A 1,153,433-nucleotide genomic window follows, 5' to 3' on the forward strand; every position below is an offset into this window, starting at 1 on the left:
GTCTGCAAAAGATTGCACAGGCTGCTGCAAAAGGAACATGCCAAGGCAATATCCCTTAGTGAGAAGAAAGAGCTGCATTAATTTTTTCAACAGAGAAGGAATTTGTTAAATGTACCAAGGGCAGAGTTCATGACCATTAAAGCAGATTATGCATGACATTCCTGAATAGGAATGAGAAAAGATAAAACTCAGAATAATCTCAAAGAAAAAACCATACTTTTGTGGGCTAAGAACATGGCAGTCCTTGGTCCACTACAATTTGCAAGGTGCGATAAAGCCACTGGAGAAATAATCTAACAGGCACAGAAAATATCTCAACAAATTATTAAAGGGATGTGAAGAACTAGGTGCTAAAGTCAATGGTCAAGTTCTCCTTGTTTTTGAAGCTTCAAGAAACAGAAAGCAAAGACAAAGATCAAAAGTCTCAGTGCCCTCCATAACCAGTAAAATGTGGGGAGTTTAATAAAATAAAATATATACATATATAAAAAACTTTTTTGTTATATACAATGATAACTGGCCAAGGGCAGACAACTGAAATTGATTTTTCTCCTGACACCTCCAGTGTCAGGAATGACCTCGGTAGCACAAAGTATGAAACCATGAGATATGAAATGAATTCTCCTGAAAAGGATAAGTCAGATGATTGCAATGCATTGGAAATAAAGATGTCTAAAAGGAAATCTGAAGTCTATTAGGGACTGAAACAAAAGAAAACAATAAAAAGAAGATTACAGAGTTCTATGTTCATCTCAAAAGTGCAGAAGATATCTTACAGCAAAAACTGAATCATGAATGGAGCTCTTTTGTTAGCAGAAAATTAGCAGGTCGTAGTTGACATTTTTATATTGGTTGTAAGAAAGTACATCCTTGTTCTAGGCTACTTAGACTCACTTCCTTCAGGCAGACCTACTAGACAATACTTCAGTTCAACAGTTATTTTTGCTACCCACTATCTCTGAAATAGTGGGTATGACTATGTAATTTTTAGAAAATTACATGTTTTCACATAAGCTGCTGAAAATCTAAATATGATACATGGAAAACCACTCTAAAGCCAGACTTTTCTCCATATTTAGCAGTGCTAGATTACAGTTTGGGACTAGTGTAATATAGATTGCAAGTTGATAACCTCTGGTTTGACAGAAATCATAAAATAAGAATTTCTGCACTTATGTGAGAAGCACTAGAGACTTCCAGATGTACAAGATCAAACTCTCACTGTGATTTGGAGGTGAGGAAACTTCCATTCATTCCCAAAAAAGACAGTTAGTAGTCATAAGGTCACGGACAGCGGTAGCATCTGGGAATTAGCACCGGAGGCCTGGTCTCACAAGATGCACTTGGAAAAAGCAAATATCCCTTTCCACAGTGGGAGATAATAGGGAAGACCAGAGCTGGTGTTCCCGCCATTCTGTTAGACACAACAGGCTGACAACTGCTTGGGCTTGGGGCTTGGAGAGACCAGAAAAATAGCACTGCTGGAGTCCATGGAGAAACACAGATGTCTCTGGAGCAACACGTGGCACTTCAGAGGCTACAGGGACGTTACTGCTTTGTAGGGGGGAACATGTCTGTGTAACCTCACCATCCTTTTTGCTGTCACTAGTTAACATCACTGTTTGGCTGTAGAAAGCAGGAATGGGAAGCTGTACCTGTAGGAAGTCGGTGCTGGCTGGGGATCTGAACTGCTGGGGCTGTTGTGCTGTTTGGAGTGTTAGATTACACAGCAGTGAGCAGCCAGGCTCTGCACAAAGCAAAAAACAACCCACCCCCTGATTCGGAGGGACTATTGTCCAGATGTGCCATTAGCAAAGGGGAGACAGCTCTGGGGACAATTTAGCTCATGAACAGCATATTGCTCCCATGAGGGGAAAGGGTCCATCCTGCTCCCGCTATTCCCCTTCCCCAGAGACCCATCCAGGTTTTTGTGGGGATTGCTCACTATCCTGTAGCCCCTTTAGAAAGATAGATGGGGGGTGGGGGTCTGAAGAAACCACGAGGTTAATTCCCAAGACAAGTTAAAGAGCAAGAGCCCAGGGCCATGATTACTAGGGGGAATAGGAAAGGTGGGAATGAGACCCCCACTCCCTTTCAGTAGCAACGAGCTATTAATTTGCCTCAGCCATGTCTTGTGGAACAACAGCCCACAATCAATCTCTGCTCAGCATTAACTGCAGCAGCAGAGCGTTTCTGACAGACTAAATGCACACAATAAATAGCAAGGAGAGATAGCAGGCGGTTTTGCTGTTCAGTTCTCCAGCCTTCAAGTTCTGGAAACGATAAAAACAAAAGTGTTGCCCCACCCTACTTCTGGAAAAAGGCCTCACATTCCTCTGACCAATGTAAATATACAAAATACTGAAATTTTTCACTGGAATGGAAGCAGAAGATACTAATTATTAAGCAGTTAGTATGATTGCCAGCTGAATCACATACACACAGCAGAGGACTTGCTGCATTTGTATGGGGTGAGGCAGACATTGCTCTGTAACAGGACTGAGCCTTGTGTCAAGTAATGCAGGATCCTTGTTACAGCTTCCAAACAGATGTCATTTTGTCATAGCTGCTGACATAATTTTGAAGATAAGAAGATTTGGAGATTTAGACTATGATGTTTTAAAGCTAAACACAGACAGGATTAAAGCTTTAAATTTAAACATAAGCTAGATACAGCCTTGCAACACAGGGTCATATCAAACACATCCCAAAAAACATTTCGAAAAAAAACCACCGTAAAATTTTTAACTTACTGCAGTTGTGGTACTAATGTTGCTTCAATTATTATTTTACCATCTCATACATTATTAACTACTCTTTTCGCAGAACAATGTAGCAAGAAAACCTGACCCAAGATTGCTGTTCTAGAAAGAAAAAAAAAAATAGAACTAATGAGGCTTGGTTTCCTTGGATTAAGTTTTGTTGACTTTCACGTCTAGGATGATGTAAACTCCAATGCAAGCTTTTCTCTATGAGTGGAACTGCTTAAATGAACATCTCCTGTGCGGATTCTCTGGTGTCTGGTAGGTATGAGCTCATGCTGTAGTATTTTTTTTTCAATCAAGGATATTACAGAGCTTCTCTTCTCCACCCAGCCTCGTATTTCCAAACAGCTCTGCAGCATTTATAACTTTCAAAATTATGTGCTGTGTTCAGTTTTGACTGAGTAATCCCAACGGGTTTGAGTCTGGTGTGAGAAAAGAGGCACAGGCTCATGTCTGAAGACACAATGATCACTTAACACTTCTTTGAATGGACGACTTTTAGTGGGTTTATATTTAAAAAGAGAAACACTACGTAATAGATGAAGATGCAGTAGGAATTTTTTCACAATCTCCAAGTTACTTTTAAGCTAACCAGCTTGGGTATGGGTACAGGTAGAGGTAAAATGTGGAGTTAAGTGCACAGACCAGGGAAACTAAAGGAAGGGTGGCCCACCTTGCTCTCTGGCCTGCTACAGCTGATGTACTGACACTCAGACCCTTTAGGCCAGTTCAAAGGTTAGATATATGTTCATTTCCAGGTAAGCTGAGCTTACACTTTGGAACACAACACAGTTTGTGTACACAAAGCTATATCCCGTTGTAGTCCTGATGTATATCACTATAAATGTAATCAAATAATTTCAGTGGAAGGAAACGGTACTTGCTTTGGGGAAATGAATCCAACTCAGGCATGAGAACATAAAGTCTTATTTTGAAAAGAATCTATTCTGTGATTCTGGGTCCAGGGAAAAGGAAGTACTAAATGCAGTTGTAAAAAGTTTTTAAATACAGTGTGAGGATTTTCTTTTACTGATTACATAATCTTAGTAATGAACTCTCATTCTGTCTAGTCATCTAGACTCTACATCAAACCAGCATTTGCTTTCTATTGAGGTTTGGTCATGCCCACATATACTATAGCAGATTTTAAATACATCAAACCATGCCCCAGACAAATAGTTTGGAACCAAATCGAAGTTTCACGTTTGAAAGAGTAAAAGAAGGACTCCCAGTGCGTGTGACAGTGACCGAGCCAGGTATTATGGGAACTTTCAAATAATTTACTAATATCTACTCAAACCTGTTCTGCTAGACACAGAATCACTATTGAAAAAAAATACTGCAAATGCTTGTCAGTGTTCATCACTTTTGATTCTTTAACAAGGCTTTCAAATGAAGACCTCACACAGTCATGCTAATGGCCTAAGCTGGTAAAAACAGTTTTATAAAATCCACAGTGAATAGGCTGAGCCCTCTGATTATCCTGCCTGTCATTAGACATTTCAGTAACTTGTCCATGATCTCTTGACCCCATAGATGTTCAATGTTCATGTATATTTCTAAGGTGGAAGGCTTAGCCTTAATGTTGCTTCGTACCTGCACCATTGCTGATGCAGTTCAAACAGTTCTGCAACTTAATGAAATATTAAGGGTAGATTTTTTAAAGTCTAAAAGGCATTTCCTTTTGGGGGCTTCTAGGGCCTGGGGTGAAGAGGACAATATACCATTCCCATGAAGTGTAAGGTGAAAGAAGCAGTTATGTTGTCCTGAAACATACTAGTTCCTACAAATTAACAAATTAATTCCTGCAGGTGACTATCGCCCTCCCTGAGTTCAATACACAAGTAAAGGCTTGTGTGCTGAATCTTAATTCATGTACTTGTTTCTCTCTATTGATTTCTTGTTATTGAATTTTCAGAAACACGTGAATTAAGAGAATCCTGTAGCTGTCATTTTATACTTAGGCAGATAAATGGTTAAAAATGAAACTGTGACAGAGCGAAAGCCTCATAATCTTCAGAAATGGTTGTAAACTAAAATGTTTTTGACCTTCATTTGATTTTCAGAGGTTTTTTTTATATCACTGTGGTCAGAGATGTTCTTTTCAGGAAAACAGATAAAGGTCTGAAAAACAAAGCTCTACGGTCTTGTTACTCTGCTTAGGATATGAAAACTGTTTACCAGTATAAAAAAGACGAACCAGTGTCTCCAAACCTCAAACAGATCAACATGTTTGCACTGGGGTCATCACTCTTGTGGGTAGCAACAGCAGGTATCCATCCAGAGCTCTAAAAAAACAACAAAGATCCTCCAGTTGAGGACCCAGATGTTAATATGGGGAGGTTTTCTGTACTGAAGGACTCTAGAAAACATTTCTGGACCGAGAGAAAAGATGGCCTTCTTTGTAAGGGTACAATGGGCGGGAGGTCTGACTTATCCTGCAGATCCTGCGTAAAATGCAGGTTCAAGGTTGTCCTCCAGAAAAGCTTTGGTTTTGAGGGTCAAAATTCCCATTACTGTAGATATTTTTTCCTAAAGAGGGACTGGAAGTCCTACCTTGCATTGCCTTTTAAATGTAGTCCATCCACAGAAGCAGCTGGGTCAAATGACTGGATTTTTGATTACAGTGTTTCTTCTTTCTGGATTGTTCCTCACTGATCTTTTTGTGTACTCTCTTTCTTTAAGAAAATAATATTTATTTAATATTAGTTTAGGACCAGACAAGAACCTTTTTTGGAATCATGACTGTTCACTTAGTATCACATCACACACACCATTGGACTCCAGTCCTTTTTAACAGACTAATGTGATGAAAAAATACCAAAGTTCACAGGGTCAAAATATTTCTTGACAGAAACTATCAGAGAAAGCAGAATGCTGTTCTCACAAACCTCTCATAGAGAAGAGACCCGGATAAGGGTGGGGACCAGTGTCAGTGGTCTGATTATTCCAAGCACTTCTGCTTCTTAGTTCAGTTGTGTCTACCAGAATTACTTAGCATGGAAAACATGCTGATGGCTGCAAGCTGCAGTGCATCTCTCTTAGCCTGTGAGACACCAAACAATTCCTTTTTTTTAAACACAATTATTAAATAAGTGCCCCACCCCAAACAGAACAGAGAAAGAATTCTTTTTCTCAGAAAATGACACTCCGGTTTAAAACTGGTTTATAAGAACCAAAAAATATGATCAAATGCTTCTTCAAATGTCAAAATTCAAAATTTTATGCTGTCCATGGGAAAAAACTACTATGCTTTTTCATCACATGCCTGTACACGTGTCGCTGTACACACACCATTTACATGTGTCTATGTACCTGGCTCTCTGTACACACACACACAGAGTGCAGACATTTGCAACACTCAGCACAACATACTCATACTTCCCATGACTCCCTATTGCCCAAGAGCAGACTGAATACAGGTGGCCTCATAATAGCAAGCATAAAAATGACAACCATTTTTTTTATTGTAGAATAATCCGCACTGTCAGATGCGCCACCATCTGTGTTATTCAGTGCTGCCTGCTGCCACCAGCACTGGTCCATTGTTGGAAAAATTACAGGAGGAGATGCCTGGCTTTGTGAGAGAGCTTGAAACCAGTCCCAGAGTCAAGTGTGACATAAACCCTAAAGCCGGACTTATGTGTGTATTCAAATGGTGTCCCCGCTGTTACAGAACCCCAGGCATATCTGAAGGGGATGATCTCTGCCATTTCCTTGTCAGAGACCAATGAGTTAAAATAATCAAGGCCAGAAAACGCTTCACATGATTGTGAGAGAGGAATTAGAGATCCCAGTGACTCAAGCTTACCTAAAACATTTGCCTGTGCAGCTGCCATCGCTGCGGTGCCGCAGAAACGCTCCCAGCACCAAGGTTGTGCACGAATCAGACACCAAACCCGCACCAGCTTCCACAGGACTGCCAGACTCCAGTTGTTATTGGGTGAATCCTACAAGAACAAAACCTTTGTCGCAGTTTGGGGAACGTTCTCTTTTAATTTTCTGTTGCCCATGTGCTTTACAATCATGACCTAATGAATGCTGGTCAACAGCAATGTTAAAATAAACGTGCTTTGTGCAGAATAATAACTAAGGGAACGTTAAGACCTTCTCTGCCTGTGTTCAGCTCTTTGTTTTCTTCCCTTTTTCCTCACAGCTCCAGTGCTAACAAAGAATACTTTCTGATATGACAAATACTGTTGCTGGCAGTTTCATTTATAGTAGATTAGTGCCTGTTTTTACGGTATTGCAGGAACTTCTATTTTGAGAATGAAAAGGTTATAAAACCCATTATAAAATTAAAACATTGCAAGACTGAGGGATATTTCCATAATCACAATGTTTTGAATACTTAGGAAAAAATCTAACCAAACAATTACATTTAGTAGAAAATGCTGTGTAGTCACAAAGATTTTGTAAGCCTTTGTTTGGCCTTTCTCTACATATGCACTCATAATTAAAACCACCTACTGTATAAAAAATAAAACCTGCCAGATGGACTAAAGATTCGAGGTAATAATTACAGATTACACATGGACTAGGTATGGTCCCAGTTGTCCCATTCTACCTATGAAGAGCCTGAAAAAATGTAGCAGTTTTTCCTACACTAACAGTGCTTACAGTGTCTTAAAAAGGTTGTTCACAACCATAATATTTTGACATGGCTTTATCAGTGAAACTATAGTGAGCAAATGCAAAAGTCTTCAGAATGACTTAGTAGTAAGGCTCCCTGCTCTCCACAGATTTGTATAATTTTCACGCTGCTTCCAAACAACTCTATGATTCCAGCCATTCCCATGTACTCCTCAGCTGTGACAAGTTGTATTCTTTTTCTTGTCATCCAGGTCTTGAACAATCTGAAGTCAATGGGTATATGTTAGTCATCCTCCAGCAGTTTATCTAATGTGACATTTTCTGCTATATTGTAATAATAAATTAATGCAATGATTTCATATGATAATGCAATTTAATACACTCTTTTTCTTTGCTCTGAAAGAATTTAAGGGTGAAGGCTGAAGTTTATCTGATTCCAAAGTTACATCTTTCAAAGTCGATGTCTCCCTTTACTGTTTCCATACAGCCCTGACACACCTCAGCTGAGTAAGCTCATGCAGAGAGGCCCTGTTACATTCTTTCTTACAAGGTGTAATAACCTTACAATCATGACATCTTTTTCACTGACCATTCTGCTATTCAGAACAAAGGAAGTTTTATTTTCTTCAGACCGCTGTTAAAAACTTCCATATATTTGCTAGAATAATTATAATATATGAACACCTCTTGGAATTAGAAAAATAAAAAAAGGAAAAAAAAAAGAAATAAAAATCTGAACATGCAGTAAACACTGTAAGTCATGTCTGAAAGGACAAAACTAAAACTGATGTAGATTGTAACCCCGGAAGAAGGATGCATCAAGAACATAATTAGGCATAAAAAATCATGACTGATCTGAAAATGTTTTCCATGGGTATAAAATTTCCACTATATTAATGAAACATAAATATTTGATTGCTTTGTCTTTTTCTTTCTTAGTTCCAGTGTTATGGATATAAAAGAAAGAGATTTAAAAAGAGAAATCAAGAAAGTATAAAGTAGAAGATTAAACTGTGCTTTTTTAGTTCAGCCTTACATAAAATCCATCGAATTAAAAAGGATTAAAAGCTTTGTGAAATTTTCTTGACAAAAAGCAAAGCAACATTTGTTTTAAAAAAAAGTTTGCTAGCTAAGTAAAGTGAATGTAAAATCTTGAACCTGGTGTTCCTCACTGGTATATTAAAAGGAGACATCAGAAGCTCCAAAAGAGAACTCCATTAGGTTATACATTGTTATGCTGTAGCTATTCTATTTCATTTTCTCTGTTTAAAACATGGTTCTTCATCTACATTCCTATTAGTAGAAAAGCATATGCAAACAATTCCACTCCCACATTCTTAAAAATAAATGTATTTATTAAAAATGAAATCCTGGTAAATCTGGAATATATTTAAATTAAATTTAGCTATAAGAAAGGAAAAATACTAAGAACTTCACAGAGCATGAAAATTAACTATGATATGTTAATTGAAGTTGAATTTCAAACAGAACAGGGACTCTTGTGGAGCTTCAATTACGAAAATGGTACATTCAGTTCAGCATAATAACAGTGTTCATTCTACCACACACTGAAGGAGGTTTTTTGAACTCAAAAGTCAAGAATTGTCAAGAAATGTGAGCACCACATCTCACACAGTGTCTGCTGAGTATGGGTGTTTTCCAAACACTGATAGGAGCAGTATACTGTGTCACTAGAAGAGAGATAGTGAGTATCTTGCCACAGAAACCCACCTATTGCAGATCGCAAATATTACCACATTTAAAACAAACGTTTGCCAAGGTTACTTGTACCAGCAGTTGTTTTTCATGACTGGATTGACAGTTTGACTAAGTCCATAATTTTCACAGCTGGAGCTTCATGATTTGTCATGTGACGGTGGCCAGCCTGGTGCAGTGGGAAAGCCCTCGATCCCGTAAATGCCCCAAATGACACGCCGGGATTTACCGTGAGAGTGCTGGGACAGGGCCCAAATCACAAATCATTCCTTGGCCTCACAGGCAGGAGAATACTCCTGATCAACAACGGTACAAGGATACCATTCTGATCTGGAGGCTTACTTGTTGTGCTTTTTTTCTGCTTCTACGCATTCATAGGTTCTTGTGTTGACAATACAGATAAAGACAAGAAAACATTCAGCTCTAGAGTGGAAATAGCTCCTTGCATGCTCTTTGGGCTACAATCTCAGTTATTATTAATTTTGTTAAGAACACCCATCTCTACCAGTATAACTAAGGGAAAAGGGTGGTTGACACTTGGCAGGTCTGGAATCTAAATGACTTATAAACCTCTGTAGCTGATTCTCTAATTCACAATAATTTGTATTGAGTATGATTTTATGTGTAAAAAAGGACATACTGGGCTCATTATAAAGACAAAACATTGGAATATAATGACGATTGGCAAGAAAAGTAAGGAGGAAGAGTACAGTATAAAGGAAAAGAAAATGGAAAAAGCGAAATATGTAAAGGAATAAAGAAGAATAATCCCAGTTTCCTTTCAAAATGTCTTCCAGCAGGGCATCCTTATGCCATCTACCACACACTCATACAGTGTCCCAAAAACCTTTCTCTTAGCAACCCCTATTGAAAGTTGTTGTTACTAATGTATTGATGACTGAAAATTCAACATGTTCTGGAGGCTGATTAGGTTTCCAGCCTTACAGCTACTATTTCATCTCTCATTTTTACTCTGCTCATTTATGTGGGCTTCTTTGTTTTTCTTCTGGCAACATATCTGCTCTACTTCAGGTTCATTTCAGTTCATGCACCAAAGAATCCTACATCATCTCCTAAAGTGGAACTCAGAGTAGCTGAGATTGGTAGCTGAGACTACCAATTTAATCTTTTGACACAGATACTTTCTCTGGCCCAGAAGCCAACAGTAGCAAACTGCAGTGCAAAGGGGAGAGAAAGCAGAGGGAGGACAAAAAGTCACTGAAATAAATAGCTTATAAACAAGTGCAACCCAAAGGTGAAATGAGACTGTGGGTAGCTGTTGCTCAATTAATGGAAGAAATAAGGTTAAAATACCAACTCTGAGACAGCTAGCTGTCACAGTGTCAGAGCTCAGGAAAGACTTTTTTTTTTCCCAGACAGAACATAAAATAACTTCTCCCTTTCATAAGAGGGACATCTTTGCAAGCTTTGTGTTACAAAGGAAGCCTGTTTCTTTAGGAGAAAAACAACATGCTTTCTTGACACAAAGACAACACTGGGAGCTCTGGGGTAGGTAAAAGGGATGGCAAGATCCAGCACTCCTTATTTTTTATATTCCTCAAACTGCATCCAAGCAACTACTCCCATCCTACTCTGCCTACTGGGGAGTGCTGCATTTTGGACTGAAAACTTGCTAAGAGCCAAGCATATAAGTAGCTACTGAAAACATTACTCTTTCTTTCATCTCTGCATTCCTTATTGAATATTTATGTGGCTCTGACTTTCTACCACCGTCAAAATTCCCCAGCCATATCCTGGCAACAAACCTCTGCTTTATCCTCTCTGAGGATTTTTAACTTCATTTCTGCTCTGACAATTTCCTGGTGCCTTTTTATTTAATACATCACTTAATCTTTTTTTTTTTTTTTTTTTGTGTGTGTGTGTGTGGGAACAGGTTAAGTGCCCTCCTGTTCCATTATACAGCTCTAGCATACTACTCCTCTTCCATAATTAAATATCTGCAAAAGAAGTGGACAGGCACGATGATGGATGCGATGGAGCACGGAGGAGCGATGGTGGGGTGGGCACATCAGGAGGAAGCCAGTACCACTGGGAGCATGCTCACATGGAAAAGCCAGAGCGAGGGGAGATGCAGAAGCACTGTGGTTTGGCAGAAACAGTTGTGCAGTCATTATTCAGATGAGATCTCTCCAGCCAAACAGAGAGCTAGAAACTACATATCTGTGAAATAAGTATACGGTTATGGGTCATTAAGCCAACAGTATCTCTGTTCTCTCTCTGATGGGGGCAATAACATTTGACTGCAATTTTTAAGAATGTCTGTGGTCACAGGAAGGTTAGTTTTTCTATTTTCCAGATCTATTGTTTGTTTGCTTCTTGGTTTTCTGCATGAAAAAAGAAGTATAAAACATTCCTGATCCAATGATAGATAGCTAAAGTAGAGCTCAGATGTTTTCTTCACTATCAAATGGTACTCTATGTGTATGCTTTTCTCAGGTTAATCTAAGAAAGGGTGGGACAACAGAGCTGACCCTTTTCCTGCAGGTTAATAATGTATTATTGACTGCATCTTTTGTTCAAGTACTACCTCTGCCAACAAAGTTGTCTCTTGAGCTAAGCAAAAAATACAGATGCTTATGGTTTTCCTTGACTTGAGAACTTCTAGAGATGGTGATCTTTTAGTGTAAAACAACTTTATTTCCTTTTTTTTTTTAATTGAGTATATCTAAGTGTGATAGAATCTTGTCCATCATAATCTCACTTCTAAGTACTATACACCTAAATTAATGATTTGGAGGGTTAAAATTTTAATCCAAAGCACTTGGAAAGAGATAGAGGTCTCTTTGGATGACTGTATCACTTTAGAACCACAGTGCATCTCTCATGCTGTACTAGTCTAATTTGTTGGGGTTTTTACCCTCACGATACTGTATCCTCATTACTTAATTCAAATATGGGAAAACCCCCCCAGCAAGAGCTCACTGGTTGGGATTCAAAGTATTTAGCTCATCTGTCTTGAAAAACCAAACAGCCAAATCTCCTTAAATTTTCCATGCTACAGAAATTTGCACTAAGCTTCTAGTTCTTATGGGGAAATTTTTAGCTTTACAAAACATTAATTTTTTTCTATTGGATAATGAGTCACATAAATATTTTCAGCTCCCTTATCTCGTCTGCCCCTTAGAGGAAGGAAACATCTTTCAGCACTAGACACAGGGCCATACCACTGAAGGGTTTCAATATGGTGATAGCTACCCAAAACCTACCCATCAGTGCAGCAATGAAACAAAAATCTTTGCATTATTATTAATTCAAAATAATAATCAGCATGGCCATTTTAATGGTTCCTAAAGCACTCAATTGGAACTTTGCTTGCCATCCATTCCTGTCAATCACCGTGGAAAAGCTCTGTCTGAAAGCAGAACTGATTCTGCTCAGCATGGAAGCTGAAAACACAGCCACAAGGCAGTTAGTGTTAATATGCTCCCAGAAATGACATTAAGGTGGTGAAAAGTTCGATAAATATGAGTAAACAAATTAAAAGCTGTGACAAAAACATGCTCATACCTATACTTACAGTGGCTTAATAGACTCAGTAATGTGTGACTTCCAGAAATACAGGGAAAACTGGTCTGCTTTTAAAGCCATACAGACCAATGTTCTAAAATAAAAAAAATGGGCCTTTCTGAAAGCCTTGTTTCATGGTTTGCAGTCAGTCCAGTCCTCATTTGTTCCATAAGATATATCTTAAAATGAAATTGCCTGAATGAAGGATTGGATCTTTAACTTAAACAAAGTCTTAAACAGATCTTCAGCCCTATTTTCTTGTTCCTGTGCCAAATGACCACTTGTTCATCTCAGACTGCAGTTAAACCCTGCATTAGTCTGCATATAAGAAGCTAAAGAAACTCTTCCCCTCAAGAAAAGGGGCGGAAACCTTTTTTTTTTTCCCCTTTGGAAATAGCAGGCATTGCTTCCCTCTTACCTCAGGAGAAGAAACAGTGGCAAACAGGTGCTACATCCCACCCTGTCCCTGCAATTCCCTGCAATTCGTACCAGGGTTGCCTCACTCTTCCTTCGTAGGTGACCCAGGGGAGCAGGGCTGGAGGGCAACAAGGCCATGGAGTTGCACGAGGCAGATTGACCCATTGGGACATTTTCTGTAATTGCCTCCTAAATGAAGAATCCAGAAGTGACAAGGTCTCTGCTAACTGGGTTAGATCTTGCCTCCTTCAGTACACTGCAGTGAGATCTTCAAACTAGAAAAGTTTCTCCTTTTCCCTTGCTCTTGCTCTTTGGCTCTCTTTTGCTGACTTTTCCCCTTTCCCTTCTGCCTTCCCTTCTCCCTTCCTCTTTCACATTCTTATTCTCTTTTTCTTCCTTTCTCTTCCCTTTTTAGCTTGGTGTGGGATATATTCAGGCCCCCCTTTCAACAGAGAAGAAACTGTTGCCATGAGTGCAAAAAGATTCTTTGATGTTGCTGCAAAGATGTTCAAGGGCACAGAAACATCTTGCTAGCTAAATCTGTAACAGCTCTTTCCCTAGGAGTTCAAAAAAGGAACTGGGCTACAAAATATTTTGGAGACCTCTGCAGTTCATTCAGCTTTCTGGAAATTAACTTGTAGTGGTTTAGCTCACATTTGTGCCCAAGTGGCAGTTAAGTTGGAAAAAGTGAGAAGATACACAAAACCCCTCTGACTTGATCACCACTTGCAAGATGAATGTATATCCACCTAAGGAAAATGCCCACCTCAACTTTTCTGCAGAACAAATAAAATTATTACTTGATCAGAATTTGTACAACACACCAAACCTACACCTGGAGCAAATTTTTACAGCTGGGCTATGAAATTTGAAAGGCAGAATCCATAACGAAAATTATGACAGTGCAATTGTTCTGCTAATACTATAGTAATTTCAGCCACTTAAAATAATACTGTGGCACAGAAAACAAGAGAACTGCACTACCAGGCAGCAAGAATGAGTGAGCACAAGTCAGTACAACCATATCATCAGACCCATTTGCTTACTGTAGGGTAAATATTTGAAATGATATAAAGGGGATTCAGCCATATGATGCTGACTTTAATGGGACCCCACACAGCTAAATCCCCCCATACAGCTACCCCCACATTTCTGATATGATAATTAAGCAGCAGGGTTTTGTGCCCTGCTGCCTTCATTGAGCCCTGCCCTGTTCACCTCAGAACAGAAGGCCAGTGCATCCAGTAAAACCAGGCTTAGGGCACCAGCACACAAGTCTTGTACTACTGCACCCTGTTGCTATCAGAAAATGTTAACCAGAAACATTTACAGAGCTAACTAAGCAGGGATGTTCTAGGCTGTAGCTGTGAGCATTAAATAGAATATTCATCGAAACCCCAATAAATAATGTTCTCACTTTCTTTATTTTATGCAGCTAACACTTTACCAACATTTCCACCTGGAACCTCCTATTCGATATTACCAGAGATTAATTTGGCTCAAATTCCACAGACTTTAAAAAATGCATTTTACTTTGATTTTTCTGATGTGTTATCCACTGTGTTCTATTGAGGGTATCACACTTTCACAGGACAGTTAGAAATAATTCTGTATTTTAAAATGCCCAAATCCATTTATTTTTAAACAAGCTATGTTAGTGTTATTAGACTCTATTTTAGCTTCAAAACAGTGTACAAGCTAAAAAATTCTGCCTATGTTAAATTCTGCCCCCTAAGAAGGGTCATAAGCCTAGCAAATAAAACAGACATAGAAATTCTTCAAGTATTCATTAAGAACGAAATAACTTTGTTCCTGTGATCACTAAATTAAAAAATAAAAACCACCAAAACAACCCCCCTCCCCAAACCCCCAAAACAACCATCAAAATGTCAAAATGTAACAATAAGAGCTATCACCAGTAATGAATGATAATCCACAGGAGCTCAAGTTCTGTGGAAACTAAGTAGACAATTGTCTTCTAAGGCTGCTTTGGTATTTATTCTAGGTGACTAATACAAGTGAGAAAGCACACAGGGTAACAGGTCTAATAGTTTAAAATAATTTGGGAGGGGAATATTTTTCCTGAACTATGTGATAATACTATTAGCTCCAGTAACTCGAGCCTCAGGGTGATCCCTCACCAAAGCCATCAGACAATATCTGAGCAGCAGTCTCTGACCCCAAAAGATTTGTAGACAGACAGACCTAGACAAAATCAAAAAAAATCTGAGATCAAAGAGTGGTAGAGAAGCTACAAGCTTGTACTGCTTGCATAACTTGAGGTTAATACACAATATTTATTCATCACTAGGTATAAATCTGAGTGACTCTGAGTAAGCTCAACAGCAAGAGATTACTTGTCATTTAGTTATGTGTCTGACTTAAAAGGATTATTTTAATACTGATATCAATATTACTTGGTTTGCACAGGCTGAGTGTTTGCCATGCTGTGACTGGAATTGGGGACTACAGAGTGTATCTTACTCTCCTAATGCCAGTTCTGTGGCTTGTTTCTGTCAAAGAGAAATCATCATCGTAAATCCCTGCTGTGATTGCAATGTGAGCTACTATTATGAAGGTGTGAGGAGAGAAGAGTACTTCTGTGTGCTGCTTGGAATCCAAATTGAGATCTGTTCTGTCAGAATTATTCTACGGGTAAACAGACTTTCCCATTAGTTTTTATGGCCTCAACGTAGGAAATTATTAAGATAAGATGTACACAACTAGGGACTGTCACCCAGTTATTGAACTTGGAGTTATGATACAAGGATCATGGGGGAGAGTGAGAGAGAGAAAATGTGAGCTTTCTACCCAGAACACAAAACACCAAAGCGACATTCACTGCACGCTGTAAAAAATAATAATCTCTGTTCCTGTTAGAAGATACAGAAACAATAAATTAAATAACCACAATGATGACTACTCACAACAGCAGCAAGAAAATAACCAACTTAGAAAAAAAGCCGGAAAAAAATCAAATAATTAAAAAACAGAAAAGTAGAATATTTGTGAAATAAAGGCATACGTATCCAGGTAGCAAAAGGAACTTATTAAGTGATGAATACTAGTTGTCATATGTACATATATATGAAGAAAGATTCAGGGAAGATTTTTTTTCAAGTCAACTGCTTTCTTGCTTGTGCAGCTTTCAGCTACAATATTACGTCAACACATTTAGCACACAGGTTCATGGCAGGAACGTAATAAAAATAAATAAATAAAATGTCCGTAAAAGTGCCTGATGAATATCATTAGGTCTGTAAATACTACTGAGTTAGTGTTTTTAAAAGAATCCACACACCACAGCCAACAAGAATTAAAATGAAATGCCTATGCACTATTGAAATATATTAACAAATGTTTTGCTTTCCTCTTGTCATGATGTTCAAAGTCATTTTGTGTTCAAGTGCTGTGACTATTTATCAAAGACCTCTACTGGCAATTTGTAGGGAAATCATCTATGTTTTAGTTTAGACAAAGCATTAATTTTTATATTCAAGTAAAGGTCAACTACCATAGCCAGATGCAGCTGTAATGGAAACGTGTTCTGCTGAACAATGACATAGTTCTTTCCATATTCTGTGTCAAATGCCTCTTTAAATTAGACAGTACAGTATTAAAACAGCACAGAAAAAAAGCAACCACTAATCCTTCGGTTTTCAGGCATGATAAGGAATCGGTGAGATGCAAATTGCAGGACTTGGGCAGGAAAACAGCATCAAGAAGAAAACATCTGAAAAGTCCGATTTATAACAAAGGTTTGGACTTCTTAAAAATAGCAAGCACTAAACTATTATGGATAGCATTTTATACGTTTATGTACCAGGTTTATATGTATTTATAGGTTTTATAGAATTTTAGCCAACGTTATTTAGAACAGAAGAGTAAAATATTATGAATGGTTTGGCCACACTGAGTGAAGAATTGGGAGAAATTTGTGCTTAAAATACCAGAGTATTTGCACTGTCCTAGAAGTAAGTAAAGAGTCTCCTCTAATTTTTATGTACCTTTGGTGACCTCTTCATGAACTCCTCTCACATAATCAGTTTGGTGCGAAGTAAGAACTGAGACAAAGTTATTTATGAACAAGATTCCAATTCAGTAACGTTAGGATCTCATTTTCCAGCTCCAAGTGAAAACATATTCAGAGTACTAAAAAATACATTAAAAATTACAGACTATATCACTGTTATGTATAATTGATAAACGTTTATCTTACAATGCCAAGTTCACAAGGACTTTTACAAAGCTGTACGTATTTCCATGAGAAAACAAAAATTATGTTAAAATTTGAACTCTAACTGAGGAGACTAAAAAAGGAATGTGCCACAGTGCTTTTCTTCAGAAATAAAACTACATTCTTGTGGATTTGCTGTCTCCCTGTTGTCCTTGATACATTGCTACAGATTATGATTCAGTTCAATCTGAAGGGTAGCCTGAAAGACAGAGATACAGATCCAAGCAGCCTTCACATCATTAGACTCTGGAAGCTATGCAGACCTAAATTTTGAATGAAAACTCTGCTTAAAGGCCGCCAACCAAGATCAAGATTTCAGTCGTATTTGCATTTGTATAAAGCCAGAAGGGTTTGGTTGAAATTGTAGACTTTCCTAAGCCAGCATTTTTAAGCTTCAGTGTCTAAAGAAATCCACAGCTAGACAGAAAACAGAATTCTTTTTGAGTTTGTTTTTATCCCCTACAAGAAGCAAAGGTTAGTGTTTCACAAATTTTCCACTGACAGGGTTTAAAAAACCCCTCTAATGACCCAGAGAGTGTTGAAATCTTTCAAACCAATAATGTTTCATTTCTACCATGCTAACATGCAGTGACAAAACAGAATTGATGCAAATGAGAAATTCAAAATAACTCAGTTCAGCATTTTCCAAGAAAAAAATTGCCTTAGAAGAAGAAACACAGATCCAACTTTCACCATTCAGTAAACTACTGCTTATGCTTCTGTTGCCTTTTTCTAGAACAGCAATTCTTATTATCCTAAGAAGAATGAAGGCAATATAACCAACCCCCAAAATTAAAATAAAATCAAGAGTTCTTTTGAAGGAACTACTTGAGGTGCTCAAACACAAGGGTCTCGCAGTGTAACGTAAATGGTTATCTCAGTGGTAAAAAGAACATTTGTAGCTTTTTTTAAAGTAAAGATGACAGAGATGGAATGAATCACACCCAAACTTAGGCATCAGCAGTGCCAATACCAAAATCTGAGCTGGCCCTCCTGGGCCATTGGCATAGACCATCAATCAAGGGAAAGAGGCAGTTACCTGGTTTACTTTAGATGTTTATCTTGGAATGAAATGAGCCACACCAGGAAGGTGCACTGCGGTCCCAGCTCAGGCACAGACCGCTGAGTCAGAAGACTCTCACCCATGGGGTGCAGATCACAACAAGAAAAAAGAGGCAGGTATGGCTGTCGTACCTGTAAAGCATGCATTTAACCCTGGCAAGTAAAAAAAGAGAAAGGTATGTGCCATCCACACACGTGCCGCCCTTTTCATGGGAAGTTGTTGCCTAAACACGGTGGCTGCAATGAAAAATCCTCACAGACAAGTTTGCCTTCTCGCTTCCTTTTTTCTTACTCCTGAAGGACAACATAAGATGCAGTCTGCAATTTAATTAAATGTGACATGTGTTGCTATAAGCCACATACTTGCAAGTATAGTATTTATGCCAAATATGAGCAATCCCAGAGTAATTATGGTTTATGTTTTACAGAGGGCATGTCACTCGGCAGACAAGTTTCATGAAAGGACTGAGAAAAAGAAATGCCAAAAAAAGAAAAGGGAATTACGGGCCAGAGGGTTTAAAGCTCCCAGCTGAATAAAGTGAAACTGGAAAGTCTTTTAATGACAGAGAAGCAGATATGACAATAATGATAATAAAAACTAGAGGTTAGAGTTTAAGGTCAGACTGCCAAACCAGACACTGCGCTCAGGCTGCTGAGAAGCAATTACTCCAAGACTTGCCAGGAGAAGTACTTTTTCCAAAGATCTGCCCCAGAGCCTTTGGGGTGTAATTCCCTTTCAATGCTACAAGCTGGATAAGAAAAGCAATTTCAGGAGGTGGATAAAGAGAAGTAATGTCTTCTGGGGGGGTGCCTGGATGCGTTTATAGGTAGATTCTGTCTGAAAAATCATGCTAGAGCTTTCATCACCGGAAAAAAGCCATATGAGAGATCGTGACAGTCAAGAAAATACACATGAATTTTTAAACCACAAATTTCACAGAATATTCTGAGTCGGAAGGGACTCACAAAGATCACTGACTCCCTGTGAATGGCCCACACCGGGACCAAACACAACCTTGGGGTTAGTAGCATTCTGCTCTAACCAAATGGGCAAATCTCAGGGATATATGTAAATATTTTGGTAGTGGATACAATTTTCAAAACCACTTAAATGCAAATTACACTTTTTTTTTTTTTGTCACAGAGTGGATATTCAGTTCAGACTGGTTGATATACTATAAATTACTGTGATTACAATTGTACTGGCATTTTTCATATCGTGACACTGTAAGATATTGCAGTATCAATAAAAACATTATAAACTTGTAAATCTCCTTTCCCTTTCTATCTGAGATTCAGTGTGGTGGCAGCAACATTGCTACACTGAAATACTGGGGGAGGATGTTATCTCTAATTACACTGAGACACTAAAAATTGCACAACCATCATGTTAAAGGGGACTAAAATGTTTGAACGTAGTAAAACAGGTTCAGGGTCTAAATCCTAGGCTTCTAAATAATTTATTTGAAAATTATTTCTTTTATTTTCACACTTGGCACCTTGTGGGAAAAAAGATACACTTTCAGGACACTGAATCACTTCTGCAGTCACACAGAAAGCAATTAAAGAAATGCGTAACACTGTATAAAAAAAAGCACCAGGCTAACAAAAATATCAGTTACTACAGCAATGAAGTTCATTATTTTCTGTCTATTAATTTAATTGTAAGAATAGTGAAACCAAGTTGACCACCATAGGCTTCTCAAGCTCTTGGTACTCCGCCATCTCTCCAAAACCAGTAAGATAACTGTTTGCTTTTCTCTTTCTATCTTTAGATTAAGGTTTAGATGGAAACTCCTGACTTAAGTATTAACCCTAATGCCTTGCTCTGAAAGTGAATGTGATACTCAATCACTTCACCCAGTTTCAGAAGCAGAGCCTCAGAAGTCAGAGGAAAAATTGCATCTTGTTCTTCCATGACTTTCCTGATGAGTCCAGCTGTCAACAGGTTGCTACTGAAGAGTTAGCTTTCACTGAAATTTCAGACCAACTACACTGAGACCAAAGAGATATTATTTTGGATTTTTCACACATAAATATGTCAAAGAACTGTTTTTCCGTGATAGCTCCTATCAAGAAGTTGCACTATGACACGAATGAAAATCTCTTCACTACAATCCTTCTGTTTACAAGGAACATATGTGATTACAGAGTGTAGATACTTCTAATTTTCTGTAAATCTCACCACAGTATCAGCTCCATGAACAACTAGATCTGGACAGAGCATTCCACTTGCGCTTTTATAAGTGCTGAGATAACGAAATCTACATTTCTCTCTCTTTCTACTGGAAATAAATTTTATTGGATACCTCAGGTTTGCATTTATTTTGCTTTGTTTTTATTGACATCACCTTGCGGTGAGCTACCAGAACTTTCAGTGGTCAATATACACAGTCAGGCCTTTTTCTTCCTCACTGCTGTTTACAACCGATGAATTTCCAGCATATAATGGACACTCATTTTAATTCCTAAAAGCATGACCTTGCATAGTGAACTGCTTAATTTCATGCTTTTCCTGATGCTCCAGTCCTCAAGGTGACCCACTGCTCCTCCATAGCGACAATTGCTCACAACTTTCGCGATCAGCACATTTCATTATCGGACTCCTACTTTTGTGCCAAGCACTTTAATGAAAATATTAAATAAGACTGTCCCAAAAATTGATCCTCAAGGGGCTCCACTAATAGTCTCAGAATATCATTAGGCCTTACATTTTAATACTAATTACATTGTAGTGTTTACATTAGGGCAGCGATGCCAGACTCAATGCTCTGCTCACACAGGGCCCTTGTCCAGAGGAGTCAACCACCTGAACTGAAAAGACAAATGGGGAGATGGCCTGGGAGCAGCATTCTGCTGTTTTGAGAGGGCCAAACTCTAGACATTGTTATGGCAGCTGTAATGAAGATTGTTTAATAATATAACATTGTTTAAAATTTAGATTTCCGCTACTTGCAGACTAAGAGGGGTGGAAAAATATCCTGCTATATCTTACTCAACTACAGGAATGATGATCTGAAGTTTGAAGAAAACTGAAGTTTCTAAGCAGCTGGTTTAGGAAAGGAAAAGTGATAAAGACACTTTGCTGCCCATTATAATGCCTGAAGAAATATTCATAATATTTTTTGGATGTTCTTCACAAATCTGTCAAATAAGGCTTCTGAATGAGATTCCTAACCATTTAATAGCAATATTTTTCAATATTTGTTTCAGTATTTACAGGAAAAAATTATGCCACCTTTCACCAACACAAAATTAGTTTGATGACAATAACCAGAATCTGTGAAGAACTGTTTGCTTCTGATTGTTGAAGTATTGCAACCAGAAAACACTTAAGGAAAATTCCACTTATATTTTTCGTCTTGGTTTTCCTTTGATCCTTTATATAAATTTACGGTAATATCTGAATTATTTAAAAAATTGATGAATTGAATCATATGCTTTGTTAAGAACTTTGTCAGTATATCACTGATAGCAACAAAATTTTACCATTATCAGCTGGACTAACATCCTTCATAGTTTACTATCAACAAGAAGTATAAAGCAACTGAAATTAGTACATATGTGTTTTCCTGGCACTTGGAATTTGCATTTTGCCAATGTGGGTATGATGTCAAAACATAGTGACAGTGTGCATGCATCCAAGAAAGCAAGCCTACAAGCAGTGAGCATGAAACAATAAAGAGTATCCACAAAAAAAATCAATTATTTTGTTTTCCTTTTCCTTTCTGTAGTATAGATTTATTGCACTTCAGTGGACTGGTTAAGTAACTAAATAGAAGCTCTCCAAAAGCTATTGAGAAAACATCCTGACTGATTGCAAGGCAAAACTGACAGAAGTGCTACTACTACTTATGGCTTATACAGAAACGTTCATATTCAGAGTGCTTGACAGACATTAAATTAATCCCACTGTATCTTAATTCTAATTGCCACAGGGATTCAGACTGTTCCGAGGCATATCTGCTGCAAAAGTTAAGTGTCTGTAGCACCCTTCTACTGCAGGAAATACAGTTAAGCTCTTGTTTGTTATTTCAGTGAGAATATTCCTTCAAGGTTCTTTTCCTACATCTTAAGATGGGGCTCAGACGAGCTCATTGGTATCTTGTTGGCACAGCCTTATTAATCTGTCAGTCGTGTAAAAAATGGATGTAGCTGAAATTTCTCATTTGAGAGTTTTATGATGGTTACTGTGGTAGTAAAAAATGGCAATCTCACCTGTTATTTTTTTATTTTACTCCTAAGTTTTCATATACAATAAAGTAGGAACATAACAGTCTTTACATGTTCTCCTGCAAAGGCAAAAAAATCCACCAAAACAAACCACAAAATACTTTTAAGCGCAGTTTCAAACCCTCTCTTCACCTCCCTTTTAAAACCTCAAATTTTAGATTCAGTACGTTCAGTACATCAGTTTCTGACCAACTCCTTTCCAAGCACTTACACACTCAATCAGCTCATCTTGGATCAGAGTGACAGGAAGACCAAATGTTTTTGGGCTTGACAAGCCGACTTCTTTCATGGTCCGAGACTAATATTCTGGAAAGAACGATTTCTTCAGCCCCTGTCACCTTACATCTAACTTCATTTGCACCCAACCTTCTCCCTGGAGCACAGTGGACAAATTCCTGTGAAAGCTGGAGGAGAAGTACATATGCACAAGTGGATGGAAGCAAGAACTGTACGAGGTGCTGCATTCCCAGCACATCAGAAGGCTGAGCTTGTATTTGTGACATTTATTAATGCGGAACAAAGGAAAACACTGCAAGACTTCAGAAACTGAACATCAGCACTCTGCTAGCCTTTCTTAGTGATTTTGATAAACTCTCAGAAGTGCTACATAGGCAGGATAGAGTGTTTGTAGCATGTGCCCTGGAATTACTGCCTGCCTTTATTATGGACAGCCAAAGTGAGCTCTCAAGGATTAGGCTCACAATGAAGACATGGTTTTGGTTTCATGCTACTATGCAGAATTTTAAAGGAAAAATTAAAAATTCTCCCTGAAGAGGAGCATTTGCAAAGTACTCACCAAAGGCACAGATGTGCTCAACAAACAGAAAGGGTTTTAGCATCCTGTACACTCTGTGACAGTTTTTGTAGAAAAGGGTAAAATTCAAGTGAAAAGAATGTCAAAATGCAAGCATAGAAGGGCAGAAAAGTTTAGGTTACTGAACAAATGTACATTCTTTTCCTTTACATCTTGTGCACATAAAGCTAATGATGGTTCTTATGAAGTCCTGCAGAGAATTCAACCTACAGTAGCAGAAGCATAATAATATACGTTTCTCTCCTAAATGGATCACATAAGAGTGAAGTTAGCTCCAGGAACAGATCAATAGATCGATTGATCTATCTAGCCATTTGGCACTCATGAATTGTTTCCACCTGCCTAAATGGATTTTGTTTCCTATAAGACTGGACTCCATTGGCACCTTGCATTGTTATGTTCTCTCTACAATTATTTCAGGGATTAGTATCCAAGAAATACAGACTTTGGGATTACAATTGCTTGTAAATTTTAACCTGTCTGTGCCATCAAATGCTGCCACTTTTGTAATACCATTAACAAAGGCTATGCAAATTAACATTTTGTTTCTATTTTAATTAGTATTACTACGGTGAGTGATCAGTGGGGCAAAGACTTAGCACACTGCTGATAAGATTGTGGCAGGACCTAGTTCTCAGCTTCACTTTTTTCAGTCTTTTATGAGACATGAGGAACTGCACTGCTCTTTACTTGCCTCAGTAGAGTGCAATTTCTTTTACAAACATCTTTTTCAGGAATATAACAAAACCTTTGATTCTGTGACAATTAACATAGCATAAATAAAGGTTCTTGGTCATTATTTTCATGCTATCCAAGTGCTTTTCAAATACCATTTGCTGAAAGAGGGGTGGAGGTTTTTTAAAAAAATTTATTTATTTTGCTTTGTTTTGCTTTTGTCCTTCTATGCATCAAAGCCCATAAGGGCTTCTTTACTGTTATCCCTTGCTGCTGACTTTGAACTATATCTGTGCTTTAAGACTGTGGGAAGCCACAGAATAAAAGTCAATACTAAGTAGTTTTATTCTATATTTCCTGATGTTGCCTTTGCTAAAAATATCTTAGGCCTAAAAAAAAAAAAATAATCAATAAACACTATTTTTATCATCATGGCTTTGATTGTCATGCTCCAAAAAAAAATTGTGAAGAGCAATTGGCTCCACTTTATGCCAGATAGAGAGACTAGAACTGAGTAGGTCCCATTCTCATCACATCATGTGACAAGCAGGCTGAATACCAAGGTGAATTAAACTTCCACTTTTCTCTTCTGGTAGCTTAAAATGAGGCCATTTGGTGTATATTTAGCAAGGACCCTGAACAAAACAAGCATGTAGCAAAGATTTCACTCTTCTTCCAGTGTTCTTTGCGCTGTGATGGCTATTGTTTGCCATTCCATAAGAAGGTAATTTACTTCCAGGACAGTTCACTTCAACAGTATTTTTGCCATTAGCTTCAGTGAGACTTAGGTTCCTCAGCTTCTCAATTTTTCTTTTCTCTTTATATCCCTTGATTCTCCCTCTCTAGTCTGTCTTCCTGCTTTATAGCTTTTCATAGAGACTGGATCCCAGTTTCACCAATTCTTTTTCCTCTTTCTGAATAGGATGGGATTTTTTCACATCCACAACATGGACATAAAATGTAAAAGGATCCTCGTTTGCATGGTGTCATCTCTAATTTTTGACTGTTTCTGTGATCCAAAATTCAGTGGCTTGATAAAAAGAAAGTGGCAGTTTAAGAAATAATGTTCCTAATCTTCAAGTGTTTCACTGTCACTGACAGCACAGTGACAGTGTGCTTTTATGAAGACCATATTTACAGGCAGCAGAGAAATCATCATACACAATGAAAAAAAAACCCTGAAGAAAGTCAGACCTGGGTAAGCAGTTCACACTGAGATCCACAGTTGTTATCAATTTTAAAGATTCATCATGTGACTTAAATTCTTCAATTTGCAGTTAGTTCAATACAAAATGATGTTGAAGGGCACGCCCAGGCAGGATGAAGTCCATAACAACACTGGAGTTACTTCTGTGAGTAGACCTCAAACATCCATGAACAAGTTCACCTTTCATCTGAGTGTTTGGAACTGAATCTTAGTTCCCAACCTTAATCTCAGACACATGAACACACACGAAAATCTGCATTTGCAGATACCAGTATCTTCCTGTGTACACACTAAACTTCTCCTATATGTAAGCAGTAGGACTTTCTTTGTAAAGAATTTTCATTTGTAATATAAGCAAAAACAATGTATAAAATAATTTTCTCCACTTGCAAATAGACTCTTTAATTAATTTGTAAGCTTCACTTAGGGGATATAGTACTTTTAATTTCTAATAGCTGGTTCTGTTGCTGACAGTTAAGAATTCTTATAGGAGCTCTGCACCCAGAGGTTGAAGGTTAGCTTTTGAAAAAGCATACTGCAGGACAGATGCTATGTTAGGCAGATCCTACAGTTTTCCCATGTAAGTTCTCTGTTCCTTAATTTTATTGAAAGAAGAAGATTATGGATAAGTACAGAAGAGAATGTCGAAAGCAAAACATTCTGTAAAATTACATTCTAACTAAAGCAGTAAGCTAACTAGGTGGGTACTGTAACAAATAGTTGGCTCTGGAACACAGGAAGTGAGCTGATAGACAGATTAAATATATTTGGAGTTAAAATATGGAGTTGAAGCTTATTATATTGCCTGGGTTCCATGATCAGTTACAGCTAACCTACTCCTGTACAATTTTTTGCAAATACAGATCTAGGGCATGTTTACATTACCCTAAAATAAAACCACTTTACTGTTAATGCTTCAGACTAATTACTCATTTGAAAATAGACTGATAAATAATGCTACAAATATAGGCAAGGCACTTTCTAAAATTTTATAAATATTATTTTTGACATCTTTCATAGTATATGAAAGACATATTACTTTGCATAAAGTCAAACTTAATAGGAAGTCATACAGGATTTCACAGGACACACAGCAAGAAAAAATAAAATGTCTACACCCACTGTATTAACACAGCACACAAAAGTTATGCATTTTCTAGTAAGGTACTTGTTTTCTTCAGGTATAGAGCATAAACAAAACTTCTGACTACTACTTCTTTTGTTGTGTTGGCTTTTCAATCACTTCATAATTCTTTAGGTAATGTAGCTATGCACAGATGACTTTGTTTTACTGTACCTGAATGCCAAAGACTAAGTAAAGTGTGTCTCAATACCGATGAACAAGAGTTATAATTTTAAAATCAAGCTTGTGCATACTTTAACTTAATTGCATTGGTTTTGGTATGACCACAGTGCACAGAGGACCCAGTGTGGGTCAAAGAATCCTTGACAACTCTGCCACACACCGTCTCAAGACTCTGCTAATAATAGGTGAATGCAATCACAAAACAATCTAAATAACTTCTTAGGGAACACCATCAACAAATTCATAACAACTTAATAAAAACCTCACAGGGTAACATTTCCCACTTACCGCTGTTTGAGGTCAGAGCTTCACCTGGAGTCTGACTTCCAGATATTGGCTGGGGATCCAGTGTGTGGTTTCCAGTTGGTCACCGTGCCAGTAAAGAATGGAGTGAGTGCCTTACCTGTTATTTCAGGCATGCAGCACCAGTGTTTATGTGCAGATACACCTTAGAGAGGTCTACACACCACAGCTGCAACCAGATCCCAGTTCTGTGATGCACCACAACACCTTTGGTAGTGGTTTAAGCTTCTGTGCCAAGGGTTGACTTGCTCAGAGACATTTCCTTGAGCTCTGCCTTTTTCCCCACACCCTGCTGTGGCAACAAGCTTGAACCCAAACCAAGAGGCTGTTTCCTGATGCCAGGAAAGACATTCAGCTGTGCCCATGAAACAACCTCTCCTCCCTTCTTCCTCCAAAGGAAAGGTGCAGGCCAGATGGGTATCTCCTGTGGCACATTCCAGGCTCCGGGCTCCTGTCTGGATAACACTGGCTTTAGCACAGGGGGGTCTGAATTCAGACACAAGGACTGAAGACATCACCAAAAAAAGCAACACAGAAAGGTTACACATGTAACTTATTCTACTTAATACCTGCTTCAAAGCTACAATTACAAATAAAAATTATACTTGAGGCTTATTAAGCTGTCAAGGCTCTAGCAGTGTTCTGTGGGAAGACAGGGGTGCTGTAGTACACTGCAGCACCTTAGGATCTAGCTACAGCCTCTTTAAAACTCTTGGGAAAGGCAGTCAAAAGAGGCAAAAATGTTTCTTTGAATAAAAGATACAGTGGGGTTTTTTTGTTTGTTTGTTTGTCTGTTGTTTTTTTTTTTAATGGAACATGCTGGTTATCTTTTTTCTCTTTTCCTCTCTCTCTCTCTCTCTTTTATTTTTTTTTAACTAGGGTGACAGGAATAGGATAAGGAAAAGCAAGAATGGGGTGATCAATAAGAGTACAGGCTTCTGAAAATACAAGAGCCAAAAAGGGACAATCACCTGCCTGGATGTGATCCACAGCAGGACTCTGCTAACCACAGGATGGCTACAGCCCAGCAGGACAGCAGGAAGGTAAGAAAACTTGCATTTGTGCAGGTCCCAACAAACATACGACTCATAATATTCACTCTCTCCAGTTATTTGGCCTTTGCAACAAATGTGTCTCACCCCTGAGGTAAATGATTTTGTTGGTACAGATTTTTGTCATCAGCTCTCTCTGGAAACTGGCAGGCTAAGGGAAGTTTTCATTATCACAGTTCATGAAGCGCCCAGAAATCAGATCTTTAAGGCAATCAATTGTAATTATGTAAAATCTTAGGCTGCATCCAGCTCTCCCACTTTGCTCATGCTACTGTAACTGCATGATTTCAGTGGAGCAGATTCTGACTCTTACCAATAGAAATAAGATGAGAGTTGCCCCTAAAATTATGTTTCAGGGAACACAAGAAACTATGCAAGAAAGATAATGTATTTGAGAACATTTTTAATAAATAATGTGACAAAAATTACTTTTCTGATTATTGGATCCTCAGTATGCAAAATTATGGCTAAAATATGAGGTTTCTTACATGAACATAATGAAAACATTAATCACATGGATTTTTCCTTTAGTACTGCACACCCTTTCTATGGAACCTTTCTTTAAAAATTAGCTAAATGAAAAATTTCAGTCCTCGGTAAACACCAAAACACTTTTTTTTTTCTTCTTTTTTTTTTTTTTTTTCCATTGGGGCTAGTCCTGATAGCTGTCAATAAACAAACACACATTTTTCCATTAGCACCAATGACAAAGAAATTTTATAATTACAAAAAAGATCATAAAATCTACAGACAGAGGACATCATTTGGCAAATTCAATGCAACTAATGCCTCTATTTCAGCTTTAATGATAATCCAATGTTGAGAGAGGCCACAGAAAAATTGGTAATTTTCTGTAAGTCCAGGAAAAGTGAGAAGTGTTTTGATTATGGCCCACATTTACATTTGCTACTTTACTGTCTGTCATCATTCAAATATTCCAAATACAAACATAGAGCATTAACAAAAAGATGAAAATATCCCAAACAAATGCTTAACATTTTCAATAAGACAAAAAAAAAAGGTTAATAGTTACAATGGTTTACAAACAAAGTCTAGTGATTGTGCTTTTAAAACCAAAAAAAAAAAAAAAGATAAGCAGTGCATTACAAAAAAATTCATCGCCAAGATCAAACAAAACTTCTTTAAGTGGCACTTCTTCTTTAAGGTGAATTGACACAAGTAGAGGTCTGAGATTTGGGCCAGTAACAGTTGATGATATTACCTAATCATTATTAAAAATGTCCATTGATTTTCTTTTCATAAGCATTGTTGAAACTGAAAATTAGAAAAAGTTTCAGATAACCTTGCTCATGCTATGATTAGGCAAATAGCAATCACATTGGCTTACCTCCTGCCTATCCCAAAGGACATTTTTAATAAGAATGTACTTAATGATGAAAATGGAAAGACAAATCAAAGTACCACAGGGGATTTAAAATGAGTACATATTTACAATAAGAGCCACATCATCCCAAATTAATTTTACTTGCATTCGTCAAACTGTATCATCTGCAGAAGGTTAGCAAGAGACTGGCAGAAAACAAGACACACAGTCTGTATTGGAATGGCAAGGTACCATTTGCCCTGACTGCAGATGAAACCCCAACAACCAAAGGATGCTCTGCAGGATGCTCACTTTGGGGATCTTTTTAATCACCGGCTCACTGGTGTGCCGGCAGTGCACTGAGCACCGCCTCGCTGGGGAGAAACCTCGGGATCCCAGGCTCTGGAATTCCCTTCTGTTCTACTCCAGAAGCAGCAGCTGGCCCAAGTACCACGAAGAGCAGCTGACCTGCCTTCTCGGGCAGCGAAGGGGATGCGCTTTAGCGTTACGGAACAGGCAGGGGCCGTTCCTAGTAAGGAGGGCTTAGAAAGAAAGAGTAAAATAAAAAAAACTAGCAATCTGATGGCATGAAGGAAAAAAAAGGAAAAATTGTACACTCTGATTGCACTGAACATTATTTCTGGCGTCAAACATCATCAGACTTGAGGCATCTTAAGTGATTTTTTTTTTTCTGATCAGATTTTAAAAGCCTGTTACAGTACATGTCGCTGTCTTCAGCTTTCTGTTTCCTGTATTTAAAAAAAAAAGAGGACATAAATTACTACATGTTAAATTTTATTTTTTAAAATTTGTTTTACGTACCTCTTAGAGATTTGCTACCTTTACATGATAATTACTACTTTTAATTACGCACAGCAGCGTGACTGTATGTTGGCCACCCTTTCTACAATCAGGATTTAAATTGAATTAATATCATTAGGCAGGAAAAAAAAAAAGAAAAAAGTTCATTTATCAATATCTGAAAAAATACAGAATGATAAACTATTAAAAACTGTGAAAGGTGATGTCAGGGTGTTCTTAGATGCTCTAGTTCTTTATTTTCACTTTCAAAAGAATCTGGATAAGGTAAAGTGCACTTTAAAATAATGTATTTCTGCAAGTTCTATTCCATAAGTTTTAGTGTGTTGACAAATATATTGTGCTATATATATTATTTGGTTTTTATGGTTTTGACACATTCTTAAAGTTTATTTTCTTGAGTTGGGCATAACTTTAATAGACAGATAAATTTTTCTGAACAGAAATATTTCTGGTTCAAAAGTGTTTTTTCTTGGCATCTGTCTAAACACAGAAAATAGCCTTTTTCTGTCATCTTCAGCATTACAACCGCAGTTACCTCCATCTCTTCTTCTTCTTCCTCTTCTCCTTGTTCATACGCTCCCAGTACTTGCATTTCCGCAACATTCCTTCGGGCTAGATTTACTTGATCTGCCCTCTGTCTGCCTCCTGATCCTCTTGACGACATAGAGCTGGAGGAGCTGGGATCTCTAGGATTATTTGATGTTGGAAACGTTGGTCTAGAATATGGCAGGATGTCCTCTGTATAATTAAATGCATACATTGTTATGGTTACAAGCCCAGCGATACCGTGAACCTAAAATTTCTGCATGCAGTTGATCTATTTTATTTTTTATGATTCCCAGGAGGTTTAAAGTGATGCCTGAAAGGAATATGAAATACACTGTTTCCATAACAGCATTATAGAAGCTTTCTTGAGGAAATTTATAGTATTTACACGGTAACATTCTCCACAGAAAAATTAATTCATGATTACTGTCCACTTCATTTCAATTTAGGATCCTTGCTCTATGTTCTACAGGAAAATGAAAAAAAACACTCCTTGTAGTATATTTTCCATATGACTGAGTAGGAGGAAATGACAATATATGTATGATACAAGGAACTCATTCCATATAAATACTGGAACCTGCATTTTCTGGACTGAATTTGAACCACAGTTAGTGGTCATATTTCAAAATTTCAGCATCATCCTCTATGGTAACCTTCTAATAACTTTTCTCTATAGCAATTCACCGTAACCAAACTCTTACTCATGTGTCCATTGAACCAACTTACTACCCAATCACCCCTGATATTACCCATGGATACCTGCAGGTAGCAAGGACCAGGCATTTGTATCAATCTGTGTTGAAAGTCTTAGTGAACACTTGGCAAGTCCCATTAATCATGTTCCATTAATTAGTAATCTTGCCAAATTCCATATACAAGAGATTACTTTGACTACATCTAACTCATACAATGCCATGTCAGTTATAAATTCTAAAATTAATGCTTGACTATTAGGGTTTTCTTATGCTTTAAGCAGGACCAGGTATTATTCTGGCCCTTTTCTCCTTTGCAAATAGGCAAAACGGGCCAAGGATTCTTCAGTAGAAAAGTTAAGTATCTGCCTTACAGATCTCTATCTGACTTTATGCAGTTCCCTTATAAATCAGATAATAATCAGACAGATTAAATATAACTAGACTATAAATGTATAGGTAGGAGCAAGGACACTGATCCTTACAACTCTCAAGGAATATTTCTGTTTGGGCTTCCTAAGCATTAGCTTTAATACATGATGGGTCTAAGGACAGTAAGATAGAAAATCTGCTTTTCCTAAGCTTGTATTTCCATCTTACCCTAACAAGAACCTGCGGTGTGACCTAAATTAACACTGTGTAATCACAATAAAATGGTGGCAATTCAGCAGACCTAACTTCACTTCAGCAGCCTGAGAAGAGCTGGCCTGTTCCCTGTGATCAGCACCTAATACTTCAGCAAACCCAGGGCAGGCAAAACAACCTTGAAGAAGATGAGTTTTTGCTGGTGTGCCGTCTCGTTTTGGTGCTTTGTTTCCTCGCAGTTTCCCGTCGCTCTGCTGTTCCTGGGGTTCCCTCCGCTCCCCCGAGTTCGTCCGCACGTCCGAGTGCTGCCTCCCGTCCATCCCGTCCCTCCCCTTGTAGCTGGCTCCTTTCCTTTCCGCAGACCTGTCTGTCCTCGCCTCTATGGAAGCAAGTTTTGGCAGCATGACCGGCCGCACCTCCAGCTGGGATTTGGACTGGGCCGTCGGTGATTTTATAGCCGGAGGTGGCACAGGAGGAGGTGGCAAGTCTGCAGAGTGGAAAGAGAATAATGATTATGATGACATCGTACACCAGCAAAATTAAGACATAATATTTAACTTGAACTGAAGAAACAGATGCCCTGTTTACTTTCAGCCCTCCCTCTGCCCTCCTCTCTCCACTCTAAAAAATGTTATGTTACTGTTCAAACTGCTCTTCTGAAGCTTAACCTCTGAAAACACAAAGTAAGACCTCTCACTGCCTTTTCAAATCACGATATTTTCTTAAAAATCACTTACCAAAAACTGCAATAAACTTTAAGCACATGAATATTAACATGTTAGTTATGAATATCAACACAGAATTAAGGATACTAACATGATATCGCTGATATTTATCATTTTTGCTAAGTCTATTAAAGAGCACAGCAGCTTGTGCTATAATTGCTCAAGATCTTCGGTGTAGTGAGCATTAAAGCAAGCTAGCTGGGGTCTAAGAATGTATATCAGATCCACTACTGACATACATAAGGATATTTATATATAATTATATATTAATTATTGAATTTTTCTTTCAAAATAATAGGTTAAACTAACATATATGTCCTTGATGCCTGTGGGTATGTCATGAGATGTTAAAAAAAAAATAATACAGTCAGCCAATGAAGTAATAAGCTCTCAGGAAGAACAAAAAAAAAAAAAAAGAAAAGACACACAGGACTTTAGAATTTAGTTTCTTAAATTAGCACACCTTAAGGGGTTCTAAAATTCTGAATATTTTAAAATACTATTTATAAAGCATGCATATATTTTACTTTGTTGTATTTCTCTATTCCTGCATTAAGACATAAAACTAGAATGTGCAATTGTTTATCAGGATTCAACAGTGCTCTGTGGAATATAAAATGCGAAGAAAAAATATAGAAGTCAAGCAAGGAAGCTACAACACAAAAGCAGTTCACAACAAAGCTGTAGGAACAATTCACATGGATATAAGAGAACTGGTTAAAAAAGGTGAGATGACATAGACATTTCTGAGGTTAATATTCTCAAGTGAGATTGTTAAAAAAGACAATAATGGCACTATTAAAAAACGTAACTTCAGCATTTTATAATACCATGCATTCATTCTTTCTACTTCCAGAAAAATCTTGGAGCAGCTGTGTTTTTCAGACACCATCACTATATATACAGCTAATTCTCAGTCTATTCAAGAGAATTTTTCAACCGAAATTTAACTAAATTGGGCCAAAAATAAAGGTAGTACTCCTGAACAAGAAAAAATAGGTATCTAACATATACATATCAATTCAGATGATCCTTGTGGGTCCCTTCCAACTCAGGGTATTTTATGATTCTATGAAAATAATTTCATTTATGGAATGGGAAATATATAGATTATAGACTGCAATATAAAAAGGCAGATCTCTGGGCAATGGGCTGGACTTGTTTATCTGAGGAAACTAAAACTGAAATGGAGACCCAACTTCTGACTCAGTAAGATATGAAATACAATATATTTTGGCAGGAAAGCACAGAATTGGTTATGTTGCATTCTTTTGTTATCCATAACTGCTTAGACATGGTTTACAGAGGTAACCTCTGCTCAGTACACAACCTTAGCAACGTAACTTTGTAATTCCAGCCATTGGAGTAGCACTCAGACTACCTCTCCTAAAAGAGCCCTGTGAGGTCCTGCCACCAAAGAGCAAACCAAACCACTTTCACTGGGCTGCCCAGTCCCGCAGATGCAAATTTGGATTTCTGGATCCCAAGGGTGCATGGAGAGGTCCATGAGATCTTAAGTATCAATACCTGCCGCAAAAAGTGTTGGTCCGGAGAAGTACATAACCCTCTACAATTCAACAACTATGCTAAAATTTGTGTGAAGCCTGACTGAGACCTCAGAATAGTGTGTAATATGTTCCTTGAAAGCCCAGTGCATAAGGCCATGTCAGCTCCAGACTTGTAGCAATTACAGAATTTGGACAAGATTTAAAAAATAAGATAAAGTCTGTATCAGGCTGTGGAGATTCAAACAATGTTTTCCTTTCTGAGGAAAACTTTGCTCTCACAATACTCCTTGTCTCAGAAGAGGATACACTGATTCAGAAGTGGATGAAGACACTCAAACCCAGAAGTGTAGGCTTCTGGAACCACAGCTGTTCACGCAATGTCCTGGGTCTCACATGCCCCATTCACTGTCTCTGTTATAAAGTTACCAGTGCACTGAAGAGCCATTCTGCTGAGCCTGCTGATGTAAAGGGAGTGTAGGTACTTAACATCAGCCTTTTCAGCCACCCCTGGAGTCAGTGTCCAACAAGTGTGGCACGGCAGGGCACTGGCTGAATACCAAAGAGAAGGAACAGCATCTTTCCTGTAGCCTATAAAACACAACTTGGAACAAACTACTTTATTCAAGAATTCTATCCAGCTGCACAGGGCAATGAACAAAGTGGTGTTAAATCTTGACTATGGAAAGGAAAGATGCATCGATATAAAAAGTTTCATAAACCGGCAGCAGCTCTATGGTACAGCAATAACTAAAGAAAAGTGATATTCTCTTTTGAGAACGTTTTTGCAACCTGCAGGGAAACTATAAAAATCTTCATTATAACACAGTACTTCTCGCTGAGAAGAATCCTTTACAGAGGAAAAAAAAAACCCTTTTCAGAGGTCAACACCATTACACCCCTGTGGTATTTATTTTAACAGCTCAGATCACAGAGAAAATCCAGATTCAATCTGCCTCCTCGAGTACAAACTGGCACACTCCTTATTAAAAGCAAAATGGAAGCTTCCATTGTAAGGAATAAAAAGTAAATCACAAAGCAACATCAAACCAATATCAAGAACTCAGAAGTATTTGTTAAAGGTCAGCTGTGCTCACATGTTTAATTCATGTCATGTATTACTTGTACTGCTTCCCATGTAACTCAAACAATTAATGGATGCCATTTCATAGCAGAGTCTACAGGAGAAACCTTCCAGATATGTCTTTTGAAAGGAGTGATGATAATTTTCTAAATGAGAACATATACAGGAACCATGGGATAAGCAGAGGAAAAATAATCTGCTAAATTAGTTTGACACTAAAGTGGAAAAACCACAAAGAAGCACAAAAAGACGAATTGTAAGTAGTGACAAATGAAGCCTTATTAGGCAACTCTCTCTTTTAAACTCTTATCAGGCTGCAGATCTCCACAGTCATACCCTGAAGAAAAGAGCAGAGTTACAGATTTGATGCAATATTGGAGAAAATCCATGGATGTGCTCAAGGTCAGGCTGGATGGGGCTCTGAGCAACCTGACCTAGTGGAAGGTGTCCCTGCCCACAGCAGAGGGGTTAGAACTGGATGATCTTTAAGGTCCCTTCCAACCTAGGACATTCTATGATTCTATAAGGTACAAAGTGAATTTTTTCTAATGCGTGTTTGTGCAGGCATGCAAAACTGAATATTGCTCCTGACTTACAAAAAGCTTTAAGACCATTTAAGATGCCTAGACACATCTTAATCTGAGCTACTATTATTCATGTACTGAAGCTATTTTCATGCTTTGTCTTTCAAGAAGCATGGCTCAGATTGTACACAATAATCAGATGAACAAATAGATACAGCAAAACCCAATATGATGCATAAAAGCAATGGGTTATTGCCTTTTTTTTTTAATCTACATTTACGTAATTAGCAAAATGGTTTTCATTCCAGAAAACCTCCCTCAGTATCAAAATCAGTATTTACAAGATATCAAATATTTCACAATGGACCCAGAAGTAAGGACTGAGAAAAGGGCAAGTATCTGAAAATTATTATCATTCAATAACAAGCTGATTTTTAGCAGAGGTAAGAAATGCATTCCTACTTATTTTCTACCTTGCTGAATTGTTTTTTGTACAGGTTTTTTTGTACTGCATAGGCAGAGGGAGACAAAAGTACAAATGGTGTTGGCACGGATAATGGCTTAACATTTCCAAATGAAAATTCGAGGAATATCTGGCAGATGTTCAATTGCCTTTTGTGAGAAATTCAGCTGCCCTCACGTCATGTCATTGGTAACACAGCTAAATAACTCAGTCATAGTCTCGACCAGTCAGTTGTGAAAATGTTTAGTATTTTTTGTCACTTAGAGATTTAAAAAAAAAAATAAATCAAGATTTAAAATCTCATGTGAACTGTCAATGGCATAATTTCTATTGAAAGACCCAATGAACTGAAACAATGGCAAAGTACTTTTATCCTTTTTATCTAAATGCTTACAATTCTGAAGGCTTGTAACTACTGATAAATCAATTCAAGACACTTCAGAAGAGACTTTTATATATATATATTTAGAAAAGACAAATGTATTCTTTTAAAGTTTGGTTTCTTAAATTAAATATGTAAGTAGGTCAGACAAGGTTGAGAAGGAGGATCCGTCTGCTAGTTGGTTCATGCAATGCTCTCTTAGTAAGCTCTCTTAAAAGGCCAGAGGAAGAACAATTAAAAATTCATACATTTTAATCCTCACCACCTACTGAGCAAAGATGTTTTGCAACAAATATGAAGAACATTTCAGTGTCTGGATGACTGTCAAGGAACAAAACAGCTGAGCTGAAATCCTGTTTCACATAAAGTAGTTAACTTTCTGTGATTTGAACTAATGCTCACAGAAAATACAAAACTGTTACTACTTGTACAATGCAGAATAGATCAGAGACCACTGTCCTCTACTATAGTAGACCTTTTACTGGTACATTAGTAACAAACACACCTTCAGAAATACCAATCTCTTTCACAAATCTTGCTGTACAAAGAAAAAAAAAACCAAAGAATTTTTTAAGACTTACATATATTGCTGCTGATAATACTCTTGGCATTTTCAATCATTCATACAAACATTTATTTATATACCCTTTCTGTCAACTAATCATTTAAATTCTTCATGACACTGGTATTTCATGAAACTTCTGGCAAATACTAATTCAGGTAATTTGGGAACAGCAGAAGATTCTTTATGTGTGAAAGTAAATTCCATCTTAAAGGCTGAGAAAGTAATGAAACAATGTATTTTTCTCCTTTTAGTAGTTATGGAATGCTTCTAGCAACCAACAAATTCTTGAATTCAGAATATCTGCTTTTTTTGCCTCTACTAAAAACACATGTATGTTCACCCACTATGAGGAAATAAAAAATCGTTCTATCAGGCACTCCTTTATAAAGATGATAAATAATATTGTGACAATAAGCCAATGGAAAAACCTAAGTATATCTGGGAAAGGTCAATGGTGCTTAAATGTTTCATTCATGCATCCATCATGGTTTTCTCCACTTAAGGAAAACAATTAGTAAATGTTATTTTGTAGCTAATTCTAACATGACACAATAATACTAGATGTGGCTATTAAAATGAATGGTTAGAATCTACAGTAAGGTTCCAAATAGGCCTATGTAAATAGACTGAGGGGGAAAAAATAATTAAAAAAAAATCAAATCCAAACAAGCCCTTCAACCTTTGAACTGGGTTTTATTGGATCTGCAGAAATTAAAGCCATAATTTGCTATTCCCTGAATGACCACACTGTATTGCACTCTAAAGAGGTTAGTGGAAATTCTTTCCTAATTAGAAAATATGCTGAAGTAAGCAGGTGCTACATAACACAAAACAAATATTGATCATGATTGTCAAATCTATTGCAACATCTAATGATGATGCTCTATGACTTAGCTCTGTATAACTACTTTTACAAAAACCCATCATCAAATAAGACCCACCTCTTATTTATCCCTGTGTTAGAAGCAAATGGCCACATAAAACTCCTGTCCAGATTTTATTTCTGATGTCCTAGCTGTTGTGTTAGTATTGAGGTTTGATGCTCTGCCAATTATTTAGCTAAGAGCATTCTCTTCAAAAGGATAAAAGCTGATAAAACATCAATAAAATCTTGTGAAACGCCATTACAAGAGTCTCATAAACATAACGTTTCTGGTACAGTTTTGGGATTTACACCTTGTGCTGTCCTTTCACAGAAGCAAACACGCACAAAACCACTGTAACAACCTCTCGAAATCAGATAATATTCCAACAGCTCAGTTTCACTGACAGAAGGGGCCTGGGCAGAAGCCAAGAGGCCCAGGTGCACTGTGTCATGCCAGTATTTAATGCAGCCTAATACCAGATAGATGCTACTGAGAGAAAATACTCAGAATAAAGTACAGATAATAGCATGGACAACCACTCATTGCTAAATTACTTCTGCTCATTGTGCTTTGAGCTTTGTATTAAATTTTTTCATCAAGTGGCAGGAATCACAGGGAGAAGTGGTTCAAAACTCCCTTCTTGTAACCCTGGATAAGGATCTATAATATTAGGCTTTCATATGATAATGGCAAATGATGCCCCTCTTTGAAAAATTTCAGACTGGTAATGAAAGTCCTAATCAGATTGTTGTTGCAGAGGAGGTGGGGGAGCGATGCCTTTCTTTTCCCTACCCCCCCACCCTCCCCTCTTAGCAAATTCAGCAAACTTGACAAGATGAGTTAAGTCTTGGAGAATTTATCTTAACGTGAATTTCCAACAAAGCCCGCGGGTTGTTTTATAAAACTGGAAGGTAGTGCTTTAATAAAAGCTGCACCACCTGAGGCATTTTCATTAAAGGCTCTCTCTAGAAAACATCACAATGTTTGCATTATCCTCCTACACCCCCAAGAGAATACAAGCACTACCTTTTCAGCAAGAGCTGATATTGTGTGTGAAGGCACGAGAGAAGATGATTAGATTTGCTTTTACTCACAAAGTAACCGCTTGCAACAACGCCGTGGTCAGGATTAGAATTCATTGATTTGTGTTGTCCACCACTGGGATGGTGAACTGTTTTTTCAGGAAAAGACAAATTCTGAAGGTTTTAATAGTCGGTCACGTGAATGAAGATTTTAATCCTAACCACACATTATTCTCAATGACTGTACTATTTATGCTATCTGGGCTCTTAAATAATGACGGTAATTAGCCGATTAGGACACTATAGAAAACAGGTGCAAGGCTCTGGAGTGGAAGCATCAATGTTCGGTATTAAGGAACTCTGGCATTTAAAATGATTAATCTGCTCAGCGTGTTTAGCAACAGGAAACACAAATCACTGGATTCTGAAACATAATGCTATCTCTGCGGAAAAATTTCACACACACGGGCTGAATGGATATTTAGAAAGGTTCACTGACGTTTTCAACCGTTTCAGTGGACTCACCATCTGTGTAGACTTCTCTGCGCAGATGTCCTGGCTGGTGTTTTTGCTTTTTGGCAGGTCGGACCTTCTGTATTACAACAGCACTCATGTTGCTGTCGGTAGATACAGGGCTGGTGGGTCTAGGACAGTGTGATGCATGGAAATGTCTACGGCCTGGAAATTGTTACAGAACAGTATTATTTTCCTTATCTAAGACCATTCACTTTTTTTAACAGCAGAATGACTAAGTTATACAAAACCTAAAAAGACACTGCTGGAACAATAGTAAAATTCATCCAGTTTTAGAGTGATCTGTAACTAAATCAGAACATTTGCTATTAGTAGGCAGGCTGGCTTAGTTGCACAGAAATTATCCAGCTGCTTAGTAGCTGGTAGCTCCTGCCCCAGGAGCATGAACTCCATTGGCAGGCAAGCACAAGCAGCATTCCCACCCTGCAACTTTCTGAAAACAGCAAAATGTTTCCCTTTCCAGACAGGTTTCACCTCCCCTAGCTTGGGCCACATGAGTTCACAGGTGCCATAAAGCAGAGCAAGTCACCAGCAGGTCTCAGGTACAGAAGCCCCCTCTGCCACCTTGAGTGAATTATCAGGAACTGTAGGACTGGATTTCATCACAGCTTATTTGCAGATAAGGAGTGTCACATCTTTAGGATGTGTAGTGAGGCAGAGGTAATATCAGTATATAGAAATCATTATATAACATGAACTCAACTGTTGCAAAATTATTAGAAACTGGGTATAAAAAGACCTTTAGTAAATACATAAACCTACACACATGTAAACACACATATTTATATGAACTTATGTGTACAGAATGGATAAAATCCTGGCCATGTGGCTATGAATGGGAGTTTTGCTACCTACTTCAATCGGCCAGGATTTCGTCTAGAATTACTAAATTACCTCCCCTCTCACTCTTCATGATGAACAGCTGTGTTGAAATGGAACAAAGGACTGTTAACTGGTAGAGGATATCAGAAATGGGAGGAAGGCTGAAAATCTGTGGAGTCAAGAGTGGACACCCTTGTGACAGAGTACGTCTTCTCCAGGTCTGGCAGTTTAATAGGACTGGTTGTCAAAATATGAAACTTGTATCCCAGCCTGCTGTATTCTCATTTCTTAGCTGAACTATAACAATATCCATTTGGTCTAGTCAGGTTACTGATTACCTGTATATATCCAGTGCTACCAGTACCCAGTATATTGTATTTCAAATATCGTATTTCATATGTTCAATGGTGATTCAGGAGAAAGGAAAAAACATATGCATAAGGCCTTGCTGCACATGCATGATCTATAATCCAAACTGCAACTCATAACATCTGTCAAATTATGAAACCAACAGAAAGCCAGCTTGTCCCAATAACACAGCAGTAAGAGGCTGAACAGGATTCCTCAAAAGAAAAACATTATTTTTTTTTCAAATCCAGGGGATTTGAAAAAATAGGTTTACTCTTTATTGGACATTTCAGTACAGAGGGATTAAATCTCATGAAGAGTGACTGAAAACACTGGGAGCCTTGTACTAGGACATGATAGAATTCTGTGAGCCTTTTTCTGTTGTTTTTTTTTTTCCCCTCATTCAGTCCTGGGTGCAAATCCACCAGCAGGGTTGAGGTTTGTCAGTAATCAATGAGACCAAAAGATTAGGAGCTACTTATGAAAAACAATGTAGGACAGCAATTTATTTGAACTGTTTCACAAGTGTTAAGGCACAGCCTCCACACCTGAATTTCTGAACATTCTAAGAACAGGAATGCAGAAAGCGTCCGTGGGTAGATTCAACTCACAATGGCCACTTTTTTCCCTCCTCCCATCAAACTCACCTCCTGCTGCATCCTGCATTTGACGCCTGGCTACTTTCAGACCAGCGTATTCCGCAGCTGCTGCCACAGCCTGTGCAAAATCTGCATCGGTAAAAAACGATCCGTCGGAGGAGCTGACGCTGGACCGCCCGCTCGAGATGTTGTCTTCTTCAGAGGCTGAACCCCAGCCATTGATCATGGACCCTGTCACAGAGCTCTCCAAATCCCCAACGCTGGAGGCAGGGGTCTGCTCGAGGCCGCGCAAAAGGAGCCTCCTGTTCTGCATCTTGGCAACCTCTATATCGGCCTCATCCTCCTCCTCCTCCGGTGCGTCGGTATCCATGTCAGAGACCAAGGGCCCTGAGATGTATCCATAGGTATGTGGTGGGGAGATGGGCCTTGGAGGGGGTGGAGGACTCACAGGTTGACGTCTGCACAAAAATACAAGGGAAGAATTGAAGCCACTTAACACAGTCAGAGGAAATAGGAGGCTGATGAAAACACTTCTTTTATTTCCCAGCAAGCTTGACCTGCCTTTTTAAATCACCAGAATTTATATCTGGAAGGTTCAGTACTGTTTGCTTTTTAGTTCTTATTTTTGCTGTAAATCAGAATTGACAGTTATGTCACAAAGACATCTGAATATGGCTCCTTTATCACTAACTTTAATGAAAATGAGCTTATTTTGCATTAAGCTGTTCAATTTCCCTAAGGTAGTACAACTAGGCAAAGAGGTGGTTACAGATCATGTGACCATTAAAAAAATTACTTGTGCACCCTTGAGAGTATGAGCAAAAGAAATGTCTGTATATCTCTATAAGCTAAAACAATTGACATCAAGAAATGCATCTATCCAAACAAATTGCTCTGTAAAAGTTGTCTTCCCTCCACCCACCCCAGTGATTCAGAAGGATATGAAAAGAGAGATTGCTATTTCATTATTTTTTCAGTTGGTCTAGGTGATAAAATAAAAAAAAGAATTCTCTACTGTAATGTTAGTTCTTGATGTTAGGGATACCAAAATGCATGCAGAGGTATAGGTTAATTTATTTTGATCTTAATTTGTCAGTAATGGTGTGTCCAGCTTAAAGAGGCAAAGTATTAGATATCATTAGATCTATGTTCAAGTTTAGTTAATACTTCACTCAGAAGTCCCAGATAGCAACATGGTCATTAGTTCTTCACTGGGCCACAGACATGATCTTTAACTGCCATTTCTCTGACAGGAAAACATACTTTCTGCAATAATGGTTGTCCTGTTAGCTTTGCTCACCAGGAATTTTTACTGCAGCCTGCAGTAAAATTTGAAAATTTCCACAGTAACTTTCCTTTGTCAGTCTTATTATCTCATTGAGAAATGATGACTCTCATAAAATAATATTTTTTTGCATGTGTGACATGTAATTTAAAAAAAAATTAATAAGTAGGAATACATATTAATTTTGGAAGGCAAGAGCAAGTTGGAACCTCCCTGGACTACATCATCTAGCCACTGTTTTTCACTTGCTGTATTAAGTACTGGACAGAATAAAGAACAGGTCACTTACAGATATATATCCAATAATCATTTAATAACACCACTTCCCCACTCCCAAATCCCAGAAGCTGTTGATGCCTGGGAATCTCTACCTACTTTGACTAGAGACCTTGCCCAACAAAGTTTTACTGCCTTAATTTAAAGCTCTTGTGGCAATTGTCCCTGTGATATATTTGCAAGGTTTCCGATTCTCCAGGTTTTAGTACTAGAGGACAGGCACCTGTTTACAAAATACATTAGGGTTCTTGAAAATATAGCTTGGCTGCCAATCTTTGAGGACAGGCCAATTGAGAGCAGCTGCTTCATGGGCATATGGAATTAACAATACTTATTCCACTTTGATGCAGTGGTTCTCACTTTCACAGGAACACTGTCCTATCTCAGCTCTCTCTTTAACATTGATAGCATCTGCTATACCACTAAATCTTTAGAGTTTTTTCTCTCCTTGTTGACTCTTCTAGAGCATGGATTTCTGTTTCAGTTTGCTATATTTCTACCAAGCTGACCAGACAGAGAAATATTACAGTACACCATCACTACCAGAATCCTGTTCTAGGTGCTTGGTTCTGATCAGGAATTGAGAAAATATTCAGCAGAACTACAAGTAAAGCTCATGAAAGGTATGACAAACAGTATGTTAGACATTATTTTCAGTACAAAACCACCATTTACAAAACTCCTGAAATTAATACAGAGAGACACCACTTGTAACCTATTCTTAATTCCAAAGTACTGTCACACCATGTTCAAAATGGAACTGCCCCTTCCAGAATGGGCTACAGCCGTTGAGCACAGTACACCCAACTCCTACACAGAAGCCATGGGTCATATCAATGCCATTAGATGGAACAGGCAGTCAGCCAAGCCTTACAAATCAAATAAATAGAATAATATGAATATTTTAAAACTGATGAGATGGATGCAGCAAGAAGAAAAGAAATGATGTTTGAAAAAAGACAGAAAAGGCAAATTTAACGCTTCTGTGGACCAACATATCAAGGCCAATGGAAATTACAGGAAAATATTATTAGTGATCTAATAAAAGAGTGATTTTAAAGACTCAGGAAGATAGAGGAAAAATACACAGTACAAGGAGTGCTAACACAAAGAGTAAAGAAAACAAACCAAGGCAGATCAAGTAGAAGTGGAGAGCAAAAGTAAAAGCAGATATAGGCCCTTTCAAAAAAGGGCCTATAACTACTGCTTACTTAAAAAATGGGAAACATAGATGTGAACTAACATTCTGGAACATAGACATTCTGGAAAATACATCCATAAATGTCCAGTAAGCTGTATTAATAAAACCAAAGTTCTACAGTCTACTCTGTAAGATCAAAATTAATTTCATCATAATAGGCCTGGATTTCACTAAAAATAGAAATTATAGCTAGAATATTGCAGGTAAGTTTATATATTTGTCATAACAAACAATGTGTGCAAACCACTGGAGGAAAAAAATAATAAAAGAGACATAATTTGGGACAGAAATGCTATGCCTTCTTTAAATAAAGCAAGACAAGTAAGCATCGTACATAAAAAGCCTCATTCAAAATTCACTGTTTTATAGAAGAGAAGCTGTGAGAGTGTATATGCAAAATAGTTTGTACTAAAAGCAACTCAGAGAAGAAACAAAATTTCCCCGCAACAAATATCTATCTTTATTAATGTCGGTCACTCCTTTAAATAAGGGTAGATGGAAATGTTAAGAAAATTTTGCAAGCCGTAATTTCCTGTATTAGGATTTATGAGAGGAGGAAAATCTATAGGTTATATAAATTATATATTTATATATATTCATACATATTGGTGACAAGTTAATTGCACAGTTACTGTGAAATAATGCATGCTATTTTATGGTAATAATGCAGTAAATCTATTGGAAACAATGGAACTGTAATTATATGGTAAGCTGTGTTAACGATACCACTTTAATATCCTGATGACTGTGAATTTAACTTATGTCAGCACCGTACGCACCCTAAAGTGATATACGGCATTTCTTTCCCTGGTATGATAATAAAGCAACTTAATTACCTATTTCTTAGTTTAAAATAGTTCTAGCATCCTGGATTAGAAGTTAAATATCCACAGAATAAATATCTAGGGGAAAATCTTGGCCTCACTGAATTCAACAGGAATTTTCAGCGGGGCTAGGATGGCTCTCATCACATCCCTCTTGCTACATTTGCGTTCACACACCTCCGGTCAGGTTGGTGTTGTGTGTGTCCCAGCTCCTCCTGACAGTCCTGCAACATGGGCTGGAGTTCTTCCTGGGGAGAGGGGGTGAGAGTGGCAGTTGACTGGTGGCTATAGGAGACAGCGGCTGGAGAGGAGGCTGCTCCTCGGACAGGTGGAGTAGGACCTCGCTCATCTTCTTCCTCTTCCTCTAGCTCATCCTGCTGCAGGTACATCCTTGCGGGTGGGACAGGACAAGGAATTTCTTGGTCATAGCTAAAATTAATTTTTTAAGAAAATAAGGACTTAAATTTGTACTGTGGAATTAGCATATCTTGTTACATGTATAAATAGCCCAGAAACAAATCATTGTTCTGCGTGCTCTTGAAAATAGCTTAGTAAGGATGCATTGAGTGGATGTACACCACTGTCAGTAAGTGCTCTCTAAATAGCCACACTACAGCTACATGAGCAGCACCAGAATGGTGCTGGAGGAAGGTCTCACTGCCAGCTTGTAGGGCAAATTACAGTTCAATTAACCAGTGATTAAAGTTGAGAAACGGTTGATGTCTTCATCTTTCTTACCTTTCATCCACTGAAAGGCTGTAATCTTCACTATTGCTATGGGGGGGTGGATGTGCTGGAGGGGGTGGAAGAAGGTCTGCCCAGTTCATCCCGGCCTGCTTGGGGGCCTTTGGGGTCCGAGCACCCTTCTTGTGCCCTTGACTCCCTGCGAATAAAAAGCAGCACACACTTGTAATGCTTTTAACTCTCTCCTCAGCACTGCCTATGAGAAACAAAATAACTCTAGCCCCTCCCAGATGCTCTTGTATTCTCTGGGAATTTACTCTTGTGCTGAGTTTGGAGCAAATTTCCACTCCTGCTTTTTACACCAATTTCTACTTGTTGCTTTTTTGCAGAACTAGTCTACATTTTAAATGGTTGAATTTAACCAGAAACTTCTTACATAGTATGGAAAAAACCACATAGGATACAAAACTTTAATTGTCAATAAATAGTCAAAATGCGATAAAACTGTAAATTAATTTTACAAGCAATGTCATTAAGAGTGAGTTTCCTACTTTTATTAATTACATTATAGATTATCATCTAAAACAAATGAGCTGTAGACATATTTTCTAAAGTGCCTTTATACTATTTAATTGCCAGAATCTAATATATAATATTATACAGATATGATTATTAAAGTTCCACTGTTGCATTAAGTCACTGAATATATGTAATTTGTACTTGTCCACTGAAACATTTTAGGCACAATGAAATTACTACTTTTAGTCTAAATGGCAGGTGCAGTTGAAAATAATTGCTGGAAGAACTAAAATAACAGAAGAAAAACCAAAAGAAAGATTGATTAAGTATTTCACAAATGTTTTCAACTACTATTACTGGAAAATTACAGCTCATAATAAAACAACACAGTTTTAACAGTTCAAATAACTTTGAATAGACCAATTATTCAGGTGGTCTCGAATTTTAAGTTTGGACACGGTTGTGATGAGAACTGACTCAACCACTGTTCCTTAGTACATATTTTAATTCTCCTTTGTTAATGTTACTCCTTTATTGTAGATAAAGAGACTATTTTTGAGCACGTTTTAGAATCCTTCACATTTCTCTCCTAAACTGAAGCATGATTTTATATTCCCACAGTTAAGCCTTATGCACATGATTAAATATGTTGCAGTGAGATTTAGGAAGCCTGTTTTTCTCACTTCTGCTGTCTCACATTTTCCACTCTTACAGACAGTAAGAGACATGTTTTGGGTATGTACAATTATTTTTCTGGTATCTCAGTACATTAAGCAAGACCCTAACTATCCCAAGGCGACCATCATCTGCATTCTCTACCCTAAGCACCATGATATATATTGGGTTCAGCACAACTGATTTATTACTCTGGTCACCTTGCTTCATTTCTGCTGGAGTCCTTGGTACGGGACTATAAATTGTCAGACTTCTAAATAACCCTAATAGGCATCAGCATGGAGAATACCACCTTCTCATTTTTAATTTGCATGGGTTCATACCCTTGAGATGCTCCACGCTGAATTTCAGGTCTTAACGTCACTGAGCACTGGCTCAGCATGACATCCAGATGTTGCAGACCTGGGAACAGGCAAAAGGCTGTCTCCCAGAACAACACCCCTGAGCAGCTGGAAGAACTGGGAGCAGTGCTTATCTCACCCCAGCCACTGGGAATTCAGGTCATCCAGAGGCACAGCAGGCTCATCAGCGTATTTATGTCTCTGCTGTTCCTCAGTCAGAATCGGTCAAGACAGAGCACAGGTTAGGACTGAGGGAACTGGACTATCAAAGGCAACAGCAGAACAGAATGTGAAAAGTCCCTGTCTTGATTAGCAGATGTAGAATCCAGGGCAGAAGTGACTGTGACCATAACTCACCCTATAATTGGTTTGATGTAAATAAACACAGTCTCAGACTTACAGTAAAGCCCCAAACCAAGCCCATGCATAGTTTCTGGTTTAGCTCTGAATATTTCATATAGCTCTACTAGAAATCAAACCTGAAAGTGAACAGTGATAAAGAGTAACTTTTGAATTAAACCATAATCTGTGGTTCCAAAGCACAGAGTACAATTTCAGTGCCCAGGTCAGCATTCTCCAGCACAAAAAGCTGTTTTGTTTCAACATTTTCACAAAGGATTTTTAGATAGTTTGTACAGGAGGTAACAATAAGAAACAAAATTTAACTTTCATTATCTACTGCCTACATCTGAATGATGTACAAGAATAATTCTGACATAGAGTGACTGAAATATATAGAATTTTTTTTGCTCAAAAAAATGCATGGGTTTAATTTATAAAATTAAGAATTTCTTAAAGCAGTTCTGTTAGGTATCACTGAAATGCTCTGGTATCTTGAGTCTGTTCATGAATAAGGTTGTCTTGAGTGAGTAGACCCCAAACAGTCTTTTTTTTTTTTTGTGGCATTTGAAAAGAAATTTCTATGACTTGCCCACCTGGAGACCATAACATTAACAAGTAGGGTATTAACATTAGGAAATCCAACCTCTATTTGATTTCATGACTTTCACAATTCTGGACCATCAATTACTTAACTGACATTTAGATGACACTAAGCAATCATGAGGATGCAACAGAAATACAAGAACCTTTTGGGCCAGTTTTTGTGCTGTTCTCCTGTCAGTGGGTTCCTCCTCATCATTCCTTCTCTAATCTAGCAGACAGTGCTAACCAAGGCTACAGTGACCAAATACCACAAAGCCTAAGGTTTGGAAAACACTGTAGATACTCACCAGATGTACTACTGCCTCTGTCTGAGCTGTTGTAGGATCCACCTGTATTCTGGTCGTATGACTGGTTGTAGGGAATAGTTGGAGCAATGTTGTCATTTACTCGATAATCTGCAAGTTTAATAGTATAATTAATGCTACCCTTCAGAAACACATCTATGTACCTGCTTTAGAACACAAGATCTCCTGAAAATAGTAAGAAATAAATTCATTTTTTTTAGTAAGCAAAATCATCCTACGATCGTGTTTTATTTTTAATTTGTCTCTAATTGTAAGCTTAAGGAAAATCATGGGAACTTAGTAGCTCCATGGCTAAAATGGAGTAAAATGAAATCCTATGCACAGTTTTCACAAAGCCTCTGCAACAATTAAGTTTCAATGGATATACATATATATACACACACATGACCTGTGTGAACATTTTGTATACAAGTACACTGTCACCTTGATTGATTTTCCATGGTCTCTGCCTAATTTATGCATGCAGGGCAACCAATGGACTGTGGTATCTACTTTTCGTATTTCAAAGGTGACAAACCCACACAGGAGCCAGCTCTGTATGACAAGGCTGAACGATCTGCTGGAGCAACAATGCAGCTCCACTGAATTTGGTTTGCAACAGAAGAGATCTTTGTTTCAGGCCTGTTGACTCCAAGAAGATTTCTATTTACACTGGATCATGCAGGTTCTACAGGCAGGGCCTTTTTCTGCTAATGGCTATAACTGTAACTTTCTTCTCCAGTTCCAAAGCACTTGATACATATATAGTACTTTAAAAATCTAGATTTGGCAACCAGATCTGCAAAAATTTATCATAAGTAAAATACTCATCTGGCACAACAATACTCTCACGCTAAAAAGGAACTGTAATTTACAGAGAACAGAAAGGAGCTGAGTTACTCTTCATACAGCAAATAAAACTGTGTCACAAACAGAACCACTGGACACAAAATAGTGACAATGAAGCACCGCATGTAACTCATCAAAACAGTTATTTCCCATCACAAAAGCTATAGGTATAATCAGCAGCAAGATGGCTTTGACTTAGGAAATGAGAAAACCAAGATCAGAATATTGACACATAAAAAAGCAAATCAAAACAAAAATAAACAAAACTAAGAATTCTGTCCCCATCTGCTGCAGAAATGTTTGTGACAATGCAAGCATGGGAAAAAGAGCAAAATGATAAATTCCACACCAGAGTGTATTCTGTAATAGTTTCTCAGCCTAGTTGCATTCCACAGACCATGCTGAAGCCCTACATACCACATATGTTTACACAGAGGATAAACAGTAAATCAGCACTCTGAAACATGTATATAGGACTGTCAGCAGACAATGCTTTAAGGGGGCCTTTCCACACTACAATATGCTAGAGAATATGCAGCTGTAATATACACAGTTTGAAAGATGCAGTGTCTCCCAGCGCATAAAAACCAAACGTGTTTTAATTCCCAAGCAGATACGTAATACACAGTTCACGAAAGAAAACAATTACAAAAAATACAGCTTTCACCCTCTAGCAAGGAGCCAAAACCCCTGAATTTTCTTTTGGCACATTTATGTCAAGGGAAGGTGTCATGTTTTATATTGCCCATTGGACTCCTCTGTGAGTAGATGGGTCCGGTAGAGAAACCAACATTCCTGTAAGGAAAGTTTTCTTTTTACTGGATCACTTATCACTATGCCATCACTTGAGCTACAACAATCCATGTAAAAAGTTCCAAGTTAGAATGGGTCCAGTTCCTAGGGATACTGTTTTGCAAATCAGGTTATTAGAAAAGGTTGCATGGTAGCCTGGAGAGCTAGCAAGAAATCACATACCTATTTCGTCCAACTCCCACACAGTGTATTAAAGAAACATGCCCTCGAGGACACAAAAGCCCATTCTGATGTTTCCCGTTAACACTGAAATCAATTTATTTTTAGCTTCTGGATCCACAGACTTCAGTCAGGGTAACATAGGAATTTAGTTTCCAAACCTGTGTGCGGTAGCATTGCCTCTCAATACAGGAATTGAAGGCTTGCTAGGAACACGTCTAAAACGAATTGGATCACTCCATTTGTGTCCCCAGTGTACAACATAATACAATTTTGCAGAGTTTGATATGCAAAATTTCATTCGTTTACATGAACATGTAGATTTAATTAGTCTCCATCCACGACTGGGAAGAGTGGGTTGACCTATTTAAAATTTAAGGTAGAATATAATGTGACTACCATGCATCTGGCTTATGAATAAAATATCTGGCCTCTGTCCTAACCAATCCCTTAACTACTATTAAATTTAAATTAATCTCATATCCATAGGAAATGTATTTTATTTAACTCTTCTCTAAAGATACAGCTTGTTATTTTTTTCAATAAATTCAATATCTGAAGGTTATTGTGGTGCTAATTAACTTTCTGACACTGCTAGCTGCGGATTTCTAAATCTAAAGAGGCAGAAGTCTAAAAGCACCACAGAAGCCTGTAATTGCTGAACCTGAAAGCTTCAGACTCCCAGCACCAGAAGGTCAAAGCTCCTCTGATGCCTAAAGAGGAGAAACAAGCTAAAAGCTCTTCACCTTTGTTTAATTTGTTTTGCTCCATAATGTTGTACTGTATGGGTGGAACCTCTTGCTTTTGCTGAACAGAGGGTTTCCAGTGTTTCTCATTCGTGTCCCCGCTGCCATTGTTAACATTATTGCTGATATTTGACTGGATGAGTTGAGTGGTGGCATAAGGAGTGGGCTGCCCAGGCTGGCTGACAAATCTTCCGTCCTTTAGATTTGGACTATTGAAGGTTTTCATCTCATTCATTTTGTTGCTGAGGTCCACGTCCCCATACACAGTTGACTCAGGCAACATCAGGTTTGTCTGCTTGTTGTCCAGCTGATTGTTGTAATTTGCTATACAATCGGCTAACCACAGAGGAGAGAAAAGAGAAAAGGTCATTCTGTTCGCTTACACTGTACTTCCAATGAAACCCCCTTTAAAATTTCTTTTTTTAGTGCATAACTATATATGGCTTGCATCCATGAAGCAGAGATACTCAAGCAGAGATACTGTCATTTACTAAATAATTTATAGAATATTATTTACCTTATAAAGTACTGCTCCAAAAGTAGGGTTCACTGTTTTGTTTCACTGTAAATTAGGACCTTCTGAATTGCATCTACAATGACTTACCTTGCTGGGCTTTTCTACAGGGCCCATATAAACATGCATATTTTTAGACATTATTCTCAAAGCAGCATAGATATTCAATTAATAATTGTGATTAAAATAATATGCACTGCAGGGAAAAATTATCCAAAATTTAATAGTGGGAATAACTAAACAGTGACAATCACCTCGTGACACCTCAACAGCATTTAGATGTTCTTATATTTGTGATAAGAAATAAAGATACACAGATTTTTATAAAACAGAGTGAAAAATGATTACACATAGTAGAATTAAAGAAAAACAGTACAATGTAAAAGGTAACTCGGTACCCAGTAGCAAGCCTTTATTTGATCATTGTTTCCTTGTACAGTCTTATATTTGATTTGAAACAAAAAAAAAACAAAACCAGGAAAGCAATCTGGAATTTTTTCTAATTTTCAGTTGCTTTGGATATTGCAAAATACGTAGTACCATAGTAATACCAGTGTCCTGTATGCTAAAGATATATCAAAAAGACAGCATGAATTCATTCTTCTCAGAGTTTACTGCATCATGAAATGCACTTATTGCAGAGAGTAAATCAGACATGTGCTGATGCTCTGGACAATCCTGCATGAAACAGTGTCCCTGTCTTTCCACGTTCTCTTGCCTCTGTGTGACAGCAGATCCACATATTTTTTTCCTCTCCACATCCAGTCCACTGGGAGAATACTGAATGGAGTAAAATAGTCTGTGGGTCAGCGGTCAGAAGGCTTAGTGAAACTAGCATTCAATGATCCTTAAGCAGAAATTCTCATTTTCCACTTGATTAATTCATCAATAATTACATAACACTCACCAGGAATATACTTTTGCTCTTTTAAAAGATGTGGTATTTATGTTAATGAATTTGATTCAAAGCCTGAAGTCCATTACCTGTGGCCACAATGAATTTACTGGAGAGGATGCCAAGTAAAACTACGCACAGAATTCAAGATTTTACCATTACTCTAAATGAAATAATCAGTAAACACAGAGGATGTTCAGTTTCAAAAATATTCCCTAATACATATATATCTTTGAGGAATATTTCCTGAGAAAGAGATATAAAATACTACTTGAGAATAAAAACCACTGATCCATATTTTCAGCAACTAAAGAACAATATCAGAACATGCCACAGAGAGCTTATCACTGTACACTTCATGCCCTCCAGCCTGTGTTTCCTTGAAGGTTTTTCTGGTTTGATATATTTTTCTTTATTTTGATATATTTTTCTTTCTTATGTGAGATGTTATTTATTGCTTCTGTTATTTATTGCTTCACAGTCTTCAACTTCTTGACTTCTACTGTTTAAATGTTTTCATTTCTGCTTTTTCTTTCACTTGCTGAATTATATTCTATAATATAACTTATAACACACATTTTACCTCCTTCCATTTGCAGCTACCTCTGATTTGTGTGTAAGGCAATATAATCAATACAGTATGTGCAGTAGGTACATTTTTTTACATAGACACATTAGAATTCCTCAAACAAAGTACTTAAAATTGATTTACCTATATAACAGAAAATTTATTCTGTTAGATTTTTTTTATAACATTAACTTTTGGAGCAATCTGTTCCCATTCTGTAGACTTGGAAGACAGTGTTATACTTAAAAGCAATTAAAAATGCAGCTACTTAGCATATTCACAGCTATAGAGGGGATATCCATCGCTGCTGCTTCAGAGCATAAACCAAGCCCAAGCTGACAGAATTAAAAACACTTGTCAGATTTTCCAGGACAGGAGACCATTATGAACACATTTTCTGACCCCCAAGTTCAAAAGTTCTACTTGAGAGGAAGAATTCCCTTTGCAACACAACCAAGCTTAACATGAAAGCCAAAATGAGGAAGAATCCACTGCAGCTCATTACAAGACGTCATAATAGTTTGCAACCCTCAAAAATGTGCGTTCTCTTCCTTTCCTGAACGTGTTAAATTTCAATGACTAGAATTTGCTATGTCTGTCCTTGCCACAGTGCAGCATCCCTGTATCAGAAATCTTTTTACACAGGTAGCTGTGGATGTGATATCCTCAGGCAGAGTGAGATCTAAGTCTCTAATGTCAAAATCTCTCATCTGAAGAACCTGGCACTGGTCACTGCCAGACAGCATAATTGCAGGAGATGAATCACCATTACCACCATCCATGAATTACCAACCATTAGAGCTGGTTTCACGTTAATTATAGGAGGTAATGCTGCTTTGCACTTATGCAACTTCACTACAGGTAATCACACTCCCTGTCTGAAATGCTGGGAGATGCTGTGAGCCAAAACCAGCTAGAGATGGTGGTAGCGAAAAGACTCGTTTCATTCCTCACCAGTAACACAAACTGGGTTAAAACAAAAGGAATCTAAGGTCTGTTTAAAGAAAAATGTGCAACAATTAGCACTTCAAGATATATTTCCCCAACAGTGTTCCCATGGAACTCGTGAGATTTTCTTTAAGTGCACCCAGTCTGTCCAACCTCCCAGGAACTACCATTTAACCTAACATTTTGTAATTGCTTTTAGGGTGTGAAGTTAACTTTTTTATGCACACACCCTAATCAGAACACCAGCTATCCACTTTTGTACAGAATGGTTCTCCAAGGGAAGTTCTGAATGTGCCAAAGTAGACTGACTTTGCTGCAAGTACTGTAGCAATGTTTTATTTCTTGCTTCCCATCACACCCAAACCAGAAGGAAAATCCTGTGTCATTTCAGTACTTCTCCTTCTCCATTAAGTCAACAAGGAAGTAGAGAACAACCTAAAAATCTTAACAACCTTATCTGCCCTTTTCAGAGGCTGAAACATGTCAGTTCAATGTGACTTCTGGTAGCATTGAACTTCGCAGGGACTCCTTCAGCCTACAGCTTGCTACAATTATCCAAAGGGGACCAAAAAAGGATGCAAAAAGGGACCAAAAGCATAATCATGACACAGAGGAGAAACTCTATTAAGTCTAAATGCACTGGAAATAAAAAGCAAACAAACCTGTACACTTTCTCAGGTATTAGAAGCATAGTCTGTAAAGAAGATTCCTTAGCAAGGTAGAAACATATCTAACCTGGTCGACTGTACGTTGTGAGGTTGCTATCACTGTTTCCATTGCCAGAGGTGCAGCAGTTGATGGAGCAGTCATTGTGATTGTTCCCTGTGTTAGGCCAAGTATCTGCTAGCCATGGCTGAGTGGCTGGTTCACTGATGTTTAGGAGTCCTGGCCTTTAAAAACAAAGCTTGGTCATTTCAAAAATTAAACAAAAGCATTTCCACATTGCAGTTACACTCTTCTCAAAAGGTGAGATATTATGAAATAATATCACGTGTCTAAAGGCTTGAGCATTGGAAAATGCAGCTTGAATCAATTATTTAACAGTTTCTAGTCTCTTATATAACCTAGTCCTTGCTAAAACACTAAAGTGAACAGCCAAGGACAACATCTGTTCATTTTGCTGAACTACACATGTATATTGGTGTGTAACCTTTAACTGTCACTTTGGTCTTAAATTTTTTTAAAATCCTTTTTCTTAGAAGATTGTATTTTTGTTTTTCTGCCCCTTCACCCTTTCTTTAAGAAAGCCAGGAAATTGGCAAGTCAAACAAACAAAAAATTCACACATGGAAGCAAGATGGATATGGATAAATAAGAGTCAAATTTGGCTGTGAGTAGTCCCAATTCTTGATGACTTATGGAGCCAAGTTCTCTTCACCATTAAACAGTATTACTGTACTGGATCAAAGGGAACAGGAGATAACAGAAACCTCTGTGTTTGGGAGCATTTGGATCTCACTAACCAGACCGAGTGGGTGATACATCCATGCTAATGAGGAAGCCACTCTCTCAATCTTTATGTGAGTAGAACAGCAGCAGCTCCTAAGAAAGTTTAAAGTAACTGGAAATACTTAACAGCTTAAAAAAATCCAGATATGAATGCTGCTTACTGCCTGCATTTGGAATAAAGCATATTCCTGCCATCAGCGGAAAGAAACAGCATTTCTTGTTTTCCAAGTTGCTGAATTTTTCTAGTGAGTGTTGAAAATTTCTGATGAATGTTCTGTAGAATGTTTCGTGCCTCTGAAGTTTTCACACTAGAAATGCAGTGGATGTTATAGTCCCACACAAATAGCATCTTATGTCTTATATATATATCTATATAGATATATATATATAAATAACACAGTCTCTTTCTCACAGGATTTAATGGGCAACTTTTCACTTAAAATAGTGCAGAAACTAGCTTCCATAATATTAAATGCAATGATCTTCAAAAATAAAATATGCTAATCCTCTTAAACAGCAAGTCGAGAACGTAAACTGCATGCAGTTAAGTTGTGGGGTATAGAGTCTGTCAGTGCTGCAGGCTTAAGTCATAGTCTTAGAATGACATTTAAAAGTTCTACACATATATGTGTATATATATATTTCTGTACTGCATATGTCATTTGACAATTTAATATAGGAGGCGATGAGGCTTGACTTGCTGTCAGGCTTACAAAGCAGTCAATGCACATACAGTAAAGAAGTATTTTTTTAAAAATCTGAAATAAACATAGGGCTCTGTAGGCCTGTGAGCAGGCCAGCTGATTTGAAATATCCTGCTTTTTTCCCTGCCATTCTGCTCTTACAATGAAACCACACCTCAAGGCTTTCAGAGGAGACAAAGCATTCCAGAATGTTTCAGCGCTTTAAAAGACCCACGTACTGGATTTTTGGATAGAGATCCTTTGTTTCTAAAATTTACTTTGCATTCACACCCACTGTCATGTAAGAAATTTGGGGTGAGGTGTATAAGTAGATGAGGATTCTACCAAGCAGAGCCATTTCAGTGGGACTGTAGGCAAGAGATGCTCGCGTTACAGCTCCATAGACTGGTGATGATCTGAGAGTAAAATTGCCAAAGATCTTTAACCTTGGCAACAAATTCCTGGAATCCCTGAATTGCTGTACTGGGTCTGAGTAACAGTGGACCAAGCAAGTGGCTGTGTGGATGCCTAGATGGTGGCTGGAGTCAATCCACCACAATTACCATTACTCAAATCCTGTCTAGAAAAGGCATTGCTACAGAAACGGGTATTTTTTCAGCATCACAGAAGTGGGGATTATGTTGAAATATATCACTGTGACATTTTGAATTCTGAAAAAAAAGCTTTAACGTGCTCATGTAACCGCACTTGGCAAAAATGCTAAACCTTTCCAAAACACTGCATATATAAAGTAAGGAAGTCAAAACCTTAGGTTTGGAAATCAGGGGAAGGTTTCACGTGCAAAAAATAACTTTTAATTTTTTTTTTTTTACATTGCAGAAGTATGTTTCATATTCTACAAAATAAGATACATCTTACATGCTGTAAATGCTATATATGCAAATGTACAAACCCAGAGTAGATGTCAGCACCTTGAATCAACTACACTGCTAGATTATGGCACTGCTGTTGAAAACTAGGACAGTAAAATTGATGCTGCTTCTCTAGCCCTACCAAAATGACTGTATATGATGTAGACACTTCTGGGTTCATTTCTGTCCTCTGAGTCTATATGAGTGTGCTTTGTCTAGCTTGTGCTATAGGAAGAGCAAGAAAGCCCAGTGGCACAAAGAACACAAAGGCTGTTAACTGTGTATCTTTTTGAACAACCTTTTCAGGGAAAGAGAGGGTTCATCTCTGTTCTCTCTTATTTTCTCACTATCCTGGAGTGAAGGCAGCAGCCCAGTGACTTATAGATTTGTCCATTAAAAAATCACAGGGTAACTGTTCTAGAGGCTTCCCTCCATGCATTTATGGCCACGACAAAGCAGCAGCACCCAGTGCTGGACAAGAGATATCTGCAATTGCCCTTACCATGTGAGGTTCAGCTGCAGCAGGAGCTGAGTAGCCTCACCTCTGCACAGTAATCATTTAGACTGGAAATGTTTTATTTTATGACTAATCTTCACAATTACCAATTTTTTTGCACGATCTTGCAAATTAGGAACCACAAGATGCCACTTGTGAAACAGGAACTGATACAGGAATTTGTTGCCCAGCTGGTCTCCAAGAGTTTAGTGTTTATTTCAGCATCCTGCCAAATCTTTAACTGAGATGCTTATAAAAAGGCATGTTTGAATGTGACCTAGAAAAAAAATGGTGTGCTACTAAAGCACCACTGCTTTGACCTGCCTTTTTCTAAAACCTTTATTTTTTTTTTCCTGGAGAAAACTTCACCTCTACGCAGGAATATAAATTACTGTTTTGTTCATTGCCATTCATTAAGTAATAACGTAAAACCAGCAAACGTATTTTAGTTAAATCTTCAGTCTGGAATGGGCCAGGTTCTCAAAGTGAGGGGTTGTAAATTTAAAACCTACCTGTTTCCCTCTCCTTCAGTGCCCCGTCTCTTGTGAAGCTTTAACTATTTTGCATTCACAGAAAGATTTTCTCTTAAAATGTCACCTTATAAGCCGTTTATGTCTTCAGCAATTTTTTCCAATAAATGTTTTCTTTCTTTGCAGTATTTGTGAACCAGCTATATTTCTTAATCTTCATAAATGCCATGACTTAATTACTTTTACTCCCTTAATCAGGTGGTAAGCCAGGTCTTCATTTCAAAGTTAAAGCGCTCCCTCTGCTGCTCATTTTTTGAGATGCAGTTTTTACAGGTTAACAAAGCTTAAAGTATTTCAACTAATTTTTTGGAAGTCGACCTAAAAATTCAAACCATCTACCCTCCTTCTAAACAGAAAAATAGATGGCCACAATGCATAAATTAATACAATGAACTAAAACATATCTTTGCAAGAGATTATTCTGCTATCACTTACAAGGCCATTGTACTTCTGGCATCTTTAAATTTAGATGCACATGATTTACACCTTTAAGAATAAAGGACATAATTACCTGCCTCCACTGCTTACGGCCTCTCCTCCTCTTTGATACGTTACTGAAATAATTAAAGATAAAAAAAAGGAAATAATTTTAAAATCATAAGACTCCTGAAATAGCAGTATTACATTTGCCTTTGTTTCATTTTACCTAAGACAATAAATGTGCATTGTTTATACATTAGTTCTGAGTCTCATTTTGCAAGCTATTGCTTCAAACCAAAGTTTATAAATAATATTCGTGATCCTTGCTAACTGCTAGTTTTAGCCCCAACAGGGTTTTATATTTCAGTTCTGTTCTGAAAAACACACATACACACACACACACACAATGTATTGCTTAAGAAAGCAGGAAGCCATACATCAGGTTGAACTTATCCTTAACATAACTCTGCTGACTTCAGTGGAGTTACTCTGTGGAAGAATTTAGGTCATATATTTATTTCATGAATGGCTAGATGTTAAAGCTTTGCCCTACCTTATTATTCTGGCATGATTAAAGAGGTATCATGATTCCATAACAGACCTTACTTCCAGTGTAAACAATGGCTCATTACAGCCGAAGCTACTGCAAAAATACATTCACTTTCTGAATGTTACTGCACTGCACTCAGGGAACAAGCACACTCTAAAAGTCCACAGAACCTCTGCATTTTATAACATTTTACAGATGGATTTATAAACAAAACTTTCTAATCTAAAAATTTAAATGTGTGAATCTTGCTAAAAGAAAAAAACATCTGGCAGAAAGAATATTTTGTAAATCAGAAGGAATGATTTTGCTGGCATTTCAGAAACATTCTGCATCAACAAAGTGGATGTCCACATGCAGTTGTTTGCTGGCAGGGATTGCATATCCTTCATAGGAAGCATGGTGTTTGAAAAGTTCATTTTTAGGATGCAAACATCCAAGAAGAAACAGTGCTATAAATTCTGCAGGTTTGCACTGGGTTTGGCAAAAGGTTAAGGAGATTTCCTCCTGCAAATGCTGATGGATTCTACACTTTCCAACTAGGAATGTGTTGAAAACAAGCAGCCAAATTCTGCTGTTTAGTAGAACTCCAAACTGGGAGTCTGCAAGAGAGAGATAAATGCTGGCAGCGATCACAGTAACAGGATTAAAATGTAGGATGCATTCCTATAGGTAAGTATTTTACAACAGTTAATGCTAAAGAGGAGGGTCTGGTTCCATTTCAAGTCAAAGGAACAAATGACTGAGATTGTGGATTGAAAAAAACAATTTTTTTTCTTTTTAATGTTGTACGTGTTTTATGTTTATCCCAATCTCTTCTTTACAAATCTCAGGGCTATTTATTTTGGAGCTCTGACATATCTTAAGGAGCCCAGATATTTTTTTTAATGTTAAGGATTCAACTCAGAAAATACATGTTAGCTAACCTGCCAACCACAGTAGTGTGCTGCAACTGAGACTGCAATATAAGCTCTCTGTTAAGCCAATTAAGTAACAGCAAAATAATAACAGTTTGAATTAGTCTGGACCACAGATCTCAAAGGCCTTCAGAAATATTATGGGCCACTCTGACTCATGCTGAACAGGAAGTAACTCCACTGAAAATAAGAGTACAACTTTTGAAACAAGGTACTATCCAGACTGATTAAAAGCCCATGGATAAGAATCTAACCCAGAACAATTTGCTCCGTGGGGATGAGCACAGACAGACATGAGTTTGCTTCGTCTGCAGTCCAACTTGAAGGATGTAACTCAGCTGCTTCACAGAGGTCAAATTAGTCCAGTGCTGATTATGAGCTAATATGCCCTACCAACCTGAGTGTGCAGAGGAGGGGGTGGGAGGTTTTTACCCTGCCTGGATATCCATATCCTACAAATCTCACAGACCTCTTGTGAAAATAAAGGATTTAGAGCACCGGAGGAAGAAACAACCTGTTTGTTCACTCAGGCTGTAGCTACAAGGAATGCAGTATACCAGTGGGTACTGAATGTGTTGAACTGTATCTACTGCAGAGGATGAGCTGCTCAGCTTCCAGACTGTGGGACCCACTGAAGGTCAGCTCTACAGAACAGAAAGGCTCTCATGGACTTTGGTGGGCTGTGGCTTGAACTGGACCATATTTGCACACTTCCAAACAAAAGGAAATAGAAGATGATTTTAAACGTGCATCGAATTTTAAATGCACCTCTGTTTAAGCAGAACAGGATAACTATTTTAAAATTTCATAGCACAAATATGGTTTAAGGCAGCAGGCAAAAAATCTAACAGCTGTAACACTTTGATTTTCTGTATCTTCTAAAGTAGACAACTCCTAGGTCACTGGATTAACGCAGATTCAGAGGAAAGAAAAGGAGCAAATGTGTCACCAACTATAATCCCACTGAATCCCTTTCAAGTCAGCATCTGGGTTCTGCTAAGTCATTCCTCCTCCATCAGAACCACCTTTTCATCCCTAGATGCAGAAGGCCACACTACTCCACTGTAATACACACGAAGAGAGCCCAGGCTGTACAAGCTGACAAGATCATGCTACAAAATGGCATGCTGGCAGGAAATGGTAATGCTACAAAATGGTACACACAAACAGAAAAAACTGTCAGCCACGAAGCAAATACACGCTACTTAGAGAACAAATAATGATAGCTGTCATTAATGGAATTGTTTAAAGAAACCCTTCAGAACAGCTGGGCTGGTTGGTTATGTCAGAAAAAGAGAAACAGTACCACAAACACATGCTTAAGTAACAAAGAAGGGGGGAAAAGTGCAAATATATACCTGTTGGTGTGAAGGTAAAAGACGGGACTGAAAAATCAAAACAAAATACAAACTGGTTATTAAGCTGAAGAGAGAAAGGGAAACATACCACATTAGTATAAACCTAGCAGACAGCTGAACATAAAACAAATGTATATAACTAACCCAGTAGTTCAGTCACATTGATATAAAAATAAAATTAAAATTGCAATTCAGAAAGAAGCTTGTCTCTGCAGGTACTATTCTGAAAAGAAAAAAAAAAAAAAAAGCTTGATATTCTATTGTGCTCCTGAGGAGACCTGATTGTGGTTTAGCCTTTCAAATCCCTCTCAGTTTGGTATTTTAAGGTTTTTTTTCTGAAAATCCTAGCACAAACAAAACCCCCACACTGTTAATCATTTCAGAATGCAGAATGACAAATTCCTTAACAAAGCCTTATCAAGGTCCTATTGAATCTTATCTGCAGTTCACTAAGTAAATGCTCATTACGCTGAACTAATAGGCACACTTAAGTATTCAGTAAGGAAATAATAATCATAAAAAGGAACAAAGAGAACTGCTGTTTTACTGTCTCTGAATCAAGAATGGCACCAACTCTCCCTGTAATAAAAGCACTAAAATCTATTGAAGCAATTAATTTTTGTTTTCATAGATGAGACCCTTACACAGAGTTTTTCTTTCTTTCATAAATAATCACAAAACAAAAAAAAAAGAGTAGAATATCTCCCTAGATGTAACACCTTTCTACCTTTCAACCCTTGGCTTTAAGAGGGAAAGGTTAACGATGGAACAATGACATTGCTTGACAATCTTCTCTCTCACAGCTACTATAAATCCTCTTTGGATCAATAGGGTCTCTAATCCAAATACAGAGCACCAGCATCTGCTCTTCCTATTAGCACATGCTCCCCCTCCTGTTGACAAGACAGTATAGTTTCCCTACCACTGATGGGCAGAACAAGGCTAACATTGCCCTTTTCGATCTAATGACAGCAATGAGAAAGGTAAGAAAAACAATAAAATATTCACTAAAATAGCCTTGAGACAGAATTTGATCGGCAAACCTGGTATAGAAAGAAAAGGTTCTGGCTAAGTGAATGACTTCTGTAACAACTCAGATGTTTGGGGGGAGTGCAGAGCATCTTGTTGTTATAATCTAGGATATGCTGTAGATTTCCCCCTTTTACCAAGTCAATTTATTTCCAGGGATATGACACTAAGCAAAGAAAGGAAAACCTTGGAGCATTTGCCCATTTCAGGCTGCATTTATAGCAAAGCTCTTTATCTTGGGAATTTCATTGTATTTTCTTTGGGCTAGGCATTTTCACACGGTCAAGTTTAATTTAGCTATATTCAAAAATAAAGAACCATCGTAACAAGCTTTCATTAAAATAGAAGGTGTGTTTAAACCCCAGCTATTCAAAAGAGAATCAAAAATATCAAAATTAATTTTCAATCACAAGGACATGAAAAAAAAATCTCAAACTACTACCTTGTTACTCTTCTGTGAGCTAAGTACTAAAACTAGTTTAGTTTCTTAAGGAACTGGAGAACAGATGAGTAGAGGTTAAACTATAAGAAATTTTTATCGTTACCACATGAAAGAACAACTTCTTTCTTAGAGCTTCTATTAATAAACTCTTCTGAGTGTGTAAGACTGCTAGTACAATATGTATGTGTGGGAGTAGTGAAGTATTTTAACAGCTGTCAGGCCTGAAGCTAAATATAAAAATAAATAAAGAAATGCAAGACTGAAGAAAGTTTGGGCTTGCAGTTGTGATTTGATGCCCTGCAGAGTGGCAAACTACTTTACAATCTATATTACACTAAAGACTGCTTTTTTTCTTGAAGAATACTTGATACCGGAGATGTAGACCCTACTTTTCTGTACAGTTTCATTTAAATCCCCACCAAATTACACAAAAGACATTTATACAGCTATTGGGGGGGGGAAAAAAAAGCTGTTTTGAACAATAGCTGATGTCACTGAAGCAACCATTTTTAAGAACAAATTGTATGCCTTTTGCTTAATCATAGGTACTGCTGAAAGCACAGTGATGTTAGTTTGATAGAACTGTAGAAAGGCAGTATGGCAGCATGCTATTAGTAAAACAAAACAGCACAGGCCAATGCAGCAGAATGTGGGAGTCTGTCCTAGCTAAGAAATCCCAGCAGAACAGAGTCAAAGGTGGAACTCCTTCCCGATTCCAGTGGTTACAGCTCCACTACAGCCACTGTGCCTGAAGTCTACGGTGAGCATTGACACTTAATTAGCAGGGAGGACATCTCAACTCTGCAACACTCCAGAATTATTTCCATCTTTCCACTCACTCATGTGCTATTTTTAGCACTGCTTCTTTTATATAGCAACACACTGTTACTGTTTAAAAACATTCGTGTTAGATTTGCCTATTTTTCTTGCCCGTCAAGCATTCACTCTTGAAGGGACTAAAGAATGGAATCTCATGACACCTTTCATACATTAAGATGTGTCCACCTTTTAAGCCTAGGCCTATCTTTTCATTGCTAAGTATCAAATATTTTCCTGCTATTCCATCAAAAGCAGGATCTCCCATTTTCTGATTCATTCCAAATTTTATAGCTCTCGCTCTAGGAGTGACTACGAGGTAATGAACTGCAGCCCATTGAATTCAACTTCAACTTTGGGGCTTAATCAAAAGATTACTGAATCAGGAGGAATCCAGTTTTTATTCCAGAAGATCTCACAGCTAGAAATTCTAGCTTTGTTTGTCAGAGAGTATACTGGAAAGCACTGCAAGTCCACTGACAATGTGATATAAAAGGTGTCAATAACATGAAATAACACGAAAATGGAGAATGCTTCAAGCTGGCCCCACTGCTGCCATTCTAACCAAATGCAGATGCAGGATGTGACAGCCCCAGAATTCAGTCCCGGCGAAGGGTCTCACAACAGCATTTATGAAAAGAGCCTTGGAAAGCAGACTTGACTGCTGTGCCTCTGCAAACAGCCACTTCACCACATTGCCCCAGAGCAGAAGGAAATCCAAGTACCCACACCAAAAGCGTTGCTGTGATGTACACCACTGTTAGAGTTCTCAGCAGCAAGCAAAGGGCTGAGCAGGAGGGTCAAGGAACTACCATCCACCCAGCTCCTTTTCAGATGGTACTGTGTCAGACAGCAAGGGCATATTGGAAGCTCCCAGCCTTAAATCCATCTTTACATTTCCCCTTTGTGGGAGCATCTTTATGAAAAGCTAGTCTAGGTATTTTGCTAAAGGCTTATGCTTTAAAGCCAGATTTCACACGTTATGTAAATATCGCTGCTTTCTGCATTGGCTCCTCATCCACACCTCCTGGAAGCATTGAAGCAATCTGATAATTCCTGATTCGGGTCCTAGAAGAACAAGGGACTGATGACCAAGTAAATAGGCAGCAAACAGGCATTCAGCAGCCAGCAGACTGAAACACATAATACGGCACCTTTTCTGATACCAGCGTAAGTACTGGTGAGTCCATTCCGCTTCTTCCTGTGGCGATACAACCAGATGCTGAAGACCATAAGGATAATCCAACAGGCTGCACCAATTCCAGCAATAAAGGCAGGCTGCTTTACAACGTCAGAAATCTGCTGGGCTAAGCTGACTTGATCTTCTGAAGACACAGGGTTTCCATGAGAATCTGAAAGAGAGACACCCAAAATAGCCAATTAATTTGAATGAACAGCTGTAAAAGGCACCGTGAAAAGTTCAGTAACAAAACTGTTTTTCCATTTGGGTTGCCAGTCAGATAACTAACATAACTGTAGCCCAGTTTTTCAAGGTAAAATCCTTAAGATTGCTCTTTAAAATCTGTTTTTACAGGTCTAGATAGAAATGCTGTGTTTTCCATACAAGACAGCTACCTCCAACATCACTGACTTTTGTTTGTTTATGAAATCTGCTAAAATCAGGCTACCAGGCATACAAATAGAAAGTTAGGCTCATAAATTACAAACTTTTGGACTGCTACGTATTAATTTTTTTTTTATTTTAGCAAAGAAACATCAGCTTCAGAAAATTATTCAGAAAATCAGCAAAGAACACAGCAAGTAAAGGAAAGCTCAAGCTTGAATCATGAGTAGTAGGCTCTGTCCATAGGTAGAAATCAGCTCCTCAGACACCCACTGAAAATCACAGAATAACAAATTCAAACTACATTCATATGAGGTTGGTATTGATACATCTTAATCTAGCAGTTCCTGACAGATTACTTAAATCTTGTATTAGCACTTTAATGTACTCTTTGCAGTCTCGCAGTCTCTCACTTTGACCTCAATTAAAAAAAGGCTGAATATTTAAAAGGATGTAAAAAAGCAAAAGTATAAAATAACCAATCCTGCCCTCTTAGACATGGATATAAAAGCTAAAGGATAACTAAAAAGTGAATTGGCAAAAGTAGCCAAGCAGCCTCATTAGTACTGAACAGGCAGTGTTTTTCAAAATCAGTTTATCCTTAAATACCCCATGTCAAAATAAAGAACATGTATTTTTACACACACTATAATTTTTTTTTAAATAGAGACCACACCTGCAAGATTTGGTCTTTTCTGCTCTTGCTGTACAGAATTTTTGCAGGAACCTTCTAGGAACAGCAGTAAGAAGATCCAGTTAGTGACTAACACTTTCTAACCAAACTGAAGCAACTAAAAGACAAAATACTGCTTTCCTGATGTGCTTTACCACTACAGTGAGTGTTTACTGGAAATTTCATTACTGCACAGGGTGAGGGCAAGAATTTGAAACCTTTACTCAGAGCGGATATTGCTTTACACATTCCACAGCTTAGTCTTTGAAATGCCCATTTTTACTCCTGTGTAAATCCAACAGATAGTTGTTTTTTACTATTGGTAGTGACATGAAATTCAGAATGAGAGATAAGCGTTTTAAGGAGAAAGGTGCTGTTATTAATTCTATTAATGTGAACTATGTAAGAAATGAAAACCTATTTACTTAAAACCAAGACCTTTTCCCTAGAAACTAAGCAGTGAATAGAATTTTTTTTACAATGACATCTTGTGTTACTTCAAAATAAGCTGAAACAATATATAAGAAATTGAAATACAAACAAGAGACTGAATCACAGCAAATTATACAAATGACAAACCTCCTCTGGAAAACGACACCTTTTTGAATGGGAAATGGTTAAATTGATAAGCTTCTTCCAATGAAGAATTCCAAATTCCAGTCTTTGCAACAATAAAGTCATATATCTATTTTGCTGAGAAATCACCCCTGTCTCTGACTGCCACCTTACTGGAAATTTTATTTCATATTTCAGGTCCCTTTATCTTCTGTGATCCTAAGTGCACTGCCTAGCCTCAAAGTTCACCAGGCAGACTCATTCTTTTCTTACTAATACACCCTTTGTGTCTGCTGGGTTTATGGATTTCATGCCTATTTGTGCAAGGTTAAGATGGGTTGCTTCAGATTTTATGGAGACAGCCAAGTGAAGTTCCACACAAGTGGCCAGATGGGCTTAAATGTATAAAGTATACTGTGACCAATGAATTAAAGCTGTCACTCTCTATCTCATCTTTTGTCTCCCTGCAGCTGAGGCCATATTAAGATATGAAAACTTGCATCATCAGTCTCTTTTCAAAATGCATAATTTCTGCATTTTTAAACAGCTACACTACTTTCTACAATGAAATGCAATAGAGCAAAAGATTTATGGAGAATCTATGGTCCTGAATAAATTCGGAAGACTAATAAATATTTTTCTCTAATCCTTAAAATATATATATTTAAAAGAATAAATCCAGGAGAAAAAAATAATCACTAACTCAAAAAACAAATAAGAATGCTTTTTAAACATGTCAACCATTCAGCCATATAGAAAGACAGTACTTTCACATACAGAAACATTTTGCATTGCTCAGTCAATGCCTGTCTGAAGACTATAAAATCCTGCAGAATCTCTTTGAACGTTTATTATTCTAATTTTTAATTAACATTAATTTCATGCTATTATTTGACTTGTCATTGCAAGCAAAATAATATACTTTCTTTTAAGAAATTACGCTTATGGCACATTGTATATGGGTGGACTGTTAGAGCTATTCCATTAGCTGGTATTTATTTACACACATAGTGAAGAGAAAAATGTGTCTATATTCACACTCAGCATCAGACAAAAGGAGATGGAAGGGATTTCAAGAGGTCCCATTTGACCCATGTCCTACTTCTCTTATAATTCAAAAATAGAAAGTAAGCTAAATATAAAGCAAAGGGAATGAAATCTAGTGAACTCCTTATCCCCAAAAATTTCCAGGAACTTTATCTCAGAAGCCTTTCTTTGAGAAGGACATCTTCCCTCTCCACAACAGCCCTCAATCTTCAATGATCAGTCATGAAAAAAGCTCCTGAACAAAAAAAAAACCAACGTACTTTTTCTTCATCCCAGGAAATTTCTAGAAGCTTTGATTGAAATATAAATGGTTCATAATGAACATTCCTGTTGCTGCTTGCACTCCTTGGGGAGATGTGCCAAAATAATAAGTGAATATAAACATTCTACAGCAAAGTGCATCCTATTGCCAGAGCAGCAGCCGCAGCATTTAATGTACTTGAAAATGCCTCAGAGTTGTTGGAGCAGGCTGATCCCACAACTCCCTAAAACCAGCATATTATCACAGTGACTCATGCCTTCTTCTACCCCAAGATAAGAGCATTCTTTTTAATCACAGATAATGTTGCTATGGCTATTGCTCATAAGCTACTCGATTTGACTGTCTTGAAGCTCCAAGTTTCAAACTTCAATGAAAACTAATTAGAATTTACACAGAGAAGAACCTCTAATTCCCTGATGTTAAATATTCATATAAATAATAATAACATAAAAACTATCACTAAGTTGCTAAAGCATAAATTAGAGATTAGTATACAATTAAGATTGGAATGCCAAAGATTCAAAAAAGACTGGAAATTCCAGGTTCACAGGTGTGCAAAGAACCTTAACTTGGCCTTGCACATGTACAACCTATGGAATGGTACTTTTCCACATGCATGTCTCATTCAGTACTCAAAATGTACAAACAGTAAGGAGAAATATCTAAGTGCTGTTAACACTGTTAATTCTCACAATTAAAAACTTGCAAAACACCTGGAACCTGTAACATATTGTCCAAGTGTCTTCTCAAATATATGTCCGTGATGCAATATGAAAATTATTTGGTAAAATATTACCAACATAAGAATATGCTATTTTGTCTCCTTTCTAGTTATGTATGCTTCCAAAACTGGTAAAATATCATTATTGCACTTCTATCTTATAACATACAGTTGGAGGAGACAGCACCAAACTGGTTTGCTGAGATGGAAAAAAAAAAAGATTATTTTCTTCAAGTCGTTTTCAGGCCACAAACAAAAATATCAACAAAAAAAGGGGTTGACAGAATGCCCTGAAGACATGTTAGCTAGTTCCCAAATCACATCTCCTAAATGAAGCAATTAGAATAATAAAGATTCAATGAGACTTTCTTGTGTTTTGTACACTTGAGACATCCAATGGTTGAATATTACGCTCAACCTTTAATTGTGCAGTAATTGTGCAGACATCTAATAACAAATAGCTGCATACCATATATTCATACAAACTGTGTGTTTGAGAGTAACATTAACCACAGTTGTAGGGCTTCTCAGAGCTGGCACTGGAAACAAAGTGTGCTGCAATATGTTCCAATGTCACTACTTATTTGTCAACAAGCATAGGTAATACTGCCAAGCTCCCATAGGTGGTAACCTATTACTTTGCAAAAGTTAGGCTAGAGATCAGCAAAAAAATGTTGTGCCAATTCTCATCTTTTTATATAAAGCAGTTTTTGTAAACGATGCCTTCAAGTTACGTGTTGTGACAAGACAAAAAAGGTCGATTGAAATTCTATGATTTTGTTTCTCCACAGCACAGTATTATAAGCAGAATACAGCAAGTTATGTCTAGGTCTCAAAAAATAATTTTTTTTCCCTAACAACAAAGCTCTTGCAGTCTTTCCTTATGTAAAATAGTACATTTCCTTTTAAAATAAACAAATTGTTTTCCGGTCCTTGGAATTCCACAGAAAGCTTTAAAAGGTCATTCAAAAGCCTAGAGGAAAATTCATAAGCCTCATGGGGGGGTGTGCTTTAAGAAGACATATGATTTTTCAGTTGATCTTATGATTTTAAACACTGGAAGGTGATTTTATGAATAACAAGCAAGTCATATTGTTGTCTTGTCCCTGGTGGCACGGGAAGTCTGGGGTACCACAGCTCAGTGAGCTGCTTCATGTCAGCTGAGACGTGGAAAATGAAAAAGCTTCGAGCTTACAATTTGTACCTGTCTTTGTAACAGGTTAAGTGTGTGCACAAGGTCATTTATCACAGCTCAGTTGATGCATGGGACTGTGATTGCACGCCTCAGCTCCCAGGGAATCCAATGTCTCCTGTCCTCCCCTCTTGCTCTCATTCTGGAAGGTGGCCTCCAAAAGGTGAAGCTTCCTCCTGTCACACATCTGGTTGAGACTCTGCCCAAGCATGTCTCATCTGTGGGGAGCACCCCACACATCACATAGGCTCAAACTGAGGTCACTGTACAAGACAGTAGACTACACTGAGGAAAAAACCCTCTTATTTGGATGCTCCAGAGCCAGCCACAACCTAGTCTCACATTTTTGTAAGAAAAACACATTATGCGGAGAGAGATGTCAGATTTTAATGGAAAGTTCCTTAAAAAAAGTGAACCTCTAAATCACATAGTATATTCTGTTTTCACACAAGGAATTATTATTTTACTTTTTTTTTTTTTCAAAAAAGGAAAGGTTGTACTAATTCAGATATCAGGAAAAGACTTCCTAAAGAAATAGTTGGGGTCAGTGCCAGAAATGCAGAAACCTGAAGCTGTTGGTGGCAAGCATGTAGTTCCTAGAGCATGTAGGTACAGGGAGTGAGGGCAGCTTCAAACCTTCTAAAAGCAGCATCCCTAGTCCTCTTCCCTCCCCCTCCTTGGCCTCCCTTCCCTCTCTCTGGAACCATGTAATTTATCGCTGGTGAGAAGTGCCAATTGATGACATCAACAAATTAATTTCCTTTCTTCAGAAAGCTACCAGAAAACTCTAATGTTCCACCCCCACGCTGGGAGCACTTCTAAAAACTAAGAATGCAATTCCTTGAGGGAGCTTGTTCCTTGGAGGAACTTGTATCACAGGGTAGAGTTGGATAAACTGCAGCCATTCTTCTACCTGGATGATTTTAGGTTGATCCCTGCTACCAAAGAATATTACTTCTTAAATTTAAGTACAAATTTTCAGCAGCCTTCTGCAGTACTGTCTAGGTATTTATTTGTGATGCTTCCTGTGGCATGGATGTCCACAAGACTCCTGTCTTCAGATCTTTGCCATGAAACAACCAAATTATGGGATCTACTACAGCATATCTAGAACTGGCCATGTCAATTACAAGCAAGCAGTGAACACTACGAAAGCAAACTCCATCCACAAGGAAATACGTGTATTCTACTAGACTTGCACATCTAAACACCTTTTGAGGTGTGTGATTGCTTCTTGTTTTCTAACATAGTGCCAATAAAAGCCAGGAATCCAGGAGTAGGCAAAAATCTTACCCTGACAGTCTCACTTGTTTCTTTTTCCACATACCAAAACCTCGAAGTGATTAAGTTCCATTACAAAATTCACCTTCATTTAGTATTTGCTTATCATCAGAGAAATGGGGGAAAAAAAAAGCGGTTATGAAATCTTTGGCTTTGAACATTTGAGGTTATCCTCATAAGCCTCACTAATGTAGAATTTTCAGAACTTAAACCCAGAAAGTTGACTGGAAAGCTGACTGTAGGAAGCTGTGAATGGTAGCTGGCCGTAGGAAAGAGCAATCCAACAAATAACCATGGGGTTTTCCTGTACTAATTCCACATTAATGGAATATCATAGAAGCAGTGTGTAATTTTGTTGTAAAATCTCTATCAATGTAATTGGGAGTCATATGCCTGCATAATTTAACTAAGTTAAAGAGGGACTTCACTTTAATAGCCAAGGAAATGTACATATAATATTCCATATTAGTTGCTCTGTCTTGTTTTCACATGCTGTTAATTATAGATTTTTAAATACAACAAGTGAAATAAGAAGGAAGATCTACTAATGATACAGAGACAGACGGGACATAAAGCCCAAAGCAACGTGCTGAGTTTGCTTTCACAACTATATACTCTAAGGATAAGGTATTTTGCTACAGGCATACTAGTAAAGCAGCATATGACTACACTTAAAGCTACTTTAAGTAATCTTCAGGTAACCAACAGCAAAGATGCATTTCTCCCAAAAAGCTCCAGGAGCAACGCCCCTGATGTGCATTTCTGACAGAGATGTTTGGTGTTAATGAAATTAGAAGGTCAAGATTATTGTAAATCATCTGGGTACCTCCTTTTCCTGTACTCAGGTTATTTACTAGCTCTCACACAGAGTTGATATTTATTGTGCCTAATTTTAGCATGCTTGGTTGTTGTTTTTTTTTCAATAAAGATAAAATCTGATCAAGACAAATTACATCCCTAAACTAAAGTGATTCAAGACTTAGTGATTCACGCTCCCCTACATGTTTTATTACACCAGTCTTAAGGCTGAAAATTCACTTTGAAAAGTCAACAACCAAACTCCTGAACTGGGAGACTAAAAAAAATGTGTTGTTATAACCCCATCTTTACAATGCAGTTTTAAGGGAAGTTTTAAACCAGAAATGCCAAATCCTGCTATTCCAAGGATCAAGTAACGCTATCTATTTCACTTGTCTTGAAAGTATTTCCGGTGCCATAAAAGACAAAAGTAAACAAACAGAAATCATGGAAACCAAGAGGTAGGATTACCAGCAAGCTTACCTAACTGGATAAACTGGGGATCGCTTTTCACTCCAGGTCCTGCCCCAGTACTCGCTGCCACTTCCACGCTGTATCGAATACCAGGAACTAGGGAGGGGATGACTACGGAAAAGGTGGTGCCATCCACTGTCTTGTTTATATGGTATCGACTTTCATTGCCAAGACACCAAACCTGAGGGGAAGTAAGTGCATGGTATGTACAAATGTTCAACATTCAGCACCGAAGGATAAGTAGAAGGAAAGATGACACATTCTCTTCTTCTGGATAAAGGAATTTACACTTTGTCACTACATCTGCAGTCATGGATTGCTGTCCTAGGCACTCTACGAATAATGAAAAGGTACTTTTTGTTCCAAAGAGCAGATCCAACTACTACAATTATTTGATGCGTTTGTCATAAATCATTCACAGTTCAACTGGTGTTAATAAAACTAAAAGCACAGAACAAGGAAGGGAAGCCCTGTAGCCAAGAACTGTTCACATAAACAGCTAAGTAAGAGCATTCGGTTAAATGAATTTGCCATTCTCTTGCTCAGGAATTATTTGTCAAGCAAGGCTTTCATCACTCAAGTGCATGAGCAAGTCTTTCATCACATGACATCACAAGAGAACTGATGCCATGCTGGGATCCAAATGGTCTCTTTTTTTTTTTTTTTTTTTTTAAAGATGGCAGCAAGAGGCAAAGACTGAGTGATTTTCTGTCTTCTAATTGAGAGACAACAGCATGACATCAGATCTCATTTTTTGAGATCTAGACCAGGATACAGGTCTAGCAACTTCAAATCATCACTTTGCAAATTATATCAGTGACATTAAATGATATGGGAGAAACAAGATGATGAGATATTTTTATCCTTGTAGGCCTGAACCACTGATGTGGCAAATGCTTTTTAAGATTATGGTTGAACAATTCAAGGTGAAGTAGCAGCCAATCTAGATCTGCTAAAAAAAAAGATGAAGTTGTGTTGATTTCGGTTCTGTCCCCTTTCCACAAATGTATTGCTCTACAAAGAACATCTATCCAGAAAGTTAAATTAGTTAAATTCAGTACTTTATCTGTAAAGAAGCAAACCTGGTTGAGAACAGCAGTACATCTGAGCCTGGGTTGATTGTACATAGGAGGGAAGATTTTGCTTTTGACATATGGAGCTCCTAAAAGATTTAGTACCCAGATAGCTGCTTTAAATCCCTCGTGCAATTCTGCTGCTGTGCAGATTGCCAGGTGAGTGAGCTACAGTTTCACATGTAGAACAATTGCCACGGCCCTTTCTTCCTGGACACTGGAAATTTTATCTCACCTTCAGGATGCTGTAAGACCCTTTTTCCTTCTCTGAATGCCAAGGATTGAAACAAGGCTAGTGGGACACTGTGAGGATGTGAAATGTACTTTAAGTCCCTTTGAAATCGAATCCCAACACAGGATATACATGAGTGCTGCTGCAGAGCAGGTCAGAGTACACAAAGAGAATCTCCTGTTTGTATTCTGATACTATATAGAGACTTTTTCAGTCAGTACTTCTAGTAAAATTATAACTAATACTGTTCTTAGATCCTAGAGGATGGTCATGAAAATGCTCTTATGTAAATAGGAACTCGATTAAGTGTCGAAGAAAACATTTAAATCTACATTTTGACTGCAGTAATTTTCACAGAAATTGTTACTGCCACCCTGTAAAATGGTGCCAACAATGGAAACAATTTATTATGTGCTTGTGACTACGAACTACTAATTCAGGAAAAAAAGTTCTGTTCTTAGGCACTCAAGTACATGAAGAAATGCATGATAAAAGAAACAACAATGTTATGTTAAACATCAGGTTGTTCAGTACAATACTGTATTGATTGTATAGCTCAATAGGCAAGTGAAAATGAACTTTTAGAGTGCTACAAAACAAGGGTGAATTCACATTATAACAGATGCATAAGTGAAGAAAGAATTAGTATAACAAGAGAATTTCTAACTTCATGGTAAGAAAGGAAAAAATGATTTCTGCTGTGAATTTGAATTTCTGGTTTTTTGTTTGTGATACTGACACTTCTTCAATTAAGATGGTTTATTTCTTCCTATTTAGTTTATCCTTTAATTAAAGTAGGTATACTCTTGCCTTTGATTTGAGTTGCTGAGAAAACAATGAATTCCCACACGTATGCATATCTTTTTTTTTTTTCTGGGAGAAAACATAAAAGATAGAAAAACAAAAAAGGAAACAAAAAAGAGAAAATTTCACGTGACTTCGTTTTTTTCCTTGTTATTAGTTTTTAATCTTAAATAACTAGTTCTGCATTTATTTAGTTTTTAGACAAAACCAGTAGTTACACGTAGCAACTTAAAGAGCAATGACATATATATTCATTGCGTCTGTTTTCTGTCCGTGGTGAAAAGCACAAAGGAAAATAATAGCATCAACACAAGAAACGTAGATGTGAAACGTGCCAGTGTGCCATCTACTGCCACACAAGCACTGCAGGATGCTTGCTCCTCCATCTGATAGCCTATTCCCTCAGAATGCTAGCAGGTGGGGTAGGTATTATATCTACTCGGAAATGGGAATTTCCTGACTTTTATTGTGGTGTCCTTGCAACCTTAACATTCCTCTCATGTAGTTTCTTGTTGGAAATAATTCCATCTCTCCAGCTCAAGGTCTGTCTTTAAATGAAATAACTTCACAAGTATTTTTTTCCAATTACATTATATATCTGAAACTAAGCCATAAACGGATTTTTTTTACCAGTTGACCGGGTTCTTAAAAGGGTTTTATTATTCTAAATTGACCATGAAGCTTAGCAATCTCTTCTCTTTTCCATTTCTACTCAGGGAAAAGAAACATCAGAATGAGTTTTGATGGCTAGGAATATATGTTTATAGCACTGTGTTTAAACCTGAGAAGTAGCCAAGACATTCTCATTTGAAAGATTTTCTCAATCATACGCATTTGCAGAAGACTGAAACCAAAGCTCCTGCCTCTCCATGGCTACAAAGTTTACTTGATATCCACAACTAGACATTCAAAACATCCGTAGCTTGCTTAGGAAAAATAAGCTTAATTGACTTTGCTATGTAAATTATCACAAAAAAATTTGAACTGTTTGTAAATGAACATCAAATAATAAATATTTATGATGTACTTTCAAATAGTTAAAAGTTAAATAGCATAATGAGAACTGTGTTTGGAAGAAAAGAAAAATTTCCGTACACTAAATAGATTTATTATTATACAAGCACATTCTTCTCTTGAAAGTTTTCCGTTTGTTTCAACTACCCAGTTACGCATAATTTACTCAGATCTTAACACTGTTAATTATTATCCCTAAGCTTTTCAACTCATTAAGCCTGTTTATATTTACTACCTTGGCCAATGCCTTAGAGTCACAAAATGGTTCTCATACAGGTATGGTTCCCCCTCTACTTGAGTGTGCATTTCTCAAGTTTTAATGAAGGCAAAGGATGTATCTGTTTTCATTAAGAGTGTTGACCCCTTGCTTTGACTTATGGAGGCTGTTTTAATTGCCTTTCCACCATCTAGGCAGAACTATTAAATATGGAGTTTGAGTCACAGCAGTGATTTTCTATCCCATTTTCTCTGAGTAACCAGAAGATGGAGCCAAGCACCCACGAACAGCCCATCCCTCACTACCTGGCCACAGTCACTCTGCCAGGGGATCAAGGCATGCCAGCAGTACCTTATATTCCTGAACCATCCCGTTCTGGTTGTCCTCAGGGGGTGGCTGCCAGGTGACCACGATTGCTGTCCCGTTCCCATCGTTCTTAGTTACTGAAACACTCTGAGGTGGAGCACTAGGAGCTGTTTGTTTGGAAAGAAGGATTGAACAGTTATGTTTGTCACACTCAGAAGCAGGGTTTTTAAAGAGGAAGATGGTTTCTGGGCTATACAAATGCCATCTTCTGTGCCCCATCCTTCAATGAAGGCAGCCCTGACTACAGGGTAAAATGATATGGTAGAGGAAAGTGTGTCAAACTGCAAACCAGGTTCCTGGATTCTGTGGTAGTCTTGCTGTGTAGGACAGGAAAAGTCACACTCATCAATAGACTCTTCAAGCTCAGATACCCTTTACCTGAATGTCACAGTCTTGAGCATTGAATTCATCAATGGTCTCAAATCATCTCACCCAGCACCAACAGTTTTGAAAAATAAAAACTCTAAACTGACCCCAATCTAAACTTCATTTTCCTCTAGTGTGTAAATAATAATGAGTAATATGAAACTTATTAAAATCAGGACAGCATGTGTTTACACAAATATTAACACATTTATAACAATAATTTATGGTTTGCATTTGAAATAGTCCTCCTAAAAACTGGATGCTTAGCTGATGCTTGGGATGAATGCAGCCATGCACACCTCTTGAACCACTTGCAGCAATAAACTGGAGCTACAGGGCATTTATAATGGGGAAGGAGGACAGAAAGGGAAAGGTTGTACACCTTAGCAGAGGCACTGAAGGCACTGGCCACCTTGCACACTCATGCCTGTGCAGCAACAAAAGGAAGAGCTTTATGAACCTTCTCTTTTTAACACATGTATGAGATGGAAATGCATAATTTAGTCCACTATATCTGTTGCCTTCATTCATCTTTTCACTTTGTCTCACTGATTGATCCAGATATAAAAGCCTTCTAAAAAGCATGGTTTCCATTCCCTCAGCTGAAGCACTTTGATGATTTCTGTGGTGTCTGCTATCTACTCGAGATAGTGATTAGCAAGTGCTTGAATCTGACAGAAGTCACTTGTGACCAGCCCATGAACTCAGCAGGGAGGAGTGCACACCGCAGGGAAGATAAAGAAGCGCATTTCCCATTGTGTGTTGGAGGGGATTTTTGCACATCCCTCTCTCTCTGTCTCTCCTGCCTGGCTCTGAATATTTACTTCTGTGTCACCAAACAATTCACATAATGATCAGTCCGACAGCCTACTCTGCCACAGATTGCTGCTCTCAAACGGCACGCACTTCAAACAAAATCAAATAATGAACATATCAGAGGAAAGCTGGCCAGACTGCTACTTCAAAAAGGAAAGATGAAGACAGTCTGGCTCCTACTTGCCTTCTTCCAGGGTCTTTGCAAATTTCACTTCACTGTCTGCTCCCTGAAACTCATTAAAAAAAGGGCGGGCCTTGATTTCGTAGTTCACGCCTTTCTTCAGCTCAGGGATGATAACGCTGTTTTTGGTTGGAGTCCTCACTTCAAAGATTAACCACTCTGACTCTCCGTAGGATGCTGGTGTAGGCCGGTACAGAATTTTATATCCTTGAATGTACTGGGATTGCTGGTCCACCTGGCAAGACAGCAGAACACAGAACACGTCCATAAACAGACAGGAACCAGGGACGATGCCCGTGACACTGTGCCCGGTCCCTGGGCCACCCCGCTCGTGTTACTCAAAGTAAACATCACTGCCACAGCAGACAAAGGCTTCTTGCATTACACTAAATTACAGGCCTGACTCGCAAGTGCATTAATCTGCTTGATGCTGGTAGAACTGTGCTGGTTTCCCTGGATTTAGGAAGGCATTAAAGGCGGATAACGGACTTGTATAATATGTCTCGGTTCCATGAAATGAACAGTCTTTGCATCCACAGGGTGACATAGCTCGGCACAGGCCAGACTTCTGCCCACCTGAATTTGCACAGCAGCGCAGGGGGCACACAGGGAAAGAGGGATCTGCAGTGCCACAGCTCAGGGTGATGAATACAGAGATCAAAGAGAGAGCCTGCCAACCGTCCTGAGATGTCAAAGCTTCCCAAAACCCAAGCAATGAGCACTGCTTCCTGCCTGCTTCACTTTGGAGAAAGTGAATTGGAAGGACAGCCAGCTGGCACCTTCTCCATGGTTGTGGCTGGGCTCTGTCAGATCTGTCCAAGCGCTTCCCCCATGTCCACCCCCTCATCAGGAGGATGTTCTGATGGAAGGAAAGGGCTGTTTCAAGAGGGCTCTGGGGAGGCTCATAAAACTCAGTATGGCAACATGGATGAGATTTGGAAACATAGATCAAGCTGATGCTTAGTGCTCCTGAGCGCTTTTTAGACCAAAGTAATTTTATATCAACTGTATGGAGAAAAAGATCTTAATGTAAATAAGGGTGCATTCAATATGTTTGGCTATAACTGAAACAGAAAGCTATCATATACATGTGCTCTGTCATGAAGCATACACTATCTTTTAACTACCAATTTCAATTTCTAGTGGATAAGAAAGTCCAATTACAACCACAATAAAAAATTTTAAAGTGCATCAGACTTTCCCTGTTTTCAAAAAATCTCATACAGTGATATTAAAAAACTGTGTGCTTGCAATTTTACTCTGAAAAGCAACATATTTCATTTTTAATAATCACATAAAGAATCTGTGTGTTAGCTGAAAGTGAGGTAATGCTTATTTTTGAAATTGTAGAGAAGCCACAGGCTACCCCAGAGACTGACAAAAAAAAGCCTTTCTGGAAAAGGTTGTTCTACAAGGAAAGGTTAAGCAAAATCGTGCTAGGAACCTTGAAGATGTTTTAATGTTATTAGCTAAAACAGGAGATTGCCTGCTGCAGGTGGCCATGTTGCAGGTGAGAGTGTAATTACTGTACAACAGTATTACTGTATTATGGTGCAGCACATATTATTGGTATTCTTGCAGCACTGAGAAGCCCTGGCCATGGACCAGGACTCCTTTGGGCTACAGTTCCTCTACAAAGTCAAAAATCCCTTTGTTCCTGTTCAAAAAATCCTGCCATGACATGGCAGGGGCTGCAGCCTGTGCTCACCCACACTATCCCCATCAATGTATTGACATGTTCTGGTGGAAGTCCTAAAAAGACCTCAAAGTTCACTCCCTATGTTTTTACCCCTGTACCTGGTATAATTACATCCCCAATTTTTTCTTCATTCCGCATTTCATTTTAAAACTGCTCTTCTTTGAATTACATTTTCTTACCTCCTTGTTCACTATTTGCAGTTTTCCACATTACCCTCTGTCTTTATTTCTAGCTCAGGTTTGCCAAAAGTCTCTCACAGTGAGCCATTTTTAATCCTTTCTCACACTGACACCTCAGCCTTGCAAGTCTACCTGAATCTTTTTTTATGTATATTCCCATCCTCCTTGCTTCAGGACTCCTAGAGTATTGTTTCCCCACTCCCTCATTTCCTCTGTGATATCCTCCACGTGGCCAACTTCCTGCTGCCTCCCACCACACGCCAATGTGACACTGCCCTTTTCATCTCCTCTCCCTGTACCATATGTACTCCCAGGACAGCAGGGAAGCATAGGTTCAGATGAGGCTATATGGATTTGGGTGTGTTTGTCAGTATGTCTGTAGGATGGAGGTAACACTTTCAAACAGAATTATGCAGTATTTCTCTGCACTGGTGACTGACAGACAGGGAAGTGCCCGTGCTATCTCATTAGGGGACTGATACACTCCCTCCTGAAAGCAGTGCAACGGCTTCAAATGACATGACTTAGGAGGCCTTTGATCAGTCCTTTAGCTTCCAGAGGAGGACTCTGAAACTCTCACCATGTTGTAAACAGCACTCTCTATGGGGACATAGACGAGGAAAATGGGACAAAATTTAATGAAGTGGGAAAGCAAAGCCCAAGTCTCTTCATTCCAGAGAAAAAAGGTCTGCAAGCATACAAACCACACAGCTTCCTGAAGTGTGACTCCACTGCAGTCAAAGCAGGACAATTCAGCAGTACCTGTAACCACCACCATAACACAGATTTATACTCACAGTCCAATGAACTTCAATTGAGGAGGAAGAAAGGATAGTAGGGTTGTGCAGATGTAATACCACGTCACCCAGCTCTCTCTGGACCTGCTTGTGATCCACACCTTGGCTTGTTGGTGGAACATCTGTAATAATTTAAGATTCCATTCTCACAAGTACATATGATTGTTAAAATAAGTACACATAAATACAAATGAATGTATCAGAAAGTATATGATGCTATCACCTACAAAGTTTACCCTAAGTACTTCCCAATTATGTAAGAAAAAACAACGTCAAATATTTTCCTGAGCAAATCACCAGTGCTGAGGTGGTACCAAATCAACACACTGCATTTCCTCAGAGAGAAACACGAGGGAAATGCTGCAGAAAAAGACACACCACACTAAAGGATGGCTTTGGTAAATGGCTAAAGCAGCATTTCTTTATTCTTTCCTGTTGGGAAGAAAAAATGTTCTGCAAATTCCAAGAGATCAGGAAACCTGTAAAGAATGGCAGAACCAAAAGCTGTATCTTCAGATAAATTCCTGGCAAACTTAGTGTTTTTAACTACAAAATCATGTAACAACCAAAGAAAAAGAAAAATTAGTCACATGGTTGCAGCTTCTCTGATGGTAAGTGGCTTCTGTAAACAGGAGGCAGAGCCTGGGTGAGTCCTTTCTGCATCGTTTGATACTTGGTCCATCTTATAGCTAGAAGAGTTATTCGTATCAACGAAGGGACAAATTCCTCTCAAAATACTCAATGGTACAATGGAAACATATTTTTTTGTATGCTGAGCCCTTGAAAAGCATATTTAACTGAAACTGATGACTGTCAGATGCACAAAATTTATAGGGCAGAACTAACAGTGTACCTAAAATAGACACATACTATGGACAGCAGAGTGACAGAGTTTCTTTATTGATTTCATACCTCTCTCCTTGATCACTTAATTTTAAAGAAATACCATGCTGAGTATCATTAAAAATCACAGGCTGAGAAATTCATGAAAAGTACTTGAAATTCTTACTTTTTTTTTTAATTAATCTAATTCCAGATATAGAGTAATGCATTACATAAACTTTGCTCCAGCCCTACTACTTCCCTGCCTGACCTCCTCTAGTGAGAAAGCAACATCAGGAAATCTTCAAGGGTTCTGTTCTCTGAAGATTGGAATTTCCTGGGAATTTCCATAGCTGTCTGCTTTCAAGAAGTGCTAAAGTATACAGAATTTCTGTATATATATATATGTACAACTACTGTAATAAGTCACTGCAGGTGTGCAGACTATCTTGAAAGATGAGATGATGCATTTATTAAGTGTCTTCTACCTCAGTGAGTGCAACAGTTGTAAAACATGCTTTTTGCATGGTGGTCATATTCTCCATTTACCAGCTTTCAATCCTGACTAAATATTAGTAAAACCATTGTAAGGTTGCATCAGGACAAGCCATGAGGCCTGCTTTCCTTCCAGAAATATAGTTCCCATTCACACAAAGCCTATGTCACTCTCGACTTTTATCATACGGTTTCCTCAACATAGGAAACCTCTTCTTCCTTTACAAGAAGTTGGTATTTCTTCAAAGTTTAAGAAGTAAACTGAGGTTTGCGTGCAGTCTGTGAGTGACAAATCTGGATTCTTAGCAAGCAACACAACAACGAAACAACAAAACAAAAAAACTCTCCGATGAGTCACTGCTATTTCCACATGTAGTATGTTCTGCCAAACAGTTCATTTATCAGAGTATCTCCCTCCTCCCAAAGTTTGAAAGCATTAAAGATAGAAGCTTCTGTTTGGAGTGTTGCCTAAACATCACCCTGCTTAGAATATAAGAGGAAAGTCAGTGGAATAATTAGTTCTATCTTCGCTAGTCATAAAAGATGAGTCATCAGCAATATGAATCAATCTATTCAAAGGCTCAGCCATTTGCACATCTGTGCTATACAATGATGTGTGTGTTTCCTTGTTTCAGCTCCAAGCTTCCAAGGCAGGGACTGTCAGTGATAACACCCAAGCATGTGGTTGGTAATGTTGGTAAAGTGCAAAGATGAAGGTAAGTTAGGTTCCTGGACTGGACATGCATTATAGCAAGACAATACCACCCTCTAGACAAAAGTGAACTGGGAAAGTTTTGAACTTTTTTAGCTAGACCACAACTTAAACAAAACTGAAATGATATTGGAAGAAGAGCAGAACCTCTTTGAAGAACTTGACACTTGACTGTATTTCTTACTGTTGAAGAAGATTTCATGTATTGGTTGTTATTTTCACTGAGGTTTTGCGTGGCTCTCCGGTTTTCAGTTCTACTAGGTGCCCAGAGAACAGCAAAGCTTTTCCACATTACTATAAACCATTCAGTTGAGTGAACAGAACATTTGCTGTTTCTCAGAATCAGGTCAGTGATCAGTTGATTTGGGACAGACACAATACCTTCTCTTCAGGAATGACACTGCACTACACTCCATGAAGAACAGACTCCCGTAGAACACTGTAGCCTGCCCACATAATAACATGTGTTGCTCTATTTCCAGGAATCAGGAATCAGTAAAAGGTTACTAAATCTTTCCTTAGTAACAGACTTAGGAACCCGTGCAACCCCTCTGCTGTCTGCATATATCCACTGAAATTGTCATCCATCAGGAGAAACGCATAATACCAAAAGACAGCAATGTGAAACTGGTCACTCCCCAGGGGAGATCAGCAAGACTTGCTTTCAGACCAATTACAGAAAAAATGAGAAGTCACCAAAAGAAAACGCTTTGTTTCCTCTACAGAACTTCCTTTCAAAAACAAACATGTACTTACTTGTGCAAACAAAGAAACAAATATATAACACAGACACTCTTAATAAGCCAATGGGTCAGTTTCTGCAGTGAGTAGGAAGAGCAGAAAAGTAAACAAACAAAAAACTTATGATCTGTATCACTTTTCCTTTGAAAAAGAGTATTTCTAGTTTTCCCTTCTCAAGAATCTAAGTATTTCTACTGGGAAAATACAGGTTTCAAAGTTGCAATGTATGATTCCCTGTACATCATCCAAAGTGTCATTTATTTGCTACAGTGAACACAGCTATTTTTAATTTTACATTACAGCTGGATTCAGTCCATAGCTGGACTTCAGTCACAGCTGAAGTTTGTGGATGACTCCTTCATCCACTTCTATCCAGCCTTTTCTTTCACTTGGCTATCTGTAAGCATTGTCTCTCTTCCCTACTATTTTACTTCCAACAGTTGTATTATTGAAATACTTTTAACATACTGCCAAAACCTCTTCTTTACTGGCTCATGATGCCAAATTCCTTCAAATTTTAAACTTTTCTCTTTCCTAATGCAGTAGAAATCAACTTAGATTACATAATTTTTCTCTCTCTGTCTCAGTCCTAAGCTTCATTTGATTCACTGAACATAGTAATAACGTTTCCATGGAATTTGAGGATTTGTGTGGTAACTCAGAAAAACAGAGATTACTTTTGTTACTAACAGGAGCTGCTATTCTGCAAGATGTAACTATCTTTGGATAAGAGATACCAGGGTTCCCTTAGGCAACACAACATGCTGTCAGAGTCTATGTTATAGAGAAATGCAATTTTAAACACAGTATTTTACCATAGTATACATTATAGCCAGGACAGGCAGACGGTCAAAAGCTACCAGAATTCCTGCATCTGGTATCACTTAGTCCACTTGTGACAGCTGCTGTGGACACCCAAAATGTTCAGTATCAAAAGCTTACCTTGAGTTTTCACTGGATCAGATATTTGGCTTGGGTCGCTTAGTCCATATGCATTAGCTGCTCTCACAAGGAACAGATAAATTGCATTAGGTTTTAGCCCTTTAACTGCAAAACTCTCCATTTTCACATTTTCAGCTACAGTTTGCCAGCTGCTCCCAGATGCATGGCTGAGGATAAAACACACACACCAGCAGGTTAGCACGTGCTTCTTTAATAACATATTAAAAACAAACGTACGTACAGCAAGATCACGAGACTCGTATACCTGAAGGCCTCAATTATGTAAGAGGTTGGTGTTGCACCTGAATTCAAATTAGGTTGCCATGACAATGTCACTGTATTTCTGCTGACATCTGTAACCTCGGGTTTTGACGGAGCACTAGGAATCAAGTTTGGGTCAGTGGGTCTTGGTGGCTGCACTGGGACTCCAAACTCTGACAAAGGAGAGAGAGAAATGCTGAATATGGACAGGACGCAGCTGTAAGCTAAGTGCTGTTCACATCTGCACTGGCAATTTATGACAGAGTCAGATAACTTCTGCATTTCAATTGCTGATTTTCCTTTATGCATTCTCTCCTTGCAGAGGAACCCTAATTGATTTACCTTGGACCTCAATGTATGCACTCCATGTAGCTTCGCCACTCGGGGTTGAAGCGATGCAGGTGTACCGACCGGTGTCACCCAGCTGAATGGGGAAAGAGCAGAATAAATATTTGAAACAATCAGGCACTCAGTGGGCTAGAAAAGTAATTACAGCTCTCTATGTACCCCCATGAATATGGATGAATGTATTAGAGGCTGCAAAAACTTCGAACTACAAACTTCTTCCATTAGAAGTTATGATTTTGTGTGCTGTAGAAGGAAAATGGGTATTTTATTTCTGAGCAGTCACAATAGAATTGGAAAAGCTGCACATTCTAATTTAGTGTTGACTATTCTGTAATGAACAAAGTGAAAGCAAATTTTGTAGCATTTATTCCTTACTCTGCAGAGGTCCTAACAAATAAAATGAGAAGGAACTCAGATGACAAGACCCCATGCAACTGTCAACCCTCTACATAAGTAATGCCGGGGGATTTATCAGGACTGAGCACTGGAGAACATGTCATCCTTAAATCAAAGCTTAAATATTCCACAGGGTACACATGAGGTTCCCTGTGTTAGTATAAATTTCAATCTACAGCAGACCCAAAAAGGAATCTCCATATGCTATTCTCATTCAGTCCTGAATGTTGGATTATTTGTCCATATGTGACTTAATCACATTTCATAAGAGTTTCTTTTCTTCCCCCCCAAAGAAATGCTATCCTCCTAAGATCCCAGCCTCACCAGATGAGCTGGACAGAAGTGATCAAAAATCAGAGGTTCAAGTTCTAAGCCAGTTTAACTTGTAAATGGCAACAGGGCAACTCTAGGGAATATGGTAAAGTGATGTATTCAGCCTAATTTCAAAAAATCACTACATTTCAAAACACAGAAAAGATGGCAGAGAATAAGCAGTATGACAAAATTGAACATTTTTAAAACATTTTACAGTGTGCAAGACATGACCAGCAGCAGTACTGACCAGGTACTAGAACTCCCTGAGGAGTATTTGACAAGTGGTTAACCATTTTAAACTACAGTACACTAAGGAGTGAATATGTTTAAGCACTAAAAACTCTTTTAAAAAAGCTGTGTACATGGCTCTATTACTGCTGTATGCTGAACAAAGGTTTTCTTTATAAACATTTGAATTAACTAGATAATTTTAATCCGTTAGTGCTAAAGCCCAAATAATTTAATGATTTGTCTTTCTGAAATACAAGTTTTGCTTTCCCTTTCATGTTTCAAGTACCAAATAATTCCCTTAATTAATACCTTTTAAAAAACCTTTTTCCTTATGAAATCTGAAATAACGTGCCCTAGGCAGGTGTTAAGCAAAAAGAATGAACTATCTGAAAACACAAAGTATCAGATATTTTCATACATTTATGCAACATTTCATTAATTCCAAATGTAGGATTTACTACATCTAAAGTGCCTGGAGGTGAAAAAAACCAAAGTGAAAAAAACCACACTGGTCATTTCAAGCTACCTTGGCATATCGGATCTGCAACGCTCCCGTCTCCAACTGCTTGATGCGAGAGTCCTGGGTGGAAACGAGGATTCCATCCTTTTTCCAGAGGATAGTGGGCATTAAAGTGCCTGTGGCCACACAGTTCAGTACTAAAGTACCATCTACAGCTACGGTCTGATTCACAGGACCCTGTCGAATGACAGGGGGAGGTCGGTCTGCGATCACTGCCAGGAGAAACAACAGGAAAGAGATTTCTGCAACTGGAAGCAATTTTCTAATCATCTAAGCAACAGCAGTTGCTTGAGGCTTTGAAACAAACTAAAGATAATTAAACAAGTAATTAAAGTTGGAGGCATGCATTATTCAGGGCAGGGTGCATTATAATGATGCACAACTATGGAAGTTTAAAATGATTCCCAACACAGGATTTTCAGAACGTGGAGAGTATTATTGCACATTTCACTGTGGTATCCTCTAGGCACTCTCTATTCCAATCTCTTTATAAAGTGATAATGGAAAACGAAAGGACTTCCCAAATTCTTCCATCTTCTACCATGTGGCAGGCCTGCATAACAGAACTCATACTTCCAGTATTTAAAGACAAGAGAAAAAGGATGTGGGCTGTCAGGGGATAACCTTACAAATGTGTACTACTCAAAAAAAACATTCATTACGTTCCAGCAACGCATCTTGGTGCTGCTTCCTAATCAGGAGATGCCCAGCAGTGGGGTAAAGTAAACACAAAGCTAATGGATAGAACTACCATATTAAAGAAATTTCAACTCAGAAATATTTTTCCAGTAGTTTCTGACTTTTAGTTCTGTGATGACTTAATCTGTCAACATGACTTCAAAGCCACAAAGAAAATCCCACAGTGTGTTTACATCAATTTTAATGCATCTTTCATGGGTTATTTAATAACTGTACAGAGAAAGGTATAAAGCAGTCTCAGTATTCACAGAAAAGAATGACTGTCTACATGGCTGTCTACCAAAAAAAGAGGTAAAAGTTATCTTATTGTGTTTCAGTGATCTGCTGTACCTGTACCATCCACGATGACATGGACTGATGATCTGAAAATAGCCATAACTTTAAATGACATAAATCTGTTCAGCAGTGTCACGGGGCTCACGTAACTCAAAAACTGGTTTGGTAGCTGAAATACAAACCTGAAGTTCTGATAATTTGTGAACATCAGATATTTCTAAATTACTTTTCATAACAACAGACAGGGTGTTAGTACTGCTTTTTTTGGCTGAATTCCAACACCCATAATTTCATTTGCATGTTCAAATGACACTCTGTTTTCAACTGCTTCATTTATCCTTTAGTTCTTGTCCCAACCTGTTGCATTGCACTGTGAGGCCATTAGTATCTTTCTCTGCAGAGACAGTCAAAAATAAGCCCACCTAAAATTTGTATTTGACTCTGACAAGCTTGTAATCAGCTTTGCAGTTGCCAATGGTAAGAGTCTGACCCATCTGTGCTCTAGAGGAGAAATCCAATGCCACTGAAATTCACAGTTAATTTAAGTGCCACTGAAGTTGATGGCAACTTCTATTAAGAACACCTAGGTATCATTCAGTATATCCTGCCTTCGCTTTCATGAAAGTACCAAAAAAATTACTGTCCCAAGACATTATAGAAAACAACTACCCATCAGATATCCATATATCAGATATATCAGATATCCATATACCTTAAAATCATATCTCTCTATATATCTATCATATATTTACCTACCATATATATCAGACATCCATATATCCAGACATATAATCCAGTGCATAGAGTAAAGAAAATATATTTAAAGTGTTTTTTTTCCAAGTTCAGATGACATAGGCCACTAGCTGAAAAACTCTTTCATTTTCTTAATTTTCTATTTTAAGTTTATCTCTCACTTTGCCACAGTCTTCTCCCCAGTGAAAAAATTAGATAAAAGAGGATCACAAATTGTGGCTTATCACTTGTGAGAAACCAGAAAGGATGTAGTCCTATTCCTCTAATCTCAGTTCAGGGGGTGTAAATAAAAAATATTATTCTCCAGGTTCGCTGCATGTTTCTAGTACTGCATTATTTCTATGTTTTCTGTAGTGCAAAGGGCTATTTTATATAAACTATTCTCAGACAACAGCTTCCCTCCTCTTATCCTGTTTCTCCATAAGTGCTAAGATTAATATTTTCCCTGAGTATCTTTGCTGTTAAAAATATGGAGTATATCTCATAATTAGAAACTGGCCTCACATTAGCATGTAGTACTGCTTGTAGTCATGCTCCCTGTAGCTTTTTCATCCTAATTTTTTTCCCAACTACTCCTAAAAAGAGATGTATAATAATTTTAATTTGTATGTTATCCTGCTGATCTCTACATAGGTTGAGATTTTTTTCATTGCTAAAATGGAATATTAAAAAACAGGGGAGATGCTAAGCAAATGGACAATAATAGGGATAAAGAGTGAGTCAGCAAATAATCTGAAAGTAAACTCAGTGTAGTGGGGGAAGGTAAAAAAGAGTGAGATAAACATTAACAGATTTGACAAAAATCCATAAACTGAATGTACTTACCAAATACAAAATGGAAATAGAGTGTAACACAATATCCAGAATTTTAAACCCCTGACAGAGACGGTCAAAACAGGATTTTTATGTTCAAAGACACATGCAATCCACATTTATGCAAAGCAGATTTCAAAGCAGTGTCACATCACTCCACTGCTGTCTTCAAAACAAAAACAAAAACTTGGAAATGATAAACTGAATCCATGATTACCGTCTGTAACTTCCAAGTAGGCTTTTGTTATGATACTTCCTGCAACATTTAAAGTCTGGCAGATATAGTACCCAACATCAGATCTCTGGACATTGGTGATGGTGAGGTCTCCTGTCTGGGAAACTGAAAATCGGCTGGATGACTGAGGGGGCTGGTATGAGAAAAGCAGATTCTGCAAGATGTACAGGAAAGAAAAGGGCAGGGGGGGGGAAAGGGTTAAACAAATTCAAACATCAGTAATCTTAACTTTAATATATCTAAACAAATCAATCTTTTTACATTACACAGAAAACTTGCGGCTCTTCCTGTCTTAAGCATGTCTATACCACAATGTGGTATTCTATAGGATCTTTTGTGATAAAATAGGTGCAGATACGCACACATAATTGTGTAAGATTTTTGGGAATGTTCTAACATCCTCTATGGTTAATGTCAGATGTTGCACAAAGTTAAACAGATGCCAGTGAAGATGTGATATGTACAGATACCACAATGGTGCAAACAACTGTGGTGAACCTCAGTAATTTGCTTTTATGTTCTTTTTTAGAACTTGCTCCAGGGCATTCGATTTCTTTCATTTAAATGCAGATGTTGGTTTACTTATCTGTATTTTAACATCTGCCTTCCTAAGAATGGAGAAGTTTTTTAAAAAAAAAAGAGATACTGAGCTTAGTTCACAGAATTTTTGGAGCTGGAAGGGACCTACAAAATCATTGAGTCCAACTCTTAAGTGAATGGTCTGTATGGGGACTGAACCCACAACCTTGGCATTATAAGCACCATGATGCTCTTTAGCTCTTGCTAATCATAGTGTTTGTGTTTTATGAAAAGTCTTATGATACAGAAGTAAATCCTATGCCTTTTTAGATAGTTTTGGCATGAAGTACATAGTATTTACCAACACTGGTCAAAAATCAGAATGGCAATCAAAATAATATAAGTCCTTTACATCAAATACTGACCCCAAATTTCTACTACTGTCTGAAAAATTTGTGAATGGAAATACTTAGAGGTTACAGAGGCTATTTTTTAACTCTCTTTCTTGTTTAATTACATTTTGCATTTCCAAAAATCATCCAAAGGAATGGGACACAACATTCTCTACTTCAGTTTTAGCAAACCCTGGTTGTTGACCTCTTTCAGTTCCTTCAGTCATCACAACTAGTCATCACTCAGCAGAGCCAAAAATGAGTCAAAAAAAATGATGTTCTAGACAACACTTGGTAAAATAAGAAAATAAATAAACAAGATCCAGCTAACACAAAAATATAAGAATAATATTCTGGTATACTTATACTATTGAAGATTATCATCTGAATCTGGTTTGTAGTCTAGTTGTACTTAGGTATTCAGACAGAAATGTTGCAAATGGAGTAAAGAAGCCAATCTCTAAGTGTTCTCAATTTCTCTGACCTATTGTTTTGTAACACAAAGAACCCTGTCATATGCTATTGCACCATTCATTCCTTCATTCACAGGAAAACCAGAATCCCATATTCCTTCTTTCCTTCCCATAAAGAATACTTTGTGTCACATCCCTCCTTCAAAAGATGACTCTGAAAGAAAACTGTGATTCTCTTGCTGTGCTATATTGTGTTTCACCCACTGGCTTTCAAGATCCCTTACAAAGAGGCTGGAAATAATTTTCCCTCCCATTCAAGTAAGGAACCTGGGAGAAAAAGTGACCTATTCAGGTATGGTCCGTCAATCAACTGATGGAGTGGGAAAGTAGATTTCCTCAGCCCATAACTAGAGTCCTACCCATGCAGTGATGCAGATCAATACAGCAAATGGGTTAGTTTGCCAGACACTAAAAAACACATGGTAAACTAACTGCTGTACCACAAACCCAGAAAGAAACTTTCTGAAAACCTGGGAGTATTTGGGGGTTTCCAACAAACTTTAGCAGAAGTCATCTCCACCTCCATGTCTTAAAAGTTCTCCCTGTTGGATGAAGTAGATTATCACAGCAGTGAAACATGGAACGTTTCTAGCTGATTTACAGATTTATTTTTTTACACTCATGGAGAAAATGGAAGACAGCAAAACATAGACATCCCTCTTAGTTGGGTTATCATTGCACAGAAGGCACATGACTTAGAAGAAAGGAATAAATACCCAGCAACTCCAAGTTCTAAACCTGTTTTCCACACCTTTAAAAGAATAAATAAAATATTTTTCTCTCATGTGAAATCATCTCTGGAAGAAGGCAGAGAAAGGTTGTTTTACCTGACTTCCCTCTCTCCGCCAAAAGATGGCTGGCTGAGGGTTCCCCGTTGCTTCACACTGGAAAGTCACCGTTCTCCCCAGTGCAGCTACCTGATCTCGAGGCTTTACAACAAACTGTGGAGGCTCTGAAAGGAAAGCACCAAAAAAACCAAAAAATAAATCACACTGCTATTAACCAATTCAAAAGAATAATTAGCCTACTGACTTTAAGTGGTGTAAACCAGAAAAGTTTCTTTAATAAGGAGAGGCAGCACAAAGACACATCAGTCTCTAATGGCCTTGGCATCGCTCAGATGATTTTTTTAGTGTCTGGACCTCCCAATTAAAACTGAGCAACATGTGGTTTTACTGCTGACCGTGTGTACAAGGAAATAAATCCCACCAACTTGATGAGACAACTTGCAGAGCAACAGTCACCAACACAAACAAATCTGTTACAATTTGGTTTTTAAAGGACGAATAGGGCTGCAAGTCAGAATGGAGAAACCTTCGAGGGACGACTGGCCCAGAGGACACACTTTGTTAAGGACTGCAAGAAAGACTGCTGAGTAACCACAAAGTCAGGCTTACATGTACAAAACTCATCATCTTTGATTTAGGAAAACTGAGGAGAGAAAAAGCCCTTAAGTGCTTATATAAGAGACTTTTGATGTAGCCGTGGACTCAAAAAAACTTAAAAGCCCAAGAAATACCATTCGACAAATTATAACCACTTAAAATCTTCAGTTCAAACACTGAAAAGGAATGAATTTAAAGGAACAGCAGAGCTAAATGTCTTCCTCATTTACATAGGCAAGAGCATGTTCAAACAAAATATATATGCAAATGAAGGCAAATTTGAAACATCTGCTCAGCCTAACGTTATAAATACTGCCAGCACTGCCCAAACTGTTTGACTTGTACAGACTTCAACAACCCCTTCATCCAGTGGTAAACAGAATGTCAAAAAATCATGTCAGTCACATTAAAAAAAAAAATATCAGCATAGATGACAGCATTAGATATCTTGGTGGTGCTAGCACAGAAAAAAAAATCTAGTGTGTTTTATACGCTGTTAACTCTTATTTCTTAAAAAATGTGCATTCAATGAAAGCCCATTTACTTATTCATTTCCAATTTCTTCTGATCATCTGTCCAAAACTAATTATGCTCTCCTGCTTCTTTGGACTGAGAATAAAGGGGATGTTTTGTATCTGACTTCAATAACTTGAACACTTTTTGGTGTTTGTTTTTTTTTTTTTTCCTTCCTAAGATTTATGTATTTACAAGATTTTTCATTAGAAACGGTGTAATATATAGAATTCAAAGACATGCTTTATAATAATGAGTTTTACAAATATCAAGCTATTGTGGCTTTATCTAGAATAAATTCAATAACACTCAAGTCCTTTCTAAAAAAAAAAAATCACTTTCAGTGTTCCTGTGGGCCAAGATTTGCATTTATCTGTTCCCCATGCCTTGTGTTTCTGCTCCCTAGTGAGTTCACATCAGAATACACTCTTCCTATCACCCTCCATCTTTCAGAGGAATTTTTAAAGCATAACATACTATTATGCACATTTGGATGCAAATGCTACCTTCCCTAGCATTTCCTTAGATAAGAAACTATGCAAAGTGAAGGTAAGATTGACCTACAGTAATTAGCAGACTTCAAAACATTTAGCTCTGAAATGCTGAACCAGTACCTTGGAAGAAGATGTGGGAACACTTTGAGATGACAGCAGGTTTCATTTAGAACAGAAGGTGAACTGGTTGGGGGTTTGCCACAGGGTTGTAAGGTATGATGGGGAAAATGGAGATGAGGGTGAAGCACCTTTGTTATTCTCTTACATTCTAATAACGAGAATAAATTTAGCACCGAGTTGAATAGGGCTTGGTTGGTTCTATACTAGACTGTGACACAATGTCACACAAAAATGGGACTGAGGTTCCAAAATCCTGTGGTAGTGCAGAGGATTTATAAGGTTTTAGATTTTGTTGTACTTGAGGATGGATACAGCTATAAAGAGATATTTTTTCTGACCATTGGAGAAACAGTTGAATGCTTGTGTTTGTAGATGACCGTTCAGGGACTACTGAACACAAAAAAGAAGGGGGAATTTAGTCTTACAGGCAAGCATGGTAGAATTTATAAAATGTAAATAGGCACATGTTTCTCTAGATATTATTCTAAGTATGCATTTGTATGGATATTATTCTAAATATATATGCATATATATGCATTTTACCCAGATATGTATTATTCTAAATCTATTCCCATTAAGGTAAATTAATAAAAGTTTTATTAGCTTCAATGTCAGAAGAAATGAAGCAGGGTTAAGTGAAACTGTTATTAAATTCCATTCAACGTTAACTGTACTGGAAGCATTTTCACTGTCTCTTTTCTTTAATGCCAGTTTGATTTCACACCTTGGGTCACACACATGTGGCATGTAATGATAAGACTGTAAAAGATGCCAAAATAATAATCCATGTAAAGAGAGAACAACTTTTATCCTTGAGACCTCTAAACCAAACATTATTTTTTATAGCACACTTTGAAGTTCAACTAATGCAGTCACCGAAGAAAGAAGACATTAGGATTTGACTCATTTACATCACATAAAAACAGACAGAAAGTTTGCAACCCATTACCTTTCTCTTTGCCATTAAGTTACCCATACTTCATGCAGAATTTATTCTGTTCGATGTGTCTTGTCAATAACAAGTAAAAGATGGGAGCTGACTGGTTGAAGGACATGGAAGGGGATGGATGGGAAGGGGAGGAGAAGTTCCCGTCACAGTGATACGATGACTAGAAGATGGCCAATAAAATTTCAACTTACCAGACACAACTAAAAACAGAAACAAAACAAAAAGAAAACATGGAATAAATAAAATTGAATAGACATGAAACAAAGCAAAGAATAAAGCAAAACTAAAAAGAAAAAAAAAAAGGAAAACAAAAAGATCCATGGTAAGGACCTTAGAAAACACATATATACATTCTGATATACGAAAAATAAGTTTAAAATGTTAATCCACATATTTTTAATTTCTTTTTAAGCAGCAGTCTTTCAAATTCTGAAAGCAGGTAGTAGAGGAAAATGGGTAACAGACTGAAATAATGATCAGGCAGTCTGGGTTCTGCTCCAAGCCTTTCTAATAAACTGTTGTGTAACCCGGAGTGTTTTTTTTTTTTTACATTATCATTATTCCTCTGCATCAAGAGCTTTCCATGGCAAAATAACTTAAAATCTCTAGTAAATATTGCTCTGAAATGTTGCTGAAATGGAACAGTGACATTTACACCCTTTCTAAAGCATCCAAATATTTACAAACGGAATATTTCTTTCTGAAGCTACTAAAAAGTACAAAAGAAAGTTTATTAAAAAATTAATAATATGCTAAGGCATTTAGCCCACACACAAACCTCTTTAGTACAGGACTGCTGTGTCAAGGTCATAATGCTTGCTATTAAATGTAAATTAAAAGTAAACCACAATTAAAATTAATTTGAAAAGATTCTTAACTCTTTTCTTTGCCCCCCAAACCTCAATTTCATTAAAATATTCAAAACCAGACATTTATTGCAAAATATTAGATTTTCCAATGGAAATGGTCAGCAGTTAATTATCAAACATTAAATTATCCTTCAACCATAGATGAAAATTTTCATAAACTTCGAAATGGTACAGATCCTGGCAGGCTAACTTTACTTGTAAAAGAAAAGGCATGTTAGAGAGCATTCCAACCACATATCACTGATGGAAAGAACAGATTGAAAATAAAAACCTAAAAATAATGCATTTTGAAAATATACACAGACACTGACCAAAAAAAAAAACAGTTACTCAAAAAAGCATAGTTCGTGTAAGATATTTACAGTAGAAGTCCAAAAATACATAATTTTTTAAATGCATGTTAAAAATAGTGAGCCCTTCTGCACTTCGGTGCTCTTTATGTTGAAAGTAAACCAACTGTTGTTCAGCAAGGGTAAAGGTACACTGTTGTATCAAGTAGCTAAGCACCCTCAATACAGCATCCTCTGATAAACACATGGAGGAAACCAACAATAATCAAATTTGCCAACATTCACTAGGCATGAGGAACAGTGGCTTCCTGTTGAATGAATAGAGGGGACTCCAGGTGTACTATGAAAATGAAGTAGAAACAGAATATGATATAATATTGGAATTTGGAACATGTTGAAGCCAAGAAGCTGCAACTCAATGTGCCAAAACCAGATCAAAGAGATTTGAGTTTTATGATATTAGAGATTCTTTTTTTTTTTTTTTTAAGGAAATGATCCCAAACAGAGGAAGTTGAAATTACCATTTTTCAAACATTTGAGTTTCAATTTTAAGGCACTATTCCGGATGTGCACTAGGCTTCTCTAGGTGTCTGGGTTCAGTATTTCTCAAAAGGAACATCAGTGTGCATTACTCTGCTCAGATTATCTGCAAGTCTGTGATTCGTAAGAGAAGTGGCCAAAAAATGATACACATGAATTCCTGAGAGAAACATGCTCTTCCCAAAGATTCAGCTCCTAGCTGCTCTTGTTTGTGCGTAAGCAGATTACCCAGTAACAGTTCCTTTTTAACTGAAAAGCTCTTTACTAAACTTGCAGTTACAGTCTGACCTGGAATTATAAATGCTTCTCCACAAAACACAACTCATATTCTACATGAAGCAGCCTGATAAGAGACTTAATGGGATGCAATTCTTGCATGGAGGAAGTAACTCTAAATTATCAATTTTCCATTAGTTGAGTAGTGCCAAGAAGAGAAAAGTTCAGCCTTCTTGGTAGCAGTGCAGAGCTGCTCAAGTCCTCTACTGAAAACTCACCTGAAAACCTCTAACAGACAGAAATCTGTCTTGGTTGCTTAATTACATTTCCACAAATTAAATTAGCTTCTAAGTACTGAATTTCCACTTCTCTTTTCACTAGACATTTCTTACTGTAGGTCAAAAGTAACCCTGTCAAACGAACATATTTTTTTGCCCACCTGTAAAAACAGAGGGGATACTGATACGTGAAAATAAATCCCTGTAGAAACAGGGCATCACACTGGTTGCAAATCTGTGGAAAGGGCAAAGGGTGAAGTTTCATAGAAAAATTTAAACAATTCTGTCACAGGGATATCATGTGGTTTAAAAGAACAACAATAATAGCAACATCTACAACAAAGACCACATTCTTAGTCTGATTTGCAGTCTATTGATATCTAAGGTTACTAAAACAGAGAAGAGGTTTTCCTCTATTACGGCATATTTTATTTGACAGCACTTTCAATTATAAAGTAAATTAATTTTCCCTGTGTTAATCATGGCTTTTCACATGGCAATTAGGAGGAATAACCTGTTTGTAAAGACAGGAAGTTAGCATGTAAAACCACAACTACCAAAGGAATAATATTTTTGCCTTTTGTATAACTTCCTTGACATGTGGGCTTTTCAGGGAAGATGTGTCCATTCACTGAACAAAAAACCAAAAGAAAAGCAGTTTCCAGACTAGTGATGTGATCTTTTAATGCCTTATTCTTACCAGCAATCCTATCAACCTCACTGGGACTATCGATATCATTAAATGCACTCACAGGAGTAGGAATTTACAGTTTTAGGACTTAAACTACAGACCAGTATAGTTGCCAGATGTTAATGGAGCAACTATTGTATTTGACAGATGTAGTATTATAGGTTCACATGAGAATCAGGTGGGAAGCAACCTCAGAGCTCTCTAGTCCACCTCCTGCTCAAGCAGGGTCAGCTACAAGGTCAGCCAAGGCTTGATCCAGTCAGGTCTTGAAAAACTTCAAGGAATAAGAATGCACAGACTCTCTGGCAACCAGCTCCACCACTTGGCTGTCCACCCAGTGAGGAAATTTCTCATCACATCCAGCCTTGATCTCCCTTGTTTCAACTTAAATCCATTGTCTCTTGTCCTCCCACCATGCACTGCTGCGATTAGCTTAGGTTTGTAAATGCCTGTAACTCATTGGTTTTCTCATATTTAGAATAAAATATTACAGTGTTGTGTCTATTTCTTGGTCTGATATTTGGGCAAGTTATAAACTGCAAGTATCCCGTTCTTGAAAGCAGTGGTAGTAACTATTTATTCCAAAGAGAGCAGAATTATAGAAATTTTCATTCATTTAGACTAAGAAGGTGCTTTTGAGATCTTGAGATCCAAGGTGGTACTTAATTACTGACCAGTATTTTGTTCTGCATATTAAATACTCATTAATTATTGGTCTGACTAGTACTATTTAGGAATACCTTCCAGTTGCTCAGAAGATATCTTGTTATTTAACTGACACAAATTGCATATTTTCAATTTAAGCTCAGTGTGTTTCATTTTTGAATTTTAAAAAAAAATCTTCATGTCTTCAAGGAGTGCTTGACACTTCTAGAGACAATTATAAAAGAAGCAAGAAAGTACAACTCTACACCAGAGAAATGAAACAATCCCAATCTTCAGGCCAATAATAACATACAACACTTAAGCTCATAAACAATCTTTAGCTTCTGTACAAATCTTTGGCCATTATGACTCATGTAGGAAACTGCAGTCACAATCAAATTTAGATTCCTTTCAAATAATTCTGTGATCTGTTAATCCCAGTTGAAGTGAAAACTCTGAGAGATTGAATGTGCCTATAGAAACAAACTGGTAGGAGAAGGGACACAAGTTAGAGTGGGAAGCAGGCATTTCCGAGGGGATTGGGCAGATACAGACTGGACAGTGACAGAGGAGAAACTCCAGAGCAGGGATAGTACAGAGATAGCTGCATTATCTGTCATGGAGCATTGCAGTTCTACACAGGGGCTGAAACTCAGCTGTTTATCATCTTGGGATGAAAGGAATGGGTGAGAAACCCACTGTTTATACTCTGTCTGAAATGAGTGGGCACAGTAAATTTGGGTACTAGAGTTACACGCAGAGGAAATGTGAGAGTCTCAGTATGTTTAGCAAAGAGGTCAAGCTCAGATTGTTCATGCCTTAAAAAAAAAATAATTCTGAACAATTTCGCTTTCCAAATCTTTCCCTAATTCCAAACAAAAAGTGAGCAAAAAGCTGCCAACATCTTCTGTTCAAAAATATGTTTAACTGTTAATCCTGTTAAATTCTGAGATCTAATTAACTACTTTTTACCTTAAAGTATCTGAATGAGGACCACTGAATGCCTCTCGGCAACATGACTACCAGGTATTTATGTTGCTGTTTTGCAAAAACTATTATTAAGGGAGATAGTTTAAGACAATGTGCCATGTTCCATTTCCTATCCAGTGATTTGTAGGCTATTTGTTCTTATCAAAGCAATCTGAAACACTCAGTGTCCCCGATATGCACATCTCTCTGCAGTCATTTGTGGGAAGTATCACTTTCTACAGAGAAATAAACAAAGGCCTGAATCTCTTTTTCTGAAAAAAATATAAATGCTGCCATTCAGCTGCCTCCAGGCTTCAGCCAGTGAAAAACACGGGAAAATAACACCAGGTACATCACAAAAGAATCAGAGTGTATCATTTTTCATCCTCACCGGTCTCTCTGTTTTCAGCTGTCACTTCCTGAGGTCTAAATGCATATATAAATAATTCATATTTTCCCCGATTTTCGGATAAAATTCACACTGATGTAGGACCAGGCTGGGACACCCTCACTCACCATGAATGCTTTCACAGTGCATGGTCCCAGAGCACCAAGTGTGACACAGTGCAGCGCAAACTTCTGAGGAAAGGTCCAGGAGTCTGGCGCCAAACATGTCACAGCCATGCGAGTTGAGGTAAAATGTTTACATGAGATTTTTGATGTTTCAAATCAAAAGTGATGACTTGTAATTCCAAACCCCCACCAAGGGAGCGATTGTGGTTTATTATATTTACGATGACTGGAAAAATTCTGTTTTAGATTGCTGTTGATGTGTCAGATAAGCAGTTCTTAGGTTTAAAGGAACAAGTGACTATAATAACTTCAAATTTACCAAACCTGAGAAGATAAAAATCTAAGTGATTGGAAAAGAAAGAGAGTAATTGTTTTCTATAATGGTACTGTAAGAGAATGAAATTAAGACAGAAAGCAGTTGACTTATTAGTTGGAAAAATAGTTTTGATGGTAAGATCACCTTTAGAAAACCCAGAAACCCATTACAACATTTCAGGCTCATGCACAAAAAAGTTAATAACAGAAAAATCTCAGTATCAATGAGATGCTGTTTTCCTCAATAGACTTCCCAATGACTTTTTTTAAAAAATTGTATTTATTTATTTTTGTTTACAATTGATTCACACTCCCTCTTCTGTCTGAACACTGAAAACTTGTCAGGTTGTCCTGGTTTCGGCTGTGATAGTGTTAATTTTCTTCTTAGTAGCTAGTGTAGTACTGAGTTTTGGATTCAGTATGAGAATAATGTTGATAACACACTGATGTTTTGGCTGTTGCTAAGCAGGGTTTACCCTAAGTCAAGGACTTCTCAGTGTCTCATGCTCTGCCAGTAAGGAGGTTTGTGAAAATCTGGGAGGGAACATAACCTGAACTGGCCATCACATCCAATATATAAACTGGAAGGAGTTGGTTGGGAACTGCTGACTGCTGACAGGTTGGCCATCAGTCAGTAAACAATTGTAGTGTGCATCACTTATTATTTCTCTTTCTCTCTTTCATAAAAGTTATTATTATTATTATTAGTAGTAGTAGTATTAGTAGGAACATATTTTACTTTGTTTCAATTTATAAAGTGTTCTTCTCTCAATCCACAAATTTTGGTGGGTTTTTTTGGTGGTGGGTTGTTTTGATTGTTATTTTGTGAAGGGGTATTTTTTCCTGATTCTTCTGCCTGTCCCACTTGGGGGGGAAGGTGTGGAGGGGGCAAGTGAGGGGCTGTGTGATACTTAGTGTCTGGCTGGGGTTAAACTACGACACATGTGCTGGGCAGTAACTTAGAAACAGGCTGGCTGAGGACTACGCCCTACACAAACAGTGCCACTCTTGGGGACCAGCAGGCTGCCAGCTGCACTCCTCCCTGTGCACTTATCCATCTGCACTGCAATCAGCAGGAACAAGACAGCTGCAGTCTGGAAACCTGGTAGTCACATCACCATGACGCTGACTCTGACCATGACTCATTCTCAGCACATGGCACATGCCTGCCTGGCTGGATTTAGCTTATGCCTCTTGACTTGAAACCCAGGGAAAAAGGGCAGGCGCCTGTGTGTACTCAGGAGGGCTCGTGTACTCCAGAAGAAAGTGGCCTGAGAGAGGAAAAAAGGCAAGTATCGCTCCTTGGTGCTGACAGCACAAATAAAACCTTGAAAATACAAGTGCATCTGGAGCTGCTACACATACCAGGGAGAGATACAGGTGAGGACACGGCTTTAGAACACCTACTTAAACACGCACAGCATGGCAGCTCAACATCACCAACTCCAGAAACGATTTTAGAGATGAGCCTGAAGTGCCATGGATTCAAAATCAAGGATTCTCCCTCCTGCAGCAAGCAGGAAGGCTTCTGTTCCCAGCTCTGCAGCCGGAGCAACAAGCAATTTGTTTCAACAGCTTGATGGTTTTGTTACTGGCATTAAAATGTTACTAAGCTTCTTTTCTCTCTTCCGTGGCTTAAACTCCAGCCTCTGCTGCTAAACAGCACAAGATTTGTGCATTAACAAAATGCCCTGCTTGGGTGCTATTCTTGTTTCAAGAGCAATCAAACGGTATCAACTCCTATTGGATTTCCGGCCATTTTGAGATTTAGTTTAAGCTGAGATGTGTTTCCCTCCTAAACTCTGATGGGGCTGAGCAGTAAAATCTGGGTCCATCTCAGCTGTGTAACAGCCATGCAACTATATTATTTTAAAGTCTGATTCACAGCAGGATAACGAATCTTCCCTTTGGAACGCTTAAAAAGTCAAGGTGAAAAGGGCTACACAAGTGTGTGTGTGTTTGCCTATGCGCGTGTGGGAGGAACCTACTGCAAAAATTTGTGGGAAGAGAACAGTGTGTGAAATGTACTCACATGAGGTATTTTTGATTTGCAACTGATTTTGCTGATACTAGCTACAAAACAAGTAGTTTGTAATCTCTCCTCCTGCAGGAGTCAAAGAAGATTTCTAAGATAAAAATGTGGAAATAGACTTTGCGACGTGATTTTAAAAGGTAGCACTTTTCAGGTTAATACATGTAGTTTGCAGTTTAAAATGCGTATAAATCCTGTAGTCATTGCCTTGAGGTGACAAGAGATATCTGAAATATGGAGGGTTGAAGACAGAGAGAGGGAGAGGGGGATTTAAGATCTTCCAAAAGTTCCTCTCCTAGTCTCCCTGCCCCCTTCCTTGCTCTGAATCTCCTAAACCACGCTATAAACCAAACATAATTTAGAAAGCATACTTCTGACAAGTCTAATTCCATCTATTTAAAAACCAGAGTAATGCAGTAAACTGTGAAGTTGTTTCCCAGGATTCTCTTTCCAGAAAAGAGTTGTCTTCCCCTGTGTTTTACTGATGTAATTTTAGGCACTGCTGCAATCTAAGTAGTCGTGGCTACAAATGTTTATACTAAAGCCTTTTAAAAGAGTGAAAAAAAGCTGAATTTTAAATAAGCTGTGCAGAAGTACAAAAAGATTATGAGAGCTGGATACTATTTGAAGAAATCTTAGGAGCTTCCTACTAAATTTTTTGACTTCCAGTTAAAGATAGTATAGCTGAAAGGGAAACGGAGTGGGATTTTTTTCCCAGCTGTTTATGATAGCACAGATTACTTTTTGGAAAGAAGAACTTGAAATCCATAGCAACCTTCTTATAACAAGTTAAAGCTACTTGTGAAAAGTGGCCAAAGCCTCATGATCAATGGAAACCAAGCACACACTAAAAATGGAAGGACAATAAATCTCTACAGTGCAGTAAGTTGTGATCATTAAAAAATGTTATTTTGGGCATGCAATACTCAGGGAGGAATACTCTCGACTGAAATAGATACTATTTCAAAAGAAATCTGGATTTCTTCTCACAGGGATGTCATACCCCCCACATAGACAACTTAAGTCTACACTAATACCTGAATTTACTCTTTCATAAAGTCAACAGGAAGGTAACTGTGATATATTAACAAATTTTAATTTCAGGTAGCAAAAAAAAGCAACACATTAAAACTTGTGCATGACAGACTAGTAAAGATGTTTTGCAGTTTAGTGTTTAGTTAGGTTATAGTCTTTGAGGAAAAAATCTAGAAAGTTCTGAGCACTGAGGAACTCTGAAGGAAGATTTTCAGAAAAGACCATCAGACCTTGCTGGACCACAGCAGAACTCTCAAGTGATTTCTTCCTCTGCACTGAGACCCAAGCATCAATGTGCTACCTTAATTGTGCCAAAAGAAACAGCTGCTGCCTAATTTGTGGAGGTGCAAGTCCTAAGTGGGCTCTCATAGGCCACTGAAAGATGAAGAGAACAGAATCCCCTTCACTGCTGGGTTTAGAGAGCACAGAGCATTTATGAGAACAAAACAAGCAACCTTCCAGACAGCTTTGTCTTTCTGTTTCAGTTCTGTCGTTCTAGTCCGTACAGAAATGGGAAAAAAACATCACCCCAAACTTTGGGAATTAACGTGTGGTCATAGGGACAAGAGGAGCACGCAGACACCTTGTGAAGAAAACACTGTGAGCATATTTGATATTTTAGCAGTTTAACCTGAAGAAGCCATTTTTTTCTTGCACTGAAAGATGCTGATACTGAGCCTACGAGGTGATTTAGTTCACATACAAAGACTGCAAGATACTTTATTACCAGTTCTTAAGTGTTATTCAGCACCTAACAATAAAGCATTTTAGTGTTCAAACAAAACACAATTCATGGTAACAAATGGTACTCAAAACAGCTTATCAAAACAATGTTTGAATGCACTGTTATTGTAAGTCAGCATTTTTAAATTTGTTTTCTTAAGACCAATTCAGAGATGGCTGATTTTACTGATGCATGTAAACTAATAAAAGTAAGAGAATGTACTACAATCACTGTAGTCTTTATTAAAATTACTTCCAGGCTATAAACAAGGCAAAAATAAAGTGTGTATTGCCTTTTTATGGATGTTAAGCATATTTAATAAAGCCTATGTTTATTTCAGAATGAATGTATAGCAGAAGTATTGTTCATTGAACAACCAATTAAAATTACTACTCCTTGCACTCTATTTATTCATAAAACCAAAAATCTGCAAACTCAGCAACTTGTAGTAAAATTCCATTTTGTCTGTTCCAAAGACAGAATTATTGAAATGTTATCTTTATAACAACAGTCACACAGTAAAGTCTGCAGCAGTGAAACCTGATACAAAACCAATTGTTTTTTCCCTAGCCACGGGATTTAGGAAATTTCAGGCATTAGGAAAAAGACTTCAGATTTTGTTTGCTGCTTTTTAATTGAGTGCTGAAGTATGCTACACAAATCTACTTGCTTCAGTTCTCTTCAGCAAGTGATTATAATGTAGAATTTTTAAGAACTTTACAGTAAACAAACCCCTTTCAGCAGGAGAAAGCCTCTAACTTCAACTTATTTTTGTAGAAACATTTCTCCAAATTATTTGGACTCCTTCTGTTCTACTTGCTCAGAAACATCTGTCTCAAATTCTTGTTTCAAAGTATCAAATTGAAGGAAGGAATCTCAACATTTTTTATGTATTATTTTCCTGTAAGCTATTGCTGTCACTGTCGTGAGACTCTATGTAAAAAGAAAAGCAACCTCCATTTCAAAACATTGAAACCATGGAGGCAGTTATTTATTAAAATATTTTACATCAATTCGAAGCAACTATAATTTTTTAAAAAAAATATTTCACTGAAATATTTACTTATTTTTCTTTTATCTCTGTTTTAGAAATGCTCCAGGAATCTTAGTGTTCATCCCTTGCATCAGTAGGACAAAAACCTGCAGGGTACTAATCTCTGAAGAAGAGTTTTCCCAGTTCCTTCTGACTAACATCTAAGATTTCTATTCTTTCAGCAGAAATAGGTGGCAGTCAAACTCCTCAGCTCCTTGATAGAAATCTGAAGCACTGTCACAGTTTACAGCAGTCATTAAAGGGGGAAATGGGCTCTTCAAGCTACACAAATCACAAGTGATGGTCTCCTGCGTTCATCCTGCCAAAAGTTTATAAATTAAAAAAATCCTCAAGTTCATTGGACAGTCACTATTCTTCCTTCCTCTTTGATGGCACTGAAGACACAATGTGGCTTAAAATTAGTTCTTCCAAAAGGAGAAGTACTGACTTAAAGAGTGACCATGTATAGACAAGTTCAGATTTTAATCCAAATCCTAGTTTTAAAATTCCAGTGGTTAAATTCCCATATGATGCTGTGAGGTGTTCTCTGCAAGGCATAGTAACCACCCTATACCTCAACAGCATTTCTGTAATCCCATCAAATTCTGAATTTTGTCTTGGTTGTTTTAACATAGATAGTTCAGACGCCTATAAAGCAATTACATTTACAGCCAGCTTCTAATGTGTACCAGCAGCCTGACACAGTGGAAACATTTCTATGGTATCAGAGAGATGAAAGAACAAATCCTATTCCTTTTCATTCTGGGTGGTATTCTCAGTCCTTCCCAGAAGCCTTATCAACTAGATGTCTTTTACTGCATGCCTTGAAGCTACTTTACACAAAGAGGAGGTGAAAGGAGGAGGAAATTCCAGACCTGAAGCATGTGCCACCTTTTCAGATTAAAATTCCTTGTCAGTTGACTAGTACAGCAAAATCACAGCCAGAAGTCACTTATCAAAAGTCCTGCTCGCTATCTACCTTGCAGACAAGCTCTCTTAATCCTAGAATTAAAGACACCATAATCTATAAAGGCTTGGTATTCAAGATCACCACTGTAAAATATGGATTGGCCAGCGTAATTTCCACAGGAATTCTTCTTCTTTCCTGCCAAACTGATAACACTGAATGCGTTTAGTGCCTTTGAATGGTAAAAATTTACATTTTAGAGTTCAGTCACTGCTGCTGCAGGTTTAGATGTATATTAGGCAGGGCACCGTAATAAGTACTGCACACTCCTCCAGAGTCATTACTTGAATAAGGAGAGTGAAGAAAAACTCAAAGATTGTTGTTCACTGCCAACCTGCTGGTGGTTGACCCACAGTCATCAACAGACACAGTGTTGGTGATTCTTGGGAAGTCCTCAAGTCAACTGAGGACCTGTCAAGTCAACTTGACCTGTTTCTCTTAACTCCTTGCTGACAAGTATCTACCCTGTCACTGCTACAATGGTTCCTGGCCAACTGCATAGAAGGACTTCCACTGGAGCCATAACTTACACTTGTTGCAGAGAGTACAGCTCGTTTCACCATAAATTATAAACTTATTATAAAACTAGCTGTTAAAAAAAGCCTAATTAAGTACTGCAAATCAGAGCAAAGCAAATGGAAGCAGGTGAAAATATATAAAACCTTTGGTTCTTAGATTTGCTTAAACGTGGAATTTGCACCCTTGAAGAAGCCCTGCTTCTATTTGCACTAATAGTAAAAGTAATTTTCTTTTAGAACTGAAGTTCTGAGGTATGCATTTTTGGTAATTTTATGTGTCTTAGGAACATTGTCTTCAATTATATATGTAATAATGAAATATATAATATCATTATTTCTACAGTGCTGTTTCAAGGCATAAAACTAAGCAAATCATGTAACAGAAACCTCCACAAAACAAGAAAAGCATTTTGCATATATATAAAATACAATATAAAAAAATAACTAGATGCAACTTGCTTAGTGATAGAGCAAGAGAGAAATCCACTGGCTCCAGAGAAGGACTTTGGGCCATTGTTTCCCTTTTCTGGAGCACATCAGCTACCTGGTAAAATACAATGTATTGGCAAAGTAAAATGTACTCTGGGCTGCTTCCTGGTATTTTTTTATTGACTGAGGTATTTATTTAATAATTAATCATCTCCTGAATGAAATGCTTCCACATGTATTTAGCAACATCTCTGGATGCCTTATAGATGCAGTACACATTGTTGCAAAATGAAAACAGGAGACTGAGCCTCTCTAATTTTAGGAAAATGCAAACAACATCAGGATGACATTTTCTTAACCATTTATTTTCCAAGGAGAAAATAAGGTAACTTCACAGTTTCAGGGATGAAAATGCTTCTAAGCAGTAACAGTAAAAGACTTAAGAGAAAGGTTCAAAGTTCTGTGTTAATACAGAACTCCAAATTTACTTTAAGAACATGGCTGAAGTTGCAATAAGAATGCAACATCTGTACTTCATGTAGGAAACACAATCCCCAAAGTTAGGAGCCTGTATAGAGGAAAACAGTGATTCCAACAATGAGCATCTGTGATGCTACTGATGAGCACATGGAATTTATATTCCCTCCCCTCTTTTGTATTTTCTACAGTTAAGAGTTTATTTCATACAGAGAGAGGGAGAGTTGAACTATCCAAATTGACAGTTCCTAGTCCAGGGGGACAGTTTGGGTCCACTCACCAGCTCTGAGGCAGAGTTGTGCAGCATTCCCCAGACAGGGAGCCCTGCAGGGCATGCACAATGCACTCCAGTGTCTGCTCCATCCAGAGCTGAGCTGGAGGAAAGGACCCTGCCAGGCCCAGAGCAGCTCTGCAGAGACATCAGGTTGGTTATTGGCCGTGTTACATCAACACCTCCCTGACACCCGGGTATCTCAATTAGCTCTGGTGCTGCACACTCGGCCTTTTAACACCCTAGATAACCCTGCACCTGACAGAGCATACACAGGTCAACCACAGTGATTGAGGCCCAAAAAATGATGAGTAGAGAAGGAGATATGTCCTCTTCTTAGCAGCGCTTACAAGCCCTGAGCCCGAGCAGTGTCCCCAGGAGCCCTGTCTGCTGTGTGCCACGTTCCATTGCAGTGCAGCACTTCCAGTGTGCAGACACTTGACAGGTGACAACTGCCCCTTTCCTAACATGGACACACATCTGGGGTCACCACTAACAACTCTCATATTCTTTCTCGGGCATGTGGTCTGGCATGAAAACACCACAGCCTGTTGCCGAGTTACTGAATGGGAAATAAAGCCCAAAACAAAGACCCAAGACAAAAAACCCTAACCCACACGACCCCAAAACCAAGGCCAACCCTCTCATTGCCATTTTATGAATTTAACCGGACTGCACAGTGGCAGCTATAACTTCTGGGGCTGTGATTTGCAGCAGAGTCCTCTGTTTACAAATAGGTAACAATAATAACAGGAAGAACACACATCTACTAAACTCCACAGTCAACAGATCACGTGACAACTACCAAAAGTGCAAAAAAGACTTGTCATTTGCATTCCTTCAATCACCAGGGAAAAAAAATCATAAGATCTTTCAAAAAAACTCACAAAACCCAAAACCTCAAAGAGTTGCGTGTCCGCAAGCGATCAGAACAATTAGCACTGAAACAAGATCAAAACTACCTCTCTAGATGGAATAAAGTCAAGAAGATGACCCTTTAGGAAAAAAAATAAGCATTTTAAACGGGGGAAGAGAAGGGAAGAGGAGGGAAGAAAAGGAGAAGTTAGAAAAAGAAGGAAAAAGTCTGAATGGAAAATACATTTTCTGGAGGAGTACTTTTTTTCTTCCCATAAAACTCAGTCTCTCGGATACGCTAATAAATGGATTTTTATCATAATTTACTACATTACCAACTACAAATTGGCCTTACACATTGCAGTTTCTCACATCAATCCCTTCTACAAAGACATTAGTGCAGACAAATGGCTCAGGAGGTAATCCATTCACACTGGGAAACAAATTATCCCATAACAATATCCTCAGAGCAAAGCTGTTATAATATAAATATCTACTGTGTAATACAACTACTTAAAAAATTAGAATCTTGCTGAATCAGGACTTAAGCTATGATCATGTTCCTTAAAAATACCAGTTTATTATCAAAAAAGATCTCACTTGACTCTAACATCTACATACTTAAGTCATTTTATATCTAATAGCACCATTAACATAAATGGGATTACAAGAACGTGTTTGCTTCTTATTTTGAATAGGACTATGAAGGATTAGTGTTACCAATAGCTTATTTCCAGAAAAATAACTGCTCAACCAGTCATAAAGCAAATTTTCTTAATACCAACATTTTACAGGTTTAACAGCTGATACAAGACGTGATCTTCAGAACAAATCAGCATTTAAAAAAATAATTCAGCCTTTTTCTTTTAAATAAACTGTGTTCAGTGCTCACATGTTCATCTTTTATTCTGCAACACTGATCATAAGAACTGGTTATTTTACAAACATAAGGTATCAGTTTTGATGTATAAACATCACGGTGACTAACAAAACAGAACATCTAAAAATTCTTGGTTTTATGAGAACTTCAGCAAAAGAATTCCTATTTTCCTAACAGAGGGACACCAAATGTTTCTGTTGGAAAAAGGAAAGCAGGTTAAGGACAAGACCTTTCCTGTTACAGTAAATGTGTCAAAATAGAGGCCTGTTACCAAATAAAATACTTTTAAGCCTATCCTTCTCCAGAACTCCATAATGACTAATTCCCACTGAACAGGGAAAAGGACAGAAGAACCATCAGTGCCTAGAAAAAAAGCATTAGGATTACATCATTGCCTGTCTGCTAGCCAGGAAAGGAAGAGAGGGATTATCTGAATAGTGAACATCTGGATTGTGTATATAAAGGCAATGAAGGATTTTTATACATATTAGTTCACTGAGTTCCACTGAATTTTTATCTTACAAAGAGCCAGTAGTGCCATGATACGCTTTTATAATGAAAAAACCAACAGGAATTCCAGTGGTCTGGGTTACTGCATTAAAAAATACACAAACAGATTTATCATTCGCTGCTTCTTTACTATATATAATTGAAAAAATTGACTTTCTTCTTTCTGTTAGGGTTTCAGATACAAAGATTGCAAGTGACATGATTCTGAACTTGAAGAACTGAAATTCAAAACATCCCCATCCCAATACCGTAAAGACTGCTCACAAAAAAATCCTACATGTGAAGTGTTTCCATTTCCTCAGAACACAACTCAAGCCAAATTTGTATTTCCACTTTTTTTTTTTTTTTTTACAATACAGCAGAGAGTCCCTGCATAAGCTGCAACTCTAATAGTTGTGCATGGTCTCAAGTAGTTTGTTTACAGCAACTCTATAAAGCTGTTGTGCAAAAAAATCAGCTTTATTCCAGTATTTTGCAAAGAAACATTCTTACCTTGAACTGTTAAAGTCGCTGATGCTTCAGCTTTTCCAACCATATTTTCTGCAACACAAGTATAGGATCCCATGTCTCCTGCCATAACTTTCCGGATTTTCAAGGTATGATCATCACGGATTTCGTATCTTTAAATACACACAGTAATAAACAATGGATGGGAATAATGGAACTTTGTACAATTTCTGCAAAGGGTAAAGGTATGGTGGGTTTGCTTCAAATATTCTTATTGCTGTATTTCCCATAAGGGAGAAAGGTATAAGCACGTAAATTGATAATGCAAAATAAAGTTTTAAGAACAAAATATATCTAAATATTTGAAAACTTTATTCTGATATTACTTGCAACATGAGTTAACTGACAGCAGAATTTCATAAGCATAATACAATTGCAAAGCCCTAACACAGAACATTTTTATTGCTAAAATACTTTTAACAAGTAAATACAATAGTAGTTATTATTCTCCCTACAATTTTTCCATCTGAATGATTTTTTTAATATGGTTGAAAAGAAAATATTGTACTCAAGAAGATCAGAATTGCTTGAAAGTCAAGATAAATCACAATTCATTTTTTTTTTTTAAGAACAATGTGGCCTTTTACCACTTTCTCTCCTTTCATCACCTTTTTCGCTTTTTGTATAATGCAGTCAATGTGTTTCTCTTTATGGTAAATAGATTTTTCTCTTAAAAATTATGTAGTTTTTATTAAAGCTATAGACTAGGCTAATAGGAAGCTGGATTTGGATGGCTGAAGCCAACTGTTAAAGGGTTTCTTTTTTCAGTCCACTCCCCCAATAGTTTTTAAAACTGATAATCAGAATTTCAAAGTAAGTAAATAAGTAATTAATCCATCTATGTCTGTCTGTCTGTCTGTCTGTATGTATGTATCTATCCATCCATCTATTTATCTATCAGAGAATGTATTTATTTTTAATAAGGCATCTTACTTTTTGTCCTGAATTAAAGCAATGTCAGAAAAACTAGTTAATTGGAAACTTGGCAACAAAAACATGTACAACCAAGGCAGCTTTCTACACTACCAGACTACATTTTATACCAATTGCAATTCTAATATAGACTTCTTGATGTTGTAATCTATTCTACTATTTGTTATACGATCTCCAAAACTTTTAGTAATCACAAAAGTCTCTTCAGGTGAAGAATTAATGTGTATCTGATATTACTGACTGAACTGGGTTATTTTTTGTCATGTGTTATTGCAACAACTTGAGAAGAGGTTGTTCTTAACTTTCAACACAAATTGTAACTTTAAGTAGAGCACAATGGTAATTAGAAATGTCTTCTTAGATCAAGACAGGCCTTCTCTATTCATGAAAAAGAAATTTTGGCTGTCAAATGTTGAATGGCCACATCATACACCAAGCTGGATGTCATAAAAAGGTAACTCCACGTATTGTACCTTGCTTTTGGTAACTCCCCATCATCTTTCCTCCACCTTACTGTAGGGACTGGGTCCCCTCTTGCCTCGCACTTAAACTCCGCGCTGTCATCCACAGTTACTGCCAAATTACTCGGTCTCTTCACAAAAGATGGTCTCTCTAAAGGGAAAGAGAAGAAAAAAAAAAGGATTAATCCAGCAGTTCTGTGTCTGAATCACAGCTGTCACTGAACTGTCAGAGTAAGGGGAGCAGAGTGACAAATCTGATGGAGGTGCCTCTGCCGCCGCTTTTCTCGCTCACAGCCCCAAGCAGAAGATCTGTAGCCCTGCAGATGGCCAGCACTGTGGACCTCAGCACGAGGCAGACACTCTCAGCAGTGGCTCAGGATCCAAGCAGGGACTTCCTTACTTCTTACACATCCCTGTCACAGCTAAAGGAAAACACAGTCTAAACACAAAATCTAAATACACATCCATCCTCTGATAGAAAGCTGCAATGACTCAAATGACCACTCATCAAATGACCACTGCTGCACTGCTTCAAAGAGACAGAAGGCACAACCCAAACAGTCTCACTGGAGGTTTTGTCTCAGTGGAGCCTCTAAATTTGAAGGCTAAGTAAGGCCCAGCACAGTATCTCTAGGAAGTTGTTTGCAGGTGCCAGCAGTAGCAAGTGTTCGATGCAAGAACTTCCAATGCTACATTAGAAAGGCCACATTTTCTTTCACTAGCACATATAAAGTAAAGCAAGCCAAAAAAAACCCTCAGAATGTCTTCTCTGTAGTTTTTGTTCATAAAAATTACTGTTATCCCAACTTATATTGGAAGACATAGATGATCCAAGTCCTGGCTCACCAGAGTCAGATTAATTGCTGCATATTTGTCCTCAGAATTTCTGAAACAAAATGGGATCTCAGTACAGGCTGTGCTATTCTGGCATCCCAGATATTAGCTGCAAATTTCAGGAAAGGTATTGACACACTCTTCTACCCACAACAGGGTTCAAAGTTTTATGGTGCTGAGCTATTCATATTTTCATAGTTCCACACCAGGCTGGAGTGTAATGAGGTCTGCACACTCACAAGGAAAAAAAACTGTTTTAAACAATTTCTGGGATACTCCAGGAATGATTACCCATCTAAAAAAGCAGCACCAGATGACAACAGTATGTCCATAAAAGAACTGGGGAGGTTTAACTGCAGAGTGCAGGGAAGGTTTAACAGGAGAGCACTTGGCAGGTTCCTTTGCCTGAGGCAGATGACCATTTTGCCTATAAACCTGTGAAAGCTCTGAGGGAGTTGAGAAGGCAGTTGCATGTTTTGACTTGCATTTATTAAAGATATAAATATCATCTCCTTGAAACTGGAAGAGTCTGAAGCCATTGGCACCATCAGGAAGTGTGAATACCCAAAAATACGTCACAAATTTCTCACAGAAGTACAAAAGCACCCGACAGAAGGATAAAAAGACAAGCCCATACTCTTCATGTCTCACATTTGTGTTTGAAAATGGCAGTTCTAAATATTACTCTGACTTTGCAGATAAAGATACAGAGATTCAGTATTATAAAAACTTAGTGAATGGTTCAAAAAGTACTGAAGTGGAAATGTGAACTGAACAAAGCCCTATTAAAAAAAGCTTCCTTTACTCTCGAGGATGTCTAGACCAGCTGGACACTTATGCTGTAGAAAACTTAACTTTGTTGGCAATATTAGGAAATAACGTTAAATTAAATAGCAAGTTGATCTTTAAGCTGTCAGTTCTAGACTGGGTTCATATACAAGATGTGAGAAATAAAACAGAGATCTACAGAATGTAGCTGTGAATTTAAAACGACACAAATACAGACAACCCCCCCTGCCCTGGCCCCTTCCTTGTAGGTGCTGAAAAAACCTGAAACCTGAATGCAAGAAAAGAACATTTAGGATTAAACCTCAGCACAAGAATAGTTTGGGGAAAAATATTCAACTTAATTATGCAAGAGAAAAAAGACTGATCTGGTAAGTCCAGGACTGCTGCCTGACTGCAAAACCCACAAGAGGCACATTGTTCTCTAGATCAGTCTCCTAAAAGAAGACTAATGGACTTCCACGAGTTTTTGTCTGCCCATTCATAACACTCTTATTCAAATGCAGAAACGGATAAGGGAAATCAGCACTGATTTCAGTATCTATCTTTGTCACACGACTATTTGGTACATACAAGGAAAGCTTAGCAAGGATCACTTTGAAACTGTCTAATATTACAGTTTCTGGCATTCTCCCTCTGATCTAAAGCAGAGACCTAAAAGCAAAAGTTCAACTTCTAAATAACCAAAACCCATAAATGGAAGATTTATGTAGAAATATTTTAATAGATGAAGTCAGCATATTTCTCGTGCTTTTTCAACTCAAGTCTGAGTTGAAAGAATAAGGTGTATTAAGGATTTCTAGACACACACTGGTAAGACATTCAAAGCTTTACTGTCCTGTTTGAAAACAAAACCTCACTAGTTTCCCCAGGCTGAAAATCAGAAATATGTTTGAAGGAAACACGAGATGAAGAAAGAACCAGGCAGACCTCTGACTGCAATGCCTCCCTCTTATGGGTGTTTAGCAAGAGTACTATTTTTTCAGCCTAGGTTACCAAATATCCCACGCCATGATCCCCTGGTTGGTAGTAGACTAGTGATGAGCTATTAATTGGTACAGTTAAATAGGAACCTGGTGCCAGGGTTTCACCCATGTAACTACAACTTACTTTCAATTTCAGATTTTGTTTGGAAGTTCTATAAGTCTATTTGACAACAAACTTCCTCCAAAAGTGCTTCAGAAGTCTTTGTAAAACAAAACCAAAACAGTGCAGTGGATCACAGAAAGTCTTCCTTAGCTTCTAAGGGGTTACACACCACTGTCTTGCTTGGATATTCAGTTTGAACAACTTCAAGATGGCACACAAACTCCTTTTTATTATGGAAACCCCTGCTTCACATAGGACTCTGAACACATCTTCAAGTTGCCTGAGTCCTAACTCCTACAAAGTAGTGAGGACAAATAAAAGTGCCAAAGACTGACAGGACAGCTATCAAACATGAATTTAAAAAAAATCCCCAAATCAAAAACCAAACAACAAAAAGAGTCACAGAATCACAGAATATGCTGAATTGGAAGAGACCCACAAGGATCATCGAGTCCAACTCTTAGCCCTGCACAGGATATTCCCAAGAGTCACACCAAGTGCCTAGGAGTATCATCCAAACACTTCTTGAACTCTGTTAGGCTTGGTACTGTGACTACCTTCCTGAGGAGCATGTTCCAACCACACTCTGGGTGAAGAACCTTTTTCTAATATCCAACCTAAACCTCTCCTGACAAAACTTCAGGTCATTGCCTCGCATCCTGCAAAACAACAACAACAAAAGAGCTGCAGCAGTACTGTGATGGAAACCACTGTGCTATGAACTATGCCTTGGATGGTGATAAAACATATATTTATTTTCCAGAAACAATTAAGCTACTTCAAGCCTCCCCTATTTTAAAGTAAAATGGGAGATATTTTGAATGAAAACTACGAAAGATGCGTCTGCAGTGAACATGAGGGAGTTTTTCCATGCTGAAGAATTCTGAGATTGCATTTGGAGTAAAGGCTTTGTTTCTGCAATAGCAGCAAAAAATGTAGTTTTCAGCTAAGCTCAGTTATCTTAAATGAAAACATATTTTTTGATGCTGAGAGGAACTATCATTAGGATCACTTGAATAAGCAGACCTGTTGTACTTAGTACACACAACTGCAAATGAAAGAATAAGTATTTCAAGTAGAAACTTAGAATAATTCTAATTTTCTTCAGCAAGATGGAAAAGTCAAGCCTCTGCTTCTTAACATTTTTGCTTTGCTATTATTACACAATACTGATCCAATCAGTGGACGCTGGAATTATTTTCAGTTTGAGAACTAAGTATGAAAGTGTCTTCTGATAGAAAAAATAGTTCCAGGTGGACTGAAGAGCCATTAACTGCCTCCTATTTGCTGGAACACACTCGTGACTAACAACATTTTCTACATTTTCAATAGATGAGAATGACCCTTAATAAAAAGCTTACTAGGAAAAATGAAAGTTGGACATTTTCATCAACAAAGTCTTAAAGGAGGAATTCTTACCCAAAACAGTGAGCTCCGCAACTTCACTTTCACGTTCTCCAACCATATTTGTTCCAACACAAACATATTTTCCAGCATCATTCTTTCTTGTGTATGTGATCATAAGCTTTCCTCCTCTGATCTAGGACAAATCAAAGACGACAAAAATACCTTAATATGAATTAGCAACTTAATAACATCGACTTGAAAAATGTTTTGTTACAGATAATGAAACAAAAGGAACCAACAGTGATTTTCCAAACCATATAAAAAAAGTGAAAAAAAAAGTACTATTAGCCCAACTTCTTTCTCTTATACAAAAAATATGCCTCTGAGTTTTATATCAGTATTTTAAAACCTCTCAGATTTGGACCCCTATTACTCTTTTTTTTTTCATTCTGCATAACGTAATACTGGCTGTTCAACGGCCTGTTAAATGCTTGTCGGCCAGAAAACCTACAATCCCTTCCCATGTACTGATACAATCAGGTGGAGAGTAAAAATTAGTACTAGACATAAATCTCATTTTCACATCAAGTGCTGCAATTACTTTTTCTTGACAAGAAATATGTGTACGCTATCCTACTGCTGGTTGTGCTCATTATTATTTATGAATTTTGTGTTTGTTTTGGTTTTCATTTCTTAAGGAAGTGAAGGAAATTCTTTATTCTTTAGTTCTTTCACCTTTAAATTAGTAATTTTAAAGGCTGATAAGCAGATGGGCAGAAGCAATTAAATTCTTACTGGGAAATGAATAACGTTCTGCTCTTAATTTTGGATTCAGCTTTTGGAAGATAACGGAATACAAATAACCCCCAAATCAGAAAACATACTTACCCTCTCTGATTCCAAATCTTATTATGTTATATAAAAATTCCTATTAAACGCCTATGAAAATATCTGACCTTCCTTTAAAACTATTTATTCTCCCACTCTGTTGACCGAAGGGTTGAACAAGTTTCAAAGTTCACCAAAACGCAGCAAAATTTGTATAGGCAGCTGAATACATTACTTCAACACACAAAAATGTTACTTAATTGCATTAACTACGTTTTGAAGCGAACATGTGCTTAAGAGTCAAATCACTTGTGAAAACCACCGCAGTTCAAGGCAGGGGTGGAAGTCCACAACAAATAAAAGCCACATATGCAGCTACATGAAAGGGTCTGATGCGGTCAGTGACAAGGAGGAGAGTGTTCTCAATATGAGGCATTTAGCCGGGGTTGCCTGCAGCTAGAAATCCATCCCTGAAAATTCGACATCTTGAGCAGCGTTGGGCTCTTATTATCATTGTAAGATGTGGGTGCGCGGAGATGACAGTCAGTTATTGAGATAAATGGACGTGCACGTGTAACGTAGGTAGTCTTGCATACAAATCTCTGCCCGTTGCCTTTGGCACTCGCTGCTTGAGAACAGAAGAGAAATGTCCTCTGTCATCCAGGAAGCCAGTAACACCGAAATTTCAGTGGGGATTTGAGGCATGAAGAATGAAAAAAATAAAGGTGGCCTGCAAATACACATTTTTCAAGAATCTACGCGAAGTTTTAGACTGCTGACTGCCTGAACTGGTAAGCAGGAGCAGGGAATGTAAAATATAACTAGAAGTCTATCTATAATTATTACTGGTTTACAGCTCCCTAAATCACAGAAAGTGATTTATTTTCCGATTAATCTATGCAAGGAATTTTAAAAAAACAGTTTTAGAAAGATTTCCACTTGTGGTTTTTGTATATCCAAATACACATGCAGAAATATATACTTTTTATGTATATCAATAATGAATGCACTGGATTTAACAAAGAAATGTATTTACATATCACAGGAATTTACCAACTCATCTGATGATTTCAAACTCATGTAAACTGAAAGCAGTGATTTTCATACGTCCTCTATGTCCCACTGACATTCAGTACCATTCGTGCTTCTCTGTTATTTTACCACTTAATAAAATCCCATTACAATCCATTACAATACGACACAACTGCATTTCTTGCAGAAATTGTAACCTCCAGCAAGAGTTTTCCTAGGAATTTCTTGTAGGAATCACCACAAGACTCTTCAAAGCATAGATGGAGAGAAGCAGCATTAAAGCAGAAACATATGAACAACTAAAAAATCATTGAAAGCTGCTTTTCTTCCAAGTTATTTGAGATTTAGATAAGGAAGAAGAGGCAGAGGAAACATTCCCTCATGGATGTTGAGGCAGACTTCCTAAGATGTGACATGCCTACTGGAGGAAGTCGTGCTTCCAAGATGGAATTCTGAATGCATTTGCGCAAAGGGTTTTCCTTCGCTGATCTTCTGTTTGTTTGGTTGTTTTTCTGAAAATGTAAGAAATGTTTAGAACTTTAGCTACAGTGATGGTTATGACACATGGAATTGTGATGAATTACACAGCTACAATAAAATGTACCACAAGTGGATGTGGAATTATACATCTGTAACTGGAACAGCCACAGATGGCTAGAAAAAAAGCAAACTTCCGCTAGTGGGTGGTTGGTAACTACTAAAGTCTTTCATTAAATTGTAACAATTAAGTACCCACCATCTTGGTAAAATTGATCAAGCCCTTCTGTTTATTAATGAGACAATGCAAATGAAAACTGCAGCTGTGACAAACTTACGTTGTCTGTGTGCAATGTTTGCCACTTTTCCTCACAACAGGAAACCTCAGAAATACCTATGGACTGTAGACCAATGGCTTTAAGCACGAAAGGACATGATGAAACACATTCATGTGAAATTTGGTAGGAACACATGAAGAATCACTGCTACTTTTCTTTGTCTTACTAAGTTCATGTTCAGTAAGTCCAGTTCATATCCGGCATTTAGAGCAGTAAAGACTCAAATCACTTTTGGTGACAGTATCTGAAATCCTGCAAATTCAAATTATAGTCTGTGGATATTAACAGTTAATGAAGGCATTTTAATCTGAGTGCTTTGGCTCTTCTCATATTTTTGCCCCTGCCCCAGACTACACCAGCTGGACTTTATAGCAGCAAATGGTATAAAGGCTCAAAAAGGGGACAGGCAGTGTGCCATTACACCCCAAAACTCCAGAAGAGTTGTTGCCATATTGAATACAAAGGTAAGTCCTCTCTTCCCTGTAAACAAGATACAGCAAAAAGTTTTATTGCACTACTCTGGTAGATACTGTGTGTTATGGGAAAAGGATCACTCTGCCAAACTGCCAAAGCTTTCAGTCCAGTTCTGAAAGTGCCTGCCGTGTTTCATTTATACCGAAATGAAGCCAAGCCACTTTTTGACTTTTCACACCTCTTCAGGGTTTTGTTCTGTCCTGTCCCTACCAGCAGGTCTATCAGGGCTTTGCAAGTAGAGGTAATACAAGAATAGCACTGAATTCTAATAAGAGAAAAAGACTGTGATCACAGATGATCTTCAGTTGCCTGTAACATGTATGGATTATCATCTGCACTCTGAGAGAACATATGATAGTATGCTGACTTACAAAGACTTATTGAAAGCTATTATCTATGACCTGCCTGCCTGACCACATTTTGCTCCTCATGAGTAAATTGCTCATTCAAGCAAGTCCACTTCATTTATCTCTTTAAACAATAGTCAGAGATGTTCATACAGAAATCTCGAGGCACCCACAGAGTTAACCAGGTCCAGAATTGTAAATTATGGCCACCCAGCAGCAAAAAATCATATACAAATAATGAATCAACTCAGTCAGCCAATAAATCAAATCCATAAAAACTTACCCAAGGGTTCTACAACATACCACCAAGTATTCAGTATAGCTGTACACACATTTATTCTTATTCTAAGACCATATTTTATATACCTATGTGTGTTGTGTATATGAGTGTAAATTTCTGTATGTATAAATCCATATCCATCTGTCTGTGTTAAGAAATATTTTTATATATGTGGGTGATTCATTTACTTTTCACAGAAATGTGCTATGAAATATGAGACAGAACGAAGCAATGAGAGAAATGCTTGGGAAGTCCAAATATAAAGGTGACAGACTTTTTTTTTTAAGCTTTCCTTTAGTTCCTAGTTTAGTTCTATTTAAAAAATGAAATCTGCTCTATTGCAAAATAATTCTAAAGCAAACTTTAATCCAAAGGAAAATGAAATTTAGACTACAGAATAAAATACTGGCCTCTCTTTATATAGCCATGGTTTTTGCATATGTGATACCACAAATTTCATCTATTTCAGTCTTTTACAATACAGCATACATGACAACACATTTTATTTAAATGGAGAGTGATGGGCATGTGATATTAACCTATCAGACACAGTCTTTGCTCTAAAAGCGTACCAGCTAATTATAAATGACAATAAAACAGTTAAAGAACAAGGTGAGTACAGGCAATTGTAATTAATAGCGTCACCAAGTAAAATGTAGGTTTTAATTCTTAGTTAAGAAACAAGGAGTTTTCTCATCTTCCTTTATGTGGTCTAGCATCCCAAAATATCCATAAAATGACTTGCAGCATGGAGTGTAAAGCATGGAATGTCAGCAATAGAAGACAACTTTGCAGTTTCAACAAAGTTGAACAAAAAAGAGTATAAATGACTATCTATCTTAAATTTTTATTTAAAAATTTGTATTTTGTTCCAAGCTTTGTGAATCCCATGCAGTCTTCCCTATCTATTATAGCACGCTTAAATATCAGACGCTAGACATCAAAACATGTTTGGAACAGGTCTCCACCAATGATTAAAGTTTGTTCTTGTTTAACTTCAAAGTTCAGACAGAGGAGTCTGTCCTGCTTTCCGTTCCATTCTCTGGGACCCCAGGAAGGTACATGCTGCCTCCTCCAGATCAAACACACAAAAAATTCTATTTGAAAGTAGTCTGAAACATTCTTTCAAGTGGTCTTCCTGTGCTGTAAATCTGTCATGACAAAGTGCAAGTCAATTGTTCCCCTCTACCTTCAGGCCTATCAGTATTGCAAGACTGTTTTGTTGGTCTGTATGGTAGAGTCTAAAGGACGGTACAAAATGCATAGTAAGATTGCTTTACGTAAAAAGAAAGAGCTTTTAAGGTAGATAAAATGACAATAGACTCAAGCTGCTGTTTCTGGCACCCCTGCCAATCCAGATAGGATACATCAGAGTCAGAATCAGATTCAAGTCCGCTCCTAAGACTCCCTTTCTCACTTTTATGGCCTCATTATTAACGGTTGTAACCACAAGATGATGGATATCTACAAAGGCTTAAGGTTTATCTGTGTCCTGAATTGCTTGGTGACTTCAGAGGCAGCTGAGAGTTATTCAGCCCTTGCCATTATCACAAGGCATCAAATATCAGAATTACCACATGTGTTTGATACTTCACCCAACAAGACCATGGAAACAGCCAAGATATATGCAAAATGTCATAAATCAAATTCAGAAAAGAAAAACCCATACTTTAGCATACACAATTTTCAAAAGTTTTAAAATTGTAATGATCCCAAACTTACTTTCTACAAACATTTGGTTTTTGTTAATCACAAAGGAAGATTTAATTCAAAATAATCCGTATTGGCTCACATTAGTCAGAGCTAATTTCTGAACAGACAGTTATGTTTATATGACAATATATGAACCAGGAAAATATTTCCCGGGAATGCTTTCACAGTTACAATACAAAACATTTACTATGTAATACTTCCTTTCTTATTACAAACCAAGATTAAAATCCCATAACTGAACCATGTGACAACTATCTTCATAGCCCTAAATCTGCTCTACAAAGATCTCAAAAGAAAAAAAAAAAGGACACATAACACCTCAGAAACTGTTTTTCACAGTGTTATTTACTGAGTACAAAAAATGCACTAAACTCAACTCATGGGCAATACATGAGTCACATTCCATGGGTTACTAAAAAATATATGGAACTAGCAATCTTTGTGCAACACCCAAAGTGTCTGTAATGACAACTACAGCATGTCTGTAAAACTGTAAATTTAACCTCACATATGAGTCTGCCCTGGATGCACTGGTGCATAGGTAGCTTTCACTGCAATCAGTGATTGAAATCAGAAATAAAAGTGAACTTGAACTGAACTCAACGTCTGGTATGTCTTCTTTTCTCTCCCCTTTAGCAAGTCAGATGATTTGAGGTATCAGTTACATAGCAATTTTCTTGTAAGCATCACCACTACTGTGTTATTTACACACCTCCAAGGACAAAATTTCAGACCAGCCAGGGTTAATTTGCCACACAAAATCTCTCAGTTTTTAATTACGTTACCTAAAGAATCACAAATGTAATATGGAAAAATAACACTAACAAACCACACATTTTAAAACACATAAAAAAATCCTACCTGGTACCCATAAAAGAAACTACATAACCCAAATCTCCAGAGGAATTTAGCAGCCCGTTTCCCACTGAGAGTGCCCACACTGCAAAAGACAAGCCAAGGTCACTCTGAGGGGTTGTGTTAAAAAGTCACCATGGATAAAGCCAAGGGTGGTTTTGTATCAGCTCTCCAGGGAGCCCAAGGGCCAGACCCAACTCTGCAGTAACTCTGCACAGTGTAGAGCACTCCTAAACCCTGCAGACAGCACCAGGGGTGGAGGGAGGAGTACAACTACCATGCCATTTCAAGGGGGTACAGGCTCTGATGGTGATTTTGAGGGGATTCCAGTTCCTAACAGTCATTGTCGGCATTAACCAATGTTGTCTTACTCTTCTAAGCCTGGGGTTAATGTTATCAGAACAACAACAGGGATTTAAGACAACTGTAAATCATGGGGTGCATTTCATCAAGAGGAAATTTCCTACTTTCCACTAAGGAGAGAGGAGCTGTGCAGAGCCAAAGTCTTCAACAGCAGAGTCCTAACTTTCAACTTCAAAGCTTAGAAGCATGGATAGATAAAAATTCACCAAAACTTGTAATCTGAAGAAAGATATTTTTCAGAGTGCAGATCTCTCACAGCAACCGCTCTAAAATACGAGGCTTTTCAAGGTCCTTATATAAGGTCTTCTATAGGAAGAACAGCCAGGAGCCTGTTCTGACAGGACTTGAGTTACCAAGAGATTTGAAGTAGAAGTTCATAGGTCTTATTATACCATGAGCTCCCACAAGAAAACGAAAGGCTTTCAACATGCAAACCCAAGGTTCTTCTGGAGTTAAAAGTACAATTGTGAAACAACAACAAAATGGTCACAGTTTGAGAACAGAGGACAGAAAAAGAAATGAATTATTCAAAACTTTTCTCTTGGCATGGTCTGTGCAGCAGGTCATTATTTTCAGCTGTGGCTTCAGTCATTCAGTGACCTTCTGAGATGCAGCAGTTTTGGCTCAGACTCCCACTTGTCTCAAGGAGAAGGCACATCCCCTCTGAGACTGGCTGCCCACTGCTGGCTCCTTGCTGAAGGGGATGCAAATCACAGGCTCCCGGATCCTTCCCGTGACTGCTGCACTTCCTGCACTAAATTGCCTGTGAAAGCTTTCCTCCCTGGAGCTGGCACAGCAGCTTCCCAAGGGAGGAATGAGTTTCCGTGTTCCTCTGGGGGTAAACCTGAGCTCTTTATGGCAGAGAACACAAACAGAAAACCAAACTAAGCAAATAAAATTAGTCACAGGTGACAAAAACGCAGTGGATTCTTTCATACATTTCCAAGTTTGTGTTTTGACAGTTTTAAATTTTGAGACATATTTGACTTCTCGTTCAAAACATTTTCTTTCAAAACTTTATAATCAAATTTAATTCCAAAGGAGTGTTGGCCCTGTCAAGTAAACACTATGAATAAACAAATATTCTGCAAAGCTAACCTTGAAAAAATATAAAATGTTTTCTAACATAACTAAAACCCTACTGATTCTCTGACTTTTGACCAAGATGACATGCCATGGAAATGAGACCATGCTGCAAAAGGAGCATATAAATCTGTGTTAAGTTTCTATTGCATTTATCTCTGACTGAGCCTAAGCTTAGTAAAACTCTAACTTTTATAGAAGGACTATACTGGTCAGACAAAGTTGTGAAAACATTAAACCTTTCAGAGCATTTGTGTAACACCGTCAAAAAAAAAGAAAACATGCACCATGATGATCATATTTCATGAACAGTTAAACACAAAAGTCATATATTAATCTGCCACATTTCACCCTTCCGTCAACAATCACTGCAGCTCTCGTGACTGCAGCACATGCAAATCATAAATCACAGATTTCCTTGTATTTTCTCTGGTCTTCACACAAGCCTTGTGTTACAGAACTGAGGCAAAAGCCTGCAGTCACAGGCAGCCGCAAGCAAATCTGAGCGTAACCTTCATTTTTGTTGAAGGAACACCGAAAAATCAACTGGGTTAGACATTACAGCTACAGAAAGGCTCCTGCTTGGAAGATGCTACAATTTAAACTTACAAAGAATAAGGAGAACGTATGCACAGAGAGGTAAAGATCAAATCCCCCAATTGCCCCGGCTCACACAGCAGCCCAGCATCATTACTTTTGTGCTCAACTTTGGATCCTCCAGAGAGACTCAACAGGCAATGAATGACCTGCAGATCTCGGGTCCGTTCACAAACGTTCAGCCCTCTGATGCCACGGGGGATTACACAATACAAGTTGATTTTTAGCAGCAGACAGTGAAGCCATGAGTTCCTTGGAGTTTCTTTTCCTCATAAAATAAGCCAGCACAGGTTGCAGTCAAGCAGAACAAAGCACACACTGTTCCCATTCTCTACACATAGTGGGATCGCTGCTGCCTGATGCTCACATGTTTCCCACTGCCATCCTTTAACCATGATACCCTCACACAGTTGTTGTTTGTGGGCTACTGCAAGGTTGGACAGTGGGAAACACGGCTCCAGTGGCAGCAGGAACAGGTTGCCTACCAGTTGGGCTCTTCCCACTGGGCCCTTGCCTTTGGAGCAGCGACCCGCCCATCGCTCAGTGTGTAACTGGAGGCGATTGCCCTGTGAAAAGCCAGAAGGAATGAAGAGATTGAAGCCTGGAGAGTGGTGCCTCTGGCCTTGCCTTGTCTGCTCACGGCTGGGGGCTGCCCGAGCCATTCAGGGGGGCTCTGGAGCCCTGCTGGGATAATTGCTTCCTTTGCAGTAGTTTCTTGCCATTCTTCTCAGATGCCACAGTGGCGTTTAAACTCCTGGCACAATTTTTGTTGTTTCTAAAAGGGTATGGTAAAGTGCACCAATGGAAAAGGTGGAGAGAGAAGTGTGGCTGGAAGAGGGGAAAAACTGTTCTGGACACTGGTAATACTAGCTGCTTGACTTTCCCCATTTGTATTTACAAAGCAAAGCAAACGACAGCCTAGCTGGCCAGGTTCTGTGGAAATCAGTGTCTCCTGTTTTCTGATGTTTGTTATTGGTGGAACTGGCTTGCAAAAGTGGCAGAAAAATTGAAATTACTCCACACTTTTTCTGTTCCATCTTGTGTCTGTGTGCATGCTGTTTTTTTAAATTAGTTCTATCCTAACATAAATAAGAAGCTCTGACATCTCTGTGTGAGCAGCGTAAAAAACACATAATGAATAAGAAGCAATCTTTACAAAAAACTTAAAGTGTTACCTGATCAGATTTCCGTTTGCTTGGTATGAATTAGCTTTTTTATGACAGTGACAGGAAGTTAAAACCTGCATATGCATTCCCACAGTAAACTTTCTTCCCTAAGAACACAGAAAGAGCCTAAACTATGCTTCCAAAACAGATACAAATCCAAATATTGAGTCTGAAGCAAACACTTAACTTTTAAAGACATTACTGTTTCTTTGCCAGCTACTTAGCATGACAAACAGAAAAAAAGGTTATACTTTTGCATCTAAAAGGCTCATCTATGTAACATTCCGGCCAAATTTTTCAAAAGCAGATGGCAAAATTTAGGAGTCCTTTGCTGCTGGGGAAGGCATGTGGTAGTCAACACTTCTGCCTATCAGATGGACATACTGACACGTGTAGGTAGTTGAGTTTGCAATTCCAACTTCCAAACCTGGTCCCCAGTGCTGACCAAAGGTGCTGCCTGTAGCCCATGGATACACCAAGTGCCATCCTGACCCATCAGGGACCATTTACAAATGGGACATGTAAGAGCTTCCACCTGCTGAAGCCTCACCAAGGTCTGAACTCACCACTCCTGAGACACTCTGCCCCAAATATGTACAAATATTTATAGGAAAAGTATTTTAGACTCTGTATTGTAAGGAAAAGGAGGCAAAAAACACACTAACGAATGCCAGGGAAAATTGGACAGGCATTGAAGACAGTATTTAAAGGACTATGTTGATAGCATTTATGCAAACAAAAGACCTTATCAATAAGCTTCCTGAGTCTTCTTGCCTCCTTTTCCAACACAAACATTAACAGGATCAACCACTACTGCAATATGTAAACAAATTACAGTAGGTCAAGTCACTACCCTGATGTCTTCACCAAGGTATAACTTGACAGAAAATGTTGTTACCAGTAAAGATCACCCTCGTTCATCTTAGAGGACATAGATCCCCTGTTTTCACTCATTTATGTCCAGAAAAGCTAAATAATTGATACTTGCTACCCTTGAAAATTCATTTTTAGTGGAAGACACTCAATGCGTTTTTCAAATTCTGAAAATAAAGGGGAAAAGTTCTAAAGCTCCTTCAGTATGATAAATTAAAAAAGAAATATTCAGCTAACCTAAGACTTCATGAGGTGTGCATTGTACTTTGCACTGGACTATTAGGGACTGTAGTCCCTAATAGTGTTTCATACAGAGTTTTCCTAAGACAGCCATATTGTTGACTTCTGAAAAAAAAAGAAAGCCAAATTCTACTGAAAAGGAAAGTCAATCATGACCAGAAAAGTAATAATTTCAGTGAATATTTGACAAAAAGGGGGTGAAAAAGTGTTCTGATGATTCTCTTTGCCTTTCGAATAGTTCCAGATTTGACCAAAGTACCATAAAATCTTAACTAGTTTTGTCCTTTGATGAGATTCACTTTCAGTGGATTGCAGTGAAATACTACATGTTTTTCCAGATCTAAGATTTGGCAAGAAATGTTTGGTAGAATATAACATGAATATTTCTACTATATTTCAGAAAAATGCTTTAATATTCTTAAATATCTGAATATGAAGTTCTGGAAGATCCTATTAGATTCAAAATTTTGTTCAAGACCTGTAAGAACTGAAGCATATATGCTGTATTATTGATATGACTAATAATGGTTTCAAACATGCCTGCAAAGAACAAGCTGACATGCAAGCCTTTTGATGCATTGAATATTAAAATATCATCTTTGCTGTATTTAAAGTTGCCTTTAATAATGTGTTAGATTTTGATCTAGGCTCATTCTGCTCACACAGCAAATTGATTCCATAGCAGAATTGCCTGGAAATTTACCACAAAGGTATTAGTTTATGATCTTAATGGTAACTATTCAACATACTTGTAGCCCAAACAGCAACTCTGTTCCTGAGACGTAAGAGGAGGCAAAAACCAAAGCAGGAAGAGGGATTTAATGAGACACACACTTCCTTGAGGAGCAAAAGACCAGAAGCTCATTAAGTGGGGATTTGGAAGAAAGAAGGTATACATATGGAATTCCATTGGAAAGAAATTTCATATGCTAAATGAGTCAGATAGGCACATAGATATTAGAGTGGCTTGAAGTGTTTCTCCTTCTGTATAATGATGTGGTTAAATAAACAATATTTTTCCTTTTCAGAAACTTCTTTTGTGGCACTGTCAACTACTCCTCAAACAGTTACACAGGGAAAAACCACTGGATCACACCTAACCGGAGTTAGTCTAATTGTTATGCTATTAAAAGTTTCCAGACAAGCCTAAGAGAAGGAAAATGACGTAAATATAATTGAAAGGAGTGATTTAAGACTTGTTACCTAAAAGATAAATCTAAGTGAAAGGAATGATTTAAGGCTTGCTACCTAAAAGACTATTCAAAGTGTTTATAGAGGGGACAAAAAGAATACAATCCTGTCCCAGTATCATCTCATCTCTCTCAGTTGAACGTGGACACAATAAATTTGCATATCATTTGAATCCTGCAGATAGGTACCTAGGTGTAATGTGTGTAGACTTATTTTAAAGACTGCATTTTGTAACAGGTAAGAAGGAGTGAATATAAAAGTAAAAACTACTAGTCTGTGTGCTGCTTGGGATTAAAAGTAACCTCCATCAGCAGAAACAAAAATTCCACTGGCATTCTCCACTGTACCAGAATAAATAGGTCATCTTTACTTTATAAGACTTTTCAACATTAGTGGTGTCAATTCAACAATGTGGAAGTCCTTTGAAACAATACAGGAGCTAGAATTAACGGATTTTGATGTCTGTTGGTTTCATTATTTCATGAACACAAAACTGATGGCCATTAACAGCACCCAGAAGCAGGTCTGGCCAACCAAACGGCCTACATGTTTTACCAGAGGACAATCTTGGAAAAAAATAAAGAACTCTACTAAGAGTACATTTAGAATCATAGAATTGTTAAGACCACTGAGTCCAACCTTTAATATTGTAATAAATATGTGGAAAATCTGTGTCAACGGGCTTCTCTTATAGAAGAATTTCCTTGGCTACATATCAGTGCCACAGACAAGAAAAGTATTTTCAAATACTATTTTCCAGGTTAGCAAACCAAACTCCATTTTAATTATAACCAGTTAATTATCCAACCTTGGTAAGAAAATTCCAAATTAACAAAGGGACCTTAACCTCTCAGTAGCCAGAACATATCCCACAAAACCAATACTTAATGTTGTCCTTTTGTCTCTCACCATAATTTTTTTTTGCACTGTTTAGCAACGTAGTACTGCAAGCAACAGTTCAGGTATGAATATGTCAATTTTCAAATTTTAATAGAAAATGCTTCCTCATCTTTTGTCTATAGTCAATAGCTGCTGTTTTAGCTATTTAGGAAAAACAGAGTTAAATCTGTAAGTTTTAAAATTTCACATCCATTTTAACGCAAAATTAGGAAGAAATACAACTCATTCTCAAAAATCAATAACCATTTTCCTATGAAAAACCAACGAGAGACAGACTTCTGTTTAAGTTGTGTGAAACAGTGTAGGTTGGTAAAGGCTCCAAAAGCACAGGTATTCCAGACATCCCAAGCTGTAATGATGTGTTAACCTTGGTGACGGTCAGAACAGAAGGGTCAAAGGTTCAGCTGGCATCCCTGGGGGTGATCCTTCGAGGTGAATTTGAGACTCATTGACAGGGCAGCACAGTAAAACTGACACTGCAGTCTAAGAAATGTATATGTTACAAAGACGAAGAACTGCCTTTTTCTTGAACTGTTTATTCATAGCAGTGGAAGAAGTGGCCTTTGTTAAGATGGTTAAAGTAGGGAGAACACGCTTCGCTACAGTTGAAATCCTAAAAGTGAACATTTTCAAATACCACCTTCTCTTTTTGGATTGGAAATAACTAGCAAAGCAGGCTGACAGGTTGATTTATTCTGGTTGCTCCAGCTGCTCTTGATTTTGCAAATTTTAAAAGTTATCTGCCCATGTCCTACTTAAAATGTTCGGATTGCTAAAGTTAAGGTTTCTCCTCCTACTGAAAAACCTGTTACAACCACCTACATTTATTAACCTCAAGAATAACAGATACAACAGACCACCTCTTACACCACCAAAGTGTTCAATTTTAGATGACAAAAGCAGAGCAACAGCTGTCACCTCCAGTTGCATTAATTTCTAATATTTGAGAATGACAATGCAAAAGATACTGGCAAGACAGATAACACGTGAATTTTCTTAGCAGAAAGTCGCCTTAATGACAAATAAGCCAATAAAAACAAGAAGTGAAGCAGTAACAACACTAGCAACAAAAAGCACATCAAAAAGAGGTTTCTCTCCTGCTATAAATTACACTATATACTTTCTTGGAGAGGGTGAAACATTAGTCTCAGGAAAGACAGTGATAATACTCACAGTGATTTCAGTAATGCCAGAACTTCACATTGAGAATTCAGGATGTGTGCAAAGTGTACTTTAGTGAAACACATTAACCATAGTCATTGTGAATGAAAACTTCCCAGGATCATAGCCATGCAAAGTACCTACTATATAAACATTCCTAGTTTATTAAAAACCTTTGAGATCCTTGAATACAAGAGACAATAATCTTAAAACCACTTTAACGCTTCAGCATATAACTTGAATGATAAATAGAGGTTTTCTGTAAAATCACAGAAAATCTCTGAGTATTTGTAGTTGGGCTAGATCCCGCAGGTATCATACCATCATAAGCACCTAGACTGGAACATGGCCTGAATATGAAAGTAGAGATATGACTCTACTGTTTTGTCTACCAAAATAAAGAGCCTTTTTATGATTTAGGATGTAATAACACTTTGCACTTTGGCTAAGTGGCATAACACAGCTTTGTTGCAATAGTGTCAGGCTGCTTTACATGTATGAATTCAGTCCCACAACTCGTGAAATGCTGAATAAGAAGAACTGAACAACTTCAAGGCTTGCCCAAAATGGCACAGGAAGATTGCAGCAGCCCAGCAATCTGCTTTGCTTAGCTTGCAGACTTTCTACCTCAAGGTGATCCTTCCTTTACTGCACAATAATTTTCTCTGTAGGAAAATGTTCTTGCAGCACACTGCTAGAAGTCATGTTGCAATGACTGTATAGCCTTATGGTAAAAACAGATCTTTAATTCTATGCAGTGTACAGGTCTGCCAGAGAGCAGAACCGCTCATTTCTGGAATACCTACTAGGCACCAAGAAATTGCTTCAATCAGGTACCTGCAGCTCCTGTGGTAACACTTTACCCTGAACAAGCAATTTTTTTCCTATCTGATTTGCATCAGGTCTTACTCCAAGACAAACGCTCAAACTGGGCACCAGAGTTCAAAGAAGTCCTAAGAGACAAAGTATTTCATATATTCAGATCTTGAGAGTAAGATCTGCCGAGTTTGAAACGTGCGGCACGGCAGAGAGAAGCCCAAGTCATCATGTCAACATCTTTCAACAACTCGACATTCTGAATGGCATAGACACTTGGAAAAACAATGATGCAAAACCCCCATAAACTTACAGATCCATCATCATTTTCTTCAAGGAACCAAACTTCACATTTTGTGAGGGAAGGCAAAGTTACTTAAGCATACGCATCTCCATGGCTAGTTTCAAAATTCAATATATTCCATGTGGCACTAGAAACATTCCAAGACATACACCAGGAAAGTGTATGTCTTTACTTTTTTTAACAGCACTATTTTCCCTGCAAAATTAGTGGGTTTTATTCACTCTCAAAGTGATTCACTTTTCCCCCTCTATCTCTGTGTAATTTACTCTTCCCCATGCAGCCAGAACCAGGAGGCCTCACAGGGGCAAGCAGACAACTGACAACAGCAGCAGACAGAGGCAAAAGCAAAGCTGCTGAGTTAGAAAAAATAATATGAGTATAAATAGATCCAAGTATAACTAACCACCCACACTTCCATGTTAAATAAAAGAACGATCTTTATGTGACCACTTGCCAAATAGATTCTTGTTAGACAATAATTTTTCAGGAGGAAAAAAAAAATCAATTAATTGCTCAGTGTAGCATGAGTATTAGCAAGAATTATTTTACAGCTAGATAAAGAAAGAAAGTAGCTTTCCTTTTTTTCTTTCCTTTTTAAAGAGGACAACCATAAGAAGGCAGACTTGGTCCTGCATAATATTACACAGGAGTCTGGAATAACACCCTGCAATGTGTGTGCTAGTCCCACACTACTGCACGTGGTGAATATCTAAACTTGGCAGCAAGTAATTGTGAGTATATTATTACCTGGAGAGAGAGAAGTACTCTGTTGGGTTGAAGAAACCCAAGAACTGAAAAATTATTATTTTTGAAGTGCTGTGATTTGGACTAGACTTTTCATATATCCAGAAGCATCACAGGAAACTCAGTAAGGCAAAACTATCCAAACAAAGTGAAATAAGCAAAAGTGAAGTTGACAGAACTTCCAAAAAGTAGACCAAAAAATCAAAGCAAATCAAACAAGAAGCTCTAATCACTTACATCTGTCCAAGGCTCCAAAAACGGGCACTGTTCTTCTCTACTATTTTTATTCTACATTTTTCTTTTGATTATGAGAACATAATATGTGCAAACTCAGCACACAGATTGTTGAGGTTTTATTAAACATGCTTTTAGAGTTAGTGTCATTTTTACTTTACAAAAGTAATTCCTAAAATAAGCATGATACACAATAAAGTCTCAGTTAGTAGTTATCTGATATTTAGATTTTAAGTGACAACATGTGGCTGCTGTGGTGTGCAAGCGACTAGGAATATCAAAAATGCCAAGTACAATCAAATTTATAAGGTCCACTAGAGACTTTCAAGAACAAAAATGTACTTCCACACCCCAGCCCCTCTCCCATCCCCCCAAATGGAGAGTGTTTCAGTGCTTGGAAAACTGAACACAGTGAGGAGCTGGGTTGCTCTGCTTCACTGTACAGACCTGCCACAAATAACACTTTGAATTCTGTAGGATATCTGTGTATTAAAAGGCCTTTCACGCTTTACTAATGGAAACATCTCTCTGTATGACTATAAAGTAAACACAAATACAGTAAAAATAAAGTTAACTGCTCGCAGGTCCAGGAGTCTGCATGAAAGAACCTTGGAACACAGAGGATTCGTGCTGCTTTTTTGCACATTTGACCTGTAGGGATCCTAAGTCCCATGCCTGAACTCTACTCTAAACCTGTTTTCTGCCTGTACACAGGTTGCACACTTCCCTGTGTGAGTCCTAATGTCCAGTGTGACAGATTCATAAAAGCCTCTGAAAGCCTGATGTTTCCAATATTGCTTTGCTTGTCATTGTTTTTGGTCATGCTGAGGAATCAGAGAAGGCATACAGCACAGCAGTCCCTAAGGGAGTGGGGAGAACAGTATTTCCAGAAATGGATTTTAACTTAGAGGAGGATGTCCATACTCTATATGTAAGATTTCCCTGCAGCTGACGAAGGGAGGGGAAGAGAAGAATTAATTTTCCAAACCCAATCTTCATCTTTATTGTCTGTAATATAAGCAAAGGCTCCTTTCCTGACTGCTTAAAAAACTAACCAAACAAAAATGTTTCTTTTTCATTAGGAGAATAAAATGAATGAAGAAATAATTTCCCTCCCACATCCTTTTTTCATCTCTCTTCCCCATCCAAAAAAACCCCAACAACGAGACTGTCAGCCAAACAAAACAAAGAATTTACTTTCTCAGCATAATAAATCACCTTTGCTCCTAACCATCCAAATCATAAAAGTCCTACATGCCCTGGATAGCTCAAGTAACCTAGTCTGAGATACCAACCACCTGGCTTTTTATTATTTTTTAAGGAAAAGCTTCCCAGATACCATTTCTATAATTTCAGATGGTCCCAGAGGTTCAAAACTCTCAATAAGCTCTTTTAACAAGAAAATCCTGATAGTCTAATGTCTAGGTCTGTGGATGTCTCAAAACTCAGATATCTAACACATACTCTATTTGCTGCAGGCATTTATTTTCTTTTACTATCTAGGTCATCAGTTCATGACTAGGGACAAAAGAAATCCATGGTGAATTTTGACTCAATGAGGAGTTTTCAAATTCCAGTAAGTCCACAGAGTATCTGCGAAAGAACTCTATTCTTCTTCACTTTACTTTTATAACTGAAAGTAGAAATAGGTGTAAAATAAAGCTGACTGTAGAAAAATACATACTTATTTCACATCAAAGTACTTTTCACTACTGCTGGGTGAAACAATAGTGAGAAACCATAGTTATGCATGTCTAATGCCGAACTTTTTAAGTGGTGAGAAGACAAAAACAGCTGAAGCAAAGTGCATCACTGATGCAAAAGAACATTTTTGAAAGTTGTGAGAGAAACTAGAAGGAACAGATACAGTTGTCTGTAGGGTCAAATATGATCAGCAATAACCTGGTTTAAAAATCCAGCAGTTTAATGACTATAGGGAGCCTTTTAATCTAATTCAACCTAACGCTGAATTATGAAGAGTTTTAATTCCAGCACTTTCAGTTACTGTGAAAAAAGTCAATAAATCTGATAACCTCATACAGTAGATTACAGTACTACCAGGCATGTTCTTGGGAACACAGGAGGTCAGCTTGGTCCTAAATGCAAAATCTAGTCTCTGTGATAGCCAGCACAAGCCCACAGACCCTGGTGTTCTCCTCAGTCCACAGATGTTTGACATTGGGCCACCCTTTTACCCTGTGTTACAATGCTCCTTCCCTTTCCCCTAATTCCACAGACCAACGTTATCCTTTGGAGATGATTGTTGAGAAGACATATCACAACAAGTATGAACCAATGCACATTTTACCCTACCCAGCAACCGTGCACAGAAGGTTCAGGGTTAATAACAAGCCATTTAAACCAACTAGAACAATGTTGGGCATTGAGTATGACCCAAATACTTCAGACTAACAGGCTTTTTCCTTGCCATGTTCTTGCAGCAAACATCACACTGACGGAGAAAGCATCTTGCCCACCAAGCACTCGGGACAGCTGAGCTATGGAGAAGGGTCCTCTACTTTGGTCACAACAACCCCCTGCAGTGCTACAGGCTGGGGACAGAGTGGCTGGAGAACAACCAGGCAGAGAGGGACCTGGGAGTTTGGATTGACAGGAAGCTGAACATGAGCCAGCAGTGTGCCCAGGTGGCCAAGAAGGTCAATGGCATCCTGGCCTGGATCAGGAACAGTGTGGCAGCAGGACCAGGGAAGTGATTCTTTCCCTGTACTCAGCACTGGTGAGGCCACACCTGGAGTGCTGTGTCCAGTTCTGGGCCCCTCAGTTCAGGAAGGACATTGAGGTGCTGGAACAGGTCCAGAGAAGAGCAACAAGGTTGGGAAAGGAACTGGAGCACAAGTCCTATAAGGAGAGGCTGAGGGAGCTGGGGCTGTTCAGCCTGGAGAACAGGAGGCTCAGGGGAGACCTCATCACTCTCTACAACTCCCTGACAGGAGGTTGTAGCCAGGTGGGGGTTGGTCTCTTCTCCCAGGCAACCAGAAGTAGGACAAGAGGACATGGTCTTAAGCTGTGCCAGGGGAGGTTTGGGTTGGATATTAGGAAGAAATTCTTTACAGAGAGGTTAATGAGGCATTGGAATGGGCTGCCCAGGGAAGTGGTGGATTCTCCATCCCTGGAGGTTTTTAAGATGAGACTGGACGTGGCACTTTGTGCCACGGTCTGGTAACCACAGAGGTGTTGGATCAAGGGTTGGACTTGATGATCTCGAAGGTCCCTTCCAACCCAGCTGATTCTAAGGGAATGTCCACACAGGCATTTTCAGGCCATTTGGTTTGCCACATGGAGCCTCCAAGCCAAGGCAAGGCTCATTTTGCCCTCACCCTCAGTGCAGCAGAAGCTGTGTGGCCACATTAGCCCCGTGCCGTGCTGGAGCGACCGAGCCTGTCTCTCAGCAGGGCTTATTAGCTCAGGCTCGGCGCCACATTAACCGCTGCCATATGGCTTCTGGTCGGCTCAAAGAGCGAGCTGAACGAGCTCACATCTGCCTGACAAAGTCTGCAGAGCTGTGCTCTTTAGAATGGCAAACCCGAAATAAAAGTTGCGAGGGGAGAATCTCGTAATAGGTCAGGATTTTCAACCCACATTTACTTTGGTGCCTGCTCGTAGAAATACAAGCTCTCGCTATTAAACGGCTGTGGTCAGGGTTGGAAGCTGCTCGTGGATGTGCTGGAGATGAGAAGTTTTGTTTCAAAGAGCTAAGCCTGAAAAATGAAGTGAGCATGGTAAGGCTCCAAGCAGGATGGAAGAAGCGAAAGAGGAAAATGAATACAAAAATAAAAGTCTGGCTGATATTTTCTCCTCTTTATGTTAGCCCAGACTATTAGATTTTTTACAGCCTTCCAAGATGAGCATGGTCCTCTGTAGGAGAAGGTAATGTTTTTCACGGCTCAGCCAAAAACCCCACAAACAATGTACAAAATGATGCAACAAATGCCAATGAAAGATTAATGTACCAATGAAAAGAGCGTGGACAAGCCTATGATAATTAAAAAAAATGACATGGGAAGGAGCAGTGTAGCAGAAGATACCCTGAGAGCTCTTTGTCTGAACAGAGTGGTTGTGCAGATGTGGAAACTTGACTGGTTTAGACATGGCAGGGTGTCATGGTTTGAGAGCCTCAAAAATTCAAATCCCTAGTCCAAACCCTTGGACACAGGGCGAGAGGCAGGCATGCAATCAGAACTGAGGAGAGAGATGGGAAAGGTGTTCTGATGATAAGGCAGAGGACAGTACAAGTACATGCCAAGATCAGAACAGAAAACAAGGGAGAAACGATCCAGAAGACACAAAGATTTGTGGAATGTGGAGAGCAGAGAGATTTCAGCAGGAGTAACAGGGACCCTGAAACAGAGCTTTAAGTGTGAACACAGAAAAACAATGTCACGGTTTGGAAAAACTAAGGGGGAGAAACAGCAAGATTTAGAGCCATTCTCACTATCCTCTGGGACAGCTGTGTGGCTCCAAATTATTTTTCACAATCTTTTGCATTCTTTCCCCCTTGGGGTGCCAAGTTAACTCACAGCAGCTCCAGCTGTGTCACCAGGGGAAACAATATTAATAACAGAAGAAATATAAAACATTAACAAAAACTGCTCTTGATCCTCAAGGAAGCCAGCATTGTAGGGATCAGGAGATGAAGGGAAAAGAGAGGTGAAGTGGGAAGCCAACCCTCCCAGGGAGTGAGAAAAAGAGAGAATAAAGAAAAAGGACTCAGAAGAAAGGAAATTGCTGGGGAGGCAGCAAATACATATTGAGAATCAGAAATAAAAATATACTTCTCCTTCTAACCCTCCAGGGGCATATAGGAAATTGCTGCTTGCCCTTTAATCTGCCCCAAAAAAGAAAAACAATTAAAATGAAATAAAACCCTGAACTGTAAGTCCTTGCTCCCCACCTTCCCCTCACCCCCTTGTTTTGTGTGCTGTGCACTCAGGCCATGATCCTTCATGCAGCTCTCCATAGGACAGACAATGTTACCATTAGAATTACATCTTCAGGAATATACATTCTTTTGCTGTGTATCTAAAATACATAACTTTGGGAAATTAAGAATTTTAGAGATTAATGACTGACAAATAAATGAAAAAGAGAGGAGGCCAGAAAAGAGAAATGGAGAAGAAAGAAATATGGATAAACATCTTGAATTAATTTGGAGTGGCACCATAACAGTATGGTTTCTGTCAGGAGCATTGCTGCTGTAATGGGTTAAGACTGTCACTCCACATAGCACACGCCAACAAATTCCATCAGTTTTTGTTTTCCTTCTCTTGATTCACCTCCCCATTGAAATTTTTCCCACTGTAATTTAACTGTGGAAAGAAAGACCCGTATCCTAAACAGGCAATTAGTTTCTGCTTTTTCCACTGTTCCCTTCAGTAGAAACAACCCTTTCTCTTCCTTTCTAACTAGTAGCATAGCAATCTCTTCCATTTCTTTTTTCTTTCTTCTCATGATCGAGGTCACATTGGGATCATCTATGTAGTGTGAAACTTGCCAAAGCACAATGAAGCTATGATTGGTCTCTACCAAGAAGAATGAATGTAGTTCTCTTTGACAATTCATTAACAAAAAAATTGGGGCAAATAAATAAAACATCTTCCTTGGGATGGTACCATTCAGGAGGTTTTTCTGTCACAGCAGAAGATCAGAGGCTTTTTTTTTTTTCCCCACATTTTGTAAAAAACATTTTCATCACTCACACATGTAAAAATAGCATTGTGTAAGATGTAATAAATGCTTTGCACTTGTGATACTATTTAAGGGCTGGGAAACAAAATGGGAATTGAGAATTTAAGTTACAACCTATCTAAAATAAGAGTGTAAGTCATTCAAAACTGTTGATGTCACATGACAGCCACACAAAAAAGGAATGAAAACCTGTATGCATTATTCATCCTGTAACTTTGATCTTTAAAGCTAAGAAACTTGAACAAGGAAAGATAAATGGCTTCTCAAGCTTTTTCTTTTAAAAATCAAATGAGGATGATTCAGGATAAATGAGAGATAAGAGTTAATACGAAAGAGGGGGAAATTGCAATCACAGTGCTGCACTGGAGTTTCAATGAAAAGGGGTTGCTTTTTGTATTCAATTACAAAGGATTTTTTTCTTTAGGTACCAGCATCCTTTTTCATGTATATGTAAAAGATTTTACCTATTAAAATTTCATGTTCATGTCTAGCTTTTTTCTTCTACTACCTACACCATGACTTGATGTGAAAAATTAGGCAGCTTTCTGAAGCATGGGCTACTAGTGGTCGTGGGGCAGGAACAGATGCAGCTGTGAAACTCTGACCTACAAACCTGACTCAAACATCAGTTTGCTCTGGAGCTTATGCAGAATGTGTATACATTCTCCCCTGGGAAAGTATTGATAATTACAGGCACTCTGACTGCATCCTGATTTTATTGAGGCTTAGTCAATTATGCAGGCATTGCAGCTAAAATACAAGACAAATTGAGAGACAGATCCAAAAGCACATGGAGGTTGCCCTGTCTAGATGGGAGATCTGCAAAATCCTCTTTGAACACTCCGTGCTCCTGAGAGTCTGTAATTACTGCCAGTTTTTGCCTAAAGATATGCTCAAAGGCCCCACCATCTTGGTTAGATTACTGATGTCAGCATCTTATACACAGGCAATTGCATTTGGGATTAACAAAGAAGACAGAGCAGAAAGGCAGCTCCTTGAGGGAGGCTCTGAGCAAGCCTAACGCAGACAGACCCCGCCACGGCCGTCACAAATCACGGCACACCAGCCATTTGCATCCACAGTAGAGCCAGATGAAGAATGCCTTTACATCCCAGCATCCTGCAGGAGAGTTTGCTTATCCAAGCTTCCAAATTGGTACCTCCACACGAGCAGATACCACTAATCAGATGACAGAGCCAGACAGGCTGGATGGACGCAAGCACACGTGGTGAGATGGAGGAAACGGATGGGGAATGGGGTCAAAACTTAATGGCAGTGGTGTGTGGGAGGAAGGCAGTGGGAACACCATTTGGAAAGTACTGGGAGGTTTCTGGAGTACAACAGGAAGATGGGTGAGAAGTGAATGAAGACACACTGGATTCACAGGCTTACAAGCAACCAATATTCACTGTGATTACTGTGAGTGCCTGAGAAGTCATTGCTAATGGTACTCACAGCCACTGCCGCTCCTGCCGACTGTATCCAGACATGATACATTTGGACAGACCAAACCTAGTGATTACAGCAGTCAGCAGAAACTACACTGATTGCACCTCCTCCTCAGCCTGAGGGAATGCAAACTCACAGCTTTTGGCACCAAGGTGACATGTGGCTACATCCTAATGACACTGTGCTGCCATGCAAAAAAGATGGCTAGACCGATGGGGCTGGGAGCAGAGCTGCTCCTGGTGAGGATACCTGGAAGCCTGGAGTCCTGGCCTAGATCCTCACTCCGAGCAGTGAGTGGGCCTATGAACTTCACAGATGCCAAATGTGTAAACATCATGAGGGGCTGGAAACAGAACCAGGAACTTCCCTACCCCGGTGAGCTCCCTTCTCTCTCACTCACAGACATGATCTTGCATCGCCTTTCTCCACCATGTCTCAGCTCCAAGAGGAGCATCACACAGCCTCTCCTAGTGCAGACAGATCACTTCAGAAATTGAAAAAATACATCTGAGCTTTACCTTGCCACAGTGAGAAATTAGAGCTATTCACTGGACTGCAATAAGGAACTCTTTTTCAGCTATATATATTACAGGAGGGATTCTTGATTCCACAGTAATCCCAGGAGAAAAATTAACTAGATGAGCACAAAATCACACTAGTTCTGCTCTGTCCTCATGATAACTGTTTTTCAATTCAATAAATTAAGTGAAAGGTAAGCATCTGCTTCACAGGCAAGACCATCATTCCCGCTTCATTTGTAATATATGGAGAGGGATTAGCCACATCAAGCATGTGCTTTCGTACTGTGGTGTAAAGAACACACATGAGAAAAACCATGTTTAGCTCCAATGCACTGAGAAAACTGTTTACAGACAATACATTCAAGAGCTGAAGAAAAACCTTTTTGATGATAATTCTTCATCAGATGCAGTGAGCAGATGTGTGCACTGAAGAGCCTACACTGAGTCTCACTTGTGCTAACACTGAGCATTACTGGGAGAGCTGTGCTTAAATAAAAGGCCTGTTTCTATAATCCCCATCACAGATAGCTGTGCCCATACCCTAACTCTCACTTCTTATTTGTTCCATTCACTCGTTTATAACCTGAAAGACATGCACATTTATTTCTCCTCAAAGCACATTTATTTGCCCTACAAATGGACCAAAACCATGCAAAGACTACTTTGATTTTTATTATCTCACCTATATAAACATATTGATTTCCTTAACCCTACCCAGGAGAAAATAATATTTTCTTTTTATTGCATTCCCGAGGAAGTCGTGCCTTAACTTTTATCTTATTTATCTGCTATTTATCCACATATTTTGCTTTAAACCCTTTGCCAGGAACCAAGCTTCCACCTCTGTTTCTTTAGCCCCCTTAATACTCAGTCTGCGAAGTCCAGTTCCACTGACTGACAGATCAAGTGTCACTGCAGATGAGAAAAAAGCTTCCATATATTAAAAATGCTTCATAGACATATCTTTTTGAAGAAAGTACATATACGAAACAAAAAAAGAGATGTCAAGTATCATTCCTTATTCAAAAAAGTACAACCTTAATGTTTATTTTAAATCTCTTGTTAGAAAGGAAAGCATTAATATGAAATGCTTCAAACAGCCTTTGACAGAAAACTCTTAAAATTGCAGTGAGTCAAAGATCAACAGGCCTTTAAGAATTAAAAGAACTGGAAATGCTTTAGAAGTGAAGCCATCCAAGTTTTTTCATTGATTAAAGGCCCACTGATATTACACACGTATTGAACACCAACACGTATAGTTTCACATTTCCTGATCTGGTAAATTCATGGCTTAAAATTGTAAATTGTATTACAGAAATTTACTGCCACTCAGTCAATTAAAATTTTACCATCAAATGAATGTAGGTGTTTGTTTTAAATACAGACACGTAAATGAGGAAAAAATAATAAAAGGTTGATTTAACGAAAAAATTAAATCTGTCACTTAAACCCCAGCAATTCATCCTTATTTCAGCTTTTGTACCCTTTTAATCTTTTATGTTTCTATTGCTAAACTGAAATAGAAATGCCTTAAAGGAGATAAGTGAACAGAAATGGAATAATTCTAAGTCAGGTTTCAAAATTAATATTTTTTTTTCCCCATCTGCCTTTAGCAAGTCATCCATTCCAGCTCCCAATCTCCTGTACCCTCCCAGCCACTAGCAAGATAATATAGAAGGTTACTGCAAAGCTGTAAAGAGGTACATCTGAATGTATATTTATCCAGTTGGTAAGATCCTGCTCCAGCTGTAAGAGGATGCAAATCTGCATTACAATGTAGCTTCAGTCTCTCACCTGTGTGAGAAGGCACCCGTGATATTAATAGTGCTGCTTAAGACAATGCCAGGTAAATATGAAATAAATGGATGCAGTTGAGCTGAGCTACGGCAGCACTGCTAATTTACACCTCTGAAAACATTTGGGTACATGAAACAAGTGTATATCTACACCTGCATCAAAACTCTTTTCATTTCTTTTTTTTATAGGAGGAGAAACTAGTAACACAGCATAACTCTACCAGATGTCAGGGTAAAAGAACATTATGTAGGTGAGTATTTGATACAATCATCAGAAAAGAAAACCAAACTGAGGGGCTTTATTTCATCCTAAGAACAGTTTTAAGAGTACAGGTGGCACTGCCAGTCAGTGATAGCTACTTTTGTTGTGGGTATGTCTTTGTTCCAGCAGCTGGAAGAGCAGTTTTCATGTATAACAAAAGAAATGTACTTAATAGGAAACACCTGAAAATCCTTCAAGAGAATAAATGATAGCAATAGAAAATGCAAGTTTAGAAAGCACTTCCTGGGGGAAAAAAAAAGAAGAAGGTAGTACTGGAATCTTCTCTTTATCTCAGGTCAATTGACTTGTCACGGTGGGAAGGAGATTTGAAAAGGAAATTGCGAGTTCTTAGCAAGTATGATTGGAAGAATTGAGTTAATAGCCAGCAATCAGTATAGGTTTGGTAGGGTACTTAAAAATTTAAATGTATGCATATGCCACAACTGCAGAACGCCTGAGCTTTGTCTTGTTTGCAAAAAACAAATGGAATAACAGGAAATTTAAATCTCAAACAAAAATGGTAATTTTTTACTCAGGTTGCTGGGTTTTAAGTGTATTTCCATTACACATTTCCCTCCTTTCAGTATAAAATTGAGATATAAAAATGGTATATGCCTCTGATCTTGTTTTACACTTGTAAACCTTCCAGTACCAACAGGATCCTACATGTGTGTGCTTTCAGAGGATACAGTTTCTCACCATATGGGAAGATGTTTTGATTCACCACGTTGGCAGCATACAAATGGTTTTTGAACTCCATTTTTTGCTGCCATTTCTGCAAGACATTTAGGTTCATTAGCTTATTGTTTCACATGTCAAACACTAAAAAATGGATAGTTTTCTGATTTGAGATGCTGCTTTATCTCGAATAAACGTGGACCGCATTCAGCAAGTACACATACAAATGAGTATGGCAACAGCACTAATTAGAAAACAGCTTAATTGGAGATGGTAGGATAAGCCATCACCTCTCTAAAGAAATGTGTCTATATCCCCCAACCCCTTTTCAGCCTTTCTCATACAACACCCAACTTTTCTGTATGTATTATTTTCAAAGGAATTGCAAAAGAAGGTTTCACTGAGACTACTACTTGTTTCTCCTTCCAACCGAAGAAGGCAGATATTATAGGTTGCAGAAACTTGTAGGTGGATAAAAGGTAAGAAAATTATAGGACAGTGACGAACATAATGAATTTCATTCCCACAAGCTTCTAATTCCTCTGAGGAAGAGAAGAACATAGGTTTTGCATGGGCCTCTTTAACAAATGAATGCATACCCTGCAATGAAGTAGTATGAGATGAGAGGATACATTCCAAGCTAAATGCAAACTAGCCCTTGCCTGTGAGGCACGGAAAGAACACATCCTCTAAAGTACAGCACAGCGGGATGCCCACATGCTCAAGAGCCTAGTAATTTTAGATCACTTGATTTTTGTGTTGTTTGCAGAACTTTTTATACTTACTGTAATTCTCTCATCTTTGTCATCTAGAGGGGTCCCATCTTTCTTCCATGATATAGTCGGTTCTGGGTGACCTCTTGGGGGCTGACATTCCATCACTGCAGGTTCACCCACAGCTACCATTACATCCGATGGATTTTGTCTGAAGTCATCCCGTAGAACTGAAAGAATAAAGAAAACGAAGCAAAAAATTACCCAACAATATACCAACAGTACAGAAAAGTGTTTTGTTTTGGTCTTTAATGCTGCCTGTTGTCAGTGAACTTTATATGAACGAACGCATCAGTTAAGGAACATCATTTGGCATCTACAGATGGTCTCTGGTACTTCCACACAGTAACACAGAAAACCCATATGCAACTCTTATTTAACTTCCAACTTACAAGCCAAGTGATAAGAAAGCTAGAGAGGGACTTTTTACAAGAGCATGTAGTGATAGAAAAAGGGGCAATAGCTTTGAACTGAAAGAGCGCAGGTTGGGATTCAGTACTGGGAAGAAATTCATTACTGGGAAGGTGGTGAGGTGCTGGAACAAGTTGCCCAGAGAGGTTGTGGATGCCCCATCTGTGGCAGCGTTCAAAGCCAGGTTGGATGGGGCTCTGAACAACCTGGACTAGTGGAAGGTGTCCCTGCCCATGGTAGGGAAGTTGGAACTGGATGATCTTTAAGGTCCCTTCAAACCCAAACCATTCTATGAGTCCTCTCACAGTTAAGATGGCACAATTTCTTCTGCTCAGGTGACTTGGGGATAAGCATTGCAGAGATTGCTTTGTGTCCATTTTTTTTCTGAGATACAAGGTCGGCCTGCCAATAACTCAAAGGTTTGTGGTTAAAGAGTGGCCGTTGGCCTTATGAATTGCACCCATCCCTGAATTTTTGGCAAAAATTAATACATTAACCAAAACTCCCAGTTCTCTGATGACACTACAAGACACTAAACACTTGTCCAGCCTTAGGCAAACTCATCTTTGCAATTTGGCTTGTGTCTTTTTCAAGGAGAAATATTAACAATCTTTACTGATCTCTGGGAGCCATCACTTAGCCTAAGCCAGGACCACATCCTTTAATCGGAAGAAGTCAGGTTTGCTACCTTTACATAGGTTTTTATTTTTGCTACATTACTAGAATTTGTTCTTTCTCATCATTTCGCCAAGCCCAGGCCTAGGAAACTCTAGTTTCCTCCAATCATTCACTATGAATTTTATCAATAGCTGTGTGGTTATTTTTCTTTTCGGGGGAGGAGACATACCGTGCTCAGCAGACCACACAAGGACACAGTTTAACAGAATAATGGCATTCCTAAGTCTTGCCAAGTAAGTGGCATTAGGTTTAATATAAAAATAACTCAAATGACAACAAATCTAACATGCTAGTTCTCTCCGCTGCTGTTACTCCATACACGCTGAAAAAGGATAACTTAATGGGAAAGCACATTACAACCAAAGGACTCTTAGGGTTTTTAGAAAGCTGTTTGTCATTCTTGCTACCTGCAATGGTCTTGTGTCAACAGCAAATAGTGCCAAGAATCTGCAGCAAAAAAATACATCCCTCAAGCCATGGATCACAGATATATGGACATTCACCACTGAATAGAGGTTTGGTTGTTAATGCTGCTTCAAAGGGAGGTGTGATTTACTGTCAGCTGTTAAGGAATGTGGTTGTGCTTGGGGATTGGCAGGTACAGCACTACCACCAAAACATTCCTCTCTGTAAGGTCTTTCATGCTGTTAAGACCTTTGAAAATGGTCCGAAGGCAAATGGGGCATCTACTTTGGGCCAAAGGTACACATTTTCCTCACACCTGATTTCTGCAATGTTATCTCATCCAAAACAAAGGAGGGGAGAAAAAAATTATTTGTAGTTATTTGTTTTGGAGGATTACTGTCAAATAGCCCTGTCAATAATCAGTAGGACTGTCTTTGATTTTTTCTTCTCAAGTACACATTCTTTACATTCTATCCCCTACCATTCACAGTAGCTACAGTCACTGACCTGTGTCTCCAGCTTGGTTCACTGGAATGTAATACACAACAGGGAAAGTTCCACGTTGACAAAGAAGTGTAGACAGGAATCAAAAGCAATAAATAAAAAATATCTTGCCACTATTATAGGAAAAAGATACAATTTCTGGAAGTAATGAAGAACATCTCTGTACCAACAAGACTTAAATATAGTAGAGATCTCACCAGACATCATCAGAATTTACTAACCCCTTCCCATACTAAAGCACTGACATTTAAAATATTTCAGTTCAATGACTGAAATTTCTGGATGCCCTGGAATCAGGAGATATTAATGCACTAAAAAAGGATAATCAAGGGTGAAACGTCGGTATCACTTTAATAATACAAACTAATAAAACAGAATGATAGGACTTAGTGAAGAAATTATAGGATATTTTCAGTGGAAAGGGACTTCTGGAGGTCATTTAGTCTACAACAATGAGATGCTATTGGATGAACATGTTCTCTTGGACAGACAAGGTCTCTTAAACAGATCTAGGGTACACAGTTCATTAAAAACAAAACCAACCCAAGAAACAACACAACAAATAAAACATGCACCTACTGCTTCCCATACAAAAGCCTCAGAAAGCATGCTACATCTAAGGACAAAGAATTTGTCTCTCTTAAAAGCAAAACTCAAGGATATTTTCCTAATATGAACTTGGGGAAAATTCAAAATATTTTCAGCTATAACATCAATTTATGTTACATCTAGAAGAAAGAATACGTTTTCAAAGAGGAGAATGATGTCACTTTTAGTTATTCAGAAAGGTAAGCCAAAAGACCAATCCTTTAGCTCCCCTTCTGCTTTCAAGAAGGTTTTATTAACTTTAACCCACATTCTCTTACAGCTTCCTTACTATATTCCTCCATATACTGATGCATCAAAATTGGATGCTTCAAGTTATTTTCAGTTATGGAAGCATTAAAATACTACTCACAGACACTGAAAACTTTATATATCCTTCTTCCATTTATACTGAATATGGCATTAATAACCAGATGTAATTTCTGGTGTTCCCAAGCAACCTTCAAGCCACCCAGGCACAGTAAATCACACAGTATAAGTGGCTAAGTTGACACTGCTTCTACTGAAGTCAAAGATTTTTTTCTATTTACTTTAATACTTTAGAGACTCGATGTGGTTTCGAACCTCTGGTCATAATATTACTACTTTTTTTTCCCCTTCCACTTCTCCAAACTAAAGAATATTAAAGAAGAAGGAACAGAAGTTGCCCTAAGTTATGAAAAAAAAGCCCATATATCCAGTTCCCTTTGCCAACAGCACATGAAAGTGCAGAAGAGTTTATTTGCTATGTCACAGTTCTATTGCAACACAATAAAAGGGGTGTTTTGACCATGAGTAAGAAGCCTCTTATTACTGCTGAAGCTTGTATCACTTGGATAAATCTAAGAGACATACAAAAAAAGCACCCTTAAGTTTTAAAAAAATGAAATCAAGTGATCTTAGTAAACCATAATGCTTTTCAAGTCTGAGAGACACCATAAATCTAAGAGGAAAGCACCTCAGATGACTTTAGCACCTCTGAAGCAACAAAGTCCAGTGCTTGCATAATAAAAACAAATTACTTCTGTAATTTCTTCACTCCTTAGTCTTATAATAGCTTTACAAGCACTGTACCTTGTCTGCAAACCAAGATCTTTCACAAATTAACCAGTTCTTAATAGAATGCCTTAGGAGGACATCAAAGGTCCAGACCACAGATACATCAAAACAAGGGTTTTTTTCTCATTTACTATGAATTATTTTGGCTCTAACATTATATAATGAAATGGTAACAAAATGTAATCCATTAGAGATTACTCCACAGATAGTCATCATGTAATTATTTTTGCAGCTGTAAAGTAGATACATGCTCTGGTTTTTTGTTGGGGTTTTTTGTTGTTTTTTTTTTTTTTTTTCCTCAGGCCCTGGTAATCTTGCATGAAGTTATAAATCTACAATTTTCATCCCTTACTGAAAAAAACTTATTTTTTCCTTTCTGTCCTTCATAGTCAAGGTTCACTGTAAATTGAGAATGCATTTCCTTTTGAAGATATATTGGAAGTATACTTTGCAATCCAGTACAGCAAATGCTTTCTGTCACCAAACGGTCAAATTTCACCACAGGCACCTCTTTCTACACATGTGCAGCAGGAATGAAAACAGATACATTAAGAGGCTGTTTGCTTTTTTCTTTTTTAATAGAATTTCTGTGTAGAATCTTCATAGATATACCATCCCTCCTCTGCCCACCCCACCCTCCCTATTTCTGACAGACCATGGTTAAAGGTTGACATTTCACCTCATATTTTCTAAAATACAATGAATAATGGTTGTTATCATTGTCATTGCACAGCTAGGACAACTCTATGATCTTGCTGTGTGAACATGCTGAACTGATCAGATTCAACAGTAACTTTTGTAACTCCACTTAAAAGTCAACTGCTCACACAACTACTTCATATCATGTACTATTCAATCACCTAAACAGTTTTACTTTGCCTGGAGAACCTTTCTCAGAGAAGAAGGGAACTGGCAATCACTTGAGGATAAATTTTTATTGACAAGCCATGTAAGTAGAGACAGCACTTTTCTTTTGTGTAAACCCTAAGCAAGGCTTTGCCAAATGCAGCACCCACTGTTTTTTTACCTTAAGTTCTTTGTTGGCTACTATAAAAAAAGAGTATGAAGTCATTACTGGGTGAAATAGGAGGAAGGTAGGCAGGAGTTTTTTGCCTATATACAGCATAGATAATTAAGAAAGATTATTGTTCCAGTTTATCTTTAAATAACTGTGATTAAAAGAGGTAAAGAAAACACAAGGAAAAATAAACCAACCAGAAAGTTCTAGTCAATACCTGAAAAGAATGAATATTTAAGGAACACACCATTTACCATCACACATTTTGGATATCATGCCTTAACAGGTGGTATCATGCAAGATCTGGAAACAAGAAAACCTCCTGAAAATTTTGATTACAGGTCTATTCTAGTACAGACGGTTCATGCTAGATCAGTTCAAAGCAGTGCACCAGAATACATCCGGGATCCCTAATGAGCCAAGATCTTACAGCCATGGTCACCCAGTGAACAGAGGAAGAGAGGGAAATGAAGGTGTTTGGGGTGCAGTTTCTTAGTCAGACCAAGGCAACCTTAACACACTTCAAATCTTATAAAAGACATCACTCAGACTTGCTTCCCACTGACTCTCCTGCACCCTCCCACACTGTTTTGCAAGTCTGCTTGCTAGAGACTGGGGAGACAAAGTATCTCACAACTGGGTAACAGGAGCAATCCCAACAATTTCCACTCTTTGATCATGAAGATCACTGTAATCTTTCTTTGAATAGCAGCATGTGCCTCAAAAACGGGGGAAAAAGGGAAAAAAGTGAAATAAATTCCTCACATTCCTTTAGAAAACAACCAGACCTCAGCTAATGAGCAAGTTTTCACCAGCAAACAAAACTATCCTAACATCAAACGAGCTAAAGCTGAGTAATGCAGCCTTAATGGCTCACTGTCCTGTCTTTTGGCTAATTTTGTTAAAACTCCTATGTAACAGATCTTAAATTCTTTTAATACCCATCAATTCTATTATTTTAATTCCTGCAAATATATAAAAAGTATTTCCATGCTCCCCTTTTCCTCCCCAACAAAACAGCAGTATTTACAAACAAAGTTTCCACCTAATACTTAATCTAACAAAATATGACGAATGAACAACAAAAACGAGAACTTGCTTTAAAATGCTGTAAGATTAGAAAAACAGAAATAGGATTCAGGTGGTTATATAAATCCTCTAATCCCATGAAGCTGTAATCAAAGAGAAACTAATTATTTCTTAGTCAGGACTGAACTGTTATTCAAAAGCAGAGCCGTTCCTGAAATTTAGGACCAGCAATGATCCCACTACCCACTGAACTTGTAATTCCAATTTAGTGAGACACACCAGACATTTTTGGCATTCAAATATATTATAAGATGGTTGTCAGTTGGAAAACGGCTTCAGACCAGGTGCTTAATTTTAATTACAACTAACTTAAGCATCAGCCAGAATTATGGTACCTTGTTTAAAGACTTTCCTGGCATGAAATTTATACAGATGTCAGGATATAGTTTTTAATACATTCATGCCACTAACAGGAAAGTGTTGGAGCACCTAATTAAGTTAAAAAGAAACAAAAAAAATTGCATGCATTATCAGATTTAACTCAACATATGTGTTAGCATGGTACAGTTTACACCTTATTAAGCTGTTAACTGGTTTGACCAAAAAACTTGATCATTTACAAATGAGAAATATTCTTTTCAGAATATACCTCCCTAAAAGTCTCCATGTAGTCATATAAAGTTAAAGGAAAAACTTGTTCCCTAAAAAAGATCCTTTCCTTTCCTTTCTGAACGTGTTAAAATCAGGTTAACACCGGTGTTAACTACAATACATAGTCATTAAAATGGAACAGGAGGAGTAGGGCTATAAATAGTCAGAAATTACATTTAACAAGATCACTCATGTAATACAGGCAATAATTTTATGCAGTGACTGGGTCCAGCAACTGGACTGCAATTGTATTGAATGTTTCAAAGATGTCACACTTCCACAAGGCCTCCAAGAGGCAGGAAGACACAGCCGGCATGCCCAGGGCTCCTCACTTCCATGCTTTCCATTTCTCTTATGTTTCCTACCTTGGAGCACTTTGACCTCTTTCTACCCTTCCTCAGCTGGACAAAAAGCCTTCTACAGGCAAGCAGATGCCAATCAGTTCACCATCTCCATCTCTAATACACTTCCAGCCTTCTCTGAGCTTCAATACTTTAGAACCACTAGACACATGGCCAGCTCCCTGACAGCACAGGACATCCCTGACTGCACAGTCTGAGAATTCACACTGAACAGGCTTCCAGACAGAAGAGACTGCTCATTGTGAAGAGACTGATCATAAAGCAATGACCATGACCTGACATCATCACAGCAGAGATCAAGTTTGAATCTTCGGCTAATCATTTGTGACAACACATTCGATGTAATGTATTCACAGAGTGCTGTCCTCCTCTACTTCAAACTCTGCCCTTTAGCAAAACTTACTACCTCAAAGCCTGAAGAAACAAAAGTACTTTAAAGTCTAATGTTATTTTTTTGTTTAGTATTCATATGCATTAGCATGAATTAGTTCAGCACCTGACCTGAGTCTATGTAACTGAACTCACAGTATCATACATATACTTCTATTTAAGATCTCCTTTAGTTAAAGGAAACAACCATCAAAAACCCGCAGAAAAACAACTGTATTTTTTGTACTCTACTACCACTGAGACCAATTAATTTAGTTTAAACAGGTGGTTCATAAACACTTCCTCTATGATGAAGGGTTAATGAATGCAAGAAAAGATTTGAAAAAGTCCTTTCTCTCAGACACTTCAAAAATTTAAGATCTGCCTTTTATTTTTAAGCTCTTTCTTGTGCTAATATGTCATATTGTCAAAAATTTATTTTTAAGCACTTTTAAGATTTTGGTAGACATTGCAAGAGACATACAGAAATTTTAACAGTAATTTAAATTTGGAAGAATAAAGAGCGCTAAAGAATAGCATTATTTAACTTGGATGAATAAAAAAAAATTAATGAGATAATTAGAGACTGAATTGTATACATAGAATGCTTTACCCAATTTTGGGAAGAGTTGGTCAGAAAACCTGTATTGCTACTACCCACCACAGTAACGCAGAATTTCCAGCAGTGGGAAATTGCCTATTTCTCATCAAACATGCAGATCTAATAAAGATTTTACTGAATCTCACACCATATTCTGCTATAAGAATGCTAACAGATTGAAAGTGTCAGGAAGCAGTATTAAGTTCATTTAGATACCTATGTAATTTAATATTGACATTATTAGTACGGCCTCGCTGATGACACCAGCAAAGAGCACTGATAGTCAAAGCAACAAAGAAACATAGTTTTGTTTTAACACTGATAAACAGAGCCAAGACACAATCCAAAACTAGCTGAAATAGAGCTAAATACAGGTAATACAAACAGCAGCAGTGAAATTAGATCACACTTCTAAAGCACTAACAAAATATAGTGTCTCCATTACTGTATCCTTTAAGTTGTTTGAAAACAGATGCTCTCCAAAGAATTACGTTTTTCATTGATTGCTTTTCCTCTGCCTGGCAGAAAAGGACCTCAAGGTGTTGGTTGACAGCAGCTGAACATGAGCCATCCAGTGTGCCCAGGTGGCCAAGAAGGCCAATGGTATCCTGGCCTGTACCAGCAATAGTGTGGCCAGCAGGACCAGGGCAGTGACTGTCCCCCTGTACTGGGTACTGGTGAGGCCACACCTCGAATCCTGTGTCCAGTTTTGGGCCCCTCACTACAAGGAGGACATTGAGGTGCTGGAGCATGTTCAGAGAAGGGCAGCAGAGCTGGGGAAGGGTCTGGAACACAAGTCCTGTGAGGAGAGGCTGAGGGAGCTGGGGGTGCTTACCCTGGAGGAAAGAAAGCTCGGGGGACCTTATCACTCTCTACAACTATATGAAAGGAGGTTGTAGCCAGGTAAGGGTTGGTCTCTTCTCCCAGGTAACAAGTGACAAGGACAAGAGGAAACAGCCTCAAGTTGCACCAGGGGAAGTTTAGATTGGATATCAGGAAAAAAAATTCTTCGCTGAAAAGATGATCAGGCATTGGAACAGGCTGCCCAAGGAAGTGGTAAAGTCACCATCCCTGGAGATATTTAGAAGGCATGCACATGTGGCCCTTGGGGACATGGTTTAGTGGTGGACTTGGCAGTGCTTGGTTAATGGTTGGACTCGGTGATCTTAAAGGTCTTTTTCAACCTAAACCATTCCATGATTCCATACAGCATGATCAAATTAGGGGATCTTCATATCTACTAAGCTCAGTAGTTACCACCTCTGGAAAGGGTCATTCCCTAATACATTCAGCAATACATGTTAGCAAACAGAAGACCAGCACACTTCTAATCCATTAAGGTAGAAGGAAATCAAAGAGTGCTGCACCTGCTAGATTACATCTTTTAAAAGGTGTTGATGACAAATACAAGTCATATGCTTGAATCAAGCAATATACTACACTGAAAAAGCAGTTAAGTATTTAGGCATTTGGCAATAAACATATGACTGCACATAGACTCTAAAATAAACATATTTATTGTCATTCGTTATTGTCATTAAGAAACTTACAACTGTCAATAGAAAGAAATTCATGTTTAAGGAGCAGGTTGCAAGAAAAAAAGACTTCCAAGTAAAAACCATTGGTTGCAAGTTACTGATGATCATTATAAAAATTTATGGAAACCATTCACAATGTCGATTTTATTTCACTAGTTTAAGATTTGGGCTTTAAGTATTGCCAGGAATCTTACTGGGCGACACAGCTGTCAACCCACAACAATATTTCCATGCGTGGGAAGGAAATTGTAAATGGATTAGATGATGAATTGGGAATCAATTAAATGACCAAATCTGATAAGTCATATAAAGAGTAATTTTAACTCCTGTGAGAAGGGTAACTGACAGGCCTAAGAGAGCATGTTGCAGCACTGGGAAACCTAATTAAACCCTGAAGGATCTGTGATGCCTCAGGCACGCAGCTCTGAGAGTATCCCTTAGGTTGATTGAAAACTGAAAACAGATAAGGAGAAGAGACCTAATTATTAATTTGACTGACTGTGTAGAAAACGCGATCCCTCTCAACGCCTTCCATGTATTACACTCTAGGACAAGGAATTTACTACCTGTAAATAAGAATTTATCTCCTGGAAGGATAGAGCCCATGGTACAGATTGAAGAGACAATTTCCCTTCGCTTACCCTAAATGTTTACCGGCATTTGCTTTGGGTTTTTTTCATCATCATCATTAATATTAGTAGTAGTAGTAATAGTAGTAGTATTCATTTCATTTTGAGTTTTGGGGTTATTCGAATCATGCTGGATTACAGACAATATTTTCAGCATGACTAACACAGTTTATTTCTAAATTTATGGACACAAACCAAGGGGTTTTAGACACAACACAGTTCACCCAAGAACTACGTCTTTCAGACATCATACATTAATTTTCCCTAGGCAAAGAAGGGTTTGCGTCTTTAAATCCAAGGATTTGGCTGCAGTCTGTAAATAAAGATTTTTCTCTGTACACTCTGAATCAAGGCTCTGGTGTTCAGTTTGCAATGAACTGTTGGCTGCAATGGCCTTCCTAGAAAGCAGATTATAATGGAGATAAAGAAGCAGATTAAGAGGCTGCAGCGAGATCTTGTCTTGGCCCTCCAAATTAAAGCATAAAGAGATAACTGAAATGAAAGAGACAGATGGACCAAAAAAAGAAAGAAAAAACGTGAAAAGACACTTCACCAAAACTCCAGTGTTTTCCTTAACTACTTACCAAACCTTATCTCATGAGCAGAATCGGGTTCCCTTTCATGAAAGAAGACAAGGACCAACCCAGAAATGCCACTGTCCTGTAACTCAGGATTCCAGGTGAAAAAAATAAAGGAAGAAATACAGGTAGCAAGGACATAAAGCAAACATTTAGCCAATTTTCAACTAGAGGTTAAAGCTGGGATGTTATGGTACTGGCAAATGGAGCCAGATTGCAACTGATTTAAAAGGTGTTGCTCTTAAATAGCAAGCTATGCTGGCTTGAGTTGTGTAAAACTGACTCTCTTCCTCTAGTTTTTAAGCGAAAAATCCCTCAGTAGGTCAGATCTAAAGAAACCTCATTTATCTTTACCTGTATTAAAAGAAGAGAAGTGACTACTCCAGAGACTTGTCAACGAAATTGTGGCAGCACTGTTCCTGTAGTGCAGGGAAGACTTAAATGGCTGATGCTTGTACATTTGCTAATAATCCTTTCACTCTCAAGAAAAAAGCTTTTCAGAGACGTTTTCAAAGAAATAGATTCATGATAAGGTTTCTGCAGTGTGCATAGCCCTAAATCTGCATAGGTACGATGTTAGTGTTTCGTTCAAGGTCCTGTCTCAACACAGTAATTTTATCTATGTCCTTCTGCTTAGCATTCAAATCCTAGGGTGTTATAACTGCACTATTACCATCAATGCTTTTTGAAAGGACTCTATTTCCATGAAAAAATCACCATTATGCTGTTGAAGTGGTTGAAAAATATGACATTTTAATATCAGAGAATATACGGTATCATTATCGCACTTCAAGAGCTAAGTTGCTTCTTTAATATTCTGGAAAATTGTATTCCCCCATTACACGTGAGGTCAAGCCTGAACCATCAGTCAGAAGGGGTAAGATGCAGAAACTTTATATGGTTGAGTGGCTAATTCTAAATAACAGCAGAGCTAACAACAGCATTTGTTGGCACCACACACTACAGCAAGGCCACCCTGCTCAAAAACGTTGCTGAACTATTGCATAAATTTTTACTGTGTTCTGTCATTCTCTTATTGTACACAATTTTATTCTCTTGACAGGATCTGCAGACCACAGAGTTCCACTCCCTTTTTTCCTCTCTCCAGACATACCTGAGTTAGATAGTAGATGTTTTGTTAATTATACTCTGCATGTCCAAATACATGAATACATAATCCTTAGAATAATGTTATATTGGTTTTTCCCTCCTAAAAGACTTAAGATGTAAATTGATAAGAGATTGCCATTGTAGACATGGATAAACCTTTTCAAAATTACATTTATACCAAATATCATATACTTTCCAAATTACTTCTGCCGGTTTTGGAAAACAATGCAAGAAATCTCCTCAGGGGAAAATGGCAGACAGACTTACACAGAGGTCATATAGAAATACAGTCTTCATCTAATTAAATTAACTGCTTTCAGTTAGATCCCAAATGGCACAAGGCAAACCTTTGTTCTATTTCAGGCATATTCTAAGAAATGAGTCATTCTGCTTTCTCACTATAAAGAAGCATGGCAAAATACCATACACTCAATTTTTTTACTGTTCAGAATTTGAGAAATCACAAGACAGACATCTTCATGATTTACAACAATAGCTCATCATTGAGAAAACATCTGAAGGCTTCAAATACTGTAAAATTCCACAAAGAGCATTACAAAAAGTAGCAAAGTTAAAAGCTATAACAATGAAAAACGGTTTTGTAAGCAAAGGGACACACCAAGTTCACCAAGTTGGAACTGTGAATTGCAGCTCTTGGAGATTTATATGTTACTGTAAATGGCAAGACAGTAAAATCATACAGAAAAGTACTTCTGCATTTGGACTCTTATTCTGGCTTCAATCCCAATGAGATAGTCAAAGGCAACGTGCCAACTGATCGGTATGTTAGTATTTAATGTGCAATAAGTGCTACTGAGTAAAAATCAGAGAAACATTGCCTGTTAGCAGAGTCTGCTGTATTGCTGGCAGGAAGGAGTGCATGAAGTTCTGGATCACCCCATGTGGTAAGACAGCAGCCAGAAGTCTGATTCAGAATTAACAAAAGGAAACAGAGGGCGATGCTCAGCATGAACACAAATGCACATAAAGCCAGGCAGATTTCATTACTGGAGATTTTAATTTTGATTAAACGTTTCCTTTTATATCAGGTCGCATTCATTGTTTTCTACCCTGTGTTTTCATTAATGCTTTAATACACACAGAACATTAAGCTGCATAACTTCAGTCTTGCAGCTAAAGATAGCATCTTTAATAACAGCTACAGAAGAGATGCTGGCATCCATCGCTGCCCAACTCAGCAAAGCTCTGAGGCACCCTGGGGTGGCGGGGGCTTTGTGGCACGCAAGGCAACGCATCTGCACTCCCCACCAAAGGAAAAGGAAAGTGGGTGACTGTAATGTTAACTTGGACTGTTTGGAATAGGAACTTTTAAATGCACCTGGGACAAAACAAGCCAACGTAACAGAAGTGGCTGTGAAGGTCAAAATGGATCGAGGCAGTGAGTGCATTTTGGGGAAATGCTGGTTTTGCCTCTGTTTTAAAGCCTGTGAGGCCACAGTACAGTGTAACTTCTTCATAACTCCCCAGGAAATTACTGGGGTAAAGAAACTGTAACATGGTCTTCCAGCAATTTGACTGTTGTCTTTTTTTGCCCCTCCTTTTTGGTATTTCTACTTACTAATGACGAAAGTTTGGACAAAATTCAACAGACCAAGATTTTTTTTAATTCCATACAAGCTGGCGTAGTATTAGGAGAAATACCTACGCTTGATGTCCCTTGCCCTTACAAACCTCAGCTGTGGAGTGCCATGAGACACTCTACAAAGACCTACCAATTGTGTTAATTCCATTTCTACCCATCCTGAGCAGCCCACACAGGTTAATGTCCTGGTAAACCACAAGACTCTTTAGATTTCCATTAAGAATTATTATAGAGAGAAAAAGCAAAGGTGGTATTGAGACCAAGATTCTTCTGTTTCTTCACAAACTCTGAATAAATTTTCAAGTCAGTTCAGTGGTCTCATTCTTTTCTGTATGTTTAAGCACAAAAAGTAAGCTTGAAAACATTATAAGACTCGATCAAGACTATCAGTAGATGCAGAAAAAAATATATTTTCAGGACAATTTAAAAAAGTAAATACATTGCTATTAATTTTGCCAAACAGGGTATTTAGAAGCCATTGAACTTGTGTGATAAAAGCTACCGGTATCTTCTAATAATTCATTCAGAAACAACTGAGTTAAGGGGGAAAATACCAATATCAAAACAGTAGCTGGATTGCCAAAATCCTTACACTTGTTTTTCTAATATACTGTGACAATATGTTTTTGGTGTTACAGGACTTTCCAGTGGGATGCTGATTACTTTCATTGTTAGACACTTTAAAACTTACTGGTGAATGGCACTGCTGGGATTATTTATTGCAACTCATTATTCTTGGTGTCTTTAGTGCAAAAGAACATAGGCTTCAGCACTCTACTTCTGGTTTTCCATCCTAGTTAGTTAGTTAGCACAGGAAGCTGTACCAGGCACATCAGATTTTCAACTAATTTGTTAGGTTTCTGGTATGCATATTTATATAGGCTTCAAGCAAACACACAAAAGAAATGAAAAATTAAATTCAGCTTCTCTTCACTGTCCTTCCAAACAGAGCAAAAAACAAACTCAAAAGCAAAATGAAGTTTCCCTGTGGATATGTCTGCGATGTCAGTACTTGGGTTTGGATCAGCCCAGCACTGTGAATGAGATCTCCAAATCTTCTCCACCAAACAGGCTTTGATTCATATCTTGTGATGGGGGCTAATTATTTGAAGGGTTATGGATGGAACTAGACCAGAAGATGAACATAGACCAGAAGATGAACACCAGGTTCCAATGGATGTTCAGGCAACAGACCAAACTGGAGCCTTCATGAAATGTGCAGAGTGTGGACAACACTTCTCAGGCCAACTGCTTCCCTCTAAAAATACCCTTCTATTGGCTTGCACTATTTGCAACTACTTGCTGTACACATAGTGAACATGCAGCAGGACTGAGAACAACATATATCACAAAAAATCCTCATTAATATCAACTACAGCAATCTTAGAAGTGTCAGATAAGTTTTAAGTTCACATAACAGGGGTTTTTTTCAGTGTATGTGAATTTATTAGACTTTGGGTAGTGATTACAAAACTAACCAGGAGGAAGAGGGTTAACAGAAATAATATTACATATATACAAACACATTGAATCAATGTACTTGGCCTAAAAAAGGGAACCCTTAAGAGTATGAGTAACCAGCAAAAATAAAGAAAGTGCTTTTACCAGTTATCAGAAGCAAGAAATGCCACTAGCATTTATTCCCATTATGGTGTCAAACTTCTGTTATCACTGTAAATCTCCATACATGGCCTTTGCTATTCTAACATGTAAAACTGTATGACAGACAAAACTATCTAATCTCTCAGAGGAAAAATTTTTAAAGAGGGAAGGGGTAACTCTATATGTATTCAACTAAAAAAAAGCACCAGTAACAAATACCTCACTAAACCCTGCCAAGTTCATGCAGACACCTGGGATTTGTATATACATCATTTGGATATAGCCCATTATCAAACTATCTAGAGAGTTAATCAACAGAGGACACTCTCAGCAAAACAAGACCGATGCTACATAATCAGAAACACCACAGCTGTAAACAATGGGAATGCACATTATTCCCAAACAGTATAAATAATTTAAGACTTCCAGAACTGAAATTAATCTACATACCATTTGAAGCACACAGAACCACCAATTCAGACAGAATAATGAAAGGTAAGGGGAAAACAGATGGATAATTAAAAAGATACTTTTCAAGTGGGAATACACTTAGCTTAGCCCTGCTGGTAACAAGTAAAAAAATAAATATCTATTACATGCATGTCTATTTAATATGATTTCTTTTTTGCCAGAACGGATTGGGGTTTCTTTCCTAAAGTCTTATTGGACACTGACCCTGCTATATCCATCAACATCTATCTGATTAACTCTTCAGCTCTTTGAAGAATCAGTGTTTTATAGGGCACTATTTGCAGAGAATAGAAACAATCTCATTTGCCCATATTTGAGATGGGCATTCTTCTTTTAGCCCCCACTGCCCTATAAGTCAGCACCCTTTCATCCCCAGATGAAATCTCAACAGCATACTTCAAAGGAAAAAGATACTCATGGTGTCTTAACCTTTCCTTTGAAACTAAATCTGTAGATCCAATATCATCTAGCAAGGCTAATTGCATAGTATGCAAGGGAATTACTATTATTTCAATATAACCCACCACAGAGAAATGATGAAAGCTGAGGCACTGTTGTAACAAGCTTTACATAAAGAAAGCTCCGCAAACGCACTATCAAAGGCAAATATCTTGCCCAGGTAAAACAGGAAAATTTCACAAATTATCTGTATAACCTGAACAATTAACATTCAAATTTCAGCCAGCTTACCCTGCAAAGAAAACCTCGGGAGGGGACAAGAAATAGGGGGGAAAAAAAAAAGAAAAGGAGATAGAGAGAAGGTATGTGATTGCATGGTTAGATGTTACCATACATCTTTCATCTCATTAACTCCCTGTGCTCTATATTTTACATTCTAATCGACTTACCCTCTGCAACTTTTACATTTTCCTATAACACACATCCAAATTACTCTAAAAGCTGATTTAAGATCAAGTAGAAAAATATGGAAATGCAACAGATAAACTAGTATCAAAATTTCATCATCAAAAAACATTTATTTCTCATGCAGGAAGGAACAGTGTTAAAAAAACAGATTGGCATGTACACAAGTAGAACTATGACCTCAACAGCAATTTGGAAAGGCTCTTACTGCATTAAACAGCTTCTACTGTAAAAATGTAAAGAACAGGTAACTAATTTGGAGACAACTCTAAGTTTTAAATTAAAAAAGAGGAATCTCCTACTCCTCACCATGAAAATTCACGCCTTCCATGAGTTACATTAATGAAAAAATAAAAGAGAAATATTGAAACACAAATTAGAAAAGTGCTTAAGTGTGTCCCAGTGTTTCTGGAGCAACAATAAATTTAAGATATGCTTAAAAGTTTTCTTTGATCAGGGAGAGATCTGTCAGTTCTCCCTCTAAATGCCAAAAGTAGGGGAAAAGGTCTTCAATCTGATTCAAGTACAAGTACAGTGTTCAGGTAAAACCAAAACAAAACCCATCAAAAAATATTTTTTTGCTGTGTTTACCATATGGGGTTGGAAATTAGCACATGAACACTTTTGTACGTATATATATGCATATATATATTATCATACTGTCCATGTAATCCAAATCTCTTTTGTTTGTCATGTTCCCAAATAACTGTAATGTACTAACATGTGCATGTATTGTTCATCATAAAATAAAATGTATCTAGAATTTATACCTGCTTACTTTAGGCAACATGATCGATCAATAACAATCATGTTTTATGGGAAGCCAAATTCTTTAGAAATGGGCTAGATGTTATTTACTAACTTCAATTATTTTTCCATGTGAATCAATAGTAGTTGCACCTCCATTCAGCAAACATGGAAACAATCATCCAGTACTTTTAAAGACATTTTTACAGAGGAAACAGCTATGAAAAAGAGCAGAGAAAATAAGGTTACTTTTAATTAAACACAGAAATTAATATCTAGCACAGAATAACACATTATTGATGCGGTAATTAACATATTGTATTCTGAAAGATAAATATATTAGCAAGCCAGAAGGGCCTGGCCTTATTTTATTATACTTTAATAGAGAGGAAACAGAGTTAAACAGATGGCACTCAGTATTTCTCAATGAATTCAGCATCTGTGAGTACACGTTGCATAAATGCCAATTAAAACGTGTCCGAGTAAATTTAAATCCCTTGCTGATAGAATGTAATCCAACCTAGCTGGCTTAAGATCAAGGTTAACCTTAATCATCTGCTCAACTTGTAGCAAGTTGCTCTCAAATTGTACAGAAATTCCCAGTGAAATAATAAAACAGTGTTCCTATTGATTTGTATTTATTTACATTCATAATTCTCTTCTCAAGTGTAGGGCCAAAGCACAAAGGGGAAAAAAACCCAGTAACTATATGAATCGTTTGACAAGTCCAAACTGAAGAAATACTCCTTTGATTTTAAAAGCTTCTGCAGAAACGTTTTGCAGAACTTTCCCTATGGGTACTTTTATGAAGTAATTATTTTAGAAGTATCTTGATAATTTTTATTAACCACGCAAACCACTTTTTTAATTTCCTCTACTCTGTTACTGACAAATTACCAATATTTTACACTAGGTTGTCACCTAAAATTTTCATACAGTGCAAAGTGAATTTTGAATATTATGGATATTCAATGAAATAGATACAGAAAGACTATATTGAAAAGTTAAAGTAGTATTGTTATATAATCCTATAGCAGTTGTAATTTAATTTGGCATTTTACCATCTTGTACTAAGGCAGAGAGGAACAGAAAAAATACCTTTAGTATTAAAAAAAAAACAACCCACCAAGAATCATCCAAAGTCAAAACTTTGAAAACTTTGAGATTTTGCCATGTATTTCAAGAATTACAAAGTGCAATCCAGTAGCTCTGTGCTCAGGATAGCTGAGCATCCACCCTCATGAGAAAAGAGAAGGCATTTTTGTGACGTGCTGAGCCACCCATAGAAATTTGGTATCATTGACTGAACTGGGGCAAACGTACACCAGGCAAAGATTGGATCTTTTGCAAAGCTAATCAATTAAGTCCCTTTATACATAATCCATGTGTGCAGCCTTTTCCCATACCAATTATTTCATGCTGGCAACGTTTTGTTGAGGGAAAAGCCAGTCAGAAACTATAAAACATACAACCCAACAGCAAATGAAATTAAATGCCAGAAGTGCAAATTACTATCTAGGAAGTGAAATCTGAACTATTCATGCATGTATACATACTAGCAATAAATTAAATTATGGCAGTCAGGGAAAAGACCTAAATGTCATCAGAAAGAGTGCAATGGAAACACTGGTGCCACACTCAGAAACTATAAAATGAAAGCTTTCTTTGAAAGAGGGAAAACAAAAGGTTTACCACTGTTATCTACAACAGCAGGAATAAAGTGACCCCACAAGACGCACATGCATTTTTAGATTATTAGAAATTTTAAACAGTTCACTAAGTCAGCAAAATCCTTTTTGGGGGCAGTTCTGCAAGACTGGCTGGGGAAGACATCATTATGTCTTTTATGGGAGGTCAATGCTCAACAGAATGCACACTAGGAGCCTGATTTTCAGACCTATTAATCAGTGAACTATTGAAGATCTGGCTGAGGAGCATCTTGGAAAATCAGGTCCCTAAGCATTTCAATAACCCTACACAATGGTACTGGAGAAGAATGGAATTTAAAAAAATAAATTTCAAAAGCCAGAGCCCACAACAGACATGCTCCCTAGATCAGATTATGAATTGGGTAATGTCAGCAGAATTTTCAGATACAAATTTAACTAAGCATGGTGCACTCTCTTGATTGACTTGTCACTTGTAGTTTTTTATTGCAATAGAGAGACCACAGAAGAAACAGTAAAATACTAAAATGCTGAGGTAGTCAAAGGTTCTACAGTACAACATGGCTATATAATGCACTGGGGAAAGACTCACATGGTCCAAGAAAGCTTGTAATTCAAAACACAACTACCTGGAAAGATAAATTCTGAGCGCAGGCAGCATTCAGCACAGAGGGAGACTGGTGGAAAGACAGATGGACGGGGTAAGTTGAGGATGAGCAAAGAACCTCCAAGCCCTTTCTGGTCTCTACCTTCTGGCAGAAGCATTTTTGCTTGACTTATCTGAAAAGAGGAGTTCTTGGGGAGAACAAATTCCAATGGACAAATGGAACAGACCTCAAAAGTCAGATTTTCCTTAGTCCCCTGCAGGAGAGCACCAGCAAAGAGGAAGAAGAGGTCTGCATGCTGTCTCTTCTAATTTCACTCTCCAGTTATCAATCTTGATTGCACCTATTCCTGATTTCTGCACCTGGCTAAATTTCCAACCCTCTTCAGAGGCACTTGCACTTGAAAGTTTCACCAAAGGCAGGACAGGTCCATTCCCCCAATCAGTTGATAACAGCTGAATGTCACACACATCACAGCAAACTACAAAATTTTTGAGAGCAGATTCAGCGCTTTTGATGGCAGAAGCATCTCCAGCTTCACAAACAAGTTTTGCTACTGATGATTCAGATTTATTTGTCTCAAAGGTCCCGGAAAACAAAAGGCAGAGCACCTAAAAGGATGGATCAGGCCCTACCAAGCACTAAATCTCACAATGGTTGCAACAATATTTGGATTAGACTCTTTAGCCTGAAATGCTCAAAATAATAGAATTCAACAATTGCTGTAATTCTTTGCAGTTGCACAAAGAATAAGCACTTAAGGATTCAATTGAGCAGCTTTCATTGTTTTCTACTGTAACTACTGCTCTATTTATTCAGAAGAGGTGACCTTCTAGTAACCTTGTACTGTGGCTATGAATGAATGGAAATTTGACCTCACTTTAAGACCTCTATGAAAAGAATTATACTATAATGATTTTTGCATCTTTATGTCAGCATGCCAGATAAATATTTCATTCAGTTGCTAGCTGGATAATGCATTTCAAAAACAACTCACAATGCTGAATGCATTTTTAAAATATATTGCTAAATGAAGCAAAAATTCAACTATTTTTTTAAATATTTAAATATATTTGACATTTAAGAAATATTAGACATATTTTCCTTAGTGCAAATGCATTATGCATTTAAAAAGTTTTAACTTCCATTAGGAAGCAGTAGCTATGAATAATACATCTTTTTCTAATGTCTTTTTAGGTACACAAAAACATCAATTTGTAACTAGTTTAAAAGAAATCTAAATTACAGGTAAGCCACCTAATGTGTCCCTTACTACCCATTGGCAAGATTAGTCTAATCAGAGTTTTTCCACTGAATTACCCATATCAACAGAAACCTTGTACAATCATATCCTGCTCTCTAAAACAGCACATGATCTTTGCTCGTGTGGGTAATTGCCAGGGTGGAAAATCGCAGTGAGGATGATGGTACAGATGTTCTTTTTCAGTTGACCAAACAAAATGAAAGAAAACAAAGAATTACCGTTTCATAATGAATCCTATTTAAGATGCACTGGTTTATAAACAGTTGCGCACACGTAAACAAATGTAACGGGAATTTTCAACAGATTTTTCTAACGGAAGATTACAGTCTTCTGCTGACAGCACAGGAAAAGATTAGGTTTTAAGGAAGGGAAAGTCTTAAGAAAGCATCAACATGTGAAAAACAAATGTTCCACGTTTGCAAACTATAAGAACGCACACTATGATACTTATTAAGTTAAAAGTTCTTGAAGAGGTTTTCAAATCAGGATGGATCACTGGAGACAATCTTTTTTCACTTGTATGCAAGGACAAAAGACAAGCAATCTCACCACTGACAGGGTAAAAAGAGATTTGCCTGCAACCATTATTACTGCTGCATTTACTGATCCTCATCACTGAAACCAGAAACTGCACTTTAAGGTGATGAAGGCAGGTGAGTGTATTCACCAGGGACCGCTGCAGAAACATTCCCACAGAAGGGACAATTCATGAAATCTGTTTTCCAGATCTCACAACCCTTTGCTGCCCTCCTGGTCTTGTTCTTCTTGCCCCACAGGTACTCCTTGCTCTGTATACCTCTGGGAGTTGTTCTCCACTGTGTGTTTGTTCAGGGAGATTTTACCAGATTGTGGGCTTTTTTTGCTTCTTACCACTAATTATTTTACATTGTACCCAAAACCCATCAGTGAGCATCATTGCTGTTACAGCTGAGGGTTTTTAACATTTAGGTTATTTCCAAAACTGCCCTACTTATTCTCAAATACGAAGCAAAACAAACTGTGAAGGCCTAGCAATTCCTTGGCAATGTAATACAGCAGCACCAGTCTTCGGCTGTGGCAATACAGAGTGAATGATATTTTTCTATGTTACAGGGACACACAACAAGAAAAGGAGACATGGAACCAGGTAAAGGTGGTGGAGAGCTTAAACAGCACCCGTTTGAAGCTAGACCACCACAGAATTTCTTTATATGAGCGACAGAAGTAATTTCTGTCAAAATGAGTAGCATAAGGTACATCGGAAAAGGAGGGGTGGTTGCTGACCTACCTCTGGGCAGCAGGGAAAACCAAACTGCCTTCCTTTACCAACAGAAACATCTGGGATGAAGATCTTCCACTAGTGTATCCAGAAGCTGGGTGGAACAGATCTGCACCGAGTTGTTTCTTATCTTTCAGTGCCTCATCAGCAGAAGTCTTTGTACTTGTGAATGAGGACAAAAGTTAAAGGCTTATATGCATAAAATTTTCCTTTTCTGAGGGATGAAAGAACCTGCATCTCATAGACAGCTTCATAACTGATTCTGGTGAGGTAAGCACAGGCCAGAGAAAAGCACTGCCCACCTTCCATAGTCTAAGCAACAGTGCTTTATTACTGTATATCTTAAAGCAGATTTCCATCCTAGTTTGAGTTATCTGGGACAAAAATAAAACATATTCGACATGGATATAAAAAAGACCAAAAGGCATCACTGTCACACTTGGATGGCATGCTGCTACCATCTATCTCAAGGGCTCCATTACTATTAGGGAAGGAAGGATGACTCAAAGTAATCAAGAGATTGGGGGCTAAGTATGGATTAATTACCCTCAGCCTCCTTTCTTACAAAATCCAGATGCTCATGCATCTGGATTAAGAGGAACAACTGGAAATAACCAATAATCAGCTCTTTTAAAGTATCCATTCCATGGTTCTCAGCTGACTATCTTGCAAGGTGTGTAGTTGCTGCAGGAAATCTTGTTGGCACTCTTTACAAGTCCTTTCATTACTGATTTCTAACAGCATTACTGATCACAGAATCCCAGAATATTCTGAGTTGGAAGGGACCCACAAGGATCGAGTCATTTCCTTCTGATGATTCCATAACTGCTGCAACTGCTTTGCTATTCACTGTAAATATCATGTGTCAGGAAGGGAATAAACATCCATGTATGGGTACAAACTGCGACCGAAAATCAGCCATATTTTTTTGTGTGTCTTTTTACAAATCATGCCACAAGCCATCTGCTCAGTGTTAGTCTAGACAGAAGAAGCACTGCAGAAACTGCCTTTCTCTAAGGTTCCTGAATACTGACAGAGAACAGAATATGCAATTATATTGCAATAATATATGCACTGTTATGTATGCATATTCCTGTATGATCTCTAACCAGGAACAGGGATGGAACTGTTCCTCCTATCAGCCTCAAGAATGTGTTTTATTTATCCTCATTTAGAATAAAGCAATCGAAAACATGTGACAACTGTTTAACAGTAACAAACAGATAATTACTGAGAATTGCAGATGGAAAGAGCAAATCCACTATTTTTGAGCACTTCACAGTGTTACCTAAGTGGAGGAGAATCAGTCCTATTTGTTTCCTCTGCAGAGTGTGTAGCCATAACTACAGGCTGGGCTCACCCCCACCTTGTAATTCAGCTTTACAGGCAACTAAGACAAAAATACAGCATCCTCTGTAGCTTCTCTCTAAACCAGTCTGTCAAGCATCCATCACACATGGTAGGTTCCTGAGATGCTGACCACCTCTGGAATAAGCAAGCGACAAAGAGTCAGAATTCTGAATCATTTCATTTCTGTGTAAAAGCCTAACACCCACAGACTTAGGTGATGACTACAAGATCTACCCTCCTCTTACACTTCCAAATATTTGCTCCAAGAGAATGGAAGAGAGGAGGACAACGTAGAGAGCAACTTTTTCACTTCCACATAATGAAAGAAAGTCTGTGGCATTGTCTTACCCCCTTCCCCAATCCAAACCCCAGTTTGTGGTGCAGGAGCTTAGCTACTTATGTTAGGTTAAGCTAAACACTGGACAGTGTGTTTCTCTTCATTTTGCCCTGGCTACAGCTCTGGGAACAGCTGAAACCAAATTTTTTCTGCAAAAAGTATCCACTTCAGAGTATTTGTGAACTATCTTTTGATTTGACTTGAATTACTGAATAACTTCAACAAATATATGTTTAAATTGCAGGAATGTCATAATAACAATACTTAAATATTTGCCTCCCAAACAAAACTGAGAAGAAAAGGGTATTAGCACTGACACCCCCAGTATATATGCTGGTGGTGGCACACACAGGTTACCTCTCACACCTGACAGGTCAGCAATTAGGTTCGTATCTCCTTCTTGTTGATTCATGGAGAAAAGTTTAATTTTTTCTTTCTCAACGATATCTCAAACACTTAGCCTTTGTTTTACATAAGCAATAAAACCCTAGTATTGCCAGCTCCATCCTGTGCTTGTTTGTGTTCTCCACAAAAACTTAGGCATGCTACCGGATTAATTTAGCTTGCAGTAGATTTAGGCTTCAAGCTACTGTAAGTATTTGGTGTTAAAAATCATAGCTTTTTACAGTGATATTGTCAAAATTCTTTCCTTTAGCAAACATGTCAGCATTTAATTTACTAAGTAGTACATGTAGCTTATAACAAAACTATGACATGGCCTGTATTTTTGATGCCATGTTCACAGAAACAGCTGGGTGTGCACGCTGGAATTCAACAGTATTCACATCATGCTTCCTGACACAACGGTGGACCAAACTTTCAGTTCTTCCAAGAAATAGAAAGTTTAATTGAGAAGTATATCTTTATCTGTACCAAAATGAGAGTACCATGACTTGGGTTAATTTATTGTTTCATGACTTTGTCTAAAACCTTGCAAAAGTTAGCAATGTCAGAAACGGATCATTCAGGATTATTATCCACTGAGTACACCAGACTGCTAGGACATCACCTAAATGCCATTCCTGTTCCACTGCAAACATCCTGCACACCTTGCATGGGCCACTCAGGGTATACCTGTCTCCTCAGACTGTGGAGTAGCTACAATCAAGTTACTACATTCCCACCAGGGGGGTACTAATGATGCAGGGATTCCGCTCCAGGTCTGGAACTGGTGCAGACACATAACCCAGCCACCTAAAGTAACAAACTTCATCAGTGCTCACAAACCTGGGAACAGAACCACATAGATTGCCTTTGCTTTCTTTAGTCCCAGATTCCTGTCTGAAAAAAATGCAGCTAAAGATCATAAAACATGAGAAACATGAAGGTTGTATGAAAACCTCAAATAGATGTAGAGCGTGACCTAGATCTAGACGTAAATACTGAAACGTAGATAAATACTGAGAGGATTTAGATCACTGAGCCCTTCAGAAACTAAAATGGGTTTATGTTAATGAAAATCCTTCCATCCCCTGCATATTGCCACAAGTCCATTCACATATGTCAAGAAATTCAACTTATTCATAGCTTTCTGTTCTTAATGTCCTGTTTGCCACAGACATTTTCCCTGACCACATTATCAATATGTTAACCTGAGAAAATATTAACAAGCTGTTTCACTGTATATTTATAACCACATTAAATTCTGAAATGAAAGTCTGCAAACCAGTCATTAAATAGATTTAAATCACACTGAAACTGTACAAGTGAGATTTCCTATCATCTGTTTATAACATAAAAACCATTTATGTGATATAGATCTGATAATTTCCATTCACCTGTTCTAATGGGTGCATGAGGTTAATAAAAGATGCAGATTTAAATAAGAAGTACCATAATTGGAATCTCATCTTTACATCTGCTCTCGTACTATCAAATGTTGCAGAGAAAATGGCTGTCAGACTCCTGGAGCAAAATATATGACGACTTCACATCACTGATTTTTATTGGATAATGAGGCTGCTGCCATACCTGGGTCCATTTATGTGTGCTGAAATTAAATTTACATTTGTTAACAAGTTCCTTGAAGCCCTGTTGACATTATGTGTACTCTAACTATTGCTGTATTTTAAAATTATAAGTAATTGTGTTAACTCAAATTCAAGTTAGATCATTACAGTTTAGGAATAGTTATGAGAGATGACACAAAGAAAGAGGACAGCAGTTCAAAATATTCACAGAGCTGGACTACACACATTATACTATTCCACAGGTTTCTATGTTTTCAAATTGCCTCACTACTGATAATTTTCAGTGACAAGATGAAAGTTCAGAATCTTCTCAGAATCCGCACCAGCGATTCAGTTCAGACCACGAGCTGAAGAAATGGTTCTTATTGCCTTCCATCTCTTTTACACACACAGAATCTCCAAACTAAGAATCAACAGTTCCACGTCCTTAAAAATCACATCACATGCTTGTATACACATACTCACTATCTGTCTGTCAGCAGCCCTGAGAAACAGGAGATCCACTTGGTACCTCCCAAGATCCCGACAGTGGCTTTGTGTCCTTCTGATTTCAGAAGGGGCCTCGGGGTTGTAACAACTACACCAGCACTAAGGCAAGAACCTGATTCCAAGCAAACCTGCTTGCAAGCATACTGTGGGATTTTTTCCTTTGGTGATTTGCTGTTGGTTTTATAAAAATAATTCTAAAAGCCTCAGGCACAGGCCATCTCCTATGTAATTTACCTGAGAACATTTCTCAGCGAACTATCATGACTGATCCTGTGGCTGTGGCTCTGATCCTGTAACACTGCTACAAACTGACTGATTGCAAGACACCGGAATGTTGGATGCTTGTTTTAAAGAAAAGTACGGAGAAGAGAAAAACTGTTAAAGTTATGCCAATCACCAAACTTTGCTTCCTTTAGTCTGTTATAATTTTGAAGTGGTTATAAGCTGCATCCTTACAAAAACTCGTAGCCCAAGTACAAATGCATTCTTATGTCTGGCAAGTGTAATGTGCTTCTAACAATGCAATGTTTTCTATAATAGTATCTAACAGTGCAATGGTTTCCATCAATAAACCTTATGTTGAAGTGCTTTATCATCACTAACAGATCATGTATATATCAGGAATTAATTCATTTTACTAATTCTAGTAGAGTCTTAAGGATTTTTAAAAACTCAGACTTCAGTCTACATTTAGGTTTGCATTAGCCAGGTGTAATCGAGCGATCAAATAATTTTCTGAATTAAAATTAAGCTTACATCTAGATAAAATGATCGAATCTTGGGTTTGTAGTAGCAAAATCTCCATAGAAGGAGAGCCAAACCAGTAATTTATAAAACTCAACTCCATTTCAGTGACACTGAAATAACAGAAGGATTTATGAGTAGTTTCTCTCCTTGTTACACCCAGATTACTGTGTCATCTGGGTAAGGCTGAAGACTTAAGAGTATTTCACCTAAACTAATAAAGCTATTTACTGAATCTCAACTAAGTGCTGAAGTTTACTTCTAATGAGTGTTGACTGATCTTGGCAAAGAAAGTGAATTAGAATACACATAGCTGAGCCAGACAAATCATCACTAGTCAGCATGTCCCCAGGGGACAGAACGAAGAAAAATTGTTTCTCAGCTTATTTTTTTTTTTCTGAAGGATCACCACAAATGCTCAATGTTGATAGTAGCACTATCTTGACATCCTTTCAGAGCTGTTCTTAGCTGTGGTAATATCTTGTCTCGCTGAGCCTTTTTTTTTTTTTTACCAGTTAAAAAATGGAGCCATTTTAGCAGTTCATTTTGGTTTTATCTATCCAAACACTTACAACACACTCATCACCCCTGTGTTTGTAAGCCTGAGATTTGAGTGTTGTCACACAAAGGCTTAGTGTGCAAATCCCCCAGGGCCTGGAGTGCCCCACGTCAAACAAAGGGTTGCATCCCTGGTTTCCAGTGCAGCAGCTCTGGGGCAGCCATGGGCTCTGCTCCATGGGGTGCTGGACTGGTGGTCTGAGGATCCAGCTGGTTTGAATTGGCTTTTCCTGACTCCCTGAACAACTCAAGTCACGTCTCTCTGTCTCGCTTTCCAAACAGAACAGAAGCAGTGATATCTCTCAAAACCTGTATCTAGAAAGCCTAAATAAAAACCCTGTGTCTGTGAGCATTCTCAATCAGAATGCACTAAATATCACTAGAAGGTTCAGGGTGTTACCACATCTAACTGCTTGTACCACAAGCAATGCTATAATGGTTTTATGAATGTCACCAGCACTATCACTCTCATGAAATGAAAACAGGAAAAACAACCCCAACCTAACAAAACCATAAACCTAAAATACTGTGCAGCTGAAAGCTTTCCTGCTTTTGCTCAGTTAAAGTTCATGAAGTTCACGAAGAATATGAAAGGTGTTTTCACTTCCCCTGGTTTCACAGAAAGTCACTCGAGGCTCAGCTCAGCAACCAAACCTAACGCGTGCCCTACGCATCTGGGGTGGCCTCTTGACCTGAGAACGACGGGAAGAAGGGAAAATCCAATCTTTTCAGATGTACCTTTCATCTGAAAAAAATAACTTGGCAGAATTACAAACTAATTGCTCTCTGGATATTTTTTTTCCTAGATGTTCTGACTCTGCTGGGTTCCGAGCATGAAGGTACGGCAAGGCAGAAGGCCAACACTTTGAGAGAGAAGAGCAACAAAGGGTGCCTACATGCACTTGTGCCTAGAAAGTCTTGGGAGAAACACACACACAATCTCTCTGCATCCATAAATGCAGAACCACATTGCCAAGACTCAGTTACTGTACCTAGTTGTGACCAGATTTACTGTTTCATGGGTCCTTACGTTTGTGCTGCTTTAATCTGACTTTGGTAAATTTTACAGCCCCTGATCCCCCCGTAATTTTCTCCACAGTTTAGTTGTCTTTAAAATAAAGAAAGTTCAGAAGTGTTGTTACAGCCAGATAAACCAGGCCTTTGAGGTGTGAAATAAGAATTAAAGCAAGATAAGCTCTTCCAAAACAATACGTAAAGGTTCAGTGCCTTATTTTTTCATTTGCATAAATTGTAAGCTCCAGTGACATTAGGTTTAAAAAACAACACCAAAAAAACCCCCCAAAAACCCACAAACAAACAAAAAACCCCAAAACAAACAAAAAAACCCAAACAAACCAATAAAAAAAGAAACCAGAGTAAAAAAAACCCAACCCAAACCACTTTTTTTTATCAATGACAGATATTAGAGGCACATAATTTGGAACATGGCACTGCTTAGACCACATTATTCTACTGACCGTATCACCACAGAGGAAGCTGGAACTCCTCAAAGGCTATTTTAGAAACATCAAAAACATCATAATAACAACAATCTCTCCCTAAAAATAACAGTTCATCTACTAAACCTCTCTGTGCAAAGGACACGGCCCCTCTGCTCCCTGGAGGTTTTCAGTGGTGCCATATATTACCTTGAGTGATCATAAAAGCAAGTATCACCTGCCATGATTTTTTTTTTTTTAATATTGTGAGATGTTCCTGGTTCTTTCTAACTACATTTTTTGTCACCTCTGTGTTTCCCAGATTAGGATCCAAGGCCAAAAAATGCTGTTTAAAATTAAAAAAACCCCACCATTAAATGTTAGTGTAGTATTGAAGGAGGAAATTAGCATGTCCTTTGCATACAAGCTTCAGAAAACCTGGAAAAAGCAGAAGGAATTGGGGTTTCCTCTAATTGAATCCTATATCCAGATAAACTCGCATACATCTAACCTTTGTTCTCTTACTACAAAGCTGCTCAATTACACATGGAAAATGAGGCACAATAAAAGCTATGGCATCTATTCACACCACGGGAATCCAGTTTAATTATTCCCACTAGGAGATATGAAGTATTTCCTAATGCAAATACTGGACTCTCAGAACACTGACATCAAGGAACTGCACCGTATTTTCCCCCACAGGGATGAGGCATTAGAAGTGATGCATTTTACACTCAGTTTAAGCACAGTATTTTCTGATGGTTCCGATATGGAATTAAAAAGGCAAACCTGTGAGTTTTCAGTAAAGTCCTTGCAGATTTTCTAACATGAAATACGAATCTGCATAACAGATTGAGATACAGTTAAATTTCTGCAGGCACCAAGCATTTTTGTGCTGTGTTTCACCACTAGCTATGCATTAGAAATCAGCACGAGGTACAACCCAAATGGGTGATAAATCTGAAAACAGATCACAGATCAAATCCTCATTTCTAAAGAAATGTCTGAGGAGTGGCATTAAAGAGTGTTTTAAAGAGAGTAGATTGATCTGCTAATGGTTTCATCAACAAGTAAAAAGATTTTCAAGGCACAAAATTCAGAACTGAAGCTTCAACCTAAATCAAATTCATATCTTTAACCATTCTACACAAAAACCATTCGATAACTCTGTGATTTACTGCCAAACACTAAATCCAACCTCTAAGCAGAGGAGTTTCATCTCTGCTCTCTGCCACTGTTTGACATCTGAGCTTGCCCATGGGCACCTCTGTGTCCTCTTCCATCAGTTGCTCTCACAGGTCTCTTTTTCCACTCTCAAATTATTTCCAGTGTCTTCCCTGCTCCGTAAACAGAGGCAGTCTCCAAGCAGTGACTTCAGAAACCTGGGCTCCACCACACTGTACTCAAGTACTACAGGAATTAAAATTGACTATTTCCTATATTTTAAAATAAATAATTAAGTATAAGCTCCTCAATCTACAGATAGTTGTTAATTATTCCCACTAGGAGATATGAAGTATTTCCTAATGCAAATACTGGACTCTCAGAACATTGACATCAAGGACCTGTACTCTATTTTCCCTCAAAGGGATGAAGTATTAAAAGTGACGCATTTTACACTCAGTTTAAGCACAGTATTTTCTGATGAATCTTGAATCTTCTCAGAGTCACTGGATTTTATGTGAAGTCCCCTGAAGCAGTGACTGAATCCAAAAGCACACATCCCCTCATAAGCAAAAGCTTTCATTCCAGCGACAAACACGAAGTAGACTTTAAGAAAGTATATGTGTATTTTCAATAAAAGCATCTGTCATATGATCCTGGGATTACGATCAGGTTATATTAAAATAAAATGTCACAAAGTTTAATTTTGGAAGAAAATTGGGACTTACATTGTCATCCATTCTGTGCTAGCAAACCAAACATTCTCACACCAGAAATGGTTTCGTTGCAGATCACACTTATAAAAGTAAATTGATTCTCAGTGTCTATGGTGAACGCAACATATGTGTATGTGAATTACATGTATGCATATATATGTCTTCATCCAAAATAGTAGAGCTAATGTAGGGTCTTTGTTCAGCATTATGTTCAAAAGTACACTTAAGCACAAAAAAAAAATCTTCTAAATATTACGTTTTCAACTCGATACATAATTTTTAAAAATGCTGAATAAATGACATGTTTCAGACAAATGTAGTTTAACTTCTGTACAGAGACATAAACACATCTTTGCCATACACATAGCTCAAAATTACTACCATGTGCCAAATAAACTTTTACAGATGTTCAGCAGCAGAGTTCAAAGAAACTGCATTGTGTCGTCCTTGACATATACCAGCCAAATATATAAAAACAAAGAAATGTCAAGATATCAAATGAAGTGTCCATTTGCTGATGTTGAGATAAATGAGAGATGCAGGGCTGCTCATATTCTTTCTTTCCCATTACTTGAACTACATTCAAAGGATGCTCTGCTTCCATCGTGAAGCATCCCAGCTAAGATATCACATGTTTTAAACTGACTTCTCCCCATGGCTTTCAAAAGGATATTTCCACATGACAGTACATGTGTGAGCCCCTCCTCTGAGGAAGTTTTGTGTGGACACAAAGAAATTGTCTCTCTTTCAGCATTATACATAGTACTGTTGGGGTTGGGTTATTTTTGTTAACGTAATCACAAAAAACATTTATGCATTTTGCTTGGTAGAATCAATAATATCCTAGATAAGGTATGTCTAAATAATATTTTTATTGCTATAAAGGTAATTATATTGCAAATTCATGTATTACACCTAAAAATCTTGTAATTAATCCTGTAACTGTGCGTTAAGTTTAATTCATCATGCCCCATTGACCACTCACCTGTTCCATACTTCTGTTCCCACTAATCCATTTTCCCTAAGGCCATTTCTATCATTCCTAGCTTTTGAACATTTGCACATCTCCAATTTTTAAAAAAAAAAATAAAACCCCCTTTCCCCTCCACCAGGAAATTTTTCCTTTTTTCTTTCCATTGTAGATTTCCCATTTACCTCTCCATTCCTGAAACATCCCCACGCACACACTCCCAAGTTACATTTCCCTAAGGCACAGGACAAGAAAGATTCAGTCCTGGAACAGTGATAGGTTTAAAGTATAATATTTCACAGCCCATTAGGCCTGGAAAGAAAGGCTTTTTAGCATTTAGTGAGCTACAAACTCCCTTTCCAAGAAGAAATATCCTTCTCCTGGTCTATGTTATTCACTCCCTCACTACATATGCATGTACACATATATATATATGCATAGGTATGCAGCCAGTCTAAAGCATATCGTTTTGTATACTTTATTCACATCTATATTAGGCAACTTTTAAAGATTTTGACAATTCATTGTTTATAATTGTCTAGTATCACACAGGTAAATTTGTTCTATAGGAGGGAGGAGATGAGAAATAGCATTAACACAACATTCACAGGAGTTTTTTGAAGCTGGACTTTTCTGCCACGCAAGTTTTGTGGTTCATAGCAAATCCATGGTGTTTTGATGTAACATAACAATTTTATTCATCTTTCCATGGGATGAACTGCAGAAGTAACTTATGGCTTTCACACCCAATACCAGCAGAAGTTCTTGCCAATAAAACCTACCACCAACACTTCATGCTTTCTTCCTCTCCTAAATCTAAAATTTCCTCTCCTATAGAATAGCTTAGTTATTACTACTGAAAAAAATGATCAGGTTTTTTTGTTTGTTTGCTTGTGTTGTTTGTTTTTTTTTAAATAAACTGACAATTCATTAGAAAACACAGTTTTGTGAACAGTGAAATTAATGAAGCCTGATTCCTTGCAGGTTTGTATATCATAACCAGTTACTCCAGGACCTAACAAGGCACCCTTTTACTAATTAGTTAATTTAACAACAGCTCTGTTCTCTGCTGCCTTACAACTGCTGAACTCATGCACAGTCCTTCCTCCAAGGTCCCTCACTCTCTTGCTGTCCCCTACCTTGGCACCCACAGTTCAGAAAACTTGTAGGAATGGGATGTCTGAGAAATTGGGCCCTGTCTCACCCCTTCAGATGAGGTTGAAATTGGCCATGGAGTTAAAAAATCTGTGATTGTGGGAAACCCTCACACACATGTGGATGCACGTGTGCACACACACACGATGTAATCACATAAAACTCATTTCCTTGGGAAACCAGGCTAGAAACGACTTCGCAACAGCAGATGTGAACACGGTTATGGAAAGCAGCTGCATGAGTTCGCCACGAAACAAACAAACATAAGGTCAACACACGTGCAGGTTCCTGTAACAAAGCTCAACTGGCAATTCGTTGAAATATTTACATAAATATTTTAAATATCCTCTTTCTGTGGGGCAGAGGGCATTCATCTTGACATCAGTTCGTGTAAGGCGTGTTTCTTATTTTCTCTGGGTCGAATTCTTACCAATTGAAGTCAACAGAAGCTTTATCTCTGACTTCTAAATCTACAGCCAGGATTTCTGTCTCTGAGTATATTGATATAATTTATCTGGGTGTGCTCATACTTCCCCTTTCTCTGACTGCATTCATATAAATTATGTTTTTATATCTTCTCATGCAATGACTGTTCTTGAACTATTCCAAAATCTATCAATGACAAAATATATATGAAAATCTTTGTAACAAAATTACTTAGAACCCAGAGACATTTGGAAACAAGTATCACCACAAACCCCTGAGGTTTTAACTAGAGAGATGAGGTTTCATTGCTTCTGACAATGGAACGTAGTTTGAGTTCTCTTATGGGAGCCACTTAGCAAACACTTTGTTACATCCATCTTCAAAAGCCATCTGGAATTTATACTGTGGCATGTGCCATCCTGGTAACACATAACTGTGATGAATTTTAAGGGGCAACAGAATCCAACCCCATCGTCCTCTCTTCCACTACATGAGAGACATTTAATCCAGAGAAGTCCACAGCATACCCACCTTCTACACCCCACAGTTCTGTCACCTGCTTCAGAAAGCTCAAGAAGAAACCAAAGCCAGTGCTCTAATTAACCACCCCCCTCAAGACATCTTATGTTCAAGAATTTATGCCAAATATTATATATTGGTTTCCAGTACATCGCAGGAGCTGCATTTCCTTTTCAAGTATTCCTCAAGGAAAGCTTCCTGTACTGAACTTCTGTAGTTTGAATGTTTCAGCTAAAGACAGTATCAGTGGCTGGATTTATACCACTTCCAGAAATAAAAAAGGGTTCTCTTAATCTATGATAAAAGCAGCAAAAGAAAAAAAAAAGTGCAACTATATTTTGCAATACTCTACCAAGGGTTTTGCAGTGCACTGACCAGTTTCACAGGAGACGAGAGAGTTCAGGCTGCTACTTTTACCTGTGTGGCTGATCTCCTGCTGACTAAAATAACCCAATCCCCCCTTTCCCAACTGAAATAGTGGATCTAGAAATAATAACAATTTTTTTTTTTTTAATCAACAATCAAAATTTTAACAGCTTATGGGTTTCCTTTCTAAAACCTAGCGGTTAGTCTCCTTTATGCATGGAGTGAGACTCAAACAAAACTCAAATCATCACTGCAAGGGTGATCTGGGTAAAAGTTAAAGGAGATGAAGAGTGAAATGCATCTACTACTGAGTGTACTGGCCTATAACCTGAAAATAAAGACCATTAGGATTTACAGTAAAGCACAGATACCCTTAAATACCACAATTTCTCAATGTTCAGAAAACAAATTGTTTAAGTCTAGTACAACCTTGGTGATCGCTGGCCTAGATGGCTATGACTGGGATTAGTTATCTACACTGAAATATATTCAGCTCACTCTGAAGTTTCCAAGCACAGCTTTGCTCTTTTCAAAAGAAAAATGGGCCACGTGCTTTTACTGGTATAATTTCTCTTTGGTAGAACAGGTAGTATTTTTCACATTTGAATGAATAAACCAGTCATTTGAGACAAGGCCTCTTAAACTGAGTCTAAACTCAGTGCAACTCTGTAAACACAGCCCTGCTTGAAACACCGTTCTCAGTTTTACTCCTCCTTCCCATGAAAAAGGAGTCACGCTTGTACTTTCTCAAATGCTCGGGGCACAACTGGATTATCGTTAAGAATTTGAACAGCAAACATTTCTTACAATATTTGAGATTTTAAGTACTTCAGTGGAGCTGACTGCAGTAAGAGCTTTGCCTGGCCAAAATACATGCGATCTCCAAGGTGTGGACTCACCGTTCCCTTTACTTAGGAAGGGGAGGTAGAGGCAAGCTGAAGTCAGAAAATGCAGGTATGAAATACAGACATCAAAATTAGCTCCATCTAGGATGACTCTACTAACATTTCAATTGCATTTTCAACAACAGACAGAACTCATAATTAGTGATGCAACCAAATTTGCAGAGACACAAGTAGAGTGCCCAGACTAATTCTGAAGGCTTGTTTGCTGCCAGTGTTTATCTGATACATCAGGAATATAATTAGAAGCCGGTAATCATGGAAGGAGGTTGATCTGTGAAGTTGGTCTTCAGTGTGTGTGCTTGAGAGATGTTATCAGTGCTCCCCGTTGAGAAAGATTACTAGTACCCAACCCTCTTTAGTGTTTGGGATTAAAACTGTGCTCTAATTACATCTTCCTGCTGGTTTTTTTTTCAATATAGATTCTAATTCTGTAAGCACATGCCTATTTTTTTACTTTGCCATACCTCCTCGCGTCTATAATCTTGCTGTGAAATAAGATTACCATGATCAGATAGTCATAAACATTATTTCTTAGAAAGATATCCCCCTCACCTTGAAACGTGTAAATATGAGCTGGTGGCTTTTGTCCTCCCAGATGTGTTCTGGGTGTGGTTTTTGGTTTAAGATTGCTGTCAGAGCAATGAAACTCTGTCTCCACTGCAGCACACAAACTGATCTACCACTCCATGGAACGGAGAACACAAAGCCAGATTGCAGTGCCAGGACCACCACGTTTACCTTGCAAGACAGCTGTCTACCCGTCTGAAAAGTTTAGCAATACTTGCTACAATTTCTCTGAAAGAAGAGGAAAAAAGCTGCCTCCAATTGTTTTGGTTGGTTTCATTCTCGTATACTGATGCATAAAAAATATTAGGAATTGTCATACTAGGCATTTCTCTACAGTAGAACACACACAAATGTTTTTTGGCATCAAAATGTTACTTCAGCCCCTACCTGAAGAAGAAACAATGACTGCACCTTGTTTCCAGTTTAAAAAAGCAAAACTAACCCAAAACCTAAAAAAGGTCTGTTTCCTCAGCGAAACCTCAAAGTAAAGTGAATACAACTGATTTTATTTTTTTTTTTTTAAATCTGCCTCAGGACCTGGCACACTCTGGAACAGCTTGCCAGTGCTTGGCTGCTTATTTCACTATAAAGAAAAAGAGAGAATAAGAAAAAATTAAAAAAAAAAAAATCAAATCTTTCTGGCTTCTGGCAAAATTCTTTTCCCTCCTAGAAGCCTTCCCAATACATGCGATTCCTGATGCCTTTTCCTATGGACAGCCCAGACATTTCTGGACTAACCTGCCTTCTGCAGTCCTCCCAATTTCTTTGCTGTGCTTCTTGGACCAAGTCCCCAAACCCCTACACTCATAAGCATTCTCACAACTCCTGCCTTTCACATGGTCCTCTGGTTTCCGAGCTGATTTCTGGCACCATTTTTCTGTAGTTCCTTTCCAGCAATGAGTCAATCTGTAGTGCAAGTCTCAGCACAGCAGCTGCCTTCATCTTCCTCATATTTTAACGAGCAGCACTCTGCTTAGCATCTTGCACAAGGCCAAGCTTTAAAATGAGTTGTAGAGGTCAGCAGCAGCTTTGTTGCCTTTTTTCTGGAGCTCAGGATCCCTCCGAGGCTTGTTCCTTCTCTCAAGTAGTGTTCCAACATGGATAGATTTTCTTCACCTTTCCAGCAAGTCTGCAGATGTAGGTGCCTCCTTAAATGGCAAAGCCAACAGCTGAGAAAATGGTTGTGGCTCAATAAAAAATATGGCACAGCATACTGGAAAGATGGGAGCTTGCTTTAGATTTCATCTATCAAGAAGAATTATTCACCTGCACACGCACACTTTCTCTTTTTTTAAACCCCAAAAGTCAATGTGGCTATGGAATACTGACATGGATCTGACTTTGGATCCTAATGGGTCTAATGTTTCATTCTTCTGATTTGCATCTGCTCAACCTTCATGAATGTAAGCCTATGCTGATGACCAGCCTATGCTGGTAATGAGGATACAGAACCTAGAAGAAAAATACCTTAATGGGAGCCAGAAAATAAAAGACAAGATACCTGACTTATAAATCCAGCAATATTTATATGGCATAATTTTTCTTGCTGCTGTTACAGAAAGACCTCTAAAGCAGAACCAGATTCTTAAAGGCAGCTCTTCCATACAATTTAGATCAAAAAGCATGCATCCTATCATTTTCCTGTGCCATCGAAGGTCTGTTAGCTTTGGAATTTAGCACCAGTCACAAAGCCACTGAAATAACAAGCAATGTGGCACGCACCAGACTTCCAGAATGTAAGGAGCCCGTTCTTCTTAATGTGGAGCATAGGTGGCACTGGCACATGTTATCAGTTCAACTTGCCATTTCATGTTTTCAAACACTGAAAATACTAGTTCCATCATGAAGATCCAAACAAGTCTTCCCTTACAGTTCCTCACACAGCTTTTTCCTTTTTTGAGCGTTACAATGCAACAGTTCATATCCTATCAGTCTTACCTTCATGTCTAATTAAAATGCTGCACCTTTTACCGAATAAAATATTTTTTAAATTAGTCAATCTTTTCTGTAACCCTGAATTGTCATATCACAGGAAGATGTGTATGAGATTAGGAGGAGAAGTGGAATCTAAAATGGGATTCTGGCATTTGAAGGTTATTTGTCATATGGCGATTCATGCCATATCAGCCATTTTATACATGGCTACAAGGGAAACATCTGCAAGGTCCAACAGCTGATAAAGAATAACCTGCCCTGCTACTAAAAAAAAGGAAGACTGCATTCTATTCAAAGGCTGCAGATAAGACTTAATGAACTGAGATTTCATAATGGAGAAGTGATGGGCAATGGAGACTTAATATATTCCACATACACAAAGCATTAAGAAAATATGTCAAAAAGAGAATCTTAAGCTGGGTTTTGCTTTTTTCTTTCTTCTCCCCCCCCCCAGAGGTATTTGCAGCCCTGCATAAAATACGGATTTAACGATTTTAAACAACTCTCAATATCAACTTTTCCAGAGATTCTATTTCCAAATTAAGACCTTGCGATTCCACCCCCCCTCCTACCTATGTTTTGGCAAGCATTATTAAAACACACTATTTTACCCAGGATAGAGCATGCAGAAAGGGTCTCAGGATATTAGTTTTGCTGGCCATTTTCACAGAGAAGAGGTTAAGCCACATAAATTTTAGCAGTACTCTTGCTGGTCATTTCAGAGGGAAACAAAGCTAGTAGATGGCATGGAAAAGAAGGATGTTATTAGAAGTTAAAGGAGGGGAAAAAAAAGAAAACCTTTTCACTGACAATAAACAACAAGCTTGACCTTTTGGAGGAGGGTACTGTATGTCAAACGAGCTGAAAATGATTTATAAATAATTTTATGATCACTTAATGATTTATAAAATGGTGAATCCTACAGCGGAAGAGAAGAGGGAGCCTAAATGGCAACAGACAAAGGAATTAATCCCCATGACTGTGGGCATCCTGACTGGATTCCTTTGCAGTTTTGTTCAGTAAAGGCCTAGTTTTGCATCCCCACTGAAATGAGACGAAACCCATATATTCCTAAGTCCCTGACTCTTCACCTGGCCACAGCTGGTACCACAGGCTGGTTTTAGTTTCAGAGGCATGAAGAGCTGTGAATTTCAAAGCTAACAGAAATCTCAGAGACAAACAGAACTTCCATTCCACATCAAGCCTGTCGCACCACAGCCCCTCACAGTACTTGCAGCCTTGTCAACAGTCTTCCTTTCAAAATATATTGCTGAATCCAAAAGTTAATCTAAAACATTTCAGTTGGCCAGGAACTGCTACTTCTCAACCCAACGCTAATTGTGCCAACATTTTTTTCTTGTCCCAGTAACTTCGAGTTGTATTCTTGAAAAGATTGTTAAAATATGTTACAAGACTTGTCCTTCACAGCAGTGATATCAGAGTGGTAAGTAAAGAGGCTTTCATCATATAACAACTCTTAGCTGCCAGCTTGCTTTACTGCATATTAGTGAATGAAATGGGATAACCATGTGTTGTACAAATATAATGGGCTGAAGCAATCAATATGATTGGCTTCCACTCATGTGGTTTCTGTAGCCACACAAATCAGTTTGCATTTGCCTAATCGCCCAGTAGGTGTTAAATAACCAAACCTGTATTTTAGATTGGCATTTAAAAAAAAAAACATGAAAACCTATTAAGGTCAATAACTGCTCCTAGCAATGCCAAAGGAGAAGCATGGTACCAACATTTCTGAATTGTTGAAACACACCCACAAAAAAAAAGTAAATAAAAAAGGCAAGGAAAAAGCTCTATGTAAGCAAATGCATCTGCTGAAAAAATTATTCTGCAAAATGCATTGGAAAAGTTACTTTATTTTGTAACTACTTTAATAGTTCAGCTCTTATGTTACCCGTAATGCTCCCAGGTCTGTGTGGGACAAAGGGAAGTTTGCGTCCAAAAAAAGTGATACATATGGTTTTAATTGCTTTTTGCAGGGAAGTCAGGGTCCAACGTAAAGAAAAGTTATTCCAAACTCCAGCTTGCAAACCAGGTTTTCATGTGAAAATTTCCAATAAAAAAGCAGCAACAGATGTGGCTGAGGCTATAAACTGGCTTGGGACAATTTTTTTCAGTCTGTCCACTTCCAATCAACTGCCATCTACTTCTTCCTAATCAACACTGTTTTCACTTAGTGCAGTCAAGGCTTCCCTCACAAAACCTCTTCCTGCAAAGAATCAGCTGCACATGCAACAATGTCCGAGACCTTCCTTCTCCTTCAGTTCTCTTTGGGTTTTTTCTGCCTCATTTTTTCCCTTTCATTCCTGAAATCACAGATTTGATGTAGAGTATCATTTTAAAATGAGATAATGAAATATGGTATCAAGCTACTGCACAGCAATGAAGCTACTGTACAGCTCTTCTAACACTCACCAGAGCAAAAGAACTCAACTTTGAACATCTATAAAATACAACCAGCGATTTCCTAATTTGATTCCTTGGTCTTGGCTGCAGTAACTCAGGGCATTAGGCACAGTAAACCGTCACTTACAGAAGTTTTATGCAATGAGACAGCACAATTTTATTGCCCCCAGAATAAATGCCTTTTTTTTAAAATAAATTATTCTAGGAATCTCCACAACTGCGGAGTATCTGCTGTTATGTACTCTACTTTTCCAACTGCCTGTCAATTTGTTTAATTCTGCAAGGGGAGCATTCTTCTGTGGGTGGAAAGCTGAGAAATATAGACTGTGCAAAGCTAAATGTTGAGGCCAACGTAAAGGTTAGGAGAAGATATGGGAATAAACATTTCAAACTTCAAGAAAGAAGAAGGACGATGTGAGAGAGAATGAAGATTATCCTACCAATAAAAGAAGGTAAAATAATATCACGTTATGAGTGAAAGACAGGTTTTCTTAGCTCTGAGTAAATAAGCACACCAGAATGAAACAAAAATAACAAACAAACCAGCTTAGCTAATTTTATAGAAGACAGTTACTACTGGGTCAAAATTTCCTGTCAATCTATACATACAAATGTTTTGTTTTGTTTAGTCATGATTCACAGGAGATCTGAACTGTTAGTGTCTATGATGGATACAGAATAAGCAACTAAAGAAAAAGAATTCAGTTAAAATGCTAATACATTTTGTGGTTGCAAGCAACAACTACAAAGTGCCACCTGAATGAAGTCCCCCAAGAACAAATCTTTGCTTGTATTTTCAATGAAAGTGTGGATGTAATGGTTGAAGTATGGAGTGAAAGAAAAATTCTCTATAAAGCTGAACTTATTCAGGCTTTTGTTTTCTTGTCATTGCATTCTTTAACTGTTACATACATGGGGTAGAGATTATACACCTTTCATGCCCTTTATATCTATTTTTCTGACATAATATTAAATAAGTTCAACATTTAGGCTTTCAAAACAACATTCTGTTTATAACCAAGGCATTAAAAAAAACCAACAAAAGAAAACCCAAACAAATGAAAATCAAATAGAAATAAAAACACTGCAAATGTTGACTTAATTTAATCTATAGTCAAATTAATGTATTTTCAGTCTCTTGCATAAATAGCATTTACTGGTAAGTATCAAGTGAACAGGAGGATATGCAATACTCTGAAAAGCAACGAGGCTTTCTTTCCCTGTGTAGTCTTACCACGACATGCCACTATGTAGATCCTTGACTCAGCAAGAGCTTTTCAGATGAGAACACCTGACTATATTGAACAGACCCTCTAGTTCAAAGACGTTTTTGCTGAGATGAAAATTTTTGCCAGTCATTCCAACAACAAAAATACAATGTTTGTCAGGTTGAACACTGAGACTATTTTATGTGAAAAGATAGCCCAGAACTGATCTGACTGTTGGGCAGTCTAGCAAGCTGAATCAATGGCAATATTATATTTAAAGGCAATATGAGAACTGGTTTTTGCTGTTCTTCTTAAGTGAGTTTGCACTCTATTCTCTTAAGTCTTAGAATAAGAAGGAAGAAAAGAAAGGCACAGACAAAATTCCCAGGGTTTTCAGATACTTTTCATGTCAATATGTCTAGCCCTTTGATGGTCATTTATAAATACATTTATAATGTATTTATAATTCTTCTATAATTTAGTAACTTAAAATCATGAATCCTACCTATGATGACATCTTCAATCTGAGAGAAAAAAGTCTGTGTGTTGCTAATACTTACCCTGTTAACTACGTGTTTTCAGTTGGTTTGAAAGTTCAGGCATTCAAATTAATACATGTTGGCATAAAAAAACCCAACTCAGTCCAACACAGCCTTATTTAAGGTTGTTCAAGAAACACTCCTAGTAAATTTAACAGACTTTTAAAAGGGAATTCCTGGATGTAACTGGAGATATCTAGCTCTTTGTAGACTGCAGAAACACGTATCCTCTTGAGCGTTAGTTGGGCTGGGAGGTTGGAAATATCAACAGTTTATGGACTAAAGTACAAGAAGAAAAAAAAAAGTCTTGTTTATAAGAACACGCCAGCCATCAGACATTTGTTAATGTTCTATAAAGGGCTCCCAAAGTTCATCAAAAATTACAGAAGCCTTTCTGTTCCCTACTTGAGAAAAGGCATATTGCCTCTTTACATAATGACAAGGATGTACAGGGAAGGTTTTTTTGGTATCCACAAATTATTCCACGAAGAACAGCAGCATTGCCTCCACTGTGCCCTCAGAGCAAGGCTGCTAATCATGCAAGTAATGGAATTTACTTGACAAACGATAACATTTTTAAAAAAACTTCTGCAATACAGTGCTGCTGTTACTTTAATTTTCTGTGCCTTTGTTTCTCCCCTCTGTCTCTCTCTGCAGCAACCTTTAAATCTCCATTCTCCTAAACAGTAGTAGGAAAGTGTCACACGGGAATGCACTTCAGATCTGAAAATAAAACAAGTGCATGGGCAAGCAGTTTATCCTTGTGCTTTACAACCTCCAAGGCCAACCATATAAAACTAACAATGTAATAAGGTTACGTCATGTAAGTTACACGAGAGCACCACGTCATCTGCAAGGATGGTGGGTTAGTATTTACAATGCTTATCCACAGGATTTCTTGGAGCAAACAGCAGCAGAAGCCACAGAAGATAATTTTAGAGCAAGAAGCTTTGCAGGTTCTAACTTCAGGGAAGAGAACCAGGCTCTCCTCTGCCCATGGCAGTCTCTCTAGTGACTGCCAGGGAAAATAGGAAAACAAGAATTCTTGCTCCAATACCTACACATATTTATTTTAAGGCAATTCCTCAACTCTATGCTTCTTATTTTATCTGAATACAGGCATTTTCTTTAATCAGAGATGAAAATAAGAAGCTGAAAAGAGAAAACTTATGTTGTATGGTCTAGAGAAAAGTCAAAGCAATCAAGACCTGTGTGAAAGGATTAAGTTAAAGAACATCTATGCAACAAGTCAAGTATATAAATATATTAACTTTCCAACTCTTCCCCTTCTTATACAAATCCGATTTCTAGACATCTAAAACGTGTGCAACTTCAGGATGTGAAACCTCCTGCTGATGTGAATGTTCCTACAGTCAGCATCAGGCTTGAGAAATTCTCTGAAACACACTGTTAATAAAAGCCATGAACAGAAGTATCCCAATAAAGTGTTTAATTTCTGTCATAAATTACTGAAAACACTGCACAAAACAAAGCAGTTCAATAACCACAAAAAAGAACAGAAGTAGTTCAGATAATTACCATCAAAATAATTATGAAACATTAGTGTTACTGTGTCGCAGTGACAGAGCGGCTGAAATGATGACAAATTTGCATTTGTTCTACTGAAATACAGAATTCGAAATCCTGATGCTGCTACTGTGAACACTTGGTTGTAGGATGTGGCTACTTTCTGTAATTTTCAGGACATCTGTTCAGTGACCACTTCCCAACTTTTGCTTTCTGCTAAAATGGAATTAATTCCTTTCTTTTTTTCTTTTAGTATAAGTTTTTCTGTGCACGCTTCTTTACAATTATTTTATATTCAAATTATTTACTTGCAGAGCTTATTTCAATTATTAAAGCATGATTTTGTTCCTTCTTACTTTTGCAACCCATAGTCTCCATTACTCTGTGTACATCAACATTAAGAATGTGCTTTGTTCTTTTGTTGCAAAAAAAAAATAAATCTACAATTCTATCTTTGTTGGGTTCGGTTTTTTATCTTTTTAGTTAACACCCAAGATACCAATAATATCTTTTTTCTTTCCGTAACGGTCTTTTTTATCTGAAAACTTAATACTATAGCATTTCTCTATTTTTCTTGTGGTTGTAACAAAATACAGTGGGAAATATTTAATTTTATAGCTTCATAATTAAGATAAGTGAAGCTGAATAAAGAATTGGTCCTATAAAACTAAAGCAAACCAAAGGAAGATCTGTAATTAGTATGGGCTCATAAAAGTTCTACAGAGAAAAAGTACACTTTTGTATATTATAAAATATTCTTCTAAGGCCAGTGCAAATTAATATTTACAAATTGTTCTGAATCTTTTTCTCTACATATACAATAGTTCACTTGTTCACACTGACATATTTATCTGGCCTTTCCCAGTTGTAGGAAAAAATTATGTCAATTTTCCCTCAGACTGCCTTCCTATTCTGTCACACACATTATTTCATGAAACATGAATCCAAATGTTCTGTTTCTTTTCAATTTCCTTTCACCACAAATTCCAGAGTCCCCCTCTCCATGGCTTTTAGTAACAATTCAGCCTTTCTAGTCTAATGGCAAAACCTCAATACTGCTGTCTTTAATCAGGCTACTTTTCACTTCGATGTCTTCAATACCAAAGATTCAACCCTTTGTTAGAACTTTTTTTTTCCAGGTCAGATGTTATGTCTCTGATTCCACATTAAGCATCAATTCTCATAAGAAACAGCAAGCCTTGACAAGATGTCTGAAAAACACAGACACAAAAGGAAAAAAAGAAAAGGCAATGGATTTTAATAAAGAACTTCTTTTGAAAGCTGTAATAATCAAGTACTCAAGCACTTCTTAAAGACTTGGGTGATTTTGTACCTGGATATGGACCATTACAATTATAGTTAATGCAAAGGTAACTCATATTCATGGAAGAAAAAATAATTATGTTTATTAGAGGGACTGTATTTGTCTCCTTCCTTTCCAAATTAAAGATCCATTTGTTAATTGGTTTAAACCATCTTCAACTACAAGTCTGTGTCAGCCTTCTGACAGCTGAATAGATGCAGGTCCAAAGAAGCTGTGTCATGATCCTGACACTTTCTATCCTGATGAGCTCACTAACAGAAGATGTGACAGACTGTACAAATAAGGGGACACCATTTACTCATGCACTGAGGAGAAAAACAAGTAAGTGGATTTTCTTTTTTTCACTGTCTGTGGCTTTTGAATGGTTTGTTCTGTGGACAACACACTGCCAACTGTAACCTCGGTGTGACAACGAGAGTCACAGGTACACAGGCAAAAAGTATAGAACAGAAAAAGTAAACTATAAAACTATAAAAAGTAAAGAACAGAAAATCATTTGATGAGAAGAAATAGCTGTATTTCACATGCTGCAGAAAGCAAATCCCCAGTCTGTGACAGAGTTCGACACAGGTTGAACAGGCAAGTCTTACACACTGCCTGTTTAACTCATCTAAGAGCACCCTTGACTATGAAGAACAACCTCCCTTGATCAGCCATGTCTCTTGATCCCAACGAGTGAAACACTCCAAAGACACATCATGCACCTCTAGAAACTACACATATAAACAGAACAAAGTAGCAACCACTACGTAAGACACATAAGAAAACCAAAACCTCCTCTGGACCCGTGGTCCAGCCAGTGCTACGAAGAGAAATGTTCTAAATCTCTTTTATGATTTTCTTTTGTTATGGAGCAACAGTACATACAATGACCCAACTGAGTCATATAAGCTGCGAGACACAGGGGGATAATCTGAAATCTGTGCTCATATGAATGGTTCAGGGCTCCATTCCCAATGAGAGCTGGGACAAATATCTGCATGAAGGTCACTTCTGTGGACTTCACAGATATCCACAGAGACTTGCTGCCAGCTGCAGATTCTGGTCAGTCAATAATATAAATTTTAAGTTCTTTAGACCTACCTTACACAACAGGTAGGGGACACTACAAAGTGAAAGTAGCATAACCAGTAGGATAATGAAACATAAAAAAACAGCCAAGTTGTCTGTACCACTGGATCGTGTACATTTTAGGATTCTGCTCCAAAAGAACCAGATGTTTGGTATTAAAATACATACATTAAGCTCAAAATTGGTTACTGAAACGGACAGCAGTTCTGATTCAGATGTGTTTATAAACAGAGAGATTATGCTGAAAGATACACAGGCATTTAAAAATGCTATATATATTTGTGTATGACTCTCTGTATAAACTGGGTTCAAGTGTTATGCTTTGAATAGTCTCTAAAAGGCAAACTTTTAAAAGTAAGGACAATTTACAGTAACAACCAGAGAAATTATATGGGGAAGAAAAAAGGTTTACCTATGCAAAATAGATATTCATTTAAAACTGGGAGTTTAGCTCAGACATCCTTCCTTCTGCAATACCACACCTTTCTAAGGACACAGATGATAGGAACAGATTTGCTTCAGCAGTGTCAATACTGACAGAATATGTAAGTAAGTCAGAGATTAGGAAAATCATGATAAATATGGCTCTTCAGCCTTGAAAATATGTGGCACCTCACTGAGTCACTAGCAAGAAAACTCCACAGTTTGCATCTTAAATGGGTAGAACTACATACTGGTCAGAAATCAGCTAAATTCTTCTGGGTTTCACCTAACCAGGTGATATGGAAATCCATTCAAATCAAAGAATTCCTCCATGGGATGTCAGTAAACGGTTTCAAAATTACAGCACATTATGTAACAAAAAGATTCAGCCTTGCTCATTCTGCCCCAAGGGGATATCAAGTAAAACAAGAATACAGCTGAAAACATTTAAAGATAACTCATCATTGAGAACTATGTACCACAGTTTCCTAACAGGATACACAAATTAATCACTGGTGTGCATACAGACTGGATTTTCAGTGGCTCAAAATTTCAGTTCTCTGTGATGGTAATTTGTTGCTTTACCACTGAATTGTAAAATCAGGTATATGACCCTAATGTATAACCAAAGCTCCTTTTCATGTATTGGTAACTATTTGCCCAGTTAACTTTTTTATATAGTTGTAGTTTGGGAACAGCAAAAATGAATGGTTCCTCTTTCCTCTGAGCTGGAGGTAGCGAAAGGTTCACATTAAGAGAGAACTGTTGGAACACTGAATGATAACTTAAGAACAGAAGGGAGTCACCAAAGAAAGAAACAGAAGTTTTCCCAGCGTTGAACTTCATATTGAGAAAGACTAGAAAGAAAACTACATTCTCCAATGCCAAAAATATTTTCATATGTTTAAAAAGAAAGAAAAAAAAATAAATATGGCACTCTGGAAGCTGTCTTGGACTGAAAAGTAGTCCTGAGGTCAGTGCTATCTCAGAAATACAACTCTAATGAGAGAAAGAATTAAGACAATGAATGTGACATACTGCAACCAGGTTAGTGTCTTTAAATCTGATCCTAAGGATGAGGAAGAAAGAAACTTTTGAAATGCTAGTATCAAAAACCTTGAAGACGGTTATTAAAAGGTACAGAATTCGTACAAAATTCTATTAGAAGGCTGTAATGGAATATACCACAATTCTCTATTTCCTATTAAAAAAGTAAAGGGATATTTGAAAAGACCAAGCACCTTTTGTTGCAATGTTTAATCAGATACTCACATTTCCAATCCCCTTGTAGAAATTAAAGTGCCAAAGTTCCAGGTAAACCTTAGTAAGTCTATGCAATTGAATTAATCTCATGGTGAACAAATGGGAAGAAAATACTCACCTCATAGTGTCCAAAAGGGAACAAAAAGGAAAGGACATACTATTCTAGGAGTGTTATTCAGTCCTTAGAGAAAGAGCTTCCCAGAAGACTGATGCTTGTTGAGTATGTAGTTAGAGCCAACAAGGATTTTCACAATATTCATCCAAGGGATGCAAATCTCACCATGTGTGATAGAACAATTGTAGTGCTCTGATCTTGCTTATTACAGTACTTGGAGGCTTCAAAAGAATATTATGGCTAGAAAAACACTTTTATATGTTTTCTACAGACATTTGGAGCACAGGTGAGCTGTGATTCAACTGAGCACTCTATTTGGGATAAGACTGAACAGAGTTTTTTCAGGGGGTTGACCATACAAAGCCAAACCCAACTAAAATTTCATCCAGAGTTTTTAGCATATTCAGCCATGACAAATTGAGGCAGATTTGTTTAACAGATCCTGTTTTGTCTCTCTAGTTACCTGGCATCTTTGTGCATTGTGATCTGCTTATGATCTAAGAGACTCAAAAATGTCTTTGTCTAATAGGTATGGACAGAGGCAATGACTTCCTATTTAACTTGACCTAGAAAGCTGTAACTTCACCTTATGTAAATATGGACAGCTTAACTGAAATCAGTAAAGCTCCCTCTGTTTGCTTAGGCTAAGAATATAGCCTAAGACTTACAATACAATAAGCCTGCAAGTACCTCACCTCAGCTGTGCCAAAACCACTTTTACTAGATACACTGATCATTGATTCCTTTTTAAAGTATTAGACTTTGCCTACAAAAATTATCTCATCCTGTTGTCTTGCTTTTTACTTAATTGCTGCTAGCAACCCAAAACTTCTTCCTACATCTCTTATTCGTGTTTCTGGTACCAGGAATCCCAGAGCCACTCTGTAAAGTTTGACACATGCCAAAAAGCTATCCTGAGTGTTTTGACTTGGCTTTAGGCCAATAAGATTATTTTGCAGGAAACGGACAAAACTGGAACATATTTTCTATTTACCTTGATAAAGTCAGTCAGCTGGAAATTATTAAAGAATTTGCTGCTGCTAAATTAAATTTTCTAGGAACTGCATCACCTGAATGGAAGCAGCAGAACTTCTCAGTTAAAATGGGTTTATTTGAAGACCTGTTTCTTTCAGATTTTATGAGCAAAATGATGAAATAACTTCTACTTTGCTTGATGCTGTACAGCTCGAGATCAAGCTTATACTCTTTTGTGGCTTGGAGTGAAATTGCACTCAATTTCAAATTGTCTCTAATAAGCAGCATTTTCTGGTATACTTATCCAAACTGCTCTGTTTACAGCAATAGTGGAAGTAAGTGGTTTTTTGCAGTAATTAATTCATATTTACAGATACTGAGTTTTAATTTAAATATATATTGGTAATCAGAAAAAATGTAGAATGCATACAGAAGATTTGATTTTCTGAGAAGTAAATGATAGTCCTTAAGATGGAGACCGCTGAGAAAAAAATGTAGTGATTCTTTGTTAGTCATTTTAGACATGCTACTGCACAAAGATTTTTAAGTTTTACAGCTTAATTTCTAATTTTTTAATCTATCTGTATATCTAAAAGTAATTTAAAATATTGGAAGACATTTACTATAAAAGACATCCCCCAAAAAACAGGAAAAAGAAAAGCCAAGGAAATACTATTACACAGTAAAACATGAAACACTCAAACCTTGGAAACTATAAACAAGTAAAGTAAATTCACTGTTCTAACAATAAGTAGTTAGGGCCTACAAATATCAATAATGTCAACCAGCAGGACTAGCAAACCAATATGTTATATTTTTGTGATGGTGTTAGTGGTCTCTGTTGTGTTGATATCCTAAGTTTTAATTTCCAATTTAATAGCTGAACTTGATTTTATTAAATACTTGCATTATATTTTTTCCTCTTTTATGACTTTTTGGCTCACAAAGAATAAGCAGAAGTGCTTTAAGGTCCCCAGGGACCTATTCTTAGTACACTGCTATTACCAACTGTTTCACGTTGTGGGTTTGATTTGTTGGGTTTCTTGTTGATTTTTTTTTTTTTGGAAACAATGATCTAAACATAAAATCTCTATTGCAAGCAAGCAGATGACAGAGATTAGTAAGGACATAAATAATTAAAGAGTTAAAGAAACTTGGCTACTGCTACAGTATAACCCACCAGGTTAAACAACTGCAACTCAGCAAAAAGTATTTTATACTGACGAGTAGAAAATAACACCTTGGAGATTAAAACATAACTTGCGTAATAAGAGAATAAAAACTAAAGTTTGGAAGCACAACTAAAACAATATAGATTGCAAACCCCCAAATAAACTACTGTTGGCTGGGGAAGAAGCACAGCCACAGCAGCCTTGGCTCCAGGCCAGAGCCCGACTAATCTTGGCACAGAACTGCTCTGAGAGACAATCTGGTCACAAGCAAGTGAGACTAATCTAACATTACACCACCACTGTAAAAAGGGTTACAAATTTCTCTGCTTCTGCCCAGAAGGCAGCTGCAGTGCTCCTCACGGGGACTTGGATCAGCTCGTCGATTCAAACCGAGACAAGCGCGGTTTTTATTTTTTCCACGGTGGGTTTGGGTCAGACGAGCGAACTTGATTCACCGTGCTACAACTCGAGTGCAAGAGCCAACACAGGGGGAGAAATGGGAATGTCTGGTTGTGGTTGAAGTAAGAACAGCCCGTTCCCTTCAGCAGCAGCGCAGGCTTTGACCAACTTCTAAGCCAATAAATAGCTACACTGCTTCCAGAACCACATCAAGGAAAACAGGCCATATAGCAACACTCGCAGACAACTGCCATAAACATGTGTCTCTAATGTAGTGCAGTGACCAAAAAAGAAGGGAAAAAACAAAACAAAACAAAGCAGCCGCAATACAACAATGGCTGGTTGTACACAAAGAATAACTGCAAACATAAGGGAGAGCTGGCTACACCTTTGCAGAGCAGCAGAAGGAAACCCAGCCAGTTTTGGTTCCCCAAGGTCAAAACAAAGAGGCAGTCCTCAGTCTTCAGAGGGAATCCATTTTTCCAGGCTGAACTTAGGATTGCAGGGAAATCCCATTCGATTCTCAGCAAGTCTAGGTCACTATGAAAAAGTGATCATACACGTTCTGGTCTAACTGATAAAATTTTTCTTATTTTATTATTATTTTTCTATTTCTGAGGGGTGGAAAGAAGGAATGAAAGGAAAACACTTAATTCATTTAAAATTTTACATATTGGTCACCAACTACCAAAGAATTACTGTTCCTAGATGCTAGCCTGAGTGCACCACTTGCCCACAGGGAGTCATGGTGATCCCCCCACGTATAATCAGATGGGATGCATTCCATAGGTCTGACTGACAGGAAGGGAGGGAGGAAGCAAATCATGTCCCTTTTCAGTATGCATGATGGAACACCTGGTGAGATCATCTTAGCAAACTAATCATTTTGCACAGACCGCCAAAATTGCTAATGCTCCACTCTCTGCTGTTTTCGGCTGTTCTAAAAAAAAATAATTTTATTTATATAAAGTTGCCAGTCTTAGCATGCAGATAACTCGGTGAAATTTAACAGATGTGACATGCAAGGTCCCAATGAGACTAAATGGTTTATTGATCCTTCCCAGTCTTAAACATTATGAAAGCCAGACCTTGTGTGCACAGCAGACAGATCTGAATTATGATGAATCCCCAGGTGAAAACAACAATTGTGGCTAATGACAACTGGGGGGGTGGAGGTGGCTAAAAAAATAAAAAACCAATGTAATATAAAATAATTTCCACTTTAAGTAATTTCATTTGACTGAGCATGCAGCCACATGCATCCCATAGTTTGAGAAGCTCTTTACTGCCTATATACTAACATGAGTACATGCAGAAATGTGTACCATCAGGGGGAATTCATAAACCATTGAGTGTCCTATGCTTCCTCTAATGACACTCATCAAATTAAAATATCTGAGTCACAGCCAGAAAGCACAGGGGACAGCAAAAGACCTTGCATTTTTCTGAATATATGACAGTTGGTTTTAGTTCAACATGTGCAGATGAAGAAAAAAAAATTGAAACAAAAAAGGATAATTTAAATGAATGTTTTCCTTGCTCCTATTTTAAGATCACTCAGGCCATGGATTGCTCTTGCTGCATTTGTGCAGTATGAAGCATAACAATGTCCTGGTCACAGCAGGAATCCCTAAGGTCTAGTGTAATATATGTAATGAGTAATAATGCAGTCTCCTGCTGTTTCCTGTGTCTCTTGCTGCTAGGCTGACCTTCTTCTCTTGATACTGCACATGTCAGCTGGCTCCATTTGCTTCTGGAATTAGCATTAAAATGGCAATCCTTAGAGATTGTGCTACAGCCAGAGCAATGATAATGGAGATTTTTAAATAATTTCGGGGGGGGGGGGTTAATCGTATATTTAAAAAATACAACATTCTTCCTATGAACATAGGAAGCAAAGCTAAAACTTATTGTTTTCTTTAAAAATCATAAAATAGAAGATTACTTCTAGAAATCTGTGTCAGGAGACATACTACTCCATCTTCACCTCTTGTTGCTAGAACAGCCTGTGGATGTATTTCTCAGAGCAATGCCATTAACGGGATTTTATTGTGAGTTTATCTTAATTAAAAGAATAAATGTTTTTCCTTTCTAAAATAACTGCAACAGATATGAAAATTCCTGCAATCTTTCATCAGATTTTAAAATAAAAGACAGGCTAGATGAGTTTAAAAATCTGATCAGTACTTCTAAGATAGGTGGAAGGAACATAATACTTGACAAAAAATAATTTTCAGGTACTGAAGTGATTGGCTAATGAAATTTTGCATGGGCACTGCATCTTGGAGGATTCCAGTCATGCTATATGTCAAAGCTGTTATAAATTAAATCCAATTCCTTCTATTGAACTAAACTGTGTTTCCTACATTTGTATTGCCTGCCCTTTACCTGCAACTCAGTAGGAAATATTGTCATGACAGATTTGTAAGACCATATGAAAGTTCAGGAAGAAATAAGATTAAGAAATAGCACACAACAAAGCCTGTAAAATAAAAGCTTTTTTTGTTCTAAGATGAACATTTTTGTTTAAAACAGAAATCAAGCTTACACTGTATGTTTATAGTGTTTTTTTCCTGGTGAACATATATATATAGGAACCATATATTTTGATTCTTTTTATATATTTATGAAGTTCTGAAAATGAAAGGAAATATACTGAAACTGCACTACAAGCTATTAACAATTTAAAGGAATTAAGTTATGTACTACCCTGCCTGCATTTCTTAAACATCATCCTAATTATGTTTGGAGTGTGACAAACCTAACCACTATTGCCTAGTTAAGTACTGAAAAAGATTAATATTTCTAGGAAAAAAAAAACCAACTATGATCTGGCAAACAGAAAGATAAAGTTCAGCTGGTGAAAGCTGTAATTGGACATATTCAGTCCAGAAAATAGAGAACACTCCACAGTGAAGGAATGTAGCAGATTCTCCCTCACTTTAAAGCTTTTAATTAAGACTGGATGTCTGTCTTAAAGATATGCCCTAACTAAACCACAAATTGCAAGTTGGATGTTGAAATGACCGAGTGAAATTCTGAGGCCTGTGTTATTCAGGAGATCCATTTCTGGTCTACATGTGTAGTGAGATGAAAGGCACTTTAAACCTAAGTAGCACTTAATTTGATTTCTGTGAATTTTGAAGCCAATGTATGCTTTCAGGGGTCAGAAGAACAGAAAGCATGCAGGCACACAGACTTCAGTCTCTTTCTTCTAAATGAACAGGGTAATTTACCTTCCTCGAATGACAACACCCTTCTGACTCTAGTAGTACCAGTAATAGTATGCTCTAGAAAATATACCAGTTCATCAGAAAAACTTTACAGTATATTTAAAATAGGAATACATGTTACTTATCTGATTTGTCAGTGTGTCATTCAGACAGCATCTCAGCTTACTAGTCTACCATTCTGTGGAACAGCTAAGAGTGATATTGCTACCACTAAAGAACAAGGGATTTTTACCTCTTTAAATACTTAGTTGTAGGTACGGATTTTCTTTTCCATCAGCACAAAACATAATTAAACTAGATTTCTAATAAATGCATGCAAAACATTTTCTGTGACATGATACAAAGATTATAACCTCTTTATATATAGGGCTGAGTGTGTTACAGAGAGAACATTCCACACAACAACTGAAAAGTATCTCAACAAACTGGCAGGAATTTAAGGGCAGCAATAAACATGCATTTTAAAAGAGTGTATTTAATGAGTTATTAAAATGTCCCAAAGTATCGGTAGTATGATGATGGAAAAAAACAGGACTACACAAGTAGAGGAAATGTTAGGCACAAGTATGCAGATATACTATCTTTGTCCTTCACCAAGACAACAAGAAATGGAACTACCGTGAAAACTGTCTCTGGGTATTAAGGGTAGAAAAGAGAGGGTTTGCTTAGACTGCACAAGTCCAGTAGCCTTATTTACATCAATAGACACTGTGAGCTTTGAACTTGAAGCTGCAGCTCAGGACTTGCACACATTACTACACACTGGTCATGGAGCCCCCCGGATGCTGCGAGGCCGGAGACGAGCCGGGCTGGGCTGACTCAGCGCTACGTGCTGGGCACACGGCTGCCCTGAGGTCCATGGGGTTACAACACCCTTCCCTCCTGCTCCACTCCAGCTCCTGTTATTAGTGGGCTGGCAACAGGCTGGCAGCTGCAGGCAGGCAGCTCATCCCTATTCAGTTGTCAGAAGGATGTGGAGCCAGGATAAGCAACACCAGTCTTGCAGGGAAAGGCAGGTTCCTTCAGAGGAGACTTTGCCCATGCAAACAGCAGCACTCAGAAACAAACAGCTCAGGATAACCTGTTCTCCCAGATTAACTTCCCATGCCCCTTGCCAGCCTCTGTAGTGCTGACAGGTGCTCATCTCTGGCTGAGACACAGCAGCCCAAATGCCCTCCTTTTCATCCTATCCATCCAGCAGCTTTTTTCCTGTTGCTTCCCATCTCTGGCCTCCAATTCTTACCGTATCAACTTCTGAAATATACACTGGAGCACAGAGAAAGGGAATCCGCTGTCTGAACAAAAGAATCATAAAGGGAGAGAACAAGGATTAGGGTTTGACTATGTGCCCAAGTCCTGAGCCCTGGCCCAGTCTGTGTGGACATGCCACCAGTAAAAGCCTGGCTGCACTTGGCAGCTTATCAACAACTCACATGGCCAGCACTGTCCTCAGCACTGGCAGCCCCAACCAAACTGTCCTCAGCACTGGCAGCCCCTGTCAAACATGGTTTTGGACCCATGTCAGGGGCTGCAGGCCATGCACAGCATCTCACTCTTGCAGACACACTGACTTCTTGCAGCTCAAAAGTTGTATGTCGGACTATGGTCATTCTCCAAATGGGCTCATTTAAATAAAAACAAGAGAATCAAATAAACCAACTTCTTTGGGAAGTAACTGCATTGGTGATGGGATGATCTAAATATTTTCTCTACTCTGCGAGCCTTTGGAAAGAAAAGCACTTTATTTTAAAATTCTTACTTCCCAGTGCTATGACATTATCACCTCTGATCATTCTTATGTTACCAGTGCCATTTCCCTATTCCTACTCAACTTTTAACTAAGATGTCAAAACTGTAATTTCCATCGATGAATAAAAACCCAGTGCATTTTTAAATGGCAGAATTACTCATTAACTTCACAGACTCCCTTATCTCCTACTGAACGGCCATCCCTGAGCTGTCTAACTGAGATTGCCTTAGGGAGTTGCTCCACTATCAGCTGAAGTCACAAAGTCTTTGAAGTTGTAACATCAAGTTAAAAAGAAAACATTGCCTCCAAGGAATTCTAATTACAGTATTTCATTTCCAGGAACATAGTTTTATACTGACCCAACGGTTCAAGGTACACATATCTTTTTCCTGTTGCTATGATAAATTAATAAAGCAAAATATATGTTTTAAATGTTCTCCAGATCAGAAGGCTTTAAATATATGGTCAAAAAAAAAAAAAAATCAAGGTCAGAAATCATCTCCAATAAAAGAAATTAAATTGTAATGAGGATTAAAAACGAGGTCATTCATCCGCTTTGCAGTTCTATTTACAGTGTGTCTAGGTAGACTACTTACTAAATTGTGTATATGAACAGATTAATGGGAGTGGAAAAAAGGATATAATAAAATCAATAAAAAGGAGATAGTCAAAAGTTTGGTTTACAGTTTTTCTTACTATAGTTAAATACAAAACAGCCAAACAGGTTGTATAAAGTTGTATGTCTTTATGAAAGGCTACTCTACCCTTATTTTTAACTGCAGTCAGATAATGGAAATATGTCTCTCACTAAAATCTACATACTTTGATTCGGTACCTTGGAAAACATTGTTAGCATTTTGTCTTTCTGAAGAAATCAAGGAAAATCTTTTCACTAAATCTCCAGCAATGTCTTTGTGTGGACAGGTTCTAGTGAACAGAAATAGAAGTTCCCTGAGGGAAAAAAAAAATTACTGTTTGGAAAATTTTGTCCACCAACTTTAAAAAAAGTGATTCAGTGTCATATGCTTCACACTCCATTTTATGAATATGGCAGAAATACAAAGAAGACTGAACTAAGCCTATACAACAGTAATCTACATTGTTTACCTTACAAGACAGCACTCTAATTTTTCTACAGGGAGCACTTAGTGTTAAATTATAAAGCAATAATTTTTTAACATAAAAATCCTACTGGGAAATGATATAACCTGAGTATTACAGAGGCAGTATGTCTAACTGATTAATTGTACCAACTTAAGAATTCCAAGTTGCCTGTATTTAACCGACTGGGAAATGCACATTTCATTGTATTTTTAATGCTGTATTAATCTCCAGTATTTCAATTTACCCAGACAGTCAAATTAAACATTTTGGAACAGTGCAGTGATATATCTTAAAATTGTGTTAAAGACATTCCCTGCTATGAAAGATTAAGTGTTCATTAGGAATTCAGGTGCAATAGAAAGGAATGATTAATTAACAGACAAGAGGTATTTGATTTTACTACTTTTTGGAAAGAAAAAGAAAAAAGAAAGCAACAGGAGACAATGGGATGTGCTTTCATTAGCTGACATCTTATTTAAATGACATGTTCTGCTAGCAAACCTAGCTCCCCCAAAATTCCATCTCACTTCCACTGTTCTTCTGGTCTTGAAACTTGCATCAACCTGGGTTTAACAAGAAGTCATTGGATTACGTTTCAATAGGTTCAGGAAAAAAGCTTACTCTTTACTGTCCCACTGCTTAAAATGGGCTTGGATATCAGCAGGTGTCCTTTTCTAACCATGTCACACGTAGGACAGCTATGGGACAGCCCTGCAGAACCCATATCACAGAATGAGCAACGTTAGGAGCAGACAGTGGAGGAAATGAAGAAGAAAATGGGAAATGCTTAGGAATATCTGTTTCTAAAGACATTTTACTACATAGGTGCTCATGGACCCAGGTGTACCTGGCCCACTAATCATAAATTCTCCACAAATTCTGACTTGAGCAGGTGGCAATATTTAACAGCTGTATTATCCATATTGTTTAGATATGCTCATGTGTACTTAGGAACGTAGTATTCAACAAAATACATCTGAAGAGTAATATTTCATAAAAGAATAGCAGAAAGAAGACCAACATGAACATGAAATTTCCATCAGCTTTATAAAAGCAATAGTCCCTTTCATCTCTCCCCCATACTGTTCTCTAAACTAAAGAATTCATTAAATATAGCAATGTTTAATCCAACTTTGCAATTAATTAAAAAAACTACAGTTGTCTCCTGAAACCCCTTTAACACTTTAATCAATTAGTCTGGTAGGGTTCTAGCTGGAGATTGAGCTTTGCCATCACACTCCAGAAACAATGTCAGCCACAGAGTTAAAAAGAAACCAGAAAAGGATAACCTGAAACTCTAAATGTGTCTTCAGAGGAAAAGGAACAACAGTGCTCTATAAAGAACGGATAAGACTGAAAGGGAGACATGATAACAGTCCTTGTTTATGTAAAAATTCCATTCCTGTAACTTGGTAATATATCAGAGATGTTTCAGTTTGTTAAACACTGCTGAGAAGCTTTACTTGAACACAGATATCTGTTGTAAGATTTGGGAGCAGACCTGATGGGAATGGTTGAAGAAAGGTTATCACATCCTGCATCCTATTATAAAGCATGCCTCATCTGACTCGCATGCAAAATATGAAGAGTAAAATTACTGTACAGCCAAAAGTATGTTGGATGACATCCTCAAGTGTCAAAACCTCTGCTTTTGATTTGCTTAATTTTAATTCTTCAAGTTCAAACTTTCTGTCAGCATGACAACAGAATGATCCCTTGAGGCTTGTTCCTTTCGGAGGTATGGATTAGAAGAATGATCCAAAAATGCTGTCTAGAATGGATTAAACATTGGAACTGTGCAATGCAGAAAATGCAACTTCTGTGATATTTAATTGGTTTTCATATCTTTGAATCACAAACTGAAGAAACAAAAAAGTTATCTAAACCCATATTTTCTTTCATAAACAAGTTGTTGATAGAAGTTGTCCCAACTTCCATGAACTGCATCCCACAATTCTTTGCAATGACTCCAAGTAAACTTTGTTTCGTCTGTCATGATAGCATCTGGAGACAGAAGACTGTTTTTTTTTTTTTTTTTTTTTTTAGTTTTCACTTATTTTTTAATTTATTCTGGATGAACCTGAATATATGTCAGCAAGTTAACAGATGTTAAATGCTAATTTCAGAGGTTTCACAATAGTTTGCAAAATCACTATATTGAAAGGTTTAACAAGCTTTATGCAGAGAGATATGTATGCAGCAGACTGACAGGAATGAGAATTCCAAAGACTGTCTTCATATGACCAGTCATTATCACAGTGAATAAATCTTTCCATTTCAGATTTGCGTGTGCATGTGAACCTGTGTGCGTGTGAGTGATTAAAAGGTCCTAAAATATCAGAGGTATAATGAGAGCAAGACTAATATGACTAAAGAAACAATATTTATATGAACAGCGCAGTCAAGGCTACCTGAAGAAACAAACTTTTGCCAAACATAGTGCCCTACTCAGATTCAGAGGGTTATTCCCATGAAGTTCCTTTGCATCCGAACACAACGGGCTTCCACTGGGCATTTTTTTCTTTATTGCTAATACATGATAATTCGTAAGACTATGATATATGATATTCATAAGAATGACCAAGTCAAGTTTGATACTTGCTACACCATCCTTTGTGTAAGAGGGCTAAGGGAAATGCTCCTTGTATTTTGCCTTATGCATAACTCTAAAACGCTTCGATGGTAAAGGCACTACAAAAACTTACACAAGGCAGAACTTTCAATAATGAAGACTTAAAATATTGCCACTGCTGCAGGGGATACTTCCACCCTACAGGATGCTGTCTGTAAGAACAAGTTCCTACACAGTTCCTACCTATTATACCTGCAGGACATAATGAGATTTCAAAGACTCAGTGTTGTGTGAGTGATGCTTTTAAACAGAAGCAGCTTCCCCAGAGCAGCAAGGTTTATATGGATAGATTGCCTACCTGTCTGCTTACCTGTCTCGTTCTAATAACTTTGTGGAATACAGTCACTTTCAACCAATTTTAACATCAGCTATGGCCTCCCAGATAATTACACTCCTGCAAGTTCTGTGCAAATGAACAGCAAGAGCCAGAAGAGCCTAAATCGCTGTTTCCAGCAAGGAAAGAGCAATCAAAGCTTTCAGGCAGTAGTTGGCTCACTGATCAGCACAGACATACATGAATCACAACAGCCCCATGGTTTCTGTGAGCCTCACAGAACACAGAGAATTTAAGTGGGGTTACATGTGCACCTACCTGTATGTTGAAAAAGAATCAGGAAACAACCACCAGAATCTGGTTTTACCTTTTGAACCATATTTTTGCATTGACTGCCTGTAGATTTGGGGTTTTAACAGAAGAACTCCAAATACCAGGACAGAGCACACCTGAGTGCAACTCTAATGCCAGGAAAGCCACCAGAAAGAGGTAGAAAATACCTCTAACCCACTCATCTTCCCACCCCCTTTCTCTGTTGTTCTAAGAAGCTCAGGTCCATTCTGAGTGACAGAGTCTACAGCAAATGCAAGGTAAAATTAAATAAACATAAGGTATTATTGACATCTCAAAAACATCAAACCAATAAAATAGTAGAAACATTCAGGGTTTAATGGACTAACTGCTTTGTGTTATTCATAGTTTCAATGAGCACATGAAATGAGAAAAGGATTGGACAAGGAAAATTTGTGTCCTTTTTGATGCAATTATACATACAACAGCCCACATCTACCTAGCCTAGTTTTCCATTTCTCTTAATTAATGCAGTAAGTCAGGACAGTCAATTGCTATGTTTTTGTTGTGTTGGGTTTTTTTCTAAACAAGAATGTTTAGACTTATCAGTCTGACATCTTTAGCATCAATTAACAATTGGACCTCAAAAGGGCATCTTCTGCTACAAAGTTCAATGGGAGATCCATTCCAAAGCCCATTAACAGAAGACTGTGGACTGAAACCTTGCTTACATTCAAAATGTAAGGCAACAGGACACGTAGAGATGGCTACATTTTATCATAAAAGGACTGGAAAATAATGAAATATCAGATTTGAGTAAAAGTATTATTTGGTCAAAAGACCAAGTAAGAGATAAACTATCCCTGAATCAAATAGTCCTGTCAGATCCACGGCATAAAACACCAGAGAGGCCACTTTAGGTTTGGAAAGCAAGAGCATATCTCATTTCTGCAGTAGTATGCCCACAAGAATAGTTCTGTCACCTCTATGAGAACACAGATTATTTTAAGGCCCTACAATATAATCATTGCTGCACTGAGCCCCATCCTGTAGATGCTATTCATGGGTGGTTTTTTTCCTAATCTAGATTTCCTTTTTAACCATAATTAATCAATTTACATTAATAGTAGAACATAAGAATAGGAGAAAACTATTTCAGTCAAGTTTAATACTTGTAATATTAATATTCCCTTAAGATCACAGATATAGTTTGATTCTTCTGTTGAACTAAAACACTCCTTTACAGCCCATGAAAAACTATCAGTTTAAAAATATCTCTGGAGTAGCACTGATTGCTTTCTTTCTTTTTTATCTGCACATGAAAAATTGTATCAGCATCTCATGTTATATTATAGTTAACTTTTAAATTACTTTTAAATATGCAGTATCTCTACCATGGCCATGACTTGGAAATTTGTATTATTAAAAAATACAATGAAGTTAGATTAAAGCAGTAAAATTACTTTATATTTTAGTGGCATAGCATCTGAAAAAAGCCTGTTTCAAGAAGTTTCAATTTTACCATGCTTGATACTCTTTTGCTGAAAAAAAAAAAAAATCAAGATTAAAGAAGAATACAGTAAGTAACCAAAAGAACTGAATTTGCTCAAGGTGCAAAAAGATGTTCATTACTCATCTGAGCAAACGCAGAGCTCATTTTCCAAGTCCCTTAATGAATAAATGTTCAAGGAGCTGAAACTAGTTTTAGTTATTTGACTCTGGTTACAGTCAAGCAGAGTCTTGTTGCTAAAACCTCAATTACCACTCTGAGAATTGAAGTGTTGATGGAGGGTTTGTTTATGCTGCCTGCTTTCCGAAGGCTCCCTGCAGCAAGACACTTCCTCCTCTGTGGAGCAAGCAACACGGGTCCCAACAACAGCAGAACAATGACCATGATATTTTTCATGAACCTGTGGGTGACAGCTTTTTAACTGCTCTGGTCAATGCTAAACACCTCAAGAGGAATTCTAATCCTGGACGCGGAAATGCATCAGCCACACTGACTCGATGAAAAGTTGAAATGCTCTTTTTGCTCGTGGTCTGTCTCGAACTGAAAGCTTTAGTAGTGGCAGTGGTCAACTCCAAACACGTGGGAAACCCTCCCTGCTGAATTTAATACAGAATATTTGCGAGTTAAAAAGTAACCCAAAATATGTACTTTACACCACCCCAAACACAAAATATTTGAGTACAAAGGGTGAAATAGACAGTAACTACATTACTTGACTGCTTATCAATTTAGCAAATATTTCTACAACAGCATAACAAAACTAAGCATTTGGCTTTTTATCTTAGTTCTCAGGTGAGCAAATTAGGATAATTCCAAAAAGTAAAATTACTTTCATGAAATTTCTTATGTCATACCACCGATCATTCATGTACTGCTATAACGTGCATTCTCTTATTCAGACTTTGTTGATGATAAAGATAAATAGACATGGATAATATCTGAAAATAGCTGAGCTATGTCCAACAGATATATAAAGATATATACACATACACACAGAAAAATATGCAGACATATGTATAGACAAAGAAAGGAAGACAGGTTTATGTGGTTCTGTGATACAACCTACTGCTGAAATAAAAATAAAGCAATCAAACATTATACTTGTTTTGTCAGAGAGAAATTTTGCTGTACCAACATACACCACAAAGCCCAAATATCTATTTGTGTGTCTGGCTACACACAGAAATACCATTTGTAAACCTCTGATTTGAGATTGTCAGTGACTGGATATAGTAAAACAACAGTAGTAAGGAAATAAAAAATCTACAGGTCATCATGCACATGATATATTAGAACTCTAAGACAGAAAAGAAGATATAATTAAAAGGTCAGGGGGAACCTAGACTGATGCTTTGTTATTTTTAACTCCTCTTTGACATCTACCCTTTATACAGTCAGAGTATTTACCACCAAATTAGGATGGGGTTTTCAAAAGCTCTCAATGTTGGTTAAATCTGCTACCACTGAAGTTAATGGGGGCCAGATTCACAGATGGTGTAAATCGGCTTAATCTTATAAAATCCAGCTTTGAGTATTTTATCACTGACTTCACTGAGTACAGATGAGGCCACTGCTGAGTCTTTTGAAAATCCCACTCCTTAATTCTTCTGCACACAGTAAATTTAAAGCCCAGTAATTAAAAAAAAAAAAAAAAGGGAGAGAAAATAAAATTCTAGGCTAAATGGGGCTACTAGCTCCAGAGGACGTCACTTGTCCTCTCAACGAACATCTCAGCTGAGGCCTGTAATCCCAGTTTTCAAAGACACACACTTATATATAGTATTACTAAATAGAATCGTGGCTCTTTCTAAGGGAAGTAGCAATATTCTGACTAATTCACAATCAGCTACACCCTTGTGAATGCAATACTCTCAAAGCCATCTGATAAAATCAAGGGAAGCCAACAACAGGTACAATAGCTAGTTTTTATGTTATCTTCATCTGAATCAAATTAATTTGTGTAATTATAATGTATTCATTCCACGATTCAACTGTACAATTGAAAATATTGGTTCACTTCATTTGCCATCAACCCTAAGAAGTTGTAAATCCCTTTGTAAATAATAAATTGAAAGCAAAGAAAGGGTCTGTTTGTCATAAGAGCAAGAGGGATGATATCCTCTGTGAGGGTATCAACTTTTAGGGGAATAAATTTCACAGTGCAGAAGGAGAAGTGAACATTGCATGTGTACTGTTAATTTTAACTTCTACAGTGGAATAACAAATTCACCAGCTTCAGCTATGCCAAAACACTCCTGTTTCTCAGAAACTGTTTTGTACCACAAGGAACTGGAGAGACCAGACTGCTGAAGCACTGAAATGTCCAGAGAACTGATTAGGTAACATGACCAGGACTCTATCAGGCATCTTATATTTCACACTGTTTGGAAAAGCATAACCTTTTTGCAGTCTCTTCCCACTTTATTTGGAAACTCTCACTCTATATGTGGCAAATATTTTCAGCCTAAACATTAGACTAGAGGCTTCCAACCACATTTGTAGGTTTACTGCTCAGTGCCTCTCTCTGAACATATTCTGATACTGCAGAGCCAAAGAGAACATTAATAAACAAAGAAAATTAAATGCATTTGATCAGATGCGTATCAGGGAATAGTCTAAAATCCTGGCTGACTACACAGGTGACCAGAGAGAACAGTCATTGACTGAAGGGTCAGGCTTATGAGAAGGCTGAAGGCAACACCAGAAGCTCTGCTCTCCCCAGGCACCCTGATGGAATTGCAAAGAACTCCCAGTGCTGCCTCCCCTGGGAAAAGCACAGTGTCAAAACTGTCAGCATAGCAAACCAATGTGTTTTCTTGCAGTTAGAAGGACACTGTTCCTGTTCTACACACACACACACACCTTTCTTACGCTTCTGTGACATTTTCTCCATGTCAAATGTCTCTAAAACAAAGTGAAAAAGTTATACAGGTGACTTGGAAGTTTTCATGTTACAAAGACACAGAGCATGATAGGAAAATTGATTCTGTGGTTTTTACACTAATTTAGTTATATACTGTCAGATGGCATATCATTATCATGTGTCAATGGTATATCATCATATCTCTGGCATAGAAAAACAAACTACTTCTTAACTGACACTGAAGATATGAAATAAAAATTTCAACCTCATTATTGAGACTGGAAACTGTCCCACAACCTGTTTCACAATTGAAGTCAGACAATTTAGAAAGCTTCTCTCTCTTTATTGCCTCTTGAGTTTAGTCACACAAATGAAGGGTGCGCGAGTAGACCATTTTTGCATTTTTATTATGAAAACAGCTCAAGTGCTGTTCTCTATGATAACCTTAGCTTTTGAGGCCCCTTAACATCTCACCCCTGTTTACTCAATAGTTCTTTTAGTTCATTTTTTCCCCACAATTAACTCCGTGATTTCTAAGTAGCATCCTTGTAACAGTAATGCTTCCCACAATAGCCTCAGTCACAAAGGGGTTTTATTGAAGTTGTCCTGTTGTAATACTTACACAGAACTCAAAAATTGCTAGGCTGCTGATGTGCTGTCATTGTCATGTACTTCTTTCATTATTAGCTTATACTTCTTCTGATTTTTTTTCTTTACCCATCTACTATCTCATATCACAGACCTACCTGTATTGTGCCTGGCCTCATATACAGCACACACTGTGTAAAGTTTCTTCTCCTGTTTTCCTTCTCCATTTAGCAACTAAAGTGATTAAACTACAGCAAATGTTTATTGCACTATTAATAAATGATAGCAGGGCAAGTGCCCCTCCCAAAACCAGGAACCATCTTTAATACCCACATTCAAAATGCATTGTCAAATCTTTTAGCAAGTTAAAACTTCTAAAATTTATCACACGAAGAGGTCACACAAAACTGGAGCAGAAAGAGGTGTTTGGGGTTTATTTTAAAGTGTACCTTTGCACTTAATTCCAGTGAGTGACAGACTCCATGAAACAGTGCTTTCAGATCTCACGTTCCATAGCAATGGAACATACTAATGAACACTCAACTGCTTTCTTCTTTTCCTTCCAGGGAAATAACGAAGAGCGACAAATCCAGTTGCAAAGGAATCAAACAAGACCTCTTCCATGATGAACCCCTTTGATAACTACACGTGTTCCAAAGCTGCTTACAAAAGGTGGGATTTCAGAAGAACATTGTTGAAGGTGTTGAAGCACAATAAACTCCACTACAGCGTTCATAGGGATTTACACACAAAATCCAGAAGAGAAATTAGAAAAAAGAAAAGGAAAAAAAAAAAGATCCCTCTCAGGCGCTAAATCTTTAATCCTTGATTATTTGCCCATCAAGGTGACAGATGGCAAATCTACTGCTATTATTAAAGCTCTTCCTCTGCATTGGCATCTGTTTTCCCTGGGGTAAGTAGAACAAGGGAGTTTGCCTGCCTAACCAAATCAGCCAAGGCTAGATATGACTCCTTTCAGTATATTAATACTGAACAGAGCTACATATCCTCACATTGTCTTCTAGCATCATGCCTGCTAGTTATATATTGGGTTGTCATGATATCCTGTTCCAGTCTTTGCATAAAGGAGAACCTAAACTGATATTAATTTACACCTATCTACATATTTCTAGTACATGAATTGCTGACATAAATAGGCATCAAATATTAGCAATCTCAGAGAACTGCAATTGTAGTCATGGAAACAAGATCCAAGCATCAATTTGAATCTGGAATTCAAAATGAATGATCATTAAAAGAAGGTTAGTATTGACAAACTCTTTGATACAGCTGTGTGTTCCTGCAAGCATATCTAATCCCCTATCATACAGACCTAGACTGAGTCCTAAGTAAAAATGAAGCTGCAAGGATTTATAGGTTGTGTCTATGGATGAGCAATCTGAGTTGGGGTGATAGTGTTGCCCAGATTTCAGAACACTGCATTAAGAGTAATTTTTAATAAAAAGAATATTCCTGAAGGTACTAGCAGTTACCTGTGACACATAACAAGAGTTTGCCATAAAACTTAAGGGAAACTAGAGAACACTGTGGTTTTTTTCATGTAAACTATGCAAAAAAATCCAGTGAAACAAAGTGAACTTGCTGAGCTTTTCCTCATAGTCAATCCTTTTACTTCTATTGAAGCATATGTAAACTCTAAGTGGTGTCTGGCAGGGATATGGGATAGTTCTGTCATCTATGGTTTCAGAAGGAGAAACTATGATCTAGTTCAGAACTCTACCAGTTAAGACTTTTGTCTTCTCTAAAACCCAATTACATTCTTTCCTTCAAAACATTAAAGTTAAATTATGCTCTAAATGATGTACAGCAATGATGGAAATTTTATCCACATTTTAATGAAAGTATTTTTTCATTTTTAAATGTGGAATGTTTTAGAATAAAATCATAAACTAAAAGATACTCAGCTTTGAGACTGTGATGATTATTACATGCATAATGCTACATTTCCATACAACTCCAATTATTATACTGTAATCTACTTTCCAGAAATAAACAACTGGTATTCAATGTACAAAACTACTCTTTTTTAATTTTCCTCTTTTTGAGGGAGGGCAGGGGAGAGCAGGGAGAGGAGGGTGAGGACTATAATTCATTCCCATTAGTTCCATTAACAGCCTTTTACAAACAATTTCAAACAAACCAAATACAGACAAAGCAAAGCAAAGCAAAGAAGCCATCTGCACAATTAAATGGTCAGTCAGCACATTTAACTTATAGAAGCCGTATTACTGAACAATGTAAACACTATCTCCCTGAGCTGACATCCTGGCTAAAAAAAAAATATGCATCTTTCATGTGTTTGAGGTTAAAGCTGCTGTGAAGTGGTATACCTTGCTCCAAAGAAGAGGGCAAACATTACTTTATCTGTGAAGGAGAAATGGGAAGGAAACAGAACCTCTCAGTGGTGTTTGTGAGCAAGATTAAAAGGGGGGAAGCTTAAAACATGAAAAATGCAGCAATCAGGATCTTGTCTACATTTTTTTTCCCCCCACTTAGAACAGATGTGACTTAAAAGACAAGCAAGAAAGAGAAAAAAAAAATGCATGTGATAAGAGAAGGCAGCTACCCATTGTGAAACAGGCGCATTTATTGTCTCCAGAAAAAACTTTAATTCTGAGAAATACTTTTGGCAGTCAGGTTTTCTGAACTATTTAATTATGGACAATTTGCTTTCTCCTGCCACCTAGATTATTAAACTGGTTGATTTATTTAGAATGAGCCTTTTGGCCTTTTGCATATAGAAAAAACCCTATTAAACACTATGACTCAGGCATGTACCATAATTTTTCCAGCAACAAAACAAAAGGTCAAAGGCTGAGCTTAGAACTGACAGGTTAGCTGTGCTGTAAATCAATACTAGCCTTTGTTGACCACAGTGATCACTTTATGGATAAAGGTCAAATCATTTAGAAGGTTCAAAGAATAGTAATGAAACCTTGTGCTTAAATCCATCCGTTTTTCTACATTCCCAAAATATACTTCTCCTGTATTGGTCCTTCACTGAACAGAAAGATGACATGATAAACTATAAATCATTCTGTTACCAGTCATAAATGTGAGAGAGACAGAAATCATCATCCATAAACTTCAAAAGTTCCCCTGACACCAGAAATTAAGAGGATGATGCCTTTCCCTGCTGGTCTAAGAAAGCGATTACTAGCACTGTGCTAGTGCTGTAAAATACCACTTAATTTGGAATTCACCATGAGACTACTAATTGGGTCAATAGCCAGAAAGTGAAAGTCAGCAGTGACAGTCTGTCACTCAAGCATGCTTTTGCTATCTGCTTAGAGAAATTTTATGCATCTGAAAGCTGGCACTAGCAATGAGATGTAGCTGCAATTACAGGACGAGAGGCGAGGACTGCAGCAATACTGGCCGAACCTGTGTGGAGGATGTGGGGTCTTTACACTGCAAACCCTCCTGGTACCCAGCTCCTGTTTCCTATGGCACTGCCTCCCTCATCATCCCATCACAAAACAGTGCTCTGAGCCCAACAGGGGAAAGTTCAGGGCTAGGCTGGAACTTTTCAATTTATTTTGAAAGTAGAAGTGTCTCGGTGAATCCAGACTAGCTCCGACTGTCCTTTTGTGAGACAGAAACATGTTCATTGTCTACACTGAAAGCAGAGAGCTAATTCACACAGATCTTTTCAAACAGACTCATCTTATCTTAAGCTAAATTGTTGCAAATAATTAGGTAAAATTAAACCATAAAACATTTAATTACATAACATTCAGAGTCATCACTGGTTCTTCCATTGGAAAAAATTCTGTAACGGGGGTTTCCAGTGTTTACTTTGAGAATGCATTCAGAAGGGCAGTGCCTTGGTTGATCATTTCTTTTGATCTACTGAAGTTTTATTAGTTTCAACACTTTTTTGCTACTGACTTGGCATCCTGATTAGTTCCCACTCAGCCACTTCCCCACTGACAGATTCCTATTAGCAAGACTGTAAGGCACTTTGTCACCACACTGCAGGGGAGGGAGAGCCTTTCTCCTGTATTTCGCCAGCTTGGCAATCACAGATTTAGGATTCAGAAGGAAAGACAGATGCTCTTCTCTGTTTTGATGAAGGTCAGCAGCAGGAATTTGTCCCTTCCTGGAAAGTCCAGCACTATTACTATTTTACACTTCACTGGAGTCAGTCAAGAAAGGTTAAAAAGTCTGAGGTTCTCTCTGAGGTCAGAAACATCAAGAAGCGAGTAAAGCACATGGTCTTACCATGAGGTCTCAAAAGCTCTCCTCCCACTGCTTTGCTTTTGTTTAATGCATTTCTGCCCATCCTGTCAATGTAACTCACAAGTGTTTGTATGTCTTTCAGGAAGGTTTTCTTCTCTTTACAGCACAACCGTGTCCAAAATACAATTCTGTGTGCAACCTGATTCAAAGGTCATACCCTTACATGCAACTATTAAAAAGATTTAAACAAAACTCTTAAGCTCAGTCTTTACATGCCATCTGCCCTGCTGGAGGCACTGCCTTTTTTTTCCCCTCCTTTAAAAAAAACAGCAACAAGACTCTTAACCTGGCTGTAGGATGGGACTCTCAGTTCACAACAGACATCATGCACAGATTACCTTAAAATGGAAACATTCATTTAAAATGGACAGCGCTATTTAGAAAATAATAATAATAAAAAAACAATTTTCCTGCGGTTTTCCAAAAGCATTCCAGCGAGGTTACTTACATTGCTTTGAAATTGGTTTGAGTTATGGGAAGGCCACAGCCCGAGACCAGCAGCTGAGACAGCAACAGAGATGAAAGTTTTTTAGCTTCCAGATTCAAGGGGGAACACAGCTGCTCCAGCTGGTCCCCTCAGATCTCAACACTTACTATGGCGATCGAGAGAGCGATAATGTTTTATGTCTCAGTTTGAAGAATGCATTAATAAAACCAGCCCTTAAAGAGAATGAAAAAACTCCAAAATAATTAATCAAACGCTAAGCTTTCAGCTCTGGAAATTGAAGCAGGCTGATTTTAGGGAAGCTGGGTTCTGTTACATGCTGAATTACCACCTCTGCATCAAACTCCCACTGGTGCGAGTCAGCACTAACTTTTTTTTTTAATGACAGTCATCTGTTTATGTTAACCCCACAAATGAATTTAATTGAAATACAGCAGCATATATGTGATATAATTATACAAGATTCTTGCAAAATCCTAGTGGGCAAAAAGAAAAATTGATACCGTTAGACATGGACCAAGGCAGATATCACAGGAAAGTGTGATATGTAGCACATTTCCAAAGAAAATCAGCAGTAATAACCTTGGTGGAAAGGACTGGAGATTTTTAGGATCACAGTTTGACAGTGATTGTGTGATACTTATAAAATCCCCTCTGGGACCTTCATGAGAAAGCTGGAGGATGAGGAAGACAAAACAGACAAACAGGGATTTTCAACAACTTTGGTAATTTTGTAATTTTGTAATTTACCTACAAACTAGTACTGGTTTTAAAACAAAACAGTATAATGGCTGCAGTTGTTGTTAAAGTATTTAAATTTATTTTAACTAAATTTATCCAGATCCCGGAACAGAAAATAACTTTTTTAGAGCACAGAGGAAAGCAGATAACCAGAAAATGAAAATCAAATTCTCAGGCTTGGTTCATAAAAAGGTTTCAGTTCCCCAACTGAGAGCAATGCAAACCACTGAACATGTACTAATAGCGACGACGATGATGACACTAGTTCAATTAAGGTGTTTAAAAACGAACAGAGCAACTTTGGGAATCTGCTCTCTGTAGTGCTGTATCCATGGTCAGTGGTTTTGGCTGGGACAGAGTTCACTTTCTTCACAGAAGCTGATAATGGGGCTGAGTTTTGGATTTGTGACCAAAGGAGCGTTGATAACACAGGGACCTTTCAGCCACTGCTGAGAGGCGCTTACACAGCACCAAAGTGTTTCCTGCTGCTCAGCCTGACCCTCCAGCGAGTGGGCTGGGAATGTACAAGGAGCTGGGAGGGGACACATCCAGGACAGCTGACCCCAGCTGACCCCAGGGATATCCCACACCATATGGTGGTGTGCTCAGCACACAAAACCAGGGGAAGGAGGAGGAAGGTGAGGTGAGGGACACGACAAGAGTGATGGCGTTTGTCTTCCCAAGTCACTGTCAGGCATGATGGAGCCCTGCTCCCCTGGGAATGGCTGAACACCTGCCTGCCCAGGGGAAGTGGTGAATGAATTCCTTATTTTGCTTAGCTTGCCCCTGCAGCTTTTGCTTTATTTATTGAATTGCCTTTATCTCAACCCACAAGTTTTCTCCCTTTTACCCTTCTGAATCTCTCCCCCTTTCCTCTGAGGGGAATGAGCAAGTGGCTGGGTGCCTGCTGGGATTAACACACAGCAGTCAGAAACCAAGTGTCTGTCCAAAAAATAAACACCCTCTTCAAAAAAAAAAAAACCCAAAACTAGCAGAAATATTTTGTACTGAATGTTTTTCAAATGTGGCGTGCTTTTTTAATACAAAAATACACATATGTTCTTCTAAAGGAGATTAGAAATTATTTTTGTATGGAAGTTTTTCCAGAAGAATACTACATAGCTAAAATTTCAGGAAAACTTGAAGATTGAAATTAAACAGCTGTACTTGAAGGATGGTATGATGATACTGCATCAGATCTAACAGAAAACTACTTTTTCTTTCTTCAGTCATCTAATATACAGCTTATGATGCTGATGATTCCTCTGCCATCAGCCAAACTAACAACATTTTATTGTATCTTAAATTACCCCTAATTAGTTTTAAATGCCTTTCTTTTTTTAATAAACTCATCAGTGGCTATGATAAAAGATATCCTTCAAGACTTTACTCATAAATTCTCTCTTTCCCAACAGTGAAAAAGCTGAGAGCATATGATCAAAGCAGTTATAGTCCTATTAAGTTAGCTAAAACACACAGGCAATTGGAAATCAATATGGACTAAGAGTTGCAAGTCAGTATGCATGAAAGTACACATTTAGCCAGCCAAAAATCCCAAACTATTTACTGACAATTTGCTTGTTAACTGTAATGTGATCAGTGTTGGTTTATGTCACAGGATGGATAATGGAATCGTACAAAATCATCAGTCTTGGTTCATGATGATTAATTAAAACAGTAAACAAATGAAAAGTCCCTCTCCACAGTAAACCTCATTTAAGCACCACTGAGCAACAGGTATGGCATAAACTACTGCTATAACACAAACAAAGCTCATATGTTTAATTATGTACCATACACATAAATCTTAAGCAACGCTTTGTTCAGATATCCTGTAATCTGTCTTGTCTGAAACAAATCCAATCATGGGTTTTTTCTCCATAAAGCAAGCTTTAAAATAAACAGAAATTAGCCTTTTTTCCCTTTTCTCTTACTAAATTATGTACTTTTTGGAAAAAAAAAAAGGTAGATTCTTTGTGCGTACAAAATGATTTTGTACATTTTATTGCAGATGCTCAAGGAATTAAGTTCACGAAGAAATTAGTGATAATTATTATATGCTTCCAAGTGCAGGTGCAAATTCTTGAAGCTTTTGTTTGAGCAGTGTGGGAAGTGATTCATTTTCGTGTTACTGGTTTTAATTAGTCTATATTTGGAAAATGGATTTCAGCTTTCAGACAAAACCTCCAATTTTAAGGAACAGGAAAAAAACCTCACCAGTTTCCCGAGTAAAGTGGACATGGGAGGTAAATATTAATTCATTTACAGTAGTATTCTGGATGTAATTAAGTCAGTTATTGGTGGCCTAGAATTTCTTTCTAATCTTCAAAAGTATATTTCTTTCCAAGCTAGCAACTGGGCCCCATATTTGAACTCTCTCTCTTCAGACTTTAGAAACTTCCTGTATCAATATGAGCAGGTCTGCTGGTACTTCACAAAAAAACCCCAACTGTTTTTCAATCTCATACATCGGCCCGAACATCCAGACACAGCTTCAAATCTCAGATGAGGAATAAATATCAGAAAAGGTATTTTAATCTGAAAGGCTAGAATATTAACATGTTATAACCTTAATAATTCCTCTGAACACCTGTCATTAAAATGCTATCCCTTAAATTTACAGCAGTTGAACAGGTTTGAAAAAATGATCACTGACATTTTTCTGCCTTACCAGAAATAACTGTTACCTGGGTTTTATATCCCTTCTGTAGATCAAGGGTAGCAGCAGCAGCTAATTCCATTTGGCTACTGAACATTAGATGTGGTATTTTCAGTCGGGAGTGCTTCAAGACAATTACATTACCTCCTTCAGAAGTGACATTTGGGATACATCCAACAGTTCACATCCAACATCCACAACTATACCACGTACTAAGAATTTAGAGTCAAGACAAAATCCTCATGACTTCAGTGGAAGCACTGCTAAATAAAATAGTGAGAAATACCCTTTTATACTCTCAATCCTTACTTATATCTATTTATATTAATATAATACACTACTATGATTAGATTACTTATTTTCAACAACAGGTTAAGTTTCAAAAATAAAGTACCTAATCTTCCTAAGCTTAAAATAACTGAAAAAAATGAGATTATTATATATGAAAGTGCAATTCATGCGTTGGAGTGTCAAACATGCTAGAAAAACTATAACTTTAGAAAATTTGGTAAAACTACCCGCGAAACTTAGATGAAACAATGGAAAAAACTAGTCTTAAATTATGCTACTTAATTTATTCCATTATTAGTTAGAATTCAGGAATTATTATCAGCTAATTTTCAGAAAATGATCCTATTAATTATGAATGTACTGGAATTTTAGGTCAGAAGTACATATTACATGAGGGACTTCCAGCAAAAAGACAAGAATTCATACCATTTATGTTAAGAAAAAAAGCACAGCTCTACTTATGAGTTCATGAACTAGAACATTCAGGGCACTTTTTAAATGTTTTTTATAATTTTCCACTTCAAATATAAAACTATTTCTGACTTTCTTAGATCAGGTCTTTGCAATTTGAGCACTTGCTCAAGAAGTGTTAAGACTTTCAATATTCCTTTGGGATTCATAAGAGACTCGAACTCATCTCTCCTACATCTTGCAATGTTGCTTCCTGAGCAAGCAGTCTAATAGACTACCAATGAAAATTGGCTTTTACAGTTATTATCTTTCTGAAATGATGGTCATTATTGATAATGCTGCCATGCTTTAGAGCCCATCCCGCATAAAGGAGATAACCCTGCACATCAAACTTTTCAGACAGCACAGCACCCTTTAGTTTGCATTTCCCAAGCAGTTGTAGACATGAACTCAAAACAAGATGCTCAGCTTAGCTGGGACACTGACAACTGCAAGCCCCCACAATAATAAAAAAGCAGGCAGCTAATAAAAGCATGGCCTACCAGCAACTCACCAGAGCTTTTTTGAAATCTTTATTTGGGTTAAGAACAAAAATTCTGCTGAAATTTTGCAGATCTGGTTCCTAGATATCACCTGTACAATTTAAGTAATTGTTTTAAAATATTCATACTACTTTCCTGTTTGGTGGATACAAGCAGGATAATAACTGAAAGTGCATCATCAGCATCAGCTACAGCACTTAGTTTGCAAGCATTCTTTCTATGCAGTTAAGAAACATCTTGAAGTTTTGCTGTCACTTTTACAGAATCTTGTGGGCAGCAGCAACACTGTCCACAATTAAGCTAATGCCACACTACTGCTGAGTCAAATGCCTGAAAATGAATCCGAGCATTAAGAAAGTCAGGAAATCCCATTATTTGTGGAGAAACATGACCTAAAATCTGGTGTTATTCTAGGTAACCACGACTAAAAAGTTGAAACAGGGGAGGAAAAAAGTCATGTACTGGGAGATAGAGATGAACAGCAGACACAAAGCTTTGTCTCCCTTTAGTTCTCATGAGCCTTTGCCATGGGAAAGCAGTTGAAAGCTCCCTCTCATCTCACCTTAACCCCCAAAGTTAAATACTGGCTAAACCCAAATCTGTGAAGTGCTGAAGAAGGATCTGATCAATGCTAGATTCCAAACCTAACAATTGGTATAACAAGGATTCTGGGCTTTGCATGAGGTTACAGCCTCCATCTGTCAGGTACCACGTTTTGAAGATCTTCCTATGAAGTTATACCCTTTTTAGTCAGACCAAGCAGACTGCTCTCCAAGTGGATGATCCCAATGTTGGTTCTCTAAGGTAATTCATTAAAATAAGTCTCTCTAATAAACTGATATAAACTGAAGTTTAACAATCTAATGGAGAAGATACTTGAATTAAAATCAGTGCTGAAGGTGTGACTTTATCAGATTTTTGCTTGTGTTCATACAAAATCCGCTAACCCTAAACAGGTTACAATAGCAAGTGAATGGGATAAGTCAATCTTTCCTACACCTTATCCCCACACTCCAAATGTGTGCATTAAGGGCAGAAAAATAAAAAGTTTCAAATCAGACACTAGGACAAAGGTACAATTGTAGTCACACGGATTTTTTCATTAAGTACCTCAATTTATTTTTCTCCTCCTCTGAAAAGTCTACAATATTAAGTATGGGGAGACCCTGTTCCATTTCCAAGTAGCACAGAATCCAGATGAAATACCATATCTGAAATACCATACATTTTAAAAAGTCATCTCTAAAAGAAAGCCACATGAAGAACTAAATACAAGACAATCTTACTGGCTAACCTCTGTAACTGATTTTTTTCCAAAGTTCTCCACCAAAAGCTAGAACATTAAACAGGTCTATTGCTTTCACAACTAAGTATTTCTTATAAATATTACAACTAACTCGCAAATGTTCTGAATTATATATAACATGAGCCTAAAGCCTATTGCTACGGTTCAAATGGTCTTTCTGCAAATCAGTGAAGGATTTTAATCTGGTGCAAGAAGCTGGCAGAGGAGACACCTCTGGTAGGCAGTCCAACTTTTTAATGCTTACTACCAATTTGCAGCCACCTTTGAAGTCGTTTCAGATTCTCATTTAGACCTGTGCCACATTTCTATTTAAGATAAGTGGTTTATTATGTTTTGAGGAAGGCTGAAAAGATCATTTATCAACACACTCTTTTCCACTCAAAATATATTTAGCTGACTCAGTCATTTCCAATTAAATTACATTAATTACCACCCTGAATGTTCCCCTCTCTTTTTAATGTGATTTTCACGTTTTTTTTTTTGTGTGAAGAATATTTTTAAAATAACGTTAAGTTTGTAAATTATAGAGTAAATATTTTCAGCGCACTAATAACAGAACAACCTGCATATGTTTTCAGGGGAAACAAATTCTGAGCAAAGAATATAACTGCGAGCGATCAAAAAGTCAACAAAATGAATGGCAATACTATGGCTCAGGCCCCCGACTTCAAATCTGGAAAATACAACTATTAAAAGTCTTGTGTGTCATTTTATTTGCCCTCTTTTCAACACTCCTCTGACAATGATTGCAGCTATTTGATGAAAGCCTGGAAATTAGCATTTTCTAGTCACTCATTTACATCCAAAAGTTTATCATCGTCTAAATAAATAAACTGCATGCTTTCACTGGAGATAATAAAACTATCATTAATTTCAATCAGCAATGAATTTAATCATGTAGACCTGCACTTGTTTCATAACTTGCCTGCAATTTCAAAAGCATTTATCACTGTCATCATTTGTATATAATTTTTAGACCTCAGTCCCGTACAGATTTATGCACTAGAAACATGTCCCAGTGCTGCTTTTTAATTCCCTTAGAAAGAAGCCACAATCTGTATTTTCAGTTTGTAATACACACTTAAAACTCTGAAATAGAATTACATTATAATGGAATGTATTCCGTTTTTTTAAAGTAAATAGAAGTAAAATCAGTAAGCTATTTTTAGTGGAGCTTTTTGTTTAAAATATTTAAAAGGTCTATTACCCGTTTTCTAGGTTTCAGATGGCATGAACGTAGACATGGACACCATGTCTGCTTTTGGCCGTGTACAGAATTGATGACCAATGGTTCTTTGCAGCTCTGACATTTACAGAATGGGCACACATCTTCTGAGTGCAAACAAGAAAACCAGGTAAAGAATAGACATGTGTTTCCATTTCTCAGCCTGAAAAAGTGAGTTGCTGATAAGAGGACAGAGCAGTGTCAGCAGCTGGCCCAGAAGGCTGAGGTAGACAACCCTTCCTTGAAAAATAGTCTCTTTTTCCATTCAGGTGGTTTCTAGTGATAGCCAAGAACCCTGGATCCACATGTTAAGTGATTACATTGCCCTTAACAAAGTAAACATGGTAATTTATAATGCATAACTAATATAAACTTTATATAAAATATAATATAAGCTACTATAAAATTAGGACCTGTGCAAAATCCATTAAAACATTCATAAGACATCAGTGATATTGTGTTGTCAAACTAGTCATTCTATTTAAATTAACAAAAAATTAGCGTTCATATAGAACCATCACTGGTATTTAAATATATAATAGTTAAAGTCTGACCAAACTCCTCTGAAGTACATGAGTACTGTTTTGCTAATCAGTACAAAGAAAAAGCAGAAAGAAAAGTGAATTTGGACGTGATGTTTCTTCTAAACTGTTTTATACATCATCTGAAATTTGGCCCTGTGAAGCACTGTGCTGCAGACAGGTGAACGTAACCACACTGGAATAACCCCTTAAAGCAAACACTGAAAGGCAAGAGAAACACTACAGGAATATTTCAGCAAAACAAGTCTGACCATCTCTCATAATTATCTGCACAACTCAATCAGATAAGATAGAGCCTGCATTGTTTAGCAAAGGTTATTATAGCCTTTGCTTCAGACTTCTGAAATAACCCAACCCATCAATTTTAATTTAATAAAATTATGTATGTAGCATTACATTAAGGTATTTAAGGGATTTTATATATTAAAGACTATTTTGTATAGTATTAAAAATATAATTTTAAATAATATTTAATTTATAAATACTCATCTAGCAGAAATTCTCTTCAGAAGAAGTATCAATCAAAGTCCTTAGGATATCATGAACACAGCAAGGGAAGTGTTTTTTATTATTTTTTACCTTTTTTAAAATAAAGAGTTTGTAGGCTGCGGGGCAAAGATTTAAAAATGGAGAGGAAGGAAGATGTGGCAAAATGGAGAGTGGTTCACTGGAACACAAGGTGAGAGGGAAAGTAAATCTTGTCACAGAAATGGGATGGCCACTAAAAAGATGCAGAGAAAATGCCAGGACGTGTTAAGAAATGAGGAAACAGTCGTGGAAAAAAACCATGGGACTACATCATCTGCTTCCTCCAGCAGACAGGGGACAGAAGAGGGGGTGAAGAAAGCAGAAGAGATATCTCTTCTTGATAATCAAGACTGAACACTAAATTTATCTTTGGCTGTGAGACAATCACAGATAAAACATAAGTAATGTCTCTTCCCTCCTAAAAAGCACACTGAAGTGATTAATCTGTCAAATTTTAAAACCAATCCAAATTAAACCAAATATAGTCAAAAATAACTCAGATATTTGAGCACTCTCCGACATAAGAGTAATAAATTTTCATTTTTTCAGAATTTGCAGTTCGGAGTAACAGCAACTGAGCTGTCTTACATTTTTCATATGTAGAAGAGCAAGTGCTTGTAGTGATTTGAGGAGGCTGCTAAGTGAAAGTTGTAGCACTTTCATTAAAGTGTGTCATGGCTATTGTCCAAAAGGACTTGATCACTGCTCTCATCTCTAATTAAACTGTAAGAATTTATTCACTGTATCTGTCAGTTTAGAGAGGACAGGACTTCTGAAGCATCAAAGGATAGCCAGACTAGAAAATGCATTAGAGTTCAGAACAAGCAACGACTGCCAAGGAGCCGTCCTGCAGTTCATCATCTCAGAGTTAATATGCTGTCATTCCAGTAGCAGCATACAGTGACCTAACTTGCAAAAAATAAACCAGGCAAAAAATATTTCAGTAAACACATGACAGTTGACAAGATATTTTCTTTTATATGCATATATGAGAGAGAGTAGGAGAGACAGAAGACACAACAAGAGAGTTAACATCCTAAGAAGAACAGGAGTTGAGAATATTTTGTTTAACATTCGTGATAATGTTTCCTAGAAGGCTGTCTCAGTCGTACAACTGATTGGTGGAACTTTGCCAAGGTCTAATGAGGCAAAACTTTCACCCACTGGGATACCATTCTCTTTGGGCTAAAAAGAAATAAAAGACTGAAAAGTGGTCAAAAACCCCTGCTCCTCCAGCCAGTCTTCCGCAACATCTCCACTGCGGGACACATCAGGCTGGACTTTACAATAACATGTAACAATTATGTGTGCAAAGCACCACATGTGCCTGCAAAGTATCAGGTTGTGTTTTTAATTACTGGTAATTATTTTCTGTAAAAACATATTTCATAAGATTATAGTGTTGCACAAGGACCTTTTACAATGGTGCACATTTCTGAACCAGAACGTGCCTTTATATTGCACAAAAGCACAATGGAATTGCTACAAAAGCCCGCTGTGGGAAGGGGGCCTCTCTGTCCAGGCAAGACCTACCAAACTGTAAGGTTCAAAATGGGTAAAAACTATTTATCCCACTATTAAAAGTTTTCATTTACAGATCAGTGATTTTACACAAAATATCAAAAGTCAAATCGTGGATGTGTACAGAAATTTCAAGACTTACTCCATGAGTGCCTGGAGGACTCCTCCTCCATCCAGGAACCGGTTAGAAAGAAGTGCTGCACTATTTACATTTGCTGAGATGATGAAAGAGCAGTGAGGGATGGAGTGTATGACTTTGGAATTTAGACTGTGATTTAGTGGATTTTGCATGAACAAAGCATTCTGAAATCAGCGCCTGCCACATGGATCACTGATGATTCAGAAAATATTTCAGAGGAAAAGATACACACACACAGGCCCTTGTTAGCATTTTGGCAACAGCTCACTGCCATTCTTCTGCCAGACATGCAGAAGCTGAACTGGCACAACATCAGGCTACACCCTGTACATCCTGCACGGATCTTTCAGCTGTGATTGCTCTGGTATAACAAATGGCATCTGAGAACCCATAAATATCAGTAAACAGTTCCAGCCTATTAATAGCTTGAGTCTCTCCTTAATCTGGCATTTTGTACAAATAACATCAGGCTGTTCTGAATGGAAAGTATTTGCTTTGGGGAAAGACAGACAGAAAGAAACGTAAAAAAAAAAAAAAAGACACCAATCAAAGAGAGAAACATGCACGGGTTGTTTTTCTATAACCACTGAATATATGCAGAATTTAACTCCTGTGCAACAGCTTTACATATGTAACTGAGTGACTGAGTGCAATTAGGATAAAACAGATGCCAGAATTTTTTGCCACTACTTCCAGACAGGAAACACTAAAGCCACACGCGCTTCATAGGCTGGAAGGAAATCTGGTCAAGACCTGTGGCAAACCCTCCACTTCTTTATCACATACTTCCATTTTTGTCTGCACTGCTGTTACAAGCCCAGCAGCATGTGTACAAGAAGTCTAAATCGTCTTCTGTCCAGTGCTCAAGCTCATTAAATGTCACAAAATGTTTCCAAATGGAGAAAGCGGAAAGGGCAAGGTTCATAACAGGATTTACAGAACAAAACATCCCTTTCATTCACCGTAACTCGGGAGAACGCTCATACCAAAAAAAGAAACAAGCCCACCACCAAACGAGCCCCTGAACAATCAGTGGAAGAAGTTCAGTCATCTAACTGCCCTAAACGCTGTTAAACAAAACCCATAAAGCAAACCTATTAATCCTCCAGCAGGGCTGCTGGAGAAATTTTAATTTATGCAAGCCCCCTGGTTGCTCTGATGTCTTTATCTGTGGAAGTGCAGTGACCCCTAAACGTCTTTGACCTACTAAGTGGTAACAGATCAAACACTCAACAGCTTCTAATATATTTTCAGACTTGGTCCTTCTAATCAGATGCTGACTCTTGAGTTCTCCAGCAGCGAATATTTCATAATATTCAGCCAAATAGTGTTAGAGACCAACTCCTGTGGATTATATGCAATCTATTCACTGCATACAATTATAATAACTTTGTTTCCTAAATTCTTATCATTCAGCAATATCAAGTGATTGAAGAGAATGAGACCAGGCATGGTAATAATACTTAAATAAGTGACTATGAAAAATATATGAAAATTTTCAGTCTACAGCATTACATACACTTGCTTCTTAAGCAATATTTCTTTATACCTGAAAGGTGCACTTGATCTATTGCATTCAGAAGTTTATACTGACAGGAAGCATGAAGTGAAAATAATAAACTTTTTTCCACTGAAATTCCATGGTCATACATTTATCATACTGGCAAGGAAATACACTACTCCTAGGACAACTCCAGATGTGGCATCATTTTCCAAAAATAAAGACATTTAAATTGACCAACTCTACTTTATCAAAATGAAAGAAAAAAAAAAAAAAGATTTAGTAGTGCAATCAAACAAAAGCAGAGGGGAAATTAATGGTAAAGATTATCCAACACAAAAAACTAATGACTGTAAAAGAGATTATTTTCTTAGGTTGTAGTCTTCAATTGAGAAAGCCAAAGTAATTGATCTAACTAAGGGTAATAATTATAAGTTTTATAAAATACTTATTCAGTTCTACTGGTTTCCCTTATATGGTCACCAAGGGTTTGTAAGGGCTTCATAAGGAAGAATATAGAAAAGATCAGGACAAAAGTTCATGAGAAGCTACTGTAATGTGAAAAGCAAGACTGCCATTCACCACAGCAAACTATTCCAAACATAACCCAGCAGATCATCCTTCCTTTGGTTCACTTTTGCTGTTGTGGGAAGCACAACATTACTTCTTAGTCTCTACCTAGCAGAAATTAAATGTTAATAATGTTTAATGACTCATTTTCCAGTTAATCTACTACTTGAATGCAAAAATACTACGCCAAGTAAAATCCTTCCAAACATGCATACTTAATAAATCCACAGTATTCAAAATAAGGATTGAGAAGGCAAACATCATTTGCCATGTGTGCCAGTAAGTAGCTTACCTTCTCATGAACTCAGATGTGATGATTGTTTTGTTGGTTTTTCAATCCAAAAATGGCTTGTACTTTAGCAGTTTGCCAGAGGGAAAACAAACTTCAGTATCTTACCAAGTGCAACAACTGAAGAACAAGTAAGTGCTAATTTGAACAAAGTCACTAAACTGAATAAATAAATAATCAATCCTCTTTAAAAGATGCTTTATTGCTCTCTCATTTTTATTACAGAAAGCACATTATCCTTTGAACACCCTTTCATTGTATCGCTTTTGTCCAATCAAGTTTTAATAATACAACTTAAAACAGAAAAAAATGAGCTTGAACTCTGGGGTTTGTTCCCCCTCCACAGCGAATTAAGAAAAATTCTCAACCTGACTTATCCTCATCGTCTTGTCCAGCTGAAATGTAACCAACTGCCCACATTCACTCACAACATCTGTCTATAAAAGGAAAGTTGTTACAGGAGACAGCCTTCAACACACCATTTGCCACTACACACCTCACATTGTGACTTGGATTGAAGAGGCTTGCAGGCTCCACCGAGCCTCTTTCATCCTAAGTGCAGAAATAGGGTCCCAGAGGAAAAAAAATCCAGATAGCAGTAGCCATCCCCTCTCTTTCTAATGCACAGAATAAGCATTGCTTAGAAGCCAGAAGGGGAACTCAAGTTTTGATCTCTTCCTGAAGAATCCTCTCTTTGAGATGCAGACTTGTAACTATTTTCAAACCATTAAATCTGTCCCAGTTTGCACTATAGGAAGCACTTCCTATGATGGCAGTATCTCCTGCATTTCTGGAATTTATATGGAGTGAGAAAACAGCAGGAAGCACAAATAAGCAAGTCCTTTGAGATCTATATCATTCTTTGAGATCTATATCTGAACAACAGTTACACATTCACAGCAATTAAATAATATTCACAGTTAGTGTAATAAAACTGGCAATGTGAAAGCAGCCCATAAAGATGACTGTGAGTTCCACAGTTAACAACACATTGCCTAAGTTCAAAATCTAATTGTTAGTCTAATTAAAATAGAGATTTTCCAACTAAACCTGACCAGTTACACATGAAGATTTTCTAGCACAAAAGAGGAACTTCTACTGAAACCAGCAGGCAGAAAAGTGCAGCCTCCACTTGTGCATTTGAAAGTATCCCTTCTCTAAAGCCCTGAGAAAAAACAAATATGAAATACTTCTGAACATAGTTGTTCCCCACTGGGAAGAAGGGAAAATACATATTTCACCAATGCTGCAAATGCAACAATTCTCATCCTAAACTAAAGGAAGTCTGCTGGAGTAGAGTTGACACAGGAAAAGTATATTGGCTACTAAGTTCAGGTGCTGTAATTCAGGTTCTCCTCCAGGGCTGCAGGGCTTGCTTGAAGAGTGGAGTGTCACACTTTATTCAGGAAAACTTCTCTGCCTGGTGAGTGGGAAGGAAAGGATTCCTACAGGCAGCAGTGATGCCTCTCATTCATGAGAGTTGCCATCCCTGTCTGAAGACTTTCAAGACATTTTGGATTTGTATAAATAGAGGTGGAGGAATAAAAACAAAGAAGGAAAACAGGACATGAGGAAGTCTTATTAAACAGCAAATTTTCTATTCTGTCATTTTATCAGGTATGTCCTTAGTTAGAGACAAAAAAAGAACAAATTTCACACTATTTTTGGTTTGAAAGCAGCAATACATCACATATAGCTTTATTCTAATTATTACAGGTATTGAATCAGTTTTAGATTTAGTGGATGGGTGCAGCAAGAAACTCTCTTTTAGACTGCCTTCTCAGGAGGTCTGTACATCAAGAGCTATGAACAAAGAAAGGAAAAGCATACCAATGGAGGAGAAACCAAGATGCTTTCAGCAAGCCAAGGACAAATGGCATGGTGTCAAGCAAGATAAAAGCTAAAATATATTTGTGCAAAAACTCTCTCTTGGCATATTAAGTAATGATGTCTTCTTGGCAATGTTCACATGCAGAAATGAGACTGTTTATAGCAAAAAACCAAACAAACAAAAAAAAACAAAACAAAACAACACTGTCCAGTTCAAAACCAAGGCAAACTTGTAAAGTTCTGGCTAAAAGGAAGCAGTTTTGTTCTGGCTCATTCCAGATGAGCCTGCAGAAGTCTGTTGCAGCTGGCAGGAGACTAAACTGATGCCTCTTCAAATATTTTAATTCAGAAAATATTCTTTTGGACTTGAAAGAATGTACTTTCCAAACCCTGGAAAAAAAATTGCTTTTCCTCTAGATGAAAGGAGCAAAGCTTAGAATAGAGCAATAGACTTGAAATATTTGCCTTTTCTGTCTAACAAGCAGATGTTTTCTAAAGTACTGCTAGGGTGTAAGAGACAGTCTGGTGAGTGCCAGCATTGCAAGCAAGTGGTTGAACCTGTGATCTTGGCCAAACATCTTATACAAACTTCCAGAGGGCAGGATGACAGAATTCCAGAGCACAACACATAAACCCCTCCAGGTTTTTCCATGTATTAAATCTCGTCCCATGTCCAAACTGGTTTTATTTCCCATTTAAAAATCGACAAAACAAAGAATGCCTATCATTTATACCACCTCTGCTCAGCAAAGACTTCTGACGACCTTTTTGCTACCCTAACATGAAGAATGATACTGAAATAAGATGCATCCAAAAAATTGTTGGCACTGTATGTGAAACAACGTCTTTTGCTCAAAAGTATAAAATATCTAACACTGTAACTACAAAGCAATCGCATTTATTTTGTGCTGGTTTTGATTACTCCTCATGGTGTAGATATAACAACACACATTCTCAGCACTCCTGTGCTAACACCATTTTCTTCCAAAAGTACAGTCAGATATTATTGACACAAACATTTAAGATTTAAGTAACAAACTTGGATCTTTATCTGTAGTAGAAGGTATTGGTTCACTGATAAACAAATTTGCGTGAACTGGATCTCTGAAATGAGTAAGAGAGAAGGTAAATTGTGCCAAAACTGCTTGTACTGGTGTTCGAGTAGAAACATCTTTGAAAAAGGATTTAAAATAATTTATATACCCCAGAAAACAATTAGAAAAAGAAAAAAGTAATCTACGACACTAACCAAGATTTATCTTTAGTAAAAGAAAATCATTTAACTGTATTAAATGAAATTGCAAACATCTGATTCAACATTTTAGAGATATCTTTCATGAAAGGCCCATGGCACAGATTTTGACAGGTTCAGTGTTCTCTTAGTCATCCTAATGTTGCAGCAAACACAGTAGAATTATTCTGTCTTCTTTAAGTAAGAAACAAAAATCATATATATTTCAGAATAATCATTAGAATCTGGAAAAGTGATCCAAACTATTATGTGCTTCATCTTTCTTATAGTTTTTCAATTTTCATAGAATCATAGAACAGAACATCAAGTTGGAAGGCAACTCAAGGATCATCTCACCCAACCCTTCTTGGCAACCATACCATACCATCAACAACACCATACCATCAACCTTTTATTATTATAATATTGCTATCACAATTCAAAACACAACACAGAGGTTCTTCAGACACAAACTCTTAACATAAACTTACCCCGCTTTGTGGTAACCGGTGTATTTGTATAACAAACATAAGCACTAAAAACCATAGTAAAATCTTGAGGTAACTTCTTTATCCTTCAAAAGACAAAGATGTTTCCCCCTTGGATGAGGCCAACAAAACCAGAAAGACTGAGAAGCTTAAAGGGCAAGTTTAGCAGGAGTGAAGAAAGCTTATTTTGAATTTGAGAGTATATGCACAGGTGCATGAGCATACACATACTCACACAAAAGATATTCTCTGTAATAGGCTCATCCTTCATCCCCCAGCCTCAAACAAGGTGCTTCGTTAACCAACAGAGTGACAACCCATCACATCAACATACAGTGCCTCCAGCCTGCCCAACCAGACACTGCACACACTCTGAATTGCCAGAAAATGGGTTCTGCAGGGCTAAAGTCTTTCTGAAATTGCCAGTTGAAAATTCCATCTCACGCTCGGTGAGCACGCAAAAAGTACCGAACGTGCTGGAAAATGAGCACATTCAGCTGCATCTTCCCTGCGTTATTTTACATAAATATTGGATTTGGGGGTTTGACAGTGCTTCTCTGTGGGGTTTTTCACCCCCAAAAAAAAAAAAAAGTCATTAAGCTGAGGGAAGCATGGGAGACAGGGACATGGACCAAAACATACATGTGCTTGATCCACTATTTGAATGTGATGCATTAGCCAGGAAGAGGAGACATCGGATTCTCATGGAATTACTTCATACCAAAGCAGTTTCCAAACTTTATCCAACTCCTTGCTAGGCAAGTCTTTACAGTTGAATAATGAGAAACAGCCTATCTACTTCATCCAAGATGAATGCCAGTCAGGTGCTGGCCAAGAGCCCTATGAACAGTGACAAGAACCTAGATGTTTCTACAGGCAGTAATGCTGGTTAGTTGGCAACACACTTTCACAACTGTTTTTGTCCAGTTTAGATAATTGCCCACTCATCTAAATGCCCACTAAGGTGTTTTTGAAGGCACACTGGACATCTATCCATGTACAGCAGGAGGTCCCCTGTCTTTAAATACCCCAAAGTTCACCCTTGCAAAGCATTTGTGAAATTCCGTGGTTACTCTCTCAGAAATGTAATGACCAAAAATGCTTCATTTACAGGGATAAATACAAATGATTCAAACAACATAATTACTGGAGCTACAAAATCAAACCAGAATCTAAAATCCAAGCTCTAGATTCACCACCTTGCATACACTAATATAAATTTTACAGTTTTATCCCCCCCCAGTGATAACTGTATATAACTCTACTGTCCACCAAAGCTTGCCCTTGTGATGCTGGGAATAGCATCCTTGTTATCACAGAAGTTAACAATGTTAATCTTGCCAACACACCTCTGATGCACCGGCTCCTTAATCTGCAAAGTAGATTTGGAAAGACAAGTCTATTTTTCTAAGAGAATGGATCTACACACTCACTTTGAGTGATGTACTCAGACTCAAAACTCAGAGAAGTTCATAAAAGCAATATATGGCCAAAGAGACTTAGTAAAAAAAAAAAAAAAAACAACACAGGCTGTAACATTTCAATTTAGGAAAACTTCAGAACACAAACAAATAGGTCTGTCTAACAGAACAATGGCACCTTACTATCTATGGAAGTACTATGTAAATTAAAATGATTAGCAGTTTAAAATTAGTTATTCATTTCTTGAAAGATATAAGAGTAAAATCTGTAAATGTAACCTGCATGCATTAAATTATATAAATAATCACTATGATGCTTACACAAGCTCTATCTGTAATTTTAATGATCTTATTGTGCAAGTTCTTACTTCTCTTAATAAACAATCATGTATTCTGAAAAGAATATAGAAAAACTTTTTACAAAAAGTCTGGAATGCAACAGTGAAAATAAGATTTATATATATGTATAAACACACATACACAAAAGCTTCTTTTTATCTTTTTGACCCTAAAACTTTTATCCTCTTTAGGCTGAACATCTATGTTACTCCCATCCCTTAAGGGGTAGGGGGAAGAACACAAAGTGGGAGGGAAGAAGGGACTGAGGGAGCGAGAAACCAACAGCTAAGCAAAAATTCCAGAGTCCACAGCCTTTTCACCTGGATGGGTAGGAGAAGGAAAGTTTTGGCTTTGTTTTTCCCCTTTTCCTTCTATTACAAATGACTGAGCTACAAAGAAAATAAGTACACATGCCTTTAGATATTTCATGCTTTATATATCAACAGGATGCTCAGGGACACATTCAACGTTCCCAGGTGTTTTCTATTACAGTTACTGCTCACAAACAATCCTACTGATTTTAGGATCCATATCAGTAACTGTAACAAAAGGCCTGGATCTCAGGAAGATTTCTTTTCTTAATTCTCACAGCATAATCCTCCCGGCAACGAGCTATTCAACAAAACAATTCCCTCTCCCTTAAAAAAGATACCAGGCAGGAAGTTAGATAATGCAGCAGGCAGCCCCTAAACCAGACCACCCTCTTCGCCACTACATTAGATACTGGGCCTTTGGAAGCCACTACTAAAATGCTAAAAGCCAAATCTGCCAAAAATTGGTTCCAGCAGACAGGAATGGAAACATCTGACTTAGTCTTGCTGTGGTACACAGAACTGAGATTTCCCCTGTCATCTCAGCAGAGTCCATGCTGTGCTGGCAGACAATGGGACTATTCTGAGAATGCCCCTATTAAGCTGTGCAATTATAGCAAACTGCCAACTGAAAACCAGATTTGTTTATGTGTAAGCCTAAATGTTATTTATCAATCAGATGGGAAGTATCCTGCAGTTAAGTTCCCTCTCTTAACTCTGTGTACTAGGTTTGCTCTTTCCAGAAGTCCTTCCAAAAGCTCCAGTTACCATGATCAAAACACAGCACTTCTTTTCTTCTGTCCCTGAACTGTGTCGTGCTTTGTAAGGCAGCTGACAAAGTCAGCTTACAGCACTACCTTCAGCTCTGGCTTTTTGTTCTTCACAAGTGCAAGACAAAACCCAAATATGCTGTTTTTTCAGCTGGCATTAAACACATCACTGTGCTACTGATGTAAAAGGCATCAGCCCTGAGATGATGTTTTATACAACCTCAGTAATAGTTAATTCTCCCTGGTATCACCCATAAGCTGTCCTCTCCATCTCTGTGTGTTTCCTAGGCACAAACTCCACCTTTGTAGAGAAAAAATCAGGTATTTGAAAACTTACTTCATTTAAGTCAAATCGAAGTTAATTCTTTTTTATATCTCCCTATAAGATTTGTCTAATTTAGACTTTCATCTCTACATGGCAAAGGTATGGTAGTAGCTGGGTGCCAGCCAGGCACACCACCAGGCACTGTGAACTGTCATTAAATAATCAACAATCTAAGCTGTTCCTCTTCAGAAACGAAGTTATGACACCGCCTGGCTGGTTTCATACAAGGTAGTCTACAACCTAAAGACACACAGCATTAGGATACAGGCAGAAGAAACTCAGGTCATCCCACATCAACAGCCAAAGGAGTCATAGAATCAGAGATAAGAAAAGAGATTTAATATTTTAACTAAACAATTGCATTAAAAAATTCCTATTATACCTTGGAAAATACTCAGTGGAACAGGATTAGTAATAAAAAGACAGACATTTGAAGAAAGTTCTCTGCTCAGGTGCATTCCCTGTCACTCGTCTCTGCTTCTGAAGCTCACTTGTGACATATAATTAACCAAGCAAAGGCCCACAGTAAATATAAAATATGAGTGAATGGCACTTGTCAGATGAAAAGAGTAAATATAAATACAAAGGGACAGTCTCAACATAAAGTGAAGCTGTTTATCATTGCCACTGCTTCACACTGAACTATCCTGATATGCAGATAAAGTAACAGCTTCCCTATATTGAACCCAAAGCTTTAGCTGAATTTGTGAAACAGAGCTCTTAAAAAGAAAGAACACCAAAAAACTCCAAACAAAAAACCTGATGCACACAAGTCTTTCTGAGAAGGAAAGTTTTTTCCAATGAAACCAGCTAAACAAACCACAGGTACCAAAACTTTTCCTGTCTAAAACTTGACTCATATTTATATCTTTATCATTAATTACAACTGAACTAGATTTGGTGACATGAACAACTGAGTACAATTCTGAATTCAGCAGTGGGTTTCTGTCACTTTGGAGAAAACAGGTTAGGAATAGCTGAGTACTTCTTCCATTTTAGTCCTTGTGCATGAACTGAAACCTTCAGAAGACTCCGAATTACTTGCTTAAGAGTAACATCCACAACTAGAAAATGCTGTATGTAGGAAGGCAGTCTGCACACACCTAACTGTAGATGCATTTCAAGAGATGAAATATGCAGGGGCCATATTTTGTCTCAGATGAAGTCATTAAACTCTCAATAGAGAGTTTTAAACTAAACTTTATAAAATGGTGATTACAAAGAAACGAGGCAACTGTACTAAACTAATTATACTTAATATTCAGAGACTATTAGGAACAATCAGCTCAAATTTTACCTGTATATAACAATTTTCTTTGAGGTTTTAATGTCTAGAATATGTGTATGTTGGATTGTATCCATTTTAGTAAACCTTCTCTTACCAGAGAAACTATTAATTTATCCTATTAACTTAGTTAATTGATTAACTAAGACTCATGTGCATCTGTAATATAGTCAGCTATAACCATCCATGGTAATTTACAGTTTAGTAAGACAGAATAAATAAATAAATATTTTGATTAATGGATCATTATCATTTTGCCAATGCAGAGAAAATTAAAAGCACCTGGAATCTGCAGGATGGCTCTGTATACAAGGCATTATTACTACAAGCTCCATCAATGCAGAAAGAATTTATCTTGCGCTTTATTTGACAGAGGTGACTAAACTTTCTGACTGAGGTGACCAGGTTACTCAAACAGTTATCCAGACTTCCATTAGCGTGAAACAAAGGAAATGCTTGGCCCCTGAAATCTTGTTTTTTTTCAAAAGATGGACATAGAAGATTGACTGGACAGACACAGTAGATAAGTACATGTAAAGCAGAAATAAATGTTTCAACTGTTATCTTGAGTATATACAGAAAAAACAATGCTTGATTTATTTACTTGACAACATGCATCATAAATATCAGAGTTACTCAACAAAATAAGGCACAGAAGGACTATGACAGTGCCAAAGAAATTACTCTTTTTTTCAAGATGAAACGTTTATATTAAAAAAGAATAACTGTAAAATAACCTATGTATTTGGGGTCTCAATGCATACTACTCTAAACATTAAAAGGGTCTTATTATAAGACAAAGAAAAAAATAGCAACCTTGTTAAAAGCAGTAGAAGAAATATCAGGCTTAAACTCCAAGGAAGAAATCCACAAGGAAATAAAAGCAGAGATTTGCAATGAAATTTGACCTGTGACTTAAACCACAGTTTTTACAGTCAGAGACAATCATTGACACAACCCATTCACACAAAAAAAGTTTGGTACATCACTGTTGTCTTCCACTACCTGTAATTATCCAGGAAGGAGAAATACACAAGGAACAATAGTTAACTGCATGTTATAAGGCAACAGTGCTACTCCTTCCAGTACAGGATGTCCACTTCCCATGAAAATCACCAAGTATCTTTTATTAAGGATACTTTGTTTTGCTTATTTTGCTTATTTGCTTATTTTGCTTATTTGTATCCTTATTTGAAGGATACAAGGTTTTGCTTTCCATTGTGGATGCTTTAATAAAATTCAACTTAAATAAATAATTTTAAAAGGTTTCTTATTTTTTAGACATGTTCCTTGTTAAATTTTATTCAAAGGTGTATCCTTACAATCATGTACTTCATAACAACAATCAATTAGCACAGATGTTCTGAATTGATGAGCCTAGTCCTTAGTTTCAATACAAACTATACAAACTTCATAATATATTTATTAATATCTGTCTTAGAAAGTAACCCTTCTGCCCTCAGAACTCTAATGAAAAATCTGCTTCAAAATGTTCACATCTGTTATAATTAAACACCTTGAAAACTTCTACTCAGGTTTTATTTAAGATCATTTTCTACCCATTTGTTCTTAGGTAAAATGTGGTCTTTTAACTGTAAGGAAACACTTTCCTTTTCTACACTGTTCATACAGTATAGATTTTTAAGCTCTCGATTGCACTAAGCCAAGCAAAGCTGCTCTCACAGTCTCTTCTTACAACCCTAATTCATCACTCTCCCAGTCATTCTTGTAGCTCTCCTCAGCATCACTTCAAGTCTTAATTCACATCTCTGGAACACATGAGAAAAAAGCTGTATACAGCATATCAGATGGGGTCTCACCTAGTCTTTCTACAACGGCACTTAAGTGTCCTTATCTACTTGACAACAACATTTTAAGCTGAATCTCACCAGATGATCAGTCATCTTCTAGTGCCCTCACAGACCTTCCAATTTTCAGTCACTTTTACCTCGTGAGATCATTGATTGTATATGACAATTCTGTTATTCACCCCAAAAGAAGGCACTTCTGTTCATCATTTAGCACAGGGCTATAAGCTTTGGCCAATACTGAATTTAATTTTGTTTTACCCTCTTTGCTGGGTGAAGTCTGTAGACTCACTTATGCTATCCCATAAAAGCAAAGTCCAAAACGTTTTCAAGTTAAAATCAGGAAAAAAAATGTCATTTAATGACCTGTCTTTCCCTTAAACAGGGAGAGGGAATATAGTATGAGAAAACATTGACCTGTTAAATTTTAAAAACTTTACCATACCAAAAAATTTCCGTAACTGAAAACATATGACCTTATACACCTACTTTCCCTCCCACTCCTATACTGTTTGATACAGCCACTACCATATTCACTACTGAAACAAAACCCCAAAGACAAGGATTATGGCAAGTGAGACATTTTCAATGCTGGGTTAATCTCTTCCCCTAACACTGAAATGCAGCTGTTTTCATCACACACCACTGGCAGGGTAAAAACATATTCAGAGTAGGATGCTGAAAAGCCATCACGCTGAATAAAGTTTTAAGTCAGCGTGTTCAGCAGAGAAAGCACCCTGGCATTAAGTAACGCTGAGGGAAACAATCTTAAACCCCACCACTACAACAGGCACCTTGGATTTGCCTTTTCTAAGGGAGATCCTGGCCAGCAGCTTACAGAGACACAAATTCGTAATAGTGGCTCATTACCACCAACCACAGACTAATTTAAACCCAGACTGGTCTTCTGGGGTTTGCTTCACTCTTGAGAACATAAAACTCACATCTTCCACGCTATCGCTGCTGTGGAGCAGAGGAGGGTTTGGATGCAACGTCGCCTCTCGACAAGATACGATCGCAACACATGTTGTACTTTCCATAAAATTCTGACATACTTAGTGGTTTCAAACTTGGCCTTTCTACTTGTTGAATTACGTCCCAACTTCTGCTGTTGCAAATCAAACATTTTCAGTGTCCAGAATACTGAGAGAATTACTGAAATTGTGTGCAGGAAAACTATTCCTTCTCACATTTCAAGTAAATTTTTAAAGTTTTTCCACCAGAAACTACCTCTGCTGATGCTGTACACTTTTCAAACTGCTTTTAAAACCACCTTCTTTGTAGCTTTCCTAGCTATTGCACAGGGCTGAAAATACTTTTCTCCTCTTGCTCATTTATACAGTATTGAGCAAGAGTTGATATGGTTTCTTTTTCTGTAGATGATTTTATCATTTCACCATCTAATTTGACTTTGAACTTTCAATTTTCCTGTAAATCATTCAGTATTGGAGGAAAAAGGACACCGAACTAAAATATTTAGCTGCAGTCCCTCTCTCATTTCATCTTTCTTCAAAAATTATTTAAACATTAAATTACTCATAAAATCATTGCATTAAACTATCAGACTCAATTACAAAATATCTTCCCTCGTCTCATTTTCGTCTATCCGAATGTTCTCCTTCCTTTACAAAAGAAAAGCTGCTTGACAAGGAGTGTTATTCTTACATGTCTGATTTATTTTATTCACCTTTCAAGAGAACTGAGGTAAATGTGACTTTCAGAAGGATTTATTGTCTCCTTTGCACTATTATCTCCCTCTGGGGAGATCAAATTTTGCTGTCTCTCTTCCGCCAAAAGAGAAATAGATGGGTTAGCTAAACTGTTAGATCTTATTTCTGGGTTGTCCGTATTCCTTTGTCCATCGACTGAAGCTCTGTCTGCAGTAGCATGCCTGCACCAGGGCTCCTTTTCCCAGGCTGCTCTATAAACATTTCAATACCACTGGGATCACTGAACAATGGTTTGAAAAGTTCACAAGTTTCAAGGTTCCTTTCATGCTTGTACCCAGCCCTGATAGTTCTTTATTTAGGTTAAAAATCAGACACCTCAATAGCAGAAGCGTCAACAGGCTTCTGAAGCAGCAACACCTGATCTCTAAAACAGTGAAGAGACCTTCCTCTTGTCCAGTGTGGCTACATTCAAATGTGTTAAAATACCTTTGTGCAATGTGCTTGTTACACAAGTGTTTGTCCCCTCAACGATGCAACAATTGTGGCATAGTCTGGTTTTTCCTGTGCCAGAAAGGCACAAAGTTTTTCACTTACCTGATTGAAAACACTTACCTATCTCCTAAAAGAGAGCTAAGAACATCTTAGCACTTCCACTCATCAACTCGTTATACTGTGAACAAAACAGTTCCCACTGGAATGTTTTTAGCAGTGGTATGTTACACAAGCAGAATATTTTGGAAGGATATTGAATGGTCCTACTACGAAAGACAGTTACAGTCCATACCTGGTTCAGTGGTACTCAGTATCAGCATGCACTGCATTCAGTATCAGCCTAAGGAGGACACTTGTTTTAATACTTTCTGCCCCAAATCTCTCTTTGTAACTCCATCTTTTCATTCTTTTTGGCAGCTGAAACGAAGGGAGAGCAGGATACCTCCCGTTTCCCATTCCAGCACCTCCCTGCCATGGCACAAATACAGTGTTACCACTGAGGGCATGCTTCCTACGCAGCAGAAACAGAATGTGAAAGGGCACTGCTTTCTCAGGGTGAAGGACTGAGATGATAACACAGCTGGACCAGTGGGCAGGCCAAATAGCAAAGGCCCAGCTGCCACCAGAGCTGCAGGGCCATTTTTGCCTCACCAAAAGTTCATTGTTTCCTCACATCTTCCCATATGATCACAATTCCAAACCAGAGCTGTGCTTTCAAAAGCTTACTTATTCACATGAAAACGCGTTCTTGCTTTTGCTATCGTAATCACTGCACAGGCCTTGTGAAAATAAGATTTATGCAAACGATACTAATCTTTCAAAATCTCTCTTTAGTTGGGAGAAAAGTGATGTAGGGCCACGATAGCAGTTTTCAATTATGCAAAGGTTGCTGCAAAGAGAAAGAGGACAATTTTCAGTGCCCCTAGTGGACTGGACAAGGAGTAAAACATTTAAATAACAGCAAGGATAATTCAGATGAGATGTCAGGGAATGAAATAATGAAGCAGTAGAATGTATTACACCCGGGAAACAGTGGAGTCTCCAGCACTGCCAATCTCTCAAGAAGAGAGAACAACTTCTGTCAGTGCTTTCTGCCAGGCTTACTTTTCAACTAGGTGAAAAATATGGCATCCAACCTAAATGATTCTACAATTCTAAAATATATTCCTATGATTATAAAGGATTTAATGGTACCCACAAACACTCTATCTGTGAATCAGTATTTAAACTGCAGTTTACTTATTTTTAATATATTCTCATTGCAGTTCTACACACAGTTTAAAAAGTTTAGAACATCATTGTATTACACATGTTCATGAGATCCCTTTATAGCCTTCAACTTTCTGCTATTTTTACCATATTATCTAAATCTGTATGGGAGGAGGAAAAATGGAAAAGATAGACTGATGTCCACATTTCTTTTCTTCCTGACCCCTACACTATGACTCTTCTTTCTGTGAGATAATACTCATCTTTCTTACGTAGAACAGGAAATTTGTTACTCTTACTCTTCTTCTCCACCTGCATCATTACTGTGCTCATCTAGAATCTCCACTCTCTTCTGTTAAAAAATACCAGAACTTACAACATTCTCTCAAGTTATGTTAGCACTGGATTCATTATTTTGCTATAAACATTATTTCTTGAATTTTCTTTACCTCTCCTTATCTTCTGCTTCTGCCCTCTGGATGTTCCTTGCACTTCTTTTTCCCCTTTTATTTGTTCCTTTGAAGTTCTTATGAGAATCTCTTTGACACTTCCAGTATGTTCACCAACAGTAACAAAACATGGTAAATCAGTGTTTTATCAAAACAATGTGGAAAAATCCCATTTCATTTACTGAAAGTCCACCTTGGAAAATTTAAAAGCTGCAATTTGATTCCAATTGCACCATATAAATGCCAGACAAGAAACTGTCACTAAAATTGGCAAGTTTAATATAACATTTAACCCAGCGAGTCTCTGCTTTTATGATGCCTCATTTCTTTGTTATTCCTTGGTTCTGTGGGTGATGCAAAAGAAAATGAAAAACACTGCCATCAGTGGAGTAATTTTTAAGGCAAGTATGCAATTTCTTTTATATTTATATATATAGTACTGAGGCTATTTATGTGATAAGATAAAATAATTGTCTTCAAATGACTTCCCAATGCAAGTGCTTTACAATAATGCATCTCCCTCTGACATCTACATTATATAATATATTATATAATGTTGTCCAAAATGCTTAAATCACTCTGCAGGAAATTAACCTGCTATATAGAGTTGAAAACTCAGTATGTCTTTATCAGAATTTACTGTTCTAAACAAAAGTAAAACATACCTGCCTTGTAATATACTCTTGAATGTAACACTGGGATGAGTGTAACAGTGCAAAATTTACTGAATTTTACTTCTCGGGGTCAACAACCAAGACAATGAAAAACTTGTTGCCTTTTCAGAAATACCACTAGAGTGGTGCAATGCATTTATTATTTCTTGCATGCTGTAAAATGATTTGGTTAAGAATTTCATTGTGTATTTAGGTTCGATTTCACATTTGTTTCCAACCTGTGGTCTGGCCCAAACACAAGGTTAAGAAATATGCAAGCAAAACCTACACAGCATGTTTGATCTTCGAAAAATTCATGAATATTGTTACCACATGCTTTCTCCACACGGAAAAAGGAACCTAAATACCATCTGTGCAAGATAGTCTAATTAGGGGATTAGGACCACAGAAGTTCTGCCTGCTCACGTGTTCTAGCGCCTTCTCCCTTGGCCACTTAGGAAAAAATGTAAGGTAAGAGAAAAGGGACAGCAGCACCCTTCTGGATCTAGTGCAGACAGGAGTTAACTATGCTCACAGAATTTAGTTGTCCAGCTCTACCCACGGGAGTTTGCATTTTTTTCCCTTGATGTATAATGCCTGGCCCAGCACAAGGCTTGAGAATAAACTTGGCACCAGATGAATCACATTTTAATAAGTTCAAATGATATTCTGCAACCAACTGGTATTTAATGGCTGCAGCATACCACTGGGACCAATTTTTCAGGATTTGGCAGCAACAATAGAAAACTAAGTGATAAAAGCACATAAGTACTTCTTAAACAAAATAAATGAGGTATAAACATAAGTAAAGGCTGTACGGAATATATAAAAAGTCTGACTACACACAAAACCAAAGATCCATTTGGAACCACACAATTTTAGAAACAGAAGAGATAAATGTACATAGCAATACTCTATTACAATAGCCACTAATGTGCTTCACCATCAGTTTAAAAGTGTTTCTGTTTCCCACGTCGCTTTTCTTAATCATGGGATAATTTATGAATGCTAGTAACAACACGCAAGCAAAACCCTTAAAGGAAAATCAGATCCTTTTATTTTGAACACTAATTCTGACAAGTTTCAACAGCTTATATCATATTCAACAATTTGACAGAAATTTGTAGACCTAAGCAATGAACTCGCTCAGAAATATGTATTCAAAACATTTTTTTTCCTCTTTGGCTCACCAAACGCTCACAAACAGAAGGGTTCTATTTGTTTAAAATATTTAATACTTTTATTTTCTAGCTGATTTTTTTTCTTACTGTTTCTGTAGTGACTGCTGATAGTTCCCTTTGACTAAAGAAATATCAAAATGTGAAATTGGTCATTAACCACAATTATGCAACTAGTCTGCTTCTTGACTGAATACACATTTATCTCTTACCTACAACCAACTAAAATTTGTACTCTGAAAACATCTTCCAATTTGAAGCTAGATCTGAACATCTTTGTGGAGTAGTATATTTTTTTTTCAGACTATGGAAATATTCAATGTAATGCCCACTGCTACCCTAATCTTAGAGCTAAGAGAATGCCATATGAAAATTCAAAGTGCTACATCAACATTGTGCAAGATAATCAAGGACCAGTAGGTCTCCAGGATCTTGCAGTGGCATTGCCAAGACTGGATCAGGCCTTTAGCAGTGCTCAGATAAAATGCAAGTACCTTTTAAAGGCACTGCTTAATAATAAAGAGGATCGGTGTTGTGCAATAATTAAGCTGGAGAAGGAAATTACTCAAGTCAGTAAGGGTTGAAGTATTCAACAGGATTACATCATGGAAACTAATTCTGATTTTCAATGCTCTGCCTTGTTTAGTCTAGCACTGCTGTGGAGGACCAAAGACTGATTACAAGGAATAATGTTTTAAAGTGATTTGGTAAGATCCAGCTGGCCATCCAGAAGAAAAACAAATCCCCAAACATAATTTATTCAATTACTTAAGCCAGGTTTTAAAGCAGCTCTGAAAAATCAGGGCTTTACTAACTTCCCTGAAAAGACTTGCTTTGATTAGAATTTCAGCAAATTTACTTTAATCAATGTGAATATTCTGCAAGGGGCCAAGTCAGACTGGACAGGCTTCTCCCAGCATAACCATCCTCGGTTTTCCAGCTGAGCTATGTGAGTACTGGAGAAACCAAAGGCAACAAATCCCATATCCATATTCCACCATGTGAATAGTTGACTTGAAGTGTTAAGATTCAGAGCTCTCACTTGTTAGTGACTTAATATTCCCCCTCCCATTCCGGACAGTCTCATGTCTTCCCAGAGACTTCCGCAGTGAACTCCCACTGTCAACAGATGTGAGGGTGCTGCTCACTCAGCCCGGGAGTTCTTGCCAGAACTGCTTTGCTGCTTCAGGCTGCAGTAAATTAATCCCAGTAAAGGCAAGGTTTATTTGCTTCTCCAACAGTTTCAACAAAACACTGATGCCACAGTTCTGAGCAAGGCTAAGGGTAACTGAGCACTGGAGACAGCCTTGGAAAAGCCAGAGCTCTGCTGGAATGCTCTTTCAAGTCCACATTACCTATAGGGTATTCACCTCAGAAAATCCACTTACCCTTTACAAGATACTGCTGTTTGCTCTTCAAATGTTTACACAGAGAAAACTGTGAGGAACAGTGCATATATACATTTAAGTCAAGGACACAAAAGCAGCCAGTGAGGACAATAAAATCAAATAAAGGGCAAGCTACAGAACCTTTTCCCCAAAGCTCTAAACTAGAAGGAACACAACTTTTTTTTCAGCAAATTCTTTCAGGATGACTGCGATTCTTACAAATTCAACTTTGTGCATGGTTGATTTTGTTTTACAATTTTATGATCATAAAATAAAATCTAAACTAGCAAAGGCAGAGACCGACTTTGCTTCCATTTTCAATACCTCAGCTAGAAGAAATGCCTTGCTCTGTATCGGGAAAGTGAAGTTTTCCTGGCTGTTCTGAAAGCCAGACCCAAGGTGTTACTGAACTGGTGAGTCAAAGAACTGCTACAAACTGGGCACTGGACTCTGCTTCACTGCTTTTTGCCTACCATATTGCACATGTTAAAATACCTCACACTTACCTACACCACCCCAAAATTCTAACAACGTACCCGAAAAAGCCAGCGCAGCAATAACTTTGGGTTGGGTTTTTTTTTCTACCTAAGACAACTTAATTATTTTAAACATTATTTTAGTTGGACAGCCAGAGTCAGCAACACAGGAAAGAAATATCAAGGGCCTATGGCAAATCCTACATATCTAATTGCAAATGCTCAGAAATAACACACATATTAAGAAAGCTGCAATCTGATCTTTCAAGGAACTTCTCTCCAGCAAACATTCATTTGACATATGCTGATTACCGCCAGTGGGAGTATTCAAGTGCTAAACTGTAGTCTGGGCAACATATGAAAGTTTGTCTGCTCTGAGTGCAGCAAAGAAAGAAAGAAACATAGGAAGTTCTATACTCAACTCTTATTTTCTTTATGTGCACATGGATTTTCTACACCCAAGCTACACAGTTCCTACACAACATATGTATTTGTACAATATCTAATAGTGCAACATAGAATTTGTACAAAATTTTGGGTTCCAGGAAGCCTGCATTTGTTGCTTTTCCATGGCCACATATAAAAATTAACATCATGGAGTAAAAATTTATGAAGGACACTGAGAGCTTATATGTGGGATAAAATGTAACTTAAGTTCTGCCAGCAACATAACTGAAAGGCAAATCTTTTCAATCTTTTACGTAATAATCTTCAGTTATGCAGATTCAAAAATAATGTGATGTTTATTGGTAAATGAAGAATCTTTCGTCAGTAGTTTCTGGATTTTATATTAAAAAAACCCAAACATCTTAACTGGCCTTGAAATATCCACTAATTCAAATCAGCAGATTATTCAGAAACCTGTTCAAAGTCATTATTTTAAATTCAAAAGTTTTTACAGAAAGAAATAATCCAAAGGTGAGCTGGAACCTAATGATTTCTCCTGACTCTGCCAAGCATGTTTTTCAACTGATACTTTCAGCCCTGCACTCATCCTCACTGCACTGCTCATTCTAATCTTTGCCAGCTTGAGTTTCCTGATATTTATGACTTCATATAACTATTTTCTCAGAAATACAGCAATAAAAAAGTTTTGAAGCTAGATAAATGAACCATTTACAGCTGGAACAAATCTGACAGATTCTACTTCCTCCACCAACAGCTTTGCTGCCTCTTTAACTGCTACAAGCACACCCAGAAGATGCAGACACAAGATGGTGGTTGCAGAATGGCAAATTTTCGAGATGGGTTATTTACCACAGCCGTGGATTTGAGTGAAGGACAAAGCAGCAAAACAGCACTGCCTTATTTTCCCTTCTCCCAAAGGCAAACTGGTGCAAGGAAGAAGAGTTAGGCTTCATTTATCAAGCATTTGCAGAAAAAGCCAGAGGAAATGAAATTCATGAGCAACAACAGAAGCATGGGAGAGTTTCAGCATTTCTCCCTGTAGATTGCCCCTAGTAAAGTCTCCAGTCCCTCAGTTTTAATAATGTACCCCACCTCTTTTCAATCATGAGTCTAAAATACTACTTTTGAACTTCCTTTAAGAAGAGCTACCGTGTTTCCTGCAGCAGCTGACAATGCTGTATTGAGACTCCTGAGATTCTGCACCCTTGGGAAAAAATGGCACATGCAAAGGACCCAGCAGGCTCACTAAGTAATGAAACAGAGCCCAAGGCAACAGCGGGCCTGAAACCTCAAAGACTATGTAAAGCCACTTCACTTTGACTCCAGGCTTTATTCTTTATGCCCCTTTTTGAACTCGAATATTTAAAAAATGACACATACTATAATTTTCTTTGTTGTTTCTCCATTAACCTCTACAGAAAAATGCCCCGACCAACAAAACATCAGAACATAAAATATTTCCTTGCAGGACCAGGCTCAAGTTCTGCTTTGCCCCACTATTATGTCTCCATTAGTGGTATGTGGCAGATGCTTAACAGATTTTTTTTTTTTTCCCTAATACATGGAGTTTAGCTTCTGGCAGTCAGAAACTGTGGTTTGAAAGAATTTGCATCTGGACTTACATATTTAGTAGCCATTCTTCATAGTTATTTCTTTTCTTTAGGAAACAGTTTGTACCAGTATATTGCAACAACGAAGCCAGTTGATTGAGCCAGAAGGAAAAAAAAAAAAAAAAACAGGTTGAGATTTTCCAGTTCAGTAAGTTGGCAATTTTTTTTTCAGAGTTTCTCCAGAAAAATGCCTCAGTTAAGCAAAACAATAAATCCTTCCCCATTTAATGAGAGTGAGAGAATAGACAAAAAATCACTTTCTGACAGTCATCTCAGAAATCTCACAATCTTTAAACGTCATATTCTAATTTGAAAGGATAAAAGAAGAGATGGAGGTTTTCTTCATTTTCACATGCTGATTGTCAAAACACAAGAAAAGCTTAGAAAATGTATTTTCCACGGCCATGCTGGACCCCTAAGCCTTTTGCTCCTGACCACTCCTTAATCTGGCAGTTGTCTGAACAAAATCTTCTTTTCCAAAGTATTTCCAAAAGGGGAATTACACAAGCTCCTCCTTGAACAGAGCTTCTTAAAAAAATGTTATCACGCTTGTTATTCCAATGAAAAAGAATCTTATCAATTTACCCAGAAGTAGCCAGTTAATAAATCATTGATTGCATTGCTTTACAACAGCCATTTCATGTATTAAAATTTTAGGTTTTATGAGGCAATTCCCACCACAGGGGAGGATGACCAGGCAATGAAGACAAGAGAAATGTTCTTCGTCATAGTTCTGCAGCCAATCTCTCCCACTTCCTTTAAAACCAAACCTACAAAGAACAGAGAAACACCCACAGACAAAAAAACCCCAAATAAACAAATAAAACCAGCTCAGCTATGAAGCACAAAGACTTTTTATGCATCAGAATCATTCAAAACATTCCTGGTGGTCTTCCAGACAACAGAAAGGAAACATTTTATCAAAAGTTACTGTGCAGCACAGAAAAGCAATGACACATACTCAATAAAAGTTTCCATTTCTCTCAATTAAATAATTGTTAGAAATGTGAACTGTTATTGAAGACATGTCATTCAAATTTTATACGATTATTTGCTGGTTTAACTGCTACAAGGGTTGACTGAGACCAAGAAAAACTTCAACATCTCACAGTAGCCTAGTATTTTGACTACTAGACCCGACAATTACTGCAACTAAAACCCCTCCATAAAATCCCCTTAGCTTAAGAGTTGATTCTGAATAGTAATTGTGTCTATTTTTCGATGCTAAGACCTTTTTCCCTGTTCCCTTCTAGTGAATCCTATTAATTTTCTTACTACTTTTCCATCAACAACACAACTCTTTCTGTCCTTAGCTTCTGTGTGATGTAGATGGGTAGCAGGCTCAAAAACAGTGAGACAGATTCACAGATAACCCTTTAAAACAGGTGTAATTAACTTTCAAAAAATCTGGATGAATCTGGACAAATCCTGAAGTGAGTTCCCTAGAAGATAATAGCTAATTTAAAAGAAAGAAACAAAACCCTTCCCAGGCCTTCTCATGGTTTAACCTTCCTAGAACCTTGTTTTTTCTTTTGAAATCTACTATGAGCAACAAAGAAAGGAGGACAGACCATCAGCTGCCTTCCTGGACACACATAAAGAGTTATTTAAATGCTTTATCAACATTTTGGAAAAGACCTCTCTTTCAAAACCAAGTTCCCACCACTTCCTTTGTGGTTCCACTCAAACAGTGGGCAACAGCTTTAATTAAAACCAGTCAGTCAGATTTAGAGTATGCACTCTGTTTGTTGTTTTAAATTGTTGAATATCAATTACCTTATTATTTTGTGATTAGCATGAAACATATGCATCTATGTCTTGTGGCTTTTGGCAGTGATTTAAAAAAAAATCCAGCAACTTTGCATACGGCTGTAAACCAGCATGTTTCCAGGCTTTTTTAGCACTGACTAGAGCCATTCTCAATCTGCTCACCAGCATGAAGTTAATTAGGAGAGGCATGAAGCTTATGTCTGGGTGCAGAAATCAGCAATGGAGCAAAATTATCCTTTTTTTGGCATGAGTCAGTAACTGCCACTGCGTCTACATGATTTTTTTTTTAAAACGCTTTCACTTGTAAGTATCGGTTTAAGCTTTAACTTTGTATCTTATCCAATTTTCTAAATCCTTCAATGAATGTAAATTGATGAACATATGAAAACGTGGAGAGCTAATTATGTAGAGCTCAGGGAGGCACTATAATGTACTAATTTCCAGAAAATCCAGTTTCAGACACAGCCTTGGGATTCCTTTAGCAACAGTTCATTTTTGACCACAGTGCAACTTGGCCACTTTATTCACAGAATGCCAAACCAAGCTTGTGCTGCAACACAAATACCTTATCAGAATATCCATGTAAAAGGGAATCTCCCTGAATGTTTCACAAGCGTACTGCATCACTGCAGTCCACACAGGGGAAAAAATATCACTACAACCTTGGATAAATGGATTTCATTAAGGTCTTTTCCATTTTTCTTGTTACAAGAGCACAGTGAAAGCAGAGGAATACGATGACAGAGAAGTAGACAGGAAAATCTTCCTACCAGTCTCCCTAGTAATAGATTTCATTCCTTACATAATATTAGATCAGGGATCTATTAAGAAAGAGAATGCATTAAACAAACAAACAAAAATATAATCTAGGACTAGATGAAATTCAAACTCCTTTGTTTTTCTTGATTTTGCCAATTAGGGATGGATTTCCTTGTCTAGGTCACCTTCTGCAGTAAAAGGACTGCTCAGCTACTTAATAAGGCATTTGTCACCCTGCGATGTCTCAGTGTGCATACATTAGTTTTTCAATTTAGATAGTCTGCTTTTGAAATTACTCCCAAACATCCCCCTCCTCATGGTATTTTAGTTTGCACTACATGGCAGTCCTGCAGTGTGTAAACTGGATTCCCTTTAGCTGAAGCTAAGACAGAAGACAAGTTCCTGGGGAGGAGATTAGGTCATTCAGGCCAAGCACCTGGACCAGACCTAGGCTAAAGCAGAGGCCCTAAAAACCACAGACAGCTGATGCTGGGGCCTTACCCCAAACCTTTTCACTCCTGTTGCACTGGGTATTTGTCAACATCACTATAAGCACTGTCTTGTTAGGTGTCCTTTAGTTTATGGTGGCAGAGTTTAACCAGAGAAAACTGAATCCCATATCCAATGGAGTTCTTATACATCAAGCAAACAACATGAGGTAGGTGCAAGAGGGCACATGAGAGGATGGAGTAACAGGGGTTCAGATGGTAATGACAAGAGGAGGCTTGGGATATTCTAAGTCAGCCCCTTCGTTCTCTTAAGTGAAAGTGAAGAAATATTAAAATGGGTCTGATTTTGGAAACTGCTGTCGTCTCTCCCACACTGGCATATGTTTCTATTTGAAGCATTTCTTTAGGAAGTGCCATGAGCTTATCACACTCAAAAAAACCCCATTTTGTTTAGTGAACAAAATTGTTTTGCCCTCAAAACAGTTCTCTAGAAGAGCATCCACATTCTTTGGAAGATTGATTCCAAATTACACAGGCTCCCAAATACCAAAAGCCAGGGGATTTAAGGCGGAGTCCCAGCCTCCCAAACCAAGATGTATTCAGCACATTGCCATCTCTTGCATCAAAAACCACCACTGCACTTCAAAGCACAAAACAGGACTTCAGACTTTGAAACGAGATACAAGTTCAGGCAGAACCACCAGGTTATTTCAAAACTTCATAATTACAGCATTCCATCATGTCAAATTCACATTAAAACATAATTAGAACATTAACATTTTGCTAGATAAATACAAAAGATGAATTTTTATAATGGGCACATCAATCAAATATTGGTATGTCTGACCTTAACTTTTCTTTGTCTCCACTTTGAAGATTTAAAGACGCGGTCAAGACATCACAAGCAAAAAAAAAAAAAAAAAAAACAAACCCCAAAATGCTACCCAGAAGTGGAAATTAAGACAGTTCTACAAAAAATGTATGTTTCCAGAAGGCAAAAAAAAAAGGTCACAAATAAAGCAGATGAATACTGAAGACAAGAGAAGGCAAAAGGAATCATACATTAAAACCCATTATTTTTACTGCCTTGCATGTGACAAAAAATACTTATCTCTGAGAAACTTTTGGAAAGATATACAAATAATTTTCCTTAGTTTACTGCATATTTAAACTAGATATCATTGAAGACTCCTAGATTCAGGGACAAGACAGACAGAGGAAGCTGCTGCATTTTTCTGTATTCGAAATTAACATTAGAAGCAGAAATTAGAGAGTGAAAGCACATCCCTGAAATGAAAACTCTGGGATCCAGCAAAACTTTGGGTTCTAGATAAAAGAAAACACCTTGATATTGCTAATTCTTCTGGAAATAAAGACAAAAAAATATTGATGTACATTCAAGACAATAATATAAATATATGACTCAAGAGTGACTAAATTGAAAGGAAACATACAATATTCACATATACAGTTACAGTTACCAATTCCAGAAGTAATATTTTTGCTTACAAATATGATAGAAATGCAAAAATAAAGAAAAATTGAGTACTGTACAAATACTGTATGAAGGACACTATAAGTACACCCACAACAGAAATAAGCATGCACTTTACCGATCATAGAAAAATTACATTAGACTGCAGCTATTTCTAAGCATATGGTGTTTTTTTAAAGATACTTTTCCCTTATTTAGCCTTCTGTCATATGGAACAATTATTTGAGAGTAGACTAGCAAAAGGATGGATTTAAGCTGTTCATTGGTAAGGCAAAAAGTTTTTGTACTACATACTCAGCCTTCTGAAGAACAGAAGGCTCTCTATCCTGACTATATTGTCAGAAAGTTGGAGAGAGCAGCTGATTTTACTAGATAGTCACTACTTTATAGCAATCATTTTACATTCAGGAAGGAGCTGTCATTTTATAGCTATTTTTACATATATTTAAATTCTACATGAAGACAATTACAAATAAGGTAGTGGAAAGCACGGAAGAGTTTTAAAAAAGAGTTCCAATACTCTCCTGTTCTGTGTTGGCTTTGCTCCATTTATTGGCTGAATTGTGCAGGATTGCTCAGAAGATTAATTGAGGCTAATGAACTGAGGTGCCTGCAAAGAGCTGGAAAGGCCCAACTCTCCAAGGCTTGTCACAGAGACTGCTTTCAAAGAAGCAAGAATATACAAATAACTGCAAGTTAGGAACAGGAATTTGTCACAAGAGAACAACTGAATTCACATTAGCTCCATTCCTTACCCCTACACGCTTTCCAAGCCTAAAATAAAAACTGGCACCAAAAAAAAAAAAAAATCCAACCAAAACAAAACAACTTGCTCTACATTTAGTTTTGGGCTTTTATTTATCTACCAACTGAAGCTGTTCATCCATTTACACATACGAGATGTCCTCAGAGCATGTATGAAACACTGCTTGGGACCCCTGGCTGTAGGTGACCTGGTGGCTGTGAGGACCATGACTGGAACACGTGCTGACAGCTCTCCAGAGCAGAGAGCCAGACTTTTCAAAGGCTCTCATTTGTCCTTCAGGTTGAGGCCAAACAGCCTGCCTGAAGTTCTGGGAATCCATTAGCCGAGGTCCAGGCCAGCCCAGAAAGAGAATCATTTAAAGAGAAGGGTGGGGAGCAGGCAGGACAGAGCTATCTCTTGCACTAGAAGAGCTTTTCATGTGTGTATGTGCCTCGAGCATTGTTCTGCCACCGAAGAGCTACATCAATCAATGTTCAGGACCCCTTTAAATACAGAAGTACAGAGCTGGCTATTCACTGCTGATTTATCACCAGGCCCAACAGTGCAGTCCACATGGAACAAGTTGGTACTTTGGAAGCTGCCCCCAAGAGACAGGAGATGGGGGACATGGCAGTGGGAGGCTCAGTCCAACCACCTCCCCTGGGCTGCCCATGTGAGGGGAGCGCGGTGCTGGTTGTCACCTCAGCAGAGTGTCCACGAGCATCCCAAGGGAATGGATGCCTCCTTCTGATTAGCAGGCTTGTGTAATTGCTGAGAATCCAGAAAATTAAAGCTCAAGCAGTCATGAATGCTGCCCTTATATATACACACATAATGCCTTAAGTATCATTGAGAAGTGCCTGGAACTGAGGCTATAAATTAAGATATCTACACCTCCCTCAGAAGGCCATGGGAGTTTTAAAGCCGTGGGTCCTCATACAGAGAAAAATAAAACCAGTGTCTCGTGTTTCTATGGTTCTAGAAATCTTGTGTAAGCCCTCTTAATTTAAACCTGAGACAAAGTTTCAAAAGCATCTTTCATTGACTAGGGAATTTCTATTTAAAAAACTTTAACCAAAACTATCTCTGAAATCTCTGAAATTATCAGTTTTAATTAACCCTGAAACCTTTTCTCTGGTCATATGTTATATCCCAGTGGACATATGACAGCCTAGTACCTTCTCAACAAATCCAGTCCTTTTACATATTCCTCAAGGAGAGGGACAAAAAGCACTCTGACCAAAAAAAAAATGCACATATGTAAAATTCTTATTTCTTGTTTTTCCTCATTAACGTTAGAAATAACAAATAGACATTTCTGTTATTACAGGGCGGTCAATATTTAAATTTTATGTTGAGATATACAGATAATTCTTGAAGTAAAAATACTACCACAGCACTCTCACGTTTAGGTGTTTTTGCATAAGATACAAATTACTGTAACGTGAACAAAGAAAACAAAAATGACACAGCAGAATTCTTAACACACATTCACTGCACAAAGAAGAAACAATGAGAAATTGTTTCAGGAAGAAAAAGGAAATCACTGCAACTCAAAATACAAAGACCCTGATAATAGCCAAAGGTCACAAGTTTAAAAGTGTACCAAAAAGGCTCTGACACCAGCCCAAAACACGCATGTTGCAAAGTGCCATCTGTGCAATCCGTGTGAAATCTTCTTGTGATCTGTGTGAAAACTCAAACGAAATATAACCACAGCCTGTGGACAACTGCACTTGGCTATTTCTAGGAAATTTAGGTTTGTCATCTCCAATCAAGGAGTGAGTCTTCACGCTGGCTTGTATTTTGCTTTAAAGGAGACAACCCCTCTGATAATTCTGCTCTAAATACAACACACACACAGAGTCTTCAGTGCCTTTGCTGGCTGCTAAAAAAAAACAACCCACTGCAAAACCAGATGTAGCATTTGGCTGTACAGCATTAAAGCTATTAATATTACACTAACTGGATTTGCCTCAGTGTCTACTGAGTGTCTTTAAAATCACATAAAAAATTAAAAAAAAGTACTCTTCTTCCTAAATTCCACATCATCTGATCCAAGTTTTCATCCAAGTAAAGCGCTCTGCATTTCTTTGGTTAGAACTCACAATACCTTTATTTTCACAAAGCTTTATGGGAACACTTAGTTATATTTTGTACATAAATATGGTTTTTAAAAAAAATCTGAAAACTTTTCTTAAAGCAACAGCTTCAAATTTCAGAGCCTAAAGAAACATTTCCAATCCATAAATTTTCATCTAAAAACTCACTTTTAAGATATTTCACAAAAAAACCACAACCACAAAATGAACAAAAACAAAACCCCAAACCTTCTCTATGCTTTTTATTTCTAAGTTTCACTTGGAAAACACTGTTAGTGAACACAAATATATGTAAAGCACAATACACCGATTTTTTTTTTATTAATTGCACTGAAAGTCTACTAACTGACACTCCTGCAATTATAACATTAATCTGAGTACTAGGTTTCAGTGCAATGGTCAGTTAATGTAATATTGTTCTTCAACTGACCTGAAGGTTTAAAATATCCCCCAAAGAAGGGATGTCGCTCAGAACTAAAGAATAAAGCAATTTCAATTTCAGGGCATTTTCTAAAATTACCCAAATTAAACATGAGAAAGTGAAAAAGTACATCTAGAATTTGGCTATGAATAGTTACACTGCAATTTATCTGTAAATCTTAATATATACACACACATACATATATGTTTTTAAATATCTTAACCTGCTTGTCAGTGGAAGCATAAAACAAGGTACAGCAATTAAAACAATAATAATAAACATGAGTTACAGAAATCAGAAAAAGTTATCTCCCTGAGGAACAGCAAATTTAGGTCTTACAAAAGCCCTGGAAGAAAGCAGGACTGTAATCATTGTATTTGCAAATGATGTGGAATCGAGGAGAGTAAAAGCATTGAAGAATAAAAGCAGAAAAGCATCTACTCTGAAGAAATGTATGAACCAAATCAGGCATGTGGGTGGAATACATTCTGCATTGAGGTTAAAAAAACATGTTCACTTTAACTATGAACTAAAGGGGGAGAACTGGCATAAGCCTGGAAAATGTTCAACATATTCACAAGAAAAACCTGCACGAAGAAAAGAAGATTGGTGGTGATTCCAGGAGGATTCCAGGCTTCAGGTAGCCATTAGTAAAATCATAAAGTATTCTACATGAGAATTCATTAACTACAATAGTATTTACTTTGTTCAAAGACAAACTGAAAAGGACACAAGTGTAAAATACTCCAGTGTAACTGAATGTACAAATCAGAATTACAATGAGACAAAATGCAGAGAGTATTATTCGGGTCAATTTGCAGTTGATGCAAATCTGTATGGAGTTGTTCATTATGGTGTTTATTTAAATACTCTACTTTTTGAATGATGGAAAACACAAAGAAAAAGCAAAGAAAACCAGAGCAAGTCTCAGGCCTATCATGTATGAAGTACACAGACTTTGAAATCAACCATAAAGAACTTACATTATTTAGTCCAGTGACAGCACTCTCAGGGAAAAAGAAGGCAAGAATGAAGAGGATTATAAAGAGCCAAGAATCCAGTGTTTAGTTAGCTATGGAACAATTTGAAAACAAGTGTCCTTTTCAAAACCAGATTACAGGATGAAATATGACAACGAAGGATAAAATTTATTAAATCTCTTCTAATACTTAGAAATCAAAGCTCCAGCCACAGGAAATCAAGCTAATTCAATCTAAGTTCTTCAAATAAAAAGATGTTTGCCTCACTTATCTAGCTAAGTTAGTCTGCTATCCCTAGCTGGTTACAGAGCTCCCTGTTGGAGTTAAGGGTGCAGGACAGGAAGCTCAAGGTTGAAGCTCTGGATGGATGTGCTGTTTACTCATTAACTACAGGAAGAGTCTAGAAAAGTACTATCACTAGACACCATTCAAAGGGTCACAATTATAATACACAGCTCCTACTAACCCTACAGAGTGCAGTGTTTGCCTCACAGTTGCAGTGTGGTTTTGACAGTGATTAACAAACTCAGACAAGTTAATTTTTCAAACTAGTGTGCCATAACCCAGACCAAAACAGGCAAATCCTGTGTACCCATGGAATATGCCCTGTGTTTACCCACTGAAGGGAATCCTGGACTCGAGGGTCCACAATTACAAGTGCAGGGGCAGCACACTCCAGGGTGCTCCTTGATCTCCACTGAGTCTGCTGAGAAAAGCATTTGTTATAATGACCCTTTTTTTCGTAAAGCAGATGACAAAGTGTCCAAATCAAAGAACTCCTGTCACTCAAGCAACAGGAGGATTTCTGTGAAGCTGCTAAGTTTGAGTACCATCACTGTGACCCCAATGTGAAATGGTAACCTGGGGCCTAAAGGCCCAAGATCCTCCAAGCTGAAGTTCTAAAAAGACCTTCTCGTGAAAGACACAATTCAGGAAAAAGATCAACAAACCACATAGACTCAAACATTTGTATCTTGTTTTTTCAGAAAACAACAGGTAAGACATAATCTGTCACCCAGAGAGGTAAAGTATTCCAATACCTCCTACTTTTTTTCTCACTTACAGCTAGATGCATGTCAACATTTCAGAGATACCTGAAGGTGAAAAAACAATTTTTCAGTGTTCATAAGAAACTGAAATACCTTTCATTGGAGAGTTGCTAGAGAGGCAGTTTATATTTAAAAACTAAAATCTCAATATGCTATGAAACAAAAACTCCATGTTTATCCCCAAAGTATTACTACACGATTATGTGTCCCAAGAATATTTTTCTTGAAAAGCAAAAAAAAAAAAAAAGAACCTTCTCAGATGGTATTTTCTGAAGTAGTGCTAAAAAACCTCCCAACAACCCTGAAACTGAACTTTTTACCTGAGCACTTGAGTAAAAAGAATATATGCATTACAAACTTCAGCTTCAAAGAAAATTCTTAATATAAATTTGCTGTAATTCCTAAATGGGATTAAGTATATATTTGAATTTAAACCCCTTTAATTTAAATCCTGTGTCTCTTTATACTATAAATTCCACTCATCTGTGGAGTTGTCTGGTTAACAGGGTTGATGCCCTAGAGGAATCTTCGAAGACATAGAAACTACTGCTACTGAGTGATACATAAGATCTCTTCAACCACTATAAATCTTCCGAGTAAATTGTCCTTTAAAAGTCAAACTGAACCATCCATACACTTGGACAATGTTTGATAACATGTTTCATGGGTCAAGTGATGTTCTCACAACGTTTTGATTGAAGGAATTTGTGTTATCACAACACTGTGTTAAAATCAAATCCATGGTCATCTCACCCACCCAAATTTTATTTACAGTACAAGAACCGACATGCAGAATAACTCTATTCAAGTAAATGAGAAATGAAGTAGTTCAGGACTGTAGAAGTTCTAAAAAGGACCTGATGAAACACTTCTTAGTAAAAAGCGAATGAAGTATTCAAATGGGTATAAACTGATTTTTTCCTGTGCCTCAAGTGTTTGTCATGGAAAGGAGTTCTCTCAGAAGCACAGTGCACATATATACACATATACACATATTTATACAGACAAGCATGATTTTATCTCACTAATGGACAAAAAAAAAATTAAGTTCTATTTTTTTTTTTTTAAATGGGAGATTTTTACCATCCTCAAACTTTAAAGCACTGTGATTGCAGCCTCCCAATTTCAGAACTGTTATTAGTTCTTGAATCAACGTCAGTAATTCACAAAAGCTGCAACTTAAGTCTTTATTACCTGGGCTGTCATGGGAGAAACAGTACAAAAGCTCTCACTGCAGGCTTCAGTCACAAAACAATTCAGAGGATTTTACTGATACTACTCAGAGGAGTAAGAGGTACAGGAAGATTTCTAACCCTGCCTGTAAATCAACACTACCATAACGTTTCTACGTGTAAGAAACACAGAAATAAATTAAGTCATAAAAAAATAATCTTTCAAAAACAGAACAAGAGTAGCTACTGGCCTTGCCTCATATCCTGCCAGCACAAAGAATTCCTGCTCACAAGAAAAACAGTCTATGTTGGAAGCAAGCAGAGAAGCCTGTGGGAATTTGAAAAGTGTAAGGCTATTATTTCTAGGCTTTCATGGCCAGAAGTGTGATCAGAGTTCCAGAAGACATGGCGATTTCAAACCAGAAGACATGGCAATTTCACTTTTAAACCACAAGGACTCCAAAAGTGCAGTTTTGCATAGCTGTGGCTCTTGAAATTATATCAGTATTACCACATAAGCCTTCATAAAACAGTAAAATATTTAATTTTATTCCAAAAAAAGGTCTTTCTTGCGAGGTCCTCCTTGTGCAGGTTCTCCAACATGCACAGAATGAGTTCAGATATGTATCCTGAAAAAAAAATACTCATTCATCTGCCGGCTAATGAATGGATTACTTTTTTATTTTCCTCTCTGAACATTAGGACAAAAGTGTCTTGTCAGGTACATGTTTGAATTCATTATTTCATTCTCAGTTCTGGTACTATCAGCACAGATTTGAGGGGCAGGAGGGGAGAGAAGAGGCACAGGAGGGAGTTGTCCGAAGAGTATCCTTAAGGAAACAGCATTTTGGTCCACATACAGAGCTGGACTCTTTTAATAAATCAGTTCAAACTTCACATGTTGACACGTTTTAATGGCTCCACCACCGACTTGTATATTTTAACACGTGTCAGTAAATACACAGAAATAAGCCAAGCTGACATAAGCAGTTTGAAATCAGTACAAATATTCAGTCGGGGCACTAAACTTATTCAGTTAAGTCAGCTTCAAAACCTACTTTAAAAAGTAAACAAAGCTTAGCAAGTGCATATGCGTGACTGTGTAACACTTATAAACCCCCCAGGAGTCCAAGTCCTAAATGTGCAGAAGTCCAGTCAGGATGCAGCTTCTACAAAAGAAGTGAGAAGAGGTTTTTTGGTTTTATTTGAGTGTGTTTCAAACGTATTTAAATGGAAAGACAAAATATAGATATGTGGCTTTTCTTGCTTCTCTAACTGGCTGTTGGAAGGCTACAAAAATAATATCAATTTCAAGTTTATCTTCAAAATATCTGCTCTTAACAAGCCTTTGACAAAGTATCATTCCTAAAATACATGCAAAATAATTAAGCAAAGTGATACGAACCATAGGCCCCTGCACCTCCTGATCACTGTTCTACTTTATTGAATTACCCTCAGTCACCCATGGTATTTCTAAACATTTCTCATTTCTCCTGACTTTACATATAATCATCCTTTTTTTGTTGTTTGTTTTTAAATCTCAGAAGACAGACAACGTTTCCTTCTCCTCCTACCAGCTGGGTTTTTAAAGTAAAAAAAATATAATTTTAAAAAACATACACAAAACAAAAATAAAAACCCATTATGAGAGATGACAACACCAATTATTCAAATTTTCTTGGTTTATACAGATGGTTCCTGAATTTAAAGACATGACTTGCAAGACCAACCAAACCCAAAAAAGAATTCTATTCACCTGATGTAACGAAGAAAAAAAAACGACTTCATTATCATTTAGTTTTGACAATTGCAGAGAATATTTTTAAACTATGCAAGTCTACGGAAATTGCTTAATACATAACTATTTAAGGTAATGTCACAGATGTATCTCAGGTTTTTCTAGCACCAACGAACCTACATACAGTGTAAATATTGCAGCAAGATCTCCACGACCCAGAGGCACCAAGTCAGCAGGGAAAATTCAGAAGTTCCCTCTGACAACTGCTCAAACCCAGAGCTTCGTGGTGACTTGACGGCCACGAGCAGTGACAGTGATCTCTGCCCATCAGGGAGAGCTGATCAACCAGCTCCACTTCATTAAAGCCCAGCCTCGCAGTGGCACATCTTAGCAGAACACAAAGGAAGTCTGGCCTCACGTTAAACACAACACTTCGAAAAATAAGAAATCTGGAGGTCACGGTCAAGGCGAAAAATCTTTTGTTGAACGACTAAATTGTGAAAGGACATTTTTTGAAACGATGAAACAGCAGCATCTAGAAACTAATTAAAATTCAGCAGGGTAGCACAGCACCGTGGTTTTAGTACAGCAACACCCATTGCAAGCAAATTTGCCAGTTCAAATCAACTATTTTTTCTTCCCCCCCCCCCCTGAAGTGAGTGTGTGGGTAAAATACCACCAAACTGACAGTGAACAAAAATTCTTGTTGGAGGGTGGGGGGACACACGACAATCTCACACAGAAATTATTTAAACCAGTAAAATGTTTGCCTGACAGGCATGAATTGGCTCCTGCCTTCTGTTATGTAGAAGACATGTGAGCCACCATTTCTTCATACCCATATCTTTGGTAAATTAGGCCACATCAAGTGTCTCCCCTAATAACTTCTGTGATAGCCCAATTTCCCCTCTGTGATGGCCGTTTCCATGCTTGTTTTCTTTCTCTCATTATGCCAGTTTTTGCCTTGTCTGCATCTTCCTCCCCCAGTACGGGTTTAATAATAAATAAATAAATGCAATAGTAGACGGCCATGTCCAAGGGAAGGTGAATATACTGCTTGTTTATAAACATTTTAAAAACAGAACACAGAAAATATTAACTTTTTTCTAGTCAGCAGGCCAACTTTTATAGACTAAACACTTTTCTTATTAGTTCATCCTTCACTTGGAGATCTTCTCTAATATTTTTATCGAGCTGAAGAACAAAAAGTAAATCTACTTTTCAGAAAAAGTCCAAAACATCGAAGAAGAATCATTAAAAATTAAATACACCTATTAACCATACCGTGTTATATATATTAAATAGGTCTAAACAAGATATATTTAACGACAAGAATTTTTAGAGCTGATTTTTTTAAAAAACCTAGCTAAGAGTGCACATACTAGAACAGGATGTACTTAGTATTAAGCAACCCTATATCAGATCAAAGGATTTTAGAGCCATTTCTAGCCAGAGAATGACATTATTTATACTACTGTCTCCACAGAGGATAAATCCATTTCTTGTTTGAAAAGGTTAGGCAATAAAGAGAGATTTATAAAACTAGTACAAATAATTGGTTTCCTTTTCCTTATCCTCTGTTGGCTTCAGTACACGTTGGATAACCTCAAACCTCCACCCAGTCTGAAACAAAATATTTTTACTAAGATTTTAGAGTACTGTTTTTCTAAGAGATCTACATTATTATCACCAGGTCTGTACTCCCTATTTTAAAGTGAGATCCATCTACATATATTTTTTCACAGTATCCCAAAATGGACATTATAAAAAGCTGATTACTCACAAAATCAGTCATACTATTTCACTCCTCTTTGTGAAGTAACAATTACAATTATTCAGGAGACAAAAGATGGGAAGATATTTCTAGCTTAAAAACATTATATTAAAATATATTTATAAGAGAGTAAAGGCTGCAAAAAAAAAAAAAGAAGGTAAAGTGATCTTAATTACCTCTGAAATCTGTAGAGTGATACTAGGTTTTATTATGGTTTACTTTTTAATTCTTGCTTAATATCAGTGTTAAGTCAATTGAAAAAAAATTGAATTCATTAGCTAGAGGTGGCTCTTTTGGAAAAAAAAGAAAGGCAGTTTGATATGCTGTGGCTGTCACTGAGATAGTTTCCTAATAACATTTGTAAACCAAGAGTTCCAAGATTTTATTGCATTTCACACAATGTCATTGATATTACCATGAATAGCTACAACTTATTTATAAAAGCATGTCAGACTTGCTGATGTCTATCAGTGAGTACACTACACGAATAAAACCACTGAGAATTCCTTTTAAATAAATACGAAGGGATCAAACTCTGAATGAAATCTTATTTATCTTTTGTTCTATTTATCCATAATGGAAGGTAGAAGAATGCCAGGAAAGAACAAAATTTCTTTTTATGTGCAATTAAAAAATGAAATCAGTCTAAACCATAATTGTGAAGGAGGAATTTCTCAGCAAAATGGTTCAGTGCTAGTTTTCATGATCTCATTTGGCAATTTGATCCTGCTAAGCAAAAGACTTGGATACTTATTAGGAAGTTTCACATACTTAAAACTTTCTGATTTCCAAGCGACAGAAGAATGAGCTTCAACATTTTGCAAAATTATTGCTTAAGTATTTGGTGTTTCAATGATGACAGCTTGCCAATTAATGCAAATTACTACAGCACTCAGTGCACAACTTTAACACCTGGGCACCAGAAATTAGTGAATATTCACTTATTCATTTCACAGAGGCCTCGAAGCAATAAATCAGGCACAATGGCTAGAGTGCAACTTTTTACCTAAAATGGACAAATTGAACAGAACAAAAGAATATTTAACTTGCCTATAAATAAATGCAGCTTTTGAATCTTTATTAGTCACTATTGGAAATACACGATGAATATCCAGCCAAAAGGAATGATGTAAAATCACAGGTGTTAAGAGAGTGTCCCCTTAATTTACTCAGTTGCCTACTCACCACATTTTTATCACATACAAACCCAAATATCACCTGCAAAAAAAAAAATATTATCCAGAATTTATTTTTAAATATTCTATAGTTACTTCTCGTCCATTTTATCAGAGCTTCATATGATGCTCCAGCAAAAGTACAGATTTGTAACACTGAACACTGCAAAGCATTACTGACTGCTTGGGAAGTTTACACACTGTAAAAATTATAATGTAGGTCCTACAAAAACAAGCCAGATGATCACTCTGTAATAATGATATAGGTATGACTGGACAGGGCTTTGGGGTAATGAGGTAGGACTGGATGGTTTCTGGGTTTTACAGAAGCACAGAAAACAAGACAGACATTTTAAGTGTATCCATTTTAAGTTAGATATATAATACTTTGCAACAACTGTTTAGCCAAACGAAGCGAAATCTTTTGACAAAGAGTTGAGCAGAGAATCCTGAAAAAAAAAAAAAGTGGTATTCTTCAAAAAAAATGTGAAGAAACAACTATTGATATGGTCTCAAGCACAAAACCATCACTAATGGAGAGCTACTTAATACAGTGACCATAACACAATAAAATTAACATGCAAAAGGGGAAAGAACGAACTAGAATAAAAAGGTGTAATACAGAAATCAACAAGAAATGTATATTTGTAAAAAGAACATCAGAAGAGAACTTAAAAGATAATATGCTTGTACCTCACACAGAACTATTCAATGATCCCACGAGAGATTTATCACATTTTGTCACTTTTAACAGAATAACCAGTATGTCAAGAGAAATACCAGGCAGGAAAATAAGTTTTGTGGGGTTTATTTTTGTTTCTCCCCCTGTCACTAGGCACTACTGAGAAGAGTTTGGCTTCCTCTTACCCATTCCTTTCCAACAGGTATCTACAGACACAGTCAAGATTCTCCTGAGCCTCCACACCTAATCTCTTCTGAATAACACAGTTTTGCCACATTTTTAGTGAAAACATTCCAACCTGACCTTCACTTTCCAATTGTGTAGCAGTAGTAACTCCTACTGATCCTACTATTTGTGTGAGTTATCTAAGCCTCTTCTCAGTTATCTGTTCAACAGTGGAAAATATATATAGTGTTGTTTCAGTACTGTACAATTCTATTCCAATCAACCTTCTTCAAAGTAATATTAAGTCATCAAATCTGAACAAAACCTCTGAAACTGTAACCAGGGACAACATATTGGTATCTCCAGTATATTACACATGGGGACCCTTCTCTGATATTATGTTTCCCTTCAAGTACTCCACCGTTTAGAAAGAAGCATGCAGCACAGTTTCTAGCTGTATGTTTGCTTTTGCTCAAATATAAATTGATGAAATGGACCATTTAAGAATTTATAACCAAAACTATCAAACTTGACCGTAAAGGATATTTTCTGAGCAAGAATATTAAGCAGAAAAATCAACTTTATTTCTTTTTTCATCCCATTTTAATTATCTTTTTAATCTTCCAGCTAATGGAAGCCTACTCTAAATGCTATTCCATTGTGCTTCCTTTCAGTTGTACTGCAGTGCTCATCTTGACTAATAGATGTCTGCAAATCAACCAGGCTGTCTGCCTCTCCCAGTATTTACTGACCAGAAGGTATAGCCCAAAAGCTAATGAGCTGCTAAACATTGCTGCCACCGAAGAGAGATGTATTGTGAATTTGCAATTTTGCAAAACACCATGCACATAACTGATGATTCCTGTCAGTAGCTGTAGTGTGAGACCACGACTGACTCCGAGATAACAATTAAAATGGAATACATTAAGTAACTCGTTATGGGAAGGAGAAACATAAAGCTTGTCACTGACTGTGGCTTCATTTCTCTGATGCAGACACCTCATGAAAGCCTTAATGACTTGTCAGGTATCACAGATCACGAGTCCATGTATAAAACTTATTTGGAAGAGTCTACAGCTTCGTTCTACTGCAGGCAAATCACAAATTTTATTTATTTTGACCTCTTTCATGCCCAGACAGAATAATGGTTAAATGATTCAGAAGAGAAGTATTACCATACAGTCATTTCACTCATATCAAATTAAATCTATGATTTACAAAAGGACTTCTTATTTTTGAAGAGCCTGAATTCCACACTGGACTTTACTGCCATGTGCCTTAGTTCCCATTTTACTGCAGAAGAGAAAAAGAGAGCTCAGAACAGGATTCACAGCAAAACGTTTTGATAATTGCACTCCTGGCCTCTGGACATAAATTCTGAGTATAACTTCCTTTAAACATTGATGTCCTTTCATGAATCTAGACTACCCATTCACTAAAACTTTCATGGCACAGGAATGTTGCTGAAACTAGTAAATGCTGCACAGGGAGCACATGAAATATCATCCTTTTAGAGATTTAGGCACTTTTCTCATCACTGAATTCATAAACTATAACCCTCTGGATTTCAGTGCAAAAGATTCATCACGTACAAGAAAAAGGGAGCTTTCCAAACACAGCAATATTCAAAAGTGTACTTTCTCTACATTCAGTAATTCAGTGCTCAAAATCCTCACCATATATTGCCACATCCTCAGGGACCATCTCCTTATTCATCTGGACTGGTATAAAATAGGGTCAGTGATGTTTATTTTGTTTATTCATTTAAAAATAAACAAATAATAACGATTAAAAGAAAATCAGTTCACGCATGACTAACTCAAAATAAATTTCACCTTCACTTTGTTCCCTTTTCAGTGAGCCTGCCCAGAATGTCAGACTGCAGATTTCAATATGTTCTTCCAATTATAACTTTCTGTGCCACTTGAATTCTGAGGTGCAGTGAATTTTATGCAATGAAAATGAAGCTACAATGGCCCAAAGCTCCAGCTTCTAATGAAGGCTGCCAGTTTAAATGAAAAATGAAAACAAGACACCAACAAAATCAGACACATTTCAAATAAGAGGGAAAAAAAATTAAGCAATACATCAAGCCAACTTCTGAAATTTTCTATTTCTAATGTATTTTAACTCCTCACACTACAGCTGATAGATCTGGAGGCCTTAAAATTGTATATTTTTTTATTATTTTTACTCGTTTGCTGTGCTTCATTAGATAAATTTCAAGCTTGACTTTCTGCAAGTAACAAAGCATACAAGACTAAATCATGAACCACTGCTTTCATTACAGTCTCCCTTTTAAGGCCAAAACCCAGCTTTTAAGCAGCACTGAACATCATATAAGTGCATTGGCTCATGAAATATTGCACATTAAAATCAATCAGAGTTTATCCTGGGAGCCTAGACAGAAAAAAAAAACAACATGTTTCTCATGTAACTTTTAGAAATGAAAAAGGAGATTTTTCATCACTGTAGCTGATCATCACTGTATGAGTGAAAAACATATGGGTAGAACAGTACAGACATTTTTCTTATTAGGAAATACCAGCTAAATGTGGATCTGTGAGCAGTAATTAGGCAGGGGAGGGAAAAAAAGGCATTCTCTAAGGACACCTACAATTAACTACCTGGAACCAATTAAAGTCAAGTGAAATCCATTGAACAGGAGATCCTCAAAGTTCTGCTCATGCCTCCCTGCATGGCCACGTACTGCCTAAACATGCACATGCAACAAAACTAATGTTTCAAACAACTAGCAATCATAAAAATAATACTATAAACCAATTCTAAATAATACTCTATGCTGGAACTTTAATTTGAGCATGTTTGAAAGACAAAAATCTCTCTTCAGTGACATGAATTAAAAAGCCCCCTACAAAAATCTCTACTACTTCTTATTTAATCTAATATTTTTCATATGTATATATATATATATATATATATTCTTTTCATTCCAGGCTGAGTCATACTAAAGATACATATAAATAAAAATAAAAATCTGTCTTGGATAATATCTTTAAAAGGTTAACTTGAAAAATCAGAAATCCATACTTGAACTCGAAAGCAGTGTTGACATTTTCTAACTTAACTTGTTTAGGAGAAAACTATCTACAATGTTTTTTGTTTTTGTTTTTGTTTTTTTTTTTTACAATGAAGGTTAGTTTCAACAGTTCTTTCATTTAATGCTTCTTCTACCTTTAGTTTAAAAGAAAATAAAAAAGCTTACCAAATGACAATTGACCAGGCAAAATGTTGGCAAATTCTGTTGACTTTCTGAAGCAATTTCACTTCATCTCCTCTATTACAGACTCTCCAGGTAATCATTTCATTCCAGGAAAACCATCAAAACACCCTTTTCTTTTGCAAGGTACTACACTTGACTGCTAGTGAATACTTACAAAGTTGAGGCCACTTTCTTGAATAATATGAAAGTTTCCATTTCTAAACGTAATTCACTGGAATTTCTAAAGAATTTCTGTGTTTATCTGTCTAACCTTACATAGAAAATTCAAGTCTTGACAAGCACTCTGCTTGGACTCCCTAAGTTACACTGCACAAAGCTTATGTTCTGGACACGAACCCTTCTACTGTCTAGGTAGATCTAGGGTGGCTTTTTCCCCTCCAAGTTTATTACATTCATTTTGATTAAGAAGCAAAAAAATTAAAAGTAAAAAAAAATCAAGAATAAACATGGTTTCTAAAAGAACAAGCACCACCACTAGTGGTTCATTCAGATTAAGACATGAAATTCTTTGTTACTTCCAGCTAGAAACAAGATGTCAGAACACTGGCCTCCCTCAGGCTTTCCAATCCCTCTTATATCACCCTGTCTCAGCTTTTACTAACATGTTCCTCTTTCCCCTCCTTCCATCAGCACTGGTATTAGTTGATCTCACAGACATGGCTTTAAAGATCCCTTCTGTGATGACAATTCCTCCCCGCTCCCAACCCATCCATGTTGTGTCCCATAACACTGCTGTCCCTTGCAGCAGCTCAGCGTTCCCAGGGCTCATCTGGGACTCAAAGCACAACATCAGGTATGATGGAATAATCTAACTGCTGATTAATTTTATCAATTAACTGAACACAGCCACATGGGTGAATTTGGCTCCCACTTGCCAGGGCCCAAAAGCAGAGGCTGAGTCCCTCAGAAGTGGTGCCTGCTGCCCTTCATGGAGTGCCAGTACCTGGTTACCCCACAACCCAGACAATTACTAAATATTTAAGAGAAAAAAAACAACTGTGAGTAATCAGTATTTGTTCTCTACAGAAATAATAAAAAAAAAAAGGCATCATACTCAAGCTGGGAACCAAATTACTGTGTTCAGAAAGGAGAAGTTACACATACCTGAATATTAAGCAATCTGGCTGGAAGTAAATGCAAGTCAATTTACAAAACAATTTTATTTCTCTACTATATGACCTTTCAAATTCTCCTGAACTAAATGAAAGCAGGTTCATTCTCAAGCACTCCTTCAGTGTGACACTTCATCAGACATTTAAAACAAAAAAATCTATATAAATTATAAACTCTTGAGATTTTTATTTACTATCTCTTGATATACATCACCACAGTAATGCATGTGAAAAGGCCAGTAAGACAAGCAGCATGTTACTATATTACTAGAAAATTTTAGAAATTTTAAATCACCAAACTTATGCACAGGCAGTCTGATACCTCCCCCTTTGGACATCACATAGGAACAGATAAAAGGGTTAATACATACTTGGTATTGTTCTAACAAGCAAGATATCAGCTGGTAGGTGAGACCATACAGAAAAGCACCAGTGAAGCCCAAGGAAAATACCAGCTGTCTCTGCTCAGAAAAGACAGATTACCACCTGTCCCTGTTATCTTCCATACACAATACAAGGCACGTTGGTCATTTTAACAGGGATAACTGTACCCATATGCTGTTTAGTTTTGAACTGCACTCTGCCTACTTGTAAATATTAGTGATGGATCAGTCTAAATTGTAGATTAGCCCAGTGGTGATGTTTAGGTAGAGGCTGAACTTCACGCTTACTTTAGCTCCCTGAAGCCTTAATCTACAGCGTGCTGAGCTTGCATCACTGCTTTAGGCAAACAATGGAAAGCAAACCCGTGTGCTCACAGGCATACAGGCACAAAGAGAGGAAAAGAATTTCAAAAACATTCAAATTTTAAAAAAAAATTTAATGGAAGAATTGTTTTAAGTCACAGTCTGGCAAAAGAGCTTTGTTTTATATACTGTGAGAAGCCCTGCTTACCTTTTAAGCGATACACGAAATAGCAGTGTTACAAAATCATAAATACTGCTGTAGATTTCAAAACAAGAAAGAAAAAAGAAATAAAAGTCTTCACGAATTCTGTACAACTAAGGGGAAAAAAAAAATCTGTTCCACTAAGTTTTACAATGGCAGTAGAACATGCCATTTATGACACAAATACATAAACAGCACTTTTTTTTTTTTTTTAAGAGCAGATAACTAAAATCTCAGGAACAATTTTGATTTGGTCATATGATTCTTGCAAATTAACTGAGTGGTTTCATGTTTGACTTGTGACTGAACTCTTATGGCATTGCTTTTATAATACATTCTGAGTTTATAAAGAAATAAGAATAAAAAGAATCATCTACAGTGTAATGCCACCTTCACAACCACAGCACTGCCAAAAAAAGCAGACTCAACCCAAATCCTCAGATCCCATAGGAGCTGCAAATTTTATTAGAGTATTCTGGCTCTTCCTTTTATTCTCTTTCAGCCATTCTCTGTGTTGAAGACCACAAAAACAAACAAACAAACAAACAAACAAACAAACAAAAAAAAAAAAAAAAAAAAAAAAACGAAAAACCAAAACCCAAAACAAAACAAAAAAACAGCCAACCAACCAACCAAAAAAAAACCTCAAAGAAAAAAACCCACTTGAGAATCGCTGGCATGGAATACAGCTGACTGCTGTCTGTCAGCCAGATGTTAGTGGCTAAAAGCTGCATCATTTGCAAGGAACAGCAAGGATGTCTGACTGGGAGGCGGGAATACATCACCAAGGAGTGGGATGAAGGACCTCAACGTCTGAGAGCCTCTGAAACTTCAGAGATTTGTGGAGCTCTCCAGCCTTGCTCAATTCCCATGAATACTTCGCCCCAGCAGCTGTTCAGATGTTTGTTTGAACACATTTTTGTAAAAAATGTTGAAATAATTATTTAGTATAATGCTCTTGCATCATGGTCTAAGCTGCTGGTTACTGCAGGGCTCTGAGACAATGCCCTGTGGTTTTGACCCAGAATCAAGCATTCACTTATGCTGCTTTCAGTTTTTAAAAAAAAAAAATTAAAGGCCTAGAGACATGAAAGATTCACATTGAAAGCAGAGAATCATAAATTTCCTGGTCTGGTCACTGACTCCTACAACTCACTCTATTAGATCAGGTGTGAAATTTGTGATACTTCAGCAGAAATTTAACACTGCATCCATCCCCACGGTTTTTCCAAAAAACATGACATATGTCAAAAATCCACCACTAGCCCTTTCAGTATTTCAAAGTTCTCAATTATTCAAACAATAAAATTTCACCACATGTTTACTCATAATATATACTCTAATGCCTTCCCTGTCGGCACTTACTCTGCATTAAGTTGCTGAGTAAACACCAAAAAATCCCCCCAAAAATACTACTTCCCACCCAAAAATCACAAATCTACAGAACAACCTGATTTTCCACTGTGACATATGATTTCTTATTAGAAATTTGCAGGCTAGAAAACACAAAATTTTCATAAAATTAAACCAAGGGAATCTCTTATTTTAAAACATGATGCAAGAATTGCACAACTTAATGACAAATTGCCTTTAAATATCTAGTAATTTAATTAGCTTCCACTTTACTGAAGCTTATAGGATTTATTTTACCCTCAGATGAAGCAAGTCAAAGTTTTTATTGTGCTGATCCACAGAGCAACTGGGATTCACATGCTGCTTTCAATAAACCTTCAAATGCTCTGAAGATGTGTTTCTTTAAATATAAATGAATTCACCTTCTCAAATTTGGCCCTGTCTTGTAAGGGAAATACAAAACCCTAGATTAAATTTTAAAATAAAACTTGTGAATCTACTGAAATAGTTTTCATATCTGAACTTCAGATACATTATTCATTTTTATTCTATGTCCAGGTACATGCAGAATTATGTAACTTAATTACCCTATGTTTGCTCTGAGCCTATTCAACTGTGTGTAAAAAGGATCATATACAACTTAATCATGTAGCTATCAATTCTCTAAGCCTGACCAACTGTTAATTGAACTTCTCAACCACAGCAGACTGTCACCCCTGCCTGTGCTCCTGCCACCTGTGCCAGAGTTAATACTTGGGTGTCAAAGGTACAGCTCTGCTTCAACTTCAAACAGCAGCTTTTGTAACTCTAACCACAAAAGCCTGCAGGAAAATGGTTACAACACTTAATTGCACTCAGCAATCAGTCCTGGATTATTATAAATTGACAACAACAACAACAAAAAGATAAAAAATTAACGGTTGGTTCAAACAAGCTCTCTTTGAAGAGCATGGCCTTATGAACCGATAAATTCTTTTTAGTTTAAGCACTTTGAAAGAATGAATCTTTCATGCAGTCAAAATTTCATTGCTTCAGTTTGATTAGACTTTTGCTTCCAGTAACCAAACACAGTTGTGCAATTCCAGGCAAGAAACATCAGTTTCCTACCAGATGCCATTACTTGAGGTTAATATACCAGGTGAAAATAAGGAATAGCACTTTCTCTCACACCACTCTGTGCACAAAAAAACCACACTAAGAAAAGTCTGCGAGAGTGCAACTTTAAAATGACCTGTGCTGGATCAATACCACCTTTCCTCAGTGCATCTCTTGCTTCTCTCCCAAGAAACAAAGTAGTAAAGTAAGCTATAAGGAGCAGCTGAGAGAGCTGCTTTATTGCACCAGATTTATGACAACCTGAAATCTATTACTTTCCTTTATAACTCAAGCACAGTTTGGCATTGACATTATTTTGAATTCCTTCCATATGATTAAAAGGTGACAGCCTTGACAAGGAGGAGCTGGACTACACATTCTCCAGAGAAACCTTCCAGCCATAGTGATTCTAAGGCTGCTAAAGGTTCACCTTTAAATACTAATATTAGTAAAGTTCTTCTAGGTTTACTTTCTGCTAAAACTTTAATAATTCAACTACTATTCTTAACAAATGAACCTTGCTGCAAAAGACCTTCATGCACACTAGAAAACTGAATACTCAGCCATGTCCAAAAGCTTTGTTATAAACCTGCAAGGCCACTTTGCACAAACTCAAATAAATCACCTTCTCTAGTTTTCATACAGTCGATCTCCTTAAAACGCCTCAGTGAGAGCATTCGCTTATTTCAAATATAAAACAAACAAAACTGAAATGCTCTCTACGATGAATTTCATTTTTACTGCAGGTTCAATGTGTTTTAAAAGGGACCAGAACACTTCTGGATGTATACAAAAAACTGACATGACCTTGTGGAGTATCTTTGAATCAAAAGTCTGAAATGGTTTCATAAACTGCCACAAAAAACCAGTGCTTTCCTTCTGGAAACATTAGTTTGGTCTTGCTGGGCTTTTTTTCCTCTCTTTAAGTTCATCTTTAACTAAAATGAACTTGGAAATCAGTGACTGCAAATTAACAGAAAAGAGGAATATTACTTTCAAACACCAACAATATTTCTTCTGTTTCTTAACTTGAAATCCCTGCTCAAAGTCATAAGCCCTAAGATATCACTGCATCTTGAAGAAATTTATGTAAAACTCCACTGGATCTTTCAAGTTTAGGACCCTCATATGTAGTATCAACATAATTTCACTTACAAGAAATTTCGTATATTTTAATGTTATTCAGTGTCTACTGTGAGGAAATAAAGGCTACCAGCAGAGTGCTTATCTTTGTAGTCCAAGAGACCTATTCATTTACCTTTCCAATTGCGAGCGTCAAGATTACAAAAAGGAAAATAGTATTAAAATGTATGAGTTCTAGAAATGTGCTATGTCAACACTCCACTGGGCTACAGTTCAAACCTAAATTTTCCAGGGCTTTAATTTGAAGGACAATTAGAACACTTGCAAGTCGGGATTAATTTTCTTTTTTATCGTGAATGTGTGTAATCAAATCACATTCTGGCATTTTTTCCAAAGGAAATATCAAAAGGAAGTGTGAAAATTATCTAAAGGAAAATCATGCATTTCTCAATTTTTAACCCCCATACATAGGAATCATATCAATAGTTCTTATTCTTTAATTCTGAAACTTAGTTGCCATTCCCACAGATTTTTGAAAAGATTTTACTTAGAAAGGAAACTGAAAAGCCACTGAAAATATTTTAACTGATGGGTTGTTTTTTTTAAATCCTACAATAAGCAACATTATGATGTTAATTGCAAATCTCAGTAAAGCTGCACCAGCAGAATGGCCAACCTGTCTCAAATACTTGTCATTACAGACTCAGCTGGCACTTCTTTCTCAAAGTAGTCAGTGAAGTGCTGTCTTTGTTGTATAAAACTCCCACACAAAGGTATTTCTATATGACCATAGGTCTCTTTAGATACATTTTCTACTGAGACCAGGGTAGAAAATCTCTACTAGTTCACAGCCATAAAGCACAGTAATTCAAGTCTGGAATACAGCGTGGCTTCCTGGCCTAAGTAGTCTTTGACATAACTCCTTTAAAAACCTTTTTTATTTCTTTTAGGTCAGTTCCACCCTTGCAGTACCATCCATTATAAAACCTGACAACACGATACGGACAGTCATGAAAACTAAAACCAAGTTGTGTTACCTTTTAAATAGGTAGCAATACACTCCAATTTATATTTTATATTTTTTTCTGAATACACTAATGAATTCATCACCTCTCAAGACAGCAAGGACAACTGAAAATTATTGCATGGTATTGCTTGCTTTATAGTAAAATTTGAAGAGACATTCAAGGTTTTCGACAAAATAATTTCTGCTGTACGTTTGTAAGTGCAAATGTTTGTCATCCTGAATGTTAAGCTTGAAAATACACACGTAATTCTTCAAAGAGGGAAAAACAACACTTCAAAAATAGGTAGTGTAATTATTGGAGATACGAATTTATTTACAGGAATTGACCTTTGTACTGATGGTGCATAAATCAAAGACCGAGCCAGTGTTGATCACTCTGAAAACACAGACTGTAAAGTACCCAGGGTGCTTTTGCTAACCATCTAAAATGAAAAACATCTCCATTGCTGACTGATGCTATCAAAAATTACACTGAGCTTGACAAAGTCAAGTAAACAAGTTAAGTAACCGAGCAATGCACTTGCAGCAGGTCTATCTGCTGCTCCAGGAAACTGTCTGTCAACGTGACACATAATAGAGATGGTTACAGCCCACACAGGCTAACAAACAGCCCAGAGATCTGACACAATACTGCCTCTGTAATTAGTATTATCCTAGTGATATATGCTATGAATGTGCAGCAGTTTGATTGAACTTTGGTGTAGACACAGCCTTCTTTCTCAGCTCAATTATTTTTCTTTGGCGCATATTTCATATCAAACCAAGATGTAGTTTGTAGGCTTTCTAGCAGTCTATTCATATAGACTAATTTAATATAGAGCACTTCATGTAGAGATAAACCCCGGTTTGGGGAAGAAAAATATGTAAAGGAAGAAAAATATGTAAAGAAAGAAAAATACGTAAAGGAAGAAAAATATGTAAAGGAAGAAAAATATGTAAAGGAAGAAAAATAGCAAACGTAAGTGACTTTATTTAAGGACAGATGAGTTTCTCAAGATAACTAAGTCTTCAAAAGGAAATGAAAAATAGTAGTAGTGATAGAGATTAACAGCTCATTTACTGTAAGCATGCCCAAGGCTGAAGTAGAAGCTAGGTACAGGATTCCATGGATAAAAGGCAAATATTTTCCCCATCATTAAAATACATTAAAAGCTTTCACATTAGAGTTTCCCATTCTTAACTAAAGAGATTTAAAAAAACCAGGCTAGTTCTGTTTCCTGCCTACCAGAAAGTGAGCGAATAAATGAAAAGTTACTGGATTCAAAATGAACCTTCTCTTCACTCACTAACAGAATAACATTTCTGTGTCACCAACAGACTGCACACAAATCAGTTTTGTCCTCAACTACAGCCTTTTTCTACTCCATCTTCAACCAGAATCCAGGTATTTTGAACAGTAAGATTCCCTGCCTCCTTAAAGTTGTCGTAACTTCTAGAGTTAAATGGCAGCCAAAGGAGACTTCACATTACACTCCCTCCAAAATCTTCCTGTGCATTACAAACCCTCAACGTAGAACTGCAGAGATTTGGCCTCTGCTCCAGTAATGAACAAGTTCAGGTGCCCACAATCACACCATAAAGCCAACTTTCCCCAGGACATACGTAGTATGAAGTGCAGAGACTTTTATTAGCTGACAAGTCTTATTTCACACCACCACTAATCCTTACCCCAGAAAAAAGCTGCAAGAGAAACAGTAATGCTCTGCCTAGGAACCTCTGGTTATGAATTAGCTCAAAATTATTATGACTACTATTTTGCTAAACAAAATGGCAAAGCACGCCCAGAAAGCATTTGTGTAATTTGACCATCTTAACAATCACCACTGGAATTAATGAACAATATTTAGACAAAAGCTTACTAAATTACAAAAAAAAAAAAAAATAAATCATCCTACCTTATATTCTGTTGCTGTCACAAAGAAACAATTATCTTCCCATCATCAAAAAGCCTACTTCACCCCACTGTAACAAAGAACAACATCTGCCAGCACTAACTTTATTTCGACCCATAAAAAGTACTTTCCAATATATTTTGGATAAAATCCTCTTTCATAAACAGTGTTTTTTTACCCCCAATTAGCCCTAGTATAGCACTACTCCTTCCCAGTTCTTATTGGAGAAGCTCTCTCAATTCCAAGCACATCCTGAACTTCCTCAAGAAAGTGAAACCTGTACCATTCCCAATCAGGGCCTTAAAAAATACAGCTGCAAAGCCTGTCATAACTTTTTATAGTGGCCATATTACTTCTTTTATAGATTATATTGTAAATCTAAGATACAAAAATAAAATGCACAGGCTCATAAAAGATCTTTATTGCATGCAGCAATTGAAAATACATTTTGTAGTTTATTTTTTAAGGTCGAGTTTCTCTCTGCATAAAATAATAGCTTTGGAAAAAATGCCTAAATAATTTTGTGCAGAATTTTTATTTCAAGTCAGATGCACACAAAATTTATATAATGCACAAACATATGTTTAATTAAACAAACAAATTAGAAGCAAAATGCTAGTATGTATCTGATTTAGAAGATCAACACAAGAAACGTAGGGTATGTTAAACTACTTATTACTTCAAACAATTGAATATATATGAACACTGACATACTTTAATATTCCCTTGAATTGTTTCCCTTGTAATCAAAAAAACCAAGGCCACACGTTCCGAAGTCTGACACTCTGCTATCCTCACAGAAGGGTCTACCTGTGATTATTTATTACCACTGTGCACATGTATTTCAGACTCAATTTCCACTCATCAACCAGAAGAATCTCCAATACCTCTGTAGTGGGAACAATCAGATGCAAATAATCATCAGGCATTAGACACACTAAGCCATATATCTCAACAAGTCATCTTATCCTAAGTAATACCCTTCAAGGGAAGTAATTATTATTATCTCTCCCAATCATTTAAAGACAGAAACACAAATAATTAAGGTCAGGAATAAAGAGATCATTACTTTTAATGTACCTTTGTGTGCATCAGGTCTCAGCCCCAATATGACGACCGAAGTCAGGGCCAACACCACGTACCATCAGGAGCAACCCCCTGTCTGCTTTTGGAGAGCAAGAAGTTACTAAATTCAAAAAAACATAAATCCTTGGAAATAAAAGATGCAAAACCATTTTACCTAGCTTGGATAGATCTGTTAAAAAGATTTTTCTTGGCTTTTTTTGGGTAATGATCCTGTTTCCAGGCCAGGGGCAAGGCTGACCCCATGAGAGTCCTGGCCTTCCTCCCCTTCCCGAGCTCTCCCATGGCCGCACCTGCCCCAGGATCCCTCATCCTGGGTTAAAGCCCCTGTGGCTGCAGGGCTGCCAAGTACCAAAAGCCTGAGATCCAGAAGAGAAGACAAATGATGGCTCATTAAGGACTAAAAGCACAGGTACAAACAGCATTATCAGAAAACAGATATAAGTTTAAGAGCTCCTAGAAAAGGGGGAGGAGGGGAGGAACGGGAAGAGGAACGGAGCCATGAGGGCCTGGCACCTTCTGCCGCCGGGCAGGGTCCTTCATTTTCTTACACAATCCCAGCTGGCAGATCTGACACAGCTGAGTGCCCACAGACCGGGATAAAAAAAATTTATCTGCTCTGTGCACATCAAGACACTTTTAAACAAAATCTGCTGAGTAAGACTAGTGCATAACCAGCTACTTTGAACTGTTTCCTGCTCTTTTGGTGGTCTATGGGTTTACAAGATGCCACCAAGATGAATTACAGACAGAGACAATAACCAAAGTCTGGTGAATAGTTAATGTCTTCGGATGTAGACCACAGAACAAATCAAACTTTCTGCTCTCCACTTTAAAGATACCACACAGAGCCTCGTCCAGCCTTGCGTATCATCAATTCACTTCAACACAGTAACATTTCAAGTAAGTGTTTAAAACACAAAAGAAACACAAACCCAAAAACTTAAAAATGCACATTTCCTCATTTTAGTAAGATATGGCCCAAGGAATCCATATTTCCCATGAAAGAAAAGCATATTAAAAGCTACTACTCTTTTCTGACAAGCTATGCTTCGGAAGTTTCAACTGCAGTTCTGTTCTGTCCCTTCTCCTGCTTTGCTTGGATTCAGTAATTTCTGTACTGTGTGAATAACTACGTATTTCTTCAAGTCACAAATGTTACTTAGGAAGACAAAAGAGTGTGACCATTTATGCTGTGACTTCCCTTACCGTGTTCTTAATTGAAGAATAAATGACAATAACGAAACAAACTCCAGTGCTGATTTAAGTTCCCAGAGCAGTGTGAAAGCTAAATTACAACAGAATTAGCAATGTTTTTCCTACTGATTTACTTCATAGGTACAAAACTTCTTCAAGCTGCAACTGTGGACAGAGTAGCATGCATATATATATGTACATATATGACTTCTTAGAGACAGAATCCCTGCATCTGTGGTCATGGAATTACAGTACTAATTGGAACTTCTATATAGTATTAGTTGACTTGTAGCCTCAAGCTACCTTTTAATATTTGGTTTAATAGAACTATTAAGTCTCATGTATCCCAGGCTTTTCAAATTTGGAGCAGTTTGTGCAACTTTCTGAGCCCATTCCAAATCTCCAATATTCTCTTTTGCGTATGTGTGCGGACTCAGCATTCCAACAGTGGTCTCACTAGATTACTCACCTGTACTTTATCTCTACTTGTATTTCCCAGCATATCTTGGAATAATCTTGTTAGACTACCTAATTTACAGCCTTTGGTCCCATAATGCAAACCTTCTGAACATACAACTTTCAGGTTCAGATACATGATGAAGCCTTTCAGTAAAAGCATATACTTGTGAGGCAGTTCAGCTCAAATATGGAGAGTGGATTTAGCTTCACCACAACTTATCTGTTTTCTTATCTTGTTTATCTTATTTGTCTTATGTGCAAATCCTGCAAGTTGTGACTGATGATTATTGTGTAAATCCATTTTGAACTATGTACTTCTACTCTTTCCACCTCTCTCTATTAAACTAGTGGGTTTGCGTGTGTGTGTTTAGAGAAAAGGGTCACTGCTTGACTCTTTCTACAAAGCAGTCAGATAATTTGAAGAAAAGTAAATCAGTTTTTCACCATTAGTTTACAATGCTCTTCCATGGACCAGCTCTCCTCACACTCATCTAATCCTTTGTGAAGACTGGTTTAAATCAGGTTTCTTTTTTGTCCTAACTGAAGTCAGGAAAAGATTAAGCATACTTTCTCCTTTCGAGTAACAAAATGCTTAAATGATGACAGCATACTGAAGGAACAAAACCAGGGGCTGTAATTGCTAATTACTGCTCCCATTTTCCACCCTTTTTACTTTCAAGCTCTGCATCTATTCCCCGACACAGAGCAGAAATATGTGTGAGCTGCGATTCTCCCTCTAGAACAGGGAAAACTAATTGACAGCCTGAAGGCTAAATCCGGCTCCACAAGATGGTTTTACTTGGATCCCACCATGGCCTAGAGCAACACTACACATCAGGTACTGTGCTAAACAATTTGCTCAGCCCACAGGAGAGCTGGAAAGAAAGAAAAGGAGAGAGGACAAGTAGGGAGTGGGAGGAACAAAAGAGCCTGGGTGATGGCTGATAACAGGGGAATTTTAACCATTCTAGCATTTCCCCGCCTTCCCAAGATGCCCCCAAAGAGCATCTAACGTGGGGCAGGGTTGGAGCAGGCTGGGTCCTTCACAGGGTCTGCCCCCAAACTGGGCTAAGCCAGAGGGGGGACCACAACCACACCAGGCTCTTGAGTCCACATGCCCTTTGCAATATGGTTTTAAGAAGCAGCTTTGCTAAATGTACTAGATCATCAGGGCAGACTGTGGGTAAACTGCTGCCTCAAGAACCCCTACAAACTCAGGAGAGGAAGGCAGCACCATTCCTGCATGGGAGCTACAATCCTTCCAAAGGGAGGTCACACTGCTGGAGCAGAGATAGTCTGGATGTTCCTGGTCTAGGCACAGAATCCTCTTCTGTTTGCATCCTCTCTGTATTAAAACAAAAGGGCTGAGTTGGACTTTACAGGCTTTCCCTGAGCACAGGTGAAATGAAAATCAGTGACACTCATCTGTTCCTGCAGGAGCAGCCCTGAGTCCAGCAGGAACACAGTAAATTAAAGTCAGAAAAACAAGTCTCTCTGTTTCCAGCATCTTGTACAGCACCTACATATTATTAGCATTTATCCTTTTTGGCCTTCTCTCTGTGGACAACAGAGGGTTAAATACACAATCATCTTGATATATTCATCTGATCCATGAGCAGCTGGCAGGAAGAAAGAAAAAAAAAAATAAGGAGGCCCATAACCACAGGGAATCAACAATACAGGCTCTAGAGGAATAAACCCAGGGAAATGGAAAATTACAAGTTAGAGAACTCAATTTTTATCCCAGCACCACCCAAAAGGGCTAATTTTTGGAACATTTCAAAGGGTTTCCAAAGTTATTTGCAATTAGTGCTAAAAATAGCTACGAAACATTTCAAATAGTCCTTAAAAGAGAGTGATGAAGAGCAGTCTTGTGAGGAACAAATAGAACAACGAGAATTCCCAATCTCTCCAGAGCTGACAGACATTCTTGTGACCCTGAGAGCACAATTTAATTTCTTCCTGCCTCAGCTTTTCTGTCTAGAGAACAGCAACAGTAAGACCACCTTCCTTTCCAAATACAGACACATTAAACCATTTATAAAATGCTTTTAAGAACTTTATTTGAAATACCTCCTTATAAATAGAGGAGTGAGGACTTCTCAGAGTATTCTTGCAAAGGGAAATACTCCAAAACAATGCTAAGGTGCTGGAATTGAAGTATGCATTCGTTCTCTTTCCTCTGTACACAGGCAGTATTTAGTAAAATGAGCTGACCATTCAGACTTTTTTTTCATTTTTGGAAAATATTGTGACTATTTTGGGTATAAAAACCTAATTACTTCAGTTAGCATGTTAAAATGAAGTAATTCAGAGTGCTTCCCATTACACCTTTTATTAATACCAAAGGATTGCTTCAGCCCACTAAGAGTGAAAAAGCTATATATTAAGGAGATTTTGTATTATATTTTATTAGCTAACTTCATGATGGCAGTTTTGAATACTTCATTGTCTGCTCCTTCAATAATTATTAATATAAGTCTAGTAGATCTTACTTTATAAGGAAGCTTTGCCATCACATCAAGTATTTTGCCAAAAATTCTGCTTGATGCCTATTTATTAAAGGACAGACCTTTCCATTGTATTTAGTGTTTATTCAGAAAGTGGTACATAGGAAAGTTTTCATATATTTTGAGGAAAATCTGACCTGGTAATAAACCAAAACCATAGTTATTAGAAGGAGCAATTGAGAAGAAGACACCATTTAAAAAAATAACTCAGTTAAGTCACATTATCAGTGGAGACTTTCCTGTTTTAAAAGCTCACCACAGACTACACCAAAGAACCTATTCCACTAATAAAACTGGAGCCAAACAAATTATCTTCAGATAAAGATGTCTACAAGAGAGACTTGCTAGTGTCTGATGAAAAATTTAAGAACAGCATGGTATTCAAGGAATCTGCTTAATTATTGCCAACTTACTCTTGCAGAATTTTTAGTCTACATATTTTGTATACTTTAAGGTCAGGTTTGGTTCCTTTTTGACATCAGCAAAAAACCTGCAGGTTTTTACTAAATAGTCTATCAGTAGCATAATTGTTGAGTAAGGATAAGGCTTTAAGCTGAACACCAGACTTCTAACATTAACAGTTTCTGCCAAGAAAGCGTTTACTAAGAGGAATTAGGGAACAAAAGCAACCAAGAATGCCTTTGCATCTGGAAATGGTTACAGAAACCAAAATGGTAACTCACATAACCCTAAGACTCTTTTTTTTTCTTTTAAAAACAAGTGTTAGGAAAAAAATATGACACTTTTTCCTCTTTTTTCCCCTTAAACTGGAATACTTCTCAGCTGTAAATGAATAAAAAACCCTTTTTTGGTGTGTTTTTTCCTCACTTTATTATGAACTTCTGAAACTGAATTATAGCATGTATATAGGTAAAAAATTAAATGCCAGCCCAGTCAGCTCTAACCCACAGCTCCCCTCTCCAATCACTTTTGATAGCACGGAAGCACAAAGAAGCCCAGTTTAGACAGTCCACATGTGTTTAATCTTTGATTAATTGAACAAAAACTAAGAGCCTCCAGACATATTTCTTTTAATCACGGGCAAAGATACCTTTTCAGTTGCTTTGCTCATAGGAGAGTCAGCAGATGTCTGTCTGGTCTAAAGGGAATTTCTCTTTCTCTGGAGAAAACAGTTTTAAATAGAAGAGGAACAAATAGGAGAGACATATGCTGACTAGGCACTGCTTAACAGATGACGTAGAGAAGCATCTACTACCTCAGGGAGTGGAACTGGGCAGTTTTCAAATTAAATTTCTTTCAAATTCAAAGCAATCAGCTGAAATCAATTTACATACAGGACGCAAGTCAAGTCAGACAGTTCTCATCAAAACAGCTCACAGACACAAAGATGCAAATCTGTCTTTGTCAGCAGTATGATCTTAAAGGAAGGTTTTAATAGGGTGACAGTAAAAAGAAAAATAAAAACCGATTTCTTCACAATTTTCAGCACAGCTGATACTTTTGTTCTCTGGGGAATGACGATTCAAAATATTTCATCAATATGGAGTATCTGCCAAATATTCTAAATTCATACACAAAATGAATTGGCACAACGCAAATTTATCTCCGAATTTTAAGTCAGAATCGAGCCTCTCAGTACTTCAGATAAACATGTTTTAAAATGTAGTACTGGGGGAAGAAGCGTAAGAACCAATGCATGAGGATTACTAGCCAGCATTTTATTTGTCTGACTTTATTCTTCTGCCTACAGGCGTATGTCCTATATCATCATCTAGGAAATGTAAACACTTACAAAAAATAGGAATGATCTTCATCTAGTTCTACCAAGATGTCTTGGGGGATGGTGGAGGAGGAATGCCTGTGGGGGAAGAAAGATCAAGAGTCTAAAGTAGAAACGGGGGGGAAATAGAATAGATATCTATTGGTTGAAAACAGCATATATAGACTTCCTTGGACCAGAGGAAGCTCACCAAAGGAGAGTTTTTCCTCTCAGGAAGGAGACAGCCAATGGTCCCAATTCATGTAATAACTTCCACCAAGGTGGGATAACTTCCACCAAGGTGCTCCCTCTGAACTCTGTTTGAGGCTCTGTAGCATGGGAAGGGAAGAAGAATATACAGCAGGGACTGAAAACAGACTGCAGTATGAAAACCTCCTTTTCCTCCTTCATACAATTAGGATACCTGCCTTTATTCCTATTTATAGTTGATGTTATCAGCCTGAATTGTCTTCCACAGGCTTTTAAACAGCAACAGCAAAACTAAGGAGAACTTTGATATCAATTCACTATGTTGGTTGGATTCAGCAGCATGACTTAAACATCTGTCTCAGGCTCATGCTTGGAAAGGTAGGGTCCTGCAAACTGAACAATTTTAATTCTACTTTTTTCTCTGAAACTAATGACAGATAACCCTAAATCTGCAAGGAATATCTTTCACCTTATTTTAAGAACAGACTTCCCCAGCTTTGGTTTCAGATAACTTCTTACCCATCAGAGCTGCCATTCCACAAAAAGACTGCCACCACATTGCTTGATTTATGAATTTGCTGAGCTGCACAGCAATTTCTGGTAAGACTATAACATGTCTGATTTTGCTTAATCATCCATCCCAGCATGGCCACTGTAGCATACTAAATTACTCATCAGCTTAAGAATAAATCAGTATACTCACATTATCACAACCAATCAAGAACTCTATTCCTAAATTCCTCTGTTGTACATAGTTTCTGGGAAGACACAGATAAGTAAGAACAGCTTTCTTGGTCCAGACAAAGTGTTCATGTAGCCTATTATTTTGCCCTGACCTTGGCAGGATTAGATAACTGCGTTGAACAGGAATCTTTCATTTGCGTGCTCTGTTTTCACAGTAGTCCTGACTGTAGTGTATCAGCACTTAGAAAAAGCTTTCATTTGTTGTTTCAGTATCACTGTTATTCACTAACACTGACCTGTGAACTGCTCTGAGCACAGAATTAGCTTTAATGCTCAGATATGTTGACATATATCCTCAATAAAAGTCCTCTCAGCCTGCTTCCAAAATACAGCAAATCTTAGCACTTCAGATGCAGTCTGAAAGACGCCTCCAAGCATCTCCACAGAACCACCAAAATCCTGAAACACTAATCTTACAACTGCAGACTATACAATCTCCTGCTTTTTAAGAACTAATCCTATATATTTCCAAATTTGTACAAGTTGCATTTTAGATAACACACAAGAAAATTTCCTTTAATAACAGACTTAGAAATAACTGCAAAATGAAGTTCTGCCATACCAAAGTACCAAGTAGAATCATACTTAATTATGGCATTTCCAGTCAAGCCTCGGTGTTTTGGTTATCTGTAGGGATTTTTTTGTGTTTTAAATCTGTACACCATTGCATAAATGATGCATGAATGCATAAATTAACCTTGTAACCCCTTCTACAGTATGAACAGCCAGTAACTCTGATAAGGCACATTCCTTACTTTATTCATTTATTTCATGAGTGCAGGCAGAAGACTCAAAAAAGAAAGACCTTTTTGTGATACCTTAACACCAACCACATACTTGAAACAAAGCCCTCACTTTTGTGAGACTTTGCCAAATAAAATTGTAAGCAACATAAACAGCATATGTTTGCCATACACAGGGGTGCCTCAAACGATGGAAATTCTGATATGCATCCAAAATGTTTTATTCATTGTCATGCAACTGAAGAAGGGAGTAACTTGTTGTTTGCCTCATTCTCTTAACATGCCAATGATTGCACATAAGGTGTAATTTAAAACATAGAACATTTATACAAATCAAGTCATTTGAATTTCAACAGTATTGCATATCTTGCAGCTAATAATACAAACAGTAACTCAGAGAGACCATATCTTGCCTAAAATTAATGGAAAGTGAGAAGCAATTTTGCAAATAATTGAGCAGCTCATATTCTGCATAACACAGGAAAATGAAGTACAGGAAAGTCATCATTGATCTTCAGATTCTACAGCAGCCTTTTCTTCACCTGCCAGAGGAATTTCAGAACAACAGGGGATATTTCATTTTATCAACAATAAGTAACGAGGCTGATGAAACAACCCTCTCCATAGGATGGTTGAATCTATTCCTTGTAATTCAAAGGAACTGGAAGTGTTTTTAACCATAAGACACATACACTGACTGTATGTCACTTTTATACCTTTTAAATAATTTTAAAACTGCAAAAAAAGCATTTGTAGAGCTAGAACAGTCTCTAGTATGTACTGAAGATTCTGTTACAACAATGACAATGCTCCATGGGAAAGAATCATGCCAAATTCCCTGGTCACAAATATAACCCTTCTCTGTAAACTCATTATGACAAGGCAAAGGGTGAGGGAAAAGAAAAGGGAAGTGTCTAATTCAGTGAGGAACTTCAGATTTCATATCTTTGGTAACCAATACCACTATGCTTAAGAGGGAGAGCACCTGAGTGTGCACACACACACATATGTAGTAATACGAGAGTAAGTTTCAAAGAAATCAGTTTTTAGTTTCTCCACTTTTTCTCATTCACTCTGAAGTCTCATTAGGACAACCAGCTTTCCTAGCAGTAGCATTAAGTGGGATTTTCTAGCAGTAGTAACAAATTGCTTCAGTTCTCCAGTTAGCACGAACTTGGTCAGTAAGGCAAACAGAAAATCTAAAGAGTAAAATAAGACTCTATCCATCTTCAAAAATTAGGCAGGGGGGTATTCAAACTCAGTTTTCTTCAACTGACTGTAATGGCTGAGCAAGTAATATAACAAACTTGTGAAGCAGCTAAAACAGTTGTTTGTGTTTTCCTTAAGCAGAGATACCTACATTATAAAAAGGAGCACACCTGCGTGCAACTTTGACCTAACTGCAAAGAAATTTTTCCTAAATTATGCTACATTTTTGGTAAAATATGCTTCAGAGACAGTTTCTAGTAATCCAGACTCACTATGCAGCTGCAACAAGCATTGAAAGAGTCAGGTTCAAGGTAAACCTATCACTGATAAATGGTAGGCTTCCAGATGTATTAGCAACAGCACTCCTGTCACCCTAGAACTCCAGTTACCCTAGAACTTTGGTGGCAAAAGAGAATAAAGTTTGTCTCAGGGAAATATTATTTGAAATAGTCACTGACTAGCAAACACGACCAGCTTCATTTTCATTTGACTTTTTCTTAATGTCCTGAAAAAACTGTAGAGTAGAGAAAGGAAGATGAATATACCCCTGCAGCTTATTGTTGCCGCTCTTGACATGAACAGGCTCCTACAAACTGCTACATAACAGACACCCACAAGATCCAGAGATACAATTTTCCTCAAAAAGGAGTAACTGGAAGAAAAAAAAAAGAAAAAAAAAAAAAGAAAAAGCTCTTGAATCAAACTATCACACACCAGTAACTGAATTTGTTCTTAACTGGGTGTATCCATTCACCAGACAAGCCTGAGAGATTCAAACCTATGAAGCAGCTGCAGCCACCTTCCAGTCTGCTAATGCACTTTTTCAAAACTGCTTTTATTGCTCTACTCAGAAAAATGACTTTGTTTTCCAAATGTTTATGTGATAGCCAAAACAGTCTTCAGCCCTTACTCTGAGGATAAAAGCATGGTTCCACTTTCTTCTCCCACCTGTAAAAGCTGACATTTATGGGGAGAATTACCCAGCTTCGTTTTGACAAGGACATGCCCTTTTCACGTTCTTCAGGACCTTTCACCACTGGGGAACGTGTCACTGGTAGGCAGTAATCCAAAACCAGTTACATTCCTCAGAAACAAAACATGGAGCTGATTTAAGTAGGTCTCCAGTGATCAAAAGGCTGAGTTCAGGAAGTCAGGGAGAGGGAGGGAAATGGACTTGTAGCAGCCTCAGCCTGGAGGACACTACAGCCCCGTTATCTGATCATCCCATCACACACCCTTCTGGGCTGCACTTTGCAGACTTCATTCATCTGCAAACTAACTTTGAACACACACAGAAAGCCTCCACTTCAAAAATTTTGTGGGAATGGCATTTCAAGTATAGATGAAATCAGTCAAAATAAATAAATAAATAAATCCCCCAATTAAACATTGCACTCGTTTCACTGACTTGTAATTCACCTTTCTGCTGAGTTCCTGCTTATGCAAATTTATCTCCTTCCCATTTACAAAGATCCTACAGATCTATATTACAGAGAAAACGTCATGTAATTTTAAATTACAAAGCTTCTTTGCACAAGGCTGTGTAACAGAGAATAGTTTGACCAGTCTCTAAAGTGCCTGAAACATTTTAATTCCTGAAATATCAAGTGGCTAGTTATTTGATTAGGGAAAGTTACAGTCCCTGAAACATAATCAAACAGAATATGTTCATGGGGGTTCAAGTATATGTTTTGTTGATTTAATATACCACTCCTCACCAGCCAAAGGATCATCTTGTTTTTAAGGGTTTTTTTGGGGATGGGGCATGGTTTCAAAGAAATAATCCCAGAAACTTAAGGAAATGCAGCTGCACAAATATTTTTATATCAAATAAAATAACATTATGGAAAAGATGTAACAAATCCCCAATGCTATGAGCAGACACATGGCATCTTCAAACATTTTGGAAGGGATACAAAAGGCAGAGATGGAATAAGAGACTTACTTAATTCAATTTGCTGATAATAAATTGTATTTAGGTCGTGTTCAAAGGTATTAACTAAGGACTAACACTATCATTACTGAAATACATATCAGTAGGAGAAAAAGCAGCATCCTTTGGAGTAAATGACATGCAAATATCAGTCAAGTCACCAAAGAGAGGTCAAGGACTACAAGGTAACAAAGCAGAGGGAAAACTATCTGCAATTCTATGATTTATGATTTTAGCCTCTCACCCCTTGCGGCAATCAAATCTGTTTTAAAAGCCCTTTAAAATACACAGATATTAAAAAAAGATAAAACAGTTTCTAAACACAACACACTTTTGAAATCCCACTTCATTTTACTCCTTTGCAACTGTGGAATCTATGCACAGTGTATCTAAGGAAGATATCCACCTGATTACATAATTCTCTTTGTGGATTATCTCAAAGATGAGCACTCTTAAAAAAATATAAACATGAACTGCATGGAGGAGTAACAGACTTGAAAATTTACTTTTAGTATTAAACTGAATCTGAAGACAAGTCTACAACATCCATTGAACAGTGAAGGAATTTCATCTAACTGAAGGTGTTACTAAATGAGGTGATGGAAGAGAAGTGATAAATTCCCTATCATGTTATGAAACAAACTGGTGCAGACAAGAGCTGCCTCTTCCAGCGAGAGTTAACAGCTACAGTGCAAAACATGTTGCTGTTCCCTATGTTTCGCAAAAGGGTTTTGGTTAAAATTTCAGCATCAAAGCATATAAACAAGTACTCTGGATGATCTTCTGTACTTCATGGAAAGTAGAAACCAAACAAAGGCAATTTTCCCCTGTAAACACACAAAAATTAAACTATAACATAAGGATTTCTAAAACAGCCATTGTGGATGACTACATGTATACAAATGTAAATGCTGTGCTGCTCAGCCCAGGTGTACTGAGAAGTTAATCAAAACAGTTTGCTGATTTGCAGCAATCCGCTGTGAATGCAGCTACAGCTCATAATGACAAGAGCATTACAGCTACAGTGCAGAGCTTTTTAATTTAATGCAAATTTATTCCACCAGCCTTCAACTCTTTCCTTGTTCCTCACCTCTTCTGTGCTATTTAAAGTGGTTCGGTGCTTTTGCATTGTCACATCACTACCTTTTTTACCAAAATACTAACCTTTTCTGTCAAAATTCTTTGTCTATGATCTCCTGGTATACAATTAAAACTGTATGCCATTATAGCTACAAATCTTATTTCCAAATATAGAGTGTGTTTTTTTTCTTGCCCTTACAGCATTCTTGGTGGTTATTTTCTGACACTAGCTCTCGATACAAGGGTTCCTGCGATCCATTTTGAGATGGCTTAAGAATTTAATGATTTAATGCTACATTATTGTTAATTGGTGTATGTTTAAATGCTTTTAAAAAGAATTCTTTTTTTTTTTTTTTTGGTCTCGAATGTTGGCAGAAGCTCTTAAAAAAAATTGTGGTGATATCAATATTTTGCATTCAGGCCCTGTCAGACTCTCTGTTATAATCACATGAAGACGACTTGAGATAGGGGTGACAAACACCTTTAGCAACTGTTTACCAGTTCATTGATGCCACAGTGCACCAACCACTGAAGTCCACCTCAGGTTTCTGGGTTCTGATGAAAAGTTGTGGGAGACACAGAAACACTACAAGCATTTCAAACATTACTTCAAGGTACATCCCAAACCAAAAGACCATGGAATAAGCACAGAGCATTAAAACTCATTTTAAGAATCAACGAGAAGTGTGATAAATGAAACAACAGCATTAGATAAAAATCAAAATCTCATAAACATTAATGCCCACTTAAAATTACACCTCCGAGATACAAGATATAATGTTTGGAAGTAACCAATCAGCACCTGATTTAAACAGGTTATACATTTACTGGACACGCATACTTCCAGCTACCCAGACACTGATTACTTTTATCACTAAAAGTGGTTTACAAGGAAACAGCATGGTCATAGATCTTAATCTTAATATGTATCTACTCTACTACAGGTGAAGCTTGAGATCCTTGTGGTATAATTATGAAAGTCCTTGGGGTTTGTCTTGAATGTGAGAAACACTAGGAAAAGGGCTCACGTAAATTCACAAATTTATATTTTATTTCCTTTACCTCATGTGAGAATTATGAAAACCTAGCCCTTCTTCTGAAGTTAAACACAGACAGTGGTGCTTAACTTATCTAAAAGACAGGAGCCTCATCAGAGCTAGATAGCAACATGATTCATTTAGTCAGCAGAGATCAGTGTTTTCTGAGTGACTCACCCAGGTCTGTGCTAGCTCTTCAACATGTCACCAGATGAATTGCTACACATTACAAAGGAGGCCTATCAAAGCAACTTAAAAATAGATACCTAATTCTGAATTGTGAGGCTTCCTCTCATACTTTAGTACCCCAAAACTGATATTTTTTGACCTACACTTGGCCCTCCATATGAATGCCTAAAACACTTAAATGCACACTCTCTTCCTCTAAAGGAAAAGTAGAGTTTAAAGGGTATACAGGAAGAGATAAGCATTACAAGGTGATGTGAAGATACTTGACTGCACCTTCCGCTGGCCAAATACTTAAAACTAGAGAGATAATTTGTGGGTCAGCTCTTTTAGAGAAAAAAAAAATTCATTTTGTGTTTCTGAATCTGCCATCCTTCTTTCTAGTGTTTATTTGTGCAAGAAAAATTCCAAACGTACCAAAATCCTGGCTATCCTGCCTCCTATTACACATTACAGTTTGCATGGTTATCTGGAGAGGAAAAAACATCTATAAACTGAAATTAAGTATACAAAATCTAACAAACATTAAGCAATCATAACTGCATGGAAGCATAAAAGTAGTGAGAACGCACAAAACCATCTGAATTTCTACAGTGATATGATACATCTTCTGACTCTTTTTCCACTTCCCTACCTCTGTATAAATAATAATTAACCGTGTAATTCCTTCATTGCTTTTAAGTCGCTGCCTCAGAGGCAGCTCACACTTATTTTTATCTTCGAATAACATCAAAGCAAGCGGCTGGCTACCAAAGAGTGGTGAGGGGAAAAAAAAAAATCCAACAAAAAAAAAAGGACTTACTTGCCACCTCCAGCGATGCATTATGACTTACAGCTTCCCCGAGGTAATTCCTTGCCACACACACATAGACCCCTTCATCGGGCCGGCTCTTGCGCCCATGGACGATGCGCAGGAAGAACAAAGAGCCGCTGGGCAGCAGCATGCGGTGGGAGCGCGGGTCATCCTTGTCCGTCTCCACTCTCTCGCCCCCCTTGTACCACTCGATGGTGGGGGTCGGCCTGCCCTCCGCTTTGCAGTTTAAAGTGGCCGGTTCTCCTTTGGAAACGATGAGATCGGAAGGATGTTCGACGATTCGAGGCGGGAAATCCTCTTGTCGAAGACGGGAACCTGCAAAACAAACAAACACAAATAAGCAGAGTTTTCTCAGGAAATTGCTGCCAGCTACAGTCACGGTACTTTTGCAAAACAACTAAACCATCACCACGTAGAGCAGCATTTATTAAGACGAGCTATTAACATCCTGAAGTGAACAGAAGAAAACCTTGATGCACTTCATCACGCGCAAGGTTCTCCCAAGTGAATATGTCCAAAAGCATTTTTCAACGGGGGACCTATATTAGTGAGGTTGATGCCTCAGAGTCCTTTGATTTTTTTGATTTTTCTAATTGTTATAAGTTTTATAAGTAGTTATGTAGAAAATGTAGGTTTTATAAGCAGCTGCATTTATTCCCTTACCCTTAGCACAGCAGACACACATTCCCCGACCCTCTCACCCCAATTCCCCATATCAATTCTCCTAAATTCCATTAGAATGTTTAGTCTCTCTCCAAGGTAAGCCTTCTTCTGTCTGAGAACACCTAATCCACAGCCTGAACTGCAGGGTACAGTCAAGAATTGGGTGACCATGTGCCCTTTGTGCTCCAAGGAAGTTGAAGTGATGAAGAAAAGGGTCTCAAAAAGACCCCAGACCCAATTCCCAAGGTGTGGGGCAGGGGGTGGACTGGAGCAAAAGCCAGTGGGTGGAAAAACCTGGGATTGGACGGACAGTATTATAAATTGGAACACCTCAGACAGACAGTTTGTAACCCCTATGCCTTAGAGACACGATTAAATCCTTTTTTTACCTTACCCCCATACTAAGTTGCCTCGGGTTTTTTTTTTTCCTCCCTGAGTTTTCTTTAGGCAACAAAGTAAACTGCCATATTCCTAAATCATATCAATTTATTTATTTATCTATTCATGTATACAGATTTACACAGCCATGCATATGCATATCTAGAATTACGAAAAACTAGTCCTACAGATACTCTACAGACATCAGACCACCTCGACCAGCAAAACTGGTACTGCTCTAATCCATAACCCAAAGCCATAGTCAACCTCATTCGACCTTTTGGAAAGTCCATTAATTCATGCAATGTCTACAGAGTAACTCTACCATTTCCAGCACCCGCAAAGTTGCTTTATTTTGCTTGTACTATTGTCTCTTTTTAGTCCCTTGTTAAGCAGTACCATAAGAGGTACAAATGTACAGAGTGTCTGAGTGCTGCTTATGCCTCAGGGTAAATCAGAGAAACATTTTACATTATAAAAATGTTATTGTCTCCAATCTAGAAAACTGATCCAATGTGAGATGAGGGTATCCAGGATAAAAGAAAAGTTACAAGCAAACAAGATACTCTTCTAAAAAAGCATTCCATTTCAAACTAATTCAAAATGCTACCTGATAAAAACTGGTATGCAAAAAACCCTATAATTGTCTGGATAGATATATACCACAGAAGTATATGACAAGCAATTCGGTGCCCAAGAATTCCAAATTGGGAATAAAGAGGTATCAAAATTTTAGAGTTTTAAACTGCTAAACTCAAATTCAAATTACTGTTCCCCTTATTTCTCTCTTTCTTGAAGCACAACTTTGCTATGGATACAATTAAGTCTCTTGGGTCACTAAATCCTGATTATTAAAATCTTGGATGCCAAGATTCTTTATTAACATTAATAACATGAGGTTTGAACAGCTGTGAAGCACCAAAAAGAAACGCAAGATCTATTCTTTGCGGGCTAATAGACCATAAATTGATATGGAAACAGGGAAAAGGGAGTCCCAGGGACTTCTGTTTTCAACATATGCTAAATATGTGCATGTAATACACACACACACGTTTCTAGATATATAAAATAAAAATATCCTCAAATGTACAAATTTTATTTCCTATTTTCTTCATCTCAAGATAATCAATGCAAATTAAATGTTACACTAATCAGCTAGCACTAACCATCCATTCACAAATCTCTGGTAGCAGGGCTTGACTACACTAAAATATGTTAGCATTTTGCATGCAGTAAAAGAAGATAGTTTATATATAATGATCAATAATGCTCCTGTAAAGCTAACTCAAACAGCAATAAACCTAATCTTTAGGAAACGTATGTAGTACTGTATTGCAAGATTTTTTTGGTACCTAAAGCAAACAAGTAATTACATTTTACAATTACTTTTACCTCCAACATGCCTGAGACATGGAAACCAAGATATGGGTAGATGGAACAGAAGCCAGGAAGATCATGAACCCTTTTGCTGGCTACACAGCACTGCACAACACAACCCTGCACATCACTCTAAAGCCAGATTTTGAGCTGGACCTCCAGGAGGTCCAGGCACAGGCCAAACCCAGTGAAAGAAGAAAAGGAAATGATGTAAATCAGCACCGGTCTGTTGCAGTATCTAAAGAAACCTCTGATATACTTCCATGTGCCCTGAGAACACATCCAAGCCACTGCAAATTGCATTTGTGTCTACTCATCCTGAACTCTCACACAGCTTTTGTGAAAAGCCCTTCATTCAATATTTCTGCCCTCACAACTGGGCTGACCAATTTTAGATCTCTTTCCAAGGTAAAAATGCCTTGACAGGGATTAAAAAGCTTATTTTGTTTATATTTTTACTCACTTCCTATGTACCTCGCAAGGAAAGGCACAGAAAGAAAGGATTACAGAGCTAAAAATCAATCCCTCTAAGTCACTCTGCAAATATGAAAAGCCAATTTCAATGTAAGATGTTTAAAGGCAGTTAAGAACTGTTTTAAAAAAAACCAAAGTTTTCACATATGCTAGTATGTATGGTGTTTGCATTTTCACAGATAATGCTGGCCAACCAGCACACAGCATAGTACAAACCTCCTATTGTTTCTGTCAGCCTGGCCCAGACCACAAATAAATGAAATGCCATTTTCAGATGTATTGTATGCACGTTTTCCACACTGACATTTAAGTGGCTTTACACTAACTTCAAGTACTGTACAGACTGAAAGTATAAAGACTGACCTCTAATCTTTGTTGAAAACTGAGACTCAAAACCATAAAGGGGCGAGGGGGGTGGAGAAATTCCATCAGGATGGTCCAGGAATGCTCATATACATTTTATCTTTGCTGGCTAACATTGGAGGAGATAAATAACAGAAAGGTACATTACTTTTTTTTTTAATCCTAGCATTTTATAAAGTACCATTTCTCTAGCTAATTACATAAAACTGCTTAAAGCAGAAAGGGACAAAAGTTGTATGATTAGTTGACTGGCACCTAGATAGCATTAAACACAGATTTACTGACAACTGCCTGAAGGGTATAATGGCCTTGACAACCAAGTTATAATCTTTCTACACATCTACACTTTTTTCTTTTTTTTTTAACCTTTCTTTTCTTTTAGCTAGTTATTTAAGCTGCATTTTCATTTTATTGAGAAGAAGCAGCTTCAATTATCAACATAAATCTTAGAGTGGGCACCAATCCTGTAATTTTCCTGTCAAAAATCCTTCTCAAGAGGATATTTGATAAAAAAAAATAGAAGCAGAACACCTATTACATGCTGGATCTGCCATTAAATATACAACAGAGCTGCTTTTCTGTCCCCTAAAGATGACAGCACCAGGTCAGAGGAACTAACCAACTTGTGTTCTTTGCCTTTATTATAATTCAAGTCTTTCATAAAAAGTCAATAGGATGCCACCAATTAAAGCATGCCATACTAATTATTTCATGCTGCTACTTTAAAGAACAATTATATGAAGTCATGTTTCCAGTTTCTTGGACTGTGCCACAACAATTTTTACAAGAATTCAGACACTGACACAAACAGATGTGCAGGTTTAAAGAAAACTTACATTAGATGAATAACAAACTCATAGAGGCAAGATTTGCCCTTATTCCCTCCCCTAAAACTTCCTGTTGGTAGCACATACAAACACAACTTACTGAAAAACAGTAGGGAATGAGTTCATGCAAAAGCTACTGATATTAAGGGTTCAAGCACTGTGCACCCCTTGTGTACAAACACTTTCTCCTTTAGGGGGAAAAACAAAAAAGTTGTGTGCTATTGGAACAAACTGCCTCAAATTTGATCCATGCAGCCTAAGGCAGTCAAAAATCAAAACCATATCTACAGTCGATCTAAACCTGAGCTCAGATGGATATGGAAAACCTCATTTCTCAAGATCTATATATCTAAATTGTAATTTATCACAATGCTTATAAAATACTCCATGACAGACTGTGTTTTTAGCCAAATTCCAAAGAGCCAGTACACTCCTGGCTCCATTTCTTTTCCATTTCACAGATATAGCATTTAACACCGACTTTTTAACACAAGATCCCTCCTTTTTTTTTTTCCCTCTTAGTATTGAAAGGTTATGTAAGATCTGAGTAACTGGTTTAATTGCTACCAAAGTTATTAGTAAAAACATTAACAAACAAAACCACAGGTTTAGAAGCAGTGTTCGGTGATCCTTGCAAACAACAGTACATAAGAACTTTCCCAATTCCCCAGCGTTTCCACCATTAACTGGTTTCAGAAACTTTCCAGCAAGTGGGGGGAAATATTTTTGCGTTTGAGTATGTTGACTGGAAAGATGTCCTATAACTCTCTTCCCACAATGGTTAGAAATCTTCTTCTAATCCTCAGGTTAAATGTACCCTAAATCATAAACACCTCATTCTTTCTGGCTTCAATTGCCCTGCAGTTCAGATCTCTTCAAACACGTCTTGGAATTTTATCCTTTTGACATGCAGATTGCAACCTTTTCCTTTTTTACCATCCTCTTGGATTCTGTGTTCTTGCTGCTGTTAGAAGTCAACAAACCAATTTCATCTGGTTTTCTCCCCTGTAAGATTCGCTCACCTTTTCCTTGTTTTAAATTCTACTTTGAGTTTATCCTTTTTGAACATGGAAACCCAAGCAGACTTTCAATACTATTTCAAGCACACGCTACAAAATAATATCACATTATGCTGCAGGGGAAAAATAATTAAAGGAAAAATCAAAGTATTTTTCTGAAAGTGGCTTTTCTGCTTCAATACCTGCAGCTAACCTAACCTACTGGGTTTGCCTGGTTGCACTGACAACAAATAATCTGCAAGGAAAAACAATAGAACGAGGAAGATCCACAGAGATTTTGTCCCATTGATTTTCTTTCTCTCAATTTCTCCATGTTTTTAACAATATATCTTTGTATACTACCCTTGTGCAGCTTCAATAAACATCTCATTTCCTGAGTTTTGTAGCCTACAAGAATACTGCATATTAAGAAGCAACTATTTTGACATTTCCATTGCAGATGTTGCAGTCTTCCCTTCGTAACCAAAACATGAAGCAATTAATAAAGACAGTAATGCTCTGCCTATTTAGATTTCCTCAGAATAGTCGATTGTGTCAGAACAGAAATGTCATTGTTTAATTCTACTCTGACTTAAAACAAAAGAGTAAAAACTGCATTTAACTGATATTTCTGGAACACTGATTGGAGAATGACATGGATCACTGTGTCACTTTGCACTCAGGAAATAGGTGTTTGACAGAGTTTTATTTACAACAGCTGTTCCTCTCTAACAGCTGAGCATTGAACATATATTCTAGAAAAATATAAAGCTACACTTTTTACCTAAATCTTGACATTACTTTGCCCAGCCACAACTGTGAACATTTCTATAATTACTTTATAGGGATGTCACCTTTATGAACTCCACCATTCACCAGCAAGTGAGTGAGTATTTGTACACTAAGGAAAAAATGAATAGTTGGAACGTACCAGCATTGTCACATCAGTTGATTAATGCCCACGCGGGACTACAGGTTTATTGAAATGCATTTTGAGAGACATTTAATGGTTCCAAATACTGATCTGGGAACAGGTCCAGTTCTCTTCAATAGATACCATAAAATGTGACAAGCAAGGCTCTCACCTTGGATCAGGAGAAGGTGCAATTTCCCTACGTGTTTCCAAGGAAGAGTAAATGCCCCATATCTTTTTCTGAGCACACACAGGTGAGCAAGATGTAACTGAAAAGCCCTGAACACTAACTGATCAGTCCCATCATGAAACCACTGTGATGTTCCCTGAAAAAGTTGTTCTTATTTCAATTCACATCATCACATGAAGGAATTCTTTTGTTTCTCTCCTTTAATTGCTACTGTTCTGATCCTAATGAGAGATGAACTTAATAAATGTTCTTTTTAATTGTTTCTTCTACTAAGGGATATTTTTGGGTAAAGCAAGTCGCACTTTAAATACGAAGTCTTAAATAAAATGCAGACCACGGCTTTTAAAATAAATTTGTAGGCACTCAGAAAACATTTTTCCCACTTAAAAAGACAGCAACAAAAAACACTTCAAGGTTAAGACACCATGAATTACATTTCTGTCACAGCTACCACACTATCAGGAGACGTCAGAAACCAATAATTTACTGTTCACTTACGGCTGGAAAAACGCCTGGAGTTTTAAGCCACGTCTGTCTGTCTCTTTGAAATAAGAGATTAAATGGGAGCTGTACTAAAAATGCCTCAAATCCAGACTGATCTTTTGCCTGGCTCTTACACGGAGAGATTTACCCAAACACTGGAAGCTAAAGACATTCCATTTACACAATATTCATGACCTGGTCAACTGAACAGGAGTTAGCTGGAGTATTGGCAATAAGCTAAATAAACATGAGAGAAAAATAATTAAAAAAAAATCATATATCATATTGGTGTAAATGGTTTGTTTCTGTTCCTTATTATGCAGTAAGTCTGGACATACAGAAAAAAGCCATAAATTTCTAAGTAAAAAGTCTTCTGGAAAGATATATATTATCTTACAGTTATTTAAACACTCTGCCTGGTGGGAATGGGGAAAAAAAAAAAGTCAGATACTGCATTGCACAGATATTAACACTGAGTCTCTGTTTTAATACCTAAAGACATATTTCCCAGGAGATGCTAAGAGACTCTCACTCTCTGAAATAATCACTTTTAACAAAGAAGCCCGAAGTGGCAACAGTAAGAGTCATGCTTTAGTTTCTTAATCCAAAATTAAATACAACTCTTCTAAATTGCCCTTGAACGAACCATTTATTTTCAAGAGATGTAGCTTTACAGTCAACCTTTGCTCCATGAATGCATGCTACTGCTTTGTCCAGCACTTAGCATAAATAAGTCCTGACCTGGTTATTCATTAAATTAGCTAGAATATAAATTTAAAATAATAATATTTATATTGCACTCTGTAAGAGGCTGACATTTACATAAAACCTCAGGCAGTAGTTAATGTTCCCAGTGTAAGAAACTGGTCACTTTTATTTTTTCATTCCCTCAGTTCTGCTTTCTGGTAAGACATTTATCTCATCTGACTTTGGCAAGTACTGGAATAGTCTCAGATAGCAGTACCTAGAGCACTGACTTCTGAAACCAAAACTCACTCAATAAAAACAACAGTATCCCACACTAAACTGGGAACGGTGTGGGAATAAGTTGGGAATACTATTTTCCCTTAGGGAAAACATTAATGAAATTACAGAAGTACTTTCATTAATAATGCAAAATCAACTCTGACCCAGTGAGCAATTGCACTACACTCAAAACCAAAAACAAACACAGTGGTAATAAAGCCTACTTCATTACTCATTTTGTCTTTGAAATGGCTGCAGTAACACTGGGAGATATTTTCCACAGTGGGATGATACTGAGAAGAACTGCAAAACAAGAAGTCTGAGAATGGTTGAGATGTATCTGAAGGCCAGTTCATCTTTGGACATTTGGCATCCTGGCCTGGATCAGGAACAGTGTGGCCAACAGGTCCAGGGAAGTGATTCTTCCCCTGCACTCAGTGCTGGTGAGGCCACACCCTGAGTACTGTGTCCAGTTCTGGGCCCCTCAGTTCAGGAAGGATACTGAGGTCCTGGAGCAGGTCTAGAGAAGAGCAACGAGGCTGGGGAAGGGACTGGAGCACAAGTCCTATAAGGAGAGGCTGAGGGAGCTGGGGCTGTTCAGCCTGGAGAAGAGGAGGCTCTGGGGAGACCTCCCCACTCTCTACAACTCCCTGACAGGAGGTTGTAGTCAGGTGGGGGTTGGTCTCTTCTCTCAGGCAATGATCAGCAAGACAAGAGGGCATGGTCTTAAGCTGTGCCAGGGGAGGTTTAGGCTGGATATTAGGAAGAAATTCTTTACAGAGAGGTTAATCAGGCATTGGAATGGGCTGCCCAGGGAAGTGGTGGATTCTCCATCCTTGGAGGTTTTTAAGATGAGACTGGATGTGGCATCAGTGCCACGGTCTGGGAACCACGGTGGTGTTGGATCAAGAGTTGGACTTGATGATCTCGGAGGTCCCTTCCAACCCAGCTGATTCTATGATGTGACAAGCTGACAATGACCACACCAAACTGCAGGAGGAGTGAAGCAGTGGGGTCAGAAAAATACTGCAGGAACACGAAGACATTGTGAGAGCTGCACAGACCCTGGAATGGCTGTTAAGAACGTAGGGAAAAGAGGGAGAAAGGATTATGGAAGAGCTGCAAATATTAAGCAGAACTCAAGTAAAGAAGAACTGCAAGACCACTAAAGAAAGAGATACTTGAACTACATTAAAATGATAGGATTTGATGATAATTGGATAATTCTGTGGACACCAGAGTTGAAAAGATACCAAAAATAACCTCAGTTTAAACAGAGGAGATGGGACACAGTAGGAAGATCTGAGACAGCTTAGCACAATCATTGCTGCCCTATCCTTCTTCTTCCCTGGCAGACTGTATCCCCTACAAAGGCAGGCCTGACAGCTCTGATCTGTTGTCAGCAGCTTGAGAAGAAAAGACAGGGGAAATGGGAAAGTGTTGGGACAGGGGCTGGTGTGAGTCACGGAAGAATTGTTATTTCCAGGGCTTGGTTTTCTATTGAGCAGAGAGAGAGACGGAGGATTAGGAATCAAAGAAGAGACAGGCAGGTTCTATCTTTGATCTTTGTCCTTGATCACGTTTTATGCCAGACAGGAAGGGTACTTCATTGGCTGTGAAGCACTGCTTTGCCATTTGGGACAGGAAAACAGAACACGGAGAAAAACAGTGAAACCAATGGAAAACTCTTAATTGCACTGCAGAACCAAACGAACTTCCAGTTTAGTGACAATGCCCATGACTCAAAATTATGTAGACACATTACAGAAACTATTATTACATTAATATTTTTATGCTATATATATGCGATATATTTTATTTATACGTATTATGTGTTAATAAGTCAGATGTCAGACATACTTATGCAGAAGAATTTTACTTCATCTGTAGGTTTGTCTGTAATCAGTGTAAAAGCTTTCAACTATTTGTGGCGTGATCACAGCACACTAGGCTACTTTATTCCAAGGCTTATTCTATATGCACAAATAAATAAAACATAAAATATTCCTTTGGATGATCACATTCATAAAAATAGACCTAAAGATATACATGGGGTTTGGGTTATTTTTTTTTTTAAACCACATATTCACAAAAACAAATATAATGCATTCTCTTTATAGGATTTTAGACGGGTTGCTTCCACCTCCTACCATGCTTAGGAACAGCAACTTCTAACTAATTTCCAGTTCCAGATTCAGCGTGAGACCAAATCTGATGTTGATCAACTGCATGTTCAAATGTCTGAGATGCTGAGAGACGGGAAAGAGGATCCTCATTTCCACAGGGCTATTGGGAAACCAGAGAAACAGCAATTCTCAATAGGTTCAGGAGTTTTCTCTTCTCAGTTGTATCAGGAACACTCCTCAACTCTCCAGCTACACAAGCCCAGTATTAAAACAGTCAACAGCATACCCAGGCTGTGCTTGTACCAGTTTTGGTACATCTCATACAAATGATACTGTAAATTTTTTCTTGTTCCCAAAATTGATTTAAAGAGAAATACGAGAATTCAAAACACCTGTCCAAAATCCTGCTTTTTAAGATGACTGTAAATTTGTTTCAGATGCAACGGTGAATGAAATATGAAAACTACCCTCCTGAATCCGAATGTGAAGTATTTAGAGGAGAGGTATGTCAGCTCAGGAGTAAGTTTGATTTTAATTATTCAGTGCTCATTAGACATTTTGAACAATAAAATAAAAAGAATCACTATTAAGTAGTTGAGTTTCCTTGTTCTTCTTGTATTTTATTGTAAGAAAATTTGTGAAAAAATCTGGAGTAAAACAGCTTTCTTTCACTCCATTTAAATCCATCTGACTTTTTGTACAACATTAAGTTTGGACAATCACAAAAAGGCCAGGCATTTTCAATTACAAGTTGTTACTGCAGTAACACAACACTGGTATGCTTTACTTGCATAAGGAAGAATGGAAATTTAAATCCAAATTAACAAAAAAAAAGTCAATGAGTTGTTTACAGTTACATAAAATGTTCAGATCAGTATCAATCAAAAGATTTCATAACAGTTTAAAAACTTTAAATCAAGCAATCCCTTCATTAAAAGCTGTCTATCCCTAACCTTTTCTCCAAAGCATACTTTTTTCTAAATATAAAGCTAAGTAAATGAGTATGAAAAGCATAAAAGGTAACATGTTTTCAGGGGAAAGCAATAAATATCTCCTGCTGAGTTACTCTGAGTAACAATCAACATGATATTCACTGCATGATGACTGAAGGTATTTTCCTGTTGCTACTTTTCACCAATACAATGACAGGTCAAAACAGCAAACTTTCCCCTAAAATAAACTTCTACCTATCAATGCCATCAAAATAATCTGAGAAACACTCTACTGTTTTCCCTTTGACTGTGTTTGAATTTCTTGTCCCTCAACAGGTCAGGAAGTCACAGAATCATTTAGGTTGGAAAAGACCTCTGAGATCATCAAGTCCAACCTTTGACTGATCACCACCTTGTCAACTAGACCAGAGAGAGCACTAAGTGCCACACCCTGTCATTCTTGAACACCTCCTGGGATGGTGACTCCACCACCTCCCTGGGCAGCCCATTCCAGAGCTCGATAGTCCTTTCAATGAAGAAATTCCTCCTGATGTCCTGCCTGAACCTCCCCTGGCACAGCTTGAGGCCATGTCCTCTTATCCTGTCACTAGTACCCTGGAGAACCCTAATCTTGCTACAACCTCCTTTCAGGTAGCTGTAGAGAGCAATAAGGTCCCCCTCGAACCTCCTTTTCTCCAGGCTAAACACCCCCAGCTCCCTCAGCTGCTCCTCATAGGACTTACCCTCCAGACCCTTCCTCAGCTCCTCTGCCCTTCTCTGGACACACTCCAGCACCTCAATGTCTTTGTTGACTGAACACAGGATTTGAGGTGTGGCCTCACCAGTGCCCAGGGCAGGAGGATTTGGGTTTTGTTTCTTCAAAGCTTTCCTGGATTCCAAACTCAAACTGAAAATCAGAGATCTTACACATGCCCAATTTGTTTTACAACTGTTTCTACTTACGCCTTTGCATAAAGCATAACTTTACACTGCTAACATTGAATCCAACTGCAGGTGTGTGGCAACACACATGGAAAGGCACATCCCAGGACATCCTTAAATGTGCCCAGAAGACTACCATGCACTGAGTTTTCTTCTCTGATGGATAACCATTATCGTCTTGTGGTCTGATTTCCCAGAGCACAGCTGCTGAAAACCTTGCGAAAAATTATCGGAAACATCAACCAACATCTTTGCCACTCCTACACCTTCCCAACTGGATTTTAGTTGTGGTTGTAGTGAAAATGGTACCACAACCTGAATGCAATCACAATGAAACTTTCGTATTATACAGTGGCTAAAAACAGGGCCTAGAGAAGTTCCAGTTCCCAGGCTCGTGTATTTACTCCTACATAAACCTTAAGTCATCTTGATAACCTACACTTGTGCACCCAGAGTCCTCACACTTTGAGCACTGAATCCTGTTACAAGAAAAGCTCTCTGGGAGATGCCAAGAAACAAAGCCATGCAGGGAATTGCTCAGCTCTCCTAAACTCCTCCTCTACTAATGCACACTGCAAAAGTTCTCAGTTATCCCAAAACCAAAGTAAGACCCATAGAGAGCTACTTTGAAGTGACTGTAGTAGGAAACATCACCCTTTTACACGGTGGAGAAGTCCAAACAAGAAGCTCACTGAAGTTTCTCCATGATCTCACAGCTTCAGCCAACAAGCTGAATGTTATCCACAGGAAGAGCGAAAGGAAAGGCCACAGGACCTGCTGTGAGAGGCACTGCCCCAGCTCCCAGTTTGACACCCCCAAATGAAACATGTGGGTGTAAATGGAACTGAGAAAAGCTCAAAGGGCTTTCATTTTTACTTTACAGTCTCTAAAAGATTGCGGAACTACCCTCTCAATTTTCCCAACAGCATGGCTTCTTGATAGAAGATTCTACACTACATAGACAGTTACATGCATATATATATATATATATATATATAGAATACAGTCAGCAACATGTCTTTTAGTTGTTTCTGTCTCATTTTACACTGCAACACAATCTGCGAATAAAGAAAAAGCTCAAAGAATTAAAACTATATTTAACATCTCTCTACATAAAATTAACAGGAGAAAAAGCACACCTTATCAAGTTGTTCTGATAAAAGAAACAGTAAAAAGCAATGTTAACAGATTATTTTCCTAAATATTCATACTGAATTCTTCAGAAAAGTCTGTGGCTAATACCCTAAGCATCCAGCAGACTGAAATGTATTAAAACATGTAAAAGAAAGCTTTTGAGATGTCCTATATGATAGGCACACTCAAGGAAGATATTTAAACAGCACCATTTTTCAGCAAGTTTTTGACTGCTTTGAGACAAAGTACTGAACCACAATTTTAAGGATAATTGTCTAAAGTCATTTACACTTTAAAGAAAACAAAATATTTGAAATGGCCTTTTTAAGGATTAGTAACAAATCCCTAGAGGAATGCAGCCCACCTCAGTCAATTTTAAACCTTAAAAGCAAATTCTGACATATCCAGAACATTAATGAAGACAATGTTTATACCTCACATAGCATGCTAAGTGTGAGAACTTTACAGATAAACAAAAATGCTGTCAACTGCCTACTGAAGCTTATAATAGAAATAAAAGTTCAAAAATGGCAGTAGCTTACGTTTGTTGATAAGACTTAAGGAATGAAGAACATTATTAGCAGTACGAGAAAAAGTTAAATATTCAATTATTTGATCAAATGAAAAAAGTCAGTCATCTATTTTTCATTATTTTAATTAATTTATAATTATTTTTTAATAGCTAGCTTAACAACTAGCTTTTTAATTACTACTATAAAGGGTTTTGGTGAAAGGATCAGTGCCTAGAGAGAAAGAGAGATCAATATTCAGACGTCAAAAATGGAAAAAGGAAGGAGAAAGGAGACATAAGAGAAAGACACGGTGCTACACAACCCTGAGGCTGAGTCAAAAGCAGAGATGAATATCAAAACCAAGCAAGGGAAGAGACACAGACCTCAAGAGCTCTGCAGATCTGCCCAAGAAATATAAAAAACCCAGCAAGTGAAAATCAGAAGAGCAGAACTGTACAATTTGAGAAGATTATAATGCATAATACAACATCACCATGGGCAAAGCAGGCAGAAGTTTGTGTGGTTTACACATAAAAGTGCAAATGATGGTGAAGCCTCCAAAATTAAGGAGAATAGCTGTTCAAAAACAAGGGAAAGGAATCATTATTTTTATTATTACTTCTAGCAGTAATCACTGTGACAGGGGAGGGGGTTCAACCACCAAAGAAAAATAGGTTATTGCCAGGAATTAATAAACCTTAGAGGAAGTTGTGCACCTAGAAATATTCTCCATCTTAAAAAAAAAAACAACCAAAAAAACAAAAAAAAACAAAACAAAACAAAAAAAACCCAAAAACAACCAACCAAACAAAAAAAAAACCACACCAAAAAACCCAACAACAACAACAAACTTTAGCAGTAGTTCTAGTAGAAGAGATTATTTCTCTGCCCATGGCTTATTTCACAAGTTAAGATACCTCCGCACAGAGAAGCAATTGGAAAAATAGCAGCAGCTACCTATAAAAATAGGCAGCTAGATTCAGAGAATTCTATTAAGAATGCTCCATCAGCTGAGAAAAGCTACTATTCTCTAGCCTGTAAGATTCTAAGGTATGATTATATTCTAAGAGTTTCCCTTTCGAGAAATTAAACTGTATTTTACAAGGATGTAGAAATGTTGATTAAAAAAAAGCTACTTATATTTATATAGAAAAAGAAATTTCATCTCATGTACAAGTATCTCAACTTCTACTGCTCAGGATCATGGTAGTACTTCTACTATGCAGGGAAGCTACCTGTTCACTAAGCCGTAATAAACTGGAGAGGAAAATGCCAAGTGGACTACTTTTAATTCCCACCTCCATGTCCTGTCTCCCTCCTCCCATGGTTATTCCATGCAGAGCTTACTGAAACCGTCCTGCAAGGTGGAAGTTGGATGAGACCTTTACAGCCAACATGCAACATAAATCTCACTACAACTTACACTGCTCAAGTTGCTACATCCAGCTCTGGTACAGCTCAGGCACACCATCAAACATGATTTGAGAGGCAGGTAAAAGGAACTAAACGTTCTGTTTGTTTTCATCCTTGCAAAGGACTATCCACGGTTTTAAGCACCCTTTTTTTTTTTTTTGCAATAGGGTTTTCAAGGCTAAACTACTGGGTTTGTGTTATAAGCACAGTATAGTTTCTAAATGCTAAAAGGCAACCAGTATACAGACTTTTCCACTTTATGTAAAGAGCTGTTTGAAACAAAACCCTAAATTAAGGTTTCCTGAATAGGTTGAAAGCCTTCAGCGGGACTAATTAGACAGAACCACTAGGCCTTGAGGCTCACAGCTGCTCACCAGTACCCAATGCAAAGACTGAGAATTAAACGCATGGTTAGAGGTTTAAATTGATTAACGGGCATCAGTTGTTCCTCCTCTACAGGTAAAGCCCTAATATCAATCCTTTTATTTTTCTAATACACCATTATATGACTAATTAGTAGGCATTATGGCACATAGATCAGTTTAAATGAATTTTTGATGACAATTAATCTGCCCTTCTTTTAAATTCTTACTTTAAATAAACAGGAAATTCTCCCCCAGTGTTTTGATTAAGGAAAAAAGCTAAGCAGTGCTAAAAAATGGTCTATTAAAAATGAACGAGTCTTTTTGTAAGAGATTGTACTGCAAATTGTCAGTCCTCTCCACATTACACAGGATTTCTACTCTGAAATTATTCTATAATTTTGTGGTTGCTGCAAATATTTATAACCTGGCATATCTGCATTGAGAGCACCCCACTGGAATAGCTACGGGATTTTATAAACAGAATTAAATTATAAGTAGTCAAGATACACAGGACAGATTCAACTGTAGTTGATTTTTCACAAGTGCAGCTCAGTATCATGACTGTTAAGAAGGAAACATGGGGGAAAGGCTTGGAAGTCTTCATTTGCATCCATCTGCCAACACAGCACACCATCATCACGGAGAAACATTACCATCAAACCAGCAACTGAGTTAATTTATCAACTTTGAAAATTATAATCTAATTAAAAAAAAGAATAAACTATAGCATAAGACTTAAAAGAAGGCAAGAGAAAAGTCTCCAGAATACTTCAGCCCAAATCCCATCTTTTACCATTGGGCTTCAGGGAGAGCTCAGAGCTCTCAGAAAAGATTGTGTCCCATTGAATCAAATGTCCTTCTTTCAGCTCAAGAGTGATGTGATGAGAAGCCATGTCCTCTAATGATAACCCTGTTTATATATAAACACCAACTTCTTTCATTCAACAGTATTAAAAAAAGATACATTATATATATATATATAAATGAATAAAAATTGAGATTTTTCTATTAGGTACATATAATCCCTACAGAATGCAGAGGAAAGACAAAATGACTCAACATGAAATAATATTTTTAACATTCTAAGTAGAAAATTATGCAGAATTAGCCTACTTGGTGTGAAGCTGCCTAACCAAGCCAAAAATCAAATCTCCTGGATTTTTCATGCCTTGCCACTTTAGTAATGGTAAATTAGTCACTTCCTTCCACCTGGAACGAGTAGGTCACAGACTTCAGGTGTGTTCAGGATGTTTATGCCCTTTCTTTTAAAACCAGACAAGAAAACTTATTTCAGAGAAAAAAAATGAGAAAGGTGGTGGGAGGGCCATTTGTATCAGCAGTCACAGAAGTGCAGCAAATCGAGAAGTTTCTGCTCCAAGGGCTATTGATCAATTTTACATAAAGTACTTAAAAAAAACAATTTTAGAAGAAAACAATTATGACTTGTTTATGAAACCCAATCTGGTAGGTCTGAGACAGACAACAGGGAGAGTAGCAGGCACGGAGAAGTGAACAGAAAGCTGGGGAGTGGAGGGGGGAATTTATCTGGCATCATTCAGGCTTCCCTGGGACTGGGAAACAGATGATGGAGGTTTCAGAACAGCAGTTGTAGACAGTGTTTCACTTCAGTTATCCAAGTCCTTTCTGCATCCTACCTTTAACATGGGTGTTTATTTCAACTCCAGAAAAGAGACCGACAAGAAGACTCTCATGGGGAACTTCAACCACCCCCATATTCTCTTGGAGGGACAACACAGTAAAGCACAGGCAATCCTGGGGCTCCTGGAACGTGCTGATGACTAAAATCTGCATAGCACTGTTTAAATACTGTTACAAATAATGAAACTAAACCAAAAGCTGAAAACAGTCTGTTATCTAACCTAATCAAAGTGATCACAAGTTTTTTTCTTCTTCTCTTCTCTCCTCTTCTTCACTTCAGTGCCAGTTTTAGTGCCATTTAATCAATGCCATCACACTAAAAGGATCAAGAAGCACTTGTCAGAATATCCAGAAAGCAAAAACGGCCCCGCAGAAGCAGCTGACCTGACAGCACAGATTCACAAAGCCTAACTGTTGAACAGTAAACATGTTATGGGTTCTTTTTCTTTTAGTATTAGCATTCAATTGTCAGTAAAAATCAAACGATGTCACAAAAATCAGTGCAATCAAACTGTTCTTACAAGCCAACATTACGATTTCACAACAGCTTTGTTACATAGCTTTATTTTCCATGCAAAGATATTTGGCATATTAAACAGGCTTTCCAAAAATAACAAGGCACCATACCATTGTTAATTTTTTTTAAAATTAAAAATGCTGATGAATTCACCAACAGTGAAGCCCACTCAACACAGAATTCTGTTTAAAAAGACAGAAAACTTTGATCTGAGCCAAAGATGAAAACTTCTCAAATGTAAGTCAGGATATAAAGCTTTAAGAATGAAAATAAAACCTCTGAGTCTCTCTTGCATAAACAGGATCATTTTTCATCTAGTTGTTGTATTAGTTCTTAATTGACCATGCAGCATTATGAGAGAAAAAAAGTTCAATGTTTGTACTTGTAAATCTCCAGAAAGTCATCTGTTAACTGATGAAGAAAGGCACAGGGGATCAGGTTAAAGCCCAGCTCCCGGAGCTTTCACCTTGTATTATTTATATGAACAGAGACCGACTTCTACACAAATGCTGAACTACTAAAACCTTGTAAATGGAAGAACCTCTTAACTGGACATAAATTGATAGCATGGGATAAAATGTTGAGGCAAACAAGAATTCCTAAGTTACTTAGAAAAACACAGCAGAGAGAAGACGAGGTTTCAATCAGGTACAAAAAAATTATTTAAAAAAAAATCAAGGACTTTTTTTCGACATCACAGACTAAAGCACTCTGAAACTGAATAAAAGCCACAGCATTTATTCAACACTCTTTTCTTCTAATGACAATGATATACTAGATAATACCCATTCTATAAGCTGCCATTCTATACATATTTTATACACTGAATGTTTCATGTAGTACATGTAGAGCCTTCTCTAAAGGTCTCAGTGTGCACTTAGTATCAAAAATGCAACAGACCCTATACAAGCATGTTCCTAGCAATTAAAGTCATTGTCACCATTGTCTGTACCTTTGTCATTACATTAACAGAACTAGAAATAAAAATAAATACACTTGCAGGCCTATCCTGAGATCATCCATTTACAGATTTAGGCAATAAAAAGGCACTAACACCCAGAGCATTTCAATGGCATTTGAGTTCCTAAATCCATAAAGGGGATTTGAAAAATTGAAAATTTAATACATTGCTTAGAAAAGAGAGTCAAGAGGTTTTATTTGTTTGTTGTTTTTTTGTTTTTGTTTTTTTTTTTTTTAATCCCTTGACCATAGAACTCTACCTGTTAGGAGTATGCTCACATGCACACCAAATCAAATGGGTTACCTCAGTCAGCATCAACCAACATTCATACAAGTTTCCAGCTCTAAGAACACAAATACTGTGTGATGGTGACTGGAAGCAATCAAGTAAACAATTAAACAGGGTAGCTGTACCTTAAGAGTTTGCTTAAATACACATGCAGCATACTATGTCAAGCACCTCATCCCATCCTTCTTATAGCCTAATAGTTCCCATCTTTAGACTAGACTGGCTCGAGGAAACTGGGATATGAAATTCAGTTTTCTATTCCTCATTTCCTAAATGCAAGAGATCTTTCTTTGCTTGACCTTGATAAAATATCAGCTGATAATACTTTAAAATTCCACCTGTAACGAACAAAAAACCAAACAAAAAACCAAACCCGCAAAACCACAAAACACACACAAAAAAACCTAAAACAGAACTGCAGTTCTTCAGCCTCAATTAATTACACACCTTAACTAGATTATTTTCTTTCATGAGAAATCACAGAAATTTGGTGGGCCAATACAGACTATATATACTCTTCCTCTTTTATACTCACAAATCCAACTCCAAAGCAAAACACAAACTTGAAATCACTATTCTGAATCAAAACAACAGATCCAGAAAATATCTTCCATCCTAGTTTAAGTAAATATCTTTAATGCTTAAGAGAAAAGAGAACACTCATATAAGCATGTATCATCAAGCCATAGCAGAGATCACCCCCGACCTTGAAAAACGCCTTTTTTTGGCATACTTCAGGAGGAAGAAAGTCCCCATTTTCCTGCTAATGCTGTCACAAAGCCCAGAACGAATTACTAAAAATCGTTACTTTTATGTTAAAAGCTCTCACAATGACAAGAATGAATTAGCAGGGGACAAGAAGTAAAAAGACAAGTAATGCTGAAGAGGCCATCTCCACAAAACACTGCTGGAAATGCAAATGCCTAAAGCCTTGTATGCTCATTAGCATTGCTAATTATAGTCCCCTCTCTATGCAACAATTTACCTGCTCTCCTTCACTAATATACTACTCCCTCCCACCCCCTCTTAAGTATTTATTCCTTATAAATACCTATCACTCACCCTGCAGCATGCTGGCTTCTCCACTGAGACAGAACTCTATTAATAACTACTGGTGAAAAAAAGTCTTCAGGGTTAGACAGAACTGTAGTGGTAAGTGGTGCATTGCTAATAGTGCATTGCTTCCAACGTAGATAAGACAGTGCACTACTAAAGACAATAACCCAGAGGAATCAGAGTTTCACAGTCCTGGAAAAAGGAATCTACTCCTAAGTGTTATTTCATGCAAGGGGAAGAAGGAAAAGGCAAATTCCGGTGACTGAATATAGAAATTGTTAAAAATTTGAAGTAATTAGGATCCCTCTCCAACTAAGTGATAAGTAAAAATAATAATAAAAAAAAAAAACAACTTCCTTAAGAAATTTTGCAGACAATATGACTGCACATGTTCACCAGAAACTACTCCAAATTAAATACTAAGCTATACAACTTACAGATTTCTATAAATCATAAAAGGTACACATTACCAGAATAAAACATAACGTAGTTATAACAATAAAGCTGGCTGGCTCATTTCCTCCAAGTAAATACGTTTTTAAGTTGAGCTTTCAATCAAAATATGATAGGATGGCATTGTAAGTTAGGTATTGTTCTCAAGATGAAAGATTTCTTCACGCAGACACACTCACAACAGGGAATCCTTTAAAGAACTCCTATATGTTCCTTATACATGCTCCTTTTCTATTTCTAAGGTTTGCAAATTGCTGCATCCAGATGACAGGGGTTTTTTCTGTCTTGCATGTGAAGGTACGTTCAAGACACCATTTCATGAAGGAGAAAAAAAACTGAAGATAAAAAGTTTGAAAAGGGAATGTGGTTGAACTTGCCAAATTGTTATGCATCCTTCATAAAAACCTATATAGTACTGAAAGAATCCTAGAATGGGTCAGGTTGGAAGGGACCAGAGTGGGTCACCTGGACCAAGCTCCCTGCTTGACCAAGCAGGGTCATCCTAGCACATGACTGAACAACACAAAGCCATTTTGAAAAAGTAGGAGTATTCTTGAAACTACTTCTAAACAACTGAATATGAAACTAAAAACAAAAAAAATATTCTTCTATTAACCAAAATAAGATTTTTTTTCCCCAACAAAACAGCTCCTTCATGATACAGACTTGTAAGTTACCTGAGAAAAAGGTTTTTATTCGCTATACCAAATCTTTATATTTTCAAAACCCACCATTTTTCTTGTCCTTTCCACAGTGCTTCCAAAATAATTGTTATAGGACCGGTCCAGGTCTGCAGAACCAAATGCAGTGCCCAAGAGATGTGACCCATACATTTCTTTCATAAAAATGTCCAAAATAAAATGTCTGCTTAAACAAATAAGGGGAAAAGATGGAAGACTGAACTACAGAGACATCTGTTATGTCATTTTGCTCCCATCATCATGTCCAATAACAAATTTTAGTGCCATAAATGAGTAAATTTAGCTAAATTTAGAGTATAGTCGCTTTCCCCTGTCCTTCAAACCTAGCAAAATGAAGGAATCCCATGAACTCCTACAGAAAGCAAGTCAACCAATTCTCCAGAACCGGAGAACAAGAATTTCGGGATATGGTAGCATCATCATGAGGAAGACCAGTGCAGGAACCCTAAAAACCATTTATAGTTTGGTTCTTTCTCTGTGATTCTTGAACTCAATAGACTCAAACAACAGTTATTTTCAAATAATTTACTGCAAGTGCCTTTCATAGGGTTAGAACATACTTCTGGAATAGAGCTGAGCACAGTACTATTAAATTCTTTTTATACTTGGATTTTTATTAACAAAAAAAATCACAGTCTTGGAAAATTGGTCAGCAGATGAACTTAGATTACTCACTACCATTAAATTACATGGGTCAGGTGGCTCACTTCAATTGAGAAAGTACCTGCAGTATTGACTTCCTAACCTGAAGACTCAGATTGTCTAATATTAACCCAAGTTAAACATTATGAAAGTAAGAACCACACATCAACCAAACACAAGAAACTTGTTCACTACGAAACAATTAAACCTAAAGTCATTACCTGAGAGAAGTCAGTTCCCCTTCCCATAATCTCTAGTGCTCACAACGGCATCATTATCTCACTGCCATTGCCCACAGTTGGCCCAACTTTACCTAACTTGCTCCTTTTTCTTTTTTTTTTGCCTTTTTTGCACACCCCCTCACCTTTTTAATAAAACTCCTTAGATTAACTCATGACAGAACCACTCTCCTGTCTTGACTAGGTCCTCACTCACAAGCCATAAATTTTGCCTTGACCTGCTAGAACTTTCAGCAAGCACAAGTGATCACTGTTGCTCTGGAGACTGGCCCTATATTATTTTCACTTCACAGATATTGGTGAAGGGGCTCAGTGAGCCAGAGGCTAAAGCACCACCATGCTTCAGAACATCATCTTCACAGAAGTATACATTTGAATAAAAATGTGTGCACATGTCCCTCTAAATCACCACCATTAAGAACATCATTTGCTTCGAGCACCATGATGCTTCTGCCAACCATAAACTGGTAAGAGTGAGCAGTGGTGGATACGACTGGAACACTTCACATCAACCACGTGTGCTTTCCTTCCCTCCCACGTCCTTATACTACTCAACTAAAATAATTTTTAAAGAAATGGATATTCTAAGTTTTAAGTACAATTTAACTCCCCTTTGCAAAATTGGTTTCTCTGCCACGAAGCACAAGTATTTCAGAAGACACTCCATTAAATCTGGTTAACGTACCATCAGTTCAGTTGTAAAAACATTATCTATATACATCAAATAGTTTCCAAAAGAACAAAACAATTTAAAAGAATTATCTGCAAAATGAGCTATTCATGTTTTATTTCTGTCCAGATTGCCCTACAGCTTCTATACTGTGATAGAACTTGCCAACAAATCATACAATACTGGAGAATCAACAGAGAAATTTACTGGATGTGCAAAAGGAAAGAGAAATTGGGGGAAATTCCAGTATGAATCACCACTAAGGATCCTTGGGAGGGGAAGGAGAGCAAAAGAGAAAAGAGGAACACAGAAATAGTTCCTCCTGTAAAGAATGCTTTTCTATTGAAAACCAAACCAGACTTGGAAAGAGCGGCTGTGGATTCCTCAGACAGATGGTGTCAATAGATCTATTAGTCACTTTGGCAGCAGCAGCACAGTGATGGGGTTTACAAAAAGCCACTTAAAAACTCAATATAAACAAAAGAGAAGTACATTAAGAAGTCTATTTGGCTTTCCAAGACAAGACACTTTTTCACACACATCACATAAAAGCAGCTCCTGTAAACGGCAGAGTCTGCTCTGCCATTTGTGCTGCAGGTTTACAAGCTGTGGTAGACACGGACTCACAAAACCCCACCTGGGACAGCTGCCTTTCCCAGGTGAAAAGCTCAGACCTGATGGCTTTCCTGTGTCAAAGTCCTTGTGCAACTTTGCTCTTGTGTAGGAACTGACAACACACAGTGCTGTTTTCTCACCGACATAACATTTAAAATTGGAAGTCACAGCTGCTGACGCTCCTAACGCAATCACAGAATCATCTAGGTTGAAAAAGAGCTTTAAGAACATGAAGTCCAACTAGCGCTACCAAGTCCACCACTAAACCGTGTCCCCAAATGCCACACGTGCCCATCTTTCACACACCTCCAGCGATGGTGACTCTACCCTAAGCAGCCTGTTCCAATGCCTGACCACCCTTTCTGCAAAGAAACTTTTCCTAATACCCAGTCTAAACCTGCTCTGACCCAGCTTGAGGCTGTTTCTTCTCGTCCTGCCACTTCCTTCCTAAGAGAAGAGACCAATCTCCACCTGGCTACAGCCTCCTATCAGGTAGTTGTGAGTGATAAGATCCCTCCTGAGCCTCCCTTTCTTCAGACTAAACACCTCTAGCTGCCTCAGATGCTCCTCATCAGACTAGAATTTGACAGAATAGCTAAATGCATTAGGAACAAAGTCAATTTTGTATTTATGCAGAATTACACATTAGCTATTAAATGGCATCCATCTGTTTAAGTTCAACAAACAAACATTATTCTACTGTACGAGAAATTGCACGTACTTTAAAAATACATATTCCCAGGATTACTCTCTTCCTCACTGTTGGTTTACTGATTAAAAAAGGCTGTAGAAATAATCTCAAACAGTCCTTTTGGTGGCAAGGAGCTCAAAAATGCACTTTTAATTCTCAGAAATATTTAGAACATTCCGAAAAGTCCAAGTCTATCCCACTGTCATACTTTATCTCTCCAATAAGAAATTCAAGTGAAAGAGGCAGTAGTTGAATCCTGTTCTTTGAAGTGGAGGCAGATGTTTAACACAGAACACTCATCTTCAGAGAGGACAGACACTGATAATCTTAACTGTTAGTCATGTAAAAAGGAATGCATAAGCCAAACAAAGACAAGGTTGGTCTTATCACAGGTGATACACATGGTCGGAAAACTCCTTGGAAAACAGTCAAGAATTAAGAGCAGAAGAATTATAATTTAATTACCCACAACAAAGCATTCCACCTGCCTAGCACAAAATCTGAGTCACACAGTTGCTGCTTTAATTACACAAGATGCACTGGTTGTTACTATGCCCACACTGGCACAACAAATGTATCTTCAAGAGCATTTTCCCTCTCTTTGTTACTGCGTTAGAAGGCAAAGCTTTTCTCAAAGAATCCACAGGACACTTGACAGGCTCCTGGAGGTGAGTATGGAGTTATGCTCAGGTAAAAGAAGGCAGCAAGACCTTAGCCTGCTTATAAGATCTAAATCTGACCAAACATTACATATACATATAGAAAACACAATATGTAAAATAGCAATGACACAAAGCTCTAAAAAGTCCTTTCTGCTACTATCTGTCATTAGAAAATAAGTCCATCTTTGGTCTTCCCCTGAGGATGGATGCTGAACTGCAAACTGCAAGCCCCTGTCACCCCCCATGAAGCTATTCTTAGAGGACCAGTCTGATAGGATGGAACCAGCAGGGAATCATCCCCATATTTACATCTTAAAATTAATTAGAGTGGGTATACAGAGCCAGGTACAAGGATTTTTTTCTGCATCTACATAGGATCTTAATCCAAAAAATGTAGAAACCTCTTGCTATACTCTAAGACGAGCTATAAACAACTCGTAAAATACTACACTGTTACTTTCATCAATCACCTTATAAAACTAAATTCCAGACTGTGTGTGTGTGTGTGAAGTCAACTATCTTTACTTGAAAAATAATTTGCTTTCTATTGAACAACAACCTGAAAAGAGACACATGCACACACACACACACAAACAAAAAGGCAGCTCCTGGCATTTCCTGCTGATCATACAAAAGGCAAGAGCAATACTGCTCTGTAACCAGTATTCTATGCTAAATTTTAATTAATTCAGTTTTCTGCTGTTGGACATGCATTTCCTTTAGGAAAGAGAAGGAATCAGAGCAGTGTGGCCTTGTGCTCACACTGAGCAGAATCAAGCAAGGTAGGGCAATAAGAGAGGATGTGGATTCAGGGGAAAGAGTGGCATTTCCTAAGGAAACTGTACCATTACCATAGCAATGCTCCAGTTGGTGTCTCTAACAGATATAGAAGGAATGAAACAAAAATGCTCAAGAAATGTGGATGTGAGGGGTAATGAATTGCTTGTCATTATAGATTTTAAAAATGGTATTTTCTATTCTAATGGAGCAGAAAATACATTTTGTAAACAGAATTCCTGTATCCAAAGCTTCCCAAATTGTAAAAAGCTGTTTAAATGCACACATGAGAGTTACACCTCTTTTTTACTTCTAATTATATATAAGCTTTCTTATTTTAATGACACTTGAAGAAACTTCATTTTTTCTTTAAGGCTGAATGTTTTCTCAGAGAAAACATTCCCCTCTTCTATAGCATGCCTAAACTTGTATTTGTAATGAGGGAGACAGGCAGTAGTAGAGGATTAAAGGCCTGTCTAAAAGGAGTTGCTGAAAATTGTCAAAACTATTGGTTCTTCATGAGAAGGATGAATATGCTACAGAAAAAAAAAAAAACCAATTACCAAAACCCAATAGACTTATATTTGTACATTATGCAAGGATGAATCTATTTCAAACTACATAACTAGGTATTGTGAATATAAAATAAGGCAGTTGGTGATCTAGAAGAACAAGTACATCCTTTCAGCTATCTCAGAGAAGGAATGTGAGGCAAGATAAAGATTTTGGAAGGAAGAAAGAGATGTTTTTATCTTAGGACAATGAATTTGAGTTTGGGACTTAAGTATCCAATAATTAACCTAGCTCCACACTTAGAACACAAGTACACCCAAGAAGAAAGAAACCTTATCTTTAAGAAACATTCCTTACTATATAGTAAACTCTGACAATTTAAATTTATTAAGAGCAATATACTTTTATGTTCAGGATACACTAAAATAATCAAGTAAGATTTATTTCCTTCTTATAAAATTCAGAATTACTATAAAGCTTCAGTTGCCTACTCTGAACTATGTTGGACCTTAATACAAGACTAATCTAGTATGAGTTATCTATTCCCTAAATAATTTCTAAATTCTGACACACACTGAAATATGAGTGTATCAAAACAAACTGCCATATGGAGCCTCTAACTTGATTGTTCTTAACAAGTACTTCATGACTTTTACATGATTTTATTTATCAAATTTACAAACTTAACTTTGAAGTGTATTCCCATGAATAGACAAATACAACAGAGTTTTCATTTCATAGAAGGTAAGGAAGGAGAGAAAAAGCTTATCTTTAGAAACTAATATAATTTCTGCTTACCGGTTTTACTCCTTAAGACTCTTCAAAGCAAAAAAGATGAATAAATACAATCAAAATAGTTAGGATTTTATCACTGTGGTAAGGATGCCTTAATAAAGTAAGAGGAAACATATTACCAAATGTAATCTAGAGAATTCTTGTCTTCCTGTTGCTCCTAGAATTGAAAAATGCTTTCTTTTAAATTATTTTGAGAAAACGCTTAATTTTGTAGATTTCAATCACAAATACTATACTGAAAGTTATGGTTAATACCAACACATCCAAGCTGATGTGACATTTCCCACACAATTCCAAAATAATAAGGTAGTAAGAAATACTGAGACATAAGAGCAATAATTTTTGTTGTTTGTAGTAGTTCTGCCTTTTGTTAAAACTAATGTTATGTCAGCACTCCTATCACGGGCAAACAAATCCAACTTATATTCCCAACTATATCTTTAACTATCTGAACCTTATCATGGGAAGAGCACTTGTAACAAATGTCATGTTTCCTGCAATAGACATCAGCAGGGAAGATTAAGTGAAGTGAATATCCAATACTTCTCAATAATCCCTAATAAAAGATAAATGCAGTGAGGATAAATAGAGAATTCTGTTGGATTTTTATTTCTTTTTTTTTTTTAATATTAATGTGTTGCACATACACAGAAAAACAAACAGAACTGGTGCTTCATTGTTAAAGGACACATAAATATTTATCCCTAACACAACACTCCTTCAACTGTGAGACTGAAACCACTTCCTTATGATGGCAAGATAATATTGGCTAAACTCTGATTTTCCATTCATGTTGTTGAATGCAGTCTTGTTCCAAGGCTACTTCCAAAAAAGGTAAAATGATTTCAAATGTCACTATGAAGTTACTTTAATAAATCTTGTTCTTCAGACTCTCTATCAAGTTTCTTCATGCTAGAAGTATTTCTTTAAAACCCAAATACAACTAGAGTAGCACCTACTTTTTATTGAATGCATTAAGTTAGGGTGGCCAATGTAACAGAGAGGCCTAATACAGAGAAGAATTAATTAGCTCAACTGCTGAATGTTTCCCAGGTTGCTATTGCTTCTGATGGCTGGGTGCTGTGATCTTCTTCCATGGCTTTCATGGCACCCTAATTGGCGATTTCTTAATCCCATTAAAACAAAAACCCAAAGAAAACTCCCAAAACAACAACAATCACCAAACCACAACACAACAGCAACCACAAAAAACAACCCAAAACCAACCTGAACCTTAGGTTAGACAGGTGCCGTTTACACCAGGTAAAACCAAAAGAGCCCATAAAAACATCTTTATTCAGTCAATGCAAAACAAAAAGCGAAGAAAAATTCTGCTTGATTAATATTTTCAGATTCCGACTAATTAAAGCAAAGTCCTCCCATTACAGATCTGCTGATATCCCACACATAAACACAATGGCAAGAAGTGGTGAATACATTACGTCAATGTCTTTTTAAATGTACAGCTTCCAACAGAACCTATTTAAAGATTTTGATCTCCTAAATCAGATTCCAAGTCAGAAAAAAAACGAAACACCTCCAAATTGCTTTTCATCTTTCCTCCCAAAATGTCTGCTGATTTATGAGGAGAATGTTTTTAAGTTTCAAGTTTTTAAGTCTATATGCTTACAAGCCAGATATATTAATGTCTGAAATGGAGCCATACCTATGAAAACTGAAAATCTACATGCAATCTTTCAGGAGGGGGTGCACACTAGCACAACTTTTAATACTTTTCCCAACAGTGGTTTGGGTTGGAAGGGTCCTTCAAGATCATCTAGTTCCAAGCCCCCTGCCACGGGCAGCAACACCTTCCACTGGTACCAGCTTGCTCAGAGCCCCATCCAGCCTGGCCTTGAACGTGGTTTCCTATAGTTTAACTCAACCCAGAAACAAAGAGGCCTCTACTGCTCTGACCTGGTCTGTGATGACATAGAAAACAAAGTTTAGAAGGAAAAGAGTTTGGTCTTAACACCTTCCCTGAAACTGGGTATTAGACCTCAAGACTGCCACGTCATTTCACTGGGTATGAATGTTAGCAGGACTGCAGTATTAACACTGACAACATTTAACCCAACTTCTTAAATAGAGATGTCTTTTGATCTTACTTTATCCCCCAAGGGTATTACTTCATATTTAAAAAAAATAAAATAATTAACTTGGTACCTACCTAAAGACTAAAATAATAATTTCCTACACTACAACATACAGAAAGGCATAATTTTGCTTAAGAGTTGCCAGGGAACTATACATGTTCCAAAACATACCAAATACATTATATAATATCTGACTTTCAAAAAAAAAAAACAAAAAAACACATGTATTTTAGAGACATACCTTAACATGTTCAAAGAAAAGTTAACTCAAGCTGTAATTAAAATAAGTAGGGCAGGGCAAGCAAGACGTCTGGAATAGACTGCTTACAGAAGACAGAGAAAAAACTAAGCCAAGCATTAAGTGACAGAGCAATCACACAACCAACCAAGTCAAACCAAGAAATTCTCCGTTGCTACCACCCACAACATTATCCACGCTAAGGAACCTCAAATCAGGAAGGAAGGAAGGAACTGCTGAGGAAGTCCTGCATGCAGGGATTGGTTTTGATTAATTAGCGGAGATCACATGTCACTGAGGACCTCTGTGACTCCAACCCTCCATCACCCTTACTATCACACTTGCTGTGTTAAACACTGCTTCCCAATCTGCTGACATCTAAGTGCCTTCAAATCCCCACTGATCAGGACCTAGAAAACGACTTCCCACTCAGCAGGCACAGGGCTCAGGGCAGACCTTTGGACCACCACGACTGCTGCTGTCCAGCAGATGTACAGAAGGCAAGAGAATTCCCATGTTGTGAAGGAGATACCAAATAAAACAGGTACCTGTGCTGGAATATGTGTGCTCATTGCAGACAAGTGGGATGGAGACCTGACTTACCTCTGTTTGCAACCCTTGAGAATTTAAGACCATAAGTAGGGTAACCTAAACACAAAACCCCAAAAAATCCTCAGGGTTTTTTTAACATATAAAAAGCACCATTACAGAGCTGTTAAAAAAGAAATACTGAAGAATCTGTCTTTGTACTGGGCTATGCCTTTCCTTACATCCCCTGAATTCATAGAGCTGGAAGATTATATGTCTGATGATTCAAAGATTCTCTTACAAGTCCCAGCTACAAATATCAACTAGTCTTACACTGTCAACCAGAATGCAACCTGGGCCAAAAAAGAAAAGCAAAATCATTCACAAAAAGAAAAAAAAAAGAAAAACAAAAGCAAAACCAACATGATGAGGACATTTGACACCAAACATTCCAGGCTAAACATTTCATTTGAAGTGCCTGTGGAAGGCAGAAAGTAGCAAAGCTCCTTGTACTCTTGAAACGAAAGGCAGCATTTTGCATACATTCTCTTGCTTATTGCAAATCTTCCCTGATTACGTGTTTATGAATGTTTAAAAAGTAAAATGCTGCCTTATTCCTGGAGCTATCTGATCACAAAAATAGGAAATACACATTAAAGAGTAAACATTTTACACAGTTGCACCTAGGGTAAATACAGAGCAATTGCTATGCAAAGCACCTCACCTAAGGAGCTTCAATATTCAGCTTACAGGAGGAACCAAAGTACTGGGCAGTAAAAAGCTGCAATCCAAAGTGAACAAAATATAATTTTCCAGTCATGCAAACACTTAGAACAACATTAAAACTAGGTAACCAAATCATCTCATCAGTTGGAAGAGTTTAGAGTCCCTGAGGAGAGATGAATTGTTAAGGAAAACAACAACAGAACTGAGTCAGCTGGCATCTACATTCCTCCTTAAATGCACACTCTTCCAATAGATATGTATGCAGTATGCTCTGGAATTAAGGTTTTTTCCTCTTATCTGCATATTTGTACATAGTGCACAGTTCAGTACTAAAACCATCTGATCCCTCTCAGAGACAACGTTACTTGACAGCACTAGATTAGGAAACTCCAGTGGTGTGGTTTATTGACATGGCTTCAGCCACCAAATTTGTCATCTAGTTTGCTAAAATGGACACCATTTTCATTTGATCTTTTGGAACAACAGAAAATTTTAAGCATTACCAATCTTGAAATTCCCTGTAGTAGATTTGCAACAGGTTGACCCAAGACTGTCTTCAATTAAGTAGTTTTGAATGGACAGAGTTGCATCCTCACGAGCTTCACATCAAAGGTATTCCTAGTCTACATCTAGTTCCTTCTGGAACAACAGGTAAACACCAACTACAACACAGCAAAGTAAGCTTTGGGGGCAAAAACAGTGTTTATTTCATTTTCCCTAGACGTATCAAAACCCCTCGGATACACGATGCCTCCTTCTGTGAACAGGGCAGGGCAAATGTCAGCAGTGTCCACTAAAAGCAATCTTCAGTCTCATCTAGAAGCTGCTAATTACGTCGGTCATGCTGAACTCTGACTGACAGTTTTGCGCTCTGAAGTGATACCCACTCATTTTATTAGTGAAAGAGACAATCTGGAGTGAGAAACTGAAATAACTATTAATACTTTATTTCCAAAACAGCAACAGTTCCACAAACTTTCCTTTTGTGAGTAGAATTCCACTTGCAATAAACACTGCTGGGATGCAGGAATGTTAACTCCTTCCCCAGAAGAGAGGGAGAAGAAAACAAATACAAAACACCTAACTGGTTTTGCACTTCTCCTGCGGGATAAGCACTCGCCTTTGAGTTTGCCAGTTGCTCATCCACTTGGGCAGATTCTCAAGAGAAGTAAATTAACAGCGGCTCATTGACTTCACTAGAACTACACTCATTTACAGCAGTTAAAGCTGACCTACATTAAAGCAGCATTTCACACCGAGGAAGAGCTGCCTGGAGACACTTGGAGCCGGGAACTGAAGAGTTTTTCTTCCACGTACTTAATCATTATGTTTGAACACTCACCTTCCTCTTCTCCAAGAGCCTGCAGCCTCCCCTACGCTGCAGTGACAAAGTGACAGCTCATACAATCAGTCATTTGGAAGTGGGCAGCCCCAGCCAGCTCACAGCTGGTGGATGGCTAGACAAAGCCTCCAAGAGCCTGAGCAACTGCCCTGGAAGCTTCTGGGAGGGAGTGGTGCCTGTGCTTGCCAGGCTAAGTTACAGAGCTCCGTTTTCAATTCCAGTCTTATGGGTTTTGCCAGCCATCCTTCTTTTAACAGTCAGAGACACGTTCTGCCTGGAGCTGGTGGTTCGTTCTGACTGGTGATGGACTGTAATGAAAGGAGGCTCTACACAAACAGAGTCAGAGATGAGGCAGGGAGAAAAAAGACAAAATCCGGGTCATTCAGAAGGGAAAACTGCTAAGACACTCTTGAGTTTCTTCTCTACTATGCATAAATATAGGTCTGAATACATAATCCAAACCACTAACAAAGAAAACAACCAAACCCCACAATCACTGGAATTAAATAAAGATTTAAGATACTCAGAGATACACGGCAACATTCAAGGTCAGACTGGACAGGGCTCTGAGCAATCTCACATAGTTGAATATATCCCTGCTCACTGCCGGGGGAAGTTGGATGAGAGGACCTTTTAAAAGGTCCCTTTCAACCCAAACTATTCTATGACTCCATGGTTCAAGATAACAAGAAGAATAAGCACATGAACTCCACAGCAAAAGAAAATAATATTCAAAGGATGTAACTAGAACTAGAAATCTCTACGAATTGTCAATTTGAACCTACAGATTTCAAGGAATAGGCTTTGGCAAACCTACAGAGATGTTACTGTACAAAGTCAAACACCACAGAATCATTCAGGAGCAACAGGCAACCCAAAGCAAGCATAAATAGAAGCCTGTACTTCTCATTTTTCTCTTCACCCTTCCCCATCAAATGGTTAAAAGAGGATATAGAGGCTGCACTCAAATTTTGATATCAAATGAGTGCACCCTTGGTGTTTTTTTTTTCCTTTGGGTTTTTTTGTTTGTTTGTTGTTTTGGTTTGGGTTTTTTTTTCAGTTTTGTTTTTTTGGGTTTTTTTTTAAATTAGCTTAATCTAGTTAAATCAATTCTTATATTTACCAGGGCATAACATTGTTTACATAGGACTAAGTGTAAAACCCTGACCTCTGTATTTCCACCATGACCTCAGAGAATAGAGCCCACTCACCCCACCCCAGTTCTTACAACTTTAATTATGTTCAACAAGGCTGCCATGCTTTAAAGGTATCATTTACCGAGACCAAAAGCTGTTTATTTTTATTCCCGTTAATCACTTCCATTTTGTTTTATTCCACTTACGCACCCTGGATTTTGCACTCAGAACTGCTATCAGGCTGGATCACTTCAGATGCAGCTGAACAGTTTCTTGTGCTGCTATGCAGTCCTATAAAAATCCACACTATTTAGCTTTTATCCAATGTAAACAGAATCGATCACAAGTTCAAAAAAGCTTCCAAATTGCTTGGCTCTTAGAAATCTTTTAGAGTGAGAGAAGGCAATACATGGACAAAGGACAGAGACAGGTCTTACCTGTCTCATTATTTACAATTTTAACGTCATAAATCAGGCTGATGCCTTTAAAAGAAATTCCAGCCTTTTTGTATAACTTCCCTGTCATTCAAAATATGGCCATTCTCTTCCCACATACTGTTGAACTTACAGTTTCAGGAATATGGTTAAGACAGAGAATTGAGTGAAAAGCTAAGTTATCAATGCAACTTTAGAACTATCTAGAAGAAAAGCTGAAACACACTGGGGGAGTTTTAAGTGTTACCTCAACAGGTCCTCTGAATTATTTAATGGCATATGAGAAAATCTACAAAAATACATTAATGTTAAAAGTTAAGCTAAAATAGTTTAAAGCCATTATCATTTAGTTTATCATTATCACTTAGTTTAAAGCAATTATCCTTTCCCTTTACATTTAGATGATGAACAGCCTAAGTAAAAGTTGTACTAGATTCGGTCTATTTAATGGAACTTCTAAATTGAAATAAAAAGTATGTAGTTTTAACTTTATGGTAAACTGCACAATCTTCTCGTTTTCTTTTCTGCACCACATGAGCTACTTGCTCATTAGACACAAATGGGTAGAAAACAAGAGTTTCTTTGTTTGCATACATTAACTTAAAGCTGTAAAACTCATTCAGCCAAACTTTCACCTTTAAACCTTAACCTGACTTGTAACAACATTTGTAGCCTCTAAAATTACACTGCATGCACCCAGACAGAGTTAATCACCCTTCACTTTTGATGCACAGAATAATGATCTACCACTTAAACTTGAGCCCTTAAAAGCCTGAAGAAAAATATGTAGGTATCTCTGTCTTAAATCAGTAGCAAAATAACAAAACTCTACCTAGCATTGACCAGTTGAAAAGAAAAACAAAACTAGACTTGTAGCTCATGGAAGTTGAAAATAAGTGCATTTAAAGTCTCCTCAGATGAAATTCTTGCTTCCCAGCACATGCTATTGATCTGACACCTGGTACTTTTAGTCACTAAGGAAGGTCTGGCTTTATTTTTTGTGTAATTTAAAACTTCTTGGGGAAAAAAAAAAATAAATGAAGTAGAGATTTGGAAACAACATCTTCTAAAAGCTGATGCATTTGTTATCATTTTAAGTTCTTTCTTTAAACAAGTGATCTGTGCTTCACACTTTGTTTAGAATATATTATGGCTCCCTTCGAATATAGTGCTAGTAGGAACTAGATTTTATTAATTTTCAAAACTGAGCAACAGTAACAGTTTAGTATTTTTGCTATCTAAAAAAAATTAGAACTATGGAAAAAAACCTCTTGGATTTATGTATTATACTTCCCTAAATGCCACACAAAAATATACAACACAGGAAAATTCAAAGCCAGAAATGTTTTGGAAAAGCTATTAGACACACAAACAAACAAAAATCAAAACACAGCAGATAAAAATGAGAAGCTACAACAAAACCAGTTTGGGTATTCAGGGAAATGAGTGACTACCACATGAAAGACACCAACAGCACCAACACAACACACCATAAATTCAACCTTGCAATCAATGACAAAAAGGGATCCTAAATTGCAGAATCTGATTACTCTTGAATTTTTTCTAATTTTTTTAAGAAGTGGCATTCTTAATCATCTCCTTTTCCCCATTATTAAGCTTCCTAAGTAACAACACATAGAATAAAAGTGACACACGACTTGAGCTTCAGCAAGACAAGGTAAAAATTAAAATCAATAGCTAAACTTCCTTTGACTTTAAGGGGTTGAGAACTCATCCAAGTTTTCTTTTATTTCCTCAGGCCACAAAAGGAATGAGTTGTTGCGTCTCCTTCATTTATGCTAATAAAGAAGAGGGAGCTATTTTTATTTTCTCTTTATTACTGTTTTAAAAAAAAAAAAAAAGGAATCCTCATTTTAGAACAAGTTTTAACGGGTATGATACAGTCTGCACACATAATATGCTGGGTGGAGTAAAAACCCTCAGAAACACAGTGCACGGAGCCAATAATGGACTTGTCGCCAACACCCTGTGATTTCACGACTGCCAGAACAAAAACAAATGCCACGTTCAGTTCATTGCAAAGAAAGGGAGTCATTAACTTGATGTGGCTTTTTACTTGACCTGCGTAAGGTGAGCAAAATAAAATTTCCTTTTACGAGATTCAAAATGACCAGCTGCATGCCTACGGGAACTGTGATGAAATGACCGAGCTAAATTACTACCTCTGTTTAATTCTAATTATTACTAGACTGTAGGTCAATGTGAATTTTTAGCTGAGAGGTTGCTGCTTTCCTTCCTGCAATAAGGTAACAAAATGTAAATGCCTTTCTGGAAGTTGATGTAAAATAAAAATGCAAATTCCTGTCAAAGACAGAAATATCAGTCCTGAACACATGATAATCTCAGTGCAGACACTAACCCAATCTTTTTGGAATAATGATTGACTTCATAGACATGCAAACAGTAATTTCCCCACAAAAAATTCACAGTTATTAGTCACAATCAAACACAGTATCAATAAACCTTAATAGTCAGAGAATTAGAAAAACCCAAAAGTTGCCTGTGCAAGTGACATTCACTCCTTCTGGTCACAACATTAAAGCACCAGGTCAACCTCCCTAGCCTGGCTGTCCCAGCAAAGGTAGGGGAAAAATAATCCCCATCTGCTATGAAGTACTGGGGCGGGAACGGGGATTAAATGATTAAATAGCCTTCTTCCACATTATGGTCATGGGTACCACATAAGTGTATGGATGAGAAAGATGCAATCATTTAGCTTAAAAAAAAAAACAAAAAACAACCAAACAAAACAACTGACTTCCTTATTTTCTGCTGAACACATCACCATCTCCTCCCCAAAAGAGAAAATCAGAAACATTTTAAAAGAAAAGCAGGACAGACAATAAACAACTAAAAAAACCTGCCAATCTAGAAGCCAAAAGTGTTGTGAGCAGAGATTTTTCAGTAACACAGTTTAGGGAACTTAAGTCCCAAGCAGTGGAATTCTATTTTAGTATTTGCAGCGATAAGCTCCAGAGGAATAAATACCTTATTCTAGAAGGGCCTAGTTCCCTTTTATTTTCTATGCTCATGAACTTGCTGCAGAAAGGTCAACCATTTTAAGCAAAAGCATCATAAATGATGCCACTGTTTGTTTCTTTTTACAATTCTGAAAAAAAAAAAAAATATAAACCCTTAACACTTCAACACACACTTCACTGGTTTCTCTATTCGCTCCACTAAAAACTTGGAAGTAAACAGAAGTATGTTTATATCAGTACTGTAATCCTCCCACGGAATAACAGCCTTTGAACATTCTGAACATTATTCCTGGTATGATACCAAGCTACATTACCATTCAGCTCAGGAACTGCCAGAATCAAACTCAAGTAAAGTTAAAATGCTCTGTATGTCTCTAATCTTGTTTCACTTTATGTGTTTCAATATTTTGCTTCCCCTATAGGCAACGCAGATTAACACTCATGAGTGGGAGAGAAACAGAAATCATTATTTTATTTTCTAAGAAGCCAAGTATTCACCAGCAGCAAAATCCCATCCTGCACACTCCTTCCCATTTCAAAGCCCTGACTGATTTGAAATTTACATTTAAAAAAAAAAAAAAAATTTAAAAAAATCCCAAGATGTTCCTCAAAACAATTATTCAGAAGTTCATTTCTTAGTTTCTAATCTTAACAGCAGAACTTGACAGTTTTCTCCTTGTATCAAAAGGCAGCATTCACCTTCTGTATTCAAGAGGTAAATGGCAGCAATGGTTTCTTCTTTCTCTTTGCGTCTAGTTTTAAATTACTCTTTTTAATTTTTAAAGGCTGTACAACCTAAGCAGTGAGCCTCATTAATCACTACTGAATGATTTAACCCAGCCATTCAGTTCCAGATGCCACTCGGTGCTAGAGATATGCTAATTCCTTCCAAGCTTTACTTCCTTTTGCAGTTGAAACCATAATTTTCCACATTGGTGAAGACAGGATTTTACTCTGTGCACAGGGCCTCCTGCCAATCACTTTTATGTCTGAGCAGTGGCACCGTACAAATTCCATTCTGTGGTTACATCAGACACTTTTTTGTTAAACCTGTTCATTATACACCTTCTCTCTCCTACGCTCTGCTGTGACAGCATCACAGTCCCAAACTCTACCCTGACAACTCCTCGTTTGGTCAGCAAAAAGTAAAATAACCTGTTACTACCCTTACTTACCCTGTTTTCTTTTCTCCTTGTTTCCTCACACTACTTCTAATTTTTTTCCCCTTTATCACCTCCCACCACTAAACACTTGGATTACGAAGTATCTGTCAACTGCAGTACCTAGGGCACTAGCTCTATTCCGAAACCAGAAAGTTGCACTGACAGAGTTGTTTTATGAGTGGGAGGTGAGGGGAAAAAACATTTAGAATTTGAAATCCCGGTTCTGAAGCCGCCTAGCATCCAAGAGATCTCCTACGACAAAGCTAGGGCAAGTGACAACTTTAATACCAGGTGCCAAGAGGTTTTGAGAGAAGAAGCAGTTTAGAGACGTTGCTGAACAATTTCTGATCCAAAAATAGTATTTTATGACCTTGTATTATGCTTTCACCACAAATACAGGCACAACTTATTTTTGGACTTGGGAGCTGCTATCCTTATCTTGGGCTTACATGCTTGGGCTTGTTTGGCCAACAGGAGATGTCTGGGCTGAAAAGTTTGCTTTTGTCCAGTGTTAATAAAACGCACTACAAAAGTGAGAAGCCTAGAAGGTTCTAAAAGAATACACACACAAACACATTTTTGATTGGCTTCTCACCTACACAGAGCTAAAGAGGCACAGGTAAATTCAAAGTTATACAGTTTTTTTCTGTCAATTGGCTCTTAAGTCAATGTTCACTACAATCTCAACTTTCAGACAGGCTAAGAACTCCCAGTGATCCATAAACATTTGCAACTGAAGTCAAACACTTTAGCAATTTAATTTAAACACTAGAATCAAGAGTTTCAAAAGGTACTACTGATTTTAAGTTGCTCCAAACTCAGGCTGTAGGTTCCCAACTTCAACAATTCACAACGCCCTGGATTACAAAAATTTGAGGTTTAGTGTCTACTCAAAGTCAAGCCACTCTTTAAAACATGTCCATCTGGTCACTATCAAAACACCACTTCTTTCTCCATTTACTTCCAGAAGAAAGAGAAGTTGATCCCATACACATCTTTAGGCCTACATTAAATCCTTGGCCACGTATTATATCCTAATTTCTAAGACAGAAAACTCTTAATGCCTATTATGCTACTGTAGAAGCAAACAGTAAAATTAGAAGTCTTCTATATATGAATTTATAACCATCAACTGTTCTATATGCCTAATCTTCAACATAAAGTCAGTTAAGCAATTAGATAGGAGGCAATATAACTAACCTAGAATGTAAAATAAATATCTTGCCGGAGGATATGCAAATTTCAGAGCACACAAAAATGCCAGCCAAGCAAGTTTTAATGCAATACTGGCATGAAACAGTTTAACAGTACTAAAGAAATCACAAGTCTGATTTATGCACGTGACAGTTGAAGGAGCAGAGGACAAAGACTACAAAACTGAGTGACATCAAAATTACACAGACTACCCAGTTCTCTCAGGAGGCTGTCATGGATGACTCCAGACTTCACTGGTCGGAAACCCATCCTTGCCATACCCTGCACTGCACATCTGGAGAGACAGTTTGTTCCACAACCGAGCTTATTCAACTGCTAATTCACTATGCAAGCTGGAGAAAATAAAATATTAAGTTTTAAGATTTTTAAACCCAGAGCTCAGCACAGGCTTGTCAGATTTACAGGTCTTTAATCTACAGTAAGGGGTGTTCATATTATTTTAATCATTCACTATATTAGCATTAGACTTAAGGTAATGCAATACCATATTGAGCAAATACTTCCCAACAGAAAAGGGCAGCTTGAATAATTTTGCATATCTGACTATGCATTTCTACAAAGAAAGTATATGTACTTCAAGACTGCAGTAGTGCAGAAAACACTCTCATTTCCTGATTAAAGATATTCATACCATTTCAAAATTAATGTATTCAACTAGCCATTTTGTTCTAGAGTCAAATTTATAGTGAGTTGTATTAAAATTAAATGTCCTATTCATTTAATTTGCAGTTATTTACTTAAATGTAAATAAATATAAATATTTAACATATTCATGACCTTCCAGAGGCACAAAGTCTGGTGGCAGAAAATAAGAGGTAAACAGGAATACTTTCTGTGATTTAATTCTACCACCAGTGAGGAAACTCACTGAGGTACTGCCCTCTTGTTTGGATATGGAATCCAATCCTTTGCTTTGGAATTTCTTTGAAAGTCAAGTAAGGAAGAATTCTTCACCAACATATTCACTATTTTGTGAAAGTGTAGATGCTAGTACATTTATATATATATATATATCAGCCTTCTGACTGAGAAGAATACCTAAGATGCCTTTATAAAAAAATCTGATGGTTTTATACACTAGGAGTATAGATTTTATATATATATGCATATATATATGTAAAATTCCTTAAGATAAAACCCAAATGTGTTCAAAATGAGGTTGGAGATGACATACATGCTACTGCCTTTATCAAAATCCATGTATTGAACATGTACATCAGAAGATGAAGTGCATCCCCAAGTTACACCATGAGGATCTTCTCTCCTGCAGCACAGGTCGACATCATTTCACTAAAAGCTAGATGGAAAAGTGCTCAAGTTCTGTGTAGCTCTTTGGATAGTGGTGCTGAAAGAAACTATAAGAGAGCTTGAGGTCCTGAAAAGCAGTTTTCACGAAGACACAAAGATGCTTTATAAACTTTTAAAACATACTGATGCTTGATTTAAATCTACAAGTGCACTCTCTGCTGATTAATGGTAGATCCTCCTCTCTAATTTTCCAAGTTTCTACTTCTGGAAAGCACAATGAACTTCCCATCAAAATAAAAGTGAAGGTAAAAGAGTTTTTATTCCCCTTCCCAGCACAGAGTTTGCTTCCTTTTGGTAAGGCCACTTTAAGGCTGTATCATTCAATAAACCTTTCTGTCCTCAGCAAAGGAGAAATGACTTCTCTGTTCACGGGTGAGAGCAGAGCATTCTGCATCTTCCCCTTGGCTGCAGCTGCTCAGATGGCAAGCAAGTTCTAATTAAAAAGACTGGCCTGCTGCCACCCACAAATCACATTACTGTCAATTTATCTATTTCATTTTAATCAGTCATACACAGACACACACATACAAACACCAGTCTTAGTCGGAAACTTTGCTAAGCTTCAGAACAAGAGAGGCATGGAAAATATTTACAAGTCTCAGAGAGCCCTAGAATAGTTCTTAGCATTTGACAGTATTAAACCTCCTTAGTTGTTCATATAGTCCTTCCCTTTTCCACAAAAAATAGTTTCCTTACTTTGCTTTCAAAAGGCCCGAAAAAAATAGAATATACTTTCCTTAAGCTTCTATTCATTATTTGGTTGAAGTGTAGGACAACTCCCCTACTACTTATACCTGAAATGGATACTCCCATATAAATACCTCTCCCTCTGTCTCACTTGATGCTGTTAACACCAATTAAATCATATCCATTCCTAGTCTGAGAGGCCTTGTTCCAGAACAATATCTTATCATTTTTTGTGGATAAATCTGGGCAAATGCACCATTTTTTCTAATGAATAATCAACTAACAAAGAAATCCTGACACCCAGATTTAAATTCATCACCATCTTATTTCAATTAAGCTTATCATCATCTTCAGGGTAAGGTAACTTACAGCACCTGGCCTAAGTTAATGACCAGGATACTGAAAGATTTAGCTCTTTAGAAACCAGACCCCAACACTGTAACACAACAACAGAATAACAGAACTCTGCACATCTGACTGAAAACTGAACTCATTATCAGCTTCCCAGCTGTTTCTCTTTTTCCCCCGTTGAGATTTTCCATAGTCTCAATTGTGCAAATTCAATGTAGCTGGCTGCCATCTATGTCAGCAGTACAAAATATTTGTGCTCATAAGACATTTTCTTTCTTATCATAAAATGCCCTTCTGCCTCTACCACCGATGTAAGGCTGACACAATAAGCCAAGAGGCATCAGTATATTATTGAGACAAAAGGTGTGCACACATCTATATCTGTCTTTCTCCTAGAGAAGGTATAAACCAGGAAATTATCTGCCCTTAAAAGCAGCTCTAGCTTTCAAGATACTTAAGAATATTTCTTTGTTGCTCTACTCTCATCTCTTGGTCAAGATTCTCATCACTAACAGGAAAATACTCTTACTTCCCCTGTTTACACAATTTATTGGACTTAAAATACACCTCAGTTGCTACTTCAGTAACTTCACTATTTAACTTACAATTTTATGAAGAGGCACTCATGTGAAAAGCTAAGGAAGGTTATCACCATCGAGCCAGATTATATAGCAAAGCACACAAAATGTGTCAGGATCTCAGCATATAAAATTCTTAAGTGCCCTTTAGTTTGCTGGAAAGAGCAAGGTTCCTACTACTTTCCTGGCCGCAAAACAACCTCAAAATATTAACAACTACAGACAGCAAAACTACTCATTACTAACTATTCAAATACACAAAACCCCCCAACAAATTCACAACAATAACTTCTGAACTGACTACACTGATCTTCACTACAAAAGAGAAATTCTGAAGAAGAACCTCTAACAGCTACTGTGACACCAAGCCACGTGCCCGTTATTCACACAACGCATTTAACTACGACAGAAATAATAAATTGCACAAGTGGAGCAAGTGACTGGACCTGCCAGACCCAGCAAATTATTGCGCTCATTAGGCAAAGCTATCCCCTAATGAGACATAATATTACACTTCTTCAGCGTTGTGAAACAAAACTCTTCCCAGTTATTTAGGAAATATAAGTGCCAACCAAAACCAATGTTGTTTGAGAGCGAGGGAACAGGTTCTCAGATTCTTAAACATGGCTATAGATTTGTCTGTCTTGAATGCCTGAATATTTTCTCTTCTACTTCTCACAAAGCAAAACTAGGGTTGAACCACATTGGCCATCACTTCCAAAGCAATTTATATTAAAGCATCATTTGGCATAGATATCACATGTTGCAGTTTGACATTAAGTAACACTGCTACCTAAGTGTCACTAGTTTCTGATATTATTTGTAATGGCCCATCTACCTTTGAAGATCCAATCAGAACCTTTAGCTTGTAGACTCTGAAGTATCCTTCACATAAATTCATGTTTTCTAATAAAATCTTATGGACCTACACATGAATTCCCCAAACTTCAGGACCCTGAACATTACAGATGATCCCTGCTACTGAAAATACTGACTTCCTCCAGGACAATGCTTTTGGACTACATGACACAGAAGCAAGAAAACATTTGGTAACTGACACTGACTGAAGCAAGCAAAAATCAGCTTGAGTGTTCTTCTGTTTTAAACAGGTATCCAACTTAATTGCCAAGCTATATGAAAAAAAAGCATCTCTTACTGGGTGCAAGGTAACAAAACCCACATTAATGCACATTGGAAAAAAAAAAAAGAGTTTGATCTCCACAGATACTATCAGTACTCACAAGGATAAGTGGTTTTAATCAAACACCTGGATGCTTCAAGAGAGTTTTATCACAAGTAAGGAATGATCAATTTTATAGCATATGGTTATTTCTTTTCTAGTTTGAAGTCCTCAAGCACAATACAAGTGCTGCCAGCTTCTTCAGCTCTAAGCAGCTGGCTCAATCTTTCTTAAACATTCTTACAGTAAAATTACTTAGAACAGCACACAATGCATTAGGGGTAGGTGAAAAACACACAGTTTTTATGTTTTCTTGGGTGATTTACTTGCTTTTATAGATTATGCACTTAGACTTTCATAATCCTTTGAATCACTGTGTAATATTTTCATAGATCTCTCTTAGTTCATTACTATTAGACAGAGAATATGGAAAAGCAGTAGAAACATCCCCTGAAATGCTCTAGCACTTCACAAGGGAAGTTTATAAGTACAAACTTCTGAGACAAACAAACAAAACATATCAAAGATGTGGCTGATTTATTTACTCCAATAGGTAGCTTAGCCAACTAGAAAGGGCTTTGGGGACACTCCACTGACACCCTTAAAAGTATTAACCATCAGGAGGTAACTCTCCCATGAAGGAATACAAGAGACAATTTTGCCCTCCACTGGCTAGAACTATCACTAGAAAACACGCCTGCCTTGCTGCTGTCAGCACTGCCTGCTTCATACTGCATGAAAAGCCTCTTGAGCAAACGTACCAATCCCATTTGAAGCGCAGCAATTAGTAAGGGATAACACGGACAGGAAAGGGAGAAAGGGTGGGTGTTGAGCAGATGGGAATCAGCAATGCAATGAAATACCTCATCAAAATATAAAGATTTCCACGGAGGGAATCAGAAAAATCCAAAAAACCACATAGTAACATATTTAGCCTTGAGAATTGCTAGAGCAGCAAATACCCGTGTGGAAAACCAGAGCCTTGACGCTCATTCCCAGTGAAAGTGTTCTGCATGTTGCCCTTCAGATAACCGAAAGCTTTTCTTTTCCAAAGTATTAATTTGATGATGCTGCTTCTTGGGGGGGGTGGAGAGATGAAAACTCCACGGATTATGCAGCCAAGTCTGTCTCAGAATGAAGGAAAAAGGGCAAAGAGCAGGTAAACATTCAAGAAAACAAGTATACCAGAGAAGTATCCCTTAAAGCAATTTTTATTCTTTATGCAAAGAAGCATTGAAATTACACTGGGAGAACAAGGGAGGAAAGCTTCTATATTCCAATTTTCAACACCATTCAAATTTATATTTACTCAACATTTATTAACCACAGGCTTACATGAAAGAAGGTACTTCACAGGATTGCACAAAGACAACACTGGGGTAAAAATTAGGGGTTTTAAAATCTAAGTGGTTTACCAATTACTGTTTCAACAAACACTTAACTCACCTTTCTATTATTAAAAATTTTTCTCTTCCCCATCCCCCAATTACCTTCCCACTTCTCAGTAGAAGTTTCTAACATCTCATTTAGAGTGTGGCTACACAAACCATTGATTTAGTAGTGGGTGTAAGTCAAGGAAGTGAGAACCTTCAGTGGAAGAGGGAGGAAAGGATCAATCAATTTGCAAGATCAGCTGTCAGTAGAACTCAAAGGATTTCAGTGTGGAAACTGCTGTAGATGACTCCTGTCCTTCCTTCTGCACTGCAGCCATCTGCCCTCAAACTTCATCCTGCCAAAGGTTTCTGGCATCTCCATTGTTCCAGACACAAGACTAACTGTTTGATCACATTCTAGTTGAGGGGAAAAAGAAATTCCTCTGGTGAGGGAGTTGGAACAGAGTTATTATCTGGTGCTCGTCTCTTATCTTTGTTACAGAGCTTGCTTACATGGCAAAATTAAAAATCTCTATAAAAATTCATGGCTTTCTTCCTTTTGTTTTCTCTCCAACTCATCTGGAATCAACACTATTTAGAGAGAGCATCCCCATCCTGGGGGGAAAAGAAAAAAACCACTGAAAACGAACTTATACGCAACTTATTCTGTTGAGCATTTATATGAAAAATAGATGAGAGAATTAAAAAAATAAAAAAAATTGTTTCTTATCTAGGAGTTTAAGACAGCCCAATACAGAACTGAGTTACAGAATGCACTGCCTACGAAGACTTTTCCAAGGTGGGGATGATTGGCATAAAAGATTTAGAAAGGAAAAATTGGTGCAAAGGCTCTTCCCCATTCCAATTGTTTCTTCCATTAGGTGAAGGTAGCAATACAGAGAAAAATCAAATTAAAGACAGTACGACTGACAGGGTCAAAAGTGAACAGGGTCAAGAGTTACTCAGAGATGCAAAGCTTTCCATATTCAAAGCCACAAGAAGCAAACCTAATACCTAAGAGCAAAAGTGTAATAGTTAAACTTATGATATCATCTAGAAATAGACATAAGTTATTGCATTTGGTGACATAATTAAGACTTAAAGCTTCAGGCAGTGTACTTAAGTCTTTCAAAAAGTTCATTCATTCAGTCACTGACCAGATGTCTCATGCCACCATAACTTTAATGGCTCAAAGGGGTCCTCCGCAAACTTATAAAAATCAATTAAGGCAGAAGAGTTCGCGCCCAAACTAACCTTAACTATGGCACAAGGGTTTACTCAGCGTGTGACAAAAGGCGTTGATGAGAATGGGAAGGAATACCGCAGGCAGAGAAACACGGCCTCCTGAGAGCAACGCGAACCTCGAGCAGAAACAAACCCGAAAACCCCCGGAGCCCCCCACGCCCCCCCCCGGGCGCCCCGCACCGCTCTCGGACACCACGGGGGCTCACACAGAGCCAAACCTGCCATACGCGACACCCTATTAGTGCGACCCCGTATGTCATCTACAGGCACGATAAAATGCCCCAACACGCATAAGCCCCGCGCAAACAGCGCCTTAATGACCACTAATCCCCCCTATCTCCTCGGCCATCTCCCCTGCGCCCACTGGCGCTTCGCTTCACACACGTGGGTAAACTTTAACCGCCAAGGTGAAGCAAATCCCATCCCAGAGCACCCCCCACCCCTCCCCGGCCGCCGTGCCCCCCGCCCGCGGGATTAACCGGGGGCCGGGAGAGGGGATGCGCTCAGGGACCGCCCGGCGGAGGGAGCGCGGTACCCGGGGGGAGTCCCAGCCCACCGCCGCGGGAGGACCACGGGGCCGCTTCCCGCCGCCCCCTCACGGCCGGGGCTCAGCATCAGCCGCGGTTACATCCAGCGACCCCCGGGAGCCGCCGGCGGTGGGAGGAGACGGCTCCAGCGCCGCGCATCCCCGCACACCCGGTCCCCGGGCAGCCCCCGCGGCCGGCGGCAGCTCCCGGGGCAAAGGCGGTCCGGACACCCGCCGGGTTGGAAACAGAGCTTCGTTCCCGAGGAAAGGAGGGGGCCGGGAGACGCGAAGGGGCCAAACCGTGGAGGTTGGGTGGGATGGGGGGGGGGGGGGGGGGGGGGGGAGCGCGGCCACCGCCGCGCATCTGACCCGCCTGAGCGAGGTGGTTACCTGAGGTGAGACAGATGAATCCGAAGAGATAAAAGTGAGCAAACTCCGCGATCATTGTCCTCGGGTGGCGCCTGCAAGCAGTCTCATGCCAGAAGAGCGGGGGGAGAAACGAAGAGCCCCCAGTTGTAATTCCACAGAAGCTTAACGCAAAGCGAGGTTCCCTAATCCCGGCGGGCTCCCGGGGCGAGCCCCCTCCGGGCACGGCGCTGTCAGCTCCGCCGGGCTCCAGCCGCACGCCAACTCCGGCCGGCCTCCCCTCGTCTGGCCCGGGCTTTCCTCGGCGGCGCCTTGACACTTCCCAGGACTATCCAAAGCGACAGGAGAAAACAAAAGATCCTCGAGTTCCCGCAGCCGAGGTCCGCTGCCGCCTCCCGCCGCACAAGTTGCTGCTCCGGCCGCGGACTCCGCTCCGGGTCGCCGGGGACGAGGCGGTAGCGGAGCGAGCGCAGGCGGGACGGGCACGGAGCGGCCACGGCCGCGCTCGGCGGGGGGGAGAGGGGCGGGCAGGGCAGGGGAGCGCCCTCCGAGAGGTGCCCCCGCCGAGTCACTGCTTGCCCGGCGAGCGGCGGGCACGGCGCGGCGGCGGAGCGGCGGCAGCGCCCGCTCCCATGGCGGGGGAAGGAGGCGGGCGCGTCGGGGGCCGCGGCGGAGCCCGGCCGCGGTCAGGCGGGGCGGCGGGCAGGGGAGCCCCGGCGGCAGCCCCGAGCCCTGCCTAGCATCGCCGCCGCCCCCCTCCTCCTCCACGCGGGAATCCCACGCTCGCCCCCCTCCGCAGCGCCGGAGGAGGGCACAAGAGGGGCGATGGAAGGGAGGAAGAAAGAAAGGGGAGAGAAAGACAGAAAGAGGGCGAGCAAAACTTCCCCGGGCCAACGCCCCCAAAGCCACCCACCCCACCCGCCCGCCCTCGCTGCGGAGGCTGCGGGAGGAGGAGGAAGAGGAGGAGGAGCGGCTCCTCGCCTTGCCCCGCCGCCGGGGCAGGGGTGCACTAGTCAGGCGGGGCCGAGCCCGCTGCGCCTGAACTTTCTGGTGTCACGTCGAGCCGCTCGCCGCCTCCGCCGCGGGTTTCCCCTTCCCCCTCTCCCGGCCGCCTCCGCCTCCTCCCCGCGCTGCCGCCGCAGCAGGTCTGCTGCCGCCTCGGGACACCTTAAAGGAGCCGCACCTACACGGCCCCCGCACGCCCGGGGCGGCGCTGCCCGGCCCGGCACCGCGCCCCGCCCCGCCCCGCATCGCCCCGGCGCCGCCTCCCGCCCCTGCCCCCGCCGGAGGTACCGCGCGGGGCGGCTCCCGGTCCCCACCGTGCCCCGGGCACAGCACAGCCCCCGAGGGACGGGAGCGAGCGGGGGCAGCACCGGGCGCAGACAAAAGTTCAGGTTCCCCCACCCACCGCCGCCGAAAAGAAGCTAACACACAAAAAACCCCGCGCGGATCTCCGCCGGCATTCCCGGCGGAGCGAGGAGGCAGCGCTTCGCCGGATGATTCCTGCGGCCTGGCTATGCTCCAGGCGTGGACCAAATCTTTAGGAGAAGCATCCTCAAATCCCTGCTGCCGCGCCTGGGTGCACAGACAAATGGTACGAGAGCAGCTCTAACAGTCAACTCCACATGGTCGTGACAGCTTTATCCCGTGCCACAAAAGGTGGTGTTTGGGCAAGAAGATTTAACACTGTAAGGGAAAAGGGAAGGTGGGCTTGGAAGAAGCAGCACTACCTCCTCACAGCAAAGCTCCAGCTATTCCTAGGTTTGATTCATTAAGTTAGGAGGATTGAACGAGATGTAAGAAGAAATTTCATTTCCCAGCAGCGTGTTGAATATATTAACCCCATTGCAAGAGAGCCTTTTCTTGCAGTGGGATAATAAAACACCAGGGAAGGAACCTTCCTGTACTTTCTGTCACAGGATTTATATGCACCCCACACTGTTAGCAGCCAAACAGGTTTGGGTGCTCTCAGCTACCCCACTCACACTGGTGTTTGCCCCATTTTTGCTCCCTCAGGGTGGTGTAGGGCAAACTGTCCAAAAGTCCAGCAACAGAAACCTATGGATTGCACCAAATCTGTTTTAGTCCACTTTTATGTGAGGCCTGTAAAGTCAAATTTTCAATACTGTAAAGCAAAACTGGTTTACATTGGGAAAGGAAGCTCCTGTTGAGATAGATATATATATACAGATAGATAAATATATATATATATACAGTGTATCTATATCAGCAGCAGCCAATCTGGCAAGATTTTCCTCTAAAAGTGATGACAATACACCAAACATTAGAACACTCAAAAGTTAGATATCAATTTACACAGAGAAAAAGAAATAAGTGTCCTACTTCAAACACATTTAGAAGCAATCCTAACTGTGTAATCAATGGAATTGAATACTTTTGGACACAACCAGGTTTCTTCAAGTTGTACTTGGCCAAAAATTTATCTTCCTGTTCAGGGACCTCATGCATCGTTCTGTACTTCATGAAAGAAAAATGTACTAGCACCTCCAGAGTTAAAACAGTGAAGAGATCTGAGATAATCCTTGACTCCTAGTGAGAAGTTGGAGATTTCAATAAATTAGATTTGGAGTTGTTCTCTTTTAATTAATTAAATAAACAAGAGTCACGTGCAGGGCTGAAAATGAGCGTCGATAATTCATTTATTTCACCTCCCTGTTCTGAGATACGGTCAAATATAAGTAGACTCCCACTAGCAAGTATTTCGTAATCCCATTACTATCCATTTCTAATGACTGGGATTTCATACTCTCTTTAGGTAACCTGTTCCAGTTAGTATACAGCCAGATTACTTTTCTTTTAAGCCTAGACTGAATAGCCATCAGGAAGAGAACACACCACCACCACCGATAATACTTTGAAGGCTGTTTTTTTAATTCCTTCTGTAGTATCAATACTTTGACAGACTCACATTGTACCAAACTACATATTTTAAATGATTGCTTCTTTGCTTGTTAAAAAAGCAAACCCACAAAAGGGAATAAATAGGTTTACATATTCTCTGAATGTACATATTCTCTGAATGTACCTAAACACATATATTTTATATATATATGTATTTATTTACTCGTAAGGTGTCATTTTTATGTAGCCTTTTTTTATATGAAACTGTCAATATCCTCTGCAGTCTTTAATTATAAACCCATAATTTTTAATGCATTTCTATGACATATGTATTATCTAGCAACATGAATTAATCCATTTACTTTGTAACTGACAAGTATAAATGATGTGTACAGAAGGTAAATAAAGCATTTTCCTAATTCCCAGGGTGTTTCCTCTATTCAAGATAAATCTGTTTCCTGTTCATTAGTGCAACTGTAGGTTTCTAGATTCACACACTCCTTTGCTTAAGTAATTCAGAAGAAGGGGCCAGTAAAATTTTATGCTGTGTTGAAGTGTTGTGTATGTGAGATGCTAATTTCAAATTCAGGTGCAGAGAAATTCTAAATACAGCAGTGCATTAAAGACCTGAAGTTTGAGTGACCTTACCATATCATCATGAGATGAGCCTAAGTGAAACATTTAAAGCTTTTGTGCCACATTATCCCATCTTTAAGGAGCATCTACGACTGTTATAATCACTATAAGGAAATTTTTAACCTTTGAGAAGTACAGTCATCCTACTTTAGGTACCTATAGTGAACATACAGTAGAGCTTCAAAGACTTGTTCAATTTGTACTGTCTCAGATACTTCAGAACATAATGTTTTGCTGTCAGTGCTTTCTTACTTCAGAAAAATTGCTAGGAGTGAGTATATACTGCTCTAATTATCTTCCTTAAAATTCATTTAGATTGTAATAATATATAACAGCTGCACGGCTGAATGAATCTCTTCAAATTGTAAGCCTACAGAATTTCATCAGAATGTCTTGTAAGTAATTGACATCATCTTTAATTCTGCAGATGTTCTTACAAAATGTGTGCTATTCAAGCATCCTTATTGTCCTTGATACAGAGACATACATACATATATGTGAGACACACTCATATATGTATATCTGTCAAAAAAAGTTTCTAGGAAAAGAAATATTGCTTTAACCTCTTCAGATCTGGGGAACACTTCTTATATGAGTATTAAAAAGCAGAGGTACTTGCTGTGTTAATTCTGTAATAGGTAACACCATTTATAAGACTTACACAAACATGTAATTTCTGAGAGAACAGAACCAGTCCCATGCAGGAAATTACACACGCTGCCTGCGTTTGAGGCACAGGACTTGGTCATGAAACCAAGAAAAGAGCAAAGGTTCTACAGAAGTGATAGTTGTGATTCAGCAGATGGCACTCTTCCCTCGAACTGGCTGAAATCAGTGCTGTCTCTGACTCGAGGGACAATGAGCTTTGAGAGATTGTTCACTTTATGTTATCCAGAAGAACCTGAATTTCTGTAAGTACTAAAGATCCCCGGGTGCTTCTCTGTAAGGGCAGAGATACGCACACAGCGCCTTGGATGTGTTATGGAGGCAAATGCCCTCTCTCTCCACAAACCTTTTTGAACTTCAAATGACTCTTACTTTCCTGATCTTAAAACTGCTGTGTAGCCTTCTGGTGATCTCCGGGACTGGCTGCCAGGAATACCTGGGTGTGTGCGTGTACATTGTGTGATCCCACACGCTCCTGGCTGCATAAGCTCCCGCATTTTATCCTTCTGAGACTGGCAGAGAGGATGAGCAAATCACTAATGTTATTCTACATGTCACAATTAAGCTTCCATCGACATCACAGAGAATATATAGATATAACTAAGTTTCAAAAACTGTTTCTTTCGGATTGTTTAGGACACCAGGAAGCTGATCTGTTGGATTATTTAGTAAACTGTCTTAAAAAACTCTTAGAAGTATTTTTTCTAAGCATAAGCACTAATAAGCTAAAATTAAATGGAACAATACAAGGAATTATACATCTCTGTGTGTTTGTCTCTAAGCATGTTATGGGCCTAACCCATGGTAGGAATCCTAACTGAAGTCAATAAAAATACCTGACACCAGAACAGTGTATCATTTCAGTGGTATTTTCCAAGTTTCATTAGTTAAAAAATGGATTTTTCTATATTAGAGCTAAACAGGCAGTGAAGTTGTTAAAAGAAGGAGCACTGTAAAGTGTAGCTGAATATAAAAAAGTGCATGAATAGCAAAAGCTTGAAAACCTACAGTTGCCATATAATTAATTGGGATAATTATCATGAGCAAAAAAGAAATGTTATGATTTCCATGCCCATATAAGTCAACTTCTCTCTTTCTTGACCTGTCTGGTTACTGTTTAAATGTGCTATTCAAAGAAATTACTTTCCTGTGCTTGATTGCTAGGGCCTTACCATGATTTTGCTTTCATGTACATTAATTTTGGGATGTAACTCTTATGAGTTTGATGTTGCTCCTAATTACACCACTAGTGAGTTCAGAATTCCAGTGTCTTTCACTACATACGTAGAATAGTACCAGAGTCATCGTCAAGCAAGGAATACTAGCAATAAAATATAATAATTTATTTGCTATGATGAATTCATAGGTAGAGATCCTTACCAAGCTCAAGCCTCGTTATATTAGGTGTATAAAAAGAGCATGATAAGAGATGCTTTCTTCAAAGGATTTATAAAGCATCATTATCAACATAAAGAACTACGAGAAAAAATCACCACTGGCATAAACATGCAAAATTCCACTGAAGTTTACCCTTTAATGCTCCTTTTTATTGGGGGCATTATTAGGTGACTCTTTCTGTTCAAAGATGCCATAGCACATCTGCACTGGGGGGAAAAAAAAAATCACTGAAGCTATATTCCTTCTGTTCCCCCTGTAAAAAATGCTAAAGGCGGATTTTCTATTCAGTCTACTCAGCAGACGCTCAAATGCTTTTAAAAAATTATTCTAATTATAGGAAATATTGCGTACAACTTCTGCCTTGTGGTTTTGTTCCTGTTAATGACAAAAATGCTAATCTGCTTAATATGTAATTTATATACAAACAACACAGTATTTATTACAAAGCCAGTGTTATCTCTGATATTACTAAACAAAGAGAGACCTGTCCCTGAAATCTCAGTATTTGCTTTAAATGTTTAACAAATGAGCCATTCAGTACTCACTATCTCCTTGCCTCTACACAGAGCATAGGAAGAGTATGAGGGTGTCACCTAGTGGATTGTTCAGACTGCCTGGAAGAGAGCTAACAACACAAATCATCCAAATGGCATTGAATGAACTAACCGAATGAAAGAGAAAGGATTCCTTTTTCTTTATTTAATTACTCCAGGAATTGTGAAGGCTTCAACAGAGCGTTATTGTTCTGTAATATCTGCCTTTGGGTTCCCATTCATGTCACAGAATCTGTTGGCACTGAAAAGGGCTATAAGAATGATGCATCCAAAATTTTGAAGAGAAAATTACCTCTGTTCCTGGATCAGAGGAAAGGTTTAATATTACCACAGACAACCATTTTAAATGAGTTGCACAAAACTTTTGTTTAAGATTACAAATAATAAGTGGAAGAAATGATATACTGTGGCTGTAGGTTTCATCAATTATATTTTAAAAGAAGGAACTATTCCATGGTTTTCAACAGGCCATCAAAAATGAAGGGTTTTTTACATGTATTAATTTGAGATTGCTGTATGCATTTATAATTCTTGAATAGTTAAGGTTAACCTTAGCAATCTAGAGATGAAAAGGATTACATAAACTATCCATCTTATTTCTTTGATTGAATTACTGCACATATTTAAAGCAGACGCCACTTAAGAACCGAATACCTGCAGTGAATTAACTCAGTCAAATGCAAAGCAGATACCCAAGCCAGCTCACCCAGTACCATTTCAATTGCATGTTGAAATTTAAAATAACCAGCATACAATTTATAATTGCATGATGAAAGCCTATCAGATCCCATATATTTAACCTCTTTTAATTAAAAAAATGCTTACTAGAATTTTAATATTGCATTCTGCCCTTGAGTGGAGGAAGGGAAGAAAGTAAGGATGGAACTACAAATGATAAAGACATCCTGTTTTCATGCCTAGAGCATGCATTTTATTACACCCCCTGAAATTTCTGTGTGTGTGCTGTGTGACCAGCATGTGAAGAGGAGCAAGTCTTTGCCCTATGATGGTATGCTTATTTTTTGGTGTCAGAAGTACACTCTACCTGTCAGCAGACACAGTATGCTACTGGAAGCAGCAGCAAAAATCTTACATTAGCAATATGGTTTGCTGGCCCTGCTGTTGGTACCCTGCCATAATACGTCTGTTTTAATGAACAAGTGGATCTGCCTTCCTCTGTGTATAATGGCTGGCACATCCTTAGCCTTTTCTGCATATACAGAACACACACAGTGAATCTAAAATTCCCTGCAAAATACCCTCAGTGGAAAAGTATAAAGACCCCCACAATCCTTACCCATATTAAAAGCTCTCAAAACCACTCTTCAAGAGAACTGTGAAAATATGTATTACTTAGTTTAATTACAAAAAAAAAAGGAGAAAAGGAAAAGAGTATAAATGTATTTCAAGTGTTTGAGTAAAACCAAACTACCTCTACTTTTTGAGGCAGGAAGTGAAGGAAAAAAGATTAGTTAAATCCCTCAACCTCAACACAGAGAACAGAGCTCTGTTCATCAGAAGCATCTTATTCTGCTAGATATTAAATGCTTTCAGGCCCTCAGAAAAATTCCTTCCCTCTTTTGGAAATAGAGTTATTTGGGGATTTTCTTTTTAATTTATTTTGTTTTCTCGAAACAGTTGGTCTAGGTCCTAATAGATTCTGATAAGTGCCCAGGTGATGTATACAGTGAAGTTTGATAGCAGACACTGATAAAGAAGTACAAAACCTGCAGGGCAAGTAAGGATTGCTGCTGAGGGAGAGGATGCTGTCAATGAGTCTTGTATACCCAGGCTATTTTATTTTAAGGCAGTTCCTTCCAGCAGCAGTACCAGGCTGGTACTATATGTGGTACATACCACAAAAAGCTCCTTTTGCACAGAAGGTCAGGGTGCCTTCAGAATGGGGGTGGGAGGGAAAAAGGGAAAACAAACCAGAGGGAAAGCCTTGGGCCCCTGCTAAATATTTCATTAAAAAGAAAACTGGTCTTGCATGTGTTCTCCTTAAAACCTCCCAAAGGACAGATCTGTCAGGGTATGTCTACATAGTTAGGAGCATCCAGTAACACAACTATTCCTCCCACTCTCCGAGACGGCCTGACACGAGCCAGCTCCAATCCAGAAGCTGAGTAAATATTCCACCATGGTGCCAAGCCTGAGCTAACACGGGTTGTGTCTCAACAGGCCTTATTAGCTCAGGCTCATTACTGTAATAACACGGCTCTGTGGCTGCTCTGCCCTGTACAGGGAGCAGGCACTTCAGGATCTGCTCCTGGCTGTGTAGACATGCCGTCAGCGCCTTCCTCCTCTTCTTCCCGGAGATTCTGTCGTTTCATTTGAAGCCAGCTCCTCTCCAAAAACTGTCCTGGCATAAAAGACTATTTAAAAAACCAGTGGATTCGTGGAAGGTTGTGTGAAGTGCTGACTGCCTCTGGCAGGTCTGAGGAGCACCCCTGTTACGCTGTAATGGCATTTTCCCAAGTACAAAGCACAACCCTAAGCAAGCATCAAATAGGTGTACAACTTTCAATTTCCTCTTCTGTCACCTCTTAACACAGAAAATGCAAGAGTAAATTACACGCTGAGCACTGGAGGAGGCCTAAAAAAATGCAGCAATCTGCTCCAAATAAAAAGTTGAAAACTCACCCTTCTCTTTTATATAAATGGACAAGTTTTTGTATCTACTGAGTAAATACAATTTATCTGCTTTTCAACTGTACTGCTGGACAAACAACATACTTTTTAGCTGGACTGCACAGTCAGAGCTGCATGGGCTCATAGCCAGCCTCGAAGAATGCAATAAGAACAGAAAAGCTGGGTTTTAAATTTTAGTGCTGTAAGGGCACAGGACCAGCATGGTAGTTCAGACAGGAAGATGAGACTAAATAAATACTGAGACTGAAGAAAATCTCAGGCAAAGTTCTTACAGAGCACAATAGGAGAGGATCTACCCCCTGTGTATGATCCCTGTAGCTGTAATTCTTAGGTAGGTAAGTAAAATAAGAGCAATGAGACACAAACATTATGTGTCAAAAAAATAACTCGAAACCTACACCTAAACACAAATATGAAGAAGATTATTCCAAATAATTGTGCATTACCTATTAAATGACTTATTTTTGGTTTTAGCTTCAACTGACATTTTAAAATGTTGCTTCATAATGATGGAGCTGAGAAACTGTCACTTTTCTGTATTCAAGATTGATAGTCTCACTCAGAGGTAACCTTCAGCCAGGGAAGATTTCCTTGGCATTGAGAGAGTTTGCACTATTAAATTTTGCATATTGCCATGAAAATGTGGTACTAGACAAGGGAACTCTTTTTAACTGGTAGAGAAAACCTGAGTAGAAGTTGGAGAGATTTCATCCAAGCATATTCAGTTGGTTCTTGTTATGAACAACTTTATACTTAATTGTAAAATTTTAAAATTGTTTCATTACTTTTAAGAAAATATACACACTTACTTTTTGGGACCATTTTGGTATGCAATACTACTTGTGTTGCAAGATTTGTGTTTGGATTTAATGAAGCAAATGAGGTTTTAAAAACGTGATTTTTATCATTATAATGGGGAAATCCTCTCAATCAGTTCAATGTGATGAATAAAGAGTCTACATGTCTTTCAGTAAAGTACTTATCACACCTCCAATGTACTTTGTTCTTATTTGGATTGATTCCAAAATAGAACAGGTTTTAGTGAACTATGCTGTAATGCCCTCTGCTGGTATTGAGCTGGTAAAAGCACTTTAGATTTCCATTGCAGTTAATTTGAGGAGGTATAAAAATGGTGTAAAGACCGAGGGCTCAAATACCATAAACTTCTACCAGTGCCCTAGGCTGGTGATACTCTATCAGACACTTCTAAGTAAAAACAGCCAAGTTGATCTTAAGCAGTACCAAATTTGACATAAACTTTTTACAAAGTTGCCAAGACCTCTCAAGTCTTCTCAAGAAAAAAATACTTGTTAAATTCTCAAAATTCTGTGAAAAATTCCAGAGCTAAAGAAAGAAACTGTTAAGGGCATCAGCTGACATTCATTTAACCTCAAGAAGTTGATGCTGCATTAGCAAATCAAGACTGTGACAATCTTATCAGAATGCTCATGTTAGATTTCAGAGTTTCAAATCTAATTTCAAAGCTCTTGTCTTACAATTTCCCCCTCCAACACATGGCAATAACCACAGACTGAAGACACTGTTCAAGCAAGGAACTGAATACGTGCACTAGGACTTACACTGTACCTTTGGTTATTATTTTGAATAGCTTTTAAGAAAATGGGAATGACAATTTAGACAGTTAAGTACACATATACTGGAGGATCCTGCTTCAGTACATTTATGGCATAAATACATGAAAAGAAGGAAATACTGAAAAACGACTTTTTTCCTGCCCAACTTGCTACTGCCTTACAGAAATCTTAGTGAGATGCTACCCATTCCCAAGGAATTAATTAGTACCTTCTGTGAATAAGTATCAAACACACAAACATCTTCTATGCAGCAAGATTAAACAAGTAATGGCTTTTAAAGTGCCATTTCTCTTGAGGCATGCTTGGTTAAAATTGCCTTAATTAGATAGGATACAGATAAAAATAAGGTCTAGGATGTTCTTATCTTTATCTTTCTGTTCTCTCTGAGCAAAGAGTAAAAATTACAAACCTGGCCTAAATTTGGCATCTTGGAAACATGAGTGAGATTTTCAAAAGTGCTTTGCAGAGGGGGATGTTCAACTGCCACTGAAAGAATTCCCCTCGGTATTCTTGAAACTCCCACCCTTAACCCTTTATTAAGAATCCCTTGAAAGAGCTTTTTGCTTCAAGCCATAAATCTTCCCATCAGATATGCAGGGCGAATCACCAATTAACAGGGGACATGAAGGATTTTCTTGATTACAATTTGGACAAGCTTTTCTCTGGAGAGCTGGAGCTTTTGTTCAAAATCAGTCTGTCTCCTCCATGTTTGAGCACACAGTATGTTTCATAGTCAGAGCCCTGAGAATTTTAGTGCAACACAAACATGGGTTTGAATGGTCAAAAATGGTGTGGTCCTGTTTTTCACAGGACAAATTGTTATACAATAGGTGGCATCTTACTGTTGTGTCACAGCATCACTTCAGAGGGCAAAAAGCTGCCATCTGAAACGATGCTCTGCTGCTGTGGGACACAATGGCATTGGATCCAAATGATGAATACATGCAATGTGGTAATAAACATGTTAAAGGCAAACATTAGTACTCAGGACTATCGTGTAGATTTAGTTTAATCCTTTGAGGATTTTAGGTTCTTGGATCTGCCGGGCCCTGAGCTGGCAGTAGCTTGAAGTGACAACCCACTGCCTGAGAGCAAGTATGCCTGCCACTTTCCAGATATGTATGAAAAGCTGGACTCCATCTGTTTTCTTCCCCATCATTTTAATGATTTTCCATATCTCTGATTGTCCATTGCATTTAAACCACAGTGAAGACAAGAGCGAAGACTCATTTAAATGGCATAATGTAGTTATCTTTGAAATCTGCTTTATTCTGATGGGGACTGTAGTCATTTTTATTTTCATTTGTTTGTGTTTATGTTTGAAACTTAACATATTGACTACAGGACACGAATCAGTGATCAGAGTTCCCGTTACTGAAATAATGTGATGCCTAGCTAGCCTGTGTGAAATTTGTTTTATTACTTTTCTGGCAGACATTGCCCAACGTAGTCTAGCAAAGTAACATTCATGAGTCATTTCTTATCTCTACTCTTCTCTATTAAATACTGAATTAGTGTAATGTTAGTCCCAATTATGTGTAACCACTTCTGAAGAGGTTAGCATTCTGTCCAGTGGCTAAAACAAGACACGTTGAAGAAAGAGCCTATTCTTTTATTACCCACTGGATTCAGGATAACCTATTTATTTGACACTGATTTCTCACTTCAATAGCAGAGAAACTGAGATCCACAGTGAAGAACCCATCTTACAGAGAGGAGACAACTTATTTCTAGAATCTTGGTACCCAAACACAGGTTGTTGCAGAATTAAACAATGTAATTAAAGTATAGCAGTCATGTACCATCCTCCTCAAACCCTCCCGGGCTTGCCACGATGCTACATAGGACACAGGTCTCAGTTTTGAATAGCAATAAAAAAACCTGCCTTGGTAAAGAGCAAATTTCAGCTTTTCCAGGGATAGCACACCAGCCTTCCCTGCATCTCACAAACAAGCACATGACAAGAGCAACAGGCAGAAAGGAAAACAGAAAGACCTTTCAGTGCTCTATTGCTAAGCAGGTGAGAATCCCATGATTCTGACTTGGATTCCCTAGCCAAAAATTGGATCCAGAAAATCCAGAAGGTCCGAAATGCTTACGTTCTGTCCACTCATCCTTCAGACCTTTGCTGTTTGAAACACTGCCCTGTCCAAATAGGAACACAACAATTCTGTGAGGTCATGAATTCTGGAGTAATGTCAAAGTCTTATTTCTGTCATATCCTGGAAAACAATGCATTTGTACCCTCAGGGAAAAAAAATAACAACAGATAAATGGGAGGAATTTATGCCAAATAGTTGACATGTTTAGTAAGACATAGGAAATAGATTTCTACTTTTGAAATCAGCTTCTGGAACTGATTTTTACAAACAAATTATTATTATGAACAACCTCTTATAGTACTGAAGAGTCAAGGGAAGAAGGGAAATCTTCATTTTTTGGTCCCTGCAAATTATAATAAGGTGCTTTTCTGGAAGCCTTAAGCAAATGCAAGCGTGTCTTATCGAGCTCAGTACAGGGGTCAAATGGGTGAAATTTAAATGCCTTTTATAAGATTACACTCGTTATTTAAGTGGTCTCATTTTATTATAAATGTTACAAATCATGCAACTCATACTAGACAATAGATTATCTAGGAGATGAACATCAGTATTTTAAGATTTTATATACTACAGTGAATTTTAAAGGTTTTTTTGTCTCTGCAACTATAATCACACCACAGCTTGCAAAAATTCTTTTCTCTTCTATTGACAAGAATGAACATAGATCCAAAACATGATAGCCCATATACAAAAAATGGGAATGAATTAGTCCTTTGTCACCCCTTTAGTTTGTGGTTTACAGGCTACAACACAAGCTGATTATATTGATGTTCCTAATTATAAAAGTCAAGGGAATTTTCATCTTTCAGTGAAGTAATGTCTTCAGCTGATTACAAGTAAGATTAGAAAACAAATCCTTTAATGAAGTATGTAACACAGAGTTATACTAAATAGAATCACACATTACTCAGCAAAGCTGACAGCAGAGTGAAACAAATACAGCTCCTCAAATATTTCAATGAAATAAGTAATTAACAGTTTTCTAGTACGTACTCCCTATATTCATGGAGTACAAAGAATAAATCACATAAAATAAAGCAAGACACTAACTACCCAATTTCATGCACAATTCCAACTCCTGAAAAGGTCTGAAGCCTCAGGCACTTAGAATTTACTGTTCTCCTTCAGAGAAATGATTTGCAGACCTAAACGAATATTTCAGGGTTTTTTTATCTTTGAGTCAAATGATCCATCTGTTTACTAAAACAATTCACTGCAAAGCCAAAGAGGTCATTTCAGGGTAAAACCTCCATCTTAGCAAAGGGTAAACCAAACAGGGTGTCAAGTTGAACTATTTGAAGTATAAAGTAACATGAGATAACGTTTGATAATGGTCAGATTGTATGATCTTTCTGCTCCAGAATTTTTAAGACTGAGATACAAAGAATCGCTTTCTCGGAAGGTGTTAAATCAGCAGAGATTTATATTTCTATGTCATTGTCCCCGTTTTACACTGTTGAGTAGTATTGATAATGAATATTTTATATAAAAATGCATAGACTCTCCAACTTACTAAATAACTTAGAGTCACACCATCAGACAAGGAAGTCTTTGTCAGTAGCCTATGAATTTTCATGTTAAATCAAGGGAATAGGCATAAGATGGACGATATTTTTCATCTTCTCCCATGTGAAGGTGAATAAGAGAATGACATCAAGAGACACTACTTATTTCAAATTGTTATTTTGCAGTAAAATTGGAATGGGTTGCTGTGGGACTTAGTGGCAGGGGGAAAAGAATAAAACACGTTGAATAGGAAAATGTTTGTATGAAATGAAACTATACCATATCCCTAAATTTAGCATTACCAAAAATTTCAGTGGTATTAGATTTACCATACAGCTTCTACTGTAAAAGGGAGAACTCTCTTTAAATGGATATATTCTCAAAATTGGAATCTATTTTTGGTTTCTAAAAAAAAAAAATACACAGAAGTTGCCATGATTCTTCAAATACAATCACTATTCCCAAAAATTACCAGAATATATAGAGAATAAAAGTTGTTCTCAGTGAGGTGATTCCTCCCACTTTTGGTGTTTCTTTTTCCTATTCTGTGGCTTGGAAACAGGCAGGTGTAAATGGTGTATTAATGAAGTCTGCAGATAGTAGAGAGTCTAGTGAAGGAAACTGAATTAAGGAAAGAACCTGCATTTTGTACAGTATTGTCTATAATCTTCCAACTTACAACCTTATCTGATGGGTAAAAGTAAATCACTGGCTCCCAGTGAGAGTTTATTGGTGAGTTTGCAACATCTCACAGTGTACAGCCCGTTCTGGTGAACCCAGATTTCCTTTCCATGGACATAAATATCAGTGATTACCTCCATTAGTAAATTCCAATATATATTTTTTTTTACTCAATATGTTTTTCGAAAGTTTTTCTTAAAACCAAACTGGAAATTCATAGAGCATTCTTTTCTGCATCATAGAATTCCATGTACCTGATTTGGAATAGGCTTTCAGAGGTCAAATGTCTGAAAACGAGTCCTGATTCCATCTACAACCAATAAAAGAAATGGGCTAATCCAGAGGCTCTTTAATGGATGATCTTAACATCTATCTTAGAGCTGATGAATTATCTTCTTGGAAGTGCCTGTTTCTGCCCTCTTACTGCAAAATTGGTTTAGACTTGGCCAAATTACATTTCGCTTACCTGAAATTAGGCAAGAAAAATCCAGTCTTTGCATGTAATACCCGAGTGAAGGACTTTGATCTGCTTGGAAAAGGTTTTCACACAAAGGCATCTTCAATATCTAGTTCTAGATTTATTTAACACAGGACTTTGAGTTAGCAGTCTTTGCTGCAGACAAAGTCTGTGAAGAAGCATTGAAACTTTTAACTAAGAGCTCTGAACTTGAGTGGTTTGGCTGAATCATGGGTCATCTGGTTGAACCATCTGAATCAAGCAGTTCCTTGATTATTTTCACAGTAAATTCTAAACTAGTTGTTTGCACACACAAATTAATTAGAAACTGAAGTGTCTATTAGAAAGGCATAGACTAATTGCTTTGAAGTTTCCTGTAACACCATTAAAATTCTCCTACTATTAGGCAAGGACAAACATACAAACACAACTTTATTTTCCTGGCCATCAGTTTTGCAGCACAAGAGGAAATTGCTCAAGCCATAGGAAAGGACTTGTATGGAGTCTTACACAATGTTTATACTTCTCTCTTTGTCCCCTTTGTCTTTTGCCCATTCTTGTGTTTCAGAAGGAAACCATAATGAGCTCTATCTGCAATTAAGATGTTGTCCTAGTGTCTGTGTTAGAGGTCTCAATTCCCTCTTAATTTATCTTTGAAAAAAATGCTTAATTAAACTTGTTTTAAGGTGGCTGGGTCCTTGATGTTGATTATCATAACAGTCTGTTAACAGGAAAAATCTTTTCATGCTTTCCTATAAACCTGCATCACCTTTTGGCTTATAGAAAATGTATTGTCAATGAGCAAAATTTGGATGAACAGTCTAATAAAACAAACAGGGCACATGAGGGTACTACTCATTCTTCCAGGGAAAATATCTAGGATGACATTTTGTTTCCATGACCCTGGAATTGCAGGAGATCCTTAATCAGAGTCAATGTGTTCTTTTTCTCGTGCCCATTTGGAAGATGCATTTTCCTTTGAAATTTGTGAAGATGACAGAGAAATTGTTGTGAATATATGTAAAATATCAGCACCAAAATCGAGTCTTATCCTCCAAACATGCTACATGTTAGGCACTAAGCAGGTGAAAAAAAGAAAGGAAGGGAGAAAGGAAAGAAGAAAGGAAGGAGGAAAAGAGGAAAGGAAGATCAAAGAATAAATAAATCTGATTATTCTGGGCATGAAACCCAGTAGAGTTTCCTGTGTTCTGCCATGTTCTGTAGAGTACCTGTGAAGATGATGATGATGATGATAAGGAGTTGCTCTTGCTTTAATCTGTTTTCACATCTCTTTAGGGTATTAACACCCAAGCAAGTGTTTCATCATTACTGCTTGTTTTCAAAGCCACGGGTAAATTCTTCCAAAGCTCTTTAGATAAATGGTGAAAGTGCTGTTGTGAAAACAAACGTGTTGCTGTCTTTCTGTTTCTTCTTTCAAATTTTATCCTTTGTACTTTTTTTATTCTGGTTTTGAGATTATTAGACACACAGGCTAGAGATAATATACTGATATTACATAGATTTAATCTCATAAGAAAACAATTGCCATCTTTAAAATTATTTAAACAGCGCAGGTGCTTTATATTAATCAAATTCTTTTTTGCTGGGAGTATAACTATGTCAGCTGAGGTGCTTATCTGTTCATGTTCTGTTGAGATAAATTACTGCTAATCATGTTTGAGGGCATGTTTAGGAGGTTTTAGACTGGTAATAGATATTATACCTTTTCAAAACTATCATAAATATAATACTTTAACAGCTATAATGTGTCTGGATAACATTCATTAAATTGAATTGTTTCATAATCATTGCCACCTACTGTGCTGCAGTAACCAAGCATAAAAGCATGTTATTATTAGACTGTGCAGACTACACTTGAACTACACGGTAAATATTTTTGAGATGGGTATCACAGTCTCACCCGCTTGACTATCACTGTATATTCACATATTACAATTGTTAGGTATTTATTGCAAGATTGTAGCCTGTGCTATATATTTAAACTTATTGTAATTTCTTATGGGAGTGGGCTGTTAGCAGGAGAGGCAGAAGAACCACAGATAGGATTTTCATTTTTCGTTGGGAAAGACAGTTTTAAACTGGGAGAGAACAACAGGAATCAAATTGATTCAGATGACAAAATCAAACCTTTTTTGACTCAAAACACAGACGTTCACGTGAGGTATTCATTGAGCTGTAATCCTATTATTTTAAGTATCACCAACAAAATTAATGGCAGAATAGAAAGATAATCCAGTTGAGATACTAAAAAACTTTGCAAGTGGCAAAGTACACATGGGAAAAGGTATGGCCTGACTTGGCTAATGTTGCAAGGTGCAACAAAGTGCTTACTGAGAGAAGGGAGTAGGAGAGGGAAAAAGGAATCAGAAAAGTTGGCCATAAATTTCACATGATGATATTATGGTACCAAGAAGGAGATAAGGGGAAAAGTGAGGGAGGGGAAACGGGAGAAGTAATGCTGAAGACAGTTCAGGTGGAATACATTGAAGGAAACCAGGGAACAGGCAGATGCAGAAGCTGAGAAGAAGTGACAGCAGTGCTGTATAATGAGAAGTGGAAAGGATTAGAGTAGCTTCAGTAAGTCTAGTAGCATAGCATTAACCCTGAGAAACCTAATGACATTTGGGAACTTAAACAAGGCCTCATATCTGGATGCTATCAAGGTAAATGAAAATCTTTAGCAGCAGCACCACTTGAGTTCTTATTCCAGTGTTATGACAGTTACTTGCTGTTCATCAAAAGACTGCACTAGTGAGAGGAGGACTGGGTTATGCATTAAATATCTGAATAGGGAAAAAAAATCATCCTCTGAATGTACAGGAGTACCAATGCCTTTCTAAATAATCCTCCCCTCTTCATTCTCTTTGACAGGAGTCAAAATGTTCAGTGTTTGACAGGGACTGAGCCTTAAGAATCGTCTCCAATCATCACTATCTTTATACTTTCCTCTCTGCTGCCTGTCTTGTGAAAGATGATTTCCCAAACCCAGTGCCAGCCACCAGTCTTCTTCAATCAAACTCTTCGTAGAGACTCACAAGTGTCACATCAACCAATCCAGCACCTCATTATAAAACAGAGGGTGAAACATTGGGAAAAGAAAGCAAACAGAAAAGAAAAATGTAAATAGCATCACTTCTTGGTTACCAGGTGCATTTTATCTTATCTCTCACTGTCTCCCAGGCTGTAAATTCCTTAGGGATAAGGGCTGTTTTAACAAGTGCTTTCTCGAGTGTTTATCGCAGCATCATGCATGTGTTCTAGCCCAGTGACAACTCTGTCATGGAGCTACTTTTCAGTAGTTATCTTATGCAATACTACTTGGGGATTACTAATTATTATGTCACGCGATTTCTGTTTTACAGTAGCAAAACAGAAAAAAAAAAATCAAGAAATTTGGATTTCATTGTCACCTTTTGAGGGGAAAACCCCTGAGATCAGTGCCAAACCCAACTTCTAATCAGCCTGCAACATGAGGCGATGCATGAATAAAATGAGTATTTAATTTATTCACTCCCAGTTTCCTTATGCTGAGATTTGCTGCTGCTTTGTTGATTCTCAACATGCTGGTCATATATTACATGAGACTTGGCAAACTGAACTGTCTTTATACCAAATTGCAGAACATTTCTAAAAACTGCCCTGACTTGCCATAAAGCCCCAGATTGTGAGACACCTATTAGCCAACATCAGGCATTCAAAGCATGTGTAATTTTCTATATGTCCATCCAATTTCTGTTTGGTTGTATTCCTGCATCATTTCACTTTAAGGGTGCTGATTTCAGGTGATGTCAATGTAATTTAATTCCAAATTCATGGCATATTGGCCATTTTTAACCAAGCCCTTTCAAAGACTTATCCTTGAGGCAGAGCCCCGTGGGTGAGCACTTTCTTTGCAATGCCTGTAGCATAAATTTACATTTTACCCTCCACCTAACCAGAGGTGAAACTAAAGGAGGAATCTGCCATTTTTGCTTCTTCTGGTACACTGATCCTTTACACTTTCTATTCATATTCCAAAATTACAGTGGTATTACTTCTCAATTAATACTATTCTGTAGTTTCTTAATCTGCTTTTTAACAATCTCACTGAAGCAGGTAGGTTCTATAAATAGAAAGAATTTTGCCCAGTTGCTTAATACATTGTGTCGGATAGTAATAACAAGATTGTTTAAAGTCCGGGATTAGACCTAAGAGATTAACGTTCACCTTCTTAAATTCCAATCAAATTTTACATCATCACCTACACATACAAAGCTGAATTGCAATTTGCATACAAGCCTAGTAGTCCACTTACATAACTACACGTTTAATACATGTTTTATTCGTTCAGGTAAACCAATGCACGTTCATATTAGGACTGCATGACAACAGGTCATGTGGCTTATATTCCAACAGAGAACAAGAGCAATATTTCACATTTGAGCTAACAAGACACAGGAGAGCTGTTCAACAACTCTCAGCTTCTTATTTCTTGTGTATATGCACTGTGGTCTTCACAGAATTAATAGTGGCTGATATTAAGAACAGAGCTCAGCTCAAAGTTTCGGTTAGCTAACAAGCAATGTCGCTCTTGTCACTCTATTTCCTTGTAAAGGAAATGGGTGTGCTACTGCACAATTTCCCTCCACTTCCATGTGGAACAGAATTACACTCCCTCGTTTATTTGTACCACCATTTTGTGGTGAATCCTAGAAAGAAAATATATGGTCTTTTATTTGTGCCAGAACACGTCAATACACTTCAAAGTGATAAAAAGTGGCAGAAGATTTGGGGCTATGTGCATTTTGCTTCCTAAACCTCAGGTTTTAGAGCATTGGTTCTTCTAAAGCTACTTTAAATGATGAGTGCCACTGCTAAGCAGAACTTTTAAGTCCTACTCCTAGCCAAAACCAGGTCTGAAATTATTGATTACTTAAAAGAACTTCTTTGACACCAGCTGCAGACCGCTGAGAAACAGGGGAAATACAGCAAATGGCTTATTTTGTTAGAGTTTGGTCAGAGTTATTTTCTTAGATGCTGCACATGAAAGGTTTAGGCAGCTGTAAGGAGGGAGCTGAGATTTCCTCTCATCTGGCAAGGGGAAACCCAGCCAGGGAGTTGGTGTGGGATGAAACAGGCTCTCCAGTCAGGTTTTCTCCAGTAATTGCCACGAGGAAGTAAGGACTGACTAGAATGTACATTTTGCTGTACATCCCCAGTGCGGAAGGGGTAAAGCAAAGGTAATGCTTATTTAACAAGGATCCATGCCTATGAATAACATTTTCAACCCCTGAATTCCACGTCTCAACGTACGTGACAGAAATACATCCATTTCTTACAAGATGAAACTTTACACCTAACCTATAAGCACTGGAAGGCTCATTTTTAAAAAACCTCTCCCCTCAGTATTGAAATAAAGACTTTTTTCCCTTTAAAATGTAAGAAGACTGAAGACATCACGCTGAGGAAATTATGCAAATTAAACAGAGTCCATACAAACCAATTAGTCTCAAGATCAGAGGTGACATATTTTCTAACTAATACCAGTTTAAGCTTTTATTTATGAGTCTATAAATAAATATACCCCCACAGGAACATGTCCAAAAGAAGACAAAGTAACTACAGAATAGGACCAGGTTAATTTTCATACTGCTAATTTGTTAATACTAATAAACAATAACTTCTGAAGAGTAGTTTACTGGTAAATTACAGAGTTCTTATTATTGTCCTGCATCTATGGGTTTACACAGGACTTGCAGACTAAAAATTTGCTAAGATCATCGACATAATGGCTAGATCCCTGGAGAGCCCTATAACAGACCCTTTGATTCAGAATATACTACAGCAAGCATTCATTCAGTGGTTTTCCTTGTGTCCACAATAACACCACCTGCCTTAAAATGGCTGCTTTGAGTCAGCTCTCCCCCAGAGCAGACAGTCTGCTAGTGCTCTCCAGTGCATTGCCTGCTTTTAATAGCCATGTACTACTTTTTTTTTTCCCAAATACCACAGCATCCATTCATCTGGGAATCTGTGGCAAGCTGGACTGAGGCCAGAGAGTAGTCCCCCTACTCTGACTGCTTCTGGCAGAATGGCCATCCACAAACCTGCTGCTTCGAGCAGAATTGCTGGAGGTGCGTGGAAATTGTACTCATGGGCTCAGAAGGAACTTTGCAACTCTATATTTCATCCTGTTCAGGAACATAATTAAAAAAAAAAAATTTACAAATCCTGAAGTATTTGGTGGCTGAAGAGGACATTCTCTAATTTTGTCTTTACTACTAAAGTATGAAATAAGTCCTAAGAAAAGCATTTAAAAAAGGAAAATTTAAATGTCTCATTCAATTATACTCTTATTAAATCAGTTTATGTTTTATTTTCTCTTTTTAGCTGATCTTTTTTGCTCATCTGAAACGTTTTGATTTTAATAAGTCACAATTTCAGAGGAAAAATTGTTTTCCTAAACAGTTACTCACATTTCACACATTACTTTTCCTGCCAAAGAATTTGATTTTGCACCAGCTATCCCTGTAGGAAAAGCTGTGCCAGAATTTTACTCCTCTGATGCACAGATGCCTTTTTCAAATTTATTAGTGCACTTATAGCCACTTTATGCCTTCTTAGCATTGTGCCAACATCATCTTTATGTTTGATCATTACCTTCTCTTTCCCTGATGAATGCTTTTGGGAGCAAGACTTCCCCCTCCACTTTGTTTCTGCATCACTGTTTACCAGTTGTCATTTTGTGATTGATTTGTACACTCAGGTGTTTTTCCTTTATCATTTCACAGTTGTGAATTCTCAAATTTGTGATGGATAATTTAAAGTCCCCAAGTTTATGACCTTGTTCTTCACATGCTCGGTCACACCTCAGTTTTATAGTCCTTGTGGTCAGTACAGCTTTCCTTAAATGATGTTCTGATCTCCTTCTGTATTTATGACATCCCCAAATCTTACCATACATCACATTCTCACAAAAGGATGGTTAGGAAAACGAGTAATTTAGGACAGAGCAAAGACAAATATTTCTAAGATTCCAGTGTTACTCTACTTCAGCTTCAAAATTTCTATAGTTCTTTCAGCATCACCCTTTGAGTTCTTGCTCAATTTAATGAACTTATACTAGTTTCAATATTCTACAGTATATATTAGTTTTTGTTTACATAGAATAGAAAGAATATATACCCAGGTCCAGGTATATAGAATTCCTGCTTTTCTTTCATCTCAAAGAATCAGTTATCAAAGTAAAATATGAGATCTCATAATTTGTCTTCATAGTCATTGAGTATTTAAACTCTTATTGCACTTTCCTTTTTCCCCCTCCCTTTTTCAGTCATAAACATGAATCTCATTTAATGAGACTGTGATCACAGTGTTTTTCACAGTAAAAATCCATGTCCCTGTCAACACACAGTCTTTTTCTATCCACCATACTCTAAACACAAACCATGCAGAAACACTGATTATCTCCAGTTTGGACCTAATACTACCACTGCACAGATATGAATGTATGGGTATCTGAAGAGTAGGATATGTCACACCTGGGGCTTTTAACACTGACTTCCAGCTTCCTACCCTTCCACACTGTCTTCTACCACCATCTCCTTTCTACTTCAGTTTTCTACCTCCCTCAGAGAACCTTAAGCCAATGTCCATTCTCTCTTGCTCCATCAGAATTTCTTCTCTGCCTGGGAACCATGCTCTGCCCCTTCTTCATTTCACTACCTTGGCTCACGTTTCTGTACCCTCAGCTGCTGGTGGAGCTTCTCAGATTGGCTGGGGAGCAAAGAGGAAAGCAGTTGTGGGAAGGGTAAAACTCATGCCCCTCGCCAGAATTTACTCTGCTTCTAAACATGCTTTTACCCAGAACGAGCCTCTTTCATTTTCCAGACATCAGTGCTGACATTTGTGGAGTCTGGAAAAGAAAAATCCATTAAGTCTGTTTGTAATATAAAAGCTGAAAATGAAATACAAGATTCAGTTGAATCTTTCCAAATTTGGTTTTTCCGGGAACTTTGCTTCTCTCATAAGTCTTTAAGTCTTGGGTCAAAAAAAAAGTATCAAAAGAAATGATGCCTAAGCATCTGATGAAATTGCTTATTATTCTTTATTCAAAATAACTAAAAAGAAATTTAAAAAATTTCAGCATAGAAGCAAACAGAAATAAAAAGGGTAAATAATGAATCCTTCTCATGGCTGCTATAACTAACCCCCCTCCCCCAGTTTGTTTTTAGCATCTCCCCAAAACTCTAGAAGTATTCCATGGCACCCTGTGGCCTTTGCAGTGGTAGTTTCTGTAGCACAGTGCAACAGCTAAAACTTCTGAAAAGGCCTGATCCTTTAGGAAACAAATAATCCATGTTTGCTTTGCCTGCCCGAATTTATATTCTTGTGAAAGATGAGACTCCAAGAAAACTCCGAGTAGCCTCCCCCACCACACACACACACACACACACACACACATACACACTAAAACACTGCCACTGGCGTCTGCTTAAGGACCAGCAGAATAGGCCAATGATTTTGGGGGCATCACGTCCTTTAAAGCAGTTCCCACACTCGGGGGGCTGTCAATGGTGGTGCCAGTGAACCGTTACGCAAAGTCCCCCAAACACTTTGTAAACTCGGATCCGGGAGGACAATGGTAAAGTTCAGTACTGGAAAGAGATAGTGTGCTGAATGCACAATGCCAAGCTTTGTCTGCAGGGGCTTCTGTCTAGGGAGAGGGCTACTTAATCTCCCCACTTGCCCTGGGGATTCTAGCTGTTTTAATGTGTCCTTTTTGAGAGCCTGTGAACTGTAGAATATAGGCTGGTAACAACTTTCTTTAGGATTGCCTCAGCAGAACCAAAAGCTGCCAACACAGAATACCAGCACAGTGGTGCTAATGAGCACAAAGAAGACCTTTAACTGTTTTTACAGCTACCATGGCTAGAGTTTCATGTCATTCCTTGCTGAAGGAACTAATTCTTTGGCTTGTTTTATATGAGCCTAGCTTCTATCATGCTGCAGAGGATGGCCTCTTCACCCATTTTTCTTTTTCTTTCCCTCTTTTTTGAATGATAATAAAGCCTGATGCATCTTTAATGAACTGTGGGGCTTTCAGAGCTTTTTTTCCTCCTTCTTACTATGAGGTGTAGATACACAGTGCATATGTACTGACTCATACAAAAAAGAAAAAAAATTAAAATTATTATTGATTTGTCTAAGGATGAGTAGCATATGCAAATCAAAACCACTGACATATATTTTAACATTCAAGGATAAACTCCTGAAGTCAGTGAAATTCCTGAAATGAATGTAGAATAAAATGATAATCTTTACTTCAGACATATTCCAGTATTTGCATTTTTAGAAAATATTAATGTTTTATTGTATGTAATTTGGGCCTTTGGCTGTTTATTACCTATTACAGATGAAACTGTGCTATGACTGAGAAAAAATTTGTAAAAATTATGCCATATGTAAAACTGGATGCACAGTGCAAGGACAAAGACATAAACCCTAAAACAATAGAACAATATCAGAGACACCTTTTAGAGGAATGAATGAATTGAGGTAATTAAAGGCGTCCTACATATAGACATATCAACTCAATGGCTTTCCACTGTCCAGCCAAAAATGCTTCCTTTATTGGTTACATAGCATGTTACTTATATGTGGACATAAAAAGTATAAAACATTTTCACTTTAGGCTTTGTGAATGTTTCTCTCTGCATCAATCTATTGACTGCACTTGTCACTCCTCTCACAACAGGCTACGTGAACATTTGTGTTTGACTGTTATCTCCTTCCCTCTAGGTATCTAGACACCATATAAAATCTGCATGTGCATATATCCATATTGGTCTCTGCATATCCTTTTGTTTCCTTTTTATCCCTCTTCACTTTCCTTTACCTTTCTACTTTACTCTGAATTTTTGCATTAAAAATTAAATAGATACAGCGCAACTAAGGTTGAAGCGTTAATGAGATACTCAGGGCAAAGGACACGTTCAAAAGCTGTAGTTAGCTGCCTTTTGCAGCAGGAGCATAGGACAAAGAAGCACAGTTGTTCTTTGCATGTGTATTAGTACTTCATATCAAATAATAAATGCACCATAAGCAATGGATTCTTGCACATGCAAGCCCAAAATGCAGCTGCACGTTTCGAAGCTCACCGGCTTGCTGTCGTCTTTGTGAATGAACATACTTTAGGCTCTCTTGAGAAATCAGAGAAACTTGCTCATATAACCAAATCAAAAACAGGCTGATCAGATTGAGCCCACAAGAAATGCACGTGGTAGTTAATCTGGAAGCATTAAATTAACTTTACTTTTAGTACTTTGGGGCTTTCTGTATCTAGAAGCATTTATACACCACTAACTTTTTAATGTGGAAAGCTCTGCTGTGAAGCAAGCCTGCTTTAACAGATCCTGATGCCTCCTGAGATTAGCCAGCAAGGTGAGAACTCATGCTGAGACACCAGCTTTACACCTGTATGTCATGAGCCAAATTCATGACCTATTTTAGTAAATTGTTGCACACTTTACACTTAATGGCCCAAGATGGTCAATGAAGTCAATTAAATAATGTGGTTTAAGAAGAAAAAAAAATCATTAATAAAAAGGTGTAAAAACTTTCCTTCTAATTTATACTAGAATCATGGGATACATATTCAGGTATTTAGCAAAAGATAAACTATGCATGGGATTTTACAGGTAATGGAGTTTTGTTTGGCAACAAACATTTGCTGAGAACCAAAATTTCATACAAACCCAGTAACTCAGTCCCGGGTTTTTTTGCTCAAGAATTTCTAGGGAATTAAACCAAGTTCTACAGGGTCAATATTCAACGACTGCTTTATGCAGTTGGACTAACAAAACAGATTTTCCCTAGAAATTGTGGTCTTAAGTCAAGCACAAGCCAGTTGCTCTCATTAACTTTTTCCTAAAGGTATTTTGAACCAAGCCTGTTCTTACGGAATGTTCCTGACTTTCATGGATGACTCCAAAACACATAGCTAAGATAGCAGTAGTGTTAGTGATGCCAGCATTTAATTAGTCACAACCTCAAACAAAACAAAACAGAACAAAGCAAAACAGAGTATGTTGGGTTTTGAAGGCAAGAGGAAACATGCAAACATGATCTAATGCAATAAACTACTAATGAAAAACATGATATTAATTCCAAAACTTTACAGGCAAATGTAGGTTATCTAATCCATGCAAAAGCTGTAGGATGAACCTGCAGAAAGGTGGGAAATACCTACTGTTTGGCTTCCACGTGGCATAAAAAGAACTACAAACCTAGCTAAGTTTGCTTTGAAGTGCTCTTATGGCACTGGGTTGGCTTATCTCTATCTGGAGCAAATAAACACTAAAAGATGTGATAGGTACAGAAATCATCAGTGGCACCAGGCTTCTAAAGGCAGGTTTTATGTCACCTGCACTCACAGGCCTTGGGGTGGAGCAGAAGTGAATATTTCATGAAAGGAGGATGAATGTGGCTGGACTAGGGTCATGTTTATTGGCTGACAGAACATAAAGTTGGTAGATTGATATGTGTCATAATGTTTGACTACCTTGTGGAGGAGAGACCGCTTTGGGTAGCAAAGACTTCAAGCAAAATCTATTTTCCAGGCTTTGACAGTGAAAATTAATCTTTATATTAGCAGTTGAAGTTCTGACCTAAAAAGAAAAGTTAGTTGGCCACAAGAGATTGAGTCTGGATTCTCATGAAACAAGCAGAAAAGTGAAGAGGCAGAGAAAGGGAAATTAATTATATGAAAGCTACGTCCACATTTCCCTCTCTGAAGCTGAAGTCCAAATGGCAAAGCTTCCATGGCTTTGCTGAGCGTGGAGCCAATGCCTGTGGCTCTCTGTGGATACAAGGAGCCCCTAAGTGACTATAAATTGCAGATACCTGCATGAATGCAAATATAGCTACGTTCACACATCTGTGTTTTATTAGATCAATATTGGTTGCCAAAATAAGTATTATTATTTCCACTAATAAATAAATAACATTCTTAGGACTAGTCAAATACAAACTCAACCCTGCTTCTATAGAAAAAAAGCTAAGGTCTTGTACTTCAGGCATTATTTTTGTGCACAGAGAATGAGTTATTTGGTAATGGAGCAATACAGTTTCCAGAAATTATCTTGTATAGCTGCAGCAGAATCTTACTAATTTATCCTAATGAACAGCACTCCCATTTGTGAGCTGTATCTTGTCTATATGAGGAAATGAATGCATGTGAACTAGCATGTGAATGCTACTCAACACCAATTCCTTGTATGGATATGCTAAGATCTAGATTCATCCACCAAATTTTGGGCATGTAACTGAAGAATCCAAGTTAGGAGTGTAAGAGTCCTGCAGTTTTTTTTCTAATGCCAGTGCAGAACACATTTGAAATTATGCTCTAGAAGGACCTCTTTTTAGCTATTACCTGCATTGTAAATAGTTTGCTTCAGATTAAATACCAAAAGTTAGGTGAGATGTATCCTGGTATAAGGGTGATCTGAGATAGTGAGCCAAGTGTATGCAAAGGGGTTTGTTACTGTGACTGCTTATGTTGTGCTGACTCTCTATGTAAAAAATAGAGTTCTGTCTTCAGGGCTGTCAAATCAGTGCTTCTTTTACAAGCTTTAAACATTCACAGATTTCTATGGAAAGAGTATAAATAAAGAAAATATAATCATCAGGCCCTTTCCCTCTTTCACTCCCACCCCAAAGGACATTAGTATATTCTGTCTGGCCTCTTTCAGCTTTAACATTTCCTGCTACACTCAGTGAAATTTAAACAAAATCACTTTTACAAACATTTAAATGGAAAAGTATGGAGTTTTGTCATTTCCCTCCTTGTGTAGGACTAATTAACAAAGCTTTTTTGTGAAAGCAAAAAGCTTTCCTTTTTTAGAACTTGCTTGCTCCTCCATACTGATTCCCAACTGTGGTGGCACAATCCAGTATTTTCGAACAATGATGAGAACAGAAATAGATGGAATTCAATAAAAGCATGAATAATGGCAACCAGAAACGGAGTGGTGACATAATCTGTCTTCCAAACTGCCTTGAGATATAGTCAAGAAAACACCACATTGTAACTTGTATGTTGTGATCGTCTCTGATAGGTATCACCAAATAATCTGCAGGACAGATTTATCCACTCCAGTTACCATTTAAACATTTTTTAATGAAAGCTAGCTTACACACTTATGTCATATATGCCTTCAGTTCCCACTTCCTAATGATTATCAGCTGTTTATTTTCCCTCTTGTGCTCGAAAAAGTGGAGGTTCTACAGTGTTTTCCATGTGGTGGTTTCTGAAAACACACTCAGGAAGGATATGCCACGTGAAAAACATTCAACAAACATGTTTAAGGGAGCAAAAGAGATGTAATGCTCAGAAAGATGCATGAATATACAGCAAAATAAAAACGAACAAACAGAATGTGGTAGGAGGCTGGTAACATTCCAAAATTGAAGGAGGTGGATGAACTCATATTCAAGAGAACAAGCCCTATTTCCAGTTGATGTTATGTTTTGTTTTCAACAACAAGCTGTAAGAATGTTTTGTCAATGCTATATTAGGGTATCAGAAAGATAAATCTATTTTTTAAAGTGGTATCTATTTTTTAAAGTTGTATCTTTTTTTGCAGGTTTTTTTTTTTGTGTAATGAAAACCCCTATAATTCATTATGAATAAAACAATCTAACACAGTGAAGATGCAAAGTATTCAAAAACTGATTGAATTGACAGTTATCAGAGGGATTTGGCCCCTTACAATCTGCCTATTATTATAGCTTTAAGGGGAACAAGAGATACATGGCTGTTAAAGCTGTACCACGATTTATCACAGTCTTCTGTTTTCATTTGTTTGTGACTTTCTGAAAGAGTCTTTTTTTGGGCTGAGACCCCTGTAATTGGTCTCAGAACAATGGAATTCCTCCTCACTCATCCCTCCTCCCTTCCCATCCCCCTGCTTTCAGTCTGTTCAGCATTTTTGTGTTAGTGGTGAGTGGAAAAAATAGCACTTATTAGAGACTTTTTTTGGGGCTTCACCATGATTCAAAAGCTGTCTAAAAAGAAACCAAGAGAATTTTAGTTTGGCACAGAGAACCGTGCAAGCTGCCCAGTTTAAAGGTGCAGTCAAAATATTCTGGCAAACTGCCCTTGGAGTCATTTTAGTTATCTTTGCCACGGACAGGTAAAATCCTTCCAGTTCCTTCCTGCTCACTGACATAATGCCATGTCCACAACTCCCTAGAACATTTCCAATTGCAATTGCCAAAAAAACAACTACTGGGAGCACACAAAAATCAGTAAATCATCAAGATCAAATAGAGTATGGTGGAAGGAAAAGTGGATTTGGAGCTACTGCAATGGTTTGCAAGCTCTTTAAGTAAAGACCTCTCCCCCATCTTTCAAATAAATCTGTGCAGGATTTTCATCTCCATTTGCTTTACAAGCAGTAAGAAGTGCTGCAGTTGACCTGTCCTTCTCCATCTTTTTTTTCCTTCTTCCCATCATTTCTCCCTGATCTCCCTTTTCTTCTATCCCTGAGATTGTGCTACTAAAAAAGTCTAAACTTTTTCACTTGCAAAGCCATTCCATTTGGTTTTGTTCCACTGCTAAAGTCAGTTCATGAGGGTTTACATGTAGCTGGTAGTAACACACCCTTCAAGACCTGTCAGGCTCCATTGCATTGACAAAAAAGGAAATTGTGGAAGAGAGCTCAAACCCCTGCCAAAGCCAGAGCTACAGACCAGCCACACAGATCTAACATGGTATTGTGTACCAGGAGGCTATGTTTCAGAATCATGGAATTGTTTAGACTGGAAAAGACCTCTAAGATCCTTGAGTCCAACTGTTAAACCAACATCACCGTGTTCACCACAAAAACACGCCCTCAAGTATCACAACCAGATGTTTCTTTGAACACTTTCAGGCATGGCAGTTCCACTGCTTCCCTGGGCACCTTGTTCCAATGCCTGGTCATCTTTCAGTGAAGAAAATTTTCCTGGTATCCAATGTAAACCTCCCCTGGCACAGCTTGAGGCCATTTCCTCGTGTCCTGTCACTTGTTACCTGGGAGAAGAGACTGATCTCACCTCACTACAACCTCTTTTCAAGGAGTTGTAGAGTGATAAGATCACACCTGAACCTCCTTTTCTCCAGGCTAAACATCCCCAGCTCCCTCAGCCACTCCTCATCAGACTTCTTCTCCAGACCCTTTATCAGCTCCACTGCCCTTCTCTGGACAGGCTCCAGCACCTCAATGTCCTTCTTGCAGCGAGGAGCCCAAAACTGAACACAGGATTCGAGGTGTGACCTCACCAGTGCCAAGTACAGGGGGGCAATTTATGTTCAGATTGATCAAATAAAATGTTTTTTGCGCCTGAAAGCATTCTCTAACCTTTGCCTATAATAACTGGCAAGTCTTTGTAATGGCTCCTCAGTATATGCAAGTGCAAGGTTTAGGACAAGAAGACACTGCTTTTAGTTGTGATCCAGAGATATGATCTCCTTGTCTATACTTAATCACTGTAACATTTGATGTGGGTTCAAACTTCAGTCTTGCTCCTCTTTTTCCCTCTCGAGTTTTGAGAAGCCACCTGGGCAAAGATGGGCCTTGGAATCACCTTGCACCAGTGGAATGGCCCTGATATCATTCACATTCCTCCTCAGCTAGGTGAGGTCAAGGGGAGAAATAATCACAGCCAACCAGTGCTGTGTTGCTTGCACTTGATTAAATACACTGACACTATCATTAATCAAAGTTATGTTTTAATGGTAACTTCACAGTGAAATATATGATTAATGCTGTTGATATCAGAAGAATAACCTTCTGTTATCTTGCAACCACTTTGTCTTCTTTACAATGATTGGCAATTCGCATTTGAGGGTATACACGAGTGAATGAATGCACGTGTGTATTTATTACTGCCTTTTATCTACTTATCCACAGTATCTGCAATACAGGTTTGCTTCTCTAATGCTGTCCCATGTAATATGAGCAGAAGCAACTTCGTTATTTACATATGGAAATCACCAGTGCATGCTTTCAGAGCAGCTCAGCATCCCGTTCCCTGCCACCCAAGGAAAGTCTGGGGCAGCTGAGTAACAGCACCCTGCAGCAGGAGCTGGAAGATATCCTGCTGCAGAGAACTCCGCTTGTCTGAGGGCACAAAACATGGGTGTGAGGGAAAGAGCATATTTGGCATGATGTTGATTTATGGGGTGCAATGCACTCCTTGTGCATACCAAACACAGAGTGCAGGCTGGTGTGGAGATTAGGGGAGGTGAGGCCATACTTTACTTTCTGCCCCCATGAGAGTCTGCTCACCCAGTGGGGATGAGGGATAAAAAACTCTCTGTAAGCACCTGTTTCTCTGTTTTTCCCTTTTCCTTCTCCACTGTTGTCATATCCAGGAAGAATATAGCCTATATATTAATCCAATATCTTAAAAAAGAAAAAAAAAATTGCAATCCATAAGGAATGGATTTAGCAAGCAAACAAATTACATTCCGAGCTGTTCTCTAATGGGCCTGCTTCAAGGCTTTGTAATTCCAGTCTTTGTGTTTACTACATACACTTCTTTTCCCTAAAGGAACTGACAGAATTTGGCTTGATTACTGAAAACAGATGTTTGTAGCACATGCATCCTGTGTTAAAGCTGTGTTGTCTGAAAGACAGTGGAGAGAAAATTCAAGTTTCATCTCATGCAGACTTACAGGATTCCACTAGAGGGAGATCAGTAGAAAGCAGAAAAAAACCTTCTCTATCCAGAAAGGATGATAGAAGCATGATCCTATTTTCCCCTAAATTGGCATTTTTAGGTATGTTGCTATTTAGGCATTCTTAAGTAACCAGAATCCACCTATACATTTTTTTCAAGGTGTTTGCATTTTTGTGCCACAATCTATGGATTTCAATTGCTTCCAAATTTTCTTCCATATGACACTAATCTCTGCATTGGAAGACCTCATGAAATACCACTACTGGATCACAGTAATGTTTTGCTTTTGTCTGACTTCTCTACGTTTTATTGCCTATATTGTAATTTGAGATTTCAGGAAATAAACATGTAAAATACTCTGTTCTTATTGATTTCAGATTCATTCCCTTATGAAAAGAAGGGAATGAAGGAGAAGAAAGCAGTTCAACCGTTTTAGCATTTCGAATATGTAAACGGCAATAAGAGTCTTAATAACTTAGTGTCTTACAGTTGATAAACCAACACAAGACAGACATGGTGTAAGAAAACAGAGCATGCCATACAATGTCATGCCCTGAAATTTACAATTTTCACTCCTTGTTACCATTCAGTTATAACCATCTTGCTGCTAAGCTGCCTTTTCAGATCAGAATGTCACCCTAGACTCTGTATTTACATGTTTTTCTAATGCCTGTGCAAGAACAACCTCCACTCAAAAGTAGTGGTACAGGCCTCACTATAATGACTCTGTTGGTTCATGATGTTACAATAATTCTGGCTATTCTATGCCTAGAAACTGAGAGTGAAACACTGATGGTATAAAACTGAGAGATTTAGCCAACCTGGAGAAAATGGACTAGACAGTATATATATATATATATATATATATATATATATATATATAACACAGTATACAGGAATACAAAACCACACACATTTATTTTAGTACATATGATTCAAAAGGATTTCCTGATAATGTACATGTACTACAAAATATATTCTATCACTGTGGGGATGCTTCTTTTGCAAATGCCCCAAATGGGTCATCACAAAAGCATTGTACTCAGTGACAGTTCGTAAAGGACTGAGTTACTTCTATTTTGGAGATTTCACAATCTTTGCAGTCTTTAAAAGGATAATTTTCCATATTTCCATAATAATTTGCCTTTTACTTCTGAATACTTTAGGCAATAATCTGAACCTGGCCCAGGTTGCACCCAGAGCAGTATAATTTTTACAATAAAATAACTGGAAAAAGGAAGAATTCTTGGGGCATTTTCAAGCCAGGTCCTTTGCCCACCAACAGGAGATAATTTCTGATGTTTCAAAAATGTATTTTCTGTATTCTTGTTAGACACAGCCTCTCTAATCCAGGATCTGGCCTTTGGGACTGACGAGTAAGAGGGAACAAAAACTAAACTGTAACTGTCATGTCAGACAACTTTAAAAAAAAAATTAAATACACTATTTCCTTTTATTCAATGCTACAGATGCACCCCAGGACATGGTTTACCAAGCAGCACCACCAGATCCCTTTCAGCAGAGCTGCTCTCCAGTCACCCCTCTCCTAATTTATACTCATGTCTGATGTTACCCCACTATAGGTGAAGAATCCAGCCTTTGGACTTGTTAAATTTCATCCCATTAAGCATTGCCCCCATGCTCCAATCTATCTAGATCCCCTTGCAAGGCTTCTTGTCCCTCAAGAGAGTCCACTGCATCTCTTACTTGTTATAATCAGCAAACTATTTTGTTCCTCACATTTCTACAAGTCCCCACAGAGAACAGGGAGTCACTTCCCCACACTGTGACCAAACCTCTCCCAGCAAATCTCTCTCTCTCCAAATCCTTTTTACTGTCCTTCCAATATGCTTAATAGAGGTGCCATTATTTTTTTAGTGAGTCGTATAGTAAGGAGGAAAAAAAGTAGAGCTTGTTATGTGAGGGTGTAAAATTTACTCACTTGGCAGGCATGCTGCCTCAAAGTACGACCAGTCAGGTAATTAATGGCACCTTGTATCCATGGAGGTATCAGCTTCCCACTCAAAATGACTTGGGAAACCAGTGGCTGCCCTTCTGTCTCATAGGTACAAGAGTCCAATGTGGTCCTGTGCAGGTGGTGACTCCACCCTGTCCTAGCACCAAACACCAGTGCCACAAATCATAGAATCATAGAATCATGAAAGCAGCTGGGTTGGAAGGGACCTCCGAGATCATCAAGTCCAACTCTTGATCCAACCCTGCCGTGGTTCCCAGACCACGGCACTGATGCCACATCCAGTTTCATCTTAAAAACCTCCAAGGATGGAGAATCCACCACCTCCCTGGGCAGCCCATTCCAATGCCTGATTACCTCTCCGTAAAGAATTTCTTCCTAACATCTAACCTAAAACTCCTTTGGCACAGCTTAAGACCATGTCCTCTTGTCTTGCTGATAGCTGCCTGGGAGAAGAGACCAACCCCCATCTGGCTACAACCTCCTGTCAGGGAGTTGTAGAGAGTGATGAGGTCTCCCCTGAGCCTCCTGTTCTCCAGGCTGAACAGCCCCAGCTCCCTCAGCCTCTCCTCATAGCACTTGTGCTCCAGTCCCTTCACCAGCCTTGTTGCTCTTCTCTGGACCTGCTCCAGCCCCTCAATATCCTTCCTGAACTGAGGGGTCCAAAATAACACCAGGGCACTAATGACACCATTCAGAGGTTCCCCCCCTTCCTTCTGTGCCTCACAGCAGCTCTGGCCGAGGGACAGGCAAGGCACTTCTCAGTAAATTCTTCAGAAGGGAACAGCAACTGAGCTAGCTAGAGAAAATTCACAGTTTGTATTGAAGTGTACTGGAGTTTTATCACCAGGGTCAATGCACTCTGGAAGGCAGGTGGCTAAAGTTTTGTTAAACAAAGCTATGTGATATCAATTGGGTTCACTTACTGGCAAACAGATGTATTTTTCAAAAGTTGACATCTCTGCCTGGCTGTCTTTCCTTGTCTCACTCAAAGCAATAACACACATGTGGCCAGCAGTTGATTTTGCTAATATTTATGCTACTTAGATCTGGGAAAGCTGATACTCAAGTGGTATCCTAGATCTTGATTTCTGGAAATATAAGCTCTGGTTTCCTAATAGCTCTTCTTTAAAAAAAATCTATTCTGAAACTTTTTTTTTTTGCCTTTTCAGTTGCAAATTTTATTTGATATGTTTAGAACTAGAACTTTTAGAATTTCCTGAAAAGTCAGAAATACTAATCTGGCTGTAAGTTTAACAAAAAAAAAAATAAAATCTTAAAGACAATTTATTCTACCATAAGAAATACTCTTTGCAAGGGTATGAAAAGGTAAGCTCTAAAAAGAATGCCAAGGAGAGAAGTTAAATAATTTACCCATCTAAAAGGTGACAGCTGTAACCTGGAAAAATTAGCATGCATATATATAATGCAAATTCATTTTTACATCTATTTACATTCACATGCATTCAGAGAGATGAATCATCAAGCCTTTTCATTCTGGTAAGTACGTTAGGAAAGTTGAAGTGAAAATAACCTAAGTATAGGGAAAAAAGAAGTATAGCTTTTGTGCTACCTGAGAATACTGACAAATATTTTTTTCTGTCCCTTGGAAGCTACTGTCTTCAGAAGCACAAAACGTGTGTGTTCTCCACTCAGCTGATCCCTGAGCATATTTATTCATAAATAGGGGTGTTGACATTATTGTACACTCACAGAGGTGTCTCATTATTTATGGTACTATACTGCAGCTTACCTACCTGAGAGCACACAAAATGCCTACAACGGGTCACTGCAAGATATAGGAGGACAGAAGGAAAGTGTCATTAGTTTGCTTTAGGAGAGGCAGTAGCAAGTCAGTTTAACTTACACAGTGATTTTCATCCAGCTTACACCTGGTGCTTAGGCACAAATCTTCTTTCAGCCGAACCTGTGTCAGCTGAAGAAGATTTATCCACGAGTCACTGCCTGACACCTCCCAGCTGGAAGTCAGGTTCCTGCACAGTTGCTCCCTAACCTGTTCAGTGGAAATGAGTGATGGGAGCTGAAGCAGTGACTCGCACGTCTCCTCTGCTCATCGATTCGGGAGCGTTGGCAGGAGCAGCTGAGCCAGCAGCTCGCTGGGGGCTGTTCCCTCCATACCCTCCAGCAGGGTGAAGCAAGGGAAAGAGAGGGAAGACCAAAGGTGCAAGGTGAAGAAGATGTATGAGCAAGGCCAACCAGTTCAGGCAGATACAGTTGTTACCACCAGCAGACTGAGACTAGTGTAAAGGTTTAGGAAGAGGCATCCCAGTAAATGTCCCTGCCTTTTCAGCACTTCTGCAGGGCGTTCTGCAGAAAAGTACAAGCCAGGTGTAGGCTGCCCGTGGAACATCTTGGCACAGTCTAGGTCACTAAACTTAACATGAGCACAGCAACACTGACTGGATTTTAAGCCCAAAGACCATGAAACCATCAAAGTTGTGCAAAACAGAATCACAGAATCATTTATGTTGGAAGAAACCCTCCAATGTCATTGAGTCCAACCGCTGAGCAATCACCACCCTGTCAGCTAGAGCATGGCACTGAATGCCACGTCCAGTCATTTCTTGAACAGTTCCAGGGATGGTGACTCCACCACCTCCCTGGGCAGCCCATTCCAATGTTTAACAATCCTTTGCACGAAGAAATTCCTCCTGATGTCCAACCTGAACTTCAGCAGCTTGAGGCTATGTCATCTTGTCCTGTCACTAGTTGCCTGTGAGAAGAGGCCATCCCTCACCTAAATGAAACAGCCATTTAATTTTTTGCCTTTTTCTGTGCTTAAAAACCTACAACACAGAATGAACTGTGCTGCCATGGCTTCACGTTCTGAGCATTTGAATGCAATGGAAGGATGAGGAATTCAGTGCTTATTTAGTTATTATGTTAAAATGTGTTGCTTCTTTCACAATCAGATGTCTGTTTTTTAACCACCATTCACTGTTCTGCTCTATGCTGCCACGTTCCACATCAAGAGCTGCTTAGTGAGGATGGCAACACACTGTGATTAAATTTCTCCTTGATCTTACTTTAATAATAAGCTGAACAAACCAAGGTTATTATTAGTCTTCCCATAAGAAACACAGAACAGACTGTTTGACTCTCTCCTGCATCCATTTTTTTCAATATTGTCTGATGTAACACACATTAAAAAAGCAAAATATAGAACTCCTTCCGTCCTGTAGGTTTGCATCTAAAATCCCAAACTAGAGAAATTATATCACAGACAGAGTAAATGGCCACAAAAGGAAAGTTTATCAGGCTTTCTATCTTTTTAAGATTCTGAAATATGCTTTTAGACTGGAGTCATTTGTTTCACTCATCTACCTTTTAAAGCTATGAGTGGGAAAGTGTGTCATATATAAGCTATAATGATGGGCATTTTATAGATGTATAATTATATTGTTTGATATAAAATTATGGTAATCAAGCATACAGGGTGGATCATTCTGTTGTTTGAACACACAAGTGCTGTTTAGAATGAAGAACTGGGATCCCAGACTCATTAAAATCAGTGGAAAAATCCTGTTGACTTCAGCGGGATGAATAGTTAGCATTTCTAATTTCCCAGAGAAGGGTTAACAGCAAAATAATTAATTCTTTGCAGTGTTTTTCTTTGTGTTCTTACTGTGCTACATAAGAATGTTCACAGATCTGTCAAAAAAGGTAGACATTAAATACCTATGAAGGAAACTCACTGTACATACACAACCCCTTCTCATTTTGCCTGCAGACCTTTCCCAGACAATTTGAAATGTTGGGCATTGCTAATACAGAAAGCTCCTTTAGCCACAGAGGTGCTATGCAGGCTGCAACCCTGTGTGTTTTGTGTATTTTATCCTGTCATGACCTCTGCTTTTATTTAGGACAAAATTAATTCATAGCATTTCTCAGCTGTTTAAAATCTGGTCATTCCTACCAGATTTTCCCATGCAAATTGATTTGATAATACATACATTTCCAAAATAAATTAGCTGAGCCATAAAGGCTGTTTAAGTTTTTACCATTCAGTTCTGAACCAACCTCTGGAAATACATCAGATTTTTCTTCCAGTAAGTCAATTTTTATCCTATAAGCCAACTGACCCAAATATCTCCTTTGCCTTTAATAAAGGTGTAGTCCTCTTATAATCTCTTAACTACACACAACATTTCATATGAAGCTGTGAAAATTCAAGACCACTAATAATATGATGTGTCTCTTGTTCCCACAACAACAACAAGAAAAAAAGAACACCTGTATGACTTTTAAGCCACAACACTGAATCATTTGGCAAGAGATCAAACAGAGAATCATTGTTTCCAATTGCTACTCATTTATGTGCTGCCAAAACACATTATGCTGCTTTAAAAGTGTCGTGCTGATTACCACTTCCAAAGAAGATTGCATTTCTACTGGTGATGAGCTCTGCTTCGCTGCCTCTGTCAAAAATGAACCCTTGCATTGTTAATGCTCTCTCTCACAGGTTTCAAAACACATAAAAGGGCTTATGAAGTTTGTCAAAAATATGACTAGGATTATTTAAGTGGTAGTTTTGGTTGGTATAAGATCTAGTAAGCTTAACCTAAACAGCACCGATGCAGGTGTTGATGATGTAATTTTGCAGTTTTCTAAAAGATTGTGGTCTGAGACAACTGTGACTGACGTCAACAGATAATTTATCAGTGAATTTTCAGTCCAGCCCAGAAAACTCTTTCTGAATGAGCAAGATACTGAAGTGTATGAATGGATTTGTTTTATTTGCATGATTGAAGTTGTACATGGGAACTGGTCTTCTGGTGAACTGGGCCTTCAGCTGTCAAATTTTCAGAACTTCAGCACAAAATCCATTTACCTGTACGCAAATTAAGATTATTCAGACACTCACAGGTATGCACCTACATAACTTGCAATTACAGTGCCCATGGTTTTTGGACTTGTTAGGTTTGAATCTACCCTTGACCCTTTCAAATTACAGGGCATCTGCCTCTTAACTAGAGGCTTAATGCTAAGCAGAGTCAATGGAATAACATTAAAATGCAGCATTTCAACACTAATTTATACCTTGTATCTGTAAGTCATTTTCATGAGTAGCATTAAGTGAATTTTTTAAAGCAGGTGTAGCATTCATGGCTAGATTATGTCTTCTGGGTCAATTTGAAGGAAGAATTTGCCAGAGAACAAATGGCTATGACATACAGAGCATGAGGAAGGATTTGTGATGAAGCATAAAACAGGTCAGTAACAAGATAGACCTTTTTTTGCTTACTTTTAAATAAAATAAAAACCACAAACAAACAAAACCAACAAAAAAAAACCCACCCCAACTTACTTCCATGGACTTATGAAAGCTTTTTCAGAACACACATTTTATGGTATGGAAGAGAAGAGAAAAACTGCTTGGTTTCTCAGTACTCCATATCTGACCAAGGCTGTTATCAAGACTTCCAAAGTGAGAAGAAGACATTATAAAATGATGCCCTAAAAAGCTGTCTTAGGTGTTTTACAAAATGAACAGTTATGATTCTTTCTCTACAGAGTTTCTAATCTTTGAGACAACTAAATATGAATAGCAATGGGGGAAGAGAAAATTATTACAAACAGAATTACCATGAGGTCTCTTTGCCACAATATGTTTCTGGTTGCCTGAACCACATTGTTGTAATATGTGAAAATCTCTAGCAGTTATATTTTTCAACAGGGTTTCCATAAGAGGCAAAATTTGAATGCTCATCATACAAATATGGTAAAGCAAAGCAATGTCTTGACAAAGATGGATCAAAATGAAGTGATCTTATTTTCTTTTCTACTACAGTTAGGTGTCTCTGCAAACTTAGACCTGATTTGCTTTCATTTTCACATCAAATCAGGTAAAACCACATATACTAGAGCATCAATGAAAAATAGCTTAAACATAATCAAAATGCATTTTTTTGACTAAAATTTTCATGTTTTCATTAAGAAGCTAGAGAATTCTTTTAGAGACAGATAGTTTTCTTTAAAAATACATGAAAACACAAGCTCGTTTAAAATAACGTTGCAAGAAAATTTCAGCCTAATCAAAAATAGATATGCATAAATGTTCAGAAAATAATCTGGTTTTGGACATACCTAACAATCAAAGTTTAAAAAATTTCCAAGTTTCTAAGCCCTATATTTCCAAAATTTAGGGTTGTTATTAAATTCTATAGCCAGCTTACTAACACTGAAACACATCAGTACAATCAAGCCTATACGCACTTAATGAATGGTTTTGGGGAAACTACTTTTTATTAACTGTTCTAAGCCAAAAATGGTATCACAGTCATAGTAGGGAGGTTCAGATCTAATTTCCCTAGAACACAGCACCCATCTACATGGAATTATTGGAAATGTTAAATGTCAGAACCTGCCCTAAGGTTTTATCTTCTGGGACCTACTCAAATAGGGGCACAAACTCTTCTCCTGATCTGTTTTGGCCAGCTGTTTTCAGAGTTTCAGATTAAGATACAAGAAAACTCAAAGGAATAGATGACCTCATGAGATTTCTATTCCTTAGTGTAGAAGCCTACTAAGAGCAGTTTATATTTCCCAGCTGTCAGAGTCATAAGGAAAGCATTGCATTAACTAATTTAATATAAACAAGTACCTCTAGACTCCATTGACTTGGCTAACATCGAGTTTGCATATAAAGATCTTCCAAAAAACCAAAAAAACCTGAGTTCATTTTCCAAAAATATGTGTGCAATGATTCCACAAATTATAAGCTTTACAAAAAGCATTTAACATTTCTTTCCAGAATGTATCTGTTTTAATTAGCTGAATGTGATAATGGAACTTTGTCAGTTTTCAGGTTTCTAGCATTTAAACCAAATATTTTAGTTCACAAGGATGGGAGCTGCTCTGTGGGATAGTTCTGTGGCAGGTGGCAGCCTGCTTTCTTTCAACACACACCACGCATGCATTCATTAAAAAAAAAAAAAAGAAAAAAGAGAAAGCACTGAATAAATTCCAATTTGGCATGATTATGTGATGTGTGGCCTTGTGTGCATGGAAACTCTCACCTATTGGCACTTGCAATTTTAGTATCATGTAATTAAATTGATTTTTTTGTCAAGTCAGTTTTAAACTATGTCTTTGAGGTAAAAGGCCAGTGCATTAATCCACTGTGGTATTTATTATTTAAATACTAATCAAGAGGTCAATTAATGTTTTCATTGCTTTTGCAAATGAGTAATGGAGTACTGCTCAGAGCTCTTGGGAGAGTCTACTGTTAAATAGGAATCCAATTTCATTCCTTCTTTTCTAAGGGCCCTAAATGTATTTATTATGCAGCTCTTACCTTCTATGTAAGTGACTGGAGTGTTTCACTTGAGCTCTAATCCCTATACTGCTCATCCAAAACCCCAAGCTTCTCAAATATTCTAGGATTCTAGTTCCACTTTTCAAATCCATATCTATTTTGCTGTAAAAGGGTGTGATGAATATAAAGCCTATTTAATTATAAGAGTGAAAGTGTCTCTCTGTACCAGGCATGAACTAGGAAGTTCCTATTTGATTCATATTATCTACAATATTGAACAGAAGGGGAATTAAGTTGGCAAGGGATGATTAGCCCCTTTGTTAATAGAAAGCCCCTTTGCTAATGGAAAGCCCCGTTGCTAAAATTGATTCTTGTGTATGGAAAAAGAAGTTTTGATACATACATTCCTGAGTTTACTAAACACCTGTATAAGCTCTATTTCCCCTCCACATTAGGGATAACGTTATTTCATGAATTTTGTGTTCAAGCCAGTTCCTTTATCTTATGGGAGTCAGGCTAGAACAGCTACTTCATCATGTAGTGAAACTCCAGACTGCTATAGAGTGATCATGGTGCAATGTACTTCTCCTCATGGTTATCTGAAGGTTTTACAAATATAAATTGTAAAAGTCTTTCGGCCCCAAAGCATGTTGGCTATCTCAGGAGCAGAGAGCCCAGATGTCAGCACAGGAGAGGATGGGTTCAAGATCTTCATCCTAGGACAACCTCGCTCACTGTCTCTATGGCATCTGTTACTTTTCTCTCTCTTTCCTCTGTTCTCTTGTGCAAAGTGGAAAAATCAGATAGACAGGTAGACACTGATATCAGTTTCTGTGAAGAATATATAGAACTTTTTAAAAAGTGTTACTTAATTTCTTCCTGCTGCTGCATTTGGTAACAGCTAAAATCTGATTTCATTATTACGTCGGATGTTATATAAGTAAGGAAGAGCTGTAGACATGGCCTAGAACCTCTTAAATTCTTCAAATCCATTCTTCAAGTTAGGTCTCTAATATTATGTTGACTAATTAGGCAGTTAGACTAGATTTTTTTTATGTAAATGAGTAACAGTAAGCAATGGCAAGCAAAATTTGTTTCTCTAACATCTTAGTGATCAAAACTAGTTCTGAAAATCCCAGGGAATACAGTTTAGAAGCCACCACTACTATACTGACAAATAAATCAAAACCAGAAATAGATATGTACAGGTGAGAGTTTGGGAAGAACTTTTAAAAATGTCAGCCCCTCAGAATATAAGATTTACCCCAGCAGAGAGGAGAGTAGAATCCAATGTGACCATTAAAAAAGAAATGGGAAGAAGACGTGTACCCTTAAAAACTGGGAACATGACTGAGCTCTGCATTTATACTGAAAGAACACAGAAAATTCCCTTCGTGTACTTCGTGTAAAACAAGGTCTTCTACTTAAGTCAAGTTGCAGACTTTCTGCCTCTTTTTTGACCTTGCTCATCCAGTCCCCATCTGTGATGTATGAAGTGTGAAGCGAGGTGCTGAAATGCAAAGAGGACTGCAAACGAGGATCACGGATGTGCAAGTGCTGCTGCGACCTTCAAAGAGGCTCTAAAAAGAAAATCTACCAAGGAAATCCAGCATTACTGCTGCTGGTCAAGACAGGCATGTGCTCAAGGCAGTCAAGTAGGTTGTCTATTGCTTAGCAGAGGTAGTTAATGGGCAGTTCTCCACATCCACTTGAAGAAGAGTGCTTAATAACAGGATTTTCTGTCCTCCTATAAGGGATGCAGCTTCTTCACTGTGCAACTGACTTTTTTTTTTTTATCTGACTTGCATCTGGAACTGAAGCTTTGCAGTCTAGGGTCCTGCTGTCAGGGTTTATTTCCTTTTATTGGCTCTTGCTCCATTCTCAGACTACAGCAATGCAAAATAATTGAAACTCAGAATTTTTTTAATACTAACATATTTTTCACAGTTTTTCAACTTCATATTCAAAGTTTTCTTCTCACAGGAAAAGAAAATCATGTTTAGTTTATGTTACAGCAAGACCCAAAAGCTTACTTTGAGCCAAGTGCAATATGATGCTCTTAAAAAGGCAATTTTGACATTATTCCTAACAGTTCCATTTCTGAGTGTGCTGGATGCTTGGCCAAGATACAATCTCACAAATGAGGTTCAGAGTATGACTACTGCTAATTAGAAGCTGTTAACAACTGAAAAGAAGCATGTGGTACCAATGCTTCAATCGATATAGAGAGGAGGGCTTCCTACATGATGAGAGGTTACTCACAGGGTTGCACTGGTTCCCAAAGTAAGTCTATTGTTGTTGGCAGCCATGCTGTAGGGACAAAGATCTTATCAGCTGTGTGCAGGCACCGAGCCATCCTGACAGATGGCTTCTCTTGTGGGTAGAGTGTGTGTGTTGTATGCAATATGTTAGGGCAGTGATGCCCCCTTAGGACAAGAGAAGTGTCTGCCTTACCTTGATTTTCCCCACTGCCATTACTGACTCAGTTCTGAAGTCAATGCATTTTAAGAACCTGCTCACAGAGACATTTCTAGTATTACTGGACTTGGCAGAGAGCTTGAGAGGTAAAAAGGGTAACAATGACAATCCCATCACCACCTTTCATCCTTCAGCTAGAAGAATCCACTGGGATGAGCCAAAATTTTTTTGGTAGGCCTGCCAAGGTTTGTAAATATGTCAAGAAGAGGAGGAAACACTGTGATAGTCCCTGCAACTTGAATGAAAATCACATGTGGACAATTGACTCCCTGGTGCTTTAAAGTGAGAGACCTTTCCGTGTAAGTGCCACTGCACTGTGGCAAAGCAGTTCTGTATCCTGGAGTATTTCAGCTACATATATTTACTTCCCAGTAAGAAACAGGACTTTACTGAAAGCTTTACTGGGGTGCATCAGATACAGCATTGCCAGCTGGTTGAGGGAGGTGTCCTGCTCTGCTCCACACTGGTGTGGCCTCACTGTGAGTCCTGTGTGCAGTTTTGGGCACCGCAATACAAGGAAGATATAAAGATATAAAGCAACTGGAGAGTGTCCAAAGGAGGGCAACGAAGACGGTGAAGGGTCTGGAGGGGAAGCTGTATGAGGAGCAGCTGAGGTCACTTGGTCTGTTCAGCCTGGAGGAGACTGAGGGGAGACCTCTCTGCAGTTACAACTTCCTTGTGAGGGGAAGAGGAGTGTCAGGTACTGACTGATATCTCCTCTCTGGTGACCAGTGACAGGACCTGAAGGAATGGCCTGAAGCTGTGTCAGACGAGGTCTAGGTTGGATATTAGGAAAAGATTCTTCACCCAGAGGATGGTTGGGCACTGGAACAGGCTCCTCAAGGAAGTGGTCACATCACCAAGAAGTATTTGGACAACACTCTCTGGTACATGATGTGATTCCTGGGGCTGTATTGTGCAGGGCCAGAAGTTAGAATTTGATCATCTTAGTGGGCCCCTTCCAACTCAGGATATTCTATGATTCTATGATTACTCTTGACATTTTGTCTATTTACTTGCTTCACAGCAGAGAGTAACATAATGCTTCTGGAAAAAAAAAAAAATAAGTCCCTAAAACTGAGAATGGGAAAGTTATTTTCCTTAGAACGGTGATAATTTTAGCTTTTTTTTGCAAATTATGTAGTAATTGCCTGAGTATCATTGGCCATGAATAATACATGACAGCACATGGCATGAGAACAAATGGCTTCCTGAACAACCAGATCAGTGAAGTCTGGTTTCCTAAGGATTTTTTTCCTGCCTCCTCTCCCAGCATCCACACTGGCACAATTTGGTGCTCACTCTCCTTGTGATCTCTACGTTGGTCCACAGTGTAAGGCCCTGTCATCAGTTCTCCCACAGTCCTCCTTGCACATCATAATATCTTAGCTAACTCCTGTGTCTTCCATTTACCCTCTAGGAGATTTTGGCTGGCCAAGAGTCCACCCGTGCTTGTAGGCAGCCTTCACCTGCATATCTGTTCTTTTGTCAAGCAGTCCAAACTGAATGGAACCTGCCTTTTGGAGAAAAAACACGATTTCCTACTCTGTCAAATTTAGTTCACATTCGAATGTTAAAAACAGGACTGTGATCACAGACATTCTTTTAGTGTAAAAATGCAGACAAATAAAGACTGCTTTTCCCCTTAAATCTAAAATATTTGTATTATTTTTATGTATTACCCTACCTTTGAAGCAACCCTGCATTCACTTTTTGCTTTGCTACTTAACGTGTCTTCTTAAAGATTTTTTTGACTCCAAAATGTCTGATTATTATAGTTTATGCTCTATACAGAAGCAGCCCTGACCCTCTTCCTTTGTTTTTCCACAGAGATTTACTAGTAAAGGCTGAAGTGCATAACAGTGTTAGGGAGGTCTCATGATTTCCAGCATGTTATGCTTCTGAGCATTTATTCTGTTTTCATTACTTAACTGTGCTTTCTAAACAAACTGTCTGTCATTTAACAAAATGTAATGTACCTTTAATAAATATTAGCCTTTCATATTTACTCCAATATGCAACCTTTGCAACCATCATTTAAAAAAGCCATCTGAGGCTTTTCCTTCAGAAGTATGAATATAAGAGGCTCTTTCCTATTCAGTTGGAATGATACAGATCATAAATTCAAGAAAAAATGGAAACCACTGTAATCGAATTAAATCATGAAACACAACCTTTTTATGAACCTTTGTAATTCATTGCTTGTGGAGTTCATTCTTATTTAACCAGAACCCAAGGGAGTATTCCAGAGCCAGAATGTAAAGATCCTTACTGTATACCTTGCTGTGAATGTGATATTGTATAAAACAATCTCATTAGATTGCCAGTAGCTTGTTGAAGTCAATACGGACAGGAGACGATTCCTGAGGTTTGTTTCACTTGAGAAACTTATTCTTGATTTCTATTGATTCATTCTGATGTATGGTAGGAATATCAGGAAATGTTCTATTCTCTGAGTTCCAAAAACAAAGGTGATTTGGGAAACTTCATGTATTTGCCTTACTGTTTTGTGTGATTATCTATGAAAACATTGTCTAATATTTTTAATACAAATAGCCAGGCATTCTCCATCCACTGTTACACTTTCAATGCTCAACCCAAATATAAATCCATTCAGCCTGACATACAAAGAAAAAATATTAATTTCATCATTGATTTCTGTTTACATTTACAGATCATCAATGGAAATGTATTTCTATAATGCACTCATCTGTGAAAGTCTACATGTTTTAATACACAGCTTCATTTGTTTTGTGTTTTGGACCAATAGTGTCTGCACCTATCTTGTAGAAAAGAGAATATGTGAAAATGAACTACTCTAAAACCTTATTCATCTTACACAGAGGTTATTTACCTAAGTATTTATAATTTGTCTTTCATACTTTTATTCTTTTTCGGAACAAAAGCCTATATTTTAGGAGAAGAAATCTTATTGAACCTAAGGCAAAAATGTCACAGTTTACCAGTAGACCACATTGCTGGGCATTCATTCCTCTCTACTCTCAGAGGTTGCTAGAGGTGTAGACAACTGGTAACTGCAGAGTAAATGAGATGTTCACTCCTTGAGTAAGACAATTAGTTACTCTTATATCTCCACATCTATCTCAGTAGAATTCCTATTGATTTAAATCCAGATAGATTTATTTCCACTAGTTTTGATATAGAATATATTTGAAGAAGGGGTGTGGAGTTAGGCAGAGGTCAAATCCACAGCTGTATGGAATTCTAGGCATGGATCCATATAAATCTTTGTAAGGCTTAATCTTTCCTTTGAGCAGTACTGAGTAAAGGACTGGTAATCAAAGGCAATAGCCCCTGAATTACTGGCACCTTGGAACTGAACCACATCTCCATAAACAATTGTGAATTCATTTGTAACTCTATAGGTTGGAATAATTAATATAAATGGGACCACACCATTTAGTAACGTGCATGCAACATTTTAGTATGGAATAATTCGAGACAGCACTTGGCAAAGATCAACAGGCACAATTTAACTAAATTTATCCATGCCAAAGGGGGGTCTTTAATGAGATTTGGATCCTATGTAATTAACTTTTGCCAAAATAATGCTTCATCTACTGGCATTTCATACAAATCATAATGATTTCTTAAAGACATAAAAAAATACATCCCTATGTTCAGCACCCTATTTTTTCAACTGCCTGGTAAAAAAAAGCCCCAGGAATTTTATTGAGAAATCCTTGTATTCTTACTTTCTAAGTGGTAGCTAATAATACAATCCCTTCAATACTCCACTCACTTGAATGCAATGAAAATCTCTAGGGAGATCGTTTAAGAAAATTAATGCTATGGAGCTACTACATAAAATTCAGAATATCCTGAATAGCTTTTTGAAAGAGATTTTTGATATATATTGGGCATTACAGTAAAATCTCTTTAGTGAATTAGAATTTTCCATCATATCACACTGAGAGCCATACAGTGTAGAACAAAAGGGTAGTATGCTTGATGTGGTTGCCACGAGGAACTTCTGTCAATAAATCAGAAGTTGACTGATCACAACACGTATACCAGGTACCTTTGGGGAACATAAAGCTGTGAAATGTAGTTAGAGTGTAGCAGTACAGTTAATTTCTACTATTTTAGTATTATATTCCCAGGCTTTCATTAGGCAATCATTCTTTAAAGGGAATTTAATTGTTTCGAATCCCTTCTGATTCTTGCCTGTATGTGAAAGGACACATTGAAAACACAAACAATTTCAGAATGACACAAAGTTGCTGCTTACTGCTTTTATTCTGTGGCACCTTTTTGGCTTTTTGTTTGAATATTTTGTTTGAATGTTTAGTTTCTCTGCCAGAGGAGGCTGAGTTAAAGTACATTTAAAATTGGTACTTGTGTTGGCCATAGGTACTTTAAATTAGAAAAAACACACATAGGAAATAATTATAGAGGTATTGATTGTAGAGGCATTGAAGACATGCTGACCTAATTCTTTTGCATCCTTAGGTTTTGCTAAAAGACTTTTCAGTGCTAAAGCACTGGAAGATTATCTTCAGTGTGACTATTTTATGTGATGGGTCTGTTTATTGTATTTAAAATAAAGACTAATAAAAATACTTTCTTTACTAAATGATATTAAATTATTGCATGTAGTACTGTTTCATGTAAATTTTTATATATTGATAAATAATAATTAGCCCTTTCACTTAACACCATAGATAACATTTAGTCTTCACTAAGATAATTTTATGAATGTTCTTAGTTGAAGAATTCATTGGTTTGGAAGAGAAAATAAGGTGGGTTATTGTTTTAATTTACTAGTTAATGTTAATATTAATATGATAGATTAATAGACTTAATTTTAAAGAAAATGTATGCACTATGGAGATTTTTTTTCATTAATGTACCAGGAAAGTAGAGTTTGCTGTGCCAACGGCAGCATATTTTAGGTAGGTCTATTAATCTAATATCCTTGCCAGAATAAAGAAGAAATGTGTAAAAAAAAGTAAAACACAGGAAAGGATCTACTACTAGATGTATCAGAGTAAGATTTCATTTCCCAGAAGAAGGTTATATTTTCTATTTCCCTGAAAAACTATTCAAATGAGGTCTCATTAGCCTCAGTGGCTGGTGCTCAAGGTGTGCTGCTAGGTTTGCTAACCTTTTGATTAAATCCCTGGAGGTCTCTGACCTAATTCTTCTGTGCTGACCATCTAAAATATGTTCTGATGCATACTGTTGCTAGGGTAGTCCCAGAACCAGTATAATTAGTGAGCCTTAAGCTATAGAGTTGAAAAGGGAAGAAACCATTCATATGGAAACTCACACCCTTGGTGTCCCTCCAAACGGAATCAACAATCATCAGCACAACCCTGGGCGCTTTTAATAAAAGCTTGTAAGATTAATTTTCTATTTAACTCTCTTTTGGGTTTGCTTAACAAATATTGAAGTTTACCAATAAAAGAAATGATGTAGACAGAACAGAATCAGATGTTATTAATAATTGTACAAAGGAAGGATATTAGAAGTTGTAATTGTCAGCATTTTTTCAAGTGCAATTGTTATTTAACTGTGTTGGGAACAAAAGATGTTCAAGTACTATTAAAATATTTGAGTTTGGGTAGGTTTTACATATATTGGACAGAAGTAGTCACCTCTGGCTAAGTAAAAAGGAAGTTCCTCTGTGCTTTGTTTTGAGCAATATCACTGAACGTTACAAACAATGCAGGTCAAGCTGTGGCTTCTCCATCAGTCCCATTTACAGAATCATAGAGGGTTTGGGTTTGAAGGCACCTTAAAGACCATCTAGTTTCAACATCCCTGCCATGGGCATGGACACCTTTCACTAGACCAGGTTGCTCAAAGCCCCATCCAGCCTGGCCTTGAACACTTCCAGGGAGGAAGCATCCACAATTTCTCTGGACAATCTGTCTGTTATAGGGCAGTGCATTCCTTATCCTGACCTAAGAGCCCAAGAAACAGATCGGGGGTGGGAGTTGTCGCTTAGCTGAGACCAGTTACCCCCTTTATCTGCTGCAGTATATTTTGTGCTGGTCCTGTTCTCCTCTCTCTTGTATCTGTTACTAATGGAGCTACTTCTGAATCTGGGTTTGATGAGCACAGAAGGGAAAGGAGAGGAAAGAGGGATGAGGGCTGGTAGGGACCTTAGGGGAAGGCCAGACATAGCAGGTGCATCCCAACAGCAGGAAAAGCAAGAGGGTAAGTGTGTTGTGCCAGCCCTCCCCCATTACCTTGTGTTGGACAAAGACCCTTGGTCAAGAGCAAGGGTACAGGCACAGGACTTACACACTTACTGGCAGCATTTCTGGGTCTCTATCCCAAAAAAACAGAATCTCTGAGCTTAGAGCCCCTAGTGTGGTAATGCACGTGTTAGAAGGTGCTTGAGGAGAAGTAGATAACCCCAGTGCCTTATCTGCTCATCACTCCTTCCCACCTCTTCTACTCTACGTCCATGGGGACACGTAGAGAAGACCTTTTCTATGACTGCAGTAGTACACCTGGCAAGGGGACAAGGGAGAACATGAAAATTGATTATGTCCCTTTATGCCTCAGGAGGAAAGTTGAGGATAGGCAAGTCTCTCGCTAAACAAACTCTTAAACCAGGAAATGTGCAGTGTTATTTTTAAAGAAAGACATAAATACATGGAAATCAGAAGTCTGCATATGATATTTGTCGTGTCATGACTCTTGGTAGCTTATAACCAACTAATTACACTTCTACAGAATACAGAGAAGTGCAGGAAACACTCAAACTGTTCCAGTCCTCCTCAGTTTCACTCTCAGACTTTCATTTTCCTTCTGCCCATTTTCCTTCCATCCTTCTTCCTTGTAGTGACACTAAGAAGCCAAACTCACTGACTCAGCGAGAAATACTAACTGAATCATTTGTAAGGAGCTCTTTTGCAGGGAAAAGATTGGCAAATCACTTGAGCTCTTTTAACTCTCTATTGTTGTTCCATTACAGTAGAAGAGACAAGTGGCCAGTGAGTATTTGCAGTGCTTCCCTCACTGATTTCTATGTAATACTTAACTACAGATAAGATTCTACTTACATGGAAATTTCATTTATTCCAAACTACACCTTATTTCACAAGAGAGGCTCAATATAATCCAAGTTCTTGACATGACTCTGTACTGTAGGCATATGTTTGGATCAAGTGATTTCAGAAGAATCCAGAATAAATTTTTATTCCACCGTTCTCAAGTAAAAGGTGAAAAAAACCCCACTGAGATACAGAAGAGCAAATTCAAAAGAGGCTCTTATTGATTTATTAAAAAAGCTTCTTATAGGAGAAAGACTTTAATTTAAGTTTAACCATACTGATAAAAGACATATGTAAAATCCACTTTTTCTATTATTTGTGTGGTCTAACATAGTTCTGGAAAAGTATATTGTTTACCCCTAATGGAAAAGACAAATAAATAAGCAAACCAAAAAATATAATTGAGAAATGCTCCATACTTCACAGGATTGGACTCTTTACTATCTTGATAGGGGAAAGAAGGAAACTACATTTCAATAGCTGCTAGAGGATTTAATGTTCTATGTTGTTCTAGTTGGACTTGTGCTCTCAACTAAGCATTTAGTAATTGTTTAAAAATCTTCCCACAGATAGTATTTACTGAATCCATTCTTGCTGACATAAACTGACTGTAGTTGGATGGGCATTGGGTCAGTCTTACCATGAACAGATGTGTTGTGGCAACAGGGAAATTAATATAGGCAGCAAGAGATTGTAGTGAATCATAATTTCTCATTATGTTTGGTTCAAGCTGTGTCCTGACGGATGTAAAACACTTCCCAGCGCTGCTCTGCCCTGCCAACACCACTGCAGAGCCCATCACAGGGACACAGCTTTAGGAATGCTAACTCAGCCATTTCAAACTGCAGCACTTTGATACATTTGTCTGCCTAAATACAGCCGTCCTGCTTTGATCAGGCTGCCAAAATAAATGCGTCATGACGCTTTTTCTTTATCTCAGTTCAGCTTCTGGACAGCAGACTTGAAGAGCATCTGCAGCTACAAAAAGAGCTTAACCTTAACACAAGGACACTCTCCAACCAAGGAAGAAGAAAAGTCATAAAGGTGCCATCTGGGTATTACAAAAGAATTAATTATTCAGATTTTAAAATTAGATGTGTTCACTCTTCAGAGAACTTTTAGAGACCTATATAAGAAATAGATCTCAGTAAGTTTATTTTTTCTAGGTATTATATTTATTGTCATGTGGGTTTAAAAAAATAAATCATCTATTCTATCTATTCTGTTCTCTTTTGAGACTCCACTCTCTTGATAACATTTGTAGCTGTCTTGGTTTGGATCAATATTCAGCATGTTGGTAAGCTCAGAAACACACAGAAAGTAGCCTGAAACACTTGTGTGTACACCTGTGAATAAGCCTATAATTGACTTATATTGAATTTAGGTATAAATTAATTGGTTTATAAAGCACATAAACAACAGAAGTATATTCTAACACACCTGTATGGCAAAAGCACATTGATTAAAGTTCTTATATTATAGGATCACAGACTGGTTGAGGCTGATAAGGACATGTGGATGTAATTTTGTCCAGGTCCCTTACTCAAGCAGGGCCACCTATAGTTGGTTTTCCAGGACCATGTCCTGGTGGCTTTCGATTATCTCCAAAAATGGGGAGTCTACAACCTGCCTGGGAAGCTTGTTCCAGTATTCAGTCATCCTTGCAGCAAAAAAGTGTCTCCTAACGTTCAGAGGGAACCTCCCGTGTTTCAATTTGTGCCCATTGCCTCTGGTTCTGTCACTGGGCACCACTAAAGGAGCCTGGCTCTGTCCTCCTTTCACCCTCTCTTTAGGTGTTTGCACACACTTTTGTGAGATCTCCACATATTATTGCAAACTTTAGTGAACTTTTGAGTCATACTATCTATTCTTAGTAAGCTAAAAAAATGGCTCTCTATGGTGATGTGCTGAAGTGAAGCCTGGACTATGACTGCCCTTCTGTTAGCTATGTAATCTCATCTGTTAAGAAGAAAGCACACCTCCTCTACCTAAACAAACATTTCCTCCCAATATTCCTCACTTCATTATAAATTCTTCCCCCTTTGGGATGATTATGCTGTTTGCCTGGCTAGTATGCAATTCAAAGATCTAGAATTTTGAACAATTTCCATCAGGAACTGTCTGGAATCAAAACATTGTGATTACTCAGATCTTTATTTTTTTCCTCCAAATTTCAACACATTCTAGCAAAGCCCCTCAAATGCATGTGTGTGTGTATACAAAGTGCTGAGCATGACAGCCATATCAGTTCTATTTTTAAATTTAATTTTTTTAAGAGAGGGTTTATTTAGTTTCTCTTTGCATACTATCTGATTGTTTTGATCATGTCCTGGATACAATTTTATTAATGAATTCTTAACAAACCCAGAAGTATGCATCTAAATTTTGAATAAAAATCCAGTTAACTCATGCGTGATACTGTAAGTTCAAGAACTGAAAATCATTAGAGTTCATACTGTGTGACAGTGTTCACAGTATTCCCACAAATTTCTACAGTATCTTTCCCAAATAAACTCTCTATTTGATCCATTTTATAATAGTCTGGGAGGCATAATTAAACAGCTAAAGTTTTGAAGGAAAAAATAGCCCCAAAGCCATTTTCTGCCTACTGTGATGCACTAATGTGATGTTCATTAAAAGTGATCTCTAAACTCTGTGTAGCACTTCAACACTACACAGTAGTTTTTCCAAGTGAAACAGGCATTTTCCTCCCCCACCAGACTTCTATGCTAAATTTGCCATTTGAGGTTTTGTAACAAGTCCAGAACACTAACTTTATAATCATTGATCAGCAATTTTGTGATCCCTTCAACCTTCTTTTTCCTTTGCCTTATGATTCCTGTCAAAGTTTACTGCAACATTATCCATTTGGTTTTAAGAAAAAGTTAAAGAAAAATAATCTACGTTTGAAATGATGAAAGGCCTCATTACACACCAGAGCACAAGCAAAAAAAATTACTGAAATGGAAGCAAATTATACTTTGCTATCCAAAAATTTAAATCTACTGAAAAACAATTCGGTTTTCCTTGGATGGTACTTGTTCCTAACAGAAAGAGCAGAATTTTGTATTTGGGTTTACACTAATCTAGAAGGAAGATAGAGGAATTTATTCTGCTAAAGATTAGACAGAAATAAATGCAGAAAACTGTTTTTGCAGAGGGTTTTTTTTTCAGCAGATAAGTTACAAGTGTGTGAATGGGCTGGTTATTCCATTTCAAGCTTAGCCAAACTGCAACACTCCTTTTTCTGATGGATATTCAGAAATTAGCCATGAAAACAGGAAAATTAATTTAAAAAAAAAGGAAAAGAGGAGGATGAAACAACTGAAATGTATTACTTCACATGAACCATCTGATGGAAATAAAAGGAGGAGTCTAAGAAGAGGCAGAAAATCTAGTAAAAATGCTACTGATTTGGAAGAGATGATTTCAAAATATTCATAGTTAGACAAATATGTTTCTGCTTATATTTAGAAGTGCAAATTAATTTCGTATTTTCTGCAATAAAGAAAGCAGCAGTGAGTTTTCATAGTACTTTTTTTACTGCCTTTTAGGAAGGATTAGACAAAAGCCCCATAAATAATATATTGTCCAGGAAATTGTACCAGAGAAAAACATCTCCTTTCTTATACAAGGGTCACTGAAAATCAATACAGTTCCCTCTAAAAAGCTCTGTACAGTGTTTTAACACTTCTGGGTGATGGTTCAAGTTGTTACGGTTTATGGACAAGCAACATACAGGAATCACATACACGCACAAAGAGCTGGAAATAACTGGCTGGTAGCAATTCCAGAGGGATCTGATAAAAATAACTGTGGATCTTCTGATAGATGTTAATGTATGAAGCTGTGATGCTGGGACAAGAGTTGCAATTATAAACAGTGCAAACAGGGGAGATCAGTTTTGATGGGAAATCCTCCGCTGAGAGATCCTTTGTGTTTTTAGACTTCCATGTATTGGGTTCACCACTGTCTCCCACGAGATTCCTGTATCCAAGTAGGGACATTATGGTCTGGATGGGTGAACCACCACATGAGTAAAAATTTTATGATACATTACCTCGAAAGTTAATGGTTGATGGGCTGCAGCCTACCCAGAGGAGAACAACAGGGACCTCCAGGTCTATCCTGGGACCTGGCCTGCCCAAGGTCCTCATCAGTCCCCTGGAGAAGAGAAGGGAGGGCACTTTCCTCATGCTCACAGGGAAAACCAAACTGGGAGAACCAGTTCCCCTGGACAGAGCCAGACTGGCTGGAGGAATGGGCAAAAAGGAACATAATGAAATTTATCAAGGACAAATGATGCTGTGGGAAGGAAGGAAGGAAGAACCCCCTGCATCCATGCAGGCTGGGTCAGCCAGGCTGGGGAGCAGCTCTGCTGGGAAGGCCCTGGGGCTGTGGGCCAGCAGCAAGCTGAGCATGAGCCAGCAGCCTGCCCTGGCAGCTGGGATGGCCAGCAGCATCCTGGGCTGTGTGGATACACAGGTGGTACATCAAGGAGAGGGATTATACCCCTCTACTCAGCACTCACATGGAATACTGCACCCAGGTTTGTGCTTCCCAGTACAGGAAAGTCCTTGATAAATTGGGAGGAGTTCACCAGAGGGTCATGCAGGATGGTCAGGGCTGGAGCACTTGCCCAGGGGACTGAGGAGCCAGGGCTTGTTCAGCCTGGGGAAGAGGCAATGACAGGGGGACTGAGTCACCTGCCTGTCCTGACAGGGAGGTCACTGAGGAGGTGGAGACATGCTCTTCACAGTGGTCCATCTCAGGGCAAGAAACAACAAGTTTAAGTCAAAACAAAAGAGGTTCAGAGTGAATAGGAGAATTTTTTTTCCCTATGAGGACAGGCAGGCACTGGAGCAGGGTTGTCCAGAGGCGACAGGTCTGTCCTTGGAAGTTTTCAAGACCTAAGTGGATCAAGCCCTCAGCAGCCTGGTCTGACCTCATATCCGACCCTGTTTCTTCAGCAAGCTGGACTAGAGACCTCCAATCATTGCTTCCAACCTGAATTAGCCTGTAAATCCATGATCCTACATGGTAATTATTTTGAAAAATTATCAGCAATGCTAATACCTAAATTATAGAAAATACATTTCAACATTTTTATTTTTCAGTGCTACTCAGGAAAGTGAATTATTGTAGACACAATAAATGAGTGTTGTCATCTATACAGTGCATTTCACAGCTAAGTATTTAATGTAACCGTGTGCATTACTATCTTCCTGCTTCTTTAAATAAACCAATTTGCCAGGCTAAAACCAAAGACTCACTTGTATAACACACCCTGATGAAGATGGGGGGTGATCTCCTCTTACCTTGCTCATCCTGTGATAATCCATAATCTTTTGACCTACTGGCAGAAATTTGCACTTCTGAACATCTTCACAAATTGCTTTGCATACTTAATTCACTGAACTGACAGCAGTGTCTGAGGGTAATTTGCTCTGTCTTTGCTCTTGCTAGGAGGCCCTCAGCAGAAAGCCTCTCATCAGCTCCAGGGGTTCCTGTCTGTGACAGCCCAAATGGAAAAGAGAGAGTATAAAATGCTGCGAACACATTTTGTTTTGATTTCACTTGTCTCACGATTAATTAGGAACACGTGAACTCAAGATTAAAATGCTCATCCTGGGGAATCAAATCTAGCATGAATGGCCTATCACAGCCTATCACAAATTTAAATCTTTGGAAAAGAGATTTCAAAGTCCTGTCTGAAAACTTCTCTAGAACCTGCTGCAGTATAACATCCTAAATTTCTATCCTAAATTACCCAGAGCCCATTTTATAACTGCTTAATCTATTGTGAAGTGGTAACATATGAATAAAAGCTTAGAATCATCCATTATAAAAGCACACATTTTGAGCACTGTTTGAAGATAGGCTATTTGTCAATAACTGAATTTCTTCAAATTGAATAGTCAACACACTCTGTAGGTAACTTTTTTCTTCTATTAGTTCTCTAAAAAAAAGAAGGCTGACAACAAATGGCAGTCACATCTCCCTTTCATTCAGGCCTCTGTCAAAATAAGTTTTCTATTCCCTGATTATTTTAATAGCCCTTTCCTGCACCTTCTCAAGCTAAAATTCATCTTCCTGAAATACAGTTGTTTAGACCAATTCTCAGCTATATAGGGGCATTTACTACTATTAAAGTAATTGTTAGACAAACTCTTCACACAATATTGTGGCTTTTTTTCCCCTTTTTTTTGGTGGGGGATGGGAGAGGAGGGGATGGGTGTCGCTGTGAATTGGTCTGATGGCTACAAGAAAACTCACTAACCAAGTTAAGAAACTTGGGATTTCCCCATTGCTTCCCATTTTAATAAAAGCTCTGCCTTGAAGTATAACATTAACTGCAGGAGGAGATTTTCTATGAACTTTTTCATAAAAAATGACAGTGCAAGAGTTATGTAAGTGGGAGCTCCAATATTGTTTCTATAAGTTTTACTTAAATTATTATTGCCTGAACATTGCTATCATTGACAGGCAATTCTATTGATTGGTGTTATATTTACATCTATATTTTAATACATATTAAGAACAAATACTCAGTATTTGTGTCAGAAGAATGCTTGCAAAGAGAAGCACAAAACTGAAAGGACCTTTCTGACAGTTTAGATTGACATGGGGAACAGAGAGATTGCTGATAGACAGGAGCAGGGGATTTTTTTTTTCTCTTTCTTTCTTCTTTTTTAAATAAGCATAACAGTATCCATCTGTTCCTGGATTTAGAGTGCAGATGTACTCTAAGAAGTAACTTTGTAAAATTGGTATCATGGGGCTCTTTGTTCATTCTCCCAGTGACTCAAGAGCGCACTTGCTCAGCTGGTAAGTTTTAAAAAAGAGAAAGACTACAGAAAAAGGTCTTAACTGCAAGCTTTGCATGTATCCTGAGATGTAAAAGTCAAGCTGAAGTCTACTGTGTATTACCACTAGCAACGAGGATTCTGTAACTTCAAATAAATTAATGTGGCTGCTCTCTGATCTAGTGATTTGTTCAGCTCTGTCAGATGTCTCTTGGTTCTGCTGTGCAGACAAGTGTTTGTTTTGCTCTACAGGTTGTTGGCATGATGAACTCAATGCAATATCAGACATGCTAACAGTTTACCCAGGATTCTTGAATGGGAATAAGATATTTTTGGTTTTTTGAGATCTCTAGCTACCTGCTTCGCATCAGAAATGACAGCCTGCTCCAAATCAGAGATCCACACTCTGCAACCTAAATCTTCATCCAGCACTTTTTGCACCCCATTAACCAAACTGCTGTTTGTCATGTGCTTTTCCCCAATATTGCTCATTCTTTCTAACTAATCCTTAAACAAAAGATGGTAATTTAGAAGAAATAGCAAATTTTCTTTCCAACATTCTTGTCATCCTGTTGCATATTATAGCTTTTTCTCCTCTCCCCTCTTCCTCTCAGCCACAAAATTTGTATGCACATTTACTATCTTTACTAATCTTAAAAAAGAAATAAAAATACTCCATTTCTCACACTGTTAGTGTAGATTTTTACCTTTGATACCAAAGAAGTATTTTCTTGAATGTGTTTTCTGAACTACCACTTTTCAAAACGATCACTTGATAATGCATAGCATAACCTGTGTAAAATTACTGGGTTTAAGGAAGAAATGTCTCAGAAATGGCCATGAAATGAAGAGAGATTTCCTCTTGATATCTTGAAATGCTCACTGAAGGCAAGCTGTTCTATTTGACATGGGACAAGCAGTGATCCTCTACAAACAATTCCCCTGATCACAGAGGAGACATAGTAGTAAAAAACATAGTAGTAAAACTACATAGTAGCAAAAAACAAAAGCAATGTGAGAAAAAGGGAGGGCATCCCCTATCATAGAAAAGAACATCACCACAATATTTTCATTATTAAGATCAGGAGCAAAAAAATTGAAGACTAACTTCAGCTCACAGATGGGAAACTTTGCATGCTGGAAGAGTCATTTGAGAAAACTAGGGAAAAAAAAAAGTATTTGGAAATATCCCTTTAAAAAGTCATGAATCTACTTAATGAGGAGTAGTGATCCTTGCCTGCAAATGTTTGAATATAGAGTGTTAATTTAACAAGCCATCATTCTGGTTTCTGTAGCACAAGTGATACTCTGTGATCTGTTAAATGATCCCCAATATTTATGTCACAGTTGATTTAACAGGAAATGTGCTACTTCCTGGGATATCATGCATGCACACACTTCAATAGCACAGCACAATGCAATCTTAGAGATTACTCTGCAGCCATTGATTATGTGGAAAATAGCTGAGGCTCATACTTAACACTTACTGCCCTTGCACTATTTTGGGGAGGAAAAAAAGAGGCCCATTAGCTAAGAGTGAACATTTACTTTACTATTCAGGCTGGCAAACCACATGTGAAATCTGATGTGGAAATATTAACTACTTTAGCATTTTCTTGAAAATCTGCTCTAACGGGTAAATATTAACCAGAAAAGTGTTCTTAGTAGCTTCAGTCAAGACAGTTTTATCCTATGATCTTCTTCAGGTTTCCTCACTCCATGCTACAGGGTTGTGGCTCTCAAAGCTCCTTCAGCACTAGAGAACATCACTCAACACATCATCTGCTCCATTTGGCAACTAATCACAAGCCTTTCTCTTGGAAACCGGGATTTTATTTAAGGTTCTTCCTTCTATGACCTTTTTTTGCCAAATTCTCTATCTCCAGTGTCTTAACTAGGATGATTTTCCATATTTCTCCTCTGATATACAGCAAGAACTCTCTTAGATATTTTCCTCAATTCCCTTCTTTCTCTGTTTGTCCCTATACTCTTCTCCAGGACTTAGATTTTAGGGCTTCTTTACCCTCCAAAATAGCTGTCTAAACAATAGGTTTGGTCTGACATCTCCACAGCCTAAACCTGACAAAGAACTGAATTCCTACTTGCATCTTCCATTCCACTGCCTTCCTTTGCCTTTCCTTTTTTTTTTTTTTTGTATTCTCAGGTGCACATTCCTGTCAAGTGATTCTCATCTGAACACATAGATCTAAATCGATGGAGAGGTGGAATTACTTGCAATTGTTTTTAGGTATCTGTAGCACTTCTAGTCTCTAAAGTCCACTTAAAGTTTTAGAAAGAGAAACAAGCATAGTTATACAGCACTTCAGGAAACTGCTTTGGATGTCTTCCTTAGGACAAAGTAAATACAACACAAAGTAATCTAAATCATCAGCTTTTATCATTGTGATTTAGCCTGTTCTTTATGCACATAGTTAAGAAAGCTATTTAGATTTTTGCTATTACACATATTAACTATGCAATTATTTTCCATTCTAGCCTTGACACTGTGAATGGTCTTTTGTGAAGATGTAGAAAAGGAAATCTTTGTGGATCATTTCTTTAAACTGACAGAGTTACAGTTAAAAGTTTTTGTGGCTTTTTTAACCTTAAATCCTTTGATGGATCAATCCAGCTACAGATGTAGCTGGATTAAGCATGTTTAAAATGATGCCTACATGGTCACATCAGCTCTTATATGTTTTTTTGTTATAGAATTTTTCGGGTATTAAATATGCAAGAGAAACCCGTCCTTTAAACTCCTTCAGTCTAATATCAGTGTCATGCATATGGAACAATCCTCAGTGGCTGAACTTCCTTTCTTGATTTGTTATTTAGTCAGTCTCTATTTGTATCTATTACAAATACTCTTTGAAAGTGATCATCTTTAATATAGATGCATATAAAGCCTCTCCAGTTGGATCTACAGTTAATAAATAGTAATAATTATTTTGACAATAAGACCCTTATGATTTAGAAAAAGTGCAACATCTATAAGATGCCAGTTTACTGCATTGATTAGGGGTAATAAAAAAAAATAATAATCCAGAGTTCAGTCCTATGACATAATAAGAATCATGAAAAGTCAAATAGAAGTTCATAATTTTCCTGTGATAGAAGTCTTGAAATTTATCAACAACTCCAAACTTGAAACAGTTTGGTTTAGCATCTCCTCCTTTTCCCCCTGAAATCGATGTGTTTACTGTTTGGTATATGGTTACTTCTCCAGTTAAGGGCTCATATCCACGATGGAGACAACAAAACCAAATGGGATAGTCAAAATTCTCCTGATTTAGGAGAATAAATAATTCTGATAAAGGGGGCTTTAGGAGAACACCCTGAAACACTCCCAACAAGTCACATATGTCCACTTAAGAACAGTATGAAACTGCTGCATATATTCACCATGAAAAACATATAGGGAAAGAAAGAGATGTAGGAAAAATTTATAATCTTTAATCCTGAAACTTCCCATACAAGTAAATGCTTTGCTTATATACCTCACAGATTAACTTCCATGGAACTGGAAGGAAGATGTGCCCTACATCACTGCTCTCTGTATGAGTAACAATGTATGATCATATAGTATGACAGCGGTTATGAGCTTGTTTGGGTTTTGTCCGTTCAGACACTACCTGAAGATAAACACACAATTAAAAAATAAACTGCTGATTATTTTTGCCCGTGGGAACAGACATCCTGGACTTAATCTGAGTGATTTTAGGAATGAATCAGAGAATTTTCCGTACAAACAATCTCCTGGAATGGCTTTCCATTTGGAGAAAGGAATTCTATAGGTAAGAGAGAAGACAAAAGTGATATAAGAATACTTCTGTAAAATCCGGGAATTCCATATTAGGCCCTTAATTAGAAAAAAAAAATGTAACTTTACCTAAAAGATTGTATTACAATTAATGTTATTTTTAAACAACCTTACTGATTACTACAGAAATCTGTTGGACTAATTTTAATAAATACCACATGGCTTTTCCATATAAACTAAGGTATACACCCATAGTGCAACTGATTACTGTTACATAGTGGAGAAAAAATACTGGATCATTAAATCTTTATACATGAAGAACTTGGTCTTTCCTTCATTCAGTGCTCACTCAAATAGAGGCACAAAATCTCCAATTAAAAAGAACCAGCCATCCTCTAGGTTTTAATTTTTATTCAGCTTGTGCTTCCCTCTAACTTGGTCCTGACTTTCGTGCTGGCTCGGAAAACGCCTATTAAAATATGGCCTAGAGTTAAGAACCGGAGCCTCTGGGGGACTACTAGACCAGGTTTGATTTTGTCAGCCCTCTCAAATGACCCCATTAGTCTCTGAGAGGCAGGTTAAACAGCTGCAACACCCCACAGAGGCCTTTCTTCGGATGCAGCGCCCAGATGCTCACGTGCACCTTGATGAGGGTGAAGGATCCTCATGGGCAGACACATCCAGAAGGGTCTGCGCTCTGCTCGGGTTATCCTCCCATGTCCCCATGCTCAGAGGGGAGCTACTACTGCCTTATATGCCTTAAAAATGGCCCTGAAAGGGGGGGGGAATGACAAAATCTCTGTTGTGGAGCAGCACTGCCTGCAGCCCCTGCACCCTCTGCCCACCCAGGGCCCTTGCCACGGGAGGTCCTGTGCCAAGCCTCCAGCCCTGCTCTGAAACACAGGAAAAAATTAGGAGGTCTCCCTCTAAAGTCTTATCCACTTTGCTCTTGTGGCTAAGGGGGCTTTTGGAGGGCACATGGAGGGCCCCCTCTCCTTCCTCGTAGGCAGGTGTGAGGCTGTTGGGTGTGGGGATCTGCCAGTCAAGGACCAGCTGCAAGCCAGGAATGGGCAAGGGGCCTGGAGGAGAACTTATTGCTCATCTCTAGGTAAAACTAGGCCACTTTATTAACAAAGGAATGACTTGTGGTCCAAGGTAAATTAGTGGCTGTTAAAAACACAAGACCTAGGGATCGTGATTCCCAGCTCTGTTTCCTAACTTAAAAGGAATCAAAAAAGCATTCTTTAAGCTATATTCTGTCAATATGATGACCCCATATGCATCAGTGGATGTACATGTGCCAAACTTGGAGAGTGGAGGAGAGAATTTAGAAAAAAAATTAATAGGAATATCCAGAAGGTAGAAAAGTCTAAATAATCCACATGGAGCAGAGTTCGTGCTATGTTTTCCTAAGAAAGCATCTTGACTGAGGGGAAATTTGCATTGCTTTGCTTTTTTACCTTTTCAGGAAAAAAAAAAAGTATTTCAAACTGGAATAGAATTATGTGCTGAGGTTTTAAACCACATGCAGAGATGATTGTGAGAGGCAGGTGATGAAAGCTGCAATCATTCTAAGTGGCATATAAGAGACCTGAAATTTTACGAATAGACAAGAAATTGCTCCCTCTCTCTTACACCTGCCAATCCTCTTCTTGTGCCCTGTAAGACTGTCTTAGCTATGAATATCTGATTCACACTGGACCTTCAGTAGTTCATGAAGACCCAGGACTCTGCAGCTGAGCCCAGGCTGTGGTCAGTAGCGGGACTCCTGGAGCTGGGTAACATTTCAGTCTGCAGAGGAGTTACAGAATTGGGTCCCTCAGAGATCACTGCTGCATCACTCTGTATGGTGCTGCTTATCTGTGGCTTTTCTTATTTGGCCTAGAGACACGTTTCTCTAGTTTATGCAAAGCAGAAGTCAACGAAACAGATTTTTATCCAATCACAGTTTAGTCTCACTTGGATTTTTTTTCCTGCTGCAATATATTTTACTTTTGTTTACAACAGAAACAAAGCAAAAAAATTCCCTAAATAAACACATGGAAAAATCCCTGTGGTCTTTGGAAAAAATTTCTCTGAGAAGATATATTGCCTCATGCACTAATATATACAGTTCAAAGGAAAATAATGGGTGCATTGTTTCAACAAGAGAAATTTACTTTAAACATTTAAATAATTGAAAAGTACTGACACACACAAGGACAGTCATCTTGGTTAGTTAAAAGGCACAACAATATTTCCCAACAATATTAACAATGTTGAACTTCTAAGGTGATGGTGAAAGATAGCCAGCTAGCAAAGATGATTAAAGAAATGTGTACAGGTGGTAATGGCAGATGTAGGTGGAAAGTGTCAGAAGGAGGTAGTCAGGAATATTTTGGAAAGGTGCACTCTACCTGTGTAGCCCAGGGAATTGTCGCCATTATCAGAGGTGGGGAGTGGTGTCCCGCTGTCGTTCCCCCTCTCTAGGTCTTCGGAGTCTGTCGGAAACAACACCAGAGCTGCTGATGGGGTCACAGGAGTAACAGTAGTTGCCATTTTGATCACAACACGTCCAGACACAATTAAATCCACACATGACAGCAAGAGCCACAGTGCCAGCGCACGGCACACCTCGTCCTTCCCCCGCCTGCGTGGGGGAGCCCAGGGAAAGACGTCCGGGAGCATCGCCCGGGGGTCCCCAAAATGCTGCCCTGCCGTCCCCCTCTGCCCACTCCAAGTGTCCCTCTGCACCCCGCCAGGCACAGTGGCCACCCTGCTCACCAGCCAGCGCAGGCTGCGGGGAGCATATGGGGCCGGGCGGGCAGGGGAGCTGAATGCTAGCATTGCTAATTTTCCACCTTATTGTTAATCAAAGCTATTGACTGTGATCACTCCCCATCATCGCTTCATCTCCTGGCAATTACAGACTCAGGGGACTTCACCTCTTTGTGGGGAGGAGGCGGAGGGGGGTGGGGGGGTGGCTGTGTCTTGGCAAGCAGAAGGGGGGCTGCTCTACCTCTCTTTGGGGAGATGGGGCAGGGGAAAGGGGTAGAGCCCCTCCATGAAAAGGCAACAGTTTAGCTGTACAAGGAGCAAGATGCATTTTCTCACTTCAAAGATGATTGCAAGGAAACACTCCATTTTAATGTCACATAGAAAAACAACAACAAAAAAAAGGGAAGGCAGCTGGTCAGCTAAACACATAAATGAACACGTTTTAAGACCCCAAGATAAACTGCTGATCAAAACACCACAAAGCACCCCGAAGATAACTCATAATAATGAACTAAATCATTTGAAGCAAAAAAAAAGAAAAAAAAGAAAATCCCACTTGCTCTGAAAACAAAACAACACAACCCAAAGGAATTTGTCGTCAACATGACTACATATTTTTGCTTTTAATGTAAAACTGTTTATTAAACTTAAATCCTCTTTTATTTACTTTTGATAGTGCACTGTCCAACAGATAATACCTAAAAAGAAACATTAACATTTTGTTCAGAAAAAAACTGCAAGAAGCAAATCTCTTTGCAATGATATCACTACCACAACAATAGGTTGCTTATTTCTTTTGCTCTGTTGACAGGTGTCAGATAATTTATTAATTATTGTAAAGACCTTGAATAGGAAAGATACATTTTGCTCTCCCACACAGACATATTCTGGACTTCTGTAATGACTGAAAGTAACTGTTCCTTTACAATAAAATCCACATGCTGCTAAAAATCGTTCTGAACTTTCACAAAACACCTAAAGCAACTGTGTAGGAAACTAAAACAGAAAAAAACATAAGGAGATTTTTATTTTTTTTCTAGATGCCTAATTTTCTAGCTCAGTCAATCTTATTTTTAAAATGTGATGCCAAACATTCATTTTCTCCATTTGTATTTTAAACAATCTTACAGAGACACCATCCTTACAAATCAAAATATTTTTAAAGAATTGCAAAAGAAAAACATAAAGAAAACCAAAATCCTCAAGACCAATCCACTCAAGGGGACTTATTGGCAAAAAATATTTCTTTGAAAAAGTCAATTAAAGAATTGATAGCATGCCTTTCAAAATAGTGTCGTGCAAATTAAGAAAATAAAAGACCAAACAACAGAAAACCGGCCGAATGCCAAGATGATGTTTCATCTTGGCAGATGAAAGAAGTGAAATATGGTCATTTATTGGCCCATTCATCTTTGCTGGCTCACTAATGGCCAATGTCACGTACGTCTTTAAAATCTGCTCTGAAAATGGCTGTAGAGTGACTGAATCAACACTCTGATTCTCCAGATTGCTCTCTCATTTGCATTCAAGGGTTGATTGGGTCAAAGTTTTAAATTACAGCACTAAAGGACAGAAGGATGGGACTTTTTACGAAATTAAATGGCAGAGGCTGCGCCTACTTTTTTTAGGCAAAATGTTTATAATTGACTACAGAAATCCCAGACCGAGATTTCAGCCAATGAACCTGCTGATCATCATTTTGAAAGATTGATTGCCTTCTCAGAGATTTAGCCAGATACTACTCATAATGATGAAGGAGGAAGAAGAGGCACTGAAAGCTACTGGAAGTGTTCCATGTGTCACTGTAATGTCTGGTGTCATCTGCAAAATATAATTGCATAACAAATTGAACTTTTTTACCCAAGATAGTCCCTCAGACATGGTATTCTGAGCAATGGGCCACCCTCCTCACAAAACAACCAGTGCTAATGCCCTTTAGCAAAGCTCACTTAGAAGTTTAATCGGGAGCAGTTTCCAGTTCAGAAATGCTCTGCATTCAATAAAGCAAACAGGACATGAAAGCAGCAGCTTTAAAAACCAGCCTACAACTACTTGCAGTTACTTTGGCATTAATATCTTGACTTGAAACCCCTCAGTGAAGGGAAATGAGGGCATTAGTCTCTTTTTAACACTATTGGTATTTACATGATATCTCTTAGTGACAGTGCACTTGTTATTTGCAATCTAAAACTACACAGACATTATTCACTCTCTCCTTCTTCAAGAAATGCTACTTTTCCACCTGATATGGAAAATGATATTCAACTAATGTTAAATTATGATCTCTGGCTGAAAATGATTCCCTAATGATAATGACTGAAGTTCAGTTCTTGCTGTGGGTGAATTCTACCCATGTCACTGAGTAATAAGTCTCCACCCAAGTCCTACATTTTGTACTGTTGCCCTCTGTGCTGTGTAGAATTTAATTTCTACTCTGTCACAAGTTCCAGCTTTGCTTGGGGGTCCCTGTTAAAACTTAACAGAAGTAAGTACTATTGACTTAGATGGCACATTTCACTGTGTAAGGCACTCTGCTGAATGGGTGGTTAAAGGCCTGAATGTTAAGACATGACATATTTCTTTGCCTACAGTGCTGTAGAATCAGGCAACTTTCAACTTGGCTTTCCAAAACATAACGAAAGGTTTTACATCATTACACTTTTTGAACTAGTTGCCATGCCAGAAAATGTGAAGCAAACAAACTATAAAACCAGGAACAATTCACCTGATGTTTGAAAAATTTACAGCTCAGTCTGATTCAAAGCAGAGGCTGAACTTGGTGCCTCACCCCTCAAAGAAATGCCGTAATCACTCTGTATGAGGTTCCACAGAAGTGACAGAGAGAGAGATGTCCCTCAAAATAGCTCTCTAATATGGCTGGACATCTTGATGACAAGAAGAATTCAAACCAAGGTCTCTCATCTCTTAGCTGCTCTAAAGAAAAAAAAAAAGAGTATTTTCACTAGAAAAAAAAAACCCTTAAGCTTTAAAAAGAGCCTAGGAAGTAATTGGTTTTGTCATTATGGAAAAAAAACCCAAACAACAAAAACATCCAAACACGCCCAAAAAACAACACTAAAAAAACCCCCAACCTCTACAAAACAAAATCCAATTTTAAATTCAACAAAAAATTACTTTACCTGTAACTATACAAAACTTCAGGAAGAAGTCAAATGGAGTTGCCCTCCCCTTTTGCCAAATGAGTTTATTTTGGAAGAGGAAGTTGAAAAGTGAAGCCTTGACTACTGATGAGAAAATAAGGAGCAAACCACCACCTCTTAACAATTGCTACTACACTTTTCTTTCACAGAAGCATTTGAAAGATGCCTCATTTGAGAGGGCAAACCCCCTCAGTGTGATGAAAAATATCTAACTCCTTCTTGCCACAGAAGTTTCCAGAGCCACCACTCATTAAGTTGGGCAAGTACCTCAAGGCATTAAAAAAACCCAGTGAACATCTACTTTGACTTGGTAAGAGAGTGCCAAGTTTAACCAGTACTGAGTGATCCAGCTTTTTGGTGGAACTTTTTCAGGCTTAGTCAGCCCGAGCACAGATGACACGTTCAAAGCAGAAAGAGGATTTTGCATAATCATACAGATTCTGAACAAATTTAGGGGGTCCAATGGCAGTAGGAGAGCACCGAAGATTTACATGAATGTGGAGAGCCTTTTCCAATAAAATTTCTACTGAAATCTCTAAGTTATTCCACTTTGTTGGACTGCATCAGGAGCTACTAAACACCACTCATGCTTTAATTTATGTATCTTTAAACTCTCCAAATTAATGAGAAAATCCAAATACTAAGTATTTAGTATTGTTACTCATTCTCCTAGCTCCTCAGACCAGACAGACACACTTATTTTTGCAGCTACTTACATTCAAGTGTGTTGTGCAACCCTAACCCCAAAAATTGTATTAAACATGCTTTTAACCACGGCTCTGCTATTCACAGAAAAGTCACCAGTGAATTTTTTCCCCTCTGGTAACAGCAAGTGATGCCATCGGTTATCACTTCTTTTGAACCAGGAGATATGTCTGCATGACAGGTTTTATTGATGATGCATCCTTAAAAGTCCCCAAATGATTCAGTATTGATGCCCTGGCCTATCCTCCTGGTGGACACAAAGAAAAATTGAAAAGAGCCAAACAGACATAACTTCTTACTGCTGTAGGAATCTCATGTATCTGAGTTTCTACACTGGTCATTATTTACCTGAAATTCAAGTCATCTACTGAGAAATGTCTGACTATGAAAATAGTAACTGTTACCTTATTTAATTCCAAAATCTATAACTTCATTATTTCTTGTTATGTTTCTCAAAATTTCATTATCACCATCAGCACGGGGGTACAAAACCGGGAGGAAACAGCATGAACAGCATTTTGCAAATGAGCATTAATAAAAGATTAGGGTGAAGCAAATGAATATAAACTACTATCAATATTAGAATTGTGTTCTACAAATTGGATCAATTCCCATCGATTCCTTTCGAGTGATCTAGACAAATTCAGGAAGAGACATCAAAAAAAAAGCCCAACTGGGACTGCATCAAACCTAAACCTAAGATGAGGAACTAAATTAGTAGCCAGGGCTTTTTTCATTATTTTGATTTATTCTGGGTTTTCATTGGAGCTACAGTAGAAATACACTATAATATGTCTTAAGGAATATTTGGTTTAATTCTGTTTCTTCATTTGGTTATTCATAATGACAAAACATTTTATGCCATCAGAGTATAAGTAAGGATAGTACCTAAAGAGGAACTACTGTTAAAAGTCAAATTAATATATCTGTCAGAAGTAATTTTTGTACAGGGAAGTACTATCTAAAATTACATACTTATTTAGAAAAATGCAGACAAGCTTTTAAGAATGTAGACCTATTCTTCAGATGTGGAACAAAAAGGAAAAACCCATGTACAGAGTTGGGAATAATTAGGTCACCCTTAGGACTATCACAGCTTGGTAAACACTCACAGCTCCATATCAGAAGCCTATGTAGCATAAAGCTGGTTAATCTGATGAATAGCCTTACTAATGTTTCATATCATCTCAAAGGAAATATTCTATTATTTTTCAAAAGACTTAATAGATCACCTTTACAGAGACTTTCACAGTCAGTCTGCTAACTTGTTTAAATTGGATAACTTCAGGGAGTTATGACCATTTTCATCAGCTAAGAGTCTCCACAAGTAATAAGAAGTCCTTCATTAAAAATTTACGCAGCTCAGCTGCCTCATTTTAAAAGTTAAGAAAGATTTAAGCTAAGGGGAAAAGGTAAATTTGCTTTCACATAATGTCCTTAATCTGAGGGACTGGCACAAGTAAATAACAAAAAAATCCAAAAGAATGCTTTTTTTTATTAATGGCTTGTAAAAGTATGTTCTAGTAATTCAATTAGTATTCTAAAAATAAAAGGTACACATGGACAGGCACAGAAATGTTATTCATTACACACAAAAGACATTTTTCTGACTAGAAAAGAACAGTTTATGGTGTCAAAAACACCCATAGAAATGGATTGTTCTAAAACAAGGAAGTAGAAATTTTTTATTTAATGATTTGAAATTTTTTACTCTGTCTTCAAAGAACAGTGCATATGACTGAAATCCTGACAAAACCTCAGTAGTGGGTGCTATTTAAACACCCTTCCTTTCCTTTATTTTCACAATCCATTCAATAACAGTCTTTAACTCAAAAAACAGTAAATGAGTGAGGACTTTGAGTTATGCGAAAGCCGTAAACAACCTTGTCGTATCTTTCTAATTAATTTCTTTATTTATCAAGTAGGTAGAAAATCAAGGTGTTAGCAACTTCGACACAGACCCAGCAAATGAGTAGTATAACTGTGATTGTTGGGTTTGTTGTTATTTTTGTTCCCTTTTTTTTTTTTAAATGGCAACACTTGACTTCAAATTCTAAAGCCGAAGTCTTAGGTGGACTCGGTCGTGCAGGAAGCCACGTGGATGTAATTACACAGCAACATCACTGACTGAACACTTCAATTCTCAAAACTTGGTATTTATCAGAGGGCACATAAACATGCACTGTAAGACTTTGATGCTCCTTCTATCCACCTGCCCTCACACCCTGACTTCTCCCAGCTCTTCCTTGCGCTCCTTGGGCTGTCCCTTGTAGATCTCTCCTGCTCTGCATCTGCTCTCATTTCTTTCCCTGCCAGATAAACCCGAAGGTAACAGCCACTCAGGCTAATTAAATGGTGCTGGAAGTGAGTTAACAGGTGGTGGCCCCAGCTGCTTTAGTTGCAGGGGTAGATAAGAGACCCATCACTAGCCTGTGTAAGGCACTATGATTAATTAAGGACAAGAAGCCATTTTCAAAGGAGGGACAACAAGATTTATAACAGAATTTTCTTCTCCGAGGTAACAAGCAACTTTTCTCCAGAAAATACAAAAATAAATGACTTGTTCTGAAGTGCTCACCGGTCATCTTGACTGTGTTCAATATGGCACATGCATAAGACCTACCTGACATAGATTTCTTATCAGTATTTTGTATTTTCTTTTCAGTGCAAACTCTGAATTTTACCTTACTGTAGGGAATTTCCTCTCTCTTAAAAGATCTCTTGTTTTCTTTTCTTCCAAGTAAACTTACACATTTCTCAAGAAAGTTCTGATTACGGTGAGAACTACTATCAAGGCATTTAAATAATAGCAACTAATACCATGTACAGTTGAAGAACTGGTTATGCAACCTTCCCATGCAATCCTCCAATTCCACTGGACTTCTTGCAATAATCCCCTAACTATTTTAATAAACTCTCTGAGACTACACCCAGTCCTCCAGGCATTAACCCCTGGTGCTGCTGCTCCTGCGATTTCAGCCCTACAAGTAGGTTTTGAGGCTGAATTATGCAGCTGCTTTACAAGTAGCTGCCCCCAAAATAGTAGCAAAAAACTGGGTTCATTTTTTGTTTACTGTAGAGATAGAACACAGCAAAAAATCTACGATGCTTAATTACCCCTTATTTTATTCAGCTGAGTGGTGAACTTTAGGAAGGTGATGAATTTCCCTCATTAATGACTAACAAAGAAAATGCAGGAACTAATTCAACACACCAGCAGCCTTACAGTGACATGATTTAAAATTAAAACTACCAGAAAAATGAATATTGAAGGGGATGTACACAATTCAAGAGCTGAGAAAGTCCTTCCTCATTCCCTTGCTTCTCTGTATGTGCAAAGTCATCTTCTGAGTTGTCAAAGATATATCTGCAACACAGCTGTGTCATTTACATTTTACTAGTCTATCTGCAGAGCTCAGCACAAAGAATAATATTAAATCAATGTATGTCAATGCTTGTTTATAGAAATAATAGACATAATTGCCCTAATACACTGTCCAGCAAGGGACTGCACTGGCACATTAAGTCAGCTTAAAAAACCAGATATTTAAGCAAGGAAGTCGCTCTCTGATACCACAAGAATCACAGGTCCTTTTGTTTCAGAAGACACTCCTAGCTACATTTCTAGCTGTTCTGGGTTGGGTTGCCTCCTCCTCCTTTTAGAAGAGCAACATTTTGAACCATTTTGCTGTTGCCAACACCTTTCCTACCTTCTAACAGTGATTTCGGTCACACTGTGATTACTGATACCCTCAGCACACGGATTTCTCCAGGAAATGTGTCTGGTTGTTGCTCTTCTCTGTTTTCCCTTTCTTTTTGCCTCCCACAGTCCGAGCCCTTTGGCTATGAGAGAGAAACAAGCAGACAGGACAGGCTGTAAAGGTTCCCATCCTTTCATAACTAAAACCACTTACATTGTGTTTAACCTGTCCTCAGCACAAAGCAAAAGCATGCTGTAGCCTATGGGGTGATTCAAGGATTAAAAAAATGAAGGTTTAACCCTGTTGCAGTTTACAATTAAAATCTTTGTGGCCTACCATGAAAGTTATTTGGTAGGTAATGCACAGGGGTGATTTTGAAATGAAGTGAAAAGGTGACTTTGAAGGTAAACAAATATTCACACTGACTTGTAAAAAGACATGGAGTTGAAAAACATACCATGTCAATCAGTACTTCTCTCCAAGAATAAATTTACAGTAAGTTACAAGCATCATCAAATCACAAATACATATCCATGTAAAGTGGTAGTAAGTCAAGTCTGTCCAGAATTCCGTTTCCTCTTCACCTTCCAAATGTATTAAATGATTCTCACTTGCAACCCAATTTTTTTTTTTTTTAAAATCTGAAGAATATCTTCTTTTATTCATACTAAGTAGAGTTAAGGACTTCAGGAAAATCTTTGTCTTTTGTTACCAGATCACAGGAGTTCTCTTTGTAAAGCTCTTCCGAAGAGCTACTGCTTTTGTGGGGCGTAATGAAATGTAATCTACAAAGGAGGTTTTTGAGTTTGTGCCTCAGAGAGAAGAGAAGTTGTACAACAGGTGTTCCTCCTTGCTTTGTTTACCTGAGCTGACTACTCACTGCTCAAAAACATATCCTTAAGAAAACAAATGATGGAGCGTGTAAGCATTTGCCTGGAAAATTTGATATTAGGCTGAAGCCCTTTCTTGTTAAAGCAGCAAAATGCTCCCATTGACTGTATGCAGGGTTCTGTTAGCACAGCTGTGAATACTTCAGGGAAATGGGAGAAAGAGCCACAAATAAAGAATTAGCAATTACTATCTAGCTCATAATGAAACATACACATATGTCCCAATCAACTTAATAATTCTCAGTCTAAACCGGGAAAGATTCATAAAACAGTGGTAAGTTAATTTAATAGTTCCTAATGGTTCTTTAGCATCTTCCAGCTGGGAATCTCATTTCTCACTGTGATTAATGTCAGCCTCAAAAGAAAGCACAAGGTCAAAAATTACTCCAAGTTTATGAACTTAAACTGCAGACAAAATAGAACAATGATGAAATTAAATAGCCAAGGAGGGGAACAATCAATAACTCTTCTATCTTGTCAAAATTCAGCTCTGCAAAATTAATACCAGATAAGAAATCATACAACACAGCAAGGGGTACTTGGGTTTACAAGGATCTACAGATTTCTGTAAATATTGTCAATTTGTAATATTGTGTACATTGAGTGTAGGAATTACTAGCTAGAGGCAGTAATTTTGAAACAAAATAGGACCTTCAATAGATCCACAGGAACCCCTGAAATAATTAGAGCTGTAACTGGAAGCACAAAGCCCAGAGCAATAAGGTATGGACACTGAAAAATTATATGTTTTAAAAATGAGAACAATGCCAGTGCAAATAACAAAAGCAGCCACATCAAAATTTTGATGGATAACATGATAGCACAGTGGTAAAGATGGACCAAACCACATATCTGTGGTCCAAAACCAACCAGACCTTTGAGAAAACTGCCCAACAAACATAGCCTTATCAGAAGCTTCAGTGTCTGCATTGGTAAATCCAGAACAGCTAAATGGCAAATAGAAGGAAACAGCTATGCCACCCCTAAAAAGCAAAACCAGAAAACCCATAGTGCTAGAGACCAGGAAATTAGACTGCTCACAATAAGGTACTCATTTATCACGACAGCAATGAACTGAAAATGGAAGCACAGATGACTAAAAATTCATCGTGTCAGATTTACGTGTAGAAAGTTTCCCAAGTGTGTCATTGCTGACTGGGTCACAGCTTTAATACCTCTGCCCTAAAGTACAACACTGCAAGAGTGACAGCCTGAAAAAAACCGAAAAATTTCTTTAGCAAGCCCTGATTGTTTGTTTGTCCTACCTTCATTTAATGTGTTGGTGCAGCTGCTTTGGGCAGGAAATAAAAAATACTTCTGAAGCAACATTATACATATCACATGTTTCCAGCGTGATTGGTTCCATATTGTTGGGGCCCTCGAGCACCTCTAGCAGAGATCCTCGGCAAATTTAAACATGTCAAACTGCATAAAATCAGAAGGAGACGCTTTATCCCTGCGTGGCTACGGTGACTGCTGCCCAGCACTGGAATTCCAGCAGGGAAGATGATGCCCTGGCTTCCATCTGAGCACTGCATGCTCCCACAGGCTGCTGATAAGAGCGCACGGCCCGGTGGTTCACAACTCAGCGATACTCACCATTACTACTGTTAAATTTAAAAGACTGCATGCCGTGCCTAAATGTTTGCTAGTTTGGAACTTCAGCATATTGTGACACTAAGTATTTCTAGGCATATCCAAGATCATTTCAAATAGCATGTTAAACTCCTACCGCATGACAGAACAAAATGGGATGTCGTCTAATGTTTTTGCAGGCTTTGAGTTTCTTTTATTCATTTTGGTGGGAATATAGGTATGAAAGATCACGGGAAAAGGAGACAAGAGAACGATACAAAACCACAAATACAATACAAAAACCACCTAAAGAAAGAAAAGCATATTTAGCACATTGAAGGCAATTAATCATATTTCATTCTAGGAGGCCAGACTACAGAAAATTCCTGGAAAAACACTGTAATTTCAGAAGGCGCTAGATACGAAAAAAAGAGAGTAACACATTGGATCAAATAACACATCCAGCTAGAGACTGATCTGACACTGAACACTAGTTAGAAAGTAAAACAACACAGAATGGTATTGTTTTATTACAACAATTTTATATTTTAAATAGAAAAAGAAAACCTCGGAAGAGAGTGAGGGAATTTAAAAGAAAAGAAACTACTGAGCCTACCACATCATTCCCATTGCTCAAGCTTTACAGTGTATCTAACTCTGCCAAATCTTGTGTTGCTGTTGTTCTACAGCTGTAGAGTGATGAAGGAATTGTGATATAATCTTGAAAGTATAACACTGAAGATAAATAAGCTGTAAGTGTACATAAGTGCTCAAAACTGAATACAACTGCAGCATTAAGCAAGCCATTGAAAAAGAGCTTACATCTGAAGTAAAGACTATTTCAAATGTACCTCAGGAAGGCCTCCTAAAACCGTTAAATATTTTAGAACTTTTTCTTAGCTACAAAACACTGAGCAATAAAACCAGAAACATTCGTCACCAGAAGGAATATAATTAAAAGCCATCTAAGATGTTTTCCTTATAGTTTTTATATTTCTAAATGGTTACAGCAAATGGCTATGATTTTAAAAATGCATTTAGTCTCAGAAAAGTATCCACTGACACATACAACATGTATAAAGTTTTATATTCAGTGACGAAAGAAAACTGGGTAAGAAACTGAAATAAATAAATAAAGTTTTCCATAAGTATTGGCTGAATGTTAACTAGTTTTACACTGATTGGCACTCATGCCTAAGGAGGCTCCCTAGGTAGGCTACTGTTAAGGCTTTTCTCATCAGCTTGAAACTTGAACATAATTATGTTTGACTAGATTCAGGCTGAGCATGTCTGGGGGTCCTGCCCCCTCAGTCATCCCAGTCAAAGTCCTAGACAAAACCTTCCTTGCTCTCCTTGAAGCCTCCCACTAGAGGTATCTTTCTCAAGACAACCAAAAAGACAGAATTTGATGTACAGCAAACTCTTGTCCTAATATGTAGACAAAATGTAACTGCATCTCACACCCATTGGTTCAGACATAGCTTTGAGACTCCTTCCATCTTTATTTAAGATGTTAGTTAAGATTAGCAAGGGAATAGGAAGCACTAGAGCAGGATATCCAAAAGATGCTGACTCTGTGATAGCAGAAACCCTGTTCTGTGGAAACTCAGACTAGAGTAAAACACCTCCAAGCCCTTCCTCATCCCACTCAGCTGAATTTATCAACATATATTTCATAACCTGAATTTGTAACATGGACACAAATTCCATATTTTGTAAATATGAATGACTGACTCCAATTCCACTATTTGGATTCTTATAATTGAAAATATAGGCTATTCGTAACTAGAAAAAAATTCACTTGATAAGAAATGCTACAGGCACATGAAGAGTTTTCTGATGATATAGTATCAAAGAAAATTTAGTCGAATTTAAGCTGGCCCCTCATTTATCATAACCTATGGGCAAGTCAGTTAATGACTGTATTGATTCTCTTTTGTGTTCATTCTTATATACATCATCCAAGCAAGGTGAAAGTAACTATATTAATTTTAGAGAAAAAACATTTCAATGATAAATGTTTGAAATTGCAGTTAAGAATGATTATCACACAATGGATTTGCTGTTCTTAAATTATAGGACACATTCATATAATCACACCAGGATATATCATGTAATATGCACTAGGTGATCTCTGGAAGTAGTAGATTGCTAGGAACTGAAAGGGACTTCAACAGAATTGTATCAGCTGAGGATCTTTTACATGTTGAGTGCCACTTTTACACAAAACTCAGGGGGTCTGGGCTGCTTGTGAAACTTTGTTCAGTCAGAGAACAATGTGAAATAGGTGTCTGAGAATACAGTTTCTTCAGCCTACCAGTATCTGAAGATGAGGGGAGGGAAAAATATTCCATTTCTGCACACATCTGATTTCACAGGCAACTTACAGTGTTTTGCTTATTGCTCTCAGCGAAAAGTAGAGAGCAGGGAACATGATTCTCACCATAATATTTGTCTGTTTTGAAGAAAGATGATCAATGAAAGAAAGAAAAATTATCTTTCTTCTAAGGGGAGAAAGGGTGTGCTGCACTTTGTGCAGTTGGCTTCAATCTGTGAAGAAATGTATAGAGTAGATAAACTAGTACTTGATCAAAACACAGCACAACATACCAACTATTACCCTATCAACACAATATGTCTTTTAAAACTTCTGTTTTAAAAGTGTTGGTATTTTTCTTTGACCTTCCCCTTACCAAACATAACTATTCTTTCTTGTGCAACTGGTTTTCATTTTTCAACTAAACAGCTCAAATAATCATCTCTCCTTCATTTGGAGGCCAATTTGAACAGTTATTCTTTCATTTGATGTGTATTTAGAAAGTTCAACCTTTGCAAGGATCTTTTTATATATTTTCTTCATTTAAAAACTCTCCCAACTGCAAAAATTTTCCCCAACCAAGCCTAAAGACCACTAACATTTTTTTTCAAATGCTTCAGGGTTCAGGTTCTGTCAGCAGAAAACAAGGCAAAGTTTAGGATACATCTTTGTGAAAACCGTGTTCACAAAGGCTTCCCTTAGCTGCTTCAAGGTCACCGTGTTAGAGGAAGCTGCAAGGTGGTGGGGAAGTTTCTCTTACGATCTTGTTTAAGCTCTTTGGAGAAAAGAGAGGGAGCAGAGAGCGCACCCACTTCATCCAGTCTGTGGCTTCTTTCAAGGAAACAATAGATTTCTTTTGCATTTCCATCACGGGGAAAAAACAAACAAACAAACAAAAAACCCCACAACAACCTGAAAACAGATATCTGAGGAAAACAGAGCCGGATCTCGCGTTGCAAGGACACTCGGTAAAACCCTCGGTGGGTGTCTCATGCAGCGCTCAGCCCCGGGGAGAGCCTGGGCTCGGGAAGAGCCCCCGACGGCTGCAGCTGGGGCTGGAGCCCCGCGGAGGTCAGGGAGGTTCCTCCGGGGGGAGCTTCCAGGGGCCCGGCGGAGCTGAGCTACAGCTGCTGCTGGGAGGGGGGGGGGTGGAGATGGAATTATAGCGTGGAAGGGGCAGGCGGGGAGGGGAGAAAAGCAGAAAGTCTGAAGGGGTGAAAACGCGGAGTTTCGCTTTCGTCCCTCTGATATTCTCAGGAATCGCTTTTAAGGGGATGAGAACCATCCCTTGTAAGTCTGATTCCTCTCTGTCTTTATTCTTTGCAGGCATCCAGAGACAAGAGAAATAAAGTGATAATGAACAAGCATTGAAAACAGTACAGACTGCTGCCTGAGCCTCAGTGAAACAAGTGCAGCCAGATACAGGCTCCTTCAACAAACCTTGTGGCCATTTAGTTTAGGCAACAGCAACGAATAATACACAGTTATGATATGAAACCCACCACCACCACTCCCAACCAAAAACCCTTGCAAGTAAAAAAACCTCCTGTACAGTCTTATGGTCACAAAGCCACAAACTTGAAACCTCGGAAACTGTGGAAGTGAAGCTGCACAACTGATCTTATTACAACTTCCCAGGCACATCTTAAGTCATTAATTCCATGGCCCTATCCGAGTGTTCTCCCAGTCCAGAGAACAGATGATAGCACAGTCAACAAGCAACTGAAGTACAAACTGTTGGATGTATGTAGACACTGAATGCTGATTAGGAATCAGACTTCTTCAAAACCAGTAAATTTGCAGACACCACGGCTGAATGTTTTTCAAGTGTGAATTAATATTTTTTCCCCCAAAGTTTGCAAGCTGGAGGGGGGTATTGTTATCACCTCCATTTTAAAGCTGGAGATCTGAGATGCCATTGTGTTTAGAGTCAAGTTGTCTGAAGAAAGTTGCTCTCTTCAGAGTTCCACAACCAAGGCTTCCAGCTCCATGTTTAAAAGCCTGTAATGCTGGAGCTGGTATAGGGAGAAAAGGACACCAGTAAATAACCCAATACCCTGATGATCTCTGCATTTTGGTGCTTTCAGTCTGCTACCTGATAGTACAAGGTTGACTACTTTCAAAGTTTTAACCTAGTTAGCCAAAGGCACCAAGCAAGCCAAAGATATTATAAAACCCAAATGGGGACATTTCCTGCCTTTATGAACATTTCCAGACCAATAAATAATTAGCTGATTTACATACAAAGAAGCATTTCCAATTTTAAGAAACGATCAGTAAGCATGTAATAAATTTTTCACTTCCTCTGAATATGTTTAAAGTTAATCTGTAGCATTCTGAATAAGACTTACATTTAATGTCTACTTTTGAAAAATATGTTTAAAGTTATATTCAATCTTTAAAAATCTAGGTTTGTGTTTACATGGCTAATATGAAATCCAATATAAAAAGGAAACTTCGATTGCTGTCTCCTATTTTTCTCTCTTCTTCCAAGTCCTTCTCCCAACAAAGGAAAATGTAAACCCTAGTGCCAGTCGTAAGTGTGCACGTGGAAGAAAATTGATTGCTGAGGCAAAGTTCTGTATGTGCTGCAGCAAATAAGGTCACGCTGACAAAAGTTCTTTTAATTTACAGGAAACAGTTTGTGACTGATTGCTTGGGAAGAAAACAAAGGAGAAGTTATTTAGAGAATGCTGTGGCTCCTGGAATCAAGACAGCTTAAAGAAGGGGAAATCTTAAGAAGTGACAGACACCTTGAAAGAAAGACTGCTAGCCTGGAAACCATCTCAGCTGCTAACTTTTGAAATGAAATATCTTAATCTGTCACTTTCTTGCTGAGTTACCAGAATCAGATCAACAGTATTCAAATCCAGACAGGTACTAAGATGCCAGACACCTCTGTGGATCTATCCCTGAGTCTCTCTTTATCAATCTTACGATTTTAGGAATAAAAGACTAATGAATTATACAATATATATGTCCATAGCAAATTGAAATTTGTCTTAATGTCTTTATCATTACTACGAGTTACAATACCCACAATGTTTCAGTAAGAATCTGAAGGTTTGCCAAGTTATAAAGCATACATTTATCTAAGACATTTCTTAACCACTTAACTTTGAATGTTTAAGAATGGTGTAAATCCAATTCTTATCTTACTAATAGGAAACTTCAAAGAGGGCACTCTATTTTCATTGTAGTTACATCTTCAGAAACATCAACTGCTATACTCCATAAAAAAAATAGCTTTTGTAAGCATAAATTCGCCAGTACTCCTGAAAGCCAGCACTTTGCTGAGCCTGCATAGGTATTCACTATTTTCTAAAATAATGATTTCTCACATAACACCATTCATGTCTTAGAAGTAACAACAGGAATTTCCTTTGGCAGAAAGAGAGATAATAGTATGTTAAGTATTTAAAATGTTCTTTCTTCAAGTTTCTTAAATGATCAAGTGACAACTTAATCTTACAAACTCAGCTTTTATAGTATGAGACACCTAAGCTACAAAATATAACTGTGCCTAGCAAATATGAACGTAACATCCCAACAGATTAGTTTTTGTATTACGATAAATTAATGTCAAAATTGTTTCTGGTATTTCTGAGGTACTACAGGAGCCCCTCGCAGCATTTAAACATGACATTTTGCAATACCACTTGCTGTGATTCTGAAATGTTACAAGCTGGATATACTTTCCTTCTTTCCAGTGTCTCACTGCGTGCAAACCCCCCATTTGCAGAAACCTCATTAGCACCTTCTAAGACTGTTGGCTGAGGTTCTGCTAATTTGTATTAAGAATTGAACTGCAAAATAAGTGTTTTTTTAGTCTCTATTATATGGAAGCACTGCTTGTCACCACCAAACTGATTTCTGGGATCATGTCTAGGTGAAGAAGACGCAACAGCTTGCTCTTTTGTAGTTTAAGGAACTAGTGACATTTTAAATATATCAAAAAATCTAATTTGGAAAGATTAAATAATGTGGCCTAAATATTTTTGCTCCATGAAGCTGAGCTAGCTGCAGCATGCCCAGGTTATCCTCAAGACAAAGAAGTCCAGACGAAAAAAATCTTGGCATCTACAAATGCCATAAGGAGGGTCCATGTGTCATTGTTGTGTGGTAAAATTCTCTTCCATTTTTTTCCCCAAGTTATTCATAACATATTGACATTTTTGCCTGTTCTTTTCCTTTCAAATCAGAGAGAAGGAGAATTATATAATTTTTGAGTCCCGAAGCAGAGAAAAATATTTAGCTTGAAAAACTCCAGCTACAGTGTGAAATGGCTTTTACAGGCATAAAACCAGCACATTGTTAAGGCCTGGTGTTGTGGGACTTTCCATGGCTTGAGGCTAATGGCTCTCCCCAAGCAAAGCTGAGGATCCATCCTTTCTCATGGTTTGATGCTCCTGCTTCTAACCTTCATGGTTTGTTAGCCAGGTGACCTTCAACCTTTGATCCTGGGAAGACTATTAGTGGTGACACCAGGAGATTTGCCTCAATAGCAGGGCTGCAGGGGAGAAGTCCCAGGTGCACTATAAATGCACCTTATCACATCATTCTACAATTAATCAATGGGATATCAAAATACACTCAGAATGTGCATATATAAATACATTATGAATAAATACATGTAAATATAAATAAAAACTGGCATTTAGGCGAGATAAGTCAAGCTGCATCCATTATGCTGCTGTGACCCACTTTTATGCATGTATTCCCCACTTATTCTAATCCAAAACAGGATTTATGAGGGTACTTTGCTTCAAGCAAAATCTTAGTGCCATGAATGGGGAGTGTTCTTTAAACAAAACTATAGAAATCAATGACACAAACTACTAGAGAAATTATCTGTGTGTTTCAGCAGCTTTTGTTGAACTGGGGTGTAATCCCAGCTCTTTAGACTACAAACTAACATTTCAAAACTTGGGACAGGTTTGACTACATGTCAGGGAAACAATTCAATACCTGCCATATTCGGAGCATTACTGTAACATCAATAATAAATAACATCCCAGAGCTTAGAGCTGTTTAAAAGGATTGCCATTGAGGAATAAAATAAAACTTTTCTACCTCTTTCTCACTGTAGTTCTCACTGGTTCTTCCTGTCAAGATTCTCACTGGTGTCCTCCAAAACATTTCTTTCAGCATAAGAGATTAAAAGGAAGTTTTCTGAAAGCTTTCCTGTGAAAATGCTTCACTAGTTAAATTCTGCTGTAGTTAGCTGTAGTTGCAAAATGAAGACATGTCTGATGTAGTAATGCTGGGTCTAGATACGAATTTGAAAAAAAATTCTAGAATCACACTTTTTTTCTTTTTAAACCATAATTATTATGAAAGGTAATTAAGCTGCCTGAGACAGGAAGAATGAGGGCTGTGACAATAGCAGGTCCAAAGAAGATGCCAAAATAACGTGTTCCTTAAAGCAGGTAAAACAAAGCAGTATTGTTTTACCGAGTTTATGGAATCTGAAATACATGTTTTCACACATAAAACAATATGATTCAAAACAGCTGACCTATCCTGAAAGAGAGTTAAGGAGAGATTTTATTGACAACTGCATCTCAAAATGGCTCCATTGACAAAACTGTAACTTGAACCAAAATCCTCATCCTATGAAGTCTTTTGTGCTTTCTATAATGTGCCGTGGGAAGTCCCACTGACCTCATGACTTTGCAGGATAAGCAGGAAACCACATCTTCTCCTCTTTATAATTTAGTTGACTTGTGATCCAGTAAAGGAAGAACGAAGAACTGCCAAGCTTAAAACTCTGCATTTTTATTTGGGGTGTCAATAATTTTGTGGACTCAATGGAAGGGAAGGATAGATAACAAGAGCTGAGTCACAAGGAGATAAGAAGAAAAAAAAAATTGGCTGAGAAATGAGCTCCAGCTGCTGAGTCATAGAAACACTTCTCAATAAAGTTCATGAGGATGTTGCATACAGATTCAGTATGTGTGTGTGACAGCTGAACAGTCCATGGATTAAGAGTAATAGACTCAGTTAACATCCCTCCTGAGCTTTTAAATTCTAATGATTATCAAGCCTGAAAGTTTCTCTCTCTCTCTTTTTTTTCTTTTCTTTTCCTTTTTTTTTTTTTTTTAACAATAAAATGTATGGGTTGTATAAGACACAGAGTTTCTAGGGAGTTCCCATGCCTATTTTGGCTGTATGGTACCCTTTGGTACTATTATTACATAAACAATCATAAAGAAAGGGGGAAAAAAGCATTTTCCAGGCTATTTTTATAAACTTAAGTAGCTGAAAAATAAAATATTGAGTCTACACAACAAACATCTTCTTCAGTACTGAGGGAAAGATAGAAACTCTAAACAAGTATCAAATCGGCCTCTAAATTTCTGCTCCTCGTATTCCACTGTTCCCAGCAACACAGGCAAAACCTTTCTTGAAGTTTCTCCATCACCATTACTAATGGAGCCTCATCACTGACCATAACACAGCTTAAAAGCACCAAGACAGTCAACAACCTCCCTTGGTACACAGTCTCCAAATACTGAGCAATATGACAAGATGCATAAAATATTCCAACTGTAGCAGAACATTGAACAGACATTTAGGTTTATCCTTTAAAACACCAGTTAAACCCATATTTTGTTCATTTCAATAGGACTTAGGCATGTGGTTAACAGCCTTGCTAAATGAGGATAAAAGTGCTATGAAATTAATATTGGTTCTACATTTGAATTTCCCAGTGTCTTAAAAGAGACAGACTTTGAAAGTGCTTTGTAAATGTATTCATTTATTATTACAAATTCACTAATAGACTTGTTCTGGGGAGCCCTATAATAGTACAGTGCAGATTCCTCAGATTACACAAAAAAAATCAAAATACCTATTATATGCAATGTCTTTCCTGTAAAATTATATGCCAACTTCCATAATCATTTACTATTCTCTCTTTAGAAAAAATTGATGTATTTTAAACCTCCTAATTACAATAACAAATAAAAAGCCCTTTTTAGTAATAAGGAAGGAAACTGGCACAGAACCATAATAAAGAAAAGCCAGCTGAGGAGCCTGCTAGAAAACAATACTATGTATAATTGGTGTTTAATTATGCAGAATTAACAAATGGCAGCAGCAATGGTTGTATTACTTGACCAGGGCTCTTTGCCAAGTCAACAAGCTGGTTTTAATGTAGGAAGTAACCCATTCAGTTATCTGGTGCCTTTGAGCAGGGCCCTGACTGCTGTGTTCTCCATCTGCGTTGCCAAAAACATTTAGCAGAAGAAAGAAATCTGTTGATTTGCTAAAGCAAGATAAATTTTGGTCATTGACATGGGTGAATGCACCAATAACATCATAAAAAAAGTTTTCTAAACATTTTATTCATCTGCTGCCAATGATTTAGTAACACCATGAGAGCTCAAAATACTAATTAATATGAATTTGCAGGGTTGATATATTATACAATAGAATATCGAACATGTTTATTTGAATATATTGCCCCCACTAACCCCTCCCCTCTCCATACACATATATTTGAATGTATTTAAAAACATGTTTAAATATTTATGTTCTCTAGAGCCTCATTACATAATTTTCTCCTATGGTAAGCAATGAATTTGCATTTTATAACGAACACAACTCCGGTGATACATCTGAGAGGTTTCCTGGAAAGTGTGTCTGCCGACGTGCCCACACTCACAACTGACTCCTGTGACAAACCTGAGCACCAGCCTCACCAGGAACATTTGGTATGAAATGTAGATAACCAAAACCTTTGGGGGAAGGAGAAGGTAACAAAAACTCTAGAGATCCCCAAAAGCCTGTAGCAGTCTGCCCCTTCTTGTGAACTCCTCTTTCATGCGTGGGTTCTTTGAGTGTTTTCACCAGGACAACAGTGACAGTAGCAGATGCGCTGTCAAATGAATGAGAAGCTTCAATGAGATGTGCATTGATACCTATACTAATGTTGTATATTTATGCTGTTTGGAGGAAGGTAGAAAACCTATTGAAAGCCATGGAGAGAGAGAGGTAGAATTTGTGTTTTGACAGAACAGAGAACACAGAGTTAAACTAAACAATTGGGAAAATCTCTGTCACCCAAACTCCTCTACAAATTTGCATAGATTAAAGTTCACCTGAACTCGGCATAGTTAAGAACCTGACTAGTTTTCTCTTAGGTCAGACCAGGATTTAGATTACTGCAAGATATGGCTTGAGCTGGTCTCATCTGAAACTCTGGGAGAAAGATTAGCTTTGTCCAATCTTTCTCATGAAGAGTCATTGTCACAGGAGTCTGTTTTAACAGAAGAAAAATTAAGAACAGAAGGCTGGTCTTTGATTTCAGTGTTTCTCAGGATGACAGAGTATGTGCAAACCAAGGACAACAACCTGTGGAACACCAAATGCTACACAGGACTAACTGGGATCCTTTTTTACATCCTTAAAAATAACAGGCTTTAGCATTCAATGCTCATTTTAACTCCCACCTTTACTGGCAAAGAACAGCAGTTTTCTCCTCCCCCCCCTTTTTTTTTTCTGTACTTTTTCAATGGCACTCAGCGTCATAAAGAGCAATTCTTAAATCCTCAGCATGTTATGTTTGGAAATAGAAAGTTAAATAAAAATTGTGTGTGCACGTACATCAGTACATGACCTTACAAAGTTGAGCTACTTCCAATGCAAACACAAGTAAATCTGGACATCCTCATATATTTGATATTTTATAGGGCCAGTAAAACTTGATCAAAATCCACTTATACTTGTCGGTTGTGTGACTTAACCTTTAGGGTAGATTAATTAGATTAACAGACCACATACTGTAGATTCCAGTACTTCCTCAATGGCTATTAAATTACACAGAAGGAATTATGTTTTAAAGTCCTGCTTCCTTAAATCAAATTCCAGCCGTCACCTTTCTTTCATTTATTAGACTGCAAAGCTCTTGTTCTTTTTGTAACAAAAGCTGAACCTCTGTTAAATTCCATCCTCAGTACCTGAAGTTATTTGTGATTGCTGTGCTTAGGATCAGATAACTGCAGAATCTGAGTTTACACTGGTAGAACACACTTCTTAACAGGTATCCTACCAAGGGAGTGAAAAAGGTGCCACATAACTTGTGAAGAGGCAGGGAGCAGCAGGGTATTCTTACTTTGAAGAGACAGGTTTCAAGCCATGTCCCACACAGGGGAAGCTCAGGGCAGCCTCTGGCATGATGAATGGGAATGTCCAAGCTGGGAGACAGGTACTGCATAAAGGAGGCCAGTTCCACTCTCACCAGCAGGACAGATGATGCTCACATGCAGAATGCATCCTGGGGAAGGCACGGAGTTGGGTAAATAGAGCTTGAGAAATACCTCTGCAGCTTTCCCAGTCCCTTCACTTTCCGTTCTCAAAATGTTGTCCAGACAGTGAGAAAAGATTTTGAACACTTCTCCTGTATTCCCAGACACCAGGGAGCCCGGGCAAGTCCATAAACATGAGCAGAATATCCAGTACACTCCAGAAAGCACCAGAGAAAAGCTACAGGCATAACACAATGCAACGAGTAAGGTGAATAAAAGAGACAAGGTTTGGGGCTTTCTTGCACTTGCATCTACCTATAGGACATTTCCAGGGTATTACAAACAGCACGACTACTAAGAGAATGCATAAATATGTCAAACTTAAAAACATAAGACCTGAGCTAAGAACTTTGTTCTGAAAAGGCTGTACAGCTGGGAGGAAAACAATAATAGCAATACCAAGGGAAGGGCTGCCCTCTGCACTGTTGTGATGCAAGAAGGGAGAAGAAGATGGAATCTTAAGATCTGTGACACAAGAACATGTTACTGTGAACATATAGTCTACTGCACACCTGCTGATGGACACTCAAATACCAGTATGATCCTGCTGCCAGAATTGCCAGAAACATTGAAAGAGTACAGAAAAGTCAATGATAGTGCATTTTTTAAGCTTTTTGGGATGCCTAGACTAGCTTTGAAGCAGCACCACACAATCCAGCACTAAACATACCATTGTGTGCCCAGCTTTGGTCTCTCTTAATGCTCCAGACATTCTGGACTGTCCCCTTAGGGCATCAGAAACACTTATCATCAACACACCGCAGTCTCTTTCTTTTTCTGCAGCTCATTTCTGGCTGGTGATATTAATTTTGCAGTACACACCCAACTTTCTCACTCCATTTACTGCTGACACGGCTCTTTCTGTGCTCCCCATATTGCTGGAAGTAGGTGCTGGCAAGTTCCCTCACCCTTTGTACAGTTGTTTCAGCAGCAAGGCCAACCCAGGGCTACAAATGACAGGCCAATTGTCTTTGAGGGTAGCAACTTACCCACAACTGTATTTCTCCAAGACTATGTAATTAAACACATATGTCTTTAGTAAATAGCAAAGAAGCCTTAGGGAAAAAGCTTGATGCATAAAGACAAAAGAATCCTTCACCTTTCTTTACAATGTGCTAAAAGCCACCTACTTGTACACATTTTTAAAACAGAAATTTCATTTCATTCTGAAGCAGGCAGGCAGAGCCTTTGAGCAGCCTGAGACAAAGAGGGTTTGGAACAATGGAAGAAAAAGCAAATCCTGACAGCCCTGCACTCGTGTGATCAGGTAGCAGAGCCCAGGAGGGGAGTCTGCTAAGGCAATTAGGAGCAGGTGACGCTTGCCAAGAGAGACTTCAGTCTTTAGGCAATTCACGTTAGAGGGGCTCCCACAGATCCTACAGAGGAACCCAAAGCTGCCCCAAACTTATCAGAACTTCTTCGGGATATTCAGCCCCATGTCTGGCACAAAGTCTGGCAAGCTGTGAAGAATTCTTACTATAGTCATGATAGTGCATAAAAACATTCTATAAGTAATGTTATTTTATTCTGTTGGACTCTCATGCCCTGCCCACGGTGGCATCTTCATGCTTTGCACACCAGGAAAGGGAAGTGTAGATATTTTACACTATCTATTCCTGCCATCCTAATTTGGATGCAATCTACACCCCCTGTGGTGGGAAGCTCCTCCACAGTGATGTAAAGCACCCCAAGTAAAACCACAACTGGAAGAGTCTGCACTCATTCATCAAGTACTTGTCATCTAGATAAGCAGCTAAAATTGCACGTCTAAAATAGGCGATATGATACTGCACTTGAAAATGCTAGAGGGTTTCTGCTCCCAAATGCTTACAGTTCTAAATCAGAAAAGAAGCAAAACTGACAGAGGCTTAATTTGCTTTATGCCACAAATTAGCAGCAGAGAGGGAAACAGTACCCAGAGCCTGTACTCCATGCATCAGACTTCATTTGCACAGCCAAAGACCTTCGTATGACCACATTTTGAAATTTAGCAAAAATTCTCCTGCTAAAGACAATTCTACCATGAATATTACCAACAACAAAAAAAACCCAACAAAACCCCAAACCAAAAAACAACAAAAATCCTACAAACAACAACAAGAAAAAAAACCCCACAAAAACAAAAACCACATCCTTCTCCCTTCCTTAAATAAAAAAAAAAAATAATGTTCTTTAATGCCTTCATCCTCTCCCTTAAGGTAGAAATCTGCATTATGAACCCTATTTTTCTCCCCTTTTGATTACCATACTGAATCTGGGGGGGGGGGGGGAAGGCACACAGTGAAAGATACATTCTTTGAATGAAAAAAGGAAAAATTCTTAGTGTCACAGATGGCTGTCAAGATGAAATGAAGCTTGTGTCTGCTGAGGGAACCAGAGCTTAGTGTGAAATCTGAATAGAAAGGAACATAGCAGAAGGCAACATTTCAAAAGGAGTTCAGCACCAACTGGCATTGTGAGGGTTAATTTACTGCCAGGAACTGCTGGGCTTTTCATTCTCAGTAGACACACAATAGACAGCTCCCAAAAGTACCCATCATAATCACAGATGCTGGGGATTAATGTTAAAATGAAAGCTTCATGAATATTAAAAATATCAAAACTGCTAATGATGTAGCAGAGTTTGGAATAACAACCAATCTGAAAATCTAAGAGTGTGCCATGCAGACATAGTGAGACACTGTCCTTTTAAAACTGATTAAACCTACTCAATTTGTAACAGAAAGAGGCTTATGCATATTAGGAGCTGAATTGACTGCCAAACTTTACAAATTGCACAGGCTAATTACCATAATTAAGCTTTGGATTGAAGAAGAAAATTCCATTTATCTCAGAATGACTCAGTGGAACTTCAACAAAGAAGGCAAAGTGCATCAGATGGTTTGGCCTTTTTCTTATTTTCTGCACCTAAGTGGTGTTTCAAAAGCAGTTGCTAAAAAAAATAATCAGAGTGACAGCACAGAAATACTTCTGCTTGAAAACTGGGAAAAATGCATACTTTAGGGATCTGATTTTGGAGTTTGTTGTAAACCCTCCCCTACAAACTAGTACAATATGCTCTATTTTTCAACTATAAAGTCTGAATTGGGGGTCATGCAAAGCCAAAAGCCTTTTATAACCTGAAGGCACACAATTCCTGTAACTGTTTTATCAGTTTTCTGGAGGACACTGGGTAGGTGTTTGATCTGCTGGACTCTGCTGCTGCAATGCCTGTTTGCCATTCGTCCTCTCATGCTGATGCAGAGAAGTTATTTTGAAGGATGAAATAACAGCTACCACACTTTATGATAAAGATTACATGTTATTCTATTACTTTGAGCAGGATCCAAAGGTTTCCACTAATCTCAAATGGGATTTGGAACTTCTCCTTAGGGAATGCATTAGTCTGTGAACAATCACAGCACAGCTGTGAAAACTTTATTACAGGACGTAGAAAAATGTCTTGCTCTATTTCCTTTCCTATCCCAATTCAGGGAGAAAATATAATATGAAGGTCTTCCTTAAGCTTACCTAAACTTTTAAGTCAAATATGTATGAAAAAATGCCTGTACCCAGAAACATGATGCAAAGGAGAACACTGAGATACTGAGGGAGGATTAATCCTCCCACATACAATGTGACTGACTTTTCACTCATCAGTTACTTCACTTTTGTTTGCATTTATCTAACTTTTGCTTCTATGATGATGTCTATACGTTTTCAGTTCTCTTTACAGAATGAATGCCTTGAATAAAATGGTCCTGAAAAACTGCACATAGAGGTTCATTTCTAGAAAATAAGCTCTAAATGCATTAAAAAAACCCAAAAAAACCAAAAAAACACAAAACCCAAACAACCCAAACCCAAAACAAATTAACAAGAACTGCATTTAATTCCCTGTAGAATTCTTGACATGCTATAAATACTTGTAAAATAAACATGAATTAAAAACACAGGTAACCATATAACAGAAAACTGGGCAAAATAAAAAAGATCTTCATGTTTAAACATGATTTTGTGCATCTACTTTGGAAGAATCATGGGGCCATCAGAACAGAACTCTGCAATGAGAAACCAGAAACAATTTCAAAATGCAGACGGCTAGAAGTGAGATGTGTGACACAAAAGAGAGGGAGAAGAATCCACTGATTCTTGTGTATCAGCATAGATGCTTTTAGGAACTACCTGAATTTACTGAGGCACATCTTTATTAAAGATTCATTAACATTATAAAAGAACATATTCATATGAAAGTGTGTAAGAGAGAAGAAACTAGCAGGGAATTCTAGACCACTTTACGCATTCATCAAGACCAATTCAAATTTTTAATGTGGTATCACTCATCTCATTTATACAAACCATACATATTTTAGAAAGACTAATTTCATGTAACAACCGAGACATAGAAATTACTACCACATTTACTCATTGGGGAATCAACAGAGATTATATTAGACCACCAGCTCATGGTTTCTTGTAAAAAAACCTTCCATCTATTTATGCCATGCCTGTCCCTCTTTTATGTGGCTGCTTATACAACCAACTCTGAGATAGCCATCAGCTGAAATTCCCCACCATGCAGACTCACCGTCCTGGCAGAAACACTACTCTGCATTTTGAATAATCAGAAAGCATTCACTTCACATGCTCAAAATTAAGCTTGTGTTACTTTGTGCGGTGGCAGAAGAAAGAGAAGTCGTGGAGACCCTCTCATCATGAGGTATTTCTAGAATTGGGATATGAGAGTGATTATGCTGACGATGCATGAACGTGAGCAGTTTTGTCTGTTACTAATTTTCTACATGGAAATGCATCGGTTTCCTTGTAAGAACTTGTATTCATCAGACAGAGTAGAGAAATGCAAGTAGCAAAGGCATCACACAATCAGGGATTTACGCCACTCTCTTATGTTCACCATTAAAAAAAAAGGAAAACACCTACATTCGTTATTTATGAACATCCTAAGGAAGAGATCATTTCTCTTCTTACCTCATTTCAAGAACCTTTTCCTGTTCTTGTGTGGAGTTATTCCAAAAAACACATGTCACTGTTACTGAACAAAACAGCAATAGAATGAGCTGCACTATAAACCATCCTAATATGATTATGTCAGATTCTTTTTATATCAACCTGTTATCAGAGACTCCTTTTTTTTTTACCTCAACAGTATCCAGTGGGAAGGTCAGTGGCCTGAAACTGCACAGGGAGTTCATGGCAGGCAAACCACTGAGATGCCCAAGCCCTGCCTTTAAGCGTTCATAGTTTTAGGTGAGTGGCTTCTAAAGACAAACAAAAAGATGCTTTTTCATTATTCCAACAGTGAGACTCTTTCTGACTTAACTGCAAATCATCATTCACAGTTCGACACCTTGGGTATAAAATGCCAGCACTTAAGATGTCTGTGCTTCATCTGATCTTTTGTTTGATGGACCATTCCTTAAGTACTTTGTGCAGAATGAATTTGTACAGATAACATGCTACTTAACAAAACAATCTCTGTGCTTTCTCAGGAAATTTTCCCTTGTCCTCACTTTGAGGCCAAGGAAAAATCTTTTAATTCATAGGTTTGTAAACAAGCTCTTAAACCACATATTACTTGAGGTTTACAACCTTTCCAACAAAAAAACCCATAACCTAAAGAAGGTCAAGCATAGTGAGGTGCACATGACATGCAAGATGCCTCACTGTAGAGGTACTCCCTATTTTCATCCCTCAGATAAGAACAGGAAAGATAAATTCTAAATATTTGAGTTCTGAATGAATGAATTTTCAGTAAATGGTTTGAGATTTGACACACGCTGTTCCTTTACATTTACCTGTTTGGTTTTAGTTTCTTGTTTAAACAAACTAGCAAAAACCACTCAAAATACCTCAATCCAGTCTAGCATCCTAGGGAGGAGGCACAGGAAAGGAAAGCTACAGTTCAATCATTTATTACCTGCAGGAAGCAAATGTCTTCAAAATATTTAAAATAGTAAGGATACAAGAATTGTCTGTTGTTGAAACTACATTATTAATTTCATCCAAACGACTCTTCTATATTTTGCAGTTCTAGAAAGACAATAAAGGGGTATGTACATGTTTTTTAGAGAGTGCAAAGTAAAAAAAAACAACAACCAAACAAAAACAGCCACAGACAAGATGCAATGATGTTTCACCAACTTGACAAAACATTAAGGAACCTTAGAAACTGGTATATAATTACTTGAGAATTGTTATTACAGTTTATAATATGTCTGTTATTTCTAGAATCACTCAAGATTTTAAGTTTTCTTACATATAAACCTGTTCTGTGACAGTGTGCTAAAATCTTTAAGTCTTGCTCTGGTGTTTGGAACAGAGATACTGAAGAATCAACCCCTGACCCTTCAAAGGGCTAAAAGACCCCAAAAGATGCCTCCCTTGAAAACTCTCATTCTTGTGCTGGCATAGAAGGAACATGGCAATTTTACCAGCTGATGCTGCTGAGGCTCTGGAAGCCTTATGAGAAGTATGCTATGGAATTGCATGCTCGAATGTGAACCTGTCAGCACAGCAGAGCACAGACATACAGGTTTTAAAAATCTTGCTTATTTTTAAAGTGTTTCCAGACACCAAATAGAAAAAAAGTCACTCAAGTCACCTGGAGCCTTTAGTATGAAAAAGTGTAGACACAATCTAAAAGATATGTGTAATGATCTTCAGAGGGAGAAATTTGGGAAATATACCTCCAGGCTGACCTGTAGACTCTGGCAAAGAACATATCTTTATATTGAACTGTGGACTATAAATATGCTGAAATTTCATTTATTCTGAATCTTGAAATATGAACAGAATAGTGGTAGGATACAAATACTCTGAGAATTAAGGAATATATTGCCTATCACCTGTAGGTTACTGGTTCAAATTCTGTCAGATGAATAGTGACAGAAAGTCAATACAAGGCAATGGGTGTTCCATGAACTACATGTGAATCAGGTAAATAGTCCAAGAGCAGATCCTGGTACGACAAAATTCCTGATGAGTAACAGCTGGTAGTTGTAGCAAAATAGTCAAACTGAACTCCTTTCCAACAAAGACTTACATTATGAAATGATGCATTTGAAAGCATGGGCTGCACATCATTTGTGCTGCAGGTTCCAAAGATCCATTTACCTTCAAATGTTGTTAATGTGGCGTGAGCACATACACGGCACCAATATCACCAGACATCATATTCCAGAACTCTGCAGAGATCACTTCTGCTGCCCAAGGAAACACATTTAACTTCATAAAAATGTTCACTTCAATGAATGGAGTGAACCATTCATTGCTCTTTCTTGCGAAGCAATAAATGAAAATGATGATTTCAAAAAGCCCATACTGGAGTTAGATGAATAATATATATTACTTAATATAAATACAATATAAAGATGCTACTATTATTAGAGTTTTTCATTCTAATAGAATTCTATACTAACAGGGTTTTTAGAACTTAAAGACTAAAAACTTTGAGGGTTTTTTTAAAGAAATTGAGAAAAAGGGAAAGAAATAAAAGGCAGGAAGATGCTAGATGCCATTCTAACTCCTTTTTTACGAGAAGAGCTGATTATTAGCAGCAGTATTCTGATTTTAATTTAAGATTTTTCATTCTAGAAGTTCATCTCTTGTGTATTTCAATGAATGACAAGCTTCAAGTTAGTTTAACTCCCAGGAAACCCAAAGTAAAACTTTCTGGTGTTAGTGTAGCCAGAGCCCTGGGGAATATATCCAGGAAGCAAATTCACTGCTGCCGTAAATCAAGCTGCTTTTTAAATTTAATTTCCCACGCTGGCCAGAGTTTTTGAGAAAATAGAAAAGCCAGCCCTGAAACAGCTACACTGTAGATAATTGAAGGATTCTGCTAATAGCATCTGGAAACACAGTTAAAAAGTTAAAAAAATTAAGTAATCAGAATGTAAAGGACACAATTTGGAACAGATTTCAGTGGCTCTAAAATTAAGAAAAAAAATGAAATTAATAGGTTCCAAATAAAAAATAATGGAGAAAAATGAGTGATATTATCAATGCTTTTATTCATACTGTACACATCATTGGTCTCCTCATCCCATATTTTCACTGTTAATTTCTCTCAGAACTGTGCAAATGCTGTTTATTTCAAAACCTCAGTCTGACTCAATTTTGCACTAACTTTAAGGCAACAACTTTCATTATGTGCATTTTTAAAAGAACCTCAGATATCTACTCAGTGAAAATCCTTGGATTTCTACTCTAGGTTACTCCACTCCTTTTCAGTAGATCTAGCTGCTTCTAATCAAAGTGCCTACCTCCTCCACAATCTTTATTTTCCATTAGTTCAAAGACAAATAAATAAACCTCTGCCATACTTTTATCACTGATAACTTCTTCCACCATAGCTGAGATGCAATTTTACCCATACAGCTTTTTGTACTACAAAGAGAGGCTAAGTGGCTTTATCCTGGTTATAATAAAGGAGGAATGCTTTCAAGGAGTTAAGGAGTATTTGCAGTGCATTTAAAACGATAATGTAAAATACTTAAAATATTTAAGAAAAACCTAAAAAATATATATATATGTAAAAAAATCAAACAACATACCCCTGCCAGAAACACTTTGTTTTGTGGCAAAAGGACAACTTAATTTCTAATAACTTGTGAATTCAATGTGCACATACTTAGAAAAACCTCTTTTCAAACCACACAAAATTGCAGATATCTATATCAAGACTGACTACTATTCTCCAGTATTGGACAATAATATTAACCACCTGCTTTTACAGCCTACTTGATGAATATGGCTGCTTTTGACAGACAAGCACTGGAACTAAACCATCAAATTACAAACCAACTTAATCTAGGGAGGGATAGAAGAGATGGAGAGAGTTAAAAAGGATACAGATGTCTGTCTCTGTGTAAGCAAGTCTTAAATCATGGAGCACAACATTATTTCCTGGCATCTCTTTATAACGTGGCTAGAGACTGATGAAATACAGGACCAGCCATAGTAAATCTGATAACTGGTTCCATCAAGCCCAGATTTCTGGCTGTGCTGGATGTTCAGAGAACTAAAATATACTTAATCTATTAGACAGCATTAGAAATGCAAGAAGACTTCTTAGAATCCAGTTATGGTGAGAAGAATGAGTTAACTTAAGAGAAAAGACTAAAAAGAAAAGACATTACAAAGAAACCAAATACACTGCACATCACAGAGACACACCTAACATTTCAGCAACTGTTGCTAATATGAGTCCCAAACAACACACTCGGAGTGGAAATCACTGCCACATGTTAAATGTATTTAGGATGTGATGCAGGAGGGCAAGATTAGTACAAAAATCCCAAATATGCGTGGGGAAGGAGATAACCCCTAAGGAATTCCAGCTCCACATAATAAAGGTGAAACTGCTCTGCTCAGGTTTCTCCAGACTGGCTGCAGCTCCATGTGTGTCGCTATTCCCACCACTGGTTTCACGTGCAGCTGCACCAAAACCTAAATGTGAGGGGAACCTGAGAACCCATCTGTGTTTACCATAATATCGCCACAGGCACTGGAGTGGCAAACATGCAAATGAGACGATTAATCAGGAGGTAATTATGCTTGGGTTACCCTTTCTGTTATAGGACTGCTTTGATAGCAAGATTAGGTATTATACATAGGAGCTGCTCATAGAGGAAAATGTTACAGCACCCTGTGAGGGACTTTAAAATCCTTTACAAGCACATTCCCTGTAATAATTAGATGAACGTTTCATTGATGTGAATACATTCGTATGTCATTAACTAAGTGAATCTTGACAGTAAGAAGCAAGCCTAAAAAATATTGATTTCCAAAATAAAACATTAACATGGCACTTTCCAGCTGAGGTGACTCCCTGCCACGGGGTACAATCTATTTATTAATTTCCTTCAAGGACTTTTTTCTCAAATCAAATGATTCTCAAATCTTTCCATCTCTTAGGACTCTGCTGCTGCAAAGCAAAGCAGGAGTCACCAAAGGAAGAATATCTTTTAAAAGAAAAAAAAAGAAAAAGGTGGAATGAGTATCTTCACTGACTATACAAAATGTCTTGGAATTCAGATGGGTTACATCAAAAAGCAAAGAAAATCTGTAGCAGTTAAGTTGCATAGTAACAAGCAAAATTTTTGTGCTCAGAGCGGCACTGGAGGATTTCTATTTCTAACTTTGAAAGAGATTTCTCTAGAGGATGCTCAATGATAGCAATCAAGGAAATATATCCCAAGCTGCAACTCACGGATCAGCAACTCTGGCTTACTGGTTGCCACACCTCCTTGATGACTGGAAGCAGCAGGAACTGCTGCAGTTTGGGACTGGATGTTATTCTGCACTGTACTACATCTAAGTACGTTCCTAAGATGTGCCATTCTTACATTACTCAGCATTCAGAATACAGCTGACATTTAACATTCATTTCTGTAAACAGTTTAATCCCCTGAATGCTTACATGCACGCACATTTCCTGCTTTTGAACTTTTATAGGACCTGGTCACAGACCACCACAATCAGCGGAATAACATACATATTAGAGCTAACTCACAAGACAAGGACTTCAGTGTTTAGTTGCACTGATGATAATAAATCTTTGTGGCCTCGAGACTGTGTTGTCTCTATCAGTTAAGGTTATTTTGCCCACTGAGAAGATTTAGTACACTTCACAGAGAGGGCAGCGCACCCAGGTAGGAAACAGGCTTTCACAGATGTCAAACACAATAGCCTGCTCACAGGTGAGAGTTACACCATGATTAGGATCACAATTGTGGAGGTTTGTATTTGCGGAGGGACAACTAAATACCCCAGGGCCCATTATTTATAACCAAAATATTTGTACGTGTGCAGGTATCGTGTTCAGCTTTCACCTCCTGAAGGGCCTGGCTTTGCACAACAACCTGAGCTGGGACATGGGGACTTCAGCACAGCCAGAGCCAGGCACAGCACATCGTCCCTCACTGCCCAGGCACCTGCAGCAACCCATGCTTGCAGGGGGAAGAAACCTAGAAAGAATTGTACCCAAAAATAGATAGTGCCAGAAACGGAGGATGAGATGGGTAGACCTAAAATATTTTAGTAACCAAAGTAGTATAAAGTAGTAACCAAAGCTAAAAATATTGCTTTTCCAAAATACCATTCAGTGCTTTGCTACTGTGACACTGTAAAGTAATTGAGTGCTGTTATAATTCACTGCAATTCCCTAACAACCTGAACCAAATCACAACATTAAGACAAGTAAATAAATAAATAGATAATAACTCCTGTACATGAAACAAGTAATACTGGACAACTGCTTTAATATCCGTGCTGACTTGATGTCCAGGCTGTCTTACAGAAACTCACACGACTTTTTTTGGGGGAAAGATGAAAAAGCAATTAATTTGAAGCTGTGATGTTCCATCAGTTGGGCTTTTTTTCACTTCTTAAATGGTAGGAGGGGACACTGAATGGGCCAGATCTTCAGGGAGAATAGGTCTACAACAGTCTCACGTTTAGTACCCAAAGTGGAACAGAGAATCAAGAAAATAGGTTTTATTCAAATAAAATCTTCAGTACTTAAGAGAAAAAACTCCACGGACAGAAAAGAAATGTAAAAAGTGCCAGACAATTCACACTGCTGTCTCTGCCTTGGCATATTTTCTTAACCCTTTGTTTCACACCCTGAGAATCTTTTTCATTAGATCAACTCTGATAAGTCTGTGGTGATCCTTGGGAGGTTATTTCTATCCTCATCATTGGCTGTAATTGGTTTTTCTTTCTTTTTTTTTTTTTATGTGAAGTCCTAGTTGGACCTTTTTTGTGACCACCTGCTTTTCCTTTTGCTGCCATTCACACACATTTGTAAAACTTCTTTTACCCTAAGAGAATAACAATATATTGACAAAACAAGTAATTTTTTATTCATCAGACCTGTAATCCAGAAGGATAAAAAATCATTTTCTGTGAAGGCATTTGTATCATTTGAAATCCTAGAACAGGTTTCACACAAAGTGTGTTAAAAATCAACTGAAAAAAATAAGATGAATTTAAGAATGAAAGACCACTAAATGATGATGCCAAGCGAAGCTTTACAAGCATAAGTTTTGCCAAGAGTAGATTATGCATAACACGTTTGTGTGGATAAAACTAGTAGCACACAGTATTTTATTCTCTATTATAACTTCTTGAAACAGTTTTACAGGAAACAAGAATCTAACCCCATTTAGAAGACTAAAACTGCTTGTCTGTGCTGGAGTGCACAGGTGCAGTCAGGGTTTTGGTTTTTCATCAGCAGAAACCAATAAGGCATTTTAAAATATTTGGCTCAATTTGTCTGCCTAAATTCAGAAAAGGTGTGTTCATATCAAGTGCTTAAATCAGCCAAAAGAATAAAAGTTGTTATAGTCCCACGTGAGCCCAGTAAACACAAGGCTTAAAGTTTACCCTTCTTCTCACTGTGAATAATTGATACTACTTTTAGAACATGGTGCATTACCTGTGCTTTTCCTTATGCATAGATCTCTTCATATTAATTCTGAATATAGTAATTCACAGCACATACATTAGGATTTCAGTTCTGCTAAAGAATGATAATGACACGATTAAAATGACTGTAAAATAATATAATTAAAGCTTTTAGGTGATCTTTAGAAGCTTCACTAGAGCACTTTGAAAGCACTCAAGCCACAGGTATGCTTCTGAAAAGCATATTAAAAATATATTATTTTAATTTAATTTCTTGGCCTTTAAAGAAAACAGCATAACCCTCACCCACCACCACCATTTATGCTCTTTTAGTTTGCTTTTAACAAATGTAGCCTTCATCAGATTCATGTGGAGCTGATACAAATATAAGCTAGAAATACCATAAAAAAACCAAATATTGCAAACCGCCTGAGAATATTTTCCTTTGAGTGGACAGTTACAACAAAACATGGGTAGATTTTTTTTAATGAAAACAGTAAAATTTGTCAGTGTTGTTAACCTAAATAGTGAAACAGTTGCCAGAGTGTAGAGAATTATTAAAGAAGTGGTAATGATCCAGCTCCTGGAACAAATAGATGTTATAATATTTGTTATTTATTCTTAATAAGCTGAAATGATGTGGAAATTGAACTGAAACCAATCAAATATAATGGCCCAGGGAAGGCTGCCCTCAAGTGATTTATTTTTTTTTATTATTATTATTAGCATTATAAGCAGCTTCCAACACTATGACTAAAACACACTCTTGATTCGCCCGTGAATTGTAGCCAAGCAGACAGAATGATCTTTAGGGTTATTGATGTCAGAAGTCCCAAAGGAAAAACTGGCATTTTTACATGGATTAGGGCTTAGGTCCTCCTGGTGTAACCTGTTATATACTCTTTACAATGTGCAAATCACAAGTGGGAATCCAGGAAACACTGGCAGGGATGATTCTCAGCTTGAGCAGCATCTGATGCTCAGCCATGTCCTCCACCCAGCTTCATGCAGTTCACTTTGCTTCAGCAACACAGCACTTGGTGGCTGAGCAGCAGAATTTGCACTGTGCACCTAACGTAACACATCAATGATTATGGTTTTGTTTTCTCTCTTATGACTGGATTTTAATAAAGAAAAACCAGAAGAAAAATCTTAGGTCATCGAGTAGAGTCCCCTGGTATTACAGGCAACCACTTTTCGTAATCCCTTCTGTAAACTGATCAATCTCCCTCAAATCCGTAATATTTTTATGACCTTCAGAGATGGCAGCAGCAAGGTTTATTTTTTTCTTCTTTACACTGCATGGACTCTTCCCAGCTTTTGTTACAGCTAAAACCTTACCCCTGTCTCCTGCAACAAGCACAATTTAAGAAAAAAAGTACCCAATGTACTAAAAAATAGCTGTCTCAAAGTTAGCCAAAAGCTTTGGTGTGCTGAAAAAAATAGGATACCTTACTATCCTAATATTTCTAGTAAATTATAAAACCCACACACCTGTAATCACAAAATCATATTGAAACGTGAATTTTTGCTAAGAACTGTGCCATACCAAGCCACAGTTACCTGTACAATTAGGAATGGGGCCAAACAGTCAAATTTAATTCAAGGCATTTGTGAAGCTGAAGTTGATCGAAGATTCCAAGATTTGTCAAAAATCCAGTTAAATTTGATCTTATCTAATTTGTGGGATCATCCCTACTTCATCCAGAAGAAAAAGGATAAACAACATATTGCACAGCAGACTGATTCAGCATCAGAAGAAGAGTCTAATGAGACAATATTATGGGTTGCATCTGGGTAATCCATCTCTCAAGTAGAATTTAAATCTGAACATATCGATGCTATCTTTCAAGTCAAATCTACAAATTTGTTTAAGACCTTGAAAAAGGAGTGGCAGGATATATTTCTGAATCAAGGGTAAACGAGAATATTAGGAGGAAAAAAAAAAAGACAACTGGAACATGACACATGAAGCACTGATAATTATCAGCAGTAGCACATCAGATATTCTTTAAATACAGAACACCGAATAGAACATTTTGTTATATTTTCACATCACACTTCTGTGTTGTTCAGAAAGATGTCTAAAGAAAAGCAAACACTTGCTGTACTTGTGTTTGCAGAACAACAGCTTTATTTGTGGTCTCATGAAATACCTCATGACTTGCTGATGACAGAAAAATGCCTGAACCCCTTGCTCAAAGGCAAGCTGTAAAATCAGGATTTTGGACCAGAAAACGTGTAATAAAATTGTTAAGTTCAAATTATGACTGCAGCAAGCACATGCTCAATTTTCAATATGCAGGATCTGCTCAGGCTTTTCTTAGCTGTAAGGTAATTAGGTATGTATTATAGCCTTCTCCAAAGAGAGTGACCTGGAGGACTGAAAGGGTCCAGGACCCGGCACCTGACGGTGGGGGAAGGGGTGGTGGGGTGTGGGTACCAACACCTGTGATGGACGTGGTTAGCAAGAACAGCTTCAGAAGCAAATTCAGAGGATCAAGCTCAACTTTTTTTTGCAAAGATCTTGATGCTGCTCTGGGGAGAGGAAGACATTTGACCTGGTGGCTGTTACTGTCAATCTCTGGACTTGGAAAAAACACAGGGTAGCAGCACTAGCTATGGCATCTTTTCCTTTGCTCACTTCTTCATTGCACGTCATCCGGGACTGTCGTTTTTGTCCCTGGGAAGCGATGGGAGGATGAACTGCAGTAATGTTTACCTCATTTACCTTTACCTCAGACCCTCAGGACATCCAAAAGCAATAGTTGTGAGTGCAAGAGAGCACGCTGAGCCATCCAAGTTCCATTTGTGTCACTACCATCAAGCACTGCAGATATATTCAATAACTAAGCTATAATGGCCTTACTTCTACTGTTCTAAAGCTGTGAAAACCACTTAAGAAAAAAAAAGTGGTATGAAAACAAGGGCCAACAGCCAAATTCAGGCCACTGCAGCTCTTGAAATACCAGCTCCAACTTTTATTGAGAAACACAGATATCTCACCCAGCAATCGCGCTGTATTTGTTTTGCAATTTGAGTGAGTCAGACACATAAATGTTTAAGTTTTAATTCAATTGCCTCTCCTGCGGTCGATGAGTCACTACTACTCTGATATCTGAGGAGTCTCACTAGGGGAGGTCCTGGAAATGTGTTATGGCTCCCAAGTGGATTCCAGCCGGAAAGTCTGTGAGCTGCATGTTTAAAATGTATAAACTTATTTTCCTTTCAAACACTCAAAATATATGTAATGAACTAGAATGTGTTTGCTTCCTGGACAGCAAACAATCTTGTTGCCAGAAAAAATGTTTACTTTGTAAACACAGTTTTCTTTTCAGAAAACTGTTTTAGCAAGAGGTTCCACGATGAAAAACAGTTAGGTCATAAAAGACCTAAAAGAAATAGAAACTGTAACACTTTTCTGTCTCTCTAAACCCCTGAAATTAACTTAGAAGAACTTACAGTCACTCTAATGTCCTAAAAATACAGAACATACTTTATACAAATGGATGATGCAAGATAATTTCAAAGCTTTTGATCAAATAGGGAGTATTATGAATGTTTCCATACACAGGTTGCAAAGAGATACTAATTATAAAATCAAAAAGCTACATTCCACTGGCATACACCTCACAAATCAAGTGGGGAAGTCAGCTGAGACTGCAAAGTAAGAGAGATGCTCCCTTTTCTACAAGACACTGTAATATTCCTATAACCTTCTTGAGCCATCTTACCGACACTTTTTGCGTGAAATGTGCCATCATTTGCTCTGACAGTTTGTGTTTTGACTCATACTGGATAAACTGTGGGGTCTGTTGGAAAGAAGCAAGTAGACACTGAATTCAGTTCTGTTCTGAATTCAAGAGAGTTCCTGTGTTTCATACATGGAAGCACAGGTGAGAGAATAACCATGTTGGAGCTCAACGAGTCCAAAGCAATGACAGTGGCAAAGCCAGAGTCAAGTCTTCACAACCTTCCTGGCCTTGTGAGCCTTGCAGCCCCTCAGAGACTTCTGACCTTAGCTGTGAACCAAGCCAGCTACTTTGCAGATAAAAAGTAAACCTGCTGCAGATGTCCTGACACAGACCAAAATCCCCAGGTCTCCAGCTGCAAGTTATGGAGCCTGTGCAAATGAGCTCCCCACGGTCTCCACTTGACAACTCCCAGCCCTCAGAAAGAAGATCTTCATGCATCTCATGGGGACGAGGCCCAGAGCAGCACAACTTTGCTGCACAGCTGTTGGTGTGGATATATTAGGTGTGAGCACAGCATTATTAAATCTTCCCCCACCAATAACCATCTGTTGTTATACCCACTAACCAAATTTGTACATGAAATGCCAGGACATGCATATGGACTATGTACTTCACCCCTAAAACAGGGACAGAAAACTTTAGTTTTCACTTGACTAGCATTTTGAAACTGGAATTGGTATTTATATGAAGCCCAGGCTGCCACAGGTCAGTTGGTAGGTTTTGTGGCAGCTCAAAAAGGTGTCACAGTCTAACCCCACGTATTTAGGAAAGCACTGTTTTCACTGCTCAGCAGTGATAACACAGAATAAACACCCAAAGGAAACCTATTTTTACAGAAAGCAAAAGCCCCTTTTACTACGTACGTAGCAAGCCTTGCACATTCTTCTTCATTTTTCTTTTCCTCCTGCCAACCTGTATTAATGAGGTGGTAGACAGAGGAAGGAAATTACATACTGCCTACATATGTTATTTCAGAATAAAGATTCCAAGAAGAGCTTGGAAATAAAATGTCCCCCACATGCTTCAGTTTAAAACCATCAGCTCTTTCCTCGAGTGGTTGTTAGATTGGCTTCTCCTTTTCACTTTGCAACAAGCATATCAATTTTCTGGATGCTACAGTGCTCTTAGATGGTGTTTTGTTCTTAACCATTGCATCCACCTTCCATCAAGTTCATTTTTCTGAGATACTGACAAGGGGCAGCCACTTTCCTACAGGTACCTGAACACAAGAAGAGGGAAATACACGCCCTGGGTAATTTCGTGGACATGGAATTACATCATTCCACTGGTGCCTGAAATTTAGCAGTTAACAGTGGGTGCTGCAGGGTTGCTTTCTAGCACTGGTGTCAAATTTACAGAAATTTTACCACAGAAGGCCTTTAATGTCGGCTACAGTTTTCAGTTCTGGAAAGTATCAGAGGGATGCAGGGACATGTATCCGTCCCCATGTACAGGGATCTGTCTTTCAAAGCTGGAGCTATTGTGGATGATGGGCTGTAGTTCACAAACAATCAAGATGGCACTGAACTACAAAGCATTTTTTTCTTTGCATGTCACATAAATAAGATAAAATTGAATTTCAAACTAAATAATTAGTTTATTTACTTTTCTTTCACTAATTTAATGCTCAGATTTTGATGGTGACTTGTAACCACACAGACTAAATAAACTAACTGACATCACATAGTCACGTGGGACCTATACAGTCATGGATAAATCTTGTCCACAATGCTCATACAAAACAAAAAATTTGAGTTCAGATAACTGCAAACTACTCTATTATTGTCTCTAAAAATGTACTTTTGTTCTTAGAAATCCAGGTCTAGAGTATTATCATGTGTAAATTAACCCTTTTCTCATCAATCACTGTGGGCACTGTCTAATTTAAAATAACAAAGTAACTAGTTTATTAACTAAATATCCATAATAAAATGGTAGCAAAAAAGTATTTGAATATGACTTATTACCACTGTAGCAAGAGTAGGGATTTTACATGCATTAATTTGGAAAGATTTGACATACAGTAGTTGTATTTTCCCAAAGGGAGAGCCAAAATCTGGCCAGATCTGTCACAGTTCTGTAAGTGTGCCAGAAATGACATAGAATAGATGTGATTAATTATCTGAAGAATTTTATGTGTGTGTATTTCCAAGAAATAGCCACAATCCCCTATATACAAATTCTACCAACGACAGCCATCTTGCTGGACAATCTGAGATAAGGGAACAGAGAGAAATCTCAGAGGCAATAAGGGTCTACCAGGTACTGCCAAAAAACCCCAACCAACCAACACAAAATGGAAAAACAAACAAACAAACAAAATCCAAGAAACACCCCCCCCCCCCCCCAAACCTACAAAATTAACTTTACTGGCACTTATTTCTCATTCCAGAGTGATTTTTAAATCTTTTTCTTGCTCAGTTTCTCCTTATTTTCCCTTTGATACAAAAACTCTACATAAGAAGTGGCTTGAATATCAAGGACGTCAAGTGAAAAAATGAGTGTTTCAACAACTTATTAAGAACACAACATTTTCCTTGCAAACTTCTTTTTAAAATGTTCTTTTTAAAATCTTTCCTTTCCTTACTAACTACAACAACAGGAAATACTTCTTTTGCTCCCTATTTTTTGTTGTCTCTAGGAAAGGAATACAATAGCTGCAGAAATAATTGTCATAATAAATTGTAAAGAATACAACTGAAATTAATTAAGTTTAAAGAACATATTTTAGTAGAGTTGACACCAAAACACTATGTGTGTGTGTGTATGTGTGCATATATATACACTATACATAGTTAGATGATAATTTCCAATAAAGCTTGAGTTACAGGAAAGCAGTATTTTAGACATGTTACGGTACAGCCTCAGTGTTCCTGTGACTATAAAGGAATTCCAGAATTCCTTAGGCACAGTTCTGATTTTTGTGCCTTGGGGAAGACATAAAACAATTGTTTTATGGTCAATCAGTGAAACCTTTAGAAGGCCTTGCTGGGGAAACTGCTACTGCCATCTGTAGTGAAACCGTATAGGCATAACTAAAACGGAGCACAAGATAGTCTTCCTTCATAAACTTAGACCTGCTGGAGTAATTCCTGTGAACAGCCACCTGCTCCTACAAGCCATTTGTTCCATTTGTAAAACTGAACTTAGCTCCACATTAACTTCTAAACGAGTAATTCCTTACGCTAGCCAAACAGCCATGCAGCCATTCCATTTTGAAAATTACGTGTGTTCCTACACTTCGAATCAATAAGTGATAACATGTCATTCAAAAGTCATCCCTTTTGGGTTGTACAATTAAAACATTCAAACTGCAAGACAGAAGTATGAAAGACAAAAGAATACTGGAAAGACAGGTTTTGTGATTGTTCACATTTTTTTGCACCAGACATTGTATAGTAGCTCATACCCAACATAAATGGTATCACACGGCCTTTGAAGCCGTAAGAATATTCAGCAGCCACAACATCATGAAACTTCATGCCAGCTATTCCAGAGGGCTTAACAACTCTAAAGTTTGGCACTTTTTTGTCCCCTGGGGAGTGACATCATCAAACTGCCCTGAGACACCGCCAGTTGTTTCCATCAGACAGCGTGAGGTCACTTTGGATCCTCACTCCAGCTGTCTCCGAGCTGAACCACAGCACTGTGGCTCCTCTCACAAGCGCTGAAGTTGTACTCCAGAGTGGAAAAGAGAAACAACACTCGAAACAAGTCAATTGTACAAGTTACACGTTTAGTTCTACCTCCTTCTGGATATGTTACAAATGTCAGAAGTCAGCTGGGAATTTTAAGTGGAAATTTTCTGGCTACATGCTGCAGTTAGCATGCAGTGCACATCTACAGTATGGCAGGGCAATGTATGAAGGACAAACTAGCAGGATAAGGTGCAGTTTGTACCTGCAATGGCAGTCCTTGTCTGCTGTGGGGTCCTTTGGGAACTGTGGCTCAAAGGTGAAATCTAGCACTTCCAAGCAGTCCCAGATACACCACAGGACCTGGAAACGTTGCTAGGCCTGAGAGTGCCAAGTCCTGGCACTCAGTCTTTGTGCTGTGGATGTGCCAACAGCAGTTCAGCACCAGCGTGTGAACAAAGATCATGACCTTTTGTCACCAGTCAATGAAAGGGAAATTCCAAATTACATGATAGCCAAACCCAGTGAAACAGAATCTTCACCAAGGACTAATTGTAAGTGCAGAGCTGCTCCCTCACTTCATCCAGACTCTAAGATATGAATGCCCCTTTTTGTCTGGTTTCTGCACATTTATACTCCTCTAATGCCCTAGAATTAACATTGTAAAATCACTGTTCACCTTGCAGTATGTTCCCAGGAGTTAATCCCAGACAAAAGGGGAAGCAAAGAAAGTAAAGATCTCTTCATGAAGAATGCCCAGGTGTTTTGTACTCCTATGACACTGTTTTCTTAGTGGTGGAATTAAAGTTGGAAAGGGAAAATCAACTTCATAGCTTTTGTTCACCAAAACACACTTAGTAAATCAAAGTTATTAATTCAACAGTACGTTTTGGAAAATGAGATCTGATACAATGGATAAATTTGATGTTAGAAATATGTCATATGTTTTTGATGTCCATGATGTAAATGGCTCTGCTGGCTGTGGCCTTCCTGTCACCTAAACAGGAAAGGAGCATTTTAAATCCTTTTTCCACTTTTGTTATTTTTATTGTGTGCTCTCAGTAAGGAGGTGAACAGTCAGTCCCAGCTGGTTACCAAATCACATTCATCAGATTATTTTTTAAGTAGTAACAATGTCACTTCTTTTTAATATCTTTTGAATTTCCTTGTTAAACCCTAAAATATTGTTCTTGTTTCAGTGCCTAGATGTCTGGAATTATTTCTAGACATTACTCTGAATACTTGAAAAAGCAACAGAGGTGAATTAGCAGACCATATTTAGCTAACAAGTAACTCCTTCTATAAAGATCTTTCTATTTTGAGAGTACTTATAGTGAACAGCATTATCGCTGATGTAAAAGGAACTAAAATCATGGTATTTTGGGGTTTGGGTCATTTGTACTTGTAAGAAACATCACATGCACTTTCACATATGGTGGTACAACCAGGAAATTTGGTACAGCTCCTTTTGCTTTGGGAAGGGCTGTCTGGCAGCAGCCCACTGGAGTTGAGTAGGTATAGATACCAAGACTAGAACCAGGTTTCTAAAACCTCCCTTTTTCCTCCCCCTTTTTTTAAAATGCTTCTGTTTTTCTCTGTTCAAACACTCTGCAAATGAAGAAAATGGATTATCAGGTCACCCCTAATTAGGTACAGGAGTGGTTTCTGGTACTGCTGTGTTTTATAAAATTAAGGACATCACTCCAGTGAATTCATCCTCTTACATATATGCTGCAACTGCCACTTTTCTATTTAAGTTATGAAGTATTTCTTTTTCAGCAGGAACAAGACCCACTCAACAGAAGCGACCTTTTCATGCAACACCACCCACACAAGATGTGGTGCAGTTAATTCACGAGTAACTGTGTCACTGTTGTATAGGACTGTCAAAATAATGCTCCACAAAAGAAACAGGTTGCAAAACTGGGGTCCACCAGAAGCCCCACTCAGCTGGTGTGTGACAGAAAGCAGGATGCCAGAGAAGTGAGGTTTGGGAAACACCGGTTACATGCTTCTGCTTTGCCACGTCACTCCAACAAACCCATGACTGTGGAAATTGAGGGAGATGGGAGATCTGTAGATACATGGGAGTTGGTTTGGATAAAATTCAATAATCCCTGTCAGTATCTTCAGTATGAAACACAGAGGACTTGCCGTGTCGTCTCCTCTGGGTCTGAATAAACCGCACCACCCTCTTCTCTTGCTGTGAACTCCCAAACCTGTTTTGAGACACTTGAACGTAGAAAGGATGAGCAAAGCAGAAAAATGCTAAGGCCACCTTGTCCTCAAAAGAAGAGTAGAACTGCCAGGATTAGGGCCTTAGCCTGATGAAATCAAGATTTAAGACACGGACTTTCTGTCTGACCTTGAAAAGAATCACTTTGCTATTGAATCAGATCTTAAAGTGGGAGTATTGACACGCTCTCCTTCATTATCAATAAGGCCTGAAAGCCTGTCAGATACCCTGGGAACAGAAACCTTCGCATCAGTGTGACTTTTCTGATGTGGATGACTTCGAATGGATCCCCCCACTTTACTCATGGGGGCTTTACTTTTAAATGCATATATACACATACACATCTCTTTATAAAAAATGCTTTCCTCAGGTTTATGTTTTTGTATTTAGTTTAAGAACAATGGTAGCAAAACATTTCCACTGATAAGTGCAATAACACTAGTAATTTCTCCATTGATAAGTGTAAAAATTTCTTTTGAAACTCTCTGTGAATTGTATTGTTATATATGAAAGTATGAACTCTCTCTTGCATTTTTTTTCCCTCTCTCTCTCACGTTCTTCTCAGAGATTGCATTAACTGTCACTTACATGCACAATTCTAGTTATGTTTTGTTTATGGCTTTTCAGCAGCTCCGTAATCCTAGAGGATGAAAATATTTTCCATTTGCCACAGTGACACGTGCTGCAGGGAAAAAATATGAACAGCTGCAGACTTCCCTAATAGTGGGATCAGATAACACACTCTTCAGGATTTCGGTTTATCATTTTTCCTTGAAGGAAACAGTAGGTTGTCTGCTTCAGGCATCTCAGTGTGTGACTACACAAGGACCATCATCCTCTGCATCAGAAGCAAGTGCTTAAAAACGAAACATCTCTACACTGAGTGCTGGAGGAACTTTCACAGGTACAGAATCAGCCTATTTTAACCATCTTCTGCTGAATGCAACTTACTGGCTTTAAATTACCCGTATGTGCTGTATGTGAGTACTCAAGACTTCCGTCCTTTGCAATTAAACAAACTCTTCAGAAGAAAAAGCAGCCTGCAGGTCAGTGAAACTGAGGTGGCGAGTTGTCATTCCCTTACTGGAGAACTTTCAATATTTGTCAGTGATATATTAGGTCCATAAAAAAATAAAATATCATTATTTAGAATGTTTACTTTAGCTTGGCTCCAAGAGGCATTTGTGACCTTACAGAAGTACTTCATTGGAGGTCATTATTTAGACTAAATTCCAGATATAGAAAACAAAGAGCTCTATTCATAACAACCAAGACAGCAAAGTATTCACAAGAGAAATGGGCAAGAATTTCAAAATGTAGACTAAATAGGACTATGATTCAATAGAGGTCTCAATCTAGGAAAGCAACCCTGTAAAGCTAACTCTTTAGGCACATAATTATTTTCATTCTAAGCAGCACTGTGTTCCACACAACTTTAAAAATACTTTAAAATAATTTCTTCAGTTGGAGCCTAGGATTCATTACACATAGGATGCACTTTATTAGAAAACAAAAAAGCCCCACTACAGTATCAGTCACCACTGCACTATCAAGGACATTGTGTTTGTGGTTCAGACTTACAATTATTCTTACTGAACGACTAGAAATAAACAGGTCAGAAAGGGATGTAGCTTGCAGACAGGCAACTTGAATTCATTGAATCAACAATAAATGAGGGAGTCAAGAGAGAAGTTTGTATTCCCAGGATATGCTGTAGCAGCATAGCCTGTAAAACCTTGATATCTGAATGAGCAGATCAGTTTTTAATGAATAATTCATCTCTCTATCTTTTCAGCAATCAGCCCTGCTGAAAATATTGAGCACAAAGAACAAACGCTTTTGGGGTGAGGACACTGTTCTGTTTTGTCATGAAGGATAAATCAGTTTTCCTGAGGAATACATAAGTATCACTTACCTTAGGTGATCTCAGAAATATTAATGTAATTCAAGGAACCTACAAACATTCTAAGGAGACAGGTGGACCAAAAAAACTGAGAAGAGAATTGCTGAAGGCCAGAAACTGTACAAAGACTATGAACTTTTGACTGAATTCACGTCCCTTTATGGAAGCTAAGAAAAATGGGTCAGTGGTTGGAGAAACCCCGAAGACTGGCATGTCAGTGAACATCAAGTCTAAGAAAAGTTGGCTATAGGATCTTTTCTGGCAACCACCTCACGTAAATAACTACTCACCTTCCTTAGTTTCCTTTTATTTTAAAAGGGAATCCCTATTAGAACTATGTAGTCTTATACAAACCAATTTGGTCATGAAGAAAGTTAGCCTGTAAATTTCACATTTTCTCCTTGAAGACATAAAAGAATAACAAAAGTTCTCTCTGAGAACCAGGCTTTAGAATAAACAAACTTTGCCATTAAAATGCCATCATGAAAGCCTTCAACAAATACTGTTGTCAGTAAATGCCAGTGATTTACAAATGGAATATTTTTGCTTCTTAAGTTCCTTCCTTTTCAATTTCTTCCATTTTTATGTCTTTATAATGTGAAGACTTTCTACAGAAATGATTACTACATGTGCAGCCTGCACCAAAGGGCTTACAAAGACTTGGAGATGTTTGTGGTAGTGTACTAATAATTAGTGAGACATGATGCCAAGAATAAAAGACCTTCCACACAACATCCTTATAAACTCTACCCTCTTTCCCTCTCTGTTGAATGTGAAGGTTGAAAAGCAGTACAAAGAGAGAGGAGATAGTTTTCACTTTTACAGAGATGGTAAAAAAACCCTATGTAACACTTATGGGATAGAAATTTCTGCATTTATATTTAATATATTTTTTAAAATCCTTAACATTTTTAAGCCTTCAATCTATTTAAAGATCTTTACTTTAACAATGTGACCTAATCCTTCCTTCTTCCAGATTCAAAAACAAAGTTGATTCAATTTAAATGAGGTTAATTTTGTTTAAGAGCATGGATTTTTTTTTTCTCTCACATCAGGCTTAAAGGGAAGAAAGCCTTCCATTCTCCTATAAATTATACTAATATATTTTCTTGTATTATTTGTAGTCATTACAGCAGATCTCCTGATCCCGCTAGATTTTTGGTGTATGATCCCCATCTTCATCTTTGGAGACGTGTTGACACCTGTCAAGAAGGAAAGATCCCAGTTTCTAGAAGGAATGCTAACAGGAAATTTAAAAACATCTTTTTTCTTGCCTTGAAGGGAGAGCGGAAAAATCTTTGCAACAGCTGAGAGGTAGCCAAGGATGTACTTTTGCCCTGTACATTCTTTACCTAATACACAGTTGTTTTGTTGTTAGGAGCACGAGTCCATTTGCCATTGTTTTGGGGACTCTTAGTGGCTCATGTCCTTACCAATTGGACTACTTGCATCTGACATCACTTACAGGTATTTACACAACTGTAAATCCTGGTTTTGAGCAATCGTCCCAGGAAATACATAGAATATGGATATAAAAAATTTTAATCTCAAACTTCTTCAGGAAAAAAAAATGCATGAAGTCATTAAAAATATATATGTTTGGAGTACAAGTGATAAGCAATACTAATACATTTGAAAGAGCGTACTTCTATATTATAATTTCATTTGAAACTTTCTGAGTTATGAAAGTTTCATTTGAAACTTTTGGATTGATTTTGCACTGTCTGGGCATTTTCTGGAAGATTCAGCATGCTTAAACTGAAGAAATCCTTTTCCACCTTCTCAAACAAATTTTTTAAAAAATCAAACCAATCCTTAGCAGTTACATCATTCTGACAGAGATTTGCATGAAAACATCAAATTCAAAAGGAACATTGCACTAAATAAGTAGACTACTATACATACAGGAACATGGGAAGCTGAAAAGCACAGAACTCATTTAAACACAATTCAACTCTACAGCTAAAGTGTATTACAGGCAGGTGAAAAAACTTTAAATCCTAGCTGTAGTTATCCCTCTGCCTTGTAAAGTATGAATTATCAAAGCACGTGACACTAATTTTAACCATGAATCACGTTTTACTCTCCTTTTCAAGGAGCCAAAAAAGATTTCAATTTGCTAGTGCCTAGCACTGCTGAATACAGATTCGGATTTCCAGATATCACTGTATCTATTATCCATGCTAACAGGATTAGCCAGCATTAGGCTGGCATCCATAGGAAGAGTGAGACACAGTAAGACCCGAGGAATTCCCTAGGGAGGCAAAAGGTCTGAGCTAAGGCATGCATGATTTCAAAGCAATTCTTGGTACAACTGACTGGCTGACCTGCAAGATGAACAAGCATATAATTTAATTAATTGCCCACCTTTTTTGAGCCATGTTGTTCATTTTTCTAATAAGCGTATGACAATATAGTGCTACCACTTTTTATAGAGACAAAGAAATTGTGCATTAAATCTTCTGGTGATGTTGCCCTCAATCTCTCCCATCAACTCTGCTGATATGAGGTATATATTTATGCAACTTAATATTGCTGCAAAGATGAAACAACACTAATAATACTAGAAGTAGTTCTGGTTCCTACAGAGATTCCATACTTCTTGTCTCCTTGAGAATATGGGCAGAAAAGTAAACTGAGAAAGAAAGAGACTTGAAAATGTTTTATTATACAAGGTGTAAAATACCCAAATAATTCTGTTGTATAAATAGTTTATGTTGCTTTTGGACTAAATCGAATATAATCTATGTTGCCATCTGTACAGTCTAGAGCCTTCAAGCCAGAACAAGAAACAAGCCTTTTTCTCTCTACAGAACTAAATGGAGGGAATTTTATCTTTTCTTTCTATAGATACACACACGTCTAATTATTTCTTTAATTAGTATCTGCTTAAAAGTGGAAACGCTTTCTTTGGATTAGTGGCACACAACGCATTTGAAAATTTATTTCTTAAGTTGCTGTAAGCACAAGGAAGCACATATGCTTTGATAATTTTGGATAGTAACTTTTAAAATGATGGACAAGGAACATAAGAAAAAAAATTCTGCTTATGGAAAATGACAGTTTCTTATCTATAATTGTTCCTTCATGCAGTGTGTTTACCAACGGAAGAATTCCTTTACTGAGCTCTTACGATTTTCATTTTTGACACCAAAATTGCTGGGTGTTTTTTATCAGTCTACTGGACAATTTCTGAAGGACTTTGTCCCTCCACCCTGCCCTGGTGAGACCCCATCTGGAATAATGTGTCCAGCTCTGGAGTCCACAGAACAAGACCTATTGGAGCTAGTCCAGATGAGGGGCACAAAAATGATCAAAGGAATAGAACACCTCTTCTGTGACGGAAGGCTGAGACACTTTGGGTTCTTCAGCCTAGAGAACAGAAGGCTCCAAGGAGACCTTACTCTGACCTTTCCATACTTAAGAGGGGCTTATAAGAGTCATAGAATAATTGTTTGGGCTGCAAGGGACCTGAAAGATCATCTAGTTCCAACCCCTCTGCCATGGGTAGGGACACCTTCTGCTAGACTGGGATACTCAGAGCCCCATCCAGCCTGGTCTTGAACACCTCCAGTGATGGGGAGTCCACAGTGTCTCTGTGCAACCTGTTCCATTGCCTTACCACCCTTATAGTAAGGAACTTCTCCCTAACATCTAATCTAAACCAACCTTCCTTCATCTTAAGGCCATTTGCCCTTGTCCTATCACTACATGTCCTTGTGAAGAGTTCCCCTCCAGTCTTCTAGCTGGCCTCCTTAAGGTTCTAAGGTCTCTCTAGTGTCTTCTCTCCAGGCTGAAGAACCCTGTCTGTGTCTTCATAAAGAGGTTTCTCAGCTCCGTGGTCAACTTAGTGACCCTTCTCTGGACTGGTTTCAACAGGTCAAGGCCTTTCTTGTGCTGGGGACCCCAGAGCTGGATGCAGCACTCTAGGTGAGGTCTCTCCAGGGCAGAGTAGAGGGACAGAATCTCCTCCCTCGACCTGCTGGTCACACTGCCTTTGATGCAGCCCAGGTTGCTCTTGGCCTTCTGGGCTGCCACTGAATGTTGTTCGATCCATGTCCTGCTTTTTGTCCACAAAGATGGTCAAGTCCCACTCCACAAGAAAGATGGGGACACACTTTTTAGTAAGGCCTGTAGTGAAAGAACTAGGGGTAATAGTTTTAACCTGAAAGAGGGTCTTATTTAGTCTGGATATAAGGAAGAAACTTTTTACTATGAGGGTAACCTGGAACAGGTTACTGAGGATGGTGGTAGATGTCCCATCTCTGCAAATGTTCAAGCATTCTATGATGCTGTGACATGCAAAATCATCCTAAAATCTGCATTACTCACAAAGCTAGGATTCTGTGCTATTAGGAATTTAAAGTTTTCAGCAATCAGAATTCTACCTTGGAGTCTCTAGAGTTATGTCAAAAGTTCTGCCCAGCCCTATAGTATACATATTAACTCCTGGTCATGTCTCATATTTGTTGCATGTAGTTTTTTGGTCAAATTAATTTAAAAAAGGGAGTAGAGTCATCAACAACTGCTTTTTAATTTCCAGCATTTCTTTAAATACTTTCCAGATTGTATTGTTGTATTCCTGTTCTTTCTTCCCATCCCTAATCAATTACCACATAAAATTTCTAGTCCATACCACCTATATGAAGCTCATTGTAAGTATAACATAAATGAAATAGTATTTAAACAACTAATGTCTTTACATGACCAAGTTCTGAAAATTAAAAAAATTATAGCCACTTGATGTTCTCTTTCCCTTTTGCAAAAGGCAAAGCAGAGATACATCTGTATTTTGTTTGATTTACTAATTTAAAACAGGCTACATTTTTTTCCTGTTTTCTTTTTCTATTAAATAACCATATCTTTGCATAATTTAGATGGTAAATGATGAAATAGTTTTTTTCTTTTCTTTGCAAAAATGTATTTATAAAACTACAGAAATAATAGAGCACTCACAAGAAGCCTCTATCAACAATAATTTTTCCTAACACTAACTTTTTTAGTCTAAATGATTTCTCCTCGATCACACAGCATCAATCTGTTCCAAAACCTGTTGCTTTGAAGAGTTGGTGAAAGCATAACAAATTTTCAGGATGGCTTAAAAGTTTACTAAGGAATAAATGAGGATAAGGCAAGTAGAACTGACTTTAAATAAAAATATACTAGAAATTGGGCAGGGAGTTAAGCTGCAGGGATGAATGGGAGTGTGTGAGTCTTTAGAGACTGAGGAAGCCAGCCTTTGTACCTCCTTTGGTCTCAGAACTATTCTTCCTGACAGCAAGAGATTTGCTATTAAAAGCATTTCACTCTTCTCAGTACTTTTCATTTACAAAGCATTAAAGATTTTCTATGACCTTATCAAGTCTCCACTTGCTCACATTCACCTCTGCTCTAAAAAGTACCAACAAGAGTTTTCTCTTTAATTCCCTAATATAATTAAGTTAAGCTTGAAGCAACTCTTCTCTTCTGTGATTAGCTTGAATTTTGCTGTTTCTGACCTTGGTGCCTGAGAGCCAAGGAATCTGCATTTTCCAACTGTGTCACCTAGTCTAATAAAGTAAAGAAGAATCCCCAACAAGCCTTGTCCCCTGAGCCAAAACTCACCCAATTCAAAGTGATTTATAAATATACATTATTTCTGAAAGTGGAGCCCTTGACACACTCTGATGCTTTGAAACTAGTAGATTAATGATCTGGAAGAGCAGCCCTTCCACAGTTAAATTATCATGGAAACACAGGCACATCCAGATCCCAGTGAACTACATTAGGACCCTGTCAACAACAGCAAAAGGCAAGAAGGCTCCTGTATAATAAAGCAGAAGTAAGTAGATTCAAAGGAGGTAAGAGAAGGAATACCTCAAACACAAAGCCTTCCTCTCAGATGTCCACTTTTTTCCTCCTCCACCTCTCTTTTTTCACATATACTTGCAGGACCTACTGATGTTAGAGGAGATCAGAAATTATCATCCTGTCATTGCCACTCCTTTCAGCACATAAACCTGATGGAGTTTAAGATAGACACAAAGAAGGCATAAGACAGAAAAGCAGCCTTGGGCTGCTTCCTGTTCTCTGATCATTGGTGTCTTGTGGTCAAGAATATTCATTAGCAGCACAGACAAACTGACTGATGGCATGCAACCCATCCATGCCTCCCTGTCAAATATTGAAGAGACAGCCCATCGATTTGTACAGGTCACTGATCAACTGTTTGAGCAATGCAACATCACACCGAGGAGGACAAGCAGGAACTCTGACAAATGAGCTACATATTCTGCCAAGTTTGTAGAAAAAGGGAGTAATAACATTTTTCTACTTTCTAGCTACCCAATAGCTTTGTCTTCCTGTGTTTGAACTTATTGCTAGCAGGTATAAATGCCAACATAATTGACATATATTCTTTTTACTATCATATTTGTACATTTATTTCAAATACGTAGAAATAAGATGAAAAATGACATTTACTATTTGGAAATTCTCTGTGTACATAAAATACCATATGACTATTTCTATAGGTTTTTTACCTGCCCTAAAGTCAATGATTAAAATTCCTGCTCCAAAGCTTCCACAAAGTCCATTACTGTCTCCATCCCAAGAGTCACAAAAACACAAGCCACGAAAATCCACAGAGAATGGTGTGGCACATCTTGAACAGAGCAGAAAAATCTTTGTTTCTTGGTAAGGAAATTAAAGAAAGGAAACTATTTTAATTTGCTGCATGTCTGCTAGCTGTCTTTCGATATAAAAACCAACATCCTAACACTGCTTTTATTAAAAAAAAAAATAAATGATTGGTACATTTAATCAGTTAAGGTAACAAAACTGCCTGATTAGCACAAATGGATCTGTCTGCTATGTGATGCTAACTGCATTATCACAGAAATGGCAGTAGACCTCCACACTTTCATCCCCCCAAAATCTGGGGAGAGGTAAACAAAGTCTTTTCATACAATCTCTTATGCTTTTTTAATTTCCAGTGGAATTACTGACATTTTGTGTTCAGCACAGATGCTCAGAGGCTGACACTGGGGGGTTGCTGGGCAGCTTCTATGAGGGGCAGCCGTGGCTGTGGGCACAGCCGGGGCCAGCTGACCCACAACAGGGCACAGCTGAGCCCCACAGCCACGATGGTACTGCCTCAGGGACAGCCTGGGTGAGGGAGGGCACAACCTCTCCAGTGGTGAGGAGAAAATTGCGAGAAACAGCCCTGAGGAGGCAGAGGTGGTGCTCCAGGTGTCCCAGCAGGGATTTCCCGCAGCTCTTGGAAAGACCATGGTGGAGCAGGTATCCCTGTATCCACTCTGCAGCCTGTGGAAAACCCCACACTGCAGCAGGGGGGTGTTCCCTGAAGGAAACTGCAGGCCATGAGGGGCACACTCAGGAGCACTTGATCCTGAAGGAGGGGAATCCATTAAAAGTAACCACCCACCCTGGAGCAGGGGAAAAGCGTGAGGAGGGAACTGCAGAGAGAAGCTGTTATGGACTGACCACAGCCCCCCTTCCTCTGTGCTGCTTGGATAGGCTGGATATTAGAAAAAGTTTCTTCACCCAGAGGGTGATTGGCACTGGAATAGGCTCCCCAAGGGAAGTGATCATGGCACAAATCCTGCCAGAGTTCAAGAAGCGTTTGGACAATGTTCTCAGGTACATGATGTGACTCCTGGGACTGTCACGTGCAGGGCCAGGAGTTGGACTCCATGTTCCTTGTGGGTCCCTTCCAACTCAGGGTATTCTATGAAGGTTCATGCAGCTACATCTGTATTTCACAGGGGTGATTACTGTAAGGACACCAAGACTGACCAACAGAAAGGACAGAAATATATAAATAATAATAAAAAAATGCAGGGCATAGGAATGAAAGGCCTCCTAACTAGCCTTAGTATTTAGGGTAAATTTTCTTGAGATGCCTCAGCCCACCAAAGGCATCTTGGCTACTTCTCTTCAAGCTTTCAACAGCTTCCATGGAGAACTAAATCTTAATCCCTTAAAAAAACCCAATGAAACAACAGAAACACACAAACACAAAACCCCACAAAACAAAATGAAAAGAGAAACACAGGAGTTTCTTTTTAGTTGCATCAGATCCCATATGTGGCAGCAGATGTACCCATACAGTAATACCAAGTGTGGTATTGGGTATGAACCCAGTTTGTGGACCAAAGTGGAAAGAAAGAAAGAAATTTCCTCTCATGGATCATTCCACCTTTAAAGAGATCCTGTCTGCCTGTGAGATCACATCCCCCCAAAAATGCCAAGGTGCAAAGGAACATGAAACTTGTGGAACTGTGTGTGTAGCTCCCAGGCAGAACTGTTCAAGTTTGTCACCTGAATTCAATGTACAATATCTGGAGAGAGCTAAACTCACAATAATATTTACAACAGCCAGTAGCAAGAACAGAGTGTATTTTAAGTAAGCAATAGGAAATTCTGAAGAATTCATCTTCATCCCCAGACACAATCAAAACCCAACTGGACATGGCCCTGAACAACCTGCTCTGGCTGACCCTGCTCTGAGCAGGAGGTTGGACCAGGCAAGCCCTAAAGGTGCCTTCCTGCCTTTACTAGTATATAACTCACACAACCAAGGCACTTTTAGGAAGCTGTTCAAAAGCAGCATTCCACAACCATAGAAGTCTGGGTTTTTTCTATCATTTTCACTGTTGAAAATACCTTCTGCCCAGTGAAAAGTGAATGCTTTCAGAGAAGTCCTTGGGAATTATATATTTTGTTTTCTGACAGGTAAATGTACCACTTTATTTCTAGTAGTAACATTTGAACTTTATTTTAAATTCTGGTACAACATGTTAACTGATAGTTTAGGAATAAAAAAAAAAAACCAAAGCTATTTATATCCTAACAGATATCAAACAAAAAACAAAAAGCCCCCAACCTGATGGGTTTTCAAATAAGACTTGAAACTTTCTGGCTATACATTCTTTCTCAGGAAAGGGCAACGATTTACTGCCTTCATGAAACTTTTTAGTACCACTTCAATCTCAAAAGAATGTTATTTTATATTCAGTACTTTTTCTGACAGTCCTTTAAATTACTCTTTCTTTGACTTACAGAGCTATCAGTCACTGCTTAAAAGTCCCCAATAAACTAAATCGACTGCCCAGAAAGAAATCCATCAATCATATTGACCAGTACTAAGCAAGGCCAACACTCCATGTTAATTGTGTGCAAAATTAACAGGAATTTTTAAGTGATTTTCTCCAGCAGAATCTCTCCTATGCTTTGCATGTGTTGAATTACTAAGTATTCTTACCACAGAAGTAGCTCAGGAAATCACTTAATATTACCAAAACACAGGAAAAACAGTCAGAGATGAAGAAGCTTTTCTTTTAAAACCTTGAGTGCATCAATTAATAGCCTCCACACTTCTCTGAGGTTTTAGGGCAGGGCTGCTTGCAGTGTGCGTGCACCTTCCAACATCCCAACAGCTGCTGCAGTCTCAGACATGAGGCTCACAGAAAGCCTTGCCCAACTGAGTTTCAGTGTTCAAAATGCAAGTAGTAGTAGTACAACATACCTAAACAAGGACAAGGTGTTCAAATTCACTGAATAAACCCCACGTCCCCACCTCCTCTATTGTTGTATTTCTAAATTCCATTAATTTCCACCTTGGTGATCACACGATTCCTTTTGGAGAAGTCTTAGTGTAATTCCTTATGAACAGCATTAAAATTGTACACACAGCTGTATCCATTTTAGTCTGACAAGCCTTTGTTCTTAGTTTCAACCCTCTACTTTTTTCCACATTATAACTTGGGGGGATATTCTCATATTGATGAGTTCAATGTTTCTTCTATAACTCACTGTGCAGGAGAAGATAATTATCCCCTAAGTAAGGTCTGACACCTTTCTTGCCCCCCCCTCTTTTTTTTAAAGAGTGGGTAGATGAAAGCATGCTTTTTGAATTTTATATTGTATGTAAAATAATCATACTTCTTTCCCATTTGATCTATATAATCTTTATCTAGCATCAGTCACATGAGCTTAAAAAACAACAGGGACAGATCACATGAAAGCATTCTGGAAGGGCAGATGTGGAGATTAACAACTATGAGAAGGATACTTTTTCACCAGCCTTCCAGACAGATCATAATATCTTTTAAGACAGATTTTTAATCCTGCAAGTAACAGACTGATAACCTGAAACATTCTCAAAGTGTAATATTTTGTATGACATCTACACATGTTGGGGGGAGTTGAAATCCAAAAACATACAAAATCAAGTGTGAGCTTTGGACGGTTTGAGCTGTTGTTTGTGTTAGAAGCAGCCTGTCAGCACTTCATGGCCTGTTAAGAGTCATTTTGCAATCTCGTTCAAATTCTATTTCTTCCAGGAGACTTTTCACAAGAATAAGACAGGTCAGACTGTGGGTCACACAATCCACACTGTGTGTCTGTGTTGGTATAAAAAGGCTATAAAATTCAGGGCCATTGCAGTCAAGACTTAAAAGGTAAGAGGCAGTTCACCTAAGCCTTCGGTGTCTCCTGATTATCCCTCTTTTTTCTCCCAGACATTAGCACTTGTGCCTCTCGCAGTGATTGTGGTACTGATCTGACTTAACATCAGGCTGATGTGGCTCACCACTAGCTACCTCACCCATTTATTGCTTTTCTGTTCCCCTCTGAACTGCATTGGTTTGCCAAGGGGTCAACCAAGCATCGGGTTGATCAGCTACACCCTTGTGGCCCAGTTACATCCTAATTTACCTGATTTCAGTGCCTGAGAGCCAGCTAATGGAATATACCTGTAACAGAAGGCTGCATGCTACTCAGCTCTCTAGAGAACATGGCTGGGTGCAGACATAGAATTATTGGGCTTGGCTTTTAAAGGTTATCTAGTTCCAACCTGCCTGCAATGTTCAGGGACATCTTCAAACGGACCAGGTTGCTCAGTTGGAGTCCACCTTCATCATGATTCTTAGGCAGAAGAAGGAGTTTTACAGATTGCTCTCCCAGAATGGAGTTGCCAGGTGTGCTGTAGTCCTTTAGAGTCAGAGGAAATGGCTCATGGCCAGAAAAGCTAAGTTCCAGGAGAAGGTGACTGTGCTCTGAAGTTCCTTTTAAACTAACTTACAGAAAAAGAAAACTAATTTAAACATTTCAGAACACTGAAATTTAGTCTGAAAGGAGGCCTCAATAGCTAGAAATTAAGTGATGATAAAGCTGCTCCATCTTGCGTCCTACTAGCTCAGCTTGCCTGAACCCAATAGTGTGAAGTTCTGCATCCCCCCCATAGTTAAGAGGCTTTGATTATATTATGAAAAGATGCAATCATTAACCAGTGCCAGGAATTTATCAGAGGATAAGGAAGAGAAAGGAAACAATTCTTAATGGTGAAAGGAGAAAGAAGAAGTGTGTTTGGAAAAATTACAACAGCCTTTGAAAGACCAAACCGAAGACATAGCGTAATGAAGAACCCAACTAAAATCAAACACATCCTGGAGGTCTTAAATCTAGGAATTATATTTTTCATAAATTGATAAAAAGTGAGCCTCCTGAGAAACAACTCTGCAACTCTCTCAGGTAATTTGATCATTTTTCCTCCACAAAGTTACAGCACTTGCAAAGTTCGCTCTGGTACTGGCTCTCCTGGGGAGCCGAGTGCGAGCAGCTGAATGCAGTGATAATATCAAAATATTGATCTGTTGGTCTAAACAAGCTCACTAGCCATCAATACCTTTCATGAAGCAGTTTCATGTGCAGAAATTCTTCCTGATAGCTCCGTTCAAACCTGTTTGCCAAGCAGCAGCAGTGCTGACTGAAAGCAGCACCTCTCCTCCCAGAGCCACATGTCCTTGGCCAGGCCAGGCCAGAGGTGCTGACACCATGAGAACCACACTCAACAGTGGATTCAGGCTCAAAATAATCTATACTTGGGGTTTTTGTGCACGCCTTTTTTCTTCCTTTTGGATAAATCTTCTTGGTAAATTACTTAATCCTACAGAACATAACGTGTCTAAAATGGTTGAACTGAACCAGATTTTTCTGACAGGAACAAAAAGCTGCTGGTTCAGACCCTCTCTCAGCCCCTATCCAGAGCCCTTTTCTAAAGAAAAATGCAAGTTTGATTTTACTGCTGCATTACCAACTATATGTGACTTAAATACTAACAGCTCAGATAAGTAAACTGAACCTTAATAAAGGACTTAATTAAGTATCCTCTGCAACTTGATGCATGTGTATTTTAGCCATAGTACTTACTGAATAAGACTGACACAACACTAGAGTCTCCTTGAAAACACTGACACCTTCAGTGAAGTACTGGAAATTAAATAAATACAGTATACTACACTGAGACTTTGTCTGCTTTAACCTGTATGTGACTGCAATAGAGCAAGTACAGACTGAAAATAACAAACTACTGTTTTAAGATAACTAAAGAATAAAAAAGATGTTAAGAAAACAAGATGAAGTCCAAAAGCTGAAATCACAAGGATGAAGAAAAAAAAATAAATCAAAATGAATGGATTATGTACACTTTCTAAAGCTAAAACACCACTGTGGGACTCAAAATTCTCCTGATTAAAGTAGCATTCTCTATTCACAAAATTAAGAAAAATCCTGTTAGCCATTAAGGCACTAAACATGTCAACCCCTTTATATGTTCAGCCATGGGAAGTGGAGGAACCTTCTCTGCTGGATCAGACTTTAGCATCTGCCACTAAGTGCTGCCATTCTTTGGCACCCCCATCTGTATAAGGGGAACCTCCTTATGCAGACATTGTGTTATGGCACATAAACTGCAGGAATCCAGGTATCCCAAAGGATCCGCTCCTACAGCAAACGGGGAGCTCAGTCTTGGGGAGCACAAATGCAGGACTTCTTAAATAAATGAGGCAACCCTTTCATCCACCTCTTCCGTGTAGGAATTCAGTGAAAAATTCATCGGGTTACTTATTGAAGTTTTCCTCCTTTAGGATAACCCCCTCAGGCTTGTTTTTGCAATAGCAAGAAATTTGAGCATGATGAAGGGCAGAGCTGGCTACAGTCAAATGGAATCCACATGCTTGTGCAACATGAAAAGGCAGAATAATAGAAAGAAGTTACTACATGTCATGACTGTAGAGTTTCCAGCCCAACTTCCTCCCATTTTCCTTACTGTCTGTCTCATTCTCATTCACATCACAACTCTCTAAAAAATAAATAAAACCAGCTGGGCTTCTTTCTGTAGCATTATATCCAGGAAAGTATAGCTAAGCCCAGTGTTCAAGTTACACAAATTTAGATCAGCTCAGGATGAGGTCCATAAAACTTCTGAAGTAACTCACCAGTATCATAAAAGCTCAAAACCACTGGCCAAGCCAAAAGGTCTAAAAGCACTGGGAAGCAGCTGAAGCTGGCAAAATTATAAGCAATTGAAAACAGACGTGGTAACAGAAAGTGTTAAGAAACTTTAGCTATAGACATTGCTGCCAACTCCAGCTATAAATCAGACAAGTAAAATGGGAGGGAAACCTTCAACAGTCTGTTCAGATCTTTTTAGAATAAGAGCATGTCTGTTTATATACTTTCATGCAGTGCTAGAAAAATACGGTAATTCGAATGGAAATACTACATTTTGCCTTACACGAAGAACATTAAATAAAAGATTTTCAGAATTTACAGAAGAAATACAAAATCACAGAACTAAAGACTTCCTTTCAGTTTTTCAGTGATCTTTGAGGTGTTAAAGTGTGTACATTTGAAACAAATCTGTATAAATTTGAAACAAACTTTGCTGAAAATGTCAGCAAGGCATGCTCATCTTGGTCTAGAATATCAGCAATATTCTCAATGAATTTCATTCCAGTCATCAAGCCTACTTCCTCAACAGTAGGAGAATATTTTGTGTGGTCCTAAAGAATACTTCGTGAGCATCACAGGGGTAGGAGTGATGTGAACGAGCAAGGCACCTCCTAATTCTGGTTTTCGTGGCTAACCTTCCTCAGATCAGTCCAGAATTTTCTTCTTTCCATCTTAAACCCCCAGACAAAACAATACTGCTTGTCTCTTTCAGTGTTTCATATCACTCACCACAGAAATGCTGTCATCCCTTACATTACAGATGAGGAGCAGAAGTGATTTATCCAGCTCCCTTAGCAACTCAACAGACAGACTGAGCAGATGGACCAAAATAATCCAAGCAAGGGACCCCCCTTCTCTGTGCTGGGCTCTGCCAGTCCCCACACCTAAATTGTACCACATCCAAGCCCTGGGCACCAGCTCCATTCCCAAAGCATCCTGGCCTTCACAGGGTCACCCTCAGATTTTTCCTGTTGTTGCTGCTCCTACAGCCCACTGTACTGATAGATATTTAGGACTTTTGATAATGCCAGTATAGAAATCTACTTGGACTGACATTTCAGCAATGACAAGCTTTGCTCCACAGACACCACCCTTGAGCTTCTCCAACAAGCCAGAAGCAGGCAAAGAAAAACTGATGGAGATGACAAGAGAGAGTGGAAAGAAAGTGGAAAAAGGAGGGCAGAAGCCTTGGAGTTCACTTCTAAGTACTGGTGATGCACTGATTACAAATTATATACCAACTTTGTTACTCATGAAAATAAGAGGTATTTTTCAAATCTAATTTTACCCTCAGCCAGGACTTCTGCTACTAAGGCCATTATTGAAAATATAAAAAGAAAGTGGCTCTAGAAAAACATATGCAGTTAAGTTTTTATGAACTGTTTTACTCATTTTCATTAATGACTTAACAGCAATATTTATTCTCCCCCAGATGGCTTGATAATAAAATGTACAATTAGTTTTAAATAATTCCAGATTATCCTAAACACTGTTTCTTCAAAAACTAAAGTAAATCTGTTACTGATCTTGACAGGAGATTTAAGTCAACTAAGCCTTTCATTAATTTTTTAAATTCTTATCTTATTTCTCCTGAACTATATCTCTGTGTTTGATTGGGTGGCTAAATACAAAGTAAAGCTATGCAGTCTTCCCATTGATTTCGGCCATCTTATCTGACACATCTGGTACTTGCAAAGTTTCTTGCATGTATTTTTAAGAATCCAGTATTTCTTGCTCTAGAACTACTGGAAATACAAAACACTTGAGCAACTCTTGTTTACTGTAGTCTGGAGCCAGGACAATAAATAAATGATGGTTCAATGCTTCTTGGATATGTTTGAGTTTCTGTTGGATGCATTTCAGTAGGATTTCAAGAATACATTGACCTATAGAGACTAATTTTGGGTTTGCTCAACTAACAAAAATCCAAAAAATTTCTTATATGAAACATATTATTGTAGGGGACAGTTTCACTTTGATTTAATCAGAAATAAAGAATTATTTTTTTTTTTTAAATTTAGACCTGAAAAGCCTAAAAGAAATCTCACTCACTTTGAAATAAATGAGGTAAACTGCAGATGGCACAGTATAGACCTTTCATCCAGAAGACTAGTTAAAAAAATTTAACATCTCTATTAGAATACATGGGGTTATCTAGAATAGGTATAGTTAGCAATGAAGTGTGAGATAAAGTTACAATAACAACAGCAGAAACACTGCAGGAAGTGCACACTAATTTTATATCCAAACACAATTTAAGAGTCAGTGTGGAATAAAACTTCCCATGCTTCAATTCACTGTAAAAATGTGAAGTCAGGTATTCAGAAACGAGAGTAAAAGGGCTTGGAATGTGGAAGGTTTTTTTCCTGCCAGTGATGAAACAGTTAGGGTGAGGAAAGCAACAATGAAATAATGAACTGTATTGTTTTCTTTAATTTCGAGCTTGGCAATGTGTCTCACAAGCAGGAAAGGAGAACCACTGGACCAGCATGTATTTAAACAATCAGCTGGATCAAGGTCAGTGTGCTCAGTGTTTGCCAGGACTGAAAGTAACTCAGATGCTAAATAACACTACTTTCCTTCCTAAATTATATTCCCCAACCACAGCGGTGGGAAAACACAAGGCAAGGTATTAGTAAACAGGAACAAATATATCATAACTTATTAATATACCATTTATTACTGATTAGAGGGGCAGTTGGTTCTGACCCAGTGGTGATATACATGTGTTTTACACAACACATGTATATCAGTGCAGAGCTGGGGGATGGCACTGTGCCATTGGGAGTAAACCTGACACAAGAAGTGTAGTGCAGAAGTACCCAAGTGGCTCTGCAAGACACAGCTCATGGCTGGTTTAATAAGTTTCCCTATCAGTCCTTTCCTGGGGAAAACTGGGCATCTCCCCAGCACTGCACACATAGCCCATGCCATAATATTCTATCATCCTGAATAATACAACGCACACACAAAAAAAATGTTACCTTGAATGACAGGAAATTTTCTCCTGGAAAAGAAAAACAGCAAACCCACGACCTAGAAATATTTTCAGAACTTAGGAAAGAGTGGAAGGTAATGCAAAGAACGAATAGATAAAAAGTGGTCCGAAAACTATGCATTCTTTTTTTTTTTATTAGTATTTTTTTACTTTTCTTTCTCGCACTAACCAGCTGCTCACGTTTCTCTAGGATGCATTAGCAAACGTGCTTTTGACTTGGTTAAATATCCTCCTTCTGTGCTAGAATGATTAGACTAATGGAATCACATTATATTTATTATTTACAGAGCACATGGGAATGGCTTAGCAAAAGTTCAGGTTGAACAAAGCTCAAAAGATGACTATTTTTGGCACTTGTCTTGTTTGCAGAAGAAACAATATCTAAGGAAGTGCAGTTAATGAAAGGAGTCTGTTTAATCAGCATAAAATAAACAGCTAAACGCAGGTTGCACAGGGAGAAGCAATAAAAGAACAAGTGACTCGCTACAGTATTGTTTTCTTTTCAAGTTCTGCTCACAACAGAAGGTTTTCAACAACTGTACTTAAATGCCTCAGTTTCAACCCTGAATTCCATAAGGAAGGAAAGAAAAAGCTTTCAGTCCTTTGTACTACAGTGCTCACAAGCCACCCTGGATCTTTTGTAAGCCTTATGGCATGTTCATGGAGCAAAAGGTAAAAGCACAAAATCGATAAAAAAAGAACCCAATTTGTACTCCAGATGCAAGTACAAACACTAAAGGGGCATTAAGACTGAATTTTAACTGGAAAGCTATGTTCACTGAAGAAATAAGCTTTCTTAACACTACATATGTAGTGTACTCAAGAGTACACATTGAATTTAGGAACGTGCTGTCCTGCTGGAAAGCTTCATGTGATCAGATCCTTTTGCCTCAGTGAGAGTTGCAAAATGAAACCCCAGCTTTTCTTCCAAGAGTAAACAGTTACGCTGCTATTTTGATCTTAAGCTGCTACTAGAGCCAGACACATAAGTTTCTTTGCAAATATAAGTACAAAACCCAAACCAACAAAACAAAAAACCCCAGACTCTTTTCCCTTTCAGCAGCCTTTCTTTTTAGAAGAGATTAGAATAACCTGACATTTTACTAAGTCACCAGAAACAGAAAACCGTGAAATTCCAGTTTTAAACAGAATTTTCTTTTGCAAATTGCTTTATTAAGATAGCAGGGCTTCAAATACAACTCTTCCAAGGAAATTAGATTAAATCATATTTCCATCATTAAAAGAAGTGTGCACCATACAAAAACCACTTTCTTCATCTGTTGAGCTCTCTCTGGAGGCATCACACAGAGTCAGCTGGAGTGTCCAACTGAGCTATAACAACCTGGTGTGCATGAGTTAGTTCTCTTATTGCTGCAATCACGTAACAATCTCAATAGCACCTGGTTCTGTAGTCTTGAACAGCAGTTTCAAACTAGAAACTGTGTGTGTCTAGAGTGTGTCATCACTTCTGCAGCATGTTTTGTTTTTCAATGGTAATTTAAGATTTTAAGTACAGTTAAACTAGTTTAACTGGCAAGACGTCAGATAGGCCTGTAGAAAACATAAGTAAAACTTTCAATTTAAAAACTGTCCAGCAAGGTTTTGAGTAAGAAGTAGGGCCAAGGATGAAGAATGTGCTTGTCTTCAAAAGAGATGAATAAAAGGAGTCATAAATCATACACCACTACAATGAAAACCAGTACAGGTAAACTCCCAAAGTTTGCAGTTCACTGTACCTCACAATACAGGAACAAGAGAACAGCCAAAGTGCTTAAGAAGTAGGAAGCTGAGAGCAGCTGAAAGAGAAGAACTTATTCACCATGCAGAGACCATGAAAATCACTGCCAAAACTAAGAATGCACTTAGGAGACTCGGAAATAAAGCTTTCTTCTTTTCCTAATGGCTTGTTAAGATGATTGCATCCATTGCTAAAGGTCTGGGATGCTGCAGATGATTCTTTTTCTGAGGTCCAGCTTGAAATTGTTTATACTTTTACTATTCAGGCAAAAGGTTGTTATGCAAGATGTAGCTGCAGAATGAAAGCTTTTCCAGTCCATAATAACCCGAGAGATTGTCAGCGTGATTCTACATCCTGGAATTTAAGATTTCTGAATTTCTTCTTCAGTTTATTTCCCTAATAAAAACCAACCAACCAAAAAAAAAATCCAACAAAAAATCCCTATGATTGTCCCTCAAATCACTCATGATGCTTAGATTAATTAGATAACCAGTGATTAACATGCTCTAAAAAAGAACAAGAATAGGACAAAGAAAACTTCTGTCAGCTTCATTTTCACCAAGAATTTAAAGCTGAATGTCTAGAAACATTTATTCCTTTTATTCCAAAACGAATGTTCTGCAAACAAGAATGAAATCAAATTAAATTAATAATAATCTATTCATACAATCTGTAACTAGGTTGAAGAGCCTGGAAGGTAGGAAAAAGGTAAATTCCCAACACTCATTAACGGAGAACAGAAGAAATAAGAAAATTGTGATGTTAAAAGAACCACTGCTTCAAAGCATGTACGTTCTCTGAGGAAGCTGGTGAGGGCAACACGTGATGACTTCTTCCAAGCTACTAAATCCAGGAGAAATAAAACTGACTGTAATTGCAGTGCTTTGTATTGACTGAACAGCCGAGGCACTCGGAGAACCTGGGAGTGGGGCTCTAATATGTACAGAAATGCAGTAGTTCATAGAGCAGTTGCTGTGATGTGTAACATCTGAGAAAGAGCTCTGAATTTTAAGTAGAACTTGAAATAAAGCTGTGTCACAAATAAACTGTGTTCTTTGGTTCAGAACAGCCACAATACCTGTTTTACCAGAGGGCACAGCGCTGTAGTGGGATGTTGATACAGTTCCACAATGTCCTTTTTAATTTTTTCATTAGGAGATGGGTTTCTAATTACCACCTGAGATCTTTGATTTAGACATATTTTTATGTGCTAATCTACTACTAAATTCTTCCCTTCTGGAGGAGGTGATGGGAGAAAGATAGAGGAAGGAAGGAAAAGAGATGGTATTAATTCTGTTAATGTTTTACGAAAACAGCTTACTGTTGAACAAAATTCCCATGGGGAAATATATCTTAATTTTAAGATTCTGTTTTAAGAAATGAAGGATTTCACTATTTATACCGCATTTTACCTTTTTTACAGCTAAAAATGTATTACCTTCATTTATTTTTTATCATGCTGGGTATGTTTACATTTGAAATGTATATACATGTCTACATAAGCAAGTTCTGCCAATTTATTTTCAGACCAAGAGACATTTGAGAGAAAAAAAGGAGGGATATTTTACTTAGCAGCTGTCCACAATTATTTCAAAATGTACTAAAATATTTTTGTGATATTCTGACATCACAGAAATAGTAGTGGTAACAGCATACCTTTATCATATAGTGATAAAGAAATAGAAAAATGTGACATGTATAGAGCAAAATGATATTTCAAAAATCCAAAAGAAGATTTCTCTAACATTTTTTAAAGCCCTTTCTATCATTTCCTTTTTATGGAAAATATGAGTATCTCCTTTGAATCTGAGGAGAAATTAAAATAGTGACAAACCTAGGATTTCTAACAGGTGCAACTACATTTAGTGTCACTAACTCAGCTTGTTAAATTTATGCATATAAAGTTGTATGTTTAAAGACTTACCAAAATTCTACCTGACTGCCCTGCTTTAGAAATAAAACTTTGACGCCTAGCAATTCATCTTATCAATTCAGTAACTGATGACATCAGAAATTATAAGTAACTCAGTATCTAACTTGGGGACTAATGCAGACCAATTTAGTAGACACATCCTTGAAAGAGGATCTGGAGGCTGTCCCTGCTTCTGTAGTTGGGTGCTAAAAAGCAGTCCAAGGAGCTACAAGAAGTCCTACTCCACACCAGTGGTTTGCCTTCCAGCTTAGAACTCCCTCAAAACCACATGAGAAGGAAGTCTGCTTCCAATATTGGCTTGTATCTTATGCTGTTTTACCAGAATACAAAAATTGTCCAGGTCCTTGGATTTTAAGACTTGTCACATCATACCTTTAGTTTGTCAGTTAACCTGAAATCAGCCTTGACACCTAAGATGTGTTACAGTAGACAAAAGCAAGTCATTTATTAATTATTCTCTAAAAATCAACTATGAGAAGGTTTACAGAAAGACAGATGTATGCAAGGGGTTTAGTCTAGATGACATTTAAAAGGTCCCTTCCAACTCAAACTATTCTATAAAGCTATAAAAGGAAACAACCCTTAAAAACTACTTGCACTTTAGTTGATTCCCAAGAAGCTTCATTCCTGCTTTATCCAACTATCCATCTACTTTAACTGATGCTCAAAGACTCACAAGCTGGGATTCAGGCTATCCAACCTCCATCTGAAAAAATTCTTCCATTGGACCACATCTTTCTTAGGATATACTTAAAACTTTTATGTCCAAGGCTTGCCCAAGATGGTCCTCAGACACAGACCTCTCACCCACAAACATTTCACAATTCACAACTTCATCACATCAATTTTACCACTTTTCAAACAAAGCTACAAACTGCCTTGCCCTAATCTATGTGTGTGCCCATTGGAAATGGCAAGGTGAAACCAATAAATCTGTAAAATATTAGAAGGTGTGGCCTTTTTTTTAAGTTGAAATCAACCTCATAGTAAGATATTAATATCACATATTGTAGACTCACATGAAGAAAAAATATGCATAGGCTTCATTCTCAATTTTTTGGGGAGTTAAAAACACTTGTTAATTAGGGGTGAATTATCTCTTTACCAAACCTGTATTTATACTACTTCCCTGGGATGTTTTGGTTTAGATAGATGTAAAATTTTCTTTTCATGGAAAAACATCCATACCACAAATTTTGTAGATAGATGAAATTTTAGGGAGTGTCAGATTTCATTCATGTTTCTTAATAACTTTTTCCATTGTAAAAGCTGTTTAAGAAGGAATCTGTAGAAGGAACAACAAGGTTAAAAAACTCAGCTGTAAATTATCGTGTAGAAGGCTACTGTAAATGCAAAAAAGACTCATAATTTCATACGGTTTTGCAGAAAGAATAACTTAGGAAAGAAAGTGCTTGGGGAATTTACTAGAAATGAAAGAATATCTTTGCCTTGTAGCCATGCTTAATGAAGGTTTTAAATTTTTCTCTTCTGGAGCTGTCAACTTACCTTGCTGAGATTCACAAATTCTCCCTAAAGAGACATTTGTGTAGCGTGCATTTCAAGAAAATGAGCTGAAAGATGGATATGAAGAGGCTGTCTTACAAACAGAATATAGGGAGCTGAATAAAACACTACATTTGGCTGCTACATGGAGTTGTTTTCCTCCCTTGCTTTGTTAAGATACCACCATTGCTCTTGCACAAACTTGAAAGAAAACACCAGATAAAAGTCAGGGAAGGCAGAATATGCCAGTGGGTAAAAAGAAAAAAAAAACCACAAACAAAATAGAGGATATAGATACAAAAATACCCTGGAAATTAACATGACAGACAAATGAAGAAAATGGATATGAAAAAAGCAGAAGACTATATAGAAAAAAAAACTGTAAGAGATAGAGAAAATAACTAGATACAACTGGAAAAAATTAAGGCAAAATTTTAAAGATTACAAAAGTAAGTTTGGAACATAAATCACTTGAAGTGATTAGCTTAATATTTAGTTCAATGATTCTCAAAGAGAAAAGGCTTCTAAGTAATTATATCTTCTCAATATGGGACTTGAGCTACTTTGAAAGTTTTATTCAAGGACAGAAATTATCTTGAGGAAAGAGAAGGGATTTTTGGAGAGAATAACAGCTTTAAACAACATGTACAGCTACAGAAAGGTTAAAATGGAAAAAAGGAACTAAAAAAAGGATCAAAGAGAAATTAAGATAAGAAAGAATAAGAGACTTTTTAAGCTTTTACCCAAATGCAGAATGAAGAAAGGAAACAGGAAATGAATACAAATCAGGGAGTTTCTTGACAGAACAAAGTTGAGCATTAAAGGCAAATCTGTCATCTCAAACCCATGTGTTTGCACTCAGTTTTGGTACTGTAATTTTTAGACATGACATTGAAATAGAGAATTCTCATTGAATTAATAACTTTGAGCAAAATACATCTCTTAAGTCAGCATGTTACTGGGGCAAAACTGTGTTTTAAATTAACCTAATACATGTGACAGCATGTCATTACATTGCTTCAAAAATCAGTCCAAGAACAGGAGGGTGGCTCAGCTATAGAAACAACCTTAGCCTGCAAAGGAGTATAGTAAATGCATTGCTTATTGTCCCCAGTTTTCTTCAGTAGTTTCCTAAGCACCAAGATAAATAAGCAAGAAGTGCCAGCCAGAGAAAGACTATTCCTTCCTCTCCTAACTTCAGGGAATGCTAAAAAAGAGAGCACAGAAAGGCGCCTCAGTGACCTTTCTAATTGCTCCAAGGACACAGCCCAGGCACAGATCATGTGAGACAGCCATGAATAATAGGATATAATTTAACCACACAATGAAATCCCTCATCATTGGATGTACTCTTCTCCTACCCTTTCCACTTCTTACTGGGCTGGTCCTATTGCAGGTACCAAAGACCTGGAAAAGGGCAGTGGGAGCAGTGAAAGGGAAGTGGGAGAAAAAGATAGATTCCACTCCATGTTCCTTTCCTCTCATCCTGCACTTATCTGCTCAAGTCACATATGAACTACAATATCCAAGGAAACTATAACTTGCTGTATGTAACTCATAAAACCCTCTGTCACAGATCTATCTTATATGCCCACTCCAAATACTTCATTTCCCATTCCCAACATGAAACATTCATGATGCTTCTGATCCTCCTTCATTCTGCGTACCCAGCACACACTGCAAAGTGCTCTGAAGGGTAGCAGCCTAATTCATTGGCCTTTGGAAATCATCTTTAGCTCTAAGCAGATAGTCTGAAGTGACCTGTTGTCATGGATATATACTGATCTAAATACAGACATGAATACCCTTTGCATGTAATATTTTGCATTTCTGAGTACTGAGGACTCCGTAAGAGAAGGATCCACCTCTAAATCTAGGCAGTCAAGAAAACATGAGAGAAACACACAGAAAACCAATAGCAGAAACAAAACTTGTTCATCCTTCTATTGACAGCAGAAGTGGGAGACAAACCCTGTGTTTTAACTGCCAGCAGTTCAACTACTGATTTGGGTCTGTGTCCCCTGCTCGGTTCTATCTTTTGGCAGTATTGTATCTTGGCCAACCTTACAATTTTAGTTTGCATCCACCATACTTTTGATAGGTAATATTTAAATAGTTATCATGGTTCACAGACTGGCTGCAGATCACTGACTGTCTAGCTTCGTAGTCAGTTATAAGGCTGAAAGAATTTATTTTTAGAAAGCAGAAATTAAAATAGCTCTTTGTTCACAAAATAAGAATCCAAAGATACCCAAGACATTTTTTAGGTCTAAGCACCAAGTTGAATTTTCATTCAAGTTCATCATTTTAAGCAATATTTTTTTTTAATTTTTTTCCCCCCTACACTCAATAAAATTGCCCTACTATCTTCTTTAATCACAAAATCCAGTAATGGAAGAGAAGCTATTGCAAGAGGTTAGAAGAGGTTGCAAGAGGTTAGAAGAGGTTGCAAGAGGTTAGAAGAGGTTGCAAGAGGTAAGTCTTGAAAGCATTCGCCAAAGTGCACAACTAAAACTTCAAAATGTCAAGCCAAACAGATGTGTATACCAGTGAAGGTATTTCATACCAGTAAATATTTTAAAATAAAACTCAAACTGTCTTAAAAATAAATAAAAAAAAATTGGTTTTAATAGTGATGCTTTGTTCATCTACACCAAAATGAAGGATTTAGGTCAGGGACCTAGTCTTGCTTAGAATTTGTAGCAAAAGAGGCTACAGCCAGAGAATAAAAAAAGATGGGCAGAGGCAGCCTGGAGAACATACAAATAAGAGAAACCACGATCTGTGGAGGCAACAGCAACTTAACAGCTTCCCAACTTGGCAAAGACTTTCATGTCGCCTGAAGGTGATGCAGACTCAACAGGGTCTGTAGATCTATGGTACAAAAATCCAATTTATTTGTATGTATGGTGATTAGATAATCCACCACCAGGACATCTGCCATCCTGTCAGTCAGGGCTAGGAAATGATAGAGCAGTGTAGGCAAACGTTTTATGTACAATAAGGCTCCAGTCCCTTTCCCCCCTACTCTTTTTTTTAAAAACAGCTTGTATGATTTTGATAATCATTTCCATCTGTCTTCAAACTGCTTGAAATATCATGTTGCAAATGAAAGCCCATCTTGAGTTAGCTCAAGTCCTGCATCTGCAACTACCCTTTCAGCATGTCTGAAACCAGAACCAAAATCTTGATGACAGAATTCACAAAATCTTAGTTTAACCTTGGGAACATGAAAACACCCTCATTTAATATTCATTGACCCACCATCTCAGTCTTGATCAATATTAATTTCTGATGCTAATAAATCTTTACACTCCACCAAGGACATGGAAGTCAATAATTGCTTATTATAGTGAGAAATGAGAATATAATCTTGCATTTTAATTCATTTCACACAGAGCAATTATCAGGCAGCACTAAAGTTTATAAAAGCATCTGTCTCAGGATCCGCCAGGTAAAAACAACTTAAAACTTTCTAGACAGCCATGATTTAAACACCATGGAAAATTTCACTTTTTGCTCAATGAGCCACAAAGCACCACCTCATTTAATACCTCTTATGTTGCAAGGAGATTATTTCATACGGACAATTGATAGACACATATCCCAAAAGCTTCTCACAGAGAAACTATTTTGTACACTTGGACCTCATGACTGAACACCATTCTTAAATTTTTAGGCTAAACATTTCTTTCCAAGACTTCCTTCCCTTACATTTGCTCAAGCATCAGGCACTGAAAGGGAGCTCCTGACTGTTCTTAAGGTACTGCCAAAATTCCTGTTGATTTCAATAGGAAAAGTAATATGGGGAGAGAAGCCAAAAGGCTCAAATATCCAATAGTCTATAACTATATTTATTTTCCCAAGTGCCTGGTTTTGCCTCTAAAAACTAGTGCCTGCTCCACCAGTGTCACTTCTGGCTGGCACCAGTGAATGACTCCGATTAGTGGGCTGGTGGTGTCAAGACAAAAGGTCATGCAGATGAGAAGGCAATACATAGTGGCTTGACATATTGATGGTTTGGTTCCTCTAATTCCAGTCCTGAAAGGAATTTTTAAGCCCTTATGTAAGGCTATACACAAATCTTACTGCACAATTAACTTTAACTGGCAAGTCCCACATTTTAAGTTAGATTCCATATAAGTTAGTGACTTTTGACTTTGATGATTAAGCTTTTTAATGGGATGCCACACGTTCACAGGGGCAAACAATCAATCAGTGCAATATTCAAACCTCTCCATCAATGACTGCAGCAATTGCTTTTTATCACACAGTCAGCAATCTCCTGCTTTTAGCCATGAGCCACACAAGAGCAGCTTTAGTCCACTGCCATTTTTGCATCTTTTACACAACATAGTGTGCCATTTTTATGTAGCTAGAAAAGAGGCAGCTGTGTGCTTCTAAGTTTTCTTACTTGTCTCTTGGTAGAATCTTTGTCTTACGCTAAAAAAAAAAAAAAAAAGAAATTGTCACCCAATTTTACTGAAATCTAATTTATGCCTATGTTAATTATGCAGCCAATGAGCCTCAAGGGATTATGTGGGAAGCCAGTGGTACATTCTTTATCATCATAAATATTGTATTACTTCAAATGCACTTTGGAAATTCCATTCTCAGCATTTCTTAATGATATTCAGAACTCCAGGACAGAGCAGACTCCTAACATCTGATGTTAGAACAAGTTCTACTGCTTGTGTACTATTTTTTAAATTACTGCAATATCAATCTTCCTTTCTGTTTCAATAATCCAGTTAAAATTCATACTATAACGCTAGTCAAAGAGTTGCTGAAATTTCTATTTAAATGTCTTTGATAAAAAAAAAACCAACAAAAAAAACCCCAAAAAACCAACAAACATTTGCAAAGCTATTACCACAGTAAGAAAGGGCCTTACCACAGTAAGGAAAGGCCTGTACATATATTAATTAAACCAAATCCACCAGTTGTGGAGGAAGATTTTATTTCATGCCTGCAAAATAAGTAAACAAAGTAATTTAGGTGAAATAATTTTTTACTTTTTTTAAAATTTGTTCTTTATGGACCTCTAGTCACAATTGCCTTTACCATGTCTCTCGAGTTGACTTGCCACAGCTGCTACATTTTTAAGGACATGCTTGCTCCTGAAGCTGCTGGGCTTCTTAACTACTGAAATTTTCACTGTAATTCCTGAGTACTGGCATTAAAATAAACAAACACAACCTTCATAGAATGCACACCTGATGTGCATTCCTTTCCTTTATGGCCCTTAGTTTGTAAAGCCACAAAAAGAACTCGTTTGTACTGTACAGCAAATTGTGCAAGTGCTCTACAAGTTAAGAGCCATGCAAATCACCCAGCCTCAGGCAGAAGAGAGAAATCACCTGTAAACTGTATTTTCTGTTTAAACACATTGCTGTTCATTACGAGGATTTGAAACATAAAATCTGAGCTGAGAATGTAATGAAAAAGACACTGAGAGAGTGTCCCACAGACTTCTACCTGAGTGTTTGGTGATGGACTGCACAGGGAATATGTAAAAAATGACATCATTGAAGGGTCACAAACTTGCTTTTATACTTTACAGTTTATGTATCTCTCTTTACTACACCTGTACAAGTGCTGGTCTGCCTCGCCATAAACCACATTAGGAACTCTGACCCACAGCTGTGGCTTCCTTCTTGATCCTTCAGGGACCGGACAAGGGTTGGGAGTGGAAAGGGACTTTGTCTTCGTGGCTTCCCTTTGACCCCCACAGCACACATGTGTGGTTTCCTCTTGGCTGCACACAGGTCTGATTAGTCCCACTAGTTGTGCTTATCATATCCCAGAAGCTGTGTGGAAACGGTGGTGAAAGCTGCTGAAAATTCCTCATACCTTCCCTTGCATTTCAGAAACAGTATGGGGAAGAGATGATGACTGTAGAAAGAACGTGGGGTTTTATAGGTTAAAATGGATATATCCATAACTCAGACCAGCACAGAACACCACTGCAATCCCAAATTCAACACTGCACCAGAATGACAGCTTCTAGAAACACTTAAAGTACTGCCTCTGTCTTAAATTAAGACGAAGTTCCAAATGGAGTGAGTTCTCAAGTATCACTTACTTATCAGTTCTTACTCCCACTAAAATTACTCAGGTGTAATTTAAAGTGCATGTTTTAAGTTTAGTTGTTCAATAGGAGACAATAAAAAAAAATAAGAAAATGAAAATGTAATGATAAATGTAAATCCATTATACAAAAATGCAGATTTTTTCCACATTCCAGAAATAATTTCTGTTCATTACTTTTAGTCTGAGCTTTTTAATGGGCTTTGGTTTTGATAATTGTTTACAATAAAGTGATTATAATTTATTTTCTGCATTTATTTTTAAAAACAGGCATTATTAATCCAAGTTCAGAAGTTGGTTTTTTAAAAAAGGATTTTATTTCTCAAGTTAAACAGAGAAGACTGTTTGCTTTCCCTGTACTTTTCAATAGAGGTTTCTTCTTTACAGATTTTTATTAATAGAACAGAACCACATTCAATATTAGTAAAATGAAGACTTCCATGACAGAGTTGAAAGACTACACTGTAAAGAGTTGAAAAATATTTTTTCTTTTTCAACTTAAGCATGAAAGAACATCTTAAGGAATTTTTCACGAATTACAGGATCATTGACCAACAGACAAAAATGTTATTGACAGGCTAAGCTTAGCAGTACCTTAAATACAAAATGATTTCTCTTTTGGAAGGTTCTTGTAGTATCCTTCATTTGTTGAGGATAACATGTTGTATTTCTTTGTCTCCAGAAACCCTAAATCTGTTCATCTGGGGACACCATTTCACAAGGACTATATGCACAGAATGATCATCTGTTACTTTCATAATCTAGAGCAGTTTTTTCAGGATTTTCCTCCCTAATTCATTATTTATTCATTGTCAAATACACTTTTCTAGATCAGTGTGATTTTGGTGTGATGGCTATTTTGGCAAGGAAAGCTGCAAATGACCTGGGGGTTATTTGACAGCTCAGCTGGGATTGAAAGTCCTAAAAACTGCAGAGAAAAAAAAACAAACCTGAGCTACACAGCTGAAAACAGCTGAGAAGTCTTCAAAACCTTAGGAGCTAGAGAGTGGAAAGCATTCACTGCACTTCAGAGTGCTCCATCCTGCCTCTGTGTTTCATTTATACTTCACCGAGTTTCTTAGTCTGTTACTTAAAACATGGATTTATCTGTAGGAAGGGGAAGCTTTCAAGTTAAGCTAACTCCCATATTCAGCTTCACCTCTAGCTACCTTCCTCCCTTCCTGCAAAAGACATGAAACCAGATCCAGTCTGTGCAGTCTGAAATGATCTGTCCACACATAGCCCCAGTGCCTGTAAAAACCCAAGTGTTTTCTTGAAGTGAACTTACTCAAAGCCAAAATCCAACCAGGAGGTTTGACCAAAAGGGGCAGCAATTCTGCTGCTTTTGTCTCAGTCTCCACCTCTGGTGCCTGGTGCCCACACTGCCATAGCTGATGGCTCTGGTGCTGTATCCCTTTGGATTACATTACTCTGAGTTCATGCCAGGGCTCATGGGCTCATACCTGCCCAGCCTCCATGGAAAACCCAGCTAATCATTTTTCTATCACAAGTCTAAGTCTCATCAGCACCTGCAAGTGAGAAGCCTCATCTGTGATGACAGATAACAGTAACCTTATTCACTGCTAACCTAATGGTAGTTTTTCTAAAAAAAAAAAAACAAAAAAAAAAACCAAAACCAAAACCCCAACAAAACTCCAAACAAACAATAAAATAAATAAGCTCAAATTCACTAACATAATAAGAATTTGCTGCTGACCCATTGTTTGTGTAATATTAGAGCTTATTAATAAAATACCATAGATTTACATAGTCCTTTGCAAACATGTATTTTTAATACCTTGTAGGAGTTGTATAACCATGGTCTGAGCTACTTATCCATCACAGAATTGCTGATTCCACATCCTAAAGCTATCCATAGGTTTACAGCGTCTTTTCTGATTTGTGCTGACGTTGTGCTTTTTATACTGCATACCTCTTCCTTTATTATATATTGATTTTTATTCCTATTAGCTATACAACTGTTTTCATCTTTTTTTATTTTCCTTTTTAAGGTGCTTATGTCACATGAATTCATCTGTCATAGTTGGAGGCAGTCTACTTCAATAAATTATACTTAGCTTCTAATGTATGAAAACAGAAGTTTCATACAACATGCAGGTTGTGTGGAACAACAGCAGAAGTTAAACAAATTATAAGTGCTGTCACACAAATGTAAATAGCTTCAAACTGCATTCGTTTTTATAGCTTAAGTATTGCATTGATATACTTTAAAATATAGTACCCACTATTACAGGCTGTACTACACAGAATGAAAATTTCAAGTCCCACTCTCTATAGACACCAAGACATGATGGCTTGAATTCTTTCATTAACACCACAAAGAGTATAAGATACATTTTTGAAAATACATATATAACTTTGGCATTTAAATCACATCAAATTGTTGAATGTTAAGCTCTTGAACATCTTAAAACTGTAATTCTAAAGGGTTGTCTCAGGCAGAAATTGGAAGTGAGATGGGATGGAAAATTACAAAACACATAACATTGTGATACTATGAGAGCATTATCAGAGTGCAGTTAAGGTGGGTGATTTTCAGAAGTGAATGGGACTGTAAGGCAGCAAACAAGGAGACAGCAATGAGGACGAGGTATCAGTGAATGACCAGTTCTCATCAATATGCTTTGCAGTAACTCCTCCTCATTGATTCTGAAATCAGCTGGGCCTTCTCAACTGTAATATTTACAGCTGTGAAATTTGGATCCTCAGCATAAGCAATATACATGTCTTAAAAAAATTGGACATGAGAACCTAGACAAACATTAATGAACGAGGGAACAGAATCATTGCAAACCTAAACAAAATTATCTGTTTCATTGCCTGCTATGTAGGAATATTGAGAAATGAAACTATAAAATTACCTTCAATGTCTCTGATCGGATTTGGGGTGAACACAGAATATGATCTTTGCACATTTGTGATGGTTTTCTCTCTCCCCTCTGAACCTGCACCAAACTGAAAACCTTGAGGAGAAGAGTGTGTCTTAGTGGTTTGGGTGAGCAGGTCTTTCTCTCTTCCTTTCATCTGACACACACCCAGCATTTTCCACATCCCTTACAAAGCTGGACTTAGGTCCACCACTTTAGATGCCAGAAGACAATTCTCACCTCCGGGCAAGGGAAGAGAGTGCTCAGGCTCACGACATGCTGGCACTTTGGCTTCCATCAAGACTCAACCATTCAAGACTCCACTGATCACTAAAGCTTCCCAGGGTACCTAGCAATCTAAGATTCATGGCATGAAACTCTTAATTTTACTCTAAATAAATTATCCGGTGTTTCTAGGTTAATAAAAAACTCTCACAAAAAAACTCCAAAAAACTACAGACTTTTAAAAATGATGAATTGCCCGACTAGACATATTTAAACAGTTACTTCTATAATTTAAGGAATCACCTAGACTAATGCAGTTTAGTTAACAATTTTGCAGGAAATTAAACTTGGGCATCTCATGATCCAGAAGAATACTGTCCTCTGAAAACTGTTTTGTACACTAAATTGTACCAAATGATTTATCCCATCTGAGAATTTTCTTAGTACAAGTGGAACCTTCACAAGGGGATATTCCAGCAGTTCTTATCACCATCTTCAAGTGCCTTTGAGGACACTACTCCAGATTAATGAAAACATAAGGAAGGCAAAAATTCTACTGATCAAAAAGCTTTCCAGGCAAAGACTGGAACAGCTATGGCTCCTTTCTGCTCACTGGGCTAATATAGATAGGGACTATTTTTGACACAAAAAACTATTATTTGGCACAAGGAAATAGAAATCCAGACCCAGCTGTTTTGAAGTTTGATGTCCGGAGAAAGAAGCTGAAGAACTGGAAGGGAACTGGACATTTTGTGCAGTTGTGGTTGATTATGCTTTTTTCTTGCACCCCTCTTCCCTGCCACCACCACCTCATGGTAAAGATATAGATGTAGGTGGAAAAAGAACAAGGCTATAGCCTGACTAGAGCATCACTTCCCTGCTACAGCCATTTGAAATTATGTATGTACACATAAAAGAAAAAAACTTTTCTATTTTTCTTTTGCAGCCTAAAGGACCATCTGTATTCTGCTGGTACCTCAAGTCTGACTGACCAAACTTTAACATTAAGCCTCCTTTTGCTGGAAGTTCATCAGCTTTCTCATTACCTGTGGTCAGGAGCTCAAATCTTACACTTTGATTTTACCTCAGGAGCTTGGATAGTATAACATAAATATTTGGACTAAAATCTGTAGTAATGCAGTATAGCCCCAATTTAATTTACTAATTAAGTTCCAGATGTGCATTCCATACAGATATTTCCCACTAATTGAAGATATTATTTTAATGAATGCACCATTAAGAATTTCAGCTAATAATTCTGCTCCAGATTGTTCAGAAAAAAGAGAGAGACCTTAGGAGATACAAACAATGGCTGCATCTACATCAAAAAACCCTATTTAATGTTTGGTATTTGAAAAGTATCTTAAGCCTACTGTAACAAAAAAATAAATTAGTTTAATTCAACAGCATCTATGTACTAATTATGTTGCTAAGATATTAACAGGAAAGAATTTGGTTCTGTGGCTCTTAAGAGCTTGACTGTTAAATTCATAATAATGTGGGACCTGTCTTATTTAGCAGAGAAAAATGAAAAACAGCAAAAAACAGATCCCTAAAATGAATATGTACTATTGAGGAGCCTAGTTTACTGTCACTGCATTTTATTCTCCTTTTCATTTTCAGTAATTGCAGTAAAATAGCTGCTCTTCAGGGACACATTAGGAAAAGAATAGTAATTAAGCTTAGGAAGGTATAATCTGTATAAAAATGAATTAGAAACGAGTCAGTCTAAAACTAACATGTTACAGATTCAAACGAAAACCTAGCTGTGCACTCTGAATAGCTTATTCAAAACACTTCCAGATTTCTAGATGTCAGCTCTGTCACTTTGGACACATTTATTATCGTCCTCAAAACGCGTAACCCTTCAAAGTGAAAAATGACATCACTGAGGAGTCAACACTTTCCCTTCCCTAAGGAGCCATGCCTGGGAATATAAGCAAAAGGCCTAAAACCAGAAAAATAGAAACTTTCTTTATGCATTAGCCTGCATGGTTTATCAACAGAAGCACTTAAATTGCCCACATTATTTCAGCAAAACACGTAGTCCACCATCTCAGTGAATCCCAAAAGTAAAGAAAGTAGCATCCCAAGGGCTTTTAAAAGCTAATTTTCCATCATAGAATTTTGAATTGAAGCTGTTTCTTAAAAATAAATACATTCACTGCTGAATAGCTCCTATACTTTGTTTCCAGATAGCAAACAGCAGAAGCAGGACTAACAATCCATAAACAGTTGCTTTTCACATGGTGTGCTTGACAAAGTAAAACAGTGAAACCTGTAGTTGGATGTATACTATGGAAATATCTCACACACTCCAAAGAAACAAAACAAAAATGTTTGTGGACTATCAGAATAAACATTATCTACCAAATTTTCATAAAATGGCACAAGCACCAGTGAAAGATACCATCAAGTTCACTGGCCTTCACATTCCTGCGAGGTCAGAACTGGTGTACTTCCAACTTTATATGACGTTGCTTTCCTCTCTCCATGTCTTTCAACTTCCCTTTTTGATGGGATTAGTAATACACAGCTTGTTCTGTCAAGTCTAAATACTAGATTTATCATTAAAATTATTTTAGTCAATATTTGCACAGAAGAAAATAAAAGAGCTTTAACCAGACCTCTTGGATTTCTTTGCTATAAATTATAAAAGCAGAAATTAAATTAAACAGAAAGCAAAATAAAGCACGACCCTCCCTAACCACTAAATCATCTGTGGTAACCTGTACAAATGGATGTATTTTGGAATGTTCCCAAAGCCAAACTGTGGAAGATAGCTTTAAAACAAGATGTTAATTAGCTTGCCATGCTCCACCCTTGACTTAACCCTCAAGGATGTGGTCAAAAATTTACTAGACAAGCAGGGAGGGAAGCAAGAGCTGTGTCACTGAACATGTAGTACAATTTCTTTCCTAGAGTTTTGCAAAGCACTGCCATCTATATAGAAAATTTAAGAAACACAGCACATGATTAGCTGATAATATTACTGTTTCTTAATTTTAATTGAAAATTTTATTTTAATGACTATCATGTTACAATAAATTTCTGAGCATGATGCACTATTTTCAGTTCCATCTTCCAAAGACATATGAAAAATCCTGTGTTTAAAAATTGATAAACCAGTAAAGAAAACAGTTGAGAACAGTTTCTTCTTCAAATATACAGCCCTAAGACTCGGAAAATGCATACCACTGAGCATGAAACTAGTGAAAGCAAGGAGGGGCAGTAAAGATTTACTGTCAAACTAGAAATGCTGGTTTTAACTACTCTAAGAACATTTGCAATAGAATTATCTGAAAACAAGCAGATCTGAAATACTGTGCAGTAACATTCTGGTCTATGGATATACACAGAAACAGAACAACTCCCTGTCATGCTCTTAATGCTGATGGATAAGACACTGGCTCAGTTCCAATCTGACACACTTGGACATGCACTACAGCATGTCCTGGAAAACAGGGAGTTGGTTTTGAATATGCAGGACTAGAGAAGAACTGCCATTCTGTAGAATGCCAGACAGTAAAAGAGGTTTAAAATATAATATAACACAGAGTCCACAAAGTAGTCTTAATGTAATTTATTAAATATTTGGCAGTGCATATCAAATGCTGGAGGATATCACAAGTGGTTTACCTACATGGTTTATTTGTGGTGCAGTACAAAATGAGTAACGTGCCGTGGCTCCTTATTGAATGTTATTATTAAATCATTACACATGGCAGCTGTTTTGTGTTCCATGTGGTTTTCAGTTTCCTGCTGACAGGTGTCCAAGTCACAGAAACTATCCCCACATGTAGTGGCAGCTGGCCACAATGTCATCTCCGAGATACCAGGAGTGAATAAAGAAGGAGTCTGTGTACTGGGATGATCAATACAATCATTACATAGCTCTCTGTTTGGTTTGAAAACCAAGCAGAATTTAGAAGAGTGTATTTTGAAGTATTTGAGAAAATCAGTCTTTCTAAAAGTAAAATCAGGATGTTGGTTCTGTATGGAAAAAATCCCCAACTTGATAATCACTTAAAATATTTGGTTAAAAAAAAATGAAATATAATTTGCAGAGCTCTCCTTTAATTTAGTGAGTTTTCCATAACACAGCTGTGTTTAAGTCAGGTAATCCCATCATTGTTAAAACAGTATAGTACAAAAATACACCTCGTCACTCCTATATAGTTGAGTCCAGACTGTTGTGTACCTTTGGATGTTGTAGTCATTTTTCTGACAATAAGTGAGAAGAGTTAAAAGGAGAAAAGAAAGAGGTTTAATTTACAATTTACAAGGTAGTATTGGGTCAACTGCATATTGTCATGTTTTTAATTCCCTTGCACACAGATCAACAATACTATTTTCAGCTGCCTATTGAGGCAACAGCCTCTTGCTCAAGAATTGCTGATATGCACTAAAGGATATAAGGCAACAACACTTGTAACACCCTATAAAGCAGAAGGTGAGCCCTTGGGGGCTGGTGGAACCTCAGATGTGGTGCTGCCCTTGCAACCAAGTGATCAAATGCCATCGCGGTGACAGGGGGACAGACAGGACAGACCTTGACTGACTCTACAGAAACAGCTCAGCGAAGGAACAGAGGCTGAAGAGCAAAAGTTGGACTACCTCACTGAGCAGCATTTCCCAAACATCAAGCCAGCCCAAAATGCCATGATCCAGGCTTTTCCAAAGTTTAAAATTAGAAAAGCTGAACGCTGAATCTCATGCAGGCACTCTTCCATTTTCCCCATTAACTTCCAGGCTTTAAAGGGTTTAGCAAACTGTTAACCATCTTGGTTGCAGTCTCAGTCCCTTAAGAAATTCTAAACCTGATATTGCAGAAAGGCATGGATATTTCATCCTCACACCTGCTAACCCTGGAGGGAAATATCTTTAAAACAATCTTCTGGGAATGCTTTAAAAAAAAAAACAAACCTAAAAATCCTTAGAGCACATTCCCAAGAAATTTTAGCAATCTTCAAGCAGCACTGTGCCTTTGAAAAGAAGAGGAAGCAAAAACCCCCAGCAAAAAATGGGGCAAGTTAATTCAAAGCACATTTTCAAGTATCAATTGTGCTCAACTGTAGTAAGTTTTCCTTCTAACACATAAAGTTGCAGCTGAGTAATGCCATTATAATGTACTCTATTAAAAAAATAATCACAATGGAAAAATAGCTTACTTCTTATTTTAAGTGGTTACAAGAGAAATAAGGGTTGGGTTTTTTACGTACCAGTCTAATTTTGCTAATAAATATGTGTATAAGAATTAATGAACTCTGATTATTCATAATGCACTCTGAATGCAGTTCTCTTTCTGTTTAAAATTACTTTTCAAAACATACAGAAGTTTCTAGAGATACAGTTCACAAAATATGTCACACCACTTACCCAGCATTTTGTTTAGAAGTTATATGTCTTTATTATTCTGAGGAATTTTTTAATTAAAAGGTACCTACATTTATAATCAGCAAAGAGCAATCTACTAAATATGCTAGGACCCCAAAATTACTTAAATGGGAGGCCAATTCCAGTAAGTGAAGAGAGAAGCAATCTCCCTTTTTATCTCAGGTAGGTGGACAACATATGCAGGAAGCTCCTCAGTGGCATTAGCTTCCTTCCCTGACTCCAGTGTCAGCTACAGCCACATCAAGGAGTTATTCCTCAATATGCTATCAGCAATTTTGCACAGAAATCAGCATTTCTGGTACAAACACACACTATTCTGCCTGAAAAAAAAAATAAAAAATTCACAGTCCCACAGTGCTTGCTGTGTCTGTGTCTTACAAAAAGATAAATTATCTACCTACAGAAGACAGAACGAAGCAAGCTCGGATGGGAATTGTTCCTCAGTAGTGCAAGTCGCATGCTGACAAGCAATCCCAAACTCTGATTTTGGATCCATATGAAACCAAAGAGAGCAGATGCAGAATCCACTGGTCTGGCAATAAATCTCCCCTGCCCCCCAGCACTGTGGTTTGCTTTATTGAACTGGCTCCTTTAGAAGTTCACAGCTGCCCTCCGAGCCTGACCTTCAACCTTCTGCCTGAGTTGGTGTTGCAAATATATTAACATTTGCACTTCAAGTGCATATCAGCAGTTCTTCACTTAATTTTTATTTTTTTGAAGTTACTGTTTTCTCTTTCAAGTAGAAACATAGCTCTTGAACATACCATAAATAATCAACCAGTTATTTCTGCATCACTCACAAGTACGCCATGGAAAGGGGTACTGATACTTGGTATTATTTTATATCATTGTTCACACTAAATGCAGTGAGAACAGCCCATTATGTGATTACAGGAAACCCATTCCTATGGACCACTGAGAACAAAATGTGCAGATGCATTTCAGAATAAAAAAATAGATCCTTTTCCTAATTTGATGTGCACATTTTTAAATTTATTTTAATTAATAAAAGAATACCCGGAAAAGGCTGCTGACTGTTCCCCCTGCCCCCACGACAGTGAAAACAAATGCATAGGAACCAAGAGCACACTTTCTGTCCTACTTGGCCTTCCTGTTGACACAGATAATGAATTTGAGACAGATCAGTGAATCTTGCAATTACTAGTCCCAAACAGTCCAGGCAGGTTTCAGACTTTGCCTGACTACATCCTGTATCTGATCATGTTTCTATGAGATTTCTTTTCCAGTAGTGCAAGTCAGGTTTACCTGACAAAGCTGGAGAAGCTCACAGTACCACCTACTGAGCAGAGACTCCTTTTTTTGCTATTATGTTATCTTTATGCTTTCATAATGGCGGTACTACTACCTGTTAAATATCATTAGTAACCATTTAAAAGTATTATAGAAAAAGACATGAGTAAAAAAATCTTTTATTTTTTTGCACAAATTCATCTATGGTTCTGTTTATTTAAACTGATTAGCAATATCATCTGGTTCTGAACTATAAATATTTTCTACCATTCTGAACATAACACTCTAATTCTATTTGCAATAGAATAATTATCACTGTCTATCCCAGCATATGCTTTAAAGCATATTTTTTTCTCCCTATATAAAAATACCTACTTAAATTTCCACTTTCCATGAAAGCATAATTCAAAATTGTTTACTAGATATTTTACAGGAGTTCTCTGTGACCAGGAGAAGAGATTTAAGCAACAGCATAAGGAAATTAATCTTTAGACCCAACCTGCCATTTTAAAATACCTCAATATATCTCTATTAGGCCAAAGACAAAAGTCAACAGAAGTGCAGTCTGTCTAACCTCCTTATTCCTACATTAATCAAATCTCATCCTGCTTAATTTTCTTTTGGAATAGGAAAAAAGTGAAATAAGAGAGTAGTAAAAAAAAGAAAAAAGAGATGATTACACAAACATACACTTCAAGGAGATAGAGCCTCTGTAGCTAGACTGTTGAAAAATATTCAATAAAATAAGGTAAGATAATGCTTTCTTTATGTACAAGGAAGATCAGTCATATTAATGAAATAGCCAAATGGAACCTTCAGGCCTAATGTAGTAAATCTCCAGTAAATTCCAATTAGTCTTGAAGTAATGAGTCTGGAAATGATTTTTCTCCCTTTAAGTAATACTTACACTTACAGAACAAAAATGCTAATAACTTGAATGCCATCAAGGACCAGGTCATTGGATGGCTAAATTAATCATTTGTACATAATTCAAGATACAAGTCTTTGGAAAAAAAAACAAAAAGCAAACCAACAAAAACAACAAAAGAACCCCAACAAAACGACAAACCCACACATCATTAAATCAGAACCATAATGTTGGCCTTCAATAGAGTGGTGCCATTTGATGGCCCCTTTCAAGCTGTAAATGCCCCTCACTGACAAATTGCCTATATTCTATAATATTCTAAATATTTTATAATATTCTATAATATTCTAAAATATTCTATATTCAAGAGCAGAGATCTCACTGATGTAAATGGAGGTCTTCAGCAAAACAAAATGGAAAAAGAAAAAAAAAAAAACAAAACCCAGAAATCAACAACTACATTGTACTAGTGCTTTGTGAAACAGTCTATAAACTTACCAAAATGATCTCAGACACTGAAGAGAGTGTTTAAAAAAAAAAAAAAACTTTGTGCAAAAAAAAGTATTCATTATATTAAGCTAATACTGAATTTTCATAAGTGTTGTTGATTGAGGATATTTTAAAATGTCATAATTGGAGATCAAACGATGCTTCACATTATAGCAATTAAATGCTGCAGATTTTTGACAAATCTTGTCCTGAATACACTTTGCCACATGTGAGCCTAGGATCTAATCTCAACTGTATCGAGGTGAAACTGGAAGACAGAGATGATTACCACTCTCTTTCACCTATTCCTTCTCCATTCTCAGACAGGTAATACTAAGATGGAGGGACATCCTAGATTAACCTGTATCAGAGGCAAAATCTTATGAAATTCATAAGAATTGCGACTTCACCCCTGGGTCTGGGCACTGAGTCTTAAATTGAGAAGTTCAATTTAAGACACAACTATCCTTTTTAAACTTACTGTTCTGCACAATTTTGCACGACCCAGAGCACACCCACACAACAAACACAGTAAACAATCAAACAAATCACCTCAACATCTTTGATCAGTAAAAAACAGGTGATAAAGGACCATGCTTTGGCTTTGCTTTCTTTCCACATGCTGGCCAGTAAATCAGAGCTAATCCAAAGAAAAGGCTACCCAGGAAAATCTGCCTCCAAAGGGGATAAAGAAGCCCTTTCCCAAGACATCCCTGTAGCAGGCTTTTCTCCTTTCCATGGATTATGCTGTAAGAGCAATCACAGGCCAGAACACTAAAGCAGTAGCTGTTTACCTCTTCTCAGTTGCCCTAATAACTTATTTTTTAAGATAAGACTGAAAACACTCATTGTATTCATTTATGTGCTTCTATATACATATTCAACACCGCAAAGAAAATGGGTATAACTTGCTGCTATTCAGGGCCTCATATTTGCACCAGTTCACTGCTGCCTACCTCCAAAGACCTGGGCACTCACAGATTGCATTTTTATGCCATTATGATTTACAGAGTGTAAGAGGGACAATTACATAACTGTTTACTTAAACTCCTAATTTCTCGGAAGCCCTGCACAATCCTTTTGTTATCATCATCTCTAACGGGCACATGTAGCATGGATATATCATGGCATGAAACTGGATATAGCTGACTTTGCCTGTCTGACTGGTGACTTACTGAGTCCTGCATGTCTGAACTTCTGGGAAACAGCTGCTGGTCCCACACTGAAATTAGAACATTTGAGCTTGTCTGATTTATGTTAATTCTCGTGGGAACGGTGACATGAAAAATGAACACCACTTGTAAATAAAGTACCAGTTCTCTCAGCGGTGAAAAAAAATATGAAATAATCTATCTCAGTACACACTGATCTATTTACCACCTTGCTACACTGAAACATAGACAGTCTAATGGTTATGGTAAAAAATGGAGCCTTGGATATCCAGTTATTCAAAGGAGGAGGTTATCTGTCCCTATCTTGTCATTATTTGAATAATTAGTTTGTAACCGTTATTGGGTTGGTTTTGGTTGAAGAAGAAATATTATGATGTCGTTAGGCACAAGGGAGGTGAGTAGAAATAAAGTCCATGTATGAAAGGACAAGGTACAGGAAATTTGTTCAAGTGAATGCATATTGTCCAAAAACTTGAAGCCATTACAGTTTATCTAGTTCTGATTGCTCAGCCTGACAGGACAAACATTTGAAATCTGCTTTTTTAACATACTAGACTCTCATGGGAGACTCCACACAACATTACAGCGTCCATGGATCAAAGCTGTATTCATAAGACCAAAGCCAAGGCGGCTGGAAATTACTCCTTGAGGATTTCATAGTTTTTTTCCTGCAGATGAGGAGAATAATCCCGCCAAATATTTAGTGTAGGCACAAAAAAAAAAAAATCAGTATAAGTAAAGGAATAACTAGTTGTCTCTGAGACCAGAATGTGTCTGGATCATATAGCAGCATTCCTGAGACACTGGTAAGTATGCACACGTAACAATAGTGATGCTTATGTTTGACGACCTTTCATCATTCAGGATTTGTTACTTCTGAAGGAGCAGCAAAAAAAAAATCTCTAGCAAAAAAGTCTAATTTTTTTCCATTTTGAATTTTACCTTATGAGCACAGACAGCCTTTAATTGACTCTGGAGATCCTGCTGCTTGAGTTCCATGAGATAGCAGAGCACAAGCAGGGTCCTTTAACTAGAAGTTATTTTTAAGGAACTTCTCTTCATGACATTAAGTCTTTTGTCAGGCTAGCTTAGAAAAGGGGGTCAGGGGAGGAGAGAGAAATAGTCAATGCCTTTGCAACTACAGAGAATCAACAGGTAGAACCATTTCAAAGGGCAGAGCACTAACAGACTCTTACTAGGTATTTCCTTATGAATTTTACATGTCAAGGCAAAAATGCCTCCCCTCTCCCATGGTTTGCTGTTGTCAAAATTTCATTTTGTTTGTCGCCTTCCTGTTTGGAAAGGCCTAAGATATACAGGTGAAGCCTACATTGACACATTTAAGAAAATTGCAAGTTGCTTACTTAAGGAAGCAACTCCATAAAACGTTTTTATGTCTAAATTGAAAGTGACAGGTGACAACTTTACTGTGGTGTGTAAATGCTAATATGAAAATGACAACTGAAGCCAAAAAAAAAAAGGCATCAACAGTGATATTTTCATACAATGTGCTGATAAAGTATAATGCTTCAAAAAGCGCCCCCCCCCCTCAAAAATATACATCTAAGACACACTGAATACCTCCACATTCTGCAGCTTTTGGGATGAGACTTTGTTGGAGGCATAGAATGACCTGAATTTAAATTTTTATATATTCTGGAATGGTATAATTTGAAAAGCTAGTTGACTAATCTGCAACAGCATTAGTGTAAATACCTTGGAAAAGGAAAGGAGGAAAGGATGGCTTTAGTCAAAGGAAAAAGAAAACCTAGAAATATCGAAGGACTAAAGCAAGGGCAGAGGAACAAGATACAGCACTTCATACAGATGTTTCATTAATGATTGCCAATCCAATTGTGTCCCTCCTCAACGTGCTAAAGGAGATTAAAGACTTTTCCACAGTCTTCAGGGTTTGGAGGTAAATTAATGTGAAACAGGAGTTACTGGAACTGGACTAAAGCAAAACATAAAACAAACAGAGAAAGACTGCTAGCAAGAGAAGCTACTAATAACAACTGAAATTTGGATTTTCAATTTTGTTTTAAATTCTTTTTCAGCAACTGCACTGACTGAGGAAGGTGAGGAACAGAATGTACATGCTGGAAAGAAAGCTGAGCTAAAGAGAAGAAGACTCTATTGTCATTTAAAGTCTTAGCACCCTAATTTTTCCTCAAAAATTTAGGGATGGCAACATGTAACCCAACTAGTTACCTCAGGATGTAAACCTTGGGGATTCAATTGGGGTACAGCATTATTTCGAAATATGTAATAACAATCTGTAAACTTACTTTAATATTACATGCTTTCCTTCAGAATTCTCAGCAAAAGAAAGGGGGTGGGATGGACACATCCAACCCATACAAACGGAGTCAGGTTTGTTTCACTAGCCATATACTACTTTTTATACTTTCCCTGAATTTACATTTCATGCTTCATGAAGTCAGCCTTCCAGTCACTAAAAATTGTATGAAAGGGGTTTGCCTCCAACATTTTGAAAACCCTTGAAGGTATCTTTCATAAGCCACGAGTACTAATTCTTCTCATTCCTTTTCTTTTCCTGGGTGCATCAACTAAACTACATAAATTTAAGGTACCTCACGGTTGTCACAACGCTGTTCCTGGGCACAGGTGGCTCCCTTACTTTTATCCACAGAGAAATTCCTCAGAAACTCAGAATCACAGAATCATGAGACATATCTCTCCAGAAGTTTCATTTTGAGCTTTTGTGTCATCACTGATTTCAAGGGAATGCATTTTGTGCTTGGCTGTCACAGGTCATGTCTTCCCACTGATGAAGCATTCCAGGCAGCAACAAAGGAAGAAAAATACTTGATATGTATATTAGCTGTTAAGCTATGAATTGTCTACTTTTTTTGATAAGTAGTATAACAATTCTCCCTTCAGAAAGTGGCCTGGAAGTACAGCAATTGCAGCTTATGCTCAAGGAATCAAGTGTTTGCTCGTTGACAATGCAATAGCTACAGATCTGTGGAGACTGGGTTGTTTTCCTGTATCCTAGTGCTTTGTTTTCTCCAGAGGCAATGCTCAAAAAGCAAGTTTTATGCAAAACATACCAACCCTTGCACGATGCACAAACAATAACACTGCAGAATTCAGTCAGTACTTTTTCTTCTTGTTTCACAGAACAGAGAAATAAGGGAAACAGTTGTTTTTGAGTGGAAAACAATGAGACATTAAAATCTTAAGTCCCTAAGCTGACTTAAACTTCAGAAACAGAAATGTCAAACTCCATTATTTTGTGGAGTAATTCATACCATTACATATATACTCATGCAGACAAATCCTGTTGCTGGATGCACTAGGGCAAAGTCTAGCAGAGCATCAACATGTAGTTTTTCCAGCTTTACTTGAACTACTGGAGTAGCTAAACAGAAGAAGGGATTAGTGAAATGAAAAGAACAAGAGAAAACAGGCCTTGTGCATAGCAGATAATGCCAGCATAAAGCGTTCATATTCACAAACTGGTTACAGATTTCTGGGCTGCAAGCTCACAGAAGGTACCTTGGTAGAAATTAAGGTGCTGAACCAACTACAGACTCAGAAAATGGATTAAAAAAAAAACAAAACAAAACAAAAAATCCCAACAAACAAAAATTGCCACCCACCAAACATTCAGGCCAAATGAAAGAAATGACATTAAATATTTCTTCTTGTACAACAGGTAAGGAGACATCTTAATCTGGGTAACACTACACAGTGACAGTACAAAGTGCTTCCCTTTCTTTTCTCTGCTTTTATATTCTACAGGACCTATTTCCTGTAACACTCCTAAAAAGTAAGTTAATAGTGTATGTTTGCTTTTTTTATTAAGTACTGAGGGTGAATTATAAAATCAACATACCAATGAAACGATTTAAACAAAATATATCCAAATATTAATGATCAGAATGTTTAGGTGGTTTAATTATAAATTGACAGGTATGTGTGATTTCCATTGTGCTTGCTTTCAGAGATTATTACTGAAGGTAGTGGAACACTGAGCATTTTCTCCTTCAAACTGTGAATAGTTCTCCATCTGTGACAGGGAATGTCACTTACTAAGAACATGACTGATTTTTTAAAATTATTATTTGTTTACCAATAAATCTTGGGACAAGATGTATTGTATTCTTTTAAGTCGTTAAGACTAGGGTTAGAACTGAGAAGGTAAATTATTTCCATCAATATATTTTCAAATAATTTATTTTCTTCAGCTTAAATGAGACCCTTCAAGACTTCAACATAGTTCTTTGTTTTAACAAATAACATAATAGGTTTTACACCAGACCCTTTGGTGTAAGGGATGTTTTATCTGTTGAGATGAGACAGGCAGCCATGGTGGTGCAGAACACACCTGCATGACACACTATCCTCCTTTCTCTCCTCTCTGCTTGGACAACAGTTGTTTCCCTAAGATGCACCAAGCTCCAGGAAAGCCACTCTAGCATCTAAAAACATAACCAACATTCATGGTCTCACTTTTCCTTCAAGGACAGGGACTCCCTACTCCTTTTTTTTTCTTTTTATTTTCCCCTCCTTCATTTCTTATTTTGCAAATCTTCACTTGAGAGCTGATAAGACTTCCAAGAAGCTGTGATTAGACACACTTTTCCTATATTTTTCACACCTTAAAAGTGCTTTCTGGAGCAAAAAGAAACAGAAAGATGCATGTCTATAACTAACACATTGATATTCCTATTTTGTCTTGACCCATCATCCTAGTATGGCCACTGTAATTCCTGATGTTTACGATGCAGTTATAATCCAGTGTCTCCCAACAGAATAGTCTCTTGTTTCTACTGTATCTCCATAAATAGGGCTACTTGGATACAACTAAAAGCAATCTCGAAATACAAAGTGGGGAAAATGACCCTGGGCTGAAAAACCAAAAATATAATTTTCCCAGTAACTGAGCCCTGATGAAAGAAACTTCAAGATGGAACACGCAGGATCCATCCCCTGTTCTTTTTGCTTCTCAAGACCTTGAGTTCTGACCAAAAACAACACACTTTTCCTACAGATTAAGAACACTAAACAACTTCCTGTTTGTACATCTAACAAGATTCTGGGTACTGTCTTGTGAGGGAAATGATAAAAAAAGTGTAACCTTGACCTGATATGTAGTTTTTATGTGCAGGGCTGTTCAGCCATTACTCAGTACCTTTCCCTTTCCAACACACATTACTCTTGTAGCCACTCTGCAGCCACAGAGCCAACATCAAATATTGTGCACAGTGTTGCCTCCAGAGAGATTTTTTTTTTGGCATGAGGGTCCTCAATACAGAGAAGATGCTCAGGACAAACTGGGGATAGAGCCAATACTTGAACAGAGTCCTAATTTAAAAACAAACAGAGAGAAAACAAAAGTCTAAACCCCCCAAAGCAAAGAGCCATACCAGTGAAGAACCAGCATTCAGAAGTCTGCCATATCAGCTGAGTTCCTTCACACATATTTTTTTCCCCCCACTGTAATTCACTGAGGCAAAACAAAATCCAGTGGAAGGAAAGTAGAGAAAATATTATGTCCTGCCAGCCCACATGAAATATTGATGATAACTCATGTAGAAAAGAATATAATGTTGAAGTTTATCAGCACTTGACACATGATACATTCCAAATAATTAGGAACTACTGTAGATGATAAATAGACCAGACCGTAGTCTCAACAGGAAGAGTTTCACAGCAGCCTTAATTGGTGTAGGCATAGCCACAAAGATATATGTTATTAATGTGAACTTGCCATTAAAAAATTCACATATATATATATATATATAAAACCCCATTTTTTTTCTTTCCAAGTGACACATGAAACTTGACTCACATAGGTACCAAAAAAACCAGGAAGACCTACAAAACAGCAAATATCTTCACATGGTGATCAAGGTTTCAGTGGCTGCAGTTCACAATTAATTACAATGAATTTTAAGAAATGGGACTGGAAACATCTCTTAAAATCTGCTCAGCTGGGGAATCAGAGTATCTTCTTACCCTCTTCTATCTTTATCTAACCTCTTCTGTCTTTATAGAAAGGGTAAGGAAATTATGGCAGTTCATAGACTGGCTAATAATTTTGGAATGTCAAATTCTGTAGAAAATATGATTTAAAACTATATTTTCTCTAACTTATTAAGTATATACTTTTGATATAGTGCACAAAAACATAGAACATTTTGGAAGTTACAGAGGTACAAAAGAGCTTATTTCTGTGATTCTGAAGATGAATATTGTCTGAACAAATATGTATTATAAAAATACTAAGTAAAATACACAGTTATGCAAATATCTAAGAGGTTGTTTAAATAGTACATGGAAACATCTGCCTGTGTATTTTTCACTGTGTTTTTAAAAAGAATGTTGACTCACAAATAGCTTCCTGTGAAATGCCAGGTTTTTACAGACGTAAGTGTTCTCAATTAAAAGTCATTCTTTTTCCATCATTTACTATACAGCACTGACTCCCATCATTATCTATTCCCTTCTCCATAGACTCTTGGAACAGATAAATCTCAAAAATCCACCTGATCACTGTATGGTGTTTATAATTTTTGGATATGAGAGGTAAAGAACAAATTCTTTGAGACCTTTTAGAAGAATGAAAGTTACTGACATTGTTTGGCAACAACCAAGCAATAGGCCTGCACTTTTTATTCTAAATAGTGTTATTTACAGCGTTCTTGAGTCACCAGCACAAAGAGTTACCCAAAGGGATAACAACAGTGTCAGGGATCCTTTTCAAACCCGCTGAAAGAAGAAGTTATGCTTTCTTCAAAAAGACACAGCTTGAAGTCCCTTTACTGTGATTGTTTGTAAAAGAACAAAAAAGAAGGACAGAGCACACACAGAACTGGCAGAAAGACCTGGCAGAGTGTTAAGTAGATGGAAGCAAGCATGTGTCCTGCAGGTCTGGACATTACTCCTACTCAGACAGAGATACGGGAAAAGCCACAAGCAGCTGCCTGTCGCTGGCCAACCCAGCCTCGCTCGGGCTGCCTTTGTCGGCCTCCTGGAGCTGCTGTGGAGGCAACTTGCACTGACCACGTAACAGCAAATCGGAGCAAAGGGCTTGTTGGCTAAACCCAAACAGCTGCTGCTTCTAACACAACTTTTTCCTGCTTCCAGCACGCTCCAGCTCCTGCTGTCCGGATGGGTGGGGATGGTTGTGCCGCCAAGGGACAGCCAGAACTATAAATAAGCTGTGCTTTTGTTGTTTGGCCACTTAATCTCCTCAGCCACAGAATATTCTGAAATTCAAACCAAAACCTTCAGAAAAATATATAGGGTCAATGCAGTTGTGCACAGTTCTGAGTTGGGTTTTTTTGAGTTTTGGGTTGATTTTCTTTCACTACCCCCTCCGCCCCAGGCAGCTACGAGTATTGCTCAATCAGCACAAGAGACATTCAGCATAATTATTGCTGTCTCCCAGGTTGGCTAATCCCCCCTGAGTGAGGGGGCAAGCCTGCTGTGCAGCCCTAGGATGATAGGGAAGTGAGAGCCTTCTGGCAGCAGATCAAAGAGTTACCCTGCTAGCTTGAACTGCATAGGAGTCAGAAGCAGACAGAGCTTTCATTAAGGTAGTGAACATTTTTCCTGCTCCGCCACTTAGCTGGCCATTGAGTCGACTCTGCTGATTACCTGAGGGAGGCACAAGCCAGGAGATGGGTATGCACAAAGACACCTACCTTTCTGTCAATCTGAGAAAAAGCATCTAGCCAGAGATGGTTTTATTAATTGACATGAAGTTTATATAACTCTGCATTTAGTTGGCTACTACTACAAAATCAAGTCATGGCATTCAGTGTTTTGTTTTAAAGTGTATACTGGGTGTGGGTGCCCAGGGGCTGACATGATGTGGGGGGTGCTGCTGGGTGGCCTCTGTGAGGAGAGGTTGGGATTGCCCTGTGCTGGACACAGCCTGTTCCAGCTGGACACAGCCCACTCCAGCTGACCTACCCCAGGGCACCGCTGAGCCCCACAGGCACAATGACAGTGCCCCAGGGAAAACCTGGGTAAGGAAGGACAGAGCAGTGCCTGGAGCCAGGGATGAGGGAAAAAGTGTGAGAAACAGGAGAAGCAACACAGCCCAAAAGCCAATGAAGGAGATGCTCCATGTCGCCCAAGCAGAGATTCAGTGTGGGCTGTGGAGGGCCCACACCTTTGCAGGGGAGATCTGTGAGAGGGAAGAAGCATCAGAGAAGCCTTTATATGCTGCCAGTACCCTCTCTACAACCCACTGCCTGTCGCTCAGGGCTGAGGGTTGAGAATTTGGGAGCCAAGGTGTGATGCTGAGCCTGGGTAGAAGGCGTGGCATGTAGAGAAGCTTTTTTAGTTTTGTCTTTGTTTCTCAACCTCTAATTCTATTTTTCATTATTAATACACGTAATTTATTTTCCACAGCCAGAGCTATTTTGCCTGTGACAGTACCTGGTAAGGCATCTTCCTGTCTGTCTTGACACACGACCTGCCTCATCCAATTGTTCTCCCTGTCTTGCTCCCGACAGGGAGCGAGTAGTGGGCATTTGGCTGTTGGCCAAGGCTAATCCAACACCACACAAATGTTATGGCCACGTTGCTTTGCAGACTGAAAAGGCTTCACAGAGCTTACACAGGCTTTTCAAATTCGATTTGGGTGAAAAGCAGAATAAGAGAACTCTTTAGGAATAGTTTTGAAAACTGTACTGAAAATCTAGACGAAAAACACGTTGTGGTATTGGAATTCCCTGCAGAATGGGGAAAAAATTCAGAGATCTCCATCTGTAACACATGGTAAGCGGTGCAGATTTAGGCTCAGAATCTCTCTTATTGATGCACACATGTGCACGTTACATGCAAAAGCATGCTGGATCAAAGTAGACCTCTCCACAGTAGTAGCAATTTTCCATACACTTAGCATGTGTATGAATGACTTCTCAAGGTGGAGTGAGAACTCCTGTTTCCTAACAAAGCTTTTCATTGCAGAGATGGCACTATAAAAAGAAATGAAGGAACTCAAATCCATAAATTCTGCACCAGAAAAAAGGGAGATCAGTACTGTGCAAACTTCTTGTGACACAATCCATGACAAGGCACGATAATTTACAAGACCATATATCACCTCATACTTAAAACAGAAATGAAGGCACCACAATCTCTAGAACGAAAAGCCACTCCACAGCACTTTGATTGCTTGATAGTGACAGATGAGAGTTAGAAAATATGGCCTCCAAATTTCATATATCGTACTGCAGATTCAAGCATGCACATACTACACTTTGAAAAATCTTCACAGTATTTTTGCCTCATGATAATATAATCTAGGAGCCCTTCGCCTCGCTGTCTATAAAATAAGCTGTGAGAAGCAAAGCTAACATCAAACAAACAAACATTTTATTCCTGGATATTTAGCAAATCTCCACGAATCAAATCTCCCAAAATATTGAAAACTTTTCTTTGAACCATGTGCAACTGTCACATGCCTTTTTTTTCCTTTAAATGCACAGCTGCCTAATTGAGCATTAACAATCTAATAAGGTACACAACAGGACTTGAAATGCAACTTTTCTTTCAGACCCAGCAGTGCACAGGTTCTGTATCACTCCCAGCTTTTCAATTAGATCATAATTATAACATGCCTCATTTAGAGCTACAGGAACCCTGACCTTGTCAACAGTATTGGACCATAACGTGTCTGTCTTAATTAGATCTGATTAGTTCTGGGCCCAGATTTCATTGTGAATCTCAGCTCCGTTAAAAACTGCTCATCTGTTTGGCAGCTGCGGGTGCTGCTGAGCCTTTTTCATCATCCTGCACGGGTGTGCTTTGCTCCTCTTGACTCTCCTGAGACAGGAGGACTCAATGCAGCACGTTTGCTTGGCCCTCAGAATGAGGCAGATCACAGAAAGCAAGGGAAAGAGGTAAAAGAGAAGCCTTAAAACTGTTTTATGGACAATTTCACACTGTATCACACTGCTCAATTACAGTGTAATAAGGCTTAAAATACGTAGCAGCAAGTCGTACATTGGGGGGAAAAAACGAAGGGTTTGGGTAAAAAAAAAATTAAAAAATTCACAGACATTGAAACTGAAGACACTTGACAATGGAAAAAATCATACATTGTCTATGAGCAGCAGAAAGGTGCACAAATAAGTGATGTGCTGGTTTGGTTGTTTGCTGTTTGATTGTTTCCCCCCCCCCCCCCGTTTTGCTTGTTTGTTTTGTTTGGTTTTTTTCCTGGATTTTTTCTTCCTTTAACATCGAAGGTAATAAAAATTATCAGCGTTACAGTTCTGGGGGGTACTTCTCTACTGCAGGATTTTGAGCATACATTAATAACCTTAGAAAGTGTGAAAGCCTTTTGCATATAATGATTTAATCTAATATCGAATTTTTTGCAAAATGCAATTGATAAAAAGAAGAGAAATCACATCCATTCAAATACATTTTCCCTCTTCTAAATTGCAATAATTGATTTTTCTTCTGTTTCAAACTTTTGGGGCGATATTAAAAGACCAACGTCATTTTTCCTCTTATTGAAATAACAATTATAACAGATATTTCCTCAGAATTAGTTAGGGCTCTATACCAAAAGCCCATTATTAACTTTCATAACTCTATGTACCAATGAAAAATAAAGACATCTCAAAGACTTATTTTACAAAAAAATGCTGCTACAATTGTGCTTTTAAAATTTTTTCCATATCCAAATTATAATACTTGGACTACAAATTCCCTTTTCTTAAATCCCCCAGTGATTCTCATGTACTGGCTGTAATTGCAGTGGAAAGCTGAAAGTACTCAGCATTATAAACACAGACTTAAAAGCTGTCATTGTATAAATACGCCTACAAATCCATTGGCTAAAAAAGGCATTTCCAAGAGCTTCTACTATTCTCAAAAATGCAGAATTTTATTTAAATAAAGAGACAACTCAGGTCTCTCACAGAAGACTTGTCTGTACTATACATAAGTAGCATAGTTTTTATACAAGAACTACAGTTTTTAAACCTCATTCTCCGCAAGTCTCTTGTTCTTAGTAACTAAAGAGACAAGTCCTATGTGATAACTGATTGTTTTAAATGTGTTCTATTTCACAGCAATAGTAACTTTCATCTATCCAAATACAGCTAATTTAGTATGAAGTTCCAAGGATTATAAAAGTTCAGAGTATCTGAACAACATCACTCGTAGAAGCAAAACTTATTGCTCAAATCTAAGTTTAAGAACAAATAAGCATTTTGGTGAGATTTTCCATTAGTCAGAGCTAATCAATACCCACCCCCAAGCTAAGATAAAAGACAATATCAGACCACTTGGGTTTTTTAAGAAAATCCAAATACTAGTGCATGATTCATTATCAAGGCCACATGTGTCTGAGCTTAAAAGTCTGGATTTTCTTCATAAACTACAGACTTGTTGGGTTTTGTTTCCTCCTCTGTACAACACAATAAATGCTGCTGCAAGTACAAAAAAATCCCAATTACAAAGCTTCCATTACTATAGCTCCCAAAACCTCTTTTATTTAATTTTTTTTTAGTATGAATATCTTAAGCAGAAGGAAAGGAAGAGAAATTTTTAACTACCATTGCAGCGTCTGTGTAAAAAGAACGGAAATAAAACAAACAACTAATTTTATTCAAACCATAACTCCAAGCCTACTATTGTTTCTTACTGCTTCTCAAGTTTAAATAGAGATTACCTAAAAATTACATTATATAGGAAATCCTAAAATACAACCAGAGTCTTAATACACAAGTTTTGCTAAAGAAAAGAAAATTAGAATAAAAATACTTTTATTAAAAGAAATAACTACGTCTTTAGAAGTTTCAGGTGTTATAGCAGACAGATGGTACCCCTGTTATACTCACTTTATGACATTAGCTCTCTTTTTTTCCCCCCTATATTAAATAATAATAACGAAAAACATTGGGAAACCCTTGCCAAAGTTGAGGTGACATGCAATGCTTTGTCATTATGTTCAATTCAGTTATTTTAGTATCAAAGCTTGATCAGACATGATGTACCCTTGATAACACAATTTGTTGCAAGCCACTGCCTTCACGGGCCTAAAATTTCTCCTCGGTGATTTCCCTAGAGACTGAAGTGAGGTCTGTAGTTGCCCAGATTGTCCTTTTGGTCTTTTCTGAAGGTGTGTGACAGCTGCTGTTGATGCACTCTCCAGTGCAATATTGCAGATGCCCACAAGAGGAGCAGGAGGAACCACCCAAGGGCCAGATTGGTCTTGGCAACCTCCATGACATCCCAACTCGGGGCCAGCAGCCTCCCTGGACAGTAGGTCAGGTTAGCAGATGGGTCCCCTGTCCCCTGCAACTGGGAGTCTCCCACTGCAATTCCTTGGCACTTCCTCTCCTGCTGGATGTAATGTTGAGGCTCAGAACCTGTGATACTTCCCCAGAGGGTTTCCCCCAGCCCCTTGTTTACCACCAGGGCACCAAACCCATTCTGCGGGTGCTGATCCGTGGGGGCAGACAGAGCCACCCTCTTGCTGATGGAAGCCACAAGCTTCCAGCCTTTGCCTTGGTGGCAGTCCCCATTTGCAGCTCAATCAAACAGCCTCCATCTGCCCCCTTCCTGTGCAGAGGGTGTGCAGACATCTTTCTACAGAGTCCCTGGGGAGATCCTCGTGCTCCCTCTTTCCTCTTCCCTGGTGCTACATAGCCTGCTCACCTCCTCCTGCAGCACCTTAACCTGGCAGGGACAGCCCTGTTGTCAAGCCCACACCTCCACAGATGGGTGAGGAACCTGCAGCTACCTCAGTTTTGAAGATCTGAGCCCAAGCAGCCACACCCAGAGCTCTGCCCAGTTCAAACCATGGCAGGGCTGGTGCAGCGAAGGGCACGGTGTCTCAGCACCAGCTGCAGTTCAGCTGCTGACACCAGCCACATAAACTGCTGCCTCTGCTGGTTGTGCTCTCCACAGGCAAGAAAAATAAGTTATTTTATTGCAGTGGACTTGAGGCTGGGCCTATCTCACCTAAAACTACAGTTTCATTTTATTTCCTTTTTTTTCCCCATATACTGTAATCAATGAGCATTTTTCTTCTAAGGCTCACACAATAACTTCAGCAATGGATAAATCCACTTTTGTTTGAAGCTTCCCCTTACCACAAGTGGTGAACAGGATTCAAAACTACAGCATCACTTAAGTAAGCCAAATTCATCTTCCACTTATTGTAACACGAATGTTTCCATTATTTTCAGTGGAATTTATGCAGTTCTAAGAGCAAAAACAACTGCTAAGATTCACTAGGCAGAGACCCTGTTTTCTGGTGTGTCTGCAGAGGAGCACGTGAACTACAGGGGTTGTAGACACGTTAAACAGTAATTAAAATTTGGCCGCTGATGCAAGTGAGTTGCAAGTGCTAATTTAGGGGAAATTTTAATATCATTTGCATTAAAGTGATCACCATTAAAATCTCTAGAAATTATTTTGCAAGTAATTACACAAACATAATACTTATTAGGTATTAAACACACAGAACGCCATGGTAATCTTTGCATCTTTACCCCAGTGAATAAACATGAATCATTGTGCATCTGTGCAGATTTCTGCCTGATCTCTGCTCTCGATTAAGTGTGTCATAATGTTTGCAGAAACAGAATATTTATCAAATTCCATGCATGCAGTTTACTATAAATTAACACCAATCTATTTTGAATAACGAGATCACCAATTTTTCAAAACATTGCTCTGAGTGTTAAGAGTTCGATAACTCACTATTTTAAGATACTGGGACCTCACTACATTTAGTTTCATAAAAGGAGAAAAATACTTTTCCCAAATTTTATGCAATACTTATTGCCCTTCATCATAGGAGAAAAAATTTGCATGCAAGTATTATTGTGTTTTATTTAATAAACTGTAAATAAAAAAGGGCATTACAAATCACTGGGAATGATTTTTTTTAATTTATATTAACTAATAAAATACAGTACACGTTTATACTTAAGTAATAAAAAACAGAACTCATGCTGTATTTTGTTAGTTTGTATATATATATTTTTATATACACATACACACACATTTCTTTTGATCCTGTTGAAATTTCAATGGTACTGTCTTAGATTAATTCTTAATTTCACTGCATCAGCTGACAGCGCCATGCCCAAGCACTTAATGCTCTAACAGTAGTTCACAGAATCACAGAATGGTTGGGGTTGGAAGGGGCCTCTCAAGATTCAAGTTCAACAATCCCGCTAAAGCAAGTTCATCTACAGCAGGTTGCACAGGAGAGCATCCAGATGGGTTTTGACTGCCCCCAGAGAAAACAACTCCACAACATTTCTGGGTAGCCTGTTCCAGTGTTCTGTCATCTACAAAGTAAAAAAAGCTTTTCCTCATATTCAGAGGGAATTCCCTGTGTTTCAAGTTTGTGCCTGTTACCTCTTGTCACTGGGCACCACTGAAAAGAGTTTGGCCTCTTCCTCTTGATACCAGCCTTTGAGATACTTGTTTGCATCGATGAGACCCCCTCTCAGTCCTCTCTTCTCCAGGCTAAACAGCCCCAGCTCCCTCAGCCTTTCCCCACAAGAGAGATGCTCCAGTTCCCTAATCATCTTCATAGCCCTCCAGAACTGGACACAGCACATTGGGCTGAGTAGAGGGGCAGGATCACCTCTCTCAGCCTACTGGCAATGCTTTTCCTAATGTATCTCAGAATACCATGGGCCTTCATGGCCACGGGGGTGTGCTGGCTCATAGACAGCTTGCTGTCCACCAAGACCCCCAGGTCCTTCTCCACAGAGCTGATCCCCAGTAGGTCATCCCCCAACCTGTGCTGGTGCCTGAGGTGACTCTTCTCCTCTCCTGCAGGAGGCAGGACCCCACATTTGCCTTTGTTGAATTCCACTATGTTCCTCTCTGTCCAACTGCCCAGCCTACCCAGGACTTGCTTAGTGTCAGCACAGCCTTTTGGTGTATCAGCCCCTCCTCCCATCATCAGCAAACTGGCTGCAGGTACCTTCAGTCCCTTCATCCAGGTCAGTGGGGAATGAGTTGAACAGGACTGGACCCAGGAGTGACCCCTGGGAACCACAGCTAGCTCCAATTACACTCAGTGCTGCCAGCCACAAGCCTCTAAGCTGATAAAGAACAAATTTGCCAGAGCTAATTAGAGCACCGGATCTTTTTCCAACAAAAACTATCAAAACTGTCTTTGCAGGCAGCACACTGGGCACATGCATACTGAATCCAAACAAAAAAAAAAAAGGGAATTTCTTATGGCTAGAAGAGCAGGTGAGATTTGCTGAGAACACAATGCATTTGAAGTCATGTGTGGCTTCCTGGGATGAGCATCCAGTCACTCATCACCTATTCTTATAAAAGCTGGTCTGCAGGTTTGGCACTGACTGGGGGAGGGGTGTGGATGTCAGAAACTAGATCAGGAGTAAAGAATAATTTATTCCTGCAGACACCACCATCACTTTTAGCACTGTAATGAACATCCCATTTGGATAAAGGTTTTCGCTTGATGGAGCAAAATATTAATTATAAAAGGCATTTTTTCCCCAAAGATACAAATAATTAGCAGAAGGCAGGGAATGGGGGGAAGAAATAAAGCAATCAAATATATGGATTTTTTTTCCCTTAAAGGTAAGTCAAGACCACAGCTTTTAAGTCAATAAGCTATTCAAATTGCCTATGAACTACTGAAGCAAGAAAATATCTTGATGATAAAATAAATTAGAACAGTATTGTCAATTTCTCTCCACAGTTAACTTAAAATATTCTAAGAATTACCATTAGTAAATGCCAATCCTCTTTCCCTCATTATTGTTATCACCTCTTCCATTCCCACACCATTCCCTCTCCCTTTCTTCCCTGCCCACATAAAAACACAAATGGAAAACTAAATAAGCCAACTCTAGCCCAGAGAAAAAGAAACACACCAGCTAAATCTAAATATACTGGTAAATGAGAAAAATGTCTACAATGGAAGAGAAGGGTGGCACATTGGGTTTTTAATTTGTTTGATGGTTTTGTTTTGTTGTTGTTGGTTTGGGTTTGGTTTTTTTTGAACACAAAAGGTGGTCATGGGAATGTGTTTTAATTCACAGTATGCTGCATAAAACAAATTCAAGTGGGTTTTAAACATTAATGAGTTGTTAGATTTATGTATTACCCCTCTCAGTACTATCCCCCCCAAAATGGATGCCAGGCTTCATGTAAATATAGAGCCAAAATAAAACTGATCCATCATCAGACAAATTAAATTGTCCTTAAAATATAAGGACTCCTGGAAATGATGAGGAAGAGAGAGTTCTGACAGTCAGACAGATTAACAGTGTGATAATAAATTAAACATAAACCTCCAATCCCAGCTGCCAGTGATCTAATGGTCACTCAGGGACATTGCAGAGCTTTAACATCTGGTGCAAAGAGGGCAAAATTACCACTACACTGGCCTTTCACCTTCTAAAGACACCAGGATTGCATATGGCACGGCTGCATGTGTGCCAGATGCTCATTTCAAATGTGCAACAATCCCTTCCTAGCAAACCCACACAGTTTGACTTTGACTTCAGTACAAGTTAAATCACAACGATTTTTAAAGAAAACAAACCCAGAACACTACTTTTCCCATATAATATTTCCTACCTGGGAGATCTATACTTAGATAAGAGAGGTACTTGTTTCACTGCAGGTCAAATGAGAGGGCTGGCCATTAAGTCCTGGGAAAAAGCTTTGGAAAGCATTGTATAACAGTTGGCTCTCTTTAGCACATTTTCAGTATAACCCTTTCAAATGAAAATGGCTATGCATGAAAGCACAAAGTTGCAATTTAAAAAACCAGTGCCACAGCATACAAAAATAATGACGTCCAAACCAATAAAAATGTAAATCCAAATTTAATGGGAGATTAAATACACAGGGAAATTAACATTAAAGCAACAATTTTATCTTGCACACGATATATTATGATTCACTCTCTCTTAATATTTAGGAAAAGAAATGTGTCTAAAAGATTGACTGACAATACAATATACCCATTGTGCCCAGCAGTACTGCAGCATTTAATCCTTATATAATGGTATATTTCTATTCACCACCAAAATTATACCTTATATCAACATGACAGTACTATATCACACTGGAAGTACTTGCTTTGAATAAGCCTGACCTTCATCAATAAGCATGGGAATATTGGAGGATTTTGTCTCTTTTTGGTTTACTTTTCCTTCTTAAGGCAGTACACTTTTCTGCATAACTCAAACTCTCCTTTGTTATTTAGCCAACTATTAACTGCCTTTCAAACTGTTAATTCTAGTAACTGATTCAACTCATTAAGCAGAAATTAGTGGCACAAAGTAGTAAATTCTTAACCATGCCTTCCTAAGCTGAACAAACAAATCCCACCCCTACAGGCCCATGACTGTTTCATACTACACAGCAGTACAGCTTCATTTCAAACATGTATCTGGAGTAGCAAGACTTCTGTGAGAACTTCATGCATAAATCACTTCGTGGAAAAGGCAATTTAAGACTAGGTAATTCCTTTCCAGGAATTGCATAAAAGCTCAATTGTCTTCTCATTATGAATTTTTTTCTCACAATTTACTGCATTATTTGTGCAGCACCTTACATAATGAAAATACATTGGGCCTAGATAACCATTTGTTAATAGCAAGTCATAAAAAGAAAAACAAAAATTTTCTGCTGTCTAAGAATTGCAGACAAGCACGGGAATATTTGCTTCCATGCCAGAGCTGGTGGTAAGATAGGCATTTTGTTAATCACATCAAATATGATTTCTTTTCCTAAACTTGCCTCATCAGAACTCGGCTGACTCCCCCAGAAGAAGAGATTGATAACCTAATTTTTAACACTTCCTCCTTTTTGGGGAGATGATGAAAAGAAGGGATATGTAGGAGGTTTTTTGGGGGAAAAAGGACCTGCAAAATTCTAATTGTTAAACTTGAGGGACCTTTTAGGACACAGTGGTCTACAATTTTGTTATATATACACACAAAATATATAGGTGTTCTGCATTAGAGATTAACTCCAATACACATATAACAGCATTGTTGGGCACAATATATATTAATTTTTGAGAAATATATATATATTTTGCATAGTTCAATAAAGTACTTTCCTGCATCACTATCAAAAATTATTACAAGGATACAATTACCTCATATACTGCTCAGTTAACTCAGATGTTTATTACTGTGGTATCATCCTCACATTGTTTCTAAATGTAGTCTCCAAGCAAAAAAAATTTACACTATGCCACTTCCAGCCAGGAGTAAAAGTCTGCTGTAATACAGGTCTTAATTCCTTTATTCCTGACTTCCAGTTTATTTGAAGATATATTCTGAATTTCCATTTTCTCTATTTATTCCTTTCAGTCTTGCAAATTGTCACAGTTTTTAGCTTTCACAGGCTTTTGCATATGCCTTGCAAATCAGGTGCATTCCAAATTTATGTCATTAAGGGTTTTGGGAAGAATGGGAAATGATGCCCCATGCCAAACTTTGAAGCCTAACTGCTAGTAAGCCATTAACCAGATGGAGAACTCCACTAGTAACAAGACAGAGGTGATCACTGATCAAACCATGATTTTGCAGTTATCATGCATTATCCTCCCAGACCTTACAACGCTCAAGTGTGCTTTGCATTTAATATTTTAAAATATTTATGTTCAAAGTATCATACAACTGAAGGTAAAAATTTGGATAATGTGTTTGTCAAACTGGAAGACACTTAATCTGACTCCCAAGGTAACTCCCCATTATTCAAGATCACCCAATTAGAAGCCCACAGTACTGGTGGGGTTTCCTCAGCAAGAACATATTCTGGCCTGAACCACAAAATAAAAGAATTTTGAATTGACAGCAGGAAGGAAGAGGCTATAACAGAAATGAAAACTAACCAAGTTTTTAGCATCTCTTGATGGTTTTTATTTTATTCTTGTGCTATGGTTTCTTGTGGAATCATATTACTAACGGAATGCTTGGCACATGAGCTAAACGCATGAGACAACATCTGGATGTTACATTCCATTTAATAGCATTTGCAGAAATAGGCTGTTGGGATGAATCTCTCTCTCTCTCATGGTGAGAATGTCTCCATTTTATTTTACTATTGGGCTCCTGTATAAAAATGCCTGAATAAAGAGCCTCCATGTATCAGTTGAAGGATGTATACAAGGAGGTAGCAAGTTGTCTTCTTCTATATGTTTTTGCTATATTAGAAAAACCATACCTACAGCATATTTAGCGTACTATAATGCTTTAAGATGAAACTCAGTACAGTACCAAGCTCAAGAGAGGTGAAAAATGCTAGTGAAGTTCTAATATCAAGCACTTTTCATAGCCCTTTGGCTTCCATGTGCCTCCTCACATCTGCAGAATATCAGAAAATCTGAACACTTCTAGACTATGTCCTGAACAACATAATCTGTCAAAATGGGGAATCAAGACAGCAAAATGAGATGACATCCAATTACTTACACTTTCTCACTCTGACTGCTGCCAATTTTTGGCCAATTTTTGTGGCACTGTAGTTGTTCTATCAGAAAGTAATCCCAACTTTATGATTTTCTCAGAGTTAACCACCCCCTATGTAACTAAGCTTTCAAGTGCACAATGTATTTTCAAAAACTACTATGCCTATCACAATTTATAGTCCCATTCTAAGCTTTTTCAATACAAATACTAAAAGAAGTATAATGCTGTAATGGTTATAACACTCATCTACTTGATTTTGGCTTTTTCTTGTTATTACTGAGTTTACTTTAACCTCTATACATAGAAGCTTCTGTGATGAAAATATAGATATTTCATGTTTCAGATAAGTAAATCAGGGAGTGGTGAGTGCAACAGAGGTGAGGAAACAACTGTCTTTGTTATGTAGGGATCAGGTCTAACACTCCTATTATGGGAGGGGTGTGTGTGTGTATGTATTTAGGGGGAAAGCAAATATTTTTCTTATGGTTGTAGACAGTATTCCTACTTCTGACTGTGACAATCTTTTTTTTTTTTCTTCTTTCTAATTTATATATATGCCAGAAAGATCCCACCTAGCATCACATTAAAATAACCAGGCAAAAAGAAAATCCAACCCAAGAGCAACAACCTATCCATGATGGGTTTCTGGGGCTTTTTTAGGAGACAAACAAGTCTTTGTCTTATGCAATTCCATTATCCATTATGGAAAAGAAAAAGACCAAGGCCTCCCAAACACCAGACACCAAAGAGCTGTGGCTGCAGGACTGATTACTGCCCTAGGAACAAGACAGGAACACCTTCAGGAACATATTCAAAACCCCCAAGTCCATCACACTCCGCTCTGTGTAAGAGCTGATAGCTTTTGTCACAAGTTCTGTAGTGTGAAGAGGAGTGGGAGATGAGGGAGCACAAGGAAAGCAAACACAAACGACATAAACCCACAGTGCTTTGTAAAATCATTTCTATCAGGCATCTGAATACACAAGGATAACATTGAAATGGAGAGGTTAAGGATAAAGTATGTGAGCTAGACTATCTCTGTGCCCTCATATTTCATATTTAGCTACAATACGATTTTCAAAGTTATCACTTCAGCCTTTCCTTTTTGTTGTCACTGGGCATCCAAATCTTTACTGCAGTCAACATGGCACTCCTGAACAAAGAGAGTATTTGTCAAAGACTGGGGACAAAAAAAATAAAAATGAAAATGTGCTGTGCTAGCTGAGATGCATGTAAGAACCTGGATGAGAATTTTAGGTACGTGTGTGAAGAGCAATTACTACACTTAGGGACAAACAGGTGATCACAACAAAGAGCTACCACAGCTTAATGAGTTATTGTTTGTTAGCTGAGCAATAAAGCCTGAGCATACACAAACTCCCAGCTTGCTCCAAATACAAAGACTGGTGTTTTCACCACTGGACGTGCAGCAGCAGGCCTGCTCTCAGCCTGCCACACCTCACTCCTGACCTCCCATCTCTGAATGATCTGTCATTAACATGCAAACATCGTGTTAGAGCTTGTGCGTTTAGTCGGGCACACTTCAGTAGGTGCCCTTGATCTTTAAAGTACCTGATTTCTGCAAGAAAAAACAAAACAATATCGCTTCAGAAGCGTTTCAACAGCAGATGCCATTTACCACACACAGATCAACCTGAACACAGGGTATCAATACATCTCTCTCCACGTTGGCCCCCTCGAGATAAAGAAAACAAGAACTCAGCACTCATTTATATGAATACCAAAAGCACAAGGAAGAAGAAAGTTGTTGAAAACAAGATTTTTTCCTTTGCGAGCTCCTAAATTTTTTATAATCATAAGAAAGTGAGATTTCAAACCTCATTTTACATAATCATACCCTCACCTCCACATTTTCTGTGAATCTCTTGATGTAGATAATTTGCCTTTGTACAAACTACTTGTGTACTCCAGCAACAGATCATAATAGAAAGAGGCAATAATTCCAAAATTCTTCCTTTTCAATTCAATAAATCAGTTTTCATAACTGTATTTCAAGAGATTTTAAGAAATAAAAGCAACATATTATTTTACAATGTCAGTTTCTAAAAAACACCACACACCTGCTGTAATTTTAGTGTGCATTTTCCAATCATTTAAGAGTAATTATTTTTAAGTTACACATTAGCCATTATAATACCATTAAAAACGCTCACATGTTAAGAGCTATAGACAATTAAAATATTTTAAATTTGCAAACATTATATCTTGGACGGTACTTGGTTGCAGTAGAATAAAAGTGGCTGAGAGTTGAAAATTAAAAACATTTCACATGGGAAATCTAGATTTTAGTTATTTATTGGTTTTGTTTCAATAAACAAAAAAGTGATGCTCTATCTTTTCATTCTTACTTGTCCTCAGATTAACTGCTGAGAGTTCAATTGCAAACACTACTTGAATTTGGCAACTTCTGGCACAGATTAAGTCATTTCTTTGAAGAAATGAAGGAGCACAGATAAAATTCACTTCTGCATTTCTCTCACATACAGTAATGCCATCAATAATACATGCTCAGAGACTATTGGGTTTCTATTTTATGCACTATGAATAACCAGCTCTTGTAATTGTATTGCAATCAGGATATTTTAGAACAGAAACTTTTCATAGCTTCATTATCAGTGACATCAAAGGGGGGGAATTGGGGAATACCAACACTGGACAAGGCAATCATCTCACTCAAGTGAAGCAAAATTTAAGTTTTCATTACTAAAGATGGTTAGCAAATGTTTGTCAGACAGAACTAACACCGGTTTAGGTTGTATGAAAAACCACAGCTAGAGCTGGTGTATGAAAAGGAGCTCCATGGAAGAAAGATGGGATGGAGACAGAGGGACTGGGATTCGGGCCTCAGGAAGGCAGCTGACCTTCCTGAGGCTGCCTGGCACCTGGAGAGAAGCACTGGGGCTGCAGGTGTTTCAGAAGAAGGCACTAAGCCTGGCATGCCAGTCAAGTCCAAGTTTTGAGACAAGTCAACTTGGTGAGCAAGTGAGCTTGACAAACAGCAAAGCTGCCTGGATCTTGTATTACAGTGCCTAATCTTTTGCCACAAGATTTTTCTATCCCCTTTCCATTTGACTTTTTGTTTAGTCCCCCTCACAAGCCTTCAGCTTTTCGCTGGTACAGATTCTTCCCAGGTCCCAGCCAGTTCCCCCTCTCCACAAACTACACCATCATGAAAACTTGGACTTAAGTCTTCTCAAAAAAAAAAGTAAATAGCATTAACACCAACCACCTGGCCTTCTCAGAGATGGAGCTACCTGGAGGCTGCACCTTCCAGCCCTGCATAGACACAGTGCATGGCCAGCACTTCAGTACAGGCTGAGCTCCCTTTGAGAAAGAGCTCAAAACAGAAACGTATCTGTCTTTCACTGCAGAATGGACAGGGTAGGGGGTCTTTTACCTGACTGACACACAGGGAAGGGAACACCATCATACACCAGGAAGAAATACATGGATTTGAAATGCAAAGCTCTTCACCATACTGTCTGCTGGGATTGTAACACTCCAGCACTCTTTTCTTGGAGTAAAAAAAAACAAGTTATACTGGATCCTTACAACACTGCTCCTCTTGAGTTTCAAACTTCCTGTAGCTTATTAGCACTAACATTGATTTAAAATGCTTTATTGAAAGCAGTGTTTCTTAAAAGGTACTTTCGGTGAAGTTTATTTCCAGTGCACCTACTGTCAAGTATTCAGATGTTAATCACAAAATTTTCCGTTCCTAAACCTCTTAATTCCTGGGCAACTGTGTAAAGTTTGAGGTAAAGAGAGAATCTGAAAGTTTCAGTATGTTTGCCCATGGATAGGAGCCTGAAGAAATTACTGCTAGTAAACAGACCATATGATATATTTAAAGCATCCATAAATACTGGTTTGAAGTATTTTAATTAGCATTTGGGATTCTTAATATTACTGACTTCCTGGTGCCACCTTCAAACTTTTGCTTTGTAAAACAAGTATCATTCCTTTCAGTCTAAATCCTCCTTACTAGCATTGGGAAAAACATTTGGCCACCAAGTTCTAAAAGACTGAAAATACTTTGTACGAGTGAATTTCCCTTCAAGAAAGAAACAACCCTCAATCAATAACAAACCTGGAAGGAATTACAGAGCCTGCTTATGCATTAACCAGTAACAGACATCAGAAGTCTTACATCTGCTTGTATACATGGGATTACTTTATGATCAGCAGTAATTTTTATTCACAGAGGTTACTTCCCCATAGACAAATGAATTAAGGTGAATTGCATTCTATTCACTACCCTTCTTCCACTATTGAATTCAAGAAATTCCATCTTTATCTGCTGAATTACTTCCAAAGCAGAAAACCCCAGTATTAGCATCCAAACCTCAAAATTTTCCTTTTCCTAATGTCCTGACCCCATACAGAGGCTGATTTAATGTAAACTAAATATGTAAGTAATAATTATAATAAGTCTTCAACTATTAAGCCATCTTAAGAAAAAATAAATTCAGGAATTAAACCATTTCATTTGATTGTTTTCATGAGAAAACCTCACATCTGTATCATGGAAAAACCAAACCACAAATGTGCACTATAGGTAGTATTTCCAATGGCAGTGATAATATGACCTAAACAACAGTGCACAATTATTTAGGGCTGTCTTTAAGCCCCAAGAGCAAAGTTATGTAAAAATTATTTTTCCTCAGTGCATCTTCTGGATGTTTTGCTCATCGAAAAAAAATAAATAAATTATTCTTTCCAAATGAATGATTTTGGATACTCTTGCTATAGTATTTCTAATGCTGGTAAAGTCTGGACATTTTTGGAGTTTTTATTTATTGAAATAAGTGTCTGTGGTTTTTTGGGTTTTTTTTCAATTTATATTTTGTTCCTTAAAAAGTCAGCAGGAAAGTTTTATAATGATTTTTTTTTCTGACAAAAATATATTTTTGCCTTCAAAATCTATATATGATAAGAATCAAGTAATCATTGGCTTTTTACAAGAATGTTTTTGTCTGTTTCCTTTACTACACAGCCACATGTCTATTTTGATTAGGTTTTAGCACAACCTTTATCCTGAAGTAACACTTTCTTACAGATATACAAACTTATTTTATATATATTGTCATGCTCCAATTTCCCGTGCAGAAAAATAAAATCAATACCAATGCTCCTAAACTCAAGAAAATGAGATTGTTTATGATGTCCTTCATCACAAACAGAAGACAGTGATCAACAGCAGACCAGCAGAGATCAGGATGGAGCATTTCTACATTTGTCAAGCAGAAAGAATATTCAGTCTCTAGTCTTTTCATTACTGATGTCCATAAAATTTGAGGAGAGCATGGAAGGTAACACAGAACAAGCAGAAGAAAGGCAAGACACAGGTCCTTACTACCCATCACTAATTTTTGCTACTTTTCTACACATCAGAAAATGCACAGGCAAATATGTACTAGGATCTACAGGAAGGGGAAAAAAATGCTTTTCAGGAATAGGTCTATAAAAGAGGAGAACTTTCAGTGCTGTACAGTTTTAGGCTGTACAGGACACCTAAGGTTGGCAGTTCCTCTGCTACAGGGGAAGTTCAAAGGCCATGATCTCCTCTGAAGCAATAGGCAGCTGCTTAAACACATAGAGGAAGAGCTGCATCTTACAGACATTTCTTCCTGAACAACAACTACTAATGCCAACTAACATGTTATCCAGTTAACGTGCTCAAAGTGGCCAGAAAACAACATCCTGTTTTGTTTCTCAATGGGAATGCGTTCTTTGGAATGCTCCAAGAGTCTCTTCCAAACTTTGGCCTCAGTCACAGCCCCAGAAAGCATTCCCCTTCTCATAAGCCCTTTCTAGCAACATTGGAAACTTTTCCTCACAGGACAGTACAGTTTCTCTTCTGATCAACTGTGCACACACATGGGCTAAGTAAAACAAAGATTTTTTTTTTCTTTTGCATAATGCCTAATCTATAACATATCTTCACATCAAGCCACAAGTTGGGCTATGTGCCACTTGTACTTTCTTAATCCAAGTTGCAGACCACTTTCTGCAGATACATTCCATGTAATTTGGCATCAGCCTGTAGCTAAGAAATTTTCCTGAGCCTTCTCTCAAAGCAAGACATTTTCATGTAACAATATCAGCTCTAAAGAGGAACATCAGAAATTATCTTAAGCTATCCCTTCTTGGCTATAAACCTGCTTTTTATGCTCAAAAATTTGGCTTCACTAAGTACAGTCCAGCATTGCTTTAACTTCCTACTTACTTCCTTTAAGAGATTTCAATGAAAAAAGTTAATAACTGAAGTAACATAGTGTGTGACAGACTTACACAATACAGAAATGTCTCTTTGTGTACAACCTCACACTAGAAGCCCCTGCATAAGTGTTGCTTGCAAACAACTTCAAATTGAAAAAATTCCCCCTGTAAGGGCTATACCTGATTATACCACAGTATAATCAGTATTATACTGATTACACCAAAGAGCAACTAATTGTACACATGGTATCGTCTGCTCTCTTTAAAATTAGTAGGTGCAGCCAAGTCACTGAAAAGACCATGAATGTGTTTCTAATAGAAAAGCATAAAAGTAGTCTTAGTCCTAAACTCTTCCCTCATCTAGACCCAGTTGTAATAAGCAATCATTAATAAAATGCACTGCAGAAACCTATCGCTTTCAGCGTTTAGGAGCCCCTTTATTTTCCAGAGAGTTATGGAACTGTCATAATGGGCACGAACAACCTTGTCCATAAAGCAGAAAGCCAAGCATTAGGTGTGTGGTTGATCAGTAAATATCATTAAACCCAGAGGCTTATATCAAAGACCTCTCAACTGTAAGCACAGGAAATAATCAGTTAAAGAAAAAAAAAACAACAGACAAATTCTGGCAGGGTACGGAAAAAACTCTGTTTCAATCATCATACATGTTTTGAGATCAAACATGTGAGAAAAGCCTGATTCACTTGAGATTCAATCTGGAAAAACAGGGTTTTTTTCAGTGGACATGAATCAGAGTTCCTTGGAAAAACTTATGAAGATGGTGCTCCTGGGTTCCCTCTGTAATCAGAGGAAACAACCCTAATTGTCTCCCAGAGTGCTTCTCTCCAACTGCTTTGAAAACGATGAATCCTGCCCTTAGTGCCCATTAGACAAGAGCACTTCCTTCTTCCTCAAGTGGAATGACCTCCTGAACCTCAGAGCAGCACAGCCTCCTGTTGTGAGCTGCGGGACCTACACCACTGAGGGTCTTAGAGAACTTGCTAAACTCCTGACTGTACTACAGAAAAAAACAAGTCTGGGGTTGGTGATTAAAGCCAAGGGTGATGTATGAGGAGGAGTCAGGACACCTCAGGTTTCTGTTACTGGTTACTGAAGTTTATATATAAAATGCAGCAGTAGTCTTGCAAACAATTTTCTGTGCTAGGAACAAGGAATTCAAGCACATTAAAGCCTATTCTATGATATAAAAAAATATCTTCCTTATAATACAATATTTGAATGGAAAAACAGTAATATAAAATGCAATCACACGTGACATATTTTACTGTCCTGTCATGCAAAAATCCCCATTAGACATGGAACACCATTAGTCATTCCTCAAAATCCTTTTTTCATTTTGTACATGAGCAGTTGTAGTGGACTGATAGGGATCTCCAAGACAGGTTCCCAAATCCCAGTCTAGCTGTCTTTGTTGTTGGAGTTATTGCTGTGAGGAATGATGGCAGCACATACTGCATTTTACCTTCTTTTCTAATATATGCCTATAGACTACCTCCATCTGGTACAAAAATTAGAGTATAAATGTTATTAACTGAAGTGCAGCAAGGTGACTGTGAACAAGACTCCAGTGGTTTAAGTATCAAAGTCTGCCACTCTTGAATGTGATCTGACCCTATGATAAAAGAGGCCTTGGTTTCTTTTGGGGTATGGAGTTCAGCAGTTTTTCAGATCACAGTTTCTACTCTCTCAGAGCACTGATTTTAAACAAAGGAAACATTAAATCTGATATTATGCTTATCACTCTAGTAACATCCCTTTGATAAGCACATTGCCCTTGGAAAGAATAACATCAAGTAAAAAGTTGAATATTACAGAACTTATAATCTTGTTTGACTATAACACAAACATTTAAACTGTAGAAGTATGGTTTAAAAATAGGAAGGAATTTTACTTAAGCAAAGATCATAACTGTTTCATTTTCCTTAAAATACCATACAAAGTTCAAGTGGAATTGAATTACGGAGAGATACAAGAGCACTTGCAACAGAAACCAGCAAGAGAGAAACAGAAACAAGGGAATTACTGTGCATTATTCCAGTTTGTTGTACAGATGCCCATGAAAAACACCCTTTAATAGCAGTTGTTACACAGAAGTAATGCTTCTTCAAGATGTCACTGTTGGTGTTAATCAAGTGCACTCTTGCACTTTGGAAAATACGTATCAAAGACAATTTATCATCATGTTCCCCTAGATTCTACTGTTCTGAAAAAGTCTTTAGTATATTGGCTAAAAAACAGCAGGACCAACACAAACCAAACACACCACTGCACACGAATCAGTGAAAAAAAAAATAAAAATCCAGGATATTCTAGAGTGATTTAGACATTCAGGATCACATGGTAAAACTCTGCAGCCATCCAAGTGGGGCATAATTAAGAGTATCCAAAAGAGCTTTGGAGAAAAACCAAAGTCAAACAGGTCTCTAAAAAAAAACCTGTTTAAAAAAGAAACACTTACTGCATATGCCATGGTAATCTTTTGCACACTGTATGATCATCTATTCTCCTATCAGATACAGGGGATAATTATTTATTCAGACAAGGGACAATGCACACTTGCAAAAAGAAGCAAATATTTAAGTATTCAGGCCCTTACACATAAACCTGCCTATCAGGTTGTATCCTTGATTTAGAACAAGATCAACTTGCTTTAGGTTCTGCTCAACCCTTGCTAAAATTGCTTGATAATAAGGCAGTAATTTGTTTGCCTGTTCAGGATTTTAAGAGAGATTAATCTGCTAGTGGCATTTAATGGAAATTAAATCACAGGCATATTAAAGGATAATTGGGAAGCATCAAAGGAATTGCTCAACTATAGTCATGCACATCCTGTTCTTCAAAATTACAGTACCAGAGACTTGTCAGAGTTTCTTTGAATTTCTCTGTAAGGAGAATGCAGTAGAATTTGGTGCCTGAAAGTCAAAGCAGAAAGTGAGCATTGAAGACTAAATTACAGAACACAGCTTGCAGCTGGCTGCTTCACAGAACCACAGAGCAATTGCTGAGGGAATTGGGCAGCAGTGTGTCCATCCTCAGACAGGAATGGAGCAGGGAGCACAGCCAGAATACAGCAGGACCAAGGCCAGGCACATGGGAGACAGTCATTGTTAAACCCTTGGTGTTTTTATTCTGTCCTACCAAGGACATTCCAGCTCTTTTGAGTTATTTAAACAGTTGAATGGTCTAGTTTATGTCATAAAAAAACTCAATCTGTTAGTGTTTGAAAAGCATTTTGGTCAGTCTCAGGACTGCTTGACTGAAAAAAAAAAACCCACCTTAATACAGGCTTCCCCACAGATGTTAACTCTTTCATGACTGCATATTCAGTCTATTTGATATAGACTACTGATACTTTTATCTCCTTCACATCTTCAGATAACCAAACTCTTCTGAAATTTCAGTTGAAAGAGACACACAAGACTATGTATCTAATTACCCGCCTCCTGAAAATTATTTGCAGTCTTCTCAAAACACAGAAACTTGATACAGCCCTCTTTGATACCCTTGATTATTAACAGAGAGCAGTTTTAATCCTGATTAAATAATGAAACAAATCTGAGACAAACCCGAGACAAACCTAAAAACACAGGGAAGCTCAAGTAAGTGAAAAACTTTCAACAATTATTTCGGCCCCATGTTACATGGCACATCATTGTTTTAACACCTCTACACTAAAAAAAATAAACATGTTTTGAAGCAGAACTAGTTCACTTCAGTCAAAGCAGAAGGATGATAGCCTGAGGGTAGAATGAAGGTAAGCTGCACACAATAAAGAATATCACAAACTTTTTCATGCAAGTTTGATACTTGGGAGGAGAAAGGTGGGGCAGAAGGCACGACTACTCTTCTGCATGTGTGAGGCCTGGCCCAGGGCAAAACCAGCTGTTGTTTGGGTAGAACCTCCTCTGATGGTGGTACCCAAGCAAGCCAGACATGTGACTTTCAAATAAGATGGATAATACACCTGTGAGTCTGCACAGCCTGGTTAGAACAGGTGGATGCACTTTCTTGTGTTTTCTTGCAAGGTGCACGAGCAGTGCTGCTTTCCCCTTACAGCTCAGTACCTTCCTTGCTATTTTGCTGTAAATGGCAACTTGTCCTCTGAAACAAACATCCAGGTAATAAACTGAACTTCAGTAAGAACAAAAAGCCCAACTAGGAAAATGCCAACAAATATCACTATATTTAAACAGAATGAGGTTTGGAAATTGCATTCCATTCATTTGCTTTTTAGCAACATAACACTGACTACAAACTTGAGCAAGCACAGCAAGGCTTCCTTAAATCTTATCCCAATGCAAGCAGCACACTCACGGATGGTCATCAGCTTGCACACCATATGCACAGGGAGGAGAGTTACAGGTCAGGAATGCTGTGCATTGGCAGGATTATGTGGGAAAACGCATATGGCACCTGCTAACGCCCTACAGGCACTTTCCTACACCCTACTCCTTCAAGAACACTAAATAAACAAGTTAAATTCCTTGTTCTGAGATATACAACTTGCGGGTGGGCAGATTGCTGTGCCTATATGGTGACTCACTGAAGTCAGTGTGGCCCTGTGCAGGTGCTGCTGTCCATATGCATGTAGTAAACTGCAGGCTCAGAGCTTATTCTTACTGTTATGTAAAAAAAAAAAAAAAAATCAAAGGCATAAAAAGAAGAAAAAGAAACTGGTTTGCACTTTCCCTGCAGTCTAAATAAATTACTGTTTTGGAGAGAAATAACAGAACCGATCCTAGTTCAGTTTCTCCCTGTACAGATGCCCGGAGAAATGTCTCCCCAGAGTAGCTTGAGAAAGGCAGCAGCAGATCATATTTTTGCTTGCAAACTAGAGATGTTGGAGTAATGGTAATCTAGTCAGAGTAAACTATGAAGAAGCATGATTCAGTGCTGCTGAATCTATTTTGACTTATTTATGTAGGCATGGACCCGTACAAAGAAAAGACCTTGGCTGCAATCTGCCTCGCTTTGTCAGGTCCTCCAAGTCTGGCTCGGGGAAGGCGTGGGAGTGGCATAAAGCAGACAGCTGTTCCTGTAATCTTCCCTAACCTCCTGTTTCGTAACTAACTGTTAGGTCACATTATACCAAAAGCACACTGTAAGTATTACCTTTCAAAGCAACTCGGACTATACAGTTGTTGCCACAAAAATACTGTAACGCTGGCACGGGGCAGACAAAGCAGAGTTTCTACAGTCTGAAGAAGAAAGAAAATGGGTCAGAAGCCCTGTCTCTTCTCACAATGCCTCTCAAGCTTTTAGAAAATACAAGTCCCATCTTAGCCACCTGAGTTCTCAGTTCTGAGGCTGGAAGTCACAGGCTGTAGACTCATTAAAACAAAATGTTTTAGCATGCTGCCTGCTTTGTATGATGCCAGTTCATCACCTTAGCATTGATTCAGAAGCCCCTTCCCATGAGCCAGCAAAGACTTCCAGAACTTTTTTCATCAGTTTTCGCATTTAATTACTTAGTCTCATTTGCTGCTTTGGTGTTTGAGAAACCTCAGGAGACAGCAAAGCTTAGTGTCATGACAGAAGCCATTTTCAAAGCAAGATTATCTCCCCACGCCACCCCCCCTTCCCTCCAATTGCATATAATTTCCAGGTTTTAAAAGAAAGAAAGAAAAAAAAAAAAAGAAACCAACAGAAAGGAACCTAACCAGCATCCAGGCACATATCAACCTGATATTAGGGATGAAACATCATTATTCTGCACCCCCATGCTGCCCCAGAATTCTTATGTGGATTTCCAGTACAGGCACATCTTCAGAACAGTTTTCCTCCAATAACATCTGTCATATGACAGAGATAGCAAAGCTCTTGCATTCACAGATAGCCAAGTTAAGCAGCAACCTTTGCAGCCTCTTCCACATTTCATCTTTGCAGCAGATATTACGCAACCAGACACTTTCCCATCACATGTGAAGCTAACATACTGGGAAATTTATTCTTTTCCCACTCCAACATATGCCTGACAGATAATGCAGAGATGCCAGAGCAGACCATGACTCCAGTCTGTCGTGGTTTCACAGCACAAGAGCGGCTCAGAAAGACCACATACAATTTTTCTGCCACGTTGTGTATTGAATATATGTTGCCCAAATGAATAAGCCTTAGAAGTTTTTGCTTCACTAGGTTTTTAACAGCCAGAATAACACTTGTGGATTAGAAGACAGTTTGGGCAGGCTTAGCTGTGACAGCACAGCAGAGCAGAGACCACAGACCTGCGTGCGGCCTCAGCCAGCATTCCTTCCCCTTGCCTGAAGAGTAATCCGTCATGAAGGCTTGTTTGATTTCCATAATAGAAAACAGTTCAAGAATATAGCAAAATATTTTCCAGCCACTTGGTTGAAACTGAGCATTTTCTAGTTTAAAAAAAAAAAAAAAAAAAAAAAGCTGAAGTATTTTGTGAGAGTCTGTTAAGCCCATTGTTTGGGGACTACTTTTAAGCCCCTGTTCTTCAATTTCCTGAGTAGTGCCTTACGCGGCAGGTTGTAATCACTTCCATACTTCACAATATTTTAAATATGCCTATTTCAATCTACAGTCATAAAAAAAAAGAGGGCTAAAACAGTGAACTACAGCAAGTTTGATTTTCTACCCATTAGCCATTTTAAAAACAATATGGAAAGGGTATGACCTGCAACAGCTTTTCTCTCCCAGCTCCTTTTTAATGATGTTTTACATAAAAAAAACCACTTGAAAGAGCACAGAGTTTAAGATGTCTTTTCTGTTAGATATTCACTGAACAACAAAGTTGGTAAAAGTTAAAATTTCTTTCTTTTTTCTCCTCCCAGTAACTTCTTTTTCTCCAAGTGAAGGAAATGCCTTCCCTCCCCACCCACCCCCCTTCTGGAATTGGAGCTTTTATGAGCTAAAGATGCAGAAGAGTATCAAATCATCCACTAAATCTCAGTGCTGAAGAGGAAGAGAAAACAAAAGCTTTATTGTGTCTGTGATTCCTCCTCCCTTCTGAACCAAAAGCTTCTTAAGGAATTTTTGGTTTTTATTAAATGATAAAAAAAAAATTCAACCATAAGTTTTATCTATTGGTGTCTTAAAAAGCAAAAAACAATCTAGATTTTTACAAAACATAAGCAGGATGTCAGAAGAAATAAATTCAACATTCTTAAGAAAATGAAGTAATTTGAAGGCATAAACTACATACAAGCAAATCGATGTATGCTCCTGTACATGTCTATCTTTCAAAATTTAGGCACAATTATCAACATCTTTAGGTAAGTACAATGACACTTAAAATATTTCTGTTTCAGAGCTTTTGAACTCAATTTTAAACAAAATTCATAGCCCAAAGCAAAAGATCTTGAATATACTGTGAATAAGTGCAAGAAAGAGCAAAAGTGGTTACGTTTTATAGTGACCCAGTTAACGCTTCTTTCTCCATGAAAACCTTCATAAATAGGGTGCACCATGTTTCTAATATTCAGAGAAACAGGCTTCAAGCATATCACTCATCTCTTATATTGGTCTGCCATCTGTAGGTCGCTGAGGAAATTCTTTACTCCTGGCATTTCAGACTGCTTTGTTCATTAGTTTGCATTTTTGTGTAGATAGAAGCGTTGCCATGAGTAGTATCCTGTACACATCATAAAGAGCTGATTAGCAAATCATCCCAGATACGGGATCATCATTAGAGATGTAACACTCTCCATGATGCACAGTTGGTCTGTCAGCCTCGGCTCTAAGGATTATTAAGGTGCAAACTGGAGCCTCAGCAAAGGCCATGTGTAGCTTCTCAGCCCTGTGTCTTTAGGCATCTTTGCTATGCCAAATTGTACTTTTATTGTATATATATTGTACTTTTATAATTGTACTTTTATTATATATATATATATAAATATAAAAGTGTGTACACACAAACACATTCTTACATCCCACATGATTTCTCTGTAGGTTTTTTCCAAGCATCACACAAAAGGTTTTTTAAGGATACTGCATGAATAAAAGAAAAATCCAACAGCCTTATGATGCAAAATACTCTTTCTGCTTTGAATGTCCTCAGTCAACCTTAGCTGCAATTAGTTGTGAGCACTTGGATTCTGAAGCGAGCCGGAACTGCTGCGTCTGCATATCATGTTCACAGATGTCACTTAGACTGCTCAGTAGGAACAAGTGTTCCTTTAGAGATTACTCCCTTTCTATCTGTTAGGATAGAAGAAGATAAAAATAACTCCAGAATAGTTGAGACAAGGCACAGGTAGAAGGCTCAGTGTCTGGATCTCCCAGATTTGGGCAGGTTGTCTGGCACATTTCAGGGTGTAAATTAAGTTATGGTCCACTGGGATTGTGGTGTATCACACCACACCAGCACAGACACAAAAAAATTCTCCTTAGAGTCATGTGTTCTGCACTGCAGTGACAAGCTATTTGAGGATAAACTGCCTAGAGACACTTTCCTTCCATATTTCCCAGCCCTTCTAGAATTAAAGGCAAAGGACTCTTCAGGGTTACACACTGGTGAATAGTTTCATGTGATATGAAGTTGCTCATCAGTGATATTAATAATTTGTGATAAGCCCAGTTCCAATGCTGAAGTAAGTATGGATATGAATCTGCATCCAGCTTCTATCTGTGAAACCAGAAATTCTTAACGAGGCTGTGACACCGCCAAAGCAAGAGAGATGCTCTTAGTGTTCAAAAAACTTTCAGACCACTAAAATCTCTTCCAAATGGTCTTGCCAAGTTTCATACAGCACAGAACATCTGCACTGCACTCTATCTTATTAATCTGTGTGCAGAAATATCTTGGCTAGTTCTGAACAGCTGAATCACTGGAGGCCTGGAAGTAGCCGAGAAGTCCCTGCTCAGACCAGTTGCAGTGGGACCAGGCTGCTTCCAGGGCTCTGGCCACTGCTGCTGCCTAAAGCTGTGCTGCACAGCACTGATGTATTCACATTCACTTGAAGCAGCTCGTATCTTCAACACAGGGGGTTTTTTTCTGTGTATGGGGCTTTTACTGTCTCTGTATGTTTGCAGAGAGTGTGCGTGGTCAGCACAGCCAGAATTTGTGCACAAGTCTGAAAGAAGTTAAGTTGATTATTGCAAAGGAGAAAGGAGGAAACAAACCCCTACAAATAACCCCTTCAAAAATTACACCCTCCTTTGTAATCCCCATATATGTCATTCCTCTTCATATAACTGACTGTGTTTTTCTGAAATAGAGCTGTATGCTGCTGAGAATATAGACCCTCATCTGTTATTCCAGCCTTTATTCCCCATAATTTAAAGGTGAAATATTTAGTCAAATCTCCTCAAAGCATATTATAATCTTTTCTCTCTGAAAGCTGTACTGAATTCCTCATAGAGACATCTATCTTTGAAAACATGGCATCGAAAGGATGTGCCATATTACTAAGTTATAAAAAAACAAATCAAAATAAAACCCTACTAAGATTAATTTCACCAATATTGAGGGATCCATTCTGCCTTGGATGGCAGCAAAACTGAAATTTTGCCTCATTTTTAAAAGAGCACAAGAGGAGGTTTCCTACACTTCCAAAAATCAAGGCAGTGCCCTAGAGGAAGAATAAAGGGGTCCCATATTCTTGTAGCACATCCTGAAGTGAAATTTCAAGGGATTATCACCATCATTAGCAGAATCAAGTGCAGGCAGCCTGCATCTATCAAATAGGCTTCCTCATTTATTAAAGACACTTTGGGCTTATTCTTTGTTAAGAAACAATGATACCTATAACTTCCCAATCCCATCTGAGCATCTTAACAGCAAGATGGACATAACTCCAAATTAATTTAGAAAATCTTTCTACATTGGCTTGGTCTCAAAAAAAAAAAAAAAAAAAAAAAAAGATGAGTAAATATTATGATGAGGATTGATCAGTAAATCAGATCAAAGAGTCAAGTATCCTCTTTCAGACAGATGTCCAAGAAACATTTTGCGCTTCAGTACAGAACTGATACTTCCCCTGAATTATCAGTATCCTGTATGTAGTGATTGGCTAAGAAAGCATCTGCAGAGCTTAAGGTAATTTTTTATTAAATGTGCTCAGGGTTTGGTTTCTTTCCCTCCTTCTGTGCAGTTCTAAAGATACTGTTTTCAGAACTTGTTTGGGTTCCTACTTGTTTCCAGCCTCCATACTCTCCTTGGGAAGAGAAATCCACAGTGCATCTGCTTGGGGTAGCAGAAGTATCTACTTTTATACATTAAGAAAAAAGTATCCCCTTCTCTCCCCCTCACTGTCCCACAGCCCTCCTACCCCGCTCCCCAAAAATTAGAAATCCACCACAACCCCCCAAAAAACTGTCATCTGGTGTCTGCTGGACCTTGGACTGGAGGATTACACCCTGCAGGCAACTAAGCACTTTGGTTCAGACTTCCAGACAAGTTTTTTTAATCTAATCCTAAATTGCCTCAGGAACAAAGAGTGCTGTAGCCTCTCGTTTCAAAATACAGATGGCTGTAGCCAAAATACAAATTTAACTTTAATGTTGAGAAATGTTAAATCCAGAAGAGGATTTCCTATTGTGCAGTGTACAGCTGTGGAACACTTCAGCCCACAATGAGACGCAGCATGTGTGCAGTCTGCAGCTCCAATACGAACGTGGCTCATGTCTTGGCCAGTAAAAAAAAATTCCTAGCTATCCCCTAACTACCACAGAATTGGATCTGTCACAAATCCCAAGCCAAACAGGAGAAAATTTGGGTCTGGAAATTTGAACTATCATTCAGAACTTGAGACAACGGGGTATGTTTCTAATTATTTTACTTTTCAAACAGATTTGTTTCCCTGTAGAAGCCTGCCTATGGCAAATAAATTGGAAACAAATCTGGAGTTATATCATTGCACATCTGTGAGGTAAGTGAGCCTCTGCCAGTCTATTCTCACAGCTTGAAAACTGAGAGCACATAAACCTGCTGAGATCTCAGGTGAGATGAGGTGATCTCTGATGAAGGACCAATTGGATTATTATAAACAACTTTCATTTAAGATTAGGCCTTTTCTTAAAACACCACTATAAATACAAGTTATGGGGTTCAGTGTGGGGATATCTGGACAACTACTCCAGGGTTTGTAGCGTAGTGAACGTTAGGCCAAGTTTTTCAATTACTTTTTGGAAATAACCCCTTTCTAATTATTTCTGTATTTAAATATATATACATGTACACACACGCTTGCTGATCAATACAAGTGTCCTGTGGCCTAAATAAAAAGCACTTAATGATTAGATGGAAGACAAGATCAATATTAGCTTTGCGAAGAGGACAAACAGAATTGTCTGAATTCTCATAATTTCTCCAACCACAAAAGTGACAGACCCCAATATATTCCAATACTTGCCTGTTCCAGCTGTGAAAACAAACTTTTCAAAGTTCTCAAACAGCAGGCTTTCACATTTCTGGGAAATGAAACACTACTAGTTGTTTTATTTATGGTATCTTTGCTTTATGACAGTTAATGAGCTGTAATTTTATGAAAGAGAACAAAAACAATACTTTGTGCCATCACAAATAGCCATCAGCATTATTTATTGCAGATGTTTTAATCTATTGTGGTAATAATGAAACATTCATTGTTTTGCTACCCTGAGCAATCCGTGAGAAATTTAAAATTACAAAAGCTCCCCCCCCATTTCCCTGCTGAAGCTTCTGCTCCTTTCCAGAAGGTTCTCTTGTGGAAAGGATAATGACATGCTTGGTAAAAAACATAGTTGAGGAAACAGCAAATGTACAAGAATAGTTTCACAGTGAACCCTAATCAATACCTTCTGCAGAGTGCAACTGTTTTGTAGACAAAAAGGACATTAGTCATGATTAAAAGCTGAATATTAGTCCTCAACCTGATAATATTAACGTAAAAGAGTTTCACAGTATTTAGTCAGTGGTTTTAATATTGCAGCTTGAAGACTTACAAGAGCGAGTTGAAGACCATCAATTCATATGCATCCAGCCTCTGTTTTCATTAGGAACTACTCTGGCTGCTCAACAGTTTTATGAAAGCCAAGTAGACAGGCATGCAAGAAAATACCCGTCAGAGGTGTTTTCCCCAAACTTAGCCAGCAGTTGTGCACTACAATCTGCCTTGAAACACCAAAAGGCAGTGATGGAACCTGCAAAAAGGTAGGTATTTCATGCTGATTCGTTGGCTGCCTATCTAGTAAGCAATGATAGAAAGAAATTTGGGATGATTTTACCACTTGGACTGCATCAACTTTCACACAAAGTCATTGGGGCAAACCAAACCAAACCAAAACCAACCCAGTCCCTAAAGGCTCTCAGGACCGAGTTAATGTTCCGGTGAACATTTCACCTCATTCCTCTGTTAGCTCAACTAACTGAGAAATGCAGCCCCACTTGTCTGGTAAAACAAGGAGACAACTTAATTTATAGCAGGTTTAGCATCTGTCAGGCAAGTAACAAGACAATCATTCACAAGGCTCTATACCTAAGACAGCGGGCAATTACTCAGCCGTCTGGGAAGGACAAAAGAAAAACTGAGAAATTTAGTGTGGTGAGCTCATGTTCCAGCGGTTGACTTTCTGCAATAACACTAAGGAGCAGGGAGCCCAACTTCCACAGTTCTTCAGTGTTTGCCAGCATTGTAGTTTCACTTGAAGTCAAGTTTAATCACAGAGGAAACAGCGAGCTGCAGAAAATGGAGATGTGTTGGAGGAAGAAGGCCCTATAGCCTGAAGCTGAAGTTGTTTTCAGATCACCATTACATTCTTATTGTTATAATCCAGTCATAAAGAAACAAGTAATTTGTTTATATCACAGCTAAAACTTAACTCTTCAAGAAGACTGCTGCATGAATTGCCTATTCCAGTTTCATTGAAAATAACCCCTGTGTTACAGCTGCAAGAACTCAACATTCATGCTCAGAGGGTGCAATAGCTTACACCCAATTCCTTGCTCAGGCAACTTGAAGGAGTTCCCAGCAAGTAGCACCTCCTTGACCATGTGCCCCAGACCTGTGTCTTGTACCTATTAATCTTATCTGGGATATCTGAAAGCACTAGATGAAGCACACTCCTCTGTACCTACATTCCTACCCTAATCCTTAATTTCCACTGCTTATACCAACCAGACAGCGCAAGGGGACCAGTAAGGATCAAGGATCTTGCCCTCCATCACAGCTCATTAGAAAGGGTCTTTATTACCCAAACAATTCACTTGACATTCAGTAATACAGAAAGCAAAATCAAGTTTTGTGAAACGCTGCTGTAGTGACAAAAAACCGTGTTCTTTAAAAGTGCTGCCTATATTCTCTTAATAGCTTCTGCAGCAACTATATATATAATTTAACCGTGAATTCTGTGCACACATAAAATGACAATTAACCCCAGTATTGTTATAGTTGAACTGCATTGCATTTCTTAAAGCATTTCTGAGGACATCAGGTACTATCTCATATACTTTCACCCCTGCCATAGAGCAGCTACATCTCAGGATAGCCTAGAATATATTTCAAAGTTCATTAAAAGCCACAATCACCTAGCAAGTTCCATGGCTGCCTTTCCCCCAAGGCAAGTCTCAGGTATGTCCTCGAACTCTTTCTTTCCTTATCTATCTCCACAATAGCCATATCTTCACAGCTCTCAGTTTCCCCTTCGAATAGCTCAGTGATACTATCTGCTGCAGAAACGTTTGGTCTCTTTAGTTTCAGGTTCCACAAAACTAACTTCAAAACTCAGTAATATTCATGTTGCGACAGAGAGCTGGGCCTTGATGTTTGATTTACAGCTTCCTAGAGTTTGTTTGCCCGAGCCAAGAGATCTTTAAACGGGTTATTTGCATAGAGGTTTCTGATGGACCCTTTCCAGTAGGTAGCCTTTCAAATGGAAAACAAGGTAAACCTGCTGACCATTGTCATCAGTGGAAGGAGATCCCCTCCCTCAACCAGATGAAGCTCTTCAAGTGAGTTAATTACACTGCTAATGGGATCAAAAGACAAAAGTAGCATTCAAAAGTGACCTTAAAGCAACCGCCCTGGCGCAGAATATGTAAACAGCGCTCACTGCCCGTTTTACTCGAGGCAAACTGGTAGATAGGCCGGCGATATTCGCCAATGTTATGAATAGCACGTCTACCTTTGTTTATTTACTTTAAGCCAAGGAACCTGCGCTCCCGCAGGAGGGCTAATGCAGCAGAGCAAGACCACCAGATACTTAGTTTCAACGGAGACTTTTTACGCGTGTGGATATTTTACAGAGAATGTTGGTAGATACATCAAAGGCAGAGACTTACAGATAGCCAGATATGTCAGAATTAAACGGCAGTGTTCCCTGTAAGCTTAATGCAATTTGCTTTGCAAGGTGGTAAGAAATACGATTTAAGAACTGTAATTTTTAACTCCAGTGCCCAAACCCTTAGTGCTAAAACGTGCACTGTAACACCATGACATTGCATGTGACAACACTACTACAGCACAAAAAAAAACCAAAACCAAACCAACTAACTGAACAAAGGAAAAAACAAAACCAGCAAGCCAGGTGGTAACTATACCACACACACTGCAGAACAGCTGTGATTCCAAACTTAAGACTGAAGTGGATTCAGTATCATCACAAGCAGAAAGTGATGAAGGATGAAGGCTTAGTCACGAACAAGGCCCCCCTCAGAAGCAGGAGGGTCAATCTCAGGCTTCACAAAACTCTGACGACCATTTAGAGATGCTTTTTGAGGCGGCAGATATTGGCACTAAAAACAAAACAAAGAAAACAACATACAAAATACCGGCAGATAATCCTAAATTGTTGTTAGGAGAGATAATTGCTAAAGAGATCCTTAGTCATATCTTCATGTAGAAACTTCACACCCACACCAATTACCTGCAAACAAGCCTAATTTAGCTAGAAAATAACAAACCTGAAGAAACAGCAGTTCTGTGAAATCACCTCCTTGAACTTCTTTAGAGAATGTTTTTGTAGGAAGCATAATGGAGGATTTTCCAATACAGTAAAAGTTGCTGTTCCCATAGTTCCACAATATTAGCAACCTAATACACCACGCATTATCCCTCAAGAACTTTTGTCACAACTATTCATGGCATTTATGCAGAATTTTAAAATGATCAGGAACTACACACAATGAAAATAAATGTAATTATGATTTACCCACCTTACAGTTAATGGCAAGGTACAACTTTGCTCTTCACTGAGCCGTGTGTAGCTTACTCAGAAGACAGGGCCCCAGTATCATCTGTCAGATGTTAAAATCACCAAGTACACTTCAATTCCTTGTAATCAAAAGGGTTGCATTGTTTTTCAGCAACCTTACTCGCTTCAGTGAGATCAACAAGACTCAAAGCCTGTTAGACACCATTTTCCTAAGGACCAGTGGGGGGAACTTTGGAAGAGAAATGAGCTTTCTCGCTTTGATATTTGATAGGTAAGAGCAAAAGTTTTTACTCTAGATTGATGAGATCAGAACAAGAAATATGCCATGTTCTGTGCTAAACTATCAGCCTCACCATGCCTAGAACTCTGTAACTAAAGTAAGATGGTAGTAAAATTAAAAAACAATTAAAAAAAAAAAAGCAGGAAGAAAGGAAACTCCAAAACCAGTCCATAAGAAGAGCGTTAACCACAGAAGTTAGAAAAACACAGAGAAAAGGATTATGAAAGGATATATCAGCTATGAAAAAAGAAAAAGTTATTTTAGCTCTATATTCCCGTGACAATTTAAGTTACCAACTCAAGGCTATGACAATGCTTTTATTTCCTCAGAGAAAACTACCTGTGGAATGTGTTCCCACTTCACTAGTTTCTTCTCTTTGTCCCTGCTAGGGGACACACATTAAGGCCTCCTCCATCTCAAATTGTTTCATCTGTTTGCCAGTGCAATTCAGCAGTAACCCCTCCAGACCGGATTGCAAATATTCACCAGCTAAACATCACCACCAGGGCTACAGAATTCAACAAAAAAAACCTGCTCAAAAGCAAACTGAGTTCAGACTGGAAAGCCAACAGTGAAAGCCACCAAGCCAAAAAGCAATACATGGTATTTTCATAACATAAGTAAGATATCCCTCTGTTTTATAAAACAATTTTGCAACACTTACCTTAACCTCCTATATCATTCCAAAATCTAATTCTGCAAGACCAGGCTGCTGATGCGCTGTTGTCTCTGTTCCCACTCTTCTCTAATGGTGGGACAGGTCCACAGCTGGTATAAATCAAAATCATCGTTAAAATTCATTCCTGCCAGCTGAGGAAGGGGCCTCTTTTTACTCTGTAGCTTGAAGTACACTCCATCTACTCTGCCATTTGTCATCTCATGTGCAGCAGCCTTAGCCCAGAAATAGTTATGTTCCTGATAGACATCCTCTCTCCTTACTTTAAATGGCACCTGACAACACATTTCCCTGTTGAACTCTTGACAGTAAAAGTAATTTAAAGATCTGTGACAATATATATTATAGTTATTGAAATCAGATACAAGTTTTGAGTATGACAAGTAGGAGTTTATTACTGCAGTCTGAGGGTATCCTTACACTTATTTCTCTCCACTGATGGACTCAATTTATAGCTGTGAATCAAAACATTCAGCCACAGTAGCAGCAGTCATTGATTCTCCTTCACAGAACACAGAACCCAGACAGACAGACAGCTGACTACCCCAAAGCATGAAAATTCCTGAACCATTCCTTTCTCCATCACCTCTCTTTTGGATTTGATGATCATATGAATCCTGTTGCGCATAAAACTTATCTAAAAAAGGCAAGGTTTAAGATCAGTACCTTTTGATACTCATCCCATTAAATATACTACAGGCATTTCCCATGAGAGAAGAACACGGGGAGCTGCTTCCTGCAGCAGGAACATGGAAGGCTTTTTGTCTCAGATGTTAAAATGAAACTCTCTAAATAAACAGTCTGTGCAAAGTGAGATTTATACTGTAACTTTATACTACATGTGAACAACGACATTATAAAGAATTAATGCACGAATAGAGCTTTTCTACATTATTTTGATCATCCTTCTGAAATTCAAACTCATAACCCATGCATGCACATTTGGCAAATTAAGCAAAATTTCTTTGCACCTGTGAAGCATGAAGAGTTGATTTCAAATCACCAGAATAACAATTGCAGCTGACAGCTATGTAGCTTGAATGGCTAGGGTCCAAGTTGAAATGCTTTCCTACTAACAGTTTGAGAATTAAGAACTTTTTGGACTTTTATATATGCCACAAAGTTTAACCACTAATGCTGAGGGCAAAAATAAAACCAAGCTTTCTCACAGTAATGAAAGCATCTCATTGAAATAAATGTGCATTGTATTCTACAGTATATTATTCCAATTATCTTAAAGTTCTTAAAAATATTTTTTAATAGTTCACAATATTCCTTTTAGTCTCATCTCTGTACTTTCTAACTCTCAAATGAATTTGTTAGTTGTCAGAACAGTATGAATACTATTGAAAACAACCAAAATAAAATCTGGCAAAATTGAACAACTGCTCCCTTTTAGTGCCTTTTTTTCCAAGAACTAATAACTTTTTAGAACTTTCACCACAGAGATCTTGATATTTTTCCATTCTGCCATCCCACATGAAAGTGAGTGGTTTTAATTAAGCAAAAATGGCCTTATTTGTTTTGAATGAAATAACTATTTTTCTGTGTTAGTAAGCACACAAGTATGTTTCCTTTGAATAACTGGAGCAGGTGTAGTCTGGAAGATAAAATCTACCACGACCATATATTTCAGCAAGTACTTGTGCCCATGTAGCTCTGGAAGCTACTGGTTCTCTTACTGTATGAAAATACGGAAATTATACACTGAATACACAAAATACTGTTGAACACAATGATCTTCAGGGCCCTTTCCAACCTAAATGTTTCTATTATTCTATGAAAATATGCTTCTTTCCCTGAACTTGGAAATTATATCCAAAGAATGTGCTGTGTGAGGGTGCAGAGATAATTAAACTGCACATGTTAAACTGCACTAAGTTAGGCATCTGCATTTTTCTGAATGGGTAAGAACACTTGGGTTACCACAGGCTTCTTACAGATGCTGTAGCACAAGGCGTGAAAGGACTGAAGAAGTGCAAAAAGTTTACAGAAGTTTTTTAAAAAAACACAGAACTGGTATTGGCTGATCCACAGAGGTTTTGTCAGGCATTGACACTGACACAAGGGATTGAGAAAAGAGTACATTTAAAACCAAATCTAATTAAAACTTATTCTATGAATACTCCCCCACTTCAGGACTGCAGCCTGAGTCTGTAGCTGCTGTTCTGAAGTACTGTAGTAATGACACAGCAGCAAGCAAAGAGCTTGAGCACAGCTTTATGAATATTCACAGGGCAGAAAAAGTGATGTGTGATCAAAGGCAGTTGCATAATGCAAATACAAACCAAATGCTGGATCTTTAATCTGAATTCTGGTGTTTTCAGAGAATGCTCATCAATGATTAAATTAGTAGCATTTTGAGTATTTGAGTATGAAATCACATTCAATGTACTTGGCAGCTTTGGTGTATTCTTTAGTCATTTATAATTTTGCTCCAAAGGTTAACCTTCTGAAATTGGTATAGCTCAGCTGCAAGGCACTGGCATTTTTATTTAAAATACTATACCTGTACAAATGCAACATGTCTTCCAAGAACTCTACAAATCAGCAACACACTGTCAGGCTGGCTTTATGTCTCTGTGTATTCATATAGAAGACTTGGGCCTTTGGGCTCTATTTACCTTCAAGATCTAAACTCTCAGCTGACCACCTATAACAGTTCCACTCTAATCAAACAGTAGAATCAAGGGTCACATCAGGCAAAGCTGGGCTCAGACTGGCTAAACTTGGGCGGTTATGAGGCGGCTTTTGCTAGATAGAAACTAAGTTGTTGTAACAAGGTACTGCTTAAAGCAGTACTTAACTCTTCCCTGCTGAACAAGATATTTCTTTCTCTCCTGCCTTCCACGGAGGCCAGCTAATCCTATGAATGGTGCAAAACATGTCACAGAAGAACCTGGAATCAGTGTTTCATTGGTAACAGTGGCATTAACCTTGCCAGTGGTCACAAAACAATCTTCTATTGTGCTGATATAATGGTGGAAAACGAGTTGTTGTGCCTCTTTCCTGTTCATAGGAGAAGTCAGTTGCTATAAAATGCAACTAGATTGTTCTCAGATAAAAAAAAAAAGAAATCAAGTACACTGTGGAAGCTGCTGAGAAAACCAGACAGCTGCACAGGCTGATATCTCAAGATTTTGTGCACGTGTATTATTATGTTATTTATATTTGTCTAATTTTTGCTAAGCTGGAGGGGCTTCAATCCTAACATTTAACATAGCATGTTTGGAAATATTATGTATCACATCTTCTCTAACCAACTAATGAGAAGGTTCTTTCTGCTGCTTTTTATTCCAGAGCCTCATTTCTTTGTACTAAGGAAACCTAGTTTATAGGTGAGGACTTCTTTTCTCTAGAGAAAGTAACAATTATCCAAGTGTTGAGTAAATGCTTCTGGTGAGGGACATGTCTGCTGCTGTGCATGCTTTACAAGTACTATAAATTTGTTTTCAAGCTCTGTCACAAAAGAATTCATTCCTTTTGGTAAACGCTCAATCATAGAGTAGGTACTACTTGGCAGACTACTTACCATCACATTCTACTTTTTTAAATATTTCCTTCTCTTTGTAAGTGATGGAGGCTGCTGTGTGTCATCTTAAGCCTGATTTACTGTTTGGTAATACCTTATTCTTGCTTAGTGAGTAATATCACTTAAATGCAGAGCAGGGCTTTTTATAAGAGCCCAGAGACTCAGGTTTCCTAAGGTGGTCTCAGTACACTACTGTGTAATTGAAATCTTCAAATTCACATGTCAGTGGCATTGATCTGACTGTAAGCATTCAGTTCCCAAAGAAACATGCTTTATTGCATATTTTCCCTGCCTCTGAGAACACTTTTTCCTGGTTGCTTTGGAATTATGTATTCCTAGATACGTTCTTGGCTCCTAGGGCCTTTTCTGTTTTATTGAGGACTCCAAGCCCACAGCAGAGACATGTTGTACAAAAATGCTGTTGCACAGAGTGGTCCAAAGGCAAACTTTACCCTAATGAGCTTAATTTCCCCAGGCTCCCTTTACTGGCTCCTGCAAAGGAAACCCTCTGCTGAGAAGCTTTGGGATAGCTTGGCTAAATTGAGCTTTTATAGAAACACCACCCTTATTTAGTTACTACCTTAATTGACTTATACATCTGGTCTCTTGGACTCCAAACAAAATGTTAAATCATTTGATTCTTCTAGAGCCCGGAGAAAACACATTTTTCCTCCATCATGAAGAAGCTGCTGTAGATTTTGCAGAGCTGCCTAAGTCCTGAACCCATAACTTAAATTTTTATTCTCTTGCTTACTTCATCATCATGAGTTGCTAACACTGTGAGAACTAGATATTGAAAAGCAGTCTTGCACAGCAGGAGACAACATGCTGAGATATATATATATATATATATGCAATTATGTAGAACTCTCATCAGAAACTGTGTCAAAACAGTTCTATCAATAAAGGCATGCTTAAGCTAATCCAGAGTTACATTTGCTTTCTACCTCTGCTGCAATGTCCTCAAAAGACCGCATATGCCCAGATATTTCTGGATTGACCCTATTTCCCTAGCTGCTCATAGCATATGGCAACACTGTCAGTAACCATCATAAAATATATCTGGAGCCAAAAACACATACAAGAGAATACCCATTTATAGACTTTGCACTATATACTGACATATCAATTTATCGGGTTTTTTTTAGCAGCACCATGTTCTTATGAGCAAGAATCTCATGACAGGAATCTGTAAGACTACTAATTTTCTGTGGGGCTTTTTCAAATTCTCATGCATACTTTGTCTATCATTGACTTCACCCATGAAGTAAAGACAGCAAACACAGAACTACTTATAGCACCTTGTAGTGATGCAAATAAAATGGCTCAATTAATATCTTTAGATACTACAATTACCACAGAGTTGCTATACTATATATCTTGGGCTGGAGCTACTTCAGAGACAAAATGCTTTTGATAAAATACCATCAGAAAAGGCTGAATTCCAGGATGAACTAACTCCAAATTGCCTTTTGATGCAGCGTGGTTAGGTGATGACTGATGATTCCTATAGTTAAATTAAGTAGTGACAATGAGTTAGGGAAAATTGGTTCATTCTGATGATATACATTTTCACAGAGCAGAAGGTGCTGCAGCTGCAGAAGGAAAGGGGAAGAACTTCTCAAAGAATCTTTCAGGAAACAAATCAATTGCACCTGTTGTTCTCTAGATATAGGATGAATCCCTCAAAAGTAAGATATGGCATAGGCCAAAGCATCTACAGCAACAGGATGATGGACAGTACTTAACAACATACAATAATATACTGAACATACATCAAAAGTCACAGATCTAACCTTATAAGACTCACAGTCTGAGATTTTAATATTTAAGATTAAAAAAAAATAAAAAAGGGGGTGAACTTTCTAATCTGTGTGGGATAAAATGCATGTCAAAGACTTGCTTCGGCACCTGCCTCATCATTTTCATATTTCTCTAACAGTTCATATGAAAAGGGTTTCTGAAATACAGCAGACACTCCTGGGAGACAATCTGACAAAACAGGCTCAAGTCTGCATCCACCAGCACAATAGCATCATTGCTTCTCAGTCTATAATTTCCACAGTACCTGGGAGGTGCTTATGTACATAGACTATCAGATGTCCAATTAAAGCTTAAAGGTGCTGCATATAAAATACAAACTAAAATGTTTACAGTCATTAAACAGAAGACATTAATGTCATAGTGTTATATGAAACTAAGCAGGCTTTGCTAAAAAAAACAAACACTACTATTCAGGGCCATGTGATTTTTAAATCAAATATTGGATATAAAACCATTAGTGGCTGACATGTAAAACTGTAATATTCCCAATGGTCTCTAAGAAAAAAGAAAAACTAAGTCAGTGAGAATTTATTTTCAGGGAAACAAGTAGTTTAATTCTTCTTATGTTGCTGAACACACACACACACACACACACACACACAATTGAAAAAAAATCTTTATTGGTACCTGAACATTAACAAATCACACCAACAGATGTTAAAGCAACCAGCAATTGATTGTGAGAAAAATATTGTCTTTGTATAGTGCTGTAAAGGGACAACTGGTGTTAAAAAAGAAAGAGAGCATATTTGCAAAATTTTATCGAATAAACTAGAAACAACAAAAATTTGGAACGTATAATTATTAGTTTCTTCAGTTTCTCAGTTTTGGGTTTTTTTTAATTATGACATACAGAGAGACTGTATATTGTTATTATAAGTTAAAAACACATTTTAAGTAATATCTTAAACACCAAGCATAAAATTAACATCTTTTTACAATGTCCTGTAATCTACTCTGGTTTTATTCCTGATGTTTTACATGTTGGCTTCTCTTTACACAAAACAGTAGTCTTTCTCCATTAACAATACACAGGCCCCATCTGTTTCTCATTAAATACCTTACTTTTCCTGTAGTGTGTTGTGTTTCTGTTGCAGAAATCTCTCAGAGAAAAATGGGTTTCATAACCAAGAATTTAGGTAAATTCTCGAAGCCTCCTCAGCTCTAATTCACACAGAAAAAGAATGGTCTGGGAGACATTTCTTCCTACTGACTCCTTAGAGTCTCTCTCACCCTGCACCGGCCAAACACACCCAAGGTAGCCCCAAAACATGAATGGGCATCTCTGTGCACTATGTGAGAGTCAAGATCTGTTTTGGGAGAGCAAGGATGAGGGTATGAAAGAGAGTAAGACCTCCAAAAGGTAGCTCCTTTCAGCAATGCCTGTTAAAGGAGAAAATGCAAATAAAAAATGCAGAGAACAAAAGCGAGTGCTTTTTGTGGGCTGCAATATATCAGAGGAAACATTCCACAGCTGTAATTTCCCAGCTTGACAATTCAGCCCATTGGGCAGGCTGAAACATATAAAAAAACCTTGATGAAAGGTCATATAATTGAGAGTAGCAAACTGATTGATTCTGAACACATGTAAAAGAATAGCAAATAAATGTATTTGTAGCAGCTGCATTTTTCAGCTCAAGTCATCACACAAAGATTTACTAGACAGCATACCCAGGATTTAATTTTTTGTAATTCATGTATTTTTCACATTAATTATTCAAATATAGACTTTTAGTAGGCTATGAGTAGTCAGTGCCTACCTCTTCTCCAGTATGTGGTACATAAATGAAAAAGGCTTTTGTTCTATTTTGCCCAAATTCCTACTAAGCCCTGTATCATGGAATATCTCAGACACACCAGGATCTTACGTGTAGCGTGAAAACAGGAGGTTGGGTAGGAGAGAGAGACTCCATGAGTGTCCCTTCAGGAGGAAAACTTGGTGCTAAGGACAGAGGTTCTTGCTACAAAGAGTATGGGAGAGGAAGAAATTAAAAGCATGCATGTGCCTTTAAAGATACTAAAACCACCTAGTGTGACACACACTTCTGTAGGTTTCATTATTTCTGCTGTATGTGAACTTCCTAATTTTTTTTTTGTTTTGTTTTTGTTTTATATCATATTCAATCTTTAGTGAAAACACAAGGATGTTCCAGGGACTCTGTAGAACAAAAATGGCAGTCAGTTTGTGTCACAGTACCAAGTAAAACTAGTGATGGTAAATAAATGATCTCATCTCTTCTTTCATTATCAAAGAAGTAATCTTGGTTTTTATAAATATATTTCTTGTAAATATTGGCCACACACTTCTAAAGAACAAACTCTGATTTATTTCTCAAAAGAATGCAAATATGGCTAATTACACAAAGAACAGCCATTCCCGAATCATTTGTGAGGAAACATAGTTAAATGGGAGTTTGCAAAAAGCAAGCAAATCACATCACTGGTGGGGTGACTGAACAAACAGCCATTTAGAAAATAAACTTGAGCTCATAAATTCTTCAGCATTGACCAAAACGTGGTTGAGTTTGTTCTCTTGTAGTTTTGGAATAGCAAAAGAAAGAAATGCAGCAAAAAAAATAGCAAAAGAAATTATCAATGACTTTCACTTTTGAAAGAGTCTGATTTGGTGTTTTTATAGTTTAACACAAAAATCAAAGATTGCCCAGGAAACATAAAGTACATATTACCCTGGAGGTGCTCTGTGTAGAGCAAGTTTCATGTTTATTGCTTTATTTCACTATTTTTCCTATGTGCATCCTTTCACAATGTAGAAATCCTCACTAGCACTGAGTTCTGTTTCTAAAGAAATGCATGCCCATTATCTAGACATGATTGTGGTATCTTCATTCACCAATCCCTCACACAGAAATAAATATTTCTGTAAGTATTCATGGCCATAAGGATTATTTTTTTTCCATATGTAACAAGAGAGACACATTTATAACATCAGTAGTCCAGTGTAATGTCATTATAAAGCAATTATTTCACTGGAGGGCAGACCTGAAGTGGGACAGTGATGAATCAGGCAACTGTTCATCTTTAAGGATGTACAAATAGCAAACCAAACAAATGGCACATCAGAAAAATATTTACTACCTATAAAAATACAATGAACTAACAACTAAATTTATACTTTTTTTCCTGGAAAATATATTAATATAAAAAAATAAAATAAACAAGACTTTGATTTAGGAAAGTCTTCAGGGTGTCAATGGATTCTGATGATCTTACTCTTGAAGCTTTGAGACAGATATGGACAAGCATCATCACCTACAGAATCTGCATAAACAAAATAGCTCCCCATGGACCCACATATTTGCAACTCAGGATTAGGAATTCAAGGCTTTTTTAAAAAAAAATAAAATTAGAAGAAAAATTTTTTATTTTAGTTAAAACAGCTCTCTCAGCCAACATGAGTAGCCCTGAAACACTGCTGTGCTCCAACTGGAACTTAATGCAGTGGCAGACAGATTTTCTGATCCTTCAACATGCAACTCAAAGCTTTTGTTTTGCTAAAATTCAGCAGGTACTTCAGAGAGCCACATGAAGTAACTCTGATGATGGAAACATCAGTCAAGTCCTCAGTTCTCCAAGAGGTATGAAGTAGAATCCCAAGGATAGACCAGAACACTGATCACAGCAGTACCAGGTTGCTCATTTTCATGGGAATGCTGGCTGCCCAGGGGCTACTGTCACATAGGTTGGCAACACTCACAGAAGGTCCTGGAAAAGATGCAATAGACTGGAAAAGCTTGTAAAAGCTTAAAAAAAAATGACAACTGGAGAACCAGGAAAGGGGGTGGCATAGAAAGAGGGCAGAAGGGAAAGGCAAAAGGGAAACTGATGCTTGAGATGAAGGGATAAAGATACTCCCAACTACATGCCCAGACAACACAGCGTTGCTCTAGTCCCAGTTGCTATTCCCTTGGGGGATATGGAGGAATTAAGAGTCTCCTTTCCTTTTGCTGGATGTGGGAAAGTAGGCTGACAGTGGGATTTCAGATTCACAGGAAGAGGAGAAAGGCCATCAAAAGGAAAGCATCCCTTGAAGAGAAAAAGGAAATAGATAAAGTGGCTTTGATTCAGAGACGTTTCTCCCCTGGTTCATGAACAGTGCACCTGTGACTCACATCTCAGGGGTTTCATTAGCAGGGGGACACAAAACAGTCCCAGATCTCGGCCCTGGAGGTGAGCAATGACTATTTGAATCTTGCTTGTGTTGGGAAACAACCTGAAAATGGAGGAGCTGAGTGCAAGTGCAAGGCTTTCAGATCACCCTAAGAGGAGGGAGTCAGTTCATTACTGTTCTTTTATGTATCTTGGGACTTCTTAATCATGTTTTTAGATGTTTGGAGGTAATAATGGTGCTCTTGGCAGGAAAGCAGACTTGGAGCACCATAAACTGCTTATCTAGGTACTGGGTGGTCCTCATGTTCCTCTTTGAATGCTTATGCCTAATGATTCCATGTATCTCCAAGCAAAGAGGCAGAGGGAAGTGAATTCCTGGGGAGCCTAACTATCTAAGATAAGAATAAAAAAGGGAATGCAGTCCTGAGGATTTTAGTAGAGTTCATGTAGAGAATTGTGTTAACTCTTCCATTGTCCTTAGAGTACAGCTAAAATAAAGAGTTACAAATAAAAAAGAAAAAAAAAGGGTTACTCTTGTAGCTCTTACGAAATACATATAATGTTTTACAGAGTGATTTAAAATAAATTATCATCACATATATTTAAAGGAGAATATACACAGGCTGGCTTTAAATGACACAGGAAGATCCACAAAGAAAAATGGCAAATTATCACTTGTTAGAAAAAAGACACTTTTCAAAAATTATTATTGAGAAATAATAAATGTCAAATAAAGTTTCTATAAATTTATAATTAAATAATTTTACATAAAAATAGAACAAATAGCAAAAAATTATGCTTTTTTCCTCTTCATATAAGTACTTCAAAATCACTTAAAGTCTGTCTTGAAATTTTGGATTGTGTTACAGAAATATAATCTCACAGCAGCTTCATTGACTATCTATCATATGTGACACTGTACACTGAAATTCAATTCAATTCCATTCAAATTTATTAAAGGTCAAAAGTTCTGGGGTACCAAATGTTTCAAATTTTAATTACTCTAAAATCTCTATGCTTTTATGAATCAATGTCATCTCACTTCAGTTTCTACCATAAAATCTTACTAAAGGCATTTTAAAATAAAACAGTTCATTCTACCCTTATAACTTAGATTAAATTAAACTTCTAAGTAAATTTATTTCTCGACATAAGAGGTTATTTCCTAGATGCTACAGACAGTATGATGAAAGTGAGACACTGAAGTTAATATCACAGACTAGGTAGTTGGCATGAGAAACTGCAAATTAGTTAAATGATAACAAGCAGAAATTGCTTTATGCTCTTCCAGATTCTCTTCTTTTCTCCTTATCTTTCTTTTCCTTTCTCTTTACTTTCCTTCAGCCTTCAGCTATTTAACTGTCACCTTGTCACCTTTTTGTTTGCTTCCAATTCTCTCCTCTTTTTCTCTCTTTAAAAACATCTCTCCTTCTTTTCCTAATCTCTCTTTTCACTATTCCTCTGAGTTACTTAACAGCCACATCTGCTTAAGGAGAGAAAAAAGCTCCAGCATCTCAAGGAACTGTCCTCTCTGTTCAAAGTTGTTTTTAGACACCGAGTTACTGGACATTAAAATGCCTGTGATAAAACACTTTATTGTGTGAAGTAAGATTTCTTATAAGAAATACAACTACCTGAAATCAAAAAAAAAAAAAAAAAGTGCTTTGAAAGTGGCCTCAAGGTTAGGAAAGGCTGTGTTAAACCTTTCTGGTTACACTTTGACACCAAAGATCACTAAATGGTTTTGTTTTGCTATTCTGTTTAAAGCTCCTAATGAAGCATGTAGTGCAAAATGATAATATTAATAGGCAAACTAACACATTTAAATTTTTTGGTACATGTCAGGGTTAAATACTGTAACAAAAGAGCAGATTTGAACATCGAAGACTACTCTAGCTGTTCAAAAAGAACAAATATTTTATTCTCTTCTGTAAGATAAGGTTTCTTTAGAAGAACACTAATTTTTAGCAATCTACCTCACACTTTTTTACATCAAACCGAGAGAGTTCATCTGTGCAGAGAAATGAATCTCTTGTTGATGACGTGCTCCCAGTGCTATATTCCTGGGGATCCCAGAGGTCGCTGCCCCATGGAGGTATGGGCTCAAGGACAGTGATGTGCCTGAGCAGCGTTGCCTGAGGCCTAATGAGATGGTGACTGCAGAGCAACCCATCTGTCCTAAACTGCTGTAGCCCACCTCATTCTAAAAATCCTCCTGGAAAAAGCATGGGATCGCTGCACATGACACTAATTACACCTTGCTGTCCTCTGTGCAAAGATACCCTCAGGTCCAGACTGTGTGAGAGCTGGGCATGGGCTGGGCACACACCACAAAGCCAGTATTTCTGGCCTCGTGGTGCCAGCAGAGGATGCTCCTCTCTGCCAGGTGCAGCAGGAGGTACGGGACATGCCCAGCAGGGATGGACATTACGGGACATCTTGGGGAGTGTGGGCTTTGCACCTCTCCCCAGGCATGTACAAATGAGGCTCACAGTGCTAAAAAGTTATTTGAAGTATATATTCACTTGATAGTCCAGTGTAAACCACGGAATAACTTGCAATATTTAACCCCAATGCACACTGCAACACGTCTGAATTGAGATGAGTCTGAGGAAACTTGGAAAGAAACAGCTGAATTTTGCATTATAACAGACCTAGGACCTTGCTTCTTTATCAGTGGAATATAGGTAAAAATTATGAGTATCGAATACCAAAATAAATTTATGACCTATGAAAATCACTGAAAAGAAATACAACATTTTTAGCAGAAAAAAAGTCAACAATTTCAGCATATTCCCTCTACTTAGAAAACACAGGACTGGGACTAACTGAGAAATGACTAAAATTTTTCTGACGGGTTTTAGCACTACAACAGAAAATTGTTAAAGCTTTTCATAAAGTAGCTCTTTATGTACCTACCTCTAACTATGTATGTATGTATACATTTCTGCATATATATATACACATGCCAACCCCCAAAGAATCAGCAAGAACAGGTATCATTCTTCTTTACTAGTGAGTGATATATTAGTGACATTCCTAACAGTAGTAATGGTTAAACAAAGACTATGGTATTTGATATTTCTAGTACCAACCACAGTAAATAAGCCAATAAAGCAGATCTCAATATCTTTGCCTGAAATACAAAATGAATCGAACAGTAGAAAGAATAGTTTTAATGCCATTTAAAATCTTAAAACATCATCATTCTATTTCTACCAAAAATATGAAAGACACATTTCTGGTACAGCTATGCACTCTGGGACAACTTTAAATTCCAATCTTTACATGACAGCCAAAACCTGACCAAAATACTGCAATATTATTCTCAATAAACCGAGAAAATATATTTTATTCACAAATTTAACAATTTTAAGTTTTCATAATGTAAGAAAGTTACATCGTAATTATAGTAAAACAAAAAATATACAAAGTTATAGATGTTAGAAAATATGCTTGTACAATCTTCAGTGTAAACCCTATATGCAGTATATAGGAATAATAATCATAGTATTGCTCTATAATATAGTTTTCTGAGAGATAGTAAGACAGTCTTAATACTTTGCCACTTCAGTATCAAATTAACTGTGAGATCTCTTTGTGCTATTTCCTATGATCATAGCCATGTAAGTGGTAAAATACAGGCATTCAAACAATAAGTGTTGGCTTCCTTAAAAATGAAGTGAATACAAAAAAGTAGTCAAATCCCAGTAGAAGACATCATTGTCTAAGCAATTAAGAAATGGTATTCTCTATATATTTAAACATTTTAATATTTCCTCTAAGAGATGTGCTGTTCCCCCCTTGTCTCATCCCAAAGCTGTTAAAATAAAAAGTACCAATTCACATGGGAATAAATCCCCTTATTTTCCTTCCATACTGTTTTTTGTTGCAGTTGTTGTGTTTCTCAGAAACAATCACTTCTCCCCACTCCCCCCAAATCTGATTTCGCTCATTGGAGCCGTGGTGGGGCAGAACTAGGCTACAAATCACCCAGCTCCAAGACCCTTCCGTGGAAATGATATGAACAAAGCTTCATCCAAGGAGGTGTGAGCTCAGATAAAGCAAATACCTCTCAAGGAAATGAGAGTTTTGTTGTGGTCCTTGCTGGATCACTTGGGACCTGCCCTTGAGAAGCATTGCTAGGACTCAGATCATAACAGCTTTTCTGGGCAGCTCCTTATGCCTCTTAATATACCATGATCTTTTTTGGAGGAGCATCAAAGAGAATCTAAAGAACTGCAAAGTTATTCTATCTTCTAGCAGACAACTTAGAGTAAAACTATTTTGAAATCTCTCTACATTGTAAATATAAAATACATTTAGAGCATTTCTAAACTGCTACATCTGAAGGCTTTAGTGAAAACTCTGGGTAAGAGACACAGAAAACAGCCACATCCCCTTTCATTTAAAGTCATATTTTTAGGCTTTGGTTATGGAATACAAGTGTGACCCCAATTAAATAAAAAAACATACATTACACAATCACAAGCCTTTTCAGAATTTTTTTATTAGAATTTTAACTATGACGTGCAAAAATGAAACAGCAAGAGAACACCTTTAAGTACTTTGTCAGCTTACAGGCAAATATACAAAATTAATAGCACTCAACAAATAATCCATCAATTGTAATTACAAAACATTTTGGTTTTCTCCTTTCTCAGAAAGGATATATCTACTTCTCATAGCATCCAGGTCTGCATAGTATCTGCATTCTGCTAGTAGAGGAATTTTGACAACATGGAAAGCAAGGTCAAATAGTAACAATGCAAATGGCATTCCTGTAAAATCTCTCTTGTTGTTCTTAGTACTGCTAATATTTAAAGAAAAGGAACAATGAAGTCTAATCTACCCATCTTCTCTTAATTTCAAGGAGAGTTGATTCAGACTTGTAACTTTTAACACATTTGACAACTGATCTTTCTAAGTAGTTAAGTAACACAGAAGCAAGATGATATAATGACTAATTTACATTCTATTCTTCCTTTAACCAAATACTAGCAATGTGCTAATGGGTTGGCTTGAGAGCACCCTGTCCTAAGAGAAGAGAGCAAGTAATTTGAATCCATAAAGTCTAATAGCTAACTACAGGTGGCATGAAATGATCTATTACAATTGCAAAACAATTTTCAAAGATGTGTTGCTCTTAAACTCCTGAATATTTGTGTTTACTCATCATGCATAAATGTCATCCCAAAGTGATTAACTTCATTAATGCTTTTGACAGACATTAAAATCTATGCCTCCATCTGATTCAATTCTTCATAGGAAAAAAAAAAATCAGACTAAATCCTCAGAATCACAAACTTCCAAACACCTGAAAGTCGATTAATCAAAAGACAATATACACGATTTTTACTCCAGGAAATGGTGTTTTTTCATAAAATATAAACAGATACTTCTTTTAGAATACTACTGTGCAAGAAACATACTGTGGAAAGACTTCAATTAACAAACTTCAGTTGTGCCTCAGTTTCCACAGCCATTAGAATAAAGGGCTCTTTTGGTCATAATGTTCACATATTTATAAGTCACAGGTTGTTATTTTTGTACATCACTTATGTACACATTAGTGGCCTACTACTTTGGACAGTGTATTTTTTGGGTGTAAATTACTTGTGGGTGGACAAGGCAGTTCTCAGTTCCACTTAGTCCAGCACCTCTTTCCTTGATGCTTCTGATCTGGGGACTGAGTGAAGTGGCAGATTTACTGATATGTATGTTCATATTTCAGGAAATACGAATATTTCTCAAGCTGCAGATCAGCTTCCAGATAAGAGAACTTTCAAGATAATACCTATCCCAAAGATACCAACAGCCATCCCTCCAAGTTCTGGTTATTTTAGGGGTTTCCATCACATATGTTTTCCAAGCAAGCACACCACATTTAGTTGAATTAAACAGAAAACCTTCATTCCACTTTCAATATTTTTCTCTTTTTTTTTTTTTTTTTTTTTTTTGGCAATATATTTCTACCAAAAAAACCTCAAAACCAAAAACAAAACACAAAACTCAAAACCACTGCAAAGATTCACAGACATAATGATAATACTACATTGCCCGTCACAGGCATGTTTATTTACAAATAGCTGGACAGGAATAAAAAATAATGTCAGTGAGAACTGAGTTGCCCTTTAAATGAAAATAATCATCTGGTTATTTCAGTCAAGCAGCTGTACATGCAGTAAGAAGTCTCACTCCCAAATATTATGATGACTCATCTACTTTCCTTTTCTAACAAGTAAATGTTCTTTTCTCTTTTTAAGTACAGCGTTGACAAACCCTGCACAAGCTACAATGCTACACTACATCCCCCCTTTCTAATTCTGTAGAATTTAAACTGCAGTTACCCATTTATATCCATAAAATTACCCAGTATAATCACTGGGGTTAAAAGGTTCCCTCACACAAAGAGCAGACCTGCGAGATTTGCTGCCTTTTTCAAAGCCAACATTTGAAAAAGCATGCAAAATGTTCAGACTGGAAATAGGAAAGGTACAGCCTGGACATCTCACAACTTCCTGGAAAGAGAGGAGTTAATCAGCACAGGCAGATCCGAGAGCTTGCAGTGAGACACAGGACTGTACTGCAGATGTGTGGAGCGCACTGAAGGTGTGGCCCCGTGCTTTCTACATGCATATTTAAATACTTAAATTACATGGCCTTAAGGCTATTATTAAAGAACAACCTCACAGAGAGGAAGAATTACACAGAGAAACGAGGCCTAACACATTTCTTCAAACAGAGAGATGAGAAGAAGAGAAGGAAAAGCCTGGGTTACTCACGATTCTTTTCACCTCTCCACCTTGACCCCGCTTTTATTCTAGGCGCGATGTCCACGGCAGCAGTTATGTCTACTAGCCCAAGCAGCAGCAGCAGTGACAGCACAGCCATGCCAGGTAACAAAAAATAATAAAAAAAAAAATCACCTCTACCTGGAGTACTGATAGAGATGAATTAGATGACTTTCCTTAGTAATGAATAATTGGAGCTAACAGCACTTACTCAGCAGAGGCAGAGGGAGATGTAAAACATTACTCCTATTAGAAATGTTTATTCAGAATTTCCATTGCATCGCCTATTTCCTTCATCCAGGGAATGCAAAGACAGAAGAGTTGTAAAGGCTTCCCCTAGCAAGGAGCCTCTGGCACTCAGACGCACGAGGAGATGCAGTGGCAGCTTTCTGTGGTCCCTCAGAAGCCACCGGCTCCTCACCTGCCTCTGCCACCTCTCAGCCCTTCCCAGTGTTTATCAACATTCCCCACAGCACCCTAGCAGGGGACACGGCCAAGCTGAAAACGGAGGAGTTTTTTCTCCCTCACTTCCATATTTCACTGCAGTTTCACAGAGCTGATGACACGGAACGTTTTCATGTTGACACTCAAATCTCATTACATTTATCAATGGCCACAAAAAAACCAGTTTGTCAAGCTTCCCCCCTACCCACAGAGGGGACGCAAAGGCAAAAATATAATGTATCCAAGACGAGAAAGAAACACTTAAAAAAGAAACTTTTTTTTTTTCTTTAAGCTGCTCAGTAACTCTGTCTCTTATTCAGCATAAGTGTCTTCTATTTCTAGGGAAAATAACACAAACAATACCACCTCCCACGCAGGTTTCTGTCAGCAGATGCTGCATAAATGGAACAGTTCACTGACAGTAAGAGGAGCTCTGAGAAATTTTGTATAGAATCTCTGCTACTCCACAAACCTTCCCCCTGCAGCCCACCAGCCTCTGGGAACCCAGAGCCCAGTGCAAGTAGACTCCAGTGCTTGCAGCACAGCCAGCAGTGCTGTTGGCAGAGATTTAACCCTGTATCTGTCCATACCAGGATCACAAACTTCCCCGTGGCGATCAAATCGGTCGCAAGGAAAAACTGGAACACAAATTATCTGCTAACCCTTTCACCAGAATTATGAAATCATTCCACACGACTTGTGAAGACCCAGAAAAGCTTCATCCTGAGAGCTGAAAATCACTATAATAAGACCAGAGGGCTTTTCACTCATGGTGACAGAAGGCTTTAGTCTGCACGAAGTCTACATTTATATTTAATAAAAGTAACTGCAAAATATCTAGTTCTTTAGCATCATTTGTCTCAGGAATACTTAAAAATTGTTACTTATAAAACAGTAAAACTTATTTTCTTAATAGAATAGCAATGAAATAGCGTTCTCCAAGTTGACCTGCCTCATACATTGCATGATATCTGTTGAATAGATGCTATGGATATGAATGAGTTGCAGCATTAAGGGTTTTTTTGAATAAAGTACTGGAAAAAATTTCTAGATACAATTTCAATTACCAAGAAAGGAGAGAGAAAGTAAGTTATTTCAGTCTTAATAATACAATGATTAATTTACAGTGTTCACAGCCACTGCTGTTTATGAGCTCAAAAGGATTATTGCTATTGAAATACTCCACAACAACCAGTCAGAGTGTGACCAGCTGAAACCATTCCTTTCTAGACATTCTCATGCCAGTGATGGAAACTTCCCAAAAAAGGCCAGGAGGAATTTTTTCACCTAGAGCTGGCAGACCTCAGATGACCATAGAGATACTGTATCAGAAAGTTTCAATGGTTATTAAAGTGGTTATCTATGAAACCTTTAAAAGGAATGCTCAGTTTCTTCATTTGGACCAGTTGGAGATATTAGGAAGGGAGATGTGCTCTTACTTCAAGTGGAGTTTACTGTGCTCAGTACAAAAAGCAAAGTATTTGCAGCAGAGGATATAAAGAACCTGCCAAATCACCCACATGTTAACACATTACAAGCAGCCTTCAGTTTTGCTCTGAGCCCAGAAGCCCCTACATGGCCGTTTCCCCTGTGCAGATGACCAGGGGTCACCCAGCACCGTGTCTGGGCAGGGAGAGAGTCTCCACGTCCTTGTCTCAGTGGAAATTCTTGATGTAAAGCTTTAGTTTCTTTGTGATCATTTTATCCATCAGGAGTCACATCTATGGGGTGAAGAACAACGGAGCATCACTCCTACTCATGCTGTTAGGCCATAGCAAAAATAACTCCTATGGTAACATACAGCAAGAAAAGAAATGGTTAAAGGGTTCAGATTGTCCTTTTTTTAAAGCACTTCCTAACTGCACATCCTTTGCCATCTGAACTCATGCAAGGGAAGCGTGTCAATAAGCACTCTCTAAAGATGACTCATCATGTTACTGGTTATGTAAGACACCTGAATGTACCAAATTGTTCACTGCACCAAAATACAGCAGAGGAAAAAAACCCTCAGTGAGTACAAGGCGGTCCTTTAGGAGCACACAAGCACTAATGTGGAATGGTATAGTTTACTCTGAATGCAGAAAAATTGACTTTTCGAATGACAGCTGCAATTTTGAGCACCAAAATCAAAAGGTTTTGTGATCTTGCAGTCGGCTGTGCACTGTTTGAAGGACAGAAGATAAAGATTTTCAAGGAAAAAAAACCCCACACACAAACCAAAGTGTGGAATTCCGGAATGAAAAAAGTTAATCTGAGTTAAATATTTGAGCTGCCTCATAGAAGAAAGCCCTGCCTGGTAGTTAATGCTTGTTATCCTTTATTTGGTCCCAGATCCAAACCTCACGGAGCCTTGTGCTGTGCAAAAGTAAACTGGTGCATCAGATTGGTATTTCTCCAGCCCACGGCTGAGCTCTCAAGCCCCACAGTTGTTTTGTCTAACAGGCAATGTTACACAGAGTTAAGGGAAAGCTTCAGAACTGTAGGCCAGATAGCTTTTCATCTCACAAGATTGATGGAAGGGGACTTTTATGGACACAGACCCCTGCACGGGCATTTTGCACAAGTCACATCTATTTATCTCGTCACAGGAGAAGGAGCTGTTGCCTCCAGAAAAGCTGTGCCATATTCCTCATGGGTGGGAAGGGATGCCCAAAGCAGCATCCCGTGAGCGACTATTTTTCACTCACACAAAAAGATGCAGTCAGACAGGAAAAACTCATAACCAAAAACATTTTTATATTTCTCTATCTAACAGAGTACCTCATGCACAGTGTTGCTGGTTGGCAGGACAGTGGGCAATTACTGCCATCAAAGCAATGCCAGTCCACCACCTTCCCCACTGGAGTAATAGCAAGTAAAACCAAACAGATTAAGCACTCAGAGGTGTGAAGCCCAGTAAAAGGCAGTCTGCTCCTACATGATTCAGTGTTTTATAGCTCATTTAACTAGTTTTCAGTTTCTGCTGTATAATTTCTGCTCACGTGAGTTCCTCAGCAATTTGAAAGCTTACTTGAAAGCAAGATAATTAATTCTGGAATTAACTAGGTGGACAACTCTCTCAGAAATGCAGTGGACCCCTTATCTAAGACTGGATGCCTTCCTGATTTATATGTTACAGCTCAGTCAGAAGTTAAGCACTGGAAGATAAAATTACAAAATGAATTTATGGTCTGTGTTATGCTAGTTCTATCTAGCTTTAATATACATCATTCTCTCAAATCTTCAGATGTATTTAATTTCTTTTCTCCTCGTCTTTCATTATGACTCAGCCCTTTAAATTCTGGTTTACTGCACTATAGATAAAAGTCACTGGCAATTTGCTGCACAGTTCTTTCCTTGAATCAAGAATCTTCCACAGAGCTTTTTATTCATCAAAAGTACAACTTTTTTTCTAGAGTGCTCTCTCCCTTCATTACAGACTTCACCTTCTTCTAAATGGTAGCAGAGGTCTCTACAGCATCTTGGCACAGGGTTCCAGGGAGGGTGTGAAACAACTTTCTTCTGCATCCATTCACAAAGACATGATGAAAGCTACAGCATCTCCCACTAGAAGCCTGCAAGGCTGTGAGGTCAGCCCTTTTGTGCACAGAAGTCCTTCTCCACTCCTCAAAGCCAGTTCTTTACACAGGGGCATCTCTGTTACCTCTGAAGAACCCACCACTGACTGTGTTGGAAATTGATAACCTGGGAAAGCTTTTTTGTGACAGAAGTCACAAAGTGTTGCTTTAGTGCTGAAGGAGGACAGACTGACAAGGTAGAGCTTGGCTGGGCACCATAGCACAGGCTTATGAGTCATCCTCTCCTGAAAGTCACGCTAGGACTGGGTCAGCCCACGAGTAAGGGCATCTATTGCTCCCTCTCTCTCTTATTGTGGAGGGTAATAAGGTGTCCTTTAGGGTCCTTGAATTTAAGGCATCTTTATCAAGTTTGCAAAGCGAAGCAGGTCTCTATTTCTGCAGTACATCTATACTTACACAGCTGCCACACACAGTTCTGACATTGCCTTTGACACGTTTCTGCAACGGTTTCCCATTTTAGAAGAAAGACTAAATCTGGTGACTATCATGGAGCCCCTGTGAGCAGCCATGCAGAGACTTTGAGGCATGACAGGACAACAGTTACAGAACTCATTAAAGCTAAACATTAGCTAAGTTACATTTTGCAACCCCTACGACTCTAAAAACTCCAGGGAGATCAACTCAGATGCAGCAATGTTTGCCATGAAAACATTGTAATTCTGTGAAGTGAAGGGCACACACACATAATTCAGCAGCGTGTGTGGGGACCAGACCTCCACACCATTTTACCCCTGCAAGCCTGGGGAAAGGGTCGAGTTCCCAGATCAGCTTGGCAGGGTTTTTTGTTTTGCTTGTAATACAGAACTAATTAATACATCAACTGAACAAAAGACCCCGAGACTTTCTGCAGCTCATGGAGTGTACAAAATTTTACTGTTGCCTTAGTACTTTTTTTAATCATCCAAATGCATAAAATTTAAAAAATATGCCAAATTCACCATTCTGTTAACATACCTGTTATTTTTTCTGTTAACTTACAGAACACCAACAGTGCACTCAGCACTGTATAATCATATAAACTGACATTACCTCTCCTCTAAAGACTTCATGGTCCAGCACAACTGTGTCTTAAAAGTCATTTCTTCTATGAGGGCATATGTTTGTTTCTTAATTTCCTCACTTTCGGGCCTTTAAATTCTCAACCATAACATTATACATTTTGCTAGCACCTTTTAAGTTTTTGGTGGTAAGGGAAAAGAAAAGTGTTCTTCATAAAAAGACATGCATACAAATCTTTAAGTGTATGTACAGGCATCTATTTATACATGCTTCTGCTAATAAAGTCACAAACACAAAAGGAGAGGAAGATTTGCACAATTAAAAAGAAGTTCTGATACATATTATTAAATCTTGAATAAAGTTATGTTTGGGTGAACACCCTTATAGTATATTTATACACACTCATTAATTATATAAAATTAACAACAAGTAAAGTTCCTTCTAATGAAAATTGGATAAGAGATGATCTGCTTTTTGAGGGAAAAAATACATTTTGCTTACCCACGCACCTTATCAGTTTACCATCTATTCTCATGCCCTCAAGGCAACACAGATTTTTTTTTTTCAAAGAGACTTCGAAACACTTACAGAGATCAAAGAATTTTACTGGACTTATTTTTTCATCTGGCTGCAGAAGACTAGGAATTAGACAAAGTCTGTAAAGCTAAGTCAGCAAATATTATATCTTTTACAAGAAATTCCCCATTGCTGGCCTACACAGTATGAGAAAAGCAAGAATTAAGACTTTACCTTTTTCTTATCTCATAACACATATTTTTTTCTTTGTTTGCAGAAGACACTCTAAGTCCATCTGGAAGCAAATGAAAGAAAATCTGATCCAGGAACACATAATAAAGAAGATTTTTTGGTCTTGTTGTTAAGAATGCAAAGTGAGTTCCTATGAGATACCTCCAAACTTGCACTTGGGCAAAAAAAATCATCCTTCTTAAGCAACCTAGACACGTCAGAAATTGTAACTGGCTACATAAGAGAATGTATCCCAAAGGCTGTTATTTAAGAAGTAGTCTCAATAGCTGGTGGTTATCTTGTCCTTCATACCATGGCATCCCAGGAGAGTTTATGCACCTACAGCCACTATTGGAAAAAAAAAGTGAAACAAACCCCCAAAATAAAATGGCTAAATAGCTAAGGACCAGAAGAGCAGGACACTCCAACTCCAGCTGACCCCAGGGTGTCTGAGTGATGCTGATGCTACCACAGGCTCGTAAGTCCAGTTCCTTCCTGTACCTTCTCCTTCTACAGCCACAAATTGCTTCTATACAATACAAAACTACTTCTTCCTTAAAGGTAAAAAGTACCAGCACACTCTGAATCCCAAAACACCATTAGTAAAGAAATCATTAAAGCTTTCATAAAAGCATCACATCTCAACATGCCTCCTTAGCTTTGGCACTAAATCAGCAAAAAGCCTGAGTGCATCTCAAGAGCTCTCAGGACCCCCATACCATGGCACTTCAGTCCTTTAAAGGCACTCTGTCTCTTACTGCTGTGACCCCAAACCAGGAGCCAGAGAATGCCTTCTTCTAATGATTATTTAGCATTTTCCTGTGTGACTGTACAGCTAGCAGTTCTTCACAGTTCTACATGAGCTGATATTTCAACATAGCGAGTGTTTTATGTTAGCATAAATGAGGAGCCGTATGAGATTACCACAAGGACGCTTCCCAGATCATGTTGATAGTAAAATTTTATAAGATAATGTTGGCGCTGGTAACATCAAACTTATGGATTAAATATGTCCCAAACACATTTAATGTATTCGAGTCATTTATCATTATCTGTTCTAACAAACTGGCAATATTTATCCTATTAATTCAGGCAAATGTAGAACTGTTTACTGAGTGGTGGAGAATTGTAAGGATATGTTCAGACAAAAATAAACACAAGAAAACTAAAGTGAATATTGTTTAATGTAAAAATATGCCATCCTACTCAGCTCTCAAAATAAACTGCTAAACTGTTGTCAGCCTTCTGCTTTTCAAAAAAAATGGTTGTTAGGCTAATCTGTCAGGCCTAATTTGCATTTCTATATTTACTTTTTTTTCACACATTTTAAATATAACGCTAGTGGGCTTCAAGAAAGCCTTCGGAGAAGGCCGGGACATTTTAGGATTGCGAGGTCAAAGACAAAGCTTGTTGCATTTTTTCTTCTTATCTATGCTTTTAAAACTTGTTCCCTTTCTGCTAGCGGCTCTTTACTGAAACCTTATTTTCCTTTCTAGCAAGCTCTGACTTCTTCATTCTCCATCTCAGTGTACCACTCTTTTCTTTTTCCAGTGTACCCTCCACTTATCATTCCTCATCTCCTGTATCTCCAGTTAACCAACTCCTGGTCTGAGATGAGGTGAGAGGAAGAGATGCAAGGCAAAGATAGTTGAGCTGAGAACTGTGCTCAGATGAGTGGATAACTGATGGTGACAAACCAAGGCAAGGGTGGCATTATCTCAGCTGCTGATTTTGAGCAGGTAACATGAGATAAACATGCAATACAACCTGTACACTGGTCCTGTGCTACAGCTCAGCTCAAAAAGCTAAAAACTGGAGCCAGCCTACCAAGTACAAAAAAACTCTGCAAAATTTATCCCAGAAGGTGAAGATATCCCGGTATTCATTCTGTTCATTTAAGAAAAGAAATTGCTTTCTACACATTCTTGCTGAATGGGGCACGATACTGGAATATAATATCAGCTACTTTATCTAGAGTGAGTGGAGCCAGAAGCATGGGGAACTATTTTGGCAGATGGGCAGAGAAGAAGAACTTTGACAAAATGTGTAAAAGCAGGTATAAGAGTCTGGTTACACTTTTTCTGCATCTGCCAACACTATTCAAACCTAAATTGCAATGCAGTAAAAGCATTACAGTGTCTTTATCCAAGCATGTGAGGGCATTTCCTCTGCAGTGCTTCCACACTGATCTTCAGAAAAAGAATGAAGGTCAATGTCTCCTAGTCTAATAAAAAAAAATCCCAAATGAAGGACAACTTTATCAGGCAATTGCATTGGTGTTAATGAATTGATTTTTTAAACTTTTTTGGTTTTCCATGTTGTCAGGGAAAACTTAATTCTTCAGTGTTGAATTTTGTTATTAGGAGACTAAGTAAACTATCATAATTTTTGCAATGGCATGGCTTGTGTCCCAAATGGTGCAAATAATTCACTGACCTTAATATAGCAGAGCTATAGCAAACTGTGAGCATCTGGCCTCCTCTGCTTTGATCAACATTTTCAAAGCCTACTCGAGAAAGATGGATGCTCTTTCCTATTAAGAGAACAATGGGAACTGGGTTTTCCATGTATCCAGAGAGAAGGCAGTAATACAACCCTCAGAAGTCAATGGAAGTTAGCGGTCTAGTGGACTTCTTTTTGTGCCTTTGAAAATCTCCCCAGTGAGATTCTTTGGGTGAATTAAAGCCACGGGGTAATCTCCTAAATTGGAACAGAATCAATAAGCTAAATGAAAACATTTACCTTAAATTCTAATTTAAGCCCTGGGCTGATGGAATTAAAAATATCGTATCTTTAACAGATGTATAGAAATAAGTGTTTCATCATTAGCTGATCTGTCATAAATAGCATGGGGCTACAATTACTGTCTAAAAAGTCATGCAAACTCTATATTCGAGTGAAATAAAACACAAATATATTGAACACATTTTTCTGTGGGTTGGGATACAGTAAAGCTAGGGGCACAGGCCACTGTGCCTGATTTTTGTTTATATTTCAAACTAAAAGATACTTTCTTAGCTGATTCAGGGCAGCATTTCATTTTATGTTTCATGTTGTCCTACCATACACAGATGTGTTAATGGAAATCAGCCCAATAACAAAGGTATGTGTTTTTAATGAGTTCCACACTTTCTAATCTAGAAAATCATTAGTATAAAATATTGATGTTTGGAACAATATCATAATAACTAAGACAGAGGAAAACAAACATTCCTAAGTATATGAGCTACTTGAAATTAATAACTTCAGTAATAAAATCAATACTTTCCTCATAGTACTTAGTAATTGCTTCCAATATTGAATTTTTTTGTATGGCACCATAAGGTTTGCTTAAGATGTGGGTTGCTGTTATTATTTTTATCTGTCATAAAGAGAAGCATTCTTCTGGGAAATCATTGAAAATACACATGTGAAATAAAAAGGAAACCACTGGAAACATCCAAGTAGTTGTTTTAAAGATTATAAAATCACAACTTGGAGACATCTAATCCTGATCCATTTTCCTTTGAAAAAACTGAAGTGCCCATAAAATGCAAATGCACCTTTCAATTACTGGTAGAAGTTTTTTATGGGAATAAAAAATTGTATATTTAAATGTAAGATGTGGTTTTAACAAAAACTGTGACTCTAATAACCAAATTCTCCTCACCAGTACCAGGATGAAACATAGCTAAATTATGCTATAGAAAAGATTAATTTTTGAGAGGCAGAGCTATAGTAATATAATTTGCCAGTGGGTTTGTTTTTTTTTCTACAGATAAGATGGATGTTCTGTATAACACAAAATGTTCTGCATAACGCAAAAATAAGTAATAATAATCAAAATAAAATGAAAAGACCTTCAACTGTATTAAAGGTAGATGAGAGACTGATTATCTTACTTTCTCATAAGATGAGAGTGATGATTATCACCTTTCAGAATTATCAGTATAAATCCCTGTTTATTGCAATGAATGCAACCTGAATGCTATAAAATGGTTCCAGTGGCTGCAGGTGTTGCTTCTCACTGAATATCTATTTTTTCTCGAATTAGTAAATCTAGTCTATTATCCTCCTTCTCTTTCTTTTTTTCCCCCCAATTGTTTGATTTTCTATGTTAGCTAAGTTAACATATTCACTTCTCACTTACATGTGGACCAGTTGTCTGAAACATTTCACAGATCTCTGCTCTGTTGACAGCTATTCTAGGTGCATTTGGAGATATTTTAAAGATGAAAGCTGTTAACATGACTTTCTCAGACAGCCCAGTTAAGACAATAGTTTCAAATTCATAAAGCTTGTAAAACAATGATTTAAAAAAACTACTTTTTTTTTTTTTTTTGCATTTTAACCAGATTTTTAAAATACTAGCAGTCACAGAAATACTGTTAGATTTTCAGATAAAAGGCTAGTATTTTTAAAGTATAAAAACTATATTACTATTAAAGATCATCACATAATCCAAGTATATTTGCTTGCACTGTGGTATAACACGGAAGGTTTTTGCAGAGAGTAAAAATTAACCTCCAAGATCTACTGGGTTTGCATATCATGCTTTTGCACTGCAGACTAAAACTGTAGTCTGTAGCAAATGAAGCCTGTAGAAGTCTGCAGTGTGACAGTCTGCCTGTGTCTCCCAAAGAAAGTATTCCTGTCTTCCCAAACTGAAGACTTGACACTAGCAAAAACGAAGACCAAGAGCGCCACGAAAGAGGTGAGTAAGTGCCAAGTGTGAGTGGCAGCCCTTGGGCAGGGTGTGCACCTGCACAGGCTCCTGCCTGACACGGTGGCAGGGATGGTGTGATGGAAGCTCATACTGGAGACAGCCTGAATATCACTTTTTGTGGGGCCCTGGAAGTAGGTGAAAGCGTTCCTGGCTGACTCCCACTGCGCGTTTCTTTCTCTCCGCTGCAGATTGCTGCAATTTGGCTCCAAATATCTCATACGAGGCCAGAGGGCTGGCTCGAGATGGTTTTTTTTGGATTTTATGCACACTCAATATCCACTGCACAAATTAATCTCAGCCTCACTGTACGTCTCTATCATTTGCATTGGTTTTGGAGGGAACCACTGCCTCTGAAAGTGTTGTGTTTTTTTTTTTCCCACCATATTCCAAGACCTACCATTAGCTTTTGCTGTGCAGTGGGACTTCATTAATTTGAGTTAATAAAAGAAAAAAAAATCAGTCAAAGAAAATCCACAGTCAACTCTGATGTAAACAAGCTCCACAGAAACGAAACGCATTTGGTTTGCAAACCTCAGGGCGGATTTCAATCCCACATATAACAGTATGACATCTGGAAAGAAGGAAAGAGGGGAGAGAAAACCTTTTAAGAACAAGACAAAGCTTTTCCCTTCGCTCACCCTCGCTTTCATTCCCCCATCTTTCTTCTCTTTTCTTCTCCTCTACACTTCACATAGCACACATGTGCTTTCCTAGCTTGGGAAAGCCACGTGGCATAACTTCAGCTATGCCAATTCAGTTTGTCTAAATAATTTCTTCATTTAGCACAAAGTTGATTGGTTTATCAGACTTACACATTTGGAGGATCTTTATACGGAAAGATTTGTCCTCAATTGAATTAACAAATTCATCCTCTTCGCTCTAACTTTGTAGGGATTAACATTTTGCTGTTTTCCTCTCTTTGGAGCAGTTCGAGCCTTTTTCTTGGATGTATGTATTTCCTTCCATATATATATATGCAATATATATTTGGATTTGTACTTATCAGTTGTTTACAGCAAGGAAATAGATATGGAGAACAAAGTGAAGCAAATGCCTAACACCTTGTTTTGTAAGGTGATAGCTACCCCTCTAACCAACTGCTACACTTTGTAACAGGCACTGCAAGGCCACCTGTAGATCCATTACCATTTATCTGGAATTTAGTCTATTAGCCTTAACACCACATGACATAATTCTCTGCTTACAACATATGTTGGCAGTTGCACTCTGTGAGGCCCATTTACTGAATCTAAAGAGCCAGCACACAGCAAAACTGTGCAGTGTAAACACAGAAATCCCTAGAGTAACTTTGTATTTGTAATCCACATTGCTGCTTGATTTGTTTTGAATTAGATATATTTTAAATTCATGATTCTGAGACGTATGCAAATGCTTCATGTACTACCATGCTTACCATGCCTTTATGTAATACAATCCAGCATAGATCAGAAATTAGGGACTGCAACTTGCTATGTCACAGTTTAGAAAATGGTATAAAAGAAAAAGAGGGTGAAAAAAGCCCAAATAACAACTGAAAGAAGTAGGAAGATGGAACTCACTTTTTCTGGAAATCAACAGGAGTTATAATCAAAGTACTTAACAGAGTAATGAAACAGGTTTAACAAATTTGCAGCTACAGGGAGATGTCTGAACTTTATTTTGTGACTAACTCAAGCTCATCATATTGGCTTTTGAAAGTTAATTCCCAAGAAAGTCTAGAAAGCAAACAATTTCGAGAACCGATTTTTAAAACACTTTTTAATGTTTTGTTTAATAAAATTTAGACTGTAGATGTCACTGTATCAACTGTTGCTAATGCAAATACTAGTAATTTTAAATGGCAACAATATGGTCAGATTAATTTTAAACAACAGAATCTTAACATGAAGAAATAGCAATTTTCATTTGCATTCGATCTACATAATAAACAAATCTAAGAACATTTGGATCCAAAGTATGCAGCCAGCTGAAATGAAGGCTATGACAGGTGACTGTAGAGATTATGAAGATTATTATTCCTACTTACCATGAAATATTTTTTCAAACTACAATGCAGAGATGTGAAAGGCTTCGGGCATACTTCCTAAATCCTCTGCTATCAAATACTGACTTGGGTCTGGAAGTTCAAATTCCAAAGGTGAAGATTCACCAGACCTATAAAAATTCCTTTAGTACATGGGAACATTTTTTTCTTGTGCAATACAGAACAATTGATTAATTAGTATTTGCTAAAGTATTGATTGATTGGATAAAATTTGTTCTGGGATAGAAGCCTGTGCTTTTGAACTTGAACCACTATATGTTGATGAATAAATATTTGGCCTTGAACTAACTTGTGAAGCTCCGCATCAGCATTTTACAACTGTAGAACATATTTCACTTTTTATTGGCAAACCATGACTCATTAGAATAAAAGTCTAATTTATGCTTAGCCAAATGGTACAATTTGTCAAATAAGAACATATGAACCTGGAAATAGCCAACATTTTCCAGTAGTTTTTAGAATTTTTCACCATTCTTGAAAGGGAGAGGTAATGGTTTTTAAATTTTCTAGAGTACATATGAATAGCTTCAGGAGCCAAATCTTTTATTCTGTGTTTCAGTGCCAGCAGATGCTTCCTAAAAAACCAACCTCCTACTTTTTACTCTTGAAATAGTACTCCATGCAAGATTTCTGGTTCTGGCAGCAGAACATCCAAATTTTCTTTTATTCTTCTTGAATCTTAAGAATTCCTCCAAATGCTCTTAAAAAAAGAGGAGCATGAGAACATGCTACTTCTTTGAGTACACAGAAGAGAACTGTAGAGAGGAAAATCATAAGGCAGCATTTGAAAAGTAAAGTGGTAAGAAGGATTAATGAAGAATGAAAAAAAGTTTTAATACTCTAAATCAAAATGAAAATCAACAAGGAAAAAGAAAAGAACAGCAGGAAAAAAAAAGATTTATTTTTGGTCAGATTTTTATCAGGAACTTTGCTCAAGCTGTGAAGCTGATAAGCTATTCCAAATGGTCTTTGGCAAAAAAAAGACAGAAAATGTGAGGTTTGAGAGCCAAGAAATTTAAAATATAATGACTTTCTAAAACAAGTTCCTCTCATAAAACAGTGATCTCCACTCCAGTAAGATCAGTTGCACTGTTTGCCACTCCTGTCTGAACACCTCTTTTTAATTTACAAAAGGTTAAAAAACATTAAAGCTAAAAGAACCTTTTCTCTTCACAATTGAAATACCTGAATTGAAATAACTGCTCAAAACCTGTTTATTGTTTTGCATTTAATTTGGCTGAAATGCATAAGCAAAAATTTATTGTTTAGTTCTCTTTTTTATAGGAATTCTCTCAAGTAAAATTTTGCTAAACATTCTACAACAGAACTTGTTTCTGAAGCAGCCTATATGGCTATCATTATCACAGTTAATAACTAAAGATGAAAAAATTGAAGTAATTTGCAAGACTTTAATGTTTGTAGCTTTGTTTACCAAGAAACTTTCAAAAGCAATATTATTTACTTAAACTATAACATAAATGCCTTGTCATGGGTCCTGACAAATAAAGTAGAATGCACAGGTATGTATAGTGTATTCACTAGATAGGAATAAGACTACATTAAATTTATTATAGTCTTTAAAAAACTCAACTGTATGTTGTACAAAATGACGGTCCAAAAGTTTCAACAAAAGTCTAGTAAAGTTTTTCATTGCTGAGACTATGAGCTTACTGTACATTTTGTTGAGAAATGAGTATACAGTTTGCTTACTTGTTATTTAAAAAAAAAATTAAATGCAATACACTGAATTGCTTTTTATTCCTGATTTTGCAATCTTAGCTTAACTACGAAGAAGGACAATTACCAGCCAGGAATTGTAAAATTGCCAAAGCTTTTCATTAGTATTAGGCTCTAATTCTCAGTATGCATAACAAGGTTACTGCAGCTAACACTAATTAATAGCAGTTTATGCTCTACAATGCAACTCTCCAGTTTTAATTTTATTGGAATGCCATATATGGTGAATAATATCACTTTGGACTAATTATATCCATTTTTCCCCCAGCCACACAGTGGAGTTTGGATCATCCAAACAGAGCAGCAAGTCTTCAATTAGCCATGGGGCTGCTCCTCTCCCCATAAACACAAAACCAAAACCAGATGTCACAGATCTGCAGTGGAGATTTAAGGATATCTTATGGCTCTCAGGCACAAAATAAAACTCCAATATTTTTTTTTAAAATAAGGCAGTAGGATTTAAGCATCACAAAACGCTCATGTAGAGTATTTTAAGTTGTTTCTACCTCATTCAATACCAAAATCAATCCAGCCATCTTAAATATGGATCCTATTCTAAATTCTTTTTCCTCACTCTCTCTCTCATTATCTCTAAATTAAGGAAATTTGAGAGTTATACAGTAATAATAAACCTTGAACTTCAAAGATAATAATCCAAAATAAGATACATCAAACGTTGGATGCTATGGAACCAGGCTGAAGTTATTTTTCTTTTGAATGAAATTCTGTTTAGCTTCAACTAATCTTCTCTTGTTTAAAACATACTAGACAAACATTTTGAAAGCAGAGGATCTACAATCCAGATGGTCCTAAGCTGAGAAGCTCCACACATATGAACTAATCATGTAGCTGGCAGTCTCAAATATATCCTTTAAGAATACTTCACCCTTAGAGATAATTTAGCCATGAGGAGGTCAATGGAAGTTTTTCCATTGTCTCATACAGAATTTTGCCAAAGACTCTGAGGAAAAGAAGTGTGTCTCAAAAAGACCTTTAAATAACATGACTAGGGGAGAAGAAAAGCACAGTTCTGCTCTGCTCAGAACTTATAAATTCTGGAAAATATGCATACAATTAAAATCCCAGCTAATGTTGGAGCATTAATATAAAAATCTTAACGTATAACAAGCCTTCCCTCAAGAAAACACACCATAAACTTGCTGTGACAAACCTTAGGCCTGTACAAAAATAAGAATGTAATATATTTTAAAGTTTTAGATTGTTGCTCTTTTCTTTTATTAAAGACTGCTAGAGATTATTGTAATATCTAATCATTTTAGAAAAATCCAAAGAAGGAACTCAAGCAGTTAAAACTTGTGCAATGACATTTATAACAATGGTTAATAATTAAGTACTTGCTAGATTAATTCATTTTCTGTACTCTATAAGAATCACAGACAGCTGCAAAATTTTAAAAAGATTAATAAATGTGGTGAAGTAGTTTTCTCTTACATTGTCAGACAGTCCTATAATGCTTTTTCCTCATTAGTGTGCATGCTAAGGAAATAACATGCAGTTTTCTGTATATAATTGTCAGGCACATTTCACTACATCACCCCCCAGAAATTTTCTATATGTTCCACCTACAATTACAGACAATTTAATATTGAACTAATTTACAATAATGCATCTGATGTCGTTGTTTACCAATAGATTTGTCAAAGCAATATTATTTACTCACACTTCAATCTGATTTGCTACTTTTTTCTAAATGAATTTTTCCAGTAGAAACCTCACTCATGGTTCTTGTTACTGATATCCTCCTCCAACTAATTTAATACAGGAGAATGTGCTACAGTCTTCATTGCTCCTAAATAAGTGCTAATTCTTATTTAGTGAGGTTTACAACAAACAATATACTAACAAAACACATTCCTATTACGATTATATTAAATATTGCCTTTGATGTCTAAGTTCTCTTTCATTAAGAATTTTAAAATTTAACCCTTATCCATGAAACTATCAAGATGCAAGACTTAAGTGGACTAATTCTTACAGTAAAACTTGCAGATACATAAATAAAAATACCCCTTACTAATAATTTTAGTGTATGTCCTGCAGTAAATAATTAGAATATTTCTCCAGAAACAAGATAGAGGATAAGCACATACATCTGCCCACAGATAGTCCTCAGTGGATTATAAGTAGAAACTTCAGGTGGATTGATACTGTCAGACCTGAAAAAAATCTTAGACCTCACAAAGTACCTACTGTACAACAGATTTAATGTACAAAAAAGGAAATAAAAGGGTTGAAAATATACTATATAATTATCTTATGGAAGAAAATTTCTGTTTTCAACGTAACATACAGAACACAGAAGATAAAATGGCAAAGACAATGGTAAAGTGATAAAAGCAGCGCTGATAAAAGATGTCTCTTCCGATTAGTACATACAATAAATTCAGGCAAGACAAATGAGGTTTTGAATTGATACATCATAGAAGTCAGGAATGTCAAAATTGTATTTTCTAAGAGTTCATTATGAAATGGAACTAGCACTGAAATTAATCTTTGTGCTCTCCAGAAATTACATTACGACATATAGCTCAGGGACGTAGTGAACTAGTTAATATCCGTCCACAGCAAGCAGAAGGGAAGATGGGTTACCACAGGGAAGCTTATCAGTTTATTTCCCATCCTCTTCATCCATCTCTTTGGGCTGACACCTAAACTGAACTCACAGATGTCAGTGCACAGTCCAGGCTCTCAGTAGGAAGGTGCACTGAGAGCAGGTCTGGAGCTGCCTGATGTGCAGCTTATCCAGCTTCATGAGGACAGAAGGATGAGGGGAGCAACTGCTTTGCCATATGACTGTCATGTTTTTGTTTCTAAGTCTACACAGGGGATATTCCACAGCTCCTTTTGGTTCCTCAGCTTCAGTCAGGCACTTCCATCAGTCAAATTCAGGGCTGAGCTCTGCCTGTCCTACCACCCCCATGCCCAAACGTGCACTTGGGGATCAGGAACCTCTGGAGGAGGAATGACATTTCCTTGACACCTCTGAGGGAGTTCTCCTTCCCCCAGACTGAGTATATCAAGCCTGAAAGGAGATCAGGACCAGATACCCCCACTTAAACATTCATAAGCTGCTTGCACAGATTTTGGGCTGTCAAAGCAAACAAGTGACAGTACAGACAAAAAGTTTATGCCCAGCTTCTGAGTTTCTGCACTTACCCATGCTTCACAAAAGGCTTCTGACCTTTAAAAAAATTCAGTGCCATGGACACCCTCTCTCTCACTTTTCCCTTTCTCCATCTCAACAGAAAGGGTAGAAACTCTCAGTAATTAAGAATCCAAATCTTTGCCAGAGAGTTAATTACAGATACATGACCCATCATGCAAATTCTGAAAGGTCCTGATGTGATAATTAGGAATAAACTGAAAATTCTTCTAATGACCATAGCCACATCTTTGTCAGTTTTGAATATATCATGCCACAGCAAAGACAAACCCAAACTCAACATTATATTCACTCAAAGAGAAAATAAAGGAGAAAACTATAACATATGAAGCAGAGAGCTATTGCCTGACAGTATAATCCACTACGAATACAGTTCTTAAGCTCCATTCTTCTGGGCATGTAGGAAAAAGAAGCCATTACTGCAGTGAGAAGGGACAATATTCTTCTTTAAGTTCAGAGAGGCAACTCCTGTTTGCTGGCAAATAGACTTCTTAAAGCATTATGTGATCAAAGGGACAACCCAGAACAAAGCCAAGGCACAACCGCCTGGTTTACGAACGTCACATACCCTAAAGTGAATGTGATACTAAAAGAATGCAGTATTAGGCAGCACAAGACCTCCAAATTTTGTGCCTGTAAAATCCCTTGCTAAGAATCTTAAAATATTATTGTTGCTATTGTGATGTGTGCTGCTAGAAGAGTAAAATCTGATTACAATGATGACCCTGCCCATGCAGAGTCTTGCACACATTGCACATGATGCATTAAAGATGGAATTCTGTAACAGCTGACAGGACAGGGAAATGAGAGGAGGAGAGGAATGAGGACAGGGAAAAAAAGAAAAAAGAAGGAGTCAGGGAAATGTAGACCCCCAGGCACACAGCAACAATTTATTCAACCTGCCTGTTAGCTGTCAGGTACTTCAAGCTCACTAGAATATGTTCCAGTACTGATAAAAAAAATGTGTCACAGGGAGGTAGAGGAAAAATAGAAAAGCATGTTGAAATTTGTGGTCAGAATTCATAATCCCTTTTCAGCAATGCCTAGTAAATGAAAAAAGAACAAGCAGCAGACCTTCAGCTAGGATTTTGTTACTGCTGTTGGGATGGTTTTAGAGACTGGCAGAGATGCACCTTTGTTTAACATTTGCATCTCATCTCTTCTATGGCTGCCTACCTGTGTGTGTGGTTTTGCCTAATGATTTTTCCCATTTAAATTTTGTTTAATTTCGTGTAAACTGGTACTGTTTATAAGAATTATTAAACAAATGTTCTTTTTAAAAAATTTTTGTTTTATTAATTCCTTACATTCACAACATATTTTTAGGCATATAATGTCCAAACTTCAGCTGTGTCTCTGGATATTTATTATTTTTGCTTAGTATTGTTTCTGTGCCTTGATGAGGAGCATGTAAAAGAACACTGAAAAAAAAAAATCAGGATTTCCAAGCAAATGTACACTTTTGGCACAAATCTTCAAGGCAATGTATGTTTGCACAAACACATTACCTTTTCATTTTTTGAAACAATTTTCTAGGGGGCAAAAATATTTAAAGGAGCTCTAGGAGGAATTCAGAACTGAAAACAAAACTGCTACTTACCTATAGCTGCATGCTTCTCTTTTGCTATTAGACACAAATTTGAAGTGTCTTGGTGTTTTTTAGTTAGCTTACTTTCATTCCCTAGTTTATCATCCAAATATCTGCCCACAGCTAGTGTTTCCTAAAAGTGTTTCCCTGTATCATAAGCCAAAAAAAATCACAGCATAAGGAATTGTTGGCAGTTTGGGATTTTTCCCCCCCTAGTGACAAGTAATACCTCCCAACAGATGCTATTCATTTTTTTCTGGGTGAGCTTGGTTCTTACGGGGTTTGCAAGGTAATAGAGGGAATGGATTGATGAATGGTATGAAGTAAATGAGTTGGGAAAAGTAATACTTTAGAAAAACAGAAGTGGAGCTGGGGTTTGAACACTGTGGTGGAGAGAAAAGTGTTTGTGGTTAATGAAGAAAATAATTGGAAAGGGTAAGTTTTTCAGCCTGCATTGGCTGTTCCTTATAGAAGATCCAATCTCCCATATCCACAGGATGACAACTTAAAAGAGATCTTAGAGGTTGAGAGAGCTCTCAGTGTTACACCATAATGCTACTTTCACAAAGAATTTATGAGGACATGGCGGTGAAAAACTGGAGTCTGTTCGTTCCTCTGGCAGAGAGCAGGAGGATTAAAAAGACAAAAGTATACAGCATCACACACACAAATAACCCACATGCATAAAATTAAGATACAGTGTTTAACACAACACTCTCGCAAATGGAGTTGGAACACAAGGTGCTGGCGATGGTGGGTTTGAACAGAAGTGCTAAGTTGTGGCTAAAGCATCTAAAATAGGATTTTCAGAGGCACTCAATGTAGATTTAACTGATTTGCCAAAAGCAGCAGGGATTTTTGATGCTGCCTTCAACAGAAAACAGAGTTGAATCACAGTTTCCTTTTGAAGACAGCTCTACTAATGATCTGCCTCTGACAAACTGCACCATTTTTCTGCAATACAAAATTAATCCCATAAATACTCCTGGCTTCGGCACCTGAGCATTTCACTGCTATGAATCCCATGCTAGGCAAGGTGTCACACTGAAATCAAGGTAAACTTAAACCACCACAGCTTTCTGGGACCTTCTGGTTATAGCAGATTTCCAACTGGGGATGTCACATCGGTGCTTTGGGTTTAAATTAAAAAGCTCCAAATGTCTTAAGAATATGCTTCAATGAGAATGTGCCTTCCTCTGTGATAAATATCTGCAGCTATTTCGGTGTAAATCAGAAGGGTCTGTTGGTTTGCATTCACTGAGTAGAACTGCACATCAGGAATGGAACATGGATGGGGTGGCCACCTGATCATGTCCTTGCCTTCTTTGTACTTCCCAAGGATGTGGGAAAAGAGGCAACTGACACTCAGAGAGAGCTGAGCCATGATTTGGCTTCAGCATGATTATGGTTTTCTTCCATGCCATTTATTTTGCACTTGCAATTGTGGAGTCCAAATTATGCTGGTTACCCACAAATTGGGATAAACATTCTCTCCATCACTCCCACCACTACAGAAATGAAATGAGTCTACAAACACAGAGTGACTGAAGTTAAAGCACATCAGAAGATTTCCTCAACAGTGAAGAACTTTTCCTCGTAGAAAATTCACTTTTCTTTTTTTGGATCACATTTAGTTGTATAATTAGAGGATAAATGTCTCACTTGTACTAAATTCTCAGATGCTAAAGGCATGTCACAGAGTTGGATTTGATTTCTCACCTTACTGTACACACTAACATATGACCTGATAATACTTTTATTTTAGAGTGTTGTACCTCAAGCAAAATAAATGTGCCTTGATGTTCTACTCCCAGGTTTAAAAATAATTCTGTTGAATCAGGTACTGTGTAATATTGAACATCAATCTTTTTCACTCTTCCAGGAAATTAACGGAATTAATTGAAGATTACATGACCTAGGTGCTTTGCCTTTTCTTTTGTAATCATTATGAGACCAATCTGTCAAAAAAATTAAGGTAAAATTTCAAAGATGAAAAGGAAAATGCACCTGCCAAAATGCCTTACTAATTACAAATAATTTTAAAAGGCAGTTATTAAATACAATTTGTTCTGCGTTTCATGTTAATGAAATATACTTGAACATTTCAAGTCCTTTCTCACCCTTTTTTCTAATCACAACCTTCTACATTGTCACAACTTGGGGATCCCAAGGCATTATTTTTGCAAGTGCATACATCTACATGAAAAAGTGACTATTTTGTCAATTTATGACATTGCTGGTACGCCCTATCATTGTTCCTACCAGTGAAGAAAATGTTATGTCAGCATGATGATAGATGGCCTGGAGTCAGCACTGTGCAATTAACCTCTTTTAAGCTTATTCTCATTTAAGTGGCATAATAGAATTTGGTTTTTCTTTTCAGGTATTTCCAAGTTATAAAAATTATTTTATGACATGCAGAAGCTGAGTTCTTTCTATGCTTCTTAATAAATAATTCCACAATTTTTGTATTACATGTTTACTTGTCAGTCAAAATAAATATAACTCACTATAATTAGTCTACAAAAATATAACACTAAATAACAAGACCTCCCAAATAACAAGCAAATACAGTTCAGATTTTGTGTTCTAATTTGTTTTCTGATTTCCTGATTATGACATTAAAATGTCTACTCTTGAAGTTTTTAAACATTCCTCTGGAAGCTTACTCCCTACAAGAGAGCTGAAAGCTCTTCTTTAAAATCAGAAGAATAAAAAAGCTTTAAAATTCTGATGTTATTAGTGTGAGCTAGGAGCTGGTGGGAATTTCAAGGCTTGAAGCAAAAGTGCAAGAGGTGGAAGCGTTGATTAACACTCGGAGATATTTTCCTGGACACAAGAAAGGAGAACGAGTTCAGTTGAGTCCACTTGTGACAGCTCCTGTTTAAAAAGGCTAAGTGGCTTTTCAAAGTCACACAGGGATGACTTTGCCTTCTGATTTCCGTTCCCTTGCTCCATTAGATCTCCACAGTGCTCCACGCTCACACTGACAGCAGGATGTGCATGAGCTGGTTGTGACTGACAGTTTGCTGCACTGTCATCACTACATAAGAAATATTAAAAGAAAAAAGGAGCTACAGTCTTCAAAGCAGGTCGCAGAAAACCTTGAAATACTACTTCCCAATGTTATAAATACCTCACAATGTCAGTCAAAGGTATAATTTTACTCCTTAAAAACATATTCCGGTTACATATTTAACTTTCTATTTTTTATCCTAGTGGGAAGAGGAAATAAATAATGCCTACCAGAATAACAAAGACTTCCTTGCAAATCTTCGCTCATGGAAAAAGGTGTGTGGTTTTGATCAGGGTTTTTGTTTTTAAATCTTGGGTAATCCCACTGGCATTACATTTCACAAGATGGTATTTCATAGAATAAAAGAGTATCTAGTAATTTGTCCAAATGAATTCTTAAATTGATCTATAAGCATTTCCTTTCTGTTGGTCAGCCTGTGTCAGATTCAACAGGAAAAAATGCTGTACTGTATTGCAGGAGAGATGTTATCTGCAGTAAATTATCCTGTTCCTAGTGTTCCCTACCTGCAAAAGAGCCAGAACATCACAAAATAGCTGTAGAGGCCACATGGTGAGTATGGCAGCTTTTCATGGCATAGGCAGTCAGCAATGAGGCTGATTCCTTATAGCCCAAGCCTCTGAATATAAAAGAAATAGTTGCTCATATATTTACAGTCTTCTATGGCTCTTGAGCATCTGCAGAGGTCCTGATATTAATACACTACTTTCATGCCTATTCCAGCATAAAAAGTTAACTTCCCTGACCAGCTAATGTGTTGCCTCATATTTGTAAGCTCCTTTGGCAATTCCAATACTTATTTAGGGAGGAGTGATTTTTATCTACGGTTTGGATGGCTTGCTTAAAAAGCAGGTTCTCTTCTTAAGCCAAAAATAACACGATTGAAAAGTGATGCTTCTGCTGCCGCAGCATTCCCAGGGACCTAAATCAGAGTGTGACACGGGTGTGACTGGCACAGCTACTGATACCACAGTTATGAAAGTACATTTTTCAGAAAGGTACACTGGCCTGCAATGTGTATTGTCATACTTCTCTATATTAACATTGATTTTAAGTTACCGTCATTTCTTTTATTGCAATTTTTGCAGGGAAATCCAGTACCAGCTGCTAATATGCTATTTGTCTCCTGGATGCTTGCGCAGCTGAACCTAATATTATTATTTCACTGACCTTATAAATTTTACCTTTGGGTTTATTTGTGTTTTGGCATGGATTTTTTTTTTTTAATCTTTTTTTCGATATTTAAGCTTTAAATCTTATTTGATGTGTTAGAGGACAAATAACCCCTATTGAAACTGATGGGACTGTCCCTTTCAATTATAAAGACAAAGGAATCAATGGGATTCATTTCACACATTGAATGAGGTTGGTATTATTTAACACTACAATGAAGGACAATAATTGATGATAAATTACAAATGAAATCCTATTGGATTATGCATTACTTTACTCATAGTGGTGTGAAGGATTAATTAAACTGAGTAGGAAGCTGCAAAACATGAAGTTTTCTCAACTCTGCCTCATCTATGAAACCATAGGATGAGCATGTAAAACGTGCATTTTGCTTTTACTTCTTTGAGCAAAGAAAAACCAAGTAATGCAGTTTATATTTTTCTATACATGCATTTAGATGGACAATCAGTCTTTAATTGTTCATTTCAGCAATGGAGAGAAAAGGAAACACAAAATTAGGATAGAAGTAATAAGATATATTTCAGATCCTGAACTGAAAGACTACCATTATGTAAGGCAAGGGGAAGTCTGTTAAACTATGTTTCTTAATTTTTACTGTACACTAAGATATATGAAATTAGTTCATAATCCTCCTCATTCACTGCAAGTTCTTTTGAAAGAAAAGAACTGTCAGTTTTTTTGTAAGAAAGAATTAATAAATACCCATTCACACGGGTCCCGGGGGAAAAAAAATCCACAAATGGTGGATCCCAGCAGTACATTCCTGCAGTAAATGCATCTTTTGTATTTATTGATTATAATTTATGTGTTTAATTGGGTAAAAATATAAAGCCTGATGTTCATTTCCTAAAGATACGTTTAATACTCTTCTCCTTTATTCCCACTGTTAGTCCCCTTCTGTAGCTTCTCCTGGTACCTCTTGCTCTATCAGATGAGTTCAGTTTCTTCAGCCAGCTGGTTGCAAAGGTGTAAAGAGACCTCTGAAGCCCACACTGATCTCTGGGAATATGAATGGCTACGCCAGCCAGGACTGTCATTCCAAGACGAGTCTGGAGCGATGCTCAAGTGAGCATTGCTGGATCTTTAGCCAAATGCTAAATTGTTTTATTCCAATGTCCTGCTCAGTTCTTGCTACTGCAGGAACTGAGGTTGACACCACCTGTGCTCCTGTCCCATTAACTAATCAACCCAGTGCCTTGAAGTCCTTTTTAATCACTCTGGTCCTTCTTCCATTAATGTCATCACTGCCAGCCTGGACTACCAACAGTGGATAATAATTTGAGGGTCGAATTAGCTCAGGGAGTCTCCTACTAATATCCCTCACCCGCGCCCCGGGAAGGCAGCAGAATTCCCTGTGGGATGGGTCTGGTCGACATATAGAGCCCTCAGTTCCCCTCAGAGGGGAGTCACCAACTACAACTACCCTTTTTTTCTTTATAGCTGTGGTTGTAATCCCTCAGGTAGATGGGGTGCAACCAGGAGACCCTCCAGACAGATCTTCCTCTTGACTGTCCTCTACCTGACTCTCTGGGTCCAGGGCCTCATACCTGTTCTTGAAGGGCACCTGGGGAGGTGATGGGGGGCGAGAGGGAATTCTTTGACCTCTCTGATCAGGGACCTGTTTCCATTCCCCCCCATCTGCTTGATTTGCTCCATCTGCCTGATGTCAGGAGGGGCAGGGCTTCACCGTCTCCTGCTGGACTTCTTTTGGGGCCAAAAGGGTGTGACTCCACCAGTAAATTTGCCTTTCACTTTCCCTGATGTTTCTTAGCTTCTCTACCTCTTCCTTGAGCTCTGCCACCAGGCACAGCAAATCATTCACCTGCTCGCATCGCACACAGACGCCACTCACACTGTCCCCTACTAAAGCCAGGCTCAAACACTCTGCACAGCCAGACACCTCATCAGCTGTGTCCTTCTTAGTGTCCTTCTTGGGGGGTTCCGTCTGTGTGAACACACAGCAGCAGCAACGGTTTTCTTTTTTTTTGAAAACCATTGCTGGCTTTAGTTGAGTTGCAGTGGGGGGGTGGAAGGAAAAAAAGCTCACCTGAGAGAGCTGGGAGGTGGTTGTGCCCCTCCTGCTTGCCCTGCCTGGGCGAACTGCTGCACAAACTGCCATGCCATGTCCTTGTTTGCCCATTCCTGTTCGCGGCGCTTCAGGTCACTGGTGCTCCCAGCAGCTGTTTAAATTTCTTGTCAATGGGCTGGATTCTGCCCCCTTGTCAACTACTATATCTAGCAATAGGAATCTGTTCCAGTGCAGAAAACTTAAACTGTCTCAAGCTATTTTCTGACAAAATCATCAAAACGTATTATCGGTAGAAGTTGTATAGACCCTATCCATGATCATTAAGAGGTCATTCCTCAAAGACCATTCCTGCAGTGCAACTGCAGATATAAATTAGGTCTGTTTAGAGCTATCAGATCTAAATTAGGTCTGTTTTTCAAAAAAAAAAACACCTCCATTTTTCTTCAATAATATCATAGAATCATAGAATCAGCCGGGTTGGAAAGGACCTCTGAGATCATCAAGTCCAACCCTTCTTTTTTTTTTTTTTTTAACTTTTTTTTTTTTTTTTTTTGGAAATCCAGTCCGGGTTTTTGCCCATTCCGTGCTCTGGAAAAATCCAGTCCGTGTTTTTCCCCATTCCGTGCTCCAGAAAAATCCAGTCCGGGTTCTGACCCATTCCGCACTCCATCCCGGAGCGCCGGCGACCTGGGACTGACAAACAGGGACGGGTCATGGCAATTTGGGAAACAGGATCGGGCAAACAGGGAGTGGGCACGGCAATTTGCGGAACAGGAGTGGGCAAACAGGGGCATGGCACGGCAGTTTGTGCAGCAGTTCGCCCAGGCAGGGCAAGCAGGAGGGGCACAGCCACCTCCCAGCTCTCTCGGGCGAGCTTATTCTTCTTTCCCCTTCTCCGCAACTCAACTAAAGCCAGCAATGGTTTCCAAAAAAGTGAAAAGCGAAAGCCATTGCTGCTGCTGTGTGTTCACACAGACGGAGCCCCCCAAGAAGGACACCAAGAAGGACGCAGCTGTTCAGGTCTCTGCCAGCGCAGAGTGTTTGAATCTGGCTTTCAGAATGAACCTTTGGCTTTAATGTGTTACGTGTTTCCCTGGTGCAAAAGTCCAGTTTTCTTCCTCCTCTTTATGGAAAGGAAAAGAAGTAAGGCAGAATTGCATCTGTAACACCATGTTACCCCGGGACTCTAGTCTGTACTGCAGCCCAAACCCCTGGACTATCTTCACCCTTCATATGTTTGTTCACATTCTGCCTCTCTCAGCAACCAAATTCAATTTACAGGGTAGGCACTGGCTGACACCTGAGTTCTGCTTTTAGGGGGAGCAGGAGCTGAAATGGTTCAAGCCCAGTTATCTCAGGCAATACAGATATATTGCCTTCAATTTAAAAAAGATGAGAAAAGGAACTTTCACAACTTTATCAGGTTAGTGAAATGCACAAGTAAAATAGTATAGCTTAGCATTTTGTTACACATGTTTTATGCTTTCCATCTGAAAGTATGTGTTAGTTACTGCACCAAGAATGCATCACCTTAACAAGATCTTTGCACTTAACTAGGACTCTTAGCTCATGTAGTCTGCTCTGTCTTAAAATCCTTTCTTGGAAGATCAATATGTAGTTAACAATTATTTGACCTGAGGCTTAGGTCGAAAACTTTGTACCTGAATACCATTTTCACGTTTTATTTTCTCCATAACCATGTCAAGCATATTGTTTCTCTAAGTTCTTTTCCTTAAATGCCCTTAAAGGATGGACCTTTTTTACACAAAATGGCAGCAAGAAAGTTTTCTGGAGTTAATTTTTTCTTTATGAAGCAACAACTCAACTTCATTCACAGACTCAAGCAAAATTAGAAAGCTAATGAGCCTTGGTACACAGATTAATGCAAATACATGTTTATTTTCACAGCTTTATCTGAAATAATAAAATTATCTTCTATTTCATATTCTAGGCTTTCCTGCCAATGTTTTAGTAGAACATAAATAGCACATCTTTAAAAGTAAAGGACCGACAGAGAGTTAGTATCACAGGCCAAAGATTTTCCCAGCCCTTGTATTTTGAGGAAAAAAGGGAAGCAAGCTTTTTTCCTACACAGACATCTACACTGCAGTATCTCAGGTCTTCCCACCTTCTGTGCAATACTGACTCGAGAGCTTTATAACACTATGGAAGGTCAACAATGTTCTTGGGCTACCTGAGGAAGAATTTCAAATGGAGAAGTTGGTATGAAACCCAAGTGGTCCCTGACACCAGCATGACAGATTCCCCCCGTGCCCTGTCACAGCTCCAGCATGATCCTGATGAAGAGTCATCAGATGCTTTAACTGCCCCTCTGGCCAGGGAGCAAAGAGGATATCTCAGGTAAAGGTCTTCAGGCTTTTACACAAAGCAACTGCTATGATTTCCATCTGGGAGGTGGAAACAGAAAGCTCACTCCAAAATTCAGCACCTAGTCTATAAATCTAACCACAGACTCAACAGTAACAAGAAAAGAAAAGAGAAAGGTAAGAGAAGATGATGATTTAGGGTATTTGAAGAAAGGAGCTAATAAATAACCGCAGAACAGAGGATAAGAACAAAGAAAACAAGGTGAGATGACTAAAGGGAGCATTGAATAGAAAGTACAAACAAAATAAATAATTTTTACCTTCCTCTTTCTCATTTTTGATAGCACAGAAGCATTTGCAATGTTTCTAATCACACTTTTCAAGTGTGCATTTCGTGATTTCCTTGTCTTCCAAGATTTTGCTAAATACTACCTCTAATTTTCATTTTGGTGACTATGCAATGTCCAAGGCACTATCTCCAAGTTTTTTGCTACAGTACTCTTGCACTAGCTTGAATAATTATTTCAATATTTATTTATTTATTTTCTGCATTCAGGAGTGAGTCTTTAAAGAGTTCCTTAGACAGTTTAAGGCACAAAACTGTCTTTGCAGTTGGGAAGACCACTAATCTCAAAATAAACACATTCTGTGTCTTGACTGTCATACAATGGTCTGTGATTAACAGTAGAGGTTTTGTTTTTCTGCTCAGTTTCCTACCTTCAAAAAAACGTTGAGTCTATGCAAAAACTTTCCACGCATCAAATGAAATTACAGATTTACAATATACTGCATCTTTTTCACTAATTCCTTTTTTTTTTCCCACAACCTAGATGGACAAGGTAGAGTGATATAAATATTGCATATAAAGGTATTTTTAGAGGATGCTAGAATTAGACAGCTTGCTATTAATTCATATCTTCCATTATTGGGTATTATTTGCCTTAGATTCCTTGAGAACAGAAGCAAATGGAAAGTGATGGGTGTGTTGTCATTGGAATCTGAAGGAGACTTTATGTTTACATTTGCTATTGTTCATTTTAATGTCCCAATAGGGTTTCTCTATGATATCTGGTCAGCATTCTGAATTTCATTAAGTCTGCTGGACTAGACTATGAAATATGAAACCATATAAGCAGAAATAAAAAATTCTTAACTCCTTTCTGCCCATTTATTTTTATTCAAAAAGATAGAGTACATTAATGCCACCTCAGCGGTAAGCTTCCAGATAGTATATTTTTGTATGTATCGAGTATGTTTTCCTGTATTACAAGGGAAATTTGTATATCATAAAAGGTGATTTCCAAGAAGATACTCAGCTGTGTCCATCCAGAATCTGTAAGGAAATCTAGAGTATGGAATTTAAAGCACACCCTTAGCTAAAGCATGATCCTGCCTTGAATGTTTCATTTGCAAGGATCATAAGTCATTCCCAATTTTCTTTTTTTTTTTTTTCTTTGAAAAAGGACTACGCATTTCAAATTCAGTAGTAATGCCAAGGTCAGAATCACTATGCTCAGCCTTTTGGTCTGATGTAACATAGAAATATAATAATACTACCACAGCAACAGTTGAAAAGTTCTTGATTGACATAAGTAAAATTTCTGGTTTGGTTACAGCATTTAGCCATTTTTATGGCCCTTTGAATGCTTCCAACTTCTTAAATATTCTTTTAATTTTTCACTAGGTTCTTATGGTCCACTGAATACTGTCCTTCTAAATAGAACAGCAGGAATACTTTTTATTCCATTATGCTGATACTGACACCAGGAAAATGTCAGATGGCATGAACTTTTCCATGCAAATCAAAACAAGTATATTTTTTCTAAATTACAGAATTTTAAATATTTTTTTATTTCTAGATAATTCTACTTAAACCTACTGGAATCAAATTGTGAAGTAAGTTCTTTTTACAAAAGAAGAATCTACTTATGTGGTTTCAAAAATGTCAAATCACTGTTTGAAGTACTTTTAAACTTATTTTTAACCAAATTATCAGTATTTTTTTTCTTTTATAAATGAAATGTACGCTGAAGTTTATAACTGCATAAGTAACATTCAAAATAAAGCTTTTCAATTCTGGTAAAAGGACACAGTGGTTTCAAGGCAATTACAGACTTTGTCATTATGCACTGACATCCTTATTAACGAGGAATTCCATGGACTTCCACTAATATGTATCAGCTAACTGTCTGCTCAAAATTTCTACATATATTCTGTTTTTCCAGCTTTGCAGAAAAGCACCTGAGGATCCTGGTGGACACCAAATGGAACATGAGCCATAAACGTGCCCTTTCTGCAAGGAAAGGAGTGCTGGGTCCAGTGCAGGGCTCTCCAGTATAAGAGACATGGACATACTGCAGAGAGACCAGCAAAAGGCTGCTGGGATAATTAAGGAAACCCTGAGAGAGCTGGGACATATATACAAAGAGAATACATAAAAAAAAGTGTTACTGAACTCTAGCGTTCCTATGGCCTTCAGAACTTCAAATTCCTCTGGCTCTTTAAACTGCTAGGCAGTATCTCAAATATAGTGCATGTTCTTTGTAGTAAATACCTTATACAAGGTTTATCTTTAAATTAAGCTAGCCCTCAGAAGCTTAACATTTAAATCAGGATTAGTTCTCAACCAAACCAACACAGGCTGCACTTGAATATTCCGAATCAATGCATGACTAACAGGATTTTTTCCTGCCACAGACTGACTAAATTCAAATATAATCTTAGCTACTGCTTCCTTTCTACTGATTACAGTCAAGGATGCAGCAACCTTTGCTGCTTGGGTGAACTCCTTCTGATATCTTAATGCAATTTACAGTACACCCTGGGATAATCCTTTGTTCGATATTGCTGAAGTGGCTTTTTCACTGACCAGCGGTTTGAGGAAAGCTCAAGACATTATTAGTTAGCAATTGTTAATTAAAACAGTTTACTTTTAAGCTCATTTTCATACATATAGCTGAACAAATGGTTTTAAATCTTTCACTCTGTGAGTATTAATTTTAAAAAATTTCTTAAAATACTTAATTTTACCCAGACTATCAATTTAGCTCGATGTCAGTACCTTATTCAAAGGAAATTCAGTCAAATATGTATACACATTTAAGTATGTGCAAGTACTGTATTTAGTAATTTCAAAGAAAACAACTATATCTGATGTCTATTTTATATCAATGGAATCGATAGAGAGCTCTGGGATCCCCAGCACAGGAAGGACATCGACCTATTGGAGTGAGTCCAGAAGAGGCCACCAAGATGATCAAGGGGCTGGAGCACCTCTCCTATGAGGAAAGGCTGAGAGAATTGGGATTGTTCAGCCTGGAAAAGAGAAGGCTTTGGCATAACCTAATTGCAGCCTTCCAGTACCTGAAGGGAGCCTACAAGAAAGATGGAGAGGGACTTTTTACAAGGACTTGTAGTGACAGAATGAGGAGGAATAGCTTCAAACTAAAAGAGAATAGGTTTTGATTGGATATAAGAAAGAAATTCTTTACTGTGCAGGTATTGAGGAACAGGAACAGGTTGCCCAGAGGAGCTGTGGATACCCCATCCCTGCAAGTGTTCAAGGCAAGGTTGGATGGGGTTTTGATCCAGTGGAAGTTGGCCCTGCCCATGGGAGGTATGTTGGAACTGGATGATCTTTAAGATCTCTTCCAACATAAACCATTCTATGATTCTACGAAACATCCTGTAGCTTTGCCATCACATGAAGAACTTCTTCTTAATGTGAATGATCAATTCCATAGCATGCTCATCCCTAACAAAGCATTTGCCCTTGCTGATGGCTCTTCCTGTTCACTGGCCAGTAGGTGAGGGAAGGCAGCTTCTCTTAAAGTACAGAGGTCAACCTATATTTTGGTTGCCACTGAAGTGCTTTTCATCCTTGTAATTTAAGGTCAATATTTGCAGGATGCTTCAGGTTTTACATTCTGACTCTTGAGGCAACCACAATTGCTTAACAGTGGGTCAAAACAGGCAGATAATTTCACCCTCCCAGAACACCACCCACTCGGAACAGGCAACAAAGGCAGGTAACAATTCACACTTTTAACAGTTGATGTGAATGTTGCGATTGTTCCCTTTTTGTGTGATAACAATATAGATGAGAGGCAAAAAAACCCAATGTTACAATATTACTGGTAGATCTTATTATATTTATATGTGATATTATATGCCATTCGCCCTTTTACTCTGAGCTGAACTTTTTTTGTGAGGCTGAATAATGATGACTGTCTCCAAACCCTTGCACCTTAGCCAATTCCCAATGCATTAAGAACTGAAAAGGAAATATCTGTTTGCCTCTTCCAGAACAAATAATGAGAAAACCTCAGAGATAACACCAACCTGCTTTTGGAGTAGGGACTTTAGCTGCTATCAAACTATGTGCTTCCACAGCATTAAGGTCAACAAGTAGAACCTCCAAGCAGAGGAGGACTGCACCAAAAATCTCAAGGCTGAACTAAAGTTATTGTAATCTGAAATGCTGCAACTAGCTAATGCTATAAGCACAGAAAAATATTTTTTTTTGTTATCTGGGCAAAAAACCTCCAACACTTTAGTTATGTAAGCAATTGGCTGAATGACATTTTGAAGCAGCAACAGTACAGTAAAACACTCGGGAGAGTATTTTCTGCCTTTTCCAAAGTAGCTTAGCACAAAGTCATGCTCCAACTTTTTATTTTCTGCTTTACAAGTGGGAGTTTCCTTCCCATTCTCTTGCAATGCAACTGAGGAAGGTCAGAAGCTCCCCAGTGGCCATCTTTTGAAGGCAACTTTCATTCTTGTTCCTCTGAGCTGCTTTATATCAGCACACACCAATGTCAAACGTAATTACTGAACATAAAAAAACTTCCTAATCGATGAGAAAGTCCAAATCGAAATAAATGTGTGGAACTAAACCATTAACTGAGTGTTACTCAGCACAGGAAGTGCTCTAGCATATATGCTGCAAGACGAATTAACGTGTTAGCAAGGAGAAAATCCAAGATCATATCTGCCAAACTAGAACTTAATCTGCTCCAAAGCAGAAAAAATTAGATGGAACAGATATTTCCATCACAGTGAAATGTTAAGCAAGTTGTAAGAGGCTTTTTTGCTGTTGCAGATATTTCTATGCACTATTTTCTAATTTTAAAGCAGGTCAACCTAAGGCTATTACCTATCAAATGGCCAAAGTGGGCAGACTTCTTCTCATAGTAAATTTTACATCAACAGAAAGAAAAAAATCTTAAACTTGTATTCATTTTAGCTCTTACCCATTACTGAAATGGAGTGAGTGGGACAGATTTTGCCAAATAATGACACAGTCAGTCTACAGCTGGAAACAAGCACAGAGAGCTCAGTAGCTGTGATCAATGAATGAACATATCTGCACTGCAGTGACCTGATTGCAAATACAGAAATAATCCACAAACCCCCACTTTAACCAGAGGCTTCCACCAGATAGTGGGCTTTGTATCACCTGAAAGAAATTCTTATAAACAGGACAGAAAATCAGAGTACATTAAGCAGCTGTAAAACTCAGTTTAGCCTGCAGTGAAGTATAAAGTAAGAACTGCTGTGCTGTGGATATCCACCCAATCATTTTTGCAGAAAGCACCCTGAAAGGTGTTACAGACAAGCTTTATATCAAGAACTGATATTAAGACAAGCCAAAAAGTAGTTCAGTCCTTTGTTTAGTCACCAAAATTCAAGGTGAGTTACATAAGTTGGGGAAGAACAGTTGCAATTTTTCACTCCATGTTTTTCATTTGCTTTTAGCAGATATTTTCTGTAATGTTCATAACGACATGATCTGTATCTGCCAAAATCATAAACTTACAACTGATTAAGTGCTATTCCTTTCCATAAAACTCAACCTGCTACTGAAATTAAAGACAGAAAATTTATTACAATGGACTTCCCACTTATGTAAGAGCAAACTTTAAGAAATGTACTGTAATATACGCTCGCACTTAATTTTCATCTGCTGGATAGATTGCTGTGGAAAATACATTGAAAAGCATCCCACATGTTATATTAAGGACTGATAGCATTTTCACTACTGGCAGAAGTGATGATAAACACCTGTCAGCAGTAGAAGGGGACTGGACTGACTAGAGGCTATGAGAATTTGCTTTAACTGTTTATATAAAATCAAAGCATGTGGTCACCTGAAGACACTAGAAGGGAGAATTATTCCGACAGAGGGGTCAAGGTCAAAGTGACCATCCCACTGAAAAATACAGATATCATCATGCAGTATAAGTGCATGCTGCATTACTGCATTACTGAGTGCTTTGTTTCTTTCAGAGAACTGAAGAAATAAAGTCCCTGGGGGAACAGCCGAGGGACCTTTCCAGGCACTGCTCTCACAGAACCCACAACACTTTTAAGTTACGGGACAAAGCTGCATCTTAAAATTGCTACCTCACAGCCAGGGGTAAGGACAGTTTTGCCACAGGTATTGCTAATAACCAATTGGTTATGACCCAGGTTACTGGCTCGAGTTGTATAAGGATTTTCCCGACTACAGAAAGAAAAAGCTTATAAAGTACAATCAGTGTTCTTACACGGTCTCCGCTCGGACAGACAACAAACCACTTGTGGAACTTTTTGATGAAATGTGAGGGGGTGTTAGCCATGGCATCTGTTCAGCTGGGGCCCTGGGTTTGAGTGTGGCTGTGCAAATCTGGGATAATCAATTAGGGAGGGTGTCAGTGTGCCAGCACAGATGTCCTCAGTCAATTGCAGATAATCATCGTGTTCTTTGAAATTTCCACAGGAGATTGCATTACTCTTGGGACACCCTTGACCTGCCATCAGGAAAGGTTTCCCAGATAAGAAAAATAAAAGGATCATATCTTTTCCTAGTGCAGCAAAATATATTGCAGGCTATTCATAACCTTGAAAGGCTTAGAGTGATGCACTGAGAGCTGCATCCATACTGCAGGACACAGGAGCAGTGCTCCACTCTGCCCCCAGAATGAAATAAATACATCCAGGCACTTATTACAAGATATTTCTCCATGAACTACATATCGTGACAGCCTATCAATGAGGACTAAACAGTGGCATCAGTGATACCAGCAGCCATTCTTTACACAGAAAGACCAGCAGCTTTCTGGATATGTAGCTTTTGCAGGGTCAAACAAAGGGAGAGGGTTTTTAGTTTCAGTCCATGCTTGTTCAAGATGGCACTTTGAATATAAAGAACTATGTGTGGAAAAATGAGATAAAACTTCCTCTCACATTGACTAGAAGTAACACTTTCTCTATTGGTGGTTCAAATTATAGCAGTACTGGCTTCAAAAACTTCCTAAGTAAGAATAAAACAAACTTAATACAATTTTTCCATATCATCCAGCTTCAAATGTCGTGTTAGAAATTTTTTAGCGCTGATCAAGGGCATCAGTGGTAAGATGCTTGAAAACAAAGCTTGTTTTCATTAGAAGCAGAGGACAACTTTTGAATCTGGAAAAACAGCTTAGTGAGAAAACATAAATTGAAGCTCATTTATACTTAATCCATCACTGCACAAAGGACAATTATCAAAGAAACAGAAGTCAAAAATGGCTGTGATACCAAGGAAAGGGAGGTGGATTCAGAGAACTATTTTGAATTCTGGTAACTATATTCTCATTCTTAATAAAATTAGACAAACTATACTTTTAATTTATTTTTTTTCATAAAAGATATATTGATGTACAGTGATGGGAAAGAAGATGAAAGCAGAGGAGTCTTTTATTCAGCTGAAATGCATCTGGAAGACCTAAGGACAGAAGAACACTCACTTTTGCTCAGAACACAGTTTCAACACCCAGGCAATTGCTTAATGGGCCAGAAGACTTCAAAAGCAGGTATGGGCTACTTGAGACAACCTCTAATGTCTCTGATTCACACTGCTTCAGGAGAAAGCAAACCAAAAATAACACGTACACTAAAATAAAAAAGATTACATCGAGACTCTTAGACAACCATGATAAATACAGCAAAACAGGTATGCTAGAGCCAGTCATGTCTACACTGCAGTCAGGGCTGTGTAGCTGAGAGATAAACCTGCCAGTCTTTATCTGGTTTGGGTTTCAGGAGTCAATCATTTGTGACAGCAGAGAGCTCATCACAAGTTAATTTATATATAAATAACTTCTGTGACTGTATTTTTAATATATATGGGCTTACTTGGGTATCTCTGTATCTCCTGTACTCTGAGGATATTCACTCTTCACATATATTTGCTCTTATATCACATGGCTGACTTAAAGCTGTGAGTTCCTATATTGAATGGTATGTATTCTTTTTTTTTTTTCTACTAAGCATTACTCAAAGCAAAATAAAACATAAAAAGTAGTAATGTCTGCTGTTCCTGGAGACTTTGGATAGGTACAATTAATTTTTCCAGCAAATTTTTGCCCATTTCAGTGAGACTACTATAAAGAAGGAAGCAGTCAGTTTGAGTGCTCTGTGAAGGCAATGATGGCTATAACCTCTGTTCCTAAGTACTATGTAAAGTGTCAGACATTCCAAGTTGCAAGAAATTCTTCATCATCATACAGTCAGGCTGCAGAGACAAGTCTATGAAAAATGAAGTATTTCAAATACATTAAAGAAATTATTTTCCAGAGTTTCAGCATCCTACCGTGTTGGTCACTTTTTATGACCGTAATGTTTAACAGTACTGCCAATTTTGACACTGAAATATCAATTTATCAATTCCTCTAAACCAGAAGTTATACTATTGTAAAAATGTTTGCTCAAAAAATTGAGATGCTTAACTTGCTCATTCATTGTAGGGAGAGAAATAGAAACACTCACCCTTTAGACGTGAGCTTTGAGAGTCTGAAGAAACCTAGGAGACAGGGAGTTTTATGCCAATGCCATTGATCAGATGTCAGTGTCTTGCTGGACTGATTTAATTGTTTTGGATTAGCTTGGAGCACCCTTATTACATTATAAGTCACTGTGACTACTTGCAGAGAAAAGTCCTATCCAGTGTGTATAAGAAATGACACAATGAGAGAATGCAAAAGGGCTCTTCAGACAAAAATTACACTTCCATCTTTACAATTTGGGTGGGTTTTTTTACATATTCTGCAAGGTTCTATCCTTTAGTTGTATAACATGGTGTTGCTGGGTGTTTTTTTCCTTCAAGAAACCTCCCAAAGTTGTCATTAATCTGCTCCAACACCTCTAACACTGCACACTCCCTTTAGCCACGAAGGCATTCCCAATACCAGAATGCTCGTGTTAAGACAGTCCAAGTGATAAATGAATTGCATATTAAGCCTTAATTGTAATTAATTGTAAGTACACATAACGACGCCCACGTTCAGTACCATATAAAACCGGATGGGTTTCTATTAACACCTATCAATGTGCAAGGTTTAGATAAGGGTACAAATTCATACAGGAGAATGCTAAATAAAATATCAATGAACTTCATCCAAGTCTGTCGACTAATGAAAGGATTTTAATAATACCTTCGTAGTTAAATGCCTGGTACATGTTGCCCTCTTGTGGAACCCAGGATAAAGTACAAGTTCCTTTGAATTTATTGTTATGATTTTGCAGTGATATTTTAATGCCTGGAATGTAATGATTTATTAAATTCACAGTGTGAGTAGTTTATCATGATAAAACTGAATATATTCTGTAAATGGCTACACTTGACAAGCAAACCTAGGTAATTAACTCTAGTAAATCAGGCTCATACACTGCAAATTGCATGGCCTTAGAATATTAGTCGATGTTTCATTTGGAAAATAAGAAAAGAAAATAAATCTCATATATAATTTCAGGTCTTTGTCAAAGTTAAAATTTTTGCCAACCATCCAAAATGATATTTTAGATTTTTTATCTGTTTGTTATTGAAAAACTCAAGCTTACCTCACCTACGATTGCTACTACCTGTATTAGATATGACATAAATAGTATCCCTTGGATGCTTCATATTTCACTATCAAATTGCTCACATTCTTTTACATGCAGAGTAATTAAAGTACTTTCAAAGAACAATACATTTATTCCTATTTTTTCAACACATATTTAAGGGACAAATATTTTCCCTATCAACCAAGATGAAAATTAAGCCTGAATTAAACATTTAAACAAACATCAGAAAAGTAGAAAATAGATTTTAATGAAGCTAAAGAGAAGAATAAAGAACTTCAAAGACAGTTTAACACAGTGTCAGGATACTTCAAAAGAGTTAAAAATTGAACGGTACCTCAATTTTCCGTGTGAAAATCTGCTCATATAAAAACATGAATATTTTAATTCCTTTAAATGTCTCTTAACAGAAGGCAAATCATATTTAACACATTTACACGGGCATTTGGGCAACTTTGGATATCTCTTAAGTGGTTGGTTTTGTTGTTTGAGTTTTGGGGGTTTTCTTGCCATTTCAGTTCGATTTCAGACATGAGTCAGTTAAGTACAACACTTGTACCCTTGATCAAAGATTTCCATCAGCTGTGGACAAAGGTCAGGTGTCCATGTTAATGTTATCAGCGGTCTCTGACACTGCTGACAGCAAGGTGTCACTGCTATGCCTGCAGGATCTGATGGATTTGGTGTGATTGCTTTATTCTTCACCCACTGAGGTTTTATTTAGTTTAGAAAAAGGGGATGAAGGCAGGTTGTGATTAGCTAATACATTTCAGCTCACCCTGTCCCATGACCCTCTTCCTAGTGCTGGCACAAACTAAACATTTTACTTCATTTGCTTGGATGAAATCAATCCAGGAGGCAAGGAGCTTCAAAGTTTTACTGGTTGGTATCCCTGGATTGCCTCACCAAAAAAAAAAAAAAAAAAAAAAAAAATTCACAGGATGTTTGAATTCTTTCAATATATGGGATCCTTTATGGCGACTGTGAATAATGGCCTGAGTGCCATTGATAAATATTTGGACAAATGGAAGTTTACAAGCTTTGTTTTGCTTTTTTTCTAGCAACTCTCTCTTTTTTCCCATCTGCAGTTTTTGGCTACAGCTTCTGCCTGCTCTAGGAAAACAATGATTAATGAGCTATGTTGACTGATAAGGCCCCAAACCACTTGCTAGCATCCTCAAATGATTATTCCATATTTCTTCTAGCCCAGTTTTTTAAGAAGAATCTTGTATTTCTTGGACTTTTACCTCAGAATTTCATCTAAAACATCCCTTAAATCTGGTTCTGTGCTTTTATCAGTATTGGAATGTGTAGGCTTGTGTTTGTGTACATATATTATATGCCTTCTAATATATGCTTAAACATGATTATTGGGTGTAAATTCCTTGAGTGACCCTTGCTTCACAGAAGTGCGTTAAAGGAAAATAGCTTCTGCAATTTTTAATGCACTGTGACTTCTCTGACATTAAATATGTAACAAAATATGATCTCAGTAATATTAATGTAGACACAAAAGTATTTCACAGGGCTTATGAGGGCTGATTTGAAAAGCTTTTCTTATTTATTTTTTTTTTTAGGTTTTATTTATCAGGGCCGGTCTGATCAATTCTTGGAGTTGACTCATCATGCAGCTTCACAAACATTAATGCTGGCTCAAGGGAAGCAGAAGGGATGCCTGGCACTGGGGAGAACACAACCATTGCTTTTGCCAACAGTGTCAATTTTAACTTTGACTTGATTGAGATGTGGAGCAATACCACAGTTAGACGACCTGGGTGAATTGAGGCTTTAGTGGTTTGAGGTCAATAAGGCCCTGACTTTAAACCCCAAACCACCTAGGTGCATCAGGAAGCATTAGGCTCATGTGTTCACAAAGAACAGCAGCACTGACACAGCCCTGCCCCGATGAGCTCCTGTGACTTTAGTCATGAAGGAGCATCATGTAGCAGAACTGATCCCAACATCAGAAAGTTATGGATCAGGAGACTTCAGCAGCAATTACCCTAACATCCAAACTGAGGATAAATGAAAATAATATATTAAGGTGTCTGCTTTTATATTCTTGCTCAAAAGCAGACATAAATACAGCACCAGTAACTCTGGTGATATCCATGTGGCAACTGCTCTCATTTCAAACAGCAAAACATAGTTTCTTCTGGTTTCTCGCCTAGCCAATTACATCTTCATCTTCTCTATCTGGCATATCATCTAGGAAAGGTGCAGAGTCATGAAGGCACTGACAAGGTACTTGATATTTCTGTTGATTCTGACAAATGATTCATGCAGAGCAGAAAATCATCGGTGTGCCAAAAATGTTTTATCCATTGAAAAAACCCCAGAGAAACGTGAATTCTAGTCCTTCACATGCAACATATACACAGATGCACACAGACAGGGAACTAAGTTAAATCTCTAAAATAACTTTTGACATCTATGCAGTCCAGACACGGGCCAATCAGTGTTAGCAGTTTGGGTCTTGACCAGCCTTGCTGGCTTGTTCAGTCAAAGTTTTTATGATTTTAGTGCAATTAGAACTTCAGGGTGGGGCTGCCCTATCCTCAGGTTATTTCTGCAGAGGAGAATTAGAGAGTTGTAGAAGCAGAAGTTTGGGTGTGAAGATGTTTGGTGTGAAATGTTCCAGGGGAAAAATGTAGGAAATATCCAATACTGCGGTCATTGTGGGGAGAGGATCCTAAACTCCAGTATCCTTGCCATCTCCCTGGTTTCCTCATAGCTTTAGGTGAAAAATGCTAAAGACTATCACACATAAGCTTCATAAATTCATGAGTTATATGAGAAGAAAAGGATAAATCTTAGAAAGCTTATCTGCACTTGAATGGTAAAGAAAAGGAAAAAGATGGGATTCTAAGATCATGCTCAGCAAGTCAATGGTCAGGATTAAGATTGTTGTAATCAAGAATGAAGATGACAGTCATAGCAGTTTTGAATTTCACCAGTGCAACTTAGTACAAAAGTAACTCCAGTGTGGCTTGGTAAATTTTCACTGATAACTGTGTTAGTAATTGAATAAGCAATGAAGAGATGACTGTGTCAAATGTATAAAAACACTATTTGATTTGCTCTTAAAACACATCCTTAGCATCTGACGTATTCTAAAAATCAGGTTTTCAAAAAGAGCAAACACAAATGCTTTCTGGTTTCTGTCACTGACTAATGCAGAAACACAAGTTGTTATTTGCAAGTCCCTTTTACCAACACACTACTCAGCCCAAGGACTATTAAAAAGAGTCTGAAAACAGTCCCTTCGAGGAAAAAATGAAAGTAATTCTGGGCATACAAAGTACTTTCAGTTGGATAAAACATTTCATGGGTCATGATCAATCTTTCATATCCTGATAAATTTAGATTAGCAGCTGTATTCCTTTACAAAGGTAGGTGAAAAAAGCTTTGTGTTCAATAGACCTTCCAAAGGCTAAAGGTCTCCAAAAGCTTCTAAAATAGCTTTTCCCTTTTTTTTTTTTCTCTCTAGAAATCAATATGCTTCAAAATATTTTACCTTCAAGAGTAATTGCATTTTAAAAAGAACAAATTAAACACAGGACTGTTCCTCAAGATGTTTTTTTAATCTAGCTTCCCCATATACAATGCTATTATATCCAAAGATACTACAACCCAACAATTAATACTCAAAATGTACCGTCTTTTCTCGTGGATAAATTTTTGGGGTTGATATCCAGAACTCAAATAAAATAACTTTATTTGACACACCCCTTGGAAGGTAGGAAGGAGTGAGAGGCCACTACATTAGTCCTACTGCTTTCTTTTTTGCTTTCTAGCTAGTATAAGATTTATGTGGTACTTCAGTCTGCTGCTGACTTTGCTTCCTAGTGAATGTGCACATATAGCAATTTTACAACTAAAATCAATGTAAAAATTTCAGATCTCTTGTTTTGTTTGTTCTTCTGTTAACACAAAGCTCATCTTTGCAATAACATCTTGGCAGAGCAACACCTAATACATTTTGTTATATTGAATGCTATTTTAATTATCTTAACACAAGGCCCATACGAAGAAGGAGTTACTACAACATACTAAAGCATTTCATCCTCTTTCTCTTCTAAAACTGAACCATGAGAATAATGGTTTTCAAGCAAACACAATTCGGAATACAACAAGGAGAAGGAATATCATCAGCATTTGGCCCAACATCTCCACAAAGTCATTAAAATCAGTAGATTCTGAATTAGAGCATGAGCCTCCAGCAACAGCCAAGGATTAAAATGAACCCAAAGCCCAGTAACAAAAGGAGGTTACACCTCTTTAATCATAGGATTTATAACTTCTCCGTCCTTTCTTACAGCCATCCCAAGTTTCTATATTTTCTGCTCTTCACTTCTGTCCCATTGACTCTTATACTTCCAGGGAACATGATGGGCAACAGGAGCCATGATCACAGCTTGAGGTAACCATGTCACACCTCTTATGAACAACATGATAAAGAAGAGGTTCTGGACAGAATACAGCAGGATTCACCACCATTTGACAGCTATTTGCACAGGCCTCAGAATGCAAATGTTATATTGACAAAATTATTTACATAAAGTATGCTTACTTACTTTATTCACTTGTATCAAGACATCACTGAAAGGTATAGGAAAAGCTTGCCCAGGCCAACCCTCCCACTGCCTGGACAGACATGGGGCTGCTGAGTTGTTAGTTTATGCCACAGTCCTGGAAAACTAGTCCAGCTCATAGTTGAAGGGGAGGTTAGGGCCAGTGGCAGTAGCAGACACATCTGGAAGGATGCACCTCTCATTTTCAATTTTCCACCCACAGGACAAGGTGCTAGCCTTATCACTTTTGCCTACCTAATGGCTATTAGCATGGCCAGCATAAAGCTAAAAATTTTCTCTTTGCTCTTCAGCCAGCACTCTGTCAAAGCTCTTCTCCACAGCAGCTGGGAGAGGAAGATTTATTTTTGCCTACATTGTTGAGAAGCCCTGAGTCAGCTCTGCTAGAATGATCCCTCATGATGAAAAATTTATGGCTTTTGCTCTGCCTCCCTCCCTGCCTTTTCATATCCTTCTCTTCTCCCCAGACTGTTTTTCCCAATTGGATTTGGCAGCCTCCCCAATTCCTGCTTTACATTCTCCATCATCATTTTCAAAATAAATGCATCAAGCATCATGCCTCTATTTCAAGACCTCTATCCTTTGTTTTAAGACTGATGGATTTTAAAGGGTGAGCCAAATCCTTAAATGCTTTAAATCAATACTGTTCTTTAAGAGTTGCTTTAATCACTTTGATGAGGCACCTATGCAATTTGTAGCAAACTTGTGGAACGAGTGAGTTACACAAGACAAAGAGCTGTGACCATCTAGAGAGATTGGAATGTGCAAAATCATCCAAAATAGTCATCAAAGCACAAAATTTGCCTATGAAATAAGGAAGTAAAATCAAGTAATAACCCTATTTCCAGCTGCCTGCATATTACTATTCCCTCCACCCACCACAGGGCTCCAGCCCCCCAGGGTTGATGACGATCAGCAGCATGGATAAGAGAAGGGAGCTTTCCATCAGTGCCATCTGTAGGAGAGCAAAGTGGGAGGGGAAGGGAAGGGTCAGCCAACAAACCTACTTGCTGATACAGTAAGCAAGCAGTAAGTCAGGGTGAAAAATACAACTGGGTTTACTCCAGAATTTTTTGAGCTTAATATACAAGGAAATTTTCCGTCCCAGAAGAAAGTCACAGCTCAAAGAAACATTTAAAATAAATTGTTTGTTCCAGCACACTATTTTAGAAACAACTTCATAAAGAACAGATACAAACATTTTCCTTCAGTTTGCCTGGGGATTTCTCTGGATCTCATTTTGATCTCTGCACTCTTCTCTTGCATTGGTTTATAAATACTTTGTCTATGATCTCCAAGAGCATTTCTGCCACATCAACAAGGAAACGAGAAGAAGAACTGACCTAGATGCTAACACATTTTCATATCTTATTATTATTATTTTTTATGTATATTGCTTGTTTATGGGTGGCACAAAATCTGTAGGAAGTATTTCCTATTCACACTCCACCTCCCCTTGCTTTTGGAAAGGGGGAATGCTGCATCTGTGCTCAGATGATGCCAGATCACTGCCTGTGCCTGCCTAGATTCAGCTGGCAGGAAGCCCTCTGGGGTGGCACAGCTGCTGGTAGGAACTGGGACAACACCTCAAGTGTCTGCTTTTTGCCTAAACTGTACCAGCCATAGTCAAGATGTGGCCAAAATATGTGGATTATCCTGTTACATGTTCATAGAATCACAGAATATCGTGAGTTGGAAGGGACACACAAGGACCCACAGCTCCTGGCCCTGCACAGGACAGCCCCAAGAATCACACCTTGTGCCTGAGAGCATTGTCTAAACGCTTCCTGAACTCGGGAAGGCTTGGTACTGTGACCACTTCCCTGGGGAGCCTGTTCCAGTGCCCAACCATCCTCTGGATCAAGAACCTTTTCCTATTATTCTTCTTAAACCTTCCCTGACACATCTTCCTGCCATTCCCTTGGGTCCTCTCACTGGTCACCAGAGAAGAGGTCGGTACCTGCCCATCTGCTCCCCCTCATGAGGAAACTGTACCCTTCTATGAGGTCTCCCCTCAGGAGTTACTGAGCAACATGTAGGTACTAAAAGCCAGTGGGATGTAGATTCCAAAGGAATACATAGTATTCTAAACCAGTCTTTTGTGAAATTTCAGATTTCTGTGTCTGCCATGAATAGATTGCCTGTCCTAGCAGAAGCATATTCTGATTCAGTCTTTTCTTTCTTCCTAAACATAGGCCTAGAACCTTTAATGAAGAACTAGTTTCAGTTCAAGGATAGGAATTCCAAGTAAGTCATAAACGAGTGGTTACCACCAGGTAGCAGAGCCAAGAGCACCTTCTGGACAGCAGGGAACAGCTTTTGGGAGACTGTGGGAGCTGGATCCCAGTCAGAGCTGCCAAGGGAACTGGAACCAAGACCGCATGCAAGGACCCACCCACAAAGACACTATGAGCAGAGACAACTTTACAGAACCTTCTTAGTTTTATTGCATTTGACCAGAGCCCACGTACTTCAAGTGAAACATCTGGAAACACATTACACCTCAATTCACTAAAAACAAAATGAGTCTTTTAGGCAACAACAGCCAGGTGAGAGGAACATGAAGCATCCCCCAAGCAGAAAAAGAAGAAACATCCTGTATGCTGCATATCCAAGTAGATACTAGGAGTCAGCAGCAACCTGACCTTCACACAGAATACGTAATGTCTAGCAGCAGTGTTAGGGTTGAACATCAAAATCTCATTTCTGACTATTGATCTGTGAAATTCTCGTTGACAGTGGAAGAGTTTCAGAGAACAAATAATACCAAAAGAAATATCAGCAAACAAAATAAGATATTTAATCAGTGTGAGATACATTTTTTATTTTTACTGACTGATCCATGCATCTGCTGATCTATTATTTCAGAAAACGCTGTTAACAACAGGACTACACTCTTGTTTCTATCAAGAGGAGCATATTTTGTCTTCATGCACTTATTGATGAAGGCAATAGCATTTCTAGGAAAACACGTTGCAAGACTTTTCACTATTTAGCTAATAGCATGCTTTTAAAAGAAAGTGCATCTCTAAGTGGAAATGTCTGTAAGTTGTGTATTTTGTCAAAAAGGTTTTTCTTAATTAACATCACAAATGTTTCTGACGATTGAAAAAGATGCCCATAACATGTTATAAATTATGAAACTTTAGCTGTTTATAGAGTAATGGAGATTGAATGCTGAGTAGATGCGTTGCTGACACTTTGGAGGTCAAATATATAAATATATTTGTTTCATTCTGGAAATAATATAGACCTAATTGGATTTTCTTGTCCACATGGAAGAATGCAAAACAAGAATCCAGTTATGGCAAATTGATTTTAAAAATACATTTTTACCAATAGCCAAACAATGCAGTCAGAGCTATGTTTATTTACTATTCACCATCTTGTAACTGTAACTTGCAATGAATATTATATTTTAGTGTTTTGAATCAACCAAAGAGGCATCTGAGCTTGTGAAGATGTCAGTAGGAATTCCTTCACAGCTACAGCCCAGTGGGTTATATACCCATCAGTACATATGTACATATACCTACATACATAGGTAAATGTGCATACAGTATGCAAGGTAAAATTGTATATCTCAATTATGCTTGGAATATGATGATGAAATCACTGCAAGGATTGAAAAGCAATAAAATTATTTGCACTTTGAACTTACAGTTTTTTAAAACTAACGTGCTGGGGGGGGGAAATAAGGCTGTTTAATTACTATTGACTAGAATAGGGTAAGGAACTGATATAAATTTCTTACAAGTATTTTCTGATACCTTGCCTTTTACCTTCTTAAAGAGCCATTTCTCTATAAGAAATAGAAAAAAAATTAATTATGCCTTATTTTCTTTTATTTCCCCTTCTCATTTTCCTTCCCATCACACCCATTCCTACTATGGTTGTCTGCTCTTTATTCTTGGGCAGCCCTCCCCCTCATCCCTTTCATGTTCATTCCCATGCCAAACAATCATGGACAACCTGCTGCTTTTCTCTCCCTACATGATTATTAGCATAACTTGAGGTGCAAACATTTAAGAAACAATAGATATGTGTGTTACTAGAACTAAGAGGTAACTCAGGTAGTTCATAGCAGTAAATAAGTTGTTCATTTTGAGGGAGTCAGCTAACACAAGCTGATGACTTTACAGGTTTTGTAGTGTTCTTTAAATGTCCTGAGCACTGTTGGAGAAAGGCTGGTGCGGCACAGAAAATGAATGGTCAAATCCAAATTGTCACCTGTTCCAGGAGGCACTAAAGAGACAATAAGCACAGAGAAAATATGCCAAAAAAAAAAGTCAACATGCTTCCTCATCTACAGTCACTTGAAGACACGTGTTGGGTGAGGAGGGAGAAAGAAATCTGGGCCAGATAAGCTTAACTTGTTGGCATAGCTCCTCTTTGTCTGCTGCTTCATGACAAACTGCTCTGTTGTTCTGAACTGCAGGTATAACATTCCTTCCCTTCTTTTACCTTGTACCCCTTTAGAGTTACATCATGTTTGCTTAAAGTTTACTGAAAAATATGGATTGTAGGTTTGCTTAAACACACGTGTGTTTTGCTCTAGACCACAATGCCAAAGAAAGTGCACTCTTAATGAGGGGCACTTGCCCTCTCTCACAGTGAAAATGGTCCCCTTCTCTGGACAAGAGCACAAAAGTCTGTTATTTTAGCATTATTAAAATGGATATAAAAACATCTTTAAGTCTTTTGCAAGAAGGAAATTGAAAATTAGCTTTTTTCAGTGTCTTTTTCCTCTTTTTCATTAGTTGCAGTTGTGCAATCATTCTTCAATTTTTGTGTGACCGTGGACAACTATCAAGATACATACATTAAAAATTTTGATTTGAAATGACAAAGCACTAGGGTATGCATACATGTAACCAAAAAGGATTTGAGATTATTGCATGGCAAACAGATTAGCTCTTCTTTTTGAGATGCAAATTTCCACATTAAATTTAAAAATTGTTTGCAGTCAACTAGAAAAATATCAGAGCTGTGCTGTGCTGTCTCAATACACAGTTGAACATACTTATCCATCAGAGTTTTTACTACTGCAGAAATAATGTATACATACTTGACAGTTCTGAATAGGTATGTTGATTTTGACTTAAAAAACCTAAATAATCCTATTTATCTGAATATGGAAGAATATGGATATGACTGGATGCTGAGAAGTTGTGAAAGGAATAAAGACAAGACTGGGTGCTAAGTGTTACAAAATTCAGACTGCATGGGATATTTTTTGATGTCTGAACCATGATATAATCCATTGACTTTAATGGTTGCAAGAATAAATTCATGAAGACCTGGCTTACAGGATAAGGGCCTCCTCTACCAGCAGTGTCAATTTTCTTAGACAACCTGCAAACACACCAAAAATGAGCAGTCTGGCCTTGCTTTTTATGTAGTAGATTCTTAATTTTGGTCATAAGTTGCTTCATACCAGAAAATAAAGAGAAAAAGATTGAACGTGGAATGTTTTATAACACAAATAAATTTCACATTTGAAGGTGCAAAAAGGAGCAAAGATCCCATTCTACAAACATAAAGCTGGCTGTTAAGGTTATGAGCCATATCTGAGTGAAAGCAAAACAAAGCAGCATTTTTTTTTACTTCATAAGTATACAACATATAAATAGCAGCAGACAGGATCATGTTTTCCAGAGAGCAGAAAAAAAAAAAAAAAAGAAACACAAAAAAACCATGGAAAGTCTGGGGATTACATTTCAGAGGTGAACTACTGCACTTCTGCATTCTATAATGGCTGTTGGGGCTGTAGCTGAAGCTCTTTGAGGATAAACACTCCATATACCAAAGGAGAAGAAATATGGAAACTTGTGGTATGTTTGGACAAAGAAAAGTGTTTGAAACCTGAACTTACCATTTTCAAAATGTTAAAGAACACAAAGAAAAGCAGGCAAACATGATTTTCCTGCTTCTCTCCAAAACAGGAGACAAAATCAAGTATCGTTATTGACATTTCAAAGGTGCTGAGAAATGTTCGGAAGAACTTCATGACCTTCTACTGATCTCTTTGTTGTTTTTTTTTAACCTTTTGAAAGGGAGGGACAGTCAAATTTTCTTTATGTCCCTAACTCTTCAAATTACCACAAAGACCAGAAAGATCCCACATCTGAAGGAAATGTGAAAGCTTGCTATACTGTACTGCTCAACATGACAACAGGATATTTTAATCCATAAGTTTGTCAGAGCTATCAACAGATCTATAGTAATAATAATGTTTTCTTTATCACCTTTCAGCTCTTTTATGCTTTTAGGGGACTGTGCCCAGAGGTTGATCAGAGATAGTATTAAAATTGGACAAGGAAGACCAGGAGAATCTTGGAGCATCCATCATGCACATCAAACTATGCAGTCTTCAGGCATTTTATGGAATTATTTTAGGCATTTTTATTTCATCTGTAAATTTTCATAGGATTGCAGCATATGAAGGGACAATTTTAGATTTTGAAATAGGAGATGAGTCTACTTAGGTATGAAGAAAAGATCTTCTAGTAATTGAAAAGTAGTGTCACTCCACTGAAGTGAAAGAGTGTGGAATGGAGCATGGAATCTGTTCCTTATTAAGCATAAAATGTTGAAATTATGTATTTTTATAGCTTTGTATCATTCCCCCCCCGGAATTCCCTCTGTATCTCCTTAAAACATAGTTTTTCTCCCATCATTTTCTTTTCCTCTCAGCACAGCTGGGATAATACTACTCTCAACTATTTCCACTACTTCCATTCTTATGGTCTAAAATTTGACCATGATTTCTTGCATGTGATTTACCTGCAGTCTGCAAATGGCCTTCATCTGAGACCTAGAAAGGCACCGCAGAGTTTACTTTCCAGACAAACCACATTCTGGCTCCCTACAAGGCAAATGCCTTTCCTTCAGTTTGCCATATCCAAATGTATTATTACTGCAGAAGTGAAGGCACCCTTCTTCCCATCTTCCTCCTTTCCTCAGACATGTAGTAAAATGACACAGACTTGCTCTTCAAGAGCTCACTGTTTTACTTTGCATTTTTGAAAAGGTCTATTTAGGGTTTTTTCTCAGTCATAACACTGCTTGTTAAAATTTAACACAAGTTTGTAAACAAACAAACAGCCCCTCAAAAAACACAAACAAACAAAAAAAAAACCTGAAAAAAACACAGCACATAAAAGCAACCAGCCAATTAAGTAAAACTTATTGGTGGAAAATAGTGTCTGTGTAACATCTGAAGATGTCAGTAAGAACCACTTTCCTAACTAGAAACTTTACTAACCAGGAGATGAAATAAGCTGTAAACAAAGTACAATAAAAAATGTATTTAATTATATGTATTTTGTTCCAAAGCTTAACTGGGATCTCACCAACATAGAAAACTGTGTTGTACTATAACTTCCAGTTAAATAAGTTTCCATGCCATCCGAGTAATCCCTCTGATAAAGAACATCTTGTAAGGTCTGAAATAGAACTAATTATCTTCCAGTTTTAAAAGCCTATATAATCAACTAATTATTTAGATGTCAAACAGTTAAAAGTAAATAGTCTGGGGGAAAAAAAAAACAAAACCTGAAAAAAAGTCTGAGAGCTAATTATCCAAAGTGTTCAGTGACTATTTACAGTAGCAGATACACTGTAATGAACAGCTGGATTCACTCTTAAAATAAATTTTCTCTTATCTAAACAAAGGAGAATCCAAAACTGTGGGACTAACACAAACTTTTACAGCTCTACCAGTGAAAAATGTTAGCCTAGATGCCAACCAGATCATTTACTCTGTAAAGAGCAATTCTAATTAGAATGCAAAAAAATGCCACTTGTATTGAGTCTTCTCTCATTTTTGCTACATTTTTTTTCACACTAAGAAATAGTGGGTTTCCACCTTCTTTTTAAATGTTTTCTTTTGCCCTAAAAATATACTTCAGAATCACTTCGCTGCAGCTGAAAGTGGCTACGTTAAACACTAGATGGCAGAACAAGGTTGGAGCTGAGTTTCTGGAAAGGCTGAACCTTAGCTCGTCTGAATTTTCAGAGACAGAAGTTGAAACATTCACAGCATCACAGGATATTCTGAGTTGGAAGGGACCCACAAGGATCTTCAAGTCCAGCTCTTAAGTGAACGGCCCATGGAGGGATTGAACCTAATTGTGGCCTTCAGTAGGTGAAGGGAGCTTACAAGAAAGATGGAGAGGGATGTTTTACAAGAGCATGTAAGTGACAGAACAAGGGGGAATCAAACTAGAAAAGAGCAGGTTTAGATGAGATATTAGGAATAAATTCTTTACTGTCAGGGTGGTGAGGAACTGAAACAGGTTGCCCAGAGGAGTTGTGGATGTCCCATCCCTGGAAATGTCCAAGGCCAGATTGGATGGGGCTCTGAGCAACCTGGTGTAGAGAAAGGTGACCCTGCCCATGGCAGGAAAGTTGGAACAAGATATTCTTTAAGGTCCCTTCCAAAGCAAGCCATTCCATAATTCTGTGAAATTAAGAGATTAACATACAAACTGGCTCACCAAACAAGCAAATGGACTTAAACAAATTAATAAAACAAGGTGAGATTCAGTTGTATTGCCAGTGAAAATTACTAACATACCATTTTGTTCACAATAAGGCTTATTATAGACTCCTGTATCCCATTATGTCTATGACAAATCCCAGTGCACCACTCCAGTGGAGCAGCTCACACTTTGTGTAAGTGGACAAAAACACGTGTTAGCTCTCGGAGAAGTTCCATAGAGCTGTTTCACACCTGATTTGCTGCTAACAGCACTGACAGTGTTTCAGATGGGACAACAAATTTCACTGAGGCTGCACTGCAGTTCTGCCTTTGATTCTTGCATAGTTAAGCACCAGCTGAGGCAGCCAAAGGCTTTGCAAGAGAACAGCGATTCACCCTTTGCAGCCTAGATATGTTGGAGAGCATCACAAAACAAGCAACGTGCACAGACATCATCTCCTGTGCTAAGCCTTCTCCTAGCCACATTATATTTCTTCATACTCCTAGAGTTACACTTTGGAAGCTTCAGTCTTCCAGATTTTGGAAGAGCTCCGCTCTGCAGCCCCTTAGGAGGTCTCTGAATGCACACAGAAATGTCACAAACTAAGGCAACAAATGGTCATGAAGGGCTGCAGAGCTGCTGCTCCAGGGAAGGCAGAGCAGCTGCTCAGAGCTTACCTGCCTCACTCAGAGTTGCCTCTGTCACTGCCAAGGGAGGAATGTGCATCAGGAATGGCTTGGGTAACAGCCTAGCTACCATTTGTAATCAAATATGTAATTCACGCTGCATTATCTCAGGCTTGTAGTATCATAGATATAATATTTCAGGCTTCATGCTGAATGATAGGCTGAGGATTGCTGCCTTGGGAGGATGAAATTGTATCATCTCCTAAGAATCAACATACAAGCATGTAAACTGCGGATAAAAGATGTGTAAGGGGAAGGAGAAGAAGGAGACGAGGAGAGAGAGAGAGGAAAAAAACCTCACTCCATGTATGTCACTGTTTTGTTCCAGTTTTGGTTCATTCTTAAAATGGTACATTTAACTGGAATTAAGCAGGTATTTCAGCCCAAATGGATTGAAGTGAAACTATATCTGTCCTGCCACCTCCTCTGTCCCATGGGCCTCTATCTCCCTGGCACTGCAGCAACAATACCCTGTTGTTCCCAGGAATCTGTTGTTCCTGCCATCCCTCCTTCCCCTGCTCCCCCTCTGCAGCCCAGATGTCCAGAAACAGGAACGAGCTCCAAAATAATGGAGAAAAGGCAACATTTTTTTCATGATGAAAAAGGGAAAATGAGATGATTGTACCCCAGAATATTCATGGCTGTTTGCCTTGTCCTCACAGATGCTTTGGCACTGCACAAGGGTATTTCAGCTAAAAAGGATGCCACAGGAAGCTAATAGGCATTTTCTTTCTTTGTTGTTCACTCTGGAGCCATGCAAACCTTTATGTCTTGAGTTTGAGACTGATCAGGTTAATGAGGCAGTGCAAGTTTAGCCCTCATATACTTTAAAAGCAGAACAAGAGGGAAACACTGTTTTCTCATCTCTAGTCAAAAATCTCAAAATTTCAAATTACAAATACATAATATAGATTAATTTCTTTCTTTTTTTTTCCTCTGGTATTAATTAGCTGTTTATCAACTGAAGTCAGTCAATCTAGTGTAGAAGCACTACAAGGCAGGGAGACCCAAAAACCTCCATATTCGTGTAGGTTTTTGGATAGCTCAATTTTTCTATCATTTTCCTGCTTTCCTCTGTCTCATCTTATGTATCAACATCTTCACGTATATACCCAGGAATCCATCTCACTGCTCTCTTTCAACCCTTTCTTTACCAGCTGAGAGCATTGCACAACCACTGTGGTGAAGGTAATTTCACAGCACCTCACATCGCTCCCAGCTGTTTCAGAAACCAGAGGCTCTTTTTTTACCCGATGAGAAAAAAAACCTACTCATTTTTCACCTCAGCCTCCAGTCTCTTTGAAGCAGTTGCCAGGTTTTTACCGTATCACGATTACTCAGTCGGCATCAAAAGAAGAAAAAGAATGTATATATTTGACAAAGAATAAGGCTACAAGCAGATTTTCTTTTTGAGTGTGAGCATTATACAGATGAACCAAAATATGACCCTGACTATATACCACCAGAGCAAAAACTTCTGGGAACATGTTGATTGCCCCAGTTTTTACTTACATAGATACATCTGCTAAGTTCAAGAGCCTTCACACTTGGCTGAGCACAACATCCTCTTTCATTGTTGGAAATATCAGCTCTCTAGCATGTTGATTGGATTAGAAAAAGTAATACTTATGAAGAGGTTACGCAAGAATAGGAAGACTATTTTCCAGCTAGAGCACAAGAGATAAAGAGCAGCAAAAGCAGGTGGCAGCAGGTGGCAGAGTTGCATCCTCTGGAATACTTCTTGAAAGCCAGAGAAGCCATTGCAGTGACTGACACAAAACAGAGAAGAGGCTAAAAGTTCACATTTCAAAAATATTTAAACAAATTAATGGACAACACCCACCCCCTCTAAAGACTGTTTCAGATCCTACCTTGGCCTCGTAAATCCCTTGGACTGTTTTTGGGAGGTGGGCTTTCCCTGTGCTTATATTCTTATGCATTTGCTGTCCGCAATTTTGGACTTGAGGCATCAAAAGAGATGAGTCCTATCATAGACTTTTCTACATTCTTGTTAAGCTTCAGTATATTTTGATGAGTGACATGTTACCCTACATCAGTTTTCTCAATGATTGCTACAGAATTTAGTTAAAGAAACACGTTACATTTTTGATTTGAAAGAAAACACTTCATTAATAAAGACTGTGCATAATGCACTCCCTGGTTAATCAGAGAGCAAAGCAAAATCATTAGCTTTTCCCTGGCTTTCCTGCAATTTTGTGTATTTTCATTCAGATTAGGGCAAGATCCTGAGTAGATGGAATTACTTCTGAGCACAGTTAACACTGCAATCATGGGCAACAACATGTCCTCGCTAACAGCAAGCATAAACAGAAACAGCTTTTAGTTTCATCAAGTTAAATAAGATCTCTTGGAAAGTAAAATATTATTTAAGCTGATCAAAGCATAGCAGAATCAGTCAGTGTATGAGCTAGTTCATATTATTTTTATTTTGCTTTTCTGAACACTGAAAGAATAACTTCAGCTGTAATTTACCATTGCAGGTTGAGAGCCATTTCTCACTTAAAAGAGAGAAATGATCCTGCTGGTAATTTACAGGAGCTATGCTTTTTGAAAGGAAACACCTTGTCACTGGTAGTTACAGAAACTGCCTACAGCCTTCAGCTTCGTAAAAAATTTCAGGACAACTTAAACTTCTAGAACGGTCTCTATAAATAAACACAATAAAAATTCAAATCCCCTGGAAAACCTCGTGTGTCAGACTCTGACAGGGGAACTCAAACAGTCAGGTTCTCCAGTTCTCCTCATGATAAACAATGGCTTAAACCCACGAGCAGTGCTGGGGCTGGGGCAGGTACACACAACACCAAGACACAACAAGGGGCAGAAGCCAAAGCTCTGCAGGCAGCAATGTTTTGCTCAGGGGGGCATGTGAGCAATAGCAGTTCACACTAACACGCCTTGAGTGCAGGGACATGGTCCTCTCTGCAATCCCTTCGAGGGACATAACTTAATCCAGAAATCCAAAGAACACAGTGGAGACTTACTCATTGTATGTCTTAACCACCCCAGCAAAGTTTGCAGGGGAATGACTTTTGAAAACACCTGCATGCTTAAGTGGGACAATTTTTAGGGGAGTTAAAATTTGCTGTGAATGGCTTTACCATGGAAGTAAGGAGTGCAGCATTTTGTAACCATGTAACTTTGGTTAAAGTTGGTGAAATAAATAAAGTTTAACTTGACAGAGGAAAATGTGTGGGTCATTTGCTGAAATCAGTCAGTACAGATTAGTTTCAAGATTTTTTGTAGCCAATTAAATGTATAAAATTCCCACAAATGCCTGTGCACTCAGTTATATTTTGAACTGATTAACCAAATGTCTGAAATTAGATGCACTCTGGGATGAATTAATTTTCAATAATGAAATTCTAAATGTTAGGTAACACTGCTTCTGCATATATATCTGTCTAAACACAGAGGGATATAATTTCATTTTAATGCACAGGGGAGTAATACACATAACCATTATTAACAACAGCAGATATTATAGGGAAATATTTGTGCATTAAGAACAGATTCTATCTTTGTTTATTTGACACATTGTATTTTATCAGCTATTTTACTAAAATGAATCAACAAATAAGCATGTCTAACAAGAAAATATGATTGTGAATGACATATAATCAAAAGTTCAGCCCTTCTTATAAATATAAAAAGGGATCATAGCTATTCTGAGATACTACCAATTCTCTTTCTTACCATCTAAATTGAGGCATTACAATCATAGGTAGGTTCAAGAGCCATGGAATCTTGGAAGACCAGCTGACAGTGGAAAGCAGTTTTAGAGCATCGGAACTACTTCAAATAAAAACAAACATGAAAATAGATTCTGCTAAAATTTCTCTCACTTTGATTTTGAGTGTACTTGGGATTCTAAGTGGGAAAGAAGATAACATAAAGGTTGAAACACGGTATGCACCTTGCAAGGACATGAGGAAGCATCTTTACTGTTGAACTATTGAGTCCTGTTCCCAGATCTGGGAACTAGGACCTCCAGATCCAGGTGTTCTTTAAACAGACTGCATATGCCTGTTCTGCTCTGAAGTGCAGACCCACTACTCACACACTCAATAATATCTTATTGCTTTCAAAATTTCACTAAAAATTAGTGGGAATTTACAAGCAGCAGTTGAACACAAACAATTGCACTGAGTCCGTCCCTAAGCAGTCAAAAGCAGGGAGATATGAAAAAATAACACTGCCATTTTGCCAGTGCTGAACTGTGGTTCTGGGTGGTGCATTTCCAACTGTTTGCAAGAAGCTGATGGCAGAAGCAAGAGCTGTCTGCAGATCTCCTGAGTCTCAGCCCAACATCTGTACCACCAGACAAACATCACTAATGCGTTGAAGGTACTCCCAGCTTTGTTCTCCTGGGGAGTTCAGAGCACAGTGTCACTTCTTTCCCAATGAATGCTTCAAAAAGCAATCATCTCTCTCATTGACAGAACATTTCTCTCTGTCAAACTGTTTTTAATGGATCTCCACCCATTCTGGGGTACTTACATTTTATCTTCCTCCCTAGAATACATATTTTTAGAAGTGGGAGATGCTCTCCAACACAGATAAGTCACAGTTGAGGTAAGGGAAAAGAATATTTTGCTTGCCCATCTTCAGGGGAGATTATGGCCACTAGCTTAGGTGAATTATTGTTTTGGATTGCAAACAGCATGCTGCAGCCTTCAGTTAAGATCCCTTGTAAAACAGCAAGGCATTCTGCTTTTATATTCTCTTACACATACTGTTATCTACTAGGAGAAATTCATCAAAGTCAATCTACACTGATATATAACTATATAATAGAAAGGAGAAAAACTAAATATTCTGCCAAATCCAAAGAATAAAATGCATAATGATAAAAGGAGTTTCACCAAATGAGAACAAGATATTCTTTCAATTTTCCACTAGGAAGCAGTATTACCATGGTTTTTAACAATCTGGAAATAACAATTCAAGTCAGACTTCTGGAATATTTAAAGAATGGACCCCAAGACAAAAAAAAAAAAAAAAGGGCTGATGGCTACATCAACTACTTGTGACACTGAACACCCCTACAGGAAAATAAAATTGGAGAGAATTCTGAATGTGATGGCACAGCTTCATGGAAAGTATTTTTCTTGTGATTAAAGGAGATAAACCTTCACAAGCTTTCTTGCATCCTTCCTGCATATGGTTACTAAGCAAAATACAAGACAAAAAGCACAGAGAGCCTGCTACTTTATTGTATTGCATCATGCAAACTGTTCAGTTACAGCTTTTGAAACTTTTCATTGTCTTTGTAGAATGCTGTTATAAAGGTCTGAGTGGTGTGGTGCATTTATAAGAATATGAAAAAGGTGACAATATCATAAAAAAAAAATCTAAGGAACAAAGTTAACCAGATTGGATTCGGGGTTAGGTTATTGTTTAGGAGATGGAAATCGTGATAATTCTTGCTTATCATATTTTGTGATAGTGAGTTTTATGTCGGTGTCTTTAGCAAAAAAAGGAGAGGCAAATATTTCATCTCTGTCTACAGGGTCAGTGAGTCCATGCTCCTCCTGACCCTTTAAGTCCTAAAGATGTCCTAATCATTTAAATAATAAAATGTCATATTCTTCACTGAGATTTCATTAACAGGAGAACTCTGAAGGCTTAGATTCTCTTGCTATTCAAATATCACAACAAGCTTACTTATTGTGGTAATAGCACTTAACATTTACATCCCCTCATTCATCAACTACTTCACAAACATCAGCTAATAAGGCAGACTTAGATGTGTTTATTTTCTTTGCCTTCTAGACTAGAAACCCAATCCAGGGAAGTGATTCATTAGTCAAATGCAATACGTGCCAGATCCCCTAATGTTAATTTCCCCGTCCGTTTTTACTACCTGAAACCATCCTATTACAGTGTTTTAATTTCTAAGATATTTATTACTTTCCAGAGTGTTAAATGCAGTTATCTTACTTCTTAGCATCCATATAAAAGACCTGTAATTTTTGAAATATTTCCAAATGAAAATGTTAGTTTGATAAATATTTCATAATTTTCATCATTTCCTAATATATTACTGGTTTTATAGTGATATACACTTAATGCTTACCTCCCTTACATCTCTTCTAGGCAGAAAGTTTCAAAAATAGATGCTTTGTACAAAACTGTGGGCCTTTTTTTCAATACTGATTTGTACACTCAAAAGACCTGTACTCAAAGTGATACTACAAACACTCCAGCTTTTCTGAATCTCTCATATTTCTCTTTCTTCAGAAAGAGAAGACATTTCAAGACATTTCTCTTGGTTTTTCTAATTTAATTCCATCAGGTTTGAAGACTGCTGACCGAGCCTTGGCAAAACATCCTGTTGGTATTTATTTTATCCTTAATGTAAAATGTCATTGAAATTCACACACCCACAAAGGATCTGTATAGACATGGCCTAAGAGAGTTTACATGACCCCCTAGACAGAAGGGTCATCACTAGAAGGCAGATTAGGTTGAACTGGGTAAACAGACTCACCCACTCCCGCTTCATGCCAGTCTCTGCTATCACACAAAATACATTCTGCCAAATTGGTAGCCCTAATACTCTCTTTATTATGGAAATGACTGCAGGAAAAATATTCTTTTTATGCAAGAATAAAAATTTTAATATTGGGTGGGTCGATGAGGGAGACTCTGTAAGGCAAACTGGTAACTGAAGGAAAGCTATAAACTACACAAGCCAAACATAAGAAAGGAGAGAGAAAATAAAGATAATCTGGAACTTCATCTCGGGGTCTCAGTGAAGGCTGCAGCGAAAATTGCTAGAACTGCAGAATGAGGACTTCATTCAGAATTTAGACTTCACAGCTCTCCCCAAGCCTTTTGGTAAGGCTGATCTGAGTCTTTTGGGGGCAGGAGGAGGTAAGAGTCCTTTCTAAAATCAAGCATTTTAAAAATTATCCTCTATAGTAATAATAAAACACACTCTCCTAAGCAGCAATACTATGATTTCTCCCCCCTCAATGAACTCCTTTAAATATAGGAAACAAGATGAAAAGATAGTACCATGCATCACGGCAGCAGTATAAACTATACAAAATATAGCCTGGCTGGCAGCATTCCAGCCTTCTAGGCTACTTGTCAGCTCTCTGAAGTGATGATATGCTGCATGAGATTTGCCTCCATATCTTCTACACACAACCCTTATCTGACAGGGGCCTAAACAATGGTCTTCAGAGGGATGGGATTATGATTTCAGCAGTTTCCATTTCAAGCTAAATTCCACAATTAAGTATAATTATATGCCATATGTTTTGTTCCTTTCAATTTTATGTAGTCTTAAAAACTAAGTAAGCAAATTTGTAGGCCCATAAAATAATGGGCTGTGTCATTGCCTTGTTGCAGCATCTGTGGTGTACTGCTGCAATTCTAAAATGAAAATACAATCAACGGAATCATTCTAAACTTAGTTATCAGAATTACAGGATGGTTACCATATGTGTATGGAACAGTTTTGAAAGTTTGTCCACCTTTACTTCTTACTATATTCAGGTGCCACTTCGAATCTCTAAAATACTGAAGAGCACAAAGAAACCAAGAACGGTGCTCCCTAAAGCCAGTACAATATCCCCAGGAAAACCAATGAAGAAACAACCTCTTATATATTTACAATGACAGTACTAAGAAGTATGGTTTCATTCTTTCTTATTCACCCATAGGATGACTTGAACATGGGAAAGAACTTTTGTTGTGTGGGTGACCAAGCACTGGAGCAGATTGCCCAGAGAGGATGTGGAGTCTCCCTCCAGTTATTCAAGGGCTGACAGGACACAATCCTGTGCAATGTGCTCTGGGATAACCGTGCTCCAGCAGGGAGGTTGAACCAGATGACCCACTGTGGTCACTTCCAATCTGACCCATTCCATCATTCTGCATCTGCAAGCTTGGATCTAAACTAGTTTCATTTCATAAAAACAACCAAAAATCAAAAGATATTATTGAAATGCTTTTAATATAAACCATTGATTCATTTAACTGAAGATTCTGAGACTACCTGAACACACCTGCTCTCGCAAAGCACAAATGCTTTTGAAGCTGATTGGATGAAAACATCTTTCCTGCAGAGCCTGAGGCAGAATTACTCACTACAATGGATGTTTTTGGGCATAGTAATTGCAGCACCTCAACTGGTAGCAACCTCAACACAAGCACACAAAGATACCTGTGTTGATTAAGGGAGATTCCATGCTTGTGAACACAGGTGTAACCCCAGCTCACTGCACTGGCTTCATTTTCCTCTGGGGAAGGCTCACACCCAGAGTCTGTCTGAGCTGAAGCTCTCTGTAACATTACAGCTCTTCTGAAGTCAGTTCCAGGGCTAACTTATAAGGGGGCTAGAATTTCATATGCTAAATTCCAATACTTTTATTTCATTTCTTTGGACTCGTTTTTGGGTTGGTTTTTGAGGCATTTGCTCTGTTGGGAAGTAACACGAGTTCAATTAATCAATTCTCAGATACTTCAGGAAATTATGATGTTTTCTGTTTTAAAATAAAGAATTTTTCAATACCACGCAAACACTACAATGCACAACTCACCACTGAAACACTAAGAAGTGTTTTAAAACAGGATAATTCTAGTAAAGTAGATATAAAAGCAGTTAATTTAGTTGACAGTGCAGCAAAGAAATTGTTCTACCTTATAAATCTTATAGATCTTATAAACCTGATCGTGAGGCATATGTGTCTTTGCATATAAAATATATAACTATGTAGTTTTAATGGAACATGAAAAAAGACCTATATATGCACAATGTTGCCCTACTTCCAACAGGACAGCTATTAAAACAGATCCATTTTTGACTTCTAAGAATTGTGCGGGAAATGAACTCATAATGAAAGTGCAACCAGGATTACACTAAAGCATCAGCTATGGCCTGACCTGTTCTGATGTGTTTCCTCACAAGAAAACCCACTAGAGTGATTTTAGTCTGGTACTTTGGATATCATATTTCATTTTAGGATATCATATTTAGGTCCAGTTTTAAAATAAACAATATGCAGACAAAGGCTTCATCATAAGGAATGTAGTTGAAGACTGTGTTAAAAAAGCATTCAGGGCTCTCTACCATTAGCGGTTTTATTTTTCCTCAAATAGTTTTCCACAGAAATGACAACTACATAGTTACTCTTAGCTGTTGTATATTACTGACAATTAACATGCACTATGGTAGCTTGTGTGCACAGCAACATGTTAAAAGATATTCCTAGTTACGCAATGAAACTACAGAACTAACCAACAATGCTCAAGTGTCTAAATCAGCAGAGAAGTGAGTAAGAAATGCAGCTTTAAAGACATTTGGAAATCCCTGTTCCATAGTGGATATAGTTCCTGGAGCACTGCTTTTTTGATTATTAAACCTTTACCCTAGAAAAAATATTCTAGGAAAAAAACCCTAACAAACAGCGAAGACAAATTCTCTGTGGTGCCCTTGGGAGTCCTAATGCAGTTAACACTCTTGCTACAAATCAACACCAATTAAATATAATTTTAAATAAAGACTGTGAGGAAATGTACCATAAATATGAATCAGAAATTATTTTTCATTCTTACTTAAGATTCACTGTAGTAACCAGAAGTCAGATAAAGATAAGAAAAGGTCTTGTTTTCAGAGTTTGAACAACTAATGTTCTTGGTCTATTTGATGTCCAGCTACTATCCGAATCCCACTAATTCTTGACTTTACTCCAATAGAAAGTTTTACAATCTGCTTATAAGCATATTATTACAAGCATTTTATTCTGTTCTATTCTATTATAGAATAGAACAATTCAAGTTTAAAACACTTTGACTTCATTGAAACACTGCAGTTTCATTAAGCTAATGTGCTTCTGCTAAATTTATACAGTTACCCTAAAATGCTGCACTCAACTTGTAAAGATAATATTTCTCACTCTTCATCTTGCAACAGGTTCCAAAATGAACCAAACCTTGAGTGAACTTCTCAAACACTTTCTAGAAAAGGCTTTTTTTCTGGTCTTGCACAAGATGCTCCTCCAAAAAAGTAGTCAAGAGAGCATGTGCGTGGGGAGAGAGGGGTGACAGTAAATCCTTTAAACAGATAAAAAGAAACGAGAAAAAATTTAGCAAAGTCACAAGAGAATGAGTCAAGGCAAATCTGAAGCTCAGACAGGAATCACTAGGTTCCTGTAGCATGCTTGCAGCTATGTATCTAATGTGACAAAAAGAAAAAAGTAGGACCTTATGAAACCAGTAAAGAAAATAATGCAAGTGATTAGCAGAGTCCAACAGCGTTCTCAGCATTTTCAGACACTACAGGGCCTACACACCCTGCAGCAGTCCCTAGAGAGTATTAGCTATCTCCTTCCCACTCTTACCTTATTAAGAGTCCATTCTATCCTGAAATAAGAACATGCCTGGTGGCCAGCAGCAGAGTTCAAGAAGCATTTCATGGCTCACAGCCTGAACTGAGAGCTCACAGTCAACCTGGTCTCTCACTGGTAATTCTAAACCTCCACTCTGTTGCATAAATCTTTAAATAGCTTAAACACTCTTTCCATTGATCACTGAGAAGGTATTTAACAAGTTTTGGCCGGGGAAAGATTCCCTAATAATTGATGATATGATGAACCCATAAATTCATTACCTGGAGCGGGTTTCTCTCATTACTAGCAGACAGGTTACATTAGCTTCAGTGCCATCTTATTTGCTTTATTGTTTACAAATAAAGGCAATAAAGCCTCCACTTTCTGCTCTCCCTTCAGTATTTCTGTACTAAGAAGGGTACTAAGTGGGCTGAGCTGCAAGGTAAAAGGTGAAATGGAAACAAAAGGCTGTGGGTCTTGGCAGCTTACAAAGTGATGCACGTAAGAATCAGAAAGCAGAACAAGGTCTCGTGAGATGTGTACAGTGACAGTTTACTGTTTTTACAGCATTGTATGGATCAACCATGGACGGGATTTGCACAGAACAGTTTGCTGGGGATCCCACTTGGTTTTTCTCTCTCAGTTCTCACAGGTAATGGAACAAAATCCAGCAGGTGGCTGGGACTCCATCTGGGTCCAGTGCTTAGCATTATTATGCCACAGTATAAAACCACAGTGGGTTCACACCTTGGGTACTACATACAAATCAAAAGGTATTATAAAGCACAAATAGAAATAATACAGGAAGAGAAACAAAAATGATGAGAGACAGGCAGCAGTTTGCATAAGGAGGTATAAAGCAGCCTAGGATTTTTCAGGTGGTTTTAATTCTGAGGTTTGACCATTTTATTTGATGCCGTCGATTACTTTTGAAATAATCTCCTCCAATTTTTATTTTTATACCTTTCAACCTTTTTTTCCTAATAATAACAAAAATTAACTCTTTTTCATCCAGTGTATGCTTAAATTACAACCCTCATTTCCACAAAACCTCATGAACATAAAAAGTAAAAATTGTGACTGATGAATGAAACCTTGCAGTGGAATATAGTTCTGAGGAGACAGACAAGGGCTTTGTACTCATGAAGCTTGTGATGGGATGTGGGGAGTGACTGTGCTCTCCTGAGGTAAAGAAAGCTGAGCTTACCTCAACACAGAGGGGTCTGGAGGGCAGTTTTTAGGCTACATCAGCTGGTGAGGTGCAAGTTAACAAAGGAGCCCAATACAGATTACAGAAGTGAACTAACAAACAGAACTTAGAGGAGAGCAAAGAGCTTCAGATGGTTTGAACCCACATATTCCTTCTCAGCAGCCCCTGGGAATGCCCAGCCATTTTACTGGGATCCAGCTGCACCTTGCAATTGTGAAGTGTACTTATATTTGATTACAAGTACTGCAGCAGCACAGTACTAAATCAAAATCCCATGTCTCATCAGATAATGTCAAATAAGTAAATCTAATATTAAATATCAAACCCTTCAAGTGTGGAGTATCAAAAATAACCTGGTCAGAGAGAAGTGGACTCTTGACAATACTGCAGTCCAATGTGGTCTGATCACTTAGTGTAAGTAAAAGCCTTTAAGGACTATTAAACATCATTATTCAGTACAATTGTTCAGCTGAGATTCCCTAATCTGCACGTGAGGGGAAATATCATTTTACAACAGTTCTTCTTCCTTAAACTGCTGGTCAGAAAAAAAACCAAGCTGGCCCAGTAGCCCTATCTGGTATATTGTTCTTGCATGGGCTAATTCAGAAGGTCTAAAGTAGATAAGTCTGTTTAGTTAGTATGTTTGTTTATCAGGGGTGCAGGGGAACAAGAAAATGTCAGTGAAATCTGGTCATTCATTCACAATTTTTATCTTCTGTATCTAAGTCAGGTTTTGTTATGATACAATGCAACACTTACAGCTCACATCCCATGACTATTCAATATTTTTGTTGTGTTGCAAGAGATCTCTTCAAAGTCTCAGCAGAGTCTAAACAAAATGTCACTTATGATCTTCTTAATATGCTCATTTATTAATGTGTTTGTAAAAAAGTCAACACATCAAGTATGGAGAGAGTTGTTCTTTTTCACACAGCCTTTTCTGCTTAGAATTGTCATGTAGTTGTCTCCCAGGTTTTCCCTTACACTAATAGACTAGGCTGAAGTACATGTTTGGTAAGGCAGTAGTCCCCTGGTTCAGACATAGACCTCTGTAAAATGTGGATGCAATATCTGTCATTCACCAGTCCTGTGAATAAGAAAACCCTGCATATTTTTAATAGCCTCTCATTTACTTTATGCTCCACTTCTCTTAGAAGAGAAGTGTCCCATTTGATTTCTTTTTAAAGTGTGAATAGTCCCAGAACCTCTTCAAATTCTCAGTCTTTATTGCCAAAAAGAGGGAGGTACTCCTTCAAACCCTAGTGTCAGCGAGTCAGGTTTAAAGTTCATTTCACTGCTCATCACTTTCCGTAGCACCCTTGAGTTCCTATTTCTACATAATTGACACATTTCTTACTTAAATATCAAAGAAAAGTTTTCATATGAATTCTCCACGTATAACAATAGTTCTTTTAATGTGTTAAAATGAATCTCAGTTACACCTAGATGACAATATTAGCAGTTATCCAGACTGGCTTCACCTCTGGTGCATGCATTGACACAAGAATTTCAGCTAAAAGGACTTTATCTCTTCCTGTGGCAGAGAAGTTTTATACTATCACTGCTGAAGACATAGGTAAATGTCAAACACTTTCTGACATTGGAATAACTATACTTCTGACTAAAAATTCAATTTAAAATTATTAAAAAATTACCCACTTGAAGATTAAACTCGACAGAAAATAAATGAAATTCTACTTTATTTTGTGACAGTTAACAAATCAACAAACTTTAAACAAATTAGTGCATGTGTTCAGAACAGCCCTGTTGGAAAAATAATATTCTGAGCTCATGGGAAGTCATGGTTTAGTGAACAAACATAATTTCTGTGTTTTCACAAAGAAGAGGTATGAAACAAAATACTTCCTGCATACATCTACAGACTCACACGTTCAAGTTAAATCCTGCTATATTCAACAAGCAGAACATTTGACAAATTCCATTTACTATTTCTTCTTTTTTTAAAAAAACAACTCTTGTCACTCTACAATTCATCATGCTAAAATCTTTGATCCCTAGCATCGAACAGACATGAATTTCCTAAACGACTAAAACTTACGGTTAAGTGTTTCCTTTTAGAGCTGCATGTAAATGCAATGTTAAATTTTATTTTTGTAATCTCTTTAATCAGAAACAAGGGAATTAGCCAGCTGTTTGGAACTCATGTTAAGATCTAATTAACCATCTGATTGGATTTCTGCGCATATCAAACAGCAAAGGCCAGTATTTGCACGCGAGCCCGACTGCTTTCATTAAAATAAAAATCTCACCAAATGACAACAGAAAGGGTTTACTCCAATGGTTTGTATCAGAGATATCCCTCCACAAGAGAGCACACATCAGAATGGCAAAAGAATTCGCTTTATGTGTCAATCATACCAACAGGATTCCTTACTGAGTGACACCTAGCTTTCCCTTACATCTGTACTCCGTGCTGCTGCAATACGCTGAGGAATTGCCTGTCTTGAAGGCTTCACAGAGGAAAAAGAAAAATTCCCACAAATTGTCATTTACTCCAATGTGGAAATAAGCTTTACTGCCACCTGTGCTTGTTTTATTTTTATTTATTTATTTATTTATTTGGCAGGGAATGTTTTTTTGGGGTTTTAATTGCTAGTGAAAACCTACTTAAAAGTATTACTGCTGAGGTTTAGGTATGTATATCACATATAACCAGGACTATCATATCTGCTAGAGCAAAAACTAATTTTTTTCTCTTTGCATGGGAAAATTTTAAGAAAGATGAAAATGTATACTGTTTTTTAATGCTAACAGATTAGTACAGTAGTGAGCTAAATAACAAACACAGTTTTACGGTGTAGGATGAAGACTGGTAAAGAAATTATCAGAGAAAACTGCTTCTTTAAGTAGTTCCATCTCAAAAGAAGTGGGAGCACCTCCTTGACGACTGCAGTCAGCTCTGATTTGGGGCAAAGCATCCTTTTTCACTACTTGCTAACTAGGAACAAAGCAGAGGCAGGAATGATTGCCATCAAGGTAGGGTAGTTAATCTCTTTGTCCCCTCAATTTCCAAGAATGGGAGTTAATCACTGAGTTCTCTTCCCATGGTATTTCCTTATTCTATCACTGTTCAAGAGATGGGGCAGAGGAGTGATGCTGACTCTTCTGGGAACAGTCCGTACATGTCCCTCTCCCGAGGACTTCCACAGATTCCACAGAATATTCTGAGTTTGAAGGGACCCACAAAAGTCCAACTCTTACATGAATTGCCCATACAGGGATCAACCCATGATCTAATCCATGACCTTGGTGTTCTTGTCACCATGCTCTAACCAACTGAGCTCAACTTGACTCTAGAGAGGTCATGGAAAGCAGCTGCCCAGAAAGCAACATCAAATGCCAGAGCTGACAGCCATGGGACAACACAACAAGACACCAAATCAGTGTGCCTGGAGTTGCCCACCCTTATTCAAGCCTCACGTGGAGGTGAGGCTCACAGTTCCAACAAATTCATCTGGTTCTGTAGAAATCTTTGATGTACAGTTCATAAAGTGTTACCCCAAAGGATCCTAAAATGGACAATCAGGGCAGACAGGGAAGATGAGAAATGAGAATACCTTAGGTAAAGCTATCAAAGGAGTTCCTGGCTTGGGCATCAGCATATTTGCAAGACACAAGCACGCTGGTCACACTCACTGAAATTTTCCTATTCCTGTCTTCTTTGTTATGCCACAGAAGGAATGCATTGGTTATGAGTTACTACAGAACACAAAACAAGATCTGTATTTGAAAATTCAGAGGAAAGGAACATCACAGTGCAACAGACTACATGTGCAATTCAGGTGCATTACTTTGGCAGCTTTTGGTGATGATAATTGAGAAAAAAAAAACACCCTTGTCTGGGGGTGTCTGCAAATTAACAAGTATAAAATTTACAAAAGAGTTGAAAAATCACAAGTGTTTAGAGATATTTGAACATGACTTTGAATGAGACAGAATTTTGCCTCTACTTATTCTATGTAGAGCTGTCTTATTCAGCTTACAAGAATGAGTTTTTGCAAGTTAACTAATTTTCAGTTGAGAGATTTTTTTAAGAACTGTGTGGTAGAAAGCTTTCAGGTTTTAAGATAAAGTTCAGTTTAAAAATTCAAAGGATTGTACAAAGTTTTCCGTGGTTCTCATTAATAAATAACTGTTCATTTTATAATAGAAATTGGCAATTATGTTAAATTAAATTCTGTTTAGTCTAGCAAGGTATGAGCAAGGTGTCTACTACTAGAAAAAAACCCTCTCATATTGGCATATTATCACAAAGTTGATGAGATTCAACTTAAAATTTTTGAGCAACTAGTATTGTTTATACCAAATCTACAGCCATTAGAAAGTGCCATGGATGAAAGAAAGAGCTGAGCTTGTTCCACAAAACAGGTCAAACCATATGAAAGATCCAACAAAGAACATTTTGTCCAACCACACTGGGTATTCTCCACCACAAAGCACTAATAGAAAACAATATTTCCTAAGTTGAAAAAACATCTGGGGTAGAATAATACTGGGACTTATAACAAAGCTTCCTAAGCAAACACAACCTCCTCTAGAATAAACAATGCCGGAATTGGATTTATGTATAGAAACTATACAACACTATTTGTGTTATCAGTCTATGTGTGCTTTGTAAGTAACAGAATAATCCTTTTTATCTGTTTATTCTGTTTTCTCCATTAAAGTTCCCTTTTTTTCCCAGCATCACAGATTTCTTTCTACTGAAGGGTTTCAAATCCAGTCTTCAGATTATAGCAAATTAATAATCTTCTTCACAGCAAAATGAATCCCAAACCAGTTCTGATTCTTAGTTATCAATTATGGTTCCTAAACTAATGTTAGTTTGGACTTTTTCCTGTCTCTTTCCTTCTTCTGTAGAACACACATTAGATAAACTCTCTCCCCCAAAATAACCTACACACAAAATTAAGATTACACCCTCACAGGTACCCTGTAGCATTGGATAGTGAATGCAGGTCTGCAAGTAAAACACACTGTGCAGTTGAAATTTGCTTCTTCAAACTCTCCTTCTCTTTAGATATTGTTCTGAAACATCAATTGCCATCGTAGGATAGACATTACTCACTCCATTTGGAGAAGTAATTCCTCAAAAAGTAACAGCTTTTTCTCGTTGTAACTTTAACTAAAACACTTGTTAAGGCTTGGTCTGTGTGAAGAAAGTTTTTTTTTTAAAAAAAGTCACACATAGAGCTCTCCTTGCCTTTAATTTGATAAAATTGGATCAAATTGAGAGAGCCAGCTATTTTGCATGTGTTTTTTAGCTTTTTCCTGAAATTTGGTCAGGGCTGCATCAGTCTAGATCTCTATAGTCTTTTGATCTGAGACTGATTCCACTACTTACTGTCATTCCTCAGGTGCTCTGTGAAACACTAACACCTGGATCTCTTATGATAGAACAAGGTCCAGCCAAGAACTGCCTCAGTGAACAGCAAGAAGAGAACTGGCCTATTTTTATGAGATTAGGAAGTGATCTGAAACTGCACAGCATTTCATTTTATCTTTAAATCCTCAAGTTCTGGAGTCACATGATTCTGTCAAGCTCTCAATCTTTATTTATTAATTTGTCTGAAGGGAGTGATAAAAATTGAAGCTCAAATACAAAGAATTTAAATAATTGAAAAGGAAAATAAATGGCATTTTTTATCAGCCTATCTCATGATTTTTTAAAGCTTTGGATAGACAGTGCTGGATGTGAGTGATACTTTGAGCTTTAACTATTTATATTAATAATAAATGTCATTACAGTTTCCTAGTGAAGAGGGAATAAAAGAACCAAATATCAATTCTGATGCAACCACGCTTCAGGTTAGGCAGGGAACCCTCACATAGCCCATAGTGACTGTAACAATGATTCTATAAATCAGTTGTGAAGCAGCACTGGCTGAACATCACACTAAAAGTTGTATAAACCCATGTTCTCAGAAAATAGCCTTGTAGAGAGAAATTGGACAAGACAACATTTGCCTGGAAACTGGTATTTTCAGTCTACAGCTGGACCCAATGGTCTTAAAGTTCTTTTCCAACCTAAATGTTTCCATGATTTTAAGTATTACTGAAGCAGAAGGTCTACACACACTTCTTGAGTTCTCAGTGCCTTTTCCCTAATTTATATCACTGTTTGTCCCTAAACAGTTTTCTCAAGCCAAAACAAAAAAGAGCCTCCTCTCTTCCTCAAAATACCTTAAAACTCAGATAAAGCATTTGTCCACAGATGACTGTATTTGCCAGTATATCTGAAATCAATTGCTCTTTCTATGGTGCTGTTGGCTGGAAACTAAACTGTCTTAATAGTCACGGTATTAAAAGTAAGTTTTAAATTTAATTTAATTTTAAATAGAGTTAATTTTAGTTCTAAGTGTAGGAGACCACATGTCCCTATGCAATGGCATCATAGGCATTTCAGTCACACTTCACCTTGGAGGCTCAAGTACTTGTTGCCTTGGCAACACCATGCTTAATGTGCCTCATTTCTCCTCTTTTCTCCTTTTGTGAGTATGAACTTAAAAAAATGGAGGAGAAAGTAATATATCACACCTTTTTCTAACCAAAATCCTATGAAAGTAAATGCTAATAATGATATCATCATAGGAGTGCTCACTTCACAGACAAATCGTGAAAAACAATATATGTTATAGAAAAAAGACAAGCTGTTCTCTCAGAACTGAGCTCAGATATTCAGGTTTTTAGCTTATTGTCAGCACCAGATGCTGTTTCATTTAGAGGGTAAGAATTAAAAATATCTTTCTCCCTTTGCTGAAGAAAGAAATACTATTAATTTTATAATATTTATATACCTACGTCCACACATGCATATTGTATTTTAATAAATGTCTAAATTATTTCTTAAAATTAGAATTTCTTCATATTTTATAATTGTGTCCGTAACAACCTCCAGAATGCTGCAGCACCTTTGCTGCTCTGACAACAACTTTTAGTAATGAATAGGGCTGATGGCACTGTATATTTGCACAAACAGATATACATACACTTTGCCCATTGCTCACACACAGTCCTACATCTCCCTATGGAATACCTGTGCTCACAGCTGCAACTGAAGACAATGAGATCAGAGCTCTTAACGCTTCAAAAGATACCAAAATTAGTTCCAAGGGATCCCTAGTGGAGGACACAAAGTAGGCACTTCTGATCTAATCCTCCCTGCATTTCAGTTCCTCATTTACAAATCAGGATAATACATCTCTTTTACCTGGTTAGAGTCACGTTCAAGGGTATTTCTGAATCACTCAGGTACTTTTGCAAGGAGCAAACTGGGAAAGACCAGTATAAGATTAATTGCTGTCTTCAAAGCTAAGCAGTAAATTCAGCCTTTATCCAAAAACTCATGAACATTGAGGACTACCAGTGGTTTTAATTGCCCCTTCAATTTGCCACTTTTCTGTCCTTTAGAACACCTACTGGTATTTCAGAAAGAGTAGTTGATGACATGGCTTGGTACGCAGATTTTATGAGTGTGCGGTTGGGATTGTCACTTATGGGTAGCTATGTCAAAAATTAATTGTATAGATGAGCCCAAACAAATGCAAAAAAAGGTACTTCTGAGGCACTGTTATGTGTTTTCTGTACAATGAACAGAACAATAAAACTATTTGACAAGCACCTGAGATGTTCTGGTAATTTTTAACCATTACATTTATCTTGCTATATGCAATATAATTTAGTTCTGCTATATAATTTGGTTCTCTGATACACACACAATGTTTACTTGAGTCTACTTGACTTGGTCTGGCTGGAAGAAAAGGATCTAAATGATACGGGTTTTTTCCTCTATTTAAAATACAGAAGAGATAATGTTATGACCTTATTTTAAACTAAAATTAGTGTTTTATTTGGAGACCTTTCCAGGCTGCAGCATTTCCCAGGTACTGCGACAGAGAATGCTGTGTATGCTCTGTTAGAAATTGAGACCCTTTTTTAACCTTCAAAACATCATCCCATTCACATAATCTTTATTAAAAATAATGATAAATTAATATTTCCCCTGTATCAAGACATATTTTTGCCTATTTCTGTTTCTTTGGTTTTATCCTTTAGTTACAGAAGCAATATTAAGTTCAATACAAACTTAACAAAGCCATAGGTGCATCTAATGCTCCTGCTCATGCCTGTTTTCTTTTGGGGATGACATCACTGTTAGTCTTTAAAAAAGTTCTTAGACTTTTTCCAAAGCCTAAGGCTTTGCCCCTGTGCTCTCTCTCCCCCTCAAGTACACAGAAATCCTCTTGCAGCAAGCAAAAGGTCTAGCTTTTTTAAAAAGAAACATCATATTTTAGCTCTGCAAAATTACATATATATTTTTCAATCAACTGCATCCAAATCTAAGTTCATGTAATACTACCCCACCCCCCCACCCAACAATTAACCAGGTGGTGCTGGTCTTTAACTGTGAAGGTGGCCAACCATTTACATCCTCACCATAAAGCAGCAGGAACTGACACAAAAGGAAGTTTTTAGTTTTTATACACTGAACACAATTTGTTGGTAATTTGTGCCCACGTAGCCAACAAGAACAGCTTTCTTCCATCAGCAAATTATCCAGCAGTAAACTGGACATGTAGTGTCTTTAATGTTGACTTATGAGGGCTGACAGTTAAATATCCTATTACTCAGGGTTGACCATATACCCTTACATGCATTAAATAAAACGAAGATAGAAGATACAGAACAGCACATTTTCCAGAAAGCATCACACTAAAACATTTCATCTCAGCTATTAAAGACATGATACAAGTGTCATAAAAAAGTTGCTCATACGTTTAAGCTGTCACTAAATTGATTAATGATTAAGAGGAGGTGAACAGTTCAGCAGAGTTAAGTCTGAATCTAATACATACCAAGGCACCAGCATCTGCTGAACAAAAACGATCTTGTTTTTATTAGCTAGGTTCAGATTTGATGGGATGAACCGTTCACCCAGACACAGTCATAATTCATGAGAACTATAAGCAACAATAAAATGTCTCTTCTACTTTGGCATTTTATATAGAAACAGACAAACGTAACGTGGGTCAAATTGCAGTCTTTGTATTTAGAATTAAAATGCTTGAAAATAGAATGCTAAAAGTACTATTAAGTGAATATACTCTCATCTGAGCAGAGGTACATGTCTATCACAATGCTGTACAGTTTTCCCATTAAATCATCTTGGAAAAAGAAATTCAAATAAGAAGCTTTTCTGAAGACAACTAGTGAAACAGGGAATACTCAAAGCTACAAGAATTCTATCCACACATCTCTATGCTTAAATTTCACAATACCCTTAGGTTTCTTTACCCATGGAGCACTGGGCCTTTGGTTTCCCTCCCTGTATATTTTTGGATGTGAAAAAACACTTAGCCTAAGGAGGGAATTTGCCCACTTTTCTCATCTCTCTCTCTCTAACCGAAGCACATTAAAAATGCAAACTCTAACAAATGAATGTTTAAAGGGCATTGAAAGGACAATTTAGAAGAATATTTGCAGTACTTAGATGTTTTTAATCACTCATCATTAACTATAGTTATCACATTAATGTGTAATAGTGTGAATCGGCAAGGATATGGAGCACGGCCAAGTGTACTAGTAGAGGAATAAAAGGGCTAATGAAAATTTAGAAGGAATAGGTTAGACAGAAAATAACAGAATTATATAAAATGATTGAAAACAACAGAGATAAAGTCTGATAATTAAGTTGTATAAAAATATTCTCAATTCCTGAAAATTTTCTACGCAAAAAGTATGAAATAATGAAAATATATCTCAAAGTATATTATTACTGTTGTTAATAAATTTTTGGTTTCTGATTCTACGTGTACAGCAAATTTGACATTATTAATAATTTGTAATAATTAATAATTAAAATAGTTAATAATTAATTAGCTTATTGGGAAAAGATCAGTGCCTATTATGATGCATTTGAAGCAGCAGTAATTGTCAGGATGCTCTTGTCTCCTAAGACTGGTAAAGTGTATTCATTTCCTTATGTGATTATAATTATTTGTTTAAGGGCAGGCATTGCAGGCATTAATTAGAATCATTATGATAGATACTATACAAGCGCCCATGAATCTGATGTGATCCTTGCCTGAAAACTTTGACATTCCAACTGAAAAGAACAATAGAATGATTATAACCCAAACACGTGAAAAATTAAGACTGAGAGTGCAATAACAAATCTTTGTGTTTACAAAAACAACCGTATGCATAAACAGTATATTTTGTTTTCAAATGCCAGCTTCCATCTGATCTGCTTTTCACTGTTTTTTCTCTAACAGCACTGCTGAAATAGATTCTGATGTAAACTAATGTTCACAGTAAAAACTGAACATCCTCTATCTGTAGTTAATTTGGAAACTTTCCGAACAGCAACTTTCAGTAGACTTTCCTTATGGAGTGTATGCACTGCAGTTACAATGCAAAACACTGCCAAAAGTGACTCTCTGGTCATTTTAGCTAAGCCTTATACAAATAAAATGTACTTAACGGTTGAGGATCAGATCAGTCTATTAACCAGGACACACATACAGATGTGAATCCTGTGATATTTAAGGACATTAAATAAATTCCAATAACCAAGTTAAATTAACATGCAGAAATTATGCATGAATATCTGAAAGTACTTTAAACATGATTAATGGAGCCTGGATGATAATTACATTAGGAAACTAGTAGCATTAAACAAAGATAATTCTGTGTAAAAGAACAAAATTCATCAAAAATTTTAACAAATGGACGAAAGATTAAAGATAAAAATCCAACTCAATTACAGTCTATGGCCCCACTCCAGCAAACCACTTAGAGCTTAAGTTTAGTTTTATCAAAGTTAACAGACCTCATCAGTCTAAAGATAAGCATCTGCCTCAGGCACTTTCTAAACTAGGGCCTGTGGATTATATGCAACTACACCAAAACACATTTACCTTGCAATAGTTACATATTTCACTATTAATTAAAATGCTATCTGTTAAAACAAAGTGTACTCTAAAAGGTTTTAGTGAAATGCAAATGATTATATTTCTATCCCCTGCTACGTGCAGTGTCATCTGGAAAATTTTCCAGGAAGCAAAATAAGAGATCTCTGATCTCTAATTGCAGAGAGACAATGCATTTTACAATCTTTTTTTCTTTTCATTTTCATAAATTGCGCCTCTTAGAAGCATAATAACTATTGAAAAAACAATTTCCATGATGGTTGAATCAAATTTAAGCATAGCCACTCTGCCAGCATTTAACGTTTGCTTCAGCTTTTCAGAATGAAAGAAATCTCCTAAACAAAAACCAAAGGCTTCTGGGATAGCGATAAGACCACCAGCACTGGCTCTGGGTACCACTAGAGAGCTCTGCTGAAAATTAGGGAGTAAATCTTGCTGGTAATGATGTTTTACGTTGAAGATACAGCTTAGGGAACAAATGCTGCCTTTGGGAGTAGGCCTATCTGCGTGGGTTCCCTATGGGCTCACAAGTCCTGCCAGCAAATCTGCTCCAGCATGGGCTACTCTCTCCAGGGGTCCACAGGTCCTGCCAGGAGCCAGACCCAGTGCAGGCTTCCCATGGCTTCACAGCCTCCTTTGAGCATCCATCTGCTCCACCATGGACCTCCAGGGGCTGCAGGGGCACATCCTGCCTCATGATGGTCTTTGCCGTGGGCTGCAAGGGAATCTCTGCTCCCAGAGCACCTTCTCCTCCTCCTTCTTCACTGACCTTGGAGCTGTTTCTCTCACATATCCTCAGTCCTCTCTCCAACTACAGTTTCAATTGCAGTTTTATTCCCCCTTCTTAAATACGTTATTTCAGAGGCACTACCACTGTCACTGATGGGCTCAGCCTTGGCCAGCAGAGGATCCCTCTTGGAGAAAGCTGGCTTTGGCTCTGTTGGACATGGGGGAAACTTCTGACAGCTTCTCACAGGGCTACCCTTGAAGCCTTCCCATCCCCAAAACCTTGCCACACAAACTCAGTACAATATTTTCACTCAGTCGTGTTCAGCGATACATTTCGGGATGCAATGGAGATTCTTCTGCCCTGTGTAGTATCATGCATAGTTTTTACACAGCCATAATTTGAAAAGATATAGAAACATTTCATTTCATTAAAAGTCTTTGAACGATAAGATGTGCTCCCAGAAAACATGCAAAATGTTACACAACATCCATACGGAAGAAAACTGCACATGACTTAGGATAATTTGTTGGACCCAGTTAAAATAGCTAACCATTAAATATTTTAAAAAAGAACAAGTATCCTATTAAAAATTATTCCACTTTTCAGTTATTTTTTTTTGATAATTCACAGTTTGTATGCATATTAATTTAGTTTCCTTGTAAGAAAACTTGATGGGTAGGACCCAGGCAATGTGTTCAGTGGAACTTGGATGTAACAGTTCTCTCTTTTCAGTTGGTGGCCAAGACAGGAAATAATACTGTGATGCTGCAATTCTAAGGGATGCACATAATCAGAGGCAAATCCTGCCTCACAAAAAAACCCTGCTTCATAAAATGGAATTCTATTTGAGATTTCTGGTGCTGAAAGCACTGTTTGTCAGTACACTGACAATATTCAATGGATTACTTTTGAAAGCATTTGGGTAAGGGTGGGATTGGCACTATGTCACTCTTCAACTAGTTCGTATTTTTTCAACTCTAAAAAATATTGTCTCTAAAGCAAGGTCAAGGAAAAAAATGGTGAACTAACCATGACATAAAGTATCTTTCATCTATTATCCTCGACTTTAGTAATTCTAACAATTGTATTAATGCATAACATATACTTTGTTGAAGTTTTTTTCCTTTTTAAGAACCAGAACACTTTAGGTGTTTCACAGAATCATAGAATCAGCCGGGTTGGAAAAGACCTCTGAGATCATCAAGTCCAACCCTTGATCTGTTACCACTGTGGTTACTAGACTATGGTACTGATGCCACATCCAGTCTCATCTTAAAAACCTCCAGAGATGGTGAATCCACCACTTCCCTGGGCAGCCCATTCCAATGCCTGATTACCCTCTCTGTAAAGAATTTCTTCCTAATATCCAACCTAAACCTCCCCTGGTAGAGCTTAGGACCATGCCCTCTTGTCCTACTGCTGGTTGCCTGGGAGAAGAGACCAACCCCCACCTGGCTACAACTTCCTGTCAGGGAGTTGTAGAGAGTGATGAGGTCTCCCCTGAGCCTCCTCTTCTCCAGGCTGAACAACCCCAGCTCCCTCAGCCTCTCCTCATAGGAGCTCAATAAGTTCTTACTCAGTTAGGAAGATCCTGGGAGGGGACTCAAGTAGGCCAGCTGACCCAAAGTGACCAAGGGGATATTCCAGACCATATGACATCAGCTAATACAGTAAGCATTACTTTCAAACAAAATCCACAAGTCACTGCCTCAGGTTACGCCAGCTGGATTTTAAATTTTTTTTTTTTAGCCTGTTTAGTTATAGCTGAGGAAAAACACATGATTTCAAATAAACACATGAAAACATGGCTTTTTAAAGGGTTTCTTCCCTCCCTCTTCCCTCCTAGTTGTCAGAGACTGCTAGTTCAGCAGGTGTGAAATTCCAGTTTAAGTACAAGCTACTCTAATTTCACAGTTGAATCACAGAGTTGCCACAGAGTCCCCATTGAGCAAATTCCACATTTGCATGCATTCAAGGTCATTACTGAAGGTGATCAAAATGAGACTAGACATCTCCATTTATTTATTGTCAGAGAATGGGTCTGAAATTTGCACTGGCTCTAATCATTCTGATTCCATGTCTAAGTCAAGGTTATTGCAATCTTGTCTTGCCTTGTCAAAGAAGAATTTCCACTTCTAAAACACTAGCTTTCAATAACTCCCATCTTTGATCATATTTCAAGCTCAATAATTCAGACACAATCTGCTTGTACGTTGCTTCATCAATTCATATTATTACCTCTCATTGGATTAAAATAGCATTTTTCTTTACCATATTCTTGAGCACTTCAGTGATGCACCTCAACATCTTAAATAACACAAAATACAGTTTAAAATATATATATACCTGGCTCTGTGTTTAACAATACAAACCTTTCTTTGTATACATGTATTTACAAATATATGCACATGGTATATATAATATATATTCATAAAAATGTAAACATGCATATATAGAAGCTCATATAACAAGAGAGAATGTAGACTGTATATCCAGACACAAGCTATGTGTGATGACTAACAGAAATTTGCATCATGGTTAAGGCACTCTATAACGAGAATGAAAATCACCCAAATATTGAAGAGTGCTGAAAATCTTACTAATTATTTATAATGAAAAATAATTCTGCTCAATAACTGTTTTTGAAAGTGAAGTCTTGAACTTCTGAAAAATATGTTACTGGAAAGAAACCAGTATTAGTCTCAAAATAAGAAAATTTCACAGGTCTATGAGCAGTTCACATGAACGGGACTGTTTTACCCCCATTACATGGAAAAATTTATGCACAGCAAAATTACAACACATTGTCCAAAAAGACACATTGATCCAGAAGTGTTGAGAAGCAACCATAGACTGTGCAATTTCTCACTCTAAAAATTGTGTGATTATACCTATGTACCCAATTCAGAGCTTGATCAAGTCTCAGGAGTCATTAATTTTGTTTCTTTAGTATCATGATGCAGTTCCTGAAGTCTACAGGTTTGTTGGTTTGCTTTAACAGCACATTTTGCAGGCTTTGAACGTGAACATGGAACATGTTTTATTAGTCTATGATCATATGTAGCTATTATGAAATAAATTTATTGTGTCAGACTAATTCATGAAGTACACCCATCCTATTTTTAAAAGTCTAGCTATATTTTCTTGTATTAACTTCCATGGCTAGATAATCTAGACTAGAGAGGCAACTGCTATCAATTGATTTCCCTTCACTCATTAAAAAGCTTTCTGTTGAGCTGAAAAATAAGCAGTGAATTAATAAGTGTGAAATCAATTCCTTTTTACTCTTTGCAGGCCAAAGATAAATACCTGTAATAGAGTTGAAAGTTACAGTATATGGGCAACTTTTGATCTTTGTACTCTCTGTACTGCACTATATGTCAAAGATATCAATCTGATTTTGTCTAATTCACAGATCCATTTCTCTTCCCTAAGAAAATTAAGTTTAAATGTCACTATAAGGAAGCATAAGGAAGAACATCAATAAATAGTTCATTTGGTCACTACATTTATATAAACTGGTTTTCCACTGGGCATTTTGCTGAGCTTAATACAGTGTATTCTTCATGTTACATGTTTAAGATCTTTTCTAGGGATGCAAAAATAGATAATGACTATAGTATCCAACTTTCCTAGTTACTACTATGTTTATTCTCACATATACTTATCATTCAGGTGTATTACTATGCAATTTTACAGAAGAACTGAACATAGGAGCATTAAATGAACATAATTTAGCTGTACAAGCAGGCTACACAAAGGCCAAGGAAAGAAGACTCAGCACTGAGTGCTTTTCCCATGAGAATTTACTGATACTTCCTCTGGGAAACATTATCTAAGCATCAAGGAAGTGTTCAGTACTACTTGCCAGTAACACAGAAAATATTCCTTCAAATATAATAACACAGTCTTAAAACATTTCTTCTAAATAAATATTTTTATTGCTGCTTAACTATTCATTCCACTCCTGAAAAAAATTAAAATGATGACTTAATAAAATTAATTTAGATACAGACCTTTTCTGGTCTCTGTCCATGCAAAAGGAAAGATCTGATTTCTGAACCTTGTGTCCACTGTTCTAAGAAAACCTATTTCTCCTGACTACAGGGCTGCAGAAACAAATCTTATTCAGAAAGGAGTTCTGGCTACCAAGGCCAGAAACATCTCAACTATCCCCTGGTCCTCTTTCAGCTCTCCTTCAGTAAACCCCCTTCAACAGAAGAGTTCAGAAATTTTAAAATTGGTACTTTTTATACTTTAGAGCCTCTAGGAAAACTTTTACCAGCTGTCCCACCATATGTTAACATGACATATCATACTGATAGCCCTGATGTGCTAATACGACAATATTATATAATAAATATAATATATAATAAAAATATTTGAGTAATTGTTAATATTATTGTTAATAAAGCCATTTTATTAAAATAATTTAATCTTATTAAAATTGATATAAAAATCTTAAATACAATAAAATGAAATAAAAATGTAAAGTAACTGGCATTGTTAACACTAGGATGAATCATACTGAAACTGTCTAAATGTATTTGAAATGTACAATGTTTATTTGAAACTTTTTTAAATAAAAAACTACACAGTTATTTCTTTTCTTTTTAGCAATGCCAAAGGAAAAAGAAATAATAGCTTTGAAATTAAACACTGGTTGATGGTTTTGCTGCCTTTAGGTATTATGAGACTAATTTTCTTAAGTGGAGTTGGAAGTTTCTGTGGTGCAGTGTTGCCTTTCCCTGGTTGTCCCATTGCTTGTAGCATGGCAGAAGACAGAGACACAAAACTCTATCACATCCTGCCTCTAACAAGAAATCTGAGATGGTACAAAATAGCATTTTGCACCTGTGGAGATCAGCAAATGTGTGAGTGGTTCACCACTTGCTGTGGTAATGACTGTGATCAGAAAACACTGCCAGAAATCCAGGGGCACCTTCACACATGAGCACAGAGCTGGTGCTCACATCTGGTATGAGTTTTGAGAGATTCTGTAGCAAACACTAACACAGATCTCTAAGAGGTGCTATCTAGTTCCTTGATGAACTTTAAGTATTTCTGAGGTTAAGATTTCTTCTTTTAAGAACCAGATAATTATAAAAAACAATAAAATCTTCCAAGGATCCGTGATTCTCGTGTGCCTACGATAGACAGTGAATTAAACACACCACTGGGGTCCTTCAACATGGTGCAAGCCTTGTTGGTGCTACCAAATTGTTTCACTCTCCAAAGGATGGAGCACTGCAGGGACTGTTCTCTGGACAAAGTTAATGGCTCAGCCATGCCTCTTTTCCAAGATATCTAGTTTGTGAAACCCTAAACTAGGCTTTGACTGTCAGAACCTCAGAGCATTCTCCCACTGACATGTAATGTTCTAAATGATTTCTCAGGGTAGCAGTCTCCTATCAGTCCTGAAGGTCATTCTTGAAAACATTATAAAGCTAGTATACGCTAATAATATGCTTAGAGTTGTGGGGAGTGTCTTTAATTTTACTTTAAAACAATAAGGCTCTTAAATTTCTATTTGAAAAGATGCTCAACATTAAAAAAAGGTCTAACCACTCAACAGGTTGCAATAACTTCAGAAGACTCTGGATTACAACCAGCATAGAATTATCAGATTATACTAACATCTGATAGTAGTGCAGCTAATAACAATGTAATATGATGTTTTGTAAGTATTTTCCTACAATACAAAACCTAAAAAAAAAGTAAATATAAAAATATAAGCATAAAAATAATTAAAACACAAGCCATGAAAGGTCCTAAAATGCACTGATGTTTTAAATTTGCCTTTGGTAAAATACTATCTGACAACTTGCTTCTGAATGATATGTGATATTCTGAATGACATAACATCCCTTTTTAAAAGGGCATAAAATTGTGGGTCACAAACACTGTTCTTCATTCTAAGACACACTGCAGATAATGATAACTTAATTCTTGAAGTCCTGACAACTTATTTTCTGAGTCTAAAATTGATTTGTATTCCTTGCCCATTGATTTTATGACAGAAAGGTGAGAAATGTATCTGAGATGCATTGATATTTAATGATTAGAAGGAAAATATATCTTTTGAATGCAAACCTCAGTTCTATCTTGTCTACCTGTTGCTCTGAGGGGTTTTTGCTAGCTTGCTTTTGTAGAAGGAACAATTTTGAGTTCTAGGTTACGTATTTTAAAGTTAAAATGTAACATATAGAAGTCTATCAAGGAAATACTTCTTAAAAAAGATACACAAAACCAAATTCAAGCTGTTTCAGCAAGCCAGTGAGTAAATGGTACCTTTACAACTGGATTTACAGAATTCTGCCCTGTTTATAGCCTCAGTTTCTTACAGACATGTAAAGCCAAAATCTATTTACTTACCTTTCCTCCTTTGCCTTGAAGAAGATGCTACACAGACTTTCATCAAGAAGCCATTTCAAGGTAATGTAGAGTAACTACAGCCCAAGAGAAAAACAATGCTTATGGTATCTCACTACTGCTTTATGAATTTATCTTCAAAATATGCCTGCCAGAAAATACTGTACGACCCTACCTGTCTGACATGAAAGTCAGTCAAAGATACGTCCCAACAAAAACTGTAGGGACCTATACTAAAAGTAGAACTGAGGTGACTGAAATTTGTTGTTTTTTCTTCCAAGAGGTACATTAATACTGTCACTAAAAGAATGAAAGAGCTACAAGAGACAATACACAGTATTATATAACACTGTGTAAAGAATTCCTCAGGTACATCCCGACCAACTGTAGTGAGGGGGCTCATGCTGCTTCTGGGCCATCCCATGAAGCTGAGCAGAAATGGCCTAGTCCTGTATGACCAGAATGAATACCTTGGATGGGAAAAAGGGCCCTTACTATGGATCTTTCAGTTGTCAGAAACTCTCTGTAGGAGTTATAAGAGATACCAAATCATGTTATTGCTCACATTTTCCTGTTTGTCACAATACGGAGAAAATCAAAAAAATATTTCTGTTATCCTGTGATCTCCTGAACAACCTTTTGGTTCATCTGCTTCCAACCTTACTATTGTGTTCCAATAAAGATGACACTGCATTCAAACACATACATTTACTTGTCAAATGGTTGCATACACTACAAAACTACTAAGGAACAGACTAGCTGTGTCTTAAAAGCATGTTGCTTGCCAGTCAAAGAGTGCATTATTGAGCAAAGATATAGTGCTCCTTCCTTACTATGCTTCACCCATATCCAGCAATTACTGGGTCATGGGCTTTCAGTGCTAAAAGTATGGAAAAGCACTTTTTTTTCCATTACTTTTTCCAATCAATTTTTGACATGGCATCTTGCGGTAAGGAGTCCCCCAGGCTGACCAAATGCTACATAAAAGGAGAACATGGTGATTTTTTTGTTTCTTTTGGTTATGGTTTTGTGGGTTTTTTTAAATTAATAAGTCTTGCTTAAAACAAATTAATTACAACTAAAAACAAGAGAAAGAAACATTTAGTTTAAGAAATAACTTGGGTGTTTTTGGGTCATTTTATTTTTAAGTTTTGAGCCAGGAGAAATACAAATGTGAAAAAAACACACTGGCTTTATAATTCTGCTCTTAGCAGTCTGTACCAGCTCAGAAGACTTCCTAAACTATTAAGTTTCAAACTGCAGATCTGTAGGTTCCACATTAGCAATCACAGAAGGAAAGGGTTGATTCCCAAGCTGAAAAGCAGGTATTGTCGTGTTTGTTGCTTGTGGTTCGTTTCTGCTTCAACTGAAGTTAAAAGTGAAATATATCCATTGACTTCAGTTGAACTGAATCAAATGCAAGTGCATGTGTTAATATAAATGCAAAACAGAACTGGTGTGGGAATGAGTTGCATGAACACAAGGAAGGGAAAACTCAAAGAAATCTGTACAGTGAGCTCTAGAAAGGTTAAAATTTCTAACTTCATTAGCAAGTCTGAGCGCTCTGAAGTACTCAGGAAGGCTGTGCTTCTGAAGAGCAACACAATTATTTTGGTGCCTTAGTTATGATAAGAGTTAACATTTAAGCTTGGAGCTTCTAATAATTGTTTTATGATTTTTTTTTCTAAGTATTCAATTTTTCAGAGATAAAAAGTAGAAAAATTCAGGTAACCAGGTAGCTATATACCACCAGCAAAGGTAGACTCAGCAATTTTCTGCATAACTACTGTTTTAGAGAAGTCACTGTAATACATACTCTAAGACAAATTTTATTTATATTAGTTCCTGGCAACAGAAAAACAAAAACCACTATTGTCAATAAAAAACCTGGCACTTTTTAAAGTCTATGCCCAGAACTTTACATTTAGCTGTGCAGTGGGTGGAAGAAACAGCTGCAGCATAAATAAATAGGAAGGTTGTTTTATACAGGTCTCGACTAAAATCCTACCTTATATATAAAAGGCTCACCAAGGTCTATCTAGGTCCTGCCCCCAACATCAGTCAATGCCCACTGGAGTGCATCACTGGGCAAATGTGTAGTGCTCCTTCCTTAATATGCTTTCGCTGTATCCAACAATTATCAGGTCATGGAGTTTCACTGCTAAAAGTAGCATTTGCTATGGAAGAGCACTTTTTTCTTCCATTAATTTTTCCAGTCAATTTTTGACATGGTATCTTGTGGTAAGGAGTCTCCCAGGCTGACTAAATGTTACATCGAAGAAGAACAAGGTGACATTGAGGGTTTTTTGGTTTTTTTTCCCCACAAATTTTTCTCCTGTAAATATTATTGAATGTTTCCGGTTCTTGCACCTGAGAAGCTAGTGGGAAATCATTTCTAACTCAGTTTCTCTATTGCAATCATATTTTCTAAATCTACACCCATTCTACTTTTAACCATCTCTCTGAAGGGCTGAACAGTCCTAAGCCAATAAATCAGTCTTTCTATTCTGTCATACCCTCTGTTTTTCTCCATTTTCCAGCTCCACTACATCCTTTAGAGATGGTAGGACTAAAACTAACTCGAGACAGTTTTCAAAACGTTAGTACACTTTTATATATTCATATCAATGTTATTTACCTTATGTTCCACTCCTTTCCTAATAACACCTATCATTGGGTTTCCTTTTTTTTGACTGTTATTGAGCACTGAGCTGACATGTTCATAGAACTATCAATCATAACTCTAAAATCTCATTTGCTCATTTCCATGTGATAATAGCTAAGAATCCATCATTATATATGCAAAGTTGGAATCGTTTATTTCCCCTGTGCATCACTTCATATTTATCTAGATTGCATTTCATCCACTATTTTACTGCAGTTACTTAACACAGTAATATCTTTCTTCGCTTCATCATAGTCAGCCTTTGTTCCTATTACCTTGAAAAACTTGGTGTCATCAGTAAATTCTGTCTACTCATACACACCCTCTTTTTCAGTAGTAATGAAAATGTTCAACAACTCAGACGTGTGATTCTGCTGGTGACTTCCCTCCTCTCTCAAGAGGAGCATTTTATTCCTACCTTCTATTTTCTGGCTTGACTGCTTGGAGACTAGAGTTCTGCCTTTATTTTTCAGCTCTTTCCCTTATCCCTTTTTACATTCTTCTGCTCAAATCTCTTCAGCATCATCATATAACATTCTACACTCATGCCCAGATGCCTTCTACAACAAAACTAAAACCAGCTCAAATAGGTAACTTCTGAATAGGAGGGTTGGTACTGCTCACACAGGGATATGTAGCAAACCTAACCCTTACTTTGTGTGCTTTTTGACAACTACTATGGGGGAAAACAACAAAAAATCTACATATAAAACCCAAAAATACTTTATAACCATCAGATACATACGAAGGAAATCTCCATGTCAGAAGTAATGAGCCTAAAAATGACTGGTGCAAACTGCAATACAGCACCACGGTAAAGAATTGGGATAATTACTCAATGAAGAGCCATGTGTTGTATCACTTGTTTTTCCTCCTTTAATGTCTTGCCAATTTCTTCAGAAGAATTACACCCAACATCAATTGTTTTCAATCTCTACACTTTTAGAATGGGAATAACTCCAGCTTCAATACCCAGCTATTAAAAAAAATTTGCATCATTTTGCAGCAGGCTTCAACTGTATGTAAATACTTGCATATAATATGACTGACCCTTTCATCATAATATATTGACAATATAAATCTACTAAGAAATTGATTTTCCTCCCTTTGGCTTTTACTTGGACAGCCATGAGACTTTTTATTGATGTCTATTTACAGGAAGTGCTGTGGTATAAAAAAGGAGATTCTTTTTACTACTCAGGTTGATTCCAACACCAGAATGAAGGTACCTGGGCCTCCCAGAAAATAATTGCTACCTGCAAGCAAGTACATAGTATGCAAGGGAGTTTGCTTCCTTACAAAGTAATCCACTTAATTAGCTTATCTGTACTGCAGGTATTAAATTCTTTCATGGGAAGATCCAAAGTTCTGTATTGCTGCTCCTTTCTTTTGCCCTCCTTCCCATCCTTCTCAACTCTTGCAATCAGAATCAGAAGAAAGGTACATTTTAGCTGCACTGCTATTCCCTTTTCCCCCTCTGAGATCAGTAAAGCCGTAGACCTGCCCATTCCACCCTTCTGTCTCCATACCTTACCTCTCATAGTAGTACACTACACGGAATACCAGCCCACTGATTTAATTAAGCCTTGGAATAGGAGGACACATCTTCCCTGTTCAATGAGGTGACTTAAAAACACACACACAACCCACTTCCATTTGAATGTGAGAATACTATTTTTATACGTGTGACAGATACTTCCAAAATGCATTAAATCCATTGCTTTTTTTCACCCCATTTAGCACTTGAGGTTCTTAGTTATCATAGGTATTTTTGTATGTATACAAACTGGCTGTGAATGTCATTTGTGAAGTACTTTCTATAATGTTTTCCTTATTCTGCTATTATAGCCTCCTTTGCTTGCTATTCAAAACTCATTAAAACCAGAAAGCACTGAACTAACTCGCATTTGACAGTTCATTTAAAATAATCTAATGTGACATCTTATATATACATCTCCCATCTGCAGAGAGAAACACAAATTATGCATCCCAGCAATTTTATGAATTTTCCCGGGTGCTTTATCCACACCAGTAATTTTGAACACCTGAGTGCATCCCCAAAAGAATATGTGAAAACATTTCACCTTCTTGGCTCTTTTCTTGCTAATCTCTTAGATTTTGCCAGCAGTCGTTCATTGCTCCCTAAATATACAGCCATAAAACTGGAATCTGAATTACTACAGACACTGACTAAAGAGCACAGACAATGCAGATATTTAGCACAAATATTTGTATGGAGATCAAGTCTCTTCTCTGCTCATAAACTATCTCAGGCAATACAACTGGTAGCAGCCTAATATGTATTAAACATGGCTACATTGAATCTCAAATAATTATTTAAAGACTAACTTTTTAAAAAAGACATTAAAAGTACCATAATCAAACGTGCAACGCGACACACAAACACCTTGTCATGGTAGAAAAACCATAAAAGAAATTTCCTTTTCCATTTACAGACCAAATCTCAATCCTGTGAGTGAGTACATTCATCTTTCACTTGAAATCTCCTTTTAAGTCCTAGAATTAAAATGAACAGATGAAAGAGCTTATCAACCTTTCCCCACCCTGTACATTAGATAGGCCAGAGTAGGTAAACTGCAAGATGTAGTATTTCACCCAATTAATTTCACAGCATGAATATTAGAAAGTGGGTCATAGTAGCTGAGTAGTAATTCTGCATTCTCTTGATTTTAATGAAAAAATAATAAGAATTGACACAGTTCAGTACTTCACAATATGACCAGCATCCAAACACACTGTACATGTCTTCTTTAATTAAAAATATGGATTACTCACTAAAAAAGTATCATTATCTTTGTTATGTGACAGCTCCACTTTGGAAAGCCTGTGTGTGACCAAGAATTATACTTTAATAAGCCATGTAACAAGTTTCTGATTAAATATTAAAAAGAATTATCATTAAAGGTATTCAATTGATCCTTCTTGCTATTGGAAATGTTAGATAAATTTTTTTCTGACACTACAGATGAACCTACATTATCATAGACAAATTAAGTCAGGATCCATTAATAAGGATTTAAAGTGGAGGGAAAATGAGAGACAACAGACACAGATTGAAAAGAAAGTTTTGGACTGGATACAAGGCAAAACTTTTTCCCCATGAAGACAGTCAAGCACTGGAGATGATGTTCCAGACAGGCTGTGCAAACTCAGTCTGGACATTTCCATGTGATGGACACTGGCATGAACAGGCTGATCTGACCTGGTGACTGACCCTGTTTTGAACAGTGACCTCCCAAGGCTGTTCTAACATGAGATATTCCACAGTCCTGTGTTAGTCCACACTGCCTACAAGCTGGTTGTATCATGGGGCTCCCATCTAGAGTGTAATCTTGGTTCCCCAGAAAAAACAACCCAGCTCTTGGGTGCCCAACAGTGCTGGCACACGTGTGTGAACATGCACATACACACAACACACACTCTCTAATGATACCTCAAAAACATATACTGTGTACCATGTTCTGATTTACGTTACACATGTACATAGGATTTAACTTGAGGAGAAAGACTGTCTATAAATGCATTGTCATTTTACCATGTTTTATATCTTCTCGGGGGAAAATGTGAATATTAAGGTAACATCAATAATGCATTAATATATTTTGGAAGGAGATTTCCTTTCATATGGTTTCTTCATGCTGATTCTGTGAGCTGAAAGAACACAAGGATAAGACTTTAAAGCTGTATCATGGAACATTTCAAACTATGCCAAATCTCACTCTTAACTAAAATAATTAGGTAGCTTAGTCTATAGATTGGAATCAGTTACCTGGCTGTGAGAAATGCGTGTCAGGGTAGTATTAATGGGAATCATAATGAAACACCTTCTGAATTCTCAGACTGGTGACAAAATGTATTTCTAAAACTATATAGAATACGTGTCAGTGAAAATTTTAGAAATAGATATATAAAAGTTATTGATGATATGTTCTCATATTTTTCACAGATCTCTTTTCCATATCCAAGTCCTTCCAGCTTTTAGTTTGAGTGATCAGTATTACTTTGTCACTACTTACCACTTCGCTGCTACCTTCTCTGAATCAGTTTTTTATACCCTTCCACTGAATTGTGCTTCTTCCACAGCTGGCAAGGGTTCAGATAAAATACCTTTCTTTGTTCTTCCCTGCCCCTTCTTTATCCCTTGTTGCATTTACAAGGAAGTAAGTGTAGAAAGCACTATCTCCACTGATACGTTCAATTACATCTGGTAACTCCCCAATCTGTACTAATTTCATTCCACCACTATGTTCTATAAAAACTAAAAGGGCTCCTCCCACACTTCAGTATCTTTTAGACTGAGCCCTTTACTGAGGTTTGCTTTTGGTTTCAGAGTCTATTAGGAAATTTCAGCTTATAAAACTGTGATTTATATGAAAATCCCAGGAAACAGTGTTCTCAAACACCACCTCACAGCAGTGCCCTGCTGAGTCATGCCATAAAACTCTGAGCTACCCTGGAAGTCAATCTTGGTATAAGCTGATGGAAACTTGGCTGGGAAAGATGGAATCTCACATTTAGTGAGGCTGTTCACTGCAGACAGTGGATTTAACACGCGTGACTGTGTATATAAAGAGCTGCACTTAGGCTGGATTCTTATTTTACCCATTTTCTGACCCATAAGTCTTCCTCATTGCTGACTCTGTTCCTTAAAAAATATAGCCAGATTAGGGCTAGGAGAATTTGTCAGGTAGGACAGGTTAAAAGATGTTAGCTTGTTTATGAACTTTCAACACTTCCTTACCACAATGCTGACTTTCAGAAGATTAACCCAGCGTGAAATTATTATAATTCCAACATCATTCAACCTCCAGATGTGGAAAATCCTATAAGACATCTATGGCCCTGCATACTAGTGATTCTTTCAGTGACCTGAGAAGAGTGGTTCAGAACACAGTAATCAGAACAGTGATCTGTGCACCTCTGAACAGTGTACTAAATCAACTCATTTTGCACTATTTCTGAGATCTGTATTAGGAAGTGATAAGCAATTTTCTGTGAGCTCTCTGCTAGAAGTGATTTTTGTGTGGTTAAAAAAGGGCAATTTTTAATACAGTCAACACAAGTTTTGTTTTGTTCCTACATCTTGTGTTTAATTTTTCAAATACCATTTAATCTAAGCAAAGAGCTTCTCAAAGAACAGAAAATGTATAATCCAGGAAAATGGGATATCACTGCATGTGAAAGAAAGGTCATAAAATAAGGAGAAGCAAAGAAATTATTGTTTTAGGGAATATAACATAAAAGGTATGATTTTAAACTACTATGAATGGGATCATATATTTGTGTACTCTCCTCCAATCAACACCTATTCTGCAAATGTAAAACTGTGTGCATATATTGTTTTACTACCCATACAAATATGTGGCAATACACAGAGTAGGTACTTTGGCAATATTATCTATTATATGTTTGTAGGAGAGCACTTACTGCTTCTCTTACTCTGCTTGTGAACGGCACGAAGATAAGTATTTGTAGCTCAATACTACAAAAATTGGTTTCAAATTAAAATAAACCCCCTAAAATTCAAAATTTCAAGCAAAAAGAAACTTAATAGCCCTCTACGTGACAAGCAACCTAACATGTCTTTTCCTGCAAGGCTGGTCACTGTCAGACCATTGTCTATTTTCCTCTAGCATTTATTTGATACTGCACTATACAGTTACCACAATCTGTCATTTGAGAAATAAAATAAAAAAGGAAGTATTTTGAAATTATATCTGACTTTCTTGCAACAAATCAGTTTATCTATTATTTTTAAGTAATAATCCTTTGATTATGGGATAAGCTTCTCCATGCCAGATCCTGGCACAAAACTCATAGGTCTTCTTTTATAGGGATAAAATATAGTAATATCCATTCATCATCCTGCTTCTCTTCAAGTTGAGCTTGTGCTACAGCTGTTTAGGTTCTACAGTAAATATTAACCCCTAGCTTTTTAAAATATTTTTTTTAAACTTCTCTACTCCTTATCACTACAATAATTGAGACAGTACACAATTTATTATTCTGAATTGATAAATTCAGATAAATTTAGATAAACTCACTAATGAAATTGTTTCCTGAGGTATCCAGTTAGAAGCACATCTTCTTGCATACTTATCTGAAACTACAGTAGCTGCCTGAGCTATTGATGTGTTTTGATATGAAAATATTAAAAAGACAAAGTGACTTTAGTGACTTCTGAGAAAGTCTCAATGGCTGTCTGACATGTTTGAATTGCACTGTGAGCACTAAATATTATCCCTGAGTGGTACATGCAAGGTTAATTCATGTCACCAGGCATGTCTCCACACAGAGATGAATCCTTTAGTTAATGTTCTTTTTATTTAGCTTTTCTCTTAGAAACTAAATGTATTATTCCTGGGGCTCCTTTCTCCTTTTCTCTTGCCTTTGGGCTACAGCTCCAATTCTCATATTGGAGCTGCTCACTGGCCTCTAAATCCTCTCTTTAACAGCTAGTGAGCATATGCCACAAATGTTGCTACAAGGGTACAAGTTGTAGGACCTCTATCTTTTATTCTCTCTCCTCTCTGTTACTGCATTTCTTTAGTTTCACAGAGGAGTTTGATAAACACCTCTCAGCTATTCATCCAGCAATTTCCCTCTCCCTTAACTAGTAATCCCAAAAATGCATGGGTTTTGTGTGCTCTTTGTCCCCTTAAGTTCAGAGAGTAGGGCTCCACAGTACAAGTAATCTTCTCTTCCTTTCAACATATGCTGTGTCAAAGACTTGGACACAGCCATTTCACAGAACAGAAGCTCTTCTCTCTCAAAATTTACTCAGAATAATAAAAATAGAAATAATAATAACAATTGGATATTACTCAATAGGCTTTCTGCAGCTGTATAAATGTCAGTCTTACAAAGCTATTAACAATAGCTAAGCAGAAGCCGAATTCAGCACCTCAAAAACAACACTCAAAACTCAAAAAACTGTTACAGAAAATAGCACTTTGGAGATAAAAAAATGGTGGGTTGTCTGTAGTGAAAACCATCCACCTCCTTTTCATTATCAGCATGTAAACTGAGATCATTGCTCCCTTATTCAGATGAGAGTTTAAAATTTGATGGTTCAATTGTGCAATATAGTTTTCAGAAATCAGTAAGTAATATGGCATTTCTTATCCTTAGGTGTGGATGCTCACTGCTACAGCAAACAAGTCCACTGAATTATAGCCCTAACATGGAAATTACATCTGAACCATGCTGGGGCAATGACTTCTGCATGTGCAAATTAAAGAGGTTTTTAATAACAGAGAAATGAAATCATTCATGCAGAAGTCTGTGTAATAAACAGTATCAAAAGCACGGCAATAATAATATGTATATTTTTATTATGCTTGCAACATTGGATGCTAACTACATCTATAATTCACAAAGTGAGTAAAAATGCAGCAGCAATAAAACACCATCATCAACATGCTGAGTCATTAATCAGAAGTCCAATTTATGAGTAGCAATTTATTGTAAGGGATTGTGATCTCTGTTGGTCCCACAGTAATTCCGGGGTAAGTCCCTGAATATTTTTATAGACTCCAAAACTCACCAAATATTTATAAAACAATGTATGGAAAACATTACATTTCCACATTTTGTTTCACTTCAGTGAGCCACTCTGAGTTTTATATATATACCACAGACCTTTGATAATTCATGTGAGAAATCATGAGTAATTTTGAGAAGATCTAAACATTTTCAAGTTTGGTTTGGAGTGTAGGAGAAAGATTAAAAAAGGACAACATCAAGAAATGAAACACTGTTGTGGGAGTAAAATACCTATATGTAAAATTATGCAAATGCGTGTGCTGTAAATTAGGGAATTGGGATATGCTTGTAAAGTTGGAATATGAAGGTTTACTTTCATGCTTATGAAATGAATAGATTGACATTTGAATTTCTAAGCAGCATGTAAAATGAAGAAGTTCCTATGTATTCTTTCTCAATTTAAATTTAAATTAGTTCAATTAAACAGTCTTAAATTAGTTATGTTACTTCTAATTATTTTAAAACCCATTTTTTCATATCTTTTTTTGAAGCCTTTCCCTGAAGCAAGTCTTGATATGACCAGGCATACCCAAACCTATTTTTATGTATATTCTTTTACAACCTTAAAACACCAGTGTGATTACAAAAAACTGCAGCACAAAACAGAATTTTAAATGGCATTTGAAATTGAAAGATTCTGATTATCTTTTCTAACTACTGCGCATAAAAAAGATTCCCACTAAATTACTACTTTTGCAAATGCATGCAGTCTGACAGCAAAGCCTGGTCCTTAGATCTGCAGTGTTCTATTCCCCTGTCCTCTGCCAAGGATTTCATTATTTCATTATTATAGCATTTTGTGACAGAAAATGCCCAACAACTTTCAAAACAGATGTTGATTTCAACCCCAAAACTGATGATTTTGTTGACTTTCTGCAAAACTGTGATGTTTTAGATTGGTTTGTGGTATTTAATTTTTTATATTTAAAGAAAAATTATAAAGTGAAATTCAACATTTATGAAATGTCAGCAAAATAGTTCTATGCAAAACCTTAATTTCTTCCTATTCCTTTCATCTGTATATGTAAAGTTCATTCATATGGTAGAATATCTCTTTCAGTGCATAGACTGAAGATTGGTCACAATACCTAGCTGCAATATTTCATTTTGTTGACATCTTTAAAACTGTGAACCATTGTTTTATTTATTACTCAAGGCAAAGCCTGCCAATAAATTACTTTATCTGGTGGTTCCTATATTGTTCCTTTAAACTATATTCTTAAGCAACATTTTCTTTTTAATCCCCAGAAGAGGAGAAAAGTAGTCACAAGAAGACATAAGTTTGAAATTGAATCTAACTCTCTTTCACTACGTACACATTCTAGTACAAAAAAATAGAATAAGGCAATTCAGAATTGTCTTTAGAGCCTGACAGCTGAAGAATCTTGGGGATCTGAGGAGTGTGAAAAAAAATTGCTGTATCCCACACTAGAGCAAGTGATGTCAAGGTTCCTTCACAATGTTGGGACTATTTCTTAAGTATCATCCTTGTTTCCTGTCTCAATAGAAAATGCGAATTTGGTTTTTAGCCTGAAGAGTGTAGCTCTATTATTTGCTAAGTTTTGTCAGTATCTCAAAGAAGAAGAAAAAGGACTTGATAAATTTGATCCAACATCAGGCACTCACCAGTATCATTATTGTTTCCTTCTGTAATCAATGGTGACACACAGGTAATCAAGGAATAATTCAGCTCACTTCCACCTTGGCTACAAGGATGCCCTACCTTAGGTGTCCCCACCTAACATAAGCTGGAATGAACTCAGACCCTCACAACTGCTCCCTAATTTATTTCCTTGGGTTTCATATGGTTGAGATTTTATGTCTTCTGAGACTGGATAGTTTTCAGGCACCATGCCCAGAGTTACAACTCTAGTCATAACTCCCTCTCCTCTTCTGAGGTCTGAGATGCTCTGGCCCAGCTGCTGAAGCTTGTGAGTCGTGCTTCAAGCTTTTCAGCAGACACCAGAGACCCTTTTGTGAGCATGTGAGGGTGCTGAAGATTTCACAAAGGCTTTCGAAATTCCTCATTTCTCAGAGCAAACGATGCCATGAAACACACCATGCGTTCCCACAGCCTTGGTTACTTTTGGAAATGCCAGTGAATCCCTAAAAAACTCTCTGCACTAGTGCTACAAGCCTTCTGCATAACTTGGAGCTGCTGTCAGAATAGGTTGGGAGAAGTACTTTTCCTGTAATATACCTTTAGGGCTCTTATCAGCTTGACAATGAAATGGGTCTCACATTTAAAATTTGATGAAGACTTCTATGCTACAACAACATTAGTGGGGCTCATAGTACATCCTCAGCCTGACCTGTACTTCAGGCACCAAGGGTCTTTATTCTAGGCTTTAGTTTTCCTGGAAAGAAAATAGGAATATGCAGACTACAGGACACCCAGACTACACTTTGCCTTGATCCTCAATTTGGGTAATTATAGGATGAATAGGTACAAGATAAACAAGAGCATATCCCCTGTTTAGTCTAGAGGTAGCCCAGCTGTCACAAGAGAATTAACAGGCACCAAGGATGGGATTTATCTGACTAAAGGTAAATCCATACTCTTTAGTTTAGTAAAGAGAGAGAACAGGCAGCTCCAGAGGGCAACCACCAAAATGCACCTAGGGTGCATCAACTATACTCTGACTGGCCTCATTTATTGAGTATAAAGTATCTAGAGCACAGAAGATCAGTTCAGATGCAAGTATCTAGAGCATTAAGTATATGTGTCTGTGATGCTACTTAAATGGATGAAGATCATCAGGTGTCAGCATAGAGATGAAAAATATGCATATTTGATGGATCCAGGCAAAGTGTTGCAGCCTTGCACTGAGCTAGAAAACACAATGAGATTTCTTGGTTAAGACGTTGCTCAAAAATGCCAATTCTTTTGTTTACAAACATTTGAGGCTCTCAGGATGGCTCTGCCCACCGTAACAGTGTATAACAACAGTACCTCTCTGTTCTCATACCTCTTCCTCCTGTCCCTGTCCTACTCTGGTTTTTCCCCTAGAAAGTGAAATTCCACAGCATGATCACCTCATTTTCCTAATTCCTTAATACAACCGTCCTCTGACTTTTCCCACATAATTTTCACCAGACTGGCTCTTCCATTCAGCAGTTTCCTCTTGGAAATTTTTTTGGCATCACCCTAAGGACCCAAAAGATTGGGTAATCTTCCTGATCACTTTAGGTAAGTCCAACTCCTATCCTTCAGCAACAATGATCACAGAGAAAGTCTTGCCAATACTTCCCAATCTAAGAACACTGAAAGACTTATTTCAAATTCCATCAATATATCAAATACAACATCAGCTGCTGAATATGAGATTTCCTGGGCATAGACAACTGGAGCACATTTGAATTATCTTTTTTAAGAACTGACAAAAAGATGTCAAGTAAGCCACATTGCCAATTTTAAGTTCTTGCTCCAAAATGTCAAGCATTTACTAATAAGGTCAAGAGAATCCTTTTATCTGACCTTTTATTGAAAAAATAACAACCCTGAAGCACTTTTCTCCTACATTAAACAAACATAGGAATTTGGGTTCACCTGGAAAAATCAAAAATTGCCATGCAAATGATTAAGATAGTCAAGTGGTAGGTCCTACTAATTGGAACTATTAAACATGTGATCAAGATCATTGCTTTATCACAACCGAAGACTGAAGTAAACTTTCCAAGTGATGGAGAACTTTGCTGTATGGTTGGAACTAAACTGAACAGAAAAAAAAAAAAAAGAAATTAAAAGATAATTGCAGAAGTGTAAAAATGTGACACTACTCCTCCATATTTTACTTATATGAACGGGCTAAAAAAATAAAAATAAATCTTTCTGTAGACAAATGTGAGATAAAGCAATCATAAAGAATATACAAGAGGTAGGAATGAAGAATTCTGCAGTGAAAATGCTGTAAACAAGTCTTTTACAGCTGGGAATGAAACATGATGTACATTTATGAGACTGAAAACATAGTAAAGATTAAAATAAGAAGCAAGACAAAGTCTTGAAACAAAGATGAGTCACATCACTCTTCGCTTTCACAGAAGTCAATTCACTAATAAATTTTAATGGTGACTGCCATTGTCCTGTGGTCTGTTAATGGAATTTGTTACTTTGTCGCTGTAGTATTAAAATGTTGCTTATGTTTTATTATTTACATGAATGCTTACGACATCAACTATCAGAATAGGGATTTTCCACAACCAGCCTAGAATGCGGCAGTTTTCCTCTTCCTTCAGATTGAAAAATTGTGGAAAAATATACTTGTATGAATTTTAACATATTATTACTGTAGCCATATATATCATACATGCTTTTAGTATTGTATTGACTAGTTGGTTTATTTCTAGTGTCGCTGCTCAGTCAGTCTTTCCGAATTAGCAAAACAGATTGTTCTGCAAACGCTGATCAAGGGATTTCTATTATTTCTCACAAGGTGACTGTAACATAGATTGATTGGAATTTCTGCAGTAATAGAAAGGTTAAATATTTCGAACCAGAGCTCAAAGCCAGACTTGACACTGACTAAATACCTTCATAAGATACCACTGACCTCAGACCATTCTTTTTCTCACTGTGCTATGTTCTTTTGAAATACTAGATGATTCAGACTTTCCTGCTAAAGCACACACAACTTATTCTTACAATGTCTAAAAAAACCCCCTCCACAGCCTTTCAAAAACCATGGGAGACAAAAGCCCTTGATAATGGAATATTTCGGGGGGGGAGGAATAAATCAGGAATTAGAAGCCATTTCACTTACGAGCTATATTATAACTTCGAAAACGTCTACAATAGGATAAAACACCATAAAGTCGCACAAGAAAAGCAGCACTATGAAATAAAGACAGTGAAAGAACAGAGACTGTAATGTAAAGTCAAGGTGCCAGGCTAGCTTTAAATAAGCTAGCTCAGGTCCCAGAAGTAATCTAGCCATGACAGCAGGGAGTTCAATTTGGGTAAGCTGTCTGAATGCCTGAAAGAGCTAAACCTAAGTTAACATTTTGACCTCGCCATTTAGCAAGCCCTTTCAAGGACAGAGATATTTTGAAATAAAATAAAAAAAAAAAAAAAGAAAGCTTTAAAGGGATGGAAAATAAACCAGGTAGTCTGTAATCACCGTCCTCTTCCCATTGCTAAGTTTCATGCATTTTAGTTCAGATTCAGAATTGTCTGTACATTTTGAACATTTTAAACTAAATAATTAAATTCACACAGCAGTTGTGATCTGTATATCAAGTTGCCACGATTAAATTATGAGACCAATCCAAACTACCTTCTTCAACCCAAGTGCTAAAATAAAGGTAATGTCTAAGAAGCATTTACTCCTGCAACAGATCCAACTTCAAACCAGAAACCCTCCACAAGTTCTATTTCAGAAACAGGCCACCAAAGTGCTGAAATTTAAAACCACTTTAGCTTATTTGTGCAAAGGTGGTTGAAGTAAACCTGAAGTCTGCAGTAAAGCAAATCACAGCTATTTCAGATTGTAAATTGTAAACAAACTGTAAACTGAAGGCTAAAATTCTGACATGTTTAAACAACAGATAAAAGCAAATGAAATTGTAAAAAATAGGAAGTAAATCAACGGGAATAGAAAATAATGAATCCGTGTAGAAGTTAGGAGAGACCAGATTAAACAGACAAATGAACATATGCAACCAAGAGGTGATTCAGCTCTTACTTAAACATCTGTAAACTTTTTCCCAATCTTCCTCAGTGGAAGATGCAGTTGTGAACACCCACAGGCTGCCAGCTCCAATTCTGAATTTGCACAATGCTCAGTCTTGATTTAATAGGCAGATAAAATCCAGCTAATCAGCTGCCATTCATAAGTAAAGATGTGCTTAAGAGACACGGTAAAAAGAGATGGTGGAAACTGAGGACTAGAAGTGGTCACGGGCAACACCAGCCTTCAAAAAGCACGTTAAGGTGTTACAGGTAAAACAAACAAAGAGGTCTAAGTGTCTATCAAATTTCAAGTATTAACCTGTCCTAGACATCGTAGGTAACATGCATTCAAAGAAGCACTTACATATTAAGTACTTTCAAAAATTGCAACAGATCAATTCTGTGCTAGGTCAGTGCCATGATCTTAGTTGAGCATTACTGGATATAACAAAGTGCGTTTTCTGAAATGGTATTATACTTGAAAAGTACCTTTAATTTTCACCTCTGTTTTTAAGTGCCAGATGGACATAAAGAGAACTGGAAATTGTTTAATCTTACTGTGAGTAGGGAGTACTGTCAGTGAATATAATCCTGAAGGGCACGACTGATTCATTTTGTAAAGACAGGAGAGAGAAAGGAAGAAAAAAAAAAAAAAAGAAACAACAATCTAGCATCCTTTTGTTGTGTACCATTAACTGCCTTTTTATTTTCATATATTAAAAGTGTGACCTTGGTGGTCGTCTCAGCTCTGTGTCAAAATGAAGTAGGCTTAAAACCTCAGTAATTTGTGATCTGATTTAAAAAACAAGTTCTAAATAACATCATTAAATTTTTCCCTTAGGGTAATGCTGGGGAGAGGGGGAAAAAAAAAACCAAACAAACAAATAAACACACCCAAAATGTAATTAAAGAAATGTCTAAACATAGAAACTTAACAGCAAATGGCTAACCAGATGTGCTTCATAGCACTTTTAAGGGTTCTTTTATCTTCCTGGTAGCCTGTAACAATGCCTAGAGCAAAACACATTTGTAAAGAATAGGTGTTCCTTTGTTTTCATGCTACAGAGGAAGGAGAATTCACTGCTTTAGTAGTAGCATACATAGACTATTTGACATGTTATTTTGACCATTAGCATACAAAAATTAATGTAGGAAAAATATTTAAGACGTATCAACAAAAATAGAAACTCATTGAAACTCACAGTACCTGCAGCCTTATAGTGTGGATATATTGAATATAAAATATCAACTCCTCTGAATATAGGCTACACACAAGCTTCTTTCTGGATCAAAAAAATATGATGATTTTTAAACCTCTACTTTTAGGGTAAAGTATTTTTGTAAACATTTATGAAATGCTATAAAAATGGTTGGAATGAAGAAGATGCAGCAACTAATTATTTACACAGTACAGTACTGATAACATCATCATCAATACAGTATAAATACTTAGAATAAGGTTACTGTCAATTTAACTCAACAGTTAAGGTTGAGAAATAAGCTTAAAACAAGACTTGTTTGCTTTCACAAATTCCACTTTGATTTAAATTCAGATCAGCCAAAAGGGAGTAATTTCCTGTTTAGTTTATGCAAAAATAAGATGGTAGACTGAAAAAAAAAGAATATTTTTCTGCATAGGCAGACAGAGGTGCATATAAATCACCCTTTGTCAGGGCAGAAATTGTGCAAATATGTTCAACACTTATTAAAATATCTAATAAAGCATCTCTAGACACTCTATTTCACAGTACTGAAAATAAATTAGCAAGTGTAGATATGTCTACTGTAACCCCTTGAGTAGTCATAAGTGAAAATACCCTTGTAAATTGTTACATTCTTTCACTGATATGACTGAAATTAGTTTTATAATTGATGTTAAAGACATTAAATTGCTTTGAAGCTCTAACAGATTGATCATCTAAATAAATATTAGATTCAACAGAGATTGTCATTTTGTGCTCTACTTTTGTAACTGAAGATTATTCTCAGGATAACTGATGAATTATGTAAAAAACCCATTTATTCTTATTAATTTTAAGATAGGCAGAATAACTTCTGGGGAGAATTCTATTTATATTATCTCCAAATATATACGGAGCATTTATGTCAGTGCCTTCATAAACCCATGAAGCATAACCTTTATAGAAGAACTTAGGCAAATGTATTATTCTTAGATTACAGTGTGCAAATGTGATAGCAACCCTGCTATCAACTTGGGAGTGTCACAGAGCTATGTAAACTAGGAAAGTTTTGCCATCTAAGTTTATAATGCATACGATGGACACTCAAGACCTGATTATAAGATTTCCATAGCTGGCATACTTTTGTCTCCAAGAAGATAAGAGCTTCAAGTAAAACTATTCATGAAGCAAGGAATGAGTATTTACAAACAATTTTACCAATAAAAACTTCAGAAGCTGGTCTGCACATTTACAAATTCTTTAGCTGTGGCCAGTCAAGTCTGTATCAGAAAAACTGATAACACCCTCGTAACATAGGCTCAAACTTTTTTGTATCATTGTGATTCTGATTGAAATTTTTTCTTGTTTATCTTCAAATTTGTTTTAGTGGGCAGCATTCCTAAATCCTTACTTTCGAGATCAGTTCTGGTGGATGCTCTGTCAGTGCATCCAAATCAAATAGAATACCTGTAATATTTTAAAGAAAATCACAAGCACTGGCTTTCTTGAGGAAAAAGAAAATACAGATGAAACGCCTCTGAAATTACATCCTCAAAAAGAGAAAAGAAAAACAAAGAAAGCTGTTCCTTCATACACACGCACAGAAACAGCTTATAAAGGCACCTACCTACAAGCACAATGACAGCAGCTGTAGCACCTCACCTCTATCAGTCATAATCTAGAACAGTGCCACTTTCTATTAACCAAGCAATAGAGGAACTAAAATTACTCATACTGGTCTACGCGAGTCACTCCGTTTGCTCCAGTGCATTTTGATGACTTAATTAGGAAGACGGTGCAGCACATGTGGTTTTCCAGCCAGGTTCATCACAAAGGCCAGATCATCAAAGCACAAGAGTTGTGTCTTCTGCAGCTAGATTAAAAATGGGGATTTCTTCATTAAGTGTCTTGCAGCTGACTGTGCCTCTTGGTTCGTCTCCGTCTATTCAGACAATTAAATAAAGCGTCATGCTTTATTTATTTCTTTTTAAAGGCTAATAAAGAAGCTGTGAATTGAAGTACAGCTGGCAATCTTTTTATTTATTAAGACCTCAGTGTACACAGTGACAATCTCTGGAAGGCAAGGCACGTGCTGGGATTTTTTTTTCCCCCCTTTTAATATATGTCCTCTTTTCAGGCACAACATTTTTACTAATAGCAATTACAAACCTCAAGCTAGGAGAGGAGTTGGAAAAAAAAAAAAACAATCACAAAAAAAAACCCCAAAACAATTAAAAATAAACAAACAAGCAAACCACTCAAAAAACCACCAAAACAAAAAAACCAAACCCACCATCCAACAGGGAAAGCCTAAGGTCATACCATAAAGCTCACAAACGTGAACAATCTGAGTACTTTGAAAAATGTATTGATGCCAATCAAATTCACAAAGATGGGTAAACGACAAAACTGTAAAAAATCAGCTGGCACATATCTGATTGACTCAGAAAATATTTAAAATTTGGTCACAATATCCTAAATCAATAAAAAAATAGCTATTTACTTTTACTTCTACCAGCAGGCATGGGTGACTAAAAAAATTACATGATCATTATGGAGGTATATTAACTGAAAACATTATATGAGATTTACTACACACTTTCCATTTTCTTCTAACAGAAATTATTATCTCTTGTGTTATTAAGTAATCTCGTTTGTACAGTCATAATGGAAATTAGGCATGGTAATATTATACCATAGCAACATAGTAATGTTTCCTTGATAACAAATGCATTGTATCATAACATAATGTGATCTGGTTCATGAATATTAGGATATAGGATATTTTAAAAATATTTTGCAAGGATGACATATTGGTCTGCATTTCAAAGACAGCTGAATGGTCCATGAGGCAAGATGACTTACTAACTGATAACTGTATGTCATTATGCATACTTACAAATGCATATACACATGTATACAAAAAAAGCAGTGGTCAAATTAGATGATCTCAGTTGGTGCTGCTTCCTCTCTATAAGAGGTTTCAGTATGGCCTATGCACTTTGCAGGGATAGAAGAGAAGGAAGAGCCAGACATGAACATGAACACAAGCACAGACTTTACAAGAGTGCAGATGCCAATTTTTTCATTTCTCAATTTTCATTTTATTTACTCCATCTAAACAGAGTCCCTTCTTTGGAGGGATCCAGTCAAAACGGGAGTGGTGTTTGGTTTGGTCTATATTTTTTCTTTTTTTTTTTTTTTTCCAGGTCTGAATTGACAATTGTTTCTGTCTCTTTCAAGTTAATTGGATGTGCATGACAGAAGCACATTTTTCCACATGTTCCTTGACCCCAGCAAGGCCTAAAACTGTCTGTCTACTCTCTCTGAATTTGACCTTGACTACCACAGTCTACAAACTTGGTGGCACTTACAACTGGAAACAATACATTAAATCATCATCCCTTGCTGCACATCAGCTACAGATGCATTTGTCACTGTTATATTAAATTAGGATCACAAAAATGTAATTTATGGCTGAGAGTGACACTTCATAAAGCCTGTGAAAACAAAATTACCAGAGAACATGCACCACTTGCCACTACAGTCTGTCAATAGAGCAGATCCTCCAAGATTCTGTTTTCTACAGTAGAACTTATATAATGGAAAGTTAATGACACAAGATGAATCTATGGCCATGGTTGTTAAGCTGAATTTGAGCTGGCAGTGTGCCCTTGACCTAGGGAAGGATACCAAAATACTGGGATGCTCTAGTGAGAGCACAAACAGCAGGTCGAGGGGTGATTGGTTCCCTCTAGTTGTCATTCACAAGTCTGCACATGGAATAGTGCATCCAGTGCAGACTAAATGATTTCCATGTGCCTTCTAACCTAATTTTTTCCATAATTCTGTGAGTGTTCCTACATCAGAGCTACACACTTCCACTCTTGTATTTATACATATGTCTTTAATCAAAAAATAGATAAAAGTTATCTTCATTTGGCCTCAGAGTCAAGGAAAGAATAAGTGGAATTTGCATGGAATTTGGGGACCTATGTTTAAAAATGTGACTCTCTTAAATCATGTCCTTCCTTCTTCAGAGTAAACATTAGTCTGGGATTTATAGCTCTATATCTGAGAAGGTACAGCTTTATGTAAGTTTTGGGGGTTTTTCTGGCTTCTGCCCTTTGCCTTATTTCCCCTGTGACCTACAAACCAGGCTCTGAAAGGTTTACTGGCTCATCATAAAATAATTAAAAACATTGTTTTACTTTTAAGTAATACAAAGTTATAACGAAAAACCCCTTGCCATGCCTGTCATAAACATGAGCTTAGCTGTCAGATCACTTCCTCAGAAAGGATGAAAACTATCCTCAACTACCTTCCAATTGGAGGAATTTAAATTCATATCCCCCACCCCTTGAAAAGTGTCAAGAGACCACTGGTCACTTAATTTTTTTAGCTCAATAAGCCTTCACTCTCACTTTACATCTTCATGATCAGGGGCTTACATGAAATTTAAGCATCCAATTCTCTTTGCCTCTGGATCTGTGCCAAAAGATGGTTAATAGATAAAATATGGGTTGGTTGGGTTTGCCCGAACATTTCTTTTTCTTTAAACATTATGCTCAGAAAAAGAGTTGCATAACCACAAAACCAGCTAAATGCTTCATCTGAATTATTCAGTGCCTTGTTCAGATCATTGACAGATTTATTTTGAATATTTGATTGAAAATCCATTCGGGCACTTAAAAAGTACAGAAGAACGCCTGAATACACATGATAAGACCCTGATTTTTCTCTATGAAGCAGCAAATTAAGATCTTCCAGGGCTAGGAACCATTTATTCAAGGTACCTTCACAGGTTGCAGGGAAACTAGAGGAATACAGAATTTTTCGTCAAAATGTATCAATCACATGTATAAATCTCAAGTATCATATTCAGAGAACAAAGCCAACAATGTGATAAGTAGCTCAAAACTACAACTCTTGTTTTCATTAGCCAGATCACAAAGTTTTGAGTACTGAAAAGTTAATAGTGATTTAAAAAAAAACAAAAAGATGATACCAAAAAATTCAGTTACTTATGTTACTGAATTATGATTAACTTGACAACAGTTCTAATGTAAGACTTCCAAGATTCCAAAAGGATATCTTATACTATAGCATCTTAGAGGCAATGAAAGAAAGACAATCTGAATTTATGGAAGTTTCACTATGAATAATTGTCTCTTGTTGAAAAAAGGCAAACGAGTTAGGAGAGTGAACTTATTTCCTGTAGTATTTCATTAATAAGCCAAGAAGTATTAGGGAAAAGAAAATTTAAAACATTATTTTCTGCCCCAGAAGAAGTTAAATCCTGGACTGCTTCTCTTCAGGATTTCAGTAAGCTTACCAGAGAGGGTCAGTTTTTTAATTTTTTTTTTTTTAACTTACAATACTGACACACATTTTCCAAATTTATCTTTCATGATGTATGTTTTATATATCTTATGCTTTGTTACATATCTGCATCTCTTAAAGGAAACATATTTCCTGGAGAAACAGTGCATGGTACTTGTGGAGAACATGGGTTTAGAAGCTCCTATCAAAATTTCTCCAAAATCTGGGTTTAGAAATGGCTTTCTCCTCATCCTCCTCTCTCACAGATCTACAGAGAATCCTATTAATCTATTAATTCTAACAATCTAATTAAAGCCTATTAATGATCTACCATGAGCATTCAAGATTTGCCATTCCATGTTTTTACAAGACTTTCTTTGTCCAGATATCTCTGTGAAGCTCAAGGATTGACAAGATCCCACATATGTGGCATCTGTTCCAGTTCAGATGGAGGGCACTTCCACAATACTCACTGCTAAAGGACCTGATCCCAAACCCAGCCAAATCCATGAGGATTGCTCTTTTGTCTTTATTAATAGACCACAAATTTGAAAGCTTGAAGTCACTTCTATTGATGTTAAAGAGACACAAAAAAAATTAGTTTAAGTTATTAAAATCTTTTGGTGTAGGTTAAACTTATGGGTTTTTTTGTTTTGTTTGGGTTTTTTTGGTGTTTTGTTGGGTTTTTTTTGGTGTTTTGTTGGGGTTTTTTTGTTTGTTTGGTTGGTTGGGGTTTTTTTGGTTTTTTTTCAAACTGGTAACTTTAAAGCATTTTAATGACTTAACTGAAAACACAGACCTTGACATATGCATCTAAACATGATATGGCATTAGTTAATGCCATGTTTTCTTAGACCAGTGCACTTTAAAATCAGCTATCAAGTTTTTCAGCTTTTAAATATGCAGAGCAACTGGAAAGAAGGAGAAAAAAAAAAAAATCACATCTTTCCCAGATAATGTTCAATCCCTGATTAAATAAAGATGTGCCAAGGCAGAGATACTTTATGCCTCAGGAGACAGTCATAGTGGAATTGTGAGTGTATTTTATATGTGAATTAGAGGTAAGATGTAATGACATGAGATGAAAGGCTCAGCCGTGATTTTAATAAAGGGGGGAGACAGTACTTCCCTGTGGACCCCATATGCAAATGAGTGAGACTTGACAAGAATATATGAAAAGATCCAGCAAAAACTACAACAAATGTTTCAAAGTTATGGGGCCACCATTAAAATTCATCACATTTTACAAAAAGCTGAGTATTCCAGTTCCGAGGGGAAGCTTTAACACATTTCTGATAGCTTTAATTTCACATGACAAGCTGTGTCATCAGTAAGCTGGAACAATTTTCAATTTTTAGGTAAGATGGAAATGGAGAGTTTGAAACCATAAAATTTCATTTTTTTTAAAGGTTTCTGATAACATAATCTAAAAATAATTCCATTAAATTTGTTATTTTAAAAGCACGTTTTTTACTGAAATAAAATAACACTGTTTAGTGGTACTATGATGACAGACATTCTAGTTGCTTAATGCTTTTAACAATCCTCAGGAAAAGCTGTTACCTATTGCTCTATTGATATTTTTTATGGTTACAGCAGAATTCTAAAGAATCATTATTTCTTTTTCCCCCATTAAATTAAGGGAAAAGTTTGAGATTTTGCACAGGTATTTTGCTCTTTCTGTGCATTGAAAAAAAAAAAAAAAAAGAGGAGATGTGCCTTTGTAAGGAATAGACATGAAAAGAGCAAAATGAATGGGATGAACTGCTTAAAGGGAAAAAAATAATCCTGCTTTATTTGATCTTTTGTGATAATCACACTCCTGGCACCCTGCCAGCAAGGCTGAGCATGCTGATGTCTGGCCAAGTACAGTAATCTCTTGGTTCAAGTCTGAGGTCTGTGATGAAAATTACAAAGCAGGGACAAAAAAAAAAAAATCAAAATGCCACCTGTGATTTTATTCTGAAACTAATTTGATGGAAAAAGTAATACAATGCAAACAGTCTTTTTAGTGGAGACTACAAAACCAGGACTAAATTGAAACCAATGCAAGTGGATGGAGGTAGCTATCATGCAAATACATTTGGATCTGCAGGCGTTCCTTTTAAAATGAGCAGTAGATGTCTTTGTGACAGGTAAATTGCTTTGAGATTATGTTTGAAGTCTGAGGTCAAACTTTTAAAATGATAATTTTAACTTACATCTTCCTTTATTCTGGAGTCTTTTTGCATTTGAAAACAGCAAAGCCAGGGGAAAAAAAAATAACAATTCATTTCCTTAATTTATTTTCTGTGAACCACCATTCATTACAGGTGAACAAATCCTTGAGGAAAACCTTTTCCTTTCTCTTTTCATTCAGTAGTCTATATCTGAGTTAGTTGTCCAGAGATATATGGAGAAGAATTGCATAGCCACAAAATTCTGTATGCACAACATATTCAACTCAGAAAGTCAGCCAGTGAAATCTTCTGCATTATTATTCAAAGTAGAAAAAATCAACCACAAAAAAAATCATGTAGCTTTTGTTTTCCCTCTGTAGTTATTGTGTTTTCCTGAAAGGTTGTACATCATTAGCAGCATGGATCAAAGGTTGTTTAGATTTTTCTTTACAAATATTGAATTTTTTACAGATTTATTCTTAAAAAAACCAAAACCAATAAACAATACTACAAAACACATTTTGTTTCCTGTGTGTTACTTTAACAAGTTTGATGAAGCAATACAGGCTGCCTATTTTACCACCACCTTCTCTATAAAGCTGGATAGTATCTTGCCATTTTTATGAACACCTGCAACTCCTCTTTGCACCAGTAACAATTGCCACACACAGGCACCAGGACAATCCCTGGTGTCTAGGGCCTCACCAAACACTGCATTTCAGCATTTCACAGTTGCTGCTATTTTGCTCCTTCTTTAGGAAGGTTCTCTATAGATTTCCAATTCCCTTTGATGTTCAGGTCTGTTCCTGCACTATCTTCACTCCACCAAAAATGCTAATCAAAGGAATGCTTTAATAGTCACCTTAACCTTTTCATACTTATATTTTCATGCTACTCCTTTTCTATAATTTCCTTTGCAATCAATAAAGTAACTGATTGTAGCACAAACAATACAGTTGAATTATTAAATCCTGTGTGTTACATATGTAGATTTGCTCATAAATTTCTCAGCTACACACACACACATTAACACACCAAGAGAGAACTTCAGGTATACTCCTGCACACATCATGACTCATAGAAACATGAACACTTATGTTTAAACAAGAGGTACCTACCTGGAATGAGCTGGCCCAGTAACTGATGGCATCTGGAAAGGCTGAGTACAGCTACTATGACCAAAAAAGGATAATGTTTCCATTTCATGATGTGTCCTTCCTCGCATTACACCAGCTCGGCAGCGCTAACGTAAATGTCACCTGCAACAAACAATGGAAATAAGAACAGAGGAATTAATGATGAATTTAAGGTACTTCCAAATATTTTTGCCCAGTGTAACTCTATGAAGTATGCTGGTTTCAATACAGCTTTAGCTATTAAAATAATGTTAAATTATCAAGCACTCAAGTAGTTGTAAACCACAACCAGAATATTAACTATCCTTGCAGAGTAGACAAGATATTTTAAAGGGAGACATGAGGACCCCCATAGTGCACATGTGTATTTTAAAGTGCTGTATGTTGCTTGGTTAAGTTACTAAAGAAATTGCTTCACTTCAGCAAGATAATTAAGTGCACGTTTAATTCATCTCAGTGCAAGGAAATAATTAAACCCTTGCATAAGCTGAAAACACTTTAATGCTATTCAGCTTTACTATGAAAGCAGGGTTAAAACTTTCTTCCAGTCTCCTTATGACATGATGTTTTGCTGAATAAAGTATTAGGGATAATTTTACCCATTAATAACTTTAATAGTTAAGACAACGTTCTGATGAGTTTCTGTGTTCTTAAAGGCCAAAAACGTACATCTAACTGACAGGAAAATGAAATCTTATGAAGACAATATTGTGAATCAAAAAAAAATTATCAAAAACCAAAACACTTTCTATCAAAATATGACTTTTAAACTCATTTTTCTGACCACCACACCTGCAGGTTAACAAGCATTCGCGACTCCACCGGTGCTGAAAAGTTATCTCTGCTCATGCTGGTTTTTTTGTCACACTTCAGCTACATTAATACTCAGTATGGACTTTGCCAGAGATCACAGAGTCACAGAGTTGTTAGGGTTGGAAGGGACCTCTGGAGATCATCTAGTCCAACCCCACTGGAAAGGCAGGGTCACCTGGAGCAGGTGACACAGGAATACATCCAGGTGGGTTTTGAATGCATCCAGAGAGGGAGACCCCACAGCCTCCCTGTTCCTCAGACCTTGTTCACAGCACAGCAGCCTGTTCAAAATGCCTTTCCTTTACAGGTTTTTAAGAAACATATGGTGTATTTTAGGTGATTGTGGGTTTCTAAAAACAACAAGACCTTTTTTAGACAATCCAATTAATACACATGATCTGTAAATCACATGTATTGTTTTGTTTTGGGTAGTTTATTTGGGGGGAGGTGGTCAGAGTGGTTTTTTGGTTGTTTTTTTTTTAGAGGGTCTTTATCTCATTACAACCCAAAGTGCATGTGAATGCAATGTTCCATGTATTGCATGGGATTTGGGGTTCATATCAAGATCCTGGGGACAAAAGAGATGCTATTCTAAGTGCCTGTCAAGTTATGAGACGTGCACAACTGCCTGACCCTAATCAACAACTGGAAACTATGGGATGCTTGCTGACAGATCAAACTCTACTCCAGCAATAAGTAACTATATCAGACCTTAATAACATTACAACTGCACTTCTTAGATTCTCTCTCCTTGTACTTTTTCCTCTTGCATTTAAGAACATATACTCAGAGATAACCAGTTTGGATTCTGACTCCTATATTACTAAATGCCAGCAGACAGAACCAGAACAGTGAAGAAAACTATAGAGCCACCAGTCACTTGTTCAATCCGTTGAGACAGAGAGTTTTCAGATATAAACCTAATACATATTTAATAAGTACAGATAGAAGACTTGTGTCTTGCATTCAGTGTCACATGACACTTCTGAATGTTCAAAATTGCATAAATAAGTTAAATATGAACTGATTCAATCCCCTACACGTGCTGCATTTTATATTTGCTTCTTGTGTTATACATGAGCTATTATCTTAACAACCAGAAATTATAATACTCCGTTTCCTCCTATTCTTACCTGAATCCCACTAAATATTCTTTTTTCTTTCTCATTTCATCTGCACTGCACACAAAACCCCCAAGTTCCTCCCACTCCCATTCTTTTAATTTCCCCCATCACTTGTGTGGTTGCTCTTGTGTTGCAAAAAGCTTGACAGCTCTTAATGGCAAAGTTAATGGCAATTAATGGCCAAGGTGTTACACACTGCTCCAAACTATTCATGATGTGACTCCAAGAATGAAATGAGGATTTGCAAGCTCAGGCCTTTGGGAGATCAGTCTCTTTCTCTGTACAGTAATACAACATTTATAAACATGTAATAAAACTATTTACTACTTTGGCTTCACACTCCCATGGTTTCTTCATCTTTGCTTTCTGCTGCAAATACAAGATTGAATATTGTTTCTAATGCCAAGCTGAGGAGGCAGCCCTTTGATTTTGCTTCACAAAACAAAAAACCAAAATGTGACGAAAAAATAACATTTTTACTTAAGGTTTTACTTTGTCGCTACAATATGAGGAGAAGGAACACCGAGATAAAAGAAAGAGGAGGGATAAGAGTTGCTCCAGGTGCCAAAAAAGGACATCCTGCATCCCGTGGAGAGTACCACACTGGAGCAGGTGTCCACACCACAGCCCAGAGAGGAGCAGATTTATCCTGAAGGATTGCAACCCATGGGAAGTAATCACACTGGGGCAGGGAAGGAGGAAGGAGGAGAGACATAGAGGAGCTGTTATGGACCAACCACAACCTCCCATTCCCCATCCCCCTGCACCACTGCAGCACTCCAGTGAAAGGTAGGGGAGCAGAGGTAGAAGAGTTGAGGATGAAGGGATGGAGTTGAGCCTCGAAAAAAACAGGGGGGTTGTGTGTGTGTGTGTGCGTGTGGAGAGTTTTAATTTTTATCTTTTTTTGTACCATCCAACTCTATTTAAATCAGAAATAAATTTTGCTCTTTAGCCAAGGGTAATGCACCCCAATCATAAAGTTGCAAGGGAGAGCTGAATTCCAGTAACATACTTTATGGCACTCACGCTCTCTGTGAAGGCATCCCAGGCATGAATCCAACATTTTGTCTTTCCATGCCTCTCTCTTCCATTTACGTAATCAGTAGACTATGACTTCTTTTTAATCTCTTTGTATGTGATAAAGCTCCCTGTGGAGCTCAGATCATGACTGCTTGGCGGTTTTGTTAAAACCTTTTCTGCCCTCTAATTCTGCTTGTGGCTTATGTTTGAAATATAATAATTCTAAAACCTGAAATTATTCCAGTGTTATTAAAAGTATTATTCTTACAGAAAATTTCAGTGAAGATGGCTTTAATTAAACCAGATAATTTTAATATGAAAACAAATCTTTTCAATCTACAATTTAAAAACAATTCCTGTAGATATTCCTTGAAAACAATAACGCATAGGATGTTAATCCTCTATATTTGGGGTATAGTGCTTCTGAAAGAGTAGCACTGATCACAGGAAAGATAAAGCAGAAAGAGATGTCATCAGAATGGAAAATGATTTTCAGACAGAAGTGGTAATCAACAAGAGAGAAACAAGATCTTCCTTATCATCACCTACTGCCACTGCACCACAATTCTGGTACCACAGTGCAATGGAGGACACCCACAGAAATCTATCACAACCAAAGGGATTTGGCTGGGAATTTAAAACATCCTTTCCCTTAGTACATGCTAAAAGCCTGTGAAATACCTGCCACATACATTTAGAACTTCTTTTCATATACAAATTTCTCCAGTGTCATGAGCTTTACCTTTTTTGATTACAATAACTGAGCCCATGGTTTGTGTTTGGCCCTTCTCTGCAATTAGTCTTTCAGTGTCTGACCTACAAAACTAATATTGCAGCATAAGGACTGGCACTAATTAGATGTTGCCAGTGACAGAAGAAGGATGCACTCACCATACACTCTTCAGCTGGCCTGAGACCCCACTTAACTCCAAGTCAAATGACCACAGACCTACACCAGAACGAGCAAGGAAAGGTTCAGGTCTGGCATGTTATCCAGAGTGCACAATGAAGACAAACACTGCCTTCTCTATGACATTATAATCATTAAAGAATCAATGGGAAATTAAACTGCACAAACCCAGAGGGGAAAGAAGCACTATGGTAAATGAAGGGAAAGGGTCTAATCAATTATTTTCTTCTACTTTTAAAGTATAGTGCTATTTATCACTACAGCCAGTGCAAAGGCAAAGACACTGAGACAAGACCAAAACCAGTGCTGGTTTTATTTTCATCTCTTTTTCTTTTTGAATTTGATAATTATTGATGTTTCTCTTAGAAACAGTAACCAGCTTCCTAAGACTAGATTTTGACAGTGCATTGAGTAGAAAAAAAGGACACAAAAGTCAGGTAATTAAGATTATAACTTGGAAAAATAACTTCCCTTTACAATATCTATGCACTTTGATAAATATTATGCTAAAAAAGATTGTTTACCTACAAGAGTAGACAGAATTTTGATTTGCCATGTACCCAAAGGCCATTTTGGAGTGAACTGGCAAAATTTCACTGAAAGGAGAAAAAAAAAAAAAAGAAAATGTTCCTTTTGAAGCAACGTTAACTAATTTGGAAAGCAGAGTTTTCAAAAGTTTTGTTAGGCCTACTGATAGTGGATGGTCCTTCCTATGCTTTCCATCCTTTCAGTCCTTCTGTCTACTAGCAGGACACCCAGTTATCTGGTCATCTCTGTTTAGATTGACACTACTTCTGAACTTACTCCTCCTATGCATCAATTTCACTGAAATTAAGAACTTCCCTCTACTATTTTAAACATCCGGTCTTTGTTAAACTAAATTTATTTGGAGTTCCAGGAGGATGGGAAGGAAGCACTGCCATACATTGTCTCAACAGTTTCCATTTAGGAGCAAAAATGACAGGGGTTTGATGAACTAGGGGAAAAGAAGTCTGGCTAGCTCCTCTTCTGTTATAAAGTAAATCAATTCTACTAAGATCAAAGCAGCTTAAAAATTATAAATCTATTTAAACAGAGTAGTTATCAGTATAGTACATCTATGGATCTGGACTGTAATCTTTTCAGTGACAGAATGTTTTAGCAGACATTCATGAAGCTCACCTTATTTAATCTTTTAGTATTCCCAGACAGTTGCTTTTTTAACACCAACTGTTAGGTCAGTTTTAATAATTATGATGCAAGATTTACGCTTTACTTACTTTAAGCTGAGGTTTGCATTTTCTTTTAATGTGGTGAGAAACCCAAGAGTAAAATAATTCTTAATAATAAGAAGAATAATGCATTGAATGTGCTCAGCTTACATTTCCAAGCTGGCAGGTGACAAACTTATATGTAAGACAGCCTAACCCAGATTTTAACTGACTTGATTTCTGTATGGTGTATTTACAGCCTAAGTAGTACCATAGGAATAGTTCACCTAGTGCAAGTCAAATAAAAAAGGTGCATCCATACTCATCTCCTTGTGCTTGAAGACTGCAGCAGAAACCCAAACAGCATTGTAAGCCTCACAAAATGTGCTATGTGACATAAACTGTAGCCTAAACCTTAAACACCCTCCACTATGCTGCCTGCAGGTGAAAGCTCAGTGTGAGGAGTCAAACTCATGGCAAAAAAAACAGTTTTTTCTCCCACCAGCCTTGGTCTCAATAAACAATCTCCCTACCAGAAGTTCTGCTCATCTCTAACATTTCCTTCATGTCTGACCATACAAACTGAGGTTCATCTTGATTAATGGACAACTTGAACAAAGAAGCTTTCCTCGGGAGTACATAAGTGAGGCAGTGAGCAACAGAACATGATTTCTGTGTAAGGAAGCAACACATTTACAATGCAATGAGTGTGCAATGCAAGGTATGGAGCATGAAGTGGAGTGTTAAGAGGTGTAAATAGAATGAAAAACAAATTGTCCTATGAATTGTATTATCTGTGTCTGTTTTTTTAAAAATATTCTTCAGGTACATAAAAAGTAATTTCTTTTTTTTTAATCAGAAATACACATATCAAAGTATGTGACTCAAAAGAAGAAACAAAAGAACAGGTCAGATAGGGCTCTTTCTTTTAAGGGGTTGATGGTTATCACTCTACACCATCAGAATAGAATCACAAACTTCCCAAGCAATCAATCCTAGGAGATTCCCCAAGTGTCTAGATTCTCCAGTCTGTCTATGTACCATGTTCCCCCTACCACCACTGCCATTCACACCGTGGCTCCCCTGCAGCAGGAAAGGTGATTTGGTATCCATTCGTTATTAAACAGCACTAAGTAAAAATCAGCTCAGTGCAAAGACTAAACACAAAGGACTAGAAGGAAGAAAATGCTGCAGGGAGATTTTGCCTTATTCTTCAGGCAGAAATTGGGGCCACTCGAGCAAATTGACAGTGCTCTGCAGGCTCCTGCCCCTGCCTGACCCCCAGACTGCTGGTCTCTGTCAAGGACTCAAATTAGGTTACCCAGCACTTACTGCTCTGTGTATTTGCTGCCTGCTCTGTCAGGAGCAATAGAGGCACTGTCTGAGCAGGCAGGGCTGGGGTTAGGAAAAAACAAAACCCACCTGGAGGTCAGTCTTACAAGGTCTGTGAAGGGCAGCAAGACAAACTTCTGCAAGTACATAAGCACCAAAAAGAAGACCAGAGAAAATGAGGTGCTGGACCTGAAGACAAAGGACATGAAAAAGGCTGATGTATTTGATGCCTTCTTTTATCTCAGCTTGTGTTGGAAAGATCAGCCTTCAGGAATCCCAGGCCTCTGGAACCAGAGAAGTCTGAACTAATGCTAAAGACTTTTTCTCAATGGAGGCTGATCGGGTTAGGAAGCACTTAAACCACCACACACACCAGTCCCTGCAACCTGACAGGATGCACCCATGAGAGCTGAGGGAGCTGGCCAACATCTCTGCAAAGTGACTCTCTGATTAGCTTTGAAAAGTTGTGAGGATCAGGAGAAGTTCCCGAGAACTGGAAGAAAACAAGTGTTGCCCCTATCTTGAGGATGAAGGATCCAGGGAAGAGCATCATTTCAATCCCTGAGAAGGTGATGGATGAACCTGTTCTGGAGACCATTTCCATACTCATGGAAAGACAAGAAGGTGATCAGGAGTAGTCAACATGGTTTTATAAAAAGGAAACCACGTTTAACCAACCTGAAAGCTTTCTGTGATGAGATGACTGGTTTGGTAGGTAAAGGGAGACCAGTGGATGTTGCTTATCTTGACTGTAAGAAGGTCTTTGATGCTTTCTTCCATTAGAGTCTCATAAAGAAGCTGATGAAGTACAAGCTAGAACAGCAGAGAGTGAGGTGGACTTAAAACTGGCTGAACTGTCAGGTTTAAAGCACTATTATCAGCATCACAAAGTCTAGCTAGAGATCAGTCCCTTGTGTTATACCCCAGGGGTTGCTACTGGATCCAATCCAGTTTGACACCTTTACCAGTTACCTGGACAGTAAGACAAATACACCCTTAGCAAGTTTGCAGATGACATAAAACTGTGTGGAATCACTGATACACCAGATGGTTGCACCACTATCCAGAGGGACCTCTGCAGGTTGGACATGCTCATGCAGTTTAACAAAGGTAAATCCCAAATCTTGCGTGTGGTGAGGCACAAGCACACACTAGAGGCCAACTGGCTGGAAAGCAGCTCTGTCAAGAGGGACCCGGGGCTTCTGCTGGGCAAAATGTTGAGCAACAACATGTCCTTGCCAAAGGTATCCTGGGCTATTCTGGGAAGAGCACTGATAGCAGATGGACAGAGAGATTCCTTCCTCTCTCTCTCCTCAGCAGTGGTGAGGCCACACCTGGAGTGCCAGGTCCAGCACTGAGTTTTCCAGTACAGGACTGACAGGGGAGAAAATTCAGCAGAGGGGCACAAAAATGATGAATGGGTAGGAGCATCTGTCATTTGAGGAGAGGTTGGGACTGTTCAGCCAACGGAAGAGAAGTCTAAGGGGAATCTGATTCATGTAGATAAATACCTGCTGCAATGGAATAAAAAAGAGAGAGCCAAGCTTTTGGCAGTGGTGCCCATTGGCAGGACTAAAAGCAGAAATTGAAACACAGAAAATTCCACTTAAAAATAAGAAAAAAACTTTTCTACTGTGAGGGTGAATGGACAGTGGAATAGGTAGCCCAGAAAAATCTGGAGACTCCATCCTTTATATGCAAAACCTGACAAAGCACAATCCCAGGCAACCTGCCCTGGTTGACCCTGCTCTGAGCAGGACATTGAACTACATGATCTCCTCCCTGCCTCAGCTGTGATTATCCCACTTCCTTGCTTGGGGATCACAGCACCAAAATCAGAAATCCATAGTCTGTTTTGGGAAATATAACATAAAGTGTCTAGCACAGAATAAGGGAAGGCTCCCCTGTCACTGAAAACTAGTCATAAAATGCTCAGAAGCTGTAGTGCAGGGTGACTAGAAAAGCTGGCAGCATTACATGATCCTGGGGCAGGGAGATAATATGCTCAGCATGTCTTTTAGGGCTTAAAAAAAATGATAGGAAAAAAAAGTATAATTGCTAAAATAATCATTTATGCTGTAAAAAGTCCTCAATTCATAGTAAAAAAATGTAAATGAGGTTGACCGAGGATTGAGAGGGTTTGTGATGACATTTTTTGGGGAATAACCTTATGATCCCACAGGGAAACAGAACATGCAGCCAGACAAACACTTAAATATGCTGTGCAGTATTGTAAGCCATTGCCTGTCATCACTGTGCTTGTTGTGTTCAGGCTGATTATTCCCCTGGAATGCAAAAATCAATTCTAACTCGCAAACTATTATTTTGCACAGACCCGCAGTACTGCAGATTTGGTTCTCTATTTTATATTCAGTGACTCTCAGGGGAGCAATGAGAGGCCAAAAGGTAATTGGTAACAGTCACCAGTGAATTCATTGGACAAAACTTTCCTCAAATCCAGAAGGTGATTTCATTCTGTTAATTAGCCTTTTTTTGCTGAAACTGCTGATATAGCTAAAAGCTGTGGGAAGAGAATGGAGAAGTGAAGACATTTGTATCATCACTCTAATAAGCTATTCAAGAGAGTGAGAGGGAAAAGGCCTTAAGGTCTTAGCCAAAAGCTTTACAGTGCAGAATAGTCTGTGTGCACACACACACAGGAGCCTGTGTGAGAGGATGTAGCTTTAAAGATTCCTCTAATCTAATAAAATTTACTTGTGCTTCACACCTAGAGAAAAGCAACACTTTGGGTTGTTCTTCCCAAATGCAGTCAGGCAGCCTGGCATAATTCATGCTCATAGAACACAGAATTTCTCTCTAATTAAAAAAGCCTGTCAAAGGAACAGAACTACCATCAGCAGAAGCTTCAGCTGACTCACTCCACGGAACTGCAAAATAACATACTTTTGAAACATTTGTTTGGGTTTTTTTTTTTTTTTAAATTCAGTTTCATATTTTTCAAAATTCTATTCACTGTAATCAACCTGGGTCTCCTTTTTTTGTGTAACGAGGCACCATCTCTTAATAATGGAACAAAACAAATGGAAAGCAAATCCTTTAGTAACAGCACTACAGAAAACCATAAGGGAAAATGGATGGAACTCAGAGAGGGATTTGGATGTGGTACCATACACAAAAACAGGTATAAAGCAGGGAGAGGAAAGAAAAAAGTCAAGAATTCTTGGTTAATAGTTGGATCACTAACTGAGGCAGGGTATGTGCAGAGAAATTGCATATAGTCATGAGATTAAAAACAAAATTTATGGATTATCTATGAGGTTGCTATCTTTTACATGCTTTGCCTTGCTTTAGTCAGATTTTTCCTTTTCTGACTGTGATTCAACAACCAGGAAATAAAACTTCAACATGATTCTGAACCCAAATTAAAAGACTGATAAATATCACATACTAGTTTATATCTACTCAGAAGAATGCAACATGTATGATATGAAACAATTTTCTCACTGCTTTTCAAGTCTGGCATCTTCTCAAGTCACAAGTCTCCCACTTGTGAATGTCAGGAAGAAACAGGTATTCTACTCCTCTTATATCAGATGCTTCCACCTTTCAGTTCTACAAACTCCTTTTGCACTTAAGTGATACAAGAATTAAGTACCTTTAATTTAAACTTAAAAGGGTTCCCTTAAGGATGTTTGAACTTGCTAAAAGAAATGCTACCTTTTCAAAATAATCCAAATATATGAAAAATTCAGTAACAGTGGAATATGTCCTGGGTTTTCCAATAGACAAATTTTAAGCCCTGGTCAAATGTTAAAGGGTTTAAGCTTTTTAAAAATACAACCAAGGAACACTCTTAATAAAGCAAAAAACCTTCTCATGTCTTATATTACTGATGCATTATCTCTTTTTGTCACTTGGTATATTAAATCAAAAACTCTCAACTACCGAGACTTTCAAGAGAGTGTTTGGGAAAAAAATGGGTACTATATCTGTTGTAGAATTCTCAGTATGAAATACCACGTTTCCAAATTGCTTTTCTAGAACTACCTACTCATTACTTTTTTAACAGGAAAAAAAAAATTAGTAACGCCTCAATGTAATTAATAATTTCTTGATTTGTAAGAAATACTGTCAGTGTTCAAACACTATTAAATAGTGGACATTTAAAGAAGTAAAGCGGTTGTTGTCAAAAGTACTTCCCAATAGAGTCACTTTGAAAAAGAAACAGCATTTGATAGGAAGAAAAACTGGTGTCTGAAAGGTTAAAAAAAATTCCTTTGCATTTTCGCTCCACTGTTATACCTGATCTAAAAAAGCAAGGGTTTTTCAAAGGCATTTAGCTTTAAACATTCACAGTATCTTTGAATGTCCTCAGCAGCACCAGAAAAGAGGGATTCAATTTTCAAAGATAATTGTGTCAGATAACTGTCTCATCCCTTTTCAGAAACAATCTGATAAATACCTAATTACCAGCCAAGTGATTTCAGAGCCACACAGCTGGGCCTGAGAAAAGGCTACAGGGAATGACAAGGTCCCTTAAAGCCATCGAGAGCAAGAGGCATTTGGTTTGTGAATTACTTCATTTATTCAGCTGATAAAATGCATGGGAAGTCCCCAGAGAAAACAAAATATTCATAAAATTTTGAAATAATAAATAAAACCAATATTTAATCAGAGAAGTAAAATATTTTCAAATAAAACAGGATTGGGTACTACAGAACAATTATATCCCAAAATCCACAAGGGTAATTACTCCAATCCTTAAACCCACTAATTTTTTCAGAAAGCATTTCTACACTACTCAGCCTAATCTTGTCTCATGTTGATACATAATGCTGTATAGGAAATTAGCTTTTACAGTAACTTATATTGTAATTGTGATCTTAAAAAAATTATAGTCTTTGTTTTTGAACACTGGTGAAAATTTATAAATTCTTACCAGTTTGACAGCTATCTCATCCTTCTTGAAAAAACTGGTAATCCAGCTATCCTTTCTAAAAATACAGAGTAGCTTTACTTTATCTTCACTAATTAAAAACCCCCACAGGTATATGTAGCACCTCAGATTTCAGTGAATCTTTTTAAACTCCACATTGTAAAAGCCAATCCTGTAATCTTGCTGAATTCCTTGTGCTTGGAGAAGCTTTGGCCCCTACTACATATCCGAAATGTTAATGGATTGGAGAGCACGAAATATCAAAGTAAAGGTGCAGAGTTCAGAATCACAGATGGGAAGGAGAAGATTACTGATGATGCTTCCACAATATTAAGTTGACCAAATTATGTATTCCTCAGGCTTTATGAAATACGTGTTTGCTTTTTGAAAAATGCAACAGACCTGGGGTGGTAATCTCAAAAGTACACATTTTTGACCTAACTCTGCTCCCACATTGGAGCGAATTGATTGGATTTTTGTGAATGCAGTGAAATAGGGATGGATCTACGCAATTCTGTACATCTCACTCACTTGATTAAAAGTAAGGACACAAAAAAGTGTTCCATATGTGTACCAGAGAGGTGAGTCAATGGCCATTGAGCAGTGTGGGGGATCAGGCTGCCCAAGGGAATGGTGGAGCCACTGGAGGTATTTAAAAGACATGTAGATATGGCACTCAGGGTCATGGTTTGGTGGTGAACTTGGCAGTGCTGGGTTAACAGCTGGACTCTAGGATCTTAGGGGTCTTTTCCAATCTAAACAATTCTACAATTCTACAACAAAGATTTAAACTAAGCTGGTTGCCTGTACTCTGCTATCTCACAGTAGTGATCACACAGTCAAGAACAGAGGGGCAGTTTTAAAACCTGTTCCTTTCAGATTCTCAGATAGCAAGTTACAGCGTTTCTGCCTGAGTCATTATTCACATTGCACATAAACATGAATTAAAGCTGTCTGAGAAGAGCTGACACTCTACCAGCATTTAAGTTCCAGCAGTCAGGCGTGCACACTGAGTGGGGCACGCAGCAAAAGGTCCTGGGGTTTTCCTTGTCTGAAAATTAAGGCTTGACCTCAGGTCACAGCTTTGCCACAACCACTGTTGTGAAACTGTTTAAATATGGAAGTAAAATTTCTGGATAAATTCTCCTGCCAGCTACAACTGAGCAAAGAGAGACCCCAGTGTGAGTCACTCATAGCAATAAAAAGCCTGGACTCCACTTGAGTGAGTGGTGAAAGCTTTGTGTTCCTCCAGCCTTCAAACTGCTTAGGCTTCTATCTGTCATTAGATGATTTATCTATCAAAAATTTAAAACTCCATGAAATAAAAAAACAAAGGGAATTCTAGACAAAGTCTCAGCACACAACGTAAAACGGGATGCTTTTGACTGCAAAGCTATGAAACAATAAGAATTTTGGGACTATGAGCTGCAGCTTCTGCAGCAAAAGGCTTGTCAGAATTCTTTACTTCTTGAGATTGAACTTTAAGGGAAAGAAAAATAGCTTGCCTTTTGCCCTTGATAAGAACAAGAGCAATTAGAAAGGATTTGCAGATCCTGCCCCACCAACAATCCTTCTCAGAGACAGAAATTTATGTCAGGATTCAAAGAATACTCAGCTCTCCCCTAGAGCGCATTCATCCTTCTGGGGTCGCCAGTAAAGGTGAAGCTTATACAACAGAAGGACTTTCAACCTTGTCTGCTTCTTGGTTAAATAGACCTGTGTGAAATGCTAACTCCTTGGGGAAAAGGAAGAAGATGCCAGCTTTCATGAAGCTGCTGGAAGAGTGGCAGGATCCCTTTGAAACTGAGACTGATCTGATAAGGTCGTTATGGTTGTTAATAGCAACTCTTTCCTCTGCTTCCTTGGAGGTGACTGTGGTATTTAGTGGTAGTTCAGGGCAGCCTGCAGCCAAGCTGTCATTGCAGGGCAATGCTAGGGACTGGCTGGAAAGCCCTGTTCTGTCCATGACCCAGTAGGCATAATAGCTTCTCCCTACGAGAAGGGTAGTAATGCCCCCTAGCCTTTCTGGAACCAAAGCTAGTAGCTTTTTGCTATCTTCAGCTTTGGCCATCTCACTGATTTTGCTCCCATTGGCTTTTAAATCAGTATCCACTGTGAAGAGAAACACAAAGATTTAAAGTAATTGCATATCTACTGTTCCCAAGACTTTAAATCTGTGGGTGAAGGGCAAAAATCCTCATGTCACCACTCCCAGCCCCAAGAGGGAGGACTTAATCCTTACCTCTTTAGTTGGGCTAATGGGCCCATGCAGAACTCCACACTGTCACCAGGGCAGAGACAGGCAGAGCAGTGCAGTGGTGGGCCTTAAAATACATGGGAGGGAATGAAAGTGGAGATCTGGGATTATTTCAGAGAGAAAGTTTAGCGGATGCAGGACATGAATCTTTCTGATCCTTCTGGTCTTGCTATTTTGGTTTCAGACTCTTATAAGGAGAACAACCAACAGGGGCTGGCAGACCACAGACTACATTCAAGAAAGTACTATTCTGTAAACCCTAATAATCCTCTGAGCATGCTTTGTGGAAGGGATTTATGTAGTGTATGTGCTGTCAGCAACCTATAAAAGACCAAGGTACCACCAGCAAACTCCTCCCAGGAGTTCTTCAAAGCAGGAGGAAAGAGAATCTGAGGTTAGACCTGAAAAATCATTTTTAATATTTCTATGGAATTGAAGTCTCAGACAAAATATATTTAGAAATTGCACTTAATTTGATCAAGAGCAGGATATGCAAAGGAAGCTTCCTTCATAATCTAAATGGTAATTTGAAAACCAAGATCACTCCTAAAAAGAATATTATCCTCCTTTTCTCCTACCCCATTTCCTCCTTGGTTTCTCCCTTAAGAAAAAGTTTTACGGCATATTTTTAATCATCTCAGGGTCTATAGACTCATAAGTTCTGGAACACAGTTTAAGGTCTGAAGTTATCTGTTATAGAGCCAACAGTAGCAGAGAATTTAAACTGATAGACTGAATATTCTCAACCTGGAAAACTTCCCTTGTGATCATTAATTCTGTCTGTTAGAAACACAGAAGCTGTTAGTGTCTATCACTATATGAAGTAAAAACAGTATGCTTTCTAAGTTTTGTTTCTAAGTACTACTGTAGAAAAGCAAATAAAAAAAATAAACCTCTTAAAAATGTCCTGACCAGGGAAGCATAACAGATATCGAAGAGAGAATGAAGGATTTATGTCTCAGAAAGGCCATCCAAGCTTATTATTTTTATACAAAACTTGAAATAACATTTACACACAAGAGAAAACAAATGCACGTGTCTCAATAACAAATTCTGAACTATCAGCTCCCCAAACAGCACAGTAAACCAAAGCCCAACAATAATTTTAATCCGTATTTTCTCCTATCAATTCAAGGCACTTTCCTGAGAGAAAACATTCGGCTCAAACAAAAGGGATTTCATTTCTTCAGAATATCTAATGCACTAAAAGTTCAGATTAACTGGCTAGTATTTTGACAGGTCTCCAGTTCCTATCATGGATCCTCCTGCATTTTGTATCTGTCAGATGCACAATCAGATGCTCACACGTGTATCAGGCTCCCTGTAAGTACAAGGGACACTGGCTATAAACATATTTTAAAAGTTATGGATGTGCCTGACATAACTGGTGTGACCTTTCCTAATAGAGGAACTGCTGTATAATCAGTCTCATGCGGGCAAGAAAATACAACATCTTGAATCACTGAATTCTGTCGCATCAGCAGGAATTTGAAAACATGGACCGAATAACTAAACTATACTAACTCCTAAACCTTCAGAGACTAAAAGAGTTTCAGCTAAAACAGACAACTGGAAATTTATAGAGGTGGACAAGTGATTTCCTAGATGTAAACCATACTAACAAAACTAGCCTTTAGTTAAGTGTAGAAAAAACTGCTGAATTGTGTATTCACAAACTGTGTATTCATGACATAACAATCACCTGTATTTCTGCATATTTTGTTTAAAAAATTCTTGCAACCTGGAACTATTAGAGGACTGACTACCATGCAAGCATTGTGAGGAGTATAATTTTAAAAAGGCTAAGAGTTATTCGAGAGAAGCATTTCTGTCTTTGACTTTCAAACATTCTTTATTTTCTTTCACTGATGCAGCTGTCTCTTTGAAAATACCTGAAGTAAAGTGGCATTCATTTTCTAACAAGCCCTATGCTATTAGAAATAGGATACCAGTGAAGCACGACAACAAGATCATATACTCTCTCTCTGAACTGGAAACTAAAATGAAGAATGTTAATTAGATGTTAGAGAAAATTATGCATGTGCTCATTTGTGCTACTGGCCCTTTTGGATGGCAATATTGTTTTCCTAAGACTCAAAAAAGGCAAGTTTAACTTAACTAGCTGAAAGAAAGACACTGTAAAAAATGACTCAAGATACTCATTCATCCCTGTTTAAAATAATAATTTTTTTCTAATATTTCCATTAGTTTGGCTTTTCCACACCCACCCATCCCCTCCTTTCCTTTCAGAGAAGTCCATGCAGATGGGTTCTTTGCAGCACGCTAATACAACAACCAGAGAGAAGAAAGCAGTGGATTAGATGTTCATGTGGCTGCAATGTAAATTTGCTCACAATTTGAGCATATGATTTATCATATAGTCAGATGAACTAATCAGTATTGATGAAGAGGTTCATAACACGCCTCAAAGTCACATTCCTTGCACACATTAAACTGATTCAGAGCTACCCTTCTCCAGTTGTTTTCCTGTTAGTGAGAGGGAAATAAATTTAATCTAAATTTTCGCTCTCATCTGCGCCAACACGTATCACAAGCCACTTTCTATTCATTTCCTGATGAATGGATACTTAATTTGTTTTCAGCCTGCCTTGGAGATCCTCAGTATACATTGGCAGACAAAAAGTAAATGTGCTGAATGACACAAAAAGCACGTTCTATGGAGTACAAAATATTCATAAACTTTTAACCTGGAAAAAAGTAACAGTTAATAATATTTTCCCAGAGAATGAGTATGCAATAGCATACTTACAGTATAAGGCTGTACCTTGCACAGTAAGGCACTAAAATTGAAACCTGTAACCACATATGATCATAATTGGTAAATTAATACCGGTAGAGCTTCTTTTAACCACAAAGCAATTAAAGAATTTTGGTAGCTGAAACAAAATACTTTAAATATTCCCTGCTACTCTTACCGTTTATGTCACCCTGTGTGCATACTTTTGCTAATGTCTTTTTCCCAGATATCAACATCTTAACACTTGGTCTGACTTTGCTGACTGAGCTCTTACTAACACTACAACCAGGGGATGATCTGTCTGTAAGCAGGAATTCTACAACTATCCTGGTCTTTGCACAGTAGTTTATATCTTTTGCTAATAAATAGTTCCCTTGTTCTACATAGTTGTTATGTGTGTAGCAACTTCAATAACACTGTTTTCCCCTCTTGGCTGAGGCAATGCTGCCATGAAAATCTGTTCCTCAGTTCCTCAAGGTGTCTCCTGGACCAACAAATACTCGGCTTATTTAGAGTAGTCAAATAGCTCAAGACCCATGAACTGAACCGGTAAAAGATGACTAATCAAAATCTCATTTTCATAAAATGAATAGTACCTCTCCTGGCATTTGAAGTTCTTGTCAAGATTGCCTTCAATCAAATAAGAAAGTTAAATTGAAGCCAGGAAAAAAGAGCCTGCTAAAGTAGACTGTTATGCTCCTCAGTGGACCAACAAAGATACACGTTAGGACACACTTTAATGTCTGTTTTGGAAGACAGCACTTTCATCAGTACACCTGGAAAAATGTCACTCTTTTGAATGCCTGCAGAAAATAACTCTCCACTTACCCCACCTCCCCAGTAAAATCAGTTTAAAATACTCTCACAGGTAAACCTTAAGCAAATACAAAATAATTCATGACTGACAACTTGCTGACATTCTTCAAAGCAACAGATGCTATTCTACCACCACGGGCAAGGAAAACTAAGTCAAATAAAGATATAGTGCATGAATAGAAATTTCAGCAGGTTTGATTACAGTGAAAAATAAGAAAACCTAAAGCTCCTGAAAAGCTGTTTGAAAGCCACCAGCCTTTGGTAAGAAAAAAACCTAAACTACGTTCCTCAAATGATATTCATAAAATCAAACTTCCCTGCAAAAAACTTTTCCTCTTTAAATATTCAAACTCCCATCTTCAAAAGCCAGTATTTACGAGACTCCTCTTTTAGCAATTTGCTGCACTAATCTAAACTAGCATTGCTCACATTTACATATAAATTAAGCCAACTACATCATCACATTCTTTAAGCAGTTTATTTACTGTGTACTTGGCAAAGCACCTGTTTTATTTTTCCATAAAATAGAATATATCATGTAGAAAAACACACATCTTCTCTGAACACTGAAACTAAATAAACTGAACTGTATGTTCAGTGTGATACAACAGATTCAGAACACAATATTAGAAGAAGTGAAGTAAGAAGACAGTGCAGGAATGACACAATATAGTTTTATTGCTCTTCTATTTAGTGCGACCTGTCAGTCTAACTGTGAGCCTAAGCCACTAAATTCCACACATGAAAGTCAATCTGATCTGTTAGGCAAACAGGCAATTTTTTTAATGGATCACTGTCTCCATTCAAACATAAATCAAACCCAGTGTTGTAAGTAATAGAAGATACAAGAAGAACTTCTTCTGGTAGCAGATCTGTCTCCAAGTCATGACAGCTACAGTAAATGCACCCTTTATTAAAAATATCTTGTCACTGTCAAGGGCTTTCGAGGGTTTATTTTGCGATTCTGATACACGCTTAATAAAGGTATTTACTAAACAGAATACATAAGCAGCTATATTGACAAATCACAGATTAACCTCTCCACTCCTGACCTTTCTTCTTCTACCTAATCTCCTACCTAAGCTGTCTCACTGCTACCTCACCTAGCTGACGTGCCATCAGCTTGACATGGCCAAAATTGACCTCTCTGTCTTCCCACCCGAACACTGCATCACCACCAACCCCCCATCACTCAAGCCTGTAATAAAAATGTCATTTTTGTTTCACCTTTCCCTAGCCTTCCTAATCCAGATCATAAATAAATCTTTCTGCTGCTTCTTCTACGCATTAAAGATAATTTCCTTCTTTTTCCCTGCACAGCTAAATGCTCACTTAAGCTCTTGGTTCTCATTTTGATTCATTTATTCTCAAGCTCCATTACATCGTATCAACCATTCCCTTTCAGCCTATTCTGAATGCAGTTTTTTTGCTTTATCTCCATTTAGGTTTCATCACAATGGATAAAAATTCCAAAAGCATAAAATAGTCTAAAACCCAAAGATCCCTGAATCCATTTAGGATTCTAAATGGATACAGGTCATTTTTGTAAGCATTCATGCAGCTCAAGATGCAGATTATTGTTGGATACATGAACGTCTACAAAAGATTTTCCTCCTGAAAATGGCACATAAGCCCCTAAGAATCTTGAAAATTGGACAATTTTACACACTCACCCGCTCTCATAATCCTTCTGCCACCTTCTTGTGTTCCATGCACCAATTTTTTTGGCATAATTTCCTAATTTTGTCCTTTTCTGCCTCATTTTCTGTCTCAGCTCTTTAAATTCTGCGTCTTCAGCAACCATCTATTTTATATACAGCTTTGCCACTTTGTCCAATAAATGTGTAAAATTCCATTTCACTTCATGCCTTTGGCATAAAACATCCTCTGCATACTTCCTCTTAAATGGTATATCTAACTGTAAGAAGCAGTTCACTAATGCCAACTGTTAAGGTGCTTAATGCTACAATAGCAGTAAAACAAGGAACTATTTATATAAAGTATGTATACGTATACAAACAACATATAGCTGAGGGCACATTGTCATTCTGCTTACGATTTTACATTCTAGTCCAAGTCATTTGTGTGTTGTGCTATAAGAGTTGGAACAATAAATGATCCATCTATGCATATATTAAACACATAACTTTTAATATTATATCCACGAGACTATGTTGAAAATTACCAAACACTTGACACCAGAATTCTAAAGCCAAACATATGTAAGTATAAATAAACAGTCTGTTTTTCCATTCTTTCCTGATTGTTTCTGCCCAGGACTGCCATCTCCCATATATCACAGTATAATTTTGCTGAATTTGCCATTAGAAACCTAAGTTTTTGAGAGTAAATGAACAAAAAAGAATGCTAAGGTAAAGAAAAGTATTCACATTGTTAGCCAGAGCCAATGCATGTGCATCCTGCAGTGTGCCCTGAGGCAGCCCTACATCAACAACAGTGGTTCATAACTGACTCAGAGAACAAAGTGAACTACCTGCTGATGCTGCAACAGCCTGTTCTGACTTCACGTGCTTAATGTCACAGAGAGACATTTACAGACTAGGAGAGACACCCAGACCTGTGCTGTGCTGAAATGGCAAGTGGTGACAGGATGAATGGTCAGTGGGCCATGACCCTCAGCCAGCATTCGTCCGCTTCCTACCCAGGGCAGTAGAAGGGCAAGAGGATTGACCTCCTAGAATGGTGTGGTTTTGAGGCTTAGATAAATAGGAATCTTTGTCCTTGGAGTCCAATTTAACACAAATCACCTATGACATCAGAATTACTACAGCAGTGTCTCCAGTTTGGTGGACTGGCTGGGCTGTTCTGTTCCCTCTGCCCCTAACTAGCACCATCACTAGGTTTGTTCTTCAATGTGTTAAAGTTTCTGTCCCCATAAAAAAAGACCAGGCCCACCTGTTTGCTCTGTTTTAGTGATGTTATCATTCCTGTAGGCACCCAGCCAGCTAGACACTTCCTTTTTATTGGATAAGTTTTTCTCTCAGTCGATGGTTTAACTTCATAAATGCTACAGGGAGCACGGAGGACATAATAAGAGTAGGCAGCCATGACTATGGAAGAGGAAGGGAGGAATTGCCTCTGCTGGCACTTGTGTCAAACTAAATGACTATATGACCATGGCTTTAGACCGTGACCAAATCCCAACTCTAACTTGTCAGATATTAATAACAAATCTCTACCTTCTGGATGGATTTTTAAGGCATACCTATGCAAATGAGCACAGCACAACAAAACCAAACCAAACCCTAGGGAGAAGGTATTTAATGGCCTTCACAGGTAAGCTCTATGCATAAGTAAATTACTCAGGAAGAACTGCAGAGCTCTTTTCTATCCACAACAGGAAGTACATATGCTCTCTTATTTATATTTCATTTAACATTTATAAAAATAAAAGAATGTTTAATTCTAATCAAAGTATCAGAGCCTTTTATTTAGTAAACCCTGATGCTTTCTTTTTATTGTTATTACAATGTTTTTGATAAACACTAAATGTGACATAAAAACTATCATATCTATTTTATAAAAAGAACCTTACCTTAAAGCCTATATAAATGCATCCCATAAAATACTTGGAATTTTTTCCTTGAAAGAGGTACTAAAACTTCCCCCTTTAATTCATTAGCTTTCATTCAACTCTGATTGCTGCTATAAAATGCTATTCCTTTTTTTATGATACCATGATCAGGTCTTTTGGCTTACCATAAAGAAAGAGAACATCAATCATTTGTATTATTCTATCATGATCAGTGCTCAGACGGGAATGCTCAAGTAATTTTATTAAATCATGAATTCCTGCAGCCCACAGCTAAAGAAAAACAAACCACTGAATCCAAAACTCTAGTTATCTGAGAAATATGAATTGCCCTTTTTAATATGTATTATTAAGCCTCCTGTACAAAAAAACTCTAGTACTGAAGCCAAAAATGATTCACATGAGATATGTTTAGGGATGAAGCACTAAGAAAATTCTGGCAGAAGTGTTAATTCAGCACATTTCAATGATGGAATAAAATGGCCAGCACCAGTATCAATCATCTGATATTATCTTTTGTGTAACAGCACATACTCCTCTCCCTTTAAATGTTGGTGGCTGAAACGGCATTTCAGCTGAGTAGAGACCTGAGGATTAAGGTCACAATAATATACAACCAGAACTGCTTTGCCAGGTGTTCTGCTGAGTATATCTTGGCTGCAACTCTCAAGGCTCCACTTCTGCTGAAAGTTGTGATCAAGAGGCCCAGACAGCAAAAGACAATGAAATGACCCCCACTCTAAGAGGCATGTCTTAGTGTCTTATGAAAGAGCACTTGTGACCAACAGATCGACAATGATTACGACCAAGAATGTTTTTCTTACGTCTCATGGCAGAAGGAGGAACCGTGAGCACAAGACACTTTTCCTCATGGGAATGTCTCTACTGACAAATCACTTATAAAGATGATTCCTCCTGCTAGGCTTCATACACTCTTACATCTGTCCAGATGTCTGGAGAAGCTTACTTCACATTTTTCACTTTACATTTCAGTGAATGTAGTTGCCACAAATGCTGCTGGACAACCAGCCCTGCACACAACTTTGTCCTTTGTAATGAAAAGCACTACAAATACTGCCAGTAACAACACCAGCTTATTTCCACTGAGTCCCAAACTTTGATTGCAAGTCTGCGGGAGTAATAGCACGGACTTTTCTGCACATTCTTTGGACGTGCATTTCCATTAAATTTAATTATCTTCCAGCTATCAGAATTAAAATGGAGACCTGCAAGTATGCCTCCATATTCAAAACATGTTATTGAAGAGACAGAAGGGGTTAAAATCAGGGAAAAGGAACATTTTAGGGTCTATCTCTAGGGAATTCAAACCAGTATAATTAAACGTATTTATCCTCTTGCCTGCAAAGAGATACTGTGCTAACAAATTTATGAAAATGCAAGAAATTCCTGAGCAGAGAAAAATGGCCAATTAGTTGCTTGCATATTTAAAAGAAGATGAGGGAAGAAACAATCTAACTTCAACCCCTGGAGACCTACAAAGAATCGCTACATCTAAAAGACCACAATTGCCTGGAGATAATAGCTGGGAAAGAGCCAGTCACATAAGAAGTGGAGAAATACAGCCTAAAGTCATACTACAGAACAATCCCTCTATGAAGCGTTTTCTTATAGGAAAGCCATGGTAGGGTTCAGTTTCTGTGATACCTAGTTCCTGCTACAGGAATATCTGCTACAGCAGCAGTCTTCCCAAATTTTTCATGTGTATTGAGCTGCTTCAATCCCTATTTCCAATGCCATCTGGTTTGGAGTGACTCACATCCACACTGCTTTGGGTAACCTCTACTCCGAGTCGCCTGGTCACACTTACACCACGTGGAATTTGAAGTAAACTCTGCTCCCTCTATCACAGACATTCACCCATCAGCATCTTAAGCACATTTTCATAAAGCACATCTGTAACTGCTCTACAACCACAGGGGCTTTGTCTAAGGATGCTTGTGCCATTCCACACATGGTAGTGATAGGGTATCATGGAGTGAGGATGATCCAGGTGCCCAGAACAAAAGAAGGAGTGATGTCACTAGTACCACAAAGGCAGTAAGGGTAGTTAGGAGTGTACTGAATTCACCTATCAGACCTGTACAGATCGTAATATAAACTACAGTAACAGTGCAACGTTACAAATCCTGTTTGTTTTCCAAAATATATGCCTGAATTAACCTCTAAAATACATTATTCTTGTTCTAGACATTCTAAATTGAAAACGAAACAAGATGTTGAGTTTTAACATGGGTATTTTGGCAATAAAATGAAGATCTACGTGCAACATTTATCTTCTGAGAAGTTTTTAAAATGCTTTTAATGTGATTTTGGGCAAAATTCAAGGCATAAGGTGGGGAGAGGCTGCAGCAAATGACTCTAGGAAAAAGTTTTAAAAGTTTCCAAGAAAAAGCAGACCTGTTTTTTAATTATGGTTTGCACTGACAGTACCAAATTACTAGCAAACTCTGTCAGGAATCAATAATTTTTCCTGCTCATCATATTCATATACTCACCTCTATTCCCCTATTGAAATCATTAATCCTTACTGGGGATTGGGTAATTGTCTGGTGGTAAGGGTAGAAAATTAGAACCTAGATACCAAAATACCTCAAGATATTTTATAACATTCTACAACTAGTCGCAGAGCAAGCAAAACAGCTCTGCAGATGCAACTTAAGAGCTAGTATTGGTAAGAGTTTATCTTGTCCCTTTGCATATTTATATGTTAACTCTCCATAATTCAATGGAAAAAGAAATTAATATCATAAATATAACTAACTGGAAATTATTACTTAATTTTTTGTAATGCTACCTACTGGACATCTGCAGGGAAAATTCCAAGGTACAGCATGCATATCATTGGTCTTGATATTTTTTGTTTACATAGTTACAGAGTTTACTGTGTGTAGGGATTGCCAGGTAGTTAAGAGCTGAGGTAGCTAAGGGCCAAAAGTCCATGCACACAGCTACAGCTATGCCACAATTTAGGGTTGCTGGGGTTGTCCAGCCCAGAGGTTTGTATTTCCTCTTCCAGGGAGCACCATCCACTCCCCTCTGCTGGGCTTTGTGCTGGTATATGCATTTTTGAGCTTAGCACAGGAGGGAAATAAGACTCGAAAAATAGTTATAGAGATCTGGACCCCTCTGCCTCCACAGAAAGACTTGGCTTACCTGCCCCTGTTAGACACATCTCTGCCATGTTTTTCTTGAAGGAGTGTGAGACAGATGGGCTAATTCTCTCCCTCCCTCTGCCCTGCCCCAGTTTATTATGTGGGCATGGCCTGTTTTGGCAGAAAGGGTAGAACCTTGCTAGTATAGTACTAGGCAGTAGAAACAAGCAAACCTTTCCCTCCTGCCAACTGAATTCTGAAAACTTGTCTCAGGATTAAGCCAAGATCTTTAATATCCATGAAATAGAACAAAGTATCAAGAATGTGAACTTTGAAGTTAGTCCTGCCTTGAGCAGGAGGTTGAACTGGTTGCCAAGTACTGAAGTTTGAACTTACTTCATCTTACGTGCATAGGTTCCAGCTACAAAGACACGGAAAACAATCTCCCTTTCCCTCATGGTTGCAGCTCATTAATCCCAATTCTCTGCTTGTCACCTGACCAAAAAGAAGATACTTGGTAGCTTTTAGTTTTCAAGTGTCTTAAGTAAAGAAGATTATCTTCCTCAACAGGCATTCTACACTGTAGCATTAATACATATAATTCTGCTGAAGCCACTTATATAATTTCATATTGCTTTACCTGAGTCTTCCTAAAGTTTTGGTACTGTACATGCAATTGTTACATGACCTCGGTAGATCTATACCCTACTGTATAAATTTCAACATTTTAATGGGGATAGTTGGGGTTTGACATAACAGAGTTAAGTTGAAAGTACACAGCCTGTTGACCCAAGAAACTTGTTAAAATTATTTGAGGAAATTTAGTAATCTTATTTTGGTCTTCCTATTTTGACTTGATTTAAATATGCAGTAAGAAATTACTATTTTAAAGCTAGGATTGTATCTCCCGTACATATGTGGAGTTGTTGCTACTAAGCTCATGGAAAAATTGCTAGGGAGTATAAAGACTGTTTCATATTTGTTCCTGAAAGATTAAGAATACTAATGAGTTGAAAAATGGATGTTTTAAATAGAGGAGAGAGACAGCTTCCACAAAGGGTCTGAGATGCTGTAAAGCAGTAGTCAGAGTAACATAGTCTCATCACTTGTCATGCCTCTGAAAATAACTACTATCAGAAGTTATTTTTACTGTAATATCAGTAGATTTTGCTTTATAGTACTGCATTCTTGCTATATGGTCAATAGGTCACACACACACCTAGGAATGCCTTTGCATCCATTTAGAATAACTGTACATAAAGCTCATTTATCATGCTTTGGTAAAAGGCAGGTCCTCCAGCCTGCTCTTATTTCTCTTTTTAATCACGTTAACAAGAAAACAACCAAAACACCACCACAACAGAAAACACCACAACCTGCAAGGACCGGATACAAATACATATGGAATTTACCGAATGTCCCTCTTTATCAGTCTGCATTTCTGCAGTTATCTGTGCTTTCATTTGCATCTCTCTGTTCCCAACAGTAACTTGGGCACTGGAGAGTTTTCTATTAAGGCGAGCAGCACTGATTGATTGCTCCCCCCACCGCTCCCCGTGCCAAGCCGCTCACAATGGGCTCATTGCCTCCTTCCATCACCTCCTCCTGAATGCCTGAAGCAACCTATCCCTATCTGAGCTTCAGATCAGGTTTTTCAAGGAGCAAAGGACCTAATTAAATCAACTGGAAAAGGAGTTTAATCAATAGCAAGCTATAAACTCACATCTTTGTTTTATCTATAAGTACATAAATTACGAAAGAAAAGTTGAATACAGGAAAAGAGATTGAGAGAAGCACTATCCAATCTACGCTACCCAACGGTTCCATTAAATTAAGCCTCAAACTATTAAAAAGAATAGCCTGAATTTCAATCAGGAAATGCAATATTCATTGTATGCTTTAATTGGGGCAGGTGAAAAACTGTAATTTTTCCCTGTTCTCAGCTTTTCTTATCAGCTTGCAATTTCTGCTCTTTTACAAACCTTTCCTTCAGCTATTCAAGGTACAAAATTCTATTCAATTTCCAGCACATCCTAGACAGTAGTTTTAACCACATATTGCAATCTCTGCCTTTGCCCATTCAGTTTGGAATGCACCATAATAGATACACATTCTACTCAAATACGTCTTCATTATTCACAGTTTTCATGGTAATTTCACTTTTTTTTACTTTTCAAATACTATGTGTGCTGTGTTATCTCCACAGCACATGTGCTTTTTTTGTGCTGTTAAAAGGGGCTTTGGGCTTCCGAATGGCATTAACAGCCAGAAGTACCACTGCTGTTTCCTCTTCGCATGAAGGCTGTCAGGTTTTTTTCTCTGTTCACATTGTTCTTTCCTTTATAAGCATGGGCTCCATCAGTATTTTCGTGACATTGTTTTTGTAGGCTTCTATTCTAGACTGCACAAGGTTGAAGCAGTGAGCATCCATCACACCACCACACTTGCATACAGTGGTCAACACTATGTGCTTGCCCCTCAGATATGTTTGGTCTTCAGCAATTTCTTACAGAGAGCATTTTAAAAAGTACAGAGACTACTTTATACAGAGGGCATAACACAATACTGGATTTTCAGTCCACCCCACTGTGCCTGCTTTGCTTATTTTAATCTATTTGCAGAGCACTAAACAAACATTCTTCTCACACTTGCCTCTTATCTGCATGCTGATACCTTCACATGCAGGACGGGATTCCATATTTCTAAAACATCACACAGCATTTACCTAAAGAAAACTCCCAACTTGCTTTCCATAGACATATATGGAGATTCACTTATTGTAAACAGAATTTCTCTCAAATCCCATGGAAGCAGATACATCTAAATGTAACTTTCATTTTTGTTTAAACCAAATGCCCAGTTGGCATGGAAATGACAGCAAGAATATACCTGAATAGGTAAATATAATATACATATAATAGAATTTTTTTTTTTCTGGTAACGGTTGCCTAAACCAATATGAATAAATCTGATTCCTTCCCCCGCCTCCCCACCCCAGTTTCTTTCAAAACAAGACTTATACAGTCATATGCCATATACTCTGAGTCTAAGACCACAGCAGGTGTTGACTCTGCCCATGAACTGTAACCAAATTTCAGAGGTGGGGGTCTCAGAGACAAACTCCCAAATTTCCATGTGGTGGAAATGGGCACCTGAAGAGACCTTCACTAGTGCTCTCACTGAAGGGCAGCCAGCAGCAGCATCTCTCCTCACCAAACCACCCCCCTGCACAGGCCACACAATTAATTAACACATCTGAGCTCAGGACAACCTACCACTCCCTCATGCTGCCAAAATGCAGGTAGGGAAGGCTGGACTAGGCACCTGTAAACTCTGGAGGGACAAGGCTGCATTCAGAGGCGGAGCTGTCATGCCTAAGCTGAGAAAGGAGAGACAAAAACCTGGAAGAACATGCTTGATTTCCCCACAAAAAGCCTAAATAACATGTTTGCCAAAGAAAAAAAGGTAAGTAATGATCTCAAAGGAACATTATTATGCTGGTGACAGCCACCAATTCACCTTTTCCATCATCCTTAATTCTGCAAGGAGGCTGCAATGAGACACAAATCAAAACCTGTAACCATCTATTACTACAGCAATCAAGCTTTTTACAATAAAAATAAAAATCCTAGATATGCAATGGATGCCAGACATTGGGTTAATAAAATAGATTATTCAAAAAAAGCATTTGCTGCTTAACATTGACTCAGTATTCTTTTCAAGCCATTACTTATCTCCAAAAGACTTAGGAACCCCATTGCTCTATTTGCCCTACAAATCACTGGCTTACATTTAGCCTGCAGTAGTTTTTTCTCCTCTTCCCATATTGCACTGTTCATTTTATTACTGTATATATTAAAAAAAAATATGTGGAGAAACCTAACTTATGTTTTAAGCTTTGATTAATTAATTAAATGTAAAGGACCCTACATCTTCCCACAAAAACTATATTTTATTTACAGTTATAGCCATGCCATTTGGATATATATATATATTTTCAGATAGAGAATGAAGAAGAGGCTTGCCTTTAGTTTCTAAGGGTTTTTTTAACATGAGGAAAAGAATGTGTTCAGAAAACAGTAAAAAAAAGAGTGAATAATTCTGGTGAAAGTTATTTAAAATGTATTTTAAAATCAGCTTTACTTAGTGTTCTCAATGCACAAATATTTCAAAGTCATCACTTTCTTCAACTTTGCATTATGTTGGTGATAATTATTATCTTCAGAATGTTTAACTAATGCTTGTTCCCAAAACACACTCTATATATGAATATATGCATGTATACACAAGGCTGTCGGCATATCAGATGATGATAAACAGTACAAATCCCTTACTAATTTTTTTTTTAGACAAAAACAAGAACGAAGTATAAAATTATATCAGGCTTACATCTGATAAAGAGAAGAAATAATTTAATCTTCACTACATTAATCATCAGACCCATGTAAAAAATTTTTCTCTTCTGCGAAATAAATTTGGAAGTAGCACACTTGAAACACACCCTCTACCCCAACTGGTAGTTATTAAAAATAACTCATGTACTTGTAAACTGCTTCACTTTGCACATAAAGGGTTGAAATTAATTTGTTTGCTGCTTTCTTTCTTTGGCAAGTTTGAAAACTAAAAAGAAACGTCGCACTTGTGATGAAAATGGAGGGGAAAAGGATTAATTAAGAATCATACAGCATGCAGCACCTTGCATTGTTTTCAAGGTACAGTAAACAACAAATCAGTAGTTCCATCAGGTGGCTATATATCAGACTGATCACATCATAAAGAACTGAGTTTGCATCTTGAAAATTTAACCAACAGTAAAGTCAGAGAGCCACTTTAAATAAGCAGTTTTAATGTGGGGTTTTGTTTGTCTGCTTTGTCTCTCACCTTCAGGTGGAAATATCTGAGGAAAAGAGACTTTCTTCTACTTACTGATCATCAGCAATTTTCATTTTGGGTCTTGTTTGCAAGGGAGCCTTGGGTCACTAACAAATTGTAAGAAACTAACTGTTACATACCTACAGTGAGAATCTAGCTTGTATATTCAGTTTGGAAGTTGCAATCTTTTTTAAGGTAAGTAATTCTCTAGTCTTTTGATCCAGAGACAGTAACAAGGAGATCCTTCCAAGCATATATCACTAAAAAAAGTTAACTAAATGTCAAAAGTGTTAAATCCCAGGTGTTTGAGGAGCAGAGATCGTCTAAAATTGTCATTATATTCAGAAAAACATGCTACTTCAAAATAAATACTTCATGATGGTAGCTCAAGAAAATACCACGAGACTACAACTGTTGACATTTATATAAACAATGAAATGTGGTTAATGAAAGGCAGTGGAGATAAATCAAACCCAGTTTATGCTCCCTAATTTCCAAGTTCTGATAATGTGTTGGCTGCGTTTTTTATTTTAATGAAGTTTTTAATTTCTGTTGTTAACCACTGTTAAATGACCAGTTTTCTACCACATCTGGCTTCTAATTACATATAAAGAGCAGCTGCTCAGAAGTGCTCTACCATTTGAGACAGGAGATGTCATTTTTGCTTACAAACACATCAGTTCTATGCATCATTTACGTTTTGTAACAGCCAGAAATTCTTCAAAATTACCTCTCCCTACTCCTAGCACCTGGGTTGGGTTTGTAGTAATCAGATGAGCCTTTATAAGAGCAAAACGAATGTGGATGAAAATTAAACTCCTTCTGGAGTACCAGTATGAACCTCACAAAGCACTGAACACTTACAAGACAAGTCAAAAAGGATGTACAGATGCTTGACAGTGCTAGTAACAAGGCTGGTGGCCTTGTGTCAGTAAGAAATGGATAAAGTACACTAATTTGAAATAAATGTGAAGCCTTCAAGTAAATCTTAACCCATTTAATACCTATGATTGCTGTGGTTTGAGGAATGGAACAGAGACACTCAAGTCCCCACATCCTCTAAGTAAGACACCTAACAAAAATAACATGAGTAGATGACAGTATTTTTTCACTTTTTAGTTTAAAAAAAGAATCCTGTACAAGGAAATTTAATCTTCTACTTCCAAATCAAACATCAGAAAATGGTCCAGAACTGTAACACTGGTGATATGTGTATAATTAGTTCCTTGATTTGCTTTTCCCCATTTGGGTAATACTTGACTTTGATATTTATGCAGACCTTTGTTGGATGGAAAAATGAAAGAAAAATAAATAAATTTATGCTGCCTTCTAGTGTTTTCTCACTTACAGCCCAGAATTATCTTCCTTTTTTGTTGTATTTTTTAAACCTTCCAGAATCAAGTCCAGGGAACTTTACTGCCTTCACATAAGTACTGAAATTTTCTGCCTATTAAAATCTAAGCCTATAAATCCTACTGTAATTGTTCTTCTGTGGTCAACTGATACTATATATAATATAGACACATATCTATTTTACTATTTGAAGCACTGCAAAGTAAAAATACAATAATTTGTTACTATATTCACAGTATTTGTATAAATGTCACACCTATTTGAGTGTGTTGTTCTCAACTTTAATACCCACACTGATGTAACCTAAGAATTTTAGAAGCTAAAGCTTGGAACAGACACCATCACCTCAGGGTTATGAATTCAAAAGAAACATATTAATGCTGCAAATTTTTAATTTTTTAATCTGTAATGTATGAGATTATTACCCTGTATTTGCTCATTAAAAACTTGCAGTAAAACTTATTTACAGAAAGGTCTGTGTTGAGCTGATGCATCTCTGCTATCCCCAATCATTTTCCAAGTAACTGCAACACTGCAAATGGCAGGGATAGGTGGCACCTCTCCTTTTCTCACAGTGGTTTCCAAATATCCTTCAACTTTTTCCCACAGAGCAATATTTTAAGAATGGGAAAGTCCAAGTGTTCTTTTCTTTCAGAATAGTAATATTCCACTTCAGTGTCTGCAAGGGTAAAGCAAATGATTAATATCCCTGTGCAAATTAGGATTGTCTGTAGGATGTCAACATTTAGGTATCTAGAAGCAGAGAAACTAGATTGTGACCATTTTCCCATTTCTTATGGATTATGGAATAGCTGTCAGATGGTAACAACTTACACTATTAAGCTAGTCTGCATTTGAACTGGTGACCTAGGAGTGAAATATTCTCTCTCTCATGATCTTTCATTCTCTCATTAAAAAGGCCCCTGAGTCTTCTGCTTTCCACTGAATAGATCTTACTTTTTCTTTCCTTTTTTTTCCTTTCTTCCCCCCCACCTTTTCTTTTTTTCCCCAGTCAAAATTACATATTTTTTTTTTATTATCCTGTAGGATTGCTCTGACTGGTGCATTTCTTTCAGATACCTGTGACCAGGGACAGAACAATTGTGGGCTAGAGACATAATTACAAAATGGAAAAGTTAAAAGGAAAGAATACATACTTTGTACCACATAGGTGAGATACAGGTTGCAAACTACCTGAAGGCTAAAAGTCAAGAGGAAGACAAGAACATAAAACATAATGTTACATTTTTATGGATGTACACATACACACACTTGCACCAAAGACACCAAGTTTACCAGCACTGAGGCTGAACAAGAAAAAGTAGAGAGAGTTCATCCTGATAGAAAAGCACTAAGCTCAAAGAAACTCTATATCAATGTATCTGCCAAAATGCCACAGTGAATGTACAAATCATCCTAGAAATATCACCCTTTCTTACTTTCTAAGCCCTGTAACTTTATTAACAAGCTGATACCTCTTAAAGACCCAACAAATTCCTGCAGGATTTTACTGAACACACCCTGAGGCAACAGATGTTGTAGAACTATAAAAATCACAGAAAGATACACTAGAATGAAAAACACCAAACCTGCACCATCAAATGACAGAAAACTGTCAAAGTGACTATATATTTATACATGAGAGATGCAGAAAACTTGAAACAACATAAAAGAGGAATAAGCAACAACAGTTTAATCCTAAATGCAATGAAGAGTGAATGGGAGCCAAACATCAAGGAGCAAGAAACATAAAAATAAACTGCCATTAAGAAAGAATAGAAAAGAAATAAAGCATTTAGTAGTCCCAAATCACAGTTATGTTTTCATGCCATCCTCCTTAATGCAGTGGACAAACAGGAAAGTAGAAAGGTGAAAAAGGAAAGAAAATTGCAGCTAGCTATATTTAAAAGACCTGGCATAGCTAATTCCATGGATATGCAAGACTAAATAGAAGCTAGCCTAAAATAGTAATACAATAGTAAGTTAGAAATACTAAAACATACTTTTCTCATTTGTTTTAATTTTTACAAAAGCAACTAAAAGAGTGGCTTCTGGTAATTTTTTACAGTCATATTTTTAAAGAAGTGTAAAAAGAAGTTCACAACCAATATATAACAACTATGTATATAAACATATACTTACATGATTCAGCAAAGCATCTGACCTGAGGCACACAAACCAGGCATGTTTTCCAGTCAACTAGGCAATGAAAATTAAATCTGGACTCTCTTGCACGTGAAGGTGTTACCTTATATTTTAACATTAATTTAAACATGAATTCTAAGTGCTTGGACGTTTCTGCAAGCTAAGGGTTAAATTGGTCTCTCCTCTGTTTGAACTATAACCAAAAAGCATTTTATGAGTGCAATAATGCACTTCAATAAATGGAGCTTACAATGGATACTCACTTTTCTCTGGGGAATGAAGAAAACTTGTATCCTCTTTCTGCCTCACAACACACTGGCAGTCTAAGGTATCCTTTGAAGGCACACAGCCAGTTGTATATTACAGGATGTATTTCACTTATATAGATGCAGGAAGCAGTTAAGTATAACCCCTCACCTAAGGTATAACTATTGTCATCTCTCTTGCTGTTACCTTCCTTACTTGTGCAGAAACTAACCTAGATTATTTCTTAACTCCATCTGAATTCCCATTTCAATTTTGGGAAAAAAATTGTGAGGTGATCGTAGAAAAGGGCCATAAAGTTGCATCCCACATATTTAAATTCTCATATTGATACTACAATAGCAACTCTATTACCATAATAATAGGTATATGAATATAAATAAATGCTTCACTTCATTTGTGTCAGCATTTGCAGAAAATAATATGACAGAGAGCAGGGCTCCAGGGATTCATTTGACATTATTGAACAACCTCTTTGCCTAGGATATGCCTTTAGCTGCCCTGCTGCAGACAGATTACACAAAGGAACATCTACTGTTGGCTTCTGAATGGGAGTCTCAGAGACTGATCTGTGCTGCAGGAAGAATTCACTAATGGAAATGCAAAGAGTGTCACCTGTATAAAACAAACAAACAAAAAAACCCAAAGCAAGAAAACCCTAACAATTTAGCACCCAGACAGATACTTTCTAAAGAATGTTTCTCTGAAAAGATCCTTGTGAAGACTCACTGCATGCACCTCAAGGAGCAATAGCTGAGATTTCCCATCTCAAATTTAGATTAAAATGTTATCATTCCATTTCAAAAACAATGAAATACAAGGGAGGTTTTCAGCTTCAGAGGACGTAAAACTTAACAATAATGAAATGTATACAGATCAGTTTAAAACTTGAAGAAATTTGGGGTATTCTGCTGCAAAAGGTTTTCCAGCACTCTAGTAGGGGAGTATCCTCCACTGTCACAAGGAGTGATGCTTCAGGAAAGAGCTTGTTACCACTTTAAACTGCAGAAGGAAAAGAAGGGGTGTGGGGGGAAAAAAAGCATCTCAGTGGGGCTCCTTTAAGGATAGACTCCTGCTGGCCCTGAGTATATTGGATAGCACCTCATACCATGAGAATAGTCGGGAAGGTCAAAGTCGTTATTCATAGCAGAAGGCTACTAAAGTAAAGATTTAGAAGGTCATTAAAGATCATTTTAACAATAGTCTCTAGTTTATTCAGCAAAATAAGGAGCAGTCTTATTTCCACATGTAATCACTTGGAGACAGGTACAGCCCTGCAGTTCACAAGTTAAAAAAATAACCTTTTTATATTTTTTTTAGTATAATGTGCCTAATTACCTGCTCTCTGCATTTTGTGTTTCATGCACATCAAAACCCCACAAGTTTCCAGTTCTTATACTGTCACACTGGGAGGGGGGGGGGGGGGGAGAGATATTTAAATGCCTACAATACTATCAATTTGTTTAAAATTAACAGGGGAGGAACCATCCCAAAAAACATATGGATCACATGGCACACCTGAGGCCTCCTAGGTAGAACTACAAGACAAAGTCTTGGTGCAAAACATCCCTGAGTGAATGAAGTTAAGGTAGAATCACAGCTCTGAAGGGATCTCTTTTTTGACTTTTTAAAAAGTATAAATGAATTCTTTGTGTCATGTTATTAAAAGTCATACTGTAAGAACTGAATTTTTATACTGTTCCACTGCTGATCTTTAATAGTTTTTTAGATGTGCATCAATTGAGGATGAATTTAGAAAGAAACAAAGAGCCAACTAGAAAGTTACACGGCTGTATAAAAGAGCAACACAGGAAAGCCTTTTGCAAACATATTAGGCCTGACCTTAAATGGGTGGAAATCTACAACGTGCCTTTTTACACCAGCTGAGAATCTGACTTATTGAATTTAAGGTGACATTTCCCCTCAATCTTTTATTTATTTCACATTCATTGCCAGTTTTCTATATATTGCATGAAGCAATGTGAACTAAATCTATTAGCTGATGTATACAAGAGCATGGTGACATTAAAAATAATAAGGATAAAGTTCTGGACTTTCTTTTTCCTCCTTCAGTATGATTTACAATTGTCTTTCAGAACTTGATAATTCTTCTTGGCACTATTCAGGCTACCTTGTTTCAGTAAGCAAAACAACCTGAAAATTAAAGTAGACAGTGCAGAAAGAAAGTTAGAGATTAAGGATAAATTGAAGATGCTCTAAAGTGGTGAAAATAAATTGATTTTTATTGCAGTGAAACCACCTGTAATAGGTTGCTTCAGCAACCTTGTACCATGTGATAGTAGACTGACCTGCCTCACATATTAAAGCACAGGGGGTGAGGTTCACTGTAAGGCCAGTTCTCAGCTGAGGTCTATCCTTTGCAAAGGTGGTAAGAAAATGGTGGGAGGCTTGGGACCCTTTCCTGCAGCAAGGGAATAGTTTGTACTCCCTTGGAAAAGCAAAAGACAAACAGGAAATGAGCTGCATTTAGTTTTTACTTCTATTTCTCAGGAGTATTACAGATACTGCCTTTTATTTGAGGTGAATAGTGAGACAACTATCATATGCAGAGAGATTTCATCTGTGGAATACAGGGGTATGAAAAGAAGATAGTAACAAAGAACAGAGTGCAAGAAAATTAAATAGGGACTGTTGATTTCTAGAATTAACACAGTAAGAATTCTGCAACAGGTACAATCAGTACCCATTTATTCTACAATAAGAAGTTTAACCTGAAATGAGTGGGCAGCACGTGGCTTTGTAGGAGTACAGTGAAAGCTGAAGATGATGAGATACTTGAAATGGAAAGCATTCCTACTAACTAACAAACTGGAGTAAAAGAACCTGTAGGTAATCCTTGCATTATGCCACTGGATATTACTCCATACCGCTAATTTGACAGTGTATTTACGTTTCGGATACACTCAAATCTGCAGAATACTGTATTTTAAATATATCACAGAATGTGGTAGAGGGAAGTAGGAGCTTTTGGCAGCTGTGAAGGAAGCAGTCTGGATACAGCATTTGGGAGGCAGTAACAAATAATACGAAGTAGCTGATTGATCATTGAGAATGCACTCTCATGTCAAGAATCTTGGCTAGTAAGCAAAGCTGATGAGATTATAAAACCAATCTCACTTTGCTATAGCTCTTGGACTTCCAACATCTGTTAGAAACAAATTGACCCTGCTTTCTGATGAAGTTTATCCTCTTACTCTCAAGAGCACTCAAAAATGGTCCTTGAATGTAGGAATATAATGTGCAAGTTCTTGCCTCTTCCGCATCCCAGTTCCAGTCTGTGAGCTCCAGCCTCAAATTCTCAGATTGCTGAGATATTATAAACTTGTCATTCAAACCCAGTCTATACATACCCTCAGTAAACACTTTAATTTCAATAAAACATCATGCTTATTGTAAAAGTACTTTTGTTGAAGCAGATTCCGCTTCCTAAAAGTAATTTAAGTTCACAGCTTTATTTGCCATTCTTGAAAACATACTTTCTCTCTACAAAAGGCAAATGGTAACAACAACAAAACCCAAACCAAACCAAACAACATCCCCCCCCCCCCATGAAATGAAAAACTAAAAAGGCCAAGCAACAAAACCTGAGAAAAACAACTCCAATGCTAATCATTTCCCACATCTTGGAAAAACAATTTCACAGGTATTCTATTTTCAGATAGGACTACATACTCTTAAACTCCATCTTCTACATTTCTTTGAGGACGAGTGGCTTTTAACTAACCTTAATTTAAGTGTCTATAACCACTAAAGAAATACAAGTACCTTCAGGTATGTGATACTTTAAATACCTGTTTTAGGAGGAAGTCACCCTCTGGACACACTCATGGCTCCCCACTGACTATTTGGTCAAGCTGTTAGTGTCTAAGTGCTAGTCTAACCTGAAGATAACTGACTTGGGATGGTAAATTCCTTCCCACTTGTGGACACTTGGCTAACATTTCAGTATGATTAAAAACTGGAAGGAAATAAAACTGTTCCTCTCAACACATCTAGAAGCCACATCTGACACGCAGCCTGCAAGGGAGTCGATCAGAAAACTGTTAAACCAGATGGTTTTCTCCTCAATTCTCTGCATATTGAAGGCTTTGCTCTTTCCCAGTCATTTCCTCATTGTCACTCATCTGTGACTTCACTTTCCATCTGCATTGCCGTATGCTGAGTGATAAGGTCATATCAAAATCCTATCCATAATTTAAAAATAACCCTGTTATATAGCAGCTTAGGCAAACAAGATAAGATTTAACAGCAGTATAAAAAAACCCCACTCTCCTAACTCCCCTTGTAAATAAAAGCATAACCACTCTACAAGTACACGAGTATAAAACTGGTGTTACACACAGATACTGCTTGTGGTCAAGTTCATCATTCTCAAACATCAAGACTCTGGACTGGTTTAGGGTGCTTTTGTCAAATCTGATGAAGAGTGTTTTCTATTGATTATACATTCCTACACGAAGAAATAATGGACTACAAGGTGTTCTTTATAGTAGCCAGTTCTAGACAAAGAAACATGGAAGTGGCTGAAGTAAACTATTTCACAACAAAAGGGTGTTCTTTCTCTCTCTGTCTCATATTAATGCCTCACTCTAGCATTCTAAAATACCCAACAAAATGGTGGTGAAATTTATGTAGATAATAAGACCTCCAGCGTCTCTCAACCTGCTGACTCAATATCCTTCACTCAGGATGCTACTTCTCATGGGTGATGAAGCAAAGAACACCTTAATCTGCACATGTCAAAATAAGTAAAATTCATGTTAGCCCTTGCAAAACAAAACTACTGGTGCAGAAGGTCACTGAACACTTCAGGCCAAACACTGATCTAAGGACCTGATCCTGCAAACTTTTCCTTGACAACACAGAGTTACTGGAGAACATTAAGAATATAGGAAAACAAGTGAGGATAAGCCCTTGCTCAGGGACTTTTGCATGAACAGGAAATATTATCCTGCAAATTTACTGTTGTTCTGGAATTTTGAAATTGGGTTACATATTAAAAACTGTTAGTTATTCCTCTAATAATCTAGGAAGAATTGTGAGTGTGGATATAGTAAATGGAATACCAGTTCAGCAAAGCATTTAACCTTGTGCTCTACAACCATTCCCACTCAGCAAACTCCTTGCCTCAGATGAAAGTTTTAAATCCTCTAGGTAATAAACAGAAAAGGAAAAAGCCACCAGATGCTGAAATTATGAGCTCAGTGGGATAGTTTTGATGCCTATGCAAACTAATGGCAATACTTGAAATAGCACTGGCTCATATAGTCAACCAACAGGTATATAACTGCAAAGTAAGAGCAAAGACACAGCTAAAGTAAAAAATAAATATATATATAAAAATACAAACCAGTTACAATGCTTCAAACCAATTGATTTTCTAGCTTTGTACTTTGCAACTCAGTCAGTGAGGGCAAGGAGGGACAAGAATAGCACAGGTACACAGAGCTGCTTCTCCAGTCTCTAGTGTGACTGCCCAACTTATAGTAGTTCCTGGCTGAGGAGGTTCCTAAGTCTGAGGTCAAACCTGCATCTTTACTCTTATTTTTTGGTATGGTTTTTTCTTTTCCTGAATTTATTTAATCGATGTTTTAATCCATTTTGGCCTTTGCAGTGTTTACATTTGCCAACATGGTCTGCACACCACAAAAAAGCAATTCCTTTGCATTTCATAAATGGGGTGCTCAAACAGAAAAAGCAGATTGCACGAGTCAAAAAAATATTTGGTTATTTTGGTGCTCCTTATAGACAGAAAAACCCTTATTTGTTGATTGCAGCATGGATGGTGCAGGGAGAAGCTGGTACACTGGCACAGGCAGGTCAGGGGGCTGCTCAGTGTGACCACAGGTATTAGGATGCCATTCCTGGCATTTTGTGAAGTTTTGTGTGAGAAGCACAAAACCTCTACATTTGGGTCTTTTCAAATGCTTTGTTCATCTGCTTCTACCACAAATCTAAGTCTATTCCCTTAGCAGGTGGGTCCAAAAGCCAGGATCTATGGTCAGATTTTGTTAATCACCCTCCTGCTGCTCTCAGTGCAAAGGGAAGGCTGAAGCACTTTACACTGATGCTGCCTCAGATCTATAAATGGAAATAGTAAAGCAGGTGTCCCTGCACCACTCTGCCTCCACAGCTGCCAGCTAGGAAGCAGGGAAGCATTGATATTGATTATGATACTTTTGGGTTTCCCATGGGAAATGACTTCTTTTAAAAAATAGTTGGTTTGCATTTGTTATCACAAGCTATAGTCTTCTGGATAGATTAATTGTTACTGAGAAAAACAAGAAAAAAGTAATTTTGCCTTCAATCTCTGTTTCCTCTCACCATCCCTTGTGAGTTACAACCTAAAGTGAGCATAAAATTAGAGAAGAGGAAAAACCCCAAGCTTCTCTGTATTAAATAACATAAGCTTAGCAAAATGGGAAAAAAAAGGCACAGAAATAAAAGAAATTACAACCATAAATGTAAATATAAAATTAAGAAGACACTCTGAAGTCCTTATCTGCAGAGTCCTATAATCACCAACAATCTTAACTACAGCCTGCTCTACAGTGGATGTATTTCCTGGTATTTCTATGTCAGGGTTTTCACTTTCTTGATTTTTATATTCTTTCAAACATCAGGACTGGCTAATATAAAACAAAAATCTTGATGGAGAAGGGGAGGGGGAGAGAGAATCACATGAATAGCACAAGCCAACAGGTTGTGGAGTTTTGCAGTCATAACATTGTTCAAGAAAAGCTTCCATTGATACAATCAGGGCTAGCCCAAATTTAGAAAGAAACAAGCCTGAAAGGAACTCTCAGTGTTAATATTTAAATTGAGTTACTTACACTGAAGTCTTATACTACTATAAAACACATTATTACAGCTAAGTTGCAGTTTAAAGATTTTCAGAAAAGGTGAGCATGGATTTCTGAATGAGCCTTATTTAGCTACATGAACAGCAAGTAAAGAACAACAAGCATGGTTGTGTCTGAAGACTTGATTCATAGAAGTTACTTGCTTTAATTAGAATTCCATCTTGTAATTTCAGCGTAATCAGGTAGAACTCCAATCTGAGATTTTCACTGAATTTTACCTTTGTTCATTTGCAAACTAGCATATTTCTGTGGGACATAGGGCAGATTTCAAAGGCAGTGAAAGGGGGTAGGGTTCTTCTCCTATTTGAGGGATTTTCAGAAGCAGTTGGTCTGAATTTAGTCCCAAAATCCCTTTGTATGCAGATTAACACTCTTTCATTTACATAAGGAAATCTTTTCCTCAAATCTCACAGTTGTCATGCACAGTAGCGACTCCGGGCTATACCTTTGATTACATTATAAATTAATATTTGTCCTTGGTTTCCAATCAATAGGAAAGAGTATTTTGTCAAAAAGCACGCTGTTGGCAACACTTGAGCATATTCATGAGGGCTTAGCAGTGATTACGGTGCTCAGGCACAGGCAGCAGCAGAGCCTCTCTCTCTCCCCCCGGTGCTTTGTGTGCACCTTGCATCCTTCCTGGAGATTTTCCATAGGCTCTAATAGTTCCCAGCAGACCTCCCCACGGCAGACCCCCGCACAGCTGGGAAGCCGACGTTGCTATGGAGCACCACCACCCTCGCTGAACAAAGGTGCAAAACAGGGCATTACAGCTGCCACGCAGCTATGGAAGGCATTAAGTGTCTTTACCGAGCTGTCACTTGCAGCCCTGTGGGAGACAGAGCCAAGTCACGGGTCCAGGAAAATAATATAGTGCATTAGCAATAACTGTGACAGAAAGCTGAAGGGGTTACACAGAATTAGTTATACCACATATGGCTGTACTTGGCAAAGGGTGACTGAGCTAATATTGACTGTTTCAAAGCACACAACTCTGATCTGGCCTTTCAGAAACTTAATGGTATTGCTAGAATGATGATCTGATGAAGAGTTATTGCCTCTATTAAATAAATATATACATATATTAGATATTATATGTATATATAAAATAGACATGTATGCCTATTAATTTATCTGTATGAGAGTTGAACCATACTCTCTTTTGAAACTTAAACATGCCAGCCTTATTCACTGCCTTACAAGTTGCAAATGCACATGCCAATAGCACAGCTCATGCCTTGTAAGAATATGTAAGTAAGCCCAGTAGTGCTTTTCACTATTTTATATTTCTGACACTCACTTCCGTAACTTGAGAAAATTTCCATATAGTCAAATACACTAAATCCAGCAACATAATGATCCATAAAGTGTCCCTGATGCTGTCAACATCTTCAGTTCTTGGAGTCGCTCATAAAATATGCTTATTCATACATGTTTTTAACTGGAGATTTACACAAAACAGGAAACACAGACTTCATTCTTTTCCCTCCAGATTTTTTTCAGAGGAACACTATATCAACAGGCAGGTGTCCATACAAAATCCATCAGTTGTTGCTTGATATAAAAGCCAAGTCCAATCTTGTATTAAAATATAATTTGCAGACTTTGTGCAACTCCTTCCAGTTTAAGGTCTCATTTTCTTTTTACATAAGTTTGAAAGTCTCTCAATAAAATGCTCTACTGGGATGCAAGTTTTTAGACATCATACACATAGACACATGAAATCCTGATCTTCATATGACACTTTGAATTTACTGACTAAACATACATTAGAGTCAGAGAATAAGAAATTTTAGAGTTACAATTACAGCTGTGGTACAGATTACCTTCACTTAACACATTAGATCCAGAGTTGTATCAATTCAGTTGACCTAAACATGCAGCTTCTGATCAAACCAAGACATTGCCCATCTCCTGCACACAACACTGTCCCTACCAATTCACTATTGATTACTATTATAGATCACGATACAGGACACTCTTAACTTATCCATTAAGGGTTTTATTGTATTCTGGCAATATTTAGATGTCTCCTCTAGATCACGGCCATTTTCCAGTGCAACATGTGCTGAGGAAGCGAGAGTTTTTCTCTCTCAAAGATCCCAAACCTTTTCTTTTTTTTAAATGAAAACTTTTTGTTTACTTTCAACGTGGCTGTCATTATTCCAGAGCATTTTTTTTGCTTGTTTTTGAAAATGCAAAGCAGTTCTTTGCTACAAGTTTTAACAAAAATCACGAGTCGAGGGGCTTATTTTAAACCTCAGAAAAGTGGGGAGATTTGCTTTTACAAGAAAATGGAATCTGTTTTGTGATCAGATGGATAATGCTTTGCAGTCTATGGAAACGTAACTCAGTTCCACATTTCTGAGCTATCAAAACATGGAGTTAAATTGTATCTCCACTATGAAAGCAGCAAATTAAATCAAGCTGTTTTAAATCTATGATGAGCTTAATTCAATCTTCGACTGCAAGGACAAGCACAGGTGGAAGTTTTAAAGAAAAAAAGTACTGTTAAGTAAAACAATTCAAGCATATAAATCATGCTTAATCAGTAAAACCTGGCCCAAATGCAAAAAAGTGGCCAGATTCTAAGTTAAAAAAGAACTCCCAAGTTTAAATAAAAATAAAGTAGGGGAAAATCATAAGGTATTCCATACTAAACAGAGGATGAAGAATGCAAGCTCTCCCTTGTCCAAGCACAGGTCCTTTCAATGTCCTTCCTGGAGAGGTGCAGGTGCTTTTTCACACCTACAGCTGCCTGTACATTACAAGATACTTTGATGCACCCTGGCCAAGCTTTTTTCTGCTGTTTAAGTTTTGCTCATTGCCTGACTTCATCATCCACCATAAAAAACCCCTGTTACTGAAAGCATACACATCTAATTCATGGAGTGCTGTGTTCCAAACGAAGTGGAGAGTGACCTTGTCAACTGCTACCTAAAAATCAATTAACTTTGACTTTCAAATATTTAACAGAACAGCATTTCTGGCATACAAATGTTTAAAATATATGTATCAAATACACTTACAGAAAAGGAGAGTTTAGATTGGTATTACCTGTGAAGGTGCTGTTGGTTGATACCATATTAGTTTAGTTTTTCTCCAGGGGAGTAAGACACTACATTGGTGCAGTGAACAGGAATACTATAAGTAATTATTAAATAATTTTTGATATTTCAGTAATTTCTGTACATGCTTTGAAGATGGTATGTATTTGCCTATCAAGAATGAATATTTTACATCTATTTTTAAGGAAATTTTTCATTTCATATGGGTTTGGCATGAAACAAAAAGAACAAACCTTTTAAGAATTTTAAACTAAGACTTCCTAAAAATTTTTAAAAGAAGGAAACAGGAGTTATCCACTTGCAAACTTTTCTCCTAAAGTAACATTCTCTTTCAGTTAACAGAATAGTTTAGGTCCACTACTACTAGGCAAATGTAGATTTTTTTGTTGTATTTTGGGGTTTAATTGCAATATACCCTTATTATTTTCCCAAATAATTCAAAAAAGCAGTGGTTAAAAAAAATGACAGATGCCCATTAGCATAACTGACTGCTTGAAAAATAACATTAATGCCTTATTACTTATAACATATTCACCCAAATGTTTCATTAACTTCGTAATGTAATATTAATGAGAAAGATAACTAAAATTTTCTGGACCCCAGCAAGTGCAAACTGCCAGCTAATCATTAAATCCTAGCTCTCCTTTCACTTAGTTTCATCTGCACAGGTTCCTCACAAATTCCCATTCATAGATCACAAAAGAACAATTTGGGTTACTTCAAGAATTAATTAGACATTTGTATGAAAGCCACTAGAACAACTGCTCCTCCTGCGAGTTCATAAAGCTGTTTAATTTGCTCTTGTATTTTCATTCAGAGAAGCTGGCAACACCACAATAAAACCCAGCATGCAGAGATAGCAAGCCAAATTTCTTACTTAATTGTTCACTTTCATTTACTATGCTCATTTAAAAGAAGCAAGCACTAACACCTTTTAACCTCAGCAGTGACACAGCTGGGGCACTCTTCACACATAATACGGAGTGACTTAGAATAACGCGCCCCTTGTCAATCTGTAAAGAGCATTCAGGTTGAGATTTAAAGTCTGTACTTGCATTAGCAAAAGGATGAAAACCCCTCTATTGTACAGTTTAGCTTTTATTATGTTTATATCTCAGCAGCTAATTGCCTGAAGAAAGGAAAAGAAACACTGAACAGGAAGTACTGAAATGTGTATTAAATGCTGAAGAATAATAAGACAACATAATTACTGATTTCTTTTTTTTGGAACATCTTACCTTCTTCACTGAGGAGTTAAATAGCCATTTGAATGATGCTTTTTTGCCAAAGCTGTCTTTATAAAGCTTCTACTGAGCAGAAGTAATAGACAGACTCCTATATGTGACACAGGACAGATCGGATTTCTGTATTCAGCAGAGGTATTCTGCAAAAAACTTGGCTTAGCCATGGAAATAATGTCACTGAAAAGTCACAGTGTGCCCTGTGGAGAGCTAATCGAGGGTGGAGATGAAGATAATCCTCCTTCTGAACAGCAGCTCTGGCTAACCATAGCTAAATATCTGCTTCATACTACTGCAATATATTCTCCTACTCCCCAGCCGTGGAGATGGAAAACACTGGTGCATCCTTCCACCTTAGACATGAAAGCCCTTTTAAAGATTTTCAAATTCACTCTCTGCAAAGGAAAATGTAGCCACTGTGACTTACAAGCAGCGAAAAACTGGCTGGAGCATACCAGCACTGATGTCCATCTGTCAGCATGGCACCCAGCCCACAGACAAGGTGGAAAGCCAGTTTTGATAGGGTGTAGGTGCCAATTAAATACAAATTTAGAGTGATAGCCTGCAGAAGGCAGAAAATAGCATAGATTCTGCAAAAGAGGCATTTCTGATGGTAAATACTGCCAAATGTTTTATTGTAAGGGATCACTTATGTTTATGATAGCAGGCATTAGGAGTCAGATCCAAATCCCATGAAAGTCAAAGTAGCCTTCCAAACACTGCGGAAAAGTATACATATGTAATACGTGTCAAAGTCTGCTCTAACTTGAATAGCAAGACTATTTAATTCATCAGAACAACGGAGGCCTTAGAGAACGTGCCTTTTTCCAATCAATCTACATGACAGTGAAAACTCTCTGCGCACAGAAAGTACTAATTATGTGTGATTGACAAGGTAAAAAGACTGCAATGCTTACCCTAAAAAAAACCCCCCATAACACAAAATACACAAAAAAAAGCTTGGCTGGCTGTGGCTCTGTCTTCATCCTCCATGGCAAACAGGTTGCAATTAAATCATATTCATTCCAGCTACTTCCCAAATAATTGCTGAAATAAATGTGTTACCAAGATAAACAAAACCTGCAAATTTGCTTCTATTCTTCAGCAAATAGTGTTCAAGGAATAAAAAAAAATGTATTAAGCCATTATTGTTCATTCACAAAAAAAGGCACTCAAATTACTTCATTATTTCCCTCCTCTTTTGTTCCACTACCTACCTTCTAACCTCTGCTACTTCAGCCTTCCAGGACACTTCCCCTCCTACAGAATGTATTTCCCTGAGATAAAGCAAAATAAAAAACAACACAACATAAAACCTGACGATTTCTGTGGACTGCAAGAGGTGAGAAGGGAAGAGTTGCAAAGGCAGGAAATAAATGGGCAGCAGTAGAGGACCAGCTGATATCAAACAGGTGTGAAATCCAAATTAAAAACTATTGGAAACAGCTGAGTGTGGGAAAAACTGAGAGGGAAGAGACTCAGGTTAAAAAAGGAGCAGTTATGGATTGTCAGAGCTACAGACTGCGTTGGTGTACAGAACTTTTGGAGCCAGAGTTGGAAGATAAGCAGATGGAGCATATAACAGGGTTTCTCCTTCCCAGGAACATGGACAACATCACATTAAGCTTTCAGACACAAGGACCCCTCCAAATGCAATCACCTCTTCTTCAGTCTCCCTTTCTCTCCACTAACAACCTCTTACCCAACACCCTGCACCCCCCATCAACGTCCATCACCCTCAGGTGTTTACAAACACTGCCAACTGTACAGATAAGCTATTCTGAAAGTTTGCAAAACATTACTGTGGTTTATGCAGCACACTTTAAATGGAAATATGTTGCACAGGCACAGTTTTACAGTGTGAGAGTTGAACATCTTGGTATTAATACAGTCCTTATCGCTTGTTTCTGTAAGGTATGTCACATAAACAACCCTAGCATTCTGAAGCTTTACTTAAAGCTGTGTCTGAACAGGGAAATAACATCTCATTTCCAATGCCTGTCTTTGTTCCTCTGTCGAAATTACAGCATTTCCAAGTGTCAAATTCAGCTATCTGATTTCTGCTACTACAACATAATATTCTTTTGTTTTTCTTTTCCTTTTTTTTTTAAATAAGGAGGTGGGAGTAGAGTTGTTATTATTCAGAGACAGAAAATAAGTAAAAAGTCCCACAAAATAAAAATAATTTCCCCAATGTCTTCACAGCACATTTGACAAAATTCATTTTCATTAATTGATGTTGGAGAAGTAGTTAGTGTCTATTGTACAAGGAACTGAACTTATAAGGGCATGTAAGTATCTGTCCTTCATTAGAAAAAGACACAAGGAGGATTTTCCAGAATCCCTGGCATCAAGTTCTTGATATAAGTGGTATCTTTAGGTGCAAGCTTGGGATGGGGTGCTTTTTCTATTTGAATCTTCTTGTAGAGAAGCCTTGAAGCATGAATTTCGTATTTGGGGAAATAGCACCATTTAATAGCTCTGCATTTGTTTCCCATTTTCTTCCTCTCCTACAATAACCTTATCATCCTCCTTCCCACTCTGAAAAATGTTAACTGCAGCACACTTTCTGTATCCTGTGCAATATTATCTCATTTACTGAAAATAGTTTGGGGGAGAGGAGCTTCTGAACGGTTTAGGGGAGGAGGAATTGCAATCTGATTGCCAATTCCTGCAAAAGACCTTGGTAAAGTCACTTCCACTGAATTCATCACTTGAACAAGTTATCTCTAACAACAGTACAGAACCTTAGATAATATTCCAGCACAGAACATAAATAATCATGCTCCAAACCACACGAGAACTTCACAAAAGAGAAACAGTAAGAGAATCTGTCAAACACTGGAGCACAAACCAATGATGGGTAACAGAAACAGCAACCAGTTAGTAACAAAGAACTATAAAGATACAATGCAGTCCTTCAGTGTGGCCTAAACAGTGCCTGTCTTCAAATTTGGCAGTGAATTGTAAAAACAACAGACTGTTATTAAAATTGTCTTGCAAGTGGGGCTATCCTTGCATTCCTCATAAGACAGAACAAGCGTGGCTTCATAGATTTGAACTTCCATGACCTAAGAAAGGGGAGAAACTGTGTTTTGATTTAACAGGATCCTAAATCATTAGAACTCATTAAACTATAACAACAGAAAATTTTAGTTGAATCCACAGTGTTAATGTACAGTGTAAGGTACAGAATCTTAATAGAGGATAATTTTCTGCCTTTATCTTGCCTAAATCTGAATAACAAGTTTGAGGAATATACGTGAATTTTAGCATTTCCAGCTACAGACCGTGTCTCCCCCTCACCACCCCAAACAAAATCAAGATGTGAAATTGTGAAAAAGTATTTCCTTATACCAAGAACTCCTAGCACTGTGCATGATATCTCTGGGACAGCAAAAAAGCCCCTCTCCTGCCTTGTGACAGGGTGTGAGCACAAATTTCCTGGTAAAGGCTCACAGAGCCTTCCCTAGAGTTTAAAGAACATCTGCCATGCTTTTCTGTAAGTAGATGAGTTAAGAGGGGAATATTAAATGGTAGCAGATCAGAGTGCCCTAATTTGGCTGCCTTGCAAACAGATAAAAGGTGATCTCTCAAAGAACATCTAAGCACGAAGACGTATTATTATTAACAGTAATTACTTTATTAATTATTATTAATAACAATGAAGGATAATAGTAGCAATATGTTTGCATTTATGTATTAAGGCAATACAGCCTCTTTTGGTCACAAATGAGTAACTAGAATCTCTAAAACCTGATTTGCCCAGAAAATTACATGTACTGAAATGAGCAGCAACCAGAACTTCCTGCCTCAGTGTCTGAATTAAAATAGAGCCTTGTTACCTGAGGGGCTACAATTGGAGACAGACATTACTGAAGCAACAGACAAATCCATGGATTAAGGGACACATTTAATGATCTCTCTGGATGCAAGACTCCTGTTTCACAAGTGGACTTCAGGTAGTCTAAGCCCTACCATAGCCCTAACCCTAAGCTTTATAGACTGAGCTGAATTATTCTCTCACCACCCTCAGTTCTGACTGCCCAGCAGCCTGACAATCCATTGGTGTGACCTGCAGAAGTGTCAGGGAGCTACAAAATGAATACAGTAACACAAGCATAATGACTTGCTTCTGCCTGTATGTCACAAGTAGAAGAAAATCATGCTGGGAATTTGGAAAGAGCTGCTGAGCACCACCAGGGCATTTCTGAATGCCAGCCACGATGGAAAAACCAAATCCCACACAGAAAAAAAATAAACACAGGTTTTCACTGCTTAAATCTCCACGTAAAACATTGGATTTGCTTGGAAAAACATAAAAAGAGTAAAATCTGTCCAAAATCTCAGCCTTATCCCCACTTTTTGTGGTTTCTGCTGCACAGCCACTGTAGTATGAAACAGATATTTTATTTATATAAACCCTCCTTCTTACTGAACTACCACAGAGTCTTTTTTTTCTGCCCATTTTACTATCCCTTAGGAGAAACTGCCTAAGCAAAGAGCATTTCTGACTAAGATGGGGCTGGTGCAGCAGGTTCATGGTTCTTTTGCTCCACTCCCCTGCTCTGGGCAGAAGGCTCTGTACCGACAGTGCACCAAGCTGGGCTGTTTCCCACGTCCTGCCTGCTCCTCTTTAACTCCAGGTCATAAGACACTCTTCTATACAGCTCTAAAACCCAAGTAAGTGTGGGCATGCCTGTGGTCATTGCCCTCATCCTGTGTTGCCAAAGAAAAGAGTTAACTGAGGATCAACCTTTTGAAGGAAAACAGATGTCCTTCAACCTGTAACCTCAGAAACTCACTCCTGGTGTCAGAGATCAGGAAGGAGTAAGTTATTCAGCCGTTTCCTACTTTGTGAGATGTTGCATCATTTTAGAAGCACACAGTGAGTACAGGCAACTGTCAGAGAGAAGGTGCTGGCCTGCCTGAACAAGATCTGAACTGTTTCAGGGAAATTCCCATTGCTCCTTAAGCTATAAAGAGGAAAACATCCTCAGGTTATGCACGGTACTGAAAAGAAAAAAAAAAATACAATTAGAAGGAAAGAAGTTTTACCAACAGGCCACATAATGGATCATTAACCAATACATCCATATTCAGAAGCCCAACAGATTTAGTGAGCCACCATACAGCTCATTAGCACTAGAGATAATAGCCATTGATTAAAAACTGACACATTGATCATTTGTTCTGGTTTTTGATTTGCTTAAAGCTTCCTCCCAATTTCTTACAGTCTCTTACTGCATTTTATCCCCTAGATCATGAAAACTGTAGTTTCAGCTTCATGGACACACATCCTTAGTCCATCTATTTATGGTATTTATGCAGCATGTCCATTGATAGGTTTCTGCCCATATAATTTAGTCATAAAATCTTGCCAGGCCCATGACATGATTTGCTTCAAATTATTAAACCACTTTGTTCATTATTTATTATTGCAATATTGTTTGCCCTGTAACGGCTAAGGTTATGTTAGCATTTCCATTACAAACACAGATACATCAAGGGATTTAAGACTTGACTGTAAAAATCTTGCTCTAGGCTGGGAATCTGCAGACAAGGTTTCAACTGAGAAGAGATTTTTTTTTTAAACACTTTGTGCTAAGAATGAAAACAAAATCCATCTCCTAACAGTTTGGCTGTAGCAGTAAGGAAGAAAATAATTGCCATTTGCTATCAAATCACTTTCACATAGACATTTTCCTAAATTAAGATTTTTATAGTATGCCCTGGGTCATTTTGTTGTATTTCAAAATTATAAGGCAATTTAACTCTGTAAAGCTGGCCGCTATATCTTTGTAATAGTTTCATATTTTATGTATGGAACTCAGAAATTGTACAAAAGCACCATTCCCTGCACATGTAAATGTAACAAATTGCTATTTAAGGACACATAATGGGCATTTCTCCCCCTCAATACCCATACAGAGGGGTTTCAATATAACTTTACAACCAAATTGAAAAATCCAAATTAATATTAACATTTTTCTACACTGAATAATTTATTGCTTCTCCATAAAGTGCTGATCCTATTTTCTATGCCCACCTCAACAGTGTTTATTAGACCAGTGTATATTTTTTAGAAGTGTGGCTATTATTTCTTCTGGGATTGTGTGTAGATATAAACCCCCAACACTGTATGAAATTACAGTTCTTACCAGCATTAGGATTTAAAAGATTACCTTTACAAAGAAAGACTTCAATTTTGACAGTGCATTTGCTAATAATTCAGATGCACAGAGCATCCTATTCTGATGGATTAGAGAGACAGACAATTCACCTTCAAAGAAGGTGGAAGTAATCTTTGCTTGAGGCACAGCAAATTCCAAGTTCACTTTTTCTGCTAATGCATAAGCAGATATATGATAAGGATTAATAATAAGCCTATATGGATTCCTGTCCTAGGTTGTTTCAGAAATCATAAGCAGAATTTCTCCATCTGCTTGTTTATACAGGTGTATTATCCATAGTAGCTCATGGGTTACCTAAATTTAGTATTTTGGTATGTCAAATGTTTTCAGTTGTAAAGATTTAATTGACCTATCCCTGACACAGGAAGCTGGAAATTTAACTAATCATTTGTTTTGGACTTCCAAGTACTGCTACTTTATAATCAAAAGGATTCTGTATTGCACCTGATTGCAGTTTGTGGTGTGAATTTGAGATTGAAATGGAGAAAGAAGACGAGGTTCAGTCTCACATTTGGTCACACTTCAGTGTTGAATTTAATTCCTATAACAGGGATATGATGTCACCAGAGGACCACTATTTTTAATAATGGAAAAATTACAGCAAAATTGTAAGGAAAATTTTTGAAACCCATCTTTAAAAAAATATATGCCTGATAGATATACTGTTCCAGAGATATCTAGAACATCACAACACTTTCATCTGGCAACAGCAAAAAGAAGCATGAAGATTCTATATATTTAATAAAATAACCATTTGAGTCACATCAGAGAACTCATTTCTCTCAAGCTTAAATCTGTATATCAAACTATGATATATTATTTACATTATCATCTAGATTCAATTATATTTGCATGTTAATAGATTCAGCTACACTTCTGAATAGACTGTTTTTAGAGTTAGGTATTGATACTTTGCAGTCACTGCAGACACATTTGTGAACTTATCCTTTCTTTGTTCTCTGTGGTACCTTTATCAACACTGGTACTTTCAATTAAAATGTTAAGATCACATGGTCTATTCAGAAGAGGAGACTGAGGGGAGACCTCACTGAAGTTACAACTTCCTTGGGAGGGGAAGAGGAGGGGCAGGCACTGATCTCTCCTCTGTGGTGACCAGTGACAAGACCCGAGGGAATGGCCTGAAGTTGTGTTGGGGAGGTTTAGGTTGGATATTAGAAAAAAGTCCTTCCCCCAGAGGGTGGTTGGGCACTGAACAGGCTCCCCAGGGCAGTGGTCACAGCACCAAGTCTGACAGAGCTCAAGTAGAATTTGGACAATACTCTCATGCACGTGGTGTGACTCTTGGTGCTGGTCCCATGCAGGGCCAGGAGTTGGACTCGATAATTCTCGTAGGTCCCTTCCAGCCCAACATAATCTGTAATTCTGTGACTCTGACCTTCCTTTAGCCTTCACAGCCACATACAAAAAAAGCAGTGAGTAAGACTATGAAATGATACAGTATAGCCCTCTGATCAAACCCTGCATCATAGAATCACAGACTAGCTTGGATTGGAAGGGACCTTAAAGCTCACCCAGTGCCAACCCCTCTGCCATGGGCAGGGACACCTTCCACTAGATCAGGTTTCTCAGAGCCCCATCCAACCTGGCCTTGAACACTTCCAGGGACTGGGCTTCCACAGCTTCTCTGGGCAACCTGTTCCAGTGCCTCACCACCCTCACAGCAAAGAATTTCTGCCTGTATTTCTTCCTAACAAACTATGCAGTTCAGTTGAAGACACTTACCTATGAGTTTGCCTCATGGTCCAGCAGAATGGATGTGATGTCAGTCTATGAACAGAGGGCAGTGACCCAGGCAAGGCTGGATAAAAACGTGCTAAAAGCTTGGTTATGACTGGGGGCATTAAGCATGTATCCTCAAACAACATCAAATTGATTTGCAGGTCACCTTTATGTAACCAATATGCTCTAATGCTGTCCTCCTACCTTTCCTAGTTGACTTCCTCTTCCGAACACTCCCACTGAGTGGGGAGAGGCAGCAAACATCAAAGAGACATCAGCACTTCAATCATGGAACTCCACCAAAGACAGTGAATGTCACCTTACTTTAGGTGAGAAACATATTCTTACTCTACAGAAAAGACCTACAGTTTTCCAGACCTTCCACTTTTACTTTTTATTGTCTTCCCCCCCTCATTATTTTTAATTAGTTTAAATATTCTACCACTCAAAAGCTGTTAGAGGAGTGTACAGTGATTTGCAAGAGCAGCACAGTTCACAGATATGGTTAAAAAAGAATCCATCACAGGTGGTTAAACCAAAGGAAATACAATAATAAAAGATTCTTTCATGCTTGCCCTGGTCTCTGCCCCTGCTCTGCTGTATTTCAGAGTCAGAACCACACTGCCTGCACTAAGCTGCTTCATATGGACAGGGCTCTTCCCTCCAGAGAAAGGAAGGGTTAACTGGTGCTCATGGCACTTGTTTGCAGCTCTAGACACTGTCACACCTGTGACTTCCCTGTACTATCTTATGCAAGTCAATTCAGTTCCTTTGGAAAAATCAGTCTGTGGATATATACCTGGTGGAAAAAAAAGTAAGTCCAAGATTGATTTTGACTTTCAAGGGGGATCATTAAAGGCAGGACCAGTAATCAGGTGCTTTAAAAGCTCTCATTTAGGCATCTTCAAGTAACTGAACATTTGAAATTTGAAAATGCATCAATAACTATTTCTGTTTCAACCACACTTCCTGCCAAACAGCAAAGGTGACAGATACACTACAGTAGCTATTGATTTGGTGAATTTAGTTTCTACTCTTTCTCTGGGCTTATCCCCTTTGACTGATTTTGAGAAAGACATTTCCACTATTTTTCTTATCAACAGGTTACTATGTGATTAAAGCAATGGTTATTGATTGAAAGCCACGACAGCCTGTACATCCCAGTATATTTTCACTGAGAAGCCTTAAATTACTTTGTGAATGTCTTTCAATCTGGAAATCCAAAATTAATGTCTGAAATAATTGGGTAGATTTAAAAATAAGATTATGAAAAGTTTGTTGCCAGCAACAGAAATCCAGTGCCTACCAAGCTCTTTTCATATTTTTTGTTTCCTTGTTTTGTTTCCTTCAATGTGTTGTCCATGTCTGTTAGCTAAGCTATGAAAGAACTGCCTGGAGACTTTGGGACTAAAATGCAAACTTGTTTTGTGAGGCAGCATCTATTACTCTGTCAGAAGGAACTATCACGGGACCTCCTTCATGCCTCTCAGCACAGCCATGAGATTAAAGTTTTCCCTATAACACCCAGGGGGAACACTCCAGAAAGCAGTTTAAAATTTAAACAGATAATTCAAAAGGAAGCCTCGGTGCAATGGCAGGGTCCACTCATATGCTGAAGGGGGAGTGAGTTAACCAGGGGCTAGAAAACTCCCCCTCTGGACTACAGTCCTTCCCCACAGGACCTTCTGTGCTGTTCTGGAGATACAGGGATGTGTTTCAGGGAAGACCCTAATTGATCCCAGAGCTGGGTGGCCTCTTGGCCCAGAGGAGATAAGAACTGGATTAACAGAAAGAGACATAGACAGGCAGAGCATTAAAAAACATTAGGTTTTAAGAATGACCAAGGTTGGGATTGCTTACTGATATTGATTACCTGTAAAGCTGTAAAAAGAATTCCCCACTTTTAAAAATACTTTAGAAAGGCACTTCTTTCAGAAGTTTAATTATCTTCATAGCTTGGAACACAGTAACCTGAGAAATGGTGGTGGTTGACACAGGATGGGCAGGTAAGTGGGAACTCTTCAGCTTGTACTGCCACTGACATTTGTCTCTCATCCAGCCACAGCTTGGATGGTAACTCCTGATACCACATAAACACTAATCCAATCAAGTACAAGAACAGCCTTTTGGATAGTTTAAAAGTAAACTACAAATTAACAACTAGCATTATTTTTCCTTACCATATCTTGCCAGTCCTGCACAGATCCAAACTAGAAATGGTCTAATTCACACAAATTTCATCAGCTTACCTACAATCATATAGTTAAACCAATACAAGACTCTAGTTGATACTCTTAATTTCATTCCAATGGAGGTCATATTGATTTACCTTGTATTGGTAAATTAGCTATAACTATTCAAAACCTGACACTTTGGTTGTTCACCTAAACTGGTATTGAAATCTAGTTTAGGTCAATTGGTAAAAATTATCTTTTTAGATAAACCACATTCCTGATTTGTAACAAAAGGAACTGCTATATTCATACCAGCATCAGATCTTTTCTTGAAACCCATTTGTCTGCCCTTCACTCCCTTTCTATATTTTCATTTCTTATACAGTACTGCTTTATGTATTCCTCCCTAAGGCACAAAAACATATCATATGTCATGTGTGAACTTGTAAACTCTTTTGAGATACAAAGATAGTAAATTCTGAACAGTATCATTTCTGATGTCTGAATAACTCTACTGAACAAACCATCTATCAAATACACAAGGAAACGTCCTCCACAAGAATTACAGCAAGAAATAAGTGTAAAACTTGCCTTATTTACCTAATAATCAGATCTTATAACAAATATACCTATATACCACATGTAAATTGTTTTCATATTTAATATAGTGTCATAGTCATCATAGTATACAGATAATCATGAGGCAACACTTACAGAGGGATGCACTACTGCACCAGCAGCTGCACCACAGAAATCAAACCCCACAGGATTATAGAAAACAAGCCTAAATCTCTCTTCTTTTGGGCTCCTGCCACCAAGAGCTAAACCTGCAGCTTGAACAGCAGCTGCACACAGAGCTACCTGCACCATTGATATTCCTCAACACCCCCTGCCATGGGCAGGGACACCTTCCACGAGACCCAGTTGCTCAAAGCCCCATCCAGCTTGGCCTTGAACACTGTCAGGGATGGGACATCCACAACTTCCCTGGGGAACCTGTTTCAGTGCCTCATCACCCTGACAGTAAAAAATTTCTTCCTACTACCCAATCTGAACCTACCCTCTTTCAGTTTAAAGCCATTCTTCCTTATTCTATCACTTGTAAAAAGTCTCTCTTCGGTTTTGTTGTAGGCTCCCTTCAGGTGCTGTAAGGTCTCCCCAAAACCTTCTCCTCTCTAGGCTGAAGATCCCCAGCTCTGCCTTCATAGTAGGGGGTGCTCCAGCCCTCTGGTCATCTTCATAGCCCTATTCTGGAATCACTCCAACAGGCCTTATACTGGGGGCCCCAGGGCAGGACACACCTCCAGGTGGGGTCTCACAAGAGCAGATTGGATTACTTTGATGCAGAGAGAAAAGAATATTCAAACTACTCATAGGGAATGACAGACAACACCTAAAAAGTGGTTGAAGACCTTAAAAATAATCTATTTTTAAATCCTAATGGGTTGGACTAACATAGCACAAACTTAAAAAAAAAGAAGCATCTTTGCAAGAGGTTTATTGCATTTTATAGCACTAAGGATGTCATGTACAGCCATCATTTTGGTTGGTAAATCAGCACACCAGTGATTTCCATTACTTTCATTACTATATGTGAAAGTTGGATAGTAGTGTCTTTACAGATCATTGCTTTCTAGATGTTTACTCAACTAATTATAATCATCCTTTAAGGAGATGCAATCCATCATTTTAATAGGTAAGAATCTCATTTTTCTCCTGCACTGCAAACAAGTTCGATGAAACATTAAGTTTCAATTTCACACAGAGATCTTTATTTTAAAATAAATGTAATGATGGCAGAAGCACTTGCCTATAAATATTTATGAGCTGTCAACCGCAGAGATTTCTGTGATTAACTGCGCGCGGCGACTACTTTGCCCCTCATGCTTTGGTAGGCTTGACCACCTTGTGGACTTGGCTGGGGGACTTCAGTCCCTGACAGCAAGGTTTCCAGAAGACTTCAAAGCAGCTCTTTCTCCTCAATTGCTCAGATGAGGTGTCATGAACTGCCCTGCCAAGGAGGGAGTGCGGGCTGGACCCCTGGGAGGACAGAAAGGGCTGTGGAGGAGCTCCATCCATGGCTGAACCAGGGAGAGGAACTATGTTTGCTTCAGGGCTTGGTTGTTTATGCTCTCTTTTTCTCCTCAATACCCAAACTGCTCATTAGAAGTTTGTGTTAACTGGTAACAAATTAAGTAAAATATCCCTGGGCTAAGAGTGTTTTGCCTCACCAATGTGTTAAATACTTTTATAGCTAGTTTGGAGTTAAGTGCTGAAGGAGGGAATGTGTCACAGAAGACTCTTCTTATCTAGAATTCAGCTCGTTATTGTTGGACCTGTTCACGCCCTATAACCTAAAAAGATGAGTGAATTACAAGCTGAGAATTGATACCTTTCCTGCATATTTTGCACCATAGTAACTGCACACATTGACATCAAACGCACCAGTCAGCCCTCCTCCCTCAGCTCATCTCCCAGGGAAGGGATTTTGGAATGCACCCTCAAAGGAGGATTAAAAGTGATAAAAGTGATAACATAAGAATATTTAAAAAGGAAAATGGCTAAAAGAAAAAGAAAAAACTAATTCTAGAAGTCTTTAATTTTGTTGTCCTTCTGTTTAGCTATTTTTTCAGTGCTCAATTAAAATCTGGGTTCTGTTGAACACGGCGATTTTACAAGTAGGAATTCAAAAGTATTTCCATTATGTTTACTCACATAAATTAACAAGAAATGCTTTTCAGTTCTAAGCAGTTCTGTCGAGTTGGTCAAAGTCATATTTAATGCAATTGACGTTAAATTAAAGACAAAAATACCCTCACCATCTTCACTAAACAGAAAAAATGTTCAAGGAATCACATGGTTCCAAAGCATCAAAGCCAAAAAGCTCCCTATAATGAATGTATGATACCTTTTCAAATAACTTCAGGTGAGATAAAATAGGTCATAATTTCTCGTCAGCATGTCCTTCACTAAGGCCATTTGAACTTTCAAGGAACTTACTGTAGCATAAAAATTAGTCAAAGAATTATAATTCTTATGAAATAAGAAAGGACAAAGAACTAACATGTTAACCTCACCTTTAATATTTCATTAAATCACAGAGAATCACAAAATACAACACTGGTAATCCCCAAATCACATTGAAAGTTGACTACCCTGAAAATATTTCATGTTCTAACTACACATTATACAGTTCTCAGATCTCAGTAGCCCTACTGAGATCAACAGGATAACTTGTGCTGTCAAGTCAGGGTCTTGCACAATTTTTGCCAAAAAGCAGAAATAAGAAGTTAGGGCCAAATGAGAAATGAAAACCAAGTGTGGTTAATCCATGAAAAGACTTCAGGTATGTCTTCAAAAATCAGATTCCTGAAACACCTGCACAACTAAATCTTGACATCTCTAGTCCACCAACACCTGGGTTTTGACGGTAAAATCCTTGAGGTACCTAAATGTTAGTGTTTGACAACACTCAGCAGCACCAAATCTTGGCAGTTTACTACCTATCCCACCTGTAGTAACTTGGGACTCACAGAGGAGATTTTTCCAGCACACAGGTTATCCAAGGTGCTCATCCCAAGGAGGTCACCTGAAAGCAAGTTTACAGGCCAGGTAAAAAAAAGTTGCTACTATCTTTTGTTGAGGTTCTAGCAGAGGCAGGGGCAGTGGTGCTTGTGGTTTTGCAGGTGATAGCTCCTTGTCAGGGATAGGCAGGACTATAGAAATAGGTCCCCTTTTTTCCTTTTTGAAAGAATTATCACATCTCTGGATGTGGGCAACACTGTGGCTGAGATCACAGCCAAAAGCCACCAGGGAAGTCAGGTACACCACCTTCCAGCTTGCCCGTGGCAACTGCTGTGCTGCCAGAGCTGCAGGGATAACAGAGCCCAAACCATGCCTCTGAAAGCTCGATGGCACACCTCAGCTAGTTCATCTTTCCATACAGTGTAACACTCCCACTTCCCAAAAATCAGTGCAGACACATGGTCTAGCAACAGTGCTGCTGAAAAGTTTCAGACATGAATTATTAGAATGAAGAAATCCTGGCAGGTTTCTTGTTTTGTGTTATTCTGGCAATTATCCATGCTCATAGCAACTGAGATCAATGGAAATATCTCCAAAGTTCCAAATGTTATGGAGGTTTCAATCAACCTCTTGAAAGAAAGGGAGGATTTGATAGGCTTGTGATTCTCTTTCATGTAGAAAACAGCAAAAAAAGAACCACATGAAGTTTGCTGTGTGTGCAAGATTAATATGAATGATAAAATAAGACATGCTCCCTCACAAGCTTTTAATATTAAACTAGAAGAGTAAGCACAGTGTGTTTAAAGCATTTGTTTAAATGTCAATATCCTGTCTGCTTCAGCAGCAATGCAGGTTTTTGTGTCACTTCTCCTGCCCACTATCGATTAAACAATCATGATTGCTAATGAGGAAGAAAAAGGCACTATTTTTAATTCCACACTGATTTTTAACTCCATTATTTTAAATGTTAAATTACCTTTGTTGTTTTAAAAATCCATATGTTCTTTACTGTATACTCTGAAAATTATAGGCATGTACATTACACCATTTCTCAATAATTCACGTTGATGTCCAAGGATTACTTTTCCCTCCCTTCAGAATTCAATTAGCCTGAATCAATTGCCCTACCACAAACTGTCAGTGAAGCAGAACATATAATCACTATGAATGAAGTTTTCAGAAAAGGCAAAGTCTAAATATTTATGTGTGGTCTGTTCACCTTCACCTAAGCAGGGATAAGGAAAGAGCATGTAACTGAAACCCATAGATCTGTGTGCTGGAGGCACTGGAAAATGTCAGTACACAGTGTTCTTACTCTATATTTCTGTGGAAGAGTTGCATTCATCGTTTAATACACATAATAAAGTCATTTAACCATTTTGTCTTGTGACAGAAGTATGGTACATGAAAAGGTGACACCAAACTGATGTCCAGGACTATGGAAGGACAGCAACTTCTTAGTATTCAAGCATTACATGTATACCCCACTGGTGTCTGATTTCTAACCTTATTCTAATTCCATTCTGGAATATTTCTAACCCTAACCCTAATCTGAATATTAGCAAAAACATCCAAGCTATGACTCCTGTAGGTAATTAATTTAGCAAGGCAATGTTTTCTCGATATAAATAACCAAAGTGGGCATGTAAGTCCTAAAACATTTCCCTTTACTTTAAATTTGGGAGTTGGGCTTAATGGGGTTTATTATGTTGGCAAATAAGCAAGCAATTTCCAAGTAAATATAACTATTACAAAGGATTTTATTGGGATGGCAGTATTTCTCAGAATTTAGTAGGATCTTACTACTTGATTCTTTCCTCCCTTTTGGGAACTCACTTCCCAGTGATTCAAGAGACTTTTAGATGGAATGTATCAAGCAGTTTATTTTCTCATGTCAGGAGGACGATCCCTTAAGGGTTTATTTCAAGTACTGGTGTTAGTACATCCATACTCAGGTCTCAGATGCCTTAAAAAGGCTTTGTAGTACATGAAAATCATATTTTATAGTAAGAATTGCATGGACCCTCAATGAAGTCAGCCAGACAGCTATTGTTTGCTGCAGAGCCAACATGCTTTGGCCTGTAGAGGATAAATAAATGCAGTTAAGCTTTTCTTCCAAGCTTCTGACAGAAGTTTCAGAAAAGAAGTTGGAGGAAGAACAGCTACAAGTTGGAATTATCTGACTTATTACCAGAAGCTTCAGTCTCTATCCACTAATATAATTCATAAAATATTAGAGACACAATAAGTAAGACATACTTATCTCAAGCTGTACTAACACGTTCAGTGAGAAAAAAATGAAGATTCCCTCCAACCATAACCAATTATCTTAAGAGCTGTGATGGTAGAATTAGTCATTCAAAGGTGGCACCTTCTATGGAGTAAAGTCCACACAGAGGAATTAAATGCTTATTCCAAAACTAGATCTAGTTTCCGATGTTTCTTTTGGTCAAAATCTGCTTCAAGATATAGGCATTAAATACATGCAGGGGTGGAGTACAAGACAGGTTTTAACGGTTTGTGATGGGTTTTACAGCACTCCATTTAATTGTATTTGCTCTCACCCTTATTTCCTAGCGTCTTGAATTCTATAAAGTTCTTAAAGGTGAGCTTCAGGTGTGTCCAGGAGCACCACATCTGCAGGGTGCTCCTCTTAGCAGGGATGTAGGTCAGCCAGCACGGCGGGGAAGAGCTACTGTAAAAAAGAGTAAGATATTGCTACTAGTGCAGAGAAACCAATACCACCATGGGGCTGTATCAAAAAGCTTTCTGGTGAGGCAAGTGGGACAAGAAGAAGCTATGCCAGAGTTTCTCAGCTTCTTATCAGGATGCTTGTCTCCCAGTCTGTCCTGACACGGGGGGTTGGCTCCTGGCATCCTCTGCTAGACTACTTCCCATCTGTATCTTTTATTGATCTGTTCTCCAACCTGTTCTCCTCTGCTCTTCGTGCCACAGATGAGTATTCATGTTGTATTCAACCATTCCCTGAATCGCCTTGGTACCCCCGCAGGGTATTTGCTGAAGACCATAGCTCCCAAAATGATTTCATATACATATGTGGAATTCCACTTGAAGCTGGGACTGGAAGCACTTCATATTATGAAAATGTGCCTCTTTAAGCAAAAATCTCAACACAATATAGTGAAAGAAAATGCAGTGTCATGACCACCAAAGGAAAAGCTGGAAGATCATTCATGGAGAGGCACACCACTCCTTTCTCCAGTTTTGCTGCTCTTCCTTGAAAAATACCTTCAGTCATTGGCAAAGACGCTTCTCCATTACCACTTCCAGAGCTTTGACAGAGGATAGGCAAATCAAAGACCCATAAACATCCAGTCAGACTGATTACATTTCACTGAGGGCCAGATCTTTTAAAAAACTCTGTATTTATGCCATGCACATAAAAGATGAATTAAAACCAGAACATTTTAAAGCACTTAACATAACTACCATAAATTGTTACCAGGAATGCAGAAGCTTTTAGGTTTTCACCTAGTGGAGCTTGGTCAACTGTCTCATCTGTCATAACACGTGCTTTGTTAAATTTCCTACAGTTATAGCTTTGAAAAAGAAATAATTTATGAAAACCATTTACTCAGAATTGCTCAACAGTACAAAAAGTCTTTACTACAGTTTCATGACTTATTCTAAAAATTTTAATGCTTCAAGGCAAATCCATTGTTCTAAAGCTGCTTGAGAGGGTTAGTTTGGCTTATCTATAAAACTCTGCACCATATTCCACACAGAGATAGATACTTTCACATCATATTTGTGATGAACTGTCTGTGCTCTGTACTTGATTGAGTTACCTGTTACTCATACTGATAATGCATTTTACGACATCATTCCATTTGGTAATTATTTAATGTTGCCCACTAAATCACTTTCAATTACTTGTGCTATGGCATCTGTGATATAACACAGCTTAAAAATACATTACCACATTTCTAGATTCTTATCTAGAAAACTTTAACCTATTATCAAGAATATCAGCTATTATTAAAACTTACAGAAGCTGATGGAGCTGAGTATTTGATACTGCATTCAGATAAATAAGTAATAGATAGAAAAAGACATAGGATGAAAACAATATTATTCATGTCCTAATGATTCCACACAGATAACCCTTCACATAATGTAAGTTCCACTACATGGAAGATCTTCATCAGCAGATCATGCCCAGTGAGGGACTGCTATTTGTGCAGAAACTTTGAACACAGTATTTGTGCATCACCTTATCTATAAATGAAAAAGGAAAAGGCAGGGGTAGGGTGGGGAACTGCAAGCCCAGCACAAAATTTAAAATGTAGCTATCCAAATACAGGGTAAGGTACCAGATGTGCTATCTTACCCATCCAGCTTGATCCAGCTCAAAGCACTAACAGTAGAAGTGCCAAAAGGAAGTGTTAGGCACGCTAGAGATCAAGGATAAACTCTCAGAATTTAAGCTTAAGAGATTTCAGGGGATCTAAAGTTACCTGAAACTCAAACTCTAAATATATGAAGATGTTGGGGTATTTCCACAAGCTCCAAATCTGCACACAAGAGCCCAACTTTGCATTCACAATGAGCCACTGTGGAGGTATGAGATGCTACTACAAATTCTAAACTTATATTTTTTTCCTCAAGTGACTTTTTAAAGATGGGTGATTCTGGCTCTTCTGTCTTTTGTTCTGCTGACTAAACCTGTTGTAGGAGGCATGACATGTAGACAACAGCACCAATGAAAATCTGGGACAGGTCAGTACTGAACAGTGATTAGAATCTGCTCACGTGTTTTTAAAAACAATTTAATCTGAGGAAGAGATACACATTGGCAACTATGCCAATTGTTAATTGGTGAAGAGAAGGGATAGAACAGAGGAATCCTAACAAACTCCCCATTCTTGCTACATATTATTAAATAAATATGTAAAGCTGATCTATCAACAGTGGATGCAAGCTAAAGTTGGTCTTTAGGAGTGCTGTCTGGTGTCTTAAGTGCATTAAAATGTCATTATCCATACTCACCAAAGTACCTTTCTCACTTTCTTTCTTTAAACCTTTTTGTAAGCTATAATTACAATTAAGCAGAGACATGTTTATTGTCACAAAATGTATGCCAACAGCTCACACTAATGCAATCCAAACATTACTATGAAACATTTTTCCAATTACTGCACAGACTCCCTATAGTGTTTCAAGCTGCTTTATGACATTTTAAACTCCATATATAATAAAGTCCTTTAGAAAGCTGCAAAATCTTTCTATTTCTTTCCTATGACCCGAGAAAACCTAAATCTATTAAAAGCACATTTTCATAGCAGCAGGATAAAAATGCTTTTACTACATTTATCTTCAAAATTGGTGGTGTTAAATAGTGCCAGGGGATAAATAACCATAAAATATAACATTAGTGTATGGGGTACCGCTCTAACTAGGCATGAGGGGATGTCTTTCTACCCTTTCATTTCTTCTTTCTATTTGTCCCATTAGAGCTGTGCAATCATTCATCAGTCACTGTGGCAAGCAGTGCTGTTCCGTCCTGACTGCTGCCTAAAACAAGACCTAAGAAATAAAGCCACAGAGAGAAAATACCCTTCACAGCAGTCCAGAGATGTCCACACTTCTATTCATGACTGATTTTCTGCCAAAACACTTTTGCTATTTATGGAAATAATATTTTAATAGCTTCACACGTGAGCCTTGAGGTCCTAAAAGAGAAACACTCATTTCACACATTAGATAGAACTAGCAAAAAATCTGAATAGTTAATAACCACACCAAAACCCCCCAACTTTCAGCTGATTTGAAACCCAGAAGTTACAATCATGCTTCTGCTAATCTAATTCTGCTTCTGACTCCTGGCACTTGAAGCAAACTTATTATAATTTAGTACACATGACTGTCAAAGTGTTTGAGCTTTGAGCAGATGCTAATTTTCCAATCAAAATACTAATAACAGCAGCATTGAAGCAATCCTAGAATAAACCTAACAAAAAATTGAACAAAACATAATACCTATCCATGATAAAGTCACAAATTTTTTTACTGAGAACATTGAGAAGAACAGTATGGTTTGTGAAATAGATAGAAGATGGCTTCTTGACATAGCTTTTGATAGAAATGCAGCTAGCAGTTCTTTACACATTATGTAATATCCACCAACTAGATAGAGAGGATTAACTCACAAGAACATCTGGGACTTTTTATATATCATATCTTGCAGAAATCAGCCAGAATGTTTACTTTCTCACTGAAGATTATTTTTCAGCAAAAAATATGAAAGATAACTCCTGAATTTGGGGTCAAGGTTGGAGTATTTGCCATGTCTCTTACAGAAGAGTCAACACATAAAAATGCCACCTTCTGGTTTAAACGTGTACTTTGTTTTTCAAAGGATGACATATATCCTTAAAACACTTTTAAATACCAAAATTGATGTTTAGAAGATTAGGTTTCCTCAGGAAATCTTGCACGGGAAGGACTGAAAACTGCACCTTCATACTGTGTGTTCCACCTTAAGCACATACTCATTACTTCCAAGTATGGCCTCTCACTGATATCTTAGAGAAAACAGACTTTTTAAAAGAGAAACTAAACAATAAAACCTCTGAACTGTCAGGTTCTGAATAAAATGCAAGAAAAAACTGAAAAAGTATAGAGTCTTCCTTTCAAAGGTTAAACAATTTCTTGAACTTGTAGCTACTGAGAACTCTAAACCATCTGGATTTTGTTAATCTAAATTACTTATGAAGTCAAGGAAAGGAAATATCATACTTCAAACCCATGGTGTTTGAAGTATAAAGATCGGTAGACATACATTTCTAAATCACTTTAGCAAGACTGAATCTGACTCATAAAATTAGCATTTTATTTCACCAAAATTAATGAATGATCCCACCAAAATAAAGAGCAGAAGGCCTGTGTTGACAAAAGTCCCTGTTTTCATTTCAAGACCAGGAGTCAACATATCTGTAGCTTTGGTGACCTTGTGGACACAGTACATGCTTTAAATTTTTTCCTTGTTAAGTACTTCTGAGTCAAAGCCTAAATTCCCAAACCCAATGAGCCTAACAAACTCAGGGATTTATTTTAAATTCAAAGTGATTTTTTTTTCAACTAGCATGAGCCAGCAACCTTAATTTGTCATGGAGACAAGTGGAGTAGTCATAATGGGAACTCTTCCACATGCAGATCAGTGGCACAAAGGGATAAAGGAGATTCAAGAGCAAAGCAGAAAGGACACTTTAATCTGAAGTATCATTAGCATCCACAAATTCATACATCTTGTACTGACACTGCATCTGTTGCTGCAGTAGATTTTGTGAAGTGTCTCAAAGCAACTTAGAGATGACCTTTTTGTCATAGGAAGTGCCAGACAAAGCTAAGAGAGCTGAAATTAAGGACAGTCACTTTGCAGCACAGAAAAACACACCTTGCTCATTTTCTCTCCAAGCCTGCCAACCATGCTTCACTGAAATTTGTAGCTGTGCAGCTGTAGGAGTTTACTGCATTCCACAGTTCAAATGTTTGGATGGAAAGAAAAGCCAAATATTTAACTAAACTTGTTTAAAAGAGCAGCAGATCTCAAGGAAGCTATGAAATACAAGGTGTGTCAAATGTTGAATTTAATACACCACAGCCTTTGAGTACTCCATCCTAAAATAAGTGACAGGACAAAAATAAAATTCACATCAGCCTCACAGAAGCAATATTTTATTAGTATCAGCAGAAGACAAAGACTGTTTTGAAAACTTGTTTTGAGAGCAGTTATGCCAGTTACTATGCTATCCAATACAGTAAAATAAGAAAGTTGTGTTTGATCCAATTTGAGCAACCACCATTCTCTCAGTCCAGAATTTAGCCAAGATGTTGACTTTGAATATCTCTGCTGAACACTTCCAGCAGCAAAGCTTAGTAAGAAATATAAAAAGGCCTACATTTTTTACTATCTTCAGTTTAATTCATAACTAAGCAATGCCTAAAGGAGGAGCCATCCCATGAGCCACAACCATGTGAGAAGCCAAGAGACCAACCTGTTGGCAATGCCTGACAAGCACATGAGTTGCATGCACTTGAAAGAGTCTGTTCCAAAATTACAGTAACACACTATGCTTAAAAAAATAAACTCTTAGGGAAATAAATTTCAGCACTAACTGGCTCGAATCACTATAGTTGAGTATGTGGTAAATTGCCGTTCGAACTGGTTTCACTGTAACTTTATTTATACTCTCCTGATCTAAATGCTGTGTGGCTCATAAAAACTACTGCTATAGAGTGTTCAAATCCTTGGCATATCTCCAAAAGTTCTGCTTTAGATTCTACACACACAGGAGGAACTATTCCCGACTCAGACATTTCTATTAGCACTGTAAATATTCTGTTCTGGAGAGAAAACATGAGGACTCTTTCACAGAAAACTATTCCAGACTTTCATAGTCAAAAAGGACATCTCTGCTACTATCTTTTCCACATTACTTAATTTTTTTATGAATGGCAGTAAGGACATAAAATAACATCTCCACATAAGTATTTGGTAATAGATTTTTGACCAGCTGAACTAAGACACAGCAGGTTTATTCCTTAATCTGGGCCCCATAATGATGGAAACCTTTTATCTTGGGAGGGATCACTAAACCACAAATGCTCCACTGGGAAGACAAAGCCTTTCAACTGACTTCAATGAGATTTAAGAGATGGGGCCAACTGAATTAAGGGATACTATTATCCATACCAGTGTCAGATTTTGGTGGGAGGTAGCTGAGTTGTTTGGGTTTTTTGTTCGTTGGTATTGAGAAGGATAAATGAAATATACTGAAGTTTTTTTGCAGAACCTTTGCAAGCTTAAGAGCTTGTTTGTCTATTTAAATATCTGACATAGCAGCACGTGAATAAAGCCAAGACCAACCCAATCTGCACACAGAATGTGAAATCCAGTATATTTCATGTGTCTTTTCTGCCCATCAACTCTAACAATAGCTCAAATATAGGAGCAAACAAAGCCTTCCCCTACATTTAGCAAAACCCTGAAGAGTTTCTGGAATACAGTTGTTACTACAAGGGATACCAAGGGACTCTTGATGTTGAATTCCTTTTCATATGGTTTGAGGTTATGGAGTGGGTTTGATTACCATGATACATGTACAGGTCATGCCTGCCACAGGAGTCATGTGATTTTATTTGTTGAATAGGAGACATGATCTAATGTGAACAGAAAAAGATGATATCAACAAACACATTGCTTAAAAACCCTGTGAGGACTTATAACCTCCATTATACAATGTGGATAAAACTTCATATTGCTAATGCAAAGCAAAATAGCTTCAAGTTCCAAATATTAAAATCATTTTTTTAATCTTGACAACTTTTCTCCATTTTTCTCTGCAAAAAATTAGACTGTACAGATTTATGATGAAAACAAGCCAAAACCTATGTTTGTGGGACCTTCTTTTGTCCTCATTTAACCTGCAAGTTTACAGTTACATGAGCACGTTAAAGGAAAACCAAGTCTATCTACCAAACATTTAGATCAGGATCAGAGGCCACTGTCAGATTCTGTCTCATGTTTTAAAACAGTATGTAATACCTCATTTATCGATAAAACGATGGGTTTTACTTCATTCATAGTTAATTCATGATCATGAAGAGCAGTATCCCAGACCAACTACTTACTTTCCAGATCTATTACATGCTGAATGTAAAAGAAATTAATTTCATGGGTAAGTTACATTTCTACTTTAAAAATTTCCTAGCACTTGTTGTCTCAGTCAAGAGTAATTTTATATTTGTCTACTCTCAAAATTAGAGCTTCTTTTTCTTCTTCCTTAGATGACTCCTCTGCAAGCACTTAGATCATCTTAAAACAATTTTTTTTAAAATTACAAAACCAGTGTTTATTTATTACGACCACTAAAGACCAAAGTCATTCTTCTGGAGAAACAACATTATTTTCCATAACCTATACAAATACACAAGTTCTACATATAGGAGGATGTTAATTAAAAAATGTGTGTTCCCCATTTTCCTCATTCCCTCATCGCTGCCTCTCTCCCCCTTCTTCCCTCTTTAAGACATTTGGGAACCTGTCAATGTATTCCTATCAAGTTGTCTTTGACAATGTTTATGTTCTTGCAGTCAGTTGGGGCCCACATTAAGAGAGAACTGATTCACTCTCAAATTACTTCTGGCTTATGCCAGAAACGGAATCTGCACTATTTGATGTCATGCAGGTGTGGGTTATCCAGCCTACAGCAGAGTGCTATAGGACATGGCTCTGACACATCCTCCTTGCCAAAGCTGAAAGTGCAAGAAATTCAGGTCCTCTTCATACATTTTTATTATTATTTTTAAAAATCTTAACCAGAATTCAACTTGGAACAACACATATTTAGTTTCTATGGCTCACGTCTCTTCTATCTTCAACAAATTATATTCTCTACCCGGGGTACATTTTTTTTCATTATGTAAGCTTTTCTTTTTGTCCAGACACCATGGTTAATAGAATAATGTTCTAGAAAGAATGCTGTGCAAAACACAGCTTGGTAGAGCATGGCCTCAAATGGTATCATTTATTAAGAAAATTAGCAATTTAGCTGAATATGAAGAATAAGGGAAAAAGAAAGGGAAAAGGTAAAATACTTTCATATATTATTATATTTCAAAACACAACAAAGAAGGCTAGATCTTATAGATAAGGTAGAATTTTTCTATTTAGATAAAAACTCTGCAAAGTTGAAGGGATTTTTTAAAGGATTTTTTTCTTCAGCTTCATCTTATTTGCATACTTATTGGTAAGTTTCTCTATTTAGATGAAAAATTCTTTTTGTCAGAAATACAGACACGGGTCTTCATTTTCATGTTCTAGCACAAATAAGCCAGTTCTTTATATCTTTTGCCGTAGTCTGTGATTTTTTTTTTCCAAAGTGAACATTTTCCAGCATTTAACTGATTATCTGACAGAAGTTACTGTCTAAATTGAAAATATTTCCAGATTTGTTTCAAAAATTCAATATTACACTAACTGCAGTGAATGTTTATGGCAGCTACTCAGCTACTCATTTGGATGAATGGGTGGATGGATGGATGGATGGATGGATGGATGGATGGATGGATGGATGGATGAAGGGATGTAAAAGAATTTCATAGATCATGATCAGATTTCATGTACTATTTTGTTAGGAAAACTTTTCTTTTGCTCAATAAGCATTGAAAAAAGCAACTTGGTGATATATATTATTGGGAGACACAATGACATATATACACCATCACTTGCAGAAACTTCTCTGGCAAAAACTAGTGTATTTTTGTCTTGTATTACCACTATAGAACATCTTGATTAAATTAAACATGAAATACAACACATGTGTCTTAACGTACATGCTCTGGTTCTGAGGCTTTTGTTTCATAAACCATCTTTCTCCTGAGATGTATCTATTTAGGTCATGACTTAGGTAGAGATTAGGTGGAGATTCATTCAGGTTAAGTCATTCAGTAGAAACCCTTAGATATTCAGCTTTATGGTTCTGGCATATCAGTGTTTTTCCTTTCTAAGTGGTCTTATAGAAGACCAAGAGCCAGAAGTTTTCATGGCTCCACTTAAACAATTCGAAGTCACAAAATGAAGTTTATAAGCAAAATACATCCTAGAAAGCTGTAATGAAGGAAACTGATTTCATGTTATCTAAAAATCTATGATTTGGACAAGAGAGAGAGATATAAAAAGAAAACAGCAGGGAAAATTTCTTTCCTCCTATTGTATGAGAGCAGTTTTTTCTCATTAGGCTGCCTCTGGCTGCTGATTCTTCCCGCCAATACATTGCTGGTTTATCCTGTATTCCTTTTTAAGACCGTGTCATCCTTCTTGTCTGGTTTTCATTTTCCCCATTAATAGGAAAAGGAGAAGAAAAACATGCAAAAACCAGACCCTGAGCAAGTATATCTATAAATTGGCTCAGAAAATAAACCAAAACAAATTCCAAGTAGAAAGTCACAACATTGTAATGTCATGTTACCCCAAAATACTGACTACAAAATGAGACAGTGTGACAAATGGAAGTCACTAAATATATTTATGATCCTTGAGAAAGTAAAGTTGTGTAGTAGCTGTGCCTTTTAGAAAATCTTATTTATGGAAAATAGTGAAATTTTTGTTTTAAATGGTTACCTTATCCTGAACTAGGTATCCAAGACTAGAGTACATGCTCCTACAACTTTAATTAGAGAATCAGACAAAGTAGTAAGAAATATTTTTTCCTACTGTAGAGGCCCACCAAGTTACCCTTTACACAGATCAAGTTAACCATGCAGTCAGGTTTTTCAGAATATGAGAGTAGCTGAATAGTTTCATTTTAAGGATACAAGCAACAGTATAATTTATTATACATTTCTTAAAAGCTCAGATTTCAATGCTCCTGTGGCAAGCATTTGAATGTTTGGTGTTGGAGCAGATGGAACGTTTTATAGCAAGGCTTTAATTCTCCATCCAAAAGGCATTGCTCTTTCTTCTGGTCAAAGGTGAATTTATTCCCTCTGCTAGCTCTGTCCTGGGGCTCTCCCTAAGCAAGCTCTGTCAACTGTGCTGTGCTTCTGCCAAATTACAGGATGATTTTGTCATGTGGGCTAATATTCCCCAGTGGTCCAGTTTTAATCAAATGCATAAAAGCGAAGCACTGTTGAACAGCACAGTAACAAAACCAAGTGCTTCAGAGAGAGAGGAAGGAAGCACAGTTGTGTTTTAAACTTTGTGCATGTGCAAAAGTGAAAAACCTGCCACACTTCAGAAATGCTCTCAAAGCAGGTCCTACAGACAGCAACTCACACTTATAGCTGCCCTTAAATTTGTAACGTTTCTCACTGTAATAATAGAAAATATGATTCATATTGGAAATTATACAAGGGACTGAGTTCATATGGGTGAACTTTAGGGTTGTTGTCTCATACGTACTCCAACAACATCCAACTATCTTAGTAGAACTGTAAAGCAACTTGCATAATAACCTGTACAAACTTCAGGATAAGGTTTTAAAAGCCAGTGGCAGAGGCAAGAGATGGTTCAGGCCAGAGAAGTGAGCTTCTGCTGAGGGATCATGCAGGTTTTGCAACATACTAATATTATATAGCAATGAAGCTGTTCTAACTGGCTGTCTCACTGAATACATGTATAGACTCATTCTGTGCTTTTCTACAGCAGTGCCTGCTATGCTAGTGTAGGAACAGTGTCTTATCCTTTACAGAGAATCATAAATAAAACAACAACAAAAAAATATAATGAAGAACATGGAAGAATTCAAAGACCATTTCTAGGTTGGCAGATGGTTTATAGATGGATAGTGGCAACCCCATAGAGAGAAACAGTTGATGCTGACAACACGTGTCCACAATATACACCTTTCAAGGCTTTTTATTTCAGATTAACTCTGGTCTGACCCTCTGGACTGAATGCCCATTTGCAGCTGGAGTGCATTAGTTACACTCCTGGAGTGTGCTAAATCTTCCAAATCTGAATCTTAGTTTCATCTGAAAGGAATCAAGTTGAGGCACTGCAAAAGCTCCACATGACATCAACCAAAAGCTCAATAAGAAAGAAAGAAAAATATGCATTTCAAAAGCTTGCTCTTGATTCAAACTAACACAGTAACAAAGATGTGCCCTGAAAATACATATACATGTCTCAGCCCACACACATATGTGTTACTAACATCAAAATCCCCAAAACAATTCTACCATAAAATGGTGGATATAATTTATCTGTTTTCTTTATGAGTTCATTTTCTTTGTTTACTACAAACCAGCATAACTCTATCAGGATTAATTCGCCCAGTATTTTATTTTAAACTTCAGTCTAATTAAATTTTAAAATCTTTTAATGAACCTTGTCATACAATTTTTTCCTCCATTAAAATTTGATCTCAAAATAGCGATTCAGTAATTTGAAACTAGTTAAAATTGTTCATTAGCACGGAATTCTGAACACCGAATTAGATGCTGCACTTGTAAAATAAATGTTGCGTGTTAAAACAAGTTGGTGTTCTATAATGCCATGTAGCTTATCAGGGAAACTATCTGTGTACATTTAGCTTACAGTCTTGCCAAACACACCAGTTGATTTGCCTTGGTAATACTTTCTCCATGTAAATAACAAGTGCGTTTTACTTCTCAGCAACAATGGAACAATTAGCTTTAAATCATGATTCTTTGATTCTACCACAATAAACTTGAAGATGAATGTGTGAAAATACTCATTTAGAAATAGGAAAGTACAGACCCACAAAACATTCTATTATTACTGAAAAGACTGAGAAACATAATTTTTCTCATATAAGGATAGGTGAAGAAGGGCTTCTGTATTTACCCATTCACACTCACACAACAGCAAAGTTAGAAGACACAATTTAGGGAGACAAAATGCCTGGTATTCAAGATTTCTGTGTTAGTTTAGAAGACCCTTTGCTCAATTACAACCAGCAAATATTTGGATTTCTTTTTAAACTCTGGTGCATCGCTCATTTCCCAAAAGACAGTTTCCAATAAGCATCTAGAGTACTTAGTAACTGAAAAGTATTATATTTTTAAGTGTGCTCTGTGGCTCAGGGTTTTACATAACACAACTTGTGAACAGATCTCCTTTGCTTTATTTTTTTGCATACTCAGTAGTGTATGTTCAGTACATCGAGGACTTTACTTTGAAGAATGAAAAAGGTAATTGCACTGTGCTATAGTGGGCACTCCAGAAAGCACCTTCTTCTTAAAGACTGCAGCATATAGCCACTTTTTATAGAAAACAGTTTGGTTTATCCCTAAGGAGTTCAGTTGGCTGCTGCAGAGTAAGGCCATGTCTTACTAGGATGTCTTCATCAAGTAATTATCTCAGAAAAATCAGGACCTGGCTTTGAATTCTCTGATACTCTGCTACCTTAAAACAGCTTGTATCTCTGCCTGTACTACAGACTGTGTAGTCCACAATGGTATTTATGTACGTATCCCAATTCATATTGCAGTAGCCTAATATTTTAGGTACTTAGATGTTCTGATACTTCAGATGCTCAGAATAATTTGATGTTTACAGCAATCAATGACAAGTGGGATATGTTGATAGGGTGAGCACCAGCTTTGAAAAAAGCTCCTGTCCACAGTACAAGTCCACAAGTCTCTTCAGCTGCCAGCATTGTTGGGAATGAAGGCAGTTGCTTTTAACAGGGAAAATGTTTTCCACAAAGTTCTGAATGAAGAATTGTACTGAAAATGCACTTTTTATGTATACCAAAGGAGCAGAGCAGTGACAAAAGCTAACATTTAAAATGCAAAGCAGCTAGTGTTGTGTGACACAGTGTGAGATATATCTCAAAGTCTTAAGGCTGACTAATTGAATTGCCATTGATAAGATGTCACTTAAAGAGACATCTCTGCAGTGAAACATGGGTTTGCTGTAAATGACCTGTCATTAGAGCCATGGGTAATGTCCGTGTCCAGACTGAAAAATACTGTAGCTCCCAGCAATATGCTCAGTAGGAGTTAAAACAGCAAGAATGCTAAGAAGTCGGTGTACACGAACCACCAGAGAATTCTGCCTCAGGTGCTACGTTAATTTACTTGTTGGCACACATTAATTGAAACCAATCAATAAGGCTGGTGGTACAACAGAGGGAATGCAAAAGAAGTAATCGATTGCCACACTTACTCATTTTAAACTTGGAAAACAGGAATAATTTAGTCTAAGATTTTTCATTTCTGTCAATACAGATAATGGGATTACTTATTTGTTTTCTATTCTTTCAGCACTAATTATAATAACTATGATGTCTTTCAACATCCCTCATGTAAACCCCAGTATTCTGATTAGCAGCTGTTAACTTGCATATAATGAGAGTGACTTCTTTCAACTGAGAAGTTAGAAATTATATGTTTTTGCTGTTACAAACAGTGCTCATCATTTTGCCACACTGAAAACAATTATATATTTAAATAATTATAAACTCAATTTGATTTTTCCACTTATGGTATACTAGCTTTTCAAATTTTTGTTCTAGGAGATAAACATTTCAATTGTTTATGAAGCAGAGAAAGAGCTGAGATTTTTTTTTTTAATTTTTTTTTGCACTAAATTTGCTTAATATATTCATTCTATATGTCCAGTGTTGACTGGTACACCTTTTAATTTTTAATCTAGGTTGCTGTGTCTTTTTTCTTTTTTTTTTCCTGTTATCTTCTTTTCTACAATTATTTCTGTGAGCTCCAGCAGTCAGTTGCCAAGACTACACCATGTAAAAAAAAAAAGATATAGGACAACTTCTTCATATGTGGAGAAATGCACTTGCAATTATCACCCTCTTTTCATGAAAACTGTTCATCCTTACTGATCTGTTTCCAGAGAGATAATGGAAATCAGCAAATTGTTATTCCTTTGCACAAGGAATGGGCATTTGCATCGTGGTAATCATGGTGCCAGTCACTATCATTATGTCTTTGGTGACACCGAGTTTTCTCAAAATTTGTCCATAAATGAACAAAATATAAAAATTTAGCCTCTGTCAAACATGTAACACATCCTTCCACGTCTGTGACAGCATTACTTTCCTTCTGATCACGCTCAAAGCCATATGAGCTTAATTTTTCGTGCTCTGTTGGACTGCACATAATAGCGCTCAGTTCAACCTCCAGACCAAGAAATGGATCTGCAACTGTTGTCCTTGGGCACATGGAGGTGTGCAGATGTGTATCAGGTTTGATGATGGCAACCTGACTCAGTAACACTCTTTGCCATGGTTGTGGGTAAGCGTAGGCAAGACATGAAAGATGCTATATAGGAAAAAAAAAAAGAACATATTTGCCCATACTGATTAGTGGGCAGGATGTTTATTAAGGGATTGGCCACACTGGGCAGATTTTTCTCACACTGGCATGTTTTGCTTGTAAGTGAACTGAACCATCCAGCTACAATTTCTGTGTACATGTATTTGTCTCCAGACTCTTGCTTAATTTGAGTCTAACATATCAGTTCTACAGGATCATTTTCTAATGCAGTCTAATTACTTCTAATTCTTGGAGGGAAAAAAAAAAAAACACACAACAAAACAAAATAAAAACCAACCACAACTATTAGCTTTTTGTTAGACTGAAGATCCCATAACCCTGCAGATGCTACTTTTACCAAAGACTGGGAGTATCAGTGAGTACTAAAAGTGTATGCAGTGAGGGGGGTGTTGTTGCTAGACAAGCCTGAAAGCAAAATGGCAAATAACATCCAACTGAAAACCAATTTTTTCTGTAAACTCAAGTAAGTTTACTGCAGGCCTTTTGAATTACCTTTTGATTATTAATGTGGTAGAGATTAGTGAAACACTGAGGAACAGCATCAAACTCGCTTAGGCCTTTTCCATGACAGGAAAAGGCTGTACAACAGTAGGGAATTATGGATTACACATTTTTCAACAGGAGTTCTTCGGCCACAGGTTAATTAAATTCCCAGAAAGGAGAAAGTCATGGGTGCCAATTAGTAAGTAATGGGTGAGACTGAAACCAAGAACTGAATCCCAGGTTACTGCCTCGGGAATTCAAAGTTAGGCTGAAGCTCATTTTCCCTCTCTCATGTTCTCTAAATCTTATTCATGACTAACGATTTCAACAGTTTGAAGTAGTTTGAGCTTTTTATTTTGAAACCTGGAAGGAACAATACTGAAATCTCCAGGAATCGAAATGTACAGACCGTAATTATAGAGGTCGAAGTATATACTTCCAACTCAAACTTTATTTTTTTTTTCTTAAAGAAAAGTTTCTGTGGCAGGCAAAAGAAGTATAATATTCTACATCAGACTGCTCAAAATTTTTGCCATTTATTTGCAGCTACAGAACAGGATTCAGAGCCAGCTGTTTAATACGTCTATTAAAGTGAAAAAAATCACCTTTATGTATTTTGCACTACTCATTTAAAATACTAAGAATGAATGATAACAGCTAAAGACATACTAATTCTCCTTTCTTCTGGTAATAAAGGCTAAATAATCCTAATTTTATTCAGTCCCACATAGTTGATCAAACCCAGAACCAAAATTATTTCATAAGACTTCTTTTATTGGAATGGAGAGATTTAGTAGCTGCATTTGTGAGGTTTAGAGCAACAGTCAATTCATGGATTTATTTCAAGACAGTAAATCTAGGGAATGTTCTCACATTTTCAAAAACTACTACAGACAGTCTTTCCTCCCTTTGAAAATTGTGCCATTCAGCTTCTTCTGGAAAATGTAATAGGCAGGCCCTGTGGATGACTGCAAAAAAAACCTTGTGCTGTGAAACCTCCTTTCCTAAAGATTCAGGTCCTAAATCCCTTCTCCAGTTCTATTACAACAATGCCAGTTACCATTCATTCCCCTTCCTTCCAGTCACTGTGGAAAATGGAGGTCAACTCCACATTTCCCAGTTTCCCACCAGCACATGCCAAAGTTGCTCAGAGGGACAAACTAGGAAAGGATCCGAGTTTGATATGGTGCAGTTTGCTTCTCATTAGCCAAGAAGAACATAGTGCTCAGTCATTCAGTAGGACTAAAAAAATAGAGAAATACTGTGGTAATGTGGACATTAATTTGGGTCTCCCTCTCCTCCTCTGACACTTGTAGGAACTTAGATATCTTTGAGACCTCAATCTCTCCAGCAAATTGAACTGAAGAGTCAGATAGCAGATTCCAAGATTGGCTATTGAGAATGACTGACATTGTAATTGCTCAAATATTTTGTCTTCACCTGTTTGAAGCATGTGAGAAATGGATAATGTAAAATTATTCCAGTTACAGGTACTAGACCCCACCTATGCTGGCCAACACCACTGTGAAGCCCAGCCTGAAGAACAGTGTGATTGAGTCCCCTCCTCTCAGACAAGTTTTATCTTAAAGACTCTGGCTTTATCATATATGTATTCAACAAAATAACTTTACAAAGAAGCAAGCAGAATGTATCCTACCCTGACCTGTTAGGACACCTAAGATAAACAACAATAAAAGAACAGATTTCTTACCAAAAGTAGACTAAATGGACAGACAAGGGACAAAGGGATAATAATAATATTATTAAGGGCTTACTGCAGCAGCACTTCCCCAGGTTATCCTTGCTAAAAAAATAAAAAATAACCAACAAACCACTAGCAGCTTTGTAAAGAGATGACAAAGGTCAGAATGCATCCTGAGTTCTTCGGCTGTATTTTTTCCTTTTTCTTTTAATATACAATAATTCCTTTAATTTCTTTTAATATACAATAATCTCACTTGAGAGGGAAAAGACTCCTAGAAGCAAGTGTGCTGTTTCTGTAGGACATATAATGCTTGAGTATCCTCAGCCTAATGTCTCAAGTTTACATTCAAAGATCCACTTTTAAAGCATTGCACAAATGGCTTCACAATGTAATTAAAGGCTTATAAGCTTTATTCAATGGTCTCTTCAGCACGCTCTGCTCACCAGTTTATAACTACAAAGGCATTATTTAGGGAACATTAACCTCAATGTTTCATTTGAATCAAAACTTATAATTTTAAACTTTTAAAGGCAACTTATCTTCCACATAAAATTACGAACAAAAAGTGGATCTCAAACACGATGTAAAATAACTGCCTATCAATCTTTCCTACCAGACCTTCCACATTCATACTGTCTTAGCCTGCAGATCCAATTATCCTCCAACATTTGCTGCTCAACCATGCTGAGATTATTCACCAGCCCTCCAGTTAGACTGCAATAAGAGGTCTGTAGGTGCATTTACACTCAGAGAAATAAGGTATAAATGCTAGGATTGTCATGGTATCTTTTTGAGTTACATGCACAGCCATAAACTGTACAATAATGAATAAGACTATTTCCAGCTGCTTTATCCATTCATTTGCATGACATTTGGACTTGCTAATTTTAAAAAAATCTAGGTGAAGCATACCTTCAAGATGGTACAACCCTTGACCCAAAGGCCTTACAAATAGAAGTACTAATATCACATGGAAGATATTTCCTCCTGTGCCCAGACAGCCGAAGCTCCAACATGGATATGTGATTACCCTCTGTAAAGGCAATCTCAGCTCCTTCTCACTATTCTTTTTTTCCTTAAGCTTAGCATTTTAAGAAAGCAATCACACGTGCTGAAACTGCATTGACCTGAAAGATTATGTTCTGCACAAATTTGGCAGACTTTCTGATTCTCAGCAAAAACATTAACAGCAGATTAATGATAAAATGGTTTCTGATACTCCAGTCCTCGTGGTCTTTGCGCACTGCAGTAGTTGTACATCACGGCAAAACAAAAGCCCTCTGCCGCAGGACATCAGTGTACATTGCCAAAAATGTCAGAACCACAGTTTTCAGCCCAAACCTGCAACTACTTGAACTGCAGGAGTCATTTCATTAGCTGACAGCTGCAGTAAGCTGTCCTCTCTCTGTGAGGAGAAGCTACTGGTGGGAGGTACAATTCACACAGGCAGACTCCATAAATCATATACCACTTAAAGAAAAAGATACTTAAGGAAACATTCACAAAGAACTGTGCAGTACCTTTCCTATTTATGATCTTTATGTTCATGCCATAAAAGTTTGTATTTCAAAAGCTCAGAATAAACTTTAAAGATGTGAGCCAAATTCGGGAACATCCAAACTTTTTGTTCCTGTTTGTACTGTTTTTGCTGATCTAGAGAATCTAGATCCTTGGTGTTTCTTGATGATCTATTTCTAGTGAATGTATTCCTGCTGACCTAGAAAAAACAGAATTAGGTTCTTTAGTTACAGGTTGAAACCACCATGCTGGTGTTTATTTACTGTGTTACTACTATGTAAGATAATAAAAAATTGTAATATGTAATTAGCTGAAAAAGACATTAACATTTCAAAACCAAGTGGTATTAGGAATATACAGCGTATTATTGAATGCATTAACATACATAGACATTTTTGAGTCTTTAATGCTTTGATAACCTTTAGTCTCCAGCTGTCTAAGGAAAGCTGTAGACAGATATTAGTCATGAAGTTGTGGGAAGAGGCTTCAGTGTCACAAATGAGTGTTTGCCAGCCACTGCTGAGCCAGGCAAGTAATAGGCCTTCAGATCTACCTCTTCAAATGCTTTATGTATTATTCAAACACTTTTCATGGAAACAATTGAAAATTGCTGGTGGGTAATAATGTAACTGTACACCCAGACTTGTTTTTTTCTTTAAATCCATATTACATTTATTATATGAACCTAAAGCAGGTGTACATTCTTCATTCTCATAGCAAATCTCCTCTATTTTTTATCAGTAGCTTATTGCTAAACAAACAGAAATGCTATGTTGGAACAAATATAGCATTAAGAGAAAAATGGGTTATGTTATCCTTGATATTGCCTTTCCAGAGCTCCTTTTTAATATTTTTTTAAAATTACATAGCATTACACAAACAATTACACAGCTTGTTGTTTGGGGTGGGTTTTGTTATGTTTGTTTGTTTTTTTAATCTAGAAACACACTGAAAAGGATTGATACAGGCATTTTACTTCTGAACTACAGTCACTCTACTCTAGATGATTAGTACAAACCAATTAAAAAGCTACTACTGTTGAAGCAGAGTCTTGGAGAAGGGTTCTACATCTCTGTGACAGACACATAATTAGCTGTCACACCCCCGGAGTATTCCCAGGCACCAAAGACTCTGGAACAAAGCAGAGCAAAACAGGCACCTTATTCCTGCACTCCAGCAATGGCTCCAACCAGCAGGTGGCCCAGGTGGAGCAGCATTTAAGTTGCTTTAGCTGCCTAGAGAAGCAGTTCTTGTCCATTCAATTTTTTGAGCCATTTTAAGAAGTCATGGAGAAGAACAAACATACATTGCCAAGGGTATGTATTTCCATCACTTTTCTCCAGAGCTACTGATGAGAAGAGTATCTGTTCCACTAGAGGGAGGAGCAGGCTCAGGAACTGAATTTCCAACTAGTGTTCCACTAACACCTACAATAACAGACTCATTCCTACGTGAAGGATGGTCTGCTGTCAGAAAGTGCTGAAAAGGCAAAACTGGAACAGAAAGTTTTGTGACAAGAACAAAAATTAAAAAAAAATAATGAAAAGGAAGAATCTCACCTGAGGTACATTTCATTTTCTTATTTTGTTCCTGTTTATCCTGAAAAAGTGATGTGGGCTTAGTTACAAATCATGTCTTTCATATTATATTTAGATTTCTAGACCATTTTTTATTTTGACAGAAGGATAAAGTTACCTGGAACAGAGCAGCAATTAGTAGCTTATCTCCTCTCTTCTATGATATTAATATTTCTAATTCCGTGGTTTTCCCTGAAATATAGTTGAGATAGAACTGATCTAGAGATTTCAAAGCTTCAATTTTTCCCTAAGAAAACTCAAGAACTGCAAAGTCCTCACATCAGAGTTCCTATCTGTTCACCTGCATACAACTATATGCCAACTCACTGCCGTGAAAAGATTAAGGTCATTCACTACTGAAACTATTTTTAGAGACTTTGGTTGGGTCAAATCCAGTCACTATTTAGTGCAGCACAAAGGAAACAAGGGAGCAGCTGTATCTTACGCAGACAAGCAAGGCTACAAGGAGACATGGCTTCAGTCCAACCCATCCATCTCACCTGCCAGAGAATAGCTGTACCAGAAAAGGAGGACATTCAAGGGAGAGCTGGAACCTGCCACGCATTCCTTCCCTCCTCCCCCTCTGCAACAGTGCTCAGCCTGATGTACAGCCTCTATAATGCCATCCACACAAGTAACATATAGAACACTAAACATAGCAGCACGCTACTGTCTTCTGGTTGGGTTTGACTAGCAGCTGTCACAATTGAATTTCTCACTGGTGATTGAGAGATGGGCTGAAAGCAGACAAGACTCCAACAAAGAGTGCTGTATTCAGAAAGGAAGGTGCAGTTAAATGTTGGTTCCTAACTCCTCAGGCAATCATTTTCATAATGCTTTAGCATATGGCCCTAGAAAGTCTTGTCTCTTCCAGAGGTTTTACTGTAGCACATTCCATCAGGCCAGAAAGACAGAGACATTTTTAACAGAGCTTGACAAATTTCTGTTTGTCCTTGACCAAAGACATTAAACTCCCAGGATATTAAGACAGAAGCCTTGAACTTGATGGGATGCAAAGAGTAGGGTCAATATGCTTATGGTAGCCCCAGCAGAAAATGTGCTGTGTTATTTTATATTGCATAATTATTCTAAATATTTAGTCTTCCATGCTTCTCGTTACTGTAGCTCAACCAAGAATCAATGAAAACCTGAGTAACTGAGGTCAGTTGAAATTTTTCTGCCTTCCCAGAGATGTGTGAGGGTTTGGACCATTCTCCCAAGCAACATGTTATATTGTAGTAAGAATAAATTCAGAAAGAATTTTAGAGTCATCCATGATCATCTTAGCAGAAAACAGCAGGAGTGCCTTGTACCAAAGTGCCATAAATATTTAGTGCTTGTCTTTATTATAGGTTATTCCTGACATCAGGATAAGACGACATGTGTAGAATGGGATTAAAAATGCATTGCAGAGTCATACAGAGGTCAGTGAGAAGAAATTTGCATTATTCTGCTATTTCTAAAATATACAGATTTCCCTTCTGAATGTCTTGATCTGTGATGATAAGCAGATGAGCAGAAGAGCTGTAGGACTCACACTTGGCTCCTGTTGTCAGAAAAAACATTCTGAATAATATCATCCGCATCCACCTATGGCTGGGCTCTCCCTGGATCAATGCAAGGTTACAGCCACTGCCTCTTTTGATCTCTGTCAATTAGCACAGAACTTGTGGTCTCATTAGTCAGAGCTGGGTGATGCTGGGCACAGAGGGCAAACTTGAGCAACAGTAGATTATGAACTGTGCAGTATCACACTAAAACTGATGCATTTTGCTTCGCAGTATTCAGCATATCTTGACATAAATTAAGATCGGTTTCACCTGGTTTCATCTTTTAAAGTGCTGCTCATTGCTGTGAGCTGCATAAAGTGAAATTGTTTCATTGGCACAAAGTCAATGGGAATAGGTACAAGAGAATTATTGTATTTGCACTTGAAGTTATTTATCAAGTGAAGTGAATGCATACCCGTTATAACTTTTCCCAAAATAACCAAGAGGAGGTTGCTTTCCATCAGTGAAAAATTAGGGAGCCACTTTGAGCCTGTAGGCACTTTTCCCTTACAAATATATATCTGTGACCTCAAGTAATAAAAAAGAGATTTACTCTAATGGCAGTAGAAATCTAGTCTAGCAAATTAAAGATAGCCCTTCCTGAAAAACAGGTTGCAATATCTAAATTAACAATATTTAAAACACATTTTTTTACAGAAATACAGTTGTGAACTATGTTGTCAATGTGAATGGACTATTTATTGTGTAGTTGTACATTGGTTGTGTCACACACGAACTTAAGGAATGATATTGAGAGAGGAGTTATGGTCCCCAGAGAAAATCATTCAGGCCACCTATTTCAAATTCCTTCTAGTAAAGATTTTGAAAGAATTAATACTTATTTGAAAAAAAAAGTTCACAATCAGGAAGGTTGTTCATTCACACATTGACAATCTACATGCAAACACAAGCAAAAATATTTTAATTGCATAAGCTACTGATAGAAACATAACACCCCTCCCTAATCAAGTAAAGCTGAATGTAGATGATATTTAAGTATGGCAAGGCATGAAAATGCCTGTCCTTCTCTTAGCCATTTATGCTTAGTACATTTTATTAGTTACCAGAACTTTTAAGATGAAAAAACCTCACTATGTCAAAACATGTCCCAGAGCTAAACTTTGCACCTTATACCTTACAAAACTTTCAGTCTTGAAATGTATACGTATTCCTCAAGTGGAAATGTTTTGGACAGAGCTCTGTTCTTTTGATTAAAGTATTTTTTTGATCTTTTTCAGCTGAGATAATGCTTCAAGGTAGACAAATACCACTTATGCTACACATGGTTGAGGAACTAGAAAATTAAAATCCTGGTTTGGGTAATGTGCCAAACACAACTCAGATGATGTAATACTCTTCATTCCACCATGGCTGTAAAATTTTGGAAAATGTACTCATTTCCCCTTAGAAGAGGACTGCCTCTTGGTTTAGCTTACCATCCAGTCATTGTCATTATTTAGATATATATTATTCATAGGGTGGTCCTCTCCTTACTAGGGCTGCTTTCTGAGATGAGGTTTACTAACACACACAGGCTGTGGGTTACTCCAAAATATACTCCAGCAAACAGAGATAAAATTAACTTGCCGCGTCAGATCTCCGTGCAAGATGAAGAATATTTGGACCCCATAATTCCTTCTGCCATACTTTCCATTCTCTCATTCCTCTCCTATTTCACCAAGAGGAAGTGTTCCTATCTTTGCATAACAGAATGTAGATAGCTCAAAAGCATGCCTTGCTTTCATCCATATACAGCACACCCAATCTATAAAGTTATTTGAAATAGTTTTTTCAGCTCTTCATTTTGACAGCGTGGGCAGACAAACTTGATTACAATGCCACAATACAGGAAACAGTGATACAATTTAACTTTTCTTAGGTCTTATGGGGGAAATGTTCTCAAAACAAGCTTTTTGCTTGTTTTGAAAAACATTCAGAAGGGTTATTAGCCAAAAATACTTAGCTGCATCAGGGGCTTATCTGAGGACTGATGTTGGCTTTATTTTATTTAAATATTTCAGTTAGAACTGTCTGCAGTCCTGTCTGCCTTCAGACAATTTGTTTAATTTTCCTGTTAGATTCTTAGCACAGAAGGGATTTTTTTTTCAGTTGTCCGCTATAAAAACTTACATATGGGTTCAAAGATTCAAGTCATATCCTTAAATGCATTTATCACTAAAAAAATTCTTGACACAACTGGGGTGGATTTGAGGCACGAACTTGCAGAATAATTTAACTGAGTCACAGCTACCACTGGTGACAAATGAGAATAAAGAAAAGCATTTGACTTTCACATATTAATTTGGGTGTGGCAGGAATTCCAGTTAGAAAAACTAGAGTACATTTGGAAAGTTTTATAAGGAATCGAAATGAGTTTACAACTCCTTTGTCCAGCTGTTCTGAGTAAAATCCTGCTCTAAAGTATTTGCATTCTTGGAACAAGAGCAAGCTAGAAACACTGCTGCAATTTGTTTAGGTTTCCATATTTGCCAGGGGCGGTGCCATATGCATCGAATCTCCTCCTGTGTTGAGGTGATCTGTTCTTACATGTTTATTGTTTTAGAGGATCACTTTACCATTCATGTTCAGTTTCTTTGGTGCTTTCTAACCCTAATTTATTTTGAGTGTAGAAATCTTAATGAAGATTGAAGAAGTTCCTTAACTCTTGGGTTTTTTTCTAGAATGGACTGCAGGACACTAAAAGGTGTGAATACAGCAACTTAATGCGTGTATGCACGTAAGCCAGTGTCTTGTATTAACTAAATTTCTTCCATTACCATTCTACAGTTACTTTTAGAAAGAAAGGAGCTAAAAAAAACCAAAAAAATTTAAAATAAACCAAGTATTTAATTGACAATCATGTCTGATGTCAAACAGGTACATAAAATACTAGAAGTATCAAACTGTGATATATTAGATCACATAGTCAAATATGGTTCTTTTTGAATATAGAGTCACCTTTACAGCAAAGTTGCTAGTGTGAAAAAATCATCATCATTAGCAAGTGAATCCTAAACTAAGAAATTAGTCAAATTCTTTCTAATGCCATTTTTAGGAGCAAAACAGATTTATTGTTATGGGGAATAACAAAGATGCACATTTAAGTTCTTTCTTCATGCCTCCCCATTTCTTCTGTCATGCAGGGGCTCTGAGAGCGACATCCAGAGCATGCAATGGAATTTATGCAGAATTATTTCCCCTAAATTGAAGGAAGTGATATAGAAAAAGCTACATTCCAATTGCTACTTAAGATCTTTCTTTCTTCAGTCTGAAAATTTCTCAGGAGGGATGGGGATGACGCAAAACTTCCTCAGCTAAGGATTAACTTAGATTAACCCCACAGCAACAGAGAATCAAGATGAAAGGACTTTTGAACTCAGTGACACTCCTTGGTCGAAGGAAGCCCTGTGCTCTGAGCCAGGTGAAGATCCAGGCAGCATGAGCTACAATAAAAACCATGGCAGCTACTTTACTTCAGAATACTGAGGAGAAAAAGAAGGAATCATAGAATCATAGAATCATAGAATCATAGAATCATAGAATCACAGAATCACAGAATCACAGAATCAGCTGGGTTGGAAGGGACCTCTGAGATCAAGTCCAACCCTTAATCCAACCCTGTCACAGTTGCTAGACCATGACACTAAGTGCCACATCCAATCTCATCTTAAAAACCTCCAGGCATGGAGAATTCACTACTTCCCTGGGCAGCCCATTCCAACGCCTGATTACCCTCTCTGTAAAGAATTTCTTCCTAATATCCAACCTAAACCTCTCCTGGTACAGCTTAAGACCATGCCCTCTTGTCTTGCTGAGAGTTGCCTGGGAAAAGAGACCAACCCCCACCTGGCTACAACCTCCTGTCAGGGAGTTGTAGAGTGATGAGGTCTCCCCTGAGCCTCCTCTTCTCCAGGCTGAACAGCCCCAGCTCCCTCAGCCTCTCCTCACAGGACTTGTGCTCCAGTCCCTTCCCCAGCCTTGTTGCTCTTCTCTGGACCTGCTCCAGCCCCTCAATATCCTTCCGGAACAGAGGGGCCCAGAACTGGACACAGCACTTGAGGTGTAGCCTCACCAGTGCTGAGTGCAGGGGAAGAATCACTTCCCTGGTCCTGCTGGCCACACTGTTCCTGATCCAGGCCAGGATCCATTGGCCTTCTTGGCCACCTGGGCACACTGCTGGCTCATGTTCAGCTTTCTGTCAATCCAAACTCCCAGGTCCCTCTCTGCCTGGCTGCTCTCCAGCCACTCTATCATATATTGTGAGGGAATTGTTTCATTTGGAAGTAAGGGACCTCAATTCCAGCTACACTCTTGCCAGATATTCAGGTCTCATGATTCTATTCAGGTCTCTGATACCTCCTCAGCCTTAACTTAAACTATTCAACATTGTGGTTCAAGGAAGACAGGCAAGTGACATCTTCCATCCTAACTGTGCCATCCTGGAAGGAGAAAAGGATGACTTTTGGGCCCAAATAGCACATAAGAAAAGTCTGTGGCCTAAGAACTCAAGCACTTGACTGAATATAAAACTTTCTGGGCTCTGATTCTGACTCCTTAGACCAATTTTTAACATTATAACCACATGATACTTGTCTGAAGCCAATTGTATTACTGAGAACTCATACCAGAACTAGCAATATCTCCCCTCAGCTGGGGACAACCAGTAAGTTACCAATTCACACTGCTGTTGCTTGCCAACTCATTTTCTCTCTCCTGCCACACTCATTTTGTTGGTGTAAGGATCAACTTACTCTGACAAACAGGAGATGAGTATGGAAAGAAGACAAATACGCTCAGTGTGTTCACCACTGACAAAGAGGAAAGCCAGAGGACCCCTGGGGAAATAAATTTACTGTATAAAAACATGACTTGACAGACCTGGAGCACAGATCTGGAAATGGCTAAGGAAAGATGGATGATACAGGACTGTAAACAAACAAACAAAAATGCCCTTATGGAAGTCACACAGAGGGAGGCAAAAGGATGGTACACACTTGGACCTCACTGTGGACAAGGACAGATTAATGAGTAGAGAAATTTGGAGGACAGAGAGAGTTAATTGAGGCAAAGGATTGATGTGTTTGACAGACTATAAATTGGCAATGGTGAGAGAGGGCTGATGGGACTGATGATTAGAGGATGGATAGGGAATGAAAGATTTATGGACTGGGCAGTTTAGACAGATAGAGTATTACAGGTGAAACAGGATAGTCTATGAAGTCTCTTACAGATTGGAGGGAACATTTCATTATGTCCCATCGTGTGCTGGGTAAAGATTACTTGAGTTTTATGAAACCTAATGATGCTGTTTAACCTACATGCTCAAGGTATGTGTACTTGCTTTATAATTCTTTCAAGGGCTCTAGGGTTATTCATTTTCCCTGTCCTTTCTACAGCTTTTTTTTTTTTTTTTTAAGGCTATCCTATTACAATTGCTGAGGAGGACATACAATGATTCTCTTGATATTTCTGTTGTATGATGTATTCCCCTTTGATGAACCTAGAAATCTGTAAGTGTCTAAACTTTTCTTGAAGAGGCCATTTTCCCTATAATACAGGTAAATACATGTGCAAATCCACTCAAATTGGTTGAGTTATGGTGTTATGGAACACAGAAAGAGATGGAGAAAACATTAGGTCATAAGTTCCTTCTGAGTCTAGAACCAAATGTTGAACATGTATTTCCACAGGGAAATACTATTTCCTAGTGCAAGTGTTCACAAATAATGTTACCAAGAAATTTGAGTATTTATATGCAATTATTCTAGTATTTTCCTCAAGAGAAGAGATCAAAATGTGTAAAGTTCCTGATCTTTTATTTTAAAAAGGACGTAGGTAACAAGAACGTACAGAAATATATTAGCACAAGGACACACATTATAGGTGTTAAAAAATATAATTTGCATTCTAAACCATAGAAAAGGGCATCTGAAGAAAATATAAAGGTGGAAAAAGTAAAGTTTAGGCCCACTATTAAATTCTTCCTCTCTTTCACAAGCACAGGTTTGTAGCTTCTGATGGTTTAACACATTAACATACACTTCCTGTAACCTGCTACCTGAGAGTTCATGTCTGGCTCTAAGCAAAGCAACACAAGATTGCTATGTGTTTCTGAGGACACAGAACACACTCAAATGGGCAAGTGCAAAATTTGGGCAAACAAAAATCACAGTTTCCTGCTCATTTTTAAGTTTTGACCTAAGGACTCATTTGCTTGCCAGCTGATTCCATCCCAGAAGCATCATAGCCCATGGAATCCCCCTCACATAAAAGGTCAAGCAAATATAAATCTCCTCCTTCCTCCAATATTCTTTTTTTTTCTCTCCTTTCTTACACACTTACCTGTTGAACTATACAAGTCTGCTAAATATGCCACTATAAACGAGTCAGGGAAATCCAGACAGAAGAAGGCAGACTTCTCAACTCTCAGTTCTACTTAATATTTTACACATGAGTAAAGCACATTGCATTTGCTCCTCTGCATACATTGAAATTTCCTATGGTTTCCTCAAAAAAATCTGAGCCTCCTGTGACTAACACCTGTGACTCTGTTGCTCAGAGTGAAGTTCAGATGTGCACATAATACCTTGAAAAGTCACTTGAAGGGAGTACTTTGAATGTATAAGGTCCATGGGGACTATGTTGCTTATTGTGGCCCAAATCCAATTACAGCAGAGACAATATGAAAAGTCCACAAAGTGAAAAAAACAAAACAAAACAAAACAACAACCTCCCCCCCAAAAAATAAACAAGGTAAAGGAAAGCAACAGAACTCAAACAGCCTTCTCTGTTATTAAGAATCTAGTTCTCCTTAAAACCATATTGGGAGACTATGTCTAATAAGCCTTTGTTTATGCCTTGATGAAGACACCTGTGGATACCTCATTCCAAAATCGGTTGAGTCCTCCTCATTTCTCCAATATTCAACTGGTCAATATTTAATACTGAGGATTCAATATTACTAAGGAAAGCAAGAGGATAGGACTGAATTTCCTTTCACTAACTAAAAAGTCACTCAACAACAAACAAGCTGTTTCACGTTTCCACAATGGCATCCTTTGTTTTTATGAGGATTCTTATGGAGATCAGTGCAGCTTCTAAGCAAGTGTCAGCCATGGTACCAAACATGCTTGCAGGAATCTGTTATTGTAGGGGCTTGAGACAATTGCTACACAATTTTCAGAAGTTTGGCCATGTTTGCTGAAAGACTGAAAAGCAATTAACTACTCTGAGAAGTACTGGAATAATTTTATTAGCTTTCTGCCTTCTTTCCTTGCCCCTAATCACCAAAAGCTACATCTCTTACTGCACTCTTACAGCCCGTTTATACCAGTGTAATGTCCCTGGAATGCACAGCAGTGCAAGATGTAAGTAGAAAACATGCATGCAGACAAATATAAAGTAAATGTAGAAAAGGAGCACGTAGTAAAATAAGACATAATGTTTGGACATCAGCCTTATTACTCCATAATATAACAGGGCATTCTTAACCTGTTTTGTCTGCAAACTGCATCCAACAAAGGCTTCTTTTTCCTTTAATGAAGAGGGTGAACTTCAGCTTAATAAGAAATCTTCTCAAATGCCAGTTCTTGCCTTTCAGTTGAACCTCAGCATGTCTCTACACACAATGGTCTACGGTCAGAGAACTCTCCCTTCTATCCTCATGTCTGTGAAGCATGGGTATGCCACAAAACCTCAAAAAGAAATGCCTCTAAAGTTCTTCAATGTACTCAGAACAATCAGCAACTTAAAAATTTCCTTTTTGTAATAAAAATGTGAATTCAAATTGAAAAACACCTTAGCTCCATTTAAATCCTTTTTCTGAAGTCATCGATCATCAGTTAACCTTAATACGCCCCAGACAACATAAAAAGAAAAAAAAATTGTAAAATTAACACTTTACAAAAAAAAAAAAAAAAAACAAAAAAAAAAAAAAAAACAAAACAAAAAACCACAAAACCAAAAACAAACCAAAACCGGATTCAGATCGTGTTGTAGGTAAGTTTAATTGCATCCTGAATTTCGCGTATGCGTTTTGCCCTTCTCCTTCCGTGTTAATTTTTTTTTTTTTTTTTTTTTTTTTAATACCTTCACACTCAGGTGCGGAAACACTCCTGCTGCCGACCCTGCACTGAAGGAGCGGGTCGTGGCCGGGGTTGTCCGCCCGGTTCCCCCCTCGGGGGGCGCGGTACCCCCTGGCCGGCGGGGCCGAGCATCCTCCGCGGGGGCGCTGCCCCGCGGGCGGGGGCGGCGCGGGGCTGCGGCAGTGCCGCCGCAGGAGCAGCTGCTGCAGCGGAGGAGCCGGAGACAACCTCCCTCCTCCTCCTCCTCCTCCTCCTCCTCCGGCGTGCTGGGGGCCCTCCATTGTGCGGGGCTGCGCATCCCCCTCCGAGCGCCGCAGCGCCCCCGCGTAGAGGGGCGCTCCCCCCGCCGAGGGCTGGAGGGCGCGCTGTCACAGCCCCCCCTCCCGCGCTGCGCTTGCCATTTCTGAAGGTATTTATACACCTATATATATACACACACACAGAAACGCACAGACACATCCCTCCCCCCCCCCTTCCCGCTGAACTTCGCTCTCCGCCCCGCCGGGGATCGGGCGCCGGCGGGGGCACAGGAGGGCGCTTCCCCCGCAGTGCTGCTCCCCTGGCAGCGGCATCCCCGTCAGAAGGGAAAAGGTTACAGCAAGCGCGGCGAAAACAAAGCCGGCGATGCTCGCCCCGGCTGCGGGGACCGCCCCGCCAGAAGTTGCGGTGCGGATCCCGCATCCCTCCCCCGCCTCCGCCCCGCTCGGCGGCAGGACAGCCGGACAGGCACCCCGACATCGCCCCGGGGCCGGCGGGCACGGCGAGGGAACGCCTGCTGGGCAGTGGGTCAAAACTTCTTTGTTAGTAACACCCGAGCCCAAGGGCGGCGATAAGAGCGGGGAGCGCATCCCGAGGAGCCCCCGGCAACTTTTCCCGACCGTACGCTCGCCGCCGGTCCCCGCACAGAAACTTGTTGGACCGCTATCCCTGCGCTCGCGACTCTCGCATCCCTTCTCCCGCGGTGACCTCTCCCGGCGCCTCCAGGAAACTGTTGCCTTTTCCCGGTGCCGGTGCCCGGGCGCGGCGGAGCGGGGAGAGGCCACCACCTCCCTGGCACCGGCAGGTCCTCTGGTACTTGGGAGACTCACCCTCCGGGGTCAGAAGGCTCTCAGAAAACTAGCGGTTCCATCATCCAGGCAGTCCTTCCCAACTTTCCTTGCATAGAGCGAGGGCAGAGCTCCGCGTATTTATACGGAGAGGGAGAGAGGGAGAGAGAGAAAGAGAGAGCAAGAGCGCTGAAGTCGACAAGCCGCTCAGCAGACTTTTGAGTAAAAAGGGAGGATGAAACCGGATTCTCCCCAGCTATCAGGACCCTGGAGAAAAAAAAAAAAAAATCAAATCCTTCTCCGGCGGGGAATTCTTTCGGCGGCGCTGTCCGTGTTACTCTCCGGGCGCGGGGCGGGAGGCATCGCACACAAATAGAGCCCGGCAGCGGCCGCGATTGGCGGCGGCGGCGCCTCCCGGGTCCTACAGCCCCGGCGCCGGGCAGCGACAAAGCCGAGCGGCGGCTCCGGGGCGGGCACGGGCTGGGGGACGGGGCGGGGGCGGCCCCGGGGGCCGAGTCCCCCTTAACTGATTCGTTACCTCGCCTATTGTGATACGTGTTGCAGCGTTTGAGCGGGAGAAAGGCGCATTATGAAGGGTTGTCATGCCATCTCCCCTTTCGTGGCTGCTCTTGCAGGGCTATTGTGCGGTCTGGTGAGAGAAATGCGCCTGATTTTTTTAAAAACTGGGGTTTATTTGTATACAACCTTTTTTTTTTTTTCCTTTCCCTTTCGAAATTATCTGTCGTCTTCCCTAATAATTATGTAGTTGATACAGTAATCAATTATTCATTGAATTCCACTTACCTATGCTTTTTTTCCCCTCAAGTTGAGGCTTTCCAAGGGCACATCTACTCCTCTGTGAAAAGAGAGTAAACAAACATTCTTTAAAATTACGCAACTTATTTCTAATAAAAAGAGAAAAAAGTAGAAAAAAACCCCCCACAACAGTTATCAGGATAAGTTTTCTCCATTAGAGAATACAATTTATGATATTTATGGTATTTATGGTATTTAAAGTATGGTCCCTTTCTGGATGTAAGGAATCATTTGACTAGAGAAAATATCCCATTTGAAAAGGGCAGTAAAAAGAACAAAACCCAGAGGCAGCTTTTATGTATCAACTGCTATATGGAGAGTAAACAGGAGATAATGATGACATAGGTCAACATGACTGAGAACTAGAAACATAAGCACTTACATATAAACAAGAGTACTTCTATTACTGTCTGTAGATAATGTATATTGTATACTAACCATACATCTAGATAATTAACATTAATAGGCCTAAAACCGTGTATGTAATGAAATCTTTTAAATAGTGTATGAAGATTATCTAGAAATAAAGCCTGCAATATACTGCAAAGCACCATGCAGTTGAAAGTCTAAACATGCCCACTTGTCCTACCTAGAAGAATGGAAATCAGCAACAAGGGGACGTTGTTCCAAAAGGTCCAGTGTGTTGGGTATTAATTATATGGCAAGGTCCTTACAGTATAGTTGGGAGCTAACAAATTAAATACAGATATTATTGCAAATATTATTGAAAAGTCATACCCGCAGCACAAGGTTGCTTGCCACTATTTGCCATTATTTCACCAAGTATATACATAGAAAGAGACAAAATAAGTTTAAAAGAAAACATGGAAGAAAATAGAGTGTTTAAGCAACTCTTGCACATTGAGAATCAACAGTAGTAGCTGGAGCACTCTTTGAATGAAGTACTTGGCACACCTTGGAGCAGAGCAACAGAGGGGACAGGAGGAAATCAGCATTTTGTGCATCAGTAGCCTGTGACGAGAGACACGCTGATGAGTTCAAAATCAGGTCTTCAGTGCTGCATTTCAGATCTACCTTACAGCTTACACCTTTAAGGCTTTGCATCTCATAGCAAGAAGTCTAGCTATTTGTTATTTGACTTCTGTTGCTGCTTTGGTTTGGGTATTTAATCCTTTAGATAACAAGATATATATCTCAAACCAGTAGCATTTCCATTGTCAGAGGAGGTACACTAGAACAATTAATAAAATTCTTCTATGAATGCACATCTTCAGTTATCACTGTAGCTACGCATACATATTTTTTCTTATTAAGTAGAAGAAATTTAAGTTACAGTTATGTTACTTTGAAAACAGGTGACTGCTGCACTAGTAAATACAAATTTTAGAAGAAGATGTTGTAGTTGTTTGCAGTTTTGACCAAATATTGTTTTACTGTTCTGTTTTTGTTTCTCTTGAGAGCTACTTAGGACAACTTGTGTTTACCTGAGAGTTCAGGATATACCTCTCTAAGTTTATTTCTTCTGTTACATTTGCCATCAACACCTTAAGGAGATTCCTGATTAACATCAATTTAAAAAAAGAACAGGCTCTGGGCTATTTTACTTAACAAAATCGTGTGAAATCCCTGATATCATCTGCAAATTTAACAAAAATGGTAAATTAGTATAAGTGCAAATGAAGGAGGCAATAACAAACACCGTCACAATTAAGAAATTACTCTGTGAAGGAGAGAAATTGTCATGCCCATTGTAGAGCCTACAGAGATTAATGGAATATGGCTGTGAAACTGTTTTAATAGATAAATTGGGTGGGTGGTTAAACATCTGAGCAACGATGATTACTCTGTAGTGAAACAAAACAAAGAGGAATAAATCACAAAGCTGCTCTATTACCACAATTAAAATGCAATTGCTTGATCAATTATCACTAGCTAATGGCTTGATGGAGGACAAGCAAATAAATAAAACATTATGCTAACTAAAGTTCTTTGGAGTATAGTCATAATTATAATAATATCTGTATAATTATATATTCCTTAATTGTATGCATTCATGCATTTATACATGTATAGTGCATTGCATACCATAAGCAAGGCTGTATATAATGTGTTCAGCTATTCTTTTGTAGTATATGAGTAACCATAAATGACACATAATCATGATAATGCATGCAGTGGGTAAATGGCTAACACGTGGTGAGAGAACTGATAAAGCACATTTCAATATTTTCTAGATCTCTAAGAATCTCCTTGTTTTACATACTTATCAGCCAAAGGTGATTGGGAGGAGTTTCCCCTTGGAACAGTTTCCAAGGTCAGCATATGTGCTGACACATATCGGTTTCCAACTTGCCCTTGGAAAATAACCTGAGTTTATGTGGACACGGGGTGGTAGTAAAGCAAACTGTGGCTGTCATATATCAGCATTACATTTTTATATCTAGTAACCAGCAAAGCGTGCATTCCTATACAGGAAGGGAAGTGGTAACACATATGTTTGTATGACGTAAAATCTAGTGTACAAAGGCAAATAACTTGCTGATGTATAGTATGAGCACCCTGGGATAACCTGGTCCAAAGTCAATGGCAATAACCCCTTGATCCAAAGTCCTAGTCAAGTATAATACTTATTTTATCTATGGAAGTATTCACATGGTATAGTCTGAATACCTAGGGAACAATCACTTTGTGATGATTATTCAGTATGGAAAAAAATTTATGTACTTATATTGACTAGTAAGAACACAGATTCTGTTAAAAGCGGAGTAAGATTTGAGAAGAAACAGGCTCATGGTGAGCTTCAGTGAACTTCTCAGGTATTAAAATGCAAATTAACGGCAAGCAGTTCGTACACTGAGTTGTAGAGAGTTACACCTAGGCTTTCTTTTTAACATTTTTAATGCTTTGTCTTATGCAAAAAAAATTACATATATTTGGCAAACTTGTTTTGCCTTTCCTGGGGCAAGACTGATCAGAAAACATACAAGTTTGAACATATTTAAAGAGAGCAAGGTATATGTTGCTAATATATAGGTATTGCTAGAGAGTACTAATGAGAAAGCAGAATCTGTGCTCTCCCAAAAGCAGTGTGAGATCTCACCAGATCTCATGTCCTGTAGGTAGCACCTACATTAAATCCTTTCACTTCTCTACTTGCAGTTAATTTTTTGTCTGTATTTGCTGGTTTATTTGAAGAAAAGTCTGAGAGACTACTGTCACTTCATCACTTCTGTATGAAACAACTTGAAAAGCGGGGACTCCTTCCTTTTACCTTTCCCATTTATAAAAGCAAGAGATACCTTCTGACTGTCAGAAAATATATACTGATGAAGGTAGAAATTCAAAGTTTTGCAAGGAAAACAGTAGAATGATCTCTGAGAACAACATTTGCGTGTGAAACTGGATTTTGAAGTCCTCCTAGAATAATGGGCTGGACCTTTGTCAGGTACTCTGTATTACCCAACATCCTGGACATCTAGTGATGAGTTGTCAGAAAATGTAGGAAGGAAGGAAAGGGAATGGAGAAAGGAAAATCTAGAATGACTAAAATGCGACTTCAAAAAGGAGTCTAACAGAAACAGTAGAAACCCACATATATAAAAAAATTATTCTATGTTGAGCAGAAACACTGGTCTATAAGATTAGACAATAATAAAACCCAAGTTTTCTTATAATAGAAAGGTAAGAAAAAATGTAAGATTGCGTACTTTCATGCAACTCAAGGCAGCAATTATCTTTGTTGCAGTGCATGAAAGAGTATAATTGAAGAGAAACAGTCATTCAGCACCTTGTCCCCTTATACAGTCCCATATCTAGCCCCCCATACAATCCTATTTTTCCAAATCTCAAGACACTTTCAATCTGATTGACACCTGTTGTCAACAGATAGGAATGGTTACTGTTGCCATTTTTTTTCAGATGCTATTGGGCTTGAAGTTAGTAAAGAAATGAGGTACTCCCTGTAGGTGGATAATATGGCTTTGCCCATCCATACAATACAGTCACACTCATGTCTAAGAATATCTGAGATGAGAGGGGGCACAAAGAGGGGAGACAAAGAGAGAGGAAATGCAGTTAACTGGAGGGGAACCATTAGCTCTGCAAACATCCTCTGTAACCAAAGCAGTGGCATCTGAAGGAGATGTGAGCCCTGTGTAGTGTGTGTGTCTGGTCTCACTGCACAGGTAACCTGAGGACACCTTGTATATGCAAACCAGGGTGACCTCACAAACCCACTGTGCCTACATCTCAGGTCTGATGTACCTGGCAGCAGGGCTGGCATGTTTATGCTTTCAGGTGGCCCTGGGCCAGAGTCCACAATCTCAGGATCTGTGTTTTGCTTTTTGCACCTGGATTAACAAATTGCAGCAGGGCCAAAGAGTGCACTTTCATTTTGTTGTATGTGAAGACATGGAGAGTTGAAACACAGAATAACAGAATCACAAAATCATTTAGGTTGGAAAAGGCATCCAAGATCATCGAGTCCAGCCTTTGATGGAGCACCACCTTGTCAACTAGACCAGAGCACTGAGTGTCACATCCAGTCATTTCTTGAACATCTCCTGGGATGGTGACTCCATCACCTCCCTGGGCAGCCCATTCCAGTGCTTAACAACCCTTTCCATGAAGAAAAACTTCCTGATATCCCAAACTCTTCCTGAAGCACAGGAAAATGGGATTCCTACATTTTGGGAGAGTGAGGGCTCTCTGTTCCTATTTTTTTTTTCTAATGTGTAGGAGAAATTAACTCGTTGGATGGGTTTTTTTATCTTTTGAAATGTATTGTGAAATTGGAGACCTGACCATTGAAAGGTCATTCTATATGCTATCTGCTTAGTGGTTTTTTTCAGAGCTTAATAATAAACAAACAAATAAATATATAAAAAACAAATACATGAGCGTGCAGGAAGACTGAACATTAAAATGAGCTTGAAGAAAACGTGAAAAATAGGAAAGCTACATATATTCACTTAGTGAGGGCTGCAGGGGAAAGATAATGTCAGGAAAAAGCTAAATGAGCTAGTACATTCCAAAAACTATAGGAGAGAATAAAAACTTCAGAAGTGTTTATCAGAGGAAAGCAAAGTGTCAGAGAGAAACTGTTCCTATTGCCAAATGAGGAGTAAAAAGAAGGTTCAAGAAAATTGATTCAGACACTGGTGTCTTTAGTTTTCTGTATACTTTTTCCTTCTGATAAAGAAAACTAAAAGGTCATTCTGAAAATAGTTTTGCTGGTGCTTCTACAAAAAATTTAAAAAGCATGCCTAAAAAATGAATGAGATCTATGGAAGATATAATTTCTAGATTATATGACATTTGGTTTTAAGAGAGTCAATGCAGAAAGATAAAGTGGACCCATTGGTGCAGCTGAGGAGTGAGAAGATGAGCCTGTAAAACATACAAGCTCTTCAATGCAGTTTGTATCACTCACATCCATAGACCATAACAGCTATGGCAGTATGAAAACTTGCATTTTTGCTTGAAACATGAACTTGGAAAAGTGCTTCCTTGGACATCAAATCAACCTTCCTACATTAGAGGAAATCTGGACAATTGTCCTCCGATTTAAAGCGTAAATTGAAACACAAAACTCAAATAGTGCAATTTGTTTTATGTGATGCAGATAATATTGGCTTCAATATAAACTGAAAGAACAGCAGAGAAAGCATATACAATATCCATTCTAGTGGCACGAGGCTTCAGGTACACATAAAATTTTGAACTGTTGCAGGTGTCCAAACCTCAGGATTAATTTCCCCCAAGGGCAGGGAGGAGTGAAGAGATCTCCTGCCACTGCTAAAAAGTCAGCCTGGTATTTCAGTAAAATCTGTGTTCTTGCTGGAGCAGTAGGGAATATGAAAAGGGTGGCAACTCCAGATACATTCTCTCTGTTATTTTTACACTTTCTTCTTGCTGATGGAGAGTAAACAGCCTGTGTTGTTTGTGCTCCTGCACCCCGTTAATCAATGATTTGTAAAGGATGACTCACCCCAGCCACACCTGATCCTATTTGAAAGGCCTCTAAGTGTATGTGGGGCGGAAGGGAATTTGTCAGAAACTCAATATAACACTTAAAAAGTTGGTGAAGCTTTTGTGGGTTTGGTTTGTGGTTTTTTGGTTTGTTTTTTTTTGGTTTATTTTTTTGGTTTGCTTGTTTTTTTGTGTGTATGCATGTACCAAGAGGCTAGAATACAAAGTAATTGTGTCAGCAAGTTTACTGCTGATTATAAAGCCCTATCTTGTTTCAGATCCTTGTTGCTCAGAAGTAGAGAAAGAAGTTTTTCATTAAAACTATGATAAATTTAGAAGGCAGTTCTTTCTCCACCAATGTATATGTTTAGCTGTTGGTCAACAATGTTTTGTTAAGGCAATACTTTGTGGAGAGGATTGAGTGTTTAACTAAAAAAGTAGATATGTTTTAGGGAAACACTTGTTTCCTATTGAACACATTTATTCCAGAAAAGCCAAAAAAATTAATTGAGGGCTTAAATTCAGAAATACTACCTTTGTATCTCCTTAGTACAGCTGTAGTGCTTTTGTATCATTTTGGTCTTGGTTTCTCAGCCAGGCTTCATCATACATTCCTTACATACAGAAATGAATTTTTGAATGTAAACTAAATTTTTATTAGTTTCAGGGTCTTTACACATCAGAGAGGAGAATTTTTAGGGTTTTTTTAAAGGGCTCTTGCAGGTAGGAGGACATTATTCTAGGCAATAGAAAGGCAGGTTTGGATGGGAGTTTGTTGTGGGAAGCTACCTTTACAGGACACTCTTTCAAAACCTGGAATTTATTTTTAGCTGCACCATATGACATATAGGATGAATAAAGCCAGAGCTGGAAGATAGTAAAGGGGCTGCCAGTTCTTGACCAAACTCCTGAGATGAATCACTGATGGAAAATGCTGATTAAATTACTGCTGGTGTGCACAGGTGTTTTGTTTTTGTTTGGGGAAACCTTTAAAGAGACCCATGAGAGGGAAAAGACAGGAAGGATGGGCTGGAAAAGGTGGGAGAGGTCTTGTAGAAAGAATGCTGTGGCTGAAGCCATGGATAGGTAAGTATATGAGTAATGCAAGCAGTTTATGAGCCTTTTTTCTTTAAGTTACTCTGGTATACAAGAGTGTTGAATTTGGAAACTTTGAGGAGCAAATCCTTTGCTATTTTGTGCAGGAAAGGAAAAGCACATTCTGATTAGAAGATGAAATTAACTTAGCTAAATTTGTTCAATTTAGTTTATGTTAAGAGTTCTAATAAATTGGTAAATGTATTTCATTGTCTAAGGGCTATGAATATGTTTTAAAGGATGAAAATGAGCAATATAATGTCTTGAAGGATTTCCCATGAACTAGGCTTGTCAGGTGATGAAATAGGAACAAAAAAAACCTAAATGTGTCTTAATTTGACATATTTGTGACTATTACAAATATCTCTGCACAAACGACTTAACAAATGTTTGTTAGGGAGTAATTCTACATTTGTACAGAGTTTTTATAAAGTTGCTACTTGTAAGTTGTACCATGTGTGACTCTAAGAATTTTTCCCTTTGCTTGTGTTATGTATTTTTTTCTATTATATTGTCTTTTACAATCACTTAGAATTCTAGATTTAACTTCTTTTTTTTTTTGTGAAGAATTGCTGGGGGCCTTCCAATTTATTTTCTAATGCTTCCTTGATTTTCATCTCTGACTTGTACCTTGGAAAAAACGATGTTTCCTAGAAAACACTAAATCCACTTTAAAATAAACTGATGAGGGACTATTAAAGCCAAGAATTAAACTTTCTTCTTTTTTAAAAAAATGTGATTTGGAATTCTTCTGAAGATGATCTGAAGTGCTGTGTCAGGGGAAAACAAGCCTCACTCTTAAAATGTCTCATTGAAACAATTTGAAAGCAAATTGGCATGGTTTAGTCATTAGCCAAACCATTCCAAAACATAGCCTTAAATTTCATCTAAAAAAAAATCTTACACTGAACCACTGAACTGCATTTTTGTTTTCTTTCTGTTTTTTGTTGGTTTTTTTTCCCCCTCCCACTGAAATACATTTGCTGTGCTGTGGTTACAAAATCACTGGCTGTTTCTTCAAAGTTCAGAATTGTATTTTTGGTTATGTTCTCTACCTATCAGCTTTTTAATAAACGAGTCTCAAGAATACAGATTTTTATTTTTTTTTTCAGTTAAGGTTACCAGAAATTGAAATCAGCAAACAGTCTCTATATCTATGTCAGCTGATTGGATTAGATAATTTATTTTCCACATCTTTTTCTCTATTCTTTTGATACTGATACTTACAAATGTGAGTGAGTTTTTGGACAGTGCTTGGTGCACAAGCGTTGCTTAAGCATTAGATATTATTACTGGATATCATATTTGGTATATTGGATGACAATTAATGTTTCTGGAAAGAGAGCCCAGACTTCATTTGGAGAAGTGAATGGGGGCTGTAGAGTGTGTTCTCAGTTTCCTCCAGTTTTAGGAATAAGTCTAAAAGAAGGAAGGTTTCTTCTGTTTTCACTACACTTTTGGACATAGTAACATGAAGCCAAGATATCTATTTTGGTGATATACCAAGCACAGACCAACCCCAAAATTACATGTGCAAATAAGATTACTTTTAAAATATATCTTTATTGTTTACTTGGTCATTTTTTCCTGATAGGCATTTTCAAGATGAAAACTACAGGGGCCAAAAAAACCCCCATTCTTTTGACACCTGGAAAGAAAAAAATGTGCATCACAGGGTTGAAATATTTACTTTGAATTTCATGGCTTTTCATATAGGTGCTGTAATAACTGATTTAAAAAAACAAGAGGTTCTTCATGTGGAGAAAACCATGTAAGTGTAATCATACCTGAGCTAACTGGTTGTATATAAGGGGTGTATTTATTCTTACATATTCAGAGACAGTGACATGCAGACTTGTGCCATGCACAGCCCGTGAGAGTACCAAAAAACCTGCCAGATTTTTGGAGCTGGAGCACTCACCAATGTGCTGCTTACAGGGAACACAAGCTCTTGTCAGAGCTGCAATCACTAACCAGAGAACACCATGTAAAAAGAGCAACTTATTGTATCAGGCAGAGAGAGAGGGAGTTCTAAAAGGAGAGGAACTCGACCTGGAGTGGCATGAAAGGCAGTTCAGCTCTTCCAACAGCACCAGTTTGAGAACAGGCTCACCAAGGTAGGATCCTGAGTTTATCCTGTTGCCTGTGCTGAGGAGGGTGTTAGTGTGGGAGGAGAGGAGCTTTTATATTCCTTAGTGAGACAAGTCACTTTTGAAATAGAGCTGGCTTTCAGAAAATGTTTAATTATTCTACATTGCCCTGTTTACTCTCCTACTGCTGTTTTCTCCTCTTTCTTCAATTAAATACTCTTTGTTAAGCCTCCTTGTTTTCCAATTATGTGAAGGCATTAGCTCACTGAGTCCATAAGATATATTTTATCAGCTTGCCAAAATTTGAAGCTATTTTTACCAGTTGATTGTCAGTAGAAGAATGATGATTGGTTTCACTAATTCTTCTTCATAATTAGGGTTGTTTGGTTGCTTTTGAGGATGGGCAGAATGTGAATAACAAGCCTCAGTGATATTTTAAAGAAAAAAGGCATATATCGAAATGATACTACTCTATAGTTTCTTATTCTGATGATGTTCTTCTCTTCCTTCCTCTCATGGTAATCTCTAGAAAACAAATATAAATTTCCTCTTTCCTCCATTTTGCTCTCTTGTGCTGGTTTAAAAGTTAACCAGCAGGGGGAATGAACCCAACTCAAAGGAGAGATTATAAGTCAGAATAACAATTTATTAAAATAATACAGTAAGTACAATAATACAAACAAACAATTGGTCTCAACCCACAAAAACCCAAATGTGTAACCCAATACCCTGGGGCCTGAACAAAGTGGTGTTCCTTGGGCCCTGTTTGAGTCCAAAGTAAAGGGAGAGGGGAAGAACCTGCTGGTGGGAGAGCTGCTGCAGTCTGGCCAAACTGGTGATCGCAGTCCAGTGGTGGTCTAAGTCTGGTTGAGAGCGATGAGATGCAGCCGTCCTCTGGATCCCACGAGTGGGTTGAAAAATGTTCCAAAACTCCAAGATTATATATCCTCCAGTTCAGGCAGGAATGCTTGGTACTCTCCTCAGGGCGGGGAGTTCACAAAGGGTATGAGGACAGAAACATCCTTCTATCTCACAGGCCTCTTAACACCTAGTTTATAGCCTGAGGAGTCAGGCTCTATGGGCAGAGGGTGCGAATAGTCTATTGACAACAATAGTCTAGTTTCTGGGAAATGACATGGAAGGCTATAGAATACAGTTTTGGGTTACACCCACCATGATGAACTGATCTCAGCTGTCCTAACTAGGACATTATCCACCCCTTATTCTATGCCATCCATGTCATGCCCAAATTAACCCCCTTTAAAAACTATATCCCTTTAAAACTATATACATCTATCTATCTATCTATATATATATATATATACAATGAAACATTACAGACCATTCTCACTCAAAATTAGGTCCCCTTGTGGTACACAACGTGTCTCCCCATCTTTTTGCATTACCCACCAGGTGGAACCAGGTCCCTGAGCAAAAACAATCCCTCGGATGGGTTTGCCTTTGCTTGAGGTGGGACTAATCCAAACAGTCTTCCCTAACATTCCTCTCATATGTACCACGGGGACTTTATCTCCATCTACAGTATGCAAAAGTTCTGATTGGGCAGGGCCAGCTCGATTGATGGAACCTCGGGTGTTGACCAACCAGGTGGCCTTTGCTAAATGCAGCTCCCAGTGTTTGAGAGTCTCCCCACACAGTGCCTTCAGAGTGGTTTTCAGCAGTCCGTTGCACCGCTCAACTTTTCCAGCAGCTGGTACATGGTAGGGGATATGATACACCCACTCAATGCCGTGCTCTTTGGCCCAGGTGTCTATAAGGCCATTCTTGAAATGGGTCCCATTATCAGACTCAATTCTCTCCGGGGTGCCGTGTCGCCACAGGACTTGTTTTTCAAGGCCCAGGATGGTATTCCGGGCAGTGGCATGAGGCACGGGGTATGTCTCCAACCATCCAGTGCTTCCTTCTACCATGGTCAGTACGTAGTGCTTGCCTTGGCGGGTTTTGGGGAGCGTGATGTAGTCAACTTGCCAGGCTTCCCCATACCTGTACTTTGACCACCGTCTACCATACCATAGAGGCTTCACCCGCTTGGCCTGCTTGATGGCAGCACATGTCTCACAGTCATGGATGACCTGTGAGACAATGTCCTTGGTTAAGTCCACCCCTCGGTCACGAGCCCATCTGTATGTTGCATCTCTCCCCTGGTGACCGGAGGCGTCATGGGCACATCGAGCCAGAAATAATTCTCCTTTGTGCTGCCAATCCAGATCTACCTGAGAGACTTTAATCCTGGCAGCTCGGTCCGCCTGCTCGTTGTTACGATGCTCCTCATTAGCCCGTTTCTTGCCTACATGAGCGTCTACGTGACGGACCTTCACACTCAGCTTCTCTACCCGGCCAGCGATGTCCCGCCACATCTCCGCCGCCCAGATGGGTTTCCCTTGGCGCTGCCAGTTGGCCTTTTTCCATCGCTCCAGCCATCCCCACAGAGCATTGGCCACCATCCATGAGTCAGTGTAGAGATAGAGTCTTGGCCACTTCTCTCGTTCAGCTATATCCAAAGCCAACTGAACGGCTTTAAGCTCTGCAAACTGACTTGACCCACCTTGTCCTTCGGTCGCTTCTGCAACTCGCCGTGTGGGACTCCATACAGCTGCCTTCCATTTTCGGTTTGTCCCTACAATGCGGCAGGAGCCATCTGTGAAGAGCACATATCGCCTTTCATCTGCGGGTAGCTTGTCATATGGTGGGGCCTCCTCAACCCGTGTCACCTTCTCCTCCTCTTCTTCAGAGGATAGTCCGAAACTCTCACCTTCGGGCCAATTGGTGATAATTTCCAGAATCCCAGGGCGATTAGGATTCCCTATCCGGGTTCGCTGCGTGATCAGAGCCATCCACTTACTCCATGTGGCATCGGTGGCATGATGTGTGGAAGGAACTCTTCCCTTGAACATCCAGCCCAGCACTGGTAGTCGGGGTGCCAGGAGGAGCTGCGCTTCGGTGCCGATTACTTCTGAGGCAGCTCGAACTCCTTCATAGGCAGCCAGGATCTCTTTCTCAGTTGGTGTATAGCTGGCTTCAGATCCTTTGTATCCCCGACTCCAGAATCCCAGCGGTCGTCCTCGGGTCTCCCCAGGCACTTTCTGCCAGAGGCTCCAAGAAGGGCCATTCTCCCTGGCTGCGGTGTAGAGCACGTTCTTCACGTCCTGTCCTGTCCTTACTGGCCCAAGGGCTACCGCATGGGCAATCTCCTGTTTAATTTGTTCAAAGGCTTGTTGTTGTTCGGGGCCCCACTGGAAATCATTTTTCTTCCGTGTCACAAGGTAGAGAGGGCTTACAATCTGACTATACTCGGGGATATGCATCCTCCAAAAGCCCACAGCGCCTAGGAAAGCCTGTGTTTCCTTCTTGCTGGTTGGTGGGGACATGGCTGCTATTTTGTTAATCACCTCCATTGGAATTAGACGGCGTCCATCTTGCCACTTCACTCCTAGGAACTGAATTTCCTGAGCAGGTCCCTTGACCTTACTCCGTTTAATGGCAAAACCGGCTCTTAGGAGAATCTGGATTATCTTCTCTCCTTTCTCGAAGACTTCGCCCGCTGTGTTCCCCCATACAATGATGTCATCGATGTACTGTAGGTGCTCTGGAGCCTCACCCTTTTCCAGTGCAGTCTGGATCAGTCCATGGCAAATGCTGGGACTGTGTTTCCACCCCTGAGGCAGTCGATTCCAGGTGTACTGCACACCTCTCCAAGTGAAAGCAAATTGTGGCCTGCACTCCGCTGCCAAAGGAATGGAGAAAAAGGCATTGGCTATGTCAATGGTGGCATACCACTTGGCTTCCTTGGACTCCAACTCGTACTGGAGCTCCAGCATGTCCGGCACAGCAGCACTCAGGGGTGGTGTGACTTCATTGAGTCCACGGTAATCCACCGTCAGCCTCCACTCTCCGCTGGACTTACGCACTGGCCATATAGGGCTATTAAAGGGTGAGCGAGTCTTGCTGACCACCCCCTGGGTCTCCAGTTCGCGGATCATCTTATGTATAGGGGTCACAGAGTCTCGGTCGGTGCGGTATTGCCGACGGTGCACTGTTGCTGTGGCTATCGGTACCAATTGTTCTTCAACCTTCAGCAGTCCCACAGCAGAGGGGTCCTCTGAGAGACCAGGCAAGGTGTTCAACTGTCTAATTTCCTCCGTCTCCACAGCAGCTATGCCAAAAGCCCAACGAAGTCCTTTTGGGTCTTTGAAATACCCACTCCTCAGGTAATCTATGCCAAGGATACACGGGGCCTCTGGACCAGTCACGATGGGGTGTCTGTGCCATTCCTTCCCAGTCAGGCTCACTTCAGCTTCCAGTACAGTCAGCTGTTGGGATCCCCCTGTCACCCCAGAAATGGAGATGGATTCTGCCCCTACGTATCTTGATGGCATTAATGTACATTGTGCGCCAGTGTCCACTAAAGCCTTATATCTTTGTGGCTCTGATGTGCCAGGCCACCGAATCCACACAGTCCAATAGACTCGATTGTCCCTCTCCTCTACCTGGCTAGAGGCAGGGCACCCCTAGTCCTGGTCATGGTACTTATTGTGCTCTTCTTGTGGGTATGACCTGGAGGTCCCTTCAAGAGGATCAGACATATCATCATTCCTGTACCGTCTGGAGTCTTGCCCACGAGAGACTGGAGCAACGTTCACCCTTGAAGAGTTCTTTATGGTATTTGTTCCTCTTTTCAGTTCACGTACCCGGGCTGCTAAGGAAGAGGTGGGTTTCCCATCCCACTTCCTCATATCTTCTCCGTGCTCACGGAGGTAAAACCATAGATCGCCACGTGGAGTGTACCTTCTCTCCTTAGCTGGGGGACGCTGGCTCCTGATAGCAGAGACTCTTGTTTGTCCTGGCGAGATATGGAAAATCCCTTCCTTAATCTCTTCTCTTAGCTTCTGGTGTCCCTCTTCAATTTTCTCTTCCAGGCTTCGGACGTGTTCAGCCAGTTTGGTTTCCACAGATGAGACGTGGGCTCGTAATGGGGCGGTGACAGTGTCTTCATAAATCCTGAGTTTGCTAACCAATGCTCCCACCTTGTCCTCTCCCTCCCTCCATTGCAGCGTTGCTAAGTAGCGGGAATACATTTCTGGCCCGAGTCGTGCAAACTTTAACCACATTTGGGAGGTGCACTGTACGGCATCTGGACTCTTAGGGAATCTTTCATCCTCTGAAAAGATTATCTCCAGTACAGCTAACTCCCTTAAGCACCGGATACCTTGTTCCATCGTGTTCCACTGTCCTTGCTGTACGTGGAGGTCCTCCTTGCAAAGGTATCTCTCCCTCACACTGGACAACAGTCGCCGCCAGAGGCTGAGAGTTTCCTGCCTCCTTCCAATCCCCTGATCAATGACTACATCTCGAGACAGGGATCCCAGCTGTCTGGCTTCACTCCCATCTAGGATCGTATCGTTAGCTGCGGCATCCCAGATTCGGAGCAGCCAGGTCAGAATGGACTCGTTCGCCTGTCGTGTGAACTCTCTCCGGAGCTCACGTAGCTCACCCAGGGACAGGGACCGAGTGATTATTTCTGGCTCTGTCTCCTCCGGTGGATGTGAAGGTCCCGCCTCTTCGTCATCATTTGCTATGCGAACTGATTTAGTCTTTGATTTCCTTTTCTGGACAGGGGCGACTGCTATTGGTTTTGCTTGTTCTTCTGGCTCCTCGATGGTTTGTGTGGACACGGTGCTGGTTGGTTCATTTCTTTCTCCCTCTGACTCAGCTGTGGTTTGGGTGGACGTGGTGTCTGCGGATTTGGTCCTTCTCTCCTCGCCCTGACAGTGCTGTATCATGTCAAGCAGTGCCCGGTAGGCAGTGGCCAGGGCCCAGCAGGTTGCTGTGAGCTGGCCATCTCTGGAGCTGCCAGAGCATTTTTCCTTCACCAGTCTTATCATGCTAACAGGATCCTGCAGTTGTTCAGGGGTGAATTTCCAGATCATTGGAGGAGAAAACTTTTCCAAATACTGGCTGATGTCCTCCCACTTCCCGTGCCACTCAGCATTATCTGCTCCCAGGGCAGGTGTCCAACCAACCTCCCTAAAAGGCACTTTTCTGACCCTAAACATGGTGTACACAGTACAGAGCAGACAGAGCAACACTAACAATAACATTATGCTGTCCTTAACATCAAAAGGGAACTCAATATTTTCAAAAACTGTTGTAGCAGGTCTGAAGGGGAAGAAGGAGGTGGGAGGCTGGAAACCATCCACCCCTGTTCCCCCAAAAAGCTGGGTACGATTTTTAACGAGGCCCCAGAGGTAGCAACCCAAACCAGGACAGGCAAACAGGACTGAATACACATTTACAATGAAACTCATTGCTTCTGATGTTAGAATGACATAAACATAATATACTAATAAAGCAATTTGGATCCCTCTCCCTGGTCTTAAAGAGAGTATCAAAATAGGCAAATAATACGCCATCTGTGGAAATATGAACAGGCTCAAATACAACATCCATGTGAGTGCATCAAACAACATGGTGATCAGGGAGTTTCTATATTCAAATAGACAAATGCTTCAAATGAAATTGTGATTCTGACTTCTCTCTCTCTGCCCCACGTTGGGCGCCAAAATGTGCTGGTTTAAAAGTTAACCAGCAGGGGGAATGAACCCAACTCAAAGGAGAGATTATAAGTCAGAATAACAATTTATTAAAATAATACAGTAAGTACAATAATACAAACAAACAATTGGTCTCAACCCACAAAAACCCAAATGTGTAACCCAGTACCCTGGGGCCTGAACAAAGTGGTGTTCCTTGGGCCCTGTTTGAGTCCAAAGTAAAGGGAGAGGGGAAGAACCTGCTGGTGGGAGAGCTGCTGCAGTCTGGCCAAACTGGTGATCGCAGTCCAGTGGTGGTCTAAGTCTGGTTGAGAGCGATGAGATGCAGCCGTCCTCTGGATCCCACGAGTGGGTTGAAAAATGTTCCAAAACTCCAAGATTATATATCCTCCAGTTCAGGCAGGAATGCTTGGTACTCTCCTCAGGGCGGGGAGTTCACAAAGGGTGTGAGGACAGAAACATCCTTCTATCTCACAGGCCTCTTAACACCTAGTTTATAGCCTGAGGAGTCAGGCTCTATGGGCAGAGGGTGCGAATAGTCTATTGACAACAATAGTCTAGTTTCTGGGAAATGACATGGAAGGCTATAGAATACAGTTTTGGGTTACACCCACCATGCTCTATGGGCAGAGGGTGCGAATAGTCTATTGACAACAATAGTCTAGTTTCTGGGAAATGACATGGAAGGCTATAGAATACAGTTTTGGGTTACACCCACCATGATGAACTGATCTCAGCTGTCCTAACTAGGACATCTCTGAATATCATCTTTTTGCTTTTAGTGAGAGTAGAAGACATAGTATGAAAGTGAGACACAACTGAATCTGAATGAATAATAAGCGATTATTTTTCTCTTATCTTTAATTTTCTGCCACTTTTGGTCTTTTTGAACTTTAAAAACAATCACTTAGTGTAGCAAGGAGATCCAAAGGCAAAGAGATGCATTTCCTGGAAGTCTTCTGGAAAACTGTATAAGGTAAGCTTGTCTAAAACTGAGAACCATGCAGATTTCATAACTGTGGAATTATATCCTGTGCTCTGTTTCTGTAAAGTGCTTGTTAGCCATGTAGAACTTTCAGTAGTAAGGATGCAGTCTGACCTGTCTGTTCATGAGCCAGACAAATACACAACCCTTTCTTCAGTGATGATTTACAAGAACACTATCTAAGCCCTGACATTATAAAAAAAAATGATGTGTGCTTTTCCCACTGACAGTTAATACTGATGATGAGAGACTTGACAACTTGGGAAGATGAAGGAAACTCTTTGGAAGTCAAGCACTGAAACTCCAGCTTGGAGGAGATTTTCAGGGTGTGTTTGGAAGTGAGTAAAAGCAGCCCATGATTTTTTAGGAAAGAAATGGAGGCATCCCAAGCAGGGAGTAATAGGCAGGGGTTAAAAAAATAAAAAAAAAAAAATAAGAGAGGGGGGGAAATAAGAAAAAAGGCAAACATCAGTGTATGAGAGTGAGAGAGCTGTGGCAGGCAGGGAGGCCATTGGACTGACTGCTCTCAGAGGTCAAACTAGAACACAGAAAGAGCACAGACTGAAGAGATGAATAATGACTAGCGAGAGTTCAACATGATCTCTCTGGGCCTCAGCAGGAAAACTGAGCAGTGAGGAGCACTGACAGGCTGAATCCCAGAGTCTGAGGAGGTAAGAAATGATGATGTCCAGGCCAAGGAAGAAAAATGGAGCGTGATGTGAAATCCATGGTAACACCTGAGATACAAATGAGTTTCCTTTTTAAAACCACAGATACAACAAATGCTAATCCTGATGATGATGACTTCTGCAGTGAATATTTGGGGATGGGGGGAAATAGCAATTTTCTGTTTTGAGACAGGTCTTCAAGTTACTAAATGGGAATAAGCACAGCACTGCAGTGCCTCAAGACTAGGTGATTTTCAAGAGCTCTGCTGTGATGTAGGAGGACCATGACTGATGATGAATAAGTAGAGCCTCATCAGAGAAAAATGTTAATAGAAATATTTTGATCGATAATGTTTATGTTTATTTTTTAAGAAATGAAAATATAATTCCTACACACTTGATGAATTTAAAGCTTCTGTCCATATAAATATGTAAAAGTAAGATTTTACTATTCACTCAATGAGAAGTCTGGGAAAAGTTACTATTAGCTCACTTCCCTCCCTCTTCTGCACCAATCCAGGGAAGTTAAGTCAACTAAAATGGCATATGACATCAAGAATAGTATTAATTATATATAGCACTTATGCCTTAACTTAAACCTGTAAGTAAGAATTATGGTAGCAAAGCTAAAATACTTTAATTTTAAAAGAAAGAAAGAAATTTGTGATGTAGTGATCAACACTATCCACTATTACCAAAAAGAAAAAAAAAAAATAAAAAAAGAATAGTAGCAATACTGCAAATTCTAATGTTTAAATTAAGAAAGCTTTTTTCCAAAACTTTTCTCATCTGAATTTTACAGGTGTTTTCAGCATTGAGGTAAATGTGTTTTAATGAAAACGATATCTGCCTATTTTACAAGGTTCAGATTGACCTAACCTAATCTGTCTGTGTTTCTGGGGATGATGAAATGACTGAATAAAGCATCTGGGAAATCTTTGAATTAGTTGTTAAACAAAGGCCCACAATAGAACTTAAAATCTCCATTTGAATGAAAAATTTTGGCAGAAGAGGGAAAACCTTTATGGAAAGTCAAGTTTCCACAGTTTTACAATGAATTTTGCAAGAGCAGGTGTCCCATTTTGATGCATGACTGGAGATCCCTGTTATCAATGCTGACACTTCCACTGTTTGGTGGAACAGCACTAAAACCTATTTTGCTGTCTTTATGTCACTTTTCAAATCCTTGGAAGGTGCATCTTCTTCACACTGATTTAAATCTAAAACTTCATTTTATTCTGTAAAAGGAAACTTTAATGTATCTAACGAAAAGAATTGCTTTAGTTTTGAGTGGGGAGGTTAATATTTTCCACCACTTGTCAGCAACAGCATCCTGACCTTGCCTGAGCAGAGAGGTTGGAGCAGATGACCCACTGTGATCCCTTCCAACCTGACCCATTCTTTGATTCTGTGGTGCTGTAACATCTCCTGAACCACAGCATCCTCTATAGCCACCATTTTCTGGGATCTCCCCAGAGACCTCTACAGCTATTTCTCATGTGGATTATACGTATTATTATTTATGTAGCATTGCACAATATCTGGATATGGATAGAAGTATCTCTTGAAGAGCCAGATGTTTCGAAAAGCTAGATTCACGAAGAAGATACAAAAGCATATTTGGCACAAGAACTTCACATTTAATCTTGCCCCAAACAGATTAATCCTTGTCACTCTCAAGCTTCAGTTTTTGATTTTACAGGCAGTAGAAATAAACCTGCAAAGACTGAAGCTTATTAAAGTTTAATATATAGTTGGGTATACTTTAAGTGTATAAAGTGAAGCCTTTTTTGGCTGTTTTTTTTAATATATATATATATATTTTTATATATATATATATATAAATTTTTATATATATATATATAAAAATTTACTCCAGGTGATTCAATTCAAATTGAATTCCAATCTTAAACATAGTAGGACTTGTTCACTTCAGTGACTTTAACATTTTTTCAATAACCAACTATAAAAAGAAGTGTAAGCAATGTATTTGGGAGTTATCTGAGATCTGCAGCCTTTGGGTCTCAAGCCTGTAGAGTTAAAACATTTTGCTTAAATCTGTTAAAATGCTTAATTGTATAATTTATTTGTGCACAGTAAGCAGTTCCAATTAATATATGTTAATGGACTACTTGCATATCTTAATAACTTGTGTGGCTCCGGAGTGCATGGCACATACTAACCTCTAATCACCTAGGAATTTCTGGAACATAAAAGAACAACTGAAACAAAGCAGCATAATGAGCTGGGCTTTGTTTTCTTCAGTTCATTGATATGGCCAAACTTCTATTGGATTTTCATGTAGATTGCCTCAGTCTGCATCTGCATTACAAATTTTTATTCTTATTGGTGTTAAATGGATATATAATACTCACATGGCTGTAACAATGAGTTTACAGGCTTACTTATTTTACATTATAATTCAGTATTGTAGTGGAACTAAAAGCAAATATTTTGCTATAATGATTATGCTAATTGACTTTTAATGTCGTTTTATTTTCCAGCTACTCACCAGCAGTCTCCCAAGTTTAATAAAGCTCAAGCATTTAATTTTATTGCTTTAGACTATTGATTATCTGTTTAACACTAAGAACAATGTGATCCATTGTCTTTGCCTTGCTGATTGTCTGAATTATCTTGAAGAAATAAGAGATGTGCATGAGGAGAATCTCAGGCAGTAAAAAAGTCACTTGTATGCATTACTCATGGCTATTGTACAAAACCCAAAAACCTTTAATCAGACTCGCAAGGGAAAGGAATTTTATTGTTTCACAACTGAATTCAATATTCCCTCAGGCATTACACCACCATTTACACTTCTCTATCTGGATTTTTATTGCCAACATAAGCTTATTTAAAGGAATGAATAGCATGCTGTCTGCTTTGAGACAAATATTTAAATTTTACTTTAAAAATGCTACTAGATTTAATAGAGATGGGTTTTTTTTTCAATCTTAGAAGTTAAATAATTAAGGAAAATCACCTGTGTTTCAAAGAAATAACAGAAAACCAGAACAATTAGTACGATGGAAGGCTACATCCATTGCATCATTATGAAATATTTTTCATTTATCATGTGGTTGTGAAACCTTGGATAGTGGAAAGACTGAGACAATCTCTTCACAAGAAATAATGGGTAACTCCTTTTAGAAATCACATATCAAAACAAAACTATATTTTGCAGCACTTTTTTGTAGTGTGGTGTTTCATCACAATCATCAGAACTTTTTTGGTGTGTGGGAGTATATTTTCATATATTTTCACTATCTGCCAATCACATGGTTAGAAAGAGCTACTAACTTCTGTCAAAGGTACAGAAATCTTGGCTTATTGTATAATTACTTCTTTTGAAATCTTCCTTGATACTGACTGGGCTGCATTAGTTTTCTGTTTGCAAAGTAGGACAAATTCCAGGTGTTGTGGCAGCAGATGTTTTACTATCAGTGAGCTCATAGAAACTGTCATTCTGGTGAATCACTAAGTGTGATCCTGTGCTTGGTGAGCTGGAACAAATCACAAGTGTTTCATGCTGCCTTTATTTTAAGTTTATCGCATCTTGTGCCTCCAAATTTTTTGGGAAGTGTGTAACATGCTTAACAGCGACCCCTCATTTTTCTACATGTCTGTAGCTTCAGTGTTTTTATCGGGAATATAAATTGAATTCACTGGAGAAAGGAAAACAAATGAGGTAAAAAATCATGTAGGGATATTACTTTTGAGAAAGTGAATGGAGGTATATGCGTGCAGAATGTGCTGGTTGCTGTTATTAGGTTCTCTGCCTTTTTAAGAAAATCTCTGTGTTTTGTTTCCATATATTCTGAGATATTAATATGTGCTGTTTAGCCAGAAGAAATTTGAGCTTTCTAAAATGCAGTTTCTAGAGTTCAGAAATAGGAAGAGTTCTCCATTCCATGTAAAGATCCCTTTCCTCTCCTCCCCTCTCAAGTTAAATTTTACCTTTAAATAATACTATTGGGAAAATGGAACATAAAATCATGGAATTGTTTGGGTTGGAAGGGTCCTTTAAAGATCATCTGGTCTGACTCCCCCTGTAATGAGCTCCTTCAGCTGGATCGAGGTGTTCAGAGCCTCATCCAGCCTGACCTTGAATGTGTCCAAGCATGGGGCACCTGCAGCTTGTTCCAGTGTTTCACCAGATACAACACGTAAGTTCATGCATGAAAGTAGAAACATGCTCCAGATTTAGGCTCTTCTTACCTTGGCTGTGATTTTTTTCACAAGAATAAAAAAAAATTCTCAAAGAAAGCTTTGCCCCATAGTATTTTGTATGTCCAAACTGAGCCCCATGCTTTAATTTTGTGATAACCTTTCGACCCATTCTAAAAAACTTTTTTAGTTTCTGAACAAGATAGGTTTAAAACTGTGTATTGGGACCCTCCTTGTCAATAATCTGGCGTATTGTTTGTCTCCTATTTTTGTGGGGAAATTACAAAAAGACACACAACTTCATTTCCTATTGTTTAAATTCAGGAATGTTGGACTAATTCCTCACTGAAGCTCATTTTTTGGTTCTACCTCTATGGTTCTCTCTAGTATTATGCAAAGCAGAAAGGTTGGTTGTGCTTTGGGGCAGAGAACAGAGCTTCTGGCCAGCGTGGCTCAAAAGAACCAGGTAACTTGTGGTGAACACCCTGTCAGTGTCCTGGACAACATTTGAATCCTGTTACCTCCATAAGCCCCCTCTAGAAATAATTCTTATCAAGTCTTTTGCGAGTCAGAGTTTTGAATGAGCATGATATATTGGACAATTATAATAAACTTTTGATTTATATGCAAGTATTTTAACATTTTCAACATTGTTTTGCCCCTTCTACTTAAAAATAAAATTTTAATCTAAAAGTGATTGATAAATGTCTGCACTGTTTTGGAGTCTATGTGAACTTTTCTTTATAAAGATGAGATTTAAGCATGGACAGCATGTCGTTTTGGGGGTTTTTTGTTTGGTTAGTTGATTTGGTTTTTTTGGTTGTATTTTGTTTTTCATAGAGAAAAATATTTTGTGAGCTCTTGTGATTATTTTTTTTTCTGTTGCACAGAAAATGAATTGAGAACCTACTGGTAACATCAGTTCTTGATATCTAAACATCTCTCTGCAGGTTTGTAAACATTACCATTCTTGGTGAAACCTGTTAAAAAGGTTTCAGGAAACATTGTTTACCATATACATTAAATGAGGTCTCAGTAGGAGCCAAAACAAGTGCTTGGTTTCCTACTTTGGACAACAGAGAAATCAGTAAGAAGTTAATTGTAATTATTAATTTGAAGTGCTTTCACTTGTATTATATACTATAACTATTGTATTATAATAGTTTTAAAACACAAATGTTGTAAATAAAGAAAAGAATATTGTGTATTTCCATCAGAAACAATTGCTTTTTGGAAGAAAAATAGTTTAGAAACATTAGTAAAAATAGTAAGTTGATATAAAATATACTTATTATGAGAATTTCAAGATATATTTTGTTGTAGCTGAGTATTGATTTTTACTTTCTTGTACTTTGAATATCATAATTGTTATATATTTTCATGTTAATTTTACATTTTTGTAATGCAAAAAATATGAAAATATTTAGACTGTAAGAGGGGAAACAATATTTCAGTGTAAGTACTTAGGCTGCTTTAGAATTCAGGACTTGTAAATTTTAATGGACTATCTAATGGGCCACCAAGAGTATCTGTATGTTTTCTCTGTATCAGCTGCAGTAATGACTGAAGATTTCTCTAAATAATATGTATAAATTATTTAAATGTAGCCCATAAGATTCAAACAGAACAAGCTATGGGACAAAACTGTCCATAAAACACCTGCAAACCCTGAAGATTTTATCCTATAAATTTGCATTTTTTTTACCCTGTGAGATTTGGATAATGATAATTATTTCTTTGTGGCTCTGCTCCCCTATTTGTTAAATAGAGGAAATTATGCTTTTAGGAAAGCATTATGCTTTTAGGGAAGCATTCTGCCTGCCTGTTATATTACCTTAAGTGTCGCTGTGAATCTGTGTTATTCCTGTAACACCTCCATCCATCCCTGCGGCCACTGTCCGCTCACGTTTCTGTGACACCGTGAAGTGTTTGAGAGGAAGATGTAAAATATAGAGCAGGACTGCCAGGAGTCATCTCTGTGGTAGGACTGTGAGTGTGCCAGCACCCACACAGACGAGGGTGTTGTGGCTGGTGGTGGGTTTCTCTCTCTTTTAATATTTAGGTGCCGCAAGGAGTTGAAAGGTGAAGGTGAGGGTAGGAAGAAGAGAGACGTGAGGTCCAGATTTCTTCTCCTTGTTGCTCCAAAGCAGAGGGCTAGAGAAGTGCAAAAATGATACAAAAAGGTCATGGATTAGGTGTAAAAACTCCTTGATGGCTTACAAGGCAAACAAGGTCTCTGTGAGGGCGGCGAGGCGCTGGAACAGGTTGCCCTGAGCAGTGGTGAGTGCCTCGTCCCTGGAACTGTTTGAGGCCGGGTTGGATGGGGCTCTGAGCAGCTTGGTCGAGTGGAAGGTGCCCCTGCCCAAGGCAGGGGGTGTTGGAATTGGATGATCTTTAAGGTTCCATCCAACCCAAACCATTCTATGATTTTTCAAGGAGCAGCACAGTTATGAGTGTGCTGTGATGCATGTGATGGGTTGGGTGACCTTCAGGGAGTGCAGGATACGGGTGTGGTGAGCCCATGCTTTGATGAAGTTTTCTTGACATTTCTTTGCTTTGGGATCATCAGTGTTTCAGAGCATTTCTGAGACTCTTATGTCTGAGTTGGCTTCTGGCTGTGGCCTATGTTCTTCGAGAGGCTCAGGAATAAAAGTCACCTCGTGCTAAGCTGGAAAGAATAAGCAATTGCAGGTGTAAAGAAGGTGGAAATATGAACATTTGTACTGGTCCAGTTAATTTAACTCAACTTTTGTCATTTTTGTATGCACAATGTTAGTTAATAACTTTTAGCTAGCTTTTATCAGAAGCCTCCAAAAAACTTATAGAAAAGGTATTTTTTTATTGCAATGGGAAACTGAATTGAAGGGTGATTAAGTGATTTTTCTGAACTCATCAAAGGCAGAGCCAGGGATAAAGTTTGCATTTATGAGACCCTGACATTTATTCACTAGATCACAGCGCTATGGTAGAATTCTGAGATACGGTTCCATTATGATAATAAGTGAAATATTTCTATGAACTCTCTTTTTGGGTATAGTAGGAAAGGGGTATCTCCTTTTCATAGGGTATTTTCTAACATATGCATCCTGCAAGTGCTGTAGTCCTTCTTTTGTCTTATAACAGTTTTACTACCAATGGAAAAAAAATTATAGGGAATGCTTAACATGGTGAGCTGTATCTATCTGGTTGCTATTGTATTTTTTTAAAAAAGTTAATTTTGTAATGGTTTTTAATTATAAGTAATGTCTTAAACACATCAGGCTTGAGTTGCTGTTTGAATCAATTCAGTTTAAATTCAGGCCTTCTTTTCTCATTTTTCTTGCACACACTTTCACTCTCTATTCTTCATGTCATTCTAAAATCTAAAAAAATAAACTTGATTGCTTTGCAGATTAAAAGTAAAAATTGGTTATCTCATGGAATAGAGAGCCAAGCTTGGCATTTTTATTCTTGGAAGGATGACATTTAAATTGCTATTGATCAGAGGAAGAAAAAGTTCAGTTTGAGCAAAAGAATAAGGATAAACTCAAACTTATTTACTGAGGATTTGCAAACAATTTAGACATATAACAGACTTGCAGCAGAAAAATCTATGTTTGCTGGAAGTCACTGGGTTTTGTTAACTCTGTAATGCTTTCAATGTTTTTAATGCTTATTGTTAAAGGATAATTTTGAATCCTATTTAACCAAAAGATGAAATCATAGAAGAGGGAACTAAGGCCTTGTAGTGTTTTAACCCCAGCCAGCAACTAAGTATCACACAGCCACTTGCTCCCTCCCTCCCCTCTGCTCTTGGCATGAGGAGGAGAATCAGGGGAAAAACCAACCAGCCAACCAAACCAAAAAACCTTTGTGGGTTGAGATAAGAACTGTTTATAGAAATACTAATAATAGTAATAAAAGGAACACAAAGGAGAGGGGAGAGAGATAAAATGCCAGCAAGACAAGTGATGCACAACACGATTGCTCACCACTCACTGACCGATGGCCAGACTGTCCTTGAATGCTGATTGGGGTTTGGTTTGGTTGTTTTGTGGTGGTTTTTTTGAAGGCTAAAACCTGGACAAGACTGTGATATGCAGGATCTTCCTGGAAGGTGAATGCTCCTCCCTCTTCCGTGGGATAACTGGGTTTATTTCTGTTCTGGAGCCTCTTGCCCTGGTGAACAACAGGTGATTGGAATGCTCTGAAACAACTGCTTGTACCTTTGGAAGGTGTTAATGCCCTTTGCCTTGACATGTTGATGACACTTTCAGACAGTTCAAGAACAGTTCTTAAAATATTTTTATCCTGAAGGCTTATTGTGGTGTTGACCTTGTGGCATGAGAAAAAAAATCAAGAAAAACAAGCACACGAACAAAGCACACAAACAAAAAATCCCAGTCTTTTAAGAGAGATCTGATATGTCTGATATTTGCTTAGCATCCTTTTTGATTAACCCCCCCACACACACATTTCTTGGTTTTTGATGTCTAAAATGTTTCTCTCATGGTAACTACAGTTTTCTCTTTCCATTTTGTTGTATGTGGGTTTTTTAGATAGAACAAATACCTTTCAGCAATTTTAGAACATCCATAATAGTGCTGTTCTAGTTTTTGTGTGCGTAAAAAGCAATCTTAAAATTTTGTTGGTTTCTTTGCAGTGTTAGGTTGGCTTTCTGTAGCACTTGCAGAAGCTCCCAGAAGGGACCTTTTAGTTATAAAACAAGGTAGGAATTTCCATGTACTCATCTTCACTTTTAAAAAATGCCTCTCCACTTTTATTTCTTCTGTTTGATTTTTTTCTCAGCATGATTCATATTGCTGATTATTTTTTTTGTCCTGCCTCTACTTTACCTTTTCCACTGTACTACTAATCCACTGTGTGTATATGTTAGGAATCCCTTGTTCCTTCCTCTGAAGCATCTGGAGTAGATTAGTCAGGCTGTTAAAGCTCTGCCTGAATCACAGGCAGAGAACTGATTTTCATCAGTGATTCTATTTGAAGTAGAATCAGCCCTTTTCAACATGTCTTTTCAACACTCCACTGATGTGCAGGTCTTTAGGTACGTACACCTTTATAAAAAAACAGATCATCGCTCAAGGTGCTTGAGGCTAAAATTTTTGGCTGTGAAACTTAGAATTTTCCCCAAATGGGGAAGAAATAAGGGAAGGCAGAAAGGGGAAATAAAAGAGAGATGCTAGATATATTTGTCAGTTGTGAGGTTTTGGGGGCTTAGGTCAGTTCTTTAAGACTACTCATGGTCAATAGCACAGCAGGATCCACACTGAACCTGCTCTACACTTTATTTATGAGTAAGGGCAGGGTGCTGGGGTTTGGAGACATTTTGCCCTTGTCCTTCTATTAAATACTTCTGTTTCCTGGGATACAGTTACCTGAAAGATCCAGAAATATTATATAACCCAATCTGATGGACAACAGAATTACAATTTTGAACCAAAATGACTTTGTTTTAATGGAGTTCTCCACGACGTGCACAGGGAAGTTGGGTCTGTTATTCATCAGAGGGTAGGAAGTATACTTTTGCAAAGATACGCTGATACAAATGAATGGTTATGAGAATTTTATGACCCACTCATTTCTTTAATATTTTAAGTAGGATGAGGCAATTGGCTGGCTAATGAGATCTTAATGGGGGTAGTGGTCTGAATGAGGGGAGTATAACTGTCTTCATTTAGTCTAAATCTGTCCTGCTTAAAAATTTACAGTCCTGAGAATTTTTCTTTTTAACATTGCAGAACTGGTACTGATGAGGTGACAACTATATGTAATGGTTTGAAAAGGGGCAAAGACAGCAACAGAGAAAGTAATCTCAGCAAATGTAAGCATTACTGGTGAGGGGTTTTTGGTTGTTTTTTTTTTTTTTTTTTTTTGAGAGGAGTTGCATATTTTCAGGTCCAGATAGAATTTTCTTTTATCAAAGCCCAGGACTTTAAATCTCTGTGGCCCAAAAGACAAATTTCATAAATAATTTTCATCAGTTAAGGCAATAGCTTTCATTTTAATTTCCTACCAGAGATATGCAATGAAATGTAGGAGTATAGTGACATAAATCTTAGTTCTATGGGCTTTTGTTTGTTGTGTCCTCTAATTTTATCTTTTAATTCACTGCTATTTCTTTCTATCATTTATTTTTTTTCTTCCTTGTGATAGTGAGAGCTTATCACATGAACAGTTTAATTTTAGTTGATGTATCTTTTCTACTTTAAGAAATTGGGTTTGCTCTCTCTTTTTGCTTCTCATCCATTTCCATCTGACTCTCCCAAGACTAGCATAGTAACTATGACTCACAGTTTATATTTACTTTCATTTCCCTTTTGGTCTAAAATTGCTTTCACAGATGTCTCTCTTGCTGCTGTATATTTTGAAGTATAACATGGTGAGGTCAATTAGGTCTCTGAAATTTATGTAGCACTTGGTTGCGGTAGCAGAGCTACTGTAGCTGTTATGGTCTACAATATTTTGGCAGAAGGTAGCATCTTAGACCAACCAGGTTAGTCTGAAATAAAACCTGCAACTTGTAGGCATATGTGCTCTTCCTGTCTGAAAGAGAAACAGCAATCTTTAAAACTAAATACCAATTGAAAAGAATTATTCCAACTTAATTAGCTGTGTTACTTAGACCATGGGATGATAGATAATTGGCATCTGCGTCTGTGTGGAGGTGTTAACCATGTCTTTACCTTTTTTCCTGACTTACAAGAGAGGGAGATAGTGAACTTACCATCTGCGGGATGTTGTTGGTTAACAGAGGGAAATTGCAGTGTTCCATGAAGGCAGTTCTTCTATTGAGCACATAATTGTGAGTATCCTCTAGTGTTATGAATTCCAGTTTCCAGTTCACATGTGAATTAGTTCATCTTTTACAGGCATTTTGGGAGCCTCCCTGGTGGGGAGGAGATGGGAGTCAGAGATGACTCATGATAAATGCCCTTCTCTGGGTGCATGTGCCCTTCATCAGCTGTCTCTGCAAGGTCACTGTGAGCCTGTTTCGTGCCAGCTATCTGGGGAACACTGTTTGGTGCTTTGGATGAAGTATCCTGCATTTTGGAAAGGGTGTGGACTAGGTATGGGATTTTTTTCCCCTGTGAGAGGCATCTTCTGTGGGGTGTCTAGATTTGTGCTTTTTCCCAAGGTGTGAGCAGGTTACATATGATACATATCATGTATTTGGGGGTGTTGATGATAAACAGGGCTGTTTGGAAGGTAGAAGTTTCTGGGAAACGTATTTTAAGATCAAAACTTCTTCTAGCACAGGTTGTAACTTTTCAAGTGTTATGTTTTTGTAAAAAAGAATTGCTTGTAGGAGGTATTTTTCTAGAACACTGCTCTAGTCAGGTAAAAATCCCTTTTAGGTAGCTGAGTGATAACACTTCTGTATTTGAAGTACAGAAGATATGGCAGTATTTAAAAGAATGATTCATATTATTTCTCTTGTTTACCTATATTGTTAAAAATTAATTTATAATGACTAATTAGTACAACTACTACTGCAACTTTTATAGTAATAGTATCAACAAGTAATAATTCTTGGTTCATCATACATCTGTTGAATTCTTTTTCATCTTCTTGGAAAAATTGCTGTGCTTTTGGAGATGGAAATTAGCCTGGGCCAACTCCTGACTGTTTTCTGCTAAAGCTTGTCATTTAAAAGGGACAAAAGAGTCCTACAAGAGGCTCCTCAGGGTTTTTAATGTCCTTAGAATGACAGTTTGAGTACAGCACCATAGGAGGGATAGAGATATAACACCCTTTTTAAGTTTGTTGTAGTGGATAATCTCAGAGCTGCTTGTCAGCTTCATTGATGTAGTCTTTCTGTTTCATGATTACTATCTCCTTTCTTTTGTTTGCTACTTTAATTACTATTTGATTGTTATGGACAGTATGGATTTTCTCCCTGAAAGATAACAACCTTTTTCTCTTCTATAGTGTTTTCTGCTCTGTAGTCAGAAAACATCTTTCTTTCAGATGATCTCACTAATATATACAGTTAAACTTAATTGTTTGCAATTTGTATGCAGCTTTGAAATATCTTCTGCTTCAAATCTGAAGAGCTCGTGTGCCTAAAAGTCTATTTTCTTTTCCTAATATAGGCTCTTTTTCTATAAATCTTGTCTTAGCTTGAGTGAGAATCTGTTTCTAACATGGATCATTATCCTAAATAACATATTAAAATGTGACACCCCATTCAAACTGAAATAGCAAAAATTCAGTACAACTATTATTGCTTTGCTTTAAAACCAGTGAATTTAGGAAGCCATTTTATTAACATGTTCTAGAGTATAAAATTTGCTTAATATACTTGCAACTCTACATGGGCAGCTAAAATCTTAACATCGTCATTTAGTAAGCTTAGTCAGATAAAGGCAGTGAAACCCAAAATGTGTATCCCCATTCAGGAAATCCAAATTTCCTGACAAATCCTAACAAAAGGACACAGATGCTTGAACATGCACAGAGGTGAAATTAAGGGCCTAATTTCAGTATTGTGAGTTTTAGAATTAGTAGTCCTCTAGCTCCCAAAGTCTTGAAGAACATAAATTTTATTAGGTGAATATCCCTAAGAATTGTTATTTATGTGCTTCACTAAACCAGTGCTGCTTTGGCAGAACTGAATAGATCAGCATGTTTCATAGGTTCTGAGCTCAGCTGTCTGAATAGCACCAGAGCAACTCTTCTAGCAGTGTATGATATATTGGCGTTTATTTTTTTAAGATTTTTAATTTGTTTTTCCTGAATAAGGGCCAGGGGACAAAACAGCTCCGTGTGAGAAGGGAAAATGAAGAAAAAATGGGCTCTGCTGGCCTGCTGCTCCTGTGGACCTGCTGACAAAGAGGGTGAAGGTGGCAGTGGCTTTGGAAGGAGCAGCCTCACCAGGATCCTGCAACAATTCTTGGGGCTGCCCAGGGCTCGAGTGCAGTGAGAGCTGTGGGGCCAAGGCCACTTGGACACAGGGAAATTTCTGCTACAGGCCAGCACACTTCTTGTCCATGCAAAACTCTCAGCTCAGCCCAAAACACACCTCTCGGGCAGCAGCAAAAATGGAGGTGATGGAGGTGCTGGTAATCTACTGTCTGTGTGATTACAAATTAGCTAAAGCACATAAACCAGTCCTTAGAGTAGGGTTGCAATTACAGTCTTCCTCTCTCAATAAGATGAATATCTTAATCATGGAAGCAAAGGGTTATGAACTGATTTGTCTACAGTAGGGTCAGGGTTTTACACTTGCCAGTGGAGCATTATCATTATAATCGAGCATAAGTCCAGTATTCACAGAGGAGAAGAATATGGGCCACAAGGTCTATAATTCTGTGCTTTAATATTTTTTCCCCTATGCTAAATCAACAAGTTTTATATAGTAAGTGCAAATGAACATCAGGCCACCTGGAGGAATAGCAACCATTTGAAGAAAACCAAGAGAGACATCAGCACTTACTTTCCTGGAGACAGTTACAGATATTCCTGATGATGGTATTTTGCAGTAGAAATAGAAAGTCCCACTCTTAGAGGCAGTGGGGAAAAAACTAACAGTATCAACAAAAACAAATTAGAGGAAATGGTTTTACTAGAGTTGCTAAACAGGTGAGAGTAAAAGAGCTTGACAACAGTTTGCCTTCGTGTGGTCTGAAGGACATTAAGGTAAAGAGCCAGCAGTTGTGGACAAGTATTCACCAGGAGTGAGAATTTTCTTGAAGTTTAGGCCACTTACAATAAACTCTTCTGCTCTCATGGTGTTTTGTTTGCCTTCAAACCTCCTTAAAGCTGGAGACAAACTGCAACAGAATGTCTTTGGGAACACTTAAATTCTTCTTGGTGGTTAAGGTCAAAACTGTAAGATGTGTTCCTTTTTTTTCCCTGGAATGATAAATTAGGATCTACAAGGAATTAAAAAAAAATATTTGGGATTGATATTGTTTATAGCTCTACCTCTAATTATTTTAAATGATTTTTAGTTTCTGTAATGTATTCCTAGAATGTACGACTGGTCTGGTCCCACTCTTGTTAGTGAGATTGCTGTAATCTTCCAATCCATTTTTGTTTTGGCACTCAGTTTGTAACCCTATTAAGTCTGTCAAACCTTTTGACAGCCAACTCTGAGCATTTGCCAAGCTGGCTATCTTTAATTTGAGGAAGGAAACACTCATAGAGATGGCTTTCTCTATAAGTGTTGATGATTTTCTTTAAAAGGACAAGTTCCAGACAGTGAGTCATGCATGTCTTTGGGAAGCAGCCTATGCATCAAGTTAGCTGATGGGAGTTACTACTTTATCAGGAATAGGATGGAACTTAATGCTGCAAAACACCATCTCTAGATTTTTTTTTTCTTTTACTTGAGTGAGCAATGGTCTTAATTTTATATGATAATACACATACGGTTGTACTATGGCTAATTAAATGTGTCATCTTGCTTTAGATAAGTTTCTTTCATGTTGAGACTCTTGATGTAGTAGATGCAAACTGGTTTTGATTCAATGGAGCTAATTTATATTGGTTAAGGATCTGGTCAATTATATTCTGCTTATGTCATCTTGTAAGAGGGAAATAACAAGGAGTAAATTCATAACCTCATGTCTCATTAAATAAAGCATCAAACATAAAAAAAGTTCATTAAATAATAATTCTATTTAACTAAGCAAGCTTGACTGTGGTTGAAGAAATGGATAGAATGCATGCATAATTGACAAGATTGGAAAACAAATTATAGAAAGGGCAAGTTCAGCCTAACCTTAAGAATGTGTTAGAATTCATTCAAACTCATCATTAGGAGTTTGGGGGGAATGTCTTCATTTTTACCTCAGCTGAGGAAATATGGAGTACACTAAGATAACTAAGCCAATAAAAAAACCCTTGTATTAACAAGTCAGCCTTCAAATAACCATTATACAACAACTTCTGTAAGTGTTTACTGATGTAGTTCCACTTGTCAGTCTTAATATTTTCATATTGATAGAATGTTTAATATCCAATAAAAGGAAATTTTTAACTGGAATATGCCTTTTCTAAGCAGACATGATGACAGAGTACTGCTTTATTGGAGATTTACCAGCATACACTTGTGATCATTTTAGGTATTTGAGATGCTAAATCTAAATGTTTTTGTGAATAAGACTGGGACTATCTAAGGGCTTAAAATCAAGCATGTTATCAGACTGTAATGAGCTCTTGTCTAGAGCTAGGCAAATATGTAACCAATATTTTTTTTCCTGTACTTTGTAGAAAGATACAGTTCTATACAATTTTTGGACTGAGTTCTGTCATTCTATTTTTGGTCTCTCCCTAATGTCTGAAAACATTTTAGTACATTATTGTTGCTTAAAAAAAGGTGGTATTTAATTAGAAGTAGTGATTGGAAAAAACAAATTAGTTAATTTTTAGAATTATAACCTAGCTATTTTGTGTCTAGTATTCTCCCCTGTAGGTGTAAATTGTATTTTTCCCTGATTATAAGGTTTGCCAATGTGACATTCTGTTTTATGTACAATAGTATTTCTTCAGTACACTGCTCACTGTGCTACCATAGCTGGAACTTTGTCTGGGTTGACAGATCTGCTCTAAATCAGCCTGAATTATTCTAAACTTTGCCTTTCGTCTACTTGATTATATATGCAGGAAATAACATAGTAGGGAATTATATAACTTTCCTAAGGTATTTAAAAGAGTGAGATTTGACTTAATAAAATGACCAAGGTTTTCAAGACCATTTCCTTTATGGAACAGATGTGCCTATATGCTGTATCTGTTGCAAACTGTTTGCTAATTATAAAGTGAACTTATATTTCAACTGCAATGGATGGTTTGGGTTTTTTTATCTGAATAGATACAGGGGTACACATTGACCAAGTCATTGTCTTTAGAGGCTGAGCCTAAATCCTCTCTACCTTCTACCACTCTAGTCTAAATAATGTCTTATTATTCATTTCTGGACCTATCTTCCTCACCAGTATGTATCCGTTCTAGTCTTTTTGTTCTCCCTTCTTTCTTAATTAAATAGATACTTTTTACCATTACAGATTAAATTATCCAACAATATCTGGCTGTAGTGATCAGAATAATGAGCAAATGTTATTTTTAATATAGATAACTTTGATTTTGAGCTTCTATTCAAGCTAAGTGGAGTATTAAATTAAACAGTGGTTGAATTTTGGGGAAAACTTTGTACCAGCTAAATTTTAAAATGACTTTTAATAATGTATTTCTAGTAGCACTTTCTAAAGTCTATCTAATGTTCTTCAGGCAAGTTGAGACTTTCTGAATCACCATAGACATACTAAATATCATTTTTGGCTGTTTATATTCCTGAACTTTTCAATATTACTTCCTAAATAAACTCTGTGCCCTTGATTTGAGTTCACTTTGTACTTTTCGTACCATAATCTCTGCTGGGATATGGATAAAAACCCTTGAATTATTAGATAAAACTTACAGCCTACTGACCTGTGCCTAAGATTGCAATTTGGAAAAACCTGATTTTGTATCTGTCTTTGCTTTTGACATTTTTCTTGTAGCCTTGTTTAAAGACAGAAAAATGCTTTTCTATCTGTAGAGCCTGAAATCTTTTTTCTTAAGAGTGTGGATTCTTATATTTTATTTGACTACTGCACTAATGGTTTTTGAAACAAGTTGAAATGTATTCCTGGTTTAAAGATCTCACACCTTAAATAAAAGGGGAGTCATCTGAGAACACAGGTTGTGTGCTACGACTTTGTATGGAAACTGCTCATGGGGGTGATTTGATTTGTTGCTTTGGTTTTTTTTTTTCCTAAGCCTTGCTGAGGGGGAAAAAAAAATTCAAAGCAGGAATTCCTGGTCGGTGTCTTTTCCATATTCAGAAGGGAAAAGTGAGGCATGAGGAAGCCTGGAGACTGGCCCAGTGCCACAACCGTGTCAGTCACTGGTCCAACAGCACTGACAGGGGTGTTGTTCTTGAGAGCCAGACAAGGTATCTGCTTGGCCAGCACGCTGCCGAGCTGAACGGTGTCTGCAGCTGCAGTGAGGGTTGGCTCCTTTTTTCCCTTTGTTCAGAAACATTCTGAATGATCTTATCCAGCTTGCTAATATCAAGAAACACTAAAAATGTGGAGCCTTATATACTCATCATCTTTCTTGAGAAAGAGACTATGTATGATACAAGCAGACGGCTGCAGAATGCCAGCTTTTAGGAACTGGGGACAGTGTGCAAGTCAGAGGGATGCAGAAAAAAATTAATAAGCCCTTTAATAAGGGCTTGTTAAAGCACAGCAGCAGGATAGGATGAAAGCAAGTTGGGAGCATGTGAGTCCATCTGGAGTCAAATCTCTCAAACTTTGAACTGTTAGCGTAGCTGTTAATATTTTTGATAGACCAAAGTAAAATGCTGGTAATCAAGGCCCTGAAAATGTAAGAAGGTAAATTTCTAGAATGTAAGAGATAGCAATGTCCTTCTAAATTAAAAAAAAAAAAAATTGTGTCATATTTGTCATTAAAGAATGAGACACTTTATTTTTACTCCCACTTGCAAGGACCAGTAGATGGAAAAGATTAGCAGTAAGCAGCAAAAGCTGGAGGGGAAAAATGACCAATGTCACCTTTCAAGCCACAAAAGCTGCAGCAACTGAATTTTTATGCTGCTTCCCAGCTCCCCCAGATGACTTACAGTTAACATTTGCAGCACTGCACTGCTGAGAACTAAGGGCTTACTCAGCAGAAGGAAGGTAAGGTGAATACACGGTGCTTGCTCGTACGGGGTCAGTGCGAGCTGAAAATGCTTCACACTATACCATCATCAATATTGCTGGATAGGGAATGCAACCAAATGATAACAGGGCTGGCTGTGACCTTGGTGTAAGTGACAAACACCCTACATTATAGCAGTTCACAAGTGGCAATAAGTAATAGTGCTCCGCAGAGGTGGCCATCAAATATAAGTAATTAACTGAAGCAATGTAGGGAGAATACACGAGCCTGGGAAATGGTCCAAGAAAGAAGTATAAAAAATACCCAGACAAACTGGAGAAAAAGACATTTTTTTGTTTTAAGATGAGAGACTTATGAAGGTTGCTGATAGTGTCCTGGACTGGCTGGGAAGTGGAGATAAGTTGGGTGAATGCTATATATATTAAAAAAAATATCTTGCATGCCTTGGATGATATCACAGTGGCAAAACTGGTGGTTCCTTTCCTGCTAACAAGCAAAGCATATAGTAAACTAATACATATCTCCTGGGAGTGGGGAGGGAAGGGGGTGTCCGGACTGAGGCTTGAAACATAAATATATCCAGGGCCAACATCCTGAAGTTACAGGAAAAAAAAAATAACCTTAGCTTCAATTTTTAATAGTTTTTTTTCTTGTTCTCACCTCTGTGAAGGAAAAGGGATGGGATTTGAAAGCATCTCCAGCACATAATTGAACTAGTGATGTCTTCCTGAGTCAGCAGCTGAGGGGTGGGATGGGTGAAAATGAAATGAAAAGCAAGACTGTTCCAGTGCAGAGGTGTGTCAGAGCTACAGGTCACTTGGAAATCTTTAGTCCTGCAGAGGCATTTCTAGCAATTAAGCGTCTTGTACATTTTGCAAGTATGTGCGCCCTTATCAAAAGTATGAATTCAGAAGAAAGCCATTTCTGTTAGCTTTGTCTCTAACCATCTATTACTTTACAAAGCTATGAAATCTGTGTCGAGGTGGAAGCTCAACCTTCAAACTGTTTGTCTCACTGTGTGCTGTCTTGCAAACATCAAAAGCCTTTTATATTTTTTCACAGTAGGTCAAACTTTATTAGCTGTCTTTATCACATTCTGCTTCCCACCTTTTCTGAAAACTGGGTGTTATAAAGTAAACAGGGAACATTTGCAGTTTCTTGCAGAAAGGAAGAGACACACACTATACTGCTGTTAAATCCAAGAACTTAATACCTCCATTTTGTGTAACCTCTGGAAAATGTTTATGTTGAAAAATAGAAGAAAAACGTAACATACCTATTTTTTCCCCCTCTTTGTACTTTACAGGGGCAGTTGCAAAACAGAACATGTTACTTCAACCCTTTGGGTAATCAAGTGCTGGGGCAAATGATAGGAAAGTTGAGAGTAGATCATTAATTTGCAACTCTTTTCTTTTTCTCTTTAGCTGAACAATATCATTTTTATAGAGCGTAGCAACCGTATTGAACTCTTACTCTGCTTTTCTGTGAATTCCATAACTGGACAAGGAAGCGGGCAATATTCTCCCCTTTGTTATGCTTTCCCCTTCCAATTTAATAAGCAGGGGCAGCCTTAAGCAGGTGTTATGGAAAAGAAACAACAATTGCTTAAGATTGTCCTGTGGCTCGTATCAAACGTGCTTCTGAAACTACATGACAAGTAGAGAGATTTGAGGGTGAGACAGAAATAGAACTTCTTCAGATGCTGTGGTTGGAGGGAGGTGACCCAGGGAACACTTTATCAATTCATCATCACAAAAAACTTGTTTCCTTAACTGGAGCAGTGAACTCTTCCCTCCATACTAGAATTTCTTTTTAATATGCAAAGCATGTTTGCAAATTGGTCAGAATTTGGTAAGTGCTCAGTATTCAAAGTGCCAAGTCTGTTTACAAAGGGCTGCTTTCCCTGAAGCCAAACCAGTTGAGCTCTCTTGAATGTCAAGCCCAATTTCCTGTAAAAAGTAAAGACAGTTTTGTCCTACATGCACCAGCATCACGATGACTTCAAATCCTACAAAAAAGTGGAGCTTGCTGTTTCAGTGTGGTGATTTCCAGTGTGTCTTTAAGAAAGCAGAGAATAATAGTAGGGAGGTTGCCCATTAATAGGTCTGACAATAGTTGAGAACTATGATTGTCCTGCAGGTCTTCACTTTTGTTTTTTTTATATCGTTTTAGAAGTCTGTCATTTATAAAATGAATATGCACTGGTGAATATCTTTGAATACTGATTGTTCAAAAATGCTTTATCAAAAAGTCAAACTCTTTTTGTGGTGCTTCAATCCTGCAGTGAAGGACAAATATCAAAACCACTAGAGAATTTAAATAACACACTTTCAATGGACTTCAGAAAATGGGATGTTTATAGGTATTTCTATGCTTTTGAAAATATGCTTCTGAATAAAACTGTTTAGAAAGTATAAATCACCTAAAAAAAAGAAATTATATGCTGTGTACCACATGCAGTTTTAAAGTAAAGTCCATGAACAATTCTAAAGTGTTATCTACTTGCAGAGTTGTACATAACACAGTAATTATTGATGTATGTTTTTCTTTTTATTCTTCGGTAAAGTCAAACTTTTGTTCTCATCTGTTTTTTTTTTCCCCAGAAATGTACCATGCTTGAAAATGGTAAGAAAGCTTTTTTTTTCTAGAACACAATCCTAACTGGAAACCATATTGAAAACAGAAAAGTTGTCCTTGTCCACATCATATGTGCTTAGGTTTAGAAACTGACTCATCATGTTGAATATTATTCTGGTAAAATTCTGTGGAAAACTTTGGAATCTCCACAGAAACCTTTCAAGTGAGAGCTGGTCAGTTTGTTGCAAGCACACAGTTTTCACTGGCTGCCTGTACTTTCCTGAATTCGTGACTCTTTCTTCATTTTATCCAGCCATCCTAAAACGTAAGTTTCCCTGAAATTGTAAGATTTTTGTGGATGTGCACATATGGTTCTACCCAAGATAGGCACCGTTTTAGAAGACAGAAGAAACTGTTTCACTATGAAACCACCCAGAACAGTTGTTAGAACATATTTCCATTTACAACTGATAGCCAACTGGCAATGTCTCCTCCCTGGCTGCAGATATTTGCCAGAATTAAATGTGGATTTGTTCTCCCCGCCTTCCAATTTTGCCTTTGTTTCTAATATTTCAGATTCATCTACCCTGTGACCTCAAATTATTTTCTATTGATTTTTTTTTCCTTTTCAATATTTACCTCTGACTTATTCGAAGGTAAGAATTTTCATACCAGAGAATTTCTTCTGCATCTGCATTTGATTTACCCTTTCAAAGACATCACGTTTTCACTGACTGACCCTTTGTAAGGACACCTCACTTCCTTCTTGAAGAGGCATTATTGGTGCAAAGCAAATTTTCTATAACTAAATCAGAACGGGTGAAACCAAAATTTGACACTTTTATGTTGAACTTTCCATATATTCAATTCAGGCACATTTCACGAGGAAGCTTCTACTGAAATGTTTATCAACTATTTCCCTAAATAATAATCTGTTTATCTCAATAATATTGTTTATAATATATTGTTTATAACATTTATTTTTTGTCAATTCTTTGGCTCATATTATATATGCAATTTGCAGAAATCCTGGTACTTTTCAGAATTCTGGACATTGCCATTCACATTACTTAGAGCAAGAACCATGAAAGATTTTAGCAGACAATTAAAACCAGGTGCTTTTATCCCCCCTGGGAAAAAACAGGAGTCTGGTTGCTAGTAGAAACTACAGTTTTATGACTTTTGTAGGGAAATAGTGCAAGTTTACCGTGTGTTAGAAAGTATTTCACCTGATGTTTTTATCAATCTCATTTATTAAAATTTGTCTTTTCAATCTGGTGCCCAACTATCATAAGAGTCTCTTCATAAATGTTTACATACACTAGGAATAAAAAAAAAACCTTATGGAGAGCATCTCTAGAAAACTGTTACCACCCATTTGCTTCATAGGGAGCTCTGTATTCTTCAGATACTCCCTGTATCTGCTTGATTATTTTTTTTCTTGGCTGGACTTTACCTTTTCTATGCACTCTCAAATGTATATGGTTGAAAATAACAGAAAATTAGAAATCTACTTTTATGAAAAATGCCTTTTTTTTTCTGTAGTCCCTTTTCACATGGGCCACAAAATGATGCAACTTCAAGCACAAGCACATCCAATCAACAGTATACATGGGGTTGAATCATCTGCAGTTATTTTTATTAGTTTTCTATTAATGTTCAACTCAATTTTGAAATTGCTGTATTTCTAGGGAGTTCTCCAAGATAAAATTGGTGAAGAGAGAACCTTCCCTTTCCCTATTCTGCTTTCTTGTATTAGAGTACCCTTAAAATGGACATTTTCTATAGATATTGTGAAGCACTAACAAATACTGCAGTGTGCTGAACCTTGTCTTTGAAACATGTTTCTTGTTACCTTTTAAATCAGTAGAAACATCTTATTTCAGAGCAATCCACTGAAATTTATTGCAGAAAAGTGAACAGAAAATGACTGAAAAGAACTGTCTCATTCAATCTAGCAGTAGAGCAACAATAATCTAAGAAAATGTTTTAAATTTCATATTAATTCCTTAAAATAATCATAAAATCAATGAAAGAGTATTTTTGGAAATTGCTATGGCTGATCACTGTTAATTGTTTTTTAAACACTTTAAGCAGTGTTTTTCGTTAAGTGTACAGAGCATTCAAATCCCTTTCCATAATTTCTAATAATTTACATACCCCAAATGTTACCTAGATTAGAATTACAAATATCAGGTATGGTGCGGTTTACCTTGAGTAACATTCACTGTCTAAATGTAAATCTGGTTAGCAGATTTACAATAGATTGAAGAAACTGCAAAGGTTTTTTTTACTTGCATGTGATTAAGTCTGAGACATAAAAGTTTTATACTCCGTCATTAGATAAAATCTTATCCTTTTTTTTTGCTGGGTGAGTTTTGAGATGTTGCACATAAAAAAAGAGACTCTTCAAGGCTATTAGCCCTTTTTGACCCCTGAAGTGAAAATAAAATGGAGGCAAAAAAAGGTAATATTGAATTTGAAACTTGTGTGCAGCAGCACAATGGAATTTCTTCCATTGGGAGCAGGATGGTAATGATCCTGAGAACTTGCTCTCTACATGAATAAGGAAGAATCAAAAAGCAGTAAAGACAAGTGAAAAGGAGGAGGAGGAGGAAGAAAGGTTATTATAAAACTAATCATAAATTATCAGTGAAGATTTATAATGATATGCCACAACAAGATGGAGGAAATAATTCAAAATATGATGGTGCAGGAGGAAAGAAAGAAAAGGTCAAGGCTTCCCACCCTCCCACACTGCGTCTCCCACAAGCATTGGTCTCTTTTCTGTCTCTTGCAGCACATTGGGAAGTGGAGACTTCATTTGTCCTGGTCTGGAGGCATCAGTTGGAGCTCCTTTCTGTCCCCATTATGTGTACACATCCTTCCTTGCCCTGCATCTGCAGAAGTCTGGCACTGTGAGGCATAATATACACCTGTTTGGCAAAAATTACACTGTTTGTTGGGTTGATGTCCTTAATCTCTGGACAGGCTGGTTTAATCTTTTCAAAACCAAGTGACTATGCAATATTGTTTCTACCCCAATATTTGAATACAAGATATACTAGAAAACAGTGGGGGGTTCAGTAGTTTTGTTGTTAATACTGACACATATCTTGAATAAGGAGAAGACTACTTCACAAACCCACATTTATTTTTTTTTTGTAACATGAGACCAAACACATGTAGTTCTTGCACAGTGGCCATGGAGTGATGACATGGAAGAAGGCACAGAGACAGAGTATCAGACTTGCTATAGTCAGCCTCTGGACAGTTTAAAAATGGCAAATAAAAGTGAAACAGGGACCAAATCAAAGTGATGAAATAAGTACATATAGGGGCATTCACCCATGTTTCCTCTGTAGTCCAACATAATGTCTAGCTCCAAACATTCGACCTGTGCTTTCTTACAGGCTTGTTAAGCTTTGGTGCTCACCAGTGAGGGTTTGGAACAGGTATGTGCTCAGAAAGATGAAAATAATGATAAACATTTGAAATTGGGTAAAAAAAAAAAGAAAAAGAAACAAAGAGTAAAATGTTCACTATAAAAACTTCATACTGTGTTATTGAAATTAAAGTTTGCTCAGTTCTCACTCGTCATGTTTGGCTTGTATCGAGTGGTGATGATTACACGACACTGATGCACGGACGAATATTCTAATAGATTTTTAATTGAACTGAGGAAAACACTTGTGGGGTCAAAGTTTTTAATGAACGAACAGATTAAATGTCCCATGAAAGGTACCATATGGTTTTTTAAAATCTGAAAATTAGTTGCAAAGTCACAGTTAATTTAATTATATGGTCTCTGTCTTGGGATAATAAAGTAGACTGAGAATTATAATAGTCAGAGAATGAAACCTTTGCTATTGAGAGGCATTTTGAAAGTGAAATGTTTGGCTAACTGCTTTTAAATGACTCTACTCATACTTATAAAGATATTATTTTAAAGATAATGTATTTAGGTCATAACACAATAATGATTGGTGGCGTGTCATCTTCTGAGTTGTACCTTCTTGCTGTGCTGGGTATCACAATTTCTGCATGCACATTTTGCTCCTAGTAAAGCAAAGGTAAGTGGGAAAACATGGGAAGAAAATATCTTGGGCCACTGATAACATTTCCTGTTTATAAGTACACTGACCTACCTTTTTAAGCACTACTAAAAGTGCAGCTATTAAAGAACATCCTTGTAAGACAGCATCTGCCCTCCAGTGCACCTGTAGCTGTCAGTAAAATGATTAAAAAAAAAAGCTTATGAATACAAACTGGAATCTGTCATAGTCTTTCTCAACCAATAATGTATTCTGATAATCCTTCTGCTTCTGTATGTAATTTGTGCTCATAATTTTTGAAATTTTCAAATGTATATTCTTCTTTCCAACACAGTATTTTTCTACCAGCTGTGATCATCACTAACTCTTCTTTTTTTTTTTCTTTATTCTTGGTATTCAAATTCTATATCTGCATTGACTTTCTTCTTTCCAAGTGAATGATAAATAAAGTCAAGTTTTTGAATCATTACTCTGAATCCTTATGGGCATCATGGACCAAAGTTTATCTTGTGATTAACAGAAAAGACAGGACTTGTGTGAGGAGTTGAAAGCAGATTGTTCATGGAAACAATTGTTCTTTACACCTGTGAATATTCTGCTTTAATGACACAGTGAAATCACAAGTCTATTCAGCAGTAAAGTCAGTCACTGGTAAGAAATAAAGCTGGTTTTGATTACATTTCTTTCAAATATAGTGTAAAAAATTCTTTCAAATTTAGATTTCTTTTCATTCTGGTCAAGTAACTTTGAAGATGTACACTTGAGGTGTGAAAGCATACAATGAACTTTTATATTCTTCTGAAAATGGTTAATTTATTTATAGTGTCTGGAGCAAAGGAGCTTCAGAAATGTTATAAATAATTGTTAAAGGAGTGAATATAATAATAGAAAATTAATTAATTAGAAAAATACATTTTAAAAAAGTGTCATAAACGTAGATGCAGAAAACGTAAAGCAAAAACTCACCAATCAGCAAAACATAAGATTATAATGCTTTTTTTTCTTTACTAACAACTTGAAGAAGACTCTATCTGTGCAAATAGATTTCATGAGAATCTTTAATAAGTATCCACCCTGACTTCTTATACCAAAATGAAATGTTAGGAAAAGGCTAGAAGTTATGTCCTGCTTCAACACTTACTGAATAGAAAAAAACTGGTTTGAAGTAGTGAATACCCAGAGGAAAATGGAGTAGATAACCTGAGTCATTAAACTGCATTGTTAAGAGTGATTCAATTAAATTTTTTCCTTATCTCACCTTATTTTCAGGGGCAGAGGGTTTCTACAGACTTGTAATACTGTCTTGTATTAACCAATTTCCACCTCAAATGTATTAGCTTTTCTTTCTCAAATGAGCAGTTTTGAATACTTTCAGTCAAAAGTATTCATAGTAGACTAATATAGTTAATCCTATTGATTATACTTAGGGTGAAGTATTTCCTATTTTTTGTCATATTATTAAATTATGCAACATAGAAACTTTCAGGACATAAAGGGAACTATGTATAGGAACAATTCTTACTGATCTAAATGACTGTACTACTGAGTATTAAAAATGTATTGTATAGGAGGTAAAGAAATTGAAATGCTCCTCTGTGGAAATTGGTTTTGTTAGACAGGAAACATTCCCTTTCCTCTCCTCCCAAAATTTCTCACTGAAGACATGATTTGAAGACAGATTGATAAGACTAGGAAAACAGTTTGGTTTTTACCTCTGCACTCTAGGGGAAAAATAATTCTCACCTACCATTTGACTGAATCTCAGGTTCCTGAAACTTAGACCTTGAAAAACATTAATACTAAGCACATGAAAAGATGAGGCTAAAAATTTCAAAACCTTTTTGCATGAAGCTGGATGGACACCTAGGGAAAATACTTTAAAAGGTAATAAGTTTAAAAGGAGTGTTTTGATGTGATTTATAGAGCACTGGCTGCAGAGTTAGGGAGAAAAGAATAATAGTAGACTAGGTGTATCCAGCCCAGTTATGTCATGTAAAGTGGAAGGCCCAGGTCTCCTATGGCTTGTAAAGGCTGAAGAGTATAAAAATCTGACCTGACTTACTGAGCTGACTTTGACCATAGTCTTGTTTTGGAGAACTGGGCTTCATGACTCCAGTGCTTGACCTCACTCACAGTGTGCAGTGCATCTTATACACATATGCTCTGTAAACACCTTTAACTTAGAAATTTTTTTTAAACCCAAAGACTGAAGTAAAAGTAATTTTTAGACAGTGGCTCTTCAGTTCTGTGCATCTTTTAATGTTGTCGTTAATGACTGTGACTGTTCTCACATTAAGTGCAATCTTTGGTTTGATGCGCGGTATTTGCACCAGCTGGAAAGCTGAAAGTAGATTTAAATTTACCAAAAATAGCCAGTTGAGGTTTTTACCTGTGAAATACTATTTTTATGTGTAATAGCTGAGAGAGAAGTGTAGGCACTTGTTACTACCCCGGGTGGTCCCTGATGTGAAATAAAAAGGGAAGGGAAGAATATTTAAATATGGATTAGAAGCAGGTAAGATGCTGAGAAAACTCCTTGGTGGAGGAGAAGTGGAAAAAAATTATTTTTATATTAAGATACAATGTGTCAATAATATCAAAATATTTGATATTGATATTACATTACTATGAGAAACAAATGTTTAGGTTACTTATGATATAATAATTTTATGGTAAATCTAATATAAATAATCTTTAAAACCTGGTTTTAAAATTAAACAAAATGAACCATGAACCAAAATGTAATACTTCACCGTTATTAAAAAAAACTTTCACTCCATGTAAATTTTGGTATTTATTACATCTGTCTGTATCTGTTGATAGCAGTAAGGAAGATCACTCTTTCCGATATATGTTATTACAGTTTTTGCTTCTTTATACTGTTGGGTTTTGCTTTGCTTAAATTAGATTTTGAGATGATTCAGACTATAGATATCTGCAGCTAAATAATTCTGAAAGAGTCTGTGGGGTTCATGTGTTTCTTAACGAGTCTACATGATACCAAGTGCTCTGCCTGCTACATGGCATAACTACTCATAATAAACTACTAATCAAAAAACCCAAACCAGACAGGAACAATAAAAAAAGAGGCAACTGATATTATAAACAATTGCCGAAGAAGGAATTTGTGCTGGGGAAATTCACAGGGCTGGCACAGTTCAGTTGTAAACAATAGTGAGAAAGAGGAGGAAAGTTTGTTCAAGTGGAAGTCGCTCAGCTGAAGAACAAAATAAAACAAGCTCATGAGCGAGGCAACAAGGGGGAAAGTCTTTATCTCTTGATGAAATAATACAAGTAGAGGTGAAAAAAATTAGCACAAAACTTGATTCTGATTTCTGGACTTTTACATGTACAAAAATTAAGAGAACTGGTCTCTGACCAGTTACATGCATGAAAGCAGCTTGGGAGTGACTGGTGGGGACAGTACTGTTCTCATCTACAGTGTTGTCCTTTCTGAAATAAAGGGAGACTTCTTTAGACTTTCCATGTAGTAGGTCTGTTTACCACCTTTAACTCTTCTGATAGTAGTGTGAGAACTTATTCAGAAGCACCTGCTGTTTTTATTATCCGATCCTGAAAATATGAACGCAAATTTCTGCATGAGAGCCATCCCACTATACTTGACATTAATTCATGCTAGAATTGTTGTTGTGAACAAGAATGTGTGAATAGAAAGGCGGTGGTATTTTCCTCTAATTCCAAGATGACACTCCATCAATCTGGATGAGGTGATTATTCATCCATTTCCCTTTGTGTGCATACATAGATATAACCTCCAATCATAAATGCCCCAATCCTAAGAAAGTTGCAGTGGCTTCTGCTTTTTTTTTCCTTTTCTCTACTCCTTTTGCTTAAAATATTCCCATTATTGATAGCAATATAGGAAGATAAAGCAAGATTACCAAAAAACCCACAAAACCCCAAAAAACAACCAACCAAACAAAAAAACCCTAACTCAAACAAAAAAACTCCCTTATTTAAAACATATATAGCATTTACATAAAATGTGTTTGTAAAAACATGCTTTGGTTAGGTAACCACTCTTGTGATTAAGCACCCTATATTTTTTTTTTATTATATTATTTTTATTTTATTTTTTTTGCTTTTCTTTAGTTTCATATGCCTTTCCTTTCCCTTTAAATGCTCTCTGGTTTTCATTCATTGTCTGTTCCTAACTGGTGGATCGTTGTGATGAGTTAACACTTATATTAACCATTAAGTACAGACTATTTAGTGTACACTATTCACACCGTCCTTTTAATGCAGAATAATGGACAATTTCACACAGATTTGTGGTACTTCTAGATATTTTAATATTGGCCTACTATCACTTAGAAATCTAGTGTTTTTGTTAAGCATGTGATGAGCTCTTGTCTAAGTTTTCCTACTTCTGCTCTGGTTTTAGCTGGGGTAGTTTTCTTCACAGTGGCTGGTATGGGATGGGACTGTGTTTTGGATTTGTGCTGGAAACAGTGTTGATAAAACAGGGATGTTTTTGTTATTGCTGAGCTCTAGCCTTACCTATTAAACTATCTTTATTTCAGCCCCTGAGTGTTCTCAGTTTTATTTCTCCAGTTCTTTCATGCAAACCAACTCTGGGGGAGTGAGCGAGCAGCTGGGTGGTGCTTGGTTTCTGGCTGGGGTCAAACCACAACACTTCTCCTTTTTTAAAAAAAAAAACAACCAAAACCAAAACCAACAAACTAAATTTTATGGAGAGAGTTCAATTTCATGAGTCTATTAAAAAAGTAAGTGAAAAAGAAGTGACATTTCATGTTTCACCTCCACAGCTGGAACATACTAAAGCCATTATATGGATGTTTTCTACCAGCCCTAGCAGGATAAGGAATAAGAGTAGCAGCTCCCCATTTTTGTGTACAAACTGTTACTGGTATGCTTGGACGCACTCAGCTGATGCATTTCATAAATATTTGCTGATAGCTTTAGGCAAATGCTACAGTAAGCATCCCTTGGAAGCATTTTAAGTGCATGTTCTGGTGGTTGCACATTTTAAATCTTGTAATAAAGCTAAAATGTGTTGCATAGAAAATTGCAAGCTTAGGTATGTTCATAATTTTTACACTCCCCTTTTATGCAACTCTTCTTTCATGAGTACTCTACACCAATTTCATACTATGCAGGATCCTGTATTACTTAGTATCTCCATGCCAGGAAGATGAGGTAGGGCTGCTGCTCTCTTCCATGTACCCCATGGTAGCAATCCTTGTGCTGCCCCATCCTGACTGTGTTGTGCATCCTAAGGATTCTACCATAACCATACACACTGGTTTTCTTTTCCATGCCACTTGGGTCCAGTGGCTGGCTGGGATGCACCTGGATTACACACATGAACCTAGGAACTAGAAAGAAATCCTGGGTGTAGCAATTTAGACGTATGTGGGAAGTTCAGGATTTCATCCCAAGCGCTTGAATGGGCTATGCTGTTGTGGTCACCTATTTCTGTTGTCCTTGCTAAATGAAACTTCTTGTCTCTGCCTATTCCAGCCTCCTTCTGTGTCCACCACTTTCCTGCTGGCTTTTGCAGCCCCATGTTTATAAGAGCAAATCAGAAGGTCACTTGTTGTGCTCTTCAGCTTACAGTCTTCCCTCTAAAGTTCTTCATCTCAGCCCTTGTTCAAGATTTTTGCACATAGTCTCCTTGCCTTGATAGACCTCTCTTTTTTACTCCCTCTTCTTTCCTGCCCTTTTATTCCCCTTCTTTCAAGAATTGTCTGAAACTTCAGACGTGAACCTAATCTTATGCTTTCTCAATTGCTACCTTTTTTTTTCCCCTTCCAATTTCCTGTATTTACCAGATCCACGAATCTTTTCTCCCATCTTTTCACACCAGCTGCCAATCCTCTTTTTCTTCTGATAGCTCCCACCCAAATCCGCTTTTTATTTGTTTACAACAACCAGTTTTCTCTCTTATCACCCAAAGGGCTGTGGAACGTTTTGCAAATTGCGACTTTTGCAAATGAGGCTGTTATTCCATTTTCCATTAGGATAGTAATTTCTCAAATGCCTTGAAGATGCAGATAACTTAAGAAAATCCCGGTAAATATAATGTTGTTTCCTTTTTATCCCATTTATGGTGTTTCTGCTAGGTAAAGTGATATTGCTTGTGAAGAAGGCAACAACTTGGCAAGTTTGAAGCAAGTGGCAGAAGTGTACGGCTTGTTTCTGCTATTCTGTTTCATATCACACTGTCAGCATCCAAAAGGTATCTATTTTTTTCTTTTTTTCTTTTTTCTTTTTTTTTTTTTGCTAAGTGTGGAGGATTGCCAGCAGCAGCTCCACATTTGCTGGCATTAGGATGACAAGGCTCAGCAGTGCTATGAGGCTGAGGCAGCTTTCCTATGCATTTCCAATTAATCCCAGCAGGTTGCCTCTTTGTGGCAGGATAACATATAAAGTGCACCGTAAGATTGTGGTACTTTCTCTTCTACAGATGGAAAAGAAAATACTTGTATCTGTACTTCAGATACATAGCTAGACAGAGCTTGCCTGAGGTCTTTTATCTGTGCATATATTTTGAACACTCTGGAGTGCACAGCACAATCCAGCAGGTGCTCCTTTCTCAGCTGAAGATCCCGTTACTTATTTTGAAAATCAAAGAGAAAACCTGCTCGTGTACTGGCAAAATAGTGAGATCCTAAGAGTCAAAACAGATTAAATGATTTCTTCTAAAGTTACCACAGTAGACTGTTGTTTCTGGTTTTTTTTTCTTGGCACATCTGTTATTGGGTATGCTTGTTGTGCAGGATGTTATTCAAATAGATACACAAATGAATTTTACTGAGGTATCAGAATTGCTGGTAGATGCCCTGCCTCGGTGATGAGTAAATGAAAACATTGATTCCTCTCCCTGCAAAACAAGGGCTAGGTGATATAGTCACACACAGAGTCTCTTACAGTTCCTGTAAATGAATAGTTACCAAAATTTGATTTATTTTTTATTAGGCAGAGGGTTCATTAATCAACAGTCCTAAACTATCAAAGTCATTATTGAATAATATTTTATTATAACAGATTGTATTTCCTAGAGAGTGGTACTGTTCTGCAGACATTTTGAATGTCAAATGAATAGCTGCACATCTTTGGGATCTGTTAATACATGCCAGATCAGAGCCAAATAGCCACCAGCCACACAGATATAGTGTGACATTTCTGAATTCTCTTGTTTTCTTTTACAGTCATATTTGCAGAAGTGGAAACAGTTAACAGAGTAAACATTTTTCTTAATGATTTTGTCAGCTGTACCAAACCCTTTTTTATATAAAGGCAAAATATTTTTCCTAACTTTCATATGATGTTTAGAAAAATGTATACCTTACAATTATATAAGGATCCAAAATTAAGGTGTTCTTACATGTTTATATATTCAATATATTCTTTCATATACGATTCAACTCTTTTCTTAACATTTCCTCGCCTGTGATTTAGATAAAAAAATCCATGTTTCCTCCCCAAATCTACTTATTTGCATAAAACATGTAATTGTCTCCTGGAATAAAATAGGAAACTACTTAATGTTTAACATATTGGTGTTCTGACAGATTAAAAAAAATAATAGCAAATGAAAAATGTTATTTTCAGACATAGTTAACAGTAATTTAAACCTTTCACTGCTATTAAAATATATATACTTACAGCACATGGTTAGAAAAAAAAATAGTTTCTATGAAGTACTGCATATTCATTAGTGAAATGTGAACCTAATGTGAACCTAAGGTCTCATTTTGTATAGCAGGTGATTAAGCTTTAGAGGTGAAAACAAGATATTCCTTTAGAAAGGTAAACTCCAGGCTTCAGTAAGGTGATAAGATAAATATTCTTGCTGGTAACAGCAGGAAATGTTCTTTGATGTGTTCTCTGGCAGCTCAGTACAAATGGTCCTTACATGAACGCTGATGGAATGGAAAACTAACTAGAGGAGTCAGCCTCTAAAATATATCTCCTTACAATCCTGTTCTGGCAATAGAAATATAGTATTTTAGAAACAAGGAAATAAGTCAAGCTAACTAATTTTTTATTACCAGTGTATAAGAAGAATAATTTTTAGAAAATATTATTAAGATCTTTCTGGAAGAAGTATTTATCTTTAAAGGTAAAAATCATTAACGTTTTTGAACAGTGAAATTAAATCTGTCTAGAAACTAGTTTTTCAAAAGATGCATTGCTTTCAGAGAGGACAATAAATTAAGATTCATATTTATCACAAAAATCTAAAGATTTCTTAAAACTGTATTAATAATATTTATGAAATTCTTAGTATGTAAGTTGTATAGTTCTTGAGGGGAAAAAGCATTTCAAATGAACAGAGATTCAAATTTTTTTTTGTGTCAACTTTCTAAAATGAATTGAAATATTTTCTCTGTTATAATAACAACCTGTGCCTCCATGTACTTCCCTGGTATTTTACAGCATATATTGAGCATATCTGTATGCCACACTGAATCCAAATAGACTTTCCAGTACATATAAGAGCCCCCTCACGTAGGCCAAGGAAGTTTTCCAGGCATCATGGTATAAGTTCCTCAGCCAAGAAGAAGCCAAACAATTTTTTCTAAAAAGTCCTATAGTATATTAATGAAAAATTAGGTATCTAGTTGTAGCTGAAATTTTCCTTCAACCTACAAAACACTCTGTTAGTCTTTTCTAACAGATAATCTCTAGTTGTGGTCATGCTTCCTTTGGTACCTGATTCTTTGGCCCCAAAAACTGATGGGAAGATGCAGGGCAAGCACTGGAGTGTTTCTGGATCGCTGTATCATGAGGGGCAAATCATCCCTAATGGAAGGAGGCAAGGGCAGACAGAAAGGTCCCAGCTGGAGGTTGCTTTGTGGGGTTATAACACTTCTGTTTGTCATTATGAAAGTTGATTGATGCAAAGGTGAAAGGCATCTCCCTCTCTGTTTCCAGCCACATCCTGGGCTGCATCCAAAGCAGAGTGGCCAGCAGGTTTAGGAAGGTGATTCTGCTCCCCTACTCTGCTCTCACAAGACCCCACCTTCAGTGCTGCATCCAGCTCTGGGGCCCTCAGCATAAGAAGGACAAGGAGGTGTTGGAATGAGTCCAGAGGAGAGCCAGAAAGATGATCAGAGGGCTGGAACACCTCTCCTGTGAAGACAGGCTGAGAGAGCTGGGGTTGTTCAGCCTGGAGAAGAGAAGGCTCTGGGGACACCTCACTGGGACCTTTCAGTGCTTGAAGGGGATTTATAATAAAGATGGGAACAGTCTTTTTAGCAGGGCCTCTTGCAATAGGACAAGATGTAATGTTTTCAAACTGATAGAGGGTTGAGTTGGACTCGATATAAGGAAGAAATTTTTTACAGTGAAGGTGAGAAAACTGGTACAGATTACCCAAAGAGATGGCAAATGCCTCATTCCTGGAAGCATTCAAGTTCAGGATGGATGGGGCTCTGAGCAACTGTCCCTGCTCATTGCAGAGGGGTTGGATGTGATGACCTTTAAAGTTCCCTTCCAATCCAAAGTATTCTGCGATTCCATGACTCCATCCAAATACAAATGCAAGCTTGAGCAAGACCAATATACTTTACATCATGTGTAGAATACATTATTTTTATTTATGTGTTTTCCTGGATGCATAAACATACAAATGGAATGGCTTGGAATAATTTATTTGAAGGATAAGATATATATGTGCTATTTCTAATTTATAAATGATTACGTTGTACAAATAGCAAAAAGAGGGCATCACCAAGTTGCTTGCAGTGAAAATTGAACCTGGAAATAAAATAGATGGACTCTTTTCCTTGGGGAGAGGTTTGGGTTCCATGAATGCTGTACTGCTTGAGAATGTTTTACTGAGAAAGATAGAAATTATCTTTTCCAGGGAAGTATCACAAGTTTCCAGTCTTTCCATTTTATAAAATGTCATATTACAGGGAGGCACAAGAAGATACTGATGTGAATTCCACTAATTATTGAAATAATCACTACATCTAAATTGAAGTGTTTCAGAGAAGCTTAAGAGGCTGCTCCTGATTGCCAAAGGTGAGGTATTCTCAATTACCTCAAGTGCTAGTGACCTCCACAGCAAGGACAGGAGGCCTTGGTTTTGATACCCACTTGGGAAAGAAGTTTCTCATAGGCAGGGAATGGTCCTGGATTTGAAACTTACAGATATTGAAAACAAATTACCTTCATCAGATAGAGGAGTAATTTTGATTGATTTTTTTTTTCCATGGTTGTGTGGATCACATTAGAATTGTAATGGCTGGAAGTGTAATGGTTACTAGACAACAGAATCTGTTCTGCTTAACTACAGTCTTTTTTGGTTTTGTATTTTGGCTCTGAAACAATTCAGGCTATTGAATAAATGCAACATACAACAGCTATTCTGAAGAAAAATATTGAAATATGGGAACCACTGACGGTAAAGAGGAAGAGATTTAGCAATTTTTTTTACTTCAATATGGATTTCAGAACTGGTTACTAAATTTGTTCATGAAATGAGTTGAAAGGGCTAGAGAGGAGAGTGAGCAAATAAAAGTTTAGAGGCTTATCTAATAACAAACTGCTGTGCCAGCAGGTCTGAATGATGGCAGTTTTATACAGCTAGATATTTTAATGCAGCACTATTAATATAGTTAGTGTTTTCCTCACTAAGGAGAAGTTAGAGCAAAAAGCTTTCCTCTATCAATTTGTTTCAGTGCTTTGCCAGCAGGAATCCACTTAATTATACCTTAATTTGTAGTTTTAATGAATGCTGTGAAGTTGTTGGTTTTTTATTTTTTTTGGTTATACAGTACATTCCAAGAAATGAAGTTACAATGTGCATTATGCTAAAAAAAAATACTATAGTATGTTGATAAATATTATATTATCATAATCTATGCTTTAAACAATTGCACTAAAGAAAATGTAAAAATTTTTCAGTCTGGATTTTAAGACTGGATTTCATACACAGATTAAACTGTGGTCCCATGAAAATTGAGAATAAAATTCAGATCTTTTTCAAAAAGTCATACAGAATGAAAAAAACTAGCTGTTACATTAAAAGAAATAGAGAAAATAAAATCAGTACATTTGGTATATCTATAATAATTTTAAAATTATATAAGAATTTATTTGCACGTGTTTATAAAAAACTTTTATTTGATATTGGTGTCTAACTATGCATCTTTTATGGTTTTACAAGATGTAAGTTGTTTTATCAGTTAATTATTTTTTATAGCTATTAATTCTGAAAATATTTCTCTCAGTAAATTCTTTTGCTCTCTTGAGGTGGAAGGAATGCAACAAAGTTGAGGCAACTTAATACCACTGAAATCAGTCCATGGTAAGAAGTTTCTCATTATAAGAAAAATAGGATGGATAAACAAGACTAACTTAGAGAAGTCTGTTATTTTTATCTAGTACCACATAGTCCAGAAAAAGGTATTGAGGCATCAGAATTTATTTGCAGGGAAACTGAAATTGTTTTCCTGATTGATGGTTAGGGTTTCCTGTTACTATCTGATGAAAGAAAATATAGTTCCTTGCTATAAAAGATCTGTAATATTCATTCACAGTGTAAATGTCTCCCAAATGATTATTTAAGCCAAACAAGGTTATGTTGTCACTGGAGAGTGGCAAGTAAGGTCTTGGGATTTGCATAATAATTGGCTTGAAACAAGTGATATTCCATGTATACAGAGAGTAATGAGTATGGTAGCCACAGTCTGTGAGATCAGTATCAGGACTATAATGGAAACTGAGTATTTTACAGTCTTTGGAGGTTTTGAAACATCCATATGAGCTAATGAGCTAATTTAGATGAGCATTAAACATTAATTTAATCACATCACTGGTAATTATTAGCAGACACACAATATGAAGGCCTTACAGTTTCCTTCAAAAGTTGTAATAAAAATAAAAAATAAAATAAAGAAATACCTTGTTCTACTTTATTCATTGCATATAAAAGACTCAACCAAAGACTTTTAGATTTAATAAGATGGTTAGCTTAGAGTCATTTTTCCTTATATATTATTTAGCTGAAAGCTCAAGTGTGTTTTTTTACCATATGTTAACTTAGGAACAAAATGAGACTATAAGTCTGAAAACATTACTTACAGAAAAACCCAAACCCATTTCCTAAGAGTACACAGCATATCTTTATCTGATACACCACTTCATTCCTGCATTGACTCCTGTGCTGGTCATGAGTTATCAGGTAAAAATATACTTCCAGTAATCTCCCCGATTCCTCTGAAATGTTTTAAGTTAAGCATGTGAGCGAGAGTCTTGAAGTTTAGAGCAAAAACTGTGCTCAAATAAGACTCAATATTTGGCAAACATCATGCTGGCAGGCATACCTGGCCCCAAAGGCTTGGGAGAGAGCAAGATTTCCTCTCTGCTACCTACACTCCCCATGCATTTCAGTGATTAGAAAATAATGGCTGGAGTATAAAAAGAAGCATATAGCAATTTTTATAAAAGGAATTTTGAAGTAAATTTTCCAGTCCTAGAAATGTGAGACCAAAAAAATATTTTTAGTTTGCTGGTTTTAAAGGACAAGTAGTTGTTACACAAAGTCTTGAAGCTGAAGTACATAGAATTTGGTCCTTGAAGTGATGATTCGGGAAAGAAACACTTAATAATCTAATTTCAAGTAACGGAAGCAAACTGTTTTCTGAAAGCTGGCAGATGACTATGACTGCTTGATTTCTCTCAGGCAGAAGGAGAGGGCTTTCTTATTTAATAGAGTGGTGAACTCATCTACTTTTTCATTTTTCAATGGACCATTGCTCAGGAGCACATCTTCCATGCCTTTACTCATGTTACTCAGAAGCTGCATTTTTTTCAGCAACATTGGAAAATGAAGATTTATATGAAAAGAGATAAAATACCTTTTTTCCCAATGGATTATCCATGATATAAAATTATCTTTTTAGAGGCTTGTTAAAAGCAATTTTTTTTCAGTGTAAAAATTGGTAGAGAAGCCATTTTCTGTATAATAAATTTTTTGGTAAAAGATGTTCAGCCAGCTCTCTGAGTAGCTGTGTTATCTGTGCCTGTGGGTAACCTAAAGTCTGTCTTTGGTCTCTAGCAAGTCAGCTGTCAACCTAAGCTAGAATGTGCTTTTGCACACAGCAGAGTGGGCAAAGGGGAATCAAGCCAAAGCTACGTTTTTCCTATCTCAGAAATGATTAACAAAATGGGCCATGTGTAATATCTTCCCTCCGGCATGCTTAAATCTCATGTGGGCTTTTTATGAAAACTCACTTCCAGCCCCCAAGTCCCACAATATTTGGCATAGAAACAAGGGGAATTCATCAAATGGAAGTGTAGTTAATTGGCTGTAGAGTTGTAGGCATCAGTTAGAAGACAGAACAATCAACAGGTTTTGGACACTGTGTAAAATTTTTCTGCTTCTTGCAGCTGTTCCTCCTTCCTGTCCTTCACTCTACTCTGTTCTTTGGCTCTGCTTGAAAACATTTTTCTCTCCTCCTTCCTCTCTCTTCCTCTGATGTAGTCACCCTCTCTTCTTTTGTTGCTATTCCAGCTGGGTAATCCTTGCTAAATAGAGCATTCCTGAAATATTGTGGAGCCAGGATGACTCCTGCAATTGCATTCTTCAATTTATTTACGTTATACATCTTTCTCTTATGCTATATTTATATAAGCAGCTACAACAGCGGAGCACGTTATCTGTAGACTAATTAGAATGTACTATAATAAACACAACTATTAATCATGGCTTTCATTATTTTTTACTCTAATAAACTGTTGATATAATCCAGGACAATGTCAAGAGAATGATCATTAATAACAAACACTTAGTATTTGCTAATTAATTAAAGCTGCTCATTTATTTATTTGAAGGGTAAAGATTAAAGGAACAGACCATTTCTCTAATTTACTGTAACTGAAGAACAAAAATATCTTCCCTTGGATTTGAAATTTTCCTGAAACTTTACATAGTGCATTAAGGACCCTGTGAGTGGAAAGCTACAGCTGTTTAATGAGTAAACTTCAATGCTTAATTTTCAGTCAGAGGACTCAGAAGCTGTATGGTCGATGTGTGAAATTGTATTAGGCAAATAAGAAAAATACTCTCTTTTTCACACTGTCTACATAGAAAGAACATCTCTCACTACGCTTTTTGTGCGTCGTTTACAGTGAATGGAGATGTGACCTTATCTCTGTGTCTCATTTTAATGTCTCTTCATTCTGTTGTGTTTAGCTAATATAACACAAAACCAGAAAATACCAACTTCTTACAAGAATATAAAATTGGACTGAGAAAGGGAATATTACTTTTTCTCTTGTTGCCTCAGGCACAGTTCAAATTAATTTTCACCCATCTCTATGGAACTGATTTCTCCAACCTACCTGCTGGAGTCATCTTACACAACTATTAATGCCTTCTATTGCTTATGCCTTTCACAGTCTGCTTTTGTAATACTCTAATTACACTTGGATGTACTCCTCCTGTCTCTTCATTATGACAAATTTAAGTATGAAAAGTTTCTAGCTGTTCAGTGATCAGTTTTAGTTAATATATGGTGTTGTCTTATCTCTTTTAGAATCTTCATCTTTTATGCTGTGTGTTGATGAATTTTTTTCCCTAATTTTGATGTATAGTAGTAATACCATGAAAGCATGACATGGAATGAGAACCTGTGGTGATAACTTGAGAAAAGCTCTTAGAAAAACCACATGTAGTAAGAACTGTGTAGTTCTTTCTGTTTTTAACAACAATCATCTTTCATGGTGTTGAAGGGCTGCTTGTCAGTGTTGGGGTGCTGAGGATTTTCCAAGATTGTGGTGGAAAATGTACCCCCTCCAGAGCAGTTTTACCTTGGACAATTTGGCTCCACTGCCTGCTATACGGAAATCCATGTCTGGGCTGTTGAATCCTGAAAACTAATTTACTCAGGGTGTGTTGAATGTACCGATGCACTAAATGACTTCTGTAGGGTCTATTAAAGATAAAATCTTAAACAAATTTCAGGAAGATTGTCTCAAACTATGAAAGCAGTTTTTGAAATGAAAATGGTTGTCAGCTGAAGAAATACCTATTTTTGTTCGTTTCTTTTTGTTACAAAATATTTCATGCCCACTGTGCTCTATGTTTCTGAATTTCCAGAGGAACGAGTCTGACCTTTGTAGAATGTGTTTTGAAGCTCATTGGTATTTTGTGTCTTTGAATGCAAAATTATCTTTTCAAGTTGTAAAATCTGTATGTGGACTCATTAAGTAGAGCAATACATGCTAAAACTTTTTAAAAATCCTCTTGGAATGCAATTTTTCAGATCCTTCATGGTGGGACTAGATCATTCTCCTGGATCATGGCATGGAGAGCAGTGCAGTTTCGAGAGCATTTGAGATTTGTTGCAGAAATTACTTATTCAATTGTGTTGCTTAAAACTGTCATTTTTAAATTTTATTTTTCATAAGCATAGGGGACAGGTATTCAGCATTAATCCATGACAGAGCTATGTTAATTTATATGACATAATGATCCAAAAAAAGCTTGAGGCAGCTTTTTTTGCCTTTTTTTTTGTATATAGGAAAGGTACTTTGAAAGTTATAGCAATTTTTCTTAGTGAATCAGCATATGCTGTGAAAAGTAGAAGAAATGTATAAATATATATATATACACACCATACTTGCTGTTCTCCTCCCCCTTATCTTTGCATTATCAAATTTAAAAATACAAAAATAAAAAAAGAGTAATTTTGACTGATGTAGCTCCTTCAGTCTGTCAAGTTTTAAAAAAAACCCAACTTACTGAATGAGCAAAAAAATGATGTGTCTGCATGGCTATGGAAGCAAAGTGTTCCAGTGGGATCTTGTTCATTCTGTGAGTTTTTGTGACCTCTGGATGAGCAGAACGTTTCACATGAATATGTAGGCCAGCACCAGCAAGGCAGATGTTACACTTACTGACCTTCACTCACTGGAACTGCTAATCAGTTTGGCTGTCATTCATTGTCCTTTGGAGGCTTTCTTGTAGCAAATGAATGCCAAGGAGACATATTATATCCTGTAGGTCCTGCCAGAAATTAGGTTTGGACTTGGATATTTTGGAATGAATCTGAGTTGAGTTTGACAACAAAGGGAAGGCTGCTGCAGTAACACGTGCAGATGATGCACTTCTCAATCTGTTTGTATTCTCCAGACAGAGGGAGATCAGGGCCCTTTCCTGCCTTTCACTCAGCTGTGGGATAGGAAGGCAAAGTATGCAAGAATGTCAAAACACATAATCTATTTATTTATGCAGACAAACTGCTACTGAAGTTGCACCTATGTAACCTAATGAGTGGGTTATCAGTGTTCCACTTAATAACAGGTGAATAATTAATGACCAGCAGCAGAAGTCTTCAGTTTTCTAGTATGGAAATTAGAATGGGGTAATGATACACATACTAAATATTAAGATAAACCTTTTCTTATACAGCTAATGACATCTTACATACTTTAGCTGCTCACTAAGTAAACTGTGTTTGATTAAAAAGCAAATTTTCTGTCTTTCTTAAACAGGTGTTTTTTTATTTTCCTAACATTTCATTAATGGTTTTCAGAGGTTCTGCAAAGGTATATGAGGATGAGCAGCACTGCACCTGCATGTACTGGATAGAAGGAATGTGGAAACAGATGCATAATAATGTTTGAGAATCAGAACATATGAGAGTTTGTAAGACTTTAGAATCTGCAGTGGGATGGTAGTAGAAGGTGTGTTTCTAGACAAGTAACTAATTAAAAAAAAGGTATAAACACCGATGAAAAAGTTTCAGTCAATATTATTTGGAACAATGTTACATGTTGTATATGACAAAGAAACATATTCTTTGTCCCTTTCCTGAATAAAGGGGAGGTAGATACTCCTTAATTATTGCCTCTTTTCATCAACCAGTTATAGTTTTCCAGCCTTTGGGTCAGCAGTCACTTTTTCAGCAGAAATAACGTGAAGCTGTTTACTGGCAGCCCGGGTTCTATACCCCTTCAACCTCCCTCAGGTTCTACCTGCTCTATCCTGTTTATTTCTCTGATGTTTGCCATCTTCTTCTAGATTTTAATCAGACTTGTAAGAGTACACAAAGTAGTGATGACAAACTGTATGATGTTCTACAAATACAGGATAAAAACATAAGGTTAATACCATAGCAAAGAAAGAATCCCCCAGGAAGGCTGCAGATTCATGAGCACATTTGGTCACTGGTTGTGTAATATAAATCTGTTTTGTGCACACTGTGTGTGAAATACAGACATTGGTGTTTCCTATTAATTTTAATACAGCGAATATTTCACGCAACTGTATGCTTATATTCCAAGCACAAATTACATCTTATTATTTCTTTTTGGAGGTTGTAGTAGGATTTATTAGAGTGATACTGAGATGTAAAACTGCCTTGTTTCCCTCTCCTTTTTTTAATTGGCTGATTTCAACAGATAAAACAGATTTCTTCTGTTTCTGTTTAGTTATACTTATCCTTAAGTGTATTGATTACCATAACACATAAACTTCAATATCTGTTTCTGGAGATGCCATTATCAGCCTTTCCCTGCTTCCAGTATAAATTCCTTTTCTATGCCTCTTGTTGCTCTTGGTACTTTTTCCAGAAGCAGCTTGGACGTTTGTGGAGTTACAGTAAATGCTCTTCTATAAAAAAAGATGCTGGGAAGGCAACAATTAAGTTCAAAAATGAGGGAACATTGACCTTGAGGCTCATGTAGGCAGATGTTGTGGTACTGCTCCTTGGCTGAGCTCTCCCATGCCTGCTCTAAACTTCTCTGGTGCTTGGTGTCACACAGGCCTGTGTGTCACGACCATTCAGAAATTCAGAAAAGCTAAATATGCTGAGTGTATGTTGAAAATAATGTGAAAAAAGAGACAACAAAAACCCCTGGCTTAATTAGTGTTGTGCAAAAATTATGTTGGTACATACAGGAATTTATACTGCAAGGCAGTAATTGCAGCTTGCAGCTGAGGAACATCCAGTTCAGCTCATCAGGAAAATCAGCTTGGTCCTTTCTCAGTCTGCAGTTTCTATTTTTCTGGCATAGCTGTACCTGTCCAGGGGGGCTGTAATGGACAGCAAAGAAAGCCTGAGCGTGAAAACCCACTCCCTCTGTCTTTGCTTAAAAGAGAGCAATTGGAAACAGTGATATTATCTCAAGAATATTAGGGCGATCCCTTGATTATTTTGGCCTTCAATTGCCTCTCCATTACCAGAAGTGTTCCACTAAAATACAGGATTGAGGAAAAGATGCAGAATCCTGTTTCCAAAATAGTGCAGTGCACTTCTAAGTCAGCAGACACCCTTTATCGCTGTGCTGGCCAGTTGACCTCTCAGTGTTACAAGGTCTTTGGGGTGTTGTTTACCTTGCTATGTGAGGTTTACACCTCAGAGCTGAGCCAGAGCTGGCAATGACCTGGGCTGTTAATAGCACAGCACGCAATTTTGATGTTAGAGCTTGAGTTTTTCGAGCACTCTCCAGCCATATAAGTTTCAGTGCCATTTGCTAACCCAGACTATTTCTTATTCCAGAGCTTTTAGCCTCTGTTTCTGTGTCACTGCTGAGTGCAGACATGATCCACACTGGTTAAAAAGCTATTCAAGAAAGATGAAAGGAAATAGCTTTTAGAGAGAATGAAATAGTATCTCACTTCCTTGTATCCATGAATACTTTGAGATTTTATACAGGGATTTTTTTTTTTTGGAAAAAGAACTGGTTGAAGATTTTTAAGATTTGTAAAAATGAACTTTAAGAGCATTACTAATAATAAATGTATTTTCATTATAAATACTCTATCTATAATTCCACATGGGTGTAACCAAGTCAATTTTGTTTTTAACCCAGCAATCCCATTTAAGAAGTTTGCTTTCCCCCATTCTTTTTTCTCCTTTTCCAGTTGTGAGCTAAAACTAGGAAAACCTGCTGTCTTATTGGCAACTAAAATCTTAGCAGCAGCACAAAACCAGCCCAGAGTGATACATAGCCACTGAATCCTTTGAACCCTGTCCTGTCTGAGACCTTAATCCTGGCTTCAGATTGAACACTTTTTTAAATACAGAAGACAATTCAATCTCTGAAACATCGCCATCCCAGGGCTTTCTGCAACACAGGCTCTTAGCTACGAAGAGAAAAGGAAAAACCAGGAAAACATTTCTGTGTGTATCTGAAAATTAGAAAGTAAAGTGATAACAGAAGAGTCTAAGATTGTAGTTTAGAGAATTCAAAAAGAAGAGACCATTTTACTTTTCCAGGCTGGTTCAGAAAAAAATAAATCTCTCAGTGCTTGTTTATTTTCCATGTATCCGGCTTTTCAGAGTGACATTTACCATTGGTCATGAATGTGTGCAGGAGTTTGCTTTGTTTTTTTTATTTTGTCCGGAAAAAAACATTAGTTGGGTTGTACTTTACCAGAGAAATGTTATTGTTGGGCTTACCTATACAAGTAAATAAGGTATAAAGTGGCATAATGGTACCTATCAGCCAATTCCTGTTTATTTGTTGAACCAACCATCATTAGTGGCTGTGAATGGGTCTCATTGTACTGGTGTCATTGCTGTTGTGCTTAGTCTTTTGACCTCTGGGACAGATGATTATGGTTGAGAAAAAGACTAAATAATAGGACTTGAAACACTCTTCCGCAGTTACCAAGGCACTGGTACTGAATAGTTGTTTTACTCTGGAGAGAGGAACTTTTTGTCCGAGTAGAGACAGCAGAGAAACCTCAACCATCCTCAAAACTGAATGCACAGGATGTTTCTGTATGAGGTAGGTGAGGCTAGGAATTATGTAGCTAATTCTGTGGTGATGTGTGATGTGCTGTTTCCAAATTCATGCTTCTGAGTCTTCAATGAACTGTATGTTTTTAATATGCTTGAATATCCTCCAACCTGAGTACCTGCTTTGTTTGTGCTCCCTCATTGCACAGACTTTACATATTTTTGGGTATGCCAAAAGTGGTATGAATACAGGTAAGAAAAAGAACCCTCAGATCCTCTGCTGAAGAATTATTATTAAACAGATGGTATGTTATTTTAATTATTAATTATATGGACGGAAAACACATGGCATTGATGCAGCGACGCCATACAGACCCTTGGTAGAGCAAAAGCCATTGTTGTCCTGGGCCCGTACTAAGTGATGGGAAGGAGGAATTGATTCTCTCAGGTTGCTGGAGACAGAGCCTCACAAGTGCAGGTTATGTGTCCTGCCTTAGTAGAAGGTGATCCTGGCCTTGGGACTCCCATCACTTGTTTGGCTTTCCCGTGGCCTGGCTCTTCCCTTGGGGCAGAACAGTGCACAGGAGGAATTCAGAGTCTGCAGTTTTTGTGTCTGGTTCTGTGCAGCCAATGTAAACAACTGCATTGCAGTCAAAAGGGATCATATGGTAGGGAACTGCACCCTGGAGTGCCTCTTTCTCTCTTTACTGGGCTAAAGAACATCAGTGGCATATAGATTTTCCTTTGTTATCAGTGGTATGGTGTTCGTACTTAAACTAATCATAATCCACCGAAATAAGTTATTGGGGTTTTCATTGCCATCATGGACAGCAGGAAGCAAAGAGGGAATCTGGAAAGGATAAAACTGAAAAGACAAGAGGAGGGCTATAGAAGGAAATGTAAACAGTACTGGGATAATTTGATTTACAGAATACTTCAGCTGGTGTTACTAATGAAAAATAGCAGTACACCAGGAATGGTAATTTGGTACATTGGTATGGGAAACGATTTCTTTTGTTTCAGCATGAAATATGTGTTCTGGACACAACAGAAACCTGTGGGAAGGTAAAAAAGCTCCTATTTCCTGGTATCTTCGAGATTTAATAGAAAAGAATGTTGAGGACAACATGGGACTGCAGCCACCACAACAGACCAGTACCATAACAACCTAGAAAAAGGCTAATCTCAGGACCTGTGGTGGAGCATGCTCAAAAAGACAGCACTGTTTAAATAGAAGATTGGAGTCATGTTAACTCAAAGGGACCAATTATTATTTTTTCAACTGTGCTGGTCTCTCAACCTAAAGGCACCTGCTGAACTATTCCCACTCTCATTTCAATCCAGAAAATTCACAGGTGGTTCGTGTTAGATTATGGGGACCTTCATAATCATAATTTTGATGTTACTACTTCTCTGCTCACTGTATTTCAGTGCTTTGATCAGGGGACTGGTTTTCCTTATAGTCACAGATGGTTCCTGTTTGACAGGCTGACAGGCAGACAAAGTAAATAGGCATGAAAATAAAATATTCCTTTGTTTTGGTGAGTCAGGCCAGTGTCATGTGAGTACACACTGCTCTGTAATCCTTCTGCCTGTGTCAGGATGGGGAGAGGGTATCGTGTATAATGGTGCACAGGAATCTTGTATCATTCTTTCCTGGACTGTCTTGCTGAGGATTTGATCAAATCTGAGCTTACAATGAATTTTCAGTGTTACTTTTTCAATTAAGGTGGTAAGCATTGCCATTACACAGCCCTCTGAAATTTCAAGGGGTTAGTCTGGACAAATCCCATCTGGCAAAGATGTGCCTGATCCTGCATATCAATAGGAGTTTTGAGCACAGATCAATAGCAGGATGAAATGCTACATAATTATTGCATGTCTGTGCCTTTATCTACTTGCCTGCATTCACAGTGCAAAACCAAAAAACCTCAGAAAAAAAAAAAACCCTTTGGATCACTAAAGATACAGATCCTAATACAGCATTAAACTAGTTACCTAGGCAGTATAAAGGCTTTTATGAAAAAATTTCTCTATTATGAAAAGAGAAATCTAATAAATAGTGATTTTGAAATCGATTAAATACTTTGGATTAGGGACTGTTGCACGGCATTTGTGGCAACTCCTGACGAAACATGACATCTGGTCGCTGAATTCTCCTGGGGTGGTTTTGTGGGATTGGAAATCTGGTTTTCCACAAAGAAAGTGTTGCTGACCTATTGATGTGATATGACACTGCTTCCTTTTTTTGGCAGGTTGGCCAGTGACAGAGAAAGTTAGTCCCACCAGCCTTTACACTGATCTGTTGCCAGGTAAACAGAAAAACCCAATCAACTGGGGACCTGGCTGACTGCCCGCCCCCCCCCCCAAAAAAAAAAATGACAGCATGATGAATTTCTCTTTCTCATTGTCTGTCAATTCAAGTGAGCCTAGAGCTGTGCTTTTTGTCATTATCTTTAGTTTTATTGAAAACGATGAAGCTACCAAGAAAATGCATGTTGTTTTATTGTCTAGTTAAAGACCAACTCTTTATATTCGGTACTTGAAATAAATGATTTAGTTATTTTAAATAGTTCAAAGGAAGCTTCGTTAGCAGGGAACTTTCATAATCATTTTCTCTATTCTGTTTCCTGAACGGTTTTGCTGGATCAGGTTTATCTGGTCAATTAAGCTAAATAGGGTTTTGTTAAGCACTCCTGTTGAAAAGGAGAAGAAAGCCTGTTATTCCTAAGGGCACTAGGGGAATGAAAGGTGTTAATTTTTGTAGGATTTAATCCATTTTGGAACCTAGTGGCTCACAGGCTTCAGATGAGGACCTCTGAGTGAGCTCCTGCTACAAAGACTGCATCTCCCATCAGTCCATAATTAATGGAATAATTTGAAGCTGGTTTCTGATGCTTCCTGTGGTGACTGAGAAGTCCGGTCCCTGAAACCCTCAAGCAGGGCAGATGAGCAGATAGGAAAAGTGGCAAGAGGGGGCAGCAGTGGCCTGTGCAGGGGCTGATTTCTTAAACTTAACCCTGGAAGCTTGATGGTGGGGCAGGCAAAAAAGAGTTTTCAAAATTTTAGTCTCATATAAGGAGTCCTAGAGCAACCTGAAATTCTGTCACTGATTTGGGAAGTGGTCAAGGTTTGACTGGGTTTGGTAGCTTGGATTTATTGATCCTCAATTCCAATTTACAGTAAGGGTGGTTCCTCAAGCTGCTGAAAACAGTGGGTTCATTTTGAAGGAAAATATCTTAAACCATTCAATTTTTTAAAATGGTAGATATTGTAATTTCAAGATATAATTTCCTTTGTTCAATATGCATGAAATTCCAACAGACTATATTTCACTAAGAAAAAGACTAGCTAGAAATTTCAAACCAATGTCTTCAAGTATTTTCCTACTATTTCTTTTTCTACTGCTAATATTCCTACTATTCCTAAAATACAAATTTATAATCTGGAAATCAATACTGTAAATTTGTATAAATAACTTACTTTCAATTGGGTAAACGCAACTGGGTAACTCTCAGTTAGTAAAATTATGTGTCTATCAGTGGAAACAGAAAAAATGGTGTTTTCACATAAGAAATTACTTGGTGGTTGTTTGCTAATGCTTTCCCAGATTGAAATAAATTAAGGTCAGGAAGGCTGTATCTTAACAAAAAAACAGGGCCAGAAGAGAACATAGAAGATCTCATGAAGAAATAACCAGCAATTGTATTGTAAATGCATACAAAAATACATATTAAATGCATATATTGAGTTGTAAGGATTATTTCCTAAATATTTGAGGTGGATGCTAATGCTCAAATTCTTTTCGATCCCAAGTATTAAAAAAAGCTAAAGACATCTTGGTGTAACAATGAGTATATGAAATAATGATTGATCACACTAAGTCAATCTACCTTGGAAACATGTTTCTTTTTATTTGTACTTGTGTTAGATCCTACTATTCTTACCATCAGGTTTTGTTACTTCTCCCAGAATCTGCAAGAAACCAAATTTTCTTATTTTTCCAGCTCCGTGTTATGACCCAAAAGATGTATTTGAAAATAGTTGAAAATGTTAATGGTTTTATTATTGAATCTTTCTACAACATAGGAGACTTGAGGCTTTTTTGTGAGCTATGTGGAGATTGGAAACGGGTACACAGTCATTGATGTTGGCTCAGGCTTTGTTTCTGAGTAAACCCAAAGCTTTGTTTGCCACAGCATTGTTGTCTTTCTGTTGTGTCAATGACAGACCCCCAGCTTGCCTTCTGAAGAATCTTACAGCCTTCTACACTGCAAATCTCACTTAGGTTTGTAAGAGAAACTTGCTGATAGGCATATTTGTTCAATGTGTCCCATGGTATAATTTTTTATTGGTTTCAGCTCCAGAACCACTTCAGTTAATTTTCTCTCCCTTACTTTCCATAAAATTTATATCTTACTTTTTATAAAAGGAAAAATAAACCCAAATGACTAAAGCGGGCTTATTATTTAAGTTTAAATATTATGACCAAGCTGTTAACTTTGGTTACTACTGGCAAGAGTAACATCATCCATCTACCCTTCCTCTGCATTGAATTAATGGCTGGGTTTTTTTATTCATCTTGGCTGATTTTTTTCACTTTTTTCCATGTGTCTATCGCTTCAGGTAAATTAATGAGTCAACATTGTTCCTCATTCTAGAGAACTGAAAAATGAGAAAAATCATTCAGCTTGTTCAGCTTGTGCCTTTGCATTAAATCAATTTTGAAATAATTTATCCTTCCCATGAGCCTTTCAGATACACAGATCTCATTTATGCGGCTTCTGTGCAACTTTCTTCACAGCTTTCATTTGATTTGCTTATCCGTGTTCTTCTGCTACTAATGTTGGATGCTGGACTTAATAGGATGGATGGCAAGTCTTCATGGTGTTTCAAATACTCTGAGTAAATCATATCATTAAAATACAGCTTAACCTAATGGATCACCCTGGAGTGTAAAAAAACCCTTTTCCATATTAAAATGAACAAACACACATTATTTTAGCAACTTCCACAGCACTGGAAAATAACCATTAAAGTGTATGTGGAAAAAGAGTATGAAACTTTATATGTGACTTATAATTCCTTAAAGCTCACAGTTTTTACTCTTCTGTCGGTACCCTCATTTGGGATTTAACTTGAGGGAGAGGACATTTTGTTTACACAGTGTCCTGTCACATGATTGGGTGTTCCTTGTTGGAATTATTGCATGAATAGACTCAGTTTGTAATCAGAAACATCATTAAAAAATTATTTATCATGCAGTATTCCAGTCTAATCAGGTTTACATGTGCTAAGACCTTGGTCATGGATATAAATGTGTTAAAGAATGAAACAGATATTTGTGAGCTTGATAAGGCACATTTGGATATATTTGCTTTGTCTGAGAGGTGAAATCATCTCAAAGTTCATTTGTGCCTTGACTGCAATGGCTGAAACATCTCTCTGGTCATTGCAGAACTGCTCTGGCCCCAGATCCAGCACCTCCTACATGTTCTTGGAAGCTTTGTTAAGACACAAAACCTAGTTGCTCGTGTGGTTGGTGAGATCTCTTGTCAACCAGAGAGGACAGAGCACAGTTTCCTTATTTCTGCCGAAAAGAGGGGCTGAAATCTCACTTTGACCACCAAGGACTTGACCGAGTTTGGACTTTGATGCAAGACCTCACAGGGGCATGTTTTAGGGTCCTGATTCTTCACTCTCTAGGCAAGGGTCTAGTCTTCCATTTGGTCCCTGCATATTTTATTGGCTTATGGTTTTTTTTTTATTTTGTAATAATTGGCATAAACGCAGAGTGATGGTGCCAAACTGGCTCTCTCCCTGGCAGGACAGTGAGATGCAGCAGGGGCATGTCTCCAAACTTGTAAATGAAGAAGTGCTCATAGGCCAAATTAAATGTCAGAGAAACTTGTTCTGAGGAGGACTAACTGAAAGGACAGAGTTAAGATTGTGTTCTGTTAAGTCTTCACCACCTCAGAGATGTCGTAATTCCAGGAAAAAAATACCACCATGAAGGGTTAGGACACTGTGCATTTCAAGCTGAAAATCAATGAATCCTTGCAAAGACCTTAAAGATTCTTTATAAATGTACACCAGCAGTAAGCATTTCAAACCAATTCAGTTGCCTATTGCACTGCTATTTGCCATTTGATGCAGTTCCTGTTCAACTTTGCTCTGTTGCTGCATTTGATTTATCACTGGGCAAGACTTTAATCCCCTAATAGCAAACTGAAGTCATATCAGCACTCCAATGCTGCTGTGATCTGCTGCCACTTTATCAATGTGAACAGTGTCCTGCTCCCTGACCCCTGGGCCAGGCTCTGGAGCTGAACTGCATGGATGTACATGTGCCACTTACATGTGGGTCATGCAGAACAGCAAACACTAAACACGACCCCTGAGATTTCTAGCAGAGCAAATAGAAGTGTCCACGAGAAAGAATAAGGACTGGAGCTGCTGCTTCACAGGTTCAAGCATTAGAGCCTCTGGTTGAAAGATAATCACATATCCTACATGCAATAAATGATCGGACTAACCCTGTACTGAACAGGTATTTTAGCTTAACAAAAATCAGAACAGAACTCAGAGGCTTAAAGACTAAATTCATTAGAAGGCAGACAGGAGAAAAAAACCCCAAACTTGAAAACCTGTTCTGGGCACGTACTTGATTTCTTTTCTTAAAAAATTATTTTTCGGAAAATGCACTATAAGTTTTTAAAAATACAGACATGCTGTGGAAACCTCATTGACAATACCTTTGTAAAAGAAGAGAAGGTCAGTTTTGAAATATTTTCTGTCTATTGGTTTAAAGCCTAAGGTAGTTTTTCTTGATCAAACTTTGCATAACTGTGCAGAACATGACTGGAAGGCTCAGCAGGTTCCCTTCAGAAAGAATATTGCCAGGAAGAATTTCATGGTTCAATCCAATTAGCCTTTCTGTAGCTGCAAAACTCTTCATAAAACCAGCTCACTAAGTTTGTGTGCATTGAGTAGTTCAAGTGAAAATCCGTCAGTGGAACTGAATTAAAACCATAGAGCCAAGGTCTCTCCCAGTATAAATCATTTACATTGCTATAATAAAACAAAATGCAACAGAAGCAATTCTTCACACCACTGAGTTTTTGACATGGGAGCTGGTCCCAGAATCCAAACCTTACTGCTTCAGCTTCCATATTTCATAATGTGTAGGAAAACCTAAACTACAATATGCTGTAATAATTTTGTGACATTTGAGAATAGAATAAATGTGACCTGGGATCTAAAAAAAGCTAAAATAAGTTGGGATTTATCTTATTTTTCTTTTTCAATGGTCTTGGCCATGCTAGTACATGGCATTTTCTCATCTGTAAAATGAAGTGGAGGTATTGCACTGTGCCCTGATTTTACCAGTTGAAGCCTCTTTCTTTTTTCAAAGTCATAAAGTATATGTCAAGCACTCTGAGCAACTCCTTTATGCCTTGCTTGCAGTGCTGCAATTAGTATCACACTGTGTCATATTCGAAGCTCAGTGACTGTTAAATGTGCTACGCCTGCATCACACTAACTACTATATCAGTCATTTTAGATGACCCCCTTGAAAATTGCTGCCAAAAGTTTATATGTCAGAAACCACTTTCAAAATGCTTATGAAGTGAAGAATTTTCACAGCTCTTTACCTACTCAAATACCAAAAACTGTCAGTCAACGAAATCAGACTCGACAGTTTATATTCCGAGACTTCACTATTCAAAGATTTGCTTGAAAAATTATTCCTATCATCTGTCAGCAACTGGCTTCTGTGTTTAGTCAGTTGTTCACTTTTATACTGTAGTAATCACTGTAAGTTGCTACAAAAGATCAGCCAGAACCTTTGGTATTGTTTTTTGAATGGGGTGAGTCAGGGACTTGTGCATCAGCACTGCAATACTGGAACGCTGCCTGTTGCTGGAGGTGGGAATTTGGTCCTCTTTGCCAGGTGTGTTTTCATTAGCTCTGTGCTGCTTTAACAGTGTCTTCAGTCCAAAATGATAGCAAAAAAAATATGATCCAGGTACTGGAGATTTATTTACAAAGCAGTTAACAACTGATAAAGCTTTTAGGGAAAGGAGTTTAGGAGGTTTTTTTTTTTAATTTTCAAGAATTTGAACTGTAAACTTGTCCAGTAGGTCCATTACCAAGGATGAGATTTGATTTATGGCTGAAACTCTATTTTAATTTTTTAAATTTCTGGAAAAATATATCAATCCGCTCTGCTAAAGGTGGGACTTTAGTAATATAGCTTTGATTCAAGCCTAAGCCTACAGAATCCATAAGCTAGATTTAAGTGTTTATTTTATAACTGCATCAACAGAGTGCTAAGAGTCAATATCTACAATGAACTGCTATTAATTATAAGTGAGTCACTCTTTTATTTGTAATCCCAGTACTGAATCAACACCCTGTTATAATCACTGGCAAAAGTGAAATTGGACTTTGTGTGCCCTATTACCAACCTGTACCAAACCTTTCCACTTCCTTGCTTCATAACACTAAGGAGTTTCCTCAGTGCCATTGGTCTCTTTGCTCAGCCTGAGCAGGTGAAGGGTCTGGGCACTGGGGATTATTCAGAAAAAAAACTTATTGGTGCTGAAGCCTGTCAACAGGACCTATCTGACAGACCTACTCAAAGCATAATAAATATATGTCTCTATGACTGGGTTCTTCACACAGCAAATCATAGAGAAATTCCACTACAGTCATCTGTCTTCTATATAGTAGAAGACGGGTTCAGCACTTTCCTCATTCTCAAAGGATTTAATTTCCTTTTTTTGGCTTTTCAGGAGATGACCCAAGCTCTAGGTCAAGGGCAGGACTTTGTGTCGTGTCCCAGTAAGGAGGAAATTCAAACACGAAAGGGGGAGATCTGTGTCCTTGTCTTTTGATTGCTGCTGCCTTTTACATGGAACTCTCACTGGATAAACAAAAATAATGATGGGACTGGAACAGACTGCAGCCTAGCCTCTATGTGTTATATCTCCCTCCGTGTGTGAGACTTTTACAGCTCTCTTAAGGGTGTTGTTTAATTTTCCTACTAGGCCAACTGTCACTGAAAAAGAACTAAAAGAGGTTTCTTCCTTGTTTAAAGCTGCTTTTTTCTCCTGTGAAAGAGGCTCGGTAGACCCAGGAGAATTAATCATTCACCAGGTCATTCTGTGAGGTGCTGCCTTGCCTCCTGCAGGAAGGAGATGCAGCTTCCAGAGACCTGTCCTTGCCAATGCCCAGTGGCAATCAAGTCTTTGCATGCAAAAGATAAACTATATCACAGAACTTCCTCTTGACATGGTATGTCTATACAGTCCTTATAAGCATTTGAGTGTTTCCAAGTATGTTTAGGTGTATAAATATTTATGGCCATAACAATACAGGTTTTAAGAAAGCACCCTAGATGATGTTAAATGAACGCATAAACCATGCACAAGAGTGTCAGTGGCAAAATCTTCACTGGCTTTCATGGGTGTTCAGCCAGACTCTCCCCAGAAAAAGACATTTTGAGATTCTTTACTGGGTACAGAGAGTTCTGGGTGTCAGATTGCCCTTGGATGGGAGCAGAGACAAAAGCATTTCTAACAGTCTGTTCTTGTTTTTCTGTAGTCTGATGAGGAGCCTTTTTGCTGTCTGGCCCAGCCATTTTAAACACCAAGCCTTTGGATGGTATTTCTCTAATGTCAGCCTAGTTTCCCTGGCCTGTAACAGCATGTTAGTTATCAGAAATACTCCAAAACACAGCCATCCAGCAGAGGAATTTCTCCAAGAATGGAGTTAGTATATTTTTAATTACATGAGATCAGAATCAGTTGTATCTAACGTTCAGTTCAGACATTTCTCCCCTGGCATCATAAATGTGTGCGACCTTTTATTACAGGTGATTTAGTTGGAAACAAATCTACTACCTCTGTTGTAGTTGCCTGTAGAGAAAAAAAAACAACCAAGTAGGATTAGAAGAATCTAAATAAAATTGGACTCCTTAACCACTTGTTTTGTTATCTACCATTGCTGGAGTGATAAATCTGCTTGAGAACACAGGACTCATTTTACACTTTGCAGGTGTATTTTAAAGACTCATATGCCAAGTGCATAATGGAAATACATGATACTTTGTGTATTCCCCAAGGATAAAAAGTGATGATAACTCCAGTATGAAGACCATCAGCAGCCCTAATCTTCAGGCTAAAGCAGACTTGCTTGAGAACATGTTTTACTAGGATAATAAACAGTGATGTCGATGAGGAATTTTGACATGAGTAGTGTAGGCCGTTCTGGCAAGTAACTTTTTCTAGATTATATCGTGTAAGACAAATAAGCCTTAAATAGGCAGGGACAATTTAAGAATAGGATCTGGAGTGTTATTAAAGGTGGTCCTCCATGAAGAAATGTACTATCAAAACAATATTTTCTGCACTGCATTTCTTTCTACAGGGCTATTTTTATTTTTGTTCTAATTTTGAACTTACCCCAGGTAGGATCAGGTCTGGGCTGTCACTGATCCTGACAGACAATGCAATTCCACCTGTAATTCCTATAGTTTTTCACCTGGATCGGTTTAAACTCCCCCTGTTGCTTCTGGAGTTCATGGCTGGTGCCAAAAATGCTGACCAGATAGGTGTATCAAAGTATTTTTTAATGATGGGACCACAATACACTAACTATGGGTAGTTTGCACAGCCAAAACATCTACATTCATTATTTTACTTGAGTCTGTCCCCACCCTGCCTTGGAACCCAGGAATTTGGGTTTTTTATAAACTGTTGGAGTGATCTTTATCTGAGTGCAATTTCTTAAGTAAATTCCTAAACTGCATTTGTTCTCCAAAAAAGGATTGACTTCTTGAACCAGTTCGAGGTCCTTCACCTTCTCATTTTCCTTGTGACTTTGACAACCCGGTGGGGTGAGTTCAACAAAGGGTCAGCCCTTGTGTTACCTCTCAAGTGTTACTAGATGGGTAGTTATCAGAAGGTGTTGCATTCTCTTGTACTCTTGGGAACTAGCCCTTTGTTAAGTTAATGCTGTATATTTGGATCTATGTCTAATATGTATAATACTTTTACCTTATGGCAAACCTCCTCTTTAATCAATATGTTTACTGCTGTTCATGAGCACTGTCAAACCTTGCTATTGCAGTTTAGGGTTTTAACCCCAGGTTTGAATTCTGTCCCGAGAGCTTTCTGCCTGTCAGCAATGCTAGCAGGAGAAAACGTGTATATTGTTTTAGCTCAAATACTCTGTCACTGAGAGTTTCTCCTGACTCTCTTGTGATACTGGTAAGCTGTGGCAAAGAAGAGTGGGAAGGTGTTAATCTCTACAGCACAGTCTGCTAGAATGTATCTGTTAATCCCAAAACCTCAGAAGTTTTGTACAGGATGAAAGAAATATTCCTGTGGTCTGTTTCAGATCTAAGAGTCAGGCTGGATCCTCTACTGAGTGCTGTATTATTCTTTCTTGTAAAGAGCCCTGGATACCATTTCAAAATAAACAAACCAGCCTACTTCTAAAGTCTACCAACCTATATTTTATTCAGGATCCTATTCTTTTGGCCATATCCTCAGTCTGAGGCAAAGTTCAGAACTCCTGTCTGTGGGAAAGCACGTCCTTTTTCAAAATAATGGATGAGGATACAAATTATAAACCAATTTCTTTGTTGTTGTTGTTGTTAGTTTTCTTTTTTTAATTACTAGCTGAGGAATAACTCATAGAGGTGGATGTTGGTAAGAAGTTGCATAAGAATGGCATTACCCAAAGAAGAAAGAGAATGTGATTAAATAAAAGTGTGTGTCAGTGCTCCTTTAATGGCATAAGTGTTGCAAGGTACGACTGTCTCAGCTGAGCTGTAGGGATGGCCTGGAGGAGAAGGGGGGGCACCCTCTAAAAAGTCAGTTTTTATTTGCTGGAGTCTCCAACACAGTTTTTCTCTAGTTGGTCCCACCCCTTACTTGTAGAGGTACCTTTATGTTCTCTCAAATCTCTATGAATGTGAGTCTTCTTTACTCCCTCGTTCCTCACAGACTTGCCTCTGGGGAGTTTCAAAACTGTGACAATTCCAGCACTGTTAGTCTGTTTAATTTATTCCTTGGTAAATTTTAAATCAGTATTTTGCTAAATATGTTTAAACTGACTGAACAAATTGGTTATTACCCGATTACTTCAGTCAGCAGTTTGGTTGGTTCCTGTCTTGCCACAAGAAATGCTAAATGTTTTTGTGTGGGGCTGGAACTTTGGTTGCTGACTTATCTTGGTAAAACTTTTCCATTTCCCCTACCAATGACTCATGATGTTTTGAGAAAAAATCATGGTGGGGTTTGTTTTCTGTTTTTCCTTTTTCCCCCAATTCTTCTGGTTTGGTTTGGTTTTTTCCCCTCTCCATTTTCCCCCATGTTTTCTTTTTTTCCCCTTTATATTCTTTGTTACTGTTAATTTTTATTCAATTTTTATGCACCAGAATTTGAAGAGTATTAGACTTTGTCAAAGGAAAAGATGGAATTCTCTATATTTACTAAAGAAAGTACATTTTACACTCCATCTCTGCAACAGGCAGAACAATTCCAGAATTGGTTTTTGAAGCTCCTTTAACACCCAGACATATCAGCACAGGGCTTAGTCCTCTTTGTGCCTCCCAGGGAAAGTACGGTTTTGATGGATCCACTCTTTCTGTCTCGACTGAGAGATTTCTTGAGAAGCAAAGAGCAAGTAGTGAATCAAATGTTCTCCCTTTGCACCTTCTCTTCTCTTTCCAGATTCCTCACTGCTTTTCATTTGCAGGCAAACCCAAGGAAGGTGCTCCTTCCCTGTGGCCAAATCAAAGGCGGCTCTGTTGCTTGCCGAAGTAATCATGAATTGAAGTCATCAGCAGCTGAGAACCGACTGAACTCAAATCCCTTAACAAACAGAACCAGGTTAAGTGATAGCATTGCTCCCAGTACTCCATAAGGCAATTTAGCCGTGTGCCCCTCCACCAACAGAATGTTAGAGAAAATATTTAAATTGGTCATAAACCTGAGAAAGTTAGAGTTTTACTAAGTGCTTAGCCAGCTCAGCTATTGCTTGTGATCCTTGCTTCATGCTATAGCTCGAATTTCATTAGAAGTTGCTTTTCATTCAACTTAAATAATCCTTTAGAATCCTTATAAAAATGGAAGACACACATGCTTGAACTGTTTTTCTTCTACTAAAGCACACACTGCACAAATGAAACTGACTTTCAGATTATGATTTGCACAGTACTATATAATATAAATGCATCTGAAATTTATAGCACACCATGAACTGTTTAATACTCAACACTTAAACTGCTGTGTTTCCACAGCAAGCTCTAATAACTGAAGATTTAATACAGAATCTGATATCTGGACTGTTATTAACATTGTTTTCTTAGTATTTTACTGCCTGCTTGTAAACACTAGTTTATTGAAATGTAACAGTATATGCACGTTCATATACACTGTGAAAAAGAACATGTTGTTTTCTTTGCCAGAGGTACTGCAGATGTAAATGAAAAAGTCTAGACCTTGAATTTAAATATCCAATCCAATATACAGAAAAAAAGAGTAAATCCCTTCCCACCACGCTATTTTGACCTTGTGTAAATATTCAAGTTTTTGACAAACGGCCAGAGGAAGTTGCTGCTCTGGAGATCTGGTTTGTTTGAGTTAGGTTTTTAAACTCTGTAATTCCCTTTAAAGAAGTAGGGCTCCCTCGCTTCCCCCTTTATAATCTGCAAAAAGGCGGAAGGACACTTCAATGTACGGTATTATTTTTACTGTTGGGTCGTGTGCCAACAGAAATGCAGGGTTTAATTTTATTAGACTGTAGAGATTAAAAATACCATAAGAATCTAAGCAAATGGTTATGAATTGATATATTCATGTTCTAAAGCGAGTATCTCCTCTGATCTAATTGAAGTGTATTTTAAGACTTGTCCTTTCACTCTTTGTCACCTTAGATAATGATTTTAAGGTAAGACTTTAGCAACTGTACAAAACAAAAGCAAGCAAGCAACCAACCAAAAAAAACCCATAGGAAAACTCTTACCTAGGTTTGTAAGTCAGTGAAGCATAATACTGACATGAGAAAATAAAATTTTTGTAAAATTATCCAACAGATTTAAAAATTAGGGTAGGACGTTAAGGACTTACCTTCAATCACCTAATTGAGAAAATCCTACCTATACTGCCAGAGACAATCCATATCAGCCTCCACAATGCTGGATTTTTATCTAAAAGAAATCCACCTTGTTCATCAGGAAGGGGAAAAACAAAGAAAATTAGCAGCTGTTTTGGGAGGGAGGGTGTCATACCTTAAGCTGCCAGCTCAGCAGAATTAAGTTTAGAATCTGTACAAATAAAACTAGTTTTCATGTGCTTTTTGTACAGAGCTTCACTTTCTAAGGTTGGTCCTATATTTTGAGTCTTAAAGTCTACAAGTGCTTCCTCTGTAATCCGTGACACATGTTTTCCTGCTCCCTAGTTACTATTCTTTGGCTAGGTCCTATGTTTCAGAGTCCCTTTATGGATGTTTTTCTCACTTTGTTCACAAAGTTAAGTACCTGGGAAAAGGAACCAGACTCTAACTTGTTGAAAGATTCCTTCTAGTTTCTTATTCTCTATCAAATTTACTCTAAAAGGAGAAATGTGTAGTCAAATTTGGTCTATAGATAACCTCAAACACTGTACAGCTGTTTCATATATATAGTTATGTTAGAATTTTAGACACCCGACTAACACAACCTATTTGATGAGGTTTTAGGTCTAGATATTAACTTATCACAGATATGACCAAGAAGGCATCTTACCTCTCTGGAACTTTCTGAAAAGTTTTGGCACAAAAAGGCATTGGACATACTGAACCTTGGAAAACAAAACAAAAGAAAAAAAGCAACAAAACAAAGGAGTAAAAAGGAGAACATTACCTTAATAAGAGAGGAAGTGAGAACACCTATTGGGTTGGTCACTACTTTCACAACCTTTCCAGGTCAAACACGAAGTGGTTTATGTTTTATGTGTGTGTGTTCATGACTTATAGATGGAAAAGTAATTCCACAGAGTTCTTACTGGTCCCATTTTTTTAAAAAAAATCCTACAGCCCTCAAAATACATATTCCAATATTAGGAAATAAATATAAAAAAAGAACAAACAGAATTACCTGTGGAAGAACAATGATGTATTTTTAGCTTTACTGAACTTTATGATGCCAATGTTACTTTTTTTTAAAAAAACTTTTAGTATGAGGAGGTATTTTCTACATTTGCAGATGGAATACACAGAAAGCAAAGGAAGTATCTGCTACCAGTCTGTTTTACTACTAGATTTGATTCATCCACTTGTACACAAAAAGAGTGAGCAGAATGATTCTCTGATTCGGGCTGTAGCTATTTTTAGCTGCAGAGAGTATATCTATCACATACTCTAAGTTTATACTGAATGCAGATACCAGAGGAACTGCAACCAAAAGACTATAGATTATGCAACAAAGACACAGAGCACCACATTCACTAGTCAATACCATTGCTTGCCTTTTACCCTTTAGAATGACATTTGAAAAATCCTAACAGGATCTAAAAGGGCTTTAATAATTCTGTTTCTTTTTGGTCAGTAAAGAACAGAAGTGTCAGACAACAAAGTTTAAATGAAATGGCAGGATGTGATTCTTTTTTAACGAGGTTTTTCCTTCAATTTTCTCCTCCTTTGTTAAAAAATCAGCTGATATTTATATCTCTATCTCTATATTCTATTATGAGATGGGAGACGTGTTTCACAAACAGACATTTATTCACTGCATTCTAGCATGGCATGGGGTCTCCTATGCACATATAGCATATAAAAGAATGCAGAGGGGCTTTGAGCAGAATCCACGCATTTTAATGCTCCTCAGTTGCTCTCCAGCACTGCAGCTCATTTCCTTTCACTCCCAGATTCCCAACCTGTGAATGTACAGCCAAAGCCATATTGTTTTTTGCAAAGACTTTTGCTCCAACAGAATTCTAAGAAATGTGGCTGAAGGTCTGAAAACTCCATCACACCTTTTAACATAGAGGTAGATTTTGCAAACCTTGGTTTTGCCAGCCTAAGGCATAATGAAATGACCATGCCATTTCAAAACTACTGAACTAGGACTTAAAGGAATATGCCCTAATATCTGAGATATGTTTTCTGACACCCTAGACACCAGGGTAAGTAAATCTTGTGCTTTTAGTAGGCTGGCTTGATGTCATCATCTGGCACAAAGGAGCTAATGTGTATCAGTAAATTAAAATTCCAGGTTTGTTGGTGTTTTATTCTGCATACAAATATTTAAGACAGAAAAGTACTAGAAGAGATTTCATTAACATAAATGACAACAACACATGAAGAATTAGAGCCTGCTGTCTAGGTAAAGACAATACTGCAGAGAGAAATCTTTTTCCAAATCTGCCGGTATAAGATTAAACTTTAAAAACCTCTCATAATTATCTTCACTGCAAACTTGTTTTTCATATCAGCATCTTATTTTAAAATATACAGGCATACATAAAAAATAAATCCCAGTAAAGTATGCAAAATATGTATTATATAGCTCATTATTGCTCCATGTGCATTCTAAATACAGAAGATGCCATCCCTGCTTCTGAGCTCCTGGGAGAGTTTGGGCAGGTAAGAGAGAAAGTAGAAACAGAATAGTCTGTGAAGGGGTCAGTATCTCCTAGACCACTGCCATGGACCATCATTTACACCTCGAACCAGAGAGCTTATAACCTTAACAAGCAAGAAAATCTGTGTTTCATGATGCTTCAACAGAGTGTAAAATTTACACGAAGAACAAGACGTTGGAGGTCAGCTCACACCACTTTTTCCTGAGCTGTCCATATGAAACATTCCTGGTATGGGAATGATGTACACATGGTCTGTGCAGAATAGATGATTACTTGGGCTGGCAGCTCTCCTTTGTTCAAACTCCAGCCCTTGTATTGCTTCCCACAGCTAAGTCTCAGCTTCAGCCTTAAGCCTTGTCATCAAGTACATGAGCAACAAGCATATTTCTTGGCTAACAAATTCATCTATAGCTGTCTGAGAGTAAAACAATAGCAACCAGCAAAAGAAGACATTTAAAACTACTGTAGCATGCACACTGTTATAAAAAAGTTACTTGCTTTACAGGTTTCAGTTTTTCTTTCTAACCTAGTTGTTATTATTGTCTTGAAAGCTGTTGTAATTATTAAAAATTGTACTACTCCACTTTTTTTGCTTCAGGGCCAGGACTTCTCTTGAACTTTTTATTATGTCTGAAAAGAAGTTGGATCTTGCTAGCTGATGTTGTCAAGGCAGTCTAACCTGGAAGTCAGAAGGTTAGACTTAACCCGGGTACAAATATATAAAGGTTGGGTGAGGGAATATGAGCCTTGAATAGAGTACTCCTCAGTCTACTAAGGAACAAATGCTGTGTTCAAATAGGCCCCAAAAATCATTATGTCCTCATTCATCTGTGCCAGCATGGATTGCTGAGTTATTTTGAAAGCATAAGACAAAATAAGGGTCCTAAGTTCCAATTGTATTTTATTTGCATTGAGCCATAACCTCGTGAACTAATATATGAAAGTACAAAGGATACATAAGTCCAGCTCAATAAAACTATAAAATTAGACCTGAGGTTTATGCTTCTGCACTTCTCATTTTATCTTTCATGTTGCCATTTTCAAGATGAAACAAAGTTGTACAACATAAAATTAATTATCCCTCATATTCTTAACTGCATTAGCACTCCTAAAGATGCCTATCTGGATAGACATATAATAAATTATCAAGGCATCCCTGTTTGTTTGAGCTATCTATTGTCTTATAATCTTGTCCTAGTTAGGACAGCTGAGATCAGTTCATCATGGTGGGTGTAACCCAAAACTGTATTCTATAGCCTTCCATGTCATTTCCCAGAAACTAGACTATTGTTGTCAATAGACTATTCGCACCCTCTGCCCATAGAGCCTGACTCCTCAGGCTATAAACTAGGTGTTAAGAGGCCTGTGAGATAGAAGGATGTTTCTGTCCTCACACCCTTTGTGAACTCCCCGCCCTGAGGGGAGTACCAAGCATTCCTGCCTGAACTGGAGGATATATAATCTTGGAGTTTTGGAACATTTTTCAACCCACTCGTGGGATCCAGAGGACGGCTGCATCTCATCGCTCTCAACCAGACTTAGACCACCACTGGACTGCGATCACCAGTTCTGGCCAGACTGCAGCAGCTCTCCCACCAGCAGGTTCTTCCCCTCTCCCTTTACTTTGGACTCAAACAGGGCCCAAGGAACACCACTTTGTTCAGGCCCCAGGGTACTGGGTTACACATTTGGGTTTTTGTGGGTTGAGACCAATTGTTTGTTTGTATTATTGTACTTACTGTATTATTTTAATAAATTGTTATTCTGACTTATAATCTCTCCTTTGAGTTGGGTTCATTCCCCCTGCTGGTTAACTTTTAAACCAGCACAAATCTACAAAATCATTCAGTAAAATAAATGTTATAAAATATTTTTATATCTCTAATATATTTATTACATTATACTTTTTTTTCCTGACTGTTCCTGTTGTCTTCCGGCCTAATATTTTCTTGAAGGCTGAAAGGACAGGACAAAACATACTGTAAATCTGTTGGCTCTTACTTGATAAATTATAAAAAACTTTTGATCTTTTGATCTTGAAACAACATAACCTAAAAGCCTTTTCTTTTTGGCTGGAATCCCAGACTCCAAATGTCATTCAAAGGATACATTTTCATGATAAACTGTTTGATACTCTACATCCTTGTATAAATTTGTGTTATTTGTGTTTTGTTTGTTATATATTGGTGCTTTCCGGGAGATTTTTCGTATTCAACTTTGATCATTTGATTTGGGTTATAAAATGTTGGATATTTAAAATAAAATTTTTAACAACTTCTCCCACAAAGGAATACCAGAACTTGCAGAAGGAGAAATTTAAAGTGGAGCAAAAGTAACCTTTCTCCATTGCTAGATGAAACCAAAGAATATTGCACTAAACACGAGGTACCATAGTATGGTTGAGAAGAGAGGTGGATATTTGAGAGAAAAACAAAACCTGATAGGAATTAGTATTAGAAAAAATGTCTTGCTCAAGTTTAATTGAGCAGAGCTACCTAACCAACACGTGAATTTTCATTTCCTTTTCTCTTTATGTCTTACTATCCACATCTAATTCTCTTTTTTAACACAAGTTTTACAGTTGAAGGCAAATTCCTTTGGCAATAGTGAAACACATAATGTGGATAAATAATGAATATACATGGCAGTATAAAGAGAAAAAATTAGTATCTCCTTGTGACCCAGTATGTCAATAAGTGTAAGACAAGAAAGTATTTGGCTTCACCCAACTTTAATTTGATGGGAAGAGTAGGAAATTATTTACTACAAACTGTTTTAATGTTACTGCATAATATAACCTTGCAAAATTGAAAATTTACTGTTAGAGATGCAAATGTATATTTGTTTCCCTTTTTTCACAGTAATCAATCATCATGGTGAACTAATGATTTTTATTCACTGCATTGCAAAATACTATTAATTTCATCAAGTTGAATGAAAAAAAGTTGCCAAACTGCTATGCTATAAATACATATTTCTGTATACTTGTCTTTTGTAAATAAATTGTGCACTGTAGCTCTGTAGCTTTCTTGTGTGTTTGGAATATAATCAAAATTGCAACTGAAACAGAATGCACAAAGATTACATAAAAATGACAATTGTGAAGTGCATAAACTTTGTGTGTTTTTTTTTTTTTTTTAATTTTAGGAATGTTACAGACAAAGATAATACTAATTTTAGCTACATGATAGGGCAAATTTGTAGGTTTTATGTTGTAGAGAGATATCTTTAGAGTTTTAATAACAGATTTGTTGTATTTTTATTATAAATTAAAAATTATCATGATTAAGATCCAAGTCATATCAGTGGTTCAGTGCTAGTGATTCACTCATCTCTCAGTATTTATGCTTGCATTGGAGATGTGGGACTAACAGGTAGATCTGGATGGATTTCATAGAGAAGAGGATTAGTGACAATTTTGTGGGTCCAACATTCTTCCTGGACTGCACAGCACAAAACAGTACAAGAAATATTTTACATTGTAACATCCACAGTCAGCTGGCTCTGAGAAAGCTGAAACACCTCTACAGCTCACCATATTACCTTGGATCCCAGGAACAGAGTGGGTATCCAAAAACCTTACTGGAACTTTTCGGAAGGACAAACTTATTAGGATACTGTAAAACCATAAATTGATTTTAATTGAGAACATTAATATTTTGTTGTTGTTGTTGTTGCTTTATTCATTTGGATATTGGCCTAATGATTCAAGCAGTGGTGTTCTGTGGAAGATTTAGGTTTCTGTGCCAAGTTTAGCACGATTTGAAGTGGAGGAAGTTTCCAGTTACAAAGCCCAGTCCTCCATCGTGCACTTCTGTGTACTTGGATGGTTCAAGTGATGTCCTGGACTGCTTAGTTTATCATTTCATGATGTAGAGCTGGTTGAGATGCTGGAGAGGGATTCTGTTGCAGCAAGATCCCTGTTAGTGACAGGGAACTAAGGCTGGTGAGAACCTTCAGGTTTTTTAGAACAGAGGGAATATTGGAAGTACGGAAACTGAGTTGGAAGCAACAAAGGGACAAGTTTCAACAAATACCTAGTAGTCCCAGAGGTAATGAGAAGGTTCAGGATTGTTGAAATTACTAATGAAAATCAAATTACTTCACGTTATATACTGTGTAAGGCAACAAGTTAGTTTTACTAATAAAGAGCAACAAAATCAACCTCTTATTTGCAAAAACAGAAGAATTTTTTGTTGTGGGATAAAAGTCAATGACTGAAGAAATAACGAAGGCATCTATATGAGTGTTTATGACAGCAATTGCATCTGCCAAAAGGTGGAATATTTTTCCATGTTCAGGTGGATGATGCCAAAACTGAAGATTAACTTTAGATCAGGGATATATTGTGTAATTTTCTTTTTGGCATGGCTGATTTAAACATAGGAATTGAGCTATGAAGGAATGGGAAGCAGATAAACTATCATTAGCATCATTCTAGTAACACCAGCTGCAGTGAATACCAAACAGGTTTATACTTAGCAGGGGAAAGTAAATGTAGCTGCACTGAGATTTGAATATCTATTAACAGCTTGTCCAGTGGCTGAGATTAAACTAGACTCGCTTCTGTTGATGTCTTTCACTCATAAAGTGTTCTGCTTAACATTAAGATAATCACTGTTTATGAAAACAAGAAAATCATAAATATATGCAATAAATCAGACTAGGTCCGTGCCTGATCATATATAGAATTTATTACTTCCTTCCTCAACATACAAAATGAACTTTCAATAATTCTGGCATTTAAACCTAAAATTTACAGTGTGCTATTGCCAAATAGTCATTTGCTGCTGGAGAAAGCTTTTCAGTTCATGATGCAAAAGATTTAACCTCTTCTAAATATCCCACAAACAAAAGATTTTGCAACCAGAGTAGATCACACATGTATTTTTTTCAAAACCAATCTATATGCAGTAACATAGGAGTTACTACTGTAATTTCAGCCACTCTAGTACCATCTTTTGTTGCATTGTGAAGCTTTTTGTCTTGGTTTCTTTTAGGCTACCGCTTGCAGCATTGTTTTGGGCTTCCGTGACTCAGAATCATGGTAGTCTCTCTCTGTTTTACTGCTACCATCTGATGTGTGGCTGCAGGACAGTGTCACTGTCCTTTCACTTATGAACAATTATGTTAACTCAGAGTGGAGCACGGTTTGGTTTTCATCCCAGTTTTATGAGTGTGAGCTGCTTTGGACTAGAATACAGGTGAGCACCATCAATTAAGAGCCGTGTTGAGTGTTACAAAAGTGACTGTGAAATTTTTGCAGGTCCTGACCCTGCTAAATTCTGAGGCCAAGATGTGCAGAAATCAAACACTCAGAAAAACATTGAAAGTATATGCTTAAGCACAAATCATTTCTCTATGGTTTGAGTGCCTGCTTAATGTGCTTCCCTCAATATCAGCTTTGAGTTGCACTGATTTAGAAAGAAGTTAAAGGTGTTAATTGCTTTGTATGACTTTACCAGTAATTATAGTGTTGGAGAATTTACGAGTATTTTCTCACAGGAGAGCAAAAAATTCCTTCCTGGATGCTTCTTCAACTGCAAAAGAGTTAGACTGAACTTGAGCATTTCAGGGGCAGTGGTAAAATGGCTATTGACTTCTTTGATTCAGAGACTGATATTTATCCATTTGATGAAAAAAAGATAGTTACAGCTTTGATTGTGTTGGGTGGTGGAATCAGAGGTGAAATATAGTCATGGTGATAAAGAAATACAAGTAATTCTCGGAGTTTGCTCAGGTGTCTGTCAATGCATGGTAATTCAGTAGAAATCTGCTCTAAGAAATGTGCCCTTACCCCTCATTTCACGCAGATCAGCTGCAGTGGTACTGTTGAATGCTGTGACAATTGAATCAGTTTTAATTCTAGTTGTCAGGCAAAATATATTTTAAACATGTAACAGAGATTAACTTAAAGTAAATGTTCATCTCAGCTATTTTATCAGACTGGGTTAATACATACTGATTGGAGCTTCTGTCACCAGGATCTTAGTAACTTTCAGGACCACTGTCCTTTGCTTAGCTGACTGACTGCTACTACTGAAACATCACACTAAATACACCATGTAGCATATTTCTATTTTGCTTCTCAAAGGGCTTATGAAAATTAAACCCTGAAAATTGTTTAGCTCAAAAATGCTATTATACCTGAAGAGAACAAAAACTAATGTATTTAAAAAATGAGTCTTCTTCATACATGAGTTCTGGATAAACTCTGGAGAAATTTTACGCATTAAGAAGAGGAAAGAGGGCAATTTATACATTTAGCATAGAATTCAGACTAAACTGATTTGGCTTCCTGTGTACATTATACAGATGAAACAGGAAAAGAGAAAGTTTTGTTCAATTCCTTTTTCCATTTCAGGATATAAGTAAAATTGTTATTCCCCTGGCTTTTCAGAGTCTGAAGGGTTGTAGGCTATAGGCTTCGTTCCTAAACACTATGGAAAATCTATTAGCTTTTTTAGCAGATATACATCATCACACACACATCTGGACTAGCAGAATATTTTTGAGAAGAGTTTATGCTTAATTGAAGATATTATGGAACTGTTGAATTTTTGGATCACAAAAAAATATTTCCTATACTACAGAGTGAGCTGGAAATTTTCATAGGAATAAAAGATGTTGCATTTACAAGAACAAAAGCTATGATCCTTCTTGTATCTCTGGAAACCCATAAAAATGCAGTCATCAAACCTCACAGTCTTGACTATTAAAAGTGGTAGTAGTAAAAAATACCCATAATAATATATAAATTTTGTGTTTGTTTCCCACCCTTCCAGGAAAATCTGGTATGGAGGAATAATGAAATAAAAATGTAAGTGCCATGTTCAATATCTGATGGAGACAGAAACATAAAAGTCTTCTTCATCTTTATAAAAAATGAGTGGAGCTAGTTGTTCTCCAGTGTTTTTCACCTATGTCAGTCACCAGTTCACTTCTGCTTGGACATAGGATTAAGACATGAATATAAAAGTAAGATTGTTGCTCTGATCATTCTTCATCTATTTTTTGCTCATTTTTCAAGCATTTTGCACACTGGATGGGTGGATACAGCCAGAGAGTAGGGACAATGTCTCTATGTCCAGACTGAGGCTGAGGCTGGTGACAAGTGGTGTCCCTCAGGGCTCTGTCCTGGCACTGGGGCTCCCTAACGTCTTTATCATTCACATAGAGGCATCAGCAAGTTTTGCAAAGACACAAAGTGGTCCAGTTGCCACACCTGAAGGATGGGATGCCATCCACAGGGACCTGGACAAGCTTGAGAAGTGGACGCATGAAAACATCATGAAGTTCAACAAGTCCCAGTGCAACATCAGTACAGAATGGGGGAAGAACTCATTGAGAGCAGCTCTGTGGAGTAGGACTTGAGGGTTCCACATGATCTTTAAATTCCAACCCAGGCTATTCTATGATTTTATGATTTTGGGCAGAACAATGGACTGCCTAAGGATAGTTCAATAATAACACTCAGACTAGTCACCTGTAAGTAAACCATGGAGGCTGGAGAAGACTTGTGCTTAAATAGGATTAAATGATTTGCCTTGTGCAGGGCATCACCCCCATCACACCTCAGAGTAATCTCTTCTTGTCGTGATCATCTGCAGAGATGGGACAACATTGACGTTGAGGATGACAAACTCAGTGAGATTGACTTTAGTGTGATGATTGTCTGTATGGTGATTTTTTTTTGGTTGTCTCAGCACCTGAGGACTGTCTTGAGTGTATGTTATAAGGCCATACAGGCTTGTGTTGTGGAAACAGAGTAGGAGGTCTCTATTAAAATTGTCTGTTGCGAAATGAAATGCCTGTCAAAATGTTATTGAAAATAGCTAACCTTTACAGTATAAAATCAAAATGATTTCTCCATTAGAAAAGGATAAAAAAATTGTCAAGAAAAATCTAAGAGGCAAGGTGAGCATAGCAAAGTAAGATTTCCACATTAAAATAAAAAAAGCCAATAGCAAAAGCCCCCAAATAAACCAGCATAAATTATTTCTGGAATCTCTTTTCTCTGCTGGCAGATGACAGTGATTATCCTAATTACAGTTATATTTTCTGCAGAAGTTTATGGATAATGTATGAAATTAAAATATTGTCAGATGTTAAAATTACCGAGACCAAAACTTTATGCGAACTTTTTGAGAGCAGTAATCTCAGGAAATGGGCAATCGAGGTTTAGCATTGTTTTGGCATTACATTCTTTTTGCAGTAAAACGCTGAACAGATGTATCTGATAGCAGTTGTAACCTATTCAGAAGGAAGGCTGCCAGTGCTAACCTACCACTGGTAGAAAGCAATAAAGTGTCTCTGGAACCTGTTCGCTACATATGGTTTGCCTGAGGTTACTGTCTTGCATTTCTTACAGTGTTACCCAATAAATCACGGTAAATATGGATTCATTTTGATCTTAAATGAAATAAGAAAAGAAAAAAAAAAAGAACAAAAAGAAAAAAAAAAAAAAAGCAAAGAGCAGATTGTGAGGACTGCTGGATATTTTCATTTCAGACATGAAATAAGTCATTTATAAGACTAAACTGTTTTAAAAATCCCTAAAATAGTGCCACTAAAATGTCTCTATTGTTGTTTAATATACTTATTTTCTTTTCAGAGAGAAATGCTGTTGCAGCCTAGACTTATACAACATCTGCTGTGTTAATTACCAATATATTACTAAGCCCTCAATTTCCTTACTCAGACATAATTCTTTGAAACATTATGAGAAACAATGGATTAAGGAGTATATCACTTGGGGATTTGATGTACTGTTCAACTTAGATTCTTTCATTCTGGCCAGATGGAGTTCATAAGAAGTTGTGGGGGAGAAAGCCTCTAAACTATTGCCAAAAAATCTTTACTGCACATGCAAGATTTGCAAAAATTGTGAAAGAGCGAGTTATCCAACAGCAGCCCTCAGGGAGAAGAAGCATAGGTTTTACATATAAATCAGTTGTGTCCTTAATGTAAAATCAAAGGTAATTCCATTTCAGACTGGAGAAAGCATGTTCACATACAATGCGGCTTCTGCCTGAAATGAGCCATTTGCTTCATCTGTACCCATATCTATTTCTACAGTGGTATTACTTCAAATACCATGGAGCAGCAGATAAAGAGTTGGAGTCTTCTCATGGTATGTACCAAAGAACTGGCTGGAGGGCTCGGCCCGGAGAGTGGTGGTGAACGGTGCTGAATCCAGTTGGGATCCGGTCACTAGTGCTGTCCCCCAGGGATCAGTGCTGGGCCCAGTCCTCTTTAATGTCTTTATTGATGGTCTAGACGTGGGGATTGAGTGTACCATTAGCAAATTTGCAGATGACACCAAGTTGGGGGTGTGGTGATCTGCTGGAAGGTAGGAGGGCTCTGCAGAGGGACCTGGACAGGCTGGAGAGTTGGGCTGATTCCAACGGGATGAGGTTCAACCAGGCCAAGTGCCGGGTCCTGCACTTGGACCACAACAACCCCCTGATGCACTACAGACTGGGCACAGAGTGGCTGGAGAGCAGCCAGGGAGAAAGGGACCTGGGAGTTTGGATTGACAGGAAGCTGAACATGAGCCAGCAGTGCGCCCAGGTGGCCAAGAAGGCCAGTGGCATCCTGGCCTGGATCAGGAACAGTGTGGCAGCAGGACCAGGGAAGTGATTCTTCCCCTGGACTCAGTGCTGGTGAGGCCACACCTGGAGTGCTGTGTCCAGTTCTGGGCCCCTCAGTTCAGGAAGGATATTGAGGGGCTGGAGCAGGTCCAGAGAAGAGCAGCAAGGCTGGGAAAGGGACTGGAGCACAAGTGCTATAAGGAGAGGCTGAGGGAGCTGGGGTTGTTCAGCCTGGAGAAGAGGAGGCTCAGGGGAGACCTCATCACTCTACAACTCCCTGACAGGAGGTTGTAGCCAGGTGGGGGTTGGTCTCCTCTCCCAGGCAACTATCAGCAAGACAAGAGGACATGGTCTTAAGCTGTGCCAGGGGAGGTTTAGGTTGGATATTAGGAAGAAATTCTTTACAGACAGAGTGATCAGGCATTGGAATGGGCTGCCCAGGGAGGGGGTGGATTCACCGTCCCTGCAGGTTTTTAAGATGAGACTGGATGTGGCATCAGTGCCATGGTCTGGGAACCACGAGGGTGTTGGATCAAGGGTTGGACTTGATGACCTCAGAGGTCTTTTCCAACCTATGACTCTATTCTATTCTATGATTCTATTCTATAGGACTTTGGAAGATAAAACCAAGATGAGATGAACAGTTAAAAATTCTGCACATTTGATTTTTAATTACTTATGTTTGGGGGACAAAAAGAATTCAGTTACCTAAGGTGGTAATTTTTGGTGGGATTTTTGTCATCTACATCGAAGCTTGGCACCTTGACCTGCCTTTAAGTGAAGAGAGATGAGCTGCCACCTTTAGTAAGCCAGGTAACCTGGTTTTGGTGATTACTGTGCATGAGGAGAACTGCTAATGTTTTTATTTTTCCCTTGATGCTACAGACAGCCTGAGGGGCAAGCTCAGATCATGGTGTTTCCATTGGCCAGTAGAATCCTTGCCCCACAGCTATGGGTGTGTCATGCTACAGAGTTTATACTGTGGATGAGCTGAGAGACAACGCATCTAATTGTTTTTAATTTATTTACTCTGCACACGATCCCCTTCAGAGAGTGTAAACTGTCCTGGAATTCAGCAGCCAGGAGTCAAGCCCAGGCCAAATGACATGTATGTTCATCTGTGTAATGGGATGATTTACAGAGAGACTCATCTTTGGCTCTAGGTATGCTCTGGGACCATCTTGGTAGACTTGCCTGTTTATTGGACACACCTTGTGTGGGTGAGTCCTTTGGACTGTGCAGAGATATGATGAGAATGAATTTGCTTTAAGGTCAAAGAGATTTTTTTCCTCAGGAAATATATTAACTTATTACACTATATTGTATGTGGTAGGATACTACTTAAAATATATATAATATTCTTTAGACCTTCAGAAAATGTTTATTTAAAAAGGATTGACTATATAAATAAATTTAGAGAAAATATGTATTTATCAAATGCTGCAATTAAGATTAATTTACTTTTCTTGGCAGTTCTTGAGGAACAAAAATTTTGCTCCATAGAATAAAGGAGCTTCATTAAATCAAGTCAAAGTAACTGGGGAATTTATACCAGAGAATGATCTGCATCACCAGGTAAAATTATTCCCAAAAGAAGATTCTTGGTGTAATTCCAGTGAATCCACTGAATAAATGTGTCCCTTTAATCATATATGAAATAATCTAGCTTCTTCATATACGATGTCACTGTCTTGCAGAAAGAGATTTCTAATATGCTCTTTCCTGACTGTTCACTGCCTGAATTAAAACTAATGAGATTCCTTCGGCTGATTTTCTTCTCTTACACAGACATTATTATTACTTTGTTGCTTTTTACTACTTTTTAAACAGTGAAATATTTTACCAGTAAATAAGGGTTAGGTTGCCTCAGTATACTTAAAATCTTTAGGAGTTTTTATTAGAAAATATATATATACCATATATATATATAAGTGTAGCTCGACAAAGTTATATTCTTTATCTTTTAAATTATCATCTCTGTGTTAACCTAATATCGACAAAGAGATGGGAAAACCGTAAGCCTTGAGAATGAAATAGAAAGTTACAAGCAGGAAGATATATGTTCGGAATTAATTTGGTTTTGCTTTTGCTATTTCTCTGAAGGAAATAGAATATATACAAACATTCTTGAGGGTTTTTTTAGTGCTTTGAAACTGATGTTATTTAGAAGAACATATCACCTACTTCTGCAGTTTACAAATGATGCAATAGTAATAATTTTTGTTTGAAAGTTACTGTCTTATTTATACAAGGAATTTGAGGCCCATGCAGGGCATTTACAGTCATATGTTTAACTCCATAGAAACAGTTACTATAAACTTTTTGCCATACACCAGAAAATATATCTATTAGTATGAGATGGATCTACAGGTGCAATAAATAACAATCATGATAAAGAAAAATAGTTTCTCCAATGGAAATAGATTTTTCTATTTTCTTCTAGAGATTTATTTTGATCACATGTGGCTTATAAATGAAATATCTTTGTTAGAAAAGAGAAAATGTTTGTTTTTACAATTTAGTAGGAAATTAAGATTTACGTCTGACTTTTATTTGAAGAAAATAAGTAGCAAAGGTCAAATGCAAGACTTGGACAACTTCAAACTCATACAGGGCTTTTTTCAAAACTATTTTCAAAAGGTTCTGATTTTACTGCTGATTCCCATTTCAGTAAAAGGGCAATATACAATTAAATGAACAAACCCCATGTTTAAGTAAGATGAAGGTTGTGACACAGACTGACAAAAGACAGGAAATTTAAAGTTAAGGCTGTAACTCTGGCTTTAAGTCACGCCATGGAAAAACAGAGAGTGTAATAGATAGAGTGTCAGCCTCAGCTTTCAATTTCCTGGCTTTTGTCAGTTTATGTCACAACGTTAATCATGTTTAACATATCGTTTGGATTTAATTTCCTCATATGTTTTTCTGTAACTTCTTCTTGTTGCTGTTGTTGTTATAGGGGAATATAAATTTCATTACAATTAAGAAGGTACATGTTAGAAGCGTGATTTATTTTTTGTTTTAAGTTGTGCTGGTTTTGGCTGGGATAGAGTTAATTTTCTTCCCAGTGGCTGGTGTGGGGCTGTGTTTCAGATTTGTGCTGAAAGCAGTGTTGATAACACAGGGGTGTTTTATTCACTGCTGAGCAGCGTTTGCACAGAGTCAAGGCCTGCTCTGCTCTTGTACTGCCCAGCTGGTGGGTGGGCTGGGGAGGCACCAAGGGTTGGGAGGGGACACAGCCAGCACAGGTGACTCCAGCTGATCCAAGGGATATTCCATCCCATATAGAGTCACACTGAGCAACAAAAGCTGGTGAATGAGAAGGAAGAAGGGCCCTGGGAGTGATGGCATTTCTCTTTCCATGTCACCGTTACGTGTGATGGAGCCCCGCTTTCCCGAGAATGGTTGAACCCCTGCTTGCTGGTGGGAAGCAGGGAATGAATCCTTTGTTTTGTTTCACTTACGTGTGCAGCTTTTGCTTTACCTGTTAAACTGACTTTATATCAACCCATGAGTTTTCTCACTATTACACACCTAATTCTCTCCCCCATCCCACTGGGGGGAAGCGAGTGAGCATCCTTGAGAGGCTGAGCTGCCGCAACAAAAGGTTTATCTCAAAGGCATAATACAGAACTTGGAAAGCCTATTTTTAAATATCCTATTATTGTTAATTAAGAATTGTTATGATGAATTTGAAGACTGAATTCTATATATTTTTGCAAAAGTTTTTTTGCATTTTTTAAAAACAGCACTAAGGCTATGTACACCAATTCTCAACCTATCAAAATTTTAAGGCTGGAATAGGTATCCTAGATCAAAAAAACTATGGTTTCTTTTATGTTATGGCACTTTATAATCAGAGAGTCATTGTCCAGTTTAGTGATTCCAGCCAACACAGTCTCATTGCCCATGGTAGAAAGTTGAACCAGGAGACGACTCTGTCCTTGCTGTATGTGCTGCAGTCCCTGTAGAAGTTGATGTTGGTTGTAGAGAGGGAAATTATGACCTTGTGAATTGGTATTAATAGGAGGAAATAATTCCACAACGCTGAGTTCGTTCCCATGTTTCAGTGGAAAAAAGAACAATTTATTTTATAGTACTTTCTTATAGATACACAGAATAGATGCATTTATTTATACCTTTATTTAATTTTTGCGGGACATAAGGACATTTGTTTTAGGACAATTGATTTTTGCCTAAGATGGGAGCCCCTAGGTGCTGGATATAAATCTGATCTCACTCTTTGAAATATTATATCTACCTTGGAGCTGAAGTCTTGTATCACACTATCCTTGAAGACCTGGATACAACACATTGACTTTCAAAGCACATATTCCCAGCTTGCAGGTTATTTAGGAGCTTATGTTTGGTGTTACTGATGAGAAGCCTTTAGATCTAAATTGGAACTGTGAATTTAGAATAGGAATCTTTTAGGTGTGTAAATAATTAAATTTCCAAACAGTAAAAATTGACAACAGTTTTTTTTTTCACTTCAGTATTTTGTTACGACTAAATAGGACAACTTTTCTACTTCAATTACAGGCCAAGTTAGCATTCACTGAGGAATCCCAGGTCTTGGATCCTTGGTCTTGAATGAAGATTTTGTCATCTGATGAATGTTCATACTTGCCTTTGCTTCCCCCATTCAGCATGAAAATTCATCAATCCTCAGTGACTTGCAAATAAGTCAAACTTTTTCTCTGTCTAATACAGATTTTTAAAATAACAGACCAGTTTCAGATTTAACCTGTATGTACTTTAAAACTTTAAGCTGTATTTTTGTAGTTTACAATTCCTTAAATAGGCAAAAAAATCCCTTCCAGCTGTGTACATAAGGCTTTGTAGTAAATCAGGAACAAATATATAAAACCAGTAAAACTAAGTTGCTTAAATGACTCTACTTGGACCAAGTTGAAATTTTTCCTCTCAGTGCTGGCAAAATTCCATGAAATAGGCTGTACTTGTAAATATTGGAAACAATCTGTTTTCTATAAGAGGTCAGGCAGCTTAATGTCTCTTTACTATTAAATACCTTTCAGTATATATGTTTTTAATAGTTCAAGTATTAGCGAGTTTCAGAAAAGTTTTGTCTATCTTAAATCAAACAGTGTTTTCTTTTGAATAAGGCCTAATGATTTTACTCAAACTCAGTTTAGTGAAATAGTTTTGAATGATATATCCAGAATAAGATTCCCACTATTGTCTCTATTAGGTGCTTGAATGACCATTGTCAAAGGAAGTCTTTCTATAGACTTCAGTGTGCTTTCGCCCATGTCCCAAATTAATTTTTTGTTTACTGTTTGTTTCTCTATTTTTGCATTGACTAATTTAACTGATGTCACAATTTTGATTTATTGGGGTTTTTTCCCCACATACAGTGCCACTTAGATTAATTTCCTTGCACCTGTAACATTTTTGTTTCTGATTGCCATTTCATTGGTCCCAGGAATCTAAGATATTCATAAGAAAATACATGATTTTATAGGAAATAAAAATGTGAATGCTAAGTTTATGTGAATGTATCATTACATAAAAAAAATTAAATTTTTTTATCTTTTTTTTTTTTATAACTGCTAATAAAGCTCTCCAATGAGGTGTAAAGTACTGGTGTGGAAAACTACTTCTTAGTCACTACTCTACAGTATTTTCTAGAGAGCCATTCATTGAAACAGCCATTTTTATACCTTATCTGCTAATGTTGTATGTTGCCATTTTTTCTCAGTAACCTAGGACCTATATGTTTAAAAATTAAACATTTCTCTATAAATGTTTTAGAATGTGATCTCACATGGTCTAAACTACAATTCTTATTTTATTTTTCGGTTTCTTTTTATTACTGAAGTACAACCATGGCTCAAGAGAGGAAGCTGTGCCAGTTAACTGTTCTATTTTATGTCACCAGTCCTTCTGCTTATTAGCCTTTCTTATAAAATTCCTTATTTACCACATGCAGCAGGACTGAGTTGATGCAATAAAAGCTACAGCTGTTTCAGCTTGTGTTTTGCTCCTTTTGCCTTCTGCTAAATATGTCACAAATATGGTCAACAATTGTCTGCCTACCCAGGAAAAAACCATCAAAAGTCTCTTTTGTTTTCTTGCATTCCTCCTTTGTTGCCCTGAGAGGAGCAAGTTTTATAGCACTTATAGTACATCAACAGCAGCAGCAGTCGTGAGGAAGGCTGTGGGTCATAATGTCTCATTGATGCTTCTAACCAGAAGCTTTCTGGTGTGGCTCCAGACTCCAGTGCCAGCAGCACCAGTTGGCCCAACATCCATGTGGGCTGGTGTCTGCCTTTTTTCCACTTTTATTAAGGACTTGCTGTTGGGCCAAGAGGTTCTGAGGACCCCCAAGCTGCCCTGATGCATTAAGTCCAGAATGAGAAAGAGGTAATGGCCCTTACTGGGCATTGATGGCACAGACCTGACCAGCAATTCATGGCTGTGGCTGCAGTGTCCAAGCTGTGATTTAACCCTGGGAACCCACTAATCTGTTTTTAAATGTGCTGTTGTTCATCTGGTTCTGACTTACAATCATAGAACCACTACAGTTGAAAAAGGCCTCCAAGATCATCAAGTCCAACCTTTGACTGAACACCAACTTATCGACTACACCAGAGCTACCTCCAGTCATTTCTTGAATGCCTCCAGGGATATTGACTCCACCTCCTCCATGGGTAGCCCATTACAATTCTTCTCTTGGTGGACTGCAGGTAAATTCCTGGTATAGACAAGAAAACCAGAAAAAGGCCTGATTTCAGTACTCAGGAGAGCCCACCCAGCGGTTGTTTTTCTTCCTACCTAGTGTTACCTCTTTTATACTGACAGCTGTGCACAAAAAAAGAACTTCTAAAGCATGACTTCCCTTTGACAACTCAAGAATGAATTATTAAAATAACACTTTGTGAACGATATATTCTGTCTCACATGTATATTGCCTCCAGATGATCAGCCTTTTTGTATTGTGACATGAGAGGCAGAAGCTGCTTTGATTCTGGAGAAAATGCAAATTACCTAAAAAAAAAAAAAAAGAACAAGCAAGCACTCTCTTTGTTCTGTAGAAAGGAGTTCAAAGAGATAAATTAGTCTGTTTTCTACTCATGCAAACTTGATGTGGCCGATAGATTGTTTTGCAATCACTCCCTCCACCATGGAGCCTGTCTGTTGTGATTCGACCCCAGCCAGCAACCAAGCACCACCCAACTGCTCCCTCACTTGCCCCACATTGGACTGGGGGAGGAAATCAGGAGTGTAAAAGTGCAGAAACTCATAGGCTGTATTAAAGACAGTTTAACAGGGAAAGCAAAAACCATGCATAAGCAAAGCAAAACAAGGAATTCATTCCCTGCTTCCCATGGGCAGGTGGATGTCCATCCATCCCCAGGAGAGCCGGGCTCCAGCGTGTGTAATGGGGACTTGAGAAGACAAACGCCATCACTCCGAACATCTCCCCCTTCCTTCTCCCTATTTCTGAGGAAGAAGGAAGGGGGAAGATTTCCTTTATACGCTGAGCATGGCACCACGTGGTGTGGAATATCCCTTTGGTCAGTTTACGCAATAAAATGTATTTCTTCTACTGAAACATCCAATTTTAGATGGTAACAGAAACTGAGAAAATATTGCGTTCTTGGTTTATGGAGAAATCAAATGAAAACAAACTCCTGTTGACTTCAAAAATATTACTCATGATTCCCCACTGTGACAATTCATGGCTAAAAAATGGTGTCTTGGTTTCTCTTAAGCACAGTGACCTACTCCAGGCTGAGTATTTAAATGTTAACAAATAGCTATTACACAGAACCAAAGATCTGATAGCTTTTATATATTAAAATGAAGAAAATCCTTTGCATACTCTTCATTTGATAATCATTTTGGTGGTGTTAGTAAAAATATTACTTGTTACATTTCCCGGACTATTCTAATGGAAAACAGTGTTTTCCTGGAGTAAAAAGTTCTGTGCTATATTACTGCTTTTCTTAACATAAACCTGAATTTATTACATGTAGCAATGATACTTTTGTTTATTCCAGGCTTCTGAATCTACCAGTACCTGTGAGCATTTATTATCTCATAATAACATATCTCTTATTTGTCTTACTGGTTGACTGCACCATTGCCCAACTGTATACCCTTGGTCAATCTAAAACTCTTGTTTGTGAAATTTCCCATATTCCTAATCGAGAGGTCTCCATGTCCTCTAAGTTGAGAGATCTTTAGGTGTTGTGTTCATTATTCAGTCTTTATCAGAGAGTTGGTACTTAAAAACCAATCATATGAACATATGATGGTTATGCAACTGGCAAACAACTACACAGATTCATAACCATTATTAAAGGTAATATGATATGTATAGGATATATAAGAAACTTGCACTTAAATATAGGTGTAAATCACTGCATAAAAAAGTACCTATAAGAATCTGTGTGCTATTTTCTCTTCATGGAGTTCTTTATAAAATGGATAATTTCTTTGCAGATGCAAGACAATATAGTCAGTTACTTTCAGTCCAATAGCAATACTATTAATGCCCGCAGCCAAATTATCTAGTTAATGCAGAAAAATCTCTTTGATAATAGATTTTAAAGTTTTATGCAAAAATTTACTAATACCCACCATTCTTTCTTCTGCTTTTCTTCTTCTCCTCCAGGCCCCAAAAGTTCAGCAGGACAGGGTACCAGGGGTTTCAGCAAGTCACCATTGTCCTGCCAGCAGCAGATTCCATGGCAGCCTGGCACTGTACCTTAAGTGCTCTGGGATGAGCCCGTGCTTGTCCTGTGGCCCTGTGTTGTCAGGTGAATAAAAAGTCTGGGGCCTTTCATTAGGAAATATAAAACATTACATCTGCTGGGCTACAAGAAGCCTGCAAAACCTCTCTTTTGGTATTGACAGGGTGGAGGTCAGATGGCAGGAGTCTTTGGTGTGCTGTTTGTAGAAGAGTTTCAATTTAGAGAAAAAGGGAGTTGTAATGATTTTTTTGGCTGATCCCTAACTGATATTCTCTCACTCTTTTGAAAGCTCCCATTTCATTCATGCATTTGGCACAAAAATCAATCCAGTACAAGATGCAGCAAGGCTTCATAATCAGCTATTACAGAACCGACTGAGACTGCATCAGAGAAAAAGGGGAATTTCACTGTTGTGTGCAATTTAACTGAACACCCCAAGATGCTCCTCAATTATTACTTTTCCAGCCACAGTGCCCCTTTTCTCTCACCCTTCCTACTTTATACTTTAGCTACCAATATGAAGTCACACAATAGAAAAAGATATCAACCTCTATGATTTAATTGTCTTGTTTCTTTCTACTTTTTTTTCCTTCCAGATTTTGTTTAAACCAATGCATAATTTAACAAAGGCGCTATCCATGTTTGTTTTTTTCCCTCCTTCACATTAATGATAATCTTTATATGTTTTAAATTTCATTAGCAGTGAGTAGGTTTGATCTGCAACCTGATAACAGTTTTTAAAATCCGCAAGGTCAATTAACAATCCGTGTTTTGTGTGAAAAGCTGTCTGTGTGTCACTGTTTATAGCACTGACAGCTTGACTACTGTAGTTGGAATTTCACAATAAATAAAGACCTTCTGAGCAACAATGGGCACCAGCAATAATCCTAAACTGAAATTGCTTCTATTTATTGGTTCTCTATGTAAAGACACAAAGATAAGAACTGGTGACCACAGTATGACAATGTGTGGTTTTAAAATTCTCACTTGATGGTGTTTTCTGTAGCTGAGATCAGTATTTAAGCAAGGGATTAATGTACAAATATTCTCAGGTAGTTTTGCAACTGGAAAAAACGCACTGGCTCATCTAATTCACCAGTGGATGATCACATCCAGAAAAATCTGCTGTAACCTTTTGTTAAGAGGGCAGATTCACAGATAATGGGTAATATTGCTTACTGGAAATCCTGATGACGTTGAATGGCTGAAATCTTCTAAGTACATAAGTTGTTTAAGAATCTAAATAAAACTTGAGAACAATGACATGCATCTGATCCAAATATGCTACTCAGACAGTATGAAAAATGGGCCTGTGGACTAAACTGTGGTGGTCACAAGGAATAAGTTGATGGCCTCAGTGGGGAGATACTTACTGTATCCTTACTACTGATGAGCCAGCAAGGCTGGTATTTGGAGAAAAAAATAATCATATTAGAAGAGACCTTAAAGATCATCTAGTTCCTATCCCCCTGCCATGGGACACCTTTATCTAGAAAAGTATAATTAAATAAATAAATAAAATATAAAATATATACAATTTTATATATAAGTATATATATATTAATTCTAGATAATATAATTGAATACATAAGCCTATTAGCTAATGTAATAGTTGTGCAATATCTAATAAAAATTTTAATGAAGGTAGTGAAATGAAGAGTGTCTTCTGAAGATATTTTGAAGGCTTTTCCTGACATCCAAGGCTCCAGAAAATCCAAGATGTGGATTTTAATCACTGGACTACGTAATCAGTGAAATCAAAGTGAGATTGATGCTAACCTGATCTTGAAGTATTTTGTGTTAGAAGCACATTTGGAAGAGAGAGTCGAGGTGCAAATTAGTATTTTTATCTCTTTTTTTTTTTTTTACAATGAAAGAAAATTTTTGAAGCATTAGGAAACATTGCAAAATTTCTCTTGGGCACAAACATTTTCACAACTACAACCGTTCCTTTTTAATTTCCTTTCATTTTTTTTTTTTAATTTTTTTTTCGTTTAATGAGGATTATCATAGATTCTGGAATAATTTCATTCAACAGACCCCTTGAGCTGGGAAGACGTGTGACACTTGCAGAGCACTGCTCTGGTAAGAGTCAACACAGGTGTGAGTGACCAAATGTCTAGACCACAGCCAGTCACTGCAGCAGCAGATGATAGTCAAAGGCTTTCAGGAGTCACAGAGGAAGTAATAATTGTATCAAATGAAGCTTTGTAATGAATCTAGTTCTTCTGCTTTGTGCTCTCTCTGTCTTTCAAGAAGGAAAAAAAAAAAAGCTAAGTGCGGTTTTGGCACTATTACGTCTTCTCTTCACCCCTTAGGAGAGCTTTTACCTTTAATTTGGGGTCTCCTGCTGTGACCATGCTATTACTTAGCTGTGACAAGAGTTTTAAAATTACAAACATGTGGGGCTAGGGTTGCTGCATTTTGCTTTAGCCTTTCAAAGTGGCTTGTTGATGTTAATATACAGCACCCCTGCTGTGCTATTTTTTTCTTATTCTGACTTTCTTTTTTGTTACATTTTGCATGTGGAGCCTGAGTGATTAATATTTCATCAGGTCTTCAGTGCAGAATGTCACAAGGATGTGTTGCATTTGGCTTTTCTAGAGCTCCATTGCCCCTGAATTGTGACTGGAGCTCAACCTGTAATAGATTCTTGGGATCATCATCAAATAGGAATAAATTTTTGCCACATCATTAATCTACAAGGAGTTCAGTTTCATCTACACTTTAAATATCTTACCTGCTCTACAATATGTCAGAAATTATTCTGATAATGTATACAACTGACTTGTCTTAATTCAATGTTTAATGTAAAATTCAATGTACAATAGCATTGTTTCATTAGTAGAATGATTTGTTGCAAAGAAGGAAGTGTTACAAAACAATGTTCATCTGTGCATTTCAATTATTTCAACTGGAGATGACATAAGGAAATTAATTTCAAGTTTACAATTTTTGCAATTTTAAAGCTCCTAAACAAAAAAATTCATACATGTTCTCATACATAAATACATAAATACCAGATACCAGTAGCACATCTGCTTCATCTAGAATATATATTTGTTTTTATAAGTTTTGGATGCAATTTTTCATATTTAGAGTGAAATCATCTTGTGTTTGTACTAAAAAACATCAGGAAGAAACAACATATTTATCCTGATTTTTTAAATTGCAAACATGAGATAATTATATAATACAGAAATAGTAATTTCATTTCTTTCTGAAATTAATGCATGCTTTAAGGTTGCATTTAATGGTGTGTGATTCTTAGCATCAGTTTTTCACATTGAATTTCTGACTTGGGTTAGCCTTGAAAACTCATGACAATGGTGATGGTGGGTGGTAACCAGAATGCTGAGATTACATGAGAAAAAAAAGGACTTAAAAGCATGGGGGAAAAAAAATCATCTGAGCTAAATCTGCAACTCAGGTTGGAGGGCTCTTTGATTATATTTCTTCTAGATAACCTATTTGAGTATAAATGGATAATCCACATAAGTGCTCTTATCAGAAGCCTTTGACTCTATATAGTGATCTCAGTAGGCTACAATACTTCTACCAAAACCTCAGTGGTTGCATTAACAATAAAAAAACCAGTTAACATTGGCTTTTCAAGTTATATGTATAAATATTTAACTTTCTGGTTTGCTCCTGTTGCAGTTAATTTTGTGAATGATTTTGTGGATCTTTCTGCTCCTTGCTTTCCAAACCTAAAGTGAGTGTTTAACAGCAGACTTGTACCCAGGCAGGCTTACAGAAACAAACCAAACTGTTCTCATATGAAGTATTGAGCACAAACATATGGAAGTGATGAAGTATGCATTAATCTTTCAGAAAAATAAAGAACATTGGAAAATGAAGAGCAAAAGATACCACGAGTCTCTTCTCAAAACTTTAAAGAAACTTGATACTAGTACAATATGAGTCTCATCTCAGAACTCTAAAGCAACTTAATACTAGTACAATGAACTGCCTTAAATTCACTATTTTTTGCTATGATCTATCAAACAGAATGAAAAAGGTTCTTTTGACTGTTATTTCATTGAAGCCCTTTCCAGTGCGATAACGTTTCCTTCAAAATTATCAAAGGAAAATGTATTGAAAATGAAAAGCATGTTGTATCATCAGCCTATTTTATTTGAAGGGAAGCAGAGCCCCATCCCTGATGATTTGGGTATTCCCTACTGTTTTTATTGGTTGGTCACCTGTTGGTAGATTCTCTTCTACTTCCCACTGCATCCCACCTTTGCCCATGTAGTGTGCTACTAGAGGGACAACTTGGCATTTGGTGTTGCTGGGTCACATTTGCATCACTATCTTCTCTACAGGCTCTACAACATTTGCTAGTGTTTTTTTAAAAACTATCAAGAAAAATCAGGAAATTTCTTGACAGATTAGGCTGGCAAATGCAGTAATTCCCAAATCTTCCAGTCTTCATGGGTGTGGTGAGAATGTAACTAAAAGGAGAAACTAGAAAACCAGGACAGGTAAGAGGAATATTGTTATGATGCTTAGCAGAGGGAAACAGCCTGTTACTTTTGAATGCTTAGAAGCTGCACTGTGCATTCATGACTTGGTGTCTTTGTTTCCATATCATCAGAGGTAATCCAGCTACCTCAAAGCACATGCTGAAGGAGCACAGAAACTTAAACCAGCCTTCTGTAGCCCAGGGAAATGCTCCCGCTGTCAGTCTGTTGGGTGTTCAGCAATGTGGATGTCTCAGTGTGTCCTGCAGGATTCATCCCACCCTGCAGCCCCAGTGTCTTCAATCTTAGTGTCTGATGCATTGCTGTGTTAAGAGGTTGCAGAGCCATGATGATGAAAAGTGTTTTATTGTTGAAAAAAAAAAAAAGAGAAGAGCTCCAAGCAGGAAATCTCCAGTGTTCATGCAGGAATAAACAAATCCTCTTGGCTAGGAGACACTTCTATAAGACTAAGGTTTAACTCCTCTCTCTGAATCATACACAGAGAAGTAACTGTTTGGAAAGCAGATAGTGTCTTACTTTCCTGTTTGATAGACTTGAATTGCTTCACTGGTACATAAGAATATAAAAAAAAAAAAAAAAAGTAGGCATGGATGGTAAATCTATAAAACTATCTCTTTCCTGGAATTTTTTAGCCTCTTTGAGAGGTAAACTTTTATGAAGCTGAGGAAACATAGCCAGCTTGTGTGCCCTTCCCATGGTGAGGCTTGCTGTGAACAGACAGATAATGTGTTTCCCTGTGGATCTCTTTACCTGCCCGCTGACATGGATCTGAGCATGCCAGAAGCCTGCCTCGAGCCCTTGGCATTATCATTCTGGGTAAAGGAATGCAGGGTGGATAAAACTGGCATTGGGACTGATGTCCAAAGACACGGCAATGGCAGTTGCAAGCTCCCCTTTCCCGTTTCACCCGTGTGCTTTCCCTTTTCTGGCACAGCCACGGTCATAAAATTCTTGCATAGGCTTCATTTCCGTTCAGTATTTGGCCTGCTGCAAGCATCAATTTAAGTCAATTGAGTTTTTAGTTTGGGGAGCTCTATGCAAGCAGTGTATTGAAACAACTAATGCATTTTATTAGAGCAAGAAAAATCTAATCTCATATAATGTGCTCTGCCATCGCTTTGCTGTGTTATGACTGAAGATGAAGTTTCAGATCTGTCTTGCTCCTGACCTGGGCTTAAGCTGAACATTCACTATAAATGAGTGTAAAACTCCATATCTCATTACTGGCCTCCTGGGTTTTCTCTAAACAAATACAGTGGATTAAAATGCAAGTTCATTAGGTTAAAGTGCTTAATTATTTTAAAACTCTTAGTGTTAGAGTCAGATGTCAGGATTTGATTAGCGCTGCAGGGAGGCTCTGTAAGGAGCAAAATGGAAATAGCCATTGTGCTAGTATAGTTAAAATGCTATAAATATGTAAATAAGGACACAAATATGGGTCTAGATACATATGCAATATTTCTTAACTCTCAAATGAAATAATTAGCATAAGTTATTTTGATGTATCCCTATCTCTGATCCTTAATTATATCAATGCTACATTATTTAATATTCCATGACAAGTTGTCATAATCACATTCCTTTCAGTCTTGTTTATTGTTTTCGCTACTTATTAAAGTGCCTTTTATTCATGTGTAGAGGATTAATATCATTTATTATTGACCCTTAATGCACCAAGATTTAGTGTCCTGGGACTCTCCCACAAGGTGTGTTATAAGGCTGAATTTTAGCTTAGAAAGAGTACTCTAAAATGATTAATGAGCCACTATCCAGGGAAGAAATGAAAGTACTGTGTCTTACCACAAGAAAACATAATTATGTTAAAGCAGGCAAGGGTCTGTATTTTCACCTTCCCTGTTTCATTGACTTTCTTATTTTACTTAAAAAGATTTGGTGTATAGGAGAGAGAGCAGAAGGTGATTTCCATGTGAGAAAGACCTGTGATCAATGTACTGTATAGGTTTTCTCATCGAGTGTGTATGGGGGGAAATGGAGTTAGGTGGTTTTCAGTGCACTCTTTGCAATTCAGTCCCTCCAGTAAGAGGAAAGGCTTGCCCAAAATACCAAAATCTACATGCAGTTTCACTATTCTCTTCACGTTCTTGAAAAAGAACAATAACCCAGCTACTTAATAGCAGCAAACAGGAAATGAAATTGAAAATGATCATTAGATTAATCTTGAGCTTGCAAGCCCATAAAGTTCTTTTATTTGTCTATTCTTAGTTTCAAGGGGCAGCTGAGTCAGCAGGTAGCTGTAATTCTTCTTTCTTAGTGACCTTTTTTTCCTATTTTTTTTTCTCTCATGCAAGGATTTTATTCTTAAGGTGTGGCTAATTTCTCTTAAGAGCTTGAAATATTGTTATTTCTAGCCCGAGATGAAACCTGCCACAGCACTGCACTGAAAGGTCCCTAACAAATGAAATTCCAGGTGTGTAAGTGTTTGTGATTTACAAAGGCTTGGACAATGGTAAATAAACATGCCTTTGGTAGATGTGGCAGTGCCTGTTGCAAACTTTAGCTTGTGCCAGGTGCTGCTGCAAAAGAATTTGATGTGCTTTTGAGATGAAGAATCTCATCTCTTCTGCTTGGATGCCCACTGTTACAGAATATTCATGATGGGTCTGCTCCACTGAGGCTGAGATATTTAATCTGCAGCTTGCTGGAGGGTTTGAGACCTGTTAACAGAGTGAGGTTCACACAGGGAGCAGTATTCCAGTCTATTCCAGTCTCAAGTGTGACAGGCTTTGCTGTAGGAATATTTCATTTCCATGCCTCTCTCCCTCTTGTGACACCGTAATGAGATTTTTGCATGGCATCAAAATGGTTCTGTAAATAGCTTGGGCAAAATCCTGCCCCAGGGATGGAAGTAGCAATGCCATCGGAGGGAATGAGTCAAATTCAACATTTTTGCCAGGTGGTCCCCAGAGCAGAATTCAGAAGGCAGAGCTGAACCTGATCATGCTCCCCTGTACAAGTCACCTGCACCCACACATGAGTTCAAGGAAGAGATGGATCCATCCACTGATCAATGATTATAGCAGTGGGCATTTAATCTTTTGGAAAGTAATGATTCTGTTTATAAATATTTTGAAAGAAAAAATATTCCTGGTAGGAAGATCTTTTCTTTTTCTTTTTTTTTTTTTTCCTACAGTATTAGTATTCTATAAATAGGAAAAAAAAAACAACAAAAAAACACAACAAAAAGTTTTCTCTCAAAACATGCCTTTGGAAGAAAATCTAACTGAAGGCAGAAATTAAAAGTTCAGTGCTGGCATCAACATCTTGTAGTTAGTGCTTCCTAACAACATATTTAAAATATTTTGAAAGGTAACCTTGAAAATGCGAATTGGCATCCCATGTTGCTTTTTTCTCACTTATCCTCAACATTTTTTATTGCTTCTAACTTTGTACAGGCTTCAGTTTCTGATTTGAGACCCTATATCCTCAAGTTCTGTCTTGCCCTGATGACTGTCTGAATTTTGTATCACTGATCCTAAAGTGTGTTCACACAGACACACTGCTGTAAATCTATTAACCTTTGGGTTTCTGCAGATGTGTATAATTTTGTTCTCCTACTCTTACGGGAGGAAAGGGAACACCAGAAAAGTACAAGCAGTGAGATGGTTAACTGGCTCCAAGACAGATGTTCGTGTTGCTCTAATTTTGACAAAAGTACATTGGCTTCCTGTGAAGCAAAGGATTGATTTTTAAACATAGTATTTGCAGACCAAGCACTATGTGGCTCAAGTCCAGCTCTCCTGAAAGACTTATTAACAGCCCCTCACATTCTCTTTGTTCTTTTGAAAATCATCAACTGCTTCAGACACCTACTGTAGCTTCCTGCGGTTCATATACCAGCATTTTTTTGGTGGTTCCTTCTCTTATCTATTGAACATTTATACTCTATTTTTAGAGGCTTTTAGAACATTTTTTAACATTATCCATTAGGTAATTGCAAGAAGTCATCGTATTTTTTCTGTAAACAAGAATTTACTTGCAATTTCTTAGATTATGCTTTTCTAGTATACAATCAATAGATTTTGTCTTCTCCAAAACATACTTATAAGAAATCTATTCCAGATCTGGTTTTTCTAAGTGGTTATGAATGCCACTATTAGCATTTTTATTTTGTTTTATTGTATTTTATTTTGTTTTATTTTATTTTATTTCTTATCGCTAATTAATTTATGGACAGGTTTATAGAATTATCAGACATTTTAGTGTCAACATCTACTATCTTGTTCTGATACATGACGTAGTTTTACAACGTATAATACATAGAATATATCAGGAACATGTCTGTGTGGGTTACAACAGTGAGACTTGGACTGGCTTTCCAGTACAGAGAATGGCTGACACAATTTCTCTGGTCACAGTGCAAGTCAGGTTACATGGCTCAGACAGTGGGGTCGGGCATGTTAAGAAGGTAACCTAGACATAATATTTAAACCAGTTTTGTTTTTAACAGTCTCTTGAATACCATAGTAATATTCATATACAAATTTCTATAAATTTGTGTGCGTACAGATGTACCTAAAAGGACACGGAAGTTTTTATTTTTTCACTATGAACCCCACTCTATATTTGTCCTCAAACACTCAATAGTTTGTAACCAAACTCTATCATAGTAATGAAATGGGAGACCTGCAGGAATAAGTGTAAGCCTTACAATCAGAAATTTCTTATACTTGTGGTTTTTATTATATTTCTATTACTTATTTATTTATGTATTTACAAATTTATTTATGCATTTATATGTAAAAGAAATTCCCCTCTTCCCTTAATTTTTATGCACACTAAATGTGTGTGTTAGTCATCAACTACAATAGTGTAAAACCAGAGTAAACCTTAGCTTTCTACTTCTATTTCCAAACACATACATTATTCCAGTAAATGCTTAATATAACATTGTCCAAAGCTAAATCTGTAATTGATTAAATACATGTTTAAAGGAGTGTTTGGTCTCAGATAAAAATTGAAGTAAAATCTAATAACAAAACAAAACAAAAACTAAACATTCAGCTTTCTGTCACTAATTTCATGAGTTTCTCATTTTGCAGACAAAATATTCTACAGATAATCTTATGTTTCAATTGCACTCACTTCTTATTCACTCTAATATTGAGAGCTCCTCATGTTAACATTTGTAACATATTTTAAGCAAACTGACTGCAGTTTACAGATGCTGAGAATTAGTCTTGGTGAAGGGATCACCTATAGGAAAAAGTAGGGAATGTCACGTTTCCATTCTCTTTCAAATCCAGTGTTATTAACTAATGTCCTTCTAAAATATCCTCCAAAATACAATTGTTCTTATCCTGATGAAATAAGTAATGCCAAAATTTCAGAGCAACTTACCATGGTTTTCTAAATAGTTTTGCCAGGATATATGCAACAGTGCAGTATTTTACTTATTTTTTTTTTCTCTTTGACTTCCATGTATAGAACTGTAGAACATGAAGTGTCTGTGAAACTCAAAACCACCATGTACTACTCTTAGAACTGCTAGCCTTTTTCCAAGACTCCAGTGAAAATGTCAGAAAAAAAGCAATTCTCTGAGTGATTTCTTCTCTCTCTCTTTCTTCTCATTTTTGGTTCAGAAAGTCACTATTCTTCTTTGTAACCAGTGAAATCGATCCTATTTTATCACAATTTAAATCTTCTAATTCCCTGCAGCAGACTCAATCTGCAGCACATTATGTTTGACACACTTGAGTCAGAGTTTAAATTCTAACTTTTGTCCCTGTTTAAGAAGGCAGAAAAATCTACTGGCATAAATTGACTGAACCTTACTGCCTAGATAAAAACGTCACTCCTTTAAAACTGAGTGACATCCATGTGCAAAATACCACCATGACGGACTATGATAGAACAAAATGTTCCTGGAATGCTTAGCTTTCCTATCAGTTTTATTGTTTTTCATCTCTTACTGAATTATAAAATGCTGCATGTGATTCAGGTCATTTATTCAGACTGCTGTGAGAATGGCCTTCCAAAGCAGGGTTTACGATATTTAATTTTATTATTTTATGGTAAATGTACAAAAGCTTGAAAATAAACAGTAGGAGAGGCATGGATAAATGACACAAATCAGATGTTTTACAAATCAGAAGCATTATGCTCACACTTAAGGCCAGTTATGACTCAGACTATAAGCAATTTTTTTGTGGTGACTAATCATTAGGAAAAATAGGTAGCCATGATTTTCATATCACTGCTATTATCCACCCTTCTCTCCGGGTAAATTGCAAAGGAAATGTGAGTCTCTTTTAAAGTATGATGGTGTGTATGACATCCTTTTTTCCTACCATCTAATGAGGCTATCCAAAGATAATAATGTTGGGGAATACTAGAGATATGGATAAAGCACATTTAAATATATATTTACAGTAAAGAATAAAGAAGATAAAAGGAAGATTGATTCACATAGTAAAAAGCTTGAGCTTTGGCTAGGGAAATTTTTCTGCTGTGTGTGCAGTGGCTACAGTTCTGCTAAAAATGATCACCTGCAGAAAATCACACTTTGTAAGTTCTCAAAGAAGCAGAACATTTTTTGCCCTGCAGCTTTTTTCTTTCATGAGTAAGAGAACATTTCATGAAGCATAGATCATTTTTGTGTGTGAATACTTGCTAAAGGTAAAATATCCCCCAACACTCACATCCCAGTGCCAGGCACTGAAAGATTCAGAAATCTACTGGCTGAGTGATGCAATATCTACCTTAAAGGTACCTGAGGTTGAGGATTGAGCAACCCAAAAGTTTAGCCCAGACAGATTCATGGTGGGTCGGTCTCTCTGCAGGTCTTGGGCACCACAGTCAGGTGGCACCTTGAGTAACATCTGTTGTTCACAGCTGGAAAGAGGATCCTAGAGAGAGAATAAGTCCGTGGCCAGGGTCACTATTTGTGATCTAAGGCGTTATTCTAATCGTATGGCCCGTCCCTGCCATGCCTATAAACTGAGATATTAAAAATAAAATCAAAAAGTAAAAAAAAAAAATTGTGCAGTGTACCCTCCCTCATGGGCACCTGAGCCAAGACTGATCCCAGCCTTCTTCATGTGGTATCCACAGCTATAACCATGTATCACATTTCCCTTTAAAATGAGACCACTGTCAGGAAAATGTGGTGGTTGTGTTTATAAACACACATTTTATACATGCAAAGTAGTCTTTATCAGATTTCATAATGTTTAGAGTATTTGCTCAGGAAATGGAAAGTTTTATCTATCCTAGAGTTCCCCTACCCATTTCTCATTTCAGAGTTGTTCCAGCAAGCAGGGGACAAGTGAGGCTGGAGGAATAAGGGCATTCCCTTTCCCCTCTTCTCTGGTGCCAGGAAAAGACCTGTCAACTCAAACACAATTTCCAGCCAGTGCTCAGCATACTTGGGAGGAAGGAATTTTTGAAAGCCAGGGGCTATAAAACACCTGCTTTTAAATAAAATAGTGTGATACAAATATGAATCCACAGACAGTTAACAGTGTAGCCCTTTTTGTCTCTCAAGACAAAATAATTTCAGCATGCCAAACAGAAATCTTCCTTAGCTGATATCACTGTAAAGAAGGAGCAAATCTAAAAGCTTCTGAATGAAAATTGAAGGTTCTAGTATTCCAAATATTTGTATATATATTTACAGATCTATATGTGTATGTATATAAATGGAGGAAAATGGAGGCTTCTTTTGCTTATAGCATTTGATATTACCTCATATGAATTTTGGGGGCAGTGCATTCAGCTCAGAATTCTGAAGAGTCTTCATCCAGGAGAAATGTTTGAAGAAGTAACAGTTCTTCAGTGCAGTTCTTCACAGAGCTCTTGTGTGTAACATCATCTTCCCTTAGGTAAAAGCAGAAAGCCTGCAAGATGGACAGATGTTGCCAAAATTACTCCAGACTAGAAGACAATAAAATTTGTGCTCATGTCCAATCAAATTTGTAAAGTAGAAAGATGGAGAGATAAATAAGAAATAAGAAAATAAGACAAGCATGATATTTAACTAACTTTTGGGAAACTAATTTTATTTTGAATCTCTTGAGAGCAGAATACACAGGAAGTCACATAGAATCACAGAATTAGCATGATATGAGACGTATAGAATGAACAGTGCACAGAATCAGCATACAGACATTTTCCAAGCTAGGGAAGCTTCACCAACAGCAAAGTACTGGGTGATAGGAAAAAAACCAACCCTGTACTTGAAAGAATGAGATGAATGTTTCTTTCTACGGTTTCAGAAGACAGTAAAAAAATCTGAGAGGAAGAAAATGGCACAGGATTCAGGGGCTTGTCCCCCAGACCTTCTGAAGTGACTGGTATTGTTTTGCCCAGCATTTTGAGACCTTCCTCAGAGATCCCTATCTCTGGATTAAAGCCACTGGCAGCAAAGGGGAAGTTGTTTTCCCTGGTTGTGGAAGTTGTACTGAGTGAGCTATTTCCAGCATAAATAGAGTCTTCTTTTCTCTTTTATGCGGGAGACAGAAGAGATATCACTTGCAGCACCTTGTGTAATTCTTGTTGCCTGCGTTCAGGAAGATTAAGTGAAAGAGTATTAGAATGATTGAGGAAGTGGGAGCCTTGCTTATAGGGGCAAAGAAAGGATCTAGCAAAATAAAAGCAATGTTTAAATGTATAAAAGACAAACATGGAGCAGGGGGAAATTTCTGCTAACAGATAACACTTGTCAAAAGACAAATAAGGATAACCTCAGTACATATGAATTTATGAGGGAAATTAAAAACAGGTTCCAAATTCTCAGAGCAATGAGACCAGGAAAAAATGTGTGCTGGGAATTTTAACTGCTTGCAACAATAGTTCTGCTGCAATATTAGTTCTGCTGCAGGACTGCAGAAGCAAATATTTGGTGGACTCACCTAATACAGGAGAAGGCCCCTTTCATCCTGTTTCCCATTTTCTTGAGAATTTTAACTTGCAGCAGAGTATTTAAGATGAATACTTTGGAAATCAGTGTTTCATCTTTCAGCAGAAGTGTCTGTGCTTTTTCAAAAGCTGGAATGCATACGTTTACATTTAAGTTTGTAGAGTTTAACCACTTTTATTTAGATAGATCAATACACTAAACATGTTATGTGAAACCAACAAATGTATTTTCTTAGCATGGATCACAAGTATGTCCTGTGAGTAGATTTTTGAAACATTCAGTGGGTGGTTAAAATCTTAAAGGCTATCATCATTCTGCAAAGTAACCAGTTGTTCAAATGCAAACTTTGAGTAAATCTTATTCATATACCTTGCTAGTACTAAAACTTCAGATTACCAAGGGCTCTTCAGATATTCATATAATTTCTTTCTACTGACAAGTTAATTGCATAACAAGGCTACTAACATAACTGCTGTGTGTTCCAGAGTTGTTAATTCTGCCCAATATATTTGTGATTTCATTGGGATGCTGTTGATTACAATGGTTACAAATTAATTTATGCATTGCAATGAATTCTATTCACAAGGAATTGCAATGACAACTACATTACTGATGCACTGTCTTTCTATAAGGTTTTCAATTCAAACTTTAATAATGTAGCCACATTCTTTAAATGAACCAATGTATTTTCAATTATAAACATTAAAGTGATAGGTATGGGAGAAAAGGAATATTGCTATTGCATATTTGGTTATACAAGCAGAAGGTCAAACCTTCATTATCACTATATTCTCTTTGGGAATTTGACAGAGGCTATGTTACAAGTAAGATAATTGACATTACAAAAAGATTTATGTATTTTTAGGCTGATTTTCCTTCTGACAATTTATTTTCATATCTATGGAAAATGACTTGTCAGTTAGGCCTAATGTTTTAAAACATTTTTATTATATTTATTTTTGGTTTTATAATGAGACTGTATCAAGATAAAAATGGGACAATAGTAATTTTATGCTTTTGAGTATTAAGGCTGGGCTGCAAATGAATCCAATTTTCTGAAAACTCTGTAAAACTTGTAAAAAGTCATTTCAGAAACTCTGTTTTTGAAAGTCTTATAAGTGCAGTGGAAAGAGAACAGAAAATTAATTTCTCCCTGCAGCAATCTTAATTCTCCAGACTTATGGACTTCTCCAGGTGGTGTTTTTCTTGCACAGCTTTATGCCTTTGTTTACTCTGCATTTTTAGCCTGTATTTATGTGGTCTTTGTTGTTTAAATGCTCAAGTTAACAAACACCTGACAGCTGTAGAGTAGGTATTGCAACCCACTTCAGTGCCCAGAAACAGATAGTGTAGTGCACATCCATCAAACTGGCACCTGGAGAACCCTGGGAAAGATTCTGTGTCTTAATGAAACTTTGACAACAGTGGAAGTGCCTTCAGAGATTTGTCCCTGAGTGTAGCATGGGAAAAGTTAACAGATTGGTTCCCTTCCTAATTTATCATTTGTCAGGCCTTCAGGTACACAATGCTTTAATCCTGAATTTTTCATTGTCTGATATTCTGGACTTAATTTTCACACTGTGTTGTGTCAAAACAAGAATACATCATTATAAAGGAGCAGAAATGTCTTTTTGTAGAAATAATAAAAGTGGGTTTTTATTAACTTTTTTAATTTGGGAAGCTAGGGCTATTTAATTTCATCCATCTCTAGTTTTTTAGGTAAATAGGTTGGATTAAGTAAAATCAAATACATTGATTACTGATTTTGGTTTTGTTATTGTTTTTGAAGCATTTGAAAATTTATGCTATCTCCGATTTCCGATTACTTCAATTCTTTAAGAAAGTCTTCTTATGACACTATTTCATCATAAAACACATTAGAAAGATACAAAAGTTCTGAAAAGGACTGATAAAGTCTCTAATCTGGCAAAAGAACTGAGAGACTTGTCAAGCTAAAAATATTAAAATAACTCTAAGCTTTTCTTTCCCTCCAAAAATATAGGCAACTTCATTTTCTAAAGTGTAAGAATAGATACCATTGTTTAAAAGTTATAAAGATGTTAAACTTAAATAGCAACAAAGATGGTAAGCTAGCATATTTGGTTTTGTATGTAAAAATGGTACGTGCTCTTTTATCCTCACTAAGAACTGTCCATGTAAGGTTTAGACCTGAGCTGAAGAAAAAAGGAAACAAACATTACCAGAGAGCCATGTCCTTTATTTAGGCATGTAAATAAGCAAGCAGAACCCTGCTGTCAACTCCTATTAGAGTCCCTCAAAAGTCTGAAAACCTGGCCAGGTACCTACTATCAGGGGTTTAGGGTTTTAATCTCAGGCCAAGATTTTGCTTGTGGTTTGTTGGTTTGTTTTTTTCCCTAATGAAGAAACATAATAAAACTGAGAGACACGGGTAAATATTACACAAAAAATGAATGATCATTTTCCAGAAATAAAGTGTGGTTAAATTTTGTAAACTCTCCTTACTGTGTTATTAATATCAATGAACTTTAAAAAAATATGATACTGTGAGACACAATATTGCTTTGTTATTAATATTTAAAAAGTAATATATATCTGGAGTTTATGTCTTCAAATTATGGGATATGTAGCTTCTTCAATGTCAGTTGGTGCTCCAATTCCTCTTAAATTTTACCATTTCCTCCTGTGTTTTTCTTCTCAATACCTCTTTTTCCATTATTTTCTCCTAGGTGTTTTCTCATTGTTATTCTTATCTCTGCTCTTCCTCTTTCTGTTCACTTTCCTGCACTGCTTCTCATTTTTCTTTCCCATTTGAGTCTGTTTTATCTGTATTTTCTGTTGTCAAGTTTTTCACCCTCCACTCTCCTTTCAGTTCTCACTTGTGTTCCCTTTCACTTCACTCATAATTTTTTCAGTTTCTCATTCTTTAAATTAGTCTCTTTTTTCCTTTTTCTACTCTTACAATTTGCTTAGTATACATACACTGCTTTTTCCCACTTGATCCATATGTATCCTCTGCAGGGAGCCTTAGTGAAGGTTTTTCTTTGTTTCCTATTTGCACTCTGTCTTGGAGTCAGTCATTGTAAACCCTGCAGATATCATGAACAGCAATTTTAGAGGCAACTCCATCATCATTTTAGGAAGTGATCCCAGCATGCTGCTTTCCCATGCATAGATATTGTGTCTTCATTCAAGATACACACAGGATTATCTGTCTTTTTTCTGTGGTGCTGTCCCATTTCTATGGTAACACTGCACATCTACCATCTGTGTGTGATGGAGATTCTGGCAAGTGGGTCCCTTTAGCAGATCAAAGTACCTACAATATATAGAATGTTTTGAAGAAACTAAATGGAATTAAAACAACATTTTAGTTGCCTTTTTTTCCCCCCACGAATCTGTTTGAATATGGGCAAAGATCAGAATAAACAAATTTTACATTCTTTCCTTCTATTTTATATAATTATAATTTTTTCCTTAGAAAAGTTCTTAGATGACAGCACTTCTGTGCTTACTGTGGTGAAATTTTTTCTAATGCCTGTCTAACTTGTCATGCAAGATTTCCCCCTGCAAGGGGGACTGTGGTGTTATCATAGAATCACAGAATCACGGAATCTTTAAGGTTGGAAAAGATCTCTGAGATTGATTCCAACCATCAACCTGCTTACAAGTAATATCAGGACTACAGTTAGAGCCTGTGTTCCGGACTCTAAGACAGGTTTTAAAACCTACATGTTTGTGTAGCAAACTTTCACTGGTACAGAAATGATAATTATTATAATTTCTATAGAAAAGTGCCTGGGTGTGTTCCACGTAGTTCTATGTGCTGTTTCACTGGGCAGGAGCAATATCCATTGGAGTAACAAGTTCTATTTTAGCTGTTAAATTTTATAAGTGATATTTTTTCTTAATATGCATTACAGCAGCAAAGCATTCATGATGGAGAGGACCCGCGAGTTAGATACAAGATTTAGATAAACCTTCCAGGATTTAGGAAGAGGGTAAGTACATAACTTTATAGCACAGAGGCTTACACAAGGGGAGAAGTCCTGACTTCTCTGTCCCCTCTACTCTGTTTTAATGATGAAATGACTCTGTAGTCTCAGGAGACACTGTGATGTTGAATGCACAGGGCAGCTCAGGGAGAAGCAGAATTCCTGTCTTTGGTCTGATCAGCTTTCCCCACTTCATCTTTAAATAGAACTTCAATGGGAAAAGAGGAAACTCCTTAGACTGCCCTTTAAATTTGGGATGAGACTCTGCCTGTGGTACCTGGTGAGTTACCACAGTCTGAGAAGTGTAAAACTCCCCAACACAACAAAGCAAACCAAGGCAACCAAACAAGCCAGAAACTTCCCTCTCCCCCCAAAAACCCCTAAAACATAAACCCACTTCTTCCATAAATTTCTGCTTCATTTGGCTGGATTGTTAGGCTTGATTATTACGATACACCAATATATTTTTGGTACCAGAGATCACTGCTTAGCATTTTTAGTGTGTGCTAGTGTGAGCAGCTCTGATTCACTCAGAGGTGGCTTCCCGAGAAGACTCAACTTCAGAGGAGCTACCACATTTCTGGATCTGGTTTGGCAGCAACAGACACCACACTGTTCAGGCTGAGGTGGTGCAGGTGGCATCACCCTGCACTGGGAGTGCCCACTCACTTTCAGGTGGTTTCCAGGCTTGCTAAACACCCACTCTGGGGTCTAAGCTATTAACATGATGCCTGCAGTCCACATCACAGGTTTTTTTTGGTTACTAGTGCTGTTTGAGATCTGATTCTGGGACTCTCTGAGATTGAACAGCTCATTAAGATGCGTGAATAAATTTTAAAATCACAAAAAAATAAAAAAAGAAAGTCAGCGCTGAATTTCTTCGACCAAAACCAACTGTGTTAAAAGTCAAACATGTTTTTAAAATGTTACAAAGAGATATCACGAAGTTATAATATTTTTGATTATTTTTTCTTTCACATTCATCAGCGTTAAGATAATTAGAAATGTTGGAATGGATTATGTGGTTTGAATAATGCTGTCTCAAATACTTCACATCTCTAAGTCTGAATAATGAAGTTGACTATCTTTCTCTGGGTTAGGAAAGGACCTAAGAAAAATATTCTGAAATGTAGGTTCAAAGGTTACTAATTTTAGCTTTTCAGCTGCTATCCTTCAAGATTTTAGAACCTGATGCAACTGCACAGTATCAGAGGGTACAATGCCTGCAGGTTCTTGCAATAAATTGCTTTCTTCAAGTTCAGATGGAACATTTTTCTCTAGGTTTCTCCCTTGTTGGGACTAGGAGTTTTCCCTATGTAAAACTTATCAGGCAGTTTGGGAAGGCAATCAGGAAAAGTAAAATCTTGTTTTTAAAAGGTAATAATCAGAAAAAAGAGACACACAATTTGTAGCTTTCTTTATCTGGAATATTTATTTGTGTCGCCCCCAAAAAAAAGAGGAACTACAGCAGAATAATTTGTAACTTAACAGAAAAGTGTAGAAGAAAGAAGCAGTGCTATCTTTTATACTTCATTTACCAGTTATTGCTACTACCATACTTACAGTTATCATTCTGAAAAGCAGAAAAGCTTCTAAAATTAAGACTTTTTCAGAGAAAAATTTCCTTTTATCTTACAAAACTGTACTGATATCAATATTTTGAAAGATTGTAGAATTTCCATATAAGGTGGTAGAGCGATCAGAATCTCCTCATATTACCTTTTTTTTTTACCCCCTCTCCCTCCCTCCCTCCCTATTTTTTTTAATTTTGTGGAAAAAATCAATGTTATTTGAGGCATACTGTCTTTATAGATGCTGATAATCTGGCTCTTGTATTTCTTTTTTCCATTTTTTTTATTGTTACTTTTTAAGCTGCTTTTGGGGTTTTTTTGGAGTTTTTCTCTCTTATGCTTTCATTATAGCTTTATTTTACCTCTGCCTGCTACAATCTTCCCATGTCAAAGTTTAGTCCAATCTTCCTGATGAGACAGAAAAGTGCTGTTTTTTTTTTCACTGAGTGGATTATTTCTTGCGTGATGGTGGATAAATCCAAGAATGATGTGGACACGACCATAAGGTTCCATACAACTGGACCATAAGGTTATATACAACTGGGTGTCCACAGTATTTGAACAGCTGTGCTGTCTCCTACCAGATGTCCTACTCACAGCGCAGTTCTAAAATTAACAGGTTCCTCTAAGTCAAAGCTAAATGAAGGAATGTCTTTCACAGGTACTCAGGCTAACCTATGGGTAATAGATATGGAATTGTGTCAGGCTCCAGTCTCTTAAGAAACATGGGTAAAAAGTCAAACAATTCAGTTGAGTGGATCAGAATACTTGTAAGAATCTATTCAATATCCACAGAGATATCAAACAAAGCAACAGTAATGAAAATGGAGCTATGTGTGGAACCTTTGACAACAGAACTAATGAATAACTGAGATTTACTGGCTTCTGTTGCTTTGCATCTAGGTTAGTGTAGAGGAACAGTATTGATTTGTGAAAAAGGTTTACCAGTACAATTAATGTATTTGTGGCTATATCCAAGTTCCCTGTGTGTTGTACTGGCATTGTGCAGATGGCTGAATAATTGTGTGGTGCACTGAAGCATATTTCAGCTGTAACAGCAGTGCACCCAGGTGACTGGAATACCACTACATTTCCCTTTCAGGTGAAGAAATTCTTCATCATATTCTTGTGTAGCCCCTACACCAGCTCTGTGCTGTCTGAATGGCAGATCATCCTGTCTGTCATGTGTCTATTTGGGGTGGCTGATTTGGGTTTAAATAGCAATGAGGACAAGGTAGCTTTGGCTTAGATGCAGAGGTAAGTGTAGTAAATGGATTTTTTCCAACATGAAAGCATTGACTGGAACAGGAAATGATGATTCTATACATACATACTGGTCAAAGGTAAGCAGTCTTAAACTTTTATGACCCTTATCAAAGCAGGCACCTGTGAGACATATGCCACACAACTGATACTTGAACAATTATGGATGCCTTATCTCATCTATCAGACCTGCTGAGAAGGCTTCCAAAATCTTTTGCTGCTTGGCCATTGATGTGATAAACTGGCATTATTTTAACTGCCATTTCCTTGCATATGTGTTTTGATATATCCCAAAACTTCAGCTTTAAATTCTTGCTGAGGTAAAATCAGTGAAGTCACTGGCATTTCACCAAGTTGCACGTATATTTGATGTTCAGTCTAGTATATGTTTTATGGTGTAACAACAGATAGAACATTCAAGTGAAAAAAGTGAGGATTCCACAGTTTGAAGCTAGATGGTCACAGCCACATTCTTAACACAGATTTGATATAAACACGATGCCATTTATGCAAAGGTATTAACATATCAGTGACTTACCGTGAATACATTTTTGGTCCTCTAGAAATCAAGAGGTACTTGACCACAAAATCTGAGATGGCCAGGATTTCATAAAGTGTGAGAAAAAGTATGATAACACGTTCTAAGTGTTGGTTTTCAACCTGAGCCTCAGAAAATAAGGATGCCATTCATTATTTTCCTGTTTTCTGTCATAGATTGAATTATATTGTCTTTTACCTCCAAGAATCAATTATAACTTCCTTCAGAAAGTCAAACACTAAGACAATCCCCTGTGAAAGTAAAATTTGCAGAACAAATTTGTTCTGCTATTATTGTCTCTCTGGTTTTCCCACAGTTCTCTTGACACAGAAGCCCAGTTGTACTGGGGAGGAGGTGTGTCTGTGTGCGTTAGCAAACGTTTCTGTGCAGTATTCTGTGTCATGGAATGCAAAGAAATGATTAATCAATGAATCACACAGTAAATAAATTAGATGGTGATATTGTGGCTCTTATGCCATGGGCATTGTTGCACACAAAGAACAGGATCCTCCTTCCAGAAGGGATGTGGAATTGTACAAGCTCATCTCAATTCAGCCCCAGGCATGTGTGCTCCCCACTGGCATCTGAGTATTTAATTTCTTGGAGCATTTCTATTATTAATTTGTCTAACAGAAACAACCATCATAAAATTATTAGGTCTGCTCTCATAATTGCATTATTAATATCTGTACGATCAGTCAGATCAACTCTGATTTGTGCTAGGCGAGATTTTTGCTCTGCCAGTAGACAGAAAAAAAGAAATATTCTTCTTTTAGGGTATGCATGTAATGACTATCTCTACTTGGATGTACACATTTGAATAGAAAAAATTATAACTGGGTATGATCTTTGTATGAACATAATGCAGAAAAGGCATATTCTGTTACATGTGGGTAAAAAACTTGTTGCTAAAATCAGCTATAAAATGAGAAGGGGTTTTTTTGTTGGTTTTCTTTTTTTTTTTTTTTAATGATAAGAAAACATGGATTAAAATCTCTGGGGATATACAGCAGAATCTACAATGGCAGTCCCCCTCCCCCCCAAGCCAGAAAAGAAAGCCTATTAGGCAGATGGTATCACACATGAAAAAAGTGATCAAGCTGTGAGCAAGAAAGCCAGATCTACTTAGTGTGATAATTAGAAAAGAAAGGGCCCCAAAGGAAGTGCAGAACAGTAAAATATAATATCACAGCTGGAAAATGTGATGGAGATTTTATTGGAGATGCAGGAATGGGTCAGATCAAGACAAGAAAAAGGAAGGACTATGAAATTAGGGGGAAGAATTTGGGTTGAATGTGCCTATAAGATTTCGAGATTGTAATTCACCATGTCACTGAAAATAGGATTGATCTGATTCCTGTCTGATGCCAGTAGCAGTTCAGGAATTTGAGGTACAACACTCTTTTTTTTTTTTTTATTTTATTTTATTTTACTCTGTGCTCTGTCCAGCAAGTCATATTCTGCATTTGCTTGTCCCATGCATATGTGTATACAAGGCAAAGAAATCCATTTATAACAACAAGCTTTAACTCAAGTTAATAATTATACCATAAAGTGGTTTTGCAGATAAAAGTTTAACATGTTTTAGTACTGAAAATACGGCCACTAAGTTAGATCCATGCTGTTATCTCACAGAATAACTGTATTTTGACGTATAAAATAAAATAAAAAAATTCCTATCTTTATAAGTTGTTTGAAAGTAAATAGGAAAAGAATGAAACAAAAGGGTTTTTTTTCTACCCCTCTTCTCAGTACCCCAACTTCTCTTTCAATTACTACAGAAAAGGAATTTTCTCCTTGCTGTAGTGAAACATTTTCTTTTTTTCCCTCGCTGCTGCCGAGGATTTTGAAATTTCTAAGTATTCAAAAAACCACTTCAGTATTTAACAGGCATCAAAAGCAAGTACTAGACTGCAGTTTACAAGGCACCTTCATCTCATCAAAATGTACAGAGGGATCAGCTCTCCTAGAACCCAAGGCATATATGGACCCATGCAGGCATTTTATGTCTTTGAATTTTTTCTGTAGATTTAAATAACAAGCACCCTGCCTTCTCCATGTTTTACCATGAAGTTATGATTTTATTGTAATTAAAAATATTAAGTCTCTACACCATTTAATTAAAAAAAAAAATTGTTCATTAGGTTGACCTTTAGCTTCACTAAAATTGCTGTCCAAATTACTCTTATTTCAAAGTTGCACTCTCAGGCAATTCTAACTTTGGCCTTTAAAACCACTGAGTTACCCTACTGACTCAGCTTCTCAACATGTACTGCTTATGAAACTCATGTAGCTCAAGAGTGACAATTCATGGCCATTAAGAAAATCCATATTTAAACTCCTATTCAGCTCTAAGCAAACTCAATAGTGATGTTTCCGTCAGGTTTGAGAAGGAAGAACCAAATTTTAGATTTTTTTTTTGTGAGGGTCCATTTAGGATGGAGACATTTTTCAGCCAATTCACATCAGTTCAGGTCTATATTTTCAGGGTAGTGAGCAACAACACTGGTTTCAAAGGTTATAGCAAAAATCTCAGAGAGGACAAAGATGATTTTTCTCCACTGGAACTCCTTTCAGTCACATCTATCTTTTTTTCTCTACTAGAGGACACATGTTCATTCATAAAGGAGATAGTTATACCTCAGACTCTTTGTATGATGTGGTTTGAACCTATTTATTATTTTTATGGAAAAAGATGAAAGAAGGTATCATTTATGAAAGCTAATTATGTATTGTACAAAAGGGCAATTGCTATCAGTTTTAAATTCTTCCCTTTTGTTTAAGTTAATTTACTGTTCCTTCTGTGGATATTAACAGCAGAGGTCTCTTTGTTAGAGACCATCTTGGCACCATCTACTTTTATGAGTACTTCTGGTAACATTTCTAGGTTAACCTTTCTTACACCAAACTATTTTATTTTTAGTTATTTTATTACATTTCCTGGGCCTTTTTTCCACATATTCTCCTCTTTCTCTCCTCTTTGAATGTCCTTTATTTCAGCTTTATCTCATTATTGTCTCCTTGTATAGGGGGAAGAAAAAGAATATTGAAGATAATGTCTAGTGGAATGCTGCTGCTTATTTTTCTCTTTATTTTTGTTTTGACTGGTTGTTTATAAAGGAGGGAGATTTGGGCGAATTCTTAATACACTTATTCCTTTTGTGTGTTTTGTTTTACTTTACTTTTTTAAAAAAATTTCTACTTGTTCCAGGCAGAATATTTTGCAGATTCATATCCCACGCTGAAGAGGAGAGCTTTGAAGGGCCTATCCAGGGGTTGCATAGAAAATCGGATAAGAAAATTTGAATTTGCACCCACTTCTCCTGTAAAAATCTTTGTTGTCTGTCACAAACACATTTGCACTTTTGTGCAAATTACAGACACAATTGTAATGTCAACATTAAACTGGACAGGTAATATTTATTCATACTTATGAATCTCTCTGTGTTCTGGAGTGGAGGAAAAGAATGGACCAGAATGTCTCCAAGTCACCTGGACAACCAAGGTTCCAGGGACTGTCCTGTGCAGGGCCAGGAGTTGGACTTTGATGACCTTGGTGAGTCCCTTCCAGCTCGGGCTATTGTAGGATTCTGTGAGTCCTCTCAGGCTGAATGGAAACAAAGATTTACCTCCGTGGTTTTCCCAGCCCACAGAAAAAACTGTGGCACTTTGAGGCAAGCCCTTAAGTCCTCTTTGCAATGATTACTTGAATGCTTATTGGGCCAGACAGAAGGAGTTGCTCAGTCCAGTAATTAGTGCAAATACATGGGAAGCCTGAAATAGAGACTGGCTGTCTTTTACCTCTGTTTATTTTACCTCACAGCCGTGAAAGAACCAGACCCCAGTGGAGCTACTGGTTGCTGCTGTTTCTTCTGCTCCCTTCAGAGCTGGTGAATCTTTAGTAGTGGTCTTGCTGCTTACGTAGACTTAATGAACAAATATACTCACAGAAGTTAATGATTTAAAATACAACCATCTAAAAAATGGTGGAGTATCAAAGGCTGCCAGACTGCACTAAATCTGCAGTAAATGATAGCGTAATAATGTTCAGATTATTTTTTAATTAATTATCTTTCAGTTATAAGAGATTTAAATAGTACTTTAAAATTATTAGTTTTTGGGGGAAAATGTCACATGTAGTAATACTAGAGGTAACTTCTTCAAAATTATGTAACATACCCATTTAAACAGTATTCTTGAGACATTTGAAGTTTCTGGTTTTGCTGACGCATGGACAAATGGGAAAACTCATTCTTGGATTATTTTTTTTTTCACCCTAGAGAAATCTCAAAAAATTCTTCTTGCAGCATTTAACACTTGTTTCTGTCTTTTTTCTTTTTTTTTTCCTTTTTCTTAACTTAATGCAGTAGAGGTGTAAAATTGGCATAAAAATAAACATTTATATAGAAATAGACACAGTTTTGCTTCATGCTCTTTAAGGATAAACACACACACTTCTGCTGAAGTTGAATAGGACTTCAGGAATGGTTTCTCTGAAGGCTGTGATATCAGTAATCTGTGTTATTCTGTGGGAACATGGAGTGCTTTGCAACACAGAGGAATTTTGATAATTGCTTAGTAATGGAATTTTAGCAATAATTTAATTCTAGCAACAAACAAGAAAAAAACCCTTTACTAGTGAAGGAGGAAAATCACTCACATTTGAAGGACAGTGCCTTTATCGTAGCCTTTGATCATATTTCATATTTCTAACCTAGTGCAAAAATAACTTAATTGTCATTAACTTCAACCTGACTTCTGTTAGAAGATTTTTTTAATGCTGATCAAACAGAGTTTTAAATGCCATGGAAAATAAAAAGAAGATTAGCCATTTATATGCTTATTCACATGATACTTGACAGGCATTGAACAGGGAGGGAGAACAGAGACAGGACTTGTTCATTGTCCCTTGAGGGGGGTGGTGATGCCTGACCAAAGAAACAACATGAAACAGGTTTATCTGCACCTGTTGGTAAATTGTGGTGTAAGTGTAAAAGATTTTTATGTTGCAATTAAATTCCCTTCCTGTAACCCGCAATACATAAAATGTTTCCCTTTAATATTCCTTCTCTAATGGGGAAAGTTTACGTCTCATTCACATGAGAATGATAATGTTACTCCAAGCTATAGACAGTAAGACTGTATCACTCAGCTTTGGTCAAAATACAGTTTATTTGTTTTTATTGGAATGAACATAGGCCTGATATTTGTTGCCCTGTCAGTGTCTTCTGGAGTAATGGTAGCTTTCTACTGTGCCATATTTTTCACTCTGTTATCCATAGTTCATTTGTCTGACTGATCATTTATTCTGGAAGCTTTGCTTTCCTCAGCTTATGATGTTTTTATATTATTTTATTTGTTTTTATTCACTATATATTATTTTTGACTAAGAATCCTGTTTGTTAAAGACTTTCAAAGTTGTCTTGTGAAGCTGAGATATTTCCATTAGGAATCACTCACTGGTGTTGTTTCCAGCCTTGTATTTGCTGATGACAGACACACATATACACCTTTGCTTCAGTTTGCTCTTTTCCTTGTCATTTCTCATACTGCATGATGGGTAGAAACCCATGATAAAGGCTCATCAAAGTCAACAGAACTCTTCATTTATCTGAGTTAGGTTGCTTTTGTCATCCATTAGTCTCGAAGAGGCCCATCTTTCAAAGCATGCCACAAAGTGCTCTGTGAATGTCATAGGTGTGCTACCGTACGTGGGGCTCCTTTGAATATATAAACTAATGTGTTCTGTGTATTTATAGATAGAGTTAGAACCTCAGCTGTTTTAAAATAATTATAACGATGTTTTTTCCATAATTTACCAGCTCTTATTCTATTGCCTACAATATTTCAGTAAGCAGTCCCTCTGAGCTGTTGTGTCTCAATATGAAAACATCAAGAATTATCTTTTCAACAGGCAGAATTAATGTATGTTCTGGGCTTTTTTTTTTTTTTTAATATCTGTCTATATTTTTAGCAAAGAGAAATGGTTGGGGTTTTGTTTGTTTGTAGTATTAGGATTTTTTTAGCAATGTCTCTTGCCACCCCAATTTCACTGGAAACTTTTTTTTCCTTTTAACACTCGTTATCAGCCCTGGTTCAATTTACTAGTATAAAACAAGTATTTATGCTCCTCCTTGCCAGTTGTTTTAAATGCTTTTTATACCTTTTTAAACAATTACTCATTTAACAGCATCCACATGTGCCCACAACCACAACAGAATCTGGACTCTGCTTTTTGCCAGTGATATTTTCTTGTCTGCACAGATGAAACCATGTTACAATTTTCTCTGTCAAGTCGCTAAACCTTTATTTATGGTGTGTTGGATATTTCCCTTGGTGCTTTGCTTCTAAAAGGTGTTGATTCCCATCCTGTCAACGGTGCAAGCCTAAAAACTTCAGAGCACTTGGAATTTGATAGAAATATATGGTTCCTTGCAGTATTAATTTCCATGTAAATCACCATATATTGCTTCTCTGTCATCATTTTCTGGTTAGAATGCCTTCTCCTTTTCTAATGAATTTTTATTTAATTAACATTTTCTTCAGTCTACTCATCTTTATTTCACGAGTCTGAGTAAAACTGAGAGTAAAGTAGTGCCAAAATATCACTGGAAGTAATTTGACTGCATGAGATAATTTAAACTGGGCAATAGTAAAATCTGTTACAACCTGCTAAATGTATTTTTTTAAATATATGTTTCCATGTCTGTCATTTCTATCACTCTGCTTATCTATATGGTGTCAGAGAAACCAGCTGCTTCAAATTTTTATGACTGGAGTGCACAAACAATCCTCAAAAAATATTTTTTTAGGCTTTTGGAATTGGTGATCCAAGTGATAAGACCTACATGAGTTCTTTGGGTTTGCATCAACCTGTGATTACAGCAGGATGAGTGAAGATCAGTCCCTGCCAGTTAGAGAAATGTCACTATTGCATAAGTGTGCTGAGGTCAGAAGATTCCTTCCCTTCCCTTTGCCTACTTAGTATCAATGTGCAGGATTATGTGTTCATATCATTGCACATCTGGAAGAAAATGTTACTGAATAGTATTTGGCTAAATCTAGAACCATTAGGGGCCAAAATAATTCTCAGCATCTTATGGGCTGCTCCCAGGAGAACCAGCTGACACATACTGGCATTAACTGCTCCTAAACTGCTCCTGTCTTGCTGCATAGAGATGGAAAAGAGGCAAGAGAAAGACTCCTGCAGTAGATTTACAGTAAGAACTATATTCTTTTGAGAAAGTTCCTGAGAGCACTTTTAGCATTTTTGAGGGTTTCTTTTATCCGTAACCTCATTATATTCACATGTGTTGTGGGCAACATGCAATAACAGCTCTCAGGCTCAGCCCTTAGAAGTTTCCATATATGAGGGCAAAATAAAAGTTATACTTTCACTTACACACTTTCATCTGCCAAAAATGGATGAAACCTTTTATCTTAATCTTGCCTTCCCTTGCATCTAATGGAAACATTTTTCATTTCCTGGTCTGACCAACTCCAGGAGCAGTTTAATTTTATTTGGCCTGTGCTATAATGAAAAACAAAAGCAATGTATCTGTAAAGCTACTCACAAGTACATATGGACACTAATTCCACTGCTCAGAGAACCTTCTGCTGTGGATTTGGTGCAGTAAAGAACCCTTTCCTCTCTGTTCCTTGCTGTTTCTGACTAGATGTGTTATGGCTCAATCTCATAAATGTTGAATTTAGAGCTATGAATAAAACCATCGAAGATGGTAAACATGCAGTTCTTCTTTCCACATTGTAGATGAAGAGCAAAGTGTTCTGGTACAGTAAGTGAAGCTGCTGTAGTTTAAAAAAAAAGTTATATTTCATTACAAAGCTAAACATTAACAACAGATTTGCAAACCAGTGGTTTTTCTAAGTCCTCAAGATAAAACATTAACTGATTTGCATTAACATTTTCTTGATAAAACAGTTGAGTCATAAAATATAAAATTTCAGTGAATGTCAATCTTATCAGTAATAATAATAAGTAGATATTATTACACTCTCCATCTGTTCCTTCTTTCCTTCATTTTGTGAAAAATTGTTCATTCAAGTAGGTAACTTAACCTACAGACCAACTAAAATGATATTTGCATCAGGCAGTTGATCAGCAAATTAATTTCACACAGTGTTTATAAAATATTTTAAATAGAGGAAGGTGGTTGTACTATACAAAAGTGGAAGGTGGAAAAGGCAAAGTAGAAAGGCCGACTCCCTGATTCCACTCCCACCCAAACCTTGCCTTCCATCGCTGTAAGTGTTCTCCTATTCACTTACTTCCCACACAAAATGAGCAAAAACTCCATTACTCTGGGTTTAGGAGGGTGCAAACCTGAAGAGTTTTTTCACTGCATATGGAAATTCATTAATGTAATCCTGGAGTGATGAACTGAGGAATTAGGCACTTTATTTTTAATAAAACTCATGTTATTAACTGAGTACTTTTCTCTGTGGAAATCTCATTTTCTGTGGAAATCTCATTTTCAAATATAACTCTTGATCTTGAAAACCTATGCAAACATGCCCACCACTGGGACTAGGTCTTCTGAAGTTATTCATTTCGTTGAGGTTGGTTATGACCCTATCTTTTGATATGTTGGGACAGTGATACTGTTGCATTCCAAAACATGGTATCTGCAGAGAGAGATTTGGATGGTCTCTGCAGAAAACCATGGGCTATGAAAGTTGGGGAAAAAACCTCAATGTAAGAAGCAAACAAGATACCATGGGTGTGACATGCCCTGCCCGAGCCAGAGAGTCCACATCCTGATCTCATCAGACCTCTACATAAAACCTATTGTGCTCCCCCCTTTGCATGTGTGTTCTCTGTATCCTTTGCATCCTGTAGATCTGAATACCTCTTCCCCCCCTGTAAAATCCCCTAAGATAAAATGGGTTTTTCCCATGAGGTTATTCCTAAGACCTCAAGATTTCTCAGCCTGGGTTTTCCCCTTACCTCATCCTTGTGAAACCCCTCCAACTGTAACAGAATGAATATGCATGTCCCCTGTTGAATATGTAGATCCTGAACCCCTTAAATATCAAGCTATAAGTCCAATAAAGCATTCCAGTTTTCTGCCTCCGCTGGGATCGTGTAGTTATTGACTCGCTACATGACACTGGGAGCTCAGGCTTTGCCTCCTTTGCTGGGAGAAGGTGGTGTGTCCAAACCTTCCCAAAGGTGCATGAGATGCCTTTTTTTGTGTGAGCAGCACCCCTGCATCCATCTGTCATCTCCTGCAGCCCTGGGCAGAATCAGACCTACTCAGATCTGACGGCTTGGCTGGTTGCTGTGAAGGAACCTTTACGTCTCACCCTTCTGCTGCTGCTCAGAGACAAAGATGACATTTTGTCAGCCCCTAATGGGAGCTGCCTCCTAACTCAGGCAGCTCCAAGGCCATGTGATGGGTTCATAATTCAGGATTGCGGAATTGCTTCTTCGCAGTGTGAATCTTGGTGTGTTTTCAAGGAGAATTATATTCTCTGTTTCTCCTCCTACAACTAATTGCCTGGCAGTAGAGGAACAGAAAAGAAAGAAGGTCCTTCAGACCTTCTACAGTACTGTCCTTGAAGATGTAAGCTGCACCTCTTGTAAATAGACAGGGTACTATTTTTAGTGAGAGAATCTAAAACAACAGAAGAGTAATACATATAGCATAGCATCCTTTGTTTGCAATTGTCTAAGTTATTTTAGACCAACAGTTTTATTTACAATGTGTGTTTTACATTTTTCTTCTAATACTATTAAGGAAGACAACTTTGGATCAATTCCCCTGGAAACCATGAACTCAGCCAAGGTGAAATGTATAAACCAGTCAGTATATTGCAGATCTGCTTGGCCTCTTTCCATCCATTTGTGTATTTTGCCCTTCAGGCTATTTTTGTTAGTTCTGTTCGTATTTTTTCAGTGTGTCCTTTCCTCATAAACTTAAATTTATAAACGAGAAAAAGCCCGTGAAAAGTAGAACAAGTGACAAAATCAAAATGCTTGAAGAACTGAAAATATCACTTCAGAATGTTCATTTTACTATTTCTTCATGACTTTGTCACATATTAGATCCTTCAGTCTTTTAGCATTTAAACTCTTACATATTTCTTACAAGCAGACTCTGATTAGCCTCTCCAATTGTTCAATGCTATTCTGAGAAATGTAAACCAATGTTGACCTGCTAATATTGAATTTTCTTTTCCTATTTTAAGTTTAGTTTGTTTTCCTGCCCTGTTGAAGATTTTATAATCCAGGGTGGTTTGTGATACAGAGGGGCCATTAAACTGCTCCTGTGACGCAGGCAGCAAAACTTACAAGACAGGAAAGACCTTTGCCATGCAGTACATTATGAGAAAAAATAGGCTTTAAGTCACCCACACTCACATGCAGCCCTTCTTACATTTTGGTTGCATTTCTTAAATACCAGAGAGGTAATTTCAAAGTTAGTAACAAAAAAAAATGTACATTTTTGAATAATTTAACTTTTTGTAGCTGAAAAGAAATAATTGCAATTGAATTAACAATTTAACTACTTTTTTCTGTCAGTTTGACATGAAACTGAATGAGAAAACAATATTTGGGTTTTAAATGTAATTTTAAATAATATAAAAAAAATTAAAATTCCAGCAAAGGACATTTTCATTTGCAGTAGATGCTGATAATAGACCTTATAATGTTATCGTCCTCCAACTACAGTGATCAAAGCTTGATCCTGTCTTATGAGGGCAAGTTATCACACTGATACAACTAGTCTTGCTGTTATGATTGAAGTTCCCTATTTATAGCATTGTTTATAGATAGAATGTTTAAAAAAAAATTAAAAATATTTTTCACATGGCCACATGAAGAATCTAAAAAGCCATAATTCCCACTACGCTGTTTTTTTCTTGGTAAAAAACAAAGCTCTGCCTATCCTGTCATGTTTTTCCAAGCTCATCATGGTCTCTGCTTAGGGCAAAAAAGAAAAAGAAATGATAACATGGGGCATTAGAAGTAAGTTCCCTAGTCCAATATAACTAGTTCTGTGGATTAAGTGAGGCTGGAGTTCTGCATTTTCTATAAATTGTCATAATTTTATCCATTACAATGAGAATCAGCATAGGCTTTAAATTAAAATATTTCATTTGGTTTAAGGCAACCATAAACATCTTCATTAATATCTCAGCAGAGTCTGTGATTGTTTGAAATAGCACAAGAGTACAGAGAGATTGCTAAAGGGCAACCCTGGTAGTGAGAATATTGTTTTCACACATCCATCAGTCATTGTCTTGCTTTAGGTTTGGGAACAAATAAAGATGAAAAAAGCTCAAACGTAATGACATTCATATTTGTTACAGAATTTTTTTTATTTATGATTGTTTGAGCCAAAGTACAGAAAAGCTGTCTTTTGTGTGAGTGCTGTCCTTTATGCAACACAAAAATAGAGACTGAGTTTTTTTAACCTGATTTACTAGAATTCTCATTTTGAGTAAAGAAAAAAAATATGCAAAACAATTTAAATTTATAATGTCAATATCACAAGTATCTTCCAATTCACAACCACTGCAGCCACAACTATTGTTTGAAATGTCACATTCAGAATTTTGAATTAACAGGCACAATTATTTTGTGGTTTGCATTCTCTCTCCTACTTTTTATGGGAAAGACCTTTTCTCTGAACAGTTAGTAATGGAGCTCCTTGTTCAGCATAGTACTTAAATGATTAAATGTGAAATATTTTCAAGACTGTTGTAAGTCTGGTGGCCTGGAATGTATTTGTGAGTCTGTGGGATAATAGCGGCAATTGCTAAATTATTTTGGGCAATGAACTTTTGATGAAGACCTTAAATTAGACTGAAGAGGCTCTTGGGAGAGCCAAATGACTTCTGTTCATCATGAGTAAAGACAGGACTGAAGAGGGCTGAAAAAGGGAAGGTTGAATGATTAGAGGAGAAGGGAATCTGTGGCATATGTAGAGTTCTTCCACTGAAATTAAAATCTCCAGTTCAGCTGAGAGGGAGAGTTTTAAGTGGATGACCCCTAGATTTGGTCTGGTTAAAATGGCTTCTGTTTGGATCAAAGTGTTTCTTTTTGATGCTGAGAACTAGTGGTAGAGATAATTGCACCAGCATTCAGCTCACTTTGGTCCTGGTGACCTGGTGACTCAGCTAGGGAGGGCTAAGAATAATAGCATAGAAGAACTGTAATACTGAAGTTATAGTATGCAGATAAGCAGACCATTAGTCTTGTGAAGGATTAAAAGTTAAGTGAAAACTATTAAAATGAAGTGACTGAAAAGGAAGCTGGAGCTCAAAAGAAAGGCACATGACTTGAAGATGTGCTTAATTTTTTTTTCCAGAAAGGAGTTGTATGAATCTAACTTTTTTTTAGTATGGCTGGATATCCCAGTCCACATAAAAATGACAAAGCAATTTGCATTTTTGTGAGGCTTTATCAGAATTTCAGAAGCTAAACAAGTATTTTTAAAAATATATACATGTATATATTTATATAAGTAAGACATTATGCCAAAAGACAGCTGATGTTAACCAGTCTATGGGGTGGGTACTGTTTCCCTACTACTAGGGTTGTTCCTGATGGCTGGCACTGATCACAGCCTCTTAGGTTGCTTTCTGTCTGTGGTGCTTACATGGTTCTTTAAAGATATTGAAGAGGTTAAGTTACCTTGGAAAAAAAGTGGCAGTGAAATTATAATAAGCCTTGCCTGTGATTTTTCATATGCTTTTTCAGTGTCTTTGGTCATTCCTCATTGAAAGCCTGTAGGCCGTTTTGCTCACCTTCCCTCATCCACTCTGGCATGGATAACCATGGGTAAACTTCAGCAGGCAGAAATCCCCTGGAATTCTTACTAAAAAGCACCAAACCCCCAATACTTATTGGGCCATACAGAGAGAGCTTAGGAAGGACAGGCTCTTGTGACTCTGAAGTCTGACAAGTTAAAACTTGTGTATGGTGCAGGAATACAGAGGTCAATGCTCTGTGCCTCAAATACTGAGCTGCTTCTTATATTATATCTCCTTTGGAAGAAGCCAGAAACCTCAGCAGAAGACTCTACTGATCAAGCCATGACATAATCCACTTATAAATAACAATAGAAATTCTGAGAATTTTCCTGGCTCTAGTATAGATCACTTTTACAGAGAGGTGCACCAAGTATCCAGTGAAACTTCAGAGTGGGGTTTAAGAACCATCTAAAAGTTCATTGGATTCTTGGGGTTTTTTGCATCTTTCTTCTGTGTGCAGAAGGAAAGGAAAGATAGATCTGCAGTGAGAAGCAGAGAACAGCAGGTCTCTGCACATCTCACCTGTATTTTCTATGTAGTAATGACTATTCTTTCCATCTACCTTGCTAATATTGCTGTCAGATCTTCCTATTGCAATAATGTAACTCTAGTTACTGTCAGATTACTTTGTGTCCGTTCTTTTCTTTACAAGGCACCTAAACATCCAAGCTCAGGATTTTCTGCTTCCATATGCGCCAGCAGAACCAAAAGTAATTTCCTTTTCTGATATCAGCCATTCATCCTTCGTGTAGATGATTTGGCATCCTAGCTAATATTGGCTTATTGTTGTCATTTATGTTTTTTTTTAAGTCATTAAATTCCAATTTTGCATTTCAGAATATTTAGTGATGTGCAGTAAAAACAAAATGCAGAAGTGTAACATAACGTCGACGGTATTTTAGTGAAAACCTTCCAAGTTACATCCTCCATATAACCTGGCAGGTTAACAAGATTTCTCAGCTTCCAAGTGTATTAGTTCATTTCAGCAGGGCAAAGGTTGCTCATGTTTTTGGGCAGGGTAAAAAACAATTTGGAAAGATTTACTTAATTAGCAGAAACAAAAGTGAAAATCCGACCTATTAAATGTAGAAGATATTAAGGAGGCAGATGGATAAACAAAGCTGTTTTTCTCTTTGGCTTTGGGTCCAGTTATTAAGGGTGGTAAAATCATCTGGGTTCTTGATTATAGCTGCATACACAGGCCATCAGGACAGATGTCAGAATAGGTAATGGATTGTGACTCTTTCTGCAGCACCTTTCTCTTTGGATACATCTTCCTCCCTCCTGTGCTTTCCACACTCCACAGAAAAAGCCTTCAAAGTCTATTTGGTCACCAGCCATTACATCAGCAGTTTACACTCACTGGTGATTAGTCACTGATAGATAATCAATGTCATAGAATCAGATAATCATGGAATAGTTTGGATTAAAAGGGACCTTAAAGATCCTTAAAGTCTCTTTCTATGGTCAGAGACACATTCCACTAAACACTGGTTGCCCGAATGAGGAGATTTAAACTTGGAAAATCAGAGTTGGAACAATACTACAGAAAATCTACAAGGTATGGGGTTCTCTGTGATTTCCTGGTCTACATAAACCCCTGTAGCAGCAAATTACCATCCACTTATACGGTCTCCTTGGCAGGAAATTCTGCTGTGTGAATTGATCACTGTGGCCTCATTTTTCACCTCCTTCACCTGTTTTTTCTCAACACATTCTATTTGGACAAAACCAGGCCTTGTGCTGGTTTTCTGTTGTTTCTTGCATTCTCTATCCAGAAATGTATCCCCGTTCCTGTCATTCACTTTGAAATTCACTTCTTTGGAAATCTTTGTATTCCAAGCATGCACTGATATCCAACTAGAATAAGCAAACCTCTCTTTTGCAAGTTTTTAGGAAATGTATGGGTGCAGTATGCAGGTAGAATAGCCAAAAACAGGTACTTCAAATTTAGTCATATACCTCAATAGAACATACTCCCTTCTTCCCCAACCTTATGTGTAAAACTGAAAGGCTGGAAAAATTAATTGTTCTGTTGCTTCGGTGGCACCATGGAAAAGCTCTTTACATTTTTAAAATTAAATTAATCCCTGAGCAGTAACTGAACACATTATATGTTCAAAATATCAAAAATGTTCCCTGTGCCTCAAACACAGACTTCTAGATTGATTTATTTATGCATTAAATACTCAGCTTTGATATTAATAGCTAGCTGTAAATTTTATGCATGCTCAATGTTTCCTTAATTTCTTCAAAATGTATATGAAATATTAATATGTGGATTGGGACAGTTCAGTTCGTTAACTATAAATTAATAGTTGGCCTTCATTATTTAGCATTTAAATTCTGGCTTCCAGTTTTTGTGCTTTTTTCTGCTATAATTATTCTTTTCCTAATGGAAGTAATTATAGAGCAGTACAACACCAGGTCGAAAAATATCTCTCCATATTTAAAAAGACACTTAAATATATTCATTTAGAAGTCAGAAGGTCATCCCACTGTACAATGTTTTCTTAAGCCTGTGAAGATAGAAAGGAAACCATACATTTTTAAAACTTTACATCTTTTCTTGTCTGATTTTGAGTAGTGTGGATATTCATGGTGACAACTGCAAAAGTAATACATATGTGTAGTATTGAGTTCACCTGAATGAACAGTATAAACAACCTATTCCTTGACTTTGACTCAGTCTTGTTAATCTTGCTCACACTGCAGTCATGTATTTTAAGAATAATTCTCCTAAAGCTTGTAGGAGTACTTATGGAGGAAGATTGTGCTTAATGGAGTGCATAAGTTATTGCAGGTCCAGTGGAACCAAGAGATTAACAGGGAATATATAGCCTGCCTAATACAAAACAAGATCTACTGAAAAAAAAAAAGAAGAACCAGTTTTCAGGATGGAGGACCTGGTCTCAGAATAAACATTGTTATTTTCTTTGTGGAAATAGTTCAGATATTTACAATGCAGCACCTACCTCTGAGCCAGTCATGTCAGACTTTCTTCATACTCAAGGCAGAAACAAACAATTTTAGATGATATTTTTTATTCTGAGATTGTTGCCTACTTAGAGGTGTAAGGAATCACACCTGGAAGTAGCAGTTTTCACCTACTGAGGAAAGCTGAAATGACTAACTCGGGTCCCCATGCCTACATTAGTGAACTTAATCCCCTTGTTTTGATGGATCCCATGCTAGCCTCTGGAATTGTCACTGTACAGAAGAAAAAAAGCGACTAAAATAATGAAACCAATACATCAAGAATTCAGCAAGCCACTTCTATAGCTTCTGTTGTCTGTAGAATATAGTCAATGAGTCATGCACATGAAAGTAGCAGAAACAGAAGTGAAATAGGCACCAGATTACTTGTTCAAACAGATATATCCATTTCCTCCCCCCTACTGCTTGTGCCATAAGAAAGTAAAGTATGAGGGGAATGACCAAAACTTAACAGAGGATGTCTGACTTGGAAATTTCTGTACAGTATTGAAACACAATCTGGTTGGGTTTTTTAATTTTTCTCTGCCTTTTCCCCACCCCCTCCTTTAGGTAGTGTCTGATTTGTACTTATCTTCTGCATCTGAACTGCTACTCATTAAACTGTTGCTGCTTTTCCTGAAGCTTCCAGGCTTTGTAGTTTGGGTGCAAATTTAGTTATAAGACAAGGCAGAAGAAAAATTAGGTTGTTTGTCTCCTGACTCTGTCACTGCCTTAACTGTCCTCCCCATACTGAAAGACTCATTTTTCAGGTATAGGCTTTTTTCCATGATGATCCTTCTTTAGATTTAATTTACTATTCAAAGTTCTTCCTGTAGTTCTTTATTCTGTGATCACATTGAAAAAGCGTGAGTGAATGTGCTGATAGCAACACAAAAAGTGAGATTTATCATTCATACTTCGCTCTTTAGTATTTTCACTAACAGAACTGTTGGTATGGACCCAAAGATGTTAAAAGGGAAAAAAAAATAAAGTAACTCCCTTAGAGAGGTGAGGGGAGGGAAATGAATGCTGATGGCAGCTGTTCTTCCAGACACTGACATGGGAGCTCAGAGGACAAGGGCAGACACTGCAGAATGTTCCTGGGGACCCATCACGCCATCTCATGTCACCTAAATGGTTTTTTTATTTGGTACTAATAACACAGTGCTATGGTCAACTATATAATAAAAACCCCATCAGTAGCAGCAGTTACTCATTCATGACTGACTAATTCCTCCAGTGTTAACAAATAGAGTATAAAGTACCCTGTGGCACAGAAGGTTTGTTCTGCTGCCACTTTATCAGGGGAAAGAAGTGCATCGTGTCTTTGTTGGGTCAGTATGATCCAGCACCTGATAACTCATATGAATCATAAACTGCAGATGTGTTATTATGCCAGTGATAAATAGTATGAAAATCAGTTTCCCACAGGCTATTTGCTAACTCTGATTTCTTCACAAAAATGGACAGGAATATTAGACTCAGTCTCACGTTTATTGAAACAGTATAGTACCACATGATTTAAAAAGTGTTGCTGAATTAATCACTAGTTCACAAACCTCAAATGCAACAAGCTGTTCAGGTTTCTACACAGGTACAGGGCAGAGTCATCATTAGATCTGTGGTGCACAACAAAACCGAAAACTCTTTAGCTAAATGATTGTTAGGCTTTTTTTTTTTTTTTTAACATATCTTTAAACTGTCTCATTTAGGTCAATTATAAATTCACAAGACTTTATGGTTTGAAGGAGGATGATGGTAGTGATACATCTTTCAATTATATCTTTATGACCATAGCAAGTGGACTGTGTGATTCCCATCTCCAGCTATTAAGGTGCCTTTGTTATAACCCCAGGCCTTTATCTTATCCTAGATGGACTTCATAAAATGATGGTTCCCACCTTTGGGATTTATTAAGGAGATATGTTGTCCTTCACAGTTCTGAAAAAGGTCAGCTTCAAAATGTTGCTCTTCCCTACAAGCAATCATCAGAAAATACTAGTATTGGAAATGCTTGATATCTTAAATCTCAAGATAATGGTGCTGGGACTTTCCAGCTCCAAAGCAGGTTTAATCTAAATTCTATACAGTTGATTCCAGAAATGTGTTGAGTGGCTGCCATCTCTTTTAATACAACCAAAGTGGTCTATTTTTAACCATGGGTTTCATTTAATCAGTGTAGTTGGAATTTTGGCTATGGACTGTCATTATCTCATTTATTTAAGTTGTCCAATTTTTCCAATGTGAATGCAGTTGCTGAGCAGAGAAATCCTCAAAAAAATTGTCAAATCTTGCTCCTGTTTTGGGTCTAGGTGGAAATCTGCTGCATGGCACACCATTTGGAATAGAAAGAATAAAGGGTAACACACTCTAGTGATAAAACAATAGCAAATTTAGAATAATTGAATTGCAACATATCACATGACACCTTGTGACCTTGGGATCTGTGAATAACTGCATAAAGATGGGAGGAAGTGAAGAGGAATAATGACTACTTCTAATAATGGAGAAAGAAAAACACTAATCCACCAAAATACTGATACCAGATTTGCATAGCTGTTAATGAATCCTGAAGAATTCTCTAGGTCTTGGGGACATTCAGAAATGTGAAAGCCTGGCTTATTTGAGTTGTTTTGCTTACGAATACACGCACAGGAAAAAGAAGGAATCCTCTGATTTTCTGGACTACATTAAAACTAACAAACAAACCAATCTCAAAACCTTAATTGTTTTCTAACCAATTTTCTCCATTATATTCTAACTGGAATTAGTTGTCTTGCCTAAACCAAAGCAGCAGTTGATAAGTCCATATATTTCTTTTAAAGCTAAGGATAAATGAAGGATGTCTGAGCCTCCTTCTCAGTTTTTCACAGTCCAGTCCATCTGTAGCTGTTTGTGTTTCAGATACAACAATTTTAGTAAACTTACCTGGAATAGAGCAAAGTGTTGATCTGAAACATCAAAAAAAAAAAAAACCACAAAAAACCAAAAAACAAAACCCAAGAGTTATGGGAATTTTATTCTTTATTCTATCATATTCTCCAACAGATCCTTGGGAACCACAGTGTACTCGTAACGGCCATTGAGCAAAACACAAAATTTAGGTCTTTATATCGCTTCTTGCAAAGGCACTAACCTTGAACTAAAATCAGAAAATAAGCTTAATTTGCTTAGAAACTAAGAACAGATTTGATGTATCATCACTGATTTAGCTACAGCTAGGCTGATGCAAAACTGACGTGCAAGTAGTAAGAAAATTAGAAGACTAATTTGAAATTACGAGTGCAATATGTGCTGTATGGATAGGCAGGAGCTTGCTGCAGAGTGAAGAACATGTAATTATATCTTCATGTTCCATGTAGAGTTTTCTGGGAGCATTTTTCATGCATGAGTTGTTCTTTCTACTAATGACAGTTGGAAACCATAGTGCATTTGAAATCTGATGAGCATCAATTCCAAATTGCTTCTAGGGTGTGGTGTGAATCAATTAATATCTTCTGTTCTGACATAAATTCAAAGATTACAGTTTTCAGAAGCATATACTGGTATAATTGTAGAATATGCAGTATGTATTGATGAGCATTCTAAGAGGAATATAGAGATAATTTTATGCAACTGTACTTATGAAACAAAATCAATGTTATTTTCTACCGATATTCACAGAGGAATGAAATAGATTCAATGCTAATAGTTCTGCTAATTGCACATACCCTTATGCGTGTTTATGAATACTAGATAATCAGAGTACCTCAGAGCAAAAAGAAGCACAGCTCTTAGGAGGGCTTTTGCTAACTAAAGCCATTAAAATAATATAAGTTAGTTTGTAAAGAAAACAAGAACTGAACACCAGAGAAGACTCTAGGTGAAAAAACCAGTCTCAATTTTAAGAATAGATTTTTGTAATAAATCAAATACTTTATTTTAGTGGGTCTAAACCACAAATTTTCCTATGTTAATTTGAGTTTTTTTAAAAGACACAGACAATCTGTTTTTCTTCTTATTATTTAAATATCTTTAATTACATGAACTCCTTGTTTCATTTAACAGGCAGGTTTTTATAAACTGGAGAAATCCAGCAATGTCCAGTGTGTTTCGAAACACTTTAGAAAGAACTAATATTTCCTGAGTGTCAAATGCTTAGGAAATTCCCTTGCAAATAGATATTTTAATTGAAATATCTAAGCATTTCTCCTCCTACTTCTCTCTGCTTCCCATTGCTCCTTTTTTGTCAGGTCATAGGATTTCTTTTCTGTCACTTTTTCTCCCCTAATTTTGTGAGTCTGTCTTCCTCCTCACTACCCTTTCCTGCCCAAGGAAACACTCAGTGCATGAGATATCAGTGCTTGGAATTTTAAGCCTGCAAGAAAGTCCTTTCAGCTCTCAGACGTGGGAAGACTTCATTGTGTTACTCACAGATGGTGTCTCTAAAACAGTAACAAGTGTTGCCTTACCTAAATTTTTGATATAAAATATTATTACTTCAAATACAATGATGGTTTCTTGAATTCCTTGGCGGTATGTTATAAAGGCGAAGAGAACACCTGCAGAATGAATGCTGCAGAACCAAACAGTGAGCCTGGAAGGCCCCTCTTGTGGATATTGGGAAGACAAGCAGATATCTGAGAGCTGATCCCTGAGGCACTGTGCTTGTAGAAAAGCCTCACCAGAAAAGCAGTAAGGGACACCATTTTTCAGAATGAGCGCTCTGGAACAACTGGAGTGAAAGAAAGTAGCCAGGCTGAGAGTGAGACAATGTGGAGGGGCCTCCTAGAAAGGAGTCTGAGCTCCTTACAGCTGAAACCTTGAGAAGAGGCCAATAAGGGTGAAAAATATTGCTTGAGAGTCAACACAGCTTCTGTAAAGGGAAATGTTGCCTAAGGAAAAATACTCCAGGGCAACTTCATTTGGAGGGAAGGGAAGGTTTTAATGATGTCTCTCAGGCACTGGGGTTACAAGTTATGCCTGTGCTCCCTCCGACCCAGTGTTACAATTTTATAATAATGTCCATCCAATCTCTGATTTATCCACCCCCCAGCCTTTGCCCCATTCTACCCTCCTGCCTGCCCCTTGGGAATTGAGTCTGGAGTCGTTTTGGGACCCTTCTTTCATCATCTTCCTCTTCTTCAGGGTACACTGTCCTTGGTGCTTGTCCAAAGTTCTGGGTGATATCTGGTGGTCCAGGCCAGTGAGCAGATGTTCTTAAAAACAAATGGAAGTCTACCTTGAAAAGAAGACTAAATATACTACTGGAATTTAGGGGGACTTGATATGGGGAATATGGGATGGGGTAAGAGGGTTGGGTGTATGTATAACTACTGTGCTAAAGGGTGAAGGAGTAAATGCAGCTGCTTCTAAAATCTACATAACTACTTCTAAAACTTTAAAAATCAAACCCCCAAAAAAACCCTTAAGGCAACAGAAGCCATGACTCACACATATGTCCAAGTTCTTAGAAGGAGTCAGCTATCACTAGGGTAACATACAAGTAGTCAATATAATAGAATTAAATTTAAATTAAATTACATCTTTTATGTTTTAAAAAATATTCTATCATAGATAGGTGAAGTGGATTTTTTTTAATAGATTTTAATCTAATAATTTTAGATTAATTAATGGTTTAAAGAAAAATAGAAACCTCACTACAAATGCCGGGTTGAATGAGAGAAAACCCAGCTGAATATTTATGTAGCTGGAAATTACTGAGTGAAAACTAAAAATTGCCATAGCTTACTTATAACTGTCTCAATGTTTATAGAAAATGGATAGCTGTTGGCAGAGTGGCTAAAGAGGAAAATCAAAGCTGTGTGTAAAAGGGAAGTAGCTTATCTTTGTCAGGGGAGAATGCACTTAGACCAATTAATGTGGACATTATATTACATAGCCACAAAGTGCCAATGTTTAGGAATAGTCTGAGTAGCCAAGTTTTGTCGCTTGGAAAGTATTCTCAAAGATTTTACTCTGTGCCTCTACTGAGTTATCTGAGTCTTCATTGCATAAATTATCTCTTGGATACTTTCAATGAGTTAAATTTCATAGCTTTTATGATAATTTAGGAGTTCCTACACATTTGCTCTGTTGAATTTTGTATCCCTGGGATTGTTCTTGACTCCATTTTGTATATTTTGTCATTTATTTCCTGCATTGCAGAACATGATAAACTCTTAAATACAGTATATCTGGAGAAAGAAAACAAAGCAATGAGTAATCACAACTCAACAAAAACCAGAAAAGAAGTTGAGTGGACATATGGTAATTAGAACTACCTACAGTTCTTCCTGGGAGGAATCTGGTGATAAGTTCTCTTCCCTGAGAGCTCAACATATCTGTATAATGCTGCCCATTGTAACTGGAGCCTCAAGAAATTTGAGGACTTATGGCTTTATTCTGCCATTTGACAGGAGTTTCCTTATTTCTTTTCTTCCTTCTTTCTTCCATTCTGGTGTCTGTTGCTTGGGATGAAGAAGTATGAGCACTTTGTGGGGTTTGGCTTTGTTCTGTTTCAATAGTAGAGCAACCATGTTTCAAGAGCTTTTGGCTTTGTACTCTGCTTCTCTGGCTTTGGCATCCCAGTGCTATGAGACATTTCCTTAATTATTTCCTTAATGCACACTGGGAACAGCCTGCACCTGTAGAATATATGGTTGATGTTGTCAAGCTTAAGTTTGACTGCACAGAAGAAAAATTTATATCCAATCCAATTTGATATTACCATGGATGGGAGTACACAATGGAGACCTTTTAAGGTACTGACAATTTCCAATGTGATATTTCAGCAGATTTCCAGCACTAATGATTTATGTAGCTAACTTTATAAACTTCAGTTTTATGGAAGAAGTGTTAAATTGAATCTCCATCACATAAATTGGTGGTTTCCCTCCTGCCTTCATAAATGAAACATTTGAAACCAATACAACTTAGAGAAAATGTCATTTGATTAAATCTAGCTTATGATTCAATAATTTAGTTGAACTGCTACTCTCATTTAGATATCAATCTTCTGCATGTCTTTTAAGAAGTATACACAGTGCCAGACTTTGCTTATGATAATGGAAATGAGGAAGAAACTCAGACGTATAAAGCTCCACCGTGCACACAGCCAGGGCAGTGATTTAGCCAAGTGAAAGACATAAAGGTTACAGAAATACCCTCTTTTAGAAAAGAGGCATGTAATGAAAGTTGGCCCATAATACAACCACCCAAACTGTTATAGTGCTGTGGTGGGTTGCACATGTCTGGCTGCCAGATGCCCATTCAGCTGGACTCTCATTCTTCTTTAACAGGACAGGGGAAGAGAATAATAAGAAAAATAATAAGAGAATGTCAAGATAAAGATAAGAAGGTCACTTAACAGTTATTTTCATGGACAAACCAGATTTTATTTGGGAAAAATAATTTAATTAAGAGAGAATTAGAAGAGAATTAGATAGTGAGAAACAAAGTAAGATTAAACAAATGCTTTCTCCCATTCCTCTTTTTTTCCCCCAGGTCAACTTCACTCCTTCATCCTCAAATTCTTTCTCTTCTCCCAACATGAGAGGCAAAGGGGGATGAATAATGAAGGCTGCAGTCAGTCTGCAATATCATGTCTCTACTGCTCCTTCCTCCTCACAGTTTTCCCCTTCTCCAGAGTGGACTGGACTTCCTGTGGGCTGCAATTCCCCCTTCTGGATAAACCTGCTCCTGTGTGGGCTCTTCACGGGGCACAGCTCCTTCAGGGCATGTCCACCTGCTCCAGCAAGTAGAAAAATACAATATATTTTATCAGAAAAAAACCCAACAAAACAACCATGATTCATGCTCTTTTTCATACCACATATTCACAAGTAGCATTTGACCTCTAGGGACTGGTAAAGTTTTCAGCTTCTTCAGAATAACCAGTTCTAACCCTTTCATAACCTCATATTTTTGTTCCTACTGTTCTGGAAGATGAGGTATCTGTTCAGAATCATGTTGGGGAAAAAAAAATATGTCTTTTTCTTGATACTAGGAGTGTTCTTATGGCAGCTTTCTGTAACATTCCTCTGCTCATTTTGTCATACCTGTGGATACTTTGCAGCTTTATTTTTTTCTTGGAGATGAACAAGGAGCTAAACTACAAAGATTTTCTCAGTTTAAGCTTTACAAACTTCTGTCTTTTTAATAGGCCTTTTGACCACCTTCTACCACCATGAACCACTTACAGAAGGAAATGGGAGTTTATGTAGAACTGTAAAATAATGAGGCAAAACAGCTACCTTAGAAGATCAAGAATTTTTTTATTAATGCTGGAAAAATAAACTGTATTAAAAGACAATTTTAGTACAGCTTTAGGAATATTGTGATTTCATTTTCACGTTGATCTCTTGAAAGATTGAATTTGAAATATAGCAAGGAAACACCAAACCTCATCTCCTCAAAGTAAGTTCCACTAGCACTTTCTTAGGACTACCTGGTGCAGCTGGTGTTGCTGATCATGTAGTGTAAAACAGCTGGGACCTGTTATCCTTCCCTATTTACTCTCTGTCTGCTTCTAGCTCTAGCTATAATTCTAGTGAAACACAAGGGAGTCCAGACTAAAGAAACCATGATATTTGCAGCAGAATGGAAAGCAACTAAGCACCTGGGTTTAAGTTTTTGCTGTTAAGACCCAGCATTTCCAGCTGAACTGTGAGGATGCACTGATTTGGCAGGCATTTGACTTTGTATTTTTAAGCTTGTGGGTTGCTTTTTTTTTTTCCCCAGAGGGGTTAATCTTATATGTTCACAAGACTGGATCTTGTGCTGTAACCAAAAAAAAAAAAAAGTAGAAAGAAGAAAACTAATATTGTATGGCTCCCTTCTTATTTTCTGTTGGCTGGTTAATGCCTGTGAGTTAGCGGTGCTGAATGACGTTTCATGCTACACTAAACCTACTAGTGTCTGATATTTTAATAATATTTAGATTCGTGCAATAAACTTTTCCATAGTTTGATAATAAACACAGAAACAAGAAAACAAACCTTTTCACAGTGCAATTTTGTTGCTATAGGGACACAGAGGCAGCAAGAGACTTTCAGCCAACATAATGGCTTCTTCCTGTGGGAGGGAAAATAAAACCACAGCAAAGGCCAACCAAAAGAAAATCCCAAAGAGCCACATACAGCACTCTTAAGGAAGAACAAGAATGGATTGTGTGTGATTATAAACCTAAAAAAAAAAAAAAGGAAAAGCAAAAGAGTAGATAGGGAGAAATTTAGGGGAGGGGAAAAAACCCAAACCAAACAAACCACCCTCCTAATAATATTTAGGAGAGGAAGACTACTTTCCATTAACATGACCAAGCATCTGGAGTAAAAACTTGATGGAAAAAGTTTTACCTGTTGATATTTCCCCAGTCACCTCCTCCTCCAGTGGGTGGCATAGTAAATGTGTTATGTAGACTGCAAAGGGGCAAGGAGTTCAAGATCAGATTTTACAAACCTTATTTCCTGGTGGTGCAGTAGTTCAAATTATGCTCTTCTTGCTCCCATAGAAAGACTAAGAAATGGAAGTATACAGTTTTCTACTAACAATCCAGCATTCAAATTGCTTTTTCTTGAAAGGCAAATGGATATTTGCCCAGTGGAGGAAAGCAAACCCCAGTTCTGGAGTCTATACAAAAGTGAAATTTCCAGTGTAGTGAAGAATTGACAAGCTGGCAGAACTAGTTCATAAGAAAAAGATATTTACAAAACAAAAACATGGTTAGTTTAAAGTTCTGCTTAGGTGAAGTCTTCGAGGATGTGATAACAGCGTGCAATCCATGTCAATAGGGTAAATTAAGAGATGTCAGCAGTCAACTTTGGCTAGCTAAAATAAGTTAGGTGCCCAGAAAGCAAATATTCTAACTACTTAAGTTACAATTTCATATATGTATTATGAAGCTAGTTTTTAAAATAGGGAGGAAAATCAGATGAAGTCCTCATTTCAAAAACAAAAGCCCACTGTCAATGTTACTTTGGATTTCTATGGTATGGAGCTAATAATAAAATTCTTATTTATTGACTACTTAAGTTCTCAGTTTCAGTTTGGGAATCATTCTTGTTTTCCCATGTATGGTTTCAAGAGACACGGTGTAATCTGAGACTCCCAGCTAAAATCCAGTCACTACACACCCAAATAATCCATATAATTTTTTGAGTGGGGATGATAATTTCCACTTTTCCAGCTAAAAGTGTTTTGGAGCAACATGGTGCATGGTGTTAAGCAGTTGCTGCATTCCCTTCTAGAAATGATTGCTTTCTCTTGTAATTAAAGTAATTCCTGTACACGCATCACTTATAACTGTGTAAAATGCTTTGAGGAACAGAAGACAACATTCAGCCAGTGACTGAATAAGCAGTCAGTGTCCTTTATTTCTTTACTAAATCTGAACATTAGAAGTTTGAACTATATCGAAATTGGGGGCCAATTTTAGGACCAGTTCTCTTAAGCGAGATCAGTACCCCTGGTTGTGGTGTGGAGCTTTGTCTGCTGTTACCAGGAACATTGAAAAGATCCTGTATTTCACTGGAATTAGTCAGGATACACAAGCTGGGTAAGTCTGCTGTCTCTAGCCCATCTTCCCCCAAAGTCTTGAATGCTTGCTTTTAACACTGAAGTTGCACAACAGTTTTCAAGTGGCACAATTGTGTTAGGTTTGTATCTATCTGTGCTGAGTGAAATAATTTAGATTTTGTCCTTTTAAAATAGCCTCATGAAGTACTTATGATATCTTTAAAGCTTGATATTAACTTGGGCATCAATTTTATTTCAGCATTTGAAACACTGGCTTTGTTATAGGAGTTCAATGAAAGCAAGAACAATAGTTCCATTTTTAAGTGCAATTCAGATGCATAGAAGCACCTAAGCTATTTCCAAAATGATTTTACTTATGCAATTTTGATTTTTGTAAATGCTTAGTATTGATATTTTTAGCACAAAAATTACTTATCTTGAGAGGTTTGAAAATCATGCTGTTTCACTGACATAGAGAGACACAGTAGGGGAAAAAGAAGTGTATTATGACAGCCTGTAAGGCTGTAGGGTATAGGGTAAAATAGGGAATTGAAAATCAGAACGAAAAAGAAAAGCACAGACAGGTGGGTGGAAAAAGTGCTAGAGGGAACATAAACTGCTGCAAGCAAGATTTACCATAATCATTCACGGAAGGTTTACAAAAGGATATTACAGCTACCTGGGAGACCAGAGCCTAGGGCCATTTTGGCACACAAACTAGAGGGAAACTGTAATGCAGTAATACACTGTTTTGGGATCCAATCAAAACAGAAGTGTTTGGAAGGCAGAAGGTGGCAGAAACGGTCAACATGTGAAAGGCACCTAATTTTAAGTAAATAATACTGATGCAATGACACTGTCGGAGTCTTTTGTCTTCCACAGACAGTGGAATGACAAGCTGTCATATCCACCTGGAAAAGTAAATATCCTGTAGGCTGAGGGTGAGCATTCTTTATGTTAGTTTAATCCTGGAGATTTACACTGGCTAAAAAAAAAAAAAAGAAAGCAAACACTGGCATCAGGAACAATTCCTGTCATAGTAAGGAGGTCCTCTATGAGCTCTGGCAATAAAACAGCTTTGTGTACATAGTTCTCCTGGATTTTAACAGCTCTTCCCTACTGTAGGTTAGTAATGCAATACATATCTTCAGTGTTTTCATAGTAGGAAATACATTTTTTTCATCTGTTAGTGACAGCTTCACTGTGGGAATTGCTAATGGCTGTTGTTCTGTCCTGCAAATTTTGTGAATTTTGTGACTGCTGATGAAGTTTTTCATTTGAATCTTGTCTCTTTTTCAATTTTTTTTTTTTTTAATTGGAAAGAATTGTGGAAATATGGTTTAGTGGTAAGGTGTTCTTTTTATACTGGCTTTAGTGTTGAAAAACTGTATGACAGGAGGGAATTTAGAAGGGCTGGCCACTCAGTCACCTGAAATGATTTTATTTCAGAGGGGTTTCAACTGCTGATGTGGCAGATTTGTATTTGCAGACACCCATGAGCCAGCCATTGCAGCACTCAGGGTAGAGCTCTCTGTACTGCTCTCTACTCCTCTGTAGAGCTACAGCTTCATAACCTGCCTAAATGATGAAACTGGGCTGGCACGTAAAGGGGTGGACCCGCCTGTCTTCCCCTTCCCTTCCCATGAGACATTCCAGCCTCACCTCTGTGACAGTATTAGTTATGCAGTGCATTAGATCACCTTGCCAACCTGGCAGTGCATTTGCTCTCTTTGGCTGTAATAGTCTGACAGACCTTCAAACCAGCTTACCACGCAGCCACCTGGCTGCAAGGGATGGGGAAGGGAACACACCTTCCACTGGAGCACGGGAGGGGGTGGCAGCCTGGGCTAAAATCATCTTACAGTGTCCTGGAGACACGGCCTCAGCTGCATGACCCTGGCTATAGCGTGGGACTGAGGATTTTATTATGGGTTGTCTCCAACAGTGAGAACTGGAACTATGAAGCTTCCTAAACCACCCACTACATTTGTGTCCAAGAGCTCCCAATTCCTGGTACCTCAGCTCTATTCCCTTGGTTTCCCATTTTGTAAGCTGAGAAGGACCACAGTCTCCTTTTCTGGTGCTTTGTATGGCTTCTGTATTTCTACAGTCAGGTCTTCAGGTGAGGTGCATGTCTGTCTGCAGCACCTGGCACAACAGCACTGTGACCTCAGGGGAGGAGGGGAGAGAAAGAAGTCAAGGATATCTCTCACTGTTACAGTGATATGAATGAGAAATAGCAATGTGTTTACTGGGATTGAAATCTGTAAGCTTGGCCAACTGCAATTCATTCTGATTTCTGGTGGCTATCTATAAATCCTGTGGATCTTGGCTGTGCTAAATTAACCCTTTCTTTTCACTGTCTAGTACTATAAATAATTATATAAAAACTATGTAAATCATCACAAATGTGTTATAATTATTTCGACAATTATTCTGTATCTCAGTGGGTATGAGGGAAAATGAAAGCTGTTCCTAGAGCATTTCTGGTTGCTAAGGAACAGTTACTTCAGTCGTAGAAATTGTCTCTCACACCAGATACATTATTCTGGCAAATTGGACTTTCAGATTGAGTACCAAGGGAAAGGGGAACAATCAGAAATAGAGAAAATTGCTATTACAGAGCTGCATGGGGTCTAGTATATGTATGTCAAAGATTCTGGTTTTATATCTGCCTCTGTTTCTATAGTCATGAACTCTTTTCCTTTTTTTTTTTTTTTGTCCCTTTATTCCTCCCGCAAAATAAAATAAAATAAAATAAAAAAGAAGTCATTTGATAAGGCAACATACCATAAAATCTGGTTTCTTCTTGGTAGGGGAGGGATGGTAAATATGCTCACCAGCTCTCCTATCTTTTCAAAAAATAAAACCTGTGGTTTGGGATTTAAGACAGGTTTCAGCAGAAAAGCAAGGTGAGAAAGGTAACAAAGGCTGTTCTGTGTGTGTTGCTCTGATGGGTGACCAAAACTCTTTCTCCTCACCAAGGCAGTTCTGTGCCCCAGCCTGGCACTGGGGTCCCTGGGGAGAGCAGGGGACTCTGTGGAGCTCCAGATACCACTGAGCACCAGGTGGGTGCGTGGGATGAACGAGGGCTGCAACACCTGAGTGTGCTGGGGACTGGGTGTCAGGCAGGACTGCAGCCCAGATTTTCATAAGTTTGTTGGCCTATGAAAAGTGATACCCATACTGTGAGAGCAAGAACACAGGAAGTTTCTGCAAAGGCAGTACAGCAAGAAACCGTCAAGTTCATTCCTTAGACCTGGGAGTACTTAGTGTGTGTGTGTGTGTGTGTTTACAGCTCATTTACTCTACACATAAATTATAAATTGGCCTGGGTGCTCTTCAGGCTGATCTGTTTAATTCTCCTTTGTTAGAGCTTCATATTCTGTTGACTTTGAGAGACCTTTTTTTAAAATATTGCAATTATATTATGTTACCGTTGAATAAAATAAACACGACCCCAGCTAGCTTTCTGTCCAAAGCAATGAAAACAGAAAATCAGTCTTTGCTGAGCTCTACCTTTTAAGTTTGAAGCTGTTACAAATTCTGAACTGTGTTATTGTATGTTGTGTTCAAACATCTTGGCTAATTAAATTTCTGCTTGAGTTTCTCCTGTAGCTTGCTCAAAGATTTATAATGCTAAAGATCAGAAGGTTGAATCAAGGATTTAATAAAAGGTGTTGTACAAAGAAAGAAGTTGTGTAGGTGCACAGAATAGTAAGTGCTCATTTTTACACTCCTCGTGGCTGTAAAGACAATTACTGCAAACCTATTGAAACTGATTTAACTCTCAATCTTTGAAGCTTAAAAATGTCATTAATTAATTACTTTATCTAAACAGATTTGAGGTATTGCTGAAAACCTTCTAGGAAAAAAAAGAGTTGTTTTTGTCATGTATAGTTTTTTCTTGCATTTCTTATCCTTGTGATATAGTGTGTTCCTGTAATACATATAATCAGACGCAGCAATGTGTTGCAGTCATTCATAGATCTTACCAAAACATATGAAGTATTATCCTACTGTGTGCTACTCAAACCACATTAGAGTTAATGGATTTGTATTTTCTATGTCTGAGACAACAAAACTTTGAAACGTTTTCCAGGGTTTTTCTTCCCTGTGAGTGATGGGATGACAATTGTGAGAGCTATCTGTCTGCCACTGCAACATGCAGATAAAGCAGCTTAGAAAAGAGGCAAGAGAAAAATAAAATTCAAAATAAATTGCTGTTTCTCAAAATGTTATGTTGTGTGGCAAAATGTTGAAAAGTTGTTTCTGCCTGATATTGATCAAAGGGTTGCTTGTTTGTTGTGGGTTTAGTTTTTTGTTGTGTTCTCTTTTGTTTTTTTGTTTTTTTGTTTTTTTTTTTAATTTTGTCTTTTTAGTGTGCACTGAGCTCCTTTGCATTGCTTGAAAATCAGAGTTATAAGCTGACCTTTGAGGGAAGCTAGAGTTTGACTGCTTTGTAATTCAAGGCCCAGAAGGTGCAAGTTGGATTGAATCCAAGGTTTTGTATTTAGAACGTAACAGGCGCTTTGAAAAGTAACCCAAACAAAGGGGGAATTAGCTTTCTGAACTCAATTTACTTTGCATAAGAGAATGATTGAAGTGTTGCCACATGGTCTTTAAATAAGCTTTCTTAGGCAAACATTTCTCAAGGGAAGGATCAACCCATATTTTCATAAATCCATGCTCAAAACTGGCGTTACTCATACCTTTGAAAAAGGAGTGGTTACTGTTGAACACTCTTAGGAACTGTAAATGAATGGACTGGGATACACAGCGTCTGCCTTTATACATCTTATCCAGTCCATTTACAGCTGCTCCTGGGTGGACTTTACCACAAGGCTTGAAAGTGCACTCCAAGGCACTTTTATATTTCCTATCTACTCTCTTCATAGAGCAGTGACGTTTTAGTGGGTCTGATTTTCGGGGTCACAGATCCCTTTTGAAGACAGAATGACGTTAAGAGAGCCCCTACAAATCCAAACAATGCTGCACATTGGCATGAACCTGTGATCACTAAAGTCAGATAGTCAGTAAGACAGTCAGATAGTGATCTGAACTTTGAATTCAGCACCACTGAGAAGTCATGGGCTGGGGGATATCCCCAGAGCTCTGTCCTCTTCCATGTGTACTTTGCTCACATGGAGGGCGGGGAGGAAAAAGTGTCTTTTTGTCATGTCAAAGCCGGGGATCATTGCCAATTTGACCTGCAGCTGACTTCCTGGTTCAGGGCCAGCATTTAGAATCCTCCACCACTGTTGGTATATGTTCTCTATACCAACTCTATATCTGTTGGTATAGAGAAGCTGTGGATGAAAGCTGTGTGTTTGGGGTGCTGGCAGCTTTTAGGAGCCAGTGTGGGGCTTTGGAGGTTGCTCCAAGGTGGGGCAATAGGGTGTTTCTCTCTCTCTTTGTGCTGCACAAGGCTCAGCTGTGTGGTGGACTGAACCTGGTGACACTACTGAGCAGACCGATAGTGAGCAAAGTTAATAAGGTATTCAGAAGCAAACATTGCTGGCCGGAATTATTTCTCCCTGGTCAGATTCTAAAGCAAAAGTAGATAATCCAGCACGAGATTCCCTTTATAACTGCAAGTGCCATTGTTACACAAGGAATTGCGTGTATTGATTAAAATCTCTTAACAGAAGAGAAAGGAAATGAACTGATGACTGGTCAAAAACTCGCTTTTGAATAGAGTATGGCTTAAGGCCATCAAAGGAAGAGAAGAAAAAACTAAATTCATGTGAAGGAGAAAAGGGAATATGTTATCATCTGTTTGCTTAGGCAGATAAAGCAAGAAAGAAACAAAACATTTTGAAGTAAACCATACAAATGGATTCTAAATATTACAAACGTTACATTTGAAAATAGGTGATGTGGAAATGGAAAACTTATGGATGCATTAATAATCATTACAATTTTTTGTTTTTCAGAAAGAATATTTTTCCATTTCTTTTAGTAACTCTTGTCCTTTACAGAAATTCAATAAATATAAAATATTCAATACAAAAAGGCACATAAGTAAAATATAAAATCATGCAGCCAAGAGCTACCTTATTTTGAAATAAGTGTTTGAAATATGAAGGTATATTTCCCTAAACAAAATGGTTTTCTTTTTCCTTCAGCCATCACCAGGAGAGCAGGGTGTAACATCACATGTAACAGTGACTTGGGAAGAAAAATGCCATCACTCCAAACATCTCCCCCTTTCCTCGTTCTTCCCCCCACTTCATATACTGAGCATGATGTCATATGGTCTGGAACATCCCTTTGGTCAGTTGGGGTCACCTGTCCTGGCTGTGTCTTCTCCCAGTTTCCCATGCACCTCCAGTCTCCTCACCACCACAGCAGTGTGAGAGACAGAAAAGGCCTTGTCTCTGTGCAAGCCTTGCTCAGCAATAACAAAAATATCTTTATTATCATCACTGTGTTCAGCACAAAACCAAAACAAAGCCCTGTACTAACTACTGTGAAGAAAATTAGCTCTATCCCAGCTAAAACCAGCACACTGAGTAAAAATCAACTTCAGAAGGCACTACAAGGTGTGGAAAAGGAAGGCCAGATATGTCTTTTAGTTGATTCTCTTCTGATATAAACAATTGTTTTGATATAATGTAAGTATTTTACTGTGATGAACATATACTCTCTATATAGGAATAAACCAGCAGTCAGTATCTCATTTTTAGCATGTAAATAGCACCTTGGGAGCATCTATAAATGTATTAACCTATATTAACATTTCTAAAGTTTTATTAAGATGAATGTAGAAAATATGCAGCAAAATAGAAGAAATCAATTTAAGCATTTTGTCATCGTGGAACTTCAGTATTAAATGAAATTTGAAGATAATTATGCAGAGAAAACATCAACCAGCCTGTTAAAATCTTGTCTCCTTTCTGAAAGATTATTGTAGATAATCCAAAGGTAAATAATCAGTACTGATCCTAATTCAGTAGATGATGATGGGGGAAATTTAAGTCCTACTTTCAACAGAAATACTAAATTATCTGAAAAGCTAAATGTTAGCCTCCAGGGAAAACACTAAATCATCACATGTAAAATTGGGGGCAGCTATTAAAATCCTTACCTGAATCCATATTGTCTCTCCATTTTTTAATGGAAGAAGTTAACTTATTCTTTGAATATTGCTTTACCTTGGAATATAGAAGCTGGCTCTGGAAGATACAGGCTCCTACAACCCACAATCCTCTAATACAAACAGTGAAATATTATCAATAATAACAAATCTAGACTAAAATTGCCAATGTTTCTCAAAAAAAAAGTTAAGATTCAGATCTAAATTTACTTTAGCACAAGAAGGCCATGGATGTGACGTCTGGCTTACACTTATATATTTCATTTTCTTCCGTGGGGTGGAATCAAATATCCTGGCCTTAACAAAATGACATTTTTACCATTGTGGAGATAATTCTCATGTTTCCGATAAACCAGAACTATGGAAAAATATTTTAAGAGGTTTCTTTTTCTTCCTTCTTCCTCAGCATTAACTTTGATTGTAAAATTTTACTTTAGTTCTTTTTCTTTAAATTTATAAGTGAAAGTAATCATTCAAGATCAACTAAAGGACGAGAAAATATGTTAAAAGAAATGAGCACAGTGAAACAACAGGGAAAAATAATCAAAAAACCCAAACCAAAACAACCAAACGTCTGTACAGCTTTTTGACATAGGACTTCATTTTTAAATGAAGCCTCGGCAGGGGACTTATTGTAAAAATAACTAAAATATTTCACACAAAGAAAATTCGATGTAGACATTAAATAAAGCTGGAAAAATATCAGTCTTTACAAACATTCTAGAGTGTAACCTCACAAGCATAAATTTTCTTTTTGACTCTGCTGTTGTCCTTTAATGTTTATTTCCCACAGATCCATAAACAACTCAGATATAATTTGGTGTTTCTGGCATCTGTAAAGATGAGATTCTCAGTGATGTTTCTGACGGAAATACGTTTTATATGGAAAAAGGTGCTCTTCCACAAAAGAGAGATCTAAGGGAGAAAGGAAAAGAAACGAGCTATTTTTAGTGGCATGGTGATAATACAACAACATTGTGCAAATTTCAGCTTAGAATGAAAGATAATAAATACATAACATGTCTCCTACGTGACTTAGGAGGTCACACAACGCTTCCAAAAGAGGCTTGAGCACTTGAACTCTCTTTCTAGAAGTCAATGACATTTAAGCTCCTAAGTGCTACAGACATTGGAAATTGGACATGATATTTTTTTTAATTTGTGGTCTTTTTTTCAGTTTCTCTTTTGCAGTTCATAATTTTTTTATTGGGTTACATTTTTTTTTTCTGTCTTTTATTTTTAATGTACGCTAGGAAAGAAGTTTGATAGTTATTATACTGCAGTCCTTGTTTTTATGACAAGAAAAACATGGCTCTCAGGTGAAAAATTGGTCCATATGCACGTGAACTATCTGCTGTGCCTTCAGGAAGATCATTACAGTCTATCTGGAGCACTGTGGACATATCACTGAACAAATATTGGATTACATTATGCCTATAAACCTCAGGCACTGTGCACTTTCCTAAATTATTCGCACATAATCACTCCAGGGGATTACACTTTAGGATGATGGGAGGATGCCTAACACCAGACAGCCACAAAATACCTTTATTCTTCAGTGTGTTCTTGGAATACATTAATCTTGAAGCTTAAAATGCACAGTGGTGAGATTTGGAAAAAATGATGATGGTTGCAGATCCGCCAGAGAATGGGTTAATTGTTACATCTAATATAGTTATTATAGTTATTGGGAATGAAAGGCAGGCTTTTTTCATCTTCCCTTTTTTTTTTTTTTTCCAAAGGACACTTCCAATGAAATTTTTTTCTTATGTGTGGCATGGATAGTCATTTTTGGCATTCAGAGTTGCTGCTCAAAACTCTTGCTGTCAGAAATAACAAGGGTGTTAAATTGGGTGTCTTCAACTAGTAATAAAAGATTACTGTTATTAATAAAACTATTTGCTCTGTGAAAAATGTAGTATGCCTAAGGAGTTTTTGAAGTATAAAACTAACAAAGGCGATGCTGCATCTGCTTTTCCTTCTCAATTTGATTTTTTTCCTACTGTGAATAGAATACAGAATAACATTGGATACAGAGAGGAATTTTGGAAATTCATGGCATCTAATAAAACCTCCTCATATAACTGTTCATGTTTTACATGGACATCTTAATGAATTGCCATCTGCAAATGATGCATAGAACAGAAGTGGAATATACTGATGTTCTTTCCTTCTTATCTCTCAGCTTGGCCAGGTCATCTCAGTGGAAAGCATTCAGTATGGTGAACCCTGGAACAACAGCATCAGAGACTCTTCTTTGCTTTTTGAGATTAAGTGGAATTTATTTTCCTGACAGCTGAATTGAATATATGCATCTGTTGCAGAACATCACTTTAAAAGTAAATTAAAATATCCTGTGGAAATTATTGTAGTGGTAAACCATTTTGAGACCAAAATGCAGTGTTTTCAAGCAAATATATTAGCTCATCAGTGACTTTTAAATGTCACCTACCCTAGCTGTGACTGCTCCTGTTTTCTTTTATAAAATGAAAGAGAGAAAACTTTTTTTTCTCCCTTGTTTTGCAGTAACTACAAAAGTACAGAACAGATGAGTTTGGAAGGTACCTCTGGAGATCATCTGGTCCAACCAGGATCAGGGGATTAGCCAGAGCAGATTGTTGAGGGTTGTGTCTGGTCAGGTTTTGAGTATCTCCAGAGATGGAGACCCCACAACCTCCCTGGACGACCTGCTCCAGTGTTCAACAACCCTCACAGCAGAAAGGTGTTTTCATATGGTTAAGTCAGGTTTCTTGGATTCCAGACTGTGCCATTGCACAGACTTCCTCTGGAGGAAGAAATAGGAGAAAGAAAACTCCCAATTATTCCCACACAGCATTTTAAATGTAGTTAGAGCAACCTTAGTTTTACGGATCCTATTTACATACAGATAATTAAATAGAGCTACTGGGAGTGTTTCAAAGTTTCAACAAGATTGAACAATAAAAAAGTTGAAACTAGAGCGGCAGTTCAGACTAGAGGGAGAGCTGGACACCGGGGAACAGACCCTCTGAAGAAGCTCCATAAACTATGCCAAAATTTAAAAATACCGCTGTTTTACAAAAGGTCATGCTCCAAAAGCGTGGAAAAGCAATCCACACTCAGAATTTTTAGGAAGTGAGGAATTATTCATGGCTTTAAATAATGATACATAAAGGTCTGTGTATGACTTTTTTGATGTTTTTTTTTTTCATGTGTAAATAGAGGTGTCACAAAAAAACTACCATTTGAGCTTGAGACATTTACAGCTGTTATTAGTTTTGCCTCTATTAGAGCAAAATCTATGATAGGAAAGTGGGGCCTTATGTATATTGAGATGTCTCAGATGGCATAGCAGCTCTTGAAACATGGGGAAAAAGTTCCTCTGTGCTTTTCATTTATGGTTCAAACATGCAAAGTTGAAAAGAAAATGTTGTTACTAGAGTACAAGTAATGAATCTTTTCTAGGCAGGAAAAATAGCTCTTGATAAAATCTCCACAAGAGAGGAGATTTAGGATTAAAGGAAAATTTAATTAGATTAAATCTTTTTATCCTGGTATGGTTCATGAGTGTAATAATTCTTCCTCTGAGACTGATGAAAGAAAACATTTTTTTTTCTGGATGAACTGTGCAAATTATCCAAGAAGTTTCTGAGTGAGGTTACATATATATTATTATTCCTAAACTTGTACATCAATGATAAGGAGGATTGTGGATGTTTTGATTTCCACAAAAGCAGGAAAACAAATAGACTTTTGAGGTCTTAAACTTCAGATGCTGCACCCCTACAAATGTTTTGTTACTCTTCCAGACACCTGCCTTTTACAATGAAGTTTCACCACTTCCCTGGGAAATCTTGTATATGAAAGGAAAGGAAACCTGGTTCATGTTCTTTGAAGTCATGATCCAAGGGGAAAAGAAATCGAGGTGGAGCAGATTTCTGTGGAACAGAATGCAAGAAGCAGTACAACTTATAGTTTGTAGGAGGTTTTTCCCCAGTTCAAAATGTTAAATAGGAATTTTGCCACTGACTTTTCAGAAGGTGACACTCACAGGGCAGCATAAAATATACTTCTTATGTAATTAAGGATTGTATTACACGGAAAATTGCTCATATGTTTTCTCATGATACTTGCTAATAATATATAATATTCACAGATAAGCATTTCCTTCTTTGATGAGTTTCTGTGTCTATTTTTTTATTCCTCCCATCACTGCAGCCCAGCATTGGATTTACCCTTTTTCCACATTGTGGATACAACCACATCTACCAAGTTGCATATCTTCATTAGGCTCTTCTGTTAGAAGTCACAACAGATTAGAGATGTCTTTCAATTCCCTGAAAAACAACAGAGCTTACTCTACACGTGAGATTAAAGAAACAACCAAACAAGAAGATATGTCAGTGCATGCATGCAAAAGTGTACATAACCACGTGTTTAAATTCAGTTTTAAAAGAAATGCATTAATTAGATAATCAAATAATAATAAAAATAAACAACTAATTGAAAGCTTGGTACAGACTGAAGTTTCTAAGTTTTATATTTATATGTCCAATTAATGTATTTTAGAACTGTGGGGGGTTTTTTTGTTAAATCTGACTACATCAGTTACTTTCTGTGTCTGAAAAAGTGCCTGAGTTCCATACTGGAACATGGAACAAATCCCAGATTTAAATACGCTTCCACGAAACCCAGTGTCATTCCACATACGAGAGATTTTGTTTAACATTTACTTAATAAAAATGAGAACATTTCCAATCAGAGCCTGTGTCATTTCCCATGGTCGTGTCAAACAACAACACACAGGTCAGCAATCAGGTTTTGTTTGTTATAGCACTCGCAGAACTATTTGCAAACTTGAACTTAGCTGTGAATTTTAAAAAGTAAGGTGCCAAGCTGCCAGCAGCTATAATTAACCAGGGCTGGCCAAATATTAATAAAAGTATGACTTACTGCGAATGTGAGCTTTAGTAGGTCATTGATACACCTCTGTAATTTTAGTAAAATACTGTAAAATTATACCTAGAGTAAAAAGTAACTGCAGTAAATATTTCATTGACCTAGAAGGTTAAAACCAAATAATTTGATGTAGAAATTCTTGTAACCTCTGGGTAAAGTGTTTGGGGAGGATTTCAATGAAAGTGCAAGGCATAAAAAATAAAATATTGAAAAATAATAAAGAAATAAACAGTTCAGAAATGAAACAACTGTTACAACTACCTTGTGTCTATGTTTTTGTGTGCTCACTTGTTTGCTTTGGAAGGTACATCTCTCTAATTATGTATCAGAAATAATACTTTATATTAATTCTCATAAACAGCACAACTTTCATAGGCTTATAACTCCCATGCAAAATCCTTAAAATAGCATATACTCTTCCAGGAGGATGAAAAGGTTTCTGTTTTTGTCCAGTGTTCATGAGTACCAGCAAAATGTGTCATTATCATGGTAACCATAGACAGGCAAGTAACTTAAGAATATATTTCCAGAATAGTAAAGGACATCTTAGTCTTTATATTGAGTTTTAGTGTTTTGTTTTTTTCTGTCGTCTACTAAATGGAACTTGCATTCAAAAAAGAATGTCTCAATTCTCCTGGTGGTAGCTTTTGATGGAAGACAGAGATAAGCTTTTAGTCTTGTAGGAGACCATAATTTTCCAAAAGTTTTAGATAAAAGGTAAATTTGAAAGTTATTTTATGCAGGAGGATTCCTTAAATCACCATGTTTAGCAACAGTCTGTTACAAACACCATTATAAAAACTGTATTGAAACTATGCCTCAGATTTAACTGAGTCCACTTATATTATCAAAACAGAGTTTTTTCATGTTCTGCTGACAGAGCACATGTAAATAACTTAAAAACAAATTGCTCAATGCACTTGAAGGAGTACCAGTTGCAGACTATCAGCAAATGTTGCAAGGTGTTACAATTTGTTTGAATTTGGCACATTCTGTAAGTGACTGTCATACATCAGGTTATGATGAAACCTGCTGGTACAGTGCTGGAGACATCGATATTAGATTTGACTGGTGGAAAATACGTGAATTCTCAGATCCAACTGATCAGGACCTCATACCGTCACTGCCCTTTTGGCACCACGATGCTTGTAATTTTGGTGGACATGTGTGTCATCAGGCAGCTTTAAATAGCTTTCGCTGCAGCTTCCTTTTTTCCCTTTATGTTTCATAAATAGTCCAACTTTAAATTTTCTCGTGGAAAAATGGATTTGCCTAAGTGGAAACAAAAAGGTGATAGATGTAACCAATGTTTCTTCAGCTTTCTTTGCAATTATGGTTTGTGAAAGGCTTATTCCTTTAAATGTTCTATATGTACCACTCCTTGGAGTGCGGGTGGATGCTTATGAGGTGACATTAGTTTTCAGGCTACTGGAAAGTTCTCTTTTGCAAGATGCTTTTTTTTTAATATATATATATATACATATGCAGAATTATATAATGATTTTATTTTTCTTTTTGGTTTGTTTTTGAAGGTTCATTTGCATTTGATGTAAAGTGTGTGCATACTTTTATCTATTAGATTTATCTATTCATCAATGTAGAGCAGCATCAGAAGCTTATGTTTTTAGTCATACTTCAAAAATATTGATATTCCCATTTTCTCTCAGTGGAGTAAATGGATTTTATAATTGATTTTGTTAATATATTACAATGCTGAAATTTCTGTGAATATCTGTATATATATCTATATACATGCATATATAGATACATATACATGTACTCATTTTTATTTTTCTATGGGACAAAATATTGTATTTCAAATGGAGTTCATGAATGTCCTCATCAGGTGATAATATATTGCATGTTTCTGAGGGGTCCTTATGTGTCATATCCTATCCTGGTTGCTTAATTTAAATGCTGAAAATGTGAATTTAAAACAGAAAGGTATGTGTTCTTTCTGGAAATCAATTATGTATAATACAGAAATTATTAGAATCACAAACCACATACTAATTTATAACAATACCTAACCAAAGTTACCTCTAGGAACCTAAAGGAAACATAATTCTGAAAGTGCTTTTAGAATTGTTTATTTAAAGAAATATGCCAATACCAAGATTTTCAAAAGATTATTAGGATTTCAAGTGACTTGCTTTCACATATTGTTTTTAAGAGTTAAAAAAATATTGAATGAATTTGTACATACTTTGCTCTTCATTTCTGAAAAAATTAGGGAAGAAAATGATGGTGACAGTTATACCTGCTGCTTGTGTTTTCTATGTCAAAGGAGAAAAGTCTCAAATCTGACATTTTTAATGATTCAGAGGGCAAAGTAAAATTGGAGCTAGAGGAGATGGTGGGATCATAGAAGTCTTGGGATCTTTGGCACTTATAGTCCTGAGAAGGGTAAGATCTTTATGGATGACCCCATGAGGGAGAGGGAGAATCTTGTGTGAGATTAGTTTGTGCCCAAACTGAATTCTTCGTAGCAATACTGCTTTATTCTTCTTTTCCTCATATCACACTTCTAAGATTCTCTTGCTCTTTGTCAAACACATCTTTCAGAAACTTTAAACACCCAACCTTCTAACTGGCATGTTGATGTTGTATGTTTGGAGTTGTAAGGAGAGATGAAGAGGTTTTGTTCATATCTTCATAAATCCAAGAACAGATAACACATGTGGGAATTACCTAACTTTGTAACTCTAACACTTAGATATCTACAGCTCACTAGTCATCTACTTTTTTTTTTGTTAATGAAAAGGAACTACCATCACTATCCAGTTCTACTCACATATCCTGCACTAAATATCTTAGGCAGATCAAAAGCATCATATCTGAAAGTTGTCTGCTTTTCTCCATCGACTTTAAAAGGGAGCCAGTTCCTCAGCCTAGATGGAGTTGTCTCTACAATCATGCCAGAAGATGAGTGAGATAAATCCCATCCACTGAGTGTTAACAAGTCCTGCAGGCTCCTGCCTAAGTGATTTCCAAGTCCATACAGTGTGGGATTTTCTCTGTTTGCAGGAGGAAATCTTACTTCAGTGCTTGTAAGTGCATTCTAGCTACTTCTGCTGTGTCCCTTTTCAGGTGACAGGACACACCTGAATTTTAAGTTATGCACAACCCCATTTATCAGTTCTAAAATAAGATTCCATTTCAGTCTGGAATTTCCCTTCACTCAGGAAGGGCTGAATCAATGTGCCATTCTGTCTAACTGCATGAAAGGGGAAAGAGAAGATGGTTTGCTTTTCTCTGCACTGATCATGTGAATAACTAGGCTTTCTGCAAGACCTCTCCTATTTATTCCTGTGTTCTTTGTTGTGAACGTGGGGATGTTTTTCCCTAAAACTGACGGTTTTATGTGAAATGAAGATCAGTATATGTTATGGCCAAGTCTATCCAGGTACTTATAGCTCATGTCTAGACACATTTAAATACCAGCATCAGTCAAATGTTTGACTGGGCTGTAAGACTCTGGAAATGCTGCAAGATGCATTTTACAGTGTTTGAGAAGCTATTGTACTTCTATCAAGTACAGTCCTTTAATCACCTGAGTCATATCCACAGAGATTTGTAAGCACATCTTCTTCTCTTCTGAAATTTCTCATTATCTGAAATTATGTATTTTGTGTGTCGTAAATCAGCTCTGAGAAAATTCTAGAGCAAATATTTTGGGATTTGAAACTGCTAAGAAAATAGGAAACGTCTTGGTGACACCTGCTGCAACAGTAACATTAGGAATGCTGTCAAGCAGAAGCCATTTGTCACCCACCCATATTGAAGAGGCAAAGTCAGAGCAAACTTAATCTACACCGCTTCTATATTAGTGGAATAGCCATTCAATAAAAAAGATTGGCCCAACAAGGGAAAGCCTTTCAGTGTAGTGTAAAACGAAATAGCTCTAATGAGAATTTATGTTATCTGAGTTACCCAGCTCCTTTGAAATTTAGCATTGTCATATCATATGCTTATGAAAACATTGATTTTTTGACTTCTAAAATTAGTGAGTGAAATATCTGGCACTCATCTAAACGAATTTGTAAAAATTCAGTTTATTTGTATGCCAGTTTAAGTGAGGAATATGTTGAATTGCACTCTGAAAATGGGTGTATTAGAATAATATCAGTTCTGCTGTGCTAAGTAACTCAGTTGGGGTCATGAAAAAAACCCGAAATGTACCTTTGATAAGTAAATGATGTTATTATTATTATTATTATCGTTATTATTATTATGTGTCATGCAAATTCCAAGAAAACTACCTAGAGCTTGCTTGCACTACGTGCTTCCCCTGCTCTCCATGATCAGTTTGCAGCTGCCATCCTATTATTTTAGTTCTGCCAGTGTGACAGGTACTGTGTTATCTGTCAGCAAGAAATGATTTCTTTTAATCTCTCTTCTGTTTACATCCTTAAGCCGTCCTTCTTAAAAAGTGAAGATATAAATGTGGTTATACAAAATGCATTGTTTCTTATTTGCCTGTTTGCCAGCCAGCAGATATTTGAGTAAGTGAAATAAAGGAAGTTTGCACTATGAGTTGACTAATACAGTGTTAAGCTCCATGTGCTTTGGATAAGCTGCTGTGTTCAGATGATGGGATAGTGAGGAAGACACTTCAATGAGCCTGAGAGAAAAGTGTGTTGTCAGATGTTGCTGGTTCTGCCCTGTGAGCCACATCTGGCTCAGCAAACCTCAGTTTGGCATAGGATCTTCTGAGGTTGTGAATTTAAATAATTTGGCTGTAAGTGACCCAAAGAGATGGTACCAGGAGTCTGTAAAGTAGCTGATTTAGGTCCAAGTCACAGAAGGGCCTCAGAATGACAGAATGGGTAAGGTTGGAAGGGATACCACAGTGGGTGATCTGGTCCAACCTCCCTGCTCAAGCAGGGTCATCATAGAGTGTGTTAGGATTGTGTCCAGACAGCTTTTGAATATCTCCAGACAGGGAGACTCCACACCCTCTCTGGGCAATCTGTTCCCATGCTCTGCCACTCCCACAGTAAAGTTCTTCATGTTCAGATGGAGCTTCCTGTGCACCTTTTGCCTCTTGTCCTGTTGCTTGGCACCACCATGTCATTCTCTTTTGCTCAAGTCTTGTGCTTTTCAGTGTCATTATTAATCTGTGGTGGTGATCCTATTTTGCTGAGATGATGTCATAGCTTATTACCTGATGGTAAAATGGGACTCAACCATTCTTTGGCTTCACTAGCATGATCTAATTCAATCAGAGCAGCACAAGAGGAATAGAAATACTAAACATCACTTGCAAAATCCTTCAATGGTGGTATTTTATAAACACACTAATGCAGCTGAACTAATGTAAGGCTGTGTTAACATTGCTCATGAAGCATATCGAGTGTTTAATTGCAATGCAAAAAGAACAAATAATGAGAATAAGTTACCCAAATTATTTCATTATAAAATAATTAATGTGATGGGCAATTAAAATATGCATTAAAGTCTGCTCATTACGTTGTCATTCAAAATTACCTAAACTAAGGTTAAAGGTGTTATTAAAAACATTAATTTAATTTGTTATATAAAAGGCAGATAATTATCATAAAATATTGCAAATGATAATGAGAAACACTTTAATGAAGTCTTGGTTTAATTAGCGGGGATATCATTATGATTTGCCTGTGGGTAAAATGGCAGACTGTTAATATATTTTCTTTTCATTATGATTAGAGTCTTAGAGAGTTATTTAACAACTTATATGAAGAAATATAGGCTTACATGTATATCTTTGGGGTGGTATCTCACTTTGTTTGACACAGATTTATAATACTTTAAAGATTTGATAAATCCAGTTTCTGATGATAGTGTTCCAAGTGTTGTTTATCCTGCTTAACCTCTCAATTGCATGTAATATCCAATGCTGAGAGACTCTTAGGGGAAAAAATAAAAAACAACCTCTCATGAAACTTGGAAGAACCTGAGAATATTTTCTTGGAGCCTTTTTACTTTTTCAGACCACCATGCAAAAAGTATTTGAAAGTACTTTAAACTTCTGTCTAAGTTATACTAGGTTTTGTCTCTAACTGTAGCCAAGGGCTGCTCTACAACAAAAGCCAAATCAAGATAGCTTTCTTTGTATAAAATTCTGAAAGAAAGAACACCTTTTTTTTTAACTCTGAGAAATTTGTGAGCGAACCAAAACACTGGAGAAAAGGGTATGTTCAACTCACTGAGTTTTCATTTTCATTGTTTTAAAACGCAAATAAAATTATTTTGCATGCTTTCCATAAGAAAAATACTAGAAATAGACATTTGCCTGGAGATTGTTCTGGCAGGGAGAAATGTCTGTGCTTGGGAACTTGTTATCCTTGTGATGATGGTCTTTTTGTTTTCTTTCTGCTACTCCTTCATCCGTGGCTTCTTTAGAGCTGCTAAATGCCATCAGAAGCTACCAGGTTATTATTTATGGCAATCAGAATAATGTGGAAAAATCCCTGTTGCTGAGGCACTTCTACCTGCTTCATTTTTTCTGATTACAGCAGCAGCAGTCAGGTTTTTTTCTTTAATAGCAAGAGGGCTGTATTCAGGGACAACATCTCCCTGTAATGAACTTGGCTTAACTGCCTATTTTATTAAGGGATGTAAGAAACTGGGGAAGATTAAAACAGCTACTCTCATTTACCATCTTCTATTTCCCATCTCCTCCTTTTTTTCCCCTGTTTCTCTTTATTTCTAACTTTCATATTTAATTCATAGCTAACACAGTAGCAACATAATGAATTCAATCCTCACTATTTACTGACTAATGCTTTCAGTCCAGTAAGCACATTTCATTTGGCACAATCTTTTGTGTGCATTATTATGCACACGAATTCAGGTTTGGATAGATATTGGTAGAAGCTAAAGCCTCTTTTATCAAAACAACATGAACTGTGACATGCAAGCTGTTGCATGTACTCCTACAAGATGCATGTTTGTGTGAAGACAGATGCCATAAACTTTTTCAGGAATTCATCTTATTTTCTTAGAGAAATGAAAATAATGTGGATGTCTTTTCTGATTTTTAGTAACGGTTATGCTTTTCTGCCAGGAACTGCCCAAAAGTCAATTTTAATTGGAATCTCATATACCACTGAAATGAAACTCTGTTTAAGGATTCAATTATTTGACTTCAGTGAAATAGAACTATAATAGAGTACATATATAAACTGTATCTCAAGCAGTAATTTTGTTTGATTTCTCAATTCAGTTTCATAGATTTTACAAGGTTAACAAGAGAAGAGGTCCTCATGACAGCCTGATAACTCTGCCATGCACTGCTTCACAACTGGCAGACACTAAAAGCTACTGAGTTGTAGCTTGAGCTACACATGCCCCAACTACCACTGTGATTATTTAAACCCAGCAAAAGTAATTTAAATAACCCATTTATTTCACAACTGGATAGGTTACAACCATGCCAAAGCAAATATCCACATCTGTCTGATGAGAAGGGGGGACTTGAGGGTATATTTTCAATCTGAATTAAAATTATAATATTAGTTGCAACTGGATAGTTCAGAAAACAGATGGAAAACCACTCAGTGATACAACCATGGTCACTGAAGTCACTGTAATTTTAATAATTAGTATTGGACTGTTTGACAGATATTTCTCATGCAAGGGAGATATTGAATGTGTTCAATCAAAATACTGTTTTCTAAAGGAAGAAAGAGCATTTCGTGTTTTTTTTCTAAATCTGAATTGATAAATAGATGCCTACAAGTCACAAGATGTACTGTGTAGTGCTTTCTGTATATTTTCATTATTAACTCCAGTATTAGACAAGTTCTTTGATCAGATATTCTCTGATGCTGAGACAAGGCAAGAAGCTAATTTTACTCTCTAAAATCAGTCTATTCAAGCATAGTAACAGGTGACTGAAGATGGGCAAATAAAAATGGTTTTCCATTAATTGATTAATTTATCATGAGTTCTGCTAAAATGCTGACTGTGAATGGATTTTTCTATGTTTTCCTGCAAATACTCACCTGCCTAAATTTCCCTCATGAGTCAATGAGACTATTGGCAATTCCTGCTGAGCATATCAAAGCTCTGTGATAGTTTATATAGTATTACTATTTTTATATAGTTTATTATTTTCTTCACACATGAGGAGAAGAAGTTATATTTATTTTGCTGCGCTGGATTAATTTTTTACAAAGGCTAGCGGTTTCTAATTTGGTTGCATATTTGTTATACCCCATTTTCTCCCCAAAGAACTTAACTGCATTTTAAATAGAGTTCAAGAATTAAAAATATCCACTGAGAATCATTCTGCAGTGGATGGCTCAAATTAGTGCTGTGTGAGGCATCTGGCTCGTCAAGGAACATGAATAGGTGAGTTCACTCACTATCTGCATTTTGTTCTCAGGAGTTTAGAATTTTGAGGGGCATATCCTGGAAATCACTGTGCTGTTAAAGGTGAAGATGTGCAATTTAGGAGCATTTGTAGAAAGAAGCCTGGAGGTCAGTATCATTAAATAATATGGTTTTGACACCTCAGTGTTATTATTGCTGCATATACTCAGGCACTAACAGCCAACTTAAGCTCTTTGATTCATAATGCAAGATCCCTCCTTCCTTCCCTTGGTCCATTAGCACCTGAGTGGTGCCTGAATAAGCTGTTTATTAGCCTGCATACATGTCTACAAGCAGCATTTTCATATGGATCAAAACCATATTTTTGGAAGGTATACCCTGTTCTTTCCAAGTGTCTGGGCTTTGGTTTGCATTGACACTTTGGTGAGTACAAACAGCCCTCTTTTATGATGAGACTAAGCTGAAGGATGCACTGCAAGCAGTTGTCACCCTTGAATACACATAAACTCCACAGGACCAGATTAGAGTCAGCCCAAAGTAAACCCCTCAAAGCATGGATGGTATGGATATCAGATCCTAAACCCCTTGGAGCATGGATAATATGGACATCAGATCCTCAACGCGGAAGTTCTCATTCTCGTGCTCATAGCTCCTCACGTGCCTCATGCAGAGACAGCCCAAGCTTCAGTACTACTTGTGGCTCAGATATCTATATGGGCAGAGGTCTCCACATCACTGTGTGCCAAACACATGGAGCCTATTCCAACACACAGCTGGGACCTTCCAGACAGAGTTAAAATGCAGTGTTAACTCTAATGTTGCATCCTCAGTTGAGTAAACTAAAGTACGCTCACGTGCCCTTTAGCTGCTAATCAGGTTAGAGAAAAACCTTGAAGAGGTTGTAGTTTAGACTTTGTAGTGGTAAAAATATTAAGTTTTTTTTTGTACAGCCAAAGCATTTTACCTGGTGTGCACGGTGAACATTTAACAAAATATTGCTACTCACATAGTCTTTTTAGGACAGCAGGTTTTTGGGTTTTTTTGTTGTAGACACAAAAAATTTTCCTAGACTATTAAAAATTGTTTCATGTCAGAAACTAGAACTAGAAAAAGTGCATGACCTGTTGCATGAGATATAATTAAGTTAGGAGCAGCTTGGCCATATCTGAAGCAATAGAAAGCAATTTTCTTGAGAAAGGTTGAAAAAATCCATATTGATCAGTACTAAGTAGTAAAAATTTATTGCAATGTTGTCAGTTGCCTTATTCCAAATCAATACAAATCTCACGAAAAGCTTCTTAAATGCAATAAGAATCTGACAAGGCCTTTTTGTCACAGATTAGTGCTAAAGCAATGAAAAGGCCCCCAAGGAAAACTTCTCTGACCAGAATGCCAGCTGAATCCCATTTCAGCAGTACTCCTTTTGGTAAAGGACATCTTTATTGGCATTTTGGAACCCTGAAGAAAAGCTTAATGTTTTATCAGTTAACTAATGCAAATGGTAAGAAGTGCCTGGGCCTTGCATTTCTGACTGGTTTTTGTCAAATCATTAAAGTTGTTAGTTTAAGGAAGACAAAGTCAATCAACCACCTGAATAGGAATGAAAGGTTGGATATAGAAGGAGTTTTCTTCCCGTTTACAATTTAAAGAAAAAAACTTTTAGAAAAAACTATTTTAGTCAGAGGGCTAAGATCCCATGATATCAGGGATATCAGAACCTGAAATTAGCACACACTGATATGAGAGTGAGCATTAAGAACAATTTCAACTCAGCTATAACATAGATTTAAATGTTGATAAACTTCCTTCCCAAAGCAAAGCAATCAAATTTCAGGTAGTGAAGAGATAAGACAACATCCTCTGTACTTTTAGAACACAGATTTTTCAGGAATTCTTACTGTACTAGCATTTGACTGATTAATTGACATGACCATAGTAGTTTGCATGAAAAGAGCTATTTTACTTATGAACTTATCATGTCCTTTATTTCTGCATAAAATGTCCACACACATTCATTAAAAATTAACAAATCTAGAATTAGTGGTAAGTACCTACTCAACATGTTTCAAATCATGCATTTTTCAAAGCTTGAAATGATCTCTTGATTTTATTGGGTACTGGGGACCTGAATGCCTGCAAAACTATAGTCACAAATAATGCAAATCCTATGAAAAGACAATGGGTTTTTTTTATACTAAATCACTTAGAACCTGTTAAAAAAATCACGTTATTTTTGTCCCTTGTGTAAGGCAGTGTCTTAGCAGTAATGAGATTTAACTTTTTAGCTCTTTTAAAAATACACTTGCCAGCAACCTGAGTGTGCCCTACATTGGTGTAGTCATTTATGCTGAGTCAATCCATGCTTTTAGAACCGGACATTCATCTCACTTAAAAGACAGCAAATAACAGGAAGAAATTGCTTCCTAAACCTTCTCTTGGGTGTTTCCAATTATACAAGAGCTGCTTCTGTGCAGCTGTGCTCCACCTGGACCTGAATAGTTTGTCTTGAATGCTCGCTCTCAACCAAGACAGCAAGGCCACTCCCATTTTCTAGGCAGAGTCTAATCCACCAACCAGTAAAAGATAACTTGCTGTTTAGAAGGTATGAACTACTTTCTGGTTGAATCTCCTTATATTACTTTGTCAAATATTCAGTAATTTTCTGCCTATATGCAAGGATTCCCCACGAATCAATATTTACGAACATGAATAACAAAAAGCAGGTGGAACAGTGGCTTTATAAATGAAAATAGTGAAGAATTTGGAGGAAAGGCCTGAAGAATAGAGGACAAACTCTCCAGAATGCAAAGTTCCACAATAATTGGAAACTGAGGGGAAAGAGGGGAATGAACCCCCCCAAAGAAAACCCTCACAAAAGCGAGTGGAAACAGTATTAAGTAGGATAGAAATCAGGTTTTCTTTATCCTGGTGCTGATGTGTTGAGGCATTTGTTTGATAAGCTACAGTTGAAAGACAGAAAAATTTTGGCAAGTTGCTGCATACCTGTAAGGAATGCAACCACTTCGGGTTATCCGTTCCACACAGGAAGTCAAATCTCTGAATTGTTAATTATGAGGCTTTAGAGTGACTTGCAACAGATGTGGAATTCCAGATATGCAAATCTGGAAGCTTTCTGAAACCTCTTCTATGAGACTGCGGTCAGGAATGAAGCAAAGCTGAGACTCCCACTTCCAATGTGGACATAAAGGTGGAAAAAAATGGAGTTTTTGCTTATAACGTTGAATTTGTAGCTACAAAGAAGCTTATATTTTCATTGGCAGGGAAGACTCTGGTAGAGAAGATCAGTAATCCCCAAAAACCATAGAAATAAGCCCAGCCCTGAAAACCACTGAAAAAGAGGAATCAGCAAGACAAAAATGGAAGTGTATGAGAGATGGACAAGTGAACTAGGTTTGATACAGTGGCTGGCATTTGGAAAGAGATGGAGCATTTACGGGAGTAAAATTAATTTTAAAAAACTTATGAGATAAAAACAAAGAACCAACCCATAGAAAAAAACCAAAACAAATTAAAAAAAAAAGGCATAGCAAAACAGAATTCAGAAAATATCTTCCTGACCATTGTACTCAAGTGGCACTCGTGTCTGTATGAGGACTCTCCATTTGACCCCAGAACCACTTTAAACACATTAGCCAAATTCCCATGCAGTTCTCCACAGAGGTTTTGGCTGCAGAAGCCATCCTTTCAGCTGCCTTCTGTTGGTGTTTGATTCCTGGTGGTGGAAGTCATCCTCCCCTGACCTCTATGGTTCAGTGGTTTAAACTATTTCGTCTAACTTAGCCTTAGAAGAAGACAGCAGTCACCAGTCTGGCATCAGACACAGCAACATTTCCATGTTGCCACTATTTTGTGGTTTTTTTCAGTGCCTTTATTTCCTGCCTAAGATGGCAGGAAAATCTATTTATTTAATTTTACACTGGGACAGAGTAGGAGAGGAATAGTCACCCACTCAGACAATAGTTTAGATGGATGAAGAAAGTATAGTAACTTCAAATTTGAAGTTTGGTGCTAAGTTAGCTTAGCTTAGCTTAGTGATAGATATATTAGATATATTATCTTGCCCAGTTTTAACTGAAAAGCAATGTACAAAGCTGTTAAGAAACCAACAACAAGAACTGATTGTCTGAAATGCTGACAGTTCATCAGCGACTTATAGGCCTTTGAATGTCTAAATATTCACATTAAGAGAGTCAGAACTAATTTTCATTCTAAGTTACATGAACAATTTACAAAGAGAAAAGAGGTTGAAAGCATTCAGGCTGATTGTCATGCTTTTTTTTCATCTTTTGTCATCTTTTTTTCATAAGTGTGTAATATATGTATCTTTGTACTAAACAAAATCACTTTTAGACTCAGTCCTTTAGCCAAGCGCTTAGGGAAGTGTAATGCAAATCAGGCAAAAGATGTTGTATCTTTATTTCATGTGTTATTTTTCTTTGGCCTGCTGAAACAGAATTTCTGCATTGAAGTCTGTGGCAGAACTCTCTGCAGAGCAATGTACTACTTTGCTGGATTTAAAATTTCTGTTCTTAATGAGTGTGACGAAGTCAAGGGAGGGAGTGGGACCTTGCAGTGACTTTGTGGCAATAGTGAGACACTGATGGGACTTGGAGTGATGCCTCAGAGGATGCTTGTTGGCGAGAACAGATCTTTCTCTACTATCAGGCAAGACTTGGGATCTGGTTTTCGGGTCATTTTTTTATATTTCCAGTCCATTTATGGGATGCTGCAGAAGGATTTTAATGTTCTCAACTGTTTCCCTGTCACCATAAAAGCAGGTTTTCATTTGAGTAGATTTGGTAGGTAGATATGGAGTAGAATTGAGCCTGAAAACCAGTGGTTTTAACATAAATACACCAGAACACAGGATGAAGTTACAGCTAAGATGCAGTTTAGGAGGCTGCTTCCTCTTACCTCTCAGTTGGTAGCTGCCAGTACTTTGAAAAGCCAGAAAGTGACTACAGGAGTGTTTATTTAACCTTTTTGGGCTGGTGTAAGTGTTGAAATATTTTCCTGGATTTCCTAATGAAACCCAGGGATTTCATTAGCTGAATATACATTTTAGTTTCCTTTGCTAAATCACCATACAGTGGAAAAAATGTTATTAATGATAATGTCAGCTTCTCATTCTACCTTATATTGAGAACACTGATGAAAACAAACCAGAGTAAACACAGTTCTTACACGGGTAATGCAGACAAAATTGTATTCAAAGTTTTAATCCAGCCAATTTCATTATAGTCAATGGTGGATACACAGAAATGGGCTTCACAGAGTTATTTAGTGGGAGGATTGAAGAAACAGATTTTTTTATGGACTGCTGCTCTCATGGAACAAAACAGAGGAAAGAGGACTTTTGTAAGACATTTCTAAGGCATGATGGTTTAGTTGTGTTAAAAGCTCAATTATGGAAGCATCCTTATGTTCTGTGATGAATTAAAAAAAGATTTGCTGTCTTGGACAATGGGAAGTCATGCAGTCCAACACTAAGCAGCATATGCTGTGTACTTTTAAGACACTTGCAGACTGTAAAGCATGTAGTGAGGATCTGTTGAAAAGGAGGTAGAGTTCCAGGTCCAAAATATAACAACAGGTAACAGATGTTTTGTTCAGATGTTTAGACTAAAATATATATTTTGTACTGGTTCTGAGACAGCAAACGAGACCAGAATTTATGACTTAACAAACTTTGTATACAGTAATTTACTTTAAAACCTCCCCAGCATACAAAGCAACATAACAAATAAACTTTGTATTCCTATCATCAAGTAACTCTGTTTTAGCTGTTTGTGAGTTTTAACTTGACTGACCCAAACACTTCTGTCAGATTTCCAGATTTTCTATGTATCCAGCAAACTAATTAAAATCAGGGACTTGCAGATGGTTTGTATGGGTTCCATATGCATGTTGTGTATTTATAAGTATCTTCTGCTACGTCTAGTACTTCAGTGGGGAAATTGGAACATAGCCTGCGTGAATGCTTTTCATATTGCTAGGATATTTTTACTTTGCTTTAAGCCACAACACTCCTTTTAGCAGTCTGGTAAGGCTTCATTTTGGCCATTGTAATTTAATCTGCTTGTCATTAATTGACAAACCCACTGTAGAAAGCCATGAATGTGTTTTTCATTGAGTTCTCTGAAATTTCAGAGAAACAGGAACCTGACTATTTCACAGCAAAGCTGTTGGAACAAGCAGATGACTTCAGTCAGTTTAAGGTGCTGTGGGAATGCAAAAGGCTACTGTGAAGTCCATGAAGTTTCTACTGAATAATGGGACACACTGAGACTTTCAAAATGTCCTGGATCCATGGAAAGTTTCTGGAGTGGTTGCTTCCTTCCATGCAATTTTCCAAGCATCTGACAACCTGTGACTGTAAAGGGTAGAAGATCCCAGAACGGAAAGAAAATGTGTTTATTCACCTAGCACCATTGCTAGTTTGTCCCATTATGATTCATGAAACATAATTCAGTTGTTAAAGTATTGCTGCACCCTTTAAACATGATTCCCTTGTCACACGTTCTCTGTGTTGTGTTGACCTATCATTGCCACTTTATTTCAATTGGTGCAATCAAGTTGTCCATCCTGGGCAATGGGGAATCTGCTCTCCCTCTGACTTCCCTACAGCACATCCAAGAATTCCTCAGTTTAAACTATCTTCTCTCTAAACTTGGCAACAGAGAATGAGGCAGAAAATTATTTATTATTAATATTATTTATTTAAGATCTCCTATTTATTAATCTGAACTGGGTGGGGTAATTTTTTTTTTTAATTCCCATCAGTTTGATTTATGTATTTTCACATTAGATTCCTAAACTGACAGGGTACATAGAATTTTGTAAAATAAAGGATTGCTTATCAGAGCCCTGCAGGTTGATCTCTACCCTTCCCCATGGCAACACTTTTTCAGCACAGTAGCAGCCAGCAGAGTAGATAATGGAGCACTTCTGAACCTGAAAATTAGATGCTCTCTGCCATGACTAAAAAAGACAAATCTCATGGTGGAGGAATATGAAGAAAGGGGAATGAAGATAAGTTTTGTCTGCATTTTTTTAAAAAATGGCAAATGAAAAAATACAAGAAGTGAGTACTTATAAGAGAGACATCCACATGAAGTTGTGACCACCAACAGACCTACCTATACAATTGCCTGAAAAGAATAACACAGAGTTTTTCTCTCAATTAATGGGTAGAAAGTTTGGATCCACTTATCAGAAATTAGTGACTGTCTAAAAGAGACAGAGTCTTTTTTTTCCTTTCATATAATTCCCTATCCAGGTTATCTGAATATGTAAGAAATGATTTTGTACATATATTGATGAAGGTACTGCAGTGCCTGTGTTGCCCTTTCCTTTTTACAGTGACAGCATTTACAAATAACAACGTGAACTGAATAGGTGACTTTTTTAAAGCAGACAGCAAAAAAAAAATTATGGATTATTACACAATACAAATGAATAAGAGTTATTTTATAAAAAAAACTATTGAGGGTTTCCATTTAATTTCTTCACATCTTAAAATTGTCATGTGTATTTTACCTGTTAAAGATACAGGAGAGAGAAGGGAAAGATTAAAGGCCTGTATTTTTTGCACCAATTCAGGGATGTTTTGTGCCCACAAAGTAAAAAGATGGATGAATTTTCTCGAAAATTTCTGAGTAGTGGTTGCTGCTGCTGGGCAACAGTGCTCCTTTTGTGATTGACAGCTACAGCACTCCAACTCTGTCTCTTATAATACAAACATCACACTGAATCTTTCACCAATAGATGTAGTCTCCTTCCCTTTATTAGCTTTCTCATCCCATAAAGTGCAGTCAGTATAGGCATCGTTCCTGTCCTTTAGAAAGAAAGTAGATTAGTCCATTTCCTCATGGGGGTTTGCAAAGTCCTTCAACCGACATGACTGGAAGAGGAAGAGGCTGAAGATGGTGGCCTAAGGGAATAAACTGCTGACTTGATAAATCTTTGGGTCTTAAGAGGTCATCTCTTGATGTCTGAAAGAAAGATTGACTTACCAGCAAATATGAGCACCAGTCTTTATGGCTTTCTGAGGGTTTAAGTAATATAGAAAACATTTGTATATCAGATACTTATAAATTTTCTACAACTACGGAATCAGCGTTTTCCTTCCTCGGGTCTTATTCAATTCTCATAGATTTATTTATTCTTTTTGATACTGTCTGCATGCTGTCCACAAGATGTGCAGGGAATTTTAATGAGTTTTTACACTAACAAATGCAGCTATGAAATGCAGCATGAAAAAAACCTGAAACTCTGTGAACTTTTGTTACATGTGACAACATGAAGACCCTAAAGAGCTTAAACATATTGTTAGTGAAAATTCTGATATTTCAAATCCATTTTCCTGAGATGAAAAATCAACTGCAGCTAGGAGTAGATTAAATTTAATTCATTTCCTTTTTCAGGGAGTTTTGCCTAACTTTTAAAGTCTTACTTTGTTACAGGAGAACCTACATATTTTTGATGGAGGATTGTCCAAAGAGTTTAATACTTATGACTCTCTGATAGTGGTAGATTCTAAAAACTCAGAGCCAGACCCTTACTTATAGAAACTGAGGAGGTGCATCAAGAATTAAAGGAACAATTTGTGTTTGAAAACAATTTATTTATTTCATTTTACTTTTGGTAACTGTACTATATAGTTAGGGTCTGCAGACAAAAACTGCGATCCGCACATCTTCAATCTGTTATTTAAGAAAGATTCACTTCCAAGACAGCCAGACCACCCTGTTGTGGAGGTTAAGAGTTTGGGTTAGGACATGGAGAATTGCAGTAAGTGCACTTTAGTGGATGTGCTGTGCTCACTTTTGGCTGACATTAAATCTGTTGGCTGTGCTTTCCAGATATCTTTTTTTTCTAGATATATTTTTTTTTTGTCTAACTTGCCCTTGGCAAATTTCCTGCTGCTGTTTAGTGCCCAGAGTCCACAAAATGCTGGGTATTTCAGGGTACTTTTTTTGAGTGCAGAAGGCTGCCAAGACTGTGAAAGGAGTCTAAAAGTGCCTTGGATACTTGGGGGAAATGGCAAAGTGCTACTCGTTCATGTGACATGCTCAAACTCTCATAATTTGTAGTTGAGCAGGGAGTTATACTCCAATGAAGTTTCCAGGCAAATTTTGGAGCTGATTTTGATTTCAATTTGAACTAAATGGGGACATTTTGTAACATTGCAAATGTTGCACATGTAAACCACAGTTTTTGGAAACATAGCAAAACTGTGAACAGAATCTGTGATCTACCTCCATCAAAAGATTTTTCTTAATTCTTTATTTTTAGAGTCTAACAGCTGGCATGACAAGTAGTTGTATGCAGTTCTGGTTTTGTTTTGTCTTTTATTTTCTAACATCTCTCTCCTGAGAGCTCTATAATATAAGTCCAGATTGCTGCTGTCCTCCCCTGACAGGCTGGCAGAGAAGTATTGATCCATCATGGGAGGATGGGATGAAGTGACAACAGCAGGGACTTTTATTTGCTCATCCCAGAAAGAAAGAACCAGAAGTCAGTGTTAGCTAATCTCCCATGCTTAAGTAGGAAGATGTTAAAAGAACAGTGCAAAAAAATATACTTGATTATTCTTCCATTACAACTTGAGCAAGGGTGTGTTGGCAATAGAGTTGCCTTTCTGAGAATAAAAATGCTGTAATTCCTTAAAGACTTATATGCAACACGATTGAGAGACTCCACAATCAAATCCAACTGCAAAAGGAACATTTTGTCCATCTCTCCCACCACCTGAGAGAGGCCACAAAATATTGCAATATTTGGGGGAAATTGTACACTGTAGAAGAAAGAAAAAAAAACAAAACATGAGTATAAATAGCAAGGTGGTGTATTTTGTCACAGGAACATGTACAGATTGGAATAAAAAGTAAGAGAGAAAGGTGTTTAGGGGCGTTGGTGAAGCACTGGATTGAATAAAAACACTTGCTTCAACAAAATTTTTGGCAGAACACAGATTCGTACTGATGTTTTTAGAAGAAAAGCAGAGAAATTAATTTATGATAGGAATGCATATGATCCACGAGTGCAGTCTGTATTTTTTGCTTAGCAGTTCATTGTGTTCTGCATACTCTGCCAAAGAAATCAAGTATAATGTCCCCAAACCCCACACTGTATTAGTATTCAGCAGGTATAGCTGAATTCTGGTCCATACACGTGGAGAGCAATTATTCTGTTGCATAGACATTGACTTTCGCATTATATTTTACACCGTGTTTTACCATTCTTTGTTAGGCTCCAATTCTGCAATGCTCTGCATGTGGCTGGATTGCTGCATTCAGACAGACTGCAGTGAAGTCAGCCAGCTCATAACAAATTCTAAAATGGGGGAAAAAGTGAAGAATATTAAATTGGAGGATAAGAATGATAACACGTTTGTTTTTTCAAAAGCAAATCCACAAAATGTTGCCGGTTGGAGTAGCAGAGACTGGGATCAGGAAATAAAAGTACACAAGAGCACTACAGGTACTGAATGCTTTTCTAGATTTTTGTTCTGTTTTCTTGGTAAAAACCTTCTTGTCTGTAAACTATCTTGGTCTCCATTTCCTGGGGAGCACTTCCGAAAGACAAGGAGGGATATTTATCATAACTTCATATTGTTTTGTACATTGAAGTAAAAAATAATCCATTTTACTAGGCAATATAAAGGACCTTAACTATCAGCCATCACCAAATAATAATATACTGTCTGTGATACACTTAATATCTTCTGAAAATTAAGGAAGCCTTGTGACTATATTCTGCTTAATCCCAAATCCTTAATATTAACTATGCTTTATTTGTAGGCTAGTACCAATTTCATGACTCAAGAATTTCTATTACTAAGTCTTCAGGCTTAGTAACCTTTTCTGCTTTTTCAGTAAATTGAACAAATCTGTTGGTCAAATAGGGACACAGCAAAGAAAGAGAAGAAAGAAAAATGGATTATTCTCTAGAAACATCCTTGACTAGTCACCTCAGGTCTTTACCTCTGAGATTCATTCTCTATATTTAACATTCCTCAGCTGTATTATAATTTTTATTGGTAATACAGTAGCTGTGCCATTAAAATGGCTCAGAAAGATTGCATTAGGTGGATGCATAAAGCAACAGACCAGGAATATTCAAACAAGAATACAATTGGACAATTTTAGTCTGAGTTAAACAAAGCATGACTAGTCATTCCCTTGTCTGCTGACCTCTTAATGACTGCTCTGCTAACTATCAGTGTAGTCACTCTCTTCCATGCAGCTCCTGATTTTGACAAGAAAATATTTCCCTTGTTGGTAGTGTGGATGCTTTTAATTGATGTACACAGGAGAAAAGTAGAAAAAAAAAAAAAAAGATAAAGGAAAGGAATGGTTGCATAAAAATAGGGGGACAATGAAGAAAATAGTAGTGTCTAATAATTCTGGTCCCTAGTTTACCAACATAGATCCAAACTGAAGAGTTAGCAGTAAATCCTAACATATCCACAAATGAATTTTAATTAGTATGGTTTATAATATGCTACAAAAAAATAAAAAGCTATTCAGAAGTTAATTTTTTTTTCTCTTTCCCTCTCTCTATTTTTTTTTTTGTAAATTCCAATCTTTCCTGAGTTCTCTAAATAGCAGGAAAACCTAATGTCAGCTTAGAAAACCCTGAATCAAGAAGTGAGAAAGCGACGAAAAATAATAACAGTATTCAGCATCCTCAGCTGAAGAATGGTTTTGTACATGACTACTTTACATCCTCTGTTTGAAAGGTGAGAGAATTTCATTCGGTTCCTTCTGTGGAAAGTATATGAAAAATGTATTTTAAGAGACACCTTTGGTAAGCTATATTTTAATGCTATCAAAACTTTAAACTTTGTATGAAACAGCCTGGAATGTTAATCTTGAAATTTGCTCTAGGAAAGTGCAGTCTTTTCTGAGAAAACTAGCTTCAAAGCAGGAAGAAATTGATTCTATAATTATGCCCTTTTACTACTATTTTGTTTCTGTTATACTAAATGGTTGATGTAGATGTAATCACTCAATCTGATGTTGTTGCAGCAGAATGAAAATTGATCAATATATCATTATTGATCAGTCTCTTTCTGATTGGCTTAGCAACCCCGTGTGTTATTTCTAGCCTCACACAGCCAATCTAGCCTATTCAGAATTAATCTAAATATATGTTTGCTTCTACTAACACACAAGGTTACAAAACTAGCAAGTTATAGAAAAATAAGCTGAACAATAGCATAGTTGCATATATACATATATCATAGCATTTAATATGTTCTTCAGATTAGGCATGAAATGAAAATCACACTTAAATGTAGACATAAAATAAGAGTGCTTTGCTTAGTCACAGTCATAGTAGTCCAATAACCTCTTCGTTCTGCTCAATTTATGCAAAGCCTTTTAAAATTACAGTTTCTAGGAACCGTACAATATAACCCTGAGTAATTCAGTGTTTTCCAGTTGAATTCATGTAGGTGCTTTATTAATGATGCTCTTAAAATAGATTGAAATATTTTACAGCATTATAAAAAGGCAGGTTGCAACCAGTGCATTTAGCACAGTCCAATGAAATACTATTAGACCCACAGTCCCCTGTTTTAGCTATTTTTGATGTATTCTTTATATACTTTGTGAATCACATTCAATAAACATTTGTGATTATGTGACTGCATTATTAGTTACCTTAGGTCCTTTATTTGGTTCCTGCATAATGAAACAGTCTGTTTTGTTTGTTTTTTTTTCTTCTCCAAGTTTAGTAAAATGATTTTTAATACCCAGTTAATCAAGATACAAACTAGCAAACTGTGATAAGTTCATCAGCTCAAAGTGCTTTTAACATCCAGTTTCAAATCTCTAGTGGATAACATGCTGAAAATCTAGTTATTTTATCAATTGCATGTCTTTCCTAGCCTGGTTCTGTGTGGAAATGACATCTGATTAAGAAACTGTGTCACAGCACAGCTCAGTTTCTCTTTGGTTTTTTTTTAGCATATATCCAGGGGCACGGAAATGCATGGGAAGAAGGGTCAAGTAGCATTTGTGTAGCTCAACCTGAGAGGTCAGATTATGCTTCCACTACTCAGGTATTGTGTGTTTGAACTAATGTAATTACCACATTATCCCATTATGTCAACAATAAGAGGTGTCTGAAGCTTATTATCTTGCTGCTCCAATGTTACTCTCCTTCATCTCATTTTCTTTTCCTCAGTCAAGTGTTTTAAAGAGAAATAAATTGATTATAAATATTTTACTAGCGTGCATCTTAGGTTTTAGTTACTGTAAGCTGATTTTATGCTAGAAATTACTTTGGAGTGAGAATAGAGAGTTAAAGACTGTATGCTAAGGACTGATCTTTTTGACATCAGGTACAGCTGAGAACTGTTCTCTACAAAGAAGATTATAGAAACCCCAGATTTTTTAGGCCAATCCCAAGAGGCAATTTATAGCCACTTTGTGAGTGCTTGGTCTGTTGGACACACACATTATAACATGCTGAGACACTCCAATCATTCTTCTTTAAGAAAAGATTCTGGGAAAGGGAAAGACAAGGTTCTGCTGCACTGGGAATACCCCAACCCCAACCCCTGGTTTCCTCAGACCCATGAATATCTGCTCTTGCAAACCTAATGGCCTGATTTGAGCATATTTTTTGAGGAGGGGAGATAGGAGGAAAGAATGGGATCAATCAGTGTTCAATACTCAATATTCAACAACTCTAAATGAAAAGCAGCATTGCAAAGGAACAAACATTTACTGTTTTCCATGAGGATTGATTCCTCTCCTAGATACTTCATCTTCAAATCCTCCCAACAGTGTTTCACCTCATTTTCCTGCTGATGAGTTTTATTTCCTTTAGCCTATTCATTGACTTATTTTATGGAACATAAAGTGATTTTAGTTTTTAGGAGTACTCTGCCTTCTTGGGTCAGGTTTTCTTCACGGCTGTGGAACCTCATAGCCTTGTTGGACTGTACAAATGTGATCAGATGTTACCTAAAGCCACTTCCATCTTTTCTGCATATATGTTCGTGAGATGAGAGAGTTCACCCAATATTACTTCTCCTCCTTTTAGTTCATCTTCATGTGTGCAGGGAGGGACAAAGTATGTTGCACCACCCCCTATTTAGGCTATGAATTTTCTGGGATTTGTCTTGAGAAACCCTGTCTTGACCAGTCCAGGTGGGTTCAGTAAGGTACATCCTCTACAGCCTCTTTTCTAGCAGAGTAGAGGGCTAGGATTTGAACTCTGAACAGCTGGCCTGGCCAAATGGTGGTGAGTAGAGAAGACAAATTTTCATAACAAAGAGTGAACACCTACCTCCCTGTTAACACAAATTCTCCCTCCTTCCCTCCCTCTCTCTTTTAAACTTAGGCACCCATGTGCCACTGTGAGTGACAAGAATAAAAGAGAGTGAAACTCACTGTAAATCAGGTTGATAATACCATAAATTATGGTTGGAGGAAAGCTAGCTAAGAGGGGGCATCTTTAAGACACTCATGTATATTTATAAAATATTCCAGATAGTTGAATGCAGGTAAACTTCAGGAAATTAAGAAGAGTTTGGAATACATCAGTATTTTGTGAACTATCATAGGTGACACTCATCCTGTGCCCAGCTATTGTCTGTTTATTACTGGACCTGAGAGTAAAAAGGGGTTGCAATTTTCTAATCTTGTGTTTCCAGTCTCACGAGTTTGGAATTCCAGATTTGAGCAATAGGGTCTAGCGAGACTGCCCTGGAAGCTCAAATTATTCTTAAAGTGGATTTGGTTGCTTTTTAATTTTCTTTCTGATTCCTGCTATTCCAGGGTGTATCCAATACACTTTTACAATAGGAAAAGTACTTAAAACAAAGTCCAAGACTTCTGCTGATTGCAAGCTCTAAACTTGTGAATCCTCATGAATGGTACAAAAAACTCCCCTGTGAGCAGCACGGTAAAATCAGAGAATATTATTCATTATTTTTTACAGAGAGTTGAGAGGAAGACATGTCAGTCATGAAAACAAAAAGATGACTGGGTGAATTTAGAGCTAAACATCTTTTTGTAAACCAAGTAGCAATGAAAATTCCCCAAGGGACCATTGAGAACACAACTGGCCACTAGTTGCCAGTACCAGTACCTTGGAGGTACAACAGTTGTGGTCACAACAGTTTCCCATACAATATTACCTTCTTTGTTCATGCAAAGTATCTGCCCAAATCACTAAGAGACTTAAACACAAATTGTGGGATTGACAAAATCAAGAATGGGGTTATTTTATATAATAATGAGTAATGAATAATTTTATGTTGAATTCAAGACCGGTTCTTCTCCAGTTTGTATTGTTTCAGCAACGTGGAATTAACTTGTGTAAAAATGTGACACTGCAGTGAGAGTTGTGTGAATTTCTAATGTGATGTCTGAGGAGCAAAAATGTAAAGAAAAAAACAATCTTAAGTTGAATGAAAAAAATTCTATTTTCCTGTTTGCTCTGGACCAGATAAAATGTTTGGGTTTTTCAGATTGTTTATAGAAAATTTAGTCAAATTTGATTTCAAAATATGAAATCAACTACTTTCCTACCTAGCTAAGATATTTGGGGTTTTATATTAATTTTTTATTCTTAGGTTTTTTTTTCTTTTGCAAATGCTATTTTCTAAATTACCACTTACTTGTGCTAAATGTTTTTACTTAAATGCCAAGTGAGAACTAAAAAAACCTCAAAATTTTAGCTAAGATGTTAATTTTTAATTTTAAGAATTCAAGTTACTCTGAGTCTGTATGAAGCTGAGCAAATTATGGAAGCTTGTCAGCCACATCCTAAAAGTATTCTGGCTTGGAAGTAGGTAGTGAAAATCAGAAGTTCATTGGAGAAAAAAACCATGTAAATATATTTGTCTCTATGTGTGTCTTTCCCCAGGTGTCCACACTGAACAGGATATTATCACTGAAACAATGTAAATCCCTGAACACTTATCCATCACAGCAAACACTAGAAATATCTGCTGAAATCCAGCTCACAATCTGGCTTTTTTTTTTTTTTTGTCTGTTTGTTTTTTTATTCCCTAAATGAATTTCTGAATCGATGTTTAGCTAATAACCCATCATTAAATCCACAAGGTTATCATTTCAGCTTTTGAATGCTGTTTCATGGTAAATGAGGCTATTTTCCCCCAATATTATAACAGTGATTTGTGCAATATAATAGTCATTTACTCAATAGCATTCTGCAGAAGTAAAATTCTATACTTTCTGCGGTACATTTTTAGGGCGAGTTTTCATGAAATCCTTACTCCTGATGGTGAAAGTTGATTTATAGTAGAAACTCACCCTCTTCAGGATTATTGTCAATAAACGTGAAGATGTAATTTGAGTGATAATGAAAGAACATTTTATTGAAAATCTCTAGAGAGTCTGTTTCACAAGATATAATTGGAGAGGGGCTAAGAGTCTCCTGCATCAATTTCCAAATTAAGCATCTAAGCTATCAAGATGTGTATATTTTAAAACTGTCTAGGGGGAAAAGAAAAATAATATAATCAATCAATAACAATATAGGATTAGAATAGAGCTATGTGGAAATAGGGACATGGAAGGGACTAGGGAAGAACTCAAACATTTCAGTGTACAAACTGCATCAATTTTAATTGTCAATGTAGTCTTAACTTTTCTTTTTCATCCATGTGTTTGAAACTGCTGGGACAGATCTCCATGTTTGGCAAATTGTGCAGCTGTACTGACTAGCTCATTTACAGAGATAGAAGACACTGCAATTTTTATTTTCTTAATTTTTATTTAGATAGACAAATCTCCACCAGAGTGTGAGTTTTGCTTTCTGACACTTATTCTTCAGGTAATACTGAGCGCTCCTAAAATCCCCCTCCTTTTCTATGGCTCTAAAATCATACCTGGAAATAAAAAAAATATATGTTTTGAACAAATACCATACCTTGCCAGTGTATTTTCAAAAAGTTTATGATGGCAGAGTTGAAAAATTTCCTTTGGTTGTATGTTTGTTTCCTTACAGCACTTTATTCTTTAGTGTTTTGGGCTTAAATGATTTGAGCCTTATTTGTTTCAGAGATGGCCTCGTTTCCTTCTTCATTAGTGTTTTGGTCACAAAAGCTGACGCTGGAGCTCATCATTAAAGAAGACAACAGGTTACTGGCCTTTCACTGAATGGGAATTTTGTGGTTGGAATCTGTTTTTCTCCCTTGCTCCAAAATAATTCAAATCAATAGACCCTTATCCCGTATCTCTCTTTTAATCTAAGCTTCTGTGAAAGAGTAGAAAGATTGGTATTTGAGAGCACGGAGTCATTTAAATTCCATTTGTCTGCCAATTTGTCATCTCTTTTACTGATGTTGATGAAAAATTCTTAATTTTTTTCCAAAAAATGCCCAAGGTATTTTTTATCTAGCATCTTAATTTAATGTATTAATAACAATTATTTTTTTCTTTTATGTTTGATCTTCACTTTACAAAAATTATGTTCCTTAAATATCTTCCTCTAATACAGATTGAAAATACATGATATTGTATGCATATATCACTCATATTGCAGGATTAGTGAAATTTAGAGACATCATCAAATGCTGAGAAGAGTTATTTTTCTCGGATACATAAACCAGATTTTTCTATTGTTCAGAGTGTGTTCTATTAGAAGTTGAATTAGCTGTAATTTTCTTTTGGGTCTATTACCATCATTAGCAGGGTCACTCTTTCCATGGTTTTAAATGGGTGCAGGAACTAGCAGGAACAGTTTACTAATGCACTAAAAAATAAGTTTTGTACTCATGTAATTTTATTTCTTTTGCTTTTCCCTTTATCCTATTATTTTTTTCTCTTTAAAAAAAATTTAAAATTTTCCTCTTTTTTTAAATACATTATCTTTGGGCTTCTAGGATTAAAATAAATATTTTTTTACCTTTGAGTACAAACTTCCATGTAAGCAAAGAAGAGGAATATTCTAAGTTATTGCAGCTGATAAGAGGGAAAGAAATTTGGTGTACATTTTTACAAAATAGGCTTACAATCTCCTTTGCTTCAAAGCCTGAAAACATGGAAAATCATTTATTTTAAAGACCTTCAAGCAGTTTCTTTCTGCATGAAACTTCTCTTTCTTTCCTTCACTCTAGTTTGCTGCAGAAGGAGGTGAGTGGCTAAAACCGGTGTTCCTAAATCATACCAGAACAAGCTGAGCACTAAATCCATATGTAATGATGGGGATATCTCTGAAATTCTGTTTAGACATTGAGAAATAATTTATAGTGTGGGTGCTTGACATTTAACGGCTGGAGAACCGACCTGCTGCAGAGCAAACCTGCACAAAATGCACACAGTTCCAGTAACCTCGCCTTGTGCTGCCTTTTTTACATTATAGATAAAGCCATCCCGGTGAATTTCCACAACTAACTGTTTTTCTTAGTTGCCTTTTAGGATTATTTAATCCTGGGGAGTGAAGAAGAGTTATCGTTCTTTCCTTTGGGGATTCCCAGCAGTCTCATGTAGTCACAGGTTGGTGGCTGAGCTGTCAGGAGTCCCTGCTCCAAGCTTTGCAAGCACCACATTAGGGCAGTTCAGGTTGATCTTATCTATTATTTGGAGTTATGTTAGTCTGTAAAGTCGTTCACTATTGATAATGTGTGCATGGCATAATGTTGTGCTCTTCACTTAGCAGTGGTGGTGGTAAGGTTGTTTTTCCTCTTTTTTTTCCCCTTTTTTTCCCTCTTTTTTCTTTCTTTTTTTAACCAAAACATTTAATGACTATGGAATATTAGCATTGGTATAAAAATGATAAAAAACAACTTGCCAAATGGGAAGCTGGATGGAGAATTAAAGTGTGTTGGCTTGATGAAATAGTGAAAAACTAACTGGACAGGCCATCTGAGCTACTGGGAAAGGGAGATTGCAAAAATATGGATTGTAAAGGACATCACTGTAGCAGAGTGGCCAAATGCTTCAAGGAGAGCCTGCTTAGCTTCAGCAGTACTTGTTTGCTTTACCTTAACCTTGATCCTACTAGACCTTATCTGGTTCTTGTACGAGCCACAACCCAGATAAATCAACAGCAGATTACTTGGCAGTGAGTGTAACCTGATAATCATTGGTTTAAATCCTTTTCTTATAAAACAGAAACATGTTACGCTAATGCAAAACATCAATGGCCAGACTTTAGTATGGGGAGAAAGGAAAGGAAGAAAAAAATTATAGCTGTCTTATAATTTCCCTTACATCTGGCGTGCTGAACGGTATCTGGAAGTATCTCAACATCCTTTCCATGTTTTTGTGACAGACATGCCAAAAGTTAAAAATGTACAAGTAATGGTGATGTTTCTACAAAGAGTTTGTTTTTTAACAAGGCCAAGTTTCAGCAAAATGCTAGGCAATATGAAAGAGTTTTTGGTTTTCTTTTGGTTCAAAGTGTTAAATTAATCTGGAACAAAATGACTGGTCATATATTGAGCTCCAAAAGCAGGCAAATGCTCACCTACCTGAGCTGCTAAATGGAGAACTGACATGCATGACCCTGGCAAAGCTTCATACATGAGAAAATTCTGGAATAATAATACTACTCCTTAAAGGAGTAACATCCTCCATTATTCAGCCATCCTGCATTATACACAAATGATCTATGCACCCTTTGGGTGATACTTAAATCTAAGAGCTGCTCAGTGTGTTCCTCTCCTGCTTTGTTGAAGAGAATGTATGAGGGTTTCCTACACTCCTGCAGCCCATTTTTATAAGCTGGATATCACAGGAGGCACGTATTTTACACCAGAAAGTGTGTGACAGGGTTGCAAAAGCTGAATGCCCAGCAAAACTGAATGGAGTATTTTCCCAGTTAAGATATAAACCAGAAACACGTATGGGAGAAGGCTGTGACTGAGACAGCCATATCAAATCTTCCTACCTCTGCATACTCACATACCTAGTTATATACATACACACATTTTTATGGTTTGGGCATGAAGCTGTGTGTCAAGTAACCATCATCCCAGAGAAAGATCCATTATGATCTTAACTAGCTTTGCTTCTTGACAATTGCTTTTTTTTTTTTTCAGAGTAGTTGTTATTCATGAAAAATGCTTTGCTGTTTGCTTCTTTAATATGCCCATCACTGTATCATATGAGCACTTGCTGAAATGGGTGAATGAATCTATTTTGAATTTTTGTATTATCATGGGGAATGCTTAAGTTGTGTCATCAGGTATGCGAACAAGTTGTCCGATTTCCTCAAGCTTTCTACACTCAGTAAAGAGAGTATGGAAAAGAGTAAGTCAAAACATTCTCTGAGTTGTCTTGAGGAGGAAGCTGTGGTGCTTTGTTTTTTTTTTTTTCCTTCTCTTCATCAGGAATTTATGGAGACTGAATAATTAACACAGTAAGATGAAAAGGTAACTAAGAGTGGTGGGAAAATAATCCCTTTTTATCATTTTCTTCACTGAATAATACCTTTAAAAGACCAAATAACCTTTTAAACATTTGAATTATTTTCTTACTGTATGCTTTCACCCCCACCACACCCACCCCCACAGTGGTTCTTCCATTGTTAATTTCTTCAAATATTTAAATATTTGAGTTCTCTTAGTAATCCAATATTGATTACTAGCGAGACACTTTATTTTCTTGTTATCCTACTCCTTACTTGGTCACAAAGCTGTTCAGCACAGAGAGACATTATAAGGATATTGTGACAGACTATAGCATTGTGAGGGAAAATCCCAGCTCCTAAGTAAGCATGTTAAGATTGACAAAAGAAGAAACACAGAAAGAGCTTTAAACCAAAATAAAGGAAAATAAATCCAAAGCTGAATGGTATAGGAAGACAAAGACAGGATGTGGTTGCTATAGTTTTTTTTCCTGTGTAAATTTCAGTGATCAATAACACTCTTCAAAAGACAAGATTGGGATTTTTCAGTTTTCCCACAAGAAATGATTGATGAAAAAGTTGAAGGTATGTTCTCAGAATGAAATGTAATTGTCATTCTTTTTTTTTAATTATTACAAACTGATACCATTATGCAATAATGTGTTTTCACATTGTATAGTGAATATGTTCTTCCTTAAGAATCTCTCTTTTAAAGATCTGGTAAGTAAGGTCAGGTGCCTCTTAATGGAAATAGAAATGAAAAGCACTACCTCATTGATTTCTTCTCCATTTCCAAAAATGAGATTGGCTTTTTTTTTTTTTCAACTCTCTGCCTCATCATGATAATTTCAGATAAGCACCTCCATAATAACAGGCTAGTATGGAGAGGTATAATACTTCATTTCAACTATATTCTATAGTAAGTTTATCATAGACTCAATTCTCTGCCATCAGACTGTGGTTACAGTTGCTAAGAGAAGCTCCCACTGAAAGAATTCATCAGTGCATGGAAGACAGTGAACCAAATTCATCCCTGCTGTAAATCATCCAACTTTATTGGAACTGCCTCAGAAAAAAAATTTGTCCCACTCCATTTATCCATTACTCTACAGAAGGATGCCTTTCATAAAAGTTATTTTCCTCTTTGTTGCTCTGCTACTTACAGATTTCAGTCTTTTAGTAGGAAAAGTGATGAAGATGAATATTTGGCACCCTACTTCTTTTATGCAGAAGGTCTTATGCAGAGGAACATAACTCTAAGCATTTCACTCTGACTTGTGAGACAAAGTCTAAGCTTTCCCACAGAGACTGTAAGATAAGAAAGCAAAAGTTAGTTTAAGAAAGTACTTCCACCAATTTAATAGAAACTGTGTTTATGTAGCAGTTCTGCTATTCAAGTGGCTGAAGTGTTCATAAATAACTGTTCCTCAAAATGGCACTGCCAATGAAGGAAACTTACTGTTCCTGTACTAGTAATATGTTAACAGATTTGATGAACACTGAAAACTGAGATAGTCATGTAATCATCCTACTAAAAAGAAAAGTATTTTTGCCAAAGGGATGCAATTCTTGAACTTTGTTTCTGATAGTTTGCTCATCACCTTGGAAAGCCCAAGCTACAAGAGGATGTTTCATTCCTTACACAAACCAAGTTAGCTAGAAGCTAAACTCAGAAAGCAATATTCACTGGTGATTAGGAGAAAGGTAACTGGTTCCTATTTACCATTTTCTTGATAACAGCACTGAAAAATGGACTGGACAGAGAGTCCAAGACCATACTGAAGTGTAAGACAAAGTGCTAGTAATCAAATTAATCCTTCAGCAGACAATGTAAGTCTATGTCACATTTTGAAGTATTATTAAATTGTGTGTATCTCTAAATTGAATCTGCTTTTATCAATTGTGAAATCTTACTTTGCCTAAGAAAACTTTAAAAATTCAGAACCGGAGTTGTGTTTCTCTGTTCCCTAAACTAAGGGCAGTTAAGAACATTTTATTCACTTTGAAATTCTAACTTTACTTACTATTCCCCTCTGATACACAATTTTATACTTGCAGAAATCTGTCAGTCATGAGGCACTTAAAAACTGTCAGAATTACAGAAAAAAGATAGTAAGTGCCATTTAAAATATACTTATTGCTTGCATGCTATGTAAGATGTAAGTTTAATTAGCATTGTGTAGTTTGGATTAGTGATATATTGACAGCACACTGATTACAGACTGAGAAAGGTCTCTCAGTTTTGCTTCAGCAACCAGCCAGCCTGGCTCCTGCTTCTTGCACAGCAAAAAAGCACAGTTCCATTCATTTAGCAATATTTCAGTCTGACATCTTCCATTTGAATGGCTTGAACCTACCCTATTGTTTAACAAATACATAATTGAAAATTAACTACCTAAACCAGCAATTAGATTTTCAACGGCAGATAATAATCTCTCTAATATCCCTATAAGATTTCCTTTTTTCCCCTTCCCTCTGACATGCTGTGTACTTTATCCTGTAGAGGGTGCAGTACACAAGAGTTTAGGTGTGTGTTCTAGGAAAACAAGGACATAAGACCTGAGAAATCTGTGTGGGACAAATGTGATTGATGCAGCAATGACCTTTTCCATGTACAACTCTGCTACTGAACACTCCTGTTTTTTTCTGTGAGTCTGGATTCAGTTAAAGCTGCAGCCTCTGCTAGAAAGCCTTCTGGAAAATATGAAGAAGGTGGAGAATCTAGGCTGACACATGGAAAAATCTTTGTGAATAAGCTCACCTTAACTCCATCCATGTTAAACAGGACATTTGGGCTATTTTATGTAAAATATGTGTTCAAATGCTTTGCAGAAATATAGCTTATATTGCTTGCTTCTTGTGAAGGCAGGATCTGTTGAAGACAGAAAAATCTGACCTGGCATTGGAGATTCAGATGATCATACAATTTACAGACATGGCATTTATCTATTTTTCACTCCAAGTTAAAAAAAACAGCAAACCAAACAACAACAAAAAAAGATGCCATATAAGTTCAAATTATCAGAGAAATTTCATATCACAAAATCATAGAATCACAGAATATGCTGAGTTGGAAGAGACCCACAAGGATCTCCTAGACCAACTCTTAGCCTTGCACAGGACCATCCCCAGGAGTGATGCCATGTGCCTTAGAGTATCACAAGTGAATTCTGTCCCGCAAGCTTAAGGATGGGTCTGAATCATTTTGTCATCCAGCTAGAGAGCAAAAGAAATATAAGAAAGTTAGCTAAGGTGAACTGAGGGGAAAATTTATTTTCAATGATGATACCATCTAAATGACAATATATAATTAGCTGAAGAAATAGTTGCATCCAAAGCCCTCAAGACAAATTAGAAATCCCACAGTCATTAAAATAAACTTTAGATCAGACCACGTCTGTGATTTGTTTTTCTGTGATAGGAGAAAATGTAAATAGTCCTACTGCAAATATTTTAACTGGTAATAGTCTGGAGTGACAGAAGTGATTAAAAAAATAATTCTAGTAGCATAATGTTTGCTGGAGTACTTAGTTGTGTTTGAGTGCTGTATCAGAGAGTGAACATATCACCTCAGCTCATCCAAAGCATCATTGGATGAGTGGGGTGGAATATATTGAAATGTTGATCATGTCACACATTAGCGAGCTGTGTATTGACAAGGAGCTTCCACACTCAAGGTGTTGATTTTGATTTCTTGTTAAGCTCTCTCAGTGATTTGTGACTAATCTATATCTAATTTAAAGTATTCAATAGAATCTCCCACATCTCTATTTTGAAGGCCATCTTCTTTGATAGAAATACCTCTGAACTTTATTACCCCCTGATTACAGTTAAACATGTTGTGCACAAGCCTTGAGAGAGCTTGTCTAACGACTCACAATTAGTTTGATAGCCAGTCTTATTAGACAACCCACAACATTTTCTTCCCCACCTATTAGTTTTATGATCTGTGACTGCTTCACGGGAATTACAACACGAGAAATTACAAAACAAGCATTAAGATGAAATTGAATAATGCTTGTGATTGCAACCGTAATTGTTTAAGTATCCTCATCATGCACTCAACAAAAGCCTGACTCTCAGCTGCCTGTTCTGTCCCACCCCATGCTTGTCTCGCCTTGGGAGTGAGGTACCTATTTCAGCATTTCTGTTTTCCTCATTATTCATTGTGACTTCGATTAGTGCAAATGGCCAGGACACTTTGGCTTTTCTTCTTTGAAAAGCTGCAAACTTACCCCCAAAATCCTGTAAAAGCTTTGTTTGTAAAAATAAACAAACAAAAAAGTCTTTTAAAGCAAACTCTTCTGACATACAAGGCCAAATGTGATAGAAACCATCATCAAATTGAAATTATAATACCTAGAGCAATAACAATAAAATATTGAGAGGTAGTTCATAGTGTTTTTTCCACAATTTTTGGCTAGATGAGGAAAATGTGGGAAAAAAGACAAGTAGCTTCCCCCTCCCTTTCCTTTGGAATAAAGATCTGAATGACAGAAATAAAGGAAGAATATTGAGATTAGGTAACTGTGGCCCCTAATGCTTAATGTCATGGACACTGATCACTATGTGAAGGTCTGGGAGAGCCTTGATTTAGGGAACAGACCTGAATTTATATTCAGAGGGTGAACCTGTCACTTCAGCAATATGTGTGTTGCACACATATGAATGAGAGCGAGGGCTGAGATCTCTCAATCTCTCGCTTCTACCTGCTGAGAGCTTCCAGATCAGAGCCTCTCTTCCCTCAGTAAATAGTAATTGTTTTATCCAAGTGAAACAGATTCTTGAAGGAACACTGGCAGACACTCACCAGCTGGTTTGCCTCAGTTCTGCAGGGTTGGACCCTCAAGTTCATCCCCCTAACTGCAAAGGGAAGGGAGAAATGAAAGCAGTCCCTTGAAGCTCTAAGTTTTAATGCCTTTTCCTTTTCTGTTTTGCCTTGTTTTTACCATGTGGCCTGATAGGGAATTGATTTGGAAGCAAACCCTTAAGGTTTGCTGAGGCCTAGGCACGAAAACAGTGCCGTGAGTCACCTAGAGAAAATGTTAAGTAACAAAACCACTGGATGCTTAAACTTAATACTGACTTTTCCTAAGTAGAGCTGTAAATGGATTACAAGTGGAGTACATATACCTAGACAACTGTAGGTAACAATAGACTGAAGCCTCTGCAAATCTTACAGAGCATCTCTGAGCAAATTTTTTATATCCTAGATCTTGATGAGAAGCAGGGGGATAGAATAATCTAGATTTCTTCTTACTCACAAAGCCAAGAGAGAAAAAATTATCTCAAAACTTTATTATTAATTATTTCCTGAGCAGTAAAGCAGTGAAAAAAAGAAATCACCATCCATTTCCACTTATACATAGCATTTTCTCAATTTAAAAATACCTTAACTTTTCATATAGAGTGGTGGTTTTAATAAAGTACTAGAATGCTGACTGCAGTAAAGTGAAATGTTTGCTAAAATGCTAATTAATTCCTTTGAGAAAAAAACCAAAATCCTCAACCAGGGAGTCAATATCTCTAGGAGTGTGTTCAGTATTTCTGTGTATGAGTCACAGCAAGAGGACTCACAGGAATTCAGAGAGGAAGCTTTGAATCCCTGTGTTCCAGGTGACATTCCCTCAGGGGACTGCCAGTTCCTGCTGGAGAAATGAGTATATATGATATTCAGCTCTATAATAACCTTAATGGTTGTCTTTTAACTGTGTAAAATATTCTTCATAATGTATTTTGTGAACTGTTGCCAAAAGTAAGCAGATGTTTTTGCTTTGCTGAATAAAGTTACACACTTTATTTATGCAATTATTGGTTTTTTAGTTTCCCATATACTTTCATGATTAATTATTTTTAACAAAAATGTCTGTGATGCCTCAGAGAAGGCAACACTTATTTCTGTGTAGAGAGGAAGCAGAAAGCTCCCAAACTCCACAAAGAACATATTAAGTGTTGCAGTCAAACCTGTTCGATGCAAATGAAAAAAAATTAAGGGAAAAACAATTATTGCAGCAATTTCCTGTGCTACTGTCTTCTCATTTTTCTTCTAATGTTTCTTCCACTTCCTGATCTACTGGGTTAAAAAAACCCCGTGCCTACTGCTACAAGGCCAGCTCGTTTCTGAGGGTTTGTCCAGGCACACAAACACACACACGCACAGTGACTTTCCTGTCTCAGGAGATTCCTTCTGTGAAAGTGCTGGTGTCCTCTGATAACCAGAGCCAGGTCACTCAGCTTCAGGCACATCAAGGACTTACTTGTCCAGCCTGACCACGACCCCAGCACCACACAGCTCCAGGGAGGGAAACTGCTGGGAGAATAAGAACACCAGAATATGCAATGGCTGTATTCTCACAAAAGAGGAGAGCTGAAGACGCCGGGAGAAACAAGGTTTTATAAAAGGTTATATTATCCTCTTCTGAGTCTAGATGTGTCAGCTAAAATTTTTCTGCCTCATGAATTTTCAGCAGGTGCAACTATTCTGCACAGCTTTGACATTTATGCTACAGCTTCATAAGTGAATTTAAAGCCAGACCGATTAGGCCATGTCTGGAATTGGCAGTGTTTTAACCTAACCTTACTGCTCTCCCTGAAGGAGTGTTGAGACACTATTCTCTTAGAAGGGGTATAAAGCTTAAAAAAAAAGGAAAGAAAAATTTCTCCATTGTTTCAGGATTTCTAGGTACCACTGTTGCAGCTGAGTTGCTGGATTAGGGGAGTTTCTCGTCTACTGAGATGCAGAACTCCCAGACAAAAGACCCCTGCCTTCTACATGTGTCAGACTTACTACTCTCAAGCTGCTCAGCTATGCCCTGTATCCATCCATCAATCCATCCATCCCTCCATCCATCCATCCATATAACTATCTGAAATTTCTCAGACAGAAGTGCAAGAGCCCAAATGCTGCTTATGTTCCAGGAAGCTAGAATATTACAAAGATTTTCCTTAATATGTATTTTATATAAAAAAAAGGAAGGGGGTGGTTGTAATAGATTTTCTTCTCTCTAGGAATAGTATTAGCAAAGAGTGGGACTGCTGGTATCTCCCTTGGTGTAGTTCCAGTTTTGTAGCATGTTCATGGCATTGTGATGAGCATGTGTTTTGTGGATCATCTGGAGAATTCTGAGGGACAGAGTGGCTGAGATGTTTAGGAACTAGAAAATTTAAAATGCTGACAGGAATGGATTATGCATTAACTACAGAAATTTAACCCTTTCACTTATTTTCCTTCAGTCATCTTCCTCTTCCTTCTCTCTGTCTCTCTGCAAACATTTTCTCATAAAAATGGAAGTGTAGGTTTTGTCACTTTGCATGGTTTTGCTTGGATTTTACTGACAGATAGAGTGCGTTGTGCTTTGGTCTGGCTCACTGCCAGAGCAATAGTCATATCCAATGCCAAATTGCAGCACAAGACTATTTTGAATGACAGACTAAAGTGTGTGTAGGGATGTGAAAACAGGTGGTCTGGGATGTCTGGTATCAACAGAGCATCTGGTCACTGGAGTGTGACTGCACTGTACTTTGTACTCCTAATCTAGAGTGGTAGTAGCAGTGAGTGAAGAAGTTGGCATCTTTTCCAGACCTATCATTTTGTAACCTGTCCTGAGTACCCAAGTACATACAAATGTTTGTTTTATGGCTAAAAATACCTTGGTCGATCTATAATTTCTCTACATAATCTGTATTTCTTAAATGACTAGAAATCAGGTTATTTTAAAATATGCCAGAATATTTACACAACATGGTTTTGCTTTCTTTTGTAAAGACATGCAGCTGCTGCAAAACACTTCAGTAATTTTTAATCTCTTTTTTCAGTTACAACTGACTAGATAAAATAAATGCACTTCTGTGTCTGCCTAATGTTGCCAGCTGCATTAAAATTAAGCATATTTAATCAAGAAAATTATTTAAAATATTCTTTGGGGATGAACATCCTTTTTCTGGTTTATTAGAAAGTTAAGAAGGACCGATAAGGAAGTCTGTCATGTTCTGTTTGTATAAGATTCTGAAATATCCCTATCCACATTAAACTCAGATTTAAAAATAAAAAGATTTAAAAAAAACCAAACCCAAACCAGCTCTCTAATCACTGATGAGGCAAATCCATCTTTACATTCTTACATATCTTCTGTTACTCTAAGGACAAAGTTAGTTTTGTTGTTTCAAATCATGACTTGCACCAGCATAGAGCACCACTGAGGATTGTCCGAAAAGGAATAATGGTGCTGACATTATTCATTTGCCCTTGTAAGCAAATGATAGTAATATCAGGGTGGTACCTGATGAATATGTATCTTGTAAAAAAAAAACTACAACAGCATAGACACACCAATATCAGGAACTCCTCTCTCTTCATAAAAAGGAAAATTATTCTGCAAAGTATAGCCATTGATTGCAAGTATAACCTGTGATTGCAGAGATCATCGCTTTTCATTGTGCAAAGCTGATGAGCTTTCTCTTGAATTTCAGAGGGTGTTAGAGGAGATCCTGTACAGTTGTTTGCCTAACCATATAAGCTGTACAACCAGTGGACTGAATTCTGTAGTCTAAGCATACATTATAATTCCCAGGGCACCAGTCCAAGGTGTTTAATGAAAAAAAACCTCTCAACAACAGACAAAACCCCCCAAACTACAAAATAATCCAAACAAAATCCAAACACACTGGGAAAAAAGCCAACCAACCAACCAAAAAAAAAAACCAAAAAAAACCCCCAAAAAATGAAAAACCCAAACCCAATGAAAACCCACCATGAATCATTTTTAGTATTTACTTACAGTATTGTAAGCTTATATTTGCTAAGTGTTGTAAATGACCTAAGCAAGAAGAGGAGAAGACAGATGCTAAGGCTTTCCTCAGTAGCAGGCAGGATAGAGGTGATAGTTCAACTCCAGTCAACTTATAACATTATAAAGAAATAACCAACATTTAGTTTCCTACATTTTGAGTTTCCTGTGAACACTGAAGCAAAGCAGAGTGTAAGAAACTGAGGGTTCCCTGGTGGGCAAAATCCACACTTCTGACTTTTATTCCAAAATGTTCTTTGGCCGGATTTTAAACTTGTTCTGTGAAATTTCACTAAGGAATACCTGTCAGCATTAAAAAGTCAGCCTTTTAAGATGGTACAGCATGTATGTGTATGCTCTCCCTCCATCAAATAGCTTTAAAATACCAAAGGTCATTACTTGCTCTAGTACCAGAACTCTTGTTACATGCTGTGGTGTCTCAGGCACCTCTGTGTGTTCATGTTAACTTTTTCGTGGTGACAGCTTCATGGAGAAACACCTGGTGGACTGAGATGTTTCAGGTATTGCCCCTTCTTCTCTGTCTGACTAAAAAAGATTTTCAAGTTTTGCATTGAGAAATATTAGTTATTTTTAAAATAAAAATTTGTTCTTAATTATGTGGTCCTATTAGCGTGAAAACTATAAAACATGCAGGAAGTGCACCACCAAGTCAGGGCAGTAATGGTGAAAATAAAGACAAATATGAGTCAATTTAAAAAACACATCTCCATTTCTGCAAACCTGCTGAAATCTAGCAACACACTGGATTCAGAAATAACCCGTTCTTACTAGAACTCTAAGAAATGGTTATTTTCGATCAGATTTTAAGATATTTTTCCCCTTTGGAATGTCATAGCGACAGAATGAAGTAAGAGAGGTGAAGTAGGGATTGAGAACTGGTTGCAAGCCAGGTCTGGTGTGCTCCTTGCCACAGCTGAGGGCATTGCTGACTATGCACATTGCCATGTGCTGTGGGCAGCTGTAGGTGTGGCAGTGGCATGTTATGCATCTCTTATCCCCAATAAGTCAAGATGGCATTTGAATCCATCACAACTGAGGTAAAACCAGCCCAGATCCTTCTGCAGGCCACCTCTCCATGCCCTGGCAGTCTAGAGGCTGAGGGAGAGAAGCCACAGTGACAGAGGTGCACTCACCAATTGTTGCAAAAAGTTTGTTTGTAGAATAAAAGTCTCAAAGCATACAGCAAAAGTAACATTAAGGGCTTACCTATTTTACAAATGTTTCACCTCTGGGTGTTTGGCCCAAACCTCATTTCTCACCAATTAATTTTGTGATGCTTGCCACAGTGCCCCAGTGACTTCACCCAGTTAGACCTATACTCTGGCAAGCTTTTAGGAACTACATACCTTTGATTTTTTTTTTCCCAAGGGCAATAACTTTAAACCAAAAGAGGGTAGGTTTTGATATTAGGAAGAAATTCTTTGCTATGAAAGTGGTGAGGCACTGGAACAGCTTGTCCAGAGTGGTTGTGGATGCCTCATCCCTGGAAGTGTTCAAGGCCAGGTTGGATGGAGCTCTGAGACACCTGGTCCAGTGGGAGGTGTCCCTGCCTATGGCAGGGGGATTGGAACTGGATGATCTTTAAGGTTCCTTCTGACCCAAACCACTCCATGATTCTATTAAAGCAAGACTGATAGGAGATGCATTTAAAATATCAACATTGCTCTGTATTCTTTATGTATAAATGTATTTCCTTACCTTTTTAAACAAGAATATCGTCTCTAATATATTTCAGTGCTGTAGCCAAGATCTTACATTATTTTAAAATAGTCTTCCTTAATTTTTCTGGAGCTGTGTTATGAATTGTAACTCTCATAGAAATGTAACAGCCAGAGTAATAAGACTGGAACTAGAATTCATTTTACTTTCCAAATTAGACTTTTATAATAAATGGTAAATTGAAATGCCATTACAAAAAGGTTACCATCTTTTATTACATGAAGTTAAGAACTTAAATTTTACTAATGGTGCAATTTTCTCTGTAATTCATCTTTTACTTAATAGCATATAATTGTTTAAATAACGTTTTAGTCCCTGTAAAAAGAAGGTATTGTTAGAAAGGAAAGTCTGACTATTAGGTAGCTCAGGAAAAGCTCAGAATCCTCTTTCAGATATTCAGATATATCACTTCTTATTTCACTGAGCCACAAGAGCATATTATTTTCTACACTGACAACTGATTTGTATTCTGGCTGATGACCTCAATCTTTTTTCCACTTTTTTTTCAGCCAAACACTTGGGATGGGGGCTTCTTTAAAATTCAGTTTTTGGTGCGGTGTGTGGGGTTTTTTTACTAATCTTAATAAGGTGTTATGAATGCAATTTACTGAAATAGATTTGTAAGTGAAAGAAAAATGTGCTCAGAATTGCAATTAAGCCTGGATAAGTGCCTGTGGACAAGAATGAGCAATTTTAAGCTTAAAACTTGCAAACCCTCCAGTCCACTCTGTCCTCAGGGGATACAGTCTCTCAGTATGCATAAACTTTATAGGTCTAGATGCTTTTAAAATGCTGGTAGGAAGATCTTACCTAAATGCTAATCCACTTTAGATCCACAGAATATATTTGGGTAGCTGCCTTTCTCTTAGTATGCACAGTCAAAGACTGTGTGACCTGAGTCAAGTTGCATACCTTGCAGTCTGAAGCTGTTTGGGGACTCATAACCCACACATTGCACATCTAAGGCTCCTGAAGCATGGTTAACGTGTTCCAACATAATGGAATTCACCACAAACCCAAACCTTTACCCTTCAAATCTGATGGTGGTGGTGCTGCCTACCTCCTGTGCAGGGTTGGGGTTAGGAGGTGGGGAGCAAGAATGGGAAGTCATGCTTAATTTGGTTGCTTATCTCGTCCCAACGAGTGAACTCACATCTGGCAGTGAACAGGAGCTGTGGCCTGACCTGGGGTGCTCCCAAAATCCATCAGGCCAAAACAGCTCCCTGCTCCCCTTGGTGCCAGCTTGGGGACCCCTACATGGCAGAGAATGTAAATATCACAGGGACTCAAAGAAAACAAGCAAGGTACTCTCCTGCAAGCAGAAAAGCTGTGCTTCTCTGCTCTGTGCGCTGTTATGTATCATATCCAAAGACTTAATGCAAATGTATAAGCTGTCCCTGGAGCTGGAAAAAATCTATAATATTTCTATTGCTGTAATATCTAAGCACCAAGTGCAGACATTTGTTTGATTTGGCCTCTGGCATTTTTATCTGGTATGCTCTCCATTTCATTTCTTCCACCCTGTATCAATCTTAAAGCTCCTTTGGTTAGAAAAAAAAAGAAAAGAAAAACCCCAACAACCCCCTCTGTATTGTATTTCAGTTGAGATGCAAATGAAAAAAAGCCTTCTCTTCTGAAATACTAGTACTAGCATGGTGGCAACCCTACTGAAAAGCTGGAGGAAAGGTTTTGTGTGTTGTGATTGCCAGTGAAATACCCCCTTCCCTCCCCAGTTTGCTGTCATTCACCTCCTAAGTAGAGGGTGTTCCAGCTGACAAATGCTCTACTGAGCAGTGGAGCTTGGTGGCGTCCCCATCCTCCCATGTCAGTCAGTCGAAATTGCTATGCTGGAATGTAAATTAACCCCAGAAATCACAGGTACACATTTGATAACTGTATATATATTTCTTCTCATCGAGGGGACAGGTCCTGGATGAGGCTGTGTTAGACAGCAGAGGTGTACCACTGTATTAACTTATATTCGTACATTTTAAGTGAAAAACCCAAAGCTCATTAGACTTTCAGGTGGCAGCTACATAGTTCTTATGTTATATGAGCAAAAAGGCTCCAGTTTCCTGTTAGATTAAATTGCTAATATGTTTTTCCAGGCAATGTTTCAGGTAAGAGTTTGTCACAGGCAGCCATGAAGCAATGCAAAAATGTCTTACCAAGTGTGGGGACTAGAGGAGCTCTCAAGGTGTAAGAAAAGAGAAGCAACAGTTGCAGGTTGTCACTGCATCAGCAGTCAAAAGATTTACAGCAAGGTTATAAAATAGCTTTAAGTATTGACCCAAATTCATTCAGTTCAAAGAGTCTCCCCTGTTATTCACCGAGTGTCAGTTTGGCCACATGACAGACTTGGCTCAAGGTCAGGATTCTCCACAGATTCCTGTCCATTAAAGTCAGTGAAACCCTGAAATTAACACTTATGCTGCAGTGAAGAAAGAGGTGAGATTAGTGGTTTTGGTTTAATATTTTTCTCTTTTAGTATGTAAGCTCTCCCTCAGGTTATGGAAACCTGAAACATTATTTCAGGATCGCTTTTCTCTACTTTATGCACTTTTTTCCTATTACCAGCTTCATATTTTATGGCAAGCATCTGAGAGTCATTAATTTCAACTGGCTGAATAAACATTGCTTACTTGACAGGTACTTATTTAAATGCATTATTTTTGGCATAAGATCTAAAATTATGTTTGCAAGAGATGGCAACGTTTTTTGTCTCTTTCCCCCCCCCCCCATCTCATTGCAATCTGGCATAATTCTCCCAGTCTATCTTGTTTTACCTTCCCATAGCTGAATAGTCAAATTTAAAAGGATAAAAATTACCCACACCTAGAAATAGGTCTCCACAGAGTAGACTGTGCTAGCAAGTGAACATTTTTAAACTCCTCACGTCAACAACCAAAATAGTGAAGAATAATAATTTCAACAATGGAGACCCACACAGTTTAATTTTCAGTAATAGATGTTAAATGAACAGTAGAAAACTGTTTAAATGAATTTGTAGTTCTCTCATGCAGCTATTCATCGCTCCTTAGTTTAAGTTTCTAATTACGCTCCTTTTTGGAGGTATTTCTGCTGCTCTGCTGGCTCCCTTTTCCTGCTATTGTCTGAGATCTAATTACAGGACTTGCCAATACAGTTAGCCTGTGTTGAGGAACTGAAGAAAATATTCTCTGTGGGAAGAGTGTGTTCTGAAGACTGGGAAAAAATTATTATGAAGAACCGTTTTCTGGTGTTGCTTGTCTAAAAGACATCAGAAAGTGCTCTAAAAAAAGGAGTAAAAGCAAGAAGATTTCCCCCCCACATTTTTCTCTTGCAGTTACCATATATGTGTTAGCACTTGCTGACAGATGTACTTACAGACTGTCTGCTGTCTTCTGCCAGTACCTGTAAGCAGACAGTGCTTGAAGGCAGGGCTTCATATGATATTTTAGACATCAATTGAAATAAACATTTTAAATATTTAAATGAAAATATAATGTTTGTGAGAGTAAATGCATTATTCCTATTTAAAGTCTCGATTGATTACATTTAAAGGCATGGAAATATTCTGGGAAGACAGCGTCTTGATCTGCAGCTAATGATTTTGATATCCTTAAAAAAACTTATTTCACCCATGGTCATGAGTTATCATCATTAGACTGCTTTATAAGTAATTAGAAAGGTCAAGAGGACAAACACTACTGGATACAAGACAGTTCAAAAATTACAAACCATTGGAAGGTGTATTGAAATGGATTTTTCTAATGGAATGTATGATGCTGGAACAATGCACCACACCTGCTGGGGCATGCCAGGGCACACAGCTTTACTCTGATGATACTCCTATCTTAGGTACCTTGATTTAAAGCCTAAAGATCAGTCGGATGAATTTGGGGCACCTTTCAGTTGGTGGACAGGTCTGCTCAGGAAGCAGTGACACTGAACTTCAATTGTCAAACTCTTGTCTGTACTACTTTATTCAGTGTGAGGACACAATTTTCCTGCTATGGCCCTCAGTGTTTTGTAGCGATTTGCACCACAAAAAGAGCAAGTAAAATATCCACCATCTTATATTCTTTATTTCTGAAGGCATTTGGGCTCCTAAATGGAGTTTTAATAAAAGCTAACTTGAAAACAAGCTACTACATTTTGTTATTTTGATGGCTATCTACACCTGCACAGAGTTCAAATGGGCCTTGTCAAAACCAGTTATGAATCAGACTCCTGAATTAATTCCATTTCACAAGAATCTTCAGTCCTTTTGCCTGCAATTGGTTCTCAAGTTGAGATCTGATCTGGAAGAAAATCGACGCATGAGTTTCTTGCTTCTACAGATCTACATAATAACATAAAATTACACCATGGATTTCTTTCCTTTTTTTTTGGGGGGGGGGGGGTTGGTTGGTTGGTTGGTTAGTTTTGATTCTTGGTTTTTGTTTGTTTGTTGTTTGGATTTTGATTTTGGTTTTTTGGTTTTTGCGGTTTTTGGTTTGGTTTGGTTTTGGTGTTTTAATTGTTGGTTTTTGTTTTGGTTTTTTGTTCCATTTGGAAAGAAAACCTGGAATATAAAAAGAAAGGAACAAATGAGCACAACAGAGTCAGAAGTGGGTGATCTTTCTGCTTCCAGCCTGGTTGTTCACCAGCCCTTGCAACCACTTCTCTTACCTTTTTTTGCATCCAAACACAACATGGATCTGCAAGGGGAGCTCTTCAGAAGAACAGGCATTGCCTGAATGATAGTGCTATGCCAGGACAATGTCAGGAAGCCTATACCTCACAGAGCACTCTAGGGAGATGCCTGAATTACGAGGTATCTGTCAGTCCCACCACTGCATCTGCCGCTGGGGTTTGCTCTCGAGAGGAGGACTGCGGTGACACTGATGAGATGTTCTAACTGTGCTTTATTTCTGCTGGTTGCACATGCACATGGATTATTTTTAAATTGAAAAAGAAACCAGAAACAGAGAGAAATTCCAGCAATGGGTGTTTTGGGACCATGATTTCTTGTCACATCTGAGAAACCTGAAGTGCTAGTAACTGATCTGCTTTATGTGTACAAGCACAAAGCTTCTAGTTTTTATTATATCAGAGTGCTTTCAATTTAGGAAAAAATCAATCAACAGAAACAGTAAATGGCACTGAACTCCACATTTCTCTTTGGGAGCAGCATTATAACATTTAGTCTTGCTCAACAAGAAGTTTTATATCACTTTTGTTTATATATAGGATAATGTAATGGGGATACAGGGCTTCTGTTTAAAAAGGTTATTGACACTCTTGGTGCTGTGTTGGCATTTATTCTTTGGACTTTTATTGCTTCTGATCTGTGGTATTTATGTCTCTGAGGTGAGGATTTTCATCTGTGATACATGCTCATAATTTACAGGCCGCATAGTGTCCTGATGTTGTCTGCAGAAACAGGAAATTAAACAATTACACGGGAGGCAGATGTGAAGAGTAAAACAAGACACTCCCCAATTTTTCATTATTGTCTGCTGGACAGAGGAGGCTGAAAACCACTGTTGTACCCAGTGACTTTTGAGGGAAGCACAATAAGTTTCAATAGATGGGCACAAGAAACTGGCAAAGCACTGCAGGAAGGGAAATTATCCAAGTAGAATATGAATTCAGACTTCAATGGTAGTTTGAGCATCCATGTTTCTCCTGTGATCCAGCTCCCTCGAACCTGTATGACAGGACTGAAGCCTTTTTTGCTGGCCTTTGTCACAGACATTCACTCCCCCCCTCCCCAAGCTGTCTGAAGTGACCATTGCCAAGCTCCCTAGTGATTACTTTAACTGTAATAGCAATGACAGATCACTTTATTAATTGCAAATTGCACTATCTGAAGATGGTGACAACAGATATGGAGAAAAGAACAGAATATCCTAATTTTTCATAGCATAATCAGCCTGTTTGGAGCCCTAGATAAAAATAAATTACCTCAACCTTACAATACACTTGACACGTATTTATTGCAGCATACTCTATCAGCAACTGCCATGCCTACATGAGCTAACTTCTCTGATGCTACCCAAAAACGTGAAGGGGAGTGTTAATGAGGAGGAGCAGCCAAAGCAGGGCCCTAGGATCTAGGTCTGGATGCTGCTTTCTCCAAGCCCCTTAGGACTGCCTCCACTGTGATCTGCCCACCTGGGCACAGCGGGAAGTTTGTGTTAGACCCCTTGTGGGTAAATGCGTGACACAAAAGGACTTTGCAATCCTTCTGTGGTAGAAATAAACTCAATGGGTAATGTTCTCTGAGAATACTTAATACAGAAAAACAAATCTGTCTCGACTTGCAGAAAGAGGGAGAAAAATCCACTCAATTTGGAAAAACTGAAGGACATGCCTACAGACCTGCTGCTTATCCATTCTCAGGGCCAAAGTTTACAAGACTCCCTAATGGAAGCAGACAATTTTTCAGTTCCTGTTTGCTGCAGCTGTTTTTGCCATGTCCTGAGTTTATTTGATACAAAGTCTAAATTAGTCTTGAGAAACAGGATTAACCTTTCCAATCACATTTAAGGTGAAATTGCTTAACTACAGCACACAATGTCATGCTACAGATAATCCATGTGCTTGATTAATGCTTTTATAATCAATTGCTGTCTGGAAGTGACTCCTTCCCATCACACTCTTCACAAAAAGAGCAGATGGTATTTAAAAGGTTATGGCAAGAGGGTATTTCAGAGGTCAAATAGAACATCGATCAAGTGGGCAGAAAAATTGCTTTTTTCCTTCCCCTTCTTATCCTCACAATCCATGAGGGAATGTGGACTATGAATTATAGTTTGATCTATAGTTCAAGCACTAAAATGTTTTCTTGTTTCAAATTTCTGTGTTGTTTTGGGTAATGAACCTGGAAATTGGATTCCCTTTGTGCCAATAAAAAATTGTGCCCAATACATGTATCTCAGCAACATAATTCTTAGACCCATAGAGATTTTCTTGCTACTACCTTGAACACAGTCCTAGTCCTGGTGCTTAATAGAGGCTGTAGTAATATCCACAGTGTCCTTAGATCAATTTTTAGCAATGATAAAGACTCTGTGAAAAAAAATACTCACAATTTCCATGCTCTTTTACAGAAACCAATAAAAACATGATATTGTGTGACTTATTCTCACTATTTTCCACATACATAGTTGTTTGCCATTCTGCATTAGAGTCCAAGGAGAGGTGTTCTCACCTGAAGTGAGGGAGGTAGAGAAACTACATGTACCAATGAGGTCTCTAAACCAGAAAGCAGGGGTTTGCCACTGTACAATACATAAAATATATCAGTACCCTTTTTCTTCACCTTTCCATCTCCTGTCATGCTAAACACACATCATGTGATTGAAACAGAAGAGTAAAACTGTTTATGTGTTCCAGTGATTTTTGAAGTTTTACTAATGAAAATGTAAATGTTGTCCTATTGGTTTGGGCATGAATATTGTCAACTTTGTTGCCTAATAGAAGTGTATTTTTATTAATTGCCCTATCTTTCTCACCATTCATTTTTTATGGTTTTGGTGTTTTGTTGTTGTTGTAATATAGGTTATCATGACAAGTGAAGGACTCGAATAGGTCTCTAAAGTAGATTTTCTTGTGGGATGTAAAAGTACTACAGTCTTGCTCTGTGATCAAAACCAGGATGGGTCGGATAAGATAACTTTCATGATTGTAACTTACATTTAAGGGCCTGAGCCCTTTCTTATCTCAACAATTCTCACTCGCTTCATGTAAGTACTCACACAGGAGCCTGAAGAGCTATAAATGAGATAGGATTCTTGTCTTGAATCTAGGACAGTTAATAACTACCATATATTGCATAAATAAAGTTGTTAAATGTGAACTTTCAAAAGCTGAACAGAAGTGGAACTTGATGAAACCATGCTCCCTGATCCTCTTAGAGTCACATCTGAGTGTCTTGCCATCCAGGAGCGGTAGAAGAGCTATCACTGGAACTGTCAGAATGTTTTGAACAGTCCTAATATACACAGTCATCTATAACATACTGATAGACCTTTCAATGTCAGTTTTGTAGTTTAATTTCCTTTGACATATTTCAAGAGCAAATGTAAATTTTGCAAAAACGGTGGAGTCTGTGAGACTCCAACTCAGTCATGCCTGTCAACACTGTATATGAAAAGCAACACAAGTACAAATGTACATATTTCATGATTTTTTTTCTATGATTTACTGGCCAACATAGAAAGAAAATCTTTCCATATGGGTGAGGTATTTCTGTCTCAGTATTTACCTATGGGTTCTTAAAAGGTAGCATATGATAGAAAGGCACTAATGTGAACAACTGCATAGTTATGAATGAGGAGTTAGGAGAGGGTTATTTCTAGTAATGACTTAAAACACACAGTTTTCCCAGAGAGAGGGACTCCTGGGCACTAGCTGCGACTCAAGGCATTCTTCATGGGGATTTCTGAGCCAGTATTGGCCCATATCAGAGAGTTTGTGTCAATTGCCTTGTTATGACTAGGACCCAAGTGATCAGAACTGCCATATTAAATGCAAATTGAGAAATGAAAGTCTTTACTACTAGTCCAAGGGCAAAAACAGCTGTGAAAATAATGCTAGAAATATTGACAGCATTGTAGCATTTTTCATTGAGTTTAATATATGTATTTTATCACTAATCCTTTAGCAAGTTCTAAAACAAATCTTTTGTCTTCTATTGTGTGTCCATATTGATCTGCTGTTGAAGCATTGCTTGCAACTGAGAGGAGTTATTCATTATATTTGGAAGCTGTTTGATCAGAGAAGAAAAGAATACAACATGATTTCAAGAGAGTGAGAAAATCAAATGAACTTATATAGATGAAAAATAAATAGTGAGATGTGCTTCTTTAACTTCCTGTTATTTATTTTTCAGGGTTTTTTTTCTTCCCTAAAGAGACCAGGGAGCCATTAGATAAGCTGAAAATCTCTTAAGTAACCTAATAAAAAGCCAAAGCCATCTACCTTTTAACAATAGAGTTGTCTATAGGTATAAATGTGCAATTTTTTTCCCATGTTTGTTTTCACACCTTAGTTTTCTGATTTTGTAGAGCCTTAAATAATGTTCTGAATCAAGTAATATAATCATATGGATGATCGTGACCTGATTTTTTAAATTTTTTCTACATGAATATTGACTATTTCTTGAATGTTAAATGCAGCACAAGTACTTCATATACATTATCGATCATAGAAAGAGAGGAACATATAGAAATCATTAAAATAATTTTTCTTAGCTGTCTTTCCTCTAACTAAACCTTTTATACCTACGTGTGTTTCCCATTGCTCTCCCTGTTCTGACACCTTCCGAGCCACGGCTCCCTCGTACCTTTGATAGCCATTCACAATCAATCCTGCATGTATCTCTCTTCTTTATAGTATGACAGTACCCAAAGGTTTTCTTTTCTGATGTCTCCTATTCCTGATCTTAGACACGGTATCAATCACCAGGGCTATCGTGTGTATCTGCCGAGCGATCACTCTTCTGCACCCGCCGAGTATTTCCTTGGCCCAATTATATTCCTGCCTGGGTTGTTTGTTTCTTTCTCAGAAATCTATAATACACCATCCATTTGAGGGGGGGGAGGGAGGGAATGCCCTAGGCTTTCTTGTAGCTGTTGGGATTGTATAGTTTACATTGCTGCTCAGCCCATAAATGTAACACTAAAACGAATCTGTGGTATCTGCGTTTGGATGACTATTGAGTGACAAAAGCAGTGCAGTGTTCTTGTCCAATCAATATCTTACATGTGAAACCAAAGACAGCACTTTAAATTACCAAAAAAAAAAAAAAAGAATAATACAATAATAAAAAGGGATGTATACAACTATTTTTGCTTGTGTACTGCTGTCTTTTCATGGTAAAATACTTATTTCAGATTCTTTCTGCAGCCACTAGCATGTGCTAAAGAGGGACACTGAAAAAGTACATGCTGTACACTCTCCACATTTGTCAGATATAGTTCCTTGTGCCTACCTGACATAAGTGTTCTGTTCCTTTGTTTCTTTGAAAGGTTTTCTTGAATGTCTTCTGATTTTTCGGTGTTGAAATTTTAAGCAAGCCTCCTCCTTGGGTTTCATCTGAAAAGCTGAGAAAGTAGCTGCCTAGTTACACAGGGAAAAAGGTAGAGATACAGAAAAAAAAGTTATTAGCAAAATAATTTTTTGGTCCTCGTGGTAAATGTAATCAAAATATGAGTGTGAAAATGCTTCCACAGAGGAACAAAGCTAATAATACCTGAAATTGTTCTACATTTTCCAGGATGTAATAACAGCAATGAGATATGCCTAAAATTCTTCAAACATTTGTATTTAAAAATTCTACTCCTCTCTATCTATTGGCAATTTGGGGCACCTGAATTCCTTCATTAATTTGGATTTATGTTCCTAGAACCTCAGAGACAGAGACAGTAAATTTGCAGTTAAAACAAACGATTAACAAGTGAGCTCTGCTGAACGAGACTGCAGGTTCTGAGTTTTTTGTGAACTTCTCTCGTGGACCATCGAACACCACCCAGACATCCAGGATGGGATACCCACACTCCCTTCAGTTTGGACAGGCAACCATGTGCACCACACAGTGCAAGGGGCTGAGTCACAGCACACCTTGCAGGTCACTGCTCCTGGGGTGCCAACATGTGATGTCAGACACATTCCAAAATGTGCCCACCAGCCACCAGCTGTGAGTGCCTGGACTTTGTGTGCACGTTGCCAGCGCCCCCCCAAGCCCTGTTTTGCTCAGCACCTAGGCATGTAATCATAGTGGCAGCTCTGATTGGGCTGTGAGGTGCTCAGACACCCCACATACAGGCGCTGTCGGGTTTTTTCCATCTGGATTTAGCTTCATGACAGTAAGAGAGCATCTCCAGGATAACTAGGATATGTGCTGTCTTTAGCTTTCATCCAACAGCCTCTTTACCATTCCACAATTAAGAATCAGCTGATCAGTGAGCTGGAGTGAGCTGATCTGACAGCTGGAGAAAGAAATGAGCACTTTTGTTCACTAGCAAATTGAGCACATATTATGCAATTATTTTTCTTTTTCCAGGGTAATATACATAAAACTGTTTTATCTGAAATTATTATATTATTTTAAAGTATTACTGGACTTTACTGCAAAATAGGCAGCTGATAAGAAAATCTAAGTATTTATGTGTAAATAATAATTGTCTTCAAATGCATATGACATGCCTGAGCTTTTTGCTAAGGAAAAAATGCCTTTCAAATTAAAGGAAATTTCTTGACTTTTAAACTAAGGTTTTCTAAAGAAGGGGCAGGGATGTGTTGAAATGGGGAATTCTGAGAGGCCTGACTGGCAGTGAGATGGGTTTTCCATCCTGAAGAGAAAGAGAGGAAAAAGAAAAGGTGTTGACTTTTCTTTAGTGAATGGGTGTTGTAGTGGAGACTTGCATGAGCCATTACGTGCCTGTTCAATATGAGAGTCTTTCCAGGCTGCCCTGCTAAGGTCAGGAAAAAACTGTGGGAGATGAAGATCTGTACCTGGAGTTTGACAGAAGGTTAGGTGCTATTCTTATTTACAAGAGTATAAACATGGAATGACTGCACTAAAACCAGTGGCGTTCCTTCTGATTTACAGCTGAACAACAGAGAGGAACATTTTACAACTAAAACCTGAAATTATTTTTCCCCCCAAATATATAGCCTTTAAATCTGAGGACATTTAATATTGTTCTTTTAACTTCATTTTGGCTCCAGTGCATTTCCTACTTTACTCAGAGTAAGTGGATAAGTAAAGTCAGATTTACAAGGATGATTGAGTTTCTTTTTGTCCCTGAGGAAAAATATTATCAAGCTACCCACTTGAGGAAGTGAAATGTATTAAAACACCTAACATGTGTGATGTTCTGGTAAAAAAAAACACAAACACAATAAGACAGCCAGTCACTGTATTGCAGTCGAAACAATACGTATTTATTTGATGATTATCTGTTTGAAACAAAGTTAACACATCAAGCTGACTGCTTCACTTTTCTTTAGTCTCACTCTCATTTGCTAAAGGTTGTCATGGGCTTGTGGACTCTGAAAGCAAATTGGCCACAGAGCTGTACGGGTTTTCAGGCAGTTGCTATCGACAGATGAGAAGGGTAAACGTGCCTGACCCAAAAGGCCCTTGAAAGCTACTGGTGGAAACAAAGGCTTCACACTGAATCAGATAAAAGCAAAAGAAACAGAACCAGAAACAGTATGAGCTGAACGGGGTACTGAGAATTTTAAGATGGCCTCCATGTGACAGAAGTGATAATATAAAAATGTTAGGATGATTTAAGAGTCAAATGGAACAAGCATAAAGCTGGTATGATAACATTTATTCCAGAATTGTGTACCATTTAATTGAGCTCTTTATTTAGTTTTCACTCTGCGAGCTTTTAGGAGTGTCTCACAGTGAAAAAGTCCATAAAATTAAGAAATTAGTTTACTTTATGAATGTTTAAAGTGTTAACATTCAATTAATTTTAACTGTGATAATTGAGTTCTTTAATGTATAAATGTGGCTGTTAGGAACTGTTTTTATAAGACTAAAATATGTTCACACGTAAAAAGCAAGCCAACAAACATAATTGAAGCAAGAGAAAATACTGATAGTAAACTAGGAATTAATGATGGATAGAGAACTCTACCAAAAAAAAAAAAAAGGCACAGACTTGTAGAATTTTAGGCTTGGAGAGATTTTAAAAAGAAAAGTTGGACTCCAGAGACAAAAAATAATACATTATTAAACCTTTATATTCTGGTACCATCTAGAGGCCAAATGGCACAGCATCCCATTTTGCTAGGAGCTGTACAAACATATAAAATTATAGATACTCCCTCTCCAACCCAAGGAATGGGTATGACAAACTCACAGCTACTGAAAGTTTATGTTATTTCCTCTTTGTGCAATGTTATATGTCTGCCTCTGTTCTTTCTTCACATATTATCTGGATCATCTGTGTGCAAACCCTGGATGCTTCCAGTCTGCCAACAGCTGTGTCATGTACACAGATCACAAGTACAGAAGGTGGAATGTGCCTCTGGAGCAAGAACTTCAACAGCTGTGCCCACCAAAATGGTTTAATGACAAGAAATACAGCCAGGGTCAGGAACGACTTGTTACTGCCACCATGGTACCTTGGGATCACAGTTTTCTTTATTAGATGTCCAAAACAGTCTTTTGCTAGTATTTGTAGTGGGATATGGAAGGTCAAAAAAAAAATATGTAACTGCTGAAAACCCTCCTACTTTTCAGTTGCAGATGTTTGCAGGTGATATCTAAGGAAATACGTGTATGTTTTCTGCTACTGTTATTTTGATGCTGAAATGCTATGAGTGAGCCAGTGGAAGAATTTTTGAGCTGCTGGTCCCAGAAAAAAGTATTAAAATAGCAGGTTTTCATGCAAGTCAGGGCTACTGAAGGGATCTGTGAATAAGCCAGCCCAAAGGCTGGAAGACATAAAAATGGGATCACTTGAATCTTTGTGTGAGCAGACAGAATGAGGTAGTCTGGGTAAATAAGTGCAGTTATCTGGGGCAGAACACTGCACTAATAAAACTGTGCTGCTTCCAGCCACCTGAGGACATCTCTGGCCCAATGGCTAAGGGGACTATCCATCCTTTAAAGGGGTCTGTTTATTATTTGCAACTGGGTGATAGGTCAGTGATCACACTCAGTGATTTCTAAGAGAGTTAATCACAGATTTCAATGGGATTTGGATTAAGCTTTCTGACTGTAAGCTTCACTTCATGTTTGGGCTTTGGGACTTTGAACTTTCCATTAAATTCTGCTTTGCTAGTAAAATTCATGGAATGAAATACAAAACACGAAATACAGACTTGATCACATGTTTCAGTAAGGTGTTCCATAGGTTATCTGCATAGTGGTCATACAGATAATGTAAATAGTATAATTTATTTTCCATGTATTTAACACACAGAAAAGATTACTTTTTTTTTTTCTGTGGAACTATAGGGATCTTTAAAGTTTCCTACATATATCACAGGAGGATGATGGAAGCCAAAAAAAAATAAAAATTAGGGAGTTTACTAATACAAAGTAGATAACCTTCTATCCCTGGAACCCTAATATTGCACTGGAATTAAATGGGATTATTTTATTTTATAATCTTTTACACTTTACCTTTCAATTTTTTGCTTTACTCGTTAGGAAATGGGTATAAAGAATGTCTGCCTCATTTGACTAACTTTAGACTTAACTGAAAGCAATAGTCCAAAAAGTGAATGACAATATTCCTTCAGTAGCAGTAAGATCAGGTGCTAGATACTGGTAAACATTTTGACTCTATTTGCTTCTGTAGGAGGAAACATCTGTGCATTTGTTTTGGCTCTGTTTGGTGGGGTTTTTTGTTTGGTTGGTTGGTGGTTTTTTGTTGTTGTTTATTTTTGGTTTTTTCCTCTCTAAAAGTACTTTACAACATAAAGTGGGATTTCACATAGAATATTAGCAGAAGTCAAAGATGGTTCAAGGTTTACATGAGACAATATACACTATTTTAACAACAGAGTATTCGAACTCCCATTTTAGAAATCAAGAAAAAGAGTGGCTCAATTTTGTTTAATATATTACATTCGCTAGTGCTTATACTGGGATACCATTCTTCCTTCCCACAAAAATGCATCAGGATGTTTAAGCCTTTACTTCTAGAGCTGGTGCTGCAATGCCACCGCCCCAGTCCTGCTGCTGTGCTCTCCAGTGCTGATGTCACTGTGGCAGTCAGCAAGTATCAGTATATAAGGTCCATGGTAAATTTAGATTTACCATCTAGACCTTTATAGGTCTGTCAGCTGCTTTGCTCCATCGTGTTAAAGAGCATGATCAGTGCTTCGTTATTATTTTTAATGCTGTTTAAAGTTTTATACAGTTTACACATCTCAGGAATTTACCAGGAGAGCTGGTAAAGCTTGAACATTTTTCTTCTGGCGAGTTCTGTGTGCTTTTGGCTGGACTTTGCAGGTGTGAAAGGTAAAAGTTTGCTTTAACTTTTCTTCACAAACCAATCCCAGAAGCTGAACTGCAGAGGGATCACAGGGGTCACAGCTTTAATAGGGGGACACTGGAGAGGGAAATCCCACTCATTTGGCATTGTCTGTAACACAGACAACTGATTCCTTCCTGGAAGTCCATAAAGCACAGCTAAAATAAATAATAAATCAGCCCACAAAACATCCTAACTGTTTTTAATGGTAGCACATCTGAAAAAAACAAGTGGACAGGGCAGGAGGTAGGTAAGGAGAAACACTAGAACACCCCTAACTGCAATGACAGATTCTCGAGGGGACCCGTTAGGCATTTTAGGGTATGATCAATGATAGTTTTCTGACATTCTTCTCTATTTTATTTTTTCACTGTCCCGATTCTGTTTTTCCCTTCATTTGTGTATATGATCTGCAAAGTATGCTTGTGTATCTGTTTAACTAGTTGTGATATTGTGGGCTGGAGAAGGAGATTTAGGTTAAGTATGTCTTTTACAGTAGTTGATCAGGGACAATAATTTAAAAAGAATAGAATATATGTAATTTTTTTTTTGTATCTTTGTGATATTTATGGTGCATCATCACACAGATGCAACTAGGTATGATCCTTGATTATACTGAGCTCAACATTGTCACATTTTTAAGTAAACAAATTTAGATGCAAGTTTTAACTGTTAAAGCTAGACCATCAATTCATGTTTTTATTGTCACTTTCCTTAAGAATTATTTAAAAAAAAAAGGAAATTGTTACCTCTTTGCCTGCTTTTTAAATAAACAAAGCTTAAGAAAACGAACACTGCATGTGTTTATATCTGTGTGCATTTATGTACACACATAGAGATCTTCTCCCTACAGTATCTCTCACATCAATGTAAAGAAATTTGAGAGTGGCAAATGTTAAAAATATAGTAATTTTTAATGAGTTCCAGAAAAAAATTAATGGATAGAGAAAGGTAAGAAGGTCTGTGTTAACCCTTAGCGAAAGAAAAGCTCAATTCCAGGCTTATTTTCTTATGGGAAAGAACCCACAAGTTCATAACCTTAAAGCTGTAGGAAGCATATTTTTGTGCTCCTGAATTATTTGTTTTCTCATAAAGTTGCATAGCCTAATGAGAGAGAATAATTTTTTCTCCTGAGTTATAATGCTACTGAATTTAATATTTCTCCTCTTTGCTACAAGTATACGGTATAAAATGAAAAAAAAAAATTAAATTCTGGGATCTGTTTAGAATATGTAAAGAGGAATTAAATAAGTAATGTAGAAAAAGAAATACACATATTTCTAGAGCTCTCTGATCTTGAGAAATCATTTGAGAATATCCAATAATAGTCTGTCTAAACAAACATTTCTTAGAAGCACTAGTATGATAATGATGTCTGAATCACCATCCTTTAAACTGAAAATAAAAGAACCAGAAAAACACATCAGGATAAGGCGACTGACATAATTTGAGTTGTACCATATCTACTTGATCGGACAGAAAGAGTGATGATGCTCATGGTGACTACAATATTTGATCCTTCAATCTCTGCTTCATCAAAGGCTTTGCTTTCTTATTATGGCTCACTGCTTTTTGTCTGATACAATTCCTTCCTCTAAAATTGGTAACAGGTACCGAGCATACCATTACTAGTGTTGTTACTCCAGATGTAGCATTTGTCCTCTCTTTTGACTTTCAAATTTGTTGTGTCTGCAAGAAATATAAGCCCGATAAATTTCAGTACTTACTGGCATAAAAAAAGCCAATGATTGTAATTATTTTGGATGAAAACATATTTTCAATGTTTCTTGGGCTTTGCATTTTCTTTTTGTCAAAATGGATTTATGTGAAATTACTGCCTGCTCATTCTGCATCACAGTCAAGCCTTCTGTTGTTGAATGGTCTCGTTTTTTGCATAAAATTAAAAAAAACCTGAAAATTCTTAAGTGATGGTATTGGAGTTCAACATCAACTTTTCAAACTCTAGGAATGGTCTTAAAACCTACTTCCAGTCCAGGAGTGGCATTAGTAGATCTGATACTCAGATTATGAAATCAGCACAGTTTCATTTACTCCATTCCATGTACAAAGAATAATTTGAGCTGAATTATTTGATTAATGATTTTTTTTTTTACAGAATAGAGGCAGTTTCTCGTGGAGAGATGTTCAGAGTAACTTATTTGCTTCAGAGTGAAAATATTTCTGGGACTCTTATTCAGCCAGATTTTTAACCCAGGGTGGCTGCTGCTGATCTCAGCCATCCAGGCTGTCACAGATGTTGTGTTAAGAAAGCTATTGACCATCAGTGGGTAGTAAAATTTTTCTGCTCTCACTTTATTGCTGCCCCCATTAAACCATCCTCTCAGGTCCCATATTTGTGTAACTGGTTCTGTCCCCTCTGGCCCGCAGTCACTAGCCCATCCCTTAGTAGTGGACTATATAATGCTTTCTTAATTAACCCTGTGGATCTTGTTGCCCCAAATAACATTTAAATGGGAGTTTGTAGCTGCAATATCTTGATATAGATTTCCACTGGAATTGCATGAATGGAATGCATAATTTCAGGGAGAAATCCTAAAAACCCTTGAGACACTTTTGAGATAATTACAACATAGCTTGTCATTTCAAAACAGAAGGCCTGGATTTATTTTCAAGACACCATTTCTCTTTTGAATGCCATCCTTATTCAGCTGCAAGTCACTTGAGCTTCTGCTAATCCAAATAAACTAGAAAGAGTAACAGGGCATTTATGAAAGTATTATCACATATATTACATACCCTAAAATATTACTTTACAAAAATCTCATCAGAACTTAACTCCCAGTTCTATCCAAACCAGGATCTTTAGTCAGTCAGTACTTATTGCTTCTTGAATTAGAAATCAATTTATGGGATATTTTGGTTCCATGCTTTTTGGACCATTTGTCTCCAACACAACTTCTGTACATATAATCAGATTCAATCCAAGTTATTTGATCATAGAATGAAACACTCCTATGTCAAGCATGTCAAGTGTGTTTGGCTTTAACTAATTTATTCGTGTGCTCTACTTTCATTTAAATGAAAACATCAGGAGTTCACTGCTTTGGAAAAATTACTTTTTTTGGTGTTATGACATTTTTCTTTGTCCTGCAGCTATCTTTGCTTTCACCAATAGATGAGATCTTCAGGTTGAGACTTGGTGGGGATCCATCCTTGTGCATCTTTTTGGAGTCTCCCTCTCTGGAGACATTCAAAATCCAATTGGACATGTTCTAGTTCAACCTTCTCCAGGTGATCCTGCCTAGGCAATGGGGTTGGACTAGATGGCCTCCAGAGGTCCCTTTGAACTCTAACAATTCTCTGATTCTTTTCTAAATGAAAGTCTGGACCACAGATCACAGAAGAAATAATGAACTGCTTTCTGCAGAGCAGATTTTAATCCCTATAGATGGCATTGGAGGTATTCCAGCAATTCAATTTTTTTTAATTTTATTTCAATTCCTTTTTCACCCCCAAAGTAGTCCAGCTTCAAATGAATCATTCCAGGCTTTACATTTTCAAGTGCAGTGTTTGTAGTCATGGAAGCTAATCGTGGAAACCATCAGACCAAGAGGAAAAGTGCCACAAAAGTCAAAACTGTAAGTCTGTATATGCAGGGTAAAGAGGCATAAGAGGAAAAAATTGTGTTTGAACTATCAATAAATGAGGTTAATGCAGCCTAGAACAGCAGAAATTCAAGACATTATTGGTCAGATATGAATATTTTTGGTCTCAGGCGCACAGCTGGCCACCCTCTATATGACCCTATCTGGATGGATAGCTAAATTCTATCTAAACACCATTAATTCCTTTGGAATAGTGCTTCCCCAACATCACTTTTCCATGTGTGTTGTCCACTGCACTGTGATTCCTCTACATAATGCACAAGTTGCTGCTAAAATTGCCAGTAAATTTAAACTCCAGAATTAGTGTCTGTTCTGCAGAGCTCCCAAGAGTCAAACCACACAAATGCTCAGTGGTGAACTTGGCTTACTGGGACAGCATATGGGCCACTGTCGTTATTTGGACAGGAAATGGGAGCAGATCGTTGAAACTCTTTAAAGAATAAAATCTGAATACCATGTAAGGTTAATAGATTGATATTCTTCTTAAATGTGAAAGAGGGACGACTTTTAAGGAGCACTAATTTATTAGTTAACATGAAAAGTTAATTTTCTTCCCATTTGGTAAAAGGGTTATTACATGCTGTTTCATTTATATTTGGATTATGATTGGATATGTTGATCAAATGGGAGCTCCAGATGAAAAATAATTAATTACAAAATAGTCACCCTTTTTTCCTGGACTGGGCAAGCCATCTTATTTGTAAATAAATTTTGGATTGCAATTATGGAGAGATTTGCACTTGCTAACTAATTGTTCAATATGCCTCATTATTTTTATTTGAGAATATCTGCTAATGAGAAATATGAACCAAATGTTTGTTGTTACTGTCTTTTTAATAAATGAGATACTGAACAAATTTTTTGGCTTTTATTTATTGGAATAGATCCCTTATGAAGGTTTCTGTTATAGAAAGGAGAGCTTTGCTTCTTCTCTGTCTGTGACAAGCCACACTTGTATCTTTTCAGGAATAAAGAAATTATTCTGTTCTTAAGGAGAAAAAATAGAACAGAAAGTTAGACACCTTTAGCAGAGTCAACATTATAGAGCAGATGACCACAGTGATTTACTTAAAGGACCAGAAAGAAAATGGAATGCAATCTTTCATTTTTTAAAGAAGTGCCTCTTAAAACTCACTGAGAATTTTAGCTGAACTGTAATTGAGTTTTCTGTTTGCTCATCTCAGTGAATAAACAACGTGCCCCTTCTGTGCCCTTTCTATCACCTTTACCCTCCAGCTTTTCTCAAAAATGCTGAGAGAAAGATTAAGCACCTTGCCACTACTCATTATCTGCCATAGCTATTACATGCTAAAAAGCAAAGTTATTATCATTCACAGATTTTCCCTGTTAAAATGGCAAGTGGGGAGGATCAAGGCAGCAGCAGGCACCTCTTCTCTTTATGTGTGTGTCTCTACAATTTCTAAAACTGCAATGAATTTGCATATTGAACACACATGATGAGCAAGAGATAAATGTTCTCACTGGATGTGATGAGGCTCTGCGAAGCCTAAATTTCCTTTTTATTAGTCCTAGACGTTATCATGGAACCAAACTCTTGCTGTACTACATTTCTCACTGTCCTTGAGAAAATGGATGGGTAACTTATAACCATAATTATGCCCACTCACTGGTCTAATGAAGAGAATTAGAGGATGTGTAAACAATAGCTGTGCAGGGGAGAGTATGCATAATTGGCAACTATTAATCTAATAGTGAGAGATGGAGACGGGTGAGAATGATTAACACGGGCCACACAGAATGATCATTTGTGATGAGGATGACTGAGAAGACATTGACATTATTTAGCCTTCCCCACTGGCAAGGAGAGCAGGAATAGAAAGAAAATTAAATGCAGGATGGATCAGCAGGTGTAGTGCAGCAGGCTTTCAGCACTCACATTTTTCCTTCTTTGAAGAAAAATTGTGCAGGTTTTCCTTTCCATGCTATTAGTACCATAAAAAGTGCTGAATGTTGATGTAGGAGCAAATATTTTCCACTGTCTCACGCAGAGTTTTATTGTCCAAACTGTAATTTTCTGGGACAGTCAAGTGCATTGTGAGTAATGGAAGGCAGAAGCTCAGGTTCTCATTTGTATCTTCTGTCCTCTGAGTGATCCTTCCCTTGTGGCAGGCAGGATAGTGACTGCAGGATGATGGGGAGTGATTATTAAATAGAAAAAAGTGAGAGGAGGTATATAGTTCATGGAAAGGAAGAAAATAGCAGTTAACTGCAAGTGAGAACAGAAAAGGCTGTAGGGTTTGTGAAAAGAAGGTGAGAGAAGGATAATAAAGGATGACTAGGACAGTGATGACCTGGAATTTGTAGGACGAGGAATTTAAAAAATCATTGGAAATTTTTCGGCTGTGAGGATGAAGTCCCCTGACTGGGGAGGAACTGAATGGAGGAATAAGAAGCAGAAGGGTGGGCAAATCTGGCAAAAAGACTAGGATGCAGAAACAGGGGATTGCAGAGAGTGGCTCTAGACCAGGTAAAAGTGAGATACCTTGGCTGCAATGTTGAGAGAAACTCCTTGACGTAGATAACTGAGACCTTGAGACTACAGTCAGCTGATTGAGAAAGGGCATCAGAAATATTTGGGAAACAGGGGACTAGAGTGAGATTCGACAGCAAACACAGCACTTGAAATGAGGGTGGGTGGATGGATATAAAACAAAGCTAAATAAGCAGAATATGCATACACTGTAGGATACTTTCTTCCAGAACTTGGAATGGCAGACGAGGCTTGTAAGTTTATTCTTCTGCTGTGAGCAAGGAACCAGATCACAGTTTCACCTCTCAGGTCCTCTAATCCCCGGCACAGGTTTCTTTTAATGTAAGTTTGCACTGTAGAACTGAGGTCTAGTACTTTCTCAATTCTGAATTTTATTCACCTATTCTTAAACCTGGCTGGTGTTTTTATGCATATCTAAACACAGCTGCTATTGAGAAGGTATGCAGACTGCTCAAATTAGATGAAGGGACATAAAGAGGATAAAATCTACCTATCTGACCATGTTGTGTGACAGTTCTTGGTACTTCTCAATAGTTGCTGCACAGAGCAGAGGGTCTTTCTATTTAAAAAGCTGCTTCAAAGACAGGACGGTTACCATTAAATTCTAAATTTATTTTGCATTGCTACAGGTTTCCCAAGTATAGGTAGGAGAAAGCTCGAAGAAGATGACTAGAAAGAAGTATTGGGAAAGCATTATCTTAACCAGCAAAGTCTCACTCTCAATTTTTATTTATCAAAAGGAAAGTCAAAAAATTGCATTCACACACATAAAAGAAAAACAAACGGAAATTATGACACGGTCCTGTACTTTCCCAATCATGTATAGTTCCTTCTTCTGCATCCAGAAAATGCAAAGAAAAATCTTTCCATTGGATTCATATGGACTCATGCAGGTAGAACAAGAACTTCAAAATATGTTACAAAAAAAATACCAATTACTACCTCTGTGAAACAAAAACCAGGCCAAAACCCCACCCAAAGTCAAAACTAGAAACAAAAAATAGGATTACCTGAAATTCTCTGAAAGCTAATACTCATCTAATTCGAGTTGAATCAGAGACTCTCCATCTGTTCTGTGGATCCTGAAAGTGCATTCTGTCTTCCCATGTGCTCCAAAGAGAGAAAGCTTCCAAAAACTGTCAGCGGAATGAAGTCTCTCCTCCTTTCCTCTACTGTAGTTGTGTTTCCTTGAATCAGATTCAACTCCTCAGCTTTTATTACAGAAATTGTCCTCCTTTTACTGAAGCATCATGTCTTACTTAAAGAATATATATTTACTTTACAAATGAATCACAGACTGCATCCCTGCACTGTAGACTGTGGAATTAAGAACAGGACTGTAGGCATGCTTTTCTTTTCCCATAACAGTCCACTATCAGCTGAATAATTAAATGCCCATGGGCTCAAAAAAATTCATATCTTTTATTTAACACAGTGATGGAAATCAAAGAAAAAAGGCTATGTTAGCATTTTTCCCTCTTTTGTAGTCATCACTTATTATTATTATTTGTTATCCCATGTAGGATTATTTCAAAGACCCTTGAAAATAGCTGGAAACTATTTTGAAAACTGAAATATTAGTCAAGGGGTGATCAAAATCAACCAAATACGAAATTAATCAAATTAATCAAAAATACCATTTCTGAACAAGACACAATACTAAATGCTTGGAAAAAAAATTGAAAAGCTTTCAGAAAATTCTAAGAAAATCCAATATGCATATAAATATACATAAATGATCAGCATATGGCAAGTGTCTGTAAATAACTGATGGCCAATCTTAATCTTATGGCTCCCATAGCACAGATTAATGGACTAATGTTTTAGTGTGAAATAAGCCAATATCCCCACCCTTGTTAATGGCAATTTCGGATCATTCCAACTAATTTGGAAAGACTGTGAGCTTTCAGTCACAGGCATATTGTTGCTTTGCTCATGACAATGAGGAGCTCTGCAGTTGTTAATCCATGGTTAACCTGCAGGTCAGCAGGCACTGTCACAACCTTCCCCAGGACACTGGGGCTCTGTCATGCCCCTTACTACTCTGAAGCAGGGAGGATGACTTTTTCCTGGCTAAATGAAGTAATGAAAAGAAAATTGTGCCTGCAATACTTCCCTCAGGATCAAAAATAGATCTGTGTTTTCTCCCTTCTCTTTTCTGCTATAGAACAGAAAAGAACACAATAGAATGGAAGACTATTTCAACTGGAAATGACCTACAATGACCATCTAATGATCACTTAGTTCAACTGCCTGACCACTTCAAGGTGGACAAAAAATTAAAGCATGTTACTAAGGACATTTTCCAAATGCCTCTTAAAAACTGACAGACTTGGGGCATTCTATTTCAACTCAAAGGATTTTTTTCCTTGCCATGTGTCTTGTCTCTGAATCTACCTCTGGAAACACAGTTGCCTCTTGATGAAACTCATTAAATTTTACAGATAATTACCTGAGTTTTCCTTGTGGTCTTAATACTGAATTTCTCTTCCCAAATCTTATCTACCTCTAATGTGTCTTTACTAAAAAACTTTGCAATAACAAAATTTATATGGTTTTGTTTTTTAAAAAAATTGAATGGATTCATAGAAGTCCTACTCAGGACAAAGAAACAACCTCTGACTCAAGAATTCATTAATTCATTCATGCCTGAGTACTGGAATACTTACTGCTCTGTTAGAATTTGATGTGGCTAAGCCAAAATTCTAACTCTCAGACTGCTGCAGTGGCCCAAAAGCTCCACACATCCTTTAACAAAACTCAGAATAGAGAGGGCTCCTTTTTGTTGAAGACAATCCTTCATGGCACACTGCTGTTGCTCCACTGTGTGCACAGAAAACTCTTTCAAAGCTTGGTGAGGTGACAGTGCTAAGCTAATGGTTGGACTTGATGATCTAAGAGGTCCTTTCCAAACTCTATGATTCTATTGATTCCATGATTCTGTGATTCATGGCTGACAGAAATATGCTACTAACACCTTCTATTTTGCTAATTTTCAGCTGCTACAATACCAAACCATCTACTTGACTGGAAACAACAGCTGTTTGAATGTTACCGAAAGAATATGTAAGTCAAGTTAATTACAAATTATAAAGTTGGAAAATTTTCAAAACATTAACTTCATCTTCTATTAAAATGATAGAACCTCTTTTATCTAAACAACGCAAAAGCTCATAGTCTCTTTTAACCTCATCTGCTTTTTAAATGACTACAATAAGTTTTAAACAATAAATTCTTTAAATTCCAGCTTTCCTAGAAAATGTAGCAGTTCCTCACAAATACACACTTGTCAAGTCAGTAGTAATGCATATATTTGTTAGTTCCCTAGTGAATTTTATTTCACTATAGCTATGAATTAAATGTTAAGTAAATGCATAGGAACACTGTAGTTAAGAATACTTCTGATTTCTTTCCCATGGCTTTGGCTGCCAAGAATTTATCCAAAACCCAGCAAGGTTTTACCCAAGTTCCTCCAATAGCTCTCAAGCCAGAAGAGTCCAAGGGTTTCAATTTTCAAAGCAATACATTTTTCAAGCCTAGCTCTGTTAAACTACAGTCTCTGAACCTCTGTCATATTTTAGTGCTAATGGGAAAAAACCTAATTAGAGCCTCCCATCTCAGGTGCAACACATTTTGTGAAGAAAAAGAAGAATCTAGAATCTCACTTTCTTGATTCCTAGAAAATTTTTCTGCTGAAAATTTGTTTCCTAATAAGTATACACACAGCATAAACAGGGTCATCCCTCAAATAATCTCAGAAACAGCAGTTAAAAAAACAAACAAACAAACAATAAACCACAAAAAAACCCAAACACAAAAGATAATAAATAAACACTCTTTTAAAGAAACACTGAAATAGCTAACATAAAAGATATTTTACCCTAGAAAAGATGTTGAAAATGAACACTGAAGGCCCCTGTGTTGTTCCAAGTCAGTGCTAATTTATGGAACTGAGCAGTTTCAGCAGCAGGAGAAAGGCCACTGGCAGTGAGATGCCCACAGAACTTGAAATGGGGTTTGGATTGTTCGGGGAGAACAGAGGGATAGAAGACAAATAAGAGAATAAGTTTTAAGATATGACTGTATTAATTTGACACATAATGAGGTTAAAACCATTTTCTCACTCACTGGTCATTTAACAGGTACTCCTACAGCCACAAGGGCAATGATCCATAATGAGGCATCACCCAGTGCTGTCCCAGGGTGCCATTCAGGCAATAATGTGGGACACATCCCCCTGAAAGCAAAATGGTCTCCTAAGTGATCTTCCAAGGGGTTTTTTTACCTCTATGGGTCTGAAATTTTACTCTTAATCTGCACTGGTAGTGCACTGCCTCCTACATTTCATTTTAATGTCAAGATGCCAAACTTTAATTCGGCAGGGCCTCCCAGTGCTTTAAAGAAGAGGAAAAAGCTTTACTGCAGCCAGTTCGGCCCAGTGGGAATAAACTGCTTTTAGTCTTTCAGAGCAGGCAATCAGTCAGATTCCCAGTATCCGGGAAATACATCTCACTTGAACATCCAAAGGATCTGGGGGCAAAGGGCTCGGCAGCTGTAAAGACAAGGAGGTTCAGTGGCCTGGGGAGAGTCTCCATTTGGGAAGGGGCAAAGGAGAGAGCAAGAAAGCCAAATGCTACCAGTTATTTTTCAGTCCCACTGTGGTTTGCAGCAGGAGGGGGAAGGTTGAGCCTTTCAGCCTCTCTCTCTGTTGTGCATTTATTTGGCACACTCCTTATTGGTTTTTGAAGTATTGCAGATTGGACTAAGCTATGCTTGCTTTCAATATTAATAAAAAACCCACAGAATCCCAAATGCTGTCTTACTAGAACCTTATGGGAAAGTTGCAGCCTCCCCAGTATGATGAGGGAAGAGCGAAGAACTTAAATTGTTATACTAACAAATATTGCAACTTGATAAAATATATTCACGGTTATTGTAGAAGCTAAATTTTGGCCCGTGTTAAAAGGAAGAAAATTCCAAGGACAATCTCTCTCTCTTTTTACACAGGGCCCTGCAAACATTCTGATTCTTTCCATATTTCATGTTACTGACTCAAATTTTTTTAAAAGCACAGAAGAAACCTTCTTTTCCACTTTGATGAGACCAGAAATGTAAACAGAATTATAATATACAGAATGCGTCCTTTTCTTTTTGATTTATTTTCCGCAGGGAAAGAAAGGAATGCATTGAGGGATTTAACAGTCTTTCTTCATCAATATTGTAAAAAAATGAAATTACTCTCAAAATTCCCATTATATTAAAAAAGCAAGGATAAGAGAACAATGTATGGCTGAAGCAGGGAATGGTATAATGCTGTTAAATTAAAATTTATGTCAAAGAATTAAATGCATATAATGTGTACATGGCATATTCCTTAGGCACCTTACACTTGAGACCATATTAAAATAATAATTTTTATAATAATGAAACTCTTTAAAGTAATGAGACAGTCATCAGGATACCTTTTTATATTTATTAGAGCATGAATCATTCTGAACTCAGGTGGCATTAAAATAAATAATTCCCCTTAAACAATTGTAAATATATCAGGGACAGAAACAGATTTTCAAGGTGAAAATGCAAAAAAAAAAAAAAGGTAGTAACTTATGAGCTTTCAATCCAGAATAAAACAAACACCCACACAAACTCCCCACATCAACTAAGGAAATTTGAATTTTCTGGAATGTAAAATATTTTCCCAAGAAAGGTGTCAGGTTGGGCCAAGTAAAAAATTGCTGTATAGTGTTTCACAAATATCCTTTGGATACTGGTGCTCCAAAGATGTAAACCAGACCCTCACAAGACTTGAACTTTTGGGAAGAGGTAGCTTTACCACTGTTATACACCAGGCCCTTTGGAACAAAATGTTGTTTTCCTGTAGATCATGAAGTGTCAGAGTTTTTCAGACTAATCACACACTTCCCATCCCTCCCTGCCAAGAACCCTCCTCCACTACCCCAGAAAACCTAACCAGGACTAGGTCTTTAAGTTAAAAAATATAGGTTCAGTGTAGCAGGATGAGGATCAGGCATCCCAATTACTGTTCACAGGGCGAACTTATCTTTGACGGTTAATTATTATATGACAGTACTATAAATACCTCTGTGCAGAGCCTGGAGAAAGAATTTTCTAGTTAAAACTATTTGCACAACCTCCATCAAATCCAGGGCTCCACTAGAACCCTGGCTTTGCTAAGCTTGGGGGATTTTCCTGGCTCCTTGCTGCAGAGTCTGGCTATGCTGCTGCCACTTTCCCTCCACATTAAATTTAAAAAGTAAAAATAAAAAAATCAGCTCTTAAAGTACAAACAAAACGTACCTGTAAAAGCAGAGTTATAAGCTATTTCTGTAATTCATGGCTTTCAGGGATCACTGGGTAGTTCTTTTCAAATTTAATTATTACTTGGTTGCAATCACATTCTCTTCAAGATGTCATGAACTGTGCTTTTGGTGCAGATTAGACAAAATAAAGTTATGCTTGAGCATGTTCTGGCTTTGCTTTCTTCCCTCAACTGTCATGGAAGTAACAAACACTGTGAATTTAGTAAATCACTTAAGTTTGTCTTTTTCATTGAAATCTGGGCATTTTCTGAAAAAATTCTCACAGATTGGCACCAAGTCACAGGATGTAAAGATGACAGCAACTTCACTATGCTAATGTCTCATTTGCATGTTTTAGCATACAGTAGTCCTCCTTGATTGGCATTCTCATTAACTTGACATTAGAAAAGACTGCCTGCTAAACAATGTAAGCAGTATTTAAACCCAACTGCTATTAATTCCTCTGCTTTATGGGAAGGAACATTTAATGACTCCTTTTTTCAAGGGTGCACTGGAGATGAATGTGGAAAGTTAGGCTGTTCATGCTGAGATAGAGGCTTTTTTCTTAATTTCTTTGTTCAGTGTCATTTGGGTCAGGTATTGACTTCATGTGAAAAATGATACCACAGACATGAAGATAATCACATACATTTTTAAAATGATGTAGGCTCACAGATTTTCAGTATTTGTATATAAATGTATGGAGACAACAGAGCTTTTTCTAATATCAGTTGGGAAAAGGTCAACCCCCTAATGAGGACTCCTCTGACGTATTATTTGGGAATTAGCCTTGCCTGTCTGATTAAAAACATATCTTCTCTAGGTGCACAGAACTACAGATTACTCTCTTAAATTTTAAAGGCCAGTTTTAAGACTTTATTTGTGTTGTCTCTTCTGAAACAGGCTTAATACAAGCTTGCATCGTTCCCTTTGCTATCTCTAGTATCAATACTCTCTGTAGATTCCTATCCCAAGTACCTTTTCTTTTTTTTTTACAAAATTATAAGGTAAAAATAGGTGGTTTATCAGAATATTTCCAGTTTTGCTTTTTCAAATCATCCTCAAATGCAATATATACCTTCTAGATTCCCAGCTCTCATAGGATCCTGTTGATACTGGGATGACCTGAGTCAGCTGAAGCCAGTCACTGTGCTAGTGACTGGGTTTGATCTGCTGTGACTCCCTCAGAAGTCTGCAAGCTTCTGGGTTTTCAAAAAGCCCAAGGTCTCTTAAATCCTAGTGGGGTGTTGATATTACATATGCTTGACATGGCTCAACCTGGTAAATACCTATAATTTCTATCCCAGCTCTATTTTTTCCCATTGAAAACAAAAATATTTTAGGAGGTTGTTTTGGTTTTGCTTTCTTTTTTTTACACTCTATTCCAAAGGTTTTATTTCCTAGTCAAGAAAACTATTGGCTTAAAGCCAACTTTTAAATAAATCATTTCTCACCTACTTGTCCAACAGAGACATTTTGTCTTTTTGGGGTAATAGATATGAAGACAAATAGATGCAAATCATGTCACTTGCAAAGCAGTCTTAAGCTCTTAGAATATTCAGTTTTCCGGTTGAATTTCTAAGTTCCTCAAGTCTGATTAATGTCTCCTTTGCTGTAATTTAAACCACTTTAATATTATTTTCAGATGATGATTGCTTCTGAAAATCTTAGAATTTCCAAATACCTTTTTTATCAAATCAAAGGCAAAGATTGTTTTGCAACAGGACATTTTCCCCCATCCATTACAATAGCCTGATGCATTTTCTTCAAATTCAATTGGAATTTACCATCAACCTCATCGTGAACAGTTCAGCATATTCAGCTGAGGATGGTAGTGATGAACACTGTGTTCATCATTTTTACCTTTTCAGGCTCTGAGATCTCTGAAATGACTAGTAATGAGTTGATGAGAGTACCCTAATTGAAGAGAAAGGAAAGCCCGTGGAGGTGGGACTCACCTGTCCTCTTTTCTCTCCCCAGCAATCAGTTCTGTTTCCTAATTAGATCAATTCTATCTATGCAGTCTCTGTTATAGTTTTTACCCATTATTTCTGCCTATTCTGCAGCATCCCACTGTACTACTTGTATCCCTGCTTGTAGTGTGTATGTACCCTTTCAAAGAGACCACCAGTTCTGTAGCTTCATCTGCATTGGGTTACCACTAGAAAATGCAGTTTCATTCTTGCAGTTGCAGGACATCCCACCTCTCCTTCCTCACAAGCTACAGCAGCCATTTCATCTGGGTACCCCTTGCCTTACACCTTCCCTAGACGTGGCACTGCAGGCCAGAGAAGGGAGAGGGAAAACAGCTGGGAAACCTCTTGTATTTTGGCAGTGAAAGGGATGAAGAAAAGCTGTATGGTTTTTAATGTCTCCTTTTGGGAAATTTGGCAGGTTGCTGATAGGACAGAAAGAGAGCTGTCCCCGCTTATTAGGTGGCTGCCCATAACCCAACAGCTGGAAAAGTGGGGCAAACAGATAGTCATAGGTTTTTTTCCCAAGGTATTCCAGTTAGGCAAATGCTTCTGGGAAATTGCCGTTTCCCACTGAAGCATCCTGGCTCTTACCCCACCAAGATATTGAGTAATACTGCTGTAATATTTCTTTACCTGGTGCTTTCTTACTGAAGAAGTGCTGAATAAGGTCTTGGAAACAAATTGCCTAATGTTGGCCAAACCTATAGAAGCCTTCCAAGCCCACAAGACTTTATGTGCAAATTGACAATCTTACATGCAGCCACCTTGACTTCAGAAGAAGCAAAGTCAAGCTTACATCTCTCTGATCACTGAATCTTAGATGCAGGTTGTGCAGCAGCCAGAGGAGAAGGAGAAACTGAATTTCCATGCATGGGCAGCCCAACCTCCAAGCTAATAAATGAGCAGCATATTGTTTTTTATCTGTTGACTGAAGTGAGAGATGGAAAGTGAGTGCCAAGTAGCAGCTATTATAACGTTGTGCATATGACATTGAAGTTCAGGGTCAGTTGTTTCTGCTATAAACCCCATTTTTCAGGGTTTATAACTTGTCTGCCTTAAATTGTATCTAGCTGAAACTGGCATGCAACCTGTCAGAACAACTATAGGAGATATTTTCACATTTCTTTCATTAAAAAGAAAAAAAATCCTTATGTCATTTAACACATTTGCCTTTTAAATGCAGTTAAAAGCTACTTAGTCACTACAGGCACTTCAGGGGAATGGAAAGATTCTGAGATATTGGGCAACACCAAAACTTTTGACGCAGTGTATCTTGGACCCTAGGAAAACTGCAGCTGTGAATTCAAATTTTGTAGCTCAAGTCAACTCCGCACTTGTTAAGGTGGTGTCAAGCTGTGTTTTCAGCCATACAGACAGATGAAAAAACATTTATCTCTGCTGTTTTTTCTCTCAGTTTATTTGTCTATGATGTGAAATCCAGTCAGTGATCCACCTGACTCACGAAGCACAGTGATGCCTTTAGTGCTGAGATCAGTAGAACTTAGATCCCTGTATTGTTGTGCCACAGGCAAAACAAGAGATGACTATATTCTTTTCATAGATCTGTGAGAATGGCAAAAGAAGAGCAACACATGGCAAAAGAAGAGCAGGGGCTGAGGGGAATAAAGATTAAAAAAAAAAGGGAGAAATACAGTTTTCATCAAGTGTTGCATATAAACTCATATAATTTATTCCAGGCCTCCATGAAGGAGGAAGGACACAAAGACTACAATTATAATCACAGCTCCAAAGTGCAGGCACTGCTGAGAGTGAATGCCACTTCCTCTGCTCCTTCCTGATGGTTCTGCCCCAAGCATCAACTCACTTAAGTGCATTTGAAATACTCTTCTGAGGCCTCTTGAAGCTGCCCCAGCCTCCCACACACACACGATACCCCTTCCGTGTAAAAAGGCACGTTATGGAAATCAGGGTGAATGAGGACTGTCTCCTCACACCCACCTTTACACAGCCTCCACTTCTGGGCTTACAACATCTGAGCTATCCAACTGGAAGTTTGTGAGGAATACAGTGGTAAGGCATGGACAGGAGACAGGTTCTGCAGGAGTTTTGACTGTCACAGCACTGCATATCCTGGCAGCTCCTGTGAGAATGAGACACTATCAAGAGGGGTGGAAAAGGGACTCATTTCCCCAGGAGAGAAGGTTTGACTCTTGCTGGCTGATCTGTACAGAGAGTATACTGGTCATTAAGCTTCCCCTCTAACCCAGTGCATACTTAACATGTTTTCCAGCTCAAACAAAAAGTTTCATCCCAGGCTGCGCAACAGAAGCAAGTCTCTGAGAAAGCCCATGGAAAGGGACACAAACCATATCTTATTTAGATCAAGGATTTGACCCAAGATCTCTTGCCCTCAGAAAACTATTATAAGAAACAGACTTCAGAGTATTTAGAATTCAAACAGCTGCAGCATTTCCTGCTGGAGGTGGGTCATGATACACAATACACCTATGTGATAATTGAACCCATGAGCAAATAGGTTAGCATGACTCCTTAACCTTGCAACTGAGATCCTCACCTGGGAGTTTAACTATTTATGTGGGATAATCATGTCAGCAGCAAAGGTTGGGAGCACATGACCTAAGATATGCCGTGACCAGAGGGTAAGAACTTGTTTTTGATAAGTCTGTGAATTACACTCTTGGTTTCATATACTCAAAATTAAAATCCTTCTGGTGAAACAAACATTCTGATAGTCCTATTCCAGATAGTAATGTGACACCACATTGTTTTTCCTCATTTTCGTAACTCTAGTGCTTTGTTTTATTCACTATTTTGAAAACTGCCTGGGGTTTAAAAATTTCATTTTTAATCAGAGGAGATACGTTTTCAGTACAGTGTTGGGTTTTTGTTCAGGTTTTGTTCTATTTGTTTGTTTGGTTTTAGTTGGCTTGCATTTGGTTTTTAGGCTTTTCTTTGGTTTTTCGTTTGTTTTTACAGAGATGGGAAAAAAAGAAAGAGGAAAATGTATCAGTCCAGTTACTGATTTTATTCAGCCAAACGTATTTTAGAATATGTAGGAATATTTTCATACTTCCACTTAGAAGGTAAAATCTATTCCCCAGCTTCAGGCGTCACGTAAGCTTTTTGCCTTGAAATTATAATTTGCCTTAGAATGATAATTGCAGTGACTGGGGTTAGGTTTCTGCTAAGCTTTAAGTGATTTCATTGGGATTTACTAGGCTATCAGCTATTTTGATTCTCTTACAAAGGATGATTGCAATTTCTGTCAGCACAGATACATTTTATTTTTATGAAAGAAACAAAAAAAAACACTAAAAAAACCCAAAAAGTTTTGAGGGAAAGAAAGAGATGGTAGTTGGCAATTATTATGTATGTGTGTATAAACTTGCATATAGGTACCTTATTTTAGGTAGAAGTATGATACAGAACAAACCTATAATCTTAGTTTATAAAGCTGGACACGTTGTATCACAGAGCCCACTCAAGTTCCCTGGGGGAATCTAGACACACAATTAGAGGTAAACACAAAAAAAAAATCCCCAAGGAAAAACATAATAATAAAAAAAGGATTTTTTATAATAAAGAACTATATTAAAAAAAAAAAAAGAAAGCTGAAAATTGTATAATAAAAGCATAGAACCCAAGGCAAAAAAAGATGCAGTCAATCTTCCAAACAATCTTTATGAGAGTTAAGGGAGAGTTGGTGATTTCATGAGAGAGCTTGAAGAGCGAGGTGCACAGTCTCATTATACAGCACCGTCTGGACAATCTTGTCAGGGACAAGGAGAGAGTAGATACAAAGATTATCATTTGGCTTGTCATAAATAGCTAATAAAGCAGAACTGGAGATTAGTTGTCCCTGCTGGTTCAAGTGGGCCCAGTTTCTGGCAACTGCTGACAATGGGCACCTGCCAATAACCCCAGGCAGAGCAGGGAGAGCTGTGTCTTCTCCTGGTTCTCCAAGCTGGAGGGGCTGTGATGTTAACCCACTGTGACATGCCAAGGAGGAACACCCCAAGATGTTGCTGAGACCTGCCAAGTTTCTCCCTGCATCTCCCTCGTACGTATGTCTCTCAGTAAACTGCAGCCTGAATCCACTTTTTAGGGTTGCGTTGAAAGTCTTTGCTGCCTCCTCTGTAAGAAAGGATCCCAGTGAATCACAGTGAGTGTGAATCCAAGGGAAATTTCAGAGTTAGGACACTTAATAGAGAACTACATTCTCTTCAGGTTAATTTTAATAAGTAGAACAACCGTCTGAGCAGAATTTAACCAGTAACTTTTTCTTACAATCAAAAAAACCCCCTAAAAACCCAAGAACAGTCGCAACAATGGCTTCACAATTCAAAGTTCTTGGTTTATAGCTGTGTGTGACACTGTAGTCATAAACAAAATACCCTCTCAGATGGATGGCTGTGCCTACCCTAGGAGTGCAGAAACAGACCCACTGAATTTCACATTTAGTAGGCCTCAAGTCTGACACATTTTGCAGTTGCAGGGGAAGTGGATCCTTGAGATAACTCTAAATTACTACTAGCCAACAAACTGTAACTTCCAGACTCCAGGATTTTTAATCATAATAAAAAGTATACCAAGTGGACATGTATATTATTAATTTACAGACATAACTAGATGGAAGATGCAACATTCAGTTGCAATCTATTTATGGAGACAGGCAATTATATGAGACAAGGGAACTAATTTTGTAGAGTGAGATTTAGTGATTAGCCATGGTATCTCCATTTTATCTCTAGGCCTATAAAATTCAGTGGTCTGAAATCTATTTAGGGTATTGAACACAGCATTCAGATACCTGTGGCATTATTTTGGGATCCAGTCCCCGTAGCCATGTGCTATGGAAGTAATGTGTAATTGAATAGCCTCATATAGAGGTGGTCTAAAAAGTAGGCTGAGAAAAAAAACTATTAATATCCTTAGTTCATCACTTTCCCCTCTAAGGACAATTTCAGAAAGTTATTCAGCCTGATTCCTGCCTAACTGGTTATCTATTCCACCCTATACAGGTATTTTTCATAAATGCTGTAGCATCCCAAGCCCATAAAACATAAGGTATGTGTAGCACAGATATACTGTAATTAAAGAGAGACTTGTGTTGATAAAAAGACAGTTGTTCCCACGTAAGTGTGAAGACTCTCTTCTCTACCAATTAAGAATCAGCAGAATATGGGCTTTAATAGTCCTCTTGGGGAACTTGTCTTTTGTATCTATGATAAATACATGATTATAAGGACAAATTATATGAGTGGCAATAATTTCCTAGTAATGTGATCATTAAAAGCCTTCACAATGGCAATGCATCAATATTAATTGGGGACAGATGATCATTTTACTGACATGCTCAAGTCATTATCCATATTTCAGTACTTCATGAATACCTGAATAGTCTTAATGATGTGATTTTTTAAAGATTCTTTCTTTAGTGGTCTTAGCATGATTGTTTATCTAAAAATTATTTAAAAAAAAGAAGAAGCAAGAATGAATTAGAGGTAGTGCAGGTAGTTCTGAGCTAAAAGTAGGCAAGATTGAGCAAAATTTTGGTTTCTGTTCGAATGTGAACACAATTAATCACAATTACTGAGGAGAAAGAGCAGAATAAACCCTGCCTGCTGGGCCTGGGTCATGTTAAGTCCATGGTAAATGTTTGCTGACATGGAGGACACTGTAACTCACAGCTTTTGAGGGTAAATAATCTACCACAGCAACCTGTTGAACCATATTCCTTAATAATATTCATTACCTTGCCTGTCTGCTTCAAAGACCATTTCTCATGGGGGAAATGAACACTGTTTGCATGTCCTTTTATTTATATCCTCTGTGACAGCGGACTGGCAAATAATTTTGTTACCTGCCATGGATAGGCTGTTGAAAAAGCCACACTAACTTGCAGATAACATGTTTGCAAGATGAATGATAAACCTTACGTAATAATATCCTGAAAGTTGAAGTGAAATGACAGAATATAACTGCAGATTATGTTTTGTGTATGAAAGGGTATTATGAAGGCACTACACCTGTTCCTGGAGATGTGAACGTCAGGTGTTAGTCAGTAAAGTATTTGATCCATTCCATAACATTATACCTGCTAATTTTATTTCCACTATAGACTTAAGTCATGGTTTGATACAAACCAAAGATTGTCCTGAGTCCGTGCATTTATTGAGAACTACAGAAGCAATATAAAAATACAGCAGCTAAGACTTATGAATAAACATATAAATTAGGTTTTGCACGAGGGTGACTGGAGGTATTAATCACATTTATACACTCATTAGTAAGGCTTGAAGAGTTAGTTGTCACTGCATTTGTTTAATAAGACACCAGGTGTCATCACTGGGGCTGCTATCAGGAACATTTGTCTTGCCTAAGCAGAAGCCAGTACCCGTGAAAAAGTAACTTTTGCAATGCAGACTGAACGGTGATCATGATGTCTGTTATACCCTCCTTCCAGTAGCCATGACTGCCAAGGTGAGTTATCCTGACATAAAAATAACCAACAAAGCTTACAAAAACATACCTACAAGCTCATGTGCATAAGTATATGCATACCAACTTATAATATTAGGAAAAAAACCCTGCATTAACGTGCTGCTACAGTAAAGAAATTGAACATTCAACTGTAGAACAGGTGTAACGTGGCTGTTTTACTCTGAATTGCAAAACAATGTATCTTCAGAATGGGACATTTATATACTTAAAACAAGTATTATTTTAACATTAAGACTTTACAGTTAAATTTTAATTGGCATTCTTTACGGTTATAAATAAGTCCAGAATCCCTATCATAAAGTGAAAAATATCTCTCTTATTGTGCTATATTCACTATTTATGGAGGACATCACAGAGTGACACTGTAGGATTGCACTTAAATCTATTGAAGTAGCTTTTGGGGACCGCTTCACCAACAGTATAAAAGAGAAAATCAGTTGAAATTAGCAGTCTAATCTCAACTGATTTTCTACTCTAACTTAAAACAGTGGGATTTTTGCTCTAACTTAAAGTCAAAGATTTCTTTTTTCTTTTGGTTTTGAGAGTAATTATTTTCGTGTTATTTTCAGTTTTGACATAGAATGCGGGTAAATGGAAATTTATTTAATTTGCTCATCCTAAGTCTGGAATACCTTGATCAATATATTCCTCAACTTGATGAGTCTTGAATCCACTGCTTTCATCAAAGTCTTTTAGTGGTCAGGCTATTAGGCATTGCAAAGTCCCACTCTTTATCCTTCCTTTTGGTTTTTGTTCCATTTTTTATAAAACATCTTTATAGGAAAAAAATAAAAAAGATTCATGTGTTTAGTCATAGGGACATTTTCTTGTGATTTAAATAGGTCAGATGAAGTAGAAAATTTCCTGGAGAGCCAGAGAGAGATACATGTCTCCAGAGTCTGTGATAAAGCCATTCATGTGGAAAGAGGAATTCTTGGTCCAACAGCAACAGCTGCACAGTCTATTTAATCTACCTCTTTTAACTTATTCTCTCACAGCTTCAGTAGGACTTTGAACATGTGAATTATCTAGTTTTGAAAATTATGCTCTTTTTGTACGTGGGAAACATAGTAATTGTTGTTGTATACAGTGCACTAACTGGATAATCACTTCTGGTCAAAATGTGTAAATGGTATATCAGAGGTCTAAACTGATGTTCTTTAGAGTAATGGAACTATTGTATTAAAAAAGAATGTGTGATTTCTCCACTATTAGGAAACTATTATATTGAGTATTTACTATGCAATAATATCTCTGCTTGTTCTTATTAATTTAATTAAGAAGATGCCAGGAGCTACAGTAGTATGAATGAAGCCTGATATTATACATGCAGGATGCAATTATATTAAACCATTCAAGTAATTACATTTATGCTCTGAAGGAAGAACAAAAAAGCCAGATAGAAAAGACTTACTCCAAGAGCTTAATACCTCTATAACATAATTTGGTGTAAAACTAGAGCTTCAACATCAGTGCTTATGGTACATTTAGCAAGATAGCAAAAGTTCTTAATTAATCACTTGCTCAGTTATTATCAGGTGCTATTAGTAAGGAGTCTTTCAGATGTACTAAAACACAACATTCAGCTTTGCCACCTGATCTTTTGCTTGTGGAAGCAGAGGACATGAATTGAAGTCTTGCTTTTTCTCTGCAAAAAATACAAGCAAGAATGTGGATAAAATAATTTTCAAAAGTAATGAAACAATTGACATTAAAAACCCCCAAACCTTACAAAAAAAAAATCAGGTTTTATTAATTTTTTTTAATTGCAAGAAGTAAAATAGTTTTGCAGTGTTTTGGATATGATTTTTTCCTAATTAAAACTACCACCCAACACCATTAGTGTAGTGTCTATAGCTTATATACTTTTTCCAGCTTTTACATCTGCATGAGCACAAATAATTCATAAATAAAACATCCTAAGGGATGCAAAAGGATGTTACTTCTGTAGAAGTTCTTATAAGGAGCACACATGTTGCATGTTCCTAAGATTATCTGAAAACTGGATGTGTCCTCCTCTCAATCTGAGAGTATGAAACACTGTCAGAAAAAGAGCTCTTCCACCATGGATGTCTCCATGGGATACAGGTAGAGATAACTAGTTGCTTGTAACAGGAATAGCTGCCTCCTGTGTCAATCAGAAAGTAATTATATTCAATGCTGTTGAACTCAGTTTCTCCCAGGACAGTGCCACAACTGCCTGGTATTGTGCACACATCACTTGTTAATAAAGATAAGCTCACATGGAGTGTGGTGTCAGTGGTTTGATCCTGAATATCTAGAACATCCTGAATATCACTGCTATGATCTGAAAGCAGTGAGAACTCCTTAATGTTGGAGGGGCATGGATGTTTCCTTCACTCCACAATTCATGGGCTGCTGAGATTAACTCCAGCTGCAGAGCCACCCTGCTCAGCTGTGAGGAAATCTCTTGTGGGAAGATACTCTTAATTTCAGGCAGTTAAATCTGCTCCAGATCACACCATGCAGTCTAGATGCTGTCCTGACTCGTCCTTATGGTTTCATTCCCTTTTTACTCTTCTCTTCTCTCTGGTCCTGGCTACGCAGGAGTCCCCCAGTTTTCTAGTCCGACAGAGTGACAGAAAACATGTGTTTGGAACACTGCCAGAGAATTCCTCTGTTAAATTCCTGAGAAAGTAGTATTCATCTACCTTACTGCTTACATGTCTTCTGAAAGATGGCTTGGACTCTGTTTCAATTTCTTCTTGAATAAAATGGAAATGATGAGCAATTCCCCAGAAAGAGTGAAGGCTGCAAGAATATCCTTCTTACAGATTCTAGACTTTATGCTGCAGCAATTATTTAGGCTTTTTTTGCCCTGAATGGTGGTCTTACCACTAATGAGATCTGGTCTCATTAGTCACACTATTTTTTTAATCATTCAAGTAAAGCTTTATGAAGATAAGATTCAAAACAAACAGTGATTTATTTACTAATTTAAACTAAGGTGAAAGGTGATAAAGAGAGTTTCCTATTGTATAAGCAGTATGAAAAAAAAAATCTCTGTTATCCTCAGAATCATAGGTATATCTAACTTCATCATAGCTGCAAATCACTTTAAATGGCACAGAAACTGGGAACACAGACAGGATGCCCTCAGACTTTCTAAATTATAACCGATCAGTTGACAAAACCAGTCACTACCTCAACTTTTTGAGGGATGTGATGAATATTTATCAAAATTTTAATTATATTTCAACACGTTAAATAGACAATTTAGAACCTTGTCTAATTAGCTTCTTTAAAAACATATTGATAAAAAAATCAGTTCTGCACTACGGCCACATTTTCATTCTTAGAATTATCTTCTGCTTTCCTACTGTTGTTCTAAATACTTCGATTTTTCTTTTTACGTAAGTTATGCCTTCACTGTCCCAAAACACTGATTATGTACACTACACTTCAAAGCTTAGAAGTACAAGGTCTGCTTGAGGCTGCATGTACTTGTCTTCATGTAACCAGTTCAGTAGACTGATTGCCAAAAAAAGTGTTCACACACACATATATATGTGTATGCATTTATATACACTCACAAAAATATATGTATAAAATAAGTGTGCTCTTATACATACTCATATCCAATTAAGAGAGTTGGCCTATCTGAAAAAAGTGCCATTTGCAGGGCATATATTCTATGTCATCAACTAAGCAGAAGACTTTTGAGTTGCTGGATTTTTTTTATTTTATTTGCCACACTATACAATCTCTGAGTGACTGTGCCAGTGAAGATTAGGGTCTTTCAATGCTGTTATCATCTACCTTTAAGGCTGAGGTGAGTTGGAAACTTCTGTTCATCGCTATTAATATCTACAAAGATGAATGTGCTCCTGTCAATAATCGCCCTAGGACATATTTCTTTTGTTTTCACCTACAGAACATCTGACCTCTACTGTGGAGCAGTCATTTCATTAACATTTTAGTTAGTCTGGACAGTACTTGTGCTCCCTCATTTGGATGTCTTTTCTTGAGTTCTCCAGAGAGACTTTGATCACTGGCAAAACTGCTTTTTCATGACCTCATTTAATATGCAGAATAAGCTTCACTACCAGGTGCCATGGTTTTCCTTCACTGAGATTTCCCTAAGGACATCCTGGCCTTTGTGTAAACCTCCTTGTGACTCTTTTTTTCTTTAGAACATAAGCAGTGCTGAAACTCCTAAATGTGCATTTGGAAATGCTCTTTCTGTGATTTTTTTCTTTCTCTTTCTTCTATTTTTCAGTGAGACCCAGACCAGACCTTTTCCTGTATCTGAACATATTTGAAATGAGGTTTCACTTGTTGTCTTCCACAGCTCTATTCTGAACCCTGGGGCTTCTGAAAACAATTTTCTTCCACTCAAATTTTGCTTCTCACTTTTTATTCTGGGTCTTTTAAGTGCATACATCTAAAAGAAAAACTGTTCTTGTACTGCATTGCGTGCTGTCTCTTTTTCTGTTGGACCTATTGCACACTATTATAGTTATATGGGGAGATATATTATACTGTATTCTGTGTGGCTGAAGATTTCTGAAGCAGATTTCAATCTTCAAAGTTATAACTAGCCTTTGTCTCTCTAGTCTGTCAGAACATGGAGTACAGCACTAGCACCACAGAGGACTACATGGTTGTGTGAAGCTGCTTGCTCAGTTCTCCAAAAACAAAAAGCCACAGTTACACTATCAAGCAAGGCTGAACTGCTGAGGTTCAGAATACAAGGAAACTGGTGGTATCTCAGGCATCTGTGTTGTCTGTGCCCATTCCTCCAGTTAGGCGTACTTAAACAATAATTGGTAATATTCTATCTTCTCTCATAAGGCAGAAAATATATGTCCTGAAACATTTATCCTTCTGTCTGAGGTACTAAGCAAAAGTGTTTTCTTTTCATGCACTTAGTCTGTGCTAATGAAAATACCATTGTTGGCAGTGTAATCCACAGCTGATTTATGGATTTTTTTACTTGTCTCCCACCACCACACTGGCCCCCAAAAGACTTAATTATATAAGATAGGAAGTGAAATGTTGGAAAATTAAATGAAGGAGTTGCTTTTATGTGTTAATTCATTTTGAACAAGCAAGTCTGGTAGTGCCAGTTATATTAAATCTGTTGGTTCCATCTGTTTCAATTTAGTAGACCCCTGTCTGCACAGTTGCAGCTTCATTAATAAATGAATTATATTCAGTAAGTTTGCATTCCAAAAGAAAATAGATTGAAGCATTTGTACTGTATCCTAAAAATACTCTTACGTACACAAAGGAAATAAATGTGTCCCTCTAAAATAACCATTGTTATGCAAAAAATTGATGTTACACAGGTAGATTGTTGCATTAACAAAGTCATCCTGCTGACCTACCCAATCTAGGGAATCTCTAGAAAATATTAAGTGCATTTTACAAAGTAAAGTCTTGATGGTTTTAGGATAAGACAGACAAAGAAACTGTAATGTAACAATTTATAGGCCATATAACACAGAGTGAACTTCCCCAGAGACTTCTATATGCATTGGCACCACACAGTTTGCATGATGCAGCCAGATCCTCAGTAAAGTAAGAGCCCACTGATAGCTGTCCAGGTCAAGCTTTGTTCCATGAAAGGGTGCTCTCTGTTAGCCCTACAAAAAAAAAAAATGCAGACCTCACAGCATGAAGAGCTTGAGTCTCAGTGATCCTCAGCATTTTTAGGCCATTCAGAATTTTTCTGGGGGCAGAAACAAACCAGCAAGTACCCCAGCAACACTTCAGTGCAGAGTAATCCTTAGGCTACATCCCATAAGGATCGCACGGTGACCATCAGGCTTTCTGGGGTCTCCAGAGCTGAGCTCCTGCAAGGCTGCAGTTTGAAGCAAAACAGCTTTGTGAGCTCTGTTGCAATCTCTGCACTCCGGGTAGGGCGGTCCCAGGGGAGCCGTGTAATACCAGCGAGTTACATGTTTGCACATTTTTGAAGGTCACTCCCAGGGACTCTCTGTCATAAGCAGAATGCTAACGCTTTTCATTATACACCCTTCAGGTTCAGCACATGTCAGGGAAAGAGCTGCCTTGTACTTGTGAATACCCCTGCCTGCAGGTGCAGGAGATTTCTAAGAGGAATAGCAAACACAGGACAAAATGTGTTCCTACCTGGTGGAGTTTCACCAGCAGGGCATAACACTGAGTTGGGAAAATAAGGGTGGGCTGGTTCCCCACCACAGCAGTGAGAAGGAGAACAGCATGGAAAAAAAAAAAGACTGAGCTGGTTCCTAAAAAATATTATACATTTTATAGTTCACAATCTTTCAATTAGAAAAGATCTTCCTAGATAACAGCCCTGTTGGTTGAGTTTTTCTTTTCTTTCTTTGTGATGCTGCATCTTCCAGATTATCCCTTGTTTTAGCTGTTTGTTTCTTCCTTTTTAAATTAGTCTGCGTTATTCCATTAAGATTCAGAAAACCAAACAAATAAAAATCACACAGCAAGAGATTAGACCTAATATTTAGGTGTTAAAAAGACAGAACGAGTCCATTTCTTTAAAGTAGGTTTTATTACTTTTTAATTTTTTTCCCCCAAAAGCTCCCTCTCTTACTATCTCATGCTTACAAGGAATTCCTGAGGCTATGGAAGGTTAATCTCATTTCAGGAAGAGGTAGGTGAATATACATAAATCCTGTTTTCATTTCATAAAAAGAATCATGGAAGGCTCTGGGTCTTCAGTAGCTCCACACCCTCATCTTCTCGCTACACACTGTGCTCCCTAGATCTTAATATGCAGAAATGTGTAGGGGTAGGGAATCTCATGAATCAGAGAGATCTTCAACACAGACAAACTGTCCTGTGCTCTCCACAATCCACAGATTCACTGTAAATCTTCAGTGGTCAGGAACATCTATAGGCATGGAAGAAAAGGTAGGAGAGGGGTTCAGGATCACTGAGAGATGAAGATTTTTGCTCATGTGGTTAGAGCACAGTGCTAATAGCACCAAGGTTGTGGGTTTGATCCCAGTACAGGCCATTCACTTAAGAGCTGGACTTGATGATCCTTGGGGGTCCCTCCCAACTGAGAATATTCTGTGAAAGGTTTAAAGGTCAAAGAATAAATTGTATGCCAGTCAGTCAGCTGAGGGGATTGTCCTGCTCTGCTCTGCATTGGTGTGTCCTCAACTTGAATATTGTGTGCAGTTTTGGTCACCACAATATAAGAAATATATCAAGTCATTAGAGAGTGTCCAAAGGAGGGCAACGAAGATGGTGAAGGGCCTTGAGGAGCGGCTGAGGGCACTTGGTGTGTTCAGCCTGGAGAAGAGGAGACTGAGGGGAGACCTCATTGCAGTTACAACTTCCTCGTGAGGGGAAGAGGAGGACAGGCACTGTGCTCTGTGGGGATCAGTGACAGGAGCCGAGGGAACGGCCTGAAGTTGTGTCAGGGGAGGTTTAGGTTGGATATCAGAAGGTAGCTCTTCACCCAGAGGGTGGTTGGGCACTAAACAAGCTCCCCAGGGAAGTGGTCACAGCACCAAGCCTGAGTTCAAGAAGTGTTTGGATGACACTCTCAGGAACATGGTGACTCTTGGGGGTGGTTCTGTACAGGGCCAGGGATTGTACTTGATGATTCCTGTGGGTCCCTTCCAACTCCGCATATTCTGTGATTCTGTGGTATATATTTAGCCATGATGATGATGATGGTATATATTTAGATTGACATTCTTTTGCATTTTCAGACAAAGGATGAATTCAAACCTGGAAGAGAACCTTTTTTTTTTCTTTTTTTAAAGTGTCATTTTACTTTTCCTTGTTCTGACTGGTGAAAGAAACTGATTCTACATCAGTCTAAAAAAATAATCAGGCAAAATGTGAAAAGGAGTTCATCATCTTTGCAAACTAAAATTAAGCTGTCACAATCAAAGCTAAAACTGATGTGATATCTCTGGAAGACGACTGATGAATTTTTCAGCCTGTAGTGGCAAATCAAGCCAGCAGTACAATAGTCTGCACCAGGTATCGACCGAAGGAGTAGTGCCACATACTTTTTTGGGTTTTTTTCCTCAAAATATGTTCTAACCTGGTCTAAAGACCTGTTCTAACTGTGTAATATTTTCACAGCTGGACTCTCAAGGAGAGCTGTGTAATACCAGAGCATCTCACTGCTCTGATTCACATTCCACTCCCACCTGTAGTGTGTACCTTCATAACCACGAGAGAGGATTTGACCAGAAGATGGTCAAAGGATCCCTGAAACCTAAAATATTCTATGGTTCTGTAGAATTCTGGAGAAATTCTGCAAAATAGACTCAATTCTCCCTCCTGCATTCATCCATTCATACTGGAAGGAAAGTAACTAAAGTAATTCTGCTTTGCACCCATGAAATCCTAGCTAGGTGAGGGGGTAAGCTATGAAAATCCAGCTGGTACAATCAACATGGCTATTTGGAGTTTAGTACCATTCTCACAACAAACTTAAAAATATAGCATAGCCTGTGTTTTCTCCAAATTTCATTTTTTCTCTTTATCTGGACTTTTAATCTGTACTAATGATGCAGTGCTGTTATTGCTACCAAAAATGGGGAAGGGTATATGACGAAACTTTCATTTTCTGCAAAATCTTTGGGACATTTTTATAAAGCAAATCAGTGGAAAATCCACTCCAGAAATGCTTAGATTCTTGGGATATTATACCAAAAGGCATGGGGAAAAAAAGGCAGCAAAATGCTACAATAATCCTGTAGAAATATGAGATAATGCTTTACTGATGTGCAAATTTTCATGTAACTGGCTACCTTTGGCTTTTCCATATCATGTAAGGATATGAATATATTTCAGTTAATCCAAATCCCATTTCCATTTCTTCCAGTTTTAGTTTAGGCAGCTTCAGAGACACTTTTCCTTACTAGGCCTCATGTATATCGTAGTGCTGCTGTCATATATATATTTTTATTCACTGACAGGTATGGTATAATGTGTCAGAAATGTGCTTATATATTTCTTGTCCATTAACAGTAGATAATGACAACAGACAAGTGTCATTAATTAATAAAAGTCATAGCAGGCCCCTTATAAATCTGTGTTAGAACATTTACTTGGAAACAAGTATATTTTTTCACAGCTGCACATAATAATTTTTATGTAGGATTTTCTGCTCTTGTTCAATTGATATGCTTCCAAGAGGGAGCATTGACTGTAGCAGTGTGTGAGGCCATCAGAAAGCAGCTGATAATGAGCTCTGACACAGTGAAGATGGAATTTTTGCTTTAAGGTGTGCGATTAAGGTGTGTGAAATTACAAGTGCTGGGATAATGTGTGACAAATGATGAAGAAGAAAGACTTTTAGCTTAGAATCACCTGCTGGTCTTTGAAAAATACACGTTTAAATGATAGCAATGTTATAAAAATAGATATTGTGTTAAAAAAACCTTAGAGAACCAGGAAAATACAGTTTATTCTTCAACACTGATGGCTTCAATAGTTTAGGCAATGTTCTACTAGTGTATCCTCCAGGTGTGAAGGATGTATGATGCTCTTTATCCTGAAGAGGTGAGTTTATTATTACTGACACTGCATGCATTTTCCACATTTTTATCTACATCACATGGAAGAAGTGAGATATGTGTAGTACAGATAAGGTAGATCAGTGAGACAAAAACATTACACGCTTAACAAACCCCCCAAACATTTATTATAGCCCTTTGCAGTTACATCCAGATGTAACTGGGTGAATAATAGCTATGCTAAAAGGGGAAACAACTGAAATAAATTATTTAAATACCTGTCTTTTTCAAAAGTAACAGTCCAAAAAGGGAGGTTTAGCAACCTGTCAGTACCTAGAGGATTATGTATGTGTAAGCAGTGATTAAGAGTACTGACAAGACACAACTGTGTGGCATTGAAAAGTCAAAAATGTAATTACCAACAAAAAACAACCCAAACAACACCGCCACAGGAAATCAGTTTTAAAAAGAGACATCAGTTCTGAGGGAAGTTGAAAAGACTGCACTAGCACAGAGAGTGATTTTATGCATAAAGGCTTTGTGAAGGTACAATTTTAAGAAAGGAACTGAGTGACAGACAGTTTGCAAGTTAGAAGTCCCCATTTGTTTCATGAAAGGAATGAAGGCATGGAGTTGCAATCAAAGACTAGAATTTAGAGGGAGGGCAGGGGAAGGACTGCAGATAGAAAGCTTTTAGGATAAGTTTCAGAGCATTCTGAATGCGACAACTAAACCCTCGTAGGTGATACATGGAAATTTGAGTCTGAAATCCTGAAGGACTGGAACACCAGAAATGGATAGCTTACAGCTATGATCCCCAGGCTAAAAGTCCCTTTTAAGGCAAACAGGCTGCCAATGAAGGAAGGTGTGACTTTGTTGCACACTGTGTGTAAACTGGAGCCTGGGAGCCCTCAACAGCCTGAAGACACTTCATCTTTCCTCGTTCCGTGAAGCTGAACATGGTACACATGTGCTCTGAACTCCAGTGTTGGGCTCATGGCTTGGAAAGTGCTTTTAAGTCTCAGCTTTTGGGGCCTCTCAGAAGAGCACCACAGAGGGCCTTACCTGCATCAGCTTTGCAGTGTGAATGGCACAAGAGAAAGAGGAGAAAGAAGCAAGAAAGGAAAAAAAAAAGAAAGACCAATAAAAATTGTTCTAGGAGACCACAGGTCAAGGATACAGCTACAGGAAATGTTGTCTTAATTGTGATGTTTAACAATGCTACTAGCAAGGATATTTCTGACACAGGATTAGTGACACTGTGACATTGAAACTCAGCCTTTTGGTGCAGGAGGTGCTGAATGTGATAGTGAATTCACACAGCTCATGCAAGAAAGTTAATAGAATTATTGGCACTGTGTCTGAAGGGAAATAAAAGGATGTGAGTGAGCTCAAAATGGCCTGGGATTGATTCTGATATTGATTCATAGTAAAGGAATTCACATGAGTGATGTGAATGCTATAGAAATATTTGGTTCTTGATATATCTGCTATAAAATTATGCTATAAATAAAGCCCATGTTAAAAGAAATAAGGTGTAAGGGCACAAATAGAAAAGAAGACAGTACACTGCTAAATATAATACATATGTACTCATTTGTTAGGAACAGGAAAAGGGAAAACTGGAATACTGTGAAGGCAGATGATTGTTACATATGCATTGGGACTAGAGCGGTAGGACATGAGCCTTGGGATGCATTTGTCTTGGCAAAAATATAGAATAGGACCATGCTAATTTAATTTCTGTTTAGCTTCTTTTTAAAAAAACTGGTGGTCATAGATGGTAAGCAGTAGTGCTGTGTAACATCATATCACAGGTATTGAATGAATATTTTCTGGATAGAGTAATGAGTGCAATGATAGAAAGACCATGTGAGAGGTCTGCGGTGGATTTTAATTACTTTACCAAGGCTATATGAGTAAGAGGTAAGTGTTTCAGCTGGGACCAGATTATAGATCCCACCAAACAAGTTGTGCCCCCATGTCAATGGGGAAAATCTACAAAAAGACATGAACAGCTATTGTGAAAGGAAGCACAAGGAGATGTGTGAGATTGGACCTAGGGTATTCCTTTGAGATGCTTCACACACTTGTTAGTCCTGCTCCAGCAAATCTTTAAATGTTTAATGGAAAAGCACCTTGAATCTGTGAGGGCACATTAGTCAAGGTTGAGCTTCATAGTGGAACGTTGACAAAGAGCTTCAAGGCAGGAGTTGTTTTCCTAGGAATAGCTGAAAAATGCCCACATCTGGCTATGCCTATCTGTATTGACATAACAGTGTTAATAGTTTAATCTAAGTTTTCTTGGAGGGGAGGGGTACATTTGGCAAAATTCAACTCTTAAAATACTTTTTCCTCTCTCTTTGTTTCAACCGCATCATAGTAGAGGGAAGATAAGGTTGGGTCTGGACCAGAAATGTTATCAACAGAGGATGGTGATGTGGTAAATAAAGATTTCCTCTTATCTACCTACATATTGTCAGTCTCTGCAGTAGCTGGTGCACAGCTCCTCAGGACTCATGTGCTCAGAGCTCCCATGGGATATGAGGGACACCCACAGTAGAGGAGAAGCAACATCATATACAAAACAGACCTACAAAGGCAACGCAGACCTGTGCTGTGAGGGCATCCATAACCATCACTGGTTATGTCAGCAGCATACCTTTGGGAAAATACCTTTGCTGTGGATTTTCATGTAGTGCAAAGGAAAAAAAAAAACAACAGAAAGGTGTCATCTGTTATTAATTTGGCATTGTCGGCTTTGCAAGGAGTTGTTTGCTTTTTTTCACGACTGCTACTTTTAAAAACATCTTGTATGTGTCAAAAAAAGAGATGACATAGTATTTTCTTTGTTTAAAAATTTCATTACTGTATCTTTTTCAACCTGGTCTTTCAAAGAAAGAACATGCAAAAAAAAAACCCCAAATATGAGGGGAAAGAAGAAGTGAAGAGAGGAATGTAATTGATCTATTTCTTCTCTCTTATTGATTATTTCTTTAATCTTCTCTCAGAGTGACTAGCTCACATGACTTAAGAACTTCATTGAGGCTGGCGTCTCCAGCACCAGATGTCAGCTTCAGAGAAAGGGCACATCATCAGGCTTTGCTTGTAGGAAATAAATTTAAAAAAAATAACGTGGTCTGGACTAGAAATAATATCTCTTCCTCTGTAAAGCTAGGCAGCTAACAGTGAAATGATAGTAAGGAATAAACAAGAAAATGTGCAGTGCCTATCCCACTGGAATGCCATGAAATTGCATTAGTTTCCTTTCAGAGTGTTTGTGCCTCTGTGTGTGTGTGTAAGCAGTAAGCATGTAGGTTATTGTAATACGGATACTGAACAAGCACATGCAAACATAATAACATCTCAGAAGTGCTCATAATGAAGCTTCCTGGCTTACTTAGACATGATAATAGAAGAAGCATAATTTATTTGGGTTTGGTCCTCAGTATTTCAGAACTGCTGAACCTCTTTTTAAGAGACTGGAATTAGTCAAATAGGAGTACCAGAAACTTCAATTAGCAGCATTTCTGACAAACCAGCTATGAGTTCCTTAGGCTTTTACTGGACAGAAGAAAATATGTGTGAAAATCATCTTTAAATTGCTAAAATATGATCTTATTTTCCTTCCATTGCTCCCCTGACCTGTCAAGACTCATACTCTGATTCAGGGCTTTGCTCAGTTGGCCCTGCTGTGTCTTATGCTTTTGACAAGGAGTCTGGGCTATTTTATAGAGGCTCATGGGTCAGTGACAGCACAAAAGCTCTGTGGAGTGTCATAGCCTGCAACGGTGATGAGACAACCAGCCAGCAGCCAGCTTATGCACTGGCATTCAGGAAGGTTTCATATGACATCCTGTGTCCCTCATCTCTTCCAAAATGATCCCAACTTTGTGTAAAAGAAAATGTCCCTCTACTGCATGGAGAGGTCCCTAGGTTGGTTACATGTTCAAAATTTGCACAGCTATTCCTCTCAAATGCACCAGATGTCAAAGTGACGTGAACACTGCCAGCAACATGAGATGATCTGGGTAACTGGGGTTTTATGACAGAATGGTAAGTGATAAATTAGTTAGCAGTGATACAGTGCAAGTGGTAATGGGTATAATTGGGCTTCAAAAATGACATCTTTTTTAAATGAATGGGTAAAGTTCATGATTTTCTTGCTGGTATTGGTGAAATATATGTGATCACTAAAGGACATGGTGCATCATTTTTGTGAATAAAGAAGTAATTACTTTAAAAGAGCTAATGAAAATACAGGACAGGGTGTTTTTTTAATTACAAAGGTTTGGGTTTTAGTTTTTATATCTAGGAAAATCTTAAATAAATATAGATCACAAAAATATAGATCTAAGCTTTATGGCTAATAATGACATAACTTTCCATAGACTTCAATGGAGTCAAAGATTTTATGAGCTAAGGAGCTAAATTCCTGATTTCTCTATTTTCCCTGTCTTATATTTTTATTTTCTTCAATATGTCTTCTCTTTATGAACAGAAGCCTTAGACAGATAGGCAGTCCATTCTACAGGTCCATATTTATGCAGATACTCCTTATTTTATGGCACTTGTATAACTAAGGACTCCTACTGAAATCAAATTCTGTGGCTGTTATGCATGGTTTACCACTGGCAATAATGAGAAAATACGACTTGCTTAATTAAACAACAATAAATTAGTAGTGATGATTTACTGAGGATAATGGTTCTTTATTAAAAAATGTAGCTTGATGTGTGTTGTTCTTTTCATGCAACATCAACTTCTTTTCAAGTAGTCAGCCTTCCACTTGCCTGGTTAGTGTTCATGGAGTGCTTGCTGTAAGGCTGAAAACAAATGGTGATTAAAAAACAGTGTCCGTTATGTTTTTGAAGGAGCTAATGGCCCCCTTTGGAGTTGCTAATTGGCAAGTTCTGCAACTCCAGCCTTTTGAGGTATGGTTGCCATGGAAAAATTGCTTTGAAGTTGGCAGTTGTGAATATTTGACCACAATTTTTCCTAGTTTGGAGACTGGATGAAAAGCACTGTCATCTCTCCCACAGGGCAAAGATAGCTGGAGAAACTGTGCGAAATGATTACCCATCAGAGTGGGCAGAACTGTGGCAGATGATGACAAACAAGGTTTTCCCAATGGATTTAGTTTCTCTGTCCGTTTTGTGTTTGTTTGGAGCTTTTCCTGTTTCTGTTTTGATTGGTTTTGGGGTGGGTTTTTTTGTCAGCCCTTTATCTGATTAGAAGATCTGTGGATGAACAAAGATTAGTAACTCCTGTTTAACCCGAGCATTTGTAAAGGAAATGCAGTGTCCATCACTGAGAGGTAAGTTGATGTTCCTGCAGTGCAGGATAAAATTGCATAGAAAAAAACCTGCTGAAAAGCTATTTTGAGAATTCACATCTTCTGTACTGGAAAAGATGCAGACCAGCTTGTTTCAGCATGACTGTGAGGTACTTTGTAAAATGTTTGTATTATACCACATATATCAAGGAAAGCAATACATGGCTTACCCCCTTTCTCTTGTGTCACAATTTGTGATGTTCTCCAGTGACTCATTAGCTACCCTGCTGTCCCCCTGTCAGATTTAAAGCAAGCTTTTTTTAAAATCAGTTCATGAGTTTGCACAAAATTTAAACTGACAGTCTTTGACTTTAATGTATAGATGCTCTGAATGCAATAAAACCAGAGAAATTGATGTTATACGTGAAAAAAGCAGCCCGTTCTTGTTTTTCCAACTTCTATTTTTTCACTATTACTCTCATAAAACTATGAAGGGCATGTTGATATCACTGGACACTGGCCAATTACCCTCAAACATCTTTGCTGTTATGCCTTAGCTATATACTTCAGTTCCCTTTAAACAAAGTCTACCCATCATGTTAAACTGTGTGTTTGTGTGGGTACTGGGTACAAAACAAACCTATCCTGTGTTTTGATTTAAAGTTAATTTGGAGAAGTTGTTTCAAGAGAGATGAATAGTTTACTGTCTGGAGAGACATTTGTCTATAGATCATAAAAAAGGGTTTTTCGTGGTACACTGACAGAACGATTACGATCCTTATACATGTAGAAGATGAATTTTGAAGACATCTTTACCTTATAATAGTCTCTAAAATACTAAAAAGTTAAAGAAGGATAAAAAAATAAACATAGTGAGATGACGTAAATACATTGTGATGATACAGAGGAAGAACAAGTTGGTTCAGTTATGTAGTCTGATTTGAGGCAAGTTAGACTTTCCTAATACCTCTTGGAAAAAGAGAGGTTTTTAGGCTAGGAGGATTATGATATAATTTGAAGATAGAAGTAATAAAACTGTGTTCATAAACAGTGAAATTTTTATGTAAAGTTTAAAAGACGTCTATTCTTTTCTTGTTTGACATATATAAAGTTTACTTCTGGGATGAAAAGCGAAGTCTTTTTGATATCAAAAGGAAGTATCAAAATCACTACAACAGAGCATGGATTTTAAACATATACTGGGATTTTGATATCTAAATAGAAAAATTTGCATCTATGTGATAGATTTCTTTGTCTTAATTAGCCCCACAGTGTACTATGGCTTGAGATATTGCAATCCACTTTATTTACTTTTTAAGGTATCATTGTCCCCCAAAAGTGTTGTGTTGTATATTAAATAATTATTTATTTTTTTTTTCTTCTATGTCGTGACAGTAAGCCTTAGGTGACTTTGTGGCTATTGAATACCAGTGATTAAAGTCAGGCCTTCTCTGATGTCCAGTTGTGTTCTACTGGCTGTGTGGTTGTATTTATTACACAGGTTCAGAAATATTAGCATATTTGTGTTCTGTCACAGGAGAGATTTGTCTAGAGTACCTACGATTCAAATAACTCTATAAAGAAGAACAAGTCAATGTGTTTTTATTAAGGTAGTGTTGTAATGATCTGAAATTGAAACTGAGACTGTCAGGAATGCCAGAGACCCGTGTGACACGTTGGAGCAATGAAGGAGAACAGTGTGGGCACATACTTCAGAAGGTAGTATGGAATAGATAAAAATTAACATGATGTGATATACTGTATGGAGTACATAGGAAAAAATGAGATGGTGTGATCAAACTAGAGACAGATCGTAAAGCTGCTGAAGTCAACGTGAATTCATCTTCTCTGTAGGGCAGCAAAGGTGACTGACAGGAGAAAGATCAAAACTCCTTGTATTTATAAGCCCAGAATTCTCTTGGCCATGCTTCACATTACATTCTTTGGCATAGGAAATGCCAAAAAACCCCTTGTTTCGCAGAGCAGGCATGAAATGCTACTAATTTCTGTGTTTAAGAAAGGGTAAAAGATTGCTGATGTGGATGATAAAAGTAATATCAGCCAGAGGAAAAAGATATTGCTCCACAGAAAGCAGATTCAGAAGAAGAACTCACCCTGTATTTCAATCTGATAGTAAACATGCCAGATCTGGGCTATAAATAAAATGAAAGGTGTCATTCCACTTTACAGCTTCTTCATTTGTGAAGCCTTCTCAATATGTCTTTTCTCTGTCATACAGAGGGCCATTTCTTCAAATTTCTCACTTATGCCAACGTAAATATTTGTAATCTGTTTTAAAGGACTCTTTTTTTATTTCCCTTTATTTTTTATTTATTTGTCATGTCACTGACTGGGTTTAGAGTACAGAATATGTCTTGTAGCAGCGTGACTGACGAAGTGATCAAGTGTAATGTCACTGTAGGTATGAACAGGCAGGAATCTCAACATACTTTTGCTTTATACGTCACCTGGTGCTGCAAGTAAAAGACCAATATGGATCATAAAACTAGGCCTTCCTTTCCTTGTCTCCTCTGAGGATATGCATGTAACTCTGACAGGTGTTTTTACTAAAATAGGGCCTCATACAAAAGCTTTCCATTAAAACTGAATCAAGGCAGGCTGACCTATCCACTGCCATGCGAAGACAGAGCAATCACCTTGCAGAAGCCTTGGATTTTTGCCCAGTGAGTTTTAACCTTTCACATTGGTAAAACATGATCTGAGCACGGAACTGGTTTGGGAAGGATGACTCCTATCTCAGCAGAAAAATAAATATATCAAGAAAAAAGACTCATTAAGTGATCATATCTCTTCAGCATGATATACAGGGCTAACTCTGGAAGAAGATGTGCAGTCAGCTTACAGGCTCATCTCCAAGGACTGTTTAATCATTAAGGATGATTACAAACATCCAGAAATGTTGCATGATCAAAACCTGTCCCTTTCCAGGAAATGTCATCATCACTGGACTACAGAATCATACATATCTTTGCACTCTCATTCTGGAATGAAAGCATCTTTAATGCTTTTTTTTTTTTAAGGAAAAAAACTTTGAGGTGCAGAATGGGAATTCCCCACTCTCCCTTAACAGGTGCACAAGCACTGCTGAAGTGGCCAAAAACCTGATAATTAGGTTGGTTTCTCTAGTGATGAAAAGTTGAGGTTATTAAGAAAATTAGGGGATTGAAACTGGGATCCATATACTCTACATTGTGGTTCTGACTATGTGACACAACATTAAGGGAAAAAAAAATATCATCCTTTTCCCTGTTTAAAAAATGCTTGTAATCTGTATAGGAATGCATCAGATAGACATAAGAAGTAGAGACTCTGAAGTGTAAATAGCAGGTGAACATGCTCACCATCCTGATGTAAAGCCCTTTGGTTTTATTTCCTGTCATAAGGAACATGGTCCAAATCCAATTCTTCTAGGTCCCTTTCCAAGATACAGTAACTTCACAGATCTAGAAACCATAAGACAACACTTGGGGAGTAGATGTTTGAAACTGAAGTGTTTCTGCATTCAGTGCTTTTGTTTCCTAAATACCTATCTTAGTGCTGTTCAATTGTGTAATTGTTTCTTCATTTTTTCACTGCTTTTATTATGTCTACATTTTCTTTTCTGCAATATTGCACAGGTTAATCTTGTGAAGCTTTCTTTTTTCTTTTTTTTAAGGGCATTTGTAGGAAAGTATTATTGATTATCTTTACGGCCATCCATATTTTAAAGTGTTATTTAAAATATCAGCATTTCTATGGGCTCATTTTACTTCAATGAACATAGAGGATTTGTGTATAATAGACACACTTGGCTCTGTGCCTGCAATGCATTTTGCACAGCTCTTCTTTCTCTTTCTAAATACACCAACAACACAGTTCCACTAAATTCATTAAGGGAGGATAGGCAACGTTATTCAAGTGAAATGCCACACGAGTGCTTTTAAAATGCAATGTTTACTGTCTTTTCCCAACAGTTAATAACGGGCTGATGAGAATTTAGAGTGCAGGAGAGGGGAGACCTGCAAGACATCATAAACGCTATTGATTTTTCCTAAGTGCTAAAGCTTTTAAAGGGATTCCTGCAAAGACACATGCTATATGGAACAGAACTCTGTGCTTTGTCAATTTAGCTGGACAGCTGAAGAAAGATACAGACTGGAAAAGTCAAACAAATGGGGAGACCTCTGGGGTTAATAAAAGTGAGGCTGGGTTCCTCCCAAATTGCTTTGTAGGCGATCGGAAAGGCATCATAACCATTCAGCTTCACTTCAGGGGAGCATCTCATGCAGGAGATGCTATCAGTCCCAGTCTTAAAAGGTTGCAGAGAGAGAGACCCAGGTCAAGTTATGCTTCAAAACTCTTCAGACACTGGGGATACAGCCAGTCACATTCATAACCTCATATCAACATCAACCATATGCACGACAAAAATCTCTCTCATAGTGCCAAATTCACAAATAATGTCACAATGCTAAATGATCTGTTTCAACCTTCCATTACATTTGCTGTTCCCTTTCTGACGGATTACTGTATGTGGCATTCGGCTTACCATGAAGTGTATACTTTCCCAAGGCCAATTGCTGAGCAAGAGATCCATCAAGGCTCCTGAAATGCATTTTCAAAGAGGTTGAAGTGATCTGGTGATGCGCTGAATGTGAAGTGTTTTTCCACTCAGAAAACCGAAGTCCAGAAAATGGCAATTTAAAATGAGGTTAGGAAGTTATTTACACTATGTTTATTCTCCCTATACAGTCACAGGAATGTTTGGGGGCTTTTTGTGAATGTTTTGACAATGTGAAATGAAGTATTACTAAATTATGCTGAACCAGTTCAAAACACTTACTGACCTTTTAACTTTTCATGGGGAAAGCACAGATCAGATATCAAAGCTGAAAATCCGAGTATTTGTTATAAACGATTTACAGGGAGTTTAGAGATGCAGCAGCAGCCCAGAAATATGGTACCTATGTGGCCTCCAAACAAATTCTTCACCAGCAGAAAATAAGCCCAGATTTTTGCCCCCAAGCATGCTTTAATCTGTATATGGAAAATAATTTCTGTTTTAGTTTTGCATAGAATTACAGCACTACAGAAAGAGTTATTGGCTGTACATAAATGCACCTATCCTAACCTCTGAGGTTTTAGGGAAGATTTGCATGTAAAGTGAAATTTAGACTCTTCAATAAATAAGTAAACATCAGGAACTCTGTCAGTACCTACTTTTTTTTTTGTTTTGATTTAAAGAGAGAGAAATGGAAAATTTTTTAGCAGTAAAGTTTTCCAGCGAAAGCTAAACAAGAGAAGCAGGCTAAAAAGACAGTTTGCCACCTGGATTTTTTTTTCCTTAGCAGCTGTGGCATACTGGGGAAGCTATTCCTGAACTCTTCAGTCTGTAGTAAGGCCACATAAACTGCAAGGGAGAAAGTACTAACTCTCTAGGCTGAGAAAGGGCCCTTTACCTTACTTTTGATACATAATTCACAGAACAATGAGGAGCCAGGAGACCCAAAAATATCAGGCAACTGTGGAACCAGTAACATATAAATGTAGGGTCATGGAGCTGTAGAGAGTGGACACAGCAAAATGCAAGACAAGAACAGGAACAGTATGTACCCAGTAATGAAAGTAAAGAAGGAGGTAGAAGAAAAGTTTATATCCTCAGGTAAATCCCATGACATGTGAAATTCCTGCCAGTCCTTTGAGAAAATTGATTAAATTTTACTGAGTTAAGAAAGGTACTAAGAAATAAAAAATTAAAAGGCACCTCCATTTCTTAGACAGGTCTATCAATAAATAACCTGAATTACATTATATTACAAATGGTTTTTATTCTCATGTCAATAGAAGTGAACAGTCTTTATCAGAGAAAAAAACCTTATGAAGAAAGGCCTACTTAAGATTCTGCAAACCAAAATAAGTTTGAAATTAGCATTACAGCAGCCTTTCAGTACCTAAAAGGGGCCTACAAGAAAGATGGAGAGGGACTTTTTCCAAGGGTACATAGTGACAGGACAAGGAGAAATGACTTTAAGCTGAAGGAGGGTAGGTTTAGATTAGATATCAGGAAGAAATTCTTTACTGCAGGGGAGTGAGACACTGGCACAGGTTGCCCAGAGAAGTCCTGGATGCCCCATCCCTGGAAGTGTTCAAGGCCAGACTGGATGGGTCTTTGAGTGACTTGGTCTAGTGAAAGATGTCCCTGACAGTGGCAGGGGATTGCAGCAAGACGTTCTTTATTTAAGATCTCTTCCAAACTAGATCAATCCATGATTCTGTGATTCTAATACAACAAATTAAGTTTAACTTGGTCTAGCTTTTCCTTTTTGCTAAAACCTTTGCCAACAGAATTAAACACCCATTACTAACATCCCCTGACTTATGGTAGAGTGCATGCACATATACTTGCCCACTTCACGCAATTATCTCAGCTGTACTTCAGTTTTCTGACACACCTATCTTATTTTTCATGGGGGAAAAAATTAAGAAACTATTATTAGGAGATCTCCAACAATCTGACTGCCAATCAAAATGTAACATATTGAAAAGGTCAAGTATTTCCCCTTAATACATTCAGAGTCAGGGCTGTCTTTGTTCTTCAGTTTCTTTAATGCTACAATTAATTTGATTAAAGTAACTTTAAAGCTAAGAAGTGTTGTCACAGATCATAACCTTTAGAAATGTCTACGTTCCTTCTTACACATTTACCTTAGTTAGCATATTTTAATGATATCTCAAGGAAGAACTGTGTTAAGTGCTCCTGGCTTCTAAAAAAAATAAAACAAAGTAAAATTAATAAATGAGAAAGCTGTCAAAAGCATACAGAAAGAGGTATTATATTTAAAGATCAGTACCCATCCATATAGTGAACTGGGCACAGAAAGATAGCAAGATAGCAAAAATGGAGTAACGGGGGAAAAAAATACTTACAGTAAAATTCTTAATATATCTCCCATCAGCATCCCTCTGCACTCTCAAGAAAGGATGAGGACCACATGATGGGTTAAGGAAGATAATAGTATGAAAAAAAAGGAGGAGGAAACATATACTTGAGAATTTGGGTGATTGCCCCACGTGACAAGCTAACCATCTAACTTCCTAACATTAGTCTGGGGGATCTTCTTTTGAAACATCTTAGGTAAGTAAAGTTAATGGTTCAAACTGGATCAAACCAGCAACAACTGGTTCAAATGGGGTCAAACAGTTTCCAACAGGTTAAAACCAGATCATAGAATCATACAATCACAAAATATGTGGAGCTGAAAGGGACACATCAGAATCATCGAGTCCAACTCCTGGCCCTGTGCAGGAGACCCCAGGAATCACATCATGTGCCTGAAAGCATTGTCCAAACACTTCTTGAACTCTGACAGGCTCGGTGCTGTGACTGGTTCCAGCCTCATCAAAACAGTTCAAACTGGTTCCAATCACATCAAACCGATTCCAACTGGTTTAATCTGGATCAAACTGGCTCCAACGAGTTCAAACTGGCCCAGTCGGGTACCAACTGGTTTGAACAGGATCAAACTGTCTCCAACAGCTTTTAAGCACTTGTTGCAGTTCATATTCTATTTCAAAATATCTCTATCCGTGTAGTCCTCAGTTTTCTCAAGGACAGTCTCATAAAGAATCTGAGCCACTGCCAACAACTCGAGGCTGTTCCCAGTTCCCCGGCTGGTGGGAGCCTTTCCAGCCAGCAGTCACAGCTGCTGCTTTCCTCAGCTCCCTTGAAGGAACTGATGTGACATTTTCCAGTGTTTTATAATCCCTTTGATCCCTCAAAGGGGATGGTAATTTTTACAGGCTGAAAACCACTGCTCAAAGTCTTTCAGATTATTTGCAAGAGGAACTCAAGAATGACGGTCAAATATTTTATAAATCGGGGTTTTCCTGCCTCTTGTTTGACCACACACGTTACTGGCTTGAGCTAAACAAGAAATTAACAGGTAAAAACATTCTCTTCTCATATCTGTACACCCCTCTCCCATTAAGTGTTACCTGAGAGGTTGTGTGGGTTAGGAAATTTAAAAGAATGTGGATTTTTATGTTCCTTGTACCATCCTGGACCAGTCTTCCCTGGTATGTTGAGAGGTAAGGAAAAAAAAATCTCAAAAAATAGTCATTCCTTTCATGAAAGTTCTGATTCATTTTTAGGCAAAAACTAGACCCATTTATATTTAGACATATAAATAGCTTTTCCTTTCCCTCCTCTATGTCAAAGCCCATAATACCCCTGATTACCAAAGCAAAACAAGAAAACAAAATATGAATTATTAGTGTTTATATTTTGTATTGTTTAGAAGCAAAAGTATTTTTCTGTGCACCTATTTTTTTGGTGCAATTACCAATAAAATTTGCAATTTACACAAATATAACACTGTTTGTTCAAACATGGCATCTCTGGAAGGCATTAGTTCAAAGATGCTGTATTGATTTAAATTGAAATGAATTACCTTTCAGGGAAAATGCATTAACTTCAGTGGAGAGACATGGCAGTGAATATAAATGAAAATCAAAATTATTTCACTAGACTATTTTGGCCTCAGTTCCCTTGATTTTTTTTTTTTCTGAAAAATAAATTGAATCCAAGCCAACACTAGCTTATGACATTGCGTATGTATGAATTTCAACAAGGATGAAAAAAAGATGGAGAAATGGAAGAGGTATGAAATATGAATCAGATGGCCTTAAGGTCCTTCCTTTCCCCAAGGATTTTACCTACCTACACTTATTTATTGTCTGATTTAATAGACACTTGAGGATTTTATTTTATTATTTTGGGGGAGGGAAAAATAAATCAATTTAAGCACTTAATGGGATTTCTGCCTTAAATAGTCCTGTGAGCAGACTGATTAATGCTTTTTATTTTGTATATCTTCCAGAGCAATGCAGTCATGTGATTTTTTATCTCGCATTGCTTATCATACATAATATTTTTATGAGAGTCCCCACTAACAAATATACACTTCAAACCTGAATTTTTGTTTCTTTACTAACACTGATTTTGCATCTTAATTGTGCAAATAAGTCTTGGTGTACCAAAGCTAATAATTTGTATTCTGAGAATCACACAACAAGAAGACAAACAACCACCACAAATATATACATACAAATATATATCTATCTATATATATATACACACATTATATATTCTACAAAATAAATAATCTTTTCAGGTAAATATGATTCACTTACAAGGGTGAAGTCATTATAATACATTGAAAAATTTGGACTAGTCAAGAAAGATGTCAATATTAAAGGCTTTCCTCAAACTGAAGAAACCAACTGTCATTTTTTCCACAACTTAAGTCAGTATTATACAGCCACTGTATTATACTGCACTGTTATTAAACTGTGAGTTAACTTGTAATTTTTGTATCAGTACACTTAAATTCAAGCAAACTCCATTGAGTATTCCCTTTGTGCTTCTCAGCTACCATTTTAGCAATATTGTGATGAATCTGAATTCTGTAGTTCCTCTCTGGTCAACAGTAAAAGTACCTTTTATTGACTTCATATGGAACCTTTATTCCCTGGCTAACCTCTCTCGTAGGCCATCCAAACAAGTGGAGTCAAGTAAGCCTTGAAACAGGAAAAAAACTCTGATGTGACATTAAAGAAGGATATAGAGAGTGATTGCATTGGTTTTGAGAGGATGAGGACAGCGAACAGAGAAAGAGCTGACTGTAGGAAAGGCGATGGAGAAGTCATCCCATTAGAGAAGTGAGTGTAAAAACAAACTGGTGAAGAAAATGCACTCACTGGAGACTCCTAAAATGGATGTCTTCATACTCATGCCATTGAACCAGAAGATGCAAGTAAAGCTGTAGATATTAACTCGTTAACTCAATCGCAAAAATCCTATTAGAAGATCATTATCAGTCTCTCCGTTTTCCTAATGGTTGCACAGAAGCTCACTGAGTCACCCAGGTATGTTTTAGCACAGGGTAAAAGAGAGCAGTTTAGCTGATTTGGTTTTGGGCACCGTTTTTCATCTCAGTGTCAGTCTCTTGCCTCTGAGCTCTGTCTCAAGAATGAAATACGACGGTTTGATTTTCATTAACGGCATTTAATGATACACCCCCTGATGATACATCTAAAATTAAGATTTCAATCCATCACATGGAACTGAAAATATACTTAATATATCAAAGAGGTAAGATATTCTCAACGTTACCTAATGATAATTCCCTATATTGGCTTCTTCTCTAACAGCTGGAGTATATATTGATATATTTCAGGGAACTTATGGGTAGCCACTTGATGTCACCATAACTCCACAGAAATATTGTTCTTCATGCACTAACAGGGTGCAAATAAGTGGCTGAAATAAAAATGTGCTTGGAATTAATGTTTCTGTCACTAGACATGAGGCAGATAGACAATGTACATCGGCACATTTATTCTCTTCCTCAGAAAGGGAAAGGGTAGTTACAGAAAAGCTCCCTTTTGTGTTTGCACTAAAGATTACTTTTAATTAGGAAACTTGTCTAAGGGGAATTAGATTTTTCTAACAAAGAATGGAAAATATTGGAGGGGAAAGAATACTGGCAAAAGCTGTAACAGTGTAATAAACTGAAAAAGCTATGAGTCTTCCTTGGGTCAGAAATATTTGTCATTGCTGAGTACAATTTTTCTTTGTTGTTATTAGAGGTTGACAAAGTATATTTTGAACTTGTCTGGAAATCCTTTTGTATACGTGTGAAAAACCTCAAGATTTTGAATCCAATGTCATGATTCAGTTTACCAAAAGGATTAATGTCTACTAATATTGCAACAAAAGCCAGAAGCATATCTTATTGGAAAATTGCATTTGTTAAAAATGTGATTTTGCAAAAGGAAGATTTTTATCTGAATAATAGTTGTGTGCATTTCAATAGCAATGTTTTTATGTATACTTAAGACCATATATAATTGTAATGTATGGCAATAAAGCCTGACAGAATGTGATTATTTTTTAAACCAAAGTAAAGCTGAGAAACGATTTTCACAAAACTAAATTTTGGGTTAAAAAACCACATATTTACCCACACATATCTCCTCTCCCTCCCTAAAATTGATCCAGTAATAAATTCTTTTTCTGTGTTGGGTTGAATGGAAGAATTGCTAAGGATTGACTTGAACTACATTTTTCATATTGTAAATTTGTAGAAGGGGAAAAAAATCAGTCCTTCTTCACTCAGATCTCCTTTTTTTTCCTACCTCCCTTTGTTGTGAACTATTCCTTTCCCTAAGAAGGCCCAAACAACATTATAAACTAGATCAAGTAGAGTCTCAGAGGTATAGAATATGTTGGGGATGGGAGTAGAATGAAGACTTTAAGCTCAACTGAAGAAAATATGCCAGGACCTTAATCTTAAGGTATATCTTAATATTGAAAATTGTGTACCTAGTCTCTATGCAGAGAGAGAATGAGAATCTGAAAATGGAAAGCAAAGATGTGTCTGTGATTTTCTTCCCTCAAGTCATCATCTAAGTCTTGAAAACTTTAAAAACTGCCCAGGACACCCATTCCTGCTATTTAAAATACAGAGTTGGGATGAGCTAATCATTATCTTCATCCTTCTTACTGAAAAGAGGATTTAACCATCAGGCTGTGCAGCTAGGGTTTGTTTTAGCCTGTATGCCTCGTTCAGTAAGGAAAGAGGTGCCAGCTTCAAAAGGAGGAGCTGTGTACCTTTTCCAAACCTGAAACCTCACCTGGTAACTTGAGCAGTTTTCAGGAAATGATTTTTTTTTTTTTTATATTGTCACCCAGAGAATGAAAATGAATGTAGGGGTCCATGCATTCTGAGAAATCGAACCACTAAGCCACTGTTTAAATAACTAGGAGAGGGTGAGGGAGGTGGCCTACCATGTTTCTAATAAATTGTCCTTGTGAATTATGTGACCTTAAATCTGTCAAAAACATTCGGAAAGTCTATGGAATTTAGCATTTTTGGAGAAGCAGAAGCGTTGAACCTTGTTTAGGTTTCCCAAGAGGGCTTACACATTTTACTCCATGGAGAACATGGGGTTTAGGAAGTCAGACACTCACCCAGAAGCAGAACACGGGGTGACTGAAGAGCTTTCTTGTCAAAGACCTCCAGGCATGCCTCAGGTCAGACACAAGGTGCTTGAAGGTCTTACCTTAAATCAATCTAGCTACACACTACTTAAGCATGTAACCAATTGTTTGATAGGAAATTAATGCACATACGATGGGATATGAACATCTGATTATGTGTGGCAGAATGCTGAGTATCTCATGATCACCAGGAAACAAATGTCTTCATTTTTGACTGCTCCGTATTTTCAGAACTGATTCTTCATCTGGTCTAACTTAGCATTGACCATTATCTTCAGTGTAGTTCACAGTGATTTGTGGAAGTGTGGAATAGTAATTTATGTGGAATACCTAGCTCTGAATACTTCATATACATCTTCACTGAGCACTTGAGCAATCCACTCAGATTTGAAAAGCAATTCTGGTTGGTCACTCAGTTGCCAAAGGACCACAATAGCTTGTATCTAGAAGACTGATAGGGTTGTCTGCGTGTATTATCACTCTCTAACAAGGGAATCAGTAGTCTGAAAGGCAAGTAAACTGATCAAAATTTAGCATAGAATGTGCTAATCTAGATGAAAATAAGTTACTGTAACCTTTCACTTGGCATTCTGGCTTCCAGTAGGATTTAATTTAAGCTCCTTCACTCTTTGTATGCAAGCTAATGAAAACATCACAGGACTAAAGCAGGTCAAACATAGCTGGACTTACAGCAGCAAAATCTAAAGGGAACAGAAAGTAATTGATAAAGTTACTTTTCCTGCCTATACCTTCTGGCTACAGAGCTCCATAGAGTGTACCATAAATTTTGATATAGGGAATAATGGGCTTTGGCACCTTTGAAACTGTAATGATGCCAATCTCTTGTTTCCCTCCATCCTGCATACTTTATCATGAGTTTTATGTTAATGACTTGGAGATCTACACAGCAAAGACATTGCTGCACTCTCTTATTATCTTGCAAAAGCAACTCTGAAGAAAGAAGAAATTAACAGCCAGTGAGATTTTAAACTGAAAAAAAAAAAATGGTCTTTCAAAAGAAATATGTAAGAATAAACTCTGATGGGGTTGTTATTGTTAGTTTCTCTAATTATTTTCTTTTAATTTTAGGAGTCTACCTGAGTCTATTTTACTACTGTACTTTGCCTGTTAATTAAATGTTGCACATTGAACTCCAAACCCAGCTCAGACTATAACAAATGCAATGGTTTAATTCTGACTGTCCCATTAAAAAAGATGAGACTTAGTATTATTTTTCTTTCCTTTTATTTTGTAGGTAACTCTCTATGTTAAAAGCAAACAAAAAACTCCCCCCAAAATCTAAAATTTATTTTAGATCTTGCTCTTAATAGGCAATACACTTAGTGATCTCTCTATATTTTCATTATGAACAGTGTTATTGAGGGGTTAATAACTCAATTTAATCAGTGCCTGGTTAAAACTGCGTATCTACTTTCAGTTCAAAGTGCCAAAATGCAATTTTTGAGAGGTAAAAATTACAGGGAATATGTAAGTTGTTAGGGTTTATTCATTTTATGATTCAAAAGTGCATCCTCGATGCTCTCAAGACAAATCATCTTTAGGTCCTTTATACAGGAAAAGTAAAAGGCAGTCTCTTACCCTGAAATTTTGATTAAATTAAGGATGAGCAGTAGATGCACTTGCTAACATCCAACTGCCATCTAGCATAAGCTAAAGTCAATTTGAGCCATATCACTTTCTGCTCAACTGGTAACTTGCTTCCAGTTTTTATGTTATATAGCATTTCTACACACAGTGGATTTAAGCAGTAAAAGCAGAGGAACAGAGCTTTTTCTGAGAATTAACAACCTCCTGGGAGCCAACGATCCACAACCCTGGAAAGGGTCATTAAACCCCAAAGAAATGTCCAGTGCTGGAGTTGTTATTGACATGAGCTGAAAGAGTGTGTATTTATCTCTGGTAAAGAAGAGGGCAGGCAGAATACTCAGAATTTATATTTCTACATGTGACAATATCTTTAGCAAACCAAGTAAATGATGCTCCTATAATAAATGTCCTTTGTAACTATTCCTCATATTCCAGAAATTTCACTCATTGGTACGATGTGATGAAATGTATTTGATTATGTGGTTCTTGAAAGAATTTTACTGACATAACACTCAAAAAAGATATAGTTTTGAGGGAAGAGAACAGACAAGCAAAACTAAATAGATTATAAAGTTGCCTGATAAACTGAGAAGACAAAGGAAGAAGAAAAATAAATTTAAGGGATGAGAATAAACAAGAGGCAGCAAAGAAGTTGGAGAGCAAGAAAAAATTAAAATTGTTTTTATATTTTGATAGATTTCTCAGTGGACTTGTGTGCAAAAACAGAGGTACTGGGGACACTAAGATACAGAAGTGCCTAATGGATATGGTTCAGATGAAGTTTCTTTTTGGATGACTGACTCTATTCCAACATTATCCATGTAGATAAATTTAATATGTTATTTATTTATTTATTTTTCCCCAGGAGAAGTGTTTTGTCATGGACAAGCAGAAATTCAGCAATTTCTACAAGAAATTGGAAACTACATTAGCCTTCATGGATCACTGAGTTGAAGAGGCTAAGCAGAGTAACAATATGCTTTGTAAAGGACAGAACACTTATGAGGTATGTTTTTTTTTCTTGTTCTGACTTATGTCTCTTCTCCCAACATCTGAAAGATCTTTTAGGTATTCAGCTGCTACTGCTTTCACTCTACTTTGGATAACTGTTTTTTTGAATTCCAAAAGTAGCCAATCTTCTTTTCTAAAGAGAAGTTATATCTTGAATAAAGGATTTAATTTGAATCGTTGTTTAACATCAAATTTCTTGACAGAGTCTGGTGCAGAATGACAGGGAGCTAGCATGTTTTTATTAATTAAATCTCCCGTGGTAGCTATGGGGTATTGCCTCACCCATCCAGAACAGATTTAACTTCTTTGACTCTGGTATTTGCCTCAGGGCTTTCTTTCAAGCATTACTGAACTTCAAAGCTTAGGAGCTTGTGTCTTCTCAGTTGTTGAAGTACATCAGATATTGGATGCCAAGTCAAGCTACCCAGTCTGAGAGAAAACCCTGACTTTAGATTTTTCATTCAGCCTAGGGCTATCTGAAAGTGGAAGAGAAAGCTCTGAGACTAGATGGAGCTGCAACAAAGTCTATTAAAAAAACTGGTAAAATATCATGTCTGATATTCTGAAGTCCAAGTCCTTAACATAGAGCTTGTAAAAGACGCAGTAAGAAAGTAATTCTACAGATGGAAAATGTATTCCTCTATATACTAGAAATATCATGGGCTTTGGAAGTGACTGGTTTTTATGCATTCTATGCAGTATTGCAGCAAAACCTATGATATGAGGGGTGACATATTTTACAGTCAAATCTTTTTCATTCAGCCTCATACAGGGTTATGACCAGCCGTCCACATATATGTGGCTATAAAAGTGTCCCGTAAATAAATTGTAGTTTTAATTTCCATTCATGGTAAGAGTAGCATATACTTTAACTAATATATAAAATACCAAGCCTTGGAGACACAATAAAGGACGCTAGAAAAGGATAAGCTGTTCAAAATCCTAGTGTTTTTTATGGTTAATCATAAACCATGAATAAGTGCATTCATGTATATTTTACATTGCTTGTTGCTGCCTCACTAGTGTTATCAGTTAAAGTTTCATATCAGTAAAAACATAAACGTAATTCAAAAAGAATCAGCAGGAATTTATTCCTGCTAATAAAAAAAAAATAAAAAAAAAGAAAGAGAGAATGCAATTCCCTATGATGTCTCACAGTGCTTATAATTAATTTCAGATAGAAACTGAAATTAAATTACACATTATAGGCAGTAGAGGCTTTTTGGGGAACCCATCAATAGGTCATTTTTCTGAAGGGTATGTTTACAATTGCACGTTGATGAAATACATGCATTAGAATGCAAATGCAAGGAAGAGTCCGGAAAAACGTGCAAGAGCCATGTTCCCCTCACAGTAAGAGTACTCTGACTTTTGTGCATATTCTTAATCTTTCATGCATCTCCTTCCTGAAACCATAACTCCAGGTGCACTAAAGCTGTTCAGAAAATTATAATTATCTTCAATGGTTTTCAAGAAGGCTCTGAGATAACACAATTGTTCTATTAGCAGGTGTGAAAGATGTGTTCCCACCCTATTTGCTCTAATATTACAGAACAGTTAATAACTTAGGGCATAATCAAATATAATTTTTCCCGATTTTACACTTAAATCTAGTCCCACTTACTTGAGTGGAGCAGATCCTGATCTATGGTGTCATGAAGGAAGTTATCAGAATCAGCTTCTAACATTTTTTACAAGGATTTTCCTTATGTCTCTACTATCAATTTTCATTTAGTTATTCTTACCACATATTTTTTCATTTTAAAATTGTACTATAAGTATCTAGCAAAATATTTAAGTTTATGCCATCATTAAATATATAATTCTACCTTGTTATTTTTAGAAGACATAAACATGATTAAAAAATTGTTATACTTTCTTCCTGATTAGAAGTACTTTCTAAATATGATTCTTCAAGAACTCCTTAAATTAGATTAGCCAAAAGCTCACAACTAAGATTTTATGAACTGTAAATTAGGGTCAGAGCATTACAAATAACCAAGGTACTATCCATTTCAGTAGGTCTTCATGCTTTCTGTGCTGGAGTTACAGATTCTCATTTATGCATCATCAATTTGCATAATGTAGTTTCTTTCAAGAAATGGCATATCTACCTGTCTATCTCTGTGTATTTATTTTTGCAGGAGTAGATGTCTTGAGCCCCACATAATCCCAGAAATGTTAATTTTATGGTTCAGTGGATTCTTGGGCCACATTCTTCCATCTCTGCAAATAGAGGCTTGTGCAATCAGGAAGAATAGTGCTTTCTAGAAAGACTGTGGAGTTTTGATCATTAGTTTAAATGCTCAGTTTGGGAGATGTTGGGCAAAAATCACAGCTGTCTAAATTTCTGAGGTTCTGAAGTTACAGAACCAGTTGTTACTGCAGGGAAAGTAACTTTCTTTAGCAGAGGAACCTCAGTGGCCCGTTCTGCCCCTGTGATTTCCTCCTAGTATTCCTTACCGCCCACAGTCATCTGCTCTGCATTTCTTCTGGTCTTTTACTGGCTATTTTAATTTTCTCCTCACAGGAATAACATCTTCACTTTTTCTGATCAGTACCATTTTCATTACTAAACTGGCATCCCAGTCTGGGGGTTTTTTGCATGATTAGATTTTGTAAGCAGGCACTTCACTAAACTGTTGTCCAAGTTCTGACAGCATGAATCTCTTAGAATGGAATAGTTTAACAAACATGCACTAGTACTCATTAATAAAGTTTTATTCCAGCAGAAAAATTCTAAATTACCATTTTATTAGGTTGTGTAATTTCAACTAAACTAATTCCATTTGCACCTTTTGAGTATTTGACAGCATCTATTTTTTATAACTTTGTTTTTACATGTCCCTCATTACTACAGGTGTTAAAAAGAGGAATGTTTTATATTAAAATTTTTAAGCTTTTTAAGAATGGGCAAGTGCTTTTTATGTATGGTGAGCACTACCTTTCCAACATAGATATGTTTTAGGACTTTTGCGATGACAAATGCCACTTTCTGACAAATATCAGAAATAAGACTAACAGCACTGACACATCAATTCATACATGTAATAGTAACATGTAGAGAGAACTACAGAACAGTTTTTTCCTTCCTTCAGGCTAACATTTATATAAAGGAAGACTAACTTGCTCCCTCAGCTCTCCTTTTCCTCTCTAACAACTCCAAAACTTCCAGTGTTTAATTTTAACTCATGTTTTCTTGATCACTGATCACCCTTTCTGCTATTCTCCTATCATTGACTGACAGGTCTGAATTTTTATTCCAATGTAGTGCCAGAGCTGGGCAGAGAACTATGTGGTAGAAAGGCTATGCCACATGTTTTACTGACAAACTCACATTTTACATCCCAGTAGTGTGCCAGGCTTTCTGAAAACAATGTGACATTGTCACACTGAGTTTTCAATACATTCCCTTCTTGCAGGTCTTTTCTGCACAATGAGTAATTTTGAGGTGGTGCCCATTCACAATGTGAGAATTCATTCCCTGCCTATGCAAGAGGAGACTTTTTAAAAATTGAACTGTGTGTTGTTTGTTCTCTTTTTTTTGACTGATTTCTCCAGTCTATCAGAATCATTTTATGTTTGAACCCATCTCATAAAGGACTACCACTTTTCCAAATCTGTAAAGTAAATATTCCTATTCTCTTCTATTGGTTGGCTCATTAAAAAAATAGTACAAGGTTCAGAACAATTTTTTTAGGAATTATCAATATATTATTCCAGTTTGATAATGTACAACATTGGGTGCCCCTTGAGTGTGCTTTTCCAGATGGTTTTTTTAGTACTTTCACTTTGGTTGCATTTTCTTATCTTGCTAGTGAATATAATATGCAACAGCATCAAAAGCCTTACTGAAGTCAAGGTGCACAAAATGCATTTCTTTTCTCCACTCTTACAAGCTATGACAGAAAGAAACTAAATTGATTTAATATAATTTGCTCTTGATAAATCTGTGTTGGTGCATATTCATGTCCTATCTTCCATCTATGTGATTAGTTTACTTGAATATTTGTTCCAATGATTTCCTGAAAATTGGAGATGAGCAAAATCTAATTCTGATGATCTTACTTTCTTCCTCTAAAATATAAGAGCTACAGTCACAATTCTCCAGGCTTTCAGAATTCCTAAGAGTTCTTACATATTCCTGCTTAAGGTAATTTTACCATTTCTCTGGAGCATGTCACACTGAATAGTATCTTAAAAGTATCCAAAATATCTGAGTACATTCTCCCTATCCTTTTTCTACCTATTTCCACATCTCATTCTTTTCTTCTGTCTTGGTGTTGATAGCCTGAACTACTCAGAGCTGACTTCTGAAAAAGTGTGATTTGTGTTTGATTGATAGTCTAATTTTTTATTCATATTTGATAGCCAAAACTAGTACATTTATGAGATTGTTGATTAGAACTTTGAAACATAAACTTAACTGATTAAATAAATAGGATCATTGTGCATAGGGCACGATTTAATGTCAAATTTTGCTACTTAAAATGTTCTCCTAATTTAAGCTTGATGAATGGGAAAAATCATAACTTTTGGACAAATGCAATCATGTGCTTACTTTGGTATGGATCACTTTTGAAACTACCTTTTGAATATAATCTTTGGGCACTTAGCAACTCTTTTAGAGTTCCAAAAGACATGGAAAGTTATTATCCACTTATTTACATTTCATGCAATTTTTATAGATTTTATTAAAGCACCAGAAAGAAGAATTTCACTGGTCTTCCTTTCTGCTTTGGCTGCTACTGCCAGCCAAGGGTCAGTGGAGAATTTTCCATCATTTTATTCAAACAGCACATGAAATTTGTAAACAGTAAAATCTGATTTAAACCGGAACTTCTTCACCAGTTCTGCAATTCTGCCAGAAAACATTTTATTAATCAGTTTGCCCTCTTTTTCGAGGATCTTCTCAGATTTCTCTTATCCTGTAATTTCTTCTGTCAGTGCACTCTACCCTCGATAATAATTTTTTTTTTTAAATTCTGGTAACTTTTCATGAACTCACTGTTCCCACATGTATTCAAGAAGCTGTTTTTAAAAACTAAAGATGATCTGGTTTTGGTAGAAATAAATTTTAATCTAATAAAGGCCATTTGACATATTTTACTGATTTTTGACTGTAATCATAGAATCACAGACTGGGTTGGGTTGGAAGGGACCTTAAAGAGCAACTTGTTCCAACCCCCCTGCCATGAGCAGGGACACCCTTTACTAGACCAGGTTGCCCAAAGCTCCATCCAACCTTACCTTGAACACTTCCAGGGATGGGGCATCCCCAACTTCTCTGGCAACCTGTTCCAGTGTCTCACCACCCTCACAGTAAAGAATTTTTTTCTAATATCTAATCTAAACCTACTCTCTTTCAGTTTGAAGCCATTCCCTCTTGTTCTGTCACTACATGCTCTTGTAAAAAGTCCCTCTCCATCCTTCTTGTAGGCCCCTTTATAGGTACTGGAAGGCTGCAACTAGGTCACCCTGAAGCCAAACCCCAGTTCTCTCAGCCTTTCCTCATAGCAGAGGTTTTCCATCCCTCTGATCATCTTGGTGGCCTCCTCTGGAGTTGTTCCTGCAGCCTGATGTCCTTCCTGTGCTGGGGACCCCAGGGCTGGAGGCAGCACTGCAGGTGGGGTCTCAGCAGGGCAGAGCAGAGGGGCAGAATCCCCTCCCTCAACCTGGTATCTATGGTATGTCTTTTGAAAATTTAAATACAATATATTGAATTATCTTCCTTCCCACAGAAATCAGATTTCCTCTGCAAGCTGTTCCATCACTGAAACACGATAACTCATCACTGTTTCTTCTGAAATGATACCACCTATTTCTTCAGTTCACTGAAGGGAAAGATACACCTCGACTTCACAGGGACGAAGCTGCTGCAGAGCAAAGGTGGCCAGCTGAGAAGTACCAGTCCTGTAAATAGAACTGTTCATTCTTGGGTTGGATTACTGCAAGCTTTCTTAGCTTCTGATAAAATGTCTTTAAACAATTCTTCATAGCACAGAATGGAAAAGATGAAAAAATAGATTATAAAATATTTTCACATGAATTGGAGAGTGAAATAACCTTTATTCCAGCAAAGGCCCTGAAGAAACTCAGCACTGATCCACCACAGAGCAAAATGTGAGAACTCTGCCTCTCTCTCTATCTGGTGCAGCCCAAATTTAAACTTGATAAAATTCTACTGAGGGTAGTGGTAGTAAAGCAGAAATTTGTTCCAGTACTTCCAGTCTCCTTGAGAGAGTGAAACATTTCTCAAATGGCTAATCTATTTGAATTAAATTATATGAATCTCACATTCATTTCAAAGCCTTTTGTTCCTCCTCTTGTCAGCCTTGCAACGCAGGGAGCATAACTCTTGTCTTCAGGGAGCTGTTGCTATCAATGTAATTTAGATCAGCCTAGGTGACTGCTGTTAAGATGCATAAGTGAAGCTCAGCTAGCCTCAGGATTAAGGAGTCAGAGTGCTCCTTTCAGCACTTTGCCTCTTCTTCCTTCCCTATTACCTTGTAAAATCCAATTTTAAAGCACCAAATGTAGTAGTTTTTATAATTTTTTTATGACCATTCCTCGTCTTCCATAGCCTCTCTAAATTTTATGTCTTTTCATAAATTCTTCTTTCCTCTGCTGTTTATGCTTCCGAGCCATTCACAAAACAGCCCCTCCTTCCATTTTGTGTTAACTCTCCTCAAACACTGAATTTAAAGGTTTCTTCATAATCCTGGCCCCATTTTTCCACTCAGAAGCCTGTGTGTACTTTGCAGTTATGACAAGTGGCTTACTGTGTCCATCATTATTTATTGTAACTTATTTATATCGGATTTCAGAATATTATTATACAACAAATTGCAGGAGGTTCACAGACTGCTCACAGAAGCAGGTGAGCTGTGGGCAGAAGGTCTCTCCTACCAGTTCTGCCACCAGCATGGTAATCTCCAGTGGAGCTCACTGCTCTGTATTTCCTCTAAGCTGCTGGGGCAAGATGCCCTGGAATTAATTTTTCAAGGTCCATTTCTAGATGAAAGGTACAAGATTAATGCTTTGGGCTTCTGTGTGCAGCAAGTAGGAGGGCATTTCCTGCGGTGCTCTGGAGAACTGGTTCATGATGACAAACAAAAAACTAAATGTCACTAAAGCACTATGCAAAGGATTTATCAGATAAAGTAGAAATGGTTTTGAGTCAGAAAACTATCTGGAATAAAGCAAAGTCTTTAATTTACCTGAGCAAATAATTTAAGCTGTCATAATTAAAACCTACTGTGCCTGAGAAATTTCTTTGCTCAGGTAGTCATATTTAAAACTGCTCAGACAGCACAAGTTTAAAAGAGGAAAATTTGCTTGAAAAGATTTAAAACTGGCTCTTCAGCTGTGACAGACTGGAACAGTTCCATTATTGCCTGTGGAGTTAACTGGATTTATACCTGGTCAGGGTAGGGCAATAGTGTCTAACACATCATTTTATGAGAAAAAGTTGTGAATTGTGCTCCCTGTCTTTTCCCATATTCCTTTTTTTTCATATCTGTACTTTATTATTGCAAGCTGCTTTTTATTTTAATTGGGTTTTAAACTGCTTTTGTTCTAAATCTCAATTCTTGTTGCATGCTTTTCAAAAATCTCAGAAAAACTGTCATATGCCACTGCTTTTCAAATCCATCCGAGTGCTCTAAAGCCAAATCAACTTGATGACTTGTATACAAGTTGAAATAATGTGAATCATTTCTACACCTGCAAAGCTGGCATTTGAAATAAAACCAATATTTAAAATAATTTAGATTGATATACATTTTAATCACAAGTGTTTTAGAAAGAATGTTTGCATGCACATATAGGAACACTTCCATGAACAGATAGGAAGGAGAATTTCACAGGCTTATTGATTTTAGCCCCATGAGGCTATGTTTACTAAATGGATAGTTCTAATTAACTCATTTTATCTATTGCATGCAAACATTACTTATGGATTCTAACATAATCTTATGGGTTAAAGCACACATTGAATCTTATAGTCTCACATTCCATGACATAACATGGATCCTGTTTGTTACATGGAATATGTCCATGATATCCTTTACTTCAGCTAAAAGTTCAAAACCATTCAATAGAAATCCTTCATATTTAGAGGGGTCAAAAGAATGGGTGAGTAAAAACTTTGGGAAAATCTTTAGGGTGAAGAGATAAGTATTACTTTAAAAACCAGGTAAATACACTCTTTTTTTTTTTAAATAATGAAAAGTTTTGATGTGGTTTTAACTAAAATTGATGAATTTTTCCTCTTTATTCATTGAATTTTAATGTCTTAATTACACTTTCTCTAATAAAACAAAAATTTTCCTCTTGGTCCACAAGACACTAAATTGTTTTTAACATTCAAAACATTGGGATACCTTCAAATTTTGCAGATAGTTTTGCTAGAAAAACAAAGCATTTTAAGTACAGTATAGAATTATTATGTGCTGTGCTACCATATCTAGTGTCATTTTCTCATTATGACAATAATTTCCCCTCCACAAGCTGTTAGGTCTACACAGTTCATCAGGAACAGAGAAAATCAGGCTGAAGACATGCCCAAATTTTATTTAGAAACACTAAGGGTGCTTTTCTCTTTCCTAAACTTTCAGCAATGCAAATAATAGAGACCAGTAATTGTAAAAAAAACCCTCAAAACCAACTAAACAAAAAAACCCCAAACAAGTAAACAAAAACCCCAATTCCTCTTATCTGCCATTATGTGCAAGAAACATCATAAAGTGCTTTTTTTTTTTAAATGCAATACCATTGATGCTATTGAACTGAGTTTAGGTTCTTCACTGAAAATCAGTATCATCATATTGGTCATAATTTTTAGCTGCTCTGATTCCTCTTATTTTAGAGAGAGAACTTTGTAATGATAAAAGGCTGTTCCATATATGGCAGAATTTTAGGGTGAGATTAGGCTGTTTAAGAACTAGTTTATTTACTCTTAAAAGAAAAGAGAAGTAAAAAAGCCCAGATAAATAAATATTTAAGCATATGGAATAAATAGCTTTTTTGTTCTAATGTATTTATGTGTATACATTGCATGTAGGTATAATTTGAAGTAAACATAATTTAATTTGCGTTTTAGATGTCTGAAGTAGTCTGTGGTGGGAAATGTCCATTTTGGAAACAGTGTTTACCATAAGAAGTTTTTTCCTATATCGAAAGACAAAGAACTTCTTACTGATATGAACAAAACAAGGCTAATGAATAAAAGAAAAACCATTTTGCCAGTACTGGAATGATACTGCCATAGCATTCACTTCGCAAGGTTTTGCAATCCAAAACACCGTGTGTGCATGAGAAAGAATGGAAAAGAAACTCTTAGATGCAAAGAAATAAATGGACATTTAAATTAAAAAAAAATAAAACAATTATATAATTTAAAACATTTGTGCCTAGCACGTAAATGCAAACCTCAGAATATACTAGGATTTTTCTTTCTTTCTTTCCTAAAACTATCAGGCAGAATTTTATTATCTTAAGTTAATTGATCAAATGCTTTTAATGATACAGTTGAGGAGGCTGAAATATATGGATAAAGATTTTCTTCTCTTTAAGTCCTGACATGAACTACCTTAAGGAACTACCTTTAAGTCATGTCTATTTATAGCAGCCAGCAGAACATAGAAAATTGATTAAATACATTTCAGGACTTCAGTGATACTTTGTCTCAGATGAGTTTAAATGTGTCTGCCTTTAGAGAGAAGTCTTTTAAGTCACTATTTTTTTTTTGTTTTCTTTTGCTTTGTTTCTCTTTTAACAGACCAATTATCTGAGAGATAATTATGTAATTTACAATCTGTGTGTTGTTTGTTTTTCCCCACAGAAAAATCTGCTTCATTGAACTCTATTGTTCAGGCAGCAATTTCATACTGCTTCATAATAAAACATATTTGTTGTGATATTCAAGTCCGGAGAAATGTCAGACGTTCATCCTTCTTGCCTCCAGCTCATCAGTAATAATTTTTCGCCTTAGAGCAATTTCTGTTAATGGTACTTTATTTCTTTAAAGTCTCCAGGTATGCTCTGTTATGAAAACCTCCTTATCACTGGCAAGTCTTGGAGCTTCTTACATTTTTGAATACACATGTCAAATCGGATTTCTGACCTTGGGAGACGTCCTCTCCAGCAGAGACCATCCAATATGTGCTATGAAAGAAAAAAAAAAAGCCGTGACCCTGGTCCTCTGGTCGCTTACAGGGTAAATTTCTAACAAGCCTTTCCAGCAAATCCCTGGGAACAGCTTAGCACGTAATTGCCAGGTGGGCCAGCTGGCTGGAGGTAAGGAAGCTGCATCCACTTGGCTGCCAGCAAGACCTCAGGAGAAAACTACAAGCCAATTTTTCCGCATGAAAACACGGGCAACTTTTGTGGCTCATCCCTGGATATGAAACCAGCAAGCGGAGACTGCACTGCACTACCAGCACAGCAGTGTGTTGTGCCAGATTTTAAATGAATTTAGGGGGGCTTTTTGAATTGAGAATCTGAAACAAACCTCAAAGAGGAGCTATTCCTCGTTGACCAGTTTCTTTTCTTCCGCTTCCCTCGAAGTGATAGTTTAAGCATAACTGTGTGTAAATGAAAAAGTGAATAAAATAATCTTATTTCTTTACTAATTTCCTTCACTGCTGTTCAGCCAATAAATGGGCAACATGACAGACAGATTTTACTCACATCTTCCCATATGGAGTATGGACTACTGCTTAATCCAATGAAAAAGAACTTTTCCTTCAGTGTTACAGTTTCTGACCCTACTCTCAGGTACAATATTTAATCAAATATCAATTTCTGAGTGACTAGGGAAAAAAATCTGCAATGTGTAATTTGAAGAAACTGACAGAAAACCTTTTTCTAGCATTGTTGGCTTAAATATCTAGTTGGCGTTGATAACAAAATAAAGACACTTTTAATTAAATTCTATATGTTTAAAATCCTTTAAAGAATACCAAAATTCTGAAAATTCGGAGGAACTTACAGATCTTAACTTTTCCTTCTTATCTATTGAAACTGACTTACTAAATGTAGAGGGTTGTGCTCCAAAAGGGGCTCACAATCCCATTCTCTGTATCCCTGACTGTGGAGCCATCCAAGAAAGCAGATTTGAAAAAGAAAATAATTTCTATAGTGCAAATATAAAAAATTGAGCTGAGTTTTTAAAAAGCGGAATAACTGTGTAAGTTTAATACCTAGAATATGCAAATAATTTTTAGATTTTATGGGCAATTTCGACAAAGTTGTTGACTCATACTTTAGTGAGTTCATATTATAAACAGCTCATAATATTATAAATACATTATAAACACATTATAAACAGTTGGGCCCGTCACTATTAAGTTTTACACATATGTAGGGCTCACTCAGCATCATACAAAATAAGATTTGAAATCCCTGGACACGTTTCTTAACAGTGTTTAGATAGGAATACAAGAAAATGTTAACAAAAACTGCCATAATTCCATAGATTTGGAGTGAAAAAGGGAATAGCCTTGAAAAGTTTCTGCTAATGGATGTAGATCTCTCTTTTCTAGGGAATTTTCTAGGCAATTTCTAAGGTTATTCATGAAAAAAGAAATTGAATCCTTTTAGTTTCAACTGGAGAATTTATTCAGAGGATTTGGACTCTTCATGAATCTTATCAGGAAATAATGAGATGCAATGCCTCATAAATTATAAAACAAGCATGGGTTTTGAAGTGATGTGACTTTTGAAATGCTTGTAAGCTGTCAAAAAACCCTCCTAATTCCATTCACTTACAAGCAAAAAAAAAATAATTATCTCATATTTCAGGAATGATTTTGAGCATTTTGAGCCTGTGTGGGGACACAGAGTTCTGTAGATCCAGGCAAAGACTACAGGTCCTGCGGTCCTTAGCTATTAACATCATCCACTTTAGTCCTTTAGTCCAAAATTTCCAGATGTTCAGCAACCCTGTCAGACTGCTCAAAGCCCTTATGTCCCGAACAGATGGCAGAGTTTAAATGCCTGGTGCGTGCCCAGAGATGTGCCAGAGTTCTCCCCTCCTGCCACACACGCCGTGCGCGGCGGGGAGCCAGCTCTGCGCTCACACACTGCAGCCCCTCGAGCTTCAAGGAAGATTATTTGTAGAGTCAATCTCTGATTAGGATGTGTCAGATTCGCTGTGTTGGTGCTGGCTATTTGCCCTGTACGGGCACAACAGTTCTGGTAGGCCTCTACATGTCAGCATGTGCAGGATTTCCCAGGTGTGCAGGGTGGAAGCTGTCAGCTCAGAAGCCTCCCACCACATCACATAGCACTGGGGTTTTGTGCCACTGTTCAGGGCAGGGGCTATCTGTGTACCTTTGTATTTCCACTTTTCATCTCTTCTGTCCCTGAAAATACAGTGCTGAGGACTTCATCTATCTAAAGACAAGTGGATATTTTATTGCTATTATCTCTTGCTTGTGCTAATCATGAGCACATGCCAAGGTTAGAATAACTGAAAGAAAATCCAAGAGCACAGTGATAAAGTAGTATGGAAGTGAGGGTCATGGAGCTTATTAAACTTTTATGGACAATTAAGAACACCTTATTTTGAGCAGACGTCTGAGTAGAAAACTGAACTTAAAGCCATGGTAAAAAGAGCTCAGTCAGGTTAAACAACTCATGCTGCAATCAAAGGTGAAATTTGAGGACCACTCTGAGTAGTTTTAAAGCTGGACCCAGTAATAATGCCTTAAGAGCCTATTGATATGTAGAAATATAAATATGGGCTTAGATCAGCTGTGTTTTGACTGTTCCTGCTGAAAGGCTTTGAAGTGAAAGACTGGTGCTTTTGTCTTGAATAAATGGATGCATCACACACTGCTCAGATTTCATGGAATTGTAGAATATACTGGCTTGGCAGGCACCCATAAAGATGATCGAGACCATTTCCTGGTCTTGCATAGGACACCTTAGTTACCAATTCAGTGTCCCTGCCTTGGAAAGCTTTATGTTTTGTCCAGGTTTCAGCTGATGAAAAGTGATTTTTGTGGCTATACTGGAGTACACAGCCATGACACTGGGTGAATTTTCCAGGTGTGGCACACACAGATAGTAAGGATACATGGAACAGATACAATGATCCTGCTTCTTTGCATAGTGTTGCTTATGAAAAAAACTCCAACAACTAAATATAGGTTACTTAAAACAAAAGAAGCCTTCAATGCCAGCTCTGGAAGGTGAAAAAAGACTAGGATGAAAAGACCTGGATGTTCAACAGGAGATTAGGTTGTCTAAGATTGAGCTGTTCTTTGAACAGTATTCTCCAAAACAATAGAAACAATCTTTGTGTGCCTATTTTGTCTAAGTAAATTAAGAACTTATTTTTTCAGGGGCTCTTTACCAGGTTCTGTAAGAGATGGCTGAAGAAAATGTTAAAGTATGTTAAAGCATTCATTATACAAACAGAAAAATATGACTACTCATTTGCTGTTGCAAAACTGCTAAATTTGTTTCCATAGTTTCTCAGTATAGAAATTCCATTGTTATCTTGATATTTTTTTTAAGCAAGACCATTTCCTTTAGAAAGAAACTGTATATGAAACTGTTTCTTTTTCAGGCTTTTTTCCCCCCTCCAAGCTTCTTTTCAAGCCACAGTTGACTGTTCAGAACAATATAGCCTTGATTAATTATATCTGTATCAATTATAAGCTTACAGCCAGTTATCAGGTTTAACAGATTTCTCTTTTCTCTGCCAACTCAAGAAACACTAGGAAAAATACCATGTCTAGGCTCTGTGGATCTCTGTAAAAGAATGGATTTTAATTTGGCAGAAATGAAATCTATGTGTCTGAGTTCAGAAAGAATAATTCACCCATGCATAATAAAGTTAGTCGCTTGGGTCCTATAGAGTGGCAAATATTTGCAACTCTGAAGAAGTAAATGGGGTTGAAAAAGTTTCTGACAGGGAGGTGTGTAGTTCTCTTGGATGCTACAATCTTGCCACTGTTTTCTTCTTGCCACTGTTTGTTCTGCATATAAATCACACATGTATTTCTGCACTCACTAGATGTTCAGCTGGTGTAGGTTCATTACCTCAGGAGCATATTTGCATGTTACCTGTCCTCACTTTTCTGGCTTGTTTTTACTGCAGTGAAACTGCACCTGATTTATATTATAAGAGAAAAGGCAAAAGAAGCCCAACAGACACAATTTACTGTCCTACTAAATGATTCATAATCACATGGCAGTGTTTTCTGTGTACTTTGCACTACTCTTTCAGAATGTTCCTCTTCAAGGAGAAAGAAAGTAAATATCTTCAGAAAGAGACTCAATAGAACATGGTTTGCTCATCTTCTAGCAAGACTGTGGGCTGATCATGTACACAGACCTTCAAGTAATTTAATAAGAAGAGGAAAGGCCCAATACATGCTTTTCCCCCTTTGGCTTAAGAAGTACTTCAAGCAATATATAAATCTAGATTTACTTTAGCAAGTTCCTGTTTGCTTTCTATTCTCTATCTGAAAGTTGCTATTTATCTGTACATGTCCCTTTGTGTGGTGTTGTCAAAGGAAAAAATGCAAGCCAATGGAAGGAAATACTCAGATGACAAAATTATTTGAAAGCACAGATTCAATCTATGTAAATACAAACAGAAAGTATTCCCTGAAAACCTCCTGGAATTGGAGGCCAATCACCTCCTGGACCTGGAGTTCTGCAATACCATCATATCACAGAAAAACAAAAGAACAACCTACTCCTCAGCCCCTGAAACAAAATGCAGCTTAACAGAAAGCTGTGAGAATATGTGGTGAAACTTTGCAGTCTTATTGGGAATTGTCTATCAAGCTGCTAAGTCCAGCCATGGGATGCAGTGCCTGACTGAAGGAGCACAGAAGAAAGCTGCTCACGAAGGAAATTACAAGTGCTGTGTAATTCAGCACATTGCTTTAAATGGCTCACACTCGAACCTCAGATTACCAGTTCCTTCATTGTGCCTTCTGTAATTTTCAACACTGTGTCTGCAAAAGTAATGCTATATTTTTTTAAAAGAAATATCAGCAAATAGGAGTCAGACAGAGGCTTTCTTTCCTTAAAGAAGGACTGCTTGAGTGCCATGGAATATCTACTAAAATGAGAGTGCAACCAAGAGTACTTGGAACCCCTGAGGTGTGCTCAGCATGAGACTTTTCGTTGTAGATTCCCACATCCCTGGACTCTGGGATGCCTCCAAAGGCTGTTCTCCTTACACTGCCCCTGGGCTCCCTCCAGAGTCTCCGTGGAAAACCTTCAACACTTTTACTCACCACCACTAAACTGCCAAGGGCCTAAAGAACAGAACAGCTTGTATGCCTAGAGGTAGGATCATTTTTCCTTTGGGTATTTTTGGAGCTAGGTGTATCCCAGAGTCAAGACTGTCCTTTGCCACCAACCAAAGGAACAGTCCTCTAATACTGCCTTAACAAGAAAAAGCCACTATATCACTGTATGTGCATCAAATAACACACTGCTCTCATCACTCAGTCACAGCCATTAAATGGCTAAAATACAATATAACAGTTCACAACCACAGACTGGTACTCTGTGTGGCAGCTTGTAATGCAGCTATTCAATTTGTACTTGGCTCCTGACAATTCTATCATCAGTCATTTCCTCCCACAATCACAAGAGCTGATTTCTCTCTCACTAGTACAGGCTAAGAAGAATAATTTTTTTCCTCTCTGGAGATTTAAAATGTGAGGTATAATTGGTGGTGTACAAATGCCAAGAGAAAGCCTGACATTTGTTTTTTCCATTTTCTATTACTATTACATATCACTAGCTATTATTATTATTACTCTATTGTGTATTAATCCTATATTAATATAAGATTAATATAGTATATATACTATATAGGATTAATATAGTATTAATATAGTATATTAATCCTATATTAATACACAAGTATATTGTGTATTATATACCTAATTATATATTACATGTATTTTTATTAAGTAACTTAGATTCCAATATATGTTTAGAGACACACGTAAGTACTGCTAAATAGGAAACAATCCTTCAATTACTAAAGCAGGTACTAATACCTTAAAAAGATAATTATTTTGTTATAAGAATAATTTCACATGTACCTCTCAAGGCCACAGTGTGCAGTAAATTTTAGGCTACTTCTGCTACACCTGAGATTCATTTCCAAATGGTCTTGAGACTTGGTACCTTGTAGGACACCTGTGCAAAAAATAACAAACATCATAAAAGAACCATCTGCCTGGGGCTATAAAATACAAAAAATACCATTGGTCCTGCAAGTTTCTGAACTGCAGTTGACTGAAGAATGCAAATACTGTTCATAGAAGGCATTGTAACACCCTGGTCCTCTCACACTGTGTGTTAGCTTTCCCTGTTACTGGAGACAGAACAGGCATACCTGGCTCAGCTAAACCAGTGTGGCCACTTTCAGCTTCTTCTGAGGATGATCAGTGACTGTTGAGTGTTACAAACTGGGGATGAGAGTCTGTGTCCCGGAGAACTGAGCAAGAAAGAAATGAGTGAACAGCTAATTTTGTTGCCTGACGTTGTCAACAGATGCTGGATTTCCTTCCACTTCTGCATTGCTTTTGACAGTTCTCTTATAAGAAACAAAGACTATGCATCACAGTCGGCTTATAGATTGAAGCAGAAAAATGTGTCTCCTTGCTTTGCCACCAAAGATGTCTTCTGTGCCAATACAAATAGAGTCAATTCCTTCCCTTCACCTGATGCTTTTCATTCCTCTCCCCACATCTCAAACTGCCATCCATTTAGCTGTGTTGAGAACACCATGTGGCCAAGCTAATAAAACTGATCAGAATAAAAGGTTGAGGTTGGAATCTGCACACTCATCTGGCCTGGTGTGGGATTTTGCAAACAACTGTGTTGACTGCTATAGAGTAGAAAAAAATGAAGCAAAAGCTGTAATTTCTTGAGTCAGCATTGCTGCTCCAGCCAGCAGGTCATGAAAATGCTACCTAATAAACAACAATTTACATATTGATACAGTCTTTCTGAAAACAAAATATTGAAAGGGATTTGTCTTGGAGAATCTCCCCATGTTTTATATTTTCTGGAGGGTTCTTTCCACTTTTTTTTCTTTTTTTTTTCTTTTTTTAGTTATTCTTTCTGCACTGCTGGTCATGTTATTGAAGTCTGTTGCGAATTTTATTTTTCCATGGGCTTTTGATGGCCTTCAAACTCTACACCTGGTTAGATTAGGGTTATGTTAAGGACACTGAGCCATTCATTCCATCAAGATTAGGAAAATATTGTGTATTTATGTATAGTCCTAAACCACGGGGCACTTAGCTTGAGTTGAAGTGCAACTGGCTAAGGAGATAATCCAGTGCTATGCTGAACTGAGACTTCATCAAGGTGAAGGATCAGAGTAGAAATGAAAAACAGAAAAAAGGTAATGGAATGAAACCCGTGAATAATAAAAATTGTATTGGGAATGTACAATGATGGAATTCGGTGTTATTCTCCTCACAGAAAACAGAATTTTTTACGAGAGTTAATTAGAGGTTGATTTGTAATTCTTCAAATCTCTAAAAATGTAAATATTTTATAACGTCTTCTCCTACTGAAATGTCACAAGTAGTTGACTATTATGTCAATTAAGAATTATTGATCTCCAAAAAGGAGGCAGCTTACTGACTTTCATTCTGTGATTCTGTGGGGCGAAAAAAACCCCAAATAATTATGTTGTGCAGGGAAATGAGGGTAAGCAAAGAAAAAAGAAAAAAAAACACCAAGGAAACTACCTCTGGATACTAAATAAATCCTCTTAACACAGGCTAAATTTATCACTTAGTGAAAAAACTAACAGACTTAAACATTCACCCAATTGCAAGATGCACCCAAATTCTGCAAACAGCTGACAGCTTACATGGCTCAGGTGAACGTGCTTATAAGGTACATACACAGCAAAAAAAATTCAGATCCCTGTTCACAAAACTACTGTTAATGTACAAGTTATTTGATTACAAACTTCACCGAAGTCTTTTACTCCTGCACAAGCAAGAGCTGGAGTCTCAACATTTAAGTGCTGATGTGCTTAATCCCACTTATTTTGGACCTCCCCCTTGTTGTTTGTGCCCCTCCCATGCTTGGGACCTCACAGCCTTCTGGGGCTGAAGAGCAAAATGTCCTGTTGTGCACAAGACCTGATTCCAGCCAGCTTTCTAACAGTTATCAAATAACTCTGCAGTGCATGGCAGAGGGACACAGCTTCCAGCAGGGACAAATCTCTATACACAGAGAAAAGAACACAGTTTTTCCTTGTGCTGAGGACTTGATCGTGCTTTTAGTACTACTTAGCACACATCTTTGCACTACAGAATCACTCATCTGCATGCACAGATAATTAGTCTTTATTATTAAGTCTACTTCTTTTAGGAAGAAGCTACTTCTACACATGACAGTGGTCTAAAAAAAATAAGTTATCTGAAAAACAAAAAATCTATTAAATTCTGGTGATGATGTAATGTACTGTAATTTAAGAGACATCCTATCTATGATGTGCAGGTAACAATGTTTGTATCACAGACAGAACTATTATGGATATTCCTGTATGCACAGGACATTTACCCTGATACAGCAAATTACTTCAGTACACGCAGAATTAAACCATGTGAATAAAACCTCTGTGAAACTAATAATACCTTTAAACTAGATATCTACTTAAACTGCTAGTTGAGTCAATCCCTAGAGAATTAAAATTAAAAAATGAACAAAAAAAATAACCTTTTTGTCATTAATTTTTTTTTCTGTAATGATTGCTTTTACAGAGCAGGATATGATTCCTTCTAGAATTATAATGTTTTTAAAAAATCCTCTCCATGCTTCAAGATTGTATGGTATAGATACCAACATATTTAGTAAATCAAGACTAAAATCAAAACTCCTGGTGCTTGCAGAACTATCTCTACCTGGTTTTAGCAGGATTTCTGTATGGCTTTGCTGATGTTATGGAGTAGGCTAATGGACAAGTGTGTGGAATCAAGTTTTCTCTGAGCTGCAGCAGTGTGCATCTACTGAATAATTTGTTTAGGCCAGCTTTACTGGCAAGTCCTTCTCATTCTGATCTTCATCCCTAAGGAAAATGAAACTGCTTCCACTTCAAAAAAAACCCAAAAACAACTATGGAAGTTACTCCTCGATTTGTAATTCTTTTCTGGTTTTTGTTACAGGAATCCCAAACTTTTTATCAGCTTTTCAAAAGCCAGATGTTCCTGGCAAAGGAGCATGTTCTCTGAGCCCACAGAGGGTGAGCTGCAGCTGGTCAAAGGCATGCTGGGATGTTATAATTATGTTTTGGCTTGCTTTCCTAGCCAAAAGAATCCCAGGGTCACTAATTGTCCTGATAAACATCTCTTCTGAACCTTTTATTATGAAAAACTAAATAAAAAATGGCCTAACATCCTAAAGGATAAAACAGTATGTAGCAGTGCTACTGCTCATTAAAAAAATCACTTTGGCTTAGATCAAATGATTAATCATTAAATGCAACTGTATGACTGCATATAGATAAATAACAAAGGAATGTGTGGAAAAGATATGAGGAAAACTCTTCTTAAAACCTAAAAGTGCAAGCTTAAACTAGTTTCTGAGTAATACGGTGACTACAAACTTGTTTACCACACATCTTTCCTGAAGACTTATAAGGACAAAATATTTTGAATAGTATAGATACATTTGCATCCTAAAACATGAATAGAAAATAATTGTCTGTTTCAAAAAAGAAATATATCTTTTATAAAAAGTAGGAACACAAGTACTATGTAACCATGGAGATATGTCATGTGTATTTATGTTGTATGCACCTATTTAATTTATAATTTATAGGTCTGCTTTCACATTTATTTTATATTGCTGCAGCTAAATGTTCAGCCAGGCTAAATATAAATAAATAGAATTAATGCATATCTAATCTGGGTGATAACAGATTTTTCACTGGTGTGAATATCAAACAGGTAAGTGTACCCCCTTTTTGTTTACCACTGTATCAGTGGATATGACTACCAATTTAAATATTAATGAAATGAAAGAAGTCTATTGTTAATAATGACGTCGCTCTTTTAATAGTCTAATAGATTTGTGAAATTGTGGGTGCCTTAAAGACATGTAGATGTCTTAAAATGAGAAGTCCTGCAGGCAAGCTTGAGACAGTTATTGCATATCAAATTAGCTGTGTCATGTCCTTGGCACTTCAAAAATCTCAGGGTAGAGCTGCTGTCCTACAAATGCCGAGGCAGTAAAGGTAACACTGACCTCCTCCATAAAGCACGTCAGCAGAAGTGTTTTGGTGGCGTGAATGGACCCCGGTGGAGCTCTGCAGTGGTGATTAATACTGAGTCAGGAGCCATAATTCTGATGAGCCTTTAATACAGTAAACCAGCAGAAGCAGTTAAGGGCATTGTCTGAGAGAAACGGAGAGGAATTTAATCAAGTTGCTAATATACTTTGACCAGGACTCTCAGGAACTCTTAACTGGAAACACAGTCTTAAAGGGATTGAGACATTTCAGCTCATGGCTCTTAAGGGGACAGTTACTCTTACAACTCTGCTGAAAGAAGAGAGCAGTACCTTGGTAAACATCCATCACTTCTGCAAGGAAAAATAATATTTTGCATTCTCCTGAGTATTCAGTTTGGGTTACATGTAAGCTATGGTTGTGATCTGATGAAGGACAGAGGACAGAAACACTGAATTTATGAAGACTAATGTAGTTTAGGAAAGTTAATTTCCCTTCCTAGAGTCAGCATTCCATGGAGAATTTTGCACAGGGAATATTCAAGCTACAGCCTCCTCCCTATTGCCAAAAGAGATTTTGCAACTGAACATAAAACACTAACAGGGACTGTGCAGGCAATGCATTGCCTCTAATACTGAAAGCACTGCAATCCTGAAATGTGACAGCACTGCAGATCCTGAGCCCTGGCACTCATCTGGGTTGCCAACAGCTTATGGACTAAAGTAATAACTGCATTCATTTAAACTTACTAACTAATTATACTTGGATCTTAATGCCAAGAGAGGAAATATTCTCCTATTATTCCATGTTGGCCAATACAAAACAGCACAGTGGCAAAGAAAAGGATTCAGATCTGTCAGGAGCATTGAACTACATTAAAACAGACATATTTTGTAAATCCAGTAGCATCTTTTTGCTAATTCCATGAGAAAATATACTCACACATGCAAAACCAGACAGTCATTATTCACTGATACTGACAACACATGAACAACAGGCAGACTTAGAGACATTTTCTAGAGCAGCCTATACCTTTTGTTAGAAAATGTTATTGATCCCCAATAGACTGTAAATCAGAAGGGGATTCTAAACCAGTTCTATTTCTGTTCTTGGAGTAATAATCTAATTAAAGTGGTACATCTTAATCAAATTCTTTCATGCTCTTCTCCATTGAACATATAGAGTACCAATGACTCACTTCTTGCTATGTACAGCATTGTCTCAAAAATAATTTTGCATCTTGAACTACAAAAACTTTGCTGAAGTCAGCAAGTCTTAGAGTCATTGGCAAAATTTTCAGCTAAGATCTACATTAAGTGATCTGTATACAAGCAATCTCTATGTGACATCTACAATATTCCTGTAATGCTGTAGAAAGAGATACCCTCAATGGATTTTAGAAAATGAGAGGATTTGTATGAGGTTTTGCACAGAAAATTTTATCTATTTAATAAATAAATCAATCTACATGTCTGTGCTTTCAGGAAAACCAGAAGACTCCTTGTATTGCCCAAGTTTTGCATGTCAATCATGTGTCAGGATCCAGTGTCTCTGACCAGCTTTTTTTAGATATTCTCTACATGGAGGGTGTAATGTTTAATGTCAGATACACTTTTCCCATCCTTTCATACAGTTTTTTTAACAATATTTGATAAGTGAAAGTAAAAACAATTGTTCAAGGGACTTAGTTATTGTCAGAGAGCAGGAAGAGCCTGTCTCACCAGGGGGACAAGCAGGAGCTGAGATGACTCCAGCACTGACAGCCCCACAGAGCTGAGCCAGCGTTACTGAGCTGGCCATCAGATGGCCCAGGCAGGGCACGGGGATGAACTGGATCACCTCAGAGAGGCATGCAGGAACAAATGGGCCCAAGGCCAAGGCTGGAGACCAACATTCCTACTGGCACTCCAGCTGCATTGGGAGAAGTGTTGCCAGCACAGGTAGAGGAAGGTAATCCTTCCAGTCTGCTCAGCACTGGTGAGATCACACCCAAAGTGCTGGACTCCCCAGTACAGGAGAGAGGTGGACATACTGGACAGAGACCAGCTAAAGGCCCCTAAAATATTAAGGGACTGAAATGTGTCTCCTGTGAGGAAAGGCTGTGAGAACAGGGGCTGTTCACCCTGGAGAAGAGCGGGCTGAGGGGGAGTCTTATCTATCAATGCATGTAATAATCTGAAGGTAGGATGCAAAGAGGATGGAGCCAGATTAGTCTTTTGACTTTGTAGGTGTCATTTCCTTGTTTGCTGGCAGACTGAAAAAGCTGTCAACTGAAATAAACCTTATACAACTGAATGACCTCATAAAAAAGAAAGGTATTTTTTTACATTGATTCTGTAAATTCTGACCCACTAAGCTAGTCCTGCCAACACTGAGACCTTTCATTGTTCTACATTCTGACAGAGAACCTTCTTTAAATCTTCCTTCAGTACCTAACAGTACCATAAGAAAATATCTGGAAATCATTCAGAAAGCTATGTGACTTTCAATCACAAAAATTCCTTCTAGAAAGTTTCCTCTCTCGTTAAGACAAAATTAAAATTTATTCCACATTAAAAGGTATATTTCCTTCAGCTTATCATAACTGATTCTACTCCTATTTACTGTGACCTTTTAATCTCTTAAAATGAATCCCATACTTTCTATTATTCTCTGTAATACTGATGTTCTATGAAGCCTGTACTGTATGTGTGATCAGATTTGGACTAGGATGATTTAAAGGCTTCTAGAGATCCTTAAAAATAAATTAAGAAAAAAAAGTTTTGATAGGAAAAGTAGAGAGACTTTTGCTCTTTCAAGATTCACAACTGAGAAGCTCTTTCACTTATACATCAGCCAAAATAAACCCAAGTCTTATTGCTGATCAAAGTTTATCTCTACTTTGCAATATACCAGTTATCCTTCTGAGTGAAAGGTGAAGAGCAAATTAACACTAATCAGCCTTATTTTCCTGGAGACAACTGATTGTAGGCTAAATCCACAGGGTGGGAAAACTGACCATCTTTGTTAAAGCACAGCATAAAAGAAAAGTCCAGAATCAAGCAGAATTTGTCAATGACTGTAGTTCAAAACTGAAAGTTCTCACACCTGATGAAGAAAAGACCTGGATTTGGTCTCCTCTGCTAAAACAGCTTGTATACTTTATATTCAACACTTCTGATTTAAATACAACAGCTGGTCTAGGAGTTTAGGTATCAGAGTCCAAATCTTAAGCAACATTTTAGGATTGAAAGTCCTTCCTTGTACTAACCCATAGCATTTTTATTTGGTTGGAGTAATGACCTGAGAAAGAGTTGCTGCAGCAGCAGCACTTTTCTCTAAGCTGCAATTGTGGCTTTTTATCCAACTTTTCAACATGCAATTAATAGTGAAGAAATAACATTTGCAGTATTTTCCTAATGAAATATACTGGATTCTGCAGCATTCAATGGGAAATTTCTGATCTTTCCTAAGGAGGATTTTCAGTTCACATTTGAAGGGAGATGAAGCTTAGCATGACAAGAAGAAATGGCCTGGAACTGTGATGTACGACCTATTGAAATATTGGAAGATAATGGTTTTGTTAACCATGGAAGTAAGTTGAAATTCTGAAAGGACTATATGAATACACAGCTTGTCTGACACAGGCAGCCTCACTTGCTGTAAAACAGGTTCACTGAAGTAAAACTAGACAGAGGTACAAATACTTGAGTGATTACACTCTGATAGACATTCTAAGTTTTTACGAGTGTTTCCTATAGATGTGCCAGTGAGATAAATCCCTGTGTCGGCTCTAGTATGTGCTGACTTTTCATTTTCAAATAGTTTTTAAGGATTTTTTTTTTATGTTGAACAATATGACACATAAAATCAAAGTATTTGTGAGTGATTTCCTCTAGTTTTGCAGTAAGAAAAGGAGAGAAAGTATAGATCAGGTTAGTAGAACCAGTAGTTTGTGTTCTGCAAAAAATGAATTAAAAATTGTGGAAATGAATTTTTGATTAAGATCAGTGACTCCATAAACCATCAAAATGGCATGCAGCATCAGCAAGAATAATTTCTGCTGAGCAGACTGCTGAGAAAATAGTAGAGACTCTAGAAATACTTCTTTTCGAATATACCAAGAGTAGAATGAAATCTGGCTCCTCTTGCCTGTGTGCAGTCTGTGCAGAAACAAAGGAGCTTGTCTTTTCAACTTTGAATGAAAAAGGCCATGAAAATATTTTAGTTTGAATGCTTATCTTCCCACTGTCCACATAATTATTATTTTACTGATTTTGTTTTTTTAGAGGTACCAGACTATCAGATTGTGTTTAAAGCATATAATTTCTGCAGAAAAAATTAGACTGCAGCCAAAATGAATCATCTTTTAATCATGCCTACCCAGGGGTATACAAATCATTTGCAGATGGGTTCCTTATTCTCAACGTCATACATAATGTTGTATATCATATCTCTACATGGGATTTAGGTTTCCTGAATTATTTGACCACTCACAAATTTTGATTCCTTATCTGACTCTATCACCATTAGGAACAAAGACTCACAACAGTAATAATTGTTGCTGAAAGCTACCTTCAATTAGCAGCCCGGTCCAATTCATAAGTTTATCCACTTAAAAACAACTTCCACTTCTGCAGTATATCAAAGTGATTAATGTGTATCTTAAATTATTTACTTGTAATAAAGGTGTGTAAAAAATTATTCAGAGGTCATAAAAAAAAATTAAGGAAAAAAGTATCATAAATACGTTAAGGCATGAAGCATTTTAAGCAGGATACACAGTCAAGCCATTGAAGGCAACATTTCTCTAGTATTTTTTATGGAATTAGATATAAGTATCTAAATTCTGGAGTCTTTTAAAGAATAATGTTTTCTCTGCCATTTTCATATGTGGTCTAGACTATGACCACTTGCAGTGATTCTCAAAGTGTGCTTTTATCTGTATCAGATGCCATTAAATGCTCCATTAAAAAATTAATTTCCTCCCACCCCAGAAATGTATCAGCATACCCTATCTGAAGAAGCCCTGTGTGTCAGAGGCAAACAGGTAAGCCTCTGAAAGGCAGCAATCCCTGGTTTTGAAGTAGATAAATCATAAGAGTCATATGTTTTAAGTTTGCTAAGACATGAGCTTAAATGCTCTGGGACCCTCAAGTTGCTGGAGATACATCTGTAATCACTGGCATCATCTGGAATGATTTAGTGCACTGCCTGGCCAGTGACTGTGGATCCTGCTGTGGCAGCAGCTGCTCCCTCTGGTTGAACAGATTCTGAAGCTGTGTCCAGGGAAATGTTGATGATGCCAGGTCTGTCCCTGCTGCCTGTCCGACCTCGTACCACTGGATTTCCCCTGCCTGGTCAATACCAGCACGACTTTACCTCTCCAAATCCCTACCAATCTCTTTCCCATTTGCCACCTGTGGCCTGTGAGGTTCTGGACTAATGCCTGCCTAAGTCATTGGGAAGACTGGAAGGAAGCAAATGGGAGACTTCAATAATCTTTGGTTATCAAAAGCAACAGCTGTTACCCAGTAGTGCCAGTATGGATTAGGTTGTTTGAGTGGTCAAGTAGAAGACCATCAAGTTCACCTCCATATCAGGTTGATAAATTGACAGAACTTCCTTACAGTTCTTCCATTGTACAGTCTATGCATGATCTTCAAAGGGAAATTGGTATCCCTGAGACCAGGAGAACAAAGGAAGAAAAAGAATTAAAATCAAATAAACCAAAAATCCAAAAGTTCAACGAATATGGCCCATCATGAGGATATAGGTTCAAAGCAAGAACTAGCATGCTAGCAATGTTCTTAACATGCTCTGGAGCACTGGCCTATAACTTACCTTTCCTCCAGTATTTTTTTTACCTAGAGATTCAAAAGGATTTAAAAATCTGGAAGCAAAAATCCATGACATGGATGAAAGCTGTAATATCCTGATTAGTACAGCATTATTTGTCTTATATTTAGTAAGCAGAATAAGAAGAATCTCCTCTTCAGTTTTATCAGTCACTTCAGATATGACCTGCGTGAGAAGCTTACTGAAATCAAAAAAAAACAGATGCAAACTTAACTAAGGCCAAGATCAGCTTGACCAGGTTTTTACCAGGGTAGTGGGCCTGTGATCAGCTGGCCAAAGAGTCAAGCTATGGCTCAGTTTTAAAGCCACTACCTACAAAAACTCCCTTTACCTTATGCACAGTGCCTGCAGCCAAAAAACCTATGTGCTGATTCCACCACAGCAAACTGTAAGCTGCAGGAACAGAGATCAGACTAATGCTACTTTATGTGACCAGTTCTGGTTATTTCCTCTGACAGCCTTTAGTTGTGATATTTCATTATGGTTATTCAGCTATTACAGCCACAGGTGGTGCAGTGACTGCAACCCTTCCTTGAGAACCAGATCAAAAAATACTTCTTTTCCTATAGCCTTTCCTCTGTGCAACTGCTTTTAGGAAGTTAAGGTTAAACACTCATAAAATAACAAAGGCCCTCTGTTGTCAGGCCCTCATCTAGTAGGGCACCCTATGTGTACCTCAAGAGAGACCTTACAAAGTCTCCTTTTCATTGACTACTAAGATAAGCTGAGGATATTTTCTCCCTCAAAATGAACCCTTTTCACCATTTCTTGAAATGGATATTAGGTCTTCCCTTTTTTCCCTGTTCTAAAGGGCATTATAAGAACAAGTATTTTATTAATTTTAACACATTGACATGTTAATGAAAAGAGTATATAACTGTAAAAATGAATATACATCCACTTGCATGTTTATATGTATCCATACTTACAGGTATATGGTTATGTATACAGAACCATGTACATGAAGATAGATTTAAAATAACTAATTTCTGCAGATTCCAGTAGCCCAGGAAAATAATTAGCTATAAAGATCTCTAATCTTTCACAAAACATGAGAAATTATGAGCCAGGATGATCTAGACACCTAAGCCAAAAGAGACAGGGAGAAGAGAAAGACTACTGGCAGGACCTACATAGTAATTTTCCTGATACCACAAGTGAAATCTCTGCTCTAAAAAAAGAAAATGATTTTTCAAATTAGTTATTTAAATTAAAACATGGCTTGGTCAAGTATCAGCCACTAAATGAAAAATTAAGTGTGGGGGATCTGAGGACAAGGCAGTTTCAAGGGATACAGTCTTGCTACCTTATCATATTTCTGGAGTGACAAAGGCTCTCAGCACCTCAAGCTCTCTCAGGTATTGCAGAACTTTCCGTTTTTGGTGGAGCTTTTGGGCACGGGTGATGTCAGGTGCTATCTGTGTTGTCTTCCAAACCTGCAATACAAAATAAGTAATTAAAGGATCTAAATTAAAGGATCCACATGCATGAGCCATGGGGAACACAAGTAGTACAGCGAATTATAGCAGTATAAACAATAGAGTGCATGGAGGGGCAGATGTGGTTTGGACTCTGACTTTCCTAAACCCAGTATACAAGTACAGACTATTTTCATGAAGCAGCATTTGAATGTCTGAAATCTCTACAGATATAAATATATACAATTCATAACATATGTACATTTTAAAATACCAAGTTAACACTATTGGTATTTAACTTTCACATGCACATACACATCTACTGATTTTGTAACTTGACTGTTTTGGTGACATTCACATGTTTATTCATATTAACACAGTTTCTTTTTTTTTTTTCTATATTGAAGGTGTTGTACATGGAATACAAATGTTAACGCTTCTTCTAAAGAAAGCAAGGGTGTTGTTCTTGTGGCACTTTGATCATGGTACTACTCAGCCTAAAGACACACAGCTTTCCATACGTTTAAAAATAGGTGGACAACATTTATTTAAATGTTATCACTGCATTGGGTGAGCATCAGGTTAATAGGTCTGACTTATGGAAGGGTAAGCATAAAACCTGTTTCAGAAAGACTGTTTCTCAGCAATAATGATCAATACACCATTTTAATGTGCATACTTATTCACTAAGAACTTGATACTCTAGGTACCTTATTACAATTACGTCTATCCATTGTTGGAATGATCGTTAATTCATTTGCAATTATTAGCTACTCGAACCTATTTTTATGCAACTCTTGTTCTAGTATGAATAAAAAATTAAGCTGGATACATGTGAAAATTTACATAGAGAAGAGGAGCAAAATTGGCCTCTAATTTAGGTGGGCTTCTGAAGGAGGCAATGACAACACTTATAGTTTGGTTTACTCTGAAGTCTTTATCTGTGCTTTAAGGCTGCATTGAGGCTGGTAAATATACTTTTGTATGTGGCCCAGTACCTTAATCCCTGATTGTTCAGAATGGTGATATGATGCAGCTGTTTTCTTTTCATCAAAAAAAACTGAGTGCTCCTGCATCAGCCACACTGGACATGGCCTAAACAGTGTCAGAGACCATACTGGCACTGCTGAATTAGAAGAAATAAATGTTTTATCCCTGTAGGGAAAAAAAAAATCCCCAGCTACTTTGTATGTATTCCCTATTTTTGCAGTTGCCTTATCTGCTATTCAAGTAACAATATTTGCAATATTTATTTGTACAATGCCTGCTTAACGCAATGAAATATTGCCCTTGGTTCTTCTGTCAGCAAAAAAAACCCATAAAAATGATTAACAGTAATGAGATAATTAACTTGTCTCTTGAATTGCAACATAAAATACAGATGTGCCTGTATTATTTGGTGGGGACAAAGTTCAGAACGAAGTTTGGAAGTAAAAAGTAACTGAGCTCTTCATCATGTCTGCCTGAATGGAGACAGGAATAAGAGAAGCTTCTACAGGAACCCTTCACTAAGGAAAAGCCTGCCCTTTCCTCTTCTCCTCCTCTCCTCGTCTACTCTTTAAGTGTGGTCTGGATAAAGATAATATTAACATAGAAATTTAAAATTCCACTTTCACTTCCATACGGGTGACTGAAAAAAGTTGTGGTAACAAGCATGAGCTGTGACAATGTGCTGTGCACAGAGCATCTGCACAGAAGAAGCACAAAATTAATTGTTCATTACTGAGATAACTTAAGGAGTATATGAAGGCATACATATGTGACTGAACTTTGCTTTTAGGTCCACGGTTGTTCCAGAAAGTGATATGTATAAAAATAATATGATGAAAATTAAGAATGTGATGGAATAGGAAAAAAGACGAAACTGTGTATGCCTACACTCCCACCCCTCCCCCCAAAAACCCCTAAAAAATAACAACAAAATAAAACGAAGAAACAAACAACAACAAAACCCCCAACAACAAACCAAAACAAACACACCCCCTGCCTCTGATTTTAATTAAATGGTACAGTGGTACTTCCAGAAATGTGATTTAAGCCCAACCCAAACTCTGCCAAGCTGTTGCCTCTGACTTGTGAAGAGAAGGGGTTATGATGACTGGCTTTATTTTTTGTGTTCAAATCAATTGTTTCTGTCCATCTGTCTTTTCCCTCTCATCCATGCAAAACAAAGAAGACTTGGCAATGGTTGGCAATGTTTAGCAATTTATTTAGTATAGATTTATAATGGCACTTCTCTTATCACCTCCCATTACATGTCACTGACTTTTATCAGTCATATAATCTTATTATCAGATTTGGGATTTTATTTTTTTGCATATAATCAAGGCTTCTCTGCAGCACAGTTCAAAAGTAATATTTGGTAACTACCCAACATCTTATTTACTCCAAACCTTCCAGTTCTTATTTCTAGGGTGGCATCAGTCTATTAGAAATCAGCAGTTGCATTTTTACCTATTTATCCTATTCAGGTACATCAGAAAAAAACCACACAAAATCAAGATTGAATGTCATCTTTTTCAGTGTCCTGGCTTTGAAAGTGCCTTTTACCAAACTGTACCTGAAGAAATATATGTGGAATACACAAAATACTTAGATCTCCCTCTTTCCAGCCACCACATCATCTTGATTAAGTCATACTGTCCTCAAACTTAATTTCAAATCATATGTCTAAACTTGTATCAAGAGCCCTTTAAAGACTATTTTGAAAGATCTAGGTGAATAAGGAGGACTTTGCAAAATACAACCTGTAGCAGATGAAACGAGCCTCTCAGTTTTCAACAGAAAATTTGAAATGGGCAAGTTTACTTTGTTTTTCCCTGCTCTGAGGACTTGTAATTTAATTGTAGCAAGGTGATTTCCTTCCATTCCCAATGCCCCAGCCCTGCTGTTGTATTATGTTCCCAACCAGTCCTGCCAGTCAAATGACAAATAGCTTATTTACTCATGTTGGAAGGTAAGGTATCTCAGCCATCATTTCTCTTTGCTTGAGGATAAGCTTTGTAGCCAGGGAAGTACCGTAAACATCCATTTATGGATGTTGCAGTTTGAGGGCACTGTCTACGTCCTGCTGAAGCTGTCACACACTGAATGATGAATAACTGCAAGAAAAGACAGAAAAATGACTGTTTCTATGCAACCTAGAAGTTCCCTTCTCATTCTTGGATAGGATCATCTTTTTTTCAGTGAACATTGTGCTCCTTCAGAGCAAATATTCAGGATTTTTTAATGGAAGTAATTCTGTCTTTATATGGACAAGCAGAGTGAAAGGCAGAGAGATTAGAAGTATGCTGTAGATCCAAATCCTAGATGCAGATGGTTGTATTAGCTTTGTCCACTCCCTGACCTGGCTGAAGTTGAAATATCTTTGATCCAAACATAATTTACACAGATTAATGTGTGCTGGTGCCCTAGCAGTAAGTTGCCTCTCAGCTTTACAGAAGGTAGGGGGTGTCTCTTAATGCTCTTAATCTCTCTGTCTCTCTCAAACTTTATCGGTTTTTTGTTCACAGTATGTAAAACCTTCTTTAATTCCTAGTGCTCTACACACAATATGTGTGCAGCAGAGACCAACACCTAAGGGTTGCATGTGCCTGCTCTGATAGATGAAGATTATCAGTTAATTTGAAAGCTTGATCCAGGTTTAAGTATTATAAATTTGCACTGTGAGTACAATAGAGAAAGGAGATGAAAAAGTATCAGCACGCAGAGAAAAAGTGTGTTCAGCTAAAGTGTTTTTTTGTCAAAATCTGTTTTATTATCATAGAATCACAGAACCACAGAATGGTTTGGGTTGGAAGGGGATCTTAAAGATCCTCTAGTTCAAGTCCCCCACCATGGGTACCTTCCACTAGACCAGGTTGCTCAGGGCCCCATCCAACCCGGCCTTGAACACTTTTTGGGGGTGAGGCATCCACAGCTTCTCTGGGCAACCTGTTCCAGTGCCTCACCACCCCCAGAGTAAAGAATTTCTTCCTAATAACTAACCCTAATCTGCACTCTTTCAAATTAAAACCATTTTCCTTTGTCCTATCACTACATATCCTTGTGAAAAATCCCTCTCCAACTTCCTTGTAAGCATCCTTTAGGTATTGGAAGGTGCTATAGGATCTTCCTGGAGCCTTCTCCTCTCCAGGCTGAACAGCCCAAAGTCTCCCAGCCTGTCTTCACAGGAGAGGTGCTCCAGCCCTCTGAGCATCTTTGTGACCTTCTACAGACAAAACTACATTGCCCCACATTGTAGAATTTTTCTATATAATATTCTATGTATTTTCTTCATTAAAAATGTGTTTGCATGACAGCAAGAGAAGTGACAACTGCCCTATTTTTACACTTCAGGATGCTACAAGGTCTATAGCAGATTTAAAATGAATTGCTAAGCAGTGCTGACCAAAACTGAGAGAAGCCAACAAACAGACACTGAACAGCACACACCTTTGTTCACAGTGATATTACTGGCACATTTCCATTATTTCCAGGAAGAAAAAGTTGGTAGTTTGTACAGTTCCATTCGTTATACTTAAAAATCTGTAGTTTTACTTGAAACAGCAAAAGTGATGTCTCTGTTTTTTGTTTTGTTTTTCTTACGTTTGCTTGGCAATGTAAGAACTACTACTTTGTGAAAAATTCTGGCTGTAGTTAAAAAACTATTAATACCCGTCACAAACATTTCTCCAAAGCTCTTTTTCTTCGATCAAATTTATTTGTTCTTGTATTTCACACTGAGGGAATGATGACTTCATAGACTACCTGGATACTTGTGTTTGACAATACCAGAATTACAGATTTCTATTCTGCTTTTTCCCTGATTTCACACCAGTCTTACTGACAAAAAAATTGCTTTCATAAACACAGCGGCTGATCTACGGCAACTGTCCACTGTGAATTCTTTTAGGCCATGACAAATGCAAAATAAATTGAGTGTGCTTAGCCTTCTTTCATGCTAACTTAAATTACACTGCATTTGCCACAGGCTAAGAGCATTCAAATAGATATTTATTGGGGATTTGCCACCACATGGTTGCTTCTTACCCCGCAGCAATGTGGTTGCTTGAGGTCTCAGACAGAGAAGTTTTAATGTTGCAAGTTCTCACATTGAGCAACAAAATTAATTAAAAAGGAAAGATTCAGCATCATCTCGTGGAAAGTGAATGCAGAAGCTAAGCTGAAACCCTGAGGTCAAATGCAAGACCATTCAATTAATGAATAAAGGGAGGCAGAGAAAAGTAGGTCTCAATTTATGTTTTCAAAGACAAAGTTGCCTTATTTAGGTGTTCAAACTTAGTTTTGGATGATTGTCCAAAACTCTTAATGATATGTTTTCTGAGAGTTTGATTATATTTTCATTACAGAGAGTACAAATTCCATGTCTATTTTCTGACTTCACAAAAGCAGTCTGACACCTTACAGCATTTCTTAATATATTACCCTCCTAGAGTTCTTTGAATCTATTAGACAATGCTTGACTTTGGTGTATTTGAGATGACAATAGCCTTCATTTTATGATTTAAAAATTCAGTAGTATAACTGAAAACTGAGTCAGCAATTTACTAACAATAAAAATACTTTTTTTAGCAGAGATTTGCAATCAGAAGATTTTATATAGACTTGTCAAAATCTACCATACTTTTTATGTGGGGTAGGATAGGATAAGACAGGACAGGTAGGACAGGGCAGTTTGGCTGGAAGAGATCTACAACCATCATGTAATCTAACTGATAAATACAGGGATGATCAAAAGTTAAAGCATTTTACTAAAGGCATTGTCCAAATGCCTCTTAAACTGATAGTTTTGGGCCATCGACACCTCTTCAGGAAGTTCCAGTGTTTGGCCACTCTCTTGGCAAAGAAAATGCTTCCCAATGTCCAGTCTGAACCTCCCCTGGTGCAGCAGTCACCAGGCAGTTGGCAGAGACCCTTGCAGCTTCTGGAACCTACTGTGCAAGGTTGGTGAAGGTTCACAGGGAAATAAATGCTGCCAGGTCAGCTGGAGGAAGTGATGGAATGGAAGATGATGGAAGTGATGGAAGAACCAGCAAATAAAGTCCACACACAGAAACAAAACAGCCATGGCAGACACACACCAGAGCCAGCACAGGCCCACAGAGCCCTGGCAGTTCTTTACCCTGGCCAGCAACGTGGCACAGTGTGGGGCATCACCAGGCAGCTCTGGCAGCATTCAGGAGCCACCTCTGACCGAACCAGGCATGGCTCTGCTGTCCCTCGCTGTGCAGGTGTGTGGGACAGGCTTCTTCTCCACACTGGAGAAAAAGAATTTGAAACCCTGAGGATGCCTGCACAGCTCTTGCTGAATTAACTGCAAATTTCTCCTGATTTGTGAAAAAATCTTTTACAAACCCAAAATGTAGACAATCACACCGTTAATCACATAAAGCTTATATTCTAAAGACAGTCATGGCATACGTGGAAAGCTGAGGAATTTCAGCCATTAAAATCTGCAGTCACTTATTCCTTTGTTCAGAGAGGTGGTATGCTTACACCTGCTGCCCTTACACCCTCATAACTGCATAAGAGCTTTCCTTTATAATTAAAACCCACCTAGGGCAGCAGACATGCAAAGCTTGCACAGTTAAACACTCTGCAAATCGAGGAAAAACTCAGGGAATTTGCAGCATTTCCTTAGTTTTCCCCTTAAAAGCAGAAGGAAAGTTTAACCTCACAATTCATTTTAGAAACTCCTTTTCCATGACATCATATTTGCAACTTTTAGTGGCAATTCTTAAATTCATCAAAGCTTTCTCACTCAATTTCAGACCCTTTGTACTCACTAGATCTCAGTTTTTCAATCAACCGCAAGGCTGGGTTTCTGCAGAAGTGTCATTTATTGTAATCAAATCCTGATGTTTCTCAGCTGTGGTGAGTTGCCCTTAGCTGGGTGCCAGAGGGTCTCTCACCCTCTCCCCAGCAATACAGGGAGAAAATATTATGGAAAAGCTCATGGGTTGAGATAAGGACAGGGAGATCACTTACCAATTACCATCACAGGCAAAGCAGACTCCACTTGGGGAAATTAATTAATTGCCAATTTATAACAGAATATAACAGAGTACGATAGTGAGAAATAACAAAAAAGAATTAAAACCACAAAAAACTTCTCCCCACTCCTCCTTCATCCCAGCCTCAACTTCACTTACAAGTCTTCTACCTCCTCCACCTGAGAGACACAGAGGTGTGAGGTTTGAGGCCAGTTTATAATGCTTTGTCTCTGCCACTCCTTCTTCCTGCAGCTCCAGTGTGGGGTCCTTCCCATGGGAGACAGTCCACCATGAACTTCTCCAACATGATTCTTTCCCACAGGCTGTAGTTCTTCATAAACTGCTCCGGTATGGATCCTTTTCCATGGGGCCCAGTCCTTCAGGAACACACTGATCAGAAAACTTGCTCCTGTGTGGGCTCCTCTCTGTGGGATGCACCTTCTGCCAGGAGCCTGCTCTTGCATGGGGTCCTCCACAGTCTGCAGCTTCCTTCAGTGCACCTGCCCTGGCATGGGTTCCTCCATGGAATGCTGTATGGATATCTGCTGCACTGCAGTCTGTTCCAGGAGTCACTGGGGAATCACCTCCTCCCTTTCTTGTTTGCTGGGCTGTTTCTCACACTTTCCCCTCATTACCAGGCAGCATTTCACCCTTCCTCACAGAGGCTTTCCCAAGGCTGTGGGCTGGCTGGAAATGTCTGTATCTGTCACAGGGCAGCCCTGGCCACTTCTCACAGAAAGCAGCCCAGCAGGCCCTACCAGTCCCTGGGCACCTGCAATGGAAAAATGCCCTGCCTTAACAGTTCATCTGATCAAAAACCATGGGAATACCTTTGAAAGAGGTTTGGGTCTGCATCTCCAAATATATTTATACTGGAGAGAATATAAAGATGGATCCCTTCCTTTATAGTAACAGAAAAGAGCACTTTGCTGCAAGATAAATACCGCTTAAGCCAATGAGACTGTATCTCAAGATGAATAAAAGCAATGAAATGTAGCCCTCTATTAACTGAACAATTCTCTTGGATGGATATATGAAAACTCTTCACATTTTTCATCCTCACTTACCTCAGTGCAGAAATCCGCTGTCTATCCTTGGTGACTCTCAAATATTTATTGCATCTAATAGTGGTTCTCTAAAACGCAGATGATCATCTCTTTGGGACGTGTGCCAGATTAGCAATATCCCAAAACTTTAGTCCATAAGCCTTATGAAGTGTTGCTGGCACTGGTGGCTGAGGCACTTAATTTAATGAGATGGGCTTGCCACTGCTGAAACTGCTCAATGTATTTTCAACAGAGCCAAGGAAAAATCTAATTCATTAGACCTCTGAAACTGTGTTCAACCATTGTTACTGCGCCACAACATTTTGAATATAAATTCAAAAGGCCCACGCAAAGCAGTATTTCACTGTTTGAATTTGCACATACTGCTGAAGAGCGTTTTAGTTCTCCTGATGATGTGTTGCACTGTTTTCCTGGCTGCTGCAACACAGCATATGATTATATAGCTGGTGCCTATAAACCTATGACAAAACACACAGTTGTTACAGTGTGTAACTATTGTCCTCTGTAATGACAAGTGACAGCATGCTTCTGCAGTACCATGACTCATCTCTGCTAATACAGAGACTAACACAGTCACAAAAAAAAAAACAAAAGCAAAAATAATAGTGTCACCACTAGTAATTGAGTCTGAAATAGGCAGAAAATTAGATTAGGGATTTTACAAAAAATGATCAATCCCCTGGCACGTTATTTCTTTTATAAGCCTTTATTTCTTTTAAAAGAAAAAGCAGTTGTGAAGGAAAATTAGGAATAAGACAATAAGGAATTAAAATCTGGACATTTCTGCCAACGAATATTAGCGTATTACAATTCTGGTTCAAGATATGGCATTTCTTCACACAACAGTATAGCATTTCTCAGATAATGTGAAATGAAACTATGTAGTTAAATCGAATTTCAGTAAAAACCTGGCATTTCTTTTACAGAATCCTATACCCATCCCAGTCATAACTGATCATACCAAAGCAGCTTTACAGCAGTGTAACTCTACGAGAATGGAGGAGGAATTATGTGAGCTGTACCTGCAGCTTTCTCTGTTTATGTCACGTTCCAGTTGGTTATAACCAAAGGCCAGCAGTTCAGCATCTTGTGTAAGAATTGTGTATCTAGACTGCAGTCAAATCCAACCTCAGGCCTCCTCCTTCTTCAATATTGACAAAACTCCCCTCTACTGTCTCTGATTTGGTTCTTTGCCTGCCTTGAACAAATGTTTCCTATCATGCCAGACACTTGACAGCTCTCTGGAAAGAGGCAACTCAGGAGTGAGATGCCTCCCAGGAGTTGCCACAAAACTCCAGATTACTCCACAGCATCGAGATGTCGTAGTTATTACAGGCAATTTCATTATTAATTGTGGGGAGGAATTGGTTGTTTCTTTCTTAAAATCTTAATAAATAGCTAATTTTCAAAATTACATCTCTGCAATAGTCTTTGTACAACAGTCTTTGTACCTATAACCTAGACTCTCACTAATGTCTCAGATTACATGCAGGCTATGGTATATATATATATATGTAAAGTATATAAAGTATACTGTACTCTATTTTCTGTCCAGCTACAATTATTAGAACAAGAATACAGATAAATCAAAACAAATAATTAATATTCATGTTTCTGAGATCATCTTAGTGACACCCAATGCCATTACTTTAGGCTTGGAGATCTTTCTTAGATCAAAAATTTTACTTAACACAGGCTACAACACTGACCATGGCTGCCAAAAGTGGAACTCTGTAGTGTCTTTATGTTTTAGGGTGATAGGCCCTGTTAAAGAGTCCTATCAGTTAGAGCCTCATGAATTTTCCAGCACATTATTTGCACGAGGGCCTCAAACCAATCCCCCAAAGGAGGTGTACTGATCTCCAAGAGCTCCTGCCCTGTAAGTGGCCTCACTTACTGCTTAGCTGCTCAGAAACAGGGTCCTGCCTGGAAAGAATATTGTCACTGAAATCAGGGGCCTCCTACAGGTGCCACAGAGCTTTGTGAATTCTCTTGTGACACCTCCAGTGAATAATTGCAGAAACCATTTCATGGCTACTTGTACACTGTTTCTTCCTTTCATTTTTTTTTAACATTCGCATTGTATTATCTGAAATGTTGCCTTGAAAACTTAAAAACTTCCTGATAGTTTTACTTTTCAAATCTCTCAGGCCAAAAATGTGTGTGTGTGTGTGTGTGTGTGTGTGTGTGTGTACATACAAGTCCAAATTTTTAAGCTCAGAACAATATACAGAAAGATCTTTGGTGGAACTCCTGACACTCCAGCACTACTGAAATGCTAACTTCCTCAATATCATACCATAGTGTTTTGTAGCTATTAAATACCTGCCTTAAAACCATTGAGATTCACACTCCCTCTCAATTCCTGATTTAAAGTATCACCGAGTTTCGCTGTAACTTTTGAGACAAACTAAAATGTTCTGCAGCAACTATGAGGGGTGAGAGTGGAACAAACCCACAGAATTTTAATGAGTTTGTAGTGGTAATTATTTTTAATTGCCTTCCATCTCATTAGAGTACCAGGTGGCAGCTATGTAACCTCACCATGGATGCTGATTGTCTATATGGCCACATATTTCTCAGCAGACACTAATGAACAGACATGTCCAAAGCCTCTGTAGTGGTGTACTAACAGCAACTTGCTGGTTTCTTTGAGCAGGGGGAGTCTGGCTCTGACCTCACTCACACTAAAATTAACTGCAAAGGTGTCACTGCATTGTGCAGCTTCCATTGTACCTTTTTAAACAACAAAAAAGAATGTATACATGTGTAAATATGTTTTGTTTTTTACTGTGAGCTGATTAAAAGCTTTTACTTTTACTTCTCAATTTATAAACAAAAAAAAAATTGTACCAGTTTCTGATTCACACAGCTATACAGCAAAAAAGGAACATTCCTCTACACTTCCTTCCCTTCTGTAATAATTTTGTATTAAAAAAATATTGTTCATAAAAGTCAGTTTCTCATGTGATTGGAAGAGAGAGTTTCAAATGGTCAGAAAAAAGCAGAGGTTTGCCCTATATGTCTGTTAATTACTAGAGGAATTCATATGTTGTTCTTTATTGAGAAAAAAATTCCAACAAAACACACCCACAAAAAACCGAAACCAAACCATTTAGCTTTAAGAAAGAAACATAGCATTGTGAATTCCATAGTTATACAAAAACGTACAGTTCTGTAGGATCAGTACTTTTTAATATGTGCAGATTAAAGACTTGCTAATAAAAGTCTACACTACAGAAAAAGAAATCTAATCTATAAAAAAACCTCCTTGTTTTTACTACTGTTGTTACACCTTGTTATTAAGTCTGCCTAAGAGTTCTGGTTTCCAGATGCCTGAAATTAAAATTATTCTTATTTAAATTATACATCATCAATGACAAAATTCTAGCTGCGATCTTAAGCACAGCTTTGCAACATCTAACAAGCTGTGATGAACTCCCTGTAAAGTTTAGACATTTCTTCTGCTAGTTTTAATAGGAAGAAGCTCTAGGAGATAAAACCTGTAATCCACTACTTTTTTTTGTTTGTTTTTGAAATTGTACACTCTATTTTTGTACTTAAGAAACCTTTTAATTTCTGTATATGCTGGTTTTTTTTTTCACATCAGCACTATTAGAAAGCTAATCATAATAAAACTTCTTGGTATAAGGGAGAAAAAAGTTACATGTGTTCCCTTTTATCCAAAAGGCTAAATTAAGTACTGCAGATTAGATTAGTGTTCACAAATTCTTCCATTCATTTCTGTGAAGCTGGAGTCAATAAGAGAAAAGAAGAGGAATAGGTGCGTGAACTGTTGGGAGTCAAAGACAGATTATGCAAGAAACAGTCCAAATGGATGTTACCTAAAAAATGCAAACAAATTAAACAGCATTTCATCTATCCCTGATGTAACGCAAGGGTGAATGACATTTAGTAGGTGTCTTCATGGTCTAGGGGGACAGTGTACATACTCTGGTCTATTTTTATGCCCTACATGATTATATAAACAGAATTTATCCAACTCATTCATTTGCAAATGAAGGATCAGGACAGATCAGGAGTAACTCCAAACTCAAAGAAATGTTGCAACACTCTTCAAGCAAAAAAAAAAAAAAAAAGAAAAACATCTAGCTAAAAATTATCACACTTTAAATAATACCAATTTTTATATGCATAAGGAGACTTAAAGCTCACCCTGGAATAGCCTATGAAAGAAGTGTAAAAATGTAGTAAAGCTTCTATGTAAAAGGCTGCAGGTGAATTTGCATTAATCATGGAAGGTTTCACAGTTCAAGCAGTATTCTCTCCTCTGCAAACGTGCACTTTTTCTGTCATTACCTTAGAATTGTGTCAGGACTTTGTGTATCAGCTCAGCTTGAACTCATCAGTTGCTAAGCTTGTTATGGATAATCTTATTTATTCTACCACCCCTCTGCAAGATAATCACATTATGGTTCTCTCAAGGGCTTATCACCTTGAGTCCACCCAGGACCTGCAACATGCACACAGAGGGAGAAAGAGATGTACAGATGTATGAAAAAAACCTAGCTAAATGTCTTTTTTTCTTTATGCTTGGAAAGATTTCATCAAGACTGAAAATTATTACTGCATATATTAAATCTTTCAGAAGAATAGGAATAATTGGCATAAAAATGAAATATAAATGTTATGAATGACACTTTTGATAAGGAATGAACATTTACATTTTCTATTAAAAATATAAAATGGAGATGCTACTGTATTAAAAATATTCTTATCTGTAATGAGTTAACAATAATCCCAAAGACTACAGATATGATTTCTGTAAGAAGACCAAGGTAATATTTGCCTTTCAAGAAGACACAGTATAAAAGGGATACTTTCCCTCCAACCTTTTAGTGAGCACATGAGAAAATGCAATTCATTTGTTGAATTACTGAAAACTAGACATTGAAAGGAACTTACATAAGTCCTGCTAGACATTTTGGACAATGCCCAGATATTTGAAGATGCAGAATTATCTATTTCATCACTTGGAGTTCTCATCTAGATTGGATTAAATGCTATTAAGTATTACACATAAATCGATTTTTCACTGGTAAAGAAATCTATTAAAGTGTTCCTTTTTATAGAATCTAATATTATGCACAAAAATATATGGATAATTGTTATGAATTTAACAGCTTTTTTTTTTTTCAAAAATGTACCAAATAAAGATGTCAGAGCCTATCCCTTGATATGTTCAGGCAATACTTCACAAAGCTGGTCCAAATTAATTTTCATCCAGGGAATTCATAGTATCCATTAGGACTTCCCTTTGAAGATGGACTTTGACCCTTTCAGTAATTTGATCCTATTTGATCCAATATGATGACTAAATCGGTAAACTTAAGCAATGACTCTATGTCTTCATTGTGTTTACACACTAATTTTCCTCTCACTCATGTCTATTAAGACTGTCTTAAATACATCAGTCTGGCTGCACACAGTTCAACATGTCCACATTTTGATGTGTTGCCAGTCAGCAGAAGTTCTGTGAAATATAGAACCACGTTCTACCTTCAGAAACGCTCAGGCATTAGTAGAAATTTGGTGTCCCTGCAGGCAGAACATAACCCTAAAATGCTGGAAGCTTTTTATTTGGCTGTAGCCTCGTGTGACTCACACGAGTGTATTAATAAACGTCAAATACTTCTTCATTCCCATCTATGTAACTGCTCCTTACATAAGCACAAATGTTAGCACACCCTGTGCGCTGTGAAAGGTGATTAAGTGTGAAGTGCTATTCTGAATTTCAAGTGGATCCTTCTGAATGAAGTACAGCATGCTGTTGAGAGTAAAAAGATTCAAGTGTTTGATTTGGTTTTCCTTTCTTTTCTCCACAGAGAAGAGTTTTCTGTGTTAGGAAAAGAAGGTATTGGTCTTAAACTGGAAACAAAATAAAGTTACAAAATTTTTTGAAACATATTTGGTGGTTTAGATGTAATTCTTTTAAGTATTTGTTTACATAGTATTCTGCTGTGACATAGCTCTGCTGTGATGTACGGCAGAAAAAATGTACAATAATGAGATTGTTATGATTTGCTTTTTTTCTCTAAGCATTTGCCAGACATAGAGAAATGTATCTGAACATTAACAACAAAAAAAAAAAGTATAAAAGAAGATAAAGATACTTATTCAATTAATCTAACACAGTGGGACCAGCAAAACTGCATGCTACAGTTAAGGAGTCAAAATTACGAGATACCAGTATAGCTTCAATTCACTCTCCTTATGTACACGCATTATTAGGCTTTAATTTCATATTTACAGTTGCTTGTTGTATTTCCACAGAACACACCCTTCATTTACAATTTACTTTAACCACTGGCTAAAGAGATGGTCTAAGGACCAGGTCCTATTCCTGAGGCAATTTAATATGTCTCCCTGGAAATTCCTAGGAAAGAACTACACAATATTTGGCTCTCTAAGTAACCTTTCTGGATCAGAAAGCAAAGTAGGACAGATGATGGCTTACTGGAGAGCCAAGGACCAAGAAAATTAGCTTGTTTGCTTTGTAACCTCATTTTAAACACCTGGGGAAGCGGTGAATGATGATAAGAAGAAAAAATACTAGAGACTGGGGAGAATACAGCATATGGAGGTCAGGGAAAATAGAAACATAGAATCATTTAAGCTGGAAAAGACCTCTCAGATCCTCGAGTCAAATTATTAGCCTAGCATCACCATGTTCACCATGAGGGTGAGGAGTTATGAGGAAATTGATAAAGACTATTTTAAGCTTTCTTCTTATATTTTGCCTGTGACTCAATCATTCACAGATGCTTTGGCTGGGTTATTCACTTACTGTGCCCTGGACCCAGAGGTAAGTGCTCAGAATGCAGTCCTGCCCAGCATACTCAGTCCTAGAGGACTGGTAACTCGCCTGAGGTGGCTGCCTCAAGCATGGCATGGAACTGTATTTCTTAACTGAAGGTTTCTGATTAATTTTTAATGGTTCCTGTGCATCTTATCTTGCTTAAATTATCAAGGGGGTTTTTATTTGGTGTACCCCTGCTCCTTGTTAGTCCAACTGGAGGAGTGCTGACCCAGCATCAAGCCCTTATGGTTACAGTCAGATGCTCAAAAGCTTATTCAAGGAAAATGTCACTGACCCCTCTGTCCTCCTGTGTGTACAGAAATCAGTGGTCCCACATCCTCTGGTTACTGAACTTATAAAATGAGACTGATGACTTTCACATAGTAAACTCTGTGAGAAGAGGAAAACAGCATCTTTGAGAAGACATATCTTGACTTTTCATCACAAAAGAGAGATTTCCTTTCTAGACTTCACTACTGAGAAATGAAAATAGTAGGAAAAAGAGCTAATCTGCTTCTCCAAATTCCTTCCCTGTGGCAGTATCTCACCAATTTTCCTTTATGAACCAGAAAGTCTCAAATGACTTCAAGGACTTTTAAGAAATCTCCCATATTCTCTGCAGTGTAATCACCTTTTTAAATCCATTGAAAACTCTTTTGTCCAGATCTCAACTTTATTCTTAAAAGTAAGAATCACAGACATAATTCCAGTAAATAAAAGGTATGTTATTCACCTATGCTGTTCACCTGGTAACAGTCATAAAGCCTGTAGCACTCTCCACCATGCATCAAACCTCACTGAGACCACACCTTGTGGTGTTATAAAGGCAAACCACCAACAGTATAGCTCAGAATTAAATTAACACAATGGATTCCTTTACTTGAGTCCATGTGCTCACCGATTTAAACAGACCAGTTAAAATCAAGCAGCGTTTCAGGCCCTTATTTCTTCATCAGTGTTTAAGAATGTTGCTTCTTTTAACCTCTATGTCCTGTAGCTTCTTTCAGCTACTGGTCTGCTGTCTCTGCAGCAAATGCAAAAGCTAATAAAATATTACAGAAAAGTTTGCCTTGTACCAAAGTCTGGATTGTTATCTTGAATTTACCATTCTCTCAAGTTCCATTTTATTTAGTGGCCATTTCTCACTTTTCCCATACTGTAATCTTTTTTAACACAAACCTCAAATACTACCACTAAGTATACTTTGCTTACATGCTGATACATCTTCCTGAAGAGAATACAAAAGGATCAATACAATTAAAAATAAAATGTTCTGTTGCCACAACACTCAAGCTAAAAAAAAATTATAAAATACACCTATTTTAATCTATAGCATTCTATTTTTTCAGACCTTTTACTTGAATATAGGCTTTTGTATTACAAAAGCCAAAATTTCTACCAGTGTGAATAATAATCGTTCCCATACTGTGGACATATGGTTTATTGGAACTAAGAATCTGTGCTTATAAATTCAGATGATTCTTTAGTGAAATTCAAAAGACTTAATTTTTCTTGTTTGTTTTTGTTCTGTTTTTGGGGGGTTTGTTTTGTTTTAGTTTGGGTACATATGTTGTTGAAACCTCTTCTCTGCAAATATACTTACACACCAGCATTTACGGGAAATTTCAGGAAGACCAGTTAAAGAAATATCACTATCTAAACTCTAATTTGTGACACACACTACTGAAAGTATCCATGAAGTAGCTCTCTGACAATCACAGGAAACAACTGCAGTTTTTGTGCTGTAATACACTCAAGTAAAATCACTTAGAAGCTGCAAATACTTCTGTTCTCTCCTACAGAAAGGAGAGTACTCCTAGCCCCCTTATGCAAAAGTTGTCACATAAAAACAAGCTTAGTCTGGAAGCTGTGAATTTCTAATGGATTCTGTCTAATAGAGACAAAATTCGTCTTTGCTTTTTTCTTCCCTTCAGACACCTTTACATATCATCTCTAACACATCTCATCCAACCTTGTAAAACCTTACAGGTTTCAGCATGATCAATCATCCCATGTACACTTGCAAATTCTGTGTCACTATAATACCCACTACAGAAATAAAACAAATGATTTTCCCAGACTGTTGTTGAGGTGGACTTTCCTCTGGGGCTGCCCACATGTACTGGTGGAGCCTCTGTGACTTGGACTGTGGGCTCTTAAGAAAGGAATAGTGTCTTTCCTTCACCTTTCCTTCATCTTTATATAGCATTTAAAACACTATCAATGCTTGCTACATAATTAAGAGCAACATTAACTAATTAAATATCTTGATTGAATTTGGTATGTTAAATACATGGATAGAATTCCTTAATTGGTTACCTCAGATGGACAATGGGCAAGCAATGTTCCTACTTCATGTTTCCACTCTGAAGACTAGAAAGTTGGCAGCCTTGACAGAGTTGGAAGTGCTTAGAGAAGAAGTGCATTTAACTCTGATCTAGTAAATTCATTATCAAACAAACAAAAGTGTTTTTCTACCTAGCATGCAAATGGAAAATACGTATTTTTCACATATTTAGTCTTAACTGTACCACTACTTCTCACCAATTAAAACTGCTGGGTAAAAGTTGTTTCTGTGTGCCTGTCTGCAAGTTACTCAGAGCATTACTTAAAAATACTGCATGGTTTGAATAAGAAAGTCAAATCAAATCCTACCAAAAAAAAACCCAAGGCAAGAGACCAAGCTTTAAAAAAAGAAATTTCAGTAGCTTTTAATATCCCTTCAAATTCCCGCAGTAGAAGGCTGAACTTTTCACCTAACATCTAGGTTTCCAGGCATATGACTACAAGAGTCAAAGCACACCAGAAAGAAATATAAGAATGAATCATCCCTCAAGAGCACTATGGCCTGGCAGTTCAGGGACAGACGCAGAAGAAATCCATGTAACTCAAGCTGTGATCCTTGCTGCCCTGGGATTGTATTTCACAGGCTGCTCTTTGGTTTTGGATGGGAATTACAGTTTCTCTGAGTTTTTTTGTCTACATGAAGTTGTTTTTGTGTACCTCCATGATAGCATCGAGTGGTGTAACCAAAGGCCAAAACTAACAAACAATTATTATAAACAATAAAACGGGTTAACCATGGCAACGTACCAATGACATTTTATACGTTGTAGCTGTTCAGTGTTGCCAGTCAGAGGTATTGCTCCTACACAGACAAGAATGATGATGCAAAGTGTGTACACATACACACATGGGAGGTCTCTCACTCGAGGGACCCAGAAGACGGGTTTGCTTCACCCTAAGGATCGTTGAAGGATCATTCCAGGGTGCCCAGCAGAAAAATAGTCACTCACCCAAGGGTGGGGGAATGGGAGGGTGGAGGGCACTCAGTCACGGAAAGTGGCATTTGGGAGAATCCCAGTCCTGAGGGAAGACTTCCAATGACAGAGTCACTACTTAGAGGAAAACCACATCAAGGGGATTTCTCGTGGGAATATCGTGGTGTACAGGCCACAGCAACGGTGAGGTGTTGTAAGGGAAGAAAATAAGCGTGTGAAGGGCTCATGGCCATGAGGACTCCAAGATCCACAACGGCCCGAAGGAAATAGTGCATAAATAAACTCTTTAAAACTAAGAATAAAATACTATTTATATTGGTTTATAGATACTACAGTAAATGAAAGATCAAAATCTGATGGAATTTGATAATAGTCTCAAAACTAGATCCCTTATATTCAAATTAGGAAAGTCTTTAGTATGCACTAATGGGTTTACCAGCAAGGGTTAAATCTTCTTTTTTCACTTCTATCCATTAGTAGTTTATTGTGTCTGAACTTTTCATTCTCTGCATTTTAGATCTCTGTGAATCTGCTTCTCAGGTCTACTGGATGATCAGGCAATGATGTTTCTAAAGGTATAATACCAGACAAAGTTAAAAAGGTAAAATTTTCACTAGGATTTTTTTTTAATGATAACCTCACATTTCACTAGAAACAAGGTGCTAAAAGATATATTTTATTCTGTAAATCTAGTATTTTATTCTGTAATGATCAAGTACTCTGAACTACCTGGTGAGTTAAAGTTGGATTTTCAGGCCTCATTTCAAAAAAGGCTGATACAATATAACTAGGAATAATCCATATTGCTTATTAAAGGCTGTTTATTTCAGGCTAACCATTTATTTTGCTAATCTTTATATTGTCAGAGAGAGAAAACTTGAAGATAGAAGAGGATCTGCAAACCATCAAACTAATAACACAGTGCAACTTAGGCTAAGCTAGAAAGGTTTCCAAGCTGTCAGTAACATTTTTTTGAAAAACACCACTGAGTCACAACCACCCCCACAAAAAATTCAAACACCATTACTAGGATACAAAAATATATTAATCAAAGTTTTCTTGCTGTTCATTACAGTGCTGAACAGATTGAAGTAGTATGAATGAAAACTAAAACAAAGGTGGTTACTTGCATGGCCCTCTAGGGTAGATCCTTAACTAATATAAGCAGGTGTAATACTGTTCACCAAAACGGCAACAGGTCAGTTTACTGCTGCTAGAAATCATGTCACAGAGTTCAAAAGATTAAGGATTTTGTTTCTCTACAAGTGAGATAATTCTGTAAAAATTTGTTACTGCCTACAAGCAACCTTAGCATTCGTGAAGCACACTCTAGTTTGTTTTGTAACATACGGTTTATTAAAATTTCTGCCAGGATGGAAATTCGATGAAAAAGTCTTGGTAAAGAAACCTAAACGAGTTGTTAATTGACAGGAGAGCCACACTGAAACGGGCCGTCCGAATAACAAAATTCAATACGGACAAAGATTCCTCCCAGAGCAAAGGTGTCCAGCCAGAAAACCCTTGCTGTGTATTTCTGCCCAGAGTGACACACCAACTGCACGTGATAGGCATTGGGTCAGGGCTTTCTTTCCTAGTTCGAAGGGCATTCGTTGGCTGGTAAAAGATCAGCCTAGCAGCTGGAGCTGTATAAAGCCAAGAGGCCTTCTCCCCAGCCAAGCAAGCCTGCAACCTTTGGCTCTCTAGTGGATTTGGTGGACCAGCCTGGGAAGTCCACGGGCAGCAAGAGCTTTCTGTCCTGGCCCCTTTGCTCTCTGAGGAATCTTCGTCCGGACGCCATTTGGGCAGTGGCCTTGGAAGCTGCAGTTGTATAAAGCCAAGAGCCCTTCTCCCCAGTCAAGCAAGCCTGCAGCCTTTGGCTCTCAGGGGCATTTGGTGGGCCAGCCTGGGCACTCCATGGGGAGCAAGAGCTTTCTGTCCTGGCCCCTTTGCTCTGGGTGGAATCTTCATCTGTACGCCATTTGGGCAGTCACACTGGCATCTGGAGCTGTATAAAGTCAAGAGCCCATCGCCCAGGGAAGCAAGCCTGCAACCTTTGGATCTTTGGATGATTTGGTGGGCCAGCCTTGGAACTCCATGGGCAAAAAGAGCTTTCTGTCCTGACCCCTTTGCTCTGGGAGGAATCTTCGTCCGTACGCCATTTGGGCAGTGGGACTGGCAGCTGGAGCTGCCAAAAGCCAAGAGCCCTTCTCCCCAGCCAAGCAAGCCTTCCACCTTTGGCTCTCTGGTGCATTTGGTGGGCCAGCCTGGGTACTCCATGGCAACAAGAGTTTTCTGTCCTGGCCCCTTTGCTCTGGGAGGAATCTTCATCCGTATGCCATTTGGGCAGTGGGACTGGCAGCTGGAGCTGCCAAAAGCCAAGAGCCCTTCTCCCCAGCCAAGCAAGCCTGCAACCTTTGGATCTCCGGTGCATTTGGTGGGCCAGCCTAGGTACTCCACAGGCAGCAAGAGCTTTCTGTCCTGGCCCCTTTGCTCTGGGAGGAATCTTCGTCCGTACGCCATTTGGGCAGTGGGACTGGCAGCTGGAGCTGTATAAAACCAAGAGCCCTTCTCCCGAGCCAGGCAGGCCTGCAACCTTTGGATGTCTGGTATATTTGGTGGGCCAGCCTGGGTACTCCATAGGCAGCAAGAGCTTTCTGTCCTGGCCCCTTTGCTCTGGGAGAAATCTTCGTCCGTACGCCATTTGGGCAGTGGGACTGGCAGCTGGAGCTGTATAAAACCAAGAGCCCTTCTCCCGAGCCAGGCAGGCCTGCAACCTTTGGATGTCTGGTATATTTGGTGGGCCAGCCTGGGTACTCCATAGGCAGCAAGAGCTTTCTGTCCTGGCCCCTTTGCTCTGGGAGGAATCTTCGTCCGTACGCCATTTGGGCAGTGGCACAGGCAGCTGGAGCTGTAGAAAGCCAAGAGCCCTTCTCCCCAGCCAAGCAAGACTGCAACCTTTGGCTCTCGGTTGATTTGGTGGGCCAGCCTGGGCACTCCACGGGCAGCAAGTGCTTTCTGTCCTGGCACCTTCTGTCTTGGAGGAATTTTCCTCCGTGTGAAATTTTTGGAGCCCAATTTACCATTGCAGAAGAGGATTCCTCAAATTCAACAACAGTACTTTTCACAAGTAAGAAAGTACTTACCTTTGTAGTTTGTGTTGCAATTGGTTGGACAGCCTGGGTACTCTGTGGGCAGGAACTACTTTCCATCGTGGTATCTTGTGTCTGGGAAGTAGCCTCATCCATATTCAATTTTTGGTGCTGGACTAGCTATTTCAGCTCTATGATTCCTGCAAGCAAACATTAGTCTTTTTTGTCTGTAAACAAAACCCTTACCTTCATTGTTTCTGTTACAATTTCTGGGCTAGCTTAGACACTCCGTGGTCATCAAACTCTCTGTGTCCTGGCATCTCAGCTCAGCTGCCTTTGAAGAGTTTCTGAGGTAATCCGGAGAGAAATTGAGGTTCTTCCTTTGAGATTTATACTCCATGGAGAAGCTCCTCCCAGCTCAGCCCAGCTCAACCCAGCTGCACTGCAAGCTCTAATCACCTGATCATTGAATGAAGCTGAGGGCATTTGTGGGAGATTTAAACTGCAGGGAAAAAGTACTCCCAGCTCAGCCCAGCTGCCTTGTGAGGCCTAATCAGCTCACAAGAAGACGGTGTCCAGATTGTTACGGGGTGATATAAACTGCTCCAATAGGAGTAAGCAAGCAAGGATGTGACATGTAAGTGAGGGTGTGGCATGTGAGGGTGTGGCATGTGAGGGTGTGGCATGTGAGGGTGTGGCAGGGCATTCTGGACAGCAAGTCACCAAGGCAGGGAGAGCAGAAAAACCACAGCTGCACTCCCTTCCTTTTCTCCTTCTCAGTTCTCTTTCATGACCTATGAGGTAGGTCTATGGTGGACAATCCTTTTCTGGCGTAAACCTGGTAATTTAAGTGGAAACTTTCAATACCAGAGTGAGGGAAAGAAAACTGTTATCATGCATCTGTTAACTTCAGCTGGAGGAACATTCTTGCTCTTCTGTGTGCAGCAAGAGCCTTCTGCGGTGGCACTTTTTCCCTGGGAGGAATCTTCATTTTTATTAAACTATGGGGATGTGGGACCACAATCCCAAGGTGGAGCTGAGAAAAACAAAGAGCAGAATTTTACCCCAGTAAGGAAATCCTGGAACCTTTGACTCTGTGGTGAAGGTGCTGGAGCAGACTGGGCACTCTGTGGGTAGCAAAACTTCTCCATACTGGAACCTTTTATCTGGGAGGAATCTTCATTTGTCTCAGTTTTCGGGAAGGGGGACCGGCAATTGGAGTACAGGGCTGAACAAAGCGTACAGCAGATCTTTGCCCCGGGACAGAAAGCCTGTGAGCTTTGGCTTTCAGGTGCAGTGTGTGGTGTAGCCTGGGCACTCCGTGGGCAGCCAGGGCTTGCTGTGCTGGCACCTTTTCCCTGGGAGGAATCTTCATTTGTCTCGGTTTTTGGGAGGGGGTACCTACACTTGCAGCGCCAGGCTGAAGAAAGGATTCAGCAGCCCTTTGCTGCAGGATAGAAAGCCTGTAGTGTGTTGGGGAATGACTCCTCTTCCACGCAGGAAAAAAAGCCCTGACCCTCCGTCTCTTATGTGCAGTTGGTGTGCCACTCTCGGCACTACGTGCACAGCAAGTTCTTTCTGTCTGGACACCTTTGGTCTGGGAGGAATCTTCATCCATATTGAATTTTTGCAGTCAGACGGCTTGTTGCAGCGCGGCGCTTTTGCCAGCGAACAACTGCCCTTTCACCCAGGAAAGAAAGCCCTGACCCTGGCAGAAGCGCCCCGCTGCAACAAGCTGTCCGACTGCCAAAATTCAATACAGACGAAGATGCCTCTCAGACCAAAGTTTCCCACCTAGAAAGCACTTGCTGTGCACAAGGTGCCAGGAGTAGTGCACCAAGTGGACATTGGAGTCGGAGGGTCAGGGCTTTCTTTTCTAGGTGGAAGGGCAATTGTTGGAGGTGCCCCAAGAGAGTCTTATGCGTCGTGGAATAGACTTAATGAGGAGAGATCATAGGAAGGGGAAGAAATCATATCACTGTGCACCAACTCTTATAATCTCTCTTTTGAGTTGAGTTCATTTCCCCTGCTGGTTTACCTTTAAACCAGCACAATGTATCATTTAGCATGCCTCATTCATGGAGGTAGTGCATTTACTATATTAAGATAACCTTTCAAGGAATGACCTAATTAAAAAAATTGAATGAAGGAAAAACAAATCTCTGGTGCTTTAATCTAATTGTAAGAGAAAATGCTACGTTAACTGCCGATCCTCAGAGAAATCCAAAGCCAGCGAGAGGAAAATATTACCACTCAATAAAAGTCTTGACAACTTCCCACTGAGACCTGAAACACAATATGTACACATCAAACAATCACCCAACTTATTGTATCATTAGGTAAAAGCCAGAATCAGTTCAACAGAGTGCTTCTCTCCTTAAAGCTGAAGTATTATTTCCTGGTACAATAAATAAAGAAGGTGCAAATGATTCCATGGAACAGGAATTATTAGGAACCAAAAACATTGGAAAGGAATACGCTAAACTGTCTCACTTTGAAAAGTTTTAATGTGAGGTTAACTTTTATTTGTCATAATGTTCAAGAAATATTACCAGTCCAAACAACGTTACTTCTTCTATAAACACAGAAACCAGAATGTCAAGAACATGAAATTCAAATGTTCCACAGTGGAACTGGAAGAATGTAGATTGAAAGTAAAATGCCATTTTAAAATGTTCTTGCAAATAACTCCCATTGAATAAATGCTCAAATCATGGCAATATTTTTCTTTTTTTTTTTTTTTTTACCTTTCTGTTCTTTGAATAGTATTTTTTAATCCTTCCCTTTAAACTGCTACTATCTATCTATCTGTGTATCTATCTTCCAGGAACCCTTCTGATTTTGCTCCTTCTGGAGTTCCTTGTCCTTATAGCAATTTGGTACATCTCACAGCAATTCTGTTTTTACCTCTTCATATGGCTCTTCTTCCCACTATATCATCAAATCTCTCTTCCTGACTAACCCCTCAACTCTGTTTCATGACCATCCTCTCATGGTTCTTCTCACAAGTGTGCTTTTCCCTCTCTTCTACCTCCACTTTCTCTTTCCTCCTTGCCTCTTATGACTGGGAGGTGAAGACAACCTCTGCACTGACCTAATGAAAATAATCTCTGAAGATCCTCTCCAAGAAGACAGGCATATTCCAACATACCAAATAGGATCTCAGTGAAAAGTGCCTTGTTCCCTTACATTCAATCTTTTTTCTTTAAAATTCTTTTAATATTCCTACTGAATATTTGCACTTTAAAAAAACAATCATGATGGGTGAATTGTAAAAACTAGATTAATCAGCAATTAGTGACTGATAGTCAGTGAGAAGGTGCAAAATTTCCCTTGATTCTACAATGTACTGTCTAGGTCAGCTGCTGTCAACAGCCAGGGACTGAGGAAAATTTATGCTAGTTAGAGAACTACACCAGTATTTGGAATAAAAGGAAAATTGTGAGCCCACCCGAGTCCTGTGTGAAGCCAAAATCAAATGAAGAACTTATTCTGAAGCACTTGTTCATGCAGAACCAGGAAGCTGCAAGCAATTTATGTTTTATATATCTTATTGTTCTCAGACAACAACTGAATGTGGCACAGTTCCATACCTCTCATTTAAGTGTTGGGGTTTTTATGTGCTTTACAAAGCTTCTTTCAGAAGAAAAGACTCACAATGAAGATACTATATTGCATATATTTACTTTCTTTTGATTACAAATTCTATTTGCTGTTCAACCCTCTAGCACTGGTGAACTCCTTGAAAGCCAGAAGGCACAAGTAACACATAAGCTATAACATTATAGCATTTGTAATTAATTACATTTGCAGGACTTGGACACAGAAAGAACGAGGAAATGTTCAATATTGTCATCAACTATTAACCAGACTCTCATCAACTGTAAATACAGTTCTTTTTTGTTTTTTGTCTTTTACGTGAAGCCCTATTCAACAAAATCTCTGTCATTTTCAAATGATAATACACAGTTTTCTTGCACTCAGTAGGGAGGAAAATGTGTTCATCATCTCATCCAGAATGAAACTGCTGCTGGGACATGAGGGAGAATAACAGATTACTTGCATAGGAATCTTTTTGTGGGATAATTTTCTTGATCTAAGTTACAGAGGTTATGTTCCTACACTCAAGAGGAGGTAGGTGTCAGAGAACAGGAAAAGGGATTTGAGCGAGGTTTCTTCCTGTACCTTTGAATCCTGTGCTATGCACAGCTCAAACTCAGAGACAGCCATGAAACTTGGATGGGAAATACTTTATTTTTTTACTTATTTGTTGTTTGTGGTAAGAAATCAGAGATTACCCACTTCAAATAACTTAGGGAAATATTGGTTTAATATCTTATCCAGAATATATTTAAAAATTTTTTTGAGAAAGTATTTGATGAGATGTTAAGTACACTTGCAGTCAGAGTTTTAAGAAAATACAATTTTTTTAAAAAATCTGCTTTCCTCCAGAAAACCCCTACTCAAACCCCAAAAACCATATCACTCAAAATTAACACTGTCTCCTACATTGCAGCCTCCTTGCCTTGGGGAAAAAGAAAAAAAATCACCTAAGGAGAATCAATGGCAATGTAATAAGGATGGACAGGAGTAAGAGTAGAATATTTATGAAAGCTCACAGCCAAATGGATTTTGTTCATTCCTCACACAATACAACATCATTCCCACTTTTACTGTTCAAAGTTATGGTTTTGATAAAATGATCTCCCCCTCCCAACAATCCAAAGAAAATTTATCTTCCTTATCAAACATTGGCATGTCAAAATCCCTCTAAATTTATGGGATATAAAGCATGTATGTAAATTCATAGTTCAGAAACATCTCACAATCCCAGTACTCTTTTTAGTTCCCCATCTGCAATATAAAGTCAGACCGATCTCTCTAAATCAAAATTACATTTTTCTGACACTTCATCTCTCTGTCATGTTTTTCTCCTCACAATATCTGTGCTACAAAACCCTGTTTCTTTATCCATTTATAGCACCATAGGACACACATCCATTTTACAGGTAACAAGACTAATATATATATAAAAAAATCTTATAAATCACATTTGTGGAGAGAAAAGCTCTGTTAAACACCACAGTCATTTAAAGAAAACCTATTTTTTTTGCATTTTTTTTCAGCTGATATGTAATATTTTCAAATCAGACTCCGTTGGACATATTTATTGTGATGTTGTATATGATGTGTAATGCATGCTAACATGAAGCTGTGATACTTCATATTTTTCCCTTGGAAGGAAAGCAGTCTGGCTATTCTCAGGTGCTGAAGTACCTCTAAATACTCCTGTCTTCTCTCTCATTATAAATTTTTCACGTGCTCAGTAACTTGTTTGTTCCCTCTTTGTTAACAGAAAAAGGGTGAGTGTGCTGTACTTCTGACAACTACTTTCCTGCTCCACTAACCTTTTGTGAATTTGTATCCCAACACCCTTCCTGACTGGATATAACACCATGAGTGAATGGGCCACTCCATACACGCTCTGATCTCTTCCTGTTTTTTGCCATACAAAGGTGAGACAAAGAGTGTCAGTATTAGTTATCCTTAAATAGTCAATTTTAATAATCCAAAAGACAATAGTGCCTAACAATTATTTTAAGACTTATTCATTCAGAAAAGCTTTCACCCCTTTATCATAAACGAACACATAAACCAGACTGTTGGAAAAAAAGACTGAGAGCAAAATTAAAGAAAAGTGGAAAGTGATAGACACAGTTATAACAGGATGGAAATTACAGGGGGAAATGCAGTCGCTGCTCACTGGATGGAATGTGGTCAGCACGCCCAGTTTTCCATACACAAGCTAAGGGGGGATGAAATGGAGGAGGGTGGAGCAAAGTGGAGACACCGTGACCAGGCTCTGCTGAAATCCTTGCAGAGGAGGGAACTCTGTGCTACCTTTTAGCTGATGAACCTCACAGCAGCTGCCAACAAAGGGAGATGAAAGAAGACCAGCAACTATTGCAAAATCCCTCTCCTCAGATGTGACATTGATGCACACCCCCATCCCAAGGCTACCCACCTCTGAGGTACAACCACACCTCACTGAGCATTATGTATGACTAAAGTCACTCAAGCCCCACTTAAAAGTAAAGAAATAGTATAAAAGTAAGTTAAGAATGGAAAGAAGTTAGAATAGACTTCACGGTAACTTATGGGATTAATCAGCAAGCTGAACCCGTCTTCTCCCTCTTAGGGACACCTCTTGGGTAAGAACTGCACTTTGTGTGCATTGAATGATTACATCAAGCTAATTTTTGTCGGGGGTTAGAGTTTGTGTGTATATTGCTTTGAACACATTTTTGCAATCAGATGCTATCACCAGCAATCCTCAAACCTTAACCTGTCACAATGTTGTTGATTAACAGTGTTATTTCTTAAACTGTTGGTGTGAATCCTTCAAGGGTGTCAGCATTCACTGGCAGTGGGGAACATGAATAAAAGTGTGGAGACCCGGGAGGGGGTATCTTTTATGCTGTTGGTGTGTGTCCCTGAACAAGTCAGTCAAACCACCCTTCAATCCAGGGACTGCTCAGTGGAGAGTCCCCATAACAGGATGTTGATAGACTGGTTGAGCACAAGGGTCTTGGCTCTCCTGGGGTGCTGGCAGACTGATCAAACACAGAGGGTTTGAGGAAATCTCCCCTTCTCTGTGACATGGCTCAAAAGTGCACTGTATCTCAACTAATTGCATGTTTATAACTTAAATAAGTCTGCAGAGATGACTCCAAATTGGAGTTAGCACAAGAAATAATCTGTCCTTATTTTCAGAATATTTCAGATATCTAAACTGTTTCATGTACCCTACTGGTAATTCCGTCTAGGTAACGATTCCAAAAAAATAAGTATATTTTTAGAGAAATCCCTGGACTACTAAGAATGAGGAATGAAAACAACCCTTGACTTTAAGCAGCCCATCCCACATGAGAAAACAAGGTTCTGACCCCTTACATTTCAAGAAGACCTAGACTTGCATCTTGAAACACTACATTATTCTTTTCAGAAGAAGCCATACCTTTGATTCCATATTCAGTTTGACACACAGGCTTTCATCCATTATTCCACAAGACTTGACACAGAGAGATTAAAAGACTATCATCCCATTCTAATAATGACCGGCATAGTATTAGACAAAGTTGTCAACAACTATTAAAGGAACATCAGGCTGGGTTTTGGGATCTAATAAATTCATCTGTTAAATTTCATTGTTTCTATGACCTAAAGTACTTCCTGTTTCTACTCCTACTTCTTAAACAACACTGCTTGAAATGTGTATATGCTTTTTTATTCCTCTACTGTTGAACCTCTGGAAATCCCCAGGCTGATGTCAATTGATAAATATGCACTTAAATTCAGTTATTAGGTAATTTCAGAAGCTGAGGATCCAGCTTTCTGAAGTTAGGCTGCTGCTGATCTGAAGGTTTAACAAGAGGTTGCACTAACATGCAAGAAGTATGCCAGAACATTAATTTTTAAATGATGAAAAACCATTAAGGCTATTGAAAATGGAAATTTTATTCACACTCAAAGTCTGTTTGTTCTCTGAGTTAATAATGAAATCCCTAATCTGAAGAGCCTTCTGATGTTATAATTAGCCTTTAAATCTTTTTGTATAGCTGTTACATCCTGCGGAAGGGAAATCTGTTTATTTTAATACAGATACACAGCAAAGTAGCACAGTTATATAATACAGTGCTAGGGTGTCAAAGGGCCTTCTAAGTGATTCTCTACTCTTCTCATACCAGTCTAACTCTATTGACATGCAGATCATTAAAGCAAAATTCACACTGGTGCTCTTGGCCTGAGCAGGCCTATGCATCACTTAAATCCCATTTAAACTCTTTGAATGGGACTTTAAAAGGATTTATGAGGTGAGCTGCCTTAGGAGCCTTCTAGGCTGGGAGGTGAATGTCACTGCTAAATTGCTTCACCTCCACGATTTAAAGTGAAGTTGCAGGAACTTTGGTTGTTGTCTTCCTTGAAACTGGTTCAGCAAAGCTTGGCAGGACTCTTGTGCTCCTATCTGTAGAATTGTGCTTCATCTTATTCATCTTGTTTCTGGAGCCTGGCACATGAAACAACCGTTCAAGCTTTATAAAAACGGCAAAAAGTGAAGGCCTAAAAGAGGTACTGGTCATTTTAAAACTTTGTTAAATAAAATATGAATAAAAAGTCGGTTGTGGATACTTATTTTACTACCACCTTCTTCTGCTTGCAAAGAAAACTTCTTCCAAATTTTCTTAAAGATGACTAATCAGATTGTGCTTCTGTATTGTTTAGTCAGAATTTGTGGGACATGGTAGCTTGTGTAGTCTTTGCCAGTGGATGATCATTTGGCACTTTCCTTACCCTTGCAAAGTGTTCACTCTTATACAAAACTCATCAAGGTTCTCACATTTTACACTAAATTGTTTTGTTTAATTCTGTCATTATCCTAGTATAACTACATCAGTATCCTAGGATGTTATTTATCTCATACAAGACATGAGCAGTCTGATGAGCAGTCATCTCCTGTTTTACAAGGGTAAGATAGACAGGTATTTTTGAAATCTGCCTTGTCTAATTTAATTTGTCTCATCTTGAATGTGACCTCACCCTATTCAACTAAATAGCAATATTTAACACCTGTTTGGGTCATGCAGGTTTGGACTGAGACATAGGCTGATCTGGCAAACTGTGTACTTTCTATCCTCGAGATTGTCAGTCAATTTTCCCATCAGTAAATGACAGGTTTAAAAAAAGGCCAAATAAGTTCTTTCATAGGAAAGCTTCAAAAGAAAGAATTTAACCATGACCTTTTGTGCTGAGGAGCTGTTCCACACCTGAAGTAATTCCTTGGAGTCATTAGATCAATCTGTCAATGCATCATGTTATCAGTAAAATGAGTAAGGACTGGGCACTTTCTAATTGTGTGCATCTTTCTTTATGATATTTCATGTGCAATTCTCTACAGAAAATAAACATCCACTGATAGCTGAGTTTCCCCTCTTCTTCAGTACTCACTGTCTTTCAAGAGAATATGTGATGCCTCTAATCATCTAAATTTTCACTTAATGTCAAATCACCCTACTGTTTACTTTCACCTCTTTTTAGTGAAATGGCATCTACAAGAAGAAAGAGGATATTTCAGAGCTCCTTCTCTGAAAAAAAAGTATTTATCAATAGAGAGATTAAAAAAGCTAATTTCATTCCTTCTCTTTTAATCACTGCTACTGAGGCTCTGGACCATATCAAGAAGGATTCTGACAGCTTAGTGTTAGTGGGAGAAGGAAAGAGAAAAACCTATCTGCAGTGAATGGTTGTATTTAAGGCTGACAATGATGAAATAGTAGAGGCCATGCTACAATTTCTGCTCCTTCATTTGTCTTTGTTGATAAAATGAGCACTGTCAGAGGCTCGAGCTCACAACAAATTTAACGTGACTCTGTTTATTCCTGCACTAAACAAGGTTTGTACATGGCTAGATGACAAATGCAAAGTTCTGGGATAACCCTTCCTTCTGCTTAACAAAAACATGCAATTTTCCCTACTTTTTTTTTTCCCCTTAAAGAAAAGAGGATGGAAAATAGGTAAATGATTTTGGGTTTTTTTTCAATAAAATATTTCATAAAATAACATGACTTACCCAAAATTAATACAAATGCATAAAATAACCCAGTTAACCACCATTTTTCAAAATAGTCTTCTGCCCTTGTGAAACAAATATATTCAACATTCATTCCTACTGTTTGATAGACTTCCCACGCCACAGGATGAGCTTCTCACCTTGTATTTCAAAGGTACCTCTTCAAAATGCAGGTTGAAAGAAGTTTGCTGAGAAAAATGAAAAAGATAATTTGAGATGGAGCTGAAATTAGGCGACTGTGTTGAAGTCACACATAGGAGTGAACTCAGGACAGCTTCCTCATCATACAGTCAGATTTTGTGCTGTGCAAAACTGATTTGCCAAATACCATTCTACACAAAAATGCATCGTGACTAAAAGATAGACACTGAAAGGATTGAAACACCAACCTGTATGTAAGAGCACATAGAGAATGCTATCCAATTTAATTTTAAAAATAAGGACATAAATCCAAACATGCAGTCCTTATCAGATTCCTACGATATTCTACAAACCTCCCCTTTCACTGCTTTGTGCTGATCAAACTGTAGCTGGAGGCTCACGTGGCATTCAACAGCCCCAAATTCGTATTTCCTACACTCAGTGTCATTTTTTCAGAGCATTTTTCGGTATCAGAACATGATAAGAATGCCACAGGTATTCTGCAGAACCTTGCATCTGCCTCTCGGGTGATTTCAGTCAGTAACTGGTTTCCACGTAGCGCTCACTGAAACTCCTCTGAACTCAATGCCTCCTTTCTGCCTTCCAAGAGGGATGTGATGATATGGGGTTTGAAGTGGAAAAGTCTTTTGAAAAAAAAAATACTTAATATAGACCATTGCTTTTTATGATTGAAATTCTGTTATATAAATTATTTACTATCACAGTTTCATTCTGGGTGGAACTCCTGTGAGAAGTTCTGACTGAATATGTACAAAGGCACAGGCAAGGCAAGGCAAGAAGAATGAGGAAAAGTGCACTGTTATCTTTCTTTTTTTCACACTACATCGATTTTAGGGGATGGGGGATGGGGGAGCTGGGGAATAAAATATGTATTTCAGAAATTTTACTGTTTCTCACATGCAATAAACTTAATATTAGCATTTAAAAACAAAGATGGTAAAATCAGTGTTGTACATTATCTACCCTTTGTGGGAAGCCTAATTTTTTTAATGAGGAACAATGCCCATTCTAGGTTGCCACTGAAAATATGATGTTTCTAGATTTATATCTGATTTCTTATAAATATTTTCAAATGTCTTGTTAAATGATTAAACGTTGTCTTGAGTAGGACAGAAAGTCCCCTTTGAGTAGTAGTTTTCTAGCTGTGTTTCTGATCTGTGTTTTCTGGCCTCATAACCACAGTCTTACATACAATCTCTCACAATATTTGATCTGTCATTACCTTTTATTTTTAGTGCATATGTGGGCCAATCTGTTTTACCATTTGCACTCCTTGCTACAACATTCACCCAGTTCATTTTGAAGGTATTAAAGTAGGTAACAAATCTGACTAACGTGTATCCCTTTAAAAAAATCCAGTGCAAGAGATGGATAAGGGAGTTTTTATAACTCTTTCAAAAAAAAAATAGTATTAAATCAAAACAAATCAGAGAAGTAGTGTTTTCATGATGAAATATATATTTACTAATTCTTATCAGGAAGAGAAAAACCAAACAAATAAACAAACCACCATCAAACCCCAAATTGTTGCTGTTATTAGTTCCAGTACCCTCTTGGTAATGATATTCTTATAACACAACAAATACAATTCTCCTCCTGCTTGGCTACACAAGTTTTTCAGGAGATGAAACTTTGAACAGAATAAAAGCAACTTTGCTTCAATGACATTTTATCTGCCAGTATTGGCTGTGTGAGCCCCTTTCTTCTACAACCCACCCCAGCTGACCAGGTCTTTCATCTCTATGTCTGGTCTATGTTAAGTCATGTTTATTCCAACCCTAAGCTCAAGATTTATGATGAAGTTTGCCCATATTTTTCAAGAGCCAGAAGCTGTTTCATATCTCATTCACCATTTACTTTGTTGTGAAAACCAAAATTAGTTGCTTTGTTCGTTTGTTTGTTTTATTTATAATTACACAAAGCAGCATTCCTTTGATTTATACGGGCACACCTGCAAAAGGAGATGAAGCAAAGGACATACATAAGCTTGACTGGCTTTGTAAGAGAAAGCAATAACTCGACCTGCCAGGTAAAGGCTTTCTTCCTAGGGTGGAAGGAAAGAATTTAAATACGTAAAGCGAAAAAGAGCGAGAAGAGCAGGACAGCTTCAACAGGTGGAATTAAAGGAGGGATTTTATGCGTTCCTCAGCAGGTCGGTGTCACAAAGAGCACCGAAGGAAGGCTCCCGGGGGGCGCGATCCCTCCGTCCCATCGCTGCTCCACCCCTGGATTCCCTCCCGCTCCCGCTGGCGCGGGACAGCAGCACCACCTGCCGGGAGGACGGGATTTCATCCCTGAGACCCTTCCCGCAGCACCACCTGCCGGGAGGACGGGATTTCATCCCTGAGGCCCTTCCCGCAGCACCACCTGCCGGGAGGACGGGATTTCATCCCTGAGGCCCTTCCCGCCGCGTGTGTGTCGCGGGAATAATCCTCTTCTTTAAAATGCTGTTCTTCAGATCGAGGAATGTTTTTGCTTTTAGAGATGCCATATTTTTTCTGCTCTTAGTGGGCGACACGTGGCTGTGCCAGCAAAGCCGGCAAAGGGCAGGGATTTGCTTCCTGAAGTTTTATCCATATAACACTGAAGGAAAGCTAGTTGTCTGCTTTTTCTATTATCTTAGAAAATTTAAAGAATTTTCTTTAAATTTCTGATAGTCAAGAGGGCTGCAAGTTCACCTAAAATTATTTTGTGCTCCTAAAAGCTCTCAGTGCAGTAAACTGAGGTGACTTTTCAGCATCACCCCACAGCACCTCTTAGGTTTGACTTCACTCTGGGGAGCCAGGAGCAGCTCCATCCCTGAGCAAATCAGCAGAGTTTGCCCCCTCAGCTCCTGCAGCACTGGAAATATGCCATACATTGCCTTACCTATGTGTTAAATTTGCTTAAAGAGAGCACAAATACTCAGCCTTATGAAAGCTCACCTGTCAACTTTAAACGCTACAAGCTATTGCATTTAATTTACAGCATAATCAAAGGGATTTTTTTTCCCCAGGGTGAGTTGTCTGAATTTTTGGTGCTGCAGACAACTTTTGATTCTGAGAGTAGCATGGCGCTTGAATTTAAAAAGCAAACACGAGATACAATCTGTGTTAAGTAACATCCTCTAAAGCAAATACAAACCAACCAGAACAAACAGCTTCAGGCAAATTAGCAGAATAAACAACAGAAAGCAAAGAGAACAAGGGAAGAGCAAGGAGAGGCTGTGTTACACTTTCTTGGGAGGTCTTAGAGGGTTTCAGCAACTCCCAGCTCCATCTGCCTACAGGAAATCAGGTTTTTTGCCACTGGCATGAGAATTAAAATTCTGCCATGGGACTGGGAGAGATGATGTTCATGGTGCTCAGTAACTCCCTAATTAGTTTCTCTCCTGCCAAAGAAACAGTATCAACATATTTTAGTACAATAACTAGTCTCGGACAATTTCTCAAACACTCCTTAGGATGTGATTCTGCCACTTAATCCCCTGACACCGGCTCCTGAACTGCTGATTTCATTAGAGCTCCATGAGTGCAGGAATCATCACTCATTGCTCACTTTGCACAGCCTGGGCACTCTTCTGTCTACACTTTGCTAGTGGAGGCTTAATATTCTGCAAAGTAATTTAACTCCTTCCATACATACATTAGTCTTCGTCTTCTGTTCATATGTGTTTATCTAGTAGATTATCCACTAGTTAGACTTTGTCCTGAGGCTCTGAACTATCAATTAGTACTTCATTATTGTTATTATTTTTTTGTCCAAATAAAAATTAAAGCCAAGATGAAAAGCTCTTTCAAAAGATGGACTGCCTTGCAAACAACTTGCAAACACAAACTGTTAAAGAACAATTGTGAGTCAAACTGGATAATTCATGTTTTCCTGTCTGTCTCTGAACACACAGTAAGATATACTACCACAATTCCCGAGAAATTTTGACGTAAAACCAGTCTTTTTTTAAAAAGTTTTGAAACAGTACAGAAGAAATTGCCATTGACTATACAAATAATATTTTAACACAAGAATTGCTACCATTAGATGTAATTTTGGAGGTATGTTTATCTGTGTAATACTACAGGTAAGGATGCAATGTTCTTCAATTTCAAGAGACATTCATCATCTTTTAGAAGTGCAAGCAATCCTGTAACAAAAGGTTCAATTATTTTCTACTTTACGTATTTTCCTTTCAAATCTAATGATTTTCAGAAGTTGTTCAGGTTACCAGGGTCAATCAACAGCCTAAGAGTCCATTAAGTGTACAAGAAAACAGAACTATAAAAAACAGTCATGAGGAAGAACATAAAAAACAATTGCCCAACAAATGCTGGGAGTATTATCATGTATGGATGTTGTTTCATAAAGGAAGTTATTCATACAAGGAGAAGCATCCTCAGGCTCTGCAGTGGCCAGTCAGGAAAATGTTTGTCCCTTTTAGGGCTGTGGAAAAAAGCTCAGTGTATGAATACCAGAGACACGTATTTACATTCAGAATTCAGAAGGTTTGTGAAAGCAGAAATAGGCTGCACCCATTATTTCATCTCACTATTTTTGTCAGGCTCTGCAATCTGGCTTTAGAGCTTGCTTGTGTGGTGGTGGTGGTGCATGTTGCTCTTCCTTACATCTGCAAATTGTCCTAGCTCCTAAAGCTGGGCACTGTTCTTTATAATTGGACTTATAAACTGTTTCCCCAGTTTTGGTGGGTTGACCTTGGCCAGCTGCCAGATGTCCACCCAGTCACCTTCTCATCCCAGTCCTCAGTAGGAGTGGGCAAGGGGGAATAAGACACAATCTCGTGGCTCAGAATAAGAACAGAGAGATCACTAACACAGACAAAGCAGACTTGGCTCGGGGAAAAATAATTTATTTATTGCTGGTTAAAATACATTTCTATGGAGAGAAACAAAGGCAAAACTAAAACTCCTTTCTCCCAGTCTCACCTTCACTCCTTCATTGCCGACTCCTCAGCCTCTCTGCCCTGTGAGTGGTGTGGGAGGGTGGGGAATGGGGGCTGTCGTCAGACCATAACAGCTTCTCTCTGCCACTTCTTCCTCCTCACACTTTTTCCCCTGCTCCAGTGTAGGTGCAGTGTGGAGACCTGCTCAATTATGGTCTCTCCAGGGGCTGCAATTTCAAGAAGAGTTCCCTAAAATTATCCTCGGTCCAATGGGAAGCCATTTGATAACTCACAGCTGCTACTGGCTCCTCCATCTCTTTTCTTTTGCTCTCCTTGCTCTGGCCACTGCTCATCCGCTCCTCTGGTCAGAGTTTTTTCCAAGTTAATTTGACTCACTGAAGCTTGAAAGAAATACCTGAAAATTAGACTTTTTTAATTCACTAATGCAGAATAAAGAGACAGGTTTATGTAAAGGTCAAGGGAACATCAGATATGGAATAAAAATGGGACAGGACTGCTGCCAGGAATTGAGATAAAGGCATAAAATGAAGGCAGAGAGCCTCCTCTTCCAGGGAGGAGGAGCCACTAGGCTGACCATGCTGTCCAGGGACCATGCTCCATCATCATCCTCACTCTCCTACCCTTCCTGGAGGTGGCAGCCATATTTTAAAAAGGTTTACTCGTTATCCACTTTACAAATGTATCACTTAATCATTTTGTACATTAGACAAAAATAACTTCCCTGTGTACAGCCATATAAAGATACATTAAGACCTGTCTTCATTCACCAAGTTAGATTTGAGAAGCTGAAAGACACAAGTTTTCCTTGGGTCTATTTTGGGAACCTAGTTTCTCCTATTTTTATTGCTTCAGGAAGCGCTGCTTTATATTGATTTTGTGAAAAACAAGGCAGCATTCATTCATAAATCACACCAACACACTTGTCAGGCTGATTTCTTCAGATTTCTACTCACATGTCTGTGAACTTGGGTCATCCAGGAAATGTTGCCTGTGCATTCAGAGAAGTCAAACCCAAGACATGTTGCATCTCCTGCTTGTGGACCTGCCATCATCAGCACTTCTGCACACACAGTACACTACTGCATGTCAGAAGACAAAGGGCATATAATGGCAACAAATAAACAAGATTTTCAGCTTAGCAGGTCTCCATTCTATGTAAAAAATTAATTAGAAAAATTAATCTAACAGCCAAATTCCAAATATTTCTCTTCTCTTTTTTTGACCATTTGTTATAATTCAAGTGAGATCTTCCTCTTTGTGAACTGATTGCTACTTTCCCGTTCAATCCTCTCGTGCCAAAATGACAATCAAGGATGGATGAATCCAAAGTAGTCATATTTTTAAACATGCTTGAGCTTCAAAAAGGCCAGATTTCTGAACATTAGGAATAAAAAAATGAGAAGAAAGGAACTGTCATTTTTGATAAGTTATTAAAATGTATGTCTGAGACAGTCCATTCTTTCTAAAAATTTATTACCAAGCACTAGATTAATTCTCACTTAGAATCAAGAATATCAATATACCCCAAGCTCTCACCTGAATTTCAAGCTCATTTTTTTAATTGTTCGCCCTTTATTCTTCATTTCACCCATGCTAGTTTTGTAATGTTCTGTAGCTTAAAGTTCCTGATGTCTCTGGAGCTTGTCAAAGTGGTTTTTAATCTCTTTCAGGGCAGCTGGACATAGGATGCACCTGAACAAATTCCCATAAAACACTGTACATCCCAGGAGTTTTACATAGATTGGATAAGCCTCAGGTAAACTTTTGAATCAAATTTTAGATCTTTATAGGATTACCTGTGAGCTATTATCAATGATTCCAATGACATTATTATTAATGCATTTCATTACATAGTTAAATTCTTTCGTGCTTTTGTAATGAAAAACATCACAATTTGTTTCAGTTTTGGGAAATGTTGTGATTAACACGGAAATACATCTAGAAGAAAAAGTAGCATGCATTGTTATTTAAAGCTGGTTTAACTGTGAAACAGTGGTATTTCAGACTACAGAATTAGATTTTTCCCAAGTTTGGAAAATTTGAAATCTCAGATATTGACATTAAGTACTCAGATGTTCTCAAAAATGACATAACAAATTTCTTTTTCATTCCACTACACTGGAATTTCCACAAATCATTGGTATTCCAGGTAACTTCTGTCATGTGAAAGGTAATGACACTTCATGTTTGACCATTGTTGTGCTGAAATGGATTTGAATGAAATATCTTCAATACTTATGGTAAGGGTGACTACTGCATTTTAAATGAACAGTCAGACAAACAGGAAAAAGAATCAGTGACAACACTGTTTTTGTGAATCTTGGCCAAGAATATAATGTGACTTTAATCATAGGTTTCAAAATCTGGAGCACAAAAGGAGAAACAATGTAATATACTAAAATACTTGGATATGAGTTATGTCAAACACTCAAAAATCACTGTGTTTTAAGAATTCACTCCTACAGCTAGTTAATTAGGTTAACAGTCTACTGTATTTTCAAGTTAAGCACTTTGTAACTCGATAAAAAAGTAGCTTTGGCCATGGGTTACCTTAGTTCCTGTCGTGATTCTTGAAAAGATTTAATTGGAATCCTGAATGCTTATCAGGCAAGATACAACACAGCTCAGCACCCCAAAATATCAGGACTGAATTTGAACAGTGTTCAGTGTTTTCCCCTTGACAACTCACAGCAGCAAAAGACAAACAGCAAGTTAATCACAAGTCCAAGATTTCCATGGAAACCTAATGAAAACAAACAAAGGATACAAAAGAAAATTATGGTTGTAGGCATCAAAAGAACAACTCTAATTATAGGAGCAACACATCATTGGAGGGATTGGAGGGATTGTACAGTCAGGGCATGTCTTAGGAAACACTGCAAACTGAGGGGGAAATCCAACAGTCAGACCTGCAGAGGTTTATCTCTGGCAAGTGATTCAAGTAAAGCTCGCTGTGGTCTCTGAAACATTAAATGTGTTCTCTTTGGGAACTTTTTAGGCTCCCAAATGTACTTACCTACCTCCAGATGCAGTATATTCAATGGTGTCTCCAGGGGAGTGTGTGATTTGAGAAAAAGGGTCGAGTTTTGCACAATTCTTTTTGGTTTTGCCATCTGATCTCCTCCTCCCTTCGTGTCTCTAGATCTAGCTGTTCTTGCAGGAAGAGAAGCAATTACAATAAACCAGGCTACATTCTGGGGCAGCAATCTTATTGAGCTTAGTTTTTTAAGCACAGTGTTCCCTGATATGTTACTAGAGGGATACCAGAAGATGGATGTACATCATTTTAATGCAGAGGGAACTAAGAAATTACATGAGTTTACCAGAGAATTTGGATCCCGAGGACTGTGTCACTATATGGCTAAGAGATGTTAGTTGTTTAGAATAAATCAGTTTTCAGTAAAATGAGTTACACAGAGTTACAATACTGTGTGATTTACTATGTAGTACCTGGGTTTGGTGAAGCCTCAAGCTGTGAACTTAAACCCAGGTATGTTTTCAGAGAGAACAGGGTTAATTTTCTTAGTAGTTTCCCTAGTAGCTGGTACAGTGCTGTGTTTTGTCCCTAGTATGAGAAGAATATTGACAACACACTGATGTTTTTGTTGTTGCTAAGTAACAATTATCCTAAGGCTCTCTCAGTTTCCCATGCTCTGCCAGTGAGCAGATGCACCAGAAGCCCAAAGGAGGCTACAGTTGTCAGTAGAAATAACAGCTTGAGGAGATAAGGACAATTATTGGCCAGCCTGCATGGAACAGAGAAAGAACCCAGTGAGGTGCTGGAAAACCCCAGACCAAAAATTACCTCTGTACAAAGAGAGTCATGAAGACCCTGTGAGAGGCTGATGCACAAGTTGTAAGGGTACAATTGCCCAGGGATTTCTTTGTTCTGAGTCTCCCTCCAGAGGCACCCAGCTCAAGCTGACCTGCTGCTGTACCACTCTATTAAATTATTTATTTTTAGAAATCTAATGCTTGAGACTGTGCCACAGGAAACCTGAGGTTGAACCTGAATGTGGAGAGCTTTCAGGAATAGCTGAGGCTCAAATGGTTATATATAACATTCTTAATCTGTTCCTCTACATTATATTGCATGAAAACAGACCCAATCAGACAAAAATGGTAAAAAAATGGTTCCAATCGATACAAACAGGTTCCAATCCGTTTTAACTGAAGCAAACCAGTTCCAACCAGATCATACCAGGTCCAACTTGGTCTGACTCTGTGTGTGTGGGTTGTGTTACTGCAAAGGGGCATCAGCCCCGGCTCAGGTGGGTGTGGGTGTGACTGCCAGGGTGGCTTCTGAATGGTTTGACAAGGAAGTTTCCTTAACAGAAAAAAAGATAAAAATTCTTTGAATGTATTATTTCATTATTCAGTCACTTTCACTTAATCATCCAACCTCTGTAGGTGTTCAAGGCAACCCTTCAAAATTTGATTTATTTTTGGTCTCATTTAGAGGCTGTCATACAGTTACAATGTTCTAGCTCCAAGCAGCAAGAGTTCCAGAAAGTGCACAGAACAGGACAGATCAATTCAGTTACTCTCTACTGGGAAAATAAAATACCCTAAAATGTGTGAAATATTTGAAACATAAAAGACTGAACGTGCCTGAAATGAATTAAATTCAGATAGAGTTCTTTTAAATATTCCTACCATTCTAGCTCTCCAGTTCTTTTCCGAATCCCAGCATTTAGCCTTTTTAAGCATGGATGAGAACTCTTACAACACCATAAAATTTTATTTATTTTAGTTTCCCTCCTTCATTGCTAAGGCTCTGTCTAAAATAATACTTTCAAACTTTTCTTCAAATGGAATAGCAATCCCCTTTCTATGATATATAGAGGGTTTTTTCACTTTCTTCTCCCTTCTATCACCTCCATAATCCAGAAATTATCTTTAGTGATATGAGGATTAGTTGGAATCACAGACCTGAAACCAACAATTTAAGAAATGCAGGGGGTGAGGATGCACCAATTGGAGAAGTCAGTCTACTATGTGCAAATTTGTTCAAGCAACAAGTAACAAGGTCAGCAGAACTGTGCTTTTTTTTTTTTTTACTATTATTTTTTTTTTAACTTGGGGATTTTATCTTTGGGAAGTTTCATCTGAGTTCCAGCCTTTGTCTTTTCCTCTGGGCTTCTGTACAGGTTGCAACCCCTGACTGAATTAGTTCCAGAAGTCTCAGTCAAATCCTCAACAGGCATGTAAAAGTCATATGGATGTGCAAGTGCAGATCTGTTCCCTGGGTTTCAGCTCTTGTGCAGTGGCTTTAATATATCTGGGAAGCCTTGAACAAATTGCATGTCTATCACACAGCTGGTTTGCACATGAGCTACAACCCTGATGTGTTTGGAATGGATCAGATAATGCATTAGCACATTGAAATTCAGTAGAGAAATTCGGAAAATATCAATTACATTCCTTCTTTTCCCTCAGTAGATTAAGCTCATATATTCAGTTTCCAGGAAAACACCTTTACCCTGCACTCCTGTATAGGAAAGGAGGGCAGAGAGCAACTCTTTCATCTAGTCTGCTGGCCTTTTTAATTGTCCTTTTCTAATGTATTATGTGCAGGGCTTAGAACTGCAGAGAGATGAAGCTTGCCTAAAAGGAGTTTATTTCCCAAAAAGACAGTGGGATGATAGCATTAATCTACAGGGATGAAGGGGGATGAAGGGATGAAGTCTATACCTAATGGAAAGGGTTTTACCTTTAAACTTGCACCCTGCACAGTCCCCAGCCAGAACTATTACAAGCTGCATAATTTACTCCAACATCACTTACTCCAGTGAGTAGGATATTCACTTGAGAAGCAAGTTACAAGTAAAAATTACAGGGGGTTCTAATTTATGTTCCCTGTGAACATTGATGTTGCAGAACAAACCAGTGTCAGCTAGAGAAATTTCTGTTGGCTGGAGGAGAATAGATGGGATGTAAATGGCCAGGGGAGCAGGTAGGGGTGGGAGGAGAGGCCTGTTTAAAACCCCTCAGGCAGACAATGGAAGTTTATTTCACTTCCAAGGCAGGTGTGGAGAGGCCACAATCCTTTCTGTCTCTTTCTGGAGCTTTAGATTTCAGAAAGGGGAGGGAAGGGAAAGAAAGATAATAGGAATTTTCCTTCCAAAAACATCTGAATTACTCTTTTTTTTTTTTTATGTAGCAGAAAACCACTTCGGGTTTTCATTTTGGGGAAGAGGAAGAAGAGTAAATTCTATTTGTATTAAACTATGCTGGAATTATTTTCTAGTGCCTGAATTCAGCTCCCACCAATGGCTTATTCGTCTAGTACTGGGATTTCCTGACTTAGGACTAAAGAAACTTCATGAAAACAAATACACAAAACTTAGTTTAGCAGCATTGAATATTGCAGTTTTGACTTGGTTTGTGGTGCAGCTCCAAAGGTTTCACAACAGATCCTGGTGCTTGACAAGAACAGAACACACACCTAACTGAAAAATCAGACAAGGTATAAAATCCAACAAGCTGTAATTTATTGTTATTAGCATGACAAACAAAGTTATAAAGTACTGGGAGATCAAACTCAATAAATCAAAGGATGTTCTCCCTGGTGCTGGATGTGACATGCATAAGGTCCCTGAGGAATGCATGTTTCTGAAAATCTCACACTAGGGACTTTAGGTATTGGAAATCACTTTCTGTGAACTACACTTGTCTGGCCATGGGAAGAGAACTTTAAAATTACTTTTATTACTCATGAAAGAGCCAGCATAGCTGATGAGATGAAGGCACACATCTGGTAGCTCAGCCCAGTGCCTCAAACCAGGAGTCTGACTCTCTTCTGAACTTTCTGTCCTTGTTTATGCCAGCTCAAACTCGCATAAGTCATTTTACACTCAGTTTGTATCATCATCAATAACTACACAAACTTTCCCATGACAGATCTCAGATGCATCAGGTCACTGTGTGATACACCAGGAAAAAAACCAAACCAAACCAAAACAAAACAAAACAAAACAAAACTAAACAACAAAAAAACAATACAAGTAAGTGAAATATGCTCACATGGTAGTCAGAAAGAGCTCTTTTCAGGGGTGAATTTCATGCCATGTCAGGCAAGGAGAAAACAAATTATGATTGGGAAGCCACTTTTTGCCCAAAACAAGCCCCTTTTGAGCCTTGACCTTCTGCAGCAAGCAAGGAGATCTGGAACAAAGCACAGTTTTAGAACATGGGAAAAGCCCACAGAGCATCAATTAGACATTCTGGCCCATATCATATTTACTTTAAATTAAATTTCAGAAAGCAGCACGTGTGGTTTTGAAAGTGCAAATTTGTGGAAATGAGTGGAAAAACTACTTGCTTTCATCAAATTTACCTCTTCCTCTCACTGGACCTTCACTTTTGAATTGTAGGATTTAAGTTGTTCTCCTTTTTGTCAGTTTGAGAAGAATCACGACACTTGGTTTCAAGATATGGAAAAATATCTGAAAAATATAACTACTGTAATGATGTGATTTCAAGTAATTTCAGCCATTTCTTAACAAAGAAAATACCTTTTGGGGAGTGAGCTGAAAAGGAGTCTAAAAGGAAATTCATCCTCCTCACACCAGTATTAAGATTTTTTTCCCTTCTCAATTTTTGGGTGGTTCAGAGGAGAAATATCCCCAACTAGGCCTTCCTCAATAAATTTTCTGAAACTATTAAGTTAAAAAACAATCCTCTTATATTTATTCTGTAACTTTGTGCCTATAGGGAAAGTGGCACACAGTTTTGTCTGCAAAATTATTTTTTCTGGTATTTGTGGCAAACTGTAAGCCACAGGACTGAATTTTTAAATGGAGACTTTTCCCATTATTAATCAAGTGAAGGTAGGATTCTGCTATTGTAAACCATCAGCAAACTTGCTCTTAAACTATATTTCAAGTAACTCCAATTTTGCTGCAGATGTAAATTCAGAGAGATATATGTTTCTATCATCCCAGTGCTACCACTGAATTAAAATATCAGCAATATCTATGAATTAAATGGGCCTCATCAACACTTTTTACGGCAGTTGAGATAGCATTTTATGGTTTTTTGTTTACAAACAGCAATAAATACACTCGTGTGTATTGATCTTTACTATCATCAAGATTTATCAAGCAGCACTTGTGCTCCTGGCCTTGCACAAAAGGAGAAACAAACAAAAAACTATGAATCCTCTGCATGGAGCTTTTATAATACCACCAATATATTTAAGATGGAGTCCTGCATTTGAGAAAGGTATATAATCCAGCTATGTTTTCCTACATTGGTATGAGTATGTCTGAGAGCAAATTCAGCATTAAGTACCATGTTATTTGCCAGTGCCAAAGCTCCTGGAAGATGCTGCCTGCCTCTCTACATGGAAGCAACCTTCATATATCTTATATATATATATATATATATATGACCTTCCAGTGGCTGAAGGGAGCCTACAAGAAAGATGGAGAGGGAATATTTACATGAGCATGTAGTGGCAGGACAAGGGGGGATGAATTCAAACTGAAAGAGAGCAGATTTAGATTAGATGTTAAGAAAAGATATTTGCTGTGAGGGTGGTGAGGCATGGGAACAGGTTAACCAGAGATGTCATGGATGTCCCATCCCTGGAAATGGGGCATGGGAACAGGTTAACCAGAGATGTGGATGTCCCATCCCTGGAAATGTTCAAGACTAGGTTGGATGGAACTCTGAGCAGTCTGGTCTAATGAAAGGTGTCCCTGCCCACAGCAGGGGTGCTGGAATGAGATGATTTTAAGATCCCTTCCAACCCAGGGCATTCTATGATTCTATGATTCTATCTTTTAAGATTAGACACCAGACTACTGTGAAATGGCCTGCTCTTAGGCAGGAGAAAGAAAACAAGGTTTCCCTTTACTCTTTTGGGGCTAGAAAGAAAGAACAGAGAGAGAATTTGAAGGCCTCAGTCCTAAGGTGGTGTGTGCTTAGGCTGCAGGTCTCTTTTGGGGAAGGAAGCTTCAATGAAGTCATGCCCCCACAGGAGGGGAATGCTCACTGAATGGTACAGCACACAGTGCTGACTTTTTACCTCAGAGCTGCATCAAATTGGTGAGACAGCACACACAAGCTAGACTGAAGCAGAGGTTGCATAAGAACTGTCTGTACATGTATGCATTCTTCAGAATAGATCCTGGAAACAAAGGACATTCAGGATCACTGTAGTACTTCTGAGAAACAAAATAGATTATCTAACTAAGGAATAAAAAATAGCCAAGAAACAGCCCTAATCAGAATTTGAACACGTAGTCCATTATTTTATTTTATTTCCTCCCCTCCCTTCACCTTGCGGAATTTATCAATGCCCATCTAGAAGTCTGTGAGCATTGAAGAACTTAAGATACATCTACATGTAAAAAACCTAAAGCTTTTGCTCATCACCTGTCATCTGGATGAAGATACACCTCAAAAAAAGCATTGGTTTTCAATAAGGCAATGGTCTGGCTGAAGGTTGTTTTCCCAGATGTAGTACAATCCTACTAATTTTAATGGAGCGTGACATACAAGTAACTGGAGGCAGAGTATGATCATTAATTTGGGATTAGAACCACTTTATTCTTACTTTTAAGTATTTTATACAGTGTTTCCTGTCCAAAACATTATACCAGCCCAAATTAAATTGGTTCAAGATTAATTTAGTTAAAGCGATGCAAAACTCCTGTGTAGACAATCTTAAATTGTTTTAAACCTGGACGATCAGACTAGGTTAAATTGATTCCTCACAGGATTAAGCAAAATCAATATATCATCCATTTTTAACCCGTTTAGGACTATTCACTAAGTAAATTACTTTAAAAACCTAACAATGTAACTACACGTGCTGAGTCCAGCATTTATCATGATGATCACTATTGTTTTCTTGTTTCCCAGTAGCTGCCTGTCTGTCACACTGGGTCTGTCTGTCACATTTATTGCACAGACTCTCATCTGCTTTGAAACTGGTAACACAGATCTTTGACATAACAGGTGTGCTGACATTGAGAGGGACTCCTGGGCACAGTCACAGTAATTATAACTCTAGAATAATGCAAGTCTGCGTGACAGCGCGGCCTTACTTCAAAGTTCCAGTCCTAAATACCGTATTTTCAGCATGTTGGATTTTCTGTGCATAAATGTTAAACCTTCTTTTTGAATTAAAAAAAGGTCTGTTTGGACCAAACACAATTTTGAAATGGTATGAATAGTAAAAATATTTCCTGGTGTATAGGAGGTTCAGGGGAGACCTTATTGTTCCCTAGAGAGGCTGAAAGGAGGCTGTAACCAGGTGAAGGTCAGTCTCTTCTCTCATGTAACAAGCGACAAAACAAGTGGAAATGGCCTCAAGCTGTGCCAGAGAAGCTTCAGGTTGGACATCAAGAAGAATTTCTTCACTGAAAGGGTGGTTAAGCATTGGAACAGGCTGCCCAGGGAAGTGGTGAAGTCACCACCCCTGGAGGTGTTCAAGAAATGACTGGAAATGCCACTTAGTGCTGTGGTTTAGCTGATGTGGTGGTGTTTGGTCAAAGGCTGGACTCAATGATCTTGGAGGATTTTACCAACATTAATGATTCTATGGTTCTATTCTATTCTAAGAACTTGTAATCTTCTCGTGAAAATTCTTTTTAAATTGCTGTCTTTAAAGTATAAATCCATATATGGTGAAATTACAAGGAAAAAGAAAAAGCGATACAGGAATCAAGGTGAAGACTTGAGCTTTGAACGGATTAAAATAAATTACAAAATTAGAAAAATCAAAAATACCACAAATACCGAGTCCCTTATGTTCAGAGATAGTGAAATTACAAGTAGCTGATATGCAACTTCAAAAAGAACAACATTTTCCCAGTGAGGTGCAGGAAAGCGCGTTGTTTCTTTTTGTTGAAATTCAAGGTTTTATTCCTTGCCAGGTGCAAAGCCACACCAGATAGATCCTGTGAAAAGGGACCCCATGAGTTTGAGAGTTCCACCAAAGAAATATAAAACATCTTTCTGGTTGCCATGTTGTAGCTAATACATTGCAGAAGCTAGAGAAGGGGAAAAATAATTAAACTCTTATGATAAAATCTAAATTTGATTTTACTATGGAGCAAGTTGTGGTTCAACTGCTCTAATCTTTAAAATACTACTGTAAGCTATGAGTTATATATTATTTAATTCATATTTTTACAATCAAGAAGCCTTTTGGAGAGATCCACCTCTAATTTTCAATCTTGAATTAAGAAGCTCTTGTCTTTGTTATCCACACAATATGTAAAGGATACTGAATCCTTTTCCAAGATTTATTACAGTAAAACACAGTAGTCACCAAGAAATTTGTACCATCAAACAGTTCCTTTGTGTTAAGATTTAAAAATTACCAGAAACCTTAGGAAAAATGGCAGGTCAGAAAAATGAGAGGAGGAAAGCAGAATTTCCCAGTCAGACAAATCTGTACTTCTTGTAAACATTATGTAGACGTGGCATTAAGATGTCTCCTGTCATAGCACAGAATGATTGATAAAAAAAATTCAGGCTCCAGACAGCAATAGTGTAGAGTGAAAAAACATGGAGGGTGGGGGACAGGCAGAGGGCAGAAACCCTTCTAGATTGACCTTTAACTGATAAATTGATGATGTCCTCATTAGCAGCAACCCTGCTGCTTGCCCTCAATAAAAGATAATGTCCTGTTGTTAACACTATTCCCATTTCTGTGATTTAACACTACTATTACAGTTCAGATTCTATTTAAATGGATTAAGGTTTAAATTAAGATAAAATATCGTTGGGTCTGCAGTGTTTGTCCCCGAACCAAGCGGTGCACTGCCATTGCCTGTGACTGGAAATTGGTAAGCTACAGGGGAATTTATCAGATCACATTACAGACGAGGTTTTCACAAGGTATTACCTGCACAAACCCCAATTTGGTTAGTATGATCTCAGTAATATTTCATAGCCAGTTAGTCTGTTTATGATAAACTTTTTAATCTGCAGTGACCCACAGCAGCATCCTGTCTGAGGATCTCCCTGAGCATCATCTCCTGAGGAAAAAACACCTTTCTGGTATTGTCTTAATATGCAAGATTTGTGAGGTTCAGAATGTAGTGAGATAATGAATCAGATTAACTACTACATGCAACAGATACATGATGCTAAACATACAGAAAGAGGTGTCATTACTGATCTATGACTTGGCTGAGCAATTGTTTTGTTGGTTCCTGAAGAATTGTTTTAAATAGAAAAGCTTAAGCCTTTCAGCTTGGTCCCCAGATGTGCTTACCTTTCAATACCGTATCCTGGGAGTCAGTTTGTATTTTCAAGGTAAATGACCAAAGTTCTAGAGAATGGAGATGTTTAGCAATCTGTCTCATTCACTGTAATTGCAGAGTTATTTTAAATACACACTGAGCCAGATTCTAGGATCCTTTATTAACAGTGTTCCTTAACATACAAAAATTCTCTACATTGGTTGAAGCTTCCAAATAGTGATATACTGTAGGAACTACCACCACTCAACAGAAAGCAATATTGTCACAGGAAAGAGCAACATTGTTTTAAACATCTGATCTTTTGTTATATCAGTGCTGTTTGCTGTTTTCACCAGTATATATGATCATATATAAATATACATGACCATGCAATCTACCACTCACCTTTGATCAAAAGCAGACCAAGTCTTTGAGACTATCCCAAGGGCAACCTTCCATCGCGGTGGTATTCTTGCATAAAAAAAACCTATTTCAAATTCAACACAAATATCACAATATTTTTGTTTCCACCTAGGTGAAAGCAAATGGACGTTGTCGTGATCTCATGAGACCCAACAGCATGGTCTCTGTGGACACTTGTCACCCGTGTGAAACTTTGGAGCTACTGGGACCCAGGACCACCTGTGGGAATTGCTGTTTCATCCTGGATTTTTTTCAGGAAAAAAAAATTCACAGACACAATTGCAAGAAGCAGCTGCCACTCCACAGAAAGGTATGCAAGCAACAGAAGGGCTGACTTGAATAACAATATCCAAAAGATTTGAATAATGTGAAATTATCCAAAAGATTTGAATAATGCGAAATTATTCAAAGTGAACTTGCAATTGGAACTCATTTCCTCATAGAAATGAAATTCAGGGGAGAGGGAAGAGGTGCCTCTTCCCATAAATCAAATAATATCAGTGCTTTCTTTTAGTGGTTTGTATCTGACAGTAGAAAAAATTCCATCTCTTTTATCCTGGCTAAAGCAGAGCCTGGATTTGTTGTCCCAAATATAGGTTCTTTTGCCTGGTAGGCAGGAAGCCAATCCACACACAGAGTCCATCTATTTATTTCATGGCTGTGCAGAGATGGGTGCTGGGTGGTAAATCCACAAAGCTCCCACACCCTCAGTGTGCTGGCTACTTGTTTTTATACACTTCAAACAGGGAAAGATCAACATTTCCCATACATGCAACAACCTAAAGCTATAACCAACAGCTTCCTCTGCTTCCATTTGATGGTACACAAGTATTTTCCTCTGCATCCTCTGTGGAGAAGGGGCTTATGTGAGTGGGGGGCTTCTACAGCCAGTGGGTGGGTATTTCACTATGCTAATGGCTAAAAGTTAGCACAAACTTCAAGTAAAACTCTTCTGTGACTCCATCAGCAGCTTTTACAGTGTTATCTCCTTGCCTGATTGGATTTAGGGTGTCATCATTTTCAGGTCTTCCCTCCTAGTTTCTAGTAGCTGTCTACAGAGATAAAGTGTATCATGTACAGAAGAGATTGGACAAGATTTTGTCGGCTTCTTAATCCCATATCCGAAGTTTCTGGAACTTTGGCAAACTCCAGTTTGCCACTTTCTCAGGGGTATCACATCCACGTTAAATGGTCCAGTATTGCTACTAGATGTGGGATAAACTTGTCAGGAGAAATGATGACAACGGGTCTTCTGGCGCTGAAAACCTGAAACTCAGAAACCGCACAGTTTTAATTATTCAAAGTTATCATTGAATAGTCCTGGTTTAGTTTGGCAGTTGTTTTTATGAACTTTAAGTATACTTAGATGGGGACAGAGTTATGTGAAATATTTTATCCTTATGTCCTTTAGGAAATATTAGATTTTTTAAAAAATCTATGCTGATCACAGCTCTTACAACTACATATTCCATGTCATGTGTATTCATATTTAAAGACAAAAGTATTTCTACTCAAGATGCTGAACCTTGACTAATATATATACCTTATTTTTCTTAAAATGGTATTGTGTGTGTATATATTTTTTTAATCCCCACCCAAAAAAAAAATTAAAGACAACTGTTTAATGAGCTGCCCTTTGAAGAGATAATTCAGAGGATTAAAGATGTACTTACAATTATTCAGTTATATACATGTGACTTCTTTCACACTGTATTTAACAGTAGGTGGTTATTTTATAATTTTATGAACTTAGCTTGAGTGAGGAAAAAATCTCTTTAAATTAATAATGCAATTACTGCTCCTGTCCTATTCCTGTAGTTACCCTTGATATTTGATTACAAAAAATAGCTTTAAAAATTCAAATGTTTTGAAGTTACACCTTGATAGAATATATGCAATAGAAATGTCAAACACTATCAAAAGTTAGAAATTTTAAAAGGCTCTGTAAAGCAAGTTTTCAGTGTTAACCTGAAGCACAAGGAAATATTTTGGGGATGACTATTTTTAAAGTTGATAAATGTTGTCATTAGTGATACTTTTGGAATATTGCAACTTTTTACAAAGATCAGAGAATACCTTTCATTAGAGTTATGACCTGGCTCCACAGAAACCACTGGCAAAACTCCCACTGGCTTCAGTGGTGTTTGTGCTTTTTTCCCCCCAGTTGTTCTGGTGTTGGCAATTTCTCACTGAGAGCATTACTCTTATTTTTTCAAGAAGGATTGGATGCAATCTAGATTTTTCTTAATATTTTGTTTGCAGTGTCATCTCCACACACAAACTTTACAGGGTGTTAAACAGGAGCCGAGCACAGCCCAGAATTATGGGTTGGGAACACAGTATCGGGGCTCCCAAAAGCCTTCAAATGCTGTGATGTACTTTCTGTCAGGCATTTCACCAGTTTATGTTGTCACCCTTTTCATTCTTCTGCAATTGCTTTGTTTTGTGAAAAGGGAGGAGCTGAGTCAGCCATCATCTCTAGGAAAAGGCAAATTTTACAGGAATTTCTAAAGAACAAGGAAGGAGGGAGAAGTAATGGACCTACACTTAAAGAAGTGCTGCATCCCAGCCACTCCATCCTTGTGGGGATGAAGGGGCTGGGATGCAGCAATGTGCCTAAAAGGAAATAGAGATGTGAGTTTGCCAATGTAAGACAAACATGCAAGAGTTAGGGAAGATGAAGATACATAAATTTAAATATTTTTCATTTCTTTTAGCAACATCCTGTGATGATACAGTTCTTGTCCAGGAACTGTTTGGCTTAAATATTAAATATGCAGATAATAAAAGCTCTGCTTTAAAAGATACTGGAGAAGAGATCAAGAGGAATAAGAAGTTTAAATAACTTTCCAAATGTCATAAAGGCCTCCTGACAAAGAATGAAATTACTCAAGCCATCTCAGCAGACCAAAATATTACGAAAAACAAAACTCCCCCAAACAAGCAAAAAGCCCAATCCCAAGCCAGCAACAAACCCTACACCAAAAACCTCCTTCTCCAAAAAAAAAATAAAACTTTCAGATCTCTTTTCTCCCTCAACCACTTTGCCTATAAAAGGCCATATAACTACTACCTTACCTTCAACAAACAAGGTTGGTTACAACGGGTAAAGAGTAAATCATAGACTTTTTCAGACAATTGACCTCCTTTTAGACCACTGGCTTCTTTCTTTTTTCTTATTCTCCAAGTATTTGCTGCTGATATACAAGCTGAGTTATGTAGCTTGGCTTGTTTGGGTTTTTTTAGGTTGTTTTTTTGGGGGAAGAGGTTCTTTTTCTTGTTTGTTTTTTGGGTTTTTTTGTTTGTTTGTTTGTTTGTGGGGTTTTTTTGGCGGGGTTTTGTCTTTTTCTCGTTTTTTTTTTTATTATTATTATTTTTATTTCAAATAAACTTTGGGTATGGCAGTTAATGTTGGATTCTTTTGACCTTTCTCTGCAAATATCTTGAATCTTTTCCAGGTTGCTCCAGTGGCATTACTCTACCAATTCAGCTGCACCACTTGAATTTCTATTGGGATGAATACTTGAAAAAAAAAACCCCAACAACTTTCTGTGTGTGTATGTATTTTGTCAACAATATGTGGAAAACCAGCAGTATAATAGTGCTAAAAAACAAGAATCAGAAGTTTGTTCTTTGGACAAAAAAAAAAAAAGGAAAATGATAAAGTGGAAATAAAAAATCATCTGTGTTTATGGGGTTTTGTTTAGCTTTTCTTTTTTTTTTTTTTTTTATTTTAAACCAACCAATCAACCAACCAACCAAAAAAGTGTTTTCCACTTAAGCAGGGTCATGAGAGACAGCGGCCTCTGAGAGAGACCGTTATACAGGTGTAAGAGAACAAGGAGGGACAAGCATTTCTGGAGATGCAAAGATGTATTTTTCTTTCAAGTTAATCTTGCAGGTTAAATTCTGAGACTGCATGGAGTGATTTAAAGGTCAGAACACCGAAAGCAAAAGCAACAATCCATGTGCAGCTTTTTCCTATCACTTGCAGTGAAAGTCTCACCTGTGATTCACACAGGCTGGTGAGCACTTATGGAAAACCCCGTGCCTCGTATGTGAACACCTCCTGAGGGAAAATCAGTCATTTCACACAGCACTAATGATAGCTTGCCAGTGTTAAATTAATGGCATCCTTGGGGAAAAAGGTAATAACATTTTTTCATATTAACCTAACTGGCTGCAGAACTCTGCTCTAGTTCTGTTCAAATTCATCAGCAAAGCCATTTTTTTTGTACAGTGCCTGGAGTTGGAAATTTTGATTCTCGGAGCTGAGAGGGCAAATGGCAGTTTCTGGTGTTCTGCTGGTGTCTGTAATTACCTGTGATCACAAACTACATTTATTCTCCTAAGACATAGCTTAAGTATAAAACCCAATCATATTCCATAAAACCTCAAAATAGATGTTTCCATCAACAAATCATTCACTTAGCCTTTTTAAATCAATCATTTGTTTCCAGTATGAAATACACTACAAAAACCAAAGCTGAATTAGAAAACTGAGACATAAAGCAGCGTCTACAGGTTAGAACAACACAGTTCTTCAGATAAAGACTGTTATATGCTCGTTCATTTAATATGCCTTGCCTTATCAGCTACAGAGAATAACATTGCTTTGCCTCAAAAGATTGAGTCCTAGGAGAAGAAATTGAACTGAACAAAAAAGAAAATCAGTGTGGACATCTTTTAGAAAACTTTGTTCATTATACAATAGTTTGCTTTTTATCATGCACACTCTTTGAAAGGAGTAGGAAAAATACTCCTGAGTTATTCTGTGCAATGTGATGTCAAAATTCAGTGGAATTGAAAGCAACAAAAAAAGCCTAGGTTTTCAGGATAGAGAAAGGACACATGTTCTTGCTTCCTCTGAAGCATCTCTGTAGTGCAGCTCTTTAACACTATGAACTAAATTTTGACTTATTACTAATAAACTTTCATCATAATGTGTTGTAGTCTGTCATTTGTAACATTCTGAAATTGTTGCATCATATGATATATGAATGTTACCAACAAACAGCAATGCCACCTGCCAGACAAGGGAAATGAAGATGAATTTTATACAAAAATTAAATCCTGCTTGTTTTTCTCTAGAGGACAGATCCTCTGGGCCACATCCTGATTCTTTTCTGGTTTTGGGTTTGGTTTTTTTTTTTTTTTAGGTTTCTTTCAGACTTTGCTTATGTGAAGGTGAAATTAGAAGCCTCAGCAGTCAGCCCACTTGTTTGAGTAATTGCTGTAATTGAACTAACATGAGCAGTGCTTGGTCCCCACTTAAAAACTGAGGGGAAATCTACTTTGGTGAACTGCAACACCACTACCCAGACTGCAGTTTGATGATGAGAGTGTCAGCTCTAGAGAGCAACATCAACTGTGAGAACAGAAATTAGACTAGAGTACTATTGCAAACTAACTCTGGGGAGGTGCATTTAGAAACTTAATTCTCTTATTAAGCTAATTCCCTACTAAAACACCTTGCATTTTTCTTTGTAAGTCAATACAAGTCACTTCACATCCTGTTACTTATGAGAACTTTGGAAAACTTCATTTAAAATTCATGGGACACTATTATCTAATGATTCATTTCATGAATAAGTCATGTTCCTGGTTTCTAGGCCACAAATGCTCCAGACCCTGCACACCTACTGATTTGCTCATAAGAACATTTTAATTGCCTTGTTTTTTGGCAAAAGTGGAAGGTAAGATCAGTCTATGGAACGCATGACAATAGTTCCAGAGAAACCTTTAAACACATACAAAGAGAATCCACATGCACTGACGATACAGGACTGCTACTGCTGCTATCCAGAGGAAAGCAACCTCTCTTCTAATCATCTCACTTTTTAAATATCATAAGAAAAGCTATGAAAAGAAATTTTACAGCTATCATTATGAGAAAGTGGGAACTGATAACTAAATCATGACAAAAACAGAAGGCTGGAGTCTAAGGACAAGCTGGACAAAACCTGAACCATAAATTCTCAAAATACCTCTCAGGTATGTACTTCCAGAAGCAGAGCTCTTAAATGTAACAGGAACTGGGTATTAATTACAGTTGTTCTGACTAAACTTCCATGTAAGAATCTGATGGATTATGGTCATTGCACGTACTTAATACTTTCAGCAAAAAAACTCCAAGTGCTTAACAGCATCTCCTCCTGCAGGCAGCCTCAGGAGGATCCCATAAAACACACTGTTCTTCAGACCCCCTCCACAGGGAGTTCTGCACATAGCAAGAGTGACTCCTAACTGCAGAACCGGTTGAGGTTTGCAAATACTTCCCCCCCCTCGGCTCTGGTCAGGGTAAGGGCGTTGCTTCACTGGTGGATGTCTAAATTAACAAATCAGACTGAGCTACACGTTAAAAATCTCAATTAACACTAAAACAGGGCTCAGTGGAACATCTCCTGTTTATATTGGCCTTTCTAGATCAAAGGTAGCTCTGCTCCCTCTGCCAGGAAGCACAATATTCACTCTAAGTTTTTAAAAACATAGAGGAACAGAAAGCAAGGTTCAGTCACACCGCCTGCGACACAATCTCATATTTGAAATTCCACCGATAGATGGATGTAGAATTGCTCCCCCCACCCCCCACTTACTGCAACCTGAATCTCTTGTGAGCCCATCTAGGGACTGCTGCCGCACATTTGGTATCTCCTAAGCCCCCGTTTGCCAAGCTGCCAGAACAGGCAGATCCACCGGTGCCACCCAGTGGAAGTTCAGATGAGGAGCACAAAGGGGGTGTATCAAACACCTGTTTCGTCACCGTACTCATTTTAAGGAGGTGATGAGATCTGTTTGAGGCTTTATGCATTGAAGCTTTAGATCTTAGAAACTGATTGATTTGAATTTTCAAGTGGATGAAATTTAGATTTCCACTGCTGTTGAACTGAGCTCCAGTGCTTTGTATTTGGTCAGGAGTTAGATGTGCTCTGCACACCCCTCCTCTCTCATTTCACACACATTTCTGCAGAAGATTATCTAACTCAATAACTAAGTTGTTGTTCAAGGAAAAGCAGTTGTTACATTTGTGTTGAGAAAATAACCTGAATAAAAAGCTCTACCTGGTAAATGCATCTGAATGACCTGGAAACAGCATGAGGAGTATTCAGTCTCACCTTACACGCTTAATTGAAGCATCTCATACTCCTTTGATCCCCTATAGTAACTCAAAGATGAGTTAAAACCAAGGAATTACTATATTTCTAAACAAATCACTTTGAAATAGGCAGTCTCATAACCAGAGAAAAGTCATTAGGTTGAAAATCCATGCTGAGCTGTAAAGTGCCTTATATATTCCTTGATGTATTACCAGAAAAATACTTATAAGAGCAAAGTATGGTAGAATATTCAATAAACTCTACATCCATAAAATTTGCATTTTTTCACTAGTATTGAATGTTTAGAGACTTTTTCAAATATATTTCTTTAAAGGGTTTAATCTTAAAAAATAAAATAACCATACAGAAAAAGAAAAGCACCACAGAAGGTGATTGTATTTTTTAAATGCAACACAAGGTTTGTCAGGTTTCTCCACTCCCCCAGAGGAAATAGAAAGTATTGGTTTCCAGTACTACTTCACAGACACTGGTGCGCTGTTTAACAGAAGAATCTTATTATTTATTGATTTTTTCATTTAATTAAGAAATTTATTTAAAAGACAAGTAATTTAGGAAAAATAAGGTAAGAAGAGAATAAAGACAAAAAAATTATTCTGGTTTCCATAGTTTGCATATCAAATATATTCTTCTAATTAATAAATTAGAAGAATCTCAACACAGTGTTACCTTATCTGAGGCTGTTAAAATATTGACAGAAACCTTTCCATTGTCATCTGCTGGAAAGAAGAAAATTTCTTTAATTTTCCCCCCACCACTGGGACATGCTCACCTATTAATTGGAAAAGAACACTAAAAGCTACACATTTCAGGTGTGCATTTGTCTTAAAATAAGTAGCAATAACAACATCATGCACAAGTATAATATTTTTCTTAAACAAAGGAATTATTACCCTTCCTGTCAGAAGAAACTACTGGCTGTTGCAATTCCCTTCAGGTCCCAGTGACCATTTGAGGGTTTTAAACAGTTTTAAACAACACCTTAGAAACCAAACGCTGTGCAAAGCATAAACCAGTGCTGGTTTCGTTTGGGAATTCCAAATTTTTTAAATACCTCTTTCCAATTCTTCATCAAAGACCTAAACTGTTATTTTGTTAGAAACAATTTTATTTTTTTTTTTTTGGTTAAAGGGTTTATCAGATTTGGTTAAATGAATCTAAAACTCACTTACTTACGTGGAGTTTACAAATTCAGTTGCAGCACTGGAAGATCCTTCAAAACCTTCTAGTAGACTAAAGTGCACCAGGGATCACTGCAAGGGCTGAGTTGTGTGAGGAAGGTCTTTAGGAAGTCAAAAAATGAAAGTGCAGTTTTTAGTTTCTTTGTAATATATCAACTCAGCAGAGACTGTGATATCAACAGGCCATTCAGACCTTCAGAACACTCACAGTACCTGGTAGCAGTGCCCACTGCTTGACACAGGAATCTTAGGTGAATTTAGCCCTGTACTTTTTGAGTACTCTTACATGGACATAAGAATATGAAGAAAGAAAATTAATTTTTTTTTAAATATTCTTCCTATGAAAATGTCATAACCTTGTGATGATAGTTTTCATTTTGTCAATGTAGCATTCATTGCCCCTCTATAAGTTGCAAGGCAAATATACATATATTTCCAAATAAATATTTTGACATACAATGAATTAAAGAAGTGTTGGAAATCCCAATCCAAGAGTTTAAATCTTGATTGATCTTTAAATAGTGGTTACATTTATTTTCCTTTTTCTGCTTATAAAACCCCCCACCATTATGTTGCCATCGAAGCCGGTGACAAAACTACACAGGAGAATTTGAATATAACTTAGAAAAGTTCACTTATAAAAAAAAATTAACTTCAACAAGCAAAATTATTATAGCCTGTCTGTGCAGAATCTGAAACTCCCCTTTTACCCCCAGCAGCAGACAGTGCACACAGAGCTGTCTCTACACCAGCAGCAAAGAGGTTGATCCCTCTTAGTCCCCTCAAACTGGTGACAGGAGCATCAGCACAGAGGTACCTCCATTTTACAGGTCTTCACTTCCACCTAAAATTTGCAGAGCACTTAATTTTTGCTGATTTACACCCTTTTCCCTGACTTACTTTGCCCTTTTGCCTGAAGTGGATTGTCTAAACATGGCTATGATTTAGAGTCTTTTATCTCCCTGTATTTAAGTTGTATTATGACCTATTAAAAAAATAGAATAAATACATAGAACAATTAAAAGAGGTGGGGAGAGGAGGCAAAGTGAAAAGAAAAAAAAAAGAGGAACTTGGCATTTCAGAGATTAGTTTTGATTTAGAGTATGGAGAAAAAAAAAAAAGAATAATATGTGCCTTTGTTTTGGAAAGTTGACATGGACTGGTGGAGGTGACATCTCTACAAGCAATCCCTGGCTCAGTCCTCAGTCATCACTGGTGGTCACCTGTTCCATGAACCCTATCCCTCAACACAGGGCCTGGGACACCTCACTGGTGAAGGCTGATGAAAAGAAAGCCTCAAATACCTCAGGTTTTTCTGTGCTCTTGGCTTTATCTGTGTCCATTGCTACTAAATCACCTCCTACCTCCTCTTATTCAGCAATGACCAGGTTTTTCTTGTCCAGCTTAGAAAATTAGCTTTCACCTTGGTTTCACATTGGTTGTACAGAGAGTAAAAATTAATTCCATACAAATAGGTGATGCAGCTCATGTCCCACAGTTGCAAAAAAACCCCACACTTATAGTTCATTTGGACTGGAGAGTCTTCAAATCACCAGGTGGTTTAAAAGATGCTTTAAAAACTGCCCAGGATAAAACTTACTTTCTTCAGTTTCTCAAGCTACAGAGTTAGTAACCAGAAAAAGCTGTGGCACTGAGGGCATTTGGGGTCGTCAGTACCTGTGATCAGACTCCTTCATGGAGGAAGTAGATGCATTAAAAAAAAAAAAAAAGTCTATTTATCAATAAGTAAGAGGAAAATAAATAAACCTTTACTCTTTCTATGACAAGCGAATAGTAATTTTACAGAACACCAGAGTTATAGAAAAAGGAATGAAATGAAAGAAAACAAATTAATATAAGATGTTTCCAAATTCTAGCCAAGTCCAGGAGGGAATATGTAATTATTTTCAGATTGTGCAGCTGATGTGGAAAATTTCAGATGTAATTGTTTATCTATTAGTTATTTATGGGGTCAAGGAACTGCAACTTCATCTGGTTTGGGAAGAAAATCTACCTTAGTTAGATTTTTATTTTCATGAATATTTTCTAGCACCATGCATATTTATATTCATCGTATTTGTATTGATGTGTCTATCTGTAAGAGGGAATGAGAATAATTGAACTTTTTAATGTATTTTATCCCATGTATTGGATGCAAAATATTTTATTGTGCTTCAAGAAAATAACTTACTATATACATAGATTTCAGTTGTCTGTCTTCATGCAAAAACCACTTAAATTCATTATAAATTAAAATAATAAGAAAACCTATTTAAAGTTAAAAGCTTAAAGCTGTTCTTGAAAGAGCAATGATTATTACTGTCAAACATATGATTTCCATCACGAGATTAAATCTATGCAGAAGACCTGAAAACATACTTTAGCTGCCAGTAAATAATAAATCAATCAAAAGACAGTACAAATGATTGATCAAGCTATAAAGAAATCCAAAAAAGCAGTACGTGGATGGTACTCTGTCTAACTCATATTGTTTTAAAAAAATTAATTTCTTAAATGGAAGAGCTGACCATTCCTTTTATCTACTTTTGCTGGAACTGGAGAGGTTTGACTGTTAGAAGCCTTTGTTAAATAACAACCTTGAGATGGGACAGGTTATTTTAACGTTCCTTAATATATTTGCTTAACAGAAACGCTATAATGGGATCTGAAATAATCAGTATAAAAAATAAAGAGATATTCTTAGGCAAACACAAACCTAACTGTCCAAGAATGTATTTTAAGAGGCTTAAAAGACACATTAAAATCTCCTAAAGAATGTGAAGGTTTATCATGAAGTGTGAAAAAGAATTGATTTTCCTTTTTGTAACTGTATAACACAGAAGGTCAGTCATTTAATTTGTTACCATAAAGTCAATAAAGCTCAGTTTTGAACCAAGAGCAGTGCTGGAAAATACACAAACAGCTGCAGAGGAATGAGACAGCAGGGGAGGAAATTTCTGGGAAAAAAGAGTTTATTTTAATGCAATTGATAGCTTCATTTTTTTATTTTATAGGGAGTTTTGATAAATGTCCATGGTGGTATTACTGGTAGGTTCAGAAGTTGCTATACTGTATTATTATTTCGTGCAAAAAGAACAGAAATATTGACATTTGATTATTGAAATCTGCTAGGCACTGTACTAAGCACAGTCTTGATTAAGCACTTAATTATGAATTCCTCTTCCTAATAAAGTCAGGAGATTTTAGATCAATAGATCTTCAGCATGGAATTGGTGAAGTAAAGGAGGAGAGAGGAATCAGGAAGAGATTAGTCCCTTTAAGACCCTGGTGACTGAAAGGAAGAATTCCAGGGCAAAGCCAGTCAAAATGAGAAAAGTAAACTGCACAAATTTTGTGTGCTTTTGTTGTGCTAAAATGTAATAAGTAAAATATAAGTTGTTTTAAAAAAATTATATGTTAATAAGATCTCACAGTCAAAAGCATTCATGTGAAAAAAAGGTAATTTTGAAAAATTCTCTTCGTGGTTTACTTGATCAAGTAAAATCTGAAACAATTTGAGTCATTTATTTAAATGGTCATCAACAGTCCACACTCTTAAATAGTCTCCAAATTCTTGTAGATAGAATATTTAAAGTTCACCTCAGAAATCTGAGGTCATGTCACAATTTCACTGTTAGTGCACTCCAATCCGAAGTCTCTGACAGTGACCAAGCTGTCACTGTTTCTTGAAACCATCTTCCTCATGCTGACTTTCACAGATTTTTGAGAGCAGTCTTTTTGTATGTAAAGTCAGGAAAAGTCACATGTACCTGATAGTTCCAAAAACCAAAGCTAACACATCTTATGTCGGACGCCTAAACTGGAGGCAAGAAAAGTGTGTTGCAAGTTTTGAAAAAAATATTTCCTTAATGACATGTGCTTCACTTTCTTCCTCTGTCAAAGACATACCCTACCTAGCTCAGAGATATTATGAAACTTCATTTCATAAATAAATTTATGCTAGTACATATTTACTATAAATTACTATAAATATTAATTTTACATATGTGTTTGTTTTTATCTTCATGTGTACACCTTGATGTATTCAATCCAAACTACAAAGTGCAGCTGGGCAAGCAAACACTCCCTAAACATCAGAAAATTTTAAAACTAATTGTAAAAAAATCCATTATGTGTTTAGGGCTTGAGCTTTTCAATTTTATCAGCAAGTTAGAGTGAGATCATTCATGTTACAGTATAATGTGTCTAGGGGAAGTCCAACCATATGAAGCCGGTTTTTACTTGTAGTAAAATATCAGAGTTATCAAATCCAGGTTTTGAACCTTCTGTTGACTTCTGCCATCGAGTGTCCCTACTGAAAATAATCAGTGAGATCAGAAAGGGTGCTACCAAACATCAGCCAAGGGTCACATGGTCTCAAAATCTCTTTTAATGAAGAACAAAATAAGCTTTTTATTTCCATGCATAAGTCAATAATCATTGCTCTCACAGGTTGTTTTGCAATAGCATAAAGACAGAAGAAGATTAGAATTGAATGGTATTTTTTTAAAAAAACCCAAACCCTGCTACAAGCACTTGAAAAACTGCTAAACTGGTAAGGAATAACCTTCTCATCAGTCTCCAAGGATGCAGAGATTGCTAAAGAGTGGTGACTTTTTTCCTCAAGGGAAGAAAAATTCCAAGACTTGCCCTAATAACACAAATTATCTAAGTAGTAGATCTCTTTTAAAACCAAGGGGTAAAAACCCAAGAGTGCTTTGTATTATTTGTACCATAGCTGTGGAAAGACCAATGAAAAATTCAATAGATACTCTTGTGAAAAAGAAAATTAATGATTAGCAGCATTTACTACTGATGATATCCACTGCTTGCTTGGGCAGCGAAAATCACAATTATTTGACCAATTAGTTTTATAACACCATGTTATCTTTCTCTTTTTCCTCATAGATCTTTTTTCTTTGGAGTCAAAGAGCAGAGAATATTGTATAGTTTGTTAGCACAGATGAAATCAGCTAAAAAAATACCAATTATGGGAGGTTTTTCCTTGCTCCTCAGACACGAGAGATTAACTGCAAGGTTCAGAGGTCATACACAATGCCTTCCAAATATGTCATGGCTTTAATCCTCTCCCCCAGTGTCCCAAGGAGGAGGGTAAGAGATGTATAATGATATAGCAAGGGACTGGCTTGTTGCTCAGTTTAAGCTTGGAAGTGTGTGATTGAATTCACAGTGTCACAGACTAGGTCAGCAATAATTAGCAGTATTTTAATGGATCTCACCACCAAATGAGAAGAAATGGTCCTTGGAGCATCTCCCTGAGGGAGGCACAAAGGACCTGGTTATGCTTTTGGTGATAGGTCACATGTACTGCAGACAGCAGAGACATTTTTTTTGTTTAGGGAAAACAAGATAATAATTTACCAGGCAAGAAGATATTAACTGCCATATAACAAGAAAATTCTGATTTCCTCCTTTATATTTAATTAGACTAATTTAAAACCTGAACTATGAGAGCCGTTGAATCTGTTGTCCCACTAAAATAAAATAAAATAAAAAAATCAAAACTGGATTGTGCAGATATATAGGCTATAGAAACAAGTCAGATTCACACAGATAACAAACAGCAATTCTAAATGAGACTTTAAGGTCTTTAACAAATAACACAGAAATAAAAGGCAGCTCAAGGCCTTGCAAACTACTTCAATGTAGCAGCATATTAAAATTTTACTTTATTTTTTGTTTTTTTTATATAAGAAATGTCAAAATGTTCCAGTCTACTGGAAGCATTACATAGGAAATAGATCCAACAGTGCCAACTGAGATTCATGCAGTTTAAACTGAACAGCATAGACTCATTTATTTGTTCTATTCAGAAGTCTGATCCATCATTCAGGAGAGACAAGAGTTCATGTCTGTATTTAATTCTCAGCTGATGCAATGAGGAATAGCTCTGCTAGCTTCTGTGGCAATAATAATGTTTATAATCAAAGAATTGTGACTCTATTCTTTTTTATACTGAGCATTTTTAAACACTAAATATGCCAGAAATCACTTTAAAAAAGAAACTGCTTATATATACCCATAAGCAAGAAAAATGCAAATTCCAATAAGAATTTTCACAGATTACTATACCAATAAAATAGTCATTCTGTAGTTGTTGCCTTCTTATAATTGTTTTACATGAATACTCAAGCAAATTAGTTTACTCACAGGAATTCCAAGGAAAATTTATTCATCAATTACTAGGCAATTTTCAGTCTGTTTTAAACATCTAGTTGTGAGTATTTTCATCAAAGAGCTGAGCCATCTGCTTATATGGTAAGGAAAGCAGACAGTTCCTTTCACTGAATTAACCCAGCAGCACATCTCACAAACTGATTTTCAAGCAAAGAGCTTGGAGTGCTGTTGGTATGACAAGACCTGAGGAGGGCTTGGGAAATATTCAGTATAACATTTTAAATTTAGTCACCTTTTAAATGAGCAGCAGGGAAGTAAAATATTTCTTCCTGGTCCCATATGTTTTGTGCAGCCAGCTTTATCTGGTGAATCATTTTGGTGAAACTTGAATTTGCAGCAAACACTTTATGGGTAGTCTGGATTTTCTCATAACTGAGTGTAGATTTGGAGTTTTTCTCTTACCCAGGATAGTGTATTGTTGGTAAATTAGACCAGGAATATACCTGTGTTCCTTCCAGACCTCTTCACCTTCTTGCTCCCAGTAAATCTCCAGTGTCCCACTGGAACACAATTCATGTGAGTGACAGCTCAATGTAGAAACTCTTGGGGCATTTGAACAAAAGCAAAAAGGAAAGATCATGCTTTGGGCACATTCAAAACGTTCAAGTTAGCAAACAGCACAACTTTCCCTTCCTCAAATTCCATTTTGCTTCAAATTCTACCAACATAAAAAACCACTGAGATAATCATAAACTTTGAAATAACTATTGATATAAGGACAGAAGAGCTAAATTTTATTTGCACTAGCAAAAAATATTGAGAAGAGTAAAAAAAATAAGATTTCCCAAAAGCCAAGAGCATTTAAACTGCTGCTGATCTTATTGTCATAGATTATTGAACGATGACAGTCTAAGAAAACAAAAAAGATAACATTAGCAAAAACCAGATTATTCCATGTACTTTCTTTCATCCTCAGTTGCTAATGGATATTGTGGGTGATGAAGGACACTTGAACCTTATGTAACAATGTTTAAATACTTTAGCCTAGGATTATGGTATATTTTCTACAGTTCTTTTTTGTAACAAACAGGATTATATTTTAGTTTTTAATAGTTTCAACAACAAGGTAAGGAATGTGTATTAAAGAACAGCTATGACAAAGTGATCAGCTTTTGATAGGAGGAACCACAACAGATTAAAATAAAAGACCATTTAGATCTTTCCATGTTAGAACATTTTATATAACAACTATGAATAAAGGATTCTGGTGAAAGGACAGAATGTCCTGCACGTGAGTCTCTGTGGAATTTACTGCAGAACTTTCACTTTAAGAGAGCAATAGTAAAAATACCTTCTGTGAAGAGAGTTTCCTCAATAACATGTTGCTGCTCGTCTTTTTGCATTAATGGTCAGCCACACCTGCTTTCTTCAATAGTAATTTTAATGGAAACTAGTACCCTACTTGCCCCTGAGTTATTGTCTGCTAAGAATAAAATGACTGTTACTTTGAATACCATAATTTAAATACCATATTTTTCTGCTATGATGTTTTCGTAGCTCCTCACAAATTACTCCTCAGTTATATCTGGACTAATTCCTAATCCCTTCCTTCCTCCTCAAGACTACCCTTGAATGTTTTAAGTCCCAGCCATAATTTCGTGCTTGATTACGGTGCTGTCTCACACCTCTATTGTGAAACAGGGACTTTTACAGGAGTGCTGCTTCTGACAGTGCTGAATTGCACAGATGAGCCTTAACTCCACAAACTGCTGCCCTTTTCTGGGGTGTTTCCTGCTACCCTTTTCTTCTGCATCCCATGAGTTACTTCAAAGCAACTTAAAAGAGCCGTCCTCAAAATGAGATACTGAGCAGTATGTGATGTGCCTCCATGGTGGAATGGGACATTACTGTGCCTTTATTTCATGAAGCTTCTGCTCAAAACTTGAAACATCTCCTTCAGCTTCTTCTCGAAGCAGTTTTTACAAGGCATGAAAACTGGATGTACTTTGACAGCATCAGCAGTGAACGAATGTACTTTAAGGGAGAGAATTGCAGGTGAAGACCATAAAATTTAGGCTGCAGTTCCTTGTACTTCTGGAACTAATTGAAGTGAAAATAAAAATTAACATAATGAACATAATTACCATGTTTGTATTTTAGTGTATCCTGTTTCACAAAATCTATATTGCAGTGTTTGTTCTTCCAGTATATTCTACAGAAAAATGGATAAGGCTTACTTTTCATATTCCTTTCTGTAAAAACACGGTTACCCACACAAAATTCAACAAAATAAATAGTGTAATGGATGTTCTGCTTCATTATCCTTGTAGCAAATCTTCGTAATATAAAAATTAAGAAAAGAAAATTACATTAAAAAAATCGGAAATATGAAGACACCAATGATTTTAATCAGTTTTACAGCTTTTCATGTCACTTGTAGACAATTCAAACTGTCAAGCATATTCCAGTAAAGAAAATCTAAAATGGTAAATTATCTTTTAAGATTAAATTTATTACTAAGAAACCACAGTCACAAAATATTACTATCTGTTATATTAAAAATTAATTGAGAAAGTATTCATTTGTTGCAAGAGTAACACAGAGTCAAAATTCAAAATCAAATATAGCTTTAATTTATCGTAGCTGAAATAAACTATTTAGGTTATATGATGGAATAAATAATGCTGGTGAATTCTTATACATTTTTACATTGAAAGAGCTTCAAGCTTTTTATAAATTAATTAACTAACCATAGATTTTAGCTTAAATTTCTCTATTACGTATGCACAGTTTGAACTTGTATGTGTGGATGTAGACACACAGATATTCTTACCTGCTTTCTTTTGCCTATTCTGAGCTCTCCTTGCTGGAGGGAATTAAGCATTGGAGTAAGTTGATTTTGAGTATTCTTGTACTTCCTACAGTAGCTTTGCAGAGTTCAAAACATCATTTGCTCTCCCAGTGTTGCCCATAAGAAGTAGAAACTCCAGTAATGCTCCATATCACATCTCCATTTAATGACTACACTTTTTTTAGATCTCACTTTTCAGTAGGGATTTATTTAACATGGGTCTAAATAGCTATGTTCATTAATTCCCAATACAACTGTAGGATTAACTTCTATTTGCTGATTTGTATGGATATATAACAGAAGGCTGCAGAGGTAATGTAGATGCTGACCTGATTATATCTTCAGTTTTTACAGCTTAGACATGAATTGCAACAAAAAAAAAACCCCAAACAAACAAGCAAAAAAGGACTGAAGCGTTACCAACACCAAACTGCATAAAATAGAACTGTATTTTATAAACAAATACCTCAATAAGTATTTAGTAAGAGGTTTCAATCAATGAATAAATATTGAAATGTTGAGGTTTTGAAATTGTTTAGGTTCCCCACAAATGATATGTTCTTCCTATTCCATACACAAGGGAAAAGAAAAATTGTTGGAAAGCTTTTATACCTATTTATACTAGTTTGCAGACTGAGGACTTTTAAAATAATGGCTATTTAAAATAAGGCATGAGGAGTTCAGCAGCTCTGTAATTGATTCAGTAACTTGGTTTAGCGAAATAGAAGTATTTTAAAACTTATATAAAGTGCACAGTTCTGAGGGTACTTTTTCCTACTAACAGCACTCTATTAAAGCTAGTTTACTTTACATTATACAAGAGGACTGAAACCCAAGAGAAGCAGTCCCTGACATCTCTCAGCTGCTGCCACTTGCTCTTACGACCTTTCTATCCCTCCTTTCTTGTTTCAGTAGAGTGTCTGGGTGGCCACAGGGTAAAGTGTATGCACATTAAAACTAGGCCAGAAATAAATAAATAGAAATAAAAATCCAGAATTGCTCTTCTCAGTTATGACTGGTACCAGCTGAAGGTTCATGAATGCTATCCTGCATGCTTTACAGCTACCTCATTATTTGCTTGTTTTTTTTATTTTCTTCTCAATGCTCTGCTAAGTCTTTACATACTGATTTAAGCAGATAAACATCTGACAAGTTATAGTTACTTGTTTGTAAAAGTTACACTATAACTATGATTAAATATTTGAATATTACTGTAAAAAAACAAACAAAAATTAACAAGAAGGCTTCTCACAAAGTTTTGATGCCTGCACAAAATGACCAGTATTTTTTTCTATGACCTAAACAGCATAAAAATTAAGGTTATTGCAGAATTACTGGTGCTCAGTTCTTCAAACCTAACCAACAGTGCAAACTAACCCAACCACCTATTCCCATTAATCAGCCTTTCTTGCCTTGTGAATCAGAGAACAATTAAAGGAGCGTACTGGAATCTCAAAACCAAATCAAAATATTCAACTAAATACAGAGCAGGACCTCCCTATAAATTAAAATGCAAGCTTCTGATTATTTATTTTAAAATACTAAGAGTTTTCAGATATACAGGTGAAGGGATGTGAGGGCTACACAACTAGAAATCTCTGGCATGTGGATGTGCATCTAAAGATCTTAAGGAAAACCTAGAAATCAGTTATCATACATGCAATAGATGTAGTGCCAATTTGGATTGATACATGTAGCAGAACACAGATGTTCTGAGTTAGTGCTACCATGGCCTAACTTTCGCTTCTTTTTATTTTTACCTCGGTCAGATTTTTTTTCATTTTTCTTTTTTTTTTATTTTCCTTTTTTCCTTTCCAATCAAAGGGTTATACCCAAGAATTAGAAACATGGATGGTTCTGAGGGAGGATGGTGAACTCCGCTGTCTGTGGCAACTGTGAGGATCACACAGATCTTGGCAGCTGGTTCAGTGTTGGGTTCTGGCACCAAACAACAGACAACTTTGAGCTCAGCAATAAGTGGGTGACTTAGGTCTGACATGAGAGCTGAAGGTTCTGAGGTGGGAAGAGATTTGGAGGAGATAGTTTGAAAGCAATTTACCCCCAGGAAGCTTATCTTGATTAGAACCAGACTTCGGTCAAGCCTTGGAGTGGAGGACAGGAGCGCTGGAAGGGTCTCTGACTAGAACCTGTAAAGGTGAAAAAGAGGTTTTTGAGGAGGGTGGCAGGAGATTGTGAGATTTAAGTATTTCTCAAGAGTTGTATAGAGGGCTTGAGCCTTTTAGAAGTGGCTGTAAACCTCAGAGAACTGCTGTCAGGAAGTGAGGGCAACTGGAGTTGACTCAACCTGGACACCTTCATCCCAAACTTTGCTTGGGAAATGAGCTGCATGCTGTCCCCTTCCACACCCTCCTTTGCTGTGAGAAATGCAGTAACAGCCACATAACAGAACCCTCACTGCTATTCCTCTAAAATTTGATTTCTAAAGTATTTAAGCAGTGACTAGGAGGTGGATTAATTATATCACCTTAACAACTTGTCTCCAAACACATAGAGACTCAGTATCACAAATCCTGAGTCCAAAGTCATCATCCTCTTAAGTGTTAAGGGCGGGAAGTAATTGTCACAGTGATTCATCAAACTCATTTAATTTTATTTCCTTAAGGGATTATTTTTAGATCCTATTGAGTTAAGTGATGAGAGATATGTGTTGCTGTTACAGAAAGGTGAGCTACAAAGATTTGAGGCAGCTAATTAAAATCTGTGTGGTGGCCAGCACCTGTGACATAGGCATATTTCAAAGCAGCAGATTTTGTTGTCTTTGGTATTAGGTTTAGGGTTTATGCATGTGTGTCTGGGTAAGGCAGAAAGAGGCCTTGTCAATAATAGGCTGGGGAAAGAACCATGTCTTCTGGAACTTGATTACAGCTTTTTAAGGCTGTAGTAGGCTGCAATTCCAAGAGTGACATTTTAGCCTCAGAAGCTAAATTTCACACATTCATATATACATATGTAATTACACAAACAAGACTGTTTTATCTATTTGTTAATGTCTTCTCACTGAGTTCATTTCATTTAGAGCTCAGAACTGAAATATATGGCAAGAAAAGAAGCATACTCCCATTTTTAGTGTATTTATATCATGCATACCATAGGCTCATAGAGACACATTTTGCTCAAATAAAGATGATGTTTGTGGATGTTTAGGGCAAACCAACTGTGTTTAATGTTACACAGGATCCAGTGTGTAGTGTATAAATATTGTCTATCTACTGGATGTGCATATCAAATGATTAAATTACCATAGAAATTGATTTTTTTTTTACAGGAATGGAAAAATATGAATATAAGAAAGAAGGAAAAAAAAGACACTGAAACAAAAGAAGCAAAACAAGAGAGTGGAAGAACTGATAGAAAAGATTAAGAGAACCTTAAGGTGTGAGAAACAAAACCTGCTTCCAATAAAGAAATAATGTTTTTTACTTTTGTGGGGTATTGATTATCAAACCTCATTTCCCAGTAGGAAATTATTTTGATGAGCATTCTCTGTTCTGCTCTTTCCATAAGCTGTTGCCTCTGCTTCTTCATATAAACAGAAACCAGAAAGTTGTGCTATTGGCCATGAAAATATACTCTCCAAGAGATTAATCAAGCTGGTAATTTCAGAAATCTAATTGCATTATTTCTCCCATCTATATTTCCAGTCTTTCCCGTGGAAACATTTGAATGATGCTCTTCTCTTGTCTACCTCTCTTCCCCCCCCAAAAAAAACCTGAAGCAATGGAAAACAAATAAAAAAAATCAACTAACTCAATTTTATCACCTTCTTCCTTTCACTTAATAAACATGCCTTACATATGGGCTTTTTCCTCATTAATTAATTGCCCCTAAGTTGGTTGTTTTGTTTTGTTTGCTTTTTTTCACTTTCCTGTGAATAGAAAAATAAGCACACTTATGTTACTGCAAGACACCCTCACTGCTGAAGGGTTTCTGGAAGCACAACCTGCACTGAGTTAAACCTGTAGGGGAATTTCATCAGAAACAAGTTGCTCTCTAGAATTAATAGAAGCTCAGCCCCTATTCTGTGGTCTTCAACAGTCTTATTCAAAGGTAGCATTTTGAATTACTATTCACTATTTTGAAGACTGAATCTAAGTCCATCTGACTCAAAGTAAATATTTCTTTTTACCGGGGTTTATCTCAGAAGCAAAAAGGTCCTCTTCAACACCGAATTTCAGGCTCTCTTGATACATTTTTCCAATAAAAATGGCTTTTATAATTTCAAAAGAGATTCAGCAGTTTCTCCTACTAAAACTGCTCCAGCAGAATTGCTTTTGACATGTCATCTTAAAGTACACGTAAATAGATGAATTGGTAAACAAAGTCACAGTACAGCTGCTTTATGGCATAAAATCTGGACTAAGCTTTACATTTTATATCAAGGAGCTTTACTATGAGAGTTGCGGCTCCTTGACTAATTCAATTTGTGAGCATAATATTGAATATTAACACGAAGCTCAAGCATTGTTCTGGTACATACTATACCTTTACAGTTCAAAAAGCTTCAAAATATTCAAGCGAAACCAAATCAAACTGTCATTTTAGAATGTACAGCTGAATAATGTCCATAATGAAATGAACTGAATTAAATAAAAAGCACCCTTATTTCTCTATTGGCAACATAGGAATTAACTCGAGGGAAGTGAGCTATACGCATTTATATGCAGCTGTAGTAGTGATTTTACTTTACATTTGCATATTAAAACCTGCATTCCAGCAAAGCAAATGACTTTGATAAATTGCCTTGCGCGTAATTATTGAATATTCTTATGCATCTTAAAAGACTTCAGACAACTTTTAACAGAAATATGACATTTCACACAGGGATGATTTTTATACCCTTTAATTTTTTAAAGCCTTTTTCTTTTCTCGGAGACAATTGTTAACGGATCTTGTCATACGCTTTTAAATTAAAAAGTGTATGAAATTAAAAGTTGGTTAATTTTTTTTCAGTCTGTTCTTTTTCATTTTTGACTGATACACCTTCAAAAGTTGTTTAATTTTATACATTTTCAAGAATGGTAATTCCTGAAAAGATCTGAAATAGTAGTATGTTACAATACTGCTATTGTGCTAACACCACAAGCTTTGTGGTACTTTTTCTTTCCTTGTAGTCTGGAATGGCCAAAATGCGAAGATATCACGTATTTATGTGGTGTTTTAATGATATCCTAATGTGTCTTTTATTCCTTTAAATCACAGAAGCTCAGCATTTACTGTGCTTTCTTGGCTTGTTCATCCACTGGTTTACTGAAATATTATTAAAACCACTACACAGCTTCTCCATTACCGCCTTTCCTTGTCCCAGTCCCATTTAGAAAGTGGGTCATAGCAGAAAAGAGAGTAGCCAGGTCTAGTAAATGAAAACTGGGTTCTGTGCTGGTGTTGCTGAATAATTACTTGCCTTTATGGGCAGAAATTGATACCAAAATGCAGTTCTCTGTATAAAGAACACCCTTTAAAAAACTGCCTCTGCTGTACTTAAACAATGCACTTTCTGTTTCTCCATGAAGGTCAGCCAAAAGTCCTGGCCAGAAATCATTTGCTTTTTCATGTATCCTCTCTACATTATGGAGATGCATGAGAGTTGTGAAAATTTGGTAACAGTAACTTATTTGTATGTTCTTCCCAACACCGTGACAGTATGTCAAAGCTGAGCCAATATCCCCATTTTGGCATTAATCTCTATTGTAAAAAATGAAACATTTCTTCAGAACTTAAGTAACTGGCCTATGTCATACTTAGGGAGACTGTACATGTCTTTCATGAGGGGGAGGAAAAAAAAAAATCAAATTTGTCTCCTGAATGATCTGGAATGGTGGTTGAGGTTTTGCACACACTGGCATTGCTTCTGATTAAAAATCTTTAGGGTGAAGTTCCTGTTGTATAACATTGTAAATAGCTTCCTTTTTTTTTTTTTCTCTTTTTCTTTTAAACCCTTAAGCGTAGGTTTAGATTATATATTAGGAAAAAATCTTTATTGTGAGGGTGATGAAACACCAGAAGAGGTTTCCCAGAGAAGCTACTGATGCCTCATCCCTGAAAGTGTTCAAGACCAGGCTGGATGGAGCTCTGAGCATCCTGGTCTAGTGGAAGGTGTCCATTTCGACAAACTTCCCTTAAAAGAGATTATCTATTTATTTCTTGCTTTGAATATGTGTAATTCATGCTTGGCTCCTTTAAGCTGACTCCTTCATAGCCAATGCTATTTATGCAATGTATATATTTATGCAAACAAGAAGAAAGTGCTTTTGCACAGACAAAAGTAGACAATGAAATATAAATCAAATGCACGAGGATAAAGCATAGTTCAGGTCTTACTACAGAAATATTGATGGCAGAAGCACAATGATTACAGGTTTTATTGCTGTTATTTTCTCTGTGGGTAATACCTTATTGTTGTACCTTGAGTATGGGCTACAGCAGTGCAAAGAAGTCAATGTTCAGTGTTTGCATTTAGAGTGTAATGTCAAAATGAGGGGGGAAAATTGAGTAGTTTAACATTAGGATGAAGATTTGAGGTGTTTTTTCAGCTCTGTTTTTGAATAAAAAGGATGGGGTGGGGAAGTGGGGAGGGAGAGGCTTACATTTACAGATTATGTGTGGCAACTAAATAATCACAGAATTATTTAGGTTGGAAAAGACCTTTAAGGTCATTGAGTCCAACTGCTAACCCAGCACTGCCAAGCCCACCACTAAACCATGTCCCTAAGCAGCACATCCACACATCTTTTAAATGTCTCCAGGGATGGTGACTCCCCCACTTCCCTGGGCAGCCTTTTCCAATGCCTGACCACCCTTCCAGTGGAAACATTTTTCCTAATATCCAATCTAAACCTCCCGTGGCATAACTTGAGGTCGTGTCCTCTCGTGCTAAAGTAACTCTCTCTCTCTCCCTTTTTTTTTTTTTTTTTGCAGGGGACACATCCTTTAAATGCATCATATAGTGTGACTCATTTATGCTGCAGGAATTCTCTTTAGACTATATTTTATGGAAACAAGGAAAAGAACATCACAACCTAACTACTAAAAAAGCAGAACACCACGTTGGTGAGATCTTTATATTATTACCAAAATATATTACCTGTAGCAGCTGGGCCACAGCTTTGCCTTTCACAAAATTAAACATCTTATTGGAACAGTTTTTCTCTACTTGTTGTTGATCAGACATTTAAATGTGCATCCTGGAGGAAACTGATATTTTGACTTTCTTTTCGTTTTAAAATCAGTAAGAAAAAGAGAGAACTTTTTTTAATGAACTCAGTGATTCCACGGTTCTGTTCTAGGCTGTAGTATGACTAAACCCCAGTTCCCAAGATTAACTGTAGAATAATTTTTTCAAGAAAATTATGATTTTCTAGAAATCACAGTTCCATTCAAAAGCCAATCTGACAAAATTAGCTTTTGATGAGCTCTAAGCACCATTTCTTCTCAGCCCACTCTTTCTTTGTTCCTCCCTGCTGTCTGTTCTGTGAAATCATGCCTGAAAGCTATAAGTGTAATACACTTACCAGTCATACAATTTTAAACAGAGTTGTGCTATCTAACAGCCTTGAGAGCTTGGAGAGTGTCCACGGCTCCTGAGATATGCAGTGCCAGAGATCCACTGTACCCTTCTCTTTCTGTGACTGTTATTTCTTATTAAGATACATATTTGAAAAGAAAAACAATCTGATGTAATTTCTGATACCTATTTCCAATTATTTCTGATAATAGCAATTTGTATACCCAATAGTAATTCACGACTGCATTCTGAGCATGTGAAAAAAAAATACATTTCTTTTTAAAAAGGACTTTTTACCCTTTTTCTGACCAAAATCTGTAAGTGTACAAACCAGTCTTGTCAATCACAGTGCATTTTAGTTGTCACAGAGAGTGAATGTAATTGTGTTAATTAAAGCTGGAAATCAAAGACAGATCTGACCATATAAATGGAAACAACTCCATTCTTGTTAAAACTGACAAAATGTGAAGGTCACAAGGTACATATTAATATATTCTTCCATGTGACCTTCAGTTGTAAACAAAGAATATTAAATGCTGTTATTCATCTTCTGCTAATGAACATATATTACTCTGGAGTCTAATGAATAGATAAAACATTTCTGTTCATCAAATATTTATAAAAGTAATATTTTCTACGCTTACCAATTAAAAGGTTATTTTATTACAAATTTAGAGCACACCAACTTCAAAATCCTTGGGGACTGAATACTTGAGAGTGCTCAGAAATGAAGATGGTCTTCAGCTTATTATCTTCACATGGCTATTTTCAATAAGCAAATATGAAAATGTAATAATAAACATAATATTAAGCCAAGGGAACAACCAATGGGTCTCCTTATCCCTCTTTCAATCACTGGCCTTGCAATAGCTGATGATTTCAGTATTCTCTACTCTAAACATGTCTAAATAGTAACCTACATCAGTGCTATTTGCAAAGAATTTGCCCCTACTGTCATCACGTTAGAACCATCATGCAGATAAACATAATACAATTTTTTTTTTAAGTGTGTAAAAAAAATATATCTGTAAGCAGTATTTAATATCATAAAAGCATACAATATCTACATGGCATGATTAAAAATACTCATATGCATACGTGGTTTGTATAGCTCATCCCTCTTACCCCTTGTACCTGAAAAAAGCTGAAAGTCTTGGGGCACAAGGTCCCTACAGGAAGGCGAAAAACTGATGGTAGGGGCTACCTATTCATACAGGCATCTTAACACAAAATAAATGCCATGAAGAGCCTGTGTGGTTCTTAGCTTTTGTAACCACGTCACCTGCAGTTTTTTGGAGATGCCAGTAACTTATACATAGATTTCAGTAGCCAGATTTTTTCTGTTTCTGGTACTTTGTATGGAAATTACTGTGATGTAAATCATAATTTACCTGTTCTTTAAAACTTTTAGATTACTAATATATAGAGCACAGAATATTTTATACATGGGATAAATATCTTTCTTGGGAGCTACAAGGCTAAAAATTCCCAAGCAACAGGCTTTTACAATTAGATTATCTTTAGCCAACATGCAAGCAATAAGTTTTGCTGAACAACAGTTCAGACATTTTTCTTGTTTCTCTCCAGCATCAGATGGTGGAAACTGCATTTCCGTCACAAGCACATGCCTGAAACACCCAAAAGAGTCAGCCTTAAGAATCTATTAAAATTGACATATTGCTTTGGCTTTGTTGTATTAAACTGGTGAGAGCAAACAAGGATTTATTGTGCAATTTACGTTGGGAAAAGGTGAGTTTTTCCTCCAACGCGGGACACTGGTGCCATCTGCTGTCACTGCCGAGTATCACGAGTTCATCTTGTTTCTCTCCAGCCCGGGTCAAATTGCTTTCAAACTGCGATTAAGTGTTTCATAATTAGGCTTGGAAGACATGGCGCAGATATAAAAATGAGTGGTTTCTTCTTCCTCTCAGCTCGTGCTGCCTCCTTCAAGAAATAAGTGTTCCAGACAAAGAACTTCATAATTTGTCTGCCCTCTGTGAGTGGCTATGGAGCATTGCATTCAAACGTAGCAAATAGCTAAACACACCCTCTGGAATATTTTTGTGTGTCCTGAGGTTTTCCCGTATCCTTAAATAAGTAGTTTGGTATCCTGTGCAAAACTTTCTCATACTGAATTTCCAATAAGTCAATGAAAGCATTTCTAACAACTTTAACAACCTTAACATACTCTGCAGCTGCCTCAGAAACCACTGCTCTCCTGGGCTGCAAACTGTAGGATGGTTGTCTGCCTCTATATTTACCCACCTAAGATTAAAAGCCCTCAAATTTCACGGCAACCCCGATGCTGACTAACCCCTTGGGAGAAAGGTGTGTCTGGGAGCGAATGAACAGCTTCATCCAGAACTCTTTAACTCAAGAGGAAATTTAGGTAAACTACCACATGCACACCTAAATGCAGAGGTAGCTAAAGGCCACAGCTGCTACCTCCAGAACGGCTTCTCTCTGACAACAAGGTTGATTTACACATGGTGCTCAGGCATGATGATGATGAATGCGTCAAGGAATATATATTCAGGTCCCATTATCAGTAAAGAATGGAGAGTTAAGAAATAGGCACAAAGTTTTTTGCAACTGCTGTCAAAGCAGCACATCTGGTACCGAGCACTACAGCTGCTTGTCTGCAGTGCTGAGTTTCTCAAAGACCTGAAAGCACAGCTAATCCCATTCTTGGAGAAAGTTATGCATGAGGGTGAGAACCAGCAGCATGATCTGAGTCCAGGAGGGCAGATTTAAATTTCAGCCCAGCAGGATAATGGATGGAGGCTTTTTTGGAAAATGAAGGAGACTAGCAGAGGAGATTGCTTCCCCATGAAATGCAAAACAGTATCATTCAAAGAAGAGATAGTATTACTTAACCTTCACAGGTTGGAGTTGTTCCATCCTTTGTTTGACCAGAAATAAAGAGAGGTCCAGTGACTGGGAACCACATGTCAGAGGCACTGAGGGTTTTGGCTTTCAGAAGATATTACCAGTCTACAGGCAGAAAAAGTCAAAAAGAAATAACTTCCTTGAGCCATGAATATGTGCAACTATTTCTGTCATACAGACAATTGTTTTTTTAAGTCTCAAAGAACAACAAACTTTATGTTTTGATTTTTTTTTTTTGCACAGTACTTTTTTTTAAAAGTAGCATTCAAATGAATTTCTGAGTTCAGATTTGTTCTGAGGTGTTTGCACAAAAACCCTTCTTTTGGGCTAAATTCTCAGTGTCTCCCTGCTATTCTATTTACATTTCAATATACTTTTGATTAAAAAAGCTTAAGTCTATTCAAGATAGAGCATCTACCTTTAACCAGAATCCTCACTTTTTCTACAGAGTGCAAACATCTGCAATGTGTCTCTCCATATGAAGAGGCAAGGATCTTGAATTCAAAAATGCATGATATAGTAGACAAACTAAGTAAAACTGTCCTTGTGCCTCAGAAAAACTAATTTAAAATTCCTAATATAACAAAGCGGCTGTGAATCTGCTGCCTGGAGGTACACTGTGGCACACTTAACAAATGGCCACACAGATGCCCCTGTTTGGATCCTCAAGAGACAGGAGGTGTTGTTTTTGTGCAACACATTGCTACCTTTGGTGCCTCAGAAAATTGCTATGGAGATCCCTCTGCATAATAACCCAAGTTGCTTCGTGAGAGCTTCATAAGATCTGTGAAGTTTCAGATATTCTAGTCAGGAACACAACTACCTACTTTTCTTAGCATTCTCCCTTTTTGTGAGGTCTTAAGTCACCCCATAAGTTGCTACTTAACTTCAGGATTTGTCCATTCCTGGGACTTCAGTCTAATTTCCCCCCAGCATCAGAACAGGCAGCCACTTGAAATGCCTGCAACACTTGCTGGGCTGGCTAAAAATATTTTCACAGGTGTGATATTTCCTGCTCTGTTTGGGTGTTTCAAATGGTCAGTGCTAGTAAGCTCCAGAGCTTAAAGCATCTTTTTGATGGAGGGGTGGTGGAGGGAGTTCTCACTGGCAGCTTCCCTGGTGCTGTTTTAAGATCTCAGTGATCTCTCTTATGAGAAAAGTTGGTTCTTACTCACAGCATGACAGAGTGAGCATTTTTTGTTGTCAGGTCAATAAGAAAGGTAAGGTCCACTACCACCTTTAGCAGAAAGGTTCAGAGGGAACATAGTTCAATACAGTGGTCTTCCTCTGCAAGCTTGGTAGGAGCATTTCATGTCCTATTCATGGAATTTATGAACAGTGGGAGCAAATAAACCTGCAAGACACATTTATTACTCCCTCACTGGCGTACTGTTTCCTCTATCATATCTATCTATCATATAAAAGAATCTCATATATATATACATATATATATATATGCCCTATCCAGTACACATATTCTAGAAGAAAAGTAAGAGTTTGTTCTGTTAATAAATCACTGTCCACCTTTGTATGCATTATTTTTATGACCTTTTTCACACCAAAAAAAAAAAATCTTTCTCTTAAAGACACCTCCCACATCTGCATATGCAGTTCACATTTTTTATTCAGAATCCAGCTTAACCATTATTGGACACGTGGACTGAAAGATTTTGCTTTTGCAGGCTGAAATATATTATTTTCCACTATTTTTTGTTCTCCAGAACAACAGTTATTGGACAAGGGGAGTTGCAGTTTGGATTAATTATTGACACTTTTATTACTGCAGCATAAACCCTGTAATTACATTTTCCTTAATGCTCTCATGTCTCTCTCATTGCTCGAACAGCTAAAATACATCAGGCAACCCATGATGACAGAAAAAGAGGTATGGGAAGGACCAGAATTAGAAATCTCACTGGGTGTCACATAGCCCAGGGACACAGCACACAGTTTATCATTTCTTTCAGAATACAAAACTCAAGAAATAATGTTTCAGAACTTCTAGATATAAATAAAGTGTTTTATGGTTTTGGCTAGGTCTATGGCAAGGGATATTGGTTTTGTGGTTTTTTAGCAGGGGGGCAACACAAGACAATTTCAATCTAAGTCTTTAATAAACAAGAAAGTCAGTCAATTTTGGATCATTACAAACATAACAATTACGCACTTTTCTTATGCAAGCCCAGATTACATTCTTGTCTCCTAGGTTATTAAAATTATGAAAAATTAATCTATCCAAGGAAAAGAACCCCAAAAAGCCAACCAATTAAACAAAAAAAAAAAAAACCAAGAAAAATCATAATATTTTCCTGTACCAGGTCATATAAGTATCAGATAATAACTAGAATCAGTCTAAGGCTGAGGATAAGACCAGAGGGTAAAATGGCCTCTATTACTGTCAGCAAGCACTAAGATCAGCTTGTCTCAGCTGTGAAACCCCATCTGGAAAAAAACCCCACAAAAGAAAAAGTCCCAACAAAACAGAAAAAAAATATTTTGCAAAGAAGCAATGGATAAGAAAGAAACTAAATTTTAAACTTTTCATTTCAATCTACTGAGCCCAGCAGTTTCAGTTCTTCCACCTTTTAATAAAACTTCCTTTAGAGATCAAAAGTCCTGAAGTTATGTCTTGCTGTTCTCGTGTAAAAAAACCCAGTGTATAAGTCTGATCAGCAAGAAATCCATGGCATCCTTCAATTTGTTTTGAGTTTTCTTTCAATCATGAGATTTCAACAATCACTTTTAGTGCCAAGGATTTTTAGGAAATGGACACTGGAATTTTGTGGATGCTTACTCAATAAACACTGAGTAACATTTCACCTATTATTCTTCTGGTATGAGTTTAATATAAACAGTTTATTTTTCACAGCATTGGGAAACTAATCAATGATAACTGAAGTTATCACCAAAACAAAAAGTTTATATGGTAATACAAACACTGGAGAGGAGTAAAAAGCTTTTAGGATATTCCTACAATTTACTGAATAGGCTTGGAGTATAAAGATGACAAAAATAATGATCAGAATAGCTGTGAGAATATGAATTTTGCAGTAAAAGGAACATACAAATATGCCAGACATCAAGTTCAGAGACCTGAATTTATTTACCAAACCAGTTTTGTAAACCCAGCGTGAAATCCATGGATACAAATCAGTGTGGAGGGATTTGATTTGACAGCCCACAGCTGGGATGATGATGTAAGTGGAGAACACACACTGTATTGCACCTCAGACACAATTTGTCCTTTCTGAAGTGCACAGCCGTGCTCAAATGTGGGGAAACACACAGGGCCAGGTCTACTGAGGCTTTAAAGAGTGTGATACTTGCCTTTACACTAATTTATATGAACCTTAACCTGAATTTCAGAGGAATCTCTGGCTCAGAGGTAGCTCAGCAGACTCTGTGTTTCCTTGTCAAAGGTTTTTAGTGAACAATGGTGGTTTGAAGATATCTAATTTGTGGTATGAAATGAAAAATCACCTTTTGTTCAGAAGGAGCATGTAAGTAATTATACATTGTGTGATATACCTAAGACTGTTTCTTTTAGAAGAAGTTAACTTTTCTTTATTTTTTTCAGAGCTAAAGTAAGCAAAACCTCCAGCTAATTTTCCTCCTCTTCCTCAAGACTTAATTTCTTATGAAACTGAAATTATAGGTATACAACTTAGTGAGTCGAAATCTAAATATACTTTTTAGTATGCATGTTTTTAAGGTTTATCACAACTACTACTGACATTAGATGAAAGAAAATTGCTTGCATGCATCATAGCCTGCCCCAGTTCATCTCATAATCACCTTCAAGCAAGAGACTGAACATTTAATCCTAATAAACTGCTAGAGAGTGAGGTGGTATAATCTTCTGGCTTCACTGCTCACAAGTGTCCTCCTGGTAGTAAAGCTGTTTCCAGCTATCCTGCTGTGAAATGTGCTGCTATTAAATCTTTCACATGAAAACCAGGGAAAAAACCAAAAAGAATGGTGATTATTTTTTTGTTGATATTTTTAAAATTATAGGTTAGTTATGAGTTTTCCTTCTTTCTAGTTGTCACTTACTGTAGTCATAAAAATGTTCATAATTTACAAAACAGATTAAAGCACTTAGTTGCTCACTTTGCTAGTCCTTCTCACTGACCATCAACAACTCAGCCCTTGTCTTTTCTCTAGTGGTAGTGATCACACAGAGCTGTTCCTTTACATTTGAGCAGATAAAAGAGCCCCAAAACATAAACACTTGCCTTTTCTGTTCTTTGTTTATTATCCATATCTCCTTTCTACTGAGCGAAATGCAGTTCAGATCACAGATCATAGAATCACAAAATCATAGAATGGTTTGGGTTGGAAGGCACCTCAAAAACCATCCAGTTCCACCCCCCTGCCATGGGCAGGGCCACCTTCCACTAGACTAGGTTTCTCCAAGCTCCATCCAACCTGGCAAAGATGTATGTTGATCCCAGTGTGTTATTAATCAGGACAGCAGAAATCCAAGACACACAAAATCCCATGAAGAAGTTAATGTTAAACCAGCACACCTTCAGAAAGAAAAACTTTGAGGTATATTTTGATATTCCAGATAAAGAGTTGTAAGTGGTCCACTTTTATCCAAATCACTCCAAATATCACTGAGAAAAGCTGCTGGGACTTAAGTATTTTATGATAGGTCTACTTTAAGCTAGGAAATAAAAAGCCACTGATATTTATCACTCTGTTCAAACCTTTAGTTTCAGTTATTTTATGTCCTAGGCTTCAAGTGTTCTGAAGTCTGCATCAGTTTAATCACGTGTCAAAACTTCTTCTGAAAGTTTTAAAAAAGGGCAAGATACTGTAGAGTTTGGCACTTCAGAAACTACACAACTTTCTTAGACAATATGACAATTTTCTAGCTCAAGCTTTCTGCTGAAGACACAGGTATAACAGACACTTCAGAAGAAGATCTCTTACCAAAAAAGACTGATTTTGCCACAAATAGTAAATTTTGCTGAACCATTTCACTTTGATTCTTTTCTTAGTTGCCCCACTGTAAGTCAAAAGCAACCCTCCTTAAATTCCTATGTTTCAACAGAGAGAGGAGAATCAGGTCCAAACAGTAACTTTCTGCAGACAATTATTTTACCATCTTAAAGTTTGGACTTAGCAAAATTTGAGCAGAATCTCGTAAAGAGTAAGAATGATGTTTTCTTACTTTTCACATAATTGTTGAATAAGTTTTAATTGTTCTTTTGTAAGAATGTTTGCAGAACAAAGGTAGCTACAGATATCGGGGGGGGGGGGGGGGGGGAAGCATCTTCTCACACAGATTTTCCATCCAGAAATGTCCCTGTATGCAGTTAGAAAATGAAATGTGGGAAGAGAGGTCTACAGCAGAAAGGGACACAGTGAAAGAACTGAAGTGGCATCAGCCCTACAACTGAGGACATGCACGTTTGGAAAAGGTTCATCATCCCTACCATCAGAGTTGTTCAGGAGATCCTAAAATCTAGAGGCTTTTGCTAAAATAAAGCAGTGTCCACTTGCCAGGGTGAAGCAGAACCAGACCTACAGAGCCACTACTCAAAACAGCAGTACATTATTTTCAGAGACTAAGGACTGGAAAAGTACTGTCAAATTAACTTTAACAATACAAATATTGTGATGGGTTAATTATTCAAATTGTGATTTCTTTTTGGAGGATCCTTTACTAAGAAAAGAACCCAGTCTTAACAGTATGTGATGTAAAACCAGTGAGTGTGTTTTACAGATGTACAGGCATTGATTCGATCTATTTGAGACTGCAAACAAAGCAGATGGGGAGGAAAAGTCAGTCACAGTACCTCTACTTTATAAGATGTAATACTGTTATTTCAGTATTATGTCAGCTTCATGTATTTCCTACACTGCAGTTACACCAGCAGTGACCTGGAGCAGTGGGACACAGAGCCACTCTCTCAGGGTGTAGTCATGCACTACAGCAGAGCTGATGTAGTGCCTTCCCACAGCCAGAACAGCAGGGCCCACTTCACCTGATTCATCTATCCTCTCTTTTCCCATCCCTCACAAATGTTCTCACGGCTTTCTTTGCAACAACACGGTTGTGGTGTATGTCCAACACTGCAACAAAGTGGCTAAGCTGCAAGAAAAAGAGCTGATAATTTACTTTCGGGCAATCAAATCAGCTCTTGATGAACAGCAGACAGACGCATGCCAGAGCAGGCACAAGGGTGACTCAGGGGACAGGGATGAAATGAAACCACCCCTCTGAGCCATGGTGAGCTCAGCAATTGCAGCTGAAATTGCATCTCTGAATCAGAAACCCCCACTGCATTTTTCTGACTTCTGGAGGCTGAGTAGAAGGTGGGTGGTACTATAAAGGCCACCTCTGTAACAACCTGCAATGGGTATACTCTCACTTTGTTATTTGTTCCATTAAAAGTTCTTTAGATAATGATTTCTGCAACCATTTATCCACTGTCTATTTGATATGTACTTTAAAAATACTGTTAAAAATCCACTGTCATAGACAACAATTACTAAGCTCACAGAGTTATTGTGATTTTGTTTCTTTTTAAGTAGAATGAGTGTTAAATAGAACTGATTAAAAAGATCTTTCTGAAAATGAATCCACTGAAGAATGTTACTGACCCCAAATGCCAAAGATCACAGGAATTGCATTTCCTAATACTAGGATCACTTTTTAAATATCTGCCTCACTACTTGGCTCCAGTCACATCTGGTTTATAGAATATTGAAGAAAAAGAAGGTTCAGGAATATTCTGCAATTATAAATGTGCTTCAACAGGAAATATCTCTTCCAGATGACAATTTGCACATGAAAAGCATTTAAAAATGCATTAGTAGCCATAGAAGGGCTTCCTTTCTCATGATTATGGAGAAAAATGACAACCATAAACTTGAAAACATCAAAAATTTGTGATATCCTGTGGAACTACAATGGTATTTTCCTCTTCCTTCTTTATGGAAACACAAATATTACATTAGCACAACAAAGTTTAGAGTAATCCATGAGAAAACAACAAGACAAAAAGTGTATTTTACCTTCATACATTTTTTCTTTTATTTACAGTGATATGAGTCTAGATAAAGTTACCTGAGGTTCAAAACTTTCCTGTAAGACCCCAATTCAGGAATACCAGACATCATCCCTATTTAGCATCTCACCAAAGAGCAGGTTTTCCCTGAACTATCATTTGATGTTGTTCTCATATGCAAAACACTTTTGCAAGTGAAGGAGACAGGAGGAAGATAAGTTACCATACCAGCTGATTAAACAACTTTATAAAGTCAGACTTAATTGTATTAACATCGACATCAGCTTGTTTGAGCTGGTTCAAGTGTGTCTGCTTGAGATGCAAGCTGTGTTTGGATTACTGAACTTTTTGAAGCCTGAGAGTAGAGCCAAACAATTTTTTTTCTACTTCTTCCAGACCTTTGATGCAACTAAATTTTCAGAGCTTTCAGGTGTGTACAACTTTAGGAGGTGTAAGTGGGACAGGTGTGTGTTCAACTTGTTGGAAAATTGGGTTACTGTAGTTTAGGTTGAAATCAGAAATGTGGATGACACTGTAGAGTCAGGATTCTCCCCTTAGGACTTTCACTTTTCTGCATGGAGAAAAGTGTTCCTACAACATGGTCAGAGCAGATATAAACTGTAGCAGTGACATTTTAGCCACTGCCTGTCTTAGACATTCTTAGCTGAAAGTAAGTGTTTATTTGAGAGAGGCAAGAGAGAGAGGTCGTTTGGGTAACTCACAGCACAAACATTTTCATCCTTCCTGTCACTCTTCTGCAATGTGTTCCTTAGAACAAATCACACATCCAAGAAGGGAAAAAAGGAACAACAGTAGTTGATATTGTCAGCAGTGGAAAGTACAACTTAAGGTCACAGCAAGGAATATCAAGGTTTCTACCAAGTCTTACACTTACAAATATGCTGAAATGCAGTTTTGGGTGCTGACACTTCCATCAATCTTGGCTCAGTTCCTGAAAGGTAAAGTCACCGGTGACTCCATTAACATCCATTTAGCTTCTAACTCCTATGAACAAAAGTCACACTGGCAAGGAAATGTCACTACATCACTATTATGCAACATTTGCTGGCTATAATACAAAACTGTAAGCAGTCAGATGTTTAAGAAATCGGTTTCCCTTCTGTTACATTTTATGTAATAAACAAAAAATATATCAGAGGTACCACCTCACACATTTGTAACTGCTCCTCTATGGAGGATTCAGTCTCCCATTTTATTTGTATATCATCAGCAAGCTGACAGTCTCCCTTGAAGGTTTCCTACCCTGTCTCACAGAGTGAAGAATACATTCCTTAGTGACGTTTAAGTAATCTAGTAGAACAGCGAAATACTTATATAATACACACATATAAATACCCAGACATGTATACACATATATGTATTCCTGTATATATCTCTGGGAAAACAAGAAATATTCATAATCAATTGTCTTTGGTACCTTCTGAGGAAAGGGTGAAAGAAAGCCCCCAAACAAATGGTGCTGCATTTCTCAGCAAGTGTATTCCCTGGTTCTGGGCATGCTGTTGGCACTCAATTTTTTAACAGCCTGTATATTTGTAATTGGAATTGCTAAAAAATGTCTCTGTCTTTCTCAATGCTCCAGACCAACAAGCTGGGACAGTCACCAGGGCATTGGAGAAAATCTTGGATTTGTCCAGGAAGATTCCAGGGGGAAGGAAAAGACAGACAGATTTTATTACCTGCATTTTAAGTAACATAGTAAGTTTTCACTGTTACTTGGGATTTACAGTCCTTAGGATGTGCCCATCTTTTCCTGTGCACTTCCAAAGAAAAGACAACAGACAGATTTTACTATGGATACAGTTGAGAGAGAACAGCTTTTAAAGTCTGAGTCACACCACACATGACGTAGAAGTCATTCCCAGCTGAGAGACTTTCCTCTGATAGGAGCATAAACATTCATATACTGTGCACATGACTATGCCTTTTTAATTTAATACAGATACTGTGCAGTGTATTCCACATTTTTAATTTTTCATTTTTAATTTTTCTTAGAGAATCATTCTTCCAGTCATTCAGATTGGAAAATTCTTTGATTCAGAATCAAAGAGTCATTCAGGTTGGAAGAGACCTCTAAGATCATCGAGTCCAAACCTTGACCAATAAGTGGAAAACACAATTGGTGTCTAATTATCTAACTATTATTCTTAAATAAGTATTTATGCTACATAAAAATAAAACATTTATAAATACACAAATAATTCCTTTTTCTTGCAAAACACATGCACCTAAAAAAAAGGAAAATTTCCTGTTCAGACATCTTAATGCTGAATAGTTATGAATGTTATTATCCTAAAATAGCAAAATAATTAGTAAAAGGTGAATTAAGGTTTATATTGATTAGAATGGCAGAAAAACACTAAAAGAATAAAAAAGGAATGGATAATCTTATTTGACTCCCATATTACAGGTCATATGTTTTATTCTGTATGTATTTTTTTTACTCTAAAGATGAGGAATGGGGAAAGATTGTAGGAAGTACATAACAAACTGCAAATTAAAATGAAAATACATCTTTATATAGATGAAAGATATCTGTAACAACAAAGTGATAGAATCCAAGTCTCATTTATTTTGGGAAAGCACACGTTTGCATCACAAATATAACCTAAACAGTTTATTAGAATATATATCTCCTTTTTGCAGCTTGCTTTATCAAACTGTTTTAATTACTGTTTTCTGGAGCAATTTAGGGTTAGACATGTTTTGACTTGTTATTGGTAGAAAAATAGAAAGGAGAAATAATTGGTTGTCAGAGTATTCAGGAAGTAAATTCTATTCTTATTGCAATAATGCAAAAAGCTCAGGTTAAAAGTAAAAAAGATGAAACATACACGATTTTTAAGCTGAAAACAGTTTATGTGATTCTATAATTGTTTTTCTATTATACAGTGTTGTGACAAATTATGATGCTTTCAGGCCAATATAAGGCAGTTAATGGAAACTTAATTATCAGAAAGGTGCAAGTACTCAATGTATCACTTTAAAGGATAGTATTTCTTCAAACAATTTGTAATGGAGGCTCAATTACTAATTTTCATATGTTCTTACTAATAAACACAGAGATGTATGAACATAACATTAGTTCTGCTACTGGCATTCATGCTAGTGCCTACCATTCTTCAGGCATATTTTAAAAAATACCTCTTTGTATTTTGGAGCTTGTCAAAACTTGTTTCCCCCACCCCAGGACACAAGCTTCTATTTTGCTTTGGTTCAAATGCTGAGATATCCTTTTCACCATAGGTTTAATGAAGACAACTAACAAAAAAAAAATAATCCCAGCCTTGACATTTTGCAGTTCAAGATAAAATGATCTAATGGCTTCTTGTCATGAATCTTCATCCATATGGAATTCTGGGAGTGGGACTGGCAGTTTCATTGCAGGGCTCCTTCAAGCCAACGACAAAACTTCCAGCCAGGAAGAAAAGCTCTTACCCTCTCTCCAAGTCAAACTTTGGACTTGATGATCTTGGAGGTCTTTTCCAGCCTAAATGACTCTGTCATTTATTTTTTTAGTTAACCTAGACAGAATATACAATGAAGGAAAAACAAGATTTGTATCTTATAAATGTGATTTCTTTTAAAATAAAAACATAGCCCTTGCTCACACACAGGTACAAGCTGTCGCAGAAAGACTAGCAGTTGTTATAAAAAGGGATACCTGCATGCAAATATAGTGCAGGTTTTTTGTATAGAGAAAAATAAATCAAATTAAATTCCTTTAAAAGATAGATTGCTACCACAATTCATCTGGGGAAGCGGGGTGAATGAGGAGCGGGGGACCAGAGTTAAAAATCCAAAGCAGCTCTAAATCCTTCCTTGCAGCCTGCACTCCACTCCTCCCCTTCTCATAGGTGTGTGGTATTGGTTTCCCCACCTTCATAGACCATTATGGATGAGGCACTGCTGCACTCTGACACGCTCATTGCTAGGAACGTGCAGTGGCTTGTGAACAGGTATTTGAAATTTTGAAATTTGAAAACCACCTGCCACAAGACAGAGCCACCCTGGCTCTGGCTGGAGCAGGAACAGTGACTGCTGCAGCTCCAGCTTCCCCTCCTGGCTGCACCAGGAGTGTGTGAGGCTCCAGATAAAGATGGGAGAGTGGAGCACATGGAGCAGCATCTCCTAGGGATGGATCATGGAATGTCTGACTCTCTGCAACCAACATCTCACTGGCCTTGGGCAGGAGGAATCAGTGAGTGGGTACAGACGAAGTTACAACACGCCCATCCTTAAAATAACAGATATGGCAAAACAACATATATCTCTAAAAGCTGATTTATTATTAAGAAAGTCCTCTCAGGTACAAAAATCAGTATAAAATCACTTATCTCACTACACTTTATTCTCCACACTTAGAATATCTTTACTGACCATATCTAATATAGATTTAATTTATCTTATCTGTAGATTAGACACAATAGATGAAATTACTTAACATTCAGAATACATATAATTTATATTCCACTATAATAATCTGTCAGTAATCAGTACTCTTTACCACTTCTTCCATAGATCCCATGTTAGAAACTTTGGGATTGAGTTTATCAACAGAATAGCAATGTCTTGCTGTATCCAGGGACTTGTTTAAATTTTATCTGATAAATGTGGAAAAAAATGAATTTACATTTGTGAACTTGGGTAAAGTAAAATTCATAAATGGGAGCTTAAAAGGTGCTGCAGAGCCCTGTGAAAGTTCTGTGGACAAGATGAAAAATCCAGAGCTCACAATTACGTGCTTAATGATCAGCAAAGTTAAGCATCGTGTAAGACACCTGATGAATCATGTCCTTTGGATACAAGAGCTTTCTCTTGGCATTTTTTCCCTTCAGCTTCAAAAATTGGAAGTCTCTGTATTTCAGTTTCTGAAATGTGGTCTTCCCAGAAATACATCTTCCCAAAAAGAGAATTAAGGCAGGCAAGCATTTCAGGTATTCCTCTTCAATAATCTCTGATGAAAAACTACCATTTTCTGTCATCATCAACTCACTGTAAAGCAACTCCAGACTTATTGTGGCCAGTAAGCCTCAAGGATGAATTCATATTAAATTCTGAAAAAATGAAATGGACATGAAAAAGGAAAAATACCCATCGAAAACAACATGAGAAGGCCCTCAGCACCATACAAGGGTTATGTGACAGATTGTGATTTACAGTGAGTGTGCTGGTAAAAGGTCTCTGCATGTAGATTATATAAAGTACAAAAGGTCATGCAAAATGAGCAGGAAGTAGTATAGGGATTTTTTACATGAGAATTGGAGGGACCTAAAAAAGAAAAATCTGGCATCTTTAGATTTGCTTAAATTTCCGTTTCCTTGAAGAGCTGGATTCTGTCTCTCTGGCTTGTTACCTACATGTTGCTACAATGCATAACATTTTAATTATGTGGTCCCTTTGCCAGCAGTACAAGTCTGGCTTCATTCAAAAGGTTTTTACCTTTGAATTTTTGGTGTTCAGCATCATCACATCCACTAGATGTCACTCAGTAGTCATTATTTCCAGCATTGACATAAACACACACAAAAAAGAAGGCAACAAATTTTTTCTTCAGACTAAGAATAATGTTCCTTTAAAAAATTTTGTAGTCACTGTTTAAAAATGTGTTGTGTGAAAGATTTTCATCGTCACTTCAAAAATGATAACTTTAAGCTCATCCCATCAGAAGCCCTGGTTGCCATCTGAACGTTATGTATTCCTTTAATAAATGTGCTTCTTCTTGGAGTGTGATGGCCTTGATGCTAATGGATAATTGTGCCTCTGGACCATGAACACATTGATCAACATTTTTATCTGCATAATGCTTAAAGACATTGATCTTCAGTGCTGTTGTTTTCTTGCTTATATATTCATGTCCTGTGGAGTTTTACCCTTAAGAGGTGTTTTGAATCACATCCCCCAAAAACATCCATTTACCAGGATGGACAGAGCCTGTCTTAAGTTGCTTGCAATGGTGTGTTTCTACCTGGACATTCTCTAGCTCCCAGTTCCAGGCATTTGTTCTCATATGTCTTTCAGGACTGAAATCACATCACAGTGCACTTGACAGTTCTTGAGAAACTAAACAAAGAAATTGTTCTCTAGCCTTCAAAGATTTTATTGCCTTTTTCCATGCTCCCTCTGGCTTCCAAACAGCCTTTTCAAAATATAGATACTAGAACTGTTCCCAGTATTGTAACAACAAAAACACTACATATGGGGAGAAAACAGCTTCACACCCTTCACCTGCTTATTACTGTTTTATATCATTTTCTTTCAGAAAGAGGCTTATAACTTTGTTATGATGTATTTGGTTCTTATTTCAGGGCTACCTCACTGTCCTACCTTTCACTAGATTTGTATTTTCCCTGATGTTGCTGGTGTCCCTCATGAATTCCTATGTTCAGTATATATTGACAGTTCATTTATTCCCCCAGAGCCCAAAGGAATACTCTCTATCTGAGGAAGCCATAAAACTTTATCATCTCTTGCCCTAATCACCAGCAACAGTGACATTTTCAAACATGTACTGCAAAGACAGGCAACAAATTCTGCTCAAGTTGGATATTCAACCCCAATGCTCAGAGCAAGGAATGCTGAAAGTGTTTATTTACTATTCTATGCAAATTTCTCCCGACGTGCAAATTAAACTCTCTATGTAATTTGCATAAAGAGCCTCTGTGAAAGGCCACAGACAGGTGGGCTCCCCTGTGCCAGGATGCTTCAAACATACAATGAATGATACTTTTGGACCAACTCACATTAAATTCTTGCATTGATGTAGGGTTCCAAGAGCTTCCTTAATCACATGGAAAACAATCATAGAATAATAATTTTCATAACTGATTATTGCAAGGGCAGGACAAAAAAAAAAAAAAAAAAAAAAAAGAAAACATATGGATTGTACAGAACTAAATACTTTTTTTCCAGGCTCTGTTATTCCTTTCTCTTTTGTCACCAGTTTTAACACATAAAGCATGCTGTTTGGCAAATCTATCAGAGGGTGCTAACAAGGGAAATAACTAACGTGCCTTTTGATGGCAAAGAAAAACAGATGCTGAAGTGAGCTGGAATTATTGTTTCTAGTGCTGTTTCTGGTGAACCTTGATCTTCTTTCCTCAAGACAAAGCAAGTTTGAAAGGGGCAGAAAACAAAAAGAACTGTGGAGATTAAAAAAACGCCGTTCAGTTTCCAAGGCTGTCTCTCACTTGCTGTCAAAGAGTGGTAAGTTCCCAGCACTAGGTCTTACCTGTTGTGAGTAGGTCTGACACACCTCCACAAATCAGGATATTTTGCTTGAGAAAAGCAAGCCAGTCCTAGCTACCAAAGCTGAACTCTTGAACAAGAGCAAAAGGAGAGGAAGAGAAGGGAAGAAGTACACAACACACTGGGAAACAGGGGGAAAAAAAAAGAGGGGGCAGGTGGGGACAGAAAAAGTGAGATCAGGACTTCAGGTCTCATAGTCTGGCACTGACTAGAATTTTGTTAAAGCCAATGGAGATGGTGGTGACATGGGGGTCCCTTTCAGCTACCCAGTGCGATCAGGACATGGTTCAAGTGAAGGTACAGTTGTGCTGTACTTTGGATATGAGAGCTCAGTGTCCTCTGGCACTCTCCAGCAGCACCGTTGCTCTCTGGACATGAAGATGGAACAATGGATTGATTAGCTTAAGCTTTCATTACTCTGGTTACTGTTTAAGTGAATTCTCTGCTCACCAACATTACTCCATCAACTTTACCCACTACACCAGCTATTTACCCACCTTAATATTACCACATTTGGTCTGCTTATTTGGACTGGACTAATTCACATTCGCATTTGTCGACTTTGAGCTCTGAAAAAACTGAAGCATTTTTTTTGCTTCAGAAAGCTTAAAGAAGCAGTACCCAAGGAAATAGGTTTTGAGGCCTCAGGGTATGACAACTGGAATTGCATATCATTTTAATCCAAACCACGGGACTGTATTTGCTGTAAGGCAAAGTTATTTACTCCTGTGAAATTTGGAACAAAACAGGTGGGAGCTGCAATGTTTCACAGTTTTGTTTATAGTGAGGCATATTTCAAGTTACCTGGAGACTCCAAGCAAAACAGAGATTGTACAAACAAGCACAGAAATGGTTTCTCCTCCGCAGAGTTATTATGGTACAGAAGTAGACACACAGTCAAGAAGCACAAGGAAAAACCATTCCAAATTGTCCCAAGTCAATGAGCCATTCAATAGATTTCTGACTTCCACTTCAGTGCTTTATCTGTCCCACACTGACAGGAAATGAGTATCGAGGGCAATCTTACTGCTCTTTGAAATAATGGAGATTTGCTTTTCTGGTAGTTAACTCAATGCAGAATCTATTTTCTGAACAGCAGTAGGTGTGTCAGCTGGCTTACCTGGTTGATGTATTTGATCAGATACATACATTGTCCTATGAAAGATGTAGAACACATCTCAGCATGGCAGGGGAAATTACTGCACTTATAAAAAAAGTAAGCATGCAGCAAGGAAAGAGTAAAAATCAATGACTTTACTGTAATCCCTTTGTTGCTACTATGCAGGGTTGGGAAGAACAGTCAATGATGTGAAAGTCAGCATGTAAAAACAGTTATTGAATGAGTCAAAGTCTGAGATGAAAGAAATAACAGAGTGAAAACTCCTTGCAGTGAAGCAGCTGTTAATTGTGTTCATCAGTCCAGTGAATGTAAAGGGGAATTAAACAAGCTCCTGCTCTTTGAAGAATTTTTTTCTCCCATTGTCATTCATGGTGCCAGTTCCAGGTGCCTGCACTGAAAGGTCACACTTGTTGCTGGCTCTGAGCCCTTAGTACTGTCACTAAACATTTTGGACCTGCATAAGCTTTTCAACACCTTCTCTGCAGGATTTGTGATAAAAGAAAAAAATCCAGCACCAAGACATAAGCCACCTGTGTCTTGGAAGTAACATCATACCTTCCCTGAGAAAAGAGTGCTCCGGGAGCTGAGACCAACATAACTCAGAGAATCTCTGGGCTGGTGCCGAGGGAAGTAACTTAACCTCTTACTCTTACCTGTCTCTGTTCAAAGTGGAGACAGTACAAAAAAGACACACAGCTGTTTTAAGAAATGTTCAGAGGGAGTGAGTTTTTGTGGTAAACCCCATTCCCCAGATGCCATTATCTTTTTCTTCAAAAAAAAAAAAACATTTCCCCCTCACCAGTGTTCCTCTATTGCTGTTTCTGGTGTGTTGTTCCTTTGTAAAGGTTTTCCTTCTTTTTTTTTTTCCTATTATTTTTTATTTCTCTTTAATCTTCCCAGAATAAGGACTTCATAATCTTGTAATCAGCACAGATGTGAAAGCACTCAAATCGAGAATAAGAGAAGCTGAAACCAAGTCTTCAGTGATTACTACAAGGTTTCTCTCAAGAGAAGACTCAGCTACCATCACCTGGGGACCCTGAAAGAAAAACAGAGACACCTGAATTCAACCAGGATGTTTCCTGTCCAAGCTATGAGACCCATACACCCCAAATCTCCTGACCAGGTAACACCACCAGGCACACAACACAAGGCAAGCTGTTCACAGGTAGCCTACAAACTGTCCAAGGACACCAAGGGGAGAAGGCACTGCACAAAGTAATTGCAGATGTAGTTTCCCCGGACTCCTTCCTCCCCATCTCTCACCCCCTTTGGAGCCATGTGGCACAACAGCACCGTGTGAAGTAAGTATTTGACAATGAAAAGTATCTCAGATCAGAGAGAGACCTTAAACTGGGCTTAGCTTAGGTAGCTATTTCCAATCTTAAAGGCCATATGAGCAAAGTATCAAATTTTCTTTTGTTTTCACTAAAGACAGAGAGAAAAACATAAATCACAAGACTCGAACATGTAACTTTTTAAAAGCTTTAAGGGGAAGGAAGTCAGCCTCTAAATGAACTCTAAACCCTAGGATAATTACACGAAAGGGACTGGAGTAGTATGAAAACGTGAACTGCCTTCTTGAGAGCTGCAACATTGACTATACAGGAGATGCTGTCAGAAGGACTAATGTGTTAAAGGTTAGTCTTCCTTTTGAGTAGCAGCAGGTTGGTGAGTACAAAGACAAAGGAGCTTTTGAGGGGCACTCTGGAACTCTTACACGGCTGAGCTTTGCACAAGAGCAACAGAGATTCATGCAACAGGGAGTCCTCCAGGCTAACAAAAATATTGAAATGACAGTTTTAAAGTTTAGATTTGCAGATGGTTTCATTAGTTGCTCAGGAAGCAAGGTACACAGTAGATACTGAAAGACTATCTGTAGTAGAACTGCAAAAGAAAATCTCTTAATCCCTCTTTTGGTTAGGCAAATGTGTATCTTTTCCATACTCTGCATCTTTGCAGCAATAAGTGGAAAGGGTAATTAAGCAGTAGTTAGGAATCTGCTGAGTGTTGCATGTCCTTAATGTGCTTTAAGGAAATTCTAGCATTACAGATGCATGGCATTCCTATTACTTGATAATTGCATTTTAAAGTTTGGCATTTTAATTATGCTAATATGCATGGGGTTATATTTTAAATTTAGTACCTTATTTTATGGACCAAGTGCTGTAAGTTCTTGCCCCTGAAGTAGTAAGATGTCATGGAAATCTGGACTGTAACATCCTATCACTTTATCCTTATAGTCTAATTAAATGCTGACATCATTTAAATGAGTTAAATCGAGTATGTTGGTTTTGTGTGTGTCTTGCCAATTCAAAGCAAATTTAAATTAAGAGTCTTTATGAGAGTTTCATACTCCTTCTGGCATGTTGCATTATTATATCGTAATAGATGTAATTTGGAAGATTATATCACTCCTTAATTCATTCTCCCAGTTGTTTAGGAGACAAATTTGGGCTCATCAATTTGGGTTGAATGTTTTGTTGCCTGTTTTGGCTGTGTAAGTAACCATTTAAATCTTAGAGAATCCTTTTTAAAATTCAAACACAGACAGTACAGGATGCTGGGGGAGGGCTGTGTTTTTAAAATGGACTGGTGATCCAAATACCAATTCAATTCTTGAAACACCTGTCTTAAGTAACATGTAAACAAGCCTCTTTTCAGAACAGAGGTGCTTCATGTTCTCTAGAGAATCACAGCACTCTTAGTTTTCTCAAGTCTGGCAGACAAAATGATGAGCTGTTTTGAAAGCTTAGGCTAAAAAGGAATTATGACAGAAATTCTTAGAACTGATCATCCTTCTTAAAATGGCTTGCATACACACAGACCCTGGCTCTAGGCTGTACTCTATTATCTATGTGTAAAGGCTGTTCTATGGCTGAAAAATAATTAGGTGCAATCAGTTATGTCCTGTCTATTTTAATTCTGCAATTGCATCAAAACAGGTGGAGAAATGAGGATGATTTGGCTACAAGACTGTGGCACCACTCCAGTGAATCAAGAACCTTTAAAGGAGACAGAAAGTGCAAGAGAAGAGGAACTTACCCTTCTGTATCTTTGTAAGAAGAGCAAAATACTATAATTGTTAGGTAGTTATAATAATACTAAAAAAAAAAAGTGATTAGGCCATCTGGGTAGGAAATAGTTGAAAGAAATTAAATGGAAGTGGGAAAAATTACTAGAAAGTGAGGATAGTGAAAACCAGAAAGGATTGTGAATAGAAAAAACACCATTCATCAAACTGATCAAAGAATCAGAATATGAGAAAAAAAAATACAGTAAAGCTATCCTGAGTGAAAGCAGATTTTGAAGTTTCAGGTGCATTTTTGCTAACTGATCATCAGTTCTCAAGACCACTTAGCATCTGAAAGACTGTATTGTGTATGAAATTCTGTTAGGATGATTAAGAGATCCCACTGATGCTTAAAACAGTTTGTGTTTATTTACCTGTAACTTTTATTTCTCAATATGTTTACTCTTGCCCCTTTTTCATGGGTAAGGTTACCTAGCATTAGTGAAAAGATGTAAAACTAAGAGAGTGCACCACGGTAGAGATGGATACAAGGTAAATATGCAGTCCAGCACAGCCAGGGCTTCCAATCCAACACATGTCTTGGAAGGTGTGGAACATAACCAGCAGTCTAAAAAGTGTGGCTGTGGGGACTGATGTCCTTGGTTTTGGGGGCTGAGGGAGACAGCAAAGGGTAGAAATGCAGAAGACTGCAGAGAGACACCTGAGAGCTCTGAGTAAATCAAAGTCCCTGAGGGGAGATGCTGGTGTGCACACAAATAGGCTGCAAACACCTGCTCCATGAATAAGCTTGAAAGGTTTCACACCTGATAACCCACTGTGCTTCCTCTCCCGTGATCAAAGAGGCATCACTATGCTCCTGGTGTGATTATTTTTAAATTCTATTTGCAATTGCTTGTCTACAAGAGGAATGTTTAAGCAAATGAAGGCAAATCAACTGCTAGCGTCAAGCCAGTGTCTACCATTCAACTATCATCATTTCTTATCCTTTTTACTGATCTGACTCATGTCACTGGAATTAGAGGAACTAAGGGGAAAAAATGAAATTTACCTCAAAGTATTTGCATTTTTACAAATTTACCTTTGTATTTATAGCATATTTCCTGTTCTTCATGCTAACAAAAATCCCCAGTGCCTCCTTCATCCCTCTCTAAGTAATGTCCTCCTACTATCTTAGCATTTAATGGTGGAGGGGGAGAATGCAGAACCAGGAGTGATTGTGCATCTTCATCACAGGATTTCTCACCAAAAACCTTTAAAAAGGAGACTGAGAACAAGAACATTTAGGAACATAAACTTATATTACTTTTCCTTACCCCAATGAAGAGACTGAAAATAAAAACTAAGATACTTTTACAGAGACAGTTCTGACTTTTGCCTTCCACCTGCCATCCCAGTAAGACAGACAATGGTCTGCCTAGCAGAGAACAGAGCCACTCACCTCCTGCCTGCTCTCAATAAGGAGATACCAGCATCTGATTCCCTGAAAGAGCTGACACCTTGCTCCCAGTACAACAAATCAGTCTGGACAGTCAAGAGAGACTTTCACTATGTGGATTTGAAACTAATTAATCCTAGTGACTAGGTTTTACCTATTAGCCTTTTCCCACTAGGCAGGAACTGGTTCAAACACAGACCAACCTATGTGCTTGTGAAAAAATATTGCATATACTCTTGCCACTTATACATATTAGGCAGGGACAAAGTGGTACAAATTAAAACACCCAAATCACACTTAATTGTAACGTTTCCTGGGTTTTGAGTACTCAGCAAACATCTTTAACCAATATGTAATGTTAAACATTTCAACTGGTATGCTAAAAATACCTGCATCCTAAATTCCTGGGAGAATGCAGTCTGGATCCCACTGGTGATTGCCATTTGTGCAGGGGGTCTAAGCTCCCATCCACTTTTTGAGTCACTTTATCCCTGTGGATACAAAGAACATGCCTCTACACATTAATGATGGCAAGAGCTGCACTACTTGTCACATGGGACTAGAAAAAACTTTCTCTGTTTTCCTTCTCTTCCACAGCCACGCAGGACCAGCTGTACTGTGGCTTTCTGGGGGTCAGGTTGAAATTGCATTCTATTTCAGACTCCATAAGCAGTGAAAATGTTCCCTGTCTGTGTGTACCAACACTCATGCATCTTGCTTAATGCAGCTATTAAATTAAAAGATCCTACTGGTTCTAATTGGTCTTCCTGTGTCAAAGTGTTTATCCATTCCACCTAAGGTAAAGCTCCATAGAGAGTCTATTTATAAATGTTACCAACATGGTTAATGCTTTTGACCTTTGATGGTGAGCGATTCTAATGGTTGTGCAACACAGGAGCAACATTTTTTTGTTACTATTCTGGATGTTCTTGTTCGAGAACAGTCTGATGGCCTCTATTTCCCTCTTTCTCTATTTTTTACAGTCTGCCAAATAAAAGGAATTATTTGCTCCGAGTGCAGACGGCCTGAGTTCTGCAGCAGCTCATGAGCAATAATCCATAGAACAGTGCACACATCAGCTTCTCAGAATCCACTCCACCAAAATGCACCAACCTCGTGCCAAGGTTTTTTCCTGTATTAGAGCCAAAATGAACATGAGGGGAGGACGAGGTACCTGCATGTGTGTTCATGGGGTAAAGTATCTGCAGTTACATCTTTCTCATATGAGTGATGCAACGACCTCCTGGGCTCTGACTTAGGGCAGCTGAGGGGAAATTAAGGAGGATTGACTAAAAATACTCAAATAAGGCAATTGCTTAAATTATAAAAGAAGACTGGGTCTACTTTAAAGAAATTTGAAAAATCTGTTAAATTATTTTGTTATGTTTTCATTAACCCTTGTATTTATTTTAATTCACTGCTTTAGCAGTCGCATGCTCCCACCCAGACAGTTCCTGTGGGGAGGCTGCCTGAGCCATAGGGGTAGCACCTCAAGACAAATGGAGATACTGTACCAGGTACATTCCTGTGTAGCTGAGTTCTTTGTTCCCCAGATTTTTTCAGTAAACAGCAGGCTAGAAGAAGCTAATCAATGTTAAACCCCAATTCCTAATCCAGGCATGGGATCAGGAGCAAGGGAGCACAGGGCTGGTGAACAGGGCAGGTGAGGGAAGCAGATGGGGCAGGATGCCAGAAAACTGAGTTCCTGGTTTCCTACTTTCCTGAATTGCTGGTTGCAGATTTTTTTTTTTTCTGTTTTAGCTGCGTAGGAATTAGATTTAAACCTTTGGTTTGCATTGCAGAAGAGGGAATCTGTGATGAAAGAAATATTGGCAGTGTTCCTTCATCCTTTTTTGAGCTGTTGGAATGAAGCAGGCTATGCCTTCCTAATTGTTAAGTTCTCAGCAAAAAAAAAAAAGCAGGATTCCCAGCATGCATTCTGTTCTGGGAAAAGGCCAGAGACAGGAGTACCATGCCAACCCAATGTCATCACTTACTGGCAATCTGCCACAGCAGAAACTGCACAGTTGAAAACTGTTTGGTGACACCAGCAGTTCGTATTTTCTTTGCTGAAATGATGCTCATCTCCTGTATTGAACCTTTAGAAAAACATAACAAATCCAACCTTAGTATTTTTCCATGTGAGGGGACGGGACAAAAAGATAAAAATTGTTTGTCTATATAATCTTGATATCCCTCCCAGGCTGCTCCTGGGATCCTGAGGAGAAGGATAAGAGAACACCATTGTATGTATCCTTTATAGACAAGAAAACCAATGTGTGAATAAGGTAAGGATTACACCCCTTTTCTTTTCTGCAGGAAGTCTTCTGCATAGGACATTGAAAGTTGCATATTGTGAATTTTAGTAGTCAAATTAAATATACAGATTCTCTTCTTGATCTAAATTTCCATTCTTTAGTAAGAAAAGAAGAAGAAAAACTACAGTTCTCAGGGAGGCTTGAAGCATTGAAGATGCCACTTGTGCTGAGCAATTTCTGTGTGAAATCCAGATGTGTAGTTTAAATTTTCAAGGACCTAGGATACCATAAGCATCTTTATGCACTACTGGAGTCATGCAGCTGTCTTATCTCCCAGCTAGGGAATTCTGTCTGACGGGAATGCTCTGCTGCTCGCTGTCTCAATGTTGGTGTTTCAATCCAGATTGGGAATGACTTTTGAACTGATCCCTACTTCTGGTACTTTGGTTCACATTAGGGACTGATCACAGCACACACACACATGCACACACACACAGTGGCCTTGAAGTGAATCTCTCCCAAAAGGTGAGGGCTGGGTGTGCATCCAGCTACTCACGGGCTCTCTGCACACAGGCCAAGGCTAGAGCCAGTCCAGAGGAAAACCTCTCAAGCTGCATGACTGCTGTCTCTTCTGCACCAACAGTTTTGCTCTGCAAACCTACTCCTCTAGGGCTGCAATTTGCTGAGAGACCCTAAAATAGAACTGCATGGTAGCTCCAGGGATCTCCAAGCTAAAAAACAAATGTTTAGAAGTGGTGGGGGACTCTTGCTGTCCTGAATACCTGTGATCCTCAGCCCCAGGTGTGTTCACAGATCCCTCCCTAGAGCCACAAGGACTCCTCCCCTTGAAGAACTGGGGGTTTGAGGAGCTGAAATATTTCCTGAGTGCATAGCCAAGAGAATTATGTGGTAGACAAGTAGTAAAGACACCTCCCTGAGGAGAGACTCTGCTCTCTGCCTGGAGGTAACTTGCAGTGCTTCACGCAGCAGGAGATATCAACTTCCTTGGCACTGGGAACCAAAACTGGGATTCCCCAGTACTGGCACACACAGACCACTTCCTGAGATGCTGCTCAGGCAAAACAACTCCAATTAAAATAAATCCATAAGCAGCTACCACACCAGGGCCTTGTTTCCTGCAGTCACAAACTGCACGGTTGGACTCTCCTGCGTCACCTGCGGGCAGTCTGAAACGTGTCCCCAGGTTGCTTTTGGGGCATGTACCCCCCCCCTTATGCACTGTGCAGGCAGTTTCAGCACCCTCTTGAGGTTTCTGAAAGAATTTGAGGAATTTGGAAGCAGCTGCCTGAAATTTAAGTGTAGTAATGCTCAGCATAACTACTCGCAGACTCACTGGTGGATCTGGGCCAATGTGATGGGTCCAGCACCAGAGCTGAGAAAATAGGAGTGGGACTCAGTCAAAATGTGCAAAACAAATGCCTAAATTACATTCTTAGGTACATAAGTCACAGACCAAGGTGGGTGCAACGGAAACACAGTGCCTACCTTTCATTTGCACGGAACAATCCAAAAGGAGAGGTATTTTTAAGAAGCCAGACTATAATTTCGTTGTTCCTGTTGTTTGTTGCCACCACACCGACGGCCTTTAGTCCAGTGTTAATTTGAGCCAATAAGAGATTGTGTATGTCAGAGTGCAGATTGTGATCATTATTCTTGACACCCTGCTTGCAATGTGTGGCCTCCAAGGACACTTCTGTCCAATGTCTTAACCTTCTTCAGTTGTGAATTACAGCCTAGGAATTTTATTACGTGTTCATCTGCAAGGCTGCATACAACAGGGTGACAAACTCCACATCCCCCAGTAATGGGACTGAGAGAGCAATGAGGGTAATGTGTTAATATATGTCCCTTGGAGGACTTCCTGAACAAAGAAAAAGAAAAAAGAAGAAAATAAGAGAATCACAGAAAAAAGAGTAATTGACAATATTCCCTCACACTCCTAGCCAGACAACATCTGTTCAAATTAGATTTTGTGAATTTGATACTATCTGAACAGCAGGTCTGGTCCATAAGCCACCAATAATTCTTTTCCCTTCCTTCTCCCTTTTCTAATGAAATAATCATCTCTAAAACAGATTCCTTGGAAAGAAACATGTGCAAATGGCTCTTTTTATGCCAAATAGAGCTTTATTAACATCAGTAAAATCAACAGGGGTATAAGGGATTGCTCATTAAAAGGTGGAATCTCTATTTTCTGCCCTTCCAAGAACTGAAATATTTTAAAGACAAACATATTTCTGATTTATCTTTTCTCCCTGGTGACAAGCTGCTATTGGACACTTTATTTAATAGCTTCACAGGAACTCCCTACAAAGAAGAGTGAGAAAATTTATCTCATCTGAAAATGGATTTTCTTTGAGTGGGAAAATCCATGGATCCAGCTCACTTGGCATAAGGATTATCATTCTGAAACAAGCTTAAACTGTCATATCCATCCAAACAGGTTTGGTTTGGGGTTTTCTTGGCCAGAATGCTTAGAAATAGAACGGGAAGGGATACCCTACAATTTAAGCCTCCCTGAGAACTGTAGTTTTTCTTCTTCTTTTCTTAGTAAAGAATGGAAATTTAAATCAAGAAGAGAATCTGTATATTTAATTTGACTACTAAAATTCACAATATGCAACTTTCAATGTCCTATGCAGATGACTTCCTGCAGAAAAAAACCCCTGTAAAATCTTATGCATGAGTATTTGAATCAGAAATTCTGGCACATTTATCTAACCACTGCATAATGCACTGTGTTTACAGTCATACAGGAATAAAAGAACAGTTATACCAGGCCAGATCAAAGATCTACCCCCTCAGCATGCAGTTTCTGAGAGCATCAAGTAGAGGGTATCTGCAGATAACACACAGAGTAACACTTCTCCTGTATTGTCTTTGGAAAATCAGCAAATCAGGGGCGATTAAAATCATTCCTGAACTTCGTCAGATGCTGCTAATGAACTTAAATTAAGCCATGACCTGGCTGTTTGCATAACATGAGCAGAAAAATAAGGGCCAAAACTAGTCATTACTGGTCCATTTGGTCACATCTAAAACTATTTCAATGGGTGAAATTATTTACAGATTTTTTTTTCTTTAGCTAATAATTACACTTCACATGAAGTAAATTATTTGCTTAATGTTCAGCTACAAGTTAGAAAACTTCTGGGACATCTGTAATCTTAGATCAACTTTTAAAGGCAAGGATAGTTTCTTTTAACAGGTTTGAGCGGAATTATTTTCCCTTCTAGGCTAATCCAAACAGCAAATCAATACCACAGAGGTTATGTTATGCCTCCTTTTGCTGCAGAACACCAAGCTGTTGATGATTTGTTTTTAGTAAATGACTTATTATGTTACTAGAGAATTCATGTATTGTCTGTCTCTGGAATCACTATGCCTTTAGGATTTTTCTCCCTTATTGGATTATAGTGGCTGTCGAAACTAGTGATTAGAAGAAAGTTTGTTTTGTGGAAAAAATTCTGAAAATTTACACATGATTTCATATATATGGCATCTTGGTCATGTTAGGATCAAAAATACTCCCCCACAGCTACTGATGAGAGTTCTCAGCCTTTTTAATGCTATTCAGTTATTCATTTTTTATGCTAAGCAAGGAATGTCATATAACAATAAAAAATTAAGCTGCTTACAGGAAATGTTCAATAATCCATCCTCAGTCAAGAGAGCTCATGAAAATTGGGATTCATCAAATTCTGCTGATATAAGAGGCTAACTGCATGCAGAACACGTTTATGTAACGTTCTGGCAACAGACAAATATACAGCCTTTCTTTTAATTAGAAAATCTGTCTCTCCCTGTTTCATTCTGTGAGGCATAAACACAAATAAAATGTAGCTGCATGCAGCATGTACTGACTTATAAGTTCATTAAACAGATGTACGTAGAAAGACCATTTCGGTTGGCAACGAAGACACCTGTGCTAAAACCCACTCAAACTGGGGATCCCCAACCAGGCACGTGCTGAGAAGGACAAAGCAATCTGACCTCTTGCTCTGCTGGTCACTGTCCAAGCAATGCCCCAGAAAAAGAGGTGTGTTCTTTAAGGGGATTTCAGAAGTGTGGGCATAAAGTCAAGGATGTGGCAACAGCAAGCACAACAACGGCACTGCAGGTGAAAAGCTGGAAAGGGAGTGGCAGAGCCATCGTTTGGAAACACAGAGGGAAGGGGAAGGTTTCCCTGCCACCACAACCCGCGTTGGGAGTCGGTGATGAAAGAGGAGGTAGCAGCTGGATCACCCCAGAGCCAAAAAATGAAGCGCAGGGGCTGTGCAAAAACATTTGGTTGCTTAAGCTGCCACTGCTGAGGGGGCACAACGTGGCTGCCCCTCCACTTGTGCCCACTGCACTGCTGCAGCTGGCTGGCAGGGAGAAACAGGGGAGCAGGGCTGAGGTGGCTCTTAAGATCTGGCTGTTCTCTCCCTTTTCCTGCTTGTCTGCATTTAACTATCCTCCCCTCTCTTCCCTGCCGGTTTTATTTCTTGACTCTCTCCTTAATACACCAAGATTATTTTCCATTCAGCTGCACTGAAAAGGTAGGATATTTTTAATGCTCAGGCTCAGGTGGGGATGAAAGAGTAAATGAAGCTGGAGGCCGTCTGCACAACAACCTGAGGATTTCTATTATAGATCTTATTGTTAGGAACAACGTGGAGAAACTCTTTTTGCCCTTAATGAAAAGGAAAAAAGAAGAAAAAAAAGGGAAATAAGTTGGAGGTATATTACACTTTAAATTTGAAGCAAGTAGACTAGGAAAAAAGGACCATTTAAGCAAATGATAAAGAACAAACAAAAATGGGGTTTGTTGTTCCATCATCCACGGCAAATCAAGCCCCACTCTTTCTTACGCATTAAGAGTCCAGGAAAAAAGACGCTTATTAAAAGATAAGTTATTGTACAAAAAGAATTGACCAAATGACCATCAGAGCACAAGCAGAGACTACAGTGGCAAGTTGGGCTGGGCCAGAGCTGGTCACCAGGGTTGGTCATGGCCATCCCTGGCCCAGAATTCAGCCCTTGGGTCAGGGCTGGGCCCAAGGGTCCATCTTAAAAAGCAATTTACCTCTTCTTGCAACCTCCTCCCACCCCTGCGAACGTGCTTTGGTTTTCATGGTGCCTGCCTGGAAGAACCATGGACCAGAAGGTCTTTCCTTTCCTTCCCTGGGCCAGCATGACCTTAGGGAGAGCAGCCAAGGGACCAATGGCTGAAGAGCAGCATTCCAGCACACACCATGCCAGACCAGCAATTCAAAGTCAAATCTAACTCTTTTTACTGCTCCTCACTCAACTCTTTTTATTTCCATCAAGAACATCCACTGGAGGATGTTCAAGCTTGGGCTTGAAGTTGCCTTTGCCAATCTTCTGCCAGGATGAGAGCTGTTGCTTTGGCATGACTAGTGAGGGCAGGGACACGGAATTGGTGACAGGGGAGGTAAAAGTGGAAGATACAGGCTGCAACAAAACCATTCCTGGAGCTGCAGCAGGGACCTGACTGCTTGGTGGTGCCCAGATAAATTAGGTTTGGCAACACCTGGTCCAACTGACTTCCAGTAAAGAAGCAGTAAAATATAGCCAGTGTATTAAGAACAATGATATAAGGCATTTTTAGACTGGCATAGTTGAATATTCTTTAGACATTGCACCGGTTTAGCTGTATTAGCAAAAAAACTAAAAGCCAACACCTTTAACTGACTGACAGAACTAATCCATACACAAACTCCTTTGAAATTCTTCTGAACTTTGGTTAGCAATACACCTTGTCGTATTGGCACAGGAAATGTTCCTGGACTATGGAAAGATTTCCACGTATTTTCTTCCCAGTGACACACACAGTAAGTTACAAATACATTTGCAAAACAGAAGAAGGAAACAGATGTAGACAATAGTAGCCATATATTCAAATGAAAAGTTGCAGTGATTTTTTTTTAATTGCTTTAAGCAACCTTAGATAGCAACCTAGTATTCACCAGGTAAGCCCTAACCTGCAGTGTTGTCTTGTTAGGTGACAACAGGTGCTTTTATGAATTCATATATCAGAGTGCTTTTAAGAAATACATCTTGGTTTCTGTGCTTTCAATATCAAGGAAGAGCTGAAAATCTCATTTCTCATAACATTAATTTCAAGTGGCTCTTGCTAGGAGACAAGTCTCCTAAACCCACCAAACAAAATATTTGAAATTCTCAACTACACAAAACATTTTCCCAATTTCCTTCTTTGCTGACTGAGATAATTTTTATGTAGCAACAGAATAGTGCCACAGACACTATGGCATTATACCACATGCTAAAAGAGTGCCCATGGTCTCTCACAACACTTGAGCACAACACCTGCAGACTTTGGGGATGTAAAACCTCCAAAAGCAACACATTTCATCTGAGGTGAAAAAACCTTAAATTCTGGAAGGTGTAAGCTGAACAATGCCCACCTCAGATGAAACTGGAATCAGTTTTTGAATCCAGGTTCCTTAAATGTAGCTCAGTTAAGCGTGAGTTGTACAGATACTCAGACTGTAGACTCAGAGGAAGAGCCGAGCACGGTGGTGATTTGTACCATTTTCACATCACGTCTCCATAGATTAGCAGGGAACCAGTAAAAAATGATCTTTATGAAGAGAAAATCAACTTTCACTTGATTAAAATGTTAATGACCTCCTGAGAGTTCTTCGGTTTATTTTCTTCTTGCCCCGAGTTTTTATCACGCAAAAATGTTCAGTAATCTAGCATGTCTCAAATATTTGGCCTATATATTTCCGTATTTCTGCTAGAAAAGACGCAACATAAACAGAACATAAATCAAAAAGAGCCCTTCTACACAATTTAATACCGTTTTCTTTCAGAAATACAATTATTATATCTCACAAAGGGGAAAAAAATATTTTAAACGGACTGTAAAGAATTCAAGGCATCTCTCAGTGCCTCAGATTCTCTTCTGGCTCTGTAACTCCCTAGTCTGACTCCTAAGAACATGCTGGATTCCAACATCCTGCTGAGTCCTCAGGTTCATTTGATATTAATCCCTTACAATGTTATTACAACTCTTAACCTCAGTGTATTCTCTTAGAGAGGTTTTGCACCTACAATTCAAATTTTGCATTACAGAATTTTAAGCTCAGCCAGACTCCTTTACGATTTTGTGACAGTTAGTATTTTTCCTATGTCTTTTTTTTTTTTGTGCCACACTGTCCCTCTCTGTCTCCTGGTGAGAAAAACAGACTCGATACTTCCTTTTTGTGTTCCCAAATTGTTTTTCTTTTAGAAATGCTTTATAAAGAGGGTAGTTTCTGGTTAGTACATCTCCTCATATGTTTCACCAAGTGTATTTTCGTTACGTGAGCTGTAAAACCGTGGGCCAAACTCTGTCTTTTAAGAGAGTCCTTGACACCAAAGCTTTTTAACTGATCCACTGAGGAATAAGAAGTGGAATGTTACCTAAAGTAGCCTTGCTGAAACTACAAAACACCTCCCAGTTGGATGATTATACAGGTGACTGTTGTTCCACATGTAAAACTGTTACATGCTACAGAAACAGGAAAAAATATGAAGTCACGTCCCTGAAGAGGAATGTATGGAAAACAGGGTACTTCCCTCCTCTGCTTACTGAAACAGAAACTAAAATTTTAAGTTACTTCAAAATGAGATGCAGTTTTGTTCCAGTTCTTTTGAAAACTTTGAGAGGAAGAGCTGTAACTTTTCGCTTTGGCAATATCATATAAAGATAACTTCTGGCTTTTCTTTAGCATCAAACTGTTTGCCAAGTTTAATCTGAGTTGACGTAGCACTTAATTGCTCCAAGAGCTCCAATTTCAGGAGGCAAATCTACCATTTCTAGGGTAGATTTCCATAATGGGTTTCTACCACTCCATTTGCACATCAGCAGTAGATGCATTTGGCCTAAAACTGAGTTAGCTGCTCTATTAGTAATTCTGAAGCAAAACTAATCAAGCATTGGGACACAGGACCAAGAAAAGCTACACATTAATGTCTCTCTATTTTTCTTCAAGATAGAGTATTTATATTCAAATATAAATTACAAGTTTGATGAAGGAATTACAACATAAAATGTTATGGCCTGAGTTACACTGGAGACAAAATACAATTATACTGCTCCATTTGATGTTTCCCTCTCAAAGCTTCTGTTAACTCAGTCTTTCACAAAAGACAGTGCCATGCCAATACAAATTAAGAATATCCACATCAGGGAAATACTGTAGAAGATAAGAAAGCCACTGTTTTCACTTCACTACCTAGTGGAAGGCAAGCACTAGAAAGTATGATTTTTAAACTACATGGCAACCTGTTGAAAAACATGAAAACCCTTTGGCAGGTGTGAACTAATGCATTGCCTTTCTACAACATAATAGCACTGGAGACACACACCAAGGATTACAAAGTAAATGTCATGCCAAGGGATTTTAAATTTCAAAATAAAAAAAAAAAGATACAGTAATTCAGGGAGATAAATTCATTATGGTAGCTTCAGAGCAACAAGATCAATGCATTCAGAAGGCACATGGTACAGTGCTTATTTATTTACTGCTGTGACCTCAGAATACAGAGCATCTCTGATGATGGCAGCTGCCAACAGCATCAGCAGTAGTGTTTACAGCCACTCAGGATGCTTAGGAGGGAAATTAAGTTGCACTTTATCTCTGGCACAGTACTACAAACATTATTCTTGAATACCTCTTCAGGAAGCAACATTCAAACTTGGTGGTCAGATTCAGAACAGAAAACGTCTCTGCACCTCAGTGCGAGTGAGCGCCACGAACTGCAAGGCCAGACCTGTAATGACTGTCATTAAATCCACCCTGCCATTTACCCCTCCACAGCATTTTCTCTGTTATTTAGGGCAATCTACCATAAAACCTAGGCATTAAAAAAGCCGTGTTTAGTGTTAGGACAAGGATGTCCCACGATGTGTTTCAAAGTCTAAGCGTCCGCACATTTAAGATATTTATTAAAAAGTTTATTCAAGATCTGTGGGACTGTTCCCTTGCACCCTGGTGTCAGTGAAAGGCAGCACTATCTCAGCTAGTTTATTTGCTGGTTAGGACTTCGTGCCGAAGGATTTTGTTTTTACAGGAGTTAAAACATTTCATCTAACATTTTGGTGTTTAACTCTGGGGTTCGAGTTCTTCTCCTGGGGAAGAAATTTAATTGATGGCATTATTAGCATGTGTTGAAAAGTTGCTAGCAGGGAGGCCAAGATAATTTCACAAGTCAATGCCTGATACGTGTGAGCACTGTATTTCCTGAGGTTTTATGGTTGTAGAGTGGGAAAAGCTATTTATAACGCTGTCCAGGAGGTGGCAGGAGAAGTTAACCAAAGCTTCAGTGGTCTCTTCGTGTCAAGCTGCAAGGCAGGAACAGGAACTGCCCCCCACTAATTCACAGGTCCATTAAGAACCGGGGAGCACAAGAGTCACCACAAGGAAAGGCGATGAAATCTAGATCACTCATGGGTCACTGAAAAATCAAAAAGTCTCTCTCTGAATGTCTTGACTGTAACGTCTATGCATGTGTGTTTCATGCATTTACAGACACAATCCATTTTTTAAGGAAATCAGATTTGCAACAGCACTCCAGCACTGTAATTAATACCTGGAGCACGATTTCATTTTTATTCCAGTTTTGTTTCAGCTTTGTTTTACAGAGAGTAATTTTGCAACATTCAGTTTACCAGAAAGCCAACAATTCAAAGAAATACAGTGGCAAAAAAAAAAAGAGAATGAGAAGGAAAAAAGAAGAAACCCAAAACAGTGACCCAACTGAAAACCATCCATCACTGATGTTCACACTTTGTAGCTGGAACATTGGAATACCAAGTATTTTTATTGAGAAACCTCATTAGTACTTTCATATTTAACCATATTGCAACAACAGCAAGAAAGCCCAGGCCACAACACCAGACTTTGTACAGAAAAATCAGTCCCTAATTTGAGTTAAAAATAAAAAGAATGAGTAATGCAAAAATCAGCCTCTGCCCATATTTCCTAGAATTTGTGCTTTGTTCATCCTCTTTTAATTATTTCAAACTCTATTTATCACTCAGTACATTTTCCTATTCTTTCACAACCACTGTGCACAGGAAAAAGGATCAGTCTCTCGGGAATTATAGATTGGTTAGGCAGCAGCCATTAATTAAAATCAAAGTTTTCTGGCTTTGTAGCAATTATTAAATGGTATTCACTTCATTTTTCCCCAGTAGAACAAACAATAAATTTAGAGAAATTATTCAGATTTAGCCAAAATACCAGCCTCGAGAAAAAAAATATGCAGAATAATGTCTTTCATAAATTAGTAATTCATGCAGATGGGCAGCCTGGGATGAGAATACCTAGTACTGTTACTTACTCAGATGTTTAAGTGATAATTTTTTGTTTCTAGGAGCACAACTACTACAGTATGAAAGTTACAGCTGAAGAGGCATGAAGCAAATAAGTTCTCTTTTGTTGTATGCAGCACAGAAAATGCAGTGAGTAGTTTAGGAACATAAAAACATTAGCAAGTATCAATCTTCTACCAGAGTAGATCAAATGACAGAGCTTCACTGCTGATTCATGTGTGCTCTGGTAGCAGAAAACTTCTTAGATGATGATGTCTTAGTAATTAGGGACTTCCACCCAAGTTAACCAGTGGAGAATTAGTCTGAAGCACATTTTCTCAGACTTTCCCCTCAGATTTTCAGCTTGGGGAGGTGAAAAATTAAAATAAAATAAAGGCATTTGCTGCAGAAACATGAAGTTTTGTGGGGAAGATATCAGGACTTTTCTGGATTATCTGAGTTGTCTCTAGAGTAGTTCACGGAACTTGCCAAATCACCCACTCACCTGTTAAATGAACAGTCACATCTGTCGTTGCAGAATGGCTAAAAGATGGAATGCAGTGTTAGAGACCACACCCATATACGTGCCTGCAGGGTCAGTTTTCTCCATAAAGCAACAGAAAGCTGGTAGGCAAAATGCCTCTTGAAAACAGCAAGGCAGCAGCGGGCACAACAGCCCTGAAATCAGACTTTATGTCGTTCAATATTGACAATTCGTACTGGGACGCAGGAGAAAAGACCTGCAGGGTCAAGGTCATCATCTGTGCACACAAGGGTGGAGGCACTGAGTGTGACAAGGTCATGAAGGCAGGAGACACAACTCTAACCAAAGCAGAGCACCCAGATATCTTCCCCATCCCTCAGCTCTGCCTCACAGCCAGAGAGGAAACTCAGGGCTGAGCACATGTGAGAGTTAAAAAAAAAAAAAAAAAAAAAAAACAAACAAAAAACAACAGAGGTAGGGAAGCCAGAGATGCTGGCAAGTCTGACATCCAGAGCACAAAGTGTAATTTTCCTTTCCTAGCTTACCCCCACCCTCGGATCATGGGATACTCCCCAGCATTTTATTGCATCATTTGTACTTTGCTTCTAATCACACGGATTTACTGAGGATCCTTAGGAAGGTGAGAGCTCAACCTCATGCTTTGGTCTCCTAAGGACACTGGTAGGCTAAATTCAGTTCCAAAGGGAAGGGAGGTCATGAAGTATTCATATTTTTATTTTTTTTTTTCAAAAACAGAATGAAAGTGGCCCTTGTAAGATTTTCTTCGCTTGTATCAGAATTGAATACTTTGATTTGCCATTAACTTTAAAAGCAACCAATTTTAGTACTCCACCACAGCAGAGAGGCTATAAATTAGTCTGTGTTCAGCAGAGGAGTGATGGCCTCATCTGAAGTTCTCCCAGCTCCTGTGTTCATTAGAGACGTCTCCTTGGATGGGAACAGAACAAACTCTCATCAACCTCAGCTAATTTCCCTCTTAGACAGGGTAACAAGCTGTGCAACTACAAGAGAAGATAACTTTGTATCTGGATGTTAGGAAGTAGTGGTGGCGTCCTGAGTCACATTCCTATTAGGAATGGAAACTGAGTGGCAGGTCTGAAATGGTATATTTAAAAAACCAAACCCAAAACCAAAACCAAAACAAACAAACAAACAAACAAACAAACACACAAAAAAAAAAACAAAAAAAAAAGCCAAAAAAACAAAACACAAAAGCAAACAAAACAAACAAACAAAAAAAAAACAAAAAAAACAAAAAAAAAACCAAACAAACAAACAAAAAAAAAAACAAAAAAAAAAAAAAAACAAAAAAAAAAACCACCACACCAAAAACCCCCAAAATCACTTAAAATATAGTTATCAGTGATTTCTTTTCTAAATAGAAGGGAAATGAAGAAATTTTCTGTAGAGACCTGAATGAAGTGGAACAGTGTCCTTACTTTGGAAACCAACCACCCTACCAAAGGCTTCAAATGCAAAAAGATGCAAGAGAAACTAAGAAATAGTTGGGGGGTGGGGAGAAGCTTCAAAACACAGCACAAAACTTCATAATTCCTCCAAATGACAAGCACAGGGCATTGTGTTTGGGCAAGGATGAGCAAGTGCACAAAACAGGATGGGAAAGTGGTCAAGAAACAACTTTACTGACCCGGGATTAGAGCAGATTACCTAATAAAACAAAACAAGATAACTCCCAAACCAAACCAAACGAACCCTGGGATATAGAAACAGAAAGTTTAATAGCCTCATACAGTAATTCTTCTGTTTTATTCTGAACTGATAAAGTCTGTGCTGGAATATGTAGTTTTTAGCATCTTATTTAAAAAACAGTGGAGGTATCTTAAAGAAGAGGTTTGACAATTATAACAGGCATAGAAAAAATTAATTATGAAGAACAATTGGCACCTTTCCTTACTTCTCTTCTTATGGACAGCTTATTAAGTGTATTAAGTCTCCAGATACAGAAGGTTTTTGCCACACTGAGGTATTCTGGGAACAAAGGACAAGAAAAGTATGGATCACTTATGCTGGGTCAGAAACATGTTAGACATCTAAGATAATATAGGTAAGGGTCTATTGCAAACTTCCCCCTTAAAATGGAGATGAACTTCAGAGACAATAGTTAAAATTCTGTTATTAAAAGACATTAGTTTCCTCTATGAAGAATATAAGTAATAAAATGATCAGAAGCACTTAAATGTAATAGAAAGTTAGCTTTGGGCATTCACTAAGAAAACCATGTTTTATGTTAAGAAAATGCAGGCTTAAATATAATTTTGAAAGGTAAGCATAGCATGGACCATAGAGAAAAACTGATCATAAAAATGGTTCTGTTTTAAGATTATAACACAAGAGATTATAGAATCAAGCTTATGATTTCCAAAAGGCAAATAGAGAAAGTCAGGGATTTCACCTGGACTGAAAACTCCACAGCTAAATGGGAACTTAACCAAGTGCACCCTGAGGTTGGGGATCAGTGGTGTTTCCCCATCTTCATATAAACTTAATACAGGACTAAACATGCTTACCTCTAAAAGTGAAAAGGATTAAGGTAGAAGAAATAAGGATAGAGCTACAAAGGTCAGCAAAGGGAGAGCTTGAAGTGTGGGCACAGCACAGGAATTGCTAGAAGTGGAGTCAGAAGCAAATTAGTAGAAATAACACATAGTTCAGTAGAATATACTGGGGAAAAATGTAAAAGAATAGAAGTTAGTTTATCATGTAGTAGAGGAGTAAGTTTAAGATAAAAATTAACACACTCATATTCTAAGGTTACATTAATATTCTGCCTCCATTTGCAATAAAGTAATTTGGAATGTAGGTTAAGTAGTTAGCAAGATGAGGAGTCCTTACATGTAATAGAGAAGCATATTGCCAAAATTTACCCCTAATACAGTCACATCAGAAGAGCTGAGTCCTTTCTTCCCCAAAATGCTGACAGATTGTATCCTTGAAATACAGGTCCTGTGAGAAGGGTTTTAGAGGTCAGTTAGATCAGGGTTTTTTTTGCTTTAAAAGATGCCAAACTAAGGCAGCTGAAGATTAACAAAGACCACAATGATACCTGTACATTAAAGGGACAGTAGTATTGAAGAGCTATGAAAAAGTCTTGGAGGAGATAATAAGAAACAGATATAAACAAGAAAAAGGGAGAAAATGCAGCCTGCATTCACCAAAGGTGTCTTTGATAAACAACTTCTATTTTATTAAGATAGCAGTTTTACCAGCAAAGGAGTTCTTTCAATCCAAAATGTTCTTAGCCCATTTGATCTGGTCTAACACGCACAAAATGTATAAAACATACATTTTCCCCACGTTTTATTAAAAGAAAAAAATTGTGGAGCAGGTTAAGATCTGGCTAAGGGAAAAACAATATTACAATTTGCTGACAAGGAAACTTGGCATGGAGGTAAGTACAGGAGTTTAACCCCACAAACGTGGGTACTAAGTATTTAATTAAAGGTGGTGGCACAAAAATGCAAATTTACCAAAGTGTAATGGATGAAATGGTTGTACATTGGCAGATGCAAAATGGTCTGAGGAAACTTGAGGACTGATGTAAGTGACATGAAATAGAATATGAAATCAAAGATCACTCATTTAGCATTTGATCAGAATATTTCCTACAAATCCATGCTCATGAATCAAAACAGGCCAAGAGGGAGGAAGTCTTAAAGAATGATGGATCCATCAGTGATGTGTCACTGTGAAAGGACAAATGTGACATATCAGGCTACATTTTCCACAGAAATACGAAAGCTCAAAACACTGTTCAGTTCTTCACTATGGTTATAAACCACCTGAACCACGAGTAAATTAATCCAAAGCAAAACATGGCTGTAAACCACTTGGACCACTGGCACTATAATCAGAAAAACTGTAGAACAGAGTGATTCACTAGGCCTGCTAAGATGAAATGGTTGCTGTCTATCCTGATGGAGTAAAACCACCAGGGAAGTAGGAAATTCATTTAACCTAAGGAACAACATCACCCAATTAGTTTCAGTAGACCCTTAATTAATTTTGACCAGAAAAATTAAAATGGTCAAAACACAAGGAAAGTGATATTCTGGTGCAGGTATTTATCAAAAGCATCCAGGACAGGAAATCACAGTAGTATAGTTCAGAAAAGAGCTAAATGAATTCTCATGGCAGAAAAAAAATAGATCTCTTTATCTAAGTACTCTTTTAGAGTACATTATTAGAATAAGAAGCTGTGCACTTTTGTACTCAGAGCAGCCAGCATAGTTGTGAAAGGTTCTCTGAGTGACTCCAAGTTTTATAGGTTAATTTTGGTTTGGGAGTTGGGTCAATATTCTGTTCAGGGTTGTTTTTCTTCTCTTCTCCATCTTAAATATGATTCACTTATTGCTAACATGTGCTGTGTCTGACTAGCAGGAGGAAACATTTCTCCTGTGAAGCACAGGATAAAAAAAAAATACAGCTGGCTTGTGTATACACTTGAAAAAAAAAATGCTCTTGCTGTTTTTACTCCTTTAGAAGTGTTGGGCAGCTTGTACTATTAATGCCATATCATTCTTTGAAGGCAGATTCTGATATCTGTGCCAGGAGAAGAAATAACTTTCATCTTTTAAAAGAATTAGTTGCTGGTGTAAGAGGTCATTACAACATTTTTCTGTGAATCATGAGCTGGATAATAAAGCCAATAGTCTAACAAGACTTCGCATCCCACTATTGCCCTGGGACTCTGAAGAATGCACATTGAAAAACTCAAATGCAAATTATCTGTGACTGCACTCCCCACAATTGCTGTTGTTAAAAGCAAACAGTCAGTAAAATTCCAGAGATAGATAGAAATGCTTATCAGATTAACAAGAGTGACGCACAAAAAAAAAAAAAAAAGAAACTGACTGGATAGCACACTTTTTTCAATTATATTTTTATATAACTGGATGCAATCAAAAGTATTTATATCACTTTACCTTCATAGCCTGCAAAGTCACAGTGGAACTGTCTCGGGCCCTAGAAATTGTGTGCTAGAAGGTTTACCTATTCATGCAAGCATTCAACTACACAATGTCATATTCACTCTAGAGCCTGCCCTCCAGACAAAAATTCTGAGATATCACCACGTGACACAAATGATCAACCCCAGCAGAAGACAAAGTCCAGTCCTGGGCTGAAGCTGTGGTAAAATGTATTTGTGAGGCACAAGGTCAACTGATAACTATTGCACATTTGGGAGGTGATATAACTAAGATAATCGAGAAGTCATCAAAATAATAAGTACCAAAAATAATAAGTATCAAACCTGATTTTTTTGAAAAAAGTAAATGTACAAACAACACTCAACCCTTCACACCCCCATGTTTTCTTTGTGTTCTCAGCATACAGATATAGATACTGTTTGAAGTCAGCAATGTTGATTAAACACAGGAACAGGTTGCCCAGAGATAAGGAGGGATTTTCAACACCGAAGATATTCCCAACCCACCTGGTCAAGACTCTGAGTGATTTGAGCTCACCTCAAATTTAGATGCAGCCAAGTCAGCAGGAAGCCTGGAGTTATGCCCAGACATCATTACTGTCACTCAGCAATGTCATTTGAGGAAGATCCCTGCCAAGGGGTCTACCGGGGATGCCTCCTGCTCTTCTGCACTGTGGGATGACACCTCCACCTCTGAGTATCTGCAAGGACTGCCTTTCTTTCCCTGACTTCACCAGGAACTCTCACATCTCTTTCCCACCCCTCTGCAAATTAACCTATGTTTGTGACTTTATCACGGGTGCCACAATCCCTTAATCCAAAATGTTAAGGAGATGACTAAAATCACCAAGGCTGCCTGGTGAAAAAAAACCCTCATAAATGTGGCTATGTATCTGCTGTAGGAAAATCCTGGATAGGAGTCACAGGCAAGGTCAGCCTATCCTTCTTTCTTCTGATAATGATTTGTTGTATCACAAGTAAACCTACAATACACAAGAGCATTTTTTCTTGGCAAAATGCTTTACTTGTGAGCCATTAGAAACAGAATCACCACAGTGGAAAAAGGAGCGTCAGTTGGTCTCCCTCTGTGGACAAAAAAATTATTTTTCAATTTAAGTTCAACCTTGTCTTCTCCTTTCAAAATTACTTTTTAATGTTGATAATATTTCCATCATTTAAGATATTTTTTAGTAATTCTCTTTACTTAGAGGAAAAATTATCAGATTACTAAATATCCTACCATACCATAGCAAACCTTTCCAAAAATTCTTAGCAATTAATTGGCAATTTTTAAAAAAGTCTACATCTCAGGCAGCAGCAGTTTCTGAAGTCAAAGCCCAAGCTGATATATTTGGAGTACAAGGAGGAAGACCAGAACTTTCATTGGATGGGCTGGTTGAGTAGTGTGATCCATTGTTTCCCTAATAACCCAGGACTGATGTTTTAAACAAAGTGGGTTTGTGCCAGATAAGGGTACAATAAGAGGCTGATAATAAGCAGATCCTGAGAAGGTGGGATAATGCTTTTAATCATGCCAATCTCCTTCCTTCCAGTAAGGCACAACTGCATTGGACAGTGTAAAACTCCCCTGCAGGGGAGGTATCAGGGCATTCCCACACAAACCTGAAGGAATATAACTCTTGACCAGCCTGACTGCCTTCTGAACCTGACCTTCCCCAAGGTTAAATCTTGGGCCCAGTATTGTTTAACTTATTCACCGGTGATTTGGATGAAGGGGAAGAGGCCTCCTCAGCAAGTTTATTGATGACACAAAGCTGGGAAGAGTGGCTGATACCCCAGGGTGCTGTGCAGCCCTTCAGAGGGACCTCAGCAGGTTGGAGAGATGGGCAGAGAACCATCTGAAGATCAACAACAGAAAATTCAGGGTCCTGCACCTGGGGAGGAATAACCAGTACAGGCTGGGGAACAACCTGCTGGAAAGCAGCTCTGCAGAGAAGGACCTGGGGTTCCTGATAGACACCAAGTTGTTCATTAGCCAGCAGTATGTTCTGAGGGCCAAGGCAGCCAGGGATGCATTAGGAAGAGCGTTGCCAGCAGGTCAAGGGAGGGAGGTCTCCATTTGCCATAGCCTGTTTGAGTACTCATAGACAATGTAAACAGAGCTGTCTACCCATGCAGAATTGTAATTTTAACCATCTCTTTTTTTTTTTTCAGTTATTCCATGTCCTAAATTCTGTCTCCCAACTTTTCCCTCTTAGTTCACAAATGCCCTGTGAGCTGTGCCTCACTAGAGCTTCCAAAACAAAGGGATAGCAGAAAAGGGCCATCTCTTTCAAACCAAAGAGGGAGAGCAAGAGTGCACACTTCTGTTAACTCAAACAAACCACCCTGAAGGTTAAAGGAGTCCTTTCCCATGCAAGATCAGAAGACAAGCCAGCACATCTGGCTCTCAGGGTATTTTCCTACAGTTATAGTCCAAATAAATGCTGAGCATTGGAGCACATTGTCACCCCAGAAAAGAGAGCGCCCCAGATTTGCAAGCTTTTTTTTCCCTTTTGCTCACATCAGTAAGCTTTTTTTTTACCCTAGTGGATTTGATAAAATCTCAAAAGAAATAAATTTTTAGTTGCTAATGTGTTAATTATGAAGCACTGATCTTTATTCCCTTAGGTTTTTGCTCAGGTAGTGAAGTAGGTGAGAAAACAGTGATTCTAACCCAAGGCACGCTTTATCTTGAGGAAAATGAAATCTGGAAAATGGAATTCTTCCTTATATGGAATTATGAATCCATGGCCAGCTCTCATAGTTTCATCCTCTTTGCAAGCACCATTCTTGCAATGGTGCAAAGTGCTGAGCCTCAGCTCCTCCCAGGCAGAACATCACAAGTTTTGCTGACTGATATTTCCATCGCTTCTCGCTTTGATGCGGATGCCTCGTTGAATAACATTTTCATTTTGTCTAGAACTATGGCAACCTGGGCAGCTGCCAGAAGGCAGCTTTGGTTGACAACTCAAAAGAGTGATTCTCAGGCAAAACAATTAGTGGTAACTGCTCTTTTCCAGGGAGGCAGACTTTTTGGCAAATCGCTCAACTAAGTCAGAGAATTCAGACAAGGAGAAATCCAGCCTGCTTTGCCCAAAGGAAGGAATGCAGGTTTTTATAGCATGGAAGGAGGAATTCTTTTGGTTTCTCACTATAGCTCCAAATACCAAAGCTGTCTGTGGCCTGCCCTGAAGGTGCTCCATGTGGCAGGGTAGACACCATCAGGGCTATTCAGGGTGTCACAATGTCACAAGCTGCCCACAGAAGAAGCAGCACTGAAGCTTTCCTGTGGGTGCATCAGCCTTGCAGTGCCAAACTTGTTGCTTCTCAGGCCTGGTGCTTGCCCACCCAGGCACACCAGCTTGCTTGGTTAGGTGATGTATCCCTGCACTCTGCTGCAGGGAAGCACCCACAGCAGCCTGAAGGCTCCTGCACAGGGTGTGCTGCCAAAAAGTCAAGCCCATCCTTCAGGGGTCTGTTTTGGAGGCAGAGCCCCTCACCTGGCAGTTCCAACCCAGGACAGGGCTCAGAGCAAGTGCTACTTCAACAAGCTCTGAACTGCCTACCCTCCTACAGAGCCTTTCTAACAACCCCACTCTCTCCCCCCACTCTGTGTTGTCAAACAGCCTTTCTAGGCACTGGCCTCTCATTCCTGCAGTGCTGCCAGCCACAACCAGGAAAACTGCTTTACTCATTAGTAGCACAGCAGCAATTGCAGGTGAAATCCTTCCAGAGAATTTGTTTAAATCATGCCTGCAGAGTGGCTGAAATTGGTTGTGAATTGCTGAGCTTAAGCCCAGGCTTTCCTTACTTCCCTGCTTGATTTGCAAATTGCTTTTTGCTCCTACTTTCCCGTCCTCACGTGTCCCCTCCATATATATTAGCAATTTGCAGCTTTTCCATGAACAAGCACTGAGAGGCAGTGCCCATTTGTAAGCACCTCCTTGCTCTATGTGTAACCAAATAGCCTTGCCAAAGATACCAATGTGTTACATTTTTTCAATCTGATCACTGCTTTTTGAAATATTTCAAACCTGTAGTTTTTTTATTGGTATCTTTTGTTAGCTACCTATTAGATAGATGTTCAATATCTATTCTCTCTAGAAATGTGTTTACAAGCACAGCCCAGACTTACAGGGCAGTTTAAACAAGCTGTAAGGAAAAACAATTAAGAGGATTCTGTCCCTGAGGAGTTTGCAGTGCAAGTCCTATACAAACAGTGTTGGTTTATTTAGAGCTAGGATACAGAAATCTAATGCTGCTTAATAGGACCAGCATGCACAGAAAAACTTTTTGCTGACAACATGTCCATTCAAATTATCCTTTTTAAACGAGGAGGAATTTTATTTCCCCTCCTATATTTTTAATTTAATTGTCTGCATAATTTTACTTCCACAATACCCAGTAACAGCTAATAGTGTTATTTGCTTTCCATTTGTTTTTGCTTCCTGCTGTTGAATGAGCAACCCGTGTTTACAGATTAGCAGCAGTTGTAAAGTGCCCTGACTTTCTCTCCCGTTTCAAAGTTATGAGTGAGAAGCACATTATATTGGTTGCTCTGGCATTTTTGGAGTAGCTTAGGCATTCACAGTGCAAACCACTGTTATTCATACTGTTATAATTCCTCTGCAGTTAAGTCATTACTAGCAATCAGAGCAGGCTTGTAGTACAATTCCTTATTTGGGAATGTCATGTGAGATGCCCAGAGCAATATGAAAAAATAAAGGCCAACTTGTCTGGCTGTGGAGGGATTTATGGCAGGCCCACTGGCAGAGATCTGCTGGGAAGTATTAAGAGCTCCTGCTTAGCTGATCATATAAACACCCAAGCCAGCAGGTGCATTACATTTGTACACTATCTTTTTCCTTCAGGTGCAGTATTAAAAATCCTGTCATCACAGCATGTTTATAGAAACGTGAATTATAGTGGCCTTTTCCTGCAGATGGTTGAGCTGAAGTTTTTCTTTAGGTAAACGTGAAATTAATTTAAAATCACTTACATTTTTTTGTTCTGCTTTTTAACAAATGGCAATATTGCTAAGAAAAATTCTGCTTCACACAACATTTGTCTTTTAGTAAGAAAGAAGCCCCTTTTAAAGCAGAAACATCTGATTAGTAGTTCCTAAAGACAACATCTGAGATGTTTATTTCCAAGCAGCTGCACTCAAACCAGACTCCCTCCTTTCCAAAATATGGACATCTCACTCAAATGTGAAAATTTGGTCAAGTAGCTTTACATTTGACTCAAACTCATAAGTTTTATTGTTTGTAAATGTCCATATTTTTTTAACGTGCAGAAATTTGATCAGATTAAAATGTGATCTACTTCATAATAATCATACCCTAGGGAAAGCCAAGACTGAAGTTAATGAATGAAATTATATGTAATAATTGAATTATTAGGAATAACTTGCGCCTTGCTATTTTGCATGAGAAAAACTCACTCTGTGTTAATGCAACTATCTGCTTGGACAGTCAGAGAATCATAGCTAGGAAATGGATAAATTAATGTTTTATATGTAATTTTAGCTTAGCTCTCCATCTCCAGTGCTTGAATACTGAGACTTTAATTGCACAATCACATTCTTTTCTGCTCTCCACAGCAGCCCTATGTAATACATAACTATTTTCTACTGTAATGCTTGATGAGTCATTACTGTAGAAGAAACTGAGCATGTTTGGGAGCATGTGTGTTTAATGGAACTATAATCAAGTCAGGAAAATTCTCTCTTCCTGTAGTCTCCTTTTATGGAACTCAGAACAACAAAACAGAACAAAAGTTTAGGAGAGGAAGGAAGGATGATCCAGTCTAAAATCCAGTCTATTCAGCCGCTGGGGCCCTGCTGGAACCTGAGTTAAGGCACTTAAGGTGAAATTTTACAACATGGATGCTTTCTTTTTGCTTTTAACCAAGTGGCAGTATTGCTAAAAGAAGGTCTGCTTCAGAAAATCATTATCTGTCATTAAACAAATATCCTCTTTCTGTAATAGAAATAACCTCACTTCATGTACATTTTTTGCTTCAATATGTCATCACTTCTCTTGCCCTCATCCTAGCTATTTTTTGAATCCCACTGGCAGAAAATTAATCAGTGAGCAAGAAGAACACATTTCCACCAGTTCAGAGAGCAGAATCATCACCTGCACTCCTCAGGGTGTGAGATGGATCCCAGTACCAGCCCAAGGGAAATGAGGAGATGATCTTTACACTGCAGCAAGCTACCAGGTGGCCAAATTTGGTACCCTGTTTTGACTCTCTGGGCCTCGTATCACCACCTGTCAGCATAAGTGTGACAGCATTCATTACTTCATGGGGATGTTCCAAGGGTAAACACACCACAGGTTGCAAGGCACTTGCTACAAAAACAAGGGGTTTACATAAGCAGTGGACAAATCTGTTTGCTGCAGTGGTATATTCTCATACTACAGAGGGAGAGGTTGCACCTAAGTGTCTTAAAATGAAAACTAACCTCTTTGGTAAAATACTTTATCATGACACTGCTGGTGTTCTATCCCCGTGTAGTTTTTCCTCTATCGGGAAGATTTAACATTTGTAACAAGTGAGAGGCTTGCACATGTAGCACTGCTAAGGGTTTAATTTTCAGAGATGACAAGCTCCTCTGACTAAAGAACTTGGTAGAAGCAAAATCTGTGTCAAGTCATGTGTGTTGTTCTAGAGGCCTCCTCACCTAGCACCACCTTAAGCATGTTTTTCCTCCTCCCCCCCAAAAAAAGTCATCTTGCCACTTAGCATTTGTGTTGCAGCAAAGCAGACACTCTCTTGTTCTGTAACCTCATATGTTATGCTGATTGCTCTCAATCCATGATCTGCTCACCAGCTGCTCCTGGGGCAGGAGGGCCCTTAGGAGGAGGCTCAGGGCCCTGCAAGGGCTGCACCACTGCCTGACTTTCCTCATTTCGAGCAAGATCTCCCAATCCTGTGTGGTTGGAAGAGCCCCCATTGTGCTCTAGCACACAGGGCATCAGTTGCAGAGGAAAAAGCCAGCTGAGATCTCGGCAAAGACTACAGCAAACTGGAGAGAAATAACTCAAATACACTCCAGTGAGTCCCAATGTCAGTGCCAGATGAAGCAGTGATTTTGATGGCAGTGGAAGCCCTACATGTGGTGATTACTAGCTTCTAACAGGACCCTGTGTCTGCAAATGCTCAAATTCTCTAACCTAGAGGATTTCAAGTGTATGGAGGTATTGAATGGGAGTATAGGACTGGTGAGTCTTTATGAGTTTGAGAAGCCTCTCTGGAAGAGCTGATCTTCCTTACCCAAGAGACTTGCAGGTGTGAGGATGGTGTAGTGTGACCTCAGCCTGTTCCTTCTCTCACAGACCTTGTGTGATAAGTCAGGCCAACATGGTTCAGTGACCTGGCAGGCATGTTGGATCTTTAACCAGCTGTCTCTAGATCACATCTGCTAGAAATTTTCAGACTGATCAATATTGTCAGACCTGATCTTCTCCTGGCAGATAAGGACTTGGGGATGCTGGTCAACAGCAACTGAACACGAGCCAGCGTGTGCCCAGGTGGCCAGGAAGGCCAATGGCATCCTGGCCTGTATCAGGAACAGAGTGACCAGCAGGACCAAGGCAGTGATTGTCCCCCTGTACTAGGCACTGGTGAGGCCACATGTCACATCCTATGTTCAGTTTTGGGCTCCTCACTCCAAGAAAGACATTGAGGTTCTGGAGTATGTCCAGAGAAGGGCAACAGAGCTGGGGAAGGGTCTGGAGCACAAGTCTGATGAGGAGCAGCTGAGGGAGCTGGGGCAGTTTAGCCTGGAGAAAAGAAGGCTCAGGGAAGACCTGATCACTCTCCACAATGCCCTGAGAGGAGGGTGTGGCAAGGTGGGTGTCCCTCTCTTCTCCCAGGTAACAAGCAATAGGCCAAAAGGAAAGAGTCTCAAGTTGCACCAAGGGGATGTCTAGATTGGATAGAAGGAAAAATTCTTTCACTGAAAGAGTGGTCAGGCATTGGAATGGGCTGCCAAAGGAAGTGGTTGAGTCACCAACCCTGGAAGTGTCCAAAAAATGTGTGGATGTGGCACCTGGGGACATGGCTTAGTGGGGGATTTGGCAGCATAAAATTTACAATTTACCTCAATGATCTTAAAATTTTTCTTCCAACCTAAATGATCCTCTAATTCTATACTATTGGCAAGAGAGTAGGAGATGAAGCATATGGAAGAGGAGAAGGATGTTAGTGATATAATGGCAGAATCTGCACAGAAAGGGTGTATTTTGCAGGGTTAGAAAGAACTAAATTCATGTTGGTCTAGAAGAAAAAGGAAGAATTGAGCATGGCTTTCCTCTCAGCAAAGAGAATGCAGAATAAGACTCTAAAAGTTTCCTTCAGGGTAAAAGAGAAGACCAAAAATTTTTTCATCCCTGAAACAGATTGATCACTAAGTCCAGCCAACAGGACTGATTCCTAGGTCTTCTTGTTGGGAAAGCAAGGACTAAGACTGGTTGAATCTACTTGTCAGTGACTAGAGCTGCATTCCTTTGGTGGACTGTTTTGGTCATTTGGTTCAGGTGAGTCTTATTTTCCAATGACTTTAAATCATCATCACCTTACCCTGTGTCTCAAGCCTGTACTATACAAGTCCTAAGTGGTACATCACAGAAATTTCTCTGTTTGAAAGAGATTCTTTCCTTTCATTCAATATATGAAATTTATGTCATAAACTGCCAATATTTTGACCCCTCTTGAACATTTTAAAAGAATTTTTACTCTTCAGCGAAAGCTCTGATTTTTACCCAGGTAAAGTAGGGTGATGATGTTAAAATAAAGTTTTAAAAAGAAAACAAAACAAAACCTAAAGAATACGAAAACTATTTTTATGTGAAAAAAACTCATTTTCTCCCCACAAATAAAATGTGCAAAATTAATTCTGTGAACTGGGATGTTCTGCATTTTATTCCCTAGTGGCTTTATTGGCACTTACGGAGAGCTTTACAAATGCATAGTCTCCCTACTATGGTTGTTGTGCTATCATTACCAATTAGCAGCTGTTAAGAGTCCAGCAACCTTCCAGTCACAGAGCAAATGGGCCGTGGGGGAGCAGCTGTACCCTGGCAGCTTTTCATTTCCAATTCAGGCTCCACAACAGTTGTATACTGGGTTCTGTTTCACTGAAGCTAAACTACAGCCTCTAGGCTTACTTATTTTTCCTCTAGTTAGTTATTTTTCAGTTTAATGGTGAAAATATGGGGCTGATGATGGTGGCTGAGCATGGACAGAGTCTCCCTAAACTTCCCTCCGGAGCTCAGCTGAGCTTCCTCTCCCAGCCCATATGAACCTCAGAGTTGCACAACTTGGGGTCTCCTGAGGAGAAATCTCAGCTCATGCCGAGCTGCAGACACTGTAATGGCAAGGTGGGGAAATACTAATTAGGTGTCAGGTTGAGACCACCAGCCTTATTTAACTGTGAGGTCAAGCTGACTGAAACCTTGTCTCCAAGCTAGATAAAGACAAACTGTTTTGTGAGGAACATTTCCGATAAAATCTTCTCTTTCTTATGTTTACACACAGGAAGCAGACTAAAACTCTCAGAAATGTCTTCTTAGTTGATCCTTGAATCCATTTTGTTTGTTACCAGAGAGGCATGAGTAAAGGCTAGACTGTCTGTTTTTCTCCGTACTGTCAGTCTCCCCAAAACGTGATCAGATCCAAAAGTTATTTCATGCCTCCTCTGTCTTTATAGGCTCAGTTAAAAAAAAAAAAAAAGAAAAAAAAAAGGAAAAAAAAAAAGGCATTTTGGAGAGCCTTTGTATCCACCCAGACAGTACAGGGCATTTTGATCTTAAATCGTTGGCAGGAGTAGATTGCAGTATGAGCAGGTTGGGCTTACAAGCACACTCTGTAACAACTTTTATGGCCCAGGAAAAAGCCTGGTGGTGTACCTTTTTGCTTCTAGGGTATAGCCCTGAAGGGTGTAATGCTGTGCTCCTCCACTCTGACTGCAGCATTTGGGAAAAAAAAAATTAACGAACTGTTCTGAGGGAGTTTGTTTCCACTGTCAGTGACAAAACCTCTCCTGCAGCTACTCTGGGGATGGGTTTCTTGTAAAACACAACACAACCACCTCACATAACATAACCGTAAAGACCTCAAATGAAAAGCCCTGTATGCCCACACAAAGAAACAAACTCCTTGGGCTGATGGAAGTGACAGGGGGACTGCACAGGGCCATGAAGTTGAAAAGTCAAACAAGAAGAATATTGTTTTCTTCTCCTCTCTCCTTTTTAAAGCCTTTCTCTCGAGAGGACAGGAAACCAGTTTAATTCCAATGATATAATACTGCCCAAACTGGCCATGGTTCAGCTCCTAGTAGTGACAGCACTGTAATGCTATGCCTTTTTTTCGTAGCTAAGCTTGTCTGACTTGAGCTTTCCCTTCAAAGATATTGACTGTTTAAAAGGGAAACAAATGATGTAGTTTATATTTGACAAGTGCACTAATGTTCTAATCCTAAACTATAATAAACGAAAGATTAAGAGGAAGAAGAACATTCATTTTAACCTCTGAGAACCAGCTGATGGATGACTTCTCTTTCATAATGCACGAAACCTTCACACAAGGAAGAAGAGAGACTGCACCTATCAGTAAATTTGGACACCACAAAGACCTCAAAAGGTTCCTTCCTTCCAGAGGAGGGAAGAAATCTTTAAGCTATTTTTCTCTCCAAATGCTACTCAATCCAAAATTTAAAAAGTTACCAAATTGTCTGACTTAAGAGTATGTATGTCTGGCATTTGAGAAACGGGCCAGTCTCGTAACAGACGCAAATAGTTGCTTTCCTCATGAAATTGTCACAGGAGGTAATCTTAAGACTATTTTGCTGATCTTTTCAACAAATAAATTTTCACTAAAGCTAAAAATGTTTTCAGACTCAGTTACTGTTTTCTTCAAAGGCATCACAGGGAATAAACAAAGATTACTTGCTTCATTTTTCTGTAGGGAGGTATGAGGGACCTCAACCTTGATGGGTTTTCCTTGACTTTGCTTCTTTTCAAATCCCAGCAGTCACTGTCCATTGCATCTGTGAAGGAGAACCAATTTTACTAAAGCAAAAAATGGTAAGAAAATATGCTTTTTCTTTTTCATCTAGTTATATGTTTCCCATATATTTGTCATTGTGTATTGGAAAACTTACAAGAAAATTAGTAAAAGCAAATTGGATGACTCTTTAGACTTCCAGGCAAATGAGCTGTTCGAACTTATAAACCAAAATTAATTATAAAGTCCATGAAGAAAGGTAAATTATGCTATCAGACATCATTTCCAAGATACAGATATTACAATTTTAATTTTATCCTATTTTCTACTCTTCTCAGTCACCTTTTCTTTACTAGAACGATTCTGTTCCTCAAAAGATGAAGAAAAATTACTCAGCTGACACTGAAACAAAAGTATGGTACCTATTTGTCACTTTAGAGTTGTAATTAAAAATAAAATCTTGAAGATTATGGTTTTAGAATTGCAAACAAGTTATGAAATGTGCCTTGCTCTCTGTTAAAATAATTAATGTCAAATTCAGCACTGAAAAGAACACATAAAAAAAAAAAGAGAGAGATCTCTAATTTATTCTTGTGTTTGCGGCCTGTAGAGGAGCAATATTATTCCCTAGACTATGTACCTTGCTTCCTAAAACAGCTGTACTCATGAACACAAAACCAGAAACTAGTTAGAATTTCTTCCCCAGCTAAAGAACAAACCAGGGGGAAATCATGCAAATTTCTGCCTTTTTACTGCTTTCTCTTTTTCCTTGATAGAGTTAGGGACCTCTAATTTGTCACTAAACGTTAGCATTTTTCTGTGGTGAACAAGTGGAAGCTTTCTGTGAACGCTCCTTGAATGAAGAATGGGAAAATAATTGTCACTGGACATCTGAAAATTTACTGCCAGCTATGTAGCAACTTTTACCGTGGCACATACATCCTCTTTGATTTAGAAACTCCCTCGGGACAGGATGGCAACTCAGCTGCTTTTTAGCTGTGCTGCATCTTCCTGGCTACTGTACATCATATTTTATTTACATTGTTTAGGTTCCCCAGATCTCCATGCACCGCTACCCTTAGTCAATGCAGAAGGATTTTAAGGACTGGTCTTAAGACAGTGGCATTTGGGGGAATCTCAGTTATGCAGGGCATTCACAAATGTATGTAGTGCCACTCACTGACGGCTACAAAGGGCCTATTTTTTAAACTGTCAAAGAAACACTTGTGGCATTGCAGAAACCAGAGAAAAGCTGTCAATTCTATTATTAAATTGACATTCCACACATGCTACTTTCTGATGATAGTCCATAATAAAGTTGCCCTATTTCTTTGCCCTCTATTCATGTCACTACCTAAAGTTTTCTCTTGCATCTCCCTCAGACACTGAGTGATAGAGCATCAGACATGTAAGCTCAACAAGAGGTCCTCATTGTGGTGCAGTGACAGATGTTTACAACACCTGAAAAAAAAAGAGGAGACAAGGTCCTAAAGCACCCTTGGTACTCCAGGCTATTACAATGCATGGAGCAAGGACAGTGACATCTCCCAGGGTATTGTCAATCAAGAAGTACTGAAACAAAGAGAGACAACAGGGACCATTGTAATCCCATTGGAGGGAAGAGGGGGAAAAAAAAAGCATAACAAGGCTTTGTCCTGGTCTTCAGAACACAGACCCATCTGTGTGTTTCTCTAACTGCTTCAAGCTAATAGGATAACACGAGTTGGTCTGACCCTAATGGAATTGATACAAATTGGATGCTAATTCCATTGTGTCTAGTTCTCCACTGAGGCCATGAATGCCAAGAGGCCTTTCCAAAAAAAAGGGAGCTTTTACTTTCCATGCTTGTTTGGTTTTAGACTTGTCTTAAGATGTAGGCTGCAGAAGCCTGGTTTTCCCAGGTAAGCTGTCCCACCATGCTTCCTGCTGGGAAGCTTCTGTGAGGATAACAAGACAACAGAGATGCTGGATCTCACCCTCAGAGATGTCTTGTTTAGTAAGAGCCAGTGATTGACAGCTGTTCGGAGGAATGACAAGATATTTTACATCTGTTTAGTGTCTTGACTGTCACCCATTCCTTCCCACACTGGCTATTGTCATTCTTGCTGTATCCAGGAATCCTACTGCTGCCAATGCAAATGTCAGACCACTGTGGAGCTATAGTGGCATGCAGCATACATTATACAGGAAATGGAAAGTGGATCAGGGTCATTGCATACGGGAATGCAGTGAGTCCAAAGTATGTTCCTGATTCCAGACCTAACCTTTATTGGACCAAAAATTGGACCACCAGCTATTAGATCGTGCCTATCAAATTAGAGAGTAAATAGAACACACATGAATTTTTTTCTATTTTTTTTTTCTTTTCCTTGCAATTTATTTATTGCAGCAAACCTTATGCCTTCCTCCAGTGATGGTGTATGAATAATGCAGCACATCCACAGCACTTACTATGCACGGAAAACTCATATTTCTCCATTTTTATAGCATTCACAGAAGAATCATAGGAGCTTTGGATTTCCAGGATCTCTTTATTCACATCACATTTGCTAAGTATTAAGTAGTGCTTTCTTTATCCTGGGAGAAGTAGCATATAAAATATGGTATAAGGAAAACTGTACACTCATTTCAGAGGAACCAGATAATTTTATCATATGACTTGAAATACCAGTTACAACAGACAGAACTTAAGTACATACTTCAAGGAGAATGTTTTGTCCAATTAATAAGGACAATATTTTTTTTCCCTAAGTCTGACCCAACAACAGCAAATAAAGAAAAGGAATAAAGCTCACAGTGCAAAACCACAAATGACCTGCCCTATGAAGACTATCCAAACTAGAAGAGATGTATAACTGATTAAAATAAAAAAACAACTATAATGAATCCATTCAATCTTCATCACTCTTCAACCCACTCCTAGTCAAAATACTGTGCAAGTTATGAGCTCTGCAGCATGCCTGGAATGTTAACAAATCTGGGCTCTGGAGCAGTGGTGGCAAGTGAACCACAGAGTGAAGGATCCTTCACAGGATTTTAGTCAGCTTCAAAAGCATCATCATTCTTCAGCTAAACACATCTCGAGATATTTTAAGCAAATCTAAATTTAGCTCATCATTTTTCCCCAGGAAGAACAAACTACAGAGCACCGGTGTGCTACATTCTTGGTGCAAAATTCCACTGCATGAGGAATACAGCAGTTCCAAATTGTCCTTGGATCACATCCATCATCAAAGCTCAAGCTAGAAACGGTCTGGATAACACCTCCAAGATCTTACTGGCAGCATTTTCAACCCAAGGAGTCACGTCAATATTGTTTATTTCAGGAGCTAATAACGGAATTACTCGGAACAAAGCCACCAGAATTCTGTCTGCTATGAAAGAATGAGATACAATCTAGTTTCCTACACTGAAGAAACAAAAACGGTGTACCTAGCAATTTAAAGGATGTAAAAGCCTGATGAGCATAGCTGAAACACAGCACCTTCAAAGAAAAAGCTCAGCTCAGGTGAGGGATCTTGTGGATCAGATGTTATGTATCTACCAGTCAGCAGAGAAAGGGACTTGTCTACTCACCTCAATCTCTTTCGTTCTTTCTGAGTGATATTCTTTGCTAGGGACAGAAAAATACAGAAATTGTTACTCTTTCTTGCTCCTCTGGCTTGTAGTACTTGCTCTCCCATGTTTTCTCACTTACCCTGTGCTGCTGTAACTGATGGTGAAAAGAAAGCACATGTGCAATGGGCACTTAACGAGTACCTTGGTCCACACACCATGGGGAGATAGAGCTGCTACTGAAGACTCATTTCATATAAGCCACTAAAAAACAAGTCATCCAGGCTTTAGTTGCTGGTTGGGACCCCATTCAATAATTAAGATCTGCAATAATCAAATCTAATGATTTGATACTAAAAACTCAATGTAACTGCTACCTGACCTGCAGCCTAGTCAGATCTCAGCATAAACAGTGCTGTACAGCCTAAAAATCCTAATATATTCTCTTTACTGCACCTGCCAAATAAGTTGAAGGAGAGGATGAGCTCTTCCAAATATACTTTGAACATGTAATGATGGAAAAGTAGTGAAAGGAGGCAGGTTTTTGCATTTTGCTCTCTAACCCCTGAGGTCCACAGAGAAAACTTTGGCTCTGGTTTTATTTCTCCGGCAGACAGCTTTATTTTTCCTGTAGAACATAGCTGTTGGCATAACAGAGGAACAGGAGGCTGGCAAAATGGCACAAAACAAATAGTCTAGATCTTTTCCAAGCTGTTCCTGCTCTCACTACATAACTAAGAGCTTAATAAAATGTGCTACCAAGATGCAAACATCTTGCACACATTCAAGCGTTTTCTTTATTAACTTAAGTGATAAACCTGCCCATTCAATGCACATGTTCAAACACTGACCATCTGAGCCAAAATCTAATATAAAAAGACAAAGTGATTTTCAGACACTGATCATAACATCCAATATACTCTTTCCCCAGTTCAAAAATGAGAAGATGGAGCAATATTCCTACAATCTGCTGGCTCACGAGAGAGAAGAAACTATTATGTGGATTTGAACTCTGCTGTGTTGCCTTTAAGCATTTGGTGGTACTCACTACTGCTTAAGAAGATATTTAGAATTCCAACATGAAAGGTCTGTTTCATATTTTAAGCCCAATAAATCTCGATCACAGCTCTCAATTGAGACAGCAGTCTGGCAAAACTACATGGACAGCAGACACTTTACTGTGGCTCTTTCTCCCCACTCAGCCTCTCCCTCCCCCACCTCCCTCAAACTGAAGTTTATTGTTGCCAGAAAAAACAAGAAACAGCATATCTGAAATTTAATCTTTCTTAAATTTGCAGAGCAAGCCTACAGAGAAGATTAACCATATAAGCTGAGCATATTTCATTATTCCTCTTGGGATGTGTGTCATGCTTTCCCCCCATTCGGTGTTTTCTGTTGTTATTGGTTATCCAGTTTCACCCCTCAGCAAGACCAGTCTTAGCAAAGTTAGTGCTGTTTTTTGGTGGAGGATTTTTTTTCCCCTCCTTTTCAATACACCTTCGCCATGAAAATAAAATCCATTTGATGCAGCTCCTGCTGCAGAGATATTGGTGACAGATGAATACACTGGGAGCAAACAGCAACTTACTTGGTGCCTAATTAAAACATATTAGTTAGAGTGCAATCAACAAGGGTGGAACACTTCAGAAATTTATCTAACTATGGCTTTCAACTGGCCCAAGGAGCAGACAGCTGTAGTGTCCCTCTCCTTGCTCACCAGTGCTCATCTGCTATAAGTAGCTGAAGAATAGTTGAGTGGTACAGTACAGTTGTCACTGGTATTAATATTTTTCTGAAACCAAAGCCTGCTCAGGCATAATCTGGAGTTCTGATGAAGGTTGTGAAATCCCTCAGTTAGCCTCCGAGGGTTTTGGGTCACGGGTAATCTGCGGGACTGCTTTGACACCGTTAATGAGTACCTGATGCTCCCCCTGGTGATTATCACTTACGGCCTA

At 37.8% G+C, this 1,153,433-nt stretch overlaps 1 protein-coding gene and 1 long non-coding RNA gene across 8 annotated transcripts; one reads left to right on the forward strand and one right to left on the reverse strand.

Annotated features, from left to right (window-relative positions):
• Positions 1-28,459: 28,459 nt before the first annotated feature.
• On the reverse strand, positions 28,460-734,938 carry ROBO1 (roundabout guidance receptor 1). 5 transcript variants are annotated; one of them, XM_051781122.1, is made up of 31 exons: positions 734,448-734,938; positions 644,391-644,531; positions 393,998-394,081; positions 284,635-284,961; positions 141,347-141,504; positions 114,206-114,326; positions 110,090-110,228; positions 108,669-108,796; positions 90,486-90,610; positions 88,257-88,428; positions 85,505-85,710; positions 84,031-84,112; positions 83,693-83,861; positions 83,428-83,594; positions 79,716-79,837; positions 77,044-77,275; positions 75,663-75,784; positions 71,981-72,152; positions 64,559-64,756; positions 61,118-61,144; positions 58,387-58,429; positions 54,581-54,735; positions 50,921-51,256; positions 48,357-48,464; positions 45,644-45,788; positions 45,083-45,334; positions 41,368-41,777; positions 39,542-39,694; positions 32,059-32,367; positions 30,590-30,792; positions 28,460-29,981 (listed from the first exon to the last, which is right to left on the reverse strand). In XM_051781122.1, exons 2-31 carry the CDS (start codon positions 644,476-644,478, stop codon positions 29,967-29,969), a joined length of 4,968 nt encoding a protein of 1,655 aa, XP_051637082.1. In that variant the 5' UTR covers positions 644,479-644,531; positions 734,448-734,938; the 3' UTR covers positions 28,460-29,966. The 5 variants fall into 5 exon arrangements, with proteins under 5 accessions (XP_051637082.1, XP_051637081.1, XP_051637079.1 ...); XM_051781121.1 differs by lacking the exons at positions 644,391-644,531; positions 734,448-734,938 and having other exon boundaries at positions 45,083-45,295; positions 393,998-394,274; XM_051781119.1 differs by lacking the exons at positions 644,391-644,531; positions 734,448-734,938 and having other exon boundaries at positions 393,998-394,274.
• On the forward strand, positions 261,967-279,907 carry LOC127468171 (uncharacterized). Of its 3 annotated transcripts, none has more exons than XR_007903432.1 (5): positions 261,967-262,064; positions 267,753-267,850; positions 273,201-273,298; positions 277,169-277,278; positions 278,869-279,907. It is a non-coding gene; the product is annotated as an uncharacterized LOC127468171 (long non-coding RNA). The 3 variants fall into 3 exon arrangements; XR_007903431.1 differs by lacking the exon at positions 278,869-279,907 and adding an exon at positions 271,643-271,707 and having other exon boundaries at positions 277,169-277,661; XR_007903430.1 differs by lacking the exon at positions 278,869-279,907 and having other exon boundaries at positions 277,169-277,661.
• Positions 734,939-1,153,433: the final 418,495 nt, after the last annotated feature.

The sequence above is a fragment of the Manacus candei genome, unplaced genomic scaffold, assembly GCF_025592945.1.
Source record: "Manacus candei isolate 608988 ecotype Guabito, Panama unplaced genomic scaffold, ASM2559294v1 h1tg000014l, whole genome shotgun sequence".
Taxonomy (NCBI): Eukaryota; Metazoa; Chordata; class Aves; order Passeriformes; family Pipridae; genus Manacus; species Manacus candei.

Coding starts and splice junctions, on each gene's coding strand:
- ROBO1 (XM_051781119.1), bottom strand. CDS start 394,268: ATGCTCCCGGACGTCTTTCCCTGGGCTCCCCCACGCAGGCGGGGGAAG. Junction 284,962..393,997: donor CAATTCCCTGGGCTACACAG/GTAGAGTGCACC, acceptor TTTGTTTTGCAG/GTTCCCGTCTTCGACAAGAG. Junction 108,797..110,089: donor GGGGAGTTACCAAAAGCAAG/GTACAATACGTG, acceptor GTGTATTTAAAG/ATACGAAATCCGTGATGATC.